Below are 1,153,433 nucleotides of genomic sequence, written 5' to 3'. Positions count from 1 at the left end.
TAATTTTGGACGTAAGTTTGCATGCTGAGCTGGAAGGTTTGTTTTCAGACATTTCGTCATCATTCTAGGTAACATCATCAGTGAATGGTGACGAAACGTCTGAAAACGAACCTTCTTGCTCAGCAAGCAAACTTACATTCAGAACCTCAACCTGAGCTACAAATCTTCTCAAAACTCGTTTGGATTATTTACCTGTCAGGACTGTATGATAGATGGTATCAAAGGTTTGAAACAGAAACAATAACTGCTGGAGAAACTCAGAGTTCTGAAGATGGTTCATTGGGCACAAAACTTTGACCCTGTCTCACTCTCCATAGATGGTGCCTGACCTACTGAGTTTCTCCAGCACTTTCTGCTTTTGTTTCTGACCTCCAACTTCCATGGCTTCTTTTTTTTAATATCAAATGTTTGTTTTGGTTTCCTGGTTTGAAGAGAAAATCTAAAACACCAAACAGGAAGAGAATTAATGGTGAGGGCAAGATTTAAGCATCCTGCTAAAACTATACAAGTTTTATTAAACTATTCAGATCACAGGTGGAATACTGTGAATATTTTTAGGTTCCTTATCTAAGGAAACATTGGATGTAGTCCAGAGAAGGTTCACTAAGTTGCTTCCAGGTGTGGAAGGCTGCCTGATAAGTGGAGATTGAGCAGGTTGGGCCTGTACTCATTGGAGTTTCAAAAAATACAAGAGGCGAGCTTATTGTAACATACATGATTCTTAGGAAGCTTGTCAGGGTAGATGTGATTAGTTGTTTCCCCTTATAGGAGAGTTTAAAACCAGATGGCATAATCTCAAAATAAGGGATCGAGCATTTCAGATAGAGGGTAGAGAATCTGGAATTACTTTTTAACCACGGAGAGTTGTAGAGACTGCGTCCTTAAGAACACTCAAAGCTGAGGTAGACAGATTTTAATAAGTAAGTGATTCAAGGCAAAAGGCAAGAAAGTGGAATTGATGATTATCAGTCAGCCAGGATCTCATTGAATAGCAGAGCAGATTTGACGTGCTGAATGACCTGCTTATACAATTATATCTGATGGTCAATGGATTTTCTTCTTGGGACCCACCTTTAGAGACTTAATCTGTTTTAACAGCAGGATCTAACCATCTAATTCTCCCCAAGAAGCTGCTTAACTGAAGCAGTCACCCAGAGGAAGCTTGAGAACTTCAGGCTGGTAAGTTCCTGACAATGACAGGGTAAATGGGTGGGCATGGAGTAGAGAGAACAAGATGGAGGGCTCACAGGTGGAACAACAACATAACATTTCTGAATAATGGTGTATCCACAAGATTTTCCTGAGCATACTGTTAAAACATTCGCAGGGAGCTATCTCAGAAGTATCATGTGTTTTTATGAGTCAGGTGCCCTCTCAACCTGTAAAGAAAAGCAAAACAATAATAAAATAAGAAGAAGACTGAAATAAAGTGCTAAATGCACTTCGCTTTTTACAGTTTTATAGATTCTTACTCCTCTTCTGCTCCGTCTGACTGGGATTAATAGGTTTGAAACATGTACTTGATGGTAAATTCAGTTTGAGTGTTCTTCTTCCCATTGAAGTGTTTTGAGGGAAGCTTCCACTTTTTTTGGCCAGGTAATAAAATAATCTCCTCAGGAACAAAATAAGGGCAAAGAATTTGTGATTATTCCTCATCTGCATTTCACCAATTTTTCTACAGCCATCTGGGAGCAGAACAGAAGAAAAGTGCTCCAACTGTTTCTTTATCATTTGTATAGATCAAAGTGTTTGATCCTTTTCAAATTGTTTTTAGCTTTGGCTTAATAAGAACACATTCATCTCTCAGATGGTAAGCGTCAGTTATTACATTGTCCAGTTGGAACACAATCTATTCAAGCCCCACATTAACTTTAGCTGTAGTAATTTTCTTGTTGGATGCTGAGTCAGGAGAACTACCATTTTGCTGAAATAATTGTGAGGTTGGCATTTTGATATTTTGAGATCAGGTGGCCTTCAGGAGCCGTTTCCCCCAAATTCAATAATGTCCAATTGTGAGCCCTCTTTATCTAATTATAGCATGGCTGCAATGTGTGACCAGTTGCATCAGTACGTTGCTGATTGAGATAATATTGACTTGAATCTTGTAGACTTGGACCCAAGCAAGTGCACATCTTCTCAGCAGGATATTCAAAATACTTCCTTTATTTGTAATCACATTTTTTTTGTTTGCTTTGCAAATTAAGTTGGGGCAGCTGTTTCTTGAATTAGGCTGTCAATATTGATTGCAAAGCATGGTTGAGCAATATGGAAGTTGATATGGCTTGGTACATTTTTACTTTTATATTAGTCACACGTTTTGACAGTTCATGAATGGATTCTTTATGACAAGAAAGTTTATAAGAGGATTTCACCTTTGTGAAAGCAGATAGCTGCTATATAGCAGAATCCACGTGGGATCAAAGAATGTCTGTCCTGTATTTTGCCCCTACAAATGATAACCCTGATCTTCTGTACCTTTTAACTTTTCAATTACCCAAGTGATTTGCTTCAAAAAGAAATTAATAAATGCAACAAGCTTATCTGAGACACACTTTGCAGTTGTAGCTGACATTTTCATTGTATCATAGTAGCTACAGCATCCAGAGTTGACATTCATTGCTCGAGCCAGATAGACTTCAGAAACCTTTGACAGCTTCCTTCTAATGCCCATCAGTTTACATTGATCAGCTTTCAGTCTTAGAGTGATGTTGCAGTAAGCATGACATTCGGTCCACTGCAAGAGAAAGAATGCATTATAACAAAAACTTTGTGAATGCTTCAAAAAGCTGGTCGTTTTCTTTATGAATTTCCAACAAGTTTTCAACATTTCTGATCCATCTTCCATATTCACCCAAATGTTCAATGCTGCAGGGAGTTAGGTTTCGGAAAACATGGTGAATCAAATTCTTATAAAGCGATAGAGTAATAATGTGAAGAATGTGTTAATAGCTATGTTAGCCAGCCATTTGTCCTGGTGCATTGTTTCTCTTTCTTGGGCAGAGAGCTGAATAATTTCAACAGACTAGGTTCTCTTTCTCTGGTGTCACCTCTGCTTGAACAATTGTCCCTGCTCATTCAAGGTGAAATTGTCTTTCATGATAAGTATAGCACTTACCCTTCAAGGGTTCAAGACTGCAAGTCAGGACTGACTCTACAGTGTTGAGAAAGTGCTACCCTGTCAGAAGAGCCGCCTTTAAAAGTGAAATACTATCTGCCCTCTCAGAAAGAGGTAAAAGATCCCCTGGCACTGTTACAAAATGGATTAGGAATGTCATCTGTGGTGAACTCAGTCCAATACTTATCCCACAATCAACATCACAAGGGTCTTATTGCTGTAAATTAGCGGCTATGTTCCCTATGTTACAACAGTGGCTATGCTTCAAAAGTGCATTATTGGCTGTAAGGAACAGTGTGGTTCAGTGGTTGTGAAAGGTGTCCTATAAATACAACTCCTTCAATGTATAATCAACGTATCCCAACATCTGCTGATTCACATATTGTTTGCTTTCTTCTGTAGTGCACCACAGATCTTTTTCCGAAGGATAACATTTATGGTACATCCTCACTGCTATGCAATTGCTGGTTGATTATTAGTGAGCCAGCGTGGCTTTTTATGACAGTCAATTGTTGTTGAATGGTTATCGCTGGGCTGGCATTTTTTAAAATTATTGATTTCACTATCTGCTGCAGTAGGATTTGAACCCATGTCCCCAGTCCATTAGTCTGGGATGTGGGTTACTAGTCCAGTGAGATTACCATGACAGCACCTCCCCCAAGTGTGAAATGTTTTCCTCTTTTTTGTTACATTATTTTAATGAGAGATAACGCAGTAAAAAGCTTAAAGTGACTGAAAACTTCTGTTCTTGTTAAAAGTATTGAGATTAAGAAATATGTACCATAATGAGATATATATGTAAATGATGATGATTTTACTGATTAAAAAATTGGCAACAAGTGAGGTTTTTCTCCAGAAACTGATGCCAAAAATGTGTTCTAGTGGATATCCTTTGGCCATCAAAATGATGTAATTAATGACATGAGTCTGAAATCAGGATGTGACATAGACAGGAAGAAGCAAGTGGTTAGAGAGATCATTGACACCACACTGGGGAATTGTATAAAACCACCTGCAATATGCCACTGTACAGAAAGAAGTGTTATCGTGCATCAGATATGGAAGAGCCTTATTTAGAGATAAGGAGGAACCAACCTTAGTGGCAGTGTGTGTAAAGGTAACAACAGACCAAAAAAAACTCAATGTGTGGAGACCAGTATTGACTATTGTCACAAGAATGATGTATCCTGTTCGAGTCATAGTCACAGAGATGTATAACACGAAAACAACTCCTTCAGTTCAACATATCCATGCTGACCAGATATCCTAAATTAATCCGGTCCTATTTGCCAGCATTTGGCCCATATCGCTCTGAACCCTTTCTATTTTTGAACCCATCCAGATGCTATTAAAATCTTGTAATTGCACCTACCTCCACCATTTCCTCAGGCAGCTAGTTCCATACTTACACAACTCTCTGCCTGAGAAAGTTACCTCTTGTGTTCCTTTTAAATCATTCACTTTTCACCTGAAACCTACGCCCCTCTAGTTTTGGTCTCCCATACCCTTGGAAAAGTCCTTGGATATTCATTCTATCCATGCCCCTTATGATTTTATAAACCTCTGTAAGATCACCCCTCAACCTCCGATGGTCCAGGGAAAATAGCCCCAACCTATTCACTCTCTCCCTATGGCTCAAGCTCTCCAATCCTTTGCAACATCCTTATAAGTCTTTTCTGTACCCTTTCAAGTTTCACAACAACTTTCCTAGAGCAGGGAGACCAGAATCTCTTCTCAGAGAAGAGTCAGAGCCAGGATTTTGAAAAGTGACTGAAGACAATTGGCAAAAGAACCAGAAACAACACGAGGAAAGTAAACATTTTTAGAATGTGAAAGTTTAGGATCTGGAATGCACTGCCTGAGAGTAATGTAGTGGCAAATTCAATTCTATCTTTCAAGAGGGAATTGGATTGATTTCTGAACAGAGAACAAGAATGCAGGCAGGGAAGTCAGCCAAGCAGTATCATAGAGAGCAATGTGGATGTTACAGAGAGTTAGCATAGACTTGAAGGGCTGATTGGGTTATAAATTTTCTAACATTGATTGGAATACCTTTTCTAAAGAGAGAGATAAAGATATCCATTGGTTATTGTCTGGTAGTGATGATTTATTTGTTGCAAGCTAAGTTTCAGAGTAAAAATTCCACTCTGATAAAATTAGCCAATCTGGTGAAAATTGCACCAGAATGTATTTCAAAAGGGAATAGAGTATAAAAGTAGAGAGGTTTTGCTAAAGCTGTACAATTTTGTCAGACCACAGCTGGAACACTGTGAAGAATTTTGGGCCCCTTATCTAAAGAAAGATATACCAGCACTGGAGTCAGATTAGAGATTGTTGACTAAACTAATCTTAGACACAGAGGGATGCTCTTATGAGGAGAGGATGAATCGGTTGGACCCGTACGCAATAGAATATGGAAGAATGAGCGGTGAGCTTATTGAAAGATTTCCAGAGGATTTGACAGGGTAGATGCAGAGAGGTTGTTTCCCCCTATTGGAAAGTTTAGGACCAGAGGGCATGGTGTCAGAATAAGGGGTTGCGCATTTAAGTCAGAGATGAAAAGGAATTTTTTGCTCTCAAAGGGTAATGAATATGTGGAACTCTTTATCACAGATGTGGGTCAAAGCTGGGTCTTTCAGAGTATTCACGGCTGAGATAGACAGACTTTTAATCGGGAAGAGAGTCAACGCCTTTAGGGAAAGGACAGGAAATTGGAATTGATGATCATCAACTTGAATGGACGGATTTATTTGATAATCCAAATACCCTACTTCTGCCTCTACCCATGGTGGTCTCATAATTATGTCTGTTTTGAGAAGTATTTAATTCAATTTCCTCCAGAGCATTTGTTTTGGTAACACCTGGAGCTTGGCAGAGTAGATGCTGAGAGAATGCTACTGCTCAGACTGAAAACCGTAGCTAAGCTTCACATTTTCAAACAAAACTCAGGGGTTTCCTCTTTAAGGTAGAAATGCAGAGGAATTCCTTTCTGTCAACAAGTTTTGGAATTCTCTTCCCCAAAGAACAGACAGAAGTCATCTTACTCTTGCTCCGAATCCTGAACTGCGTTCTTATATCGGGGCATTGTTGTAAATGTAACAGCTCGAATGGGCAGAAACCCCAAGCCCCTATAATGGTTTTTGAAGATCTAAACAGGCTTTTAACTTTCTCCTCTTGTTGCTGCATATTTCAAGCTGTATGCATTGAGAATAGAATTGTGTATCTACATACAGTAAGAATTATTGCGCCGTTCACAATGCCCTGCAAACTATGGATTCTGAATGCAAAGACTCCCAATTTAACCAGTATTACATTACCAGTCTCAATCTTTGGAAGATGGAGGCAATCAGTTCCAGTATTTGATGCTCAGAATATTGGTAAGTCTACAGTTTTGCTTTCTGGAGGATTTTATGAGCTGTATCATGATATAATTGTTTCTTGTACAACTGTACCATTCCATCAATAGTTGCACGTCTGCAACGGCTGTTATGACAGCAATAACAATGTTACCAACAAAAGTCTGCAAAGTCTGGATGTAAAAAAATCACATGTAAAAATGTTTAACTAATACTTCTGCTATGTTCAGCAACTACAGTATTCTGTCAAACCCACAAATCACCTAAGAAAGACAGGAAAAGAAGTGATAATTCACCCAGTCCTCCACACACAAATGTTCCAAAGTTTCCACATAAAGCACTGAAGAGATGGATTTAGTTGATAATCCAAATACCCTACTTCTGCCTCTACCCATGGTGGTCTCATAATTATGTGTGGTAGATTTAAAGTGAAAATTTGTGCTTATAAATAATGTGCCACATTTATTTGGTGCCTATCAAACCTACCAGGCAACTCAAAGCACTTTAGAGTCAATTAATCTTTTTCAAAGGATAATCCCAGCTGCAATGTGAGAAATGCAGCAGCCAAGTTGAAAGCAGTAAGCTCCCACAAACAGCAATATGGTTCCAAGTAGAGAATTTGTCTTTGTAATGTTGATTGAGGGATAAATAAACAGAGACGCACGGGCAGAATGACATGAGCCTTATGGAATTGGTCCATTTCCATCTGCTGCCTTAGAAAGGTCGAGTGGACCTCCTTGCCTTCACCCATGGATATGTGTGACTCCAGTAGAATAGTAGGAGCCATTGAAACAAGAACATTAAAGCCATCACAACCATTATTGTTTACAACCCTATCAAATTGCACTTACCATGTTCACTGATGCTCCGTTTGTGTTCTGCCTGTGCCACACAACTCCTCATCTCATCAGAAGAGCTGACACCCAGAGGTGAGGTAAGAGCTAGATGAGGGTGAGGTGAGAGTGATTGCCTCTGATGTAGTGAGAGGTTGCAACTCACTCAATAACTCACCATGGCTCCTTTGACAGCACTTTCTGAGCTCTACCAGTGAACTCTGCTACCCACAATGACCAGGGCAGCAGATACACAGGAACACCAGCCCCTGCAAATACCCTTCCAAGCCACTTAACACTATGATTGGGAACTATATTGGCATCCTTTCAGTATTATTGGATTAAAATCCTGGAACTGCATTCCAAACAGCAGTGTGGGTGTCGAGACATAACGGCTGCAAAGGTTCAACAAGGCAGCTCACCACCAGCTCCTCAAGAGTAACCAGAATGACAAGTTAGTCCTGGCCCTTGTAGTGACATCCAAATCCTATGAAAGAATTTAAAAATCAATGGCACCACAAAGCAGTGGCGTCCTCCCTCTGTACAGTGCTCAGTGTCAGCCTTGACTTTTGTCATCCAGTCCTAGAATGAGGCTTGAACCTAGCATTTTCTGACTCAAATGCAAGGATTTTTATTGATTGAGGTGGCATGGTGGCTCAGTGGTTAGCACTGCTACCTCATGCCACCAGGAACCTGGGTTCAATTCCAGCCTCAGGTGACTCTCTGTGTGGAGTTTTCATATTCTCCCTTTGTCTGTGTGGGTGTCCTCTCAGTACTCTGGCTCCCTCCCACAGTGCTAAGATGTGCAGTGTAGGTGGATTTGCGGTGGAGAATGCAGGGTCACAGGGATAGTTTTGAGGGGACATATCTGGGTGGGATGTGTGGTAGAAAAACACCCAGAGACGAGGGAGTTCCTCAAGAAGATGATCTTTTATTTGCAAATAAAAGCCGTGACAATCCAGAAGTATTTTCCTAGAATGCCCCTGAGTCTCCGGGGCTTACACTTCTTATACCATTTCATTATCATACTCTGGATAAGCCTATCAGCATGCCCAACCATGTTAGTCCAAGTTATATTACTGCAGCCCAATAGTGTTAGCTTGTCTTATCTCTCTACTCCTGCCACTATGGTCTTTATCTTCTTCTACTTAATTCATAATATAATGACTATTCATTTCTTATCTTGCCACAATGGTTTCTCTACTTCAGACTTGTCTCTAATTTATTCTATTATAATTAGGTGTTTACTGCTATTTCTGCCACAATGGTTTTCAACCCTAAAGTGGCCTCACTACCTCATGTTAATATTTATCTTATCTGTCACATGGCGCATTTTCCCTAAACATGCCAGTACAGGTGCCCACCTAATTAATCTACTCGACTAATCTAATCACACAATCATTGGTCTATGCTTATCTGTACCTGCCTGTGTATCCTATAGTTGCTTGTGCTGAGTTAGTTTAATGGCTTTGACCCTTGCCCTGTTTCCCCTTCCTGTCACATTATGCTTAATGTGTAGTTGTTTGTCTGAAGCAGCCTTTGACAGACTCTTACCTTCCTGGCAGTTTTACAATTTTATTTTCCATAGATACTCTTTGAGAGTGAGCTTGTTCAGCCAAATGGCATGTTTCCGCAAGTAGGGGCTCCATGTTGAGTGTTACCAGTACTATAGACTACAGCCCTACATCCAAACATATTTGTTAAAATCCATTGTTATAACATTTTTAATAAGTCTCAAACTGAAGTTCACTTAAGGAGCAATTGTTTCACCTTTGCCAATTGTATAGCTAACAAAATAGGCTATTGCTAATAAAATACATAATTCTGTCTCTGAGAGGAATTTGAATAATACTTGATTCGCCATGCAGGTGTTTCATTTTGAGACAAATAAAATATATGAATCCAGTCAAGATTATGAAAAAGAGCCCGTACTTGAAAGGTAACCTAGTGGCCTTTGTCAATTTTAATATCATTATGTAAGTGGATCAGTTCAGCACAATTGTATGCACATTGAATATATCTATGTTTAGAGCTACCTTGTCGCTGTCTCTCTCTCGCTGTCGACGCTTTACCGTCAGGCTGTTTGCCAGCATCAAGTTGTGAATAAACATAAAATTAAATAGTGGAGAGACAAAAATCACCATAATTTGGGCTTTGCAATTCACTGTTCATGAGCCATCAATTCCACCCCTCCCCTTGCCCCAATGTCATCCTATCTCTCTGTCCTTAAAATTAGAGAGCTGCTCCCACCTTTGTACCAATTCTGGATACTGTTCTACTTCAGACAATCTGCCTCTGAAACCATCTTTCATAGTTTTGATTACATAGGAACAGAAGGAGACCATTTAGCCCCGGAGCCTGTTTCCCCATTCATGCCTGTGGAATGGTGACAGATGGCAATGTCAGTCGAATAATGATCTATAATCCAGATTAATGCTTTGGGGCATCTGTTCAAATCCCATTGTCATCAATGGGTGGATCTTAAATTTACTTGATAAGTCCCAGTGATGGTGGCAAGGTTCACGATCATAAATAGTTATTGACTAAAAACATTTGGCTCACTGATCTTCTTTTGAAAGGAAATCTGCTTTCTTTACGCTAATTGGCCTGACTGTGAGACCAGGCACACAGCAATATATGTAATCCTAAAAGGACTTCACAAGCCATTTAGTTCAAGAGCAATTAGAGGGAGGGCTGCTAATGCTGGTATTAGCAGAGACACCCGCATCCCATTAAAGAAGTGAAAAATTAGCTCATTGCATTCTGGTGACCTAACTCCACGTGGAGCTCATTGCCCCTTGTGGCTTTATCTTACATCAACATATCACTGGATTTGTGTTTGCTGAAAATATGAAGTACAGAGTTTTCATCCACACTTGATCACAGCTTTTTTTTCAACATAAACATGTATTTACCTGTCAATGCAGTGAGTATTTAATGGGGAGGGAAAATAAAGGAGGGGAATAATATTTAAATGGAGAAGCATTGCATAAAACTACAGTACAGAAAGATTTAGAGTCCTCAAGCATAAATAACAGAAAAAGCTCACATACCAGTTCAGCAGGTGACAGGGAACGCAAATGGAATACTGTCCTCACAAGGGGGAGAGCTGGATGAAGACAGCAGGCCAAGCAGCATCAGAGGAAAAGGAAGGCTGACGTTTCGGATCTAGACCCTTCTTCAGAAAATAATTTTCTGAGGAAGGGTCTAGGCCTGAAACGTCAACTTTCCTGCTCCTCTGATGCTGCTTGGCCTGCTGTCTTCATCCAGCTCTACAACTTGTTATCTCAGATTCCCCAGCATCTGCAGTTCCTACTATCTCTGGAATAGGGTCCTTTCTTCCAAAGGGAATGGACTAGAAAAGAAAACTTGCTAAACTATGTAAGGCACTGGTCAGACCACAGGTTGAATATTGTGAACAGTTTTGACCCCCTTATCTTTAGTAGGCATTGGTGGAGGTCCAGATAAGGACCAGTACATTGATCCCAGGTATGGAGGGACTTCCTTATGAGGAGAGGGTGACTAGTTTGGGCTTGTGATCATTTGCATTCAGAAGAATGAAAGCAGATGTTATTGAAACATATAAGAATCTGAGTGTGCTTGACAGGGTAAGTACAGAGAGGTTTTTTTTGACTTATAATGAATGTAGGATCAGAGGGCATAATTTCAGATAAAGGAGAGAGATGAGGAGGAATTATCTTTCTTTCATGTGGTAGCAAATCAGCGGAATTCTTTACTGCAGAGAGCTGCTGAGCCTGGGTTGTACAGAATATTCAAGGTTGAGATAGATGGATTTTTAGATTGTAAGGAAATGAAGAGATAGAGGGAAAATGCAGGAAAAAAGGGAGTAGACAATTATCAGATCAGCCATGATCTCATTGAATGGTGCTGTAAATCTGAAGGGCTGAATGGCCTAATTCTGCTATTATGTCCATGGCCTAATGGGTAGTTCTTAATAAATTAATAATAATTCTTAATAAATTAGTGATTTGTATTCACTTTGCAATCAATTCAACATTGTTCCCTCTGTATGTAAATAAAATCACTGGAAGCAATTTCTGTGTTTAACTGCACATGGTCAGATTTCAGAAGGAATTGTCTGTTTCACAGGAGTAATGATAGGTAAGCGTTGATGTTTTCATAATTGCTACCTCAGCAAATCTGAATTATCAGTTCAAATTGAATCGTGCTCAACCCGTCATTTATCAAACATTGGGAACCACAATGTTTTTCAATATAAATCCCACAACACATTATTTTCATGTGCTTTGTCAAGCCAGAAAGCTGCTGCTTCTATTGCTTTTATGAGTGAAATAATTGTGGTTAAAAAATATGGTTATTGATCATTCCTTCCTGCACATATATATGTCCTCAGAAATGTAGGAATAGCTCTGATTTATATATTAGATCTCACACTAGAATGAAATATAAACTCTGAAAAGCTATCAGTTGCATGCATGGAAATTATATTGTCATTACAATGATCTTTCATATATATATATATATATATATGAGGGATCACTGTTGAACTGTTTGGTAAAAAATACCAACATTTTATTTCAAAATACATTATCAAATACAGTCAAAGTCATAGCAAATGTCCAATAATGTAATATTCACATCAGTACACATCACATTGGATGGGAGGGGGAGGATGTAAATTTTTTTGTTCCCTGTGTGGACAACATGAGATCGCTTCTCACATCAACTGATTCTACGGACTGTTAAACTGATAGGCACAAATAGTATTGAGATCAATTGCATTAGAAATCAGAACCAACTGGCAATCCATCAGTCTAGCCAAGCAAATCTGCATGCGCCAGTGATAACAAACTCAACTATTTATTAAGCAGCTAACGAGGCACTTAATAAGCTGAAATCTCTAAAACAGCCATGTAGCTCTGCAGGTGCTCACTTCTTTGTGTTAAATGACTGAGTTGAACAAGCAAGAATCTGACTGTACCCTAATGAAAACCTTCTGCTTTGAATAAGTTTGTCTGAATGCTCAGTGACGTTGGTTTGGCAGAGCCTGTTCCCTCACTCCTCCATGCCTCATGTCAGACATGTACAAACAAGGTGAGTGTTGGAATTACTGATACCCTGGTACATGACTTTTATGAAGCAATACTATAGCCAAGGAGGCAGTGGAAACTGTCAATGCTGGAGTCTGAGATAATAAGGTGTAGAGCTGGCTGAACACAGCAGGCCTTCTGAAGAAGGGTCTGGACCCAAAACATCAGCTTTCCTGCTTCTCTGGTGCTTCTCGACCTGTTGTGTTCATCCAGCTTCACACCTTGTTATCTTTACCACAGTCAAGGACTGTCCTTGTGTAAATAAATGGTGACTTGATGTTGGGATATCAGCCTCTATGGAATTATTTCAGACACTTTGAATTTTGCCAGGCTCTTCTTCCGAACTTCAGAATTCTGAGGAAGAGTTATATCAGATTCCAAAAATTAACTCAGTTTCCCTCTTCATTGATGATGCCAGACCTACTAAGTTTCTCCTGTAATTGTTATTTTTGTTTTCAATGAGAGATACTGGCTTGACTGATCCCCTAAACTTCAAAATAGAGGCCTGATCAGACTAGTGCATTTATTTCTAACTTTTCACTCTTATTATCCCCTTAGAATGCTATTTTTGTCCTGCCCACACCATCCCTCAAACTCAACAGCCCACCCTCTTCTTCCCAACCCTCTGTCTCACTAAGGGTTGAATCAGCCCCTAACAAAAACCATCACACATCTCGACTCTCTCGTGTAGTCCCAGTGGTGGACTCAACTGCATCCTGCTGGTCTAGGCAGTGTCTGACCAATCAGATTACTCAGCAGCTGTTGAAGGTGGAAATTTTCTCAATGTTGGGTTGTAGGGGGAGGGTTGGGGTGACAGGTGGGGAGTAGGAAGGGCAGAATTTACACCCTCACATCATTAAGGACCAACTCCACCAGTCCCACTTTCAGGGCATCATTGGTTCGGAATGGCCCTCTTGAATGTTACTGAACTGAAGATCAATTTTTGCGCCGCAACCCCCAAGAACTCACCTTTCAGCATTTGATGCACACAATTCATGAAATATAACACAAGTATAGATATCATTCAATGTATAGATATTGGCAGTGCTTCAGAATTCTGTCAATAATATCCTCAGGTTTGCAAACCTAAACAGTTTGTTGGTGCGATTGGATGTGTAAAGTTATTGTTTTGCATCCAACTTCAAGAATTCATTTTAACCTCACAACTTTAAATTAATTTGGCATGCAAAGAGTTTTGTCTCTTTTCTGTGTAGCGATCTTTTCCTTTGTAGAAACCTAAAAGGAAGAATTGTGCATGTCTAAAGTTGTTCACAGCTTCAGGTTCTCTGGGAAACCCATGAGGCCAACAAAGTGCCTTTTTGACTCACGGTTTATGTTACAAAGTAAGGAATGTACCAGCTGATTTGTACATAGGTAGACCACATAAGCATTTATATGATAACAAGCAATTTGGTTTTATGAGAGATAATGGAAACTGCAGATGCTGAAGAATCCGAGATAACAAAGTTTGGAGCTGGATGAACACAGGAGGCCAAGCAGCATCTTAAGAGCAGGAAAGCTGACATTTCAGGCCTAGACCTTCCATTAGAAAAGCCCAAAACATCAACTTTCCTGCTCCTAAGATGCTGCTTGGCCTGCTGTGTTCATCCAGCTCCACACCTTGTTATCTGTTTTTATGATGTTAGTTGATGAACGAATATTGATCAGGACATGAGAGAAGATCTTTTTTTTAATTTCCACCTGATAAAGTAGATAAGGTCTCAGATTAAAGTCTCAGTTGAAGGGCTTCACCTTGAATAGTGCAGTAAGATCAGGACCACTTCCATCTGCAAGGACAAGGGCAACAGATACATGGGAGCATACCACCAGCAAATTCCCCTCCAAGCTACTTATCATCTTGGCTTGGGAGTATATTGTAATTCCTTCACTTTCACTGGGTCAAACTTCTGGAATTCCCTTCATATGACATTGTAGGTCTTCTTACGGCACATGGGGTGCGGCAGTTCAAAAAGGCAGCTCACCATCACCATCTCAAGGGCAACGAGGGATGGGCAATGAATGCTGCCCCAGCCAGCATCTCCAAGGCCCCATGAAAGAATAAACACAATGGTAATTTAAATGCATCCATGCCAAAGATCTTTGAGCAGTCCTTTCAGATAGGTCATAAAATTCCCATAAAAACCTATAATTTCTGAAAATAGATGTATTTCCCAAACAACCAAAGGAAATAAAATGGACTAAATTTCATTTTCAAAACACTTACTGTAACAAATAAGCCAAAGTCAACTTAGATCGAATACCAACAAGCAAATACAAGGTCAAAGTAAAAGAAAAATATAGGTTTGGAATCCGGCTGCTGGGAAGGTAAGGTTTTTCTCCTACTTTAAAAAGCTTACCTCGAGCGGGAGCAGTCTTCATTTATTTGGGCAGCGGCTGAACCTGAGACACTACACGTTTAGTGTCTCCCACCCGCCCTCCTCCTCGAACCAAAAAGAAAGATTCGGCAGTGTGTAGATAAAGTAAGGCTTTTTCTATTTCATGTTTCTTTATATATATTGTGTGATTGCGAAAAACTTTTAGGTCCCTTTTTCATTTATCTAAGTTAAATTTAATAATGTCGGGAGATGTCACACCCGTGGTGTGCTCCTCTTGCTCAATGTGGGAGCTCAGGGACAGGGCTGATGTGCCTGACTCCTTCACGTGCAGCAAGTGTGTCCAGCTGCAGCTCTTGTTAGACCGCATGACGGCTCTGGAGCTGCGGATGGACTCACTTTGGAGCGTACGCGATGCTGAGGGGTCGTGGATAGCACATTTAGCAAGTTGATCACACCACAGATTAGGATTGCTGAGGGAGATAGCGAATGGGTGACCAAAAGGCAGAGGAAGAGAAGGAAGGCAGTGCATGTGTCCCCTGCAGTCATCTCCCTCCAAAACAGGTATTCCGTTTTGGATACTGTTGGGGGAGATGGCTCACCAGGGGAAGGCAGCAATAGCCAGGTTCACGGCACCGTGGCTGGCTCTGCTGTACAGAAGGGTGGGAAAAAGAGTGGAAGGGCGATAGTCATTGGGGATTCAGTTGTAAGGGGAGTAGATAGGCAGTTCTGCGGTCGAAAACAGGACTCCTGAATGGTATGTTGCCTCCCAGGTACACAGGTCAGGGATGTCTCCGATCAGCTGCAGGACATTCTGAAGGGGGAGGGTGAACAGCCAGTTGTTGTGCTGCATATAGGCACCAACGATATAGGGAGAAAACGGGATGAGGTCCTACAAGCAGAATTTAGGGAGTTAGGAGCCAAGTTAAAAAGTAGGACCTCAAAAGTAGTAATCTTAGGATTGCTATGAGTGCCACGTGCTAGTCAGTGCAGAAATGAAAGAATAGCTAGTATGAATGCATGGCTTGAGAGATGGTGTAGGAGGGAGGGGTTCAGATTTTTGGGACATTGGAACCGGAAAGTGGGGCTATTACAAATTGGACAGTCTACACCTGGGCTGGACTGTAACCAATGTCCTTGGGGGTGCTTTTGCTAATGCTGTCGGGGAAGGTTTAAACTAATGTGGCAGGGGGATGGGAACCAAATATTGGACAGAAAAGAGGTAGTAACGAAAGCCCTAGTTGAACTAGATAATGGGTCAGTGTGACTAAAGGGAATAGCAGTCGGGGAGCAGATGATGAACACAAAGGGACAGGTGGTCTGAGGTGCATTTGTTTTAATGCGAGAAGTGTAGTAGATAAGGCAGATGAGCTTAGGGCTTGGATCGTTACCTGGAGGTATGATGTTATTGTTATTACTGAGACTTGGCTGTGGGAAGGGCATGACTGGCAACTAGTTGTCCCAGGATATCGATGTTTCAGGTGGGATAGTGAGGGAGGTAAAAGGGGCGGAGGAGTTGCATTACTGTTCAAAGACAATATCACAGCCGTACTGAAGGACGGCCCCATGGAGGACTCGAGTAGTGAGGCAATATGAGTAGAACTCAGAAATAGGAAGGATGCATTAACAATGTTGGGGCTGTTCTACAGGCCTCCCAACAGCGAGCGTGAGATTGAGCTACAAATATGTAAACAGATAATGGAAAGGTGTAGGAGAAACAGGGTGGTGGCGATGGGAGATTTTAATTTTCCCAACACTGACTGGGATTCACTCAGTGTTAGGGGCCAAGATGGAGCAGAATTTGTAAGGTGTGTCCAGGAGAGTTTTCTAGAGCGGTATGTATGTAGTCCAACTCGGGAAGGGGCCATACTGGACCTGGTGTTGGGGAATGAACCCGGCCAGGTGGTTGATATTACAGTAGGGGACTACTTTGGAAATAGCGACCACAATTCCGTAAGTTTTACAATACTCATGGACAAGGATGGGAGTGGTCCTAAAGGAAGAGTACTAAACTGGGGGAAGGCTGACTATACCAAGATTCGGCAGGATCTGAGGAATGTAGATTGGGAGAAACTGTTTGAAGGTAAATCCACATTTGATATGTGGGAGGCTTTTAAAGAGAGGTTGATTAGTGTGCAGGAGAGACACGTTCCTGTGAAAATGAGGAATAGAAAAGGCAAGATTAGGGAACCATGGATGACAGGTGAAATTGTGAGACTAGCCAAGAGAAAAAAGGAAGCATACATAAGGTCTAGGCAAATGAGGGCAGACGAAGCTTTGCAAGAATATCGGGAATGTAGAACGAATCTGAAACGAGGCATTAAGAGGGCTAAGAGAGGACATGAGATGTTGCTGGCAAGCATGGTTAAGGAAAATCCCAAAGCCTTTTATTCATATATAAAGAGCAAGAGGGTAACTAGGGAAAGGATTGGCCCAGTGAAGGACAAAGAAGGAAAGTTATGCGCTGAGTCAGAGAAAATGGGTGACATTCTTAATGAGTGCTTTGCATCGGTATTCACCAAGGAGAGGGACATGACGGATGTTGAGGTTAGGGATAGATGTTTGCTTACTCTAGGTCAAGTGGACATAAGGAAGGAGGAAGTGTTGGGTATCCTAAAAGACATTAAGGTGGACAAGTTCCCAGGTCCGGATGGGATCTATCCCAGGTTAATGAGAGAAGCGAGAGAGGAAATAGCCAGGGCCTTAACAGATATCTTTGCAGCATCCTTAGACACGGGTGAGATCCCAGAGGATTGGAGAATTGCTAATGTTGTCCCCTTGTTTAAGAGGGGCAGCAAGGATAATACAGGTAATAATTGACCAGTGAGCCTGACGTCAGTGGTAGGGAAGCTACTGGAGAAGATACTGACAGATAGGATCTATTCCCATTTGGAAGAAAATGGGCTTATCAGTGATAGGCAACATGGTTTTGTGCAGGGAAGGTTATGTCTTACCAACTTAATAGAATTCTTTGAGGACGTGACAAAGTTGATTGATGAAGGAAAGGCTGTAGATGTCATATAGATGGACTTCAGTAAGGCGTTTGATAAGGTTCCCCATGGCAGGCTGATGGAGAAAGTAAAGTCACATGGGGTCCAGGGTGTGCTAGCTAGATGGATAAAAAACTGTATTGGCAACAGGAGACAGAGAGTAGTAGTAGAAGGGAGTTTCTCAAATTGGAGACCTGTGACCAGTGGTGTTCCACAGGGATCTGTGCTGGGACCACTGTTGTTTGTGATATATGTAAATGATCTGGAGGAAGGTGTAGGTGGTCTGATTAGCAAGTTTGCAGATGACACTAAGATTGGTGGAGTAGCTGATATTGAAGGGGACTGTCAGAGATTACAGCAGAATATAGATAGACTAGAGAGTTGGGCACATAAATGGCAGATGGAGATCAATCGGGCAAATGAGAGGTAATGCACTTTGGAAGATCTAATTCAATGGCAAATTATACAGTAAATGGAAAAGTCCTGGGGAAAATTGATGAACAGAGAGATCTGGGTGTTCAGGTCCACTGTTCCCTGAAGGGACGCATGTCAATAGGGTGGTCAAGAAGGCATATGGCATGCTTTCGTTCATTGGGCGGGATATTGAGTACAAGAGTTGGCAGGTCATGTTACAGTTGTATAGGACTTTGGTTTGGCCACATTTGCAGTACTGTGTACAGTTCTGGTCGCCACATTTCCAAAAGGATGTGGATACTTTGGAGAGGGTGCAGAGGAGGTTCACCAGGATGTTGCCTGGTATGGAGGGTGCTAGCTATGAAGAGAGGTTGAGTAAATTAGGATTATTTTCATTAGAAAGACAGAGATTGAGGGGGTATCTGATTGAGGTCTACAAAATCATGAGGGGTATAGGCAGGGTGGATAGCAAGAAGCTTTTTCCCAGAGTCGGGGACTCAATTACTAGGGGTCATGAGTTCAAAGTGAGAGGAGGAAAGTTTAAGGGAGATATGCGTGGAAAGTTCTTTCGACAGAGGGTGGTGGGTGCCTGGAACGCGTTGCCAGCGGAGGTGGTAGACGCAGACACATTAGCATCTTTTAAGATATATTTGGACAGGTACATGGATGGGCAGGGAGCAAATGGACACAGACCCTTAGAAAATAGATGACAGGTTAGACAGAGGATCTTGATCGGCGCAGGCTTGGAGGGCTGAAGGGCCTGTTCCTGTGCTGTAATATTCTTTGTTCTTTGTTCTTTGAATCCATTAAGAACAAAACAAAATTTATCTTACAAAACAATTTTATAAATCAGTACGGTACTGTCTGATGTGTAGTATTCAAGGAACCTTCTCTCAAATAGTCCCAGATCTCTCGTGAAAATTTACATCTCCCTGCCATATTAGGCTAAAAATCTCACTGTTTTTTGACAGTTGTTACACTCAGCTTGAGCTTTACCAGGTAAAATTGTCACCAGAGAGACACACATCAACAATTCTTCATTCCTCAAATCTACAGTTTGTGAAAAAAAACTTAGGCAGGAAATACTTATGTTCATTTTGAAGCAAGAAGAGAGTCTGGAAACAAAACAGAAGTTGCTGGAAAATCTCAGCAGCTCTGAGGAAGGGTCACCGGACCTGAAATGTTAATTCTGTTTTTTCCTTCACAGATGCTGCCAGGCCGGCTGAGCTTTTCTGTTTTGTTTCCTGGTTCACAGCAACCACAGTTCTTTTGTTTTTTTTTATTATGAGAGTCTGACATTTAAATAAGCCCTTGGTATACTTGGCAGAAGGACCTTCGACAGTGGTCTCTCTCCACTGTGCCTTGGCAACAGCTGCTGTGAGCTACAGTGCATCCCTCAGCACCTAGCTTGGTCCTTGGAATGTGTCAATCAGCAACACTTGAATCAACGACAATTCTTTCAGCTGGAAGACCAACAAGTTTTTACAACAGCAGAGAGGTTCTGAGAAATGTCAAGATTCCAATGTTTCTCCTGAGATGCTGCTTGGCCTGCTGTGTTCATCCAGCCTCACATTTTATTATCTTGGAATCTCCAGCATCTGCAGTTCCCATTATCTCTGATTCCAATGTTTTGTTTGTTTTCTTTCTCTTGGCAAAGACTATACAGAAGTGAGTTAGATCCTTTGTATGTACTTATACTTTTTTTTATCAACAAAATATATTTTTGAAATTAAAAACAACTCTCCATTCCTTAAACCTTCACGCGCTTTTCATTTGAACAAAAATCACAGTCTCCCTGAAATCCTACTCAGATGTTTACAGAGTTATTTTCCTTTGTTTGCAAATCTTAAACAGCAGCCATTCTTTCTCAGTTAGATACTGTGATAAGGTATTGAATCTGCCACTCCTCCCCAATGGGTTTCAGTAGGCATGTCTCTGAACTGAGGTATTTATCAAAATTAATTTGAATTAATGGTACATTTGAAAATGCAATCAATGTGTAAAGTTCAGAGTTCATGACCAAATGCCAAATTTTCGCCAGCAGTTATTCACTAAGTATTAATGAAATCCCTCTTGTTTACAGCAGGAATATTTACGGTGATGTTATTTTCCGTCTGTCTGCAATAACTGTTTTAAAGCAGTCAACATCTTTTTGCAACTATTTTATGTCTCAAATGTTTTTCAGCTCCACTCTGACCCATAACTTCATTTTAAATTGTAATCAGTTTTTAGAACAAACTGTTCAACATCATTAAGAGGGGATTAGATGCATTTAAGTACACAAACATAATTGAATATTAATAAGCTGTTATTTAAATTGGTATTTTTGCATTCAGTGTGACTCAACAAGGTGCAGACTTGTGTGTAAGCACTAATCTCTGTACTGAAAACAAATGAAGCAATTAAGAAATGGTAACAAAGAAATTGGACATTTATTTAAGTGAAAATGGTAAATGGTTATAGTTTTCATTCTGGCCCTTACAACTCATTGTTCATTTTAAGCATGAATATTTTAAGTGGTAGCAATTTTAAACACTGCTTTTCAATTCTAACTCATTGTGTAATGTATGCACCACTTGTGAGGCAAGTTAACCTGTTTTCATTGATAGATTCTCCAGCATCTGCATTTCCTACTGAGACATACAAGGTGTAGAACTGTTTGAACACAGTAGGCCAAGCAGCATCATGAGGAGCAGGAAAGCTGACCTTTCGAGCCTAGCCCCTTCTTCAGAAATGGGGGAGGGGAAAGGGGTTCTGGAATAAATAGGGAGAGAGGGGGAGGCGGATAGAAGATAGATAGAAGAGAAGATAGGTGGAGAGGAGACAGACTAGTTAAAGAGGTGGGGATGGAGCCAGTAAAGGTGAGTGTAGGTGGGAGGTAGGGAGGAGATAGGTCAGATCGTGACGGACGGACATGTCAAGGGGGTGGGTGAGGCTAGTAGGTAGAAGATGGGTGTGGGGATTGAAGTGGGAGGAGAGGATAGTTGGGAGGAAGGACAGGTTAGGGAGGCAGGGGCGAGCTGGGCTGGTTTTGGGATGCAGTGGGGGCAGGGGAGATTCTGAAGCTTGTGAAATCTACATTGATACCATTGGGCTGCAGCGTTCCCAAGCCACTTGCAAGACCTCCATGACAATAGGGTCAGCACAGGGCTAGCAAACCCCTTTGATGCAGGGCATGAACTTTCTCTGCGAAAATGTGGCATGTTTTTTGCAAATGATTTCTTACATCTTGTATTTTGGAAGAAATAATAAATTTTCATTGCCCTTGCAAAAAAAGAAACTTGAGATGAAGATTCCGATGCTCCCTGAAGGTACTGGCTTAATGCCATGTCTGTGCTTATGGTCACAGATTGTTCTAAACAGTGTTACTCCTTTCGCCAAGTGGACGACAGTGATGGGGGACCACAGGTAGGCAGCATATGGTTGGGCTTTGAGAAGGGCTCAAAGACAGATGGCAAGAAAAGTAATGCTTGTCACCCACTGAAATTTCCACCCTCTGCTGATTCCAGTAGTTCCCTCACTTTGCACAAGGTGTCTCATTACAGAAATAGACAGCATCCAAGAACAATTCCTGCATTCCAAGTGCAGCTCAATCAGAAACCCATTTCGGAAAAACGCTTTGGAATCTTTTCTCCACCTGGGGTGTGGAGAAACATAGAAGATAGGAGCAGGAAGAGGCTATTCGGCCCTTTGAGTTGCTCTGCCATTCTTTGCAATCATGGCTGATGGTTCAACTTAATACCCTAATCCTGTTTCTCCCCATAATCTTTGATCTGATTCACCCCAAGCTATATCTATTTGCCTCTTAAATATATTCAACGTTTTGACATCAGCTACTTCCTGTGGTAATAAACTCCACAGGCTCCCCAAAGGCCGAAGCCCAAATCCCTCTAATTAAATTGTCAGGTTGCCATGTTTCCCACCTGGAAAACCAGCCACCCTTCTTGCTGACTATGGGGGACTGGTGATTAAGCCGGTGAATGATTAATTCACAAGTTAATGGCCTTCACTGCTGGCCAGTTGAGAAAATTGCCCACAGACCTTTTCACACAGCCCTTAGTTGCCAAGGTGGCAAGAAAGGAACCGGGAATTACTCCTCAGGGCAACATCGCCCTATTATTTTCCCTTCTAACTACCTCATGCTGGCAGATCGAAATCACATCCAACATTTTCCCGGGAACAAACATTTTTAAAAGAATTTACAAAAGCTTCAGCACGTTCAAAGCAAAAGGCCTTTGTGCTTGATGGCTTCAATTAGGAGCTTTAGGTTTTTCACAAAGCTATGACGGGTGTTCTTTAACAGCCCTCTTAGCTCATCACCACTGGCTAAGATCTCCTTGTAAATATTCAGAAACGTACTACCTTTAATCTGCACTGATACAATTAGTAAAGCAGAGAACAGCAAATGTACTGTAATGTAATTTAAAATAAAAACAAATGCCCTTGAAATGTACTCTGTGAGGCTGGGTGAACACAGCAGGCCAAGCAGCATCTCAGGAGCACAAAAGCTGACGTTTCGGGCCGAGACCCTTCATCAGAGAGGGGGATGGGGAGAGGGAACTGGAATAAATAGGGAGAGAGGGGGAGGCGGACCGAAGATGGAGAGTAAAGAAGATAGGTGGAGAGAGTATAGGTGGGGAGGTAGGGAGGGGATAGGTCAGTCCAGGGAAGACGGACAGGTCAAGGAGGTGGGATGAGGTTAGTAGGTAGATGGGGGTGCGGCTTGGGGTGGGAGGAAGGGATGGGTGAGAGGAAGAACCGGTTAGGGAGGCAGAGACAGGGTGGACTGGTTTTGGGATGCAGTGGGTCGGGGGGGGAAGAGCTGGGCTGGTTGTGTGGTGCAGTGGGGGGAGGGGACGAACTGGGCTGGTTTAGGAATGCAGTAGGGGAAGGGGAGATTTTGAAACTGGTGAAGTCCACATTGATACCATATGGCTGCAGGGTTCCCAGGCGGAATATGAGTTGCTGTTCCTGCAACCTTCGGGTGGCATCATTGTGGCAGTGCAGGAGGCCCATGATGGACATGTCATCGAGAGAATGGGAGGGGGAGTGGAAATGGTTTGCGACTGGGAGGTGCAGTTGTTTGTTGCGAACTGAGCGGAGGTGTTCTGCAAAGCGGTCTCCAAGCCTCCGCTTGGTTTCCCCAATGTAGAGGAAGCCGCACCGGGTACAGTGGATGCAGTATACCACATTGGCAGATGTGCAGGTGAACCTCTGCTTAATGTGGAGTGTCATCTTGGGGCCTGGGATAGGGGTGAGGGAGGAGGTGTGGGGGCAAGTGTAGCATTTCCTGCGGTTGCAGGGGAAGGCGCCGGGTGTGGTGGGGTTGGAAGGCAGTGTGGAGCGAACAAGGGAGTCACGGAGAGAGTGGTCTCTCCGAAAAGCAGACAGGGGTGGGGATGGAAAAATGTCTTGGGTGGTGGGGTCGGATTGTAAATGGTGGAAGTGTCGGAGGATGATGCGTTGTATCCGGAGGTTGGTAGGGTGGTGTGTGAGAACGAGGGGGATCCTCTTAGGGCAGTTGTGGCGGGGGCGGGGCGTGAGGGATGTGTTGCGGGAAATACGGCAGACGCGGTCAAGGGCGTTCTCGATCACTGTGGGGGGAAAGTTGCGGTCCTTAAAGAACTTGGACATCTGGGATGTGCGGGAGTGGAATGTCTTATCGTGGGAGCAGATGCGGCGGAGGCGGAGGAATTGGGAACAGGGGATGGAATTTTTTGCAGGAGGGTGGGTGGGAGGAGGTGTATTCTAGGTAGCTGTGGGAGTCGGTGGGCTTGAAATGGACATCAGTTACAAGCTGGTTGCCTGAGATGGAGACTGAGAGGTCCAGGAAGGTGAGGGATGTGCTGGAGATGGACCAGGTGAACTGAAGGTTGGGGTGGAAGGTGTTGGTGAAGTGGATGAACTGTTCGAGCTCCTCTGGGGAGCAAGAGGCGGCGCCGATACAGTCATCAATATACCGGAGGAAGAGGTGGGGTTTGGGGCCTGTGTAGGTGCGGAAGAGGGACTGTTCCACGTAACCTACAAAGAGGCAGGCATAGCTGGGGCCCATGCGGGTGCCCATGGCCACCCCCTTAGTCTGTAGGAAGTGGGAGGAGTCAAAAGAGAAGTTGTTGAGTGTGAGGACGAGTTCAGCTAGGCGGATGAGAGTGTCGGTGGAGGGGGACTGGTCGGGCCTGCGGGACAGGAAGAAGCGGAGGGCCTTGAGGCCATCTCCATGCGGAATGCAGGTGTACAGGGACTGGACGTCCATGGTGAATATGAGGTGTTGGGGGCCAGGGAATTGGAAGTCCTGGAGCAGGTGGAGGGCGTGGGTGGTGTCACGGACGTAAGTGGGGAGTTCCTGGACCAAAGGGGAGAAAATGGAGTCCAGATAGGTGGAGATGAGTTCGGTGGGGCAGGAGCAGGCTGAGACGATGGGTCGACCAGGGAGGCAGGTTTGTGGATTTTGGGAAGGAGATAGAAACGGGCCGTGCGGGGTTGGGGAACAATGAGGTTGGAGGCTGTGGGTGGGAGGTCCCCTGAGGTGATGAGGTCGTGAATGGTGTTGGAGATGATGGTTTGGTGCTCGGGTGTGGGGTCATGATCGAGGGGGCGGTAGGAGGTGGTGTCGGAGAGTTGGCGTCTGGCCTCGGCGATGTAGAGATCAGTGCGCCATACTACCACTGCGCCACCCTTGTCTGCGGGTTTGATGGTGAGGTTGGGGTTGGAGCGGAGGGCTGCCCGTTCTGCGGGGGAGAGGTTGGAGTGGGTGAGAGGGGTGGAGAGGTTGAGGCGGTTGATGTTTCGACGGCTGTTGGAGATGAAGAGGTCGAGGGAGGGTAGGAGGCTTGGGGGTGGTGTCCAGGAGGAGGACTTGTGTTGGAAGCGGGTGAAGGGGTCAGTGGAAGGAGGGTTGGGTTCCCGGTTGAAGAAGTAGGCGTGGAGGCGAAGACGGTGCAGAACGGGCAGCCCTCCGCTTCCTCCGCTCCAACCCCAACCTCACCATCAAACCCGCAGACAAGGGTGGCGCAGTGGTAGTATGGCGCACTGACCTCTACATCGCCGAGGCCAGACGCCAACTCTCCGACACCACCTCCTACCGCCCCCTCGATCATGACCCCACACCCGAGCACCAAACCATCATCTCCAACACCATTCACGACCTCATCACCTCAGGGGACCTCCCACCCACAGCCTCCAACCTCATTGTTCCCCAACCCCGCACGGCCCGTTTCTATCTCCTTCCCAAAATCCACAAACCTGCCTCCCTGGTCGACCCATCATCTCAGCCTGCTCCTGCCCCACCGAACTCATCTCCACCTATCTGGACTCCATTTTCTCCCCTTTGGTCCAGGAACTCCCCACCTACGTCCGTGACACCACCCACGCCCTCCACCTCCTCCAGGACTTCCAATTCCCTGGCCCCCAACACCTCATATTCACCATGGACGTCCAGTCCCTGTACACCTGCATTCCGCATGGAGATGGCCTCAAGGCCCTCCGCTTCTTCCTGTCCCGCAGGCCCGACCAGTCCCCCTCCACCGACACTCTCATCCGCTTAGCTGAACTCGTCCTCACCCTCAACAACTTCTCTTTTGACTCCTCCCACTTCCTACAGACTAAGGGGGTGGCCATGGGCACCAGCATGGGCCCCAGCTATGCCTGCCTCTTTGTAGGTTACGTGGAACAGTCCCTCTTCCGCACCTACACAGGCCCCAAACCCCACCTCTTCCTCCGGTATATTGATGACTGTATCGGCGCCGCCTCTTGCTCCCCAGAGGAGCTCGAACAGTTCATCCACTTCACCAACACCTTCCACCCCAACCTTCAGTTCACCTGGGCCATCTCCAGCACATCCCTCACCTTCCTGGACCTCTCAGTCTCCATCTCAGGCAACCAGCTTGTAACTGATGTCCATTTCAAGCCCACCGACTCCTACAGCTACCTAGAATACACCTCCTCCCACCCACCCTCCTGCAAAAAATTCCATCCCCTGTTCCCAATTCCTCCGCCTCCGCCGCATCTGCTCCCACGATAAGACATTCCACTCCCGCACATCCCAGATGTCCAAGTTCTTTGAGGACCGCAACTTTCTCCCCACAGTGATCGAGAACGCCCTTGACCGCGTCTGCCATATTTCCCGCAACACATCCCTCACATCCCGCCCCCGCCACAACCGCCCTAAGAGGATCCCCCTCGTTCTCACACACCACCCTACCAACCTCCGGATACAACGGATCATCCTCCGACACTTCCGCCATTTACAATCCGACCCCACCACCCAAGACATTTTTCCATCCCCTCCCCTGTCTGCTTTCCGGAGAGACCACTCTCTCCGTGACTCCCTTGTTCGCTCCACACTGCCTTCCAACCCCACCACACCCGGCACCTTCCCCTGCAACCGCAGGAAATGCTACACTTGCCCCCACACCTCCTCCCTCACCCCTATCCCAGGCCCCAAGATGACATTCCACATTAAGCAGAGGTTCACCTGCACATCTGCCAATGTGGTATACTGCATCCACTGTACCCGGTGTGGCTTCCTCTACATTGGGGAAACCAAGCGGAGGCTTGGGGACCGCTTTGCAGAACACCTCTGCTCGGTTCGCAATAAACAACTGCACCTCCCAGTCGCAAACCATTTCCACTCCCCCTCCCATTCTCTTGATGACATGTCCATCATGGGCCTCCTGCACTGCCACAATGATGCCACCCGAAGGTTGCAGGAACAGCAACTCATATTCCGCCTGGGAACCCTGCAGCCATATGGTATCAATGTGGACTTCACCAGTTTCAAAATCTCCCCTTCCCCCACCGCATCCCAAAACCAGCCCAGTTTGTCCCCTCCCCCCACTGCACCACACAACCAGCCCAGCTCTTCCCCCCCACCCACTGCATCCCAAAACCAGTCCAACCTGTCTCTGCCTCCCTAACCGGTTCTTCCTCTCACCCATCCCTTCCTCCCACCCCAAGCCGCACCCCCATCTACCTACTAACCTCATCCCACCTCCTTGACCTGTCTGTCTTCCCTGGACTGACCTATCCCCTCCCTACCTCCCCACCTATACTCCCTCCACCTATCTTGTTTTCTCTCCATCTTCGGTCTGCCTCCCCCTCTCTCTCTATTTAATCCAGTTCCCTCTCCCCATCCCCCTCTCTGATGAAGGGTCTAGGCCCGAAACGTCAGCTTTTGTGCTCCTGAGATGCTGCTTGGCCTGCTGTGTTCATCCTGCCTCACATTTTATTATCTTGGAATTCTCCAGCATCTGCAGTTCCCATTATCCCTTGAAATGTACTCAATTGTTTCATTGGATTGTTAACAGAAGTTTTCTATTGACTGAAATCTTTCCGCATTAAGTAACCTTCCCACTGTAAGATATAAACCTTTAATACTGTAATTGTATCAAGCTCGTACTCTAGCATGTCTATGTACTCATTTATATGCTCAGCAATAAACTCCAGAATTCCACAGCTATATAACTGCTTGAGGACTCCTTGGCATTATGAAGGATAGAGGAAGATGTTCTAAAGTTGTCACTGACTCCCAGAGATTTGCATTATTAATAAGTTGGTTCTGATTGTGCAGAAATGTGTAGCCCTAGAATCTGCCACCACTCCTGCACAAATCTGAGCATCTTCACAAAGCCTTTGCAGTTACTTACAGATGACTCTGAAGCTCTGTAGATAATTGTCATTGTCAGGCACAGCTCATGATCATCAGCAGAATGCACATTCACAAGGTGTAACAGCTCCTAAGTCATGTGTTATGTGGTGCATCTTCTCCAATGCCTCGTTGAAAACCATCCTAAGCCAACAGCGCAGTAGCCTACCTGTAACACCAACGTTAACCAATTTTGGGTAATCTTCTCCGTTTAGTCAAACTCTTCTTCAGGCAGATCTCCATGCTCAGGGTAACGCTTTCAGTTTTCTGAATGTTGAGTCAAAACATTGGAACTCCTTTCCTAATAGCATTATGGATCCACCTTCAATACATGGACTGCAGAAGGCAAAGAAGGTATATCACCTTCTCAAGGTCATGTAGTGACAGGCATTAAATACTGTCCTGGCCATTGATGCCCACATTTCATAAAAAAACCCTACAATCTGAGATCTGTAAAATGTACAGCATCGGCCACTCACAGGAACCACAACAACCTTGGCTGAACTTCTGAAAGTAAAAGACGCAGAAGTGAAATGATGGGGTTTTCTTCTCACACAATGAGTTGTTGTGATTTGGAATGCATTGACTGAAAGGGTAGATGGAGCAAATTCAATGATAACTTTCAAAAGGAAATTGAAAATATACTTCAAACTGAGATAAATCAGTGCCACGGGAAAGGAACCGAAGTTGTGGCACTAAGTGGTTCCTCCTTCAAAGAGCCAGCATAGAGACAATGATTGAATGGCCCTCTTCATTATTGCATCAGTCAACAGTTCCCTTCAATTTTGTCCTGCACTGGGCAGCGTCACTGGGGCGTGTTATGGGCTCCCTCGCACTTTCCTGCCATGTCACCTCTACATTGTACTCATTGCTTTTTTTAACCTGGAATGCTCTTCCATCCTGTTCCCTGTGCCCAATTTTCATTTCATATTCATTTCACTCATCAAAGTGTTTTATATTCTCCTCTTCCAGGTTTCTTTTTAAATCAGATATCAAAACATGTGCTTTGGAACTGTTGTGAGAGTGAGGACAGCACTTGCAATGGTAGAACTGTTAATATCACTGCCTGAAAAATATGAATCACTCTTCTGTGTACCTTTTCCATGAACTCCACAGCTAAATTGAAGTCAATACCCAACAGGACACTGCATTCAAAGTGCACCTCTCCAATATTCAGTCCCTCTTGCCTTCAAAATTTATTCCCCTCTCTTACAAAACTTTGGAAACATGAACCAAAATCCCATTTGGCACCTAGTCCTCCTACTAGTTAAAACAAATGAGCTCCTCAACCGCTATGTATCTCTGTTCTTACATTTGACAATTGATAAACATTTTGTCATCTACTCATCTTCGTAAAATGAATCATCTTCCATTTCTCTGCATTCATTTTTGTTCTGACATCATATCTATGCCATCAATGCTTGGCTGCTTGACATCACTTACAATTTTCGTAGTTTATAACACTACCATAACCAACCTTCAGATAATTCAAATATTGAAGGGAGTAATGGATCTAATGCTACCCTTGAGGACTGTTTAATCCAAAAAGCATCCATTAACCATCGTGTTTTACTTTTTGCCCTTATCCAAGTTGGCACATTGCTGTGAGTGCAATGCTGTTTCACTTTATCTGCAGACTTCCTATACAGTGCCCTATCAAATATCCTTTGAAAATCCATCTACACATTTATTGCATTTCCGTTATCAAAAAACTCCATTATTTTCTCAAAGAACTCGATTAAATTTGTTAAACTTGACTTGTTTTTTACAATCCATTCTGGCTGCTCTTAATTAATCCTATGGCCTTTTAAATTAGTGCTAATTATCTCCTATGCTCTGGCCTTTTGAAGCTCCCTTGTTAATGAAATGGGATAAACCACATAAGGGATGAAATAAAATTGGATAACGCTTACATTCTGTATTCATCTGTTTATCGTAGCTTACATTGGAGTTTTCACTTTGTATGCAGTCAACCATTCCAGCGTAAATTGTGGCAAAATCCACACTGTTTTTAAATGCATTTTTATCCTTGAATTTTGACTGAAGCTTTATTGCATGCTGACAGATGCAAAATCTGGCTCTTATCAGCATAACTCCATAGTGTTATTGACTGTAAAATTTGCTTTAAGAATGTTTTTAATGTATCTAAATGTGGTGTCTGGAAAATGTTTGATTAATACCTTAAAAATTATTTTGTCACAAAAGCATGTTTTATATCATAGTGCCTACCCATAACATGGAGAGCAGGGAATTATGTTTTTTTTTAAAAAAATGAAGCCAAATTCTGGTAAGATTGGGGTACAGTATTAGAAATAAATCAAACCAAAAATAAAACTTTTTAAAGTTCATAAAGCAAGCAAAAGATCTAAGTTTAATTGTTAAGCTTCCAGTTGTGATGAATTCACTCTGTGTACTTTGCCAGTTTTGTGGATTGGACTTGCCCCTTCTTGAAAACACAAGAAGTCATGGAAATTTGAGTTGTTGTGAATGCAACTGGTATTTACGATGTGTGACATATATCAGGGGATTTGCAGTGAAAAACTAACAGAATTGAGCTGAAACTCTTGGAGTTGGGTTTGCCTAAAGGTGACCTTTGTGGATATGTCCATCGGTATGGGATTTGACATTTAACTTAATTAGAAAAAGGGTCCTAGGAGGGCTCGACTTTCTTAAAAAAATTGTTTATTAACTACTGCAATCTGAAACCTAGTTCATTTTGCAGAACTACTGTGAATAATTCACTTACAGTAATCCTGACATTGATGGTAGGCAATAGGACTGAAGACTTGTGCTCCAGAACTTGCTGCACCCTTAGCCAACCGATTCCAGAACAACTATATCACTGGGATCCACCTAGCAATGTGGATAATTGTCTAGGTATGCCTGTATGTAAAGGTTGGACAAATCCAACCCAGCCAATTGCTACCCCATCAGTCTTCTATCCATCATCAATAAAAAGACAGAAGGGGCCATCAACAGTGCTATTAAGCAGCACCTGCTCAGTAATAACCTGCTCACTGAGATCTCCAGGCACCCAGTAACAATAATGCCAGCAAATAGCTAAGCATCAAATCTCCAGACAACCAGGAAGCCAAAAGCACTCAAAGGACTTTGTTTTTATTTTAAATTTTCAGATATTGAAATAAGTAATTATCATGACCTCAACTTCTATTTAAATCTAAAAATAATTAAGCTCTGAAAATATATGTTTCTTTTAATTTGGAGTTTGTTTTATTGTGGAGAAATTTGATATCCCGTGAATACAAAATTCATTTGTTGGGGCTAGTGAGAGTGTCCAGTGGTATCAATGAAGTTCGTGCGCTATTAAAAACTCAGGCGCACCTCACCATGATAAACTCAATGTTTAAATGGTTTTCAATAGTGAAATCAACAATGGAAGAGTTGATACTCTCAACAATTCAAAGAGTTTTCTTTGTTTAGAATCTTATGGGGAGCTCAACAATCCAGGCTGTGGGGAAGTGTAGGATTGCAAACAGCAACTTTGTGAATTTTACATTATTCTGCATGTATGCAGTCTTGGGAATTACTGTCAGTTTTAGTGGAATAGTTGCCATGAATATCATTAGTATCAGCATCAATATCACTGCAAAGTCTATGGGCAAGGACATAAATTGATGCTAGGATGTATAGAGCTGTGTGCAATTCGGCCCAAGATGACTAGACCTTTCAAAACTATTGTCTGGTATAATCAATTCAGTGCTATTCATTAGGGATTATATTTATTAAAACTTTGATTTAAAGAGCACAATTCTGTTACTCATTAGACGCCTGCTGGCTGTGAATGACCCTCTGAAACATTCCTTCGTTCTGCACCAAGTCTGACACTCAGAGACTAAAACCCGTGCAATGTGAGAGATAGTAGGAGCTGCAGATCTGGAGAATCTGAGATAACACGGTGTGAAGCTGGATGAACACAGCAGGCCAGGCAGCATCAGGAGAGCAGGAAAGCTGACATTTCCAGCCTAGACCCTTCGTCAGAAACCCGTACAATGTGTTTAACTGGATTACTGCTGGCCAAAGTCAATGAGATGGATTATATTGGATGTGAGGGAATCTGATGCCACAGTTTTGCTTCTTTTCCGATCTGTCAGAGGCAAAAGTGACCTATTAATTGCTATGTTTATTTCAATCATATACCAAAGTACCTTCATCTAAATGCTGGTGCTGTCATTCAATGCTCAGTAATGCTTGCCTTCTGCCATTTTTCCCATAAATGTTAAGGGAATTCAAGGTGGATTTCTGCAACAATTATGCACCATCTACAGATATGTCTCTTCATCCAACTCCTGACATTGAATTTGAAAGCTAACGTCAAGTGAAATTGTTGTAACATTAATGCTCCTGGCCTTTGCTCATTCACTGCTTGCACATTTTTGCTGCTACAACTATTCATTCTGTCATTGCTGCGTGCAAAGTTTCGAACCGTTAACCATAATTGGAAATTCCTCAGCTCCCCATTGCCATGAGCAGGCACAGCAAAACTGATGTGAAACCTTGGTAATTGTCATACCCCGCTGCCTGCCTCACTTCTGCAGTCAGAGAGTGATGGAGCTGTGCAGCGCAGAAACAGACCCTTCAACCCAACTCATTCATGCTGACCAGATATCCTAGATTAATCCAGTCCCATTTGCCAACATTTGGACCACATCCCTCTAAACCCTTCCCATTCATATATGATGCCAGATGCCTTTTAAATGTTGTAATTATACCAGCTTCCACCACGTCCTCTGTCAGCTCATTCCATACATGCATCACCCTCTGTGAGAAAATGTTGTAACTTGGGTCCCTGCTACCTCTCACCTTAAAACGATGCTGTCTAGTTTTGAACTCCCCTACCCAGGGAAAAGTCCTTGGCTATTTACCCTATCTATGCCCTCATGATTTTATAAACAGCTGTAAGGTTACCCCTCAGCCTCTGATGCTCCAGGGAAAATAACTCCAGCCTATTCAGTCTCAAGCCCTCCAACCCTGGCAACATCCTTGTAAATCTTTTCTGAACACTTTCAAGTTTCACAACATATTTCCGATAGCAGGGAGACCAGAATTGAAAACAGTATTCCAAAAGTGGCCTAACCAATGTCCTGTACAGCCATAACATGACCACCCAACTCCTGTACACAATGCACTGACTGATAAAAGCAAGCATACCAAACACCTTCTTCATTATTGTATCTAACTGCAATTTCACTTTCAAGGAACAATGCAGCTGCATTCAAAGTACTCTGTGTTCAATAACACTCCCCAGGATCTTACCATGAAATGTATAAGTCCTGCCCTAATTTGCCTTTCCAAAATGAAGCACCTCATATTTGTCTAAATTAAATTCCATCTGCCACTCCTTGGCCCATTGGCCTGCCTGATCAAGGTCCCATCATACTCTGAGGTGAGCTTCTTCACTGTTCACTACACCTCCAATTTTAGCGTCATCTGCAAACTTACTAACTGCACCTTCTGTGCATACAAGAGTCTGTGATGAAAAATTACACCAAAATGCACGCCTTTTAAACGTGGTTTCCAGCCCCCAGGTGTCTAATGTCCTGTCTTGTGATTTCCTGATAGAATTAGGCAGAACGCAGCAACAGTTCATTCCTGAACCACAAGGTGTTTACCTTGTCTTGTCATTAAAAAACTGAGAAATTCAATGTTGCAGCAAGTGTTAAGTTCAGTGAGGTGTTGAAACAAAAGACTATCACATGGCAATGGAGAATGAGATAGCACAATTATGTATGTCTTTTTTTTATTCATGCATTGTATGTGGGTGTTGCTTGCTGAGCCAACATTTATTGTCCACCAATATTGCCCAGAGAGCAATTACAAGTAAATCACATTGCTGTGGATCTTGAGTCACATGTAGGAAGACCAGATAAGGATGGCTGATTTATTCCCTAAAGGCCATGAGTAAACCAGATGGATTTTTATGACAATGACAGGGATTATACTGGTCATTACTATTCCAGATTTATAATGAATGCAAATCTTCCCATTGGTCATGTTGATATTTGAACCCATTTCCCTACATCATCAACATGGGCTTGGGATTACCAAGTGATAAGTTTGTGGTGCAGTACTAAATGAAGATTTATGAGCATGTGTGCTACCTTTGCTCGTGGCCAAGGATTTACTAAATTCATTTTCTCCGCACGATATTCATGGCATTGTTGTGTTAATCCATTGATCCACTATTTTCTCCAGTCTTCCTTCTGTCTACTGAGGAAAGTAATGACTTCCTTTTTGTAGGATTGGTCACACTATTATTTCTACTGCCTGTGACCAGACCTGGGGCTGGTTTCATGGCTGTCCCACTGTCACTGTGAAATGAGAACATCAGGCCCTTGAAAGTCACAAATACTGGGGAAGGAATGGAGATGTAATTGCAAAGACTGTTCTGAGATTATGACTCCACTTTGCAGAAGTCTGCTGCTGAGCCTGCAGAAAAATTTGGCAGAGTCAGATGAAGGAACATTTCGAGACAGAGACAGGTTTATTGCTCCTGACATCTTATTCAATGCTGAAGTGTGCGGTGTGAATGTCTGCACACGAGGAAGTCTCATCGCAGTAGGAGGTACCCAACCTGAGATGGAAAGGTGAGAACAAGATTGTTGTGTACTTTTCTCTACTAAAGTCATTCAATGCCTGAAGCATTTTGAATCTGGAGCGTGGATGTGCTGAGCTGCTAATTGACTGTGCGGTCTCTGTTGCTGTTCACCTTCTGAATGCTACTACTTTGTCCCTTGTAGCCCAGTCAATTTGTGAACCATGTAGGAGAGAGCGGTTAATGTGTTGACACCTTTTTATGAGTAGCAAAATCGAATTGAAGTTGGTTCTTGAAGTGCAGTCCATTAGTCTCCTCCAGATGCTCCACAACCTGGTCCAAAATCCAACCCATTGGCACACAGTCCTGTATGACCAAGGCAGCCTAAAAGATGAGAACCAACATCCCAAGTCTTGAGTGTCACCTTGCATCCAGACCAGCTCCAGTGTGTGCCATAGACATGTTGTGTGTACAGGAAATGTTGCTGTCATTTTGCAAGCCAGATATATACCATTATTACAGCATAAGGTAAGCATGCCATAGTATTCGCAAACTGTAGAGTTGCTTTCTCATTAGACAGTGATGACTGGTGTTGGCTTAACCTTAGAGTCACCACAACGCAGGTGAGGGGAGAGGTGGAGATAGTGGGATCTCCATGGTAACCTCGGCTGATGCAGAGAGTGAGCCATGCTATTGGCAGCATTCTGCATCACAAACCAGTCACCCAGCCAACTGAACTAACCAAGAAAGCTAAGTTTATGATTTACCAGCTTGATGGAATCAAATTAACAAAGCCATGGCCAGGTTTTTGTTCTTAACAAAAATTACTATTTACTCCAAATTAAATTATAAACACAGGTAAACAGCTAAGAATCATCAATGCATGACTCAAACAATTAGAACTTTGCCCCCCTTTTTTGAAGTATCTTCACATTTATTTTTGCTTTGTCATAGATGATCAAAAAGTATAACTGGTTTTATAGGCAAAGGGAAAGAATTAGTGGAACATGTAGTTCGACGACGCCAGATCATATGATCCTTTAAGGCATTCCTTTCCCTGCCCAGAATATTCAGTTCTTGGATCTCCTTTCTCCAGGTTCTTTCAATTTCTTGCAGGAAGCACATGGTGATTAGTTACCCTAACTACAAAGTCTCTCAGTTACTGGTTAACTAGTTTCCAGGTAGAGAAAGAATAATTGGCTCTTGCAGATTTCAGGTATGTTTCTTTACTGCAGAGAGAGAGAGAGAGAGAGGCAGGGAGAGAGAAAGAGTGAAAGAAAAAGACACACACATATAAACTGCACTTCCAGCAGTCCAAAGGCTTCTCACTTCATCATTCACACCCACACACTATTCAGCCACCTTGGAACCAGTCAGAGAGTTGTAGTCAGGCTGATAACCTTTGCATTTCAAAACTGGTCACAATTGACAATTGCACAAATGAATCAGCTATTTATTGTTGAGTATTTGGTGCCATGCTATCGACAAACAGCTTCCCCCTTAGCTTAGCCAAAGCAGCAATATGAACACCACACATACTGAATTTCAGCAATTCCTTCCACAGGGATGGTTTTAAAGCAATCCTCTTTTTCTCGTTTCATCCTCATGCAAAAATCCTTAAGATAAAACAATAATTATTCTAGCTGAGATAATAAAATGTGAGGCTGGATGAACACAGCAGGCCAAGCAGCATCTCAGGAGCACAAAAGCTGACGTTTCGGGCTTAGACCCTTCATCAGAGAGGGGGATGGGGGGAGGGAACTGGAATAAATAGGGAGAGAGGGGGAGGCGGACCGAAGATGGAGAGTAAAGAAGATAGGTGGAGAAGGTGTGGGTGGGGAGGTAGGGAGGGGATAGGTCAGTCCAGGGAAGACGGACAGGTCAAGGAGGTGGGATGAGGTTAGTAGGTAGCTGGGGGTGCGGCTTGGGGTGGGAGGAAGGGATGGGTGAGAGGAAGAACCGGTTAGGGAGGCAGAGACAGGTTGGACTGGTTTTGGGATGCAGTGGGTGGGGGGGAAGAGCTGGGCTGGTTGTGTGGTGCAGTGGGGGGAGGGGATGAACTGGGCTGGTTTAGGGATGCAGTGGGGGAAGGGGAGATTTTGAAACTGGTGAAGTCCACATTGATACCATATGGCTGCAGGGTTCCCAGGCGGAATATGAGTTGCTGTTCCTGCAACCTTCGGGTGGCATCATTGTACCCATCCCTTCCTCCCACCCCAAGCCGCACCCCCAGCTACCTACTAACCTCATCCCACCTCCTTGACCTGTCCGTCTTCCCTGGACTGACCTATCCCCTCCCTACCTCCCCACCCACACCTTCTCCACCTATCTTCTTTACTCTCCATCTTCGGTCCGCCTCCCCCTCTCTCCCTATTTATTCCAGTTCCCTCCCCCCATCCCCCTCTCTGATGAAGGGTCTAGGCCCGAAACGTCAGCTTTTGTGCTCCTGAGATGCTGCTTGGCCTGCTGTGTTCATCCAGCCTCACATTTTATTATCTTGGAATCTCCAGCATCTGCAGTTCCCATTATCTCTGAATTATTCTAGCTGATTGACTATTACCTTCTCTGTGACTTTACAAAGCAAGTATCAGTGAAAGCATTCTATGTTCTAGGTCTATTCAATGAGTTGACAATTTTTTACATACACTGTTGAAGATGCAGTTCAAAATTTTATGGTTTCGCCAATAAATGTCACATGGATTAGACACATTATTCCACTGATAATTTAATTAGAGGTCAAATCAAAGTCTTAGTGTCGTAGTTCAAGATGTTCCTAACTCTGTGAACATTTCCTCCCTATCTCAAAATGACATAATTCAAGGAATATACCACAACACTTTGGCTTTGAGATAGTTAACAGTCTCAAGATGCAGTTATCAGAATGATACAGTTTAAAGTAACATCATGAATTTATGTGCAGCTTATTCCTAAATTGCTGTTGAATGAAGTTAACGCTGGTCATTTGAAAGCCTAATAGTTCCTTGATTTTGTCACCTTGGCACTATTGGAAAAACTGCAACTTTGTCATCAGCTCCCACTGCAATGGCTCCCTTATTCACCTGCTTATCCAACCTCACAAACAGAAGATGCATTTATGCCCAAGGAGATACACTTAGTGCTATCTCTGGCAATGAATAGATCTCAGTCTTGCTCTGTGGGAAAACTAAAAGTAACATTGATTAGGAGAGGTTTCTGAAAGTCTTATCCACATGTTTCTCATCTTCTCCATATTTTAAAACGTATGAACAGAAGAGGCAATTGATCACCTTATATCTTTTTGATCACTGCATTAAAAATGATTCCTACATCCCACACGGCTTGCCAACAAATCTGACTCACTGCCCAATTGGGAAGACCTACTCTCTCAGTTTAGAGAGCAGCCAAAGCCATCACTCAAATCCAAGCATGTTCCAATTGACAATCTATTTGGAGAGAGGTGGATATTAATGCAGCTCTTTATTTATCTTTACAGTCGGTTTTGATAGCTTCCTTCTTACATTACATAACTATAGCAAGCTTGCACAGGAAAAATGGACGTACACTTTGATAAAATCTTCTTTGTCGAGTGGAAATGATATCCACAGAAATTCACCCTGATTAACTCAGATTGAAATTTTTGACGCATCATCTAATCAAACAGTGGAGACAATGTTACTATGATCCCAGCTGACATTCATGAAAAGGCTGAAATCTGGCTTGATAAATCATATTTTGTGCATTTTTAAAAAATTATTTATTGAGGTAGTTCTTCCTGAAATATAAACATTCAGTGCTGCACATTTGGTTTTAACAATAAACAGAAATGTATCAATCAAAATAAAAGGGTGATAAGAATTTTAAATAGAGTAAAGTGAACTATTTACATATAGCACAAATTGAAAGATTTTGAAAAATATATATTACAATTCCATCTACCCTAGAGTGCACAAACAATGTGAATATGGAGACAGAGCATTTAGAAGGCTTGGTTTGCATTTTCATTTCTTGAAGTCTCTCTATAACACACATTTCACCTCCCTCACAGTAAACACACCACCACGCCAACTTATGCCATCTCAGATCACATACGCACCCTGTGTGCCTGTTTTCTCCATGCCCCATTCAGGTTATCCATGCCACTCCATGTAACATTTGTAGCCATACACCAATCTGACTTGGAAATATGTCACCGTTCCTTCACTGTCACTGAGTCAAAATCCTGGAATTTCCTCCGTAAGCGCACCGCGGGGCTGTCTACAGAACAGGGACTGTAACAAGTCCAGGAAGGCAGTTCACCACCACCACCTTACTCATAGAATCCCTACAGGAAACAAGCCATTTGGCCCATGGAGTCCACACCGATCCTCTGATGAACATTCCACCCAGGCCCACCATATCCCTGTAACCCAGTATTTTCTCATGGCCAGTCTACCTACCCTGCACATCCTTGCTCACCATGGAGCAACTTAGCATGGCCAATCCACCCAACTGGCACACCTTTGGACTATAGGAGGAAACCGGAGCACCCGGAGGAAACCAGAAATTCAAAGGCATCTAGGCACAGGAAATGAATGCTGGAGCAGCCAGTGACATCCATATCCATCAAGTGAATTTTAAAAAATGTACAGTGGAAATGCCTGAGAAATCTTACAAACAGAATATAAATTTTAAAATCATTGCAAAAATTTTAAGATCAAAAACTATTTAGTAAAACTCTAATTTGCAAACAAACTATCATGCATAATAGTGACACAAAGAATTGTAATTCTTTCAGCATCTATTCGGTTTGTTAGAAATGAAAATGCCACATTAATGATGTAAAAACCAAAAGAAATGTGGATGCTGTAAATCAGGAACAAAAACAAAGTTGCTGGACCTGTTGAGCTTTTCCAGCAACTTTGTTTTTGTTCCACATTAATAATATGTTCTGCTTTTACAAGACTGGAAACATTCAATAGTTCTGAGACCACAGGCTGAGGTGAAGCTTTTTAAACCCAAGTCAGACATTCAGAATGGAGCAACTATCGTGACAAAAGTTTTTGGTTCTGATGAAAGGGGAAAAAATGTGATTTCCATTTCAAAGCAGTGTCCTTAACAACCAAAGGACGGGAGCAGCTGCAGAACCATTTTTCTAATTATTGATAGTGTTTTTTTCCAGAATAGTCAGAACTTGTAACCCAAATAACTTTGAATAAAAATATGACAATGCGAGTATTTTTTTTTACTGCTTTATAGTTACTTTTTTTCTCTACTGGGAAAAGTACTACAATGAATGTGGACAATTGCTACAATTCTGGCAATGTGAGAATTAATGTGCATTTGGAGGACAAATTTCCGCAATGAATCACTGCGTTAAAAACAATCTCCATTGTGAAATAATACCTGAGTGTGACATGTGTACATACAAAAAACAGTTTACCTTGATTCGTCAGAACGTTACAATCTTGTCAGCAGCTTTCTATTTTCTTCATAAAGTCTTAGACCTGATAGTGAAATCTAAAGTCTCAAATTTTAATAGATTTCCAAATTCCCATGCCACCAGCAGAAATGACACATATAGAGAGAATAACATCTGATTCTGTTTCCTCCTTATAAGCTGGTGATCCTGACTTCAGGGCAGATGTTTATTTTGGCACACTAGACATTTGCAATCCATAAAAATGTCAGAACAGAATAATATGGGCTCAGGAATCAAGAGGAAAATTGTGGTCTCTTAATCAAAGTTAAGTGTAGCCAGTTATACACTAAAACAAACATTTGCCTCCAAATGAAAATTTGACACCTTGTAAAACACCAAAAAAATGTACACAACAAAAATGTCTCTTGTCACAAATGGATCAATCGTGTCCGAAATGAATGACATCCTCAATAATCGGATTCCAACATGGCAAGTGTGCCCAACAAACTACCATATGTTATAAGCTAACAATCCTCCGTCCCAGATACAACTTTTGATTGAGTGGTTGCAGAGAAGATGCTTCCTTTAATGGGAGAAGTTAAAACTAGGGTTGACTTTTAAAAATAAGGGATCAGCCATTTAAGTCTGAGATGAAGAGAATTTGTTATCTCACAGAAGATCATTAATAATTGGAATATTTTCTGTAAAGGAGATTGAGACAGAGTCCTTGAATATTTTTAGGGCTGTGGTAGACGTTGATAAGTGAGAAGGTGAAAGTTCATCGGGGTAAGCAGGAATAATCAGATCAGGCATAATGCAATGGGATAGCAGAGGAGGCTGGACAGGCTGAGTGGCCTACACTTGCTGCTAATTCTTATGCTCTGATGGAAGCTGTTTGAAGTTCCCCTACTGCAATGAGAAGCATTATGGATCAAGCCTTGAAAAAGGAAGTGAAGAGAAGTGACAAGCAGAACAAAGCCACTTTTTGATGTCATTTCTGGTGCACATTTTCCTGAAGCTGATGTTGTTTCAATAGTCCATCAAACCACATGAACTTCCTTGCAAGTATGTGAGCGGGTTTGTTTAAAGTGGTGACAACATTCTTCCTTGGTTAGCATTGTCGTTACATAGAATTAACTTGGGAGCTTATCACAACTGACTTCAAAAGAATTCCTGGAGATATTCCTTGTCAACCTGGAAGCATTTTCAGCTGATTTGCTTCCAAACAGTGCCATTTTACAAGGTACAACTTACTCAAGTAGTCTTAATTCCAGCTGACAGCTCTCAACAGAAGTGTAACATGGTGTAAAATCTTATACACTGTTGGACTCAAAACATCATTTTGCCCACTTATTTGGGATTACATCCTATTTGTGTTGGGAAAATTATTTCCATGTGGGTTCATCCAGTCAGATTTGAAGGTGTTCCTTCAAGCAGTATTTATGAAGCATCTACACACAAAGCTTTCACAACAGCCAGGCCGTCGAGAGCTGATCAAATTCCAACATTTTAGCTGACTCTCTCTTTCTCTCTCAACAGATTATTAATTTCACAACTGCATCTCCACATACTTCAGATGCTCATCTGTATATTCATCAAAGCCAATACCTACACATATTCCACGCTGTATACCAGAAATAAAATCAATGAGCAAAGTGTTGTCCTTTATGGAACTACAGTTGGCAGCAGAAGTGAAATATGAACAGAAATCAACACGTGAAATCCAGTGAATCCCAAATTAGGGGTCACAGCCTAAGGATTCCGGGTCAGCCATTTAGGATTAAGATGAGGAGAATTTTTTCACCCAGACAGTGGTGAGTCTGTGGAATTCTCTGCCACTAAAAGGAGTCAAGGCCACATTGAATATTTCCAAGGAGGATTTTCTTAGGGCTAGACAGATCAAGAGGTATGAGGAGAAAGCAGGAAAAGGGAACTGAATTAGCTGATCGTCCATGATCGTATTGAATAGCGCAGCAGGACTGAAGGGCCAAAAAACCTACTCCTGCTTCTATTTTCTACGTTTCTATAAAATACCACTTCAGGTACTGTGATGTTGGAACAATATGTGTCACGTCACATCTCTGAGATACATATGTTGCTCTTGTTCCTCTGTTCGCAGACCTACATTAGGCTCTGATACAACAAGGCCTGAATTTTAAAATTCACGCCCTTGTGCTCAACTATTCTTCCCCATTGCTGTCACCTCTTCCAGCCTATCTCTTCCCTCCATGTGGGAGTTCTGCATTCTTCCAGTTCAGAGTTCTTGTGCAATCTCAATTTCCTCCATTGGTTCTCAGCAATTTAGAATCAAAACTCTGGAGTTTTCTCCCTAGGTGAAGAGGGGAGATCTGGAAAAAGTTATTTCATGAAATGGACACCTGCAAGTCCTGTCCAAGCCACTGTCCATGCTGACTTGGAAATATACCACCGTGCCTGCCCTGTCGCTGGGTCAAAATCCTGGAATTCCTTCTCTAACAGCATCGTGGGTCAGCCCACAGCATGTGGACTGCAGCAGTTCAAGAAGGCAGCTCACTGCCACCTTTTCTAGGGCAACTACATGGGACAGGCAATAAATATTGGCCAGCAAGCAACACCCACATCCCATGAATTGTTTATTTCAATGTTTCTTGAGTTTATGTGAAGGTTTATTTGTGCAACGTTGAGGTAGAAGACAGAAAGATCCATGTGGAAATAAAAATAAAAAGCAACCGAGCCCTCAGAGTCATACAGATCAAATTAAACATTGGACAGTGTTCACCCAGTTTGAGTTTGCTCTCTTCACTGTTGGGGTCACTTCATCGTGGGCAAAGAATACAGGAGCTAAATTGAAACAACTTTAATAATGCAGTCCATGAGCTTAAGGTCACCTTAGCCACTGGTGCAGGCTGAGAAAACTAGAAGCTAAGCATTTTAATAACTCAAGAGAGCCTTTAATTGCTGTGTGGGCAGCTTGTTAGTGGAGGGGTCTGTGAGAGTAGTGAGCCTAGCAGAATAGTTCAAACCTGGAGCATTATGCTTTTAAGTGCAAACCCAAGTGTGAACTCAAGTTCCCATGAGGCTAGCAGACCAGGCAGGACTGCCAAGGAGACCAATAAGTCTGAATCCCATTGCCACAGCAAGAGGTTCTGAGGGATTGTAATAAACTGGAATGCTTCAATTTGAAGATAAAATGTCAGTCAACTTTATATTATAGAGAAAATAAAATTCAAATATTTTATTTCTACATTTCAGCAAAATAAATCAAGAGTGTTCAAGCTCAGTGTTGTGACAGGCTGGATTTATAATGATATGAAAGGACCATGTTTAACAGTTGACATAAATTGTTAGCTATGTGGGCTTTAGCAAGAACCATGTGTTGAATAGACAGCCTCATCTTTTAAAAAGGTGGTAGTCTGGAGGACGGACTGCTATGTTGCAGAGGACAAATGCCAATTCTCCAACACCACGTCCTACTTCCTCCTTGACCACAACCCCACCATGGCCCATCAAGCCACCATCTCCCATGCTGTCCATGACCTCATCACCTCCACTGATCTCACTTCCACCACCCCCAACCTTATAATCCCCCAGCCCCTCACTGCCCAGTTCTACCTGCTCCCCAAGATCCACAAGCTGAACCACCCTAGTCAACCCATTGTCACTGCATGCTCCAGCCCCACTGAACTCATCGCCTAGAAACCTTCCTCGACTCCATCACTTTTCCTTGGTCCAGGTACTCCCTACCTACATCTGGGACACAAACCATGTCCTCCACCTCTTCAGAAACTTCCAGTTTCCTGGCCCCCAGCACTTTGTCTTTCCTGTGGATGTACGATCCCTATACAAGTCCATACCTCACAAGCCTTCAGTTTGCTGCTCTCCAACAGACTTATCCAGTTCTCCCCCTCACCAATACCCTGCTCCCCCTTGCCAAATACGTCCTCACCCTCAATAACTTTTCTTTTAATTCTTCCCTCTTTCTCCAAATCCAGCGGGTCGCCATGAGCCCTAGCTACATCTGCCTGTTTGTCGGTTATGTTAGACAGCTCTTCTTCAGTATGCACATCAGTTCTGTTCCCCAACTCTTCCACCATTACATTGATAACCGCATCAGTGCTGCATCCTGCACCCAGGATGAACTCGAGCAGTTCATCAACTTGGCGAACAACCTTCACCCCACCCTCAAATTCACCTGGTCCATCTCAGACACTTAACCTCCCCTTCTTTGACCTCGCCATTTCCCTTTGCAGCCACAGTTTTGACAGACTGACATTTACTATAAACCCACAGACTCCCCTAGTTACCTGGACTGCACCTCCTCCTACCCTATATCCTGCAAAAACTCCAGCCTGTTTTCCCAATTCCTCCGTCTCTCCTCTGATGAGGAGACATTCCATTCCCAAGCATCCCAGGTGTCCTCCTATAACAACCAACATTCTTTATCCCCCTCTGTCATTCAAACAGCCCTCCACTGTGCCTCTTCTGTTTGCCACTCCCCAGCTCCAAACACCCGACCCAAACATAAAGATAGGTCCCCCTTGTCCTCACTGCCAATCCCACCAGCCTCCGCATCCAACATATCATTCTCAAACATTTCTGCCAACTCCAATCTGATCCCACCATCCAGAATATCTTCCACTCCCAACCCTCATTGCCTTCTGCAAGGACCATTTCCTTTGCCCCTCCTTAGTTCGCACCACACTCCCCACCAACCACTCCATCCCGCTTGATACATTCCTCTGTAAACATAAAAAGTACAATACCTGCCCACACACCACCTCCCTCACTTCCATCCAATGTCTTAAACAGTCCTTCCAAGTGAGACAAGGTTTCACCTGCATGTCCTCCAACCTCGTTTACTGTATCCAGTATTCCCAATGTGGTCTTCTCTCTATTGGTGAAACCAAACGTAAACTAGGTGACCATTTCACCGAGCCTGGCCCCAAATGGCCAACCAAACCTCCTGGACACTGCCCAATTCAACACTGTCTCCCACCCCCTCCACCACTCCCCCTCTGATATGTATATTGCCAGCCCCCTACAACATCACAGTGAATCAGATTGTAAATTTGAGTAACAACACCTTATCTTTCAGCTGGGCACTCTACAGCCTGGACAAAATAGTACTCTCTAATTTCAAATAACCTTCCACCCATCCCCTGGCTCCCTTTTCAGCCTGGCTTCCTCCCTTCCATTCCACCTATCACCTCCTCCTGTCTATTCCAGCTACTAACCAGATTCATCCCTCCCATCACCCAACTACCACCAATGTCCACTTATCACCACCATTCTGCTACCCTCCCCCAACCCTCTCTTTACCTCCAGCTCCCCCAAAACCCCACATCCAGTCCTGAACAAGGGTGGTACCCAAAACATTGATTTATCCTCCTCCAGATGCTGCCTGGCTTGCTGTGTTTCTCCAGCCTCCTGTTTGACAGCCAAGTATTGTAATTGGAAATGATGGGATTTGTTCAAAAAGCAGATACAATAAAGATTCCTTTGCATCTTCATAAATTTTATAGCATACAGTTACAGACTCATAGAGTCATATAGCATGGAAACAGACCTGTTGGTCTAGCTCTTTCATGCCTGACATAGCCTCAAGCTGAACTAGTCCCACCTAACTGCTCCTGGCTGGTACCCTTCCAAATCTTTCCTATTCAAATGGCTTTTAAACATTCTAACTGTGCCCACATCCATCACTTCCTCTAGAAGTTCATTTCACATGTGAAACACCTGTTGAATCCCCTGGACTAACACTGTAGAGGTTGACTAATGAGTCAATGGTTCGATGATCTGTGCCCAGAGTCAATGCATTTACTGAAATATTTCAAATGACGTCTCATGAACTGTCCACTGTGGCAGCCTGTCTGTGCCCCTAGCAATAAAATGAAGAGCATCGGAAAAGAACGAATGACCAAGTCCTGGCAAGCAAAAGGATCATCTCAGAGAGAATCCTGTGGACAGGGCCATTGAACTGCCCTCCCAGTTTCTCCACCTACACATAATGCTTTCTTTTAGGTCTGATGGTATCTGTCTGTATGTGTGCTTATGGGGAGTAATATAAAGAGGTTAGAGTTTTACTGGTGAAGTTACACGCCGACAGTTTATTGTTGTGTTACTATAACTAGAATCTATTTATTTTAGCAAATAGAGTAATGCTTGTTAAGTACAGAAACACAACCCAGACATTTTTTTCTAAAAAAAGTACTTGTTAAGTACAGAGACCCGGACCATTTCCTATTTTATTTTTGAAAACAAGGGTGGGCAAATTCAGGAATTTTGCGAACTTTGATAAAATCTTTGAATTTCTTGATCACACCTGAAATGCAGGAGCTTCATTTTCAGTGCGCTTCCCAGGTGAGGACAACATCCAGAAAGAAAATGTCAGTGTTTTGGCCTTTTGATCAGAACTGAAAAGCCACAGAGAGCTCTTTGACAGGGCAAAGCAGAGGGCAGCAGAAAGAGGGGTTGACAAAGGCCTGTCTGAATGATGGCTGTCACAGAGCATTGGCAGACGATCAGCAATGGATGATCAAGGATAGTGTAAGACAAACAGTAGCGGCACACCATCTCGTGGCAGCATACTCTTTATGCTAACTAAGGAAACCTGGCAGGCAACATGCAGATAGAAAGGCCTCTTTACTTGGATGCAATAATGATCAGACAGTTTGTTCTTAGAGATTTTTTTAAGTGATAAATGTTAGCCAGAGGACTACATAGAACCCACACACTGAAAGGGCAGAGGACTCTGGATCCAACATTGAAACGGCATCAAAGATGATCAGAGAAAAATGCTTGAGAGAAATTATATTGTTATAGCAGAGCTACATGGTACATGTCACTTTGCTGCAAAGCCGAGCCCGGGCCCATTTCCAAATTTCTTGGAAGAACAATTCCTCTGCAATTCTTATTCAAATTTACTCTGATTTCACACAGGACCCTTACTCTTGAGTCAATCTGCACTTAGCACAGTGATGCAAGTTTTCAGAATCCACGCTCATTTTGATGTCCTGTGATTTGCATAGGAAAGGTCAGCTACGACAAGCTTCTTGCAGGAAAGCACTCGGGATGTTGGCCACTGTGACAGCAATGTCAGAGCCAAGCAAGTCCACTTTACACTGAAGCCACAGTGTACTTTGAGCATGGCCAGAGTTGTTTCAGAATCACGACTATCATGTTCTGAAAAGCACGTGCCTGATCCAAGTGCAACATCAATATTCCGAGTAAAGCTGTCTATTCTCCCAGAACACACTGTCCAAAACACAAAATCTTCCTCCAAAACCTGCAAATGTGTTCTAGTACCTTAAAAAGAAATATTTGACAGAATCATTGTAAGTTACAAAGGCAGGAGTGAATTAAATATCAGTTTGATTTTTCACCGTGGAGGTGAAAATGATTTACCAGCTGGCTGAGGGCCACCTGTTAGACATAATGGGAACTGCAGATGCTGGAGAATCCAAGATAATAAAGTGTGAAGCTGGAGATGAAGGGTCTAGGCCCAAAACGTCAGCTTTTGTGCTCCTGAGATTCTGCTTGGCCTGCTGTGTTCATCCAGCTTCACACTTTATTATCTGAGGGCCGCCTGTTGTTTTTTTCTGGAAGTCCTGTTGAATCAAGTGCTAATCTAGGGGCTGAACAATGAAGTGGTGGGGCCGTTCACAGACTCTCGGACTCTGGAGGCGTAAATCCCACCCTCTGTGAGCAGCCAGTCTATAGTACACTAGCAGCTCTGTTGACTGATAGTGTCAATGAGGAACTGTCGGATGCTGCCGGTACCATGCCCAATGTGAGGCTGGGGATCATTACTAAATCATTGCGGGGTCGTCACAAGATCATTACTAAATAATTAGACCATCACAGATTCACTGTTGGGTCATCACAGAATCTTTACAGGATCATCACTGAATTGTCACAGGATCTTTACTGGATTGTCACAGGATAATTACTGGATCATCACTCGATTGTCACAGGATCTTTGCTGGACTCTAGCAGAGGCAGGTAATTGCAGGTGTTTGCAGATTGAAGGTTATGGGGCAGGAGAAGGGTGAAGAGGGAGGTTGACAGCAACTGAACTGGATGACTCTGTGCCTGTCTTCTGCCCCATACCCGAACTGCATCACCCCCGTTTCCTGACATTTTTTCTTTATTCACTAATGAGACATGAGCATCACTGGCTGGACAGGCATATTTTGCCTGTTCCTAGTTGCCCTTGAGAGGATGGTGGTGAGCTGTCTTCTTGCACTGCTGCAGTCCACAGACCCACAAAGCTGTTAAGGAGGGAGTTCCAGGATTCTGGGCGAATGACACTGAAGGAATGGTGATATATTTCCAAGTCAGCATGGTGAGTGGCTTGGAGGAGATTTTGCAAGGGGTGGTGTTGCCTTATGCCAGCTGCCGTTGTTCTTCTGGATGGAATTGGTCATGTGTTTGGAAGGTGACAAAGTGTGGAGCTGGTTGAACACAGCAGGCGAAGCAGCATCCTAGGAGCACAAAGCTGACTTTTTGGGCCTAGGCCCTTCTCATGTGTTTGGAAGGTGTCGTCTGAGAATCTTTGGTGAATTTCTACAGTGCATCTTGAAGATCATACACACTGCTGCTTCTAAACATTGATGGTTCAATGAGTGGATGTTTGTACATATAGGGCCAATCAAGTGGGCTGCTTTGTCCTGGATGGTGTCAAGTTTCTTGAGTGTTGTTGGGGCTACACTCACCCAGGCAAGTGGGGAGTATTCCATCACATTCCTGACTAGTTCCTTGTTAATGATGGACAGGCTTTAGAGAATCAGAAGGTGAGTTACTATGATCAGGTCCTATAATCAGGCACAGGCTAGATTTGAATGAGACTGCCCATGGGAGCCTGCAAACAAATGTAATTTCTCTGGAGTCCTGGAAAGTGAGACCCCCATACATGGCCCAAATGTTCCTTATGTGGACATTGAGGTGGGACCTGGATTACCATCCATGAACTTTTCTGCATGGACTTAGTCAGGGCAGTGGTGCAAGGTCAGAACCCTCTCACTCAATTAAATAACCAGCTGCCATCAAATGTACCATGTGGTGGGTATTAAATTCTGTTTCTTGCAGTGATGAAAATTTTCTTGGCATATATTTCAGGCCCTTAAAAACAACAAAAAGGAAGTGAGGTAATTTATTAAACACGTATGGAATCGTTAATCGTCCACTTTTTATGCACTGGACTCCTGCATGCTATGGATTTAATTTATCATGTTCTTCTAATTCTTGTAATTAATACACTGTTGACGTTGTTTTCAGAGAAAAAGTGAGTATCTGTCTGCTAGCTGGCATAAAGGAAAACCCACTGCAGAATCCAAAACTATAAAAAAAATTAAAATATTTATGATACTTTTAGGAATGAAAGAGTTGGTAAAGTTCTGAGATCATTGACAGAATCCATGATTGACAGATAAAAGACCATCACTTCCCTGCTCACAACAGAGGAGAATGCTTGTGTGCTGCTGTAGCTCCTGGAGAAAGCATATCAGCAGCCTTCAGTGATTAGATTTGAAAAGAAAAATAAAAGTAACATGACATAAAACTTGTTATTCAATTAAATGTTGCTCGGTATTTATGGCAGGTAATACTCACAAACCTAGTTTATATTTTAAATTACATCTCAAATGGCTTACCAAGTGACAATTTACTCCATTTTTAATTTAGAGTTGTACAAGTTTATTGCCATGTTTTCATAACTGCAAAGTATTTTAACCTCGGTTGCGGAATTATCTGGTGAATGTGATCGAAAATAATGAGATCAGTTTCTGTCAACTTTATGTGAAAGTTGCCTCCAGCTTTGACTTAATGATAGCGCCTTTACTCCCAAATCAGAAACCCATCGATTCAAGCTCATACCAAAAGTTTACCCATATAATCGAGGCTACATTCTGTTGGAATGCTGCCTTTTCCAAGATGCTACATTGTGAATGTGATATTGAATGAAAGGGAGCTTTTGTGATGGTGTGGGTAGTGTCCCTGCCTCTGGGCCAGATGGTCAAGGATTCCATCATCCTCTGGCACCTGATGGCAGAGGAAGGTGCATTGATAACAAGGTCAAACAGGATAGGTATCAATCAGTAAATCTTTCAAACATATGTTAATATCAGGTAGAATGAGCAGGAGGAATTCTCTGGTCAGCCATGCAATAGAAAAAAGTCAGAGCTTCTCCCATCATTGTCCATAGCTCCAGCCTACAGCATGAAGTATCAGAAAAATTCAGCAAGGAATTTAATAAGGAAATTCAACAAGGAATTCAACATAGAAATTCAGGAATTCAACAAGGAAATTCAACAGGGAAATTCAACAAGGAATTCAACAAGGAAATTTAGCAAGGAGACCAGAGTGTGCACCTGGCGGATTCAACTTGCCGCTTGCTCTGAGTGACCTCTCCATTGCCTACAATCAAACTGCAGCCTAGATCTTGATCTACAGGCAGTAGTTATGTGTATTCCTTCTCCATTTAACATTGCCAGACCAATATGACCAACCCTGACGCTTATACAATTGGAAGCACAAATGCGCATTGCTGTACATACCAACAAAGGCACTGAAAGGCTGCAGCTGGGAATTTTGTGCTCTGGAACACTGCACTGGAGCAGAACCACAGCTCAGTGATGCTAGTTTGCTTTTGCAGCTCTCACTCTCTTAACACCTACCTGCATGTCCTAAAAGCTAGAATTTTCAGGGCATCAACCTATGCCAGCTATTCAGCGGTAATGAATAAGTAAGACTCGGTGCAAATCTGCATGTGAGCAATAGAGATTTAGGTGAAGGTATGAGTATGACCAGGAGAATATTGGAAAAGTCAAGATTTGAGGCAGAAAGAGAATGGAAGTTGTTTTTAGCTTAACTACTGTAAAGGTATCAAGTGATTTAATTTTACTTATGCATGAGATATGGACATCACTGATAAGTCAGTTTTTGTTGCTCAATCCTAATTGCCCTTCCAAAATGAGGCTTTGCAGAATTAGACCATAGAATCATAGAATCCCTACAGTACAGATGGAGACCATTCAAACCATTGAGCCTTCACCCTCCTTCTGAAGAGCATCACACACAGAGCCACCACCCCACTGTCTTTGTAACAACATATTTCCCATGGCTAACTCACCTAGCTTGCTCAAGGTCCTGGGGAGTATTGTTGAACAAAGGGACCTTGAAGTTCATATTTGGCTTCATACTTTCTTGGAAATGGTATGGCAGGTCGATAGAATAACGAAGGAAGAGTTTGGTATGCTTGCTTTGGCAGGTGTTTTGTAATGTTTTGGCTGTACAGGACATTGGTTAGACCATTTTTTGAATACTGTTTTCAGTTCTGGTTTCCCTGCTATAGGAACAATGTTGTGAAACTTGAAAGGGTTCAAAAAAGATTTACAAGGATGCTAGATAATAAAGTGTGAAGCTGTATGAACACAGCAGGCCAAGCAGCATCTTAGGAGCACAAAAGCTGACGTTCGGGCCTAGACCCTTCATCCAGTTCCACACTTTGTGATCTTGGATTCTCCAGCATCTGCAGTTCCCATAATCGCTGGACGCTGCCAGGCTTGGAGTTTTTGAGCTATGAGGAGAGACTGAATAGGCATAGACTGGGTGAATGTTTCACAGCATACTTACATTCTGCCTGCAAAAGAGACCCTGAGCTTCCAGTTGCCTGCTACTTCAGCACACCGCCTTGCTTCCTGCCCAAAATCTCTGCCTCAAGGTTGCTGCTGTGCTCTAGTAAAGCTCAGCATAAGCTGGAAGAACAACACCTCATTTTCTGCTTGAAAACCCCTTAGACTTCTGAACTCAATATTGAGTTCAATAAATTTAGGGCTCGAACTCTCCTATATCCTAGCCTCCACCCCCACATCCCAGGCCTTATGATCACATAGTCTGCTATTACACACAACCCACTGTTAGCCATTAACAGTCTCAATTGACAGCAAGGGCTCAGTGAGGACTGCAGGTACTCGAAGCCAGAGTCAATAAACATAGAGCTGATTCTGTCTGACCTACTGTGTTTATCCAGCTCTACCTTTATTGGCTCTATTAACAGTTACTCAGCCTCCTAGCCAGATCGTTACCCACTATATTGCCTGTGCCTCTTTCTCTTTGGGCTCTATCCCCTATCACTCACACCTTTCTCCCTCCCACCACCCTTTCACCTGCATATAAGACAACATTTTCCCAGCTACTATCAATTCTGAGGAAGGGTTACCGGACCCAAAATGTTCACTCTGATTTCTCTTTACAGATGCTGCCAGACCTGCTGAGGTTTTCTAGCAATTTCTGTTTTTGTTTCTGAACAGGCTATTCCTGTTCTCTCTAGAATATTGGAGGCTGAGAGGTGGCCTTATAGAGGTTTATAAAATCAGGAGGGGCAAGGATAGGGTGAATAGCCATTGTCTTTTTCCCCAGGGTAGAGGAGTCCAAAACTGTAAGCATAGGTTTAAGTTGCGAGGGAAAGATTTAAACAGGAGTAGGGGACAACTTTTTCATGCAGAGGGTGGTATGTGTACGGAATGAGCTGCTGGAGGAAGTGGTGGAGGCTGGTACAGTTAACAACATTTAAAAGGCATCTGGATGGCATATGTGAATAGGAAGGAATTAGAGGGATATGGGCCAAATGCTGGGAAATGGGACAAGATTAATTTAGGATATCTGGTCAGCATGGACAAGTTAGACTGAAGGGTCTGTTTACACACTGAGTTTATGTCTGGACACTACGGGGCAATTTACCACAGCCAATCTATTTAACTTGCACACCTTTGAACTGTGCCTGTGTGGATCGGAAATCATGTTTACCAGGTAACAGAGAGGTTACTGAGGTACCAGACATACAGGAACTGTCTTATGAGGGCAGGTTGAGTAGGTTGGGCCTGTAAACATTGGAATTTAAAAGAATGACAGATAACATTGTTAAAATATATAGGATTCTTAGGAAACTTGACAGGATAAATGTAGAAAGGTTGTTCCTCCGAGTGGGAGAGTCTAGGACCAAAGCGTGAAATATCAGAGTCAGGTGTTGCACATTTAAGACAGAGGTGAGGGGAAATTTCTTCTCTTGGAGGAATGTGAATGTGTGGAATTCTTTACCACAGAGGACTGTTGAGTCGGGGTCATGAAGCATATTCAAAACTGAGAAAGACAAACTTTTAATCATTAAGGGAAACAAAGGTTATGAGCAAAAGGCAAGAAAGTGGAGTTGACGATCCCATAGAATAATGGAGCAAATTTGATGGGCTCAATAGCCTCATTCTGTTCATGATAATGGGAGCTGCAGATGCTGGAGAATCCAAGATAACAAAGTGTGGGGCTGGATGAACACAGCAGGCCAAGCAGCATCTCAGGAGCACAAAAACTGACGTTTCGGGCCTAGCCCCTTCATCAGAGAGGGGGATGGAGAGAGGGACTGGAATAAATAAGGAGAGAGGGGGAGGCGGACCAAAGATGGAAAGAAAACAAGATAGGTAGAGAGGACAGTATAGGTGAGGAGGTAGGGAGGGGATAGGTCAGTCCAGCGAAGATGGACAGGTCAAGGAGGTGGGATGAGGTGGTAGGTAGGAAATGGAGGTGCGGCTTGAGGTGGGAGGAAGGGATGGGTGAGAGGAAGAACAGGTTAGGGAAGCAGAGACAGGCTGGGCTGGTTTTGGGATGCAGTGGGGGGAGGGGAAGAACTGGGCTGGTTTTGGCATGCAGTGGGGGAAAGGGAGATTTTGAAGATTGTGAAGTCCACATTGATACCATTGGGCTGCAGGGTTCCCAAGCGGAATATGAGTTGCTGTTCCTGCAACTTTTGGGTGCCATCCCCTATTCCCAATTCCTCTGCCTCTGCCGCATCTGCTCCCAGGATGAGGCATTCCACTCCCGCCCATCCCAGATTTCCACGTTCTTCAAGGACCACAACATTCTCCCCACAGTGGTCGAGAACGTCCTTGACCGCGTCTCCTGCATTTCCCGCAACACATCCTGCACACCCTGCCCCCGCCACAACCGCCCCAAGAGGATCCCCCTCATTCTCACATACCACGCCACCAACCTCTGGATACAACGTATCATCCTCCGGCACTTCCACCATCTACAATCCGACCCCACCACCCAAGACATTTTTCCATTACCACCCTTGTCTGCCTTCCGGAGAGACCACTCTCTCGGTGACTCCCTTGTCCGCTCCACACTCCCCTCCAACCCCACCACACCCGGCACCTTCCCCTGCAACCGCAGGAAGTGCTACACTTGCCCCCACATCTCCTCCCACACCCCCATCCCAGGCCCCAAGATGACCTTCCATATCAAGCAGATGTTCACCTGCACATCTGCCAATGTGGTATATTGTATCCATTGCACCTGGTGTGGCTTCTTCTACATTGGGGAAACCAAGCGGAGGCTTGGGGATCGCTTTGCAGAACACCTCCGCTCGGTTCGCAACAAACAACTGCACCTCCCAGTCGCAAACCATTTCCACTCCCCCTCCCATTCTCTAGATGACATGTCCATCATGTGCCTCCTGCAGTGCCACAATGATGCCAGCCGAAGGTTGCAGGAACAGCAACTCATATTCCGCTTGGGAACACTGCAGCCCAATGGTATCATTGTGGACTTCACAAGCTCCAAAATCTCCCCTTCCCCCACTGCATCCCAAAACCAGCCCAGCCTGTCTCCGCTTCCCTAGCCTATTCTTCCTCTCACCCATCCCCTCCTCCCACCTCAAGCCGCACCTCCATTTCCTACCTACCACCTCATCCCGCCTCCTTGACCTGCCCATCTTCGCTGGACTGACCAACCCCCTCCCTACCTCCTCACCTCTACTCTCCTCTCTACCTATCTTGTTTTCTCTCCATCTTCGGTCCGCCTCCCCCTCTCTCCCTATTTATTCCAGAACCCTCCCCCCATCCCCCTCTCTGATGAAGAGTCCAGGCCCGAAACGTCAGCTTTTGTGCTCCTGAGATGCTGCTTGGCCTGCTGTGTTCATCCAGATTCACACTTTGTTATCTTGGAGCCTTCTTCTGTTCCTATGTTTTTTAATGACCAGTTTTCCAGATGAGACTTTTGACTGCAATCAATGGTATCTTCATTATCATTGTTACTAGTTACTACTTTTCATTACTGTGTTAATTAGTTGAATTTTACCAGCTATTCTTTTGTGATTTGAACCCATATTGCCAGAACATTTGCATGGACCTTTTCTGCATTACCACTGCACCATTGTCTCCCCATACTCTTACACAGGAGTAGAGCATTGGATCCTTCGAGCCTCCTCCACCATTCAATAAGGTCATGGCAGATATGACTTCACCTCTACATTCCCACCTAACTTCAATAACGATTAAGCTCCCCTTGCTGAGCCAGAATTGCTGTACCTCTGCTCGATAAATATTCCATATTCTGATACTTTCACTCCCTTTTGAAGAAAAGTGTTCCTGAGTCTTATTGTATTCATTAAGATCCTGGGATGAAAAGCAAGTCGTTCTAAAGATTTTAAAAAATGACAGCTTTTTTTTTGAAAACCTCCTTGAAGAGAGAATGAGAATTCACATTTGCACAGTCATTAGAGAATAATGGAGGGAAATGATACCTTTTGACCTTGAACATATTCACAGATTCAGTCAGGAAAATTGAACAGTTCTGATTTAAGTGAGTGAAGAATTTTCTTTCTGATTTTTGGTTACCTTTGAGGAATAATAAGTGCAAATTTGGTAAAGATAATTCAGTGATAAATCGGACTATAATTGAACAGCTCCTATTGTACAGTTGTTAGTCTGACAGCCAGGGGCAAGAAGGAGGGCAACAGAGTGTGGGAAACTATTTTTGGATCAGTCTTAACGTAATTGTAGGCTTATTGTTGAGTGGAAAATAATCACTTTGATCTCAACAGTAAATTTGTATTGTCATTAACTGATTGCATTTGCAAGTAAGCTGTTAACATAAAGGCATTGACAAAGAAAACGGAAGAGCTTATGAAGACGCTTTGTAGGGTTTGGTTCCGATAAAAATAACAAATTCTTCTTCTTTTGATTTTCAAAGTCAGGTGCTGCATAAACATAAAATTCCAATTTGAAGTATTTATATATATCCAGGGAGCGCCACCATTATTTTGCTAAAACCAAATACCCGTCAAACCTTTCCAAAACCACCCCCTCACATCTGAGTAACTTAGTTTGTCTCCAGATGGTTCAAAGTTGGGTACAGTCCCCCAGAGCCCACCGTTTTCTGGTATTTGTCCAATTGCCCATTGCATGCCCTGAATTCGGGGCGTTACCTGAATGTTACCATGCTATCCATCTAAAACACGGGAAATGAAAAACAAGATGAGACTCAATGATTCTCATGTGTATAAGCCTTTCCCTGACAGAAACTTTGCAATGAACCAATTTGTTATTATCTCTCAGCATTCCCAACCTGCTCATTTTCACCCTTGTTTCAAATGCTTACATTTCCTTACCCTTTCCTAGCACTCTAATGGAGGCGTGCGGACAAGGGAAGTCAGTTACCTTCATTGGCTAGCCAGCTTGTTTACAATGTCAAGAGATACCAACAACATGGGTTCAATGCCTGGACCAGCTGAGGTTAATGTGACAGTCCCATCTCCCCAAACCCACCACCCACCTGGAGCACAGCTACCCTCAAGTTAAATCACCACCACTCACCTCTCACTAATGAGGGAGCAAGCAGGTCCTCTGGGACTATAGCTATAACTTTCTTTTTACCACCTGCCTCCTTTTTAGCTAGAAAGGTGACTACCCTTACCTATAAACGATAGTTTCTTACCGTTTTGATGAAGATGTCTTTTGTCTTAACACTTCCTTATGTTCTAAGTGTTAATTTTTATTTGACAATGTTGCTGTGAAGCATCTTTAGATATTTAACCTATTAACGGGGCTTTATAAATGCAGTTGTTCCACAGTGACATTTCATTTGGAAGCTGTGAGCATCTCTGGCTCGGCCAGAGTTTATTACCCATCCCTCATTGACCCAGAGGGCAGTTAGGAGTCAGCCACATTGCTGTGGGCCTGGAGTCACATATAGATGAAGTGAGGGAAAGACAGCAGATTTCCTTCCTAGATTTAGACTTAGATTTAGATTTACTTGGCACATGTACTGAGTATTGAAATACATAAGTACAATGAAAAGTGCAGTCACCATTCACCGATTATAAACAGATCAAACTGGCCCCTCTCACCGTTGAACCGGCCCACTCTCACCACCGAACCTGCCCGCTCTCACCGCCGAACCTGCCCGCTCTCACCGCCGAACCTGCCTGCTCTCACTGCTGAACCTGCCCGCTCTCACTGCTGAACTGGCCTGGTTGTCCTACCTCTGGTCTGGTCTCTATGTGACTCCAGTACCACCGCAACCTTAGCTACCCGCTGAGTAATTTATCACAGGTAATAAATGTTGTCCTCATTACTGATGCCCACATCACATGAGGTAATAATAAATAAAACTGAATTGTTGCCATTTAAACTGCTGTTGCATGCCAAAAACAGAACATTCATTCTGACTGTGATTTTGGGTTCAAACACCATGTCCCCACAAAACTGGTGTGGGATTCTAGCTTACCACTCTAGTGACATTACCTCTATGCTACCTTGCTAGGAGCTCTGTAGCTTTTCAAGTTCTGTAATCTTCTCCAGGGTAATTCGGGAATCATCAATAAATGCTAGCCCAGTCAGTGACACCCAGGCCCCACAAATGAATGAAAAGATTTTACTACTTTGTCTGAATTATTTACTTCTTGTTAATTGTAGCTTTGTCATTTTATCCAGCACCCAGTATTTAATATATCCCCTCTATGCTCATGCAGTCCACTGTTTAATATGGTTAAGTGACATTTAACAGTATCTAAAATAATGAGTCTTGGCATTTTTGTATGTGAAGGGTTAGATTTTTCTCATGGAGTTTAGACCTGTCATATTTGTGTTAATTCTTGTTGGATCGCAGCTTTGGATATATTTTTCCACAATACTGCTGCCTCTTATCAACAGTGCTGGCTTGTCTCTACACATGAAAAGGAGATAAACAAATCATAGATGCATTTCCATGGCCCTCAAGAGCAGCTCAAAATTTGTTTGATTTAGAATAAATCCTGGCCTGACATTACAGCTGTGATGATTAAAACCTGGGGGCACCATCCCACAAAACACAGCTTACATCATGTACCATGTTTGTGGCCTTTGTTGTGAGCCTTACAATCAAATTGTTTCAGCATTTCACTTGCTTTCTGCTTCCTTTGCTGATCTTTCTGCCGATTGTAGATGATATGCAAACAGAATTGAGTACAGGTTATAAATTGCTTCACTCCAATGCACTTTGTAAGACAAGGGATGGTTTCTCATATAAAAAAGAAATGCTCATGGACTGCTCAGTGGAAACAAAATCAATGATTAAATCAGTTTTCCTCACAGCCAGAATATATTATCCAAAAAATACAGAGATGAATGGTTTCTCCAAGGAAAACTGACAAATCTTCCCTTTCAGTCTTAAGGCTTTGCTAGTTCATTGCTGTTGCACTTCAGAAAACTCAACTTCTTTTATTAAAGTGAAATGCATCCAGGAATTCTTCCTTTCTTTTCGATGGGAATGGGATTTTTCATCTTATGTTCAATGTCTTTCACTAACTGTATCCAGTAAATTATGACCATTATGATTTCTTCCATCAGAGAACTGCACAGTATGCTGATGGAAGATCGGGGAATGGAAACTTGCGAACACAATGGTATTGATGTCAATGGAAATGGTGGCACAGACTCAATAGATTGAAGGGCCTCTACTGTACTGTATGATTCTATGAAATGGACATTGGTGTTTTTATGAGTTAAATCACAGTATTAGATTTATGCTGATAACACTGTTGCTAATTCTTGTCTATTTCCATCAGTGTAACTGTTGGCTGTGCTTCATTGCAAAGTGCTTTTGCCTCTGATTTTTTTTAAGTGAGTTTAAATCCTGCTCTCCCTTCTTGAGTTTGCTTGTCTGCATTCAGTGGTTGAATGTGTTGCCTTTGGACAAGCATTAAACAGTGATGAATGCAAGAAGTCCTGCAGCAATATTTGAAGGTGGACATGAGTCTTAGCCCTTGTATCCAGGGCAATATTTATTTCTCAATCCACTGCATAAAAACGAAATGATCTGGTTGTTATCCCAATACTGTTTTGTGTGAATTTGCTGTGAGCAATTTGACTACCGTGGTAGTGCAACAGTGACTGTGTTTCAAAAAGCACGCTTGCTGTCGAGGAGTTTGGAATATTGTGAAGTTGTAAAAGTTCTGATTGAAATTTACAAAATTCTTAGCTTTTAAAAGTTTGTCTTCATAAATATCTTAGCTTCAGTGATTTCCTTAAGATTAGTTCAATGGCTTGGAATGTGATGACAATACAGCTCCAATTTGAAAAAAAAACAAATCAAGTTGAAACGTAGAAATATACTCAACAGGAGCAAGAAAAGGCCATTTGGCCCTTCGAACCTGCTCCAACATTCAATACGCTCACGGCTGATAATCTAACTCAGTCCCCTGTTCCCACTTTCTTCCCAAACCCTTTGATTCCTGGGGCCCCCAGAAATATATCTATTTCTTGAAAAATTTCAATGTTTTGGTTCAACTACTTTCTGTAGCAAAGAATTTCACAGGCTCAGCAGTTTCTGGGAGAGTAAATTTCTCCTCATCCCAGTCCTAAAGGGCTTACCCCATATTCTTATACTGTGGCACCTGGTTCTGGACTCCCATCCTTCCAGCATTTACCCTGCCTAGTACTGTTAGAGTTTTTTTTAAATTTATGAGACCCCCCCTCTAGTACAGAAGATTGATGATTAAGATTAAGGTGTCCACTTTTTATTGAAACAGTTGCCCTTCTTCAAACCTGTTAACTGAAGTAAAAGCAAGTACTTATTCAGCTTTCTTATGAACTTATTGATGAATATGAAGGGATTTATTGAATACATGTTTTTCACTGACAGACAAAATCAGAACAGGGGAATGGAAGCAAGAGTTGGGTAGGGTGAGGAGTGTGTGTTAGGTGTGGTGCTGGTGGAGCAGACAGTAATTCAGGAATTCAGGAGAAACACCATCACCTAGAATGTGGCTAGAACCCATTATTGCAGAGGGTGGCTGAGGAAAATATTATTGATGTGCTTAAGAAGGAGGTCGATAAAAGGGACATCTCCAGCAGCAGATTCCAAAAGGATGAGAACCATTTATCTGAATAAACACGAAGTGAATTAATGGCATAAAACTGAGGAGATTTGGGGTAGATGTGTACCTGGCATTGCTGAGAAGTGCTTTGTCATTGAAATTGCAACTGAAGTGTTAATAAGCTGTATGGTGCTTGACTGAGGCAGTGGGTCACCTGTCACAACCAGGTTAGCAAGAGGAATTGTTTCCCCTCTTATTAACCAGCCCTCCTCTCTTCCACTGTTTATCGACTCCTGAATTACCCTGGAGAAGATTACAGAACTTGAAAAACTACAAAGCTCCTAGCAAGGTATCATAGAGGTAAAAATTGTATCAGTGATAATGGGAACTGCAGATGCTGGAGAATCCAAGATAATGAAATGTGGGGCTGGATGAACACAGCAGGCCCAGCAGCATCTCAGGAGCACAAAAGCTGACGTTTCGGGCCTAGGCCCTTCATTAGTGAGGGGGATGGGGTGAGGGTTCTGGAATAAATAGGGAGAGGGGGGAGGCGGACTGAAGATGGAGAGAAAAGAAGATAGGTGGAGATAGTGTAGGTGGGGAGGTAGTTTTCTCTCCATCTTTGGTCCGCCTCCCCCTCTCTCCCTATTTATTCCAGTTCCCTCCCCCCATTCCCCTCTCTGCTGAAGGGTCTAGGCCCGAAACGTCAGCTTTTGTGCTCCTGAGATGCTGCTGGGCCTGCTGTGTTCATCCAGCCTCACATTTCATTATCTAGCATAGAGGTAATGTCACTAGAGTGGTAAACTAAAATCCCACACCAGCTTTGTGGGGTCATGACGTTTGAACGACAAGTCACAATCAGAATGAATGTTTTGCTTTCTGGCATGCAGCAGTAATTTAAGTGGCAACAATTCAGTTTTGTCTATTATTAACTCATGCGATGTGGTCATCAGTAATGAGACCAGCATTTATTATTTCTGAGAAATTACCCAGAGGGTAGCTGAGATTGCTGTGGGTAGTTGCCGTGGATCAAATCCTCAATTTCCACAGCAACCACTCTAACGTACACAAACAAAGCTGCATTAGGACACTATTTAAACAGGCCAGGACACACTGCAGTATTCCAGAACTAAGCAGGAAAGAGGAAGAACATGTATACAAGATCCTCGCTTTAAACAAATATCTCTACAACTTCATCCACAGATGCCTACAAAACAGGCAACAGGAGGACACAGTACGCTCTAACACGTTGGCCACACTGCCCTACCTCAAGAACATACTGGAACTGACAACAAGACTCCTAAGACCACTAGGGATCACAGTGGCTCACAAGCCCACAGCCACTCTAGAACAAATACTCACAAGGATTAAACTGCATGCAGAACCAATGTAGTTTACAAAATACCATGCAATGACTGCCACAAACACTACAGTGGTCAGACAGGCAGGAAACTAACTATCTGAATGCACAAACATCAGCTAGCAACTAAACAGCACGACAAACTCTCCTTAATATCAGTACAATCAGAAAATGAAGGCCATCAGTTTAACTGGGACAAGATAACCATAGTAGCCCAAGACAAAAATAGACACGCACAGGAATTCCTAGAGGCATGGTTCTCCACCTGTAATGCAATCAACAAACACATAGAATTGGACCCCATACACAAACCCATGCAAAACAAAACCGGAAACGACAGTATTCACCGTAATAGGCCAGACAGTATAAATTCCAAGTGGAGTAGAATAACATTGCTTCATTGGAGGCTCCACTGATGCTGTTCCCTAGCATGGTGATGAAATGTCTCAACAAAAACAAGCCAGCTCAGCGAGCAAGTCAAAAACCTCATGCACAACCTGAGCTAGAGATCTTTGCCAAAACTTGAAGCTCTATGACTCTATGACTATAGAAGCTCCTCCTGAACATAATCATGAAGACAGAAGATTTGTCTGTTGCCAAGGTTATTTCAACATGGTATAGAAGAGAGTAGGCTGAATGGCCTTTTGCTCTATCATTCCATGGCAGTGGGGAACCGTAACAACCACCAGATTTGTGCACCAATCTCAAAAGCAAGAGAAAAGGCTTGAAGTTTACCTAACTGTTGCTCATTGTTGTTGTAGAGATTCACAACATAATTAGAAATTGTATTATTTTATTTTGTTCATTTTTGCTTAATGTCAAATAAACCTGCTTGTTAGTGCAATTGTCGGAACAATTCTTTTCCTGTTGTTTGTAAACAAAAAATCCAAGCTGACATCTTATTTTCCTTTCTCCCTGTTTTATTGATTTGCAGAGTCACTCTGGGCAATGTAACATTAGCAGTTGGGAAGAAGTGACAGGCAGCAGATGGTTTATGAGAACTGCCGCACCAAGTCAGTTCCTGTCTCCCTGCAAGGTAATGCGTGAGGTTCTGTCTGGAGCACTCTGCAAACTCTAAACTAAACTAAGCATGGGATGAAACACAAAGCTCATAAAATCATCAGGTCATGATACTCACATTAAATTCTTTCTGATCCATCTGTCCAGAGGTATTATTACATACTTCAGGAGCAGGTAAGATTTGAACTCAGGCTTCCTGGATGGGAAAAATGGACACCATCACTGTACCAGAATAGCCCTCCCAGCCTAAATTTATTTTTAATCTGTTTGGTGAACTCACTTGAGATCTCAATCATGTGTAAGCCATGCACCAAGAATAGGCATGGCAGTAAATTAATTCATGACAATTGAGGTGAATAAAATACAAAGTGCACAGCTATGAAGCAGCAGCAATCTCTGATTGACAATCTTCAGAAAGCTAATGTTTGCTGGAAGGTGGAGGCATTTAACGGCTGACATTTGACTTGGAACCTGAGCCAGTGTTGCATCGAATGACCTTGCAGTTGTGATTCAATGTGACAGGTCACAGTGTCCAGCTCAAAAGATCTTACATTCGTTATCTGGGTGGATAGAGGTCAGATACATCTCTGATGAAGGGTCTAGGCCCGAAACGTCAGCTTTTGTGCTCCTGAGATGCTGCTTGGCCTGCTGTGTTCATCCAGCTTCACACTTTATTATCTTGGATTCTCCAGCATCTGCAGTTCCCGTTATCTCAGATACATCCTGTTGGTGTTTTATCAGGCTAGTCTACAGCGATATTCTGGGACCAGCTGGACTGAGAAACTTGTGATTGGTGGAACAATTGGTTTCCTTCGTGTTGTGTGTTTCAACTTCAGTCAAGCCACAAAGCTTTTATCCTTATGGGACTCTATTACTGTATTTCTAAGCCCCTCAGCTTCCAGGATGATCCAGTACGGGAACTCAACAGCTGATGCCATATATTTGTGGAACTAATAACTGGTAGCTAATGACAAGCAGCCCTCTTTTATAGACTGAATATAAGAATCTGTTTGGCTACAGTGGTAGAAAATGAATGACCAGCAGCTTGATAAAATGATGTACATGTTATCGCATGATAGCAATGCATGTAAATTACATTAATATCTTAGACAGAATTACTAAGGCTATCAGGATCCTGGGATAACACATTCAACCTCATCAGGTTCTGAAGCTGGAGTTTCTGCCAAAGACTATGTGACATGATCAGATTGGGGTGGAGCCTAATGCAGACTCCAACATTAATTGTTTCAGAACCATTCAGATAATCCCAAGTATTGTTCATGTTATTGTTGTGTTCCTGTTCAATCTAAGAAGACTGGTTCAGGTGACTGGGCTTCTAAATTTTATCACAGACACTGTAAAGGAATAGTGACTGGCCATCAAAGGAATCATTTTATTTCTGGATCACAAAATTGAAGCCACCACAAGTTTCACTTCCAAGCAGAAAATCACTAGGACACAGGTAGATGTGAGAGTGTGGCTGAAACTGGTGTTTATTTGCTATAATGTCCATATTCATGCATGTTCAATTTGTTCTGGTCCAGTCCGATCCTGGTTCCTTGTGATGTAAAGACTCCAGCTCAGATTAAAGGATTGGGAAAAAGTGAGAGATCAGCAAATCCCGCCTCCTTGGCCTGTCCGTCCTCCCTGGACTGACCTATCTCCTCCCCAACTCCCCACCTATACTCTCCTCTCCACCTATCTTCTTTACTCTCCATCTTTGGTCCGCTTCCCCCTCTCTCCCTATTTATTCCAGTTCCCTCTCCCCATCCCTGTCTCTGATGAAGGGTCTAGGCCCGAAACGTCAGCTTTTGTGCTCCTGAGATGCTGCTCGGCCTGCTGTGTTCATCCAGCTTCACACTTTGTTATCTTAAAGCAGAAAAGCTGTTTTGGCCTCGATGATCATTGGCAATATGTAGGCCAGGTACCTGCTGAGTCACTCCAATCATTTGAACATTAAACTTTCCATTTACATGTACTAAGGGGAGTAAGTTATGTTTTTAGCCACAGGTTACTGAATCATTGCCAGTGCTAGCCAGGCAGGACCCTAACTCCATTACAGACAGAGTACAGCATCAAATCAACAAAGTAAGTCTTCAAATAAGCCTGTTTACTATCTACAAGACACAAGTTAGCCATCTGTAGGAATGACCTCACTTGCCTGGATGAGTGCAGCTCCAACAGCTGAAAAAACTTGACATTATCCAGCACAAAGCTTGCATGGGACCTGTTCCACCACCTCGAATGTTCACTCTATTCACCAGCAGTGCACTGTACAACTCACCAAGGCACCTCGAACAGCACATTCCAAACCGGTGATTATTGTCCCTAAAGGTCAGGGGCACCTGGTACATAGGAACACCACCATCTGGAAGTTCCATTGGAAGCCACTCACCATCCTGGCCTGGACAATATCACTGTTTCCTGCAGTGTTGCTGCATCAAAATGCTGTAGTGGTTCACAAAGGCTGCTCAACACTGCCTTCTCCAGGGTAAGTAGGAGTGGGCATCAAATGCTTGTCTGCCCAACAATGCCCTTATCCTGCAAACAAATTTTTTAAAATGGTTTCTCATGGTTAATTTTAATTAGGTTATATCATAGCTATAATCAAATGACACATTGGTATGATTTTTCTTTATGAAAAATAAAGGCTTACAACAAACAAATCATTCCATCCATGGAGTTGGACTCAATGAGTTCATCCATGGCAAGACAATGGTTAAACTCCAATCATAAGGGAAAAGAAAAAATCCTCAGAATAGTTGGTGTTCCAGTGGTCTGCTTTTTTATCCACTCTGTCGGGTACACCTGATAAATCATCCATTGCAGTTTTGGATGATTCACAGAGTTATCTCATGAGAAGCTGTTGATAGTAACTCAGCAGGTATGTAGACATAAAAGTTGAACTATCTTAAGACAGTTCTGAGCTCACAGACAACATATATCACCCATTTTGAAAGCAAATAGTTTGACCTAAGGCATTATTGAAAAGAAGTATAGACGAAATTGTGACTTTTTCCGAAACTCTGCTTCCCCTCAGACTGTTCTCATGGTGCTGTTAATGAATGATTGAATCTAGCAAACAGCTGCAAAAGATTATAATTAACACTGTCAATGAAAATTGTATCTTGATTTCTCATTATAAAACAACAGAAACTATTTGAAAAAATCTAAAATATTTGAAATATAAATGCAGCCTGAAAGAGGTCCGTACCAAATTGATAAAAATTTGAAAGAATATATTAACAATGAAGAGAAATCAACTCTCCAAATTTCTGCTACATCTGATGTTCACTTATCTTCCTTTTACAGAGGTTAAGATTTCTGCTGAGCATTTCCAGTTTTACCTCACATTACAGTGTTCAGCTTCTATATATGGAAGTGGCAATGTTGGGAAAGCTATCCCACAGACTTGGCAATTTCTTGTCATTTTCATACATTCTCAAACCATAGCCATCATCAACTGTCCTGGACCCATCGTCTTGATTGCAGTATACATTCCTTTCAAACTTCAGGATTAACCCATTCAAAATGGAGTGACAAAGATCATGGGAGCTATTGGCCTTGGAAGCCCTCAAAATTGATTCTAGACCCAATTAAATCTCATGGCATCACATGAAACATGGGCAAATGGACTGTCCTGTTGATTGCCAGCCTATCTGATTCCCATGGCTAATGAATCAATACTGTCCCATGTTGAACTCAACATAGGGGAAAAGCGGTGAGTAACAAGAACACAGAATGAACTCTGGGTGGGGATTTTATCAGCTATCACTGAGTTTAGTTTGGTATCAACACTAGTCACTAAAATGGCCAAGATCCAAATGCCATATCTCCAGATTGCCTCTTTAGCATATTGCGCTCATTGTGAAAACCCATTTGGCCTCATCCTCACTTATCCTTCTGGTGCAGACCCACTTGCTGATAGAATTAGTGGTAGACATGACCAATGCATGGTCATTGTGTAGACAAAGTGCTTATTTTGCACTGAGAACACACTAAAAACCCTGTCAGGGGAATTAGGTTCAGAACAGACCCAGTAGCTGAAAACCGTACCTCTACGAGGCAGTGTGAGCAGCAATACGTGTCACATGTGATTGGTGTGATATCGAAGCTCAGGAACACTTGGTCTGAATGCTAGAAACCAGTCACTGCCAAATAAAAGCATAACAAATGAATATCATCTTACATTAAAAGCTAAGAAGTTTGAAATCAACTAATTAATTGCCAACATCAATGCTACCTGTGTCACCCAGCATAATTATTTCACTTTCTATTCTCCATGAATAAACTAGAGACTGATCAATACATTATATTCCATTTCTTCCCCTCACTTGTCATTTCAAGCTCATGTATACGTATTCTGTTATCACTTCCCTTCACATTCAGTAGTTAATAGCTCAGCCTTTAACTCAAGAAAGCCTGGTTAAATCAATTCCTTTTAAATAATAAATTAATTTGATTTGGAAGAAACGTATTCACAAGGGATGGGAACATTTTGAAATTAATCTTGTTATGACCAATCCAGGGAGCATGTGAGTAAATAATGGGAGACAGTTCACAGGCCAAAACAAAAAGTGCTGGATAAGCTCAGCAGGTCTGGCGCATCTGTGGAGAGATATCAGAATTAATGTTTCGAGCGACCCTTCCGAGCAAGGGTTTGATTTCTTTCCACAAACGCTGCTAGATCTGCGAAGCTTATCCAGCAGTTTCTGTTTTTTTTGTCTCTGATTTACAGCATCCACAATTGTTTTGATTTATATTCAGGAGACAGTTCAACCCTCCTCACTTCAGAGCATAACAGAGTAAGGTACTTTGTTACAGGGAAGAAGACAGGGTAAATAATGATAAACTTTTCGCACTGGGTGGGGATTCTAGAACTAGGGGGCACAGTCTGAGAATTTGGGCCAGACCATTCAAGAGAGATGTCAGGAAGCACTTCTACACACAAAGGGTGACAGATGTTTGGAACTCTCTTCCACAAATGGCAGTCCATGCTGGATCTATCGTTGTTGTGGTAGATAAATGTTGTTGCAAAAAGATATTAAGGAATATTGGCCAAAGGCAGGTATATTGATTTATGCCACAGATCAACCATGATCTCATTGGATGGTGGAACAGGCTCAAGGTGCTGACTAGCCTAATCCTGTTCCTATATTTATCTGCTCCTAGCCGTCTTGGACTGTAATGAATTGCAAACCACAGCAAGGGACTAATTGTAACAATCAACACTTAATCCAATATTTTTCTAAACCTCCACTCCCACCAACACTGGCTTATGATAGCAGCAGGGTGGATAAATGTGTATGATTATTGTAGAATTAGCAGAGATTGAATTGTCATCACAAGGCAAAGTAATTTACGTGTCCCTTTCTCTTTAAAAAAAATTGTAGCAGCCAGAGATCAAACATGAATAAAAATACGGAGAATAAATGGAGTCACATATTGAAATTTCCTCTTATGAGTTCTTTTATGTTGGCGATCCTGAGTTGATGAAGTATTGTCCTGTTTACAAAGGCATGTTTCTGGCAGGAGTTAACAACTAGTCTTCGGTTTGAGAGGAGCTGCAGGATAACAGCAAAGATGAGTGCTGAAGGGGAAGAGATTACATTTTGTATCACTGTCACTGATCATGGTAACACAGGATGAACAATTGAGGACCATTTTTTCTATTTAGCTCATGCATTACATTTAAAATATTGAACCATGATCAAATCATTTATGAGCTCGACGTTTTGGGGGTGATCTGTAATGCTTGTGGTTAAAGCTTTCAGAGACCATCTACCTGATACTTTGAATTGCCAAGGTTTCTTCAAGAGTTCCTTCTAAATCTGTACCCTTTAACACGGAGAAGGACAAAATCTAAAGACATATGAGGATACCATCTCTAAGCCAGTTAGCATCCTGGATTGGAAATATACTTATAGACACTGAGGAAAGATCTTGAAACGCTGCATTGAACAGAATCTCAGTCCCACGAACTGCAGTTCTTCAAAAAGAAGGCAGCTATCAGTTTTCCGAGCCATGAGATGATATTTTATGTTACTGTGGCTAACTCAAAGTCAAAAGCATCACTTAGTGTGACTCAGGAGTCTCAGTTTGGCATGGCAATCTCTATGATTCCTTTAGTTCTAAGATCCAATAATATGAAAATCTAAGATTATAACCCTGCACAGGAACAAAGTGATGTTGCCCTGGACAAACTACAGATCCTGGCAGAACACATCTGCTCTGACTGTCAGAGATAACAAAGTGTGGAGCTGGATGACCACAGCAGGCCAAGCAGCATCTTAGGAGCACAAAAGCTGATGTTTCGGGCCTAGGTCCTTCATTGTTATCTCAGATTCTCCAGTATCTGCAGTTCCCATTGTCTCTGCTCTGATTGTCGACATGGTTTCAGCATTGGAAGATCCACAATCAATCGAGCCTAGCAACTGCAGGCGAAAGTTCATGAATAAAAGAGAGCCATGATACATTACCTTCATTGATTTTACCCAGGCTTTTGACTGTGTGAGCAGAGACAGTCTATCTTAGCTGTTGGACAAAAGCAGACGCCTGCCAGAGGTGTTAATATGATCTCCGCTTTCCATGACAATGTGACAGGTAAGGTCAGCCATCAGAGGGCAACAGCAGAACACTTTCAGATTCAGTGTGGGGTCAAACAGGGCTGCGTTCTGACAGCTACACTCTTTATAATGACCTTCCCTTTGCTCTTGCCACATGACATCATTTCATCGACAGAGGATATCCCCCAACAAGACAAGAAAAGAAAGCCAATCACCATATCAATGAAAAACTCTTTTGGAAGCAGTTTTATTCTGGAAATATCGTGTTCCCTATTCTTGCTGTACAGCCTTCCTATTATTCTTTTTTAACTTTGTATTAACAGAACAATTCATAGGGGACTTAAGTAATGACTTAAGCTCTCCCTCAGTTTACTTAAGCGACCACATTTAGTCATTTGCACTGCTAGATTGAATTTGTCATAGTAAGTGTACACAGTTTTCAGCATTGGTGTTGGTGACAGTATTTTTTAATCAATGGCTGATGAAGGAACAGGTAATTTCAAATTAGAAACAGTCTAATTGTTAGTAGTTGCATCTAAAAATCATCTAAAAGAACTCACCTAAAAATAATGGAGAAAAAGAATTATTGAGTGGGGGAGAATAAAATTAAGACTTAGGAGTAGGCCATTCAGCCCCTCAAGCCTGCTCTGCCATTGAGTATGATTATGGCTGATCTCATCATGGCCTCAATTTCACCTTACTGCCTGTACTCCATAACACCTAAAACAATTACTCACTAAAAATCTATCTCCTCCTTAAATTTACTCAATGTCCCAGCATCCACCACATTCTGGGGTAATGAATTCCAAAGATTCAAGACCCTTCGAGAGAAGTAGTTCCTCCTCATCTCTATTTTAAATCTGCCAGCCCTTATCCTGAACTATGACCTTTTGTTCTAGGTTGCCCCGTAAGGGGGCAATGATTACTTTATCAATCCCCTTTTGCACACTATGTACTTTAATTAGATCACCCCTCATGCTTCTAAACTCCAGAGAATATAAGCCTAAATTGTTCAATCTCTCCTCACTTTTTATTTCATTCCTGGGATGAGGGTATTGCTGGCATGCAGCATTTATTGCCCTGAGGGTAGACAAGAGTCAACCACATTGCTGTGGGTCTGGAGTCATGTGTAGGCTAGACCAGGTAAGGATGGCAGTTTCCTTCCCTAAGGACATTAGTGATCCAGGTGGGATTTTCCAGACAAACGATAATGGCTTCATAGTCAATTCTTCATTCAATTCTTAATTCCAAACATTTGTTGAATTCAAATTCCACCATTTGCGAGGGCAGGATTTGAACCATGTCCCCAGAACATTATCTGGGTCTCTGGATTAACTGTCCAGTGATAATACCACTATGTCTCCCCAGGATTTAGACAAAGCTCTCACCTCTGGAATTCGTAGGCAATCATAGAATCCCTAGGGTACAGGAAGCAGACCATTTGTCCCACATTGACTTAGAGCACTTTAGAAAATAGTTCTCGTGCTGAATAAATTGTCATCAACTCCAATGGAATATCAAACAGTCGCCACTAATTAATGGAGAGAATGCGACTGTTCTTAATCGGCCTGCCAGCTTTACGTGGTAGTTACTGTGGTTCTTGTGATGAAGCGAAATTCTTTCCATCTCTGAGTCAGCAGGCTTTGGTTCAAGTACAATCTGCTCCAGAAGTATTTAATGAACAGCTTGGCTTGAAAAATGTATAAATGGTGGGTATGATATTGCAGATTCAGTCAGAAGGGTAAGTAAATCTACGAGCTGCTGAGAGAAGCTCTAATGTATTCTTGCTGAGCTCTGATACAACATAGATAGAAATCATTCAGTTCATCCTGTCTTGATAACTCAAAAAAGAGCCAGACAATTAGCATCCATCCCTTGCTCTGTCCCCACACTCAGCAAATGTTTCCTTTCCACTTGTATCTAAAATATGAGGACCATGGTGATGAAAATCGGAATATTACATTAGCTGGAAGTATTTCGAACCAGAAGTTATGCAGTCATAGAGTCATAGATATGTACAGCACTGAAATAGACCCTTCAGTCTAACTTGTCCATGCTGACCAGCTATCCCAATCTGACTTAGTTCCAATTGCCAGCATTTGGCCAACGTCCTTCTCAACTCTTCCTATTCATATGCCCATCCAGATACCTTTAAATGTATTAAATGCACCAGCCTCCACCACCTCCTCTGGCAGTTTGTTCCAGGCACACACCTGGAAAATTAACTCTCAGGTCCCTTTTAAATCTTTCTCCCTCGCCTTAAATCATCTAGTTTTTGACTCCCCTAACTTAGGAAAAAGACTTTGACTGTTTATACTATTCATGCCCCACATGATTTTATAAACCTCTATAAGGTTGCCCTCAGCCTCTGACGCTTCACAGAGAAAAGCCCCAGCCTATTCAGATTTTCCCTATTATTTCCCTTCAGATCCAGCAACATCCTTGTCAATATTTTCTGCACCCTTTCAAGTTTAACAACATGCCTTCTGAAGAAGGGTAACCAGAATTTTAAACAATATTCTAAAAGTGGCCTCAACATTGTCCTTTGCAGATCCAATAAAACATCCCAACTCCTCTACGCAGTGTTCTGACCAATGACAGCAAGCATGCCAAGCTTCTTCAACACCCTAACTACACTTGACTCTACTTTCAAGGAACTATGCACCTGCACCCTTAGGTCTCTTTGTTAGTTAACATTCTGCAGGACCCTGCTATTAACTGTAAAAGTCCTGCCCTGTTTTGCCTTAACAAAATGCAACACTGCACGTTTATCTAAATTAAGCTCCATCTGCCTGTTTGGTTATTAGCTTTATAGTTTTATGATCCACTACACAAAATTGTGATAAACAATAGGGACTCAGCATGGAGAATTCAATTCTGGGTTGCAAACTTGCCCTCTGCTAATGTTAACATCCCCAAGGAGAACATAAATTCACAAAACCTAGGCTATGGTAGGTTGTGAAGAATTGATTTGGCTCAGATTACACTGCAGAAATCTCATTCTGTATCATCTAAAAACAGAGTTTCTGCGTGAAAGTAAGTTGCAGAAACATAGACATTCATCAATAACTGAGCATGTGTGCTGCTAACAGCCAACACATTGTGTTTTTCCACTGAATAAAATGCCTATTCCCTCGTGCTGGTCTACATTGAACTGATTATTCATATCCTTTCATTGTCACACCTACGTTGTAACCTACTCCCAGTAAAATAAAATTGCAAGTAATAAGACTGATTGAAAAGTGGGCCTGTATTCCAGCTGTTCATTCAAGTCCTAAAGGGAAATCTATGATGGATTCTCCAGAATATCTGAACAATCTAGCGTCGGCTTCTCCTGATTGCCAGAGGTAACTTCGGTCAGGCTGATCCTCTCTGTGTATTTCAATGCCTGAGATTGCCAAGTCACACATGCAGTAGATTGCAAGAAAAGTACCCTCATTCTGAACATTCACTTGACATTTTCTGTTCACTTGTCAAGAGGTGACATATCCTGGATCAGGATGAAGGGGGTGTGTATGCGGGTAGGAGCAGTGGGGAGTGGGAGGGTCAAAAGCTGGTTCAATCATAATGCTTCGTGGTTCATTTTTGTGTTTTAAGAGAAGATTGAATTCCATTGCTTAGACATTCATTTGCATGATGTGGGAATTCATGCCAGCATTGATTGTTCTGGAAAAGGTGATGGTGATCCGTTCTTGAACTGCTGCAGTCTCTATGATGTAGGCACATCATTGGTATTACCACAAATGGAGTTCTGGCGTTTTGACCGAGAAATACTGAAAGAACAATTGATATATGTTCTAAGTCAGGATGGCAGATGACTTGAAGAGAAACTTGCAACTTCTGATGCTCTATTATCTCTGTTATCCTTGATCTTTAATGCAGTAAAGTTTTTGAAAAGTGCTCTTGTAGGAGTCTGGGCAAATTATCGCAGTTCATCTTGTATATGGTACACACAGCAACTGACTACTTTGCTGAGTTAATGGAAAAGTTGATGAAACTGGTGCCAATCAAACAAGCTGTTAATTTTGGGTGGCTTTGAGTTTTTTACACATTGAGAAGGTTGCAAATGGGTCATGATACATTGTACTCTTGTGTCTTGTTGATGGTGGGCTGGCTTTGGTAGTCAGGGGGTGAATTTTGTGAGGAGAAATAGAAGAGTCAGTCAGGATTGTGCTCACTGGAGCTTAGAAGAATGATGGTGGAATCTTACAAAAATATATAAATTTTGCACAGGACCAGACAGGTTCAATACAGGAAGGATATCACCAATTGTAAAGGAGTCCAGAACCAGGGCACCATAGCTTAATAATAATGAGTAAACCTTTTAGAACTGAGATAAGGAGAAATTTCTTCACCCAGAGAGTGGGGAATCTGGAATTCAATGACACAGAAAGTGATTTAAGTCAAAACATCATGTAGATCTTATTATGGGCCAGACTAAACCCCCTCAAAATATATTAAGAAGATAGCCTAGACCCTAAATTTTTTCTTATTTTAAAGCTAAGGTTAAAGTGTTCCAGATGTAATTCAATTGGTCAAGCTACTGGATATTAAGCAAAACACAGTTTATTTTTATACTACAGTTAAATACGTACATGATTAAAATAAATGAAAAGAATTGACTTCACTATAACTCTGGAAATGCTTAACAAAATAAAAAATATATATTAACTGCTACTAATTGACTGTCCCAATATAGTAACATTCCATAAACACACTCTTGGCAAAGGCAAACTCAGCAAAACAAGTTGCCTCACATACAATTCCAGCAGGAAGGCAGAGAATCCCAGCTTTTAGCTGTAACAAAGAGACAAATAACATCTTCCACATCCCAATTCAAGGCCCCAACAACTGCAGAAAGCTATAGTTAAAAAAACATGCTTCTGTGGGAGCCTGATTCTACCCATTCATGCTGATTCCTTTGCACTAGCTTAGAAAAAAAAACAAAAGGCCTCATGAGATATTTACTTTATTGGTTTTGAGCAGACTGCCTTGCACCCCTGTCTCAACCTTTCTTCATAAAAAAATGACAATGTACACCATGTAAAGCCATCATGTATTGTCACAATATGTTATGTGTAGATATTGCACTTGTGGCTACAGGGATATGAGGGGAGGGCAGGATCATAGTATGAGCTCGATGATAAACCATTATCAAATTCAATGATCAAGCAGGATCAAGGAGTCGAATGGCCTACTCCTGTTCCTTACCTGCTCTTAAAAATATATGTGGCTACCCAGGTTAGATGCTGGTCAATGATAACCTCCCAATTTGTTTGAGAGTGGGAGATTCTGTGGTAGTAATGTCATTGAGCATCAAGGGGAGAATATTAGATTGCTTTTTATTGGGTATGATCAGCATCTGGCACTTATGTGATGCAAGTCTTATTCTTAATGTCAGTTATCAACCTAAGGCTTAATTTTGTCTGGGCCTTGTTGCAGTTGAACATGGGCTGTGTTAGTATCTGAGGAATTACAAATGGAGCTGGATATTGTACAATCTTCATGAAAGAGGGAACTTCATTGATGAAGCAACTGAAGATGGTCGGAACCAGGACACCTTCCTGAGGAACTCCTGCAGAGATGTCCTGGGCTGAGATGATTGAGTTCCAACAATACAATCATCTTCCTTCATAAAAATTGAAAGAACAATGGATGTTGTAAATCAGAAGCATAAAGAGAAATTGCTGGAAAAGCTCAGCAGGTCTGATAGCATCTGTGGACAAAAATCAGAGTTAATGTTTCAGGTCAAGTGACATATCTGTTCCTTGGTTCTGAGGAAGGGTCACTCTACTCTATCTTTCTCCATATTTGGTCTAAATCCAACTATGGTAGACTGCTTGCCATTACTCCAGTTTCATGAAGGTATTTGAGGCCAGTCTTGGTCACATGCTGCCTTGATGTAACACTTCCTTGATGCTGTTCTGAAACATCAGCCAAAATATATGCTGAGGCTTCTTGTTGGATTCAAGCTCATGACATTCTGGTGTTGATTGATTCCCTTTGATAAGGTCAGGGACAAGAATGTAATTAGGATGCAAACCAAACTAGAATGCAAATTCAACAAGTAAATAACACTACTAATCAGAGAGGGTATATAGAACACAGAACACAGAACATAACTGCACAGTACAGGCCCTTCGGCCCTCGATGTTGTGCCGACCTGTCATACTGATCCCAAGCCCATCTAACCTACACTATTCCACGTACGTCCATATGGTTGTCCAATGACGACTTCAATGTACCTAAAGTTGGCGAATCTACTACCATTGCAGGCAAAGCGTTCCATTCCCTTACTACTCTCTGAGTAAAGAAACTACCTCTGACATCTGTCCTATATCTTTCACCCCTCAATTTAAAGCTATGCCCCCTCATGCTTGCCATCACTATCCCAGGAAAAAGGCTCTCCCGATCCACCCTATCTAACCCTCTGATTATTTTATATGTTTCAATTAAGTCACCTCTCAACCTTCTTCTCTCTAATGAAAACAGCCTCAAGTCCCACAGCCTTTCCTCGTAAGACCTTCGCTCCATACCAGGCAACATCCTAGTAAATCTCCTCTGCACCCTTTCCAAAGCTTCCACATCCTTCTTATAATGCGGTGACCAGAACTGGACGCAATACTCCACGTGCGGCCGCACCAGAGCTTTGTACAGCTTCACCATAACCTCTTGGTTCCAGAACTCGATCCCTCTATTAATAAAAGCTAAAACACTGTATGCCTTCTTAACAGCCCAGTCAACCTGAGTGGCAACTTTCAAGGATCTGTGTACATGGTACAATTTTATTTCATTTCATTCATCTAATATTTGATATTATAGCAGCACTAAGTAGTGCTTAAGACTAAAAATGGCAGGAGATCCCAGACCCATGTTATGCTGCTCTTGCTCAATGTGGGAGCTCAAGGACTGTCTGATGTCCGTGACTCCTTCACAGGCAGGAAGTGTGTCCAGCTGCAGCTCATGTTATGACCGCATGACGGCTCCGGAGCTGTGGATGGACTCATTTTGGAGCATCCGCGATAGCACATTCAGCAAATTGGTCACATTGCTAATTAGGATAGTTCAGGGAGAAAGGGAATGGGTGACCAAAAGGCAGAAAAAAAAGCAGGAAGGCAGTGGTGTCCCCTGTGGTCATATCCCTCCAAAACAGGAAGGACAGGAAAAAGAGTGGAAGGGCGATAGCCACAGGGGATTCTATTGTAAGGGGAGGAGATAGGCGGTTCTATGGTCAAAAACATGGTATGTTGCCCCCCCAGGTCCACCGGTCAGAGATGTGTCAGATCGACTGCAGGATATTCCGAAGAGGGAGGGTGAACAACCAGCTGTCATGGTGCATATAGGCATCAATAATATGGGTTAAAAAAAAACACAATGAGGCTCTACAAGCAGAATTTAGGGAGTTAGGAGCCAAGTTAAAAAGTAAGACCTCAGAGGTAGTAATCTCAGGATTGCTACCAGTGCCACATGCGAGTCAGAGTAGAAATGAAGAAATAGGCAGGATAAATGAGTCGCTTGAGAGATGGTGCAGGAGGGAGGGGTTCAGATTTTTGGGACATTGGGACCGGTTCTGGGGGAGGTGGGACTATTACAAATCGGACCGTCTACACCTGGAGCCAATGACCTCGGCAACAAAATGTGAGGCTGGCTGAACACAGCAGGCCAAGCAGCATCTCAGGAACACAAAAGCTGATGTTTCGGGCCTAGACCCTTCATCAGAGAGGGGGATGGGGAGAGGGAACTGGAATAAATAGGGAGAGAGGGGGAGGCGGACCGAAGATGGAGAGTAAAGAAGATAGGTGGAGAGAGTATAGGTGGGGAGGTAGGGAGGGGATAGGTCAGTCCAGGGAAGACGGACAGGTCAAGGAGGTGCGATGAGGTTAGTAGGTAGATGGGGGTGCGGCTTGGGGTGGGAGGAAGGGATGGGTGAGAGGAAGAACAGGTTAGGGAGGCAGAGACAGGTTGGGCTGGTTTTGGGATGCAGTGGGGAGAGGGGAAGAGCTGGGCTGGTTGTGTGGTGCAGTGGGGGGAGGGGACGAACTGGGCTGGTTTAGGGATGCAGTAGGGGAAGGGGAGATTTTGAAACTGGTGAAGTCCACATTGATACCATTGGGCTGCAGGGTTCCCAAGCGGAATATGAGTTGCTGTTCCTGCAACCTTCGGGTGGCATCATTGTGGCACTGCAGGAGGCCCATGATGGACATGTCATCTAGAGAATGGGAGGGGGAGTGGAAATGGTTTGCGACTGGGAGGTGCAGTTGTTTGTTGCGAACTAAGCGGAGGTGTTCTGCAAAGCGGTCTCCAAGCCTCCGCTTGGTTTCCCCAATGTAGAGGAAGCCACACCGGGTACAGTGGATGCAGTATACCACATTGGCAGATGTGCAGGTGAACCTCTGCTTAATGTGGAATGTCATCTTGGGGCCTGGGATAGGGGTGAGGGAGGAGGTGTGGGGGCAAGTGTAGCATTTCCTGCGGTTGCAGGGGAAGGTGCCGGGTGTGGTGGGGTTGGAGGGCAGTGTGGAGCGAACAAGGGAGTCACGGAGAAAGTGGTCTCTCCGGAAAGCAGACAGGGGAGGGGATGGAAAAATGTCTTGGGTGGTGGGGTCGGATTGTAAATGGCGGAAGTGTCGGAGGATGATGCGTTGTATCCGGAGGTTGGTAGGGTGGTGTGTGAGAACGAGGGGGATCCTCTTTGGGCGGTTGTGGCGGGGGCGGGGTGTGAGGGATGTGTCGCGGGAACCCTCACCCCATCCCCCTCTCTGATGTAGGGTCTAGGCCCGAAACGTCAGCTTTTGTGCTCCTGAGATGCTGCTTGGCCTGCTGTGTTCATCCAGCCTCACATTTTGTTGTGTTGGAATTCTCCAGCGTCTGCAGTTCCCGTTATCTCTATCGCCAATGTCCTCGGAGCTGCTTTTGCTAACGCTGTTGGGGAGGATTTAAACTAGTGTGTCAGGGGGATGGGAGCCAAATGCAGAGGTTAATGGGCAGTAACAAGATAATAACTACAGCCTGTGAGGAACTAGATAATGAAGTCAGTGTGACTAAGAGGAAGAGTAGACACAGAGCAGATGATGAACACAGACGGACAGGTGGTCTGAGGTGCCTTTGTTTCAATGCAAGAAGTGTGTAGCGAGCTATCAACGCAAGGTAGCTCAACTGTGGGGTCCTTACAAAAGTTATCTCAAAACTGAACAAGTTGAACCGCTGGGGCAGGACAGGTTTAGCAAATATCATGTGTGGCACAGCACAATTTTTGACAAAACAAATCTGAATTCTCAGATAAAGATGCATGAAAACTGATGCTATCATAAATCATGAACTATATTCAGAATTTTCATAAAGCTCAATGATAAACTGTATTCATCAAGAACTACTGTAATATTTATATTTTATTATCTACAATCTGATTTAAGTATTTCACAAACAATGAAAGTGCACATTTTCACACATTTTTCATTTCAGAGGTTCAGCCAATTATTTTCTAACCACCATCTTTATCAGGCCAGAAAGCCATAACTGGTGGAGTGCCACAGGGATCAGTCCCAGGACTACAATTATTTACTATCTACATTCATAACTTAGAGGAGGGGACAAGGCATAAATCCATCCAAATTTGCTGATGCTACAAAAATAGTGGGAGGGAATGTTGTCGTGAGGACATAAAGAATCTGCAAGGGGATAGACAGGTCGAGCAAGTCGTAAAAAAAGTTGGCAGATAGAGTTTAATGTAGGGAAGTACACTTTGGTAGGAAGAATCAAAAGATAGACTCTTACTTGAATAGAGGGAGACTCTAAAAAATGCATGGTAGGGGACTTGGAGGCTCTAGTCCATGTATCACAGCTACAGAAGCTTCTATAGTCGAGGAAGATCTGCCTACTGAGTCAGTATGGGTGGAAATTAGGAACAGCAAGGGAGTAGTCACCTCGTTAGGGGTTTACTACAGGCCCCCCAATAGCAGCAGGGAAATTGAAGAAAGCATAGGTCGACAGATTTTGGAAAAGTGTGGACGTAGTAGGGTTGTTGTAATGGGTGACTTTAACTTTCCTAATATTGATTGGAACCTCCTTCAAGCAGAAGATTTGAATGGAGCTGTTTTTGTAAGGTGTGTTCAGGAGGGTTTCCTAACTCAGCACGTTGACAGGCCGACGAGGGGAGAGGCCATTCTAGACTTGGTGCTCGGAAACGAGCCGGGGCAGGTATCAGATCTTGTGGTGGGAGAGCATTTTGGTGTTAGTGACCATAACTGCCTCACATTCTACATAGCTATGGAGAAGGAAAGGATTAGGCAAAATGGGAGGATATTTAATTGGGGAAGAGGAAACTATGACGCGATTAGACATGAGTTAGGAAGCATGGACTGGGAGCAATTGCTCCATGGTAAAGGCACTTTAGACATGTGGAGACTGTTTAAGGAACAGTTGTTGCGAGTGATGAGTAAATATGTCCCTCTGAGACAGGCAAGAAGGGGTAAGATAAAGGAACCTTGGATGATGAGAGCGATGGAGCTTCTTGTGAAAAGGAAGAAGGTAGCTTACATAAGGTGGAGGAAGCTAGGGTCAAGCTCAGCTCTAAAGGATTACAGGCAGGCGAGGAAGGAGCTCAAAAATGGACTGAGGAGAGCCAGGAGGGGGCACGAGAAAGGCTTGGCAGAACGAATTAGGGAGAACACAAAGGCATTTTACACTTATGTGAGGAATAAGAGAATGGTCAAAGAAAGAGTAGGGCCGATCAGGGATAGCATAGGGAACTTGTGTGTGGAGTCTGAGGAGGTAGGGGAAGACCTAAATGAGTTTTTTGCTTCTGTCTTTACGAAAGAAACGAACTTTGTAGTGAATGAAACCTTTGAAGAGCAGATGTGCATGCTGGAATGGATAGAGATAGAGGAAGCTGATGTGCTGAAAATTTTGTCAAACATTAAGATTGACAAGTCGCCAGGCCCAGACCAGATTTGTCCTCGGCTGCTTTGGGAAGCGAGAAATGCAATTGCTTCGCCACTTGCAAGGATCTTTGTATCCTCGCTCTCCACTGGAGTCGTACCTGAGGACTGGAGAGAGGCAAATGTAATTCCTCTCTTCAAGAAAGGAAATAGGGAAATCCCCGGCAATTACAGACCAGTAAGTCTCACGTCTGTCGTCTGCAAGGTGTTAGAAAGGATTCTGAGGGATAGGATTTATGACCATCTGGAAGAGCATGGCTTGATCAAATGCAGTCAACATGGCTTTGTGAGGGCAGGTCATGCCTCACAAACCTTATCAAGTTCTTTGAGGATGTGACTTGAAAGGTTGATGAGGGTCGAGCTGTGGATATGGTGTATATGGACTTCAGCAAGGCATTTGATAATGTTCCCCATGGTAGGCTCATTCAGAAGGTCAGGAGGAATGGGATACAGGGGAACTTAGCTGTCTGGATACAGAATTGGCTGGCCAACAGAAGACAGCGAGTGGTAGTAGAAGGAAAATATTCTGCCTGGAAGTCAGTGGCGAGTGGTGTTCCACAGGGCTCTGTCCTTGGGCCTCCACTGTTTGTAATTTTTATTAATGACTTGGATGAGGGGATTGAAGGATGGGTCAGCAAGTTTGCAGATGGCACAAAGGTTGGAGGTGTCGTTGACAGTATAGAGGGCTGTTGTAGGCTGCAGCGGGACATTGACAGGATGCAGAGTTGGGCTGAGAGGTGGCAGATGGAGTTCAACCTGTATAAATGCGCAGTAATGCATTTTGGAAGGTCGAATTTGAAAGCTGAGTACAGGATTAAGGATAGGATTCTTGGCAGCGTGGAGGAACAGAGGGATCTTGGTGTGCAGATACATAGATCCCTTAAAATGCCACCCAAGTGGACAGGGTTGTTAAGAAAGCATATGGTGTTTTGGCTTTCATTAACAGGGGGATTGAGTTTAAGAGTCATGAGATCCTGTTGCAGCTCTATAAAACTTTGGTTAGACCGCACTTGGAATACTGCGTCCAGTTCTGGTCACCCTATTATAGGAAAGATGTGGATGCTTTGGAGAGGGTTCAGAGAAGGTTTACCAGGATGCTGCCTGGACTGGAGGGCTTATCTTATGAAGAGAGGTTGACTGAGCTCGGACTTTTTTCATTGGAGAAAAGGAGGAGGAGAGGGCACTTAATTGAGGTATACAAGATAATGAGAGGCATAGATAGAGTTGATAGCCAGAGATTATTTCCCAGGGCAGAAATGGCTAACACGAGGCGTCATAGTTTTTAGCTGGTTGGAGGAAAGTATAGAGGGGATGTCAGAGGCAGGTTCTTTACACAGAGAGTTGTGAGAGCATGGAATGCGTTGCCAGCAGCAGTTGTGGAAGCAAGGTCATTGGGGTCATTTAAGAGACTGCTGGACATGCATATGGTCACAGAAATTTGAGGGTGCATACATGAGGATCAATGGTTGGCACAACATCGTGGGCTGAAGGGCCTGTTCTGTGCTGTACTGTTCTATGTTCTATGTTCTATGTTCTATGTTCTATATTCTAATACTTAAAGGCCAACTTTGATCTTGAGCAAGATGTTGAAATCACCAGCTGATACCCACTCTTTTTACCCTTTCCATTTTAAGCTACAGTGTTTGAGGGACGGCCTTCACTAAACCCTGTTTCAATAATGTTATTGGAATCCAATTTTAATTTAACAGATGATTACAGCTTGGAAACTGTTGTCTTTCATCCCCATCGCCACTCAGGAAGGCCCAGCACAATTAACAGGGGTAACAGACGAACCCCAAGCATTTTTAAAATTTCTTTTCAGCTTTCTGTTGTAGAAGCAAAGAGAGGTGAGATGGGCCCTCATAACATTACATGGATTTTCAATTCATTCACGAGTTGAAGCCATCACTGGCCAAGCCAGCATTTATTGCCCATCTGAGAGGGCCGTTAAAAGTCAACTACATTACTGTGGAGCTGGAGTAACATAGGCCAGACCAGGGAAGGATAGCAATTTCAATCCCTAAGTGACATTAGTGAATCAGATGTTTTTTCTTCTGACAATTGGCAAAGGTTCCATGGTTATCATTGGCGCCTTGAATTCAAACACCACCATCTGCTGTGCCAGGATTTGAATTTAGGTTCCCAGAACATTTCCTGGGTCACTGGATTAACAGTCCAGCAATAATAACCAGGCTGTTGTTTACCCTGAAACCTCCCTCATCAACAAACGGATTACTCTGAGGTTCATTAAAAATCCTTTGCTCTTGTTTGTTCCGGGGCTCTTTCTTCAATCTCCAGTGTGGAGTTTCTTAGACCCTAACATGCCATCAGTGGACAGATGGGATAGAGGGATTTGAACTATTTCGGTCACAGTCTGCCAAGCTTCCAAAAAGGAATAATATGCATATGCTTGGGGCAAGGCTGGAGAGTGACCTCGATAAGTTGCTCATACGAAGACCAGCACAAACGCAATGGACTGAATGGCCTCCTTCCTGTGCTGTCACCATTCTTTAAGTCTGTGGTATTTTTGCGAACAGTTTGTCTTTCTATAAATGTGTAGAATTCTAACACGACCACACAGTGAGGATGTTCCTCATGACAGGGGAGTATAAAACCAGGGATCACAGTTCAAGGATACAGGGTAGGTCATTCAGGACTGAGATAAGGAGAAATGTCTTAACCAACAGAGTAGTGAGCCTGTGGAATTTTCTGCCACTGAAAGTGGTTGAGGCCAAATCATTGGATTTCTCAGGCAAGGGCTGGATATAATTCCGAGGGATAATGGGATTATAGAGTATGAGAAGAAAGTAGGAATAGAGTACTGAGTTGGATGATCAGCCATGGTAACATTGAATGATGCAGTATATTCAAAGGGCTGAGTGGCCTCCTCCTGTTCCTGTTCTCTATGTTTTATGTCTCACCTTGGCCCCCGCCCATGAGATTCCAGGTTGGAGGTGAGTGTTTAGTTTTATAAAAATTTGAGCAGCTCTGAATGGAGATAAACTGAGAATAGCTTTTTTTCACCTTTAGCTTTGCAATGTTGTAAAGGGAAGCAAGAATTGGCATGCTCCTTTTCCTGAAATGATAAGGTGGCCCATTTATCCAGACATAAGCACCAGTAATCTCAGGGCTTGACTATCCAACATTATGATGATGCACTGTGCTGTCTAGATTGACTTTGTCTCACAACGTGCAAATCTACATTATCCTATCTTCGCCTCAATCAACAACTGGAATGCTCATCAATTGTCTCCTACATAAGTTGTTAAAATGTCAAACCAAAGAATAATGGGAGGCAGAAATGTTGTGAAGATCAAGCAGAGCAGAGATCTAGACAGAGCTCTTCCTCAGAAAACCATACAGCTACTCAAATAATATGCGAAACAATAACCTTCACTGCTAGTGTTGAGGCCGTGCTAGAGCAGGGTGATTGGTCGTACAAGCCTGACAGCTCCTAATGACTGATGCAGTGAGCTATCCCTCTGATTGTGGGGCAGGCTGTTCATTGCCACCTCACTTGCTTTTCCACATTTTTAGGAAAGTGTAAAATGACATTCCATCAGAAGACCATAGATTCTGTGTCCACAGCTGGTCACATCATCCACAAGGATCCCCAAGCAGGTGCCCTTTTCTTGGCTCTAAAATGGCAGGCAAGCCCCAGGTGGACAAAGGAAATGCTTCAATGATGTGCTGAAGGCCTCACTGGCAAGATATGGCATTCCCACAGGCACGTGGGAAATTCTAGACCAAGAACATCCAAAGTAGAGGAGGAGCATCTAGGAAGGTGTCATACACTTGTCAGGAAAAAGCAGAAGCCAAGTAAAAACAGTGAAAGAAATGAGCTGCCACATCATTGCAACACCCACCGCTTCCCGTGACCACCTTCTGCCCCAAGTGTAACAGGATCTGTGGTAACCATATTGGACTGTACAGCCATCAAGGGACTCATCCTGAGAGAGGAAGAGAGTCATCCTTGTCTGCGGAGGGCTGCCAATGATGATGATGACGATGATGATGAATGTTTTACCCTGGACATCAGACCTGGATCCTGACCCACAAGCAGGGGATCGACTTCATTCAGCGAACACCGAAAATAATGTCTCCCATGTTAGAAAACAGTGAATGTTACAAAATCAAAGAAATAAATGTATAAACTATAGTTGCATTGCAGACAGCCAGAAGTGATTAACTAATGCGTGACACATTTTTTGAAAAAGAAATGTATGTCCATTATTTACATCATATAATGGGAAGGGTATCACTCCTGGGTGATAAATATATACTTCAAAGTGAATTTACAAACAGTACGAACATTTCACATCAATATGCATAGGATGGTAAATTTTATTCATGTATGTGTGCTCCTAGCTCATCGACTGAAAATTGCACAAATGCACCAGGGGTTTTGCAGCATACACTATCAGTATGCAGGGATCCTCACTGGGATTACACATCCATAAAACATTATTCTTTGCTGGAATTTTCATCGAGGTTCAAAAAATATTTTGGCCTAAACGGTGAAAAGAATATGCATTTAAATAGCCTTTTTTCTAAACTCTGGATGTCCCAAATTGCTCTCCAACCAATGACAACCTCTGCAAACTGTGATCCATGTTGCTACACAGGGAATGTGCAGTAAGACTAAAAAATAACTCTTTTAATTTGATCATAACAAAATAATGTTTCATCAGTAACATTATATTTTGCTTTTTTTCTCTCTTTAAAATTCTCTTCTATCCTGCATAAACAGAAACCAAAACCTTTCAATTATCCACAACAATCTTCCTGCTGATTCAGAGCCTGCTATTACAGATAGATCAAAGAGCTGGAGCTAACTGGGATAGACTGGGATGCATCTGGGAGAAAGATCAGAGAATCCAGGGCTAAGATGAGTTAGAAATCAGAGGCTTTGAATCAAGATCAGAGAACCGAGACAGACTGTGAAATGGTAAGCATTGACGTACAGAAGCCAAAGCCACAAGAGGTACAACAAGGGCTGAAATCAGATGGACTGGCAAAATATAAAGAGGAACGGGGAAAGACAGCAGCACAATTGCAAAGCAGGAAGGTGTCTCAGAGTTAAGTGAACCATAGACACTCAAGAGAGTGAGATTGAACCAGTGGAGAAGAATTAAATCACAACTTGTTCATTCGTTAACTTCTGACTTCACAAATTAAAGTCAGCCAGAAATAAACCCTTTCTCATTGTTCCGATCATTTTGTCAGAGCTCAGTGCCTCCTCTAAGTTCACTAAAAAAAAAGTGGCCTCTTTCAAGAACCAAAATATTTGAAGTAGGAAATTGCTTCTATTCAGCACAGGAGGCAATATTTGTTTCTCAGGCTGAATGCAAAAGCTTTGATAAGTTTTCAAAATATTTATTTCTGAAACACTTTCCTGCAGTGAAAGAATTCAAAAGGTAAAACACGGCAATTTCCAAGCAGAACAGTTTCAGGACACAAAGTTGAGGAAAGCAAGTGAAATATCAGTTTCCCATCATATGACTAGTTGGCTCGAAGTTTTTGATTCTTGATCTTTTGTTTCATCCCAACGCATATTTTTATTCTTTATGCTTTACCCATATATGCTATCACTGTGTCATTGGCTGGAGAGTGATTAGGGGTGTCCAGATATTGAGTAAGGGCTGAATAAATACACGTTCTTTCTTTCCACCATTTAGGCCAATACAATTTTCAAATTGTGATGAAAATTCCATTGTAATGTCCGCAGTGAAGCCTAAGCTGAAAGAATGATAAAGCTGAATTGAGTAACATAGACAATGATGGGAGTGGTCTTGTCAAACCCCCGAACTGACCTGGACTCTCTAAGAAGTGAAGGTTAATCTCCAGGAGATTGTCGTGTGTAAGCCTGTAGAAAAATCACAGGAACATTTAAAGTAAAACTTGAATTGCTGGAAAAGCTCAGCAGCTCTTGCAGCATCCGTGGAGAGAAATCAAAGTTAATGTTTCTGGTTGAGGCACACTTTCTCAGAATACCTGTTTCTGTTTCTGATTTACAACATCTTCAATTCCTTCATTTGTAAAAAAATCCTCCCAATTTGTAATTTTCTTTCAATATTTCTCTTTAGCCGTAAGAAAACATAATCAAAATAGGGGGAAATAATAGGGTTATTCACCCAACGGTCAACGATTATCTGAATGGGTAATGAATTGTTTTCTAATTGTCATAAGAAGTCTGTATGTCACAAAGGTGGATATGCTGACCAATGGAATGTGTGGCAAATTGGCTGATGAAATGCCCAGTAATCGATTTACACACAGTCAATGACTGTAATTGTGTGACAGAATGCCCCACCTCTTGTACCGGATAACTGATGGTGATAGGTCTCACTGCAAATCCTATTGTCATCTCCTGGATTTCTGAGACCACAGAAACTTCCTGGAAATTGCACTTGGTGATCCAGTTGAGCAATTTTGATCACACCTCAACAAATACCGAGAATGGAGAAACTAAGCATGTCTGGCATTCAACATTTGTGGGGAGAGAAACAGCTTCACATTTCAAGTCTGGTACATCTCTTCCTCAGAACAGTTGATCACTTCAGGCTTGGTGTTCTTCAGTTGACCGGGTGTTAAGCTTTGGAATTCATTACCTCTCCCTCTCACTGTGTCCTTTAAAACATGTTTTGATATACTTTTTGGCCACATGTCCTAATATCTCATTACAAGGGTTAGTGCAAGTTTTATTTGATAGTATGCCTGTGAAGCATTTTGAGTGATTTTAATATGTTAAAGTTGCGATATAATTGCAATCGTTGCTGCTTGTAGTACAGCAATAATTCAGTTTTAGAAATCTTTATTCTAAATTCCTTTGTTTATCTGTCTTCTCCCACTCTGAGAGAAGGGTGAGATAGATGTTTTCCATTTGTTAGCTCTGGAAGTCTCTGACTCCTCTGCACTTATATTTCTGCAGCCGAACCAATCTGGATGCTGTTGTCAGGTAGATGTTTCTCAATTCAATGACTCCTGGTGTCACTCTGTCTCAAAATATTGTCCCAACTGTTTTGAAAGGTAACACTCTCTGGAAACAGTTAAAAATGTGCACAATTTCATTTATAGAAGTTGCAGGGTTGGAGGGTTTTGAACCGCCGAGAGAAGCCAAATAGGATGGGGCTTTTCTCACTGCAGTGTTGGGGGCTGAGGGGTGACATTGTAGAGGTTTATAGAATCATGAGGGGCATGGATAGGGTGAATAGTCAAGGTCTTTTTCCCAGGGTAGGGAAGTCCAAAACTATAGGCATAGGTTTAAAGTGAGAGGGGAAAAAAATTAAAAGTGGCCTAAGGGGTAACATTTTTACACAGAGGGTGGTGTGTGTATGGACTGAGCCGCAGAGCAAGTGGTGGAGGCTGGTACAATTACAACATTTAAAAGATGTCTGCATGGGTATATGGATAGGAAGGGTTTAGAGGGATATGGGCCAAATGCTGGCAAATGGGACTAGGTTAATATAGGATATTTGTTCAGCATGGACAAGTTAGACTGAAGGGTTTGATTCCATTCGGTACATCTCTATGATTTTATTATTCAAAGCCGTCCTGGCACTTCAGCTAAACAGTAAAGTCCAACATCCATTTTGGACTTTATCCATGAAGGTAAAATATATTGTTCCTCACACAAGCTAACTTTTGTTTGGTTCATTAGACTGGGCTGTTATTCTCCATGGAGAGTTGTGCACAACATCCAAAAAAATAATCAATAAACATAGTTATAATTCGCACAGTGGATGAAATGTCAGCCCCAAAACCTTTACAGTCACAAAATACATGTTTGCACAATGAATTGCAGCACTTCTTCAACTCATCAGTGTCTCAATTGTTGCTTTTGCTAAATGCTTTTATCAAGTAATTGGACCCTTTGACAATTGTCCAAACACTGTTTCTAAATCCAATGAAGAAGCAAAAGAAAACTGAAAACCTGAAGAAGGGTCTGGCCCCGAAATGTCAGCCTTCCTGCTCCTCTGATGCTGCTTGGCCTGCTGTGTTCATCTGGCTTTACACCGTGTTATCTCAGATTCACCAGCATCTACAGTTCCTACTATCTCTCAAAACCTATCTTGCGTGCCAACTGAAAATTCTGCAGATATGTGTTCAAAATCTGTTCCTCCATTTTCTGGAGTCTGCGTTTTCTGAAAAGAATGTGATAAAATTAATCTAATGGTGATTATGTTGTGCATTTAGACATGAGGTTTATTTCGCTGGCTGGACATTGACAGGACAGAATCTCACCCACTGCAGTCATCAAACTAAAAATTATGAGAGACCTGAGGTGAATATCTGCTAGGATCAGACAATAAGCAAGGCTTTTTAACATCACCTATTATTCCCCTACACTAGCTTATCAATTCAGAGCAAATATTTTTTCCTATAAAACAAATAAAAAGTTTCTTTACGATGTGACAGACATGGATCCAATGGTAGAATCTCTTAAACTAAAGGTTATATGTTCAAGCCCCACTCCAGGAATTTTGAGTAGAATATTCAACTCAAGGTGATGTCACCTTTCAGACAGACATTAGACTGAAGCTCCACCTGCCCACCGCTGTGGTTTCGATAGATAGTAGGTAGGAACAGTGGGAATCTCATTCATCCTTTCATACATGTCACTAATTAGATGACCTGATCAGGGAGAACAGGTTGGGCTACAAGCAAGGTACATAGAAGCCTTCAGATCTCCACAGACTCAGAATCTGTTTCTATTCTTTTCATTAAAACGCACTTTAATCTTGAAATCAAAACAGTTTATTTTTTTCCTTCAGCAGTTGCTGGAAGCTATAACTTTTAAGTAATAAGTTAGAGAACTTTTCAAAATGAAACAGTTACTCTGGGCCTTCTGAGAATATGTGACTGCAACCAGAGAAGAAAGATTCAGAAGCAGCATGCTAATCAGAACAAAACTCACCTGAGCAAGTCCTATGAAGAAGGATCTATAAACTGCTTGCCCTGTTATCCTCTCTGTTTTAACACCCATGGGTGGAGGGTGGTCTTATGGCAGTGTTAAAACTTTAACTAATATTTATATGATGATGGCTTATAAAACTTTAACTGTCACAAGAATCTACTTATTTATCATACATTGTCATTTTGATAAGTACAGAAACCTTTCAATGATTTCAGTCATGCTGGTTCTGAAAGTAAGCTAAATTGTCAAATTCTGCACAACATGATAAAATCTTTAACTTTTGTGATGTCTCAAGAATTAGTATAATTGGCTTTCAGCACAATTTCGCAGTGACCTTCAGTGTACTATAGCAGTGACATTCAGCGCAACATCCCAGCAACATTCAGGGCAATATCCCTGTAACATTCAGTGCACTATCCCAGTGACGTTCAGCACACTATCCCAGTGACCTTCAGCGTACTATCCCTATGAGACATTAAAGATTGCCAACAGTGTTTGTTTCTATAGAAGATATATTTTCTTTGTTGTGTTTGCATAATTTTTGAGACAGCCCAAGACTGTAAAAGGTGTTCTGAAGTACAATTCCATTTATCCCTCCTTTCTTTCTTTTTGTTGATTGCACTAAATTGTATCTGACTCACTAATATCTCTAGCAGAAGGAAATCTGCCATCCTCATGTGGTGTGGTCTACATAAGACTCAGGACCCACAGCAATTTTGTTGGCTCTTAACTGGTCTCCAAAATGGCCAGCTTAGTGGACCAGTTCAATGGCAATTAGGGGCATGCAACAAATATCAGCCTTGCCAATGAGACCCAAACCCTCTAAGGGAATAAAAGATAAACAAATTCGCAGTAACTCTGCCTAGTTCTGGAACCCTTGAACTTTAAACCCTTTGACTCTGATCTTTTATGCATCCTCCATTCCCATAAAACAGAATTGACGGCTATATGCCTTCACCTCTTGACAGTGGAAGATGTTGAATTCCTTCTCCACCTCTCTTCCTTTTATAAAACATTCCTTACATATCATATTCCTTCCTTCTAATACCTTCACCTTTTTCTCTGTGTTAATATCTGCCTGATCACAGTGAAACACCTTGTGATATCACTCATATCTTACATCCTTTCAATTTGTTAAGGCTGTTCCAACAATTCATTTTCTGGAGTTCTTTTGCATGTCAGCTTCTATATCTTATAAAGATGATGATGCTTTGCTCATTCTATACAAAATTGGAATACCCAATCAGTGTCATTAGTAGCACTGATCAAACAATATTTCAGTGCTCGATAGCTGTAAATCTTTATAGTCTTTAACTAAGCAACACCTCCCCAAAAGAGGAACAAGAATTTGGCTGATAACATTACCTCATTAAAATTTGGAAAAATACATTAAGCTTGTAGTGTCAGCAGGGTATCATGTTCCAAGACAGCATGTAAACCAGAATTATCATTAAAATGTTTCCATCCTCTGAGCTCTGCCTTCTCTGATGTAGAACTCGACAGAAGATGGTCATGACAGACAGAGCAATTTTAACTCTCTGGATCATAATAAAATTGATAGATCACCAGATAATGAGAAAAGATTTCATCTTTAAGAGCACAATCACACCCAACAGCCACAATGACACAAATCTGCAATGCAGTAAATGTAGCAAAATGCACAACGGTGCTTTTGTCATTATCTGATGGGATGCAGCCTTTGGTTAATGACCTGGTATTTATTGCCTGTCATTAATTGCCCTGGAGAAGGTGGTGAGCTGCCTTCTTGAATTGCTGCAGGAGTTTAGATACACCCAAAGTGCTTCTGGGAGAGCCTTCCAGGATTTTGTTGAGTAACAGCAAAGCAACAGTGACGTAATTCCAAGCTGGGATGATTCATGACTTGGAGGGGGCATTGCAAATGGTGGGATTCTTATGTATCTACTGCCCTAGTTCTGGGTGGTAAATATTACAAATTTGAAAGGTAATGTCATGGGAACCTTGTTGAGCTACTGCATTGCATCCTGTAGATGGCACACACTGCTGCTACTAAATGTCTTTGGTGAAGGGCGTGAATGTTGAAGGTGGTCGAAGGGGTGTAAATCGAGAGGGTGCTTGGTCCTGGATGGTGCTGAGTGTTGTTAGAGCTGTACTCATCCAGAGAAGTGGCAACTTATCCATCACACTAATGACATGTGCCTTGTAAATGACGGACTGGTTTTGGGGAGTCAGAATGAGAGTGGCTTGTCACAGATTTCTCAGCGTCTGACCTGCTCTTGTAGCCATAGTATTTATAAAGCTAATCCAGTTCAATTTGTTGTCAATGGTAATCCTCAGGATATTGACAGTGGGGATCTCAGTGATCACGATGAAGTCGAGTGTCAAGGGAAATGGTTAGTGATGGTTAGTGGTTTTCTGGAATTACTTATTTATTAACTGCCACCATTGTTTATCCAGTTTCATTTATTCCCCTGATTTCACATTGATACACAAATGAACATTTTACCTCCAGCGTGGTTTTCATGCCATAACATGAGAATGACACATGGATAATGTAGTGCCGAAGGATTTAATCAATTTCTGTTTTATCTCCTCGTGCCTATATGTAGATATTAGTTAGAGTAAGAGGGAGAAACATTCTGTTTGTGCATTCCCCATGTTCGGCCAGAAGCCTTGGTACCACATGGAGTAATCATATCTTGGAAAAGGGATGGGTTCACCAGGATGGCCTGGCCTAACCTCTATGAATCCCAGCTTTTGACCCCAATGGCTGAAGTCAGAAAATATTCCGGAAAGGCTCAGAAGAGGGGTGGAGGGTGCGGATGCAAAGGGACACCTGGCGGCCATTCCCTCAGCGAAGACTCGGCCAGCAAAGATTCCATGCAAGACCCATCTTTGTACTAAAGGCCGCTGAGTGCTCTTTCCACTGAGTTCAGTGAATTGATTCCAGCAGCTCAATCAGCTTTACCAGGGAGGATAGAGTTAGTGTTTGCAGGCAGTCAGCCTAGTCTGGGAATAGTTGGCTCTATTTACAAAAGGGTTATTCTCTTTCACTTGCGGGTGTTTCCAAAAGTAAGTTTAAAGCTCAGTCCATTGTCTGTCTCTTCAGTAAGGGCACTTGGGTAAATTCTCATCATGAGTAATAAACTGGTCAAAGTGTCAGCATAGATCATTTCACCAGCCACAAGATGGCTCACTAAATTGCCCGTAGTGTTCAGGGGTGTGTGGGTTATAGGGGGATGGGTCTGGGTGGGATGCTGCAAGGGGCGGTGTGGACTTGTTGGGCTGAAGGGCCTGTTCCCACACTGCAGGGAATCTGATCTAATCAAATGGCGCTGAACAGTGTGCTATTATCGGCAAACATCCTCAAGTCTGACCTTACGATGGAGGGAAGGTTATGTAGCAGCTGAAGATGGTTGGGCCCAGGACATTACCCTGAGGAACTCCTGCAGAGATATCCTGGAGCGGAGATGACTGACCTCCAACAACCACACACATCTTCCCATCTGCCTGGTCTGCCTCCAACCAGCTTCCTCCCTGGAGAGATTTCTGTGCTCCAACCGGAGTGTCATTGACCGTAGTTTTGTGAGGTCTCCTGATGCCATAATCAGTCAGATATAGCCTTAATGTGAAGGCCAGACACCAACTCCCACCTGTGCAACATATCCAGGAGTGTTAACACAGGATTTTACAGCCAACTACAGGAGCGTATATGGAGCAGGTGATCAAAATGTCGTCAAAAGGGTCAGCTTTAAGAAGCATCTTAAAAGAGAGACATAGAGAAAAGATGAGATTAATGCAGAGAATTCCAGAGTTTAGTGTTAGCAGATGAAGGCAGTGTCACTGCTGGTGGACTCACTGATACATCATCACGTTCAATGGAGTTTAACAAATGTAAAGAACTTTGAGATGTTTTACTATGTATATTAAAGTGCTATTTTGGTGTGAGTTGTATATGTTTCCATTAAACATGCTTCAACTGACTGAAGCAGCAGAACAGCATAGAGGAGGAAGGTGACGGGGAAGAACACTCTCTGCTATCAATTAATAGCAGACAAACGTTGTGTATGTCGACATTGGGGTTAGTTAGCCGGTGAACAGGAAAGAACAGGACTCACCCACTGCATGTCTCTATCAAGACATTGTAATTGAGCTGATGTGAATGGCTGATGAGAAAAATGCCAGAGATAGTGTTATCAATTGCCAGCTATTACTCCCCGAGTCCAGATGTATGATATCAATTTAGTGCAAACGGTTTCCATTCTAAAAACATACCAGTTTGCAGGTTTATTGAGGAAGTAATCAGTCAAAGTTCAGTTGATACAATCTCTTAAACAGAAGGCTACATTTTCAAGCCCTACTCCAGACCCTTGACTCAAAATCCAAGATTGATTATCCAAATTAGTGCCACAGATGCTAAATCATAGCCCATTTTACCCACTAGGTTTGTTTAAAAATGCCCCAAGGCAAATATTTTGTTGAAGATCTCCCTAGTGTTCAGCCAATATATTATTCTTGATCAATATTATGAAAATAGATTTTGTTTTAAAATATTGATTATCTGGTCACTCTCACTTTGCTGTCTAGGAACTGATGTGTGCAAATTTTTTTTTGCCAACAGTTTCTTCTTTCTTACATACCTTGTTAACAGCCAGGTGCTTTAGGAAAACCTGTAGTTTTGAAAAGCATTGTAAACATACAATTCCTGCTTAAACCTTTGTTTCTGTTCTTCTTTCTTGCTTGCTTTGTTTCTGTTGTTAATCAAATATTCATCATTTTTATTGCTAGAAACATTATTTTAACCTAGACAATTGACAGGAACGCTACAGAGCAAATCAACAGAAGAAAATGCTGAGATTAGTTCAGCATATCGGACCATAAAACGCTAGAACTAGGAGCAGGAGAAGGCCATATGGCCCCTCAAGTCTGTTCCACCATTCAATAGAATCATGGCCAATCTAACATTCCTCATATCCACTTTCCTCTGATTTCCTACAACACTTGATTCTGTATTATCATGCAAAACCACTACAGAGAAAATAAGATCTTCTATCTCTGTATTGAACCATGTAATCACTCAAACCCCACCTGTCTGTTCCATTAGATATTGGTGATTCCACGGCAGTGCTCAGAGATGAACAAGGGGGTTCATCCAATTTCCAGGCCAAATGTGGCTGTCCTACTAAAGAGATGATCTGGCCTTTCAATCACTTGCAGTTTGTTAGCCCTGCACATAACAACAGTGGCTGAACTTCAGAAGCAATGTATCAGTTGTAAACTGCTTTGGGAATGTGCTGAGGATGTCAGAAAGACTGTGTATGCATAAGAGTTCTTTCTTCTGAATATAGGACACAGCAGGGAAGGAGCAGGTAGAGTCATTTAACAACAGGATGAAACAAGTCCCTCTGAATGAATAAATTTGGATGAGATGAATAATCTTTTTGAAATACATATCTGATGTGATCTTACAACTGCAGAGAGCTGTAGAATTAGAAAACAATGCTGATATATGCTTTAAGCGTTCTCCTACAAGGATAGTCAATGATTGGCCACCACTGCAGCTTTGTTATAATTAATTTATTTAAAGATCGTCTCAACAAATCTAGTCAGGCAGTGAGATTGGTCATGATTGGTCCATCTAATTAATAAAATTTCACTGTAATCTGCGAAAAATGAGATTCTGATAAAATTATATCAATCGAATCACAGAGGAGGCACTGTCATCTCCTGCACTTATTGGAGCTTCTCCAAACTATCTTTCTCAGGATGGGTTTCCTGTATCTCATATGATCTTCTCTCAGTAAATTCCAGCCTGATTCTGTTAAGTTTTAGAGTCGAAAACAAAGTAGCTGGAAAAGCTCAGCAGGCCTGGCAAAAACGTTTTGTTCCTGATTTACAGCATCCGCAGTTCTTTTGGTTTTTACTAAGTTTTAGAGTCACATTGGTCTACAGCACAGTAAAAGGCCCTTCAGATTATTGAGGCTACTCCAGTCAGCACATTCACCTAACTATTCAAATGCTATTTTCCAGCACTCCCCACCCTATTGCCTTGTATACCTTGGCATTGCAAATGCAAGTCTAAATGCTTCTTTAATGTCAGTTTCTATCTCAACACCTTACAGGCATTGAGTATATAAACATGACAGCAGGAAAGCCTTTCGTACTGTGGGGCAGCATGATGGCTCAGTGGGTAACGCTACTTCCTCACAGTGCCAGGGACCTGGGCTCAGGCCCACCCTTGGGCTACTGTCTGTCTGGTTTCCCTCCAGGTGCACTGGGTCCCTCCCAGAGCCAAAAGATGTGGAGGTGAGGGTGGATTGGCTATGCTAGATTACCCATTGTGTCTGAGGATGTGCAAGCTAAATGGGCTAGCCATGGGAAATGCAGGTTTACAGGGATAGGATAGGGCTTAGGCCTGGTGGGATACTCTGCAGGTGGTCAGTGTGGACTCAATGGCCAGCTCCCACAGAGCAGGAAGTCTATGATGATAACATCAACCAGTCTCACAATTAATCAAAATCACTGAACCATCTCATTTTTTTTTTAATTTTGAGGGGATGTGCACATCATTGGCAAGACCAGAATCTGTTGCCTGCCCCTAATAGATGTAAATGTAAATAAATGAGGTAGTCGGGGATGTACAGTAAACGGGTCAGCCATGATCTTGTTGCATGGCAAACCAGACTTAAAGGGCACTGCCTGTGGTTTGTTTCAGATGTCCACAATTATGTGCCTTTATTCAAGAACAATATCAGTGCAGATGGGATGAAGGGGACTGGTTGATAGACTTCTGAACCCTGATCAAAGATGATGGCACTCGAGGTCCAATGCTGCTGCAGGCATCTGTTACACTGTAAGGAAGAAGTTCCAAGTAATATCTTTGGTTGCCCACTGATTCCATATTTAAACAGCGCTCATGAAATGCTTAACTTTTTCTCTTTCAGTGTACGACATGCTTAGCAGCCCCTGAGAGGATGCAGTACAGTAGCTCAGGCTGCTTTTATTCCAATCTTGCTCACTGAATACTGTTTAAGCAAACACTTTCATAATGCAGCTGCACTTCACAAAGAATTGATTTTTATCGGGTTGTGGCAAAAGTACAGTGAATTGTGTATACAGCAGATCAATTATCTGATCATTTCTGTCAAAGTTGGATTGGTTCCCAAACACAGCAACTTTCACATTGTTCATTCTATATGATATGCTTATCTGAAGTTAAAAGACAGCAACACTTCAGCCTAAGCAGCCAGTAATGTGTATCGTTTATTCATTGACTGCAGGCAAATATCTCTTTCAGATTTGCTTAGCATTACAGCAGAAAGTTTGGTGATTCATATTCTGAATCAGAATGGTGTTGGCCATAGTAGCAAAAATTGAGCAGAGTCCCCTACACTGAGTTTGTCTGCTATCTCTCCTCTGCTTTCTGATACCAGCATGCACACCCCTTCTGCAGTTTGTTCCCCTATCCAGACTTAGCCTTTGGAGCACAAAAATTCCTCCTCCATCAAATTGTTCCAGCTCTCTAGACAGAGGTCATGTATAACTCTGTGAGGGAGTAGATGTATCTACCATGGCTGGCTGGATGCGACAGTCACAAGGTTCAACTGAAATGGCAATCAATCTTAAAAATGCTTGGTTTACATCTGAATTGTGGGGAATCCTACCTGGTTTATTGTTTGCCAGCTCCCTGGTTTTGATACAGGGATTATGTAGTGGAATGTGGTGTGGTGGTAAACATAGGAGGCAGATACTTCAGAGGCAAAAAACACCCAGATTTTATTGAACAACAAGCAAATTTAATATATTGACAGAAAACAGGAAAGTGATTAGTAAAATCAAAAACCCACCTGTCTCTGTCTCCCAGTTAGCTTGACCCCCAGCTAAGCCTTGAAGCCAAGACTGAACACAACGGGTAAATAGAGGCAATGGGTGGCTGTTAGTTACACTAACAGGGGGGGCACAGAGAGAGAGAGGTTACCTACTGACCTGGAGCCCTATTCCACTTCCCTCCCTGAGGGGTCCCCTACACCATTAGTCCCCAAACCCCACTTTCCCCCCTGTCTGAGGCTGGTCAAGCTGGGTTACAGAGTCTCACTGACTTTAGGCTCAACCCTGGAGTGAAAACGTGGTTTTGACTGGTTCTTGTCCATAGTCTCTTGCCGTAGCTGGGACTCTGTCAAGGGCCACGAGCGCTGCTAACGGTCAGTTTCGTGGTGTCCGCTGATGCAGTTAGATGCAGGGGACTGGCCTGGTGAGTACTTTGTGTTTTATTTCTTTCCTTGTGATCCTTGAGAGCAGGTTGTTGTTGCGAATGGTGGTGGATGTTGCTGGCGTTGCCCCGTTGATATCTGGCGTCTCTGGGTGCCATCAGTTGCCTCCAGACGTCGAGTGGAGGTTGGTGGTTAGTTGCTGGTGGTTGTGAGGGCGGATTTCCTTCGTGAGGGGGGCTTGCTTCCTGCTCAGACTCTCAAACTCCCGTCACGGGGTCCATCCCACAGCGCACACACTGTGTTGGAATCGGGGCATGTTGCTGGTATGGCAGTGCCAGGCTCAGGGTCTCCAGTTATACCCACCTGCAGGCCCCCTTATCTCCCACCAAATCTGTTGAGCTATTGTTCGTCCTCTCGGGTGAATGAGATTCCTGGTCACTGGAGTAGGGCTGAATGGTCTCACATTTGAAATGAATGGGTTTGGGATGTCCAACATTTCCCTTGGATGAGTATTTATTCAGGTTTAATTAGTGTACATTGTTAGGTGAAACAGGTTGGCGTGTAGCACATTGGTGTGGAATGTTCAGTATTTCTGTGCCTGTGCACAATTGGAAATTGAATGGCTTTAGTACCTGTGTAGGCTCCAAAGGGTCTGAAGTTATTGAAGTTGTTTGTTTTCTGCAGACTGGCTTCCATTGTTTAAACTGGGGTGTGAATAGGGGTCTTCCTTTAGTTTCTGTAAGCCATCCCCTGAAGAAGGGTGTAGGCTCAAAACGTCAGCTTTCCTGCTCCTCTGATGCTGCTTGGCCTGCTGTGTTCATCCAGCTCTACACCTTGTTATCTCAGATTCTCCAGCATCTGCAATTCCTGCTGTCCCTGTTCCTGGCATCTGCTGTGGGCTTGTATATTACTCAGTATGTCCCAGCCAGACTCTTCCTGCCTCAGTTGCAGCCCATTGTTTCTGGAAACCCAAAGGTTCAATGAATTTAACCCAAATTAATTTACAACTTCTGCCTTCAGAGGGTTTTAAGTTCAAAGTATGTCCATAAATTGATGGGGATTTTTGCCCCAACTTACAGAATCTGGGGCACACATCAGCAGTCAAGAAAACTGATGATTACTGAATCACCATCAAGACTGAGATGTGGCCCTTGATGCTTCAAACTCCGTTTAACACCCATTGGAAAATGCTTAACTTCCAGACTCCCAGCATATATGGAATGCTCTGCCCCAGAGGGCAGTGGAGGCCAACTCTCTGGATGCTTTCAAGAAAGAGGTAGATAGAGGTCTTAAAGATAGTGGAATCAAGGGTTATGGGAATAAGGCAAGAACAGGATACTGATTGTGGATGATCAACCATGACCATCATGAATGGTGGTGCTGGCTCGAAGGGCCGAATGGCCTACTCCAGCACCTATTGTCTATTGTCTACTCCTGTGATGTCATAGTGATTGCCCCTATCGTGGATATGACAGCAAACCAAAAGTCAATTAACCACTGGAGTAGCAGATCAGAGTGTTTTATTAAGCTAGAAATAGATAGATTCTTCGTTAATAAGGGGACCACAGGATCAGGGAAAGGCAGGAGAATCATGTTGAGAAACATATCAGCCATGATTTAATGACACAGCAGACTTGATGGGGCAAATGGTCTCATTCTGCTCCTTTTTCTTGCGGTGTTATGCTCCAAGCCTCTCAGGCCCGATACTGATAAAGCTCTGACACAGCTGATCTGGAGTGGATATCTTGCTGCTATGGTCTATCCCAAATGTTGGTCAGCTTTCTCAGTGTGGCTGCTTGGCAGATATCGGGCCCGTAGTCTGACTTCCTCTTAGGGAGTCTCCTGTGAACTGGTGAAATGGTCTTGAAAGAATATTCCAGCATTTTCTTTGAAATAACACTGGGAGCCTGGCACAGCTGCAGTTAACCTCACGATTCTGTTCCCCACAAGATGACCTTTCCTGCAAGGAAAAAGAAAATATATACTAATTAAACAGGTTTCATCTTCAATTGCTACATTACAACAACATACAAAGACAGAAATAATTTCACTTCCAATTTCTGCTTTGTCTTTTGATAGGATTAGAAATACTTTTCTGTACTTAATAAGAATTTTTTTTAATATTCATTTATTGGACATGGGCATCAAAGACTGGGCCAGAAATGATTGCCCATTCCTTGTTGTCCTTGGGAAGAATGCAGTGAGCTACCTTCTTGAACTGCAGTATACTTGTAGGTTGACCCACAATGCCATTTGGAAGGGTGCTCCAGGATTTTGACGCTGTGACAGTAAAGGAATGAGGATCTATTTCCCAGTCAGGATGGTGAGTGGCTTGGAGGGGATCTTGCTGGCGCTGGTTTCCCATGCATCTGCCAGCCTTGTCCTTCTGGATGGAAGTGGCTTTGGGCTTGGAAGGGTTTTTCAATTTTGTAATGCATCTTGTAGATATAACACACTGGTGTGACTCAGTGTTATCGACGGATGGACTGAAAGTGGAAGTAGTACCAGCCAATTGGATTGCTTAACCTTGCATAGTGTCCAGCTTCTTGAGTGTTACAGGAACTGCACTCATTCAGGCAAATGGGGAGTCCAGTCATCACGTGAAAAGAGTAACTGTGTCAATGGAGCTCAGTGAGATAGAGTTGACCAGTGAGCTGCTTCCAAGGAAACCATGAATCAAACAAAACTTATACGAAGGCTAAAACACTATTTAATTCCTGTTTCTTTTAATACAACAAGTCTTGGTTTCTCACCAAAGACCAGACAATGGTGCTATGCAATAAAATGGAAAGCTCATAGAGAAGGCATGAGATCGTGGCCAATAAAATAACATTGATCAATTTTGCTCATCTGAGATTGAACTTTACCTCTTTTTCCCCTTTATAATCCAGCAACTAGATTAGTATTGAATTGGTGTCAATTTGCCAGCAGATATCTGATCAAAACAAACGCAATGCATAACGCAAATATGCAGTACCCATATTAGCTGTAAGAGCTACTGCTGGAGTTTGTTTCAGTGTAGAACCTGATTTTCAAAATTAATTATATCCAACAGTTCAGCATACCTCAGAGCACTTCGTATTCAACAGGATTTATGGAAGACATGGAAACATTTGTCCAATTATTCTCTCAACAGTATCTATTGATTAACATCTTGAATTGTGTAGGGCATCGCTGAGATAATATTGATTGTAGAGGTAGGAAAGCAACAGTTAACACCTGAGCATAAATTAATATAGCTCAGTAGGTATTTTGTTAAATCCTGTATAAGTGTTTTCTGATACAGAGATTAATACGATCATCAAAGTCAACACATTAGTGATGATCTCTGAACTGAGTTTAAAATCTGTGTGCATTAGAGTGCATTAGGATTTTAAAAAAAAATCAGCTTTAAAGGATTCAAATTTAAATGCATATTAAATGTCACTAAGTCAAAAAAATGAACATTTCCAAATTTGGAGCCAATCCTGTTTAGACTGCATTAAGGTTAAAATCATTTAGGACTTGAATCTCTCTTTGAAGCTTCTGCAAAAAAATCTATCTCCAAATGAAAACAACTAATTTAATTGTTGTACACGTGCTAAGTAAATTGTAGATGGACGTTTTCTTTTGCAATTTATTCAGAAAATTGACATCCGTATGTTGAAAACATAATTTCTTTGCATCAATCCTATCTGAAGGAATATTCCTGCGGCATTAATAATTGTAGCTGTGCAGACAGAACTGTCACATAAAGACTGATAATGTCCAAGTCACGATGGTGTTCCCTCTGTGTTATTTGACCTTATTGAGTCAGGCATGGATTCTATCATGATTGGATGCAGCATCTCCTGAAGAAAGTTAATTGTTATCTATTTAAAACTGCATTGGATTCATGTGGAGGTGATCAGTAAGGCTGGATTGATCTCGACTGACACACTGTCTGCGTTCAAGTGCTTTGTCAATCCTCATTGTCAACAGGTCTTCAATGAAATTTAGTCACGAGAGGAGGAGCAGGAAACAAGAAATAGTTTCTGGTAAGTGTCAACCACTGGCAAAGAAGAGCAGGGAACTGGTACCGGAATTTCCCAAAGGACTTGCAAATTCCAAAGGCACAATTGTGTATCCTTATCAGCTGCTGAAAATTCTGTCCCGACACACACAAATTCGACCAGCCTAGGAAAGACACTGTTATCTACAAGGCAACTTTGGTGATGTCAAAGATAGCAAGAACTGCAGATGCTGGAGTCAGGTAACACAGTATGGTGTTGGAGGAACACAGCAGGTCAGACAGCATCAGAGGAGCAGGACAGTTGCTGTTTCAGGTTGGGACCCTTCTTCAGAAATGGTGAGTGGGAAGGGAGCTGGGAAATTAATAGAGAGGAGATGCAGGGCTGGGAAAAGTAGGTGGGATGGTGATATGTGAGTGCAGGTGTGGAGTGGTGGGGATTGGTCAGTGGGATGGGTGGGGCAGATAGGTAGGCGAGAAGATAGGACAGGTTGTGCTGGGTCAAGGAGGCAGGGATGAGGCCTGGGATTGGGAGATTTTAAAACTGGTCAATTCCATGTTTAAGCCATTAGGCTATAGGCTCCCAAGGCGGACATGAAGTGATACTCCTCTAGTTTGGTGGTGTCATTGTGACACTGGAGGAAGCTGAGGATGGACATGACACCTTGGGAGTGGGAGTGGGAGGGGGAGCTAAAATGCTTGGTGACTGGAAGGTGGTGGTGTTTGCTGTATGCAGAGTGAAGATGTTCTACGAAATGGTCTCTGAGCCTACTTTTGACCTCACTGTTGTAGAGGATGCCACATCGGGAGCAGCAGATACAGTCGGCCAATTTGAAGGATGGACAGATGAACCCCTATTGAATATGAAAAGTTTGCGTTGGGCCTTGATTGGAGATGAGGTGGGAGGTATCGGGGCATGTGTGGCATCCCCTGCAGTTGTAAGGAAAAGTGCCGGGTGTGGTGTGGTTAGTGAGGAGCGTGGAGCGGATGAGAGAGTCATGGACAGAGTGGTCCCCACGAAAGGCACTTAGGGTTAGGGAAGGAAATATCTTGTTTGATTGCAGTGTTGGATTGTAGGTGGCAGAAGTGGCGAACAATACTATGCTGGATGAGGCGGTTAATAGGATGGTATGTGAGAACAAGGGGGATTCTGTCTTTATTTTTGCTGGGGGTAGGATGTGTGAGGGAAATGCAAGAGATGCAGTTCAGGGCATTTTCAATCACCAGAGTGGGGGATCTAACAATCCTTGAAATAGGAGGATATCTGGGATAATGTCAACCAAGTCCAACAGAAGGTAATACGGTTAAAGAGGCATCATTATCTTTCAATGGCACAGAAAGGGTAACAGACACAGAGAAACTCAACCTCACAGCTGAGAAAGCAGCTGTTTCCTATCCTTGGAAGAACATTTGTCCTTCAGGGATCGATATATCCTCTGTCCTGAATCGAGAGATTTTATTAGATCCATTGATAGGACTGACACTTGCTCTCAGAGAGGTAGATTGAGTTAAGTTTTATGGCAAAATTGGAGAAGGTCCACAGATATGCCCCACTGACACTGGGATTCCTCTTTTCACACCTCCCAATGCAATAGATCCCAACTTATAACCCTGCTCCAGCTAGCTAAATTTAGGTTAAAGGTCTTTGGACCAGACCTAAAATATGTTGAGGCTATGATCTAAATTGGTAATAGTTAACAATTTGAGCTCCTACATTTCAATGCTGATTGGCTGAGCTACTACTGAAGACACCCCGTCCACTGGGATTGCAAGACTGGTGCTTTCATTTGAGTGATAATAGGTCATTGTGCATTGCTGCATTGGCCTAAAGTTCACGGTGGCAATGATAACAGAAGCCATTAGTGTTTACTGTCACAACTGTACTGAAAGCAACAGCAGCATCACGGGGTCTAGACTTATGCAGAATACTTCAAAAAGCCTGTTGCTGTCACCAGTAATTCTGTGCTTCCGTTGAAGCAACAGTGGACTACAATTTGTAGAACTGAAAAGACTTTCCACTTCTAACTTGTCAGCCTTTGAGAAAGTTAAAAGCTTTAATTAAAGCATAACTGGGTTTTTAACAGGACGTTCCTTTATAATTATTGATGATCATCCTCACTAGCCATTTCAGTCATATTCCCAGCCTGCTGAGTTTCTCTCTTACAGTAAAAAATTCACATTCTGAAGGTAATAAAATTTTATATGTTACTTTGCCTCAAGATTGAAGATAAAATAAAAGTTATTTAATTTGTTATCTGACAAATTCATGTCAAAGTGAATGACAAAGTCACAGAATTATTACAGGGCAAAAGGAGGTCATTTGGCCCAAAATGCCTGTTATGGATCTTCAAATGAGCATCGTTACCTAGTGCTAATCTCCTGCCTTTTCCTCATACCCTTAGACACCATTTTCTACGACACAATCCATCGAATGCAGTCACAAATGTCTCAACCAAGCCTGCTTCCACCACTTTCCAGGCAGTGCATTTCCAGGCCCATCTCCTGACTGAGTGAAAGCATTTTTTCTCACTTGCTCACTATGTTTCTTTTGCACCTCAGTTCAAATCTGTGCCCTCTCTTTCCTGTTCCTTTTACCATTAGGAACAGCACCTTCTGATCTACTTTATTCAGTCTATTCATGATTTTGAAAACATTGAACAAGTCTCCTTTTCATTTTCTTCTTTCCAAGCAGAACAGTCCCAAACTGACAAATATATTCTCTGTAAAATCTGATGTCAAGATTGCTACCTGTGTGAATACTTCAGCACAATTGGCTATTTATCGACAACAGGTGCAGGAGTAGGCCATTCGGCCCTTTGAGCCAGCACCACCATTCATTATGATCATGGCTGATCATCCACAATCAGTATCCTTTTCCTGCTTTATCCCCATAACCCTTATCCCCATTATCCCCATAATTAAGGGTTATTAGCGGTGGGCATTAATTCTGGCCTTGCCAACAGCGCCCATTCTCCAAGAATTAAAGAAAACAAAGCAATGAGCATTGCTGGAGTAGGAAAATCTGCCCAGAGTATTTTTTATTTGTTCAGCTATTCATTGCTCCATCAACCTGTTGTAGCCAATTACTATGTCAAAACTGGAAAATAACCCAAATAAATTGGGGAACATTTCTGACCCATAACACATGAATTGAAACACACAAAATAAAGTTATTCCTCTTTATTTTAAGTGTTTTTTTGGTGGCATACAGTTTTAAAAATATTATGCACAAATTGTGAGGGATATGTGGAGCTGAAACAGCAACATGTTGAGCTGACAGTTTCTGTGTTGTTCATTTATATTTAGAGTCTATTAACTGTTTCATGCTGAGAGAAACAATCATTTGAAAATATAAACCATAACATTTTTTTTCGAAATTCTCCTTGCGTACAATGAAATATAAAGATGCCTTCGAAGATAGAGAGGCAGTTTGTTGAAGTTTTTACTTTGAACTCATGTTATTTTTAAACTTGCTAAAGGTGATGTGCAGTCACTTACAGTACCCACTCTCTCCAAACTGAAGGAAGATTCATGAGCTCGATTCAGATATTCCAAATGTGGAGGTGCTGGTATTGGACTGAGGTAGACAAGGTCAGAAGTCACATGATACCAGGTTATAGTCCAACAGACTTCACCTGACAAAGGAGCAGCACTCTGAAAGCTTGTGCCATTGGACTATAACCTGGTGTTGTGTGTCTTTTGATTTTGAAATATCCAGGAACTTGAGTGTATAGTTCTTCCCTTCTTTCTTCATTGCATGCCCCTCCCTATCAAAGTCATCTTACCAACAAATCAATGCTTTTATCCCCTGTAATAAATTGTACTGACCATTTAAAATTTAATATTCTTGTGTGCCTGTCCTGATAAGTACAAGATGGAAAGCTTCAATATGTCCTTGTTTTCAGCAGTACTCAAGTGTTGATATTCTTGCCACATACCTCCTGAATGATATTGACAATGAGAGCTCTGTGCTACAGACCTGAATGAAATCAATAGTGAAATCAATTTATATTTTCCTTCTTTATTTACTAACACTGGAACATTTTACTGATAGAAACATGTGCAAGGACCTACCATTCCACAATATACGTCTCTCAGAGATTGAGACAGGGAGAAAGAAACATGTCCATAATAAAGGGGAGAAGTGATTATTTTAAATACCTGGACTTGGAATCGATAAGCAATGATAGAAAAGGACTGGTGGCAGCTCGGTTTAAACCAAAAGGAATGGGTTAATTTGGTTCTTGGAAATCTCACCTATTATACAAAGACATGTCGTTTACCCATCTACTTTAATTACTGCCTCCAATAGCTTGAAAAATGATTTTTTTTCATTCAGTGTACTACTTTGATGCTTGCAAGAAACTATAATGTAGGAAAATCATTTCAGAATTTCCATCAATTTGCTCCATATCCAATGTCAGATATTCATTTCATATTCTCCACTAGGTTACTTCACTTTCTTTTTGATGTTATTCTCCATCAGTTAGTGTCAGACATGTTTCCACAAGATCCTTAAATCCACTGTCTGCTCATATAATCATGTTTCCTTGTATATTACACTGCTCTACTTCTCCCAATCTCCTCTCAGCCCCTTTCCTTTTTTTCTGTCTTTTCCCTCTGCTCTCCTCCTCCCTTTTACTCTCCACTCGCTGTTCCCTGCCTAACCCCTCTCCTATCCATCCTACTCAATCCTCTACCACACTTTTGCCCTTCCCATCCACACTCTTCTTTCCTTTTCCTCCTTTCCTCTCTCTCTCTCCTCCTCCCTTTCATCTATTTTCTTTCTTTCTTCAGTAGTCCAAAAAGAAGAAACTGTTTCCTGTTAATAATTAAGATTTAGATATTTTGTATTTCACTCTTTGTCTACCTTTAAGAAGATCTATGATATTAGTAAGAGGAGGTTGTGCCTGACAAACCTGTTAGAATTCTTTGAAAGGGTAACAAGTATGTTAGACCAGGGAAACCCAGTAGATGTCATCTATCTAGACTTCCAAAAGGCATTTGATACGGTGCCTCATGGGAGGCTGCTGAGCAAGGTGAGGGCCCATGGTGTTCAAGGTGAGCTACTGGCTTGGATTGAGGATTGGCTGTCTCTCAGAAGGCAGAGAGTTGGGATAAAAGGCTCTTTTTCAGAATGGCAACCGGTGACAGGTGGTGTCCCGCAGGGTTCAGTGTTGGGGCCACAGCTGTTCACCTTATATATTAATGATCTGGATGAAGGGACTGGGGGCATTCTGGTGAAGTTTGCCGATGATACGAAGACAGGTGGACAGGCAGGTAGTACTGAGGAGGTGGGGAAGCTGCAGAAAGATTTAGACAGTTTTGGAGAGTGGCCCAGGAAATGGCTGATGAAATTCAATGTGAGCAAATGTGAAGTTTTGAACTTTGGAAAAAAGAATACAGGCATGGACTATTTTCTAAACAGTGAGAAAATTCGCAAATCAGAAGTGCAAAGGGATCTGGGAGTGTTGGTCCAGGATTCTCCGAAGGTTAACTTGCAGGTAGAGTCCGTAATTAAGAAAGCGAATGTAATATTGTCATTTATCTCAAGAGGGTTGGAATATAAAAGCAGCGCTGTGCTTCTGAGGCTTTATAAGGCTCTGGTTAGGCCCCATTTAGAATACTGTGTCCAATTTTGGGCCCCACACCTCAGGAAGGACATACTGGCCATGGAGCGTGTCTAGCGGAGATTCACATAGATGATCTCTGGAATGGTAGATTTAATGTATGATGAACGGCTAAGGATCCTGGGATTGTACTCATTAGAGTTTAGGGTTTAGAAGGGGTAGACACTTGAAAGTTGTTTCCGTTGGGCGGGGAGACTAGGACCTGAGGACACAGCCTTAAAATTAGAGGGGGTAAATTTCAAACTGAAATGAGACAACATTTCTTCAGTCAGAGAGTGGTGGGCTTGTGGAATTCATTGCCACAGAGTGCAGTGGAGGCTCGGACGTTGGATGCCTTCAAGGCAGAGATCGACAAATTCTTGATCTCAGAAGGAATCAAGGGCTACGGGGAGAGTGCAGGGAAGTGGAGTTGAAATGCCCATCAGCCATGATTTAAATGGCGGAGTGGACTTGATGGGCCGAATGGCCTTACTTCCAACCCTATGCCTTATGGTCTTGTCGGTGGTGGGAAAGATGCTGGAGTCAATTATAAAACATGAAATTATGACTCATTTGGATAACAGTAACAGGATAGGTCAGAGTCAGAATGGATTTATGAAGGGGAAATCGTGTTTGACTAATCTTCTGGAATTTTTTTGAGGATGTATCTATGAAGATGGACAAGGGAGAACCAGTGGATGTAGTGTACCTGAACTTTCAGAAAGCCTTTGATAAAGTCCCACATAGGAGATTGGTGAGCAAAATTCGGGCACATGGTACTGGGGACAAAATACTGAGTTGGATTGAAAACTGGCTGGCTGACAGGAAGCAAAGAGTAGTGATAAACAGGTCCCTTTCGGAATGGCAGGCAGTGACCAGTGGGGTACCACAAGGTTCAGTGCTGGGACCGCAGCTGTTTACAATATACATTAGTGATACAGATGAAGGCATTAAAAGTAATATTAGCAAATGTGCTGATGACAAAGCTGGGTGGCAGTGTGAAATGTGAGGAGGATGTTATGAGAATACAGGGTGACTTGGACAGGCTAGGTGAGTGGACGGATTCATGGCAGATGCAGTTTAATGTGGATAAATGTGTGGTTATCCGCTTTGGTGGCAAGAACAGGAAGGCAGATTACTATCTCAATGGAGTCAAGTTAGGTAAAGGGGAAGTACAACAAGATCTAGGTGTTCTTGTACATCAGTCAATGAAAGAAAGCATGCAGGTACAGCCGGCAATGAAGAAAGCTAATGGCATGCTGGCCTTCATAACAAGAGGAATTGAGTATAGAGGCAAAGAGGTCCTTCTGCAGCTGTACAGGGCCCTGGTGAGACCGCACCTGGAGTATTGTGGGCAGTTTTGGTCTCCAAATTTGAGGAAGGACATTCTTGCTATTGAGGGAGTGCAGCGTAGGTTCACGAGGTCAATTCCCAGAATGGCGGGACTATCATATGTTGAAAGATTGGAGTGACTGGGCTTGTCGACACTTGAGTTTAGAAGGATGAGAGGGGGTCTGATTGAGATGTATAAGATTATTAAGGGATTGGGCACTCTGGAGGCAGGAAGCATGTTTCTGCTGATGGGTGAGCCCAGGACCAGAGGACACAGTTTAAAAATAAGGGGTAGGCCGTTTAGAACAGAATTGAGGAAAAACTTCTTCACCCAGAGAGTGATGGATATATGGAATGCTCTGCCCCAGAAGGCAGTGGAGGCCAACTCTCTGGATACTTTCAAGGAAGACATTGATAGAGCACTTAAAGATAGTGGAATCAAGGGTTATGGGGATAAGGCAGGAACAGGAAACTGATTGTGGATGATCAGCCATGATCATAATGAATGTTGGTGCTGGCTCGAAGGGCTGAATGGCCTACTCCTGCATCTATTGTCTATTGTGCAGTTTTATTTTCTCAAAGCTCACACAGCAATCCCTTCAATTCCCAGGAACTGAATACATCGGAATTAAATGCAGAAATGATCATTAACATCTGAGCAATACTCTGCACTATTCTTTCTGCCAATTCTAAACAACCTGCCTCACATGTTTCATTTACAAAATTGTGTTGCCTGTTTTATGGCTTCGCTTTGATTAAAAGTTTTGCAATGAGTTGTGAAACTTTAACCCACAAAGAAGTTAAGGGTTGGAGAAGCAGATAGGAAAACAGAGTTGCAGCCACAATTCGATCAATCATGATCATAGTGAATGGTGCAGGAGACTGGAAGGGTTGAATGGTCTACTCATAACTCCTACATTCTTATGTTTGGGTTGAACTCTTCCATGGGTTTCAGTATATTAATTTCAGGGCCACATGCAGTTCAAAGATATATAGATGGTTTACCAGAACACCTCTACTGTTGCTTCCATATTATCTGCGTCAACATTTACCATCCAATGAAGGTTGTAGGGCCTATAGTACATGTGGACAGTAACACCATTGGAAGATGTAGGCATTGCTCAGGGAAATAGAAAAACATGAGTCGGGAGTTGTTTCTTGGATATCTGCTGGATATAGTTAACTCAGCAACGTGCAGGAGTATCAGGGCTATCTGCTTGAAGGGGAGTCCTTGGCCACAGAAATGACTCAGGATATTGTTGCAGCTGTTTCTGCCTGGTATCCCATCACTGAGTGTCTGAGAGGAGCATCTGATAAAACTCGGAGCTGCTGCTAGGAGGCCGCAGCAGATAGTCTCTCGACTTAACTGGAAATTCATACCAGGAGAGTGGCAGCTTGGTGGGCAAATTGTCTCTGATCACAACATTGCTTGTAGAAACCTGAAGTAGCTTGTTAATTCCCATTGGAACTTCCCATGAAAAAATCACTAAGATTCATGACCATGCTGGACATTTTTCCAAAGAGGATTTCTATTCCATTCCTGCCTTCCAGCATCTTCAACCAACATCTCCAAGCCAGGCACCATGAGATAGGGAAGGCCGGCCATTTGATATCCTCCACCAGCAAAAATCCATGATCTGATTCCTAACCCTAACTCTGAGAAATAAGAGTCGTACTTTCAAAATAAGATGTAACCCGTTTAAAACGGAGATGAAGTATTTCTTTTTCCTCTGGAAGGATTTCCTCAAATGGCAGTGGATGAAGTTTAAATCAAATCAGCCATGATCTTATTGAATGGTGAAGCACGCTCACAGGGCCAAGTGGCCTCCTCCTGTGCCTTGGTTGTATGTTCTAACCTGAACCTGAACTCAAATTCGTTCCTCTGTTGAAATCAGATAACAAGGTGTAGAGCTGGATGAAGACAGCAGGCCAAGTAGCATCAGAGGAGCAGGAAAGCTGACGTTTTGGGTCTAGATCCTTCGTCAGAAAATGAAGTAACGCCAGCTTTCCTGCTGCTCTGCTGCTTGGCCTGCTGTCTTCATCCAGCTCTACACCTTGCTATCTCAGATTGTCCAGAATCCTACTATCTCTGTTAAACTCAGTTTTGTTTACCTCTTCTTTTGAAGCTGTCCAGATCAATTTCTGCTCAACAATCTGCTTGTACCTCCCAACTCATTCTATCAGATGTGTCAGTGCATAACTGAACTGACTGGCCATCATGGTCTGTTCACTCTGTTCTGAGAGGACAGCAATGGAACAGTGGGTAGGCAGGAGCAGAAGGTTGACTGCAAGTGAAGAAATGACATGGGCTGAATGATTACATTCACTCAACAGTTAAACTGGTGAAAGAAGCTCTCATACAGCAGTCTATCAGTTTGTCATAGGGCAAACTTCTGAGCCTTCAAAAGGAAATGGTCACCTCCAACTCCATTGTTCTGCAACAAGAGTCTGAGTTTTTATAGTCTTTTTCCCCCACTGGGGGAACTTTAGGCAATGATGGGAGGGTGTGTGTGGGCCACATAAGCCTCTTGCCTTCTCGCTGCCCCCTTATCCCATTCCCAACCCATTGCTATAAAATGGAGGCTTTTTGACCTGTTGAGGAACTTAACTGACCAATTAAGAGTCAATGAAGAGCCTCAGTCTCCCTGCATTGTCATAAAGTACTGGGCAAGCGCAGGTGAACCAGAGAGCAAAGGCCGTTTTGATAAAACTATTCCTCAAAAATGGACAAAAGGGTGAGCCTGTTCAGCCAGCCAGGAGGGTGGGAAGCTTTATAAAGAACAAAAGACAGTACAGCACAGGAACAGGCTCTTTCAACCTCAGCCTGTGCCAACACATTTTGCCCTTCCATACTAAAACTGACTTCACGTACAGGATCCATATCTCTCCATTCCCTTCCTATTCTTGTATTCATCTAAGTGTTTCTTGAATGCTGCTATTCTGTCTGCTTCCACCACCTCCTCTGGCAGCATGTTCCAGGCACTTACCATCCTTTTTGTGAAAATAAGCACAGCTAGCATTGGGTCACCCCCAACCACCACTTCATCATACCCCCAAGATGTTACTCTCCTGTTACTCCCTACTCACCCACAAGCGAGCACCAAAAGCTTGTCATGACAATTACTTGTAGTAGTGTTTGGGCACTACAGTTTGAAAAGATGACAATAGTGTGTCAGATGTGAAAAGTCTTTTTTCTACTAGGCATCCACTAATCTATCTGAGTTCACAGCTAAGAGGACAATAAAATTAAAAGTGAAATGAAGGAAACTTATGACTACATTTAAAATTTTATATACCTTAATTTTGCTGAAGCTTATATTTCTGTGTCTCTGGTTACTGTTCCCTTTAACCAGTAAGTTCTCATTTAAACTTCCCTCTATCAATTTTTATGTAGCAAAGATAGTTGCAGAATAAGAAAAAGACTTATTCTTATTGTTCGAGACTCTCCTCAGCAGAAGTGGACAGTTTTGCCAATGTACCTTTGAACATAAACCCCACAAAAATGCAACAAATAGCAGATGACATCACCGGGACTACAGTGTGGAGCTGGATGAACACAGCAGGCCAAGATGTTCCGGGCCTAGACCCTTCATCAGAAAAGGGGGAGGGGAAGAAGGTTCTGAAATAATCTGAATCTGGCAATGTTGTACATTTACTGCAGTGTTATCAGTTTGTTTAGAGACAATATATCTCCATGCATCACTTTGAATGTTAAATGTGAAATGGGTTCCCATTGGTTACAGGGAAAAGGGACGGTGCTGTATTCTGGTGTAGACTTCATGTAGCCAGGCCTGCACATTGAAGACAATTGCTTTGCATTACAGCATTTGACATACTGGTAAAATGTACCCATTTTATGTCTTATCACTCTCTCTCTATGTAATGGAGTCAATCGGGTATATTTGTGCAATGCATAATTACATCAATGAGCACAACACCCAGACTATATATAAGTGTGTGTAGCTTTGCAAGTAGTTAGTGTCATAAATAAACTTCAAAATATCTGACTCAACAGAACCCAATGATTTGGGGTGTGTTTTATGCAATATAAGATATCTTAAAGCACAAATCGTATTAGTTTCTGCTGCACTGACACAAATTCAGCAGTGTTAGAAAAAGTTGTCTAATGTACTGTCTCTCTAAAGACTCAAAAACTATATGGCATTGACCAAACACTGGAAGGACACATACCTCCAGTAATTGGGCTAAATAATTAAAGACCTTCTTGATGTGACACAGAAGGCACTGAGTTTTTAATAATATGTAATAAACAGATGGAAAATGACACTTAACTGAAGCATAGGTGACCTTAGTTGAGGAAATGTTGCTACAGTAATTGCTTTAACCTTAAGAATTACTATGTTAATTTCATTAGCATCTGGAAGCCAACCAACCCTTAATGCCACATTGCCCTTTTTCCTTTAATTATTTCACTCCTGTTGTTTTCCATTGTGATCTAATGACACTAACAGCCTTAACCTATTGGTTGTTGCTCTTTATGCTTGTCTCCTTTCAATTCCCTGTGCTTGCTGCACAATCTTGAAATGTTTCCCTTTTATTCCTGTTTGTTCATCAGTGCTCATTAATTAGTGCATTTCTATTGACATTCTGTAAATGCGCATTTCAAACCACACAGTGCTGAATACAGCAGAACAATACAATAAGTCTAGGAACAAGAGAGATTACAACATGAGTGACAAGGTTTAAGGAATGTATTTCCTGTTGGGGTCCAAATGTTGTCTGAATGCTGCCATATCATGGGCTTCAAATGGATACAATAATATTGAATTAATACTGCTGATATCTGTTCACAATCTGCAAGACTCTTCCAGCAGTTGAAAGCTTTTGTTAAACTGATCACAGTTTTAGGAGATTAACTTATTCATATCACAGAATGGGGACATTGGGCACATTACGTCTCTGATAGCCCTCCATAAAATTAATCCAAACAGTCACACTCTGCTGCTCAATACCTATGGACCTACAAGTTTCTTCTCTTCAAGTTTTTTTTAAATTCATTTTGTGGGATGTGAGCGTCGCTAGCTGGCTGGCATTTCTTGTCCATCCCTTGAAAAGCTGATGGTGAACTGTCTTCTTGAACTGCTACAGTCCACATCCTGTAGGTTGACCTATAATGCCATTAGGGAGTGAATTCGAGGATCTTGACCCAGTGACAGTGGAGGAATGGCGATACATTTCCAAGTCAGAATAGTGAGTGACTTGAAAGGGAACTTGCAGGGGGTGGTGTTCCCATATATTTGCCGCCCTTGTCTTTCTAGATGGAAGTGGTCGTGAGTTTGGAAGGTGCTGTCTGACGATGTTTGTTGAATTTCTGTAGTGTATCTTGTAGATAGTAGCAGCAGTGTGTACTGAGTGTTAATGGTGGAGGGGGTGGATGCTTGCGGATGTGGTGCCAATCAAGCGGGTTGCTTTGCCCTGGATGGTGTCAAGCTTCTTGAGTACTGTTGGGTCAACACCCATCCAGGCAAGTGGGGGGTATTCCATCACACTCCTGACTTGTGCCTTGTAGATGGTGGAAACACTTTGAGGAGACAGTGGGTGAGTTACTTGCTGCAGTATTCCCAGCTTCTGGCCTGCTCTTGTAGCCACTCTGTTAATGTGGTGAGTCCAGTTGAGTTTCTGGCCAATGATAACCCCCAGGATGTTGATACTGAGGGGTTCAGTGATGGTAACACCATTGAATATCAAGGGACAGTGATTAGATTGACCATCACCAATAAGAGACATAGCCTGGCATTTGTTTGGCACAAATGTCAGTTGCCACTTGTCAGCCCAAGCCTGGATATTGTCCAGATCTTGTTGCATGTGAACACGGACTGCTTCAGCATCTGAGGAGTCACAAATGGTGCTGAACATTGTGTAATCATCAGCAAACATCCCCACTTCATGCCTTTATGATGGAGGGAAGGTCATTGATGAAGCAGCTGAAGATGGCTGGGCCTAGGACACTACCCTGAGGAACTCCTTCAGAGATGTCCTGGAGCTGACATGATTGGCCTCCGACAATCATGACCATCTTCCTCTGTCATGTTCATATGAAATTATCCATTATCTATGCTTCTGTCAAACTCATGGGTAGTGAGTTACACGTTAGTACCACCTGCTGTATATACTTTCTCCTTCACATCCACTCTGCATCATTTACCCTACATTATCAGCTAAAGGAAACAGACTTTCATTATCTCTCTTATCCAAACTCATCACAATCTAGGACCACTCTATCTATCTTGGTGTCACCATACTACATTTGATATTGAAATGAGTCATCTGTCCTCATTTCAAAGGTAACTAATAGACAAAACTATCTTGTCCTCATTAGTAGGTTGACCCTGTGAGAGTGCAGCACTCCCTTAGTACTGACCTGCCAACACTGCAACATCCCCTCAGTGCTGACCCTCCGACAGTGTGGCACTCCCTCTACTGCCGATCCAACATTGCGGCATTCACTCAGTACTGACCATCTGATAGCGCAGCGTTCCCTCAGTACTGACTCTTTGTCAGTGCAACACTCCCTCAGGACTGACCATCCGACAGTGTGGCACTCGCTTAGCACTGATACTCTGACAAGGAAGAACTTCCTCAGTACCGACCCTCCGACAGTGCGGCACTCCTTCAGTACTGGCTCTTTGTCAGTGCAGCACTCCCACAGTAATACTCGGAGAGCGTGGAGTTATATCTTGTGTGTCTGAGAGCCTCCCTGCCACCCAATGCATGTCCTGTTCCCACTCAATACGTACCCCTCTGTTCACTGCCTATTATTCTTCTAAACCCAATACTCTGCAAATCTATTCCCCTTCTCCCACCAGGCATGGCATATCCTCCAAGACCAATTCTGCCATTTCCATGCCTTTTGCAGTAAAGGATCTGTTCTTTATCAATTCCTTAAACAAGAACTCTTTTACTCTGGTCCTCTAAAAGTCCCAATCATACAAACGTTTAAATATCACAGGCAGAAATTGCAAGCAATTGAAAATGTTTGCGTAAGCAAACAATGAGAAATTATGAAATGAACTTGAGAGAGGGCTGTCAATGAAGCACACGTGCTGCTATTGAAACAGACTAATGGATATTTAAGTTCTTAGCCAGGCCTCATTTTGTATTCTTGCAATTGTGCAAATATCAACATCAGTTCCTACTCTCCATTTTTAAAAGTCCACAATCTCCTCAACTCCATTGGAATACCAGCCCAGTATAGGACTATTACAGTAAAATCATGGAATCGTTGAATCAAATAGAATAGAAAAGGCCCTTCACCCATCAGATCTGTACTGTTTAAAAATATACCACTAATTACACTAGTCCCACTTTTCTGAACTAGAAACTTAGAAGATAGTAGCAGGAGAAGGCCATTCAACCTCTCAACCTGCTCCACCATTCATGATCGTGATCAGAGCTGGTCAATCAGCTCAGTATCACAATGCTGCCCTGCCCCCCAAAATCCATTGATCCCTTTAGCCACGGTAACCATAGAGTTTATTTGTTAAACACAGGGATGATAGAAAAACTGCACACATCTCTTCCAATACATGGATTCCCAAAAGTATTGGTCACAGATAATGGGTCATCATTTACAGGCAGAGAATTTGTGTATTTCCTAAAGTGAAATCGTCTTAGTCATATAAGGACAGATCCACACCATCCATCACTGAATGGGCTGGCAGAAAGAACAGTTCAAATTTTGAAGGCAGGCTTAAAGAAACAGTCTACAGCTTCACGAGATACAAAACTGTCCCCGTTCTTGTTTGATTTACAAAACTGTCCCCGTTCTTGTTTGATTTACTTCCCACAGAGTTGCTAAAGGGGAAAAGACTGTACATTGGGTTAAATTTGATCTGCCCGGACCTGAGATGGATGAGGGGGTGCTGGGAGCTTGAAACAGAATCAGGAATATTAATGCTGGATGCAAGACTCCACTAAAGAAGAGAAACAGTTTACTTCAGCAGATGAAGTTGGGTGTAGGAACCACAAGACTGGCCCTGGGAATGGGTAAGAGGCATGGTTGACATGACCTCAGTTCCAGTGACATATAAAGTCTGAGTAGGTATGGTGGTCCTATTAAAAGATTAATTTCTTCCAAGATTCTGTGGGTGTAAGAGGTGAGCTGCTGTGCATTACTTGCAGGAATCTGACCCGGTGCTAAAACGCTGCAGGACTGAGCTGCAAAAAATACAACTTGCCTATGTCCTTGGACTCAAATGGGGAGGGATGTAATGATTGTAACAAGGTCAGCTAGGTGGACTTCATAGAATATAAGTTCCCTGATTGGACCAAGTTAACAGCCCCAATGTGAGAATCCTGGTTGACAGATATAAACAGGTTCTGAGAGTTATTTCGGTGAAATGAATAGACAGTCAAGTTGAAGACACTGCATTCTGTACGCCTTTTATATCAAGTATCACACTTAATTACAAAAGCAATATTAAAAATGGAATCTCTGGGTTATTCCCAAGAGGAAAAGGATTTACCAAGCTAATCAAAAATTGAGGCCAGTTTTCACATTATGTCACAGTGAGGAATTGAGTTAAAGTTCTTTTTTTTTACTCAGCAAGCAACCTTTAATATTAAGTACTTCATTAATTCTGAAACTGAAGCTGAAATTAAGGCATAATTGCTGAGACTGGACATTAATTCAAGACAACAATGAGGCATTCATTTACTATTGCCCTCTGCACCGATAATCAATGAAGCTTGTTGAGACAGAGAGGTCATGTGTCTTGCTTCAGTATCAGGTAACGAACACAAAACCTGATTAGATTATTTTAGATGATTTCTTTTCTTCAGTTTATTTTAAACATTGTCCTCAATGTGTCCTGAAAACCTTACAGTTTGCAAGCCTGCTGTCAATTCCTTAACTCAGATGCTGGAAAGTAAAATAGTCTACTTAATTGGTCCTATCATTTTTGTCAACCTTTCTCCCTTTGTTATCTGGAGAACCTAGAGTCCTGTAGTCACTAACTTTATAGCTTTGCTAATTATTTTCAGCAGTTCTCTGAGATATATCCCGAGCAGCAAGATCTTAGGATACCCTGGGACAAGATCCAGCGGCACCTATAAAATGACAAGAAACAGTGAAATATTTGTTAGAAACCTTTCCCTTAGTTTTAACCTTCAAGTCGAAGCGTGACCTGTGGTCTGACATGTGGAACGATGTGTTCAGATTGTTTTCTTTCACAGTGTCACTTCATGTGTCACGTTATAACCAGAGGTTGAAATGATAAACAGATTTCTTGCTCAAGTTAAATCATTGCTGAAGTTTTCTGAAATTAAAGGGGAATGGAGCCTGAATATTTTGCTCAGCAAAATTGCTTTAGTGGTGAAGGAAATGCTTCACCATTTGTGTTGGCATATATATTAGTTCTGGGGGGCATGCATGTTATATTAGTTGTCCTCATCTATCCAGAATATGCCATACAATCAGTCAATATTTGAAAAATGTATATAGCAATGCTAGACTGATGAAATTAAGTTTCTACTTAATTTCTTATGGACTGCAGGCAGACTGAGGGGAAATCAAAGAAAATTTTCATCATCCTTTATCATCTTCTACTTGTGAGCTTTTTCTTCTGCCTTAGGAATTAAATAAATCAGCAGCAGCAACAAAATGCATTTATAGAAAGTCATTACCACAGTAAAACATCCTGAGACATTCAACAGGAGCAATAGCAGACAAAATTTGACACTAAGCTACGTAAGACCATCTTCAGATTGGTCATTAAGGTTTTGACACAATGATAGGTTTTAAGGAATGTGTAAAAAGAAGGAAAAGAGGAGTTGAGCAGAATCATTGAGAGGGATTTAACATTTTTTTGTAGACACCAAGAAGGTTTCAAAGGAATTTTGAACTCCCTGGGGATAGCGGAAAAATGGCACAGTGTTTTCACATTTTTAAACATTTATGGGAACAAAATAAAGACATTATTGACATGGCATAAAACTGCACTCTAAAGTGTAGAAATTAATTTCCTTTGTATATTTTGCGCACATTATGCTTTTCAAAGAATTACAGATCTAGGGATAAATAGATTCCAGTACCCCTACTTCACCATGTATCGACATCTTAAAGGAATTTTGTCCATTTTTGAGGTTTCTTTTAAACACCACGAGCAGTGAAGCTTATTCTAATTCTGTTCAACATGATTAATTAATTATTCCAATTAATCAACATGACTCTATGAAAGTTTGCATGATGCATCTCTTTAACAAAAGACTGTCTTTCTCCCTCCTGCATCTGCCTATGTTAGATCACAAACCCAAACAACCTTTACATTCTGCAGAGCACAGAACATCTCATTTCTGGAGCATTAGAGAACACAGGCCTGGCTTTCCTGGTCTCTCTTCATAGGACAGTCCCACCATCCTGGCAGCATCTTCATGATACTCCCTCTATGGCAATAATATCTTTCTGGAGATAAGGAGATGAAAATATTATCGTACCATAGATGCGGTCTAACCAAGCTCCTATATAATTGGAGTAACACTTTGCTGCTGTACTCAAATAGTTTTGCAATAAAGTCTAACGTTCCATTAGCCTTCTAAACAGCTTGCATCATCAAAATGTTAGCTTTCAGACAAGGACACCTGGATCTCTTTGAGCATTGCCAATCTCTTACTATTTAAGGAATAAACTACACATCTGTTCCAACTTACCAAACAAGATAATCTTATATTGTTTCACATTGTTTTCCATTAGCCATGTTCTTGCACATTAACTTATCTTGTGTAAGTTTTCACAAAGCTACTTTTACATCTTGCTCACAACAAACGTTCCTGCTTATTTTTGCACAATGTGCAAATATTGCATTTGGCCCTCATGGCCAAAGCATTGATATAGATTATGCACAGCTAGGATCCAAGTACTGATCCTTGAGGAACTTCACAAGTCACATTAGCAAGCACAAGAATGCCCCAATTTATTCTACGCTCTCATTCCCAGCTATCAGACAATTACTAGTCTGTGTCAATACATTACCTCCTTTACCATGTGCTTTAAATTTTCTACCTGCCTTCTACAGGGGAAATTATCAGAATCTTTTTCAAAATCTAAGTATACTGCATCCAACTGCTCTCCTTTGTCAATTTTGCTTTAAGTATATCAGGGCCAACAGAAAAATTAACCAATGAAGTGCAACACTGCAAGCTGCTAGAGATCAGAATCGAATACTTAAAATGCTGGAGAAACACAGCAGATTTGGCAGCTGTGGAGAAAGAAAGAGTTAATATTTTGAGCCTAATATGACTCTTACTACAATCATTGATTCATACAGCACAGAAACAGATCCTTCAGTCCATCCAGTTCGTGTCGAGCATAATCCTAAACTAAACTAGTCCCACCTATCTGCTCTTGACCCATATTCCTCCAAACCTTTCCTCTTCAGGTACTTATCCAAATGTCTTTTAAATGTTGTAATTCTGTCTACATCCACCACTTCCTCAGGAAGTTCATTTCACTTGTGAACCACACACTGCGTAAAATATTTGCCTCAAATATCTTTTTTAAATCTCTCACCTTTAAAAATGTGCCCTGAGCCTTGAAATCCTTGATCCCAGGGAAAAGGCAAATATCATTAACTCTAAGGATACCACTCATCATTTTATAAACTTCTATAAGGTCACCCCTCAATTTCCTACGCTCCAGTGAAAAAAGTCTCAGCCTTTCTTTACAATTCAAACCTTCCATACCCAGCAACATCCTGGCAAATCTGTTCTGAACCCTCTCCAGCTTAATCTTAACCTTCTTATAACTGGGTGACCAAAAAGTTGTCTTTGGAAACCTTAAATTTGGTGAATGAGGATGGAAATATACCAGAGCTAGTTTGATGATTTGGGTGATAGAAATATTATCAGATTGAAATCCAGCTACAAACCCAGAAACAGCAATGGCTCAGACTGAAAATGTTAAAATATTAAAATGTTAACGTGAATGAGATGAGAATAAGACAGTTTTGCAAGTGCAGAATTTGGATCAGCCCAACCATTTTGAAAAGATCTGGAGGGTAAATATTAGATGAAAGGTTCACAACAGCAACAAGTGTTGCAACACCTTGTGAGATTTGAGCATAGGGAGATTGTGCTGTGTGGAAATTGATTGGTTAATAATTGAGTTTGATTACGAATAAAGATAGTGTCAAAATTGTCTGGCAGAGTTTTGCTCAGATTTAAATCAATTGTTCCTTGTCAGTTGTGTTCTTTTGTGTTATCAGGTGAATCACCAGTAGTGCATAAGTAAATTAAGCATTGGAATGAAAATAAACAAAAATTAACCTCACTGAGAAAATGTTTGAAATACTGAAAGAGCCATTTGATGCATTTTAAGTTTCACACACGTGAATTTTATTTTAGCCATCAACTCTGACTGCTGTCAGAATGAAAATCATTTGCCCTAATGTTGGTCAATATAATCTCAGTTCAAATGAAATAATATCTTTCAATTCATTGATAGTCGGAACTGCAGATGCTGGAGAATCTAAGATATACGAGGTGTATAGCTAGATGAACACAGCAGGCCAAGCAGCATCAGCGAATCAGGAAGGCTGACGTTTCGGGCCTAGACCCTTCTTCAGAAATTTTCTGAAGCCGGGTCGAGGCCCGAAATGTCAAAAAGTCCTGCCCCTCTGCTGCTTGGCCTGCTGTGTTCATCCAGCTCTACACTTTGTATATCTCTTTCTATTCAGTGTTTTATTGTGAAAATTGCAAACATTAAGATTGTGTGCAAATTAACCAGATGTTTTGATATATTTGAAAAATTCATTAATCTTTTTGGCATTGAGACATTGCTCTGTTACAAAAAGCAAATCCATCTGAATATTAAATTCCAACGCTGAGCTGGCTAGTTTAACTCAATGAAAATTAATAATGGAGTGAATTCCATCTGGGATATTGAAACTCAACAAATGTTTTGGTAGTTTGTGATACTAAATGTTTAGTTATTTGACCCAACAGCAATGGAATGTTTGATCTCAGTAGAGACAGTAACTCTCATAACATTCAGCAAGTATTTAGACGTGCACATGCAATGCCAAGGTATACAATGGATCAACTGCAAAATAAGATGAGAATAGTTGGATGGCTGCTTTTGACCAGCACAGACCAGATGGGCCAAAGGGCCTTTTCCTCTGGTGCGGCCCACAATGATTCAGCACTATCCTATTGGATGAATGACCTCATGAACGGCCGAGATCAGTGAATGTATATCTTAAATGGTATCTTCTGACCACACTCACTGCTCAAAGCATCACATTTCCTCGATCACCCATTGACAAACTCTAATCATGTCAAACATTCAGAAGCTCCCGCTCAATTGCAAACAGTCACATAGATTTGCAGCAAACCTCACACCCACATCTCACAATGTCTAAATAATCAACTAGAGACAATCACACCACCCAAACATCCTGCAATGCACTGATTAACATGCCTCAGGATCTCCTACTGAACGATGTGGCATGAAGCAGGAGGCAGCAGCAAAGGAATGAGTAGAGGACCACAATTATATGACAGATAACAGATCCTCATATAATTAGCCCGAGCATCAGTTGCCCATTGCGATTGCTATGACAGACGTCAACCAGGGTTACGGCAGGTTCCTGCCTCATGCACCTTCTCAAGTTCAATTTCACATTGTTCAGCTGCCTGGAACTTAAGCAGAGCATAGATTGTTGGAAACTGATTGTTGCAGAATCTACTCAGTGGAGTTTAGGTGATCTTTTTGAAGCATATAGGATTCTCAACACCCTAGATAGGGTAAATGCTGAGACGATGTTTCCCGTCATGGAACAATCTAAGACCAGAGGACATACCCTCAGAATAAAGGAGAGCAAAGTTAAGACCGAGATGAGGAAGAATTTATTCTCTGAGGATTGTGAGGCTTTGGAACTCCTTGCCACAGAGAGCTGTGGGGCACGATTCTTTGTGTATTTTAAGGCTGAGATAGATATATTTTTCGTTATGGAGATCAAGGGTTATGGCGAAAGGGTAGGAACGTGGTTGTGAAGAATGTCATAATAGCCAAGATCTTTGTAATCCCACATTGTAAAATAGATATTAACATTTTAAAATAATCTCAGAATGTGAATAAAGGATACTAAAGAGCATATTTGCATGTTTTCATTTCATGACTTGAAGTGGTTGAATGGTGGAACAGACAAGAGGGGTTGAATGGCCTGCTGCTGTTCCTGCTTCTTATGGTTTTATGGTCTTATGAAATCATGGATCTCTTGCATTCAGCTTCTCCTTCTTACGCTAATGTGCCTTTATGCTTTCAGAGGCCCAGCAGCTGCTGTCTTGGGGGTGTGTTCACTCAGTTGATTGCATGGCTGGTTTGTAACCAGAATGAGGCCAACTGCGTGGGTTCAATTCTTGCAGCAGTTGAGGTTACCATAAACAACTCTCCTCCTCGAACTCTCCACCTTGCATAAAGCCTGGCGACCTTCAGGTTGAAAAGTCACCAGCAATCTGGTGAGAGAGAAACTCTGTGGTCTGGTGGGGCTATAGTGTCTTTACCTTGATCTGCTTCCTGGCTATCCCATCAACCTGGTATCCATCAACCAGTCACCAACTTAGATCACTTCCAATATGTTACTTCCACTAACTCACCAGTTGGAAAATGAAATTAGTCGTCCCTCACTGAAACTGTTGCCTTTAAATTGTTTACATGTCAAGGCACATGTTTCAAAGGAGGACACTGTAGGTTTCAAAATGGCAGGGCACATTGGGTGTGAGATGCTCATTGACACATTCTGCTTGCTGTGTGTGGTACTGAGCTTGGGCACAAGAAACCCAAGCTTATGCTCATCTGAAGATGGTGAATGGCACAGGCACCGCCGGGACACTCAGGAACAAATCTCTCCTTCCTCTGTCTCATTTTTTTTTCATCTTTGGGCTACTATAGCTTAGAACCTGCAATATATGGAATCCAGTTCCCTATAATAGCATAATAATGAAGATGAATTTCTTCCATCAGAGGGCTGTGGAATTCTTTACTGCAGAGGGTGGTTGAGGCTGGGTCATTAAACATTTTCAAGGCTGAGGTAGACAAATTTTAATCGGTAAAAAAATCAAGAACTTCACTCCACAAATGCTGACACACCTGCTGAGTTTTTTTTCCAGCAATTTCTGTTTTTGTTTCAGATTTCCAGCTTATGCAGTTCTTTTGGTTTTATGTGAGGGAATCAAATGTTGTGGGGGAGAAAAGGCAGGAAAGTGGAATTGAAGTTTATCAGATCAGCCGTGATCTCATTAAATGGTGGAGCAAACTCGATGGACTGAATGGCTTACTTCTGCTACTACGTCTTATGATCTTACGATGTTGTGGTCCCAAGCTGGCTATTGCCTTTTGTAATCTTCAGTGTAGAAATTGGTGACCATGGGACCTATACAAAAGCAATGACTATTCAATCACATTTCAAAAACTGTAAGATAATAAATTGTGAGGCTGGATGAACACAGCAGGCCAAGCAGCATCTCAGGAGCACAAAAGCTGACGTTTCGGGCCTAGACCCTTCATTAGAGAGAGAGCCTCTCTGATGACGGGTCTAGGCCCAAAACGTCAGCTTTTGTGCTCCTGAGATGCTGCTTGGCCTGCTGTGTTCATCCAGCCTCACATTTTATTATCTCAAAAACTGTAACATGTTTTAGGTCACTCTGAGTCATGAAAAGCACCATGCAAATGTTCTCTTTAATGTCTTCTGTTTACATTCTGAGATTATTTAAAAATGTTAATATCTATTTTACAATGTGGGATTACAAAGTGTTGTTTAATTGTTTAATTAATGTTTATTTAATTTCATTAGAAGCACATTTCATTCACCTGAAATGCTTCAGAGTCTACGATGTGTAGATTAATCAGCATCTCCCCCTCATATGCCCCACATATAATTCAAGCCTGTCGACTGATAATGACATTGCCATGCACTGCTTAAGCCAAAGTATTAAAAAAAATCAAAGGAAAAGCAGAAACAAGCAAAAGAATGTTAAACCTAATGCATTTGTTAGTTATTGATTTTTAATATATGATGGCAGTCAACGGTTAAGGTAATTGATGTGGCACACCAAGAGTTTCAAATGATCTCGCCTGTGCAGATAAAAGGAAGATAACTTGCATTGACTGAGCTGTTCATTAGCAAAGGCTCAAGAAAATCTGCAATGTACGGTAATAATGTATTTTTCTCTGGCGTGCCACGGTGTGATTTTAAACTGCATTTTTAAAATATTCAATCATGAAACATGGACGTTGCTGGCCCAGCAAGCATTTATTGACCATCCCCAAATGCCCAGAGGAGAGTTCAGAATCAACCCCATCACCGTGGGTCTGGACTCACACATACACCAGACAAGATAAGGACAGAAGATTTCCTTCCCTAAAGCACATGAGTGAATCAGACTTTTTTTTTAATGACAATTAATACAACTTGAAATTTCCATGATTGGTTCATAAAAAAGACCATAATAAATAGGAACAGTAGTAGGCCATTCAGCCCCCTGAGTCTTCTCCACCATTCACTAGGATCATGGCAGATCCCATATTCCTCATGTTCACACTTCTGTCCTTTCCCTGTAACCTTCATTCCCTGAATGATCAAAAAACTCTCTATCTCAACCATAAACTTGCACGAAGACTCTGTCCCCACAGCTCTCCGTGGCGAGGCGTTCCAAAGGCGCTCAACCCTCTGAGAGCAGAAATCCTCCTCATCTCAGTCTTAAAGTGGTGCCCTTTTATTCTGAGACTGTCCTGCAGTTGTAGACTCTCCGATGAGGGGCAACATCCTCTTAGCATTTACCCTATCAGTCTTCTAAACCCCGGTGGGTAGAGTCCCAACATGTTTCGCCTTTGTTTGTAAGACACGCTATCCACAGCAAGAACCATACTAATCGTAGTGTGATTTGAACCCATTTCCTCAGAACATTAGCCTGGGCTTTTAAATCGCTGTGCCCCCTGTAATGGTTATAAAATGCACAACGACAGGTCGGCTAGCATTTTATATCCTCCTTCATTTTCATACTCGTTCACGTTCATGGAAATAAACAATGCAGAGAAATCTGTTTGGCCAACATTTGCCCTCCTTTTGTCTCCAAAAACAGTGTTTCTATTAGAGATAATAGGAACTGCAGATGCTGGAGAATCCGAGATAACAAAGTACGAAGCTGAATGAACACAGCAGCCCAAGCAGCATCTTAGGAGCACAAAAGCTGATGTTTTGGGCCTAGACACTTCACCAGAGGGTCTAGGCCTCTGATGAAGGGTCTAGGCCCGAAACGTCAGCTTTTGTGCTCCTAAGATGCTGCTTGGCCTGTTGTGTTCACCCAGCTTCGCACTTTGTTATCTCAGTGTTTTTATTAGATTAGTTTGTGCTGGACAGCTGATCAGAAGACTCGCCTGCTCCCCCTTCAAGCATGTTGGAGGGAATTTCAGCCTGATATTCAACCTGATTTGTCGCCTTAAAAATTCACTTCCCTGGCCAACAAGTCCTGATGAGGGACTCAAATTCAGAGCTTCTGACCCAGTGGTAGGAGTGCACCCATTTTACGATAAAACCTCGAGAGGGATAACATCTTAGTTCAATTTACAATAATTGGAATCATGAGATTAAGAAATGGAGAAAAAAGTGTGATTTCGGTTTTGAGGTAATTATATTTTCAAAGGGTAACTTTTTTTTATTTATTATGTTTGGATTAAGAAGAAAGAAACAGTGGATGGCCCATCATTAAGGTTTTGTTAAGGACGGGAGGGTAACAACTATTTCAATAAGAGTTATTCATGTCATTCTCGGATAAAAGAACCTAAATTCAGCTTAGTAAATAAAGACAAGTGTAGGTGGAACCAGTGTATCTGGTGAGAGAAATTAATTTCATTAGAGATATAGTCGTTCATATGGATCTCAGGGTCAAAGGGCAGTTCTAAAAGTAAATTAAATTGAAATTACATTTCTATTCAGAATATCCCTGTAGGAAGAGTTGCCATGAACATGGACTGTGAATTAGGAAGGTTCCTTTATTTTAGTCCACTGTTTATTTATAGAAATATATAGTTCAGTGTATGGACAGATGTAAACAGTTCAACTTTTGGTCTGGTGTAGTTACCAGCTCAGTGAGTATCAGGAGAGGAAAGTAGACATGTGCTAAAATGATCTGCACTTTTAAACAGAGAAAATTTGAACATGAACATGAACATGCACATGCACATGCATTCCATATGGTGAATGGTAATGTTCAGTTTGAAGTTAACAAAACAAACCTGGCTTGAAGATTTGCCTGGTTTAGAACTAAAGGAAGAAGCCTGCAGTAACTCTCATTTTGAGGACAATAGTCAGATTGAAGAAGACAGAGCAAGAGTTCAGCAGAAGCTGTAAAGCAGTTGTGGACCAGTTGAATAGAGTGATCAGAAATTGAAGGTATTTTGATTTTTTTTTGTTTAATTCATTTCATAGAAATTATGAATGAAACTCAGGTTGGACAGAGAAGTCCCAACATTTACAAGGCAACTATGGAAAAACCTGCTTTGTTTCCAAGGAAATAGGAAATCGTCTGGAACCTGAGAAATAACCAATGGCTTTCAAGGGGAAGTCATAATGGAGGAGGAAAGATTCCCTTGAGGATCTTAATTTAAACTTTCTGTGCTTGTCTCTTATTGCCCCTTTCAACATAAAGTATTCTTAGCAGAGATAGTTTTAACTGGTAACATTGGCTTCATTTGATTCTTATATATTAAAACTATTTTTTTTTAAATATTCACTTCTAAATTTTCCCAATACTGTATGGGCCTCTGAGATTTGTGTATGACAGAGACCTCCAGGTCTGGGCAACAAAGTGTTTGCAGGTCAGTCAGAAGAATCACTCCAATCGGAAGAATGCTACCTGTAGCTTTTTTGTTCGGTTAATAATAGGACGCTCTAATTTCTCTTCAAATGTTAATGAGCCCAATGGAAATTGTAACACCATCATCCAGTTTATTTCATTGACCAAAACTGAATTTGACACAGTGATGTCTTCTTGTGCCAGCAAGCAATTAATATCAATTTCCTTTAAATACATTGATCAGGATTTTCCAACTCATTAGTAGCAGTTTTTCAGTAGTTCCAGATTGATGGGTAGATGCACATTGGAAAGGGAAACTGGAACCATTGGGTCCCTCCCCATTTCTGTCTCTGTGATGATCTTAAAGTGACAATTCCACCGGATGATAGTAACACTGGCTCAAGTAAGTAGTCATTTCAAGAAAATAATCACTGGTTATTATTATTGTTCCATCCTGACCACGTTGACAGCACTGGATGTGGTTACAGACGTATCTCACTGCTGTCCAGTGTTTTATGGAATGGTAGTGGGGATTTTGAAATTTGTGGGACCCTTTGCAATGGGTATAATCAATGGTAAAGTCACCATTTTCCTACCAGATTACAGAGCTGCTCTTTCAATGAAGAGGGACAGCTGGTGGTTGTTTAACCTCAGCTGAGGGGAGCAGTTGGGAAGGAGAGTCCTTCATGGTAACCTGAGCTGGCACAGAAATTAAACCCACAATGTTGGCACCATTCTGCATCACCAGATTGCCGTTTACATTACTGTGCTAACTGACCCTCATGGACTAGGTAACGAAAATATTTGTTCCCCACTTAATTCCTTTATTTCACCTTTCTGCATTCGCATTTCTGAAGAAGGATCCCAACCTGAAATGTCAACCTTCCTGCTCCTCTGATGCTACCTGGCTTGCTGTGTTCATCCAGCTGTATACTGTGTTACCTCTGACTCCAGCATCGGCAGTTTTTACTATCTTTGCATTTCTCCTGTGCAACTTGGGGTTTTCTTGCTTAGCTCTCACTTACTTTGTACTAACACAGATGTTCACAACATCTCTGCCTTGCCTGTTATGCACTTCTGCTTTCAGAACTAGTCCCAAAATGTCAAGCTTTCCTGCTCCTATGATGCTGCTTGGCCTGCTGTGTTCATCCATCTCTACACCTTGTTACCTCAGGCTCACAATAATCCTGTCTTACTTACTCTTTTAGTGCAGATGGAAAGTCAGGTAGATTGTCATGTTTGTCAGCACTGATCTATCAAGTGAATGGACATGTTATTGAACAGCACAGTGCTGCATCACTGTTACAGCTGCAACATGTGCCTACAGTTTACACAGTAAACACACTGTACTTCAACTGAACAGCCCTGCTTTACAGTCTGAGTCCTTTATCCAGTCAGAGGGGAGCTAGGGTCATCATGGAGTGCTGCCAAAATCTGTCATAGGTATTGACAAATTTCAGTCCAGGTGTTGGTCAAGGTCAAGGTCAGCTGGCCGTTTGTTGTGATCGGAGTCCTCACAGTTCACGGGCTGGATTACGGCCAATATCAATGGTTGGAACCCGTTGGTCCAGTGAGCTGCATAAAGATCAGTCAGGGCTCTGACAAATCATCATTTAGGGCTGTCTTTCTAAGTCAGCACAGGGGTAGATCACAGTCAGCCCTGGCATGTTCAGGTTATGAATTTTGGGTCAGGAGTGGGGAGAGGAGAGCTAGGATACAAAGGAGCCAATCACTGTGAAGGGGGTAATTCAACATATCAACTAGGGAAGGTGATGGCCTAGTGGTATTATCGCTGGACTGTTAATTGGGGGACCTGGGTTCAAATCTTGCCATGACAGATGGTGGAATTTGAATGCATTAAATATCTTTGGGGCTCACAGTGGCTTAGTGGTTAGCAATGCTGCCTCACAGCGCCAGGGACCTGGGTTAAATTCCACCCTCGGAAGACTGTGTGGAGTTTATACATTATCCCTGGGTCTGTGTGGGCTTCTTCTAGATGCTGCGGTTTGCTCCCACAATCCAAAGATGTGCAGGTTAGGTGGATTGGCCGTGCTAAATTGCCCAAAGTGTTCAGGGGTGTGTAGATTTAGGTAGGTTATAGGGAGATGGGATGGAATGCTCTGAGGGTCAGTGTGGACTTGTTGGGCTGAAGATCCTGTTTCCACACTGTAGGGATTCAATGATATCAATGTGGGAGACAAAGCATGGGAGGGCACAACATATTTTGGGAGGAGGGATTTAACAACAGCCAATAGCACATGCCTTCAGTGGGGGAAAATTTTATAATGGTGTTTGACGTAACTCCGTGATAAGCCTAGGGCTTGGGGATAAATTAGGGAGATGAATAGTTCATAAAAAGAGATAGTAGGAACTGCTGATGCTGGAGAATCTGAGATAACACAGTGTGAAGCTGGATAATCACAGCAGGCCAAGCAGCATCAGAGGAGCAGGAAAAAGAGTCCTGATCCAAAACGTCAAGCTTTCCTGCTCCTCTAATGCTGCTTAGCCTGTTGTGTTCATCCAGCTTCACACCATGTTAGCTCCTAAAAAGAGATGGGTAGGAACTCTAAGTAACTCAAACCTCTTGGGACTGACTGTGACTCCCATGTCGAAAGAAACACAAGGGTCAGAGGGTACCTGGAACAGCAGGCAAAGCCAGATAATCACTTTGGCAAGTGGGAGTATGAAATTCTCTGCCTGGGAGAGTAGTTGAGGCAGAAAACTTCACAACCTGGAAGAATTTGGATAAGCACTTGAAGCGCCATAATATTCAAGACTATGGGCCTAATGTAGAAAAGTGGGACTAGCGTAGGTAGTAGTATTTTTTGTAGTACAGAACTGATGGGCTGTAGGGTATTTTCCAAACAGTACAATTCTGTAAAATTATCTATAGAGATTACAAACACTGGGCAGAGGCAATAGTGAACCTCTCATTGATAATTAATCCTAGAAATCATTCTGAAGCACAAGTAAACAAGGTGATGTATACAATGTCACCTGGGTTTAACAAGTCCAAAACACTTTTCAAACTTTCATCGGCTGCATAAGGTGCACACAGCTGCTCTCCTTTCACTTTTCTGCTATGGGCCAGACCAAAGCCCCTCCAAAAATATGAAAAAAAGCTCAGACCCCTAACTTTCATCTTATTTAGAGGCAAGTGTAAGATGCTGTGTTCCAGATGTGATTCGATTGGTCAAACCACTGGGCTTTAAACAAAACAAATGTTATTCTTAGAAGTAAAAATATAAATAAAAAGAAGAATTGGCACTATTTTGACTTTATCAAAATACTTAACAATATAATGTATTATTTTAACCACTAATCATCGACTGTTCCAATATAACAATATCCTACAAACACACCCTTGGCAAAGGCAAGCTCAGCAAAACAGATTATGGGAACTGCAGATGCTGGAGAATCAGAGATAACAGTGTGAAGCTGGATGAACACTGCAGGCCAAGCAGCATCTTAGGAGCACAAAAGCTGATGTGTTGGGCCTAGACCCTTCATCAGAAAAGGGGGATGGGGAGAGGGTTCTGAAATAAATGGGGAGAGATGGACAGTGGATCGAAGGTGGATAGAGGAGAAGATGGGTGGAGAGGAGAGTATAGGTAGGAAGGGGATAGGTCAGTCCGGAGAGGACAGACAGGTCAAGGGGGCGGGATGAGGTTAGTAGGTAGGAAATAGGAAGTGCAGCTTGAGGTAGGAGGAGGGGATAGGTGAGAGAAAGAACAGGTTAGGGAGGTGGGGACGAGCAGAACCAAACCAGCTCATCCCTACCTCCATAACCTGTTCTTCCTGTCATCTATCCCTTTCTCCCACCTCAAGCCGCACCTCCATTTCCTACCGACTAACCTCATCCCGCCCCCTTGACCTGTCCGTCCTCCTCGGACTGGCCTGGCCCTTCCCTGCCTCCCCACCTCTGCTGTCTTCTATCCATTTTTGATCCACTTTCCCCTCTCTCCCTATTCATTTCAGAACCTCCTTCCCCATCGCCCTTTTTTTGATGAAGGGCCTAGGCCCGAAACATCAATTTTTGTGCTCCTAAGATGCTGCTTGGCCTGCTGTGTTTATCCAGCTCCACACTTTGTACATGAGAAGCTCTGTTTTGCTGAGATAACAATTCTAGTCCAGCAGAAAGGAACACTGAAAGAGTCCAGCAGCAGAGAGAGAACTTGAGCTTTTGTGCTGCAGCAAAGAGAGTAGTACCCTTCAGCTCAGCCCCAGCTCCAAACCCTGACTGAAAACACAACTAAAATTCTGGGTCTGTGTGTGCCTGACTCATGCTGCTTTTATCACATTAGCAAATAACACTCAGTGCAGTCAAAACTGTTTATCCAGTGCTTATGAAGCAGACATTCTGGTACCACTGTGACAACAGATCTCTGCAAAAGAGAGCACCGAGCAAATCCCTCTTAAAGGCACAGTGCTGCCACAATGCTTTTTTTTGTAATACTAAATTTCATGGATGATGAGGGACACAAGGGGAAAAGATTTCCATAATCCCACTGCTTTTACAATCATCAACTGCATTTGCAAGGAATGAATTTTTTTGTTCTTTTCATCAGAATTCTTTCTTATTTCAACGGTTTCTGTTAGGGCTGAAGAAGAGTCACTGGACCCCAAAGGTTCACTCCAATTTCCCTCCAAAGATGCAGTCAGACCTGCTGAGCGTTTCCACTGATTTCTAGCATCTGCAGTTCTTTTGCTTTTTCTTAAATTTCATGACCCTCCTCATTAGAGGTTTCCGTGTCTCACCGTATCGAGGACTGTGATTGGTTCTCATATGTATGTGCTACTGTGGATCATGGTGGATCTGATAAACCTATCAGGGATCTCATAGTCATGAGATCCACTTGGCTGTCATTCCAGTCACAACCTAACTTCTCTGCACTGCCTCTAATGTTGATATAGCTTACCTTAGATAAGGTGCCCAGTACTTCATTCATAGTATTCCAACTGTGATTTGAGTAGTGCCTTGTATAGTTTTCATAAAACCTCCTTTCTGTTTTATTTCATTCTGCCTTTGAAGCAAGAGGGTAACATTTCAAGATAATAAAATGTGAGGCTGGATGAACACAGCAGGCCAAGCAGCATCTCAGGAGCACAAAAGCTGGCATTACGGGCCTAGACCCTTCATCAGAGAGGGGAATGGGGAGAGGGTTCTGGAATAAATAGGGAGAGAGGGGGAGGCGGACCGAAGATGGAGAGAAAAGAAGATAGGTGGAGAGGAGAGTATAGGTGGGGAGGTAGGGAGGGGATAGGTCAGTCCAGGGAAGACGGACAGGTCAAGGAGGTGGGATGAGGTTAGTAGGTAGGAGATGGAGGTGCGGCTTGGTGTGGGAGGAAGGGATGGGTGAGAGGAAGAACAGGTTAGGGAGGCAGAGACAGGTTGGACTGGTTTTGGGATGCAGTGGGTGGAGGGGAAGAGCTGGGCTGGTTGTGTGGTGCAGCGGGGGGAGGGGACGAACTGGGCTGGTTTTGGGATGCGGTGGAGGAAGGAGAGATTTTGAAGCTGGTGAAGCCCACATTGACAGCATTGGGCTGCAGGGTTCCCAAGCGGAATATGAGTTGCTGTTCCTGCAACCTTCGGGTGGCATCATTGTGGCACTGCAGGAGGCCCATGATGGATATGTCATCTAAAGAATGGGAGGGGGAGTGGAAATGGTTTGCGACTGAGAGGTGCAGTTGTTTATTGCGAACCGAGCGGAGGCGTTCTGCAAAGCGGTCCCCAAGCCTCCGCTTGGTTTCCCCAATGTAGAGGAAGACACACCGGGTACAGTGGATGCAGTATACCACATTGGCAGATGTGCAGGTGAACCTCTGCTTAATGTGGAACGTCATCTTGGGGCCTGGGATAGGGGTGAGGGAGGAGGTGTGGGGGCAAGTGTAGCATTTCCTGCGGTTGCCGGGGAAGGTGCCGGGTGTGGTGGGGTTGGAGGGCAGTGTGGAGTGAACAAGGGAGTCACGGAGAGAGTGGTCTCTCCGGAAGGCAGACAGGGGTGGGGATAGAAAAATGTCTTGGGTGGTGGGGTCGGATTGTAGATGGCGGAAGTGTCGGAGGATGATGCGTTGTATCCGGAGGTTGATGGGGTGGTGTGTGAGAACGAGGGGGATCCTCTTTGAGCGGTTGTGCGGGGGCGGGGTGTGAGGGCTGTGTTGCGGGAAATGCGGGAGACGCAGTCAAGGGCGTTCTTGACCACTGTGGGGAGAAAGTTGCGGTCCTTGAAGAACTTGGACATCTGGGATGTGCGGGAGTGGAATGCCTCATCGTGGGAGCAGATGCGGTGGAGGCGGAGGAATTGGGAATAGGGGATGGAATTTTTGCAAGAGGGTGGGTGGGCGGAGGTGTGTTCTAGGTAGCTGTGGGAGTCGGTGGGCTTGAAATGGACATCAGTTACAAGCTGGTTGCCTGAGAATGAGACTGAGAGATCCAAGAAGGTGAGGGATGTGCTGGAGATGGCCCAGGTGAACTGAAGGTTGGGGTGGAAGGTGTTGGTGAAGGGGATGAACTGTTCGAGCTCCTCTGGGGAGCAAGAGGCGGCGCCGATACAGTCATCAATGTAACGGAGGAAGAGGTGGGGTTTGGGGCCTGTGTAGGTGCGGAAGAGGGACTGTTCCACATAACCTACAAAGAGGCAGGCATAGCTGGGGCCCATGCAGGTGCCCATGGCCACACCCTTAGTCTGTAGGAAGTGGGAGGAATTGAAAGTGAAGTTGTTGAGGGTGAGGACGAGTTCGGCTAGGTGGATGAGGGTGTCGGTGGAGGGGGACTGGTCGGGCCTACGGGACAGGAAGAAGCGGAGGGCCTTGAGGACATCTCCATGCGGAATGCAGGTGCATAGGGACTGGACGTCCATGGTGAAAATGAGGTGTTGGGGGCCAGGGAATTAGAAGTCCTGGAGGAGGTGGAGGGCATGGGTGGTGTCACGGACGTAGGTGGGGAGTTCCTGTACCAAAGGGGAGAAAATGGAGCCCTGATAGGTGGAGATGAGTTCGGTGGGGCAGGAGCAGGCTGAGACGATGGTTCGACTAGGGCAGGCAGGTTTGTGGATTTTGGGAAGGAGATAGAAACGGGCCGTGCGGGGTTGGGGGACAATGAGGTTGGAGGCTGTGGGTGGGAGGTCCCCTGAGGTGATGAGGTCATGAATGGTGTTGGAGATGATGGTTTGGTGCTCGGGTGTGGGCTCATGATCGAGGGGGCGGTAGGAGGTGGTGTCGAAGAGTTGGTGTCTGGCCTCGGCGATGTAGAGGTCAGTGCGCCATACTACCACTGCACCACCCTTGTCTGCGGGTTTGATGGTGAGTTTGGGGTTGGAGCGGAGGGAGCGGAGGGCTGCCCGTTCAGCGGGGGAGAGGTTGGAGTGGGTGAGAGGGGTGGAGAGGTTGAGGCGGTTAATGTCTCGACGGCAGTTGGAGATGAAGAGCTCGAGGGAGGGTAGGAGGCCTGGGGGTGGTGTCCAGGTGGATGACTTGTGTTGGAAGCGGGTGAAGGGGTCAGTGGAGGGAGGGTTAGGTTCCCGGTTGAAGAAGTAGGCGTGAAGGCGAAGGCGGCGGAAAAACTGCTCTATGTCCAACCGTGACTGGCATTCGTTGATGTGTGGTTGTAGGGGGACAAAGGTGAGCCTCTTACTAAGGACTGACCGTTCGATTTCCATTTGGCTTTCCTCATTATCTGCTCAACTTGGATACCAGGACCTGGTGCTATGGCCTCCCTCTGGGATCCTGGGAAAATAGGATGGCAAAGTGGGGTGCCAGTCTCCCTTTCACAGACATGGTGATGATCAGCAACACTCCATGAAGGGCAGTGCCTGGCTCAGTGTTTGAAATGTACGTGGCATCAGGAATCTGGGAACATGCATAAACAATGAGGTGAGCCTTTTGTGGGAATTATGTGTGAGAAGTCATTGGGGTCATGGAGGGAGATATTCCAGGAAATTCACTGAAATTAAATACGGGTGCCACAGTGGCTCAGCTGTTAACTGCCTCACAGCACCAACAACCTGGGTTCAATTCCACCTTTGGGCGACCATCTGTGTGGAGTTTACACATTCTCCCTGTGTCTGTAAGGGTTTCCTCTGGGTGCTCCAGTTTCCTCCCACAGTCCAAAGATGTGCAGGTTAGGTAAATTGTCCATGTTAAATTGCCCGTAGTGTTCAGGGATATTTCAGTTAAGTTGGTTACAGGGGAATGGGTCTGGGTGGGATGGTATGAGGTTCAGTGTGGACTTGTTGGGCCAAAGGGCCTGTTTCCACACTGTAAGGATTCTATAACTCATCCCAAATATGGGGAAAATTCAGCCAGCCTATGACTGACTTGTCCTGGTCACAGCACTAGCAGAAAAATATTTTTCTCGAACTAAATGGCCTCTTTCTCTCAAAAGCCTAAAGATTTGCAACAAATTGCTCCTCATCCCCTACATTCCAGGGAATACAAACCTCATTTAAATTCATCGCTTGCCACAAGACACATACTTTCTCTGTGTTTGCTCCAACAGGTGATCTACAGAATTGAAAGTAGATTTCTTTTTTGCCTTTTTTTTGGCTGATAATCTGTTTCATGAAACTTCTGAATTGAACAAACAAATGCAACTTTTATCTGAAGCAAACCTGTTCCACTCAATGGATAGAGATAATGGGAACTGCAGATGCTGGAGAATCCAAAACAACAAAATGTGAGGCTGGATGAACACAGCAGGCCAAGCAGCATCTCAGGACCACAAAAGCTGATGTTTCGGGCCTAGACCCTTCATCAGAGAGGGGGATGGGGTGAGGGTTCTGGAATAAATAGGGAGAGAGGGGGAGGCGGACCGAAGATGGGGAGAAAAGAAGATAGGTGGAGAGGAGACTATAGGTGGGGAGGTAGGGAGGGGATAGGTCAGTCCAGGGAAGATGGACAGGTCAAGGAGATGGGATGAGGTTAGTAGGTAGATGGGGGTGTGGCTTGGTGTGGGAGGAAGGGATGGGTGAGAGGAAGAACAGGTTAGGGAGGCGGAGACAGGTTGGACTGGTTTTGGGATGCAGTGGGTGGAGGGGAAGAGCTGGGCTGGTTGTGTGGTGCAGTGGGGGGAGGGGACGAACTGGGCTGGTTTAGGGATGCAGTAGGGGAAGGGGAGATTTTGAAACTGGTGAAGTCCAAATTGATACCATTAGGCTGCAGGGTTCCCAAGCGGAATATGAGTTGCTGTTCCTGCAACCTTCGGGTGGCATCATTGTGGCACTGCAGGAGGCCCATGATGGACATGTCGTCTGAGGAATGGGAGGGGGAGTTGAAATGGCTTGCGACTGGGAGGTGCTGTTATTTGTCGCGAACCGAGCGGAGGTGTTCTGCAAAGCGGTCCCCAAGCCTCCGCTTGGTTTCCCCAATGTAGAGGAGGCCACACTGGGTGCAATGGATACAATATACCACATTGGCAGATGTGCAGGTGAACATCTGCTTGATATGGAAGGTCATCTTGGGGCCTGGGATGGAGGTGAGGGAGGAGGTGTGGGGCAAGTGTAGCACTTCCTGCGGTTGCTGGGGAAGGTGCCGGGTGTGGTGGTGTTGGAGGGGAGTGTGGAGCGGACAGGGGAGTCGTGGAGAGAGTGGTCTCTCCGGGAGTCAGACAAGGGTGGTGATGGAAAAATAGCTTGGGTGGTGGGGTTGGATTGTAGATGGCAGAAGTGTCGGAGGATGATATGTTGTAGCCGGAGGTTGGTGGGGTGGTATGTGAGAACGAGGGGGATCCTCTGGGGGCGGTTGTGGCTGGGGCAGGGTGTGAGGGATGTATTGCGGGAGACGCGGTCAAGGGCGTTCTTCAAGGACATCCCAGATGTCCACGTTCTTCAAGGACCGCAACTTTCCCCCCGCATTTATCGAGAGTTACCTATCCCCTCCCTACCTCCTCACCTATACTCTCCTCTCTATCTATCTTCTTTTCTCTCCATCTTCGGCCTGCTTCCTCCTCTCTCCCTATTTATTCCAGTTCCCTCACCCCATCCCCCTCTCGGCCCGACACGTCAGCTTTTGTGCTCCTGAGATACTGCTTGGCCTGCTGTGTTCATCCAGCCTCACACTTTGTTTGTGGCTTGTGTCAGTTTTTGGTTAGTTTGGATGGCTGTTTGCAAATACAGAATATACCAACAACATGGGTTCAATACAGTCACCGGCTGAAGTTAGCATGAAGGATTCTGTTTTTTTTAATCTGTCTTTGCCTGGTGCATGTTGACCCTGTAGGTTAAAAGGACCACCAGTTTTCCCTCTTGAATGACAGATCAGCCCCATGGTCGCAGTAGAACTGTGACAACTTGACATTTGCACTGCAAGGAGTCTACAATGAGCAGGGAACTGTACAACAATTAAAAGTTAATGTTTAAACAAACAAAAGATTCATTTGAATACTCCAGTGTGGTAGATCCTAGGACTGTGAATAAGGGAAGTGGCACATTCATGCTTGAATGATCAAATACAGACTAGTAAAATGATGATGATTTCAGCACATTCAACTGTCCACATTTAAAATTTATGTGAAGCCTAATCTTACATCTTGAATAGTAATGCATTGCAGTATAAGCAAATTCTCTCAGGAGAGTAATTACAAATTATCTTCTGCTTATACCCTTAGGGAAAATTAAAATAAATTGTGCACCATTATAAGTGATAAATTATTTCAAAATGCCTGGGGTTCTACAAACATATGTTTGAGGTTTAATTTATTTGTTAGTTCATATTAGCATGCACAATACAGAAACTAAGTTTGTGGTAGTTTTATAATTAAACAACACGAAATAGTTCTTTTCTAAATTGTTTCAAAAACAATTGACAATATTCCACACATTATTTTTGAAATAAAACACTGAGGATACTTTGCTGTCATTCAGGACTGAAAACATTTGATCGTTGTGAATAATGTCACCACACAAAAACAGACTATAAAGCCCTAGCAGTCTGTTTCAATGCTTACCTTCTACATGAGTAAATAGTTAAAGCCACATTTACCTTCCATTTTCATAATGCCACAAACAAACTCCTTACAGTTTGGACCTGAGATTTAAACCATATTAAATTTGGCCACTGATATTTTAACACACCAAATGTATTTTAAGAACTTTAATAGAAAATCGAATCATTACTGACAGTTTTTCCTCAGTTCATCCTTTGGATGTGGATGTTCCACACAAGAGCAACACTCATTGTCCAATACTAATCATCCTCTAAGAGGTGAGCTGTCTTCTTGAACCACTACAGTCATTATGGTATCAGGAGACCACTAGTGCTTTTAGATTGGGAGATCTAGGAATTTGACCCAGCTGCAATGAAGGAGCAGTAACATATTTCCAAGGCAGTATAAAATGTGGCTGAGAGAGGAACGTGCACATAGTGGTGGTGCTCACATTCATCTGTTCTGTTTTCAGTAATGGAGGGTGTGGGTTTGAAAGGCACCATCGAAGGAGACTTGGCAAGTTGCTACCGGGCATCTTGCAGATTGTAGCCACTGCAGTCACTGTACATGAATAGAGGAGCAGTGAATGTTTACATTTCTGGAAGTGCCAAACTAAGGGGTAGTTTTGCCCTGGATGATGACGTGCGTCTTGACTGCAATCAGAGATGCATTTCCAGAGGAAACTTGGAGAGCGTTCTATCACATCCCTGATTGTGTCGTGTATAGAGTGTACTGGTTTTGCATATTTGCATTGAAAGCAGTTTAGATAAGGCTCACGAGACTAATTTCAGAGATAACAGGCTTGCCTTGAGAAGACAAATTGAGCAATTTTGGCCTATATTCCTTAGAGTTTAGAAGAATGAGAGGAATTCTACTTGAGGTCCATAAGATGCTAAAAGGGATTGGTAAAGTAGATGTAGAGCAGAAAGTTTCCATTGTGGGGCAATCTAGAAACAGAGATCTGAGTTTTATGATGAGGGGTGGCAGATTTAACACAGAAATAGGAGGAATTACTTCTCTCAAAGGATCATGGACCTCACAGAATCCCTATAGCATGGGAACAGGCCAGTCAGCCCAACAAGTCCACACTGCCCCTCTGAAGAGCATCCCACCTAGACTCCTACCCTACCTCTACATTTCCCACGTCTAGCCCACGTAACCTAAACACTTATGGCAATTTAGTACAGCCACTCCTCCTAGCCTGCACATTTTTGGAATGCAGGTGAGGCAGTAGCAAGAGGTAGACCAGCTAGTGGGAAGGATTTTCCTGGGAAGGAACCAAGGGATCGGTTAAAGTGTGTTTGCTTTAATGCAAGGAGTATCAGGAATAAAAGTGATGAACTTAGAGCATGGATCAGTACCTGGTGCTATGATGTTGTGGCCATAACAGAGACATGGGTTTCTCATGGGCAGGAATGGTTACTGGATCTTCCAGGGTTTAGAACATTTAAAAAGAATAGGGAGGGGGGAAAAGAGGAGGGGGTGTAGCACTACTAATCAGAGAGGGTATCACAGCTACAGAAGCTTCCATTGTCGAGGAAGATCTGCCTACCGAGTCAGTGTGGGTGGAAATTAGGAACAGCAAGGAAGTAGTCACCTCGTTAGGGGTTTACTACAGGCCCCCCAATAGCAGCAGGGAGATTGAAGAAAGCATAGGTCGACAGATTTTGGAAAAGTGTGCACGCAGTAGGGTTGTTGTAATGGGTGACTTTAACTTTCCTAATATTGATTGGAACCTCCTTCGAGCAGAAGATTTGAATGGAGCTGTTTTTGTAAGGTGTGTTCAGGAGGGTTTCCTAACGCAGTACGTTGACAGGCCGACGAGGGGAGAGGCCATTCTAGACTTGGTGCTCGGAAACGAGCCGGGGCAGGTATCAGATCTTGTGGTGGGAGAGCATTTTGGTGATAGTGACCATAACTGCCTCACATTCTACATAGCTATGGAGAAGGAGAGGATTAGGCAAAATGGGAGGATATTTAATTGGGGAAGAGGAAACTATGATGCGATTAGACATGAGTTAGGAAGCATGGACTGGGAGCAGTTGTTCCATGGTAAGGGAACTATAGACATGTGGAGACTGTTTAAGGAACAGTTGTTGGGAGTGATGAGTAAATATGTCCCTCTGAGACAGGCAAGAAGGGGTAAGATAAAGGAACCTTGGATGACGAGAGCGGTGGAGCTTCTTGTGAAAAGGAAGAAGGTAGCTTACATAAGGTGGAGGAAGCTAGGGTCAAGTTCAGCTAGAGAGGATTACATGCAGGCAAGGAAGGAGCTCAAAAATGGTCTGAGGAGAGCCAGGAGGGGGCACGAGAAAGGCTTGGCAGAAGGAATCCGGGAAAACACAAAGGCATTTTACACTTACGTGAGGAATAAGAGAATGATCAAAGAAAGAGTAGGGCCGATCAGGGATAGCATAGGGAACTTGTGTGTGGAGCCTGAGGAGGTAGGGGAAGATCTAAATGAGTTTTTTGCTTCTGTCTTTACGAAAGAAACGAACTTTGTAGTGAATGAAACCTTTGAAGAGCAGGTGTGCATGCTGGAATGGATAGAGATAGACGAAGCTGATGTGCTGAAAATTTTGTCAAACATTAAGATTGACAAGTCGCCAGGCCCGGACCAGATTTGTCCTCGGCTGCTTTGGGAAGCGAGAAATGCAATTGCTTCGCCACTTGCGAAGATCTTTGCATCCTTGCTCTCCACTGGAGTTGTACCTGAGGACTGGAGAGAGGCAAATGTAATTCCTCTCTTCAAGAAAGGAAATAGGGAAATCCCCGGCAATTATAGACTGGTAAGTCTCACGTCTGTCGTCTGCAAGGTGTTAGAAAGGATTCTGAGGGATAAGATTTATGACCATCTGGAAGAGCATGGCTTGATCAAATGCAGTCAACATGGCTTTGTGAGGGGTAGGTCATGCCTTACAAACCTTATCGAGTTTTTTGAGGATGTGACTAGAAAAGTTGATGAGGGTCGAGCTGTGGATGTGGTGTATATGGACTTCAGTAAGGCATTTGATAAGGTTCCCCATGGTAGGCTCGTTCAGAAGGTCAGGAGGAATGGGATACAGGGGAACTTAGCTGCTTGGATACAGAATTGGCTGGCCGACAGAAGACAGCGAGTGGTAGTAGAAGGAAAATATTCTGCCTGGAAGTCAGTGGTGAGTGGGGTTCCACAGGGCTCTGTCCTTGGGCCTCTACTGTTTATAATTTTTATTAATGACTTGGATGAGGGGATTGAAGGATGGGTCAGCAAGTTTGCAGACGACACAAAGGTCGGAGGTGTCGTTGACAGTGTAGAGGGCTGTTGTAGGCTGCAGCGGGACATTGACAGGATGCAGAGATGGGCTGAGAGGTGGCAGATGGAGTTCAACCTGGATAAATGCGAGGTGATGCATTTTGGAAGGTCGAATTTGAAAGTTGAGTACAGGATTAAGGATAGGATTCTTGGCAGCGTGGAGGAACAGAGGGATCTTGGTGTGCAGATACATAGATCCCTTAAAATGGCCACCCAAGTGGACAGGGTCGTTGAGAAAGCATATGGTGTTTTGGCTTTCATTAACAGGGGGATTGAGTTTAAGAGTCGTGAGATCTTGTTGCAGCTCTATAAAACTTTGGTTAGACCGCACTTGGAATACTGCGTCCAGTTCTGGGCGCCCTATTATAGGAAAGATGTGGATGCTTTGGAGAGGGTTCAGAGGAGGTTTACCAGGATGCTGCCTGGACTGGAGGGCTTATCTTATGAAGAGAGGGCGACTGAGCTCGGTCTCTTTTCATTGGAGAAAAGGAGGAGGAGAGGGGACCTAATTGAGGTATACAAGATAATGAGAGGCATAGATAGAGTTGATAGCCAGAGACTATTTCCCAGGGCAGAAATGGCGAGCACGAGGGGTCATAGTTTTAAGCTGGTTGGTGGAAAGTATAGAGGGGATGTCAGAGGCAGGTTCTTTACGCAGAGAGTTGTGAGAGCATGGAATGCGTTGCCAGCAGCAGTTGTGGAAGCAAGGTCATTGGGGTCATTTAAGAGACTGCTGGACATGTATATGGTCACAGAAATTTGAGGGTGCATACATGAGGATCAATGGTCGGCACAACATTGTGGGCTGAAGGGCCTGTTCTGTGCTGTACTGTTCTATGTTCTATGTTCTATGAAACTGGAGCACCCAGTGGAAACCTACACAGACAATGTGCAAACTCCACAAAGACTAGTCACCAGAGGGTGGAATCGAATCCAAGTCCCTGGCATTGTGAGGCAGCAGTGCTAACCACTGAGCCACCATACCACCCTTAAAGGAAGGTGAGAACTCCTTCAAGCCAGAACTGACCTGGCAACCTAAGGAACCTATGGAATTTATTACCAAAGAGCAATGTTAGGATGTTGGGACATTGACTAAATGTAAGGAGAAGGTAGACAGATTTTTACTGTGTAATCGGCTAAAGGGTTGTGGATAGTGAGCAGCAAAGTGAAGTTGAGGCTGGGATGAGATCAGCTGTGATTGTATTAAATGTCAGAGCTGGCTCGAGGGGCTGAATGGTCTACTCCTGCTCCTCATTTTTATGTTGTTATGTGATCAGGAATTGAGTTACTCACCATGAATTCATAATTTCTGCCTTGTATTTTTTTTAACCACAGTATTTATCTTGCAAGTCCTGCATAGTTACTAGTTAATGATATCTCCCAAGATCTTTATGTTGTGAGAGTCAGCGGGATGTTCATGTTGTTGAATGTCAAGGGGAGATGTTTGAATTTTCTCTTGTTAAAAATGGTAATTGCTTGGCACCTTGTATTGCACATATATTACTGCAAATCTCAACAGCAGTGTTGCTTTTGCATTCCAACCCTATGCTAGCTAGAGCGGGGAGTTGGCTAGTTCAGTTGGCTGGACAGCTGGTTTACAACATAGTGGCACCAGTTGTGTGCATTCAATCCCTACGTGGACTGAGGACTCTCTTCCTCAACTTCCCTAGGCCTGAGGTGCGATGACCCTTGGGTTAAACCACCCTCTAGTCATTTCTTTCTAATGAGAGACCAGCCCTATGGTGACCTTACAAACAGGTCATTGTTTATGTTTATTTTTAGTTCGGGAAACAAACGCCTATTTTTAATTTATTTTGGCCACAAATGCATTTTAATTTTGGAGCCTGTTCCTTGAAGACATGTTTGTCATCTCTGATGCAAAGAAGTTAATAGCTTCTTGAGTGTTCGGCTGATGATCACGGAACATCAGAATGCCCAATGGTGTTGGATGGTGGGACTGCAGTGAGAACTTGAAATTTTTATTCTTGCTCTTGTCTTTCCTTGGGAAGTATTTTTGAAATAACCCCAGTTAATTGTTGCACTTGGAATATATGATATAGATTGCCACTGAGTACCAGCTGTGGACAGAGTGAATTTTGAAGTGCGGGATATGGAAACTGTTATCAGGAGTAGATCATTTGATCTTTTGAGCCTGTGACACTATTCAGTACAATCATGGGTGATCATTTAACTCATTGCCATATTCCTGTATTCTATCCTTTGTCCTTAACACCTTTAAAATCTAAAAAATGTATTAATCACATTCATAAATGTACTCTGTGACCCAGCCTTCACAGCTTTTGGGGACTACAGCACATTGTTTTTGCCAAAATGTTGCCGTGATCACGAGTGTAGCCACATTTATTTTGAGTGATTAGTGCATCGTCTCTTCCAGGCTTGATTTGAGCCTTGCAAATGGTGAAGAGGCCTTGAGTGGGTCAGATAATGGGCCTCTCTTTTGTGAGGTACTCAGCCTCTATTTGTTCTTGTAGTGACAGTGTAGCTGAGACTGTTTCATCTAAACTCTAATCAAAACCCATGACATTGAAGGCGGGAGACACAATGATTGTGGTGTCATTGACAGTCAAGTGAGATGATTGAATTATCTCTCGGTTGAAGTTTGCACTGAAGATGAGAAACATGTCAAGAATATTTTCTAAAAGGCAAATTTTCAAATATTACCTGCGTTAAATAGACAAATCCCATCTGATGAATTTGGATAGGAAAATATTATGTGTATGTTTTGAAAGTTTGGGAATTTGTTAAAAGTAGCAATTTCAATTTATATTGTGGCTTAATGAAATAAGACATCTTATCCTCACTCATAAACAAAGGAGTATAAATTTCCCCAAATTAAAGATTGATGAAATAGGTTTGTTGATCAAAATAATTCGAACAGTAGGCATCTATGCAGGATATACCAACTATTTATTGATATTAAACTCATCACTGAGATCATACTGAGAATATCGTATCTAGTCAAGGCAACTTGCCTTCAAAGGTAAACTATTGTGCTGAAGATAATGAAGACCTAACAGTACAGTCTATGGATATAAAGGAAAAGAATATTTAAACACACAGTCAATGATTAAAAAGAGTGACCCCTACTGGTAAAAAAAATGAATTGATATTACTGAGCTATCCGTGGAAGATATGAAAAAAAACACATTGATTTGAAAGAAGAGACTAACCTTTCCTGGTGTGAAGGAGAGATTTGCTTCAAATTCTTTAGTTCACCCCATTTCAGCAATTTATTGGACTAATACAACCAATAGTCTGTGTTCCTCCCAGGCAAATAATATTGTTCATAGGCCTTTATTTTTAGCACTTACCTCCCACAAAGATCAACCTCATCAAACCTCACAGTGCCCTCAAAAATCAATCATACCCAAATTAATCAGTGAAGTCATCTGAAAAATTTATCCGAAACATTGCCAATCTTTTCACCTTTTCTGAATCGTTCAGAAACTGTTTTACGTGGGTTTCCATATTCATGCAAATTGGTGGAGTAGTGATTGTCTTATTATAATCACAGCATCCATATAGTGTGGAAATGGGCCATTTGGCCCATTGAATCGACAATGACCCTGTGAAGTACATCCCAATCAGAGCTACTCCCCTACCCTATCCCTGTTTCCCTGGATTTCCCATGGCTAACCCAGCCAGCCCACACTTCCCTAGCATTGTCAGTAACAGTGATAACCACTGAGCCACTGTGTTATGTGCACAGAACTATACGTTTTTAAGGCAGTTACATCAGTGACAACCTGAGACGTGGCATTCCCTTATAAAGTTACCCACCTCACCTTCGATTACTGTCTTAGTAACATGCAATTACATCGGTAAGCATAGAACATAGACTATTTGCCAGCAATATTGTAGCCTTCCAAATAGTTAGTATTGTAAATAAATTTGAAGATATTTGGCTCAGCAAAACATGGCTACCTGTTGTATATGTTACGCGGATTAACATATAGAAAACTATGTTCAGCATGCTGGTAGAAGAAAGTAGGCACTAATAGCTAGTTTTGACCAGTAGGTAGACACACAACAATGAAAATGTTGCAGACTGATGGATGACTGTTTGATAAAAAGATGTTTTGCAGCTTCCACCTTGTCACATCTTCATCCTTTAGCATCCACATATGAGCTGTCACGACTAGCGTTTAGCCCCCACTTTCTTTCACCACGAAGAACAAGAATGGGTCATTCTGCCCCTCGAGCCTGCCCTTCCATTCAAAAGGAGCATGGATGATCTGACACTCGTCATGTCCACTTTCCTGACTTTCCTTGTAATCTTGATGCCCTGTCTGATCAAGAATTTATCCATCCCAATGTTAAATACACACAAGGATTCTGCCCTCCCAGCACTCTGTGACAAGGAGTTCCAAACACTTGCAATCCTCTGAAAAAAGAAATTCCTCCTACCCCCTAATTTTGAGGCTATGCTCTAGTCCGAGACTCTCTAATGAGGAGAAACATCCTTGTAGCATTTACCCTGTCAAACACCTTAGGAATCCTACATTTTTCAATGAGGTTACCTCTCATTCTTCTAAACTCCAGTGAGTAGAGTCCCAAACTGCTTACCCTTTGTTCATAAGGCAATCCTTCCTTTCTGAGAGATCATCCTCGTGAAGATAGGTTTGAAGAAGGGCTACTGGACCCAAAATGTTAAGTCTGCCTCCACAGATGCTGCCAGACCTGCTGAGTCTTTTTCCAGCAATTTCTGATTCTGTATCTTTGTTATGAACTTTCTTTGAATTGCTTCTAATGAAAATATCTTCCCTTAACTAAGAGGAGCAAAACTGCTCATGATAGGGGTGAAAATTACATTGAGGTAGGTGATCATCTATTTGAATAGTAGAAGACTTGATGGCCCAAATGGCCGCCTCCTGCTCCTATTTCTGAGATTCTTAAGTTCCTAACTACTTGGTTTGGAGGCAAGTGGCTTCTTCTGTTTACGTACAATATCATATCTTAACAAATTAATTTGACTTGTGTGGAATGTAAAACCATTCCGAATATTGCTCAGTTCAACAACTGTCTCAACCTTAGTGTAATTTATTTCAGTTTAATTTTGTTTTCAGACCCATAATCTAGAAAGATTCATCCCATTAGATTGGCTTATTGTGCTGCAAGGGAACAATCCCTCTCATAAACCCCAACCCCAGCAAACTAATAAAGCTGTACGTGAGTTTCAGAGCACATAAAAGCATCATAAAAACCTCATTAATATCAATGGTATCAATTCTCCGGTGCCATCGAAGAAATATTCACGCATTAAACCGGCAGTCAAATTATTTTAAGAAAATTACCCTTGTTGTGATAGGTTTCGGCTCTGCACCAAACTTTCCTGCTAGAACTGGATAGTTAGCACCTCACTACGCATTCACACTTCTTCTGCTGACTTTTTTCATTTTGTGTTTTTACATAGTGTTGACTAAGAAGAGGCAACAATTTGAAGAGAAAGTCTGACCTTGTTTAAGGGAAATAATAGTTTTATATACCATTTAGATCTTGGCATGTTATTGCCAGCCGGGAAGGAAATGTGCTGCCCTGCTCTAGGTGGTAATGATTTGCCATCTGTAACGACATTAAGTTTGAGACTGCGAGAGATCTAAATCATTGCTTTCGACCTTTGCAAATGGAAGTTCAAGTACAGCCCAGAGATAAGTGATAATAGCTAGCTTTCACTAACAAAAAAAAATTAAACTTGTTTTGACCATTTCAATATATTGCTTTGGGATATGAATCTCAGCCAGCAGTAATAAGACAACTTTGGGGATTCCACTGCCTATTCTCTTTATCGCCTCCTTCATATCACAAGATGTGGGGCTGCTTGAAGCGTGCTGGCATTTCAGAGCAGTAATAGTGCCTGGCCTGATAACATCAGGAGTTGTCACAACCAAGAACAGTGCTGTTGTGGGGCCAGTTCCTTTCTACTGATGGGATCCCGGGAAGACATAATAGCTCTGTCAATTTTAGAGAGAGAGAGGGAGAGGGAGAGCGATTCACATAAGAATGCCTGAATTGAATATGATCTCTCAACACATCCACAATCCATTCACCACCCAGGAGGACAGAGCAGTTTAAACTGTTCTATAATGAAATACTTTGCTGGTTCAAGTATTGTGATGCTGGAGATAACCACCATGATAGGAAGCCGTGTGAGTGACGTAGGGCAAAGATAATGGATGCACAGACTAGGGTCGGGCTTTCAGGCTCTTCATGCAGCATTCCAGCTGCTTCAATGGCTCACGGTGAGGATTTATCTGACAACCTTGAAGAGAACCATAACAGTGAGAGACATAGCTGAAGTCTCTCTCTAGAACTACAGGTAGCTCTGCAGTAACACGTGTTTTGTTAATGCCAATTGGCTGTAACGCAATTGGTGAATAGTGGGCAATATTTGGATAATGCAAAATTTTTGCTGCACATGTATAATGATTTTCTACAGGCATTTTCCTATAATACAATTTTCTACACCCCAAGGCCACACAAAAAGCAACTATTGCTTTATAGGAGAACTACCTGTACACAAACTAGTTCAGGGAAAAGGTTGAAGAAGATGTAAAATAGCCAATAACTAGCAGAAAAACAAGTCAACAGTGATTTTGAGCACTTTTCCCAGACTTTGAAAGGGCATTTCTTTCTCTGTTTTATATCTATCAAACACATTTTCTTCCTGCTTCTGAACAGCTGAAGTTTCCTCTTTCGCAAAAGAGCATTTTGACTATATTTGCCTTGAAAAAGAACTGTATCATTGTGTCACTAAGTATCCTTTATTCAAGGCTAGCTATGCTTTCTTCCCATTGCTGTATGTTTTTTTTACATGTTGAAGGGAATTAAATGGACATTAGTTGTGAGGAACAATAAACCGGATGTATATAACACTGCTTTAGCAGCCTTGTACTGACTTAGTTTGCATAATGTAATTGTTACTTTTTTTAAAAAAAAATCACTTTTATTGTTACAGTTTTACACAAGTACAGGGTAATTTTATTCAATTAAATTTATGGTGATCAAAGCTCCACACTGAGAAAGCAATTGTATAAAATTGCTCCTTGTGTCTAACTCAGGATATGGGCTCTCTTGAAACATTTGTGATTCCTTAAACCATCAGATTTAAATATGTGCATACAGATAATAATGCAACATCCCCGCATGCCAACTCAGTGTTAGCCACATCAGTGTCTCAAAAGTTCTGATGCTTCTTCCTAGAAGTTTTGATGAATATTTCTGAGTGAAAGCTGACTTGCTCAGTAGTATGTAACCAGCTAAGACTGATCCTTCAGTGTGCTACATTGTGTAATTTTGAAAAAAAAATGTTGATGCATTTCATTGAGGAAAAGTAGGATAAAAAGTAGAAGAGAGAAATCATTGGTCCAGGTGCTTCTCGGCAGCTTATTTCCTCACCTATATGCTTCCCTTTCGGAGTGTTTGAATTGGCCAGAATTGGTAAACATCGTCACACTGAGGTTGAATTGTTTCATGTATGCTCAGCAGAGCTTCTCGGCTCTTTCAGCCCCTTGGGTCTGATCCATCATTTCATACAATCATGGCTAATTTCACCTCAGCCTCAGCTCTATAATCCTGCCTGCTCCTCATATCCTTTCAACCCTTCACTTTAAAATCTATCTCCTCCTTAAAGTTACTCAACATTCTAGCATCCATCTTACTCTGAGGTAGTGAATATCGCAGATTTATGACCCTTTGAGAGAAGTAATTCCTCCGCATCTCAGTTTCAAATCATGAAACTATGATCTGTCATTCAAGATTGCCTCAGAAGGGAAAACATCCTTTCTCTGCTGACTTTGTCAATCGCTTTAGCATTTTATAAACCTCAATTAGACCTCCTCTCATTTTGAACTCCAGACAGCATAGGCCTAAACTGGTCAATTTCTCTTCAAAGATAAACTCCTCATCTCTGGAATTAATCTAGTGAATCTGCTCTGAACTGTTCCCACCCAAATATATCTCTGTGGAAGTGAGAGAAACAAAACTGCATGCCTTATACAGTTGCTGCAACATCCTTACTTTCATAGTCTATTCCTTTAGCAATTAATGCCAAAATTCTGTGTGTTTCTAATTAATTAATTGCTGTATTTCCCATCTATTTTTCTGAGATTCATGCCCAAAGACACCCAGATCCCTCTGCACTCTGAAGATCTTCTCCATTCAGAAAATTAGTTGCCTTTCTATTCTTCTGGCTAAAATGGATAATCTCATACTTATAAACGTAGTTGAAACCTACCCTTCACTGTGATGCACTTCACAGCCATTGCTTTGTCAGACAATTACATAGTTGTTCATGTTTTTCAACCATCTCTACTTCATCACAAACCGCAATTCCACACATAAATGAAGGTCTCATTAAATAACAATGACATGTTTTACTGATGCATGGCTGCCGATTTCATGTCCAAATTATAAACTAGCAAAAACTGTGAGTAAATTATTATAAACAAGGCCACCCGTAATCATGTGCCATTTCTTGGAATCCCTCCAATGTGGAAGCAGGGCATTCAGCCTACTGAGTCCACACCAACCTCCAAAGACCATCCCCACGCATCTTACCCAATCCCTGTAACCCTGCAATTCCCATGGATAACACACCTAAACTGCACACCCCTGGACACTATGGGCAACTTAGCATGGATAAACCACCGAACCTCCACCTCACCTGGAATGTGGTAGGAAACTAGAGTGCCCAGAGGAAACTCACACAGACACAGGGAGAATGTCCAATCTCCACACAAACAGTGATCTGAGGCTGGGATCAAGGCTGGATCTCTACTGCTGTCAGGCAGCAGTGTGAACCACAGTTTCAGCGCATAATTTTTACTCACACTTTTGGATAAGAACATAAAAATGTTTTTCATTGAGCGATAAATATTTTCAACTTAAATTTAAACTAACGGCACTTAGAAATGCCCCGCATGGAGAGCAGGAGAATTAAATGCTGCAGACGTTGGAAATATAAAACATGAACAGAATTCTCTGAAAATACTAGCAGGCCAAGGAACATCTGTGGAGAGGATCAACACTCCTGGTCCAGTGCCTGAACTAGTACAGACAGAGTCACAGGCATCTGTTTCTCTGCACAGATGTTGCCAGATGTGCAACATCTATTGCTTCTATCGGAGCAAATATAAGCCTGTTTTTGCTAGCCCTCCTAAAAGCAATCAGACATCTTTTGAGCCTAGCATTCTCCTTCAGCAAGAAACTCAGCAGCAATTGTGCTTTGACCCAGATTACCACTGTTCACATCTCTTGGCATCTTTTGCCAGTATCTGGCTCACAGTAATGATTGCTGAAAGTAGTTCACTGACTCACTCCCATCATTACTGCTTCATCTAGCCCTCTCTGATGATCAATGATGAAGGATTCTGTATCAGTATGTCTTCACAGAAAAGATACTTTCATACTTAACAAGATGGATTGCACTTTTCATGCTTAACAAGGTGCGTTGTAGCAGTAAATACAATTACATGATACGTCAGGCCTAGTCGAAGGAAACATTCTCCTAGGTGAGACAATTGAGCTTGTGGCCACACATTTTATGAGAAAAGCAATCAGATCCACTTACGAGTTGAATTGTCAGATGACACTCAGGAAAAAGAAGAAATAAGCTATTATTATTTACAAAGGCATAAAAAAGAGAAATATTTTGAACCAGAGGATATTCATAATATGCTAACAAATCAAAATCTGTGCTCATAAAAATAGTACAATGATCTTACAGAAAGAAATCACTTAAACAACCAAAGAGATGAGATATAATGAAAATTGCAATTTCATAGAATCCCTACAGTATGGAAACCAACCCTTCAGCCCAACACGTCAACCCTCAGAGTGTCCCACCCAGACCCATCGGCCAATTTAGCATAGCCAATCCACCTAGCCTGCACATCTTTGGACTGTGGGTGGAAACCCCAACAGACACAGGGAGAATGTTTGTGTGGAGTTTGCACAGTCACTGGAGGGTGGAATTGAACCTAGCTTTCTTGTGTTATGAGGCAGTAGTGCTAGCTAGCCATTGAGCAACCGTGCAACTTCTTCGTGTAAGTCTTAAAAAGAATTTGAAAACACTTGTCATGAGATTAATTATTAACTGCTTCATACTAATAAATGATTTCATACCTCTATTTGTAAGAGCTCTCTATCACTGCAAGTTTTCTCATCTCTTGCCTCTGACTATTGTAGACTTATTGACAGAAATTGATTGCGTAATTAATCAAAGCTCCATTACTATTGTGACTATCAGGATGGTAAAAGGCAAACGAAATGGACCCTTTTGTCATTAAGTAATTCTTATTGTCCTGTAAATCATCTGCTTGTGGGCTCACGGAACAGACCTCCACTTGCTGGGTGACCAAACATGGAGTGGATTCACAGGAAAGTTGGAAGTTGAAGGGCGACCTGCTTGAGGTCGACAAAATTATGAGAGGCACAGACAGAGTGGATAGACAGAGGTTTTTCCCAGGATGGAAAGGTTAACTACAAGAGGGCAAATGTTTAGGGGAGAAGTGCAGTGGAAGTTTTTCATCCAGAGGGTGGGGGGTGCCAGGAGTGCTGTGCCAGAGAGAGGCAGGCACACTGGCAATGTGTAAGGCATATCCTGATAGACACACGAACGTGAGATGAACAGAGGGATAAACACTGCGTATGGGCAATAAATAGAGTGTCTCGATAAGGATTAAGAATCAGCACAGGCTTTGTGGGCTGAAGGGCCTATTCCTGTATTGTGTTGCATTGTATTGAGGAAATTTCACACTGTCCATTAATGATAATAGATCAGTCATCATGCAGCTACATGAAAGCAGTAAATGTTTTGATTTGTGATCCCAACGGATGAAACTGCACATTGGAAATGTGTAATTGGAAGATCACCCTCATTAGTTGAAGAGGTCACTTAGCAGCTGACAAAAGATAATGTAATACATTCCCTGGTTTCATCAAAGCTCAGTCCTACTGTAGTTAAGTGTGTGGTTAAATTCGTATCAGAGATAATGGGAACTGCAGATGCTGGAGAATCCAAGATAATAAAGTGTGAAGCTGGATGAACACAGCAGGCCAAGCAGCATCTCAGGAGCACAAAAGCTGATGTTTCGGGCCTAGACCCTTCATCAGGGTCTCTGATGAAGGGTCTAGGCCCAAAACATCAGCTTTTGTGCTCCTGAGATGCTGCTTAGCCTGCTGTCTTGTGTGGTTAAATTGTAGTTTTACATTACGCCCCTCACAGTGTGAGGGTTTTATTTGGCTATACTGACATTATAAAATAACTTTAAAGAGAGTAAAAAAGAAATTGTGTGAAATCTCAGGTGGAGCTCTCAAGGAGTACATTGCATTTAATAGCACAGAAGGAGGGGTGTGAGCTGGAGGCCTTTGTGTTTATACAGTGTAAACAAAACAAATCAGGTTTGAATTTCCATGTGATTTCTCCACATTGTAGGCAGTAACTTCAAGCCAAAAAATGCAGAAGTAACAAACAGAAATTCTGGAGGAAAAAAACTGAAAGTCAAAAGAAAGGGCATAATATTGGGAAAGCAGCAGGAATATCAGACAAATTGTCGGAATTTCTGCAGAATTAACTAAAAAGGGGCATCAGAAATCCTGGAAGAGCCAGGATGGACAGCAGAAATTATGGAAGACAAGCCAAATGACTGGAGGCGTGATGGAATGCCTTTTATTCTCATTTTGCTGGTGTTTCCTTGACTGAGTTTGGTTCCATCACGAAAGGAGCTTGACACTATCCAGGAAACACCAGAGCACTTCTGGATGTAATTTTGCTCGCTGAGCTGGAAGGTTACTTTTCAAACTCTTCATCACCTTTTTTTTTATTTGAAAAAATATACTTTATTCATAAAATGTACAAAAAATGAAACATATTTATACACCTACCGAGTCATGCAAGCCGCTCCGGGTTACCCAGGGGGTATGTACACCAACTAAAGGCAAAAACAAAACAAAGAAGAAAAAAAAACAAAGCAAAGAAAATATCCCGGCAGTCGTCTCCTCGCACAGTCCCAGTTGGCCCCCTGACCAGTTGGGGAAGGCGTCAGCTGGGCCCAGTTACCAGATAAGGCCCTTTTTTCTGTTCTGGACGAGGGGTTTCATGCCGTGGTCTTTCCCCACTGCGCCTTGGCGGCGGCTGCCCCAAGCTTTAGTGCGTCCCTCAGCACGTAGTCCTGGACCTTGGAGTGCGTCAATCTGCAACATTCGGTCGGGGTCAGTTCTTTCAGCTGGCAGACCAGCAAGTTGCGGGCAGACCAAAGAGCGTCTTTCACTGCATTGATGGTCCTCCAGGTGCAGTTGCTGTTGGTCTTGGTGTGCGTCCCGGGAAACAGCCCATAGAGCACAGAGGCCTGCGTCACGGAGCTGCTCAGGACGAACCTTGACAAATACCACTGCATCCCCCTCCAGACCTCCTGCGCATAGGCACACTCCAGAAGGAGGTGATCGACAGTCTCGTCCACCCCGCAGCCACCTTGATGGCAGCGTGCGGTGGCGCAGAGATTCCGGGCATGCATAAAGGATCTCACTGGCAGAGACCCTCTCACCGCCAGCCAAGCAATGTCCTTGTGCTTGTTTGAAAGTTCTGGCGATGAGGCACTCTGCCAAACGACTTTGGCAGTCTGTGTGGGGAACCACACGACGGGATCCACCCTCTCCTTTTCCCGAAGGGTCCCGAGGATACTACGTGCTGACCACTGCCTGACGGCCTTGTGGTCAAAGGTGTTTCCTTTCAAAGGTTTCTTCACGAAGGACAGGTGGTACAGGACGGTCCAACTACTCGGAGCGTTCTGCGGCAACGGGGCCAGGCCCATCCTTCGCAACACCGGGGACAGGTAGAACCTCAGTAAGTAGTGACACTTGGTGTTTGCGTACTGAGGATCTACGCACAGCTTGATGCAGCCACACACAAAGGTAGCCGTCAGGCCGAGGGTGGCGTTCGGTACGCCCTTTCGCCCATTTTCCAAGTCTTTGTACATGGTGTCCCTGTAGAACCGGTCCATCCTCGACCCCCAAATGAAGTGGAAGATGGCCCGGGTGACCGCAGCGGCGCAGGTCCAGGGAATAGGCCAGGCCTGCGCCACATACAACAGTGCCAAAAGCCTCTCGCACCTGACAACCAGGTTCTTAACCGCGATGGAGAGGGACCGGAGCGTCCACCCATCCAGCATCTGCTTCAGCACACCCAGCACTTTCAGGTAGTCTGCCCTGACGGAGAAGTGATGAAGGAGCGAAGAACATGACCTCGCTCTTACCCCTATTGACTTTGGCACCCGAGGCCAGTTCAAACAGGCCGGAGATGTCCAACAGCCTACTCACCGACCGACAATCGGTGCAGAAGACGGCGACATCGTCCATGTACAGGGAGGTCTTGGCCTTCAGGCCTCTGCTGCCTGGGATAGTCACGCACTTCAGGCTCACGTCCTTCCTGATGGATGTGGTGAAGGGCTCCACACAGCACACGAACAAGGCAGGAGAGAGCGGGCAGCCCTGCCTGACTCCAGATCTGATGGAAAAACTGTCTGATTCCCACCCATTGATCGAGACTGCGCTAACGATGTTGGCGTAGAGCAGCTGGATCCAATTGCAGATGCCCTCCCCGAACCCCAATTTGGAGAGGACGTCCCTCATGTAAGCATGAGAGACCCTGTCGAAGGCCTTCTCCTGGTCCAGGCTGACAAAGCAGGTGTCCACCCGCCTGTCCTGCACGTAGGCGATCGTATCCCTGATGAGCGCGAGGCTCTCAGCGATCTTCCTGCACGGCACAGCACAGGTTTGGTCAGGGTGAATCACCGACTCCAGGACAGACCTGACCCGGTTGGCTATGGCCTTGGCCAGGATTTTGTAGCCCATGTTCAATAGTGAAACGGGACACCAATTCTTAATTTCTTCCCTCTCCCCCTTCTCTTGTAAATGAGGGTGATGATGCCCTTCCTCATGGACTTGTACATTTCCCCTGCCCGAAGCGCACTATCGTACACCTCCAGCAGGTCCTGGCCGACCAGGTCCCACAGAGCGGGATACAGCTCAACCGGTAAGCTGTCACTCCCGGGAGTCTTATTCCTCTCCAAGGACTTGAGGGCCCTGGTCAGCTCGTCCAGGGATATTGGCCGGCCCAGCCACTCCCTCGTGCTGTCATCTAAGACCTCCGTGATAGACGGCAGGAACGACTCGGAGGCCGTGCTCTCCATGGACTTCACATCGTACAATCCGGCATAGAAGGATCTGCTGATCCTCAAAATGTCGGGTCGAGACGACGTCACCGAGCCGTTGTCCTCCTTCAGCTGGCTAAGCACAGAGCTCTCTTTGTGCACTTCCTAAAAGAAGAAACGCGAGCACGTCTCGTCCTGCTCCGCGGAGCGGACACTGGACCGGAAGATTATCCTGGAGGCCTCCGCGGCGAAGAGCGAGGCTTGCTGGCACCTCACCTCGCGGAGGTCCTCCGTGACATCGACCCCCATCAACTGCAGAAGGAACAGGTTCGGCACCCTTTTCTGGAGTCGCGACAGCTTTCCCCGCCTCTCTCTTGCCTTCCGAACACCCTTGAGGACAAAGAACCTCTTGATGTTCTCCTTCACTGTCTCCCACCAGTCACCCAGAGACTCAAAGAGGGGTTTCACGGTTCTCCAACCGGCGTACTACCTCTTAAGCTCCTCGACGTTCTCTGGGGTCAACAGAGTCGTGTGAGCTTCTACGTCCCCTTGCCGGCCAGCTGGTCGTCCTGTAAGTCACAGTCGGCCAACAGGAGGCAGTGGTCAGAGAAGAACACCGGCGCGACGCCAGTGGACCTGACCGAGAACGCCCGTGACACAAACAGGAAGTCTATCCTTGAGCGAATAGGCCCATCTGGCCGCGACCAGGTGTACCTCTGCTGCGCTCTGTCTGCAGGTGTGCTGTAGACATCGAGCAGCTTGGCATCCTTCACCGTGCCCATCTGGAATCTGGACGTGACGTCCAGTTTACTCCCCCCCCCCCCCCCCCCCGCCCCCCGCTGTCCCCACGCTGGATCTTCCATCTGTATCGATGATGCAGTTGAAGTCTCCGCCTAGGATGACCAGCCTGGACGTAGCCAGCAGGGGTGGAAGCCGCTGCAGGACGGCCAACCGCTCACTCCGTACCGCTGGGGCATACACGTTGATCAGCCTCAGGGGAGCATTCCTGTAGGTGACATCAGCCACTAGGAGGCGCCCCCCCCAACCACCTCCTGAACTTGAGTGATGGTGAAGTCGCGCCCCCGCAGCAGAATAGCCAGGCCCGAGGAGCGACAGTTGTTATCCCCCGACCAGATTGAAGACCCACAGGTCCAGGCGCCGGACCATTTCCCGTACCTGCTGAGGTGCGGCATCCCGCACTCCTGCAGAAACAGGAGGTCCGCCTTGACGGTGGTCAGGTAGGCCAACGTGGACACACATCTTGCGGTGGACTTGACACTGCGCACATTAATGCTCGCAACTTGTACCCCCATTGTGGGCAGTGACCGCAGTACCCTCCCCAAGCCCAAGGTCCAGCCCCTCCATCAGTCCCTTCATGCCCATTGCCCGGGCTAACTGCTGGACGCTCTCCAGGCTCAAGAAACCGTCCCTGCTGCCTTCTGGGTGGCATCCCCCCAACAGGGGTACGGAGGCAGGAGAGTCTGGCTCTGGGTCAGGCTGGGGACACGCTGTTTCCTCCTTCCCGCCTGGAAGTTCCGGGGGGCCCTCCAGGGCCCCAGGGGCTCCTGACAATGTGTTCGAGGGAGCCTCAGGCTGCCTCCCATCACCTGGAAGCGGGGTGCTGCTTTCCTTCTCCCTTGAGATCTTTAGCTTCTGCTTTCGGCGGGCCCTCTCCGAATCCCCCTCGCCAGAGGAGCTCTTATAGCCCCCCTGTAGCTGCCTCTTCCCGCCTGATGGTTGCGGTTCCTGGGCCCATCGACGCACCTTCCTCCTCGCTTTCCGGACCATCATCCACTCCCCTGGGTCGCCTGTCGCCGCCTCCATTGACTCCGGGTTGTCGGGAGGGGAGCGGAGCCTGCAGGGGTGCTTTGCTGGCCTCGGGCCCATTCTGCGGGGCTGGGCCCTCCTGCACGACCTGGCCCTCCTGCACATTAGTGGGGTCCTTGCAGGGCCCTGGTGCCTTCCTCTCCTCCGGGGGTCTGGCCCCGCATTGCCCCTGCCGGCGACCTGGGCGTAGGTGGTCCCCCGCTGCGGGCATGCCCTATAGAGGTGGCCCGCTTCCCAGCAAAGGTTGCAGCTTTTCTCTTGTGGGCAATCGTTTGCAAGGTGTCATTTCCTGTTCTTTTTCTCAGGGGATGGTAGATTGGCTCCAAATCAACGACATCACCAACGTAGGAAATTACATCACTAACCCAAGGAAACCTAAACAGATAAATAGAAAGTGGGACATAACACCAGTGCTTCACCGGAGGCTCACTGTTGATGTTACCTAGAATGGTGATGAAACGTCTGGGAACGAACCTTCCCGCTCAGTGAACCAGCTTACATCCGGAACAAAATAAAGACTCACTCTTTTGTGGACCGAGAAGAGGAGAGCGCTGTGTTGGAGGTGAAAGGAAGACGTCGGGTTGGCTGTGCACCCTTGCAACCGGTGGTTCTTATTGCTGGCTTCGGCCTAACGCTGGTTCAGGGAGCAGCCAACCTGCAATGATGGCTGCGGCGAGTGCTCGTGCCCCAGGTCAGGGGGTCCGGAACACCATCCGTGTTTCCGTAAAGAAGGTGGATGAAGGTGCACCTGTGGACCGCACCTTCTTCGTGAAGAGGGTCCTGTTGGACTGTTGTGGGTTTGCTGCTGCGGACATTTACTGCCTGCAGGGTTTCCCCGGAGGAGGTTTTTACGATGTGACCTTCAGGAGTGCCAAGCTTTGCGAGCGCTTCCTGGATGTTTTCAAGGAGAAAGGAGGAGAGGGCCCCCTCTCTGTATTGACCGCTGTCCCGCTGTTTGTGATGCCAACACAGAGGAGCCGTATGGTGACTGTACACATGTACAACCTGCATGTGCCAGCAGTTGATGTCCTGACCTTCCTTGGAAGGTACGTGAAGGTGGAAGGGGACCTAACCGACATCATGGACCCCCTTGGCATCTGGACCAGTAAGAGGCAGGTCAAGGTGACGCTGAGGATGGGCGCGGACGGGAACATTGTACACCCACCATCCAGCTTCGCGATCGGCGGGAGCAAGGGCTACCTGACCTATGCAGGGCAACCTAAAGTCTGCCATGCCAGTGGTAGGTCAGGTCAGGAGGCGGCCGTCTGCAAAGCCACCATCTGCAGGAACTGCAGGGAGGAGGGACACCTTGCAAAGGATTGCCCACAAGAGAAAAGCTGCAACCTTTGAGGGGAAGCGGGCCACCTCTATAGGGCTTGCCTGCGGCGGGGGACCACCTCGCCCAGGTTGCTGGCAGGGGCAATGCAGGGCCAGCCCCTCCTGGAGGAGAGGAAGGCACCAGGGCCCTGCAAGGACCCCACTAATGTGCAGGAGGGCCAGGTCGTGCAGGAGGGCCCAGCCCTGAAGGATGGGCCCGAGGAGGGCAAAGCGCCCCTCCAGGCTCCGCTCCCCCCCGACAACCTGGAGTCGATGGACGCAGCAACAGGCGACCCAGGGGAGTGGACGACGATCCGGAAAGCGAGTAGGAAGGCGTGTCTGCGGGCTCAGGAACTGCAACCATCAGGCGGGAAGAGGCAGCTACGGGGGACTATAAGAACTCCTCTGACGAGGGAGATTTGGAGGGGGCCTGCCCAAAGCAGAAGCTAAAGATCTCAAGGGAGAAGGAAAGCAGCACCCCACTTCCAGGTGATGGGAGGCGGCCTGAGGCTCCCTCGAACACATAGTCACGAGCCCCTGGGGCCCAGGAGGGCCCCACGGAACTTCCAGGTGGGAAGGAGGAAACAGCGTGTCCCCAGCCTAACCCAGAGCCGACCCTCCTGCCTCCGTACCCCCGACGGGGGATGCCACCCGGACGGCAACACGGAGGGTTTCCTGAGCCCGGAGAGCGTCCAGCAGTTAGCCCGGGCAATGGGCATGAAGGGACAGATGGAGGGGCTGGACCTTGGACTTGGGGAGGGTACTGCGGTCACTGCCCACAATGGGGGTACAAGTTGCGAGCATTAATGTGCGCAGTGTCAAGGCCACCGCAAGATGTGTGTCCACGTTGGCCTACCTGACCACCGTCAAGGCGGACCTCCTGTTTCTGCAGGAGTGCGGGATACCGCACCTCAGCAGGTACGGGAAATGGTCCGGCGCCTGGTCCTGTGGGCCTTCGATCTGGTCGGGGGATAACAACTGTCGCTCCTCGGGCCTGGCTATTCTGCTGCGGGGGCGCGACTTCACCATCTCTCAAGTTCAGGAGGTGGTGGGGGGGCGCCTCCTAGTGGCTGACGTCACCTACAGGAACGCTCCCCTGAGGCTGATCAATGTGTACGCCCCAGCGGTACGGAGTGAGCGGTTGGCCGTCCTGCAGCGGCTTCCACCCCTGTTGGCTACGTCCAGGCCGGTCATCCTAGGCGGAGACTTCAACTGCATCATCGATACAGATGGAAGATCCAGCGTGGGGACAGCGGGTCGGCGGAGTAAACTGGACGTCACGTCCAGATTCCAGATGGGCACGGTGAAGGATGCCAAGCTGCTCGATGTCTACAGCACCCCTGCAGACAGAGCGCAGCGGAGGTACACCTGGTCGCGGCCAGACAGGTCTATCCGCTCAAGGATAGACCTCCTGTTTGTGTCACGGGCATTCTCGGTCAGGTCCACTGGCGTCGCGCCGGTGTTCTTCTCTGACCACTGCCTCCTGTTGGCCGACTGTGACTTACAGGACGACCAGCTGGCCGGCAAGGGGACGTGGAAGCTCAACACGACTCTGTTGACCCCAGAGAACGTCGAGGAGCTTAAGAGGGAGTACGCCGGTTGGAGAACCGTGAAACCCCTCTTTGAGTCTCTGGGTGACTGGTGGGAGACGGTGAAGGAGAACATCAAGAGTTTCTTTGTCCTCAAGGGTGTTCGGAAGGCGACAGAGAGGCGGGGAAAGCTGTCGCGACTCCAGAAAAGGGTGCCGAACCTGCTCCTTCTGCAGTTGATGGGGGTCGATGTCACGGAGGACCTCCGCGAGGTGAGGTGCCAGCAACCCTCGATCTTCGCCGCGGAGGCCTCCAGGATAATCTTCCGGTCCAGGGTCCGCTCGGTGGTACAGGACGAGACGTGCTCGCGTTTCTTCTTTCAGAAGGTGCACAAAGAGAGCTCTGTGCTTATCCGCCTGAAGGAGGACCACGGCTCGGTGACGTCGTCTCGGCCCGACATTTTAAGGATCAGCAGATCCTTCTATGCCGGACTATACGACACGAAGCCCACGGACTGCACGGCCTCCGAGTCGTTCCTGTCATCTATCATGGAGGTCTTAGACGACGGCACGAGGGAGTGGCTGGACCGGCCGATATCCCTGGATGAGCTGACCAGAGCCCTCAAGTCCTTGGAGAGGAATAGGACTCCCGGGAGCGACGGCTTACCAGTCGAGCTGTATCCCGCTCTGTGGGACCTGGTTGACTGGGACCTGCTGGAGGTGTACGATAGTGCGCTTTGGGCAGGGTAAATGTGCAAGCCCATGAGGAAGGGCATCATCACCCCCATTTACAAGAGGAAGGGGGAGAGGGAAGAAATTAAGAATTGGCGTCCCATTTCACGATTGAATGTGGACTACAAAATCCTGGCGAAGGTCATAGCCAACCGGGCCAGGTCTGTCCTGGAGTCGGTGATTCACCCTGACCAAACCTGTGCTGTGCCGTGCAGGAAGATCGCTGAGAGCCTCGCGCTCATCAGGGATACGATCGCCTACGTGCAGGACAGGCGGGTGGACACCTGCCTCGTCAGCCTGGACCAGGAGAAGGCCTTCGACAGGGTCTCTCATGCTTACATGAGGGGCGTCCTCTCCAAATTGGGGTTCAGGGAGGGCATCCGCAATTGGATCCGGCTGCTCTACACCAACATCGTTAGCACAGTCTCGATCAATGGGTGGGAATCGGACAGTTTTCCCGTCAGATCTGGAGTCAGGCAGGGCTGCCCGCTCTCTCCTGCCTTGCTCGTGTGCTGTATGGAGCCCTTCGCCGCATCCATCAGGAAGGACGTGAGCCTGAAGGGCGTGACTATCCCAGACAACGGAGGCCTGAAGGTCAAGACCTCCCTCTACATGGATGACGTCGCTGTCTTCTGCACCGACCTTCAGTCGGTGAGTAGGCAGTTGGACATCTGCGGCCAGTTTGAACTGGCCTCGGGTGCCAAAGTCAATAGGGGTAAGAGCGAGGTCATGTTCTTCGGGAACTGGGTTGACCGCTCCTTCATCCCCTTCTCCGTCAGGACAGGCTACCTGAAGGTGCTGGGTGTATGGTTTGGTGGAGCTGGGGCGTGAACTAAGACTTGGGAGGAGCGTATCACCAAACTGAAGCAGAAGCTGAGCAGGTGGACGCTCCAGTCCCCCTCCATCTCGGGTAAGAACCTGGTTGTCAGGTGCGAGGGGCTTTCGTTACTGTTGTATGTAGTACAGGCCTGGTCTATTCCCTGGACCTGCGCCGCTGCGGTCACCCGGGCCATCTTCCACTTCATTTGGGGGTCGAGGATGGACCGGGTCTGCAGGGATACCCTGTACAAAGACCTGGAAAATGGGGGAAAGGGCGCACTGAATGCCACCCTCACCCTGACGGCTACCTTTGTGTGTGGCTTCATCAAGCTGTGCGTAGATCCTCAGTACGCAAACACCAAGTGTCACTACTGAGGTTCTACCTGTCCCCGGTGTTGCGAAGGATGGGCCTGGCCTTGTTGCCGCGGAACGCTCCGAGTAGTTGGACCGTCCCGTACCACCTGTCCTTCGTGGAGAAATTTTTGAAAGGAAACACCTTTGACCACAAGGCCGTCAGGCAGTGGTCAGCACGTAGTATCCTCGGGACCCTTCGGGAAAAGGAGAGGGTGGATCCCGTCGTGTGGTTCCCCACGCAGACTGCCAAAGTCGTTTGGCAGAATGCCTCATCGCCAGAACTTTCAAACAAGCACAAGGACATTGCTTGGCTGGCGGTGTGAGGGGCTCTGCCAGTGAGATCCTTTATGCATGCCCGGAATCTCTGCGCCACCGCACGCTGCCCTCGAGGTGGCTGCGGGGGGGGACGAGACTGTCGATCACCTCCTTCTGGAGTGTGCCTATGCGCAGGAGGTCTGGAGGGGGATGCAGTGCTATTTGTCGAGGCTCATCCCGAGCAGCTCCGTGACGCGCTCCGTGCTCTGTGGGCTGTTTCCCGGGACGCACACCGAGACCAACATCAACTGCGCCTGGAGGACCATCAATGCAGTGAAAGATGCTCTTTGGTCTGCCCGCAACTTGCTGGTCTGCCAGCTGAAAGAACTGACCCTGACTGAATGTTGCAGATTGACGCACTCCAAGGTCCAGGACTACGTGCTGAGGGACGCGCTAAGGCTTGGGGCAGCCGCCGCCAAGGCGCAGTGGGGAAAGACCACGGTATGAAACCCCTCATCCAGAATAGAAAAAAGGGCCCTATCTGGCATCTGGGCCCAGCTGGCGCCTTCCCCAACTGGTCAGGGGGCCAACGGGGACTGTGCTGGGTGAGGACTGCCGGGGTATTTTCTTTGCTTTGTGTTTTTTCTTCTTTGTTTTTTTTCCCTTTAGTTGGTGTACGTACCCCCTGGGTAACCCGGAGTGGCTTTCATGACTGGGTAGGTGTATAAATATGTTTTATTTTTTGTTACATCTTATGAATAAAGTACATTTTTTCAAATTAAAAAAAGTCACAAAATGTCTGAAAACGAACCTTCCAGCTCAGCGAGCAAACTTACATCCAGAACCTCAACCTGAGCTACAAATCTTCCCAAAACTGGCTACCAGCACTTCATTGACAACACATCCAGAAACATCTCCCTAAGAACAAAGCTCATTCGCAGCATTGTACACTATCTGTAGGATTCACTGCAGAAATTCACCAAGGCACCTGAGGCAGTGCCTTCCAAATCTGACCACTTTTGTCACTGGTAACATAAAGCTTCCTGGGTTAAGTCAAAGGATCTGACAAGGTTCTAAACGGATTTAGACACGCTGAGAGAGTAGATAAAAACTTTGTATATTAATATAATGTGAAGTTATCCACTTCAGTTGATAAACAGAAATGAACAGTGTTTCTGATTTCCGGCATCCACAATTCTTTTGGGTGCCATTTCAGAAAGAGAGACAGAAATTACTAGAACGGCTCAGCAGCTCTGGCAGCATCCATGGAGAGAAATCAGAGTTAATCTTTCAGGTCTAGTGACTCTCCCTCAGAACAAAGCAAACGTTCTGTGGAAGGGTCGCTGAACTTGGAATGTTGAACTCTCATTTCACTCTATGGATGCTGTCAGAGCTACTGAGCTTTCTTAAATGGGATTTGGAATTGTTGATATCCAAATGAACCTATGTGACCTTGTTCATGAGCCGTTTTTAAACCCTGATTCTTTTTACAGGAGCTGCTGGACCTGCTGAGATTTCTTTTTTCGCATGTTTTGTTCATGCTTCATCCTAACATTATCACTAGCATCTTGAAGGACAAGGATAGTAGATATATGGAAACACCACTACCACCATCTCTAAGCCTGACTTGGAATAATACTGCCATTCCTTCACTGTTGCTGAGTCAAAATCCTGGAAATCTCTCCTTCACAACAGTATGGATCTACCCACAGCACAGAGACTTAACAGTACAAGAAGGTGGCTCAGAACCACCTACTGGAGGACAACGAGGGACAAGCAATAAATTCCTTGTCGAACTATCTCATGAATGAAGAAAAGCAATATCCATCATCACCATAGCCAAAGGTTGGGTAATCAGAAGTCCAACCACATGGAGTTTCTCATATGGAATAAATGCCTTACGGGATGCATGATGCAGATTTGATGGGCGTTATTTGAGTAACTCTCTCGTTCTCACTTTCAGTGATGTTGGAAAATGGCAATGTAACAATTCTTCTGCTGCTCGTTATTGGCCAATTCTGTCAACTCATGTCAGTGGTACTGGGTCAGTAAAGCTGAAGGTCGGGTGCTGAAATTACCCGATTAGTGTATCCTTGTATATAAAAATAAATGAGTGAAAGTTTCTGCAAACAGGGAAAATATTGGTGGACAGTAGTCATAGTGAATGGATGCACTTTGATCAAGCAGAAGTAACTGGGAAAGTTTCCGTTTAAAAATAGCAAAAGCACACAATACCTAATATGATCAATACCGTCACGTTGATGATGGTAGTATGCAGTAATAATTAAAGGGAATTTTATCCATTGTCATGGGAACAGAAGCATACAAATTTCTGTAACTCCACGCTCTCATCCTTGGGACATCACATACTCAAGACAACTTCATATTTCACTGGGAATATTCCATATTACTTTGGCTGTCAGCCATCCCTAGCAAGTCTGCTTATCTATGACAGAAAGCCTCTATAAAACCCATCAAACTTAATCAAATATCAAGTTATGAAGCCTTGTACAGTGCCAAAATATTATTTCTTATATGCTCTTCATGGTCGCATATATTTTCCTGAAATATTAATTTCTGCACTAAATACTGTGGAGACACATCTGCATTTACAAAGCCAAAAACGTATCTCAAACAACAATGGAAATTCCAAGTCATGGCAGATGCTGCTGAAAGACCAATAACCTGAGATTTAAAGTCACATTTAATAAATGGAAGCTATGTGTTTGGAGCATTGTAAAGAAGGGATAAGATTTCAGAAGTGTTTATCTTAGAACATGTCCGCTGGTGCTAGACTTTCTCTCTAGTTTGAACTTGCTTGTATCATCACAATGAAGAAGTGATCCAGTGTAACCTGCTGGAATTAAAAAAACACTGTAATAAACACAAAGAAGATTGTCAGGTTTTCTTCTCTTTCAAACCATCTGAAACTGAATGTTACTTGTGTATGGAGAGTGTTGACAATTATGGCATTGTCTAGGTCTCTTGCTACCCCGATACTTTACTTTATTCGGATTAAAGAGAATTACGAAATGGTGGGAGTGCAAGAGGCTATTAAGCTTGTCAGGTCATCACCTTCTCTCTAAATGAGCCACTTGCCCAGTGCCACTCTCCCAGTAACTCTGCATATGCTTCCTTTTCAGATAATAATGCAGCTTCCCCTTGTAAGCATTGATCTAAGCTTTCAGGCAGCAAAATCCACTTTAAAGTTGTATCAGAGATAATGGGAACTGCAGATGCTGGAGAATCCAAGATAACAAAGTGTGGAGCTGGATGAACACAGCAGGCCAAGCAGCATCTCAGGAGCACAAAAGCTGACGTTTCGGGCCAGGGCCCTTCATCAGAGAGGGGGATGGCGAGAGTGTTCTGGAATAAATAGGGAGAGAGAGGGAGGCGGACCGAAGATGGAGAGAAAAGAAGATAGGTGGAGAGGAGAGTATAGGTGGGGAGGTAAGGAGGGGATAGGTCAGTCCAGGGAAGATGGACAGGTCAAGGAGTTGGGATAGGGTTAGTAGGTAGGAAATGGAGGTGCAGCTTGAGATGGGATTGAGAGCCCAGCTCACCCCTCCTCCCACTGCAGAATACAACGTATCATCCTCCGACACTTCCGCCATCTACAATCGGACCCCACCACCCAAGACATTTTTCCATCCCCACCCTTGTCTGCCTTCCGGAGAGACCACTCTCTCTGTGACTCCATTGTTCGCTCCACACTGCCACCCCACCACACACAGCACCTTCCCCTGCAACCACAGGAAATGCTACACATGCCCCCACACCTCCTCCCTCACCCCCATCCCAGGCCCCTCCTGCACATCCGCCAATGTGGTATACTGTATCCATTGTACCCGGTGTGGCTTCCTCTACATTGGGGAAACCAAGCAGAGGCTTGGGGACTGCTTTGCAGAACACCTCCGCTCGGTTCGCAATAAACAACTGCACCTTCCATTCGCAATCCATTTTAACTCCCCCTCCCATTCTTCAGATGACTTGTCTATCATGGGCCTCCTGCAGTGCACAATGATGCCACCCGAAGGTTGCAGGAACAGCAACTCATATTCCGCTTGGGAACCCTGCAGCCCAAAGGTATCAATGTGGACTTCACCAGCTTCAAAATCTCCCCTTCCCCCACCGCATCCCACAACCAGCCCAGTTCGTCCCCTCCCCCCACTGCATCCCAAAACCAGCCCAGCTCTTCCCCTCCACCCACTGCATCCCAAAACCAGTCCAACCTGTCTCTGCCTCCCTAACCTGATCTTCGTCTCACCCATCCCTTCCTCCCATCTCAAGCCACACCTCCATCTCCTACCTACTAACCCTATCCCACCTCCTTGACCTGTCCGTCTTCCCGGGATTGACCTATCCCCTCCCTACCTCCCCACCTATACTCTACTCTCCACCTATCTTCTTTTCTCTTCATCTTTGGTCCCCCTCCCCCTCTCTCCCTCTTTATTCCAGAACCCTCCCGCCATTCCCCTCCCTGATAAAAGGTCTAGGTCCAAAACGTCAGCTTTTGTGCTCCTGAGATGCTGCTTGGCCTGCTGTGTTCATCCAGCTCCACACTTTGTTACCACTTTAAAGTTGACTTTCTTCCTCAAATCAATTTTGGTTTTTTTGAGTAAATCACCACAAATCTATGCCCTCTGGTTTCTGAACCTTCTGCCAATGGGAACAGTTCCTCCTCTGTTCAGACCTCCTACGGTGTTAGACACATTAATCAAATTTTCTCTCAACCATCTTCAATTTTCACTGAAGAAATCATCTCTTATATGCACAATTGAAGTCCCTCAATTCTCACCGCTCACATGAATCATTTTTGCACTCTCTCTAATGCCTTTTCTCCATTCTTAACTCGCAACACCCAGAAACAGGAAGCAACAATCCAACCGTTACTCAGCTAATGTCTTCATAAATTTCATATAACCTCATTTCCCTTGTTCTCCTTGTCTCTATCATACAGCCTAGAATACTATCTGCTTCAGTAACTGTTTTCTTAACCCACCCTGGCACGTTTCATGACTTAGATAACACAATATACAATAAAATACAGAATAGAAACATACTGTTTGGCTGATCAAGTCTGCACTGATTCGCAGTCCTTACTTAGACCTGTTTCTTATTGCCCATGTGTGGTTACTATCCCTCTGCACATGTACACTCCAGTCCTTGTTCCTGCACTCTCTTTATAGTTGAGCCCTTCATATTGCCTTTCCTTACAAAGGAACATGTTCTTATAGAAATGAATCGCTTTGCACTGAGGGTCGTATGGTGGTTCAGTGATTAGCATTGCTGCCTCACAACTCATGGGATCTGGGTTTGATTCTGTCTTTGCCTGTGTGGAGTTTGCACATTCTTCCCACGTCTGCAGGGTTTCTTCTGGGTGCTCTGGTTCCTCTCATAGTCCAAAGATGAGCAGGGTAGGATGATAGGCCATGCTAAATAGCTCCAGAGTGTTCAGTCTGGTTGGTTGTGAGGATGGAATGAGGTGGTGGGTTGGTTTTCCGTGGAATGCTCTTCAGAGGGTAGGTGTGGACTTGATGAGCAGAGTGGACTCTTTCTGCACTGTAGGGATTCTCTGCTTCCAATCTATGATTTTTTAGCCCACAGTGAATGTTATAACAAAGGAAACAAAAAGATATGGATTTTACTATGCCCGAACCTTTAGAAAAGATGAAATGCTGTTTCAAAAATGCTTTCCATCACGTTATGTTGTGTGATGCACAGACAACAAGAAATTAGCCTTTCATCCAATTCCTTATACAAGCCTTCTTTAATTTTTTACTATCTCTTAAAACCTGAACTTTTTTTATATAATTTTGCATACAGGTCAAGGAATCTGCAATAACATTATCTTTACAAGCAACATGAACAATCTTTACATTGAATGGTTAGGTCAAAAGACTCTATCTCCTCTAATATTGGTGAAGAAAGCATAGAAAAATAGAAAGAAGAGTAGGCCATTTGGCCTCCAAACCTTTTCCTCCAGTCAAATTGATAATCGCTGATCATCCAACTCAGTGCCTGTTCCTGCTTTTTCTCCCCATATCCTTTGGCCCTTTAGCCCTAAGAGCTATATCTAACTCCTGGAAAGCAGTCAATATTTTGACTTCAACTGGTGAATTGGCCATGGTAAATTGTCCGCAATGTCCAGGGATGTTTAAGTTAGATGGGTTAGACATAGGGATATGCAGGGGTAGGGGAATGAGTCAGAGAGGGATGCCCTATGGAGGGGCAGTGTGGACCGGCTGGGCTGAAAGGCCTGTTTCCACCTTGTAGGGATTCTTCATCTCAGATGAAAATTCCGTAGGCTCATTACTCACTGAGTGAAGAAATTGATTGTCAGATATGTATTGAATCACAGTTTTTACGTGATCGCTTCCCTGCATTGAGTCTACTGCATTTGCATCAAGCCTAGTACTATTTCCATCCCTATTTATTACTGTAGATTTCCTTAGACTTCCTAAGTAACTGTACCAAATCTTCCTGTTCCTCTAAATATGACAACTCGCTCTAATTGTTTTTGTCATCGTAAGAACTGCAGATGCTGGAGTCAGAGATAACACAGTGTGGAGCTGGAGGAACACAGCAGGCATGAGAGTTTCAGGTCTCAATCCAAAACATCACCTTTCCTGCCCCTGTGATTCTGCCTGACTTGCTGTGTTCATCCAGCTCCACATTGTGTTATAAATAATTGTTTTTGTATTTCTATTTAGTGATAAAATTGTTGGAAGTTTATTTTGTGAATGGTTTATTTCTCTTCTACCTCACTGTTTGTGCCTGTCATCCTGCATTACTCTTACCACTGACACATTTGCTCCCCAATTCCTCCTCCCTGCATTTCACCTCTGGAATGTTTATGTAACAGAACTGATTATTCTGCCTACGATCAGGAATAGTTATCAGGTCGCTTTACTAACCATCCTAACTGTCTTGTATAGACTGTGAATTTTGCTTTAACAGGTTTCCGTTGTTAAGCTATGAATGCTAGTAATTCACCTCCACTTTGAAATTTTCTAGTCAGATCATGTTTGGCCATTCTTTTGTTTGTGCTCTGTTCTTGTTTTTCATTCTAACTATTGGATTCTGAGATGGTGCTGGAGAGAAGCGACTCTGTACATGTTTCACTGCACTCTTGTACTCCTGACACGTGACAATAAAATCTAATTTAATCTAATAATTTCTTTCTACAGATGCTGCCAGTCCTGATGAGAATTTCCAGTATTTTCTGCTGTTTTTCCAAAGTGATGTAACTGTTTCTAGCCATAAGATACAATTCAGCTTGAGTTTGGTTAAAATAGCCTCAAGACTTCCCTGAACTTTGAACGAAAATGGCACATAGAGATTTATTTTATTTCTAAAGTGAGAGGAACTGTGAGAAATCTGCTAATTTATTGCCAGTCATTATATCATTACACAGTCATGTTCCAGCCCAAATTGATATCAGATTGTTTAAAGAGTTATTCATATCCCTAGGCGAAAATTCAATAAATCTCAAAATACCATCATAGACGGAAAAGGAAAATTGCGTGCAACTTATGTTTAAAATGATTGATAAGGATAAACATTTGCTTAATTTCCATTTTTGGATTTATTTTTAAAAGGAAGAGGTAGGGTAGGCTGGAATCTTTTAAAGCTAATGGAGGAGGTAAGCTTAAAAATCTTAAAATCACAGCCAGATCATTGAGGAAGAGAACAATACCTAAACACTGTGGATTCTGGAAATCTGAAATATGAACAAGACATGCGAGAAAAACTCAGAACGCCAGGCATTGTCTATGAAGAGAAACAGAGTTGTGAACATGGACACTCAAGTTCATTGGAATATCATCGATTTTCAGTCTTCAATCCTTTAAGGAAGGCTCTTTGTTTCTGTTGTCCAAAAAAACTGGATAACCTCACATTCATTCTCATTATATCCCACATGCCAAGTTTATAGCTATTCTTTCAGCCTTATACTTATGCTCCCATTAAATTTTGTATCATCAGCAAACTTAGAAATATTTCAATTGGCACCCACTTCTAAATTATTGTTGGCAAATTTGTGGGCCAAGCACTGAGCCTTGCTGTACTTTAGTATTCAGAGCCCACATAGCTCAGAATAAACTAGTTATTCCTACGCACAGTATTCTCTCTGTTAGCCAGTTCTCAATCCATGCTAGTAAATTACCCTCAATCCCATGTGAATGTATTTTGCTTACGAGGTTGAAACAACGTAGAACATAGGACAGTACAGCACATGATGTTGTGCCAAACTTTTAACCTAAGTCTAAGGTCTATCTAACCTCCACCCCTACCTTATACTATGATCCATATGCCTATCTAATAGCTGCTTAAATGCCCCTAATGAGGCTGACTCCACTACCCTCTCTGGCAATGCATTCCACACCCCTACCACTCTCTGAGTAAAGAACCTACCTCTGATGCCGTCTGACAAGCTGAGGTTTTCCAATGAAATGATATCTTTCCTTAAATAAGGGGACCAAAACTGCCCACGGTACTAGCACCTTGTATATTTGTAGTAAGGCTTCCTAGTTTCAAGACACCCCTCCCCCGCATACTCCGAGCAAATGTGCAAGTTACTGAAACAAAATGGATGAACTCACATCTAGAGTTACCTACCAGAGGGAACTGAGAGACTGTTGTGCCCTCTGCCTCATGGAGACTTGGCTTACCCCTGCCATTCCCAACTGTGCCCTACAAGCTGATGGGTTCTCCATACACTGCATGGACCCCACTGCATCCTCGGGCAAGGCGAAGGGCAGTAGAGCTTGCTTCCTGATCAACATTTCCTGGTACTCTGATGTAGCGGCCCTGGCAAACCACTGCTCCCTGGACCTAGAATACCTTACAGTAAAATACCGCCCCTACTCCCGACTGCGAGAGTTCACCTTTGCCATTCTTACAGCAGTCTACATACCACCCCATGCAATGTGAAGAATTCCTTTACACTGTCACAAACACTCTAGAGACAAAATTCCCCCGAGACCCTATTCATTGCAGCCGGCAACTTCAACCAAGCCAACCACAAGAGGGTGCTGAGAAAGTACCACACATTTCCTGCCCCGCTGAGGGATGGAGCATCCTGGACCATGGCTACTCAACCATCAGAGACACTTACCACTCAATCCCCCACCCACACTTCAGAAAATCAAATCACAGCACTGTGTTCCTCCTCCCAGATTACAAATGGAAGCTGAAAAGGGAGGACCCTTCACAAAAGGAAGCACAATGCTGCTCCGAGACTGTGGAAGACAGTCTCTGAGACTGCTCAGAATCGGTGGACTGAGCCGTGTTCAAATACTCAGCAGAAAACCTAAACAAGTATGTCACCATCGTCATGGCCTTTATTAGAAAATGGGGGAGGTCTGTGTACCATAGAAGTCAATCCGAATGTGTCCCAAACGTAAAGCTTGGGTGTGCCAGGACATCCACTCCCTATTGACGACCAGACATGCAACATTCCAGTTTAGTGACCCACACCAATTCAGAATTCCAGATCTGACCCTCACAAAGCCACCAGGGAAGCCAAGAGGCAGTACTGGACCAAGTTAGAGGCCAAAACCTACCAAACAGTCTCCCACCATCTGTGCAAGGCCTAAACAAGAAAATTGGATACAAAATGAAGCAAAGCAAGATAGCGGACAATGACACATCTCTCCCTGACACACTCACTACCTCCTGTGCTCAATTCAAGCAGAATACCATCGGCATATCAATACCTGCCCTGGCATCCCCAGACACACCTGTTCCCTCTGTCACTGCTGCAGATGTCAGATTGTTTTCCTGGGAGTCAACCCAAGGAAAGTGACAGGGCCAACGGTGTTCTCGGCCGGACACTCAGATCCTGTGTGGACCAACTGGTGGAGACATTCACTGACATCTTCAACCTCTCCCTCTTACAAGCCAAAGTTTCCACATGCTTCAAGAAGATCACCATCATCCCCACACCCAAGAAAACACATGCAGTGTGCCTTAATGACTACCAGCCCATAGCTCTGACTTCAATAATCATGAAATGCTTCGAGAGGCTGGTCATGGCCCACAGTATCTTCAGTTTCCCAACCTGCCTTGATCCCAATTTGCCTACTGACATAACAGGTCCACAGAGAATGCCATATCCCTAGTCCTACACTTATTCCTGGAACATCTGAACAGCAAAGACACCTGCATCAGACTCCTACTCGTTGACTACAGCTCCGCCCTCAACACCATTATCCCCTGAAAACTGATCTCAAAACTGTTTGACCTTGGTCTCAGCTCATCCCTCTGCAACTGGATCCTCAGCTTTCTGACCCACAGACTGCAATCAGTGAGGATAGGTAACTGCACCTCCCCCATAATAACACTCAACACTGGAGCTTGCACCACCAACACCCCCCACCCCATCAAGGATGCATACTCGGCTCCCTATTGTACTCCTTGTGCACCCACATCTGCGAATCCAAACTCCAACTGAATACCATCTACAAGTGCGCTGATAACACCAACATAGTGGGACGGATATCTAACAATGACCAGTCAAAATACAGACTGAAAATAGGATGCAATGAAAACAGTCTTCTTTCAATGTCGGCAAAACGAAAGAAGTGATTGTTGACTTCAGAAAGAAAGGAGGAAAACACGCCTCCATCTACAACAATGAAACTGAGGTTGAAGAGCATGAAGTTCCTTCGGTTGATGATAACCGACACACTGTCCTGGACTTCCCACGTAGATGCAACTCTCAGGAAGACAGAACAATGCCGCATCTTCCTCTGGCGGCTCAGGAAATTTGGGATGTCCACAAGGACCCTCATCAACTTCTCCAGACGCACCATTGAATGCACACTCTCTGGGTGCGTAATGGCCTGGTACGGCAACTGTTCTGCCCAGGACCGTAAGAAACTACAGAAGGTGGTGTGTACAGCCCAGACCGTCAGGGAAGCCAACCCTCTATCCATGGACTCCATTTATATGGCTGGCTGTCACAGAAAGGTGGCCAACATCATCAAAGTCCCATCACACCCCAGTAATGCTGTCCGACAACCTCTCCCATCAGGCAGAAGATACAGAAACCTAAACTCACGCGCCAGCAGATTCAGAAAAAGCTCCAACCAGCCATTATCAGACTGATGAACGGAATCCCTAATCTCAAATAACATTGATCTCGCCTAATGCATATCCTTTGCAATGTAACCTTTATGTTCTGTCTGAGTCTTTTTGATCTGCACATCCTTATTTACTTACTGCTCATAAACAAAGCTTTCACTGTACTTCAACACACGTGACAATTTGGCTGAGGGTCTGCCTGGAGCTCGGCAGCTTCAGCAAAGCCTGAGATATAGGTGGTTGCTGTTGAGAGAGCCGTAAAATGAAGAAGAGGGCACTTTCTGCTAAAATACCCATAAAGGGTGGGTAAACCTTTTGTGTAGTAAAATCACTGGGCAGTAATGACCTTCCCTACAGGAGGTCACTGGACAGTAATGACGTTCCCTACAGGAGGTCACTGGGCAGTAATGACCTTCCCTACGGGAGGGTCACTGGGTAGTCATGACCTTCCCTACGGGAGGTCATTTGGCAGTAATGTTCTTCCCTACGGGAGGGTTACGGGGCTGTAATGACCTTCCGTATAGCGGGTCACTGGGCAGTAATGACCTTCCCTACAGGGGATCACTGACCAGCAATAGCCATTCTACAGAGGATCACCAGGCAACGACCATCCTATAGATTGTCACTGGACGATAATAACCATTTTATAGAGGGTCACAGAGCACCAATGACCATTCTCACTGAGGGTCACTGCAGTAATGACCATTCCTCTGTCTTTGTTAACTCACCTGGAGGGCTCATTCTTTCATTTACCTGGAACTGGCCTGGCCCTGCCTGACCTGAGCACAGTGACGCCAAAGGATTACCCACTCTTTGTGGGTATTTCAGCAGAAAGTGCCCTCTTCTTCAGTTTACTGCCCTCTCAACAGCAACCACCTATATCACAGGCTTTGCTGAAGCTGCCGAGTTCCAGACTGACCCTCAGCCAAATTCCCAGCTGGGATCCTGGTCCTGCTCCTGACCTGGTTCCTGGACAAGATCCTGGTCTGTCTCCTATCCTAGTTCCTGGCCTAGATCCTGGTCCAGCTCCGATCCTGACTCCCAGTTCCCATCCTGACCTAGCTCATACCCAAACTCCCAGCCATGATCCTCACCCAGCACCTATTCTAACTCCCAGCCCCGATACTGGCCTAGCACCTATCCACATCCCAGCCCTTATCCTGACCTAACTTTTGTCCTGACTCCCAGCCCTTATTCTGGCCTAGCTTCTATACTAACTCCCGGCCCTGTTCTTGGCCTAGCTCCTACCCTTGTTCCCAGCCCTGATCCTGGCATAGATCCTACCCTTCATGGTCTGGTTCTTGACCTCTCTCTCTGACTGACCTGCTGGCCTCCTGAACTTTCTGACAGTAGCCCTCGGACCATCTCATCACAAAAGATTAATGAGTTTTGAGAAGATTTGTAGCTCAGGTTGAGGTTCTGGATGTGAGTCTTACTGAATGGCAGAGCAGGCTCACATGGCTGAGTGACCGCCTCCTGTTCCTGATTTGCATCTACTTTGCATCTAGGCAAAGAGTGTAGAAGTAGGAAATGTGAATGGTTCTTTTTGATACCAAGGGAGTCGACATCATGGGGACTGACAGAAAAGTGGAGCCTTGATTAAAGCCAAATCAGTCATGATCTTGATGCATCTTGAGCATACCAGAGGGACTGAAAGCCTAGATGCAAAGTAGATGCAAATCAGGAACAGGAGGCGGTCACTCAGCCATGTGAGCCTGCTCTGCCATTCAGTAAGACCACGGCTGATCTGATTTTAATCCTAGCTGTAAGTATCCTTTCTCTTTTGGCCATTGTTTGTGTGTAGATATTTTAAATTCTCTCTGCCAGAGAACTGTGGCTTATCCATTTGGTAAATATTTTCTATCAATTAAGATTGGTAGACCTTGGACTCTCTAAGAGAATGAAGAAATACGGGAGTTGTTCAGGATATTTTGGTTGAGGTGAAAATCAGCCATGAAAAGTAAAGCAGGCTTGAAGGGCTAAATGGTCAACACCCATCCTTATTTTACGTGATCTTATGTGATACATGACATCAATCTGAAATTATTACATCATTAAAACACATTCAACAGGTAGACACTTCTGTTTCTCTGGAGAGACTTCCAGCTCGAAGGAAGAGGTGGGAATCATGGAGAATACCTCACTTCTCAATGGTTCCAAATTAAAAGCCAGAATAAGCAAGATGGATGATTGTCTTTTTAAAATCTACAGTCCTTGAAATAACTACACAGAGGCTGGTACCCTGTCACCAAGTCACCCTCTATTTACATGTGCACAGTACATGGGGTCTGACCATCCAGCTCAGAGCCAGTCAATAGAATAACGAGACCTTCTGAATCTCCAGTTTATATCTGTCCGCCAGGGCTCCCTGGTTGGCCTAAGTTGATCTCCCTGCTTGACTCTGGTTCTAATCACGACAATCCCATAACTACAACTTGAAGTTAGGATCAGCTCAGCAAACACCGCAGAGCTCCATCTCACTTCTCCAACATTCTGTTAGCAGATTGAAGCAGAAAATCCGAAGGTATAGCCAACAATTTTCTGTATGTGCTACAGTTTAATACATTTCCCCAAAAAGAGACAAACTGTACATTTGGTGCAAATATGTGAAACATCATCTCCAATACTTCATCCTCCCTCACCCAAACACCATGCAGTCTTAACTGTTGTACACCAGAAGTGAAGTTTGAACTTCACTCTGAAACCTAATCAAAGAATGTAGACATGCAGATTGAAGATATTCCCCCCTCACCTCATTTAAAACCACTCATCTCACAAAGAAAGTCATTTCTGACCCTGAAATTCCTCAAGGCTTCTGCTGATTGTTGACGGTAGAAAATTGATGAAAGTGATTTTTATCACATCCCAGCCATTTCGTGAAATCACTTTGTTTCCCTTTATCCTGTTTCAAGCACATGACAATTCAGTAGTATAGACATCCTAATCCACTGTTCCTGTTCCCAAGCCTCTGCTAAAGCCTAATTCAATAATAATGTCCTTTAAGGTAAGTCATACTGAGTTCTACAAGGTTCCTTACTGACTCTTCAAGTGAGGTCCACACTCAGCAAGTGGCTCTGATACAAACACATGAACAAGGAACAAGGATTGGAAATTGGCTTGCTGAAAGCAGACAGAGGATGGTAGTTGGTGGGAAATGTTCATCCTGGAGGCCAGTTACTAGTGGTGTACCACAAGGGACAGTGTTGGGTCCACTGCTGTTTGTCATTTTTATAAATGACCTGGATGAGGGCGTAGAAGGATGGGTTAATAAATTTGCAGACAACACTAAGGTCGGTGGAGTTGTGGATAGTGACAAAGGATGCTGTAGGTTGCAGAGAAACATAGATAAGCTGCAGAGCTGGGCTGAGAGGTGGCAAATGGAGTTTAATGCAGACAAGTGTGAGGTGATGCACTTTGGTAGGAGTAACCGGAAGGCAAAGTACAGGGCTAATGGTAAGATTCTTAGTAGTGTAGATGAGCAGAGAGATCTCGGTGTCCATGTACACAGATCCTTGAAAGTTGCCACCCAGGTTGACAGGGCTGTTAAGAAGGCATACAGTGTTTTAGCTTTTATTAATAGAGGGATCGAGTTCCGGAACCAAGAGGTTATGGTGAAGCTGTACAAGACTCTGGTGTGGCCGCACTTGGAGTATTGTGTACAGTTCTGGTCACCGCATTAGAAGAAGCATGTGGAAGCTTTGGAAAGGGTGCAGAGGAGATTTACTAGGATGTTGCCTGGTATGGAGGGAAGGTCTTACGAGGAAAGGCTGAGGGACTTGAGGCTGTTTTCATTAGAGAGAAGAAGGTTGAGAGGTGACTTAATTGAAACATATAAAATAAACAGAGGTTTAGATAGGGTGGATAGGGAGAGCCTTTTTCCTAGGATGGTGACGGCGAGCACGAGGGGGCATAGCTTTAAATTGAGGGTTGAAAGATATAGGACAGATTTCAGAGGTAGTTTCTTTCCTCAGAGAGTAGTAAGGGAATGGAACGCTTTGCCTGCAACGGTAGTAGATTCGCCAACTTTAGGTACATTTCAGTCGTCATTGGACAAGCATATGGACGTTCATGGAACAGTGTGGGTTAGATGGGCTTGAGATCGGTATGACAGGTTGGCACAACATCGAGGGCCGAAGGGCCTGTGCTGTGCTGTAATGTTCTATGTTCTATGTTAAGAGGACACCACTTGGCTCTTTGAGCCTGCTCTGCTATTCAGTAAAATCATGGTTGATCTGACTTTAACCTCAATCCTGCATTCCTGCACTACCCCAATAATGTCAGCAAGAATGTATCTACACTCTTAAAAAACTATAGGAAGATTCTGCATCTACTGCCTTTCGAGGAAGGGAATTCCAAAGACCCTTCACCATCTGGGACCAAAAAATATTTTCATCATCTCTGTTTTAAATACATACTCTTTGTTTTTAAACTATGACCCCTCACTGTAGATTCTCACACAAGAGGAAATGTCCTTTAAACATACACTTGGTCAAGTCCCCTCGGGATCTTAGATATTTCAATTCAGTCACCTCCAACTCTTCTAAACTCCATAGAATATATTTGGGAAATAATTTCTCAGGTCAGAGGAGAAAAGTAGCAATGATGATGATGAATAGGACAATTTTCTACTTTAGCTCTCTGTGGCCCCAGTATCAAATAATTCGGGTCAAGCACAGCACTGTCTGATGCGCACAGATTCCATTTTTCGTCTGATACTTCCTCAACAATGTGCTAATTTGAGGCAAGTTATAGTAATTTCTATCTTTTGGACATACACATAAAAGGAACTGTGCTGGGATTTCTCCAAATACATTTCATTTAAGGCCTTTTCAGGCAAAATACAAAACGCGCTTTACTTCATTAGATGGAGCTTAGCTCAAACTCCCAAAGGCAACAACACAGTTTTGTATTCTGAGGACACTCAATTTGCCATGCACTGTTTCTCATCATTGCTAATGATTGCTATAAGCTCACCTTTGGCCGATTATTCGCTTCCATCCCGTTGGTTCACTTTGTATATCTCTTTCCCAAACTCAGCTGAAATTTCACGGCATGCGGAATTTTCAAGAAATAACCCTTCTTGTATATCAGTAAAGAAATGGTTTGGGTTATGATGGTTAGGTCATAAGCTAAGGCTTTCCTCCAAAGCTAGACGTACCAATTCAAACAGAAGTGCAGCAAGTAGATGTTATTTTGCTTATGAAATGGGAGGTTATTCTGTAGCTGTTTTGTCCTGACATTAACAAGGTGCTCTGTATCTGTAGCTGTTAAGCAGTTAGTCAATATGATAACTGGAAGAATGAAAAAGGGCAAGGGATCTTATAGTCTAAGATAAGTGTTTAAAGATCAATTATAACCGTTCACCATTTTGTCCATTCTTGGGAAAAATACATTAAAAATAATAAAACATCTGTGGTTTTCCTCAGATCTTTTGACAAGTATGGAGTTGAATTTCTGCAGTGCTGTGATGACCACCCATTGCATTGAAGAATTTATACCAGATATGACACATTAACTCTGTTTCTCTCTTCACAGATGCTGCCAGACCTGCTGAGTTTCTCCAGCATTTTCAGTGTTTGTTTCAGGTTTCCAACATCCGTGGTGTTCTGCTTTTATTACACTGAAGGAAGATTTCAGAAACTTTGGAGAAATGATGGAAATGGTATTTATTACATTCCTTCGGGATCCCTTGCATTTTCCAAAATAGTAGATGATGATGAGAAAATCCAATCCAGGCATTTCAACTGTGTCAATTGATAATTGAGAGAGAGAGACCTCGATATGCTTGAAGCTGGGAGAGTTCCAAAACAAGAAATATAATAATGCCTGATGTATTGTGTCTGATTCTATTCACCACATTCTAGGAAGGAGATGAGGTCCATCGAGAGGGTGCAGAGAAGAGTTAGTGGTATAGTTCGAGTGGGCGAAGGTTTTCGCTTTTGTTCACTGAATGGAATATTGCTTTATCATTTGATTTTCGTTAAAGAAGACAAAGTCAAGCTGAGCTTTGATGGGGTGTTCAAAGTCATAAAGACTTTGGAAAGAGAAGAAAACATTTGTGCTTTGTGGGAACAGCGTAAAAACAAAAGCTACAAATTTAAACTGATAGTCAAACAATAGCAGGATTTAACCGTGGAAATAATGATAGGGATCAGAGAAATGACAATTAATATAATTCAAACTCTTGCAGCTCTCTTCACAATGGAGGGCACGATAAATATCACACAGATAACAGGTAAGCAAGGTACTAACAGAAGTAAAGATTTGCAACAGTGTCTATCACAAGGGGCATAGTATTTGTAAAAACAAAGGAACTAAAGATACTCAAGTCTCCAGACCTAATGGCCCTCATCCATTGTTTTTAAAGGAAGTGGCTGTAGAGGCAATTGAAAATACATTGATGGAAATATTCCAGAGCTCAGGATTCCTGGTTTCCAGCAGATTGGAAAACTGCTAATATGATGCTGACATTCAAGAAAGGGAGAGACAGAAAGGAAAATATTGGTCAGTAATCTGAACATTTGTCATAAAGGAAAATCCAGAATCCATTTCTCAGAAAGAAATAGCAGGAAATTTAGAATCAAAAAGGCTTTCTGAAGGGAAAATCAGTTATGAAAAACTTGAATTCTTTTAGTTATATAATAAGCAAAGTCAATAAAGGAGAGCTGGTAGGTGGAGTGCGTTTGGAATTCCATAAGATGCCATATCAGAGGATATTTCTCAAGATAAATATGCAATGATGCTTTCACTTTAAAAGGTTGTTTTGTCCTGGTTTTTTCTGAAGAGAGGCTCTAAAGGCAAAGGTGACAGACTGGTCACTGATAACACAGTGTGGAGCTAGATGAACGCAGCAGACCAAGCAGCATCCTAGGAGCACAAAAGCTGACGTTTCGGGCCTAGACCCTTCATCAGAAACTGGTCACCAGAGACTGGCCTCTGAGACAGCTTAAGTAAACAACATGTGAGGACTCCAGATTTTTTTTTAATAAGTTGTAACAATGGAAACAGCCTGAATGAGAGTGGTCAGTTCTCAAGACCAGGCTTTCTGTTTTTTTTAGCTGCAGCACCAGAATTTGTTTGGGGTCTCAAAAGATGAAAGCTTCAGTGAATAGCTCCTGGTTGCTGCCTTCTCTAGAATCTGTCTTGATTTATTTTTCATCTTGGATTGGAGAACTGTCTGTGAAAATGTGCCTGTATTTGCCTTTTTGCCAAGGGGTGTGTTTATGGGATCTTGTTATATGGGAACAGTTAGACCATAAGATCACAAGACATAGGAGTGGAAGTAAGGCCATTTGGCCCATCGAATCCACTCCGCCATTTAATCATGGCTGATGTGCATTTCAACACCACTTACCCGCACTCTCCCCAGAGCCCTTAATTTGTTGCAAGGCCAAGAAATTATCAACTTCTACCCTGTAGACATTGAATGTTCTGGCCTCCATTGCACTCCATGGCAGTGAATTCCACAGGCCCACCACTCTCTGGCTAAAGAAATGTCTCCTCATTTCCGTTTTAAATTTACCCCTTCTAATTCTAAGATTGTGCCCACAGGTCCTAGCCTCCCTGCCTAACAGAAACAACCTCCCAGCATCCACCCTTTCTAAGCCGTACATTATCTTGTAAGTTTCTATTAGATCTCCCCTCAACCTTCTAAACTCTAATGAATACAATCCCAGGATCCTCAGCCGTTCATCAGATGTTAGGCTTACCATTCCAGGGATCATCCATGTGAATCTTTGCTGGACACGCTCCCGTGCCAGTATGTCCTTCCTGAGGTGTGGAGCCCAAACTTGGACACAGTATTCTAAATGGCGCCTAACTAGAGCTTTATAAAGCCTCAGAAGCACATCTCTGCTTTTATATTCCAACCCTCTTGAGATAAACGACAACATTACATTCGCTTTCTTAATCACGGACTTAACATGCAAGTTAACCTTCAGAGAATCCTGGACCAGCACTCCCAGATGCCTTTGTACTTCGGCTTTATGAATTTTCTCACCATTTAGAAAATAGTCCTGTATTCTTTTTTCCAAAGTGCAAAACTTCGCATTTGCTCACATTGAATTTCATCAGCCATTTCCTGGACCACTCTCCTAAACTGTCCAAATCTTTGTGCAGCCTCCTCACCTCCTCAGTACTACCTGCCTGTCCACCTAACTTCGTATCATTGGCAAACTTCACCAGAATGCCCCCAGTCTCTTCATCCTGATCATTAATATATAAAGTGCACAGCTGCGGCCCCGACACTGAACCCTGCGGGACACCACTTGTCACTGGTTGCCATTCCAAAAAAGAGCCTTTTATCCCAACTCTCTGCCTTCTGTCAGACAGCCAATCCATTAATTTGTAGTAGATAATGCATATGTTTTTCAGTTAAGTTTTCCAGTCGTGAAGCTATTCTAAATTTCTCTTTCTTCTGTTTGCATTTTTTTACTGGAGTGTTTAAATAAATTGTTTTAGTTAATGTTGAGCAGTTTGACCGGTCACATCATATCTGGAACACACACTTCACATTTAAGGTAACAAAAGGTTAGCGCCTAGGCTACCTTCTTAAAATTTTTTTTGAGGGGGTCTGGTCTGATCCATAAAAGAAACTCATTCTTGGGGCTAGTTTAACGTGCTGAAGATAGAGAGTTGATATTAATGTGTTTCTTTTTTCAGGTTGGAAGGACGTAACTGTTGGAAAACCACAAGGATCAGCCCTAGATCCTCAATTATTTATTATTGAAAGTAGGATTTTTAGAAAGGGCATGTATTCAAATTTGCTGATGATACAAAGATAGATGGGATACCACATTGTGATGAGGATAGAGGAATCTGGAAGAGGATATAGATACATTGAGTGAGTGAGGGGCAAGAAACCTGGCAGGTGAAGTCTGGTTTCAGAAAGTTTGAAGTTATCTTCTTTGGCATAAAGAATCAAAATGCACACGATTATTTAAGTGAGGAGAGAGACTCCAAAAAGTGTAGCACACAGAAATCTAGATGTTTCCTAGTAGGTGAAACCCATTAAGTTAACGTATAGTTGCTGCAAATAATGAAGACAGCGAATGAAATTTTGCCCTTTGGCAAGGAGTTTCGAGTTTAAAAGTAGGAAAGCTTCGTTAAAACTAGACAGGATGTTGGAGCAGCTGCACTTGGAAAAGTGTGTGTATTTTACTCCTACTGAAGGAAGGACAGAATTTGCTAAGAATTAATCTCAAATCCAATTAAAGATATTCAGCCTTGCCCACCGTGAGGCACATGTGCAGACTGAGGGCAAAACATATTAATACAAAGGGTCTTGTGTATATTTATCAAAACATGTGATACATACAATATAGAAAGGAGCACATGCTGCCTCTCCATAAAAGCAATATACATGGTCCACCTACCCTGCCAATGCAGAATCACATCTAACAATGTTGAGTTTTGCATGAATAAGTTGGTTGGGTGAGGTCAGCACCTTACTTGTGTGAACAAATAAAGGGAGAGGTTATTTGATATGATTCACCAGTCATCCTGCACACCTGAACTGACTTTCAGACACAATATTACTCATCTGTATGAAAAGGCAAAACAAAATATTAGCTTGACAGCATTATCTACTTTTGGTGCACATCACTCACATTGCTGCTGCACAACTTAGCCATGTTGTAGATGAGCTTTCCAAAGACTAGTGAATCATGGCAAGCATCATTTATTTTTCTGCAACAGGCAAGGTATTGACTGTACTCACACAGCCTGTGTTTGCCAGTCAGGCTTGCAATGTGTGGTATGTCTGTTTCCTGAAAGCTGTGTATATGAATGTACAGGGTCCTGGTCTTCACAGACAGAAAAACACATGGGCACATACTGCCCTGTTTCAATTCATCAGCAGAAATAACAGCTATTCTCTAGTTCAATCCTTAGGGTAGAGTCTTGACAAATCTGAGAAAAACACCTGGTTAACATTTTAACAAAGTCTGACAGCTAACTGTCAGTCGTCATATAATAGGTGTATTTCCCATGGCAATGCCACCACTAATCAGAGTTCTCTAACTAATCAATCAGCTCTTGGTTCTTATACAGTATAAACTATTGCTCCCCACTCCCCCTCCAACTTTATATTGGTATATATCCAAATATCTGCTAGCTGAAAAGCTTCAACAAAATGCATTTTTTTAGCCATAAACAACATAATGATAAATAGGAGGAGGTCACTTAGCCCCGTGATTGTATTCCACTGGACAATGGGTTTATGGATGCAGTGATAATGGGAACTGCAGATGCTGGAGAATCCAAGATAATAAAGTGTGAAGCTGGATGAACACAGCAGGCCAAGCAGCATCTCAGGAGCACAAAAGCTGACGTTTCGGGCCTAGACTCTTCAGCAGAGAGGGGGATGGGGTGAGGGTTCTGGAATAAATAGGGAGAGAGGAGGAGGCAGACCGAAGATGGAGAGAAAAGAAGATAGGTGGAGAGGAGAATATAGGTGGGGAGGTAGGGAGGGGATAGGTCAGTCCAGGGAAGACAGACAGGTCAAGGAGGTGCGATGAGGTTAGTAGGTAGGAAATGGAGGTGCGGATTGGGGTGGGAGGAAGGGATGGGTGAGAGGAAGAACAGGTTAGGGAGGCAGAGACAGGCTGGGCTGGTTTTGGGATGCAGTAGGGGGAGGGGAAGAGCTGGGCTGGTTGTGTGGTGCAGTGGGGGGAGGGGACGAACTGGGCTGGTTTTGGGATGCGGTGGGGGAAGGGGAGATTTTGAAGCTGGTGAAGTCCACATTGATACCATTGGGCTGTAGGGTTCCCAAGCGGAATATGAGTTGCTGTTCCTGCAACCTTCGGGTGGCATCATTGTGGCACTGCAGGAGGCCCATGATGGACATGTCATCTAAAGAGTGGGAGGGGGAGTGGAAATGGTTCACAACTGGAAGGTGCAGTTGTTTATTGCGATCCGAGCGGAGGTGTTCTGCAAAGCGGTCCCCAAGCCTCCGCTTGGTTTCCCCAATGTAGAGGAAGCCACACCGGGTACAATGGATACAGTACACCACATTGGCAGATGTGCAGGTGAACCTCTGCTTAATGTGGAAAGTCATCTTGGGGCCTGGGACGGGGTGAGGGAGGAGGTGTGGGGGCAAGTGGAGCACTTCCTGCGGTTGCAGGGGAAGGTGCCGGGTGTGGTGGGGTTGGAGGGCAGTGTGGAGTGAACAAGGGAGTCACGGAGAGAGTGGTCTCTCCTGAAAGCAGACAGGGGTGGATATGGAAAAATGCCTTGGGTGGTGGGGTCGTATTGTAGATGGTGGAAGTGTCAGAGGATGATGCGTTGTGTGCGGAGGTTGGTGGGGTGGTGTGTGAGAACGAGGGGGATCCTCTTTGGGCGGTTGTGGCGGGGGCGGGGTGTGAGGGATGTGTTGCGGGAAATGCGGGAGATACTGTCAAGGGCGTTCTCGACCACTGTGGGGGGAAAGTTGCGGCCCTTGAAGAACTTGGACATCTGGGATGTGCGGGAGTGGAATGCCTCATCATGGGAGCAGATGTGGCGGAGGCGGAGTCCTTGAAGAACTTGGACATCTGGGATGTGCGGGAGTGGAATTGTGGATGCTTTGTGTTTTAACGCCAAAATTTCACATTGGCTTCATATCAGGGAATACCCCTATCCAAGGAAACTTAACCAGCCTTTAATGTTTTCAACTTCATCACCTGCCATGTGAAAGAGGTACTTCCTGACAGCTTTATCCCAGATGAAATAATTTGTTCTTTTTCTCTATTGCCCTTAACAATTCCTTTCATTGTCCAAAATATCTCACTTGGTTCAATCTTCAATCTTTGAAAGGTGAGGGAATGCAAGACAGTTTTGTACAACCTTGACCTGACAAGAGTCTTGTAGGCTCTGGAGTGTTGATAGGAAAATGGAGATGAAGCCACATAGCTGATGTGGGAGAATGACAGAGCATGCTAGAGGGCTGAATGGCCTACTCCCACTACTGTCCTAATAATCAAACACCATTATCACTTTGGTGAATCTACACTATGCCCCATCCAAGACGAATATATCCTTCTCTAGGCTTAATTTTGTTTAAAGTAAAATAAAAATAATGCAATTTATTTGTTTCAGAATTCCTGCAGTAGTGGCAATTCATGAACTGAACTTATTTTGTTTCTAATACGCACTGCTTTTTTCTGTTCATTTTCTTTCCAAACATCATTGTGACTGAATTTTTGATGTTTTGCTTTCTTCCTGGCTTTTTAAAATAAAGAACAGTTCAATGTCTAAACTGTAGCCATGAAATGCTCCTTTGAAAATGTTGCTTGGCCATTGTGTTTACTGCATGCAAATCTATTGCAGAGAGCTTGCTCTGAAGTGGCTCCAGATTGGAAGACAGTGATGGATGGAGACTCTGCAAAGTGCAATAAAAGATGCCCAGTGTATACCATTTTCATGTAAGTTAAAGGCTTTCAGAGGATGAGATGTGAACAGTAATTTCTTGCATTTCTTTACAAATATGTACATATCAATACGAAAATATAGAAATGTCATATCACAGTTAATATAAGTGGCAGTGTGTAAGTTTAATGTGTTAAGTTTCACTCCAGGGAGTAGATTGTGACTTTGAAGTCAAGTTTGAAGTACAAATAGAGAGTGATGTAAAACGGTCACTGTCTTGCAATCATTCATTTTAGAGTACAACACAAAGTCAAAGGTCTACTCCCCACTGTTGTAATAACTAATTAAAACTCGTTGCTGTGCTTGCTCATCATGTAATTGGCAGCAATTCAAAAGCCTTTGCCAGCATGTCACTGCTGCCCATACTTCCACTGTGAATGTATATGGAGTATTAGATAGGAATGAAAATGTAAATGCATCTGAGCTCTGAAACTGTAACATCCAAAACTGATATTTTCTGAGTTTGATGTGCTTTACGGTTAGGATATGAAGCAGTGCAGAGATTTTACTGGCCCACCTGATACTGCATTCAGTGCCACAAGGCAATTAGGATTCCAGATATATCCAGCTACTCAACAATAAGCGAGTTGAGTCTCCTGGGAGTTTGACAGGCATACGCTTACTACTTTCTAACCAGACTGTCAGGATCATATGTGCTGCACCCATTCCTTTGTAATAGGAACTTGATACTTATCTCTGTTCCTACTCGATTACAAGAGGAAGTAAATACAAAATAGTATTAACAAAACAAGTGCTACTGAACCACTGTTGTACTTTAAAACACTTCATTGTGATGATAGAATGAAGGCGACTAATCTGCCTTGCCAAACCTTTGAAAACTCGATCCAAATTTTTCCCCATTTTCCTACTTTTACTCCTTAAAGTATTTATCCACTTCCACTTTCTATTTTGATGTTGAATAATTTTCCACCACCCTCTCCGGCAATGAATTCCTGCACTGCACTGTCTTAAATACATGTTTCTTCCTGTTGATTTTGGTCCTTTTACTAATTACCGTAGACCAGTTACTGTAGTGATTGTAACAAGATTAACCAGCTGGACAACATAGAATATATTCCAGCGACGTCCAACACAAGCTGGAGAAACAACGCCTCATTTTTTCACTTGGGGACCCTGCAGCCCTCCGAATGCAATATCAAGTTCAATAATTTTAGGGCCTAAACTCTCTAATGTCCCAACCCCCCCACCCCACACACCAGGCCTTGTTACCACATAACCTGCCATTATACACTCCCTGTTGTTAGTCACTAAAGTCCCCATTAACAACTATTCACCCTCCCATCCTGATAGTTAGCAACTCCTTTGTCTGTCCAACTGTCTTTCTCTCTTTGGACCCTACCCCATTGTTTACTCCCTATCCCACCCACCTCCCTATTTTCTGCATATAAACTGGGGCAGCACGGTGGCTCAGTGGTTAGCACTGCAGCCTCACAGCACCAGGCACCCGGGTTCAATTCCAGCCTCGGGCGACAGTCTGTGTGGAGTTTGCACGTTCTCCTCGTGTCTGCGTGGGTTTCCTCCCACACTCCAAAGATGTGCAGGCTAGGTGGATCGGCCATGCTAAATTGCCTATAGTGTTCAGGGATGTGTCGGTTATAGGGAGATGGGTCTGGGTGGGATGCTTCAAGGGGCGGTGTGGACTTGTTGGGCAGAAGGGCCTGTTTCCACACTGTAGGGAATCTAATCTAATCTAATTTTCCCAGCCACCATCAATTCTGAGGAAGGGCCACTGGACCCGAAATGTTAACTCTGTTTTTCACTTCACAGATGCTGCCAGACCGGCTGAGCTTTTCCAGCAACTTTGTTTTTGATCATAGAATATGAGTTCCCTGAATGGGGCTGTTAATCTGGCCTAATCAGAAAGCCCTGGCTGGCAGATGTAAAGAGTAGTGACAGGGATTCCTGGCATTCTGAGAGTTGACTCTGAAGAGATTTTACCAGAGCCAGGACTTTGTACAAATAAATAAAGGGTGACTTGGTGATAGGACACCAACCTGTTTGGAGTTATTTCAATTACTATAGATTATATCCACATATTATCATTTTTCATTGGCCCCACCATCAGTAATATTAGTTGTGATTACGAGATAGTTGATGACACCAAGAGGATCAAATACGAAGTTCAGACCTTTTGTATTAGTGTATAGAACTATTTCTCTGAGTGTACCAAGTATAACTGAAGGAGACCAGGCCAGTCTATTTAGTTAGCATTTAATTAAATACAAATGAACTTGAATTTAGATTTTAGTGCTTGATATTTAGTTGTTGTAATAGTTATGACAGTTACTAGCATACAACATATAATTTGCAATATACAAAAGCATGGAGTTTGAATATGCAAACCTTGTGTCAAAAGACCAGTGCTTTTCTCCATAACAATCACCCCGTAAAATTGTAGCCTATGAGTTGAATGTGATCTTTTAAGCTGAGAACAGTAGTGTTGGACACTGTGATGACAGATGGAACAATATTATTTTAGGATTGTCTTGGAAACGGCTCTAGGTCTGATTCCTTGTCCAAAAAGAGAAAAAAGGGAGGCAGTTGTTCTCTGCATGGCTTGTATTCGATTCTTCCATAATTTGACATCTAACAGAGACACATTCCTCTTCTAACTTAAGATAATAAAGTGTGGAGCTGGATGAACACAGCAGGCCAAGCAGCATTTCAGGAGCACAAAAGCTGACGTTTTGGGCCGAGGCCCTTCCCAAAACGTCAGCTTTTGTGCTCCTGAAATGCTGCTTGGCCTGCTGTGTTCATCCAGCTCCACACTTTATTATCTTGGATTCTCCAGCATCTGCAGTTCCCATTATCTCTGATACAATTCTTTCTCTTCTAACTTGCTAGTTTGTGAATTCAGGAAATTTAGAGCAGTGTGAAAATGGTAACTCTGGCTTGTTTTACTTATTGCAAAGGGAAAGTTTGGATTCAGTGTGTCCAATCGATTTGCAAAATTAGAAGATTGAGACATAGTTCACTGTGAGAGATCGAGGGTGAAGGGGTTGTGATAAATCAGCTGCCTTCCTCAAAAGGATCAATGGCTAATACAGGCTGAGAAAAATCTAAGTTTAGAGTATCTGCTCAACTTGGATGAGTTGGACCAAAGGATCTGCTTCCAGGCTGTACATCTCAATGATTCTAAGTATGCAAATGAGATTTCTCAATTCTCTTTGTGCTTAGACACCTGCTTTTGTAAAACACTGCAAAGCTGGGCTCTCAGTATGGACAGCATTATACAGTTAGTCTTTTAGTTCACATGTTTATCTGATTTGAAAGCAATAATTCACAGACATTCTCCCTAGTGCATATTGTCATATTTTTGTTAGAGTAGAGGGCACAATTTGAGAGCGTGTAATAAGCCCTAAGCTTGTTAACATTCAGGACATATGAAAAATTGAAGGAAAGGTCTGCCCGTGTAATTAAACTGACTGTAAGTAATTCAGGTGCTTTTTTTCTGTTTGTCTTATGCCTAATCTACAGCAAGAAAGGGCAAAAAGCCTACAGCAAAAAGAAAACACAATCAGCTCAACTAGTCCATGCCAATATCTCACCTCCCATCTTTTCCTCAACTCACTCTCTCTGCCTACTACTCAGTTCCATTTTCCCTCATGAGCTTGTATAGCTATTGCTTAGGTTTATCTATGCTACGTACCAAATAAATTGCTGGTGCTGTCAGATTCCATGTTTTAACCACCCTTAGTTCAAAGAACCTTCTTCTGAATTTCTTATTAAATTCATTCATGGCCAGCAGCCATGTCTCTGTTGGTAGTGTTCTCATCTCCAAGACAGAACATTCCAATTTCAAATGCCTTTCCAGGACTTGAACACAAATATCAAGGCTGACTCTCCAGTGTTGTGACAATGGACAGTTGTACTGTCAACAGTGCCATTTTTTCAGATGAAAAGTTAAGCTGAGGTTCCATCTGTCTTTTCAGGTGGACATAATGGATACAACGAAACTATTCAGAAGAAGAGCAGGACAGTTATTTCTAATTAAAAACTGAAAGAACTGCAGATACCATGAATCTGAAACAAAAACAGAAGTTGTTGGAAAGGCTCAGCAGGTCTGTCAGCATTGGTTCGAGTGACCCTTTCTCAGAACTAAACTAACTCTAACACTAACCCGAACCCATCAGTTCTGAAGAAGGGTCACTGGACTCTGATTTTTCTGATCACTCTGATTTTTCTTCACAGATGCTGCCAGACCTGCTGAGCTTTTCCAGCAGTTTCTATTTTTGTTTCAGATATTTCTAATGCCAGGGCTAACATTTTTAGGATTCATTTTCAGGACATTACAGTTTGTTGGAGTTTGCAGTGTGCTCCTAAGCTGTTGCATTTCCTGTTTCAGTATCGTGAAGAAACTTCAAAAAGTAAAGGTCCACAATGATATGAAACATCTAGTGGGTTTGACAAGTGCTAATTGAATGCAAGTCCTCTACATTGGGGAAACCAAGCGGAGGCTTGGGGACCGCTTTGCGGAACACCTCCGCTCAGTTCGCAATAAACAACTGCACCTCCCAGTTGCAAACCATTTCCACTCCCCCTCCCATTCTTTAGATGACATGTCCATCATGGGCCTCCTGCAGTGCCACAATGATGCCACCTGAAGGTTGCAGGAACAGCAACTCATGTTCTGCTTAGGAACCCTGCAGCCCAATGGTATCAATGTGGACTTCACCAGCTTCAATATCTCCCCTTTCCCCACCACATCCCAAAACCAGCCCAGTTCGTCCCCTCCCCCCACTGCACCCCACAACCAGCCCAGCCTGTCTCCGCCTCCCTGACCTGTTCTTCCTCTCACCCATCCCTTCCTCCCACCCCAAGCCGCACCTCCTTTTCCTACCTACTACCTCATCCCACCTCCTTGACCTGGCTGTCTTCCCTGGACTGACCTATCCCCTCCCTATCTCCCCAACTATACTGGCCTCTCTACCTATCTTCTTTTCTCTCCATCTTCGGTCCGCCTCCCCCTCTCTCCCTATTTATTCCAGAGCCCTCTCCCCATCCCCCTCTCTGATGAAGGGTCTAGGCCCGAAACGTCAGCTTTTGTGCTCCTGAGATGCTGCTTGGCCTGCTGTGTTCATCCAGCTTCACACTTGGTTAGCTCCTTTCTTAGAATGTTTGATTAGTTACATTTATGATCTTTAGTTTTGGACATCTATGCAATGGATCTAAATCCCTTTTCCATTAATAATTTAGATAAAACAGATTGAAAGAGGAAAAGAATAAAAGTGCCATTACACATTTATTTTTAATACTTGAGTAAATAACTGCACATAAGCCCCTTCATAACTCTGCAATACGCAAAACTGGGACGAGAGATACTTAACTCCCTGAAGTACAAAGAACATAGAATAACACAGCGCAGAACAGGCCCTTCGGCCCTCGAAGTTGTGCCGATCTGTGAACTAATCTAAGCCCCTCCCCCATCATCATCCATATGCTTATCCAAGGACTGTTTAAATGCTCCTAATGTGGCTGAGTTAACTACATTGGCAGGCAGGGCGTTCCATGCCCTTACCACTCTCTGAGTAAAGAACCTGCCTCTGATATCTGTCTTAAATCTATCACCCCTCAATTTGTAGCTATGCCTCCTTGTACAAGCCGAAATCATCATCCTCGGGAAAAGACTCTCACTGTCCACCCTATCTAATCCTCTGATCATCTTGTATGTCTCTATTAAATCCCCTCTTAGCCTCTTTCTCTCCAATGAGAACAGACCCAAGTCCCTCAACCTATCTTCATAGGGCCTGCGCTCCAGACCAGGCAACATCCTGGTAAATCTCCTCTGCACCTTCTCCAATGCTTCCACATCCTTCCTGTAATGGGGTGACCAGAACTGCACGCAATATTCCAAATGAGGCTCCATTAGCATTTTGAACAATTGACATCATGGCTCTGGAACTCAATCCCTCTACTAATGAAACCTAACACACCGTAAGCCTTTTTAACAGCACTATCACCCTGGGTGGCAACTTTCAGGGATCTGTGTACGTGGACAGCAAGATCCCTCTGTTCATGCACATTACCAAGAATCTTTCCATTGACCCAGTATTCTGCCCTCCTGTTATTCTTCCCAAAGTGAATCACCTCACAATTATCCGCATTGAACTCCATTTGCCACCTTTCAGCCCAATTCTGCAGTTTATCCAAGTCTCCCTGCAACATTCTTCCACATTGTCCACCACTTCACCGACTTTAGTGTCATCTGCAAACTTACTAACCCATCCACCTATGCCTGCATCCAAGTCACTTTTAAAAATGACAAACAGCAGTGGTCCCAAAACAGATCCTTGAGGCACACCACTAGTAACCAGACTCCAGGCTGAATATTTTCCATCAACCACCACTTCTTACAGAAAGCCAGTTTCTAATCCAAACTGCTAAATCTCCCTCAATCCCGTGCCTCCGTATTTTCTACAATAGCCTACCATGCGGAACCTTATCAAAGGCTTTACTGAAGTCCATGTACACCACATCAACTGCCCTTCCCTCTTCCACATGCTTGGTAACCTTCTCAAAAAACTCAATGAGATTTGTGAGACACGACCTGCCCTTGACGAATCCATGCTGACTATCTCGAATCAAATTGTTGTTTGCTCGCTGATTATAAATCCTATCTCTTATAATTTTCTCCAAAATATTTCCTACAACAGACATAAGGCTCACATGTCTATAATTACCTGGGTCATCCCTACTGTCTTTCTTGAACAAGGGCACAACATTTGCAATCTTCCAGTCCTCTGGTACTAAACCTGTAGACAATGAGGACTCAAAGATCAAGGCCAAAGGCTCCACCACCTCCTCTCTAGCTTCCCAGAGAATCCTCGGAAAAATCCCATCCGGCCCAGGGGATTGATCAACCTTCACATCTTCCAGAATTGATAACACCTCCTCCTTACTAACCTTAATCTTTTCAATTCTAGTAGCCCATAACTCAGTCATCTCCTCTACAATATTCTCCTGTTTCTCAGTGAAAACAGATGAGAAATAATCACTTAGTACCTCTCCAATCTCCACAGGGTCCACACACAACTTCCCACTTCTGTCTTTGATTGATCCTATTCCTACCCTAGTCATCCTCTTATTCCTCGCATACCTATAGAAAGCTTTAGGGTTCTCCTTTATTCTACCTGCTAATGTCTCCTCATGTTCCCCCCTTGCTCTTCTTAATTCTCTCTTTAAATCCTTCTCAGCTAATCTGTAACTCTCCATCGCCTCATCTGAACCATCTTGTCTCATTGTCACATAAGCCTCCCTCTTCCGCTTAACAAGAGATACAATTTCTTTCGTAAACGACGGTTCTCTTACCTTATCGCTTCCTCCCTGCCTGACAGGGACATAGCTATCAAGGGCACGCAATATCTGTTCCTTAAACCAGCTCCACATTTCGATTGTCCCCATCCCTTGCATTTTGCTAACCCATTCTATGCCTCCTAAGCCTTGACTAATCGCACTATAATTGCCCTTCCCACATCTATAAGTCTTGTTCTGTGGCATGTTCCTATCCCTTTCCATTGCTAAACTAAACGTAACCGAATTATGGTCACTGAGTCCAAAGTGCTCACCTACCACTAAATCAAACACCTGACCTGGTTCATTACCAAGTACCAGATCCAGTGTGGCCTCCCCTCTTGTTGGCCCTTTGACATACTGTGTCGGGAAGCCCTCCTGCACACATTGGACAAAAACTGATCCAACCGACATACTAGAGTTATAGCAATTCCAGTCAGTGTTAGGGAAGTTAAAGTTTCCTCTCATGACTACCCTGTTCCTTTCACTCCTGCCCAGAATAGTTTTGCCAATCCTCTCCTCCACATCCCTGGAACTTTGTGGAGGCCTATAAAAAATTCCCAGCAGTGTTACCTCTCCTCTCCTATTTCTGATCTCAGCCCATACCACCTCAGTAGACGATTCCTCATCAAAAGTTCTTTCAGCCACTGTTATATTGTCCTTGACTAACGTAGCCACACCTCCCCCTCTTTTACAACCTTCCCTGATCTTAATGAAAGATTTAAGCCCGGAACCTGCAACATCTATTCCTGGCTCTGCTCTATCCATGTCTCCGAAATGGCCACAGCATCAAAGTCCCAGGTACCTATCCATGCTGCAAGCTCACCGACCTTATTCCGGATATACCTGGCGTTGAAGTAGACACACTTCAAACCAGCTTGATGTCTGCCAGCACGCTCCTGTGGCAGTGAGATGCTGTCCATGTGCTCCCTACTCATTCTCCTGTGTACTAGAAATACACCTCAGTTTCCCATCCCCCTTCTGAGCTATTTTAATTTCAATATTCTTTAAAAAAAAGCATTTGTTTTAGGTCAATAGGATACGGCTGGAGGTCTTGTATGCCAGAGGTTCCAGGCTCAAATCCAATGCCAGGGCTCGTTGGCCACAGAATAATGTGACCAGACAGGTTGCTCATTGGCCTCTAAGCTCTTTGATTCTGTCTGATGGTGGGCTACGAAAATGGATGATCTTTTTGGTCAGTCAGTCTGCAGAAGACAATGGGAAATCATGACAGAACTTTACGCAAAAAAGTCTGGACCAATTTCATTGAAGTCCGTGGTTTCTCATGTTCTCTTGGAACATGGTACTTCAAGAGAGAAGTGCACGTCATATTATTCTTTTGAGTTGATCTGTCATTAATACTGCAACTCTCTTCATTAACAATCAGTATGAAAAGTGAATGGATAATCTGCACTTTGTTTGGATTGAAGGATGCAATATTCACAAGTGACTAATCACTTGTAGTGTCCCCTTCAAGGTTTCTATAACAGTGTAGCTAACTGATTGCTTATATCGTGGAGGGCATATTAATGCCTAGTGCGACGTGTATGGTGGAAAGTCCCCGCAGATGAGGATCTTGACCAAGCTGTATTTGAGGGTTAAGACTGTCATGTTCTATAAGTGCCTGGTGTTCATGATACAGTATATCAGAAATTCTTTGGAATTGTCTCTGAGACAACGCGTCCCACTGTATAAGATGGGCCGAAGGGCTTAAAGTTAATGATGATATTTGACAGCTGCATAAGAAAGTGGATTATGTAGGATGGGAAAATAGGCTGGGAAAGTTAATGATGATACTTGACAAGCTCCATGACCTTGAATAAGTCCGGTTAACATTCCATTGTGGGCTGAAGGTGGTACCTGTAGCTTGCTTTTCTGTCACTATTTTCTGTACTCGCCAAAAGTTTTGTCTTCTGTTATTTCTGGTGTTATTTCTGTTGCTATTTCTGTGTCTTGCTGTTTGTTACACAGTGTAAGAGAGATAGTTTGGTTCAAAGTCTTTGGACTTCATCTCGGACCAAGGAATAATTCAGCATCCAGGCCAGGTGTCAGTCTAGGGATCCCCGACGAGCAGAAGAGTGTGGGTCTTATTGTTTTTTTCCTCTCTTTTTTCATTCTTTTTATTTACTTGATAAATGCTCCTTTCTTTTTTGTCTTATTGTTCCTCAACAAATGTTCATATTTAAGCAAATTGCTTTGATTAAGCTTTCTCTTAACTACATTTAACTGAATCTGAAAGGAACCGCTTGGATACACCCTGTGATGCAAGACACTCACTTTGGAAGAGTGGAGGAAGTGAGCAGGCCAATGTATTTCAGCACAGCGCAGACGATTAACCAGCCAGTAATATTCATTGTGGGATCTTTAGGGCTAGATTTGTCATTAATTTCTGAGGTGCAAGTGGGCCGTTGATGGGAGTGAGATGTTGATGAGGGAGGATGTTCAAGGGGAGAGAGAACAGACTTGATCAGCAAATAACCCTGAAAGCAATTTTCTGGACAAGTAGAATGGATCCCCAGTGATTAACCCCAGCAATACTGCTGACACTATTTGGTATCCTCATTAGAAGAGATTCTGAGGCTTTCTGTCCGAGGGAAATGTGGTTGTCAGCCTTTTCAAATAGGAGGGAGTGACTTTGTTTTCTGTTCCCAGTTATCACCGTGACCACCCCAATCCTCTCCCAGACTGACTACTGAGTAATGACAGCACTGGCTGGGTGACCCTAACTGGCTCCAAAAAAATGCAGGTTAGCATTCTAGGAAATATGTATGACATTCAATGAATTTATTGGGCAGAGTCCCAGCAGGTTTTCCAGACAAACAGCTTTCACAAGTTAGTGTTTCTCCACTCTTTACCAGACCATAGAGCATAATGTTCTAAGATTCACCAGCACGCAGCTCTGTCACTGCTGTCCCGACCTTCAGCCTCATCCCTCCTCCTCAAGTCACATTCCAAACACGTGGAGTTTACCGTGTCATCTGAAATTCCAGCAACTCAAGTCCTTGGCACTTACATTCCACTAGCGCTGTCATCAACCAGAATAGGTAACACAGTCAGCTGTCCAAAGATCCAACCCAACTTTAAATTTGTTTGAGTTTTAGTAGCGCAGACAGAGGGCAATTGTTTCCAGCAATACAATGGTTATTAACCAGAGGGTATAGGAGCAAATTACCGCAGATGCTGGAATCTGTGTTGAAAACAAAAAATGTTGTTCACAATAGGTCAGGTAGCATCTATAGAGAGACAGCAAGCTAATGTTTCAAGTCTAGATGATTCCATGATGCTCTGACTTGAAACATTAGCTTCCTCTCTCTCCATGGATGCTGCCTGACCGACTGTGATCTCCAGCATTTTTTTTTGTTTTCACTAACTGGAAGATGCAGGTTTCATGTGCTTGTTAAAAGAATCAACAGTGAGAGGAGGAAAAACTGTTCTGTCAGTAGGCCCGAAACGTCAGCTTTTGTGCTCCTGAGATGCTGCTTGGCCTGCTGTGTTCATCCAGCCTCACATTTTATTATCTTGGAATCTCCAGCATCTGCAGTTCCCATTATCTCTGTCAGTGAATTGTTGTGATTAGGAATGCACTGCCTGGCAGGATGGTGGAAGCAAATAAAATTGTAACTTTCAAGACGGAATTGGATAACAACGTAAAGGCAAGAATGTGACATTGTTATGTCCATGATGGAGGGGCTAGAAATAAATTGGAAGCTCTAATAAGGATGTAGCCTATTCAAAGTGTGCTGAATTGTCTCCATCTCAGAGAATTTTATTTAATTTATTCATGGGATGTTTGCATCACGAACTGGGCCAGCATTTATTGCCCTTCCTTAATTGCCTCAAACCAAGCAGCTTTCTAGTGCCACTTCAAGAGACAGTTAAGGGTCAACCACATCACACTTGGACTGGAGTCAAAAGTAGGCTAGACCAAGTAAGGATGGCAGATTTCCTCTCCTTAAAGAACATTTGTGAACCAGTGGTCAGTGAACAAGCATCAATAGTCACCATTATGCCAGGTCTTTTTAAGCTTCAGGTTTTATTTGATTCCTATTTATCATTTGCTGTGGTGGGCTTTGAAATATTGTCGAGAATTAGCCTGGCTGTCTACGGTGCTAGTCCAGTGACCATTGGACTGTGCCACCATCTGTTCCTTATTTCAAAAGTATATTTTATTCAGAAAAAAATCTCTTGTCACACATGCAGTTTGGTTCCATAAAGTTGCATATCAGAATGCAGTCCTGGACCTTGGAGCATGCCAGTCTGCAACACTCAGTTGGGGTCAGCTCCTTCAACTGGTAAACCAGCAAGTTTCGGCAGACCAAAGAGCATCGTTCACTGAGTTGATGGTCCTCCAGGTGCAGTCAATGTTTTTCTTGGTGTGTGTCCCTGGGAGCGGGCTGTAGAATACAGAGTCCTACATCATGGAGCAGCCCTGGATGAACCTTGGCAAAAACCATTGCATCCCTCTCCACACATCCAGTGCATAAGCATATCTCAGAAAGAAGTATGTGACAGCCTCGTTGCCTCCATAGCTGCTTCAAGGGCAGAGTGTGGTGGTGCAGAGAGTTCAGGCATACTGGGTGCTAGCAGCGCCTCAGGGTACAGTGATTTTTAACTTACGGCATACATGTAAAGATCAAACAAGTTATCAGTCATGACAGTGAGATAGAAGAACTGTACAGCAGATGTAACTGGACCATAGCTGCTGGAATCCTCCTCAAGTGTGAAAACGATTGTGGATTTTTCTCTCACCAAGAACATTCATAATGATCCAGAATATTAGTTTTCATTCTTTCCAACACTATCATGTTTAAACAGATGGCCAGACTAAGCTGGAATTGAAATATTCTTGCTGAAAGGGTCTGATTGGATTTTAGTCATATTTAAATGTCATTCTAAGTTCAGAAAGAAGTACTGCAGTGAGCAATGGCTGATGTGTTACTTATCAGCTCAAAAATTGACTGGATGGATTGAAATGCATAAGACTTGCTTCTGTTAATTTTAAATAGGGATTCTACCATTCCAGTAAAACAACATAGGAAATAGGATTATATTTAAATTTTTTTATTACTGACAATCTAGATGTGCTGAATCTACTAACTTCTTGTCAAAATGGCAGCAAAGGGATATGATGACATATTTACAAAATTGGAATGACCATTTTGCTCTGTTTGACGACGAAATATGAATAAGCTCCTAAATTCCTGAACATTACAGCTCTCCTCCCAACTATTGTGAAGCTCGTACCCTGAAGGTGTGACAGACAATTTCAGTTCTTAGAAAATCTTCAGAGGAAGTTTATTTTTGGCATGTTATGGTTAACATGATTTGACTGGACCTTTTTCAAGAACTCTAGGTCCCTTTATTAAGTCCTCAGGGTCAAAGACTTGAGCTCTCTGCTCTCTTAAATGCCTTCCCATGTTAAGATGCATTGTGCATGAAATAAACATATTTCTGTGACATTTTTTTTCCTGACTGGTCAATGAGATGCAGAAATAGAGCAGCAAATTGAACTGTGGATTTGCAATCAGAGATAATGGGGACTGCAGATGCTGGAGATTCCAAGATAATAAAATGTGAGGCTGGATGAACACAGCAGGCCAAGCAGCATCTCAGGAGCACAAAAGCTGACGTTTCGGGCCTAGACCCTTCATCAGAGAGTTTGCAATGTTCTTTTCTGTGCCATGTGACATTCAAATTGATATCATTAAGACCTTCAGTGGGATTTCCAACAATACCCAATTGATTGTTGAAGGTGTAGGAGTGCACAATATTCATGAACAGCCTTCTTAGACAGGGGCCAAAATGAAAAGGAACTCTTGTACGTTTACAACTTCAAGAGGTTTGCAATTGAGGTATTGTTTCAAATGTGGTTACGGTTGTAGTGTGGGAAGCACAACAGCCAATTTACACACAGGAAGCTCCCCCAAACAGTAGCATTAAATGATCAGATAATGTGATCCAGTTGAGGGTTAATTTTTGACAGGCTAAAATTAATATTGAACCAGCAATAAAATTAATCATAGATGTTGTGTTCAAGTTGTCAGGTTCTGAAAGGGTTAATGTTTAAGATTGCCGTTAGCATTTCTTGTTGTATAAAGCTCTTAGTATGCAGGACCAAATTTCTCTGGAAGATCTATGGAAGTGAAACAAAATTAACATTACGAAGAAGAGTTGTATCAAGCCTGAAACATTAACTAAATTTCTCTCATTACAGATGCCGTAGACCTGCCGAGCCTCTGCAGGACGGTACTATCTTTTTGTTTCATATTTCCAACATCTAGAGTATTTTTTGAAATAGGGCTTAATTCCATTTCTGCCAGATTTGTTCCTTATCATGGCCAGAAAGCAAGCTTCACATAGTATCCATGATAATGGGAACTGCAGATGCTGGAGAATCCAAGATAATAAAGTGTGAGGCTGGATGAACACAGCAGGCCCAGCAGCATCTCAGGGGCACAGATGCTGCTGGGCCTGCTGTGTTCATCCAGCCTCACATTTTATTATCTTCACATAGTATCCATCTCTCTTCTAATGTCCCTAGTTACACATGGTTAGCAGCCTTCACTTCTAGTCGGGATTCTGTCTCCAATTTCCAGTTCACAGGCAGCTGGGCATTCTTTATATTTTTAATTATGCAACGTTATCAGCATTTTCTTTGGACACTTGCGCATAAGTTTGTTTTTTTCACTGCTTATTTTTGCCTCAAGTGATCTCTGCTTTCTTGCACATAAAGCATTCTGTTCTCATTCATTTGACATTCCTGTGATCTTTGCAGCAAATGCTGCTACCATTTACATAACCAATCTTCTTTTTATTTACAGAGCCGTTGATCCAGTAAAACAAATGAATTTCCATTGATGGCATACTTAGAACAGGAAGGAAAATAAAGTGAGGAAGGCAAAAATGCAGTGAGCAAATGGAGGTGGATGTTAAAAAATAACAATGTGCTTATGAAAATTCCGTTAACATTAATGATCGTTATAGTCGCAGCAATTATATTATCAAAGCCTCGTGTGTGCGTCTGCATGTGTGTGTGTGCGTGTGTGTGCATGCGCGCGCGTGTGTGTGTGCGTGTGTGTGTCCGTGTGTGTGTGTGTGTGTATGTGTGTGTGTGTGTGTGTGTGTGTGTGTGTGTGTGTGCGTGTTTGCCTGTCTGTCTGTCTGTCTCTGTGTCTGCATATGTGCCTGTGTGTGATAGAGGGGAGTTGGGGGAAATAACTTATTATGCTCAGAGGACAGGTATGACTGAATTTATGTGCTTGAAAGGCAGGGTAATTGAGGCAGTGAAGTGCAGCAAAGGATTTTTATGGAACAGGCTGTGGTGATATGCTTGTACTGAAAGTTAAACTTTGACTCCATGATTGAAGCAATTTAGACATGAAAAGCTGAAGAACAGTGCGACAAAACTGACTGGGATTGAAAATCACGGGAATAATAGGGTGGATTCAAGAGCGTTGCTAAACCAACATCTGATGGATTACCTCAGATAGAAATACTTCTATATTGCAAAGAGATTATTTTTTTTACATTAATTGTGTTGTTGAAATAGGTGAAATGCCTCCCATCAAATTAGCATTTATGATTTTATCAGTTTGTTTTCAAAATATAATAAGTCACCCTACTTAGTTAACACAAGGGATGTGTTCAATGCATTAAAATTGTAACAAAATAAGATAATGAAAAATATTCTTCTTTGAAACGCAAAATACTTCTAAATCAATGCTCAGTAAAACTATGATGATAATGAAAGCATGATAAATTAAATGCTATCATAATATAGTGTGGCATAATTCACACATAGCCTGATATATGAAAAGAAGAGGAAGATTTTTGTCAGTTTTCTCAGCCATTTCAAATTGAGGATACAAGAATACCAATGGCAGGGTGGTTCAGGGTAGCACAATGTTCCTGTTTCAATCGCGATGTGGTATGTGTCTACGAAGTTGTGAGGTTATCAATTCAAATCTGACATCACTTGTCCATCATTTCCTAAGAAGGTTGTCAAAGTCAGTTCATCGAATTTGTTCAAGGCTGAGTCAGATGAAGTTTTCATAGTCACAGGAGTGAAGGGTTACGGAATGGAGACAAGGAATTGACACTTGATTGGTCCCCTACCCCAAATGCCCACTTCCTCCACCACAGACACTCAGTAATAATAAGAGGCGTTGCAGAAATTCACCAAAGCTCTTAGATAAAGCCATCCAAACCCATGACCTCTTCCATTCAGAAGGACAAGGGCAGCAGTCAAGAAATTGGTGCTTGATTGGCATCATATCCATAGCCACCAACTCCCTCTACCACTGATTTTCAATGACAGCAGTGTGTATTGTCTTCAAGACACGCTGAAGGTACTTACCAAAGCTCCTTAACACCTTCCAAACCCATGATGCTTCTATCTGGATGGACAAGGGCAGCAAATACAAAGGAACACTACCACTTGAAAGTTCCCCTCCAAAACACACTCCATCCTGACTTGGAAATACGTCATCATTTCTCCTCTGTCACTGGTTGAAAACCCTGGAATTCCCTCCCTAAGGGTGGGTCTACCTACAGCAGGTGGATTGCAGCGGTTCAAGAAAACAGCTCAACACCACCTTCTCAAGGGGTAACCTGTAGTAAATGTTGCTGAACCAGCACTGCCCATGTCCCATGAATGAATTTAAAAAATGTGGAGCTGAGGTGATAGTCAGATCAGCTATGATCATATCAAATATCAGTGGGCTAAGAGGGCCAAATGGCCTATTCCTGTACCTGTGTTCCCTGTGCTCTTATAAAATACAGATCCTCTCCCTGAAATTCACTGACTCTGTCCATTCTTCACCCTTCACGTGTAAAAATGGAACTCACCAGGGGAAATTTTGAATGTTTTTTTTCAGATGATTTTCAAGATGTAGCTGGATGGAGTAAAAGCCATAGATAGGACCATATAAAAACAGGTAGTCACTGAGTTTAATTGATATCAAATGGGTGAGTACAGCAATATATTGCCTTAAGCCCAACCTGGACAGTATGTAAAGGAAAAGCCGTACAATGGTATTGTGCCCACACCTTCTCCACCTATCTTCTTTACTCTCCATCTTCGGTCCGCCTCCCCCTCTCTCCCTATTTATTCCAGTTCCCTCCCCCCATCCCCCTCTCTGATGAAGGGTCTAGGCCCGAAACGTCAGCTTTTGTGCTCCTGAGATGCTGCTTGGCCTGCTGTGTTCATCCAGCCTCACATTTTATTATCTTGGAATCTCCAGCATCTGCAGTTCCCATTATCTCTGAGAATATTTAAGTGTTTGTTTATGACAGGCAGATATTTGATGGGCCAAAGGGCCTGTTTCTGTGCTGCAGACATCTACGATGAGAGAAATTATCACTCATCACACCACCATTACCTGAATGCTTGCAGTCTGTTTCATCCTGGATTATTAGTCTTCAATGTCCCCTGGTTTATTGTTAGTTGGATGTTGGCTTGTCCGCACTATCTGGCTCTGAGTTTTGATGGATAGTGTGCTCTTTGATTCCCAGCCAAATAAGAGATAATAGCGATTGGAGCTAGTTTCCTATTGTACACTGGCCTAATTAATTCTCAGATTGAAATGTTAATAGAGGGTAGTTACAAGTCCCAACCTTCCATGGGCAAGTCAATGATCAGCACACTCTGCAATTTCACCTTGCTCTTTGAATATTTAATGTCAATGGCATTTCACTGACTCCAGCAACGATGAAAGGAACAACACTCTTTACAGAATGAAATAAAAGCCAGAAGTGTTAGAGAAATTCGGCAAGTCCAGCAGCATCTGTGGAGAGAGAAACAGAGTTCACGTTTTAAGTCTAATATTGTCCCTCTTCAGAACACTGAAGATTCATGTAAGAGTTTTATACCAAAGGAAAGGAGGAAGTGGAACGGACAGAGAGGGTTGAGGGGTGGAGATTAGAGACCACAGGTGGACATAGAATGACTCAGAGATTGGTAATGGTTGTAGAAATGGGACAGAGCAAAGATCCAGATTTAATGTTCAATTCAAAGTTGAACAATAGTCTGTTATAGCTGCAAAAATAGACATCAGTAATCCACAGGCAGTGGGACAGAAAGAAATATTAGAGTGGAGCAGAGACATTATGATCTGCACTTGTTCAACTCAATGTTGAGTCTGGCAGTTTTGAGGGAGTGTCACTGGACCTGAAAGATAACTTTGATTTTTCCTTCAAAGATGCTGCCAGACCTGCTCAATTTTTCCAGCAACTTCTGTTTTTGTTCTTAAGTTTGAGGAAAAGTAAGATGTCATTTCTTCAGCTTGCATTAAACTTCCCTGGAGCACTGCAGCAGGCCCAGGATAGTAATGTCAGTGTGACAGCGAGATGGTGCGTTAAAACAGCAAACAGCTGTAAGGCTTGGGGTTAAAGTTGTTTCAGAGATCGTTGGAACTGCAGATGCCGGAGAATCTGAGATAACAAGGAGAAGAGCTGGATGAACACAGCAGGCCAAGCAGCATCAGAGGAGCTGGAAAGCTGACATTTCGGGCCTAGACCTTTCTTCAGAAATGGAGGTTGTGAAATAAATAGGGAGAGGGGGGAGGTGGATCGAAGATGGATAGAGGAAAAGATAGGTAGAGAGGAGACAGACAGGTCAAAGAGGTGGGGATGGAGCCAGTAAAGCTAAGTGCAGGTGGGGAGGTAGGGAGGGGATAGGTCAGTCCAATGAGGACCGACAGGTCAACAGGGCAGGATGAGGTTAGTAGGTCGGAGATGGGAGTGGGGCTTGAGGTGGCAGGAGGGGATAGGTGGGAGGAAGAACAGGTTAGGGAGGTGGGGACGAACAGGGCTGGTTTTGGAATGTGGTAGGGGGAGGGGAGATGTTGAAGTTTTTGAAGTCAACCTTGAAACCATTAGGGTGCAGGGTTCCCAAATAGAATATGAGATGCTGTTCCTGCAACCTTTGGGTGGCATCATTGTGACTCTGCAGGAGGCCCAGGATGGATATGTCGTCTGAGGAATGGGAGGGGGAGTGGAAATGGTTCACAACGAGAGGTGCAGTTGATTAATGCGAACCGAGCATAGGTGTTCTGGAAAGCAGTCCCCAAGCCTCCGCTTGGTTTCCCCGATGTAGAGGAGGCCACGACGAGACCAGTGGATGCAATATACCACATTAGCAGATGTGCAGGTGAACAACTGCTTGATGTGGAAAGTCTTCTTGCGGCCTGGGATGGGGGTGAACGGGGAGGTGTAGGGGCAGCTGTAGCACTTCCTGCAGTTGCAGGGGAAAGTGCCGGGTGCTGTGGGGCTGGAGTGGAGTGTGGAGTGGACAAGGGAGTCACGGAGAGAGTAGTCCCTCCGGAAAGCAGATAAGGGTGGGGAGGGAAAAATGTCTTTGGTGTGGGGTCGGATTGCAGATGGTGGAAGTGTTGGAGGATGATGCTTTGGATCCGGAGGTTGGTGGGGTGGTATGTGAGGACGAGGGGGATTCTGTTTTGATTGTTATTGTGGGGAGCGGGTGTGAGGGATGAGTTGCGGGAAATGCGGGAGACATGGTCGAAGGCATTTTCAACTATTGGGGTAGGACAGTTCCGGTCCTTGAAAAACGAGGACATTTGAGATGTATGGGAGTGTAATGCCTCATCCTGGGAGCAGATGCGGCAGAGGTGAAGGAATTGGGAATAGGGGGTGGCATTTTTGCAGGAAGGTGGGTGAGAGAAGGTGTATTTTAGGTAGCTGTGGGAGTCGGTGGTCTTGAAATGGATATTCGTTTCTCAGTGGATGCCGGAGATGGAGACTGAGAGGTCCAGGAAGGTGAGGGATGTGCTGGAGATGGTCCAGGTGAACTTAAGGTTGGGGTGAAAGGTGTTGGTGAAGTGGATGAACTGTTCGAGCTCCTCATGGGAGCACAAGGAGGCACTGATACAGTCATCAATGTAACGAAGGAAGAGATGGGCGATAGGGCCAGTGTAGGTACGGAAGAGGGATTGTTCCACGTAACCTACAAAGAGGCAGGCATAGCTGGGGCCCATGCGGGTGCCCATGGCCACCTCCTTTGCCTGAAGGATGTGGGAGGAATTGAAAGAGAAGTTGTTGAGGCCATCTTTCAGACTGAGGTCAAGTACCATGAAGCAAGTGCTGTCTCAGCATTGCAGGTGGAGCAGGAACACCAGCAGATTTCTTCTAAGAACAACAGGTTCCCCACTAAATCCTTGTGCAATCTGCTCAGGACCAGTACCATTTCATCCACCCCAGCCTTCCCACAAACAGACTCCCAACACACCTCACTACTGTGCCCACCCCCCCCACCCAATTATTATCACAACCAGATGTCTCAGTCTCACCCAGATCACTCTGGGATCTTCTGTGGTAATCGGATTTCTGCCTCCTGATACAAATCTCACTCATGATCTTTGACATGTCTCCAATGCAACTCGCTGCTCAGGTGGTCTTCTGCCAAAACCACCAAGAGTGGTCCATATAACCTCACAGCTAGCTCACTCCTAGTTTCCCTTCAGCTTAAACAGGATAAAAAGGTTAATGTATTTCACAGCTATTACTGGAAGTTAATTAAATGAAAACTGACAAGGTTATTGGCTAAAATGTAGATACAAAAATTGAAAGCAAGTGTGGATAGCAGTTACATATAAAGCTGAAAATGAGATCACTCTCTACTCCTGCTGCTGGCCGAACGTACATGAAAGTTCTCTTTCCGAAGTCAGAAAGTTGCAAGCTGATGTCAGGTTCAGCATCCATATTACCTCCTGCAGTTAAATAGATGGAGAGTGCTCACAATGGGCAGAACAAGTCTCGGACTGAGCAGAGGCTTCACTGTTTCATTTTTCAAGCACTACAGGTTGTGGCTGTTAACAGAATAGTTCAGTGCAGCCAATGCAGACATCTCCCTTTGCTGAGAAGCAGTGACTGCTTCTCTGATATCTCCCTCATGGTGTTCAGACAACTGTCCTCAATCTCTGCAATTCCATAAAAATAACTGCTATACTAAATTATTGAATCATACTTCTACATTGGTATTGGCTCAGGCCAGGTCTGGAGTGCACACCCATCCATTTTGTTTAGTTCATGGAATTAACATTTTTTAACAGTTTCAGCCATTAGCTTGGAAGAACTGAAAGTGCTGGAAAAACCCAGTAGACTTGGCAGCATGTGTAAAAAGAGAAACATAGTTAAATCTTCAAGTCTGGTGACTCTTCTTCAGAACAGCTGAAGAAATTCTGAAGAAGGGCCACAGGACTCAAAAAGTGAACTCTGTTTTTCTCTCTCCACAGTTGCTGAGTTTCTCCAGCAGTTTTTTTTTTAGTTTCTGATCTTCAGCTTCTGTAGTTCTTTGTTTTATTTAAACTGGGAAGACTCTCATTCTGTCTCTGTTGGTTCCTTTGTTTGTAAGATAGAAGAGCTACTCACATCTCCAGAGATGCCTTTGCCGATGACTTGCTGTCTACTTTAGAAATTTTAAACCTGATTTCAAAAGTTCGCTTGTGGTGTCTTCTTGCGATTCCTGTAGCTTGGTACCAAGAGTAACTGAATGCCTAACGCTAATCATGTGACTTCTGACAGTCACTATGTGAGATTGTTTGAAGACAGTACCAATTTCCTTATGAAGCCTATCTCACTGATGCTATTGTGGCACTTATGCAGCAGGCATGCTGCTTCAGACACCTTCTATCCATCAGGTAGCCCGTGCCTCTGAACCTGTCTTAAATATTTCCTTCGGTGAAATTCAACATGACATTTAGGAAATTTGATCACAAGTAGCCTCCCTGTACAAACCTAACCTCCAGGCTAAAATTCAGGTCAGTGACTTGTAACATGCATGGCCTTCAGCTATTCAGAAATGTTAAAGGTACATGGCTTTAAATAATTGATTCTCTTTACACTCTTGAGGTTGGTTGTAACAGCTTGAATTTTTAAGTGGACGGGCTTTTTCAATTCGGTTTTTGACAAGTTGTAAAGTTACATGAAGAAATAATCAAAATAGACCACTTGAATTGCCAAAAATAAGCAGTTACTTACGTTGTAAACTCATTCAAATAAAGTATAATGTCTGTTAAAATGTTATAACCGATGTCATACATGAGAATTGTGCAGAATACCAAGTGTAGAATGTAGAGTTGGATAAAAGTCCATTGAACAACTGAATTCTATATTCTAAGGTTCTTCTGGTTATTTGGAAGACTCACTAGTGCCTGGGTCAGTGATATCTCAGAATGGCTTCAGGGAATTCTAAAGGGAAACAGGGAACAACAGGCAGTCATGGCACATGTTGGCACCAATGACACTGCTCAAAAAGTAAATGAGGCCTTGCAGCAGGAGTTTAGAGGGCTAGTTTAAAGAGGAAAACTACAAAGGTTGTAAGAGATAGTACGAACTGCAGATGCTGGAGTCTGATATAACAAGGTGTGGAGCTGGAGAAGGATCCAAACCCGAAACATCAGCTTTCCTGCTCCTCTGTTGCCTGGCCGTAGGAAGGTTGTAATGTCTGGTTTACTTCCAGTACCAAGGTCTACTGAAGGTAGGAGTAGGCAGGTCAGATATAGGCATGACTAAAGGGATAGCCTAGGAGGGAGGACTTTAGATTTTTGGATCACTGGGATCATTTCCTGGGTGGGTAGGGGCTGTACAAGCTGAATCAGAATGGCTTCACTATCCTTGCTGCAAGGTTTACTGTTGCTGGTTTTAAATTGATTTGGCAGAGAGTTGATGGCAAGTCAGGAACAAGGTCCAATCAGGTTTTAAAGGAATGTTACGAGATGACAGAAAATGGAGAAGTCATGAGCATGATAAAGCTCACGGGAGCTCCAGAAACTAAATTGTATTGATTTTACCGGACTGGCATGGTGCAGGGACTTAGAGCAACATGTGTGAACATGATGCTGTTGTAATGATTGAGACAGGACTGAAGGAAGGCCAGGACGGGCAGTTCCTCACCCAGGATGTAGAAATTTCAGACACGATAGGCGGGGGATGTAAGAGAAGTAGGGGCATTGCATTACTGATAAAAGAAACCATGATTGCAGTGATGAGGGAGGATATCCGAGAAGATTCTTCAAATGATGTGGTGGTGCCGATATTGGACTGGAGTGCACAAAATCTGAAGTCACATGACATCAGGTTATAGTCGAACAGGTTTATTTGAAATCACAATTTAAATTTTCACCTGACGAACCAGCAACACACCGAAAGCTTGTGATTTCAAATAAACCTGTTTGACTATAACCTGGAATCGTGTGACTTCTGACTTATCTCTTCAAATGAGGCCATCTGATTTGATCTCAGAAAGACAGAAGAGGTGATTGCTTTTCTGGGATTATTCTACTGCTCTTCTGACAGTCAGAGGGAGATAGAGGAGCAGGTATGTAAGAAAATCACAGAGATGTGTGAGAGAAACAGGGTTATAGTTGCAAGGGACTCCAACTTTCCCAGCGTTAAATGGGATTGCCTAACTGTGATAGGATCAGACAAGGTAGAAGTTCAAAGCGCATCAGGAGACATTTTTGTGTCACGACATAGATAGCTCAACTAGAGATGGTGCAGTTCTAGACCTAATTCGAGGGAATGAAGCTGGTCAAGAGGGCAAGCATTTTGTAAATGGTGACCATTACCCTTAAAGTTTCAAAGTCATTGTGGAACAGAATAAGAGTAGTGCAAACATTAAATGTCTAAATTGAGGGACAGCTGATTTCATTATCATTAGACAGGGTCTGGCAAATATCGAGTAGGAGCAGCTTCTTGCAGTTAAGCCTGTGTTTGAAAAGCGGCAGTCTTTTAAAACTATTGTAGTGAGAATTCAGGGCCAGTAAGTTCCTCTAAGAATGAAGGGCAAGGGTAGCAAGCCCAGTGAATCCTGGATGTCAAGATATTAAGAGTTTTGTAAAGAAGAAGAAGGAAACATCTGTCCGGAACAGTGCATTTTAAAAAAAGGGAGGGCATTCAGAAGTATAGAAAGCATAGGAATTTGCTCAAAAAGGAAATTAGGATGGCAAAGATGGGGCCATGAAATGTCTTTGGCAATTGGGATCAAGAAAACTCCAAGGCTTTTTATGAGTATATTAAGAGCAAGAGGATTACCAGAGAAAGTGTAAGACTTGTTAGGGACAAAAGGAGCAACCAATAAGTGGAGCCAGTGGACATGGGTGAGGTCTTAAATGGATATTTTTCGCCCCTGCGCACAGAGGCGAAAGATGGCAATTTCACTTGGGATGGTGAGGGTCTAGAGCACATTAAGATTAATAGGGAGGAGGGAATAGACATTTCATGAGCATGCAGATGCACAAATCTCCAAGCCTTGAAGAGACGTTTCCCTTAGGAAACAAGGGAGGAGACTGGGACTCCCAGTTGGAGGTATTTAATACTTCACTGGCCACAGTTGAAGTGCCAGTGACGGGAAGATAGCTTGTGCTGTTCCTTAGTTCAAGAAGGGCAGCAGAGTTAGGCCAGGCAATTACAGGCTAGTTTGTCTGACATCAATGGGAAGGAAATTGTTGGAAGAAAGTCTAGAGGCAGGACTTGGATCAATACTTAGAAAGCCATGGATTGATCAGGGAAAGTCAGTGCAGATTTGTTGGAGGGAGACCTTGTCTAATGAATTGAGTTGAGTTATTTTGAAAAGGTGACTAAATATACTACTGCAGTTTTACATGGACTTCAGTTAGGCCTTTGGTGAGGTCTCACATGGAAGACTGGTCCAGAAGTTAAGACCCCCTGGGATTCAATGCAAATTGACAAACTGGATCTAAAATTGATTTGCAAATATTAAACATAACGTAGTGGTAGAGGGTTAATTTTGCAATGAGAAGCCTGTGATCGGTGGTGTAGCACAGGGTTCAGTGCTGGGACCCTTGTTATTTTTTAAACATGTCAAAGGTAGAATGAGTAAGTTAGAGTAGATTGTGAGAATCCCTTCCCTGTAGCCATCATGATGAAGACTAGGAGACATAGGTTTAGGGGGAAGTGTAAGTCGTTTAGCGGAGATCTGAGAAAAAAATGTTTTTCACCCAGACGGTGGTTGAAACATGGAAAGTATTGCCTGAGACAGTGATGGAAGCTGATACTCGCACAACATTAAAGAAACATCTGGATGAGTACATAAATTGCAAGGGCATAGTAGGCGATGGGCCAAGTGTGGGTAACTTGGATTATTGTCGTTTGATATTTGTTGACAGGCTAAAGGGCTTGTTTCTATACTGCATGTCTGCAATAAGTTTATTGCAGCTGTAAGCTGGTTCTTCTGAAGTTAGTCTCTTTTAAATTACAATCGATCCTATTGCAAAGTCGGGCTCTGGCACCCAAACTAACTTCTACTTTAAAGCCTCTACCACTATGGTGTTTCAATGTACCTAAAATACAAGCTTAATTTAATAATAAAAGAATCCTTGAGGGAGAACAATTGCTTCTATTCCACATGACAAGTCTTCTTGATATTACCAGCTCTCTGAAAACAGGCAAGCTCATAATCATAGCTTTCCAAAAGATGAGAGATAATGGGAACAGCAGATGCTGGAGAATCCGAGATAACAAAGTGTGAAGCTAGATGAACACAGCAGGCCAAGCAGCATCTCAGGAGCACAAAAGCTGACGTTTCAGGCCTAGACCCTTCATCAGAGAGGGGGATGGGGAGAGGGTTTTGAAATAAATGGGGAGAGAGGCGGAGGCGGACCGAAGATGGAGAGAAAAGAAGATAGGTGGAGACGGGAGTATAGGTGGGGAGGTAGGGAGGGGATAGGTCAGTCCAGGGAGGACGGACAGGTCAAGGAGGCAGATTGAGGTTAGTAGGTAGGAGAAGGAGGTGCGGCTTGAGGTTGGAGGAGGGGATAGGTGAGAGTAAGAACAGGTTAGGGAGGCAGGGATGACTTGGCCTGGTTTTGGGATGCAGTGGTGGGGAGGGGACGAGCTGGGCTGGTTTTGGGATGCAGTGGGGGAAGGGGAGATTTTGAAGTCTGATAACTGGTGATTGGGATACAATAAAGAATGTTAATAAAGGAGTTTTATGTCCCATTGTCAAAGCTATTGAGGTGCTGTTAACACAGAAGGGGAGGCTTCAGTACTGCTTTTTGCATGATGGCTTTCAGTAGATTTCCTTTGTCTCTGCCAGTATCTGCAGATTACGTGACTGTTACAATTGTCTTTCAGATTTTATTTCCAGAGTGTTCTAACACTGGCAAGTGTGAAATTTAGGAGAGAAACTTTTTCAGACTGGTCTCCAACTCATGCACTTCAGATATTTTGCAAACCCTGCTACTCTTAATTTGATTTGATGTATTGTTGTCACATGCACCTAAGCACAGTGATTAGATTTGTTTTGCATGTAGTACAGCCAGATCATAAAATACAAAGATCATAGGATGATTGAACAGAGCGAGGAATACAAAGGTCTGTCTGCAAAGAAGGTGCACAGCAAGCAAAATCAAAATTAGATGTGAAATTTGAGGGGTCCATTCAGAGACTAATAACAACGAGGAATAAGCTGTTCTTGAACCTGTTGGTATGTGTGTTTCTGCGTTTGTATCTTCTGCCTGACAGAAGAGATTGGGAGAGATTATAACTGAAGTGGGAGAGGTCCTGGATGATGTTGGCTGCCTTTCCGTCGTGTCAAGAGTGTGGATGAAGTCAAAGGATGGAAAGTACACATGCATGATGGTCTGGGTTACAACTTTCCGTAGTTTCTTATAGTCTTGGACAGAGCAGTTGCCATACCAGTCTGTGATGTATCCACACAGAATGCTTTTATGGTGCATCTGTAAAAATTGGTAAGAGTCTATATTGACTAGCCTCCTCAGGAAGAAGAGGCAGTATTCTTTTATAAGTCAGTAAACTTGTGCAGCCATTTGAAAATACAACAACTCTTTTAAAGCTATTTTCTTTCAAGTAGAAGTCTCAGTTACTAAATCAAATGATGGAATTAAAGATTAATAACCCATATATTACAGCTTTGTGCCAGTAAATATATTCCATATAACAATACAAATGATTGTTATTTCAGCAAATGTTACAGCACATGACAGCTGCAGAACAATGTCATCTTCATCACAGTGCTTTTCAAAGATATCCTTCTTGTAAACAGGAATAATAGAATTATAGCGCTTATTTGTAAAGCCTTAAAGGGGAGGCTGATGTGTGAGAGAGTGTATGGGAAGTCAATTGCAGGCTTGATGTCTGAGGCATTCTATTTGAGACTGAGAAAATTGCACAGATAATCATGTGATGAACTTGGCTCATAAAGAGAGAGCTGCAGGGCTTTTGAGTGTGGAGTTCACTCTTACTGCAAGGGCTCATTATTGAAAAATTGGTACTGAAGTGGAAGAAAATTACATGGCTAGGAATGTGAAGGATTGAGGATGTGTGAGAAAAGAGTTATTGCAACAAAACACGAGTAAATCAGCAATAAAGATTTGCAAGCCTTTTCTGTAACCTTCCACACTGCAGACCTTGAGACTTTTAGAATATAAGAAGTACCAGGGAGCAAGAGGAGGTCATTCAGCCCCTTGATTCTTCTCTACTATTCATGGCTGATATTCTATCACAACTCTATTTTCCTGCACCATCCTCATGTCAATTAATTCTATGATGGTTCAATTGTTTTTCCACAAAGATTATTGTTATCAAGAAATGAAGACATTTTATTGCCTGTCATTTTGTAGGTGTGCGCATGAATGAAGTCCAGAACTAAAAATCGTGAAATTTGAAAGTTTTTTTTCGAAATGAAATATGCAGAGGCTCATATGCAAAATAAGAAAGATAAAGGTTCCACTACCATAGATCTGCTCTCTCATTAGAGAGAGAGGTGACTGATGATGAGTTTAACCTGAAGGTCACCACTGATGGTTGAGAAGGAGAGTGCTTCATGATAATCGCAGCTGGTGCAGGAATTGAACCCATGTTGTTTGCAACACTCTGCATGATAGAATGTATCATTGCAAAAATTAATAATGGTAAGTAAAAGCAATGCTGTTCTCCTTTTGAGGTGGCACTATTAAATTATCCTTGGTGTTCTGGCCAATATTTACCTTCCAACTGACATAAGTAAAAATAATTATTAAGTTTCTGTTTGTGGAAGCTTGCGGTGCATAAACTGGAAGCCATGGCCATTACATGTCAAAAGGATTGCCATGGATGCAACATGCTTGTAGATGTTCTCTGGACATGAACAGTGTAGTATAAAATCAAAGTTTTTTTTCTCATGATGAATAGGGGTGCATTCTCTAGTTTTCTGTCTCTGTTCCTGTGTGTTAGATCAAGAGCATCAGAACCTGTTTTATGTGTAAGCCAGGTTACATGATACAGTAGACACTGATAAACCCCATACTAGAAGGAAAGGAACTGTACAAACACCTACTTTTAAAAGTGAAGTGTAGATCTCAAAAATGTCAGCAGAAATAGAGGGCCCCAGTAATTAATTTGTTGTTTATATAAACTGAAAGGAAGCGAAGGGAGGAAATTTATGTCTTGGTTGAAGGAGTTGAGACAATGTAATAATTTGTAGATTACCTTCATTAATCTTAAGGGAATAGTCACAATCAACTATTTAACTCCCAGAGAATGGAATTCACTGCTAAGATGTGAGAGTCTGTCCCTGCCATCAGAGCTGCTAATTTAACAAAAAATATACTCAGCACCTTCTAACATGTGACTGTTTTGTGATGGCCATTTGTAATTGTGTGCCAGATCGTTTTGCAAAAATAAGCCTGTATTAATTGTGCAAGATAGATGAGCTGACATGTCATCCGATCTCAGGACAGCACCTAAATGAAGGGTCAATAGCCACGATTCAGGACTCAAAGGATCCAGTGTGCTTGCATCAGGGTTGGGGCAGAAGACCCAAGCACAGATCAGCATGAGGGCTCAGGATTTCTATCCCTGACTCCTTCATATCATGACAACATCCCTGTAGGAGTGATTACAAACAGCAGAAATGATACATGCCATTATTCTTGTTTAGATTGACTGTAAGCTCAGAAGTCTAAGGGATCCACTTAGAGTTGCTTTTCATTGAATCTCACTCATTGAGTTATGAAATCATTAGATTTGCCCAGTGAGTTTGGTTTGAGTTTGAATTAAACCCATGCCAGCCCTTCAACTTAATGGAGATTCATATGAAAGCTTAAACTCATTTCTGCACATAGTCGACAGTTGTTGGAGATATTAAAATATAATTTTGAAATCCTTTCGGATGAAAATCTTCACCCAGAAGGTTGTGAAACTTTGAATTCCCTGCCAAGTGAAGCAGTTGAGGCTACCTCATTGAATGTTTTTAAGACAAAGATAAATTGATTTTGAACAGTTAAGGAATTAACAGTTATGGTGGGCAGTAAGTGGAACTGATTTCTCAAAAATATCAGCAATGACCTAATTAGAGAATCAGAAGCCATATGGCCGACTCCTGCTCCTATGTCTTATGTTCTTATGTAAATGTTAATTTACTTTCACTTATTATTCTTTTCTGTTTCTGTCTCCCCTGTTTAATTGTGGATATATGTGAAGTTATCCATTTTGATAGGAGGAACCAGTATGCAGAAAATTTCTTAAATACTAAGTAAGAGACTGGCCAATGTTAAAATACTTAGGGACTTGGGTATCCTTGCCCATAATTTTACAGAAAACTAGTATACAGCTGCAGCAAGCAATTCAAAAGACAAACCATATGCTCAGCTTAATCACGAGAATCTGAGTACAGTAATAGAGACATCTTGCTTCAGTTTTCTCGAACTTCAATGAGAAATCATCTGGAGTAATGTGTGCAGTTCTGGGTCCCTTACTTGAGGAAAGATGTAAATACATCTCTCTCTATATTTCTAGTTGCTTCTTTAAGGTTTTTTTTTAAGTCTAGCTGTTGATAAAGCTTTGTGTCATAGAACATAAAAAAGTACAGCACAGTCCAGGCCCTTCGGCCCACGATATTGTGCTGAACTTTTACCCTAAACCTAAGGTCTATCAAACCTGCACCCCTACCTTATAGCATCATCCATATGCCTACCTAATAGCCGCTTAAATGCCCCAATGAGGCCGACTCCACGACCCTTCCCGCAATGCAATCCATACCCCGGCCACTCTGAGGAAAGAACCTATCTCTGATGCCTCCCCTGTATCTACCTCCACTCCACTTTAAAACTATGCCCCCTCATAAGTGTTACCTCCACCCTAGGAAAAATGGTCTCTGGCTGTCTTTCTATACCTCTGATCATTTTCAATTTCCCTCCTATCTCTTTTAGTGTGTCTTAGTGAGAAATTTTGTTTGATAATGATGCTTCAACATATTGTTAAGACCACAATAACAACAACATGTATTTATATTGTTTAAGTTGTGAGCACCTTGTCACATGGATGGGCTACAGAATTTTCACAGTGCCGTATTGTCACAGTTTTAATGCTGATTCATATGGAGACAACAATGAAACAATTCCTGTATGTGCTACTGCAGCAAAAATCTCTTTCTGCGCCATTCACCACAGAAAAAAATAATTTGGATCTAAAAAGCATGGAGTTTTTAATTCCGTGCATCATTTCATAACAGGAATTATTATTACAAAAAGCAATATAAGAAAAAAGTTCCATTAAACAAAAATTATTTTTGATGAGAAAGCATTTTTTTTGCATTTCAGGACTTATGTGGTTAGTGCGAGCCCAAGGTAGGCGGTCAACAGGAGCAAGATCAATATTTCATTTACTATCAGTTTCCAGGTTATAAATAAGTGCAAATGTCAAATCAACAGGCAAGTGGTACATAACAAAGAATTAATCTTCTCTTCTTATTGATTGTGGTCTCTCACAGACGAAAAACATTGGAAAAGAAAACTTAGGTCAGAAACTCTGAATTATTTCACTTGCGCTATGTCATAAGCAAATGAATATGTCATACTTGAGTTTAAAATTGAAGAAAATTGCCTTGATTACAGTGATTATTACATCCGTCACTAAAGGTAGGCAGAGTAATATTTCCTTCATCGCTGTTATCCTGACTATTTTCCTTCAAGCAATCGATCTCAAAATCTAACGGACAGATTTTAATGTGACAAGGCCCACAGGTAGGTGAAGTCTTTATTGTCCTATTGGGCGATAGATCTGCTCTGTCCTGACAGAGAGACATGCCCTCTGATGAGGGGAAAGGTGGAGAGTCCTTCACAGTACCGACAGCCAGTACAAGAATTGATCCCACACTGTCGGTAACATTTTGCATCAGCTGTTCAGCCAACTGAGCTAACCATTTTCTTCGAAATGCATCTGATTGGCCCTAGGAAGAGCTGATGAGCTAATGGCAAAGATACAGATCAGGAATTGAACCTTGGGATTTTTTTGAAAAATCCACTAATTTTGAAAGAAAGAGTGGCATTGACATTTTTGTTACCGAGTCAAAGTCATAGAGTCATGCAGCATGGAAACATACCCTTCCGTCAAACTAGTCCATGCCAACCATGTTCCAAAATTAACTAGTCCCACTTGCCTACGTTTGACCCACATCTTTTTCCAGTCATGTATTTACCCAAATATTTTTTAAACACTGTAACAGTACCTGCATCCATCACTCCCTCTGGCAGTTCATTCCTCACCCTAGCCAGTTTAAAATCATAGGCTTTAAATATGGATTGGTTTGAAGCCTCCTCAATGAAGTGGGAGCCCTTACAGGATTTTATTTCTCAGCTTCGTAATTGCATGACATCCACAAACATAAAGCAGGAAGAACAGTGGAATTGAAACAACGTTGAGTTAACACAACATGATGGAGCTTGATTGACTGACCTTTTTCACTTTGTATCTGACAACACATTACTGGTATCGTGTTGAAAAGTCACAATTCTTGAGCATTTGGAGGAAAAGTCTAATTGTTTAATTTGCACAAAAATTTAAAACATCAGTTATTTGCTTTTAGAGATGAAAAGGAGAATGTCCTTTTATTTTAAGCCAGTTGGGATTTCCATATGAGATTTCAACAAAACCCCGGAGTACAATTATTAAACATGAATTAATGTCATAATGCAATAGGTTCATCCAATACTATTTTATATAATTACAGTCATCCTTTTGAGTCCTAATTACTTGGCATTAATAATGCAACGAAACAGTGTGATAAGCAAGAGAGAGAAGTTGCTGCTATGGGAAAGATGTCATTAAATTTGAAAGGGTGTAGAAGAGATTAACAAGTATGTTGCTGGGGTTGGAAGATGTGAGCAGTAGGGAGAGGTTGAATAGGCTGGGGTAATTTCCCTGCAGCGTGGGAGGCTGAGGCGTGACTGTAGAAGCTTATGAAATCACGAGGGATGTAGATAGGGTGAATAGTCAAGGTCTTTTCCCAGGGTAAGGAGGTCCAATATTAGAGGGTAAAGGTTTAAGCTGAGAGGAGAATGTATTAAAGGGACCTAAATGGGCAACGTTTTCAAACAGAATGTGGTGAGTGTATGGAATAAGCTGCCAGAGGAAGTGGTGGAGGCTGGTACAATTACAACATGTAAAAGGCATCTGGATGGGTGTATGCATAGGAAGGGTTTAGAGGAATATGGGCCAAATGTTGGCAAATGGGAGTAGATTAATTTAGGATATCTGGTCAGCATGTATGAGTAGGATTGAAGGGTCTGTTTCTGTGCTGTACAGCTCTGTGGTCATGACTCTCTGACTTCATGAGCGAGAGACAATCATGGTGACTTATGACTCAGACAAGCCATGATCAGGAAGTATCATGGGCTTCACAAGTTTAAGCACCCGCTTTTAGAACTCAAGCACCAACTAGAATCACTGACAAGCATTTGTGACGCAGAGAACTTTATGAATAAAGCATCCAGTGATGTCACACTACAGGTCAGGTTCAGGCAACCTGATAGAGAATGGCTAGCAACCAGGAAGACCAAGAGAAACAAGATAACAAAGTGTGAAGCTGGATGAACACAGCAGGCCAAGCAGCATCTCAGGAGCACAAAAGGTGACATTTCGGGCCTAGACCCTTCATCAGAGAGGGGGATGGGGAGAGGGAACTGGAATATATAGGGAGAGAGGGGGAGGCGGACCGAAGATGGAGAGAAAACAAGATAGGTAGAGAGGAGAGTATAGGTGAGGAGGTAGGGAGGGGATAGTTCAGTCCAGGGAAGATGGACAGGTCAAGGAGGCAGGATGAAGTGGTAGTTAGGAAATGGAGGTGCGGCTTGAGGTGGGAGGAAGGGATGGGTGAGATGAAGAACAGGTTAGGGAGGCAGAGACAGGCTGGGCTGGTTTTGGGATTTTACAAGAGAGTTGCAGTGGGAGAGAGTTTTTACAAGAGAGTTGCAGTTCCCATTATCTCAGACCAAGAGAAACAGGCAGGTAGTGAATGAATCACCAGACATCCCTCTCACTAACCAGCTTCCCTTCGGGCATCAGTGAGAGTGATGAAGATTCATGAAGGAGTGCAGAAAGTGCCAAGCTCATGGCACAGCAGGTGCCCAGCTGCACAAAGTGGGAGCAAAATAATGGAGGGTCAGTGCTGAAAGGAGGTTCTAGTGATAAGAGAACAGGCAAGGATTTGATTGTCTATCAATGGTACTCCAGGATGGTTTGTTGCCTCCATGATGCTGGGGTCAGTGATTTCACAGAAGAGCTATCATACAGGTGCCAAATCCAAAGAACTCTGGCAGCTAATATACAAGGAAATCCTGAAGTTTAATGGAAACATATCAGTAGTAAGCAAGTGGTAACAGAAACAGTAAGTTTGATTAGGGACCAAACGGTAGATGCATGCAAGGGGCATGGCTGAGGTGATAAGTAAATGACTTGCATTTGCTTTTCTCAAGGAAGTAGATACATCTCAGGACATTGCAACAGAGAAGGAGGGTTGCAAATGAATTGAAGAGAGTGCAGAAGAATTTTACAAATATGATTTCAGGATGATGCACTTCAGTTATGAAGAAAGATTTTACAAGTTGGGACTGCTTCCTTGGAGAGAAGTAGGTTAGGAAGAGATTGATCAAAAATTTTAAAATCATGAGGTATCTGTTCAGAGTAAATTAGGAGAAACTGTGACCATCCATAAAGTTTTCATGAACCAGTAAGCACAATCTTAAAAGTGTTTTTCCAAAGAAGCAAATGCAAGCAAAAAAACAATCACTCAAATGTAGTTAGGGCCTGGGATATACTGCCTGGAGAAGTAGTGAAGGCAGGTTCAATTGCTTTACTCAAGAGGGTTTGAATGGTTATTTAAACAGAAACCAGGTGCAGAATTATGAGGAAAAGAGAGGAGATTATGAAGTTATGATGGAACAAATAGACTCCTTCTGCACTGTAGCACCTCAGTAATTCTGTGAAAACATTGAGGATGCATATCACCTCATTTGTCACCTACATTAGATGGATTTCTACATTCAGAACATTGACAAAACAGAGTGAAGGAATCACTATCTCACGCACAGAAAAACAACAACCCACTACCCTGCTACAGCTACTTGCTGTAAAAATGAGAGAGTGCATGCTATGCTTGGTGCTCATTTTAACGAATAAAACTGAGAGGTGACAGAGAATCAATCACTTGTGCTGTTGTAGGGTTTAAACTTGTAGTTGATAGGTGACGCAACCATGCCAATACACAGATGTGACACAGCATTCCTTTAGAATTGCATTAGTCTGGCTCGAGTGTCTAATCCATTAAAAACCAAAAGAACGGCGGATGCTGTAAATCAGGAACAAAAACAAAGTTGCTGAAAAAGCTCATCATGTCTGGCAGCATCTGTGGAGGAGAAAACAGAGTTAACATTTCGGGTTCAGTGAGTTCTGAGGAAGGATCACCGGACCCAAAACATTAGCTCTGTTTTCTCCTCCACAGATGCTGCCAGACCTGCTGAGTTTTTCTAGCAACTTTGTTACTGTGTCTAATCCATTACAACCACTTCTGTAGTGAATGTATATCAGCAATTTTACTATCCCAAAATCCATCAACATGAAATTCACAATAAACAGGTTCTGTTTTCTGGATCCTGATATTGACTGTTAGTTTTGTGGTGGATTTTATTTTGGTACCTTAGCAAAAATTGACTCTCTGGTCAGTAAGTTTAGCCAATGGGCGATTAGGAACTCATTCACTGGTGCAGAAGTTGGATTTATTTATCAGGGAAAGCTTGGTGAGAGAGGGACTATGCTAGTTTGCACCTCTCTATGCACTTCCCCTCCTAATATTTCCCTTGTTCTATGTCAACTCTGTGGTTCTGACGTTGCACTCCAAAGAGGGGTGCTGCTGGCTGTCAGTAAATGGGTTGTGCAGAATCCTTGAAGTCAGGATAAAGTCCCTCACACCCTACAGACTTCAGAAACTGTGATAGACATTCATAATATATGTCATTATTATTTGAAAACTTGGATTCTAAAGTACAGGCAAATAGGTCTCTGATTTTGAGTTCTGTGAAGGTGATTTGATGGATATTATTAAACTTGAGACGGATCAGAAAATATTTTCAGGATGTTGCTGAGAATAGAAGGTTTGAGAAATAAAAATAGACTGGAAAGAGTGGGGATTTTTTCACAGGAGCATGGGGTTGAGGGGTGACCTTACAGAGGTTTATAAAATCATGAGACACATAGGTAAGGTGAATGATGAGGGTCTTTTCAAAACTAGGGGCCATATTTTTAAGGTGACAGGAGAAAATTTTTAAAGGGATATGAGGGCAAACTTATTTTCCTTCCTTTACAAATATCTATCCAGCCCTCTTTTGAAGAATTTGGGAGGGATATGGGCAAAGCACAGGCAGGTGGAATTAGTTCAGTTTGGAAACATAGCATGGACTGAAGGGCCTGTTTCATTGCAGTATGACCCTGAATTCTTTTAAGTGCATGTTAAAACAGACACCCCCCCCCCCCACCCACCCACCCCCCAAGAAATTATGTGACACAAACAAACAACCTGATAAGCTTACTGGTGAGATAGTTGTTTCCTGAGTTGAGCTTTTCGAAACCAGAGAAAGGGAAGCCATGGAGATTAGAAAGAGGAGTTCCAGCAGATGTGCCAATTAGCAACCTAGAAGTAGCTGGGAAATGGATCGTAATCTTTTCTTACAATCGGAGAGAAAAGGCAGTGAGATAACCACTGCTGTGTGCTCTGGGAGAGACTGTAACACAGTGAATCATAGCTGTGGGATGTGAAGAATTTTAAAAAAAAGGAATTGCTCGTGGTCCTCATCAGTTGAGTAAGAAATTAAACAGTGAAGATACGAATAATTCTTCAATGGGGTTGAGTATCTCTAAAGGAAAGAATCTTTCATTTTGCAGCTTATAATACAATCTTTCCAAATTGTCTTATAAGTAGATTTTATTTTTTTTTATCATAACATTTGATTATTTTGTTTCAAAATTTACATTGGTGGGTTCTTGTGAATATGATCACAATGGTGAAATGAAATGTGCATGAAATATAAATATGAAAGTTTGGGTCGTTGGACTTAAAATAGGACAAATGGATTTTGGTTTGTTCTTTGAAGGTAGTTAGAAAATTTGTCAGTTCCAAGAACATGTGTGACAGCATATGACCGTTTTAGTGCTAATTGATCTGTTCATACTGTTCATTTCATGACTTGAAAAGGGAAAACATTAAGGTAAATACTTTACAAAACAGAAGGCTCAATAGCTTAGTTCAGAAGAACTCGGTGTTCAGTTTAGAAGGTGGAACAAACAATTTATTTCAGTGGGTCGTGCAATAAATGCCATTCAGGCAGCCGCAACCCATAGCCCACAAATGAGTAAAACAAAAATAACACCCAATATGCCCAGCACCAGGGGCATGTGTCCCTGCTGTAGCTGCCATTGTGGCTTGAACTTCACTTTATCGCCAAAATCGGGTGAACCAGGATCATATTGAATGGGGACAGTACTGAGGGCTGAATGGCCTTTTCCTGCCCCTACTTTGTACATTCTCGCAGCCCTAGGAAGTGTGTGAACACAAATTCTCAATTGTTATTTCAGCACCAGCTATTACGCCAACATTTAATTTTCAAAACATCATGAAATATGATTGTTGAAAATGTTGCACTTTCCTGTATTTACCCACTTTGATTAAAATAATATCAAGAATAATATTGGCACTGTCAAGTACGTTCAGTATTGCCTTACAAATATCATTAATCATTGCAACAAATCTAATATCTGTTGTGTGTTAATGTCATACAGTATAACCCACAGTAATTCTTAAAAAGAAAATGATTTCTTACTCTGACAACTTTGAGTTGAACAGAATAGACCGGCTTTAGATGATAGACTCATGGGATTTTACAGTAGCTGAATTCCCAATGCAATATTTCACATTTTAATTTGTTGACACACAAACTGGACGAGGTTATGAAGACAAAGAAAAAGCAAAGCAGTGGCTGTACTGGATTAAGTTCTCCGCAAATGTTTTAATATCCAACAATATAAACAGTAACATCAACGTGAACAGTATTCCTTGCCCTTAAATTCATGTAGACGTATGCAGTTTTACAGCACCTAAGGAAGCTATTTAACCCATCATGTCTGTACCAGCTCCTACAGGAACTATCCAGTTGCTCCCACGTTGCAGCACTCTAACTCCTTCCTTTACAAATATCTATCCAGCCCTCTTTTGAAACCTCCTATGGAATCTGTCTCCACCACTCTCCCTGGCAGTGCATCCCAAATCCTAACAACTCTGAGTAAAGAAGTTTCTCCTCACCTCACTCCTCGCTGTCCTGGTGACGATCTTGAAATTGTGACCCTCGGTTACTGACGTCCCTGCGAGTAGAAACAGAATGTCCTTCTTTACCTGGTCAAAATTGTTCATAATTTTGAATACCTCAATATGATCACCTCTTAATTGTCTCTGCTCCAAGGAGAATAAATCCAACCTTTCTAATCTTTCCTTGTATCTAAAATTTCTCATTTCCAGTATCATTCTGGCAAATCTCCTTTGAACTGTCTCCAGGGTTTTAACACCCTTCCTTACATAAGATGCCCATAACTGTATACAATACTCTAAATGTGTTCAGTCCAATGATTTCAAGAGGAGTGGCAGCACTTTCTTGCTTTTATACTCTGTGCCTGTAGTTATAGACCCAAGGTCCTATAAGCCTTTTTTTAAAAACAAAATCTTTAATAAAGACATGGGAAATTGCTGTTTTAGGAAGTGCAACTGTACGATTTTCTGAAATACGGTGAGTTTGTTTCTGAACTCAAGTCAAAGAGGAAGCCAGGGGCTGTCAAACACAAAGATCAATGGAGAAATGATAACCTCAAAATAAAGGGTGGGTTTAGGTTGGGAGAGGGATTAAAGTGCTCAAAAATCTGAATCCAAAACCAAATACACTGCTGACCCTGTTATCATCAAACATGATCTGAAAGAATGCTTGAAATCTATTGGATTGAGGGACCGGGTTGTGGAAATAGTAATTACAAATTAATTAGCTGAAAATTGGTTGTATAAATGCAAGGAGTTAGAAATCAATGATTTGTAAGTTTTATGAAGTGTGTTTAACTGTAACAAAGCTCTCAGATAAATTCTGTTTAATTACAGATAACCTTCAGAGTATAACACAATCCAACCACAAGTGATTTAAAAAGGGAAGATAGGAGTGGTGGGGAAGGAGGTTGACCTGATCTAAGGAGATGGCTTGGCATTTTTACTATTTTAATGAGACTTTGATCCTTGCCATTATTGAATTTTTGGATTTAATTTTGGTTTATCCTCAGCCTCGCACGGGGATAAACGGCAAGCACAAACTTCAAATGCCAGAAAACTGAAAACCAAAAAAGAAAGTGTGGTAGACACAAAACAGAAAATGTGAGGGAAACTCAGCAGGTCTGGGAGCAGCTTTTGAAAGAGAAAGAGTAAATGTTCTGAATTAGTATGGCTATTTTTCAGAACAGTCAAAAACACACTGGACACAAAATGTTAACTTTCTCTCTCTCTCTCCACAGATGTTGGCAGACCAGTTGAATTTTTACAGCACAGTCTGCTTTTGTTAAAAATGCTTAATACATGGATAATGAAACATGACGGCCTGTCTGATCTCTGTCTGGCACTCCATTCTGAAGTACATGAAACCTGTCTGAGTGGAGAGACCCAGCAGCAAACCACAGGAAAGGGACAGTCCAGTAGACTAACAAGTATCTTTCAAGTGACCTGCTGAATTCAATGTGGCTGCCCAGTCATATCACCCAGGAAACAGGCTTCTGGCTCAGATAGTCATTGCAGATGGGCTGGATTGCTTCAGCTGAGAACTGGCTCAAACTCTGGATGGCTGCAACACATCTTGTTCGAGATTGCTAGGATGCATCACTCAGCACCAAGCCCTGCCTGCTGTTACAACTCATGCGTACATAACTTCTGCTGGTTCCTCATCTATTCATTGAAATAAGTAATCTCCAGAAGCCCAAACAGCCCCCTCATTACTTTATTAATCTTGAGCTAAATTCCCTCTGTCTGTACTACTGCAAAGAATAGAACTAGTTTATGGGGCTAGCAATATACCCAGGTATTTTAAATTATTAAACTTCTTTTTGTGCAAAGAAAGAAAAGTTGACACTTCTGTATGGGGAACTTCCCAAATTCATGAAAGCCCAGAGTCATCTACTTTTGAAATATGTATTTCAAACTAATGGGGTAACTACTTTTGTTCTAAGAATAGGTACTGAGCATGTGCAGAATGACCACCAGCAATAAAAGAGCAAAATGCTAAAGTGAAAGAATGGAAGTTTAGATGGGTTTTTATGACCCAGAGGTATGGTGAGTGTCTGGAAAGCACTGCCTGAGGGAATTGTTGAGAGTTGTTGAAAAGTACTTGGATGAATTCTTGAAGTGTCATAACACTCAAGGCTACGGGTCTAGTGCAGGAAAGTGGGGACTCTTGTTGGTCATAGCATATTTTTGGTTGTACAGGCTTGATGGGCTGAAGGACGACTTCCACTTAACATGATCAAACGAGTGATGTCATTGTGATATTTACATAAATGGAACCGGCTGCTGAATTTGATGGATTCCAGAAAGATATCCTCTCTTACCAGTGTTTATGTCCATTTACTCTGAATAAAACCTGTTCGTGCTCACTCACACAAATGTATATTCAGTCTGAATACAAGGCAGGGAACACATCAATAAACAACAAGCTTCCACAAAGAGCAGTGTGATAATGTCTAAATAACTCGATGTAAATCAGGGTTAATGTGAAACCCTGGGTTAGTCAAGAGGGGTCAGCAAAAAAATTGTATTTTTATTGCCTTTCATGAGACTCATATTTGAGCCACCGCAGAAATGATGAGACTCAGGGTGATGTGATGAAGGGTAATGATGCACAAGATATCAAAACGTGGCATGAGAGACTGAATGTAGCAGCAGGCCGCTCCCATTCTCTCATTTTCATAAGTTTGTAATATTTGATTCTCATGGGACATTAGACTGTCTGTAGATTGTTCTTGTTGTGAGTTGCTTATCATTCTCTAACATATTACAAGCTTTCTTCTCCCTCTCTTAAATTACAATAGCGCTCAAATCAATCCTTACTATTACATTCCAGCTGGGAAAACAATTGATTCTTGTTTCACAGAGAGAAAAAAAACAATCTCAAACATCTTCTCACATAGTGCTTTTTTTTCATTGTGTAGGTATTGCCTCAATTCCAGCTCCCTGTGTGCTACATGCAAAGCAAAGTGCAAGTGATGTTTTAAAATGCATAGATTTGAATGTGCATTTAAAGCTTGCTAATTGGTGTTGGGGATCACAGACCTGAAAAATTAATACTGGCTTCGTGACTTGCTGTCACGTCAAAGAGAGCCTTGGGACCAGCTTCTCTGTGATAGTGTGTACAGGTTGGAAAAGAAGTAGAAGCTGCAGCCAACAGAAGCTGAGGCACTAACAAGAAAGCAGTCACTTTGCCAGTAACAGAATAAATGTGGATGAATATCTGAAGTTTGATTTTGAAAGCAATTTAAATGGTCCAAAGTCAAATGCTAATATAAACCTCATATATTTCTCAATTGGTTCAGCTTGAAGAAGCTGAAATTTTAATCAACCATCTGTAGCTAAAGTCCCCAAACTAATCTCTAATCAGTGATGTACAGACAAGACAGATTCTCATAGCTCTAAGGCATGTATGTTGTATAAATTTTGTAAAGCTCTGAGCTTTGGTTTCTACTATGAAAAAATATATGGATTGAGATAAAATTAATCAGACATTTGTTCTGAGTGCAAGAACAGATTCATAGTTAAAGATATGGTTTCTATTGTGTAGCCTGTAGCAACTGCAGCTTCCTATAGTAAAGAGAAATGGAAGTGAATTTCTAGGCCCCCTCAGTCATTTTAACTTAAGCTTTCTCTCATGTAAAAAAATACACAATGATCTGTAAAATCACTTTGGAAGGCGTTGATGCTCATTTTCATTTTGCGATGTAGATTTGCAAGCTGGTAATGCAACTGAAAACCGAGAAGGCCATTATTAACTTTATTGTCATGCTGTATTTGCCAAACAATTATGTTGCATTCCATAGTCTGGTGTACACTATAGAATATATATAACTAAATGTGATAAATTACAGATGCGACTGGATTAGTAATCCTGAGTCTTGAGGATAATGCTCCAGGGGCATGGGTTTAATTCCATTAATATTAAAATCTGAAAGCTAGTCTCAGCAATGATATGATTAAACTATTATTGATTAAAAACATTAACTGCTGGAAAAAACTCAGCATGTCTGGCAACATCTGCACAGAGAGAAGCTGAGTTAATGTTTGAAGTCTGATCCTCTTTTGGTCTCTTTGTCCGAATTCCTCTTCTTCAAAACGTTAACGCTGTTTCTCTGTTGCAAAATGCTGCTAGGCCTGTTAAGTTTCTTCACCATTCTCTGTTTGTTTCAAATTTCCAGCATCCACAGCATTTGCATTTATTGCTTTATTTTTAAAAATAGTATCATCTGATTCACTAATGCTACTGTCATTCCCACTCTGTCCTACATGTGACTCTCACAGCAATGTGGTTGATTCTTAACTGCCCTCTGAAATGGTCGTAGCAAGCCACACAATTCAAGGCAGTTGGAGATGGGTATCAAAAGTTACCCACATCCTAGGAGAGAATAAAGTTAACTGTATTATCTCTTATAGAACTAATATTTCTTTCAGAGGAGAAGTGAATGGAATTGAATCCCTCTTGCCAAGCATTTGGCCTGAGGCTGCATTTCAAGGCCTTGTGCCTTCACAAGCCTATAAGAAGATTCTGATGAGATACTTGCCCTAGTGCTTAGGTTACTGTTTCTACCAATAGCTGCACATAAATCCATTGCTGTGGCTGAACCCTCCCCCCCCCCACCCTCATCCAATCTTCCGTTATCATGGGACATGATTGTCCTGGCATATTCCTAGCTGACCTCTCATACTCAACACTTCATGAACATGAGGTCATCCAAAACTCTGCAATCTTATCTCTCACTCAAGTCCTTCTTTCCCATTACCCTTGCATGCACTGATCTACAATGGCTTCTGGCTAAGCAATACGTGCAAGCCTTGCCCCACGTCCCTAGTTCTGTAATCTCCTCCTCCTCTGAGATACCCCAAATCCTATCATTCTGGCCTCTTGAGCATCCCCTTCCACCTTTGACAACTTCAGATGTCAAAGATCTAAACTCTTCGATTCCCCTTCCAAAGCATCACCATTTCTATCCACCTGACATTCTTTGACTAAGACACTCCTTAAAACCTACCTCTTAGATCATTAAGCTTTTGGTTAACAGAACTTATATCTCCATTTTGGGGCTGCTGATAAACATAGGAATTTGCCAATAAAAGCAGGAGTAAACCATTCAGCATTTCATGCTAGCTCTGCTTTTAATCTTAACGATATTCAATGTTTAGGCCTCAAATGCATTCTGTGACGAAAATTCCACCCTCTGGGTGAAGACATTTCCCCTTATCTCAGTCCTAAGTGGCCTAACCTGTATCTTCGGACTGTGGATCCTGGTTCTGGACTTTCTGATCACTGGGACCACCCTCCTTGCAATTCTCCTGTCTAGTCTTGTTCAGATTTTACAGGTTTCTATGATCGCCTCCTCATTCTAAACTCGGAGAATATAGTTTTGACTAATCCAATTTCTCTTCTAACATCTGTCTTGTCATGCCAGGAAGTGATTGAATGATGACCCTCATAAAAAGCATCTTGGGGATAGTTTGTCACATTTAATGTACTATATGGAGAAGAATTTTTGTTTTGCTGTAGGAATAGCCTCTTGGCTAACTTCTTCAGTTAAGAAAATCTTCAACACCCACATCAGGAGCAGCTGTTCTCCAGAATGGATGCCCAGGGTAGTTCTATATTCCCTGTAAGGATTAGCCTTCACAATGGGTTCATGATTGCAGAGTTTGTGATGTCTCATACATTAACTCTCAATGGTGGAGATAGACATAAAGACTGGGAAATTCCACAGAGCCTCACCTCCTTGGGCTGTCATGTTTAGTATGTTTCCTGTCGCCAGTGTTGTCTACTGAGAGAGCACAGTTTGACCTTTCACACTAACGTTGCTCCTTCTGTATAGGTAACATACATCAGCAACAGTTACAGGGTGAGAAGAGTCAGAGTTGAAAGAATTATTTGTTTTTTTCAGCTTGTATGGGCCATTTAATCAAAAGAAATGAATGATCTTCATTCTTGTTGCATCCTCAGAATATCACAACATTTCCTGTAGTCAATGGAGTACTTGGAGGTGGACAAGGTGATTTTGGGGTCACTTGACCCTTAGTTATTGATTTACAGATCTTGGATTGGCATGCTAATTTTGGAATGGGCCTCCTATGTGTTATAGGGAAAGCACAGGGTAAGCAGAAAGCTGGTGAGCTGTCCCTCCACGCTATTTTACATGACTATATGCCTCCATACCTGGCATGGTATGGGTGGTGATGTGAACAGTCAGAGTAGTTATCTCATGGGATATACAAATTAGTATTCTACTCCTGGTGTTAATTTCAATGAGAGTAAAGTTGTGTTAGATGTAAAATCAGCACCACATCACATCCTATTTGTTCCTTATCAGATAGAATAGTGTAAAACAGCTCCCATGTTTAAAGTGAAGGTATTTAGAGGTAAAGCTGACTCACTGTTATTTAGTCCCATGAATTCCATGTTCGGCCACCATGTTAATTGACAACACCTCCGTAGTCGACAGTGGTACAACCATTTTATATTCTGGTATATTTTTCATCACAGAGTCATTTATTTGCAAGATAAATATCTCTGTCCTTTCTATTGCCAGCTCCATCTATCATTCTGTACACAATACTATCAGCAGTGCAGTAAAGGATGGGATGTGGCCATGTAGTGATTACAAAACTGGACCAGTAAACCAGACAGCCACATTTAACACCACAGAAAATGGGAGCTCATACTGTATTAATTTTTGAAATTCTGGCACAAGAGTTAAGCTTCATTAGAATTTCTGTCCCTCTCCGCAAACAGCACAATGATATCATTTGACAGAAAAAACTGCCTCTGAATTAGTGAGCTTTCTCACAGCCGGACAACGGGCATCAGTCTGTTCCCACAGGAGCCCCAACGCCCTGGAGAGAATATCTCTTCACCGGGAGCTGCTGGTCATTAAATGGCTGGGTGTTTTCTGATTTCAGCTGAAGGCAGTCTCACTCCTGGGGCGACAAAGGGGATACAATGAGGTTTCTCTTGAACAGGAGTATCAGATCTAACCTGCACTGTCCCACCACACATTCCCTTTCAAAGCACCCCAACCGTAGTCCTCCCCAGGACCTAGTAGCCAGTGCTGGGACAAAGCCCAGTCTCCAGTGAAGTTTGTTGTTGGTTAAGATGGAGAGGTGAGTTTGGAGGAGGATGAGTTTTATAGGATCAGGATGGCAGGTATTGGTGAGGGGTTGGGCCGAGGAGGAGTTGCATCAGCGTGCAAAGGATAATCTGAGCGGGGAGGGAAATGTAAGGTTATGAGAACCAGTCCTCGGATGGCCACTGAGGAGGGGAGAGCACTTCAGTTTTGCCTGGGAAGAGTACAAGATTAGAGAGAGGACAATAAGCTTACATGTGACACTTAGTCGCCCCCAGTTGGAGTATTGTGCACAATTGTGGGCTCCACATTATAGAAAAGATGTAAATCTATCAGAGAGAGTGCAGAAGTGGTTTATGAGAATAATTCCAGGAATGAATTGAATTCAATTGAACTTAATTGAATTGAATTGAATTCAACTTTAATGCCACACGTCCTTAAAAGAGTGCAGTGAAAAGTTTATACCTCACCAGTTATAGTATCTCTGGTACAAAGGTGCTGCTTTAGTTACGTGATTAGAAAATAGAGAAATAAAATGCCCAGCATTGCAGAAATAAAAATCCAGAACAGCAGTCTGAAAATCCATCCACACTGGCACCCAGCCTTGAGACCACACTGGGTCCTGGTTCCAGAATGGGCGGGGCTTCTCCTTGAGGATTACGGGGCTGGGAGATCACTCTGGTATAGCCTCAAGAATGGGTGACTACACTGAGGCCATCCCAACGTGGGAGATAGGCACACTGGGCCGAGAGGATATCATGCAGTCCAGTAACCACGCCACACCAGGAGGCCACCACGGAGGTCCACTACATCAGACTGGGGGACTGTTACATCAGACCGGAAGGGTGTTACATCAGACCAGGAGGGTGTTACATCTGCCCGGGAGGGCACTATATCAGACGGGGAGGACGTTATATCAGACCAGGAGACTGTTACATCAGACTGGGAGACTGTTACATCAGACCAGGAGGGCGTTACATTAGACCAGGAGACTGTTACATCAGACTGGGGGACTGTTACATCAGACCAGGCGGGCGTTACATCAGACCGGGAGGACTTTACATCAGACAGGGAGGACGTTACATCAGATGGGGAGGAGGTTACATCAGACCGGGAGACTGTTACATCAAACCGGGAGGGCGTTACATCAGACCAGGAGGGCGTTACATCAGATCGGGAGGGCATTACATCCGACCGGAAGACTGTTACATCAGACCGGGAGGACGTTACATCAGACCGGGAGGGCGTTACATCAGACCGGGAGGACGTTACATCAGACCGGGAGGATGTTACATCAGATCGGGATACTGTTACATCAGACCGGGAGGGCGTTACATCAGACCGGGAGATGATTACATCAGACCGGTAGACTGTTACATCAGACCAGGATGGAGTTACATCAGACCGGGACGGTGTTACATCAGACCGGGAGGGCGTTACATCAGACCAGGAGAACGTTACATCAGACCGGGAGGGCGTCACATCAGATCGGGAGGGTGTTACATCAGAACGGGAGACTGTTACATCAGACCAGGAGGGCGTTACATCAGATCGGGAGGGCGTTACATCAGACCGGGAGACTGTTACATCAGATCAGGAGGACGTTACATCAGACCGGGAGGGTGTTACATCAGACCGGGAGAATGATGCACGAGACCAGGAGACTGTTACATCAGACCGGGAGGGCATTACATCAGATCAGGAGGACATTACATCAGACTAGGAGACTGTTACATCAGACCAGGAGGACGTTACATCAGGCCAGAAGGGCGTTACATCCGACCAGGAGATGATTACATCAGGCCGGGACAGCGTTACATCAGACCAGAATGCAGTTACATCAGACCGGGAGACTGTTACATCAGACTGGGAGACTGTTACATCAGACCAGGAGGGTGTTACATCAGGCCAGAAAGGCGTTACATCCGACCAGGAGATGATTACATCAGACCGGGACAGCGTTACATCAAACCAGGATGGAGTTACATCAGACCGGGAGGGTGTGACATCAGACCGGGAGGGTGTTACATCAGACCGAGAGGGTGTTACATCAGACCGGGAGAATGATGCACGAGACCAGGAGACTGTTACATCAGACCGGGAGGGCATTACATCAGATCAGGAGGACATTACATCAGACTAGGAGACTGTTACATCAGACCAGGAGGACGTTACATCAGGCCAGAAGGGCATTACATCCGACCAGGAGATGATTACATCAGACCGGGACAGCGTTACATCAGACCAGAATGCAGTTACATCAGACCGGGAGACTGTTACATCAGACTGGGATACTGTTACATCAGACTGGGAGGACATTACATCAGACCAGGAGGGCGTTACATCAGACCGGGTGGACATTACATCAGACCGGAAGGACGTTACCTCAGACCGGGAGGACGTTACATCAGACCGGGGGGATGTTACATCAGACCATGAGGATGTTACATCAGACCGGGAGGACGTTACCTCAGACCGGGAGGACGTTACATCAGACCGGGAGGATGTTACATCAGACCACGATGACGTTACACAGACCGGGAGGGTGTTACATTAGACCAGGAGGATGTTACTTCAGACTGGGAGTGCGTTGCATAAGACCGGGAGACTGTTATATCAGACCGGGAGGACGTTATATCAGACCAGGAGACTGTTATATCAGACCGGGAGACTGTTACATCAGACCGGGAGGGCGTTACATCAGATCGGGAGGGTGTTACATCAGACCGGGAGGGCGTTACATCAGACCGGGAGAGTGTTACATCAGACCTGGAGACTGTTACATCAGACCGGGAGGGCATTACATCAGATCAGGAGGACGTTACATCAGACTGGGAGACTGTTACATCAGACCAGGAGGGCGTTACATCAGGCCAGAAGGGCGTTACATCCGACCAGGAGATGATTACATCAGACCAGGATGGAGTTACATCAGACCGGGAGGGCGTGACATCAGACCGGGAGGGCGTGACATAAGACCGGGAGGGCGTTACATCAGACCGAGAGGGTGTTACATCAGACCGGGAGGACATTACATCAGACCAGGAGGGCGTTACATCAGACCGGGAGGACATTACATCAGACCGGGAGACTGTTACATCAGACCAGGATACTGTTACATCAGACCGGGAGGGCGTTACATCAGACCGGGTGGACATTACATCAGACTGGGAGGACGTTACCTCAGACCGGGAGGACGTTACATCAGGCCGGGAGGATGTTACATCAGACCGGGAGGATGTTACATCAGACCGGGAGGACGTTACCTCAGACCGGGAGGACGTTACATCAGACCGGGAGGATGTTACATCAGACCGCGATGACGTTACACAGACCGGAGGGTGTTACATTAGACCAGGAGGATGTTACTTCAGACTGGGAGTGCGTTGCATAAGACCGGGAGACTTTTATATCTGACCGGGAGGACGTTATATCAGACCAGGAGACTGTTACATCAGACGGGGAGGGCGTTACATTCAACCGGGAGACTGTTATATCAGACCGGGAGACTGTTACATCAGACCGGGAGGGCGTTACATCAGACCTGGAGGGCGTTACATCAGACCGGGAGGGCGTTACATCAGACCGGGAGACTGTTACATCAGACCTGGAGGGCGTTACATCAGACCGGGAGGGCGTTACATCAGACCGGGATGGAGTTACATCAGACCGGGAGACTGTTATATCAGACCGGGAAGACGTTATATCAGATCAGGAGGACGTTACATCAGACTGGGAGACTGTTACATCACACCAGGAGGACGTTACATCAGACTGGGAGACTGTTACATCAGACCAGGAGGATGTTACATCAGGCCAGAAGGGCGTTACATCCGACCAGGAGATGATTACATCAGACCGGGACAGCGTTACATCAGACCAGGATGGAGTTACATCAGGCCGGGAGGGCGTGACATCAGACCGGGAGGGCGTTACATCAGACCGAGAGGGTGTTACATCAGACCGGGAGGACATTACATCAGACCAGGAGGGCGTTACATCAGACCGGGAGGACATTACATCAGACCGGGAGACTGTTAAATCAGACCAGGATACTGTTACATCAGACCGGGAGGGCGTTATATCAGACCGGGTGGACATTACATCAGACCGGGAGGATGTTACATCAGACCGGGAGGACGTTACCTCAGACCGGGAGGACGTTACATCAGACCGGGAGGATGTTACATCAGACCGTGATGACGTTACACAGACCGGGAGGGTGTTACATTAGACCAGGAGGATGTTACTTCAGACTGGGAGTGCATTGCATAAGACCGGGAGACTGTTATATCAGACCGGGAGGACGTTATATCAGACCAGGAGACTGTTACATCAGACCGGGAGGGCGTTACATTCAACCGGGAGACTGTTATATCAGACCGGGAGACTGTTACATCAGACTCGGAGGGCGTTACATCAGACCTGGAGGGCGTTACATCAGACCAGGAGGGCGTTACATCAGACCGGGAGACTGTTACATCAGACCGGGAGGGCGTTACATCAGATCGGGAGGGTGTTACATCAGACCGGGAGGGCGTTACATCAGACCGGGAGACTGTTACATCAGATCAGGAGGGTGTTACATCAGACCGGGAGGGCGTTACATCCGACCAGGAGATGATTACATCAGACCAGGATGGAGTTACATCAGACCGGGAGGGCGTGACATCAGACCGGGAGGGCGTGACATAAGACCGGGAGGGCGTTACATCAGACCGAGAGGGTGTTACATCAGACCGGGAGGGCGTGACATAAGACCAGGATGGAGTTACATCAGACCGGGAGGGCGTTACATCAGATCGGGAGGGTGTTACATCAGACCGGGAGGGCGTTACATCAGACCGGGAGACTGTTACATCAGATCAGGAGGGTGTTACATCAGACCGGGAGGGCGTTACATCAGACCGGGAGAGTGTTACATCAGACCGGGAGGGCGTTACATCAGACCGGGAGGGCGTTACATCACGCCTGGAAAGAGCAGATAGGAAGAAGCTGTTTCCACTTGTAAATGAAATACAAACGAAAAGGCAGGGATTTAAGGTGATCTGCAAATGAAGTAACAACAAAATGAGTCAACACTTTAGTCACACAGTGCATAGTTGGAGTCTGGAAGGCACTGCCTGGAAACATGGTGGACGCAGCTTCATCTGAAACATTCAAGTGGGGCTTTGGAGACTGGCACTAGGTGATAGAACTGGTGCCAGCACAATGGGCTGAATTATTCTGCACAGAGGCCATTTTGGGAAGGGGGTCACCCTGTCCCAGTGGTACTCCCTGGAGTGAGACCTGGAGGACTTCAATCCTGGTCCCTCCTTCACTCACTGAGTGAAAAATTGTGAAGGGGTCTGGGCAGGCCAGTGCCTTGGTATTGTGCTAGCAATTAACAAGCCCCCCCCCCACCCCCAAACCTCCATGCACCCACCAACCCACCCTCAGAAAACTTAAACCTTAACTTTAGAGACAGAATCTTGCAGCTGAAGTGATTTTTTTCTCCCAACCACATGTTTACATGTTGTCAACTATATCAAAAACTGGCTGAGGACTTTGTGATGATGAAAATCAAACAGCTGTTTATTGCAACTAGTTGTAAAACTAAACCTTCAATTACAATTGAACAGCAAACCTCTTGTAGCAGGTGATGTTTCATGTGGCCCCTGTTATGATAGACTCTGAGACAAGTGATCATATAACTGTTGATTGTTGTAAAACTGGGTCACAAACCTAGTTTTAGGCCAGAAAACTTGTGTTTCTTTCTCAGTTCGGGCCACCATGTCACTGCAGCCTCACATAAATCAGGTTAACATTGACCTGCCTTCTGAAGCTACCATTCAATGGTTCCAAAAGATCATTTATTTTCACAGCAGGTTGAGAATGGTAATAAATCCCAGTCTTAGTGGCAATGCCAATATTCCTAAAATGATTGCAAGGAAATTCTTATAAACATGGTTCTCCAACAGCCTGCACACACTGTATAGTATAAAGATCTCAATGTTTACACTACATTGATTGGATCTGAAGTTGAGCATGTTGCTAGCACCTCTTTCCAATGTACCCTTGAGTAATAAAGGTGCTATACCTTTCACGTTGAATGGTGGTTCAACATGATGTGAGAGTTTAGCTGTGTCTATTTTGTCAGCATCTGATACAGCACAGGAGCCAGTTGCTCCATATCTATCCTGGGCACTTCAAATGGTGCAAGTTCCTTTTATGGGGAGAAAAAAATTGTCAGTTAATTGCATTCTGCAGACAATTTGTTCCACAATCAGCAACATTGCTCATGTGGAGATATGGAGGAGTCAGCGCAGTGTCTTAAGCAGGATTACATTTTCTAACTGATATTCCAGGATAAACTTTATATTTGTTAAATAAAGAAGAAGCATTACATGAATGGCATCATTGTAATTATTGAATGAATTGGAATAAAGCCTTTAAGTCAATTTTCAATGTTTCCACTTGCTCTAAAAGTCAAAATGTTAGACCCTACAGCCTTGTTATCACTTTTAATTACTGAGCCCTGGGAACATGGCCTCCTGGCCTGGTTATTGAAATACTCAGAGTTATTTTTAATATAATTGTTTTACGTTGTCAATCATGTTCCCGACTTCAAACTCAGTTAAAACACAACTTCTCACTCTTCGACATCATTTCAGAATGCAGAATATTCTGGAAATAGCCAGAAATGTGGCTTACTGCTGACGAGAGTAACAGGGCATGCATTTCCTTCAAGGTAGGCCTGCATGCACATACACAAACATCAGACATATACACTTACGAATAACCACACACACACACTCTCACACACACTCACACAAGCAAAAAGGCGCACATGCACTTAAGACAGATACACATACTTGCAGAACGGCCCCACACATACATGCATAAATGCACATAAAATTCTGCAGATGAACACATCCACCCATGTGCTTATACAGATACACATACTCTAACACAGACACACACACAGAAGTACATACTTTAGCAGTTCATCCCTCACTTGCAGATGTATAGACGTGCCCATATATTTACGTGGATATACACAAACAGATGTTCACACTTGGACACACACATCTCCACAAGTGTGCATCACAATTGTAAACTAATTGGCATATATTTTCACTGATGTACACACAGAAACTTGCACACACATTCACACAATTATCTGAACACAGTCAGAGAAGGAATTTCTAATTTCTAATTGCCCAGTACCTTTCCTGAATTCTTATGTTAGGTGAAAATAAATCATCATGAACAGTTCTACCTATTAAGGAGACTTCATTATTGTTTTGCAATTTAATTGACTATTACGCATTTAATTCACATTTTAATTATATCAATTACTGTGCATAATATGAAAGGAACAGTAAAATATCAGCAGTTTGTGCGTAGAAAATGTGAAAATATAATGGACAGAATCTTACTCGAGTAGGGCACCTTGTGATGTGAGCAATAAGAGTTTCTCCTGCACTCTTTGGTCAGATTTTTTTTTGCAAATCACATTCTAGAGGTAGAGAATCACACTGACAGGGCAGTGGGGCATTTGGGAATTCTGTGAAAAACAGTGACAACAGCCCAACATGGAGATTTCATCCATGAGACCTGGATATAGTCAACGAGAAGGAAATTAAAGGAATCAGGATGGAGGAGGAAAATGTTTTGTGTTCATTCATGGGATGTAAGCATTGCGGGCAAGACCAGAATTTAAAGCCTATCCCTATATGCCCTTGAGAAAGTAATTGTAAACTGTCTTCTTGAACTGCCCCTGTTCTTGGGATGTCCAGACACCCGAAATGTTGTGAAAGAGAGTTCCAAGATTTTGATCCAGTGCAACAAAGGAATAGCAATAAATATCCAAGTCTGGATGGTGAGTAGCTTGGAAGGGAAATTGCAGGGGGTGTTGTTCCCGTGTATCTGCTATCCTAGATGGAAGCGGTCATCAGTTTGAATGGTGCTGTCCAAGGAAACTTAGTAATGAGTTACTGCTGTGCATCTAATTGATGGCACACACACAGCCAATAAAGAAAGGAGCTGAAAAAATTAGATGAAGACGGAAAAAGAGATAGAAAGCAAAAATAAGATGAACAAAAACAGAAATGTTTAATATATTTCAAATGAATACCAATTCATTTTGTTCAGAAATTAGGTTGAACAGTGTAAATTGTTTCTGTTCAGAGACGAGTAATTTGATTGGCACTGTATTAACTATTATCATTTTGCTAAAAACAGCTTACACTGTTCATTTCTAACCTTGTCTTTCTGTAATGAGTTTAATGGGCAATTAGTATCTACCTTCAGAAAGCTATTCAAAAGATGATGTGGGTTGGTGGATACTGTAAGTCAGCCAGAAATTCGTGGAGCTTCATTACTTTTGGCATAGATAATAAAATGTGAGGCTGGATGAACACAGCAGGCCCAGCAGTATCTTAGGAGCACAAAAGCTGACGCTTCGGGCCTAGACCCCTCTGAAGAAGGGTCTAGGCCCGAAACGTCAGCTTTTGTGCTCCTGAGATACTGCTGGGCCTGCTGTGTTCATCCAGCCTCACATTTTATTGTCTTGGATTCTCCAGCATCTGCAGTTCCCATTATTACTTTTGGCATATCCCAGTTTCCTGAAATTACTGGCTAATTTGCATATTTATAATTGAGTGAATTATTTTTCTGGTAATCTCCAACCCTAATTCACAGAAGTTGATAAATACAACATAAAATCGCAAAAAAAAATCAACTCTCATTCATTTTTATATTTCTTCTTGAGATACAAGGATCTTGAACAAAGTCAGTATTTATTGCCGTCTTTATTTTGCCCTGGTGGTGGTAAGTTGCTATCTTCAGCCATTGTGGTTCATGTGGTCTCGGTACAACTTCAGTGCTGATATTGAAGGTATTTGCAAGATTTTAACCGAGCGACGGCAAAGGATTAGGAATGTAGTTACAAGTCAGGATGGTGTGTGGTTTGGAAGGGAATATGTAATATGTTGTTTGTGTGTGTTTGCTGTCCATCTCCTTCAAATGGTTAACATCAAGTTGGAAAGTGCTGTGAAAAAAGCCAAAGTGAGTTGCTGCAGTGTATCATGTATTTCAGGCTTCCTGCTGCCATTGTTCTAATGTTGGAAGAAGTGAATGCTGAAGGTGGGGCAGGGAGTTGACGATCGAGCAAGATGCTTAGTCCTTACTGGTGCCTTATGGGTAGCTAGCAGGTTTTGAGCAATCAGGAGGTGAAATACTCAGCACGAATTTGCTAGTTTCTGACTTGCTCTTGGAGACATAATATTAATATGGGAAGTTCAGATAAGATTCTGGACAATATTAACTCCCTGCATATTGATGCTCAGAGACTCAATCATGGTAAAAGGTGAGAAGGTTACTCTGGATCTTCTTGAAAATAGCCTATACCTGGCATACCGGTGTCATGAAGTTACTTGTGATTGATCAGGCCAGGTCGAAATACTGTGAAGGTGTAGCTATATGTGGACCTGGCTTACTTCACTACCTAATTTCTGTGATGTTAATACATAATAAAACAACAATTGTTTATCGGTGACTGTAAGCAATTGGACAAGAAATGTAACATCCTACATACATGGATAAGCATATGGACGTACATGGAATAGTGTAGGTTAGATGGGCTTGAGATCGGTATGACAGGTCGGCACAACATCGAGGGCCGAAGGGCCTGTACTGTGCTGTCATGTTCTATGTTCTATATATCAATGAATTTCACAAAATCTTGTGATAAACAAATTGGAAGGGTGGATTTGAAATCTTAGTTAAGTAATTATTATGGTATGCAGTGACAAAATTGAAGAGAGTTTCCAACAGGTTTCTCTGTATTGTCTTTCTTAATCTCCTTTCTTTCACATCATTGTTTGTTTTCCTTCTTTTACTTGTTCATGTTTTTGATTGCCACCATTTCTCATAACTTATCTACTCATCAGTGACCTTCGATTAATGTGAGATTCACCTGAGAAGAGGAAATCAGCATTTTGCCATTGGAACACCAGTATACTTAGGCAAATGTTGTTTCCAGTTGTTATCCCTGAAGCTTGCAAAGCAGAGCTCTGTAATCTGAAGCAAAGGCACTTAAAGGCTGAATTGAGTACAGCCTTGCTAATTCTGCTGTTTTTCCTCTGAACCTTGGGTGTTCAAGTGAATGTTCACGCTCCCCCTGAAACTTGCAGGGACGGCATGTTGGCTCAGTGGGTAGCATTGCTGCCTGACAATGCCAGGAACCCAGGTTCATTTCCACCCTCGGGTGACCATCTGAGTGGAGTTTGCACATTCTCCACATGTCATTGTCGGCTTCCTCCAGGTGCTCCAGTTTCCTCCCATGGTCTAAAGATGTGTAGTGTAGGTGGATTGGCCATGCTAAATTGCCCGCAGTGTTCAGGGATGTTTAATTATACACATGGGGAAATGCAGAGAAAGGGTAGTGGATCTGGATGGGATGCTCTTCAGATGGGCAGTGTGGACTTGTTGGGTCAAATGGCCTGTTTTTACGCTGTAGGTGGCTCCCCTGTTCCAGAAGGGGAGTAGAGACAACCCTGGTAATTATAGACCAGTGAGCCTTACCTCAGTTGTTGGTAAAGTGTTGGAAAAGGTTATAAGGGATAGGATTTATAATTATCTAGAAAAGAATAAATTGATTCGGGATAGTCAGCACGGTTTTGTGAAGGGAAGGTCGTGCCTCACAAACCTTATTGAGTTCTTTGAAAAGGTGACCAAACAGGTAGATGAGAGTAAACCAGTTGATGTGGTGTATATGGATTTCAGCAAGGCGTTCGATAAGGTTCCCCACAGTAGGCTATTGTACAAAATGCGGAGGAATGGAATTGTGGGAGATATAGCAGTTTGGATTGGAAATTGGCTTGCTGAAAGAAGACAGAGGGTGGTAGTTGATGGGAAATGTTAATCCTGGAGGCCAGTTACTAGTGGTGTACCGCAAGGGTCGGTGTTGGGTCCACTGCTGTTTGTCATTTTTATAAATGACCTGGATGAGAGCGTAGAAGGATGGGTTAGTAAATTTGCAGACAACACTAAGGTCGGTGGAGTTGTGGATAGTGACGAAGGATACTGTAGGTTGCAGAGAGACATAGACAAGCTGCAGAGCTGGGCTGAGAGGTGGCAAATGGAGTTTAATGCAGACAAGTGTGAGGTGATGCACTTTGGTAGGAGTAACCGGAAGGCAAAGTACAGGGCTAATGGTAAGATTCTTAGCAGTGTAGATGAGCAGAGAGATCTCGGTGTCCATGTACACAGATCCTTGAAAGTTGCCACCCAGGTTGACAGGGCTGTTAAGAAGGCATACAGTGTTTTAGCTTTTATTAATAGAGGGATCGAGTTCTGGAACCAAGAGGTTATGGTGAAGCTGTACAAAACTCTGGTGCGGCCGCACTTGGAGTATTGTGTACAGTTCTGGTCACTGCATTATAAGAAGGATGTGGAAGCTTTGGAAAGGGTGCAGAGGAGATTTACTAGGATGTTGTCTGGTATGGTGGGAAGGTCTTACGAGGAAAGGCTGAGGGGCTTGAGGCTGTTTTCAATAGAGAGAGGAAGGTTGAGAGGTGACTTAATTGAAACATATAAAATAATCAGAGGGTTAGATAGGGTGGATAGGGAGATCCATTTTCCTAGGATGGTGACGGCGAGCACGAGGGGGCCTAGCTTTAAATTGAGGGGTGAAAGATATAGGACAGATGTCAGAGGTAGTTTCTTTACTCAGAGAGTAGTAAGGGAATGGAACGCTTTGCCTGCAACGGTAGTAGATTCGCCAACTTTAGGTAATTTAAGTCGTCATTGGACGAGCATATGGACGTACATGGAATAGTGTAGGTTAGATGGGCTTGAGATCGGTATGACAGATCGGCACAACGTCAAGGGCTGAAGGGCCTGTACTGTGCTGAGATGTTCTAAGTTCTATGTTCTATGTTCTATGTTCTTCCTTCTCTGTTTGGCGCTAATAACAATATATTTTCTTTGTATACTCAGATGTCAGCGGTTCATTCTGACAATCAGTAATTTTTGGGACTGACCAGCCTATGAAGAAGTAAAGGGGTGGCACATTGGCTCAGTGGTTGACACTGCTGCCTCACAACACCAGGGACCCGAGTTTGATTCTAGCCTCAGGCAACTGTCTACATGGAGTTTGCATATTCTCCCTGAATCTGCAGGGTTTCCACCAGATGCTCTGGTTTCCTCCCTTTGTCCAAAGATGTGCTGGTTAGGTGGATTGGCCATGCTAAACTGCCTAGAGTGTCCAGGGATGTACAGGCTAGGTGGGTTAGCTGTGGGAAATGCAGAGTTATAGGGATGAGGTAGGTCAGGGTAGGGTCAGTGCAGACTCGAAGGGCCGAATGTCCAGTTTCCATACTGTAAGGATTAAGTGAGGGGACAGACTGTTCCTCACCTTGATCCTTACCTAATGATTCCAAAAGCTGAAAACCTTTTTTTTCTTTAAAAGCTCTCCTAAAATTACTGATAGAAATCAATGTCTCTGTATACAATGGGAACCACTGTCAGGGTGTTTGGCTGGGAGAATTCTTTATCATGAAATGTTCAAAAATTCCAGTTTATTCTTTTATTTCCATCGAAACAGAAAACCAACTCTCACATACATCTCCACTGCTGTACTTCTTTTGTCCCTCTCTCTGGCTCAAAAAGCCGGTGCGCTCCTTATTTGAGTTACAGTATTGCATTGTCAAAACTGCTGATTGATCTGAATAAGTTTCTGTTTGAGTTTTCCTTGCATGATAGCAAGACTACATGGGCACGTCTCTGAGCTGGGGTACTTTCAGAATTCCTGATTTTATTGTAAGTATTGCCGAAATAAATGACTTTTTTTGCATTTTGTTGACTTGAAACCATCATAATATGTGTAGACGTTCTGTTTGTCTCCAAAGGGCTGTGCCCAGTGTAATAACAAGTAAAGTTGCCGGGCCAGGCAAGTGTGCAACAATGTGAGCCTGACTGACATCCCTAAATTAGTTATTACCATCATTCTTCACACACTCAAGGAATATTCAGCAAACCGTTGACCAATTGCAGAAGAGAAACAAATTTACTACACTGGGTTGGGAGTTACAGGTTGGTAGGGTAAAGTCAGTGCCTCGTGCGTTGTGGATGGCTGAAGAGGCATGTTGATTTTGAAACAGTCTTCGAGATGTATGGGTTACGTATATTGGCAGCACACTGGCACTGAAATTCATTGGCCACATTCCTCAATGTGATAAATTCTAAATTCTCTAGGGAAACCATCTTCCACTATTAAGCTTGCACCTTGCAACAATGGAATTTTCCCTTTTGGGTTTCCATGAATTCTTCCCAGAGTATGCCTATAGTATTGAATGTTAAGTTTTGAAAACGCACTAGCTTTTTTTTGAAGATCTACTTCTTTTTGAAGTGCCAGCTAGCTCTTTGAGAGCTTTTTGTCAACAATTTCAAAATTGTTGGACAGCTTTTGCTGCTTTTCAAAGTCAGTTTTTATACAATTCAATTTGAGTTCACATGACAAAGGAGAATACAGATTGTGATCTTCTCTGCCCACACACCCCCACTTCACTCCAGTTGTGCCTCTTCTTTGTGATTTCTCACAAACAGGAAACATTGTGATATAAAATGTATTGAAATTCATCAGAGCCTCTCGCGTGCAATATCATTGCATTGGAATTGACACTCAGTTTTTCTAAGCCTTCTGTCTTTCCAAATATTAAAGAGAAATTCTCCTGATACTTTATTTATTTATGAAGGCAGGATCTTTTTAAGTTTCCATTTCTCCAAAATATTTGAAACAACATCATTTCATCAGGGAATATAAGTAAGAGAATTCAGTCTAGCACGTCGGCCAATTGATCTTTATCAGATTTAGTCCAGTATTGTTCAATGGCTTTGCTAGTCCCTGCCCAAGATTCTGTGCTGCATAGATTTACCAGCTAAAGTTGATGAACCATGCCAATTTGACCTGACATGTACACCAGCTCAGCACAGAATCTTGTCTAATTGTCGCATTGTCAGTCTGATTCTAAGCATGGGTCCAGCTTGTGTCGTGTTAGCCATGTCAAAACACTTTCTTGTTGTTCAGCTTCTCACCAGACTTAAACACCTCATAATGCCTGTGTCTGTACTTGATGGAGTTTAGAAAGATGAGAGGGGATCTGATTGAAACTCACAGGGTACTGAAAGGCCTGGATAAAGTGGACATGGAGAAGACGTTTCCGTAAGTAAGAGAGACTAGGACCCAAGGGCACAAATGCAGAGTCAACAGATGATCCTTTTGAACTGAGAATTTCTTCAGCCAGATGAGTGGTGACTCTGTTGGACCTACAGGAGCTTAAAGCATTCAGTCTGTTTAAGACAGAGATAGATAGATTTTTGATTAGTAATGGTATCAAGGGTAATGGGGAGACGGCAGGAGATTGGAATTGAGAAACCTATCTACCACGATTGAATGGTGGAGCAGGCTCAGTGGGCTGAATAGCCTAATTCTGCTCCTATACTTTATCGTCTTATGATCTATAATATTTCAGCATCCTAGCATGAAGAAAGATTAGCTACCTCAAAAGCAGATTACAAGGTTTTTGTTCATTTGTTACTATTGGAAACTTGCTGTGTGGAATTGGTTGACAGAAGAATGTTAATATTGAAATTGTTTAGCTCCTCAGGAAGAATTAACAAATCAGCACATGCAAATGGAGAGAGGTTGCAGAAAGTTCTGGGTGCTCGAATGCATGAATCATAAGATGTTAATACACAGGCACAGCAAGTAAGTAGGAAAGCTAATTGAACTGTTATTGTTTATCATGAAAGAAGTTGAACACAAAAGTAGGGCAGTTACGCTTCTATTTATGCATGAGTAAGACCACCTCTGGAGTATTGCACACAGTGTTGTTCACCTGATTTAAGGAAAGATGCCAATAAGTTGGAAACCATTCAGCACAGGCTGTCTGGAACAGGAGGATTTTCATATGAGGGAGGGTTGGTAGGCTAGATATTTCTGATCAACTGTTTCAGAAATGTTATTTCACACCTCTGCAGCAAGTGTGACTTGAAATCAAGCCTCCTGGCCCAGGCATAGAGACATTAACACTGCACTACAAGAGCTAGAGTTTTTGCACTGGAGCTCAGAAGAGTAGGAGACAACCGGATAGAATTATAAAAGATCCTGCGACAACTAGACAAGATTCTGTGCTGAGATCCTTGACAAGGTAGATGTTTCCTCATATGAGAGAATTTAGAATAAGAGGCCATTGCTTAAAAGTAAGAGACAACCCACTAATAAAGAGTTGCGGGAAAAAAACACATTTCTTTCAGGGGGTAATGAGGCATTGGAACTCTCATCCTCAAAGACTGTGGATGTGGATTTTTTGGGTGATTTTAAAATGTGGGGAGATTCTTGGTCAGGGAGTGTGTTCTCACGGATAAGCAGGAATGTGGAATAAGATCAGCCAACATCTTAATGAATGGTGCAGTAGGCTTTGGGTGAAATGCTGAGCGGCCAACTCCCATTCCTTCTGCTCCTACATCACATTTCAAAGGGGATCTCAACTGGTTTTAAAGTATATTTTGTGAGGAAGCATTGCGGCACAGGGGGCCTGATCCCTGCCTCTGAGACATAAGATCCAGGTTTAAGTCCCACTCTGGAATTTGATGGGCACTAAAGGTGAGTTCACAGGCTAACTTGCGAATCCTTTGCCTGATATCTCTGAATGCAAGAATCTCCTGATCAGTTATACATGATATGGAGCGAAACCCCTCAAACCAATCATTCAGGCAGTGATATTTTGGGGAAAAATATCCATGGTAATTGAATATGAATGCTCCTCTAAAAAGTAGTAGACAAAATGAAATCATAACAGCACTTTCTAACACATGAAAAGTGAAAATAAAATCCAGGTTGCAATGTCATGGCTTGTGAAATTATGGATTATGAATGCACCACCAATCTGATTTAGAAATATATTGAATGTGATGGGCCACTGGGTCAAAATCCTGGAACTGCATCCATTGGGGCATTGTGGGCTCTGCCTATAGCACGTGAACTGTAATGGCTCAGGAAGGCAGCTCAGCACCACCTTCTCAAAGGCAAGAAAGGAAAATGTAAGAATGGGACAATAGACTTAATGGGAAAACAATAAATGATGTATCTGAATAGAGGCACTTACAGGTTGAAAAAGATAAGATATGAGCATGCAAGTGTTATCAGATAGATGGATAATGTAGAAAAATAGCAAACGTAGTCACCTAGAATATGAAAACAAAGGGACCCTCGAGGTAAAGTGGTAATGTCCCTATCTCTAAGCTAGGGCAATAAATGGTGGCCCATCGGGTAATGCACAGATCCCATGAATTAAAAAAGAGATTTGCTCAATGTATTTTTCCATTATTTATAAAAGATAAGATTGAAACAAACGTATGGAATTATTGGAGCTCAGATAGATCAGTTATTAATGACAATTGTGAGATGCAACCTTTTCCAGTCGTTAAACCATCCAGACATGGATGGCATTTCCCTGAGACTATTGAAAAATATCAGCAAGGAGATTGTCACAGGCAAGATTTCGGCCAGAATGTCATAATCCTTAGAAATGCTGTTGATCTCCACAATTGCTTGTGTGGAATCATTGCTCATGAAGGAGGCAAGGATCAGTGGTGGAGCAACTGACCAGTTTACAGAATATCAATTGTACTTTAATCTCCAAAATGCAAACAAAAACACTTTGTGTGCTGTTAGAAATACATGGATTCATCAAGGACAGCCAGGAAGGATTTCTTTTAAAGACTTGTCATATTTGACAAATTCAATAGAATTTCTTGAAAAAGTGGCTGATTGGAGACATCAGAGAAATGCAGTAAATGTTGTGTTTATTGATTTTCAGCAGAAATGCTATAAGGTACCACACAAGAGACTTGTTATAAAATTTGAACTAAACATGGAACTAAGGTAAAATGTTGGTTGACAGATACCAAAGGAAATTACATTTCAGAATGAGGAGAATTGTAGGTGGATGTGTTTCATAATTGCTCAGAGTATCCACATATGATTCAAAAATTAATAAATGAAGCACAATCTCAAAACTTGCTGAGGAAACAGCAGTTGGAGTTTTCAAAATGAGGAAAAGCATGCAGAGTTTAGGGAGGCCGAGACAAGACTGAAGAATGGCAAGTCTTTGTAGATATAGGTAATGTGGTGAAATGCAAGGCAAGAAAAGTTGGGAATTGGAATATGGACTTAATGGAAACAGCGTACAATGCATGAGCAGTGTATCCAAACAGAGAAGCTTAGAGTTTCAAAATGATAAGTTGTGAAAATATAGATGTTCTTGGGCAGATTCATTTTTATACCCTAGGTGCCCAAATGCGATATAAAAATATCACATTTGGGCACCTAGGATATAAAAATGAAAGAACCCTTGTGGTAGATGGCAGAGTGGTAGCATCCCTACCTCAAACCCAGGAGCTCTCTCTGCGTTCAAGTCCCACCTGTGCCAGAACTATATCTGTAAAAGAAGTAGTTGTGATAAATATGTGGTCAGTATTGATCAACTCAGAGTTAGGTACTGTGTGTAGATTTTGTGTAAACCACTTTAGAAATAATATTGGGATAGACTTGATATTTTTAAACTAGGGTGGTAATGTTGACATTGTGGCGTGAACAGCTCTTTATGTCCTCCACTCGCATTTCGTTTTCAGTATTGAAAAGGGTTAGGGTAATGAGGATCAAATAGAGGTGGCACGGTGGCTCAGCGGTTAGCACTGCAGCCTCACAGCAGCAGGGTCCCAGGTTCAATTCCACCTTTAGGTGGCTGTCTGTGTGGAGTGTGCACATTCTCCCCATGTCTGTGTGGGTTTCCTCCCATAGCCCAAAGATGTGCAGGCTAGTTGGATTGGCCATGCTAAATTGCTTGTAGTCCTCAGGGATGTATAGATTAGGTGAAGCTCTGAGGGTTGGTGTGGACTTGTTGAAATTGAAATAAAACTAGAACAGTTTGGAAACACTCAACAGGCCAGGCAGCATGTGTGGAGTGAAAACCAAATGCAATGAGCACAATTTCCAAGCGCTATGGAGGCAGGACTGCAGTTACGGGAAACAGAAAAATGGGTGAATATCCCATTAAATTGGATCACCAATATGTTCTCACCTCAATGGGCTTCTACAGGAGGCAAGACAGTGGCAAGTCTGTTTATTCACTCACCATCGTAGATAGCTAATGAAGCCTTTGGCAACTACTCAACAAGTCAGGAGCCCAAAGGTGGTGGCTTCCCAAAGACAGCCATTGGAGCTGAACACTCTGTTCATTGGGAAGGAGACCAAAAAATAAATGACTACAGCCTCAGTTCTGCATATAACTCTGGTCTTCTTTTTGACAATCACCCTAATCTTTCGATGGAACATTTCTTTGGTCATTTCTTTATTCTTTCATGACATCTGGGTGTCCTTGGCAAAACTTAGATTTGTTGTCCGCCCCTTGAACTGAGGGGCTTGCTCTGCCACTTTAGAGGCCAGGCTGTGGACCTGGAATCACCTGTAGGCTAACTGGGTAAGGAAGGCAGATTTCCTTCTCTAAAGGGTTTTGTTTTAAATGAACATAGATTACAGTTCTGACGTGATACAAATCTCAGTGGGAATGTCAGGAAGATGTGAAGTACCTTCAGCAGTATTTGGACATGCTAAGTGAACGGGTAAGAACATTGCTGGTGGAATATGATGTGGAAAGATGTAATTCTCTATCTCCAACGGCTATGGTAGCCTCCTTTTATGCATTTAAGGTAGACATTGATATATTTCTGCTTATAATTGATGTATCAGATTTGAGGATGTGTGGGTCAATGGCAATGAAGTGTTCAATTATCCACAATCATATTGAATAGCAGGATTGGCTGGATGAGCTGAATGGCCTACTCTTGCTCCAGTGATAGCTTTTATCAAACTATTCAGCATTGCTATGCCTCTCCTCTGGAGCAGGTGGGACTTGAATCCAGGCCTCCCGGCTCAGATGCAGGGGCACACAATAGACGCATACCTGTTCCTATGTTGCTAAGGCACCACAACACATACTAGTTATCATCTCCAGAATTTTTAATTGAGTTTAATTCAGCTGTTGCGGTGGGATCTTTATCCATGTCCATAGGGCATTAGCCTAGGTCTCTGGATGAGGTGCCTAGTGATATTATCACTCCACCACTGCATCATGTAAAAACTGAAAGAACTACAGGTGCTGAAAAGCAGAAACAAAAATGGAAATTGTTGGGTAAGCTCAGAAAACCTAGCAGCTTCTGTTGAGAGACATCTGAGGAAGGGTTGCTTGACCCGAACTGTTAACACTGCCTCATGTGTCCGTTTATCAGGAATACTTCTCACGTTGTCTCCTGCCCAAAATCCCATCACACAATCTATGGCTCCCACTGCTTTCAGGCGGGGGTGAACACATAAATGTTTAGGTAAGGTTTTGGACACTGGACCTAATGTGGGTTTGTGATTTCGGTTAACGTTAACTCCTCACCCATCCACCTCGCCCAACTTTCACAGTTAGGTCATGCCACAAGTCCCCTCCGTTCTCTACAGAGATTTTGGGATCAAACAGATTCATCACCCTAAAAATTCCATGGCGTTGCACCTGAGTTACAGCATGAGGCGAAATGCCAAAGTACCCAATGTGGTGGGAGGAGCGCACCCTTTCACAGCTACCATGTTGGTGTAGGAGCCAAAAAAGAGACATTCTCAGTGCGCCTGGTACAGGCATGGCTGATTATTTGCCTGTTTACCTCCTTGCTGCTGCCTTTGACCAAACTGTTCTCCCATTGGTACAAAGCCATGAACCCACAGGAAAAGCTGGTCCATTTGTGGCCTTTCCAATGGTCCTTAAAGGGGCACACCCTGAGAGGCATTCTGGTAAGAAAAGCAAAATGTTGTGAATGCTAAAATTCTGAAACAAACACAGAGAAACTCAGCAGGTCTCGCAACATCTGTAAAGAGAAAATGAATTAACATTTAGAATACGATAGGGCTCAATGTTATTTAACATTACTCACCTGAATGTAATGCAGCTTTGCATTATATATTTCTAGAGTAACTGGAAGTGAATCATTATAAATTTCACTGAAATGTGAAAAAAGGTAAAAGTTTAATTGGAATGTCATCAAACACAAGACAACTGTGTCATTAATCCGTTCTTAATAAAATCAGACAAATAATTAAGATTCTCCTCCCAATCTCCTTTTACAGTAAGCGAGCAGGAATCTTTCTTCATGTTAATGCTTGTCTTGTGAAGGTAAACATAGCAACACAAAGCCATACATCCTCTGATAAAAGCTCCTCTCAATCTCAAAATACAGCTGCTGAAATACCTCTGGGTATTATTGTCTTTCAATTAATAAGTTAATTCAGTTTTTCATGTTGACACAAATGGCTTTGCCTGTATGAACAAGTCATTCAATCTCTAGCTTGTCTTTTTCCTATTTGTCCAGTTAAAAAATCTCAGGAAAATCAAATTTTGCACAGTTTCAGAGACAGAAATTATATTCTGCTTGTCACCCCTATGTATGTTAGTGTTGGAGAGTGCTCTCAGGTTGTTCTTTCTTGCTGAACTCAATGTAAAGTGTGTAAAGAGAGTTAGGAGCTGGAATGTCCTGTCAGCATTGAACTACAGATAGACATCAAGGATTTCTGCCTCTCAGTAGGGAAACTGCATGTGCTTGAGGATGAAATCACAAGAAAGCGTTTCAAATACTCACCAGCTATGGTAGAAATGTGAAAAGAGAAACAGAGCGACTATACTGAAGTTCCTGAAGTCAGGACACCTGTGTTGGGACTGTAAGGGGTTTCCGAGTTTACACATTTCATCACAGAGACCCCACACTAGCTCCAAGGAGCTGGCCTCCTAAGTAGCAACTCAGTCTTCACCAAGCTGCTGAGTATGTTGCTCCATTTCTCAACGTGGGATGCCCAAACAGAGGACCCTGGTATTAATGGATAGCCTGGAGCAGTGCACTGGGGGTGGGGACGCTGTTGGGAGGTGGATTCGCCTGGATATAAGGAAGGTATTCTCATTTGTCTTGGAGAATAAAGAATCCACAATTTTTGGGATAAGCATTGACTGGGGCCAGAATCATTCCTCTGCTTTTCCTCGAAAATGCACCATAGGATCTGGTGCATTCACCTGAGAGGGCAGACTGGGCCTTGTTTTACCATCACAACTGAGAACCCACAACCTCCACCGCACACTCTCAATATCACACTGGAGTATCCAATGTGAGTTTTTCCTCCAGCAAAATATCTCACCCAATGTGGCAATGCTTATCTTATCCCTTGTAGCATAAGACACTAAGTTTGGATGATACAATATTAAAGCATATTAAACAACTGGCTTTTATATGCCAGCATTACATTTATGGGCACCTTAGGGTCTGGGATAAATTTAAGCCAAGAGGTTACACCGAGCAGCACACATTCAATAGCCTGCCAAGCTTCAAGTCTTCTCAAGTAAGATGGAATCTGTGACCTTTATACCGACAGGCCATATGCTACTGTACAGTGATGAGATCATGTGATCATCCCTCAATGATATATTGACTATGAAACATAAACAACGTTATCACCATCGATACCTATGCTCTAATCACAGGCACAGCTGAAACCAACAATTTTCAAACTCAGAGATGAGCATTCCACCTACCGGTAGTGGTGAATTACAACACAAGGGGCACTGTTACATTTGAGCATCCTTCATTGACAACCTCGTCAAGAATATGATATTTAACCAACTGTCCAGTCAACTGAGCCAACTAAGGCCCTCTGGAGGAGGAGTATAAGGGGCCAAGAAACAAGAGAAGCACAGTGCCCATAGTTTCTCTCATCAGCCTTGAGCTGAGGTACACAGCAGCCCAATTAATTAAATGCCCTTGCCATCTCCAAGCTTACCACCAGACGGAGGAGAAGAATTCACCTGCAGAATTTTTCTGCGATGGAGGGGCGGAGGATCCAGATAAACTATTGCCAGCCTCCCAAGAAATGACCCCAATAACTAACAACTATTTCCTATAAACACATGTGTGGGCTCAAAACAATACCATGGGACTTAATAGGAACATCATGACTTTACACTTTATATATTGTGAGCACAATATGTTTATTGCACAAAGCAGCAGAAACACTCTCACAGTAACATCGCTGCACTTCATCAGAATAAGCAACAAAATGCAGTTGACAAATTTCAGTGTTACTCACTACACTAAATCAGCTGAAACTACTTTGACTTCTCATTACTGGGTCTCTCCCTTCCTATAAAATTTTCCTCTTAATCTTTTATTTCTAAGCGATGCTTCCTGCATGACAGATGGATTGGAGAGTTCGAGGAAACTAGGATTAATTCCAAGGGAGCCTCTGATGCCTGAACTGGTGGATTTCTTTCCCTGAAGCTGTGGTCTCTGTAGGGCCCAGCCCCCAGTTGCACCTTCCTTACACTTGCCACCGTGCCAAGCCCTGGCATAAGCCTGCCTTGTGTGCTGGTACCAGATGGGACCGAGAAGAGAAGGTACATCAGTGTGCCATCTTCCAGAATGAGAGCGGCATTCTGTTACGTTTCCTTGACACCCACTGGTGCTCAGCATGGTGCCTTTGGAACTGATGCTTATTGAGCAAACAGCTTGAATATTTCCAGTCAGGCTCTAAAACCCCAAGGGCTGCAACAGTGTCACATAAACAATCTGTAGAAACAGCCAAAGTTGCCATTTTGTATAACTGTTTTTATTCAGTCACGGAGTATGGGTGTCAATAGCTGTGCCCATCCCTAGTTGCCTTTGAGAAGATGGTGGTGAATTGCTCTCCGGAACTGCTGCCGTCCATGTGCTGCGGGTAGACCCACAGTGCCCCAAAGGATAGAATGCCAGGACTTTGAACCAGTGACACTGAAGGAATAGCGATATATTTCTAAGTCAGGATGGTGAATGTTTTAGAGGGAAACTCATAGGTGATGATGTTCCATATATTTGCTGCCCTAAATGGAAGTGGTCATGGGTTTGGAATGTGCTGTCAAAGAACCTTTGGTGCATTTCTGCAGTGCATGTTGTAGATGAGACACACTGCTGCTCCTGAGCATTAGTGGTTGATGGATTGAATGCTTATTGACCTGGTGCCAGTCGGGTGAGCAACTTTGCACTGTTTACTGTCAAGTTTCTTCAGTATTTCTGGGGTTGTGCTCATCCAGACAAGTGGGGAGTATTCTATCAGAATCCTAACTTGTGTCTTGTTGATGTTTGACAGGATTTGGGGAGTCAGGAGATGAGTTACCTGCTGCAGGTTTCCTAGCCTCAGGCCTGATCTGTGCATGTGGCAAGTCCAGTTGAGTTTTTAGTGAATGGTAACCCCCAGGATGTAGATAGAGGGGGATTCAGTGATGTAAACATCATTGGTGGAGGTTACATTGTTTCTTATTGGTAATGGTCATTTGCTGCCAATTGAGTGGCATGAATGTTTCTTACCATTAGCCACATCTGTGAAAGGCATGGACATTTTTCTTCATTCTGAAGGGATGATATAAAAGACTGTTATCATTTGTGATAAGGTTTTCAAACTTTCAGTTCCAACAATAGTCCAAATTAGAGATAATGGGAACTGCAGATGCTGGAGAATCCAAGATAATAAAATGTGAGGCTGGATGAACACAGCAGGCCCAGCAGGATCTCAGGAGCACAAAAGCTGACGTTTCAGGCCCAGACCCTTCATCAGAGAGGAGGATGGGGTGAGGGTTCTGGAATAAATAGGGAGAGAGGGGGAGGCGGACCGAAGATGGAGAGAAAAGAAGATAGGTGGAGAGGAGAGTATAGGTGGGGAGGTAGGGAGGGGATAGGTCAGTCCAGGGAAGACGGACAGGACAAGGAGGTGGGATGAGGTTAGTAGGTAGGAGATGGAGGTGCGGTTTGGGGTGGGAGGAAGGGATGGGTGAGAGGAAGAACAGGTTAGGGAGGCAGAGACAGGCTGGGCTGGTTTTGGGATGCAGTGGGGGGAGGTGAAGAGCTGGGCTGGTTGTGTGGTGCAGTGGGGGGAGGGGATGAGCTGGGCTGGTTTTGGGATGCGATGGGGGAAGGGGAGATTTTGAAGCTGGTGAAATCCACATTGATACCATTGGGTTGCAGGGTTCCCAAGCAGAATATCAGTTGCTGTTCCTGCAAACTTCGGGCGGCATCATTGTGGCACTGCAGGAGGCCCATGATGGACATGTCATCTAAAGAATGGGAGGGGGAGATGAAATGGTTTGTGACTGGGAGGTGCAGTTGTTTATTGCAAACTGAGCAGAGGTGTTCTGCAAAGCAGTCCCCAAGCCTCCGCTTGGTTTCCCCAATGTAGAGGAAGCCACACTGGGTACAATGGATACAGTATACCACATTGGCAGATGTGCAGGTGAACCTCTGCTTAATATGGAAAGTCATCTTGGGGCCTGGGATAGGGGTGAGGGAGGAGGTGTGGGGCCAAGTGTAGCCCTTTCTGTGGTTGCAGGGGAAGGTGCCAGGTGTGGTGGGGTTGCCCTCACACACCACCCCACCAACCTCCGGATACAACGCATCATCCTCTGACACTTCCGCCATCTACAATCCGACCCCACCACCGAAGACATTTTTCTATCCCCACCCTTGTCTGCTTTCCGGAGAGACCACTCTCTCCATGACTCCCTTGTTCGCTCCACACTGCCCTCCAACCCCACTACACCCGGCACCTTCCCCTGCAACCGCAGGAAATGCTACACTTGGCCCCACACCTCCTCCCTCACCCCCATCCCAGGCCCTAAGATGACTTTCCATATTAAGCAGAGGTTCACCTGCTCATCTGCCAATGTGGTATACTGTATCCATTGTACCCAGTGTGGCTTCCTCTACATTGGGGAAACCAAGCGGAGGCTTGGAGACCGCTTTGCAGAACACCTCCGCTTAGTTCACAATAAACAACTGCACCTCCCAGTCGCGAACCATTTCAACTCCCCCTCCCATTCTTTAGATGACATGTCCATCATGGGCCTCCTGCAGTGCCACAATGATGCCGCCCGAAGTTTGCAGGAACAGCAACTGATATTCCGCTTGGGAACCCTGCAGCCCAATGGTATCAATGTGGACTTCACCAGCTTCAAAATCTCCCCTTCCCCCATCGCATCCCAAAACCAGCCCAGTTCATCCCCTCCCCCCACTGCATCACACAACCAGTCCAGCTCTTCCCCTCCCCCCACTGCATCCCAAAACAAGCCCAGCCTGTCTCTGCCTCCCTAACCTGTTCTTCCTCTCACCCATCCCTTCCTCCCACCCCAAACCTCACCTCCATTTCCTACCTACTAACCTCATCCCACCTCCTTGCCCTGTCCGTCTTCCCTGGACTGACCTATCCCCTCCCTATCTCCCCACCTATACTCTCCTCTCCACCTATCTTCTTTTCTCTCCATCTTCGGTCCGCCTCCCCCTCTCTCCCTATTTATTCCAGAATCCCCACCCCATCCTCCTCTCTGATGAAGGGTCTAGGCCCAAAACGTCAGCTTTTGTGCTCCTGAGATGCTGCTTGGCCTGCTGTGTTCATCCAGCCTCACATTTTGTCATCTTGGAATTCTCCAGCATCTGCAGTTCCCATTATCTCTTATATCTACAATACCAGGGTTTTGACCCAGCAACAGTGAAGGAACAGTGATATATTTCCAAGGCAAGATGGTCAGTGGTTTTGGTGGGGGGAGCCTGGATGTGGTCTTGCCATATATTTGCTGCCCTTCTTCTTCTAGTTGGAAGTGGTCACAAGTTTGGAAGATGCTGCCTAAAAAGGTTTGATGAATTCCTGTTGTATAAATATAGAGAGATTTTGTTAAAACTGTACAAGACACAGCTGGGGTACTGTGAACAGTTTTGGGCCCTTTAACTGAGGACAGGTATACTGGCATTGGAAATATTTTAGACCAGGGTCACTAGGCTGATACCAGGTATGGTAGGACTGTTTTATGAGGAAAGGTTAAGTAGCATGAGCCAGTGCTACTTGAAATTTAGAACAACAAGAAACAACTTTATTGAAACTTACATGATTCTTAAGAGGTTTGACAGGGTAGATGTGGACAGGTTATTTCCCCTTATGGGAGAGACTAGGGTCAAAGAGTATAATTTCAGAATAAGGGTTTGTACATTTGAGACAGAGCTGAGGAGGAATTTCTTTTCTCAGCGGATATTGAAGAAATGGAATTATTGACCACAGAGAGCAGTTGAGGCTGGGTCATTGAGAATATTCAAGGCTGAAATAGACAGATATTTCACCACTAAGGGAATCAAGGGTTATGGAAAAGGCAGGGAGGTAGAGTTGGAGTTAAGGCTCACCAGATTGGCCATGATCTCATTGAAGTGTAGCCCGGACTCAATAGGCTGAATGGTCTACTTCTGTTCCCATGATTATGGTCTTTGTTCGGGCAGTGCTGGTGCTAACAAGCTACTGACACTCGAGGTGCTTTTTGTGTCCCTACCACACTCTCAGTGTTTTCTCCAAGTGTTGTTCAACATGGAGTACTGATTCACCAGGTGTGTGTGTGTGTGTGTGTGTGTGTGTGTGTGTGTGTGTGTGTGTGTGTGTGTGTGAGAGCGAGAGAGAGAGACAGTGTGTGTGACCATATGCGTGTGGCAGGGATGGGGCTGTAGTGGGCAGTGGTGTAGTATATGGTGATGACCAGGCAGTTTCCTTGCCTGTGTATCACATGCAACTGTTGAGAACTCCCAGGGGAACTCCCTCTCAACAGTATCACATTGTTCTACCAGTTCTGCTTGCTCCATCCCGCTGGTGGGACAGGATATATCCTAGGAAGGTGATGGCATTATAGTGAAACAACGAACTGTAGATGCTGGAAATTTGAAACAAAAACAGAAATTGATAGAGAAGCTCATTATGTCTGACAGCTTCAGTAGAGAGAGAAACAGAGTCAATATTTTGAGTCCATTGACATCTCATTATCCTTTATTCAACATGAAATAACTCCACAGAGGACAGTATCCTGTCACCCAGTCACTCTTTATTTACATATGCATAGTAATTGACACTGGTCTGCTTCGTCAGACCTAGTTCTCAGAGCGAGCAGAACGTCCAACACGCTTGTTCTTACCTATCAGCCAAGGCTCCCTGATTGGATCAGATTGTCATTCCATAGAACTGATATTCTATGATGTCCACTTGGTTGACCTTGTTGCAAGCACCACACTATCCCCTATTTTAAAATATTCAATGACCTCGCCTCGACTGTATTCTGAAGCAGAGTTTCAAAGTCACCTAACCGTCTGTGAGAATATATTTCTCTTCATCTGCACCTTTTGGTTTTGCTTGGTTAGAACCTTTTTAGCTGGGGGCTTAAAGATTTATTGGGAGTAAGTGGGAAAGTGGGGTTATAAACAAAAACATATCAACTACTGAATGCCAAAGCAAGTTCTAGGGGCCAAATGGTTTATTTCAGTGAGCACAAAAGCTGCTCGGCCTGCTGTGTTCATCCAGCCTCACATTTTATTATCTTGGAATTCTCCAGCATCTGCAGTTCCCATTATCTCTGGTTTATTTCAGTTCCTATTTCATATGCTTATGACTCTGGAAGTAAGATCCTGGGGCAGATAGGTCCAGCTCAAACACACACCTACTCAGGAGTCAGGTAATTCATCCAGGTAGATGTTATTGATGAAATAAATGTTTGTTGTGTATTTTAAAGGGTGGAATTAGCATTAAGTATGAGGATGAACAGTTGATCTTTTGATAAATCAAGAATGATAAACTCACAGACAATCTTCACAACTATCTCTGATCTTAGATTTGAATTGGGATTACCAAATACAGGTTCACAATTAACAAGACTTCCATTTGAATAGAGATTAAAACTGCTTTTCCTTAGAAGTCCGTGGAATAGACTGCCAGCAAAAACAATTAATGCCATATTGATTGTTTCCTTTAAATAGAGCTGGGTCAATATTGAGTTAAGATACGACTGATGGCTAGAAAGATATGTTGAGACAACGATGACAAAATACCGTGTGAAACATGATGGCAATTGTTTTATAGCAACACAGTACTATCACCTCTGAACTGTGAATTGTCAAAGCTTAATAATGCAAGTTGTAATATCAGACTGGAGATCCTGAAGCTTCTGTCAATGAGCTAAAGGGGTTGGGAAGTTTTAAATTTGCTCAGATGTTAGTCACTTTAATCCCTTTAACTAAGGAGGCAATGGAAAAGCTAAACTGTAAATGATCTGAGAAATTAATGTGTCTGATGGATAATCTTTTCTTCTTCAATCCTGTTATCCATTTAACTTATTTCTTATCTTCTTAACTCTTAGCCTGACTACCATCGCAGGGAAATGGCTATCTCTGAGGGTTGGACAAATTTATAAACTTGGAGCTTGCAGAAACACGGCACCAATTTTCTTCCTCTGGATTCACAGAAAATGTAAAGCCACCTTTAATTGTCCATCCTTTAGTGGTAAAACCAGAATTAGAAAACTATGTTTTCATTTTCAAACAATTTGTGGGATGTGGGTGTCTTTGGCTGGGCCAGTATTTATTGTCCATCCTTAATCACCCAGAGTCACCCACATTGCTGTGGGTCTGGAATAACAGGTAGGCCAGGCCTGGTAAGGGTGGCAGTTCTCTCCCCTAAAAGACATTAGTGAACCAGATGTCATTTTTTTTTCCTGACAGTCAAATCATGACAGGATTGGACTCTACACTTCAATTTTTTTTACTTACTGAATGTAAGGTCTACCCTGGTGGAATATGAACCCAGGCCCTCAGAACATTACCTGGGCCTCTGAATTGCTAGACCAGTGATAATATCACTAAGGCCATCATTTTAAACATATTAGGTAATAGTAATTGCTTTTTTGATTTAATATGGAATTTGTAACTCCTGAAAGCTGGTCTCAGTTCAGATACGGACAAAAGTATTGGATGTAAGTCAGGTGATCCAGCATTCTTTAGTGTGTTGACTATCAATAGGCCTCACCCACTGAATCCAGAATGTCAGCTGAAATTTATTTTTCCATAATTTGAGATTTGTGAGCAGTTAGTGGCCAGCTGACAGGAGGTTGGAGTCTGTGCAGGAATAAAGCATATCCCAACGTACCAGCAGCAGATGTAGGAAAGCAGAACGAGAAGGTGAGAGAGGTAAACAATGGAACAATTTTGAGCTTCAGAATTCAGCTCAAGGCCAAATGAGATGTGACAAAGAGCATGGCTAAGCCCCTCATAGTGGCCTTTATGGAATTTATTGTGGATGCTGAAATTGTGATGGGGTCCAAACATAATGTCAACACAGTTAATGAGGTGAAGTTATGAATGGCAAAGACTGGATGTCAGAATGTTGCTGGAACAGCAAATTCTTACAATTGCATCATGTATTTCATGGGCTTCAGCAGTTTCCAAAGGGCTTTAAAGCTAAGGAACTGTTTGTGCATCTAACCGCTCATGCAATGTATGTAGGGAACCGAAGCAAGCAGTTAGCTTGCTCATGGCAAGCTCCTTCAGACTACAAGATATGAATGACCAGATAACTGGTGTTTGGAAGTTAATTCAGATCCTTTAATAGCATTTTTCAAATGTGGGCTGTGCATCACCTATAAAATCAAGGACCGTAGGTATACAGGAGCACCCCCACCTAAAAGCTCCACTCTGACTTGGAACTGTATCCTTATTTCTTCACTGTTGGTGAGTTAAACTCCTGGAACGCTGTCTCCTTTAATTCTATGGGCCGACTTACTTCCCATGGACTACAGCATTCAAGACAGCAGCTCACAACCACCTTCCCAAGTGAAACTAGGAAATAATACTGAGGAGGCTTCGAAATATAAATCTAATGTTGATTTTGCTTTTTGTGCACCTTCTTTGCAGCTGTAACTTTGTATTCCTCACTCTGTTCAATCTCCCTCTGATCTTGATGCGGCATGATCTGCCAGTACTGCACACAGAACAAAACTTTTCACTGTACCTGGATACCTGTGACAACAATTAAACACATTAAATCAAATAAAACAAATCCTATTGTTTAGAAACGTGAGTTCCAAATTATGAATCCATAACCATGGGGCCCTCAGTTCTGATTGACCAAATGAGGTATGAAAAACCAATTTCAATGAGGTAAGTAGAGTTTATGAAGAAAGAGTTTGCAAATTCTGAACAAATGTGCACCAAAGGTAATGTGGTAGTTCTTACCGTTCGGAGCCCAGGTTCCACAGACACACGTCAGCATAGACAACACCATTATTCTTCTGTTTTTGAAATGACGTTACATTGCAGAGTGATTTAGAAGAATTACACCATATGTCACACTGACAAGAAAAGTTGAGTTTCTGAGTTTCTAAGTCTTATTCTTAATTTGAAAAATGGCTCAAATGAGCTTTTAAGTTTGGCTTGAAATAAAAGTCATCAGTGAAGCCCCATCTCTGTAACTAGGTGGTAAAACAAATAACCATCTTTATCCCCAATCCTAGGATTTAACATTTCATTGCATGCACATCCTTTTATATTCTGTGCACTTAGACAAACAATGTTGTATCATCTTTTCAATAGTGCTTTTGAGAAGATTAGTAGCTCAGGTTGAGGCTCTGGATGTGACTTTGCTCGCTGAGCTGGAAGGTTCGTTTTCAGACGTTTCGTCACCATTCTAGGTAACATCATCAGTGAGCCTCCGACGAAGCGCTGGTGTTATGTCCCACTTTCTATTTAATTTAATCCCACTTTGATTGGGACAACACATCCATCCTAGGACAAGCCAAACAGAGACACGCACAAGAATTCCTAGAAGCATGGCATTCCAACCAGAACTCCATCAACAAACACATTGATTTGGAGCCAATCTACCATCCCCTGAGAAAAAGAACAGGAAATGACATTACCAACACAGGAAATGACATCACCAACCCAAGGAAACCTAAACAGATAAATAGAAAGCGGGAGCTTCGTCGGAGGCTCACTGTTGATGTTACCTAGAATGGTGACGAAACGTCTGAAAATGAACCTTCCCGCTCAGTGAACCAGCTTACATCTGGAACAAAATAAAGACCCACTCTTTTGTGGACCGAGAAGAGGAGAGCGCGACTGTGTTGGAGGTGGAAGGAAAACATCGCGTTGGCTGCGCACCCTTGCAACCAATGGATCTTAATGCTGGCTTCGGCCTAACGCTGGTTCAGGGGAGCAGCCAACCTGCAACGATGGCTACGGCGAATGCTCGTGCCCTGGGTTGGGGGTCCGGAACACCATCCGACTTTCCGTGAAGAAGGTGGATGAAGGTGCACCTGTGGAACGCACCTTCTTCGTGAAGAGGGTCCTGTTGGACTGTTGTGGGTTCGCTGCTGCGGACATTTACTGCCTGCAGGATTTCCCTGGAGGAGGTTTTTACGATGTAACCTTCAGGAGTGCCAAGCTTTGCGAGTGCTTCCTGGAGATTTTCAAGGAAAAGGGAGGTGAGGGTCCCCTCTCTGTATTGACCGCTGCCCCGCTGTTCGTGATGCCAGCGCAGAGGAGCCGTATGGTGACTGTACACATGTACAACCCTCATGTGGCAGCAGTTGATGTCCTGGCCTTCCTTGGAAGGTACGTGAAGGTGGAAGGGGACCTAACTGACATCATGGACCCCCTTGGCATCTGGACCAGTAAGAGGCAGGTCAGGGTGATGCTGAGGACGGGCGCGGACGGGAACATCGTACACCCACCGTCCAGCTTCGCGATCGGTGGGAGCAAGGTCTACCAGACCTACGCAGGGCAACCTAAAGTCTGCCATGCCTGTGGTAGGTCAGGTCACATGGCGGCCGACTGCAAAGCCACCATCTGCAGGAACTGCAGGGAGGAGGGACACCTTGCAAAGGATTGCCCACAAGAAAAAAGCTGCAACCTTTGAGGGGAAGCGGGCCACTTCTATAGGGCATGCCCGCAGCGGGGTACCACCTATGCCCAGGTCGCCGGCAGGGGCAATGCGGGGCAAGACCCCCCCTGGAGGAGAGGAAGGCACCAGGCCCCTGCAAGGACCCCAATAATGTGCAGGAGGGCCAGGTCGTGCAGGAGGGCCCAGCCCCGCAGGACGGACCCGAGGCCAGCAAAGTGCCCCTGCAGGCTCCGCTCCCCCCCGACAACCCGGAGTCGATGGAGGAGGCGACAGGTGACCCAGGGGAGTGGACGATGGTCCAGAAGGTGAGGAGGAAGGCGCGCCGGAGGGCCCCAGCTCCGCAACCATCAGGCGGGAAGTGGGAGCTACAGGGGGGCTATAAGCGCTCCTCTGACGAGGGAGATTCGGAGGGGGCCTGCCCAAAGCAGAAGCTAAAGATCTCAAGGGAGAAGGAAAGCAGCACCCTACTTCCAGGTGATGGGAGGCGTCCTTAGGTTCCCTCTAACACCCACCCATGCGCCGTTGGGGCCTGGAGGGCCCCCTGGAACCTGCAGGCGGGAAGCAGGAAACAACGTGCCCCCAACCTGACCCAGAGCCGGACTCCCCTGCCTCCGTACCCCCGATGGGAGGATGCCACCCGGAAGGCAGCATGGACAGTTTCCTGAGCCCGGAGAACGTCCAGCAGTTCGCCCGGGCAATGGGCATGAAGGGACAGATGGAGGGGCTGGACCTTGGGCTTGGGGAGGGTACTGCGGTCACTGCCCACAATGGGGGTACGAGTTGCGAGCATTAATGTGCGCAGCGTCAAGTCCACCGCAAGATGTGTGTCCACATTGGCCTACCTGACCACCGTTAAGGCAGGCCTCCTGTTTTTGCAGGAGTGAGGGATACCGCACCTCAGCAGGTACGGGAAATAGTCGGGCGCCTGGACCTGTGGGCATTCGATCTGGTTGGGGGGTAATGACTGTCGCTTCTCGGGCCTGGCTATTCTGCTGCGGTGGCGCAACTTCACCATCTCTCAAGTTCAGGAGGTGGTGAGGGGGGCGCCTCCTAGTGGCTGACGTCACCTACAGGAACGGTCCCCTGAGGCTGATCAACGTGTACGCCCCAGCGGTACAGAGTGAGCGGTTGGCCGTCCTGCAGCGGCTTCCACCCCTGCTGGCTACGTCCAGGCCGGTCATCCTAGGCGGAGACTTCAACTGCATCATCGATGCAGATGGAAGATCCAGTGTGGGGACAGTGGGTGGGGGGAGTCAACTGGACGTCACGTCCAGATTCCTGATGGGCACGGCGAAGGACGCCAAGCTGCTCGATGTCTTCAGCACCCCTGCAGACGGAGCGCAGCAGAGGTCCACCTGGTCGCGGCCAGACGGGTCTATCCGCTCAAGGATAGACTTCCTGTTTGTGTCATGGACGTTCTCGGTCAGGTCCACTGGCGTCGAGCTGGTGTTCTTCTCTGACCACTGCCTCCTGCTGGCCGACTGTCACTTACAGGATGACCAGCAGGCCGGCAAGGGGACGTGGAAGCTCAACACGACTCTGTTGACCCCAGAGAACGTCGACGAACTTAAGAGGGAATACGTCGGTTGGAGAACCGTGAAACCCCTCTTTGAATCTCCGGGCGACTGGTGGGAGATGGTGAAGGAGAACATCAAGAGGTTCTTTGTCCTCAAGGGTGTTCGGAAGGTGAGAGAGAGGCGAGGAAAGCTGTCGTGACTCCAGATAAGGATGCAGAACCTGCTCCTTCTGCAGTCGATGGGGGTCGATGTCACGGAGGACCTCCGCGAGGTGAGGGGCCAGCAAGCCTCGCTCTTCGCCGCGGAGGCCTCCAGGATAATCTTCCAGTCCAGGATCCACTCTGTGGAGCAGGATGAGACGTGCTCGCGTTTCTTCTTTCAGAAGGTGCACAAAGAGAGCTCTGTGCTTAGCCAGCTGAAGGAGGATGATGGCTCGGTGACGTCGTCTCGGCCCGACATTTTGAGGGTCAGCAGATCCTTCTATGCAGGACTGTACGACGCGAAGCCCACGGACAGCACGGCATCCGAGTCGTTCCTGTCGTCTATCACGGAGGTCTTAGACGACGGCACGAGGGAGTGGCTGGACCGGCCAATATCCCTGGACGAGCTGACCAGAGCCCTTAAGTCCTTGGAGCGGAATAAGACTCCCAGGAGCGACGGCTTACCGGTCGAGCTGTATTCCGCTCTGTGGGACCTTGTCGGACAGGACCTGCTGGAGGTGTACGATAGTGCGCTTCGTGCAGGGGAAATGTGCAAGTCCATGAGGAAGGGCATCATCACCCTCATTTACAAGAGGAAGGGGGAGAGGGAAGAAATTAAGAATTGGCATCCCATTTCACTATTGAACGTGGGCTACAAAATCCTGGCCAAGGTCATAGCCAACTGGGTCAGGTCTGTCCTGGAGTCGGTGATTCACCCTGACCAAATCTGTGCTGTGCTGGGCAGGAAGATCGCTGAGAGCCTCGCGCTCATCAGGGATACGACCGCCTACGTACAGGACAGACGGGTAGACACCTGCCTCGTCAGCCTGGACCAGGAGAAGGCCTTTGACAGGGTCTCTCATGCTTACATGAGGGACGTCCTCTCCAAATTGGGGTTCAGGGAGGGCATCCGCAATTGGATCCGGCTGCTCTACACCAACATCGTTAGCGCAGTCTCGATCAATGGGTGGGAATCAGGCAGTTTTCTCGACAGATTTGGAGTCAGGCAAGGCTGCCCGCTCTCTCCTGCCTTGTTCGTGTGCTGTGTGGAGCCCTTCGCCGCCTCCATCAGGAAGGACGTGAGCCTGAAGGGCGTGACTATCCCAGGCAGCGGAGGACTTCAGGTCAAGACCTCCCTGCACATGGATGACGTCGCCGTCTTCTGCAGCGATCGTCGGGCGGTGTGTCGGCTGTTGGACATCTGCGGCCAGTTTGAACTGGCCTCGGGTGCCAAAGTCAATAGGGGTTAGAGCGAGGCCACGTTCTTCAGCAACTGGGACGACCGCTCCTTCATCCCCTTCACCGTTAGGACAGACTACCTGAAGGTGCTGGGTGTTTGGTTTGGTGGAGCTGGGGCATGCACTAAGACTTGGGAGGAGCGTATCACCAAAATGAAGCAGAAGCTGGGCAGGTGGACGCTCTGGTCCCTCTCCATCACGGGTAAGAACCTAGTTGTGAGGTGCGAGGGGCTTTCGGTACTGTTGTATGTGGCGCAGGCCTGGCCTATTCCCTGGACCTGCGCTGCTGCGGTCAACCGGGCCATTTTCCACTTCATTTGGGGGTCGAGGATGGATCGGGTCCATAGGGACCCCATGTACAAAGACCTGGAAAATAGGGGAAAGGGCGTACCGGACGCCACCCTCGCCCTGACGGCTACCTTTGTGTGCGGCTGCATCAAGCTGTGCGTAGATCCTCAGTACGCAAACACCAAGTGTCACTACTTACTGAGGTTCTACCTGTCCCCGGTGTTGCGAAGGATGGGCCTGGCCTCGTTGCCGCGGAACGCTCCGAGTAGTTGGACCGTCCCGTACCACCTGTCCTTCGTGGAAAAATTTTTGAAAGGAAGCACCTTTGACCACAAGGCCGTCAGGCAGTGGTCAGCACGTAGTATCCTCGAGACCCTTCGGGAAAAGGAGAGGGTGGATCCCGTCGTGTGGTTCCCCACGCAGACTGCCAAAGTCGTTTGGCAGAGTGCCTCATCGCCAGAACTTTCAAACAAGCACAAGGACGTTGCTTGGCTGGCGGTGAGAGGGGCTCTGCCAGTGAGATCCTTTATGCATGCCCGGAATCTCTGCGCCACCGCACGCTGCCCTCGAGCTGGCGGCGGGGGGGTCGAGACTGTCGATCACCTCCTTCTGGAGTGTGCCTGTGCGCAGGAGTTCTGGAGGAGGATGCAGTGGTATTTGTCGAGGCTCGTCCCGAGTACCTCCGTGACATGGGACTCTGTGCTCTACGGGCTGTTTCCCCGGACGCACACCGAGACCAACATCAACCGCGCCTGGAGGACCATCAATGCGGTGAAAGACGCTCTTTGGTCTGCCCGCAACTTGCTGGTCTGCCAGCTGAAAGAACTGACCCCGACCGAATGTTGCAGACTGGCGCACTCCAAGGTCCAGGACTATATGCTGAGGGACGCGCTAAAGCTTGGGGCAGCCGCCGCCAAGGCGCGGTGGGGAAAGACCACGGCATGAAACCCCTCGTCCAGAATAGAAAAAAGGGCCCTCTCTGGTAACTGGGCCCAGCTGGCGCCTTCCCCAACTGGTCAGGGGGCCAACTGGGACTGTGCGAGGAGACGACTGCCGGGGTATTTTCTTTGCTTTTTCTTCTTTGTTTTTTTTTCCTTTACTTGGTGTACGTACCCCCTGGGTAACCCGGAGCGGCTTGCATGACTGGGTAGGTGTATAAATATGTTTTATTTTTTGTACATTCTATGAATAAAGTATATTTTTTCAAATAAAAATAGGTGACGAAACGTCTGAAAACTAACCTTCCAGCTCAGCGAGCAAACTCACATCCAGTGCTTTTAATTTTGATTTTATTGTCATGTGTATTTCACATTAAAAATGCAATTTAGAAAACAGTGCAAAGCTTTCATTTGTTGCCACAAAATGGTGCCTTTTTGCTTAATGTAAGAATACGGAATAAAAAAACAAAGTTATACCTTGAAGAGAGACCATCAGGCAGCTGATGCCAGCTCATCACCATCAATAATGCGTGCGTTGCCATCCCTCCACCACCACTTCTCCGCCATTCTCACCAGACAGAACAAACATCGAAGTCACTGATCCTTTGCCACTGTGCCGCTACTCCTCCGTCACCACCATACTACCGCCTGCTCCAAATCATCAAACAGCAGTGTCTCGTCTTCCATCCTGGGCCCATCTCTTTGATGTTAGCGTCATGCCCTTCTGTGCAACAGGGGTCAACTATTGTAAAACCATTCACCAAGCATTTATACTCAACCAAATAATTCAAGCAAAATATCTGAAAATCCTTTTGAAAATATAGACGTTTTGACTTAAAATATTAGTTGATTGACCAAGTCAGATACAATCTGAAATATCTTTAAAATACATGATTCTTGTTTAAGGATAGTTATCACATTTAGCGCAAGGCTACTAAGTTTAAACCTTTTACTTATTTCTTTAAAGCTGATCAGATTACATTGAATATAATTAAAACAGATATAATTGCTTATCCCAACACTCCACCTCTTCAGATAATTTAAGTCCAGTCTTGTGCATAGTTGCCCAAGCTAATTTTCTCACTGGCAGACATTCACACAAAACAGTTTTAAAAAATGGCTAAAGTCATGAAGTGTCACTTCTAGCTGATATAGTAGCCTACAAATTAGCAATACTATCAAAATCTTACAAAAAATGGGCAATAAGTATTGGCCCAGACAATCATCTCACATCCTGGTTTCTGAAGATGTTTCTTGGCCCAAAACATCAGCTTCCCTGCTCCTCCGATGCTGCTTGGCCTGCTGTGTTCATTCAGCTCCACACCTTGTTATCTCTGCTCTGACAGGATAAGAATAAAACAGTAGTCAGATTAGCAGGAACCCCTTTTTTTGGAGACATTTTTACTGCTACATCAGCCAACAGTTTGGTTCCTGCTTTATCAACTCAATCAAGAGGGCCATGCACTGTTCTCTCAGTACTGCATAAGCTTAGACTTCTGTGTGTAAGCCTCCAGAATAAAATGTGAGTCCACAGCCTCTGAATTTGAGATAAGTGTGCTCCCCGGTGAACTCTGGCTGACGGTCCAGCAGCAGAGATACAATGGAGAGGCTGGCATTGTGGGAGTAGGGTTGCAATATCTAATTAACAGGTTTATTATAATAAGAAATAACATACAGAATGAAGGAAGAATTAGCACATTAGAAACATACACAATATTTAAGGTAAACTGTTCCAGAACAGTAAGTTCTTTTCAAAGATTCTCTTCAATAAGGTTGAGTCGTGAATCATAATGGAAAACAAACACTGGATAATTTAACCTCATGGAGGCCCAATTAGCTCAAGTTTGAACAGTTGCCCAGAAAATATAAAACTAAAACAGTGATCATTTTTAGGCATTATTCCATATTTTTCCTTGACATTTGTTTCCAGAATATGGCACAAAGAAATTAATTTAATGATCATTATTCCTAAAATTTGTTGAACCTGTTCTAGTTGTGATGGGAATTGGACATAAGAGCAGGGAGGGTATGCTTCAGTTATACAGGGTATTGATGAGACTAGACCTGGAGTCCTGTGTAGAACAATGGTCACCATATTTACAAAAGGATGTTAATGCTTTGAAAGCTATACTAGAAGGTTTATTAGACTAATACCTGGAATGAGTGGATTTCCTTATGAGGAAATCCCAGACAGGCTGAGCCTGGATCCTATGGACTTTGGAAGAGTCAGAGGTGACTTAATTGTAGCTTAAAAAGAAACCTCAGGAGACCTGACCAGATAGATGCTGAAAGGATGTTTCCTCTTGTGAGAAAATCTAGAACAGGGGCCATTGTTTAAAAATGAGGGGCCACCCACTTAACACGGAGGTGAGGAAATACTTTTTGTTCTCTCAGAGGGTTGTGGATCTTTGGAACTCCCTTATTCAAAACACAGCAGTTGCAGAATCTTTCCATCTTTTTCAAGGTGAAATAAACAGATTCTGAATGACCAAGGGGATGAAACGCTATCGGGGGACATGCCAGAATGTAGGGTTGAAGGTAAAACAATGATCTTAATGAATGGTGGAATAGGTTCAAAAGGGTGAAGGGCCTACTCCTGTTTCTTGTCCATATGTTTGGTGATGTTTCTCCCGTATTAGACCTGAAATTAAAATCCTAGAATTTTGAATGAACTCTGATGCAGAAGTGACGATAATGTCCAAATTAAGATGGTGTGTGATTTGGAGATGTGCTTGCTGGTGAAACCTTCCCTGAGATCTTGCTACTGTTGTTGAGGATGCAGGGTGGGGAGATATCATACAGGAAGAGCAGAGAGATTTTTCTTTTCCACAATAAAAAACTGGCTGATTTAGAAATGAAACTGATTGTGTCAGAGCTGACACTTGAGGAATAAATACTGTGTCAACAACTTTGATTACAACAACAAATGAACACACCCAGAGAAAAATCTAACTAGATTTGGGTCAATCAATCATGCGCTGATATGAAGTGGCCATTTAACAATGTTCCCCAGCCAACTCTATATTATGGCCTGCCTGTCAGGCTCCAAGGCAAAGTAAATGGGACAAAAATAACATTGAGACTCTATCGGGCAGCTATAAATTTTAAATTAAACAATGAAAAATAAAATTTCTCATGGGTAGATATTGGTTGGAGCCGAAGATCCATCAACAATCCATTTTCATCTGCGTGCAATATGCAACTTCAAATTTAAGACTGAACCTATAGCTCTCTCCCCAGGTTTGCTGCTGGATTATACCCCATTGAGATCCACTATCATTCTTTCCATCCCTTCAGATGAAGTGTAACAGTGAGGGGGTGATATTACCTTTTGTCGGTAGAGATTCAGACTTATCTGTTGTTTATTTCCTGTATTTGTACTTTAAACACTCATTTTTTTCAGCTTGAGAACCAAATGAGGAGGCTGAGCCTGTCATGAGTGTGGGATGTTGTGACATCAGAATTTGATTCAAGTGTTTTTTTGCATGAGTTGTTTTATATAAAATATAAGCAACAATAAACCTGTACCTTTGCATGAAATATAGAAATCTTGTCCCATCTTAACTCAATCTTTTCAGATCAAACAATTATCTAACAAGCCAATTGTATTATCTCTCAGATTCTTGCAAAAGAGTGATCTCCACTGGGATCAGATTTTTATAAAACAGGGCTCAAGTCAGTCTCATCTTGTTAAAAGATTAATTGATTGAGGCTTCCCTTTTCCCTCGGTTTACTCAAAGCTTTTTTTCCATACCAACCATTTATTTTCTCTGTTATACTACAGGCAATGTGATGGATAATAATTGTCAAAAAAATGGAAGATCTGAGTGAATGAATACAGGACAGCCTCCAGCCTCATCACTCATGCAATGCTGAAGAATTTCCTTTATTAAAAATACATTGCCTATGACCTGTGCCAGATTTGATGTACAATTGCTTCAAGCTGCCAATATGTTATGAACTGGATACAGAATTCCATTAGTTAGCATTTAAATCCCCTTTTTCAACATCCATAAGAAAAAAAACAAGAAAAAAAAACAAATGTTATTTAATTCCTTTAAAACCCATTATGTTTCCTTACAATTTAATAACCTACTTATCTGTCACTAATGATCAGCTTTGACACAGCTGGGTGTCTGCAGCAAGACAGATTAGCCTTAAAATGAGCTTTGGCTATGTTTCCTCAGAATCTGTATTGAGAATTGAGGAGTGATTTACAATGTGGACTCCTCTAGGAGCTGAATGTTAGATCAGAGACATCAGCGGCAGTGGTGGAGGGAGTTGAGATCTCACCAATAACAGGAATGAGCTATTATTAACCCAAGGGCAATGGGTAGGGGTGATTTATCACTCCTCACCTCTCTCACTGATGTGGAGTCGAGGTATTACCAGGGAGTGACTTCTGTGCAGGCACACCCGACGCAGGCAGTGGTAAGTGTTCATGTGCAAGTTTGTGTCCTCTGTCATACATTGGCCTTTTTTAGGTTTGAACTGAGTGGAATGTGGGTCTGCTTCAAACCTGTTGTAGACTCAGGTTGCATTAATACAGGGGTCTCACTGACATTCACCTGGTAAAATGATAGCAGCAACACCTCATGAGCACAGACCTGTGTGATTTACAGTTTGCAAATGACTGCTATGTCATTGCCCACTCCGCACCAGGTTTGCTAGCCACTCTCAATCTCTTCAATTCTTTATACAAAATGTGTGGTCTTTTCTTGATTCCACTTGTTGTATATTTCACCTCCCAGGTATGATGGAGAGACTCAGGAATATGCAGAGCACTTCCCCAACTTGGAAGCCACTTCTCCCAAATGCCAGCATTGATGAGGAGATCCAACACTTGATCATGTGCAACAGCTCAACCTTCTACATGCCATGCCAGTAAGCATTTGCCAAACAGGAACCACTGCAATTCAACACAGAAAGCTAGCACAATGACATAGCAGGTAATTGAGAAGGCTAAAGAAATGTTGGCTCTTATTTCAGAGTTTTTGGGTTTAAGAGTACGGAAGCTTTACTGCAAGTATACAAGCTGCTAGTGCTGTGGGAAGTTTTGGTCCCCTTATTTAAGGAAAGATATCATTTCATTGGAAAGCCTCAGCTTGTCAGATGGCATCAGAGGTAGGTTCTTTACTCAGAGAGTGGTAGGGGCGTGGAATGCATTACCGGAGAGGGTATTGGAGTTGGCCTCATTTGGGGCATTTAAGCAGCTATTAGATAGGCTTATGGATGATAGTATAAGGTAGGGGTGGAGGTTAGATAGACCTTAGGTTTAGGGTAAATGTTCAGCACAACATCGTGGACCGAAGGGCCTGTACTGTGCTGTATTGTTCTATGTTCTATCTATGGAGAGAAATCAGAGTTAACATTTCGGGTCCAGTGACCCTTCCTCAGAACTGGACCTGAAACATTAACTCTGATTTCTCTCCTTGGATGTTGTTAGACCTGCTGAGCTTTCCAACAATAGGCCAAGCAGCACCTTAGGAGCACAAAAGCTGATGTTACGGGCCTAGACCTTTCATCAGAAAAGGGGGATGGGGAGGAGTTCTGAAATAAATAGGGAGAGAGGGGTAGTGGTGGGGGGGTACCATAGATAGATAGAAGAGAAGATAGGTAGAGAGGAGAGTCTGGGATAGGTCAGTCTGGGAGAACAGACAGGTCAAGGGGGCAGGATGAGGTTGGTAGTAGGAAATGGAGGTGCGGCTTGAGGTGTGAGGAGCGGATAGGTGAGAGGAAGAACAGGTTAGGCAGGCGGGGACCAGCCGGGCTGGTTTTGGGATGCAGTGTGGGGAGGGAAGATTTTGAAGCTTGTGAAATCCACATTGGCACCATTGGGCTGCAGGGTTCCCAAGCGGAATATGAGTTGCTGTTCCTGCAACCTTCAGGTGGCATCATTTTGGCACTGCAGGAGGCCAGGGTGGACATGTCATCTGAGGAATGGGAGGGGGAGTTGAAATGGTTCGTGACCTGGAGGTACAGCTGTTTATTGCAAACCAAGCGGAGGTGTTCTGCAAAGCGGCCCCCAAGCCTCCGCTTGGTTTCCCCAGACAAACCCTGCAAATATACCTTTGCACAATTACATGAAGGACACGAGTTCAAAGCTCTTGTAGCAGGTCAGCAGAATCTGAAAGTGTTTGACCTGGATGTACCTCTATGAGAAACAATTCATATCTATTTACACTATCTATTTAGTTTCCCCAGTGGAGGCTTGGGGGCCGCTTTGCAGAACACCTCCGCTCGGTTCGCAATGAACAACTGCACCTCCCAGTTGCGAACCATTTCCACTCCCCCTCCCATTATTTAGATGACGTGTCCATCACGGGCCTCCTGAAGTGCCACAATGATGCCACCTATAGGTTGCAGGAACAGCGACTCATATTCCGCTTGAGAACACTGAAGCCCAATGGTATCAATGTGGATTTCACCAGCTTCAAAATCTCCCCTCCCCCACTGCATCCCAAAACCAGCCCATCTCGTCCCCACCTCCCTAACCTGTTCTTCCTCTCACCTATCCCCTCCTCCCACCTCAAGCCACACCTCCATTTCCTACCTACCAACCTCATCCCGCCCCCTTGACCTGTGTGTCCACCCTGTACTGACCTATCCCCTCCCCACCTCCCCACCCTTACTCTCCTCTCCACCTATCTTCTCCTCTATCAATCTTCGGTCCGCCTCCCTCTCTCTCCTTACTTATTTCAGAATCCTCTCCCCATCCCCCTTTTCCAATGAAGGGTCTAGGCCCGAAACATCAGCTTTTGTGCTCCTGAGATGCTGCTTGGTCTGCTGTGTTCATCCAGCTCCACACTTTGTTATTTCGGATTCTCTAGCATCTGCAGTTCCCATTATCTCTGAGCTTCCCAACAATGTTTATTTTCATTCCTGATTTCCAGCATCTGCAGTTCTTTTGGTTTTTACCATTTCATTGGAGGCAGTTCAAACATTCACCAGGATGATTCCCGGTATGTACGGGCTATCTCATGAGCAAAGGCAAAACAGGTTGGGACTCTATTCACTGAAGTTTAGAAGAATTAAACATCATCACATTGAAACTTATTGGATTCTTCAGGGGGCTTGAGAGGGAATTGGTCTTGGGATTTTTCCCCTCATGGGACAATTTAGGACAGAGATTATAGTCTTAAAGTTAAGGGGCACCAATTTAAGACTGAAGTGAAGAGGAGTTGTTCCCTCTCAGAGGGTTGTGAGTCTTTGGAGATCCTTACCATAGAAAGGTGTGAGGCCAAAGTTCTTTATATTTAAAGCTTAATCAGTCAGCGAATTGAGGGTTATGGGGAAAGGGCAGGAAAGTGGACAGGATGAATTTTGGATCAGCCATGATCCTATTGAAAGGGCTAAGCAGGCTGCTGAAGGGTCTAGGCCCGAAACATCAGCTTTTGTGCTCCTCTAATGTTGCTTGGCCTGCTGCGTTCATCCAGCTCCACACTTTGTTATCTTGGATTCTCCAGCATCTGCAATTCCCATTATCACTGATACAATGACTGGACACCTTGTCCAAATGGCTGAAAGGTGTCATTCCTGAAAAGTCATGTTTTCTGACATCAAGCTGCATCTTGCTTTGAGTCACAACAGGTGAATGATGAGGCAGTTTGAGGGCTGAGCACAAAAGAAAAGGAAACATTTTCTACACCACTGGATCTCACTATCGCGTGGGGCATCCTGTGATATGTAGCCAAAGGTTTACAGGTTGAGAATCAGTCCATTCACTCATGTGAAGACTAATGGCTGAAATTTGCAACGCTGAGTAGATTTCATCCTTGGACCAAGGGACAGTTGGACAATCGTAACATGATTCAGCAGAACAACACGTGTTTATGAAAGGGAAATTGTGTGCGATTAAGCTTTTTTTAAAGTTCAATCGTAGGATATGGAAGTTGCAGTTGCCCTTGAGAAGGTGGTGGTGGGCTGCCTCCTTGAACCTCTACAGTCCATGTGTTATGTGTAGAGAACAATTTTGTTTGGGAGGAATTTCCAGGAATTTGACCCAGTGACACTGAAAAAATGTTGACTTCTTTCCAAGTCAGTATGCCGAGTGGCTTGAAGTGGAACTTACAGATGGTACTGTTCCCATGTATATGCTGTCCCTGCCCTTCTAGATAGTAGTGGTCGTGAATTTGGAAGATGTTGTCTAAGGAGCCTTGTTAACATTCTGCAGTCAATCTTGTAGATGGTAGAAGCTGTTGCTACTGAGCATTGGTGGTGGAAGGAATGGATGTTTGTGAATGTGGTGCTAATCAAGTGGGCAGCTTCGCCTTGGATGGCGCCAAGTTTCTTGAGTGTTGTTGCAGCCACAGCCATCCAGGCACATGGGGAGTTGAGTGAATGGGCAAATGCATTGCAAATGAAGTATAATGTAAATAAACATGATATTGTCTATTTTGGTAGCAGAAACATGACGATGGGTTATTAATCTGAATAGCGATAGATTGGGAACGAAGGAGATATAACAATTCTTGAGTTATCCTTCTGTACCAGCCCTGAAGGTAAGTTTGCAAGCATTGTTGGCAGTAAAGAAGGAAAGTGGTATGTTGGCCTTCAGACTGCAATTGTCGAGGGCTTTGGTGAGACCACGACTGCAGTACTGTATACAGAATTGGTCTTTTACCAAAGGAAGGAAATATTTGGCTTGAAGACAATGCAACTCAGCTTTGCTGGACTTATTTCTGTAAGCAATGAATTATCCTAGGGAACAGATCAAGTAGATTTGACTTATATTCCCTCGAATTCAAACGGCAGTCGTTGAAATCTTTAAGACCAAAGTCGATAGGTTTTTGGGTTATTGGCATAATATGAGAAGGTAGGATTGAGATAAAAGATCATCCATTAACATGTCAAATAATGGAACAGGCTTGAATGCCTCAACATCATACTTTTCCTCCTATTTGTTTTTGACCTTGTGATCTTATGTTTCCATGATGACAAGTTAAAACTGTTCACTCAGAGTCCAATAGAAAGACTGATTGCTTCAGAAATGAATCTGGATTAATTTGCAATTTACAATGTTTGCACAGTTTGACAAAGACAAAAATTCACCTGTAGTAAGCATTTGAATGCATATTATCATCGTGTGTTTTAATACATCATTACCTGTTTTGAAATATTAGGCATGAGCAGTATGTTTGCATTTGTAAACCCCATGCTGTTCAACAAGTAGCTTGCTATAACTTGTGACTACGTCACAGGCTATTCTAGAATCCACTTGCTCAGGCATCACAACTGTAAACAACCTCCTGAAAAATATTGAGACTCATGTGTTGACAGAATTGTAGAGACTCAGTGAAAGGGAGAGAACAGGGGAATCTATGAAACTAAATCTCTTATCAGGGACTAATATGTTGAGGGAACTCTCAATTCACCTTCAAAGTGGGGCGATTGAAAGAAGTTATAAAGCTGTGGCAAAGATGATGACAACAAAAGATGTTTGAACCACAGAAAATTGATGGCATTGTTCATCTCAGAGATGAATAGCGATAAAACCCACCATAGTTTGAATGCCTATTAATATCATATCTATGACAGAACTTTCATAATACAGAGACTGATCAATATTGAAAATGCTCTGATGCCAATGGATTTACTATTCTAATCTTCGAAGGCTAGACAGTTTTGGAGAGACAGCATCAGTGGAAGAGGAGGCAGGATTTCTCTCGGAGTACAGGAGGCTGTTTCAGAAGGAAATAGCTGACTGAGAAACTTCAGAATCAGAATATTGAAACTATGGTCAACAAGATTCAGCATCCTATCTCCCAAATACTCAGTGTATGGCTGACAACTTAATGAAGCGGTCCTTTAAAGGATTCCCTCATCGCTGCGTATTCTTGATCCCACAGTTTGTGACAATATGAAGCTCCCAAGTCTCAATATTGTTCTTTGATCAACGTTTCAGTTACTGAACTGTAGCGGGAATGGAATTATCTGGATGAATGGAATGGTTGTAATTCAGAGGTGGACTTCACAAATATTAAACAGTAAACTACTCATAAACGCAAGCAACAAACTGCCCTGGCCAAAACTGAATTGACTCCCTATTAAGGCCAGTCACCCACCATTATTAGCCGCCTCTTCAATGGTTCTGTGTTGTCAAACACAGGTACCTTGGTCTTGGAAGTTCTCATGACAGTCAGGTGTTACTGTGGGTGGGGGACACTGAGGGTGGGAGAAGCCATGCCACAGGTTTCACCTTGAGCCATGGAGCGACCAAAAAGTAGGGGCACTACCTCAGCCCTCGGGCAGATGGTGCTAAGGGGTCACCTGGGCACACACAGCAGTCTCCCTAAGCAACACCAGAATGCCAGACATGGAAGTGGTCTTCCACTGACCACTTGTGGATCATTGATCTCCCAGCGGATGGCTAATTTGCCACCATCCCCATCCTTGGGAACATGTCATGATGGCAGGAAAGCATCAGGCAAGTCTCAGGATAGTTACCATCCTTCCCACTTCCCAGCCTCACTGACAAAGGACACAGAAAATTCCATCAGCATTCTTGTATAAATCCTCTTCAGTCCATCAACACTGATTCTCAACAAGTGTGAATTATTATTATTCTTCTTTCGTGGGACGCAATTGTCTCTAATATGTTTTGATCCCTAATTGTTAATAGTCGAGAATCAGCCAAAATGCTGTGGGTCTGGATTCATCCACAGATCACACCAAAACAATATTAGTGGAACAGATGAGATTTTAACAAAAAAATGATAGCAGTTACACAGTCTCCATTAGGCTAACATGGGTACTCTGGGTTTGATTGAATTCAGATTTCACAGTCTACCGCGGAGGAATTTGAACCTACATTGCCAGTACATTGGCCTGAAGCTTCCTGATTAAAAGTCACATCATGTGACCATTATGCTATTAACTCCCTCATTAACTTATAGATATGGAACCAGGTACAGAAAATGAAAACAGACCATCTGCTCAGAAACAGTCAGTTCCTTGTCTCTAGCAATAATTATGTAAAAGTCTGTGTAATTTCTTCCTGTCAGTCTGTTTTACATTTTGAAGATTTTGATGATTTGGGCTTGGGGAATTGTCAGATAATTTATATTAATGTAAGGTTATTTCAGCCTGCAAGGGGATACATGCTACACTCAGTCAGTCAAAGGATTTTGCTGCTTCTCCTGTGTCACCTTAGACTGAGAGATTGAGATTCATTAATACAGCCCGGACAAGGTCTCAAGTAGGTCGTTAGGAATTGTCTCCTGTATCGGAACTAACTATAGGGGATGCTCAGAAAAATCTAAGAGAGGGATTATAGCTCGATGAAAAGATCAATGAGCCAATCACCATTCACAAAGAGCCGCAAGACAATCAGAGGTCAAATTGATGGTTTCTGGAATGATCTGGAGGAATTTCTGACACAGTGACATGGAAGGAAAATCAAGTAGAATGTTGGGGAAGGACAATCATCATAATCATACCTAATTTTTTTCCTTTTTCACGAAGATCTTCCCAGGATTGCCAGGACTTTGAAGAAAGTGAATTTTCATCTCCATCATTGACTTCCAATCTTGATCATTGTTTCCAAGCTCATTCTACACAATTGCAGATTTTCAGCTGTATGCCTACCTTGGTCATTTCTGCTTCCCAGTGGTCAGGAAATCCCAGATTGGTAATTAGGTAGAGCTATGTCAGGAAGATCTTAACATATCAGGTTTAAAGGGATGTCAAGGAATGACCAGAACAGCCAGTGACAAAGAAAAAAAAATTTTATTAAGCTTTGAACATAACCATGATCCATAAAAGTGTTTCTTACTCACGATATTTTTGCCCCATTATGGCGTCTTCCAAGTCTTCTAGTTCCATATGTCATGTTAATGAGACTGGTCTAATAATCAATCACTCAACAGAGATTAATTAATTCCATAGGTTCGTTTATTCAGAACAGTAAAACATGATAGGTTACAAAGTGCACAATACAGCAAATTAATTAATTTCTGTGTGAGCAAAAGCAGAGCAGACTAATTGATGAACAAAGCCAGCAGGTACATAGTAACACCACCACCTGCAAATTCCATACAGGCCACTCGCCATCCTGCCTGACTTGAAAAAATATTGTCGTTCCTTCATTGTTACTGGGTCAGAAGTCTGGAACTCTCTCCATTATGCGTACCTACAACAATACTGGACCATATCAGTGCAAGAAAACAGCTCACCTTCTCAAGGACAACTAGGAATGGGAAATAATTAATGATCTAACCAATGATGCCCATATCCTGTGCATGAATTTTTAAAAAAATCATATTTTCTTTGTCAATCTGACATGCCTTTTTGTTATAGATCCTTTTTTTAAAATGATCCCCACCTAGAAAATGTTACTGAGCTTCGTGGGAGAGTTAGAATGGTAGTGTAGTTAATCTCCAGTTGACAACATTCATTAATGGGAAGATGCAGAGATGTTGAATCCAAGTGAATGTTTGGTATGCATCCAATGTTTGTGATGTCTGACAATGGTATGGTTGATTCATTTGACCCTCAGTCATCTAGCCTAATGAAGGAACTTTACTTTGTAATAAATATTTCATACAAAATCTATAGCAATCAGTTTTCTTTCCAATCTCCAATTCATTATCTTACTCATTTGAAAAGACATTGCCAATTCTGTAATTGGTCAAAGCTCCATGCCCAGGGTCTTAGTGACATTGCCAGTAAGATAGATTTATAACTCATGCATTTTCAAGGCTTTTCAATGATTGGAAAGTGTAACCTTTGCTTCTTCTTTTTTATTTAATTCCACTTTTTTGCCTGCAATTTCTTGTAATGACATTGACACAATTCTCAGCAATTGCGAATTGTATCATAAGTACAAATAGCAAACAATCAAAAATAAGTGACACTGTTTTTGCTGAATGGTACTCATTTTATTCAAGTGCATTTATATTTTGATCTTAGAAATCCAGCTATTTTCTTACTACTCTCTCATGTTCTTTCAGGTGATATTCTCTGAAATAATAAAAGTGGAAAGATCATCTATGTCTTTATGGGATATGAGATCCAAATGGTATTGTAACTATTAATCCACGTAATGTTCTGGGGACTTGGGTTCAAACCCTGGCATGGCAAATGGAATTTAAGTTCAATTTTTAAAAAAAGGTATGCAGTTAAGAGTCAAGTGCTGAAAATTGTTGGAGAGGAGGCAATCCAGTTTACTGTCCTTTCAAGAGAGAAATCGGCCATCCTTACCTGATCTGGCCTACATGCAATTGAAGGTCCACAACAATGTAGTTGACTCTAAGCAATTAGGGATGGGAAAAAAAGTGCTGACCAGTAACACCTACATCCCACAAGCAAATAAAAATAAAGAAAGAGTTCCTTTTGGTCTCAAGAGTTGAGTGTGAAGACAACTATGATTTGATCGTAATGATTACATAACTATCACATGAACTCCCAATCCTTTTGAACACTAATCTGCCATCATCTGTGGAGGTCAGTAGTAAAGTGTTTTACTTCAAGTTACATCGAATCTGCAATACAGAAAGACAGACAATTCGACAATGTAGACAATTGGTTCAAGTTGACGTTTAGTTCCCATAACCCTCTCCCATCCCTTCCTACTTAATCCTGTCATCCCCATAAGTAGTGACATCCTTCTATCTTTTTCCCCCTCCACTGTTTATCTCCGTTCTCTTAAAGGCATCCATACTTACTCATCCCAACCACTCCTTGCAGGCGTGTGATCCGCATTCGAACAACTCTCTGAGTAAGTGACTTTCTCCAAGAGTCATATTGGATTTGTTTGTGACCAGTTTATATTTCCAAACTTTAGTTTTTGATGCTAACAGAAGTACAAACAATTTCTTTAAGTAATCTTTTCAAGGTGTTAATCAACTCACTCCACAGTTTTCTGCTTTCTCAAGAAAAAGAGTCCCAGACCATTCAATCTCTCTCCAATTTTGCGTGGAGAGAATAGGGTGTGTATATTTACCTTTAATGCCTGCTTGCCTTCATTTAAAGGAGGTAAGAGAGTCCTGGGGTGATCTTGCTTATTTCCCTGACCCAGGCAAGCTTCCTTCAAGACAGAATTATTGAAATTATTGCCAGTATCAAGGTCTTTGGTAAAAATTTAGGCCTGAAATAATTATGTTTTAATTGGTCATAGGATGTGATATTGCTGACAGGGACAACAGTAATTGTCCATTCCCAATTGCCCCAGAGGCCAATTTAACTGTATTGCTGTGGTTCTGGAGAGACAGGCCAGGTGAGATTTTAAGAAGACAGATTTCCTCCCCTAAATTGAATTATTGAACCAGATGGAATTTTTACAACATGGTTGCATTCAGGCTAATTTTTGTTTTATTCAATTCAGATCTCACCATCTGTCCAGGTAGGATTTGTTCATGTCCCCAGACCATTATGGGGATTCCTTGAGTATTGATCCAGTGATATCGTCATGAGGCCAGTGCCAGCCTCCTGTCCCCATCATCCAGAATCAGGCTGAACAGGTGCAAGGAAGCTGAAGCTGTGATACCTTCAGGTTCACTCGGTCCCCACTTCAGTTCCAGTACCTGAATAAAATTTCCTTTCTGAAGAGATGGTAAAGATTCTGCTCCTTTCCTGGTGAGCTGTGAAGTTCCAAGAAGAACAGACGACCAGTGATGTCCATCTTCCATTGAGTTCCAAGATCTGGAACACCAAATGTTTTGAGGCCAATGTTTGAATATTTGGTGAACAATGGATGCTAACTTGAGGTTAGCATTACTCTACTTCCCAGTTTGAGGACCTTGTGAACTCCGTGGTTGAAAATTTACCTTTTACAATCCTTCAGCCTTGCGTATCCCTGACATCCTTTTCCTAGGGCAGGGGTCATGTTGGAAAGTGTAGACAGCAACTGAAAGTAGAATGCCATATTCAGATCGCAGAGGTCATGTCAGGGTGGTTCAATGTTAACTGTTTGCTTCTACCATCAGCCCAGTGATGAAGTTGAAGCTTTTGCCCTCATTGCACTAAGACATAAGGAAGAGCCTGATCTGAATGTAAAGTGTGAACTCAAGTGGGGAGAATCCTACATCCTTATTACAATGCACCCCGCCTTTCCCATTGAGAAAGATAGATAGACATTGTGCTGGTCTTGGTTACATGGGCTTGTGAGTCTTTCAACTTTGATTTTGTTGTGTCATGCAATTGGGCAGCCCCTGAGACTCCACATGCAACTGAAGGAATAACTACTCAACTTGGAATTCACTGAAATGAAGCCAGAAGGGTTTCATGCTGGCAGGAAGTTTAGATTGATTTAGGGTGCTCCATTGTGTTTGTCTATTCCACATTTTGCCAAGGATATTTGAAATTTTGATTATACAGCTGCTGATTTCTCTGCTAAGAGTATAACAAATGGTGCAATAGAGAGAGAGGAAATGATTTTGCTGAGACTGAGCACCGAGCAGATGTACCTGCCAGTTCCAAACAGAATGCTGATGGTTCATGTTGTATTGTTCAAAGACATAGTTACGCTGTGAGTTTAATTGCCTAGTTGGATGGTATTGCAATGTAGAACATTGAGATAAATAATAAATTGGGAAATTGATTTGAAACGTCTCACTGAGGAGATCTTTACAAGTGCTCATGTTATCTTTATAAACACAGCAATAGAAAGCAGGTTGTTGTGGAAAATTGATATCTCAAAAGAGGCTTAAAATTCTTTCCAGAATTGAGAGACTTTGTCTTAGGTGGTTATGATAACACCAGAGTGGATTCAATTATCTATAAACAGATTATACATCTTATTAAATAAAAGAAGCAAAGTCTGTTTAACATACGCATACTACGTCTAGATATATCCTTCCTTAAAACAAAGGGGTGGTTAGTTTGAGAGTGTCAGAATAAACCTTGCCCCCATGTGAATTCAAGTAGAGAGAAGGTCGGCTGCCCCACGAACCTGAAGTCAGCCCGGTATTTTGCTTTGAATGGTTACTGAAGGAAAAGCCACTGAAGCATTGAGAAAATGCATGGTCTGGTAACAACACCCTGCATTGACATAACACGTTTATGATAGTAAAATGCCCCATGGCATTTCACGTGAGGGTCATCAAATAACATTTCCAAGGTGCTGTGCATTATTTTATACAAATTTTCAGGAATTATTGTGAATGACTCATTTGGGGATCAAAGATATTTGATCAACTGTTTTGAAAAAAAAGAGAAACACCTTGCTAAAACTCCTTCACAAGGTTGAGATTGCATTGGTGGATGACCTTTGGATCAGTTTGGAGAGCATCTCAATCAACTGATGAGAGACCAATGTTTAAAGAGCCTGTTCAGCTGCTTCATTCAGCACTTCAGCTCTCACTATTCCCGAATACAATTGTTAGGTTCGTTTCTCAGAGACCCTCATGGACTTGATGCAAGTACAAGACACTGATCTGGTTACAAAAACACAGTCCTTTATTATTAAGCAAGTACAGCTGCGGAGGATCACCATACACAACCCGGCACAGGGTGCTGAGTCTGGTGAGCGACTCTCCCTGAACAGGGGACAGTCCCTGCTTTAATGCCCTTGGAACTGGCAGATACATAAAACAGGTACGACATCTGAGAACAAGATACAGCTTTGATCGTCACCATGTGTATGATAACAACAGGATGCTATTTCAAGTGGTGACAACTGCCTGGCTTTATCAAAGGTCACTGACCTGGCCATTTCAGCAGAAACAGGGGTAGGCGGCAGTGTGGGTAGAGCCATAAAGATTACAGAGCTTAATGCCATTTGTGTTTACAGATGTTTCACACTGCTACAGATGTTTCACCCCAAATCGTATTCAGGCAGGATGTTGAGACAGTGTTCACATACCCCTGTAGGAGGAGATAAGGAGCATAAAAATTAATGGGATGTTAACCCATTAACATCTCACAATGTCCATTCAACAACACATCATGAAATCGTTTAAGAACTCACATAAAGAAACTTTGGGCCCACAGTTATGCGCTGATTATTGCACATTTGAGTTAGTTGTAGATCACCACCAGGAGCTGAATGCACATGATAAACCATCAGGTAAAGCGTGAATCTCAGGTTTATCTCTATGCAGGATATTTTGGCAGGGGTTATTGAGAACTTGGGCTTCAATTTGCAAGATCTCTCTTATCCAGAATTATCAAGTTGTATGAAACAGATGCTGTTGGGCTCTGGGAATCTCAATGTTGAGATTAACACATCTGAGAATCTTGCAGAGTGGATGAGACTTCTGTTCAATTGATTAAATTGAATTGCATTGAATTAGCTTTATTGTCACATGTACTGAAATGAGTACAGTGAAAAGTTTATAATTCACATCTTACAGCACCATCTTATGTACAAATATACCGGGGTACACCTTCTTCTGTTACAAGATTAGTTACAGTGTAACAATGTCACCAACATATGGTGCCATCTGAGAGACAGAGTACCGAGGTAAAATCTTTAGTTGCAGAATAGAGACATGAAGAAAAAACAGTGGCATTACAGCTATGCACAGTATGACCATAGGTCAGGAAAAACAAGAAGCAAAGTTAAAAAGACCAACATCACAGTCTCTCTCCAAAGTCACTCCACAGCAGACCAGCACAGGAATCCTCCATGTGGCCTGACCACTGGGCTTCCATCACACCCCGCACTTTTACTGCCAGGCTCTGTGCCAGGCTTCCACTGCCAGCCCCCGTGCCAGGCTTCCACTGCCAGGCTTTGTGCCAGGCTTCCACTGCCAGTCTCCGCGCCGGGTTTTTACTGCCAGGCCCTGTGCGGGCTTCCACTGCCAGGCTCTGCACCGCGTTCCCACTGCCAGGCCCCCGCGCCGGCTTCCACTGCAGGTCCCCGCGCCAGCTTCCACTGCCAGCCCTGCACTGGGCCCCTGCCGCTGCTTCACACCAGGCTGTTGGTCACTCCACTCCAGACCACTGCTGGGTGGTGTCCTTGTTACAGGCTGCTGACCACTGACTCTGCTTTGGAGACAGGGAGTCGAAGGCCAGAGCTGTGCGTCCAAGGCTGAGAGAAGGGACGAAAAGAGGGAGAAAGAGAAGAAAAAGGACTCGGTCCGGCTGGAGTGCCCTACTCAGCTGCATGTTGTAAATGTGTCCAAAAGGATTCCCCCGTGCAGACCCACAAAAAACTCAGATTCTGTACATTTCCCACTCATCAGACTAGGTGATAATTGCATCTCTTGCACAAAACTTTTTGTAGAGTTTATGCAATGCCATTATAATTTCATTAGATATAAGAGCAGGCGTGATGTATTTCATTCTTCAAGCCTGGTCTGCCATTCAATGAGATCATAGCTGATCTTCATCTTCAACACCATTTTTCACAAAGATACCCATGTACTAAATCTTGTGACATCTGAGTTCTTAGAGGCAGCCATGGTGGATGACAATGTCTTGGATGACGGGAGCTTGATATTGATGTCCGTGGAGAGTGCCCTCAGATGTTAGTCCCCAGTGCTCAACATGAATATCACTCAATGAATCTGGAGAGCTCAATTTGCCAAATTCCTGCTTTGGTTTCACTGTTAAGTCATCTTGAAGACTTGTTTGTGTGTTAGATTTTGTAAGGTAGAAATCAGAATTCTAATCTGGACAATTGACAAGGCAAAGAACAAGCAATTATCCTCTTTGGCTACTGCTTCATTGAAAAACTCACCACGCTGCTTGATAAAATTAGAACAGATGACGCAAGGTGCTCCCAATTTTGAGATAAGTGCCAGTAGACTTCTCACCTAATTCTCACAAACATCTCACTGCAGCCTGAGTTGCTCAGATAACTATAAGATTTCCCCCTATGTCTTTCCTCAGGTAAGGAGAGACCAAACTCCATATGGTACTCTAGATGTGGTCTCACCAAGCCTCTGTACAAATGCAGTAAGACATCTTTATTTCAAACCTCTCCTAATAAAGGCCAACACACAATTTGCCTTCTTAATTATGTGCTGTAGCTGCATGCTGTCAGTGACTAATGAACAAGAACACTAATTCCTGTCAAAGTTCATCACTTTCTAGTCTCACCATTTTAGAAAAAAAACCTTCCCCATTTCTGTTTTCCCGACCAAGGTGAATATCCTCACATTCCTCCACATTGTACCTCATCTGCAATTTTTGTTTTGTTAATTCAGTCAGATTCTCCAAATCTCCTTGAAGCATCTTTATATCCTCCTCACAACTCCCATCTCATTTAATTTGTTGGTGTTTTTAAGCTTAGAAATAATATATTTAATCCCCTCAACTAAATTGTTGACATTTATCGTAAACAGCTGGGGTGCAACTTTTGACCCTTGCCAAGTCCACACCTTGCCAACCAGAAATTGATCCCGTTATTCCTAGTCTCTATTTTCTCTTCATCAGGCATAACTTTACTTATTCAATCCATGCCAGTTTATTCTCCCTAGTCACACACGCTCTCGTCTTGTGAACCAACTGTTATGTGCATTCTTACCAAAAGCCTCCTCAAAATAGAAATGTATCCTTTCCACTCATCTCCTCTCACCCATTCTCCGAGTTACAGCCTCACAAAAAAAAACTCCAAGAAGTTTATACAACTTGAATCCCCTTTAATAAAACTATATTCATTCTGCTCAATGTTGCCATTCTTTAATAAGGGCCCTATCGCTGCATCCTTTATTATAGATTCCACCATTTTCCCTAGGGATCATGTTAGGCTCAGAGGTCTCTAGTTCCCACTTTCTTTCTCTCTGCTTTCTTACACAGCCGGGTTACAGCTGTGGTGTTCTAACTTGCAAAGACCAATTCAGAGTTTGTAGAATTTGAAGAGGTGACCTCCAATAACACCCCCTGTCTCTGCAGCCGCATTTTTTCAGCACTCTGGGATATGGATGATCAGATTCAGGAAATTTATCTACCTATATTCCCTTGTTTCTCAAGTACATTTTCACAAATACTTCTAATGTGCCCCCCCTCCAAGTTTACTATTGTCTTTCAACTGCCATTACATCCAGAAGGTTTTTATATTTACTGCCATAAAATTAGGCAAGAAGTGTAAGAATGTTTTTTCTGCCATTTTTATGTTGTCCATTTTAAAGTTCTCCTGACTCTGACAGTCATGGATCTAAGTTGTTTTGCGCACCTTTCCCTTTTCATATACCTATGGAAGCTTCGACAGTGTTGGAAAACTGCTTTAACCCCACACTAAAAATAAATGAGTTTATAACATTTCCCTTAATTAGAACTGAAAGCCAAAAGCTCATTTGTCTCTACTTTGGAGATCAAGTTTACCGATTACAGTAATAATGTTTTCAGCCCCTGTCAAGTTTCTTAATCTTTTCTTTGGACCTCTTTTGCAGAATTGTAAATGCCTCCTAATTCTCCGACTTAGCGTTTTTCATGTAGCAACTTTATTTGCCTTTTCCTTTGATCTAACACATCTGCATCTGCCTTTTTTTTGACACACTAAGGCAAAGTATCTATTGTAGGGCACAATAATGCCAGCCACTGCTGAGAACTTCACAGTCCATGAAAATAAATGGTCTTTGAGTCTTGCAAATGTTCCTTTCCAAGACTGATGTGTAAGATGATGAAATGAAAATTGAATGCTGTGTTTGAAAAGATATTGCATTGTGAGCCTCTCGAGCACAGTTTCCCAATGATTGGAATACTGAGCTAAAAAAAATTGAGAAATCTCTTGGCATCTTGATATTCAGCCAGTATTAAATTCAAGATTTGATATTGTTATGCCTTCTAAAGGATCTCTTCTGTACACCTGTGAGGCTTTGTTTTTTTAAAACATAAGGCTTTGAAAATAATCCTTTAGAATCCCTGTAGACAGCAGTACACTTTATACATGTGTCTGTTAGAAACAGCAATAAATAATGGCTCCCTATTTCCATGGGGATCTTGTCATGATCTTCCATTGTCCTGTTGACAGTACAGCCAGAGGAACAGCATCACTGGAAGTTCAGCCGATATTCCATCAATATTATTCCAACAGATCGGGACAGCTTCCAACAGAACCTCAATGCCTATGAGCAATAGAGAACAACACAGCATTATAACTCAACTGAAGTAACTTGCACTTAGATAGTAACAGTAATGTAGTGAAACATCCCAAGGGTCTCAGCTGCAGCTATATGAAGCAGCATTTGACACTAAGCTATGGAAAGAAATATTGGTACGAGTGGGGGCAATGATGTAGGCCTTAACATGAGAGAGGTTGACATGTGGAGAAGTTTAGCATGAATATAACACAGTAAGATTCCCAAGGTGCGTTACAGGACTGTTATAAATTGATAGTCCCTCATTGTCTAAGGCACAGTGCATAGATGTTTTGCAGTTTTTCAGGGACAATTGTGAATAAACCTGTGTGGGAAACAAAGTTTACTGAGTGTAAGACTGGCTGGGAAACTGACTCACAGAAACACTGGAGGATTGCAGTGTAGAAAGAGTCTATTCAGTCCATCATGGCTGCATCAGATCTTTGTGACCGAATGCCAATCTCTCGCCTTTTCTCCTTTTCCCTTCACGTTATTTGTATCCAAATAATGATCCAATACCCTCTTAAATGGCTCAAATCAAGCCTGTACGGTAATAATTTGCTGAGTGAAAAGGTTCTTTTTCCCCCTCATACTAACTTGCTTCTCTCAATTTACATCAACACCATCTCATTCTTGTTCCTATTACAAGCAGTAACAGCTTCTCCCTTTCTACTCTGTTTAGCCTGCTCATGGTTCAAACAAATCTGTCTGCCTTCTCTCCAAGGAGAACAGTCCTAATTTTGGCCCCACAGTCACATCTGTGTCTGATTAATTTAATAGAGTTTTTTGAGGAAACCTCAACAAGAGTGGATAGAGGGGAACCGTTGGGTATGTTATATTTGGACTTCCAGAAAATGTTCAACCAGGTGCCTCACAAAAGGTCAAGGCATAAGATAAGATCTAGCTGTGTTGGGCATGGAGGGAGGTGTGTCTATTTGAGTTTGTGGTTAATACTAACCCCCACTGTTGCTGATATTGGTGTTACCATCACTGAAACCCCATTGAATGTCAAGGGGCAGTGATTAGGTTGTCTCTTATTGAAGACTAACATTGCCTGACATTTGTGCAGCATGAATGTTACGTACCATTTGTCAACTTAAGCCTGGATATTGGCGAGGCCTTGCTACAATTTAACACAGACTGCTTCAGCATATGAGGAGTTGCGAATGGTGTTGAATGTTGTGCGATAGTTGGTGAACATTCCCACTCTATAATGGAGGAAAGTTCATTGATGAAGCAGCAGAAGATAGTTGAACCTAGGACCATATCCTGAAGAACTGAAGATGTCCTGCAGTGGAGGTAACTGACCTCCAGCAATCAGGATAGTGTGCTAGGCTCAACCATCTTCAGCACTATTTATTGCACACTCAGTTGAATACAGCATTGATGTCAAGGGCTGTCACTTTCACTTCATCTCTGGAATTCAGCTCTTTAATCCATGCTTGAACCAAGGCTGTAAGGAGTTGAGATTCCCTGGCAAAACCCAAGCTTGGCATCACTGAGCAGGTTATTACTGAGCAGGTGTTGCTTGATAACACTGTTACTGACACCTTCCATCACTTTACTGATGATCAAGAGGAGACTGATAGAGCAATAATGGGCCAGGTGTATTTTTATGTACAGGAGATACCTGGGCAACTTTTCACATTGTCCACTATCCTCTTTCACCCTTTACGCTAAAATCTAAAATGAATCCACTTGAGGTCAATGCAACTGACACTCCATTTTTTCAAGAAATCAGGCAATCAATGGAAGACCAACTTATCTGTCTTTCTGAACCAATGGGTAGCTTTGAGGATGCATCTGCCAGGACTTTGCCTGCCATAATCAGCCAGAAACCCCACAATATATCAGACACACCCAAAAATGAAAATAAAATGCTGGTTGCCCATTGGATCTTGGTTAAGGGTGGGTGTACAGAAGCAGTTTAGGCCAGGTTCACACTAAAGTCACCCATCACCATCCCTTCAGGGGGTCACGTTGAGGCCTAGCTGAGTTACCCCAAGCAGACCAAGGACAATCTCAGCTTGTTTCTTTCTCAGGACTCTGCACTATTGAGGTTGTAAGTGATGCAATTCACATGTGCCATCTGTTTCTCTAGCTCAATCTCCTCCCTGTGAAACCCTGCCAGAATTCTACCCTTTGCTTCTTATCATTTATCACTTGCTGACTTACACTGCCCCTGCCCGGATTTATAATTCTCATCCTAATTTCCAAACCCTTGCTTACCCTTTCTGCTCCCTGTAAATGTCTCCAGCCTGTGCTCTTCCAAACCAGCTTATTGTCGATTCTATGTTGGAGGCCTTGACCATTTAATTTCTTAAGCTTTAAGTTAAGAAATTCCCTCCTGACAACTCCAAATCTCTGCAACTCCTTTTCAGAATGCTTTTTTAAAAAGGAAATGTCTGTGTTATTGCTAAGGCCAATATTCATTGCCTGTCCTTAATTTGTTCTTGAACTGAACGGCTTGCTTGGCTGCTTCAAAGTTATGCACATTGCTGTGGATTCGGATTTGTGTGTTGACTGGGCCAGGTCAGGGTTATAAATTTTAACCCCCTAAAAAAATGTCAAAGGGAACGAGATGACCTAATGTGGTCACCATAACTGAGGCTCGCCTGCCAGCACATTCAAACTTCATCAGCAACCATGTTGGGATGGCCTGCAGCAGTTCAAGAAGGCAGCTCACTGCCCCTTCTCAGTGAATCAAGGGATGGGCAATAAATACTGAATAGCCAGTGACACTAACATCTCAGGGCTTTATTAAAAAGCACCCCATACTCACCCATAGTAATACAGAGGCCAGGAGAATGCTAACTTGTGTAACGTTGCCTTCTCCCCATGTGTGGCATAGGGTTAAATGCTGTTTAAAAATGCTTTTGTGAAATGCTGTAGAATGTTTTCTTCCATCATAAGTGCCCTGTAAACACTAACCTTGTAAATAGGAGATTTAGAATGAGAAAACACCTGTTGATATGCCATTTAATGGGAAATAAATTGCCTTAAAATCTGCTTTGAAAATGGAGGTCTGAACTTGAAATGAGCATGTCAAATATTGATTGGTTAGAAAATCATGTTGTGAAATATTGTCCTGAGTCCATAATGTATAAGCCCGTATTGCTGGTAAGGAAGATGCCACCTACCAGCAATGACATTAGAAATGTGAAATCAAGTCATTTGTAATTATTCAACTACTCAATTGAGTAGTCAAGCAATGATGCATTCTGAAGCAACAGGACCACTGCATAGATCCACAAAATTACCTTCTGAGATAGACAAAGAACTTGTAATAATCAGGAGACTGTTGGAGAAACGCAGCCCTGATTGCCTGAAAGCTCACAAATTAGAAAGAGAAAATAGATAGGTGGAAAATCCCAACCACATGTTCATGTTTTCCGAATGCACAATCAGCTGAAGTAAGCTATTCAGCCCATCGAATCTGCTATGCTATTCAATCATGGTTGATCTGACAATCCTCCACTCTGCTTTCTTGTTTCCAACCCCCTGCCCAATAATCCTGGATTCCTTTACTGATTAAATGAATTAAACAGCTGTCTGAGTCTTGAATATATTTAATGACTCAACCTCAACATCTCTCTGCAGTAAAGGAATTCCAAAAAAATCATTAGCCACTGGGAGAAGAAATTCCTCCTCATCCATTTTAAATGAGCAACTCCTCATTCTGCGATAATACGCTTTGGTCTCAGACTCTCCCAAGAAGGGCAGCAACCCCTCCACAGGATTGCAACGCAGTGATGTCAACAGCATGTTGTCAATTCCTGCATCAGCTGATGTTACCACAACAGATTCTCCTTCTCAATCTCTCCTCTTGCCTGAGGTATAGTGAACATCAAGTCAAGCATCTATCAATTATCTCTCACTTGGGAGATTAACCCTAGAGTCTAGTTGGAATGTGGCTCCTTTACCTTTCTACTCCTGTCAAACACCTTTAGAATGTTACATATTTCAAATATGCTTCACCAGGCAAAGGAAACTTTATAAATATTTGCCAATTTTCCATATTCTGCTTTAAGAAGTGATGCTTATGTCCCTCTAAGATCCATTTATGACTATGTTATGCATTTTCATGTTGTGCCGGATCTGGCAAAATCTGCTCCTTATTTGATAACACCAAGAGTGGCATAATACGATTTCTACTCAATTATTTTAATTCATGTCTGTTTCAGTGGGACGTTTGGGTTCAGCTTTGATTCCCCATTACTGATTCCTCCTCATAGTGAGTGCAGATCATTAACTCATCATACAAGAACGATGCGACTGTGCAACATTGAGCCTTTTGGAATACTAATGTACTTTGCTGCAACAATCACGTCATAAGCTTATGGCTGCATGTTGTAACTTCGATAATGAAACCTGACATTCAATAAAGATATGGTTACTGCTATGTATTTTCAAGGGTAACAGGCTATGAACATCCATTACAGCCACAGTAGTCACTGTGTAATTTTGTAAATACGTTTGTTAGGAGCTTAACATTTTCTGAACTCTTTGTAAACGTCTTCTTTGCATTTTTCCTTAATGTGGATAAAACAGTTTCAAATTTGCCTTTATTGGCTGAAATGTTTCTGTGAGTTAATCAGAAACAATTTTAATGCACCCTCAGAGAAGTGGAAACACCATGCCATTTCAACCTGTTAAATGTCTGGTCTCAATTCAAGGTCATTTATCATTTTATGCTTTGTAAAACTTACGGAACAACAAAATAGCATGGTAGAAATGCAAAGATGCCTGGGGTATTGATAAGGCTTAAGGCGGTGAACATTATATTTCCATCATAATATAAATCTAATTTCCATGGTATCTGAGTAAATGCTAATCTGAAATGATTAAGAAAATATTAAATACAGCAGTTTTAGCATTTGATTTATTTCTTACTAATCCACAAGAGCAGACATTGTTTCTCAAGTCTCTTGAAAGAGGCTTGAAATGGATTTGTAAACAGGGTAATATTACAAAAGGAAAAATGTGGCTTGAGTTCTATAATTCAAATACCTTTTCCCCAAACTGTGGAGGATTTTATGTTTCATTCAACAGCCAGTGAAAACAAAAGCCTGTAAAGATATTAAATAATAATTTTGACATCATCAACTCTTGAAGTCTTAAATATTTCACACAATTAATAGCAATACTGTGCCAAAACTTATTGCAGTGAACTGACAGGTGTGGGGGTGGAGGGTGTGTGTGGTTGAGATGTCCTGAGTGAATGAGTGGACAGCACAGAGGGTATGAGTGCTATTGGGGTTTGGGGTAGGTGAGAATGAGGGAGGGAGGGAGGATGTTGTAGATAGTAGTGAGAGTGGGAGAGCATGAGCCTTGGTGGGAAGTGGGTACAGTATCAGAGATAGAGTGAGGGTGAGATATCAGAAACAAGTTGGTGGCACTTAACCTGGTGGAGTAGAGTGCAGAAGGTCAGAGACATTGATAGAATCATAGAATCCCCAGAGTGTGGAAACAGGCCATTCAGCCAAACAAATCCCACCCGCCCCTCTGAAGGTCATCCCACCCTGACTCATCCCGCTACTCTTGCATTTCCCCATGTCTAACCCAAACATCCCTGGACACTAAAAGGTAATTTAGCATGACTAATCTAATTGACCTGCATATTCTTTCTGCAATGCTAGGTTTTCTTTAAAAACTGAGATTGCTTTAACCCAGGTGCCAACCTTGTACCAGGCTGGCATGGGTGTGGTGACATGGACATGTGGGAAGATTTCACTCCTCAGAATCACTCCATCAACTTCCCCGACTACAAAAAAAATGGGGCAACAGATGGCACTGGCACCAGAGTCACTTGTTAAATCCAAGATATCCTGTTGGTAGAGTATTGCTGTGGCACATAAGATAGAGATGGAATCAGATAAGGCAAGCACCAGGTATCAGTATCTCGGCTGGCTGAAGGAGCAGGAGGCAGCCATGCTGCAACTTCCTCCTTCTGAGAGATATTGGAAGGTCATTCATGTGGGGCAGTCTGTTTGACTATCGAGACAGTGAACCATCTAATTGTACCAGCAAAGCATCCAAAGAGAAGGTGTCGCAGCCAAGGGTCCTAAGTTGGATGGCACTGACAGCATGGTTACTGAGATAGTTGTAGCAGAGTGAAGACAGGGACTTATTCAACTGATGGGACATGGAGGTTACAGCATTCTAGCAGGAGTGTTCCAATTCTTCTCCTGAGGGGGCCAGGACCCCATCTCTATGGACGCTGAGGAGCCCCACCACTGCTCATACAAGGCTTTTTTTTTTACCCTACTGTGAGCTGTCTTCTCCTGGAATGAAAGAAAGTAAGGGACTGAGTGAGATGAAAGTTGCTGACACAGCTGTTGGTGTTGGTGCAGGTGAGAGACAAATTGTGTGAGAGCTGGTCCAAATGAGTGAGGAACAGCACAGCGGCCTTGTTGGGTTAGTAGGGTGGCAGGAAGTGGGCAAGGGGAGCAAGGGAATATTTTGCAAGAAACAGTGACAGTGGAAGAACAGTAGTGGTCATGGGAGGTGTGGGCTCTCACCAGGCGAGAGAGTGAGCCAGAGGTAGCAGGAGATGGTCACTTCCCCGGGACAACAGCAGAAAGTCATTGACCTTCTTATGCACTGATCTGTTTTCTGAACATTGAGACTATAATAATCTCTGGCAACATGGGACCAGACAGGCAGCGACTCAATTGTTTCCATTCTGAGGAAGCTCTGTAATACAAGGAAATTCCCTAAATCTTGCTTGAGATTTCTTGCTCACTACCTGAAATGTATTGTATCTTTATTCACTGGTTGTTTTCAGTGTTGTAGTTGTTAAATGAATTGTTATTTCTGGGAATTTGCTTGCAAATATCTTTACTGAAAACTCAAGGAAGGGTAGGGATCACAGATGGTGTGAAGATAGGGTTAGATTTTATTGTAGGTACTCAACTTAGACTGGTTCTTCTGCTGACACTGTCTCATGTCAAAAGAAACCTTTCAATTCATACTCAGATCCCCAGGCAGGCAATTGCGTTTGGTCTTGCTGAGAGACTAGGAATCTACATTTAGTGAAAAGATAACTGTTTAGTGTACACTGGGCTTCCTTCAATCCTCCACAGAATCTCTACAGTGTGGAAACAGGCCATTTGGCCCAACAAGTCCATACCAAACCTCCAAAGGCTATCCCGCACAGACCATTTCCCTTCCCTATGCATGTAACTCTTCATTTCCCATGGCTAATGCACCTAGCCTATACATTCCCGAACACTGTGGGTCATTTAGCACAGTCAACGCACATAATTTGCACATCTTTGGACTTGAGTTTAAACACAGGGCTCAACGCACTAGTTTCAATTTAACTAAGACTAAAAGTAAACACAACTAGTCACTGTCGTTCTCGCTCCTGCTCTCCTTGCCTGTTGGCAATATTTTTACTAACTCAGGGAAAGTAACAGCCATTGGCTGCACCAGCATTTATTGTTCAGCCTTAATTGCTCTGAAAATAGGGCCATTAAGCCAATTTTAGATCCAATTTTCCAAATTGTGCTGGATCCCAGGAGCTCAAAATTCTTAATGAGTCTCCAGTGTGATACCTTGTAAAAACCTTAATAAAATCTACGTAGACTGTATCAGAAGTCATCTAGTCACCTCCTTGAGAAACTCAAACCGGTCAGACATGAACTCTCCCTCAATGCTATACTGACTATTTTTGATTAATCCTTGCCTCTTCAAGTGATCATTTCTGTCATTTTGCTTTTCAATAGTTTCCCGATCACTGATATTAGACTCAATGGTTTAGAATTCACTGGTTTATACCCTTCTTGAGTAACGATACAGCACTGGCTATCCTCCAACATTCTTGCATTGATCCTGAGGCCAGTGAGGATTTGAAAATTAATATCAGCGCCTCTGCAAAATTCCATTGGTTCTCACACTAGCCTGGGGTGCACTACATCTGGACCTGGGTATTCATTCAGTGTCAAAAGACTACTGTCTTCTCCCTCTCAATACTAATTTGTTCAAGCATATCCACAAGCCTCAGTCTCTCAAAGAGAGGAGAGGAGAAGAAATGCTATACAATTGCCCCAATATCCAGTCTAAGTTGAGTACCTGCAATAAAATCTAACCCTATCTTCACACCATCTGTGATCTCTACCCTTCCTCGAGTTTTCAGTAAAGATATTTGCAAGCAAATTCCCAGAAGTAACAATTTATTTAACAACTACAACACTGAAAACAACCAGTGAATAAAGATACAATACATTTCAGGTAGTGAGCAAGAAATCTCAAGCAAGATTTAGGGAGTTTCCTTGTATTACAGAGCTTCCTCAGTATGGAAAAGATTGAGTCGCTTCCTGTCTGGTCCCATGTTGCCAGAGATTATTATAGTCTCAATGTTCAGAAAACAGCTCAGTGCATAAGAAAGTGTGAAGCTGGATGAACACAGCAGGCCAAGCAGCATCTCAGGACCACAAAAGCTGATGTTTCGGGCCTAGACCCTTCATCAGCGAGGGAGATGGGTTGAGGGTTCTGGAATAAATAGGGAGAGATGAAGGGTCTAGGCCCGAAACGTCAGCTTTTGTGATCCTGAGATACTGCTTGGCCTGCTGTGTTCATCCAGCTTCACACTTTATTATCTTGGATTCTCTAGCATCTGCAGTTCCCATTATCTCAGTGCATAAGAAGGTCAATGACTTTCTGCAGTTGTCCCGGGGAATTGACCATCTCCTGCTACCTCTGGCTCACTCTCTCGCCTGGTGAGAGCCCACACCTCCCATGACCACTCCTGTTCTTCCACTGTCACTGTTTCTTGCAAAATATTCATTTGCTCCCCTTGCCCACTTCCTGCCAACCTACTAACCCAACAAGGCCACTGTGCTGTTCCTCACTCAATTGCACCAGCTCTCACACAATTTGTCTCTCTCCTGCACCAACACCAACAGCTGTGTCAGCAACTTTCATCTCACTCAGTCCCTTCCTTTCTTTCATTCCAGGAGAAGACAGCCCACAGTAGGGTAAAAAATGTCATTGTATCATCCATCTGTGTGGAAAATATAGTTGCAAAGTACTCATTTAAAACTACATCTATGCCTTCCAATTCCACACCATTTTTCTTTACTCAATCCTGTAAATTTCTCTATTTCTTGTGCTCTCTGGATTTTTTGGCCCTGCTTTCACCTTGAAGGGAACATGGTAGCTCTCTACTTACTCTGGTACCCCTTTGAATGTCTTTTACTGCTCTGATGTAGAATTTCCTGCAAGGGGCTGCTCCTGGTTCACTTTGGCCAGATTCTGTCTGAACATCTTACAGTTGGCTTTCCCGAAATCATGACTTTTTTAATTTCCCGTCTTTTTTCTCCCTTTGCATTACTACCTTAAATTCTGTTGAATTATGGTCACTATCACCACAATGCTTCTGTTGATATCTACTACTTACCTCCTGGCTTTGTCCTTAGGCTTTAGGCCCAGTGCTAAACCGTCTACTGTGCAATTTCTATGTACTAGCTCAAAAGGTTTTCCTGAATTTCACCCCCTCTGAATGTTTCACATTTTTTCAATTCCAGATAGAATTGAGGAATTTGAAATCCCTTCCAATTACTATTACCTCATTATTTTTACACTCGAGATGTGCCCATGTTTCTGCCCTTCCATAGAAGATGTCCATAGTACAGAGGACACGCCCAACAATGTTATTGCCCTTTTTGAGTTTACATTTATCCGTATGGCCTCAATTGAGGAACTTTCTCAGGTATCATCCCTCCTTATTGCAGTAATTGACTCCTTGATCAAATTGTGATACTACCTTCTCTTTTACACTCCCCTCTGTCTCACTTGACAGCTCTATGTATTACTCTGCCAAACCTTTAACTCTGTCTTTATGACAGAAATAATTCATCTTCATGTACAAATCAACTTCCTCAACTCATCTGCATTACTTACGAGATTGAAATCATTGCATTCTAGCCCTTACCATGCTACCTAGAGTCTCAGTTAGACAGATATATATGGTATATCTTCCATACTAACTTGGGTTTTCCTTCTGTGTTTTTCTGTGCATCAGTCCCCTTTCTTTAACCTCCCCTCTGCATCCTATTCCTCTGCAAAATTAATTTACTTCTGCACCAAAAAGTGCGAGCAGATGCTCCACCCACAAAGATGTTGATCCTATTTCAGTTCAGGTACAAACTTTTGGATTTATATGCATCCCACCTCCCTCAGAAATAGACCAAGTGATCCAGGAATCTGAAACCCTTCTTCTGCATTAACCTGTCTGCTCTATCCACTGATTCCTACACTCTCTAGCACATGGCACTGGGAACAATACAAGATTACATACTTCGAGATCCTGCTTTTTCTATCTGCTTCCCAAATTCTTGCTGCAGGACCTCATCCCTCTCTCTATCCATGTTGTTGGTACTAATGCGAACCAAGATGTTGCACTGCTTGCCCTCCCAGTTCAGAAAACTCTTAGTCTCTCAAAGAGAGGAGAGGAAGTGCTATGTGATTGCCCCAATATCTAAGTAACTTTTCGACCTGAAAATAGTGACAACATTAGCATGACTTCATCAGATGTCATGTGCTTTGGGACATCCTGGGAGATCGAAAGGCTTCTCTTTTGTTTGCATTTTTATTTCTTTAAATTTGATGAAGTACCTGCAGTGATGATCAGAGAATGTTTGTTTTAATGTCCAATTGTTGGTATCTGCCTTGGGTCAGTGACAAACCTTTGGAAGATTTCCAGTGTTGATTTGGTGTAAGTTGAAACTCATGTACAATTTGGTACATATATAAATCTGATCTTAGTCTATAGTAACTTCACAAAATGAAAATCATAACTGCTCATCATCCCCATCGAGGAAATGAGAGAATACAACAGTTTAAGTCAATATACAAAGATCTATCCCTGCAGTTTCAAAGTAGCATCATTACTTTCTGAAGGACAATCTGATTTAGATTTAGCCTACTTAATTATATTGTATTTGCTTTTGCAATTTCAAGACCAAGTTGCCCAAGGCAATGATGTTGGTATTCAATAACTCTGAAAACTAAGCTACAGCCTTTATAATTTAACTCATAGTTCAGCTCTAAACCACATCTCTAGCATTATCATGATACACTCAAATGATCCATGGTCAGATCAGAGCATATTGAGACATTGGCCTACCTCTGCTCCTTTTCGCCCATCAGTCTGTTCCATTGTTCAAAGAGATCGTTGCTGATCTGATAAATCTCAGCTCCACTTTCCTGCCTTGTCCTTTTAACCCTCAATTCCCTTACTGATTAAAAATCTCTCTCGCCTCGAGTGTAATTAACAAATCAGCTTCAACAGCCCTTTGTGATAAAGATCTCCAAAGATACACAGCACACGAATTCCCTCGGAGACAGCCCAGAGTAGGCTCACTCAGCTAATCCCAAGTACAGGAAGTAATACCTACTGGTATTATCACTAGACTGTTAATCCAGGGACCTAGATAACATTCTGCACCTGGCAGATGGTGGAATTGAATTCTATCTAGTAATAACCATGAATCCATTGTTGATTATCAGGAAAACCCATCTGGCTCACTAATGTCATTTAGGGAAGGAAACTTTCATCCTTACCAGGCCTGGTCTACATGTAGACTACTTCTACTAAAACTTTAGCACTTCCTTGTTGGAAAGTGAAGAGGTAAAAAAGAAAACCCATTACTTCTGTGAGGTCTGTATCTTTCATGATCAGTGATGTGCGCAACATTTTTATTTTATGTCGGTTTGAGATATATTGGTTCAATAAATCAGTGATATTCTGACAATGGGTGAACTACTATTTCAACTAGGCTGCAGTAAACATCAAAGCTCGACTTCAAGCCAAAGATTATCAATAAGCAATGTCACTGTATATCCACAAATCCTTTTGAAAAATTGCCCTAACAGCTGCATTTGTCCAAATTACTCCGGGTGTATTGTGTACATTTTGGGTCTCTGTACCTAAAAAAAAAATTTACCCTGGGAAGGGTAAAATAAAGTTCATGGGACTGGTGACAGGACTGAAGAATCTGTCATTTTTGTAGAAATTGAGTAGAATGAGATACAATTGTCTGTGAGTTAGAAAAATGAGGGGTTTTCTAATAGTAACATATAAAATTTGTGAGGGACTTTCCTGGAACCACATTGAATAGAAAGTTTACTTCAACTCTACAAATTGACTGCTGGGTTTCTAACATTACAGCAGTGCTTGCACATCAACAGTACTTCTTTGCCTTTCCAGCTCTTCGAAATATTCTGAGGTCAGGAAAGATTAGAAGAGATTTTCTAAGACTGGTGTGCTGGAATGTTCGCAGTGGGTGTCAGGCCTTCCGTTGTTGTTCTCCACAATAGTGCAGCATATAAGAAGAATGTGATTGCACTGGACGGGGTACAGAGGATATTCACCAGTTAGTTGCCGGGAATGGAAAATTTCAGTGTTGAAGAAAGGCTGGATAAGCTCAACTTGCTTTCTTCGAAGCAGGGAACATTTAGAGGATGCCTGACGGTGGTGTATAAGATTATGAAGGGGCATGGACAGTGTCAATAGGAAGCAGCTGGCCCCCTGAGTTGAAAAGTTAATTACATGATGGGTGGAATCATTTTAAAGAGAAAGGTCAGAGATTTAGAGAGGATTCGGGAAAAGAAATTTCACCCAGAGAATTGTAGGTGTGTGGAATGCATTGCCTGGGATGATAGTTGAGGCAGTAAATCAACCTTTTAAAAAGTATTTGGTGAATGTTTGAAATATCGTAACAATCAAGGTTGTGAGTCTAATGGGAAATAGTGGGACTAATATACATAATGGTCTATTTTGCTGGTACAGGCTTAATGGGCCAAAGTGCCCTTACTACACTGTATGGTTCTATTCACTGTACCACAGAAAGGTAATGTATCTGCAACAATGAGGTCTGTTCAGTTTTAAAATGGCTAATCTTTGGAACTCCATTCACATTATTGTGTGCATGACCTTTCATCACTGGCACACTGATCCAGCAATGGTTCAGAAACCAAGCAGGATTATGGATTTTCTGCCACAAGACATTTACTTTAGCATAGGCGCTAACCCATTTCAAGTAATTGTGTTAATCCATCTATTAAAGTCATGGGCAGGAACTGTCACGTAAACACATTCTGCTCATCCACGATTACCCTTCATTGGAACCCACATTCTGCTTTAGTTCTTTGGTATTTTCCATTGGCTCATCCATGTAATAGAAGTAAAAATTATTGAACAGGCTAATGGTTCATAAAACTGCAAGTATGTTGACAAAGTCTGGTGTGCATAAATATGTACTAGAAGCTAAATTTTCTACGCATTCATGTGGCTGCTATGGAGTTGTTATTCATTGCTTGTTGGTACAGGCTACATCCAGGTCTAGCAGCCTGTCTTGGCCTAGCATGGCCTCAGTGTGGGCTTCTGGTCTCAAAGTCATTCCTCTAAGTGTGGTCCTACTGTAGCTAAGCACTTCAAAAAGACTAATATATGAGCTTCCAGCATTTATAAAAAAAAAGTTTCATAGTTAAAAAATCAGGAGGTCACACAGCAGTGTGGTTGACTTTTAACTGACCTTGGGACAATTAGGGAGGGGTAATAAATACTGGCCCAAATCAGCAATGTCCACATTCTGTCAGTGACTTTTCAAAAAAAACGTTTATAGTTCAGAAACAGGACCATCTGATGAAAGAACAGGCAAAAATCCTCAAGCTAAACACAATCTTATTGAAATTGGATTATTACACATGAAATGTTTGCGCAATTAAGTTGAGTTAAAGTTAACAAAATAAAAGTGGCCATTGGGGTGAATTTGTTAAAGAACTAGAGATATGATGTAAAGAACCAGTTAAATAAAGGAGAAATCATTCTTCATTTTCCCAAAAGATTTTGATTGAAAAATGGTTAATTAGGGCCCCCAAGTTGGCCAGAAAACAGGAAATAGGAGCAGGTGTAGATCCTTTAAGTTAGCCATTTAACAAGATCACAGCTGATCTGCCCATAGCCACAACTCCATTTTTGTGTCAGCATCTCACAGCCCTCAACTCTAACATCTATCTAGATAAGATGGTGTGGAGCTGGATGACCACAGCAGGCCAAGCAGCATCTTGGGAGCACAAAAGCTGACATTTCAGGCCAAGGCCCTTCATAAGAAAAGGGGGATGGGGAGAGGGTTCTGAAATAAATAGGGAGAGAGGAGGAGGCGGAAAGAAGATGGATAGAGGAGAAGATAGGTGGAGAGGAGACAGATAAGTTAAAGGGGCAGGGATGGAGCCTGTAGAGGTTCGTGTAGGTGGGGAGGTAGGGAGGGGATAGGTCAGTCCAGGGAAGACGGACAGGTCAAGGGAGTGGCATGAGGTTAGTAGGTAGGAAATGAGGGTGTGGCTTGAGGTGGGAGGAGGGGGCAGGGGAAAGGAGGAACAGGTTAGGGAGGTGGGGACAAGCTGGGCTGGTTTTGGGATGCAGTAGGGGGAGGGGGAGATTTTGAAGCTTGTGAAATTCACATTGATACCATTGGGCTGCAGGGTTCCCAAGCGGAATATGAGTTGCTGTTCCTGCAACCTTCGGGTGGCATCGTTGTCGCACTGCAGGAGGCCCAAGACGGACATGTCGTCTGAGGAATGGGAGGGGAAGTTGAAATGGTTTGCCACTGGGAGTTGCTATTGTTTATTACGAACTGAGCATAGGTGTTTTGCAAAGCAGTCCCCAAGCCTCCGCTTGGTTTCTCCAATGTAGAGGAGGCCACAACAGGTACAGCGAATGCAGTATACCACATTGGCAGATGTGCAGGTGAACATCTGCTTGATGTGGAAAGTCTTCTTGGGGCCTGGGATGGGGATGAGGGAGGAGGTGTGGGGGCAAATGTAGCACTTCCTGCAGTTGCAGGGGAAGGTGCTGGGTGTGGCGGGGTTGGAGGGGAGTGTGGAGTGGACAAGGGAGTCACGGAGAGAGTGGTCCCTCCGGAAAGCAGACAAGGGTGGGGATGGAAAAATATCTTTGGTTGTGCGGTCAGATTGCAGATGGCAGATGTGTTGGAGGATGATGCTTTGGATCTGGAGGATGGTGGGGTGCTATGTGTGGATGAGGGGGATTCTCTTTTGGTCGTTATTGCGGGGACCTACTGCGGATAATTTTTGACCAGCCTCCAATTCCAGTTTATCTTTCTCTCAATGATGAGAAGAAAAATTGTGTTTAATAGTCCGGATGCAGCCTTACCAACATCAAATGCAGCTGTAACATAAGAGATAACATGGTGTAGATCTGGATGAACACAGCAGGCCATGCAGCATCATTGGAGCAGGAAAGTTGATGTTTCTAGCCTAGACCCAGGGTCTAGGCCCAAAACATCAGCTTTCCTGCTCCTAGACCTGCTGTGTTCATCCAGCTCTACACCTTGTTATCTCAGATTCTCCAGCATCTGCAGTTTCTACTATCTCTGCAGCTATAACATATTTCCACTTTTTTTAAAAAATCCAAACCCTTTTGCAATTAAGGTCAAAATTCAATTTGAATTCCTCGTTACTTGCTGATGACATTTTATATTCCTACACAAGAACACTTAAGCCTTTCTGTGCTGCAGTTTTTTTTGAAATCTCTATTTATATTCTCTGACTTTTGATTCTTCAGACCAAAGATCATTTTCAAACATTAAGTTCCAGCTACCAAGCTTTTGCCCACTCACTCAGTCTCTCTTTATACCTTGCTATATTCCTTATGTCCTCAACACTATGCATCCATGGCTATTTTTGTAAGATTAGCAAAATGTGTATATATTACAACTGTTCCCTCTCAGTCATTAACATAGATGGCTAATAATTGAGACATTGGGATGGACCCTTGTGGATCTCCATTAGGTGCCTTTGCAACTTGTAAAAGAGAGCCATTAATCCCAATATAATTCCCATATCATATCACAAATTAGCAAGTTTCAATTTGATTGGGTGTTTGCTGATAATTTTTGCAACTTTGGAACTCGCATACATTTTACAGCTCACTAAAAGTCAGCCAATGTCAGTGTGAGTTTGTTAGGTTTCTATTATAAAGCAGATCAAAAGCTAATTTTATCATTCACTTTGTGATATATAGGTTTGGTGGGGAAGTTGCAGGGTTTAATGTTCCCATGTAGCTGCTATGCTTTTCCTTTCAGGTGAGGGAAGATGTAAGTTTGAAAGGTACAGTTGCAGGATACCCAGTGAATTCCTGTAGTACATCTTGTAGATGGCACACATGTTGCCACTGAGTATTGATGTTGTAGGAGTGAACGTTGAAACTGGTAGATGGTGTGCCCATTAAGCAGGCTAGTTATCATGGATGGTGTCAAGCTCATGGAGTGTTGCTGAAGCTGCATCCATCCAGGCAAGTGGGGAGTGTTCCATCATGCTCCTGACTTGTGCTTTGTGGATAACAGAATTTAGTGACTCAGGTAGTATGTTACTTGTCTCATTATCTGACTAGCTCTTGTAACCCACTGTGCTTGCATTGTTAAGTTTCTGCTAAGGGTAACCTCCGGGATATTGATAGTTGGGAATTCAGTGGTAATACTTCAGTTAAATGCCATGAATGATAGTTAGATTTTTACTGGACATGGTTGTTGCCTGGCATTGTGCACTGTGCATGTTCCTTACAACTTATCAGTCCAAGTCTGGATGTTGTCTCCTCAAACAAATTACTTCAGCATCTGAACAGTCACAGATAGTGTTGAACATTTACCAAGGATTGCACAATGTCCTGATTTCTGACCTTACGATGGAGGGAAAGTCATTGATGAAGGAACTGAAGATGGTTGGACTTATGACATTCCCCTGAGGAATGCCTGTAAAAATGTATTGAAGCTGAGATAACTGACCTCCAACAACCACAACTAACTTCCTATTTGCACTGACTCCAGTTGACTTCAGTTTTGCTTGGGCTCCTTGATGCCACATTCGGTCATTGTCAGCAAGATCAGCCACATTATCTTCATGACTGTTCTGTTTTTAATTATAAGACAAATTTGATACTGCTCCAACCCTGCTCCTTATCTTTTCCCAGCTGAATGTTGGCAATTGGACAAGTGTTGCTGCTGTGAAATCCAAATAATGTAATTTAATGCATTCACAGCTGGCCTGATCTAGCTCTTTATCATTCTTAAAGGAAATAGGGCAGACACCACATCAATCAAGAGCATCCCCAAAGTAATCCAATCAGACAAATGAAAAGTTTTCAAATCTGAACATTTATAAACTTATTTTATGAAAACAATTTTTACAGATGTTGTCAAAGATGTTTAGAACAGCAACAATGGTGCCATGTTTCCATTTATATTTTTTATGCATTTGTGAAACACCTCTCTACTTCAAAAGGCACCATAGCTTTCAGAGTACAGCAGAACGTCCAGCAACAGGTGACAGCAGTGAGGAAGGATGTTGATCACATCATCCAGTTTGAAATAACTCTACAGAAGCCAGTGTCTCATCACCAAGTCAGTCTTCAATTACACATGAATAATCCTTGCCTGTAGCACAGCCTCATTCAGAGTTAGCTCCCAGACTGTCAATATCTCTGACATTCACCCATTTATCCACAAATGGGGTCCCTGATTAGGCCAGATTAACAGTCCAATTAGGGAACTCATGATCTATGAGGTATAGTCAGCTGGCCTCATTACAATCACTACACATGTTATGTTGAAAGATAGACTCTTATGGACAGGAATGAGACCACCATCAGAAGGTAATGTTGGTGCAGATGAAGATGTAGACTTTAGGCTGAAGATGCAGTTGGAACAGATTATTGTGCAGCAAAAGCAGACTAAGTGTTTGCAAGTTATGATGGGGGCTGGGCAGTTCAAATGAGACTGTCCTCAACAAACACAGTCCCTCATGCCTTTGGGTACAGAGACCTGATCCACTGCATTAGCTTTCCCTTCTCACTAGACGTTAAACTAGTCTCATCTCCCATTGAGAGCCAGGCAAGTCTGAGGATCCTACAGGAAGAGGTTCAGTGTTATGTAGAATGATAAAGGCCTGTGCCGCAGTACAATGGTTTTAAAAGGTGTATTTTGTCCTGGTTTTATTTTTATGAAGAAAGGCTGAGACAGGTAACAAACAATCTACTCAAGAACAGCATGTGAGGCCTTGGGCTTTTTCTAAATTTGAAACAGTAGAAACAGTATGAATGCATATAGTCAGTCTCCCACTGGATCAGAAGTTTTAGTTTTAGCTTTCTGCAGTTGTTGTTGAGGTTTTGAAGCTGAATGTGAAAGCTTTTATTCCTCTCTCTGTTATGGCTAAAAGCTGGGATTCTCCTCCTGCTGCTGGAATTGCTTGTGGGACCATGTATTTGCCTTTGCCAAGGGTGTGTTCATAGGACAATACTATATTAGAACAGTTTATTAGTAGTACTTAATACATCTAGTATTCTGTTAAGCATTTCAATAGAGTTACAGTTAAACCTTCATTTTTATCCTGTCTATTTTTTAACTGTAGTGTAAAAATAAAGTTTGTTTTGCTTAAAGTTGAGTAGTTTGACCAGATTACAGTGGGTCAGGATAATAAAATGTGAGGCTGGATGAACACAGCAGGCCAAGCAGCATCTCAGGAGCACAAAAGCTGACGTTTCGGGCCTAGACCCTTCATCAGAGAGGGGGATGGGGGGAGGGAACTGGAATAAATAGGGAGAGAGGGGGAGGCGGACCGAAGATGGAGAGTAAAGAAGATAGGTGGAGAAGGTGTGGGTGGGGAGGTAGGGAGGGGATAGGTCAGTCCAGGGAAGACGGACAGGTCAAGGAGGTGGGATGAGGTTAGTAGGTAGCTGGGGGTGCGGCTTGGGGTGGGAGGAAGGGATGGGTGAGAGGAAGAACCGGTTAGGGAGGCAGAGACAGGTTGGACTGGTTTTGGGATGCAGTGGGTGGGGGGGAAGAGCTGGGCTGGTTGTGTGGTGCAGTGGGGGGAGGGGATGAACTGGGCTGGTTTAGGGATGCAGTGGGGGAAGGGGAGATTTTGAAACTGGTGAAGTCCACATTGATACCATATGGCTGCAGGGTTCCCAGGCGGAATATGAGTTGCTGTTCCTGCAACCTTCGGGTGGCATCATTGTGGCAGTGCAGGAGGCCCATGATGGACATGTCATCAAGAGAATGGGAGGGGGAGTGGAAATGGTTTGCGACTGGGAGGTGCAGCTGTTTGTTGCGAACTGAGCGGAGGTGTTCTGCAAAGCGGTCCCCAAGCCTCCGCTTGGTTTCCCCAATGTAGAGAAAGCCGCACCGGGTACAGTGGATGCAGTATACCACATTGGCAGATGTGCAGGTGAACCTCTGCTTAATGTGGAATGTCATCTTGGGGCCTGGGATGGGGGTGAGGGAGGAGGTGTGGGGACAAGTGTTACAGTGGGTCAGGAGCCACTTGTCACACAGTTCGGGTAACAATGGTAGATTTTCTTCTGTTTAGGATATTAGCAGACCAGATAGTCTATTTCATGTCAGTTGTATGTTTCATGGTTGTTGTTTCTGACATTAGTTTTTATTGCAGATTTAGTTAATAGATGTTAAAGTCCCTCGTTGCTGCTATTGGATTTGAATTAATATCTCTTCGTCATTATTTCAGGTTTTTGAATCACTCATCCAGCAGCATTGTCACAGTGCTACCATACTCAATTATCTACTTTATTCACTGAACTAAGTCCTTGATCTATTGCTACATTTCTCCTTAGTTCCCCGAAGGAAGAATCAATAAAACTTGATAATGGGACATACTGGCCTGACTTGTACATTTCAGAATGGTGAACCAGCCCACCCAATAAGTTCATTTCGAACATTACTATTTTTTATCACCAGTTTCTGCCAGTGGGTTGTTATTTTTTGTGATAACTTACCACAAAACTTGAGCATGTTCAGACACAATACTGAAGTGTTAGACATGTTGATTTATAGAGGTTAAGTATAGATGGAAATTTCTTAGACTGGAGATGAGTTGAAAATGTGGTTCCCCAAAGATAGGTGACCCTTTCTTTTTCTGATTTGTGTAAATGATTTGGAGATGGATGTTGAGGATAAAATCTCTAAAATTGCAGATGATGCTAAGCTGGGGAGGATAGTGAATTGTGCAAGTGCTGCTGTGTGACTTCAAAGGTGCATTGACAATTTTGCCAAATGGGCATATACCTGGCAGATGACTTCAATGCCAAGGTAACGCATTTTGGCAGAAGAAACATGGAAAGACAACACAGGGTCAATGCTATAACTTTGAGGAGAGTATAGTAGCAAAAGAAACTCAGTGGTGAGGTACATGATTCCCTGAAGGTGGCCTTGGAAGTTGAAACAGTTGTTAAGAAGTACCCATAAGTATTTAGATGAAGAATCAATATGCTTTGTCCTATGTACGTGATCTTGTTTACTCTGTTACCTCGCAACGGTTACAATGAGCTGGGGGAAAAGCCATGAGTCTTCAAGGCTGCATCAATCAAAATGGATAAGGCCATTGTGTGAGATTTCTTTGTTATTCTCGAGCATCCCTTGGCAAGCTTTCTAATGTCTGTTGACGACAATATCATTACAAAAGGTAAATTGCTTCAAACTCGCTATCCTTTACAAATGGACATGAAATGCAGTTTTCTGCTCTTTCAGTTCATACTTTCTCTGTAATTCCTAAAGTTAGTTAATAAATTGGAGAAATTTTGTTCTTCTAAAATCAATACAACATTGTCAGGCCTACTGTATTGTCTTTTCTATGCAAACTGAAAGAATTGTCAAGGATTAAAATTGAATATTCTGTATTTAAAATAAAATGGTAGTAGCATCATAAATGCTACTTGGAAGACAAATAAAAGAATGATTAGACTATGTTGCAAGGACATAAAGGCATAATTTTCCTTGTCATTAAAAATTCACAAAATAAATTTGCAATGCTAATACTTTAAAATGTAAAAGAAAAGAAAGCTTTGCATTCCCACAATGGTTTTCACAATCTTTGGCTATCCCAAAGTATTTTAAATTGATCTGGAAGCGGCTCTGAAATGTTCAAATCACAGATTTAACATAGGAAACATGGTAATCAATTTGTACACAGCAAACTCCCGCCACAAGAAAGTGTTATTAACAAAATCATGTTTCTTGTGACAGAGAAAACATTTTGATTTATTATTTTTGATGGTCAAAAATATCTCAAGTTCAGACTTTCCAGTGAAGCATTAGATGTGTTAATGTCTGCTCTCACTAGTTGTCAGAATCTGACTGTTATCACTTCAGGCAAGATTTGGCCATGTACTAGAAACAGCTTTCAAGGTGAAGGAATAAACCTCAGAAAGTTAACTGGGACGATCAAATATACCACATTTGAGTAAAATAATGTACTAAGCCAATCTTGAAATATTGTGCATTAGCTGAGTTGGAACTTGACCAGGATGTAAAAAGAAAATATATTTTTGCAAGTGGGGGATCCAGGGAGTCACTGGCCTACGTATTCTGACCAGGATCAGAAACTTATTACTGATCAATAATAGTTAAATAATTTTGGCAATAGTAACTTCTAGATCTTTCTAGCAAGAACATAAGAACCAGGAGTAGGAGTAGACCATGTAAATATTTGAGCCTGCTCTGCAATTCGAGACCATCATGGCTAATTTGGCTGTGATCTCAGTTCAGTGTGCCCTGCCTGCGAGTGAGAGAAAATAACTTTATCCCATTTCCATCTTAAAAGGAGAACCTCCATTTCTTAAGACAACAAGGTATGGAGCTGGATGAACACAGCAGGCCAAGTAGCATCAGAGGAGCAGGAAAGCTGACATTTTGGGCCCAGACCCTTGTTCAGAGAAGTGAAGAGCGTCATTTTTCTGAAGAAGCGTCAAGGCCCAAAATGTCAGCTTTCCTGTGCCTATGATGCTGCTTGGTCTGCTGTGTTCATCCAGCTCTGTACCTTGTTGTCTCAGATTCTCCCGCATCTGCAGTTCTTACTATCTTTGAAACAACTCCATTTCGGTGTCACCTGGTTTTAGTCTCCCTGAAGGAAAAAGCCCTCTCCCGCATCCACCCTCAGTCTCCTTGGGATATGACATGTTTTGATATGAGCACCTCTCATTCTCTATACTCCAATGACTATGTGTCCAGTCTGTGCAAACCTTTCCTTATAAGATACACCCTCATCCCAAGAATGTTGGTTGTTTGAGACTAGTTAAACAAAATAATTTTACACATATTCACAAAGTCCCACTCTATCATTTCAACATTAGGTTCATCATTAAGTTAACTAAAAGTATAAAAACCGAAAGAACTGCAGATGCTGTAAGTCAGGAACAAAAACAAAGTTGTTGGAAAAGCTCAGCAGGTCTGGCAGCATCTGTGTAGGAGAAAACAGAGTTAACGATTTGGGTCTGGTGACCCTTCCTCAGCTAAAAATAAAGCTTATCAAGACCCTAAACATCATCATCATCATCGTAGAATCCCTCTTGTGTGGAAACAGGCCCTTCGGCCTAGCAAGTCCACACTGACCTGAGTGCAGCCCACCCCCTGTAACGCACCTAATCCACATCTCCCTGAACACTACATGCAATTTAGCATGGCCAATCCACCCAGCCTGCACATCGTTGGACTGTATGCTAAGAGTTCTTGTGTCTTCAGTTGCAGATACTCCACTCCATAAATATCCTGTTTTGTTTTTACTTTTCTTATTAAAGTTAGGAGTATTATAAGAAACAGGGGATTTTTATTGTTATTGAAAGAAATTGGTCTACTTTGCTTTTACCCAAGGTAGCAATCCAAATTTGGATTTCTAATTTATGTATCTTAAACTTTACCCTTTTTAGGTAATGGAGTAGTGCTATGTTGGCTAGACAATGAATTCAGAACCAGGGGTGTAGGTGTCTTGGATCACAGTATGTATCTGAGCGGTTCTTTGCAGATTTGGGTAAATATAGTTAAGAGAAGGCTTGAAAACAGCAAATTGCTTAAACGTGAATGCTTATCAAGTAACAATTATGATTATAGTGATAATAATAAATGGAAGAGAAATGGAAGGAAAAAAACGACAAGTCTCACACCCTTCTAGAAAAAGCAACAAGACTCACGCCCTCCCACCTTTTGGGGGCCCCTCGAACAGTGACTGGTCCGGGGACTGAGCTTGTTCCTGGCATTGTTCATGATTCCAAACCGAAGCAAAGGTTTGGAAGGAACCTCACTCTCTATGTTATAGCGAGTGACAAACAACCAGCACCAAAAAAGCAGATACAGAAGACAAAATAAAGCTACAGAAAAACAAGTTGTGGGTGCCCTCTCCGGCCCATAAAGGTATAGTCACCGGACTCATTCAAGGTCATGAAGCTTGTCAAGTATCATTCTAAACTTCCCCAGCCTATTTTCCCATCCTGTACAATCCATTTTCCGATACAGCTGCTGAATATCGCCATTACCTTTTGAGTCCTTCAGCCCATCCAATACAGTGGGTTTGGATCCTGCCACGGCAAATGGTGGGATTTAAATGCAATAAAAAGACTGGAACTAAGAGTCTAAAGATGACCATGAAATCATTGTCGATTGTTGGAAAAAGCCAACTTGTGTCCTTTAAGGAAGGAAATCTGCCATCCTCACTGGGCCTGGCCTTTGAAATAGCAGCTCAAGCCATTCATTTGAATCAACCTTGGGCCAGCCTAAAGCACATGGACTGTACAGGTTCAAGAAGGCAGCTCACCACCACCTTCTCAATGCCAAATAACAACATGTATTAAATGCTGGTCCAGTCAGTGACATGCGTGTGCCATGAGTGAATCAAAATAAATTCTCCAAGCACTTTTACACAAACATATGAAGAAAAAGTAAAGGTTTAAGACCCAACTATTATGACTCAAGTTCAAACATAACCAGGAGATCACAGGTCTGTATTATGTGTCTGTAGTCATTAAAACGAAGTCAGGCAGGTGGACTTGATAGAATTTGACTCACTAAGAGATAGTAGGAGCTGCCGATGTTGGAGTCGGAGATAACACAGTGTGGAGCTGGATGAGCACAGCAGGCCAGGGAGCATCAGAGGAGCAGCAAAGCTGACGTTTATGGTCTGGATCCTTCTTCAGAAATGGAGGAGGGCTCTCTGAAACAAATAGAGAGTGGGGATGGTGGTGATAGCAGGTGGATAGTGGAGCAGATAGGTGGGAGAGAAGACAGACAGGTCCAGAGGTGGGGATGAAGCTAGTAAAAGTGAGTGAAGATAGGAAGTTGGGATGGGGGTTGGTCAGTGAGGAGGGAGGGGCAAAGAGGTAGGAGAGAAGACGGACAGGTCAAGGAGGTGGCGATGAAGCCAGTTAAGGTGTTGTAGGTAGGAATTGGGGCATGGGTTGGTCAATGAGGTGTGAGGAGCAGATGGGTGGAATGAGCTTCCTGAGTAAACTCCCCCCTCTCTCAATTTATTTCAGAGCCTCCTTCCCCTCCCTCATTCCTGAAGAAGTGTCCAGACTCAAAACAATACCTTTTCTGCTCCTCTGATGCTGCCTGACCTGCTGTATTGATAGTATATGGGATCCCTGATTGGACCAGATTAAGAGCTCCACTCAGGGAGCCCTGGCTGACAGATACAAACAGGAGGGTCAGGGTTCTGTTCACTCCTGGAGCCGGTTCTGAGTTAACTGTGTCAGTGTCATGTTGGTACAAATGAAGGATGATGGGATACCTGCCTTCATGAAGTTAATTCAGTGTCTAAATCATAAAACCACATGGGCTGGATTATTATTTGCACAGCACCAGTCTGCAGTTCACTGGTTTCTTGGCTGAGCCCAGGAGCTTTTTTGTTGTCTTTACTTTTCAGAATTATTTCTTTTGACGATTTCACATATGGATTTCATGAACTTTCAACAGTAAATTAGAAATAACAAAGGTAAGGAGAAAATGGGGAGCTAAATACTGATGCAGCTGCCTTCTGGCTGTCTATTACTTCTGCCTGTTTCATTCCTGGCACAGTCTGAGGTATCTGTAACTTGAACAATCAGAGGGCTGTTGCTATGTAGAGCTCCCTTGAGCTCATGCAAAGTGGTGCGAATTTGTCTGGACTCAATATCATCAAAAAACTAGAATTGTTTCACTTTCATCTGTTAGCATCACTTTTTTTTGTCTGATCTGCAAACAACTTGTTGCACATTCTCCCCTTTGAAAATAATCTCTTCTTTGCACATTTTCAGTCTGTAGTCCAAAATTTGCAACTCGACTATATGCACTATTTTGTGGCATATATAACATTATGTGTGTGCATTAAAAGTGCAAAGCTTTACTTTTACGTTGATAATGAACAGGCAGTCAAAGACTGAACCCAATGGCTTGGGTGCATACAAATGTTATGAAAGTGGAGAATGCGAATTTTCAAGAACATTTTCAAACAATTATCAATGTAACAACTTTCCCTTTCATTTCTCTGAAATATTTGCGAAGAAAGACTTTAGGGAAATAAAATAATCTCTTTGCTGTAGTAGAGTCATAGAGTTATACAGCAAGTTAACAATCTCTTTAGTCCAGGTGGTACACGTTGAACATAATCACAAAATAAACTAGCTCCACCTGCCTACTCCTGGCCTAAATCCCTCCAAACCTCTCTCATTCATGTACTTAACCAAACGTCTTTAAGATACACCACTTCCTCAGGAAGTTCATTCCACACGCAAACCACTTGCTGTGTTTAAAAAAAATTCCCCTCATGTCTTTTCTTAAAATGCCTCTCCTTGCAACTTAAAAACTGAAATCCCCCATCCTGGGGAAAAGACAATTACCATTAACTCTATCTATACCTCTCATTATTTTGTAAACTTCGACCGGGTCACCTCCCAACCTCCTACGCTCCAGTAAAAAAAAGTCCCAGCCTATCCAGCCTTTCTTCAGAACTCAAACCTTCCAACGTCCGGTGACCCTCTCCAGCTTAATTATATCCTTCCTATAACTGGGCGACCAGAACTGGACACCATATTCCAGAAGAGGCCTTACCAATTTCCTGCACAACATCAACATGAGTTCCCAATTCCTACACTCAAAGGACTCAGCAGTAAAGGCAAGCCTGCCAAACACCTTTTTAACCACCCTGACTACATGTGACGCAAACTTCAAAGAATTATATACCTGCACCTGTAGGACCCTCTGTTCGACAACACTTCCCCAGGCTGTACCATTAATTGTATAAGCCCTACCCTTGTTTGTTGTACCAAATGCAATTCCTCACATTTATCCAGATTTCTCAACAACTTTTTAGTTGTTAAGCTCAGCAAGACAGTGAACCACTAATGAACTGACAAGAGATAAAAGTCTAAAGTACTGGAGGCCATTGTAGGGAATTAAAGCAAATAAAATCATCTTGTCATTATCAACATCAGTTCTCGGCAAAATTACTGCTTCATTAAGATATAACTGCCTGTCTTTTCTCTGTAACTATGGACTGAATACGAAGTTGTGAACCTAAACAATGTCAGGATCCTGATTATCATATAACAGCACTGGTAAAGCAGCAATTTGCTGCATTTATAGTACACAATTGTTCCATTTCAGCCCCATGAGTTAATTTATGACATATTAATCTTCCTATAATGATGCCTCATAAATTGTCAATTACCTCTGATATAGCCTTCTTTGTCATAACTTGCATAGTGCCGCATCATTTGAGTTAAAACAACTGTTCTAGTCTGGAGGACTCAGCTTTTACTCTGGTGTTTCTGATTGTGTGAGGGTCGTTGCTGATCACAACTGAACTGACTTATTGATTGTAAAGGATCTGGGCTTGCCTTTGTGAATGACACTAAAGGATGAGGAAAAAATACAATCGACATAGATTTCAGATTTTGAATGATCAGTGTATGTTTAATGCATACGGTGAATTGCAATATGTCACAATCAATACTAAATATTCTTATGGTTAATTATAAAGCAGTTTTTACGCTCTCTGGACTTAAATAAGGTCTAGTCAGTTGATGTGGGGTAACTGTTCATGCAGTGTTGGGTTGAGGTTCTCCAGACTTTAGTTAAAATGTTCTCCCTGGTATGTCTCATGTGGTCAGTGTTCTTGGGATTGTACCCATTCCTGAGGAGACGTGACCTACTTCAGTCCTGATTGTGGAGATAGAAATTGAGGGCAATGTGATGGCTCAGTGGTTAGCGCTGCTGTCTCACAGCGCAAGGCACCTGGGTTTGATTCCACCCTTGGATGAGAGTCTGTGTGGAGTTTGCACGTTTTCCCTGTATCTCTGTGGGTCTCCACTGAGTGCTCTGGTTTCATCCCATAGTGTAAATATGTGAAGTTAAGTAGATTGGCCATGCTAAATTACTCATAGTGTTCAAGGATGTGTAGATTAGCTGCTTTGGGCATGGGAAATGCGGGGTTACAGGGATAAATCGGGGGATAGGTTTGGGTGGGATGGCCTATACAGAGTCAGTGCGGACTTGTTGGGCTGAATGGCCTATTTCCAAATTGTAGGGATTCTAGAAATCTATAGAGAGTGACTGGGAGCTCTTCAAACGTCCCCACATTGTAGCTGTTTGTGTTTCTTCCTTTCTTCCACCATTTGACCTCTTCCTTTCTGAGGCTGCCCCAGTTACACTGTTCTCTGAATACTCTATTCAGGCAGAGAAAACAAATAAGAATTGCTTCAATTTGTCTCCTGGGCAGAAGACTTTGTTTAAATCCACGCTGTTCTTTCACCTTTCATCCAGTTGGCAGTATGGGACAGCAGGAGCACCTGACCTTGAATACTATACAATGTATGAACTGCCTTCTGATGCGCTCTGTTGCCTCTTTAATTATATCCCATCATTGTTTCCGTAAGAGCATTAGAAATAGGAACAGGAGTAGGCAATTCATCCCCTCAAGTTTGTTCTGTCGTTCAACAAGGTCATGAGTGATCTGATATTCCTCACATCCATTTTCCTGTATTTTCCACCTGAATCTTGATTCCCCTACTGATCTCGAATCTACTTATTTCAACCTTAAATGCACACAAGGATGCTGCTCCCACAGCTGTCTGTGACAAGAAGATTCAAAGATTGACCATCCTCTGCGAGAAGAAATCTCTCCTCATCTCAGTCTTAAATAGAAACGCCTTTATTCTGAGACTATACCCTCAGGTCCTAGATTCTCCCACAAGGGATATCATCCTCTCAGCATTTACCCCACTTAAGAATACTATATGTTTTCATAAGGCGTCTCTCATTGTTCTAAACTCCACTAAGTAGAGTCCCAACATGTTTAGCCTTTGCTCATCAGACAATCCCTCCATACCAGGGATCATCTGAGTGAACCTTTTCTAAACTGACTTCAATGAAATGATATATTTCCTTAAAAAGGGGGAACAAAACTGTTCACAGCACTTCAGATTCCCTAGCCAATTTGCAGCACCCATTATGTGATTAATGTCTCTTTTAGGGAGGGCTGGTTTTAGTTCAGTATGTGAAAAGTTTGCTTCTTTTGGATTAGGGAGCAACACTCAATGATTTAAATAGCATCTCTTTTCCCAAAGCTGGGGTAGTCCTTGGCATAAAAACTTTGGAGTAAACTGGTCATCCTTTAATATTTATAATTGGTATTCAGTTAATAGACCAAAAAGTCCCTCAATGAGGGTGTGCCTGTATTTTTCAAACCTCTCCTGCGATGAACATTTCACTTGATAAAGAATCACGTTTCCATCATCATATGCTTTTGTTTTTTGAACCCACTTCATCCATCTACTCTTGGGAATTAGATTCTCACACTTGTAACTTTTATCTGTCACTTTGTGAATCGATAGAGAGATAAGGCACTTTGATAGCAAGAGATTTGCAAAAGAACTCTCAATAAGAATGAGTTTTGCTTGTACAGACCAATTTCCCTCAGTCTCTCACCTGAGATAACAGCTTAGAGGAGAACAACACAAATTGATAACCAAGGTGGAGCAACAAAGAACTGGCACACAACCGTGTTGGAAAATCAGTCAGTTACAAATGATATGTGTTGTTTACTTCTGTCTTGTTCTAATATTGTAGCTCATAAGATCAAGGAACAGGCTTGAAGGATTTACTGTGATCAGCACAGTAGCTTTGAAGTGATGAATACTCCTCTGCTGATTAAATTCTTCAACAACGAATTGAGCTTTTGTTAATATCCTCTTCTCATAATGTCATACTTTGAACAATTATATTTTAAGGAATAAAAAAAAGGCTAAATAAAAACAAATTTATGGCATTCAGCTTTCATTTTAACTGCTCTGTTATTGGACTGCATGAATAATGAGCCTCAACATTAAACCAATATGCTGCAGTTTACAAGTTAATACTCATGTTCGATTAAAAAGGTGAACTCCTTTCTAATTAGAATTATTTTCACTTATTCAAAATAAATTAATAATATTTTCACTACCTCCATGAGTTCATTACTAAAGAATAACAAAGAAGTGTATAGCCCACCTACGCAAATCACCAGTAAAGCTGACAAACATTTTTATAGTCTTTTACTGGGCCGAATGACAGCAGTTTTAAAAATGTTGGTGTGCCTATAGTAAAATAGGCATTTTACTCGCTTGCTAGCAATTTTTTGTTCTCAAATTTCTTCCTTTTGCTACCCTCACTGTGTGCCTAGAAATTGAATTGAAAACTAGAAAGTAAATTAAAATGGAAATTAAAATTAATTTAAATTGAAATAAAAGACAAGCCATGCGTACATCACATTTTTTTCTTTAACAATGTATTACAGTTCTGTGGTTAGCAAGTTGAGTGTTATCAGAGACAGTAATTAAGTATATTTCTCTTCTGGCCTATTGTTAAAGCTAAGAATATAAGAATTAGAAGTGGGCCATCTATCTCATCGAGCCTACTCTGCTATTCAATAAAATACGGTGATCCAATTGTGGCTTAACACGAATTTACTGTTATTCCCTCACACCCCTCCACACCCCCACTCATCCTTGGCTTTGAAAAAGTAATGAATTCTCGGAGAGAAGTTCATCTCTGTCACAATTTGTGCACCCCTTCTTATCAAACTGCCCCCTAGTTCTAGATTCCTCCATGAATAGTTTGCCAGCATTAATGGCTTCATGTCATCATCAAAGAATAGAATCCCTACAGTGTGGAAGCAGGCCATTTGGGCCATTGAGTCCAAACTAGCCCTCCAAAGGCCATCCCAAACTGACTCAACCCTACATTTCCCATGGTTGACCCACCTAACCTACACATCCCTGCACATTATGGAAAATTTAGCATGGCCAATCTGCATAACCTGCACCTCTTTGGACTGTGGGAGGATGCTAGAGGTCCGAGTAGAAACACACACAGACATGGGGAGAATGTGCAAACTCTATACAGTTACCCAAGGTTGGAATTAACCTACTTCGTTTGTGCTGTAAGGTAGCAGTGCTAATCATTATGCCATCCTCAAAATCTTAGTTTGAATGTATAAAAGTGTTTCATCTAACCAGTGGTTCATGCAGTAGAGCCTCATCTCCAATGTCCAGAATATGCCAGTTGGAATTTCCAACCAGTTGGAGTGTTCCAGAGAAGCCCAGCGCAAACTGGAGGAACAACACCTCATTTTCTGCTTGGGGACCCTATAGCCCTCCGGAATCAATATGGAGTTCATTAATTTTAGGGCCTAAACTAAAATGTCACAGCCCCCCACCCCCACACGCAACCAGGCCTTGTTACAACATACACACTACACACATACACACTACACAGCCCCTGTTGTTAGTCACTAACAGTCCCCATTAACAACTATTCACCCTCCCAGTCTGATCATTAGCAACTCCTTTGTCTGTCCAACTGTCTCTCTCTCTCTTTGGGCTCTATCCTATCATTTACCCCCTACCCCACCCACCTCCCTATTTTCTGCACATAAACTGACGTTTTCCCTGCCACCATCAGTTCTGAGGAAGGGTCCCTGGACCCGAAACGTTAACTCTGTTTTCTCCTCCAAAGGTGCTGCCAGATCTGCTGAGCTTTTCCAGCAACTTTGTTTTTGTTCCTGATTTTCAGCATCTGCAATTCTTTTGGGTTTTTTTTCAGCTGGAATCTCTGAAGGTTTTATCACTTTTTGTAACATTTCTTGCATTTACTGGTTGTCAAGGTATGCCTGAGGAAATTGGTCAATCTTGGATGTCAGCTTGTGTTGAAAAAGTGCAAGTGCAGTACTCACAGGGCATGGTATAACAACTCTGAGATGGATGAGCATGTGCCACAACAGAATGTATGCACTCCATTCTTATTGCCCAGAACCAATATGTTTGTGTGTGTGTGTATTTTCCTACCCTCATTGCAATTGCCCCATTTAAATTGTATCCAACAGCAAGCATTTTGTGAGTTTTAAAATAAAGAAGCTTATTTCGTTTCAAACACTCATCCCAATGTTTCAAAGGCAATGTCCCACTGGCTCAATTTCTTCACAGTATCACACATGCAAAGGTTAGATACATATATACCGATAATGTAATCACAATTTAGGAATGCCCTAATCTCTTATGTGGCAGGATTGTAGTTTCCTGGAGGAATTGATGCTTTAATTGAAACAGAGGCCTTGTAAAGCAAATAAATCTCTTTGAGCTGCAAGTCCTCTTACAGCCAAACGTTCAGGATTTATGTTCTGATGTGAACTCGAAGTAGAAACAAAGCGGGAGGAATCCTTCATCCACTTCCAATAAATAGTCGCCCCTTACTTTGGCTGTTTAGATGACAGGCAACTGGGTTTATGAAGCCCTGTCTGCACACCAGCTTCTGTTGTTCTCTAAATATAAATAATATTCATGGCTGTCTGATCACATGTTTTTTTATAAACCCAAAGCCGTTTACCAAATAAGGTGAGCGTTTAGGCTGATTACGCATCTCATATTGTGGCTTTCACATTGAGAATGTGAGACAAAAATGGAATGTAAATGACGCACGTTAATTTGCAATAATGTGTTTGAATTTGTTTCAGGGAGGGCTATTCATACCAAATCAATCTGAAATGTTCCTTTTGATCCTTTCTGGGACAAGAAAATGCTTTGTATCTGAGGAAAGAAAAACCGCCACGTTGTCCTCTATCAAGTCAAGTGTAAATCTATGGTTCGCTGAAGTAAATGGACTAAGTTCTTGAAATTTATCCGAGTAAATGACGTCCTTTACAGAGGTCTCTGCCATACATTTTACAAGACTATGAATTTTCTTTATCTATCTGAGATGACATGACTGTCTATTTTAAAATGAATAATGCCATGCAATAATGGGTACCCACCTTTTACAGGATCACAGGCTGATGAAATATTGTTATTTAATAGCTCAGTATAATCTGAGAATCAGTTTGAAACTTTCTGATGAATCTGTCCTTTAGGTGACCTATAGGCTTCCTAATTGTCTGCCGACTGTCCTTCTATATTTTAAATGGTTTTAAAATTTGTAGAACGCTGGATGTTTTAATCAAATCTAATTATTCACATTCCTCACCCAAAATAATCTCTTGCTGTTGTCATACATTTAGTTCATCAACAGAAGAAGGCCAGTCATCCCGTCTAGCCTGTTCTGCTATTCAATTTGCTCAAGCTAATGTGTAGCTCATGTGAATTCTGTCCAACTTCCCTGGTTTCAAACCATTGCTAATCAAAAATCATTCAATCTCAGATTTAAGGTGACATCACATCATGGCAGAGTGGTTTGAAATTCAAACCCATTTGTCCTCGGGATCAAGGGGATCAAGTGCTGCGGATAGAAAGCAGGAGAATGGGGTTGAGGAACTTATCAGCCATGAAGGAAAGGCAGAACAGACTCAATGGCCCGAATGGCCTAATTTCTGCTCCGATGTCTTATGGTCTTATAGTTTTACATTTTCAGTTTTGTAAAGGTGGGTCTTTTACAGCTCTGACAGTGGAGTTAAATTAGGGTAAGTTTGCTTAAGCTTAGTGATGCTAGGATGAGGCCTGGCCACACATTTTCTCACAATGAAGTATGATACAAAGCAATAATTGCTGCTAAAAAGCCAGGTCCAAAACATGCTTACCCAGGCTCCCTCACCAACATTATGTGAAAGGATACCATTGTTGGTGCTGGCCCTGTTCTTTGTTAATCAGATATACAAAGTATAGAGCTGGATGAACACAGCAGGTCAAGCAGCATCAGAGGAGCAGGAAGGCTGACGTTTCAGGCCTAGGCCCTTTCTGAAGAGGGGTCTAGGCCAGAAACATCAACCTTCCTACTCCTCTGATGTTGCTTGTCCTGCTGTGTTCATCCAGCTCTACACCTCCATCCAGTGTGGAAGCAGGCCAGTCAACCCATCGAGTCCTCTGAAGAACATCTCACCCGGACCCAGCCCAACCCTAGCCCTGTAAAGCTACATTTCCCATGGCTGGCCAACTAGCATTGGACATTACAGACCAAATCACCATGGCCAATCCATCTAACCTACATATCTTTGGACGGTGGGAAGAAACCTGGGTACTTGTGGAAATCCACATGGACGCAACGAGAACATAAAAGCTCAATACAAATAGTTGCTTGAGGGTGCAATTGAATCCAGGTTTCTGGTGCTGTGAAGCAGCAGAGCTAACCACTGAGCCACCGTGCTGCTCATCTGGTGGGCTCTGACTCTCATACGCTTCATGGTTTTACATTAGTAGTTAGTCCATTGTAAGTCCTGGGTAGCTACTAACCTGACTATCCAAAACACTGCTGAACCCCCATTCCAAAATGTTGCATGACATGACCTCTGATATCCCCATGCTCTGTTTGGTGGACCCAACACACACCGCCAACCCAACACACATCTTCCACCTCAAACAGCCCTGGCAGTGCCAACATCATCTGCTTGACCCCTCCAGGTCCGGTCCCATCCAGTCCAATACTGCTGGGTCCAACTGACAACACTCCCAACCCCAATCCCTAGTTTGTCAATTCTGGACTCTGCCAGACCCCAAACCCTCCAAAGGTGATCCAACTCTGCAGTCCTCCCAACATGAATCTTTGACCTGCCCAAATAACTCATCCAGAGCCTTGTATAGACTCATGGCACACTACCCATCTCATTCTCGTGGTACTGTACTCACTTTATCCTTCCGATCCTCAAATTCCCTCACTGGCGTGCACACTTACACTTTCATAATTGCTGGCTGTTCTGTGGCCATTTCAGTCATGGAATTCAGCAACAGCTAGTTTCCTTGCTGATTCTCCCCACTTCATCCACTCCCAACGCCCACTCCCCCTCCAACACGCCCATCCTCAGCCTCCTCCAATGTCACAGTGAATCAGATCACTAATTTGAGGACACCTTATCTTCTGCCTCGGTACCCTACAGCCTGGAGGACTTAGCATAGAATTCATGAATTTCAAATAACCTTCTCACCGATCCCCAGCTCCCTTTCAAGCTCTGCCTCCTCCCTTCCATTCCAGCTACCACCCAGATTCATGGCCCAACCAGGTTGTACTTACTACTGGTGCCCACCTATCACTACCATTCCTCTACCTTACCCTGCCCCTCTCTTTATCTGCAAATCCCCTCTCTTGAGGAAAAATGTTGACTTCTCCTCCTCCAAATGTTGCTTGCCTTGCTGTGTTCGTCCAAGTCCTGTTTGTTGACCTTAGATTCCAGAATCTGCAGTTTTTTTTCTCTCTAACATTGCTGCTTCTCTCTGCTGCTGGATTTATTGATTCCTGAATAAGTTTATGTCAAAAGGCCCCTATTCAGGAATGTCTGGTTATAGACTTACCTCAGAAGAAATGGGTATGGCTTACTCTTATCAGGATTGGAAAGATGATTTTCTGACATTAACAAGAACATTTGGGTCTATGCTGCTCTTTTCACCACTGGATCACTCACTCTCATTCAAGGAACATTGCAGTAAATCCTTATCCAAAGTGAGCATATTCAAGAAGCTGTTATAAATTGTTCTCACAGCCTTATCTATGAACAATTGTTATCCTGGAAATTTATTCTAGTACCATGAATCAAGGTCTCTGAGTTGGAATAATTGAAGGTTGAGTTACAGTTCCTCTAATGTTTTTGAATAATATGGGACTTACTGCTTTAACAATATGGTCCTTTAAATTGTGTGAGTGATAATGGGAACTGCAGATGCTGGAGAATCCAAGATAATGAAATGTGAGGCTGGATGAACACAGCAGGCCCAGCAGCATCTCAGGAGCACAAAAGGTGACGTTTCGGGATGAAGGGTCTAGGCCCGAAATGTCAGCTTTTGTGCTCCTGAGATGCTGCTGGGCCTGATGTGCTCATCCAGCCTCACATTTCATTATCTTGGTCCTTTAAGTTCTTGTGCACAGAGGCATAAAAATGATAATTTAAAGGAAACAATTGAGGTTGAACCTATGTGGGAATTATTGAGATGCATCACAAGATGTGCAGTTTATAAGGAACTTTACAATTCATGTGCTCCAGAAGACAGATTATATCTGGAAAACCAGGTAACACATCTTATCCTTTCATCTATCATTCCTTAAACCTTTCTACCACAATATGTGACATTCAGCCATGAAGTCATGACTTACTGGCATCTTTAGTAACAGTTTTCTAATGTTGCAAAAGGTGGATTTCCAGCACTTTACATTCGGACTTTTTGCAATGGTGATGATCTACAATGTAATTGAAGCTGGGTATAATTGCTTTTCTGTATCTTACCTTTTGGATACCTGGGTAGTGTATTAGCACCCAACTAACTCAATAACTTTTCTCTCGTCTAACAACTTTCGCCCTGGCCCAATCACTTTTTAATGGTCTGAAAAGCCTCCACAAGATACACTGTCAATATCTGCACATGCAGATAGTTAGTACAGAGGCTAATCTTCGTAATTTTCTTTTGAATAAAGATAAAATGCTGTGGAATGTGAAAGAAACACAGAGAATGCTGGAGAAACTCAGTTTTGAAGAATTGTAATACTAGGCTTGACATAACTGTTACTCTCTCCACAGATACTGCCAGACCGGCTGTGTTTCTCCAGCATGCTCTGTGTCTGTTTCTACAATGTTTACCTTCACTTTGAAAAGCTCCCAGTTAGTATTGGTATCAGCTCCGATTCATAATCTTTCTAATGTCAGGTTGAATTTGACTGTTCCTTTCAGCAGAACCAATTGGAATTTGAAGAAAGCTGGAGATGATTACCATTTATGTCTTGAATTTCAGTGCGTCAACTAACCTGATGCAGTAAAACTACAAGAGGAAGGGCTTCTTAGGAACAGGAGGAGGCCTGTTACAGACCATTTACCCAAAGATGATCATAGCGGATGTATTCCGTGTTGATGTATGCAATAAACATGATTAGATTAGGCTAGTAGAATACCCATCAGTTCTGAGGAAGAGTCACTGGACTTAAAACACTAACTGATTTCTCTTCACTGATGTTGCCAGACCTGCTGAGCTTTTCCAGCAACTTCTGTTGTTGTTCCTGATTTACAGCATCTGAAGTTCTTTCAGTTTTTAATTGGAATACACCCCACTTTTCCCCGTTTTGTTTTATGGTTGCGTACTTGCTAAATCAGTGACTGTTTAAATGTTTAATTGCTGTGATTTTAAATGATATAACATAGATAGGTTTTCTTCCAAGTTATAGAAAGAAAAAGAATACTATTTCCTGTATGTAACATCCAATCTAAATGACAATACTTAGAAGGCTCTGGCTCGCATAAACAGATGCATACAAGAGTTCAGGCAAATCAGTAAGTTGCAGAGTGTGAGGATAGATTAATTTGTTCCAAAGTCAACGGTATATGGATCCAGCAGATTGACGACCTGGATGGTATCAAACTGAGCTGAATGATCTTTCTAGATTCTGCACTGAGATGATTTTAAAGGGTTACACTTTCTTAAGAGCATGCTCCTGCTGAGCTGTTTTTTAAAACACTGCTTGAGGTGTATTACTGGTGAATAACAGACAGGGCTCAAATTTGCAAAGATGGAGGGAGAGAGAAAGCGTATTTACTCAGGATCCTGCCAATTTTGACCTTTTCTTCACCTGTGGCCTGAAAAATGATTCTTTATCAAAATCCAGAAGAAGGCGAGTTGATGTAACACATCATATAATCTCACCCACTGACCAGTTAACCAAAGATGGTCATAGCACGTGGATCTAAAGTTGATACATAAAGTAAACATGATTAGATTAGGCTGGTGAAATTACACTCTCTGCAAGGGTTAATATGCCAAAGTGATTACATGCAATGGCTTGGTCCACATCCAAGTGAATACCCAGGATTTCTGGACATTGTGTGAAAAATTTGGGAGATTTATGTTCCTCGAAGGTACATGTATCTGTGTAGGATGGGCCGAAGGGCTAAAAGTTAACGATGACATTCATCAGCTGCATTGGAAAATAGATTACGTAGGATGGGAAAATAGGCTGGGGAAGTTAATGATGATAGTGGACAAGCTGCATGGCCTTGAATGAGTCCTCTCAACATTCCCTTACAGGCTGAAGATGGTACCTGCAGTTTGTTTTAATGTCACTGTGTTTTCTATACTGGCGTGAAGTTTTGTCTTCTGTAGTTGTTTTTCTGTGCCTTGCTGTTTGTTACACTATGTAAGAGAAAGAGTTTTGTTCTAAGTCTTTGGGCTTCACCTCAGACCAGGATTGCAAATGGTACCAGGAATAAGCTCAGCCTCCAGACCAGCCATCAGTCGAGGGGTCCCTAATAGATAAAAGGGCATGAGGCTTACTGTTTTTTGCCTTTTTTGCATTCTTATTATTTATTAAATAAATGCTCCTTTCTTTCTCATCTTTTATTGTTCCTCAATAAATGTTCATATTTAAGCTAATTGCTGTTGAGGAGCCTTCTCCTAACTACATTTAACCAAATCTGAAAAAAAACTGTTTTGATACACTCTGTGATCCAAGACAGTGCCTAATAGCTTTGAATGGAGTCTGATGCTAGTGTTAGAGATAATGGGAACTGCAGATGCTGGAGAGTCCAAGATAATAAAATGTGGGGCTGGATGAACACAGCAGGCCAAGCAGCATCTCAGGAGCACAAAAGCTGACGTTTCGGGCCTAGACCCTTCATCAGAGAGGGGGATGGGGGGAGGGAACTGGAATAAATAGGGAGAGAGGGGGAGGCGGACCGAAGATGGAGAGTAAAGAAGATAGGTGGAGAGAGTGGGGAGGTGGGGAGGTAGGGAGGGGATAGGTCAGTCCAGGGAAGACGGACAGGTCAAGGAGGTGGGATGAGGTTAGTAGGTAGCTGGGGGTGCGGCTTGGGGTGGGAGGAAGGGATGGGTGAGAGGAAGAACCGGTTAGGGAGGCAGAGACAGGTTGGACTGGTTTTGGGATGCAGTGGGTGGGGGGGAAGAGCTGGGCTGGTTGTGTGGTGCAGTGGGGGGAGGGGATGAACTGGGCTGGTTTAGGGATGCAGTAGGGGAAGGGGAGATTTTGAAACTGGTGAAGTCCACATTGATACCCTATGGCTGCAGGGTTCCCAGGCGGAATATGAGTTGCTGTTCCTGCAACCTTCGGGTGGCATCATTGTGGCAGTGCAGGAGGCCCATGATGGACATGTCATCAAGAGAATGGGAGGGGGAATGGAAATGGTTTGCGACTGGGAGGTGCAGTTGTTTGTTGCGAACTGAGCGGAGGTGTTCTGCAAAGCGGTCCCCAAGCCTCCGCTTGGTTTCCCCAATGTAGAGGAAGCCGCACCGGGTACAGTGGATGCAGTATACCACATTGGCAGATGTGCAGGTGAACCTCTGCTTAATGTGGAATGTCATGCGACTGGGAGGTGCAGTTGTTTGTTGCGAAACTGTTTACGTGGAACAGTCCCTCTTCCGCACCTACACAGGCCCCAAACCCCACCTCTTCCTCCGGTACATTGATGACTGTATCGGCGCCGCCTCTTGCTCCCCAGAGGAGCTCGAGCAGTTCATCCACTTCACCAACACCTTCCACCCCAACCTTCAGTTCACCTGGGCCATCTCCAGCACATCCCTCACCTTCCTGGACCTCTCAGTCTCCATCTCAGGCAACCAGCTTGTAACTGATGTCCATTTCAAGCTCACCGACTCCCACAGCTACCTAGAATACACCTCCTCCCACCCACCCTCCTGCAAAAATTCCATCCCCTATTCCCAATTCCTCCGCCTCCGCCGCATCTGCTCCCACGATAAGACATTCCACTCCCGTACATCCCAGATGTCCAAGTTCTTTAAGGACCGCAACTTTCCCCCCACGGTGATTGAGAACGCCCTTGACCGCGTCTCCCGCATTTCCCGCGACACATCCCTCACACCCCGCCCCCGCCACAACCGCCCCAAGAGGATCCCCCTCGTTCTCACACACCACCCTACCAACCTCCGGATACAACGCATCATCCTCCGACACTTCCGCCATTTACAATCCGACCCTACCACCCAAGACATTTTTCCATCCCCTCCCCTGTCTGCTTTCCGGAGAGACCACTCTCTCCGTGACTCCCTTGTTCGCTCCACACTGCCCTCCAACCCCACCACACCCGGCACCTTCCCCTGCAACCGCAGGAAATGCTACACTTGTCCCCACACCTCCTCCCTCACCCCCATCCCAGGCCCCAAGATGACATTCCACATTAAGCAGAGGTTCACCTGCACATCTGCCAATGTGGTATACTGCATCCACTGTACCCGGTGCGGCTTCCTCTACATTGGGGAAACCAAGCGGAGGCTTGGAGACCGCTTTGCAGAACACCTCCGCTCAGTTCGCAACAAACAACTGCACCTCCCAGTCGCAAACCATTTCCACTCCCCCTCCCATTCTCTTGATGACATGTCCATCATCGGCCTCCTGCACTGCCACAATGATGCCACCCGCAGGTTGCAGGAACAGCAACTCATATTCCGCCTGGGAACCCTGCAGCCATATGGTATCAATGTGGACTTCACCAGTTTCAAAATCTCCCCTTCTCCCACTGCATCCCTAAACCAGCCCAGTTCATCCCCTCCCCCCACTGCACCACACAACCAGCCCAGCTCTTCCCCCCCACCCACTGCATCCCAAAACCAGTCCAACCTGTCTCTGCCTCCCTAACCGGTTCTTCCTCTCACCCATCCCTTCCTCCCACCCCAAGCCGCACCCCCAGCTACCTACTAACCTCATCCCACCTCCTTGACCTGTCCGTCTTCCCTGGACTGACCTATCCCCTCCCTACCTCCCCACCTACACTCTCTCCACCTATCTTCTTTACTCTCCATCTTCGGTCCGCCTCCCCCTCTCTCCCTATTTATTCCAGTTTCCTCCCCCCATCCCCCTCTCTGATGAAGGGTCTAGGCCCGAAACGTCAGCTTTTGTGCTCCTGAGATGCTGCTTGGCCTGCTGTGTTCATCCAGCCCCACATTTTATTATCTCTGATGCTAGTGTTGTTGGCTTTAGAGTTTGCCAAGTCCAAATGTTTCACTATCTTAAAAGCTGCATTCTCAAGTCACTGAAATGCTATGTACAGTCTTTTAAACCTCAAATAGTGGTTTCAGCTCAGTAAATAAAGATTATAAAGTTTTAAAATTTGAAACAAATCATGTGTTTGCTGTATGATGAAGGCTGACATTCACCTTAATAATAATTTATTAACAGGCAGTTACTGATATAATTCCTCACATTCATATTTGCTGCTTGCTTTTCTGCTGCTTTTGGCATTAAAGCAAAACATGCCATGGTATATTATTCAGTAACCACTGGGTTGTAACCGCAGGATTTATTGCGAGCACAGTTTCAAATCTAACACCAATTATGGATTGTTTCTTTCTCACAACAGATTGAATAGATTTGATTGTAATTAGTCAGTGAGCTTTGAGCCCACACTACAGAGCAAGTTCCTTTTTAAATTTAGCGAGAGCATTTGCAGCATTCACCGTATGTGACCTTCTCGAAGTGACAATGATTATTTTAAAGAAATCTCAAATGCCACATTATCATTTATGATGAATGAGGCACCTGTCTCCCTCCTGTATTTTGAAAATTATTGCCCCTCCCTTCTGGTCATTGACTATGTGCACACAATTTCCTGGATAAGACGGAGACCAAGTGATTCACTTTATTGTTGGACAGGGGACCAATAAATAGGAATTCCTCTGGTTAGCAACTATAGAGACATTTTAATTGCATCCATGAAGACTTCCTTTGGTATTTTAATAAAATCATAAACACATTCTCTACATAGCAATTAATGGAATTCTTACCTTCTATGAAATATATCAAAGCATTGCAATTAACTCAGAACATGATTATCCTGTTCACACTGCAAAACCCAAAAGGGCATTAGAATTTTAAAGATTTTATTTCATTTTCAGGAGTGCCCTGGTCTTGCTTTACTTTTCATTATGTATCATCCCTGATGCCCCAATAATTTGGCAGCAGCTCAGAATCTTCCATGCTCATGACCAGTGGGGCTGTCCCCTCTGAGACACAGAGCCAAGCTACAAGCAGAGAGGGATACAGTCAACAGAAACATGCTGCAAAATACCCTGAAATGGTCTTTCAGTCTTAAAAGGACTGACATGATACACAAGGTCCTTTCAACAGTTTGATGGCAAACATCCATCGGATAACAAACCAGAAACTTGGCATTACAGATTCTGAAAGGATATTTCTGGAAACAATCATGAGACTATCATACAACTGTTGCAGTGCAAATAGAGACCGTTCAGCCCACTGAGTCTACACCGACCCTCCAAAGAGATTTCCGCACTGCCTTATCTCCACAACCCCACATTTACCATGGCTAACCCATCTAGCCTGCATATTTTGGGGCAATGTAGCACAGCCAATCCACCTATTCATGGGGAGAATGCACAAACTCTTCACTGACAGCCACCTGGAATTGAACCTGGGTCCCTCATGCTGGGGAGCAGCAGTGTTAGGCACTGAACCACATTGCTGCCCCAGTTCTGTGAGATGGGGTAGTTACATATACGTGCGATGACTGGAAGGATGTTAGCAATGCACTTCCACATTTACTGCTGAGTTGCTTCGTTTACTGTGTTGTTTGTAGAATATATTTTGTACCTGCTGCCCCAAAGCGAGGCTTGAAACGAGCCATCAGCTCTGAAAAAGGGTCACCGGACCCAAAATGCTAACTTTGATTTCTCTTTGCAGATGGTGTGAGACCTACTGAGCTTTACCAGCAATATCTGTTTTTGTCTCTGATTTACAGCATCTGCAGTTGTGTTTTTTTAACTTTGAGCCGATACATGTTCAGTAGATGAATACCAAACTAATGACTGGGCATGTAGGGTGTCTTGAATCAAACTTTGTTGAACAATACATGCCATTGGGTCAATGTTTGGAACTCTGTTTTAGGTGAATTAACCTAAAACCTGATTCAAGCAGAGTGTGGGAACTGTTCCTCACCATTAAAATCTAATGATGACTCCTGTCAATGGGTGTGAAGATCTTCATGTTGAATGATACAAGTCAAATACTTAAATAAATCAAATGATCCAAGTTGGTTAAACCATGAAAAGCTTACAAGGACTCAACTTTGGTTTGGTAAGTATGGGAACATAGAAGCTAAGAGCAATAGGAAGCCATTCGGCCCACTGACACTGGTCTACCATCCATTTTGATTATTGCTGATCATTTACATCAACACTATATTTCTGCTTTCTCTCCATATCTATTTAATGCCTTTAGTAGCTGAAAATGGAATCAATTATTTTCTTGATTATATTCAGTGAGCTGGATATTACAGCCTTCTGTAAATCCCACAAGTTGACCTTCCTCTGAGTGAAGAAATGGTTGCTCATCTCAGTCCAAAATGGTCTATCCTGTATCCTGAGACTGGGTCCTGTTGGTTCTGGATTCATCGCACAGGGGAAACGCACTCCCTGCTTTTGTTTTGGCCATCCCTACCGGAATTTTATCCATTTCAATCAGATTTTAGTTTAGCTGGTGTCAAGTTAAGTTGGTTTAGTTCAAGTTATAGCTTTCCATACACTTGAGAGCATTAAGTTTTATTCCTATTCATCTTCACCTACATTTTCGGGCCTTATTTTGATTCTTTTTCTCAGAGAAGAAAATGTGCTCTCCTCAACGGTAATTTTATTTGGAACATCTTCGACATGGTAAGGGATGTTTATGTGTGATAGATAGAAGTCTAGACAAAGAATAATTTCTGAATCAGAATGTATTCATACCTTTAGAAATGTTGCTCTGAAAAAGTGATTAATTTTGGTAGAAAGACCTATGTAATAATATTCACCCAGAACGTTATCACTTTCCAATTTTATTCATAAACTCAAAGGAGTGGCCAATCCATGTTAGTGCACTTCCAGCCACCATGGTAATATCCCACACAAATGTCAAGGGCTCATAATATTAAGAGTATGAGAAAGAAAATTGTAATCAATACCTCCAGGAATAGGTGTTTCATTTGTTGATCTTCATCAGATTGTAAGGAATAGGATCAGGTGTAGACTACCCAGCTCAATGAACATACGAGCAAAGAACAAGAGTAGGTCACAAGGACACTCTTCCACCATTCAATAAGATCATGGCTGATCTGATGCCATCCCACCAGTCAACAAGAGAATTGTTGATCTGACTGTGACCTTAAGTCCACATTCCTGTCTGTCCCTCTTGATGCTTGACTCCATTATCATAGAATTATAGCCTTTTATGAAGGTGCAGAAGGAGACCATTTGACCCAGTTCATTAAACGTGTGTTATTACCTAGTGTCAACCTCCTGCTTTTTCTTGAGATCCTTGCACATTACTTTTATATAAAATTTGTCCTGAATATCTCAGTTGAACCCTTATCTGTCACATTTCCAGACAGTGCATTCCAAACCTGAATTACTGGCTGAGGGCTGAGTGAAAATATTTTTCCTTATATTGGCCTTACCTCTTTTCCAGGTCAATTATACATCAAAATACTGTCTGATCTATCCTTGAATAAATTCATTGGCCTCTAATGTGCTCCATCAAAAACAATTTCCAAAGACTAACCTTTCCCTCAACAAGAGCCTTCTCTTCACCTCAGTATTTTGCAGATCCCTAATTTTTAAACTGCATCGCTCGAATTCCAGCGTCCACAACCAGGGGAAACATTCTTCGAGCATCCACCCTTTCGAGACTCTTCAGAATATCTTAATGTTTCAATTTAATCATTCCCCACTCTTTTAAACTCCAATTAGTTCAGGCGCAAAATGTTCAGTATTTCTTGATAAGAAGAGCCTATGATTCTATGACCCACCATCCTATGAATGAGCTAAGTGAAACTTTGCAGAACAGCTTCTAATGCATGAATATCCCAGTTTAGTAAACAGTCCAAAATTGGATACTAGGTGCCGTATTAGATTTAGATTTTTAGCTTTTCCTACTATAGAGTGTACTTAAGGACAGGAATACAGGTGTACATTGAAACGTTTATAATGTCACCGTTCTGCAGTGCCAAGATTGAAAACAGAAGCAGAAATAAAAGAAGCATCCAAATGAAAAGGAAACATCCAGATGACTCCTCGCCTCTGTCATGTGTCCTTGCCAGCAGTAAAACAAAGCCACTAAGTCCATTCAATAGTGTGTGAACAGTTAGATGGCCTAAGCCCCTGCACACTGGCGCAGCCAGAATGCTACCCACCTCCACTGTCAGGTCCCCAGGCCCAGCTCTGGCCTGGAGCCACGCCACCACCTCCAGAACCATGTCACCATTGCTCAGCACCATCTTGCTTCCACTGCTGTCATTACTACCTTAAATATAGGCAGGGCCGATCTCAGGCAATGTAGCCACTATTGAAGCTTTTGGTCCCCAGACCGGGCTCAAACCTGATGCTAGGCCCCCTCCAGCAGACACACTGGGAAGGAAATCGATCCCTTGCTGGTGACACCTACCAACAACATTCTCAATTGTAGCAGAGGTTTTCCCTATTTTTGTACTGCATCTCACAATCTGACAATTCTTTTTGTTACCCACTCAATTCACTGGCACCTACGACTTTGTGGTAACTTCCTCAGCACATTTGTTCACATTTATAACAAACACAGAAATTTCCGGTGAAACTTAGCAGGTCTGGCAACATCTGTAAATAGAAAGCAAACTTACTGTTTCAATTACAGGGACCCTTCTTCAGAACCAGACTCAAAATATTTTTTATTTTGTTTTCCCCCCACAATGGAGCCAGACCTGCTGAGTTTCTCCAGCAATTCTACTTTTGTTTCAAATTTCCATCATCTGTAGTTCTTTGTTTTATTTTAATTTCCTATCCATTGTTCTATTTTCAACAGGTTTAGTTACCATACAATAGCTCCATCATCTGAGTCATCAATTATAGATCATAGATAGTTGTGACCCCAGTAATGACCCTTACAACCTTCCAGATTGTCAATTTGTAAATGAGCCATTAATTCCCATTCTCTGCTTCCTGTTAGTTGGCTTTTTTAAAAAAAATCCATGTCAATGTATCAGCCATGGCAATATAAACTCTTATTTGGTGCGGTCACTTCTTATGCTGCATTTTATTGAATATCCATTGGCTATCCAAATACATTACATCAATTAGTTCCCTTTTAACCACAATTCTTCCGAGATTCTTAGAGAATTTTAATAATTTTATCAAACTCAATTTTCCATTCATAAAGTCATGTTGACTTGTCGTGGAGATGAAATGATTTTCTAAGAGACCTGAGACTACCTCCTTCATGATGGAATTTTCCCAATGACAGATGTAGACTAACTGGTCTGTAGATTCCAACTTCCTGTCTCTGTCTTTCTCAAACAGAATCATAGAAATCTATAGCACAAGACAAGAAAGTGCCTTTCAGCCCATCCTGTCCACCTCTGTCAAAAAGCATCTATTTAACTGTTCTCAACTTGTTATATTGGTGGTTTTCCAGTCTGCTAAGACCTTTCCAGAATATAGAGAATTTGGGAAGAATACATCCAGCATTTCTGAAGCGATCATTTTTAAGACACTGTAATGTTAACTGGCACACCCAGGGACACATCAACGTTTTAGTGCCATTAGTCATCCCAGCACTGCTCCTGAGAGACTGTGATTGTTTTAACTTCCTCCCTTCCTGCTAACTCTTGATTGTCAATCATTCCTGTGAATGTTCTCTGTCTTCTCCTCTGAAAAAATATATGAAGCACACCATTTCCTTGTCTTCTATTATTAATTTCCTGGTCTCAGTCTTTAAGAGAACAATTAATGCTCATGTTAGCTATTCATTTCCTTTCTAAGTACATTTTGGGGCTTTTAATGTCTTTCAAAATTTCTTGCTAGTTTTATCTCATGCTCTGATTTGTCTCTCCATTATTATCTCTGCCATCCTTTGCTGGATTCCTATATATTCTCTCTGACCTTCCATTTGTGTGAGCAGCAGTGAGTATCCTTCTGTTCAAAATGATGTCATACTTAACTTTTTTAGTTAGCTTTGGATAGTTTATTTTCATTGTAGAGTCTTTCCTTCTCCATTGAATATATCTTAATGAGATTTATGAATCATCTCATTAAACATCTGCATTTGCCTGCCTTCTGTCTTACCATTTCAACTATTTTTCCAGTTCAGGAAAGGCAACTGTGTCCTCATACTCTTACAATTGCCTTTATTTAAGTTTAAGACTCCAGTTTTGGATTCACATTTCACATCCTTAAGACTGAATTTGAAATTGCTACCTTATACTCAGGGGATTGTTTCTTTTGAGGCCATTTTCATTTCAATTATTCCTAAGATGTGGGCATCGCTAGCTGGGCCAGCCCTTGTGGTCCATCCCTAATTACCCTTGAGAATATGGCAGTATACCTTCTTGAACTGCTGCTATCCTTAGAGGCTGGGCACACCCACATTGCTGTAAATTAATTCTGTCTCTCGCAATTTGATGTTACAAAGACTTTACTTACTTGGGCTTATCCACATCCAGTGAAACACGAGGCAGTCAAAGCATGTGCCTTTATCCATTTCAGTTGCCAGTTTTTTCTAGAACAGTTCATAAGTCTGTTATCAGAGGCTTTAATATAAATCTATCAAAACAAGCTGGCCAGGAGATTGTTCTACTCTGACTATTGCCATATTGCTGAATACAGAAAGAGAGAGAAGGTTTGGTGATGGAAAGAAGGGAGGAGGGCATGCCCCCATCGACATCAGTGGAATTGAGGTGGAGACAGTGGAAAGCATCAACTTCCTCTGAGTGACAATAACCAACAACATGTCCTGGACTTCCCATGTAACTGCAACAGTCAAGAAGGCACAATAATGCCTTTTCTTCTTCAGGCAGCTCAGGAAATTTGGCAAGTCAATATGATCCCCCACCAATTTCTACAGATGCACCATTGAAAGCACACTGTCCCGGTGCATAATGGCCTGGTTCGGCAACTGTTCTGCTCAGGACTGTAAGAAACTACAGAAGATGATGTGCACAGTCCAGACCACCAGGGAAGCCAACCTTCCATCCGTGGATAACAAAGCGTGGAGCTGGATGAACACAACAGGCCAAGCAGCATCTCAGGAGCACAAAAGCTGATGTTTCGGGCCTAGACCCTTCATCCAATGTGGATGAAGGGTCTAGGCCAAAAACATCAGCTTTTGTGCTCCTGAGATGCTGCTTGGCCTGCTGTGCTCATCCAGCTCCACACTTTATTATCTTGGATTCTCCAGCATCTGCAGTTCCCATTATCACTGATACACTTCCATCCGTGGACTCTATTTACATGGCTCGCTGCTGCAGAAAGGCAGCCAATATCATCAAAGACCCATTGCCCTCCGTTAATGAACTCCTACAACCTCTTCCATCAGGCAGAAGATACAGAAACCTGAACACACACACCAGCAGGTTCAGGAAAAGCTTCTTCCCAGCCGTTATCAGACTGGTGAATGGACTCTAGCCTCAAATAATGTCATCTGCAATGTAACTTAAATGCCTCTAAGTCTTTTTGACCTGTACATCGTTTGGTTGCTGTGACCTGCCTGTACCGCTCCTAAACAAAGCTTTTCACTGTATTTCGGTACAGGTGACAATCAATCAGTATTGTGATGATCTTATAAATTGAGTTTAAGGTATTTGGTCAGATGGTGTGAACAGACAGCTGCTACTGAGTGTTGATGGTGAAGGCAGGTGATGTTTGACTCTGACCTAATTTGCTAGTCCATTTTTACGTTTGTGAGCTTTGGCCATTCCTGTCACACCCTTATAACAGTCCATGTGAATAAATAAATTACACGGCTTTAAATTACACCATCTAATCAATGATGTTACCCACTTAATTCTCACCAATATTAAATTAAACCCAATTGTAAAGCTGACAACAGTTAAAAAACAGCTTTTATTTCTAGAATTGTTAAGATATTACATCAGTAGAAATTTCACAAAAACATCTATAAAGCAAAATTTGGGCTAGGGGTTTGTGGTTGGTTAGCTCAGTTGGCTATAGAGGCTACTCTGTGATGCAGTATGATGCCAACAACAGGGGTTCAATTCTTCACCAGCTGAGGTTATCAAGAAGGAATGATCTTCTCAACCTCTCCCCTCACTTGAGGTGTGGTGGCCATCAGTTCAAGCAACCACTAGTTCAAGAAACCTAGGAACAGAAGTTAGCCCTTCAGCCTGCCTCAACAATCAATCTAATCATGGCTACCTGTGGTCTAAGCCCATGTACCCATCTTTGACCCATATCCCCTCATACCTTTGTTTAATAAAACAAAATTTTACATGAGACACACATGGGGATACGAGGTTCATTTGCCCAAAAGCTTGATTAAGGAGATAGTAGGAACTATAGATGCTGGAGAATCTGAGATAACAAGGCGTAGAGTTGGATGAACGCTGCAGACCAAGCAGCTTCAGAGGACCATGAAGGCTGACATTTTGGCTGAGGCCTGAAACGTTAGCCTTCCTGTTCCTCTGATGTTGCCTGGCCTGCTGTGTTCATTCAGCTCTACACCTTGTTATCTTAGCTTGATTAAGGACTCGAGTTTAAAGTAATATCATAAAGAGGTGCAGTAATTTAAGGAAGGATCCCCTAGGGCTAAGAAATTCAAGTGTCTGAAGGCTTAAGCCTACAAACCAATGAAAATCAGTGTTGCTCAAGAGAGCAAAATATCTGAACATAAGTATCTCAGAGGGCTGTGGGTTTGGAGAAGATGAACAAAGATAGCAAGGGGGAAATTCAATAATGGAACGATAAAGAAGGATGAAAATCTTAAGATCAAGGCAGTAATTATTCAGAAGATCATGTACATCAGCAAATATGAGGGCAATGGACAGGAACTAAAGCTGGAGATTTTGGGAAACCAGGTATAACAGAATTTATGGGATTACATTTGGAAGCCATTTTGGAGAACTTCATAAGATATTTAAATATTTGAGTAGTTTCTGTTGCCACAAGTCAGATAACCATTTTTATGTACAAGATGCCATAGCCGCAAAAGAAGAATTGACAATTATGATTATTTTATGTTTTGTTGTTGGATATAGCACCACCTGCAAATTGATCTCCAAACCATCTTGATTTGGAAATATATTGCCATTCCTTCAGTGTTGGTTGGTCAACAGACTGGAACTCCCTTTCTGATGACATTGGGGTCTACCTGCTGCACATGGGCTACAGTGGTTCATGGAGACAGCTCACCACCACCTTCTTCAAGGCAATTAGAGACAGGCAGGAGTCAGCAATCTGTGGACAGTAACATTGCAGAAATAGACAATTCCAAGGTGTTTCTACATTTGGTTTATGGACTGTTAGTATTAATCCAGTTGGATAATAAAGGTGGAGGTATAGAAATGTTTTCAATTGGCCACTCAGAATAGTTCAAGGATTCTGGACAGTCACCTTTACGAATTGGTCAGAGGCAGTTATGGGAATAGGTTTCTATCTTTGGGCTGTTAATCTGTCAGGTATTTAGGAGCAGGAAGAAGAGTCTCCATCCCAAAAAAGTGGTACTATAGCAGGCTCCAAGCTATAGCACTCAGAAGAAGCCAGAAAACTAAATGTGCAACCCAAGGCATATGGTAAGGGCTTAGTAAAAACATTGACGGCTGCTCGAGTTTGGAAAAAACAATGAACCATTCATGGTGGCATGCAAACAAGAGCAAAGGTGAAGGAAGTCCACATCAAACCAGACTAGTGCTCAGAGAAACGCAGGAGCAGTACTAACTAGGTGAAGTGAGTTGTCTTTGAAAAGCAGAAACTATATTTTGAGTAGGTGCTAGAATGCAGTTTCAAGAATCCAGATGCACATAGCCTCAGGAAAGAAGGATGAGAACCAATATCCGAGCAGTCAGTGAGGTAGCCTGTGATGGAGCAAAAACAAAGTTGCTGGAAAAGCTCAGCAGGTTGGGCTGCATCTGTGAAGGAGAGAACAGAGTTAATGTTTTGGATCCAGTGACCCTTCCTCAGAAGTCAATGTATTTAGTCTGCGATGGAGTGGCTTTTGAGGAATTTCCAAAACTACATCTTCAAGTTGAAGAAAGAAGAATCCTTTGTAAAGTTTAATGAGATTAGCTAACGCACAATATCAGTAATTTTGGGGTGTTTGCACAGCAGTCTGTGGGATGTGGCTTGGCTACATTTGCTACTTAATGTCTCTTGGGTACTTGATGAATCACACATATTTACCTTGTTAATTTTTTTGCATACATTCACAGGATTTGGGTATCACTGCCCATTCCTCATTGTCTGAAGGGCTACTAAGAGTTAACCCCATTGCTGTGGGTCTGGAGTTACATGTAGTCCAGACCAGGTAGGGATGGCAAATTTCTTTCCTAAAGTACTCCAGTGTGATTGAAGTTCTTTTTTTCCCAACAATCAACATGGTCAATTTAGGCCCTTAATACCAGATATTTATTGAATTCAAATTCCATCTGCCACAGTGGGATTCAAACGTAGCTGCTGAGGGCTATTCCAGATGTTTGAGTATAAGTAAATTAGTTATTTTAAGTTGTTTTACATTTAAAACTTGGCAATAGAACATTGTATACTTGTTTGTTCAGAACAGCAGAATTTTATGAATTTCTTCTCTTTGAAAGTGGAATCAAATGTATATAGGATAGTGAAGAAAGCTTTTGGTATGCTTGCTTTTACTGGTCAGTGCATTGAGTATAGGAGTTGTCAGGTCACGTTCTGGCTGTACAGGACATTGGATAGCAAAATGTGAGGCTAGATGAACACAGCAGGCCAAGCAGCATCTTAGGAGCACAAAAGCTGACGTTTGGTCTAGGCCCGAAACGTCAGCTTTTGTGCTCCTGAGATGCTGCTTGGCCTGCTGTGTTCATCCAGCCTCACATTTTGTTATCTTGGAATTCTCCAGCATCTGCAGTTCCCATTATCTCAGGACATTGGATAGGCTACTTTTGGAAAACTATTTGCAATTTTGATCTCACTGCTACAGGAAGGGCATTGTGGAACTTGAAAGTATTCAGAAAATATTTAAAACAATTAGATTAGCTCCCCTACAGTGGGCAAACAGGAACTTTGGCCCAACAAGTCCACACCGCCCCTTGGAGTATCCCACCCAGACCCATCCCCCTATAACCCACATACCCCGAATACAATGGGCAATTTAGCATGGCTGATCCACCTAGCCTGCACATCTTTGGGACTGTGGGAGGAAACTGGAGCAAGCCCGTGCAGACATGGGGAGAACGTGCAAACTCTGCACAGACAGATACCTGAGGCTGGAATTGAACCCAGGTCCCTGGTGCTGTGAAGCTGCAGTGCTAACCACTGAGCCACCGTGCCACCCTTAAATGTTGCCAAGGCTTGAGGCTTTGAGCTATAAGGAGAGGCTGAATAGGCTGGGGCTATATTCCCTGGTTTGTCAGAGCCTGTGGGGTGAACCTTTGAGGTTTATAAAACCATGAGAGGCATGGATAGGGTAAATAGAAAAGATCTTCTCCTGGGGTAAAGGAGTCCAAAACTAGAGGAGTATAGGTTTAAGGTGAGAGGGGAAAGATTTAAAAGGCACCTGAGGGGTAACTTTTTCATGCAGAGAGTGGTGAGTGTATGGAATGAACTTTAGAGAAAGTAATGGAGACTGGGACAATGACAGCATTTAAAAGGCATCTGGGTGGGTACGTGAATAGGAAGGGTTGAGAAGGATATGGGCCAAATGCTGAAAAATAGGTCTAGATTTATCTAGGATATCTGGTCAGCATGGACAAATTAGAGGAGAGGGCCTGTTTCCATGTTGTACATTTTTTATGACTCTCTAAATATGTGAAATCTCACACTGCTTAAAAAAAGTTACAAATACCAAGCCAGGTCATAATGTTAATTTGGTGGTCTGATCTTGGTTCATAGCATGTTCGTTCTTCTGCTACTCTGTCAGATTTAGTGAGGGAAGAAATGTTAGCCAGGATAGCGGGAATAATAACAATAGGAGTAAGCCATTCATATTCCTCTGATGCCATTTCATCATTCAATTAGATCACAGCCTTTCTGCATCTCATGTACATTGTGTTCCATTTGCTGCATCACAGTGATCCTTCTGCTTCCGTTGTACAATCTGCAATTCGACTGTGATTCATAGTCTTCTGAAAGACAGATTTCTAAATTTACTATCTCCTTCAAGTGGACAAGTGATTATTGATTTTGCTTATGAATGCCAGACCCTTAAAGTAATAACACTACTCCCTGTTTATTCTGGGCACCCCCTTGCGAGGATGTCATTTTTCTGTCATTGCCTGCGCTCTAATGTTAATTTTGCGATCAGCGAGTAGGATGACAACTCATGATGGGAGATTGCTCCCTGGGTCAATAGAGTTTCACAGAGTCTTTGATTGTAAGAGCAACAGTAACTGCAAACTTTTGAGTGGACCCATGATGGGCATTACAAAAAAAGGCCCATTTGTCTGTGGATGTTGATTGTGTACAGGAGTGAGCTTCTCTGAAATGTTTTTCATAGAGAAGGACCTTGCTGGTTTGCATTGATAAATGAGAGATCAATCTAGACAGAGAGCTACCTGAGAAAGCTGAACGTTGCTCCACAAGAATCAGTACCTTCAATATAAAAGCAATGGATAAAGAAGGGAAAAATTATTTTTGGCCCATGGTAGTGATACAGAAGCAGCTCTATTCAAGGTCAGGATATTGATTCAGTGCTGACAATCAAAGCTCCACAAAGCATGATAAAATGTATTTGTATCCAGTGCTCTACGACCAGAGAATCAGGATATCTAATTATACAGTGTTATTGTTCAGGTACAAAGCCAGCAGATTGCAAGGTTCCAGATATCAAACATTTCTGAAGAGCTGGCTAATGTCAAATTTACAGCAGTGATAAATAAAAATTACTCTCAAATGAATTCCACTGAGCTCGTTCCTACTGCAAACATAAAGGAGCAGGGGAGGAGGAGGATGAGAAGGTGTGGAAAAACGGAGAATAATCTGTGATACTGACACAACTTAACAAAGCCGGAGTGGAAAGAGAGACAGAGAGAGAGAGAGACAGAGACAGGCAGAGAGGCTATGAAGGAAAGGCACAAAACCAATGTAATAATAGAATGAAACTGGCTCGATTCACAGGGGAAAGACAGAAATCTATCAATTTTTACAACACATATAATCTAACCTTTGATGCCTGTGTGGTAACCTTGTGAATAGAACAAATGCAGAAATCATGGAAGAAACTCGGCTGATCTGGCAACATCTGTGGAGAGAGTTACAGAGTTAATATTTCAAGCCCAGTGACCACAATCTCTGGTTTTTGTTATCATTTCTGTTTTTGTTTCAGATTTCCAGCCCCCAGAGCATCATTTTTGTTTCAATTTTCAAGTATCCAAATTTTATTAACCCAGTGAATGGATTGTGCATCTCTTCCCATTCTCCAATTTCTAAAACCAGTGGTTCTATTCTGCCATGTTACTATCCATGATGCCTGCGCCTGTTCTTTGTTGAAGCAATTCATAACTTGTCTTACTGCCTGTTCTCTTCTCCATAATCCTGTACCACCTTCTGTGTCAAATCTTTGCTATTCTTCTATTAGGTGCAATGGTTTCTTCGTCAATGAATCTAGGTGGTAAAACACATTCTGCTCAAAGAACTTCTTTGTTCATGGCATCATGCCTCACTCCCCAACCAGTGGATTTTCGTTTGCTGTGTAAAAACTTGCAATAGTAAAACTTCTTACTAACACGGTCGTCAAATTCTAAAAAAAACATGAGACTTCATTAGGGCTTAACCGCAGATAAAACATTCCTTGTAGGACTGGGCAAAATGGAGGAGAAGTGAAATGGGAGAGGTGTGAAATCTTCAGGAGATGTGGTTGGATTCTAGGTTTAGAAGAAGCCCAGAACAGAGGCTTGGAAGCCAGGGTCAAAGAAAGAACAAAAATAGAAATTGCTAGAAGACCTTAGCAGGTCTGGCAACATCTGTGCAGAGAAATTAATGTTTTGGATCGAATGACCCTTCTTCAGAACTCAAAGAAGCATCTGGGTCTAGGGAGGCCAGGAACCAGGCTGAGGTGGGGATTGGATCAGATAGGTAGGATTTAGTTCACTTGGGAGACAGGAGGAGCCTACATCCTAAGTAACTTTACAGCATATTATACCTTGTTATAATGGACTTCACTGTTATGTTTAAAAACTTCTCTGCCTCTAGGATTCTCTGATCCAACCTTTTGAATCAGTGATGCCGGTGTTAAATTTTTTAAAATATCTTTCATCGTCTCATTTTCTCTTTTCCTCATCTCGAACAGAACAGAAGAACATACCACAAAAGTGAGATTGAAGAACATGCACACATGCGAACACAGATTGGATTGAATGGCCTCATTCTGTACTGCTGGCTCCATGGAAATACAGAATATTCCAAGCCAATCCTGGGACTTGTAACGTTCTGCCCCTGGTAATGCCTTGTTGGATCCACATCACGTGCCTGTTGCTGATTTATTATTTTTCAACAGAATAACAGATCCAAAACTGTGCACAGAACTGAAGAATGAGCTTATCTCTTTGTGCTCGAATGACAGTCTGCTCTGATCATAAACTTAACTTTTAGATTTCTCTGTCAGCTGATGCTATTATTCCTCCTGTGGAGTTGCATGATGGTTCAGTGGTTAACACTGTTTCTTCACAGTGCTAAGGGTCCAGGTTTGTTTCCAACCTCAGCCAACTGTCTGTATGGAGTTTGCATATTCTCTATGTGTCTGCATAAGTTTCTTCTGGGTGCCCTGGTTTCCTCCCACGGCCCAAAGATGATCAAGTTAGATGGATCGGCCAAGCTAAATGGGGTGGGATGGGGGAAATGTGGCAGATTGGATTCAGGATTTGTTGACCCTTAGAAGACAAAGGATGGCAGTGGACAGAAAATATTCAACACGGTGCTCAGTTACGAGTGGTGTACCACAAGGATTTGTCCTGGGTCCTCTTCTATTTATGATTTTTGTAAATGATTTGGATGAAGCAGTGGAAGGGTGGATTAACAAGTTCACGGACATTATGAAGGTGGGTCACGTTGTGAACAGTGCGGAGGGCTGTTCTAGGTTACAAAGGGACATTGATAGGATGCAGAGCTGGGCTGAGAAGTGGCAGTTGGAGTTTAACCCTGAAAATTGTGACGTGACTCATTTTGGAAGGAAAAACTTGAAAGCAGAATATAGGGTTAACAGAAAGATTCTTGGTAGTGTGGAGGAGCAGAGGGATTTTGAGGCTTATGTTCACAGTTCCCTGAAAGCTGCCACCCAGGTGGATAGAGTTGTTAAGAAGGCGTATGGTGTGTTAGCTTTCATTAATAGAGGGATTGAGTTCAAGAGCCATGAAGTTATGCTCCAGCTGTACAAAAGCCTGGTTTGGCCACATCTGGAGCGTTGTGTCCAGTTCTGGTCGCCTCATTACAGAAAAGATGTGGAAGCATTGGAAAAGGTGCAGAGGAGATTTACCAGGAAGTTGCCTGGAATGGCGGGAAGCTCTTATGAGGAAAGGTTCAGAGAGCTAGGGCTTTTCTCTTCAGAATGACAAAGGATGAGAGGTGACTTGATAGAGGTGTACAAAATTATCAGAGGTATAGATAGACTAGACAGCCAGAGACTTTTTCCTAGGGTGGAGATTGCTATTATGAGGGGGCGTAGTTTTAAAGTGAGTGGAGATAGATACAGGGGAGACGTCACAGGTAGGTTCTTTCCTCAGAGAGTGGTCAGGGAGTGGAATGCATTGCTGGAGAAGGTAGTCGAGTCAGTCTCATTCGGGGCTTTTAAGTGGCAATGAGATAGGCATATGGATGTTAGTATAATGTCAGGGTGGAGGCTAGATAGACTTTAGGATTAGGGTAAAAGTTTGACACAACATCATGGGCTGTAGGGCCTGTACTGTGCTGTTCTGTTCTATGCTCTATATTCTATGTTCTAAATTGCCCCATGGTATCCACGGGAATTGCACTGTTACAGGGTGGGTCACTGTGGACTCAATGGGCTGAGCAGCCTGCTTCAACACTGTAGGGAGAGATTCTGTGGATCCTTGTCCTGGCCTGTCCATTTACACTAATCTAGGCCAGTCTCTCGTTTCTTTACTTTTCCCAAGACCAACCTGTTTTGCCTTCCTTGCCTCATTAACTTTTTTGTCCTTTGATGCCCTCTGCCTTCCATCTGAAGGTTAATGCATTTAAAGCATGCCATGTGGGTTGATACAATCCATAATTTAAACGTCTAAATTTCCTCAAATTTCATGTACTTGCCTGGCTTAATTGAACGATTATTTCTAAAACTCTTTTCACATCTCATCTACTGAATTCTTTTTATGTATCTAATTGGTCACCTCTTCAAAAATCCCTGTTAAATTTGTCAAACATGATTAGTCTTTAACTAATCAATGCCAGCCACACATGATTAACCTATGCATTTTTAAATGCTCATTAATTTTCCTTGCCTTATTGGTTCTGAGCATTTGGGTACAACAAATGTTTCAGTAACTTTTTTTTTGCATTTTATCCTTTTCCATGTTTTTGGATGGAGCAGCTCCATTGGACATTGGGACATTCTTCAGTCCTTCAGCACAATTTGCATATCTGAGCCAGGCTTAGGAGTGTTTGCTATTTTATCTTTTTTTTTCAACAGAGCAGGTATTGCCAGGATTCAATCATTAGGTTCAGCTTGAGACCTGGGCTCGTGTATTTCCAAGCATGTTTCTTTTCAATAATTCTCTTTGATAATTCTTCTGCTCCTTTTTCCAGGTCTTGCCTCTGCCATTATTAGTAAAGCTGAGGCAAAATATTTATTTAACATTTTAGCCATTCCTCATTTCTTTCTAATCCCTTTCAACTTCTTGCGACACCGCGCAATTTTATTATTGTTACCATTTATATGGCTACAAAAGGTCTTATTATTTGCCTTTCAAACATCAGCCATCATTTTCCTTTCAGCCTGTTGTTGTGATCTCTGTAGAGAGGGGAAATGTTTAAAAATAAATTTGCACTTCCAGTTAACAGCTGAAATGACATGACAAGATTACACTTTTAACTGTAACAAAAGCTGAAAACAGTTACTTGGCACTATAGAACCAGATTGCTTTGTAAAGAGAAATGTGTTGCTGAAGCTGTTTGTCTTGCACTCATCAGGACAAATCCAGCAATGCCAACTTTCAAACAATTATAACAATGTGTACGATAGGAGAAAAGCATATTGTTTGTGTGGAAAAAGTTACATCCGCAAGCATCCACTCCCTCCACCACCACAGCTCAGTAGCAGCACTGTGTACTATCTGCAAGATGTGCTGTATAATTTGCCAAAGATCCTCATGCAGTGCCTTCCAAACCCAAAACCACTTCCATCTAGAAGGACAAGACACATGAGAACACCATTGCCTGCAAGTTCCCTTCCAAGCTTCGCACCATCCTTCCTTGAAAATATATCACCATTCCTTCACTGTTGCGACGTCAAAATCTGGAATTTCCTACCCATCAGCATTGTGGGCCAACCTCCAGCATGTGGCTCAAGAAGGTAGTTCACTGCTCCCTTCTGAAGGGCAATGTGGATGGACAACAAATGGGCCCAACAGGCCAAACCAGTGATGCCTACGTTCAGCAAATGAATAAAAAGACAAATTGGCCTCAACATGCAAATGGCCGTATGCCACTCAGCCCATCAAGCCTCTACCACCATTTGCATAGATCATGACCATCGTCTAAATCAATGCCACTTTCTTGCATTATCGCCATGTCAGCAGTCTCCAGAAGTCTGTCATTGTCTGCCTTGAATATGCTCAATGACCGAGTTCCTGTAGCTCTCTGGGGTTGAGAATTCCAAAGATTCACCATTCACTGAGTGTAGAAATTCCACCTCATCTTAGTCTTCAGTGAACTACATCTGTCTTGAGATTGTGTCCTCCAGCTTGTCTTATTATCTTACCTACTAATTACAGTTTTGTTAATGTAACTATTAGCACATACTCAAAGTTGTTGAGAAAGTGTTGCCCAACTGCAGAATCATTCTGAACAGTAAACATTATATTCTGAGTTTTGCGCATTTTGTGTTCTATCGATAACGAGCAACTGAAGGAGTCTGTTTCTCTGTCTCTCCACAGATACTGCCAGGCCAACTGAGTTTTGTTGGTGTACGCTGTATTTGATTCAGATTGCCAGTAACCGAAGCATTTTACATTTATTGAAGGATTTGATCAGCCAACAAGTGGAACGTACCTACAGGCTAGGCATTGCGCCAGCACTGAATTTCATCCTAACGTTCAATTGTGTGGTAGGCCAAATGTCTTTTTGAACTGTCAGCAGTCGCCCATTTGTATGCTGGAAACAAAAAGTACCTCAAAAATTTGAGCAACATGCAAAGGCAGATGTTTCACAATGCTCTGGTGTTGTGGCAATGTAAGCGGCATTGTCTAACAAGCAAGGTCAATGACCTGTCATGTTAATCATTCTTCACTTCACAGATGCTTTTTGGCTTAGTGAGAATTTCCAGTATTTTCTGTTTGTATTGATAACTTTATAGGGCTTTCATTGTAGTATTGTGTGACAGTCACATTGATGTATCAACAGAGAATATATTCTTCACGCACAGATACAATGATATTTCCATGTCATTTTTTTTATGCTGGTTGAACATCAATATCATCTCACAGGGTAGCAAATTCTCCATGTAGTATAAATTTATTGCTCAGTATATACAGTATATGTATGTATCATTAAGAAAGAAGATGTCTTGGGGAGTGAGAGAAAACGCACTTCATAGCATGTCAATTTTGTACGCATTAACTCGAAATAAAGCAAAGGATAATTTAGTTTAATTTGTTATGCTGTCTCAGGGGAGTTACAGGGAACAGTAGGTGGATCACATTGCACTGCATCAGTTTTGTCAGCATTCGTGGTGTGAAGCAGCGATGAGTACGTATGTGTAAAGTAAGCTTCAGTGCTGGGCAAACCACTTTCACAGATTTTATTTCACCAGTGTCCCGGGGGAACGCATCTGGGGAATCCTTGACAACAATTGGCTGCTTGAGTAGACTCCATAACATGTTGTCAAGCAGCTCCCAAAGAGGAGTATTGATCTGAAGGTAATTGTGGGATATTCACAGTGAGGAATGCTATCATTTCTGAGAATAGCTCTTCTCTTGCAGTAAGCCAGTGGTTTGTATCTATCTGTATATGATGTATTTCTGTGAATGAAGGGGAATGTTTGCTGCATTGTCCAGAGATTAATAGGAAGGTGTGCTCTGACATAGCAGGTATGTTTCCTACAGTCAATGCATGCCTTTGATGTGATTGTGTTAATTGCTGTGCTGATCAAGCAAGAGCTTTTAAACTCATATCGGAAATTGTTCAAGGTTATCCAGCAGTTATTCGTCTGATGTTGGTTTTAAATTGGACTTTCACAGTGAATATATGCTCCTATAATTATACTGGCAGTGTAATATGATTCAGGTTTAGAGCATGTTATTTTGTCTCTGTCTGGCCCTGTGATTTTCTGCTGCTCTGTGTACTTGGGGATAGCAAATACTGTAACAGTTCCTTCGCTTACATTATTTCTGTGCTTCTCTGACAGTTACTGGAAGCATGTCCAATTCTCAGACGGGAGCAGTTTGTAATACCTTACATTGAGTGATAGTTTTAGTCAGGAAAGCTTTTGAAAAGGATTTCAGATCTGAAGCAATATTTTTATACCAGTAATGGGAAGCAGGAATGATGCAGTTTTATTCAAATCTGACCATCTGGCTGAGCATTAGAGGTGCATGAAGGGGAAATGTAATTTACCTTTCTGATGGCATCTTAAGGCTTTATGTAAAGACTGCAGAAAAATCAACACATCACCTTCATTAGTTCACATCTGTCACTCTCATTCCCTTATGAGAAAACTGTATTATTTTGGGACAAAGTTCTGCATGTTGCAGGATCTTACAAAGTAAATCTATTACTGTACAAGCAGTACTGTATCTTTTCCTTCCATGTAAGTATCAGATTTTGCTCAAATATGCAATAGACATCAAGTTATATGCAGAGCCTTCTCAGACAATGAAACAAAATTCAGAATAGAAGCGTTGCTGAGTCTTTCCCTTTTGCCAAGAGTCATTTATTTAATACTTGAATGTGCAGCTAAGTCTTTGTGTTTAATGTTAGAGCTGCTGGAAGAATATTTTGTTTTGATGCACAGACTGAGGGCATTACTGGGTGACAAGTTAGCTGTCCATTACTCAGTGAATCCCTGTTTTGGGCTCGGTTCAGAGATAAGGAATCAGAGAGCAAATCTTTCAAGACCGTTTTACAGACCTCACGGTGACTGATATTCAAACAAATTTGCTGAAGAGAGGTCACTTTTATGGAATGATTCAGGATACTCTTTGGCAGGAAGGCTGTGGTCTGTCATGAGGAAAAGTGCACACTGCAAACTGCAGACAAATTCAAACAAAGATATTCACATGAATGAATTTGTTGGCTCTGTAGAACGTGCTGTATCTGTGCTGCCGAAAGAGTTAAACAAATCTCCCTTTCTTAAACACTCCCTGAATATTTCAACTAATAAATTGCGAGAAAACTCTGTTTTCTTATGTAAATGCATAATAGACATCAGATTCCTTTACTTCAATCTTAATTAATTAAATACTGTTGTTTACAAAAGAAAGTGACTTTTGCAGGTGGGAAGGAATAGAATTATCAGCGAGCTTCAGGTTAAAGGGTATGCTCTTGAACCAGGCTAAGATAAAATTGCAAACTGACTCATTTGTTTCTCCTGCACTACCTACGTGGGATATTGATGAGCTCTGTCTCAATCACATCAAGATACAATTTAAGTGTTTTTCACCATTTGCTCATTTTGACTTATCCAGCCATTAAAACAGAAAATCCTGATCTGCGACTCTGATGTTCAGTGCATTTACATCCTATCATCTCTGATGTGGCAGAGCCAGTCTTGGACTGGGGTGGACAAGGTGAGGAGTGACACGATACCAGGTTATAGTCCAGCAGGTTTATGTGAAATTACAAGTTTTGTCAGGTGAAGTGAAGAGAAGCACACAGGCATAAAATTTATAGGCAGAGAGATCAAAAGATAGTACAAATAGTGTGAGTCGAGCGTCAATAGGCTGAATAACAAGTCTCTGCAGGTGATTAGAATTGTCAGACGGTGTGAGAAAAGAGTTAAAAGCTGAATAACAAGCAAAGGGATGATTTATAATCGGATTAATTGAGGCAGAGAGATAATTACAAAAAGAAATTAAGTGAAATGGTGCTGGAGCCAAGCCAAATCACTGAAATAACATAAAAGGTAGAATAACATGCCGAGGGTCTAACCATAGTAATAAGTAATCCAAAACTGTATGAATTAATTCAGGTAGAGAGATCATTAACAAGTTATCAAGCTGATGCTTTCAAAATAAGACAGTAAGGAAGGTTTTACAAATATAGAACAGTGTGAGAGAGTTGCACTAAGCGCAACATGAACCCAAGATCATTGTTGAGGCTGTCTTCATGGCTACGAAACTTAATGGTCTGTTTCATCTCGGCGATTCTGCAGTGTTGCATATCTCACAGTTTGCTTTGGGGGGGTGCTTACCTGAAGATTGGGGGCTGAATGTCCTTGATCTCTGAAGTATTCCCCACTGGGAGGAACAATCCCTGTCTGGCAATTGTTGCATGATATCCATTCATCTATTGTTGAAACATCTGCACGGTCTTGCCAATGTACCATGTCCAGAGGCATCTTTGCCTGCAGTGTTTGAAATAGACAATGTTGGCCAAATCACATGAGTATCTGCTATGCACATGGTGGGTGGTGTTCCTATCTATGATGGTAGTGTCCATGTGATGATCTGACATGTCTTGCAGAGGATGGCATGGCAGGGTTGTGTGATGTTGTTGTTGGTGTCGTCCTAAAGGCTGGGTAGTTTACCCAAACAATGGTCTGTTTAAGGTTTGGTGATGGTTTGAAGGTGAGAAATGGAGGTGTAGGGATGATCTTTGTGAGATATTCATGGGTCATCATGACATATAAATAGTTTCTCCGCTCTGATGAAGTACTGGACGATGAATGGTGGTCTATCAGTTGTGCCTTGTGTCTGTTGATTGAGGAAGTCATTGTGGTTTTTCACTGTGGAACATTGGAAGTGGTGATTGATGAGTTGAGCATTGTATCCCATTCTTCAAAATCTTGAGGTGTTCATCACATTCTTCCTCATCTCAGCAGATCATGTGTTTATCTCTGACCTTGTCCGAAGGAGATGACTGTTTTAATATGTTTCCAGTGCAAGATAGAAAAGTGCAGCATCATGAAGTTATCCACAGGCTTGTGGTAGAGTGACGTACTGAGGTATCCGCCCCTGCTGGAGATGCGTGTCCAAAAATGGGACTCGTTCTAAAGAATAGTCCATGGTAAGTCTGACGGTGGAATGAAACTTGTTGGCATCACTATGTAGTTGTTTCAGTGATTCCTCATCATGAGTCCTAAGGAAGAAAATGTCATCAATATATCTGGTATGTAACGTTAGTTGAGGTTCTGTGCAACAAAGCAGTCTTGTTCAAACTTGTGCATGAAAATGTTGGCATATTGGGGAGGAAATCTAGTCCTCATGGCTGTTCTGTATGTCTGGATGAAGAACTGGTTGTAGAAAATGAAGACGTTGTGTTCAAGGATGAAGCAGATGAGTTGTAGGATGGTGTCTGGAGATTGGCAGTTAGTGATATTGAGTATGGAGGCTGTTGCAGCGATGCTATCATTGTGGGAGACGCTGGAGTAGACTGCCAAAATGTCCACTGTGACGAGGAATGTTCCTGGTATGACTGGTCTGCGGATGCTCAGTTTCTGTAAGAATTCTGCAGTTTCACAACGGAAGCTGGGGGTTTCAAAATGCCCTCAACGTAGCCAGAGAGGATCTCATAAAGGGGCCCATTGCCTGATACAATGGGACGTTTAGGTGTGTTGGCTTTGTGTAACTTTGAAAGTCTTCTATGCGAGACATACCTTGGATTAGAAAGCATAAGAGATCCGAAGGTTTAGATCAAAAGTCTTGACCAATCTGTTGAGTTGGTGGGTGTGTTCCTTGATCAGATAAGCAGGTAGTTGTCTGTAATGTTCCTGGCTGTTCAGTTGTCAGTATGCTTTTTTGAAGCAATATGTCCTATTTTGTATGATGATGGTCCCTGCTTTGCTGGTTTGATGACAGTGTTGCAATTGGTCTTGAGAGCACAGATGAACTTTTCATTGTGCTCGGCTGATGTTTTGTACTACCTTGTGAGTGTGGCTGATGAATGTGGTGCTTACACATCTCCTGATGGCTTGAGCATACAGGTTGACCCTGGGGCAATGGCCCTCTGGAGGGCTCCAATTCCACTCTTCTTTGGTCGCTGCACCATAGATCTCTCTGTTGACTGTTTCATTGGTTGTCTCATTGGGCTCACTGCTGACATCTTGAGGTTCGTGGAAGAATTCCCGGAGTCTCTTTCGCCTAGTGAATTCCACTGTGTTTGCTGCAAGACCAATGGGCTCCATTTTGATAGTAGGGCAAAAATTGAGCCGTTGGCTGAAAACTTCAATTTTGTCCAGATGAAGGGTGTGGTCAGATAAGTTGACGATGGATTTCCTTGTGGTAGTATCGCATTCAACCATGGTATCGGGGAAGGCTTGGTTACTGCTGGCGGTGATGCCAAGTTTCTCTAGTTTCTTGTTTTTGAAGTGCATGTAGGTGGCTTAGTTCCATTGCCCCTTCGGCTTGGCAGTGCCATACAGCTGGTTCGCTGTATCCTGAGTGCAAGCTGAAAATATGCACAGGATCTCAATTTCAAAGTTGCAACATCACCTGGAATAACTTGGAATGATCTCTCTAGCTTAATTAATTTGTACAGTTTTGGATTATTTGTTACTTTGGTTAGCCCCTTGGCAAGTGACTCTTATACCAATCATGTTATTTCAGACCTGAGGAAGGTCACCGAACCCAGAACATTAACTCTGTATTTTCTTCCACAGATGCTGCCAGATCTGCTGAGCTTTTCCAGCAATTTTGTTTTTGTTCCTGATGTACTTCTTCTGCAGTTGTTTTAGTTTTTATGTAAGTCCAGCTGTTTGATTTGTCTCCAGCACCACCTTATTTTTAATTTTTCTGTAATTATCTCTCAGTCTCATTTAATCAGATCATAGATCATCCTTTCACTTCCTATTCAGCTGGTGAGACTTTATGTACACTGTTTAGCACTTTTAATCACCAGTGGAGACATGTTATTCAGCCTGTCGACACTTCACTCACAGCATTTGTAGGATCTTTTGGTCTTACTGCCTATTGATCTCTCTGCCTATAAATTCTATGCGTGTGGGCCTCTCTGTCACTTCATCTGACAAAGGAGCAGCAGTCCCAACGCTTGTGATTTCAAATAAACCTATGTGACTTCTAACCTTATCCTAACATCTCATTCAGTCAGGGCATAAATAAGCAGTGAAAACAACCAATGCTGGAGATCACAATGGGTCAGACAGCATCCATGGAGAAGAAAAAAGCTAACATTTTAAGTATAGATGACTCTTCATCAGCGCTGAAGTTTAGAGGGGCCAGCATTGCTGGGGCAGTGGTCTGGGGTTGGTAAGGCGTAGAGTGCTGGTGGAGAAAAGATGTTGATAGTTCAGATTAAGTGATCGGAATGTGAGAATTGCAGACCCCATGGTATGTCTACCTGCCAAAGCTGAAAGAGCAGACAATCCCACTAGGGTGGGGGAGGAGAGAGAAGACACAGAGACAGAGAATGTAACAAGTAAAGCTAAAAGAAAGGAACGAAATGGGAGAGATAGTAGGAACTGCAGCTGCTGGACAATCTGAGATAACAGGTGTAGAGCTGGATGAACACAGCAGGCTAAGCAGCATCAGAATAGGTTATATGGAACAATCCCTCTCCCGTATTTACATTGACCCTAAGCTCCACTTCTTCCTCCATTACATTGATGACTGTATCGGCACTGCCTCATGCTCCCACGAGGAGTTCAAACAGTTCATCCACTTCACCAACACCTTCCACCTCAACCTTAAGTTCACCTGGACCATCTCTAGCATTTCTCTCACCTTCCTGGACCTCTCTGTCTCCATCTCGGGCAACCACCTAGAAACCGATATCCATTTCAAGCCCACTGACTGCCACAGCTACCGAGAATACACTTCCTCCCACCAACCTTCCTGCAAAAATGCCATCCCCTATTCCCAATTCTTTTGCCACTGCTTCATCTGCTCCCAGGATGAGGTATTCCACTCCCATACATCTCAGATGTCCTCATTTTTCAAGGACTGCAACCTTCCCCCTGCAACGGTCGAGAATGCCCTCGACCATGTCTCTCACATTTCCAGCAACTCATCCCTCACAACTCGTCCCCACAATAATTACCAAAAAAAATCCCCTTCATCCTCACATACCACCCTACCAAACTCCAGATCCAACGCATAATCCTCTGACACTTGCGCCATCTGCAAACCGATCCCACCACCCAAGACATATTTCCATCCCCATCCTTATCTGTTTTCCAGAGGGACCACTCTCTCCGTGACTCTCTTATCCGCTCGACACTCCCTTCCAATCCCACCACACCTGGCACGTTCCCATGCAACTGCAGGAAACTCTACATCTGCCCCCACACCTCCTCCCTCACCCCCATCCCAGGCCCCAAGAAGACTTTCCACATCAAGCAGATATTCACCTGCACATCTGCCAATATAGTATACTACATCTGCTGTACCCGTTGTGGCCTCCTCTATATGGGGGAAACCAAGTGGAGGCTTGGGGAACACTTTGTAGAACACCTACACTCAGTTCGCAATAAACAACTGCACCTTCCAGTCGTGAACCATTTTAACTCCCCCTCCCATTCCTCAGACGACATGTCCATCCTCAGCCTCCTGCGGTGCAACAATGATGCTACCCGAAGGTTGCAGGAACAGCAACTCCTATTCCGCTTGGGAACCCTGCAGCCCAATGGTATCAACGTGGATTTCACAAGCTTCTAAATCTCCCCCTCCTCCCACCGCATCCCAAAACCAGCCCAGCTCATCCCCAGCTCCCTAACCTGTTCTTCCTCTCACCTTCCTCCTCCTCCCACCTCAAGCCCCACCTCCATTTCCTACCAACTAACCTCATCCCACTCCCTTGGCCTGTCCGTGCTCCCTGGACTGACCTATATCCTCCCTACCTCCCCACCTACACTCACCTTTACTGGTTCCATCCTGCCTCTTTGACTTGTCTGTCTCCTCTCCACCTATCTTCTCCCCTATCCATCTTCGATCTGCCTTCCCCTCTCTCCCTATTCATTTCAGAACCCTCTTCTCGCTCCCCTCTCTGATGAAGGGTCTAGGCCCGAAACATCAGCTTTCCTGCTCCTAAGATGCTGCTTGGCCTGCTGTGTTCATCCAGCTCCACACCTTGTTATCTATGAAAGAAATGGGAGTTGCTTGACAATTTGAATACCTTGAGCTCAATGTTAAGTCCAGAAGGCTGTAAAGTGCCTGGTATGATGATGAGATGCTGTTCCTTCAGTTTGCACTGTGATTCACTGGAACACTGCAGCATGTCGAGGACAGACAAGTGGGCATGCGAGCAGGATGCTGTGTTAAGATAACTGGTTTCAGGAAGGTCAGGGTCATACTTGCGCATAGACTTTGAGGTGTTCTACAAAGCAGTCACCCAGTCTGTGCTTGGTTTCTCAAATGTAGAGTTGGCCACATTGGGTGCAGAGAATACAATACACAAGATTGGAGGAGATACAGGTGAAATGCTACTTCACCTGGAAAGACAGCTTGAGCCCTTGGATGGTGAGCAGGGAGGAGATGAAGAGGCAGGTGTTGTATCTTGTGTGGTTACATGGGGAGGTGTTGTGGGAGGGAATGGTGTTGGTGGCTGTGGAATGGACTAGGGCGTCCTGGAGGGAATGACAGACAGGGGGAGTGAGGGGAAGACGTGTTTTCCGGTGGTGTTCTGCTGGAGTTGTTTGAAATGGGAGAGAATGATCCTTTGAAAGTGGAAACTGGTGGGATAAAAATTGAGGATCGGGGGACCCAATCACACTGTTGTGAGTGATGGGAAGGGGCAAGAGCGGAAGCACAGGGGAAAGGTCGGATAAAGTTGGGGGCCCAGTCACCCACAGTAGGTGGGAACCCATGGTTTTGGAGGAAGAAAGCCATGCCAGCAACACTGTTTTAGAAAGTGACATCATTGGAGCAGATACAACGTACACAGAGGAAATGGGAGAATATGATAGAGTCCTTGCAGGTCAAGGAGTGCGAAGACCTGTAGTGAAGTTAGCAATGGGAGTCAGTGGCTTTGTAGTGGACTGCCATTGCATCTATTTGGATGTTGCCACCTATCACCCATGCTTCCTCCCTTGCCCAGCCTGACAAAACTTTGATGATGAGTTCTAATAGCTCATTAAGTAACTTAGTGTCAAATTTTGCAAGTTGGCCATTGTTTGAAACACTTTGGGATATTTCACCATTTGAAAGATGTTTCATAAAAGCAAGTCATTGTTTTGTTAGCTGAGGCTGATGACACCGATGGCTGGTTCAATCTCTCTCTTTTGTGCCATGTAAGTTTATTGAAGTATACCAAGCATTAGAATCCAATTTTGTTTGAAACAAACACAACTTTATGAGATCAAAACAAAGCACTGTGGATAAAACCTGGAAAATGTGAGAAAAAGCATCACTAGGCCAAGCAGCAACAGTAAGTGGGGAGCAGAGCTAATGTTTCAGTTTGATGTGTTTCTGCTTTGGAACGCTGAAGGTTTATTTAATGCCTTTCTTGGTAAAACAGTCAGTGGGAAAACTGAGAAAAAGTGCACAGTGTAGAAAAGATGCCAAAGTAGTGGGATTGTGGAAAACTTCTATCAATTTATAAAAGTAAAAGCTCACTTACAGCAAAAGGTTGTGAACTTGAGGTTAACAGTGGGAATTGCTTGTGCACTTGAACCACGGGATTGTAATGTTGCGGGCGCCTCTTGGAGATTAGTCCTTGGACCCTAAGATAAAAGACAGTCAAACAAAGTTTTCTATGAAAAACATTGTGTAATGCGGTGATACTCAGATATCAAAATGCTTGGCTGAACATAGCATGTCTGTGTCAAAATCGAGACTGAAGTTGATTGGACAAGCGACCAATGTTATGAATTGATAAGAGAGGGGTAAATCTTTTTCTATTTTCCTCCTCCCCATTGGATGTAAGCAGGTAGTTAAAATCAAAGTCAGCATTTTGGGCCAGGTGACCCTTCCTCAGAACTGCTCTGAGGAAGGGTCACCGGATCCGAAATGTTAACTCTGTTTTCTCCTCCACAGATGCTGCCAGACATGCCGAGCTTTACCAGCAACTTTGTTTTTGTTCCTGATTTACAGCATCCGCAGTTCTTTTGGTTTTTAGTTAAAATCAAAAGTGGATATTAGATTGCCAGCTCAGCAAAGACTTGTGTGTGTATGCTGTAATTAAATAAATTAAGAAACAGGGTCTTTATTTAGCTAAGTAAGGAAGAAGCTGGTTTTATTTCTGAATTACACATATTACAAAATTGCCAAAGATGTATAAATATGCCTTGCTTCAAATTAACATGCTCCTGTGATAAACTTTTATAAGTCACTGGTTTGACTTCACCTGGAGTATAGTGGGCGGTCCTGGATACCACATCATGGGAAGGATGTGAATGTGTTAGAACAAATGCAGGAGAGGTTAATGATGATAGAACATAGAATATAGAACATAGAACAGTACAGCACAGAACAGGCCCTTCAGCCCACGATGTTGTGCCGACCATTGATCCACATGTATGCACCCTCAAATTTCTGTGACCATATGCATGTCCAGCAGTCTCTTAAATGACCCCAATGACCTTGCGTCCACAACTGCTGCTGGCAACGCATTCCATGCTCTCACAACTCTCTGCGTAAAGAACCCGCCTCTGACATCCCCTCTGTACTTTCCTCCAACCAGCATAAAACTATGAGCCCTCGTGTTAGCCTTTTCTGCCCTGGGAAATAGTCTCTGGCTATCAACTCTATCTATGCCTCTCATTATCTTGTATACCTCAATTAGGTCCCCTCTCCTCCTACTTTTCTCCAATAAAAAAAGTCTGAGCTCAGTCAACCTCTCTTCATAAGATAAGCCCTCCAGTCCAGGCAGCATCCTGGTAAACCTCCTCTGAACCCTCTCCAAAGCATCCACGTCTTTCCTATAATAGGGCGACCAGAACTGGACGCAGTATTCCAAGTGCGGTCTAACCAATGTTTTATAGATCTGCAACAAGATCTCACGACTCTTAAACTCAAACCCCCTGTTAATGAAAGCCAACAACCATATGCTTTCTTAACAACCCTGTCCACTTGGGTGGCCATTTTAAGGGATCTATGTATCTGCACTCCAAGATCCCTCTGTTCCTCCACGCTGCCAAGAATCCTATCCTTAATCCTGTACTCAGCTTTCAAACTCGACCTTCCAAAATGCATCACCTCACATTTATCCAGGTTGAACTCTATCTGCCACCTCTCAGCCCATCTCTGTATCCTGTCAATGTCCCGCTGCAGCCTACAACAGCCCTCTATACTGTCAACGACACCTCCAACCTTTGTGTCATCTGCAAACTTGCTGACTCATCCTTCAATCCCCTCATCCAAGTCATGAATAAAAATTACAAACAGTAGAGTCCCAAGGACAGAGCCCAGTGGAACACCACTCACCACTGACTTCCAGGCAGAATATTTTCCTTCTACTACCACTCGCTGCCTTCTGTTGGCCAGCCAATTCTGTATCCAGACAGCTAAGTTCCCCTGTATCCCATTCCTCCTGACCTTCTGAATGAGCCTACCATGGGGAACATTACCAAATGCCTTACTGAAGTCCATATACACCACATCCACAGCTCGACCCTCATCAACTTTTCTAGTCACATCCTCAAAGAACTAATGGATGGATCTAAGGATGTGCAACTTTGATTATGAGGTTAGATTGGAGAAATTGAGGCATGGAGGCATGGTGGCCTAGGGAAAATGTGATGAAAGTTTTCACAGTCATGACGAGTCTGTACAGAGTAGAAATGGATTTCATCTGACAAAGGGTCTACGCTGCGAAAGCTTGTGATTACAAATAAACCTGTTGGACTAGGGCCTAAAGTCATGTGACATCTGACTATGAAGAACATAGGCATAAATTATGAAAATGCGGGTGAAATGAAGGTAAGGCAAATTAAAAACAAACATTATTTATCTGAATGATTGGTTCTTGGTTGAAGGAGCTGATTTGTAAAAGTGACTGGTGCATCTCTTTCTCCTGGACTTGTAATTTCCCTTAAAAAGATGTGTTTGGAGCTAGGAGGTTTCTCTGGTTTTTGAATCAAAAGCAGGTCTCACAGGTCTTGTAATAAACAGTTAACACTTAACAGGGTTAATGGATATAAATTATGAAAACTCTGCCCAGCTTGACCCTACTATGGCACAGTGGCAATGTCCCTACCTCTAGACCAGGAGACCCAATTTCAAGTGCCATCTGTCACAGCGGTGTTTACTAAGGTCTCTGAATGGATTTATTGTAAAAATAGGTGAAAAAAAAAGAAAAACTCCACTTGTCAGATGTAAAGAACTGTTCCTGGGAGGGAACCAAGGACTATCCATCTGCCCCATAAATTCTGAATCACATGTCCATCGTGGGCCTCCTGCAGTGCCATAATGATGCCACCCGAAGGTTGCAGGAACAGCAACTCATATTCCGCTTGGGAACCCTGCAGCCCAATGGTATCAATGTGGACTTCACCAGCTTCAAAATCTCCCCTCCCCCGACTGCATTCCAAAACCAACCCAGCTCGTCCCCACCTCCCCAACCTGTTCTTCCTGCCACCTATCCCCTCATCCCACCTCAAGGCGCACCTCCATTTCCTACCTACTAACCTCATCCCGCCCCCTTGACCTGTCCGTCCTCCCCGGACTGACATATCCCCTCCCTACCTCCCCACCCGTACTCTCCTCTCCAGCTATCTTCTCCTCTATCTATCTTCAGTCTGCCTCCCCCTCTCTCCCTATTTATTTCAGAACCCTCTCCCCATCCCCCTTTTCTGATGAAGGGTCTGGACCCAAAACGTTACCCTTTGTTCTCCTAAGATGCTGCTTGGCCTGCTGTGTTCATCCAGCTCCACACTTTGTTGTCTCGGATTCTCCAGCATCTGCAGTTCCCATTATCTCTGATCACTAGAGGGAGTATACTGCTACAGTGTTTGTTCTTAACGTTAACAACATGAGACAACAGTAGTACAAGTGTTTCTGCTATAATGCGAGTTGACTATAACGGGATTGATTAATAGCAAACGGCATTTGGACAACATGAACTTTCTACCATACAGAATAGCGATTTTCTGTAGCGATTGCCCTATAATGCAATTTTCTATAGTGCGAGATCACACAAGAACGCAACTATCGTATTATAGGAGACATGCCTGTATTGTGTTCGTAATTGCAAGCTGAGTGTGACTATCTCTGGTGTGCATGTCATTCATCTCCATTGTAACTAATTACTAATTAATAAATCTATTTATTGATTATTACAACTGAGTTTACTTTCTGACATCTATTTTGTGTAGGCAACCTTTCCCACTTGGACAAATAGATTCGTTCTTTTCAATCACTCATGAGAAAGGGGTATCACTGGCTGAGCTATCGTTAAATGCCCCAGTGTGGTATTGTATTTGTAAGTTTGAGCATTTGTCAATCAAGCATTTGTAAATCATGGATCCCTTGTATGAGAAATCTAGCATGAAATTTAAAAGTAATTAAGTGTTCCTATAAAAAAAAGGAAAAAAGGAAACCAATAATTCTAGAAAATTAATCTGGCGATTAACAATGTAAAGTAAGGAGATGGTAGATAATCGAACAGTTCTTTTTTCATTGGTCTTCACAATTGAGGAGATAAGTAGCATCCCAGAACCATTCCCAGAAATCAGGAAACTGAAACTCAGAAAAATGATTATCACCAGGGGAATGGTATTGAACAAGATGCTGGATGTATAGATTTCATTCTAATTTTAAAACAAATGGAGAGGCAAAGAATAGATGCCTTGGTTCTAACTGTAAAATTTGTGCTATAAAATATGCACAAGGTGGCATCGGTGGGGTCGGTTCATCCACTCTGCCTGCTTTTCATTTTCATTTTGGCTGTGGGCCTGGAGTGGGAACTTTGTTGCTTGGTGGTATCACGGTTTGTTTTGTTCCAGAGCATGACAGGAGCTGGGGGCCTGGATCAGGGCTTTGATGGTCAGAGATTGAGCCCAATGCAGGAAGATTGAATGCAATGTTGTGGTGAGGGAGATCCGTCAGCATCTGAGGTGGTGAAGAGCACAGGCAGCCTGTGGTCTCCCAGACAGTGGTCCATAGGGAAGGGGGGCTTGGAGACTCAGTGGTTAGTACTGCTGCCTTGCAGTACTAGGGTCCCAGGTTCAATTCCAGCTTTGGGTGATTGTGACATTTGCATGTTCTCCCAGTGTCTATGTGGGGTTTCCTCCCACAGTCCAAAGATGTACAGGCTAGGTGGATTGGCCACGCTAAATTGCCTGTAGTGTTCGGGAATGGGTATGGATGGGATGCCCTGAGGGTCAGTGTGGGCTTGTTGGGCCAAAGGGCCCATCCCCACACCATAAAGATTCGAAGAGATCAAGCTCTTGTAGAGAGTGCAAGCCTAGTACAGCTAAACACTAAAGTTGGGCTGTTGAAACTTTAACTTTATTTCTTTATTTTCCTACTTAATATCAACAAGGACTGTAACTTTTCACTTTTAACTTTGTTTCTTTACCTTTTTACTTTGTAACTAAGATTTTGTACCTCAGTGCCTTTGTACCCAAGATGATGCTGGGAATGGCAACATTGTGCACTTTTCACTGTACTCCTGCATCCCTATCCTTGAGTACAAGTGACAATAAATGACAATTCCATGAATGTGAGGAAATTTCTGTCAGATTGGAAGGTAGCAAATGTAGTTCCTTAATTCAAAAAGGAAAAGAGTCAGAAAGCAGGAAGCTGCAGGCCAGCTAATTAAAGATCTGTCAGAGGGAACATGTTGGAAACTATTCCTTTAGATATTTACAGCAGGAAAGTTAGAAAAATTTAAGGGAATCTGGCAATCAACTTGGTTTTGTGAAATAAAAAATCAGATTTGGCCAATTTATTTGAGTTATTTAAGGATGCAACATGAGCCGTGGATGAAGGCTAACGAGCATATGTGGCATACTGAGATTTCAGAAGGCATTTGATAAGGTGCCACATGAAGGGTTACTGTAGAATGTGGAGTAGGAGCTAATATATTATTGTGGGTTGAAGATTGGCTGGATAACACGATGCAGAAAGTAAAAATGAGTCATTTTCTGGCTGGCAAGATGTAACAAGTGGTGTGCCACAGGTATCACCGATGGATCCTCAAATTTTGACATTTTATATAAATGACTCAGATGAAAGGACTGAAGGTATGGTCACCAGATTTGCAGATGACATGAAGAATAAATAAATAGGGAAATAAGTTGTATAATGGGCATATGGAGGCAGCAGAGTGATATTTAAGCACACAGTTTCAGTGAGTGGGCAATGATCTGGCAAAAGGAATACTTTGTGGGAAAATGTAAAATTAGTCACTTTGGCAGAAGAGTAAGAGAAGCATATTATCTAAATGAGTGAAAGGCAATGGCCAAGTGGTATTATCACTAGACTGTTAATCCAGAGACCCAGGTAATGTTCTGGGGACCAGAGTTTGAAACCCACTACAGCAGATAGTGGAATTTGAATTTGATAAATGTCTGGAATTAAGAGTCTAATAATGATCATGAATCCATTGTCAATCAATGGGGAAAAAAGCCCCTCTGGTTCACTAATATCCCTTAGGGAAGGAAACTGCCCGAAACATCAGCTTTTGTGCTCCTGAGGTGCTTCTTGGCCTGCTGTGTTCATCCAGCTTCACACTTTGTTATCTTGGACTCTCCAGCATCTGCAGTTCCCATTATCTCTGAAACTGCTATCCTTACCTGGTCTGGCCTACTTGTGATTCCAGATCCACAGCAATGTGGTTGACTTTGAACTGCCCTCTGGGCAATTAGGGATAGACAATAAATGCTGTCTAGCCAGTGAGGCCCTCATCCCATGAATGAATAAAGGAAATGGTGAGAGATTGCAGAGATCTGCAATGTAGAGGAATTTGGGTGTGCAAGTCCATGACGTGGAAAAGGTTAGTATGCAGGTACAACAAGTAATTAAGGAAGCTAATAGAATGTTACTGTTTATAGGAAGGTTAATATAAAATATTGAGTACAAGTGCAAGCAGATTCAAGAACAACTTCCTCCCTGCTGTCATCAGCCTGGTGAATGGACTTCTTTAATGTTAATGTTGATCTCTCTCTGTACCCTCTCAGCAGCTGTAACACTATATCCTTCACTCTGTGCTGTTACTCTGATGCACTTGTATAGTATGAGCTGCCTGTAAGGCATATATGAAAAGTATTGTCACTGTATCGGGATACGCATGATAGTAATAAATCAAATCAAATCACATTAATTGAATACAACTGTCACAAAGTTATGGTTCAGTTATAAAGGTCTTTTTTGAAGTACAGTGCATGGCATTGTTCGGCTGTTAAACAAAGGATGTAAAAACATTGCAAATATGTTCAGAGATAGTAGGAACTGCTGATGCTGGAGAATCTGAGATAACAAGGTGTGGAGCTGGATGAACACAGCAGGCCAAGCAGCATCAGAGGGGCAGGAAAACTGACATTTCAGGTCTAGACACTTCTTCAGAAAAAAAATATTCTGAACCATGATTCTTAAAAAGTGACCCATAGTTTCAGACCCTCCCATGACAGGAAATATCGTTTCCACATCCACTTTGTCAAGATCCCTCAACAGCTTGTATATTTCAATCAAGTCACCTCTTATCTGTAACTCCAGTGTCTGAGAGCTGAGCCTGTCCCACCTTTCCTCATAAAACAACATGCTCATTCCAGATGTGTGTCAAGTAAACCATCTCTGAATTATTTCCGGAGCAGGAAAGCTGGTGTTTCGGGTTTAGACCCTTCTTCAGAAGAAGGAATGATGCCAGAACTAAGAAGACATACTTATCAGAAGAACAAACAAGTAAGTTAGAGCACCTTTTCCTGGGAAAGAGAAACTTGAGTTGGGTTGGAGGGGTGGGTGTGGGGTGCTGCTACTGAAGGAGGGCTCACAAATGATTAAGGTTTAACTTGGGTAAACATAGAGAAATGCTTTCCAGTTTAATACATCTTCACAATGACCCTTAGTACTTTGCCACTGCCATCATCTGGTCTATACTCATATCTTTCTCTCTCTCTCTCTGGGTGTGAGAGGTCTATATATACACTCTCTAAGGCTGTTCCCCACCGCACCGCTTTACCTAGTAACCACTCTTCCTCATCTCTAGAATCCTTGTTCCATTCTTATCCTACAGTAAGGCTCCATCACATGAACATAGTGTAAGGGAACGAGTAACAGAAACAGGAATTTAGCCCCTGAAGCTTTCTTTGGCAACTAACAAGCTTAGGTCTGAACTTGTAACCTCTACATTTCTGTCAACACTCGATGACCTTTCACCTCCTTTATAAACCAAGAATGTATCCACCTTAGCCTTAAAAATATTCAAAGATAATGCTTCACCACCTTCCAAGGCAGTGTTCCAAAATTGCATGAACCTCTGGGAGAAAACAAATAAATCTCCTTATTTCTGTTGTAAATGGGTGATCCTTTAACTTTTAAACAGCTAGCCCTGGTTATAAATTCTCCCCAGTGGAAACATCCTTTCCACATTTACGTTGTCATGATCCCTCAGGATCTTACATCATTCCTTCAGTGCTGTGACACTGTTAATTCTGCTCTCTCTCCACAGATGCTTCCAGACCCCTGCAGAGCTTTCCACAACAATTTCTGTTTTTGGAATATTTATTATTTACTCTGAAATATTTGCAGGTGATCGTATGAAATATGAAGTCTATCAGTCTCAGTTCTTTTTATATGCTTCTTGGGAGGGTCTATCTTGTACCCAGGGTAGGGAACAGGAGGATTTTGGACCAACAGACTGCATTAGGACAGAAGCCAATGAAGAAAGACAACTTCCTGCCATCTTGAAGGTTTCTCATAGGCAACTGGATGTGGAAATTGTGCTCCTTGATAGCAGTGTGGCAACTGAGCCTGTGAAGGGGCAAATTGTTGGTTACTTTTACAGAGGCTTTCAGCTATGTTTAAGGTTTGAAACTGAAGAATGGAGATTCATTGCCTTGTGACTGATAAGGAGACAGGAGCTGAGCAGTATTGGCTGGAGTGGATAAACATTGTGTACAGTGTTGAAGTGGGGGCCAGCAGTGTGTTAAGTTCAGGAGAAACAAGCTGAAGGCTGAACAAACTGGGCAGACACATCAAAGGCATAGTGATGAGTCAGTTTCTCCAAGATGTTGTTTTTGCAGGCAACAGGGGCAAGGCGTGTTAAAACATGAGCAGTGCAAGATACAAGGGTCTCCTGACCTGTAGCACCTGCCACATATGGCCATCACCCTTGCCTGGTCTCTCTTTGAGACTGATTTTTAGAATTCACTTATTGCCTGTCCCGAGTTAACATGGGGAAAGTGGTGAGGACCTGCCTTTTTGATCTGCTGCATATTGGTCCCTGTTTTTACTGTTGTCCTTTCCAGTGCCTCAGTTGATATTGTGGTCCACCCAGTTTCATTTCTTTGTTGAAATTTCATAGTGATTGATACAACTGAGTGGCATGCTGGGCCATTCCTGAGTGCAGGTGAGAGCCAGCCACATATTGCTGTCTGAAGGTCAAGGTAAGGATGATAGTTTCCTTCCCCACAAGGGTGTTCATAAACCAGATTTCTTTTTCTAAATTCTGCAGTGGTGATCATTAGACTTTTAATTCCAGGTATTTTCCAAATTAAAAACCTTGCATCTGTCATGGTAGGATGAGTACCCATGCTTCCAGAACCTTTCCTAAGCTTCTGGATTAAATGACTGGTGATAATACCACAGGGTCCTTCACTGTTTCAGCAGAGGTTTACTTCCACTTCAAATGTCGCTCCTACTTTTCCAGTGTCAGATGTGCCCTCTGCCTGTTGTCAGCTCTCACACCCTGGTTTTTAAGCTGATACCCTCAGCAACACCCCTATTCATCTTCCGCTGCCTGCTCCTGCAGTAACGCCCCCTGCTTTGCATCCTGATGTCATCATTTCCTCACTGCTGACAACACTACACCCTGTACACTTCAATATAAAAATATCTGGTATGTTGCTAGGTTCAATATGTACTTCGATAGAATAAGAGTAGTGAATACTTACTATGATCCTACACTAGGTTTCCTTCTCCGTAACCCCAGCTTCTTTTAACTGTGGTTATTCACAACACTTGAAGACCATTTATTCCAAACAAGGACTTAACGAACATCCTGAGATTCAAAAAAGGTGCTGTTCAGCATTGTGCACATCCTTAAGAATAAATGTCGGGAAGGAACAAGGTGGAGATTACAGATAAATAGCCTGCCTGTTTTAATACAGTGTACTTTCTACAGCTATCACATCACACAATACCTGATGGTATTCAATCTACTTGCATGCACTCTTAAAGGTAATTGAAATAAAACGTAACACAGCAAGGTTACCCCAGAATAAATGGGTTGGATCGTTTGCTGCACAAAGTTAAATTCTGTGCCTTTTGCTGCAAAACACAACAAGAGGAGCAGAATTTCATGCCATAATTTGCTACACTATGAATATATTGAGCTACAATTCACTCCCCTTAAACTTGACACCAATTTGAAGAGTGGATTAATTCATTACAAACAAAATGAAAAAAAAACTGCTCTTGAGGTAATTGCTTAGTGGGGGGACAATTGCACAGTTGCTGCAGCAATTTCAGGTTTTTGCTGAGATTACACACTTCCTTCCCACTGAGAACAGTACACTGCACTGAAAATTGTGAACAGTTCAAGTGGCTCCTGTGAAAAAAGATAGTTCCTGTTATGTGCCCGAATCCCACACACTGCAGGTGGAAAAGATGCCAAGCTGTCCTGCTGCGTGGCCTCTGTCTGGCCCTCCTTCATATCACAGCTTGCTCCTCTGTACCTATGTTCTTTGAGTCACCCAATGCGCTAATTAATTCCAATGGAGGATCATTAATGAGTAGCTGACAGGGGTTCACTGAGATGTACTATTTACTGGATGCAATATAGCAACTCATCAAGGCTTTTTGATGGGAGAAATTCAAGCACAAGAGGCAGTAGGCATATGAAACAAAGTCAGCGCTCACTGTCCCCCTAAGTCATGCCCACGCTTACTTAGACATATTTCACTCCTTGTTCATTGTTGCTGGCTCAGAATCTCTGCCTCACAGCACTGTGAGAGAAGCTTCTCCACACGTTCTGCAGTGGTTCAAGAAGGCAGTTATCCACCACTATCAACTTCTCGAGAGGGTACCACATAGAAACCTCTCTAGTGATCGCTATCGCCTGAACAGACAAAATTGCTCAGGTCTAGTCTGATGAAGGGTCTCGGCCCGAAACGTCAGCTTTTGTGCTCCTGAGATGCTGCTTGGCCTGCTGTGTTCATCCAGCTCCACACTTTGTTAAATTGCTCAGGTCAACTACTTGTGTGTCAGGGAGGAGGTTATGTGGGGATTGTGGTTTGGTGCCTGTGCGGGTTTTCCTGTTCCTGCCACGGTGTCTATTGAATCACCAAGCTACAGTCAATGGAGGAACCGTAATGAATCCTCAAGTGATGGTTAAAGGGCACAAGCAGTGATGTCAGAGGCTAGTCAATCTGCCAGAGGCTCTATGGGGTCAATTGAAATGAACCAGTGAAATTGTTGTTCAAGGCAGTCATCATTTTGTCAGAGATGGAGAAAGCTTTGGATTTCTGGTACCAAGGAGACAGCAACATTTCAACCCCTGTCAGCAGCAAAAAGGGAGACAGATAACATGAGCAAGCTTTGCACACCTCCTGGTGGATAAGGAGGGATCTTGCTCTGCTCTTGGACAATGTGCTATTTCAGGAATCTGTTCCCATCCTCTCATTCTCCCAGGATAAGAAGGACTCCTCAACACGAATAGCTTATCTTCTGCTGTGGGAGCTGTTTTGAGAGAACTACAGCAACCCCTGCCACCCCATTCCCTGAATTGCAAGGTAGCTGCAGAAGACACCCTTTTATCTTGCTTTTATTTACGGAGGAATATGCCATAAGATTCAATCTGTTTCTCTTTGCTCAGTCTACAAAGCACAACCTTTCCACTCCAAAGCAATGTATCCTGATGCTGCACATACAAAGTACACGCACAGAAAAATGTACTCTTCCCTGAGGATAGGAAGCTTAAAATCTGGGGATTGTATTGCAGATGTAGTGTGTAGATGATAGATTTGTGTAGCTGCAGAGATCATGGAATGCATGATGGATTCTACACTAATTGGTCAGATTTTATTTTCTTTTCTTGTTCCTGTTGTGTTTCCTTTGTTCATTACCAATGCAAAGAAACGTATTACATCAAAGCAATCAGATGAATGCTTTGTACTTTTCAACAGATTAGTCTCTGGGTCATAGAAGTTTTGAAAGAGACACTGATGAAGGAAAATCTCTTTGATACTGTGCCAGCAATAAACATGTCACCAAGAGGCTTTTTGAGGATGTTTGCTGCAAATTTCAGGATACTTCAAGAGACTTTAAGGTTTTAGCAAAGATTTGTAGTTCGGGTTGTGGATGAGGTTATGGACTTGCTTGCTGAGCTGGCTTGTTTTCATTCAGACATTTCGTCAGCTTGCTAGGTGACATCATCACTGGAGCCTCCGATGAAGCGATGTCATTCCACTCCGCTTGGAATTTATACTGTCCGGTCCGTTATGGTGAATACTGTCATTTACGGTTTTGTTCTGTATGGGTTTGTATATGGGGTCCAATTCTATATGTTTGTTGATTGCATTACAGGTGGAGAACCATGCCTCTAGGAATTCCTGTGCGTGTCTATTTTTGGCTTGGGCTACTATGGTTACCTTGTCCCAGTTAAACTGATGGTCTTCACTGTCCGAATGTACTGATATTGAAGAAAGTTTGTTGTGTTATTTTGCTACTAGTCAATGTCTGTGTATTCTGTTGGCTAGTTTCTTTTCAGTCTGTTCAATGTAATGTATACAGGAAAGCAATCCAACTGACCAAATCCTAAACTTCTACAACAACCACCCCAAGGTGCACAAACAAAGCCATGTTAGGACACTATTTAAAAGGGCCACTACTCCCTGCAACATGCCAGAATTATGCAGGAAAGACAAAGAGCACCCATACAAAATCTTTGCTCTGAACGGATATCCCCACAACTTCATCCACTGATGCCTACATAACAGACAACAGCAGGAGGACACAGTACGCCCTAACACACTGGCACTGTCATACATCAAGAACATATTGGAACTAACCAAAAGACTCCTGAGATCACTTGGAATCATGGTGTCCCACAAGCCCCCAGTCACTCGACAACAAACACTTACAAGGATTAAAGACCCCATTCCCACAACATGCAGAGCCAATGTGGTTTACAAAATACCATGCAACGACTGCCACAAGCATTCTATCGGACAGACAGGAAGGAAACTAGCCATCAGAATACACAAACATCAGCTAGCAGCAAAATGGCATGATGGACTTGCCTTACTATCAATAGAGATAGTAAGCAGACAGAATTGGACCCCATATACCAACTTAGACAGTGCAAAACTGGAAATGACAGTACTCGCTATAATGGACCAGACGGTATAAATTCCAAGCAGAGTGGAACAATATCACTTCATCGATGGATTCACTGATGATGTTACCAAGCATGGTAACAAAACAAATGAATGAAAACAAACTAGCTCAGCAAGCAAGTCAACAAGCTCACTTGATGAGTGATAATGGGAACTGCAGATGCTGGAGAATCCAAGATAATGAAATGTGAGGTTGGATGAACACAGCAGGCCCAGCAGCATCCCAGGAGCACAAAAGCTGACGTTTCGGGCATAGACCCTTCATCAGAGTGGGGGATGGGGTGAGGATTCTGGAATAAATAGGGGGAGAGGGGGAGGTGGACCGAAGATGGAGAGAAGAAGATAGGTGGAGAGGAGAGTGTAGGTGGGGAGGTAGGGAGGGGATAGGTCAGTCCAGGGAAGACGGACAGGTCAAGGAGGTAGGATGAGGTTGGTAGGTAGGAGATGGAGGTGCGGCTTGGGGTGGGAGGAAGGGGTGGGTGAGAGCAAGAACAGGTTAGGGAAGCAGAGACAGGTTGGACTGGTTTTGGGATGCAGTGGGTGGAGGGGAAGAGCTGGGCTGGTTTTGGGATGCGGTGGGGGAAGGGGAGATTTTGAAGCTGGTGAAGCCAACATTGACACCATTGGGCTGCATCCTTCGACACTTCCGCCATCTACAATCCGACCCCACCACCCAAGACATTTTCCATCCCCACCCCTGTCTGCTTTCCGGAGAGACCACTCTCTCCATGACTCCCTTGTTCGCTCCACACTGCCCTCCAACCCCACCACACCCGGCACCTTCCCCTGCAACCACAGGAAATGCTACACTTGCCCCCACACCTCCTCCCTCACCCCTGTCCCAGGCCCCAAGATGACTTTCCACATTAAGCAAAAGTTCATCTGCACATCTGCCAATGTGGTATACTGCATCCACTGTACCTGGTATGGCTTCCTCTACATTGGGGAAACCAAGCGGAGGCTTGGGGACCGCTTTTCAGAACACCTCCGCTCGGTTCGCAATAAACAACTGCACCTTCCAGTTGCGAACCATTTCAACTCCCCCTCCCATTCTTTAGATGACATATCCATCATGGGTCTCCTGCAGTGCCACAATGATGCCACCCGAAGGTTGCAGGAACAGCAACTCATATTCCGCTTGGGAACCCTGCAGATCAATGGTATCAATGTGGACTTCACCAGCTTCAAAATCTCCCCTTCCCCCACCGCATCCCAAAACCAGCCCAGTTCGTCCCCTCTGCCTTAATGCACCACACAACCAGCCCAGCTCTTCCCCTCCACCCACTGCATCCCAAAACCAGTCCAACCTGTCTCTGCCTCCCTAACCTGTTCTTCCTCTCACCCAACCCTTCCTCCCACCCCAAGCCGCACCTCCATCTCCTACCTACCAACCTCATCCCAACTCCTTGACCTGTCCGTCTTCCCTGGAATGACCTATCCCCTCCTTACCTCCCCACCTATACTCTCCTCTCCACCTATCTTCTCTCTCCATCTTCGGCTCGCCTCCCCCTCGCTCCCTATTTATTCCAGAACCCTCACCCCATCCCCCTCTCTGATGAAGGGTCTAGGCCCGAAACGTCAGCTTTTGTGCTCCTGAGATGCTGCTGGGCCTGCTGTGTTCATCCAGCCTCACATTTCATTATCTTAAGCTCACTTGATAAGACTGGTGTGAGATCTTGTATCCAACGTTAATATTGCGTAAGGTAGTGGATTAGAGGGGAAGCGATGAGCTAGAGGTATTATCTCTAGAATATTAATCCAGAAACCCAGGTAATATTCTGGAGACACAGGTTTGAATCAAACCATGGCAGATGATGTAATATAAGTTCATTAAAAATCTGGAATTAAGAGTCTGATGATGATTATGAAACCATTGTCAAATGTTGGAAAAACCTATTTGGTTCACTATATTACATTAACCGCCTCAACCTCTCCACCCCTCTCACCCACTCCAACTTCTCCCCCGCAGAACGGGCAGCCCTCCGCTCCCTCCGCTCCAACCCCAACCTCACCATCAAACCCGCAGACAAGGGTGGCACAGTGGTAGTATGGCGCACTGACCTCTACATCGCCGAGGCCAGACGCCAACTCTCCGACACCACCTCCTACCGCCCCCTCGATCCTGAGCCCACACCCGAGCACCAAACCATCATCTCCAACACCATTCACGACCTCATCACCTCAGGGGACCTCCCACCCACAGCCTCCAACCTCATTGTTCCCCAACCCCGCACGGCCCGTTTCTGTCTCCTTCCCAAAATCCACAAACCTACCTGGTCGACCCATCGTCTCAGCCTGCTCCTGCCCCACCGAACTCATCTCCACCTATCTGGACTCCATTTTTTCCACTTTGGCCCAGGAACTCCCTACCTACGTCCTTGATACCACCCACGCCCTCGACCTCCTCCAGAACTTCTTATTCCCTGGCCCCCAACACCTCATATTCACCATGGACGTCCAGTCCCTATACACCTGTATTCTGCATGCAGATGGCCTCAAAGCCCTCCGCTTCTTCCTGTCCCGCAGGCGCGACCAGTCCCCCTCCACCGACACTCTCATCCGCCTAGCCGAACTCGTCCTCACCCTCAACAACTTCTCTTTCGGTTCCTCCCACTTCCTACAGACAAAGGGAGTGGCCATGGGCACCCACATGGGCCCCAGCTATGCCTGCCTCTTTGTAGGTTATGTGGAACAGTCCGTCTTCTGCACCCATACAGGCCCCAACCCCACCTCTTCCTCCGTTACATTGATGACTGTATCGGCATCGCCTCTTGCTCCCCAGAGGAGCTCGAACAGTTCATCACTTCACCAACACCTTCCAACCCAACCTCAAGTTCACCTGGGCCATCTCCAACACATCCCTCACCTCCCTGGACCTCTCGGTCTCCATCTCAGGCAACCAACTTGTAACTGATGTCCATTTCAAGCCCACCGACTCCCACAACTACCTAGAATACACCTCCTCCGACCAACCTTCCTGCAAAAATGCCATCCCCTATTCCCAATTCCTTCGCCACTGCCGCATCTGTTCCCAGGATGAGGCATTCCACTCCCGTACATCTCAGATGTCCTCATTTTTCAAGGACTGCAACATTCCCCTGCAATGGTCGAGAATGCCCTCATTACCCACAACTCATCCCCACAATAATTACCAAAAAAAATCCCCCCCGTCCTCACATATCACCCCACCAAACTCCAGATACAACGCATCATCCTCTGACACTTCCCTCCTGCAAAAATTCCATCCCCTATTCTCAATTCCTCCGCCTCTGCCGCATCTGCTCCCAGGATGATGCATTCCACTCCCGCACATCCCAGATGTCCAAGTTCTTCAAGGACCGCAACTTTCCCCCCACAGTGGTCGAGAACGCCCTTGACCGCGTCTCCCGCATTTCCCGCAGCACATCCCTCACACCCCACCCCCGACACAACCGCCCAAAGAGGATCCCCATCGTTCACAAACACAACCCCACCAACCTCCGGATACAACGCATCATCCTCCGACGCTTCCGCCATCTACAATCCGACCCCACCACCCAAGACATTTTTCCATCCTCACCCTTGTCTGCTTTCCGGAGAGACCACTCTCTCCGAGAATCCCTTGCCCCAAGATGACTTTCCACATTAAGCAAAAGTTCATCTGCACATCTGCCAATGTGGTATACTGCATCCACTGTACCTGGTATGGCTTCCTCTACATTGGGGAAACCAAGCGAAGGCTTGGGGACCGCTTTGCAGAACACCTCTGCTCGGTTCGCAATAAACAACTGCACCTCCCAGTCGCGAACCATTTCAACTCCCCCTCCCATTCCTCAGGCGACATGTCCATCATGGGACTCCTGTAGTGTCACAATGATGCCACCCGAAGGTTGCAGGAACAGCAACTCATATTCCGCTCGGGAACCCTGCAGCCCAATGGTATCAATGTGGACTTCACCAGCTTCAAAATCTCCCCGTCCCCCACCGCATCCCAAAACAAGCCCAGTTTGTCCCCTCCCCCCACTGCATCCCAAAACCAGCCCAGCCTGTCTCTGCTTCCCTAACCTGTTCTTCCTCTCACCCATCCCTTCCTCCCACCCCAAGCTGCACCTCCATTTCCTACCTACTAACCTCATCGCACCTCCTTGGCCTGTCCATCTTCCCTGGACTGACTTATCCCCTCCCTACCTCCCCACCTATACTCTCCTCTCCACCTATCTTCTTTTCTCTCCATCTTCGGTCCGCCTCCCCCTCTCTCCCTATTTATTCCAGAACCCTCACCCCATCCCCCTCTCAGATGAAGGGTCTTGGCCTGAAACGTCAACTTTTGTGCTCCTGAGATGCTGCTTGGCCTGCTGTGTTCATCCAGCTTCACACTTTATTATCTCTGGTTCACTAATGTTCTTTCGGGAAGGAAATTGCTGTCCTCACCTGGTCTGGCGTATACATGACTCCAGACCTACAGCAATGTGTTTGCTTCTTAACTGCCCTCTGGGAAATTAAGAATGGGCATTAAATGCTGGTCTAGTGAGCAATGCCCTCATCCTGTGAATGAATTCAAAAAATGGAGCCATACATGGCACAAAGGAAGGTGGTTTCAATCGCTGAGTGCCAGGCATTTCAGCTCTAGGACATCGCTACGCGAGTTGCTAGGATACATTTTCTAATTCAGAAATATTATGACATACTTTGTCCTCAGCCCAACCACTTTCAGCTGTGTCTATCTATGATCTCCCATCTGCTATAAGGTCAGAAGTGGGAATGTTTGCTGACGATTGCACAATGTTCAGCGCCATTCCCAACTCCTCAGATAGCGAAGCAGTCCATGTCCAAATGCAGCAAGACCTGGACAAAAGATAACAAAGTGTGGAGCTGGATGAGCACAGCAGGCCAAGCAGCATCTTAGGAGCACAAAAGCTGACATTTTCTGATGAAGGATCTAGGCCCGAAACATCGGCTTTTGTGCTCCTAAGATGCTGTTTGGCCTGCTGTGTTCATCCAGCCCCACACTTTGTTATCTCGGATTCTCCAGCATCTGCAGTTGCCATTATCTCTAAAGACCTGACAAAATCCAGGTTTTAGCTGACAAGTAACATTGAGCCGTGTAAGTACTTGACAATGGGCATCTCCAACAATAGAGAATTGGATCATAATTGTCTCACATTCAATGGCACTGCCGTATTAACATCCTGAAATGCAATTGACCACCCAACAGTAGGAGCCTGAAAAAAATAACAGTGGAACTAATTTCTGCTTAGTTTTCCACTCAATAAATGAGGCAGGATATCTCAAGTCCCAATTTCTCCATTTGAGAGTCAACCTTACTGTAATGTATCTTCATTTTCACAAAACCTTCAGGAAAAATAAGCCACGATAGACTCACAAGGGAACTCAGAGAATACAGATAGGGGACAGATTGGATTTTTGGCTGTCTCTAATACAGAGAACAAAGATTGGGAGCAAAGAGTGTTATTGAAAATGTGAGAAGGTGGGAAGGATCAAGGGCTGGGATCACTGCTGTTTACAATTTACTTTCACCATTTAACCTTCATAATCATTCACAAACACAATTTTTAAATTAATCTATGATACTAAATTTTGGGGTATATTTAAAACTGAGGAGAACTGTAACACATCACAGAGGGACATTAATAAGCATAAGTCAAGAATATTCATTGTACCATTTGCTCTACACAATAGCCAGGTAATAACAGCCACAGAAAGTAAATTATCTAACCATCCAGCTTTGATATTCAGTGGTATTACCATTACTGAATCCCTTTTATTGGCTACCATTGACCAGAAACTGAACTGGATCAGCCACATAACAAACACAGGTGCGTAGCTAGGAATCCTGCAGTGAATGCCTCACTTTCTGGCTTTCCAAATCCTGTTCACCACTTAAAAGGCACAGGCCAAGAGTGTTATGCAATATTCCCCTTTTGCCTGGATGGATGTAGCTCCCAAAGCAGTTAAGAAGCTTGATCTGATCCAATTCAAAGCAGCCCACTTGAATGGAACCAAATTCACAAATGTTCACTCCTTCTACCACCAATGCTCAGTAACAGCAGTATGTACTATCTGCAATATGCGCTGTAGAAATTCTCCAAAGCTCCTTAAACAGCACATTCCAAAACCACAATCTGTACCACCTCAAAGTACACAGGCAGCAGATACATGGGAACACCACTACCAAGTCACCCACCATCCTGACTTGGAAATATATTGCCATTCCTAAAGTGTTGCTGGATCAAAACCCTGAGACTACCTTTGTAACTGTATTGCCCAGGTACCTACCTATGAAAGGACTAAATACCACACTGGTTCAAGAATGAAGCTCAACACTCCCTTCTCCAGGGCAAATAGGGATGGGTAATCAAATGCCCACATTTCTTGAAGAATGAAGAAAAGCTGGTGGAGATTTGTTTCTGGTAACACCCTTCGTTTGATTCACAATAATTCCAAAAGATGTTTAAGAAGATACTGACAACAGACATATGAAAAAAAAATCACATGAAATGACAGGGGCAACAACAGCATAGATACAGAATTGGCTGAACAACACAAACCAATGTCTGGGATGCTCTGTGTTGGAGGCTGTGTATGGACATGGGCATGCTCAGTGATGACAGACTTATTGTCTGTACCACTGAGATAGCTCACCAAATTGCCAGCCAAACAGCTTGTTGCAAGATGTCCTGCAGGTTTTCAATTGAGGCCTCACCTTCAGGTGATCCACTGGTAAGGTGATTTTCTCAGGGATTGTGGAAAGAGGAGGGCAGGTAGGTCAGAGGCAAGGGCAGGGTTTTGCCCTCAGAGACCACCCTCCTACACCACATTCATGCCTCCGATTGCCCCAGAAAGGGTTAAATGGGGGTTTCTCCATCGACTCAGTAGATTGTAGCCTCGGCTGCCTGCTCTAACCAACCACTTGTATGCTGTTGTGAAGGCAGTTAATTGGGAATGTGGTGAGTTGAGGCCCTACAGGAGACATCCTGAGATGCATTTCACCTTGCCCTGGTAACTTTAAGGATGGTGGGAGACTTAAGGAGGGCACAGCTATGTTGGTGGAATGGGCATACAGTATCAAATACAATTTATTGCAGAAAAATATGAAGTGATATGTTTTGATAAGGTCAGAGGACACATATTATTCCAAAGGTGGTAAGAAGCAGAAGGATGTTGGAAAATGCATCCATTATTTATTGAAGTAGGCATGTCAAGACATAGAGGTTAGTATTCTATATAGCATCTTGGACTTTATCAATAGGGGCATCAAGTGGAAAAGCAAATGAGTCATGTTTTCTTTTTCATCAACCTGTTCAGATGTGTTATGACACACCTCTGGAGGAGGTGAGACTGGATCTTGACACTCCTGTCCCAACGATAGGGATAGTATTACTGCATCACAAGGGCCCAAGGAGTCATGTTAAACTTGTACAAAACACTGGTTCATCATAATCTAAAGAATTGTGTCCGATTCTAAACCGACTGTTTTAGACAGACATTGGAGAGGGCGAAGGGAAAATAAAGAATCACAAGAATTCTTCCAGGAATGAGGGATTTCAGTTACATGGAAGACTGGGTAAGTTGGGACTTCTTTTCTTTGGAGAACAGAAGGGCTTGAGGAGATCTGATGGAGATGTTCTAAGTCACAAGGAGACCGCACTAAGTAGATGGCGGGGGAGGTGGGTTTGAATTGTTCCTGTGGGTACAAGGCTCAAGGATCATACATGGACCAAATGCTGGCAAATGTGACTGGATTAATTTAGGACTTTAGGTCAGTATGGATGAGTTGGATCGAAGAGTCTGTTACTGCACAATAAAACTCTGTTCCTCTATAGTTTTATTAAAACAGAATAACAATAGGCTGAAATTGTCAGACAGTGGAATTTGCAGCATGTTGTTGCAAATCATCATTTCACATCTGTGTCATAGAAGCAAAATGTGAACAATCATCCCTCCACACCCAGTGATCTGTTTTGGTCCCTTATCGAAAGAAAATTATATTGGCATTGGAGGTAATCCAGAGAAGGTTTACTGAACTGGTACCAGGTAAGGAGGGATTATCTAATGATGAGAGTTTGAATAGGTTGTACCTGTACACATTGGATTTTAGAAGAATGAGAGGTGACCTTATTCAATTATGCAAGATTCTTAGGGAGCTCAACAGAGTAACTGAGAAGAGGTTTGTCCCTTGCATGTGTTTCAGATCAGAGGGCATAATCTCAGAGTAAGCAGTTGTCCAAACAAAAAACAAAGATATGCAGATTGTTTAAGAGGCATCTTGACAGATATATGCTTAGGCAGAGAATAGAGGGATATCAACCACATAGAGCTGAAAGATTTTTAATTTAGGAAGGAATCATTTGCCAATACAGACTTGATTGGTCGAAGTGCCAGTTCTTGAGCTATATTCTTCTTTGTTCTTTAAATGCTGGAAATCTAAAATGAGAATGTAAGTTGCTGGACAAACTCACCAGGTCTAGCAATATCTGTGGAGTGGTAGAAAAGTTAACATTTCGGGTCCAGTGACCTTTCTTCAGAGGGGATTGCCCAGTTAGGTTAGAGGTACTGGGGAATTTCTTCTCTCAGAGGGTAGTGAATCTGTGGAATTCTTTATTGCAGAATGGTGTAGTGGCTGGGTTGTTAAGTATATTCAAAACTGAGATAGACAAGGTTTCAACCTGTACGGGAATCAAGGGTTATGGGACAAAAGGCAGGAAAATGGGGTTGAGGATTATCAGATCAGCCATGATCTCATTTAATGGTAGAGCAGACTCGATGAGCTGAATGGCCGACTTAGGTTTGTACATCTAAATGTCTGTGCCGGGTTCCCTGAGAATGCAATTCTCTACTCAAATCACAGAGTCACCATCTTATATCAACGCATCTCCACGGCAGCTTGTAAACTTGATATTATAAGCTTTCAGTTGGGACCATCTTTTGGCCATTCAAGCAAGATTAGAAAAGAGACTCCTGCAAATGTTTCAATGCAAAGCTGAAAGTGAGTTAAAGGTGCTATAGAAATTCAAGTCGTTGTCAGTATGTTCACTTATGGGCTCCAACAGATGGTGAAATTCTGATTTTGGAAATTCTGATAGGATTTTATTCAGTGATGTTGATGTGGTTTACACAGGTGGCTGAATTCTGATGAAGATGTTGTAGACTTAAAATCTTAACTCTGTCTTTTTCTCTGCAGAAGCTGCCAGTCCTGCAACATTTCTCTCACACCTTCAGCTTTTATTGCTTTGATTGAAATGGCAATGTTTATGACAGCAGAAACACATTTCCACAGCTTTCAGATCATATCCAGTCAGTGCCAATCAGGCACTGTTATTTTCTGCTACCTTTCCTATACTCACCGGGCCCTGTTTCAGAGATAATGGGAACTGCAGATGCTGGAGAATCCGAGATAACAAAGTGTGGAGCTGGATGAACACAGCAGGCCAAGCAGCATCTCAGGAGCACAAAAGCTGACGTTTCGGACCTAGACCCTGATGAAGAGTCTAGGCCCGAAATGTTAGCTTTTGTACTCCTAAGATGCTGCTTGGCCTGCTGTGTTCATCCAGCTCCGCACTTTGTTATCTCGGTCGCTGTTTCAGGTTCATATGGACATTGTCATACTGATTGCCATTAGACAGAATACTTAGATTAATGATTGTGTTGATATATAATACCCAAAACATTGATGTTAATATGGCAAGCAGTCTGACGGCAATTGGATTGGCACGGTGGCTCAGTGGTTAGCGCTGCTGCCTTACAGTAACAGGGACCAGGTCTTGGGTGACTGGCTGTGTGACGTTTGCACATTCTCCCTGTGTCTGTATGTGTTTCCTATGGATACTCTGGTTTCCTCCCACAGTCCAAAAGTGTGCAGGTTAGGTCGACTGGCCTTGCTATGTTGTCTGTAGTGTTTAGATTAGGTGGATTAACCATGATAAATGCAGGGATGTGGTGGGTCTGGGTGGGATGCTCTTTAGAGGGTTGGTATGGGCTTAGTGGGCCGGGTAGACTGTAGGGATTCTATGACTTGTGGCTTCTAAGTAGCACAAACAAAATATTCAAATCCACATTGCTCCTCCATTTGAATCAGCTGTTCCAGAGTTCAAAAATAACCAAGATTAAAAACAGACATATACCACATTTCCCCCCATCCCAGATGTAATACAGTGCCGCAACATTCAGAGGGCTCCTCATTCCATGCTGGCAGCTATTAACATTGAAATAAATTAAATTTTCAACACAGAAGCCTGCTATTCAGCCTAATTCCACTGTATGTTAAAAATCAGTTCCGAGCATATTCAGTCACCTTGTTCCCATACCCAGCCCAATTCCCTCACCAATTTATCCAATCTCTTATTGAGTCTTGTCATAGATTCCACTTCCTCTCCCAGTCCAGATTAGAGGGGGCACCTGTGGTGGAGTGGCACTGCTGAGCCACAACATCTCTGAACAAGTTCATTATAAAATAGCTACAGCTTTGCATAGAAGATTATCCTTTCCTATATTCCAAACTGATTTAATCTTGAATTTGGAGTGGATCATTCTTAAACACACAAATTATAGTAACCAGTCTGTTTCTATCCACATTCTGTTCATAACTATTAACATTTTTTATCATGTTGGCCAATAATCTGAAGGAAAGTGGCACAAATTCCATGATTTTGTTTGCACATTTATGCTCCTTTTCAGCAGCCAGAATTCGAATCTGTCCAAACCTTAAACGTTTTGCTGAAATGTGGAGTTAAATAAAGCAAGCAGTACAGTTTCTGACTTAGGACTTACTAAAGTTACACAAATGTTCATTATTCCCTCCTGACATTTATATCCTATATTTCTCATGATAAAGTCTGAAATTATTTTAGATTTATTAACCCTTCGTAACCTTACATGTTGTCTTTCATATTCTCAAAATCCCATACCGATAAATCGCGCCACTCTCCCACAACACTTGACCTACTCCAGCGCAAGGTATAATTTCAGCCACATATTTTTGAAAAAAAGTGCCATTTACCAGTGACTGGCATTCAATTCCATCCATCTCTTCCTTGCATTTTTTTCTCCATTTTATCACTATTCTTTTGTGACTTCTTTTGGATTTATAAGAAATTGACGACGCCTCTTCATCTGCAACTGTCTGTAATTTCGAACGCAATTCCCTCTCTCGTTTTAACCAAATTATGTTATCTATGTAGGCTCATCACTGACTAAGGGGGAACATCCTAACCCAACTCCAGGCAACCTCTCTACATTCCAGCCATCAGCTCTCCTTTCTCAGTAATTAGTATTCAGGTTTGCTTTCCTCTCCCTAATGATATATTTCTTAGCCCTCATAATTAGCACCCAATGCGGTACTTGACCAAAGTCTTTTTTACAGTTGTATTGGGCGGGTTGTTAAAGGGGCCTGAGTGATACAATTATGCAAAGATTTGTAGTGCATGTTGGGAGCAGCTCTGTTCCTTCTTTATGCATCTGTCAAACAGTGAGACAAGTTTCTCACACAAAGCAGTAAGTTGCCAGTTAAAGGACATTTTAACTTGTTGGGCACATTACCAATACCACAACGCACCTCATTAATATTCAGCTTCCTATCTTACCAAATGCACTGAAAAGTGAGAAGTTGCAAATTTTTTAATTGGAATCAGAGTGGGTATGGGATGAGATAACACGGTGTGAAGCTGGATGAACACAGCAGGCCAAGCAGCATCAGAGGAGCAGGAGACCTGATGTTTTGGGTCAGGACCCTTCTTCAGAAATGGGGCAGGGGAAGGGGTTTCTGAAATAAATAGGGAGATGGGGGAGGCGGATAGAAGATAGATAAAGGAGAAGATAAGGTGAGAGGAGACAGACAGGTCAAAGAGGCGGGTTTAGAGCCAGTGAAGGTGAATGTAGGTGGGGAGTTAGGGGGTTTAGGTCAATCCAGGGAGGACAGACAGGTCGGGGGGTGGTGGGGTGGTGGGATGAGGTTAGTGGGTAGGGGATGGGGGTAGGGCTTGAGCTGGGAGGAATGGTTAGGGAGGCTGGGACTAGCTGGGCTGGTTTTGGCATGTGATCAGGACTGACTTATCCCCCCCACCAAGAGCCTCTTAAAAGTCTCTAAAGTATCTGATTTCACTAACCAACTGTCAGCAGCACATTCCACACGCCCACCACTCTCTGTGCGAAGAACCTACCTCTGACATCTCCCCTATATCTTCCTGCACTCACCTTAAAATGATGCCCCCTTGTAATGGTCATTTCCACCCTGGGAAAAATGTCTCCAATTATCCACTCTGTCTATGCCTCTCATCATCTTGTAAACCTCTATCAAGTCATCTCTCATCCCTCTTTACTCCAATGAGAAAAGCCCTAGCACCCTCAGTTCTTCCTCATAAGCCCTGCACTCCAGTCCAGGCAGTATCGTAGTAAATCTCCTTTACACCCTTTCTAAAGCTTCCATATCTTTCCTGTATTGAGGTGACCAGAACTGAACACAATACTTCCAAGTGTGGTCTAACCAGGGTTTTATAGAGCTGCAGCATAATCTCACGGCTCTTAAACTCAATTCCCCTGCCAATGAAAGCCAATATACCATATGCCTTCTTCACAACCCTGTCAACTCAGGTAGCAACTTCGAGGGATCTATGGACGTGGACCCCAAGATCCCACTGTTCTTTCACACTGCTGACAATCCTATCATTAACCCTGCATTTTTGCATTCAAATTCGACCTTCCAAAATTAATCACTTCACACTTTTTCTGGGTTGAATTCCATCTGCCACTTCTTTGCGCAGCCCTGCATCCTGTCAATGTCCCGTTGCAACCTAAAACAGCCCTCCACACCATCGACAACTCCACCAACCTTCATGTCATCGGCAAACTTACTAACCCACCGTTCCACTTCCTCATCCAAGTCATTTATAAAGATCACCAAGAGCAGAGGTCCCAGAACAGATCCCTGTGGAACACCATAGGTCACTGAGTTCCAGGCAGAATACTTTCCATCTACTACCACCGTCTGTCTTCTATTGGACAGCCAATTTTGTGTCCAGACATATTCTATGGCCACCAGTCACGTGCACCCCCATGTCCACAGTTATTCACATCTGATATCTGTGAGCCAATGAGAATCCTTATATCTCATCTCTGATCCACTCTGCCCTTCAATGCTGCCCCTCAGGCTGCCCCGCTAACTCTCACTGTAACGCTGCAGCAAGGACACTGTGTGCTCAGGGACACATCCCCAGCATGGGGACTACACCAGGCTGTATCTCCTTGACCTTCCCTCAGTGTCAGAGCCCTCACTCACCCTGAGTCGACCCTGATTCTCACAGCATCCCTGCCTGGCCTTGTCTCTTTGTGCTGTGCCCCCTCAGCCAGAGATACCAGGCCCACAGTGCTGCTGCCCTTGCCCTGTTGTTTAGCACAGACACAAAGCCAGGAAGCTTGTCCTGGTTGTCAGCAGGCCCCAGTCAAGGGGAATAGCCATCGCTCAGGGGGTTCCTGCACTGTCAGTCAGGGCCAGCCTCAGGTACCAGTCCAGGGGCTTGGACACAGTCAGTCAGCAGCTCGGGGCAGTTAGAGTCAGGATGTTCTCCTCGTAAGGAGTGAGGAGCTGAAAGTCAGGCAGTTCATCCCCATCTAGACTCTTTCTGCACTGTCCAGGGGCTGTTTTCCTCCCGGAATGAGAGAGAGGTGGGTATCAATGGAGACGGAAGTGGGTGACACAGCTGTTACTGTTAGTGCGGGTGTGGGTGGTGGTGGGAATGTGTCCTGAGTGAGTGAGTGGGCAGCACAGAGGATATGCAGGGTGAGCGGTATTGGGAGTTGGGGTGGGTGAGGGTGAGGGAGGGTGTTGTAGGTAATAGTGAGAGTGGGAGAGCATGAGCCTTGGTGGGAGGTGGGTACAGTATCAGAGACAGAGTGAGGGTGAGGTATCAGACAGAAGATGGTGGCACTTACCCCAGGGGATGGAGATGGTCACTGTCCTTTAGTCTACAGCGCTGGGCATTCCTCCAGACACTGAGACTGCACTGACCCGGGGGTAACCTCAGACCAGGCTGGGCAAGGTCTGGTGCCCGAGCTTCCTCTGCTGGTCCAGGGGGAAGAAGAAGTCCCACCTCTGCAACCCCCTCCCAGCAGGAGCTCCAGGTCCCTGCCCTCAAAGTGGGGCAGTGATTTCCCCCTGTCTCCAATGTCTGTGGTAAATGTCAGGAACGGTGCAGGGCCTCTCCGGGGGGCACAGTGGGATTTTAAAGATGGCACTGGTGCAAGGGATACCAATCAGTTCTGAGATACCTGAGCTGTGGACAAGAAGGCCACTCTGGGTCCGAGTAAATCATTAATGAAGTGGGTTTGTTAAAATATGAGAAAATCTGTTAGATCTTGCAGTAAAAAGCCATCACGGCACTAAAAACAAGAGGATTCAGTTTCATTTCACTGCTTTTCACTTACCTGCCTGACTTGTTCGCTGCTCAAAGAGTTTAATGAGTTTCTTGAAGCATGGTTGTCCTTTTTAGAATTCACAATAGCTACTTTTAACATCTTCTCTTCCTCTAGATGTCAATAAATTAATCCTTAATTCAGCACAATAAAATGTTTCCTATCAAAAGGAACTGAATTGTAATTTGAACTGGACAGTTCTGTTGCTGTTTGTGTTTAAATGATTCTACTCATCAGGTCTGTGGTTTGCACCCAAATTCAAAAGTGCCATAAAGTATCATATGTATGACCTTTGCAGTAAGGAAGTCAAATGTGACTCCAACTATTCCCTTTATCACCAGCTTCCTTTATTCAACTGTTTCAAACATTTCAACCCAATATTTAACAGTTTTTGTAAGAAACTCAGTTTTACATTTCCATGACTCCTTGGGGTAAGGGTGAACTTATCTTGAGTTTTGCATGAAGCTGACTAATTCAATAGTAGTGTCCTCTAATTCTGAATTCACATTCTGAGTTAAGTAGTCTGTCAGATCATGGGAGTGATTAATAGCTTCCACAGAAAAGAACACAAAGTAAATGGCTTCGGCTCCCTCAATGATATAGTTGGCAACTGCACTGTCTGGTCTGGAAGAACTTGCACTGACTAACAAGAATTCATATCCAATGTGACCAGTCAATCACACCAGGGTTTGTACTCGGGATTCTGTAATCGCCTTCTGACATTTTCTTTCAAGTGATATCCCAGTGTTTCTTAGTTCGGAGAGAGTACTGGAGAAATGCAGTGCTGAATGTGGCTGCAATACCCTAACCATCAAACAACTAACAGTCACAAAATCCCCAACAATTTGCACTTAATGGGGAATCAACAGTATTATGGCTAGGCTGTTACTTCTGAGGCCCAGATAACATTTTGGGGATCAGCTTTTGAATCCTGCCATGGCAGATGTTGGAAGTGGAATTCAATAATTATCTGGAATTAAGAATCTAATGATGATTATGAACCCATTGGTAATTGTTGGAAAACACACCAGGTTCACCAATGTCCTTTATGGAAGGAAACTTCCGTACCTACTGGCCTGGCCTACATGTGACTCCAGACCCAAAGTAATGTGCCCTCTGGGCAATTAGTGATGGGCAATAAATGCTGCCTAGTTAGCAATGCCCTCATACTGTGAAAAAGTAAATTAGAAAATGGTGTTACATTTTTCTATTCATCTTAAATATCCAAATCATATATACCAAGAATTGGTGCAACGATAATGTGTGCTCTTTATTGGAAGAAAAGTAACGACAGTGTTAATTCGGAACCAGAAAAGGCTACTACTATATCCCAGATGTAGAATCATGCGACTTCTGCATCACATCCTGTCCAGAGTTAAATCATGATTGTTAGCAGACAAAAATGCTCCTCCTTAAAAGTACATGCACATCTTGTCACTACATTACCCTTTTAACATCGTTAGATGTCCCATCAACCTTCAATGGATCATTGCCAAGCAAAAGTTGACTCTGAAGCATGTGTGTATGTACTGGGACAGGTGATCAAGTGTTTGGTCAGACAGGTAAGTTTTTAAGGAGGCTGCAGAGAATAGAGTGAGAGAGATTGACAGGTAGAGAATTTAAGGAGGCAATTCCACTGCATTGGTTGAAAACATGGCCACCAATGATGGAGTGATTTAAACTGGGCGGCAAACTGGTTTGAGAGACAAGAAGTGGAAAATTGCTGAGATCGCAGAGGTATGGTGGACTGGAGGAGTTTTTAGAGAAGGGAAGGTAATGTCATGGAGGGAGTTGAAAACAGTGGTGAGTCTGTTCTGAGGAAGGATCACCGGACCTGAAATGTTAACTCTGTTTTTTCTTACACAGATGCTGCTAGACCTGCTGAGCTTTTCTGGCAACTTTGTGTTTGTGAGCTTTTTAAAGTTGAGTTAAGTAGAGTCAATGAACCTAATGTTGCTTCTGGATGTCCTTGGCATTATCTAGACACATTGAATGGAGCAAGATCCAGCATCAGATATCTCCTCACTGGTAACTTCTAATAATGAAGATTCAAATGGATTCATTGCAGTGTTCAAATCTTTTTTGCTCAATTTCCCTCCATGTGTTGCTGTCAATATGCCAGGAATAACAATAGAGAAATCTACTCTAAGTGTGAAAAGATTAAATGAACCAAAAGCAAGCAAAAACTCAAATGATTAGAAACATTTTGAAGGGCATTCTTGTTTATCTATTGCTCATCCAGCGAACAGAAACTATGTTAACCTCAGAATAGGAAAACCTCATTCTCTTCCCACAGACTGTTTATAGCAGCTCTTGATGTAGAAGTAGACAAAGGAGTATTTTCTGTCAGAAGCTTCAAGTTTTAGAAAGGTAATCATTTCTCTGTAAAGAAATACTTAAACTAGTTAATTAAAACTGACGTAATTTGTGGTTACACTCATGTATTAACAAGATAATTGCTAAGAGTAATGAAAATTCAATTCCATGTCACAAATCAGTAGTGTACATTCATGCACAAAGGTACAGAAAGTGGAAAACATTTTAAACAATTGGGGTAAAGGCCTTCCATTTTCATGGCTTCAGTTCTGATTTACAGAATAATGCTGCAATAAGTAAGTTTCTTCTGTGAATCTGCGCCCTTCTGTTGAAATAAAGTTACCTTGTTTTCCGAAAATTGCGTCACGTGAGTTAGATGATAGGAAATAGGAACTGGAGTAGGCCATTCTGCCCCTCAAGCCTTCTTCGTCATTCAATAGGATAACTACTAATCCAATATTCCTCATATCCACTTTACCGTCCTTTCGCATCGCCGTTGATTACCCTCCTTATTGAACATTTTTTGGAAGTTGCCTTAGACTGACTTTAAAACCTTCCATGAATTTTAAAGCATTTAAACTACTTCAAGGAATATTGCTGCAATTTCTGTAAGCTTGTTTTTTTCCACCTTGCTGCGTCTGTTTGTTTATGAAGTCTGCATTCTGACTGTCTTCTGGGCTAAATTGCATGAGTTTCATTCATCTTGATGATATGGGAAGTCAATGTCCCTGGCTACCTGAGTGGGCAGCTGCAAGATTGTGCAGTGTAGAGGAAACAGCGCAGTGTTTTGTTTTATTAATTATTTGCTTATCTTTTGTTTCCCCTGGCAATCTCGAGGCTGGTCATTAAATTTCACTGGCAGTTTACTGGCTACATGTCCTGGAGATTATCTACTCTTTTCTAGTGCAATGGCAAGCTGTCTATTGTGTGAAACGTGTTTTCCTTTCAGCAGTGTTTATTTTTGTGACGCAGTTTGTCTGCCTATCCTCAAGTTGGACAAATCTGCCGCTGTATTGGCTAGTTCAGATTTTCCTGCTGATATTATGCTTGACAATTCAGGAGACTTGATTTATTTCTTTTTAGTGGAATTGCAACATTTTCAGCCTGGTTTTGAATTTTTATGGCGATGCTATCTGTTCTTGACATTTGATTTTCCTGCCAGCTCTGTGACTTTCTAACTAAGATGATTGATTTCCCTAGCAGAGTGGAAGCTATTCATTTCTGATATTTAAATTTCTTTCTGATGCAGTAGCTGTTTATTCATGGTATCATGTCCCTTTGCATGTCTGGCTGATGCTGGTCCAGTGACTGTGCATGGTTGGTATCAGGCTGTTTGATAAGCAAACTGATGTAACTGGGTTAACAACGTGCAGAGCTGGATGAACACAGCAGGCCAAGCAGCATCATAGGAGCAGGAAGGCTGACATTTCAGGCCTAGACCCTTCTTCAGAACCTAAAGAAGGGCCTAGGCCCGAAACATCAGCCTTACTACTCCTATGGTGCTGCTTGGCCTGCTGCGTTCATCCAGCTCTATACCTTGTCATCTCAGATTCTGCAGCATCTGCTGTTCCTATTATTTCTGATGTAACTGGGTGTCCTTCAACTAGAAACCCCATGGTAATGGTATCCGTGATAACACAGTCAGACACTCGATCAAAATTTATATTTTGCCTCTGGATAGTCTGCTTCAATTTTTGCAAAGAACGGTTACTGTTTTCTCACACTTTCCACAATAAATCGGATGTCTCCAATTAACTTACAGCTGATTAAGGACTTGTGAATTGAGAAGATGTTTTCATTAGTAGAAGAGACTAGGATCTGAGGGCACAGTCTCAGAGTGAAGGGATGACCCTTTAGAACTGAAATAAGGAGGAATTTCTTCAGCCAGAGGGTGGTGACTCTGTGGAACTCATCGTCACAGAAAACCGTGGAGACCAAGTCACTGAGTGTATTTGAGACAGAGATAGATAGATCCTTGATTGGTAGGGTGATCAAAGATTATAGACAGAAGGCAGGACTATTTGACAACACCTTAAGAAGGCTATTCAGGATCTGATAAATACCAATCAAATCACCTTTCACTTTTCTAAACTGCAATGAAAATAAGCAAAGCCTATCCGGCCCATCCTTGTAAAACAACTCACTGATTGCAGGTATCAACCCAGTAAACTTCCTCTTAATTGTCTCAAAATAGTTTACATCCTTCCTTATATAGAGACCAAAACTTCATACAGTATTTGAGTTGAAGTCTCAACTATACAACTGAGGGTTAACATCCTTACTTTAATGTTCAATTCCTGTTGAAATGAATGACAGCACCCCATTAGCTTTCTTGATTACTTGCTGAACCTGCAGACAAACATTTTGTGATTCACATATTAGAACATTCTGATCCCTCTGCATCTCAGAATTCCACAGTTGTTCTCCATTTTAGTATTTTTATTCTTCCTACCAAAGTCAACAATTTAACATTTTCCCATTTTATTCTACATCTGGAGGAGCTTTGTGCAGTCACTAGATCTATTTAAGTCTGTACGCAAGGCCCCTATATCGTTTATAAAATGCATGTTCTTATCTTTCTGACATTTGCTAATGTAAATACCATGCCCTTGCTCACTTATTTCAGTCATTGATATAAATTGTAAAAACCTGACAGCCCAGCAGTGACCCCACTAAGACTGAAATTGTCACATCCTGTCAATCAGACGAAGACACATTTATGCACACACACTGTTTCCTGCCAGACAGCCATGCTAATGTGTCTCCTTTACACCATGAGTTCCAATTAATTTTAATGATTTTTGATGTGGTACCTCATCAAATGCGTTCCAGAAATCCAGTCCATCTATAGGCTCGCCTTCAATCTCAGCATAAAATACTCTTTCAAACAACTCTAATAAGAAGAATGAGAACTAATGAGTTGATTTCCTTTGCTCTAAACCATGCTGACCCCACTCTTCTTGTTTTTTAAATGCTCAATTATAACTTCATTAATGGTAGATTCTAATACCAGCACCAGGGCAGTCAGCGAACTGTCCTATAGCTTCCTGTCTTCTGCCTCCTTCGCTCGTGCATATTAGATAATTTTTGTGACTTTTCAGAAAGAGGGGACTTTACTGAATCTAAGAATTTTGGAAGATTAGTACCAATGCTTCGATGACTACTTTAGACACCTCTTAAGGGTTCCAGGATAAAGTTTATCTGATCTACGATATTTGTCATCCTGCAGTTCCATCAGTTTGCTTAGTACTGCTTCTAGACTTAATGCCACACTTTTGTGATATAAGGTAATTATTGGAGTGTAGGAAAAGTTAAGCCTAACCACGCACAGCAAGTTCCCAAAACAGCAATGAACTAGTGATCAGACAATCTGTTCCTTTGATACTGATAAATAATGGCCAGGAAGGACTTTCTCTCCAGTGAAATGTTTATTTTCATCAGACACTAATTGTGTTAATTGCAATAAGTTGTTTTTATCAGTATCAGTTACAGTGTGTTTTATTTCAATAGTGACATTGCCAATAGATTGGTAACTTCATTTTCTGTCAGCGCGCCTTAAGTATCCCTTCTGGATAAGAAGTGAATTGGCATGGAGGGTGAAGGAAAGTGATGGTGGCTGCAGGATATCAGTTGGCACTATATTAGCATGTGTGTTTTAAAAGTCCGTGTGGTGGTTTGGGGGCACTTGTGATAAGAGAAGCCATTGGAGAGTGGACGTTTTGAATGGGAAATGTTGAGATGGGTATAATGTACAGAGAGTGATGGTGAATGGATTGAAAAAGCACTTTTGGGGAATTGTGGTAGTACTTGGGTAAAATGGCATAGATACACTTGGTTTCACTTTGATAATTGCCTTGTCTGAGCAGATACTGTGTATATTGCACCCCAATACACCAATATTTTCATGCACAAGTTGGAGAAAGACTTCTTTGCTGTACAGGGCCTCCAAATGACGATATACACCAAATACATCAAGAACATTTTCTTTCTTTGAGCTCATGGCAAGGAATCGCTGAAATGACTACATAACAATATCAACAAGTTTCATCCCACCATCAGAATCAGTCTTATTCTTGGACACATGCATCTCCAACAAGGACAGACACCTCAGTACCTCATCCTACTGCAAGCCCACAGATAATCTCACGTTGCTACACTTCTCTAGCTTCCACCTGAAACATCTTTACGAAGCCATTCCCTACAGGTAAGCCCTGTTTACATGCAGGATCTGCTCTGATGAGGAAGAATGCGGCGGACACCTAAAGTTGCTGAAATATGTCCACATTCCGACATGCCGCAGCGAAAACCTGCAACAACCTCCCTGGAAGACAGACACAGGACACGACCGATAGATTGCCCTTTGTAATCCAGTGCTTTATCTGCGCGGAGAAACTACACCATGTTCTTTACAGCCTTCAGAATGTCATTGGTGATGATGAACATCTCGCCAAGTTCATGCCTACAACTGCACTTCTTGCCTTCAGACTACTGCTAAACCTTAAACAGGCCATTGTTTTCAGCAAAATATCCAGCCTTCAGGACAACATTGACCACAACACTATACAACCCTGCCGTGGCAACCTCTACAAGACATGCCAGATCATTGACCTGGAAACTACCATCACACGTGGGAACACCATCCACCATGTGCACAGCAGATACTCATGTGACTCAGCCAATGATGTCTATCTCATTTGCCACAGGCTAGGATGCCACAAGGCATGGTATATTGGGTGAAACCATGTCGATGCTGTGACAATGGATGAATAGACACCACAAAACAATTGTCAGACAAGAGCATTCCCTCCGACTCAGGGAACCCTTCAACAGTCAAAGACATTTAGCCTCCGATCTTTGGGTAAGTCACCTCCAAACCAGGCTTCGAGATACACAACAACACAGGATCGCCGAGCAGAGAGTGAAAGCCAAGTTCCATACCCATGAAGACAGCTTCAACTGTGATCTTGGGTTCATATTGCACTGCATAGACTCTACCACTTTGAACAAAGAGCAAAGAAAATTACAGCACAAGAACAGATCCTGTGGCCTTCCAAGCCTGTACCGATCCAAATCCTCTGTCTAAGCCTATCATCTATTTTCTAAGGGTCTGTATCCGTTTGCTCTCTGCCAATCCATATACCTGTCCAGATACATCTTAAATTACACTATTGTGTCTATGTCTACCATCTCTGCTGGGAATGTGTTCCAGGCACCAACCACCCTCTGTGTTAAGAACTTTCCACGCACATCTCCCTTAAACTTTCCTCCTGTCACTTTGAACTCATGGCCCCTAGTAATTGAGTCCCCCACGCTGGGAAAAAAACTTCTTGCTATCCATCCTGTCTATACCCCTCATGATTTTGTAGACCTCAATCAGGTCCCCCCTCAATTTCCATTTTTCTAATGTAAATAATCCTAATCTACTCAACCTTTCTTTATAGCTGGTGCTCTCCATACCAGGCAACATCCTGGTGAACCTCCTCTGCACCCTCTCCAAAGCATCCACATCCTTTTGGTAATGTGGTGACCAGTACTGTATGCAGTATTCTAAACATGGCCGGAACAAAGTCTTATACAACTGTGACATGACCTGCCAACTCCTGTACTCAATACCCCATCCGATGAAGAAAAGCTGCCGTATGCCTTCTTGGCTACTCTATTGACCTCAATTGTTCTGTGTCTGTAAAACCTTCCTGTTTTGGCACTGTCACCTTGATAACTTGTTAGGATCTCCCTACCTTAATTAGTTTGTATGGTTATAGATTACTTGTTACTTTGGTTAGAGTCCCTGCATGTGACTGTTATACCTGTCATGTTATTCCGGTCATTTGGTTTGTCTCCAGCATCACTTTATTTTTAATGTTTTGTAAATATCTCACTGCCTCAGTTAATCAGATTATAGGTCACCCCTTCATTTGTTGTTCAGCTGTTGACACTTTACTCACACCATCTGATACTTTTGATCACCAGCAGAAACTTATTATTCAAACTTCCGACACTCCACTCACCATTTGTACAATCTTTTGATTTCTCTTACTATAAATTCTGTGCCTGTGCCCTTCTTTTTACTTCACATGATGTAGGGGCAGTGCTCCAAAAGCTTTGGATTTCAAATAAGCCTGTTGGACTATAACCTGGTGCCACGTGACTTTTTTTCCATTCATGGGATGAGGGTGTCGCTGGCTCAGCAGCATTTATTGCCCATCCGTAATTACCCACAGGGCAGTTAAGAGTCAACCATATTGCTGTGGGACTGGAGTCACATGTAGGCCAGACCAGGTAAGGATGAAAATTTCCTTGCCTAAAGGGCATTAGTGAACCGAATCGGTTTTACCGACAATCAGCAATGGATTAATGGTCATCATCAGATTCTGAATTCCAGACATTTATTGAATTCAATTTCCACTATCTGTCATGGTGGGATTTGGACCTGGCTTCCCAGACCATTATCTGGGTCTCAAGATTAACAGCCCAGTGATAATGCCACTAGGCCATCGTCTCCTCCAATTTATGACTTTGTCCTCCCCTGTCCAACATCGGCACAGGTGGGACATGGAGATAAGAGAGAGTGAAGGGTTGAGAACAGGAAGGATGTTTTATAGGTTAATCTTCACTGTTAATCTTCAAACACACTCTGGACGCCCCAGACAGAGCTTCCTCCCAGACTGTCTCTGAAATCAGTAACCTACCCTTGCTCTTCCCACTCTGGATAGAAATTGGGGAATGTGGGTATTTAATTTTAGAGGACGGAGTTTGCAGAGTCAGGATTTTTCTCTCCTCAATGAACCAAACTCTAGAATGAAAATCAAAGGTTTGCTCTTATCTGGGCTCATCTCCACATCCAGGTTCCAGGCACTTGGGATTCTAACCTTTGATTTCAGCGGAGGCAGCCAGTTGTCTAAGGTGCTGTCCACCATCGCAAAAATCAGGATCATGGTGGCTTCAAATGGGACTTTGTTGTAACGTGTGACATTTTGACAACAGTCAAGAACTGGTCCATCACCTACAATGTGGAATTCCATAATGATCTGTCTTAGGGCCTCAATTATTCACATAGTTTATTAACAACTTGAATAATGGCATAGAAAATCATTAAGCCAAATTTGCTGATGACGCAAAGTTAGATGGCATTGTAGACAGTGAGGATGGCAGCATAAAATTAATCAATATCAATAGACTAAGTAAATAGGTAAAACAATGGCAGGTGAAGTTCAGTGTCAGGAAGTGTGAGATTTTGTATTTAGGGCCGAACAGGATAGATCAGGGCATTTTCTAGATGGTGTAAAGTTCAATACAAAGGATGTCCAAAGTGATTTGAGTGTTCAGGTGCATGGATCATTAAAATGCCAAAAGCAGGTGAAGGAAATAATCAAGAAAGCTAATGGATTACTGACGTTTATGTCAGGATGTCTGGAGTAGAAGGATATAGAAGTTACGCTGCAGAGCAACAAAACTCTGGTTAGACCCCACTTGGAGTGCTATGAGCAGATCTGGACACATCATTTTAGGAAGGATACAAAATCATAAATTTCTGGTAAAACTCAGCAAGCCAGGCAGCATCTGTGAAAAGAAAACTGAGTCCAGTGACCCTCCTTCAGTACATCACATCTTAGGATGGATAAATTGATCTTGGAGGGAGTACAGCGTTTGTTTACAAGAATCATACATGGACTTCAGTGATTAAGCTATGAGGAGAGATTATACAAATTAAGGCTTTTTCTCTAGAATTTAGAAGGGTACGAGGTAATTTGATTGAACTCTTCAAGATATGAACAGGAAATGACAGGGTAAATGGAAATGAACAATTTTCACTCGGAGATTTTTGAACTGGGGCATAGTCTGTGAATTAAAGCCTAAGCATTCAGGAGAGATGTTAGAAACCACTTCTACACACGTAGGGTGATAAATGATTGGAACTCTCTTCCATCAACGATGTTGGATGCTGTATCAGTTGTTCCTTTTAAATCAGAGGTTTTATTTTGTTAAGCAAATATATTAGGGATATGAGCCAAAGACAGGTATATGGAGTTAGGCCATGGATCAGCCATGATCTCATTGAATGGTGGAACAAGCTCAAGGAGCTGAATGGCCTACTCCTGTTCTTATATAAAATATAATGACAGTTTTAATTTACATGTATAATTGTTCAGGAAGCAAAACATGCATACGAAATAATTTGCTCTATTTCATATCATTCCTGTTATTCTGCTTAATTGTATAAATTTTTGAAAATTTGTAGAAATGTATTTGTGCATATGCTCTATATGATTAAATGCTATTAAATTTTAAATAATATTCATGAGTATAAGCTTGGTGGAAAATTGCTGATTGTGGCAATTTATGTACTTGATCTATAACTTTCTACATTTCTTTCTGAAACAAATATGGGAAACACTTGAGACATAGAAATCACTGAAGAGTTACAGTGCAGGAGGCCATTCAGCCCATTGTATCTGCACCATCTCTCCAAATGTGCATCATTCCTTGGTTCTGTTCTGCTGCCTTTTGAACAAATAATTGTGTGTTCTTTTTATTTATGCAATCATCCAATGCCCTCTCAAATGCTTCAATTGAACCTGCCTCCACCACACTTACAGGCTGTGCTTTCAAAAACTGCTCGTGAATCACTCAGGTAAAAACATTTTATTTCACATCTAACTTGGTTCGTTTGAAAATTAATTTATACTGGTGCCCTCTTGCTTTTGATGCTTTTACAACCAGTAACAGTTTCTCCATAACTACACCATCCAAACCCCTCATAATTTTGAAAACTTCTATTAGAGAGTTGTGAGATTATCACAGAAGTGATTAAACTGGTAAGATATTATTTTCTGAATCTGAAACATAAAGGCTTACATCTGTGAGAAGTGATAATCACCTTTGCATTGATAGTTCACCCCAACCAATCTCTGCATTTCTGGCCATGACCTCTGATCCCAGTTGCTTGAGAAACAAGGAATACAGTTTAAGCCAAATCCCTTGCTCGCTGAGGGAAGAAAAGCAGTGCTCCTTTTTAATGGCACTAGCTGCTGTGTTCTGCTAAGTGTTCACTAACTAGCTTATTGGAAAGCTTGAGGACATTTAAAAGGCTTCTGATTGTGTGAGTGAATGAGTGTAGATGAGGGAAGTGGGGAAAGGGGTACGTGGCAAGGGATTTTTTTTTAGATTAGATTCCCTACAGTGTGGAAGCAGGCCCTTTGGCCCAACAAGTCCACACTGCCCCTTGAAGCATCCTGCCCAGACCCACCCCCACCCATAACCCACACACCCCTGAACACTACGGGCAATTTAGCATGGCTGATCCACATTGCCTGCACATCTTTGGACTGTGGGACGAAACCAGAGCAAATCCATGCGGACATGGGGAGAATGTGCAAACTGCTCACAGACAGTCACTCAAGGCTGGAATTGAACCCAGGTCCCTGGTGCTGTGAGGCTGCAGTGCTAACCTCTGAGCCACCGTGCCGTCCCAATCTCAATGAGTGTCTCAATGACTCAGAATTTTTCAGAGCATCAGTTTGGAAGTTCAAACTCTGCATGAAATTCCACAAAGTCCGTACTTTGGGACTTCTGGGGTGCTCCTGGAAATCTGTCCCAACATCAGGTCTTGTCATGAAGGACACTTGCAAATGTGTCTCAGACATTCATCCAGGAATTGCTGAAAACCTGCCTTCCACTGTGGCAACATCCCCAAGGCTAGTACAGATCACTGCAGGGTTTTGTACCCTGGGCTTTATTCCCTTCGGCCTAGCTTTACAGACAGACCCCAAAAGCATCAACCAGATAGATTATGGGAAACAATTTTCTATTTACGATTGGGGTTGCATATTCTGCTGGGATTAGAAGCAACATGTAAGAATTAATAGAAAGTGGTGCAGTGTTAGAATGCCTAGATGGGAATGATATTTGGAGAAGCTATGTGGAATTGATTGCTGTCGGAAAGAGAGTGTGTTCTGAAAGCCATGGGGAAAATACAAGGGGAATAATTTGTCTTGTGAAAAAATATTGAACTGGAATAACGTTAATACATTTGACTGGTTGTTCCTATGTGTAGTGAGAATGTGTAATCCTGTGAGGTGCGCATTGGTATTTCCGCATTTTCATTAATTTCACAGTGAAAGAAATATTTAATGAGACTTGCTCCAAATTTACGGTTTCCCTGATGCTGCCCTTTATTCATGGTCATGTCAACGTTACTTTTACCCGATGATGATTCTTGAAACTGCTGATGATAATGTGCAATCAGTAATACTCAGAGTGATAACTAGTCTGGCTGTAATGTTCATGTCTTTCTGGTTAGTTCAGTTGTTTGGTGGTTGGCCTGCGATGTAGACTTATGTGTAGACAGTGTGGGTTCAATTCCTACACTGGCTGAAGTTACTATAAAGGACTCATCTTCTCAAGATCTCCCCTCACTTGAGATGTGGTGACCCTTAGGTTAATCCACCATTAGTGGTCTCTGCTGAAGGAAAGAGAGCAGCATCTGGTCCTTGGGGTCTATGGTGATTATACTTTGCCATATGTAAAATTTGCAATCATTGGTGAAAAACTCTGGCTTTTTAGATTTCTTCCTTTCCTCAAAGTTTTCAGAAGAAAGCTTTTAAAACATTAAAAAAATCTTTGACTGAAGGACACAGGGGATTGAAGATATATTATTTTAATGTCTCAAACCTGTGCATGCTCAGGGAATGAATGACTCTGTCTCTCAGCCACAAGGCTCTGACTGAAACCCTTCTGATTCAGTCCCTTTGAGTAGACCACTAACTTGTTTATTACTGGATAATGGTTAGACCATAAGGAAGTAAGGCCATTCAGCACATCGAGTCCACTCAGCCATTTAAATCATGGCTGATGGGCATTTCAACACCACTTCCCTGCACTCTCCCTGTAGTCCTTGATTCCTTGTGAGATCAAGAATTTATCAATCTCTGCCTTGAATGCATCTAATGCCCTGGTCTCCACTGCACTCTGTGGCAATTAATTCCACAAGCCCACCACTCTCTGGCTGAAGAAATGTCTCCTCATTTCCGTTTTAAATTTACCCCCTCTAATTTTAAGGCTGTGCCCACGGATCCTAGTCTCCCCACCTAACGGAAACAACCTCTCAGCGTCCACCTCTTCTAAGCCATACATTATCTTGCAAGTTTCTATTAGATCTCCCCTCAACCTTCTAAACTCAAATGAGTACAATCGCAGAATCCTTAGCCATTCATTTTACGTTAAACCTACCATTCCAGGGATCATCCGTGTGAATCTCCGCTGGACACACTCCAGGGCCAGTATGTCTTTTCTGAGGTGAGGGGCCCAAAATTGGACACGGCGTTCTAAATGGGGCCGAACTAGAGCTTTATAAAGTCTCAGAAGCACATCACTGCTTTTATATTCCGACCCTCTTGAGATAAACGACAACATTACATTCATTTTCTTAATCACAGACTCTGCCTGCAAGTTAACTTTTAGAGAATCCTGGACCAACACTCCCAAATCCCTTTGTACTTCTGCTTTACAAATTTTCTCACCGTTTAGAAAATAGTCCATGCCTGTATTCTTTTTTCCAAAGTGCTAGACCTTGCATTTGCTCACATTGAATTTCATCAGCCATTTCCTGGGCCACTCTCCTAAACTGTCTAAATCTTTCTGCAGCTTCCCCACCTCCTCAGCACTACCTGCCTGTCCACCTATCTTCGTATCATCGGCAAACTTAGCCAGAAAGTCCCCAGTGCCTTCATCCAGATCATTAATATATAAAGTAAATAGCTGCGGCCCCAAAACTGAACCCTGTGGGACACCACTTGTCATCGGCTGCCATTTCGAAAAAGAGCCTTTTATCCCAACTCTCTGCCTTCTGTCAGACAGCCAATCCTCAATCCAAACCAGTAGCTCACCTCGAACACCATGGGCCCTCACCTTGCTCAGTAGCCTCCCGTGAGGCACCGTATCAAAGGCCTTTTGGAAGTCTAGATACGTAACATCTACTGGGTTTCCCTGTAACCTCTTCAAAGAAGTTACCTCTTCAATGATTTGACTATTTCTCCTGGAGAAGCCATTAAATAACCACACTTCTATTTTTGAGATTGAGGTATGCATGTTGAGGCTGGCTACCATCACACAGTATCTGACTTCATAGTTGGATACCAAAAACCTGGATGAAAGTCACTTTTCACCTTATTCTGACATCCCTTATCTGAGTCAATACAAAAAAACACACTCCCAAAAACTGAGTGAGAGAATTTTTTATATACATATAAAAACACTCAAATCACTGGAGAAACACTATTCCCAGGTTTGTGTGAAATGGTCAGGCAGATAAACTAGAACATAAAACAGTACAACACAATGCAGACCCTTCAGCCCATGATGTTGTGCCAACCTATTACACCATTAAGAGCAATCTACACTGCATACCCCAAATTTTACTATCCTCCATGTGCCTATCTAAGAGTCGCTTAAAAGTCTCCAAAGTATCTGACAAAATACAATGTTAAAATCACTGGAACGTCATTAGTTTGCAATCTTTGTCTTTCCCATAATAGTTCAATATTGATTTTTCACCCTGTGAAAGGACACATGAAAGAAAGCTCAGCGTGGCATCTTTACATGCAGCAAGCCAAGACTGAGAATCCAATAAAACAAATTTCCAGAGTGGTCAGTCTTCTGTGAGGACCGGGTGATCAATTGCTTTCTAAAGATGACAATGGAGTATTCAGTCAGTGCAGGTGAGCGATGCTTTAAAAATGGCAGCAACACACTGTACCTGCAACAGAAATTGGAAGATTGACTCTCACTTGCAAAAAATTTTCATGCAAGTTTTAATGTTCTTTTATGTTTCTTCTGATCCACATTGTCAGCGAATGATGCAAGGTGGAGGAGCACTATTTGGCTAATTTGTTATCCGTCCCATGGATTAATCCAACTATTTGAAGTTGATTTTTCACAAAAACCAATTTCAAGTTAAGGCACTTGATTAATGTGTCAATTTCCATTGTTTGCCAAAAAAAAATACTGCATCAACACAGATGCAGTAAAGGTCAGAGCTACCTAATTTCGAGCATTGATTAAAAAGATGAAAAATTATGTAACAACAAAGTTATCACTGGCTTGGCTGAGACAGTTTGGTGCCAACAAGCCCTACGCTCTGATTCACCATTTAATATTTTATTAAACCTTGCTCCACTACTGCTGTGAAATGTATTTTTTTGTGATAAAAGGACTCTACAAAGATGGAGCTCCCTCACTGGCATTTTTTATAGTCTTGTTTTTAGAAGTTCCATTTATCGAGAATAAATGATGTTGAGAAGGACTTCAATTTCAAAAATGCTAAAAAAATGATGGGGGTTATTTTCAAACGATTAGATATGAAGGAGCTTCAGGCAATTTCCAAGTGTTAACCCATCTCTGTTCCTGTAAAATACTTGAAAACATTTCCAAGACTCCTTCAGTTTTTCACAATGCTGATGGGCAACACTGAGTTCACCATCATTAGAAACAATGCAGAATCATGGGGTGGTGCAGTTAAATACTTCAACAAAGCTAGAAATAAGCTGATGTCCCATGCTTACGCACTGTGTAAGGACCATGTAATGATATCCCAGAGCTGAACATCACTGAGTATAGGCAATACAATGTGGACAGTGTCAGAACACTCTGGAAATCTCACATGAGTATATGAACATGAATGCAAAGGGAAGAAAGCTTCATCATCAGTCACGTAGCTCTTGGAGCAGATCATTAGATCAAATACAGTATCTATGGTATAACTATGATGACCTTGTAAAGCAGCATTTAAGATTAAGGTGTAATAAACTGCAGGGTTTAGAAGCCCAAGCCTGTTGGCAGTCCCTGATATCACCCCAACCAGTCTATGAAGATCCCAAACTCATAGTGTGAAGCCATCAAACCACAAAGAGGCCTATCTATGTGGAATTCTGTTTTAAATTCTTTCATGCAGCATCAGAGTTACTGTCAAGGTTAGATTACTGTCCATCCATAATTCTTTATGTTTACTCATGACACGTGGCATCACTGGCTGACCAGCATTTATTGCCTATCCTTAATTGCCCTTGAGAAGGTGGTGGTGAGCTGCCTACTTGAACTGTTGCAGTCCATTTGCTGTAGATTGACCCACACTGCCCTTAGGGAGGGAATTTCAGGATTTTGACCCAGCAACAGTGAAGGAACAGTGACATATTTCCAAGTCAGGATGGTGAGCAGTTTGCGGGGGAACTCGCAGGAGGCAGTACCTCCAAGTAGCTGCCACCCTTGTTGTTCCAGATGGTTCTGGTAATTTCCATTGTAAGGTTATGGCTGCCAACTCTGTCGAACTACTGAGGTCCATGAAATGCAAATGTGCCCACGATGCTGTTAGGGAGGGAATTCAAAGATGTTGAGTGAGTGGCAGCGAAAGAGCAATAATATATTTTCAACTCAGGATGGTGTGTGGCTTGGAGCAGAATTTGGATGTGGTGGCATTTGCAAACGTCTACTGCTCTTGTTGTATATGGTTTGGAAGGTCGCACAGTGAATCTTGTTAATGGTACAAAGAGTACTCACTATGTGTTGATGGTGAAGGTAGTAAATACTCACGGTGCACATAGTGATGCCAGTCAAGCAGGCTGCTTTATATTGGATATTGCAATGCTTTTTATGAGTTGTTAGTGCTGAATTCATGAAGAGCATTCCATCACACTGTTGACTTTTGCCTCAGTAGACAGCCTTCTGGAAATCTGGAGGTGAATGACTTTCTGAAGAATTCCCAACCTCTATCTAGCTGTTAGAGCCATGGTGTTTCTTTGCCTTGCACAATTCAGTTTCACATTATGTGAAAAGTGAAACATGGAGTTGGTTTATGCTGGCAGAGTAGGGAACCAATGATCACTGTTTTAAAATAGGAGATTGTCCATTTAAGAAAGTGATGAGAGATCGCTTTTCTCTCAAAGGATCTTGAGCCTTTGGAACTCTCTTCCTCTGAAGCTGATGAATTGACATTCCTTGAAAACTTTTGAGGTGGAGTTAGATAGATTCTTGATGATTGAGGCGAAAGGTTATCATTGGTAGGTGGAAACGTAGAGCAATTAGACCAGTTGTGATCTACTTGAACAGGGTATGTCTCCAACATATTGACTCACAGTTAGGGTAAGAGATAGCAGAGTTTGAAAAAATTATGACCAAATTATATTCAAGACAAATCATGCTTCCAAAAGTTTTTGCAAGTCTTTGAAAACCATCAAGCCACAAAAAACCTCAGAAAATGGATTACTGGTCTTGAAATGTTAATTTTGTTTCTCTCTCTACAGATACATGACAGACATGGTGAGTTTGTCCAGCACTTTCTGTGTTTTTGTTTCACATCTTCAGTATCTGCAGTTCTTGTTTTATTTATGTTACCAACTGTTCCCATTTACCAAACTGGTCTAAGCTATGGGCAGAATTCATTACCATGGTGACTTACTGCTAACTGTGCCTAATTGTAGCTCTGTACATAGGCTCTGTAAATTAAACTGTACTTTGTTGTGTAATTCAGAAATGGTTCAGTGTAATTTCCTTAAAACTTACTTTCAGTTATTTTGCATTGGTTTCCTCATAGCTAGCTAGTTAAGAAGGACTAATTATGAAATTAGTTTAGTGAGGAGCTATTCCAGATGATTAGCAAAAATGTAATGCGTTGCCTCTCTTAAAATAAATCAAGCAACATTTGGGTATTGTAAGATTAAAACAAAAATGTAGGAATTATGCTTACATTTTTTTTTCAGTCACAAGGAGAGACCAGATATGCTTACTGCAGGTAAATGGGACTAGTGTAGTTTGGTGTTTGTTGGTTAGCATAGACATGGTGAACTGTACTACCTGTTTCTATGCTGTTTGACTCTATAACTTTGCCCAATTGTAGGAAATGCTACTTGAGCAGATATATTAATTTCAGGAAACTCATAACATTGGTCTCAATTTGCACATAAACTTCTGACCACACTGTTTCTACTCAAAAGGTGAGGTCATGGTAATGTCACTAGGGGCTAGTAAACAGAACTCAACCAAATATTCTGGGATTATGAGTTTAAATCTTACCATGGCCAATGGCCAAATTCAATAAAAATCTGAACTTAAAAATTTACTTAATGATGACCATGTAACTATTGTGGTAAAAAACTATCTTGTTCACTAATATCCTACTTAGGGAAGAAAATTTACCATCCTTTTTGGTCTGGCCCACATGTGACTCCATGCCCAGAACAATGTCATTGACTTCAGTTGCCATTTGGGCCACTCAGTTTCTGACTTCATTGCAGCCATGGTTCAAAAAGAGCTGAACTCCAGGGTTAGGATAAGAGTGACAGCCCTTGACAGCAAGACCATATTTGACCAAGTGTGATATCAAGGAGCACCAGCAAAATTGGAGCCAATGTCAAACAGAGGAAAAACACTTCACTGTTTGGAGGAATCAGGGCATGTAGGAAGATGGTTGTGGTTGTTGGGCATCAATCATCTGAAATCTAGGTGATCATTGAAGGAATTGTGATATATTTACAAGTCAGGGTGGTAAAGAGCTTGAAGATAATCTTTTAGGTCATGGTGTTCTCATACTTGTGCACCCTTCATTGTCTCAGATGTACAGTGTATGGGATCAGTCTTGAAGTAGATGGTACATGCTGCTGTCACTGTGTAGCACTGGTGGAGGAAGTTCATGTGACCTGCACTGTAAATAGTACAGAATCCCTTGCCCTGACTGCCACAAGTGGCTGACTGTCTCCAAGCCTGAGATCAGATGATACCCTTAACTGACAGTGGCAGGATCTGGTGCAAGGGATTTAGAATCATCGATTCAAGTCCAAAGATGTAGTTTAGTTTGGGAAACCTGGTCAGCATGGATGGGTTGGACCAAAAGGTCTGTTTATGTGCTGTATAACTCGATGTTCAGGTTAGTTGAAATGGCCAGGCTACATTGCCCCCTAGCGCACAGGGATGTGCAGGTTAGAAGGATGAGCCTTGGTAAATGCAGGGTTACAGGGATAGGGTCAGGGGCTAGGACTGGGTGAGGTGCTCTTCAGAGGGTCAGCGCAGATATGATAGGCAGAATGACTTTTTTCCACACTGTAAGGGTTCTATGATGCTAGGATCCTATGTTGACAATAGTCCACCTTAACTGACTGAGAAATAGTCCCCTTAGACCTTGAGAGATGCCTATTTGGTTGTGCATTTGCACATAAACTGTTAGCACACACTGTGTACGTTACATTGATGTAGCACAGGGCCATGTTACAACATATTCAACCCCTTCACTGATCACCGGAAAACAGGACAGGCTGTAAGCTTTGTGTGTGCATTATAAGCAAGGCTACACAGAGAGGGAGCTCTCAAAGAGCGGGAGCCCTGAGATGCACCATGCTCTGATCCATAAGATGGGAGCTTGTCCCTGCTCACAAAATGGCCTGTCAGTTTCATTGCAATATCAGCTCAAAAGTACAGCATTAAGTAGCCAACCTGTATTCTGTGATGATGTGATCGGGCTGGTGCTTGTCCAATACCAATCTCCATGGATAATGCTTCAGGTGGTTGCTGCCCCTGGAGCGTATTCTGAGATGTTAGAGACGCAGGAACAAGTTGGAAGCCTGAAGGAGCAAGCAGTGGTTAGGAGTTATTCAGGAACTCACACTGTCGTGAAATGTCATTGTTTAGTTTCTCTCCACTACTTGAGAAAATACCAAATTGCAGATAAATGAGGTAAGATTAGATAACAATGAATGTTAGTGCATACAAATAGATCACTCGCTGCTCACTTATGAGATTCTCAGCTTGCAGGTAAAATCTTGGATGGAAGGTTTGTTTTCTTTCACAATTTTGAAAATCTGATTTCCAATCTCACCATATTTCCCAGCAGGCTGTCATTACCCATCATTCAGAGAACAGGAGGGGTTTGCCCACTGGATCGAAAACACAGACAAAGGCCAATCTGGAAATAAATTTAAACCAATGTTGAGACTTCACAAAAGCCATGTTCCACTTCACAAAGTCCTCTTCCAGTCTGCCCACATATCCTTCTTCTCCATGATTCCTCTTCATATACAATAGTCTTTACTAAATGCTTTAACAATAACTACTGCATCAAGCAGAATGTTCCGGATTCTCACTATTCTTTATGCAAAACAAACGATTTCTAAAACACTTATTCATGACTATCTGATATTCACACCTCCTTGTTTTTGGCAGTTCACAAGGCAAACAGTTTTTCCACGCTCACTCATCTTTTTCAGCAAATTGAGTTTTGCTTTCAATTGTCTCCTCATCTTGCTGGGATAGAGAGATTAAGTGTTCTCTTACTCCTTTTATAATTTACTGCATTTTAAAGTGATGTAACTTTATTTAGTTAGAGAACAGGACAGTTGTTACTTTTAGAGAAGGTAGGAACTGCTGCTGCCGGAGAAGATGCTGAAGAAGGGTCTCGACCCGAATCATCAGCTTTCTTGCTCCTCTGATGCTGCTTGGCCTGCTGTGTTCATCCAGTTGTTACTTTATTACTTGTCTGTTGGACTTTACAAAAAGTAGATTGCCTCTTCAAAGGGATTGCTTTGTCACAGAGTTTTCCAGTAAGATAATAGAAATGGTGTGCTTGAAAGAGTCTCTTTAGTTTATTTAACTCATGTTTACACCTCATTGGTTAGTTTACTTTGAAAGATAGTTTTTATCATTACATTTTAAAATTATAGACACCCGCTGATATTATACATATCTTTAATAACCTTGCAGGTCATTATAGTTATTACATCAGATAGCAATCATAGAGGTTGACACATTACTATTTCTTGTCAAATCTGCATCCCTCCACTGAATCCTGGCTATTCCATCAGCAGGTCCTTTGTTACTCAGTCCCATTTTGGATTTTGTTATGTGCAGAATTTAAACAGTTTGGGATCCTACCGCTGGAGTTTAGGAGAATGTGAGACAATCTCATTGAAACGTATTGAATTCTCAAAAAGCTTGACAGGGACAATGATGAGAGGGTATATTCCCTCATGGGAAAATCTAGAATTGGGGGTATAGACTCAGAATAAAAGGGACCCAATTTAAGACTGCAATGAGGAGGAATTTCTTCTCTTAAAGAGTTGTGAATATTTGGAACTCCCTGATAGAGAGAGCTGTGGAGCAGAGTCCTTGTGTATAGTTAAGACTGAGATAGATAAATACTTGATTAGCCAGGGAATCAAGGGATTATGGGATAGGGGCAAGAAAGTGGACATAAGGAATGTTGGATCAGCTATGGTAGCGCAGGGTTCGAGGGGCCGAAAAGTCCCATCCTGTTCCTATTTTATGTGGCTTATGATTCTGTTTCACTCTGCTCAATTTAACCTCACAACTTCTGATATCCGAACACTCTTGGAGAACGTTTTCTCAGCGTTGGTCGCTGTTGGGAGCATGCCTTGAATTGACCCTTTTTGTGAGGAGAACATTGTGTTTCTGGCATAAGGACCCAATTGCTAATGTTGCTTGTACCTTTTGTCCTGCCCCGCAGTTGAAAAGGGGCAGACATTGAGGTTTACATTTGGAATCATTGTGATTATCTTGTCCTGCTGCTCAGCAGTGGATCACAAAGCATGTAATTTTAGATCCTGTGTTGCTTCAGTTGCAGATCACATGGCCAAATGCACAATTTTTAATCATATGTAACCGAGTGACATTTTCAATGGCTTCATCTTAGATCTAATGTTTTCCCATTAGTTTTGTTACACCAATGGTTTCATATTCATTTCTGGTTGACCATGCTTTAAGAGATTCAGGTGCATTAATTACTTTTTACTTTCGCACAATCCTGCCTTTTTCACTGGTTATTTTTCTTTAAGATTTGTCAGATGGTAAAGATTGCTCTGAGACTTTCTGTGTGGGTGAATAAACAGTCGACGAATGTGACAAACAACGTTGTAAGCCTCTCACGCTGATTAAATCAGAACGATCGATTGGGATATGTGAGTTCCATTTGCTCTGATTAATACCTACTCCTTGTTTAACGTGCTCCTATCCTGGTCTGCAAATCTTTGGCATTCACCTAACATAATCTCTCCCACCTTAACTGTTTAGAGGCAAGTGATAAACTCTCCCCCTGCTTTGCATCAAAGTGTTTTCTTTGTGTTATTTTTATAGAGGAAAGCTTGATGATAATCGACTGGATTCCTGCTGTAAATATTAAAACATGAACATCAAGGAGTTGTTGAGTGCCAAACAAAATACTGGCAATCCTATACTTTAGCTGGATTACATTAGGTAACATTGTCTTCACAAAATAACATTTGGACATTTCTGATGGAAGAACGATGGAATCTCTTCTCATTTAAAGGCACTTTTAACCTATCCCACTCGTCAGGTGACTGGTTATTGTGATGATTCCTGTTGGGCCCTGCAGAGGGGTGGTCTGCTTTGGCATTTGAGTGTTGTGGTGGGTCCGGCCCAGGATTCCAATACCCCGGAATTCCTTGAGACAGCTTCGGTGGTGTCTTCCAGTCTGGAATTTCCAACGGTCCATGATTCGGCAGCTTCAATGTCGGTTTTCTGTATCAGTGGAGAACATGTTTCCTGAAGCTTCCTGTCCATCAACCTTTGGAACCCATGAGCCATGAATTAAACAAAGATGAACAAAGATGATTAATTGTTCTTTGGGCATGATTTCTATTATTAGTATAGGCACCAGAGTATGGCAACTAAAATGTTTATACACTCTTTGCCAAAATATACATGACAATAAATTACAATTCTGTTCTATTCTCTTCACAGATGCCACCAGGCCTGCTGAGTTTCTCCAGTGCTTTCATTTTGTTTTGTTTCTTTCAGATCTCCAGCATTCACAGTTTATTGTTTATATTAACATCTAAAGGATGTAGATGGTGATCTGCAATTAAATTTATATTGAGATCTCTAATTATCTCTGTTCTGTTAGTATTGCTAGATTCACTCCTTTGCTTTTTTGAATGACTGAGTTTAACTTGGATTTCAATCATTCCTTTGAACTGAACCCACTTGCTTCAATTATTTCAAGTTGTTACGGGCTGGTTAGGTGCCACACAATCAATTGGCTTGACAGCGAGCCAGGAGTGTAATGTGGTACTATTAGATGGAAAAGAAATTAAAAATGAACTTGTTAAGATATAACTGTTGGACAAACTCAGCTTGTTTTTGCTGGAGTGTTGGATACTGAGGGACGACCTGATACAGTTTATAAAATTCTGAGAGGAGTGGGTAGGGTGGATAGTTGTCCCGAGGATAGAAATGCCAAACATGAGGGGGCGGGGGTTGGGGGCGGGGTGCATGGGTTTAAAGTGAGCCGGAGTAATGTTTAATAGAGCTGTGCAAGAAACATTTTTTACACAGTGCAGTAAATGCCTGGAACGTGCTGCTGGGAGAGATGGTAGAGGCAGGTGCAATGGCAATGTTTAAGAGGTATTTAGCCACGGGCAGGGACATGCATAGAATTGAGGGCTAGGGATCATGTGCAGGCAGATGGGATTAATTTCGAATGACACTATGGTCAGCGCAGGCATGGTGGGCTGAAGGGCCTGTTCTTGTGCTATGCAGTTCTATGCTCTATTTTCTAATGTCTGACATATGGTAGATTAAACATTGCTGGGCACTTGTGGTGCAATGGCAAAGTCCCCATCTCTGACTTGGGAGGCCTGGGTTCATGTCCCACCTGCTGCAGTGAGGTATTATAAAATCTCTCAATGAGTTGATTGGAAGATAAGTAATAATTATTAATATCCTCCATTAAACAACAATGTTGCAGGCAGAAATTATTGGATCAGGTTGAAAATGCTAGATCTTTACAATTAGGCTACCACAGAAAATGTTTGATGCAGTATAAAGTGGTGAACTTAGAGATGTTTGCCTACTTTCACTGACCAGTCATGCCTTGGTGTTCTGTAAGGGCCTCAGTTGACTCTTACAAATGAATTTCAGGATGTGGACATTTGGCATGACTGGCATCAACTGCCCTTGGAAACAGCAGTGAGCGTCTTATAGAATAGCAAGTTATCACCATGTTTACTTTTGCAAAAAAAAGTGAAACGTTTATGAAATAACAAAGTGTAGAGCTGGATGAACACAACAGGCCAAGCAGCATCAGAGAAACCTCACTAACAGTGAAAGGTTTTATGCGTTTTAGGGCACCTAAATATGTGACAGAAGTCTTAAATAAGAAGAAGAAAAGGTAAAGGATCATCACGCTTCAATTAAAGGTTCCCGGGTACAGGGTATGTTGGCAAAATGGGCCAAGACTACCCCGCCAAACTGAGGTGTCCAGCCATGCCAAGACGAGACACCCACACTGGAACAAGACATCTACGCTGGAATGAGACATCCATACTGGAACGAGACACCCACACTGGAACGAGACATCCACACTGGAACGAGACACCCACACTGGAATGAGACATCCACACTGGAACGAGACATCCACACTGGAACGAGACACCCACACTGGAACGAGACACCCACACTGGAACGAGACATCCACACTGGAACGAGACACCCACACTGGAACGAGACACCCACACTGGAACAAGACATCTACGCTGGAATGAGACATCCATACTGGAACGAGACACCCACACTGGAACGAGACACCCACACTGGAACGAGACATCCACACTGGAACGAGACATCCACACTGGAACGAGACACCCACACTGGAACGAGACATCCACACTGGAACGAGACACCCACACTGGAACGAGACACCCACACTGGAACAAGACATCTACGCTGGAATGAGACATCCATACTGGAACGAGACACCCACACTGGAACGAGACATCCACACTGGAACGAGACACCCACACTGGAACGAGACATCCACACTGGAACGAGACATCCACACTGGAACGAGACACCCACACTGGAACGAGACATCCACACTGGAATGAGACACCCACACTGGAACGAGACACCCACACTGGAACAAGACATCTACGCTGGAATGAGACATCCATACTGGAACGAGACACCCACACTGGAACGAGACATCCATACTGGAACGAGACACCCACACTGGAACGAGACATCCACACTGGAACGAGACACCCACACTGGAACGAGACACCCACACTGGAACAAGACATCTACATTGGAATGAGACACCCACACTGGAATGAGACATCTACACTGGAACGAGATACCCACACTGCAGCGAGACACCCACACTGGAATGAGGCATCTACACTGGAACGAGACGCCCACACTGGAACAAGACATCTACACTGGAATGAGACGCCCACACTGGAACGAGATGCCCACACTGGATCGGGACACCCACACTGGAACGAGACATCCACACTGGAACGAGACACCCACGCTGGAGCGATACATCACTGGAACGAGACACCCACACTGGAACGAGACATCTACACTGAAATGAGACGCCCACACTGGAATGAGATGCCCACACTGGAACGAGGCACCCACACTGGAACAAGACATCCACACTGGAACGAGACTCCCACACTGGAACTAGAAATCTGCTCTGCTACTAGAGACTTGCATTGAAACTAGACATTTACATCGTAACTAGACATCTGCACTGGAAATAAACATCTACACTGGAACTATACAGCCACACTGGAACTAGACATTCACACTGGAATGAGACTCCCACACTGGAACGAGACACCCACACTAGAGCGAGACGCCCACACTGGAACAAGACATCCACAGTGGAATGAGACACTCACACTGGAACGAGACGTCCACACTGGAATGGGACACCCACACTGGAATGAGACACCCACACTGGAACTAGACATCCACACTGGAACGAGACGCCCACACTGGAACTAGAAATCTGCTCTGCTACTAGAGACTTGCATTGAAACTAGACATTTACATCGTAACTAGACATCTGCACTGGAAATAAACATCTACACTGGAACTATACATCTACACTGGAACTATACATCCGCACTGGAAATAGACATCTGCACTGGAACTAGACATCTACACTGGAACTATACATCCACACTGGAAATAGACATCTACACTGGAACTAGACATCTACACATGAAACTAGACATCCGCACTGGAACTAGACATCTGCACTGGAACTAGACATCTATACATGGAACTAGGCATCTGCACTGGAACTAGACATCCACACTGGAACTAGACATCCACACTGGAATGAGACATCTGCACTGGAACTAGACATCCACACTGGAACTAGACATCCACACTGAGCTGCTGGAATATCTGAAAGCTGCCTCTGAAACCAGGACATGACCTCCACACCAAGCTGAGCCCTCCATGCCAGGATTAGACCTTTATGCCAGGAGATTGCCAACCCAGGAGACTGCCCTGCCAAGCACCAGGCCTATACTGGCTTTCTGGGCATTTGGAAGCCACCTTGTAGCTGAATCTGGGTCAGGAGAAAACGCCATGTGCCGAAGCTGTGATAAGAAAGCACACCACTATAACAAATGGAAACATTTTAGAAGATCGTAGAAGAAATAAACTATCACCATTATGGGAAATAATGGCCCAAGAGCTGTGAGTCTGTAAATGACTAAGCAAGGTCTAGCAATATTCTGCCACTTGATAGCAACAAACTGATTTCTGGAGTGAATGTCCAATCTGTCCAAGCCCTTCACTTGCAGTGGGATGTCTCCACGGAGGGCAGTGAGTGGGAGGAAAAGGGACGTGGATAAAAGACATTGAGAGATAGAATTGAAACCTTGCTAAGGAAAGGAAATTGGGAAGTGTTTTGACAGGGGTTCTTCAGATCTTTCTACAAGGTCAGGTCAGATGCCTAGGTCACATTTAAACAGATTTGTGGACAATCTGTTCATATTCTGATTTATACAAGTTGCAATTTTCAGGCAGCGAATTATCACATGGCTTTTCGGAACACAGCACAGCTGACCTCAAAGGTACATTTACACGTTTATTAAACCTTACCGCGACAGCAAAGATCTCTGTAGAATACATCCATAAGCAGCAAGCAACTGTTGCCAACAGGGAGGGAGGGAGTAAAAGAGACTTGTCTTACAGAAAATAGCATTCTTGCATACAAATCATTAGCAAGTGATATGCATTAAACATAGGCTCTGGAAAGGGAAAAGGTGATTTTAGGTGAATGTTTCCCATAGTTACCCTCAGTTTGATTTTTTATGTGTCATGTCAGGATCTGATTTTGATTACTTAACTGTAAAGCTGTAAGAAGTAAGAACAAGAGTAGGTTCTTTGGCCTTCCATGACTGCTCCACCATTGAGTAGGATAACGACTGACCCAAGATTTCTCACACCACCTTTTTTCCTCTTTATCCCAATAACGCATGATTTCCCACCTGACCAAGAATCTATCTATCTCAGCCTTAAATATACACAAGGACTCTCCCGCTGCAGCTCTCTGTGGCAAGGAGCTTCACAGACTTACAGTCCTTTAGGAGAAGAAACTCTTCCTCATTTCAGTCTTAGATTGCCTCTCCTTTTTTCTGAGACAATGCTCTTTGCTCCTAAATTCACCCAAATGAGAGCAAACATCTGTTCAGCATTTACCCTGTCAAGCCCCTTAAAAATCCTACATCAGATACTGACAGATCACATTCTCATGTTCGTGCCTGAAGATGTTTCCAACACACAGACAGTCAATCTCCAACACAGGTAGGGCAGTGACACAAATCCCAAATCATACCAACTAGAATGTGTCTCTCCCTATCGTACTACCTGCTCCTAGCTTGTGATGGGAGGCTTTTCTATTGGATACTCAATCTGTTTGACCACTAACACATCCGCCTTGGCCATCAAGTCCTGAGTGAGATTTGAACATGGGCCTTCTGGCTTAGAAACACATACACACATCAATGCATCACTCGACATTCCCGTTGATTGACATACCCTTGTTATCGTTTTATCAAGAGGCTGCAACAATTGCAGTCAGGATCCCAAGAAGGCAAAGGATTATGTTCTTTTTATTCCCCCTCATCTTCCTATATCTCTAATTGATTTGTGCAATAAATGGTGTTTGTTAGCATAGTTGAGTGGAAGGTACACAGAAGGTCAGAAGTCATACAACACCAGGATACAGTCCAACGGGTTTATTTGAAATTCCAAGCTTTCGGAGCATCATCAATTCATCAGGTATCTTGTGCTGTTGAATAAACCTGTTGGGCAATAACCTGTGTCATGTCATTTCCGATCTGGTCCACCCCAGTCCAACACTGGCACCTCCACAGCAAAGGTACAGAGGGACACTGAAAGAGTCTGTACAAGGTCAGAAATCACACAGCATCAGGTTATAGCCCAACAGGTCTGTTTGAAAACACAAGCTTTTGGAGCCTCAGTCCTTCTTCAGGTGTTAGTGAGTGAGAGAGTATCAGACACAGAATTCATACGTAAAAGATCAAAGGGCCACATCATGATGAGGATCCTGCAAACAACCTAAGATGCTGTTAAATATTTAATCAGTTAGATAGTGTTAATTGATTAATGTGTATATATAAATCCCCAAATTCCTTTCAAGTCACAGCTCTGAGAGAATTAAAGGTTTTATCAGTGTAGAGAAGAGGTGACATTTTAGGTCAGACAATGCATGTTAGATTTGAGACCTTGTTTAGAATCTGTTTCTGTTTTAGTTTGGATTCAGACAGGTTTTATTTCGAAAGTAGGAATTTATAAAACACTATATTGACAAACTGCCTTCAAATTGTGTGCTCTTTGAACAAAATAAAATATATTTGCAAATATAGATTCACGTGTGTGTGTGTGTCTGTGTGTGTGTGTGTGTCTGTGTGTGTGTGAGAGTGTGTGTCTGTGTATATGTGTGTGTACGTGTGTGTGTTTCTGTGTGCGCGCGTGTGTGCGCGCGCGTGCATGTGTGCGTGCACGTGTGTGTGTGTTTCTGTGTGTGTGTGTGTGTGTGTGTGTGTGTGTGTGTGTTTCTGTGTGTGTGTGTGTGTGTCTGTGTGTGTGCGTGTGTGCGCGTGTGTGTGCGCGCGCGTGCGTGTGTGTCTGTGTGTGTGTACGTGTGTGCGTGTGTGTGTCTGTGTCTGTGTCTGTGTATATGTGTGTGTGTCTGTGCGTGTGTGAGAGTGTGTGTCTGTGTATATGTGTGTGTGTGTCTGTGTGAGAGTGTGTGTCTGTGTATATGTGTGTGTGTACGTGTGTGTGTTTCTGTGTGCGCGCGTGTGTGTGTGTGCACGTGCGTGTGTGTGTGTGTGCGTGTGTGTCTGTGTGTGTGTGTTTCTGTGTGTCTCTGTGTGTGTGCATGTGTGTGTGCATGTTTCTGTGTGTGTGTACGTGTGTGTGTGTGCACGTGTGTGTGCATGTGTGTGTGTGTGTTTCTGTGTGTGTGTCTGTGTGTGCGTGTGCGTGTGCGCGTGTGCGTGTCTGTCTGTGTGTGTGTGTGTGTGTGAGCGTGCGCGCGTGTGTGTGTGTGTGTGTGTGGCTGTGTGTGTGGGTGTATGTGCATGTGTGTGTGTGCGTGTGTGTGTGTGTGTGTTTCTGTGTGTGTGTGTCTGTGTGTGTGCGTGTGTGTGTGTGCGCGCGTGCATGTGTGTCTGTGTGTGTGTACGTGTGTGCGTGTGTGTGTGTCTGTCTGTGTCTGTGTATATGTGTGTGTGTCTGTGCATGTGTGAGAGTGTGTGTCTGTGTATATGTGTGTGTGTGTCTGTGTGAGAGTGTGTGTCTGTGTATATGTGTGTGTGTACGTGTGTGTGTTTCTGTGTGCGTGCGTGTGTGTGTGTGTGCGCGTGTGTGTGTGTGTGTGTGTGTGTGTGTGTGTGTGTGTGTGTGTGTGTGTGTGTGTGTGTGTGTTTCTGTGTGTCTCTGTGTGTGTGCATGTATGTGTGCATGTTTCTGTGTGTGTGTACGTGTGTGTGCATGTGTGTGTGTGTGTGTGTGCTTCTGTGTGTGTGTGTGTGTGTGAGCGTGCGCGTGTGTGTGTGTGTGTGTGTGTGGCTGTGTGTGTGGGTGTATGTGCATGTGTGTGTGTGCGTGTGTGTGTGTGTGTGTGTGTGTGTGTGTGTGTGTGTGTGTGTGTGTATGTGGGTGTACATGGCGGTGGGGTCACCTGTAGTGCAACATGCGGCCGCACTTGGAGTATTGTGTACAGTTCTGGTCACCGCATTATGAGAAGGATGTGGAAGCTTTGGAAAGGGTGCAGAGGAGATTTACCAGGATGTTGCCTGGTATGGAGGGAAGGTCTTACGAGGAAAGGCTGAGGGACTTGAGGCTGTTTTCATTGGAGAGAAGAAGGTTGAGAGGTGACTTAATTGAAACATATAAAATAATCAGAGTGTTAGATAGGGTGGAGAGGGAAAGCCTTTTTCCTAGGATGGTGACGGCGAGAACGAGGGGGCATAGCTTTAAATTGAGGGGTGAAAGATATAGGACAGATGTCAGAGGTAGTTTCTTTACTCAGAGAGTAGTAAAGGAGTGGAACGCTTTGCCTGCAACGGTAATAGATTTGCCAACTTTAGGTACATTTAAGTCATCATTGGATAAGCATATGGATGTACATGGAATAGTGTAGGTTAGATGGGCTTCAGATCAGTATGACAGGTCGGCACAACATCGAGGGCCGAAGGCCCTGTACAGTGCTGTAATGTTCTGTGTTCTATGTTCTATGAACCCAAGATCCCAGTCAAAGCCGCCTTCATGGGGACTGAACTTAGCTATCAGCTTCTGCTTGACATTGTTGTGTATCCCAAAATCTGCTTCGGAGGACGTTTTCCTAATGATCTGACGCCCAGTGTCCTTGACCACTGAAGTGCTCCCCGACTGGGAGGGAACACCCCTGTCTAGCGATTGTTGCACAGAGTCCATTCGTCCATTACTGTAGCGTCTGCATGGTCTCACTGATCTCTCATGCCTCATGGTATCCTTGCCTGCAGCGTATGAGAACATTGGCCGAGTCACATGAGTATCTGCTGTGTACGTAGTGTTACCACGTATGATAGTAGTGTCAATGATTTGACATATCTTGCAGCGGTTGCTGTGGTGGGGTAGTAAAGTGTTGTGGTCGATGTTGTTCTAAAGGCTGGGTGGTTTGCTGTGAACAATGGCCTGTTTAAGGTTTGGTGATTGTTTGAAGGTGAAAAGTGGAGGCATGGGGAAGGTCTTGGCCAGATGTTCATTGCCATTGATAATGTGTTGAAGGCTGCAAAGAACATGATGCAGTTCCTCTGCTCCCAGGAAGTACTGGATGACAAACGGTATCCTATTGCTCATATCTCATGTCTGTCTTTTGAGGAGATCATTATGCTTTTTCACTGAGGCATGTTGGAACTGGTGATCGATGAGTTGAGCATTGTATCCTGTTCCTGTAAGGAGGGGCGTCCTTCAACACCTCAGGTATCTGTTGCATTTCTTCTCATCTGGACAGAACCGGTGTGTGTATAGGGCTTGTCCATGGACAATGGCTGTTTTAATAAGTTTAGGGTGGAAGCTAGAGAAGTGCAACATTGTGAGGTTATCTGTAGGTTTGTGGTGGAGTGAGGCACTGAGGTGTCTGTTCCTGATGGAGATGCGTGTGTCCCAGAATGAGACTGATTCTAAAGAGTAACCCATGGTAAGTCTGATGGTGGGATGAAGCTTGTTGATATCACTATGTAGTTATTTCAGTGATTCCTCACCATGAGCCCAAAGAAGAAAATGTCATCAATGTATCTGGTGTGTAGTGTTGGTTGGAGGTTCTGTGCAGCAAAGCAGTCTTGTTCAAACTTGTGCATGAAAATGTTGGCATATTGGGGAGCAAATCTAGTCCTCATGGCTGTTCGATATGTCTGGATGAAGAACTGGTTGTTGAAGATGAGACATTGTGTTTGAGGATGAAGCAAATGAGTTGTAGTATGGTGTCTGGTGATTGGCAGATGGTGCTATTGAGTATGGAGGCTGTTGCAGTGATGTTATCATTGTGGGGGATACTGGAGTAGAGTGCCAAAATGTCCACTGTGACGAGCAATGTTTCTGGTCTGTAAACTTGAGAGAGAATTCTGTAATCTACGTGCTTCAGCATTGAGAACCAAGGGACTAAACAAAGACAATGACACTGTGAGACTGAAAGTGGGTTCTGGCAGGGTGAAGAACTGTTACCTATTTATCATTGTCATTGCACTAACTGCTGTCCTGACTTATAAAAGGTTGCTCAGGGACTGTCCAGGCTTGTGGAGCCCCAAATCACCATCATATGGTGTGTTTGCCAACTGGATAGTTATGGTCCTGTTCTGCATGTTCAATATATCCTGTCACCCACACAACTTCAATGTTGGAAGTTTTATTTTAAAAGAATGTTAGCAACTTCCAGCATCCTCACAATCAATAAACACTTCTGAGTTGTTCATTAGTTTAAAACAGCAACATCATGGGCTTTTGTTGTTTCATTTAAAATCATTGCTTATTCAGAAAAAGGTTTATCTCTTAAATGAAATCTTAACCACAGGAACAGAAGCTTAATAAACCATGTCTTTAGAAGTATAAAAAAATTTTCAGATTATAATTTAACAGTGTTTAATTCTGTTAGAAGCAAACTAACAAACTGAAATAGTTTTCTTTGTATGTGAAAAATAAAAGTCAAGCACCTATGAAACATTTGAAAGGTAGTGACAAGGCTTTCAATCTTAAGAAAGAACTATTACAGATCCTCTTTCCTCATTCAACCCCCACAGCTGCACTCCATCAAAGCTGAAGTGTAATTTTCACTTGCCTCTTGCTCTAATTTAACTGTTTATTGTCAATACTCACGTCCTCAATCAGCACAGATACCAGCATTGCTCACATCTACATGCACTGAAAGCAATGGCAGCGATTGTGGCAATATTCTGCTGAGGATATTAAGATGGCATCATTCATCACAAAAGCAACTATTGCTCTTTTCAAATTGGCTCAGCAATGGAAGAAGTGGAAAGAAAGGCATAAAGCATTAAAGGAAAAGTTTACAGCCTGATGCAGAAAGGAATGTCTTGCATTCCCACAATGTTCTTCTTGTCACCGGGATGCACCAATGAGTTTACAACTAATGAATTATCTTCAAGCAACAGCCACTGTGGTGATATGAAAATGCAGCACTCAAATTACACATAGCAAAATCACACAAAACAACACTGTGGTAGCAAACATTCCATTACAATTATGTTAATTGAGGAATAAATATCGGCAAAGCCACTCGGGAGAAGTGTATATGTGTATGTGTGCATGCACAGGTAGATAGAATTGTAGAATTCCTACTGTGCAGAAACCATTTGGCTCATCGAGTAGCATCAACACTTCAAAGACCACCCCACCCGGACCCTCAAACTATCACTGTAACCGTGAATTTACCATGGCTAATTCACCTTGCTATACATCCCTGAACACTACGGGTGTTTTGGCATGGCCAATGCACCTAACACATTCATCATTGGGCTATGGGAGAAAATTGGAGCACCTGACAGATATGTAGATATGTAGAGAATGTGTCAACTCAACACAGACAGTCACCCAAGGGTAGAATTGAACCTGGGTCCCTGGCACTATGAGACAGCAATGGTAACCACTGAGCCAGCGTGTTGACATTAGCTCTGGCAATTGTCAAAAGTTATATTTATTTATTAATTGTCAATTATTCAAATCCAAATTGTTTTGTACTGAGTACTAAACTAATAGCTCCTATGTTACGGCTGTATTCTAAATTCCCGTACTATAATCTCTTTGCATCCAATCGTTGGTTACAATTGTTTTTTCCTTTCTGCAGTTTTTATCCTCTTTTGGGATTTTACAAAACTGCATTCTCGGCCTATTTACCACGCCTAGTCTTTAGTTTTCTCGACTCTCAGTCTGAAGACAGGTTTATGGTTATCAATCAGAGATAATGGGAACTGCAGATGCTGGAGAATCCAAGATAACAAAGTGTGGGGCTGGATGGACACAGCAGGCCAAGCAGCATCTTAGGAGCACAAAAGCTGATGTTTCAGGCCTAGACCCTTCATCAGAAAGGGTCTAGGCCCGAAACGTCAGCTTTTGTGCTCCTAAGACGCTGCTTGGCCTGCTGTGTTCATCCAGTCCCATACTTTGTTATTCTGGTTATCTATGTTAGCCAGTTTATTCTTTATACTTTCATGGGATATGGACACATGGATTTGAGTAACACATGTGGTTTGCCCTTAATGGTTTTTCAACTAAATGGCTCACTACGTATTTATAGGAGGCAGTTTAGAGGTAATTTCATCCCTGTGGACCAGGCACATCATATTTGGTCAGATCACGTAAGAATGTGGATTTCCTCAGTGAACCAGACAGATTTTTACAACAATGAATGGTAGCTTAATAGTCACCATTACTCAGTTTGACTTTACAGTTACAGACTTATGGATTGTATTCAAATTCCACCAACTGCTGCCATGGATTCAAACACATGTTTCCAGGTCATTAACTTGGGCCTTTGCATTATTGGTCCAGTGACTTCGCAGATACAGCACCAACTTCTCCAATACTGTCACAGTTAAATTGAAATATCAAGTTGTAGTCCTATATTTATTTGGAAAGGCAATGGGAAGTTTTTCACATCTTGAATCCTAAAGGATACATGTCAAAATGTGAAAGAAATCCCCGTATCTAGAATATTACATGTTTGCATCTCATTTTTGATGAAAGTATTTTTGAATTGTTATGGGCTCAGCTGATGTTATTACTGGAGAAGTCAGATCCAGACTGAAATCTGGCTTGATTGATCAAATCTTGTGTCTTTTTTGATGAAAAGATGGTCTCTCCCTGAAACATAAACAACCCTATAGATCTGTTTAAACAACAAAAAAACAGAAAATTACTCCATAAGATAACATAAACCAAGCTACTTACATCCTGGATAACAAAGTGTGAAGCTGGATGAACACAGCAGGCCAAGCAGCATCTCAGGAGCACAAAAGCTGACGTTTCAGGCCTAGACCCTGCATCAGAGAGGGGGATGGGGAGAGGGTTCATACTACACAATTTGACATGTTCTGAAACACTCAGTAGAAATAAAAAAAACCATCAGAATTTGACAAATTGTATTGTGTATAAAGAGTTTGGTTTATTTTGTTTTTTGGAATAACTTTCTGTTTTTATTGTTCTAGCAGATCTATAGTATTGTGCTCACATTCCAGTGAGAGACCAAATTACAGTACTCACACATGGGAGAGAGTTCCTTGCCTTATGACATCTGTAAGTTTTCTTAATTGTCATGTTCAATTCCTAGTCTGGAGAGTCTAATTGCCTCTTCTTTAATATTTGCATGATGAGCTTCCTCAATTTCAAATCGAGCCTTCAAAGTTCTAAACACACTGTGTTAGTCTCAAACTTTCAAACTAAAACAGTGAGCTAATTGATTTCTAACTTCTTAGAATGAACTCCTTGTTCCAGGACAATAATTTCATACATTTAACCTCAACCAATACATTGGCAATCTGAGATGAAAAGGTTTCTAAGTTATAAATATTTTCCCCAAGCATAAATATCTTAATCATTGATTCTTCAAATGGAACAAATGTTTATGCTAGCCAATGTTTAACTTGTCTGCTCCTAAAACTCTCCCAATGCAAAGTAATTCTACCATCACTTCAGAAAGCAACTTTCTGTCATGCTTGTTTCAAAGAAACAAATGCTGAAATATTACCAAATTAATCACTAAACTACCTCATACACAAAGACCAAAATCCATATGTTACTTGTTTACAAAACAAACTCAAAAATAAATAATATTAAAATGTATTTTAAAATGTATTTTAATGTTATCACACCATTCTAATGCAAGATCACGAACCTAAAATATAAACTTTACTTCTTCATCTACTGATGTTGCTGAATCTGCTGAGAATTTCTAATTTTTCCCGATGTTAAGCCAATAAAAAGTACTGTGGATGCTGGAAACCAGAATTTGCTGAACAAACTCAGCAGGTCTGGCAGCCTCTGTGGAGAAAAAGCAGAGTTAACATTCTTGGTCCAGTGAGCCATCTTCAGAACTTGGCTTTCCCTCCACATTTTCAGACATTATTGATTCAAAAATTCATTCATAGTCAGAGTGCCTTATTCAAAGAAAAATTGCACATGGCACTGAATACTAGATCCAAAAGCAACAATAACATTAATTGGGTAAAAACTTGCCCCTTCGTATCTTGGTAAAGCCTCCTTCAATCTCCTGAGCTAACAAATAATAAACAGTACAATGAATAATCAGAAATTAAACGCTCCCCTGTTTGAGATAGAAGCAAATAGTAATGTGTTCTTTCAGAGAATCCTGGGTCTGCGGAGCTGTCTTTCGCAGAGATTGGGGGAGGTAGGTGCATAGATTCTTTTTAAGGCAAATGTAAATACAGTTTTCACTGACAAGTGATTTAAAGGGTATTGGGATAGGCAGGAATATGAATCTTGTCATAATCAGTTCAACTGTCATTATATGGAATGATGGAACAGCTTGAAGGGTTGAGTGGCCTAGATGTGGTCCTAACATGTCTGATTTGTTTGGAGCCCATGCCTTCAGTAGCTTCGGCTACAAGCTTTAGAATTCCCATTTTGAACGTATCTGCCTCTCCTCCTCTCTTTCTCTCTCGTTCATTAATGTGAAACTCTAATTTATGACCATTCTGATTTGTCCTGATATCTCTTGCAGTGACTTGGTGCAACATTTTGTTTAATTAAATTCTTCCTATTCATCATGGGAATATTTTGGTGCCTTAAAAATGCTGTGTAAGTAGGACATAGTCTTGTTATTCTCTTTGAAGAAAATGTTTTCTTCTATAGTCTGTATATTTTCCTCTCACACTGATTTCTTTCCTAATCCCTGTTCCAAAGATGGTGATTTCCGATTGGATATGCACAGCAAGATACTTCCATTCACTTAACCTCTTGGTCATTCTTCATATTCACCCATTAACAGTCAGTGGGCATGAAATGTAGCTGTATTGTCAGCTTGCTGGCTGACTGATAGTTGGCACATTAAATGTTCAGTTTGATCCCGCCTTGAAGTTCCACTAGCTGCATACCAACAAGGTCAGCTAGACAAGGTTCAAATCAGTTAGGATCTTGGGCCAGAAAGATGAAAGATGTTGTCGCAATTTTTGATGGATTGCATTCATTGTGGATAGGACTGCATGAAATAAAGCTGTCAGAAATTTGAAACATTTCTACTGCTACACTGCTGAGTAATTCTACTATTTAATCAGTAATATACCTTCCATGCATTGAGCAACTTTCTTTTGCTGAAATATTCAAGGTATAGTGCTACATCTGAAAGGCCATCAAAACTGATGACTTCTCCCCCGTGTTATCATTATTCTCAACTAATTCCTTATGATATTGTAATAGAATTGTTTACGTTTTTAGAACAACTAATTCATTAGCTGAGATCACGTTATGTTTATTTTGGAGGGCTGCTGTGAGTATGTTAACTCGACAATGGGAGCATCGGGAGTGAAAAGGAGCTTAGTAGTGCTCACTTATTGGTTGCTGAGGTTCCATTCAAATTCCAAAAAGATATCCATGCATGAGTAATCAACATCCAGCAGATCTATGCAAACCCTTCAGAGCAGGTATTTATTTGTGCGCAAAACTGCCTGAATAACTTTATCGTCATGCAGATATCCAGCCATATACTTCACAGAAATTCTCACTCTTGAATATACATTGTGCATCCATGAAAGGGCTTCTACTTTTCAAGTTGATTTGATTCTTTTTAAATCTCTGTATGCCACATGCCCACCCTGCCAATGGGGATGTTTTGGACCACAGACATATTACCAGAAAGGAGATGTTTGCAGCCTTAGATCGCATTAAGGTGGATACATTTCCTTGGACCTGATCAAGTCTATCCTCGGGCACTGTGGGAGGAAATTGCAGAGGCCCTTGTGGAGATTTTTGCTTCATCTTTAGCCACTGGTGAAGTTCCAGAAGACTGGAGGGTGGGTCATGTTGTTCAACATTGTTTAAGAAAAGTAACAAAGATAAGCCAGAGAACTACAGGCCAGTGAGCCTGACATCAGTGGTAGACACGTTACTGGAGAGGGTACTGAAGGACAGGATCAACCGATATTTGAATTGTCAAGGTCTGATTAGGGATGATCAGCATGGATTTCTGTGCAGGAAGTCATGGCTGACAAATCTTTTTGACATTTTCAAAGAGGCAAACAAGAGGACAGATGTGAGTATGGCAGTGGATTTTGTCTATGTGGACTTTAGTAAGGCCTTTGACAAGGTCCCACACAGCAGGCAAGTCATAAACATTAGGTTACATGGGATCCAGGGAGACCTAGCTAATTGGATTCAAATTTAGCTCGATGGTAAGAAGCAGAGTGTGATAGTTGAAGGTTGTTTCTCAGACTGGAGGCCTGTGACAAATGGTGTGCCACAGGGGTCGGTGCTGGGCCCTTTGTTACTTGCTATTCACATAAATGATCTGGACGTGAATTTACAAGGCATGATTTGTAAGTTTGTTGATGATATAAAGTTAGGAGGTATCGTTGGTAGCAAAGAAAGTTATCAAAAATTACAGAGGGATCCTGGCCAGATGGGGAGGTGGGCTGAGGATTGACAAATGCAATTCAATACAGTTAAGTGTGAGGTGCTACACTTTGGAAAGTCAAACCAAGGTAGGACTTATACAGCAAATGATAATTTCCTGAGGAGTGTTGCAGTACAGAGGGACCTAGGAGTACAAGTACATAATTCATTGAAAGCTGCATCGCAGAAGGCATTTGGCATGCTAGCCTTCATTGCTCAAGGCATTAGGTACAGGAATTTAGGACATGATGTCACAGTTGTATAAATTGTTCGTAAGGCCGCACTTGGAGTATTGTGTAATTTCGGCCACCCTGTTATGGGAAAGACACAGTTAAACTGGAAAGTGTGCAAAGAAGATTTACAAGGGTGTTACAGGGAGAGGCGGCCAGGATAGGGCCTTATTCTTTGCAATGCAGGAGATTGAAGGGTGACCTTATTGAGGTATACGAAATCAAGAAGGACATAGATAGGATAAATTAATATTGCCTTTTTCCCTGGGATTGGGGAATTGAAAACTAGAGGACATCAATTTAAGGTAGAGAGGGAAGATTTAAAATGGACCTAAGGAGTTACTTCTTCGCACAAATTTTGATGCATATATGGATTGAGTTGCCAGAGAAAATGGTTGAAGCAGACATTTAGAAAAGTACATGAATGGGAAGGGTTTAGAGGGACATGGATCAAATGCAGGCAATTGGAACTAGCTGAGTGGGCCAGAGACTGGAATCAAACCCCTGTCCCTGGTACTGTGAGGCAGCAGTGCTAGCCACTGAGCCACCATGCCACCTTTACATTCAAATTGGTACATCACACATCATAATAACATGTAACTCCCTTAAAGTTATAACACAAGTGGTGTTCATGACTAACCGGATGCTGCAATCAAGTCAAAAAGATCTTCTGACAGTCAATGAGTATTTTGGGATATGGAATTCACTGTACATGTAATGTCAGATGTATGCCATTGGACCTACTGATTACTGAATCTTCAACAAACATTATATCCCTTGGTTGTTCACAACAAGGTAGGCACTGATGGTTCCAATAATTGCGCACTTAAAAAAACTTGCATCTCAATGTCCAACATGTAGGATTCTGGTTTGTGATTAGTGAAACTGCTGATTTTTAGATGGTTCGGATCACCCCCAAATCTCTGATTCTGACACCATACTTATTTAGGAACGTGAAGTGAAGAAGGCTGTAGACAGGTGTTTCAGAGGCAAAAAGAATCTCTGCGTTTATTAAATGCAAAAGGTAAGATATTAAAGAAATAAAAAGAAAGGCAAATCTGAAACAGTGAAATTGACACTATCAATTATTCAGAGGACAGTACTCTTAAATACTCCATTAACTTACCACAGGTTGAACACTATTAGAAGCTAAACAGTAGTTTTAACCCCAGACACTTTAATCTCACTTCCTAACACTGGGGTTCCCCACACTGTCACCACCCATCTTCCCCTCCCTAGGTTGGATACTTTGGTGGTTTGAGGAAATAAGCTCACCAATGAGGATAAGCACAATTTTGAATTACAGCTGACCAATCCCACTGGCCGTAACCAGTGCTTCAATGCAGACTTCGGACAGTGTAGGCCTTCAGTCTGGGTTGAGCCCACTGATGCGGTTGGACGCATTTTGGGATTTAGTGAGTGTGTAATTGGTCTTCCTTACTTTGTGGTGGTTTTTGCAGGCCGGCTTTCATCTCAGGATGTGTCTAAGGCCTCATCCGTTGGGTCAGTGGATTCAGAGTTTGTTGGTTGCCAGGTCTGCTGGCCGTAGTCGGTTGCCCCTGGTGCGGAACAGGGCTGTGTCAGTAGGTTTCGGAATTGCTCCCAGGGTCCTCCGGAGATAGCAGTGTAGATAGCGCTTGGCTATAGCTCCTTTAGGTGAGGCCGGGGTCTGTGGTTATACTAATTATGGGTCTCTTATCTTCACACCAAATCTGCTCTTGCTGTTCTGTTACTGCAGTTCCCTTTTTGAGGCAATTGGCTTCCTGATAGTTCGGTGTAAATGTGTTTAGTTTAAGCAGAATGTCCAGTAGCCATATGCATGAATATTGATTGCAGTGGAATGTCCATTGGCTCTGTGCATGAATATTGACTGAAGTGGGATGTCTGAAATCTACAGAGGCCCCAAGATAACAATGTGTGGAGCTGGATGAACACAGCAGGCCAAGCAGCATCTCAGGAGCACAAAAGCTGACGTTTCGGGCCTAGACCCTTCATCAGAGAGTTTTTGTGCTCCTGAGATGCTGCTTGGCCTGCTGTTTTCATCCAGCTCCACACTTTGTTATCTTGGATTCTCCAGCATCTGCAGTTCCCATTATCTCTTCTACAGAGGCCCCATTCGGTTTGGATAGTGTGGGGTTTAGGTCAGGTTGACTGTTTTCTTACAGTGAATGTGTGAATTTGATTTTCAGGCTGAATGATAGTTCCACACAGCTATCTCTGTCTGTGTAATTTTCCCAGAGCATAGCCCAGCTGCACCTTTTTTTTTAATTTTTAAAAGTTATTTGCAAAGTCCAGTGTTTCAGAGTATGGGGACTTTTTCTCAATCCTACAAATGTTAGAGAAAATACTGCAACTGGACATCATTAATTGGAGAATCCTGATTGTGCAAATAATTTTGCTGACAACCAATTAAGAATTGAAAGTCAGGATCACTTGTGTGTACTGGAAGCTGTGCTTGTTAGTACAGGGGGCCACTTCTTTCCAGACAGAAAATAATGTGTGCATGTGTTGTTCCTGTTTCAACCCAACACAATAGGTACCACCTATTCACTGATGTATTTTCCAACGCAATGCCTTGACCAACCAAAGTCAATCTGCCTGATCTAAAATTTAAACAAATGCTGGAAGGTAATGTTCAATCAACATTAATTGGTGCATTCTTCATGTCTTCATTCAAACACTCATTAACCAACCACCCACAGTCCTCTGGGGTAGAGAACACCAAAGACTTGTACTCCCCTCTCCTCAACTCAGTCCTAAGTTATGGAGCTTTTAACTTGAGTTCTAATTTCTCCAGTGCCCAGGGAAAACAATATCTTCCCATCTACCATACCAATTTCTCTACGAAAGTGATAGATTTTAATGAGATCACCTCTGGTTCATCCAATTTCTGTTGAATATAAGCCCAATCTACCCAAACTCACCTCATGGGATAACCTTTTAACTTTAGGAGTGAATGAGTGGGATTAATAAGAGTCATCGTAAGTGAAATCTTTTCTCCCAGGATTTCACGTTGACCACAGCTAACTTGTTTACTTTAACAATGTTTGAATTTTGCTTTAAGTGCCAAAATCTCAGCAAAATCGAATTATGTTCACCAACACTCAACTCTGCTTCAAGCTAATTCTACCCTTAATATGTCATCCGAAGCTAATGCAATGATAGTGATTTGTTGACAGTTCAGTAATGAACCGTTTTAGGCCTTGGGAATAAAAATAATATTTCAGTCAAGTTGTATTCAATGGAACAAGTATGAAATAGTCAGTATTTCATCTCAGTATAATGAATAATGTGGCTACAAATGCTAAGTTTGTACTTAACCCACCAACAGGAAACACATTAATTAAATTCAAGTGGAAACAAGAAAAGAGCACCCATGGGGCACAGAATCCATCCTGGTGATGATCTCAGAAAGTCACCATGTTATAGATGTGAATGGTTACATTTTCACTTCACTGGAGGCTCTCGAGTGTTGAATTTCCATCATATGCTACATATGGTAAACAATAGATTGCATCAAATGTTTCATCAATGCTGAGCACTTTCTTGTTCACAAGGTGCCAGTATCACTGGCTGGGAGAACGTTTGTTGTCCATTCTGAACTGGCATTGAAAATGTGGTGGTGAGATTGCCTTGTTGAGTTACTGTAGTCCATGGAGTATGGAGATGTCCACAGTATGGTAAGGAAGACGGTTCAAGAATTTGACCCAACAAGACTGTAATATTATTCTGCGTCTGGGTGAGTGGTTTGGAGGGCAGTTTGCAGGTGGCGATTTTTCCATGCTTCTGCCGGCTATTATCCTTCTAGATGGTAGTGGCCGTAAAATAAGAAGGTGCTGTGTAAGGATCTTTTGTGAATTTCTGGGGTGGATCTTGTAGATGGCATATATTGCTGCCAACGAACATTGATGTGTGAGACAGTTTTTTTAAAATTCATTTACAGGATGAGGGCATCACTGGTCAGGCCAGCATTTAGTGCCCGCTTGGTTTAAGAATCAACCACATTGCTGTGGTTTGGAGTCACATATAGGCTAGACCAGGTAAGGATGGTAGCTTCCTTTCCTCCAGGACACTAGTTAATCAGATGAGGTTCTCCAATATGGTCATCATTAGACTCTTAGCTCCAGATGTTTATTGAATTCAAATTCCCCCATCTCCTGTGGCAGGATTCAAACCAGTCCCAAGACGGTACCAGGGTCTCTGGAATAATACTCCAGCGTTAACACCACTAGACCATCGCCTTCCGTTTATGTGAATATTTGTGGGTGTGGTGCCAATTAAGTGGGTTGCTTTTTCTTGGATGGTGCCAAATATCTTGAGTTTTGCTGGGTCTGAACTCATCCAGGCAAGTGGGGAGTGTTCTATCACAATCCTGACTTGTACCTTGTGATTTTTAGATGGTGGACAGGCTTTGAGAAATCAGGAGGTCAGTTACACATCATAAAAATCATAGCTTTGGGCCTAGTCTTGCATCCATAATATTTATATGACTGGCCCAGTTCAGTTTCTCTTTCACTGCAGCATATCTTAATCTATTTTATTAGTAACCACTCTGAGGCACTTCACATCATGAAACATTCATAATTAGACAACAAAACTGCAGACAAATAAATCAAAATTAATCAATGGTACTACAAACAACATATTTACAATACTTGCCCTAAAGGTGCATCTCATCACAAAAATTTGAATGGTTTAAGAACGAGCATAATTTCCTGCAAATAAATGGCTATCAACTTAATTTTCAATTAGATCACTGCTTATTCCATTAGAGAGAATATAAAGAGAGAAACTTATTAGGACACATAATAGAACAATTTATTTTATTAGTTTGGGATGATGGCAATTGCTGGCTCGCTCAGCATTTATTATCCTTTTCTGTTTGCCATTAAGAAGGTGAAGCGAGTTACCTTTTGCTTTTTTTGGGATGTGGAGGCATCCACAGTGCTGTGAGAAAAGGAGTTCCAGGGTTTTGACCCAATGACCGAGAAGGAGCAATGATAAAGTTCCAAGTCAGAGTGGTCCAACTGGTAAGTTTCACATGTACCTGCTGCCCTTGCACCTCTATTTGGGAGATTTCGCAGGTTTAGAAGATGTTGTTAAACTCGCCTTGCTGAGTGACTGCAACGCATCTTGTAGATGATACTTACTGCTGCCAGTATGTATCAGTGGTGTGGGGAGTGAAAGTTGAAGGTGGTGAAGGGTGGATCTGCCATTATTGCCCTCAGAGACTGCTGGGAGCTCCTGTGGACCCATTTCCTGCAGCCAAGTGACCATGACCTCTCCACCTTCTCATTACCCATAGTCACTGGAAACTATGACAGCAAGTGATTGTCGATGCTTCAAGTGAATATTACACTTTCTCATCCTCATCTCTTGCCTGTGGCGAAATGGTTGTCAGTTTAAACTCACCACCAGTATTTTCTCTCAATCTGTCTCTCTCTCTCTCGCTAATGTAACAGTGCCACCAGCAGAGATCCTCAATGACAAGTGACGCAGGCCTAATGTGTACTCTCATTTTGTATAAAGTAAGTAAGAAAACATTTTCATCAGAGTTCAATAAATAATAAATAAATAGACTATGTATTTTTGACACTTCAAAGCTTCTGCAGCAAGCCTGCAGTGATTTTAAGCTATGTTGTTTTCATAGTCATGAAGGAGTGCTTTCAAATGCTCTTTGCATAAATCTGTTATACTTTTGCTTCAGGCAATTGATTGTAATTTTATCTCATACATCTTTAAAGGCTTGCAGAAAATTTAAAGGATGAATTCCCTGTAAATTATGGAGGAGAAGGAACAAGAATTTAATGACGTAATTCACAAGTCATTGTCAGATATTCAACAGGCTTTGAGTGATCCCTTCCTTTCAATGTTATTCTGTTTTTTATTCCATTTTTCTCTTTATCACCACTGTACTGGTGGATAATCCTTCTTCATCTCTTCCTGTTAGTCACCCTTCCTCTTCTAATCACATTGTGTTTAGTTTCCCACCAGCCAATATTCCCATATGATTTGAGCCCTTTAGCTTTCTTCCTTGCAATCCCTTCTCAATGACCACATCATGTCTCCTTTCTCTCTCTCCCTGATGGATGACAGTAAGATTTCAATCCCTTCTCAGTTGCTTTCTTCGATGATCCCCCAGTCTTCTTCAATCCTTGTTATGGTGGTTTCCAGTTTTGAGGAACCAGTTCTGAAGAAGGGTCATTGGACCCAAAATATTCAGTCTGATTTCTCTCTATACATACTGTCAGAACTTCTGAGCTTTTCCAGAAATTTATGTTTTTGATTCCAATTCATTCCTATTTGTACTCCACATATCCATCTCCCTGTCTGCATTTTGGTAGTATCCAGCCACTATTCCTCTACACTGGATTTTGCCCAAGATTCTGACAGATATAACCAGACCAACAATTGTTTTGGAGATTCTTTGTTCTAGTTTTGGTGACAGTTTCTTTCACATAACACTTAATTCCATTTCCTCCAGTTACTCCCAAGCATATGGACGTACATGGAATAGTGTAGGTTAGATGGGCTTGAGATTGGTATGACAGGTCGGCACAACATCGAGGGTCGAAGGGCCTGTACTGTGCTGTAATGTTCTATGTTCTATCTTTGGGTTGTGGGAGGAAACTGGAGCACCTGGCACAAACCCATGCAGAAACAGGGAGAATGTGCAAAAAAGAAAAAAAACCCAGTAAATAGACTTCTTGAGATAAACTCATGGAGTCTTCTGGTGCCTACATGACATTTTTCCATCACTTTTCTCTGAACAAAAGTATCACTAATTTGCTTCTTCCCACATTGAACTTGAACTGACATTAATAGATTCCCCGTCCTTTCATCTCTCTTATATCTTGAAGCAATACAGGAGGAGTTTCATTTGAGTTTTTTCAATCTTGAATGTCACTATTTCCTTTGAATATTGGCACCAGAATGCTTTATCTTGAGCTCCATGGGACTTTCTCTGTTACTATAACACATTAAAGCAGCTTGTTTGGGAGTAGGTGCCCTTATTCACCTAGACAGGACCACACTTCAGCTGGTGTCTTAACTTGTCCAACAACTTTCCTGTTCTCTGTCTCTCCACAGCCTAACTCATGAGAACAAAATGGAGGCCATCAGCCTCTCAAACCCATTCTGCTGATGAGTTTGTAGGTGAATTGTATCATAAGTTCCATTGGCCCACGAAGAGTTTGAAAATAGCCACAAAATGTGGACTGTGAGTTGAAGCGACCCATTTAATAGCCCTGCCTCAGTTGCGTGGAACCTGGACTTAGTTATAATTAAATCAGCAAGGCTGTCTTGGCAGGTCTCACATCCACTCACCACCAACCACCCCCCCCGCCCACCGTCCCCCACACACTACTCCTTTCTTATCCATGTCACCTCCTTCCCCAACATTCCCCACCTTGCTTCATACGTGGCCTAATGCAACACCATTCCTATCCACCCACACTCCAGGGTGCATTATAACATTCTTACAAAATTCTGACCCTCTACTCATACCCTATGACCACCCATTCATTCAATGTTAAGCCATGTGTCTCCTTTCATACCTCATACCCTCTCAACAGGCAGATGAGTGTGTGAACTCTCCATAAAGAATACGCAATGTAGCTTGGCTGAGAGCTCTGTCATCCATTATATTGTTGAAACAGTTGTGTCCCAGGGAGAATATTGTTGGATTCTCAGCTCTGGCTCTTAGATCTCCCCAGTCAATTGCACAGTGTGTATTAACACAAGATAAAATGTTTCAAATGCTTGAAATTATTGCTTCTCATCCTTTAAATTGTGTGGATGATGCATTTCGATTGCCACAAAGGATTTACTTTTGAAGAATAAAAGGAAGTTATAAATAATCAATGTTTTTACAATATCTTTTATACATATTATTGTCCCTGTAAGGTTTCACTAGTTTTCTGGAGACTGTATCGTTGTTGATATATCATTGGAGATAATGACAGTTTACAAGCAACTGAAAATTGAATGCCAGAGACAGCAAGAATGTGACCCTTTGATATTATCTTTCAAAAGGTTCCCTCATGCTTTTTATTGCTCACAAATTCACTGAGGTTTTATGGATCATGATTTGTTGAAAAATTGGCCTCTGAAGAAGGTGGGACTTGAAAGCAGGTCTCTTAGCCCAGGAGTAAAGACACAGTCACTGCAACACAAGAGGGTCCTCAATCTTTGTCATTTGCCATGGTGGCCTCAAAACATTAGGCTGGGATGACTAGGAGAGTGACTTTTACTATTACGCTACCACAGACTCTTTCCAAACAAAAACAGATTTTTGACACTTGATTGTTATGTTGTTATCACATGATTGAGATTATTGTTAGTTTTTAGCAAGTGCAGTTCCCACAGGCAAGCAGTTGCCTCCTCTCTTGCTGAGTTTCGGTGATCAGCCTGTAGAGGGGACAATCCTTGGTAACATACTGCCTTGTTTGTCTCTCTCCATGAGGGTTTTGTAATGAGTCCCCAGCAATAGAAATTGCACGAGGGCCTAGGCTTGTCCTGAGTCTGCCTATTGAAGACCAATCTCACTGTGTTGGTTCGTAGCCTGCAAATTGACAGATCGGGTTGTCACAAGGAGTTTGCCCTTCACATCCCACATTTCCTATCTCTTGCTTCATAGCGTGTTTCACTGAGTGGTCTCACTTGGGAGCTTGCTCTATATGGGGCGTTGAGATGGCAGGCAGGCAGGAGTTGAGCGGAACAGCTCATCATGGAGTGGGTAAGTGAGCAGTAGTATGGATGGTTCCAGTCAGTTTGTACAATTTCACCAGCCTTTGGATGCATCAACGGATGAGGTTTGGAAAGACAAGAAGCTGGTGTTGAACAGACCGTTCCAGTTGAGATACATATTACTGCTTTCAATTCAGTGACGAAGATCGTGCTCAAGTTTGTTTGGACAATACTTCCTTATTAAATAGCTTCAGTCCACTGATGGCCCAGGTTCAGAATTAAATTACAACTGATGGCATGAATTCGAAAATAAAAAATGCCAAGTTTGAAATTTTCAACATATTAAAGGTTACAAACGGAGTAGATAGAGAGAAATTGTTTCCAGGATTTAGGGAGTCTAGGAGTTGAGGGCAGCATCTAAAAAGTAGAGTCAGAATCTCTGGAGTGAAATTTAAAATAAAAGTTTCTTCGTGCAAAGGGCGGTAGAAATTTGGAACTTTCTTCAACAAAATAATAACTGATGATGGATCAATTGTTAATTTTGAAACTGAATTGATGATTTTTGCTCAGCCAAGATATTAATGAAGGGTTAGAGATGTATATGGAGTTAGTTGAGTTGTCATTAAACAGCAGTGGAACAGACCCAAGGGGATAAATGATTGACTCCTGCTTTAATGTTCATATTTTTTGTTTCCAGTCTGTGACAGTAGCTTCAGGTGAGTTGCAGGGAATGATTGGGGATGATGGAATGGATTGAACACAACGATATAATTTAATACAAAAGCAGGTAGGTATTGGCTACAATTCAGTCAGCAAAACTTTTGCCTCTCAGTTACAATTCCCACTCCACAGCATGAGCACCAAGTCAAGGTTACAAGTCCAGAGCAGTACTAAGGGAGTGCAACACTGTCAGAGATACACGCTTTTCGATGTGATGTTCAACAAAGGCCCTTCTGCCTTCTCCTGTGGCCATACTTCACCACTTCAAAAAAACATAGAGAAGTTCTCTGCTGGTGTCTGGGCCAATATTTATCCCTAAAGAACCAGCACAAAAATAGGTTTTCTGATCATGATCACATTGCTGCTCATGGGAGCTTGCTGTGCACAACTGGCCTGCCCAATTTAGCACATCTCAGTACATGAAACATGAGGTGCTGGTCATGGAAAGTGCGATGCCGTGAAAATGTCAGTCTTCTGTGTTTTTGATATTTTAGTGTTACTGGAATGATAAACCAAAGGTCTGGACTATTAGTGTAGGAGGGAGGGCTTCAGATATGTAGATAATTGGGATGCCTTCTGGGGAAGGTGGGACCTGTGCAAGAAGGACGGGTTGCATCTGAACTGGCAGGGGACCAATGTCCTGGGTGGAAGGTTTACTCGAGTAGTTCGAGAGGGTTTAAACTAGTATGGCAGGGGGGTGGGAACCTGAGTTGTATACCGGAGGTGAGAGTTGATGCAGGTGAGGCAGTAGCAAGAGGTAGACCAGCTAGTGGGAAGGATTTTCCTGGGAAGGAACCAAGGGATCGGTTAAAGTGTGTTTGCTTTAATGCAAGGAGTATCAGGAATAAAAGTGATGAACTTAGAGCATGAATCAGTACCTGGTGCTATGATGTTGTGGCCATAACAGAGACATGGGTTTCTCATGGGCAGGAATGGTTGCTGGATCTTCCAGGGTTTAGAATGTTTAAAAAGAATAGGGAGGGGGGAAAAGAGGAGGGGGTGTAGCACTACTAATCAGAGAGGGTATCACAGCTACAGAAGCTTCCATTGTCGAGGAAGATCTGCCTACTCAGTCAGTATGGGTGGAAATTAGGAACAGCAAGGGAGTAGTCACCTCGTTAGGGGTTTATTACAGGCCCCCCAATAGCAGCAGGGAGATTGAAGAAAGCATAGGTCGACAAATTTTGGAAAAGTGTGGATGTAGTAGGGTTGTTGTAATGGGTGACTTTAACTTTCCTAATATTGATTGGAACCTCCTTCGAGCGGAAGATTTGAATAGAGCGGTTTTTGTAAGGTGTGTTCAGGAGGGTTTCCTAACGCAGTACGTTGACAGGCCGACGAGAGGAGAGGCCATTCTAGACTTGGTGCTCGGAAACGAGCCGGGGCAGGTATCAGAACTTGTGGTGGGAGAGCATTTTGATGATAGTGACCATAACTGCCTCATATTCTACATAGCTATGGAGAAGGAGAGGATTAGGCAAAATGGGAGGATATTTAAATGGGGAAGAGGAAACTATGATGCGATTAGACATGAGTTAGGAAGCATGGACTGGGAGCAATTGTTCCATGGTAAGGGCACTATAGACATGTGGAGACTGTTTAAGGAACAGTTGTTGTGAGTGATGAGTAAATATGTCCCTCTGAGACAGGCAAGAAGGGGTAAGATAAAGGAACCATGGATGACGAGAGCGGTGGAGCTTCTTGTGAAAAGGAAGAAGGTAGCTTACATAAGGTGGAGGAAGCTAGGGTCAAGTTCAGCTAGAGAGGATTACACGCAGGCAAGGAAGGAGCTCAAAAATGGTCTGAGGAGAGCCAGGAGGGGGCATGAGAAAGGCTTGGCAGAACGAATTAGGGAAAACACAAAGGCATTTTACACTTATGTGAGGAATAAGAGAACAGTCAAAGAAAGAGTAGGGCCAATCAGGGATAGCATAGGAAACTTGTGTGTGGAGTCTGAGGAGGTAGGGGAAGCCCTAAATGAGTTTTTTAATTCTGTCTTTACGAAAGAAATGAACTTTGTAGTGAATGAAACCTTTGAAGTGCAGGTGTGCATGCTGGAATGGGTAGAGATAGAGGAAGCTGATGTGCTGAAAATTTTGTCAAACATTAAGATTGACAAGTCACCAGGCCCGGACCAGATTTGTCCTCGGCTGCTTTGGGAAATGCAATTGCTTCGCCACTTGCGAGGATCTTTGCATCCTCGCTCTCCACTGGAGTCGTACCTAAGGACTGGAGAGAGGCAAATGTAATTCCTCTCTTCAAGAAAGGAAATAGGGAAATCCCCGGCAATTACAGACCAGTAAGTCTCATGTCTGTCGTCTGCAAGGTGTTAGAAAGGCTTCTGAGGGATAGGATTTATGACCATTTGGAAGAGCATGGCTTAATTAAATGCAGTCAACACAGCTTTGTGAGGGGTAGGTCATGCCTCACAAACCTTATCAAGTTCTTTGAGGATGTGACTAGAAAGGTTGATGAGGGTCAAGCTGTGGATGTGGTGTATATGGACTTCAGCAAGGCATTTGATAAGGTTCCCCATGGTAGGCTCATTCAGAAGGTCAGGAGGAATGGGATACAGGGGAACTTAGCTGTCTGGACACAGAATTGGCTGGCCAACATAAGACAGCGAGTGGTAGTAGAAGGAAAATATTCTGCCTGGAAGTCAATGCTGAGTGGTGTTCCACAGGGCTCTGTCCTTGGGCCTCTACTGTTTGTAATTTTTATTAATGACTTGGATGAGGGGATTGAAGGATGGGTCAGCAAGTTTGCAGACGACACAAAGTTTGGAGGCGTCGTTGACAGTATAGAGGGCTGTTGTAGGCTGCAGCGGGACATTGACAGGATGCAGAGATGGGCTGAGAGGTGGCAGATGGAGTTTAACCTGAATAAATGCGAGGTGATGCATTTTGGAAGGTCGAATTTGAAAGCTGAGTACAGGATTAAGGATAGGATTCTTGGCAGTGTGGAGGAACAGAGGGATCTTGGTGTGCAGATACATAGATCCCTTAAAATGGCCACCCAAGTGGACAGGGTTGTTAAGAAAGCATATGGTGTTTTGGCTTTCATTAGCAAGGGGATTGAGTTTAAGAGTCGTGAGATCTTGTTGCAGCTCTAGAAAACTTTGGTTGGACCGCACTTGGAATACTGCGTCCAGTTCTGGTCGCCCTATTATAGGAAAGATGTGGATGCTTTGGAGAGGGTTCAGAGGAGGTTTACCAGGATGCTGCCTGGACTGAAGGGCTTATCTTATGAAGAGAGGTTGACTGAGCTCGGACTTTTTTCATTGGAGAAAAGGAGGAGGAGAGGGGACCTAATTGAGGTATACAAGATAATGAGAGGCATAGATAGAGTTGATAGCCAGAGACTATTTCCCAGGGCATAAAAGGCTAACACGAGGGGTCATAGTTTTAAGCTGGTTGGAGGAAAGTATACAGGGGATGTCAGAGGCGGGTTCTTTACACAGAGAGTTGTGAAAGCATGGAATGCGTTGCCAGCAGCAGTTGTGGAAGCAAGGTCATTGGGGCCATTTAAGAGACTGCTGGACATGCATATGGTCACAGAAATTTGAGGGTGCATACATGAGGATCAATGGTCGGCACAATATCGTGGGCTGAAGGGTCTGTTCTGTGCTGTACTGTTTTATGTTCTATGTTCTATATGTTCTATATATCAATGAGCTGAGATTTATATCTCACCATCACAGCTGGGGAATTTAAGATCAATTAGATAAAGAAATCTGGAGATAAAATTTAGTTACATCAATGGTGGCCATAATAAGTATCCTTGATCAGGAAACCCTTCTGGCTTATTGAGGGGAAGAAGTCTACTGTCTTTACCTCGTCTGGCCTACTTGTGACTCATGACTCCAGACCCAGTAATGGATCTGATTCTTCGCTGTGCTCAGAAAAGTCCCAACAAGACACTGGATCTAAATCCTTGAATTCCCTCTTTAATGGCATTGTGGGTTAACCCACAGCACATAGACAACTATGGTTCAAGAAGGTTGTTTATCATCAACTCCTCAAGGGCAATTCGGAATGAACGATAAATGCTGTCCTTATTTGTGATGTCCTCATCTCGTGAATGAATGCAATTAATGGTTTTGGTATGTGTCAATTGCTTATAACCAAATTCAATCAGTGGCAGCATTGTTGTTAGTTTTCAGTGTTAACAGCAACAATTTCTGTAAATAATAAATGCACTGGGCAGATGTACCAATGAATCACAAGACAGTTCTACGAGCTTCCTGCTGCACTCTTTAATCATCTGGATGCACATTTCGGCAAAGAAACAAAGTAAACATCTCTGCAATTGTTACCATCATTTAGGAATGGATTAGCAGTTTGGGTTGATGAGATTTGATTTTGTACTGGAGTCAGTAGACGGGGTCTTAATGTGAAGTGATCGCTGACCAAAGCTGCAGTTTGTGTCAGAAGTGTGTGTTCAGGAAATTTTCACAGAATTCACTCATGGGACATGTTTATTGCTAGCTAGGCCGACATTTATTGTCCATCCCTAGCTGCCCTTGAGAAGGTGGTGGTGAGCTGCCTTCTTGTATTACAGCAGTCCCTGTGTTGTAGGTTCCACCACAATACCATGAAGGAGGGAATGCCAGGATTTTGACTGAGCAACACTGAAGGAACAGTGATATATTTTCAAGTCAGGATGGTGAGTGGTTTGGTGGGGAACATGCAGGTGGTGGTCTTCTAAGGATGCCTCAGAAGTGATGCCCCCATTTGATAAGATGTTCAATTGGGAGAGATGGTAGAAGAGTTGTAGTGTCACAGGATAAGTAATTAAAACTCCAAAACCCTTAGCACCCAGGTGAAATTACACCATGGTAACTAGTCAAATTTAACTTCAATGAATACTTCTGGAATTGAGTGCTAGAATCAGTGATGGAAACAATGAAAAAATATCTGATTCAATAATGTCCTTCAGGAAAGGAAATCTACTATGCTTACCGAATGTGGCCTACATGGGAACCACACCCCATACCAAGACTGAAGTATATATTATCCAAAAATGTAGTAATAAACACATTGAAGAGTCTGTTGAAGCCCCATGTGTACTGGGGATATTTAACACTGAAGAAATATTTAGATGTTTACTTGTGATGCCAAGGCTTATAAAGGCTATGGGCCAAATGCTGGGAAATGGGACTAGAATAGTTGGGTAGCTGCTTTTGACTGGTGTGGACATGATTGGCTGAAGGGCCTTTCTCTATGCTGTGGATCTCTATGATTCTGTAATGACAAGGTGAATATACTGATCTTGAGAAGGGCACAATTCAACTCACCTGCCATCATGGCTTAGTCCCCTCGCATCTAACAAAGACACAGGTTGATAGATGTATCTCACTAGGTGAATATTTGACCCAATGTCATTGTCGGATGCCCACAACCTTGCAGTTTGTAAAGAAGGCTGAGCAAGAAGTTTTTTTTTCCTCTGGTAGTGAGGAGTGAGAAATCCACATCACTGCCACCACAGCCTGGGAGCACATGTGGAGTTGAAATGTCAGAACAACCATGATGGAATGAAATGTCATTGCTCGTCTTTTTTTAGTTGAGAAATGAATTGTCACTGCCAGAAGTTAAATTGCTGTGAGGGTAGGCACATTAGCGGTGCAACACGGTAATGCTCATAAAAACCAAAAGAACTGCAGATGCTGTAAATCAGGAACAAAAACAAAGTTGATGGAAAAGCTCAGCAGGTCTGGCAGCATCTGTGAAGGAGAAAACAGAGTTAGCATTTCAGGTCTGAGAACTGAGGAAGGGTCACTGGACACGAAACGTTAACTCTGTTTTCTCCCCAACAGGTGCTGCCAGACCTGATGGTAATACTCATTTTCTTCATGATTTTGCCTCCATTTTCTTTCTTTCTCTGCGTTGTGCTGGCTGTCCAGAGTCAGAAATAACATAAACATGGGTTTCTTCAAAATGGCTCCCATTCCTGCTTCCACAGGTGGGCCATTGTCGGATAGAAATGACTTTACCTCCACCTCAAGCTCAGCAGTAAGGCTCTGATGATTGCACAATGTTCTGTACCATTCACAACTTCTTGGGCACTGAAGCAGTACGCGTCAAAATACAGAAGATCTGGTGTAGCATTTAGGCTTGAGCTGATGATTGGTGCAACACAAACTTTTTTTTAGTAATTCTGGGCAGTTACCATCTCCAATAAGAATTAAAACCAAAGAAAGGTCATTGGTGCAAAACAGTAATGTGTGATGGAATCCTCCCAGTCCCTGAACAATTTGGACATTGACACATCTTTTGGGAAAACAAGGTGAGATTGGCAAAAATTAGATTTTCGACTTTGCTATTTAAACAGTGAATTTTAAGTATTTTTCAATAACTTTCATTGTTCATTTAGGACTTCATTTTTTTACCGAGCAACATATGGGACTTCTGTGTCATAATTTAATAATTAACTTTTAACTGTTTCTGTAGGAATGGTGATTTTTTTCTCAAACAGTTTTTGGGGCTTGGGTTCAGAATTAATGTTTTTTTTTAAATGCATCACTAGTGGACTTCTGTTTAGCTTACAATGTTTTGAAATGCAGCAAGATAAATTTCAGGGTCTTGAAGTTTGTCAGGGAGTTCTGGAACTTCTTTTTTATTTAAAGGAAAGGGTACATATGCCAAAAGAGTGCAAGGCAAACACACTGCATGGAAATTAACGAAATAGCCTTGTCTCAGCGTCTGCAGGGAGGCAGCCCCCAATCAGGGGGTGTCAGCCTGGTAATGTCCAAGGGCAATGTCCAAAATCAGTGCAGAGGCTTGGGTACTGCCATTGGCCACTTGAGGGGATTGGGAGTCCAAGTCTCCATTATCTGCAAGTGCAGCACGGTGAGTCTGGGGCGTTGTGTGACCTCACTTGGAGAGCTATACAGAAACCAGCCAACGTGAAGAGCAACCCCCACTTCGACATATTCCCAAGATGAATGAATGACTATTTTTATCAAATGAACGATTTTTTATCATCATGTGTCAATGAGAAAAGTAGCAACATAAAATAAAATGCTTTTCCACTACAATCTAGTGCCATTTGAATAGTTTTAAGAAAAAGTCAGAAATATATAGCTTAAAGAGAGTCCAGCAACCCTGAGCCAGCTCATCGTCAATGACAGCTGCCATTCACACTGGACCCAACCAACATTGAAAATCATCATTCTTCAGGTGCTAGCTTTCACTGTTGGGCTGAATCTCCTCTGCCACCAACTCGCTATTGCTTAGACCAGAACCACCAAAGCTAGAGATTCATGTTTTGCATCTGGGCCAACCTCGCTGATATCACTGATGGCCTTTTAACGCCACTGCACTGCTGCTAGCACTGGGCCCGATGAATGACGAAGCCACCGATACTTAGGCGCAATCTTTTGCCACTGGCCCTACCTCACCAACGTTACCTTGACCAATGTAACAGCTGCTGATGCCGACACCAGGTTGTGTGCTTGCTCTGGGAAGGTAAGTAGGCCTCACTAGCTGCTGCCACGAGCCCTATACTGGGCCCACTTGAGTCCTCGCTGGGATTTCTCAATACTGCCAATGCCAGCTGAGCTCAGGACAAGATGTAAGTGAGTAAGTAAAGTAAAGAAGTTAAAAACAATAAAAGGGAAAACAAGAAAAAAAAAGTGGCTGGTATATATGAGCCTCAGCACAGAAGCTCTACTCTGCTGCCATCTTGTCATCCTGATGGGATATCACTGAGAATGGCAACATGCGGCTTGTTTCTCAAGTCCCAATACATACACAAATGTTCACTAGTTTTTACAAAGAAGTCTGAGTGATGCCACCCATATATCCTGGGATTCATTTCCTTTTGATTCCCCTCCCACCATGGGCACAGTGCAGAGCAATCTGTGGTTGGATGTTCGAGTATTGAGTATACTTGACTGTGCTTTAAGAAGGGTGTGGGAACAAGGAATCCCATGAGTTCCCAGCACTGGAAAGTACTTCTATTTCTGAAGAGAGGCTGGATATGATAATTGGAGTGCAGTAGAGGTCTGGTGCGCAGCGAAAGATGTGAAATCACCGTGAAAAATCTCATTTGGGCTCACAGTGAGAAACTCTATATGAAACTCACCCAAGTTTGCATTGAGTTGATTTCTGTGTAATTCAGAACTTTGTTTCTTACTACTTGGTTTTTGCGTGATCTGCTAAGTATTTTAACATCGAGCTGATTCAAAATGACTTTGTACAACCAGTCCATATTACAGTAATCCCTGGTCTAAATCTGATGAATTTGTGATGCTCCAACTCTGTGGGTTCGGGGTGTGATTAGCCAGGACTGGCCAGTCACTCAAAGGTGCTGAACTAGACACTTGCAAAACTAAAAGATTATAATTGACTATTTCTATATTGATTAAACTTATCATCAGCTTTGTTCATTAAACTATATTAAGTAACAACATTAAATATGCCATTCATTATTTTAATGCATTTTTTTTAGTAATAGCTTCATAAATGTTGCCCAGTTGAGTTACACATTTAATTTGTGGTGTGTGACTGACTATCGTGGAAACTGAGAAACTATAGTGAAATACCAATGCCCAGATTGGCCCATGATTGGAGACTGAATGAATGATTGACTCAATTATTATGTTGGCATCTGCAAAGGAAATGTCACCAGAAGAGGTGTGAACATCCAATGGGCAATTCCCCTGCTCCCTATGACCCATGGCATAGGCAAAGATCCTCAGTCTGACTTGGAGACTTCAGACTGTTCTCGTTCACTTGTTGGAATTGTTACTCTGGAAATGGCAGACAGATTTAAACCTCATCTAATTCCTGGGTCTCGTGCCACATGTAGGATAGGCATCATAAGGATGCCCCATTTCCCTTCCACCATTAAAGAATCAGCATAAAAGCTGAAAGAACTGTGGATGCTGTAAATCAGGAACAAAAACAAAGTTGTTGGAAAAGCTCAGCAGGTCTGGCAGCATCTGTGAAGGAAAAAACAGAGCTAACATTTCGAGTCCTTTGACCCTTTCTCAGAACTGGGTACATAGAAAGAAACTTCTACCTCTGTGGGGGGAGTCTAGAACAAAGAGACAAAACCTTAAAATCAGAGATACTTTATTCAGGAGCCAAGTCAGAAAGCACCTACACACACGCGCGCACACATGCGAGCGCCCACACGGAGTTGCAGATGATGTATTTAAACACTAATAACCATGATCTAAAAAAAGGCGTTCTATAAGGTTTGAGGGGCCTCCACCATTTCCTATGATCCTCTGTCTATATGCATCAGTTTTGTCATAAAAGAATTGACACTGTCACCAGGATTTCACAACAAGCTGAAAACAACTTCTATGACTTATAGCAGCCTAGGTTCCAATTCCTTAAGATAAAGCAGTGAGCTCCATTAAGCTCAGATTGCTGAGGAAAGGTCACCAGACTCAAAATATTAACTCTGTTTTTTCCTGTCACAAATGCTGCCAGACCTGCTGAGTTTTTCCAGTGACTTTGGTTTGTTAGTAAAGAATCAGTTCAGGTTTTCACAACAATCAATAGGGATTGCCTTTAAAGTTACTCCAGGATTTGAGATTTCTATAAAATTCAAACTTCACTGTCTGATGCAGTGGGAGTTGAACCCATGTCCCCACACATTTGTCTGTGAGCTCTGGATTACTAGCCCCGTAACGCACCGAGCCATTTAAAGGGAAACAAATATCAGGCATGTAAATTAAATGACAGGCCACCTGAACATCAAGCGACAGTGGAGGGAGGCTGTGGATGTGGAACATGAGTCAATTAGCATTAATTTCAGCTTGAGATTTCACTGCCAAGGGAAGCAGAACGAATCAAGTGAAGTAGCTGCATGCAATGTTCGTTTTCACTGAAAAATCCCTGACCCATTTTCAAAGGAGCCAGTTTTGTAGTTAATGGCTTTAGACTTTTATAAATGGCTGCGTGAACATTCAGAGTGGGCTTGCTGTTGTAGAACAGTGAGACAGAAAAATGATGGGTTTGTCTTGGACAAACATTCCTTGTGCTCCCTTCAGGTTAGATGGCTGTGGGATGGTATGATTCAAATGTATAAGGTAACGAAGAAACTTTTCCTTTATTCTTTCACAGGATGAGGGCATCGCTGCGAGGCAGCGTTTATTGCCCATCTCTGAATGCTCAGAGGGCAGTTCAGAGTCAACCATATTACTGTGGGTCTGGAGTCACATGTAGGCCAGATCAGGAAAGGATGGCAGATTCCTTCCCTAAAGGACATTATTAAACCTGATGGGTTTTTCCTGACAATCAACAAATTGATTCATGGTCATCATTAGATTCTAAATTCCAGATATTTTACTAAGTTCAAATTCCACCAGCTGCCATGGCAGAATTCGAACCCAGGTACCCAGAATGTTACCTAGATCTCTGGATTAACAGTTCAGCGATAATACCACTCGGCCTCCTCACTTGAGAGGGTACGTAGAAAGAAACTATTACTTCTGTAAGGGGAGTCTGTAGCAAAGGGGCAAAACCTTAAAACCAGAGATACTTTATTCAGGAGCCATGTCAGAAAGCACCTACTCATACACACACAAATCTGGAACATTCTCTCCCATGATCTAATGATGCTAAATTGTTGACTGGAACTTTAATAACTGAGTTGGATAGATATCTATTAGTTACTGTTTTCAGTATTATAAAAGCACAGCAGAATGATGTATTTAAACAATAATAACCATGATCTAAAAAAATGACAATCTATCATTCTCCAGGGACTGAATGGCCTCCTCCATCTCCCATGATCCTCTGTCTACATGCATCAATTTTGTTGGAAAATAATTGACACTGTCACCAGAATTTCAGAACAAGCTGAAAACAACTTCAATGACTTGTAGCAGCCTAGATTCCCATTCCTTAAAATAACGTTATGCCCACAATGTGAAACCATCTCACTGAAGGTTCTCTTCTCCTACAAGAGCACAACATTCTGGGATGGAATTCCCAGATCAAGCATCTTTCAATGTGAAAGTAATGAGAATTTTTTTTTTGAATGGACTTAACACCCTGCTTTTTTTTTAGTGAGCTGGTGGGTCAGTGAGAAGTTGGGTGGATGTGTTGTCGAGTAAGGTCAGGGGCTAGTATGATTTATTTGGCATCTTGATCAGGTGATGGGAGGGTGGTTAGGAAATGTCAGGAGGGTATTTGACTGGTTGCCCTTACCATGAGGAAGAGATGAGTCAGGTTTGAGATAGCCAAGAGTATGGGGAGTGTTTGCATCATGTTATAGTCAAGCCAAGTATTCAGGCCAGGAGCCATGGAGTACGGGGGTGGGAGAGAGTGGGTCAGTGTGAAAAATTGGGGGCCAGTAGAGTAGTTACTTGCAATCAGACTAGGTTTTTAATCTGTCTAATGTTTCTTGAGTAACTATCCCAGTCAAGTATGGTGGGGCTGTCTAAGGTCCCCAACTTAGACACCTAACTTGGACCACATTCAATGGGTCAAAGGGAACTCGGAAATTACTCCTGGAATGTTTAAACCCTCCAGGATTTTCCCACATAGACCTAAATGCATATCTTGGGTCATGTTCCGGTCTCTGGTGATGGGAATAGGTGGGGAATTGGGACTAGAACACAGGTGTACAGGTAATCAGGAAGACTAATGGAATGTTGGCCCTTATTTCAAGGAGGTTGGAGTGTAAGGGTAGGGAAGTCTTGTTGCAATAATACAAGGTGCTGGTGAGACCACTCCCAGAGCACTGTGTGCAGTTTTTGTCCACTATATTTAAGGGAAGATATCATTTCATTGGAGGCAGTTCAGTGAAGGGTCACTAGGATGATCCCTAGTCTGGAGAGATTGTGTTATGAGCAAAAGCTAAAAAGGTTGGGACTCTACTCATTGGAATTTAGAAGAATAAAAGGTGATCTCATTGAAACATACGGGATTCTTAAGGGGCTTGACAGGGAAAATTCTGAGAGGATGTTTCCCGTTATGGAAGAGTCTAGAACTGAAGCCATATTTTCAGAGTAAAGGACTGCCAGTTTAAGTCTGAGATGAGTAGGAATTTCTCACCTAAGAAGGTTGTGAGTCTTTGGAATTTCTTGCCGTAGAGAGCTGTGGGGGAAGATAACTTGCGTACATTTAAGGCTGAGATTGATGTATTCTTGATCAGAAGGGGAATCAGGGGTAACAGGGAAAGTGCAGGAAAGTGGACGTGAGGAGTGTTGGGTCAGCCATAATCCTACTGAATGAAGGAGCACGTTTGGGGTACCAAATGGCCTATTCCTGTTCCTATTTCTTATGTTGTAATGGTTATTATATTTGACTTTAAGTTCACAGCTTCCACAAACCTTATTCGCATAACACTACAATTACATACGGGCATATATCCAGTTACATGGCACAATTTTATTAACAAATCTGAAGATGGGTTTATCACAACAAAGAAAACTTTTAGCTACAAGTTTCATCAGAGAATTGTTGCCTATCTCTTAGTGAGCTAAAATAAAGCTTTCACAATGTACTTATTACCACATTTGAGCCAAAAAGAAAAGAGTAATTGTTTTGGAATGTCCACGCAAGGGCAATTATCCGAAGCTTGTCATTATGATTAATTCACCCTGTATGTATGCAATGTTTCGAAGCTGGTACAAAAGTTTGTCAAACATAAGGGTTGGCATGTTGGCACAGTGGTTAGCACTGCAGCCTCACAGCACCAGGGACCTGGGTTCAATTCCAGCCTCAGGTGACTGTCTGTGTGGAGTCTGCACATTCTCCCCATGTCTGTGTGGGTTTCCTCCCACAGTCCAAAGATGCACAGGTTAGGTGGATTGGCCACGCTAAAATTGTCCGTAGTGTTCAGGGGTGTGAGAGTTCTAGGGGATGGCTCTGGGTGGGATGCTTCAAGGGGCAGTGTGGACTTGTTGGACCACAGGGCCTGTTTCCACACTGTGGGTAATTTAAAAAAAAAATCTAATCATAATATTGCATTGGGTATAATCTGCCCATGAAATTCCTTAAATATTTACTCTGGTTTTCTTGATTTTGCGAGAATTTCTCAAAAGAGAAATAATTCTTTATTTTGATGCTGATTATTCTTTTCACACTCAATTATTTGGGAAAAGCACTAATGCCAGAAACATATGTTAGTTCCTCCCACCACTCAAACAAAGGAGAGTGGAAAAATAACAAGTATCAGCTGGAGAGAAGAAAGTTCAACTGCTTTTCCTCTCATTGCCTTTTCACTCTCACATTCTTGTTTACTGCTAATTAACTAACAGGCTGCCTTTCCATTACTCCTTCTTCCTTCCTTAATTCATTTAGTTACATTGCTTTCAAAGATATTCAGAGCACCAAACCCCACCTCTGCCGCCGTTACATTGATGACTGTATCAGCGCCGCCTCTTGCTCCCCAGAGGAGCTCGAACAGTTCATCCACTTCATCAACACCTTTCACCCCAACCTTCAGTTCACCTGGGCCATCTCCAGCACATCCCTCACCTTCCTGGACCTCTCAGTCTCCATCTCAGGCAACCAGCTTGTAACTGATGTCCATTTCAAGCCCACCGACTCCCACAGCTACCTAGAATACACCTCCTCTCACCCACCCTCCTGCAAAAACTCCATCCCCTGTTCCCAATTCCTCCGCCTCCGCCACATCTGCTCCCACGATGAGGCATTCCACTCCCGCACATCCCAGATGTCCAAGTTCTTCAAGGACCGCAACTTTCCCCCCACAGTGGTCGAGAACGCCCTTGACCGCGTCTCCCACATTTCCCACAACACATCCCTCACACCCCGCCCCCGCCACAACCGCCCAAAGAGGATCCCCCTCGTTCTCACACACCACCCCACCAACCTCCGGATACAACGCTTCATCCTCCGACACTTCCGCCATCTACAATCCGACCCCACCACCCAAGACATTTTTCCATCCCCTCCCCTGTCTGCTGTCCGGAGAGACCACTCTCTCCATGACTCCCTTGTTCGCTCCACACTGCCCTCCAACCCCACCACACTCAGCACCTTCCCCTGCAACCACAGGAAATGCTACACTTGCCCCCACACCTCCTCCCTCACCCCCATCCCAGGCCCCAAGATGACTTTCCATATTAAGCAGAGGTTCACCTGCACATCTGCCAATGTGGTATACTGCATCCATTGTACCCGGTGTGGCTTCCTCTACATTGGGGAAACCAAGAGGAGGCTTGGGGACCGCTTCGCAGAACACCTCCGCTCGGTTCGCAATAAACAACTGCACCTCCCAGTCGCAAACCATTTCCACTCCCCCTCCCATTCTTTAGATGACATGTCCATCATGGGCCTCCTGCAGTGCCACAATGGTGCTACCCGAAGGTTGCAGGAACAGCAACTCATATTCCGCTTGGGAACCCTGCAGCCTAATGGTATCAATGCGGACTTCATCAGCTTCAAAATCTCCCCTTCCCCCACCGCATCCCAAAACCAGCCCAGTTCGTCCCCTTCCCCCACTGCACTACACAACCAGCCCAGCTCTTCCCCTCCACCCATTGCATCCCAAAACCAGTCCAACCTGTCTCTGCTTCCCTAACCTGTTCTTCCTCTCACCCATCCCTTCCTCCCACCCCGAGCCTCACCTCCATCTTCTACTTATTAACCTCATCGCACCTCCTTGACCTGTCCGTCTTCCCTGGACTGACCTATCCCCTCCCTACCTCCCCACCTATACTCTCCTCTCCACCTGTCTTCTTTTCTCTCCATCTTCAGTCTGCCTCCCCCTCTGTCCCTATTTATTCCAGAACCCTCACCCCATCTCCCTCTCTGATGAAGGGTCTAGGCCCGAAACGTCAGCTTTTGTGCTCCTGAGATGCTGTTTGGCCTGCTGTGTTCATCCAGCTCCACACTTTATTATCTCGGATTCTCCAGCATCTGCAGTTCCTATTATCACTACCAAATTTCATTGGGTTTGCAATTCAATTAGAACCCTATCCAGCTTACATCAATGATCCAGAGAGGAAAATGACCAAGTGCATAATAATTGGGACACAGTGTGAGAAATAGAATGATAATGATATGAGATGCAAGGGTGACAAGTGTGAAAGAGTGTCAATAAGGAATCTAATCAAAAATGAGAATGATCTAACCCTGGGGTCTGAAAAGCAATGATAAGAAGGATAGCTTTGGTCTGACGAATAATTGAATTATACAAATAATATCCAATTGAATTAATAACAATTTATTCAATGACGTATTCCCATGAGTGGCAGTTCTCAGTAACGTATCAATGAAAGATTCTTTGTCAATTTGGCTCAAGTTATATCAGATAGAAAAAAGCCCTTTATTCAGCACCAAATCGCTCTCAATTTGGTACCGCTTTCATTAAATGGTCCCAATGCACATTATTAATTGGATGTTAATTAATTAAAGATTCCATTCTCTGCACAATGTACATTAATGGAACTGAAAGCCAGTTGGAGAAATAAAAGGCTTTTTTCAAGTGCTCCAGCGGAAATTGTTTCTTCAATAGGATAAAGGGTTGTATGCTGATTAAACTCAGTCACTTGGTGTTTGGTCAGTTTCGAATGATATTAATGTAAATAGCTTATAAGTATGACATAGTGTCTTTTGCTCTTTCAAATCTGATGATTCTGTTTCAGTATTAAATTTATTCAAAGATTATCGCCCTTATTTTCTTTCCTGGATCAGGCAAGCATAGTTGGGAGAAATCCCAGTTCTGTGAACATTGACTTCTACAATGATGGATGTCCCGTTTTCAGTCTGGGAATCTCTGAATTGGAGTTTAGGCTGGGTAGGACTAGCAAAGGGTGGCATGCTGTCTCAGAGTTCCTGCACTCTAGCTAAAAATCAAAACAACAAACTAAAACAAGAAATGTTCCTCTGGCCTTTGTCCATCTCATCTCCACACATTCCCCCTGCCCCAGCCATGTCACCTAATCCAGAACAGAGCAGGAGCCACTTGATTGGCACCACACCCACAAATATTCCCTCCTCCCACCATTGATATTCGGTCATGGCAGTATGGGCTATCTACAAGATGAAGTGGAGAAATTCACCAAAGATTCTTAGACAGCACTCTTCCAAACTGACAGCCATTTCTATCTAGAATCTTGAGGGCAGCAGATACATGGAAGCACCATCCCCTGAAAATTTCCCTCCAAGCTACTCACCCTCCTGTCTTGGAAATATATTACCGTTCCTTCTCTGTTTTTGGGTCAGAATCCTGTAATTCCCTCCCTTAGGGTATTGTGGGTCCATTTACAGCTCATGGATTGCAGCAGTTCAAAAATGAAGCCCACCACCACCTTCTCAAGGGCAAATAGGGATGGGCAATTTTTTTATATAAATAAAACCAGTTAGCAGCACCCACATCCGATGACTGAAAAAAAAGTCCCTCTCTACCCAAACAGCCTGATTAGAGAAAGATATGGTGGGTCTGACTCTGAAAGGTCAGCCTGGTTGCCTTGCTACCTTTTCAAGCTAACAAAACACTCAAAGGAAATGGAGAATTCAGCTCCTCCCCTCCCCACCCTCCAAATTAAAGCAAAATGCCAGCAAGGAAGCTTGAAGTACAATAAATGACTGTCAACATTAAGATTGGAGCATTCCACATTTACTGCAGCAAAACTGCAGTCACTCTGTATAACACAGCGTTTTCTCTTTAACTCTTTACTACAGCTTCCGTTAGCCTTGCTCCTGCAGGTGGCGGGGGAGGAGAATACTAGGAGGGTCTAGGGGTCGGGGGAGTTGACCATAATGCAAAGTGCACTTTCTATTTATTTAGTACCAGCAGCAGCTGCCATTTCAGTTGACATGAGACAAGCCTAAGCTGTGAGTTGACACCGCCCTTACGTATGTTAACAAGCATGGTTTCATATCACTTCCTCCCCATGCAACCCCGAGTTCTGTTCATTAGCAGTCTAATGCTCACGACCTTTCCAAATGTGAAGCATGGATAATTGGCAGAGTCCTCAGCCAGGTCCCTGTAGATCAATTAACTGATGGGAATCACACAGAGCCATGCAGTTTTGCTTCAATTAATTCTCAGTGCCAGGTGGGACCACTTTGAGACACAATATTTATGTGTCTTTTATTTAGCAGCTACAGCTGAGACTTGAAAGATGAAGTGGGAATAAGATGGCCAATGCTGTAGCAGATGGACTTGGAAACTCCTTATCTGAATTAATGACGGCTATTTGCAATAGGTGTTTGGCATTGATTCTCCATCTAATTAAGGTATATAAGATGATAAAGGAATTGACAAAGTCAATGTGTGAAGGATGTTTTCCCTTGTGGGGCCATCTAGAACAAGAGGACATAGTTTGATGTTAAGGACTTAAAACAGAGATGAAGAGAGGTTGCTTCTCTCAAAAGGTTATGAAACTGTGGAAGTCATTACCCCAGATTGAAGTGAATGCTGGGGCAGGGATAAATTTAACGAGGAGATGGAGTTTTAATGAGTATTGAATGGAAATGTTATGGAGAGCAGGCAGGGAAGTGGAGTTGAGGCCGAGTTGAGATTAGCCATGATCGTTTTGAATGACAGAGCAGGCTTGAGGGGCTGAATGGCCTACTCCTCTTCATTTTCTTATGATTTCATGTTCTTGCTGGAGACTGATATCATACCACTTGATGTGACAATACAACAATTTAAATTTCCAAATATCACTTGCCACCTCCAAAGGAAGACAAGACACATTGCAGAGGGGAAAAAAGAAGCAGCAACACTTAGAAATGAAATGTACTGATCATAGGGAAGCTCCACTTTGAGATGCATATAGACAAGTCAGACCTGTATATGTCATTCAGAGGAAGGACTGTTGGAAAGTGCCACCCCACCCCCCTGGAATAAGTGAGGTGATTCAGAAACAAGGGATCTAGAAACGTGCATTCTTAGAAAGATTTGTTTCAGAATAGCTCTATGCAGTACTCCTTCACAAAACAATAATGACAAACCTGGAGGAGTGATGTAGAACAGGGTTATCAATCTTACAGAAGGAGAACACTTGGCACGTCATGTTGGCGTGGGACTTTGACAAAACTATCCCATAATTCATTCATTCACACACACACACACACACACATGCGCAAGCACGCACGCGCGCGCACACACGTTTCTGTTTCAGCTTATATATCTCTCATTTCCAAACAGGTTGGTCATTTCCTTTCGGTAGTTATGGGTCAAGTAGTTTCCACTAAATCATCAGGAAGGGCATTTCAAGGGGAAGAGGATGGAATGGTTCAAATCCCATTTCAATTCAACAAGTAAATTCTGGCTTTGATCATTACTCTCGATGATAGTCACTATGAAAACATCATCCAATACCATCAAAGACCCAGCCTATTCACCAATATTCTTGAGGAAATGAAATCTGCCATCATTGCTGCTCTTTAAGAAGTGAAGTATGGCACTGAAGCAGGTAAGCTGTGGGGTAGATGACCATAGATAGTGAGGTGGTTTTAAAGAGTCTGAAAGGGCAAAACAAGGTAGAGAGTTGGAATGGCTAAAGGCAGAAATTTCAATGCTTAGACCAAATGCAATGGAATGCCTGTCTACCAATGATTGCTCAATTAGAACTGGGAATGCACTAGAGGTAAAAACAAATGCTGTTGAAATGGAAAATATCTAAAATAACTCCATAGAGGTTGGTATTTGGCACCAATTCACCCTTTATTTACACATAAACAGCTCTTGACTTTATTACTCTCCCCTCCAGAATGTCAGTAGCTCTGACTCTCACACCTTTTCTATGTCAGTCAGAGCTCCCTGATTGGACCAGGTTAACAACCTCAGTCAAGGGCCTCATATTCTGTTCTGTCCAGCTAGCTGTGTTTGTTTCAATCACTACAAAATCAGATTTTAAAATATTGCTCAGAAGCGGCATTGTAATTTTGTCAAAATAGGTTTTCTATTAGGCCCTTGAAACCCAACTTGACTCCTCTCTCAAAACAAAAATGGTTCTGTACAAACTGTAAACAGAAGTCCTGAATTATTTCTCCATCCCAATGAAACCCCATCCAGTGGGGGAGGACTTGGACGTCCATCTTTCTGCTATTGGCATTTCATGCAGGAATGTCTGCAGTTCCGATTTGGAGTCGGTAGACATAAACATTCCCCACACAACCACTGGCCTCTGATTGGGCAATGTCATCTTTCAGCAACATAACAAGGATGTTCCATTCAGCAAAACACCTCAAAAGGAAAATGCCCTCTTTTCGAAGCCTAACGACAGCAGATTACAGCAAAATGGTTTTCGACCCTTTCCCAACTCAGTCCTTTGTCAGCTGGAGACCCCAGGGTAGCAAAGTTTGGAGCTGGATGATCACAGCAGGCCAAGCAGCATCTCAGGAGCACAAAAGCTGACGTTTTGGGCCGAGACCCTTACATGAAGGGTCTAGGCCCAAAACATCAGCTTTTGTGTTCCTGAGATGCCGCTTGTCCTGCTGTGTTCATTCAGCTCCACACTTTGTATTCTTGGATTCTCCAGCATCTGCAGTTCCCATTATCACGGATACCCTAGCATCCTGCTTACCTCAATATAGCATCTGAAACGGTCATGAACAAACAATCCACTTGCAGTTTTCCACTTTTTTAAGTGAACATTTTGATATAGCATTCAGTGTTGGATGTTAGGTCAACAGCCTCTCATATTTCAGTGAAGCCAACTGTGAGTAATCCCAAAGCATTCTTGAAGTAACATTGCTACAATTCAAGAGATTACACTTTTTAATTTCCCAGGCTACAGACTTGAAGGACCTTACTTCTGGGATTAATTATTTGCTCTGAGGCCTGAGAAATAATGGATTAGCTCACTGACCAAATTTCCACTTTTATTTTTCTGTCAACCTAGCATCCATAGCATGCATGGTCAAGAAATTACTGCGGTTAGTTTTTGTCAAACTAGTAAATTTTGGTCAGTTTGCGTAACTGAGCCACACAGTGGTGTGCCTCCCATATTTTTTGTTTCAACATTGTGAGCCAACAAGTGGCTGGATCTGCCTGACTGTACTAGATAGTGTGGAGGTGCCAGTTTTGGACTGGGGTGGGCAAGGTTAGAAATCACACAATACCAGGTTATAGTCCAACAGGTTTATCTGAAAACACAAACTTTCGGAGCCTCAGTCCTTCTTCAGGTGTTAGAGAGAAAGGTAATATCAGACACAGAATTTATATGTAAAAGATCAAAGGGTCACACCATGATGAGGATGTAGGGGAAAAAATTGAGATGCTGTTAAATCTTTAATCAGTTAGATGGTGTTAATTGATTAATATGTATATGTAAATCCCTGAATTTCTTTCAAGCCACAGCTCTGAGAGAATTAACGGTTTTATCAATGTAGAGAAGAGGTGACATTTTAGGTCAGACAATGCATGTTAGATTTGAGAACTTGAACAGAATCTGTTAGTGTTTTAGTTTGGAGCCAGACTGGTTTTATTTCGCAAGTAGGAATTTATGAAACACCATATTGACACATAGTAGAGCGAACAGCCAATGGGGAACTTCAAACCAGCGTCTACAGGAAAACAACACATACGGTCCAAATTCTGAACTACAGGAGCAACCATCCAAATACCCACAAACGAAGCTGCATTAGAACATTATTCCAACAAGCCACCACACACTGCAGCACAGAGGAACTTCAAAGAGCAGAAGAAAATCACCTATACAGCATATTCAAAAAGAATGAGTACCCTATGAACACAGTCCGCCGATTTCTCAGCAACAAACCCAAACAAACAGACAAAACAGGCCCAGAAACCATAACCACTCTCCTCGACATCAAAGACATTTTGGAAATGACTGCCAGACTACTCAAGCCTCTTGGCATCAGGGTAGCCCACAAACCCACCAACACACTAAAACAGCAGCTAATGAACTTAAAAGACCCTATACAGACAACAAGCATTATGAATGACATTTACAAAATAGCTTGCAAGAACTGTGACAAACACTACATTGGGCAAACAGGCAGAAAGCTAGCCACCAGGATACATGAACATCAACTAGCCACAAAACGACATGACCCACTATCACTCATATCCTTACATACAGATAAGGAAGGACACCACTTTGATTGGGGCAACACATCCATCCTAGGACAAGCCAAACAGAGACATGCACGAGAATTCCTAGAAGCATGGCCTTCCAACTTTAACTCCATCAACAAACACATTGATTTGGAGCCTATCGACCACCCTCTGAGAAAAAGAACAGGAAATGACATCACCAATGCAGGAAATGACATCACTGACCCAAGGAAACCGAAACAGATAAATAGAAAGTGGGACATAACACCAGTGCTTCACCGGAGGCTCACTGTTGATGTTACCTAACATGGTGACGAAACGTCTGGGAACGAACCTTCCCGCTCAGTGAACCAGCTTACATCCGGAACAAAATAAAGACCCACTCTCTTGTGGACCGAGAGGAGGAGAGCGCTGTGTTGGAGGTGAAAGGAGGACGTTGGATTGGCTGTGCACCCTTGCGACCAGTGGATATGAATGCTGGCTTCGGCCTAACGCTGGTTCAGGGGATCAGCCAACCTGCAACGATGGCTGCGGCAAGTGCCCGTGCCCCAGGTCAGGGGGTCTGGAACACCATCCGTGTTTCTGTAAAGAAGGTGGATGAAGGTGCACCTGTGGACCGCACCTTCTTCGTGAAGAGGGTCCTGTTGGACTGTTGTGGGTTTGCTGCTGCGGACATTTACTGCCTGCAGGATTTCCCCGGAGGAGGTTTTTATGACGTGACCTTCAGGAGTGCCAAGCTTTGTGAGCGCTTCCTGGAGGTTTTCAAGGAGAAAGGAGGTGAGGGCCCCCTCTCTGTATTGACCGCTGTCCCGCTGTTCGTGATGCCAGCGCAGAGAAGCCGTATGGTGACTGTACACATGTACAACCCGCATGTGTCAGCAGTTGATGTCCTGACCTTCCTTGGAAGGCACATGAAGGTGGAAGGGGGCCTAACTGATATCGTGGACACCTTTGGCATCTGGACCAGTAAGAGGCAGGTCAAGGTGACGCTGAGGATGGGCGCCGATGGGAACGTCGTACACCCACCGTCCAGCTTCGCAATCGGCGGGAGCAAGGGCTACCTGACCTATGCAGGGCAACCTAAAGTCTGTCATGCCTGTGGTAGGTCAGGTCACATGGCGGCCGACTGCAAAGCCACCATCTGCAGGAACTGCAGGGAGGAGGGACACCTTGCAAAGGATTGCCCACAAGAGAAAAGCTGCAACCTTTGAGGGGAAGCGGGCCACCTCTATAGGGCATGCCCGCAGCGGGGGACCACCTACGCCCACGTCGCCGGCAGGGGCATTGCGGGGCCAGCCCCCCCGGAGGAGAGGAAGGCACCAGGGCCCTGCAAGGACCCCACTAATGTGCAGGAGGGCCAGGTCGTGCAGGAGGGCCCAGCCCCACAGGATGGGCCCTAGGCCAGCAAAGCTCCCCTGCAGTCTCCGTTCCCCCCCCGAGAACCCGGAGTCAATGGAGGCGGCGACAGGCAACCCAGGGGAGTGGACGATGGTCCGGAAAGCGAGGAGGAAGGTGCGTCGACGGGCCCAGGAACCGCAACCATCCGCCGGGAAGAGGCAGCTACAGGGGGGCTATAAGAGCTCCTCTGAGGAGGGGGATTCGGAGATGGCCCGCCCAAAGCAGAAGTTAAAGATCTCGAGGGAGAAGGAAAGCAGCACCATGCTTCCAGGTGACGGGAGGCGTCCTGAGGCTCCCTCTGACACCCAGTCAAGTGCGCTGGGGCACTGGAGGGCCCCCCGGAACTTCCAGGCAGGAAGGAGGAAACAGCGCATCCCCAGCCTGACCCAGAGCCGGACCCTCCTTCCTCCGCACCCCTGACGGGGGGATGCCAGCCGGAAGGCAGCACGGACGGTTTCCTGAGCACGGAGACCGTCCAGCAGTTAGCCCGGGCAATGGGCATGAAGGGACAGATGGAGGGGCTGGACCTTGGACTTGGGGAGGGTACTGCGGTCACTGCCCACAATGAGGGTACGAGTTGCAAGCATTAATGTGTGCAGCGTCAAGTCCACCGCAAGATGTGTGTCCACGTTGGCCTACCTGACCACCATCGAGGCGGACCTCCTGTTTGCGCAGGAGTGCGGGATACCGCACCTCAGCAGGTACGGGAAATGGTCCGGCGCCTGGTCCTGTGGGCGTTCAATCTGGTCGGGGGATAACGACTGTTGTTCCTCGGGCCTGGCTATTCTGCTGCGGGGGCGCGACTTCACCATCTCTCAAGTTCGGGAGGTGGTGGGGGGGGCGCCTGCTAGTGGCTGACGTCACCTACAGGAACGCTCCCCTGAGGCTGATCAACGTGTACGCCTCAGTGGTACGGAATGAGCGGTTGGCCGTCCTGCAGCGGCTTCCACCCCTGCTGGCTACGTCCAGGCCGGTCATCCTAGGCGGAGACTTCAACTGCATCATCGATGCAGATGGAAGTTCCGGCGTGGGGACATCGGGTGGGGGGAGTTAACTGGACGTCATGTCCAAATTCCTGATGGGCACGGTGAAGGATGCCAAGCTGCTCGACGTCTTCAGCACCCCTGCAGACGGAGCGCAGCGGAGGTACACCTGGTTGCGGCCAGACGGGTCTATTCGCTCAAGGATAGACTTCCTGTTTGTGTCACGGGCGTTCTCGGTCAGGTTCACTGGCGTCGAGCCGGTGTTCTTCTCTGGCCGACTGTCACTTACAGGACGACCAGCCGGCTGGCAAGGGGACGTGGAAGCTCAACACAACTCTGTTGACCCCAGAGAACGTCGAGGAACTTAAGAGGGAGTACGCCGGTTGGAGAACCGTGAAACCCCTCTTTGAGTCTCCGGGCGACTGGTGGGAGGCGGTGAAGGAGAACATCAAGAGGTTCTTTGTCCTCAACGGTGTTCGGAAGGCGAGAGAGAGGCGGGGAAAGCTGTCGCGACTCCAGAAAAGGTTGCAGAACCTGCTCCTTCTGCAGTTGATGGGGATCGATGTCACGGAGGACCTCCGCGAGGTGAGGGGCCAGCAAGCCTCGCGCTTCGCCGCGGAGGCCTCCAGGATAATCTTCCGGTCCAGGGTCCGCTCCGTGGAGCAGGACGAGACGTGCTCGCGTTTCTTCTTTCAGAAGGTGCACACAGAGAGCTCTGTGCTTAGCCGGCTGAAGGAGACGACGGCTCGGTGACGTCGTCTCGGCCTGACATTTTGAGGATCAGCAGATCCTTCTATGCCAGACAGTACGACACGAAGCCCACGGACAGCACGACCTCCAAGTCGTTCTTGTTGTCTATCACGGAGGTCTTAGATGACGGCTCGTGGGAGTGGCTGGACCGGCTGATATCCCTGGACGAGCTAACCAGACCCCTCAAGTCCTTGGAGAGGAATAGGACTCCCGGGAGCGACGGCTTACCGGTCGAGCTGTATTCCGCTCTGTGGGACCTGGTCGGCCAGGACCTGCTGGAAGTGTACGATAGTGCGCTTCGGGCAGAGGAAATGTGCAAGTCCGTGAGGAAGGGCATCATCACCCTCATTTACAAGAGGAAGGGGGAGAGGGAAGAAATTAAGAATTGGTGTCCCATTTCACTATTGAACGTGGACTACAAAATCCTGGCCAAGGTCATGGCCAACCGGGTCAGGTCTGTCTTGGAGTCGGTGATTCACCCTGACCAAACCTGTGCTGTGCCGGGCAGGAAGATCGCTGAGAGCCTCGCGCTCATCAGGCATACGATTGCCTACGTACAGGACAGGCGGGTGGACACCTGCCTCGTCAGCCTGGACCAGGAGAAGACCTTCGGCAGGGTCTCTCATGCTTACATGAGGGACGTCCTCTCCAAATTGGGGTTTGGGGAGGGCATCCGCAATTGGATCCGGCTGCTCTACGCCAACATCATTAGCGCAGTCTCGATCAATGGGTGGGAATCAGACAGTTTTCCCGTCAGATCTGGAGTCAGGCAGGGCTGCCCGCTCTCTCCTGCCTTGTTTGTGTGCTGTGTGGAGCCCTTCACCGCATCCATCAGGAAGGACGTGAGCCTGAAGGGCGTGACTATCCCAGGCAGCAGAGGCCTTCAGGTCAAGACCTCCCTGTACATGGACGATGTCGCCGTCTTCTGCACCGATCGTCGGTTGGTGAGTAGGCTGTTGGACATCTGCGACCAGTTTGAACTGGCCTTGGGTACCAAAGCCAATAGGGGCAAGAGCGAGGCCATTTTCTTCGGGAACTAGGACGACCGCTCCTTCACCCCCTTCACCGTCAGGACAGACTACCTGAAGGTGCTGGGTGTTTGGTTTGGTGGAGCTGGGGCTTGCACTAAGACTTGGTAGGAGCGTATCTCCAAATTGAAGCAGAAGCTGGGCAGGTGGATGCTCCGGTCCCTCTCCATCGCGGGTAAGAACCTGGTTGTCAGGTGCGAGGGGCTTTTGGTACTGTTGTATGTGGCGCAGGCCTGGCCTATTCTCTGGACCTGCGCCGCTGCGGTCACCCTGGCCATCTTCCACTTCATTTGGGGGTCGAGGATGGACCGGGTCCGCCGGGACACCATGTACAAAGACCTGGAAAATGGGGGAAAGGGCGTACCGAACGCCACCCTCGCCCTGACGGCTACCTTTGTGTGTGGCTGCATCAAGCTGTGCGTAGATCCTCAGTACGCAAACACCAAGTGTCACTACTTACTGAGGTTCTACCTGAGCCCAGTGTTGCGAAGGATGGGCCTGGCCTCGTTGCCGCAGAACGCTCCGAGTAGTTGGACCGTTCCGTACCACCTGTCCTTCGTGGAGAAATTTTTGAAAGGAAACACCTTTGACCGCAAGGCATTCAGGCAGTGGTCAGCACGTAGTATCCTCGAGACCCTTCGGGAAAAGGAGAGGGTAGATCCCGTTGTGTGGTTCCCCGCGCAGGCTGCCAAAGTCGTTTGGCAGAATGCATCATCACCAGAACTTTCAAACAAGCACAAGGACATTGCTTGGCTGGTGGTGAGAGGGGCTCCGCCAGTGAGATCCTTTATGCATGCGCGCAATCTCTGCCACCGCACGCTGCCCTCAAGGTGGCTGCGGGGGGGACGATACTGTCGATCACCTCCTTCTGGAGTGTGCCTATGTGCAGGAGGTCTGGAGGGGGATGCAGTGGTATTTGTCGAGGTTCGTCCCGAGCAGCTCCGTGACACGGGACTCTGTGCTCTACGGGCTGTTCCCCGGGACGCACACCGAGACCAACATCAACTGCGCCTGGAGGACCATCAATGCAGTGAAAGACGCTCTTTGGTCTGCCCGCAACTTGCTGGTCTGCCAGCTGAAAGAACTGACCCCGACCGAATGTTGCAGACTGGCGCTCTCCAAGGACCAGGACTACGTGCTGAGGGACGTGCTAAAGCTTGGGGCAGCCGCCGCCAAGGCGCGGTGGGGAAAGACCACCGTATGAACCCCCTCGTCCAGAATAGAAAAAAGGGCCCTATCTGGTACCTGGGCCCAGCTGGTGCCTTCCCCGACTGTGCAGGGTGACAACTGGGACTGTGCGGGGTGACGACTGCCGGGGTATTTTCTTTGCTTTGTGTTTCTTTTCTTCTTTGTTTGTTTTTGTCCTTTAGTTGGTGTACGTACCCCCTGGGTAACCCGGAGCGGCTTGCACGACTGGGTAGGTGTATAAATATGTTTTATTTTTTGTACATTCTATGAATAAAGTATATTTTTTCAAATAAAAATAGGTGACGAAACATTTGAAACGAACCTTCCAGCTCAGCGAGCAAAGTCACGTCCAGAACTTCAACCTAAGCTACAAATCTTTCAAAACTCGCTACCATATTGACGAACTGTCTTTAAATTGTGTGCTTTTTGAAGAAAATAAAAAGTATCTGCAAATATAAATTCACCCCGTAGATTCATGTGCCTCTGCGTGTCTGTGTGGCTGTGCGTGTATGTGTAGAGTGTGGAGGGGTCAGCTGTAGTGACATGAACCCAAGACCCTAGTTAAAGTTGTCCTCATGGGGATTAAACTTGGCTATCTGCCTCTGCTCGGTGACTGTGTTGTGTATCTCAAAGTCCACCTTGGAGGACGTTTACCCGAAGATCTGAGACCAAATGTCCTTTATTGCTAATGCATCAAGACACCCCTCACATACACACTCTCTCCTTGCCTCACTCACACAGACTTTCCTCACTCACACTGACTCCCACACCTGCCCACCACCCAACCACACCCGACACACACACACACACACACACACACACACACACACACCTGTGAATCTAAGGGGTGAACATACGATTCATAGACAGTTACTCAACATGCGGTTTTACACATTCCTATTTTAGAAATAAAACCAGTCTAACTCCAAACTAAAGCACTGACAGATTCTGAGCAAGGTCTCAAATCTAACAAGCATTGTCTGACCTAAAATGTCACTTCTTATTTACACTGATAAAACCTTCAATTCTCTCAGAACTGTGACTTGAAAGGAATTCAGCGATTTACATATACATATTAATCAATTAACACTATCTAACTGATTAAATATTTAACAGCGTCTTAGGTTGTTTGCAGGATCCTCATCATGATGTGGCCCTTTGATCTTTTACATATAAATTCTGTATCTGATACTCTCTCTCACTAACACCTGAAGAAGGACTGAGGCTCCAAAAGCTTGTGTTTTCAGATGAACCTGTTGGACTATAACCTGATGCTGTGTGATTTCCGACATTGTTTTACACGATCAATCATTGCCAAAATTCCTTTGAGCTCACTGGGAGAATGATGAGCTAAATTCAGCTCATTTTGCTTTTTTTCATTTAAAGATATGGAGCTTTAATTAGTATGGGGATCAAAGGTTATGGGAGAAGGCAGGAGAATAGAATTTGGAAGCATAAGAGCCATGATAGAATGGTGGAACAGACTCAATGGACCAAGTGGCATAATCCTATTCCTTTATCAAATGGTCTCATGGGCATTCCTGTCTGGGCCAACATTTGCTGCCCATCCCTAACTGTCCTTGAGAAAGTGATGGTGAGCTGCCTTCTTGAACTGCTTCAGTCCATATGCTTTATGTTGACCCATAGTGCTCTTGGGAGGGAGTCCGAGAATTTTAATTCAGTGACACTGAAGAAACAGTGATATATTTCAAAGTTAAGATGCTGAGTGCAAGTCTCTGCACAACAGGATGAAGACCCTGTTATGCTGCTATAAATAATGGATGACTGGGATGGTGATTTGTCCTTCAGCTCTTAAAAACATTGCTGATTACCTGCTCATCAATCAAGAATAATGGGCTTGTCTTTCAGACATAATTAGAAGGTGAGTGTTGGGACCCGGGACACTTTGAAGAGTTTGTGTTTCTGTATGTTTAGACTCATTTTAAATGTCTGTCAGCCCATGAGGTTCTGATGGACGATGGAATGAATATGTTATTGATACAAGATTCTGAGTGAGGAGCTGTGAGGTGATAAATCTCCGAGTGCAAAGCTACAATGATGGCGGCAGCAGTAGGAAATTTCTGAAATGTTCCCACAATCGAACACTAATTAATTTAGAGTGTAAAAGTTTATTAAATAATGGAAATGGTGCCTCTTCTGTATTCCAGCTGATGCTTTATGGACTGTGTAATGTGCTGTTCCCTCCATTAAATTAAACACAAACACCCCACAGCAAAACTGAGCCTTCCTTCGTCACTAAATGCTGAGTGCTTTGATTGATGAGTTTTGGCCAGGCATCAGTGGTCACTGAATTCCTGGAAAGCTGCCAACCCCACTGACAATGGTTTCTGACAATGAATACTCCTGTTAACAGACTGGAAAAGACAATGGTAGGCCACAGACTCCTTGCCAGGTTTTTGGTTGATGTTTTGACTTAATATGAGCCTGGAGGAATGAACTAAAAGTGAGAAAATTACACAGTAAGATTCAATACAAAATTATAATTTCCACCCATGACAGAAATAAAATACAGTAATTCATGTGGCTGAGCCAGGTGATCCAACTCATCATGTGAACTTCAAATACAGAGCCCCAGTGTGACATTGCTTTTAAGTATGACTTCTTTATTCCTTTGGACATTAATCTAAGCTTTAAAAGAAAATAAACAATATGAAGAGAGAAGTTTTTTAGCCGGAGAAAATTTACAATGGACAAGTTGCCTTTTACTGTCAGTCACTGCAACATCCCAAAGTGTTTTTAGAAACTAAATAAAGCTCAGTTCTGAGGAAGGGCACTGTACCCGAAACATTAACTCTCATTTTTCTTCTCATGCTGCCAGGTCTGCTGAACTTTTCTAGCAACTTCTGTTGTTGTTCCTGATTTACAACATCTGCAGTTCTTTCAGTTTTTAGTATTTAACTTACTGCCACATCTCTTCCGGGCATGCCCACCTTGAAGATGTTCTGCTCCTCTCTCTGACGGGATTTCCGTTCCAATCTCTCTCCTTCCCCAAAGAATTTAATCTCACTGTCACTCCTGGTGTTTGACCAGGTATTTGGTAGAACTCGTTTCCACAGCCATATCACATTCCTCAGTGATTGCCTCTGGCTCAGACTCATTTCACATGGATTCCAACAGATGTTTTATCCATCATGCCTTAAATCCTCCCAGGATCACAGGTATTTCCATGATGTTCAATATTCCATGGACAGCTGCTCTCGCTGCATCTTGAGATCCACACTCAGTGCCATGCAGCAACACAAGCACAGTCATAGAATAGAATCCCTTCAGTGTGGAAACAGGCCATTCCGCCCAACAAGTCCACACCAACCCACAGGGCATCCCACCCAGACCCACTAAACTATAAAACCACCTAATCTACACATCCCTGAACACTGTGGGCAATTTAGCATGGTCAATTCACCTAACCTGCACATCTTTTGGACCATGGAAGGAAACCAGAGCACCTGGAGGAAACCCACACAGATAACAGGGAGAATGTACAAACTCCACACAGACAGTCACCCGAGGGTGGAATCGAACCTGGGTCCCCGGCGCTGTGAGGCAGCAGTGCTAAGCACTGAGCCACTGTGCCACCCCAAAACGCTTAGAGCCTCCCCAGCAGGGAATTGAACCTCAATCCCCCATGTGACAGGCAGGGATACTAACCGCTATATTCCTGAGGACGACTCTCGATGTTTCTCTCCAACAGCATCACAACTCATTGGCTCAGGGCTGCACCACTCCGCAGTTCGTCCACCAGCTCTTTCACCATGCTGAGAAGAAACTCTATTGTTTCCTTTCAGGCATTAAGGCCCACAAGATAAAAACTATTCTGAGGAAAGGTCACCAGACCTGGAACGTTAACATTGATTTTTCTTCACGGATGCTAACAGGTCTGCTGAGTTTTTCCAGTAACTTCTGTTTTTGCTCCGTGTTTAGAAACTATAGGTTGGTGTGTCTTCTGTGATGTTTGATCAGTCACACTCAAGCTTAACTGTATCTTGTCGAATGCTTGCAGGCTGCTCGTATGAAGTAGCAACAGAATCATAGAATCTTACAGTAGAATGGCGACCATTCTGCCCATCAAGTGTGTATACGCATTATTCCCACTTTCCTGCACTCGGACCATAGCCTTGTATATTATGATGCTTCCAGTGCTCATCCAAGTATTTTTTAAAGGTTGTGAGGTTTGCTGCTTCAGCTATCCTCAGTGCATTTCATGTTCCCAAAACCTTCTGGGTGAAAAGGATTTCCTCAAATGCTCTCTAAGCCATCTGAATTTCATCTTTAAGCCATACCCACATAGTTTTCTTTTGAGAATTCATTCATAGAATTTGGGTATCTGTGACAACATTTCTTGTCCATCCCTAATTGCCCAGAGGGCAGTTGAATCATCCATCTTGCCTTGAGACTGGAGTCACATGTAAGCCAGACCATGTTAGGACATTCATGGGTTTTCCACTGACATTCAGCAGTGGCATCATAGTCTTAATCCTTAATTCCAGATTTTTATTAATTCATTTTTCACTTACTGCCATTGCAAGATTCAAACCTGGGCCTCAGGACATCCCCTGGATTAATCATGTAGCAGTAAGGCCATTAAGCCATCAACTCCGTTGTTTTGCTTCGGCTTTGTTGCATATTATATGCTTATCCGGTTGTAGTGATTGGAACCAGGTTGACCTCTTTAACTATGAACTTGTTGATTGGGTTGTTAACCTGGGGCAATCAGAAAAGTCCTGGCACGCTAATATAGCCTGAACATGAGAATCTCCTCGGAGTAAATTCCCCAAAGTGACTTGGTTCAACTTGACCTGTCGAGAGGATGAGGTGTTTGCAATGGCTGTAGATAATTCTGGGGATATAAATAATTTGAAGTTCACCTGAAGCACAAATGCACTCCATTGCAATTAAGTTATCAAGTCTGTCTTAAGACATCAGGAGTTCAGAGCAGGATAACCAGATTCTTCCCAATGATTATTTTACAGCTTGCTGCAGTCTAGCAACGTATTTCAAAATACTTTAAAGGTCAACTTGGTTCCAATCACTACTCAGATGCAGCATTGAGATGTTCTCTCAGAAACACTTGTGGTTTTAATTCCTAGCTGTTATATGTACAATAATATATATCTGAGACAACTTCTGGCAACAGTGGTAACACATTTATCTCTGGGCCAGCAGATCCGGGTCCAAGTGTCACCTACCCTAGAGATATGTCAGAACATGTCTGAACATGTTGTTTAATATAGACAATAATAAAAGAAAACACATGATCAACTAATCAGCCTTTGGTGTGAAATTTGGAACTGACAAAGTCTAAAAACACAGTTGCCGTGTCTTCATTCTTATCAAATGTGGTTTTATTTTTAATCAACCTGTTCTGAGTTGTTATGGCAGATTTCTGGAGCAAATGGGGCTTGAGCCCGGATATCCTAGCCCAGGGGTAGGGTCAGGAATACTACACCACAAGAGCTCTGTCCATTTTGAGATTGAAGCTAAAATGTTTCTATTGGAATCTTATTGCCTCTTTTCTCAACTTTTGTTTGATCCTAGAAGTGCATACTTCAGCAAAACCACAAAACTCTATTCTTTTAAAAAGACTGATCAAATAAAAACACACCTATTGTGGATTGGAGATGTAGTTTGAAAACATTGTTGAGCTCCTCTCCATTTGATCACTTTCCGACCGCTCACAAAGTAAAGCTGCCATTTAAGGGAGGAAGATGCAGAGATTTATTTTGCTCTTTCTGGTAACAAATTGGATATGTAGGCACCCCCAGACCGAAACATTTTCACATCGTCTATCAATATGCCCACTATTCAGATCTTTTCAGTAATTTCCACTTACATTTCCTTTAAGTGCAACATTGATATCAGTTAATCACCGCTCCCTGTTTTATCTCATGTTTAATTTTGTTGATGAAGTCACATACTGTGGATTGCTGTGCCCCTTAACCAAGGTTCTGAACAATTGTTAAAATATGTGACAGTCCACACTGTGCATCTGGCACTTCCCTGGCAGTTTAAAGTAATTATGGAGACAATACAATTACGTTTTAGGAATTGTACCTTGATAATTAAGAAAGGAAGAATAAAATATCTTGCAACTATTTCAATACTCTTGTAATTTCATTTTGTCTCAAAGCAAATTAAGTACTTTTGAAATACATTGTTAGACTGCAGCAAGCTGTAAAAGTAATCATTGGGAAGAATCTGGTTATCCTGTTCTGAATTCTTGCTATCTTAATACGGACTTGATAACTTAATTGCAATGGAGTGCATTTGTGCTTCAAGTCAAATCCAAATTATTTATATCCCCAGAATTATCTACAGTCACTGCAAACTCCTCATCCTCTTGACAGGAGGTCTGGATGTAATATAGCCTGAACAGCAAGTTACATGTTGTAAATTGAATGAAGTGGAGTGGATGCATATCTGTGTTAAACGCTGGTCAGTGTAAATAATTATCATACAAAACTGAAGGTCAAATGCTTTAGTATTCCGGTGTCTACGTAATTTAGGAGAGAGTACATGGCTAGCTACTAGTATTTGGTCACATTATGAGGATTTTGTTTCTTATATTACATGCTGTAGAGCTTTTAGATAAAAGACTGCTGTTTGTACAACCCACACCACAATTATCTCTGAATGCCACAAACATAATCTAATCATGAAGATATGGTTCAAAAGGTCAGACCATGCTGGAGAAATATTTGATGAGGGGATCCTAAATAACACTTTTAATGCTGTATAATTGTTGACTAGACATTAATTTTGAATCGAATAGTAGATAAGATATATAAACCTTTGAAAAGAAAGATAAGAATGATGATAGTCAGATCTCAGATATAGTTAGGTATCTGTCGGTTCACACAAAATAAGAAAGACATTCAGAAACACTACAATGAGTATGATATAGCCTAAGTTGTGCCCTAAATGTCAGCTTACATATCATAGACAACAAAGATAGAGCTTCTTTTCATTGGAACAAATATCTTGAAGTTTATTAATAACAATATTTGCATGCTATAACATTGCAGTCTTGTATAGAGGTCTGATACTGCAACACCTTACATACCCATAACTGACCGATACAACAGGCTTTCTGACTCAGAGAGACTGACTGAAGGTGCGAGAGATACTTTTCAGTAGGATTGGCACATGCTATTTTGCCATGTAACTGTCCTAAAGGTACACTGCCTGTCTGGTCTATGACAGAATAAAACACAACCTGCTATTAGGCTCGTTGCATCACTAATACTGAATATAAACATCTTGCATGGGGAATTTCACTTGAAAAATGAAGATTCCATGTTTGTGCTTTCAAGATTCTCAGTTCAATCTGGGGATAACTCATTAAGGGGCATTCATTCTATGAGAAGACAGTTCTCATCTGCACTATTTACTGACAATGAGATGGTATTCTGATACCAAAAGAAGGACAAATGTTAGATAAATTGAGAATATGTTACCAAATCTAAGGGACAACATGGTTCCCATAAAGCAATAACACATGCCAGTAGTGAACTGATTTATTTTAGAATATCAGAGCCTGAGGGTCTGACTATTCCATGTGATTGATTCATAGTATAAAACTATAAGCATGATATGTGAAAGTTGAAGTTGTTCATTACTAAAAGAGAGAATAAAAGAACATAATATTTAAATGGCGAAAAAACTGCAGAAAGCTGCAATGGAAAGGGACTTGGGGATACTTGTACATGAAATGCAGAAAGTTAGCACAAATGTACAGCAGGTCATCAGGAAGGCTAATGGGATGTTGTTTCAACACAATTAGAGTCCAAGAGTAGTGCAATCTTACTGCAGCTGTACAAGCTGCTGGTGAGACCATATCTGGTGAGCAGTTTTAATCTCATTATTCAAGGAAAAGTATTGTTTGATTGGAGGAGTTTCAGAGAAGGTTTTCAGGATTGATTCCCAATAGGGACTGATTAGCTTATGTGCAAAAACTGAACAGGTTGGGAGTCCAATCTCTGGAGTTTAGAAAAATGAGAGGTGGTCTCATTGAAACATATCGGATTCTTAAGGGACTTGACAGGGTGAATGCAGAGAGAATGTTTCGCCTCATGGGAGAGTCTAGAATCATAGGGCAATGTCTCAGAATAAAGTGGCACAAATTTAAGACTGAGATGAAGAGGAATTTCTTCTCTTCGAGGGTTGTGAGTCTTTGAAACTCCTTACCCTAGAGAGTTGTGGAGGCAGGGTCCTTGCATATATTTAAGGCTGAGGTAGATTCTTGATCAGTCAGGGAACCAAAGGTTACTGGGAAAGGGTAGGAATGTGAACGTGAGAAGTGTGGGTCAGCCATATCCTATTGAATGATGGCGCAGGTTTGAGGGGTCAAGTGGCCTACTCCAGTTCCTATGTATTATGTTCTTAGATTGATTGCCATTGATAATGCACCATTAAGTGATGTCTGCCTGTTAACTGCCAAATATTGTTTAAATTTTAATCATTGTAGCTCAATTGTGATCGGCCAGGGCATTATTCTGAAAGACGAACGAGAGAATGGTTGTCACATATTCTATTCAGGTTAAACAGACACAATGAGTGCATGTGTACTTTGCTGATCATCATTAATATGTGCATTCTTCATCGCAAAACGTCAACCAATCACAGAGTCATAGAGCTGTGCAGCATGGAAACAGACCCTTTGGTCCAACATGTTCATGTCAACCAGGTATCCTAAATAAATCTAATCCCGTTGACCAGTATTTGGCCCATATCCCTCTAAGCCCTTCCTATTCATGTGCCCATCCAGATGCCTTTTAAATGCTGTAATTGTACCAGCCTTCACCACTTCTTCTGACAGCTCATTCCATGCACGCATCACCCGCTGCATGAAAACATTTCTCCTTTAATCACTTAATTTAAAACTTTTCCCTCTCACCTTAAATCTATGCCCTCTAGTTTGGACTCCACTAACCTGGGGAATAGACCCTGACTATCCACCCTGTCCATGCTCCTCATGATTTTACTGACTTCTATAAGGTCACCCCACAACCTCCAATGCTCGAAGGGGTAGATAGAATCCTCATAGAAGTTGATAAAATTATAGTTCACTTGCCAACCAATGAGCACTCTCCACTCATACAGTGTAGACATTGTTTTGTCTTTTGTTTTTTACAAATTTCTCTGCTGAGTACAACAGAAAACGTTCTAACAAAATGCATCATTTTTCAGAAAAAAGTCTCTTATTTTATGTTACTAACTCAAGTATGAATCTAAGTGGAGAAAAATCTCAATTCATTCAAATGGTTCAAAAGAAACAAATACTTCTGCTCTGCTGTGACATTTCAAAGCTGGACATGAAACAGGAAAGTTCCCAGTGCAATGGGTGAAAACTCCCAACTATCTAGCGGATTTTTTTTATCTGTACTTCTAGTGGGAGTTTGATTCATATTGACAGTTCAAAACATTAACAGGAAAAACAGATGAACAGAAAAAAAGGATGAAGGTGAACTGTTTCCTCCGGTTGGAGATTTTCTTCTGTTAGTTCACAAATGAGGCTGTTACTGGCAAGGCCAGCATTTATTGCCCATCCCTAATTGCCAAAGGGTTGTTAAGAGTCAACCACATTGCTGTGGGTCTGAACTCACATGTAGGCCAGACCAGATGTAGTCAATAGTTTCCTCCCTAAAGAAGTTAGTGAGCCAAATGGCATTGTTTCCCCCCAACAATCTGTAATAGCTTCACAGTTGTAATGAGACTCTTAATTCCAATTTTTTTTCATAATTTGTTTCAAACTTCACCAGCTGTTATAGAAGGTTTTGAACCAGGGTTTGTAGAGTGTTATGTAAGTCATTAGATTAGGAAGCTCATGATAGTACCACTGGGCCATCACCTCTCTCTATAGCTAGAGTGCTATTACAAGAGAATATAGTCTTATGGCTAGACTGGAGAGATATTCCGAAGCACTTCCACACACTAAGGGTGGTAAATGTTTAGAACTGTCTTTCACATGTGGCAGTGAATGCTGGATCAGTTGCTAAATTTACTTCTGAGACAGGTACATTTTTGTTAAAAAGTGGTATTAAGGGATATGGGCCAAAGGCAGGTATATGGAATTAGGCCACAGATCAGCCATGATCTCATTGAATGGAAGAGCAATCTTGAGGGACTGAATGGTCTATTCCTATTTCTGCATAAACAGTCAGTTGATTTTTTTTTGCACAGAATCATTTGTGCCATTTTCTTTTAAAGGAAGAAAACTGTGGTTTCAAACTAATCAGGATGTGTCTGCTTTTCATCAACCAACCCATTTGCTGTGCACACTACACTCCTTTTTTTTCATTCATGGGATGAGGATGTAGCTAGGCAGCATTTATGGCCCATCCCTAATTGCCCAGAAGGCAGTTAAAAGCCAACCACATTGCTGTGGGTCTGGAGTCACATGTAGGCTAAACCAGGTAAGGATGGCAATTTCCTTCCCTAAAGGACATTAGTGAAACAGATGGGTTTTTCCTGATAGTTGATTCATGGTCATCATGATATTGTTAACTCCAGATATTTTATTGAACTTAAGTTCCACCATCTGCCATGGCGGGGTTCAAACCTGGATCCCCAGGCCATTGTCTCGGTCTCTAGATTAACAGTACAGCAATAATACTACTAAGCCATTGCCTTCCCTGGCAGATCCCTTTGGAAATGGGAAAGTGGGGTCCTACATGTTTTTGTTACACAATCAGCAATGCAGGCAACAACTGTGCATCTTCAGTAAGGCAGAAGCAAAAATGTAATGATCATCATAAATGATTGTTAGCATGTCTCCAACTGGTGAAAGCTTAATGCAGCAGGAATTTAAAGTTTCAAACACATTACAATCCAGTCTGATTTTTTTAAATAAAGAAAAGTAAGACGAACAAATTATTAATTTTGCAGCAGTACAGGGAAGTGCTGACACAGTGTAAATAGAGAGCTTAGTAATTTCTTGTGAGAGCTAGATGCTTATTTCTCAGGCGGCAGTTCGCTCTCACACTGATTCTCAAAACTCCCCTCCTTATATACTTTGGAAGACATATTAATTTCCCTACAGTAGCATTGGTCGGAGGTTGTCAAAACATCAGATTTAAATTCAATTGGTTTTCAATCGCCATGTGCTTGGTTTAAATTAATTGGTTGATACCAGTTAGTTGCCAAAACATCAAAATAAGCCTAAGGTTTCCAATAATACAGTCAAATGATACACGTTTCAATTTCAGAACTGTACATCTTCAGCTACGTGCAGAATTCATTTTCTTGGTATAAATCTCTAAGCTTAGAAAAACACTTCATCTCTTAAAGGATTCATACACTTTACACAACTTTGTAACACCACCAACCTAAAGAAAACAGTAAACTACCATTATGAAAAGCTGGCTTCTTTATTTTTAAATCTTAACACCATTATCATGAGGTACATAGGTTAGTAGCTGAAAGTTACACCCTTCAGACTAATTTTGTACATGTATGTAAGATTGGACTGTACTGGGTCTATCTTATCTACACATTTTCTTTTAAACTCATGATCATTGTCGAGGAAGATCTGCCTACTGAGTCAGTATGGGTGGAAATTAGGAACAGCAAGGGAGTAGTCACCTCGTTAGGGGTTTACTACAGGCCCCCCAATAGCAGCAGGGAGATTGAAGAAAGCATAGGTCGACAGATTTTGGAAAAGTGTGCACGCAGTAGGGTTGTTGTAATGGGTGACTTTAACTTTCCTAATATTGATTGGAACCTCCTTCGAGCAGAAGATTTGAATGGAGCTGTTTTTGTAAGGTGTGTTCAGGAGGGTTTCCTAACGCAGTACGTTGACAGGCCGACGAGGGGAGAGGCCATTCTAGACTTGGTGCTCGGAAACGAGCGGGGCAGGTATCAGATCTTGTGGTGGGAGAGCATTTTGGTGATAGTGACCATAACTGCCTCACATTCTACATAGCTATGGAGAAGGAGAGGATTAGGCAGAATGGGAGGATATTTAATTGGGGAAGAGGAAACTATGATGCGATTAGACATGAGTTAGGAAGCATGGACTGGGAGCAGTTGTTCCATGGTAAGGGAACTATAGACATGTGGAGACTGTTTAAGGAACAGTTGTTGGGAGTGATGAGTAAATATGTCCCTCTGAGACAGGCAAGAAGGGGTAAGATTAAGGAACCATGGATGACGAGAGTGGTGGAGCTTCTAGTGAAAAGGAAGAAGGTAGCTTACATAAGGTGGAGGAAGCTAGGGTCAAGTTCAGCTAGAGAGGATTACATGCAGGCAAGGAAGGAGCTCAAAAATGGTCTGAGGAGAGCCAGGAGGGGGCACGAGAAAGGCTTGGCAGAAGTTATCCGGGAAAACACAAAGGCATTTTACACTTACGTGAGGAATAAGAGAATGGTCAAAGAAAGAGTAGGGCCGATCAGGGATAGCATAGGGAACTTGTGTGTGGAGCCTGAGGAGGTAGGGGAAGCCCTAAATGAGTTTTTTGCTTGTGTCTTTACGAATGAAACCAACTTTGTAGTGAATGAAACCTTTGAAGAGCAGGTGTGCATGCTGGAATGGATAGAGATAGACGAAGCTGATGTGCTGAAAATTTTGTCAAACATTAAGATTGACAAGTCGCCAGGCCGGATCAGATTTGTCCTCGGCTGCTTTGGGAAGCGAGAAATGCAATTGCTTCGCCACTTGCGAAGATCTTTGCATCCTCGCTCTCCACTGGAGTCGTACCTGAGGACTGGAGAGAGGCAAATGTAATTCCTCTCTTCAAGAAAGGAAATAGGGAAATCCCCGGCAATTATAGACCGGTAAGTCTCACGTCTGTCGTCTGCAAGGTGTTAGAAAGGATTCTGAGGGATAAGATTTATGACCATCTGGAAGAGCATGGCTTGATCAAATACAGTCAACACGGCTTTGTGAGGGGTAGGTCATGCCTTACAAACTTTATCGAGTTTTTTGAGGATGTGACTAGAAAGGTTGATGAGGGTCGAGCTGTGGATGTGGTGTATATGGACTTCAGTAAGGCATTTGATAAGGTTCCCCATGGTAGGCTCATTCAGAAGGTCAGGAGGAATGGGATACAGGGGAACTTAGCTGCTTGGATACAGAATTGGCTGGCCAACAGAAGACAGCGAGTGGTAGTAGAAGGAAAATATTCTGCCTGGAAGTCAGTGGTGAGTGGAGTTCCACAGGGCTCTGTCCTTGGGCCTCTACTGTTTGTAATTTTTATTAATGACTTGGACGAGGGAATTGAAGGATGGGTCAGCAGGTTTGCAGACGACACAAAGGTCGGAGGTGTCGTTGACAGTGTAGAGGGCTGTTGTAGGCTGCAGCGGGACATTGACAGGATGCAGAGATGGGCTGAGAGGTGGCAGATGGAGTTCAACCTGGATAAATGCGAGGTGATGCATTTTGGAAGGTCGAATTTGAAAGCTGAGTACAGGATTAAGGATAGGATTCTTGGCAGCGTGGAGGAACAGAGGGATCTTGGTGTGCAGATACACAGATCCCTTAAAATGGCCACCCAAGTGGACAGGGTTGTTAAGAAAGCATATGGTGTTTTGGCTTTCATTAACAGGGGGATTGAGTTTAAGAGTCGTGAGATCTTGTTGCAGCTGTATAAAACTTTGGTTAGACCGCACTTGGAATACTGCGTCCAGTTCTGGTCGCCCTATTATAGGAAAGATGTGGATGCTTTGGAGAGGGTTCAGAGGAGGTTTACCAGGATGCTGCCTGGACTGGAGGGCTTATCTTATGAAGAGAGGTTGACTGAGCTCGGTCTCTTTTCATTGGAGAAAAGGAGGAGGAGAGGGGACCTAATTGAGGTATACAAGATAATGAGAGGCATAGATAGAGTTGATAGCCAGAGACTATTTCCCAGGGCAGAAATGGCTAGCACGAGGGGTCATAGTTTTAAGCTGGTTGGTGGAAAGTATAGAGGGGATGTCAGAGGCAGGTTCTTTACGCAGAGAGTTGTGAGTGCATGGAATGCGTTGCCAGCAGCAGTTGTGGAAGCAAGGTCATTGGGGTCATTTAAGAGACTGCTGGACATGTATATGGTCACAGAAATTTGAGGGTGCTTACATGAGGATCAATGGTCGGCACAACATTTGTGGGCTGAAGGGCCTGTTCTGTGCTGTACTGTTCTATGTTCTATGTTCTATGTTCTATGTTCTATCTGCCACAACATGTTTATAACCTGCATAATATGCAATATATAAATTAAAAGCCTATAACATAAAACTCCAATGAAATAGTCTTGTATTCTAATCTTTAAATTTTTCCAAAAAGGTGAAAGGGTGGTGGTCTGCCTGTATAGCCGTCCCTGAAACATTGTTTGTAACATAACTGTTGTAAGGCCAGTAACAAGCTCAATAACTCTTTCTCAATGGTGGAGTATTTTTTTCTGGTAGATAGTGAGTTTCTTTGAAAAATAACCAATTGGCCTTTCAATACCACCATTATCCTGCTGTATCAATGCAACTCTAACTTCTACATCGCTGGTGTTGGTAGTGACATTGTAGGGTTTCAAAGGAATTGGTTTGGCTAAAACTGGCACGGTGGTTGACATGGCTTTTAAATTCTCAAATACCTCATTTCATGTTCTTCTTCAGCAAATTTGTCAGTGGTATAACCATGCTACCAAAATTTGATAAAAACTTCCAGTAGAATCAGCTCAGTCCAAAAATTGAAGCATCTCTTTCTTTAAGGATGATCTTGGAAATTCTTTCATCTTCAGATTCATCAAGATCATCTTTCCATTGTTTGATGTTGTGTCCCAAGAATGTCACTTCCGCCTTTGCAAATCCAGTTTTTTGCTCAACTTACAACCATTTTTGCCGACCGCAGCCTCTCAAAGAGCTCTGCCAAATGCACGTGTGATCTTCCCATGAACGGCTAAAGATATTGACGTCATTTATACAAGATAGTACAATTAGTCAATCCTGCCACAACTCTGTTCATAAGACTTTGAAACATGGCTGGTGCATTCTTCATTCCAAAGGGAATTAATTTAAATTGATACAGTCCATTTGGGGTAACAAACATAAAAAAATTCTTTCACACTCTCCAACAAAGGTATTTGCCAGTAACCACAAAGTAAGTCCAATTTTGTGATGTAAGTGCCTTGTCCAACATTTTCCACACAGCCCTGTAGTCTTGGAATGGGGCATGAGTCTAATTTAGCTATGGCGTTGGCCTTCTGATAATCCACGCATAATCATTGAGTACCAGCAGGTTTGGGAACCAACACGACCTGTGAGCTCCACTTGCTTTGACTTGGCTTGATGTTTTCTGAGAGCATTGCTTCCACTTCCTTCTGTAGCTGTGTAGCTTTGAGAGGATTAAGCCTTTAGGGATATTGTTTTATCAGGACAGCATTTCGTCCTTCAAACTCATGTGCTATAATATGAGCCCTCCCCATTCCATTCCTATATGTGTACTGATTTTGCTGCACCAAGCCTTTCAGTTCAGTTCTCTATTGCTGAGACAGACAGCTCACTATCCTATCCCATTCTAAAAATCTTTCTCATTATTTAGCTTATTTTGAGGCCTATCAAAATCCAAATCATCTGGATTTGATCCCTCACTGATTGGCAGTAACTAATACCTGTATCTTCAATTCCTTGCCCTGTCATAGTAAGCTTTCAGCATGTTCACATAACATTCCCAAAAACATTTCTTTTCTATCTGGCATCTTTACCAGATAATTCACCTGACTCAACTTCTTCTCAATCTAATGGGGACTACTAAACCTTGCTTTGCAGTGATCTCCCATCACTGATAACAACACTGATAATTTATCCGAACATAGGAAAATATATGATTTTTAGATTTCTTATCTGTTTCTTACATCATTAAATGCTTTGCCACCTTCAGATGTTGTCCAGCTAATTCACTTAACCTGTTTAATTCTTCTGTCACTTCAGACACATAATATAACTGTGAGATCTCTGACTTCAGAAGTATCAATTTATCCTTAATTAATTTTAAAGGCTCCCTTACTTCGTGTCTGACTATCAATTCAAATGGGGTAAACTGAATCGATTCATTTGTGGTATCTCTCATGACAAACAATATAAGTGGGATACATGTATATTGATTTTTTGGGTAATCCTGGCAATATGTTCTCAGCATGGTCTTTTGGGTCTGATGCCACATTCCCAATCGTCCCTCCCATTCAGGATGGTAGGCACTTGATTTAAAGTGTTTGATGCCTAAACTATCCATGACTTCCTTAAATAATTTAGCAATAAAATTGGACCCTTGGTCTGACTGAATCTCCCTGGTTAGTGTATAATTGGTTAAAAAAAAGTAAGCAACTTCTCCACAACCTTTTTTGCCTTATCATTCCGTAATGGAATTGCCTCCGGAAATGTGGTAGACACGTCCATTATGATTAGCAAATATTGGTTTTCACTTTTGGTTTGAGGGAGAGGACCCACACAATCAATTATATCCCACGTGAAAGGTTCTTCAAATGTGGGAATTGATATCGAAGGAGCTGGTTTTATTACAGCCTGTGGCTTTCCTACCATCTGACACGTTTGACAGGTACAGCAAAATTCAACCACGTTCTTACGTAATCCAGGCCAACAGAGATGCTTCTGTATCTTAGCCAGAGTCTCCCTCACCCTGAGATACCCTCCAACAGGTAACCCATGTGCTACCCACAATGCTTCCTGCCTATATGCTACCAGTGACACAATCTGGTGAACCTCCACCTATTTCTCATCTGCGCTAACCCCCCAAGGTCTCCATTTCCACCCTAGGATTCTATCCTTAAGATAAAAACATTCAGGAATACATTCTGATTCCTATTCTGGGTAGGCTTTATGATATAAATATTTTATTGTCTCATTGTTTTGTTGTAAGTCCAGTAATCTTTTGGAACTGAACACCTCTGCCTGATCCTCTATATAGGTAGGTTTTGCCCTTACAATTTCATCAGTGTCAGCTAACTGAACCTCAAGTCCTTTGTCTCTCTCCTTGATTTCTCCCTCTGGCTGTAACTTATGACTTGTTATCAAATAGTCCAGAAAAATTCCAGAGTGTTTTTCTTTCAACTCCTCAGTTCCCTGCTTTTCCTTTGGCTTCTCCACGACAAGGGGCATCACTCCCAACTCTGTTCCTGCCAGGTTGTTTACAAGAACAAACTGTATTCCTGGAATAGACACTCTTCCAATCACTCCCGCTGTCACTTCCACAGTCTCAATTGGACTTTCCAACCTGTTCTTACACATGCCTCCATTTATTCGATAGATTACCACTCTCTCACGTAACATTTCAGAAGGAGAGCAAATACTTTCATGAGAGTGGTTAGCTCCCATATCCCTCAATATTTTATCAGTCCCTCCTCCCTGGACTGACCTATCTCCTCCCTACCTTCCCGCCTACACTCACCTTTTCTGCCTCCATCCCCGCCTCTTTGACCTGTCTGTCTCTTCTCCACGTATCTTCTCCTCTATCCATCTTCTACCCACCTCCCCCTCTTTCCTATTTATTTCAGAACCGTCTTCCCCTCCCCCTCTCTGATGAAGGGTCTAGGCCCGAAACGTCAGCTTTCCTGGTCCTAAGATGCTGCTTGGCCTGCTGTGTTCATCCAGCTCTACAACTTGTTATCGCTCTCAATATTTTAACTTCTTTACCTTCTCCCACAGTTCTTCCTGCGTAAAACTTACCCACAGAGGTGAAGTCTTTGTAGAGATCAGGCACCATCTCACTGCCCAGCCTGTGACTCAGCTGTGCACTGTCCTGTAGCTCCTTGACTCCTTTTGGGATTTCCTTCACTACCACAACTAATCTCACTGATTTAGACTCTTTTACCACATCCTTCTTCACAGTGCCTTTCCTAAACTACTTTGTGTGTTCCACTCCATTACATTGAAAACACCTGAGATCTTTACCTCTTTTTCACCCTCTTGACTGTTTTTTTTCACCTATGGAAAGCAGTTCCCCATGTGATCTACTTTTTGCTTTTCATTGATGGGCCTCCCTTTCTCCCAATTTCTATCCCTCGTGGAAAAGAATTGCTGTCGGAAGATGGATTTTGACTTATGCACTGATGCATATCCATATGTCAAATCTACAGCTCTTCTTGCTGTTTAAACTTTCTGTTCCTCAACATGAGTCCTCACCATTTCTGGAAGTGAGTTTTCAAACTCCTCCAGCAGGATAATCTCTCTAAGATCCTCATATGTCTTTTCTATCTTTAATGCTCTCACCCATCTAGCATGCTTTGTTTAATTCTTTCAAACTTGACATAAGTCTGACCTGGTTCCTTCCTCATATTTCTTAACCATTATCTATATGCTTCTGGTACCAATTTGTAGGTACTCAAAATAGTCTGTTTAATGTCTTCAAAATCTCTTGACACCTCATCTGAAAGCACTGCAAACACCTCATTAGCCCTCCCTACCAACTTGGTCTGAATTAACATCACATGCACACTGTCGAGCCAATTCATCCACCAAGCTAATTTCTCAAAGGAAATGTAAAAGGTTTCTATGACTTTTTCATCAATTTTTGGCAATCTTTTGAGATATTTGTATATATCCCCATCAAGTCGTTGTCTGCGATGGGTCTGCTCATTATCACTCTCCTCCTCACTAAACCTATCTTCTAACTTCATTCCCATCCTTTTACATCAGCTATCCTGTTTCATTTGCAACTTCTGAAGTTCAAACTCTCTCTCTTTCTCCCCTCATCTCTCGCTTTTTTTCCCTTTTATCTCACTCTTTTTCTTTTTGTTTGGCCTGAGCAATTATTTCCTTTTCTTTGTCCTCAGCTTTAAACTGTAATTCAAACCCTTTCAGTTGCCTTTCTCCCTCTATGCCCAGGCTCTTCTTTCCTTTTCTTTGTCTTCTGTTTGCAGCCAAATAGTCGAAAGCTATCCAGACACTTATCTGTTACAAAGGTGTCTACAGTGTGCGGTTCCTTTAAGAGATAGTGTTTTGCTAAGCTTGATTCAAGCGGCCCCACTGAAGATTGAGTCTGAAACCATTGTCCTGTCCGGTCACATTCCTGGGATACATTACTGTTATTACAAGCATATCTGTTAAAGATATATTCACCAATTTATCATAGAGCTGTTCCCTCATTGGAGAGAGACAACTGATGCTAGTTTAACATGAGGCCACCATGCCTCAGTAGAAGGGAGAGGTAGGGCCATCATTGTAATCTCCACCAGGACAAGAAACTGACCCATGTCATTTGTATCACTTTATATCGTAAAATAGCTATCCAGCCAACTGAGCTAACTGTCCCCCACCTGAACTATACACTAATATACTGACTGTGAGGCATAACATCAGGGGGAAAGTCTCGCTCATTTAGTTCAGTCATAAGTTTCAACAAAAATGCTTGTCTCTGTATAAGTTGTAAAAATCACCCGATAGTCTTAATACTCATCTTAATAGTTAATCAATGGCTGGGTTAAAAGGAACATGCTTTAAAATGTGTAATCTTGTCTTGCCTGTACCAGCATGATGAGGTAATTTGGAAGAGAAACACGAAACTGACACCTAAGTGTGAGTAAAGGTTAGATAAACCACATCTCTGCAGATGGTGAGAGCTGGAAATTATCAGGAAGATACATGGAGGTTTGTACATTCATAAATCATATAAAAAATAATTACACAGAGATTATTGATTTAACCATGACATTGGCTTCGGCTCAAAGTATTGAAATATGGGAAATGTAACAGGAAGCTATGGGGTCTTCTTGATAAGCTCATGGAAGCAACATTTCGAGGAACCATCAAGACTGCTTATTGTTGTGTCTGAGAAAGCCAGGATATGCTCTTAGTGCACATATTATAGGATATTAGATTGACCTTCTCATTTGGAAAAGAAGGAAGATTGAAATGCAGTTCTAAAGCCTCTTTTAACAATCCCTGGGCCTCTCGGAGTGTTGGACAGACAATGAATAACTTTGTCACTGTGTTAATGAGCCTGTAATTAACTCCACTGATGGTGATTAAGGATTAAATATTGGCCACAGCACAAGGTGAATCATCCTACTCTTCTTTGAAATAGTGCTGTAAGATTATTTTATTTTGACCAGAATTGCAGGTTTGGTTTTGATTTAGCATTTCATCCAAAACATAGCACCTCTAATAGGGCTGTCAGCCTTTTTTTGTGTATGTTTCAGTCTCTGGAGTGGGATTGTATACACTTGATCTTCTTTTGAAAATATTACTCATTGGATATATATCTGTCATAGCTCAATGTGTTGGACGGTAGTTGAATTGTTAAGGTTCCCTTCTTCAAGCTGATGCCAGCAGGATTTTATATGCTGTTACTTGGTTGGAGTAAATGGTGCACGAAATGTGATCCATCACATAACTACAGTACAAATTGATACCTTTGGTACATTGCTGTAAATAACATGAAGAACTGATTTAAGATCAATTGAATCAATTAATCAACTTAATCAATTGAAGTGTGATGTATTTCCATGTGCAATAACCTACACTTGGACCCTGTTTTGCGTAGACAAACAGAATGTGTATGTCCTTCTTTTATCATTGTTATCAGTAGAAAGAGAAAAAATAATGGCTAACAAGACTGTCAATCTGCATTTCCTTGTCAATACCCTGAGAAATCAGAGTTTATCTGCCTGGTCTGAGAACTACGGTTGACAGTTAACTGCTCCCGCTGAATCTTCAGGCTGATGATGGTTCCTCCAGTCTGCACCCTCTCCTCAGGTTGTATACATTGGTGTTTCTTCTTGTCTCTGAAGGGTGGTTAGTGCAAGATGAAAAATTTAAACTTCTTGATCCTTTTAGCAAAGTTGAACATACTTTTCTTCAAATGTGCTTAGAACCAGTCTGACGGGGCAATGACTTAGGGTGTTATCACTAGATTGTTCATCCAGTGACCCAGGCAATGTTCTGGGTACTCAGGTTTGAATCCTTCTTTGGCAGAAGAAAGACCAGAGGGGTGGATTTAACATAAGGGGTGAAAGGTTTCGAGAAGTTGTGAAGAGAAACATGTCACCCAGAGGGCAGTAGGGACACTGGGACTCACTGCCTGTAAGGCTGGGAAAGACAGAAATGCTCATCATATTTCAAAAACATTTACATGTGTACTTGGGAAGCCAAGGCATGTGAGGTTATGGGCCATGTGCTGGAGAACGGTATTAGAATAGCTAGTTGGTTGCTTCAGATTGGTCTGAATGTGATAGGCCAAATGGCCTTTTTTCTGGGTTGTGGCTCTCTATGACTCTGTGAGTTATCTGCCACGTAATTCTCAATATCTGGCCTGTACTTGTATCCACTGTATTTATATTGCTGGTCCAGTTTAGTTTCTGATCAATGATAGCTTCCAAGGCATTGATAGTGACAGCTTCTGCAATGACAATGTTACTGTGTCTGGTTGGAGATGATCATTTCTGAGCACTTATGTGGCATGAATGTGAACAGTGTGGTCAGACATTGTTGTCTTAAGTTTGTAAATAAATATTCTGGTTCTGGTTAAATGCTTAATACGTATAGAACAACTGAACGACAGCACTCAGGAGGCCAAATCAACCAGTCTCTATCTTCTTAAGGCCATTCCTTTTCAAGAGAGTGATTTCCTCAGCCCACTCACTGATTCTTCCTCATTTAACTGTTTTTGCCTCAAGTGTTCATAAAGTTCTGTTTTGGAAGTTACTATTGACTTTGCTTCCATGTCCCCTTCAGGCATCACATTCTGGATTATAACTCACTGCAAATTATATGCATTAAAACAAGTTGCAGATTAAAGCCAATCTGTTGTCACTGGTGCTGAAAAGCCAGAGGACTTCTTTTCCTTGTGATTTATTTCAGTGATGACATGAAGCAGTACCAGATGGGCGTCTTCAGGTCAAAGTAATAATGCAATATTAAGCTTTACCTTCACAAAATGGCACTGAGGGAAGAAAACATTAATTTCATTAATGTCATTAGAGGACATCAGAGAGAGACAAAGGGTAATCCTATCTGCTGTGGGGAGATGTCATTGTTACAAACTGTGAGAACGACAGTCAATTAAAGCACATATCCTTTTGAGGTATTATTTATAAAGCTATTAACACCAAAAAATATTTAGAAAAATACCAAATTTGAGACTGTTTTATGAAGAGTGTTGTTTCCTACTTAATATGAGCAAACTGTGTAGAATATATATCGACTGCTTACATTATTTGATTTGTGAAGACAGATTACAGTTGGATTAAGCTTTAACTCCAGGCTAAATCAGCAGAAGTGAATAATTGAATACCATGAGAATCAAGCAACATATGTTGCCTGGAATTTAGACCATATCCATGTATATTAAAAACAATAGCACACATATTCTAATGAATAAATATACCTGAATTAATATAGAATTTGGACTGTAATCTAGCCCTCAAAACTCAAATATAACAAATCAGTGTATTTTTTTAGTTTGGAATGGTTGTTGCAACTTTGCATGAGATAAGATTCTTTCCAATTCAATTACATTTTTCATTCTATTGTAAATTATTAATGTTGCAAATACCAGATCCTGGCTGAAAATCAAGCATTGCCTTATGTACGGGCACAAGGATCGAGGCTTAAATGTGAATGGGATGAACATCATTGTTATGTGAACAAGTAATAAGCTATAGGCTAACCTTAAGAAAAAAATTGTCAGATCTTGTTGCTAAAGCCTTGTGGGGCTCATCATGTTGCTGTTGTGCTTATCAGAAGTTCACCTTATTGAGGTCTGAGACCTCTTGCAACTTGGCTTCTAGTTGCAACCAAAGAGCTTTCCACTTAAATAGAAGGGGATTAGTGATAATAAATGGCTGTAACAGGATTTAACTGTGTGATATTGCATAATATACTCACCACAAACCTTGTGGCTCAGTGCTAGAGAAAGTTTAAATCATATTAATGCTCAGCTCAATGCTTTACCCACTTATCCTTTTCAATTCATACACTTTTATCTGACAGCCTGTGTTTTTATTCTTTGACAACTAGATGACAATTAACTCATGGGATGTTAACTCCATTGGGAAGGCCAATGTTTATCACTGTGCAGAAGCTGGTGGTGAGCTGGTAGTTGGTGAGCCATTCCACAACCTGGTAGCAAGAGAGTTTCAGGATTTTGACTCAGCGACAGTGAAGTTGCAATTATTTTAAAGAGAGGATGGTAGTGGGTTAAAGGGTTACAGGGAGTAGGCAGAAAAGTAGAAGGAAGTGAGATAAGGTGAGTCATGATTGTATTAAGTGGTGGAACAAATTATAATAGACACTGGAATCTGTACTGAAACCAAAAAAAGTGTTTAAAATTACACTGGACAAGACTTGAAACATTAGCATGCTCCCTCTCCATGGGTGCTGTCTAATCCATTGTGATTTCTCACATGAGTGATAATGGGAACTGCAGATGCTGGAGAATCCAAGATAATAAAATGTGAGGCTGGAAGAACACAGCAGGCCAAGCAGCATCTCAGGAGCACAAAAGCTGACGTTTCGGTCCTAGACCCTTCATCAGAGAGGGGGTTGGGGTGAGGGTTCTGGAATAAATAGGGAGAGAGGGGGAGGCGGACCGAAGATGGAGAGAAAAGAAGATAGGTGGAGAGGAGAGTACAGGTGGGGAGGTAGGGAGGGGATAGGTCAGTCCAGGGAAGACGGACAGGTCAAGGAGGTGGAATGAGGTTAGTAGGTAGGAGATGGAGGTGCGGCTTGGGGTGGGAGGAAGGGATGGGTGAGAGGAAGAACAGGTTAGGGAGGCAGAGACAGGTTGGACTGGTTTTGGGATGCAGTGGGTGGAGGGGAAGAGCTGGGCTGGTTGTGTGGTGCAGTGGGCGGAGAGGACGAACTGGGCTGGTTTTGGGATGCGGTGGGGGAAGGGGAGATTTTGAAGCTGATGAAGTCCACATTGATACCATTGGGCTGCAGGGTTCCCAAGCGGAATATGAGTTGCTGTTCCTGCAACCTTCGGGTGGCATCATTGTGGCAGTGCAGGAGGCCCATGATGGACATGTCATCTAAAGAATGGGAGGGGGAATGGAAATGGTTTGCGACTGGGAGGTGCAGTTGTTTATTGCGTACCGAGCGGAGGTGCTCTGCAAAGCGGTCCCCAAGCCTCTGCTTGGTTTCCCCAATGTAGAGGAAGCCACACCGGGTACAATGGATGCAGTATACCACAGTGGCAGATGTGCAGATGAACCTCTGCTTAATATGGAAAGTCATCTTGGGGCCTGGGATAGGGGTGAGGGAGGAGGTGTGGGGGCAAGTGTAGCATTTCCTGCGGTTGCAGGGGAAGGTGCCGGGTGTGGTGGGGTTGGAGGGCAGTGTGGAGCGAACAAGGGAGTCACGGAGAGAGTGGTCTCTCCGGAAAGCAGACAAGGGTGGGGATGGAAATATGTCTTGGGTGGTGGGGTCGGATCGTAGATGGCGGAGGTGTCAGACGATGATGCGTTGTATCCGGAGGTTGGTGAGGTGGTGTGTGAGAACGAGGGGGATCCTCTTTGGTCGGTTGTGGCGGGGGCGGGTGTGAGGGATGTGTTGCGGGAAATGCAGGAGACGCGGTCAAGGGCGTTCTCGACCACTGTGGGGGGAAAGTTGCAGTCCTTGAGGAACTTGGACATCTGCGATGTGCGGGAGTGGAATGCCTCATCGTGGCAGCACATGCGGCGGAGGCGGAGGAATTGGGAATAGGGGATGGAATTTTTGCAGGAGGGTGGGTGGGAGGAGGTGTATTCTAGGTAGCTGTGGGAGTCGGTGGGCTTGAAATGGACAGTTACAGCTGGTTGCCTGAGATGGAGACTGAGAGGTCCAGGAAGGTGAGGGATGTGCTGGAGACGGCCCAGGTGAACTGAAGGTTGGGGTGGAAGGTGTTGGTGAAGTGGATGAACTGTTCGAGCTCTTCTGGGGAGCAAGAGGCGGCGCCGATACAGTCATCAATGTAGCTGAGGAAGAGGTGGGGTTTGGGGCCTGTGTAGGTGCGGAAGAGGGACTGTTCCACGTAACCTGCAAAGAGGCAGGCAAAGCTGGGGCCCATGTGGGTGCCCATGGCCGCCCCCTTAGTCTGTAGGAAGTGGGAGGAATCGAAAGAGAAGTTGTTGAGGGTGAGGACGAGTTCGACTAGGTGGATGAGGGTGTCGGTGGAGGGGGACTGGTTGGGCCTGCGGGACAGGAAGAAGCGGAGGGCCTTGAGGCCATCTCATGCGGAATACAGGTGTATAGGGACTGGACGTCCATGGTGAAAATGAGGTTTTGGGGGCCAGGGAATTGGAAGCCCTGGAGGAGGTGGAGGGCGTGGGTGGTGTCACGGACGTGGGTGGGGAGTTCCTGGACCAAAGGGGAGAAAATGGAGTCCAGATAGGTGGAGATGAGTTCGGTGGGGCAGGAGCAGGCTGAGACGATGGGTCGACCAGGGCAGAATTTTGGGAAGGAGATAGAAACGGGCCGTGCTGGGTTGGGGAACAATGAGGTTGGAGGCTGTGGGTGGGAGGTTCCCTGAGGTGATGAGGTCATGGATGGTGTTGGAGATGATGGTTTGGTGCGCGGGTGTGGGGTCATGATCGAGGGGGCGGTAGGAGGTGGTGTCGGAAAGTTGGCGTTTGATCTCAGCGATGTAGAGGTCAGTGCGTAATACTACCACTGCGCCACCCTTGTCGGCGGGTTTGATGGTGTGATTTCTCACATCTTTGTTTGTCTTCAATGTTAAATGGCAGAGCATGCCCAAAGGCTGAATGACCTACTCCTACAAAATATGTTCTTATCTCCTATGACATTGAGTTGAACATGGTGCAGTTCCCATTCAATTGCTACCTTGACAACAAAATGTGAGGCTGGATGAACACAGCAGGCCAAGCAGCATCTCAGGAGCACAAAAGCTGACGTTTCGGGCCTAGACCCTTCATCAGAGAGGGGGATGGGGCGAGGGTTCTGGAATAAATAGGGAGAGAGGGGGAGGCGGACCGAAGATGGAGAGAAAAGAAGATAGGTGGAGAGGAGAGTATAGTTGGGGAGGTAGGGAGGGGATAGGTCAGTCCAGGGAAGATGGACAGGTCAAAGAGGTGGGATGAGGTTAGTAGTTAGATGGGGGTGCGGCTTGGGGTGGGATGAAGGGATGAGTGAGAGGAAGAACAGTTTAGGGAGGCAGAGACAGGTTGGACTGGTTTTGGGATGCCGTGGGTGGAGGGGAAGAGCTGGGCTGGTTGTGTGGTGCAGTGGGGGGAGGGGACGAACTGGGCTGGTTTAGGGATGCAGTTGGGGAAGGGGAGATTTTGAAACTGGTGAAGTCCACATTGATACCATTAGGCTGCAGGGTTCCCAGGCGGAATATGAGTTGCTGTTCCTGCATCCTTCGGGTGGCATCATTGTGGCAGTGCAGGAGGCCCATGATGGACATGTCATCTAAAGAATGGGAGGGGGAATGGAAATGGTTTGCGACTGGGAGGTGCAGTAGTTTGTTGCGAACTGAGCGGAGGTGTTCTGCAAAGCTGTCTCCAAGCCTCCGCTTGGTTTCCCCAATGTAGAGGAAACCACACCGGGTGAGAACCCTCACCCCATCCCCCTCTCTGATGAAGGGTCTAGGCCCGAAACGTCAGCTTTTGTGCTCCTGAGATGCTGCTTGGCCTGCTGTGTTCATTCAGCCTCACATTTTGTTGTCTTGGATTCTCCAGCATCTGCAGTTCCCATTATCTCTGATACTATTTTAACCTCACTGCGAAGCCTCTTCCAGGGATGCCTAACCTGAAGAAGTTACCTTCCTCCCTCCGGACCAACCACAGGGAATCTCTCTCCCATTGCAACTCTCTCGTAATCTCTTCGGCCTTGAAACTGCTCGACCATGTCCTGAAGCAAACCAGGTACCACAGCCACATCACCTTCCTCAGCACCTGCCTATGGAACCGGATCATCCCCAAGGGACTACAGTCTACATTTCAGCCTTCCCAATTTGGCCCCAACCGTGACCATCTCGACACCCAGAGCATTCAGACCCTTCAGAAGCGTTTCTCCCTGCGAGTCCTGAAACAGACACTCGCAGCCATGCGCCGGCACCTCTACACACTGCAATCCAGCCTGCCCCAGCTCAGAGACTCCCTCTCCCAGACCTGCAAAGGACCTCTGCTGTTTTTCATCCTCCGCAGGATCCACAGACTGAACATCCAGTTTCACTCAGCTTTACTGGACACCAAAAATCGTAAGTACAACCAACTCACTGGCCCCTGCCACCCACAAGAGGATTCCTGCGCCTCCCAAATCCCGAGTCTGTCCCTGCCCCTCCCCCACCTTGCACCCGCCGCCATTGACCATGAGGACACGGCCGGAGACCCAACCGATGACATCACATCCGCCTCCGCCGGCCACACCACTTCCGGGACCGCTGCTGCAGTCACCCTCACCGCAGCCACTGCTGCCGCCCACCCCGCCACTCCCACCGCCGACGGAACCCCGCCCACGGCCGACGGAACCCCGCCCACGGCCGACGGAACCCCGCCCACGGCCGACGGAACCCCGCCCATGGCCGACGGAACCCCGCCCACGGCCGACGTCGACGGAACCCCACCCACGGCCGACAACCTCATCGCTCCGCCCACAACCTCCACAGCCAGCAACCCCAGAGGAGACAGCCACACTGAGCCCGGCCGCATCTTCACCATCCCCCCAGACCTTCCACTGACTGAGGACGAACGGTCAGTCCTTAGCAAGGGGCTCACCTTTGTCCCCCTACAACCACACATCAACGAATACCAGTCACGGTCGGACATAGAGCAGTTTTTCCGCCGTCTTCGCCTGCATGCCTACTTCTTCAACCGGGAGCCTAACCCTCCCTCCACTGACCCCTTCACCCGCTTCCAACACAAATCCTCCTTCTGGACACCACCCCCAGGCCTCCTACCCTCCCACAACCTCTTCATCTCCAACTGCCGTCGAGACATTAACCGCCTCAACCTCTCCACCCATCTCACCCACTCCAACTTCTCCCCCGCAGAACGGGCAGCCCTCCGCTCCCTCCGCTCCAACCCCAACCTCACCATCAAACCCGCAGTCAAGGGTGGCGCAGTGATAGTATGGCGCACTGACCTCTACATCGCCGAGGCCAGACACCAACTCTCCGACACCACCTCCTACCGCCGCCTCGATCATGAGCCCACACCCGAGCACCAAACCACCATCTCCAACACCATTCATGCCCTCATCACCTCAGGGGGCCTCCCACCCACAGCCTCCAACTTCATTGTTCCCCAACCCCGCACGGCCCATTTCTATCTCCTTCCCAAAATCCACAAACCTGCCTGCCCTGGTCGACTAATCGTCTCAGCCTGCTCCTGCCCCACCGAACTCATGTCCACCTATCTGGACTCCATCTTCTCCCCTTTGGTCCAGGAACTCCCTACCTACATCCGTGACACCACCCACGCCCTCCACCTCCTCCAGGACTTCCAATTCCCTGGCCCCCAACACCTCATCTTCACCATGGACGCCCAGTCCCTATACACCTGCATTCTGCATGCAGATGGCCTCAAGGCCCTCCGCTTCTTCCTGTCCCGCAGGCCTGCCCAGTCCCCCTCCACTGACACCCTCATCCACCTAGCCGAACTCGTCCTCACCCTCAATAGCTTCTCTTTTGACTCCTCCAACTTCCTACAGACTAAGGGGGTGGCAATGGGCACCCGCATGGGCCCCAGCTATGCCTGCCTCTTTGTAGGTTACGTGGGACAGTCCCTCTTCCGCACCTACACAGGCCCCAAACCCCACCTCTTCCTCCGGTACATTGATGACTGTATCGGCACCGCCTCTTGCTCCCCAGAGGAGCTCGAACAGTTCATCCACTTCACCAACACCTTCCACCCCAACCTTCAGTTCACCTGGGCCATCTCCAGCCCATCCCTCACCTTCCTGGACCTCTCAGTCTCCATCTCAGGCAACCAGCTTGTAACTGATGTCCATTTCAAGCCCACCGACTCCCACAGCTACCTAGAATACACCTCCTCCCACCCACCCTCCTGCAAAAATTCCATCCCCTATTCCCAATTCCTCCGCCTCCGCTGCATCTGCTCCCACGATAAGACATTCCACTCCCGCACATCCCAGATGTCCAAGTTCTTCCAGGACCGCAAATTTCCCCCCACAGTGATCGAGAACACCCTCGACCACGTCTCCCGTATTTCCCGCAACATATCCCTCACACCCCGCCCCCATTACAACCGCCCAAAGAGGATCCACCTCGTTCTCGCACACCACCCCACCAACCTCCGGATACAACGCATCATCCTCCGACACTTTCGCCATCTACAATCCGACCCCACCACCCAAGACATTTTTCCATCCCCTCCCCTGTCTGCTTTCCGGAGAGACCACTCTCTCCGTGGCTCCCTTGTTCGCTCCACACTGCCCTCCAACCCCACCACACCCTGCACCTTCATCTGCAATCGCAGGAAATGCCACACTTGCCCCCATACCTCCCCCCTCACCCCTATCCCAGGCCGCAAGATGACATTCCACATTAAGCAGAGGTTCACCTGCACATCTGCCAATGTGGTATACTGCATCCATTGTACCTAGTGCGGCTTCCTCTACATTGGGGAAACCAAGCGGAGGCTTGGAGACCGCTTTGCAGAACACCTCCGCTCAGTTCGCAACAAACTACTGCACCTCCCAGTCGCAAACCATCTCCCCCTCCCATTCTTTAGATGACATGTCCATCATGGGCCTCCTGCATTGCCACAATGATGCCCCCCGAAGGTTGCAGGAACAGCAACTCATATTCCGCCTGGGAACCCTGCAGCCATATGGTATCAATGTGGACTTCACCAGTTTCAAAATCTCCCCTTCCCCAACTGCATCCCTAAACCAGCCCAGTTTGTCCCCTCCCCCCACTGCACCACACAACCAGCCCAGCTCTTCCCCTCCACCCACTGCATCCCAAAACCAGTCCAACCTGTCTCTGCCTCCCTAACCTGTTCTTCCTCTCACCCATCCCTTCCTCCCACCCCAAGCCGCACCCCCATCTACCTACTAACCTCATCCCACCTCCTTGACCTGTTCGTCTTCCCTGGACTGACCTATCCCCTTCCTACCTCCCCACCTATACTCTCTCCACCTATCTTCTTTTTTCTCCATCTTCGGTCCGCCTCCCCCTCTCTCCCTATTTATTCCAGAACCCTCACCCCATCCCCCTCTCTGATGAAGGGTCTAGGCCTGAAAAGCTTTTGTGCTCCTGAGATGCTGCTTGGCCTGCTGTGTTCATCCAGCCTCACATTTTGTTGTCTTGGATTCTCCAGCATCTGCAGTTCCCATTATCTCTGAATTGCTACCTTGTACCATTTACGTGGCAACAATGGTCACATGTCGAAGGAATGATTGTAGTTGGGACCAATGGCATTCATGGAGGGAGTGAATGTGTATATTAATGAGCAGGGTACTAACCAGTATTACACATTGCACTGGATGGTGTTGATCTCCTTGATTGTTGTTGGACCATATTCTTTCAGGCAAGTGAACAAAAGTCAAACTTGCTCCTGGATCAGATTGCCAAATCTATCTGACAATCTATTTCGAGACTAGCAACTGTTTTTTGATTTTGAAGTTGACCATTTTGAATTCTCAGGAACTAATGTGAATAAAGTCTCAAGGTTCCACAGTTTAGACAAACAAAATAAATTTTAACAAAAACAGAAATGACTGGGTAAGCTCAGCAGGTCTGTCAGCACCTGTGAAGGGAAACCAGAGTTAACATTTCAGGTGGAGCTACCTTTCCTCGCAACTGAACAAAATCAGCTTTCGTATTTCTTGAAAAAAAAGACACATTTTGTCAAAACCTCTTCTATCAAATCTATTTTGTCAAAACTTTACTCTCATTCGGAAAGTTCATAAGATTACCAATCCAAGGTGAAAATCAACATGAGGATATTTTTGATTGGTTGTCAAGTTGACTCTCATTGGTAGAGGTGTTGTCAGGGCAAATGTAACAGCTAACTGATGATTGACAATTAACTGCAATATCTTTATAAGAAAATAATTAGTTGAGTCTCTTTAGTCAATGCATTGCCCAGAGAAGCAGACAAGAAAATGGCTGTAAACTATTCTGTTGACTTCAAACTAATGCATTGAGTGTTCATGTTCTTTTTTTCTTGTAAAGGTTATATATTTTTATTGTGCTTTGTGATTATGGGCTAAAATGGGAGAAGGATTATTATAAAACCAAGGATTTGCTGTGTTACTTTAAAACAAGGTGTTAGAATGCATTGTGAGCTACATTTGTACTGCTGCTTTACCAACTGTGGGGGAGGAGAGACAGCGCTGCATGGCATCAGGCTGTGTGTGCAGAGCAAGATCCGCCCAGCAACTAATACCTGATTGGTGCAGCCATGAATGTGAAACATTGACACAACAACCATTTGACTGACTGGTTCCTGGCCGGTGAGGATCAACTGAGGCAATGGTTTCCAGGCTCGAAGAAGCTAGCTGTGGTTTTCTCTCAGAGATAATGGGAACTGCAGATGCTGGAGAATCCGAGATAACAAAGTGTGGAGCTGGGTGAACACATCAGGCCAAGCAGCATCTCAGGAGCACAAAAGCTCTCTGATGAAGGGTCTAGGCCCGAAACGTCAGCTTTTGTGCTCCTGAGATGCTGCTTGGCCTGAATGTGTTCAACCAGTTTCACACTTTGTTATCTCTGTGTTTTTTTATCTCTCTGCATTAAAAGTAACTAAATCCCCAAGACAGCTATTTCTTCCCAGCAGTTCCTTAAATCCATTGCCTTTTACCACAAACTTAAAGACTTTGCAATTATTCATCCTGTGATGAACTGGAAGAACCTAAGAAGGAGACCAGAGAAAGGAAAGTATTGGAAAGCAGAAGGAATATCTCACTAAATCTTGTGGATTAGTGTTATTGACATCAGATTCCCAGTACTTTTTCTCCACCTATAACACTATTTTTTTTTGTCTGTAAGTGAGTGCAGAATTGTTTTTAAGAGTTTAAATTTGACAAGTTATATGCTGATAGTTTATGTTCAACTGTGGCTAAAGCACATTTGTTTATCACGAACAGTAATTCTTGCTAAGTATAGAAACCTGAGGTGTTTTTTCCAAACCTGGTTCCATTAGATGGGAAATAGGGAGCTTTGCATGCCTTTGATTAAGTCATTAATTTTTGTGGTTATCCTGGGAGTAGTGAGGCTCAAAAATCAGCACATTTTCCACAAGTTTCTTGTAACATTACTTGTCTAACTAATGATCCAAACTTAGGATTTCAGCATAATTCTTCATACATGATTGGATCAGTTAAATTTCAGACCAAGTGTAATTGCCTCCAGTTGTGGAAGTTGGGGCATTCAGTGATACTAATGCCTTTGACTGTCAAGGGGATATGGATATTAGATTCTTCTGGGTGGAAATCATCATTGCCTGCCACTTTCCTGGTATGAATGTTACTAGTTATCAGTCCAATTCTATTTCTCCATCGTGTCATTAAACATGATTGTTGGCAAAGATTTAAGAACTAAAGTGACTTGATTATAGGTATATGAAAATTACTATTTTGACATTTGTAGTGGAAATGTGTTTCTGTACAGTATAATCTGTATCATCAGGTTTTTTTAAAACCTGAAAATGGCAAGGTGCAGTGCAAAATATTATGGAATTTGTGCGCATTCTAGAAAATAAAATCTTCATGAATTTGGCCTCTCTTTCAAATGGCTTATATCAGAAGATTAATGAAAGCGGGATCTAAATACTATAACTATTTGTGCATTACTGGGATTTTCTACATTATGGATTTGTTTTGTTTGTCAGAAAAGTAATTAATAAGACAGACAGAACACAGCAAATTTGTAAAACACCAAGCGAAATATCTCAGGTTGTTGACAGCTTGATGTGTAATTGGGAAGCCCAAGGCATTTGAGTTGCTGTTATTGCGGAAGACACATCACTAGCGCACACTCGTTTCCTTTCTTTTCATTAAATTATTCCAAAGCTTTTCTGCTGTTGTGTGGCCATGGATCATTAATGGGTGATAAATGTGAAAAGCTCCAAGGCAAAGTTGTACAAGTTCGGCATAGATCATTCAGATAAGTTTGAGCTGAGGAAATTGTTTACATGTCTACAACTTCCGCTGGAGAAATCTAGTGAAGTAAATGATTGGTACAAAATAACGTTGCATATGTGTTTTTTTGTGAGTATTTGGAATTGAACTGAAAAATAAAGTGATTCAAATGTATTGAGTTTAGTGATGACAAATATCAAATTTGTTACATCGATGTTACAAATACCATTTCAAAATGATTAACTTAAAAAAAAAATGTGTGCTCTTGTTTTTGATGATCATTTAGCCATTTTAATTGGTATCAAAGTTTAATTGATCACCCAGAAGTAATGAATCAAAGGAAGATACTTACATTTATAGAATATGATTTAATGATTTTAAAATTTTTCTTAGGTACATTTTTAAAAATATATGTTTAATATATAAAGAAATATTGTGGATGTTGACTATCTGAAATAAAAACTGAAAATGTTGTAGACACACAGCAGGTCCATTTGCAATAAGAAAAACAAAGTTAATTTTTCAGGTTGGTGGTATTTCATTTTAACAGTGTTTAAATCCAGAAATTTAAATTTAAATCCAGACTTGAAACCAATCATTTGCGTGCTGTGTTGTCACTTAGTGCCCTAAGGGAATATGGTACAACTATGGGTAATCCATGATGAATTATGAATTAGAGTGACACTCAATAGTTGTTTCATGACCATAAAAGATCTGTTCTTCAAACTTCATTATAAACATCATATTTATTTTGTGTCAGTGGACTATTCAAGTAAACATTGAACCAAATTTGCATTTCTTCATTGGTCTCGGACTGTGGGCAAGTGTGTATTACATGTAAAAACATGATCTTTGACATCTTCTCACAGAGGCTGCCAGACCCGTTGAGCTTCAGATCTCAAGCATTCAGAATTTTGTTTTATTTTTTGTGCACATTACCAACATTTTGGTGCTTCAAAGATATTAACAGTCAGTGACATACTGGAGAGTTGTAATCACAGGTATCTATTAGTTGGGATAAGTTCCCTGAAATATGTGTGAGAATATGTGTTGCACTAGCTCAGTAGCTAGCACAGCTGCCTCAAAGCACCAGGGACCTGAGTGTGAGTCCACTGTTGGGCAACTGCGTGTGTGGAGTTTACACATTCTCTCTGCGTCTGTGTGGGTTTCCCTATGCTGCTCTGGTTTCCTCCCACAGTTGCAAGATGTACAGGTTAAGTGGACTTTCTATGAGAATTGTAGGGTGACGAGAATTGGGTGGGATGGCCTTCAGATGGCTGAATGGCCTGCTTCCGCACTGTATGGATTGTATGATTCTAAGTTTGTTAAAACAAGCTAACTGCATTCATAGTAGCCTTCTGGTGCTAGCCTCAAAATTGCTGGACAAGCTTCTTACAACTAATATATTAGAAGACAGCTACTATCTCAAAGATGATCCTGTTTTTGGTGGTAGGTCCCTCTCAAGGACATTGAGTTAAACTTGTATGAAATGCTGTCTCAGCCTCAACTAGATGGCTACATCTAGGTCTGGGCACCTCACTTTCAGAAGAATGTGAAGATGTTAGAGAAGTTGAACAAAACATTTATAAGAAAGCTTCTAATGATGAGGAGCTTCAGTTACGTATAGCATTTGAAGATGCTGCATTTATTCTGCTTGAAGAGAAATTGAATTAAAATTTGATACAGAGGCTCAAAGCGTGAGGAGTCTGGACAGAGCAGAAACTGTTCCCATTGGAGGAATGATCAAAAACCCGAGAGGACAGATTTAAAGTGATTAGAAAATTGAGGCAGATATCCCCGCAACTTCATCCACAGATGCCTACATAACAGACAACAACAGGAGGACACAGTACGCCCTAACACACTGGCAGCACTGCCTTACATCAGGAACATATCAGAACTGACAACAAGAGTCCGAAGACCACTAAGAATCATGGTGGCCCACAGGTCCACAGCCACTCGATCACAAACACTTACAAGGATTAAAGACCCCATTCCCACAACATGCAGAATGAACATAGTTTACAAAACACCATGCAACAACTGCCATGAACAACACATCAGACAGACAGGAAGGAAAGTCACCAGGAGAATACACAAACTTCAGCTAGCAGCAGAACAGCACGATGAACTGTCCTTAATATCAGTACATTCAGACAATGAAGGCTATCTGTTTAACTGTGACAAGGTAACCATAGTAGCCCGAGACAAACATAGATACGCACGGGAATTACTAGAGGCATGGTTCTGCACCTGTAATGCAATCAACAAACATTTACAATTGGACCATATACAAACCCAGACAGTTCAAAACTGGAAATGGCAGTACTCACCATAACAGACCACCCAGCATGGTGATGAAACATTTGAACCAGGTTAAGCCAGCTCGAGCAAGCCAACAACCTCACCCACAACCCGAGCGACTGATCTTTGCCAAAACTTTAAATATCTCTCTATTTCCTGACTGTTCACATGTCTGTCTAACTGCCTCTTACACATTGTTATCGTATCTGCTTCTATCACCTGCTCTGGCAACACAATCCAGGCTACTCCCATCCTCTGTATAAAGAAATGTTTCTCGCATATCTCCTTTATACTTTCTCCCTCTCACTTTCATCCTATTCCCCTCCAGAAATTGACACCTCTAACTTGGGAAACAGAGTCTGATTATCCACTGTATCCATTCTGCTTACAATTTTATATTATTCTAAGCTGTCCCTCAGCCTCCAATGCTCTAGCGAAAACAATTCACTTTTGTCTAACCTCTCCTTATAGCTAATATGCTCCAATCTGGGTAACACCCTGGTAAACCTCTTTTGCACAATGTCTAAAGCCTCCACACCCTTTCTACAGGTTGGCAACCAGAACAAGACACAATATTCCAAATGTGGTTTATTAAAGTTTTACACCACATGATTGAATTTTTAAGATAATGGTTACATGGTCACCATCACACTAGTTTTTTGTTCAAATACACATTTGTTTTTTTAAAATTCAAATTACACCCTCGATCAGGTTGGGATTTGAATCTATATGCTCACAACATTATCCAGGTTTCTGGATTATCAGTCTCAAGACATTACCATATAATACTGCTTCCACTCATTTGATAATTTGGAACAAATTTTCTTTCAATTGAAACCAAAAAAATTAAAGGGGCTTGGATAACAGGAGTAAGTGGCAAATGCTTCCAAAATGCTGGTGTAGCTGTGATGGGCTGATTAATTGTTTTCATTTCAGTGAAATGTCATAGTTCTATTGTTCTGACCCTACAAATAGATTATTGTCATTATGTTTCATGTGTATTTGTACCATTTTGTTTTCTGTCATTCATGAAATGAGCTACTATTCAACAATTAACCACATTTTTCTGAAACACTGGAGTGCAGAACTGAGGCACACCAAGTTTTATTTTGGACTGTACTGATTTCCTACACGGTGACTTATCATTGACCAGGAGCTTTGAATTGATTTCATTGTAAACCTGAACAGCTGGTATATTAGCCTATAAGTTCCAGCAACAAATTCCTGAATGAGTCCAGGGGATTCATCTCACATAGAAAAACAGTTTCTTTTCTTGAGTCGCTAAAATATTAAATCTCACGTGGAACATTCATTAGCGATTGGAGTCAGTTTCAATCACTCTGTCTGGTTGTGAGGTCAACTAACCTGCTGTTAGATAATAGCATCATCATCAAACTAGCAACCATGACCTCAGTGATCTCCATCTCATAACCGAGATCCTCCAGCTGGAACTCTACATTAAAGCAACAGAGCCAAATTTCATTAACCTTGACTCGGTAGATTTCTGAGACCCAGTTCTATCTTCTATCATTGTCCTGCGGACCCACCCCTGGATTCTGGATGCGTGTCAGGAAAACAATGTGGCATACCAATGACCTTGACGTGTGCTACTCAGCTGCCATTTGGCAAAAGGCTTGGATTTGTGGCCTGCTGTGAAACTCCCTGGTGACTCCTCCCTTCTGTCGATTGGCACGCTGCCTCTGCTTGATACAACATCTTTAAGAGCTGGCTTGTGATCAGCAGTTGTCGAGCAGCAGGAGGATGAGAGTGACCCTGACAGTAATCTCCACCTAAAGCTGGGACCTAGGCCATGCTTCTCAGACACAACCTGCTGTACAAAGTGTGGATCTACATCATTTTCATAAAAATCAATAGTCCTCACCGCAATAGAAATGCTCTTAAAAGAAGTCCAATTTACTGATTGATCATTTTAAAGTGATAGTTTACTGAATTGAATTTAGACTTATGATGTTCACATTACAGTCTGGCAATTATGAACTCTTGCATTTTGGAAGCAAAGCTAACAATCTATTCTTTGAAATCAAGTACAACAGCTTCTAGTTCTCTTTTCCATTCTGATACTGGTATTCAGGGGCTATTAAAGAACATTACATTTATGAGAAAGTAAATGCTAATAAATACTTTGGATTATGTATATTTTTTCCAAAAGTGGTGATTGAACTACAAGCAGCTTTTTAATGCTTCATAAGTTTCACTGTGAGGTGATAAAATGAGAAACTCCTTTGTCAAATCACTCAAGGGTGCTTTAATCCCAAATAAATGTTATCTGAAAGTTTTATGGTGACTCTGACAGATTGAATCAAACAAGAACTAATGTTTCACTGACTCTCAAAAGAAGCAAGAATCAGCATATCAAAGCAAACAACAAAATACACGCTTCTTTCCAGCAACACTGCAACTGAGATGTAATTGTGTAGATTAGGCAGACAGTAATAAAAGCATAAAACATTGGAATGCACTTATTTGGTAATGAACAAGAATCCAGATTAAAACAATTATCTTGGGCAGTTTATGCTGATTATATGTATAAGTATCACAAATTTCAATCTGATGTCTGCAGTGAAAACATGTAATTTTATCATTCCTTTTATCTCCACTACTGGCGGATGTTTGTGTCAGCCTGTATGATTTAGATGTGGAAGATGCAGGTTTCAGGATGGTAATATATCATGGCATGATCTAAGATTGCTCTTCTATCTCCCATGCTGTTGAGCATTTGATTTCAACAGGGAGGATGGGAATTCTATTTTGGAAAATAAATGTTTATTTTGAAGTTCTTTCGTTGGATGTCCATATTTGACCATATTCAGTCAATTATCATTTAATGTGACATGGAATGAGCCTTGAGGGGTGAAGAGGAGCCTTGATTACGTGTGTGGCTATAGGTATTGGTTATGAGATGGTGCAGGCTAGTATGGATGGGGCACAGGAAAAAATGAGAGGAGATGTGGAAGTGTGAACATTGAGAGCTGGAGGACGCTTAAAACATAGAACATAGAACAACACAGCGCAGAACAGACCCTTCGGCCCTTGATGTTGCGCCGGCCTGTGAACTAATCTAAGCCCCTCCCCCGACACTATCCCATCATTATCATTAAGCTTATCCAAGGACTGTTTAAATGCCCCTAATGTGGCTGTGAATCACTTCACATTTATCTGCATTGAACTCCATTTGCCACCTTTCAGCCCAATTCTGCAGTTTATCCAAGTCTCCCTGCAACCTGCAACATTCTTCCACACTGTCCACCATTCCACCGACTTTAGTGTCATCTGCAAACTTACTTACCCATCCACCAATGCCTGCGTCCAAGTCATTTATAAAAATGACAAACAGCAGTGGTCCCAAAACAGATCCTTGAGGCACACCACTAGTAACCAGACTCCAGGCTGAATACTTTCCATCAACCACCACTCATTGCCTTCTTACAGAAATCCAGTTTCTAATCCAAACTGCTAAATCTCCCTCAATCCCATACTTCTGTATTTTCTCCAATAACCTACCATGTGGAACCTTATCAAAGGCTTTACTGAAGTCCATGTACACCACATCAACTGACCTACCCTCATCCACAAGCTTGGTCATCTTCTCAAAAACTCAATGAGGTTTGTGAGACACGACCTGCCCTTGACGAATCCATGCTGACTATCTCCAATCAAATTGTTGCTTGATAGTTGATTATAAATCCAATTTCTTATAATCCTTTCCAAAACTTTTCCTACAACAGACGTAAAGCTCACAGGTCTATAATTACCTGGGTCATCCCTACTGCCCTTCTTGAGCAAGGGCACAACATTTGCAATCCTCCAGTCCTCTGGTACTAAACCCATAGACAATGAGGACTCAAAGATCAAGGCCAAAGGCTCCACCACCTCCTCCCTAGCTTCCCAGACAATCCTCGGAAAAATCCCATCTGGCCCAGGGGATTTATCTACCTTCACACCTTCTAGAATTGATAACATCTCCTTATTACTAACCTTAATCCTTTCAATTCTAGTAGCCCGTAACTCAGTCTTCTCCTCTACAATATTCTCCTGTTCCTCAGTGAAAACAGATGAGAAATAATCATTTAGCACCTCTCTGATTTCCACAGGGCCCACACACAACTTCCCACTTCTGTCTTTGACTGGCCCTATTCCTAACCTAGTCTCCTCTTATTCCTCACGTACCTATAGAAAGCTTTAGTGTTCTCCTTTATTCTACCTACTAATGTCTGCTCATGTCCCCTCCTTGTTCTTCTTAACTCTCTCATTAAATGCTTCCTAGCTAATCTGTAACTATCCATCGCCTCATTTGAACCATCTCGCCTCATTGTCACATAAGCCTCCCTCTTCTGCTTAACAAGAGATATAATTTCTTTTGTAAGCCACTGTTTCCTTACCTTATCGCTTCCTCCCTGCCTGTCAGGGACATACCTATCAAGGGCACGCAATATCTGTTCCTTAAAAAAGCTCCACATTTCGATTGACCCCATCCCCTGCGTTTTGCTAACCCATTCTATGCCTCATAAGTGTTGCCTAATCGCACTATAATTGCCCTTCCCCCATCTATCCCTGGATAAATTACAGGGAAAGATTACACAAGCTACAGTTGCAATCTTCAGATTCGAGAGTGATTTGATTAAAGTTTTGAAGATATTGAGGGTACCTGGCTGAGACGTTGGAGAGAAACTAGTTCTGCTAACCAGGGAGTCTAGAAGCAAAAGATGCAGCCCCGAATCATTCACGATTTAAATTGGAGAAGCCTTCAACAAATACCAGTTGGGAGAGGTTTTACACTCTCTTCTGCAAATAACAATTGCCGCTGCATCAGTTGTTAATTTTAAATTTGAGTTTGGCACTTTGTTGTTATCCAAACTTATTTAGTGATATGGGCTACAGATTATTATACAGAATGCAATCACAGACCAGCAATGATCTCATTGAATGGTGGATCAGGCTTCATAGCCTGAATGGCCCACTCCAGATCCCATCTTCCTACTAATATTTTGCTTCTTGAAAGGTCTTTTTTCTCCAGGAATGTAGATCTGCTCATCAGATCTATGCAATTGTTCTGAGTTCAATTGCCAACGCACTCACCACCTCTTCTCACAGAGCAGCTGGTCTGTAACCAGTGGTGAAGAACAGGTTCCAGCACATGCCTCGATAACACCAGCTTATTTCACTCAGGACTTTAATAGGTGTACCTCTGCTGGGCTACTCTTCAGTCTTTGCAGCTGACTCCCTTGTTTTGTACTTTCATATTCATTTTGAAGTAATTTTCCTTGCTTTAATTTTTGTTTATGTTTTTTAATTGGACTTGTGAGTTTGTTTGCTCCTGTATTTGAAGAATGCCACCAGCTCCAGTGTTTATATCATCACAGCACTTGTATGTAATCCAGATCTTTTTGCCAGCAAAGTGTGGGCAAGTGGCTTTTTTGAAATGTCTTACTCACCAATCCATCATTAACCTCTCAGTGAGTGGATTAAACATTGTCAAGTTGTCTGTTAAAATAAGCAGTTTGAGGAATATTTGAACAGTGATTACTGTGAAATACCGGCTGATATGTGGGTCTAGTATTTCATAGTTGTGTCTGTTCCCAGTCAGAAAAGTCGGCAAGTTATTCCATTACACGGAAAGATTTTAAAGTGAATTTGTGCAGGACCTGCAGTGATATTCCAAATGACTTGATACTTTTCCTCCATTTTGATGAAGTTTTGGCCCTGACTCTGCGCGCTTTGTTGATTTAGTAGTTTGAGAATGACAGTTATTCACAGACTCTTCAGCATTGTTTTATTTGTTTTACTGGATTTGAATGATCACAGGGAATGTAGGTGTACAGGAAGCATATTTGGCCTGTCATGCTTCACCCCCCAAGTCTTCTCCAATTTCACTTCCTCGCCCTATTTACCGATTATTCAACATGTTTTCTTAAGCATTAATCAGACATTCACATCTAATGCTCGTGGCTTAGTGGAGTTTTGAGCTGTCTGCTGTCGTTTATTCTCTGTAGATGTATCCCCAGCCGCTGTGGTGATGAAACACTGCTGGAATCCTGTGGGGCTGAGGGGAATGTTCTCAACAATCAACTTCAAGTCAGTGAGACCCCCAAGGCCATCACTCTTCAGGAAGACCCACTGCATCTTGCAGCATTCAGAAATTTAAAAGACCAGCATCAGGGTCCACATACCCCACGGGGGCTGATGCCTTGTTTGATGAGGGCTGCCAACCAATCTAGGGCAGCGTAGCGCCTTGGGCAGGAGGTGTTGTCTGCTGGAACAACAACCACAAGGTGCTCAGCTGGACACAGTTGACCCATGGCTGGGGGTCATAGGGAAGGGGGGAGGTAGAAAGGGGGCTTTGTAGAGTGGCCAACAGCAAGGAGAGGATGGAGACTTTTACTGGCTCCTGGAAGCCCCAAAAACAAATGTGTCAGGGTTTGCTTGTCTCGTTTGGTTAACCCTAGCAGTGTTTTTACAGTGGGCATTAATTGCCCATTTCTGAGCCTCAGTGGGCTGGGCACAGAAAGGCTGTCCTCTGTTCTCCTCAGAAATGTCAGAGAAAACACTCGGCCCCCACCTGCAACCCTCTTACCTGATGAAATGCCTCCATCTTCTATTAAACCTGCCCTGGATGAGCACTCATCATCCCTCCCAGAGTTTTGGTAACACACAGAATGGGACAATTCTCTAATCGTGTATGGAGCTTGGTTGCTCAACATGGATCCATTCATTTTCCTCTTCTTTCTTTTTGTTTTCTTTCCACCCTGTCCCAAAAATAGTGATTGATGACTAGACACCAACACAGTTTGGCATCAGCTTAATGTTTGATCGGACGGTAAGCTTTCCTCGGTAAAAAAGGAGAGAACTGCAGATGCTGTAAATCAGAAACAAAAACAGAAGTTGCTGCATAAGCTCAGCAGGTCTGGCAGCATCTGTGGAACGAAATCAGAGCTAATGTTCTGAGCTGAGTGACCCTTCCTCAGACCTGTTCTGAAAAAAGGTGCACTGGACCCAAAACGTTAACTCTGTTTTCTCTGCACAGATGCTGCCGGACCAGCTGAGCTTTTCTCCAATTTCTCTTTTTTTATTTCTTTAACCTTCCCTGCTCTTGTACATTTGGCTGATTTGTGCAAAGGTGATTCCGTGTGAAAACGGCAGGTCTGAATTTCCTCAAGAGACTACATCCAGTACAGCTAACAGAATCACATGTACTAGTCAGCATTATGTAGCATTTTCTTCTCACCTGCAATCTTCCGGAACACTAACTGAGGGGTCAGACGTCAGGGTTTGGACTACCAATCAACTTCCTTCGTCCTGTTCCGCCATGACATATCTGGTAAAGTTCTTGCTTGAGGGTCTGAAGGAGAATACAATGGCTCAGTGTGCCAGAGACCTGAGTTCAATCCCATCCTCGGATAACCATCCATGTGGAGTTTGCATGTTCTCCCCGTGTCTACGTGGGTCTCCTGGGGTTGCTCTGGTTTCCTCTCACTGTCCAAAGGTGTGCAGGCTACATGGGTTAGCCATGGAAAATACAGGGGTATTGTGGGGGAGGTGGACAGTGTGGACTTGATGGGCCAAATGGTTTGCTTTCACATTGTATGGATTCTATGATTCTGTGGGTGCCAGACCACAGACTTGAAGATAAAATTCTTGGCCGATACTTTAGTGTGGTAGTAAGGATGTATGATAGGGAGCAGTATGGGAGTGAGGGAGATGTTGTGGTCTCTAAGCGATCTCAGCTACCTGCTCCAATAGCTATAAAGATCAAATGCACTATTTTGAAGAAACACAAGGTAATTGATCCCATGTGCCCCTGGGGATACCTAGCCCTCAATTAACATTAACTTTTTTGAGATAAACTTATTATTTAGTCAGAATTTCAGTGTTTGTGGGAGTGTACTGTGCACAAATTGGCTTCCAGCATTTCTCACTTTGAAGCAGTATTGCATTCGAACCAAACTGAATCGTTCACAGAAAAATAGCATATGCTGGAGATGGAAAATAAAAGCTGGAGAAACTCAAAAGGTTTGTCAGCATCTGTGAAGAGAGAAACAGTTAATATTTAGAGGTCAACATGGATCCTCTTTGAAATTTGGTTCATTAATTGTGAGCTCCTTTGGAGCATTCTGAAGTTGTGAAAGATGACACATGTTTGCCAGTTTGTTTTGTTACTGTTCTTGAGTTCCCTGAGGTCATTGTAACATCTCCACTTCCCATCAGTGTGAGATAGGATAATGGTACGCAGGCCAATGAAAATGCCAGGAATTTATCTGATCTATGTGGTTATTTACCACAACAGATGCCACGCTGACTCACTGAGCTATTTCGGGGATCTTCTGTTACCTTTTCCAAATGTGAAGGCTAAATATTGGAATATCCTTGTCACTGGAAGTTGTCCAGTTGATATGAAGGTGAATTGGTATAGGGCTTTTAACGATGTGTCTATGGACTGTTAAAAATTTAAATAGGTTTACACATCAGAGATAGTAGGAACTGCCGATGCTGGAGAATCTGAGATAACAAGGTGTTGAGCTGGATGAACACAGCAGGCCAAGCAGCATCAAAGGAGCAGGAAGGCTGACGTTTCGGGTCTCGACCCTTCTTCAGGAATGGTCTAGACTTTCTGAAGAAGGGTCTAGACCCAAAATGCCAGCTTTCCTGCTCCTGTGATGCTGCTTGGCCTGCTGTGTTCATCCAGCTTTACACCTTGTTGTGTCAAGTTTACATATCAACTACTATTCAAAGCTGTGTCAGGTGTAACATTGGTAAAGTTTATAGTTTGGAACTTTAATTTCAGCAATCCAAATATAGACAAATGCTAATCCTTGGCATTTCTGAAGAATATCAAGATGTATTGATGTATGGTGCTTTATTATTCGTAATATACGTATCAATAGGAAATTTTGCATTTTCATTTTTTGTTCGCTCTGAGATGAATGACAATAATGTATAAAATCCACCTGGTTCTTGAAAGAGAATTATTTGTTGTGGGTTGAAGAAAAGAAATATAATTTATGCCAAATACATGAATACTTTTTACTGACCCCTTTTCTTTAATTTCTGCAGCCGACAAAATCAGTTCTAATTTTGCCTTTCGTTACCATTGACAGCCTCACATAGCACATCTGCACTTCTATACGGTATGCCTGGCCTCCAGCTCTTTCCTCTTTAATAGCACTCCTTCAACCATTTGAAGAGTTCTATGCAAATTAGATTTCAAATTAAGAGAAGCACTACATGGTGATTCATTCACAATGGATAACAATTTGTAATAATTCCTTCATTGAGTTACGGAATGAGAGAGCGCAGAACGAGGTCATGTATCACCACACTGTAAAAGCTCCCAGTTATCTCAAGTCTCACTCTGTCTTCCAAGGCCCTGTAACTGTATTTCCTTTTGAAAAGGAGCACATCCTACTTCTGGCTTAACCTTCCATCATCTCGTTGAAATAGGTTGGCGTGGCAAAAGTGTATGAGAGCCACTGTGATCTTCTGGACTATTTTTGACCCCTTCTATGGTTGGAGTGGGGTTTCTTAATCTTACTGCAAACTAACCTGTGTTAATAAAGTGTGAAGCTGGATGAACACAGCAGGCCAAGCAGCATCTCAGGAGCACAAAAGCTGATGTTTCAGGCCTAGACCCTTCATCAGAAAGGGGGATGGGGAGAGGTTTCTGGAATAAATAGGGAGAGAGGGGGAGGCGGACCGAAGATGGAGAGAAAAGAAGATAGGTGGAGAGGAGAGTATATGTGGGGTGGTAGGGAGGGGATAGATCAGTCCAGGGAGGACGGACAGGTCAGCCCGATACATCAGCTTTTGTGCTCCCGAGATGCTGCTTGGCCTGCTGTGTTCATCCAGCTTCACACTTTATTATTTTGGATTCTCCAGCATCTGCAGTTCCCATTATCTCTGATGCAAACTAACCTGTGTTCTTTTCTCTTCTTTGCTTTCCTGAGGGAGACACGCAGTTAACAATAAGGACATAGCACAATGTCTGGGACTGCAGATGGAGCTATCATTGTCCTTGTGTTTGCAGTTTATATCATTGCTATATGGAAGCATTTTCTCTGTTAACAGCAACTGATTATAACCAGAGTTGAAATTTGTTTCATTTTGTCCTTGAGTTTCAAACATGACTTTTTACTGGATATTACTGGAGGGGATAATATATTTTGTGGTTACTTCTCAAAGGCAGGCACAAATAGTTGATGTTTTTGGTATATTTTGCAAAGATCGGAAAGCATAATATTGAATTTCAAATTGATTCTGGTCACTGAGATTGGGAAATAAAATAGCAAGGCTCCTGAAAAAGACACGATGGAGAGAAGGTGTTCTGAAAGACTCCAGTAAGATTATGGGAAACTACATGAAGACCACCGGGAACAAAAAGAAAATTAACTTGTGAAAAGCAAAGATGAAAAAGTTGCTCACAAAATCAAATAGAGGTCAGAGGTTTAGGTGACTTCTGCTCTCTCAACATGCCCTCAATGAAAATGTTTCAACTGAATTGTTATTTTTGTTTGCAGATAAGAATCACAAGTTACACAATTCCTTGTAACCTCCAGATTAACTGCTCAAAACGTAAACAAACCTGCATCAAATTTCAAGGAACTGAATCCATTTATTTTTGCACAATGGTATATCCTGGATTAGTATCAACATTATTTTGATAGCCAGGCTGTCATTGTTTGATGCTTTTCAATAACTTCAATGCATAAAGAAAACATAATGTTATGACTAAGGCAGCTCCTTCTCTCTCTAGCCCCATTGCTCTGGAGGTCACGATACCAGTCTGATTGGTTTATTAGGTTCCTGATATGGCCAACTGTATGTCTGTCTTGTATTAACTTAAAATGGTCCATTAATTAGGTTTCTTTAATAAAGCACACATTATTGATTTATTATGAATCAAACTTAGCCTACAAAGAAGTAAAATTGGTGAAAATAAATATTATGAAAGTAACATAATACACACACATGTACATGCGCACGCGCGCACACACACACACACACACACACACACACACACACACACACACACACAACAATAAATGTATTTTTTCTTGTAGAGAATATTGTTAAGAAAAAATTCCCTTTTGGCCAACATGTCATGGTTTTGGAGGTAGAAATGCTGAGGCTTGAAATGTTCAGACAACTGTCAGTCTGAGACGATGGAACACAAAGATAGATATTGAAAAACACAGTTCCTGAGTTTCTTTTCAAATTCATTTGTGGGATGTGGGTTTCGCTAGCTGACCAGCATTTATTGCCAGTGCCTTCTTGAACCATTGCAGTTTAAGCTATGTGTTGGCTCACAATGCTATAAGGCAGAGAATTCCAGCATTTTGAACCAGTGACAGTGAAGGAATAACAATATACTTCCATGTCACAATGGTAAGTGGATTGGAGGGGAACTTGAAGGTTCTGCCCTTGTCCTTCGAGATGGAAGTGGTCATGGATTTGGAATATGTTGACTGCAGATCTTCAGTGAGTTTCTGCAGGGCACCTTGTAGATAGTATACACTGCTGCTACTGAGCATCAGTGGTGGAGTGAGTTTGTAGATGTGGTGCCAGCCAAGTGGGCTGCTTTGTTCTAGATGGTGTCAAGCTTCTTGAGTGTTGTTCAGGCTGCAGTCATCCAGCAAGTGGGGAGTATTCCATCACAAGTGAGTTACTCACCACAGTATTCCTAGGTTCTGACCTATTCTTATGGCCATTGTGTTTAAATGGTAACAAATTTCGTTACCTTAATGAATTTCAGGTACCACATGACGCCATACTCTTCTTCCGCCATCTTCGCCTCAGTGTTCATTTCTTTGGACAAGAGTCCTCTCCCTGTCCCACAGACCTTCCTTTGCCCAACTCCAACACTCTCCCTCCACCTGGACCCCTCCCTCCGGCCTTTTACCTGCACTCGATCTTTTCATTGAGAACTGTCGACGTGACATCAATTGCCAATCAAACCTATCTCCCTCTGAACTGACTGCACTCCATGCACTCGGATCTAACCCTGACTTTGTCATTAAGCCTGCCGATAAGGGGAGTGCTGTCGTTGTCTGGCGCACTGACCTTTACCTTGCAGAGGCTGAGCGCCAGCTCTCAAATACCTCATTCTACCTTCCCTGGACTATGTTCCCACCATGACACACCAGGCCATTGTATCTACTATGGTTGTGGATCTCATTTCATCCGGTGAACTCCCCCCCATCCGCTTCTAAGCTAGTAGTCCCCCAACCACGCACAGCTCATTTCTGCCTCCTGCCAAAAATCCATAAACAGGACTGTCCAGGTAGACCTATTGTTTCAGCGTGCTCATGCCCCACAGAACTCATTTCTTCCCACCTTGACTCAGTCTTCTCCCCCGGTCCAATCCCTACCCACATTCAATTTTCACCCTGCCCTCACTTTCACCTGGCCTATCTATGACTCCTCCCTTCCCTTCCTTGACATTTCTGTTTCCATTTCTAGATAGACTAGCCACTAATATCCATTACAAACTCACCGACTCCCACAGCCAACTGAACTATACACCATCACACCCCACCTCCTCTAAAGACTCTACCCCATTCTCTCAGTTCCTCTGTCTCTGTCGCATATGTTCAGATGAGGCCAGCTTTGACAAGGGAGCATCTGAAATATCCACATTCTTCCTCAACCGAGGATTCCCCAGCTCCGTTGTTGACAGGGCTCTCAATCGGGTCCGACTCATCTCCTGCACTTCTGCCCTCATCCCTTCTCTTCCCTCCCGCAACAGCGATACAGTCCCCCCTTATCCTCCCCTACTACCCCACAAGCATCCACATCCAGAAGATCATCTGATGTCATTTCCGCCCCCTCCAGCAACATGCCACCACCAGACACATATTCCCCTCCCCTCTCTTGTCTGCTTTCCACATGGACTGTTCCCTCCAGAACACCCTGGTCCATACTTCCTTCACCCCCCACACATCCCCACAGCCGTACGGCACCATCCCCTGTAACTGGCGAAGGTGCAACACCTGCCCATTTACCTTCTCCCTCCCCAGTATCCAAGGGCCCAAACATACCTTTCAGGTGAAGCATCACTTCACCTGCACTTCCAAGAATCTAGTCTATTGCATTCGCTCCTCACAATGTGGTGCCCTCCGCATTGGGGAAGCGAAGCGTCGGCTTGCGATGGCTTCGCAGAACGTCTAGGTTCTGCTCACAAAAACGGCCCTGAACTACCTGTTGCCTGTCACTTCAATGCACCACTGTTCTCCCTGGCCAACATCTCTGTCTGCAGCTTGCTAGAGTGTTCCAGTGAAGCCCAACACAAGCTGGAGGAACAACACCTCATTTTCCACTTAGGGACCCGACAGCCCTCCGGAGTCAATATTGAGTTCAATAATTTTATGGCCTAAACTCCCCCATGTCCCAGCCCCACTCCACACACTTGTTACCACATAGCCGGCAATTACACCCTGCCCCCACCCCCCAACCCCCCCGTTGTTAGTCACTAACTGTCCCCATTAACAACTACTCACCCTCCCAGCCTTATTGTTAGCAACTCCTTTGTCTGTCCAACTGCCTTTCTCTCTGTTTGGGCTCTATCCTATCGTTTACTCCCTACCCCACCCACCTCCCTATTTTCTGCACATAAGCTGATGTTTTCCCAGCCACCATCAGTTCTGAGGAAGGGCCACTGGACCCGAAACGTTAACTTTGTTTTTTTCTCCACAGATGCTGCCAGACCTGCTGAGCTTTTCCAGCAACTTTTTTTTTGTTCGTTGTTTATATGATAAGTCCAGTTGAGTTTCTAGTCAATGATAACTCCCAGGATGTTGGTACGGTGGGATTAAGTGATGGCAACACCATTAAATGTCAAGGGGTGCTGGTTAGATTGTCTCTTACTGGTGATGGTCATAGCCTTGCATTTGTGTGGCACGAATGTCACATACCACTTGTCGGGCCAAGCCTGGATATTGTCCAGGTCTTGTTGGATTTGAACAAGGACTGCTTCATTATCTGAGGAAGCAGGAATGGTGCTGAAAGTTGAACAATCATCGTCAAATGTCCCCACTTCGACAATAGACAGTAGATGCAGGAGTAGGCCATCCAGCCCTTCGAGCCAGCACCAACATTCATTATGATCATGGCTGATCATCCACAATCAGTATCCTGTTTCTGCCTTATCCCCATAACCCTTGATTCCACTATCTTTAAGAGCTCTATCCATCTCTTTCTTGAAAGTATCCAGAGAGTTGGCCTCCACTGCCTTCTGGGGCAGAGCATTCCATATATCCACCACTCTCTGGGTGAAGACATTTTTCCTCAACTCTGTTCTAAATGGCTGACCCCTTATTTTTAAACTGTGTCCTCTGGTTCTGACCTTATGATGGCGGGAAGGTCATTGATGAAGTAACTGAAGATGGTTGTGCGTAGGACACTACCCTGAGGAATTCCTACAGAGATATCCTGGTGTTGAGATGATTGACCTCCCACAACTACAACCATCTTGCTTTGTGTCAGGAATGACTCCAACCACCGGGAAGTTTGTCTCCAATGCCCGTTGATTCCAGTTTTGCTCGGGCAAACAGCGTGTCACTGAGCAGGTTATTGCTGAGCAGGTGCTGCTTGATATCTCTGTTACTGACACCTTCCATCACTTTACCGATGATCGAGAGGAGACTGATGGGGCGGTAATTGACCGGGTTGGATTTGTCCTGCTTTTTGTGTACAGGGCGTATTTGGGCAATTTTCCGCATTGTCGGTTAGATACCAGTGTTGTAACTGTCCTGGAACAGCTTGGCTGGGAGACTGGCAAGTTCTGGAGCACACGTCTTCAGTACTATTGCTGGAATGTTGTCAGGGCCCAGAGCCTTTGCCGTATCCAGGTGTCTCCAACTTTTTCATGATATCATATGGAATGAATCGAATTGATTGAAGTCTGGTATCTATAATTCTGGGGACCACTGGAGGAGGCCGAGATGGATGATCCACTCGGCACTTCTGGCTGAAGATTGCTGTAAATGCTTCAGCCTTATCTTTTGCACTGATGTTCTGGGCTCTCTCATCACTGAGGATGGGGATATTTGTGGAGACTCCTCCTCCAGTAATTTGTTTAATTGTCCACCACTGTTCACCACTGGATGTGGCAGGACTGCAGAGCTTAGATCTGCCCTGATGGTGTGGGATCGCTTAGCTCTGCCTATCACTTTCTGATTTCACTGTTTGTTGCGCAAGTAGTCCTGTCTGGTGGCTTCACCAGGTTGATACCTCAACTTCAGGCAAGCCTGGGCTGTTCCTGACATAGCCTCCCGCACTCGCCATTGAACCAGTGTTCTTCACTTACCTTGATGGTATTGGTTGAGTGGGGAATGTGCTGGGCCATGGGGTTACAGGTTGTGCTGGAGTACAATTCTGCTGCTCACAGTGATGCTCACAGTGCCTTATAGATGTCCAGACTTGAGTTGTATGATCTGTGTGAAGTCTGCCCCATTTAGCACAGTGATCATGCCATTCAACACGATAGAGGTTATTCTCAACGTGAAGACAGGATCTCATCTCCACAAGGACTGTGCGGTGGTCACTCTGACCAATGCTTTCATGAACAGACGCACTGTAGCTGGCAGATTAGTAAGGGTGAAGTGAAGTATGTTTTTCCCTCTTGTTGGTTTTCTCACCACCTGACGCGGACTCAATCTAACAGTTATATCCTTTAGGACCTGACCAGTTCAATCTGTGGTACTGCTTCCAGGCCACACATGGTGCAGGGCATTGAAAACCCCCAGCCAGAGGACATTTTGTGCCATTGCTATCCTCAGTACTTTCTCTAAGCGTTGCTCAACATGGAAGAGTACTCAATCATCAGCTGAGGGAAGACAGTATGTGGTAATCAGCAGGAGATTTCCTTGCCCATGTTTAACCTGAAGCTAAGATACTTCATGTTGAGGGCTCTCCGAGCAACTCCCTCCCAACAGTATACCACTGTGCCACTCAGTCTGCTGGGCCTGTCCTGCTGTTGGGACAGGACATATCCATGTATAGTGGTGATGGTGCCTGGGACATTGTCTGTAAAGGTATGATGCTCTCCCAATTCTGGCACTAACGCCCAGAAGTTAGTGAAGAGGACTCTGCAGGGTCTACAGGGCTGTTTATGCTGTTGTCTTTTCCAGTGCTTAGGTTGGCACCGGGTGATCCAGCCGGTTTCATTTCTTTGAGACTGTGTAGCGATTGATACAACAGAATGTTTTGCTTGGCCATTCCAGAGATCAATTGAGAGTCAACCACATTGCAGTGGGTCTGGAGTCACAGACCAGGTGAGGATGGCAGATTTCCTTCCCTGAAGGACATTAAATGAACAAGATGGGTTTTTCCGATAATCGGTCATGATTTCATGGTCATCAGCAGATTGTTAATTCAGTGCTGCGCCTCTTTTCATTGGAGCATGGAGGTTGAGGGTGACCTTATTGAGGCTTATAAAAATCATGAGGGGTGTGGATTGGGTGAATGACAAGAATTGCTTTCAGCTCTAATTCCTTTCATACCTCTCTCTCTCTCTGGCTCTGCCTCCATCTGTCTGCTCATCTCCCTGCCTCACACCCTCCCAAACACCATCTTCAGGATTAACACCACCTTTTCCCAGGTATAATCAGCTCTGGTGAAGCATCACCCAGTCTCAAAACAATGAGACCGCTTTCTCTCTGCAGAAGCTGCCAGGCCAGCTGAGTTTCCGCAGTCATTTCTTCGTTTCATTCATTCTCAAGTTAAATGGCACCTGCAAAGCACTTAACAATATCAAATATGAACAAACATAACTGTTTACCTTCTTATTTGCTCACACTATGTTGCAACAAGCTCTGGTTTATAAATGGACACAGCAGGCCAACCAACAGAAAGAGGCAGGGTCAAAGTTTCAGGTAAATAATGTTTTGCTTTAACCTATCTTGAGCTGAAATGTCAGACCATTGTGTAGATATGTTAACTCTACCTTGCTCTCTCTAAAGATGCTGCCTTACCTCCTGAGTGTCTTCAGAAATTTCTGAGCCTATTTCAGATCTCAAGCACCAGTAGTTTCTTTTCCTTTTTTCTCCTTTTTTTTATCAAACCTGGCGATTTTACTAAACTCACTTTTAATGCTGGGAACTGTGTGGTTTATTTCAAATAACAATTGAGGCAATCATTTCTGAAGGGCTTAATTTCCTTCTAATAATACACACAATTTCCATTATCTGCTGTTTTGATGCATTTATTAAACTAATCATTTTGCAGAAATTACATACGAATGTGTTAAGTGGCATCCTGCCGAATCAAATTAAATGTATTCATGTTCGGTAATGAATGGCATTAATTATATATTTGCATGGAAGGCAAACTCCACTCTCTCTGAAATACGAAAGCATTTTTTTCAGATTTTTTTCATGTCAGCTCTTCCATTGAGCCCTGGGAACCACATTAGGAAATACCCTTTTTCCAGCCAGCGCTCAGTCACTATCTGAGGATATGGAATTTCCTGCTATCTCTTCCAAGGGGTCTGGAATGCTGAAAACAGAAATTCCCAGGCTTAGAATAATAGAACCTTACAAGAAGAACGAGGTTTCTCAGTTCTTCATGCCCAAGACATTTCTTTGAAAATCTGGCCCAAATTAATACCACATGTCAAATTTATCCCCACAGCAATGTTGATTTGTCCTTCTTTAAATATTTGCCTCAGTTTCCATTGCAATTTTCTGTGGAGTTTTGGCTTCACCACAAACCCAGGATATGTCATCGAGATTTTAAGACTGCTTTCTGCAAAGAGACAAAATTAGGTGCACATTTTCCCTGTAGTTCCTTTTGCCAATTATTTGTAACTGTGATTACTAGACCTGAGTATCTACAACAATGGTGAGCTCTCCATCATTTGAGAAAATGGCTCGGGATGCTTGAACCCAGAACTACCATCTTCCAGCAGAATGGCATGGGTCCATAGCACATCCATGGGTCAGGGACCCAGGTGTCCACATAAAACCGCAGCTGCCACTACTCAAGCCCGATTTTCGATAGGCAGCTATGGGAATCATGGCATGTACAGATAAGACCTGGGAGATAAAGGCACCATCATCCTACTGGCTCATAGGGCTGCTCTCATTAAAGAGAGACAACGAGCAGTGACTTAACCTGATGATCACCTCAGAAGAGGGGCGAGGTTGAGAAGGAATGCTCTACACTGTGGAGCTGCATGGATATGCAACATCTGATGTTAAGAGACAGCGGACCCCATTTATTATGATCCTGGGACACCTTTGGCAAAGGTTAGGTGCCCTTTTAAAAAGTTAGCTACACTTTGGGAGAGGGAGGTTCCCTTTGGTGTTGTTAAAAGTAGACATGAATGCATGAAAAATTGCATAAACTCTTAAACTGCCAAGCTCATTGGAAATGTCAAAGCAGCTGACAAAGGCACAGAATGTAGAACTAAACGTTTGACAGTTACATCTGTTAAAGTAACTGTCAAAATTAACTGCTAAGCTAAATGTCCGCCATTTAAGTATTTGAAACGAGTTCCAAGTTTAAAAAACTGTATGTTATTTTGCTCAACATGTTGACATAAGCCTGAGGGCTTTCCTAACTGAATTAGTGCTACATGATTGATTTAACAACCTTAATTAAAACAGTGGATTCCTGCTATTTCATACAACAATTGACAGTTCTAGGTGATTACCAACCTCTTGAAATTAAACTATACATTTAAATTCTTTTTTTAAAATTAAGAGTGAAAATTATTTAAAGATAGTGAATCAGTATTTCATTAATACAAGTGTTTCTTTATTAAAATAGCCAGTCTTCCACAGACATACAAAAATCTCATTCTGGAAGCCAAGGTCTATTTATTGTGGATACTTGATATAGTAACTTGACTAGGAATTGTCAGGGTAAGGGGTAAGTGGGGGGAAACTTGGATGGGAATGAATGGGCTTGAAATTGGTATGATTAATAAGTGTGCATGGGCTTGGTGAATGGGGGTAAATGTTGGCAACAGTGAGGCATGGGAGTGTGTGCAGGGCTAAGAGAGTTGCAATCTGGGAAAAGAAATCATGTTTTTTTAATCTCTACAAAATTTTTGACACAACGCTGGAACCCTGATGTAGGCCATCCACTCAGTCTGACAACAAACCTAGCAGTGTTTCCATTATTTCCGAGATCATTAGACTTTGACTCCAAGACAACTCCCCCTCACCACCCTCCACCCCAGGCTGAAAATTAAATTTCAAAGATAATTTGTCCTGCGTTTTCAGAGTCAGGGATTGTTCTGACTCTTTTCTCTTGGCCCTGAGAAAAATTCAGGGCCTGGTTGCTGACCCACTTGGAATTTTCTTCCTGCTTGTTCTATCAAAACCCACCTCGCACAAAGAGAGTTTGCGAACAGCACTGAGATGCAGCCCTGTCCAATCCGGTAACTGGGTGCTTGTCCCTGGCTGCAGGCTGTCAATGGCATTTACTGGTGTGCCCTGTAATACACTTTTGTACTTTCTACCCATTTAGAATATTGTGAGTAGTTTTCAATCTCATGTCTAAGGAAGGATGTGCTGATCTGAGGAGTGGATCCTGGGAATGAAAGGCTTATCATCTATGGAGCATTTCAGGACTCTGGGTCTGTCTTTTATGGAGTTTAGAAAGATGAGGGGGAATCTGATTGAAACTTACAGAATACTGAGAGGCCTGGGTGAAGTGGATATGGAGGCAATGTCTCCACCAGTGGGAGACACTAACACCTAAAAGCATAGCCTCAGAGTGAAGGGACAACCCTTTAGAACTGAGATAAGGAGAAACTTTTCAGCCAGACAATGGTGAATCTTGAGACCTTGTTGTGAGAGAAGGCTGTAGATGCCAAGCCATTGAATGTATTTCAGATGGGGATAGGTTACTGATTAGTGAGGGGATCAAAGATTATGAGGAGAATGGGGTTGAGAAACTTATCAGCCATGATTGAATGGTGAAGCAGTATAGATGTGCTGAAGAGCCTAATTCTGCTCCTATGTCTTGTGGTCATCCTGCAAGTGGATTGGAGAAGTGCCATCAGGTTTCTGAGGGCTTGGCCAATATCAGATGTCAGTCTGCGTGGATGAGGTGTGTATAGAACTGGTACCTGTGGATCATGCCCTGAGATAATGTAACCTGGTGAGCAGCATGGAGCTTTGGGGCAGCCAGCAAAAAGCTGAAGGCACCCAGTTCCCGCTCTGGTTTCTATGTCAAGAATTCTCAGTGCCTTATCTGCTCATGGCAGTTGTCAGCCAGGAAGCTGCACAGAAATTAGATGGGATCTGCAGTTAGTAAGGTTATTGACAGACAATAACCCCCGTTAATAAACAAATCAGTACTGCCGAGTGAGAATGCGTCTTGGACAGCCGAATCCTACCAAAAGGACGCGGTGAGTTGTTGCGGATTTCAAGATAAACCTTAATGGGAATTCTTGCATGATTCTGCCATGTACTTTGCATGTTGTTCAGATCCCTGTGAGGTCTTACCTTTTATGTCTCTCCGTTACAATGTGCAGCCAGTAATGGCTAAAGACAGAAAGCTGCTGAGGCAGTTATCAAGAATGCTACTTGGTTTCATGTTAGAACTAAATTATAAATAAAATGTTACTGTTGAGCATTTGGTGTTTGCATGATAAACTAATAGTTTTGCCATCAGCAGTATTTTTCATTTAAAACCATAAAACTCTTTCACTGAGCAACAATGCAAGAAGCTATACCTGACAGTATTCACAGATGATAGTTTAGTATCTTTATGTAATGCTCTTTTGTATATTATTTCTGCTGAAACATTAATTGAAAACTCACACACTTGAGTCGATATACTTGGCAGAGGAAGGCTGTGCAAATGTTGTTAAGAGTTCATCTGGAAACATTGGCAACTGCAATATTCAGGATACTATTTTCTGAAGTGCTCCAAAGTGAATTATTTATATCGACAGTAATGCATTTGGGACTAACCCTTCTATTACATTAGACTGCAAGCAAATGCAACTGGATTGACTTCGTGCTGCTAACTATAGTTAAGGAGAAAAAAATGGGGCACAGTTTAACACTGACACAGGTATGACACAATAAGTGGTTTCCTTCTGCACTGCAGCATCAGTGAGAAAGCTAAAAGCTTCTTTGCAATCAGTGTGAAAAATGATTGTAACGGCTGTTTCCACTTGACATGTAGTGGCTTTGTGTGGGTGTGAACCATGGCTCAGTCGGTAGCTTTTAACTCTGAATAAGAAAATTGTAGATTCAGATCACCTTCTGGATCTCAAGCACCAGTATTTGGGCTGACGCCCCAGCATTGTCCTGATGGAAGTGCTACCATTTGAATGCGATATTAAACTGGCTCTGTTGAGGTTGGTTGGCTCACTGAGCTAGTTTGTTGTTCCGCAGACGTTTCGTTACCATGCTGGGTAATATCCTCAGTGCAGCCTCTGATGAAGCATCGGTGTGTTTTCCCGCCTGGTTTTTAAACTCTGGGGTCCGTTGCAATGGACTGCAATGGATAGACTGCCCTTCCACAAATCCAACCTAAACTTGGATACACTATACAGATGACACCTTTGTTTAAATGAACCAAATTAGAAGAGACACACAAACTCATAAGCAACACCCTCACTGGAATAAAATTCACCAGAGAGCAGGAGAACAAACAGCCCCCATTCCTGGATGTCATGGTAGAGTGCAAGACAAATGGGGAACTGCAAATGAAAGTACACCAAAAAGCCACACACACAGACCAGGTACTGAACTTCAATAGTAACCATCCCAGCACACACAAACGAAGCTGCGTGCGAATGCTATTTGAAAGGGCAACAGCACACTGCAGCAACATGGGAACTACGCTGAGAGGAGGACGAATACCTCTTCCAAGTGTTCAAGAATAATGAATATCCAAAGAACTAGGTCAGGAGATGCCTACAGCATCAGAAAGATTCTACACGACCCGACATGCTCATCACACTAACCCTACATCAGGAACACGTCAGAACTCACCACGAGGCTTCTACAACCGCTGGGCATCAGAGTGGCACACAAGCCCACATCAACCCTACGAGAAGTGCTAACCCGAACTAAAGACCCATTCCCCGCCATGGACAGGACCAATATCATCGACAAGATCCCCTGCAGAGACTGTGAGAAACACTACATCGGACAAACAGGAACGAAACTAACAACAAGAGAACATGAACACCCACTGGCTACAAAAAGGCACGGCCAATACTCACTCATCTCAATCCACATGGACAAGGAGAACTACAACTTCGACTGGGACAACACCAAGATCCTGGGACAGGCCAGGCAGAGGCGAGCACGAGAATTCCTGGAAGCATGGCACTCCACGAAGCACGCTATTAATAAACACATTGAACTTGACCCCATATACATTCCACTGTGGAGGAAACCCGGAAGTGAGGCAATCCATCGCTAGGACCCCAGAGTTTAAAAACCAGGCAGGAAAACACACCAACGCTTCATCAGAGGCTGCATGAGGATGTTACCAAACATGGTAATGAAACGTCTGCGGAACAACAAACCAACTCAGCGAGCCAACCAACCTTTCTTTTTTCTGTGAAGTATTTTCACACCAACAAGCACACAGATTGCAACAATGATAGTTTGATATATTTCCATGAAGATAACCGTCAAGCCAGGCAACCTTGCTTTGACCTTCCAGTTTCTTCAGAACAATATAATACAATGATTAACCGCGGTAATCTGTACATATGTCAAATGTAGGTCCCCTACAGACTGAAATGGGGTAATGTATAATTAAGGAACAAAGAAGTCGCTGAGTCACTGAATAGACACTTTGGTTCTATCTTCACTAAAGAGGACACAAATTAGATGCCAGAAATGTTGAAGAATGAAAGATTTAGTAACACAGAAGAATTGAGGGATATCAATATTAGTTGAGCAATGATACTAGGAAAATTGACAGGATTGAACGCAGATAAATCCCCAGGACCTAATAATCTACTTCCCAGGGTATTTAAGGAAGTAACTCCCGAAATAGTGGATGCATTGGTGGTCTTCTTTCAGGATTCTATTGACTCCGGAACAGTCCCTGCAGATTGGAGAGTGGCTAATGTCACTCTAATATTTAAAAGGGAGGTAGAGAGAAAATAGGGAACTATAGACCAGTGAGTCTAAAATTGGTAGTGGAGAAAATTCTCAAACCCACTACCAAGGACTTTATCGTGGAGCATTTAGAAAACAATGGGCAAGATCGGAAAGAGTCAGCATGGATTTATGAAGGGTAAATCATTCTTAACAAATTGGTTGGAATTCTATGAAAATACAATGAGTAGAGTTGACAAGGGGGAGCCAGTCAATGTAGCATATTTGAACTTTTGGAATGTGTTTGACAAAATCCCACATAAGAGATTATTGTGCAAGATTAAAGCATATGCGATTAGGGGAAGGACCAATGGAAAACTGGTCGGCAGAGAGGAAACAAAGAATAGGAACTAATGGGTCCTTTTGAAATTGGCAGGCAGTAACAATTGGTGTACCACAGGGATTGGTGCTGGGACCCCAGCTATTAACATACATTAATGATTTGTAACATCTCAAAGCTTTCAGACGATGCCGAGTTGGATGGGAGAGTAAATTGTGATGAGGATACAGAGATCCTTTAGCATGAACCGGACATGTTGGGTGAACACGGGAATCAATGGCAGATGCAGTAAAATTATGATAAATTTATTCACTTTGGACGCAAAAGCAAGAAGGCAGATTACCTCCTAAATGGCTATAAATTGGGAGAGGGGAGTGTGCAGTGGGACCTGGGTGTCCTTGTGCACCAGTCACTGAAGGTAAGCATGCAGGTTCAGCAGGCAGTGAAGAAGGCAAATGATATGTTGGACTTCATTGCGAGAGGCTTTGAGTACAGGAGCAGGGATGTGTTGCTGCAGTTATACAGGGCCTTGATGAGGGCACACCTAGAATATTGTGTGCAGTTTTGGTCTCCTTTTCTGAGAAAGGTTGCTCTTGCTCTCGAGGCAGTGCAGCGAAGGTTTACCAGGCAGATTCCGGGGATGGCAACACTGACGAATGAGGAGAGATTGACTAGGTTGGGATTGTTTTCTCTGGAGTTCACACAAATGGGAGGGGATATCATAGACTCTTATAAAATTCTAACAGGACTGGACAGGGTAGATGCAGGGGGGATATTCACGATGGCGGGTGTGTCCAGAACCAGGGGTCACAGTCCGAGGACTCGGGGTAGACCATTTAGGACGGAGTTGAGGAGACATTTCTTCACCCAAAGAGTGGTGAGCCTGTGGAATTCAGTACCACAGGAAACAGTTGATGTCAAAATATTGAATGTATTCAAGAGGCAACTAGATTCAGCACTTGGGCAAATGGGATCAAAGGTTATGGGGAGAAAGCAGGATTAGGCTATTGAGTTGGACAATTAGCCATGAATGTAAAGAACGGCAGAGCAGGATCAAAGGGCCAAATGGCCTCCTCCTGCTCCTACTGTCGAAGTTTCAATGTTCCTATTTCTCTGCACACTGCAGGTGGGTGGTCAGAAGTTCGTCTTGGTAAGCTGATTTCACATCTTCCCTCTTAGATGAATAAAAATAATCCTATTATTTTCTTTTAAAGAAAAGCTAGAGTGTCCTTGTCAGTGCCCTGACTAAAACGTACCGCTTACCAAATACAAGAAATTGGATTTCCACATTGGTCATTATCTCTGTGTGCTTTGTGGGAGCTTGCTAGGTATAAATTGCTGGTGATTTTTTAAAATTAAAATTACCCAAGGGGTTTTACTAATTTGATGTCCATGTTTTCAACATTACGATATTAACTTGACTTCAAAAGTTTTTGAAAAGGTCAGAATGTTTTGAGGCATTTCATGGCCTTGAAGGCTATTGAAAATCAAACTTGTACGTATTCTAAAGCAGTCTAAAGCACACTTCGCTGCCATACCACACTGCAACGCTGAAAGGCTGTATTTCTTTGATGCTGGTTTAACCACAATAGACCATATGGGAAAAACAAAAACATTCCTGCTCTGTAGACTGGATGTTATTTTATATTTATTTTTGTGGAGATTCACTCGTCGTAAAGTAAATCATTGCTCTGACTTTGTTAGTAGCTTTACAAAGTGAAGTGTAACTATGCAATATACAAATACATAAAAAATGCAGGCCAAAGAGATATTGCAGAAGTTCTGTTGATTTGGGGATCATATTTATTCAAAACTTTTCTCTCAAATCGAATTTTTTTTCCTCATCAGCTGTAGTAGCTTTGCTAATTGTCTGTTACTGACGTTGGAAGTGTGGAAATCCCATGTGAGTGAATCCAGGGTGATGGGATGTCAGACACAGTGAACTGATTTCTTCTGCAAATTCAGTGCTGTCACTATATTTCTTCAACGGCCATGTTCTTGCTTTTTCAACCAAATCCTGAGCTCCGTGTGTCGGCCTCATCTGAATGCTTGCAATCTTATAACTGGCACACTAGTTTCTCGTATGGCACTGCAATGATACAGTTTAATGTTTTATTTGAAAGACAAAAGGTGAGGCCAATGAGATTTTGCCAAAGTTCTATTGATTTAGGGATCATATTTATTCAAAACTTTTCTCTCAAGTAGACTTTTTTCCCTCCTCAACTGTAGTAGTGTTGACTCTTGTTTGTACTGATGTTGGAAATGTAGAAATCTCATTTGAATGAATCCAGGGCAAAAGCATGTAGGACACAGTGAAGTTATTTCAACTGCAAATTCAGTGTTGTCTCTATTTATCTTCACTTTTGTCTGTCAGATGAAATGCTAAACTGCATTGGCATTAGAATAATTGGTGGCTGCTTTTTACAAGCCCAGATTCGATGGGCAGAAGGGCCTTTCTCTGTGCTGTTGACCTGTATGACTCTCAGGTGGATGCTAAAGAATCCATGCCCCTACTTCTAAAAGGAGCAGGAAATTAACCTGCTGTCCAGGCAAATGTTTATCCTTCAAGCACACACAAAAAAACTAGATAATCTGGTCATTATTGTAGCTCTTTTTGTGGGATCTAATTGTCTAAATATTGGCTGGTAGGTTTCCCACGTTAAAATAATGATCACACTTCCAAAAGCCTTGATTGCTGTAATGTCCTTTAGAACAATCTGAGATGTTGAAAGGTGCTGCATAAATATACATGCATTCTCTCCTCTTCTGATATTCCTTTCTATCACTTTCATAGGGATGTTCATTCAGCCCATCCTCATATTGGTCATACTAATTCTAAAGGGGGCCAAAAAGTGGGCCCCATTTAGTTCCTTGGCAGGTGTGAGCAGTGTATTTTTCCACACAGGTTAGAATTAGGGTCCTTATTTGATACCGGACACTCAGATCATCTGCATGCTGGACGCAAACATGCATCTAACTAATAGCAAAAACGGCGCTGCATAGGAGCTAGGCATCAACCCTAGAGTTTACAGTAACCAATGTGGTGTGGACTGTCTGCATTAGCTACTCCTGTCCTGGGACTTTGCCAGCTGCACTGAGCTGCGACACTTTTCCACAACTGTTCCATTGATTTTTGTTTTGAAGCAAGAATGTCATCAGCCTCAGCAGAACATTTGTCCATTTATTTTAAGCATTTGCTGGATAAATACTGTTTCTCATTTGTCACACCTTGGTAATCTTTGAAACACGTGGATGGCATAATAAATGTTGCATTACCTTCTTCTGTCCCTCAATAACACCGAGGACTGCAGTAAATAAATTACCCATTTTTATTTGCAGAAGTATCCTTTGAAAATACTCTAAGATTGTAGCCTCCAATTACCTCAGTCAATTGGCATGTTATGACCCTAAAATTTCCACTTTGATAATTTCAGCAATAATTTTACTACTTCACGAGATATGAGTATTGCTGAGTTGGCCAGTGTTTACTGTCCTTCCTTAATTTTGCAGTGGAAAACTGTGTGGACCAACCTTCTTTAACTATACATCTGCTGTATGTAGACCCAAAATGCCCATACGGACAGATGTTGACCCAACAACAGTGAAGGATCAGTAATATATTTCTCAGCCAGAATGGCGAGTGGTTTGGAGGGGAACGTGCAGGTGGTGGTGTTCCCATGTATCTGTTGACCTTGTCCTTCCAGATGGAAGTGGTCATGGGTTTGAAAGATGCTGCCTGAGGACATTTGGTGAGTTGCTGAAGCATGACCATGTATATGGTAAACACTGCTGCCAGTGTTCATCATTGGTTGAAGGACTAAACGATTAAGGTGGATGGAGTGGCAATTCTGCAGGCTGCTTTGTCCTTGATGGTGTCAATTTTTTGAATATTGTTGGGCTGCACCCATCCAGGGCAAGTGGGGCGTATTCCATTGCACTCTTGATTTGTGCCTTGTAGATGGTGGACAGGCTTTGGGAGACAGGAGAAAATTGTATTTGCTGCACAACTCTCAGTCTCTGACCTATTCTTGTAGCTACAATATGTGTGTGGCTTGTCCAATTCAGCTTCTAGTCAACAATAATCCCCAGGATGTTTATAAGGTTGCTGGAAATCAGTTTTGGTAATGCCATTGAAAACAAAGAGGCAGATGGTCAAACTCTCTCTGATTGATAAATCTCAATGCTTGGCACTTGAATGGCATGAATATTTCCTGTCACCAATTAATGTGAGCCTGAATTTGTTTTGATCTATTGCATACAGACACACAACTGCATGAGAATTTGCAAAGGAACTGAACATAGTTCACATTACTGTCCAAGCTGCAGACCATCCATTTTGGAAATATACCACAGTTCCTTCATTGTCATTGGGTCAAAATCCTCGGAAAAACCAGTTTCAAGTAACACACATTGGTCTGACGTGTATATTTCAGAACAGAGCTCCATCTTTTACTGTGTTTTTTTTTCCCTTTGGGAGAGCCAGCTGGAGAAAGGAATATCCCATTACCGTCTGCAGTGAACCAGAACTAGACTTACTTTCACTCTGAGAATAATTGCATTTGTTCAACTTTTTACCAAAACACCTCATCTCCCACTCTCTCACCTTGAATTTCACAAGTTATCTTCTACAGAAGACCCAAATGGATTGGGCAGACAGAAGAGGTAAAACAATATCTTACTGCCAATACATGCCTTATCAAATAGAAAAACAAAAAATTAAATTTTCAATAAAAGAAGCTCATCACAGTAATGCTAACGATGTAACAACTAGATTCTTTACAAACAAGTTTGTTCACTCATGTCCTTTAAGGAAGGACGTCTATGTCCTTGATAATGGGAACTGCAGATGCTGTAGAATCCAAGATAACAAAGTGTGGAGCTGGATGAACACAGCAGGCCAAGCAGCATCTCAGGAGCACAAAAGCTGACGTTTCAGGCCTAGATCCTTTATCAGAAAGGCTCCTAAGATGCTGCTTGTCCTGCTGTGTTCATCCAGCTCTGCACTTTGTTACATCGATGTCCTTCTCTGATCTAGTCTATGCTTGACTCCAGATCCCACAGCAATATGGTTCAGTTTTAAGCACTGTCTGAAATGGACCACTACCTTCAACAGGGAAATGAGATATGGACAATAACTGTATGCCTTACTAGCAAGACTCATATCAGTTAGGAATACTCAGCAAGTTGGGCAGCATCTGTGGATAGTGAATCAGTGCCATTCAGGCCAATGACCTGTCATCAGGCGAGTTGATTAACCGAAATTAATTCTGTTCCTCATTTCAGATGATGGCTGGCTTGCTGAACATTTCCAGGATGTGTCATTTTCCTTTCCACACTGGTATTTGTTACATTTACAGCCATCTTTTATTACTGAAGTCCTGAACATCTCTTGTATGTACTCAGCTACCTTTATCTTAACGCCAGGTATGAAATCTACTAGTTGGAGAAATCCAATCATTGAATGGAACTTGTAAAAGGCAAATTATTGGTACCATTTGATTAACAAACCTGAAAGCATTTGACGATCCTGCCGTCACGTCCAAACTTTTTAAGACCATGAACTGTTAGAAGCATACATAACAAAGCATATAACATTGTGGCCGGCTGGCTCGCCGAGCTGATTCTTGTTTCACAGACGTTTCATTCCCCTGCTGAGTAACATCATCAGTGCAGCCTCCGATGAAGCGCCGTTGTGTTTTCCCACCTGGTATTTAGACTCTGGAGTCCGTTGAGCTGGATTACCTCACTTCCAGTTTTCCTTCATAGTGCAGTACATATGGGGTCGAGTTCTATGTGTTTGTTGATGGCTTTCTTTGTGGAGTACCAGGCTTCTGGGAACTCTTGTGCCTGCTTCTGCTTTTCTTGTCTCAGGGTCTTGGTATTGTCTCCATCAAATCTTGTATAAACAAGATTCCCTGCAGAGACCATGCCAAACATTACATCGGACAAACAGGAAGGAAATTAACAACAAGGGTGCCCAAACATCAACTGGCTACAAAAAGACACGACTAGTACTCACTCATCTGCATCCACATGGACAAGGATGACCACCAATTTGACTGGGACAACACCAAAATCCTGGGACAAGCAAAGTAGAGGCAGGCACAGGAATTCCTAGAAGCCTGGCACTTCACAAAGAAAGCCATCAATAAACACATAGAATTCGACTCCACATACACTCCAGTGCATAGGAAAACCAGAAGTGAGGTAATCCAGCTCAGTGGACACCAGAGTTTAATACCAAGGTGGGAAACACAACAGTGTTTCATTGGAGGCTGCACTGATGATGTTACCCAGCAGGGGAATGAAATGTCTATGGAACAACGAACCAGCTCGGCGAGCCAACCGGCCACGACATCCACAAGCCGAGCTACAAATCGACTCTAAATCCATAAAGCATATCACGAGTTACCAATGAAAATGATGAGTTTTACAGTGTAAAGATGTTAAAGAAGTGAATAATCTAGAGAATCTGCTTGTTTCTGGCTAATTGTCTTCAGCACATTACCCCTTTTCTGCTGGTTCCTAATGGCCAGAGTTAATATTCATTCTTCCCGTAGGCCCAGAGCTGAGTCTTTGGGTGAATCATCTTTTCTGAAAAACAACAAACCGAAAATTCACAACAAAGTATTGCACCTGAGGGGCGATAATGGAACTGTGAAGATGGAGTCAACCTGATCTCTGTTATTTCAATAAAAAGTCTCTGTTATGCAAATATTCTATGAATAATTAAAGCATAATAACTTGTCACAGTGATATGCCTGAACTCAGAAAGTAGGCTTTTATTACTGGTGAAATTATCAGTTTAATCTGAATGATACTTCTCAATATCTATGACAATTCTAGAGCTGCAAAAAACTCAATTTCCTGCATTATTTTTACATTTTGTTGCCAGGCGATCTTTAGTCTAAGTGGATAAGACAAGATAGTTATATGACAGTGTATGTTATACAACAGTGCCTGTGTAATACATTGTCTGTTCTATTAATATTATATTGCTATGAAGAGACACAAAGTGTTGCATTTTGCATTCATCAGGATTAAAACTCAAGAAAACTAATTTCATAAAGGAGTCACAATTTATACTGCATGAGAAAAAGATATTGGTTGGACAGACTATGATTATCATGCAGGCACCACAGCAACTATAAACTGTCTTAGTTAACTGGTTTGCACTTTTATACCTAAGAGATTCCCCACTCTTTTTCCCAGCAATCAATTCACAGTCATCACTAGATTCTTAATTCCAGAACTTTTTTAATATTAATTCAAATTTGACTGTCTGCTAGGGTGGGATCTGAACTGAGGTCCTCAGACAAATGACCGGGATCCCCAGAGAAATAGTCCAGCAATAATACCACTAGGCCATCACCTCCCCTATTTAATTAAGAGCCTAATGTCAACCAGGTAATTATTGCCAATTGTCAGAAAATCTAATCTGATTCATTAATGCCCTTTAGGGAAGGACATTGTCATCTCTACCTGGCCTGGCTTCCATATGACTCCCAACTCCCATCAACATGTTTGATTCTTAAATTCCCTCTAAGCAATTAGGAATGGGCAATAAATTCTAGCTCATTAGCACTGCCTGCATCCTGTGAATAAATTTAAAAAAAACACACAGGTGAAAATAGTTGTCTCACATTGTTACTTTACAGTAAATTCATGAGATATTTTCCACTAACAAGATACTGCTGCCAAGCTAAAAAAATGTTCTGTCTGTTGCATAACTCAGCCATGTGGTATATGAATTCCACTGCCAGTGTGATACCAGCTATGTGGACCATATAACTCAATGATTGATGGGCCCCAACAAGCAATACCTCTCGTTGACTTAGTCAGCAAACTACCTAACATGTCAAATGTTTTGTAGAACTTAGGGCACTTACTGAGTAATCCTGAGTATACCAAACACCAATGTACAATTATCAAGTAGAATTGCAATGTAATTTAATTGCATATGCCGGAACTTGCATTTATTCACATAGAGTGCCTTGTACTTTGTGTAGGCAATAGGAATGTGTCTAAACATTGTAGCTTTCTCACTAAGGAAAGGGTTATAGTTACAATCAATTTCTGATGCATCATCATGGCAACACAATGACCCATCAGTGTCAACTTGGCTAGTTTGAATTGAAGCTGTTAACGAAGATAGTTAGCCATTCTGTGGTATCTCTCTGCCAGTTAGAGTTCAAACAATCAGCACCCTTTTGCCGTACTGTATAAATTGCTGTTCCCCTTCCAAAGTTGTCCTTTCTTTCATTTCAGTACCAATGTGTGCGTGATGAAAGATTTTGACATCATGTCACTTGTAACAGCATTTCAGTTCCATTGTGCCAAGCAGCAACTAATTTTCCACTACATCCTTTGACGTGGCACCATAGTGGTGTTCAGACAAATGATAAGGGTTTGAATGCCCGATATCTACATTCACATACCATATGTTAATTTCTGTCATTGGAAATATTTCATTCCTTAAAACTCTTCAGCTGATGTCAAAGTTTGAGTCTGGTAGAGGGAAAGCAGATTGGAATCTGGACACAGGAGTCAATATGTCAAACTTAAAGTGCTTGTGAAACACAGGCAATTACTATTAACTGCTGACAATTTGTCAGTGCCATAAATTACTCCTGGTGGCCTCCCAATCCTTTGGCAAGTGAACAAAGTTCTGTCTGAAGAAATAATTCATCATGACATTGATATTAGGAGAAATCTTTCAATTAAAGATTAACAAATGCCCATGCGGAAATTGTTTTGTATTTGGCAGAGAACAGGTTTCTTTCTAATATTAGTTCTCAGTTTTCAACAGCCACATCACGCCTTTTCCTGGAAGCACATTATGTGAATCAGAAAGTTCATAAATATACAACACTGCAGGTCTAACCTTTCTCATACCAACAGATGGATTTGCTTTGCATCAGTGCATAACAAGTGTTTGGTTACATGACATTGTAGGTTGTATCATTAATGTTGTTATGTTTGTAATTCTAGTTCGTTCAGGAAGGGAAGGATATGGATAACCAATTCAGCCCATCATTACATGTATTATGTTGGACCCAGGTGAACTCCTGCTAGTTTCTAAAATGTTGACTGTATTAGTATAATAGAATTGTATAGCACAGTTATTTATTCCATGTAGATGCACTCACTCTCTGAAATTGCTATTATTGATTTTGTTTCCATCACAGTTACTGGTAGAACTTTCCAGAGCCTTGAAGCTGCCTGCATGACAATACTTCTGACCTTTCCCTCTCTTCCTCTGGTGCTGATTTTCAATTTAAAGATGGAATTTCCTGTGATGCTTCCTTTTATCCCAGACTAGTTAATGTACAAGAAGGAGGCCTCTCACTTTATCATGTCTGCACACTCTCAAGGAACAATTTACTCCAGAGTGCCACTCACCCACCTTCTCCCTGTTACTCAGGAGGATCTTATTTTTCTTCAGATAACAATCCAATTCTCCATTGAAAGTTTCATGTTGAACCTATCCCTCAGATACCACAAACTGGGGCAGGACATTCAAAATTCTATACAGTAAAGGTTAACTATACCTTTGACCTAAGAATAATTACAGAGCATGTGTACAGAATATTATGCCATGGTGACACCAGATCACATGGAGCCTGTGTCTGTAGAAGATGTCCTCTCTTACCAACTATTGTATATCAATCTATTTTATGAGGCAATTTATAGAATTCCTACGGTGTGAAAACAGGCCCTTTGGCCCAGCAAGTCTACAATAACCCACAGAGCATCTCACCCAGACCTATTCCCCTATAAGCCGACCTAATCTACAAACTCCTGAACTCTACAGGCAATTTAGCAAGGTCAATTCGCTAGCCTACACATCTTTGGATCGTGGGAGGAAACCAGAGCACCCGAAGGAAACCCATGCAGACACGGGGACCATGTGCAAACTCCACACAGAGGGCTCAAGACCCACCCCCATCTCCTACCTACTAGCCTCATCCGACCCCCTTGACCTGTCCATCCTTCCTAGACCGACCTATCCCCTCCATAGGTCCCCACCTACACTCACCTCTACTGTCTCCATCACTACCTCTTTGACCTGTCTGTCTCCTCTCCACCTATCTTCTCCTCGATCCATCTTCTATCCGTCTCCCACTCTCTCCCTATTTATATCAGAATGTCCTTCCCCTTCTCCATTTCTGAAGAAGGGTCTAAGCCTGAAACATCAGCTTTCCTGCTCCTCCGATGCTGCTTGGCCTGCTGTGTTCATCCAGCTGTACACCATGTTATCTCACATTCTCCAGCACCTGCAGTTCCTACTATCTCTGAAACAATCAGGTTCTAACCTGGTTTTGACTGATTGACTCCTTAATGCTGGGCAAGTTGGCATAGGAGAAGATTCTACTAATGGCCTGCATTTTTACCACTGAATTTGAGGATGAATTTGCCACTTACAGTTGTTCTCAATGCTTCAAGGTTCTTGTTGTAGGTTGTCTAAGTTTCCAAAACATAAAGGAGGGTCTACAGATGGAATATTTGGAATCAGATAGTTGTTTAGGCTAGTTTCCTCACCTCATGTATGTGAAGATGCAACAAAGACTGGAATCTTTGTCAGTAATTTTCACCCCTTTACATAAGGAGATATGTAGGTGGCAATAAATTTCAAAGAACGTTTGTTAGGTTGATCCTGGGCATGTAAGGATTTTCATATGAGAATAAGAGGGATTTTTGTATGCATAGGATGGACTTGTACTCATTGGAGATAAAACATGTAAGATTCATAGGAGGCTTGATGGCGGATGTGGAGAGGTTATTTCTCCTTGTGACAGAGCCCAGGGCCAGAGGCCATAATCTCACAGTAAGGAGTTGTCCATTTAAGACAGAGATGAAGATGAATTTATTTTCTCAAGGTGTAGTGAATCTGAAGAAGTTTTACCTAAGAGTGTTATTAAGGCTGGATCATTAAGTATATTCAAAGCTGAAGTAGACATATTTTAATTAGTGCAGGAATCAAAGGTAAAGGGATAAAGGCAAGACATTAGAGTTGAGGATTATCAGATCTGCCATGATCTTATTGAATGGTGGAACAGACTGACTGGGCTGAGTGGCCTGGTCCCATGTCTTTTGGCCTTATGGCCTTCAGAATTGAAAAACATTGACTCATCAGTATTGTGATGAATAATTGTCCTTACTTGTAGACACAAGTCATATTTATACAGGCATACCACCTGAGGAAAGAAATGAATTATGAGCATTGTACCATTCACAGTGATCCTCCGAATGATGTTGAATGAGGTGAAAAGAAGAGGGAGGGGGTAAAGGACAGTGGGGAGGGACCCCATCCAGCAGCCCCAGGAGATCCGATATCTGGGAGCCATGTTCTTTCTCCACCTCAGTAAAAACCAAAAGAACTGCGGATGCTGTAACTCAGGAGCAGGAATAAAGGTGTTGGAAAAGCTCAGCAGGTCTGATAGCATGTGTGAAGGAAAAAACACTGGACCTGAAATGTTAACTCTGTTTTTTCCTTCACAGATGTTGCCAGACCTACTGAGCTTTTCCGGCAACTTTGTTCTTGTTCCTTCCCTTGTCTTCTTGTGAATTATAACAAAGATAGAATTGTCTACATTTTGGAAGTTAGCTTCTCACTGGGCTGCAGTCAGACATTGTAACTCCATGCAGAGACAACCCAAGGCCCACGTTCACTCAGGGGAGCCCACTGTCTCTGAAGATAGTTCAGAAAATAAGAGTCTTCCTCCCCAGCATCTGTCTGGGCCTCTCATGCTTGCTTTATGCAACTGGTTAAGTAGTCTGAAAAATTTCCCACCCAACCTCGGGTCTGATATGTGAAGGTGGAGTCCTGGATGCTGGTCTATATTATGGACCCTATTACATCCAAATTGAACAAGAAATGCTGCTTGGCCCAGTTTCTAACCTGTGTTATTCAAAGTTGCTGAGGTGTTTTCTGCCTTTCAGCCTGCCTGGAGCATTGAATAAAATTTAAGGCTCGTTCCTATTAGTAGGAAACTATCCATTGGGCTGTGAGCGTTGTATTGACCTTTGAACCATGCAGCTTGTTAGGAATGAGTAACACATTTTCTCTATGAACCACAAGACGTAGCTCATCATTTTCCTTGCCATAATTTCCCTCCCTGCCAGTACAATGGACACACTTATTAATTATGAATACAATTATTTTTAGTCAGTCAAAGGCAATTTTAACCCAGTTTGGCACAGTGGAAACTTGGCAGGTGGGTGTTTTAAATTGACTAGAAATTTTACCCACTTTTTTTCCAATGTCAGAATCTGGGTTTAACTTTGCTGTCCCTCTAACCACTCCCTATAAGCATCTATCCTAATCGCCTCATCCATTCCACAGTCTAAACAAACACTGGGCAAAGATCTTGAATCCCCAGTTGGATTTAATAGCCACTAACTTATATTTGAGTTCCACAGTTCTGCTGTCATTATCCCACCCCTCCCCACCGGATGGAAACAAGTTCTCCACATCTTGAAACGTTAGCTAAGCCTGGGCTGATGACATGTCGCTGCTAAGAACTGTAGCTTGTGAGAGGGTTTTGAAGGTTAGGGACAGGATGTCCAGTGGTGGCCAGTTGTCTTATTAGAAAGAAAGCAAAGATGATGAATTGGCCCTAAGAAGTTTTCAATATAAATAACACAAATTACATTTACATCAAAAACCTTGGGATCTTGGAAAATGACAACATGAAGGAAACAGAAATAATTGGCTCTTGTGATACAGTTTCCATTGTCCAAGATTTGTGCTGCTAAAGTCTGAAGAATAGGCACACCTTCAGAGGGGATAGATATACTTTAATTATGGAGGAAAAGAGATCTCTTCTGAATGTGTGTAGAGGACTTTGCAATGGGCAAAGATTCAATGTCGAGTTTTGTTTCAAAAAGATACACATGGAATAAGCTTGGATTGATTTACAATGGAAAACAAGATTGGAAACTAGAATTCAAATCAAGGGACACGTTAAAAGTAGGTTGTCTGTTATACCTTAGTAAAAGGGCTCAGAAAGGTGCAAGTCTCCAAAGATTTGTCCCACTTTTTGGATAAATATAGATTAGAGCCATATTTAGCAAACTCTAGTTGTTCTCCTGTCGTGTTCTTCACTTTGATGCAAAGGATATACAGAGGATATCTGACTTTATGATGATGGGGCCTTTATTCTATGTGTCTATGTAACACACAAGTGTAAAACTTACAAACCAGTGGCACAACTTCTACAACTCCTCACTTTTCAAGAATTCACAAATTCTTCAATCAGAAACAGACTGTTTTTCTGATAGCCAGGAATTTAAGTCGATGACGGTGAGGTGGAATCTGGTTGATGAAAGACCATCAACCAGTGATGTCAGATGGACTCCCTTGTGCTGAGTTTGATGGTCGGGCAGAACATTTAAATTGGACAATAGGGTCACAGAGTGGAAGCTGACACTTCAGTCAAATTAAATCCAGGGCAGCAAAGCTCCAGGATCACCTTCCCAAGTCCCTGATAATTGAGGATCTTAACTGGACAATCAACGATTATGAATGATGTCATCCCACTGCTGCTGGGATTAACCTAAAGACAAGAAGTGGGTTAACCAGTTACTCTAAAAGTGCATGGTGGTCTGTAAGCTCCAAATGGGGGAATCTGTTAATCAAGAATACGTAGTGCCTGTTTGAGGAACACAGCATGAGGAGAGGGGCCTGCAATGACCCAGTCAGTTCCCCACACTTCCACTCCCTTCCAATCCAAACCCCCTTCCTGTTGTCATTCACCTGTGGCCTGTGACCCAGTGATGAACTTCCACATTGGGTGGGTATCGTGGTGGCAAAAGTCACTGCTTTCTGTAAGACCGTAACACGGAGGAGCAGAATTAGGCCATTCAGGCCAGTGAGTCTGTTCTACCATTCAATCATGGATGATATGTTTCTCAACCTCATTCTCCTGCCTTCTCCCCATAACCCTTGATCCCTTTACTAATAAAGGACCTATTTATCTGTCTGAAACAAACTTAATGACTTGGCCTCCGCAGCTTTGTGCAGCAGGAAGTTCCATAGATTAAACGTCTTCTGGCTGAAGAAATTCCTCCTCACCTCAGTTCCAAAAGGTTATCCCTTCACCGTAAGGCTGTGCAGTCAGGTCCTAGTCTCTCCTACTGGTGGAAACAACTTCTTTATGTCCATGTTGTCCAGTCTTCTCACTAGCCTGTTAATTTCCATTGAGCTGCAGGCTCTGATAGTCTGATTTGACTCCTCTTGGCTGACAAGACTTCCACCTATACCCCCCTCCAACCTCACCTCCCGTGATCCTCGCTAATACCCACCATTGGAGATAATGGGAACTGCAGATGCTGGAGAATTCCAAGATAATAAAATGTGAGGCTGGATGAACACAGCAGGCCAAGCAGTATCTCAGGAGCACAAAAGCTGACGTTTCGGGCCTAGACCCTTCATCAGAGAGGGGGATGGGGAGAGGGAACTGGAAGAAATAGGGAGAGAGGGGGAGGCGGACCGAAGATGGAGAGTAAAGAAGATAGGTGGAGAGAGTGTAGGTGGGGAGGTAGGGAGGGGATAGGTCAGTCCAGGGAAGACGGACAGGTCAAGGAGGTGGGATGAGGTTAGTAGGTAGCTGGGGGTGCGGCTTGGGGTGGGAGGAAGGGATGGGTGAGAGGAAGAACCGGTTAGGGAGGCAGAGACAGGTTGGACTGGTTTTGGGATGCAGTGGGTGGGGGGGAAGAGCTGGTCTGGTTGTGTGGTGCAGTGGGGGGAGGGGACGAACTGGGCTGGTTTAGGGATGCAGTAGGGGAAGGGGAGATTTTGAAACTGGTGAAGTCCATATTGATACCATATGGCTGCAGGGTTCCCAGGCGGAATATGAGTTGCTGTTCCTGCAACCTTCGGGTGGCATCATTGTGGCAGTGCAGGAGGCCCATGATGGACATGTCATCTAGAGAATGGGAGGGGGAGTGGAAATGGTTTGCGAATGGGAGGTGCAGTTGTTTGTTGCGAACTGAACGGAGGAGTTCTGCAAAGCGGTCCCCAAGCCTCCGCTTGGTTTCCCCAATGTAGAGGAAACCGCACCGGGTACAGTGGATGCAGTATAACACATTGGCAGATGTGCAGGTGAACCTCTGCTTAATGTGGAATGTCATCTTGGGGCCTGGGATAGGGGTGAGGGAGGAGGTGTGGGGATAAGTGTAGCATTTCCTGCGGTTGCAGGGGAAGGTGCCGGGTGTGGTGGGGTTGGAGGGCAGTGTGGAGCGAACAAGGGAGTCACGGAGAGAGTGGTCTCTCCGGAAAGCAGACAGGGGTGGGGATGGAAAAATGTCTTGGGTGGTGGGGTCGGATTGTAAATGGCGGAAGTGTCGGAGGATGATGCGTTGTATCCGGAGGTTGGTAGGGTGGTGTGTGAGAACGAGGGGGATCCTCTTAGGGCAGTTGTGGCAGGGGCGGGGTGTGAGGGATGTGTTGCGGGAAATACGGGAGACGCGGTCAAGGGCGTTCTCGATCACTGTGGGGGGAAAGTTGCGGTCCTTAAAGAACTTGGACATCTGGGATGTGCGGGAGTGGAACGTCTTATCGTGGGAGCAGATGCGGCGGAGGCGGAGGAATTGGGAATAGGGGATGGAATTTCCGCACATCCCAGATGTCCAAGTTCTTTAAGGACCGCAACTTTCCCCCCACAGTGATCGAGAACGCCCTTGACCGCGTCTCCCGTATTTCCCGCAACACATCCCTCACACCCCGCCCCCGCCACAACCGCCCTAAGAGGATCCCCCTCGTTCTCACACACCACCCTACCAACCTCCGGATACAACGCATCATCCTCCGACACTTCCGCCATTTACAATCCGACCCCACCGCCCAAGACATTTTTCCATCCCCACCCCTGTCTGCTTTCCGGAGAGACCACTCTCTCCATGACTCCCTTGTTCGCTCCACACTGCCCTCCAACCCCACCACACCCGGCACCTTCCCCTGCAACCGCAGGAAATGCTACACTTATCCCCACACCTCCTCCCTCACCCCTATCCCAGGCCCCAAGATGACATTCCACATTAAGCAGAGGTTCACCTGCACATCTGCCAATGTGGTATACTGCATCCACTGTACCCGGTGCGGTTTCCTCTACATTGGGGAAACCAAGCGGAGGCTTGGGGACCGCTTTGCAGAATACCTCAGCTCAGTTCGCAACAAACAACTGCACCTCCCAGTCGCAAACTATTTCCACTCCCCCTCCCATTCTCTAGATGACATGTCCATCATGGGCCTCCTGCACTGCCACAATGATGCCACCCGAAGGTTGCAGGAACAGCAACTCATATTCCGCCTGGGAACCCTGCAGCCATATGGTATCAATGTGGGCTTCACCAGTTTCAAAATCTCCCCTTCCCCTACTGCATCCCTAAACCAGCCCAGTTCGTCCCCTCCCCCCACTGCACCACACAACCAGCCCAGCTCTTCCCCCCCACCCACTGCATCCCAAAACCAGTCCAACCTGTCTCTGCCTCCCTAACCGGTTCTTCCTTTCACCCATCCCTTCCTCCCACCCCAAGCCACACCCCCCATCTACCTACTAACCTCATCCCACCTCCTTTACCTGTCCGTCTTCCCTGGACTGACCTATCCCCTCCCTACCTCCCCACCTATACTCTCTCCACCTATCTTCTTTACTCTCCATCTTCGGTCCGCCTCCCCCTCTCTCCCTATTTATTCCAGTTCCCTCTCCCCATCCCCCTCTCTGATGAAGGGTCTAGGCCCGAAACGTCAGCTTTTGTGCTCCTGAGATACTGCTTGGCCAGCTGTGTTCATCCAGCCTCACATTTTAATACCCACCATTGTCCAGTTAAGTCTCTGAGTGCCACTGTTTTTGGTCTGCTTTCACTAAGAGACAGAGGTCTCTTGGCTTATGGTCCAACAGATGAAACAGACTCTTACCATCTCCATTGCATTACATTTATTAACAATGTTGTCTTCTCCTACCAGTCCTTCCAGGGCTTTCTGTTTTATTTCCAGATTGCCTGCAGTATTTTGCATTGGCATCAGATTTGATGCAGAACGTCTCCGACTTTTTGGGAATTCCATGCTTTTCCCTTGTTATACGTCTGTCAAGAACCACTTTGTTTTCCTAATGTGAACACACATCTTGTTAAAATGAGAAATACAGATTAATCTTTCCTTCGTCTTTCCCCTCCGTATGGCGAATTACTTTGCTTAAACTCAATTTCTCATTGTATATTTCCCATCGTGTGATTCAATTATTTTCCATCATTTCAGGGTGTCCTTTATCTCAAGATAATAAAATGTGAGGCTGGATGAACACAGCAGGCCAAGCAGCATCTCAGGAGCATAAAAGCTGACGTTTCGGGCCTAGACCCTTCATCAGAGCATCTGCAGTTCCCATTATCTCTGTCCTTTATCTCTCTGCTTTATTCCACCTTTAATGCCCTCTCTGTGACTATGCATATTATTTTACAGAGGCAGCTGATAAAATGTAATGGGTTGAGTTAAGAGGCTATGTTTGTCTTTAAACTGTTGAGAGAGACAAAGGCAAATTTAAAAAAAGAAAACTATTTTCTTATCAGCCTGTTCAGAGCTATGATTACACAGCTGAGGAGGAAGTTTCTAATCAAACAGTTCAAAGATACCTCTGGAACAGGTGAGATTTGAACTTGAGCCTTTACTTACATTGATATCCCCATGTCCTTCCCTGTCTCCTGCAACTCAAAAGTGCACAATCCAAGACAACATTATTTGATGCTCCATCAAGTTTTAGCCTCATTGTGCAGTACATTGCCGAAATGTTTTAATTTGGTATGTGGAATGCCACCTGACGTCCTTCCCTAATCATGCGTATGTTTAATAACTAAAGACTCAAGGATGTTTTGGAGAGTAAACCTCCTTCATATAGAGAGCCATCTGAGGTTGGAATCAAAATATTGCTCCTCCTTTTAACTCTGGCTCACCGGCTTCTACACATGAAGAGGCCTGCCTTGGGCTGTGCCCAAAGTAATGGTGTGGGACAGGAGGTGGTCTGATGTTATGTTTAACATAACATCCTCTGGTGGTATGAGATGCTGCCTGACCTGTTTCTGAAGCACCTTTACATTGATGGCCCAATTGCTATGATTTGTGGCTCTACATTTGACTGAAATTTCCCATTCTGCGACTGAGAACGCCTAAAAATGAGTTTTCTGCCAAAATCCTTAGAAAGCTATAGGCTCAGAGCAGAGGTTGCTTCAAAGAAATGAGAGCCCATTACCAACAGGTATCTCAATTATAATCAATAATCATTTTAGAATTTCAATGATCTTCGTAATAACGTTAAAAAATTAGATAAACTTTGTCCACAATATGTTCAATTGTAAAAGGCGTCCATTTACTGGCAATGTGTCAGATTTTAAAGCAACTATTTGACTGTTACATATTTTAGCACTATTATGGTCTTAAAAAGAATGATTCACACCGTACCTCAACTTTTGATTACACCATGTTCACATTAGGGCTGTATCTTCTGTCTTTGGTTCTCTAAACTGTGTCAAGATATCAAAGGGAGATTTTCCCGGGCCAATGCTCAGGTCCACAGGATTGCATGATTGCATGAAATATCAAAGTACTCAGCAGGTTGGAGCTCTGTAAGGAAAACAATCTGATTTTCCTTCCTTTACAGGCTTTAACTGACCTAATATTTAAGCATTGATTAAGATCAGCCTCCCTCGATGCAGACCCAGGGAATTCTTAACATCTATATTTAGAATTAATCTACTGTCAATTTATCTCCAGTCACTCTTCTGTAGTTAACAGCAGCTGCGTTGTTGAAAGAATAAACATGAGTTTACATTTTAAGATTATGGAGAACACTTGCATGTTTTAGTTTGCTGAAACAATCCAATGCTAAGTATGTGTTGTTTGTTGCCATGGACCCTATTTTGTAAGTCTTTTTAGCAGTTGAGCAAATTGATGACCAGGCTTGTGAGTGATACCTCATTATATTACCTTAGATCACAATTCAACAATTTCTGTATCATTTCAAAGCAGCAAAACATTCCCTTTCAAATTCTATGTGATTCTTGCAAATTCATGATCTTAGCTTTGAATATCAAAAATATTTCAGTGTTAAAAGCTTTCAGTCACCCACAGTTAATCTGAATTTATCATGCATAAATCTAAACCTCTTTACGTCTGGCCTGAGCTGAAACTGTCTGATCGTTAGAGCCTGATGATTTATTAGCTTGTCATTCCCCTGGACAACTGATTTAATCCTTCAAACCTCGCGTAATTGCTTCCCACCTTTTTATTTTAATTCTTTTGAATTTCTGCTGACAGGGCAGTTGTCTTTGATTCCTTTTTTTAAAGAATCGATTCTTACAGTATTCTTTTAACATGCTGCTTATTCCTTCTGGCATCCATGTGATGTGCTAAATATCTGGACCCGCTTCAATATTTTACCCTTCAGCTTTTTGTGCTCATGTGGTGGAAGTAAAATTAGCACACAGACCATTCTTGTCAGTTTCCACTCTTGGAAGGAAAAAAAGAGGACTAACATTTTATTCACCTCTTCCCAACTGGAATCTGACTGCATATGATACAGAGATGTTGATAAATCTGCTTCCTCCGAAGCAAGCAGAGTAAGACAGATTGAGCAGGAAAAGTCTGATTGCCAGTGGAATTTAAAGGGATAAGAAGTGATTTTATTGAAAGATATACAATTCTTAAGTCTTGACAAGGTAGAGCTGAAAGTAAAGTTCTCCTCACTGGGAGTCTCAGAAATTTCTTCTGTATTCGTTCATGTAATGTGCACATGAGAGGATGCTTGTGGATATATGTGGATGCAATGCCAATCAAGTGGGCTAGTTTGTCCTGAATGGTGTGAAGCTTCTTGAGTATTGTTGGTGCTGCACTCATTCAGGCAAGTGGGGAGTATTCCATCACACTCCTGACTTGTGCCTTATTATTTGCTGACAGGTTTTGGGGGGATGGGGTCATGAGGTGAGCCTGTCACCAGAGTATTTCTAACCTCTGGTCAGTTCTCATAGCCACTGTGTTTATATAGTGAGTCCCGTTGAGTTTCTCGTCAGTCATAACTGCAAAGTTGTTTATAGTAGGGAATTCAGTGATGGTAACACCATTGAATGTCAACGGGTGGTCATTAGATTGTCACTTATTGGTGATGGTCACAGCCTGGCATTTGTGCCGTGCAAACATTACCTGTCACTTGTCAGCCCAAACCTAGATATTTTCCAGATCTTGTTGCAATTGGACATGGACTGCTTCAGTAAGTGAGGAGCCAGGAATGGTGCTGAACATTGTGCAATCATTGGTAGGCGTCCCCACTTATGACCTTACGATGGAGGGAATGTCATTGATGAAGCAGCTGCAGATGGTTGGGCTGAGGACACTACCCTGAGGAACTGCTGCAGAGATGCCCTGGAGCTGAAATGATTGACCTCCTACAAACACGAACATCTTCCTATGTGTCAGGTATGACTCCAGTCACTGGAGAGTTTCCCCTCTGATGCCCATTAATTCCAGTTTTGCCAGGTCTCCATGATGCCACAGTTGATCAAATGCAGCTTGGATTTTAAGGTCTGTTAAATCTCAACTCACCTCTGGAATTCAGCTCTTTTGTCCATGTTTGAACCAAGGCTGTAATGAGGTCAGGAGCTGAGTGGCCCTGGCAGAGCCCAAACTGGGCGTCACTGAGCAGGTTATTGCTGAGCAGGTGCTGCTTGATAGTACTGTTACTGACACCTTCCACCACTTTACTGATAATTGAGAGGAGTCTGATGGGGCAGTAATTGGCCGGGTTAGATTTATCCTGCTTTTTGTGTACAGGACAGACCCAGACAATTTTCCACATTGTCGGTTAGATACCAGTGTTGTGGCTGTACTGGAACAGCTTGGCTAAGGAAGGGGCACAAGTCTTCAGTACAGTTGTCAGAATGTTGTCAGGGCCCATAGCCTTTGCCGTATCCAGTGTCTCCAACCGTTTCTTGATATCGCATGGACTGAATAGAATTGGCTGAAAACTGGTATCTATAATGCTGGGGACCACTGGAGGAGGCCGAAGTGGATCATCCACTCAGCACTTCCGGCTGAAGATTGCTGCGAATGCTTCAGCCTTATCTTTTGCACTGGCTTTCTGGGCTCTTCCATCATTGAGGATGGGGATATTTGTGGAGCCTCCTCCTCCAGTGAGTTGTTTAATTGTCCACCACCATTCACGACTGGATGTGGCAGGACTGCAGAGCTTAGACCTGATCCATTGGTTATGGGATCACTTAGCTCTGTCTATCACTTGTTGCTTTTGCTGTTTGGTGTGCAAGTAGTCTTGTTCGGTGGCTTCACCAGGTTCATACTTCATTTTCGGGTTTGCCTGGTGCTGCTCCTAGAAAGCCCTCCTGCACCCTCTGTTGAACCAGGGTCGATTCCCCGGCTTGATGGTAATGGTTGAGTGGGGGATATACCAGGCCTTGAGATCACAGGTCGTGATGGACTAACATTCTGCTGCTGTTGACGACCCACAGCGCTTCATGGTTGCTAAATCTGTTCAAAGTCTATCCCATTTAGCACAGTGATAGTACCACACAGCACGATGGAGGTTGTTGTCAATGTGAAAGCAGGATTTTATCTCTAGGAGGACTGTGCAATGGTCACCCTTACCAGTACTGTTGTAGGCAAGTGCTTCTGCCAGCAGCAGATTAGTCAGGATGAGGTCAAGTATTTTTCCCACTTATTGGTTCCCTTACCTCTTGCGGCAAACCCAGCCTAAAAGCCGTGTCCTTTAGGATCTGACCAGCTCAATCGGCAGCACTGCTGCCGAGCCACTCTTGGTGGTAAACATTGAAATCCCCTATCAAAAGTACATTTTGATCATGAGAAGCAAGGCTGGCACTTCAATGGCAGGCATGGAGGGAGGGGACGGGGTGTGGTGACAGGGAGGGGTGGAAATGGGGGACAATGGCTTAATGGTATTTTCACTGGACAAGTATTGCAGAGATCCAGGTAATGTTCTGGGCACCCAGAAACATGGTTAACTTTTAACTAGCAAGCCACTCAGTTGTATCAAACAACAGAACATCCAACAAAAATAAAATTAGATGCACTATTTGACATCAACTTTGGCACTGGGAACAACATATACAAATACACCATTCCACCTACCTTCTCCAGCCCCACCCCTCCTCTCTCTATTTATTTCAGAGCTCCCTTCCCCCTCCCCATTTTTGAAGAAGGGTCCCGAAACGAAACATCAGCTTTCCTGCTCCTCTGATGCCACCTAGTCTGCTGTGTTCCTCCAGCTCCACACTGTGTTAGCTCTGCTACCTTGCCTTCTGTTGTATTCCTTGTTGAATAAAGGAGTTATGTTCACTATCTTTTAATAAATGTAATCTCCCCGAGATCAAGGGAGTTTGGGAAAATTAAAACTAATGCATCTACTATCTCTCTCACTACTTCTTTAAATACCCCTGGAATGAAGTCATTCAAGATCCAGCACTTGTCAGCCCCTTGCTTCAACTGTTCTCGAGATACTGCTTTGCTGGATGTTTCCAATTTTCTGAGCTCCCCCTTCCCTTCTATTTCCTGATTTACTTGTCTCCTCTTCAGTGAAGACTGACACAAATACTTGTTCAATTTATCTGCCATTTCCATACTTTCCATTTTTATTCTGCATTTTAGTGCTTTAAAAAATTCTAAGTCAAACGTCAGTACAGCTTTCAGGGATTAGCAGCAATTTTTCTTCAGAAAAAAGTGGGCTAAAGTAAATATTCTGAAGGGTCGTCACCCTCTAAATACAGTACGGGTCAAATGTGATGTATATATAGCCTTCCTGAAAGAAACAAAGTGAAGGGGAAAATGGTAAAGAAGTGTTAATAACAACGATGAGAATGTGAAGTCCCAGAATGAGTCACAAACTTCAATTATTCCATTAAATATTTAAGGCACTCTCGGTAATAAAACACAAATAAGCAGAATTTTATTTGCTCTGTGTGACATTTTCTGTTATTATCGTTCAACATCAACTTACTCAGGTGATGGGCCACATCTGCCTTTCTCGGGAGTAAACTTGCTATTGGGTAGGCCCACTGGGGATTCTTTGTCACAGTGTAAAGTCAGCTAAAAGCATTTTCACTCAAAACAATCTGAGCAGCATGAACAGTTTTATGTCTTTATATCAAAATAATGGAAATGTTGCCATGATAAATGTAACATGTCAGTCCCACCACCTAAAAAAAAGATGCTGTCCAAATAAGTAACGTCAATATCCATTACGTAACTTTACTGTTCAGTGCAAGGGAAGCAGTGAAGAAAAATTACCAGTCACACAGCATGAGACATATTGGGGAAAGCAATGGCCTCTTGGCATTATGGCTAGAGAGACTCAGGAAATGTTCTTGGGATGTGGTTTCAAATCCCATTTTTGCAGACTGTGGAATTCAGATTCAACAAAAAGGAATCTAAAATTAAGAGACTGATGGTGACCATAAAACCATTGTTGGGAAAAACCCGAGTTCACTGACATCCTTTAAGGAAGGAAATCTGCCGTCTTTACCTGGCCTGGCCAACATTTGACTCCAGACCCAATGTGGTTGACTCTTAACTGCTGCCGAGGCAATTAGAGATTGGTAGTAAGTGCTGGCCGAGCCAATGACCCCCACATCCTGAGACTGAATTTAAACAAAAAACGTGCAGCACTGAAGTACCTAGACCTGTACTGTGGGAAACTCCATTCCAGACAGTTTGGAATCATGAAGGTTCCCTTTTGACCGGGAGGCTATAAAAGATCTTGATTGGAAAAAGCTCCAGAGAGTGTCAGTGCAGCCTCAAATCTTTGTTCATGGCCCCTGGTGGGAGTGGACAGGAATAAACAAAGGTCTTGATTCAGGAATGGATCCCCTCAGGTAGTCCCCACCTTTTCCAGCTTGTTATCTGAACACACTGGTAGTCATGTCAGTGCAAGGGCAGGGCCAAGCCAGTTCCAGACCTGAATGCTCCTCCTCCTGACCACAACACTTTGGCCTGATGGCTTGCTTGTTGACAGCATGCCACAGCAATGACCTGCTCACTGATGCTCTGCTTGGGTTCTGCCAGAGTTCACTCAGCTCATTGCAGCCTTTGTCTAAACAAAGGTCAAAGAACAGAGTTTGAGACCTGGAGAGGAAATCATTGCCCTCCACATCAAAGCTACATTGGGTTAAATATAGCTTCAAGGTGCTCTAGCAAAGTTGAAGTTAATGAGAATCACAGGGAAATTCCCTCTGCTGGTTCAAGTCAGATTGTGTGCAATTTTGGCCTCCTAGTCTGAGGAAGGAGTCCAGCGAAGGTTCACCAGACTGATTCCCAGGATGGCAAGACTGACATATGAGGAAAGATTGGATTGACTGAGCTTGTATTTGCTGGAATTTAGAAGAATGTGGGTGTACCTCAGAGAACTATATAAAATCCTGATGGGACTGGACAGGCTAGACATGAGAAAAATGTTCCTGGTGTTGAAGAAGTCCAGAACTAGGGGTCACAGTGTAAGAATAAGGAAAAAGCCATTCAGGACTGAGCTGAGGAAGAATTTCTTCAATCAGAGAGTTGTGAATCTGTGGAGTTCTCTCCCACAGGAAACTGTTTGGTCCAGTTCAGTAGGTGCATTCGAGAAAGAGCTGGACATGGCCCTTGCAGCTAAAAGAATCAAAGGATTTGGAGAGAAAGTTGGAACAGGATGCTGACATTGTAGGTTCACCCAAAATCATATTGAATGGTGGTGCAAAGTCGAAGGGCTGAATGTCCTATCCCTGAACCTATTTTCTATGTTTCAGTGTTTAACATAAAGTTCTGGTTGTTGAAGCCAAACATCACAGCACCAGGCATCTCTGCAGGAGTTCCTTTTGCAGGTATTTCTGGATATAATGCAGAAGGTGCAGGATCAGTTCATTCCAAAGAGGAAGGAAGATCTTAAGGGGAGGCAGGGGTGGCCGTGGCTGATGAGGGAAGTTAAGGACTGTGTAAAGATGAAAAGAAGAAGTATAACATAGCAAAGATGAGCGGGAAGCCGGAGGACTGGGAAACTTTTAAAGAGCAACAGCGGATAACTAAAAAGGCAATACGCAGAGCAAAAATGAGGTATGAAGGCACACTGGCCAAAAATATAAAGGAGGCTAGTAAAAGCTTTTTTAGGTATGTGAAAAGAAAAAAAAATGGTTAAAAGCAAAATTGGGCCCTTGAAGTCAGAAACGGGTGAATTTATTACGGGGAACAAGGAAATGGCAGAAGAGTTGAATAGGTACTTTGGATCTGTCTTCACTAGGGAAGACACAAGCAATCTCCCAGATGCAGTAGTGGCTGAAGGACCGAGGGTAATGGACGAACTGAAGGGTATGTATATTAGGCAGGAATTGGTGTTGGATAGACTGTTCGGTCTGAAGGTTGATAAGTCCCCGAGATCTGATGGTCTACATCCCAGGGTACTTAAGGAGGTGGCCCTAGAAATTGTAGACGCATTGGTAATTATTTTCCAATGTTCTATAGATTCAGGATCAGTTCCTGCGGATTGGAAGGTGGCTAATGTTGTTCCACTTTTCAAGAAAGGAGGGAGAGAGAGAACAGGACATTATAGACCGGTTAGCCTGACGTCAGTGGTGGGAAAGATGCTGGAGTCAATTATAAAAGATGAAATTACAAATCATTTGGATAGCAGTAACAGGATAGGTCAGAGTCAGCATGGATTTACGAAGGGGAAATCATGCTTGACTAATCTTCTGGAATTTTTTGAGGATGGAACTATGAAGGTGGATAAGGTAGAGCCAGTGGATGTAGTGTACCTGGACTTTCAGAAAGCCTTTGATAAAGTCCCGCATAGGAGATTGGTGAACAAAATTAGGGCACATCGTATTGGGGACAAAATACTGAGTTGGATTGAAAATTGGCTGGCTGACAGGAAGCTAAGAGTAGTGATAAACGGGTCCCTTTTGGAATGGCAGGCAGTGACCAGTGGGGTACCACAAGGTTCGGTGCTGGGACCGCAGCTATTTACAATATACATTAATGATATAGATGAAGGCATTAAAAGTAATATTAGCAAATTTGCTGATAACACAAAGCTGGGTGGCAGTGTGAAATGTGAGGATGATGTTATGAGAATACAGGGTGACTTGGACAGGCTACGTGAGTGGACCGATGCATGGCAGATGCAGTTTAATGTGGATAAATGTGTGGTTATACACTTTGGTGGCAAGAACAGGAAGGCAGATTACTATCTCAATGGAGTCAAGTTAGGTAAAAGGGAAGCACAACGAGATCTAGGTGTTCTTGTTCATCAGTCAATGAAAGCAAGCATGCAGGTACAGCAGGCAGTGAAGAAAGCTAATACCATGCTGGCCTTCATCACAAGAGGAATTGAGTATAGGAGCAAAGAGGTCCTTCTGCAGCTGTACAGGGCCCTGGTGAGACCGCACCTGGAGTATTGTGTGCAGTTTTGGTCTCCAAATTTGAGGAAGGACATTCTTGCTCTTGAGGGAGTGCAGCGTAGGTTCACAAGGTCAATTCCCAGAATGGTGGGACTATCATATGTTGAAAGATTGGAGCGACTTGGCTTGTATACACTTGAGTTTAGGAGGACGAGAGGAGATCTGATTGAGACGTATAAGATAATTAAAGGATTGGACACTCTGGAGGCAGGAAGCATGTTTCTGCTGATGGAGGGAGTCCAGAACCAGAGGACACAGTTTAAAAATAAGGGGTAAGCCATTTAGGACAGAGTTGAGGAGAAACTTCTTCACCCAGAGATAGGTGGATATATGGAATGCTCTGCCCCAGAAGGCAGTGGAGGCCAAGTCTCTGGACACTCTCAAGAAAGAGTTGGATAGAGCTCTTAAAGATAGTGGAATCAGGGGTTATGGGGATAAGGCAGAAACAGGATACTGATTGTGGATGATCAGCCATGATCATAATAAATGGTGGTGCTGGGTCAAAGGGCCGAATGGCCTACTCCAGCACCTATTGTCTATTGACTATTGTCCACTGACCGACCTTCTTCAGCTGCTTCATCAGTAAGTTTCTCGGTCATAACAACAGAAGTGAAAATGTTCACTAATGATCGTACAATGTTCAACATCTTTAATATCACCTCTGATAACATTCCAGTCCATGTCCTTACGCAGCTGGACAACGCAATAGCACCCAAGACTGGGCTGTAAGTGACAGGCACCATTCATGCCATGAAAGTGCCAAAAAGAAATTATTGACCACCCCTTGATATTCACTGGCTCTGCCATTAATGAATCCTTCTCTATCAATACTGAAGTGTTACTCTTGACTAGAAACTGAACTGGGCTAATATATCAATACAGGAGTAGACCAGAAGCAGGGAATTCTGCAGTGAGTATCTCACCTCCTGACTCCCCAAATTCTGTCCACCATCTATAAGGCACAAGTCAGGAGTGTGATGGAATACTCCCCACTTACCTGGATGGGTGCAGCCCCAACAACACTCAAGAAGCACTCTGGCACCATCCAGGACAAAGCATCCCACTTGATCAGTGTCACAAAAATATGTCATCACTTCAAATTACTTGGTCATTGAACTTTTAAGTGCAGCATGTATTTTTCTTTAGAAAAAAGTCAAAAGATGGCTGAGGGTGTAAATTTGACAGCTGTTTAAAATTCCTATGTGGTGTGCATTGAGTTCACAGAGAAATTATTGAATGCCACACCAGCAAAGTGTCAAGGGGCTTCAGGTAGACATACTTCAAAGTTGAAAAAGATATCTCATAATCATCTCCAAATCAATTCATGATGCATAACCCATATTCCACAAAATAGTTTAAAACAATAGTTGAGGAGAAGTCTCAGTTATTACCTTGCCTGAATTGGCATTGATGGTCTGTCTTTTGCAAATGTGTGTCTTAGTTTGTGTTGTGTTGCACCTCTACGCAACTTACAAGTAAGTATGCCAGAATTTTGACAGCCATTTAAGGCCCTTATAATTGGCACCAGATTTAAGTGAAGCCTCAATCCAAATACAGCTTGTGTCAGTGAGAATTAAGAATCTTTCTCATTTCTGTTTTCACTGGATTACATGTGGATGATGGTACAAAATTGAAAGACCAATTTCATTGATAAACCTCTCAAAAGTAATTGATCTGAAAAACGTGCAATTAATACTGCTCACGAAGTGCAACCCCAATACAAATTAAAGTATATATTGTGTTCATTCAGGCATACTTACATGCAAAATGTAATCATCATTTGTAAACCGTAAAATGTAAGGACAGTTATAATAGAGTTAAGTCTCAGAATCATAAATCATATTACACCATCTAAGAGCAGATATTAACCAGAGCAGTAACTAAGCAGAAAAATTCAAAATGAAGTTTGATGATGTTACAGTTTCCTGCAGGAATGCATCTTTTTTCCGTGCAGTTATAGAGCCATAGAGATATAGAGTCATCGAGTCATACAGCATGGAAACAGAATCTTCGATCTAACCATTAAATCAAACATAATTCCAAACTAAACTAGACCCACTTGTGTGCTCCTGGCCCATATCAGTCCAAACCCTTCTTATTCACCTATTTATCCAAATGTCTTTTAAACACTGTATTTGGATCTACATGCACCACTTCCTCAGAAAGTTTGTTCCACATGCAAACCACATTCTGTTAAAAAAATGCCCCTTATGCCTTTTCTTAAATCTCTCTCATCTCACCTTAAATATGTGCCCTCTAGTTTTGAAATCCCCCATCCTGGGGAAAAGACAATTACTATTAACTCTGCCTATACCCCTCATTATTTTATAAACTTCTGAGCAGTGATTTGTTGGTCTCCTTGTTCATAGTGAAAGATGAACAAAAGTCATGCGTAACGATCTAATCATAATCATAATGCTGTTTATTGCAGCTTGCTCTGTGGAATTTGGATGCTATATGTCCTACTATTAGCCAATGACTAGACTTCATGAGAGTGTTTCACATGAGAGGAGATTACTCTGGAGAATCCCGAGGATAAGAAAAATAAAATAGAAATGCAAGACTCTCTTTTGTCATTTTGAAACTTGACCTTGGTTGATTTTTTTATCATAGGTTTCCAATCAAACTTGCAAGAGCATTTTCACAGATATTTCCATTTTTTGTAGATGGTTTTGCATGAAGCTGAGAAGCTCATTTTACATGGACAATATTTCCCCACATGCCTGATATGCACTGCAAGGTTCCAGACATCGATGAGACCTTATAAAATTAATGCACTAACACTGTGATGGTAGAAGTCTCAGAGCTTGTAAGTAACATATTCTGTAGCTCTCAGACATCTTAGTGCCAACAATGACAGAATTTGATCTTACTTTTGTTTCGTTTAATTGTCTGCATGTCAAAGCAATTTATCATATACAGCCATCTCAGGCAGAACACTGACATGTAGCCAATTCGAGGACAAAGGAAAATATGACCATTATATAGATGTAATTAATCCATGTGACATTGGAATAGTGCTCTCAATATCTTTGTCATAATATCAAATGACTTGATTTCACAATACTGTCAATATATACTAGGTTTTGATTATTTTTATTGTACTCACCAGTCCTTACTGTGATGAGTGCTCATAACAGCCCTGTCCCAATCAGATTTAGTCTGTGTTAATTGTGTTCCAATTCATCTTGTACTTTCAAAGGAGATGTCAAACCATGCTTAAAAGAACTTTCAGAAAATTTATCATGTGAGTTCAGGAACTGTTTTGGAAGACAAATACACTGTTTACTGCAAGGAAACTAAAATCTGAAATTAGGTATGTTTTATTGCAGCTATATAGGGTCTTTAGTTAGAGTACTGCCATCAGGAGTACTGTGTTGCATTTAAAAATGGATATAATTGCATTCCAAGCAGCTCAGAGAACATTCAGTCATCATTTATGTGTTGAAGGGTTTGTTGTGTAAGGAAACGTTGAATAGTTTGCACCCATACTCACTGGAGTTTAGAAGAACGAGAAATGATTTTATTGAAAATCTTGGTTCTTCTTGATTGATATGTACCATGAAAGCAGAAGACAAAAATCAGGATTAGAAATAGGCTGATAGAGCTTACTCCACTGTTCTTCATGATCATGGCTAATGATTAGCTTGAACTCCAAGCTCTAGCCTTCTCTGCAAGCTCTTGATTCCCTGCGAGAACAAAATACATCGATCAAGGCCTTAAATGTAGACAATGATGGAGCAGTTAGGACCCTCATACATATAATTCCAAAGATTCTCCTAAATCTCTGAAATGACAGAATTTCACTTCAACTCTATCCTAGTGATTGGCCCCTTATCCTATAATTGTGCCCCTACCCCATGTTTAAATTTTCTGACCAGCATCTAACTTGTCATGTACAATCGGAAAATTGTATGTTTTAATGGATTCTTCCAAACTGCAGATCACATTAATCCAATTTAGACATTCTCTCATCATAGGACAATCTTTCATTCCAGCAGTTAATTTTGGGAATCTGCAATGCCATTATATCCTCCCTTAAACAAGGTGACCAAGAGTTTACTCACAGTCTCAGCAGCCCCTTGTACAATTTTAGTAAAATTTCCTCACTCTTGTGTTTGCAATAAATCCAACATGTTAACGGCAGGAGAGGTGATGCCACTGTGGTAGCATCAGTGAATGAGTAATCTAGATCACGAGGCTAATGATCTGGGGGCATGTGTTCAAATTCTGCATGGTTGATGGTGAAAATTTGAATAAAATAAAAGCATTCTGGAATTAAAAGCTGATGAATAGTGACCATTATTGCTTGTTGTAAAATCTTGACTGGTTCACAAATGTCTTTTTGGAGAAGGAAATCTGCCAACCCTACCTGGTCTGGCCTTCGTGCGGCCCCAGATCTGAACAATGTGGGTGACTCTTAGCTACCTTCTGAAAAGGCACAATGAGGGATGGGCAACAAATACTGGGCCTACTTGCAAGACTCACATCCCAGGATAAAGAAAAATGGAATGCTGTTCTGGCACACTTGCATTTGACATTCCAGCATGTGTGGCTCAGTGGTTAGCGCTGCTGCCTCTCAGTACCATGGACCCAGATTCAATGTCGCCCTAGGGAAGGGTGGGTGGGTCTGAATGAGATGCTGTTTGGGGGTTGTTGTGGGCTTGATGGTCTGAACGGCCTGTCCCCGCGCCGAGCTATTCTACGATTATGTCAAAAGAAATTTTTTGTTTATGAGATATTAGTACATGAAATTTGGTTGTTACCTTTCACCCTAAGAGCTCTAAACCATCTTGAAGTCATAAAAGATCCTGTAGGGAAATAAATTCTTCCTTTCATTTTTTTCCCTGATTCACGCAGCAACTGTTATGATTTGTAAGTATTAGATGTTATCTGTCTCTTGGCTAGAATTTTCTTCAATCAAATAAAAAGTTGTGGATGCTGGAAATCTGAAACAAAAACCAAAATTGCTGGAAAAACTCAGCAGGTCTGGCAGCATATGTGGAAAGATAAGCAGAGTTCACATTTCAAGGTTAATTCTGAAGAAACCAGCCTCTGTTTTCCCTCAATAGATACTGACAGACTTACTCAGTTTCTCTAGCACTTTCTGGTTTAGTGATTTTCTGTAATTTTTCTAAATCCTCCTGCGTAAAAGTAAAATACTGCGTTGGGTGGAAAGCTAACATCAGAACAAAAAGATTGAGATTTCAGTGGGTCAGTTAACAACCATGGAGAGAAAAAAGGAATTAATGAGCTACATGTTCTCGTCAGCTCAGGTTTCCAACACTGAGATGGTGTCAATGCTTTGAATCCATCAGGGCCCATGTGTTGCCTGTATGATGTGCCAGAGGCCGCCGGGTAGCAGGCTACCTTCATGCAATTGGGATGGCGAGTAAACTGTGTAAGTCTGAGTCACTAATTGGAACAACCAACACAGGAGGGGTCGAACAATCTCACCACGGGACTGAATGCTGGTAGTTTTTGGTGTGAGTTTATCTCCAACATGGTAATTTACCCTATGTGGCAGTCATTATGCTACCTTCTACATCTCCTACTGTGAGCAGTTTTGGGTTCCATACCTAAGGAAGGATGTGCTGGTGTTTGAGGGAGCCCAGAGGAAGTTTACAAGAATGATCCCAGGCATGAAGGGCTTCTCATATGTGGAATGGTTCAGGATTCTGGGTTTGTAAACAAGGGGAGTTTAGAGCAATGAAGTGGGGTGGGGGGGGGGGGGGGGATCTGATTGAAACTTACAGAATACTGAGAGGTCCGGAGAGAGTGGATATGGAGAAGACATTTCCACTAGTAGGAAAGATTAGGACCTCGAGGAAAGATTAGGGTCTCAGAGTGCAGCCTCAGAGTGAAATTATGATCCTTTAGAAATGAGATGAGAAGGAATTTCTTCAGTCAGATGGTGGGGAATTTTTGAAACTCATTGCCACAGAGGGCTGTGGAGGCCAAGTCATTGAGTGTATTTAAACAAAGATAAGTAGATTCTTGACTGGTAAGGGGATCAAGGGTTATAGTTAGAAGGCAGGAGAACAGGAGTCAGAAACATATCATTCATGATCAAATGAAGGAGAAGACTCAATGGCCAAATGCCCTAATGCTGCTTCTATACTTTATGGTCTTATGGTAGTAATAAACTGGTTGTGGGCATCATTATATGGAAGAATATAACAAACACCTATTATAATCGACTATTATGTGCAACTATTACACTCCTTGGGTGCATAAGTGGCTGGGCTGACGTTCAGCTATTGCATTATGACAGAGAAACATCCTCCCAATAGCATGTCACTCTCCCGTACTCTGAAGTAAGATGGAGTCTGATCAGGTCATGTGCTCTGATGTGGTAAAGATACCATGAGCAAGTCTCTTCGAAGTATAGTGACATGTGGCAATATGAAGCAAACTCCATCCATGAGGGCAAAGCCACTCCAGCAGCGAGAGATTCTCATTTGCATTCAAAAATAATTTGGCTCTGAAGCAGTGCCATTAGCTGCCTATCTTGTTGGAAGGGGTTCTCACGATTTTATTGCACCCAACCTTAAGAGGTTTGTTAGGAGGCAGGCAGGAGAGGACCATGGAGCTGTGCCAAATGGTCTGCTATTAGCACCCTCCCTCCCCACACCTCTGTGCTTATGGTCTGCACCCTGGCCTCCAAATGCGTCCAATCCCATCTCCACACAGACCACAAAGATCCTTTACCTTGCCAAACTGCTGTATAACCTTATTATATGTTTCCAGAATTCTCTGCATTCATTTTAATCCACGCTGTGGCATTAGTGATATTTTGAGCTGTTTTTTGTTCTTCCCGATGTACAAATCTTTTTATCAGTGTCTCCATTTGTTTCTGAAGTCAAATTATTGAGTGAAATGTAGAAGAACAAAGTTACAGCGCCAATCCCCTGCACTGGACCTGGCAGGAAATCAATAACCAGCACTCTCAATTCATATTCTTTAAGTGACTTTGCATCCCGTCACATACTCTACCCTGGAGTCTCTAAGCCTCACAGCTTAATTACAAGTCCTGCGTGTAGATCCTTATCAAAATTCTTCTGACAGCATGAGTAAGCTATATTATGTAGAACTCCACAGAACACTATGTCTGCAGCATACTTAAAAGATCAAAAGCACTTTTCCGATATGATCTCCCGATCTAAGCCATGTTGTCTATTTCTGAGAAGTTCATTTCTGTACAGTTACAAATTCAGCTGAATGTTCAGTACAGCTTCTGTGATTTCCCTGACAACAGAAAGTTGATGACTAAACTCATAACTGCAAGAGGCATGATTTGTCAGCCCCGATAAATCCATTAAAAACTCACCAGCAGCAAGAACACATTCCGTATGGTAAATTCTGGCTGCAAAATCCTTTGTTGGTTTCCCTCAATCTCAATGAATATACGCCATCTGTTTGAGTGCTTCTTATGCACTCGAACCACTGTCACCCATCCAGAATCCCAGCTTTTAAACCCGCATATGATTTTTCAGGTGTAGTAACAATTAAACAAATCTGTATCTTCTTCCACAAACAATCCCACAAATTAGGAGTCTGGCATTTTCATTGTTTTCTCCTTCCTCTTTGTCCTCATCACTTCAACTTTTGTTCTTTAAATTTCACGAGACAGGAGGTCTCAAGCTGTACTTTCCTAAGAAAGTTATATTTGTGTTGAAAGCTGATACACTAATTGAAATGGGTGGATGATCAAGGCCCAGGATTTCTGATTACCACAGAATCATAGCTAATCCAACATTCCACATGTCTAAGATAACAAAGTGTGGAGCTGGATGAACACAGCAGGCCAAGCAGCATCTCAGGAGCACAAAATCTGAAGTTTCGGGCCTAGACCCTCTAGGCCTGAAACGTCAGCTTTTGTGCTCTTGAGATGCTGCTTGGCCTGCTGTGTTCATCCAGCTTCACACTTTGTCACCTTGGATTCTCCAGCATCTGCAGTTCCCATTATCTCTTCCACATGTCTACTTTGCTGTTTTTCCCCGTAATCCTTGATTCCTCGACTGTTTAAGAATCTCTCTGTTTTAGCCCGAAATATGCACAAGGATTCCACTTGACATGCCTCTGTAGCAAAGCTCCAAAGACTCAGAACCATTTGAGAGGAGAAATTTCTCCTCATCTCAGTCTTAAATTGATGCCCCTTTATTCTGAAATTAAACCCTCTAGTCCTCGACTCTCCCATGAAGGGAAATATCCTCTTAACATTCACCCTGTCAAGCCCCTTATGTTTCATTGACATTGTCTCTTATTCTGCTAAACTCCAGTGAGTAAATCATGAGCGTGCTGCTCCTCACCGACGGGCTGATCAGACAATCAGTCTGAATGCATACTCCTGGTTGTCAAAGCATCAAGTACCGAAAGCCAATTATTGATACCATCGTTATTAAATTCCTCTATAACTAGTGTTTGGCTGTTCTGATATCAGACCGGGGTAAAGCAATATCTTGATTGTTTTCAAATCTCAGCGGCTTGGCTTTTCCGTCCATCTGAAATCTCCGCTATCTCTACCCCTCTCGATCCTCACTGTGTTCTTTTAGTTTTGACCTCTTGGGATTTCCAGGTTTTAGTTGATGTGTAGTTGAAGATCACTCTTTCCCTGGACTTTAAACTTTGAAATTCCCTGCCTAAACATTACCCCTTTGCACCAACTCTCATTCCTCTCTTAAAAGGCTGTGTAACACTCTCTTCTTTAGCTCTTAATCTCCTAAGATAGCGCAGCTTTAATTTTTGCTCTAGAACTTTTTTTTAATTGCCTTGAGGTGTTCCATTATGTTACTGGTGCTATATAGGTATATGTTATAGTTAGTGGAGGAACAGTTTGTTACTGTCTTTCAATTCTTTAAATATTCTGATCGCTGGGGTTCGATGCTCAACGTCTATTGTCATCATCTACATGACTTTGAAAATCTTAAGACATTTTTGAAATTTGTCCTCTTTGTGATTTGTCCTTTCTGGATTATTTCAGTTTGAAACGTTCTTATTGTCAGATTCGTACAGTCATAGAGCACAGAATCCAACCCTTTGATCTGATCAATCCATGCCAACCATAATCCCAAACTAAACTTAACCACCTGCCTGTGTTTGGCTCATATCCTTCCAAATATTTCTTATTCATGTATTTATATAAATGTTTATCAAACATTGTAACTGTACCTGCATCCACCTCTTCCTCTGGAAGTTTGTTCCACACACAAACCTCTCCGCTTGTTAAAAAATTGCCCCCATGTCCTCTTAATTCTTTTTCTCCTCTCGCCTTAAAAATATGCCCCCAGTCTCGAAATTCCCCACCCTAAGGAAAAGTCACCTGCTATTCTTATCTTATCTCTCCCCCTCACCTTTCGATAAACCTCGATTAGTTCTTCACAAATTCCATAGCTTTGAAAAGGAACACACACGAAATGAACTTCTGAGAGGTTTTGAGAAACATTGATTCCTATGTGAGGGAGAGAGGAAGAGGAAGCTGTTTTGAAAGGAGCAGAGAAAGTAAGGTGGGGGAAGGTGCTTATGGAGTATTAACACTGTTGTAGAGCCATTCAGACATAGCAAGAACTGCCAACGTTGGAGTCAGAGACAACACAGTGTAGAGCTGGAGGAACATAGCTGCCAGGCAGCATCAGAGAGCAGGAAAGTTTTCTGAAAAGGGGGCCCAACCCGAAATGTCAACTTTCCTGCCCCTCTGATGCTTCCTGGCCTGCTGTGTTCCTCCAGCTTCACTCTGTGTTGTCGACCCATTGCTCTGTTTCGGTGGTGTAATACTTAATAAATTTATATAGCACCTTTTATATCCGCAGGAAAAGAGTTTCCATACCTAACGAGTACATGGATTTAAGCACAGGAGTAGTGAAATCCTGCTTCAGTTGTATAGGGGCTTGGTTAGGCTATATCTGGAGGACTGTGTGCAGTTTTGGTTTCTGTGCCTCAGCAAGATATGACTGCCAGAGAAGAAGTAGAATAAAGACTCACCAAACATGTTTCAGGGATTGCAGGACTGTCCTTTGAAGAGAAATTGAGCAAATTCAGTGATAAAATTTCAAAGAATGAGAGGACGTCTCATGAAAATTTAAAAAATACTTGATATGATAAGATCCTGAATAAAATTAAGGAGGAGATACAACAGTTTTTCATGAGTAATAGGTTGAAGGGTTATGGAGAGCGAGCAGGAAGATGGAATTCAGGCCAAGATGAAGTCAGATGGCATGGCTGGCTCAAGGGGCTGAATGGCCTACTCCTGCTTCTTTGGATTATGTTTTACTGCCAAGGTTAGAGCAATTAGGATGTTTCCTGTGTGGGACATGTAGAACTATTGGCAGAATTTAAAAATGACGGGGACACCGTTTCAGGTGAAGATAGGGAGAATATTTCTCTTTCCTCAGACGGCTATGAATGTTTGAATTATCTAACACAGAGGGCAATGGAAGTTTGGTCTTTGAGTATGTTTGAATGCAGAAGTTGATAGATTTCTCATTACCAATGGCATGAGGGATTGTGGGCATAGATTGGGTGAAATGCATTGAGCTGTGCAATCAGCCATGAACGTGGTTGATGGTGGGTTAACAAATGGCCTGCTCTTGTTCCTATTTCCCTAAATTTTTTAAAATGTAGTCACTAGTCTTTGTATATTATGTACGCTGTCCATTACACATCCGCTGCCTTACTACTCAGTCCTGCCAGGTCACAAAAGTAAGACAACTTTATACAACTATTCACAGCTTCAGGTTTCCAGCCAATGGAGTGTAGTACCTGCTGTAATGTAGGTAACCAAAAAAACAATTTACACTCAGTAAGCCCTAAAAAAACAGCACTGTGGTAAATGACCAAATACTTGGTTAGTGTTGGAGACTTATTGAAAACAAACCATTGCTATTAGACCATGGATATCTCCCCTCTCTTCTCAAAAATGGTGTCATTGGATCATTTACATCTACCTGAGAGAGCAGGCAGGAAAGTAGACTAAAGAACTCCAGATGCTAAAGATCTGAAACAAAGAACAGAAATTTCTGGAGAACCTCAGTAGGTCTGACACTGTGGGGAGAAACAGAGTTACTATTTCACATCCGGTGACCCCCTGAAGAAGAGTTATACTGGACTCAGAAGGTTAGCTCTGTTTCTGTCCCCACAGATGATGCCAGATGTACTTAGTTTCTTCAGTAACTTCTGTTTTTATGAGAGCAAACAGGACCTTGATTTAACATTTCATCCAAAAAGCTGCCTCTCTGGCTCTTCAGCCCTCCCTTAGAACAGGAGTACAGGTTCATAATTCCTTAAAAGCAGACTCCCAGATAGATAGAATAGTGAAGAAGGCAATTTACTGGTCAGTGCATTGAGTGTAAGAGTTGGGAGGTCATGTTGCACCTCTATAGGGCATTGGTGAGGCCACTTTTGGAATACTATGTTCATTTCTTGTCTCTCTGATGTAGAAAGGATGTTGTGAAACTTGAAAGAGTTCAAAAAATATTTACAAGCATGTTGCCACAGTTGGAGGGTTTGAGCTATAGGGAGAGGCTTAATAGGCTGGGGCTATTTTCCCTGGAACATTGGAGGCTGAGGGATGACCCTATAGAAGTTTATAAAATCATGAGAGACATGGATACAGTGAATAGCCAAGGTCTTTTCCACAGGGTGTAGGAGTCCAAAACTAGACAGCATAGGGTTAAGGTGTGAGGGGAAAGACTTGAAAGGCACCTAAGGGTTAGCTTTTTCATGTAGAGAGTTACGCGTGTTTGGATTGAGCTACCAGAGGAAGTGGTATAGTCTGGTACAATTACAACATTTAAAAGGCATCTGGATGAGTATATAAATAGGAAGAGTTTAGAGAGATTTGGGCGAAATCCTGGCAACTGGCACTAGGTCAGTTTAGGATATCTGTTTGCCTGTTTCTGTGTTGTACATCTCTATGACTCAATGATTCTATGGCAGTGCTAGAGTGACAGCCTTGAATTCTGCAGTTAAGTACTGAGGGGTTAATGAAGGGTAATTTGGTAACTGATTTGTTTCAATTCTCCATTCCACTTTGATATTTTTTAAAGCTCATTCATGGGAAATGGGCATTGCTGGCTGGGTCAACAATTTTTGTCCATCACTAATTGCTCTGAGAGCAGTTAAGGGTCTATCACATTACTGCGAGTCTGGAGTCATATGTAGGCCAGACCAGATAAAGCTGGCAGTTGCCTTCTCTAGAGGACGTTAATGAACCTGGATTACTCACAGTTGATTGAAACCATCCAGTGCCAACACATTATTGCCGCAGTCAAACCTTTTCATTTTCTCTCAAAGTTACTGTCAGCTTTATCTTGCAACAAATCCCAATTGTTATCTTTATTTCAGATATGGTTGTGAATTCATGTCAGATATTTTTATTGCATTTTCCTGCTGAAATATTAATGCATCTTCCGTCACCTCTTGACCATGCTTAGACACATCCTCAATTTCTTGTCATTCATTTTTACACATCAAAGCACTGATTTACTGTCTCCAGACAATTCAGTGCATTAAAGACTCTTCTTTTATCTTTGGATTTCAGTAGCGCCTGTTTCAATATTTTACCAGTCTCAGATGGAGGTCAAACAGAAACAAAGTATGAAGAACAGTACAGCACAGGAACAGGCCCTTCAGCCCACCAAGTCTGCCCCGATTTTAATCCTTATTTAGGCCCGCTACTTATTGCCCATATGCACTTTTTATCGCTTTGTTTGTCTTCTGTTCATGTGTCTATTAAGTTACATCTTAAGTGTTGGCAAAGTGCCTGCATCCTTCACGTTTATTGGCAGTGCGTTCCAGACACCCACCACCCTCTGTGTGAAACACTTTCCCTGGGCTTTTCCCCTGAACTTTCGTCCTCTCACCTTGAACTTGTGTTCTCTTGTAGTTGACATTTCCACCCTGTGAAAAAGCCTTTGAATATCTATTCCTTTCATAATTTTGTAGATCTCTATCAAGTTACCCCTCAGCATCTGTCTTTCCAGTGAAAACAATCCAAGGTTATCCAACATCTCCTCATAATAAAACCCTCCAGACCAGGCAACATCCTGGTAAACCTTCTGTACATCCTCTTCAAAGCATCCACATCCTTCTGGTAGTGTGGCGACCAGAACTGCGTGTAATATTCCAAATGTGGCCAAACTCAAGTTCATACAGCTGTAACATAACTTGCCAACTTTTATATTCAATATAACAGAAAAGTAAGCATGCTGTATGCCTTCTCTACCACTTTAGCTGCCTGTGTCTCCACTTTCAGTGATCCTTGGGCTTGCATGCCCAGATCCCTCCATATGTCAATCCTCCTAAATGTCCTGCCATTTATTGTATGATTCACAACTGAATTTGATCTTCCAAAATGCGTTAGATCACATTTGTCTGGATTAAACTCCATCTGCTATTTCTCTGCCCAATCCATCTATATCCCACTGTATCCTTTGGCAATTCTCCTCCTCACTGTTTGCAACTCAGTCAATTTTGGTGTCACCCACAAACTTATTAATCAGACCACCAACATCTTCTTCTCAACCATTTACGTATACTACAAACAGTGGAAGGATGTGCAAAAATAGTCTATCCACCCATCTTCTCAAAAACCACCTGCCTCACCACCATCAAACAGTATAGTCAGTTCAGAGTGTACAATTCTCCAGTGGAAAAAGTCATCCTTGATCATAGGAGACTGTATAAGAAGAAGAAGTAGATGAAATTTTTGAAAGATGGAATGTTGACAGTAGTCATCAGGATTAGGAATCAGCACAGGCTTGGTGGGCTAATGGGCCTATTTCTGAGCTGTATTGTTCTTTGTTTGTGCTTGGCCTCTACCTGAGACTGCTGGAGGCCATCAAAATGGTTGACACCTTTTGGGTGTTTTTCCTTCAGTTTGGATGATCCTGAGCCACATTATAACATATTTGAGATAACAAGGCATAGGGCTGGACGAATATAGCAAGCCAAGCAGCATCGGAGGAGCAGGAAAGCTGATGTTCGGGCCAAGAACCCTTCTTCAAAAGAAGAGTCTAGGCCAGAAATATCAGCTTTCCTGCTCCTATGATGCTGCTTGGCCTGCTGTGTTCATCCAGGTCAACACCTTGTTATCTCAGATTCTCCAGCATCTGCAGTTCCTACAATCTCTTGTAACATATTTGACAGTTTATTTCGTGACTAACATGTTGTCTGCTCTTCACAAATAATTTAAAAAATGACACCATATTTAGGAGTGGCAAAGCCCCATAAGTGATCACTAGAACACTGAGAACTTGTTCATTCCAGTCTTGGCCATCCCCTGCTACGTATTCAGAGTAATGTTTAAATTTTTAAGTTCATTCTGAATTTAGATTGCAAAACAAGGTTTATCTTGTAGACCCACACACCTGGCCTACAAACATCCCATGATGTCAGCAACAGTATTGTTATCCATTATGCAGCCGAGACTTCAATAAAATTGGGTGAAAATCCCCTTCTGATTTTGAATGAATTGCAGAAATAGTTTGGCAATATTAAGCAGGGCAGTGAGAAGAGATCTGTCCCTTATGATAACAGGAAATTGTATGCCAATAAAGATATTTTATGTGATCACATCAATGAAAGTAATTACATATTTATTTAAAGCAATATATTTGGGAAGAATAGTGGAATTAATCTGAACTATGAGATAAAAATCTGATTGCTAACAACACAATATAAAAATTCAGGTGGGTGATGCCAATTCATAGTGTTACCTTTTAGAAGTAGCAATGCTCGTCTTTGTTGTGTTTAATTCAAAACAAAGTTTAAAATTCAACTGACGATCTTTCAAAACTTACGAACATGTACTATTCATGCATATCTGTGGGATTTGCAGCTGAAAGCAAATCGCTTAGTTTTATAAAGCCACCCAGCAAGGCACCTTTCAATGTGGTGATTGGCCTGTGGACCTCGAACAGTAAGAAAGCATTGCCATTATTTTTTGTGATGTGGAGGTGCCGGTGTTGGAATGGGGTGGACAAGGTCAGAATTTACACGACACCAGGTTATAACCCAACAGGTTTGTTTGAACACAAGCTTTCAGAGCACTGCTGCTTTGTCAAGTGAAGTCTTCACTAAAAGCTTGTGATTTCAAATAAACCTGCTATAACATGGTGTCATGTGACTTCTGACAATACTGTTTTCTGTTTAATTTACAACTTTTCTTTTCTTCCAATATCTACATTTAAAAGAAATATGCTGCAGAGGTCCTCACATCAATGTGTGTGACCGTGTTACTGAATGCGGTAGCCTGATAAACTTGAATTAACAACAGTTGAGAAATGGTTTCACCCACAGCTATATTGTGATCTCATGTTTTACATCTTGTATACAAGTTCAGCCCAAATGGGCTGTAAGCCTTAATAATTCCACCGGTCAGCCTCATTATTTTAACAAGTTATCCTCATATATTTGACCACTATCAAACAAAATGAAAGAAAACAATCTTGCTACTTCATTTTGGAATTCACAGTCCATGGCAATGTTAATATGTTCAATTGGCTGCGTTATAATGTGGTTAATATAACTCTACATTGCAACACAAGATACAATCACAAATAATGAACACTGGCTGGATAGAATAGTAGAATTGAACAGAACTCTAGTTCATCCAATTAGTTGAGACCATTTGCTCTTTGAAAATTAAATACCAGCTCATATATAGCCCTTGTGGCATCCCTCCAAGTCATCAGGGACATCGGGAATGTAAGTGTTCTTATATTGAGCAGATGTCACCAATGTGTATCTCATTGAAGTCTTTCATCACTGTCTCTGTTTATCCATTCGAGATGGATTGAAGCCTGTGAACTCTAAAAGGTTGATTTTCAGTTCTGTGAGTTTGAGGTTAGATTGCATTCACTGCTGATGCTTCGTTCAACATATTTATCTTTCTGGAATTGAACAGAGCAGGAGAGGACTCCCTTAGGCTTTTATATTCATCTTGAAGGAGCTGGTATACAGAGATTCTGGGCTCCTGAAAAAGTTGCTTTATGTTTTTTGCTATCTAATGTATCCAATCCATTCTGTCTCCTAATTGTGTCTATTCTATGTGTCATTTCATTCCTGTCTCACTGGAGCAAGATTTGTCCTGATGACTATGTATATCAGGACTTCAGGCATCGAGTACAATATGTGATCCTTAATGACAATTTTAATATGATAACATAATCATTCATTTTTGGCCTTTTGTGCATCTCCAATTGTAAGCACTATGCCATTCGGAATTATCAATTTATTTGTCTTAGCTTCAGGCTTCCTCCTTGAGTTCAGTGAGTCTCTACCTCTCTCTCCTCTTTCAAGATCCTTTTCAAAATCTACTTCATTAATTAAGCATTGGGTCATTTTCCCCACTAAATCCTCATCCTGCTCAGTGTTAAATTTGTTTTATAACATGGTAAATATCGTATTGCCACATAAACCCAAGATGTTGTTGTTATTCTGCCTGGAACATCCTGCAGGTTCTGAACACAGTAGTTGATCTCTCAAAATGGAATCACGTTGAGTCAAACTGTACAAATTTGGAAAGTCTGCCCTAATGTGACACGATCAGCGTGTCACCATTTTTCTTTTCAAAACTCCAAGCCAAAGGTTAAGGATTTACTGGTCCGAAGCCATTGTAAGGAGCTGGATATCTCTGAGAGCCTCTGTAGGTGATACATGATGAACAGGAGGTAACATAATGCAGGGAGTGTGCTGGAATGCTCTTCACTTGTCTGGATGGGATGAGCACCACCATTTAAGAAGCTGGTCACAACTTGAGACCAAGAAGTCCACTTGACTGTCACTGCAACAACTGCCTTTAACATTCACCTTCTCATGACTGGTATGTGGTGGCAACAGATTGTATGATCTACATGATACATTGTACCCAACTCAGCCAGGTACCATCCAAACCACCCTATCATATAAGAGAGCAAGGGCAGTAAATGTACGCCAACACCTCCTCTTCAATCCTAACTTTGAATTATATCACCATTCCTTTATTGCCACTAAGTCAAAATTCTGGATTTGAATCCCAAATACCATTGTTGGTGCCCCTACATCCAAAGATTGCAACAATCCAAGAATTCATCTCACTACCAGTTTCTCCAGGGCAATTAGGGATGGCAACAAATACATTCCTAACCAGAGACACCCACATCCTATGAACAGGTTAAAAAAGAACCTCCAACACAATATAAGTTTCCAAAATGCTTCACAGGAATTTCAAAAAGCCAAAAACTGACATTGAACCAAATAAAGAGACTTTAGGATCAGTGGCCAATTGATGTATTTTAAATGATGAGGGAAAGGTACAGAGAGGGAAAGGATAAGAAAGGCGAACACAGAACTTAGAGTGGATGGTTGAAAACATTAATTATGAGCAACTGAAGCAGGGTTGCTATAGAGGCAAAACTGCAGAATCTGAAATAGCTCATGGAATTGTATCACTGAAGGTTGTAAAAAGATAGAAAGTAACAAGACCATGGAGGAATTTGTTTGTAAGGATGAAGATTTTAAAAACAAGTTATTCTTGAATCAAAAACCAGTTTAGCCTCAAGAAACAGGGGCGGGAGGATGGTGAACAGGACTTTGTGAAAGCAGAGTTTGGAGTGAGTTCACATTTAAAATGGTGCAGATTTAAAGGGATCAGTAGAGGATTAGAAGGGGCATGAGGAAAATCTTTTCTAACCAGAGATTAGTGAGTGTCTGGAATTCACTGCTCAGTTTGATGATTGAGGCAGGAACTCCCAATTTATGCTGAAGGGATTTGGATCAGCACATGCAATGCAATAACCTGCAAGGTAAGGGATTAGGTTCTGGAGTAGAATGAGTGGATAGTTTACTCAGGCTGCGCAGGTACATTGGGCTGAATGGCCTCTTTATGTGTTTTCTATGGTTCAATGATACTGTGCGAGATTTCGAATAAATGAGTCTAAATGTAGCTAAAGTGTAAAAATGTAATGTGAATGAGGGTAACAACTTGGAGAGGTGGATGAGCACAGAAGGCCAAGCAGCATCAGAGGAGCAGGAAAGCTGATGTTTAGGCCTGAAACGTCAGCCTTCCTGCTCCTCTGATGCTGCTTGGCCTACTGTGTTCATCCAGCTCTACACTTTGCTATCTCAGATTCTCCAGCACCTGCAGTTCCTACTATCTATGTGAAAGAGGGTGGTACTTTTGTGCAATATTCCTGACATCTGTACCTTAGCACCGTGGCATCCAATGTTGTTGATGGCTTGATGGCAGCAAGAATTCTGTTTTAAAGGTTAGTTTCTCCACGCTAATCAATTTGTTCAGAAACTGGCCTTTGTAACAAGTATTAATTTTAAATTCCAAGATAATAAAATGTGAGGCTGGACGAACACAGCAGGCCAAGCAGCATCTCAGGAGCACAAAAGCTGACGTTTCGGGCCTAGACCCTTAATTTTAAATTCGTCAGGTCAAATGCAGCAGGTCACTTACACTGAGGCAGAACACAGGATGGATTTTTCACAAAACCAATTGATACTGACACATCTCAGCTGTCTGAAATGTCAATACATCTGAGCCCAAGACATGTGTCAGTGCTGGGGTGTGAGTAACAAGTCACACATTTTCTGTTTCAGCTCATGTCAACTGAAAGGAACTCTTGACCTTTTTTTTGCCTGTGGCATTATTCACAGCAGCGACTAAACCAGCCCTTTCAATATATACATATATGTGTTCTGAATAAGAATTAGAATTAGCTTTATTGTCTCATGTACTCAAATGAGTGAAAGGGTTATAAGTCACCATTAATGGCTCAATCTTAGGTGTAAAGGTGCCCAGGTATAGAATCTTAAGTACGAATTCTTGGAAAAAAATTAGAAAAATGAAGAAATAAAAAGAAAGAAATTAAGAAATCTGAATCCTTTTTATGTGAAAGCTTCTTCGATTAGTATGCGTATTTTACTTTTAGATGTATATAAATTTATTTATTTTGTCCCAGTCAAACTTACAATGCAAATATCTCAAAGTTTATCCAATTGGACAGTTTATTTCAAAGGCAGGTGAGGGAGACCAGGCAGACTCTGTGACAAGTCAATAATGAAACGCAGGCTGGTATTAGCATTCAGGGTTCCTGGCTTAGGTGCTGTCGGTTCAGCAGATGCAATGGTATTTTATTTGTAAACTGACACAGAGTGATTCTTAAATCTGTAACTCTTGTAAATCTATAGCGCGTGCTTGTCATTGTTGCCTCTTCTAATTTACTATTATGTAACTTTGGCAGTTTACAGCCGAAGCTGCCTATTAATAAAATGCTCGTCCTATTTCCTTCCAAAGATGAAGAAGATCAGGGGAGAAAAGGTTGAGTTAAAAGTTCAACTCAGGAAATATCTGATATGAAACTCCACAGGTTTATTGGTGTTACGTAAGAGCTAGACAATATGTCAGCTGCGCTTATGAATTGGTTCTTCATCTGTAAGGCCATTCGTATAGACCAGTAGGCTGGGGGGTTTTGTGGTGCAGTGTTAACGTCCCAATTCTGACATAGGGGACTCAAATTCAAGTACCACCCATTGCAAAGGCATGTAACAATACCTCTGAACAGGGTGATTAGAAAATATCTAGTGCAGTAGGCAAGAGTGGAGCTCTGTCAGGAAGTAATCCTGCTTCTGAGCTTGAGATAAGCGATATAGTTACAGAGAGGAGAACAATTGGAAGCTGGGGTAAGATAACACAGAATTTTGAGGTTTTCTTATACTATTGAATATTTTCTGTGATAATTATCTGTCAAAGTTTAATTTAAAAACCATACCTGTGAGGATTTCTATTCCAAACTGCATTGTAGGTGTCTGTTGTGAAGAAATGCCAAAGAGGACTCTTGAGTTCTGTGTTTAGCAACACAATCAACCTTTATTCAGGGCTCTTTTACAATGCACCATGGGAGAGGTGCCTGTAACAGTGTCCACTGAATGCTCCGCCCCTCCAAGTCAAGTACATCATTTTTATACATTTTTGCATAATAATAATTACGTGCAACATTGGTATCATTGTTAGCTGTGTCCCACCAATCTATACATCTAGGACGTCTCAGTGGACAGTCTGAGGTTCCCCATGATCTCATGATGTTTACCAGACATTTTTATCACTCATCCATTTCATTTACATTCCAATTCTGGCAGTTATACTGCTTCCCAGACACTTGCCATTTGCATCATATTAATTGCCAATAAATCGGATACTAGCTTATCCCTAAGGACTCTTCAAATTCTGTTATTGATTGTATTCCCTACTGTCCTGATTACAGGAGATACAGAAAACATTAATTTTTACTACCTGCTATAAAATTCATAATATCAGTTCTATTATAAAGTTAGTTGGATCTAAAGTCATATGATTACTCCTACTGTTAGAGTTCTTTTGCCAGTGATTAGCTTCTGTCTTGCCTGACCTCAGAGAGCCTGGCAAAGCCTGCCCCTCTATCTCACTGCTGCAACTATGGCTGCTTCTATTCTCAAGCTGTTTGTATGTGTGTTTTACACAGGAAGTTGCTTCTAAGATAAAATTTACTGTCCCTGTTCTAATTATTTCGACACTAACTCTTTTACTTAATAAGATAACATCTATGCAAATTCCATTACCAAGACTGAAACTCAATCACTTTCACAGTTCAATAAGCTTGCCTGAGTTGCTAAGGTTTTACAAAATATATTCTCATTCCCCTTTTGCCTTATGTCTTGTCTCTGTCCTTCCTCCCTCAATCCTTGGATTTACGAATTCAGTCAAGCAGTCTCCATCATTATCCACGTTCATTTATTTAGGTTATGAAGTTGCCACTGTTTGTTTTCTTGAAGTCAAGCTGGTGGCCTTTAGCGGTTATCTGTTTTCCCCATTTGTCCTTCAATCCCCCTTGCTGACACAATGGGGATTGCTCTTCACTTTCTACAGCACTTTGTTTAAAGAAATTTCTGAACGTTAAGTGTAGATTGCATTCTTAATTTTTCAGTGCTCAATTACTTAAAGTGGCTTTATTATTAGAATTAGTGATTCTTAAGATTAGAGGGGGTAAATTTAAAATGGAAATGAGGAGACATTTCTTCAGCCTTACTTCCACTGCTATGTCTTATGGCCTTATGGTCTTATTATTGTGGGATCATAATTTTTAAAAATTCGTCCTGTCTGTTCCCATACATCTTCTCATCAGGGTGTCTACTACAAACCCCTGCAGCTGTGGGTTTGTATAAAACTCTTTGTATTTTAATTTGAAAGATTCTTTGTTCCACCTAAACCTTGTTAGCTTGGATTTATCTTATTCTTAAAAGTCTCATTATCCTAATTTATGATTTCACCCTAATGCTGAACTGAACAAGCTATTTCCATCGGTTCTGAGAAAGGGTCACTGGACCCAAAGCATTTACTCTGTTTACTCCTTGCTGCCAGACCTGCTGAGCTTTTCCAGCAACTTTGTTTTTGTTCTTGATTTACAGCATCTGCAGTTCTTTTGGTCTTTATTAAGCTATTTCTATCACTATCATTAAAAATCTTCTGTGTCATTTTCATGCCATCTCCATGGACATTTATTTTGTGCCATCTGACCATGGACTGTCCCAGCCTTGTCCCAACATCTCATAGGCTGCAGCAGTTCAAGAAGACAGCCTCACTTTCCTCTCACCTTCTCCAGGACAATTCAGGATATGCAACAAATACTGGCCCAGTCAGCAACACCCACATCCCAAAATGAATTTTTTAAAAAATAAATTGTTGAAGGAAATGAAATTAAGTTAAAGTCATGTTTTAATGAGTCCGCTGAGTTTATGAGATTGTGGGCTAATTTCTGATTCTGTGGAAAGTGTCAGTGAATATTGGAGACGATCCATCATTTTCAGTATTGAATATGGTATATCACAGAAGAATCACAGAATTGTTAAGATGCAGAAGGTGGCCATTTGGTCCCTTGTACCTGCAGTAGCTCATTAAATAAACATAATTTTCTAGTGTCAATCTCTCACATGTCCCTCATTCCCTTGACATTTTTTTTAAAATCCAAATTACCATCCAATGCTCACTTAAATACTTCAATTGAACCTGTCTCCACCACATTACAAGACAGTGCTTTCCAGACCCTAACAACTTGCTGAGTGAAAAAAAATTTTCTTCACTTCATCTTTGCTTCTTTTGCAGATCCCTTTATACCTGCGTCCATCTCATTTAGTTTTTTTTGTTTCCTTTTATGATTTGGAACAGTTTCTCCCGATCTACACTGCCCAGCCCACTCATGATTTTGAACACCTCTGCTAGCCTCACTTCCCGCACCTTCTCTTCATGGGAAATGGCTCCAATTGCTTCAGTCTAACCTCACAACTAAAGCTTCTCATTTCTGAAGCCATTCTTACGAAACACATTTGCATCTCTCCTTATAATGTGGCACCCAGTACTGTACACATTACTCTAGCTGAGGCCAGGTGTCTTCTGTGGTTCATAACCATCTCCTTACTTTTGATTGTTCTATTAACAAAGCTAAGAATATGAAAACTTTATTAACCGCTCTTCACCTGCCCTGCCACTTTTAATGATCTGTGCATGTTTATACCCAGGACCTTCTGCTCCTGCTCCCCACTTTAGAATTGTACCTGCTACTTTTTGTTGTCTTTCAGCATTCTTCCAACTGAAAATCATCTCCGCACACTTCTCTGCATTGAAACGCATCTGTCACCTATCTGCCCATTCCACCAACTTGTCTTTACCCTTTAGGAGCCCTACAACCTCCTCCTCATGGTTTGCAATTCTTCCAAGTTTTCTGTTGTCTCCAATATTTGAAATGTCCCCTGCACACCCAAGATTCAGATCATTAATTTATATCAGCTGAAATATGAATATATTTCAATTTATGATAAGGATTGGTAAGGATCTTCATATCATTAGACACAATCTGTTGCAGTGTTGAAATCATTAAATAGTCACTGGAGTAGCCTTTCGGCTCTTAAAGCCTCTACCTGTACATATGAAGATGGTAGAATCTCATTTTTATTCGGTGTTCAATCCAGGTTGATCAGAAGATCTGTCAGCTCAGTGTACTGTGTTCTATCTAGTCTCGCACTGTTTTCAAACAATCTCATTTTCCAGAAATTAACAAATGACTGAAATCATTTAATCGACAAGCAAACCAGTTTTTCATCTGGAAAATTAAAATAATTGACATCATTACCTGAAAGTGCATGTTGGAACATGAAAGCTTAGCTTACTTAACTGAAATCTCTCTCTCTCTCTCTCTGCTACATTAGCAGACATTTTAACTCATAGCTATTTGCTGCACCATGAGATCAGACAAACATATACAGTCTATAGATGATGCTGCCCCATAATATTACCCTGGGCTGCAAAATTCTTGGCATCATTGTTCTGGATAAAGAACTGAGATAACCTGAGACAAGTCTTCTTAGAATGATTATGAGTGTACAGACATGAAAAATGTTGTACAAGTAAAGAGTGGCTGCTCTGTCCACTTTGCCCTACACGGATGTATTTCTCAATGCATCACAATCCATACCCAGCTAAAAATGACAAGTACAGTCGCACAGGTGACTAATAGACCAATCCTACAAACTGCTTCATTTAATAAAGTGAACTGCTTTTATTGGTAGCTGCAGACAGGAATGGCAGAATTTCTAGACAGTTGGGAATTATTCACTAACCTGCAGCTAATTGCTTGGCATTAACACAACAAAAAATGTGCTCCTGAGATGCTGTTTGGCCTGCTGTGTTCATCCAGCTCCACACTTTGTTATATTGGATTCTCCAGCATCTGCAGTTCCCATTATCTCTAAAATACAAACATCTTTTTTACCTCAGCAGAGATCTAAATGCTGAAATGTCAATACATACATATTAATTTGAAATACGTCTCTTCAACTACCATGATGTTTCCAGTACCTGTAAGCTCAGGCTTAAGCTTTTGTCGTGATACATTTTTGGGGCAAAAATGACAGAGTGGTCGACAATCGGATGTTCCACCCTAACACAGCAGTGATGATTTTCTGCAGTGCAAGGGATTGAGGCAGCTTGCATTTCATGGGAGTGCTTTTTTTTGGAGCCAGCTGCCCTGGAAATGATCAGTTACCCACACTTCTGCACAGCTTCGGTAATTAGAGGTCTAAAACACACTGAGTGTAAATTCAACCTCGTACCAGCAGGTCTGAAATTTGTAGATTAATTTAGTTAACTAGAGTACCCTTTCAGAAGTGTAAAGTACTCCTTTGGTATGGTCCCATGAAATCTTTGTTACAGTCTCGTGCCCTTTTGGATGCCATTGGGTGACCTTTGTGATTGATAAATGTAGATATTAATGTGCATTAAAAGTGCATAAATTTATGGCTGTGTAGCTCATAGTGGAATTGTAAAAAGTACACATCAAGCAACAAAGGTAGTTAAAAGTCCTGATTTTTAAATTCCTGGAGAACAAAGAAATGTGGGGAGAAACTAAAAAAAACAAAATTGTTGCTGGTTATTTCACATTGTTGACATCAGCCTGAGAGTCTCTGTAAGTGGATGACTGTCGCATGATTGTTTCACAGCCCTCCATTATCACAGTCAGTTGCTTGTCATTTCAATTTATTTGACAACAATGAATTCTTGTAGTCTCTTTGAAGTAGGACTGGGAATTCCAATGCTTTCAATAATATTAGGAGTTATATACTTGAATAAAATGTTTGTTGTTGTCAGGCTTTATTTCATTTTGTTTATGTTTTCCATGGGATGTGGTTGTTAATGGTCAGGTTAGCATTTATTACCAAAACCGGTTGCCCTTTTGAGGCAGTCAAAGCAAGGGATTTTAGGAGGGAATGAAGAATCAACCACATTACCCTGACCTTGGAGTCACATGGAGGCCAGACCAGCTAAGAGTAGCTGATTTCCTTCCTTGAAGGATGTCAGTGAACCATTTGGGCATTTTCTTTTACAGGCATCAATGGCAGTTGTCAGGGGTAAGTATTACTGAGTTAAATTTTAAATTTCAGATTTTAATTAAGTGATTTAAATTCCACTCACTGCCATGGTGCAATTTGAGCCTAATCCCCCAGAACATTCACTTGACTCTCCAAATGACGCTCGTATTACAGCTTTAGGAAAGGACAATCACACTTAACTAACCTACTGGAGTTTTGTGAGGATATAATTACTGAATAGATAACAGGGAATCAGTGGATGCAGTGCATTTGGATTTTCAGAAAACTTTCATGAAGGTGCCTCAGAGGAAGGCAGTATTAAAATACATGGGACAGAGAGTAATATATTGGTGTGGATCGACAATTGGTTGATAGACAGGAAATAAGCATGGGAATAAATGGGTCTTTTGTCCAAGCAGTAGGCAGCATCTAGTGGGGCACAAAAAGGATCAATGCTTGGGCCCCGGCTGGTCACAATTCACATCAATGTCTTGGATAAGGCAACCCAATGAAAAATGTTTAAGTTTGAGAATGAAGCAAAACTGAACAGGATTGTGAGTTGTGAGAAGGATGCAAGGAGGCTTCAGGAGGGTTTAGACACATTGACTGAGTGGACAAACACAAGGCAGATACAGTACAGCATGGATAAATGTGAAGTTGTAAACTTTGGTGTGGGAAAAGAAAGGCAGAGTATTATTAAACTTGTGATATGCTGGGCAGTGTGGAAGTACAAACAAAGTGAACAGGCAGCTGTAGCAATCGATAAGAATGTGAATGGATAGTACATTGGTCTACATCGTAAGAGGATAGGAATTTAGATGTAAGGATATCTTACTACATTTATATAGGGCCTTGGTAAGACCACACCTGGAGTAGTGTATGCAGTTTTGGATTCCCTTTCTAAGAAAGGATATACTTGCCGTAGAGGGAGTGCAGCAAAGGTTGACTAGGATGTTACTGGGGATGGCAGGGCTGTAATATGAGGAGAGATTGGCTTCATTGAGCCTGTAGTTATTAGAGCTTTGGAGGATGATTGAAATATATAAAGCTTTAACGGGCCAGGACAGACGAGATGCAAGGAGGATATTTACCCTGACTGAGGAGTCAAGAAACAGGAGACACAGCCTCAAGATAGAGGGTGGACCATTTAAAACTGAGATGGGGAAATACTTCATCATTCACAGGATAGTGAATCCATGGAATTCTCTCCCAGAGAATGTTGTAGAGGCCAAGTCATTGAATATATATTCAAGAAAGAGATAGATCGATTTTTAGATATCAAAGGCAGCATGAAGGATTTTGAGAAAGTGAAAATATAACATTGAGATGGAGGATCAGATATGATCATATTGAATGACAGAACAGGTTCAAGACTCTGGAGGCCTAATTCTGCATCTAGCTTTGCTGTTTCTAAGTTTATGCCATCATCCTCCATTCAGCAATGTAAACATAGAAAATGAGTTTTAATGAATGAGATGTTTTTATTCTTCAATATAGTGAAGCCTGCACTAGACACTGAAAGTGCATCTTATTGAATTTCTCCATGATTCTTTAGGTCTGTCTATGATAGATATTGGATTAGTTGGAATTCTGGGCATAAATACAAAAGGTGTTGCTTAGGAGGGGCATGGGTTGGCATGAATTGCAACTAAACCGCCATAAGAGCTATAAAGTGTTCGGAGCTAGGGCAGGGGTGCATACATTGGTATGATGAGCACGAGCGAATCTGGGACATGGAGTGACATGGATTAAGTGGGGAGAGATGAGGAGTTGTGTGTGTTAGTGGGATGTTTGCTTGTTTTCTTTTTCAAACGCTCAGCACAGAGATCATTTCCCCGATGTAGGCCTTTTGTTCAATCTGTCTCTTGTCATTACCGGGTCTCCCATCCTCAGTTCCAAGGAAGCTGTCCCACCTGCAATGAAGGCTCTGACTTCTGAACTTTTTTTTTGAGCTGTGGATTACAAAGCCTGGAAATTTCCTAAAACTGAGGTCCCATCCCTGGAGCAAAAACCCAGGCATTTCTTTCCAGCTCATTATATCTTTCACAACTTTATTAACTTTGTTCAAACTATTAGAGCATAGAATCCTGGAATCTAACGACATACAGGGGCCCTTTGGCCCATTGTGACTGTGATGACTCTTTGATCTACATAAAAATGAAAAAAAACCATGGATGCTGGGAATCTGAAACAAAAACAGAAATTTCTGGAGAAACCCAGCAGGTTGAACAACATCTACGGAAAGAGAAGAGAAAGTTAACATCTTGAGTACAATGACTATTCTTCAGAACTGTGCTGAAGGGATGTTAACTCTTTTTTATCTTTGTAGATGCTGCCAGACCTGCTGAGTTTCTCCAGCAATATCTACTTTTGTCTTTACCAAAATTATCATGCCGTGTCCCATACATTTTTTTTAAACTTGTAACCCTACTTCTTAAAGTTATTCAAGGAATTAGCTTCTACTGCATTTTCAGGTAGAATTTCATGCTTCCCAATCCTGATGGTCTGGTAGATAAGAGGAATGCTTGTCCAACTGGAGAGATCTCTTAAACCAAGAGGCAGCAGGTATTCCCCTAAGACTTCCTTTGACATGACTTACTGTTTCAATCTTGAGGTTTGCAAAGATATAGGTCTGGAGCTTGCTTCACATGCATTCTGACATGGCAAGGGACCATTGGTGGAGCAGAACTGACTTTGTTGGCTTTGCTGCAACTTTTTCATTGAAATCCTGGGCTGGTTGGTCAGGCAGCCTTGAGGGGTAGAAGACCAGAATAAGCTAAAAACAACAAGGCAGTGTGGAAGACACAAGAGATCGGAAGAAGGCATCAACACTGTACCTTCAACTCGAGTTACCATTGTAAAGTATGAGCAGCAATATGTTCAGCTCTCAAGGTCACCAACACCCTTGTACAACACACATCTGAGCCAACTTCTACCATGTTGGGAGATATACAACGGAGCCAGAATATGCTCAGAGGCGAATATCTCTGTGTCCAAAGAGTGAGACAGGAACTCAATCCAATATTAGCCCTGCCCTGATGACCACCTTTACTACATTGGGTGTGTTTGGACCCAGTAGACGGACACAAGTGCCATAGTGTACATCTCTTTCTGCTGGTTATAAGGTCAACCCTGCCCACATTGCCTTGAAGTATATTGTTCAGTTTAAGTTGTCACATTGAGATCATTTGTTGCATGTCTAGCAAGGGGTGAAGTCCTGAAATCCTTGAAGGGCACTCAACTACACAAGAACATTCCCAGAGCAGGCTGAGTCCCTTATGGACAGAACTTCCCAATGAACACCAATTCATGGTTTGGCTGGTACTCTGCAGGACTCCTCTTGTCGATCCTATGTAGGTGCCTGCAGTTGCATCACTGTGCTAAAAGCTGCATCAATGGCTACAAAGCGACATGTATATCATAAAACAAAAAAAGAACCTGCAGTTACTGAAGACCTGAAACACAGCAGATCTGGCAACATCTATGGACAGAAAGCTGAGTAAATGGTTTGAGTACCGTGACAGTTCTTTAGAAAAGCCAAATGCATTTCTGATTCCAGAGTGTACAATTGAAAGTCTGGAGATGTTGGGGGTTATGGGGCTAGAAGGGGTTGATCAGTGCTTTTTTGTCTGCAGTTTACCTATGTCAGAATGCTTTGAGATATCTTGGAGTTGCGAAAGACATTGAAAGAAAAGCAAATTCTTTCTTCCCTGCATGAGCTTAAACAGCTTCCAGAAGTTACATGTGGGAGGTCATTTGCAGAGTTTTACTTGAATTTGAATTGGAAACAATGAGCTGAATCTTGCCAAAAACCGAGTCCAGTCTTGATGAGAGGATCCCTAAATGGGAAGGAAAAGGTGAATTTTGACTGGAAGAATCAGCAAATAAGGCATGTTATCTTAATGAAGAGAGATTGCAGGATGCTGAGATGCAGAGAGTCTGGGAGTCATAATGCATGAATTATTAAAGATTAGTATGCAGTTACAACAAGTAACCAGAATGTTAACTGATTGTAATCACAGTCCACATTCCTGCCTATCCCTGATAACCTTTGAACTCCCTGCTTAACAAGAATCTGTCCACCAGTGAATCAAAACAAATTCTGGAACTCTGCTTTTACTACCTTTATTGTTTATTGTAGGGGGGGAATCAAATACAAAAATAGGGAGGTTATGCTTCAGTTATACAGATGACTGGCGAGACCAAATCTGGAATACTGCACGTAATATCGGTCACCGTATTTAAAGAAGAATGGAAATACATTTGGATCTTTTTGAAGAAGGTGATCAAGACTAACAGCTGGAATGAGCAGGGTCTGTTCTGAGGGATGAATGGACAGACTATCTGTTTCTATCTGCTGGAGGAAGAGTAAAAGGTGATTTGATTTTAGCAGATTTAATCCGAAAAGGACTGGACATGATAGATGTAAATAAGTTGCTTCCCGCTAGAACTGTTTAAAAACAAGGGGTTACCCATTTTAAACTGGGATTAATCTGTCTTTTAATCTCTTCCAGAGAGTTGTGAGTCTTTGAAATGCTTTTTCTGAAAAGGTAGTAAAAACAAGTTCCAGAATTTGTTTTGATTCATAGGTGGACAGATTCTTGTTAAGCAGGGGGCTCGAAGGATATTGGGGATAGGCAGGAATGTGGATTGTGGATACAATCAGCTCATATTACACAACATTATTAAATGACATTACAGGCTCCTGAGCTGAATGTCCTATCATATTCTTTGTTCACAAGTTCCAAAATAGGTCCAATTGCTCATTGTGGTTACACAGAAAGAAGGATTTTGAAATTATGTAAAATTGTTAAAAGGAAGAGCGTCATGTATAAGTACAAGGCACCTTCTGCAGCAGCTTGGGGTGTTTTAGTGTGTTATCAGCACCTATAAATGTAAGTTGTTTGAATTAGTAGTATGAGAACCATCACAGGTGTGAATGGCCATGTGCCATTACTGTTTGACTTACAATTTGCTATGTCTATTGTAGAGTGCTTATCAATGGAAATTATAGAAAGAGAGAAACTGAGGCCTGTAAAATTATGGAAAGCATCAGGAAATAGGACATAAAATGTTCACGCTGGGTGTAGAGCTTGTAGGGCCACTTGGCTATAGTGTGCCTGGAGCAAGCACCTGACAGAAGTCCTGACCAGGCTGTTGAAGACAAGCTCTATTGAAGTATCAGAGATAATGGGAACTGCAGATGCTGGAGAATCCAAGATAATAAAATGTGAGGCTGGATGAACACAGCAGGCCAAGCAGCATCTCAGGAGCACAAAAGCTGACGTTTCGGGCCTAGACCCTTCATCAGAGAGGGAGATGGGGTGAGGGTTCTGGAATAAATAGGGAGAGAGGGGGAGGCGGACCGAAGGTGGAGAGAAAAGAAGATAGCTGGAGAGGAGAGTATAGGTGGGGAGGTAGGGAGGGGATAGGTCAGTCCAGGGAAGACGGACAGGTCAGGGAGGTGGGATGAGGTTAGTAGGTAGGAGATGGGGGTGCGGCTTGGGGTGGGAGGAAGGGATGGGTGAGAGGAAGAACAGGGGACCCAAAACCAGTCCAACCTGTCTCTGCCTCCCTAACCTGTTCTTCCTCTCACCCATCCCTTCCACCCACCCCAAGCCGCACCCCCATCTACCTACTAACCTCATCCCACCTCCTTGACCTGTCCGTCTTCCCTGGACTGACCTATCCCCTCCCTACCTCCCCACCTATACTCTCCTCTCCACCTATCTTCTTTACTCTCCATCTTCGGTCCGCCTCCCCCTCTCTCCCTATTTATTCCAGTACCCTCTCCCCATCCCCCTCTCTGATGAAGGGTCTAGGCCTGAAACGTCAGCTTTTGTGCTCCTGAGATGCTGCTTGGCCTGCTGTGTTCATCCAGCCTCACATTTTATGATCTATTTAAGTATTTTCTTTTTATTCTTTTTGTGCTTCAAAATGGTTCCATATTGTGGCACTTTCTCACTGCATCTTCCTAGATACATGTGACAATGTGGTTAGCACTGCAGACTCACAGCGCCCGGGACCCGGGTTGGATTCCAGCCTCGGGCGACTGTCTGTGTGTAATTTGCACATTCTCCCCGTGTCTGTGTGGGTTTCCTCCAGGTGCTCCAGTTGTCTCCCACGGTCGAAAGATGTGCAGGCTAGGTGGATTGGCCATGCTAAATTGCCTATAGTGTTCAGGGATGTGTGGGCTATAGGGGGATGGGTCTGGGTCGGATGCTGCAAGGGGCGGTGTGGACTTGTTGGGTTGAAGGGCCTGTTTCCACACTGTAGAGAATCTAATCATTCATTCATTCATTCTCAGAGGCCATCAATGTAAGAGTGCTACCAAGATATCCAGCAGAGAATTCAGGGGAAAATAAAGGTGTGAACCCAGACTTGTATGGAATTCACTCCCAAATGAATAGTGAAATGAGTACTAGAGGTTAGCTCAGTTGACTGGACAGCTGGCTTGTGATGCAAAGGGATACCAAGAGCGTGGGTTCACTTTCTACACTGGCTAAGGTTACCATGAAGGACTTTTCTTCTCAACCTTTCCCCACGCCTGTTTCAAAGAAAATTACAGCACAGCAACAGGCCCTTCAACCCTCCACGGCTGCACCGATCCAGATCTTCTATCTAAATCTGTTGCCTATTTTCTAAGGATCTGTATTTCTCTGCTCCCTGCCCATTCATATATCTGTCTAGATACATCTTAAATGATGCTATCATGCCCACGTCTACCACCCCCACTAGCAACACGTTTCAGGCACCAACCACCCTCTGCGTAAGGAACTTTCCGCGCATATCTCCCTAAACTTTTCCCCTCTCACCTTGAAATTGTGACCCCTGGTAAGTGAATCCCCGACTCTGGGAAAATCTTCTTGCTTGTCTATATCCCTCATGATTTTGTAGACCTCAGTCAGTTCCCCCCTTAACCACAATCTTTATAACGTAAATAATCCTAATTGACTTAACATCTCTTCATAGCTAGTACCCTCCATACCAGGCAACATCCTGGTGAACCTCCTCTGCACCCTCTCTAAAGCATCCACATCCTTTTGGTAATGTGACAACCAGAACTAAGATAACAAGGTTTAGAGATGGATGAACACGGCAGGCCAAGCAACATCATAGGAGCAGGAAAGTTGACATTTCGGGCCTGCACCCTTCTCTAGGCCCGAAACATCAGCTTTCCTGCTCCTATGATGTTGCTTGGCCTGCCATGTTCATCCATCTCTAAACCTTGTTATCTCAGATTCTCCAGCACCTGTAGTTCCTACTATCTCTGATGACCAGAACTGTATGACGCATTCCAAACGTGGTTGATCCAAAGTCCTACACAACTGTAACATGACCTGCCAACACTTGCACTCAACACCCCTTCCAATGAAGGAAAGCATGCCATATGCCTTCTTGACCACTCTATCAACCTGCGTTGCCACCTTCAGGGAACAATGGACCTAAACACCCAGATCTCTCTGCGCAATGGGCCTGAACACCCACATCGCAATGCTGGTGACTCTCAGCTTAAACCACCACTAGTCATCTCCTTCTCGAAAGAGAGAGCAGCTGTTTGGTTTAGTAGGGCTATGTTACCTTTACTGTTGATTGATTTAAGAGGAAGCTGCACATATACATGAGGGAGAAGGGAATATATGGGAGGAGACTCAAGGAGAGCAAAAACATAGTGGTGGGGCCAAGAGCCACTCGAAGAGCTGTATCATCTCCACAATTCTACAAAACAACATTTCTACTCTGTATAAAATGTACACTCCATTAGTGTATAATGTTGAAATGAAGTAGCTGCTGTTAATCATATGTAGTGTGTGGCCATTTCAATATAAGGCATAGCTTTATTGTCTGGAGCTGCAATTTGTGTGAATATTAATGAACCTTTGCTTTACATGACAGCCCAATTAAAGATTTTATTCAAAACATTCCAAACATTTGTTACAGTGATGCACTCGTCATTTGATGCAAATTTATATTAAAAATTATACTATTCTAATTTCTGCAATGATTACAAAGTGTCATGAATAATAAATTTACCATTCAATGTAAAATAAACAATCCCAAATTAGAACATACTCTTGTATTTTCAATTTCAATATTGAGAATATTATGGAGTTGGCTATTTCCTTTCAAGTTTTTTGTTCTAATATAAAATACTTTATTCTATTTTGTGTCCAGTTTTAGTTAGTGAGTTCCAAGGAGATCACAACAATAGCCATCCAAGAGAAAGCTCTGAATTGAACATGAAACTGTCCAATGTGGACGATTGAGAGGTTGGTTTGAATTTCAGTTTCCTTATGGGGATCTTAGTTTCACACGATGACAGATCTCATTAAGTTATTGCCATGTATTGCACCAGTGTATACACAGGTTAACTGGCAAACAGAACTCATAGCCGCCATGAGATTATTTTGGAAGAGCCAATGGTATCTGTTACATTATGTGGAGTGTAATTACTCTGATCTATGTAATTTGATCTGTATGTAGGCTGGATTTGGAACTGTCAGGACATTAATCACTGATGTACTGCCTGTGCAAGAATAATAGTCCCTGAGGAGCGGCTTCTATTGTAACTGAAACCTGACATCCAACAGTGGAAAGGCTACCCTGCTGTAAACTAAACTTCAAGGTGCTTCTGTCTGTAGAGGCAGTGTTGAAAGCTATCACAATTTCTGCATTTTCAGCCATGTATCAGAGAAAAGTCCAGAATCAATCTTAAAGTTTACAGACTTAACATTGACACACAGACACAAACCTTCAACTTCTGCAGGGAGGTAATCACGTAGATGTGATCACCTACTCTTCAGAACATCTAATGACTATTTAATCAGTTGTCTTCATAGTAAAGGTGAAAATTCCTCCCCTTGAAAAATCAACCAGCTGCTAGATACCATTGGGAACAGTTATATCAGGTGACACCTACATTTATCCTTACTGTTACCACAGGAAAACACTCGAGCCATTATTGTACTTTCCACAGAAGCCACAGACTTCACATTGGTGTGATGGTGATGTAGTGGTTCTCTCATTGGCCTGGTAAGCTAGAGAATCTGACTTCAAATCCCTATTTGGCCCCTGATGGAATTTATACTCAACTCATTAAAACATCATGTGGAATTAAAAGCTAATCTCAGTAATAATTACTCATAAGCCATTATCAATTATCATGAATACCTAGTTCACGAATGAGAAGAAAATCTGCCATCTTTACCTGATCTGGCCAATCAGTGAATCCAGATCCACATCAAAGCAGTGGGCTTTTAACTACAGTCTAAAATAGGCTCACAAGCCAGTTAGTTTAAAGGTTAATTCAAATGGGCAAAAAATTTTAAAAAGGGATGGGAGCAGAATTTGGAAAATTGAAAAGAAAAAAAACATGTAATAAAAAATCAGATGCTCATGGGCAAGAGAGCAATGCATTGAAACAATTAAGATTCTGAGCAGAGAGCTTGATGGAGAAGGAGCAAATTACTGCAAATGTTGGAATCTGTACTGGAAGCAAAAAATGTTGTAGATCACAGCAGGTCAGGCTCTCCATGGAGAGAATGCAAGCTAACATTTCAATTCTAGATTACTCTTCATCAGAACTTGAAACATTAGCTTACTCCGTCTGCATTGAAATGCCTGACCTGCTGTAATCTCCAACATGTTTTGCTTTCAGGTTTGACAGGGGAGATGCCCAAAGGCTGTTTCTCCTTGTGTGAGAGCCTAGGACTGGGGATATAATCTCAGAATAAGGAGCCACCCCCAATTAAGGCAGAGATGAGGAGGATTTTTTTTGTTCTCTCAGATGATGGTGAATCTGTGGAATCCTTTACCAGAGAGAGTTATCAAGGAGGGGTTGTCAAGTATATTCAAGGCTGAGATAGACAAATGCTTAGCTAATAAGGAAATCAATGAGGAAAATGCCAGAAAGTAGAATTGAGGGTGACCAGATGAGCCGATATCTCGTTGAATGATAGAGCAGATTTGATGGGCTGAATGGCCGCCATCTGCTTCTTTGTCTTAAGCAAACGGGTTAAGCAAATCCCTGGTACAAGCATTCAAGAAATCAAGTGTACAAAGTGTGGAGCTGGATGAACACACCAGGCCAAGCAGCATCTCAGGAGCAGAAAAGCTGACGTTTCGGCCCTGGCCCTGCCTCAGAGTTCTCTCTGAAATGGGCCGAAATGTCAGCTTTTGTGCTCCTGAGATGCTGCTTGGCCTGCTGTGTTCATCCAGCTCCACACTTTGTTATCTTGGATTCTCCAGCATCTGCAGTTCCCATTATCAAGAAATCAAGTGTCCTCCTTTCTGCAGCCTAATATTATGACTCTACATTAAATCTATCGGGCATCCTCTCAAACAAACACATCATTCGGTGAATACCAGGATTCTGAAATTTTAAAAAAGGGAAAGACTCAACACAGCAGGCAATCAATAAAGAGAGAAAAATGTTAATGCCTTGGCTCTTACTCGAGGTGATGATCATCTTTGGAATACCGCTTTGTGGGGAAATTCCACTGACCTTGATACTGCACTGTATTTTTACCTGTACTTCTGAAATCAGCAATACAACAAAAGCAGAGGACAGTGTGCTAACTCTAAAGTTCCCACCTATCTTCCTCAAACCTCTCCCACTCTCTTTCCATACCTGACACTCTCCTCATGTGCCTTGCTGGGAGAGGAAGTGGAAAGGATGTGAATTCTCTAATTCCTGCTCAGTTTAACCTGGGTGACTTTGGCTCAGTAAAAACTGAAGGAACCACCAATGCTGTAAATCAGAAACAAAAACAGAAATGACTGGAAAAACTCAGCAGCTCTGGCAGCAACCGTGGAGAGAAATCAGCATTAATATTCTGGATCGACTGACCCCTCCTCAGACCATTCTGCCAGACCTGCTGAGCTTTCCCAGCAATTTCTGTTTTTGTGCCTTTGACTCAAAGAGTGTATTTACACAGACTGCACCATCAATACAAACCTTTGTAAAATTATTTGCTTTTCTGCCGTAATCATTAATTAATGACGTTTGGAGGTTGTGGAAAGTCAACAATATTTTCAGAAATCAGGGAGAAATGTAAAATATCAGGCATCTTCATTTGTATAACAGTTCAAATGAAAACAAAGGTAAAACATTCTGAAAAATGAGCCTGGAATGGTAATGGTGCCCTGCAAATTCTTGCTGCAAATTCCTCCACATCTGAGGCCAGCTTATAAAGTTGATAATTTACTCGTTAATCATCTAAGCTGTTGTAACTATCGACTGTTAAATCAGTGAAATAGGTTGTCTCACCTCAACTCGCTAACAGCACATTCCTCAGAATGCTGGTGGGCAGGCATCAACTGCTTAATTAGTAGTTGCCTTCCAGGCAATTAAAATAACTAATTGGCCATTAACTGTACATGCTACATTCTGCAACACAATTTACATCTCCAATGGATTAATTAAGGTGGTAGGGTTGGAAGAGGGGTAGCACGGTGAGCATAGTATCCTGTTGTATTCAATGCTGTGGATTACCTGACATCAGTGAGATTGTACATTTGGTGTTATGTTTGGCACTGCTGATGTACTCTTTAATGTACAATTCATGACATTCTTTATTCTGGCTGTTAGTAATACTCTGACTGTCTTTCACAGTTTGCCCTCAGACTTTATTTCCTGCAAAGCCAGAGAATATCTTTAATGTTTGAAGTTGATAGATTTGGGGGTCACCGGAGAGGACTATGATGCTCTGTTGTGCACAAATTCAAACTCACGAGCAAGGTTCTTTTTTCTTGTGAACTAATCATCCTGTTCAGTGATGTTATTGCACATTGCTGGGGCCATTGAGACTTGATCCCAAGCCTCCCAGGCCAGAGGAAGGGGTTCTACCACAGCACCACAAAAGTCCCCTTGCAAGAGTCTTTATTACTTAAAAAATGGTAGCTTCGTGCTTCACATGTGAAGATTCCATTCCTAAGACTACCATATTTTATGTCTTATTAATGGGCATCCTGTATATCTCAAAGCATGGTGACAAGATCCCACATCCTATGTCCCCATTTGGAAGCAGATAAAGTGCAGGCTTGCAAAATTGTTATGGTGTAGAAAGAGGCCATTCAGCCCCTCATGTCTGCAACAGCTCTCTGAAACAACAAGTCACCTCTTACCCCATACCCCATATTCTCTCTGGCACCCTGCACATTCTTCCTACTCAGATGATGCTGATGAGATAAGAAATATTGATTCTCTACTCAATCCAATTTTTACTGGAAAGTAATCCCCTGATATGGGTATTAATTCAAACCAAAATGAATTACAGAAAATTAGTATAGAAGTACCACAGGTAATAAGGAAGGGAAATTAAATTTTGGCTTTTGTTGTTAAAGGAACAGAGTGTTAGAGTAGGGGAGTATTTCTGCAACCGTACAAGGCATTAGTGTGACTGGACCTGGAGTACTGTACACAAGTTTGTTCTGCTTATGTGAAGAGAGATTTAGTTGTGTTGGAGACAGTTCAGAGAAAGGTCACTAGGTTGATTGCAAAGATGACAAGTTTGTCTTTCTGAAGAAAGTTGAGCACTTCAGGTCTATACTCTTTGGAGTTTAGAAGAATGAGAGAATATCTAACTGAGGTTTATAAGATACTGAAAAATTGACAAAGTAGATATAGAAAGCATGCTTCCCCTTGTGGGGTAATCTAGAATGGAATGTAACAGTTTTAAGATAAGGGGTAGCAGATTTAAAACAGAGATGAAGAGGAACTGCTTCTCTCAAAATGTCGTTAATGTGTGAAATTATGCAGTGGGCACTGGGACATTGAGTAAATTTAAGTGGGGGGGAGGATAGACAGATTTCCAATTAGTAATAGTTTAAGGAGGGATAGACACATTCCTAATTAGTAATAGTTTAAAGGGTTAAGGAGAGTAGGCAGAAAGGTGGAGTTGAGTCTGAGATGAGATCAACAATAATGGCCTTAAATGATAGAGCTGTCTTAAAGGGCTGAATGGCCTACTCCTGCTCCTAGTTCTTACATTGTTGAGCTCATCTGGAACAATCTAAAAATTTGCACTTTCCTGGATCCCATGTGTACTTTCACCGCAGAAATTTACTCCATTAAAATAAAGAAAATGTTGGTGAAGATCAGAAGCTATGGAAAGAATATAGAGTTCATGCTTTGTATCCAGTATGATACGCTTGTTGTTGGTTTTAGCCTGCACCATCCAATCACATTGTCAACTGAATTTTCTATCCCCCATGAGGCTGATAGATTCCCCTTTTAGAGGCTAGTTTTTTTTCCACATAAAGGTATTCAGCTACTTCTGAAAAAGAGTTACATGAGACTTGAACCATTAATTCTGATTCTCTCTATAGATGCTGGAGGTGATCCAACAGTTTTTGTAACAACCTCAGAAAGTGTGAGAGAAGCTCAGAAGAAGTTAAACCTATCTAATCTCCTCTTCGCCTTCTTCTCTCCAAGTAGAGCAGTCCCAATTTCGTCAATATGTTCTGTGGTCATTCCTGGAACCATTCTTGTAAATTGTGACTGTACTTTCTCTAATGCATTCACTTTGTTCCTTCAATGTGGCATCTACTACTGTACACAGTATTAAAGGTAAAACTGCCACAATCTCAGGGGATTGATGTCTCAATAGTGACGTGATGGTTTAAACTGAGGGTCACCATGCTTGAGGTGAGGGGTAAAGCTGAAAAGGTGGCAAGAACTGAGCCTGTGCTGTTAGCATCACTCTACATTGTAAATCAGCTGACCATCCAACAGAGCTAACTGATGGCAAACCAGATATTTTTCTCCTGTAGACCCATACAAGGGAAGGAAGAGTTGAAGAACTAGGGTCCTCATGAACTATAACAGCCAGTATGGGGATTAAACCTGAGCTCTTGGCTTTATTCTTCACAACACTCCAGTCATTTCGCTAACTGAACTAACCAAACCGAATATGTCGAATGGCTTGGCCTTTGAAGAGGTTAGTTTTTTCTATGGAATTGATTGTATAATAGAAAAAAACAGGAAGTGCTGTAAAGCTCTGCATGTCAGTCAGCATCTATTTGTGGTTCATTCTTTCATGCAATGTGGGTGTCTCTGGCTGGCAAACATTTATTGCCTGTCTGTAGTTACACTTGAGAAGGCTGCCGTATTGCACCACTGCAGTTCACTGTGCTGTAGCTAGACCCACAGTGCCCTTTACAGAGAGATTTTGACCTATTGACGATGAAGGAACTGTGTTGGTATACACGGCTGCGGTGAAATGTCAGTGGTGGGGGGAGTGGATGTCAGTAGATGTGGTGCCAACCAAACAGACTGCTTTGTTCTGGATGGCGTCAAGCTTCATGAACGGAGAGATAGAGAATAAATGTTTTGAGTCCAATATGATTCTTTTTCAGAACTCTTTTTAAATTTATTGCATGTTGTTTTTACAAGCAGTGAGAGACAATGTGACTCTATTTCTCTCATCTTCCAGCAGGCAGTGAATGTCTGGAATTCTGTGCTGAGAGCGATGGAGGCTCAATCATTAATAGTATTTAAAAGGAGACTAGTAGAATGTTGATCTGAGTTTTTAAAATTCAGATAATTATTAAATCTTGAGCTTCAGGCAACCATGAATTTTAGAGATCATATTGGGAACATTCTGCATTCCCAATAAAGGTCATCTGGCTCACTAATATCCTTTAGGAATGAAATCTGCCATCCTTACCTAGTTTGATCTACATGTGACTCCAGACCCAATGGTGGTGCTGGCTCGAAGGGCCGAATGGCCTACTCCAGCACCTATTGTCTATTGTCTATTGTCTACTGACCATCTTTTAAAGAGCAGTTAGGAATGGCCAATAAGTGCTCCTCTTGTCAACAATGTCCAAGTCCAATGGATGGATAATAAATGAGAGATGTCCACTGCATAGTTTGTTTGGAATGTCCTATTTAGGTTGATTCTTGAATCTTGTAAAGCAGTTTCAACATATATCCTTCCTTTTGCAAACATTAAGTTCTGATTTATTTAAAATATGTGTCATTAACTATTTAGGGTACATTTCCAGTTATTTTTTTAAATGTAATTTTTTTTCTTTAAACAGTAAGTGTCAATGGCCCTATTGCTGACTTGCCGGAGTTACTGAGTGTGACAGTGAGGAGAGATTAAAGAGATAATAGATTCTTTCAGTCATTAATCTGTAAAGCTAAATTATTACCATCTACGATAAGGTCACTAACAGAAGGTGCCTCAGTTAGTGTGTCATTTTAGCGGTGTTAATTTATTTATCTCACAGTGTCAGTGACTCCTTAAAAGCAATTCCACCAGGATTTTATCAGCATTCGCTATTCGAAGAAAAGTATTCAGATGTCTTCACAAGTAAACAGAAAGGAAAACAGAATGGAATGTTATTGTTAATCAGAAGTCTCAAAAGTTATACCACCATAGGCATTTGAGGGTGAAATTCCCTTCAGATCCACAATCTACATTTTGAATCAGAAATGAAAGGCTTGCACTCGATTGTTTTTGGTGTGTGCATAATTTAGAATGAAATGATATTGATTATAAATCAAAGAACAGACTACAAAACCCCAGCAAACTGTCATGGGGCTCTGTAAAATAATGAATGCAGCAAAAGCATCAAAATAATTGCAAAAGAGTGTATCTGAACATTTGGTCAAAAAGGGGAGTTGTAAAGGCCTGAAGATGAAGCTTGAGGCAGGCTTGGAAATGGAATTCCAGTGATTGGATTCCATGTGGTTGAAGGTATGTCCAGCAAGAGAGAGGCAAGAAGTGTAATGGATGATCAGAAGGCTTTTCTTGCAGGCAAGACATCATCTCCGGATTACAGCCCTGGAGAGTGTCAATGGTTTGTTAGTTGCTAAGATAGACTGGTGAGGTCCATTTTGTTTATTCAAGCACCTAGAGCCCTTTGAAAGAGAGGCCCCTGGGATATTGGGTTTGCTGTTAGATATGTATATTGACATTTACAATGCAGTATTCTGAAAATAAACCAACGACTTGGAAAAGGATTTGTATCAAGTTTCATACTTCACCACCCCCATCTGGGATCTCTATCAGAAGAGTTTTCAAAATGTTGAAAAGGCAAAACCACAGAACTCTTTTAAGAGGATGATTTAGATTTGTAGGTGACCTACACACTCATGTTGGTCAGGAATTAAGGTGTTCACATCCCACAAGTGAGTACAAAAAAATTAAATTCCCTCATTGGGCACACACATCACTAGCTGGGCCAATATTAATTGCCCATTCCTAATTGTCGTTGAGAAGGTAGTGATGAACTGCCTTCTTGAACCGCTCTTGTCCATGTGCTGTGGGTTGACCCATAATGCTGTTAGGGAGAGAATTCCAGGATTTTGACCCAGTGGCAATGAAGGACCAGTGATATATTTCCAAGTCAGGTTGGTGAGTGACTTGGAGGGAAACTTGCAGGTGCTGGTATTCCCATATATCTGCTGCCTTTGTCCTTCTAGATGGAAATGACAGTGGGTTTTCAAGGTGCTGTCGAAGGATTTTTTGTTAAATTTCTACAATGTGTCTCATAGACAGTGCACACTGCTGCTACTGTGCTTCAGTGGTGAAGGGAGTGAGTGTTTGTAGATATGGTGTCAAACAAGCAGGCTACTTTGTTCTGCTGAAGGGTCAGTGGTCCCAAACTGTTAACTCTGTTTTCTTTCCACACATTCTGCCAGACCTGCTGAGTTTTTCCAACAATTTCAGTTTTTAGGCTGTTTTGTCCTGGATGGTGTCCAAGTTCTTGAATTTTTTGGGGGTTGAACTTGTCCAGGCAGGAGGGGAGTATTCCATCATACTCCTGACTTGTCCCTTGCAATTGGTGAGCAGGCTTTGGGGAGTCAGGATATGAGTAACTAACCACAATATTCCCAGCCTCTGATATGCTCTTGTAGCCATTGCATTTACATGGTGAGTACAGTTCAACTTCTGATCAAGGTAACCCCAGGGCTGTTGATAGTTGGGGATTCAATTATGGTAACACCATTGAATGTCAGGGGCAGAGGTTACATTGTCACTTATCAGAGATACTCATTGCCTGGCATTTGTGGGCGGTAAATGTAACTTGTCACTTTATTTTAGCCGAAGCCTAAATGTTGCATTTGAAATGAACTGTTTCAGTATCTGAGGAGCTGAAAATAGTACAGTCATTGGTGAACATCCCCACTTCTGACCTCATGATATTATGCATGTGTGCTTGCAGCAGACAGAATTCAAGGTTTTGAGCAAAAATTTATAAACAAAGTACCTCAAAGCATAATTTTGCATTTACTTAAGTTTCTGGATCCCATTTCAAAACTAAACTTCATCTTCATTTATGTCCATACTGTATTTACTTGACATAAATGTTTCTCCCCCTACATAAACAATATGATTATTAATGCAGGATGTTTAAAAATTCAATCAAGCTATTAGAGATATAATTATAGATGGATTTTGCTTCATAATTTGATTTATTCCTACCTATTGCTCAAACGTGGCGTCTAATTAATGATCTCTTCACTCTTGCTCATTGCAGCGCTTATTGGAATACAAACCTTTCATTAGTTAAGAGGGTTTTTTCCTCAGATGGAGCCTCAAAGTATTGCATAGAGAGTTCATTGATCCATTTACAATTTTGCTCAAACTCCCCTCAACTGTGTTTCATCTTGTTGTGTTATTGAACATTGTAAGAAAATATTGAAGCTTTATGTTGCCGAAGGTTGAACAGAGAAATCAAAATGGCATAAAATTCAGGAACCACGTCATTTTATTTCTTTATTAATAAAAGAATAATAAATAAGAGAGGAACTTAGCATTTGCCAGTTTCTGGTTCAGTTTTTTTTTATTTTATGTTTGGGGAATGCAGGTGCTATCAGGACTTGGGAAATTTCGGGCTACAGTTCAGGGTTTATTCATATCATCAATTGGAGATTATTAAATATTTTATAACTAACAAAAGCAGATGTTAAAAATTGCCACAGTATTTTCATTCCAGCATTTGACAAACTGTCTGAATATTTGGATACCGGATTTAATGGTTATAAATTCAGATCTGCAAAAGAAGTGAAATGAAGCAAAATTGTAAAAGGATGAAAGAGTACTGGATGAAAATAAATTATTTAATGTGCAGAAATAGCTAAGGGTAAAGTTGAAAAATACCTAGCGGTGTTATTAGATTTGCATATATGTATCCAATCAGTTAAGAGCAATAACAAAGAAAATAGAACACTGAATTATATAACTCATTCAACCAAGTATAAGTCAAATTGTGTTGAGCTCCACTTAGACCACAACCTGAGTGCTCTGATGAGTATTGGCCACTGAACTACAAGGGAAATTACAGAGAAGGATGATTAAAAAAAAACTTTGTACTTGTATTATAACTTTCATGGATTCCCTGCATCTCAAGGTGCTCCACCGTCAATAAAGTACGTTCTGAAGTGTAGTCACTGTAGTAATGTGAAAAAATGCATCAGGCAATATGATCACAAGTTTCCACTAAATAGTAATGAATAGTCGTTGAAGTCATACATTCATACGGCACAGAAACAGACCCTCCGGTCCAACTCGTCCATATCAACCAAGTTCTCCAAACCAAATCAGTGCCATTAAGAGCCATAGAGTTGTACAGCATGGAAACAAACCTTTCAGTCCAATTCATCCATGCCAACTAGGCATCCTAAATTAATCTAGTCCCATTTGCCTTTCAATCCTTCCTATTCATGTGCCCATCCAGATGTCTTTTAATTGTTGTAATTGTACCAGCCTCCATCACTTCCTCTGGCAGCTCATTCCACGCACGTATCACCCTCTGTGTGAAAAAGTTGTACTTTAGGTCACTTTTAAACTTTTCCCATCTCACCTGAAACCTAGATAACAAAGTGTAAAGCTGGATGAACACAGCAGGCCAAGCAGCATCTCAGCAGCACAAAAGCTGACATTTTGGGCCTAGACCCTTCATCATATCAACCAATCTCCCCTTCCCCCACTGCATCCCAAAACCAGCCCAGCTCGTCCCCTCCCCCACTGCATCCTAAAACCAGCCCAGCTTGTCCCCGCCTCCCTAACCTGTTCTTCCTCTCACCTATCCCCTCCTCCCACCTCAAGCCGCACCTCCATTTCCTCCCTACAAACCTCATCCTGCCTCCTTGACATGACAATCCTGCCTGGACTGACCTATCCCCTCCCCACCTCCCCACCTATACTCTCCTCTCTACCTATCTTCTCCTCAATCTATCTTTGGTCTGCCTCCCCCTCTCTCCCTATCTATTTCAGTACCCTCTCCCCATCCCCGTCTCTGATGATAACATCAACATGACTTCCCAACGCCAATACTCAATGGTTTCAGCCATGAAGGCAAGTGTGATAAGTGTTTTCTTAACCACACTGTCTACCTATGACACAAATTTCAGAGAACTCTGTACCTGAACCCCTAGGTCTCCTTGCTCAACAACATTACTCAGCGTCCTACCATTAGCTGCATAGCCCTGCCATTTTTTGTTTTACCAAAATGCAATACTTCACATTTATCCAAAAGAAATATCATCTGCCACTCCTCAGTTCATTGAGCCAATTGTAATCTTCGACAACCTTCTTCACTATATCACCAATTTTGATGTCATTCACAAACTTACTAACCATGCCTCCAATATTCGCAGTCAAATCATTATTATAAATGACAAACAGAAGTGGACCCAGTCCCAATCTGTGTGGAACATCGCTAATCACAGGCCTCCAGTCCAAAAACCACCCTCAGTCTCCCACCATCAAGCCAATTTTGTATCTAATCAGCAAGGTCTCCCTGAATGCCAATGTAATCTAACTTTATTAATTAGTATACAATGTGGAACCATGTGGTCAAAGGCTTTACAGAAGTCTATGTAGACAACGTCTACCGCTCTGCCCTCATCAATCTTTTTGACTACATCATCAAAAACACTCAATCGAGTTTGTGAGACATAATTTCCCTCACACAAGCCCACGTTGACTGTTGCTAATCAGTCCTTGCCTCTCTAAATGCATGATGTTTTCTCCAATCATTTGTGAAATGTGGGTGTTGCTGGCTGGACCCAGCATTTCTTACCCATCCCTAGTTGCCCTTGAGAAGGTGGTGGTGAGCTGCCTCCTTGAACCTCTGCAGTCCTTCTGCTGTGGGTTGACCCACAATGCCATTAAGGAGGGTATTCCAGGATTTTGACCCAGTGACAGTGAAGGAATGGTGATATATTTCCAAGTCAGGACGGTGAATGACTTGGAGGGCAGCTTGAAGGTGATGGTGTTCCCATATGTCTGCCACCCTTGCCCTTCTAGATAGAAGTGATTGTGTGTTTGGAAGGCGCTGACTGAAAATCTTTGGTGAATTTCTGGGGTGCATCCTGTAGATGGCGCACGCTGGTGCTACTGAGCCTTGGCGTAAATCTATCTCTCAGAACCCCTTCCAACAACTTAACCATGACTGATGTTAAACTCTATTGTCTATAGTTCCCAGACTTCTCCTTACAGCCTTCCATAAATAAAGGTAGAATACTCGCCATCTTGAGGTCCTCTAGCACCTCGTCCATTGATGTACATGATTCAAGAATCTCTGCTAGGGACTTCACAATTTCTTCCCTAAATCCCCACAATGTCCTGGAATGCACTTGATCAATTCTCAGAGACTTATCCACCCTTATGATCTGCATGATCTTTATAAATGACTTGGATGAGGAAGTGGAAGGGTAGGTTGCTTGCCGATGATACAAAGGTTGGTGGAGTTGTGGATAATGTGGGGGGCAGTTGTAGGTTACAAATGGACATTGACAGGATGCAGAGCTGGGCAAAGAAGTGGCAGAAGGAATTCAACTTAGAAAAATGTGAAGTGATTCATTTTGGAAGGTCAAATTTGAATGCAGTACACAAGGTTAATGACAGGATTCTTGGCAGTGTGGAGAAACAGTGGGATCTTGAGGCCCAGGTCCATAGATCACTTAAAGTTGCCTCTCAAGTTGATAGGGTTGTTAAGAAGGTGTTTGGTGTTTTCGCTTTCATTGGCATGGGAACTAAGTTTAAGAGCCGTGAGGTTATGCTGCAGCTCTATAAAATCCTGGTTAGACCACACTTGGAAAATTGTGTTCATCACTTTCCACCTCATTACAGGAAAGATGTAGAAGCTTGAGAGAGGGTGAAGAGGAGATTTACCAGGATACTATCTGGTCTGAAGGGCAGGTCTTATGAGGAAAGGTTGAGGGAGCCAGGCCTTTTCTCATTGGAGTGAAGAAGGATGAGCAGTGACTTGATAGAGGTATACAAGATGATGAGAAGAATAGATAGAGTGGATAGCCAAAGACTTTTTCCCAGGACAGAAATGATTGTTATGAGGGGGCATAATTTTAAGGTGATTGGAGGAAGGTATAGGGGAGATGTCAGCGGTATGTTCTTCAGACAGAGCGTGGTGGGTGCGTGGAATGCGCTGCCAGCAGTGGTCGTGGAGTTAGATTCGTAAGGGACATTTAAGCAACTCTTAGATCGGGATGATAGTAAAATGTACGGTATGCAGGGTAGATTGATCTTAGTAGGATAATAGGTTAGCACAACATTGTGGGCCAAATGGCCTGCACTGTGCTGCACTGTTCTATATTCTATGTTTATGATTTTTTTAACATCTCCAGCACCTCCTTTTCTGCAATGTGGCTGTTTTCAAGACATCAATATTTATTTCCCCAAGTCCCCTTGCCTCCATTTATTCTTCAACAGTAAAAAAATTGCTACTGTAGAACCTAAATATTGTTGAAAATAGAAATATTTTGTCAAAGGTTTGGGTATGCCCTCATAGGACAGTCCTCAAGAATAGCAATTCAATGTGTATTCTTGCAATTTGCCAGGAGGATAACAAAATGAAAAGCTATGAAAAAAATGTCTTTTTCACAAGTCACTCAAAATAGAAATGGGATAATAAATTGTTCATTGATGTTTTTAGAGACTTTAGTCAAATCATAAATGTTACCCAGGTCACTGGGCAGAACCCCCTTGCTGTTCTTCAAACAGCTTTCTTTCATTTGTTCATAGCACATTGGTGATGCTGTCTACAATATTTATTGTCCATCCTTATTTACCCTGGAACTGAATGGTTTCCTAGACCATTTCAAAGGGCAGTTATGACTCACCCACATTGCTGTGGCTTGGAGACACATGCAGGCCAGACTCGGTAAAGACAGCTGATTTCTTTCCCTAAAAGACATTAGGGAACCAGGTTGAGTTTATGAATAGTCAACACTGGTTAACATGGTCATTATCAGATTAGGTTTTAATTCCAGATTCTTTCTCATAATATTCATTTTTCACCATCTGCCATGACAAGATTCAAACTCAGGTCCCCAGAATACTAGAGATAATAGGAACTGCGCATGCTGGAGAATCCGAGATAACAAGCTATGGAGCTCCCCAGAATATTAGCCTGGGGTTCTGAATTAATATCCAGTGGTATTACACTCCCCACCATCTCCTTTATATCCACCCATAGGAGAAAGAATGTCCTGGTTTAACATCACTGCTGAATGACGGCAACCCTCATTCAGTACACCTTAATGTGCCAGTTTGGATTTTATGTTTAAATTTCAGGATTCGATTTTCAGCTAACAACTTCTAAACTTTGAGATGGACAAGATAAGGCATCCACTGAGTAAAAGCCAGCACATTGACATTTTGTGATTAATGCGCAATGTCAGAGAATTGAATTGGGTTGAAAGGTCAGAGAAAACTATGATTCCTTAGCTTGAACCTTTGTCAATGTATTCTATAGTTTGGCAAAATCAGTCCAGTTTATGACCTTAGTTAGAACAGTAAGGCAAGAGAACAAAGAACTGGAAGAAACAAAATCAAAGGAATTTCTTCCTTGTGTGAAGTACCTTTTCTTTAGCACAGGATGGACAATTAGAGATAAATCCTTGCATTTATTTAAGAGAAAAACAGTACTGTGCTAGGTTAGCTGTAAAATTACAGTGGAGTGGAAGACAGAGAACTTCTGAATTTATCTTGTGGTGAAGATGTGGTCAGTGTAGCATTTCAAACTTGTTTCTGGATTTTACCCTGACAAATAGACATGGCAGGTACTGAGCTTTCTATGAATGAATGTTACCTTTTCATATATGTCCAACATGGATCAATGTGTTCAGGCTCAACCACTACTCTTTCATCCTGAGCTGAGACTCATTTAATAACATAAGGGGTCCTCATCACTTTCTTCTGTAGTTCTTTTGCTTATTCATGGAACGTGAGAATTGCATTCAAGCCAACATTTATTGTCCATCCATTATTTTCTCTGAGCTGGTTATGATAGACCATTCTCTTGAATGAGTTTAGTCCAAATGCTTCATATGATGAGCATAATACTAGCATGATGGGCCAAATAGTCATGCTTTACACTGTATCAACACTGTGATTTTGTGGATCTTCATCTGGGAGTTTTGATACGACACGGTGGCTTGTAGGCATGTACTCTACTGTCGTAGAAGTGAGGTCACCATAGTCTCAGCAGACCATTGAGCTACTCTCTCATTACAGCGAGATGGTGGTGTTTGTTTAACCTGTTGGTCACCACATCTCAGGTGAGGGCGGATGTTAAGAAGAAGAATGCTTCATGCTCAGTTCAACTGGTGTAGGAAATGGACCCACATGGTTGGCATTACTCGACATTGCAAGCCAGTTGCTCAAACAACTATGCAAACCCACCATCCACTTGTTGTAGTATCATCAATTTGGCACTTCATTTGTGAATATGCCTGGCCTGGTTTCCGATATTAATCTTTTAACCATTATTAGACTTCTGAGTGGATCTTTCAAATTTAAAATCTAATGTTGATCTTGCTTTCTGTGCATCTTTTTTGCAGCCATAACCTTGTATTCCTTGATAATAAAATGTGAGGCTGGATGAACACAGCAGGCCAAGCAGCATCTCAGGAGCACAAAAGCTGACGTTTCGGGCCTAGACCCTTCATCAGAGAGGGGCTTGGGGTGAGGGTTATGGAATAAATAGGGAAAGAGGGGGAGGCGGACCGAAGATGGAGAGAAAAGAAGATAGGTGGAGAGGAGAGTATAGGTGGGGAGGTAGGGAGGGGATAGGTCAGTCCAGGGAAGACGGACGGGTCAAGGAGGTGGGATGAGGTTAGTAGGTAGGAGACGGAGGTGCGGCTTGGGGTGGCAGGAAGGGATGGGTGAGAGGAAGAACAGGCTAGGGAGGCAGAGACAGTTTGGACTGGTTGTGTGATGCAGTGGGTGGAGGGGAAGAGCTGGGCTGGTTGTGTGGTGCAGTGGGGGGAGGGGACGAACTGGGCTGGTTGTGCGATGCGGTGGGGGAAGGGGAGATTTTAAAGCTGGTGAAGTCCACATTGATACCATTGGGCTGCAGGGTTCCCAAGCGGAATATGAGTTGCTGTTCCTGCAACCTTTGGGTGGCATCATTGTGGCACTGCAGGAGGCCCATGATGGACATGTCATCTAAAGAATGGGAGGGGGAGTGGAAATGGTTTGCGACTGGGAGGTGCAGTTGTTTATTGCAAACCGAGTGGAGGTGTTTTGCAAAGCGGTCCCCAAGCCTCTGCTTGGTTTCCCCAATGTAGAGGAAGCCACACCGGCTACAATGGATGCAGTATACCACATTGTGAAGTCCCCCTCCACCGACACCCTCATCCGCCTAGCCGAACTCGTCCTCACCCTCAACAACTTCTCTTTCGATTCCTCCCACTTCCTACAGACAAAGGGGGTGGCCATGGGCACCCGCATGGGCGCCAGCTATGCCTGCCTCTTTGTAGGTTACGTGATACAGTCCCTCTTCCGCACCTACACAGGCCCCAAACCCCACCGCTTCCTCCGTTACATTGATGACCGTATCGGCGCTGCCTCTTGCTCCCCAGAGGAGCTCGAACAGTTCATCCACTTCACCAACACCTTCCACCCCAACTTTCAGTTCACCTGGGCCATCTCCAGCACATCCCTCACCTTTCTGGACCTCTCAGTCTCCATCTCAGGCAACCAGCTTGTAACTGATGTCCATTTCAAGCCCCCCAACTCCCACAGCTACCTAGAATACACCTCCTCCCACCTACCCTCCTGCAAAAACTCCATCCCCCATTCCCAATTCCTCCACCTCTGCCGCATCTGCTCCCATGATGAGGCATTCCACTCCTGCACATCCCAGATGTCCAAGTTCTTCAAGGACCGCAACTTACTCCCACAGTGGTCGAGAACGCCCTTGACCGCGTCTCCCGCATTTCCCGCAACACATCCCTCACACCCCGCCCCCGCCACAACCGCCCAAAGAGGATCCCCCTCGTTCTCACACACCACCCCACCAACCTCCGGATACAACACATCATCCTCCGACACTTCTGCCATCTACAATCCGACTCCACCACCCAAGACATTTTTCCATCCCCAGCCTTGTCTGCTTTCTGGAGAGACCTCTCTCTCCGTGACTCCCTTGTTCGCTCCACACTGCCCTCCAACCCCAACACACGCGGCACATTCCCCTGCAACCGCAGGAAATGCTACACTTGCCCTCACACCTCCTCCCTCACCCCTACCCCAGGCCCCAAGATGACTTTCCATATTAAGCAGAGGTTCACCTGCACATCTGCCAATGTGGTATACTGCATCCATTGTACCCAGTGTGTCTTCCTCTACATTGGGGAAACCAAGAGGAGGCTTGGGGACCGCTTTGCAGAACACCTCCGTTCGGTTTGCAATAAACAACTGCACCTCCCAGTCGCAAACCATTTCCACTCCCCCTCCCATTCTTTAGATGACATGTCCATCATGGGCCTCCTGCAGTGCCACAATGATGCCACCCGAAGGTTACAGGAACAGCAACTCATATTCCGCTTGGGAACCCTGCAGCCCAATGTTATCAATGTGGACTTCACCAGCTTCAAAATCCCCCCTTCTCCACCGCATCCCAAAACCAGCCCAGCTCTTCACCTCCACCCACTGCATCCCAAAACCAGTCCAACCTGTCTCTGCTTCCCTAACCTGATCTTCCTCTCACCCATCCTCCCACCCCAAACCGCACCTCCAACTCCTACCTGCGAACCTCACCCCACCTCCTTGACCTGTCCGTGTTCCCTGGACTGACCTATCCCCTCCCTACCTCCCCACCTATACTCTCCTCTCCACCTATCTTCTTTTCTCTCCATCTTCGGTCCGCCTCCCCCTCTCTCCCTATTTATTCCATAACCCTCACCCCATCCCCCTCTCTGATGAAGGTTCTAGTCCTAAAACGTCAGCTTTTTTGCTCCTGAGATGCTGCTGGGCCTGCTGTGTTCATCCAGCCTCACATTTTATTATCTTGGATTCTCCAGCATCTGCAGTTCCCATTATCACCTTGTATTCCTTGCTCTGTTCAATCACCCTGTGATCTTTGAATGGTATGATTTGCATGTGCAGCATGCAAAACAAAACCTTTCACTGTGCTTAAGTGCACACGAAATTATAAATGAACTCAAAAGCCTCAATGGCAAAGAGGTCTATGCTGGGCCATCAGATTTATCATTGCAACTGAAAGTGATTCTAACACCATTGATGGTTCAGATTCTCTTGCATACCCAATATTGATCTGCTAGATCTCTTGTAAATCTATCTCATTTAGCACCGTAGTAATGATCATATAACATGTTGGAGTGTTCCCTCAGTGTGAATATGACTTTGCCTCCACAAAGATCTTGCTTTCGTTACTCCTACCTATGATAGGTAGGTGAGTGAGGGTGAGTTCACCGCCTAGTTTGGCAGCCTTGCCCTTCAGGACTCATGCAACTAAGTCAGTTGTAATGTAACTTCTAAAAGAGGTGAAAAGAAAGAATTAATGGGGTTGATAATCTGTTGCTGCAAGCCAACTGCTCAGCTGTGCAGAAATTCAGGGATCATTGCCCTATGTTTCTCCTGTTCATGAGTAATAGAAGTTTCAGTGTTGAAATGAGCTGCCTGTGGTCATTTCCATCCACAGAACTTCTGTTCACTACAAGATGTGTGATGTGTCCTCAGACTCTGTCACAGCCTCAGTCACTGTCACTTAAAACAGTCATTGTAGGCTGAAAAAGCCACTACCACATGTTGTTCCTCTCACAAATACTATTTTAAAGCAATGCACAACTGTAGAGTAAAGGAAAAATGCAAGAACAAGATGGCAGCAGAGCAGGTACATGGAGTCCCGGGGCTTGTCCACTTCCATCGGCTTTCCTTCTCTTTTTTAACTTCTTTTTAGTTTCGCTCTCTTTCTTTTTCTCTCCTTCATTTTCTATCACATAAACCTGGAGAGTAGTCGGTGAAAGAGGAGGCCTCCGGTGGCAGTGAAGCCAGGATGTGTCGGACATGAATTCCCTCCAGCCAGGTGTCTCCCACTGAGTCAGGAGCAGGCATTGGGCTGGCTCCCCAGGCTTGGACTGGCAGGCTAGGCCAAGGCTCTGGGTGCACGGCTAGTCCCGCGTGCACGAAGGAGCAGAAATACCGGTGAAAGGGACGGTGGGCAATTTGGCGGCAATGTCTGGAGGAATGTCGGAGGGGAGACAGAAGATACGGAGCCCACATGTCCCCAGGGTCATGCCTGCAGCTTGGATTTGGCAGTCACAGGAGTGGCAGCAGCAGAGGCCTGTGACAGCGAGCCTGTCACAAGCAGCAACTGGAGGAGCAGTGGAGGAAGGGCAAGAAGATAGAAAGGTGAGCTCTATTGCCGTAAAATCTTGCATTAAATTCAGTGTTGCAAGATGGCATCAAAGCTTGGCAACACTTTGCATATAACTTAAAAAATAGCATTTCTTGCTGTATTTTTATATATGCTGCGGCAGCACTGTAGCTCATTAGTTAGCAACGCTGCCGCACAGTGCCTGAGACCTGGGTAAAATTCCATATGATATGACAATAAATCTAAATATAAATTTAACACTCAAAAGTGTAAATAGTCAGTAAAAATCTAAGTGCACACATGATAATCGACTTTGAAATGAGATGATTTCATTTACAGCTTTGTGTTCAGCTTTAATGCTGCAAAATAATGAGCAGTATGAGATAGAAAAGTAGAGAAAGAACTCCACCTGATGGTATTTGCAGAGGAGAGCCAGGTGAAACTAGCTAAAGATAACAAATTTCCCAAAACCTGATGCTAATAGAGGCTTCAGGTATTCACAAAGAATCAAAGCTACTGAAAAAACTTGTGATTTTAGTTGGAGAGTATCACTTTAATTGTTTACTTTTCAGCATGATATCAGCACCTTAATTTTTGTTCGAAGAATGATAGCGAACATTCCAGAAGCATTAGAAGATGGTATCCATCATATAAGATGACATTTTAATTTGCAGCTCAACCATATCTAGATGTCATTGTCCTGGTATGACAACTGCTCTGCCCAGGACTGTAAGAAACTACGGGAAGTTGTGAACGCAGCCCAGGGCATCACACCAGCCAACCTCCCATCCATTAACTGCATCTACACTTCTTGATGCCACAAAAAGGCATTCAACATCAAGATAACAAAGTGTGGAGCTGGATGAACACAGCAGGCCAAGCAGCATCCCAGGAGCACAAAAGCTGACGTTTCGGGCCTAGACCCTTCATCAGAGAGGGGGCTGGGGTGAGGGTTCTGGAATAAATAGGGAGAGAGGGGGAGGCGGACCGAAGATGGAGAGAAAACAACATAGGTAGAGAGGAGAGTATAGGTGAGCAGGTAGGAAGGGGATAGGTCTGTCCAGGGAAGACAGACAGGTCAAGGAGGCAGGATGAGGTTAGCAGGTAGGAAATGGAGGTGTGGCTTGGGGTGGGAGGAAGGGATGGGCGAGAGGAAGAACAGGTTAGGGAGGCAGAGACAGGCTGGGCAGGTTTTGTGATGCAGTGGGGGGAGGGGAAGAACTGGGCTGGTTTTGGGATGCAGTGGAGGGAGGGGAGATTTTGAAGCTTGTGAAGTCCACAAAACACCCTTGACTGCGTCTCCCGCATTTTCCGCAACACATCCCTCGCACCCCCCCCTCCCCCGCCACCACCGCCCCCAGAGGATCCCCCTCGTTCTCACATACCACCCCACCAACCTCCGGATACAACGCATCATCCTCCGACACTTCCGTCATCTATAATCCGACCCCACCACCCAAGCTATTTTTCCATCCCCACCCTTGTCTGCTTTTCGGAGAGACCACTCTCTCCGCGACTCCCTTGTCCGCTCCACACTCCCCTCCAACCCCACCACACCCGGTACCTTCCCCTGCAACTGCAGGGTGTGTTACACCTCCTCCCTCACCCCTAGCCCAGGCCCCAAGATGATCTTCCATATCGAGCAGATGTTCACCTGCACATCTGCCAATGTCGTATATTGTATCCACTGTACCCAGTGTGGCTTCCTCTACATTGGGGAAACCAAGAGGAGGCTTGGGGACCGCTTTGCAGAACACTTCCGCTCGGTTCGCAACAAACAACTGCACCTCCCAGTCGCGAACCATTTTACCTCCTCCTCTCATTCCTCCGATGGCATGTCCATCATGGGCCTCCTGCAGTGCCACAATGATGCCACCCGAAGGTTGCAAGGGCAGCAACTCATATTCCGCTTGGGAACCCTGCAGCCCAATGGTATCAATCTGGACTTCACAAGCTTCAAAATCTCCCCTTCCCCCACTGCATCACAAAACCAGCCCAGCTCGTCCCCTCCCCCAACTGTATCCCAAAACTAGCCCAGCCTGTCTCTGCTTCCCTAACCTGTTCTTCCTCTCACCCATTCCTTCCTCCCACCTCAAGCCATACCTCCATTTCCCACCGACCAACCTCATCCCGCCTCCTTGGCCTGTCCATCCTCCTCGGACTGACCTATCCCCTCTCCACCTCCCCATCCATACTCTCCTCTCCACCTATCTTCTCCTCTATCCATCTTCGGTCCACCTCCCCCTCTCTCCCTATATATTCCAGTTCCCTCTCCCCATCCCCTTTTTCTGATGAAGAGTCTAGGCCCGAAACATCAGCTTTTGTGCTCCTGACATGTTGCTTGGCCTGCTGTGTTCATCCAGCTCCACACTTTGTTATCTTGGATTCTCCAGCATCGGCAGTTCCCATTATCACGTTCAACATCATGAGCCCGGTTATAATCTCTTCCTGTCCCTTCTGTCAGGCAGAAGATATAGAAGCTTATACACATGGACCAACAGGTTCAAGAACAGCTTCTTCCTCTCTGTTATTAGTCTCTGAATGGACCTCTCAAATTTCAAATCTAATGTTGATCTCACTCCTTGTGCACCTTTGTTGCAACTGTAATGCTATATTCAGCATTCTGTTCCATCACCCTATGATGTACGTGCCTTATGATCTGCTTATCGTGCACACAAGACAAAACTTTTCATTGTACTTGGGTAAATTAGACAGTAATAAATCAAATCAAATCAAATCAAATTCAATCAGATATGATGAAATAATCACTGCCTGAAAACCTGCAAGAAATAGGGCTTACTTTAATTGAAAGCATGGATTCTCAATGCCTACCACTCCATTTTTTGGGTCTCATTGATCCCACAACAAACATCAGGACAGATCTATAAATGCACAAAAATGTTAAAGATTTATCCACCATCTGTGATGATATAAAAATGCAGAGGTTCATAGCTGACATCAACCTAGTTGGAAAACTGTTAGCAAATCTGGCACAGATATAGTTGCAGACGAACATGTCGAGTGAGTGGGTAACAAAATAATGGATAGATTTAATGTCCAGGTGTCTGAAGTTATTCTCTTTGTCCATAAGAATAGAAAACCATTTTGTTTTCAATACCGGGTATGAAACTTATAAGCGTGGTTATTCAAATAGACTTTTGGTCTCCACTTTCAACAACAAATAGACTTACACTGGAGCAGTACAGCAAACATTGTCTAAATTCATTCTGGGATGAAAGAGTTGTTCTTTGAGATTTACTGAGTAAACTGTGTCTGTATTCTCTGGAGTTGAGGAGAATGAGGGGTGTTATCATTGAAACAGCTCAATTCTGAAGAGGTTTGACAGGGTAGATGCTGAGAGATTGTTCCTGCTCGTTGGGGAATCTAAAATTCAGGGGTACAAATCTCAGAATAAGAGGCTAGCGATTCAGGACTAAAATGAAGAGGAATTTCTTCATTCAAAAGCGTATGATTGTTTGAATTTCTCTTACCTCAGAGCGTTGTGGAGTCCATGGCATTGAATAGAGAGGCTGGAATAGAGAGGCAGAACATAAGACAGTATAGCTCAGGTACAGGCCCATCAGCCCACCATGTCTGTCCTGACCATGATGCCATTCTAAACTAATCCCATCCGCGTGCATATGGTTCATATCCCTCTCTGTCCTGCCTGTATGTATGTGTGAGTCTAAATGTCTCTTAAACTTTGCTAACATGACTGTTTCTATCACCTTCCCTGACAGCATGTTCCAGCACTTACCACCCTCTGTGTTAAAAAAAAGAGTTTCCTCCCACATCTTCCTTAAAAGTTTCCACTCTCATCTTAAGCCCATGGCCCAAATAATTGAAATTTCCACCGTGGGAAAAACACTCCAACTATCCCCTCTACCCACGCCTCTCATAATTTTGTATCCTTCATCCCTCAGCCTGCAATGCTCTAGTGAAAGCTATCCAAACTTGTCTAACCTCTCCTGAAAGTTAATTGTTGGTCTTTTAAGGAATCAAGAGATATGAGGAACAGAAAGGTATGTGAATGTGAAGCCCAATTCAGGCATGATCGAGTGAATAATAGTGCAGGCATAATGAGGTGGCCAGTCCTCTGCTGTTCCTATTTATGATCTTCTACTGAAACAGATTAACAACTCAGAGGTAGGAAAGAACAAGTGCTTGGATTTCTAGATTCACAGGAAATTGAAGATTCAAAATTCGGACACTGTTACATACAGGAAATTAAGCCACAAAAGACTTTAATAAAAAATAAAACCCAAGATCGATGCATCATCAGAGATATTGAGACAGCACAATGTGGAGCTGGAGGGACGCAGCAGGACAAGCAGCATCTGACGAGCAGGAAAGTTGATGTTTCGGGTCGCGACCCTTCTTCAGAAAATGAAAAGAGTTTTCTGAAGAAGGGCCTAGGCCCGAAGCATCAGTTTTCCTGCTCTTCTGATACTGCCTGGTCTGCTGTGTTCCTCCAGCTCCACACTGTGCTGTCTCATACTCCAACATCGGCAGTTCTTAGTATCTTATCATTGATAATAATGTTGGAGTTTAGGAAGAAAGATCGAGTTGACAAACTGTCAAGAACGATCCAATTGGGCAATGAAGAGTCTGTTTTCTTTCTGATTGACCATGTTGTTATAATCTGAGCTGATGCTATTGTTGGACAAGTCACATCCCAAACTGAAAGCTAGTTCTATATGTCATATTTTGTGTTTTTATTTGGTATTGATGAGATGGACTTCACTAAAACACAAATACACGATGCTGCAGAGTTGGCTTTCGCAATATTTTTAAGGTGAGAGGAGGAAGATTGAGAAAGGAAATGAGTGGCAACTTTTTTTTACACGGAGAGTGGTTCGTATGTGAAGTGAACTGCCTGAGGAAGTAATGGATGCAGGTACAGTCAAAACATATAACAGACATTTGGATAAGTTTGTGAAAAGGGAAGGTTTGAAAGGATATAGGCCGAATGCAGGCAAGTGGGACTATTTTGGTTTGGGAACATGGTTGGTGTGGACCAGTTGAACTGAAGGGTCTGTTTACATGCTGTATGATTCTATGACCTCTATAATTGACCCCATTGCTTAAGTCAAATGATGATTTAATAGATGTTTCTGGAATCTTGTCTTGATCATTAGATGCTCAGAATCAACAAATTAGAATGTCTGACAGAATGCTTTTCGACTACAAATTGCAATCAGTGTTGGACATCAGTGCTTGAAGGGCACAGTCATCACTATGTGACTGAGACTGATGTTACCTTACACAACATTGTCACGGTCCTCCACAAAGCATTTGAATTAACCCATAATTGTAGCAGGAGTTCAGGCTTCGCGTTACCCCTGTACAAGATGTCTCTCTCCAACAATGTGAATTGCAGTATCTTCTTTGTTTTGTGTAAAATGCAAAGATTTTCACTCCACTAGGGAAAGCATTTGACCAGCTATTGAAACGTAATTGGACAGAAATTCTAAGTCTTTGAAGTGGAAGGAAGCTTTGTAGAAGTTGGCTGCAAGAAATGAAAGGGGTAATTTTACTGAAACAAACACTCTTGATGTCTCCACTCAGGCTTAAGGACATGAGCTCCCCATGTTTTTCCACTCATTAAGTACTAGAAAATGCCACATTGTGTGTGCCCAGGTTTTCTTTGTGTGAGATAGCGTGGTGCACAATTTCAGATAATAACCCTTATCTAATCTGAGTCTGGGATGAAGCAGACTCCAAGTGTTTGTGGAATGAGGAGGATCATTGGCTCATTGGCTTGAATGAAGCTCTCCTGATTCCATGCTGTTTTTAATTTTCCAGCATAATAATCTGAAGACAGATTTCCGATGTAATGTGCTCCCGATGAGTATCATTCTGCTGCATGTATTCATAAAATTGACCTTCTGAGCTAAAAACAAGATTAGACTAAAAACATGTTAGTACTTTGTAAACACTAGACTTTCAACAACCAGATGAATGGAAACATCACCACCAACAAGTTCTCCTCCAAACACAGACAAAATAGGTAATTGTGGTGGTAATGGGAACTGCAGATGCTGGAGAATCCAAGATAATAAAGTGTGAAGCTGGATGAACACAGCAGGCCAAGCAGCATATCAGGAGCACAAAAGCTGACGCTTCGGGCCTAGGCCTGCTGTGTTCATCCAGCTTCCTTCTTTCACTGTCGTTGGCTCGAAGTCCAGGCCAACTCTTCCTAACAGAACCATAGACATACCTACACCCGCAAAAACTTCACAGATTCACAAAGAAATCTACCCAAGGGCAGTTAAGGATGGGAAATAGAGCTGGCTCAGCCAGGGATGCTCACACCCCATGAAAGAATAAAGGAGAAAGGAACAGCAGAGTGAACTGTAACCAATCTGTTATTTAAAAAAATGCCCTTCGAAGGTGCCAGGAACTCTCACAATGTTACAAAATGAGGTTTCTGCCAAATTTATAGTGGGCAGCCTGAAAATAGCCACTAATTGTTCACACTCATTTGGATGGTGTGAAATTAATTTTGGAAGAAATCTATTGCAAATGTAATTGTTTTCAGCTGTGGTGATTAAAGATGAGAGGGCACTTTATTTTATATTTTGCATCATTATCCATAGCCACATTAAATAGCTTTCAAATATGTTGCTCAATGAAGGTGCCAGAAGATGATGGGTGATAATACCTCTATGACATAGATTGTATTCCAAATGAACCATCTGTAGATCTGCCTAGTAGTTGTTCTTAATGTGTCTGCTTTCCTTTATTACATTACAACATGGGTAAGAGCCAGAAGATTCAATTGATGAACATTATAAAACTATCATTTTAAGAAGACAGCATTCAATGAATGCTGAGATGTTCCTTTGCTGAAGTCATTTGGAGTGGTCTTCAACTACTTGCTAAATATTGTGCCAGCTTGCTGTTTGGTTGTGGCCATTTGAAACGTGCTTTATGGATGCATTACTGATACTTCAATTATTTTAATGACAATCGCGGTAACAAAAATCTGTAGTCAACAAAATATCAATAATATAGCTTTATTGTTGCTTGTGTGTTGGATTTCAAACTGCACTCTTAATGAAATAACTCTTAGTTCTGAGTTTTCTCACTGAAATAGTCTTGTCACACAAATTTGCTGTCTTCAGTCTGCATACTGGCCACAACTACAATGGCTCGCCAGCCCAGATCCTGAAAAAAAAATTACCATTTAGCCAAGGCTTGTCTTTGTTTTGGGGTTTTGCTACTGGCTGACCTATGGTCCCCCTGTGCAGGAAATGTCCTGAGTGATGCTGTGCATTTGCCTTCATTCAAGTAGTGTTCCCCAGGCTCAGTCAGACTTTCAAGGATGTCTACTTCTATTGGAATACCCTGCAACTTCTAGGTTCCACTTGCTGCATTTTCCACAGATAAAGCTAGTTGTAGTGCCTGTGTGATGTTCAGTTGGGCTTCAGCTAATAGGCGCTTTATATAGTTACAACATTATACCCACATACAAAACGGTCTCGCAGGATCTCATTAATGGTTAAACCAAAGCCACGTGCCTCTGCCAGTCATCTTAGCCTTGTCAAAAATATTGATACGGATTCCTCGGTTCTCGAATTGCCAAATAAAACTGATAGCATCTCAGAATTAGAGGAGGTGCAAGGTTGTCATATGCCTTAACTAAATCTGTCAATTCTTGAGTGGCTTTAGTATTGGAGTATCAGGGAAAGTAAGGTTCCTAATAACTGAAAAAGCTATGGGTCCACAAGCTGTCAGGACAATTACTCATTGCTTTTCAGTTGCACAATGTCATTTTTCCAGACAAAATAGCACATTTTTCCACATACTGGACCCAGTCTTCAACAGAGGATCGAATGGGTCAAGATTTCCAAATAATGACAGAAAGTAAGAAATGCTTACCCCAAGTCAAAGATGACAGTTGTGAGAAGATTTCTTCCAGAACATGCTTTTCTCTCATGGTCACTGAAATAATCCCACAGAGGTTGGTATTCCTTCACCAAGTCACCTTTAATTTAAATATGGAGAGTCCTTGACACTGAAACAGCTCCGTTAGAGCCAGCTCTCAGATTGAACAGAACCCTTGACACTTCTGTTTCTATCTGTCAGCCAGGGCTCCCTGAATGAACCAGATTAACAGTCCCAAGTAGAGAACTCATATTCCATGAAGTCGATCTGTCTGACCTGGTTATAATCACTACAGTTAGGTTTGTTTAATAGCTTTTATTATAAAAGATATACCTTGCCTGCATAAACAGTTATGATCGTGTTGCCCTCAGTTTGTGCTAAGAGAGTTTCAAGATTATTTGAACAGTTCCATTTGAATAAGAGTTTTATATTACAGCGCTCTGTTCACAAACTTTCTGTTCCAGCTAGAATTAGTGACTCAAATACAGATGGTTTTAAGTTGGCCCTTCTAATGTTAAATCATTGGATAAGCATATGGACATACATGGAATAGTATAGGTTAGATGGGCTTTAGATCGGTATGACAGGTCGGCACAACATCGAGGGCCGAAGGGCCTGTACTGTGCCATAATGTTCTATGTTCTATGTTCTATGTTAAATTGCCAACTGATTGTAAGACCATAAGAAATAGGAATAGAATTAGGCCATTCAGCCCATCAGGCCTGCCCCATTATTTGACCATGGTTGATATATTTCTTAATCCCCATTCTCCTGTCTTCTCCCCGTAATCATTGATTCACGTACTAATCATGAACCTGTCTATCTCTGTCTTAAATACATTCAGTGGCTTGGCCTCCACAGCCGTCTGCACTATGAGTTCCTCAGATTCACCACCCTCTGTCTGAAGAAATTCTTTCTGATTCTTTTCCCATGTCCTACTCATGGAAACATGTCTCCTGATCCACTCAGTCCAGGCCCTTCTGTATTCTGTCAGTTTCAAACAGATTCCCCCCTCATTCTTCTAAAGTCAGAGTCAGACTCAGACTCAGAGTCCTCAACCACTCCTTATATGGCAGACACTTTAGCTCCAGGATCATTCTGGTAGACATTCTCTGTAACCCCTTCAATGCCAGCACATCCTGCCATAGAGATGGGGCCCAAAACTGCTTACAATATTCCAAATATGGTCTGACCAGAGCCTTATACACCCTCAGCAGTTTATTTCTGCTCTTGCATTCTCGCTCTCTTGAAATGAATGTCAACATTTGACTTCCTTACCATGACCTAAACTGGCATAATAACCTTAAGAGAATCATGAACAAGCACTCCCGAGTCCCTTCGTGCCTCAGATTTCTGAAGCCTTTCCCCATTTAGGAAATAGTCCACACTTCTTTCTACCAAAGTGCAGAACTTCATGCCTGACCTCATTCTATTCCATCTGCTACTTCTTTGCCTACTCTCCTAGCTTGTCCAAGTCCCTTTGCAGCTTCCCTGCTTCTTCAACACTACCTGTTCCCACACCTACCTCTTTGTCATCTGCAAACATAACGCCGATACCGTCAGTTCCTTCATCCAGATCACTAAGGCATGATGTGAATAGTTGTGGTCCCAACATTGACCCCTGTGGAACTTCACATGTCATTGGCTGCCATCCTGAAAAAGATTCCTTTATCCCTAATCTCTGCCTTCTGCCTGACAGCCAATCTTCAATCCATTGCCAGAATCTTGTGCCTAACACCATCGGCTCTTGCCTTATTTTGTAATGTTTCTGTTTGTATTGAAAGCAAACATTTTCAGATTGTGAGATAAGTTGATGCTGTGTGAAAAAAATTCAGCCATTCACTTAAAAACTTAGTGAGGCACTTCAAGTTCAAAGTCATCTCCTGTGCACATTATTTCATATCTGTATTAAGTGCACGTTCATTTCTTGAAATTCAGAGCATGTAAAAGTTCAGCATAAGTTCAGCAACATTACCTTAGAGTGAGGTGCAAGTCAATTTTCTGCATTGCATGGGGTCTGTAATTGGTCACACAAATCTTAGTGAATTCCCTTTCAAAGCTTGATCAAACACAAAGCCAAAAGTAACATTTGGAGTTTTATCTTCAGCATCTGTGGTGGGGGGTCTTTTAGTATGTGTCATTCCTAATTAAATGGAGTTTATTTTAGGCAAGTTGAAGTTTCATGTGTTAAATTTTTAAACATAGTAAAATTAACTATACAGCCGAGACATCAGGCAAGGTTTATGGAAAGGCAACATCAAAGATTTTTTTTGAGCCTGTGCAATTCTCGAGCAATGAATTGCAAGATATAAAGTGAACTCAGTGGATGCCAGAACATTAAAATAATAGATGAACCTGTGTTTTCAGTTTCTTATCATTTAATTCTCCACTGCAATTCATCTTATAATTCTCTGTCCTTGACCTCTTCTGCTTTATTATAATTAATAATAAGGTAGAGTACCTCGTCTTATTGATTAGGTTGTTTCCAGTCTTAAAATTGAGTTCAGCAATTTCAGTTCAGAGTCATTTACATTCAACATCAGATTTTGCTGATGATTCTTCTCTTCATTTAATTCTTCCTGCCTCCAGTACTGTCACAGACCTTTCTTTTTGTTACATCAGCACATCTCTGCAGGATGTCCTTAGGGCAGTGCCCTTGGCTCAAACATCTCCAGCTGCTTCATCCATGGCCTTCCCTCCATCATAAGGCCAGAAGTGGAATGTTCACTGATGATTGCTCAATGTTTAGTGATATATGTGACTTCTCAGATACTGAAGACATCCATGCTCAAATGTAACAAGATCTGGACAATGTTCATGTTTGGGCTGATGTGTGACATGTAGCGTTTGCACCACACAAATGCAAGACAATGACAATCTCCAATAACAGGCAATCTAATACCATCCTTTGACCTTCATTGGTGACTGAATCCCCCACTATCACCGTCCTGGGGGTTACCATTGATCAGAAGCTCAACTGGACTCATCACATAAACACAATGGCTACAAGAGCAGGCCAGAGACTAGAAATATTGCAGCAAGTGACTCACCTCCTGACTCCCCAAAGCTTCCACCATCTACAAGGCACAAATCAGGAGTGCGATGGAATACTCCCCACTTGCCTGGATTAATACAGCTCCAACAGCACTCAAGAAGCTTAACACCATCCAGGACAAAGCTGCCCACTTGTTTCGCACCACATTCACAAGCATCCGCTCCCTCCACCACTGACACACAGCAGCAGCTGTGTGTACCATCTACAAAGTGCACTGCAGAAATTCACCATCTAGAAGGACAAGGATAGCAGATACTTGAGAACGTCATCACCCAGTAGTTCCCCTCCAAGCCACTCACTATCTTATCTTGGAAATTTGTAACTGTCCCTTCACTGTTGCTGGTTCGAAATCCTGAAAATTCCTTCTTAAGGGCAATGTGGGACAACCTGCAGCACATTGACTGTAGCAGTTCAAGAAGGCAGCTCATCACCACCTTCTCAAGACCAATGAAATGCTGGCCAGCCAGTGATGCCACATCTTTTGAGTTATTGAAAGAAGCCTTCAACCCCTTTTTTTTCTCCCCACCTCTATCCTTGTTTGCAAACTGTTCGATTCCTGACTTTTTCCCAGTTTGGTTGAAAGATATGTGACAAGGAGTGTTAACTTTGCTTCTCATTTCTATTACAATCAGACCTGAGGTGAAGTTCATTTATTACAGTCCCAGGCTGGATACTCCAAGTGATCAAATTATTAAGCCTCAAGGTGAGGAGGCATGAACTGCCCCACAAACTAACACCCCCCTCAACATATTCCACTGCCCCCCACACCCCTGCCACCCCGACACCCCCACAACAATTTGGTCATGACAAGGTTAACTTTCTCAGACCACATGGATACATGTTTAAGATGAGCCAATTTACCTAATGTATCCTGAATTAACAAAATTGCATTTATTTGTTATCAAATGCTGGAAGAAATAACAATGCAAAACATATCAACACAGATTAAAGATGAACAGTGAACTGAAAAACAGTTAAAAGTTAAAAGATATATGATCAGTTTCTATGAATCATATATGAACTGTATATGGTAGAACATTGATCATTGAACAGTTGATGTCAGGATTTTATTTTTGCAGTTTAGTAGAAATACTTTCATTTGGTTTCCTTTGATCATGGTTAGCTGGCAGCACTCAGAGTAACAGAGCCATTCTTTTGTCCTTGTACCTTCTGAGCACCTTGTTGGATTTTAGGATTGACAAAGAGTCCTTTTACCTGCAATGTTGTGGATGTTTCTTTGACTGTATGCAAGCATTCAAATCAATGCCAATGGAAACACATAACTCAACCCAGGACACAGATGGATACATCAGCTCACTCACTCAATTTGTTCCACTGGTCATCACGGACCAGGTAGGAAATGGAATTATCTTCTGTTTCTCACAGCCAGACTGCAGTCTTTTCTCCCATGTGTTTACAGTCTGAGATATCTTCCAAGGAATTGCAGTTCAACTTGTAGTGCATTTCTCCTTTCTTAAGTCTACTGCTTTGATGCTTTCATGATACTTTCTCAGGTATGCTTTTCCAGGGGCTCTCTCTCTCTCTCTCTCTATGGATTTATATCTGCATTGTCTGATTGGCTGTGTGCCCTTTAAAAGGAAAAGTTATACTGCATTAGTTGACTTTGGTCTAACAATGGTGTGATTCTATCACAGTGCTCAACAGACTTGAATGGAATAGTTCTGTGAGTGATACTTGCCCAGTGGCCAAAGCAGGAAAATGTTCATGGTGTGAATACTGAGGGGAAGCAACAAACCCCTGGTTTATGGTAGATTCTCCAAACTCACTACTTAAACCTATAGATGAATTTTCAATTATTCAATGCAGTAACTGACTTCTGTAGCAGGTGAAGCAGTTTTCCAACTTCAGCTCAACCTGTCATGAAAGAATGGTTAGATTTAGTTTGAAGGAGTTCAGTAGAATGGAAGTATTTTAATTCTGAGCATAGTCACTCACCAAGCTTTCAGAATTTTCATTTCTGTGTTAGATCCAAATTTATATTCATTAACAACAGTTACATCTAAGATCAGGAGCCATTGACATTTATTTAACTTGTAAGGCAAGTAAGTAACTTTATCATTCTATCCAATATGAAACAACATGAATCAGAGATGAAACTGTGTTTCTGACATACTTTGATGAAAAATTCTTTTGATGTTCTACCTTGAAAGGACTATTTAATGTGTGGCTTTGGAGACTGGACAAAATTTTGAACAATTATCCAGCAAAGTATCTATTCAATAGATATTCCTGTGGAAAGAAACATGAAGCAGCAAGTTTCTGCCCAACAGTTCCAATTTTCAGATACATTACTGGATTATACATTTTTAAATGGTGCTGCATGTGAAAGACTTTCTCGTGTTGACAGTTCATCAAGAAACTAGTGTTACAATCAATCCAGCAATCCACATGTTTGAGGTAAATTTTCCATGTGGTTCTCCCCAGCCTCTTTCAGTGGAAGTCCAGCAGATAGACTCTCAATAGCCACATACACCAATCTGTCAGAATGTCTTGAGCTGTCTGTTGAAATCAGAGCCAAGTTTTGGAGAAACTCTGGGAGAAACCAATTATTTCCAAGAGTAGAAAAGAATGTAAAACTATTTCAACCAGTGATATGTCTAACTTAAGCTCTATAATTTACACTGTGACGTGATAAATGTTAATTTGTTTTGAGTCCTTGAATCCATATTGCAGGAGGAAATGTAATAGTTCTGAACAGTGTGCAGAGGAGATTTACCAATATGTTGTCTGGACTGGAGAATTTTAATTATAAAGAGAGATTGGACAATCTGGGGTTGTTTTCTTTAAAGCAGGGAGGAGTGAGAGTGGACATGATTGAGATGTATTAAATTGTGAGGGGCATACATAGGGTGGACAGGAAGAAACATTTTCCCTTGATGGAGGGATCAATGACCAGGAGATATAGATTGAAGGGAAAGGGGTAGAGGTTTAGAAGAGATGTAAAGAAAAACTATTTCACCAAGAGGGTGATGGGAATCTGTAACTCACTCTCTGAAAGGATGGTGGAGGCAAAAGCCCTCGTAACGTTGAATAAATATTTAGGTGTGCACTTACAATGCCAAGGCATACAAGGCTATGGGCCAAAGTGCTGGAAAATGGGATTGGAATAGTTAGGTAGTTGTTTTTGACTGGCGTGGACATGATGGGCCAAATGGCCTTTTTATATTCTATAGTTGTTGATGATTCTAACTTTAGTCGATGAGCATCAGAAGGGTCCTGCATTTGGCAGATAGTCTGAGGCTGAAGTGGAATGAGTCACAAACACTTTTCTCCATCAAAAAATATTCAGACCCATGAAAATGTGGAAATCTCTATTTTTGTTTCTCATCCTTTCTCCTCAGCAGTTGCAGTGTTCTGTATTAATATGTCCAAAACCAGAAAAAAGAAGCACAAATTACCTGAAGACCTCCAAAGACAGTTCAATAACCAATGACAGTGAAAGGCCAGAATCTTTAAAGAGATTTTTTCATTAGCATAATGTCTTGTGATGACTTTGGAACAGCTAAAGCCCTTTGTAATGAATGAATGGTATTGTTATTGTCATCACTGTTGTCATACCAGTGAAGTAGGAGGCAATTTATACTCAGCAAGCTGATCCTAGCAAACATGGTGAGGTAATGGAGATAGTGGTTCAATGTACCAAAGGGAACTTTCCTGTTCCTTTTCAAAATGTTTCCAGTAGAGAGCAGATGGGACTTCTGCTGGGCAGTTCTCCATCAGTATTGCACTGTAGTGTCAAACTCAATTATCTGTTTGTATTTCTGGAGGAGAATTTGAACCTACAACTTTCAATCTTGAACTGTGAGTGGTACCTAAGGAGCCAGCATTAGTGCTTAGTTATATATAGGGTATTGTAATCCCATCAATATCATGGATAACTATTTCTGAAATGGACACCCTCAACGATTCAAGTGACCTGCAATTTTTTTTTGCAATTCTCATTAGCCTGCCATTAAGATTTCTCTGTTTTTAGAGAAACTCTAAGTTTAGGCGATCTGTGCTGGAAAGAGCAATGAAACTGAACATAACTTTCATTCTACATGTTAATGTCCAGCAATGTAGACATTTCACACCCCTCCATTTGACTCTGTCGCATTTTCTGTCACCCACCTCCAACATTCTCCCTCCACCTGGACCCCTGCCTTTTGCCTTTTACTTGCACTCAACTGTTCCGTTGAGAACTGTCAACATGCCATTGGTCACCTTAATTTCTCTGTCCCCCTCTTACCATCCTAACCTATCCTCCTAGGACTGACCGCACTACATGCTCTCAGATCCAATCCTGTCTTTATAACCATGCCTGCTGACAAGGATGGTGCTCTTGTGGTCTGATGTACTGATGTCTACATTGCAGAAACTGAGCGCCACCTCCTACCTCCCCTGAACCATGAACCAACAATGGAATATCAGCCAGTTGTGTTGACCATGGTCACTAACCTCATCTCATCTAGGGATCTGTCCCCACTGCCTCCTAACTCCCATTCCTGCATCACGCACAGCTCTCTTCTTTCTACCTCCTTCCCAAAATTCACAATCCAGGACTGTCCAGGGAGACCCATTGTTTCTGCCTGCTCCTGCCTCAAAGATCTGCTCTCTTCCTACCTCAACTGGATGTTTTTCTCCCTTTGTCCAATCCCTTCCCACTTACCCCCGTGATTCCTCTAATGTTTTACATCAGTTTCAGAATTTCCAGTCTGCAGGCTCCACCTGTCTCCTCTTCAGCATGGACTTGCAATCCCTTTACCCATCGATCCCCCATCAGAATGGTCTCAGGGCTCTCTACTTCTTCCTGGTAAAAAGGCCTGAACCATTCCCATCCACCACCACCCTCCTCTGCCTGGCTTAGCTCATCCTCAATCAGAACAGCTTCTCTATTAACTCCTCCCACTTTCTTCAGGTCAAAGGGGTGGCCATGGGTACCCACATGGACCCCAGTTACGCCTGTCTCTTTGTGGGGTATGTGGAACATTCCTTGTTCCAATCACACTCTAGCTCCCATTCACAGCTCTTCCTTCAGCGTATTGACTACATCATTGGTGTTGCCATTTTCTCCAATCTGGAATTAGAAAAGTTTATCAATTTTGCTTCCAATTTCCAATGCACTCTCACCTTCACTTGGTCCACTCCTGGCTCCTACCTTGCCTTCCTTGACATCTCTGTTTATGGTTTGGGGGATAGGCTGGGCACCATGATTCACAACAAACCCACCAACTTCCATAGTTACCTTAACTCTACCTCTTCACACCCTGCTTCCTGGAAAGATTCTATTCCATTCTCCCAGTTCCTACTTCTCCATTCCACCTGCTCTGATGATACCACATTTGTCAAGGAGACTTTCAAAATGTCCAGAATTTCTCATCACTGAGGATTCCCCATTACCAGGGAATCCACCACTGGGTTTTCCCCACCACCGGGGATTCCCCATCACCGGGGATTCTCCACCACTGGGATTTCCCCACCACTGGGGATTCCCTATCACCATGCTTGACAGGGCCCTCAGCCAGGCCTGACCCAACTCCAGCACCTCTGTCTTCACCCCCTCTCTTCCCTCCCACAGGAATGTTAAGGTCCCCCTGGTCCAGACCTACCACCAAATCACCATTGATTTCTAAAGGATTATTAGCTACCATTTATGCCACCTCCAGTGGAATGTCACCATCAGACTCATATTCACCTGCCTTCCCTGATCAGCCTTCTGCAGGGACCATTCCCTTTGGGACACCCCATCCAAACCATGAACCCTAATAAAATACCCAATGAGTACCCGTTCGCAATCTATTCTGGAGCTGTTCTGGCTTATGACCAATTAATAGAGAAAAGAAAAATGTTGTGGTGATTTGGTGATGGGGGAATAAAAGACATTCTAGTTTATGGAGACAAGGTTCTTGTGATGCAGTGGTAGTGCCCCTGCCTCTGAACCAGGAGGCCCTGGGTTCAAGTCCCACATGCTCCAGAAGGTGTATAATTACATCTCTAAACAAGTTGACTAAAAACATCCAAGATAATGGGAACTGCAGATGCTGAAGAATCCAAGATAACAAAGTGTTGAGTTGGATGAACACAGCAGGCCAAGCAGCATCTCAGGAGCACAAAAGCTGACGTTTCGGGCCTAGACCCTTCATCATTATCTCTGAGACTAAAAACATCCAGATTTCTTGCACTGGAGCAGTGGTGTCCCAATCTCCGTGCCAGGAGACCCAAGTTCAAGTCCCATCTGCTATCAAACTCGTAATAACATTCCTGAATAGGTTGATTTGAAAATGCCTACATCTAATACTTATCTTACCAGAATGTAAAGAACTGCATTTTTAAGATTCTTTATGGTGCAGTGGTAATGCCCTTACCTTTGGGCTAGGAGATCTGTATTCACTCCCATCTACTCTAGATGTGCCCCAGTGTGTGTGAACAGTTTGGTTAAAAATATCAATAAAAAAAAGCTTAGGTTTTGGAGGTGCAAACCACATAGATTAGGGGTGGGGTGGAGTGTATTACCACCCTTGGCAATACCATTCTGATTTATTTCCTGGTTTTTGTATTTGATTCTTGCATTTGTCACCATGTTCCTGTTAAGCACTGTTTATAATTTTTTTTATTGGTTGGTTTGTCTAATTGGTGGATGGTTGCTAAACAGAAGGCTGGGTACTTTCCCATTCAGTTCTCTCATTTGTTTCTTTTCGGTGAACATTACAGTGTCTCGAGTGGATGGCCTTTGCATTTGGAGATTGGGTGTGTTTAATTAAAAAAAAATACTTTTTCTTTTGCTGAGTGGGCTGTTTCTGGACAGGGAAAGTATTCTGAAGTGAAAGGTGGTCACTGACATTTGTACTAAATGATTTTCAACACAATTCCTGTGACTCTCTGAAAGCATTTCACTGTCTCATTCACCACTTGGAGATCATTCTATGAAATGCCATCTGGCTCTCCCTGAAACAATTGCTCTTTGCTTGGGATTTGACTGGCATTTCTTAATGCTGACTCAGCCTCTTCATATATCAATCTTGTACAGAGGAAATGATAATGCCCCAAAAGCTAAAAGTTGATTCACTAGGAAGGGTGAAGCTGTTAATTAAATTATTCACCAGATACGAGAATGTCTGACACTGCAGCTAAAAGCATAAGAACATCAAAGAGAGATTTTTTATCGAATTACATTCTATCATGCACAGAAGGTTGCCATCTGCTGTGTATCACACCAGACAGTTTGGTTTTTGAACAGACTGGGATTTTTTTTTCCATATGAACTGATTGCAAATGTCCATGTTATAGGCATCTTTATCTGTTCCCCAGCAATTTATTGGCAAATTCGTTTGGGAAATCTATCATTAAAAATATCAGAAACAGATTAACAATGATGCTTCCCAGGACTTTGCTCTGAGAACAGGCCCAGTGAAATGTGCAGCATCTTTCAACACAAACAGTTGACTAAAGGCAAGAACTAATAAATCCTGCAAGATCGAGAGAGGAAAGCACTAACTTGCATGCAGGAAGGAAGGAAGTGCAAAAATCAATTTATCCCAGCAGCTGTTGAATGTTACAGACGCATTAGTTAAATTTTTTTTTGAAATTTAGTCTCAAGTTGTTTTCCTTTCAAACTATGCCATCTGTCCAGATTTGGATGACAACATGTGATGACTGTACTCTACAAATGGAGATGAAGCAAGTCTGGGAGATTGTTGATATGTTGTTGACTGAACTTGATGGACCTGTGTCAGCCCTCTCCTCAATAATAATGAAAATGAACTGCGTTTGTATAGTACCATGAATGTGCTTCAAACATGGAATCAGAAATATGCCTTTCAGCCAAACAAGTTTGCTCGGCCTTTCAATGAGATCATGGCTGACCTGATAATCCTCAACTCTAATTCTTGCCTTTTCAACAAAAGACTTGATTCACTTGATGAGTAAACATTTGTCTGTCTCAGCCTTGAATATGCATAGCGACCTAGCCTCAATAGCCCCATATGGTAAAGAATTTCACAGATTCACTATCCCCTGAGAGAAAAACCTCCTTCCCATTTCTGACGTAAATGTGCGACCTCTTATTGTGAGGTTATGCTGGGTAGTTCTGGAGTCTCCCAAAAGGAAACCTTTCAGATTAGGAGGCATTGATGCAGATAATCAAAAGCTTAGTCAAGTTGAGGTAAGCTTTGAGGTGTGTCTTAAAGGAAAAGAGAGAGTAGAGCAGCGTTGAGGTCTAAGGAGTGAATTCTAGAATTTAGGGCCCATGATGTTGGAAACATGGCCACCAAAAGTGGACTGCTTAAAATTAGAGATGCTCAAAAACCCAGGATTCGAGGATTGCAGAGACTATGAAGGGTTGCGGGTCTGAGATTACCCAGAAAGGGAAGATTGCTACATTAGAAGTTGTGATGGTGCTGTCGCTTTAAAAAGGCTGTTTTGTTCTTGTTTTTTTTGAAGAGAGGTTGTAAAGGCAGAGGAGCCAAAGAGTCTCGGAAGAAACAGTTTAACGATGGAAGGGGAGTGACCAGCCCTCCCAGTTCAGGTTTTTTTTCAAGTTTTTTTTTAGCGGTAGCAGTCACAAAATGTTTCGAGTACCAGGAAGTGTTGCAAGCTTCAGTAAAGGATTCTTCTGAGTTTCTCTGAAATCTCTCTCTGGATTTTATTCCCTCCTGCCTGGGGTGGGTTTATGGGATGTTACTTTAATTATATTGGAACAATCAATTAAGTAAGTTGCTGTATTGATTCGGTTAGGTTTTCCAATAGTTAAGTGACTCTAAATGCTGCTTTCTTTCGTTTGTGTTTCTTACTGTTGTGTTTAAATAAATTCTGTTTTACCTAAAGCTGAGTGGTTGGACCAGTTGCATCACACCAAGAACACCCACTTCACATCTACCTTTAAAATAAGAAGAAATTAGGGTCGAGGCCACCTTCTTAAAACATTTTTAGGGGGTCTGGCCTGGCCCATATCAAGGAATATTTAAAAAAGAAACAGACATTTTAAAATGAAGGTGTTGCTAGATGACCAGCCACCGCAGGCCAATGAAAACAGAGATAATTGGCAATTAGAAGTTGGCATGTGCTACAATATGGATGGCTACGTTTTGGATGCTGGTCAAATTTGTAGAGTTGAAGTGAATATGGATATCTACTTGCATTGATTTGGTTAACACAAAGGCACATTCAAATAATTGCCTGGTTATTACTATCAATGCTAGTTGTCATGAAGATACTGGCTTTCTGTAAGAACGAGTGGTGGTTGATGGAAAATATTCAGCCTGGAGTCAGGTCACTAGTGGTGTGCCTCAAGGATCTGTTTTGGGACCACTGCTGTTTGTCATTTTTAAAAATGACTTGGACGCAGGCATAGGTGGATGGGTTAGTAGGTTTGCAGATGACACTAAAGTCGGTGGAGTGGTGGACAGTGTGGAAGAATGTTGCAGGTTGGAGCGAGACTTGGATAAACTGCAGAATTGGGCTGAAAGGTGGCAAATGGAGTTTAATACGGATAAATGTGAGGTGTTTCACTTTGGGAAGAATAACAGGAAGGCGGAATACTGGGTCAATGGAAAGATTCTTGGTAATGTGGATGTGCAGAGGGATCTTGGTGTCCATGTACATATATCCCTGAAAGTTGCCAACCAGGTTGATAGTGCTGTTAAGAAGGCTTATGGTGTGGTAGGTTTTATTGGTAGAGGGATTGAGTTCCAGAGCCGTGATGTCATGCTGCAATTGTACAAAACGCCAGTGTGGCCTCATTTGGAATATTGCATGTAGTTCTGGTCGCCCCATTACAGGAAGGATGTGGAAGCATTGGAAAAGGTGCAGAGGAGATTTACCAGGATGTTGCCTGGTCTGGACCGCAGGCCCTATGAAGAAAGGCTAAGGGACTTGGGTCTCTTCTCAATGGAGAGAAGGAGGCTAAGAGGGGATTTAATAGAGACATACAAGATGATCAGAGGATTAGATAGGGTGGACAGTGAGAGTCTTTTTCCGAGGATGATGACTTCAGCTTGTACAAGGGGGCATAGCTACAAATTGAGGGGTGATAGATTTAAGGCAGATGTCAGAGGCAGGTTCTTTACTCAGAGAGTGGTAAGGGCGTGGAACGCCCTGCCTGCCAATGTAGTGAACTCAGCCACATTAGGGGCATTTAAACAGTCCTTGGATAAGCATATGGATGATGATGGGATAGTGTAGGAGGATGGGCTTAGATTGGTTCACATGTCGGCACAACATCGAGGGCCGAAGGGCCTGTTCTGTGCTGTATTGCTCTATGTTCTATACTTCCAGTATTGGTAACTTTTGAGGACCCATGTGAAAAGGATTATGAAGATTGGTTCATTTGAAGTATGTGGAGAAAGCTGGACCTTTTTTCTCATAAGTGTACCGAAAGGATTGTGTGTGGCACTTTTTTTAGAGAAGACGCTTAATTGAAATTATATAACATAAGCCAACTGCTGGAATTTGTTAACTGAAAGCATCATGTCTTTAGCTAACTGCCTAGACTTATTGGAAGTCACATGTCTGAGTTTATGGCTATCAGGAATGTGTACATTTAGACTGTTTAATGCTCAGTCAGGGAATAGCCTGGGAAAAGATAAAAGGACAACTGAATATTTATCACCTTTCTGAGAAACCTTCCTAAGGCAGTTCTGGTGTACAGATCTGCTCACAGAATTGTGAGAAAGATGTGATCACAGTGGAGGGAGATTCACCAGGACGTTGCTTGGGATGAGATTCTGGATAGGCTCAGGCTGTTTTCTTTAGAGTAGAGAGAACTGTGAGTGGATCTCATTAAGGCGTATAAGATTATGAGGGGAACAGGCAGGATGGATAAAATGCAGCTGCCCTCTTTAGTTGAAGGGTCATCAACAAGACACCTGACATTGAAACAATTGGCAGAAGGTTTAGTGAGGGTTTGAGAAAAAAAATGCACCTAGAATGTAATGGGTATGTGAGTTTTTTGAAGTAAACATTGGCCTAAACATCTTCAACTGCTTCATCAATGACCTTCCCTCCATCACAAGGTCAGATGTGAGGATTTTCTCCAATGATTTGCAACTCATCAGATCCTGAAGCAATTCATGTCCAAATCTGGTTTGAGCTAACGAGTGGCAAGTAATATTCATGTCACTCAAATGCTGGAAAATAGCCCTGTGCAATAGAGACAATGTAACACTCACCCTTTGATATTCAAAGCAGCAACGTCACTGAACCCTCTGCCATTTACATCCTGCAGCTTACTATTGAACTGGATTAGCCATATAAATACTGTGGCTTCACGAGTATTTCAGAGGCTAGGGATACTACATCCAGTAACTCATATATTGACTCCTCAAAGCCTGTCTGTCCTCTACAGGGTATAAGTCAGGAGTGTAATGGAATACCCTCCGCTTGCCTGAGCGGGTGCAGCTCCAACAAAACTCAAGAAGCTCACCACCTTCCAGGATGAAGCAACCCATTTTATTGGCATCACATTTACAAGCATCCACTCGCTCCACCACTGACACTCAGTAGCAGCAGTGTGTACCAGCTACACAATGTACTGCAGAAATTCAGAGTTTCTTTAGCCAGTAACTTTCAAACCCTCCATTACTTACTTCCATCTGGAAGGACAGGGGCAATAGAAACATGGGAACACCTGCAATTATACTCCATCTTCACCAATCAAGCACTGTACTGACTTGGAAATATATTCACTGGGATCTAATTCCTGGAACTCATTCCCTATCTAAATTGTGGGGCTACCTACAGCAAATGTCCTGCAGAATTTCAAGAAAGAAGCACATTCTCAAGGGAAACTAGCAATGGCAGATAAATGTTGGCTCTGCCAGCGATACTCACACCTGAAAAGCAAAGAACAAAAAGTGCCTCCATTATATTTTAAATCTTCCCTTAAATTAGAAGAACAAACACACAGACACTGTTAGAGATTCATATTTCAAACTGTGAGGCTTATCAGTTCTGCATCTTTGTGAAATGGAGCAATAATTTTGTTGTTTAATGATAAATCCTTGTTGATGAATCTTTTCATTCTGAATCTAATGAAAATAGACAGGCAGGTGCAGCAAACAATTAGGAAGGCATATGATATATTCACCTTCAATGCAAGAGGATTTGAGCTCAAAAACCGAGTTGTCTTACTGCAGTTTTATAGAGCCCTGACAAAATTACACATTCACTTTTGTTCTCCCTAGCTTGCCATAGACGGTACACAGTTGGGGTTCACTGGGTTGTTACTGGGCACGGCAGGACCATCCTATCAGAGAGCTTGGTTTGACTGGATCTGTATTCACTAGCGATAGAAGAGTGAGAGGGAAACTGATTGAAATGGATGAATTTCTAACAGGGCTGGACAGACTTGATAAAAACCGAAAGAACTGCAGATCAGGACTGTAAACCAGGAACAAAAACAATTTGCTGGAAAAGCTCAGCAGGCTGAGCAGCATCTGTGAAGGAGAAAACAGATTCTTCCTCAGAACAGGCTTAATGCAGGGAGGCAGTTTTCCTTGGCTGTGAAGTCTAGAACAAAGGGTTACAGACTCAAGATGTGGGATGGATCATTTAGGCCTGAGATGAGGAAACATTTCTTTACTCAGAACATGATGAGCCTGTGGCATTCTGTACTGCAGAAGGCTGTTGAGGCACAGTCACTGAATATATTCAAGAAAGAGGCAGATATATTTTGAGGTTTTAAAGGTATCAAGGAATACGGGAAGAAAACAGGAACAAGGCATTGAGATAGAGCCATGATCATATTGAATGTGGAACAGGCTTGACGGGACAAATGGCCAACTTATGTTCCCAGTTTCTCTGGCTCTAGTAGAGGTAAAATATATTGTGTGTCATATTGGTAACTGGGTAAGTCATATGCTGAGGTCAGTGGATAAGCAGTACTAGAAAAAGACAGTGCACTGCTCTAAGCACTGTCATTGTGCAGTCATAGCAATCATGAATTCTACCTACATGATGTGGCGATCACTAATGGGAGTTTGGTCTTGTGTCTTGTCCAGGAATATTCTCCAATGAACTGTTTGCTAATTTTAAATCATTGGTTCAGAAACATGATGAGTATTTTTGTTTACAAAGATGTTATGACACACATTCGGTTATTGAGCCTGTGGTCAGGTATTTAAAATCTCATGCACTTACATGTTAATAGTGAGCTGTGACAAGCTGCGCAACTGGAACTGAACATTATGACAGACCCGCTGTGCTTAAAATTCCTTCTGACAAATGATGATCAAATGAAACTTATCGAGCTTGTTTAATAGTTTTCACAGGATGTGACTATTGCTGAGTAGAGGCAGGGCCACTGCTCACTGCACCACATGACTCTCAGATGAATCTTTTATCCCAATGTAATGCTGGAGGGATGGCTGTCGATGAAACCGATGAAGATTGGCTGAGGCCCTCCCTTAATGATGAGACTGTTTTATTTAGATTCTAACAATCACAACATTCTTCCTTAACATCAGGTACAGGCCCACTTTGCCTTGCTCCAAGAGCTCAGACTGATAGTAAATGAATCCAGAAATATGGGGATTAAAAGTAAGTGAAGTTGAGATCGAAAATCAGTCATAATCTGATTAAGTGATGGAGCAGGCTGGAGAGGACCCATGGCATTGTCCTGTTGCTGTTTCTATTGCTTGGATTTAATTTTAATGATCATGAACATTAGGAACAGCATGAGAGGCATTCCTTGCATATTCATTGGCTTGTAAAGCAAAGACTAAATGTGCAGAGAATGGACCAGACTCTCAGTCATTCCCTGTGTATTCTTGGCCACAGCCTTACTCAAGATGTATGGCTGCTGCTTCCGCTCCCCCAAATGCCGGCAGACCTCCCACAGCATGTTGGAACTCTGAGAGGTTCCTGACATCTCCAAATCCTCACAGCAGCTGTGTATACAGATGTTTTGCGAGCAAAAGCTGTAACTGGAGATTTGGGATGAAATCTGCACCATGTCACCATGAATCTCAGAGAAACCCTTAACATATGATTGTGGCCAGTAAATAATTTCCTTTGAAAGAAAATGAATAGACAATTAAATTATTATTCAATTTTTTTATGCACCATAGCAGCAACTGAAGGGTAGTTTACAGCACCCTGTGTGCGTATGTTCTTCTGAGTCCAATTTATTTGTTAAGATTATGAGACAAACCAGACATTTGCAGAGCAAGCCAGGACTTGTTTGTCTGTCCCATGCCTCCTGTGCCTGAAGAATTGCTAGGAATGAGAATGTCTAAAACAATCATCTCTCTGAGCAATGAAAATGAGAGGTGTGTATTCATTTATTTGCATTCTTGTAAAGAACAGCCAAACATTAAGTAAAGAAGGATCTCCAGGTAAATTTGAAAGAGAGAGCTATTCATATTACAGATGAGTTGATTTTATACAGCTATGGAGAGAGCAAAATACAAGTACAACAGAACACTGACAAGCGGGAAATGATTTGGAGCAAGTCTTGATTCTGTAATGTATTTCAAATGCTTACATCAGGTGCATTCATTTTCTGTTCATCTCAGAATTCAAAATCTGGCAGAAACATGAAATGATAAGTGATGGCACCTTCCAGGAAGATTCTCGGATTACTCATATTTATAGCAAGGTTCTGAATGCAATTAAACAGGTTCAATCAAAAACGTTTTGCCAATGTTCGGAGCTGTTGCAGAGATGTTTGGCAATGAACTATAGGTGCAAATTAGTGTTATATTTCTTCACATCCATTTTAATAGTTTATGGCTAAGCAAAAGGACAATAAAATGTTGTTCTCGTTATTGCATTGAGAGAGAGAGAGAGACCGGTTTGTTTGTGCATGTCTGAAACTCATCTTCAGCATTTTAATATTAGACTTGCGATGAGAAATCTCCCCATGAAAATTTCACAGGACAGTCAAAAGAACAAAAGGAATGATAACAAGAATAGGCCATTCTGTCCATCAAGTCTGCTCTTTCTTCAAAGAGATCAAGGCTAATCTTCTGTTTTAATTCTGCTTTCTCTGCCCTATCCCCTTAACCTGAATGTTGTTTTTGAAAAAATGGTAGTATCCCCGGCAGAAAGAGCCACCTTGACATCCAATTCACACCGTCCCTCTCACAAAAAATAAATATCAGTTCCTGCCTTAAATTGTTATTTTCATAAATTGCCATGACAAGTGCAAAATGAAAGTCTTCAACAAAATGTGTTTATTTCCAGCAAGACTCATTCAACACAATAAAGTGACTGTTTGCACCCCATCAACCTTCAATTCTCTTAGTGCCCAAAAACCTGTATACCTCAAGTGTTCTATATCTCCAAAAACCGAGAACCCACAGTTTTCTGGAGCTGGAAAATTTCTACAGCTCTACAATCTCTGTTTGATTCACAGCCCTCTGAGTCAAAATATGTTTAGCCTCTCAAACCCAAATGATTAGATTACCTACAGGGTGGAAACATCCCTTTGGCCCAACAAGCCCACACCGCCCCTTGAAGCATCCCACCCAGACCCATCCTCCTATAACCCACACACCCTTGAATACTATGGGCTATTTAGCATGGCCGATCCACCTACTCTGCACATCTTTGGACTGCAGCAGGAAACTGGAGCACCTGGAGGAAACCCACGCAGACACGGGGAGAATGTGCAAACTCCACACAGACAGTCGCCTGAGGCTGGAATTTGACCCGGGTCCCTGGCGCTGTGAGGCTGCAGTGCTAACCACTGAGCCACCGTGCCGCCCTAAATTACCCCTTTATCCTGAAACTGCGATGCCCAATTTCTGCATTAATTAGCAAGGGAATGTATATCACTTTAGCAGCCTTGTCACACCCCACTGAAAATGTTATTTGGCTCAGTCAGATCACAGCTCATTCTTCACAATTCGAAGAAATACAGTTCCAGCCTACACAATATCCCTTCATTTCAGGAACCAGTCAAGTAAAGTTGTCTCAAAATTAATGTGTTGTGTTTTAATTATGATTTAGTTAACAGTCACTGTTTTAAGTTTCATGGATCCACATTAATTTATCATGTGTAAACAAACATTAATTCAAAGCTGTTTGGCTGATCCATGTGAATGAATTTATCATAATTATTTAAATTTTATTTATTTTGCTATAATAAATATAAAAATGTTTCTTGCTTAACTCACTTTTTTTCGTTTCTTCTTTTATGGGACACAGGTTCCCTGACAAGGTCAGGGATTATTGATCACCTACATGTGCCCTCAAAATTTCGAGCTAGCCATTTCAGTTGGCACTTGTAAATCAATGAACATTGTGGTCCCTACGAAAGGCAGATGGGGGTGGGTAGGGAAATATGTCTTTGGTTGTGGGGTCGAGTTGTAGGTGGCAGAAGTGGTGAAGAATGATATGTTCGATGTGGAGATTGGTGGGATGGTATGTGAGGACCAGGGAAATCTGCCTTTATTTTGTTGGGGGAGGAGGTGTGAAGGCAGAAGTGCGGGAAATGCAAGAGATGTGGTAGAAGGCATTTTTAATCAACAGAGAGGGGACATTATGGTCCTTGAAACAGGAGGGCATCTGGGATGTTCGGGAGTGGAATGCCCCATCTTCAGGCGGAAGAATTGGGAGTAGGGGGTCGTATTCTTGCAGAAAGGTGGTTGAGAGGAGGTGTAGTCTGGGTAGCTGTGGGAGTCCTGGGCTTGAAATAGATGTCAGTGTTGAGGTGGTCACCAAAGATGGAGATGGAGAGGTCCAGGAAGCGGAGGGAGGTAGTTAGTAAAGTTGAGCTGATCAAGCTCCTCGTGAGAGCACGAGACAGTGCTGATAGTCATCGGTGTAACGGGGGAAGAGATGGGTTTAGTGCCAATGTAACAGTGGAAGAGGGACTATTCCACATGTCCTATGAAGAGGCAGGCATAGCTTGGCCCTATGCGGGTTCCCATGGCCATCCCCTTTGTCTGTAGGAAGTAGGAGGAGACAAAAGAGAACTTGTTCAGGGTAAAGACAAGCCCAGTTAAGGATGAGGGTGTTGGAGGAGGGGCACTGGTAGGACCTGCGGGACAGTAAGAGGTGGAGAGCTTTTATGTCATCTGCATGGGGAATGCAGGTGAAAAGGGACTGGACGTCCTTGATGAAGATGAGATATTGAGGGCAAGGGAATTAGAAGTTTTGGAGGAGGTGGAGAGCGTGGGCGGTGTCCCAGACATAGGAGGGAAATTCCTGGACTGGGGGGAGAAAACAGAGTCAAGGTAAGCAGCAATGAGTTTAGTGGGGCAGGGGCAGGCGGAGACAATGGGTCAACCAGGACAGTCAGGTTTGTGGGTTTTGGGAAGGAGATAGAAGCGGGCGGTGCAGGGTCGGGGAACTATGAGGTTGGAGGCTTTGGGTGGGAGGCCACCTGAGGCGATATGGCTATGGATGGTCTGGAAGATGATAGATTGTTGGTCAGAGGTAGGGTCATGATCCAGGGGGCGGTAGAAGGCGATGTCAAAGAGCTGGCATCTGGCCTCGGCGATGTAGAGGTCAGTGCGCCATACCACAACTGCACCTTCCTTATCTGCGGGTTTGATGGTGAGGTTAATATTGGAGCAGAGGGAGCAGATGGCCAAATGTTCCTTGAGGAAAACAGCAACCTATTTTTAGAGCATCTGCGCTCTGTTCGTGACAAACGACATCACTGTCTGGTCACCAATGATTTTAATTCCCCCTCCCACTCCCTGGACAACATGCCCATCCTGGGCCTCCTCCAGTGCCACAATGACACCACCCAGAAACTGAAGGAGCAGCACCCCATATTCCGCCTCGGGAGCCTACAGCCTAATGGTTGCAATGTGGACTAGTTTCAAAATATCCCCCTTCCTGGCCTTACCCCATGTCCAACCATCCGTCTAATCCCTGCTCCCTTCACCTGGCACAACCTGCCTGTCTTCTCTTCCACCTATCCAACTTTCCCACCTCACTGACCAATCCCCACCCCTGCCTGTAGATAACAAGGTGTAGATCTGGATGAACACAGCAGGCCAAACAGCATCAGAAGAGCAGGAAGGCTGACGTTTCAGGCCTAGACCCTTCTTCAGAAACCTGAAGAAAGGCCTAGGCCCGAAACGTCAGCTTTCCTGTTCCTCTGATGCTGCTGGACCTGCTGTGTTCAACCAGGTCTACATTTTGTTATCTCAGATTCTCCAGCACCTGCAGTTCCTACTATCTCCCCACCACTGCCTACCTGCCCTTACCGATCACCATCCCATCTACCTTCTCCGGCCCGAACCCTCTTCTCTCTATTTATTTTCCAGCTCCTTTCCCCCTCCCCATTTCTGAAGAAGGGTTCATACCTGAAACGTCAACTTTCCTGCACTTTCAATGCTGCCTGACCTGCTGTGCTCTTCCAACTCCACACACAGTTGTCTCTGACTCCAGCATCTGCAGTTCTTGCTGTCTCATTTATTAAATAGATTTACTTTACAACAACCAATGGTCATGATTACTGGGAATAACATAAATAATAAAATATAAAATCTATCTTTATATTCCTGAGTTTATTCATAGATTTAATATCCACCAACTGCTTTGGTGTTCATTCAAGCTATGTCCCCAGATCATAACCCTGAGTGGCTGGAAAACAAGTTCAGACACATTGCAATGATGCCACCGTGCGCTTGATTATGGGCATTCACCAAAAATGTTTCTTTTTCCTCTGTGAACGCTTGCAAAGGAGGAATGCTCCTTCCGGCTCCATAAATCTCCTGTGGTTGCAATTCCCTCATGCTCACCTCATCTCTCCTGAGCCTTACCAGATGTTTATGTGCTGGGAAAAGCATTTGGCCACATTCTGAACACAGCGATTGGGTGAGCTGGCTCTGAAGGTGTGACTGAAGCCTGACTCCTCAAGGCTCATATTAAAGTATAAATACCCTTGCCTGGAAAAGTACTGGAAGCAGGTTCCACTGAGGCATTCAAGGGGGAATTTGATGTTTTTTAAGGATTGCAAGGAAATGAGGAATAGATAGGAGATTGGCACGGGGTAATAGAACCAGAAGAAATAATAGAACTGGTACACGCAAGCTGGATCAAATGGCCTCCTTCTGCACCTTAATTATTCTGTGATTCAGTGACAATCAAACCTTTATTGCCCAGTTTGGAGGGAGGACCTTTTGTAGAGTGAGTCTTCAGTTTCTGTCTGAGAGTTTTGAACCATGTGAGATTTTCATGGCCTAAAAGCATTTGTAGACATGAGTAATTAATTTACAATTTAAAAAAATCTCTTTATATTTTACACCATTGAGACAATTCATCACCTTCTGTATTTGTACAAACAAATTAAAATAGATATCCATTAGCTAAACTATTACAGTGCACTGAGTACACATTCATTCATTTATCACCCTGAGTTTGTTAGTCTTCCCATTTCATTTTGTTTGACCTCTTCTCCATGTTAATGTGTAGAAACTGCAGACCTTTGACCCCATGCTTACGTTATTAGCTATGATATCCCATTAGAGTTCTAATCCCAGTCAATACTCTTTCTCTGATCATTTCCTTTCCTTCCTGTTTGAGACAGGATCATCAGGAACATGGTGCCAATGACAAACAGCTACCTGTTGACATTTGAAAGAGTTGCAGCAATCCTAAAATAATTGGGAAGTGTGCAGGTAGTGAAGGATTTCTTTCTGGGGATATGCAACAGGTTAGGGGACAGGACAGTTCGTAGAGTTTATCATAGGATTCCCATGGTGTGAAACAGGCCCTTTGGCCCAACAAGTACACACAGACTCTGAAAGCATCCCACCCAGACCCATCCCCCTATAGCCCACCTAATCTACACATTCCTGAACACTACGGGCAATTTAGCATGGCTAATCCACCCTAAGCCCCACATTGTTGGACTGTGGGAGGAAAGCAGAGGACCTGGAGGAAAGCCACGCAGGGCCAGGGAGAATATGCAAACTCCACACAGACAGTTTCCCGAGGCTGGGATCGAACCCAGGCCACTGACGCTGTGAGGTAGCAGTGCTAATCACCGAGCCACCGTGCCATATACAACTGTAACTTGATATTCTACCTTTCTGAATTGGTCTATTTTCACTATAAATCTGCAGCTTTGTGTAGTTCCTTTATGGAACACAACTACTTCTATATCAAGGGTGTGAGGTCTCTGAAGTATATGTCAAACAACCTGCCAAGCTTTCAGTTGACTTTTGCCTCACGGCATAGGTTGCACAGAGATCTGCTTTTGCAGCCAGTTAAAAGTCTGATCCACAGCAGGACAGTGCCGGGGCATTGTTCTTATATCATTAAAAATAACACAGTGTCACAGTGTTTCAAAGTGGAGAATCTAGCCCCTGGTGTCAAGATGTTTAATGAAATCTCACTGTAATTTCAGAAAACACTCTGATCTGTTCTTCTACCACATTGGACTCTGCTCCATGGTGAAAAACCTGAAGGTTAAATAGCTTGGGATGGAAAGAAAAGTGTTTCTATCACAACCTCACGATGTCCCAATGCTCCCCACCTCTCATCAATGTCTTCACAGTTATCATGCAGGAAAATATCTGGTACAGTAACAGCCATCTGATAAGCCAGATAATGTCTTCTCTGAGATGTTGGTTAAATAATTTATTTTGATCGTAAGGGTGTTGTGAGCTCTTCTGATCTTCTTTGAAATAGTTTCTGGGATCTTTTACATCACTTGGGGCATCAGATTAATGTTTCATTAAAAGCATTGTATCTCTGACTATGCACCAATCTCTAAATACCCTCTAAATACCCTCTCTGATTGTGTAGCACTCCCTCAGTACTGTCTCTCTGACAGTGCAACGCTGCCTCAGCACTGATCCTCTGACTGTGTGACTCTCCCTCAGCACTGATCCTCTGACAATGTAGCATTCCCTCAATACCATCCCTCTGACTGTGCAGTACTCCCTCATTACTAATCCTGTAGTAGAGAAGCACTTCCTCAGTACTGACTCTCCAACAATTCAGTACTCCTTCAGTCCTGCACTAGAGTGCCTACTTAGATTCTAAAACTCAAATATCCAGTTTGGACACAAAGCTATAATCTTCTGATTAAAGAGGTGTGAATAATGCCCACTGAGCTCCAGACAGAAAATAAAATGTAATACATTAAACCCCGAACTGTCCAATGATTCAGTTGTTAACAATCAGTAAATATGTGCAAATGCTAACTTACAGGTTCAAGAACAAAGATCAAAGAAAATGACAGCCCAGGAACGGGCCCTTTGGCCCTCCAAGCCTCCACCAATCCAGACCCTCAATCTAAACCTGTTGCCTACTTTCCATGGATCAGTATCCCTTTGCTCCCTGCCCATTCATGTATCTGTCCAGATACATCTTAAGTGATGCTATAGTGCCCGCCTCTACCACCTCCACTGGCTATACGTTCCAGGCACTAACCACCCTCTGTGTAAAGAATTTTCCATGCCTACCTCCCTTAAACATTCCTCCTTCGCCTTGAAATCGTGACCCCTTGCAATTGAGCCCACCACTCTGGGAAAAAGCTTCTTGCTATCCACCCTGTCTATATCTATCTCACTCAATGGAGTCAAGTTAGGTAAAGGGGAAGTAAAACGAGATCTAGGTGTTCTTGTACATCAGTCAATGAGAGCAAGCATGCAGCTACAGCAGGTAGTGAAGAAAGCTAATAGCATGCTGGCCTTCATAACAAGAGCAATTGAGTATCGGAGCAAAGAGGCCCTTCTGCAGCTGTACAGGGCCCTGGTGAGACCGCACCTGGAGTATTGTGTGCAGTTTTGGTCTCCAAATTTGAGGAAGGGCATTCTTGCTATTGAGGGAGTGCAGCATAGGTTCACGAGGTCAATTCCTGGAATGGCGGGACTGTCATATGTTGAAAGATTGGAGCGACTTGGCTTGTATACGCTCGAGTTTAGAAGGATGAGAGGGGATCTGATAGAGGTGTGTAAGATTATTAAGGGATTGGACACTCTGGAGGCAGGAAGCATGTTTCCGCTGATGGGTGAGTCCAGGACCAGAGGACACAGTTTGAAAATAAGGGGTAGGCTGTTTAGAACAGAGTTGAGGAAAAACTTCTTCACCTAGAGAGTGGTGGATATATGGAATGCTCTGCCCCAGAAGGCAGTGGAGGCCAACTCTCTGGATACTTTCAAGAAAGAGATAGATAGAGCTCTTAAAGATAGTGGAATCAAGGGTTATGGGGATAAGGCAGGAGCAGGATACTGATTGTGGATGATCAGCCATGATCATAACGAATGGTGGTGCTGGCTCAAAGGGCCGAATGGTCTATTCCAGCATCTATTGTCTGTTGTCTATTGTCTATCTCTCATGATTTTGTAGACCTCAATCAGGTCCCCCCTCAACCTCCGTCTTTCTAATGTAAATAATGCTAATCTACTCAACCTCCCTTCATAGCTAGCACCCTCCATACCAGGCAACATCCTGGTGAACCTCCTCTGCACCCTCTCCAAAGTGACCATATCCTTTTGGTAATGTGGTAACCAGAACTGGAGGCAATATTCCAAATGTCCTATACAACTGAAACATGACCTGCCAACTCTTGTACGCAATACCCTGCCCAATGAATGAAAGCATGCCGTACACCTTCTTGACCACTCTATCCATCTGCATTGCCACCTTCAGGGAACAATGGACCTGAACACCCAAATCTCTCTGTGCATCAACTTTCCCCAGAGCTTTTCTATTTACCATATCGTTCGCTCTTGAATTGGATCTTCCAAAATGCATCACCTCGCATCAAAGTCAATGCATAGAGCAAATTATCAGGAATTACATGCTCGATTCTATAAAAACATCAGCCCGTGATTGGATAATAAAACAGATTAATGCAGGTAATTTGTTTCCAGTGCACCCACGAGTCAGTTCTCTCACCAAAAACAGGTCCTTGGTAAATATTTGTTCACTCTATCTAAGCCCTGTCAGGGATCGAGCCTTTAACTGTTGGTGTCAATCTGACACACACACACTGACATCAAACTGACTGAGTTGGCCAATAACCCATTTTTCACTTGTCAGTACAACAAGCTCATAATGTTGGATCAGTGATAATGGGAACTGCAGTTGCTAGAGAATCCAAGATAATAAAATGTGAGGCTGGATGAACACAGCAGGCCCAGCAGCACCTCAGGAACACAAAAGCTGACGTTTCGGGCCTAGACCCTTCATCAGAGAGGGGGATGGGGTGAGGGTTCTGGAATAAATAGGGAGAGAGGGGGAGGCGGACCGAAGATGGAGAGAAAAGAAGATACGTGGAGAGGAGAGTATAGGTGGGGAGGTAGGGAGGGGATAGGTCAGCCCAGGGAAGACGGACAGGTCAAGGAGGTGGGATGAGGTTAGTAGGTAGGAGATGGAGGTGAGGCTTGGGGTGGGAGGAAGGGATGGGTGAGAGGAAGAACAGGTTAGGGAGGCAGAGACAGGTTGGACTGGTTTTGGGATGCAGTGGGTGGAGGGAAAGAGCTGGGCTGGTTGTGTGGTGCAGTGGGGGGAGGGGACGAACTGGGCTGGTTTTGGGATGCGGTGGGGGAAGGGGAGATTATGAAGCTGGTGAAGTCCACATTGATACCATTGGGCTGCAGGGTTCTCAAGCGGAATATGAATTGCTGTTCCTGCACTCTTCGGGTGGCATCATTGTGGCACGGCAGGAGGCCCATGATGGACATGTCATCTAAAGAATGGGAGGAGGAGTGGAAGTGGTTTGCGACTGGGAGGTGCAGTTGTTTATTGCATACCGAGCGGAGGTGTTCTGCAAAGCGGTCCCCAAGCCTCTGCTTGGTTTCCCCAATGTAGAGGAAACCATAGTGGGTACAGTGGATGCAGTATACCACATTGGCAGATGTGCAAGTGGGCCTCTGCTTAACGTGGAAAGTCATCTTGGGGCCTGGGATAGGGGTGAGGGAGGAGGTGTGGGGGCAAGTGTAGCATTTCCTGCGGTTTCAGGGGAAGGTGCCGGGTGTGGGGGGTTGGAGGGCAGTGTGGAGCGAACAAGGGAGTCACGGAGAGAGTGGTTTCTCCGGAAAGCAGACAAGGGTGGGGATGGAAAAATGTCTTGGCTGCTGGGGTCGGATTGTAGATGGCGGAAATGTCGGACGATGATGCGTTGTATCCGGAGGTTGGTGGGGTGGTGTGTGAGAATAAGGGGGATCCTCTTTGGGCGATTGTGGTGGGGGCGGGGTGTGAGGGATGTGTTGCGGGAAGTGCGGGAGACGCGGTCAAGGGCGTTCTCGACGACTGTGGGGGGAAAGTTGCGGTCCTTGAAGAACTTGGACATTTGAGATGTGCGGGAGTGGAATGCCTCATCGTGGGAGCAGATGCGGCGGAGGCGGAGGAATTGGGAATAGGTGGAACAGTCTCTCTTCCGCAACCACACAGGCCCCAAACCCCACCTCTTCCTCCATTACATTGATGATTGTATCGGCGCCGCCTCTTGCTCCCCAGAGGAGCTTGAACAGTTCATCCACTTCACCAACACCTTCCACCCCAACCTTCAGTTCACCTGGCCATCTCCAGCACATCCCTCACCTTCCTGGATCTCTCAGTCTCCATCTCAGGCAACCAGCTTGTAACTGATGTCCATTTCAAGCCCACCGACTCCCACAGCTACCTAGAATACACTTCCACTCACTCACCCTCCTGCAAAAATTCCCTCCCCTATCCCCAATTCCTCCGCCTCCGCCGCATCTGCTCCCACGATGAGGCATTCCACTCCCGCACATCCCAGATGTCCAAGTTTTTCAAGGACCGCAACCTGCGCCCCACAGTGGTCGAGAACGCCCTTGACCGCATCTCCCGCATTTCCCGCAAAACATCCCTCACACCCCGCCCCCATCACAACCGTTCAAAGAGGTTTCCCCTCGTTCTCACACACCACCCCACCAACCTCCGGATACAACGCATCATCCTCCGACACTTCCGCCATCCACAATCCGACCCCACCACCCAAGACATTTTTCCATCCCCACCCTTGTCTGCTTTCCGGAGAGACCACTCTCTCCGTGACTCCCTTGTTCGCTCCACACTGCCCTCCAACCCCACCACACTCAGCACCATCCCCTTAAACTGCAGGAAATGCTACACTTGCCCCCACACCTCCTCCCTCACCCCTATCCCAGGCCCCAAGATGACAATCCAAATTAAGCAGAGGCCCACCTGCACATCTGCCAATGTGGCATACTGCATCCACTGTACCCAGTATGGTTTCCTCTACATTGGGGAAACCAAGTGGAGGCTTGGGGACGCTTTGCAGAACACCTCCGTTCGGTTCGCAATAAACAACTGCACCTCCCAGTCGCAAACCATTTCCACTCCCCCTCCCATTCTTTAGATGACATGCCCATCATGGGCCTCCTGCAGTGCCACAATGATGCCACCCGAAGGTTGCAGGAACAGTAACTCATATCCCACTTGAGAACCCTGCAGCCCAATGGTATCAATGTGGACTTCACCAGCTTCAAAATCTCCCCTTCCCTCACCGCATCCCAAAACCAGCCCAGTTCGTCCCCTCCCCCCACTGCACCACACAACCAGCCCAGCTCTTCCCCTCCACCCACTGCATCCCAAAACCAGTCCAACCTGTCTCTGCCTCCCTAACTTGTTCTTCCTCCTTCCCATCCCTTCCTGCCACCCTAAGCCACACCTCCATCTCCTTCCTACTAACCTCATCCCCCCTCCTTGACCTGTCCGTCTTCCCTGGACTGACCTATCCCCTCCTTACCTCCCCACTTATACTCTCCTCTCCACCTATCTTCTTTTCTCTCCATCTTCGGTCCGCCTCCCCCTCTCTCCCTATTTATTCCAGAACCCTCACCCCATCCCCCTCTCTGATGAATGGTCTAGGCCCGAAACATCAGCTTTTGTGGTCCTGAGATGCTGCTGGGCCTGCTGTGTTCATCCAGCCTCACATTTTATTAACATATGTTTGGATTTTCTATTTGAACTTGGGTTAATTTACAAATTGGCACTTGCAAACAGTGACGAAATGCATGCACTTACTTGACTCATGTCAAAAAATGAGTTGAATAAGTGTTTGAATAAGTCACCAGTTTTTTAAATAAGTCACCAAAATGATTGGTGAGGCCAGAGTGGTAGACATTATTTACATAGCCTTTTGTGAAGCCTTTGACAAGGTGCGATGTGGCAGCCTAATGAATAAATTCACATCACATGGCGCCCAATTCGATACAAAATTGGCTTGATGGTAGGAAACTGAGTATGATGGTAGCTGGTTGTTTATTAGACTGGAAGATTATGACCAATGGTGTTCTACAGGGAGCCCGCTGCATCCACTGTTGTTTGTCACTTCTATAAACGTATTGGATGAGAACTTAGGAGACATGGTTAGCAAGTCCGTGGATGACACCAACATTTGTGATATAACAGACAATGTGTGAGTGTTGGGACTTTTGCTGTTTGTAATATCTACAAATGACTTGGAGGAGAACTGACCTGATTAGTAAGTTTGCTGAGGACACAACGCTGGTGGAATTGCCAATAGTGATGAGGACTGTCAAAGGGTACAGCAGGATACAGGTCGGTTGGTGACTTGGGCAGTGAGATGGCAGATGGAGTTCAATCTGGAAAAATGTGAGGTAATGCATTTTGCAAGGTCTAATCCAGATGGAACATATATAGTTAATGGCAGAACCCTTAAGAGTACCGATAGGCAGAGGGATTTGGGTGCACAGGTACACAGGTCACTGAAAGTGGTAACACAGGTGGAGAAGGTCATCAACAAGGCATACGGCATGCCACCTTCATCGGCTGGGGCATTGAGTTTAAACCTTGGCAGATAATGTTGCAGCTTTATAGAACCTTCATTAGACCACATTTGGAATTTTGTGTTCACTTCTGGTTGCCATGCTATCAGAAAGTTGTGGTGCTTTGGAGAGGATACAAAAAAGGTTTACCAGGATGTTGCCTGGTATGGAGGGCATTAGCTATGGGGAGAGGTTGGAGAAACTTGGGTTGTTCTCACTGGAATGACGGAGGTTGCAGGAGGACCTGATACAGGTCTACAAGATTATGAAGGTCATGGGCAGAGTGGACAGTCAGAAGCTATTTCCCAGGGTGGAAGAGTCAGTTACCGGGGGGCATATGTTTAAGGTGAGAGGGGCAAGGTTTAAAGGTGATGTATGCGGCTGGTGTTTTACACAGAGGGTAGTGGGTGCCTGGAATTCTCTGCCAGGTGGAGGTACGGGAAACAGATACTATAGTGACGTTTAAAGTGTGTCTTGACAAACACACGAATAAGATGGGAATAGAGGGATACAGTACCTGGAAGAGTAGGGTGTTTTGGTTGTGATGGGCAGCATGTCAGTGCAGGCTTGGAGGGTTGAAGGCCCTGTTCCTGCGCTGTAATATTCTTTGTTCGTTTTCTTTTTGTTTTATTCTGAAGTGGTGTGGCAAGTTGCCAATTGGCACTCACACTTATTGTTAAAAACCTTGATTTTTATTCAGTTGCAGGATGAGGACATTTCTGGTGAGGCAACCATTTATTACCCACACTCAGTTGCACTTGAGAAGGTGATGGTGAGCTACCTTCTAGAGCCAGTCTGAAGGTTTTCATTTTTTTGTTGAGACTTCATAGAAGTTGATACATCTGACTGGCTGTCTCAGTCATTTCAGTTGAAGACGTTTTATGTATTTTATTGGGATCACCATTCATTCTTGTAAAATCCACAGAAAAGGCATCTGGATGGATCCATGAATAGGAAAGGGTTTTGAGGGATATCAAACACTGACAAATGGGACTAGGTTAATTTAGGATATCTGGCCAGCGTGGATGAGTTGGCTCGAGAGCTCTGTTTCTCTATATCTCTATGTCTCTATGAATTTATGTTCCTTCCACTCAAATCCTACATGAATAAATTGTTGACTTCGTTGTGTGGGTTCCAGAGTGAGAAAGTCTGAGGTGTTGGTGGCATTTCAGCAACTGTAGAATTGTAGCCCAACAAGAAACTACCAAGAGATGGCAAGATACGCAGAGCTGAAATGATTATAGAAAATTGCTCATTTGAGAGCATTCACTTGCAAGTGAATAAAAAAAATTCATATATATTTCTCAAAAAGGAATTAAACCATGAAAAACAGTCAGGAAAGTGTCGCAGTGGCAAAGCTATTAATTCTGTTGACAGCAGAGGTTGGATGTAAGTGCCCATCATAGATTGTACTCGCCATCAAATTAAATGAACTGCCCCAGGCTGGAGGGCAATTAAAAGTGTACGCTTTTCCTCCTTTGCTGCTGTGCCTTTGGAACCTGTGTTACTCTAAGTGTGACTCCCAAGAACCAATGCAATTCCTCTGTCAAGACTATGTTCAGATTAGACGACAATACTCCGGAGAAAAACGGCAATGTTCTTGTACAAAAATTCACAACCATGGTGAAAACTTCGTGCAATGGATTGTTCGAGTAAGTGTTAGCTCATTTGTATGCTATTAGGCTGTTACTTAAAGCTTGTTCTACAATTACAGTGCACGTCATTTTATTCTGTGACAAAGATTGACAAGAATTGTGCTCCTGCATGAGTTAATGTTGCCTCAGTGCACATATCTCAACATTGAGAACCATGACAGAAGTTTTGTAATATCCCTGCGCTGGTCACAAAAGTCACTATCAATCGATTCAGGGTCATGTTCTTGTGAGAGACCATGTACTTCAAGCAGGCATTGACATGAATGCATTCCATCTTTCATCGAACACAGGATGCGAGGAGCAGGAATTTTGGCATAATGTGATTCAGACAATAAAACAAATTTGTCATTGACCTATTCAGATGCATTGCGACAAATGTGATGATGCTGTCACTTTAAGAGGTCATTTTGTCCTTTCTTTTGAAGAGAGATTGTTAGGATGAGATACTAAACTGTCTGAATGAAAGTAAACAATTTGTGAGAACTTGGGTTTTTTATAAAGTTGGAACAATGGAAACAACCTGAGTATGGCCAGCTCTCACAGACCAGGATTTCTAGTCTTTTTTAGTTTTAAGCAGCAGCCTTTGGGGCCTCAAAAGATTTAGGAGCTTCAGTGAATAACTTCGAGCTGCTACCCTCCCTGAATGTTTTCTTGATTCTTTTTACCTCCTGGATTGGAGAGCTGCAAGTGAGAGTGTGTGTCTGAGTTTACCTTTTTGCCAAAGGGTGTGTTTATAGGATGATATTATATTATTCGGTTAAGTTTTCCAACAGTTGTTATTCTAAATTCCTCTTTCTCATGTTTTTATTTTAGCTACTGTGTTTAAATAAATTGTGTTTTGCTTTACATCAAGTAGTTTGACCAGCCACATCACATCTGGAACACAGCACTTCACATCAATCTTTAAAATAAGAAAAAGTTTGGGTCTAGACTGCCTTTTTAAAATATTTTGAGGGGTACTGGTCTGGTCGATAACATATCTCTGGGTCAGGTTTTCTGACCTAGATATAGGAACACCATGACAGCACAAGATGCTTCACAGTGTTTTTTGTCTTTTCATAAGACTGACGATTGAATTGAGCAATTTGTAATTATTGGAAGTCATAAGTGCACAGTGCATGGATTTTAAGAGAAATCATGGAATGAGGCTGCACATTATCTCATCTCATTTACAACACTTGAATTTAATACAACGAGCCTATTAAAAAAAAGGTGCATTCATTTTAATAAAACTGACTGAAGCAGGAAGACTATATAGCTGAGAAACATAAGCAGGATGTGATATTGATCCATCATGCACGAGACATGAATCGGTGCTCTCCAATAATTTAGTTTGACTTTTGAATGTGAGTGATATTTTATGTAATGACCCTCAATGAAATATTAGCTCCATGAGGGTGTTCTTCTGCAGGGCTCATGTGAAACAGCTGGGGATTGGGAGATGAAGATGAAGTGGATGCTCTTGGTTGCACAGTATGCATCCACATGAACTTCTGCGACTGTGGGTACCAGGCATTCCTGCGTATGAGGATGGGAGTGAACTAAGTTAAGGTTAAAAGCAGCTGGTTCAACAGGTGACCAGCAGGTCACAACATACACCTGAGGGGTTTGGTGTGACCCTAAGGGCTCCAGTGCGGCCTCCACTGACGGGTCCGGAGTGGACAAGGGCAGTGACATCTTGCTTCAGTTTCAAGTACAGAAACGGTGACGTCTTGGTTCATTTGTGTAAGAATTTGGTTAGACTGCATCTGGAGTACTATCTGTAGCTGTGATCTCCTTATCTCAGGGAAGACAGTAGTACCAGAGAAGGAGTGCAACAAAGTTTCACCGGATTAGTTTCCATGATTGGCCTGTATTCTCTAGTTTTGAAATATAGAAGGTCAGCTCATTAAAGCCTTCTGAATATCTAAAGGAATGAACAGAATAGATTCAGGCACACTGTTTTCCCTGCTTAGGGCATCTAAAATCAGGGGGGACAATGTGAAAAGAAGGAGAATCCTACTTAGGTCTGAGATGAGAAGGATTTTATTCTGCACAGAGGGTGGTGATTTTGGGATTCTCTACCACAGAGAGCTGTGGAAGCTCAGACTTTAAGTATGCTGAAAATAGAGACTGGTAGATTTCTGATTGCCAATGGGGTACAAAGCTATGGGGATGGGGTGAGTAAATGATACTGAAGTGTTCAATTAGCCATGATTGCATTGTATGATGGGGCAAGCTAGATGGGCTGAATGTGCTACTCCTGTTGTGATGTTCCTAGTGCTGCTGCTTGACACTTTTGAATAGTCATTTCAATCAACTGGTAATTTAAATGAATGATTTATTGCTTTACATTTTATTTTTTCACCCTGAATTACATGTTTGCTGTTGTGGCAAGTAGTTCCAGCATAACCTCCCTGTTCTTAAACTCGACACCTCGACTAACAAAGACAAGTAACCCAAATACCTTCTTACCCACTTCATCCACCTGTCCTGTCCACTAAAGTCGCTCTGATCCTCAGTGGTTCCAAACTTTTTCCATTGAGCAAATATGCCACAGAATATGGAAAATAGAACAGTACAGCAAAGTACAGGCCCTTCAACCCACAATGTTGTGCCGAACTTTTACCCTAATCCTAAAGCCTATCTAACCTTCACCCCCACCTTATAATGCCATCCCGATGCCTACCTAATAGCCACTTAAATGCCCCCAATGAGGCCGACCCCACTACCCTCAGCGGCAATGCATTCCACGCCCCTGCTTACCTCTGATATCTCCCTGATATCTACCTCCTTTCAATTTAAAACTATGTCCTCTCGGAAAAGCTACCTCCACCCGAGGAAAACGTCTCTGGCTGTCTACTGTACCTATACCTCTGATCATTTTGTACACCTCTATCAAGTCACCTCTCATCCTTTCTCATTCAAAAGAGAAAAGCCCTAGTTCTGGATGTGAGTTTGCTCGCTGAGCTGGAAGGTTAGTTTTCAGACAATTCGTCACCTTTTTTTTATTTGAAAAGAATATACATTATTCATAGAATGTACAAAAAGTAAAACATTTATACACCTGCCCAGTCATGCAAGCCGCTCCGGGTTACCCAGGGGGTACGTACACCAACTAAAGAAAAAAACAAACAAAGAAGAAAAAAGAACAAAGCAAAGAAGATATCCCGACAGTCGTCACCCCGCACAGTCCCCGTTGGCCCCCTGACCAGATGGGAAGGCGCCAGCTGGGCCCAGTTACCAGATAGGGCACTTTATTCTGGACAAGGGGGTTCATACAGTGGTCTTTCCCCACCGCGCCTTAGCGGCAGCTGCCCCAAGCTTTAGCGCGTCCCTCAGCACGTAGTCCTGGACCTTGGAGTGCGCCAGTCTGCAACACTCGGTCGGGGTCAGTTCTTTCAGCTGGCAGACCAGCAAGTTGCGGGCAGACCAAAGAGCATCTTTCACCGCATTGATGGCCCTCCAGGCGCAGTTGATTTTGGTTTCGGTGTGCGTCCCGGGAAACAGCCCGTAGAGCACGGAGTCCCGCGTCAGGGAGCTGCTCAGGACTAACCTCGACAAATACCACTGCATCCCCCTCCAGACCTCCTGCGCATAGGCACACTCCAGAAGGAGGTGATCGACAGTCTCGTCCCCGCCGCAGCCACCTCGAGGGCAGCGTGCGGTGGCGCAGAGATTCCGGGCATGCCTAAAGGATCGCACTGGCAGAGCGCCTCTCACCGCCAGCCAAGCAATGTCCTTGTGCTTGTTTGAAAGTTCTGGCGATGAGGCATTCTGCCAAACGACTTTGGCAGTCTGTGTGGGGAACCACACGACGGGATCCACCCTCTCCTTTTCCTGAAGGGCCTCGAGGATACTACATGCTGACCACTGCCTGACGGCCTTGTGGTCAAAGGTGTTTCCTTTCAAAAATTTCTCCACGAAGGACAGGTGGTACGGAACGGTCCAACTACTCGGAGCGTTCCACGGCAACGAGGCCAGGCCCATCCTTCGCAACACTGGGCTCAGGTAGAACCTTAGTAAGTAGTGACACTTGGTGTTTGCGTACTGAGGATCTACGCACAGCTTGATGCAGCCGCTCACAAAGGTAGCCATCAGGGCGAGGGTGGCGTCCGGTACGCCCTTCCCCCCATTCTCCAGGTCTTTGTACATGGTGTCCCTGCGGACCCGGTCCATCCTCGACCCCCAAATGAAGTGGAAGATGGCCCGGGTGACCGCAGCGGCACAGGTCCAGGGAATAGGCCAGGCCTGTGCCGCATACAACAGTACTGAAAGCCCCTTGCACCTGACAACCAGGTTCTTAACCGCGATGGAGAGGGACCGGAACGTCCACCTGCTCAGCTTCTGCTTCAGTTTGGTGATATGGTCCTCCCAAGTCTTAGTGCATGCCCCAGCTCCAACAAGCCAAACACCCAGCACCTTCAAGTAGTCTGTCCTGACGGTGAAGGGGATGAAGGAGCGGTCATCCCAGTTCCTAAAGAACATGGCCTCGCTCTTACCTCTATTGACTTTGGCACCCGAGGCCAGTTCAAACTGGCCGCAGATATCCAACTGCCTACTCACTCACTGACAATTGGTGCAGAAGATGGCAACGTCATCCATGTACAGGGAGGTCTTGACCTGAAGGCCTCCACTGCCTGAGATAGTCGCCCTTCAGGCTCATGGCCTTCGTGATGGATGCGGCAAAGGGCTCCATACAGCACAGAAACAAGGCAGGAGAGAGTGGGCAGCCCTGCCTGACTCCAGATCTGACGAGAAAACTGTCCGATTCCCACCGTTGATCAAGACTGCGTTAACGGTGTCGGTGTAGAGCAGCCGGATCCAACTGCGGATGCCCTCCCCAAACCCCAATTTGGAGAGGACGTCCCTCATGCAAGCATGAGAGACCCTGTCGAAGGCCTTCTCCTGGTCCAGGCTGACGAGGCAGGTGTCCACCCGTCTGTCCTGTACATAGGTGATCGTATCCCTGATGAGCGCGAGGCTCTCAGCGATCTTCCTGCCCGGCACAGCACAGGTTTGGTCAGGGTGAATCACCGACTCCAGGACAGACCTGACCCGGTTGGCTATGACCTTGGCCAGGATTTTGTAGTCCACGTTCAATAGTGAAATGGGACGCCAATTCTTAATTTCTTCCCTCTCCCCCTTCCTCTTGTAAATGTGGGTGATGATGCCCTTCCTCATGGACTTGCACATTTCCCCTGCACGAAGCACACTATCGTACACCCCCGCATGTCCTGGCCGACCAGGTCCCACAGAGTGGAATACAGCTCGACCGGTAAGCCGTTGCTCCCGGGAGTCTTATTCCTCTCAAAGGACTTGAGGGATCTGGTCAGCATGTCCAGCGATATCGGCCAGTCCAGCCACTCCCTCGTGCCGTCGTCCAAGACCTCCGTGATAGACAACAGGAACGACATGGAGGTCATGCTGTCCGTGGGCTTCGTGTCGTACAGTCCAGCATAGCAGGATCTGCTGATCCTCAAAATGTCGGGCCGAGACGACGTCACCGAGCCGTCGTCCTCCTTCAGCCGGCTAAGCACAGAGCTCTCTTTGTGCACCTTCTGAAAGAAGAAAAGCGAGCACGTCTTGTCCTGCTCCACGGAGCGGACCCTGGACCAGAAGATTACCCTGGAGGCCTCCGCGGCGCAGAGCGAGGCTTGCTGGCCCCTCACCTCGTGGAGACCCTCCCTGAATTCGACCCCCATCGACTGCAGAAGGAGCAGGTTCTGCACCCTTTTCTGGAGTCGCGACAGCTTTCCCCGCCTCTCTCTCGCCTTCCGAACACCATTGAGGACAAAGAACATCTTGATGTTCTCCTTCACTGTCTCCCACCAGTCGCCTGGAGATTCAAAGAGGGGTTTCACGGTTCATCAACCGGCGTATTCCCTCTTAAACTCCTCGACGTTATCTGGGGTCAACAGAGTCATGTTGAGCTTCCACGTCCCCTTGCCGGCGGCCTGGTCGTCCTGTAAGTGACAGTCAACCAGCAGGAGGCAGTGGTCAGAGAAGAGCACCGGCTCGACACCGGTGGACCTGACCGAGAACACCCGTGACACAAACAGGAAGTCTATCCTTGAGCGGATAGACCCGTCTGGCCGCGACCAGGTGTATCTCTGCTGCGCTCTGTCTGCAGGGGTGCTGAAGACGTCGAGCAGCTTGGCGTCCTTCACCGTGGCCATCAGGAATCTGGACATGACGTCCAGTTGACTCCCCCCACCCGCTGTCCCCATGCCGGATCTTCCATCTGCATCAATGATGCAGTTGAAGCCTCCGCCTCGGATGACTGGCCTGGACGTAGCCAGCAGGGGTGGAAGCCGCTGCAGGACGGCCAACCGCTCACTCCGTACCGCTGGGGCGTACACGTTGATCAGCCTCAGGGGAGCATTCCTGTAGGTGACGTCAGCCACTAGGAGGCGCCCCCCCCACCACCTCCTGAACTTGAGAGATGGTGAAGTCGCGCCCCCGCAGCAGAATAGCCAGGCCCGAGGAGCGACAGTCGTTACCCCCCGACCAGATCGAAGGCCCACAGGTCCAGGCACCGGACCATTTCCCGTACCTGCTGAGGTGCGGTATCCCGCACTCCTGCAGAAACAGGAGGTCCGCCCTGATGGTGGTCAGGTAGGCCAACGTGGACACACTTCTTGCGGTGGACTTGACGCTGCGCACATTAATGCTCGCAACTCATACCCCCATTGTGGGCAGTGACCGCAGTACCCTCCCCAAGTCCAAGGTCCAGCCCCTCCATCTGTCCCTTCATGCCCATTGCCCGGGCTAACTGCTGGACGCTCTCCGGGCTCAGGAAACCGTCCGTGTTGCTTTCCGGGTGGCATCCCCCCGTCGGGGGTACGGAGGCAGGAGAGTCTGGCTCTGGGTCAGGCTGGGGACGCGCTGTTTCCTCCTTCCTGCCTAAAGGTTCCGGGGGCCCCTCCAGGGCCCCAACGGTGCGTGGCTGGGTGTCGGAGGGAGCCTCAAGACTCCTCCCATCACCTGGAATCGGGGTGCTGCTTTCCTTCTCCCTTGAGATCTTTAGCTTCTGCTTTGGGCGGGCCACCCCCGAATCCCCCTCATCAGAGGCGCTCTTATAGCCACCCTGTAGCTGCCTCTTCCCGCCTGATGGTTGCAGTGCTGGGGCCCGCCGGCGCACCTTCCTCCTCACCTTCTGGACTGTCGTCCACTCCCCCGGGTCACCTGTCGCCTCCTCCATCGACTCCGGGTTGTCGGCGGGGAGCGGAGCCTGCAGTGGCAATTTGCTGGCCTCGGATCCGTCCTGTGGGGCTGGGACCTCCTGCACGGCCTAGCCCTCTTGCACATTAGGGGGGGTCCTTGCAGGGGCCTGGTGCCTTCCTCTCCTCCGGGGGGGCTTGCCCCGCATTGCCCCTGATGGCGACCTGGGCAGAGGTGGTCCCCTGCTGCGGGCATGCCCTATAGAGGTGGCCCCCTTCCCCGCAAAGGTTGCAGCTTTTCTCTTGTGGGCAATCCTTTGCAAGGTGTCCCTCCTCCCTGCAGTTCCTGCAGATGGTGGCTTTGCAGTCGGCCACCATGTGACCAGACCTACCACAGGCATGGCAGCCTTTAGGTTGCCCTGCATAGGTCAGGTAGCCCTTGCTCCCGCCGATCGCGAAGCTGGATGGTGGGTGTACGATGTTCCCGTCCGCGCCCATCCTCAGCGTCACCTTGACCTGCCTCTTACTGGTCCAGATGCCAAGGGGGTCCATGATGTCAGTTAGGTCCCCTTCCACCTTCACGTACCTTCCAAGGAAGGTCAGGACATCAACTGCTGGCACATGTGGGTTGTACATGCGTACAGTCACCATACGGCTCCTCTGCGCTGGCATCACGAACAGCAGGACAGCGGTCAATACAGAGAGGGGGCCCTCACCTCCTTTCTCCTTGAAAACCTCCAGGTCGCGCTCGCAAAGCTTGGCACTCCTGAAGGTCACATCGTAAAAACCTCCTCCGGGGAAATCCTGCAGGCAGTAAATGTCCGCGGCAGCAAACCCACAACAGTCCAACAGGACACTTTTCACGAAGAAGGTGCGGTCCACAGGTGCACCTTCATCCACCTTCTTTACGGAAACACGGATGGTGTTCCGGACCCCCTGACCTGGGGCACGAGCACTCGCCGCAGCCATCATTGCAGGTTGGCTGCTCCCTGAACCAGCATTAGGCCGAAGCCAGCATTAAGATCCACCGGTTGCAAGGGTGCACAGCCAACCCGACGTCTTCCTTCCACCTCCAACACAGCGCTCTCCTCCTCTCGGTCCACAAAAGAGTGGGTCTCTATTTTGTTCCGGATGTAAGCTGGTTCACTGAGCTAAAAGGTTCATTCCCAGACGTTTCGTCACCGTTCTAGGTAACATCAACAGTGAGCCTCCGGTGAAGCACTGGTGTTATCTCCCGCTTTCTATTTATCTGTTCAGGTTGCCTTGGGTTGGTGATGTTATTTCCTGCGTCGGTGATGTCATTTCCTATTCTTTTTCTCAGACGGTGGTGGATGGGCTCCAAATCAATGTGTTTGTTGATGGAGTTCTGGTTGGAATGCCATGCTTCTAGGAATTCTCGTGCGTGTCTCTGTTTGGCTTGTCCTAGGATGGATGTGTTGTCCCAATCAAAGTGGTGTCCTTCCTCATCTGTATGTAAGGATACGAGTGATAGTGGGTCATGTCGTTTTGTGGCTAGTTGATGTTCATGTATCCTGGTGGCTAGCTTTCTGCCTGTTTGTCCAATGTAGTGTTTGTCACAGTTCTTGCAAGGTATTTTGTAGATGATGTTCGTTTTGCTTGTTGTCTGTATAGGGTCTTTTAAGTTCATTAGCTGCTGTTTTAGTGTGTTGGTGGGTTTGTGGGCTACCATGATGCCAAGAGGTCTGAGTAGTCCGGCAGTCATTTCGGAAATGTCTTTGATGTAGGGGAGAGTGGTTATGGTTTTTGGGCCTGTTTTGATGTTTTGGGCCTGGACCCTTCTTCAGAAAGGGTCTGGGCCTGAAATGTCAGCTTTCCTGCTCCTAAGATGCTGCTTGTCCTGCTGTGTTCATCCAGCTCCACACCTTGTTATCTCCCATGTAGACAGGTTGGTTCGGAAGGCATTTAGTACAGTTGCATTGCTCTGATCTTTGAGTATAGGGGTTAGGATGTTAGGTTGACGTTGTACAGGATGTTGGTGAGGCTTCTTCTGAAGTAATGCATCCAATTCTGGGGTCCATGCTGTAGGAAGGATGTTATTGTCTGTTTGTTTGGCTTTGTTGCTGAGAAATCGGCGGACTGTGTTCATTGGGTACCCGTTCTGCCTTTGCCCTACCTCTGTCAATCTTTCCTCATCAAACCTTCCCTCCATTCCAGGCAACATCCTGGTAAATCTCCTCTGCACCTTTTCCAGTGCTTCCACATCTTTCCTGAAATGAGGTGACCAGAACTGGACACAATACTCCAGATGTGACCGAACCAGGCTTTTGTTCAGCTGGAGCATAACTTCACAGCTCTTGAACTCAATCCCTCTGTTAATGAAAGTTAACACACCGTACGCCTTCTTAACAACTCTATCCACCCTGGGTGGCAGCTTTCAGGGAATTGTGAACATGAACTCCAAGATCCTTCTGCTCCTTCACACTGCCAAGAATCTTTCCATTAACCCTGTATTCTGCTTTCAAGTTTGTCCTTCCAAAATGAATCACCTCACACTTTTCAGGCTAAACTCCATCTGCCACTCTCAGCCCAGCTCTGCGTCCTGTCAATGTCCCGTTGTAACCTCAAACAGCCCTCCACATTGTCCACAATGTGACCCACCTTCGTATCACATTCCCTTGCCATGTTTGTCCTGCCCAAGGGCACCATTGGTCCTGCTTCCTCCAGAATTCAGAAGATTAAGGGTTTAACTACTGTTTTTCAGATGAGAGACCTGTCACTAGCCGTGTTCCAGGGGGATCATTGCTGAGTCCACTTCTGCTCATCATTTCTATAAATGATTTGATTGAGATTATCAGAGGCATGGTTAAGAAGGCAATAAAATAGGTGGTATGGTGGGCAGTGAAGATCTTGACCAGTTGGGTCAATGGACTGAGGAGTGGGAGATAGAATTTAATTTGGATAAATGAAAGGTGTTGTATTTTGATAAATCAAACAAAAGTAGGACTTATACAATTAATGGTAGGCCATTGGGTAGTGTTACAAAACAGAAAGACCTCGGGTTTCAGGCGCAGAATTCTTTGAAGTTTACAGCACATGTCGACAGAGATAACAAAGTATGGTTAAAATTGTATCAGAGATAATGGGAACTGCAGATGCTGGAGAATCCAAGATAACAAAGTGTGGAGCTGGATGAACACAGCAGGCCAAGCAGCATCTTAGGAGCACAAAAGCTTTTCAGGCCTAGACCCTTCATCAGAGAGGGGGATGGGGAGGGGGTTCTGGAATAAATAGGGAGAGAGTGGGAGGTGGACCGAAGATGGAGAGAAAAGAAGATAGGTGGAGAGGAGAGTATAGGTGGGGAGGTAGGGAGGGGATAGGTTAGTCCAGGGAAGATGGACAGGTCAAGGAGGTGGGATGAGGTTAGTAGGTAGGAAATGGAGGTGCGGCTTGAGGTGGGTGGAAGGGATGGGTGAGAGGAAGAACAGGTTAGGGAGGCAGAGACAGGCTGGGCTGGTTTTGGGATGCAGTGGGGGGAGGGGATGAGCTGGGCTGGTTGTGTGATGCAGTCGGGGGAGGGGACAAACTGGACTGGTTTTGGGATGCAGTGGGGGAAGGGGAGATTTTGAAGCTTGTGAAGTCCACATTGATACCATTGGGTTGCAGGGTTCCCAAGCGGAATATGAGTTGCTGTTCCTGCAACCTTCGGGTGGCATCATTGTGGCACTGCAGGAGGCCCATGATGGACATGTCATCTGAAGAATGGGAGGGGGAGTTGAAATGGTTCGCGACTGGGAGGTGCAGTTGTTTATTGCGATCCGAGCGGGGGTGCTCTGAGATGCTGCTTGGCCTGCTGTGTTCATCCAGCTCCACACTTTGTGGAGCTGGATGAACACAGCAGGCCAAGCAGCATCTTAGGACCAGGAAAGCTGATGTTTTGGGCCTGGACCCATCTTCAGAAAGGGTCTAGGCCTGAAATGTCAGCTTTCCTGCTCCTAAGATGCTGCTTGGCCTGCTGTGTTCATCCAGCTCCACACCTTGTTATCTCCCATGTAGACAGGTTGGTTCAGAAGGCATTTAGTACAGTTGCATTGCTCAGACCTTTGAATATAGGGGTTAGGATGTCAGGTTGAGGTTGTACAGGATGTTGGTGAGGCTTCTTCTGAAGTAATGTATCCAATTCTGGGGTCCATGCTGTAGGAAAGATATTATTAAACTGGAGAGGATTCAGAAGAGATTTACCAGGATGTTGCCAGGAATGGAGTGTTCATGTCAAAGGGAGTGGCTGGAAACCTTTTATCACTGAAGCATAGGAGGTTGAGAGATGATCTTATAAGGGTTTATAATATCATGAGACACATAGATAATGTGAATATTAAGGGTCTTTTCCCTCGCGTGGGAGAGTTCAAATCCAGGGGACATATTTTTACGGTGAGAGGCAAAGGATTTAAAAAGGACAGAGAATGTTTTGTGTGTGAAATGAACTTCCATAAGAAGCGGGGGATGTGGGTTCAGTTATGATGTTTAAAAGATATTTGGATAAAATCATGATCAGAAAGCTTTGGGGGGTTATGGGCCAAACGCAGGCCGTTGGGACTAATTTACTTTAGGCACATGGTCAACATGGAGAAGTTGGACCAAAGAGTCTGTTTCCATGCAGTATGACTCTAAGACTCTAAGGATTGAATCTACCACTGATCAGTCCATTTGTATATGCTTCTAGTTTAAGGCAAATCTCAAGTCAAGTATTTATTCTATAATGTGATAGCTGCATTTGTGCGTGACTTTGGGCTATAGAAAATCACCATTGAGAATCATGTTATAGGGAAATTGCTGTAGAAAATTGCTATAGATGTACAGTAGAACGTTCACGTTATCCAGATAGCTGCTATTTTTTGTCAATCGTGTTACAGCCAATTTGCATTAACCTGCTGTGGTTCTCTCACCTCCCTTTTGGGCCTCCTAATTTCCTTCTTTCATGTTCCAATTTTTTCTTTATTGGAACATGCTGGTCCTGTCTTTTCTCTATCTTCTTCTTGATCGCAGATTCATTTTAAAGTATCTGATCCTGGTCCACTCCGATCAAATCATATCTGGTCTTGTTAAAGTCAGCCTCCCACAACTTCAGAATTTTCAGGCCAATTCCTTGTAACAATATTGAATCTGATGGAGATATGATTGCAAAGCGTCTCTTTATCATTCCAAGCTACTTTCCATTCTGCTTGACAATTACAGAAAACAATGGACACGCTTATGCTGTGAGAAAAAAAGAACTATCTAGAAAACTGCACTTGCTAGAATGCAGCACTGGCGGCTTAGCCCAGATTTGTTGTTTCAAGTCCGGGACTGGGATTTGAGTCCTCAAATGTCTGATTCAGAGGCAGGTCACAGTAGACATTTGTACCAGTTCATGGTGTAAGGATACAATGTCCTTCGTTAGACAGGCAGGCTGTGCTATTGCATTTGGATGTCAGGATCCCAGAATGTTGAAATGTCTAGTTAAATGGTGACAGCTCTTTATTTGGCATTTGACTCCCAAATGCAATTTTCCATTTCACCCACCACATCACTAAACTTAGCATATTAATCAGTAAATATTGTTCCACGTACCCTGATCATGCCAAGGTGATGTGTTATTTCTTGTAAAAGCTTATTTTGGAGTTGGTTCTGTGCAGAGTTCTAAGCATTTCCACAAGTTGATAAAGCACAGGTCTAAGACTAACATTTTCCCAATCATTGGAAATGGTAAAGCATGATCCTTACAAATAGGGTGCGAGCTTGCCCCTTGCTCTGTCAACAACCGACATATATTCAAAGTTTGACATCGATTGATTTCTTCATTATTTCATACGGTTGTGGGTACCCCCTACAGTTACTGCCATGTCGGATTAATGGTCTGATTGTTGTGTGTCTCTCAGAGCAGGTTGCAGTCCCCGTTTAATGGGGGAACCATTGAACTGAGCAATCGAGTCAGTGGCTCAGTTGCATGACACATACTTCTGCTTTTCAATTTTATTCTTTTGTTTTGGGGAATATCAGAATTGATTTACTTTTGACTGGCACGATGGAGCTTCAAGAAATGTATTTTAACACTTCACTGCGTGTAAGCGCACATTCAAGATGACCAAGGTTACAGCAAGTGAAAACCATTCCCTGGAGTATTAAAGTATCTTGCTATAATATTAGACATAATGTTCAAGATTCTTTTTTGTGTACTTTGTTCCTATTTACTGCTGTAAAATATTTGAATTGTCCTATCACTAGCAATCTAAAATGATCAACTGCAACAACAACAAAAGCTTGTATTTGTATAATGCCTTTAACACAATGAAACATGGAAAAATAGAAAATATGATTAGGATATGGCCATTCAGCCATTTGAGCCTGTTCTGCCATACGATAGGATCGTGACTTCAGTTCCCTGTTTCCATTTTCTTCCCATACTCTTTGACCTCTTTAGCCTGAAAAACAATATCTAACTTCTTCCTGAGAGCATTCAATGTTTTGGCCTCATCCATAAACTACCAAGGATCTACGGAGTAACACAGGTTCTAACTTGGAGACCTAGAATGATGTGCAAAAAAATCTATTTACACCAGAAGTTAGGCATGGAATGGTTTGCCTGGAAATGTGGCAGAAACAGCTTCAGTTGAGACATTGGATGGACATGAATAGTGATGGTCTGCAGGGCTGGGGGAAATGGCAAGAGATTGGCACTAGATAATCAAGCTGGTTCAGCCACACTGGGCTGAATGGCCTCCTTTGCACCATAACAATTCAGTGATTTTGAGAATGGGCGAGGAACAGAATGGTAAAGATTTGATTAATCAATGACCATCACGCCTGATAATACCAAACTTGACTCATATTCCATCTCTACTGCAGACTTAGACAATCTGTCAAATCCTGCCCTTATCCCCTGCCTTTGCCCTCAACCACACGTCAGCATGGAAGAAATGATTAGCTTCCTCTCTGTCCCATTCCCACTATGGCCTGCTGACACCTCAATTTCCACTGAACACCTTAACCTTGCTCCTCTCATTGCAATCACAAACTCAAGCAAAGATCATACAAGTCCTCCCACTCACTATTTCCAAAACAGGTCTAATCCTAGCCTGGTAAATGTTGCCTGTCTAGCGAATTGTCAGTTTGTCCTCTCTGTGTTCACTGTGAACACCATGACAAGGAAAAGAATCAGACTATTCAGTTCCTCGATCCAGCCCTGCCAGTCATGGGAATATCATGGCTGATCTATAGTCCCAACTCTACTTCTCTCGCTGATGTGCATTATTCTTGAATCTCTTGATCAAAAATCAATATCACAAAAATCAATTGTGCAGACCTCTTTTTGAGACATAACGCAATTAACATCACTCAGAAAGAGGTTAAAGTGCATTCTGGTCTCCAGCAATAAGAAACCAATTTCCCTCCATTTCCCAGAGATTCAGCATGTTCATCAATTCTGCACACTCTCTCTGTGGCTTGGGTTTGGCCTGGTGCTACACGAATGTCTCTTGTCCCACAATTCTGAGATCATTTCCTGTTCCTTTCCCATTCTCAGAATCACATAATTGTTACATGGTTACAGCTCCTTTTCTCAAATATTTTGCATTCATTGAAGGAATAACTTCCATCCATTAGTAAAGGGCCCAGTATTCAATAATTGTCAAGACTCGAGGCTAAAGACTTTAATCAGAGTCAGGCAGTAATTTATTGTCAGAGATGAATCACACATATTATTACAGATTGCATTTTACTTTAGTAGATACTTACAACAATAGTCTATCAGCATTGGCCTGCCCTGTGTTATCTTTTATTATTCAATGTCCCTTAGGGATACTTTTAGTCAATTTTAAGCCAATTAAAAATATGGAAATAGTTTCAGAAGTAACCCCTTTCTCTTAGATGTTTTCGCAAATATGAAATGAGATTCTGTTATAGATTATTCCGAAAGCATCTCTGTTTGGCATATCTCATACTGAGAGAAAGGGTTTTGAGTTTGAACCTGTCTCTTTTAAAGTCTGGCTGATTTCAGCTGCTGCACTGTTAATAAGTCAAAGTATCTTATGCTAAAGAGCAGAAAATCAGCAGTCATTCCTGATTCAAGGAATTATCCAGCTACTCCTGATCACACATGAAAAGAGAAGAAAAAAGATCTGCTTTTGTAGAACAGCTTTTATGACTTCAGGGCAGCCCAAAGGATTTTACAACCAATTTTGCACCCAGCAAGCTCCTGCAAAGATATGGTGGTGATAAGACGATCATTTCTTTTATAAAATGATATTGTTTGATCGCTAACTATTGGAAGGACTGGGGAGAAGTCCTCTGTTGTTCATTCAAATAGTGTCATGGAACCTTGTACTTTCACATGAGAGACTCGATAGAACATTGTTAAATGCTGTTACAACTGAGTGCACGATCTTTCTTTCACTCACTCAACTTTTAATACTCCATTGGCCATAATATCAATGTCATTGTTTCTCCCAATTCCTGATATATTCAAGTGTTTGCTTTATTCTGCTTTTGAACTAAAATAGAAATAAAAAATCAATCAACCAGATTCTTTCATGAACAAGCAAAAAGAGTTAATTTAAAAGATGTTGATACAAAGGACAAACAGAGTTTCGAAATTTATCGCTAAAGGAATGGAATATAAAAGTAGGGAAGTGTTGTTGCCACTGTACAAGGTGAGAGCACATGGGAGTACTGAAGTTTTGGTCCCATCACCTGGGGGAGGAATTAATTGAAGGCCATCAGTGGAGATTCAGTTGATTGATTTGAGAGATGAAAGGCTTATGAGGAGGGATTGAGCAGCTTAAGCCTATACTTGTGAGAGTTTAGAAGAATGAGAGAAGGTTTGATTGAGTTATAGAAGATGCTAAAGGAGATTGACAAAGTAAGTGTAGAAAGGATATTTCCCCTTGTGGGACAATCTGGAATGAAAGGCCATGGGTTTAATAGAAGGGGTGGCAGATTTAGAACAGAGATGTGGAGTGGTTACTTCTCTCCAAAGGGTTGTGGATCTGTGGAAGTCACTTTGCTAGAGTACAGTGGATGCTATGATACAATACAAGTAAGGAGGAGATAGATATATTTTAGTTAGTCGGGAGCTAAAGGGTTATGGAGAACAGGCAGGAAAGTGGAGTTGAGATGAAGGTGGGATCAGCTATGGTCACAGAATCATAGAGTCATATAGCATGATAACAGACCCTTCAGTCCAACCAGTCCATGCTGACTATAATCCCAAACTAAACTAGTTCCATCTGCCTGCACTCGGCCCTTATTAGTCTCAACATTTATATTCATGTCCTTATCTAAATACCTTTTAAACATTGTAACTGTACCCGCATCTATCGCTTCCTCTAGAAAATCATTCCACATGCGAACCACTCTCTGTAGAAACAAATGTCCTTTATATTGTATCAAATGGCAGACCAGACTCAAGGGGCTGAATGGCCTACTCCTGCTCCCAGTTCTCATGCTCTTACTCCATTAATATGAGAAATTAGTGAATGCATACAGTTTGTAATGTGAAAAAATAAATTTCGATCTCTCTAAGTTTTACAGAACAAACCAGGCAAAGGAAAAGAGAAAAACAGATTCCTCTGCATACTTTATCTTTGTAAGAAAACATGCATTGTTAGTTCTTGAAGCCTAAAAGAATACATTCTGTGATGGCTGAGTTACCTTTCATTCCATGCCCTAGTGAATGAAGATGGATTTCATTGAACACAGACAGATGAATCTGATTCAGAAATCTGGACAATCCCTCAGAAGGTCTTCTCAATGGCAGCTGATTCAGTGCTCCATACCAAGTTGCTCAAGAATGCAACATTACCCAAACAGGCCAGCAATAAAGCACAGGCATGCAATTTCTGAGACAGAAGCCTGAACGATTATATGACGTCATGCTCTGTCCCAGAAGTGCCTTTCATTCAAAAAACGTTTCAAAGTCCTTTTGTTGCCCCTTTCTTCAAAGAAAAGCAATCCAGGCAACTCCACAGACATTAATCACATTTACAAATCCTTCAAATCTTAAATCCTCAAACTGTATAAAATCAAACCAAAGGATAGTCAACCTTTAACATTGAATTCAAGCCATTAGACTGGATGCTATGCTTCAGTCACTAGATTAGAACTTAAACTCACTCAATCAATTTGGCTGAAATAGAATATGTTACATGGAGCTATAAGTCCACTGATCCCACTAGCCAAATGGAGAACTGAATGAGAGAAAGAAGCGCACTTCAGAAAACTGTAAAATGACTGTGCTTCTGGCCCATTATTCAAACCCTCAATCATTGCTTTATATAAATTAACTTCTCCAAAACACGACTGTTCAGCTTCCAACATTGTGCCCTCCATAAACTTGAGGCCATTCAAAGCCCGACTGCTTCCATCCCTTGCCCATGTCAAGTACCTTTTGGGCATCACTCCTAGGATGCAGTGGTGATGATCCTCTCTCTAAAGCATGAAGCCTGGGATCAGACCCACTTGCTCCAGAGATGTGTTATTATATCCATGGAAAAATTGATTTTATGGTTGATTCGATTAGTTGGTTGGATGGCTGGTCACTGATGCCAACAGCATGGGTTCAATTCCTGTATTGGCTAAGGTTGCCATGAAAGACTTTCCTTCTCAAGCTCTTCTCTTTGCCTGAGGTCTCTCGACTCTCAGGTTAAACCACCACCCATCCTCTCTCTCTATCTCCTCTCTTTCTCTCTCTCTCTCTCTCTCTGTCACTCTCTCTCTGTCTGTCTAATCTCTCTGCCTCTTTTTTCTGCTTTAAGGCATCTTTTAAAACCTACCCTTTGTCTAATCTTGGCTATCTGTCCTGATATCCATATTTGTGGCTTGCTATCTGTTTTATTTGATAGTACTGCTGTGGAGCACTGAGTGGCAATTTACTACACTAAAGGCAGGACATAAATATAGATAGTGGTGTTGTTTTAAACCTCAGTTCTGATTCAGGCTCGCTCAGTAGGAGCATGGTACTGGGGAGCTTAACCTGTAATAAAAAAATGCCATCAGTCGCTATGGAAATATGCTTCAGAATGAACCAACGTCTTCCAAGGCAGAAGGCAAAAATCTAGAGGAACAAAGAAATATTTTGATACTGTTTCTGTAATTGGGTAGATCAGTTCACCTTGTAGTCTGTGATTTTTAAAAATACACCTGGACCGCATGCAATTATTGGTTTTAGCAATTAATAATCAGGTATGACAGGTTTGCTAACATTTCAAAGAATAATCAGTATTCACGTCCAGTATCTGCATCAATGCATTAGAATTTTATTCAAAATTTTCATGCAGAACCTAAAATTGTCATTCATATTAAAGTTGGAGATATGGTTAAAAAAAGATTGACGCAAAATTTGATCGATGCAGTGAATAGGATTCTCCTGAACATCTGCTTACTCTTAACAAAAAATACAGCACTGCCAAATAAATCGATAACAAGCAGAAGAAATGTTAAGCAATATTAGGTGAAATCACAGTTAAGGGGATTGCTATTTACTTAAGCATGACTACAAAGGCTTTGCATAATCTGTGTTGATTTAATGTGTTGGGGGATCAATATTACCTTTCCTAAATTGTCTGGGCTAATAGGATTAGGTTAAATAGGACCAGACACCAATGAGCCTCTGAAATGTCTTGCAAACAAATTAGCCCAAAATGCAAATTGGTACTTCAGGAATACCTCCCTTACCTATTAAATTCAATTATTTTTCTTGAAAAGCCGATTTCAACCTACCAGCTAAGTGGATCACTTTCTTCTCACAAGTTGGAATTTTAAGTTGCATTTTTAACCTGCAGATCATAATTCCTATATGACTCACCAGTAAGCTTTCAGACTTTTAACATTCATGCTTCTGTACTCTAAATCCAAACATGACTTGCCACTGACCTCCTCCCCTTCCCTTCACCGTTTGGTCAGATGCCAAGAGCCATTACCATTTGGGTTCCCAACCCGGTTGCCCATCCTGCCCATCATCCATTAGGAAGTTTCCATTGAGTTTGACCAGGAGAAGACGGTCTGGCAGGTAAAATGCCTCTGTCTTCATGCTGTCAATTTTCAGAAAATTTTCTTCACCTCAGTCCTCCCACTTGTATGACTTCCAAACGGAGTTCACATCCAGAAGTGGCTGTGATAGTTATCATCAAAGAGCATTTTTACAACTTTGGCCTACAGCAAGGTATTATAAAATCTCAATTGGTGAGCACAGCAGCTTCCTCCATCCTTGCAGCCTCTTTAGCACTGCGTCGTTAAGCCTGGATTGCCTGTTCCTATCCTTTCTCCCAAAATACATCACCTCACACTGCTTTTTATTAAATTTGATCCATCAAATCTCTGTCCGTATAGGTAATCCATCAATGTCCTGGTGCAAGTCAATCGTATCATTTTCTCTTTTTCTCACATTTCCAAACTTATCTGCAAATTTTGAAATTTTATTCTGTATTCCAAAATTTCGGTCATTTAAAGATGTCTGAAAATGTAGCGGCCCTTGCACTGACCCCTGGGAAATATTTGTGCCTACCAACCTCCAGTCTGAGATACAACCATCTTCACAACTCAAGGTTCCCATTTTTTTATCTTTTTGGACGCAATTTCTCTTCTATAAGAGTTAATTTAACTAACAACATCGTCATATGGCACTTCTTCTGTATCTAAAGAAGAATGAAAGATTTAGAAAAGCCAATCCATTATCTGCAACCCTAATTCCTTGTAACATCAGATGTAAGCCTTCCAGACCCAGGGCACTTATCCAAAATAGCATAAACCTTTCTAGTGTTTCCTTCCTTTCAATATTCTCTCTATCCATTGCCTCCATGGACTGATGGAAACATCAGAACAGAAGCAGGCCATTTAGCTGCCAAGCCAGTTACATCATTCAAAGAGATCATGGTTGATCTGTGGCCTGACGCGACATTTCTGCCAGTGGCCCATATCCCTTTGGACCTGTAATTAACAAAAATATATTAATAACTGATCCAGCACCCACTGCCATTGTGGAAGAGAGTTCTCTTACTGTACCATCTATTGTGTGTAGAAGTGCTTCCTAAGGTTTTTCCTGAATGGTCTGGCCCGAGTTCTTTGGTTTTACCAGATTCCTCTACCTTGATAAGAAGCAATAAAAGTAATTCATTAAGTATTCTATCCCTGGTTTGTGTCTCGAAACATATATCACCATTTTACACCCTCATATGACCCAAAAGAGCACTCTGCCTGTCCTCCTTATATTGATTGCCGTTCAATTCTCATACTTCCTCTTTGCGATTCTTATTTTCCTCTTCATTCCTTCTCTTGACCTAATGTATCTGACCTGGTTCACACTTATAAAGAGCTCACCTGAAATGTTTAGCTTCATAGAAACTCAGAAAGCAGGAGCTGGAGTAGGCCAGTCATTCCTTTGAACTGACCCCATTATTCAATATGATCATGCTTATCATATCATATCCAAAAGTAGAATGGGATGGTTACTGACAGGGTTAGATGATAAGGGCTGGCAGGTTGGTTGTACAGATCACACAGACCATCCCAATGGCAATAGCATTGACATTTTTGAGGAAAAACTCGTTCAGTAAATGGGAAGAAGGCAGCACGAGGATATGCTTCTGTGCAGCAATTGCATTGACTCAGACAATATAGACAAAATTGCCTATTTCTCAGCACTAAGATTGCATGTAATTCTATTCTAAGTGATGATGCCACTTTACACAGTGGTGGACAATCATTAACCAGTGTTTCTTTTAGCAACAGGCAGTCAGAATTATACTTCAACATAAAGGAGGCCAATCTGTCCCTTCAATAATTTCTGAGATCCAACTGTCCTGATTTTACTAATTTAAGGGCTATACTAGAGCTCCATAAAATGTGTTCCTTCTTCCTTTCACAAACAAATGTAAAACAGCAGCTTTATGATGTATGTAGAAAATGCTCAAAGCTCAAAGCCGGTGCAGTTCACTTGAGCATCAGCAGTTACAGAGGCGCTTAATGTAAGTAGTGAAAACTTAGGTTCTTTATACTCAGCTGCTAGCAGCATCAACAGGGATACTTCATCCTGCCAATCCATGATTTCCAAAGAGTAGGAATGAACCACGGTTAGGTCCAGTTTCACTCTGGAATAATTATAACTCGTTGAAAACCAGAAAGGGACACCCAAGAGGACAGTGCCTCAGGTCAGTGCAAGTGAATGATAAAGATTCATCATTCAATGAAAAGTTACCAGATACTTGTTTCTTAACGACTATAAGACAAAAGAGCAGAAGTAAGACATTCAGTCCATCGAGTATGCTCTGTCCAATCAAGGGGACCATGGCTTGTTTGATTAACTTCAATTCCACATCCTTGCCCTTTCCCTTTAATGTTCGACTCCCTAACTCATTAAAAAATCTGTCTCAAAAGGCGATGACTCCGTCTTGGCAAAGGACATTAGAACATAAGAAATTGGAGTATGACACTTTTGAGCATTCATGTAGGTCATGGCTAATCCCCCAGAGCAATCACAACATTTTGCACAGTCTATCAGTGCTTTTGTTTCCTTACTGTCCAGTAATCTACAGCCCTTTGTTTTGAATATACACATTGACTGAACCTTTCTACTCTCTTTAGAGGGGAGAAATTTCATAGAAACACAATCTTCAGAGTGAGGAAACTTCTCCACATAGGACCATAGAATCCCTACAGTGTAGACGCAGGCCATTCAGCACATCGATTCTGCACTGACCCTCCAAAGAGCATCCCATTCAGATATATTCAGCAGCCCCCATCCCCATATCCCTGTAACCCTGCATCCACCACGGCCAACCCACCCAACCTACACATCCCTGAACACTACAGGCAATTTAGCATGGCCAATCCACCCAGCCTGCACATCTTTGGACTGTGGGAGGAAATCAGAGCACCCGGAGGAAACCATGCAGACACAGGGAGAAGGTGCAAACTCCACACAAACAGTTGCCTGAGACTGGAATTGAACCCAGGTCCCTGGCACTGTGAGACAGCAGTGCTAGCCACTGGCCACTGTGCCTTCCCTCAACCTTAATTTGATGATCCCTAATCCTTGTGTCGGCCCCGTGGTCAAGAAACCACCAAAATAAAAAAAACAAAGAACTCTGTATGTTGGAAATCTAGAACAAAATCAGAAATTGCTGGAGAAACTCAGCAGTTTGACAGCGTCTGTGGAGTGAAAAATATAGTTAATGTTTTGAGTCCAGTAGATTCCCTACAGTGTGGAAACAGGCCCTTCGGTCCAACAAGTCCACACCGCCCCTTGGAGCATCCCAACCAGACCCATCCCCCTGTAACCCACACACCCCTGAACACTACGGGCAATTTAGCATGGCCAATCCACCTAACCTGCACATCTTTGGACTGTGGGAGGAAACTGGAGCACCTGGAGGAAACCCACGCAGACACGGGGAGAATGTGCAAACTCTGCACAGACAGTTATCCAAGGCTGGAATCGAACCCGGGTCCCTAGCGCTGTGAGGCTTCAGTGCTAACTGCAGTGTGAGAGAGTGCGAGAGAGCGCGGGAGAACGCGAGAGAGAGCGAGAGAGAGCAAGAGCGAGAGAGAGAGTGCAAGAGAGTGCAAGAGAGAGAGAGAGCATGAGAGAGAGCGACGAAGGATGCTGTAGGTTGCGGAGAGACATAGATAAGCTGCAGAGCTGGGCTGAGAGGTGGCAAATGGAGTTTAATGCAGACAAGTGTGAGGTGATGCACTTTGGTAGGAGTAACCAGAAGGCAAAGTACAGGGCTAATGGTAAGATTCTTAGCAGTGTAGATGAACAGAGAGATGTCGGTGTCCATGAAAAGTTGCCACCCAGGTTGACAGGGCTGTTAAGAAGGCATACAGTGTTTTAGCTTTTATTAATAGAGGGATCGAGTTCTGGAACCAAGAGGTTATAGCGAAGCTGTACAAAACTCTGGTGCGGCCGCACTTGGAGTAATGTGTACAGTTCTGGTCATCGCATTATAAGAAGGATGTGGAAGCTTTGGAAAGGGTGCAGAGGAGATTTACTAGGATGTTGCCTGGTATGGAGGGAAGGCCTTATGAGGAAAGGCTGAGGGACTTGAGGCTGTTTTCATTAGAGAGAAGAAGGTTGAGAGGTGACTTAATTGGAACATATAAAATAATCAGAGGATTAGATAGGGTGGATAGGGAGAGCCTTTTTCCTAGGATGGTGACGGCGAGCACGAGGGGGCATAGCTTTAAATTGAGGGGTGAAAGATTTCGGACAGATGTCAGAGGTAGTTTCTTTACTCGGAGAGTAGTAAGGGAGTGGAACGTTTTGCCTGCAATGGTAGTAGATTCGCCAATTTTAGGTACATTTAAGTCATCATTGGATAAGCATATGGACGTACATGGAATAGTGTTCGTTAGATGGGCTTCAGATCGGTATGACAGGTCGGCACAACATTGAGGGCCGAAGGGCCTGTACTGTGCTGTAATGTTCTATGTTCTATGCTAACCGCTGAACCAACGTGCCTGAATAACTCTTATTTACAACAGCCCCTCTGACCAACCTTACTGGTGTTTCATGTTTGAGTGGGAGAGTTCGCAAAGTTGTTCCTTAATCCAAGTTTACAATTTTTCTTTGGAATTTTGATAAAATGTGAAAAGTTTCTTTTGAAAGATGCAGAGGAGCTAAAGGCAGTATTGGCAGTAGCTTGGTGAACTTTATTCTCACTACAGAAACCACAATGTGATGGTTTGAATCTCAACCCAGGCACTGAAAAAGGCCAGAATTTCACCATAAATTCAGAATGATTGGGTCCAAATCTTTCCCAACCTGATTTTGACAGCCCACCCTAAATTTTTTTCTCTAGAGGCAGGGGTAAAATGGACTAATGCCTGCTAGCTTTGGAGGCAGTTATGATATAGCCATAGAAGTAGGAAAGTGAGCCGTTTGGATGGCGAGCCCAGCTGGATTAAAGTTTGCTAGAGTGTTTCGTGCTCACTCTTTGCTCCATCACCATGCACCCTCATATTTCTATTGTGCCTCCATACCCCCATTAGGTAGCCATTCTCCCTCCTTTCAGTCCCATACTCCCTTCATTGCCAATTCCCAGTATCTATCATGGGCAGACCTCAAAATTCATGTGGTGATTAATTTAGTTTACAGAAATCCAAGGAACCTCTCAGTCAGACACAGCTGACACAGAAACAAATACTTTATATATTAAAAAAAAACAAAAAGCTTAAGACCCCTGCTGTGGTCAATCTGTTGCAAAACAGATATACCTGAACCACTTCAAAGCCAGCTAATCTGTTTAATAACCTCTTAAAACTGTTCATCAAAATATGAACACAGCTTCCTGGGTAAGGTTAGTGGTTTTGGAGCTTCTGCACTCAATGGAACATTCACAATGGGCTTACTTATGATAAGTGCCCACATGGTGTCTGTTGAAGCTAGATGAACAGACGATTAATGTTTTCTTCCTAAGCTACACCAGATGGTCTGTCAAACCAATAGCCAGTGTCATTTTTGTTTTTCTCGAGCTGAAAGCCATAATATTCTTTTCATTTTCAAAATTCTAGGGATTTAGGTCATTTGCAACATTGACAACTGAACAGACGTTATTAAACGTTCATGATCATCCATGTACAAAACGCAGAAATTGCTGTAAAAATACTGCAGATGTGGCCCCATCTGCCAAGAGAAATCTATGTTTTTTCCCTGCACATGCTGCCAGACCTGCTCTGTTTTTCCAGTAATTTCTGCTTCTGTTTCTGATTTCTAGCACCGACAATTCTCTGGCTTCTTTTGTTTCACAATAATTTACATTTCCTTCATAGAGTAGTCATTTTAACCTGCAAGTTAAGATCCTTGCAACAGCAAAAATAGGGTCTGTTTGAACTTTGTGTTTATTTGAAATGACTTTACTGAATATGGACTTCCCACTTGTGCCATTCATCACAAAAAAACCACCCTCCCACAGCAGAAATAAAATCCGTCAGTGGCAGGACTTCAACACCTAGGTCTTGTCTTTGTTTTTAAAGGGCCCTGAAGTCAGCAGAACTCTGTAAACACTGGACCCTTATTATCATTATTGTTTCCCAGAACATCTAAGCGGATACTTGTGGCACAATAGGGAGGGAACACTGCAGTGACACGGGTACCATCTTTTTAATGAGCAGCCTCACTGTGACCTTAGATAACAAGGTGTGAAGCTGGATTAACATGGCAGGCCAAGGAGCATCTAGACCTGAAACATTAGCTTTTGTGGTCCTAAGATGAGGCTTGGCCTGCTGTGTTCACCCAGCTCCATACTTTGTTATCTCGGATTATCCAGCATCTGCAGTTCCCATTATCTCTACACTGTGACCCTGACTCGTGTCTCAGATAACTGTCAAAGATCCCATGAATACTCTTGACAGAAGAATAGGAAATTATCATGCATGACCTGACCAATATTTGTCTTTCTAGCAAAATTATAAAAACACATTTCCACTCATTATCAGTTTGCTACTTGTGAGAGTTTACTATCTGTGAAATGGCTGCTGCCTTTCCAAATGACAACAGTGACTACACTTCATAAGCATTTCATTGGCTATTAAGTGCTTTGAGACTTCCTAAGGTCTTGCAAAGTGTTTTATAATTGTGAATCTTTCTTTCACCTTTATGTGTTTTGCATTTGATCATCCAAGTATGGAATTTGAACACATTTCTTCAAACAATACAGACTTTGTATATGCATGTAAATGAATTTCATTTTTTAAAAAGTCATTAAACTTGAAAAACATGCTTATAAAATTGTAAAATCTCACTGAATTTCCACATGATCACAGATGAGTACAAGTAAATTTTACCTCATAAAATTCTACATTATTTAACTACACAGCACCTTCAGAGACAGAGTATATTAGCAAAGTTATTTTTTCATGAAAGTAGAATATTCACAGGAGCAATTAACGTATCCCCATCGCAATCATGAAGGATTGAATATTGCATTGGCTAAGCTTGTAATTAGTGAAATAGCTGCTCCTCAGTAGTTGCCAGGGCTGAATTTTCTGTTTGATGATTTAAAATTTTGGCTGTAGCTACCAATGTTACAGAGAATGAGATGGATGTGAATGGTTGGTTATGGGTAATTCTGGATGGAAGAGTCTTTTTAAAAAACATATGAACACCAGAAGAGTTTTGCATTTCTACTATAAACTATAGCACATGAATTCATCAATAAAATGTGGGTTTGGCTTAGCAGCTCTGGTACCTATTCTGCCCGTCCAACATTGCAATAATAAGTACACTTCAGCAACAAAATCAGTCAGTTTGGAAAACTCAGCAGATCTGGTTACATCTGTGGAGGGAATGCAAAGTTAACATTTCGAATAGAGCAACCCTTCTTCAGAATGTTTTGAAAAGTACATCTGAAAAACTTCCACAGATGTACCAAATCATCCTTTATTTACATGGGCACAGTACATGGACTCTGCCCAGCTCAGAGTCAGTCCCTAGAGTGAGGAGAATCTCTGACACTCCAATTTATAGCCGCCAGCCAGGGTTCCCTGATTGGCCCAGGTTAACTGCTCCAGTCAGAGACCTCAAACACAATGAGACCAGCCTGGCCCTCATTCTAATCACTGCAAATTAAATTGTTTGAGATGTCCAGTGGTTGTGAAAACTGTTTTATAAGCACAACTCTTATTTCTGTCTGAGTAGGAACTGCCGATGCTAGAGAATCTAAGATAACACAGTGTGAAGCTGGATGAACACAGCAGGCCAAGCAGCATCAGAGGAGCAGGAAAGTTCGACGTTTCGTTTCCGGACTCTTCTTCAGAAAGAAGATGCTTCTGAAGAAAGGCCCTAACCCGAAACACCAAACTTTCCTGCTCTTCTGATGCTGCTTGGCCTACTGTGTTCATCCAGCTTCACACCGTGTTATCTCCTCTTTCTGTTTATCTGTTTCACCAGCATACCTGAGATAGGTGGTGTTGGAAATAGTCACTAGGATATGTGTCACCCAATCTCTGCCTCTACATCTGAACCCCAAGAGAGGCTTAGCAGCACAATGCTTAATCTTCATTTCAGAGAAACAGATCATATCTATGTAGTTCTAACATAATGAGAGGCAACAGCTGAACTTTCAGTAATTTGCTGCATAAACACATGATAACATGGTTTTCGAAAAAAAACTTAAAGCTCCTATGTAATTGATTTATTTCAGAAAATCACTCTTTCCTAATGAAGTGAGCTCTCTCTCCTTAAAATTTAGTGTCTGAAGTGATTTTGACAGGCGGTTTAACCTGTGCTATTCTATTTGTGGGTTATTTCCTCACATAAAGATAGATAGGCAGCAACAGCACATAAATGAAGCTCAAGAGAATCGTAATTCTGAATATGACTCATCACATGGTGCCAGTAGAAGGTTTACTTGTTTTGTGGCTCAATTTAAATGAGCTACTACTGACTCATTACTGCGCTAAAGACACACAAAGAGTGCAAGATTACAGCTGTGTGTCACAGTCAAGAGCAAGAGGTGAATTAAATTATTTTACTCTCTCCTTTCCTGTCTTCTAAACGAGTTGGTTTTCACATTTTTAAAATTTTCTTTTGCTCCTTTTCACTTGCTAAAAAAATTGATGGTGCATTTCTGATGTTTGTGAAGCCTAGTTTGAAATGACCCACAGCAATCTCTATTTTAACCTTAAAACCTGACTTAATGGCACATGCTTACAATCACAGAGACACATCCAATAAAGAGGAAATTGCAAAGTGGAAGGAGGGAAGTTGAAAATGACAATTTATTTAGAGCCATAGAGTCATAGAGATATACAGCTAGGAAACAGACCCAGCAGCCCAATGGTATCAATGTGGACTTCACCAGCTTCAAAATCTCCCATCCCCCACCACATCCCAAAACCAGCCAAGCTCACCCCTGCCTGCCTAAACTGTTCTTGCTCTCACCTATCCCCTCCTCCCACCTCAAGCCACACCTCCATTTCCTACCTACTAACCTCATCCCACCTCCTTGACGTGTCCGTCCTCCCCGGACTGACTTATCCCCTCTCTACCTCCCCACCTATACTCTCCTCTCCACCTATCTTCTCCTCTATCCATCTTCGGTCCGCCTCCCCATCTCTCCCTATTTATTGCAGAACTCTCTCCCCATCCCCCTCTCTGATGAAGGGTCGAGGCCCGAAACGTCAGCTTTTGTGCTACTGAGATGCTGCTTGGCCTGCTGTGTTCATCCAGCTCCACACTTTGTTATCTTGTCCATCTTGTCCATGCTGGCCAGATATCCTAAAAGAATCCAGTAACATTTGGCCCATATCCCTCTAAACCCTTCCTATTTATCTACCCATCCAGACGCCTTTTTGAAATAATAGTTGTTAGAATTAGTCCATGTGAATAAAACAGTGCAATGAGTGAATATTCAGTGGAGGTTCTCCCAGTTGACTGCGTACAGATGTCCTTTTTGAAGGAACACAAGTTACAGCTGGATTCCTGATGAAGATGTATTGTGGTAAATGCGGAATTGATTCACTTTCGGTAAAGGGCAAGTTCATTTCTAAAAATCAGAATATTGAGACATATAAGGACCAGGGGTAGGCATAATCTAAGTCTGGTGTATGGCCAGGTTTCACAAGCAGCCTGATGGAGGAATTGAAAACCTTACAGTTAAATAATCTTCAAAGGAGTCAGCAGAGGAAGTGAGGGCCTTGTGGTATTATCACTGGGCTATTAATCCAGAAGCTCAGCAAATGTTCTGGGGACTTGGGCTCAATCCCATCATGGCAGATGGTGGCATTTGAATTCACCTTTTAAAGAGTGTGGAATTAGATATCTGTTGATTGCCATGAAAGCATTGTCAATTGTCAGAAAAGCTTATCTGGCTCATTATTGTCCTTCAGAGATAGAAATCCGCCATCCTCACATGGTCTGGCCTACATATGACTCCAGACTGACATCAATGTAGTGTCCTCTCAAATGCCTTCTGGCCTATTAAGAATCGGCAATAAATTCTGGCCTAGTCAGCAAAGGCAGTATCTGGGAATGAATTTTAAACTCAATATCATTCAGGTGACAACTAACAAGGTGGGCTCAATTTTCCTTTATAAGAAAGGATTATATTTTCTAATAGATAATGGTGGAGTCATTAACACAATGTCATAATTGGTTTAAATGATCCTTTTGCAGAATTGGCTGATGTGGATATCTTGTCCACTAGTCCTTTTTGATTGACCTGGATGTAATTTTGTACAACGTAAAGCATGTTACATTCCAGGTGGTGATGAGTTTAATTTAGCCCTGATAATTGCTGGAAATTTCTGGAAGCAGTCATATTTTTCATTCTGTGTTCAATAGCAATCATTTGAATATTTGGCAAGAGTCCATTAAAAAAAAGCAGCTTTCCAAAAACAAAATAGGTTCTCTCTCTCTCTCTCTCTGCCTTTCTGTATATTATACAAAATGAATGGTTCTGAGTGAGTTAAAAACCAGTTAAAAATCACTCCCTTTATAAAAAGTGAAAGAACTAAAGATGCTGTAAATCAGAAACAAAAACAGAAGTTGTTGGAGAAGGTCAGCAGGCCTGGCAGTATCTGTGGAGTGAAATCAGAGTCAGCATTTCAGGCCTAATGACCCTTCCTCAGAATTGATGGTGGCTAAGAAAATAAAGTGTGAAGCTGGATGAACACAGCAGGCCAAGCAGCATCTTAGGAGCACAAAAGCTGACGTTTCGGGCCTAGACTCTAGGGCTGAATCGTCAGCTTTTGTGCTCCTGAGATGCTGCTTGGCCTGCTGTGTTCATCCAGCTCCACGCTTTGTAATCTTGGGTTCTCCAGCATCTGCAGTTCCCATTATCTCTGTGGCTAAGAAAATGTTGGTTTTATATGGAGAAGATAGGGAGAGGGAGGTGGTGAGGAGTAAATGATAGGTGGGGGTAGAGCCCAAAGAGGGGAAGAACAGTTGAACAGAGAGAGGAGTGGATAGCAACCTGGCTGGGAAGGTGAATATCTGTTAATGGAGACTGTTAGCAGCTAACAGAAGATCACAATGCTTATAATGTGGTCACCTCTATATTGGTGAAAGGGAGCATATACTGGACAAATGCCTGGCTGAACATCTGCAAAAAGGACCCTAAACTTACAGTTGCCTGCCACTTTAACACACCACCCTCTTCCCTGGTCAACGTCTCTCTCTTAGGCTTGCTGCAGTGTGCCAGTGAAATTCAGCACGAGCTGGAAGAACAACACCTCATTTTCCCCTTGGGGACCCTGCAGCCATCCAGAGTCTATATCAAGTTCATTAATTTTAGGGCCTGAACTCTCCCATGTCATAGTGCTCAATCCCACACACCAGGCCTGTTATCACATAGCCTGCCATTACACACTACCCATTGTTAGCCACTAACAGTCCCCATTAACAGCTATTGACTCTCCTAGCCAGATCGTTATCCACTCCTCTGTCTGTCCAACTGTTCTTCTGCCTCTTTGGGCTCTATCCCCACCTATTGTTTACTTCTTACCCTCTTCCTCCATCCTATCTTCTGCCGATAAACCAACATTTTCCTGGCTACCATCAGTTCTGAGGAAGGGTCGCTGGACCAGGACATCGACACTGATTTCTCTTCACAGATGCTGCCAGACCTGCTGAGCTTTTCCATCAATTGGTGTGTTATTTTTTAATCATTCCCTTTATGTATGCTTTAGTGGATCAAAATGGATATTTGTGACATACCTCCAATATTTATTCTAGAGTTTAACAAACATCGGTTATTAACTTTATTCTAAAATTTAGTAGCGAAATAAGCACAATCCATTTCAGGATCATACTACAGCTAGAATCAAGTAACAATCACTTCCTTTGGTCTCTCTGGTTTCCTTCTGGTATGTATGCTTTAATTTCCCCTTCATTGCTGTCAATGGGGAATAATAAAGGTTTCTTATGAACCCAGGTAATGGTAACGCTAGACAAATCAAATCCCAGAATGAGATTTGATTTGAAAGAGCATAAGTTTTTTTTTCAGTGATTTAACTGCTGGGTGGTCATTAAAATATGTTCACATGAGGCCGCAGATGTCCCTTAACATCAGATCACAAGATTATTGCATACGAATAAATCAAACAAACTGAGCTATCACTTGCATAAATGTATGACATTTAGAAATCACTTCATACAAATAACAACAAACGTTTAACCTGATTCCCTTGTGAACTAAACTTGTGTTTTGTTTTAAACTGAAACCAGAACAAAGCTAACATCTTTATTCTGTTTAAATATTTTTTTTCCTTTTTTTTAATGGGACAAACGCAGCCCTGGCCAGGCCAGCATTTATTGCCCATCCCTATTTGGCCAAAGGGCAGTTAAGAGTCAACCACATTGCTATGGGTCTGGAGTCACATGTAGGCCAGACCAGGTAAGGATGGCAGTTTTCCTTTCCAAAAGGACATTAGTGAACCAGATGGGTTTTTCCCAACTATTGACAATGAAATCATTGTCATCATTCGACTCTTAATTCCAAATATTTATTGAAGTCAACTTCCCCTGCATGCCATGGCAGAGGAGATTTACCAGGATGTTGCCTGGTCTGGACCGCAGGCCCTATGAAGAAAGGCTGAGGGACTTGGGTCTGTTCTCATTGGAGAAAAGGAGGCTAAGCGGGGAATTTAATAGAGACATACAAGATGATCAGAGGATTAGATAGGGTGAACAGTGAGAGTCTTTTTCCGAGGATGATGACTTCAGCTTGTACGAGGGGCATAGCTACGAATTGAGGGGTGATAGATTTAAGACAGATGTCAGAGGCAGGTTCTTTACTCAGAGAATGGTAAGGGCGAGGAACGCCGTGCCTGCCAATGTAGTGAACTCAGCCACATTAGGGGCATTTAACCAGTCCTTGGATAAGCATATGGATGATGTTGGGATAGTGTAGGAGGATGGGCTTAGATTAGTTCACAGGTCAGCGCAACATCGAGGGCCGAAGGGCCTGTTCTGCGCTGTGTTGTTCTATGTTCAATCTTCTATGTTCTATGTTCTATATAACCCAGTTAGATTAACAGACCAGCAATAATACCTCAATTAACAGAAGTCTTCGAGGTGCTTGATTGCAGTTGTACACCTTGAAACAGATATACTTTGGGCAGCTTTTCAGAATGACTTTCTGATTTTAATTGCATTGGCAACAAAAAGCCACGCCCACTTGCCTAACTTTTTAAAAGAATCCAAATTTCAAAAATAACAATCAAAGATCACAGCTGAAGTTGGTATTTCTGCAAATGGGGTTAGCCAGCTCCTTTTCTGTACAAGTGTATAAAGCCAGGCATCTCAGTGCGACAAAGCACAGAGTGTGACTTTAAATCGAGTGCTGTCAGTTGGTGAACAGGGAGTTAGGTTTGGAGGAGAAGGAAGTGCTCATTTGCTCCTGGTTTTCTGAACTTTTTCACCCCCTGAGAATTGGTTCTTCCTCTAATACAGAGGAAGATGTTCAATGTTTGATGAGTCTCTGGTAAGTGGTTAAGATCAATTCTATTCCTCAGGTTGATAAAATATGTCGAAAATGAGAAATAAATTATTAAATGAAGTAGTTGAATTTCAATTAAAATATATTACATACGGCAGGACAAGGGATGTGTTGCCAGAGAAGAATGTTGGAGCTTCTTGATGCAAGTATGTTCCAGTCAAAAATATCTGCAATAAAGGTTTGCAGTTTGAAGAATTTGGATTAATTCAGCAGGAAGCTGACCTGCGAATACTGCTACACATCATAGAAAGATAGAGGATAGAAACAGGAACAGGCCATCCAGCCTTTGAGCCTGTTCCGCCATTCAATAGGATTGTGGTTGATCACCCAACACAGCTCCCACTTTCTCCCCATATCCTATGCCCTTTAGCCTGAAGAAAGCAATCCTTGAAAGCACAGAATATTTTGTCCTCACTGCTTTGGGTGACAGAAAGTTTTACAGGCTCATCACTCTCTGGGTGAATGCATTTGTCCTCATCTGAATCTTAAATAGAACAAAGAACAATACAGCACAGGAACAGGCCCTTTGGCCCCTCCTAGCTGTGCTGACATTCTTTCCCCTCCCATTCTAAAAGTGTCTTCACTTGCAGTGTCCAAATCCCTCTATTCCCTTTCCATTCATGTATTCACCCAGGTGCCAGGAGAGCTGATGGAAGCAGACTCAAGAGCAGCATTCAAAAAGCATCTGTTAAATAAATGAACACAAATATAAGATAATAACGTGTGAAGCTGGATGAACACAGCAGGCCAAGCAGCATCTCAGGAGCACAAAAGCTGACGTTTCAGGCCTGGACCCTTCATCAGAGAGGGGGATGGGGAGAGGGTTCTGGAATAAATAGGGAGAGAGGGGGAGGTGGACCGAAGATGGAGAGAAAAGAAGATAGGTGAAGAGGAGAGTGTCGGTGGGGAGGTAGGGAGGGGATAGGCCAGTCCAGGAGTTGGTGAGAGGAAGAACAGGTTAGGGAGGCAGGGAGAATCTGGGCTGGTTTTGGGATGCAGTGGGGGAAGGGGAGATTTTGAAGCTTGTGAAGTCCACATTGATACCATTGGGCTGCCCAGGATGGACATGTCCTCTGAGGAATGGGAGGGAGAGGTGAAATGGTTTGCGACTGGGAGATGCAGTTGTTTATTGCGAACCGAGCGGAGGTGATTTGCAAAGTGGTCCCCAAGCCTCCGCTTGGTTTCCCCAATGTAGAGGAAGCCACACCGGATACAGTGGATACAGTATAACACATTGGCAGATGTGCAGGTGAACATCTGCTTAATATGAAAAGTCATCTTGGGGCCTGGGATGGGGGTGAGGGAGGAGGTGTGGGGGCAAGTGTAGCACTTCCTGCAGTTGCAGAGGAAGGTGCCGGGTGTGGTGGAGTTGCATTGGAGTGTGGAGCGAACAAGGGAGTCACGGAGAGAGTGGTCTCTCCAGAAGGCAGGGATGGAAAAACGTCTTGGGTGGTGGGGTACTCCCATTCCTCAGATGACATGAGCATCATGGGCCTCCTGCAGTGCCACAATGATGCCACCTGAAGGTTGCAGGAACAGCAACTCATATTCCGCTTGGGAACCCTGCAGCCCAATGGTATCAATGTGGACTTCACAAGCTTCAAAATCTCCCCTTCCCCCACTGCATCCCAAAACCAGCCCAGCTTGTCCCCGCCTCCCTAACCTGTTCTTCCTCTTACCTACCCCCCTTCCCACCTCAAGCCGCATCTCCATTTCCTACCTACTAACCTCATCCCGCCTCCTTTACCTGTCCGTCCTCCCTGGACTGACCTATCCCCTCCCTACCTCCCCACATATACTCTCCTCTCCACCTATCTTCATTTCTCTCCATCTTCGGTCCGCCTCCCCCCTCTCCCTATTTATTCCAGAAACCTCTCCCCATCCTCCTCTCTGATGAAGGCTCTAGACCCGAAACGTCAGCTTTCGTGCTCCTGAGATGCTGCTTGGCCTGCTGTGTTCATCCAGCTTCACACTTTGTTATCTCGGATTCTCCAGCATCTGCAGTTCCCATTATCTCTGATCACAATAAATGAACACAAGTGTTTGCTTTTCAGACAGTGTCAATGCAAACTACATTTCAGGATTACATTCAGTCCACGCTCTGCTTGTCCATGGTATAGTCAGATTAAGGCAGACTCAGGAAAGAAATATGAAATGAGATTTTGAAAATGAGTGAGGCTTTCTGTTTGACCACGATCTGTTTAAAATTTTAACAATACCTACCGTGATGTTGGATTTACCATTGCAAACGGACTGTACAATAAACATACTATTGGTGGCAGAGTTTACAATACTGTTGCCATTGACAACTTTTTGCACAACGTGTTTCAGAAACCCATAGCCAATTTAAACATGAACATTTTTGGTTTAATAAATTAAGCAAGTTTAGCCTCATTTACTTACGCTGATTAGCATCAATAGAAACAGTACATTCCTTCACTGATTGGTTATGATATTGTTAACAAAATGTGATGTAATTTTGTATGGAAATAAAAGCACCCATGGCTGAGCTTAGCCTTGAGACTATTGAGATGTGAACCTTACGTTCAGCCCTAGCACTGGCTAGTTATTCCTAAAATTGGTTAATTACCAGACAGCACATTTTAACATTCATTTAGAAAGAATTACACATTCAGCTCATCAAATAATTGTGCTTGGAACTTTGCACTTTCGCATTATTGACTTTGAATGTTAAACTATGTCCTTCCTTAGTGACTGCAGTCTTTTCCACTGTTGCATTCTCATACTGCTTAACACAAATGAAGAACGGCAGTCCTTGTGTGGATGGCTCCATGCTACATTGTACCACACTCAGTCACTACCTACAGTGATTGTTGTCCTACAGTGAGACACTCACACTTCATTGAATTACATAGAATGTACAGCACAGAAAAAGAGCCTTTTAATCCAAGAATTCTGAGTGTTGTTCTCCTCCCATCCTTCTTCATCAAATTTATCAATGCAATCATCTATTCCCTTGTTCCTCATGTCTACACTAACAGCACCTTGAATGCAAAAACAGAAGCTGCTGGAACATCTCAACAAGTCTGGCAGCATCTGTGAAGACAAATCAGAATTCATCTCCTGGCAGGAGCTCATCTCTTCTATATAACGAAGTGTGAAGCTGGATAAACACAGCGGGCCAAGCAGCATCTCAGGAGCACAAAAGCTGATGTTTCAGGCCTAGACCCTTCATGAAGGGTCTAGGCCCGAAACATCAGCTTTTGTGCTCCTGAGATGCTGCTTAGCCTGCTTTGTTCATCCAGCTTCACACTTTGTTATCTTGGATTCTCCAGCATCTGCAGTTCCCATTATCACAGCTCATCTCTTCTGTCTGCTGGTACTTTTTTTCTTTCTTTCACTGCTCTTTTTTCTCGCTTTAATTCATTAGCATTATATGTGGAACATGTTTATGCAGCATGAAGGAGATCTAGCCAGTAGAGTCGCAAGAGAGGTCCCCGGCCATCTGAGGTGGTGCTGATAACAGGCTGGCAAAGGCGGTTACTGGGAGGAGGGGAGACTGGCAGCCCTCGGTGGGGGAGGGGGTGGGGCAGATAGGAAGTCCTCAGTCAGGGAGGGGGTGGAGGAGAACAGGCGGCCCTCGGTGAGGGAGGGGATGGGGGCGAAGAGACGGCCTTTGGTGGGGGAGGAAGTGCGGGAGAACAGGTGGCCCTCAGTGGGGGAGGGGGTGGAGGAGAAGAGGTGGCCCTCAGTGGGGGAGGGAGTGGGGTAGAACAGACGCCTTTGGTGGGGGAGGGGGTGGAGGACAACTGGCGGTCTGAGGTAGGGGAGGGGGTGGAGCAAAACAAGTGGCCCTCGATGGGGGACGGGGTGGAGGAGAACTGGCAGTCTGAGGTGGGGAGGGGTTGGGGGAGAACAGGCGGTCTGAGGTCTCCTGTCTCTGTGACGTTCTGACCACAAGGGGAGGTCGATCCACAGGGAGAGGGCACACATTACGGTAGATGAGTCCAGCGCAGTAGAGTTTGAGCCCTTGTGTGGATTGTGAAGCCACATGACTGAGCACTTAGGAAGGGCTGGAATATTGAACTTCTAACTTTATTTCTTTGTTTTCTACTTTGTAACTAAGAATTTGTAGTGAGATACCTTTGCACCTCAGATGGTGCCAGGAATGGTGACTTTGTGCGCTTTTCACTGTACTTGAGCACATGTGACAATAAAAATTAATTCTAACTTTAATTTGAATTAAGGTTCCACGTAAAATCACCATCTCCAAGGAGGAATGTCTTCTGAATTCTCTATTTTATTTCTAACTTTGATTGTCAATCTCTGGCTTTGCTCTCCTTCTCCTCCACTCTGTATCAACACTGTCGAAGGCTTTCATAATTTTAAAGACCCTCAGTATGTCAGCCCTCAGCCTTTTTATGTGAGAGGGAAGGGGCTCAGTTTGTTCATCCTTTCTTGATAAGTGTAAATTCACAGCTCTGCTAGCATCTTTGGAAGGTTTCACTCAGTCCCACGTCTCCACATTGTTGTTATCGCCCAGTGAACACAACTACACAGAGTTAAGTACTAAATAAAAACCAAAAGAACTGCAGATGCTGTAAATCAGGAACAAAAACAAAGTTGCTGGAAAAGCTCAGCAAGTCTGGCAGCATCTGTGGAGGAGAAAACAGAGTTAATGTTTCGGCTCTGGAGATTCCTTCTCAGAAAAGCTCAGCAGGTCTGGCAACATCTGTGGAGGAGAAAACAGAGTTAACGTTTCAGGTCTGAGGAAGGGTTACCGAACCCGAAACGTTAACTCTGTTTTCTCCTCCACAGATGTTGCCAGACCTGCTGAGCTTTTCCAGAAACTTTGTTTTTGTTCGCACATAGCTAAGGGCAGAGACTAGCACTGCCTACTTTACTTAAGCTGAAGAACACTAGCCCTGTCAGTGGATTTACAAATTACTTGTGAAATTTAGCCCCAAGCAGCGTGATCTCCTAATTAGCGATGAAAGATTTAACATGGAGTTGCTGCAAAACGGGGAAATGTAACAAAAACAAAAGATTAAGGAGGACAATGCTTCATTTGACAAAAGAACCGTTCATCTTGTAAATATATTTCTTACAGCAGGATGTGCTGAGAGGGCTCCTTAGTTTAAGGTTGGAACAGTCATGGAGCCATACGGCTTGGAATCTGACCCTTCACAGAACATAGAACATAGAAAAGTACAGCACAGTACAGGTCCTTCGGCCCATGATGTTGTGCCGTGGAATATTCCTAATCCAAAAATAAAATAACCTCACCTACATTCCCCTCAATTCATTCCTGTCCATGGACATGTCCAACAGTCGCTTAAATGTCACTAATGACTCTGCTTCCACGACTACCACTGGTAATCTATTCCATGCGCTCACAACTCTCTGGGTGAAGAACCTCCCTCTGACATCTCCTCTGTATCTTCCTCCTAACGCCTTAAAACTATGACCCCTCGTGGCAGTCAATCCTGCCCTGAGGAAAGGTCTCTGGCTATCAACTCTATCCACGCCTCTCATTACCTTGTACACCTCGATCAGGTCACCTCTCTTCCTCCTTCTCTCCGGAGAGAAAAGTCCGAGCTCAGTCAACCTCTCCTCGTAAGACAAGCCCTCCAGTGCAGGCAGCATCCTGGTAAACCTCCTTTGCACCCTCTCCAAAGCCTCCACATCTTTCCTATAATAGGGCGACCAGAACTGGGCACAATATTCCAAGTGTGGTCTCACCAGGGTTTTGTAGAGCTGCAGCAAAACCTCGCAGCTCTTAAACCCGATCCCCCTGTTAATGAAAGCCAAAACACCATATGCTTTCTTAACAACCTTATCCACCTGGGTGGCAACTTTGAGGGAGCTATGCACTTGAACACCAAGATCCCGCTGTTCCTCCACACTGCCGAGAATTCTGCCTTTAATGCTACATTCAGCATTTAAGTTCAACTTTCCAAAATGCATCACCTCGCATTTATCCAGGTTGAACTCCATTTCTCAGCCCAGCTCTGCATTCTGTCAACGTCTCGCTGAAGTCTGCAATAGCCCTCGATACTATCAACTGCACCTCCAACCTTTGTGTCATCAACAAACATACTAACCCACCCCTCAACCTCCTCATCCAAGTCATTTATAAAAACTACAAAGAGCAGAGGCCAAGAACAGATCCCTGCGGGACACCACTCAGCACTGACCTCCAGGCAGAATACTTACCATCTACAACCACTCTTTGCCTCCTGTCAGCCAACCAAGTCTGAATTCAGACAGCCAAATCACCCTGTATCCCATACCTCCTGACTTTATGAATGAGCCTGCCATGGGGAACCTTATCAAATGCCTTGCTGAAGTCCATGTACACCACATCCACTGCTCGACCCTCGTCAACCTGTCTCGTGACCTCCTCAAAGAACTCAATAAGATTTGTAAGGCATGACCTTCCCCTCACAAAGCCATGCTGACTCCCTTTAATCACGCTATGGCTTTTCCAAATAGTCATCAATCCTATCCCTCAGAATTCTTTTCAAAACCTTGCTGACCACAGATGTAAGACTGACTCGTCTGTAATTTCGAGGGATTTCCCTATTCCCTTTCTTGAAAAGAGGAGCAACATTTGCCTCCCTCCAATCTTCTGGTACATCTCCTGTGGAGAGTTAGGAAGCAAAGATCTTCGCCAGTGGCTTAGCAACCTCCTCTCTCGCTTCCCGGAGCAACTATTTCATGCTGACTATGTTCCTCAATTAAAGTATCCCCACCTGCCTGTACTTGACCCATATCCCTCTAAACCTTTCCTATTTGTATACTATCTAGATGCCTTTTAAGCATTGTAACTGTACCCTTATCTATCACCTCCTCAGGAAGTTCATTCCACCCGCAAACCACTCTGTAAAAAAAATATGCTATTGTTTCACAATACCCCAAAGTTTCTGTCACTCACTTTGGTCAAAGAAGCTGACTTATTTCTTCTTCATTATTGTAACATTTTTTTTCCTGCTTAGCCGTGGTGGAAGTGAGATGCACTGATCATTCGCATAAATGTTTTGATCAGTTATGACAGATTAATGGTGCAAAGGAGGTATAATGGAAAATGAAACTTGGAAGTGCTGCATGTCATGTGGCCCATTTAGCATCTCAACTGACTATTTGGTGGGAATCTGTACTTAATCAGCACCACCACCAGTCTGTTTCAATACTAGACCCAAACCACCATTTACACCCTCAGTGTGCACTTACCCGCTTGTCTAAATGAAATGTGTTCCAGTATTGCTTTCTTGATGGCAGTTAACAATAGACAATGAATGCTGGCGGAACCAGAAAGACCCACATCCTGTGGAAGAATAAAAAATAAATTTACAAAGGAATGATTGTCAGGAGCTCCATAGTAAGATTTGATTTGAATGTTTGATATATACCATAATTTTTTAAAAAAATCAAATTCTGTAAATTCCTTGATTTCCAGTTTTGTCTGGTTTGTTTGTTCCATTCTTCACCTTTGAGAATATATTGACATTTCACTCACGTTACCCTTTTGAAACTTTCTGAATGCTCCGATGTCTATTTTCCTACATGTAGCTTTTTCCAGTCACTTTTGCCCAATCCTGCCTTAGGTATTAAAACTTTCCGTTACTTCAAAATCTCTACGTCTGGTGAGTCCCTATCCTTTTCCTCACATCTTACTGAGTTACGGTTAATATTACTGATATGTTCATCCACTGACATATCGACCACTTGTTCAGCTTTCTTTCCTGAAATTTGGCCCAGGAAGCAGCCCCTCTCTCACAGGACTTTCTACACGCTGGCTTAAAAACTTTTCTGAATTCCACCCTCTCTAAACACTTCTCATTTTGTCTTTCCCTGTTAGTATTGAGAAAGTTGCAATTCCTAACAATAATTATGTAATTATATTTACAGTTCACTGCTATTTGCTTCCACCCCTCCTTGACTGTTTGAGGGTCTATAGGACACCCAGCAAAGTGATTGCCTCCTTTTTGTTTTTAAGTTCTCCCTATATGGCTTCAGCTGAAGAACTTTCTAAAATATCATCCCTCCTTACTACAGACCCCCTAATCAATATGGCAATACCACCTCCTCCGTTACACATCCCCATCCTGCCTGATGTTGCTATATGTTGAGCTGCCAGCCCTGTCCCTCCCTCAACCTGGTTTCTGTGGAACAATGATGCCCTTTTCTCATGTATAATCAATATTCTCATCTATCTTACTCACAAGACCCCTTATATTAAAAGCAGAGCCATCTAGCTTTAGTGTGTTCCCTTCTGATTTATTTTGACTATTTATGCTTAGCCCTCTGGATTATCTTGGTGTCATGTGTACCGTAAATTTAGTCAGTATCCCATCTCTCTGCCAAATTAGTTTAAAGCCCCAAAAAATCCCTCTCTGCAAGCACGTTGATACTGTGACATATCAAGTGTTCAAAACCTCTGCACAGGATCTTAACTTCCCCAGAAACAAGCCCAGTGATCTAGAAATCTAAGGACCTCCCTTCAACACCAACTGTTCAGCCACACATTCATCTGATCCATCTTCCAATTTCTTTATACAGCGTGTCGAGGCACCAAGACGAATGTAGAAGTTTTTGAGGTACTGCTTTTCAAACTGCTACCCAGATTCTTGCTGCAGGACCTCATCCCTTTGTTTACCTTTGCTTTTGTTACCTGTATGAATGTCAATCTCTGACTGTTCACCCTCCCACAACAGAAGGCCTTGTAGCCATCAATTATGTCCTTCTCTTTTTCAAAAAAATCAGCCCTGACTTTATTCACTCAGTCTTCATAACTGAACTTCCTTATCCCTGAAATAAGGCTCATGAATCTTTTCTATGCTCATAATGCCATCACATCCTCCCTAAATTCTGGTGCTCAGAGATGTGCACAGTACTCCAGTGGAGGCCAGAACAGTGTCTTACATAAGTTCATCATAACTTCCTTGCTCTTTTAAATTCAGTACTCCTAAGAATAAATTAAAGATACTATATGCTTTATTAAGCACACACTGAACCTATCCTACACACGTACAAACAGCTCCGACACTTTTTATAAAGTTGTACCCTTTATTTCGTATGGTCTCTTCGTTTTCTTCCTCTCAAACTGAATTGCTTAACATTTCTTCACATTGACCTTCATTTGCCACCTGTCCAGCCACTCCACCAGATTGTCTCTGTCCTTTGGAAGTCTTCTTTAAAGCTTTCTTTGAAGTTCATCTCCTTAGCATTTATAATATCTCCAAGCTTTGTATCATACACCAAATTTGAAATTGTTTACTGTGCACCAAGTTGCAGATCATTAGTATATATATATATATATAATGAATTAATGCAATCAAATTTGTCCTGGATAGTGCCAAATGTCTTGCGGGTTTAGATCGGAGAGTCTTCCATCACATTTCTGAGTTGCACCTAGTAGATGGCAAACAGAAACTAAGGAAACAGGAGCTGAGTCCCTCGTCATAGAACTCCGTGCCTCTGACCTATTCTTGGAGCAACAGTATCTGTTTTGCCGGTCCAGTGCAATTTCTGGTCAATGGTCAGTCCCCCTGGATGTTGATAACAGTGGATTCAGAGATTCTGAAGCCAATAAATATCAAGGATGATAATTAGGTTATCTTTTGTTGGAAACAGCTTTTGCTTGGCACAGGTATGGTATATATGTTCCTTGATACCTTTCAACCTAAGCTCGTTACATTTAAACATGAAATGCTTCAGTATTTGAGGAGTCATGAATGGTGCTCAACATTCTGCAATCATCAACCAACATCCCTACTTCTGACCTTATGGTGGAGGGAAGGTCATTGACAAAGTAGGTTTGGCCTCAGACACTGCCCTGAGGAACACTTGCGGAGATGTTCCCAACAAATACCTCCATTTTGCCTTGTGTTGGTTATGACATCAACCGGCAGAGAGTTCAACCCCGATTTCCATTGACTCCAGTTTGCTATCGCTTCTTGATGCCACAGTCAGTCAAATCCTGCCTTGATATCAAGGACAGTGATAATGGGAACTGCAGATGCTGGAGAATCCAAGATAATAAAATGTGAGGCTGGATGAACACAGCAGGCCCAGCAGCATCTCAGGAGCACAAAAGCTGACGTTTCAGGCCTAGATCCTTCATCAGAGAGGGGGATGGGGAGAGGGTTCTGGAATAAATAGGGAGAGAGGGGGAGGCGGACCGAAGATGGAGAGAAAAAAAGAAAGGTGGAGATGAGAGTATAGGTAGGGAGAGAGGGAGGGGATAGGTCAGTCCAGGGAAGACGGACAGGTCAAGGAGGCGGAATGAGGTTAGTAGGTAGGAAATGGAGGTGTGGCTTGAAGTGGGAGGAAGGGATGGGTGAGAGGAAGAACAGGTTAGGGAGGCGGACACAGGCTGGGCTGGTTTTGGGACACAGTTAGGGGAAGGGATGAGCTGGGCTGGTTTTGGGATGCAGCGGGGGAAGGGGAGATTTTGAAGCTTGTGAAGTCCACATTGATACCATTGGCCCCTACCTCAATTTCACCTGGGCCATCTCCTACACATCCCTTACCTTCCTGGACCTCTCAATCTCCATCTCAGGTAACCAGCTAGAAACTCATGTCCATTTCAAGCCCACCAACTCCCGCAACTACCGAGAATACACCTCCTCCCACCCACCCTCCTGCAAAAATCCCATCTCCTATTCCCAAATCCTCTGCTTCAACCGCATCTGCTCCCAGGATGAAGCATTCCAATCCCGCACATCCCAGATGTCCACGTTCTTCAAGGACCGCAACTTTCCCCCCGCAGTGGTCGAGAATGCACTGACACCCTGCCCCCGCCACAACCGCCCAAAGAGGACCCCCCTCATTCTCACATACCACCCAACCAACCTCTGGATACAACGCATCATCCTCCGACACTTCTGCCATCTGCAATCCGACACCACCACCCAAGACGTTTTTCCATCCCCACCCTTGTCTGCTTTCCGGAGAGACCACTCTCTCCGTGACTCCCTTGTTCGCTCCACACTCCCCTCCAACCCCACCACACCCAGCACCTTCCCCTGCAACTGCAGGAAATGCTACACTTGCCCCCACACCTCCTCCCTCACCCCCATCCCAGGCCCCAAGGTGACTTTCCATATTAAGCAGATGTTCACTTGCACATCTGCCAATGTGGTATACTGTATCCGCTGTACCCGGTGTGGCTTTCTCTACATTGGGGAAACCAAGCGGAGGCTTGGGGACCGCTTTGCAGAACACTTCCGCTCACTTCGCAATGAACAACTGCACTTCCCAGTTGCAAACCATCTTAACTCCCCCTCCCATTCCTCAGACGACATGTCCATCCTGGGCCTCCTGCAGTGCCACAATGATGCCACCGGAAGGTTGCAGGAACAGCAACTCATATTCCGCTTGGGAACCCTGCAGCGCAGTGGTATCAATGTGGACTTCACAAGCTCCAAAATCTCCCCTCCCCCCACTGCACCCCAAAACCAGCCCAGCTCTCCCCCTCCTCCCACTGCATCCCAAAACCAGCTCAGCCTGTCTCCGCCTCCTTAACCTGTTCTTCCTCTCACCCATCCCTTCCTCCCACCTCAAGCCGCACCTCCATTTCCTACCTACTAACCTCACTCCGCCTCCTTGACCTGTCCGTCTTCCCTGGACTGACCTATCCCCTCCCTACCTCCCCACCTATACTCTCCTCTCCACCTATCTTCTTTTCTCTCCATCTCCAGTTCGCCTCCCCCTCTCTCCCTATTTATTCCAGTTCCCTCTCCCCATCCCCCTCTCTGCTGAAGGGTCTAGGCCCGAAACGTCAGCTTTTGTGCTCCTGAGATGCTGCTTGTCCTGCTGTGTTCATCCAGATTCACACTTTTTAATCTCGGATTCTCCAGCATCTGCAGTTCCCATTATCACTGCAGTTCAGCTCCTTTGTCCATATTTCGCCCAAGGCTATAATGAGGTCAGGAGCTGACTTCCCTGGAAGAACCCAAACTGGGAGTTGGTGAACAGGTGCAAGTGTTGCTTGAGAGGAGTGGTAGTGATCCCATCCATCCCTTCAGTCAATATTTCCTTTTCCTTGCTACTTAATCAATTTCAGACACATGTTGCTATTATTCCTTTTGTGGCATGAGTTACAAGGCAGTTGTGTGGCATTTTATCAAATGCTGAGAGGCAGTCCATGTACAAGCCCTTATAGCGTACAGATAACCTATTCAATTCTTCCTCTTTGTCAGTTATAAACCATTGAAGTGTCTTGAATGCTTTCTCCTTTACTGTAGCTTTCAAAGCATTTTTGTTTACTTTGTAAAGACAGAGCCAAATTATTAAATGAATACCTCAGCAATGCACTCTATGTGTAACTACTCTTTTTGGACTTACTCCTCTTTTGAGCACACTTTCCCTATTTGGATGCCTATGGAAGACTCTGAGATTCCTTTTCATGTTAACTGCCAGTTCCTCTTCATAAACCCCTTTGTTTCTGTTATTTGTTTTTTTCACATCCCTCCTAAATCTTCTCCATTCAAGTTAGTTCTCAACTGTATTTTCTACCTGATAGGTATCATAAGCACATTCTATAATTTGATGAGAATTTCCTCTTCATCCTTATGTCCATCTCATTCGTTATCCAGGGAGAAAGATGCTTAACTCTTTGTTTTTTTCAGGTGATATACCTTGAATACTCTTGAACAGTCTCTACTTTGAACGTAGCCCACTACTCGGCTGTTGTCTCTATTTACAACCTATGAATCAAATTTATTTTTTCTCCATCTTTCCCCTTGAACAGCTTGCCTTCCAGTTAATTATTCTCAATCTTGAACCATAAGAACTTAAGATCATAAGGTGTAGCAGCAAAAGTAAGCCATTTGGCCTATCAAAGTAGAGACAGTTCAGGAATATTAACGGTATATTACCTGAACAAAGAAAGGTAGGGCAAACACATTGCTCCCTGAATGACAAAGAGAATAGAGACAAAGATGAAGAAAAAATTATATGCTAATACTCACTATCAAGTGGAAAATACAGTTGAGGACCTCTGGAACCCCATCAACCCCAGCACTTCCTTCCTTAGAAATGGAACCTAAAACTGCTCACAATATTCAAAAGTCAGTCTGACCATATTTAGCAGTGCCAACTTTCTCATTGAGGGTGCAATTTGTCTCACATGCGAAGTCAAGTATGAAAGGTCAGGATGTAGAAATTTTGGAGAGGTTGTGGCTGTCGGCAGGAAAGTGTTTATCAGTGTTAGTACACAGTTCAAGTCAGTCAAGGTTAAGTTTATATTTTTGCACATTAAACTTTGGTTTGCCATGTACTATAATTAGGCTTCCTTGTCAAATTCGAATATCATTCCTCTAGCATTAATGCCAAGGGTGCTTGTAAATGAAAATGTTAGCAAATTCATATACTGTCATATGCCTTTTCACCACTATTTTAATTTAATAACATATGCTTTCGTAAAAGTCACAAACAATACTCCCTATGATCATGCATTCATGTTAGTAATATGCTGAGCAAAATTTATTTATGTAAGCAGTTGTGATTCTGTTTGCAGTGAAATTTCATGACAGAAGAATGAAAAATGTTAGCAATAGTTTAGCTTCTTAGTTGAGAGCTGGTATTTTAAAAACAGTTCAAAAATATGTGCCTATTATAGGCAGCACCATCTAACTGTTCATTTTCAAATAAACATCATGCTCTGCCCTAATAGCCAATGCTCACTCTTAACATTTGCAGTTTAGATACTGCCTTAAATCAATTATTACATTCCGTGAATATTCATATTATCTTGGCTCATCCAGCTGACTTTATTGTGAGAGGGCAGCTTCATCAGTTGAACAAAGTGTAAGTTTAAATAAGTTAATGCCAATTTGGATGAAACTGGAAGGAGTATCAGAATAAATCATATCTTATGCTATCTCAGAACAGTTTAATAAAATAGTGGTGTGTTACTGCCACATGAGCTGATGTGAAGCCAAACAATCAGGGGCACAGTTGTTTGGAATAAAGCTTGTTAGTACTTGCCTTTCCACAGTAGACCCTCTGAAAGAGCCCAGCTGTAAATATAGTGTTGAAAGGACGCTGTCAAAACTGAATTATCAGAGAGCACAGTTAATTAATGAAAGTCGGTAGCTGCACCTTTGGGCGACCTTTTAAAGAGTACAATTGACAGAACTCTTTCCAGCTGTTCTGTACAAGTCTAATGAACAGACTAGAACGAATGGAAATCCAACGGTGAGTAACACTCCATCAGTGCTTTTTATTCCCACTGTCTGTTGAAGCAGTGAATTGGCAAAATTGGCAGAAAGGCTGAGAGAAACCGAACACATTACATCTCCTCAAGGGTTTGGTGGCAATTTGTATGAAATCATTTATCTTTTTCCATTCTGTGATATTTATAATGCAGATGATTTTTAAGCCCCAAAGAGCTTCTCAGCAGCTAGCTGTGTGTACATCAGAGGTCCTACAGGTGCAGCATTTCAAAACAAGAGTTCAAAAATAGCACTATTTCTTATAGCAGAATCAATTATGCATTGTCTGCTCAGCATCAATGCAAAAGCAAGCTCAAATAATAACAGGCACTTTAGAAACAGAACAAGTGAGGCAGTGCTTAATAATAAGCCAATGATTGGAGACTTCTTAATGATTTGAAATTGAACTCAGAGAGGGAACAGATGACTGCATTGATAAGTTATTTTGTGAGTGACTATCTTATTTTGGTTCATGCTAAATAATTCTCATACTTAGATTGATTTGTATTCATTTATCTATTCCCTGAATTTCAGGCATTGTGTGAAGTGTTATGTCTTAAAATTCACAACTGTGGTTCAGACTGACAAGAAAATTATTATAGTCAGTCTATTCAAACAATGTTAAAACTAATATTAAATCATTCTCAATAATGTAGAATGATTGTGTTGGTTAAACATAGTTTAATAGAAAGATAATGAAGAGGAACTGTGATCTTTTTACCAATGTGTACTGTAAATCAGATGTATGAAGACATAAAGTTAACATGAAATAAGAAAAGGCCTTTGATGTCCATTTAACCAGTCATGAGATACTGACATGCCAGTCCAGTATTAAGAACGTGCTAGACAGCTGGGGAGCTTTTTTTTACCAATTTTAAAAACTCGGGTTGCACCTGCCTTATGAAACATAGGTTGTGAAGAAGCAAAGCTCAAGAAGCTACTTATGTTCTAAATGTCGACCCTTGACTTGGAGGAATGAAGGTGGGAATTCTTATTGGGAGAATGGCCAGTATGGGACAGCAGAAAAATGTTTTGCTGCAGATGAAGATGTTAAATGTTAAAGTCGAGTGGACAGCTGGGAAATTAATAGCTGAAGAATATTGTGGCGAATGAAAGGCTAAAGACTAATTTGTTGGGAGTTTGAATGTTCATTTGTCAGTAACTGAATACTTTACAAGGATTGAAGCAGTAGAATAGGAGGTTGGAAAGGGGTAATGTGAATTCAATGGGCAAGTATACAGGCAAATAGTTGGAGAGTGGTTTTACAGAAGAAGGAGCATGGACTTATAGGAGCAGGACTAGAGCATTTGGCTGCCTATGTCTGTTGCATCATTCAATAAGATATGGCTGATCCAGCTGTTGTCGCAGGTCCAATTTTCTATTTTCAACTCATAGTCCTTGACTCCTTTTCTATCAAAAATCAAACTTAGCCTTGAATAAATTTAAAAGCTAAGCCTCCATTATCTTCTAGGGAAGGAAACTCCCTATGCAACCCACACTTTGACAGAAAACAAAACCTCCTCATCACTTTCTTAAAAGGGACACCTCTTATTTGCAAATTAGGCCCCTTAGTTCAAGTTTCCTCCAAAAGAAAACACAAACACAATGCAAGAGATAGTAAGAACTGCCAATGCCAGGATCAGAGATAACACAGTGTGGAGCTGGAGGAATACATCAGGCCAGGCAGCATTAAAGCTGATGTTTCAGGTCAGGACCCTTCTTCTGAAATCTCCTTGGCCTTGTCCATCTTCTCTCTACCTACCAGCTCCTCTCCCCACCTTTTATCATTGCCTCCCACTCTCTCTATTTATTTCAGAGCCCCCTTCCTTTCCCCCATTTCTGAAGAAGGGTCCCAACTGAAACGTCAACTTCCCTGCTCCTCTGATGCTGCCTGGCCTGCTGTGTTCCTCCAGCTCTACACTGTGTTATCACAAACTCAGTACAAATAGTCTCTGAACATCTACCATGTCAATATATTTTGATGAGATTTATTTCATTCAACTAATCTCTGACAAATATAATTTTATTGGCTCAAATTTCTCTCTTAGGACCATATCTTTATTCCAATCCTCATTGTACTTACTCTGAGATTATCCTTCATTCAATGTGGAGACCAAAACTGTACACAATGCATCAAGGGGAATTAAATAGGCTGATCAGTCAAGAAAATGGATTGTGATATATATTTTGTGGATTAGTGTGAATGATGCATTTTGGTTGGAGGAACAGTGGTTTAGAGAATTTCTTAAATAGTGAGAGTCTGGGAAGTGTTGATCTACAAGCGGACTATAGTGCCTGTTTTCATAAATCACTGAAAGCTAACATTCAGCTGCAATAATCAATTAGGAAGACAAATAGTCAGAAGTCACTCGAAGAGAGATAATGGGAACTGCAGATGCTGGACAATCCGCGATAACAAAGTATGGAACTGGATGAACACAGCAGGCCAAGTGGCATCTTAGGAGCATAAAAGTTGACGTTTTGGGCCTAAAACCTTCAGGCCTGAAATGTTAGCTTTTGTGTTCCTAACACACTGCTTGGCCTGCTGTGTTCATCCAGCTCCACACTTTGTTATCTCAGAAGTCACTCGAACCCAGGTTATAGTGCAACAGATTTGTATAAAATCATAAGCTTTCTAAGTATTGCTCTAGACTTTGGAAGAGTGAGAGGTTATTTGACTGAAAGGTATAAAATTTGTATAATATTGGGCAGGGGAGAAGCACATGGGATGTTTCCCAAGGCTGCAGGGTCTAAAACTGGGGAGCACCATGTCGGGGTAAGAGACAGGCCAATGAAGACTGAAATGAGGAGCAACGTCTTCTCTTGGAGGACAGTGGGAGAAATCTTTGTTATTCCTCACCCTAGAGGGTCTGAGAGCTTAATCATTGAGTGTGTTAAAGAGGGGAAACAATCGATTCCTACTTACTAATCACATTGTGTGATGTGGTGATTGTGTAGAAAAATGGCTTTTGAAGATCTAGAATGGTGGAGTAGATTTGAAGGGCTGAATGGCCTACTCCTGTCCATATGAGGAAATGCAGGTGAGCAGGATGCATAGTTGGCATAGGGACAGGGCATGAATAGTCACTGGACAGATGGAAGGGAGTTGTATGGCAAAACAGGTGTGACTAGTTATGGAGGGGATAAATGCAAGAGTACAAATGGGGCATGTTGCACGTGTGGGGCTGATAGATAAAGAGCTTTGCTGTTTTTTATAGCCGGGTTGGAGCAGTCCCAGCAATTCATTTAAGAATACATCGTCAGAAAATGCTGGAGAAAATCAGCAGATCTGGCAGCATCTGAAGATTGTCCTGGTTAGAAATATAGGATCTTGCTTATTGTTTCATATCTCATTTCACAGACAGTTCAAAGTGTGAGACATCATTTTTAGAAACAAGATGCCAGGCACTGATTAAGAAAGAACAAAGAAAATTATAGGCACAGGAACAGGCCCTTCGGCCCTCCAAGCCTGCACTGATCGAGATTCTCTGACTAAACCTGTCATCTATTTTCAAAGGTTCAGTATCCCTTTGCTCCCTGCCCATCCATGTACCTGTACAGATACATCTTAAAAGATACTATCGTGTCTGCGTCTACAACATCCGTTGGCAACGCGTTCCAGGCACCCACCACCCTCTGTGTAAAGAACTTTCCACACATACCTCCCTTAAACTTTCCTCCTCTCACTTTGAACTCATGACCCCGAGTAATTGAGTCCCCCACTCTGGGGAAAAAGCTTCTTGCTATCCACCTTGCCGATATCCCTCATGATTTTGTAGACCTCAATCAAGTCCCCCCCTCAATCTCCGTCTTTCTAATGAAAATAATCCTAATCTACTCAACCTCTCTTCATAGCTAGCACCGTCCATACCAGGCAACTTCCTGGTGAACCTCCTCTGCACCCTCTCCAAAACATCCACATCCTTTTGGTAATGTGGCGACCAGAACTGTACACAGTACTCTAAATGTGGCTGAACTGAAGTCTTACATAACTGTACATAACCTGCCAACTCTTGTACTCAATACCCCGTCCGATGAAGGAAAGCATGCCATTTGCCTTCTTGACCACCCTATTGACCTGCGTTGCCACTGTCAGGGAACAATGGACCTGAACACCCAGATCTCTCTGTACATCAATTTTCCCCAGGACTTTTCCATGAACTGTATAGTTTGCTTGTGAATTAGATCTTCCAAAATGCATCACCTCGCATTTAGTTTGAGTTGATTTTTGAGGGCCCAACTAGATTTTGCAGGCACTGAAGGCTACATGTACGTGTGTGAGGGGGCAAATACATATCAACAGCAGCCCCCCGCCACCCCCCACTGGGTAATGTTTCTCCAGTGTTTCTCACTGCACGCTCAAAAACACTTCATTTCTGAAACATTTTGGGGCTTTAGCCTGCTGTACGGTTTGGGCTGAGGCTTTTCAAAACCTACAAATGATGACCGTTCCTCATCTCTTGTGCTATTTGTTGCTTTTATCAGGATGTGATGTTGGGTAAGAGGTGCTTGGGGTAGCTTGCCGCCACCATTCCTCCTCTGCGTCTGCTTTATCTTGGGCCTATCTTGTGATTACTGACAGAGTATATATTACGATAGGATATCTGCAGAGCCACTGTTCTGAGATAACCAGAAAGCACGTTGCATGTTAGCAATAAGTGCATTGACAACTACTCAGGCTGAATGACTAGGAGCTGGTACAGATACACTTGCTCGGTCTGAAAGTTAGCGTACAATTCCTACCTTTACCTGTATAGTGTGTGTCACCTCAGTAAAACGGAACCAAAGAACATCAGGGCACTTACAGCTAGAATGTAGTCATTCAGCCCAAAATGTTGGCACTGGCTGAATAAAACCACCTGACCCTCCGCCCCACGGGTGCAGATCCAAGTTCTTTTGAGATAGTTTTGAGGTTTCTGCCTCAATCATCAAACTGGATAACAAGTTCCATGCACATGTTGCCCTCTGGTACGAAAACATTTTCGCCAAGTCTCCGTTAATCCTTCTACAAGTTCCCTTAAACCTGTGCCTCCTGGTAATTGACCTTTTTGCTTTGGGAAACAGGTCCTCCCTCTCCATTCTGTCCAAGCCATTCATTATTTTGTATCCCTCAATTAAGATATCCCTCAGCCTTCTCTCCTCTGCAAAAAATAACCCAATTCTGTCCAATCTCTTATCACAGCTGCAATTTTTAAGCCAGGCAACATTCTATATCATAAACTTAACGATATATTTGCACATTTGAATAAAATTGTTTATCAATGTAACAAGAACATTTACTCATTCGGAACTGTGAATGCATTCGATAGGAGATGCATGTCATAACTTACAGAGCCAAACTAGAATAAAAGTAAGTGATTTTAGAAACACAATTTGCAACTGACAGTATGAACTAATATTTCAATATTAGAAGGAGGTCTATGCTTATTTCAGTCAAGTGTCAGACCTTGTAAAATACATTTGGATTCAATTAACCTTGGCCCAATTGTCATAGAAATCTAAAAACCGAAAGAACCATGGATGTTGTAAATCAGAAACAAAGACAGAAATTGCTGGAAAAGCTCATCAGGTCCAGCAGAATCTGTGAAGAGAAATCAGAGTTAACATTTGGGGTCGAGTGAATGCTGCCAGGCCTGCTGAAATTTTCCAGTAATTTCTGATTTTGCCACAGATATTTGCCTTGTTACGTTGGTTAGGGTGGCATCTGTCTTATATACATGTTTGATTTATGCCACTTAGTACCTGTAATTTAACAAACAAACAAACAACAAGAGCACACCACTCAGCCCCTCATGCCTGCTTCACTATTCAGTAAGACTAGTCTTTCACCTTAACACCGCTTTCCCCACTCTCCCCATATTTCTTGACTTCCTGAAATTAATTTCCAGGAAAATATCGACGATGTAAATATTCAATGCTTAAAAGTAAGCACTTGTCAAAAAACAGTTTAAAAATTCTTTAGGTTCATCTGAGGCATTTAAAGTGGCGTCAGATGATTATTTAAATAGACAAAACGTCCAAGGATTGTGAAGAAAAAGACAAAAGAATGGCACTAAGTCATGACGCTCAGTTGCAAAGCCAGCGTTGACACAATGGATTGAATAGCCTCCTCCTAAGATGTAACAATTCTGTACTTCTGTGATACATCGACTTTAACAGTCTGATCAGCCTGAATATTGAACTCAGGATGCTGGTTCCCAACATCAAGAAATTTTTTATGAACAGATTTGAAGTGTTTCACTGCAATGTTCTCTTTGTTTATTAAATCAGTGAATGTGACTTTACAGTTTCTGAAACAAGTCTCATTTTGAGCAATATATTGTAATACTCCCTAATAATCAAATTTTCCAATTATTCGCCCAACGGTGCAATAGTTCAGCAACTCACGGGAGGCAAGAAAGCGATTATCATTCAAACTGAGCAAATTCACTACTGTTCACAAATTGAAAAGGTCTCCCCCTTGAGGTTTTATCCAGAATTGCAGTAATCCTGACCCATACCCACTCCTCTGATCGTTGACTGTTGAAAGCACTGGTTCCTGTCCCGTGGTGACTTCGAGGGATTAATGAGAAAAGGTACAAATCTACAATATATGTTGAGCTTCATTCAACAGCATTGGCAAACGTTCTCATAATGCGTCTCTTCTGAAAATCTCTGATAAGCGACCTTCACATAGCATTGGATGGTTTCAGTCCATGAGCCTTGGGTATATGGGCCCAGCAAGCTCCCACTGCACACTTTAGGCAGTGTAGTTTTAAGGAAACGTTAACTGTCTCTCTGTTACCCAGAGTAAATTGTCAGGAGCCAAACCAAAGTTTAATTCATCTGAGATATCAAGTTGTAGAGCTGGATGAACACAGCAAGCCAAGCAGCATCTGAGGAGCAGGAAAGCTGACGTTTCATCAGAAATGGGGGAGGGGAAGAGGGTTCTGAAATAAATAGGGAGAGAGGGGGAGGGGGATCAAAGATGGATAAATGGACAGAGGAGAAGACAGGTGGAGATGTGACAGACAAGTTAAAGAGGCGGGGATGGAGCCTGTAGAGGTGAGGTAGGGAGGAGATAGGTCAGTCCAGGAAGGACAGATAGATCAAGAGGGCAAGATGAGGTTAGTAGGTAGGAAATGGGGGTGCGGCTTGTGGTGGGAGGAGGGAATAGGTGAGAGGAAGAACAGGTTAGGGAGTTGGGGACGAGCTGGGCTGGTTTTGGACTGTGGTAGGGGGAGGGGAGATTTTGAAGCTTGAGAGATCCACATTGATACCATTGGGCTGCAGGGTTCCCAAATGGAATATGAGTTGCTGTTCCTGCAACCTTCGGGTGGCATCATTGTGGCACTGCAGGAGGCCCATGATGGACATCTTGTCTGAGGAATCGGAGGGGGGGAGCTGACATGGTTCACGACTGGGAGGTGCAGTTGTTTATTGCGAACCGAGCGGAGGTGTTCTACAAAGCGGTCCCCAACCCTCTACTTGGTTTCCCCAATGTACAGGAAGCCACAACAGGTACAGCAGATGCAGTACACCACGTTGACAGATGTGCAGGTGAACATCTGCTTGATGTGGAAAGTCATCTTGGGGCCTGGGATGGGGGTGAGGGACGAGGTGTGGGGGCAAGTGTAGCACTTCCTGCGGTTGCAGGGGAAAGTGCCGGGTGTGATGGGGTTGGAGGGCAGTGTGGAGCGGACAAGGAAGTCACAGAGAGAGTGGTCCCTCTGGAAAGCAGACAAGGGTGGGGATGGAAAAATGTCTTTGGTGGCGGGGTCGGATTACAGCTGGCGGAAGTGTCGGAGGATGATGTATTAAATCCGGAGGTTGGTGGGGTGGTATGTGAGGATGAGGGGGATTCTTTTTTGGTTGTTATTGCGGGGACAGGGTGTGTGGGATGGGTTGCAGGAAATGTGGGAGACATGGTCGAGGGCATTCTCGACCACTGTTGTGGGGTATGTTGCGGTCCTTGAACAATGAGGATACCTGAGATGTACGAGTGAAATGCCTCATCCTGGGAGCAGATGCGGCGGAGATGAAGGAATTGGGAATAGGGGATGGCATTTTTGCAGGAAGGTGGATGGGAGGAGGTGTATTCTAGTTAGCTGTGGGAGTCGGTGGGCTTGAAATGGATATCGGTTCCTAGGTGGTTGCCCGAGATGGAGACAGAGAGGTCCAGGAACGTGAGGCAGGCGTTAGAGATGGTCCAGGTGAACTTAAGGTTGGGTGTTGGTGAAGTGGATGAACTGTTCGAGCTCCTCGTGGGAGCATGAAGTGACGCCGATATAGCCATCAATGTAACGGAGGAAGAGGTGGGGTTTAGGGCCAGTGTAGGTACGGAAGACGGATTGCTCCACATAACCTACAAACAGACAGGCATAGCTTGGGCCCATGCATGTCCCCATGGCCGCTCCCTTTGTTTGTAGGAAGTGGGAGGAATTGAAAGAGAAGTTGTTGAGGCTGAGGACAAGTTCAGTTAAATGGCTAAGGGTGGCACTGGAGGGGGACTGGTCGAGCCTGTGGGACAGGAAGAAGCAAAGGGCCTTTAGGCCATCTGAATGGGGAATGCATGTGTGCAGGGACTGGACATCCATGGTAAAGATGAGGTGATGGGGACCAGGGAACTGGAAGTTCTGCAAGGTCCCCTCCAAGACACTCACTATCCTGACTTGTATATATGTCACCATATCTCACCACTGTCATTGGGTCAATATCTTGAAATTCCCTCAATAAGGACGTTGTGGGTCTAACTGCAGCACATGGACTGCCGCAGTTCAAGAAGATAGTTCACAACAACCTTCTCAAGGCCAACTAGGGATGGGCAATAAATGCTAGCCCAGCCAGCAATTCCCACATCCTACAAGTGAATTACCATAGAAACATCAACAATAGGAGCAGGAGGGGGCCATTTGGCCCTTTGAGCCTGCTCCACCATTCTTTGCAATCATGGCTGATGGTCCAACTCAAAGCTTGACCTTGCTTTCCCCCCATAACCTTTTATCCTATTCACCCCAAGTGCTATATCTAGTTGTCTATTAAATACATTCAGTGTTTTGGCATCACCTACTTCCTGTGGCAATGAATTCTACAGGCTCACCACTCTCTGGGTGATGAAATGTCTCCTCGTCTCCATCCTAAATGGTCTACCCCAAATCCTCAGACTGTGACCCCTGGTTCTGGACACACCCACCATTGGTGACATCGTCCCTGTATCTACCCTGTCCAGCCCTGTTAGAATTTTATAAGCCTCTGTGAGAATCCCCCCTTATTCATCTGAACTCTAGCAAAAACAATCCCAACCTAGTTAATCTCTCCTCATATGTTAGACCTGCCATCCACAGAAGTAGCTTGGTAAACCTTCGTTGCACTCCCCCATCAAATAACAGACAGTCCAATCACTGCTTCTTGACACTCAGTGGTGTTACCATCACTGAATCCCTCACTATCAACATCCTGGGGTTACCATTGACCAGAAACACAACTGGGTTTACCACATAAACAGTGGCTACAACGGCAGGTCAGAAGTTAGGTATACTGCAGCCAGTAACCCATCTCCTAACTCCTGAAAACCTGTCCACCATCTATAAGTCACAATTCAGGAGTGTGATGGAATACTCCCCACTTGCCTGGATGAGTTCAGTCCCAACAACACACAAGAAGCTTGACACCATCCAGGGCAAAGCAGCCCGCTTGACTGAAACAACATTTACAAGCATCCACTCCCTCCACAACAAGTGTCAGTAGCAGCAGTGTGTAGTATCTACAAGATGTACCTCAGAAATTCACCAAAGATCTTTACGCAGCAGCTTCCAAACCCATGACAATTCCATCTAGAAGGATGAGGGCAGTAGATATATGGCAATATCACCGCCTCCAAGCTCCTCACAATCCTGACTTGGAAATACATTGCTGTTCCTTTACTGCTGCTTTCAAAATCCTGGAATTCCTTCCCTAATGCCATTGTGGGTCAATCCATAGCTGCGAGACTGTAGTGGTTCAAGAAGGCATCTCATCACCACCTTCTCAGGGGCGAGTCGTGACGGGCAAGAAATCCTGGGCCCAGACAGTGATGCCCACATCCCATGAATGAATAAACAAAAAACAATCAGCCTGTACTTCCAGGAAAGTTACACTTTTTTTCATATAAAACTATTCAGTGGTAAATCGAGCAAATAGGTGTCACACAGAGGGTGATGTGTGTATGGTGTGAACTGCCAGAGGAGGGGGCAGAGGCAGGCAACACCACAACACTCAAAAGATATTTGGACAGATACCTCCTGGAGTGTTTGTTTAGGAATCTGCGGCTTTTATTTTAAGATTGCGTTTCTGAGACCTGTGAAAATTTCATGTTGGTGGATTTGGAGAGGACTTGTTGAATTATCGTTATAGCAATGAAATTATCAGGAATTTAAGTAGAAAAGTGAAGCATTGCAATGGGACAGGAGTAATTTCTCTGAAGTTGAGTCTTTGAAATGGATATTGTCATGACACACATTGAGCGTTAGTCTTCTGTGTGTTGCAGACCTTGCCAACCATCTTCTCTACTTGGATAGTTTGATTTGATTACTCCTTCATTTCTTGCAGCGTCAATAAACTTCTGTTCTGTTGTCAAATAAAATCTAAAGGCTGTTGTGAAAGCATCTCAGTGATTAACCACCATGTTAACCAAAAAACTGAAAAAAGAGGGGCCTATCAAGCTCATTTCCTTCTGGGATCTGAGATAACAAGGTGTAGAGCTGGATGAACACAACAAGCCAAGCAGCATCAGGGGAGCAGGAAAGCTGACGTTTTGGACCTAGACCCTTGTTCTGAAGAAGGGGCTAGGCCTGAAACGTCAGCTTTCCTGGTCCTCTGATGCTGCTTGGCCTGCTGTGTTCATCCAGCTCTACACCTTGTTAGCTCAGATTCTCCAGCATCTGCAGTTCCTACTACCAAATTCTGGGATCTGACTTGTTCAGTGGAACAAAAGTTAAAGCATCATAACACTCTCCATTTCTTTTCCCATCCTCTAACACATTTTTTAAACACTTGCAATTATTCAACCTCTGCACACTCCTCCTAACATTCGAGTATGATTAATTTTCTTGAGTCATTTTTCTGGATTGAAGGTACTATCTTAATGTCATTTGAAGAAGCATCAGTAAAAGAATTTCAGTGATGCCTTATCACACTCTCAATCTGTGGGACTGTGCAGGTTCAGGAAGACAGCTCACCTTCTCAAGGGCAATTAGGGATGGAAAATAAACATTGCTCTTGCCAGAGATGCTGGAACCTATTCAATGAATGAAAACATGTTTGCACCCAGTGAATTGCTTTTGAAATGTAATTGCTGTTGACACATTTGTAACTGTGCCAGTGAATTTGCAACCTTTGCAGAAATTTGGTATTTTTTCCAAACTGCATTTACCACCTGTAATCTGTTCCGACTGTTGAGTTTGACAGCTTAAATTTAATCTTCCAAGGAAAACATTTAGGATAAAAGAAAATAACTATGGTCAGATTGTCAGGTAGTGACTGCAGCAAATTATTTGTGCTTTTATTAGTTATTTGTATTCCAGAGTCGACCGTTTGAAAATAAGATAAATCAAATGTCATAATCACAAATAGCAACATTAACTACTCAAATTATTCAACGGATCAGGCAGCATCTGTGGGGAGGAAGTGAGAATTAACATTTCAGATCAATAACTTTTCATCAGAACATTAGTGATCGCTGCTTCAAGGGTTTATTTTTTATCCCCATTGGCTTTTCATTCTCTCCAAGATCATCACGGATGCAGCCACCCATAATGCATTCAGGAAAACATTTAACATTACCAATTGGAAGCTCTCTTTCAGGGTAGAATGGTTGTTCTCTTGTTCTAAGGCTTTTTCTAGAGCTGCTACGATCTTAATGAAATGAGAAATGACTGCTGTTAGATGTAATAATTACTGTGTTAACAGTTTATCTCTTCAGGAGCTTTCATTCACCTCCTCATCTCTTTGTTCACCAAATCAGTGACAGGGAATTCAGATATTAATTAAACCTCACAGTAGTTGCTGCTGTAACTTGGTGAGGATCACTTGAAAGCTCTACCGCAATCATTCTTCAGAGCTCCCTCATTAAACATGCTGTGGACCTGTAGATCTGTTTCAGATTTAAAATGAAAGGAATGAATTTAAAAGGATTGTTATCTGCATGTTTGCGAAGCAATTTCTTTATTAAGGTCAGTTTTTAAATGTGTTAACATTCCAGTTTTCAGCCTGATAGTTTTTTTTAATATCTAGTGATGCATTTCTGGAGTAAAGCGTTCTCCTGGGATTTGACTTGGACTTTTTTTCCTCTGTGGGCTATATTTCAGAGAATTCAATTACTTATGCGGGTTTTGTAATTACTGCTATAAGTCATGGAAATCCTGAATGCAGCTTTTGTCACGTGTATCCAAGGCTAAAATGTAACAAATATTGATTTCTTACAAAACAGAAAACCAATGGTCTTAATGTGCACAGTTAATTTTACCTCAGACAAAAATATCAATGGATCTATTAAGCTTCTCTGAAGAATTTTAGCAAAGACACATTCAGCATTGTATCCATTTACTGTATTGGATGGGATTGTAGTGAGGTTATCAATTGGATTGGTGTCATTTTGGGCCTCTCCAAGACATGAGTACTCCTGTCCAATGCAGTACTGCTGGAGTGCTACACTGTTGGAGATTGTGTCTTTTAGATTACACATTAAACAGAAGCTCCATTTGCTCAGGTAGTTGTAAAAGATCACAAGAATAAAAAAAAGCAATATCAAAATGTGGTCTGTGATATCAGCTGGCCACATGGTGCAGCTGTGCACTTAGGCCTTTTAATTTGAGGAACAGCTGCAACTTTACCCTGGTTTCCTGAAAAATATTTATTGATGAATCAACATGGTAAGAAAAAGTAAAACAAGTTATCCATTCCAAATTAACAAAAATAGATTTCTCGTGGCTAAAATCATCAAGAGCTATAATGAGAGACAGCAGATATATGGGCTTTGGGGAACAGTCAGCCATGACCATCATGAATGGCCTACTCCTGCTTTTATTTTCTACAATTCTATCATCACATGAATGATTGTGCGAGCTTGTTGTGCACAAATTAGCAGCCAGGTTTCCCACACTATAACATCGATTACATTTCAATAAGTATTTTAATTGACTCGAAAATTTTTGGTAAACCTGGATGTCATGAAATAGTTTCCAAGTGCAAATCTTTTCTTGCCTCATTTCCCATCCTCTCTCTTTCCGTTTCTGTCTTTCTGTTACCCCTTCTTTCCATCCTTCCATTGCAGATTCCTTCCCTTTATTATTTGCTGCAGAAGGATGTCAAATGGTAACAAAAACAGAAATTGCTAGAAAGCATCAGCAAGTCCAGCAGTGTCTGTGGAGAGAAATCAGAGGTAATTTTTCATGTCCAGTGACCCTTCCTCATAACTGATGGTAACTAGGGAAAAAATGCAGACAATAGGACATCAAACAGTATCTGCCATTAGGAAGACTAATGTCAGTTAGATACTTATAAAATCTTGTTGAGATTTTGGTGAAGTTGTGGCTTGGTAATGGGGCAGGGAGAGTTGAATTGCACAGGAATACAAAAGTTTTTTTTTCATGAATTCTTCAAATTGAGAACTTGTGAAACTAGCAATATTAAGGGGTTTGGAACTCAGATGAAAAGAGCTTAGGTCCCGATTACCTGCTACCATGACGGGGTTATGACATTACCGTAGAAAAGGAATTTTAGCTGACAAATGGGTTTTAGGTCCTGCTGTCAACCTCTTGGATGTGAGTGAGTCAGTTTGATAAAATCCCTGCCTCAAGAAAGTCAAAGGAAGTTTGAATTATGATCAATGGAAAATAAAGTCAGTAAGATAAGAGTCTACATTTGAAAGTTTGCAAATTTTGAATTTTCAACATCAGTGCCAGAGAGATTGACTCTATGTAATTGACAATTCTCACATCATTTAAAGCTTACTTAGATTGAAATAGGCAAGATCTAAATTGCTGTGGTGAATTTCATTTTTTATTTACTGTAGAAATACAATCATTCCACATTTCACATTCAGTGTACTTCAGTGTGAGCAAGGCAGAGTGATACTGTTCTTGTGAAGTTAATGGTAAACTGTATGGTAAATCTGACAGCAACTTTGGGATTTCCAAGTTAAATAATACGTCTGTTCCACAAGTGAGGCTACTGTAGCATTTGATGTGTCAATAATGTTGAGTTCTCTTTGCATCCCCAATAGTTTAATAACAAATTATACGCCAGTGAGATTATGTAGCTGCAGTTCAGTTCATTGTAAAATTGAGGCAAATTACATTTGGTTATTTTTAATTAGTTGATGACTTCTATTACTGATTGGGCACTTGCAATAAATGTGTACATTTGTTAATTCCAAATTACATTATTGTACCTTTCTACATTTCTTTCTTTGTCACATAAAGCCAAAACAAAACACTTTGTAAAAGTAAAATAAATTTACTTTCTATCATAAGCTCAACGCTTATCAATGTTATTCTTTTTACATTGACTGAATTCCATGCAGGCCTTTCTTTTTGGCAAAGCTTCAGAACTTTTCACAATTGCTTGAAGTTCTAAACATTGAGAAATTGTTGTTTTAAGATTATCTTGCTACCAGTGCATGTGGATTTGTGGTGAGTTAAAATGGAAGATGTAGAGGTTTAGGTCGGCTGGTGGGAGGAGTCTTGTGTTTGTATGAATTGATAATTAGTTGATATAGGGACTATGCAGGGAGAAATGGAAGAGTGGGGAAATATGTTGGTATGGAGGATATCAAAGGTCATGGGGAATTGGTTGGAGTATGGGCTGGCATGGATGGCGAGATGAAAGAGTGTGAGAAATGATGGCTAGAGGACCTGATATTAAACATAACCACAACGAAGATATTCCAGAACACCAAGGCAAGCCTATCAACCACCTTACTAAGGTACTCAGCTACCCCTCTGGAACATCTGTACTGATTCTGATGGACAACAGAACCAGCTCCTGTTAGCATGTGCTTTCCCAGCCCAAACAAAAATCATGTTATTCCTTCAAGTGGGGGAGTTGCGGTGACTTGGGACATTTTTCAACTTTGCACACATACTTCAGGATTGAAAATCCATGCTTATGAATCTCCAAACTCTTAGAAAAATATGGAGACTGTTGGGTTACACATAGATGTGCTGTAAACTGTCCATTGAATTTTAGAATGATAGAGAGTTTTATACGAGATAGCTAATGAACATTTCTAGCTGGCTGCAAAACTAATGTGTTTCTTGTTGTTTAAGGAAAAGTGCAGGGGAAGCTGCTTTTGTGATCAGGTTAGGAACTTCTATTCAAATACAAAGAGATATCTAGTTCACCTTTGTCAAAGTCACATGTAATGTTACTTTTGACTTCAATAAGAGCCATGTTCGTAATGCATCAGAGGCAGAAAGCAAATCAGAGAATCATCATCTCTACTATTGGAGCATGGGAATGAATGTAAATCATTCATCCTCTCACAGCTATCACCAAACACTTAGGTAACAGCTAATCTGTACCTTAACATTGATCTTTTCATCCGTGTTCCCTCCATACTCTTTGCTGAACAGTGTTGAAAATTTCAAGACTGAGATAGATAAATTCTTAATTAGTAGGAGAAACAATGATTACAGGAAAAATGCAAAAAAGTGAATATGAGGAATATTAGTCAGATGTGGTCTTATTGAAGAACAGAGCAGATTGAGGGGCTAAATGGCCTCGCCCTGCTCCTATTTCTAATGGTCTAAAGAATGGTTACCGTTAGTTTAAAATTAAAACATAAGCATGCTATGGAAAGAAAACCATGGTTAACATTTCAGGTAATAAAGCGTGAAGCTGGATGAACACAGCAGGCCAAGCAGCATCTCAGGAGCACAAAAGCTGACGTTTCGGGCCTAGACCCTTCATCAGAGGAAGGGTCTAGGCCCGAAACGTCAGCTTTTGTGCTCCTGAGATGCTGCTTGACCTGCTGTGTTCATCCAGCTTCACACTTTATTATCTTGGATTCTCCAGCATCTGCAGTTCCCATTATCTCTCAACATTTCAGGTAGTCTGTTTCCTCTCTCATTAGCTGCTGCCCAATGTATTGAGTGTTTCTATTTCAGTATTCCAACATCTGCAGTATTTTATCTTTCACTTGACTGTAAGATGGTCCTTTTAATTCACAGGATTAGTGCCTAATCGTGACATATTCTAGCGTCACTTTTCCCAATTACTGTATAAATCTTATTTTCAGGTTTAGACGGCCATTTTGATCGTGTTGTGGAAATACCAAATAACTTATTCATTTTTTTTTCAAAACAAGGAACTGCTGAAACTGAAAAAAAAATCTTTAAAGGGAAAGATAATATCTGAACACCCACGTCTTAAATTCTGGGTGATTTTTTAAGTTCAATATTTGTTTAACGATTCCTGAAGTAACTACACATTTCAGTATGGCAAACCATTAATTGTTAACTGACCCTTTCTGAAAACAATAGCACATTTCTTCAAATTCTGGGAGATTTCTAGAGGGTGCACTTACATTCACTAATTAAAATAAAACAAGATTGCCACTGAACACCTTTCCAATTTATCAGTTAAACTAGTGTTTCAGGAAAGTGATACTTAATCAAACAGTATCCCATTAAACATTCAAAGCCTAATCTTATCTAAGAGCTATGAGTCTTTTGTACATTGGAGATACACAAATTGATGCATAGCAAGCTGGTACAGATAGGAAAGTTAATAAGGCTCAATGAATTACTCAAATATTAGTGCTGACAATGTCATCCAAAGGGAAGGGGATGAGCACTATCTTTAAATTTGTATCACTGCTTTATAAAGGAAGTGCCCATTTTCAAATATGTTGCTTTATTCTCTGTTCATGCACTTGCTTTCCATCTGGGAGAAAATATCTGTTGCAGTTTCAAATGGATGTAACTCGTACTACTGGTACTTCGGCAGGATATACTTAGACACTGAAAATGATTTTAGATCTAACCTCAACAGTGCATCAGAGTAGAGTAATAAACCACAATTAAAGAAGAAAATGCATTCTGACATAAGAGGTGCTTTCAGATATATAAAGTTGACTTTCTATTGATGGGGCATGAAATCAATGTAATGTATGCTTGCTCATTCACTCATAGGCTGCTTTGAATTTAACATGATTATATCCTTTTATGAGTCACATACGCACATAACTTCACAGCTAAAATATTACCAAAGGTAATTAGACCATTTTAATGATATCTATTGGCATTACTTATATCTATAGTGGTGTCAGTCAATGAGTTGATACAGGCATAAAATCTACAGCTGTCGACAATAAACTAAGTTAATATTGTACAGAGTCGATGGTAAATCTTGTTTCAGTGTCTATTGTCAAGACAACATAACACAGAAGGGCTGTTGAAATCGAGCCGTGATTCTACTGATGTTGCTCATGATTTGACATGAGGACACTTGGAATAAATTTCAAAAGACTCCATGTGAAAGATTTGGCCAGTGTGTCTTGGAAGTAGAGGTGAGTCAAGCATAACCTACCTTGTAATGGCTCCAGCATATCTCACGTTATACAAATGTCACCCACTACTCAGGGAATGACAAATAATAGAGATTATTAACTTCAGTTTCTAAAAAAAGAGCAGGAAAGAATGCAGTGACTAATGCAATAAAACACAATTGATTTGTTTATCTGTTGTCTATTAGATGCCGTACTGTACATTCCGACATGCAAACAAAATGCATCACTTCTGAGGAAGGGTCACTGGACCTGAAACATGAACTCTGATTTCTCTCCACAGATGCTGCCAGACCTGCTGAGCTTTTCCAGCAATTTCTGTTTTTCTTCCTGATTTCCAGCATCCGCAGTTCTCTCAGTTTTTATTTTGCGTCATATTAAAGTCCATCTTAAATATTCTGATCTCTCATGTCCATTTGCAAAACCAGATGAAATATGTTTGCACATGCTCCATGTTCTGAAATTGGAATGTTATTTGTGTAATGCAGAGGAATCTGAAGGTTTTGAGTCTAATTTCTAGCCTGTTGCGCCAACGAGCTACTCATCTAAGATTTGGAGTTGTATGAATGTGTGATTAACTAATGAGTCATAGTCCAAGTCATATCCCTCTCTTGGAGATGTTTTATTTTTATTTTGTTTCTAACACGAACATGCATTAATGCAACCATTTTTGGTGATTTACAGTAATTGATCTTGAATTCCAACCCTCAGAAATTCAAATGAGTTTACATTTGCAGTTGGAAAGAAAATTGTCTAGAAGATGGGTCAGCACAATCCTAATATGTGGCAACCAGAGAAATGATAAGTCTAGTTAGTCAAGTGACTGAGAAAGTTAGAATTTGAGTAGGTTAGGAATACACAGTAACACCATCAATTCAATGAATATAATTATTGGACCTTTGTACATACCTGCAACTCCTGAGAGTTTCAGTGAGAAAAGCACTCTTTTTTTGATTTGCAGTTTGGAAAGCAAACTGATGCAGCATCTACATGATCCTCCACAATAAAGTGGACACCATCATCAGCTTAGAAACTGGAAAATTACTGCACATCATTTCAGCTGATAAATACTTAATGCTTTTCCCTACCTTTTTTTTATTGTTATTTCAGCAAGTGCAATCATCATTCTAAAATAATGACCGTGTAAATCAATGTTGTCAGGACAGCTCAGTTTTGCATCAGAGCTCTGAGGAAGGGTACTTGACTCAAAATGTTAACTACTGCCTTCTCTCCATGGTTGTTGCCAGACCTGCTGAGATTTTGCAGCAATTTATGTTTTTGTTTCTGATTTCCAGCATCCATTTTTATTTCGGTTTTTATTCAGATATACATCTTCTGGTTTCCACACGATAGATTAGTGTCAGTAATATTAAGCAAATGGGCAGCAAAAAAAAACTTTGTTATTAGTCCCCCAAGTTAAAGCATATGCATTTTGCTCCTCCAAATTGGCAAACACGGGTCTAATTCCTCTCGTTATTAATTGCCAGCAGTAATTGCAGCTGCTGATAAAACATCACCAATTGTATCTTAAGAGTGACAAAACAGTATTAATTTGTCCACACTCCTTTTAACAACAGTCTCCCTGAACTGAAGGTGACATTTTATGACATTTACCTATTCGCCCCGCTGTAATAATCTGAAAGGATCAGAAACGTCTTTCAAAAGCTGTTTCGGATGGCTCTGTTTTTCAATCTGCTCATCCACTTTGCTGTGCCCTCATGGAGAGGATCAATGATTCATCCTAATGATGGCTACTTGTTAGGATTCAGGTTCAGTCCATTAATGTATTACTAAGAAAGGGATGAGGATTAGTAAAGAGTAAACAAGTGTCTAATGTCACAACATAAGATGTCCTTGTGTTTATAGAGCTGTGAATTATTTCTATTACATTAATTTCATTTTCAGCGCTCATTGCTCATTATTATTCTGATCTACGAACATAACTCCTCAGCGCAAATTCAATTTTAAGATGAGGCATCAATCCGTTGCTGTGATGCCTCTGTCAATGAATAGGCCATATTGTTTGATGCTAAATTACTTAAATCAGCCATTGGTTCAGTATCTGTTCTGCACCAAGTTGGCTACATTGCTGCTGCATGAAACCCCTCGAGCTGGTGACAGAATAACCTAGTGGCCAGCATCACTATACCTTTTTGTAGAACTCTTTACCTCCACCCACAAGCTCCTTGAATCAGTGAAGCCAATATAAGATGAATATTAACCTTCAGAACCATTACCTTATACAATACTGATCACTATTCAGTGGCTTCAGTTGGAAGGCTACCACATTGAAAGACAGCTGGCATTAGACCACTTGGCCGGATCACACACACAATGATCTATTGTAAGTAACAGTAAGCAAAGATACCTCAAAGCATCTGTAGAATTTTTGGTGCTCACAAGACAGTTGCTGCCTATAGAACTGGGGGTGCCTGTTTAAAGCTGACTGTGAATCTGTTGGCACTCAGAGCATGATAGGTACGTATAGACCTGTTGGTGCCTATAGAATATAGGAGCCAATAAAATGGTGGGTGCCTGCCTAACTGTTGGTACCTCTAGAAATATTGCGACTTATAGATTGGTAGGTCCTTATAGAACAATGGATGCTTATAGACCTCTTGGTGACTGGGGAGCTGTTTGTACCCATTAAGTCCTGGGTACCTCTGGAAAGTTTGTTGCTTTGAAGCTTATTTAGTGCCCCTAGAAATGTCAATATCTATAGAAATTTGTTGGCTATAGAATTATCAGTGATACTGCATTTAGAAATGTTGCTGCTTATTGATGGATTGGTGACTAAAAAAAACTTTGTTTGCAAAAAAATGTCTGATCCCAGTAAACCTGTTGGCACCTGTGGAACTCTTGGTGCTGGATCATTTCATGGAAACACAATTTTCAAAAAAGGGAGGGCAATGCTTCTGATCTTAAGTACTGTGTAATCACGGAACAAAATAAAAATCAGCAGGAAATAAGCATCTGTACGGAATATGCTAATTGCTTCTCATCGTAAAACAGCATTTTAATGATTTTGCTGTGCAGACAGAGAGTTTTGATTTTCGTACTGATGCTCAAAATCACTTCATGATTGATTGAGCCATTCTGCTAATAAAGGTCCTTCATGTCAATTGTTCAGAACTGGAAAACAGCTGTCACAGTGGACTGACATCACCAGTCTCTGGCTGTAACTGAAGAACTGGAAATGCCACATCGACAAGCAAGATCTTTCCATTTTCCATTGTTCCCATGGAGAATAGCTTTCAAACAAATATTTGGACGTATTGACAGCCATATTGAGGAGTACAGCTGTGCTATTAGTAATGTATACATATAGAATAACCACCAGGGACTGGGGGGAAACAGGAAAGTGGTCCACAGAGTGATCGCAACAAAACACAACCTGCTCAGTTTGTTGTCTATTTCCCAGCATCACGAGTAGGAGTATATTCCTGTATTCTCTCCCTCCCAAGGAGTTATTTCGCTAGTTTATTTTTCGTGCAGGTTTGTACAGGTCATTGATAGTGAAAATAATTACTTTGGTCAGAGATAAATGCTTGGTGTTTAAATGTTAAAGTAAACACTTCAAAAAATTAACGTAGTCAACTACATCTGGTACCTGCAGCTTGTGTGTCATTATCAGTGCTGGTCTGAAGTGTTGAAGTAAGCATTACAATGAGCCTTGATAGAGCACACTACCAGAAATGATTGAAGACCCTCAGACAGGGGCGCTAATATTGTAATAATAAATTGACGGAACATAATGGTGGTTGGCTTTGCTTATTTTTATAAATGCAGTTTACTTTCAGTCATTGTCAGCCCTAATTCTTTAATAAGCCTCAACACTGCGGTTACATTTCTGCTAGCAGCCTTTCATATCCCAGCACCTGAAGTGAGGCTGCAAAAGTTTTCAGGCTAGATTAATTTGACTTTAACTGCAGCACTGATACAAAAGCAAGAACCGGGAAAACTAAATCAGTAGTATCTGATGAATATTGAGATAAGGAGCCGATTTCAGCTGAGCTGCATTCCCAGTGATAGTGGAGTGACTAAGCTCCAAGAATTTTGTGGGTCCTGAACACTTTCTCAGAGGAATTGAAATTTGTTTTGTTGTTTTACAGCTGCATTAGCTAGTTTAGGATTCTGGTCAGTAACCCATCACTGGGAGCATTTCTGAGAATTGGTCCTCTAAAGCAGGTTGGCTACAGTCACCAGTGGCAGTAAGTGTGCTTTTCACAGAGTATGTTACCTCTCGTCAACAACCTTAGCCCATCTGTGTCCGTTAACAATCTATTTTCAGCTATTGCCTCTCGTCTGCGGTCCGTCTCCATGGTAATGCTACTTTAGAGTTCACCTCCTGTCTGCAGAAATCAGCAGATCCCTGCAATGGGCCTCACTGCCAAATGATGACCGTTGGTTCATCTTAATATGTTAACATGTTTTCTGCTTCTGGCATCAAGCAGATGAATCAGAACTTCATCCATTTATCCATTGCATCACCAGGACTCTCCTGATAAATTCCCAGCCAAAGAATGTGCACCTTCTTCAGTGTTCTGTCTCCACCCCCAGAGGAGGACTAGACTGTGTACGGTCTTTATGTTTTAAGTAGCTGTGAGATCAACTCAGGTGCAAGCCTCATATCCAGCCGATCATTCCAAATTCTGACATCCATGAGACACAGCTTGCTTCTAACCTTATCTCAGCACTATCAGTGCCAAAACCCAGATTTTGTATCTTCACATTTCTATTGTCTAATTATCCCAATGCTTTTCATCAATCACATTAAGTCTGTGATTAAAGCAAACATAAGCCAATTGACATTCCTGCAGGATTACAGAATTTCTGTGGTGCTCTCTGAAACCATTCAGCCCATCATGTATGCACCAGCTCTCCAAATGAGCATCATGACTTAATAACGCATTGCTATCTTTTCCTCATGCTCTTGCGCATTATTTAAATAATCAGATAATGTCTTGTTGAGTATCTCAATTGTACCTGACATAGTCATGCATCCTAAACTTCTTTTACCACTGTGTCCCCATTTTGAGGCTTGGAAATTTGTTGCAATCTCTAAGTGGGAACTGAGGTGGCGTATGGGTCAAAGGCAGGCTGACAAGTGAAGGGATGTCCCGAATAAGTCCAACTGTTATAACTTGGTCAGAGTTCTACAGCCACTGTTGCTGCCTTGCAGTTTGCGAGCCCACAGTTTATCTTACAATCCCATTCATGGCCTTGAACTTACTTCAGGATGTGGTGTCCTGGGCGTAAGTTTCACCTTCTTCAGCCTCATCCTTACTCACTTGACCCCTGATCGTCCATCCTCCCAGTTCTCTTCAATCTCTACTGAACCCAACCATATCCCGAACCAGAGGGCACAGTTTAAAAATAACGGGTAGGCCATTTAGAACAGAGTTGAGGAAAAACTTCTTCACCCAGAGAGTGGTGGATATATGGAATGCTCTGTCCCAGAAGGCAGTGGAGGCCAACTCTCTGGATACTTTCAAGAAAGAGATAGATAGAGCTCTTAAAGATAGTGGAATCAAGGGTTATGGGGATAAGGCAGGAACAGGGGATGATCAGCCATGATCATAATGAATGGTGGTGCTGGCTCAAAGGACTGAATGGCCTACTCCAGCACCTATTGTCTATTGTCTATTGTCGATAATATTCAACTCTATTGTTAAGGTCCTTTTCAGGAACTGTCTTTCCAAAGACATCATTATGACCCACCAAAAACGATCACTTTGATTTCTTCCTACAACGTTTCTGATTCACTGGTCTGAATTCTAACTCCATATCTTCCCAGTAGTCAGTGAGTGGTGTAAGGTGAGGGGAGGATCTAGTATCAGCTGTCACTTGATTCCTTGATCCCCAGAGATTTATTGTCCAAATGATAACTGGTGTCCTGAATAAATAACTCATCGGCACAAAATATTTTGAAAAATTTTCTCATGGGATGAAGGCATCACAATGTAGGTCAACAATTATTGCCTACTTCTAATTGCTCACAGAGACAGTTCAAAGCCAACTGCATAGCTGCAGGCCTGGAGTCACACGTAGACCAGATCAGATAAGGACAGCACATTTCCTTCCCTGAAGGACATTAGTGAATCAGATTTATTTTTAACAACAATTAGTAGGCATGATCGTTAGGCTAGCTTTTCATTCCAAATTTTTATTGAATTCAAATTTCTCCATTTTCCATGGTAGGATTTAAACCCATGTTCCCAGCACATTACCTTTGGGTTCTGAATCACAAATCTGGTGACATTACCATTATGCCAGTCCTGGCATTACTGATATTACTCTGAAGTGTGAATGGGGAGGTAGCTAGGAAATGAGGCCAGCTGTTAGTCCAAATCTGCCTGGAGCTGCATGATGAGAGAAAATAAACCCAGCAGGTAAATTATAAACATGTAAAATGTCTTCAATGTGCCCATGGGTGTACCCATTCATTCAGCAGCTTTCTTCACCCTGGGTTGCCCTCCCTCTTTGTAACCAAAGGTTCTATGATCATCTTTACATCTAACAGCCTCCCTCAATGAGCAGCCCTGGTCTGTATCCATGAGGATCCCACTGGAACTTATCACTGATGTACTCTAGTTCTCCCTCCCACCTACCTGCCTCTGCAAATATCTACTGAAACATCCCCGTTCAGATTTGCAGAGACCTGGAAACATGGATTCACCAGTTACTGTTACTGGAATCATACATCCACTATCCCTTTCTCATATGAACATCAGGACCAATATCTGAACTAAATTTTTTGAATCCCCGAATAAATGTTGATGCATTAAAGTTGTTATGTAAATTTAATGTAAAAAATACAGCGGAAACAATGACGAGACTCTATCAAATGTCAAATCACAAAACTCAGTTTCTGTTAAACTGTAAACTGTGTGCCATTTACACATTCTTCCCATGCCTGAGGGGGTTTCCGCCCGGTGCTCCGGTTTCCTCCCAGAGTCCAAACATGTGCAAGTTAGGTGGATTGGCCATGCTAAAAATTTCCCTGCAGTGTCCAGGGATGTGTAAATGCAGGGTTAATGCCAGAGGTTTGTGTGGTGAGTCTGAGTGAAATGGTCTTCGGAGGTTTGGTGCTGATTCAATCGGCTAACGGCCTCTATCTGCAATGTAGGTATTCTATGATTCTAAATTTATGTCAACAACATGGGTTTCCTCCGGGTGTTCCGGTTTCCTCCCACAGTCCAAAGATGTGCAGGCTAGGTGGATTGGCCATGCTAATCTGCCCGTAGTGTTCAGGGGTCTGTGGGTTATAGGGCAATGGCTCTGGGTGGGATGCTCCAAGGGGCAGTGTGGACTTGTTGGGCCGAAGGGTCTGTTTCCACACTGTAGGGAATCTAATCTAAAATAAACTTAAGATCAGGTTGTTGGCTCAAGGTTGAAAGAGAAACAATTGGAGGAATATGCGATAAGAGGATGGGCAAATCTAATTGGAAATAATTGCTTGTATGGCCAGTGAGTAGTCACATTGATTTGATGAGAAGGCTTATATTTGTGTTGTAACTTTGACATTTGTCTATAATCCAATAAAAAAGTAAATGTTACCTTTCACCATATGTTAATTAAGTTAAATCTGCACTTGTGCATTGAAAAAAAAACATCTAACTCCTTATGCTGAACCTGTCACCTTAAATCTTATATCTGGGAAAATAATTAGATATAAACTGGGTTGTAGTTGAGTTCTATGTAATTATATACCCTGACATCATTGTCCTGGAAAGTACTGCTGTCGATATAAGCAGCTGCAATGTCCAATGGCTTTATGTAATATTCCTCTCTATTTCAGTGGAGTAGTAAACTTCTGCGGACGAAAAGGATGTCATTCAAACTTGAAACAATCTCTCCATGGTTAATATTATGAACAGTTCACTCCCTCCCTTGTAAAAATGTGGTCTAATGTGATACAAGCAGATATTTTTCATTACCAAATCACCCAGTGTAATGATTTGGGCTTCTTGGGCACTTTCATTTAACTACCATCTATTGTCAATATAAATTGTAATACAATTTTTAAAATGCTAACAACATAAATACAATTCAATATGCTATATTAATGCAGAAAGCAATCTGTGACAAATCAAACTGCAGGAAATTTAAACATTTGCAAGGCACATTAATTCACAGATTGCTTTTTCAAAGAACCAATAGTTTTCTGATGGACCAAATGGCCTCCTTCTGCGTGGGAAGATGTAATGACCCAACACAGCTAAGTCATGGGCGACGGGGAGTAATACTGGGTTTGTAATCTAATGGAATGGGGGCTTCGATAATTTAGTCCCAGGCCGAACTCAAAAAAAACCCAATAAGTAAAACTGAGATTAGATTAGAACCTTGGAGCATTCCCTGCTAACCAATAATAATCTTAATGATTTACAGAATGGTTTACTGTGCCTGAAAGCTGTCGACATGTCTCCTGGTGTCAGCTGCTTCTCTGCAGCACGTTAATAGCTGAAGTAACTTTCTCTTCATTGAACTACTGCTGATAAAAGGAGAATTGACAGAAGCAAAAGTATATTTTCGTATAGATTTAGCTGCTGTGGTCTTTGATAAACTGGCAGCTGGTGGTGCTGAAGTATGATGTTCACAGGAGGGTGCGAAAGTTGTCTGTGATGTCATTCCAGCGTGTTATCTAAATTGACTCCTGGAAAACTGTGTGTCCAGAATGTGTTGGAGCAAAACAAGAAAATGCTGCTGAACTCTTTTAAATGGTAGTTGCAAAGCCAGTAGCCGATGGTGTTGAGTACATTCACCTTGACGATTCTTTGAATTTATCTCTGTTGAAAAACGGTGTGTGTATATAACACGCATAACAACAATGGCTCAGAGAAATGGATTTTCTGGGCTTTTCCAGTCTGTAAGTATAGAGAATATTTGTCTACTTAGTTATTATGACAACAGGAAGTAGATATGTTTTGTTAATACTCTTTGGTTATCTGTCTATTTTGCAATTCCTTCGCTTCAATCTTGTTTTAAGAATACGAATTGTATTCTAAGTCTGTGTGCAGCTGTACCGAAGGTTTTATTAATACATAAATTGTTCAGTGTGTCTTTGGACCAGAGCGATGCGGGTTATTATCGAAACAGTCATAATCCCAGACAGCGGCTCCAAAACAGCTTTCTGGTTATATCACAACATATCAGGAGCGTCCAATGCTTGAGGACAAATTCGTCATGATTAGTGCTCACTTTAACTGAACATCTACTCTCTACACCCACTGCAAAGCCAGCAGCGTGAGACAGACAGGCAGAATTCCCAAATGAACCAGCCTTCCCACAGAAATATTCACAGTGACCAAGAAGCTCATTGCTCTACAGACGATATATTTTTTGAATGCATCAGTCAGGTCAATGAGCACACCCCCTCCCTCAACAATACCACCCCCCACCCCCCGACACCCCCGACGTCCAATGCTTAGGGGAACAGGAAGCTCTGAGTCGGAGCAGACTGTCTTGTTTCATGTGCAGGCAAACACCTAAATGAAACATGGTGCGTTCAGTCGGCCCTGAGATCTCAAAGGATTTGCTTCCGTCGTCCTACTTTAAACACAGTGAAGTTCATGTAAAGACCAGCCTCGATATTGAGGGACTCGATTAAAACAAACGCTGGTGATTGTATTCGAAAGCACGGCTCCATCAACAGAGGGCTTCAGTTAAGGTATGTGCCTCTCATCTGGTCGCCTGCATCTCAGAGGTTCAGTGCACACGTACTGTTAGACTGAAAAGCTGGAGTTGATGTTTGCTTTGTTATATTCCATCCTGGTGTTTTACAATCATGCAACTGTATTTTGTCCTTGTAATTCCGATACTTTGGACAGGTGGATATTCTCTACCTTAAACAGGCTATTATTTGATATTCTGTGGAAGACAAACATTTATTTCTGTTCACCAATAAAGCAATTTATTCTTTGCTGTGCAGCTGCTGGCTTTTTTTGTGTTCTTGGATCACAACAGTCCGTTAGGCTGTTATTTCTTGTTGAATTGGGTTTAGCACTTTGAAAATTGTTACTGAAATATTTTGGATACAATCCTAGGTGTGGTTACGATGCTATCTGTCCAGTTATAGCTGAACTGCAAAGATTGTGCATTCCATTACAAATACAACTCTGCCAACTGTGTGAGGAGATTGCACATGCTGATAATATAGATGGTTCGTAACTTATCAATAAACTCACATTTTTGAACATGATGTTTTGAAAACAAAGCTGTTGCAAAACTTCTTAGAATGAAGAAAATTGCAAATGACACATCCTGGTCCGACATGTCTTGTATACTTAAAAACGGAGCTCCAGTGCAAGCAGGAATCATATTTCTAAGTTTTTTTTGTTGGATTTTAGTTCATCTCTGTTCTTAATCTTTTCTGAATCTTAATCTTAAACAGGAGATAGCACCTTACTGATAGTCAGCTCAAAGTGTCTCAGATAGCTGTGTAATTACTTAGACATCTCTCTTTGGGGATTTATTTTGCCTATTTCTCAGCTTTCTTATATCTACTGAGAAAATAATCTTAAAATGTAATTTAGGACAGTTACAAATCATTTGAGGAGCTTGGAAGACAGTTTAGAAAAACTTGTGAACAGCGAGATTGAGGTATACCATTTAATAAACTTACTTAGTTTTGCTTCAGCTTCCCAACTATCCAGATGTTGCTTTATCCTGATGTAACATTGATCACCTCCCATCATTTCTATTAATGTGAATCAAAGCATAATGGGAAAAATTCAACAAATCTGAAGAATAATCTTAGTGTAAAGTGATCTGTTTTTCTTCATGTAAAGTACTGTAAATGATACATAGTTATAGAATATGAATTTGACCCACAAAGGGTTAAATGCCATGTCAGATCAAAAGATGTTTCCTTGCTAAAGAGCAGGATTTGATCCTTACCTGCAGCCCTTCCATTTGCTGGTCTTGGAGCTGACAGAAAGCATTATTATGATGTGTATTCATCATTGAGAAGTACTGTTGCCACTAGCCTTTTTGGTCATCCAGATGCGATGCTGTGCATGCCAGTGAATCTACTGACTGCATCTATTTATGGCATGTTTCCAGCTGAGTGGGATAATGCTGTATGGGAAGATAATGAAGCCAGTTTACTTCTAGATGATGCCCTGTTTTGGAGTAGATAGCATTGCACTGCTTTTTGTGATTTGCCCTTTCAAGCTAAACTTATATAAAAAAGATGAAGACAACATTGACAGATGAATTGCTAATCTAGATATTCAATTGGTATCAACTCAATCTTGACAGGACAGTTCCTTTGACTCTCTCACAAGTACCTTTTATTATTTATAATAGAGTAAACTCTCACATTAACAATGTCTGGGAGAGTGCCAAGTACTGCATTATGACGGAGGAACTATTGTAAGTGATTTATCATTAAATTTCCTCCCCTTAGAATAAAAATCGCTATTCTCACTTAGCCAAAAGACAAAGTTTGTCTTGTATGATCTGATACATTTTCTCCAATCAAAGCAATGAACTTGTCAAGAAACAGATATCTCTTTTCATCTATGAAGGCTGTTAGTGGTTTTCATTTTGCTTTAAAATAAAGTCTTTGGTCACATCTGAGACATAAAGAGACAGAACATTGCACTTTTTACTCTAATTTGTACCTTTACTGCCCTACACGTCTCCTTGCTTAGCAAAATAACAAAGCTTGGAAGAAAAACCACAGCCCGAATTGTGAACTTGCTTTGTGATTAGCCCCCACTTCAGGACAGTTTCCCACGAGCAGCAGAAAGTCAAAAATTAAAACAGGCCAATGTGTCACCGTGTCAGCCGAACCTATACCAACGAAGATGGATATGATGTACAACAAAAGACCTTTAACCTGAGCATACAATAAGATAGTAACATGAAAATGATATGCCTATCAATCTGCCACCTATAGAAGAGAATAGTTGGAGCAGTTTATCTGGCTATGTTAGTGTAGTGATAATGTCTATGGTTGATAAAGGAAAGGGCTAATGCTCTGGAGACATGGGTTCAAATCTCACCACAGCAGATGGTGAAATTAAGATTCAATTAATAAATCTAGAATTGAAAACAAACTCAGTGATGGTGACTATGAAACTACTGTCAACTGTTGTTAAAAACCCATCTGATTCACTAAGGAATCTACCATCTTTACCTGGTCAATGGGCTTTGAGGGCTAAAGATGATCAATCCATGTAAAAGTCAAGAGCGTGATGGAATATCCTTCTCCTCCCTGTATGGTACAGCTCCAACAATGCTCATGAAGCTTAACACCATCCAGTACTTCTGATTTGATTTGATTTATTGTAGTCACATTCACCTAAGTACAGTGAAAAGTTTTGGTTTGCGAGCAGTGCAGGCAGATCGTAGCAAACAAGGATGTACAGATCATAGGGTGCTTAGACACTGTGAGACACACAAGGTTATCACAACACAAGGAGGTGCACAAAACAACACCGACATTAGCAAGACCAACATTAATTGAAGTAGACCGTCCATTCAGCTGTCCAAAAACAGCAGGAAAGAAGCTGTTCCTGAGCCTGTAGGTGTGTGTGGTAGAAGAGGCCATTAGCAGTGTGGGAGGGATCTTTGGTGATATTAGCAGCTTGCCTGCAGCACTAGAAGTGTAAACGGAGGCCATGGCTGGGAAGTCGGCTGTCATGATGTCCTGGGCTGCGCACACACTTAATGTAGTTTCTTACGGCCCTGCGCAGAGCAGTTGCTGTACCAGACCATTGTGCATCTGACTGAATTCTTTCTATGCGGCAGCTATAAAGGCTGATGAGAGTCCCAATCGACATACTGAATTTCCTTACTCTCCCGAGGAAGAAGACGTGTTGTTGTGCCTTCTTGACCATCACATCTATGTGGGAGGACCAGGACAGAGCAGTCCAGTTGATTGGTACTGCATCCACTCTCTCCACCAATAAATCAAATGTCAGTTGTGTATATCGCCAACAGGGTAAATGACTGGTTTGACATAAAGTAAGTGCAAAGTCTATTAAAAGTTAGTTTAAATGTATGTGCAGTGACACATGGAATGTCTAATAAAACATGAAACTGGAATCAAACATCCATTGAGAGAACAAGCTTGGAGCTGGATGAACCCAGCAGGCCAGGCAGCATCTTAGGAGCAGGAAGGCTGACATTTCCCGCCTAGACCCTTCATCAGAAAAGGGGGATGGGAGGAGGGTTCTGAAATAAATAGGGAGAAAGAGGGAGGCAGATCGAAGATGGATAGAGGAGAAGATAGGTGGAAAGGAGACAGACAAGTTAAAGAGGCGGGAAGTAGCCAGTAAAGGTGAGTATAGGCGGGGAGTTAGGGAGGAGATAGGTCAGTCCAGGGAGGACAGACAGGTCAAGGGGGTGGAATGAGGTTAGTAGGTAGGAAATGGAGGTGCGGTTTGAGGTGGGAGGAGGGGATAGGTGAGAGGAGGTACAGGGTAGGAAGGTGGGGACGAGCTGGGATGGTTTCGGGATGCGGTGAGGGAAGGGGAGATTTTGAAGCTTGTGAAGTCCACATTGATGCCGTTGGGCTGCAGGGTTCCTAAGCGGAATTTGAGTTGCTGTTCCTGCAACCTTCGGGTGGCATTGTTGTGGCACTGCAGGAGGCCCAGGATGGACATGTTGCCTGAGGAATGGGAGGGGGAGTTGAAATAATGGGGAATGAAGCAATGTAGAAAGGGTGTAATAGCACTGGAGCATGAAGAATGAGTGATCATAACTAAGAGTGATAGATACACACATGAGTATGACAAAATGTTAGAGAATTGGAGAATGGCTAATTTTGAGGGGACGAAAATAATATCTGGGGACAAAAATGGGCAACAATATTGGAAAACGGTGGATGGAATCTTATAAGGATCTGAACAATGTGAGTAATGTGAGGGATTGTGAGTGAATCTGTAAGAAACCTGATGAAACTCATCATGATATCAGGAGCATCTTGCTTCATTGTTTATGACTTTTACAAGCAGCACAATAGGTCCCTCATAAGGCTGTAGTGAATTGAGGGACAGTATCACTTTTTAATTGCCTTGTTAATGGCCCAGTTTGTCTCATTAATATCCAGCGTTCTGTCTCATTTAATAAAAACAGAAAGAACTGCGGATGCTGTAAATCAGGAACAAAAACAAAGTTGCTGGAAAAGCTCAGCAGGTCTGGCAGCATCTGTGAAGGAGAAGACAGAGTTAACGTTTCGGGTCTGTTGACCCTTCCTCAGAACTTCTGAGGAAGGGTCACCGAACCTGAAACTTTAACTCTGTTTTTTTCCTTGGCAGTTGGCAGATGCTGCCAGACCTGCTGAGCTTTTCCAGCAACTTTGCTTTTGTTTCTGGACCAGGGCACTTATTGGGCAAGTTTGGTAAAATATTGAGATAACTTAACATGAAAGCCAGAGTAGGTATCTGGAGAATTCAGGCTCAGCAATTGCATCGAAAGACCTTCATAGAAACATAGAAAATGGGTGAAAGAGTAGACCATTCAGCCCTTTGAGACTGCACTACCATTCCAAATGATCATGGCTAATCATGCTGTTTCAGTTTTCCATTCCCACTTTCTGTCCAGAACCCTTGATCCCTTTACCCGAAAGGGCCACATCCAGCTCCCTCTTGAGTACGTCCAACAAACTGACCCCAAAGGATTTCTGTGGTAGAGAATCCCACAGGTACACAACAGGAAGATATTCTTCCTCATCTCAGCCCTGAATGGCTTATCTCTTATTCTTAGACTGTGATCCCTAGTTCTGGACTTCCCCAATATCAGGAATATTCTTCCCGCATCGGGCCTGTCCAGTCCCAGCAGGATTTTACATGTTTCTATGAGAGCCCCCCATATTATTCTAAATTCCAGTGAGTACAAGTCCGAGCCAATTTATGTTGGATATTTGGTGCTAACATCTCAGGGCTCTCTCCAGGGTCTCTCACCATATGTACACCCACATCCACAGACATTGGCATTCAACATTTGCCCAGCCTCTAAGAACCCTCCTGTCACATCTCCGATCCACTTACAGGACACTCTGCCCTTCAATGCTGCCCCTCGGGCTGCCCCGCTAACTCTCACTGTAACGCTGCAGCAAGGACACTGTGTGCTCAGGGACACACCCCCAGCATGGGGACTACACCAGGCTGTATCTCCGTGACCTTCCCTCAGTGTCAGAGCCCTCACTCACCCTGAGCCGACCCTGATTCTCACAGCATCCCTGCCTGGCCTTGTCTCTTTGTGCTGTGCCCCCTCAGCCAGAGATACCAGGCCCACAGTGCTGCTGCCCTTGCCCTGCTGTTTAGCACAGACACAAAGCCAGGAAGCTTGTCCTGGTTGTCAGCAGGCCCCAGTCAAGGGGAATAGCCATCGCTCAGGGGATTCCTGCACTGTCAGTCAGGGGCAGCCTCAGGTACCAGTCCAGGGGCTTGGACACAGTCAGTCAGCAGCTCGGGGCAGTTAGAGTCAGGATGTTCTCCTCGTAAGGAGTGAGGAGCTGAAAGTCAGGCAGCTTTCCCCCGTCTGGGCTCTTTCTGCCCCATTGGGGGCTGTTTTCCTCCCGGAATGAGAGAGAGGTGGGTATTAATGGAGACGGAAGTGGGTGACACAGCTGTTACTGTTAGTGCGGGGGTGGGGGGTGGTGGGAATGTGTCCTGAGTGAGTGAGTGGGCAGCACAGAGGGTATGCAGGGTGAGTGGTGTTGGGGGTTGGGGTGGGTGAGGGTGAGGGAGGTGTTGTATGGGTAATAGTGAGAGTGTGAGAGCATGAGCCTTGGTGGGAGGTGGGTACAGCATCAGAGACCGAGTGAGGGTGAGGTATCAGAGAGAAGATGGTGGCACTTACCCTGGGAGAGTGCAGATGGTCACTGTCCTTTAGTCTACAGCGCTGGGCATCCCTCCAGACACTGAGACTGCACTGACCCAGGGGGTAACCTCAGACCAGGCTGGGCAAGGTCTGGTGTCCGAGCCGTCTCTGCTGGTCCAGGGGGAAGAGGAAGTCCCACCTCTGCACCTCCCCCCTCCCAGCAGGAACTCCAGGACCCTACCCTCAAAGTGGGGCAGTGATTTCCCCCTGTCTGCAATGTCTGGGATAAAAGTCAGGAACGGTGCAGGGCAGCTCCAGACTGGCAGAGGGCACAGTGGGATTTTAAAGTTGGCGTGGTTAAAGTGATACCTATCTTTTATTGGATAGCCACTGAGTGGTGAATTGTTCTGGGAATAGTGTGCGGATAGATGGGGCCAGATTTAATATCATACATGCCTGAGGAATGGGGTAGATAGTAAATGAGATGGGTTTGGTCAGATACAGCAAGAAAACTTGCTCAGCCTTGTGGTGTAAGCCCCTCGAGGCCACTTGGCCTTGGCCAAAGAAATGAATAAAGGTATGACAGAACATCTGAATGCTCGCACTCCTGATGAGCATTGGGAAAGAGGCATGTGTTAAATACATAAACTTCAGCAATGTAACCAGAGAAAATACAGAGACTAGGAGAAATTTAAAAATGCAAGTTGGAACTCTGCAATTCAGTTATCAAGCAACATAAAATAAAATAGTAAAACATTTTACGATTTATGAATTAAAAAGAAGGCTGGGTGTAAAAAGGACTATTGGTGGTAGACAAGCTAATATTAAAGGTCATGAGAGACAAATTTCAGAAATATTAAATTCATATTTCGGTATTTACCAGGCAGATGGAAGAGGGAGACATGATTGAATACTGAGACGAATGATAAAATCAGTGCGTTTGAAATGTTGGAGAGGGGATATGTTGAATAAACCAAAGACGTCTATACTGTAGAAAAAAGCCCTTCAGCTCATCGAGTCTGCACCTCACTGTTCTAATCCCAATTTCCAACAACGAACTTAAAAAGGATAAAGCTCCTGGTCCTGATGGATTGCTTTGGGAATATAATAGATAACAGAAGAACACCTAGAAATGAGAAACATGATAGTGGCAAATTAGTCTGGGTTTTAAAAGGAGAAAGTTTGCTTGAGCAACATTCAAAAAATTTTTGAAGAGGTAACTGAATGAAAACAGCTATTGGTAATGCAGTAATTTATCTGGAGTTTCTGAAGGCCTTTGAGAAGCTCTCTCATTGACTCATGAATGAGGTCAGAGACTATGGAATTGGTAGGAAAATGGATTGCTAGCTGGCTTCGGGGCAGTCAGCAGAGAATAGGATCAAAGACTAATTAGGAAGAGTGAAATGAGGGGCGTTCCGTCAGGATCAGTGCCTGGAATCAGTGCTGTTCATTGCTTACATTAAATATTTTGACTTCAGAATCAAACTACAAGTTCTAAATTGGTAGATGACACTAAATTGACGAAATAGTCAATACTGACGAAGCTGCAAAAAAAATTACAGGAGAACATGAATAGACTGTTAGAATTAGCAAATACATGAAAATCATGCCCCCACTGGGGGCTTATTCACAAATTCACATCAAGCCAAGTTTTGATATAGCTGAACAAGTCTCAGTGTGACCTAATTTGCCGACAAACACATGCTGTTTCAAATAAAAACTGAAAGAATTGTGGATGCTGTAAATCAGAAACAAAAACAAAAATTGCTGGAAGAAGCTCAGCAGGTCAGGCAGCATCTGTGGAGAGAAGTCAGGTCTGAAGTTTTGGGTTCAGTGACTCTCCCTCAGAACTTCCGAGGAAGGGTCCCTTGATCTGAAAAGTTAACTGTGATTTCTCTGTGCAGTTGCTGCCTGACCTGCTGAGCTCATTTGGTAATTTTTGTTTTTGTTTCACGCTATGTCAGATCAAGCCCAGCAAAAACACAGTGACACAATAAAGATGTGAAAAGAATGCTCTTTAATTTTTTTTTCCTCACCTTACAATGACCTGATCTTATGCAGTGAAGGCATTGACAAAGGTTGGGAGTTCACCCAGAAAAGTTCAGTCGTTTATTTTTTCTGCTGAGCGTATTGCCGTTAGATAGGTCAATCATGTTGTCAATGTCATCGATCATCTTGGCATGTTGTTACTGGCTTCGATGTCCATCATCACACATTGCATCTTTAAACATTAAAGCGTGCTCTAATGAAAGATAGTAAAATAGGCCAGTTTCATCTGTGCGAGAAATATAATTTGGTGCATATTGGCAAGACTTGGATGAAACCATTTTGCAGCTTTCACACTGCCTCATTTGCCATTTTGCGATTTTGTGTGCCCTAACTTCACTCTAATTAGTTGAAGTGGTCACATTATAAGCGTGCTTGCATTTAAGCTGATTGAGAGTTCACATCTTGGATTATCAGCAATCACAGGCATCCTATTGTTTGATTTCCTACTCTGTTGGCAGGAATGGCTGACAACTCCACCACATCCAGAGTTATCTGATTTATTTGACTTATTGCAATTTCACTGCAATCGGCAAATTAAGTTCAACACAGACAAATGCGAGGTCCTACACTTTGGCGGGATGAATAGGGAAGTAATTTGTTACTGGGAGTGTGCAAGACTAGGCAAGGAGAAGTACAAAGGGATTTTTCAGTGCAAATGCATTAATCACTCAAAGCTGTATCACATATAGACAAGGTAGTAAAACAGTTGCTTCAGGAGGGTATTTTTAGAAGGATTGAATTGAAGTGTGCAGAGGTTATGTTGAAGCTGTATCAAACCTTAGCCGGATTACTCTTAGAAACTCTGTGCGGCTGTGGTCACCATGTCATTAACAGGATATTGCAAGGGATTTCGGGGAATCTTCAGCAAGACCTGGGTGTTCTCTTGCATTAGTCATTGAAAGTAAGTGTGGAGGTACAGCAGGCAATAAAAAAAGGCAAATTGTGCGTTGGCTTTCATCACAAGAGGATATGAGTACAAGAACAGGGATATCTTGCTGCAACTAAACAAGGCTTTGGTGAGGCCACACCTGTAATATTTTGTGCAGTTTTGATCTCCTGATCTGAGGAGGATATCCTTGCTACAGAGGGAGTGCAGTGAAAATTTTCCAGATTAACTCCTGAGATAGCAAGATTGATGTATGAGGAGAGATTGAATTGTTTAGGATTGTATTCACTGGAGTTTAGAAGAATGAGGGGGGATTTCATAGAAACCTATAAAATTCTAATGGGATTACGTTGTGTAGGTGCTGGAAGGATGTAACTGATGGTAGTGGAGTCCAGAACTAAGGGTCGTAGATTAAGGATAAGGGATAAACCTTTTAGGACTGAGAGAAGAGCAATTTCTTCACCCAAAGGGTAGTGAGCCTTTGGAATTTGCTGTTACAAAAAGTAGTTGAGGCGATGTTCTGTGTTTTCAGGAAGGAGGTAGATTTAGCTCTTGTGTCTAAAGAGTTCAAGGGATATGAGGGAGGGTGAGATTCAGGTACTGAGCTCAATGATCAATCATGATCATATTGAGTGGTGGAGCAGGCATGAGGGGTTGAATGACTTACTCCTGCTCCTTTCTTTTTGGGTTCTATGAGAATGTGATGGTGGAGAGGTATTGTCACTGAACCTGAAATGTTCTGGGGATACAAGAACAGTTCAATTCCCACCAACAGCAGCTGTAGACATTGTATTTGATTGAATAGTGAAGTAGACTCAAAGGGTTGAATGGTCTACTGTTACTCCAACTTTCTACGTCAAGGTGATGATAGCAGAAAAGTGTAGATATTGGTAAAGGAATGACATGACTGAGTCTCTACTTGTTGGAAAGGAAAGCGGCACAGTGGTGCTCTAATAGTGGCCTTTCAAATTATGAATGCTCTTGGTGGAGTATGAGAATGTTTTCTCACCTTGGGAAAAAATTTAACTGGAAACCATCAATGAAAGATAGTCACCAAGAAATCAAGTAGGTAATAAAGAAGAAACAAAGGATTGTGAACGTGCAACTCGCAATCACAGGGAGACTCAAAGAAGATAGTGCAATAATTGGAAATGGACAGGAATATGAGGGAAAAAGCAATAACTGTTGTAATGGTATATTAAGATAAGGGAAAATAGAGCAGAGTTCAAGTGGAAAGTAAACTGTGGCATGGACTATTTGGACTGAATGAACTATCTCTATGGGTTATAACTAGTGTAATTCTATGAGGTGCATTGCTTTTCATTTTATTTGGCAATGGCTCAGTGACAAGTACTTTAAATTATAGGTAGTACAGAGTTGTACAACCCAGTGTTGTTTATAAAGAAGATTGTTAGAGTTTTACAGGGTTCTGAACTAATTAAATGTGTAGGTTAAGGAATAACAGGTGGATTTGAATATTGATAAGAGTACAATAATGTGGGATGGAAGAGCAGACGTTGATTTTGAGTTCTTGCCAAGAGAATCGCCATTGATAAGGGCAGAAAATGAAAGGAATTGAGTGTGATTGTTGATCAATCACAGGATGTTTTTGTGGGTTAACAACAAGTCTTATCAAGTTTGAGGATAGGGCCCTTCAGAAGATTTGATTGCAAATCAAAACATGTCATTTTAATAACTATTTGTGCAGATTAGATTTGAGATATGTTGAGAGGAAAATTGGAAGGAGTTGAAAGCAAAATGAAAGGGGAAATTTAAGTTCTGAGGAAAGGTCACTCGACCTGAAACATTAACTCTGATTTGTCTCCTCAACTGCTGTCAAACTTGCTGAGATTTTCCAAGCAATTTCGGTTTTTTATTTCTGGTTTATAGCATTCACAGTTCTTGTGGTTTTTATTTAGGGTAGGTTAACTGATTTGTGGTCTAAGTTAAGAAGGCAAACTTACAGAACTAAATCTGATTGATCACAGAACAATGGTTCACAATTCAGATCCCTAAAGCGTGACGGTTATAGGCAGTGCCGACGACACATGATCTCTTAACCGTTTTAGTGCCTGTTGGCATAGAAAATGCGATCCAATTCATAATACGCTATGCTATTCTATGTTTTATGTTCTATGTTCTAAAACTTTTCAAGGGGACCAGGAGAAAGAGCATAAAGGGGAGCAGAGGAAAGAGGGGTAAGCTGGGAGTGCAGTCAGTAAGAGGGAAGACAAGGCAGATGATGATTGTGCAGAAGAAACAGAGAGGCACAAGTAAGAATTATTTTCAGGAGAACAGGTTGGAGATATAGTGTGGGTAGCAAATGAGGGTGTCTGTCAGGTGAAGGAGCAACAAGATGAGGAATGGAAGAAGTGGAAGAATGGAGGAGTAGGTTTTGGCAGGAAGAAAGGAATTGGGTTCGGGGGGGGGGCAAAGGGAAAATACAGATTAGTGAGAAAGAGGAAATAGAAGCTTTTGTTTATCATCTACTGGAGGACGATGAAGGGAAAGGTTCTATTAACCAATGACCCTTTTATCTGTACATGTGGTTGTGCAGTTAACTGAAAGATAATGCACAGGACCTTAGATAACAAGGTGTAGAGCTGGATGAACACAGCAGGCCAAGCAGCATCTTAGGAGCAGGAAAGCTGATTTCGGTCCTGGACCCTTCTAGGCCTGAAACATCAGCTTTCCTGCTCCTAAGATGCTGCTCGGCCTGCTGTGTTCCTCCAGCTCTACACCTTGTTATCTCGGATTCTCCAACATCCGCAGTTCCTATTGTCTCTCATGTACAGGACCTTCTCAGAATATCCTCTTTAAGACATTAAAAGTTCAGGGCTATGAGAAAGGATTTTAAGACATTGTGCATTCAAATTAACAGGCCCCATGGTTAATAGGTTAATGATACATTTTTAACTTGACAATCTTGACCTGACCTCAAATCTACTTTCTTCTTGCCCTGGATTTTCTTTTGCAACATGAAAACCTTTCTACCATGTTGACATTGGCCATTTTACTCATCTCCATATTGACAAAAGCATTCTTTGGTAGATTATTGTCTCAACAAATCTTTGTAAATATTCAAAGGCCAAGAAAGTTAGGGGGTGAATAAATCTCACTGACCTCACAAAAAAATCTGCTACATTTAAATGAAATTAAGCCATATTATTGCCATATCTGGTGTGGCCTTCAGCTTGTAATACTGCAGCAACCACCACATACTGCAGTGCGCTTTCAACTGGAATATTACAGTCAATATTATGACACGATCATCTGTGTTGAACCATCTCCACCTCAGAACTATCTTCACTGCAGTATAATAAAGAGAAGATAAAGTTCCAAGATAAGTAACAATTATGACTGGCATAAATTCTCTAACTCAGTTTTAGATCTTCTGATGTTCAGAAACCATTTCATCTTCATGCCGTTTGTTTCACAATATAATCACAATTCTCTAAATGAGCTGATGATTTGTTACTCAGTGTTCCATACTGTATAATTTCTTAGATGAATTCTTGAATTGTAACAGAGTTTCACTTATAATGGCTTTCATCTCTGCACTTGTATCACCAATGCCTTGATATTTTCAATAAAACTGAATGACCTGCAGATGCTGTATATCAGAAGCACAAACATAAATTACTGGGAAAGCTCAGCAGGTCTGGCAGCACCTGTGCAGAGAAATCAGAGTTAATGTTCACTAACTTTAGGTACATTTAAGTCATCATTGGATAAGCATATGGACGTACATGGAATAGTGTAGGTTAGATGGGCTTCAGATCGGTATGACAGGTTGGCACAACATCGAGGGCCAAAGGGCCTGTACTGTGCTGTAATGTTCAATGTTCTATGTTTTGGGTCCAGTGACCCTTCCTCGGAACATTAACAATTTCAAATTGCTTTCAAATCCTCACAATCTCTGTCATCTCTTTTGGACTTACACCCCTCCAGGATTTCTATGACCCTCCTGATCTTTCAAGCATTCCTGATTTTATTTGTTTTACCACTGGCTTCCATTTGTCCAGCTGCAAGGGCCCTTAGCTCAGCATTTCCCAATATACTGCCCTCACATTTTCTCCTCGTGACTATAATGGTAAACATGAACCCTCAATATTCAAATTCCATCATCCAATTTCAATTTTTGAGACACTCACGGACTAAAGTGAGTTTTAAACAAGACAAATACTGATGGAAAATGAATGCTATAATCACCTGACCACTGATTGATACAAATCTGGGAAACCCAACCAAAATACACTGAACCAGCTCCACTGGAATTACTATTCCATCCAAATGAGGTGAATCTAGTGACCATGTGAGTGCTATGAAATTCACATCCTGTTTAGTTAAAACTTGTGTAATGCTTTCAGCAATTATAATTGAAATATTACCTGTGAAGTCTTCATTTTGAGATGACAATGGATCATGACCCACGTATACATAACTGAACTGTATTTTGTAGCAGACCAGAAATAGAACGAAAAGTGAGTTACTGCCAACAGAACCTGGAAAGCTTGCATTCTTTCTCTTTCTGTCTTCTTCCCTGTGCTTTCCTTTGCTTGGAAGAAGCAGATGATTAAATGGTAACTTGGGAAATGGCCATTCATTGAGAATTTCCAGATGCTTTAAATTTCATGGCTGCCAAGAAGACCAGGCACAATCTAAACAGATAACGAAGTGTGGAGCTGGATGAACACAGCAGGCCAAGCAGCATCTCAGGAGCACAAAAGCTGACGTTTCAGGGCTGATGAAGGGTCTAGGCCCGAAACGTCAGCTTTTGTGCTCCTGAGATGCTGCTTGGCCAGCTGTGTTCATCCAGCTCCACACTTTGTTATCTTGGATTCTCCAGCATCTGCAGTTCCCATTATCACTGATACAGTCTAAACAGATGTCAATTTTCACACTTACAACTCCACGAGCTCTGAGATATTTAAATTATACTTGTTTTTATCTATTTGTTAATATTAGAAACATAGTACCTTTCTTTTTACACTCATCACCTGTGTTTGTGTGTTTAATGGTATGTTTATTAGTTTTCGTTTAGGTAGTGGGTAACTAACTTTGGATATATTCCCTTTAACCTGATACAGTTAGTTAAGTTTTATCTGATGTGATGGCTGCATGCAGAATGAAAATATTTCTTGGAACTGACCTGAGAGAGACAAAAGAGGGGAGTCAAATTCTTAAATCCCCATCTGGCCGTAACATCCTTCCTTCTGGTCAACAAAGCTATGCTTGTTAACCAAATTATTGGTTATTTGCCTATTAACACCTTGTACGGCTTAGCAAGTTCTATATCTGTATCGGTGCAAGGTAATTAGGCAGAATCAACATAATTTTATGTAAGGGAGAGGATATTTATCCAATTAATTGGAGGTATTTGAAGAAGTAACATATGCATGAATGAATGATTTTATTGTCATGTGTATTCCATAGTGAGAAAAACAGTAAAATATAGTGAAAAGCTTTTCTACTGTCACCACAATGTGGTAACATTTTTACATAGTTTTAAGAATTAAACAAAATGAAATAGCTTAAAGAGAGTCAAGCAGTCCTCAGCTTGTTCGTCATCAACAAAGCCTTCACTAACATCCCCCCTTCACCGCTTCAACTTTCATCTACACCAGACCCAAACAGCAATGAAATTGCTGCTTTGCAGGTGCTAAATTTCATTGTTGGGCTGATTCTTCTCTGCCACCATCTCGCCACCACCTGCACCAGAACTGCCAATGTCAGAATCGTCGTGCTACCTCACCATTGCTGTGATGCCCATCTGCTAGCACCTTGCCATTCCCCATGCCGGACCCAGCAATGACCAAGCCACCAGCCCCTGGGTGCCATTTTCGCCGCTGGGCCTATCTCACTGATTTGGCAACCTCCGATTCTGATGCCAGGACCCATGCTCGCCCAGGAAATGTAAGTGAGGGCTCAGCTGCTGCTGCAGCACATTCCACGCTGGGCCCAGTCGAGTCTGTGCTCAGTCCCTCACCGTTGCTGATGCCGTTTGAGCTCAGGACAAGAGGTAAGTAAAGGAAAGAAAAATAAAACGGATTGAAGCAGAAAAAGAAAAGAAAAATGGTCAGAGTGGACGAGCCCAGTACAGGAGCCCTACTCCTTCATGCTGTGGATAAAGAGGAATTAGTGGACGTGCTGGACTTCAATTTCCAGGACATACTTGATCAGGAACTGCATCAAATTTTACAGAATGGAAAAGCATGGTGTATAGGCTAATATATTAGCATGGCATTCAATGGTAATGTCCTGGGGGAGCGTTGCTGAACAAAGAAACCCTGGAGTGCAGGCTCATACTTCCTTGAACATAGAGCTGCTGGTAGATAGAATAGTGAAGAAGGTGTTTGGTACGCTTGCCTTCATTATTCAGTGCATTAAGTATAAGAGTTGGGAGATCATGTTGTGATTGTACAGGACACTGTTTAGGACACTTCTGGGATATTGTGTGCAATGCTGGTCTCCCCAACTGTAGGAAGGATGTTGTGAAGTTTGAAAGGGTTCAGAAAAGATTGATAAGGATGTTGCCAGGGCTGGATGATTTGTGCTGTGGGGAGAGGCTGTATAGGCTGGGGCTATTTTCCCTGGAGCATCAGAGACTAAGGGGTGACCGTATAGAGGTTTATAAATTCAAGAGGGGCATGAATAGGATGAGTAGCCAAGGACCTTTCCACAGGGTGGGGGGAGACCAAACAAGAGGGCATAGGTTTAAAGTGAGAGAGGAAAGATTTACAAGGGACTTAAGGGTGGGGGGGCGTGCATGGAATAAGCTGCCAGAGGAAGTGGTGGAGGCAGGCACAATAACAACATTTTGGATAGGTGTACAAATAGGAAGGGTTTAGAGGGGTATGGGCCAAATGCTGGCAAATGGGACTAGACTAATTGAAGATATCTGGTTGGCATGGACGAGTTGGACCAAAAGGGTCTGTTTCTCTGCTGTACAACTCTATGACCCTGTGATAGACAAGAGAAAAAATAGACTTAAATGCATTTTTTTCATTATTGAAATACAATGAGTCACGTGTCACAGGTTCACGACCAGATCTTCAACATTTTACAATTTAAATCAATGCTTTGCCTGAAGATCTGGAGGTAATAGTGCTCAATTTATTGATGACACAAAGATAGTTACGAAAATAAATTGTGAAGAGGAGATAAAGGAGAGAGATATATAATTGTTAAATGCATGGCCAATTGATTTTGCAAATGCACCATAATGTGAGAGAAAATGTGAAATTGTCCATTTTCACAGGAAGAATATAAAAGAGTCAGAATATCTTAATACTGAGAACTCCAGAGCTCTGAGACATGAGGGAAGAGCTGACCAGAGCTGATTGGGAGAGAAACCTAGCAGGGAAGTTGGTGGATCAGCAATGGCAGGACTGTCTGTGGGTAATTTAATGGGCACCGCAGAAATTCAGCCCAAGGAGAAAGAAACATACTAAGGGGAGGATGAGGCAACCATGGCTGTCAAGGGAAGTCAGGGATAGCATAAAGCAAAAGAAAAAAGCATATCATGTGGTGAAGATTAGTGGGAAGCCGGAAGATTGGGTAGCCTTTAAAAACCAGCAGAGGATAAAAAAAAGCAATAAGGGGACACATGGGAAAAGTGAAAAAAAGAAATCAGACTTTTCTCCAGTAATAGAATATCTGGGGAAAAGAAAAATAGCCAGTGGGTTAGTTTTGAAGACAGAATGACAAAGTATAACACGTTCCAAATGCTCTGATGTTTTGGAACATATGATCAAGCCACTAATTACACATGGTTATCTTTGGAGTCTCAGCTTGCTTAGAAAATGTTGTGTTGGGTCATCCATTTAACATAGAAATGACAAAAGAAACAAAGAGGGTGGCGAGTCTTTGGATCTCCACATGGAAAAGTGGTGGAAACAGAATCTTGGAATATTTTCAAGGCAGAGGTGGATAGGTTCGTGAGAAGCAGGAGGTGATTGGCTATTGTAATATAACCATGTCAGGAATAGAATCGTGGAATCACAGAGTTGTCACAGTGAAAATTGAGAACCACTCGGCTTACGCTAACCTCACTGGTTCTTTAAACAAGCATGACTACCTAGTTAATAAAATGTGAGGCTGGACGAACACAGCAGGCCAAGCAGCATCTCAGGAGCACAAAAGGCCTGAGATGCTGCTTGGCCTGCTGTGTTCGTCCAGCCTCACATTTTATTATCTTGGAATCTCCAGCATCTGCAGTTCCCATCATCTCATGACTACCTAGTTCCTGCTTTATTCCTAATATCATTGCATCTAAATAACTATCCAATTCTCTGTTTGAATGCCTAATTGAACGAGCATGCACCATGTTTCTAGGCAGTGCATTCCAGACCCTAATCACTTACTCTGTGAAACATATTTTTGCTTTGTTTTGTTTCTTATTGAATGATAGAGCTGGCTGAAGGGATTCAGTGGCCTACTCTAATTCCAAATTAATTTCTTTGTATGAAGTCTTTTTGCTAGACTAAGGGCTGCAGCCTTTGTAACCCACCATTTACAGACCTGCCATCACAGCCAGATGTTAATTAGCTTAAGTCTCAGAAACTGTTGCAAATCAGTCACAGCCCAAGTCGTCTTCACTTCAGACCAAGATATGCCTGAGAGTGAGGTGGAGGCAGCTGAATTGGGGTTTAAATGGTTGTTTTTAAAGAGGAACAATGTGCATGATTGCACAGAGAAAGCAATGACAGTGAGTGAGATTGTCATTTGGAAAGTCAGTGAAAACACAATGGGCCAAATCACTTTCTTCATCGTAACACTTCTGGAGTTTTGTGAGATATACCAAACCTCTTTTAGAAGCAGACTAACAATGCAATGCACAAAAAGATCATTACGTTCTCATTGTACAAACAATATTTTCCACTTTCTAGTCATCACCACTGTCCTGAACAGGCCATTGATTAATGGCTCTGGCTGAAGTCATTGCACTGGAGATAAATGTGTCTTCATTTAGCTCTGAACAGTGGCTGATCAGACCTGCATGGTAGCTGGTGCTGGAGTGAGTTAAATCCTGGCCATCATTTTGAGTTGCAGTGTTCACTAACTCTGGGGACCTGTGATGTTGTGAGCCAACAAACAGAATTAGACAAGTGAGCAGGTGCAGGTCTGTTTGCCAAGGGTACAATGACACACACAAACAGGAGCTCAATGTGCCACAAAACAGTCAATCATCAGTGTATGGAGGTTGCTGATTTCTGACATCTACGCAAAATGTCAGCCAGGAGTTGCAGTGCTTCAGGGAATGCAGCAATCAAGGCCATTAATTGGCAAATGGCTCTGATTAAACTCAGCGAGCTACATTTTCCTCTGTTTTCTGTTTGGGGAATCCATGCTTCCAGGTTGAAGGAGAAAGGAAAGAGAAGATTTGCTGTGTCTGATTGCTCTCTCCATGGCACAACTGTATACTCAGTCTTCCATGTGGAATGTGGCATTTTCTGAAGTTGGAGCAAATCCAGTATCTGGTTATTCCATTGAAGTAGAAGTGGAGAGCAGGACATGAAGGGTACTGTTATAAATTCATTGGCTGAATTTCTCTAGCAATGCTTATTGGACAACCGAGTGTAGATTTGCCCATACATTGCAGACCAGTGTTATTGTTTCATGACCCTGAATCCCAATGGCGTTTATTGATCATCCACTCTTTGGATATGGGCACCTCTGGCCAGGCTGGTATTCATTGCCCATTCTCAACTTTCTGGGAACAAAATGACCTTTTGGCCATTTCAAAGGGTTTTGGGCCTGTACTTGGTAGAATACAAAAGATTGAGAGTTGACTTTGTTGAAGCATACAAGATTCTTAGGTGGCTTGACATGGAGAGATTGTTTCCCTTTATGAGATAATCCAGGACCAAGGAATATTATTTCAGGATAGGAGGTTATATATTTCAGACAGAGATAAGGGGGATTTTTTTTTCTCTGAGAGGATAGTGAATCTGGAATTCTTTGCTGCAGAGGGCTGTCAAGGCTAGGTCATTGAGCATTTCCATGGCTGAGATAGAGGGATTTTTAATCAAAAAGGAAATTGAGAGCTATGGGGAAGATGAAGGAAATTGGAATTAAGAACGATCAGATCAACCATGAGCAGATTCAATGAGCTGAATGGTCTAGTTCTGCTTCATATTTTATGGTCTTGTGGACATTGTTATGTCTTGAGAATCAAATGTATTTCAGGCTGGGTAATGGCAGTAGATTTCCTTTCCTAAAGGACGTTAGTGAACCGAATGAGTTTTTACAAAAATTGGCAATGGTCACACTCACTAATAGGCTAGTTAATAGGCTTTATACACCGACTAATAGGCTTTGTAGCTAATACAAAGTCTTGGATTAGCTATAAAGGCACCATAGCCCCAGAAGACTGCAAGGCTGCTCTCTCTTCAGGCAGAGAGAGACAAACAGTGATAGTTTAACCAACCTCAGTCAAGAGGAGAGGTTGAGAAGGAGAGTCCTTCATTGTAACCTGAGCTGGTATAGGAATTGAACCCACACTGTTGCTATTATGCTACCTTGCAGATCAGCCATTCAGCCAACTGAGCTAACCATCATTTACATGTGTTTTAAAATTGCTGCTATGGAATGTTCACAACACAGTGAGGTGTCAGGGTCGACAAGACCTGAAACCCATCAGACAGTGTAGACCTACTTTCTGTGACAGTTGCTGAAGTAGAATACTTGTTGGGCCAAAAGGACTGAGAGAAGGGGAGGTTCTGGTCATACCTGCTGCTTCCCAGCAGGACAAATTCCTGCAGCTAACTGTCTGCAACTCAGATGCCTGCTGTGGGACCAATGACACAAATTGTCCTCAGGAGATTTTTTTCATTTCAATGATGATAACAAAGCTGCTTTGTATCAGATCGAAAAGCCAAGGGGCTTCAGCAGAATGCTCATCAGGCAAGGATCAATATCAAACAAGGAGAGATTGTACATGGGATAAGGAAAAGCATGGTAAAAGGGATGGATTGTATGATGACTTAAAGAAGACAAGGAAGTAAAGGGAAAAACTGAAAGAACAACTGATGCTGTAAACCGAGACAAAAACAGGAATTGCTGGACTAGCTCAGCAGATCTGGCAGCATCTGTGGAGAGAAATCAGAGTTAACGTTACCAGGCCCAGTGCCCCTCCCTCAGATGAAGTAAAGAGATTTGAATAAGTAATTCCATCAAATTTCTAAGCCTGTCAGTGCTTGTCTGGAGTGAATGGTGGCTGTGGGAGAGATGAGAACTTGATGATCAGTGTTTTGGGACGTTTGTAAAGGTGAAGAAGTTACAGAGACAAAGAGGAATGAGACTGTGGAGAGATTGCAACAGGTTGAGAATTTGAAGTTTGTAAGGTTGAGGGTCATGCGTAAAAGTGAGAATAAATTGGTGCAAGACAAAAAATTGCCAGCAAACTGCAAAATAAACTGAAGGACAAATAAACTGCAGGGTGGAATTTCAATCAGGATATCTTTGAAATAATCTGGGAGTACAAAAAGAGCAAGTGTTTCAGCAGCAAATGATCAGAGACAGGTATAGTTATGTGGGTGCACAGTAAACAGTGATGGAAATATAATGAAATGACTTCCACAGCTGATTACCTTCAGCCACGCTCTCAGTGGTTGCTAATGTGCCGATTCTTTCTGCATACTCAGCAAAAAAAACCTTTGTTGCAATTACTCCTACATAACTTCAATCATCCGTAGCACAGAAGGAAAGAAAACAAGGCGTAGAACTGATGATGGAAGAGTCACGGTAAATGCACCTTTTTGTAAACTCAAACAGAAAGAGACTAAAGCCTTGGGCAAGTGTCAATATCACTGTTATTTGGCATATGCAAGGTTGCTACCAAATAAAAAGTCCACAGGAACATACCAGAGAATGTCAGGCACTCCATCTCCTAAACATAGAAACATAAAAAATAGGAACAGAAGTAGGCCATTTGGCCCTTCAAGCCTGCTGTACTATTCAACTTGATCATGTCTGATCATCCAACTCAGTTTGCTGCTTCTACTTTCTCCTCATAACCTTTGATACCTTTAGCCCTGAGAACTATATCTAGTTCTCTACTGTAACTTTTTCTTGAAAGCATTCAGTGTTTCAGCCTTGACCACTTTCTGTGGTAGACAGTGCCAAAGGGTCACCACTCTCTGGGTGAAGAAATTTCTTCTCATCTGTATCCTTAGACGTACCCTTAGACTGGATCTGTACTCTCTAGTCATATGGGAAAATCCTTCCTGTATTCAGCTTGCCTCAACCTTTTAGGATGTTGTCAGTTTCAATGAGAGTCCCAAAGCGTTATTCTAAACTCCAGTGAATATACACTTGATGATCCAGTCTATGATAACAAAGTATGGAGCTGGATGAACACAGCAGGCCAAGCAGCATGTTAGGAGCACAAAAGCTGACGTTTTGGACCTAGACACTTCATCAGAAAAGGGGGATGGGGAGAGGGTTCTGAAATAAATGGGGAGAGTGGGGGAGGATATTTGAAGATGGGGAGAGGAGAAGATAGATGGAGAGGAGACAGACAAGTTAAAGGGGCGGGGGTGGACAAGAGAGTTGCAGTGAGAGAGAGACCCCCTGAGGTTTGTCTGGAGGGAGGAGGGTAACTTCTTCAGGTTGGGCATCCCTGGAAGAGGCTTCACAGTGAGGTTAAAATTGTATCAGAGATAATGGGAACTGCAGTTCTCTTGTCCATCCCTGCTCCATTAACTTGTCTGTCTCCTTTCCACCTATCTTCTCCTAAATCCATCTTTGAACCACCTCCCACCTCCCTATTTATTTCAAAACCCTTTCCCCCTCCCCCTTTTCTACTGAAGAGTCTAGCCTGAAACATCAGCTTTTGTGCTCCTAACATGCTGCTTGGCCTGCTGTGTTCATCCAGCTCCACACCTTATTATCTCGGATTCCCCAGCATCTGCAGTTCCCATTATCTCTAATGATCCAATCTCTCTTCTTACGTCAATAGTGCCTTATTTGGTGGGAGTGAGTCAGTTGTCAAGGATTGATGCCCCCTTGTTACTTTCCTAAGCGTAATTTCATACTTTAATTGTCTACAAATTATTGCTATATAGAGACATAGTTCTGAGAGACAATGTTTATATGGTTGTGCCTTGCCCCTAAAACAAAGAGGTTGCTGTTGCTCTCCAGGGAAGCTATTACTGAATTATTTCAAATTGCTACAAATGCCTTGAAAATGTCTTTTTTGACGAGGGCTGTTTTTTTGTAAAGGTCACTGGAACCTTGGCATTTATTTTATCAATGGAGCATACCATTAAAAGTGGAGGGGAATTTCAAAGTCATCAGGGAAAGATGATTGCATTTATCGACATTTGAGATGTGTCCATTATGGTATTGCAGAATTGTTTCAGGCTCATTTCTTATACCTCGGTAGATTACAAATTAAAACATTGGCAGTAATCTCAAGAATTTGGGTATGATTGATGAAACTGAAATGTAGTGATGGTCGCTAACTGTTCCTTTATGTCAGATACCAAGATTTCTATTCAAGCATTGTTCCCAGCACCTGTGGAACTTAATTAAACATTGTACATGTGACTATGTAACAACTGGGATGGATCATCATGTACATCCTTCAGCTTCAGTGAGTAATTGTTGACTGTCGCTGTCAAACGTACTGATGAAATACAATGATTTTTATCATACAGTAAAAACGTAACTCATAATCCTTACTTAAAAACAATTGTCAACAGGATGTGGAAACATTGAGCTACACAAAACAAGTACAGAGAATATTCAAGCTCTTCCAACAGAAATGCTGATGATTTAATTTCTTGAGGTCTTTGGTCCTGAGGGGTGCAAATAGCATCCAGAGACAACTCCACTTCATTCATAACGAGTGCTCCCAGTCATCCATCTGGAAGAGACGACACAATATTAGTTCTGTTTTGGAAAATGCTGAAGTAGTGGCACAGGAGGTCGGCGATTTGTTCAATGAATGGAAACTTACGTCATGAGGGAAGAAACTTAATATCCCAATTTGAAATAACCTGTGTATTCCAACAGAGTACACCGCCCTTTATAGAACTCAAGTGCTCTGACATTGTTTTGCAGCACAAAAACCCAGCAGACTTTTATGTTGCATGCAAGCTTTCCCACTCTTCTTCATCTCACCCCATCAGCATACCCCTCCATTCATTTCTTTATCATCTTTCTTGGTTAATAGACTTCATTCTTTCAATGACATCTTTGAACTCCCTTTTTTTTCTATTTTCTTACAGCATGTATTTATGTATACCAATCGAACACTCAGTCTCTATGTTAAGACTTATTTGCATCTCTTACCATTTTTCATTGACCATTTCTGACACAATATGGAGAGACAAGAAAACATATGACCGGCTTGCACGGTACAGACCATCCAGAAGTCCATTATTGCATTCACTCCGAGAATAGATTTGATGCAGTTTTGTGAATCCAAAACTCTGTCTGTTTTAAAAACAAAATACAGTGAAGGCTAGAAATTTGAAACAATCGCAGAGAATGCTGGAGAAACTCAACAAGTCTGGTAGCATTTGTAAAGAGAGAAACAGAGTTAATGTTTTGAGTCTGGTATGACTATGCTTAAAAATGATTCAAAACAGTTCTTAAAAATAAGTATATAATATTAACTCTGCCTCATTTTGCTCTTACTTTGAAACATGCTCTTTTATCGGTCATTAGCCAGCCTACCGTTTTCATTGCAGCAATGTGATTAATTCTATTAGTGATCTTGATGCTATATCTACATCTGGGCTCTAATTTCTAATCAGAACATTGAAAATAACAGATGGTATTTTTCCTGCAGGGTTCATGAGGTTGATGGGCTGTTTAGTAAGATGCTAAAATATGATTATTACACCTGAGTTGCGGATGAACAGTTTAGCTTGCTTAATGCTTGGTATCACAGCATTCCTAAAACAAAACGGCTGTGTTCTTATAATTCTGTAAATCAGGTGGTTTACACAAACAGTTCATCCGTTAAAAGATCTAATAGATGACACCTGAGAACCTGCTCCCGTGGAGAACAGCATCGGCTTAAATTGTATGACATTATTAGAGCACGGCTCCATCTGATTTCTATCAGCCTGACAGTGAATGCATTTCAGATCTACAATGACTGAAGTAATTCTAACTTCAATTTAGTTCTGTAAATATATTCAAATCATAATAACTGGAGTTGAATTCTGAAATAGAAACTAGACGATGCTGGAAATAATTAATGGTTCAGCCGGATCTGTGGACAGAGAAAGTTACTGTTTCTGATCAATAACCTTCACAACTAGATATGGTTAACTGAGCTGGACGAGCCATGAAAATACAGTGGTTACAAGTAGCATTCACTCTCATTTCCTCTCCAGCTGTGGGGGTCTCTGGAGGCCCATGCATGACAGTGACTTATAAAACTGGATGTCAGTGCCGCAATTGGTGTGAGCATAGTATTGGAACACCGCATGCCTGCTGTTTACAGGGAGCCTAAGTAACACGAGCAGGTCAGAGGCTGGGAATACTGTGGTGAGTAACTCACCTCCTGACTCCCCAGAGACTCCATCTACAAGGCACAAGTCAGGAGTGTGGAGTGCAGCTCCAATAACATTCAAGAAGCTTGAAACCATCCACTTGCAGCTGTCTGCACTATCTACAAGATGTACAATCTATATTCACCAAAGTTCCTTGGAATACATCTTCCAAACCCATGATCATTTCCATCTACAAGAACAAAGGCAGCAGATACATGAGAACACCTTTTCCTGCAAGTTCCCCTCTAAGCCACTCGCTATCCCGACTTGGAAATATATTGTCATTCCTTCAGTGTTACTGCGTCAAAATGTTGGACTTCTCTCCCAATCAGCATTGCGGGTCTACCTGCAGTACATGGACTGCAGCGGTTCAAGAAGGCAGCTCACCACCACTTTCTCAACGACAATTAGGGATGGGTAATAAATGTTGGCTGGCCAGTGATGCCCACATGCCCTGAATAAATCCAAAATGTCACAGATTGAAATCAGGAACAATGCCAGAGAAAGTGTGGCACTGCAGACATGACAGCTAAGGACTGCAGTAGGATGGGAGACAGCCGAGAATAAATGATCAAAGGATGATAGTGTAGGATTAAGGACAATGGCAATCCATGAATTAAATAAACAACAAATGGTTTGATGCAATCATTACTACAGCCTCCCATCAGAAAAACAGGAAATCATATCTGCCGAAGATCTCTTCAGAATTTGTTGAGTTGGATGTCTCTCAACTGCCTAATCAAAAGATGGAATGCTTTCCCGTGAACTCCTGCTCATCTCCATTGAAACCATGTGGAAAGTTGGTAGCCGAGAGGAAAGGTGGGGTAAAGGATTAAAAAGGTGACCAGATACTCAGGGCAACGCTCACAGGCTGAGTGGTGGGACTCTGCAAAGTGATCAAGGCCTGGTTTTCCAAGAGAAAAGGAAACCAGGTTATGAACAGCAAGCACAACAGATTTTAAATTGAAGAAAGCTCGCGTAAAATGCTGTGATAACTGGAAGGAATCTTCACCAATGGGAGAAGTGTCTCTATCTTTGTGCTCACATGGGAAGATGTCAGAACAAAGAGAGAAGGGTCAAGATGAGCCACAGGGAGGGTATTTTTGGAACACTAGCCATGGAGCGCAGGGCTGGATCTATTTGGCTGTGATCTCATGCTGACAGTGAAACGTATAGTACACAGTGATTGGTTTAAAGTGGAGCCTCCTGGGTGGAAGATGTGGAACAGAGAAAGCCTGCATTGGTTCCGGGAGGGCCAGGAAGGGTTTGAGAGCAGAAATGTGGAAATTGTGGCTGCTATGCCTTCTTATTCCCAGAGTTTTGAAATAATTGCAGTTTTCTTTTCAAGTGGGGCTTCATCAAATGTGTATCTTCCAGCTCCCTACATGGCTGCTGAGCTGAGGCACCTGACTACAGGAAAACAATATGTACACGTTCACATCGAGTGCCTCTTTAACATAACTGGAGGGACTCTGCTGAGAATCCTGCCAGTCATGATTGGGAGGATCTCCTTGGTTGACAGGAAAACATATTATAAACATCTGTACGTGTTCCATTTTCTGGTTGGAGAGATGGACGCTGATTGTCTTTTATCTGACACTGCTGCAATCTATATTCATTGTAACAAGAACCTTTTTATTTCCAGACATTGTACACTAGAGTTCCACACTAATTCAGACTGTCTCCCTGATTGGATTGATCTGCTTTCCATGATCAGGTTCTCTCAGAGTCATGTTGCTAGCAGCAGACTGGAAAACCTCATGTCAGTGGTGGTTAAGTTGTTGGAGGGGATTTTGAGCAACAGGATTAACATGCATTTGGAAAGGCAGGACTGAATGGGGACAGTCAACATGGCTTTGTCTGATGGAAATGGGGTGTCATTAACTTGATTGAGTTTTTTTGAAGAAGTGACAAAGGATAATGATGAAGGCAGAACGGTAGAAGTTGCTCATGTGGACCTCAGTTAGGCATTCAGCAAGGATCTGCATGGTAGACTGGTTAGCAAGGTTAAATCACATGGAATACAGGGGGAGCTAGCCAAGTAGATGAAAAGTTGGGTGGTTGAGGGTGGTGGTAGAGCGTGGCTATTCAGACTGGATGCCTGTGACCAGCGGTATGCCACAATGATCGGTGCTGGATCCATTGCTTTTGTCATTTATGTAAACAATTTAGGTGTGAGTATAAGAGTTATGGTTAGTAAGTTTGCAGATGACACTAAAATAGGTGATGTAGTAAACAGTGAAGAAGGTTATCTCAGAGTACAATGGAACCGTCATGAGATGGCTCAATGGGTCAAAGAGTGGCAGATGAAGTTTAATATGAAGTGTTGCATTTTGGGAAGATAAACAAGGGCAGGACTTATACAGTTAATGGCAGGGCCAGGGGAGTGTTGCCAAACAAAGAGACGTAGGGGTACAGACACATAGTTCTTTGAAAGTGGAGTTGCAGGCAGACAAGGTGATGAAAAAGGCATTTGGCATGCTTGCCTTCATTGGTCAGAGCACTGAGTATGGGAATTGGGATGTCATATTGCAGCCGAGCTGGGCATCAGTGAGGTCACTTTTAGAATACTACTCACAAACCTGGTCGTGCTTTGAGAGGAAGGATGTTGTTAAACCTGAACTGGTTCAGAAAAGGTTTACAAGGATGTTGTTGAGATTGGTGGGTTTGAGCGAGAGGGAGAGGCTGAATAGGCTGGGGCCTTTTTCCCTGAAATGTCAGAGGCTGAGAAATGATGATATAGAAGTTAATAAAATTGTGAGGGACATGGATAGGGTGAATAGTGAACGTGTTTATCCTGGGTTAGAGGAGTCCTAAACTAGAGTGCATAGGTTTAAGGTGATAGGGGAAACGTTTAAAAAGAACTTGGGGATAGCTTTTTCACACAGAGAGTGGTTCAGAAGGTGAAGATAGATAAGTCCCCTGGGCCAGATGGGATTTATCCTCAGATCCTCTGGGAAGCCAGGGAGGAGATTGCCGAGCCTTTGGCATTGATCTTTAACTCGTCATTGTCTACAGGAATAGTGCCAGATGACTGGAGGATAGCAAATGTGGTTCCTCTGTTCAAGAAGGGGAGTAGAGACAACATTGGTAATTATAGACCAGTGAGCCTTACCTATGTTGTTGGTAAAGTGTTGGAAAAGGTTATAAGGGATAGGATTTATAATCATCTAGAAAAGAATAAATTGATTGGGGATAGTCAGCAAGGTTTTGTGAAGGGAAGGTCGTGCCTCACAAACCTAATTGAGTTCTTTGAGAAGGTGACCAAACAGGTAGATGAGAGTAAACCGGTTGATGTGGTGTATATGGATTTCAGCAAGGCGTTCAATAAGGTTCCCCACAATAGGCTATTGTACAAAATGCGGAGGAATGGAATTGTTGGAGACATAGCAGTTTGGATCAGAAATTGGCTTGCTGAAAGAAGACAGAGGGTGGTAGTTGATGGGAAATGTTCATCCTGGAGACCAGTTACTAGTGGTGTACCGCACAGGTCGGTGTTGGGTCCACTGCTGTTTGTCATTTTTATAAATGACCTGGATGAGGGCGTAGAAGGATGGGTTAGTAAATTTGCAGACGACACTAAGGTCGGTGGAGTTGTGGATAGTGACAAAGGATGCTGTAGGTTGCAGAGAGACATAGATAAGCTGCAGAGCTGGGCTGAGAGGTGGCAAATGGAGTTTAATGTGGACAAGTGTGAGGTGATGCACTTTGGTAGGAGTAACTGGAATACAAATTACAGGGCTAATGGTAAGATTCTTAGCAGTATAGATGAGCAGAGAGATGTCGGTGTCCATGTACACAGATCCTTGAAAGTTGCCACCCAGGTTGACAGGGCTGTTAAGAAGGCATACAGTGTTTTAGCTTTTATTAATAGAGGGATCGAGTTCCGGAACCAAGAGGTTATGGTGAAGCTGTACAAAACACTGGTGCGGCCACACTTGGAGTATTGTGTACAGTTCTGATCATCGCATTATAAGAAGGATGTGGAAGCTTTGGAAAGGGTGCAGAGGAGATTTCCTAGGATGTTGCCTGGTATAGAGGGATGGTCTTACGAGGAAAGACTGAGGGACTTGAGGCTGTTTTCATTAGAGAAAAGAAGGTTGAGAGGTGACTTAATTGAAACATATAAAATAATCAGAGGTTTGGATAGGGTGGATAGGAAGAGCCTGTTTCCTAGGATGGTGACGGCGAGCACGAGGGGGCATAGCTTTAAATTGAGGGGTGAAAGATATAGGACAGATGTCAGAGGTAGTTTCTTTACTCAGAGTAGTAAGGGAATGGAATGCTTTGCCTGCAACGGTAGTAGATTTGCCAACTTTAGGTACATTTCAGTCGTCATTGGATAAGCATATGGACGTACATGGAATATTGTAGGTTAGATGGGCTTGAGATCGGTATGACAGGTCGGCACAACATCGAGGGCCGAAGGGCCTGTACTGTGCTATAATGTTCTATGTTCTATGTCAGGAATGAGCTGTGAGTGAAATTGTGGAGACTGGTACAATTACAACACTTCAAAGGCATCTCTGCGGGTATATGAATAGAAAGGGTTTAGACGGATATGAACCAAATGCTAGCAAAAGATGATGTTTGGTATGCTTGCCTTTACTGGCCATTGCATTGAGTATCGGAGTTGGGAGATTATGTTGTGGCTGTGTAGGGCATTGGTTACACCACTTTTGGAATACCATATTCAATTCTGGTCACCCTGCTATAGGAAGTATGTTGTGAAACTTGAAAGGGTTCAAAAAAGGTTTGCAAGGGTGTTACCAGGGTTGCAGGGTTTGAATTATAGGAAGAGGCTGAATAGGGTGCGACTTTTCTCCCTGAAACCTCGGAGGCTCAGGGGTGACTATAGAAATTATTAAATCATAAGAGGTATGGATAGGGTGAATAGTCAAGGTCTTTATCGTGGGTTAGGGAAGTCCAAAACTAGAGGGGATGAGGTGAGAAGGGAAGAAGTTAAAAAGGATCTAAGGGGCAGCATTTTGACGGCGAGGGCAGTGAGTGTATGGAATGAGCTGCTAGATGAAGTGTTGGATGCTGGTACAATTACAACATTTAAAATTCATTTGGATGAGTATATGAGTTGGAAAGGTTTAGAGGGATATGGGCCAAATGCTGGCAAATGGGTTAGATTAATTTAGGATATCTGGTTGGCCTCGATGAGTTGGACCGAAGGGTCTGTTTCCACGCTGTATATCTCTATGACGCTATGACTCTAAATAGGATTAGGTCAGATTGGGATGTCTGGTCAGCACAGACGAATTGGACCAAAGGGTCTCTTTCTGTGCTGTGTAACTCTTATACTCTATTACTACTCATCTTTGTACAACTTGCCCTGCAAAACGGACCCATTTATTCTGTTCTTCACAATTTCTCCCATCTTCTTGTAAAATCTCAAACATTGCAGGGCGAGTCTATGAAGCATTCTCATGACTCTCGTTGTTCTCATTCCCATTTGCCTTAGGTTGATGGTCTGTTATTCTCTGTCAGCACGAGTGAATATCTCTTGTGTGTCCGTGAAGGTATCAGTGTGTTCTTTTTCCCATTAGGGTCAGTGCAGTATTACCATATTTTTGTTAGTTTTTCGTTCAAGGGCATGAAGACTCTGATTTCTCCCTCTAATATGTTGTGAAGTTTCTACCCAATATGCCTTTGGCTGTGTTTTCCTTCTCAATGGCAGCTGCTTCCTTTTGTCCGCCTCAGATCTCTCCTCTTTGCCTGGGTTGATGAATTGGTAACTCCCTCACTTGATAGTGTTTGAAGCTAATCCTTTTCTCTTTAGACTTCTTCACCCTTCTCCACCCTATCATAGTTGTCAATGTTAACATGAAGTGTTAATTTTTCTGATGACAATGGAACCTGTGTTCACAATCTTCTCACCGTTAACAGCTCTGTTGGGAACTATCCACTTTGCAATGGTAATGACTTATAAGTCAATTGAGCTAAATTCGTAACTCCACTTTTCTTCGGAAGTTTTATTCCAGTTCGAACACATTTTCTGTTTTATTCTTTGCTTGCAGTGATGCTGTGAACTCATTGTATGAATGAACTAAATGCTTTGGCCAATTCTGTAAATTACTCATTTGCTAATTGCATTCCATGAGAACTTAAAACAATGTCACAAATACCATCAGTTGTATGGATCAATTTTCATGATTTAATCACTGTATCTAACATTAAATTGTGCAGTTGATTTATGCCAATCCACCTTGAGCGATGCTAATTAATCTTTGGCATTTAACGTCATACAATCATTCTGAAATGTTTTGAGGGTTTTGAAAGAAACGATGATGATGGTGGTAAGAGATGTTTCCAATCCTAGCTTTGATACCACATATTTAACAGTCAACTATCAATTCCTTCGTCAACTGAATGATCCCTTGCCACTAAACTAACTGTTTGACACTTGGTCGACATTTTCATATCCTGAGATAGATGGCATTTTCAGTGAATATCATCTCTGAGATCATTGATAATTGTGAGAGGTTTCCATTGCTCAGCGTATGTATTGAGATGAAATTGCTGCAGATGTTTGCTGGCTATCCATTCTAGCGGAAGCATCAGACATGAAAGCTTTGTCATCAATGCTTTGAGCTTCTTTAATCTCTTGCAATTTTACCTCTGATTGTTGTTTAGGGTTTTGTTACCAATAATGCATATGCTTCCATTTCTGATGTGAACTCCAGACCTTTTCATGTGGCCTCTTCAGCTGGTATTCTTGATAAAGCATTTGCTGCTTTATGACACTTGCCCACCCATTTACCATGGTTTAGTCAGCTCCAATCAAACATAATCTGAACTGCTGAATGAGGAGTAGCATGTTCACAATTCTCTCTGTATTCAAAAGAAAAAAAACAATGCCTTGTTATCTGTTTTAATCTTAAACTTTAGCTCTAGAACAGCCAGAGAATATCTCAGACTCATTATTAATAATAAAACCATTTTCTAATTGTGGTGTACCATAAATTTATGTTTTGAAAGAAATTAGTGATTTCTTTATCCTTATAAAATTGAACAAAATTCCACCACCAATGTTGATTGTGCCTCATCAATTCTTCCTTTCAATTGTTTGTTAGTTTCCGATAGATTAGGTATGAATTTCCCCACTTGGTTAAGTACCAAAAGGGATCTTTGTTGCTTTATGTTCTTTGCTCTGAAAAGTTTTCTGATCAGATTTATTTTATGATGATCAATCATTATTGCTGAATTATGCCAACTGAGAATTTGATTCCAGGCTTTGCAAATTCAGGATCAAAAAAAATTCTGAGGAAGGGTCACTGGATCCGAAACGTTAACTCTGTATTTTCCTCCACAGGTGCTGCCAGACCTGCTGAGCTTTTGCAGCAACTTCTGTTTTTGTTCCTGATTTACAGCATCCGCTGTTCTTTTGGTTTTTATTTTGCAAATCGGCTTCTTTTAGTGGACAGGTAGCATCCGGCAATGTTTTCACAACCTCCTTAATTCATAGAACATAGAACATAGTACAGTACAGCACAGGAACAAGCCCCTTGGTCCACAATGTGCACAATGTGCTCCCAACATGGTGCCAAGTGACATTGAGATAACAAGATGTAGAACTGGATGAACACAGCAGGCCAAGCATCTTCAGAGGAGCAGGAAAGCTGACGTTTTGATTTCTGAAGATGGTCCAGACCCAAAACGTCAGCTTTCCTGCTCTTCTGATGCTGCTCGGCCTGATGTGTTCATCCAGCTCCACACCTTGTTATCTCAGAATCTCCAGCATCGGCAGTTCCTGCTATCTCTGTCAAGTGATATTAATCATTTCTGCCTGCCGTTGGTCCATATCCCTCCATTCCTGGCATACACGTGTGCTTATCTAAAAGCCCCTTAAATTCCCTTATAGTATCTGCCTCCACCACCACCCCTGGCAGTGTGTTCCAGATTCCTACCACTCCCTGTGTAAAAACTTGCCCCTCATGTTTCCTTTGAACTTTCCCCCACTAACTAACCTTAAATGCATGTCCCCTGGTATTAGACATTTCAACTCTGGGAAAAAGATTCTGACCATCAGCCATATCCATACATCTCATAAATTTGTCGACCACTATCAAGTCTCCCCTCAGCCTGTGCTGCTGAAGAGAAAACAATCAGAGTTTTTCTAGCCTCTTCCTATGGCTCATACCCTCTAATCCAGGCAGCATCCTGGTAAACCTCTTCTGCGCCATCTTCAAAGCCAGTAACTGCACATGAAAGTAATGTGGTAACCAGATTTGAATGCAAAGCCTTTTGAACCAAAGTCTTATAAAGCTGCAACATGACATCCTGACTCTTGTACTCAATTTCTTGACCAATAAAGACAAGTATGCCAGACACCTTCTTGGCCACCCTAACTACTTTCATGGCCATTCAATGGTCATATCCTTCATTCATTGAACCATGTATTTTAATATTATTCATTTGGCATATTTTATCCTCCTTCTCGTGGAATATGTTTGTCATTGTCCTTTAGAAAATTTCACGCGCAGTTGCTATCCCAGATTGCACCAGCTTGAAGTAAAAGTGACCGAAAGGCATTGTGAAAGTAATAAAGGTACTTACCAAAATTCATTATTAGCATCTAATTTCATAATGGGTGTCTATTTCATTAGTTTAGCTTGGCTATCATCAACTGATCGCTACTCATTTTCTAACAGCTAGCTATAAGAATAATTTCAGGAATTCTTCTCTTGATTCTGTATTTTTAAGTTCATTTACCATATGGTTAACAAAAATTCCACTCTTGAATATCCTTTTCTGCTGAATGTTCATTACACTGTAAAATTATCAAGTAGTTCATTTATTTCTGTTTTTTATCGATTAATCTCAATGCTCTTCCAAATTTAATCCCTCAAAGACCTTGCACATTGATTGAAGAAAGACTTGGTCTGTTTTAGCCATGTTAACTTGTCAGATCATTTAACAGCCAAAGCCCTGCTGTCTAGTATAAAATGTCACTCTACACTGAGTTTGACCAATACAGCATCACTGTGTTTCGCATTGAAAGCCCCTAAGACACCTGTGGTAGTGAATCATGTCCTACCTGGACCAGACTGTGGGTGCGGCACTATTCCCTATCACTTACACTGATTGCATTTTTGGAACAAAATCATTTTAAAAATAACCACATTCATCAGAATGATACCATTCAGCCCCTACTTCTAGATAGTCTTCACATTTATATGCTTGTTCTGCCACATTTGAAATACTCAGAATGGCAACTGGCACACTGCTATTTTTTGTTAGCTTTTTGCTTTGATGCTGTTTCTCCTTTAGGTATACAAATTGCAATAATTCAGTTTGTTTGTTCCACAGAGGATCAAACTCAGAATCAAAATCAAAACCACCCAATTTTGCTTCTGAGTGTTTCTCTCTTCAATGATTTGTATCACCTTTGGTCCTGCCGAACCCTCTTCTGAATGCAATAAATGTCTGACATTGCCTCATCTATCATTCAGAAGACTATATGGTCCCATATTAGTTCATGCTTTAGAATGCCTTTTGCCAGCTGGCCTGCTGACCTCGAAAGGTCATTGAGCAAAGAATCAATGGACTTGACCTCCATTTCCTGTGATTAACCCATTCAAAGATTAGCTTCTTATGGATACTAAAATATGCTTCAAAGAACTTAACCATAAGAAGCTGAAATCTCAAACAGCTCTCATCTTGACAACGCATTGATCTTGATGGTTTGTTTGTGTAGGATGGGATGCAGACCTGATCTAGCTGGTCCATTCTGTACAAACTTGAGTCTGTTTGATTGAAAAATAAGCAAGTGTCTGAGTCTGTTTGATAGTTGGCAAAAACATAGCTCTTTTCACCGCACAAATGTACCTCCTACATTTGGGAATAGCTCTGGAGTTGTTTGTTGATACTCTGAAACTCATGTTGATACTCATGATACTCTGAAACCTCTGAATGCAGGCTACTCAATGCTTTGCTGTTCCCCTGGTATTTTCTGTTTCGGGATTCTGACTCCAATCCTCTGTCTGCTCCCTGGTGAGATTAAAATATTTTTCCTCTTTCACTTTCTTCTGTAGGTTGCTATCTTTGCGTTGCAATTTTTAGTAGCTAGCCATTGTCAGAGTCTTTCTTTGCTGCTTTTAGCCTGCTCCTTGCAAGTTTCACCTTCTTATTGTAATATTTGGGTTTTAAAAGGCAGTATTGCAGTCTGTGGCTGCATTGCCGTTCCTTCACTGTCACTGGGTCAAAATCCTGCAACTCCCTTCCCTAACAGCATTGTTGATATCCCTACAAGGTTGGTTTGCTCAGTTGGTTGGACGGCTAGTTTATGAGGCAAAGTGATGCCAAGAATGTGTGTTCAATTCCCATACTAGTAATGGTTACTATGAAGGATTCTCCTATCAAACACTCCCTTTTGTCTGAGGCATGGTGACCCCCAGGTTAAAGCACCACCAGCTGGCTCACTCCAATGAGAGAGCAACCCTATGGTCTTCTGGGGGTGTGGTGACTCTACCTTGAGACCGCACGGAATGCAGCAGTTCAAGGAGGCCGCTCACTACCACCTCCTCCAGGACAATTAATGACAGGCAATAAGCACTGTTCCAGCCAGCAATGCCCACATCCTGCTATCAAAGAAATTATACAAGGTGACTTTGTTGTTCTTCTGGTTTGGGATCCAACTTCACCCCTTAGATCTCATTGGCTGCTCCCTGGCAAGATTGAATTTTCCATCCTCTTCCACTTTCTTTAGTGAGTTGCTAGCTTTCTTGCTTTGTGAGGACAGATACAACAATGACAAAAGACAATGGAATAGTGTACTTACAGAAAACAAAGTGGGAGGAGATGTACTCAGGATAGACGCGGGAGTCAGTACACTCATAGCACAAGTAAACTCTTTGTAATGCAGAAGTACCGGTAGTCCTGTTATAACATGTGTTTCAATAATGCAAATTGGCTGTAATACGATTAATGATATGGGGATATTGTTTGGATAACACAGACTTTCTGCTGTATGGGTATAGCAGTTTTCTATATCCATTTCCTTGTGATGTGATTTTCTACGGGGATTTTCTATAGGGCGAGGTCACACAAGAACACAACTGTTGCAACATAATAATAGAACTACTTGTAGTTGTATTTGTTTCAGTCAAGTCTGATTTAACAATCAGGGAACAATGTGAAGAAATCCCGCATGCTTCAGAATTAAAATCCATATGCAGTTGTTTTCTGTCAATAATCCTGTATTGAGATAAAAATGTGTTGTGAAAAAGAACTTGGTCAGGTATGTACTTCTGCAGTCATCCACTGCAGCATTTACTTGTGCAATTTGTTGTGAAATCAATTATTTTCACTCATAAGGCTGAATCGAGTGGAGACTGAAAGGTTTTACTTTTCATTTGTTGATGGCAGCAAGCAGTTGAAATTCGAGCCAGAATGCAAACACACTGAGTGTGATTGATTCTACATACCTGCTGGAGACAGACCAAATGGAGTTGTACCAGGGATAGAGAGTCCTGCTAAGTAGTGCATAGATGCAAAATAATGTTAAATCTAAACATTGATACATGATGGAACCAACTTTAGCCTGAGAAGTGACGGCTGGAACATATGTACAGATTAAGCAGGATCATTCTACAATCAAGCAATCTCAGTGGAGAGCAGGGCTCACCAGGAACAAACCTCTCAAAAGCACAGGCCCTCTTCTTCTGTTTGTTCACAGGATGAGGGCATCACTGGCTGGGCCAGCATTTATTGTCCATCCCTAATTGCTCAGAGGGCAGTGAAGAGTCAGCCACTTGGCTGTGGGTCTGGAGTCACATGTAGGCCAGACCAGGTAAGGATGGCAGTTTCCTTCCCTAAAGGGCATTACTGAACAAGAGCAGTTTTGCTGACAAATGACAGTGGCTTCATAGTCAGCATTTGATTCTGGATTTCAGATGTTTATTGAATTTAAATTCCACCATCTGCCAGTATAGGACTTGAGCCTGGGTCCCCATATCCTGGGTCTCTAGATTAACAGTCCAGCAACAATACCCCGAGCCCATCACCACCCCTCTGTAGCCAGCTTCTCAGACTTTTGTTTTAGGGACCAAAAATAATGTGTTGCATACTGACCATTTATCAACTCTTACACGTGGGAAGTATCAGGTAACAAATTGACCTCTGTAAAACACATTTTCATATCGAGTCACACGGCCCAGAAAGGGCCTTTCTTTATTTGCATCTTTGTACAATTAGCTCAAGTAGCATGGATTCTGCGCAGAGGATGCAGACTCATGCAAAGATTAATGCAGTGCCTCATGGCAAGAGGAGGATTGAAAGTGGCTGGTATAACATTGTGTGACACAGAACATGTCTGCAACCCTGCCAGCCTTAACATTGACTGCACCCATGGCAGGAAGTGTATACCCCAGGTTTGTCCAACAACCAGAACTCCCTCTAATATTTGTGTTCAGTGTGCAGACCCCTGCTGAGGTCCATGCATGGTAACGATTTCTGAAACAGGAAATCAATGTGTTGGCGCTCTCGGCAGCACAAAGCCACCGAGTCGCTCTGCACCGTGCAGAGCGCCAGTGACAGTCCTGAAGAGGGAACGTTATCTGTAACTCTCAAAAGCTTCAGCCCTTTACTGCTCCTGGAAACCAAAGGTGATTATTGGAGCAGGATGAGGAGGGATAGAGCAGGAGCCCAATCTGTACACATTCAGAAGTGAATTCACAGAGGTACACATTGTAAACATCCAAAATCCCATAACTGTTTTATTTCCTCTAATCAAACTGTTCAGAGATGTTATTGCAGCGATCTGGAGCATTCTGGCTTTGATCCTAGGCACACTGGAACAGAGATAGCTACACTGCCATTGCACCAAATGAGCCAGACTCACCGTCTATTAATATGCTCCAATACATGGGAATACATGTAACTCCCCACTTAATGCCAGTGTAACGTAAATACATTTCACACAATGAATATAGCATTAACACAAAAGATGACTGGTAAGACATCTTGGACAGTAGAAAACTTTTCCATCTGTGAAGAAAAGGCTAGTGTTATCTCCTGGTTTTATTTATTGATTGGGAAAATAATAAAGTTGTTTATTTAGATAAGGAAAGCATCACTTTATTGCATTCAACTTGCCTGAGCTGCAGATAAGCTAATGTGATTCATGTCCTCTCTGACAGTCAGAAAGGAGCCCCAGGGCAAAAGTATTTCGAACTGCAGTGAACTGTACATCACCAGGCACTGCTACATTTGCCTTGGAGCCTGGCTGAAGTTCATCTTGCAGCATCTGACACAATTCTGCCACTTTCTGTGTAACAAAGCGTGGCTCCTATACACACTATTATTCTGACAAGACGCAAAATGTGTGCAGTTACTTATCGACTGAATTGGAGGGTCACTTACACAGCCACAGAGATTCTCGTGCGTAATATTCCTTCTCAACCCCAGGTTTCTAACGTATACTCTTTCCAAACGAAGAGAAATAATGAGAGATTCCTGATGATGTAAAAATAGTCCATAGAGGAAACCTATTGAACCAATAAAATCCCTCCAAACAAATCCCCTTCACACATGGAGAATACAGCAAATGCCAACATTTATTCAGAGCAAAATAATATATTCAAACACACATGAGAATATCTTTTAAACACTTAGGCACTTACATGTTTGTGGCATCTTATTCGTTATCCTGGGTTTTGCCATCCCTGGGATGTGGTCATCGCTGGCTGGGCTAACATTTATGGCCATCCCTAAATGGACTGAAGAAGATGGTGGTGAACTGCCTTCTGTAATGTTTATCCTTTATATTTATATCTTTATTTTCTTAATTTATACTTCTGAAGAACTGTGCTGTGTAACTTTTAGCTTTTTTCTTTACTTCCCTATTTTAGTCCCTAATTAATATCAGTATGTGAGATAATGGGAACTGCAGATGCTGGAGAATCCAAGATAATAAAATGTGAGGCTGGATGAACACAGCAGGCTAAGCAGCATCTCAGGAGCTCCTGAGATGCTGCTTGGCCTGCTGTGTTCATCCAGCCTCACATTTTATTATCTTAATATCAGTATGTTATGATTTTGTACCTAGTACTTTGTACCCAAGGTGGTACCATGTATGATAATATTGCACACTTTTCACTGCACTCCTGTACTTGAATATACATGACAATCAAATCTAATTCGAATTCTAATGCTTCTTGCTTCAGGCCAAATTATGTAGGTAGATCAGTCCATCTGATCAAGGTGCCATTGTACTTTGAGATAACTTTCTTCGCTGTCTATTACATCACGTATTTTGGCGTCATCTGCAAAATTACTCTGCATACTCCCTGTATTCACATTCGAATCTTTTCTATAAATGTTGATAAACAGTGGACCAGCACTGATCTTTGTGGCACACCGCTGGTCACAGGCCTCCAGCCTCATAAAAACCCTCCACTGCCACCTACTGTCTCTTACCTTTGATTCAATTTTGTATCTAATTGGCTAGTTCCCCCTGCATTCCATGTGATCTGACCTTGCTAACCAGCCTTCTGTGCAAAACCTTGTTGAACATTTTGCTGAAGTCCATATAGACAACATCTATCGTTCTGCCTTCATCAAAGTTCGTTGTCACCTCTTCAAAAAACTCAATCAAGTTTGTGAAACACAATTTCCCATAGACAAAGATAATGGGAACTACAGATGCTGGAGAATCCAAGATAATAAAATGTGAGGCTGGATGAACACAGCAGGCCAAGCAGCATCTCAGGAGCATCAAAGCTGACGTTTCGGGCCTAGACCCTTCATCAGAGGCCCGAAACGTCAGCTTTGGTGCTCCTGAGATGCTGCTTGGCCTGCTGTGTTCTTTCCATAGACAAAACCATGTTGACTATTCCTAATCAGTCCTTGCCTTTCCAGATGAATGTAAATCCTGTCCCTTAGAATTCTCTCCAACAACTTGCCCACCACCGATGCCAAGCTCACCAGTCTATAGTTCCTTGGCTTTTCCTTACCACCTTTCTTAAATAATGGCACCACATTAAGCAACCTGCAGCCTCCCAACACCTCATCTCTGGCTATCGATGATATAAAACTCACAGTAAGAGGCCCAGCAATCTCTTCCCCAGCTTCCCACGAAGTTCTGGGATACACCTGATCAGGTCCTGAGGATTTATCTACTATTATACATTTTAAGACGTCCACCACCTCCTCCTCTGTGACATTTTCAAGATATCACCATTTATTTCCTCAAGTTCTCTAGTTTCCATATCTTTCTCCACAGTAAACACTGATGCAAAATACTCATTTAGTATCTCACCCATGTTCTGTGGTTCCATTCATAGACAGCCTTGTTAATCTTTAAGGGCCCCTGTTCTCTCTCTAGTTTCTCTTTCGTCCTCAATATATTTGCAGAATCTCATTGGATTCTCCTTAACCCTATTTGCCAAGGCCCATTTATGACCTCCTGAATTCCCTCTTAAGTATACTCCTACTGGCCTTGTATTCCTCTAGGGATTCATGTGATCCCAGCTGTCTATACCTGATATATGCCTCCTTCTTTTTCTTGCCCACTGCGTCAATTTCTGTAGTCATCCAACATTGCCTACACGTAACAGCCTCAACAATATGTGTTGCACCCCTCAGGATAATTCAGAAGAATACCAATTTAGAGGGGGAAGAAAACAAGCAGCATCATATTGTATGAGAGAGTGTTGATCGATTAGCAGGTGAACTCTGATTTGTAGAAACATTGACCGAAGAAATGTGCCATTGATACATACATATTAAAACCTGACAATGTTAAATTGGATCAGTTGGATCCCAGTGTGATTTATTTGCATGTACTGGAAACTGAACATATTAAGACACAGGCCCAGCTCTTTGCAGATAGCACCGATATGTATATACTCTATGTCCACTTCAGATCAGCAAGAGAGGTGATGGCCATTTGGGCTGGTTCATTTCTCAAGGCACCATCTTAACTAATTGTAGTCCATTTGCCTGGTTTAAAATTTACTCAGTGCTGGCAATAAATTATCAATAACTGATGCATTTTCCATGGCAACATCTCTCTCAATCAGAATCCACCCATTAGCCAATTGGCACTTGAGTCTCATACACCATAAATCAACATTTTCTCTGTCACTGGCATTCTGGTAAGTTGTCCTAATGTGTGCAAGATGAAAAGGTTCAACAAGATGTGTCTTTTATCTGCAATATTCAAGACTCTGTACCATCAATGGGTTATAGTATATTGAGGGAAAATTCATGTCTATCATTCTTATCTTTGCTAATTATTCTGAGTAGATTAACCCAAACAGTTGTCACTATTCTAACAAAATCGTTCCTAATTTCTTTCTTATTATTTATTGATTTACAACAAAATATCTCTGCATGTTTTGGTTTTATGATCTTGAAGTTCAGTTGATTCAAGTAAGGTTCCCTCCTATTGATTCACACTGGTTTTATTTTGTAACGCACACACTCAAGCACATACAAATCCTATTGTAGATGGCTTCCTAATCATCTCATTTAGAGATGTTATTATACACCTCTCGAGCTTTGTCTCTTGGCTGAGAGGTAGGGCCATTATGACTGCACTAGAATAGCTTTCCAAAACCTTATTGCAGGATTCAGACTTTAATGCCTCACACCCGATATGTCTTGTTTGAGAGGGGGTAATTTCACCACCAACTCGACAGCAGGTGAACTGTGCTGGATTTGGATCAGGAAGCCTGAGAATTTTGTAGCTGCCTTGCTTCAGGCTTCTCCTGTCGTGCACGCGCTAATTACTCTATCCTCCTCATGGTCTTCATGAAAGTCAGCATTATTACCACAACCCGGTCAACTCCGATTATTCCAGAGACTGAGGTTCACGCAGGTTTAAGCTGGCACTTCTGCCACATCATTACTCTATTTTATAAGCCCACAGTAGTGCCCTGGTTGCTCCTTATAAGGCCCCTGCAGTGAGCTAACATTTCAGTAAAAATTGAGAACGCAGATCGGCTCCTGTGCCAACCAAGATGGGAGTGTGAGGAAACACACACACACACACACACACACACACACACACACACTCCAGGAATATAATGAGTGGCAGAGACTTCTGTGAATGGTTTCATGGGTGAGAAACTGCAGTTATGTGGAAAGAGCAGAAACATTGGAATCATTTTCCTTTGGAAGAAGAAGGCTCAGTGGAGATTTTGTAAGAAGTTTTCAAAATCACTGAAGAGTCTTAACAAAATGGATAAGACAAAACTATTCTTGCTTCTCAGTGGAGCCAGCACCATAAGCCATGGGTTTAAAATCATTTCCAGGACAAGCAAATACAAGGCGAAAAAAAACTTTTTCACATAGCATGTTGTTAAGGTCTGAATTATACTGCCTGGAAATGTGCGAAGACAAGTTCAGTTGAGGCATTCAGGAGCATATTGGATGATGATTTGATTAGAAAAATACACAGGGTTATGGGGAAAAGAGAGGAGAAAAGCATTGAGTCAGAATAGTCACACAATGAATTAGTACAGACACAATGGTCTAAATAATCTCCTCCTGCACTGTAGCAATCCTGTGACTCTGTGAATGTACTTCAGTTTGGAAAAGGGAAAAGAAAGAAATGTGTACCTTCTTGTGGTATATTTTATAAGCTCAGAATAGTCCAAAGCACTTTCTGACCAGTGAGCATTCACCGTTTTAACATACATGTTCAAATTCCCACAAACATCAATGAAAGGGTTTTGTGTCTTTGGAATTCTCTGCCCTGGAAAGTTTTCTCATGCTCCATCATTGATCAAACTGATACAGACAAATTAAGAACTGAAGTACACTATTCATCTTATATAGCTGGATGAACACAGCAGGCCAAGCAGCATCAGAGGAGCAGGAAGGCTGATGTTTTGGGTCTAGACCCTTCTTCATTTCTGAAGAAGAGTCGAGGCCCGAAACGTCACCTTTCCTGCTCCTCTAATGCTGCTTGGCCTGCTGTGTTCATCCAGCTTCACACCTTTTTATCTCAGATTTTCCAGCATCTGCAGTTCCTACTATCTGTACACGATTCATCACTTGCGGTCTGCTTCACTGTTCAAAATGGTCATGGCTAATCTGATATTAACACCAACTCCACATTCCTGCCTAACTCCTAATGACATTTTACCTACTTCTTTCTTCATAAGCTGTCCACTTCTGCTTCAAAAATGTTCATAGTCTTTGCTTCCACTGTTTTTTTAGATAGACAGTTCTAAAGATTCGTGACCGATAGAGAGAAAATAATGCACCCTTAAATGGGGTCACTTAGCTTAGTTGTCTGGACAGTTAGTCTGCAATGCCAACAGAGTGGGTTCCACTGCTGAAGTTATCATGAACGTCCTGCTTTATCAACATTGTTCCCCACCTGAGCCATGGCAATCTTCAGCTCCACATACAGCAGTCGATACTGGAACAGTTGTAAGTTTTAAACCTGAGGTAGATGTTCTTTTGCTAATGTGAAGGTATTATGGGATATAGGCCAAAGACAGGTCTATGGAGTTAAGCCACAGATCAATCTTGATCTCATTAACTCGCAGAACAAGTTTTAGGGGCTCATGTTCCTCTGATCCTTTGACCCTCTGGTTAAAGTCAGCACCAACCATCTCGCTCTCTAATGAACCCAGTGGATCTTAGGTGACTTTAGCCAGTCCAACTTTTCATTGTCAACCAACCCATCTATTCCAGGTATTAGTATCGGTGTGGTCTATCCTGTCTTCAGTTGTTTCTGTTCTTATAATGACTAGACAATTTGCTTATTAATGATGATTCAAGAAATAACTGATGGTTCCAAGAGAATTCTTTTTTTTCAGTGTAATGTCATGGGATCTTTAATGTCATCTGAAAGTGCCCTTGGTTTAACTCCCATCCAAATTACTGGACAGTGCCGAAGCTCTTTAATATTGCTCTTGAATGCCAGCCAAGATTTCCCTGATGTGCATTTTTACATGTTTACACAAAGTTTCAAACTGTTTGATCTTTTTGTGGCATTTCTAAAACTAGATCAGGGCTCACAGTTTTATTTTCTCTCTATTGTTCGACCAGTTACAGTCAGAAGAGCAATCTGCCTTAAGCATTTGTTAGAACATTGTATTTTTTTTAATTGAAAAAAGCTAGTGCTGCAGTTGCTGCAGATGTATTACAGCTCATCTGCAAATCTCTTGCATGTCCATCATTCACAATCCTCGAACAAACTGTATGATTTGCAAGGATTTTTATTGCCTGTGGTACTCACAGGAAAGACTAAACAAGGTTTCCACACAGTAAAATTCCCCACATGAATTGAAAATATTAAAGAAAAACTTCTGAAAGTTGTGGAGATCCTTGTTGACAATGTCAGATTAGCTCTACCCATCTCATTAACCCATCCCAATGTGCCAGACTTTGAGGTACGGCACATAGTTCAATTCCTCAACATTTTGCAGAATTTATCAAGCTGAATAGCTAGACCGAGCAGATATGGGGAGCTTCAAGTTAGCTCTTGTTCCCAAATGAGCTTTTAGAAAGGCAGTAGGATAGACCGCAAGTGATGCATCGTGTACAGATAGTAGGTCATCCAGTGAACCAGTAATCCAGAACCCACACTGCAAAATGGCAGATGACAAAATTTGAATTAATTGAAAACCTGAAATAAAGACTTGTCCTAATGGTGTTAGTGTAACTAATGCCAATTGTCATAAAAACCCAACTCGTTCACTAATGTCCTTTTGGGAAGGAAATCTACAATCCTTACCTGGTCTGGCCTACATATGACTTCAGACCCACAGTAATGTAGTTTACACTTAATTGCCCTCTGAAATGGGCCGGGAAGCCACTCACTTCCACGGCAATGAGGAATGGGCAAGGAATGCTGGCCTTGTGAGCGAGTTCTTTACCACAGAAGGCTGTTGAGGCTGGGTCATTAAGTGTATTCAAGGTTGAGGTAGACAGATTTTTAAACAACCAGAGAGTCTAGGATGATGCAGAAAAGACTGGAAAATGGAGTTAAGGATTGTCAGATCATTGATTGGCAAAGCCGATTCAACGATGAATGGTTTACTTCCAGTCTGACATTTTTTGATTTTGTGGTCTTCAGAATTTCAAAGACCGTAAGAACAAAAGAAATAGGACCAGGATTAGGCCTTCTGACCCTTGAGCGTTCTCCACCATTCAGTAAGATCATGGCTATTTGTTTTGTGGACTCAGCTCCACTTACCTGCTCATTCATCATAACCCTTAGTTCCTTTACTGCTCAAAAATCTACCTTTGCCTTTAAAACATGCAATGAGTAACCTCTACTGCTTCATTGGATAAGGGATTCCACAGATTCACAACCCTTTGTGTGAAGAATTTCTTCCTTAACTTAGTCCTAAATCTGCTCCGCCTTATTTTGAGGCTCTGCCCCACACCATTGACTCAAGGTATTGAGATGAATAATTGCCCTGATTTGTAGACATAAGTCACATTTCTGCAGGTGGATGACTCAAGCAAAATGAACTGTGAGCTCCCCACCTCTCACCAGTGATTTTCTGAAAGATGCTGAAGGGGTGAGAGGATGTGAGGGTGTAAACAACAGCGGGGAGGAGCCCATTGACAACCAGCAGCAACAGGAAAGCTGTGTATATTCAAGGCTGAGATCAACAGATCTTTAATCAGGAAAGAAAGCAAGAGATATGATGAAAAGGCAGGAAAGGGAAGTTGAGGATGATCAAATCAGAGATGATTTCATTGAACGTTGAATCATACTCAATGGGCTGAATGGCCTACTTCTGCTTCAACATCTGATAGTCTTATGGATGTGCACATTCTGAGAGTGAATAACAAAATAAATATCTGATCCTGTCTGAGCTGGTGTTTGGAAAAGTTGCAGTTTGTTTCAGTGGAGCTGGTGACAGGGTGGAGCAAATGAACTTCTCCACCCTTTTCACAGCCTCCATTTCCGTTACATTGACAAGTTATTAATGCAGAACTGGTATGAGCGAAGAGGAGGATCTTTCTTTACCTTTCAATAACAAAACAGGCTTGTAAAGTGTGATGGTACATATTACACGGTCATCAATGATCAATTGTTCCCCTGATGCTGTCGACGGTAGATGGATGGGGAAAGGTGAAAAATACTATAAGGTGTGCAATGCTGACACTGACCAGCACATGTGAATGTTTCAGCAGCAAGGTGGGGGGGTGGGTGGAAGAAAACAGGGGAAAGAAAACAAAACTGCACTTCAAATTGAGATTGCTGTTTGCAGAAAAATTAAATTACCACCATGTCAACTAAGTATCAGAATTCAGTTTTGACAAAGTGTCAATTGAAATAAAAAATTGCAAGAATTTTAACAATCTGTTATGGTAATACTGTAGTGGAAATCTTGAGCCAACATCTACTCATATAGCTCCTATTACAGAATTAAAGTGCCCTTGGCACACCTAAACAAAATACAACTTTGAACCACATCGGGGAATATTACTGCAAACATTTAAGGATTGGGCATGGAGACAGGTTATAGCTAATGTCTCAAAAGAAGATTTTAAAGCCTTAAAACTAATTACTGTGAGTGGCAACAGCCTGACCCTGTTCACTGTATTAAAACATTTCATTATTTTGAAACTCCTCAAAAGCATGTCTTCAATTTCCTGTACTTTGGTAGAAACAGCTTCAGTGAGGGTGTGCGTGATGGGGCTGGGTGAAATAAAGTCTGGTTGGAACATTCTCTACTGAAAGGCTGTGTGTGTTGGGTGTGAGGGTATGGGAGGGTGCACTGATAAGGAGATGGGCAGTGGTCAGCTATTTCAACATGTTGAAAGGTGCGACTTCCCTCAGTGAAGCCCTATGTCCTGATCAACGTCCAACATTGGCCCTTTCAGGCTTTTAATTCAGTCGATCCTCCTCCATGAAAAGCACTTCAACCATTCAGAGCTTACTCGCAAACCTATCAGCATGCTATGCTCATATAGTAGAAAAATACTGTCCCACTGTGGTATTCTTGTCAATTGTCCTGATGAGGTCAAAATGAAAAGCTTTGACAAAGTAAGTCTTTTTGCAGCAATACTCAAGTTCTGAACTACAGCCAGTTATGGAATCAAGTCCTCTCTAGTAAAATGTAGATGATCCTCTTGTAAATCAGTGTGTTAGAACATTTTTCTTTGCTGTTTTAAAGTATTGATCATGCATAAATCCGGGAAGTTAAATGGGGATCCTTTCAGTTGTCTGACCTGCCCAGTGCCTCAAACACATGTGAATATAGTCTTGTATGTGCAAGAGATACCTTTGATTTGTGTAGATAGGGTCAAACACTAAAGTTTGATATGTTACTTGCAGAACCGAGCTGTTTTTGTGACTGTGTACATGTGTCAAGATATTTTTTATGAATAAGGTATATTTTTGAAATAGAAAACAGCAGGATGACTGAGAATCAAATAGCACTGATGGCTAAATACATAGCCTGAGATACAAATGATGAACTATCTTGTAGTCTTAGTAAAATAGGATAAGAAATCATTTTGACAGAGTCTCGGACTTGGTTTGGTGACTGAGCAGCTGTTCTCAAGGTTATTGAACCTGGAAGATGTGCATTCTTCATGTTAGTGTTGTGGAGCACAGTCTGGACCGGGTTAATTAATTCAATTCTATGGTCTAATATAAAGATTAACTCAAATGTCTGTATTCGCCTCGGTGAATTAAACATCCGATTATGTCAGCTTCCGTCAGCTCAGCATGACACATCAAGGCAGTTCTTTTCTCTGAGGTATTGCTTAATGAATTGGAGATTTTGACTCATCTAGGAAATTTCCACACAGATGCGTTAATTCCGTGATCCCTCAGTCACGTTTAAGTCAAGTGACGGATAAAAACTCATTGGTTATTCTTCACCAATTTGCCAGCCTGGTCCTCTCATTGTAAGGAGTTACATATATCAGTTGTTTGAACTGATAATCTGCACATGTCTGTCAGTGGAGAAGGCCCTATTTAGTGGAATAGTTGTTGTGGTCAGGGTTTGCTTCCTTTCTGTGAGATAAAAACACATATATTAAAGTTGGTTTTGAATACTAAACACTCTTGATGGAGCAGAGGTAACATATTAGAATCTGAGATTCAAATCTCATTCATTTTCAGAATGAGCATTTTGTGGATATTACATCTAAGTATCTATTTATATGTCTGATGACCCCATTCAGGTCCAATTCTATCTGCATGGTTTGTATCTCATTGCAGTACCACTGTGGCCCACACTTTGATTCACTTGTGGTCTGCTATCCATCTCTTATTAATGGTGTTTGCCCTAAAGAACTACATTACTGTTCACTTTTGGAATGTGAAAATTATTTTGCGAAGTGTTTCGAACTGCTGCTACAAGGGGGAGGCAATGGTCTAATGGTATTATCACTGGACTGTTAACAGGAATTCATGTTCCCCAGAACCTGGGTTCAAATCTTGCCACAGCTGATGGTGGAATTTGAATTTCATAAATATCTGGAATTAAGAGTCTAATAGTGAATCTATTGCCATTTGTCAGGAAAAGAAAAACAAAACATCTTTTTAACTAATACCTTTCCAGGAAAGATGCTACCCTCCATATGACTCCAGACCTGTAGCAACGTGGTTGACTCTTAAACTACCCTCTGGGAAATTTGGGATGGGTAAATCATATGGGTCTAACCAGTGATGCTCTCACCCTGTGAATGAGTAAAGAAATACATGATTCTGTTATTGTCACACTTTAATTTCTATTAGTGGCTACACAATCAAACTGCAGGAGTTGAATTAGGTAGTCCTGAAAATGGGTATGTGGCTGGGATATGCAATTAATTTGATCAGTGTGCCTTGACAGTCATGTGGGTAGCACACTGACTTTGTAATATCTGCTGATTTTGAAAGATCCCAGCTTTCAGCCAGATTTAGCTGTGCTTTCAATTGGTTGGAAATCCAGGCAGGTAACCAATATCAAAAGCGACCAGCAACAGTAAATGCCAGTCAGCATCCCTTCACACTAACCAGAGCTACAGGTACATTGTGGCTGGAGCACTCATAGGCTGTTGTATAGGAAGACAGTCTAACCTGTGGAATAAGACAAAGGATTGCAGATGCTGGAGATCTGAAACAAAAACAGAAGTTGCAGGTGTAGCAGCATATGTGGGAAGAAAGCAGAGTTATCAATTTGAGCCCAATGACTCTTTGTCAGAACCTGTGGAACATGGATAACAACACAGTATGGGAGAGAGAGCACCGTTTGGAGTTTTAAGATGCTCTACTGGGGGGCCTTGTTGGAACAATGACCTTAGTTATTCATACTGAGCCAGGAGGCTTGAAAACATCTGAGCAGAAATCAGAGATAATGGGAACTGCAGATGCTGGAGAATCCGAGATAACAAGGTGTGGAGCTGGTTGAACACAGCCGGCTGAGCAGCATCTTAGGAACACAAAAGCTGACATTTCAGGCCTCGACCCTTCATCATTTGCTGCTTGGCCTGCTGTGTTCATCCAGCTCTACACTTGTGCAGAAATCATGGTGGCCATACCAGACCAATGCTATATTTGGGACAGTGCCGGGCAGGTACTATATTGTGTATGTACAATTATTTTCTATTGCTCAAACAGTACAAAATATACTTTTCGTTTGAGAATTCATGATGGATTATTAAACTTCTTGTGGCAAGTAATCTAGCTCCTTGGGAAATGATCCCTGTTATTGACCACTTTGACTTCTGCTCATATATTTTCCTGGGTCTCCTAGCCCAGTTTGGATAACAGATGTCTGACATATGATGCTGAGGTATCATGTCAAATGGCAGAGCCTTTTCAATGGGGCCGAATGGCCTTCTCCTGCTCCTGTTTTCTATATTGTTCTAACTCCACCTTGTGTATTTTCAAACCAATGTCTATTGCTTTCCATAAGATAGCATTTTCTAACATCATAGGGCCAGGACAATGGGAAAGCCTCCTAAATAAGTTTGTGAGTATGCACTACGTGTACAGCCTTACAATATAATGACGCATTTCTAACAAATGCTGATGTTTTCCAATTGTGTTTCAGCTTCATTTGTGTAATAAAGTCAGCAAGCTCCAGGTTTAAACTAGGACTGCAATTGCAAATATTTCAGAATGGGTCAGGAAATCACACTTGAGCTGAAAGATTTTATTTTATAGTTAAATGTTGGTAAAGCCACATTTCGATTAGATTAGATTAGACTCCCTACAGTGTGAAAACAGTCCCTTCGGCCCAACAAGTCCACACCGCCACTTAGAGTATCCCACCCAGACCCACCCCCCTATAACCCACACACCCCTGAACACTACGGGCAATTTAGCATGGTTGATCCACCTAGCCTGCACATCTTTGGACTATGGGAGGAAACCGGAGCACCCGGAGGAAACCCACGCACACACGGGGAGAATGTGCAAACTCCGCACAGACAGTCACCTGAGGCTGGAATGGAACCCAGGTCCCTGGCGCTGTGAGGCTGCAGTGCTAACCACTGAGCCACCGTGATATATACATTTCATACATTTTCAAACCGTTTAGCACTGCATTCCATACCCAATTCTTTTTATAATATTGCAGCAGGGATAATTACCGTAGACAGAGAAAAAGTTCAGTCCCAGAACGTTTAGTACAGAGATCTCTGGCAAATTAAATGAATGCAGGTGAAAAATGGCCAATTAAAAAAGAAAGGTAGAAAAAAGCTCACCTGCGTTAAATTTCCTCCAACAGGCTCTGTAAAATGCCTCTGTGAACATTGGAATTTTTTAAACATATATTTACTGCGGTCAATTAAGCATGCAAGGAAAGTAAATTTTCAAACAGGAAATGTGGAAATCTGTGTTTTCCCACAAGCTGGGAATTTTGATTTCTGCAGTGTGTTGTATCGGCCCTGAGATATTCCTGTCTGAACTCCAGCCTTAGTTTCTAGAGATGCGAGGATGGTTGAGGAACACAAGTCAATCCTTGACTCCAGTTAGTCATGGGCTGGGGCTAGAGAGAGCTAATCGAAGGCACCCCTGCTTCTCTGGACCCACTAACTGTGTTGCAAGTAGACTTAACATCAGCCCTAAGGTGGCCTCACCACAATTCAGCTGCAGAGCTTCTCGATACCTGGGAAATCAGATTATCTCAACTTTATCTTATCCCTTCATGGGATGTGGGTGTCGCTGGCTAGGGCAGCATTCATTGCCCGTCCCTAGTTGCCCTTGAGAAGGTTGTGCTGAGCTGTCTTCTTGAACCGCTGTAGTCCATACTCTAAAGGTGGACCCACAATGCGCTGAGGGAAAGAATTCCAGGATTTTGACACTATGGGAAGTGATGGTCTCGTAGCATTATTGCTCAACTATTAATCCATAAATTGAACTAATGCCCTGTGGACCCAGGTTCAAATTCTGTCATAGCAGATGGTGAAGTTTGAATGCAATGAATCAAATTTAGAATTAAGAATCTATTTGAAGATAAACCCATCTGATTCACTAATATCTGGTCCAGCCTATGTGTGACTCCACATCCACAGCAATGTGGTTGATTGTTAGCTACCCTCTGAATTGGCCTAGCAAGCTACTCAATTATATTGCTACAAGGTCTCAACTACAGTTGACAAACCTGATTCAAACAGATGCAGAAAACTTCAGTAATGTCCTTAAAATATCACCCAGCACCCTGTGGCTGGGTTAGTTTACTGTATCTTTCCCTGTCGTGAATAAACTCTGAAGTTGGCAGATTGGAGCGGGTTTCCCTAATGTGTTAGGAATGTTTCTAACATAGTCATTTCCCCACACCCAACTGTATCTGATCACCCTTTTAAAGTTCTATGGTGGCACAGTGGTTAGCAATGCTGCCTCACAGAACCAGGGACTAGGATTCAATTCCAGCCTTGGGTATATGCCTGTAAGGAGTTTGCATGATCCCCCCATGTTTGGGTGGGTGATCTACCATAATCCAAAGACATGTAGGTCAGGTGGATTGACAATGCTGAATTGCCCATCACTTACAGGGATGAACAGCTTTGGTGAATTAGCCACGTGCATGTGAGCCTTTTGGCAAAAACTAGGGGTGGTGCTGTGTCTGGGTGGGATGCTCTTTGGAGATTTGTTCACAGACTGGATGGGCCAAAAGTCCTCTTTCTGGATTGTATGATTCTATGAAATAATTGCAAACTGCCACTGTAAATATTGAACTTCTTAAAACACATTTCCATTCAAGGCATGGGACACCACTGTATATAAGTGGGTAGGTCAGTGAGGAAAAGAAAATGTAACCATTAAGAAGTTTTGTGACCTTGGGATTAAGTTTGGTTTTCCAAATCATAGTAGCGGGTTGGATACCAATATATTGAATTTTTATTCTCTCTAAAAAATTCAGAGTATTTACTTCAAGGGAAGGATGGATGTTTGGAATGGACTGTCAAGGGAGCGATTAGAGTTAAGTAGGTCAGAAAACTCAAGCGTTAGCTGACTGTGTACCGTTGACCAAAAGATAGAGAGGTTTGAGAGGTATTGTTAGCTTCTTTATTTCCTGAACAGTTTAAACAGCAGAATAGCTATCCTTCTGCATTCTAATGTAATTGATGAACATTTCTGGAGCCAGGTGCAGAATCTTCCTGTAAAGAAAATAAGTGGAAATTTGATTTCCAACCAATTTTTCCGACTGATTACCCTGGCTTTACCCATGACTAGTTACAACCAATTCCAAAATAATGCAGCCACAGTAATTATCACTCACTTTGGAAGCAATTTAACGTTGGTGATTGGGGACAACTTGAATGCACATTTTCTTGGTTTACATTCATAAACTTGGATGTTGCAAAATACAACAGACTATTTCACTGCAATAGAGGTAAGCAAATTTGGCTCGAAGCAATTTCACTGCCCAAATGGAACCTTTCCTATCTGAAAAAAACTATTTCTTTTCTAAGGCAGTTGTCAAGTCTTTGGGCATAGTGTGTCAATGCATTAATGTGTTCCTGCATTTTTAATGTCCTCAGTGTCAAGGCAATATCGTCTAATGAAGTTTGTTTTCTGTTTAACCATGGCTTACATTGAATGTAAATGACTAAAGAGAGTGGATTTTTCTTTTGGCTCTCACTATGCTTTGGATCACAGTTAATGAGAATGACTACTAAGAAGAAGTTTTGTTGTAATATATGTATTGCTCTCCAGACCAGTCAGCTGCTGTGACAGTAATATATACTTATAACCCACACAGGGTGCAGACTAACTGCAGCGCTGGGTTCCTTTTAGTGCTGGAATCACGACTATACTAATCAATTTGATCTTGAGGCACTCAGCCGTGGCAAGACTGTTGAATGGCCTGTCCAGTGTCGAGCTGTTTTCTACTGTAGACTGAGAGTCATACTAAAACTGACAGAAGAGAGAGACAGATCAACAGACAGACTAATTACCTTTGTCTTTCTAGAACTGCGCACCAGACCAGGTAGTAACACACACTGCTGAATGTTTTCTTTGGTGCATTTTTCCACAAACTCCTCTGGGCAATAATGACGGTTCTTGTTCTTAAAATACTGCAAGCTACGAATCCAGTAGCTATCATTGAGTTTAAAGCTATAGCCTGTGTCATATGTAATTATATTTTTTTTACTTAACAGGACTGGAAGTGGAATTTAAGGTATCGGATGGCACTTCATATCAGCATACTGACAAAAAACAGAGGATCATTTGAGGTGTGAAATCATCAGTCTTAGAGAGATCCTGTTGTTTCCATGTACCCAGGAACATCCATCTAGACTGGAGTTCTATTTTCCTGTGTATTCTTAGCTATATTCTGTCAAACACAAATGCTGACTGTGAACTGTTTGTCGCTGTTTCTTTGGATTCTGTTTGATGAGGGTCTTTTAACACCTCTTGAATCATTGTCACCAAGGAGCTCAGCGCACACAGACAGTGACAACATAATTGAGCTGTCTGGAGATGGAATTCCTAAACTGCAACGTGTTAGGCGGGGCTGGATCTGGAACCAGTTCTTCGTACTGGAGGAATATATGGGGTCAGAACCGCAGTATGTGGGAAAGGTAAAGCATTTTGCTGCTGGTTCAACATACTTTGGAGCTCTATATATTTTCCTTATTTGATAGAATTATGCTTGTAACAAGTTTTTATGTTCCTGCTTAAAGTAATGTTTGACAAAATATCTCTCATATTTGTTAAACATAAGTTTCAGTATAAGCTTTTAATTGATAGTTATTGCACTAAAAATTTGAAACTTATTTGCAATACCTAATAGGCGTGTATTATGTGAGAAAGTGATTTTCAGATTTACTTCATGTGTTAGTTGTTTTATTTAGATATTAATTTGTATTTGATGTGTTAATATTTCTTGGCCATCTGCTACTTCAGTATTTTAAACACAGATATTTGATGTTTGAACCACGTCTTTGCTGCACATATCAATAGACAATAGACAGTAGACAATAGGTGCTGGAGTAGGCCTTCGAGCCAGCACCACCATTCATTATGATCATGGCTGATCATCCACAATCAGTTTCCTGTTCCTGCCTTATCCCCATAACCCTTGATTCCACTATCTTTAAGAGTTCTATCTACCTCTTTCTTAAAAGTATCCAGAGAGTTGGCCTCCACTGCCACCATATCTCTACCATCAGGCAGTGTCACAGCACATTAACATTGAGAGTAAACCTGAGAAAGTCAATTTTAAATGCCACATTTTGCTTTCATTTATTTACTTTCATTTCTGCTGCTTAATCAACAGCCTAAAATAAGAAGCTTGACTTTGAAGAAAACATTTATTCAAATCAGAATCATAATGTGACCCTGAAACAGAAACGTGTAAATTTCAGTGCTGTCAAACGTAGTTGTGAGCTGAGCAATGTCCTGCTTGTTATTATAACGTTACATCTGGCTGATTTCCTTCAACTTATCTTTTTATCTAGGTGAACTGGTGCACTGACGTAAGGACAGAAACTGCTGCTTTTGCAGAGCAGTGCAGTCAGTATCTGATAGAGAATGAAAAGAATAACTAATGGTTCCTCCTATTGCATTAACCCTGCCTTGCTCTCTTGAGATATGGGACTGAAGGGCTAGATTTTTCGCTTCTTGCCAGATTTCCAGACAGCTGTAAAACATTGGCAGACTCTGGTAAATCACATGTACCTGATGTTCAATTTTTGGAGGCAAGTATATGCTGACAGAATAGTTATAGCTCAGAAGGAGGCCATTTGTTCCATGATGTGTGTTCTGGCTCTCTACATGATGAATTCAGTAATTCCCATTGGCCTTCCTTCTGTCTGTAGCCCCACACATGTTTCTTTGTCACACAATAATTCAATTTTCTCTTGAAAGCTTTGGTTGATCCTACCTTCACCACACTGTCAGGCATTGCAGATTCTAATCATGGGAGGAGTGAAATAAAAAGCTTTTCTTTGTGTCTCCATTGCTTCTTTTGCCAATTACTCTGAAGTTGTGCCCTATTCTTCTTGATCCTCCACCAATGGGAACACTTTCTCCCTGTCCATCCTGTCCAGACCCCTTATAATTTTAAACACCTCAATAAAATCTCCTATAAACTTTGTCATCTTGAAAAATTGTCCCAAATTCTCTAATCTTTCCATTTAGCACAAGCTCCTCATTGCTGAAAACATTTCTGTGAATTCTTGCTGCACCATGTCTAATGTATTCACATTTTCCTAAAGAGTAATGCCCAGAACTGAACACTAGACTCTAGCGGGTGTATAATCCAGGGGGAGACAATGATATGGTGGGCATGTCACCAGATGTGTAATCCAGTCCCATCACCAGGTTCACCAAGTCTGGCAGCATCTGTAAAGACAAATCAGAGTAAACACTTCGAGTCCAGTGACCCTACCTCAGAATTTTCTGAGGAAGGGTCACAGGATCCAACATGTTAACTCTGATTTTTCTTCTCAGAAGCTGCCAGAACTGCTGAGCTTTTCCAGCAACTTCTATCTTTGTTCCTGATTTACAGAATCCACAGTTCTTTCAGTTTTTGTCAAGTTCACTAAGGTCCTTTAAGGGAGGAAACCTGCATTCCTTACTGCTCCTGCCTTCATTTGACTCTAAACACACAGTAACTTGGTTGCCCTTTAAATGGTTAAGCAAGCCAGTCATACCAAAGGCAACTGGGGACGGGCACCTTATACTGGTCAGTGATGCCCACATCCGATTAAAAAAGCAAAAAAGTATCAGGTGAGGCCAACCCAGTTCCTTCTACAAACTTTATATAACTTTCCCGTTGCTGTACTCAGTGCCCCAACTTATAATCAAAAACAAAGTTGCTGGAAAAGCTCAGCAGGTCTGGCAGCATCTGTGGAGGAGAAAACAGAGTTAACGTTTCAGGTCCAATGACCCTTCCTCAGAACTTCCCCTCCTCAGACCCTTCCCCCACTTATAAAGCCTAGGATTCAGTATACTTTATTAACTGCTCTCTCAACCAGTCCTGCTACCTTCATGACTTAAGCACGTAGACACTCAGGTCCCTGTGCTCCCGCACCCTCTCAACAGCTGTTTCAGTTCCTTATAAATATTGAAATTGTGCCCCAGACTTCAAGTTCAAGGTGGTATGGCCTCTGCTGATGGTACTATTGGACAAGTGAAATTGTAGGTTACGTATGGATTATATACGTTTGTTTTTGCGATTGATTCACATGATTAACATTTTAAAAGGCTGCAGATGCTCTTTCACACGAGCGTATAAGTTCAATACACAAAAGAAAAAAATTAAACAAACATATAAATATACAGAAGACAGTTAGTAAGATTTTAACTTTCCAAATAAAGTTTCCCAATGCTATCAAATATCCCACAGAAATATGACTATTATCTCAGTTTTTTACATCTTTATTTAGTTAATGCTCTCCTGCCCTCCTTTTACCAACTGTTTACTATTTATCTATCTATTAGATTCACTTTGATGTTCACTGATGGCTTCTTCTCACACACTGTCTTTGCATCTCTGATTTGCTGTTGACTTTCCTTCTGGTTAGGATCATATTCTGTTTTGGTATTCATTCATGGATGAAAATATTGCTGGCTAGGACAGCGTTTAATGCCCATTCCTAATTGCCCAAAGGACAGTTGAAAATCAACCACATTGCTGTGGGTCTGGAGTCACGTGTAGGCCTGACCAGATGAGGACAGCAGTTTCCTTCCCTCAAGGACATTCGTGAACCGGATGAGTTTTTGTAACAATTAACAATAGATTCATGGTCATCGTGAAAGTCTTAAATCCAGAATTTTACTGAGTTTCAATTCTGCCATTCAAACCCAAGTCCCCAGAACTTTACCTGAGTTTCTAGAATAACAGCTTGATGATAATGCCACTGGGTCGTTGCCTCCCGGGGTTTAGAAGAATTGGAGTATGGGGCAAGGAAATCTCTTGGAAACCTATAATCTTCCAACAGGTCAAGACAGGCATAACTGCAGGAAGTATATTACTGATTACCAGAAAATCCAGGATGGGCAGTCATAATCTAAGCATAAGGGATAGACCCTTTAGAATTGAGATAAGAAGAAATTTCTTCAACCAACGAGCAGTGAGCCTGTGGAATTCTCTACAATTAAGGCCAAAACACTAAATGCTTTCAAGTGATTAGACATAGTTCTTACAGCTAAGTAGATCAAAGGATATGAGGAGAGATAGGGGGAACAGGGGACTGAGGTAGATGATCACCCATAATCATATAGAATGATGGAGCAGGCTGAAGGGACCGAATGGCCTACTCATTCTTCCTGTTTTCTAGTTTTCTATGTTAACACGCCCACCCATTCTTTTATCACATTTTTACCGTTCAGATGCCTTTGGATGACCATGGGATTACCTTTTCTGTTTGCTGATAGTTTAATTCTCACACACTCTCTCTCCTTCTCACAGTTAGTTTTTCATTCACCCTCTGAGCCTCCTATCTTCAGCCTGAGGCCCGAATGTATTATGGACCTAGCATTTGTCTTCAGGTTACACTTGTTAAATATAAATCTCAGCCTCTTTCATTTAGGTTTGCTTTCCTCTTTGCCCTTTGAGGGAACATAGCTTGATTGTCCTTGACCTTTCACCTTGCTGAAGGTAGTCCATTATACACTTTTGGCAGTAGATCGTGGTGATTATGCTGAGGTATAAAGGAGTTGGCTCATCTTTCATTCAGAGGTGAGGCATTCTTGGGAAAGGAACGTGATTACATAGCTCTTATCAATATTGCTTCCACATACTTATTCAAGCTGGAGGTAATTTTTTGAATATTTATTACTAGCAGTGGAGCTTTGGCCATGATCAGTATATAACTTGGGAAAATTATTCCCTCTATGTTTAATCCATCTTTTGAAGAGTTATCTATAAAAGAAAGCCTCCAGTAATGATGCAGTGAAGAAAAGAATTAACGACAAAACTGTGCTGCTGAAGGGCTCATTTTATTCTTCAAAACTTAATTTCCATGGAAATAGATTCTCTGACAGGCACGATTACCACCCAGGCTCAGCTGATCCTGGCACAAGAAACACAAAGTGGCACCCGGTCAAGTGTATTCTGATGAAAATTGGAATGTTCTCCAGCAGTTGTTAATGAGAAGCCTTTCCCTTCTTCCACTTCACAAGTGGCTTAACATGTCCATGAAAGGCAGGGAAAGGATCCATTGTCATTCAGATGTTTACAGCTCGCCCATTAACTTCAGGGTCTTGACCTTCCTCAGTTGTCATTGGCCAGTATTGGAAATTGTTCTTCTAATCTTCGATGCGTCGTCTCACCACAAGGAAAAGAAACTGTGGGTCAATTTATCCCCTCACTAGTATGGAGTGAGCAGTGATGAGGAAGGTGGAGAACACACACACAAAAGAATAGAATATTGGCGTCAAGAAAACAATGAATGATTTTCTAATCAAGTCTTAGAAAATGATTTCAGAATCTTACCATTGAGTGGTGAAGGCTGTCTTTTTCACTTGCATTATTTTCTCCTTACAGCCCCAACTTGCATTATTTCTACACCCCTTCCAAATCTCCTCTCACATAGACAATGTCAATTGCCAGCAGGTTGAGTAGAGGGGGTGCCTGTTTGCTGCAGCTTACCAATTGCTTATCCCAGCCAACATTTGAAGGCTTCTTTATGACAATGTCTCTGCATGGTCCCTGCCCACTGCCTTCTTTGATCTTCCATCCGCACAAGTCAGCATCAACAAACCACACTATCTCTGTCACATCATCATTGTTGCTGTCAGATCAAAGCACGTATCACTTCAACCCTTCAACACTTTTCTCCAGACCCCTAAGGGACACATAGGACTTGAATGCTTCTTCCAGTTTACTTTTCATGCAAAATGCTCGCACTAGGTGCCTAGAAATGGTCCATCTGCTGGCTGTTAGCTCACTTTCTTTATATATACTCACTCAGTTATGGATTTCCATGCTCAATATGGGCCACATTGCTTTCTGAGATAAGTTTGATGCTGCCAAACTAGTGGGCTGTATTTTCGTTTTGTGCAGACGGAGACATAGCTTGACATGTTGGCGAACACTGAACTGTCAAGGGGCAGACCAGACACGGTATTGCATCAAGCTACATCAACTTCACCTCTGTGCAGAAGTTAGCATTTTGCACGGCAAACATACTGCATGTGCTTCAAGCAAATTGCCTTGCATAATACTCACAGGGTGCAATCCAATGTGGGGCTTGGGGTCACTGTGATCATTCGGAGAGTACCACCACCACAGACGGTCAAGGGGCTCATCCAATGACAGTGTAGGAATTGGACCACAGTTAGTCCTGAAGGTTGAGTGTGGGGATTAGAGGTAGGTTAGTCTGGAGGGTTGCTGAGATGTCAGTCTGGTGGCTTGGCTAGGTTTTCCTTCAGTGAGGCAATGAGAAGGGCTGAGGGTGACAGAAGTAGGTGGAGAAGGAATTAATGATGATGCAGGAGCAGGAGAGGCAGTGAGGTGCCCCCAGAGAGTGAGTTAGAAGGGAAAGTGGAGGAAAAGGCTTGAATTTTGAGAGGAGTTGAGTTGATATGATGTGTGGAGTAGTGAGAATTGCAGTTGATAAGTGTTGGTGAGAGGTTTGTGCTGACACAATATTGGAGTGAATTAAGATGGTGAATTTAGAGTAAGATATGTTGGTGGAGGTAGAGGAGTGTAAAGTTGACAGAGATAGAGTGAGTTAACAACAACTTCTGAGGAAGGGTCACTGGACCTGAAACATTAACTCTGTTTTCCCTTCACAGATGCGGCAAGATCTGCTGAGCTTTTCCAACAACTTTGTTTTTTGTTCTAGATTTGCAGCATCCACAGTTCTTACAGTTTCTTTTTAAAGAGTGTTAAGCTGGCAGAGTAAGGGTGAGTTAAGGTAGTGGAGTTAGAGTGGGTGATGATCCTGTGAGTGTGAGGTCGCAAGGAGAACATGGTGACACTAACCTTAATGGATACAGAAGGGCATTGACCTTCTTCCAGCACTGCTGGACTTCCTGCTTCAACCAGGACACAGCACTGACCCAGGGCAGCCTGGAGGCATGGTCCCCTGTGGAGTTCAGCTGGTAAAAGGCCGGCCCTCCTTTCCACTGCCCCATCCCCCAGGTCCCTGTCCATGAGGCAAGGAGTTAGCTTCTACTTCCTCCGGGTGAAAACTTCACTGATCACAGTCAAACAGCAGAAGGTGAGGGGTGGTTTGTAGCTTGCACTGTCTGAGGTGCTGTGCTGCTGGCTTATACACTTGGAATCAGTTGTGGGAACACTGGATGGCCTACACAATGGTGATCCCTTCACCTCTCCAGTGGTCCCATTCCCTGAGAAACACGTCCAATAACCGAGGTGAAGATTGGGAGACTGAGAAAACTCACTCCGAGCCACGACCAGCCAAACACCAGAAATCTCATTCAACAAATCACTTGGACTGAAAATGGGAAAATTCCAACTTACCATTTGTTGTTTCATTGTTAAAGTCTAGAATGATGATAATGTGGGTGTAAAATGCCTGGCATCACTTTTAGATCTGTTTTTTTCTGTCCTTTGTGACCTGAGGTTTTGATTTACATCAGTGCTTTGCTGTTGGCAACGAGAGCCATGGGTTCTGAAATCTGACTGTGCCAGCTGATCACAGAGCCTGAATTCCTGGGAGGTGCAACTGAGCGGTGGGAGCACAGGGTCACCGAATTCCTTCCTGTATGTCGTCTTACATGCAACAAGAATGTGCATTTCTGCAGCATCTTTAATGTAACACAACATCCCAAGATGCTTCAAAGGAGAGTCATTAAGAAAATGGAAATATTAAGTTAAGATGCTAAAAGCAGATTCGGAGAGGTGGTTTTATTTAGCATCATGAAGGGGAAAAATGGGAACAGACAATGTTAGGGAGGGAATCCCAGAGATTGGAGGCATGGGCCTGGTTGAAATCAGGGAGGGCCAGGAAACCAGAATCAGATCAGCACAGATAAAACAGATTGTTGGGCCTTTAACGACATCCAGCAGAAACCTGACCTCACTATCCAATATGCTGTGTTTGGAACAATGATGACTTGCATTTAACCAGCACCTTTAACAGAATAAAATATAACACATTTTGCAGAGTATTGTAACGTATGACGATGAGACATTGAACAGATGGCCAATAGCAGATTCAAAGAGGTAGGTTTTAATTATAAACAAAACAGAAATTTCCGGAAAAGCTCAACAGGTGTGGCAGCATCTGTGGAGAGAAATCAGAATTAATGCTTCAGGCCCAGTGACCCTTGCTCACAATTGGCTTCAATTATCCTTTATTGAAGTGAGGGTGGAGCGAGAGGCTCAGGGAAACAATTCCAGACCTTAGGGCCCAGACAGCAGAAGGTATAGCTGCCAGAGGTGGAACAGTTAACTTCAGGGGTCCATGACAGGCCAAACTTTGAGATCAGAGGGTGCTAGCACAGGTGGACATTGCAAAGTTAAGACAGGAGCAAGGTGAATACTGGGAGTCGGTGAGAATGTTAGACTCAAATTATTTACTTCACTGTTTGTTAGCAGCACAATAGATAGCACAGAGTATTCTGTCTACTGTTGCGTGTGTTTCATTCTGCAAAGTGCCAGCATTAAACATGCTTTCTTGCCAAGACTTTTCTTTTTACTTTCATCTCATTAATGAAGAAAACTCTTTAATATTCACTGGGGAGTAATTTCCATCTGAACAATATTGATCAGCTAATTATTGTAAGCATCGTGAAAGTTTATTTTCCATTAACTCCAATAGATTGAAAATTGCACGCAGTTCTTAGAACAGATTGTTAATTCAACGCCGACTGTGCTATCCTATCACTGAAAGTTAGCATTGCCCCCTGTGAGAGGGCCATCGATACTTCAATTATCTTTGAACACCAATATTTAAAACAGGTTACCTGAGGCAGAGTGCACAGTTCAATGTATCACAAAATTGTTTATGATGAAGATTCATGCTATTCACTGTGGAGCTGAAGATTTGATATTGTGACTTCAACATATCTGATTCAGGAAGTGAAGACTTTTGTGGTACAAAAAAGCAGATGAGAGATAATCTTTATGTTGACAGTTCAGAAATTGGAAACCTTGGCAAATGTGGTCCATCAAACTTCATTGTAAATATCAGATAATAATTGGGTGAGATCATTGGTGCCTAGACAGAGCTCTTATTAAATGTAAGACTTCTTTCTCTGGTTAGTACCACAAGTGAGATCTGAGGTTTATTCAGAATTAAAACTGTTTATGAATTTCATAAAAACAGCTGAAGACAAAAAGAAATTTACCCATATATGGCTACTCATGTCAACAAGAGAAAACTGTGCAGTTAGAGTTGTTACAGAGATAGTAGGAACTGCCGATGCTGAAGAATCTGAGATAACACGGTGTGAAGCTGGATGAACACAGCAAGCCAAGCAGCATCAGAGGAGCAGGAATGTTTGATGTTTTGGGCCAGGACCCTTCTTCAGTAATGGGAGAGGGGAAGGGGTTTCTGAAATAAACAGGGAGAGAGGGGAGGCAGATAGAAGATGGATGCAGGAGAAGATAGGGTGGGAGGAGACAGACAGGTCAAAGAGACGGGGTTAGAGCCAGTGAAGATGAATGTAGGTGGGGAGTTAGGGAGGAGATAGGTCAGTCCAGGGAGGATGGACAGGTCAAGGGGGCAGGATGAGGTTAGTGGGTAGGAGATGGGGGTGCGGCTTGAGGTGGGAGGAATGGTTAGGGAGGCGGGGACGAGCTGGGCTGGTTTTGGCATGTGGTTGGGGGAGGGGAGATTTTGTGATAATTGGTACCCTTGCGCTGCAGGGTTTCCGAGCCAAAAATGAGATGCTGTCCCAACATCTTTCGTGTGGCGTTGTTGTGGTAATGCAGGACGCCCAGGTTGGACATTTTGTCCGAGGAGTGGGGGTGGGGGGGCAGTTGAAATGGTTCACGACTGGGAGGTGCAGTTGTTTGTTGCGAACAGAGCGTAGGTGTTCTGCAAAGCGGTCCCCAAGCCTCCGTTTGGTTTCATCAATGTAGAGGAGGCCACAACGGGAACAGCAGATACAGTATATAACATCGACAGATGTACAGGTGAACATCTGTTTGATGTGAAAAGTCTTCCTAGGGCCTGGGATGGGGGTGAGGGGGGAGGTATAGGGGCAGGTGTAGCACATGCTTCGGTTTTAGGGAAAAGTGCTGGGGTGGTGGAGCTGGAGGGGAATGTGGAGCAGACAAATCCATCTCTGGCATCCACCTGGAAACCAACATCCATTTTAAGCCTACTGAATCCCACCACTACCTAGAACATTCCTCCTCTCACCCACCTTCCTGTAAAAAGGCCACCCACTATTCCCAAATCCTTTGCCTCCACCGCTCGTGAAATGAGGCATTCTTCTTCCGAACATCTTAGATGTCCTCTTTTATCAAAAACCGCAAATTCCCCTCCACAGTGATCGAAAATGCCCTCGACCACGTCTCCTGCATTTCCCACAACTCATCCCTCACACTCCCTATTCGCAATAATAACCAAAACAGAATCCCCCTTGTCCTCACGTACCACCCGACCAACCTCCAAATCCAACGCATTAACGTCCGACATTTCCGCCATCTGCAATCCGACCCCACCACCAAAGACATTTTTCCCTCCCCACCTTATGTGCTTTCCAGAGGGACCACTCTCTCCGTAATTCCCTCATCTGCTCCACACTCCCCTCCAGCCCCATCACACCCGGCACTTTCCCCTGCAATCACAGGAAGTGCTACACCTGGCCCTATACCTTCCCCCTTCACCTCGATTCCAGGCCCTAGGAAGACTTTTCACATCAAACAGATGTTCACCTGCACATCTGTCACTTTTATATACTGTATCTACTGTTCCCGTTGTGGCCTCCTCGACATTGGGGAAACCAAACGGAGGCTTGGGGACCACTTTGCAGAACACCTACGCTCTGTTCGCAACAAACAACTACACCTCCCAGTCATGAACCATTTCAACTACCCCCTCCTACTCTTCGGACAACATGTCCATCCTGGGCCTTCTGCATTGCCATGATGATGCCACCCACAAGATGCAGGAACAGCATCTCATATTTTGCTTGGGAACCCTGCAGCCTAATGGTATCAATGTGGACTTCACAAGCTTCAAAATCTCCCCTCCCCCGACCATATACCAAAACCAGCCCAGCTAGTCCCCGTCTCCCTAACCATTCCTCCCACCTCAAGCCGCACCCCCATCTCCTACCCACTAACCTCATCCTGCCCCCTTGACCTGTCCATCCTCCCTGGACTGACCTATCCCCTCCCTAACTCCACACCTACATTCACCTTCACTGGCTCTAACCCCGCCTCTTTGACCTGTCTGTCTCCTCTCACCCTATCTTCTCCTTTATGCACCTTCTGTCTGCCTCCCCCGTCTCCCTATTTATTTCAGAATCCCCTTCCCCTCCCCCATTACTGAAGAAGGGTCCTGGCCCAAAACGTCAAACCTTCCTGCTCCTCGGATGCTGCTTGGCCTGCTGTGTGCAGTTAGAGTGTTGGATGTGTAAAAGATTTATTGCAATCTTCCTTGAGAAAGTTAAGAAAGAAAATTCTGACAAGTTTACCACCATGCCCAGGGATTTGTGGAGTTCAAGCAATGAAACCCTTATCTTCTGTTGCTGTAGGATTAAGTGTTCTCCTGATATTTATCGAGTCATCGAGTCATACAGCACAGAAACAGACCCTTTGGTCCAACCTGCCTGTGCCCACCATAATCCTAAACGAAACTGGAGCTGAATGGCCTGCATGTTCCTATTATTGCTCATCTAATGCCACATTTTAAAAAACAAGCCAACAATTGCAATGGCAGGAATTTGAGAATATCCTCACTCTGATTCCAAATCAAGGGTTTGTCCTTTTGCTTTTCCTTTCCCTCACAGTATTCGCTGTTCATACACAAAGCCAACTCTGTAGATTCCAAACACCTCTGAAATATTAAAAATGCATCATCTTATTTATTCTGTAATTTACAAACTTGTAAAAATACGTTTTGGGCCTTCTTGGATTTTACATCTGCTTTCTGACAGTGCAATCCTTTAAATGTGCAATCAATTTTAGAGACTGCAGTTTTAGCAATATAATAATGTACACCTATTCAAAAGCGATTACTCTCGCAGCCAATGTGACATCAACTGTACTCAGCCCTCACCCTAAAGTCTTGCTAAATGATTCAAAGCTCATGGTACATGTAGTAGATATATATCTTGAGTACTGTATTCTAGAAAAGCATTAATGTGCACATTAAAGATGAGGGCAAAATTTATCAAATGCAGTGCCAAGATCAAATGGTACATCAACAACAGATTGCATTTCCACAAAGTTAATGTTCCCAGTGCTGTTTTATTTTTGTATTTTAGGGTGTTGTCATTAGAATTCATTTCACACATTCTGCTGATATAAGATTGAAATTAATTATATATTAGTCAAATATAATGCAAGAACAGAAGCGTTGGTCATAATCTCATCACCCCAATCAGGAATACAGAAGGCATTAACATTCCCACCCATTCAGAAAAAAACAAAGAGAATTGAGCAAATCAAAATGAAACATGAAAATGTCTGCTTTTGATATAAAGACCGATGCTTTCCTTAATTACTGTATCATAAATTAAAACACTGCCAAAGTTATCTGGTCAGATTTTGGCAACAAGCTGCGCCTGGGTGTTGGGCAGGAATTAGCGAGCATTCAAAGCCAATCCTCTCAGGCAGAGAACTGACAAACTCAGACTGCCACCACTTTCCGTTTTTCAAATATCTCTTGAAACCTTCAACAGAGCTATTATGACAAATCATACATCTCAGATTTTGAGACTAAGTATTTCTTTTTCTTCAATGCTGTTTTGCCTGGCAGAAAACTTTCAGGATGTGCAATAAAATAAGTTTGAGGCAGTATTGTTTGGTACGGTCAAAATTGCAGCATGCATATTTCTTGGGAAATAATTGGGTGAACTGAGAGACCTGGTGGACAAATCTTTTAAAGCAGCAGTTAATAGGCTACAATAAAGCAAAGAGAATATGGAGCTTCGTTTCGAAAGGATTGGGTTTAAAAATTTGACAAGTTATGTTAAGCATATATAAAACCCATAAAAGACAGCACTTGGAAGACAATAAAATGTGAGGCTGGATGAACACAGCAGGCCAAGCAGCATTTCAGGAGCACAAAAGCTGACGTTTCGGGCCTAGACCGTTCATCAGAGAGGGGGATGGGGAGAGGGAACTGGAATAAACAGGGAGAGAGGGGGAGGCGGACCGAAGATGGAGAGTAAAGAAGATAGGTGGAGAGAGTATAGGTGGGGAGGTAGGGAGGGGATAGGTCAGTCCAGGGAAGACGGACAGGTCACGGAGGTGGGATGAGGTTAGAAGGTAGATGGGGGTGCGGCTTGGGGTGGGAGGAAGGGATGGGTGAGAGGAAGAACCGGTTAGGGAGGCAGAGACAGGTTGGACTGGCTTTGGGATGCAGTGGGTGGAGGGGAAGAGCTGGGCTGGTTGTGTGGTGCAGTGGGGGGAGGGGACGAACTGGGCTGGTTTAGGGATGCAGTAGGGGAAGGGGAGATTTTGAAACTGGTGAAGTCCACATTGATACCATTGGGCTGCAGGGTTCCACAGGCGGAATATGAGTTGCTGTTCCTGCAACCTTCGGGTGGCATCATTGTGGCAGTGCAGGAGGCCCATGATGGACATGTCATCTAGAGAATGGGAGGGGGAGTGGAAATGGTTTGCGACTGGGAGGTGCAGTTGTTTGTTGCGAACTGAGCGGAGGTGTTCTGCAAAGCGGTTTCCAAGCCTCCGCTTGGTTTCCCCAATGTAGAGGAAACCACACCGGGTACAGTGGATGCAGTATACCACATTGGCAGATGTGCAGGTGAACCTCTGCTTAATGTGGAATGTCATCTTGGGGCCTGGGATAGGGGTGAGGGAGGAGGTGTGGGGGCAAGTGTAGCATTTCCTGCGGTTGCAGGGGAAGGTGCCGGGTGTGGTGGGGTTGGAGGGCAGTGTGGAGCGAACAAGGGAGTCACGGAGAGAGTGGTCTCTCCGGAAAGCAGACAGGGGAGGGGATGGAAAAATGTCTTGGGTGGTGGGGTCGGATTGTAAATGGCGAAAGTGTCAGAGGATGATGCGTTGTATCCGGAGGTTGGTAGGGTGGTGTGTGAGAACGAGGGGGATCCTCTTTGGGCGGTTGTGGCGGGGGCGGGGTGTGAGGTATGTGTTGCGGGAAATACGGGAGAGGCGGTCAAGGGCGTTCTCGATCACTGTGGGGGGAAATTTGCGGTCCTGAAAGAACTTGGACATCTGGGATGTGCGGGAGTGGAATGTCTTATCGTGGGAGCAGACGCGGCGGAGGCGGAGGAATTTGGAATAGGGGATGGAATTTTTGCAGGAGGGTGGGTGGGAGGAGGTGTATTCTAGGTAGCTGTGGGAGTCGGTGGGCTTGAAATGGACATCAGTTACAAGCTGGTTGCCTGAGATGGAGACTGAGAGGTCCAGGAAGGTGAGGGATGTGCTGGAGATGGCCCAGGTGAACTGAAGGTTGGGGTGGAAGGTGTTGGTGAAGTGGATGAACTGTTCGAGCTCCTCTGGGGAGCAAGAGGCGGCGCCGATACAGTCATCAATGTACCGGAGGAAGAGGTGGGGTTTGGGGCCTGTGTAGGTGCGGAAGACGGACTGTTCCACGTAACCTACAAAGAGGCAGGCATAGCTGGGGCCCATGCGGGTGCCCATGGCCACCCCCTTAGTCTGTAGGAAGTGGGAGGAGTCAAAAGAGAAGTTGTTGAGGGTGGGGACGAGTTCAGCTATGCGGATGAGAGTGTCGGTGGAGGGGGACTGGTCGGGCCTGCGGGACAGGAAGAAGCGGAGGGCCTTGAGGCCATCTGCAAGCGGAATGCAGGTGTACAGGGACTGGACGTCCCTACGCTACGCCTGCCTCTTTCCTGGACCTCTCAGTCTCCATCTCAGGCAACCAGCTTGTAACTGATGTCCATTTCAAGCCCACCGACTCCCACAGCTACCTAGAATACACCTCCTCCCACCCACCCTCCTGCAAAAATTCCATCCCCTATTCCCAATTCCTCCGCCTCCGCCGCATCTGCTCCCACGATAAGACATTCCACTCCCGCACATCCCAGATGTCCAAGTTCTTTAAGGACCGCAACTTTCCCCCCACAGTGATCGAGAACGCCCTTGACCGCGTCTCCCGTATTTCCCGCAACACATGCCTCACACCCCGCCCCCGCCACAACCGCCCAAAGAGGATCCCCCTCGTTCTCACACACCACCCTACCAACCTCCGGATACAACGCATCATCCTCCGACAGTTTCGCCATTTACAATCCGACCCCACCACCCAAGACATTTTTCCATCCCCACTCCTGTCTGCTTTCCGGAGAGACCACTCTCTCCGTGACTCCCTTGTTCGCTCCACACTGCCCTCCAACCCCACCACACCCGGCACCTTCCCCTGCAACCACAGGAAATGCTACACTTGCTCCCATACCTCCTCCCTCACCCCTATCCCAGGCCCCAAGATGACATTCCACATTAAGCAGAGGTTCACCTGCACATCTGCCAATGTGGTATACTGCATCCACTGTACCCGGTGTGGCTTCCTCTACATTGGGGAAACCAAGCGGAGGCTTGGGGACCGCTTTGCAGAACACCTCCGCTCAGTTCGCAACAAACAACTGCACCTCCCAGTCGCAAACCATTTCCACTCCCCCTCCCATTCTCTAGATGACATGTCCATCATGGGCCTCCTGCACTGCCACAATGATACCACCCGAAGTCTGCAGGAACAGCAACTCATATTCCGCCTGGGAACCCTGCAGCCTAATGGTATCAATGTGGACTTCACCAGTTTCAAAATCTCCCCTTCCCCTACTGCATCCCTAAACCAGCCCAGTTTGTCCCCTCTCCCCACTGCACCACACAACCAGCCCAGCTCTTCTCCCCCACCCACTGCATCCCAAAACCAGTCCAATCTGTCTCTGCCTCCCTACCCGGTTCTTCCTCTCACCCATCCCTTCCTCCCACCCCAAGCCGCACCCCCATCTACCTACTACCCTCATCCCACCTCCTTGACCTGTCCGTCTTCCCTGGACTGACCTATCCCCTCCCTACCTCCCCACCTACACTCTCTCCACCTATCTTCTTTACTCTCCATCTTCGGTCCGCCTCCCCCTCTCTCCCTATTTATTCCAGTTCCCTCTCCCCATCCCCCTCTCTGATGAAGGGTCGAGGCCCGAAACGTCAGCTTTTGTGCTCCTGAAATGCTGCTTGGCCTGCTGTGTTCATCCAGCCTCACATTTTATTATCTTGGAATTCTCCAGCATCTGCAGTTCCCATTATCTCTGATACTTGGAAGACAATGTGCAGTTCTGATTTCCATTTTATAAGAGACAAAAGGGAAGGTGAGAAAAGGAATGACTGGATTCATGCCAGATCTGCGAGTTGATCTCTTTCATGAGTGATTGAAAAAGCTCAAACTCTTTGAGTGCTGACCTGCTGGCATGTTCCAGATTTTGAAAGGGATTTCGATGAGACAGTAGGTGGGACCTTTGAGTGATGTTAGCAATGGTGAGAAGTGTAGCAGAATAGGATAAGAATCCACTGAGGTCCATCTTAAGATTGGGAACAATTCGCTACATCTTTGAGATAAGCCTTGGATGTTGAGGTAAGATGCAAGACTGTAGCAAATTGTGATTAAAGAGGATTATTACTGGTTAATGACCTTATTGCTGGCACATTTTGCCACAATAATACACAACTTCCTGTCCAATCACACACAGTCCAAAAAATACTGGGTGCCAAAAGTTCTTGACATGGAAGCCAGAGCAGGTACCTGGTGCCTTCATTTTGCTACCTGCTCCAAATTAGCTTCTGTGCCGGACACCGGGCACCAACATCTTTTGGCACAATCCATGGGCATCAATCACATGCCCCACATCCACAGACATTGGCATCCAACATTTGCCCAGCCTCTAAGAACCCTCCTGTCACATCTCCGATCCACTTACAGGACACTCTGCCCTTCAATGCTGCCCCTCGGGCTGCCCCGCTAACTCTCACTGTAACGCTGCAGCAAGGACACTGTGTGCTCAGGGACACATCCCCAGCATGGGGACTACACCAGGCTGTATCTCCGTGACCTTCCCTCAGTGTCAGAGCCCTCACTCACCCTGAGCCGACCCTGGTTCTCACAGCATCCCTGCCTGGCCTTGTCTCTTTGTGCTGTGCCCCCTCAGCCAGAGATAACAGGCCCACAGTGCTGCTGCCCTTGCCCTGCTGTTTAGCACAGACACAAAGCCAGGAAGCTTGTCCTGGTTGTCAGCAAGCCCCAGTCAAGGGGAATAGCCATCGCTCAGGGGGTTCCTGCACTGTCAGTCAGGGGCAGCCTCAGGTACCAGTCCAGGGGCTTGGACACAGTCAGTCAGCAGCTCGGGCAGTTAGAGTCAGGATGTTCTCCTCGTAAGGAGTGAGGAGCTGAAAGTCAGGCAGTTTTCCCCCGTCTGGGCTCTTTCTGCCCCATTGGGGGCTGTTTTCCTCCCGGAATGAGAGAGAGGTGGGTATTAATGGAGACGGAAGTGGGTGACACAGCTGTTACTGTTAGTGCGGGGGTGGGGGGTGGTGGGAATGTGTCCTGAGTGAATGAGTGGGCAGCACAGAGGGTATGCAGGGTGAGTGGTGTTGGGGGTTGGGGTGGGTGAGGGCGAGGGAGGGAGGGTGTTGTAGGGGTAATAGTGAGAGTGTGAGAGCATGAGCCTTGGTGGGAGGTGGGTACAGCACCAGAGACAGAGTGAGGGTGAGGTATCAGAGAGAAGATGGTGACACTTACCCCAGGGGATGGAGATGGTCACTGTCCTTTCGCCTACAGCACTGGGCATTCCTCCAGACACTGAGACTGCACTGACCCAGGGGGTAACCTCAGACCAGGCTGGGCAGGGTCTGGTGTCCGAGCTTCCTCTGCTGGTCCATGGGGAAGAGGAAATCCCACCTCTGCAGACCCCTGTCTGCAATGTCTGGGATAAATGTCAGGAACGGTGCAGGGCACCTCCAAACTGACAGAGAATCTCTGGGGGCACAGTGGGATTTTAAAGATGGCACTGACAGCAGGGGTGCTGGTGTATTCTGGGATATCCTGGCACTGGCAAGTTATCCCGGGATCAATGTATGGTATGATCAGGCTGGAATTGCAAGTTGGTGTGAGGGGATGTGGGACAGCATTAATGAGGCAGCTTTGGTATGATATAATGACAAAACTTGCTGGGCCCCACAGAGAGAAATTCTCAATGAAACTTGATGAAGCTGACACAACCAAATAGAAGGTAAGATTCAGCTCGATTTCTCCACTGTGCCTGAGACCTAAACCACGGGCCATAAATATGGGATCATCACTTATTTTATGCACAAGTAAACAAAAATCCGACAGAGTATTTGCGAGAATCAGAATGTGATAAGAATGTGGTACCATGGGAGTGGCTGAGGGAGAAAGCCAGACTGCAGTTTGGAGTAAGTTGGACACATGTTGATGAAAGAGGAGTGGAAAGAGATGTTACTGATGTGAGTTGAAGAAAGATGAGGCTTTCATTGAACACAAATACCAGCAGAGACATTTTAGTCTGAGTGTATGAGCTGTCAGCAATTGGTAAGCCAAAAAGAAGATCAAATAAATGATGAAAGTATACTCGTCAGAGACACTGCTGAAAGCATTGTAAATATATTAATTTTCTATGCTACAGAAGAACAATTTACCTGTTTGCATCAGTGCTGAAGGTCATTATGCCTCCGATTATCCTGGAGAGTTTCAGTGTAAAATTGGTGTGAGATTGAATTTGTGCTTTTCCTTTTGAATAAATCTCCAGGTAGCTGTTTGATGCCAGGTTGACACTAAAACGTTTCTTTGTGTAATTTTCCTAAATTGCTTGCATGGCTTCTCACATGCAACCACTAAATTCCTCTGCTGCTCATTGCAATTGGTCAGACCCATGCACGGGGTTTCCTGGGTGATACATAAATGTACAAACAATAGGCAAAAAATTACCTGATACAGAACTGTGATTTCTTTCTTGGTGATTTTTAAAACTAAAGTATATTTCTCACTACTAAAACAGTTAGGATCTAATTCCATTTAAAACGAAACACAAATTTTTGAATGAACCAAACAATGCTACGTGATTTTGTGTTTTTTTTAATGAAGCAATTACAAAAACTAAAACACAAACTGAAAAAAATATTCAAAACTAGCAGTGTTCCAAACCTTATAATTTATTAGTCTGTAAGTTGGGTGATTATGCTTATGTCTTAATTCCTCCCAGAATTCTCTTCTGTGACATATGAATTGCAAAGATATTTACTTCTGTAGGGACCACTTCTAAATATGCCACAAATCTCAAGGGAATTTTCTTGAGCTCCATTTATTTTCAATGTGATTTTTTTATTTTCCTTCTCTTGACTGTGGAGGTCTCAGTATCTTGTTCTGTTATCTTTTTCAAACTTCCAACATAATTTGCTGATGATTCCCATTTGTAATAAAGACACTGTGAGGCCCATTGTAGATTCTCCCATGAGCTACGAACAGACAATCTTCCAGTTTCTGTTCCTCACAAGATTTGTATTGAGATTTCACCTCATCTCACTTCCATGATGATGAAGATCGGGTTTTGTACAGTCAAGACACATATCTGTTTGTCATTTATCTTTGTTAATTTCTCGCAGTAGGCACCAAACCACTCTAGATTGAGACTAAAAATAACTTTCTCAGCAAACTTCCAGGTAAGTTGAAACCAGAAGACATCCTTAAGCTCTATCTTTCATTCATGGCAAGTGGGCATCTCTGGCAGGCCAGCAATTATTATACATCCCTCGAGGGCAGTTAAGCATCAACCACATTGCTGTGGGTCTGGAGTCATGTGCTGACCAAACCAGGTAAGGATGGCAGCTTCCTTCCCTAAAGGTTATTTGTGAACCAGAAGGATTTTCCTGACAATCAACAATGGATTCATGGTTATCATTACTTTCTTAATGCCATATATATTTATTGAATTCAAATTCTATCATCTGCTATGGCAGGGTTTGAACCTAGGACCTCGAACATTACTGGGACCTCTGGATTAATAGACTAGCAATAATACCACTCAGGCCTCCACCATCTATCTCCATGACAATGTAGCCTGCCCTTAAAGAGATCGTGAATTTAATTAACCACTATTTAAAATATCCTCTTTGACCTGATGTAGTAAATGAATTTACTACCTTTCAAAAATCACTGAATGTTTCTCGATAAATTTAGTTGAAAATACCAAAACAAAAACTTCTCTCCAGACTGCAATTTTTGCAAGGATTGTGGATATCATGTATCTACTTCTTTAGCTCAGTAGGCCAACCTGATATTTTATAATCTTGTCTTGCTAGCAATTAACTTCTTATATCTCGGTGGCCACGATCATTTGATGTGATGATGTGTTTTGCATTTATTTTTACAGATCACTGTAAATAAATCACTGCTGCAATATTTTTTTCTCATTCATGGAATTTGGGTGTTGCTGGCTGGTTCACTACTTATTGCCAATCCTTAGCTCCCCAAGGGATAGAGATAGAGTTTCCGACACTTCGGTTGGTCTGGAGTCACATGTAGGTCATACTGGGTAAGGGTGGCAGTTTTTTTTTCCCTGAAGCACATGAGTGAACAGGATGGGTTTCTTTCATAGTTGATCCGAATTGCCACTAGGTCAGAATTTTAATTCCAGATTGTTCTCTGCATATAGGTGCAGAAAACAAATAAATATGGGACATTTCATACACTGGTGCGATCCAGGAAATTTGGAGTTTTTCTCAAAGTCTAGTTGTGATGAGGAACAATGCAAACATCCAAAAACAGTGATTCTGATGGTCTAATGACAACTTTTGAGCTTGGCCCATAATATATTCAATCATAATGCTAAGAGACTTCTCATATGAAACCTACAAATCCATGTAAGAGATAGAGATGTACTTTATTAACTTAGTTGTACAATTCTCATAGATGTATGTACGTTGCTGTTATTTGCAACAGCTGACAAGGACACAGTCTGGTACATGTTATTAAAATCCCAGAATTAATTTCTTGCATTTTTTATTGACTAGGATCTCATTAATAATTTTAACTGCGCATTTTGTTTATCAAATAGCCTAAGCTTTGTGCATTCAATTAAAATTTATCTGCACAGACCATCTTTTTTGTGATGTATGAAGTCAGCTTCATAGTTTTATTTAAAGTTATCACCAAACTGAGTTTTCAACCTTTGCATAATAAATGTTTCTGTTTCAAGTTGAGAAGAAATGGCATATAATTTGAAGATATTGTTATCCTTACTTAAACAAGAAATGGATGATTTTGTCATAAGACCATAAGATATAGGAACAGGAGTAGACTGTTCAGCTCCTTGAGTCTGTTCCACCATTCAGTAGGATCATGGCTCACCCAGATTTCTCACATTCACATTCCTACCCTTTCCCCATAACCTTTGACTCCCTGACTGGTCAAGAATTTATCCCCACCTTAAATATATGGAAGGATTCTGTCTCCATAGCTTTCTGTGACAAGGAGTTCCAAGGTCTCACAACCTTCTGAGAGAAGAAATTCCTCCTCATCTCAGTCCTAAATTGGTGCCTTTTTTTTCTGAGACTATGCCCTCTTGTTCCAGACCCTCCCATGTGGAGAAACATTCTCTCAACATTTACTCTGTCAAGAGCCCCATATGTTTAAATCCCAACCATCTCTCATTCCTGCTAAATTCCCATGAGTTTAGAGTCCCAACCTGTTTAGCCTTTAGTCATAAGACAATCCCTCCGTATAAGGGATTACCAAAGTGGTGAAATGCTGCAGGAACAGTTTGCTATCATACTTGGGATGTGTGTTTATGTCACTTTAAGGTCATAACATGAAAGCTCTTCATGTCTGATGTCTAGGCAGATTCAAGATTAGATGAATGTGGACAATTTTGACCAAATATTTGGTGCAATCTACAACACACTACCACACTCCAAAACAAAAGTTACGTCTGAAAGATTTGCCTATATGAGAACATGTTTCAGGCTGTGGTAGACGCTTAACAAAAAAAAAATGGAAACTGAGTGTTAGTTGAGTTGATGTTTGTATAAAGTTGATAATGGAAGCATTGGCATTCACCTGGGTTTAAAAAGGAAGCTTTCTTAATTTGATGAATTCAACACAGTGTGAAAGGGCAGGCTGTGCGCTGAGAATCTGCCTTTGATTAGAGTTCATAGCTTGAGCTACTTGTTGTTTTCCATGTCCATTTTGACAAAGCTGCTCTCCAGAAACTTGCAGTGAGTGAGCATTATGTGATATGGAAATTTCTGACAATTATCAATGTTTCCAGTTAAAGTAACTTGAACTCTAAGACCCTGAGCTAGGGAAATGGGTGGTGATAATCTGGCCTGCATGGAGAAGGGAGATGTGTTGTAGGTTGCACTGGAGAAATTAGTGAACCAATAATTGAAGAGATATGGGTCCTACTGTTCAGTGGGGGGGAGGGGGGGGGGTCGAAAGGACTCTGGATTTGGACAGTGCCGAAGTGAGGTCTGACATGGCAGCTGCGAGACCCTCAACATTAAGTTCTAAGACTTGGACTTCCTGTTCTCTTACCATGAAGCTAGAAGCTTCCTCAATGTCTAGATGAGAGGTTCTCGAAGAATAGGATTCCTCTTTTGGCTGCTGGTAGGATTGCCTGCTTCCAGAGGGACATCCTGAGATTTGGGAAGTTCGGAGAGTGAGAACAGAGACCCATTGTCCATGCCAAGCAAAATCTCCCAGTGCGTCTCCTTTGGATGAAGCACTGGGAAATGGGAAGTTGCTATGATGTTCCTTGTGATAAATCCCATCTGTAGAGTGAGAGACATTGAATTCCCTCTGTGAGAGTGGTTCAATCTCCACAGCTTCAGGACAAACCAAGGCTCCTGTACAGCAACCTCCACCAATGGGATCTCATTACAAACCCTGTGTACACTTGCAGAGGGACGCAGACACTGTTACATATTACCAAGGAAGGTCCCTTTACAAATCAGAGAAATCATCTTTCATTCAACATTTGGCCTCAGGGATTTGCACTCATTGAATAAAATAATGCAAGAAACCCTGGAACATCTGAATTTGTCAAATACATAAAAAAGGAAAAATAAATTTAATGCCTTCCCCTGTGCTTTGTTTGGTGGTAGGGACATTTAGCCAGGCAGAAAAGGAACAGTTTGACACCCTAGCAACTTCTCATATCTGCTCCAATTTCAATATATTTAGGCTGGGAATACTCATGGGCAACTTTCTTGGACCTCTGCCAACAGACCCTAGAGTGGACAACAACTGTGCAACATTTAGAGGCAGTAATACAGTGATAATGTTGCTGGATTCCTCATCTGGAGACCAATGCTAATGTTCTGGACATTGGTTCAGCTCCCAACATGGTAAAATATGGATCCAACAAACTTTGAAATTAGAGATAACGCAGTGTGGAGCGGGAGGAGCACAGTGGGCTAGGCAGCATCAAAGGTGTAGGAAGGTTTACATTTCAGGTTGGCAACCCTGTTTCATAAACTCCCGACCCAAAGCATTAACTTTCCTGCTCCTCTGATGCTGCCTAGGCTCCACACTGTGTTGTCTCTAAGTCCAGCATCCACAGTTCCTGCTATCTCCTACCTTTGAAGTTAAATGCTAGCCTCAAAACAACCATGCAACCATTGTGTTCAAAATCCATCTGGTTCATTGATATCTTTTTGGCAGTCACACTTCGTCTTGCCTACATCTGATGAGAGACCCACAGCAATTTGGTTGTCACTTCACTACTCTCTGAAATAGCTGAGCGAGCTGATCAATTTCTAGAGCAATTAGGGGATAGACAACAAATGCCTGCCTTGTCAGTGACTCGGATGTCCCACACACTAATTAGAAATCCCTACCTCTGTGCCAGGATACTGGGCTTCAAGTCCTACCTGGCTGAAAGGTGTGTAATAACATCTCTGAACAGATTGAGTGAGGGATGAAAGAAACATGCAAGAACACAGAACAAATACAAGCCGCGGTGATAGTAACTATTAGAATTGATGGAGTTTAGAAGGATGTGGCAAGATCTAATTGAAACATACAGAATACTGAGAGAAGGGGATAGAGTGCACATTGAGATGTTTCCAATACTAAGACAGATTGGGACCCAAGGGCACAGCCTCAGAGTGAAGGAATGACCCATTTGAACTGAGATGAGGAGAAATTTCTTCAGCCAGAGGGTTATTAATCTGTGGAACTCATTGACACAGAGAGCTGTGGAGGCCAAGTCATTGAATGTTTTCAAGACAGAGATAGACATGTTCTTGATTATTAAGGGGATGAAGGATTATCAGGACAAAGGAGGAGAATGGAATTAGCAAGCATGTCACCCATAATTAAATGGCGGAGCAGATTCAATGGGCTGAATGCCGTACATATGCTCTGACATCTGATGGTCTAACCCAGCAATGAATGATGCAATTACCTTACAGGAAGCCCAAAGAGTAAATTCTGCTGGGGATGTTTGCAGTCTGCAAGGCATGAAGTGGATTTTTCCTCATTCTAAAGTGATGAGTGCCTGATGGATGGTCGAACACTGGGACAAGGTGCAGGCGAGGGATTGATAAAGGGGAGGAACAATGGTTAACACTGATTTTGACTTTTACTATTTTTACAACATGACAACTACATACCACAAGAACCAATTAGAGTCAGAGAGATGGACAACATGGAAACAGATCCTTCAGTCCAGCTAGTCCATGCCGATCAGATAACCTAAATTAATCCAGCCCCATTTACCAGCATTTGGCCCACATCCCTTTAAACCCTTCCTATTCATCTATCCGTCCAGATGCCTTTTAAATGTTGTAATTTTATCAACCTTCACCATTTCTTCTGGTAACTCATTCCAAACATGCACCACTCTCTGTGTGAAAAGGCCTCTTTTACTTCTTTCCCCTCTCGCCTTAAACCTGTGCCCTCTAGCTTTGGACTCCCCCACCCTGGGGAAAAGACTTTACTTCTTCACTCTATCCATGCCTCATGATTTTATAAATCTCTCTAAGGTCACCCTTCAGCCTCAGTCACTCCAAGGAAAACAGCCCAGTCTATTCAGTCTCTCCCCATAGCTCAAACCCTCCAATCCTGGCAACATTGTTGTAAATCTTTTCTGAACCCTTTCAAATTTCACGGCATTCCTCCTGTAGCAGGGCAACCAGAATTGCACACAATATTCCAATTGTGGCCTAACCAATATCCTGCAACATGACCTCCCAACACCTAAACTCAATGCACTGGCCAATAAAGACAAACATGCCAAACACCTTCTTCACTATCCTGTCTACCTGCAACACCATTTTCAAGGACATATGAAACTGCACTCCAAAGAGTCTTTGATCAGCAACACTCCCCAGAACTTTACCGTTAAATGTAGAAGACCAGCTCTGATTTGCCTTTCTAAAATGCAGCACCTTACATTTATCTAAATTAAACTCCATCTGCTACTCCTTGGCCCATTGGCCCATCTGATCAAGATCCTTGTCCACTACACCTCCCATTTTAGTGTCTTCTACAAACTTACTAACCATATCTCCTCTGTTCACATCAAAATCATTTGTCGAAATGATAAAAAGTAGTGGATCCCTTGTTTTAAAATACAAGGATTTATGCTGAAACACTAAATTGTTAACTCATATATGTTGTTCCAACAGAACATGAAGATTTGAAAATGCATCTGTCATCTTATTTTGATGGTCTAATTCTGCGAATCACTTCGCTTCAGGAATATTTCAGCTAATTTTGTTTTTTAATTGTTCTTACAGATTGTGAGAACTTGTCAATCATATAAATTTGATTTAGAACTTATTAATCTCTGATAGAACATACAGAGATAGCTGTCATCTTCCACAAATTTATAGTCTTCAGGCAAAAAACCATCTGAACTTAAGAAAGTTCAAACTTTTCTTTGAAACAGTTGCTTTTCTTGCAGTTTAAGTTTGATTTTTAACTGGTTCCCTTTGGTAACCTGTGATTTTTATCAATTGGTCTAGCTACATTCTGACCTGGACAATGGTGATGGTTCTGTGACCTATACTCTGATAGGACAGGGAGCTGGCTCGATCTTCACCATTGATGAGATTACGGGGGATATTCATGCAATAAAGAGCCTGGATCGTGAAGAAAAGTCTTATTATGTTCTGCGTGCTCAGGCTGTGGATACAGAAACCGGAAGACCTGTGGAACCTGAATCAGAGTTTATCATTAAGGTTCAGGATATCAATGACAATGAGCCGAAGTTTCTGGATGGACCTTATGTTGCTGATGTCCCAGAAATGTCTCCTGCTGGTAAGTAGAACATAGTTTGGGTCATGAGATTTCGTTGCTGATGTTGCTTAATGTTGCTCTCAGTCCCCAACTTCATATCATTGCTTTCAATTATCCAAAACTTAGCTATGGAGAAAACTGAAAAATTAAAAACTACTGTCTCCAAATTAAAAATGAATACTTTTTGTTGGTTAACAACAGTGCTAGGCTTTCAAATTGGAGTTGGTGCAATCTAGGTATTCACCTGCTTTGTATTTTTTTAGGTTAAGATGTCCAAAATACAGAAGGTGCACAAAATTCCAAGACTAAACATTGCCCAAGTACTCCCCTGTGATAAATGGTCATACTGGGAGTGAATGCAGCCATAAAGACAATGGTGGCACAGTTTGTCCTGTGTTCTCGTATCAAGCAGCTCAAAGTGTGGGCAGATTTAGAAAGTACCCACCAGGAGATACATATGGAACATGCCTTTGTTGTTTTCTTATGTAGCTCACCTTTTCCGGTGACGAGCTGTGTTGGGTTGTCTGAGCAGTATGGGGTGCTGCTTGAGAAGGCACCACCCCATCCTACTGTCCATCCTTTCAAATTCCCCACTTTAGTAACAAGATCGTAAGTCATCCACACATTCCCAAAAATTCTCCTTGATTGTTCTAATCTGAATTTTTAATTTTACTCTAATTGGGAAAAGTTGGCAAACTTACAATGGTGGAGTGATTTGGACTTTGTTACAGGTACATGGGCACAATGAACAAGGGGCAGCGTTTCCTAAACTGTGTTCTGTTTCTGTTTCTACCCATTCACAGCGGTGAGCACAAATTGAATATTATTGGCAAGTCCAATTTCATCTTCAATCTTCATAGCCAAGCTTTTTCTTTCATTGAGGTGGAAGGTGAAACAATTTGTCGAAGCTGGATGTTCTTGTCAAGTCAGGGAGAGGATCAGTTTGCACTTTCTCTATCATCATTCCCGTTTTATTGCTTGTGGATAATTTTCTACCAATTACAGTACTTTCACAGCCAGGAAAACCAGCTGCTGATACCTAGATTGAGCAACAGTTCATCAAATGTCTTGTGACTATCATTTGATAGCAACATTATCAACACTTAACGAAGTACAATATTATGCAGTGAATGGATTTCAGAGCAATTGAGAGATGCCAGGATCTGCAAGCACACAATGATTTGGTGGTCTGAAGTATTGATAATATGCTTCGATGTCTGATACTCAGATTGAAACTTATTCTGTATTGATAAAGATCTCCTTATTTTCTGCTGGCTGGAATTGGCCTCAGCAAGACTAGATTTTGGCAATCTCAATCCAATTCTAGTTATTGTAAATGCACAGCATAAAAACTATTTCAGCTGTGAATTGGAGCCAGAGAACAGGATGTGCTTTTCAGTTACCCAGTAAATAATGCACAGCAGGATCGCAGCCCTTGTGTTAAATTTAAAGCACATTCTTCAACGAGAGATAGTTTCTCTTTCGATCTAATTTATGTCAAAGGTAACCTGGGCCTGAAAAGCAAAAACATGCTTTATTACAGAATACGGTCACCCTTAAATTCCAAGTTACAACAGTCAACCCGATAAACTAACCTGCACATCTCATACAGAGTTTAACATTCTGTACTCTGAGACCATCTGATTGTTTCTTTTATCAGCTAATTATTGCACCTAGTTGGCTTTTTCATCCCAAGAAGCTTAAGGGCCAAGTTGTCACTCAGGCACACCCACTGCACATTCAGAGGGATTCATCATCACACCTTGTGAAGGACGGCACTGATGAAAATTACACTCTGTCAGAGAAAGCATTAAGGGGAATGAAGGTGGACCCCACTGGAAAAGGGCAGATGGGTCAAGAGGAGGATGGGCCAAGGCCCCACTTCCTGCAGGAAAAAGTAATGCTTGGAACCTCTGAAAATGTGCAGAAGGTGAGCACTCAAAAAGCATTAAACGGCCCAGTAAACCAAGCAGCTCACACCTGAGAGATTGAGTACTCACTCGTTGATCCTACAACAGCTGTTGGGGTCATTTTTGGAGAGTGTCAGTGTAACTGCTCAGAATATAGCCCACACATTGCTAAGAGGGCTGTTGTGTGTTGTGGTGCAATTGGAATATCGCTACCTCATAACTAGAGGATATAGGTTCATGTCCAACCTGGTAAAGATTTATGTTGTAACATATTCAAACAGATTGAATTAAAAATACCTTTCTGGGGCTCTTGCAGTGCAGTGATACTGTCCCAATGTCTGAGCTGGGAGGTCAGATTCAAGTCCCACCTGTTCTAGAAATGTGGCATATCATCTCTGAACAGGTTAATTAGAAATATCTGAAACATCTCTCATGGTGTAGTACAAATGCCCCTATCTTTGAGCCTGAAGGCCTGAGTTCAAATCCTTCTCTCTTCTCTCTTGAAATGTCGAATAGCATTTTTGACAGACTGATTAGAAATGATCTACAGATTGCTGAACACTCAGAAGGATAAAAGACTGAAGCATGTTTCAATGGTTCATTTACCATACATCACAGCTTACTAGCCAACCCAATGTGTAAGTCAACCCCAGTTTTCTGGTTTTGAAAGTTTTACTTTTGCATATACTTGATGTGGAAGTGGATGAAATACTCTTGAACTTCGATTTGTCCTGAAACTAAATTATCAAGTTGAAATATTTAGCCACAGGGCCTAAGACCACAAGGTTCATGGTGGTACGAGACACCATGACCAACGAAAGTTAACATTGAAGCCTAATGGTCATTTTCACATGTAAGATCTGTTAAAACTCCTGGTTGTTGTGCAAATAATTGATATGGATTAATGTATAAGGAAAGAGTGAAATTTTGGATTAATATAGTGTTAAACAGGGATCCCAGTTGCCCACATGAAGCATGCAGCTGAAACTGGGATATATTTGGACCCCATAGAATCAATGAGGTAGAAAAGCTCCAACAAAGAAACAGCAACTGCATTGCAGTTCTAACCAATGTAAGGGTTCTTGCTATCTAATACCTGCGGGAAGCAATAATCAGCAACAAGCCATTTAAGAATCACGTTCAGATTGGATGAAGTTGGTGATGGTTTATGGAGAACCAATCTCTACAATTGGGAAAACCACACATGGTACCATGCAATGTGACTGGGTGTTACGGTTCAGTTTTGTGCATCTGATCTCTGCTCCTCGTGGTACACATACTATCTCAACGACACAGACTATCCATGACAGTATTGATCAGCGTGACCATCGCACAGTCCTTTAGGAGATGAAGTCCTGCCTTCACATTCAGAATAACTTCCATTGTGCTGTCTGGCATTATTACCGTGCTAAATGGGACAGACTTTGCACAGATCTAGCAACTCAAGACGAGGCATCCATGAGGCGCTGTGGGCCATCAACAGCAGCAGAATTGTACTCTAGCACAATCTGTAACCTCATGGCCCGGCATATCCCCCACTTAACCATTACCATCAAGCCAGGGGATCAATCCTGGTTCAATGGAGGATGCAGTAGGGTATGCCAGGAGCAGCACCCAACATACCTGAAGATGATGTATCAACCTGGTGGAGCCACCAAACAGGACAGATTACACGCCAAACAGTGAAAGCAGCAAGTGATAGACAGAGCTAAGTGATCTCATAACCAACTGATCAGATCTAAGCTCTGCAGTCCTGCCGCATCCAGTTGTGAATGGTAGTGGCAATTAAACAACTCACTGGAGGAGGAGGCTCCACAAATATCCCCATCCTTGATGATGGAAGAGCCCAGCGCATCAGTGCAAAAGATAAGGCTGAAGCATTTACAGCAATCTTCAGCTGGAAGTGCTGAGTGGATTATCCATCTTGGCGTCCTCCAGTGGTCCCCAGCATTATAGATACCAGTCTTCAGCCAATTTGATTCATTCCATGTGATATCAAGGAACGGTTGGAGACACCGGATACTACAAAGGCTACCAGCTCTGACAACATTCTGGCAACAGTACTGAAGGCTTGTGCTCCAGAACTTGTCGCTCCCCGAGCCAAGGTGTTCCAGTACAGTCACAACACTGGCATCTGCACAACAATGTGGAGAGTTGCACAGGTATGTCCTGTACACAAAAAGCAGGACAAATCCAATCCGGCCAATTACTGCCCCATCAGTCTCCTCTTGATCATCGGTAAAGTGATGGAAGGTGTCAGTAACAGAGATATCAAGCAGCACCTGCTCAGCAATAACCTGCTCAGTGATGCCCTGTTTGGGTTCCACCAGGACCACTCAGCTCCTGACCTCATTACAGCCTTGGTTCAAACATGGACAAAAGAACAGAATTTTACAGGTGATGTGAGAGTAACAGTCCTTGACATCAAGGCTACATTCAACTGAATATGCCATTGAGAAACCCGAACAAAACTGGAAACAATGGGTATCGGGGCAAACTCTCCGGTCTTTAGAGTCATACCTGGCACATAGGAAGATGGTTGTGGTTGTTGGAAGTTAATTATCTCAGCTCCAGGACATCTCTGCAGGAGTTCCATGAGGGGAGTGTCCTTGGTCCAACCACCTTTAGCTGCTTTATCAATGATCTCACCTCCACCATAAGGTCAGTAGCGGGGATGCTCGCCGATGATTGCATAATGCTCAGCACTGTTTGCAACTCCTGAGATACTGAAACAGCCCATGTTCACATGCAACAAGATCTGGACAATATCCAGGCTTGGGCTGACAAGTGGCAAGTGACATTTGCACCACAAATGCCAGGCTATGACCATCACCACGAAGAGACAATCTAACCATCACCCCAAAAGAATGACTAAAGGAAGATTAGGGCCAATCAAGGATAGTCGTGGGAAGTTGTGTGTGGAGTCAGAGGAGATAGGGGAAGCAATAAATGAACATTTTTCAACAGTATTCACTCTAGAAAACGACAATGTTATCGAGGAGAATACTGAGATACAGGCCACTAGACTAGGTGGGATTGAGGTTCACAAGGAAGAGGTATTAGAAATCCTACAGAGGGTGAAGATAGATAAGTCCCCTGGGCCGGATGGGATTTACCCTCGGATCCTCTGGGAAGCCAGGGAGGAGATTGCCGAGCCTATGGCATTGATCTTTAACTCGCCATTGTCTACAGGAATAGTGCCAGATGACTGGAGGATAGCAAATGTGGTTCCCCTGTTCAAGAAAGGGAGTAGAGACAACCCTGGTAGTTATAGACCAGTGAGCCTTACCTCAGTTGTTGGTAAAGTATTGGAAAAGGTTATAAGAGATAGGATTTATAATCATCTAGAAAAGAATAAATTGATTAGGGATAGTCAGTACGGTTTTGTGAAGGGAAGGTCGTGCCTCACAAACCTTATTGAGTTCTTTGAGAAGGTGACCAAACAGGTAGATGAGAGTAAACCAGTTGATGTGGTGTATATGGATTTCAGCAAGGTGTTTGATAAGGTTCCCCACAGTAGGCTATTGTACAAAATGCGGAGGAATGGGATTGTGGGAGATATAGCAGTTTGGATCGGAAATTGGCTTGCTGAAAGAAGACAGAGGGTGGTAGTTGATGAGAAATGTTCATCCTGGAGACCAGTTACTGGTGGTGTACCGCAAGGGTCGGTGTTGGGTCCACTGCTGTTTGTCATTTTTATAAATGACCTGGATGAGGGCGTAAAAGGATGGGTTGGTAAATTTGCAGACGACACTAAGGTCGGTGGCGTTGTGGATAGTGACGAAGGATGCTGTAGGTTGCAGAGAGACATAGATAAGCTGCAGAGCTGGGCTGAGAGGTGGCAAATGGAGTTTAATGTGGACAAGTGTGAGGTGATGGACTTTGGTAGGAGTAAGCAGAAGGCAAAGTACTGGGCTAATGGTAAGATTCTTAGTAGTGTAGATGAGCAGAGAGATCTCAGTGTCCATGTACACAGTTCCTTGAAAGTTACTTCAGAGATAATGGGAACTGCAGATGCTGGAGAATCCAAGATAACAAAGTGTGAAGCTGGATGAACACAGCAGGCCCAGCAGCATCTCAGGAGCACAAAAGCTGACGTTTCGGGCCTAGACCCTTCATCAGAGAGGGGGATGGGGTGAGGGTTCTGGAATAAATAGGGAGAGAGGGGGAGGCGGACCGAAGATGGAGAGAAAAGAAGATAGGTGGAGGGGAGAGTATAGGTGGTGAGGTAGAGAGGGGATAGGTCAGTCCAGGGAAGACGGACAGGTCAAGGAGGTGGGATGAGGTTAGTAGGTAGGAAATGGAGGTGCGGCTTGAGGTGGGAGGAAGGGATGGGTGAGAGGAAGAACAGGTTAGGGAAGCAGAGGTAGGCTGGGCTGGTTTTGGGATGCAGTGGGTGGAGGGGATGAGTTGGGCTGGTTTTGGGATGTGGTAGGGGAAGGGGAGATTTTGAAGCTGGTTAAGTCCACATTGATACCATTGGGCTGCAGGGTTCCCAAGTGGAATATGAGTTGCTGTTCCTGCTACCTTCGGGTGGCATCATTGTGGCACCGCAGGAGGCCCATGATGGACATGTCATCTAAAGAATGGGAGGGGGAGTTGAAATGGTTTGCGACTGGGAGGTGTAGTTGTTTATTGTGAACCAAGCAGAGGTATTCTGCAAAGCGGTCCCCAAGCCTCCGCTTGGTTTCCCCAATGTAGAGGAAGCCACACCGGGTACAGTGGACACAGTATAGAGGAAACCACATTGTGAGCAGTGAATGCAGACGACTAGACTCTGGGAAATGCAGGTGAAGTGCTGCTTCACCTGGAAGGTATGTTTGGGCCCTTGGATACTAGGGAGGGAGGAGGTAAATGGGCAGGTGAGTACCATTGCCGGTTACAGGGGAAGGTGCCGTGGGGCTGTGTGGTCGGGTTGGGGAGATGTTGGGTTGAAAGAAGAGTGGGCCAGGGTGTCCACTCTTCGAAAAGTGTCCAATCCTCAAGAACACTGCGATGACTAACACACCTCCTGACCTTTCAAAGGAGTTGATAACGATCTAACTAGGAGGGTGAATAGCTGTTAGTGGGGACTGTTCATGACAAACAATAGGTAGTGTGTAATTGCAGGCTATGCGATAACAAGGCCTGGTTACCATCTACAAGGCTCAAGTCAGGAGTGTGATTGGAGTACTCCCCACTTGCCTGGATGAGTGCAGCCCCAACAACACTCAAAATGCTTGATACCAACCAGGACAAAGCAACCACTTGATTGGCACCACATCCACAAGCATCTAGTCCATGCACCTCCGACGCTCAGTCGCAGCAGTGTGTACTATCTACAAGATGCACTGCAGAAACTCACCAAAGATCCTCAGACAGCACCTTCTAAACCCTCAACCACTTCCATTGAGAAGGACAAGGGAGCAGATAAATAGGAACATTACCACCTTCAAATTCCCCTCCAAGCCACTCACCATCCTGACTTGGAAATATATCGCTGTTCCTTCACTGTCACTGGGTCAAAATCCTGGAAATTCCATCTGCAAGTGGACTGTAGCAGTTAAAGGAAACAGCTCACCACCACGTTCTCACAGGCAACTAGGGATCGGCAATAAATGCTAGCCAGCTAGCCACACCCACGTCCCATAAATGACTCCAATCCGCAAGAAACGGCTTCAGATGGCCAATACTGAAGACAGCCACATCTCTGCCAGAGGCTGCACAGTCACACTGGGCAACTATGCAAAATCTCGAAGACCTACACCAATCTGACCCCAGGTCTGTAGAAGGAGAATGTGTTTCCCAAAGTTCCAGGCCAGGAATGTTACATGTCCCAAACACACGCTCACACACACGCGCGTACACACACACACAGAATCATCTGACTAAATAAAAATGGAAAGAACTGTGGATACTGTAAATCAGGAACAAAAACAAAGTTGCTCGAAAAGCTCAGCAGGTCTGGCAGCATCTGTGAAGGAAAAAACAGAGTTAACGTTTTGGGCCCAGTGACCCTTCCTCAGAACGTTTTTTTGTTTCTGAATTTGCAAAGCCTGGAATCAAATTCGCAGTTGACATAATTCAGCAAGGATGTTGCCAGATGTGGAAGGGTTGAATTATAAAGAAAGGCTGGATAGGCTGGGACGTTTTTCACTCGAGGTTAAGAGTGACTTGATAGAAGTTTATGAATTAATGAGAGGTATTGATAGAGTTGATGGTAGTTGTCTTTACCTTAAGATGGGGAATTTCAAGACTCAGGGGCACATTTTTATGGTGAGAGGAGAGTGATTTAAAAAGACATAAAGACAAGATTTTTTTAGGCAGAGGATGGTTAGTGTTTGGAATGAACTTCCTAAGGAAATTGTGGATGCGAGAACAATTACAACATTTAAAAGACATTTGAATAGATACATGAATAGGAAATGTTTGGAGGAATATGGGCCAGGAGCAGGCAGGTGGGACTATTTAGTTTGGGAATATATTTGGCATGGACTGGTTGGACATAAGGATCTGTTTCCATGATGTATGACTCTATAACTCCGTGGTTGAGGCTAATACATTTCTCAACTCCATTCTCCCGCCTTTTCCCAGTAACTTTTGCTCCCCCCACCTATCCATCTCCAACATGATAGCCATGGATAAACCAATATTTGTTTCATTCCAATTAGAGCAATTGTATTATTTTGATGTTGTGAATAATAAAGGAACATGGAATACCTTTTTATTCAAAAATCACCGCAGTTTCAGGAAATTAGCTCTTGATGTAACCTGATGGTATTAGAAACAGCTGGTTATTAACACCATAGAACACTGATCTGTTTAGTAAATATTAGCAGAGTTGTCGCACAATTTTGTATAATTGATATTTATTCTGCATTTTAGGTAGTCCCTTGGCTGCATTAAAAATAAGTTCCTGTCAAAATTTATATCTGGTGATTTTTATTTGAAAGTGTAATGGGTTGAAAAATATTACTGCAATTAGACATTTCAAATCATATGTTCCATCTGCTACTGTTTTTCTTGCAAAGTCAGTCAGGCTGAAAGAAAGAGGAATCGCCCAAAGTTGTTGGCAGTAACATCATTTTTCATTTACACCAATGTCATTTTGTACAGCCCAATTTCCACTACATTCAGTGAAGCTTGAGAGAAGCTATACATTATAACTGGTGGATGGTGAATGGCGTTTCAAATCACTTGGTTTTCATATCTACAAGAAACTGTGCTTCCGGTTCATTCCTTTTCAAGGAATGATGCTGAACATTCTCCCTCCTATGCCTCGAAGGTTTATACTTTAAAGTGCCTTTTACTACACATTCCAAAGTGCTTCACAGCCATGGGAATGTTTTTACTTCATTTTGCAGTTCTGGCAAACAACATTTGCTCAGCAAGCTCCTGCAAACAGTAATTTGATTAGATAATCCTGCCAGGGAAGTAATCTAGCTGGGCCAGGCAGGGTAAACACCAGAGGGATGTCCTTGAAGTGTGGGGTTTCCAAAAAGAGGGATCACTGCCTTAGGGAAAGGGATAAACTGTTTCAGATTGAGATGAGAAGAAATGTCTTATCCAGAAAGTGGGAAGCCCTGTGGAATTCTCTGCCTCAGGAGCCAGTGGAGGCCAAAACATTGAGTGTTTTCCAACAGGTGGATGTAGTCATCGAGTCAGAGGGTCATACAGCAAAGAAACAGAAGGCTGAAGGGACCAAAGCAGATGAGGAGAAAGTAGCAGAGATAATGGGAACTGCAGATGCTGGAGAATCCAAGATAATAAAATGTGAGGCTGGATGAACACAGCAGGCCAAGCAGAATCCCAGGAGCGATGCTGCTTGGCCTGCTGTGTTCATCCAGCCTCACATTTTATTATCGAGGAGAAAGTAGCAACAGGCTATGGAGTTGGATGGTCATTCATGATCATATCAAATGGTTGAGCAATCTTAGACGGCTGATTGGCCTATTCTGTTCCTGTTTTTTTTTTGTTATTCGCTGTGTTTCAGTGTTTGTGACATTTAGTGATCTTAAAGGGTAAATGTTGACACTGAGACCAGCGGTAACTCCCCCACCATTTTTAAAAACAGCACTTTGGAATGTTAGATGCTCACTTGAGGGAGCACCCTTATAAAGTGTATCATCCAAAAACGCCAGCAGCTTTAACCTTGCAGCACTCTGTCAATACTCCACTGGCACATCAGCCAAGGTTTCTGTGATAATAAAATGTGAGGCTGGATGAACACAGCAAGCCTAGCAGCATCTCAGGAGCACAAAAGCTGACATTTCGGGCCTAGACCCTTCATCAGAGAGCCTGTGCTCCTGAGATGCTGCTGGGCCTGCTGTGTTCATCCAGCCTCACATTTTATTATCTTGGATTCTCCAGCATCTGCAGTTCCCATTATCACTGAGCTAAGGTTTCTGTGTTTAGATAGGACATGGGGTTGGGAATGAAGGTACACCAGTAAGCAATCTCCCAGCACTGGTGTGTTTGCCAGGCCCCCTTCATGGTCTCAACCCTCGCAGCAGGTGATTTGTTAAAGTGATTGAAAGGCCAATGGAGGTCATCGATCAGAGACTGAGACAATAGGAACTGCAGATGCTGGAGAATCTGAATTTACAAAGTGTGGAGCTGGATGAACGCAGCATGTTATCTCTTATCATTAATCAGAGACTGACTGGAATCTTCTGATTGACCTGTGGGCCCAACGTAGGTCTGGATCCCAGCAATACCCTGAGGCAGCCCCCAGAGGGGGGAATAGGGAAGCAGCATTCCATTTTGAGGTCCCTCCCTCCTTCCTTCTGCCACCAATTCACAACATCACCCACAAACTGCCAAGACTTCCCATTGACCACTTTTTGTTTCAAACATATTAGAAATGCTGAGTGGGCAACCCAAGAAGGAGATACCCTCTCTGGCTCTGTCTTTGTCTGTCTGCCGCTCACTGTCTGTCTCTGTCTCAGTCTTTTTCCGTCTGTCTGTATGTCTCTTTGCCTTCTTTCTCCCTGTTTGTATGTCTGTGTCCGTCTATCTGTCTGTATGTCTCTACCCCTCTCTCTCAGCAATATAAGCCTGTGTCTATGTGTCAGTCTGTCTTTGCTTGTACCTTCCTGTCTGACTTCTTTTCTATCCCTTTGTTGCTACACTCTGACTGTTACTTCTCTATCTCTCTCTCTCTGTCACTATCCCCATCTCTGCCTTTTGTCATTTCATGTCCACTTTTTTCTTGATGTGTGTCTCACTCTGTCTATTATTCTCTTAGTGTTTCTCTCTCTCTCTATCTCTGGCCATTTACATTTGCTCTTTTGCTCATAGTGTCTGTTGTCATCTTTCTTTCTGCCTTTCTTGCGTTCTTTCTGTCATCTCCTCTCTACCTCTGTTTCCCCTTCTATTCTTCGTCTCTGTCTCCACCTGGCTGATTTTACCAATCATGCCAAATTTACTTCAGGCAATGACTGAGAAATTCCATCCCTGGGATCCATTACACTCAGGCTTCATAACAAGAACTGATCCTAGATACCCAAAATCATTTATACTATGGACGCTGCTTGGTCAGTGATAGAAGGCTGAGCAGCAAACAAAACCCTGTTCTTGATCACCATCATTGGCACTCTCAAAACAGTAACATGGAGCTTAAGGAGCACCTTGGAAACCCATTGATTAAACTGGGATAAGACCCATTTAACTTTGCAATGCAGGCCATCAACCAACAGGCAGTAGGAGGCTAAGATAACAAAATGTGGAGCTGGATGAACACAGCAGGCCAAGCAGTATCTCAGGAGCACAAAAGCTGATGTTTCGGGCCTAGACCCTTCTCTCTAATGAAGGGTCTAGGCCCAAAATGTCAGCTTTTGTGCTCCTGAGATGCTGCTTGGCCTGCTGTGTTCATCCAGCTCCACATTTTGTTCTCTTGGATTCTCCAGCATCTGCAGTTCCCATTATCACTGAGGCAATAGGAGGCTATTTGAATTGTTTGAATGTACATATTCCAGTTCTGCACATTCCACATCATTCACTTCACCAGTGGTGAAGTAATGTTACAGTGGCTCAGTGGTTAGCACCGCTGCCTTTCAGTATCAGGGACCTGGGTTCGATTCCTGCCTTGGGTGGCTGCCCACGTGAAGTTTGCACCCGTGTCAGTGTGGGTTTCCTCTGGGTACTCCAGTTTCCTGCCACAGTCCAAAGATGAGCAGCTTAGGTGGATCAGCCATGCTAAAATGTTCAGGTGGGTTATAGGGGTAAGGATGGGTCAGTGTGGACTTCTTAGGCCAAAGGGCCTGTTCCCACAATGTAAGGATTCCATGAAGACAAGGGCAAATAATCCTCCCCAATCATAATTTGTTGATACTGCAAGAGGATTGAGATGCTGTGCTTACAAAAACTTGAAAGATGATCAGTGGTGTTCTGTAAGGATCTGTTCTGGGACCTCTGCTCTTTGTGATCTTTATAAAATGACTTGGATGAGGAAGTGTAAGGGTGGCTTAGTAAGTTTGCTGATGACATGAAGGTTGGTGGAGTTGTGGACAACATGGAGGGCTGTTGTAGGTTGCAAAGGGATATTGGTAAGATGCAGAGCTGGACAAGGAAGTCGCAGATGGAATTCAACCCAGAAAAGTGTGAAGTGATTCATTTTGGAAGGTTGAAATTGAATGCAGGGATACAGGGTTAATGGCAGGATTCCTGGCAGTGTGGAGGAGCAGAGGGACTTTAGGGTCCATGTCCATAGATCCCTCAAAGCTGCCTCCTAAGTTGATCGGGTTGTAAGGAAGCTTATGGTGTTTTAGCTTTCATTGGCAGGGGAATTGTGTTTAAGAGCTGCAAAGTTATGCTGCAACTCTATAAAACCCTGGTTAGACCACATTTGGAATATTGTATTCATCAGTTGTCGCCTCATTAGCGGAAGGATGTGTAAGCTTTAGAGAGGGTGAAGAGGAGATTTACCAGGATGCTGCCTGGACTGGGGGGCAGGTCTTATGAAGAAAGGTTGAGGAAGCCAGGTCTTTTTTCATTGGAGCGAAGAAGGATGAGAGATGACTTGATAGAGGTGTGCAAGGTGATGAGAGGCATAGATAGAGTGGATAGACATAGACTTTTTCCCAGGACAGAAATGACTATTGTGAGGGGACATAATTTTAAGGTGATTGGAGGAAGGTGTCGAGGAAATGTCAGAGATAAGTTCTTCACACAGAGAGTGGTGAGTGTATGGAATGCGCTGCTAATGGTGGTAGTGAAGTCAGATACATTGGGGGCATTTAAATAACTCTTGGATGGGCACATCGATGATAGTAAAACGTAGGGTATGCAGGGTTGTTTGATCTTAGTAGGATAATAGGTCAGCACAACATCATGGGCTGAAGGGCCTGTACCGTGCTGTACTGTTCTATGTTCTATCACAATAAGTATTTGACTGGTGAACTGCCCAACCTGAACATCAGACAGAAAGTTTGAGTCCAATACCTAACTCATTGCACCTGGAATCCAGCAGAAATTGTCAGCATTTCCACAGAACCAAGATTGTATCAAATACAAAGAACAAATGACATGGGAGGTGATGGCCTCGTGCTATTGTTGACGAACTGTTAATCCAGAGACCCAGATAACATTCTGGGCGCATGGTTCAAATAATGCCACAGCAAATAGTGGAATTTGAATTCAATATCGCACCTGGAATTAAGAATCTAATGATGACCATGAATCCATTGCCAATTGTTGGAAAAACCCATCTGGATCAATAATGCCCTTTAAGGAAGGAAATTGCCACCCTTACCTGGTCTGGTCTACATGTGACTCCAGACCCACAGCAATGTGGTTGACTCATAACTGTCCTCCGGGCAATTAGGGATGGACAATAAATGCTGCCTGGCCAACGAAGCCATCATCCTGTTAATGAAAAAAAAAGTGTGAAGAGATAGATGCTAAGTAAGGAGAATAGCAGAAAAGTTGAATGATTTCTAATCACATAATGACCAGAATGTTGTCTAAGACACAACACAAAGACAGTTCCCCTGAACAACACTCTAGAAGCATGCAGCAGCCTCCAGCAAAGATTACCAAAACTAAAACTGAGCAGAATAGTAAACCACAGATATATTTCAAAAGTTTGTAATTTTATTGCTCTCTGCTAAATTACCTGCAGACATAATGTTATTTTATTCAGTCATCAAGCCAGTAATCTGTAGCAGTAGTGGTAGAAGCCTGATGTATTAAACATAACTGCCAGTGAACTTTGTCTGTGTATAATCATATCTGCAAATAATGCAACAGTATTGTTGTTTCATTAATCCTGGTATGTGATGGCATGTCTATGTCTAAGAGAAGAATATAACCAAAGGATATGGCCCAAGGACCAGTACATAGATCAGCAATGATCTCATTAAATTGTAAAATAGCCTCAATGGGCTTTCCCTTTGTTCTAGAACATAGAACATTACAGCACAGTACAGGCCCTCGATGTTCTGATCGACTCCTGTTCCTCTTCCATTCACTTTAATGCCTTTCCCGGTTTATTACAGCTCAGGTGTTTTATTGTTCTCCGTCATCTATTCCATCTTCTGCAATCGTAATTCACAGATCTTTGAGCATCCCATTCTGCTCGAATGGATGAGCGATCTTTAAGCATTGCTCACATTTTTCATTTACATGAACCATTTCTCATTATCTCAATTTTATTCTCATTTAACTTCAGTCCAATAATCCTACCAGTTAAATTATAGATATTAGTAGTTTGGAAATAAATCTGATTATAAGTGCTACTATATCATACTCTGCACGATCTATTCCACTGTGTTTGTTAAAGCTAAATGCTCGAAAGCAAATTGTAGAAATGTAGCATTTGATTAGAATGGCGTTTGTTCCATTATGTTAAATTAATAGAGGTGGGTGAATTTTATTATAACATCGGAATCAGTTTATAATTTATTATCCACATTTATGGCCAATTCTCTTTTCAGTTGCACCTAATCAGGATTTCATTGCTAATTTTCTTCTGTTTATTCATACAGAAGCTCTACCATTAGATCTCTGACTTCCCGCACACTTATATTAGAACTTTGACAATGTAGTTCATCAAAACTCAGATTACAGTACATCTTGAATCACAAGGTGCACTGCAGCAATTTGCCAAATTTCCTTAGGCAGTACCTTCTAAACTTATGACCATTTCCACCCACAAGGACAAGGACAACAGATGCATGCGAATACCATTGCCTGCGACTTCCCATCCAAACTGCCCTTGGAAATATATCACCATTCTTTCAATGTTGCTGGATCCAAATCCTGGAATTCCCTCCCTTGCAGCTTCAACCTGTAGCATGTAGGTTGCAGTGGTTCAAGAAGAAGGTGGCTCACCACCACCTTCTCAAAGGCACCTAAGCGTGGGCAATAAATGCTGGCCCAGCCTGCAATACCAAAATCCCCTGAATAAATTACAAAAAAAACTTCCAACCTGATGCCTAAGAGAAAATGTTGGGATATTTCCTGTACCAGAGTATCTCCAGTCAAACAGGTTTAACGTTGCATGGTGTTCAGTTGAGATATTGAATAAAGAGTTGCATTCCCCTAGACCTCAGAAATATCGTAACAGCTGGGCAGAGCATGAGGGGATATTAGCTGGACCCAATACTGCACCATGAAAAAAAATTGGAAACAAATCTTTGCCTCATCTTACAAATGGAGTCTCAGCAAGTTTCTCACTCAATTTCTTATTTCTTATTGAATTGACAGGGTGTGGGCAGTGTTGACGAGGTCAGCATTTATCATCCATCCCGAACTTCCTTCATTTGTGAGCTACTTTCCTGAACTACAGTACCTCAAAAAGCAGCTCCCCAACACCTTCCCGTAGGCAGTCACAAATGGGCATTGCATACTGAGTTAACCTGCATCATGGACATCGCATGAATGAATCTTAGGAACGTGGCTAAAAATGGATGGGAACAAAATAAAATTAAAATATTTTCTTACTACATTGAAGCAATTTGATCAATTAGTACATTGATGTGTTTGGCTGTATTCTTTTATAAACATATTAAAAAGTATTAAAAATGTGCGTCCAACAAATGATCATCTGTTTATTTTTAATCATTCATGGATTGTGAGCATCTCTGGCTAGCCAGCATTCATTACCTGTCCCTATTCATCTCCATCCGCTTTGTTAACTTGCATTTGTTTCACTCTATCAAATATTAAATTTATTTCAATGTTATGCCAACAGAGCGTTAATCCTTCCACTAAATACTACTGCAGATATACATATCCCTGGTTAGATCCCATCTGTGTCTCCCTTACCACTACGCCTCAGAGTAGATATATTGTCTGTTGAAGGCAAGCAGCACAGATTTCATCAGAATGTTAACAGAGTTTCACTGGTTAGACTACAACAAGTGATAATATTAACCTGTCGATAGTCCCTGGGTTATAAAAGATGCAGCTGAGGTTTGCTGGAAGTTGTGATGATTTTGAAAGGAGCTGATTGGTTAGAGAGAACATTGTCTCAGCTGTAACAAGTGTCAAAGTTAAGGTGATAGAACCAAAGCAAACTTGATTGACATTTTTATAAAAACGCAGTACTCAGATGCTGGAGATCTGAAATAAAAACTGGGAATGCTGGAGAAACTCAGCAGATCTGGCAGCTTCTGAAAAAAGAAACGTTTTGAGACGGATATGACTTCTTAAGGATGCAACAAATTCATGTCAAAGATAGAAGTATGGAACTGACTGCCTCAAAAGACTTGCTGGATCAATTAATAATTGTAAATATAAGCTTAATAGCTGTTTTACTAGACAAGGTGCATGAAGCCAATACAGGTTTATACAGGGAATGTAGCACACTGGCTGCAGTTAGGTTGTAGGCCATCATGATGATTGAATTGAATGTTAGGCCTACTCCTTCGATGCTGTCTGACCTGCTGTGCTTTTCCAGCCTCGCAGCTACAGACTCTGGCTTCCAGCATCTGCAGACCTTATTGTCTCTAACTAACTAGTGGGCTGAATGGCGTCCTCATTCCTATTTTCCTGAGGCGAAGGAGAACTTGCTAAATGTAATTCCTGTGTTTGTTTGGTATATGATATTTAACAATCATTTCCAAGTTATTTAGTTTGACCTTTAAATGCCCCTGTTAGGGATTCCCATCACAAACATACCAACAGATGAGCAAGGAACAAGAGTAGGCCACTCGGCCCTTCGAGCCTGCCTTGCCATTCAGTAAGGTTGTGGCTGATCTGATTTTAACCTTAACTCTACATTCCTGCAATAAAAAGGTGTGAAGCTGGATGAACACAGCAGGCCATGCAGCATCAGAGGAGCAGGAAGGCTGATGTTTCAGGTCTAGACCCTTCTTACGAAATGTCAGCTTTCCTGCTCCTCTGATGCTGCTTGGCCTGCTGTGTTCATCCAGCTCTACATCTTATTATTTCAGATTCTCCAGCATCTGCAGTTCCAACTATCTCCTCTACATTCCTGCATGTCCCCAGTAATCTTCCATCCCCTTGGTCATCAAGAGTCTCTCTACATCTGCCTTAAAACTATTTACAGATTCTGCATCTGCTGCCTTTTGATGAAGGGAATTCAAAGATTCATGACTTTCTGAGAGAAAAATATTTTCCTCATCTCTATTTTAAAATGATGACCTCTTATTTTTAAACTGCGACCCCTGATTCTAGATTCTCTCACAAGAGGAAAGATCTTATCAACAGCTGCCCAGTGAAGACCCACCCCCCCACCCCCGGATCTTACCTGTTCCTGTAAAGATACCTCTGACTCTTCGAAACTCAAGAAGATGCAGGCCTAGGCTATTTAGCCTTCCTTCATAAGACAATCCATACATTTGAAGACAACTTGAATCTTCTCCAGTTTAAAGGAGAAACAGTCTGAGTCAGTAGTGTCACAGAACTGCTACAGTGCAGAAGAAGGCTATTCAGCCCATTGCTCCTGCACCAGCTCTTCACACAAGCGTTATTATTTATTCCAGTTCACGTTTTGGGTCCGGTGACCCTTCCTCAGAACCCTGATGAAGGGTCACCGGACCCGAAATGTTAACTCTGTTTTCTCCTCCACAGATGCTGCCAGAGCTGCTGAGCTTTGTTTTTGTTCCTGATTTACGGTATCCGCAGTTCTTTTGGTTTTCATTCCTTTTTAATGCCATTCTCTTGATTTTACCCCATTCCCTTCACATTATTTCTATCCAAATAACCATCCAATGCCTTCTTGATTACCCAAGTTGAACCTTCCTCTATCACACTTCCAGCCCATTTGTTCAAGCTGTAAAAAACTCACTCAGAGAAAGCATTTTTCCTCACATCACCCTATCCTTTGCCCATCAGTCTAAATCTGTGCCTTCTTGTTCTTGTTCCTTATTTGAGTAGGCACAGCTTCTCCCCATCTAAGCTATCCAGGGGGAAAGGCAGTATCAGCTCACCCTCTCATCATAAGTTGTTAATAATCCACCTGAGCTTTTCCTGGACAGGATGCCTTCTGAATGTCCTTCCCATTCCTTGTAAGTGCACCTGCTTTCTGCATTGTTGCATCAAACTTGCTGTATAACCAACTCAAGAAACAGTGCTTAAATGAGCACCAGTTATTTTAAAAGGGTTCAGAGCTTGTGATTTCTATTCACTAGTCTCTGAATTGTACCCAGTGATTCACCTGGAACAGCTATCTCCTTGTCGTATTCTTCATGAGAAAGAACCATTCAGTCGTTAATTGAGAGTTCATGTGAAACAGTTCCTATTGTTTTTATATTTATTCTGTTTACAAGTAGCGAAGGATTGTTTTACATTCTCCTTTTTGTAAAAATGTTGGAAGAACATCAGTAATTGAAATGTTGAAATATTTATTGTTTTCTCAGGTTCCTTTGTTGTGCAGATAACAGCAACAGACGCTGATGATCCAACGTATGGAAACAGTGCCAGGGTTGTGTACAGTATTCTGCAGGGACAGCCGTACTTTTCTGTTGATCCCAAAACAGGTAACTGTTTCTATTTAAGCAATAGTAGTTAATTTTAATAAACAAATAATGATTTGGAAGAATTGTGGCTCATTGGGTAAATCTCTCTTGCCTCTGAGCCCAAACGTTGTGAGTTCAACTCTTTTCCAGAGAATTTTAAGCACAAAATACAACTGAAGTTCCAGTGAGGCATGGACAGAAGTGCCTTTCTTTTGGAAGAATTGATAAACCAAAGCTCCTTCTCCCCTCTTGGGTAAAGATCCATGGCACTATTTTGAAGAAGAGGAGGTGAGGTGTCCCTCAATCATTGCCAGTAAAACAGATGATTTGGTTGTGATTATATTACTAATTTCTGGAAGTTTTCTGTGTGCAAATGGATGTTGCTTCTCTTACATTTCTGCAATAAATTGCCAGTGCACCATACTGTCTGCATGTGCTGCTGGACAGAAAAATATTAAAGATTGTAAATTTAAATGAGTAGGATGTATTGCACAATGGCAGTGATGAAATGGGAATATCGGTGACTACACTTTTCAAAGTACTTTATGGGAATATAGGAACAGGAGTAGGCTATTCAATGAGAAGTTGGCTGATGAGTGGCCTAACTCCATCGAGCTGCCTGTGGCCCATATCTCCTAACACCTTTGACGAATAAAAAATTACCTATCTCAGATTTAAAAGTAATAACAGATCCAGCAGCCACTGCTGTCTGGGGATGAGGGCTCCAAACCTCAAAAATCCTTTGTGTGTAGAAGTGTTCCTACTTTACTGTCAGTAAATAGTTTTGGAATACCTTGAGGTCATGAAGAAATGTCAGCTATAATATTCTTTTATATGTGCAAGGCACATTACTGACAGAAATGTTAAAGCAGTGAATGTACAGCGTAAAGGTAAGGCAATAGGTGTGAGAGGCATACCTTCAGCACAGTTTCTGGGAATCCTATATTCTTGATCTCAATGATACTGGCCACATAGGAAGATGCAAGAAGTTTCTACGTTGGGAATTCCTCCTCCCCGAACAGCATACCTCCAAAGAATACATGAATGGTTTTCTTTTGTAAATGTGGCCTCCATATTAAAAAAAATGCTAGAACAACAAGTTAAATGTTGTGGTGGATGGAAATCTGATATAAAACCAGTAAATTCTGGGTATACTCAGCTGATCAGGCAGCATCTAGAGAGAGAGGAACAGTTTCACATTTCAGGATCAAACAAAAACAGAAATTTCTGGAGAAATTCAGCAGATCTGGCAGCATTTATGAAGAAAGAACAGACTTAATGTTTCAAGCCCAGTGAACCTTCACCAGAAGTGGACTTAAACTTTAACCCTACTTTCTCATTTCAGAGGCTTCCAGACCTGCTGAGTTTCTCCAGCATTATCTGTTTTTTTTGTTCAGATCTCCAGCATTTGCAGTTCTCTGTTTTACATTTTACAACAATGGCCTGATATCCAGAGCAGGGTGAAGGCAAGATAGAGGTTGATTATCACATTAACAGTGAAAAAGTGAATGCATTTTACTGGGAGATAGTAAGGACTGTAGATGCTGGAAGTCAGAGCTGGTAAAATGTGGAAATGGAGGAGCACAGCAGGTCAGGCTGCATCAAAGGAGCAGGAAAGTTGACGTTGTGGGTCTGGATCCTTCATCAGGGCTGTCATTTAAAACACATCAGAAACCATGAAGGTAATGAGTTGCTATTTAAGAAGGGAGTGGTCTGAAGGTTGTAAATTATCATTACAGCATTACATATCATGATGTTGAAATTAAAAGATGAAAACTAGCTAACATTAATGAACCAGGTAACTTAGTGGATAGCATGTTATATATTCCATTTTACATCTCTTTAACTATTGGAACAGTAAGTCATTAAAATAGTTTCCTTTTCTCTGTGGAGATCACAGAAAGAGCATCAATAACTCTCAGCTGAAACAAAGAACTGTGGATGCTGAGAATGTGAAACAAAAACTGAAATTACTGAAGAAATTTAGCATGTCTGACAGCATCTGTGGAGAGAGAAACAAAGTTAGTATTTTGAGTCCAATGACTCTTCATCAGAACTGAACTAAAATTCTCTTTTCTCAGATGCTCCCAGAATGGCTGAGTTGATCCAGTAATTTCTGCTTTTGTTTAATAAGTATTTACGACTGCCTCAGCATCAGTACTACTTGCATTCTGACAAGAACTTGAAATATTACAAGTATGGCTCAGTGGCAGCATTTTCTCAAGTTAGAAAGGTAGTGAATTCTGGTTCAAGGTCTTACTCATTCTTTTGCTGTCTTCACCTGGTTTAAATTTAAATTTAAATACATCAGCAACACATCCCAAAGCAGACCAGCAGAGCTCTAAAGCAAATGCAGGAAGGTGGGATTAGGACTGAGTAGCTGAAACAGATACGGTGAGCTAAGTGGCTGTAAACTTTCCATGATTTCCAAGATATTAAAAAATATCAACTGGTACAAAATACAACTGTCAGACAATTCACAATAAACCAGTTTCACATTGGTCTGGACCAATTTCAAGAAACAGGAAATAGGAACAAGAGTAGGCCATATGGCAATTTGACCCTGCTGTAAAATTCGTTTGGATCTTTCAATCCAAATTCGTACCCTATTCCCCTTTCTCCCCCGTACCCTTTGATCCCTTTAGCCCTAAGAACTATCTATAACTGCTTCTTGAAAACATTCAAAGTTTTGACCTCAATTGCTTTCTTCAGCGGAGAATTTCACAGGCTCACCACTGTCTGGGTGAAGACATTTCTCTTCACCTCAGGCCTAAGTGTTTTATCTGTATCCGTCGAATGTGACCCCCTGTTTCTAGAGTCCCTGGTCACTAGGAACATCCTTCCTGCATTTACTCTGACCAATCCTGTTAGATTTTATAGACTTCTATGAGATTCCATTCACCACCACCTCCCCCTCCCCCATTCTCCTCAACGCCAGTGAATGTACTCTTTCACTTCATATGTCAGTCCTGTCATCCTATTTAACCATGAAGAATCAGTAAACTGAGTCAAAAAAATACTTCTCACATTACAGCCCCTCTAGTCTTTCGCTTCTTGTGTTAAGCAATAGATTCCATTTGATCAATGAGCTCACAATTTGGTCAGATGGGGAAACTGAGGAATCTAAATGTAGCTACTCATTCTTTTGAAGATGTTTAAACTGGAAGCAAATATTGTACTTGCAATAATTAGAATATCAATGAGTCATTGATCAAGAAATTTAACAAGATTTTCAGCTTATTGATAAAATAATATGTTTTTGCTTAAGGAATTTAGTAGAAAGAATTAGAAGTTAGTATGCTTGCGGTGAAATAGATTATGCAAAAATAGAGATTCCAACTCAGGAGGGATCCATTTATTGCAATTTTTTTGAACAAATGAGGTCTATTCTCTATTTGTCAGCTGTGTTTGAGATTTGAGTCCAAGTTCCTAGTCAGGTATTATCACAGAATAATGCTCTCCTGAGTGCCGTGGGCTTGATTCTAATGTTAGTGAACAATTTCGTGGGAGTGGACTGAATCATTGTGGCACAGGACTCTTGCTGTATGTCATCATGAAATGTGCTCAGTTTATACTGAACCATTTACTAATGAGTAAAATTGAGCAACTAGTGATGGTCAAACTTTGGTAAAATATAAGCCCGCTGTTTAGTATAGTGAATCCATTTATATCGCATTACGCACATCATTCTAAAATTCACATCCTTCAATCTCTCTCTGTCTCTACAACCTCCTCCAGCCTCAGACATCTTTGTGATCCTCCAATCCTGCCCCTTGCACATGCCCCATGCCTCAGTGTACTGACTCCTAAGGCGGGATCTTCTGTCCCCTCCAGGGGTTGGCAGCTTGGGAATGGGAAAGGCACTTAATTAGGAGGAGTGGTGACATCCCTGCTGTTGTTCCCACTGGAATTGACTTCCTGGTGGAAAGGCTCATGGTCAGACTACCCACCCAGCCATCAGGTGAGGCCCATGAGTGCCAACTGAGGAACACTACAGGGAGGTCATCCAGTACCGTTGGGATCAGTCCAGTTGCAGGCAGACCTGTCGTGAAGTAATAAAAACAGAACTGAGGAAGAGATAGTAGGAACTGATGATGTTGGAGAATCTGAGATAACACGGTGTGAAGCTGGATGAACACAGCAGGCCAAGCAGCGTCAGAGGAGCAGGAAAGCTTGATGTTTCGGGTTGGGAAGAAGGGTCCTGACCTGAAACGTCAAGCTTTTCTGCTCCTCTGATTCTGCTTGGCCCACTGTGTTCATCCAGCTTCACACCGTGTTATCTCAGAACTGAGGAAGGATCACCAGACCCAAAACATTAACTCTGATTTTTTCTTCACAGATGCTGCCAGCCCTGCTGAGCTTTTCTGGCAATTTCTGTTTTTGTTCCTGATTTACAGTATCCGCAGTTCTTTTGGTTTTTATTCTGTCATGAAGAGATGAGCCCTGACAGTTCACCCTCTGTGGGTAGCTCCTCACCTCAGGGTGGGATTATATTAAATAATGACAATCAGTTCTAGGTGAAGGCATTAGAGATAGGTCACGGGATGCCACTGTAAACCAATGCCTGCCGTTGCTTCCAACATCTCTACCTGCTGTCTCCTCATGACTACAAACCCCTCCACTTCTTGGGGTTGTCCTTTGTGATCCTGGGCAACCAGTGGGTGTTCTTCCACCACCAGGCCTATGGCCTACTTCCTGGTCCTGTGGAGTGAGGTAATCTTGTTTGACAATGCTGTAACTGAGTGGGACCACCACCCCTGAAATCTTCATTCAAACAAAGGCTTGTATTGGCAGATTGACATTTGATTTAGTGGAGATTCCAAGAGGAGGCAATGCCAATATTTACTCAGCTCTGTCAGCAAGACCCCCAGCATCTTAGCAAAATTCTGCTCTGAGACTCTGGAATATTCTCCCCAATCCTTTATGTCCCTCTACCTCCTTATGTTCCTTCATGAGACTCGTTAAGACCAAGCTCTTTGTCTGACTTTTTGATCCTTAATTGATGTAACCATAGAAGAGGCCCTTTGGCCCATCATGTCTGTACCACTGAAAATGCACTACTGCTTACACCAGTCCCACACTAGCACCATAGCCCTCAATGTAATGACATTTCGAAAGTTCATCAAGTACTTTGTCAAGATTGTGAAGTTTCCTGCCTGGACTGTCCTCGCAGGGAGTGCATTTCAGACTGCCACTGTCTTTTGGGTGAAAATAAATTCCTCAATTCCCTTCTAAACCTCCTTCCTTTCACTTTAAAAGTGTGCCCCCTTGGTCTTGACCCCTTGACTAAAGGGAACAGCTGCTTTCTATCCACTCTGTCCATATCCCTCATAATCTTATACACCACCGTCAGGTCCTCACTCAGCATTCTCTGCTCCAAAGAAAACAACAACATGAGCTTAACCAGCTTCCCTTCATCGCTGAAATGCTCCATCCTATGCAATGACAAATTCTGTTAGATAACTTTTTTTTCTGAAGTGTCGTAGTGCTTGTTGGCAGGTAAACGTATTGCGTGAATGCAGATATTGGTGCTTTAAAAGGCAGTCAGACAAAACAAGGTTGCACTGCAAATACAGCCCTGAAATCACATCTCTTCGCAATTAAGGAATGATAACCAATTGGTTATTACCCCCAGAATTGAAACCCCATTGCTCACCTGGGCATTGGAATAGTTTTCAGTTGAAAATCCATAAAGTAAGGTCAGTGCCAACTCATAGAATGAAAAGCAAATGTGAAAGTCCGTCTTGTGGGTGTATTATTTGTCGCATTACCTACATAAGAGAATTTCATGACAAATATTTGATTTTCTCTGTTTTCCATGTTTAGGTGTTATCAGAACTGCTTTATCAAACATGGACAGAGAAGTGAAAGAAGAATACCAAGTTATCATTCAGGCCAAAGACATGGGTGGACAAATGGGCGGCTTAGCAGGAACTACAATGGTCAACATCACTCTTACTGATGTCAATGACAATCCACCAAGATTTGCAAAAAGTAAGTGCTCCTGCTTTATTCAACCCCTTCACAAAATACACAAAACCCTTTGACCCATGGTCTACACTTCGATGATATAGAAACCAGAATGAAATAGCCAAACCTTTGGTTGCGGTTAATCTTTTCCAAGTCTGTGTTAGTTTTGGGGATGAGCGATTTTTGAAGCTAGTTACAAGGTTTTGTTTTCAGTGCCGTAATGGGTTTATTTCTGATGAATACCCAATGGCGCACTCGCCTGGTTTTCATGCTGAAGGTACAGGGTTCAGAAACAAGCTCCTGGATTTCACACTACAGCAAGAAAACTGGGAGAAGATGTTTGACTGCAATGACAATGTGATGGATTCACCTAAAGACAACACATTCCCTTGTAAAAGATACTCAGTTTTTCCAAAACTAACTCCCAACAATTTGTATTTCCTTTTGTTGCACAGGTTCACGTCAATGTGATCTGTGGATAGAAAGATTAACATTTCACACTTTTGAGATAGCTTTGGCAAATCGTGTTAAGGAGAATTCAAAGGGATTATACAAATACATTAAGGACAGGAGGGTAACTCGGGAGAGAATAGGGCCCGTTAAATAAAAGCGAGGCTACCTATGTGTGAAACAGCAGAAGATGGGGAAGATAATAAACAAATATTCTGCATCAGTGTTTACTGTGGAGAAGGATATGGAAGATAGAGGATGTGAGGAAAGTAAATACTGACATCTTGAAATATGTCCATAATACAGAGGAGGAGGTGCTAGACGTCTTAAAGCGCATGAAGGTGGATAAATCCCTGGGACCTGATCAGGTGTTCCTTAAAACTTTGTGGGAAGCTGGGGAAGTGATTGCTGGGCCCCTTACTGAGATATTTGTATCATTGATGGGCACAGGCCAGATGCCAAAGGCTGGAGATTTGCTAACATGGTGTCACTATTTAAGAAAAGTGGTAAGGAAAAGCCAGGTAACTACAATTCAGTGAGCCTGACTTTGGTGGTGGGCAAGTTGTTGGAGGATATTCTGAGGGACAGGATTTTGAAGTATTTGGAAAGGCAAGGACTGATTAGGAATAATCAACATGGGTTTATGCATGGGAAACGATATCTCATGAGCTTTATTGAGCTTTTTGAAGAAGTAACAAAGAGGATTGATGAGGGCAGAGTGGTGGATATGATCTAAATGGACTTCAGTAAGGTGTTCGATAAGTCTCCTCATGGTAGACTGGTTAGCAAGGTCAGATCACACGGAACAGAGCGAGAACTAGCTACTTAGAAACAGAACTAGCTTGAAGGTAGAAGACAGAGGGTGGTGGTGGAGCGTTGCTTTTCAGACTAGAGGCCTATGACCAACGGAGTACCACAAGGATCAGGCTGGGTCCGCTGCTTTCTGTCATTTATATAAATGATTTGGATGTGAACATAGGAGGTATGGTGAGTAAGTTTGCAGATGAAACCAAAATTGGAGGTGTAGTGGGCAGTGAAGAAGGTTACCTTAGAGTGCAATAGTATCTTGATCAGATGGGTCAACGGGTCAAGGAGTAGTAGACGGAGTTTAATTGAGATAAATGTGGGGTGCTGCATTTTGACAAGGCAAATTACGGCTGGACTTAATGGTAAGGTCCTGGGGAGTGTTGTCGAACAAAGAGATCTTGGAGTGTAGGTTCATAGTTCCTTGAAAGTGGAGTCACAGGTAGATAGAATAGTGAGGAAGGTGTTTGGTATGCTTGCCTTATTGGTCAGTGCATTGAGTATAGGAGTTGGGAAGTCATGTTGAGGCTGTATAGGACTTTGGTTAGGCCACTATTGTAATACTGCATACAGTTGTGGTCTCACTGCTACAGGAAGGACATAGTGAAACTTGAAAGAGTTCAGAAAAGATTTACAAGAATGTTGCCAGGATTGAAGAACTTGAGTTATAGGGACAGGCTGAAAAGATTGGGGCTATTTTCCTTGGAGCATTGGAGGCGGGGTGGGGGGGTAGGTGAGCTTATAGAAGTTTATAAAATCATGAAGGGGCATGGGTATGGTAAATAAACTAAGCCATTTCTCTGCGGTGGCGGAGTCCAAAATTGGAGGGCATACATTTAAGGTGGAGGGGAAAGATTTAAAAGGGACTTAAAGAATTACTTTTTCACACAAAGGGTGATGCGTGTTTGGAATAAGCTGCCAGAGGAAGTGCTAGAGGTAGGTACAATAACAACATTTAAAAGGCCTCTGGATGGGAATATGAATATGAAGGGTTTAGAGGGATATTGGCCAAATGATGGCAAATGGGACCAGATTTATTGAGGAAATCTGATCGGCATGGATGAGTTGGACTGAAGGGTCGGTTTCTGTGCTGTACGCCTCTATTCTCCATCACTCTATTTACTGCATGACTTTTTTTTTGACACACAGTAGTTTGTCAGAAAATTGGATCAGTGATAATGGGAACTGCAGATGCTGGAGAATCCAAGATAATAAAATATGAGGCTGGATGAACACAGCAGGCCCAGCAGCATCTGAGGAGCACAAAAGCTGACGTTTCGGGCCTAGACCCTTCATCAGAGAGGGGGATGGGGTGAGGGTTCTGGGATAAATAGGGAGAGAGGGGGAGGCGGACCGAAGATGGAGAGAAAAGAAGATAGGTGGAGAGGAGAGTATAGGTGGGGAGGTAGGGAGGGGATAGGTCAGTCCAGGGAAGACAGACAGGTCAAGGAGGTGGGATGAGGTTAGTAGGTAGGAGATGGAGGTGCGGCTTGGGGTGGGAGGAAGGGATGGGTGAGAGGAAGAACAGGTTAGGGAGGCAGAGACAGGTTGGACTGGTTTTGGGATGCAGTGGGTGGAGGGGAAGAGCTGGGCTGGTTGTGTGGTGCAGTGGGGGGAGGGGACGAACTGGGCTGGTTTAGGGATGCGGTGGGGGAAGGGGAGATTTTGAAGCTGGTGAAGTCCACATTGATACCATATGGCTGCAGGGTTCCCAAGCGGAATATGAGTTGCTGTTCCTGCAACCTTCGGGTGGCATCATTGTGGCACTGCAGGAGGCCCATGATGGGCATGTCATCTAAGAATGGGACGGGGACTGGAAATGGTTTGCGACAGGGAGGTGCAGTTGTTTATTGCGAACCGAGCAGAGGTGTTCTGCAAAGCGGTCCCCAAGCCTCCGCTTGATTTCTCCAATGTAGAGAAAGCCACATGGGGTACAGTGGATGCAGTATACTACATTGGCAGATGTGCAGGTGAACCTCTGCTTAATGTGGAAAGCCATCTTGGGGCCTGGGATAGGGGTGAGGGAGGAGGTGTGGGGGCAAGTGTAGCATTTCCTGCGGTTGCAGGGGAAGGTGCCGGGTGTGGTGGGGTTGGAGGGCAGTGTAGAGCTAACAAGGGAGTCACGGAGAGAGTGGTCTCTCCGGAAAGCAGACAGGGGTGGAGATGGAAAAATGTCTTGGGTGGTGGGGTTGGATTGTAGATGGCGGAAGTGTCGGAGGATGATGCGTTGTATCCGGAGCTTGGTGGGGTGGTGTGTGAGAACGAGGGGGATCCTCTTTGGGCGGTTGTGGCAAGGGCGGGTTGTGAGGGATGTGTTGCGGGAATTGCAGGAGACGTGGCCAAGGGCGTTCTCGACCACTGTGGGGGAAAATTTGCGGTCCTTGAAGAACTTGGACATCTGGGATGTGCGGGAGTGGAATGCCTCATCCTGGGAGCAGATGCAGCGGAGGCGGAGGAATTGGGAATAGGGGATGGAATTTTTGCAGGAGGGTGGGTGGGAGGAGGTGTATTCTAGGTAGCTGTGGGAGTCGGTGTGCTTGAAATGGACATCAGTTACAAGCTGGTTGCCTGAGATGGAGACTGAGAGATCCAGGAAGGTGAGGGATGTGCCAGAGATGGCCCAGGTGAACTGAAGGTTGGGGTGGAAGGTGTTGGTGAAGTGGATGAACTGTTCGAGCTCCTCTGGGGAGCAAGAGGCGGCGCCGATACAGTCATCAATGTAACGGAGGAAGAGGTGGGGTTTGGGGCCTGTGTAGGTGCGGAAGAGGGACTGTTCCACGTAACCTACAAAGAGGCAGGCATAGCTGGGGCCCATGCGGGTGCCCATGGCCACCCCCTTAGTCTGTAGGAAGTGGGAGGAATCGAAAGAGAAGTTGTTGAGGGTGAGGACGAGTTCGGCGAGGCGGATGAGGGTGTCGGTGGAGGGGGACTGGTCAGGCCTACGGGACAGGAAGAAGCGGAGGGCCTTGAGGCCATCTGCATGCGGAATGCAGGTGTATAGGGACTGGATGTCCATGGTGAAAATGAGGTGTTGGGGGACAGGGAATTGGAAGTCCTGGAGGAGGTGGTGGGCGTGGGTGGTGTCACGGACGTAGGTAGGGTGTTCCTGGACCAAAGGGGAGAAAATTGAGTCCAGATAGGTGGAGATGAGTTCGGTGGGGCAGGAGCAGGCTGAGACGATGGGTCGACCAGGGCAGGCAGGTTTGTGGATTTTGGGAAGGAGATAGAAACGGGCCTTGCAGGCTTGGGGAACAATGAGGTTGGAGGCTGTGGGTGGGAGGTCCCCTGAGGTGATGAGGTCATGAATGGTGTTGGAGATGATGGTTTGGTGCGCGGGTGTGGGGTCATGATCGAGGGGGCGGTAGGGGGTGGTGTCGGAGAGTTGGCGTTTGGCCTCGGCGATGTAGAGGTCAGTGCACCATACTACCACTGCGCCACCCTTGTCTGCGGGTTTCATGGTGAGGTTGTGGTTGGAGCGGAGGGAGCGGAGGGCTGCCTGTTCTGCAGGGGAGAGGTTGGAGTGGGTGAGAGGGGTGGAGAGGTTGAGGCGGTTAATGTCTCAACGGCAGTTGGAGATAAAGAGGTCGAGGGAGGGTAGGAGGCCTGGGGGTGGTGTCCAGGAGGAGGACTTGTGTTGGAAGCGGGTGAAGGGGTCAGTGGAGGGAGGGTTAGGTTCCCGGTTGAAGATATAGGCGTGGAGGTGAAGGTGGCGGAAAAACTGTTCTATGTCCAATCGTGACTGGTATTCGTTGATGTGTGGTTGTAGGGGGACAAAGGTGAGCACCTTACTAAGGACTGACCGTTCGGCCTCAGTTAGTGGGGAGTCTGGGGGGATGGTGAAGATGCGGCAGGGTTCAGTATGGCTGTCTTCTCTGGGGTTGCTGGCTGTGGAGGTTGTGGGCGGAGCAATAAGGTCGTCGGCCATGGGCAGGGTTCTGTCGGTGTCGGCCGTGGGCGGGGTTCCGTCGGCATCGGCCGTGGGCGGGATGTCCATTTCAAGCCCACCGACTCCCACAGCTACCTAGAAAACACCTTGTCCCACCCACCCTCCTGCAAAAATTCCATCCCCTATTCCCAATTCCTCCGCCTCCGCCGCATCTGCTCCCACGATGAGGCATTCCACTCCCACACATCCCAGATGTCCAAGTTCTTCAAGGACTGCAACTTTCCCCCCACAGTGGTCGAGAACGCCCTTGACCGCGTCTCCCGCATTTCCCGCAACACATCCCTCACATCCCGCCCCTGCCACAACCGCCCAAAGAGGATCCCCCTCATTCTCACACACCACCCCACCAACCTCCGGATACAACGCATCATCCTCCGACACTTCCGCCATCTACAATCCGACCCCACCACCCAAGACATTTTCCCATCCCCACCCCTGTCTGCTTTCCGGAGAGACCACTCTCTCTGTGACACCCTTGTTCGCACCACACTGCCCTCCAACCCTACCACACCCGGCACCTTCCCCTGCAACCACAGGAAATGCTACACTTGCCCCCACACCTCCTCCCTCACCCCTATCCCAGGCCCCAAGATGACTTTCCATATTAAGCAGAGGTTCACCTGCACATCTGCCAATGTGGTATACTGCATCCACTGTACCCGGTGTGGCTTTCTCTACATTGGGGAAACCAAGCAGAGGCTTGGGGACCGCTTTGCAGAACACCTCCGCTCGGTTCGCAATAAACAACTGCACCTCCCAGTCGCAAACCATTTCCACTCCCCCTCCCATTCTTTAGATGACATGTCCATCATGGGCCTCCTGCAGTGCCACAATGATGCCACCCGAAGAGTGCAGGAACAGCAACTCATATTCCGCTTGGGAACCCAGCAGCCCAATGGTATCAATGTGAACTTCACCAGCTTCAAAATCTCCCCTTCCCCCACCGCATCCCTAAACCAGCCCAGTTTGTCTCCTCCCCCCACTGCACCACACAACCAGCCCAGCTCTTCCCCTCCACCCACTGCATCCCAAAACCAGTCCAACCTGTCTCTGCCTCCCTAACCTGTTCTTCCTCTCACCTATCCCTTCCTCCCACCCCAAGCCGCACCTCCATCTCCTACCTACTAACCTCATCCCACCTCCTTGACCTGTCCGTCTTCCCTGGACTGACCTATCCCCTCCCTACCTCCCCACCTATACTCTCCTCTCCACCTATCTTCTTTTCTCTCCATCTTCGGTCCGCCTCCCCCTCTCTCCCTATTTATTCCAGAACCCTCACCCCATCCCCCTCTCTGATGAAGGGTCTAGGCCCGAAACGTCAGCTTTTGTGCTCCTGAGAATGCTGCTGGGCCTGCTGTGTTCATCCAGCCTCACATTTTATTCTGTCAGAAAATTGGGTTCTCTGAGGGCATCCTAAGCCATCAAAAATCTCTGTTTATCATAAGTTTGTAGGTGAGACCCCTGTAGTTTGAACCATTGGTCAAACACTGATTTGATGCCATTTTGAAGTTCCATGCTTCAGCAATTTCTCTCTTAATCTTTTACAGCTTTTTTGGTGAATGTCTCTGATGGCTGTTGCTGTCATTATACTTGCTTTGGGAACTTTATTTTCATACCATTTGAAAGTTTCAAGATGTACTGCAAATAATCTGCCCAGTTTTGGTTGCTTCACATTTTATGCCCGAGTTATGTTCAGGCCCAGGGAAGAATATGGGACAAAGGTGCTGATCCCTCCATGGTGGAATGTAAATGCAGTTATTAAATTTGGAATGAACAGCTGGCCTCATTGATCGTGACTGTGAAAGTGATATTAATTATTGTGAAAGAACCCGTCAGGTTCAGTCAATCTTTAGGGAAGGAAACCTATTGTCCTTATGTCGTCTGGCCTGCACATGACTGTGGACCCACAACAATGTGTTTGCCTCTCAACAACCCATTGAAATTGTCAAGAGATGCAGTTACTTCAAGAAAAATTAGCAATAGCATGTGTGATGAAAGGTGTGTATTTATAATATATATGAATATATATACTTTTTTATGAGTTTATATTTTAAACTAGTGAAGTATAGGATTGGGGTTGGGGCTGGGGTTGGGACAAGGGATTTAATAATTAACTAGGTCGGCTTTTTAGAAACATTATTTTAAATCAGCATGTGTCAAAGAGAAGATGGCCGAAGAGCCTTGGGAGATGTTAGGGAAGATTTTTTGTATGGTGGAGTTTTACGGCAGAGACAGAAAGCATTAAAATGTATTAGCTTGCTTTTATGTTCAGAATAATCAATGATGGATTTTTTAAAAATAAAACCAGAAATGGAACGCGTTTTGGGTTCAGTTCACTGAGCTCAAACATAGCTTCGCTCAGAAGAGGGAGATGGTTCTCAGTGCAGTCAAAATATTGAGTTATCTCAGCATAAGGGTTGTAGTTCGAAAAAAAAATCTCCAAAGAATGTTTTGTCAGAACTCTGCAGACTATTAAAGGACTGAAGAATTTGAAGCTCTCAGTTGTTTGAGTGTTCAAGTAAAAATGTTCACATCCCACAGGATCTGAACTGAGAAGAGGCAGTTAAGTCAACTTAATACAACCAACTCAGAGAATGCTGGAGAAACTCAGCAGGTCTTGCAGCATCTGTGACAAGAGAAACAGAGTTAGCAATTCCAGTCAGTTCTTCAGAAGAGTCAGCATTTATAGACCACCTCTAGCTGCCCTCAAGAAGGTGGTGGTGAGCTGCCTTCTTGAACTGCAGTTTTCCATGTGCTGTAGATAGGCCCATGATGCCAATAGGGAGGGAGTTTCACGTGATAGTTCAGTATACATGTAAACATCTTGGTTTGTTTATTCTTTTTTAGAGTGATAAATTTCTTCTGTTTTATTTGAAATACCAAATCTGCCACCCGATGTGCTTATGTTTCAGTGAAAGGCCATTGCATTAAATGAAAAATAAAACAAAACTCAGATATTGTTGTGAGATTTGACTTATCCAGCAGTAACATCAGGTGGAATCATACCAGACAACAAGTGCGGATTTTAGTTGTGATATTCACACTTCACAGAGGCATGAAAACTAATATGATTGAAGGAACGCTGAAATATCCGAAAAGCCCCTTTGCAACTGGGCTGCCTGAGCATCAATGGATTGCACTGATGTTGTATGACAGTGGGTCTATGTTTCTGCTGCTAGGGTCCGATGTCAGATGTTAGTACACTCACTAATCTTAACCTCTCGCTTCAATCCAGTGAATGACTTCCGTACATTGGCCTGTGCTTTGCACTCCTGCCAGTTATCCCCACAGTTACCTCTTTTCACTGCCAACTCAATGTGTATATGGATAGCCTCCTGCTCAACTAAGGATAGGCAATATACCATTGAGTCATTGAGATCTACAGCACAGGCAAAGGCCCTTTGGCCCATCATGCCCACGCTGGTCAGAAACAGCGACCTGTCTCTGTTAACTTTCAACATCTCCTTCAGCAAGACCTTTAATATGTGTCCAAAAATCCAGGAAATTCTTCTCTTTCCCTTAATAGGTCACTGACCTCTCTTTCCCGGGTCAGATCCTGTTGCACAGTGACTCCCAACACCGGCAATAGCCTTTAAATGATGACAATCGGCTTTCAGAAGAGCAAGTTGCTGACAATATTTCCCTCCTCCATTACTAATGCATAGTGAAGGAAGACTGCAGTAAAACCTGGTAGCAGAAACAGAGCAATATAATTTACAGATAACAGGAAGTTGTTGCGCAGCCTATTTAGCACACAACAGGAACTGGGTAATTGTGCATCGCAAACAGTGTTCCCATTTCAGAGATGAACCAAGATAACCTCTGTGGAGATTTTTGCTTCGGCTATGCACCATCAATAAGAAGCTGGGAGTAAATTGAAAGAGGTGGTGGCAAATATTTGTGGATTTACTGCTTTCTCTATTGTCCTGAATTAAATTGGGAAAAATCCTAAACCTCACTTGCAATCTTCCTGATCACTGCAATACACCAAAAAAGCACGTGGCCTCTGGTATTAGCTAGTGTCGAAATTCTCTATTCTTTGCAGACACAAAGACTCCTCTGGATGATCATTTTGATTGCATAGTATATTCTAATAATATACTTTGATTCTTCAAAAGGCTTTGTTGTTTCGTGCCTGACCTGCTGTTCTTATCTGACAATAATAAATTGGACTGGTAAATGTCGAACCAGAAGTTGAATACCTAGAACTCACTTTGAACATTATTTTAGGATTAATGGTGAAGTAGTGCCCTTGGATCTATGTGTCAAAAAGACTCCTCTCATTTCTGAGTGCCTGGTGCCATTACCCAAGTATCGATTCTCATTTACAGAGAAGTAAGGCAGTTCATAATTCATAAAAACCCTCTTCAACAATTCTTGTGAATTATTTGAATAAAGAACACAAAGTTATCATTCAAGGAGCCTTTGTATCCTCAAATGATAAAAAATTTGTACACTGCTCATGCTCAGCTTTTGCTCATGGCTTATGTGTAGTTTATGCTGAGATTTACAGATCATGATTTTTCCAAGTGTGGTTCATTATTTAAGTTGGTTAAACGAAGGAAATCAGGGAAAGCAGTGGATACATCAGACTTGGAAGGGAGTGGATGCAGCAAACACTAATAAAGGGGTTAGCTCCCAAACTGCAGTTTACATTAGTGCATCTCTACCGTATTCACATAGCGGGTGCAGGAATCACTGGGAAGCCTGATGTTTGTTGCCTTTGGTCATAGTTTTTGAGATCACTTTGTTACTCAGTTGGGAGTCAGCCCTTACTGTGGGCCTGGAGACATAAATAAAACAAATACTGGTAAAGATGGCAGATTCCTAAATGAGGACAATGAACAAAATGATTTTTTATGACAATGCAATAGTATTTGTGGTCACCAGTACTGATACTCATATTTTGTCACAGTTTTATGTCATCTAAATGTCATCTAAAGAATGGGAGGGGGAGTTGAAATGGTTCGCGACTGGGATGTGCAGTTGTTTATTGTGAACCGAACGGAGAAGACATGTCCATCATGGGCCTCCTGCAGTGCAACAATGATGCCACCCGAAGGGTGCAGGAACAGCAACTCATATTCTGCTTGGGAACCCTGCAGCCTAATGGTATCAATGTGGACTTCACCAGCTTCAAAATCTCCCCTTCCCCCACTGTATTCCAAAACCAGCCCAGTTCTTCCCCTCCCCCCACTGCATCACACAACCAGCCCGGCTCTTCCCCTCCACCCACTGCATCCCAAAACCAGTCCAGCCTGTCTCTGCCTTCCTAACCTGTTCTTCCTCTACCCATCCCTTCCTCCCACCCCATGCCGCACCTCCATTTCCTACCTACTAACCTCATCCCACCTCCTTGATCTGTCCGTCTTCCCTGGACTGACCTATCCCCTCCCTACCTCCCCAACTATACTCTCCTCTCCACGTATCTTCTTTTCTCTCCATCTTCGGTCCGCCTCCCCCTCTCTCCCTATTTATTCCAGTTCCCTCTCCCTATCTCCCTCTCTGGTGAAGGGTCTAGGCCCGAAACGTCAGCTTTTGTGTTCCTGAGATGCTGCTTGGCCTGCTGTGTTCATCCAGCCTCACATTTTGTTATCTTGGATTCTCCAGCATCTGCAGTTCCCATTATCTCTGATAGAAAGGGGAAGACATCAGTTTGAAGTCATAAGGTGCAGTGATACACATAATGGGCAGACGGAGTCATGAGTAAAAGTCATGTCATTGGACTAGTAATCCAGGAGCAAAGAGCAATATTCAGGGATGTAGGTAAGAATCCCACAGCAGACAGTGAAATTTAAAGCAATAATGGAAAGTCTTGAGTTAAAATAGCTGGCCTGGTGGCAGTTATGTAGTCATGAAAACCCATCTCTGGTATACTTCTGGTGCAGTGATACTTATGTCTAGGCTAGGAGACCTGGATTCAAACTCCACTTGCTCCAAAGGCATGTATTTCTGAACAGATTGATCAGGAAAATCTAAAAACTGGTCTTTAGGGACAGAAATCTTCTATCTTTACCGGGTCTGGTGTATGTGTAACTCCAGATCCAGATCCACACAGTATTGTAATCTGCTTTGTTTTATTAAAGCACAGGATCTGGGCATCACTCGCTAGGACGGCACTTTTTGCCCATTCCTTACTGCCTAGAGGGCAGTTATGAGTCAATCACATTGCTATGGGTCTGGCATCACAGGTACACCAGACCAAGTCAGATGACATTTCCTTCCCTGAAGAGGAACTGTAAACCAGATGGGTTTTTCCTCCAAACACTGGACAACAGTTTCATGATTATCATTAGACTCTTAATACCAGATATGTTTTATTGATTTCAAATTCCACCATCTGGCATGGTGTGATTTGAACCCAGGTCCCCAGATAATAACTGGGATCTCTGGATTAATAGTTTAATGCTAACAGCACTAAGACCATATCACTTCTCCTGTATTGGCTCTTAGCTGCCTTCTGAAATAGTCCAATAAGCCATTCAGTTCAAGAGCATAAAGGGATGGGTAACAAATGTTGGGCTCATCGATGATGCTAACAATCCATTAATAAATCAATGAAAACCATATCCATGTTGAAACACACAATAAAATGGTTGTATGGCCAACCCTGTGAAGGATATCTGACACACCAGAGCTACTATATGAGCGGGTGCTTCAAGGAAAGCGACAAATGCAAAGAGAGAAATCTGGGAAAAAATATGAGAATGAATTTACTCCCAGTGAGTTCGCCAATAAACATGGCAATTTTCTGGCCATGGAAAATGGCACTGACATTTTTAAAAATCTAGCAAATTATTACAACTGAAAACTTAATAATGGCAATGAGTAAGCGAAAACCTCCCACTCCAATTAAATGTGTGTGAGAAATTGCACTGGCGAATATTCTCCATAATATTTCAAGATGGATTGCTCATTTGTAATTTATGCACTAGACATATAACTGGCTGTATAGAGAAGGAATATCACACAGATATCTCTACCTGATGATTGGATGACTGATTCATTTTCCATGATTGGGCATGGAAATTACCTTTAGCCTCTGGTGATCAGAGCAAGATTTTTTGAATGTCTTGTTTGTTCACAAGAGAATTACAAAAAAAAAGTGATAGTGATTTCCCATTGGACCGAGTTAGAACAATGTTAAGCTTGAATTTTTTATCCTTTTTACAAATATATTTCACTTCAAGGGATAAGCGCAACAGCAAGTGGATAACTAACTTGAATAGAAGGTACATTTATCGACTTATAGAGTCATACACCATGGAAACAGACTCTTCAGCCCAACCAGTCCAATGCTGACCATAACCATCAGGAAATGTTGATTCAAATTGTCAAATGCCAAATTAATGGCGATGATACTGGGACTTGTTAATTAGTAATGAATGGTATAGCAACCAGTGACCTGTCAGTGAACCCATGGCATGTATATAGTTGTTGCAGTTTAGTTTCCAGTCGGTGGTGAACCCCAAGATGTTAAAAATGGCCGGACTCAGACCTTATTGAGACGAATTCTTGCAGTGAGGTAAGAGATGAATGGTTTTCCTCAAGCTCCGATCAATGAGGAGTTTTCCTTTTGTTCTTCAATATCATCCGATTGTTGGGATTCCTTTGTGCCATACTTGGTCACGTGCTGACATGATGTCAATCTCACACCTCACACCTCACTTGGAATTCATTGCTTGTGCCTATGCTTGGACCAAGGTGAAAGTGTAGGCTGGAGACAAATGGAGTTGGTTAAAACCAACTGAACATCAGTGAGTTATTATGGAATGAGTGAAACTTGATAGCATCATTGATGACTCCATTTATTGATTTCTTATATTTGGAAGTAGGAGGATTTGATCCACAATTAGCTGGAACTGAATTTGTTCCGCTTGGTGTAGGTAGTTGCAATAATGTTATATTAACAAGAGGAGACCTTATTTAATAATGTATAATTCATGCTAAATTGTTGGCATAAATACCAAGTTCAGTTTCAATTATATTATAAATAATGAACATAACAGTGGAGGAAATCCAGTATTTGATTCCTCACAAAGTCTTTATTTAATGCAGGCCCACATTTTGAAACTTTATTTAATAAATGTTCTACTACTTATCACAACATGGTGCTATCTTCCTTCAATAAAACCAATCACTAAAATGGCTTTGAATATTGAACCTTTCAAATGTCATGTTGATTAATTCATGACAGTTCTTCTCTTCACATGCAGTTTGATTACAACGATTGCAGTTTGGTACAGAACTGCAGATCTGTTTGAAATCTCCAGCTGTGTAAAATGCACTTTATCTTGCTGCTGTATCTGTTGGGATGTAGATCTCAGGCTAATACCGGTCAATTGTTTTCCATCGAAAAAAAAACACAGTTCTCTTAGTAACTATGTGTGATGGGTCATGGAAAGAAATTTCATTAACAGATATTTTCTTGGATAGGTTGGATGATTTGCCAAGGAACAAGTGCTTGGCATAGGCAAAATACATTTTACTCAATTTGATATTTGAAAATTCTAGCTTATATCAATTCTGAATTAAACAGGCGATACTTAACTAATTATGGGTCTAGATGTCTGATTATATGGATTCATTTTGATCATCTGATCATGATATTGCCATTAATCTGTACATTAGAACAAGGAGGCCTGGGTTCAAATCCCACCTGCTGCAGAGGTGCATAATGACATCTGTGAACAGATTGATGAGAAAATGTCAGTGGACTAGGCTGGCCAATTGATGGATCATTTATCTCACACAGAACATGCAGATTTATTACATTTCCCCCGTTAGGATTGTTCAGCCTATTTGGCATATGTGATCTACTGCAATGCTGTATGCTGTTTCATTACATGAATAATGCTCTGGTCTTTTACGTCTATACATCCTCTTTACTGTCTCTAACTTGACTTGTAATAGTTACTTGAGAAGAAAAATGTTGAACATTTTTATTGGGTTTCTGACTTTTAGAGATGTCAGTCTAAGCAACTTTGGATTTCTGGTTTGGGATTTCACTGAAGCCAATTCAGAATGTGATGAAACAAGTTCAGATCAGAAGTGCACAGCGTACTTTTGTGGGTTGTGATGAAATGTAGTTGGTAATGTGTTGGTGAGGTTGTGAATCTGTGCCAAGTGAAGAAAGTTCTCCCCATCCATTTTGCTGGAAATGACTCATTTAAATATGCAATCATAACTCCCAGTGGAATTCACTTTCATTGTGTGGAGATGAAATAAAGAGTTGTTATAAAGTGGAGGGCAATCACCCGCAGATATCTAAAATTGAAACACCCAGAGATGCTCACCCCACTCTATTAAAAGAAGTGTGAAAAGTAGTTCAACCTGCTTCTTACCCCCAATATGTTATAAAGAAGTGGAGAAATGAACTAAACACTTGATACTCACTCTTTCAGCAACAAGTAACAATTTATTTATCCAACTCTAACAGTGAACAAATTAACTGAACTATTAATAGACCGAACAACTCTCCTCTAACTACTAACTATTCCCAAATAAAACAAAATTCTAATGGTATGCTGATCCAATAGATACAAAGCCCATTTACATAAATCAAAATTGAAAAAGTAACAGAACTTAGTTTCTCAAAATGACGGCCAGATTATGTCTTCCAGAATGTTCTGTGTCTTCTCTGTTGACCTTCTATCAAAAATGCTTTCTCTATTGAATTCTTCTGTCAGGAATATTAAGTAAGATTGCCATGGCACCTTTATTTAGATGTTTTCTCTAAGAGCTGAGAGAGTTGATCTCTTAACAGAGGGTAGTTCGCCCTCTGCTGATTTTGCAACTGTCCCCATATTTTATGCTCTTGATGACACATCAATTTCTTATAATAGAATTGCTCCAATGTGGTCAAAATCATCATATTTAAATTTCATCGGTTTTGAGTATCTAAGTGCCGAGTTCAAATTAATTGGCTAAATTCAAACTTGTCTTGATTACAAAACAAAACTGCAGCGTGGCTTGCTAACCACCCAGCCTTTTGGTACAAATGTTACAATTCATGTGCTGTGTGCATCTGCAAATGCACAAGCTGCCTACAGATTTTTTTCTTTTTAATCTCCAAGCCTAGAAATAGCACATCATCTTTCAGAGGGACCGCACACTGTTTTCTCTGCTTATCATTTTATAAACATCAATACTTTATAAACACCAAATTCTAATATCTTGCCTTCCAATCCACAACTTCTCTGCTCAACTTTGCAACTCCCCACCTTAAGAAAAGGAAGAAACCATCATTATGGAAAGATAGCTTCACTATTTTTTAAATCTTAATGCCCTTATATTAGTAGATGCATTATTCATTAATCTAGAGTTACACATTTCATACTAATTTTATATACGTATAACATTGAACCCTAAGGTTTCTATCTTATATACACATTTTTCTTTTAAATCTGCAAGAATGCTTCCGCAATAACATTTTCATGACCTGCAACATGTACAATCTGTAAGTTAAATGCTTGTAACAAAGGACTCCAACAAAATAATCTGGCGTTCTTGTCCTAAAATGTCAAAGGGTATGATCGGTACACAGAACTATCTCTGATGCATTGTTTGCAAAGTAAATATTACCAAACTCACTAACTCTTTTTCAATGATTAAATTAATTTTTTTTTTCTGTTGGATATTGAGTTTCTTTGAAGAATAACTGATTGGCTTTTCAATTCCACAATCATCCCCATGTAACAACACAGTTCCAATCTCTACATTGCTTGTGTCAAAGGTGACCTTAAAGGGTTTCAAGAAATTTGACGTGACTGAAACAGGTTTGGTGATCAACACTGCTTTTAAATTCTCAAATGCCGCCAAACATTATTCTGTCCACTGAAATTTCATATTCGTTTTTAACAAATCTGTCAGTGATATCACCACACTACTAAAGTTTGGTGCAAATTTCATGTAGAATCCACTCAATCCTAAAAATCGTAGCAATTCCTTCTTCAAGGATGGTCTTGGAAATTCCTCGATAGAACATAGAGCATAGAACATTACAGTGCAGTACAGGCACTTCAGCCCTCGATGCTGCGCCGACCTGTGAAACCAATCTGAAGCCCATCTAACCTACAATATTTCATTATTGTCCGTACGTTTATCCAATGACCATTTAAATGCCCTTCAAGTTGGCAAGTCTACTGTGGTTTTAGGCAGGGCGTTCCTTCCCCTTACTACTTTCTGAGTGAAAAGCCTACCTCTGACATTTGTCCTATATCTATCACCTCTCAATTTCAAGCTATGTCCCCTTGTGCTGGCTGTCACCATCCAAGGACCGTCCATGTCCAATGTTGCCCACTAAGAATGTCACTTCCACCTTCACAAATTTTGTTTTTGTCAAGTTTGTGACTAACTTTGTCTTTCATAGTGTCTCAAAGAGCTCTGTCAAATGCTCTATGTGATCCTACCATGAGCGGCTAAAGATCACTACATCACAATCAGTCAATCCTGAAACAACTCTGTTCATACGTCTTTGAAAAGTGGCTGGTGCATTTTCTCATCCCAAAGGGAATTATCTCAAATTAACACAGCCCATTTGCGATTACAAAAGCAGAAACTTCTTTCATTTTCTCTGACAAAGGTACTTACCAGTAACTGCAAAGTAAGTCCAACTTTGTAATGTAAGTGGCTTGTCCTACTTTTCCACACAGTTCTCCAGCTGTGGAATTGGTATGAGTCAGATTAGGTCACGACATTGACCTTCCAACAATCTGAGGAGAATCGTTGACTACCATCAGGTTTGTAAACCAAGATGATTGGTGAGTTCCAGTCTCTGTGAGCTCCAGAGACATTACTTATCTCTGTAATGTCTTCTTGGAGCATCACTTACACTTGCTTCTAAATGTGTGCTGCTTTGAGAGGATTAAACCTGTGGGTTTTTTTAATTAGAACAGCATTCCCTATGTCAACCTCATGTACTGTGGCATTAGTCCTCCCCATTCTATTTCTACATATGTTGTTATAACATTGTAACAAGTCTTTCAATTCAGCTCTCTGTTCTTGGCACAGATAGCTCACTACCGTATCCCATTCTTTAAGGACTTCCTCATTATTCAGTTTATTCTGATGCACATCAAAATCCAAACCATCTGAATTTGATTCCTCACTCTGAGTGGCAGTTACTAATACCTGTTTCTTCAGTTCCCTTTCCCTGTCATAATAATGTTTCAGCATGTTCATATAACATACCCAATTTTTTTTCCCTATCTGGCACTTTTACCAGATAATTCACCTGACTCAACTTCTTCTCAATCTTGCTTAAACCTTGCTTTGAAGGGATCTCCCACCACTGGTACCTGCACTAATTTTTTATCCTTACACAGGCAAACGTATGAATTTTAAATTTCTTATCTGAATCTTACTTCATTAAATGCCGTGTCACCATCAGATGTCATCTCCTAATTCACCCACTCTGTTTAATCCTTCTCTCACCTCAGGTACATAATCCAACTGTGAGGTCTCTGACTTTAGATGTATCAACTTTTCCTGAATTAATTTTAATGGTCACCGTTCTTCATGTACAGACATTAATTCAAATGGAGTAAACTGAGTCGATTCATTTGGAGCATCTGTAATAGCCAATGATATAAATGGGATAGCTTTATCCCAATCATTAAATAATCCTGGCATTAAGCCCTCAGCATTGTCTTTAGGGTCTGATGACACGTTTCCAATACTCCCCGGGATTCAGGATGGTTAGCACTTGATTTAAAGTGTTTGATGCCTAAGCTATCCGTGACCTCTTTCAATAGTTTGGCAATAAAAGTAGACCCTTATTCTGACTGAATCTCCCTGGGCAGTCCATAACTGGTAAAGAAAACAAGCAACTTTTCCACAACCTTTCTTGCCTTGACATTCCGTAATGGAATTGCCTCCGGAAATGCGGTAGACACATCCATTATGGTTAGCAAATGCTGCTTTTCACTTTTGGTTTTAGGGAGAGGACCTACCCAATCAGTCATAGCCTGTGTGAAAGGTTCTTCAAATATGAGAATTGGTATCGAAGGAGCTGGTTTTATTACAGCCTGTGGCTTTCCTACCATCTGACACGTTTGACAGGTACGGCAAAATTCAACCACGTTCTTACATAACCCAGGCCAAAAGAGATGTTTCTGTATGTTAGCCCGAGTCTCCCTCACTCCTGGATGACCTCCAACAGGTAACCCATGTGCTACCCACAATGCTTCCTGCCAAATGCTACCAGTGACACAATCTGGTGAACCTCCACCTATTTCTCATCTGCACTAACCTGCAAAGGTCTCCACTTCTGGGTAATAAGATTCTGGAATACATTCTGATCCCTTTTCAGGGTAGACTTTATGATATAAATCCTTTATCGTCTTATCCTACTGTTACAAGTCTGGTAATCTTCCGGGACTAAACACCTCTGCCTGATCCTCAAACTGCTTTGGTTTTTCCTTTACCATCTCATCAAAAACATTCTCAGTGACCTGGACCTCAACTCCTTCGTCTTTGTGTTTTGTTTTTCCTTCTTGTTTTAGCTTATGGCTGCGGGATCTTGCCACTACTCACTCTAGAAAAATTCCAGCGTATTTTCCTTCAAACTCTTCAGTTCCCTGGTTTTCTATCGGCTTCTCCACTACAAGGGGCATCACTCCCACCTTTGATCTGGCTAGGTTGTTTCCAAGGACAAACTGTGTCCCTGGAATAGCCATTCTTTCAGTCACTCCCTCTGTCACTTCCTCATTCGTGATTAGACTTTCCAGCCACATTTTACATAGGGGAACACTAATCCTCTCTCCATTTATTCCATAGATGATCCCTCGCGCAACATTTCAGAGGCAGTGCAAATATTTTCATCTCTTACTATTAGAGACTGAGTAGCTCCTTTATCTCTCAATATTTTAACTTCTTTACCAAGTTTTCCTGTTCTACCTGAGGAAATCTCACCCTCGCAGGTGAGATCTTTGAAAAAAATCAGGCACTGTGTTACTATCCAGCCCACGACTAGGCTGTGTACTCTTCTACAGCTCCTCGAATTCTCTTGGGATTTCCTTCACTATCTCAACTAATCACAATGGTTTAATCTCTTTTACCACACCCTTTATCCCAGTGACTTTCTTAAACCACAGGCGTTGTGACTTTGTGTGTCCCCCCTTATTACAGTGAAAGCACCTGATGTCTTTCATCTCTCTATCACCCTTTTGGGTTTCTATTTTCACCTGTAGTCATCTCTTCCCAGCGTGATCTCCTTTTTGCTTTTCATTGAAAGATCTTCCACTTTTCCAAATTCTATTGATCATGGAATGAAATTGCTGTTGGAACGTAGAGTTTGATTATGCACTAACGTACCATTTCTGCACCATTCTGCAGCACTCGTCACTGTTTTAACTTTCTGTTTCTCGAGTTGGATTCCTAGCACTTCTGGAAGTGAGGTTTTAGATGCCTCCAGCAGAATAATCTTTCTAACATCCTGATGTGTTTCTTTTCCATCTTTAATGCTCTCAGCCACCTATTGAAGTTGCTCTGTTTAATTTTTTCAAACTCGATATAAGCCTGATCCCTTTCTTATATTTCTGAACCATTGTCTATTTGCTTCTGGTACCAATTTGTAGGCACTCCAAATAGTCTGTTTTATTTCTTCATAATCTCCTGATATCTCTTCTTATAGTGCTTCAAATGCCTCACTTGCCCTTCCTACCAACTTGGTCTGAATTTTCATTACCCTCACAGTCTCGATCTGTTCATCTGTTTAGCCAATTTCTCAAAGGAAATGAAAAAGCCTTCTACATCTTATTCATCAAATTTTTGTAAGTTTTGCCATATTTGTATATATCCCTACCAGATCTTTGACTACGATAGATTTGCTCATCATCAGTCTCCTCCTCATTAAACCTATCTTCGACCTTCATCTCCATCTTTTTAAGTCAATTATCCTCTAATTTACAACCTCTAATGCTCAAGCTCTGTTGCTTTCTCCCTTTCTTCTCTCTTTTTTTCTTTTCGCTCTTTTCTTCCTTTCTTCCTCTTTCTCCCTTTCTTCTCTCTTTTTTTCTTTTCTCTCTTTTCTTCCTTTCTTCCTCTTTCTCCCTTTCTTCTCTCTTTTTTTCTTTTTCTCTTTCCTCTGCTTATAACCATCATTCTAATAGCTCCCTTTCCTGTTCAAGCTGCTTCAACTGCAATTGAATTCTAGCCATTTCCAGCTTCCAGTGGCCTTTCCAGCAAATTTAAATGTCAAGCTCTTGCTATAATTACCTCTTCTTTTCCCACAGGTAAAGGCTACCCCAACTCCAGCCTGTCTGCCAATTCTATCAGCTTTTCCTCACTCACCTTTTGTAAAACCCCCATAACCATATCTTCCACCTCCAGAAAACTCAGTGTCTGAAAGAGCCATTACAGCATTTTTGATATAACTAACAACAAGCAACCCAAATTACACAGATTTTTCACTTCTAAATTAAATTTTATTTAAATATCTCGCACACTAGTCCCCAAGTCTGCTTAAATCTGCTGGGACTTTTCATAAACCTAATCTGTACAAATCTGTCCAAATCCATCCAAATCCCAGTCCTGAGCTCCTAATCTGTTATATAGCGGACGGTAACCACCCTCTGATAACTATATCCATAACACCCAGAGATGCTCACCTCACCCTAGAATCTGTTAAAAGAAGTATGAAAAGTGGTATAACCTGTGTCTCACTCTCAATCTGTCATAACAGAGTGGTTAAATGAAATAAACCCCTGACACTCACTCTATAATCAACAAGTAACAATTTATTTATCTAACGCTATCAGTGAACAAGTTAACTGAAGGAGTAACAACCTGAACAACTCCCCTCTAAGTACTAGCTATCCCCAAACAAAACAAAATTCTAATGGTATGTTGTTCCAATAAATATCATTCACATCTGTATAAACCAAAATTTAAAGAAAAAAATAGTAGAACTAAAGCTCTCAAAATTACTGCAAGGTTCCATTTTCCAGAATGTTCTGTGTCTGTTCCATTGATCTTCAGTCAGGAATGCCTTCTTCATCAAATTCTTCTGTTAGGAATATTAGCTAAGAGTGCCTAAGTACCTTTATTTAAATGATGCTTTCCCTTCGAGCTGATCTCTTCGCATTTGGCAGTTCGCTCGCTGCCAATTTTGTGACTACCCTGGTCTTTTATACCCTTGGTGACAATATCATTTTCTTACTATAGCATTGGTCATATGTTTTCAATACCATCAAATTTAAATTTAATTTTTTTTTATTTATCCAAGTGTCTGGTTTAAATTAATTAGCTAAATTCAAACTTGTTGCCTTGATAACAAAATAAAATGTGGTTTGGCCTGCTAACCATCCAGCCTTTTGTTACAAATGTTATAATTCAGGAGCCCTATGCATCTGCAAACACACAAGCTGCCTACAGACATTTTTAAAATCTCCAAGTCCAGAAAAAGCGCATTTTTTTTTAAAGAGAACATATTCTACTTTGTCTTTTATGATTTTATAAACATAAATACTTTAGATTTACCAAATTCTAACATCCTGCCTCCCAATCCACAACTACTGTCCCCAACTTCGTAACAGAACATTTCACTTGAGGTGACTTTTGAAAGGACAGAGACACCTACTGTTAAGGAGATGATAAAAATCTTTAGAGTCTTATCAGCAACTTTTATTGAGGCTAACAGGGCAAAAAGGGAATCGAAGTCTCAGGGAAACCCTTGTGGAACTATGAATAGAATCTGACTGTATGTAATGGGTAGGTGTGGGGCTCATGTTCAATGCCCCTGTAGACACCAGATCAGCAATAGCCAGGCTTAATCTGAAGGAAAGGTTGGGTAGTGAATGGAGATGATGGTAGGAAGAAAGGTTAGTGTCTGGCAGCTGAACACAATGATCTCAACCTTCACTGTATTAGCATAAACTATGGTTCTTACACTGTCTGTCCCAATCTAGTACTGTAACTGCAGAGAAAATTACGGGCAAACTCTGAACACAACCAGTGGTATTATCTTGGACTGTTAATCCAGAGACCAAGATAATTTTCAGGGGACCGAGGTTCAAATCCCACCATGGCAGATGGTGAAATTTGAATTCAATAAAAAATATCTGGAATTATGAGTCGAATGATGACCATGAAGTCATTGTCATTTGTTGGAAAAACCCATCTGGTTCACTAATGTCCTTTAGGAAAAGAAGCTGCCATCTTTACCTGGCCTGGCCTATATGTAACTCCAGACCCACAGCAATGCGGTTGACTCTTAACTGCCCTCTGGGCAATTAGGGATGGGCAATAAATGCTGGTGACATTCTCATCCTGTGAATGAATAAAGAAATAAAAACAACCAAGAATACAGTTCTTGGAAATAAAAGTGGAAAACTGCAGATGCTGATAACTGAATTAAAACAAAACAGAAAGTGCTGGGGATACTCAGCAGGACTGGCAAACATCTGTAGAGAAAGAAACAGAGGTAACACATGGAGTCTGATATGAAAAGAGTCATACTGGACTCAAAATGTTAACTTTATTTCTTTTTCAAAGGATGCTGCTAGACCTGCTGAGTTTCTCCAGCATTCTCTGCTTTTATACCATTCTTTCATTTTCCTTGAAAGTTATAACGAGGGACTAGGAAATTTCCGAGAAAGCCTTATATGAAAGTTCTGAAAGATTAGAGTTAACTCAAATTCTGCAGAACTTTCTCTCTACTAATGTATGTGGGTTGATCTTGAATAACCCACATATCTCGGTGTATGTTTACTGATATTTAATTATTAATGACATTTCTTTAATTAAATCTTAAGCAATGTTCTCATTAGTGTATGATTACTTAGATTGTTGTTTTCTTATTTCTTGAGGAAAAATATTGCTTTCAATCTCTTGGATCCTCTTGTTTCCAAAATAGCTCCTTACTTTCAATCTAAAACTTCTATTCTTGAAATAATTGTTCATGTTTTGCGACTGAGTGCCCTCATTATCCTTTTGAAATTTGCTGATGCTGAAATTGTACTGATTAGTAAAGAGGAAATAGCTCAGGTAATACAGAAGGTTTTAAACCTATTCCCTATTTGGCAACATATCTCTCATTAATTAGCGGTCTTTAGAAAAGCACGGGGACCTCATCGTCCTTTGGCTTTGTCATTTCAATTCTGTCATTAATTCCAGCATAGACTCATATGTCCCTGATGATACAATGTGATAGAGCTGTGTCAGTGAGCTCGGGGTGCTTCAAGTCCAACATTATCTTTTGAATAAGTTATCAGTAGCTGCTCATGCTGTATTTTTCTATCCCAGATCAGTTGACAAAAACTCGCACCTAAATCTTATATCATCAATCAGGAAGAAAGAACTTACTGTATTGCATCATTTATTTATTTATCTTTATTTTTCATGTCATTTGGATATGGCTAGCTGAGGCAGTGTTTATTGAACATTCTCAGTTACTCCAGACAAGGTGATGGTGAGTTCCCCTCCTCGAATCATGGAGATCTACAGCACAGAAAAAGACCCTTAGGTCTATTGTGTCTGCACTGGTCAAAATCAAACACCTAGTTTTTCTAATCCCATATTTTCAGGTCTTGGCCCATGGTTTTGTGTGCCTTGGCATTTGAAGTACAAATCTAAATACTTCTTAAGTGTTATGTGGGCTTCTGCCTGTACCAACCAGATTCCCACCACCTTCTGAGTGATCAGAGATAAGAGTGAGAGATAATGGGAATTGCAGATGCTGGAGAATCCGAGATAACAAAGTGTGGAGCTGGATGAACACAGCAGGACAAGCAGCATCTTAGGAGCACAAAAGCTGACGTTTCAGGCTGATGAAGGGTCTAAACCTGAAATGTCAGCTTATGTGCTCCAAAGATGCTGCTTGGCCTGCTGTGTTCATCCAGCTCCACACCTTCTGAGTGATAAAGCTTTTCCTCATATCCTCTCTGAACCTTCTGCCCCGTGCATTAAATCTATGCACCTCGTCATTGATTCCTCCAACAAGAGGAAATGGTTCTTCCTGCCTAGCCAATGTATGCCTGTCATACTTGTATACATCTCAATGATGTCTCCTCTCAATCTCCTTTTCTCTAAAGGCTCTCTTGAAATGCTGCAGTCCTTGGTGTGTTGGGAACCCACATAATAATTTTTGCCTTATACAACATTGCAACGGAATCACAGATTGCTACATTTGCACATAATGACAGTGCAAATCAGAAATTAAATCTACTTTAATTAATTTAAGGTTATCTATTGTTTTTCTTCTTGTAAGGTCACTGTGTAAATTGCTTTGTACCCACTCCTAGGCATTGAATCAATAGTTCCTGTTTACATTTGAGTAGTACATTTTTGGTCTTAGATGTTACAATTTCTTCTCATGAGCAGAATCTGTATTTCAAGCATTACTTTGCTGAAACAGAGCTTATTAACGTCTATATCTTAAATGTTACAGACATGCATCATCACTAAATTAGTGTGGTCACTTAACGGCAATGACCTCTCGAAAGCATTTTTATTCAGTCTGTGATAATGCTAGCCCAGTATCAATAACTTGGTAAGACAGTAAAATGAGGACCGTGAGATTACACCTCCAATTAATAACAAAAAAATCTCTGAATTTGAAATTTGAATTAATATTGTATTTTTACTCCAAAATCCCCAGAATTTTGAACACCCAATAATGTAGAATATTCTTGTCATTATAATTTTTTTTTAAATTTAGTCTAAAATGTGTTTTTACATGAAAGTGCACATTAATAATAAATTTGGCAGGAAATATGAGATGTTTAATTTTCTTTATTATCGGAAGTACTGTTGACAGCACAATGGCAGCTGTGATTCCTGGTATCCTAGCAAACGTGACCACAGTTTCACAAAAAAATTCAAAGGACAGTATAAGGTCAAATAATTCTCCACAGAGCAAAGACAGCCAGATTGATTTTCGATGTATTTGCCTGGAGCTGATGGCATCAGTATCAGCCTTGAAATTTACAACACAGAGGGAGATCATTTAGTCCATCATGCATTTGCTGGCCCTTTGCAAGTTCTGTACTGTTTAAGCCTGCACTCCCAATTTTGTCTCAATTTGCTCACCCTCAACCATTTTTCCAACCTCCTTTCAAAATTATTGACGGAATCAATTTCCATATCCCAACATTTTTTCCTCATTTTCCTAATTTAAACTTCTCTCTGAGTGAAAATAAAAAATCTCTCCCACTTTCTCTCTCAATCTTTTAATAAATATTTTCGATCTCCGATCTGTTACTGACCCAGTCGCGAGAGTCTTACCCACAGAAACAGACCCTTCGGTCCAACCAGTCCATGCCAACCATCATCCCAAATTAATCTAGTGCCACCTGTCTACGCTTGGCCCTATTCATGTACTTATCCAAATGTCTTTTAGATGATATAAAACTTTGGTTAGAGCGCACTTGGAATACTGCGTCCAGTTCTGGTCGCCCTATTATCGGAAAGATGTGGATGCTTTGGAGAGGGTTCAGAGGAGGTTTACCAGGATGCTGCCTGGACTGGAGGGCTTATCTTATGAAGAGAGGTTGACTGAGCTCGGACTCGGAGGAGGAGAGGGGACCTAATTGAGGTATACAAGATAATGAGAGGCATAGATAAGAGTTGATAGCCAGAGACTATTTCCCAGGGCAGAAATGGCTAACACGAGGGGTCATAGTTTTAAGCTGGTTGGTGGAAAGTATAGAGGGGATGTCAGAGGCAGGTTCTTTACACAGAGAGTTGTGAGAGCATGGAATGCGTTGCCAGCAGCAGTTGTGGAAGCAAGGTCATTGAGGTCATTTAAGAGACTGCTGGACATGCATATGGTCACAGAAATTTGAGGGTGCATACATGAGGATCAATGGTCGGCACAACATTGTGGGCTAAAGGGCCTGTTCTGTGCTGTACTGTTCTATGTTCTATGTTGTAAACCGCACCCACATCCATCACTCCCTCTGGCAGTTAATTCCACACATGAACCACTCTTTGTGTAAAAACAAAATTGCCGCCATGTCTCTTTTAAATCGTTCTCCTCTCACCTGAAAAAATATGCCCCATATTCTCGAAACCCCCACCCTAGGGAAAAGACACCTGTCATTCACTTTGTCTGTATCCCTCATGATTTTATTAACCTTTATAAGGTCACCTCACAGCGTCCTACACTCCACTGAAAAGGACCACAGCCTATTCCAGCGATAGTAGAAACTGCAGATGCTGGAGAATCTGAGATAACAAGGTGTAGAGCTGGATGAACACAGCAGGCCAAGCAGGATCAGAGGAGCAGGAAGGCTGACGTTTTGGGCCGAGACCCTTCTTCAGACCCTTTTTCTGAAGAAAGGTCTAGGCCCAAAACATCAGCCTTCCTGCTCCTCTCATGCTGCTCGGCCAGCTGTGTTCATCCAGCTCTACGCCTTGTTATCACAGCCTATCCAGCCTCTGGTTATAACTCAAACCCTCCAGTCCTGGCAGTATCCTCGTAAATTAGGTAATTGTTTCTTTCAAACTGTTCTATCCAAACTTTTTGTTGCCCTGAAACAATTCATTGTGTCACCTCTTTGATCTCGCCATCCCAATGTGATTTGCTGGGCATTTTCCAATCTCTCCTCAAACCGAAGCTCCACATTGCTGGCAATCTGCTGATAAATCACCTTGAAAACCTCTGTTACCAACAAGAGGCATTTTGATTTTTTTACTTCTTTTCTGTTTTCATTTTGTGTAATTTTTTTTGTTTTCTATCATTCTCTTCTGCTCGTGTTTAAAACAGGTTGTGGCATTTTCTGTGATAATGGGAGCTGCAGATGCTGGAGAATCCAAGATAACAAAGTGTAAGCTGGATGAACACAGCAGGCCAAGCAGCATCTCAGGAGCACAAAAGCTGACGTTTCGGGCCTAGACCCTTCATCAGAGAGGGGGATGGGGAGAGGGAACTGGAATAAATAGGGAGAGAGGGGGAGGCGGACTGAAGATGGAGAGTAAAGAAGATAGGTAGAGAGGAGAGTATAGGTGAGGAAGTGGGGAGGGGAGAGGTCAGTCCAGGGAAGACGGACAGGTCAAGGAGGCACCTCTTCCTCCGGTACATTGATGAGGTATCGGTGCCGCCTCTTGCTCCCCAGAGGAGCTCGAACAGTTCATCCACTTCACCAACACCTTCTACCCCAACCTCAAGATCACCTGGGCCATCTCCAACACATCCCTCACCTTCCTGGACCTCTCAGGTCCATCTAACTCCATCTTAGGTAATCAGCTAGAAACTGATGTCCATTTCAAGCCCACTGACTCCCAGCTTTTGTGCTCCTAAGATGCTGCTTGGCCTGCTGTGTTCAACCAGCTCCACACCTTCTGAGTGATAAAGCTTTTCCTCATAACCTCTCTGAACCTTCTGCCCCGTGCCTTAAATCTATGCACCTCGTCATTGATTCCTCCAACAAGAGGAAATGGTTCTTCCTGCCTAGCCTACGTATGCCTGTCATACTTGTATACATCTCAATGATGTCTCCTCTCAATCTCCTTTTCTCTAAAGGCCGTCTTGAAATGCTCCTGCAAAAATTCCATCCCCTATTCCCAATTACTCCACCTCTGCCGCATCTGCTCCCAGGATGAGGCATTCCACTCCCGCACAGCCCAAATGTCCACGTTCTTCAAGGACCGCAACTTTCCCCCCACAGTGGTCGAGAACGCCCTTGACCGCGTCTCCCGCATTTCCTGCAACACATCCCTCACACCCCACCCCCGCCACAACCGCCCCCTCGTTCTCACATACCACCCCACCAACCTCCGGATACAACGCACCATCCTCCAACACTTTCGCCATCTACAATCCGACCCCACCACCCAAGCTATGTTCCCATCCCCACCCTTGTCTGCCTTCCGGAGAGACCACTCTCTCTGCAACACCCTTGTCCACTCCACATACCGTCCAACCCCTTTCACACCCGGCACCTTCCCCTGCAACCACAGGAAATGCTACACCTGCCCCCACACCTCCTCCCTCACCCCCATCCCAGGCCCCAAGATGACCTTTCGTAGAAAGCAGATGTTCACCTGCACATCTGCCAATGTGGTATACTGTGTCCATTGTACCCGGTGTGGCTTCCTCTACATTGGGGAAACCAAGCGGAGGCTTGGGGACCGCTTTGCAGAATACCTCTGCTCGGTTCGCAATAAACAACTGCACCTCCCAGTCGCAAACCATTTTAACTCCCCCTCCCATTCTTTAGATGACATGTCCATCATGGGCCTCCTGCAGTGCCACAATGATGCCACCCGAAGGTTGGAAGAACAGCAACTCATATTCCGCTTGCAACCCTGCAGCCGAATGGTATCAATGTGGACTTCACAAGCTTCAAAGCCTCCCCTTCTCCCACTGCATCCCAAAACCAGCCCAGCCTACCTCTGCTTCCCTAACCTGTTCTTCCTCTCACCCATCCCTTCCTCCCACCCCAAGCCGCACCTCCTTTTGCTGCCTACTAACCTCATCCCACCTCCTTGACCTGTCCGTCTTCCCTGGACTGACCTATCCCCTCCCTACCTCCCCACCTATACTCTCCCCCCCACCTATCTTCTTTTCTTTCCATCTTCGGTCCGCCTCCCCCTCTCTCCCTATTTATTCCAGAACCCTCTCCCCATCCCCCTGTCTGATGTGGCATTTTCTCCTCCCCTTGGCATGTGAAGACCATTTTCAAAGTGGCACACAACAATCTCTTTCGGGATTAAACAGAAGTACGGTTTATTCATGCATTCGAGAGGATAACAGACACAACTGGCACACTCACAAAAGCATACAAGGAAGTAAGAGAAAAAGAAAACAAAGAAAAAAAAGGAAATTAAGAATAAGATATGGACATGATTTCTTTAAACCTTTGTCTGAATTCATAAAGTTGGTGTCCAGTGGAGGTTCTTTTCTGCAAGAATATAAATACAGGTAGTTGCTGAGGGCAGAAAAAATCAGTGGAATCAGGGATCTGATTCAGAACCAGCATTTTGGCAACAATGTGGACCAGTAACCATGCATAAGCCTCAGGTGCCTGGAGGAATTGTTGTGTTAGCCAAGAGAACAGGAGTCTCGTAAAGGGAAGAAGATAGAGGAAGTGGCACTGAAGAACAAAAGTTAAAGAGCTTTGATTTGGCCAGAAGAGCAGGACAGGGGAAAAGAACAGTGACTCTTTGTGCTGAAGGCAAGCTGAAGAAAAGCAAAAAATCAGAATTAAGCCCCTTTGGGTGAGATGTTAAACTGAAGAGGCCTTGCATGCTCTTTCAGGTAGATGTCGAAACTGCCATTTCATTCTTTTGGACAAAGGAGTCGAATGTGTCCCTGTCACAAACACAACACATAATTTTGCTCACCATGCAGTCAGCCAGAGCCTTGATGATTGTTTGGCTGGTTAGCAGGACTTCCAGAGCTGGACTGCAATTTGTTGTCACTTTGTTGAGGAGATACCACAACATTTACCTGTTATCTGCAGAAGAAGAACTGTGGTTAAGGTAATTACTCAGTGTTATTCCTGGCCTTGAGCCTTAATTGATCATTTCTCCATCAAATTACGAGGAAAGGCTGAGGGACTTGAGGCTGTTTTCATTAGAGAGAAGAAGGTTGAGAGGTGACTTATTTGAAACATATAAAATAATCGGAGGGTTAGATAGGGTGGATAGGGACAGCCTTTTTCCTATGATGGTGACGGTGAGCATGAGGGGGCATAGCTTTAAATTGAGTGGTGAAAGATATTGGACAGATGTCAGAGGTAGTTTCTTTACTCGGAGAGTAGTAAGGGAATAGAACGCTTTGCCTGCAACGGTAGTAGATTCGCCAACTTTAGGTACATTTAAGTCGACATTGGACAAGCATATGGACGTACATGGAATAGTGTAGGTTAGATGGGCTTGAGATCGGTATGACAGGTCGGCACAACATCGAGGGCCGAAGGGCCAGTACTGTGCTGTAATGTTCTATGTCTATAAATAATAATACTAGAAACTAGTGATTATGCTTGAAAGGCTTTGTTAAGTGACTTCAGGTTCACCGTTACACTCTGGTTTATCTATTCATCACATTTTTGGAGAGATTTAGTCAACTGAGACATTTTCATGAGAAATTGAGTTCAAGAAGCTTGTTAATGTCCTCTGTGATGTTGTCTTTCTGTGAAGGTAGTTTCCAGGTGAGTAATTATGGAACTGGGAGTTTGGAACCTGCCTGAAGTATGCAGAGTGCCTTCAAAATACCTTGTCATTCAGAGACTATGTTTTGTACCATTACAGCTTGTAGGAGTTTTGGTGAATCATCTATCATCAAGTCATTTCTGTGAGTTTTCATCACAAATTAACATATGTAGACTGACTGATATCAAGCAGCGGTGCAGATCCATTTGAATCTGAGAAATGTCATAGCTCTAAATATCAGATTTTGTCCCATGATTATGTCTCTGTTTTGCTGAACAGCAGCAGTGATGTACTAGCATCCTGATGGTATCTGTCATTTGGATCATCTGACAGGCTTTAGCCTTACATTTTCATTCGGAGGAATAAAAAACATTGGTTGTAGCAAAAGTGTTTGGTCAAAGTGTGATATTCTTGTGTATGAGCACATAGGCAGACGATTTGTTGGCTCAATGGGATGTTACATGGAATGTCAAAAACCTTCAGCTGCTGGTAATTTCATTGAAATGTAGAATCATAGAAAATTGAAGCATGAGTAGGGCATTCGGCTCTTTGTACCTGCTCCACCATTCAATATGATCACAGCTGATCATCAAATTCAGTCTCATATTGCCACTATCTCCCCATACACTTTAATCCCTTTATCCCTAAGAACTATAATTACTTCCTTCTTGAAGATAATGTTTTTCTCTAACCACTTTCTGAAGCAGAAAATTCCACGGGTCAATACTCTTCATTGAGACAAAGAACAAAGAAAATTACAGCACGGGAACAGGCCCTTCAGCCCTCTAAGCCTGCTGTGATCCAGATCCTCTATCTAAACCTGCTGCCTATTTTCCAAGAATCTGTATCCCTCTGCTCCCTGCTCATTCATGTATCTGTCTAGATGCATCTTAAATGACGTTATTGTGCCCTCTTCTACCACTTCCGCTGGCAAAGCGTTCCAGGCACCCACCAACCTCTGTGTAAAGAACTACCCACGTCTACCTCCCTTAAACTTTTCCCCTCTCACCTTGAAATCATGACCCTTAGTAATTGAGTCCCCCACTCTGGGAAAAAGCAAGCTGATGTAGGTACCTTGTCACGATGAGGAACAGCCATGAGCACTGTTATCCTGCTTCAGCTTCATAGGGAAATATTACATGGTACCCTCTCAAGGGGGCATTCAGTATCTGGCTGGAAATATTAGATCACTGCCTTTTCTGATCATTGATCACTGGATCCTGGCTCTAGTGGCAGTCAGAGATCACTAAATTGATGCTTTTCACTTTCGGGTGGGAAATTGACTATTTGTCAAATTGCTTGTAGAAATCAGAGAAAAGATGTAATTCACAAAATCAACAAAATTTGCATCTTACAGAATTTCTTTAAAATATTTCAAGCCCTTTCGCTAAAGCATTATGGAACAGAATTTGTCACTGAGCCACACAAAGGGATCTTAGCAGGGGTGACCAAAATCTGGGTAGATTTTAGGAGGCATCTCAAAAGATAGAGAAAGAGTTCAAGCTGTTGAGTGTTTGATAGAGAGAGAGCTAAAGGAATTAGGGTACGGTCGACTAAAAGGATTGTTACCAGTTATGGAACAGGAAAAATTACAGGTTCTCAAGACATCAAAGGTTAGGCATCAAGCAGGACCTTTTGAAGACTCAAAAAGTGAAACGAAGCCACTAGTCTATTGAAGCTCATTGTCCAACTAAGGCACCAAACTGAGAGAGCAGAGAGGACATCTTCAACAATGCAGCACTATTCTATATTTCACTGAGATGATAAATTTGTGTTCAATTGTTTGGTGTCGGAATTAAAACCACATTCTACTTTACTGCCATTTGTTCACAGGATATGGATGTCACTGACTGAACTAGAATTTACTGTTGATCTCTTCCATTACAACAGAGAAGGATATGATGCTTCAAGTGATCCCATTGAAGATGAAGCCTGAGATCTTTGCATCCTTAGGTCAGATGCTATGTTACAGCGATGATATCATAAGCAAATCTCAAGGTTTTAACTAATGTTTTGTATTATGTCATTTTGTACATCAGTGTTTCTTTAATCAACACACTTGTGGCATCATCACTGTAACCAAAGATTTCAGACTCCATCTTCACTGGGATCACTTGAAGCATGACATGCTAACAAAAGTTTATCATTCTTTAAAACTTAATAGCTTAATGTCAGCTGAAACACCGACGTGTCTGTAATTGAAATGTTTGTCTACATTAGTGAGCTATAATAAATGTCTGAGATAATGGGAACTGCAGATGCTGGAGATTCCAAGATAATAAAATGTGAGGCTGGATGAACACAGCAGGCCAAGCAGCATCTCAGGAGCACAAAAGCTGACGTTTCGGGCCTAGACCCTTCATCAGAGAGGGGGATGGGGGGAGGGAACTGGAATAAATAGGGAGAGAGGGGGAGGCGGACTGAAGATGGAGAGTAAAGAAGATAGGTGGAGAGGGTGTAGGTGGGGAGGTAGGGAGGGGATAGGTCAGTCCAGGGAAGACGGACAGGTCAAGGAGGTGGGATGAGGTTAGTAGGTAGCTGGGGGTGCGGCTTGGGGTGGGAGGAAGGGATGGGTGAGAGGAAGAACCGGTTATGGAGGCAGAGACAGGTTGGACTGGTTTTGGGATGCAGTGGGTGGGGGGGAAGAGCTGGGCTGGTTGTGTGGTGCAGTGGGGGGAGGGGATGAACTGGGCTGGTTTAGGGATGCAGTGGGGGAAGGGGAGATTTTGAAACTGGTGAAGTCCACATTGATACCATATGGCTGCAGGGTTCCCAGGCGGAATATGAGTTGCTGTTCCTGCAACCTTCGGGTGGCATCATTGTGGCAGTGCAGGAGGCCCATGATGGACATGTCATCAAGAGAATGGGAGGGGGAGTGGAAATGGTTTGCGACTGGGAGGTGCAGTTGTTTGTTGCGAACTGAGCGGAGGTGTTCTGCAAAGCGGTCCCCAAGCCCAGTTCATCCCCTCCCCCCACTGCACCACACAACCAGCCCAGCTCTTCCCCCCCACCCACTGCATCCCAAAACCAGTCCAACCTGTCTCTGCCTCCCTAACCGGTTCTTCCTCTCACCCATCCCTTCCTCCCACCCCAAGCCGCACCCCCAGCTACCTACTAACCTCATCCCACCTCCTTGACCTGTCCGTCTTCCCTGGACTGACCTATCCCCTCCCTACCTCCCCACCTACACCCTCTCCACCTATCTTCTTTACTCTCCATCTTCGGTCCGCCTCCCCCTCTCTCCCTATTTATTCCAGTTCCCTCCCCCCATCCCCCTCTCTGATGAAGGGTCTAGGCCCGAAACGTCAGCTTTTGTGCTCCTGAGATGCTGCTTGGCCTGCTGTGTTCATCCAGCCTCACATTTTATTATAATAAATGTCTGTTGGATTTTTCAATATAATGTCACCCACATCTTTCTCTTATGTCACAGGAACTAACATCAGCACTGCATCAGGTATAAATATTGTCCTGGAGGCAAAACACATGTCACAATAAGCCCCCAAAAAAGTGTATTTGCCTCATTTTGTTATGATGTGGAGGTGCCGGTGTTAGATTGGGGTGGGCAAGGTCAGAAGTTACATGATACCAGATTGTAGTCCAAAAGGTTGATGTGAAATCACAGTTTTTGGAGTGCTGCTTCTTCACCGCTTGATCTCTGTCCTCATTTCATTATGATAGAGTGATCCACTCTAACATTATGATAGAGATCAACAATCTCAGGGCAAGTAAAAGATGGGGCTGTTCAGGCATAACAGTCTGATATGTTGATGTCAAACACATTCCAGGTCAATGGAAATTTCATGCTGGTACAAAATGATAATTAATATCAACACATTCCCTCACAGTAGCTTAAGTCTTTGCTTGTGGAGTGTTTCTATGATCTGAAATTCACAAGAGGTGGTAGTGACACAACAAACACATTTCCAAAGGCCCTGGACACAGTCATGATTTTCTGCTCATTAAAGTTAATGGATGAACAATGACAGATGTGTGTCTGTGATCACCTGCAGTCTGCTCCCTAAGAATACCAGGTCCTGCTGGTAATATCCTGTATCCAATTTGATTACCTCTAGCTGCTGCTAAATGCTAACTTCAATTTTCTCACTTTTCTTTTTCAGTGACTCTGGTTTCCGTTGGTCATATCTAATTCTACTTGGCCTTGATTTCTTCTCTTTCTTCTTGGCGCACATTCTCACCTCTGTCTGATAATTTACATTCAGTATTGCTCTCTCTTTTTAGAGAAGAATGATTTATATGTATATAGTGGCTTTCATGACCTCACAATGGATCAAAGTGCTTTCCAGCTAAAGAATTCCTTTTGAAGTGCACTCTTTGTCGTAATGCACAAAACATGGTGGTCAATTTATAGATGATTTAATTTGGAATCATGAATAAGGAAAAAAAAATGTTGGCCAGAGAACCAGAAATACATTCCCAAAAAAAAGCACAATCCTGAAGATGCTGAGAATCTGAAAGAATTTTGGAGAATGCTGGAGAAACTCAGCTGGTCTGGCAGTACCTGTGAAGAGAAAAGCAGAGTTAACATTTCAAGTCTCGTCAGAACTGAAGATGAGTATTACTAGACTTGAACTGGCTTGCCTGGAATCATTACAGTCAGCCTGTCCCCCTTACAAGTGGGGTGCCCTCATGGTACAGAAGATGCCTGGGCTAACATTAACCAATTCAGATACCAACAGTCCATCAGCATGCCATGCTCCAAGTAATCCGAGATAGATAGACCATAAGACTTTTGTAACTCCTCGCCACAGTGATGATATCATGAGCAAGCCTCTTAACATTATAAAGAGGTGAGGTGAGATGGGAATGCTGTCTTTGAGATCAAGGCTACATTTCACCAATTGTGGTATCAAGGAGCCTTAGCAAAGCTGATTGGAGTCAGACACAGCAGAAGATAGTTTTGCTGGAAGTCAATCATCTCAGTCCCAATGATACTCAAAACACTTGACACCATGGGGATAAAGCAACCCACTTGGCACCATATCCTCTGCCCACCACCGATGGTCAGTAGCAGCAGTGTGCTCTATCTACAAGATGTACTGCAGAAATACACCAAGGCCTCTTCGTCATCACCTTCCAAACCCATGGTCACTGCCATCTAGAAGGACAAGGGTAGCAGATACATTGGAACACCATCAATTACAAGTTCTCCACCAAGCCACTCCCCAACCAGACTTGGAAATATGTCAACGTTCCTTCATTGCTGCTGGGTCAAAATCCTGAAACTCCCTCTCAAACAGCATTAGAGGTCTACCTTCTTTAATCGTGTGATTTGACGCCACACTGTGAATTTAGGTTCAAGGTAACCTGGCCAAGAAGGCGAAATCAAAACCTGGCTTCAGACTTAGACTGTAAACTAATACTATCTACTGTAAGTTAAAAATAAATACTACTACACAAGTTATTTGTAGATATACCAGGCTCATGCTCACAGTTGGATTATAAGAAGGACTAATCTTTTTTCTTCCAAGCTGGCCACCATGTTGCCAAGCCCCTAAAGTATTTCAAAAGTTTCAATTGCATAACCTCTTATTCGCTAAACCTGAGAGAACATCTTCCTAGACCACTTAACCTCATTTCACAGGGCAATTCTGTCATCCCAGGAACCAGTTCAGTGATTTAGTCATTACATTGTCTGTAGGGCTGCTTTATCCTTCCTTAAAATAAACGGAAGGAACCGTACACAGTAGTTCAGGTGCAGACTCTCTCATGCAGTGTAAGATTCACAAAAACAGTCTGACCTTTATTCTTTAGGATGTTATCATACAAAGACTGTAATGTCAATTTTGCAATTCTGACTAGGTCTCAGCCCCTTCATTGTACCTTGAATTAAGTAGGATTATGTTTATTGTGATGCAACAATGTCATTTTAAACTTAACCCTTAGAAATTATGTTGACCATTTTGCATGTATAACAAATCAAGTAGAAGTTAATTCCTATTTCTTCTTTCTAATAATGTGTCCTTTAAAAAGAATTTTTTCATGCTTCCACACTTACTAATCTCAAATGCTTTCAATGGCACTCTATAAAATTGTACAGGATTTAAAATCATTGCAGCGCTATACCAATTAACAAATTAATCTTAGATTATGTAGCTGCCAGTGAACAGAATGAACTACACTGCTGGAACATGATGAAATTGGTTTGGCATTCAATCTTGCAAACCAGATAAATGAACTGTTGAGCTAGCAACGAAATAGAAACTTTAATTCCAAGGATGATACCAGGCAAGAGAAATTGCAGCTTTCAGAAGAAGCCTCAGATGCTGCAATTAATTCTCCTGGGACACAGAAGACTGCTTCATTTAATTCTGTCAAATGATGATGTGAAAGAGGAAAACTGTTTCCTCTGATTGAAACATTCTTGAGGGCTCTGAGAATGATGAATTAAAGAAGGGAGAGATTGGTCAAAAGAATAAAGGCAAAATAATTTGATGTTGGAAATCTGAAATAAACACAGAGAATGCTGGAGAAATCCAGCAGGTCTGGCAACATCTGAGGAGAGAGAAGCAGAGTTAACATTTCAAGCCTGGCATAGTTTCTTCAGAACTTTTGGGAAGGTGAATTTTTTTGTTGAAGTTTTGTGAGCATGAAAACGTTGCTGAAGAAAATTATAATGATCTGCTGCATCTTGAGAAAAAAGTAGAAATCTATTCTGAATAAAGAATAAATCAAGGCCAAACATGCAACAGGCGAAAAGGGTGACTGGTGGGATTGCATCAACTCAGATTGCAGACTCAAATTCAAGAGGATTAATCGACCCATCCCATGTTGTGAATGTCCGCAGTCCTGCGGTCTGTTATTTGAACTTTCAATATGCTCACACAAAACAAATTAAAATTTTGAGAAGTTAAGATGTTATTCTCTCCTTTCTTTTTAAATGACAACAAATCGAAATGTTATGCCCCTCCACTGTGCTGTGCATCTTTATTTAAGAAGAAGTTACAATTTAATAACAAGTTATCTAATCGGGTCATTGAAAAGGCTAAAATAAAACTTTTAAAAACTTTTAAAGAGCTTGATTCCATCATTAACAATGATACCGGTACGTCAATAGTAGTGAGGGTAAGAATTTCAGAAACCAGGAGCAGGAGTAGGCCATTCAGCCCCTCGAGCCTGTCCCATTATTCAACACGATCATGGGTGATCAAACTCAACTGTTTGAAAATCTATTGATCTCACCCTTGAATATTGTCAGTAGCAGATGTTAGGAAACAGAGGAGTTGAGTGTGGCCACAAGCTTCTGAAGACTATTTTCCACACAGGGTGACAGAGATTCGTGTTGTTTCAGCCCTTATATAAAAGAGAAGTACTTGGTGCCATTTATATTAGTGTCTATTCTTGGTGAGAGTCCATGACTTCACTTTTGAGATTTACCAAAGAAGAAGGAATGAAAGGATTGGTGCACAATTTGTTTTTGTCCATTTTTGAGAGTTTATCAAAGATCATGTAGCATCCAAGGTAATTAGGTCGATTAATCAAATTGTGGCATAAATCTCCAAGTAGACAAACTTCCTTAATCACAATTGAAACACTCATCCAACATGCAAATGTGCCTGTGCAGAATGTTTATTTTTGAGGAGTTGGTCATGTGAGACAAAATAGCTGAGTTGGCTGAGAACAAGGTAGACAATTAATTCTCACTGTCTGTGGTTCTTAACAAAACAGAATTCCCATTGCACTGGTACTGACTATGAAAGACAACAGTTTGAATATTAGACCTCTGCCAATATGTTAAAAAGGCATCTCAATGAAGTGGAACAGTAAACACCATGGACAAGTGGGAGAAAAAAAAATCAATGGCAGTGACTAAAAGCAAAGTTTGACAATCAGATTATTTGCTGTTCATTCACAAGACATGGGTGTAGCTGGCTGGGCCCAGCATGTATTGCCTATACCTAGTCACCCCTTGAGAAGATCCCATGGAGCTGCCTTCTTGAACCACTGCAGTCTATATGCTGTTGGTAGACTCGCAATGCATTATAGAGGGAATTTCAAGATTTTTACCCAGTAACACTGAAGGAACAATGATATATTTCCAAGCCAGGATGAACTAACAATGAATTTGACGTAACAATAGACTAATTTAATCAGGGAGTACCAGAACACAGAGACAATAAGAACTGCTGATGCTGGAATTAGAGATAACGGGTCCTAACCTGAAATGTCAGCTTTCCTGCTCCTCTGATGCTGCCTGGCATGTTGTGCTCCTCCAGCTCCACACTGTGTTATCTCTGGACCAGAACACAGACATTTCTCAGTATTTTATCAAACATGTTGGCATAAGGATAGACATTTGCTGTTTTTCTAATTGAATGATGCCCCCCTTCCGTTATTTATTCTAGCTCCTTTGCAAATTTATGACTGCTGGAGATGTGGGAGCCAGCATTTCTTACCCTTTCCTAGCTGACCTGGAACTGAGGTCAGCGAAATGACAGCTGTGTTGCTGGGGGCCAGTGCGAGGCCAGATGGCCTTTTACATGAAAGATGGTGTATGATCACCATTTCTGAGATCAGCTTTCAATTCCAGAGATGTTCAAGACTTGTGCTTAAGTACCACAATTTGCTTTGGTAGGCTTTGACCCCATGTCCCAAGAACATTAGCTTGGGCTTACTACGGATTATGAACTGAGATGCCATCATTTGTCTCAAAAAGACATCAGTGTTAAGAACAGGAGGAGATCATTCAGCTCCTCATGCCTGCTACAGCATTGAAAATGAGCAGGGTTAATTTTATTTTGACCTTCCCACCCAATACCCCTATCCCTTGAATTCCCCAGAAACATATTGTCTTCAATCTTGAATATTCTCAATGACTCAGCATTTGCAGCCTTGTGAGTTAGAGAACCCTGGTACCATACTCTGGTGGGCCAGAGAGTTACCGCAGCTTAATGAGTAATCTTTGGCATTGTTCCGACTGGACAGCAATCGTGATGGTGAGTCGCTGTTTGAGTCCTTCCATCACTTGACCTGTGAAATATTGAAATGGGCAATTGGCCCAGAGATGTCAATTGCACCCAGATACCCAAACTGAAAAGCTACCTCACTGTTCCATAATACACCGACTCCATCACTGTCCCTGAGCTTAATCAATTGCTAAAAATATGGTTGATCAGTTATAGCAATGAACTCAAGTATTCGAGCCTTGAGAAGATTAAGTCCCCCCCCCCCATCATTGGTAGCTGTATCTCTGCCACCCAGGCTCCAGGCTGCATGACGGGCATTTAATCCTTTCTCCATGTCCGGACCCAAAAACCACGACCCAGGCAAGGGCCCATTCCTGGCAGTGCCGCTGGAAACAGTGACCACAGTCAGTAATTTACTTGGGCCTTCACCCTGGTTTCCTGTAGAAAACTGAGTGATGATGAGTGAGATCATGGGAAAGGAGTCATTGGTGGCACATAGAAGTGGATGTGGCATTGTACAGAGTCATAGGAAAGGGCAGGACTGACTCTTGCGTGAACCCCAATCTGGGGAGTCACAGACACTGAGTGCCTTTTCACAAGGTCCTCACCCACAGAAGATCACAAGTAACCTGACGGAGTTGGATCTGTGGTGTCCTTTCATGATGAGCTCCTTACCTCTACTGGTTAATGTCAGTCAAAAATGGGAAACCACTGAAGTCTGCATTAATTGCTCACTTAAGGGGCCTTTATTGACCTCTGGTTGGAAAGATTACAATAAATTTTGCAGCATTGGATTTAGAGGATGATGGTGGAGCCGTGGGAATTGCGATTGGGCTGGTATTTCAAAAGGTACTATCTTTGGGAGATGGGTTCAGTTCTTACCATGAGTGCTGGAAGAAATTTAAATTCATTGATCAAACTCTGAAGTAAGCATAAGTGGTGTCATTTTCCACTGCAATCTCATGACGAGCAGTGCATATTAACATTTCTGAAGAAGGATCCTGACCCAAAATATCAACTTCCCTGCAGCTTTGATGCTGCCTGACCTGCTGCGTTCCTTCAGCTCCACACTCTGTTGTCTCAGTCTTAATTATTTCTCTTTTGCATTCTCTGTCATTAAAATGGTTCTGGAGTATGGTGACTTAAACACTATATTTCTAAATACTAGTGACAATAAATGACTAGACTATACTATAAATGCTGTTTAGAGTTTGCTTGTGATTTAAATTGGAAGCAGATGGTGATAGGTGCTGACTCATCTCTGATTTACATAGAATGTGCAGAAGAACATTAAACCCTTTGAATACATTGAGAAAATTGGCACATTTCTGGCAGTTACTTACTTATGGTTTCAGAGTGAAGATGTAAGCCTATTGTCCTCGCAAAAGTATAGCTCCCTGAAATCAAATTAATGCCTAAAAAGAGGATTTACTGTCATACCTCCAACATAAACAGATTTGCATTAAAATTGCACCGTTGTCAATCTATATTGTTTCATTTCACTTCCATGAAAGTTTCTTCTATTCTATTAACTGCATTAATTGACGGTGTTTGCATCTCAATCTTAAAATCCTTTATAAATCCTTCCTGTTCCCCATTCACTGACAATCAAATGGCAACATGGCCTATTGTATTTGGCATTTTTAAACAACCTGTTCAGAGATGTTATGACACACCTCTGGAGCAGGTGGGATTTGAATTTGAGTCTCTTCGCTCAGAGATAGGGACACCATCAGAACCGCACTCAGCAATTTTTTATATGTACTGCTGTACATTGAGCTGCCTGACCTGCTGTTTTCCTCCAGCTCCACACTGTGTTGACACCAGTACAATTAATGAAATCCTAATGGAATCTGCTCCCACTTTGCTCCACAACTTCTTACCATCAAGAGCTTTGTGGCTGAGACGAGAATGCATATCTAGAGGAGTGATATAAAAACAGTATAGCTTGTGAAGAAATTGTGAAGCTTAATAACCTTTAAGTATGAACACCTGACAGCTGCAAGATAAAGGCAGAGAAATGGTTGAATCGAGAAAGTGATTGAGCTAAAAACAAATCTTGTTCACTGCTGCAAGAAAAGTTCAATTGTTTTAAGATCTGATGTGTTTTCTTGAGTTATTATTTTAAGTTCAGCTAAGCCATAAACACTCAGACTGGGTTCTTACTGAGAACAAATATCAGAAGATTTATTCACGGAGCAACAAAATACATGACAAATAAATACAAAATAAATTGCAACACTATCACAGACAATGGGTTCAAGCAGCTTGACAAATTGACTTGCCTGATAGATTACAAAGTACAGCAGCAGCTATTCAAATTGGATCTGATATCTTTACACAGGAATATCATATACAATTATGTCAAACCAATGTTATGAATTAACTTTCTGGAAAATACGTGTTTGCAAATCATCAATGTACACAATATTGAAACAAGATCTAGCTTCCATCAACTTTTTACACTATTTCGTTCAAGCATACTCTCTACCTCTTCCTGTATCACAGGTTAAGTCTTATTTCTGCTTTATGAAGAGCTTCAGTTAAACACACTAACTTGCAAATGCAAGTTGCCGTCCATTTCCCTCGAGTGCTGTATTCATAATTATAACTATTCACAGACAAGGCCAAAATCTGACATTTATCATTCTTAATGGGTTGATTCACCATGTTATCTAAAATGAATTGCACTCATCTGTAACTCCATAATTGATTCAGTTATTTATGCCAAATTGAAAATAAAGTTGTCAGCAGTTGGTTCAGTCTGTGTGAATGTTGTCTGACTGGTGGCCATGCAAAGCCCCAAAGTAGTAAAAGGCTCCACTGATCTTGGTTCATATTTTGAAGAGTGCCTGTCATCTGCAGGTTATAAAGATTATTCAGGTGACCAGAATTGAGATAGGTCAGTGTCGTTACCTACTGTAGTGATTTTTATCATTCAGTTTGATAACACTGCACTTGATGTTCTTCGGTTGCTTCATGCTGTCGCGTGTTATATTCTGGGGCTTTGTTGTAAAAGGGTTGCAGTTTATGGCACAAAATTGAAGCAGCAAAACCTAAATTTCCCCTGAAATAGCAGCTCATACAAGTTTCGGGGGAAGTGGTGTGTTTGGGTACAATTAACACATTTATAAGACATTTGGAGAAGTACCTGAATATGAAAGGTTTGGAACGATATGGGGAGGAACAGGCAGGTGGAACTAGTTAGTTTGAGATTTTGTTGAGGGTCTGTTTCCATGCTGTCTGATTCTATGACTACAATATAAATTATGGGAAAAAAGTTGCATTTTGTGCCACCTTTCATGACTTCAGAATATCCCAAAGTACTTTAGAACATAGAATTTTATAGCGCGGGAGCCCTTTGACCCACAATGTTGTGCTGGACACGATGCCAAATTAAACTAATGCCCTCTGCCTGCCCTTGACCCTGCATTCTTTGCATATTCATGTGCTTATCTAAAAGTCCCTTAAATATCCCTCTCATATTCTTTGCAGCCCATGAACAGCTATTTTCTTTTTGAAAGATCAGTCAGTGGTTCAATAAAGAGGGTGTGGAAGCCAGTTTGAACACAGTAACATCCCACAGGCAGATTGTAATAATAACTAGATTACCTGTTTTTTTGTGTGTGCGATGATGATTGAGAGATAAGTACTCGGCACTGGGGATGTCTGGAGAATCAAAGGCTGCTGTGATTGATGGTGATGTGGAATTTGGAAAGCGCACAGATTCGCCTGGACCTCGCTGAATGGCAGAGCAGACTTGAAGGGCTGAATGGCCTACTCCCAAATAATATGTCTCTTGCTTGTTCAAGGATTGTGTCACAGCCTGCTCTGTAAGAGATAGTATCTCCCTCAGTGCTGCAGTACAGAAGCAGACTGAATTTTATTCAGTGATCAGTTCATGGTGTGGAACTTTCACTTACAACCTTCAGCCGTAGCAGCAAGTGTTCTACCAGCTGAGCTGCTACAGCAGCATATTACTACTCTTGATTCATGTCCATGCCATGAAACAGTGTCTGAACCGATACCCATAGTTAGTTTTACGTTAATGCTACATTATAACAACAAATTGACAATAAAACAAATGATGTGTGTGACCCCAATTGTACCTCAGCTGAGTTCCCTCGCGGCAGCTGCTGCAAAGAGATTCTTTTCGATATCCTGTGGACCAGACCCTGCTCTGCCAGATCACTGTCTATTGGAAGATAATATCAGGTCCAATGTATTTGAAGTAGAACAGCAATGGAAAGCAGGTAGATAACAGTTCTCCTCAAACCCAGATTTGCAATGGAAAGTCATCCTCACACTTCCATCCTGTCTTGACAATTCTGAAGATACAACTGATAGCACCTTGAAAATCCCCCAAATAGTTTATCTCATTTTACAGTGCTCGTTGAGAATGGCAAAAAGTTGAACTGCAGATTTGAATGCTGTGTTTGCATAGCAGAATTTTCAGCTTTTCCCAGTGTAAATTGAAGGATTTGAAAAGGAAATTGTGCCGATGAAGATCATACAGCCATGTTGAATATGCAAAGAAGATACATGGTAAAAACTTTGGAATGCATTAACTTTGTAGCTTTTGGTGCTCTGTGTGTTTCACAGATACACTGTGGAAATTTTATACGCATTGGCTATGTATATCCACAATATCGCACGTATCCTCAAAAAGCATACATTGGCCTTAATTCAGAGTAAAAGTGACAAGTTGGGATCTTACTCGTCAAAAATTTACTTAACTATCTTACCTCAACAGCGATGATTTGTATTCATGAAGTGCCTTTAAGCTGTAAAACCTGTCCAGAAACCTCCTGGACAGGAGCATAAACAACTAAAAATATACAAAAGGAGATATTCAAACAAGTTTTGAAAAGCCCGAACAAAGGGGTTGATGCTAAAGTGTACCTTAAAGGTGGAGAGAGACAGAAGTGTGGAGGGAAGAGCTTTTTTCCCAGTTAGTTGAGTGCTCAGAGATAGTAGGAACTGCAGATGTTGGAGAATCTGAGAAAACAAGGTGTATAGCTGAATGAACAAAGCAGGCCAAGCAGCATCAGAGGAGCACGAAAGCTGATATTTCGGGCCTAGACCCTTCTTCCATCTGCTTCCCTGCTCCTATGATGCTGCTTGGCCTGCTGCGTTCATCCAGCTCTACACTTTGTTATCTTAGTTGAGTGCTCAGCTGCTCAGGTGACATTCTTATCATCAGAGATGTATTACAAACCAGAGTTGAAGCAAAGGATTTTCAGAGGTCTGTAATTCTGGCAAAGTTGGTTTCTTTGAGAGGTGCAAAACCTTGGAGGGAAATTTCAAAAAGGCTAAGACAGTTATAAAATTGATGCACTGCTGGGCTGAAGAGAATATATGTGAGCAAATTTTGATGGAGCCGATGTATGAGTGAGACCTGACACTATCAAAAATCAAACTTGCGTTTTAAGAAAAGTTGGCCTCCATTGCTTTTTATTTATCCTGATAAGGTGCTTTAAGAATTTATTCTTTTCTCTTTATATGATGAGCACTATCAAAACAAGACTTGTTATTTCCATTTTTTTCTGGAAATAGACTTGTCAAGTCCTTTCCTGAAATCCTAAATCATTCAAGTTGAAAACATCAAACCAAACAGAAAATGTGAGAAGAAGATCATTCAATTAGTGCAGAAAGAGAGAATTGTGGAAAAACTGCTGCATACATCTTAATTCATTGCTACAGAGAAAAAACGTATAACTTACTCATGATAAACTCAATCTTCTCCTTAATGTGTTCTGTTTTGACAGTTAGAACTGAGATGTCAAAATGTGTAGCTGGATGAACACAGCAGGCCAAGCAGCTTCTCAGGAGCACAAAAGCTGACGTTTCAGGCCAAGACCCTTCAGCAGAGACTCTCTCTGATGAAAGGTCTAGACCCGAAACGTCAGCTTTTGTGCTCCTGAGATGCTGCTTGGCCTGCTGTGTTCATCCAGTTACACACTTTGTTATCTTGGTTTCGCTAACATCTGCAGTTCCCATTATCTCTAGAACTGAGATGTGTTTGTTCAGAATTGCATTGTTCAATTAATTTGTTATTTAGAATGAACAAGGTTATTATACATGTTGACAGATTATTGAAATTATTTTATGCAATTTGAATTGCTTATTGAAGTCGTTTCCAATAAATTCATATGTTTGCAAAGCTATGTACTTCCTACATAATAAGGTGAACGATGCCCAGCTCAGAAGATGAAAATATGATTGGAAACATCCTGATTTTCTTTTCAAATGTCTCTACGGAAGAATAGGCAGTGGAAGCGTATTCTTGGTTTAAAGGATCACAAAGATTTTAGCCATTAAATTTCACAGCAGATAATCAAAAGCTTAATTTTTTTAGACTCTAAGAATAGAGCATAACTTTTTTAACAAAACAGCCATGAGTTACTCAGCTGGTCAACATTTCTGCAGCATCACGATTTCTTACATTGTCATTGTACTTGCATTCTTCAGCCTTTAGCATTCTGGCATTTTGCAAGGAGGAAACCATACTTTTGTAGAGGAAGTAGGAACTGCTGATGCTGTAGAATCTGAGATGACACAGTGTGGAGCTGGATGAACATAGTAGGCCAGGCAGCATCAGAGGAGCAGGAAAGCTGACATTTCGGTTCTGGACCTTTCTTCAGAAATAGGGGAGGGGAAGGGGGCTATGAAATAAATTGAGAGAGGCGATGATAGAAGGTGGATAGTGGAGCAGATAGGTGGAGAGAAGATGGTCAGGTCAAGGAGACGGGCATGAAGCCAGTATAGGTGAGTGTAGGCTGGGATTTAGGATGGGTGTTGGTCAGTGAAGAGGGAGAGGTCAGTAGGTGGGAGGGAAGACAAACATGTCAAGGGGGCAGAGATGAAGTGAATGGAAGTAGGAAGTGACGGTGACTGTTGGTCAGTGAGGTGGGAGGAGCGATAGGTGGGAGAAAAGACGGACAGGTCAAGGAGGCAGGGATGGGAGGGACTGGCCTTGGCATGAGTTCGGGGTAGGTAGATTTTGAAGCTTGTAAAGCCCACATTGAGACCATTGGGCTGCCAGGTTCCCAGACAGAATATGAAGTGCTATTTCTCCCGTTTTCTGGTGGCACCGTTGTGGCACTAGAGGAGGCCCAGAATGGACATATCGTCCAAGGAGTGGGAGGGGGAGTTGAAGTGGTTCGCGACTGGGAGGTGTTGTCATTTGTCATGAACTGAGTGTAGATGCTCTACAAATGGTTTCCAAACCTTCGCTCGGTCTCCCTGATGTAGAGGAGGCTACATCGGGAACAGTGGATACAGTATACCTTAGCGGATGTGCAAGTGATCATCTGTAAATTGTGGAAGGTTTTTTTGGGACCTGGGATGGAGGTGAGGGGAAAGGTGTAGGGACAGGTGTAGCACTTCCTGCAGTTGCAGGGAAAGGTGCTGGGAGCAGTGGGGCGTGTGAAGCGGACAAGGGAGTCACGGAGAGGGTCCCTCCGGAAGGCAGATAAGGGTGGGGAGGGAAATATATCCTTCATAGTGGGGTTAGATTGCAGATAGCTGAAGTGGCGGAGAATGGTGTGTTGAATCCAAAGGTTGATGGGGTGATACATGAGGTCAAGAGGGATTCTGTCTTTGTTTTTTATTGTGGGAAGGGGGTGTGAGGGATGAGTTCCGGGAAATGTAAGAGATGCAGTTGAGAGTGTTTTCGACCATTGATGGGTGGAAATTGCGGTCCTTGATAAACGAGGACATCTGGGATGCCCGGGAGTGGAACGCTTCATCTCAGGAGCAGATGTGGCAGAGACAAAGGAATTGGGAATAGGGGATGGCATTCTTGCAGGCAGGTGGGTGGGAGAATGTGTAGTCTAGTTAGCTGTGAAAGTCGGTGGGCTTGAATAGATACCATTTTCCAGTGGTTACCAGAGATGCAGACAGAGAGTATCAGGGATGGTTCCGGTGAATTTAAGGGTGGAAGGTGCTAGTAAAGTGGATGAACCGTTTGAGCTCCTCATGGGACCACAAGGTGGTGCTGATACTGTCATTGATGTAATGGAGAAATGCCCTCCTCCTTGACTTGTCCATTTTCTCTCCCCCTTTCTGCTCCACTATGCACCTTCTATCATCACCTCCCCCCCCCCAATTTATTTCAGAGCCCCATTCCCCCCCCCCCCCCCATGTCTGAAGAAGCATCTAGGCTCAAAAACAACAGCTTTCCTGCACCTCTGATTCTGCCAGGCCTGCTGTGTTCATCTAGCTCTACACCTTGTTAAACCATACTTTTGTCTTGTGTTATGCTTAAAAAAGACACATTGTGTTCATTTTTTTTGTCTGGGATTCACCAGGACAATTTACAAGAACTACCAAAGTAAAGGGAAAATAACGTTTTTCCTGTTTGAGAGGAGAGTGCTGATTGCTTGGCAAATGGAGTCTGATGTAATTGGACAACATTTTTGCAAATATTGAGAACATGAAGAATTACACAGACAATGAAATTAGTATCATCATTTGAGCTTGTAATGTGATGTAGTTGCTTGTGCTGAAAGCTGCATATGTTACTATGTAGGACATTATATTTTGCAGACAGAATGAACATGGAGACACATTGAACCTTTTTCAATTCCACAAAATAGGTAACCATTTTCTAGTTCACTTCTCAGTGCTTGACCAATCACATTCAACTTTGTTTAAAATTTAAACAAAGCTTTGCAGTTAACTGTTGGTCATCATTAACTAGTTCAGTTTCAGTGACAGTGTTTCTACCAATCTGAGTTCACTTGCCAATTAATCAGCAGTCGCCTCTCATACATTCTCCTTTTTTCTTTTGTATTTCTTGTGAACTGTCTTGATGAGTGCAAGCTGAAAATCTTTGACAAAACCTGCATCTTTTTAGCATGACTCAAATTCAGTGTTGCCAAACGACAATGTGCACCTTTGTTTTCTTTAGAATGCATGTTGATTATATTTTATGTGGGTTTGAATCCTTTTTTGCAGATGTCTTTCATCTGAAAGTTCCTGAGTCAACCACAGTTGCTTCTGAAATTGGTAGAATAAAAGCCAATGATGCTGATATTGGGAAGAATGCAAATATAGACTACAGCATCGTGCCTGGGGATGGACTAAATGTGTTTGGGATTACCTCTAATAAGACCACACGAGAAGGAATTATAAATCTGAAAAAGGTCAGGATTGTAATTATGTTTGACACATTATAAAGCAATGATGAAACAAAGTGGCATTATTCATGTTGCCTGAGTTGCACTTTATGCTACAATAATGGTTCCGCTTTTGATAAAAATCCCTTTCAGAAATGGTGAAAAATTATAGCTAAACCCACAGTCAGGTTTACTACCTCTGTCTCCCATGAAGCAAATTATGATTTTACAAGGATTTAAAGTTTCACGGTTGAAACAAGGGGCTTATGAAGGGAAGGATGGGATGAGGAGCAATTTCTTCAGCCAGAGGGTGCTGAATCTGTGGAACTCATCGCCACAGAAGGCTGTGGAGGCCAATGCATTGAGTATATTTAAAACAGAGATAGATAGGTTTTTAATTAATAAGGGGATGAAGGGTTATGTGAAAAGGCAGGATAATGAAGTTGACAAACATGTCAGCCATGATTGAATGTTGGAGCAAACTGAATGATAGGCCGAATAGCCTAATTCTGCTCCTATATCTGATGGCCTTATGGATTCTCAACAGACATATTATTAAATTTCTAGGGAGCAGGTTCTCAGGGGAACTTGAAATTGAAATAGGAATCTTTATCTCTGTTGGGATCTCTCGCCATTATGTTATTGCTGTTAATTAGCTTGGTTACTTGCCCCACAACTAGGTCAAAGGCTATCTGGTGGAATTCTGTCTCCAAGCAGCTTCCAGCTGATTTTAAAAGTCGACAGAAAAATGGTTATCACATCTTGTGATCTTTTACAAGGTCAGAGCCATTTCCTAAATAGCCATTGGTTATGTTGATTACACATATTGGGTAATTGTTATTTAACACTTCAAGAGTTTCACATAGTCATGTATTTGTGTTGGATGGCCCCATTCCAGTTGATAATAATAGCTCTTGTTACAGGAAAGGGCTTTGATTCACATCAATCTGGAATGTCTTTCTTGTTCCATTTTAAGACAGGGAAGTGGTTTCCATCTCCAAAATAAGCGAGGTGACCCTTCGATGGCCATGTCTTGTAGATTCCTGTCTTCAGTTTTAAGGCATACAAATCGACTGGAAGTTCACTATACAGTATTGACAATTCAAGTGACTTGAGAGACTGCATGGTTTTTCTAATTTCTTATGATTTGATTTTGTTCAATATTTGTTAGAAATTGGAACAATGAAACTAAATGGTTATTAAATTACTCTGGAACACTCCAAAACATTGCAATGTCTTTTCCTTTGGTCTGATTTCCAAAATTCATCACTTTATAAGGCAGTTTTGTCTTTGGTATACTTAATACGTGTCCTCTGGTTAAAATGACTTTATGTCTCTTTTCTTTCAAAGCCATTGGACTACGAAAATAAAAAATCTTACGTCTTCAAAGTAGATGCATTTGACCCCCATCCAGATGAACGTTTCCAATCAATGGGCCCTTTCAAAGATACAGCGACTGTGAGGATTACAGTGTTGGATGTAGATGAGCCTCCTGTATTCAGTAGACCCTTTTACATAATGGACGTTTATGAAGACACCAATGTGGGCAGTATCATCGGTGCAGTGACAGCACAGGATTCTGATGTTAGCAACAGCCCTGTCAGGTACGCCAAAAACATTCCATCAAATCTTGAAAGATTTGCCATGAAATGCGTTTGAAATGTAGTCACTGCAGTAGTGTCAGGGAAAAAATGAGGGAAGAGAAAACAGTTTGTTTCTCATTTTGTCGGAAAGATTACTGCAGATGCTGGAATCTGTACTGAAAACAACAGATGTTGGAGATCACAGTGGGTCAAGCAGAACCCATGGAGAGAAAGCAAGCTACTGTTTCAAGTCTAGATGACTCTTCATCAGTACTGAAGATCAGTGTGGAGGGGACAGCATTTACGCTATAGTTAGGGGCAGTGAGGCGTAGAGTGCTGGTGGAGAAAAGATATTGATTGTTCAGATTAAGTGATCAGAATATGAGAGCGGTAGAACAATGGTGTGCCAGACCGGAAAGAACTGACAGTCCCACTGGGGTGGGGGGAGACGAGAGAAAACATGGTGACAGAGAAGTTCCAATTAAAGAAGAAGGTGTTCGCTTCAATTTCAATAAAATGTAAAGGCAGTTTAAAACGTATTTGAGCAAATCATTTGGGAGAATCAAATTAAATTATAACTGATTGTGACTGTGACTTCAGTTGATAACTGAGCATTGTTTGTTTTTCGTTGCCCTCAAACTTTGCATACGTTCTGCAGACCAGGCAGCAGCTATGAAGAGAGAACAGTGTTCATGTTCAACACGTTGAACATGAGGGAACTAATTCATTTGAACTGACACAATTTTAGAACCTGATCCAATTCTGCAGCCTCCTTTTCTCTTTAAAACCAATCTCACACATTCCCAATTATTGGCACATGTCATGGCTTGTAAAAAAGTAGTGAAATATTACATTCTCTGAGTACGGACAGAACTGGCATTATCTATTACATGTAACATTCCAACAATCATGCTTCTCATTATATACAGATCACATACGAATGCACAATTTAGAAGCAGAAGTAGGCCATTCAGCCCTTCAAGACTGTTATGCCATTCAATGTGACTATGGCTGATCTGTTTGTGTTCCAAATTGAACATTCCCGAAAACCATTGATTCCCTTTCCCAACACAAATCCATCTATCTCTATTTCACAATTATTGGATGACCCCACCTCCATTGCCTTCTGATGCAGAGAATTGCAAAGTTGCATTACCCCCCATGAGAAAAAAAAACACCCTATTTCTGTCCCAAAAGGAAGACCATTAATTTTAAGGTAGTGTCACTTAGCTCTGGACTCAAACACAGCAACAACTATCCTTTCCACTTCCACCTTGTTGAGACTATTCAAGGTTTTGTAAACTTTAACTAAATCACCTCTTACTCATTTGAACTGCAGTGGAAACAAGCCCAGCCTGTGAAACCTTTTCTCTTTTAGCACTTTGCTTATTCCATCTATCAATGTAGTACACTTCATAAAATCATTGAATTGCGAAAGAAGGCCATTCAACCCATTGAGTCAACACCGACCCTTCGAAGAGCGTCCCACCCAGACTCACACCTCTACCTTCTAATTCCGCATTTCCCATGGCTAACCCGCCTAGCCTGCACATCCCTGAACACCACGGGCAATTTAGCATGGCCACTCCACCTAACCTCACATCCACCTCTGAGTCCTCAGCAATGTATTTATATCCTTCCTTAACTAAGGAGATAAAAAAAAACTACACACACTATTTGAAATCTGGTGGTGTCAATGTCCATTATGTGAATTATTTTAGAAATATCAGACTTTCAGGAACATGATAAACCAAGATCCAATCAACTTCTGCGAGGCATGAATAATCTCATGGTACTGAGACCATAAGACCATAAGATATAGGAGTGGAAGTAAGGCCATTCAGCCCATCAAATCCACTCTGCCATTTAAATCATGGCTGATGGGCATTTCAACTCCACTTCCCTGCACTCTCCCCGTAGCCCTTGATTCCTTCTGACATCAAGAATTTGTCGATCTCTGCCTTGAAGGCATCCAACATCCCGGCCTCCACTGCACTCCGTGGCAATGAATTCCACAAGCCCACCACTCTCTGGCTGAAGAAATGTCATCTCATTTCCGTTTTAAATTTACCCCCTCTAATTTTAAGGCTGTGCCCACGGGTCCTAGTCTCCCTGCCTAACGGAAACAACTTCCTAGCGTCCACCCCTTCTAAACCATACATTATCTTGTAAGTTTCTATTAGATCTCCTCTCAACCTTCTAAACTCTAATGAGTACAATCCCAGGATCCTTAGCCGTTCGTCATACGTTAAACCTACCATTCCAGGGATCATCCGTGCGAATCTTCGCTGGACATGCTCCAGGGCCAGTATGTCCTTCCTGAGGTGTGGGGCCCAAAATTGGACACAGTATTCTAAATGGGGCCTAACTAGAGCTTTATAAAGCCTCAGAAGCACATCGCTGCTTTTATATTCCAACCCTCTTGAGACAAAGTAAGTGTTGGAAGTAAGGATTTCTCACGCAGTCATGGCTAATATTCCTTCTGGAATGAACACCAATAATTATGGAATTAGTTGGTTATTTCATTTGCAGTTTTCAGGACATTGATGAAGATATTATTTAGGGGGTTGGCTATTCTAAATTGCCCCATGGTCTTCAGGGATGTCAAGGTTTGGTGAATATTTACATGATGTTTATTTGCATAGCAACAGTGACTACACTTCAGAAGTTGTCCATTCACTCCGAAGTATTTTGAAATATTAAGCATTGACAAAGGTGACAATTTTTTTTATACAAACAGCATGTAGAAGCAATCTTCAGCTATATCAGCTGCAATGAAAAACACTGGGCAAAACATGTTTTTAAGAATCTCAAACAATCTCAGGCTATTTGAATGGATATTTCTTAAGCAAGCATACAATGTGTTTCCCTGCTCAAATGTGTATTGTGACCATTTGAGTGAAATGGCAAAAGCCCTTGGTGTTGATGGAACTATACCCCAGCAATAAATGACTGCGTTCAGAGGTGAAATGGGAAAAAAGAAATGGGAAATATTTAAGAAAGAGCTTTCACTCCATGACAAAGTTTAAGGTGAAACCTAACTGTTCTTCTGAAATGCTTTGAATGTTTCATTTGGCAGCCATGAGCCTGCTGATCATTTCTGAAGGAAGATGCACTGATTGTGTTTTAATTGTTAATTCTTTGACAGTGGTGAATATTTTTATGAGATTGCAGTGCTGATGGGGAGATACTGATAAGACAGACATACAATGTTGCTCCTCGGTGGTCAATTTCTACCAATTATATTTCCTGGTTAAAGGTGTCCATCACCCTGACAGCTTCGAAAAGGGCCAAATTTAAATTTATCTACAGCATTAGCAAATTTTCATAACATCCTGGAGTGCTTTACACAGAAGAAATTGTTTTTAAAACTTTGATCATGATTGATGTGTCGTAGTGGTGGTGTCTCACAGGGATTCTGTTGCTGTGGTAACACATATCTCTACATTCCGATTGTTGGCTGGAGCAATGAGTAGGGATGGTAGAGGCGCGTGTGTTTATTTTCCCCCAGCATGTAGCAGGCCACCCTAATCCATTAGCCTTTACAGACAACATCTTAATTAGGGCCGTGTGTAGGTCATTCAGCCCCTTGAGTCTGTTCCACTATTCAATGTGACCTGACTTTGGCCTCAATTCCACTTTCTCACATACTCCCTGATAACAAATGACCCTCACGTTAGTAAAAAAAAAATCCACCTCAGCTTTAAAAATACTCAATGAATCCAACCTTAACTACTGTCCAGAGAAGTGAGTCACAAAGACTTATGGCCCCCAAGAGAATAAAAAGTACACATCCGTATTTGATAAGGTTCCCCATGGTGCGCTCATTCAGAAGGTCAGGAGGAATGGGATACAGGGGAACTTAGCTGTCTGGATACAGAATTGGCTGGCCAACAGAAGACAGTGAGTGGTAGTAGAAGGAAAATATTCTGCCTGGAAGTCAGTGGTGAGTGGTGTTCCACAGGGCTCTGTCCTTGGGCCTCTACTGTTTGTAATTTTTATTAATGACTTGGATGAGGGGATTGAAGGATGGGTCAGCAAGTTTGCAGACGACATGAAGGTTGGAGGTGTCGTTGACAGTAGAGGGCTGTTGTAGGCTGCAGCGGGACATTGACAGGATGCAGAGATGGGCTGAGAGGTGGCAGATGGAGTTCAACCTGGATAAATGCGAGGTGATGCATTTTGGAAGGTCGAATTTGAAAGCTGAGTACAGGATTAAGGATAGGATTCTTGGCAGTGTGGAGGAACAGAAGGATCTTGGTGTGCAGATACATAGATCCCTTAAAATGGCCACACAAGTGGACAGGGTTGTTAAGAAAGCATATGGTGTTTTGGCTTTCATTAGCAGGGGGATTGAGTTTAAGAGTCGTGAGATCTTGTTGCAGATCTATAAAACTTTGGTTAGACCGCACTTGGAATACTGCGTCCAGTTCTGGTCGCCCTATTATAGAAAAGATGTGGATGCTTTGGAGAGGGTTCAGAGGAGGTTTACCAGGATGCTGCCTAGACTGGAGGGCTTATCTTATGAAGAGAGGTTGACTGAGCTTGGACTTTTTTCATTGGAGAAAAGGAAGAGGAGAGGGGTCCTAATTGAGGTATACAAGATAATGAGAGGCATAGATAGAGTTGATAGCCAGAGACTATTTCCCAGGGCAGAAAAGGCTAACACGAGGGGTCATAGTTTTAAGCTGGTTGGAGGAAAGTATAGAGGGGATGTCAGAGGCGGGTTCTTTACACAGAGAGTTGTGAGAGCATGGAATGCGTTGCCAGCAGCAGTTGTGGACGCAAGGTCATTGGGGTCATTTTTAGAGACTGCTGGACATGCATATGGTCACAGAAATTTGAGGGTGCATACATGAGGATCAATGGTCGGCACAACATCGTGGGCTGAAGGGCCTGTTCTGTGCTTTACTGTTCTATGTTCTATGTTCTATGTATCTCCATTGTAAACAGAGACATGTCACTTGAAACTTCTGTCCCCTTGTTCAGGTCTCTCCCACAAATAGAAATGTCTTTTCATTGTCCATCCTGTAAAGTCCCTTCAGGATTTGGTACGTTGCAATGAAATCAGCTGTGACTCCTGCAATCTCTAAAGGAGACAGGTCCAGCTTGTCACAAAGTAAGTTCTCCCTGTATCAGTCAAGTGAGCTTACTCTGAACTGCACTGACATCCTTTGGTAATTCAGGAAATCAAAGCTGCACACAGTACTCCAGCACTTATCAGTGCTCTATTCAACTGTAGCTAAGCATCTAGGTTTTTGTGTCCTATTCTCCGAACAATAAGCAACAATCGTTTGTATTCTGTTAGAGAGTTTTGCAGGCTGATACATAAATCAATAAATTATGAGTGCAGAGATAATGGGAACTGCAGATGCTGGAGAATCCAAGATAACAAAGTGTGGAGCTGGATGAACACAGCAGGCCAAGCAGTATCTTAGGAGCACAAAAGCTTTTGTGCTCCTAAGATGCTGCTTGGCCTGCTGTGTTCATCCAGCTCCACATTATGAGTGCACCTTCCTTGGCCTTTAAGACTTGGAGTGGCACTGAAACTCAGACTTTCTGACTCAGAGGGAGGGAAAATAATCTGTGCACCACAGGACTTCTGTTAGATAAATCAGAACTTGGAAGCTATAGTATACAGAGCAAACTCCCATAAATGTGAATGTAATCTGCTAACTGCCACGTTTTGACTTAAAATAGAATAAACCTCAGCAAAGTAGCCCCAATGGCAAATGTAGTAATTTTGAGGATTCACAACATTTATTAAACGTGTAATGTACGCATTTGCTATTTCAAAGCCTGTTCTTGTTTTAGGTCTAGACCAAGGTTGTAATCTCAGATGAAATTAATCAAATTGAAAATATGGAATAAGAGCATCATTAAGAATTAAGTTGAATCATTATTTAACCATCTATTCTGTTCCAGCAATAGAGAACATAAATCTCCTCTACCATACCAATTGAATCCCTGGTAGGACAGTTTTTGCATAAATTGCCGCTGATTCCCAAGGATAAGGAAACAGAACACTGGAATGTTTATGTAAACATCTGTAGCACCACTGCTTGTCTCTGTTTTAATACTCTCCACTATTAATAATCTCTTTCTCTGTGATGCATTCCAATCTGTTCAGATGTTGCTGAATTAATGTATTATGATCATTTTGGGATTATAGCAATAGACTAATCACAGTGATCTAATATTTTGTGCTACATTTTAATAGGACCCTAATCATAGTTTAATATGTGAAATGTTTCCCCATTGATTTTGATTCTCTTAAGGGAAAAATATATTTCAAACAGCTTTCACATTCTACTCAACATTTCCGAAAACAGTGTGTGTGGCTAATGGCAGTTACACTCAATATGGACAACTTTCCTGGTTACTACAGCAATTAAACTGAAATGTCAAATGGATCTATTAAATGTACATCTTGAAATAGCCTTCAAAGACCATAATCATTTGCAAACAACTCGGGACATTTCATTTTCAGCATGATAAACTAACAAGAAACTCAGAGGAACAGAAGGATCTTGGGGTGCTTGTCCACAGATCGCTGAAGGTGGCAGGTTAATAGGATAATGAGGAAGACATACGAGGTGCTTATCTCTATCAGTGGTGGCATAAATTATAAGGGCAGGGAAGCTATGCTGTTGGAGCTGTACAGAACTTTGGTAGACCACCGCTAGATTACTGTGTGCAATTCTGGTCATACAGTATAGGAAGGACGTGATTGCACTGGAGGGAGTGCAGAGGAGATTTCCCAGAATGTTGCCTGGGATGGAGCTTTTCAATGATGGAGAGAGGCTGGATAAGCTCGGATTGTTTTCTTTGGAGCAGAGAAGGTTGCGGGGGCACCTGATAGAGATGTGTAAGATCAATATGGGCGGGGACAGAGTGGATAGGAATCAGTTATTCCCTTAGTTGAAAGGTCAAGAACAAGGGGTCATAACTTTAAAATGAAAGGTATGGACATTTTGACGGGAGTCAAAACTTGTTTTTTCACCCAGAGGATGGTGGGAATCTGGGTTGTACTGCCTGGAAAAAAAGAGTTGAGGTGAGAATCAACCTTGAAAACGTACTTGGATGAGCGCTTGAAATGTCATAATATTCAAGGCTATGGGCCTAGTGCAGGAAAGTGGGACTCATGCACACTTAGCAGTAGAGACTCAATAGGCTGAAGGGTGTCTTCTGCATTGTATAACTTTACATCCTATGAATCCCCCTGGGTGGGGGATTGGTGACATGCATGAGTAGGGACAGTGATAGTGCTGCTATTGCTACTCTGAGAAACCCTCATTGAAGTGCAACTTTAACTTTGATCACTGGGAACTCGCTTTATCTGGTTAATTTTAACCTATTGCACTAGTTTGGAAACCACTGGGATGGGTGCAATGTTGAAATGAAGGAGTGACACACAAAAGCATGTAAAATCAATCTTTTGTTTGATACCACGTGTTTTCTGCCCAAAGCATTAGGGTGAAATTACCCCAAATGTCTAAACACTAAATTTTAAATTAGATTAATAATTGAATCAGAGTACAGTAGGGGAAATAAAAATTGGGAAAGGAAACTGATAAGAGAAATCTCAATGTAATTCTGAAAAAGTGTAAAATTATTATTTTAGAGCCACAGACTATGTTTGCCAATAATTACAACTAATTTCACTGTTAAGTGCTCACTTCCAACTGAATGCGCTGAATGATGTTTCTCTGTCATGTTCAGTGAGTGGGTGCTAAGTGCACATGGTGTCTTTGCACATTTTCACATGGATTTCAACACAATCCAGGGAAATGCTGCTGAAGAGCAGTCTATGTTGAAGGAGGAACTTGAACCATAAAATCCAAATTTCTGAATTTAAACAGTGGGCGCTTCCTTGGGGAACTGTTGATTTAGCCCGATTGCTAATAATTTTACTGTAAGCCCTATTCAGCAATACAATGATTTATAACTTGCCTCATGAAAAGACAGACTTGAAACCAGTGAAACCTCTTTGAGTAAATTATATATCACCATTGTCCACTGAGTACCAAAGTGTTGCAGTATTTCACCTTTTTCAATAATTTATATTTATGATTATCCATGAAATTTGCTTTTGTTTAAAAAGTTTCACGATTGGATGTGGACAAACCTAGTATTCATTGCTTATCTTTAATAAGCTTTGTGAACTTGCAGTAAGAACCTGCTTGAACTGGTGCAGCCTGTCTTATGTGGATGCAGCCCAGTGCTGCTGGGGCAGGAATTCCAGGAATACGACTCAATGATGATGAAGGAATAGTCAATGTATCTCCAGTTTCCTCAGAACTTGCTGGTTTTAATTTCAGATCTCCAGCACCTAGAGTATTTTGCTTTTATTTTAGTGTTTAATTCACTATTTAATTACAGTATAAGCTGTTACTACAAAGGCCCCATCTTCTCAACTATGCCCCTCTCCTGAGGTATGGTGACCCTCAGATTAAACCACTGACAGCTGTCTCTCTCTCATGAGAGAGCAGCCCTATGGGACTATGAAAACATTCTTTTTAATTCACTTCCATTTCTCTTGCAGACATGCCCACCTTCAGGAGTGCTGCATTTCTCTCTGAGTTTTCCACTTGAATCTTTCATCTTGTTAATGTTCATTGATGTCCATTTCCCTCCTACTATTTGTCTCTATCTTTTCCATACAATTAGAGCTCCTTTTGCCTTTTCCTTTGGTTACCTTCACCATCGATTCCACTTTACTCCTCTTTGCCCTTTGTCAATAGCTTAAAAACTTTAAATTCTCCAGCTCCCTTCAGTTCTGAGGAAGAATTGTATTGGCCTCATATTGTTAACATTGTTTCCCTCTCATATGCCTTGGCAGACCTGCTGTGTTTTGTTTCTTTTCCAGCACTTACTATTATTATTTCAGATCTGCACTATCCACAGTACTTGCTTTGACTTCAATCTGCATCCAAGTTAGGTTAGTGTGTGACTTGGAGCTGAATTTCAATGTCATGACGTTCCCATGTGAACACTGCCCTTGTTCTTCAAGGAGCTCACAGGTTTGAAAGGTGCTGTGCATTTTGTAGGTGATACCCACTTCCACCACTGGTCATCAGAAGTGTGGAGAGTGAATATTTAAAATCTGTTCATAAAAAATGACAAGCAGTTGGAAAATAATTTATTTAGTCCCCTGTGTTATCATGAAACTTAAAAATGACTGGAACTTTGTTCAGTGACCTGGTGTGTTGAGTTCTTTGTGAATAGTTCTATACACTTTGAACAGTAGAATATAGTCTCACAGTGCCCTGCCTGGCAGTATGGTGGCTCGATGGTCAACATTGCCACCTCACAGCACTAGGAAGACCCGGATTCAATTCCACCCCTGGGTGACTGCTTGCCTAGAGTTTGCATCTTCTCTCTGTGTCTGTGTGGGGTTCCTCTAAGTGATCCAGTTTTATCTGACTGCCTAAAGATGGGTAGGTTAGGTGAATGGTTGTGCTCAATTGACTAGACTGCCCAGGTTAGCTGGGTTAGCCGTGGGAAATTCAGGGACAGGGTAGGGTGTGAGTCTGTGTGGGATGCTCTTCAGACGGTTAATGTGGAATTGGTGGGCTGAATGGTCTGCTTCCACACTTGCCACACCATGATTGCCTTCTAGTACTACAAATCAGTAATTTAGATATTTCACAACTTTTATGATAAATCATGTTAATGTTTGGAAAACCGGAGGCACTTTAAATTGAGTTCACCACTCACACTAATGTTGACAAGGGTCACCAACAGTCCAATTTTTACATTAATCCCATAAACTGATTGCCATGGCCTTGTGGTGCAGCAATGCTATCCATACCATTTCCCGAGGTGGCCTGAGTTCAAGTCCCACCTGTTCTGGGGAGGGGTGTGTAAGAACATTTCTGAACAGGTTTATTTGAAAATAGGTGAAAAATAAACTGATTGTCACTCCCTTACAACAAAGGTGGGGATGGGAATTGCAGTAATGAGGGGGCTTTAGGGATTGGAGATGTAATTGATCCTTGCAGAATCATCACTAAATCCAGACCTCCCTCTCACTGTGGATGAATGGTCAGTCCACAGCAAAGGACTCACCCTCATTCCGCTGTACCCACACATCAAGGAATTCTATCAGAAATAATGGGAACTGCAGATGCTGGAGAATCCAAGATAACAAAGTGTGGAGCTGGATGAACACAGCAGGCCCAGCAGCATCTCAGGAGCACAAAAGCTGACGTTTCGGGCCTAGACCCTTCATCAGAGAGGGGGATGGGGTGAGGGTTCTGGAATAAATAGGGAGAGAGGGGGAGGCAGACCAAAGATGGAGAGAAAAGAAAATAGGTGGAGAGGCGAGTATAGGTGGGGAGGTAGGGAGGGGATATGTCAGTCCAGGGAAGACGGACAGTTCAAGGAGGCGGGATGAGGTTAGTAGGTAGGAAATGGAGATGCGGCTTGAGGTGGGAGGAAGGGAAAGGTGAGAGGAAGAACAGGTTAGGGAGGCGGGGACAGGCTGGGCTGGTTTTGGGATGCAGTGGGGGGAGGGAATGAGCTGGGCTGGTTTTGGGATACAGTGGGGGAAGGGGAGATTTTGAAGCTGGTGAAGTCCACATTGATACCATTGGGCTGCAGGGTTCCCAAGCGGAATATGAGTTGCCGTTCCTGCAACCTTCAGGTGGCATCATTGTGGCACTGCAGGAGGCCCATGATGGACATGTCGTCTAAGGAATGGGAGGGGGAGTTAAAATGGTTCGCGACTGGGAGGTGCAGTTGTTTATTGCAAACCGAGTGGAGGTGTTCTGCAAAGCGGTCCCCAAACCTCCGCTAGGTTTCCCCAATGTAGATGAAGCCACACCGGGTACAGTGGATTCAGTATACGACATTGGCAGATGTGCAAGTGAACATCTACTTAATATGGACAGTCATCTTGGGGCCTGGGATGGGGGTGAGGGAGGAGGTGTGGGGGCAAGCGTAGCACTTCATGCGGTTGCAGGGGAAGGTGCTGGGTGTGGTGGGGTTGGAGGGGAGTGTGGAGCGGACAAGAGAGTTACAGAGAGAGGGTCTCTCCGGAAAGTAGACAAGGTTGGGGTTGGAAAATGTCTTGGGTGGTGGGGTCGGATTGTAGATGGCTGATGTGTTGGAGGATGATGCATTATATCCGGAGGTTGGTGGGGTGGTGTGTGAGAACGAGGCGGATCCTCTTTGGGCGGTTGTGGCGGGGGCGGGGTGTGAGGGATGTGTTGCGGGAAATGTGGAAGACGCTGTCAAGGGCGTCCTTGACCAGTGCGGGGGGAAAATTGCGGTCCTTGAAGAACGTGGACATCTGGGATGTGCGGGAGTGGAATGCCTCATCGTGGGAGCAGATGCGGCGGAGGCGGAGGAATTGGGGACAGGGGATGGAATTTTTGCAGGAGGGTGGGTAGGAGGAGGTGTATTCTAGGTAGCTGTGGGAGTCGGTGGGCTTGAAATGGACATCAGTTTCGAGTTGGTTACCTGAGATGGAGACTGAGAGTTCCAGGAAGGTGAGGGATGTGTTGGAGATGGCCCAGGTGAATTTGAGATTAGAGTGGAAGGTGTTGGTGAAGCGAGCTCCTCTGGGGAGCAAGAGGCAGTGCCGATACCGTCATCAATGTAATGGAGGAAGAGATGGGGTTTGGGGCCTGCGTAGGTGTGGAAGAGGGACTGTTCCACGTAACCTTCAAAGAGGCAGTCATAGCTTGGGCCCATGCGGGGCCCCATGGCCACCCCCTTTGTCTGTAGGAAGTGGGAGGAATCGAAAGAGAAGTTGTTGAGAGTGAGGACGAGTTCGGCTAGGTGGATGAGTGTGTTGGTGGAGGGGGGCTGGTTGGGCCTGTGGGACAGGAAGAAGTGGAGGGCCTTGAGGCCATCTGCATGAGGAATACAGATGTATAGGGACTGGACGTCCATGGTGAAAATGAGGTGTTGGGACCAGGGAATTAGAAGTTCTGGAGGAGGTGGAGGGCGTGGGTGGTGTCACGGACGTAGGCAGGGAGTTCCTGGACCAAAGGGGAGAAAATGGAGTCCAGATAGGTGTTTGGGAACCCTGCAGCCCAATGGTATCAATGTGAACTTCACAAGCTTCAAAATCTCCCCTTCGCCCACTGCTTCCCAAAACCAGCCCAGCTTGTCCCCACCTCCCTAACCTGTTCTTCTTCTCACCTATCCCTTCCTCCCACCTCAAGCCACACCTCCATTTCTTACCTACTAACCTCATCCCGCCTCCTTGACCTGCCAGTCTTCCCTGGACTGACATATCCCCTCCCTACCTCCCCACCTATACTCTCCTCTCCACCTATCTTCTTTTCTCTCCATCTTCGGTCCGCCTCCCCCCCTCCCTATTTATTCCAGAACCCTCTCCCCATCCCCCTCTCTGATGAAGGGTCTAGGCCCGAAACATCAGCTTCTGTGCTCCTGAGAGGCTGTTTGGCCTGCTGTGTTCATCCAGCTTCACACTTTGTCATCAAGGAATTCTGTTCACATTTGGATGTCAAACACTTCTCCTGCCGCCTCCACCTCCATGCCTATTTCTTTGACTGGGAGTCCAACCCACACTCTACTGACCCCTTCTCCTGTCTCCAAAAACTCTGTCCTCCTGGACACCACCCCAAGGCCTCCTACCCTCCCTCAACATCTTCATCTCCAACTGCCACTGTGACATTGATCGTTTGAACCTCTCCATCCCCTCACCCACTCCAACATCTCCCCACAGAACATGCAGCCCTCCGCTCCACCTCCAACCTCAGCATAAAACACATGGACAAGGGTTGGGGGAATGTACAGTCACGGTATGACGTTCTGACCTCTACATCGCTGAGGCCAGACTCCAACTATCTGACATCTCGTCCCACCACCACCTTGATCATGTCCCCACCCCTGAGCACCAAACCATCATCTCCCAAACCATCAATAACCTCAACACCTCAGTTGACCTCTTCCCCACTGCCTCCAACCTCATCATTCCCCAACTCTGCACCATCCGCTTCTATCTCCCAAAATCCACAAACCTGATTTCCCCAGCGACCCATTGTTTCTGCCTGCTCATCCCCCACCGAACCTATCTCCACTTATCTTGACTTTCACTTCCCCAGCCCTCAATACCTCGCCTTCACAATGGAGATCCAGTCCCTGTACATTTGTATCCCACATATGGATGGCCTGAACGCATTCCACTACTTCCTTTCCCGCAGGCCAAACCAATCTCTCTTCACCGACACCTCATCCACTTAACAGAACTTGTCATTATACTCAACAACTTTTCATTTAACTCCTCCCTTTTTCTACAAACCAAGGGTGGCCACAGACACCTGTATGGGTCCGAGCTATGCCTGCCTCTTTGTGGGATAATTAGAACAGTCCCTCTTCCCCTGTTATTCTGGCACTGTCTCTCATCTCTTCCTCCGCTACGTTGATGACAGTATCAGTGCTGCCTCATGTTCCTACAAGGAGCTTGAACAGTTCATCAACTTTACAAACACCTTTCACCCCAACCTCAAATTCACCTGGACTATCTCTGATACCTCTCTCTCCTTCCTGGACCTCTCTGTCTCCATCTCTGGTGACTGAAGTTGACATGTATTTCAAGCCCACCAACTCCCACAGCTACCGAGACCACAATTCCTCTCACCCAACCTCCTGAAAGAAAGCGATCCCCTACTCCCAATTCCTCTGCCTCCACCACATCTGCACTCAAGATGGAGCATTCCACTCCCAAACGTCCCAGATGTCCTTCTAATTCATGAACTGCAACTTCCCCCTTTCAGTGATCCATAATGCCCTCAACTACATCTCTCGTTTTTCCCACGCTTCTGCTCTCACATTGCCAACAAAATTAAGGACAGAATCCCCCTGTCCTCATATATCACCCCACTGACCTCCACATCCAATGCATCATCTTTCACTTCCACCACCTACAATCCGATCCCACAACCAAAGATGCATTTCCCTCCACACCCATATCTGTCTTTCATAGGGACTGCTCATTCCACAACTCCCTTATCCACTCCACACTCTCCACTAACCCCACCACCCCCCGGCACCTTTCCCTGCAACTGCAGGAAGTGCTACACCTGCCCCTACACTGCCCCTTTCATCTCTGGCCAAGACCCCCAACATATTTGCCAAATCGAACAGGGATTCACCTGTTCATCCTCCAACCTGGTCCACTGTACCCTTTGGTCCTGACGTGGCCTCCTCTACATCAGTGAGACCAAGCGCAAACTTGAGGACCGTTTTGTGAAGCATCTGCGTTCCGTACGCTATAATTAACAACACCTTCCACTTGCCAACCATTTCAACTCCCCCTCCCACTCCCTGGGTGTCAGGTCTAGTCTGGGATTGTTCCAGTGTCACAATGACACCACCCTCAAACTGGAGAAGCAACACCTCAGGTCCCGCCTTGGGAGCCAACAGTCCGATGACCTCAACATAGAATTCACAAGTTTTAAAATCTCTCAACCACCAGCTTCATCCCATATCCAACCTTCCCTCTCATCCCCGCCTCCTTGACCTGATCCAACCTGTCCATCTTCTTTCCTGCCGTTCCCGTCTCCCATCCCACTGACCAATCCTCATTTGCCCCTACCTGCATCCGCCTATCACCACCCTGCCTACCTTCCCTCAGCCCCACCCCTCTTCCCCCTATTTATTTCTGAGCTTCCTGCCCCATCCCCCATTCTGATGAACGGTCCCCACCTGAAACATAATTTTTTTCTGCTCCTCTGATGCTGCCTGACCTGCTGTGCTCCTCCAGCTCCACACTATGTTGACTCATCACTAAATTTTTCAAGATAACAAAGTGCGAAAGAGCCTCTCTGATGAAAGATCTAGGCCCGAAAAATCAGCTTTCCTGCTCCTGTGATGCTGCTTGGCTTGCTGTGTTCATCCAGCTCCACATCTTGTTATCTCAGATTCTCCAGCATCGGCAGTACCTGCTATCTCTGAATCACTTGGTTCCGTCTCGGGACCTGGCAGAATTCCACATGAGTTGACGTCCTTGGGAAGTTTAAATTTCCAGTAGGCAATTCCTCTGATCCTCCTACGTGTATATTCTAGGTGAGAGCTTGAGATTATGGACAGTTCTGCGGTGTTTACTCAGGAAAAGTAAGACAGAGAGAATCTCATCTAATGCCTGGGTAACCACACATCTGACCTGCCAATAAATTTTCCTGAAGCCCCAACTCATTATCTGACCCTCCTTGCTTCAATTACGTCTCCCTGACTACCTCACCTGACAACTGGCATTGTAGCAGCTTTACCCCAAACCCCTTGAGTAGGTGCTGATCTGACCTCATTGCCCATCTCTGTTGCTGATCCCTGAACTAACCCACAAAGGAGCTGGAAATCCCCAAACTGCACCGCCGCCCCCCCATCAATAACTCGATGAAAGTTTTGCGCTAATGGGACCGTATTGTCTCTGAAGCAATACTTAGCATTAGATTATTGCTCCATTCAAATCTTACCCTGCCTCAAACCTGGTTTACATTTCTCACTGGGTTTTCAAACTCAGCTTTCCCAGAAAGGTGAAGAGCAAAATCACTTGGAACACTCTGCAACAGCACTGGAGCACTGGGAAAAAGACATAACATGCTATATTTTATGGTATTAGTCTCTGTATGACAAATGACCTCAATGAATGTTTATGAATGGGTGACAGAGGGAACCGGTAGAATGGTTGGTTGGCCAGGGTTCAGGGTTCAGGCGACGGACAGTCCTGTACCCTCCTGTACCCTCTCCAAAGCATCCACATGTTGTGTGGTGACCAGAGCAGTAAGCAATATTCAAAGCGTGACCCCCCCCCCCGCCCCACTGAACCATTTGCCTACTCGCCTGAACCCTGACTGACCGAGGACCACGGGATAGTACTGACTGACTACTCAATGACCTCCTCTGACCTTAGCCTCCTGCCACCTTATGCATCTGTTTCCCATCCAACTATCACCACACCCACAATACCTATATGCCTAATTGCCTCATGCACCTTACGTACTTCCCCACTTATTCCTGACCCTGGCCAACCAACCATTCTACCAGTTCCCTCTGTCACCCATTCATAAACATTCATTGAGGACCATTACATTTGTCATACAGAGACTAATGCCATAAAATATAGCATGTTATGTCTTTTCCCAGTGCTCCAGTGCTGTTGCAGAATGTTCCAAGTGATTTTGCTCTTCACCTTTCTGGGAAAGCTGAGTTTGAAAACCCAGTGAGAAATGTAAACCAGGTTTGAGGCAGGGTAAGATTTGAATGGAGCAACAATCTAATGCTAAGTATTGCTTCAGAGACAATACGGTCCCATGAGCGCAAAACTTTCATCGAGTTATTGAACTATAGAGGTCTACAGGACAGTAAAGTGTCCTTCAGCTCATTGTGTCCCCACTGATCATAAAAACAACCACCTAACCCTATTGATCTGCCAACGTGGTGTACTGCATCCACTGTACCCGGTGTGGCTTCCTCTACATTGGGGAAACCAAGCGGAGGCTTGGGGACCGCTTTGCAGAACACCTCCGCTCGGTTCGCAATAAACAACTACACCTCCCAGTCGCAAACCATTTCCACTCCCCCTCCCATTCTTTAGATGACATGTCCATCATGGGCCTCCTGCAGTGCCACAATGATGCCACCCGAAGGTTGCAGGAACAGCAACTCATATTCCGCCTGGGAACCCTGCAGCCTAATGGTGTCAATGTGGACTTCACCAGTTTCAAAATCTCCCCTTCCCCCACCGCATCCCTAAACCAGCCCAGTTCGTCCCCTCCCCCCACTGCACCACACAACCAGCCCAGCTCTTCCCCTCCACCCACTGCATCCCAAAACCAGTCCAACCTGTCTCTGCCTCCCTAACCTGTTCTTCCTCTCACCCATCCCTTCCTCCCACCCCAAGCCGCACCCCCATCTACCTACTAACCTCATCCCGCCTCCTTGACCTGTCCGTCTTCCCTGGACTGACCTATCCCCTCCCTACCTCTCCACCTATACTCTCCTCTCCACCTATCTTCTTTTCTCTCCATCTTCGGTCCGCCTCCCCCTCTCTCCCTATTTATTCCAGAACCCTCACCCCATCCCCCTCTCTGATGAAGGGTCTAGGCCCAAAACGTCAGCTTTTGTGCTCCTGAGATGCTGCTTGGCCTGCTGTGTTCATCCAGCTCCACACTTTGTTACCTAACCCTATTTCCCAGCACTTGACCTTGTATGCCTTGGCATCATAGTGCATTTCTAAATACTTCTTCAATGTGATCAGGGTTTCTGCATTTACTACCCTCACTGGCAGTGAGCTGCAGAGTCCCACCACCCTCTGGTGATTAAATTCTACCTCACATCCCTCTCAACCTCCTGGCCCTTGCCTTAAATCTCTGCCTCCTGCTCATTGATCCCACAATCAAGGGGAAATGTTTCTTCCTGTCCACTCCATGTCTTTGACTCTCAATTTTTTACATCTCAATTATGTTCCATCTCAATCTCATTTGCTGCATGGAAAACAACTGCAGACTGTCCAATGTCTCTTCATAATTGAAATGGTTCAGCCCAGGCAATATCTTGGTAAGTCTCTGCTGATCCCTCTCCAGTGGAATCGTATGCCTCCTATAATGTGGTTTCCAGAACTGGAAACAATCCTCGAGCTGAGGTCTAATCAATGTTTTATACAGTTCCAGCATGACCTCACCGATTTTAAACTCTACACCTCGTCTAATACAGGCAAGGTATCCAAATACCTTCCTAACATAGGAGACCAGTGTGTGAGCATATCAAGTCCCTCTGATCCTCAGTACTTCCCATGATCCTACCATTTATCATTTATTGTCTTGTCTTGTTAATTTTTATTATTTTAGCTTTTTCAATCATAAAGCATTCAATCATGTGAAGCTATATTAAAGAATATCACCTTGAAATGTTACCCTTTTCCCCTGAATAGAACCTCCTTTAAAATTACTTCCTTCAATAACCTCTGAATATCTGCTTCAATTTCTTTAATAAAATTCACAGATGTGCTTTTCTCATCAGTTACTTTTCCTGTTCCCAATCTAGTTTCCATAATCTTACTAATTATTGTTACCTTTTGACCTCGGTTGTTCTGTTGGCCTTTTTATCCTTGCTACATCCAAAAGTGAATAACTGCAAGCTGGACGCTCAGAAGGCCCCTGCATTTTTGAAGACTGCCAGTGCTGTCCTATTCTGCAGGGAAATAAAAAGTCAACAGAATTATCCATCTGTTCATTTCTAATTAACACAACCATAGGGAAGAGTCATGAGCATTTGTAGGATGTTGATAAGTCTGAGGAATCAGTATTAATCCCAGGTTCCTGACCACTTTATTTAATAACCCTGGAATGACTACAGCTTGTGAATTATTCCATTCCCTCTGCATTGCACATCCAGTAATCCATGCTCTTGAAACCCAATGTTTGCTTGGAGGTAAACAGCTTAAACTTCAGCATTCACCATCAGACACAGGATTTAGATGGACATATCAAACAGTGCAACTTCTGTAATAGTTAATCATTTCTGTAAATTTCACTTTCAAAGAAATAAGCTGGGGCTGAATAAGTGATGACTGTGAATCAAAAGTCAGGATCAGTGTCAGTCACAGACATCCTCGTGTTTCATAGGAAGGAAACCTCTAAGGGTCAACACAGATAAAAGTAGATCAGAAAAGATGCAAAAAATGACCCTTGCATATCTTATACTACAGCAACCAGAGGTATAGGAAGGAGAAGTTAATCCAGCAATACCACAGCTATGGTAGCGGAGTGATTAGCACTGCTACCTCACAGTGCCGGGGACCCAGGTTCGATTCCACTCTTGGGTGGCTGCCTGTGTGGAGTCAGCATATTCTCCCTGTGTCTGTGTGGGTTTCCTCCCACAGTCCAAAGACGGACCATGAGAAATGTAGGGTTACGGGGGGTGGGTCTGCGTGGGATGCTTTTTCAGAGGGTTGGTGTGGACTGAATGGCCTGTTTCCACACTGCAGGTATTCTATGAAATATTGAACAGAAACCCTAATGCAATGAAGTTCCAGGTAACACACAAGTCCTTCATCACTATCACAGAAATGCCAAAGTTGTGAAGAAGACTTTGGACGTAACTAACTCGAGGGAAACAAATAAAACACATGGGGTAACAGAGTGCAATAACAATGTTTTTTGTATTTGTCGATAAAACTTCGAGTGTAACTGATAAGTGCACACAGTGGCTGAAACATTTCAGAGATTTTTTTAACTGATTTAGCATGGGAAGTATTTTGCTCCCATTAAGTTCTAATATAATGACAGAAATTAGATTCCAGTTAGAAAGGATTAACTACCAAAGGCACTTTTTTTTACTTTTGGAACTACTTTGGACATTAGTTCAGAAGCAGCGAGGAATTACTCTGAGGGATTACGCTTCATAACAATTCCTGAAAAGTCTGTTCTTTCTTTGGTTTGACTTGATCATATCATTGCCCATACTTCTTTTAAAGAAACTAAAGCTTACAAACCCAGCAGATGAACTCCTCTAAGCACTAAATGTCTTTTGATACCTACCTATTTGTTCACTGGTTTTATTAACTCTGTCTCACTGTCACATTTTGTTTCAGAATTCATTTAGTCTTGGAAGTTTTTGAAAATAACCATGGCTAATCACTTTAATGTTCAAAAATTAAATTTTTTGTGAAGCCAAATCCAGTCCCTTCAGATAGGAACAACCAATATTGTACTTTCAAAATTTCAATTTCCTCCTTCAGGCTTTCATTCCCAGTATTTCAGATGTTTTAATTCATTTTCAAAGTCATATGCTTATAATGAGAGACATTCTTATATTGTATTGTGCTCCTGAGATGCTGCTTGGCCTGCTGTGTTCATCCAGCCTCACATTTTATTATCTTATATTGTCATGAGTTTTGTTTTAAAAGGTTCTTACTCAGTTGTTTTCAGTCACTTGGAGTTTACTCAATTTTTGTTGGTCTTTGAGTTTGGAGCTGATGTGATTGGCAATGTATTTGCACTTTGCAAATTAGTACGGCAGGCATTTCTACTGCTGTCATTCAGTGCATCAAATTAAAGCTGTTCACTTTGGAATGATAATTTTCTGACAAGTGTTGAAGCCATTAGGTTGATGGATGTTTTGAGTTATTTTCTCGTCTTAAATTTTGCCAGTTGTGCACAGAACTAAAGTGACAACAAAACATTCTGCTTCTGAACTAAAATGACAACAAAACATTCTGTGATTTTTAAAAAAAAATCTAATGGATAAGAGGAATACGACGAATTGGAGTAGGCCATTGGGCCCCTCAAATATGTTCTGCTACTCCAGATGATCATGACTAATATATCTCCCATTTCAACTTGACCTCCCCACACTATCTACAAAAACCCATGGTTTATTTCTGGTCCATAAGTCTATCCAGCACAGTCTTGAATCTGCTCACCCAGCTGAGTAGTTTGGTTAGCTCACTTGGTTGGATAGATGGTTTGCAGTCGAGTTAATGCCAATAGCACGGGTTCAATTGCGGCACTGGCTGAGGTTATTATGAAGGTCTCTCCTCTTCTCCCTCACCTGAGGTGTGTACCTTCCGATTAAACCACCTCTATTCACTTGTACAGCATGGTGCCTCAGTAGTTGACACTGCTGCCTCACAGTGCTCGGGACTTGGGTTCTATTCCACCTTTGGGTGGTTGTCTGTGTGGAGTTTTTACATTCTCCTGGGGTTACCTCCCACAGTCCAAAGATGTGCAAGTTTGGTGAAATAGCCATGTTAAATTGCTTCATCCTGTGCGGGCTAGGTGTGCTAGCCATGGAAAAATGTAGGGTTACAGAGAAAGGTGATATGGATGATTCTGGGTGGGAAGCTCTTTGGTTGGTCAGCGTGGGCTGGTTGGGCTGAATAGCCTGTGTCCCTATTGTAGGGATTCCATAGAAGTTCTGTCTAATGAAAGAGCAGCCCCAAGGACTGGTAGAACTATGATGACTCCACCTTTACAGCCAAATTGAAATATTTTCCCTTGTCCATCTATTTGAATAGAACATAGAAAATAGAACAGTACAGCACAGTACAGGCCCTTCAGCCCGCAATGTTGTACTGAAATTTTACCCTAGTCCTAAGGTTGGTCTAACCTCCATGCCTACCTTATTCTGTCATCCGTATGCATCTTATTAGCAGCTTAAATGCCCCTAATGAGGCCGACTCCACTACCCTCTCCGGCAATGCACGCCCAATCACTCTCTGAGTAAAGAACCTGCCTCTGACGTAACCCCTATATCTACCTCCACTCACTTTAAAACTATGCCCCCTCATAATAGCTACCTCGGGAAAAGTCTCTGGCTTTCCACTCTATCTATGCCTCTGATCATTTTGTATACATCTATCAAGCCGCCTCTCATCCTTTATCATTCAAAAAGAAGAGCCCTAGCCTCCCTCAACCTTTCCTCATAAAACCTTCCCTCTATTCTAAGCAACATCCTGGTAAATCTCCTCTGCACCTTTTCCAACGCTTCCATATCTTTCCTGTAATGAGGCGACCAGAATTGGACACAATACTCCAGATGTGGCTGAACCAGGCTTTTGTATAGCTGGAGCATAACTTCACGGCTCTTGAACTCAATCCCTTTGCTATTGAAAGCCAACATACCATATGCCTTCTTAACAACTCTCTCCACCTGGGTGGCAGCTTTCAGGGAACTGTGAACATGAATGCCAAAAACCCTCTGCTCCTCCACACTGCCAAGAATCTTTCCATTAACCCTGTATTCTGCTTTCAAGTTTGTCCTTCCAAAATGAATCACCTCACACTTTTCAGGTTAAACTCCATCTGTCACTTCTCGGCCCAGCTCTGCATCCTATCAATGTCCCTTTGTAACCTAGAACAGTCCTCCGCACAATCCACAACTCAACCCACCTTTGTATTGTCTGCCAACTCACTAATCCACTCTTCCACTCCTTCATCCAAATCAATTACAAAAGTCACAAATACAGGGGGACCCAGAACAGATCCTTGTGGTACACTACCTGTAACTGAGCACCATGTTGAATATTTTCCGTCCACTACCACCCTTTGCCTTCTAAGAGTCAGCCAATTCTGAATCCAGTCTGCTTCCTTACCTTGTGCATGGGGAACCTTATAAAACACTTTACTTAAATCCATGTATACCACATCCAGTGCTCTACCTTCATCCACGTGTTTGGTCACCTCTTCAAAGAATTCAGTAAGGTTTGTGAGGCATGATCTACCCCTCACAAATCCATGCTGACTATCACAAATCAAACTGTGCCTTTCCAAGTGATCATAAATCCTATCTCTCAGAGCCCTTTCCAATAATTTGCCCACCACTGATGTAAGACTAACTGGCCTGTAATTTCTGGGGTTATCTCTATTCCCTTTTTTGAACAAAGGAATGACATTTGCCTCTTTCCAATCTTTCGGCACTATACCTGTGGACATTGAGGACAAATAGATCATCGCCAAAGGCCCTGCGATCTCTTCCCTCACTTTCTACAGAATCCTTGGATAAATCCCATCAGGCCCAGGGGTCTTATCTATCTTCGACTTCCTCAAAATTCCCAGTATAACTTCCCTACTAACATCGACCTCCTCTAGCCTACCAGCCTGTTTCACACTGTCATCCCCGACAAGTTGGTCCCTCTCAGTTGTGGACACCAAAGAAAAGTATTCATTCAGGACCTCTTCTATCTCTTTAAGGTCCCTTTACAATCGTTGATTGGCCTTTGCTTTCTCTGGTCATTCAGTTATTCCTCACGTACGTGTAAAAAGCCTTGGCATTTTCCTTGGTCCTTTCTGCCAAGGTTTTCTCATGCCCCCTTATAGTTCTCCTAAGCCCTTTCTTTACTCCTTCCTGGATAACCTGTATCCCTCTAGAACCTTTTCCATTCCTTCTTTCCTAAACCTTATATAAGCATAATAATTGGAACAAGATCATCATTAAATGTTACCTAAATTTTAGTCAATGTCGTCATGTGCAGAAAAATGATTATGTACTTACTCTTATCTTTTTGGTAATTTAGGTACTCAATTGATGAGAGTACTGACCAGGAGAAATATTTCACAATTGATGAGATTGATGGAACAATTGCGACCAATGATGTCCTGGACAGAGAGGATATTTCTCAGTACAACATCTCTGTTGTAGCCAGGAAAGTTAGTAAGTACCGTATACAATCAGACACAAATGGATAAACAATCTGATAACATACTACATGGAAAGTGTGGCCTTTACAGTAAATGCATATCACACTTTGTGCACACAGCCTTCAAATAAAGCAACACATTTTACAATGACTGCTTGCTTTCTTATTAATGTTGGATAAGAAAACACCAGCAAATATTTCCTTTTGGACAATGGGACGTAAATTGCACTTAAATTCATTTCAGTTTTTGTAATAGAATTTTTTTGCTTACAGTACTCCACAAACTTATATCTATGTTTGTAAACATAAAATGCTTCCTTAACTAGTGCAATCAGGAATTATTTTAAAAATTGTAGTTAACTTTGAATGCTGTAAGGACATATTGACTACTGGGAGATTGTACATGATGAACTGTGACATCAGCAACAGGTAAGAGTGTTGCCAATTGTCGGTTGATGCTTTCATCTGTATGTTTATAAATAAGTTGAACAGAGTCGTTACTTTGTAATATCATTTTAAATGATATTAACACCAAATAACGTGATCGCAACTCCAGCATTTGCATCCTGTGTGGATTACGACTAACATTATAAGAAAGCAGCAACTGTATCTTTTCAACATTTCCAATAAAAGCCGTGATGTGGAGGTGCTAGTGTTGCACTGGGGCCAACAAAGTCAGAAATCCCACTACTCCAGGTTATAGTTCAACAAATTTATTTGAAAACACAAGTTTCTACAACACTCCATCTCGGGCAACCAGCTTGTAACTGATGTCCAAACAAGCCCACCGACTCCCACAGCTACCTAGAATACACCTCCTCCCACCCACCCTCCTGCCAAAATTCCATCCACTATTCCCAATTCCTCCGCCTCCGCCGCATCTGCTCCCAAGATGAGGCATTCCACTCCCGCACATCCCAGATGTCCACGTTTTTCAAGGACCGCAACCTGCGCCCCACAGTGGTCGAGAACGCCCTTGACCGCATCTCCCGTATTTCCCGCAACACATCCCTCACACCCCGCCCCCGCCACAACCGCCCAAAGAGGATCCCCCTCGTTCTCACACACCACCCCACCAACCTCCAGATACAACGCATCATCCTCCGACACTTCCGCCATCTACAATCCGACCCCACCACCCAAGACATTTTTCCATCCCCACCCTTGTCTGCTTTCCGGAGAGACCACTCTCTCCGTGACTCCCTTGTTCGCTCCACACTGCCCTCCAACCCCACCACACCTGGCACCTTCCCCTGCAACTGCAGGAAATGCTACACTTACCCCCACACCTCCTCCCTCACCCCTATCCCAGGCCGCAAGATGACTTTCCATATTAAGCAGAGGTTCACCTGCACATCTGCCAATGTGGTATACTGCATCCATTGTACCCGGTGTGGCTTCCTCTACATTGGGGAAACCAAGCGGAGTCTTGGGGACCGCTTTTCAGAACACCTCTGCTCGGTTCGCAATAAACAACTGCACCTCCCAGTCGCAAACCATTTCCACTCCCCCTCCCATTCTCTAGATGACATGTCCATCATGGGCCTCCTGCAGTGCCACAATGATGCCACCCAAAGGTTGCAGGAACAGCAACTCATATTCCGCTTGGGAACCCCGCAGCCCAATTGTATCAATGTGGACTACACCAGCTTCAAAATCTCCCCTTCCCCCACTGCATTCCAAAACCAGCCCAGTTTGTCCCCTCCCCCCACTGTACCACACAACCAGCCCAGCTCTTCCCCTCCACCCACTGCATCCCAAAACCGGTCCAACCTGTCTCTGCCTCCCTAACCTGTTCTTCCTCTCACGCATCCCTTCCTCCCACCCCAGGCCGCACCTCCATTTCCTACCTACCAACCTCATCCCACCTCCTTGACCAGTCTGTCTTCCCTGGACTGACCTATCCCCTCCCTAACTCCCCACCTACACTCTACTCTCCACCTATCTTCTTTTCTCTCCATCTTCGGTCCGCCTCCCCCTCTCTCCCTATTTATTCCAGAACCCTCACCCCATCCCCCTCTCTGATGAAGGGTCTAGGCCCGAAACGTCAGCTTTTGTGCTCCTGAGATGCTGCTTGGCCAGCTGTGTTCATCTAGCTTCACACTTTATTATCTTTCTACAACACCTCTCCTTTGTCAGATGAACCTGTCTTTGTGTGACTTCTGCCTTTTTCCAGTAAAAGGACATTGCAGAATCTACTCTGAAGGAATGAGGTGAACATGGGGTATAAAGCGGTAGGGAAATAATTGACACCGAGAGTGTATCAGAAGAAAAGGATTTTGTGTGCAGTTTTGGCCTCCTTAAGGAAGGATGTAAGTGTATTGGAGGTAGTTCAGAATAGGTTTACTAGATTGATATCTATAGTGAGTGAGTTATCGTAAGAAGAAAGTCAGGACACACTGGTCTCATTTCCATGGATTTTTGATAATTGGGTGCAATTTGATTGAAATACATGAGATTCCGATCTGTCTTGCCAATGTGAATGTCGAAAAAATATGAACAGACGAGCAGATCCTCTCCAGAATTAGCAGAGACTGTTTAAAAATTAGAGGTCACTATCTCAGGGCAGTAATCTTCAAGTGCAGCCAGATTTCACAGCACCATCATTGAAGGGATTATTGATTTCACATTAATACAGGGAATCCCCAGGTTACGAATGCGATCCATTCGTGTGTTTGTAAGTCCATTTGTATGTAAGTCAGAAATGATACTCAGTATTAGAAATAGGTTTGTTGTCTCGTGGATTCAAGTACAAGTACAGGAGTACAGTAAAAAGTAAACATTGTCACCACATCTTAGGTACAAAGTACCCAGGTGCAAATCTTAGGTACTAAAATAGATGAGGTACAAAAGGAGACATAAAGAGAAAAGCTAAAAGTTCTATATTACAGTTCTTCATAGTATAAATTAGGAAGATAAAGGAGTAATGTTAAAAGATGGACAGTATAGTGTAATATGAATAGCTGTTCATAAGTACGAGCAAACATTTACATGGCAGATCTTTAAAACTAATATTAACACACCCATTATAGTACAGGCATTCATGAATCAGATGTCAGCAAGGGGCTTAAAGCCTATTTGTAGTAATTACATCCCCAAAATGGCACTGGTTAAATATCTGAATGTGAAGTTTAGGCTTATGAAATTGGTGCTTTTCTTATAACTTGTTTGCCAATGAAAAGGACACAGTAGGATTGAATTACCCCACCATCCTCCCACAAGAAGCTCCCATGCTGTCGTGTATCTTTACAAATTGGATAACATGGGCTGCTCAATAGTACCTATTAATGTATTTAATTAGCTTGGGTTTGAGTGTTGTACATATCCTGTGTGCTGCATTTGTAAACAGATTTAAAGAAGCTTGCTTTAAGAATTGATACATTACTGCTTTAATATTTAAATGAGGATCTTGGAATATGAGACTCTGCTAGACATTTGGGTCACTTAATTTTGATTAATTATATCCTCGAAGCATTAATCACAGCATTTGTTGTGCTAACTGAATAGCATTCTCATTTAATTAGAGCACCAGGCAATAAAACGAATCATATAACTCAGCTAAATTAAATAAAATTGCTAATTCCATCAAAAGAAAATAATTTATGCAAATTATGCTGAAAGTATCTATATTTTTAACTAACCACTTATAAGAAACTTCAAGAAGTATTCCGTGTGTGTTCCTGGAGGATGGGGCAGGGTGTGAATGATTTAAAAAAAAGAGAAAAATGTTTAAATTCAAAAATAACAAGTTGGTCCAAGGAAATCTTCGACTTCCTTTCACAGTTATAATTGGTCAAAGACATTCCTGTGAGGTATCCAAAATCACTTCACAGTGTGTGTGTGTGTGTGTGTGTTGTGTTGTGGGAGAGTGACTGTATGTTGATTAGACCAAGCTCGACCTCATCATCCTCTTGTATGCCTCAGATACCTTCCTTCTTCAGAGGCCAGTGCCAGATCAGCACGATGATTCTGCCCCATTACCTTCAATATTTTAAAACGCCTTTTTATACCACCTTTCATAAAAGCGCCTAATATTTTCCTCACGGCAGATGTTAAGCAAACTGGTGTACAGTTTCTAGCTTTGAGCTTCCTTTTAGTTTGGAATACAGGAATTGCATTTGTTATTTTCCAAAATGCTTCCACCTTCCGGTGGCATGGTGGCTCAGTGGTTAGCACTTCTGCCTCACAGCACTAGGGAACTGGATTGAACCCCAGCTATGGGCAACTGTCTGTGTGGAGTTTGCAATTTCTCCTTGTGTCTGAATGGGTTTCCTCTCCATGCCCCCGTTTCCTCCCATAGTCCAAGACATGCAGGTTAAGTGAATTGATCGTGGGAAATTGCCCATGGTGCCCAGGGATTTGCAGGCTTGGTGGGTTAGGCATGGGAAATATGAGGTGGGGACTGGGTTTGGAGGGGATACCGTTTGGAGGGTCTGTGCAGACCTAGTGGACCAAATGGCCACTTTCTGCACTGTGGGAATCCCATGATTTCTGTGAAACAAGGGAACTTCAGAAAATTCAAATCAACTCATTGACTACTTCACTAGCAATTTCAAGCACTGTGATGAAGTCCAACAGGATCGAAAAACTGCACAGCCCAAAGCTCCAATGACTTGTTCAGTGCCATTTCCCTAGTCATTATAATTTTACCTGGTCATTATAGTGTCCATTGCTTCTTCCCTCTCTCTGTCATTTCAAGTTTTACAGCTTCTTTTAGGATATGATTTAATCCCTTTTTAACTCTTCTTTTTTTCAAAAAAATATGTATAGAACATCTTACCATTTGTTTTTATACTTCAAGCTAACTTTCTAATTTTTCCCTCATTATCGATATTTCTAGACATTTTTAAAACGAATGCTAGCTTAGGCAGCGACACCCATTTCAAACTTCACATTAAATATAAAGCCGTTGAGGTATACAGTATAGAAACAGGCCATTCAGCCCACCATGTCTATACCAACCAACAAATAGCAACTACTCTAATCCCATTTACCTGCACTTGTTCCATAGCCTACACTGCCCCAGCATTTTAAGTGCTCAGGATAGTAGGTTTACTAAAAGCCCTGCCCAACTCAGAGAGCTACCAAAGAATGGTAGGAGTCAATCTCTAGGGAATGGGATTTTCCCTTGGCACTAAAACTAATGTCTTTGATCTTTCCAATACTTCATCCTAGCTAGTAAAAGAAGTGGCTAGTGGAGTAGTTGATAGGTTGGTTTTAATTTTCTAAAGCTTCCTTAATTCAGGGAATATTCTCTTATTTTAGAAAATAATAAATGTAATTCCTGTATTCAAAAGCAAAGGGAGACAAAAAGCTGAGAACTATGTCATAAATTATAATTAAAGGAGGTATAATAAGACATTATAAAATGTTCAAAGTAATCAGATAGAGTTATCATGTCACAAAACATTTCAGAATTTTGTGAAAGGGAAGTCATGTATATTGGAGTACTTTGAGAAGCCTGGATGTTGTCCAGGTCATACTTCAAATAAGCATAGACTGCTTCCATGTTTAAAGAGGTATCAACAGTGCCGAACATTGTCTCATGATCAGTGAAGATCGCCACCTCTGACCTTACTATAGACAGAAGATCATTGATGGAGCAGCTGAAGGCGATTGGGCCAGGGCACTACTCTGAGGAATTTCTGCAATTCTATCTTGGGATTGAGATGATTGACATCCAACAATGAGAACCATCCTCCTATGTACCAACTATAATTCCAATCAATGGAGATTTTCCCCCTGATTTCCATTGATTCCGGTTTCACTAAAGCTCTGTCCTTGATGTCAAAGGCATTTACACTCATCTTGAATGTGGAATATAGCTCTTTTAATCTATGTTTGGACCAAAACTATTAAAGCCAAGAGGTGAGTGGCCCTGGCAGAAATCAAACTCAATATCAGCGAGCAGGTCACAGCTGAGCAGGTGCTGCTTAATTGTATTCTTGATGATACCTTCCATTACATTGTTGATGCCTGAGAGTAAGGGCAGTAATTGGAGACGATGAGGACTGCAGACGTTGGAAGCCACAGCATATAGATGTGAAGTTGGTAAAGCACAGCAGGCCAGACAGTATCCAAGGAGAAGGAAGGTCAATGCCTCCTTGACCTGTCCGTCTTCCCTGGACTGACCTATCCCCTCCCTTTGCCACGCCTGACAAAGGGTTTTGGCCCGAAACATTGACTTTCCTGCTCCTCGCTCCTCGGGTGCAGTCTGACCTGCTTTGCTTTCCCACCTTCACATCAATAGACAAGGGCAGTAATTGACTGGGTTGGATTTGTTTGGTGTTTTGTGGACAGGGACATACCTTGGCAACCTTCCACATTGCTCGGTAGATGCCAGTATAGAAGTTGTACTGATTCTCCTACTCGCTGACCCTCTCACCCACTGATCCTCCCATTCCCCCAGCTCCTCACTCAGTACTATCCTGCTCACTGACTCTCCCACTCCCTGACCTTGTCACTAACTGAGCTTCTTACTCACTGACCCTTTCCTTCAATGACTGGCTCACTCACCAACCTATCAGTCACTGACCCTCTCACTCACAGACCCTCCCATTCCCCATTCCGTTCAATCTCCTTTTCCCTCTTACTTCTTTGGGACAGTTTGATTCAATGAGCCAACAAGTTTTTAATGTAAAAATTACAAGTAAATTAAAATCAGGTGTGTGACTGCTTATTGATGAATTTTGATTTAGAATGCCATTTTTTCAGAATACTTTGGGGATGAAAATTGAATGAGGAATATCTGTAAGAGCCTTATTATTTGAGTCCTTCCTACAAATTACATGGCTGATGCTGAGAAACGAGGAATATATGTCATGTTTTAATAATTATCTAGATGTTGAATGTGGGTGCTGCTGGCTAGACAGCATTTATTGCCCATCCCTAATAGCCCAGAGGGCAGTACGAGTTAACCACATTGCTGTGGGCCTGGAGTCACATGTTGGCCAAACCAGGTAAGGGTGGCAGATTACTTTCCTGAAGGGACATTACTAAACCAGATGGATTTTTATGGCAAAGATAATAGGAACTGCCGATGCTGGAGAATCTGTATAACACGGTGTGAAGCTGGATGAACACAGCAGGCCAAGCAGCAACAGAGGAACAGGAAAGTTTGCCATTTCTGAAGAAGGGTCTCGACCCAAAACGTCAAACTTTCCTTGCTTCTCTGATGCTGCTTGGCCTGCTGTGTTCATCCAGCTTCACACTGTGTTATCTCAGATTCTCCAGCATAGACAGTTCCTACTGTCTCTGTAACAATTTTAACCGCACTGCGAAGCCTCTTCTGAGAATGCCTACCTTAAAGAAGTTACCCTCCTCCCTCCAAAAAAAACCTCAGTTCATCCCTCTCCCATTTCTGAAGGAAGGTCTTGACCAGAAACGTCAAACTTTCTTGCTCCTCGAATGCTGCTTAGATTTGTATGGCAATTAGCAATGGTTACATGATCACCCTAAGGCTAGCTTTCCATTCCAGGTTTTTAGGATTCTAATTTCACTGTGTGTTGGGAACCACCATCAGACAACACGGGAGAGTTTCCATGCATTTTCCACGTGATTTTTAACATCCATCTGGAAACAGTGAGTTGCAAAGAAGGAGTATTGGCTCAATATTTCACCTGAACAGAGATGCCATCAACAATCGAGCAACAATCCTCAAAGTGTTGTGAAGAGTTATATAAATGACTGGAGTAGGTTGAAGCTCTGGATCTTCAGATTCAGCAATCAGCATTTTGCAGCAGCACATTTGTGACCATGCTGCAGGGCAGAAGGAGAGATTGGATGGTCATGAGTCAATGGCCAACTTCAAGGTCAGTTTCAATCCTGTTCCCTACACGGGAACTGGAGAGGCCCAGGGTGAACCAATCCTGCCCTGTTTGTTCCCAGTTAGCAAAGCTGAGCCACAACTTATTGCGCAGCCTTTTTAGTCAGTTGACATTTTAACAAAAAGTAATTGTTTGAACCTGAATGAGATTGGAGACCAAAAGGGACCTACTTTATCACTGCTGTCAGAGAAATTGATGAGGAAATCATTGACATTGTTCAAGATCTGGTCTTGTTAACGTCTCCCTCCTAACATTTATCTAGTTACTGTGTCTCACACCATAGTCCACACATTAGTAGCTTCAATCCTGTATTAACTGAATTCACCATTCACATCTTCCTCTAGTGATTTGTTCATTTCCAAGCTTTTTGAACAAATGTAATGTAGTGTGTGTTCATACAGTTTTCATGTAATAAGTTAGTTGGACATAAGCAAATGAAGATGAAAGAAATGGAGATTGATTCTGGTTCTGTGAGATGACAAAAGGTAGCAGGAGGTGCTGATATGTCAGACAAGTTCATTGGCGTGGGATGACATAGTCTATGTACTGTAAACACAAACATGACAACTTATCTCATGGTGCAACACTTCCGCAGTCTGGTACGGGACAATCTCTTACTCCTCATCATGGGGGAGAATCGTTTGAAAACACAAGTTAAGTGGAAATATTTCTGTGTTTCCAATGTGTTTTTTATAAAACACAGGGACTGCAATAGCAGCAGCACGTTGCATGTTTGATGTGGAGATAATGAAGAAGAGATCCCAGAAATGATTAATCACTCAAATGAAAGTTAATTTGTAGCTCCTTTTCAAATGCAACAAAATTAAATCACAATATCATTAAATCCTTGACTTGCCAGGTCTTCAAAAGGTCCCTGATTAACAGATGACAGCAGCATAATATTCATCTGTGAGTCTGCCACTATCACTGTTAAGCCATTCTATAAGTGAAGGTTACTTCATTAGCTTTTCCTGGATCTTCCAGCTCTGCCATAAGGAGGAGAAAAGCAGAAATTGTAAAAGTGCTGTACTCTCCAAGAAGTTGTAAGTTCCTATCCCTTTCAAGGCACACCCTATCAATGCTTGAGCTGCAATCATCATTCCTTCGTCATCACATGATCAAAACTTAAGAATTCCCCACTCCACATCATTCTGGGTTTACCCGCATTGTATTTCAAGGAGTATGTCTCTTGACATAGTTTCAGGAGAGTTAGGGGTAGATAATAAGTGCAGCATTACCCACATCCTGGGGACAAATTAATGGCATTAATGATTTCATGGTGTTCTTTCATGAGCATGTCTGAGAGCAATCAAACAAAATTCCAGCGGAATAATTGAGCCCTGCACACAAATAATCAAGCTACCCCAACTTCCAGCCGAGTCAGCAGGAGGCACTCTATGAATAATTTTATAAATTATTATTCATTCATGGGATATAAGTGTCACTGGTGAGGCCAGCATTTGTTTCCCAGATGACAATTAGCTGTCAACCACATTGTTAAAAGATGCAGTGAACTGAATGAATTTTTACTCCAAGGATTCCATCACTAACATCAGATTTAATTCTCCTAATTCCAAATGCTTACACTGAATTTCAATTTTACGATCTGCCATGGTAGGACCTGAACCTCTGACCTCAGAGAATTAGCCTGGGGTGTTGGATTATTGCCCAGGACCATCACCACTGCATCACTACATGCCCCAGAAAGAACGTTGGCTGATCCAGTGCTTTAGTACACCTCTTTGATTCTTGAATGTCTTGCAGAGTTGGTTTTGGATACTCTAATGCAGTGATGGTGGAGTTTTACATTGGCAGAGATCCACCTTTGGATGGTTAATTAATAGTTCATTTATATTGAAGAGGTATAAATTTGAAGGTTTAAGTTGCATACTCATCACGCAGGAAAGCGAATTTTGAAAGGGATCTCCAACTTCCCAAACAGAATAGTTTCTTGAATGTGGTTGCCTTCACTCTCCTTCAGGTCTAGAATCCACCACAAAGGATTTTGCACAGGCCATAGACAGAATTGACTTGTGACTCACTTCTCATTTAGCTCCTCAGCTGATTGCGAAGATTGACGACAAAGATGGCTGTTGACTGATTGAACCTAACTAATTGACTTTGAAGTAGGAACAGCAGTAGACCCCCTAAGCCTGCTCTCACATTCAGCATGATCATGGCTGATTGTCCAACTTAATATCCTGTTCCCACTTTCTCCCCACTCCATTAGAATCCCGACAGTGCAGAAAGAGGCCATTTTGCCCATCTGGTCTGCCCCAACCCTCTGAAGATCATGTGACACCAGGTTGTAGTCCAACAGGTTTACTTCAAATCATGAGCTTTCAGAGCACAGTCCCTTCATCAGGTGAAGTGAGAGAGAAGAGCACACAGCCACAGAGTTAATAGGCAGGGAGATCAAGGGCGGAGAGATCAAAGGGTCATTCAACTGGTGTGAGCAGAATGTCAAATAATAAGCCTCTGCAGGTGATCAAGAGTTACAGATGGTGTGAGTAAAGTGTCAAAAGCTGAATAACAAGCAAAGGGATAACCCATAATCTGATTAAACAAGGCAGAGAGATAACTACAAAAAAAAATAAAAATCATCACATTAGGTATAAAAGTCACAGGCTGAGAGTCTAACGAAAGGCATAAATAATTCAAACCTGTAGAAACTAATTAAGGTAGAGAGATGCTAACAGTTTAGCAAGGGTGGTGCTGTCAAAACAGGACAGTAAGGAAGGGTTTACAGATACAGAACACTATGGTAGGGTCACACGCAGTGCAATATGAACCCAAGATCACGGTTGAGGCTGTCTTCATGGGTACGGAACTTGGCGTTCAGTCTGCGCTCGGCAATTCTGCGTTGTTGTGTATCTCGAAGTTTGCCTTGGAGGATGCTTACCCGAAGATTGAAGGCTGAATGCCCTTGTATCCCCACTGGGCAGTAACATTCCTGTCTGGTGATTATTATGCAATGTCCATTCATCCGTTGTTGTAGCATCTGTATGGTTTTTCCAATATACTATGCCTCGGGGCAACATATGAGATAGACAACATTGGCTGATTTACATGAGTATCTGCCGTGTATGTGGTGGATGGTGTTCCACCAGTGATGGTACTGTCCATGTTGATGACCTGACATGCCCTGCAGAGGTTACTGTGGTAGGGTTGTATCATGTTGTGGTCAATGTCGTCATGAAGACTGGGTAGTTTGCTGTGAGTGATGGTCTGTTTAAGGTTTGGTTGTTGTTTGAAGCTGAGAAGCAGAAGTGTATGGAAGATTGTGGTGAGGTGCTCATCATCATCAATAATATGTTAAAGGCTGCGAAGAACATTGCGTAATTTTTCCACTCTGGGGAGGTACTGGATGATGAAGTGTACTCAACTGGTCATGTCCTGTGTCTGTATTCTGAGGAAGTCGTTGCATCTTTAAACTGTGGAACGTCGGAACTGGCGATCAATGAGTTAAGTCTAGTATCCTATTCTCACTTAGGAGTCTTTCAGAATTTTGATGTGCCTGTCACATTCCTTCTCATCTAAGCAGGCCCTGTATACACACAGAGCTCATCCTTAAGGGATGGCTTTCTTAATATGTTCAGGGTGGAAATTAGAGATATGCAGCATCCTGAGGGTATCACCCTGATAAATTGTTATGATCTTGTGCTATTCCACTTTGTCTCCTGCACCACCTTGTTTTTAGTATTCTGTAATTATCTCTCTGCCTCATTTAATTGGATTATAGGTCATCCCTTTTGCTTGTTATTCAGCTGTTGACCCTTTACTCAATCTGACACTCTTGATCACCTGCAGAAACTTATCATCTGACACTCCACTAACACCAGTTGTATGATCTTTTAATCTCTCAGATCTCAATCTCCCTGCTTATAACTCTGTGTCTGTGTGCTCTTCTGTCTCACTGTACCTGACAAATGGGCTCAGTTCAAAAAGCTTGTGATTTCAAATAAACCTGTTGGACTATAACTTGGTGAGCAGAGATGGTGGGAACTGCAGATGCTGGAGAATCCAAGATAACAAAGTGTGAAGCTGGATGAACACAGCAGACCAAGCAGCATCTTTGTCCTGTGACTTCTGACAGTATCTGAGAACGGGCGCAATTAAACTCAGCAATTATGCAACTTTTCCAAAAACACTCATAATTCAAGAGATTCTTGTCCTCAGTAATTTTGCTGCCTTGATTATTTATAGTTTTGGAAGTAGAAAGGGACTTTTCAAAATAAGGACGATAAAATAAGTTGAATACTAAATAAAAACCAAAAAAATTATGGATACTGTAAATCAGGAACCAAAGTTGCTGGAAAACCTCAGCAGATCTGGCAGCATCCGTGAGGAAAAAAACGAAGTTAATGTTTTGGGTCGAGTGACCTTCCCTCAGAACTGTTCCCCTGCCCTCCGCATCCATTCCATTTAATCTTCTGTGTCCAGATTAAACATCATGTACCAATATGTCTGTTCTGAGAAATATATACGATTGTGAATTGCATCTGCATGAAATATCAGACACATCGTTTTGTAGACATTAAAGTGAATAAATCACCTGTAATAAAACAGGTTACTTTGCAATTACGCTGGAACTAAACCAGAAATACACCAGTAATTATACCAGAAATATATAAAAACACTACCATTCTTTGCACAGTGATCATCCATGCAACCGCAGGAAGTGCTACACTTGCCCACCACACCTGGCACCTTCCCCTACAACCGCAAGAAGCGCTACTCTTGCCCCCACACCTCCTCCCTCACCCCCATCCCAGGCCCCAAGAAGACTTTCCACATCAAGCAGATGCTCACTTGCACATCTGCTAATTTGATATACTGCATCCGCTGTACCCGGTGTGGCCTCCTCTACATTGGGGAAACCAAGCGGAGGCTTGGGGACCGCTTTGCAGAACACCTACGCTTGGTTCGCAATAAACAACTGCACCTCCCAGTCGCAAACCATTTCAGCTCCCCCTCCCATTCCTTGGACAACATGTCCATCCTGGAACCCCAGCAGTGCCACAATGATACCACCCGAACGTTGCAGGAACAGCAACTCATATTCTGCTTGGGACCCCTGCAGCCCAATTGTATCAATGTGGACGTCACAAGCTTCAAAATCTCCCCTCCCCCCACCTAATCCCAAAACCAGCCCAGCTCGTCCCAGCCTCCCTAACCTGTTTTTCCTCTCACCTATCCCCTCCTCCCACCTTAAGCCCCATCCGCATTTCCTACCTACTAACCTCATCCCGCCCCCTTGACCTGTCCGTCCTCCCTGGAGTGACCTATCCCCTCCCTACCTCCCAACCTACACTCACCTCTACTGGCTCCATCCCCACCTCTTTAACTTGTCTGTCTCCTCTCCACCTATCTTCTGTATCCATCTTCGATCCGCCTCCCCCTCTCTCCCTATTTATTTCAGAACCCTCTCCCTCTCCCCCTTTTCTGAAGAAGGGTCTAGGCCCGAAACGTCAGCTTTTGTGCTCCTGAGATGCTGCTTGGCCTGCTGTGTTCATCCAGCTCCACACTTTGTTATCACCATTCTTTGCTCACTTTTCTCAGTATTTGCTCAGAAGTGCTTGTGGCAGTGCAAACTGAGACTATGATGATCTACTGCATCCTCTCGATGTTCAGTATAAAGATGTGCTTTTCATTATCCAACCTTAAATTCTGGAAGTTCATTCTTGAAATGCTGTCTCTTGCTCTCTCTCTCTCTTTCTCTCTCATGGAGGTGGTCATTAAAAACTATCTACTTGGTCACAATTTCATTATCAAATGAAATAGGAGCAGCAATAGGCCATTGATCCTTCTCCACGATGTGATAAAATCATGGCTGATCTGATTGTGGCTCAACTCCACTTTCTCTTCTATTTGTAGACCCTTTGCATCCTTCTCAATCAAGATTCTATCAATCTTTGGCTAAAGAAATATCAGGTTTTGTGCCTCTAGTTTATGTTTGGCCTCAGTCTGACAATGAAGGAGGCCACGGATGGACGTGTTGCCTGGGCAGTGGGACGGGGAGTTAAAATAGATGTCAACTGGAAGGTCGGACTGCAGAGCACAAATGCTCCACAAGCTGGTTACTGAGTATGTATTTCGCCTCCCCAGTATAGAGGAGACCACATCAGGAGCAACAGATATAGTGGTTGAGGTTGGATGAAGTGCAGGTGAACATCTGGATTTGGAAGAAATATTTGGGGCCTTGGACGGAGGTGTAGGTGTAGGTGTGGGACCTCATACAGTGACAGGAAAAGGTATTGGGTGTAGTAGTGGCGTTGGTGAGGAATATGGAGCTGACAAGAGAATCACGGAGTGAACGGTCTCTGCGAAAAGTGGATGGGGTCGGGAGAGAAATATCTCTTTGGTGTGGGGTGTGATTGTTGGTAGCAGAAATGTTGGGGGATGATGCGTTGGATTTGGAGCTTGGTGGGGCAGTATGTGAGGACTAAGTGGTGTCTATCCTTGTTGTTGGGGAGAGAGGGTTTGAGGGCAGAAGCATGGGAAATGGGGGTGATGCGGTTGATGGCATCCTTAATAACAGAGGAGGGGAAACTATGGTTCCTAAAGTAGGACAGTATCTCAGAAGTCTTAGAGTAGAATGCCTCATGCTGGGAGCAGATGCGGCAGAGTCAGAGGAATTGAGAGTATGGGATAGCATTTTTTCAGGAGAGTGGGTGAGAGGAGGCGTAGTCAAGGTAGTTGTGGGAGTCTGTGGGTCTGAGTAAATGAGGGTTTTCAGAAGTGGCGATGGAGAGGTCCAAGAGGGGAGGGGTTGTCAGAAATGGTCCAGGCGAATTTGAGGGCATGGTTGAAGATATTAGTGAAGTTGATGAACTATTTGGGCACATTGTGGGAGTACAACGCAGTACCAATACAGTCACCAATCTAGTGAAGAAAGAGGTGGGGGATGGTGCCGGGGTAGTTGTTGAAGAGGGGCTGTTCCATGAGGCAGGCACAGCTCAAGCCCCCCATGCGGGCGCCCTTGTCCACCTATTTGGTTTGTCGGATGTGGGAGGAATCAAAGGAAAAATTGTTGAGGGTGAAGACCAGTTCTGACAAGTAAATGAGAGTGTTGGTGGAGGAAGACTGGGTTGGCCTATAGGAGAGGAAGAAATGTAAGGCTTGTAGACCATCCCTGAGGGAGAGGCAGGTGTGCAGGGACTGAATATCCATGGTTAAGATGAGGTGTTGGGGGCCGGGGAATTGGAAATTTTGGAAAAGATGGAGGGTGTGGGTTCTGTCCTGAATGTAGCTGGGGAGTTCTTGGCCCAAAGGGGAAGAATGGAGTCGAGTAGGAGGAGATGAGCTTGCTGGGGCGGGAGCTGGCAGAGACAATACCTCAACCAGGGCAGATGGGTTTACGGATCTTAGGTAGGAGATGGAAACAGGTGGTGCGGGGTTGGGGAACTGTTAAATTGGAGACTGTGGACGGGAGATCTCCCAAGGTGATGAGGTTGTTGATGATTGGGGTGATGGTGGCTTGGTGATCAGAGGTGGAGTCGTGATTGAGGGGACTGTTGGCAGGGTTGTTGGCCTTAGTGATGTAGAAGGGCAGAGGAGCATAAGGAGGGGCACAATTAAGATGTGGAGATTTATGAGGGGCATAGATGGGGTAGACAGGAAGAAAATTTTTCCCTTGATGGCAGGATCAATGATCAGGAGGCTTGGAATTAAAGCAAGGGACAGGAGGTTCAGAGCAGCATGGTAGCCCAGTGGTTAACATTGCTATCTCACAGCTCCAGAGACCCAGGTTCAATTCCGTCCTTGGGCAACTGTTGTGTGGAGTTTGCATGTTCTACCTGTGTCTGCTTGGGTTTCTGTAGGGTGCTCCAATTTCCTTACACAGTCCAAAGATGTACAGGTTAGATGCATTAGCCATGCCAAGTTGCCCATTGTGTTCAGAGATGTGTAGGCTAGGTGTGTTAACCATTGGAAATATAGTTTTGTATGGGATGGGTTTAGGTGGGATGCTCTTCAAAGGGTTGGTGTGGACTTGTTGGGCTGAATGGCCTGTTTCCACACTGTGGGGAATCTGTTTTTTTCATTTGAGGAGATGTGAGGACACATCCTTTCATCGAAATGGAGATTGGAGAGGGTTCAGGAAAGATTTATCAGGATGTTGCCTGTGCTGGAGGTTTTGAGTTATAAGGAGAGCTGGATAATGTAGGACTTTTTTTGCAGTGGAGCGTACAAAGTTAAGGGGTGACCTTATCGAGGTTTATAAAATCATCAGGACCGTAGATAAGGTGAATAGCAAAGGTCTTTCTCTAGGGTGTCGGAGTTCAAAGCTGGGGGGCATATTTTTTCAGGTGAGAGGAGAAGGATTTGAAAGGGAACTGAGGGGCAACTGTTTTTGACACAGAGGATGGCTCGTATATGAAATGAACTACCAGAGGAAGGGAAAGTTGCATGTACAGTTGCAATGTTTAAAAGGCATTTGGACAAGTACGTGAATGGGAAAGTTTTAAAGGCAAGTGGGCAAATGCAGGCAAGTGGGACATGTTCAGTTTGGGGAAACTTGGACAAGTTTGACTGAAGGGTCTGTTTCCATGCTGTATCATTCTATGACTCTATAAGTATTCAGATGCACACTTGTTTTGCCAAGACATACAAGATTATGGGCCAAATGTTGGAAAGTGGATTGTAAGAGTTAGGTGTTTTTGGCTGTAACAGATGTGATGGGGTAAAGGGCCTTTTTTTGTTCTGTATGCCTCTATGACTCCATGACTCTGCCAAAGTAGATAAGTTCATCATTGTTCAAATGATAATCCACTTTCAAGTTTCTGTCCACCCACTTATTCAAACCATTTCCCTTTGTCGACTCCATCTCTTCTTCTATCCTCTGACTCACCATATTTGACATCACAGCACATCAGTTAGTGATTAATTACCCAGAGAGAACATTCTGTTGCTGACAAGTGATGCGAGAGGCACGCAATTCATGGTGATTTTTTGGGAATGTAAGTTTTCCAGGTTAAGCTATTCACTACCCTCAATTCTTGGCACAAAAGCCATATTGACTCTCATATGACTAACAAATACTGCTGCCAGAAATCAGTTTGTTTTCAGGGAGAAAAATTTAGCAACCGGTTTGTTCCCAGGTGTGCTGTATGCCATTATTGGATGTAATTAGGAGCAACTGAAAGAGGCCACTTAAGACACACTGCAGAACATTGCAATCTCTGAAGCACCATCCCAGTATTATGATGATGTGTTCTAGAAGCTTCCTTTGTCACAAGGTTTCCTGACAGACATTCTGTTTCCAATCCTGGTGGATGTACGCAGCCATAAAATTGGTCCCTTTCTACCCTAGCCTGGTTTCCGAGATTGAGTCTGATTGTACAACTGGAAACATTTGCAATTATTGTTGAACAATTTGCTCTCCCTGTGCTCAGTTCCTGTGTTTGTTCGATAGCTGCAGTTTACAATGTTACCTACTCCTCGTTTATGCAGCAGATGGTGAGACACTACACTTGTTTTCCTGAATTCAAACCATTTTATCTGTGTATTCTGTCAATCAAAGAACCACACACTGTCAAAGAGAGCAGATGGCATATTAATCAAACTTTCTGCTAACCAGTAAATCATGTGGCATTTTGTGTGGTTAATCAATTCACAATATGCCTGGAGACATTTCTTAATAAAGTGGTCAGTGTAATGACTTCTTGAAGAACCTACCACAAAATATTTCATTGAAAATGACATTTACAACAAGGTTAGGTTGTTTCAGGTACATCTTTGAAAAGACAGCTTCAACACAATATGAGTCACAATTTTAGTGAGTAATAAGTTTCAAATAATTACTGCTGCTTAAGTGCTTATCTTGTTTTTTTTAAGAGAGAGTACTACTGTCCAAAAATATTCATACCAATGAAACAAATTTTCTTTCCAATGCTTGTTGGGTTTGGTTTTGTAATCAAGGCTGAAGTAATGACACTTGCTGCTGGCCTCGAAGAAAGCTGCTCACAGTATCCAACAACTGCTTGGCATGGAATCCTACTTCTGTATTGAAATTTGAATTCAGCACCAAGTAAATGGGATCTTCAGGCAGCCGCGAGCAGTGGACATTGCAATGTTCTGCGATGTATCTTAAGTGGCCTCTTCCAGTTACTCCTAAATCCAGCTGCAGTGATGTAATCCAGTAGGGTAAACAGTCACATTAATGTTTACATAGAAGTTGTACAAGAAGTTGCAAACACTGAATTCTGTTTAGTTTTGATTTAAAATTGTTAGTAAAATAAGTGCATATGATTGAATTAAGTCAAAATTAAAATATTATAAATAATCCCTTTCTTAATACATGGATAAACATTACACTCCACAACACAAAATTATGTTTTCAGTATCAATGAGCCTGCTTGATAGTAATTCTGTACTTGATGTTCTTTTAAAAATTCAGTTAGAGCTCGAGGGTTATTACAGTGAGGCCATATGGTGGTGTATGTTAAACCAATATTCAACACTAGGTCGTTCGTTCAAATGTCAAACAGTTTGTCCAACAACTCTGTTTCAGGCAGTTGACATACTATTGTACAATCACAGTCCTACCTACAACACAAACTGGAACAGCAACAGAAATTGCTAGAAAAGCTCAGCAGGTCTAACATCATCTGTGGAGGGAAATTGGCGTTACCACTGCAGGTCCAGTGGCCCTTGCTTAGCACGGTGAACTGATATTATTAAGAAGGCCTGGAATTTAGAACACCATAAAAATAATACAGGATAATCACCATCCTGTAAATTAGCTTTAAAAAAATGGAAGAAGTTATTGTCTCAACTAAATCACCTCTGATACCATCCATTCACCCCTGTTACAGAGGAGCTAAAATATTTTACATGAAGATCAGATTGGGAACCAGGGATACCTCGACTTGATGGATGCATTATTTTTTGTTGATAAAATGACATCAACCCTGACTGTCTTGTCTAGAATAGACTGACAGGATCACAGTGGGTGCTGAGCACTAATCATTCAGTCTACAGGAGAAGTATTTGTGATGTTTACTGGAACAAACTATGTGACTCACACATCAGTAGTAAAATTGCTTTGTTGCTTTTTTCAATTTGTACACTTCTCAACTAAGAATCAGTTTAATCCCATAATTGCTGTTCAGCTCATTTCAGGATGAACAGAATTAAATTGAAAGTTCGTGTCAATTAAATGATGCTACATCCTGGAGAATAACTCAAAAGGTACACTTTTTTTTATTCATTCATGGGATGAGGACATCACTGACTAGGCCAGTATTAATGGCCCATCCATAATTGCCCAGAGGGCAGTTAAAAGTCAACCACATTGCTATGGGTCTGGAGCCCCATGTGGGTCAGACCAGGTAAGGAGAGCAGTTTTCTCCTTAAAAGACATTTGTGAACCAGATATGTTTTTTTGACAATTGACAATGATTTCATGGTCAGCAGATTCTTAATTCCGGATTTTTTTTAAATAACTTCAAATTTCAGCAACGCCCACGGTGGGGTTTCAACCCATGTTGCCCCGAAATGTCAGCTTTCCTGCTCCTAAAATGCTGCTTGGCCTGCTGTGTTCATCCAGCTCTACACCTTGTTATCTCTTATATTGCCAGAACATTACCTGGATCTCTGCATCAAAAGCCTAGCAATAATACCACCAGGCCATCACTGACAGCAACATCTGAGTTTCCATGTTATCCTGCATATGCTTATACTCCAGAACTTGCTGCCAGTTTCATAATCAATACCATCAGAAAATTCAGGCCCATCATTTTTGGAATCTTTTAATAATGCACAATCATTTCATACAGTGCAGACTGCACCAACCTTCTTAAGAGCATCCCACCCAGATCCCCAGTTGACCCCCCTTTTTCCCATGTCTAACCCAGCCAGCCTGCACACTATGGGCAATTTAGCATAGTCAGTCCACCTCACCTGCACAGCTGTGGACTGTGAGAGGAAACCGGATCACCTGGAGGGAACTCAAGCAGACACGGGGAGAATGTGCAAACTGCACACACAGTCACTGGAGGGTGGAATCGAACACGAACTCCGGGGTGCTATGAGGCAGTAGTCACTAAGCCAACATATCACCTTCAATCTTCAGTCAGGTACATCAGTGCAGGCTGATGACATGTTCCACGATGAAGTCAAGGAACAGAATAGGTAAAGAGGGAAGGAAATGTGGAGGAAAGAGCCAACATAATTTTGACCCACAAAACTATTTTCATTTTTAATATGAATATTTGCGGTTGTTTCCTGCAGCTATGGACAGCTTTTCTCTTTTTATCAACAGAACAGATTCCCCCATAGAATAACTATCTTAATTTTCAAAAGCAGATGCCTAGCTCAGAATACAGCAATGCAAGTACAAATTATAATAGCTCTTTATAACAGTCTAACCAATGCGCCACCGTATCAGCAATCGCAGCATTATTTAATGTGCTGTTAATGGGTTGTGCCTGGTGGTCTACTATGGCGATTAAGGAAAGATTACAGAAGCGTGGTTTGTTGTCATACAGTCTGCCTAAAAATCACAGGTTTCAATTGAACGGTTGGTAATAGTTCACAGGTGAGGGAGTTTTGATCATAGGCTATTTGAAAGGTGATTGAGTCTGGGCCAGATTGATGTTTTATGTTGAAGTTCTGAAATCCTATGTAATAAAAACAGAATTTCACATATTCAATCATCATGAATCAACAGACCCTGATCGTTACCCTTTCAACAACGTACTATCAATGCCATCAATCTTCCCTTGAGAGCATGACATAACTCACTGTCAGAACGTATATACACGGAAGGTCTGATTTGTGAACATGGATGATTTTTTTTAACAGTGTGGAATCTGAGAGAGAGTTTGAAACATTTGCTTATTGTGCAATCCTTACTATAATCCGAGTTTCAGAGAGATCCACAGAGACAGAAAATATCAAGACTATCTAGAAGGCAGAATAGTAGGGACCTCTGCTGTTAATCCAGCAATTTTGCAACCAAATTCAGTTAAGAAGTTCCAGGCTCATTCAAAAACATTATTTTTTCATAGAAGCTCATTTATAACTTCTGTAGATTCATACTTTAAGTTTGATGATGTGTTGGATGAATTTAATTTTAATGCCGAACCTGGATTTATGATTGAGCTTGTTTTGATCAGTTAAATGTCTAGTTGTGAACCTCTGATTCTATGACTACATAACAAATAAACAGATTACTCGGCCCAGCTTCCTACCTGACTGAATCTTCAAAAGGGATTTCAATTACTCTCCCTCCCAACTCCCTCTCTTTCCCACAAACCTGCAACTACTTACCTTTCAAATGTTCCATCAATTCCCCTATTGGATGTAGAGCTCTTCCCTGAAACACTGGCTCATGATTATCCCAAATAATCATCTGGGGCAGCAAAATCGCTCAGTGGTTAGCAATGCTGCCCCACAGTGCCAAGGATTCAGATTTGATTCCACCCTTAGGTAATTGTCTGTATGGAGTTTGCATGTTCTCCCTTTGTCTTTATATGCTTCTTCCCAGAGTTCAAAGAAGTGCAGGTTTGAGGGATACAAGGGTGGGATGGGTCTGGTTGGATCCTTTTTGGAGGATCGGTGTGGACTCGATGGGCTGAATTGCCTGCTTTCACACAGTTGGGATTCCATGAACTTGTTTCAACTGCTGGCTGCGATCCCTGTAATCTTCTGAGATGCGTAGATCACACAAATGTTGGAATCATTCAGATAGAAGGTGCATCTCTTCCAGACTGAAAGAAAACAAACCCCATTGATTTGTAATCAGATATGTTCCCTGTGTAGAGGGTCAATAGGAAAGACAGTAGATGTCATTAGTCCAGATATTTAAAGTTCTGGAGTTGATAATCCATTTTTTAATCCTAATGCTGTTAATGCTAATGTTTATCATCTGGGCGTTGTTAATCCAAACGTGGCCTAGAAGATATTTACAATCCTGATGTTGTTCGAGCAGATATTTTAAACATGAATATATATTATGCAGATTCCATTCACCCAGATACAGGTCATGTAAGTATTGCCGATCCAGTTTTCTATAACTCAGTTGTTGTTAATTCAGGTACAATTGATATGTGCTTGAGCTGGAAATTTGTAATAGTAGACCAGTTGTTAACATTTCAAACACTAATAAACCTATTAGACTATAACCTGGTGTCGTGTGATTTCTGATCGATGAGGGAAGGCAGAGATGTGGACATTGCCAATTTTAGAGAAATCTACTAATACTTTTTGCACATGCTAACAATTTGCAGGCTTGCTGTACATTGCTTCTCTTCAACTGGGTAAATAGTCTTGAGATGTTTTATGAGCTTTTTTTAAATGCAAGTTAATGTTGTTATGGAACCATAAGCGAAAGTGTGAAGTCTTCAAAAATGAGGTAACAAGAATTCAGAGACAGTATGTTCCTGTTAGGGTGAAGGGCAAGGCTGGTAGGGAATGTTGGCTAACTAGAGAAATTGAGGTTCTGGTCAAGAAAAAGAAGAAAGGGTATGTCAGGTATAGACAGTGGGATCAAGTGAATCCCTAGAAGAGTATAAGGGCAGTAGGCATTTACTTAAAAGGTAAATCAAGAGGGCAATAAGATGAAGTGAGATAGCTTTGGCAAAAAATGTTAAGAATCTAAAAGGATTCTACACATATAATAAGTACAAAAGGGTAACTAGGGGGAGAATAGGGCATCTTAAGGATCAGCAAACTGACTAATGTGTGAAGCTGCAAGAGAAGGGTGAGTTACTTTACAAGTAGTTTGCATCAGCGTTGAATGTGAAAAAGAATATGGAGACTAGAGAACTTGGAGAAATAAAAAGCAATAGCTTGAAAAGTGCCCATATTACAGAGGAGGAGTTGCTGGATGTCTTCAACCACATACTGGAGGATAAAGTGGCGCGACCTGGTCAGGTGTAGCCCAAGAACTCTGAGGGCAGTAATTGCTGGGCCCCTTGCTGAGATATTTGTATCATTGGTAGACGTGGGTAGATGCCGGAAGACTGAAGGTTGGCTGATGTGATGCCATTATTTAAGAAACGTGGCAAGGAAACGGCAGGGACCAATTGACCAGTGAGCCTGACATCAGTGGGAGGTAATTACAATAACAAATGCTGAAGATCACAGCGTCCATGAAGACAGAGCAAGTTAATGTTACAAGATAACAAAGTGTGGAGCTGGATGAACACAACAGGCCAAGCAGCATCTCAAGAGCACAAAAGCTGACATTTCAGGCCTAGACCCTTCATCAGAGATGCTGCTTGGCCTGCTGTGTTCATCCAGCTTCACACTTTGTTATCTTGGATTCCCCAGCATCTGCCATTCCCATTATCTCTGATCACAAAGTTAATGTTACAAATCCAGATGACTCTTCATCAAAACTGAAGGGAAGTGTGATGGGAGCAGAATTTATACCAAAACTGGGGAGGGGTATGGGTTAGAGTGTAGAGTGTTGGACACTGTTAATGGTTTCGATTAACTGATCAGAATGTGAGAGTGGCAGGACAATGGTGTCTAACTGCCAGGATGGAAAGAAAACAGTCCCATTTGTGTGGGGGGAGATGAGAGAAGACATGGTGACAGAGAATATAACAAGTAAACTTAAAAGAAAGGGAAGGAATGGGAGTTGGTTTACAATTTGAAGACGTTGAACTTAGTATTAAGCCCAGAAGGTTGCAAAATGCCTAGTCTGAAGATGAGATGTTGTTCCTCCAGTTTGTGCTGAGATTCACTGGAACACTGCAGCATACCAAGGATAGACACATGGGCACACGGGCAGGATGCTGTGTTAAAATTACTGACTACAGGAGGGTTGGGGTTATGCTTGCATGTGGACTGGATGAGTTCTGCAAAGCAGTTACCCAGCCTGTGTTTGGTTTCTCCAAGATAGAATAACCCTTATTGGGTGCATCAAATATGATACACAAGATTGGAGGAGGTACAGGTGAAATGCTGCTTCACCTGGAAAGACAGTTTAGGCCCTTGGATGGTGGACAGGGAGGAGGTGAAGGGGCAGGTGTTGCACCTTTTGCAGTTGCATAGGAAGGTGCCACATGGAGGGGGGATTGGTGTTGGTGGTCAATGAATGGACTAGAGTGTAACGGATGGAATGGTCCCTATGAATGTGTTTGGTGGTGGCATTCTGTTGGGGTTGCCTAGCGTATAAGAAGGGTACGAGATCATTGGTTTAATTAGCTGAGGTTTAGAATAGGAGAGTGTGGAGCTCATTTTAGAACTCATGTCACTGGATGGGCCAGTATTTCGTGCCAGTCCCTAGCTGCCCTCAAGAATGTAGTGGAGAGTTGCCTCCCTAAAGCAGTGCAATCCATGTGTGCTGTGGGTTGGCCCACAATGCCCTTAGGGAGGGAATTCTAGGATTTTGACCCACTGACGGTGAAGGATGACGATATATGTCCAAGTGAGGATGGTTCGTGGTTTGAAGGGGAACTTGCAGATGGTGGTGTTCTATGTGCCTGTTATCCTTGTCCTTCTCTTTGGAAGTGATCTTGGGTTTGCAAGGTGCTGTTTGAGGATGTTTGTTGAATTTCTGCAGTGCATCTTGTAGATAGTACACACTGTTGCGACCGAGTGTCAGTGGTGTAGGGAGCAGATATCTGTGGATGTGGTGCCGATCAAGTGAGCTGCTTTGCCCTGGATGGCGTCAAGCTTCTTGAGTGTTGTCGGAGCCATCCAGGCAAGTGGGGAGTATTCCATCACACTCCTGGCTTGTGACTAGCAGATGATGGACAGGCTTTGGGGAGTCAGGAGGTGAGTTATTCAGCACAGTATTCCTAGTATTTAACCTGCTTTTGTAGCCAGTGTGTTTATGTTTTGAGTTAAGTTGAATGTCTGGTCAATGGTAACCCTCCAGGATGTTGATAGTGGGGGATTCAGTGGTTGTTGCACCATTGAATATCAAGGGGAAGTGATTAGATTGTCTCTTATTGGTGATGGTCATTGCCTGGTATTTGTGTGGCATGTAAGTTATTTGCCACTTGTCAGCCCAAACCTGGGTATTGTCCAGTTCTAGATGTATTTTAATGTGGACAGCTTCAGTATCTGAGGAGCTGCGAACAGTTTGCAGTCATTGGCTACAGAATATGATTGTAAATTTGGTCTCCTTCCATGGCAGCCAACATCCACATTTTGCAGGACCTGTTCCTGCAAGAAAGAAACAATTTCTTCAGCCAGAGGGGCTGACCCTTTGGAACACATTACCACTGAAGGCTGTGGAGGTTAAGTAATTGAGTGTCTCTAAAACAGAAGTAGCTAGGTTCTTGATTGGTAAGTAGATCAAGGGCTACAGGTAGAAGGTAGGAGTGTGGGATTGAGAAACATATCAGCCATGATTCAATAGCAGGGCTGACTTGAGCCAAATGGCCTAATTCTGCTGCTATATCTTATAGTCTTGCAATTGGAGTGCTGTGCACAGTTCTGGTCACCACATTATAGTGCACACAAGACAGGGCACAGAGGAGGTTTATTAGGATGCTGCCTAGGCTAGAACTGTGAGGGAAGATTAGACTGGGTTTGTCTTCCATGGGGCCACAAAGGTTGAGATGAGTCCTAATAGAAGTGTATTAGATTCCGAGGGACATGCTTAGGGTGGATAAGAAGGCATTTTTTTTCTATTAGTCAAGGTGTCAGTAAACACGGGACATAGTTTTGAGGTAAGAGGAAGAAGAAGAAGAAGTGAGTTGAGGAGAATTCTTACTCAGAGGGTAGTGGGGGTTTGGAGATCATTGCCTGGGAGGGTGGTTGAGGTAGGAAACCTCACAACCTCATAACAAGTACTTGCAAGAACAACTTGAAATGTCATGACATTCGAGACTGTGGGCCATGTGCAGGAAGTGGGCCTCGTGAAGATTTTGAGTCATTGTGTCAGTGTAGACTCGATGGGTCGAAGGGCCTCGTCTGCACTGTATGATTCTGTAATTTTCTGAGTACTTTATGTCGTATCCATCTTTCAGATCAGATAGTAAAATAACACCTCATCTGCCTTTGTGGTGCCTGTAAACAATCCTCTGACATTATTGAGAAGAGGCCTAGGTCGATATATATCACAAAATCCACATCACTGCTATTGTTAATTTAGTTATGTATTGTTTTGCTGTGTGGGAGAGCTTGTTGGGCAAAGAATGGTTACAGCTCTTAAAAGATTGCAATTGCTACACTTCAAAAATACTCACTGGCTGTAAAGTGCATTGCCACACCCTGAAGCCATGAATGGTGCTATAGAAATGAAAGCCGTACGTTTTCCTCTCTGTTTATGTGTAACGCAAGTTAAATAAAAAGAGATTGCATGAATTCATCAGTAGAGGACAATGTTGAGAGAATGCAAAATTATTCTTTCCAACATGATGTACTGTGAGGATAACATTTTCTCAAACTTATTACGCTCAGACCCTTAGCATAATGATGGCTATGAAATGTGAAACAAATATTGGCTGTTGAATTTATTTTATCTGGGCAGCCACATTTCTCCTCGAGCATGAGGAGGAGTAGATGAACAAGACTGTTTATCAATTCCTAGAGAGTTTAAAGCTTGTTGGCCTATCCTTCTGTTGCTTATAATAATATCGAATATTCTCAATTCATCAGCTGGAGGTAATGTTCTGGGAATCATAAAGCTTCTAATTTCACCAGAGATAATCTGCTCGTATCAACTTTATTGTCCCTGAGCTGTTGTGCTACTGCCAGAACAGAGCTGAATTTACAATTATGCATCAGGCCCATGAGGAGCAGTGAGACAGAAGTACCTTACGCAGTTGCTTAGCCACAGAAATATGAAGTTAATCTGTTGTGGTTGTGCAGAATCATTGCAGTGTGGTGTACATCACTTGCAATGCCTCCTAGCTCAAACCTCAAACCTGCCCAATATGAACCAACAGCCCACTGATTTTCCTTTATTTTTTATCTTTACTTTTTCCCTGCAGGTTAGCTCCTCTCTTGCCCTCTCCGTAGGGATTTATAACTTGGAATTATTGGAATGATGTCAAAATGATCAGTGAAGACATTCTGTCCTACCCAACTTGAAAAGTACACTTAATGGGATAGCAAGTTAAGGTGAGAGGTTAGTACTGCTGCCTCTCAGCACCAGGGACCCAAATTCAATTACTCCATCAGGCAAACGTCTGTGTGGAGCTTGCACATTCTCTCTGTGTCTGCATGGAGCACCCAGCAGAAGCCCGTGCAGACACAGGGAGAACATGCAAACTTCACTGCGCCATCCCCTGCTAACCACTGAGCCATCCTGCCACCCCATTGGCCATGCTAAATTGTCCATAGTGTCGAGAGATGGTTGGATCAGCCATGAAAAATGGAGGGTTATGGGGATAGAGTGGGTTTGGGTGGGATGCTCTTTGGACAGTTGGCGTGGACTCAATGGACTGAATAGCCTGCATCATAGGTTTTCTATGATTTCCGTATGTGAACCAACAGAAAATCAAGAGGAACGGTTTTCTCAGGGAAAATTTCCTTTCTCAGCTGGAGTACTGTGTACAGGTCTGGGCACCTCATTATAAGACTGATGTGAATACATTGAAGAGAGTGTAGAAGAGGTCCATATGGATGGCTCCTGCAATGAGGTACTTTAGTGATGAGACTTTAGATACCTCCATCATGGTGCTAGGATGGACAGATGCTGAGAGGAGATTTGATGGAGTTTTTCAAAATCATAAGCAGGCTCAGTTAAGTGGTTTGGGAAGTGTTCTGGTTCAAGTAACAAAGGGGACAGAATTAAAGTGATCTGCAAAAGAAGCAAAAGCAAGGTAAGAAATGAAAAACTTTTTCACCCAGCGAGCAGGTAGTGTCTGGAATGCACTGCCTGGTAATGTGATGGAGGGATGTTCAACTGAGGCATCTAAGAGGGTATTGGATGGTTATTTAAATAGAAGCAATGTGTAAGGTTTGGGGATTGGCTGTAGATAATGCTGCTCATTTTAACAGCAGTTGCAGAAACAGCAGTTGCAGAAACAATGAAGTTGAATGGCCTCCTACTGAGCTGTCAAAATTCAGTGATTTCCTGTCCTTTTATTTTCACCCATCGTAAGTTGGGGGGGGAGGGGGAGGGGGTTGCAATGAGTGTCAATGACAAAATGGAGAGGGGCATGAATGAGTGAAGGGGGGCATTGATGTAACTCAGGTCACTGATCACTAAGAGACTCATTGTGAAGATCGGTGCTGGTGCAAATTAACATGTGAAAGCCCAACATTCACAAGTACTTGACCCTGTCTCATTGAATCATAGAGCCATACAGCACTGAAACAGGTCCTTCGGCCCAATAATTGTAGCCACCTCTACCTTTGGCGCTCGATCCATTTACGCACCCCAACTGTGTGAAAAAGTTGCCTTTCAGGTCCCTTTTAAATCTCTCCCCACTCACCTTAAAACTATGCCCTCTAGTTTTGGACTCTCCTACTCTGAGGAAAAGACCTTGGCTACTAACCATATTGATACCCCTCATGACTTTATAAATGTCTATAAGGTCACCTCTCAACTTCCTACGCTCCAGGGAAAGAAGCCCCAGCCTATCCAGCTTTTCCTTATAACTCAAGCCTTCCAGTCCCAGGAACATCCTTGTAAATCTTTTTTGCACCCTTTCCAGTTTAATAATGTCCTTCCTGTGGCAGGACAATCAGAATTATATGCAGTACGCCAAGTGTGGCCTTACCAATGACTTGTTCGGTAATACATGACACCCAACTCTTTTTGATGAAGGCAAATTTGCCAAATGCCCTTTTCACCACCCTCTCTAACTGTGATATCACTTTCAAGGCTCTGTGTACCTACATCGGTTCCTCTGATCGACAACACTCCCCAGGGCATCACTATTAGCTGTGTAAATCCTGCCCTGGTTTGTTTTATCAAAATGAAAGCCACTGCATATATCTGAATTAAGCTCCATCTGCCAATCTTCAGCTCACTTGCCCAGTTAATCAAGATCCACTTGTACTCTTAGACAACCTTCTTCATAATCCACTATACCACTAATTTTGGTGTCATCTGCAAACTTACTAACAATGCCTCCTAAATTCTCATCCAAATTGTTTGTATAAATAATGAACAATTACTTACTGTAATTTCTTCAGCCAGAGAGCGGTGAATCTATGGAATTCACTGCCACAGAAGGCTGTGGAGGCCAGGTCATTGAGTACATGTAAGACTGAGATAGATATGCTCTTGATTATCAAGGGGATCAAGGGTTACAGGGAGAAAGCGGGAGAATGGGATTGAGGAACTTGTCAGCCATGCTTGAATAGCAGAGCAGACTCGATGGGCCGAATGGCTCAATTTCTTCTCCTAAGTCTTATGGTCTTACGATAGTGCACTCAGCACCGATCCTTGGGGCACACCATTGGTCACAGGCCTCCAGTCTGAACAACAACCCTCTATCTCCACCTCCTGTTTCCTATCATCAAGCCAATTTTGAACCCAGTTGGCTAGCTGTCCCTGGATCCCACATTCCCAGCTAGTCTACCATGCGGAAACTTGTTGAAAGCCTTCTTAAAGTTCATGTAGACAACATTGACCGCTCTGCATTCATCTGTCTTCTTCGTAGATTCTTCAAAAAACTCAATCAAGTTTGTGAGATGTAATTTCTCATGCACAAAGCCATGGTGATTATCCTGAATCAGTCCTTGCCTTTCCAAAATGCATGTAAATACTATCTCTCACAATCTCCTTCAACAACTCTCCCCGTACTAACGTATAGTTCCCTGGCTTTTTCTTTTCTTAAATAATGGCACAACATTAGCCACCCTACTGTCTTCTAGCACCTCACCTGTGGTTTTTGATGATACAAGTATCTCTGCTGTTTCTTGATAACAAAGTGTGGAGCTGGATGAACACAGCAGGGCAAGCATACATAGAACGTAGAACATTACAGCACAGTACAGGCCCTTCGGCCTTCGATGTTGTGCCGACCTGTCATACCGATCTCAAGCCCATCTAACCTACACTATTCCATGTACATCCATATGCTTATCCAATGACAACTTAAATGTACCTAAAGTTGGCGAATCTACTACCGTTGCAGGCAAAGCGTTCCATTCCCTTACTACTCTCTGAGTAAAGAAACTACCTCTGACATCTGTCCTATATCTTTCACCCCTCAATTTAAAGCTATGCCCCCTCGTGCTCGCCGTCACCATCCTAGGAAAAAGGCTCTCCTTATCCACCCTACCTAACCCTCTGATTATTTTATATGTTTTTATAGCAGCATCTTAGGAGCACAAAAGCTGACGTTTCGAGCCTAGACTCTTGATCAGACCCTTTTCAGATGAAGGGTCTAGGTCCGAAACGTCAGCTTTTGTGTTCCTATGGTGCTGCTTGGCCTGCTGTGTTCATCCAGCTCCACACTTTGTTATCTTGGATTCTCCAGCATCTGCAGTTCCAGTTATCTCTGCTATTTCATCCCTAGTTTCCCACACTGTGGACTCTTTACAAGACATTATTATTTATTTTCCCAAGTCAGCTTCTATGTCTTTCTCACAGTAAATTTTGATGCAAAAAATTAATTTAGAACCTCAACCATCTCCTGTGTCTACATATATAGATGGCTTTGTTGATTTTTAAGGGGTCCTATTCTCTCCAAAGTTAGTCTTTTGCCCTTAATATACTTGTAGAATCTTTTGGATTCTCCTGTACCCTATCTGCCAAAGCTACCTAATGTACCTGTTTGCTCTCCTGATCTCCCTATTAAGTGTATTTCTACACTTCCCATACTCTTCAAGGGATTCTGTTGATCCCAGCTGACTATACCTGACACATACCTCCTTCTTTCTCTTGACTAGATCCTCAATATCTCTAGCCATCCAGTATTCCTTACTCCTGCCAGCCTTGTCCTTCGCACTAACAGGAAAGTGCTGCCTCTGAACTCTCATTATCCCACTATTTTAAACTTCCCACTTACCAAGCATCCCTTTACCAGGAAAAAGTCTCACCTAATCAACTTTTGAGTGTTCCAGTCTAATACCATCATAATTGGCCTTGACCCAATTTAGAATTTTAACTTGTGGACTAGGCCTATCCTTTTCCATTGGCTGTTTTAAAACTAGCAGAATGATGGACACTTGTGCACCTCTAATAACACCTTGGTCACTAGCCCTACCTTATTTTGCAAGAGTGGTCATGTTTTGCTCCTTCTCTAGTAGGACCATAATGACTGAGAAAGTTTTCTTGAATACACTAAACAACTTCCTGCCTAAACAATTCCTTGACACTATAGCATTCCCAGTCTCTGTTTGGAAAGTTAAACTGCCCGACTATTACAACCCTAGTGTTCTTAACAGCTATCTGCAATCTCCCTACGTATTTTCTCCTCAATATCCTGCTGACTACTGGGGGACCTATAGGACAATCCCATCAAAGTTAATTAATGCAAATCACCCCTTTCTTGTTCTCACTTCCAGCCATGTAGCTTCACTGAGTGATTCCCCCAGGAATACCTCGTCTAAGTACTGCCATGATGTTTTCCCTCCTCAAAAACACAATTCTCCCCACCCCTCCCCCTCACCTTCTATCCTTCCTGTAGCATCTGTACACCAGAACATTGAGCTGCCAGTCCTGTTTCTCCCTCAACTACGTTTCTGTAATAGCTATGATGTTCCATAAACGTGGAATAAAAACAGAAGTTGCAGGAAAATCTCAGCTGCTCTGGCAGCACCTGTGAAGAAAAAAATCAGAATTAACTTTTTGGGAATTGTGGCCCTTCTTCAGCCCATATGTTCCTGTCCATGCAAAAATTTTATCTGCCTTACCTGGGTCAGGCATCTTGCTTTGAAATAAATGCAATTTAATTAATCAATATTCCCTCATTCCTTGTGAGAATGTGGCAGGGTGAGTCTGGGGAATTGAAAAGCAGGTGAAAGACCAGGGACATCGCCATACAATCCCACAAGAAAAGACAGGGTGGATAAAGATAAACTATTCCCAAAGGCTGGGATTCTGGAACTAGGGGACATAGTCTGTGAATTAGGGCCAGACCATTCAGAGAGATTTTAAGAAACATTTCTACACAGAAAGGATGGGAGAGATTTGGAACTCTCTTCCACAAATGGCAGTGGATGCTGGATCAGTTGTTAATTTTAATCCCGAGATAGATAATTTTTTTTGTTAAGTAAAGTTATTAAAGGATATGGGTCAGAGGCAGGGATATGGAGTTAGACCACAGACCAGCCACAATCTCACTGAATGGTGGAACAGTCTCAAGGGGCTGAATGGCCGACTCCTGTTCCAATTCCACTAGAACAGTGCAGATTGAAACAAAGTCTAAGATGTGTTTGTTCTTTCCTACAATACACCCCATAGAAAACCTACTGCATTGCTGCAGTCTGCTTCATGAGCTCACTTTCCTGCAAGAAAGAACCAACATTCAGATACATTGCTGTCCTTATCAGAAAATGACAGAGGGGTAAGGGCGGGGACACTTCAGGAGGACAACCTAAGCAGCAAAGCTGTGTGGATGAAGCCAGTTGGTCATTGGGTTCTGCTGAGCTGCTCACACTCTTACACTGAGACCTTTGCTTAACAGCCCTTAAAACAGCCTTCCCCAACCCTTAATAATGCATTAAAAAACACTGACAATATTCAGCTGACTACAATATCAATGAGTCAGAAGCTGCTATAAAAGCACACTGGCAACCAAAGTGCCAAATGCCTCCTGGAAACATGCTGTTCCATTAATTTCTCACCCAAGTGATCAGATCAAGTGAGATTACAAAGTGTGAAGCTGGATGAACACAACAGGCCAAGCAGCATCTTATGAGCACAAAAGTTGACGTTTCGGGCCTGGACCCTTCCTCAGAGAAGGGGGATGGGGAACCCCACCTCTTCCTCCGTTACATTGATGACTGTATCGGCGCCGCCTCATGCTCCCACGAGGAGCTCAAACAGTTCATCCACTTCCCCAACACTTTACACCCCAACCTCAAGTTCACCTGGGCCATCTCTAACACATTCCTTACCTAACTGGACCTCTCTGTCTCCATCTCAGGCAACCACCAAGAAAGCGATATCCATTTCAAGCCCACCGATTCCCACAGCTACCGAGAGTACACCTCCTCCCACCCACTTTCCTGCAAATATTCCATCCCCTATTCCCAATTCCTTCGCCTCTGCCGCATCTGCTCCCAGGATGAGGCATTCCACTCCCGTACATCTCAGATGTCCTCGTTTTTCAAGGACTGCAACTTCCCCCCGCAATGGTCGAGAACACCCTTGACTGTGTCTCCCTCATTTCCCGCAACTCATCCCTCACACCCCGTCCCCACAATAACCGCCAAAAGACAATCCCCCTCGTCCTCACATACCACCCCACCAACCTCCGGATACAACGCATCATCCTCCGACACTTCTGCCATCTACAATCCACCCCACCACCAAAGACATTTTTCCATCCCCACACTTGTCTGCGTTCCGGAGGGACCACTTTCTCTGGGACCCCCCTTGTCCGCTCCACACTCCCCTCCAGCCCCACCACACCCAGCACTTTCCCCTGCAACTGCAGGAAGTGCTACAAATGCCCCCACACCTCCTCCCTCACCCCCATCACAGGCCCCAAGAAGACTTTCCACATCAAGCAGAGGTTCACCTGCACATCTGCCAATGTAGTATACTGCATCCGCTGTACCCGGTGTGGCCTCCTCTACATTGGGGAAACCAAGCGGAGGCTTGGGGACCACTTTGCAGAACACCTCTGCTTGGTTCGCAATAAACAACTGCACCTCCCAATCATGAACCATTTCAACTCCCCCTCCCATTCCTTAGACGACATGTCAGTCCTGGGCCTCCAGCAGTTCCACAACAATGCCACCCGAAGGTTGCAGGAACAGCAACCCATATTCCACTTGGGAACGCTGCAGCCCAATGGTATCAATGTCGATTCCACAAGCTTCAAAATCTCCCCTCCCCCCACCCAATCCCAAAACCAGCCCAGCTCATCCCCACCTCCCTAACCTGTTCTTCCTCTCACCTATCCCTTCCTCCCACCTCAAACCGCACCCCCATTTCCTACCTACTGCCTTCATCCCACCCCCTTGACCTTTCTGTTCTCCCTGGACTGATCTATCCCCTCCCTACCTCTCCACCTACACTCACCTCTACTGGCTTCATCCCTGCCTCTTTAACTGTCTCCTCTCCACCTATCTTCTCCTCTATCCATCTTCAATCCACCTCCCCCTCTCTCTCTATTTATTCAAGAGCCATCTCCCCCTTCCCCTTTTCACATGGAGGGTCTAGGCCCGTAACGTCAGCTTTTGTGCTCCTAAGATGCTGCTTGGCCAGCTGTGTTCATCCAGCTCCACACTTTATCTCAGATTCTCCAGTATCTGCCGTTCCCATTATCTCTGATCAGTTCAAGTGCTTTTCTTTAATAGTTGTAGACAATCCCCATGACTCTGACCAAGTGTGCCTTTAGTGGTCATGGTTTGGCTCCTGAAAGAGACAGACAGAGTGTAAACTGTGTTTATGTTATTGTCTGGGTGAAGGGTCTCGAACACTGGACACAGTCTCAGGACAAAGTACCAACCATTTAGGATTGAGATGAGGTGAAATGTCTACACTGAAAGGGTTGTGAATCTTTAGAAAGTTTTACCCATTGGGCTGCTGAAGCTTAGTTTCTGAGTTTTTTTTTCATGACTTGGTGGTTCGAACTCTTTGGGATTCAGAAAAAAACATTGTTTTGCCATGATCTTTTGAAATGGCAGTGGAATGTTGAAGCACCAAATGGATTTCTTGAGTTCCCCTTTCTTATATGCTTGGTGTTTGATATGGGAAATCTTTATTGTCTTTCTGGATTGAGGATAGGGATTGGGTGGGCTTCAGGGCATCCACTCATCTATGCTGAGGCAGGCTTGAGATGATGGCTGCCCTGCTTCAAATCCCACTCTCCACTTGGTCCAGCAATCTCCTTATTGAGTCTTTGGGATCTACCAAGGAGCCATTTAGATCCATCCAAGTTGCAAAACATGGATGAAAGTTTAGTCCTGGATGACGCTGTGCTGATGCTACATGAGAAAGCACATAGCCAGAAGGGTATTCTCTCACGTTCTGCAGCCATATCTTCAGAAAACTGTGTGACTGCAACTTTTGGCTTCCTGAATTCCGTTGCTCAACAGAACTGGCTGTGGGATCTTTCTCTGCAGAGGGATCATTTGTGAGCTGTCTCAGCTAGCTGGACATGCTGCTTCTCATTGCCATTGGATATTTCACATGGACACACTCTCTCACACAATAGAAACTTGTGTCGAGCTGAAGTGAACTGGTGAATGGAGGAAGTTAACAGTGCGGGAGTGTGGCTCAACATACATCCTCATGAAAATTACTTTCAGCGAAGGCCTCTACTTGTGCTGAAGGCAAAAGGAATGTTGGCCTTTATTTTAAAGGAATTAAGTCTAAAATAAGAGAGATTTTGCAACAACTATCAAAGGCACTGGTCAGGCCACGGCTCAACACTGTGAACAGTTTGGAGACATTTTAATGTCTCAAAAGGCACCATATTTATGCAACACGTAAACATTTAGCCTGTTAAAAATCTTTTATGGACGGTTTTGGGCCCCTTATAGAAAGAAAGATCTACTGGCATTGGACGCAGCCCAGAGAAGGTTCAGTATGCTGGGGGACTGACATATGATAACATGTTCAGGAGGTTTGGCCTGGAGTCACTTTAAGGGAATGAAAGGTTAAACAGAAAAGATTATTAGGGGATGAGTCAAGGCAGATGCAGAGAGGTTGCTTCCCTTGTCGCAGAGCTGAGGACCCAAAAACGTCATCTCAGAGTAAGGGGTCACACATTTAAGACAGAGGTGAGGAGGAATTTCTTCTCTCAGAGGGTAGCAAATCTGTGGAATGTTTTACCACAGAGGACTGTCGAGGCTAGGAATTCCTAGAAGCATGGCATTCCAACCGGAACTCCATCAACAAACACATTGATTTGGAGCCAATCTACCATCCCCTGAGAAAAAGAACAGGAAATGACATCACCAACACAGGAAATGACATCACCAACCCAAGGAAACCTAAGCAGATAAATAGAAAGCGGGACATAACACCAGTGCTTCGTCGGAGGCTCACTGATGATGTTACCTAGAATGGTGACGAAACGTCTGGGAACAAACCTTCAAGCTCAGTGAACCAGCTTACATCTGGAACAAAATAAAGACCCACTCTTCTGTGGACTGAGAGGAGGAGAGCGCTGTGTTGGAGGTGAAAGGAAGACGTCGGGTTGGCTGTGCACCCTTGCAACCGGTGGATCTTAATACTGGCTTCGACCTAACACTGGTTCAGGGGAGCAGCCAACCTGCAACGATGGCTGCGGCAAGTGCTTGTGCCCCAGGTCAGGGGGTCCGGAACACCATCCGTGTTTCTGTAAAGAAGGTGGATGAAGGTGCACCTGTGGACCGCACCTTCTTCGTGAAGAGGGTCCTGTTGGACTGTTGTGGGTTCGCTGCTGCGGACATTTACTGCCTGCAGGATTTCCCAGGAGGATGTTTTTACGATGTGACCGTCAGGAGTGCCAAGCTTTGCGAGCGCTTCCTGGAGGTTTTCAAGGAGAAAGGAGGTGAGGTCCCCCTCTCTGTATTGACCACTGTCCCGCTGTTCGTGATGCCAGCGCAGAGGAGCCGTATGGTGACTGTACACATGTACAACCCGCATGTGCCAGCAGTTGATGTCCTGAACTTCCTTGTAAGGTACGTGAAGGTGGAAGGGGATCTAACTGACATCATGGACACCTTTGGCATCTGGACCAGTAAGAGGCAGATCAAGGTAACCCTGAGGATGGGCGCGGATGGGAACGTCGTACACCCACCGTCCAGCTTCGCGATCGGCGGGAGCAAGGGCTACCTGACCTATGCAGGGCAACCTAAAGTCTGCCATGCCTGTGGTAGGTCTGGTCACATGGCGGCCGACTGCAAAGCCACCATCTGCAGGAACTACAGGGAGGAGGGACACCTTGCAAAGGATTGCCCACAAGAGAAAAGCTACAACCTTTGCGGGGAAGCAGGCCACCTCTATAGGGCATGCCCCCAGCGGGGGACCACCTACGCCCAGGTCGCCGGCAGGGGCAATTTGGGGCCAGCCCCCCAGGAGGAGAGGAAGGCACCAGGGCCCAGCAAGGACCCCACTAATGTGCAGGAGGGCCAGGTCATGCAGGAGGGCCCAGCCAGGCAGGATGGGCCCAAGGCCAGCAAAGCGCCCCTGCAAGCTCCGCTCCCCCCCGACAACCCGGAGTCGATGGAGGCGGCAACAGGCAACCCAGGGGAGTGGACGACGGTCCGGAAAGTGAGGAGGAAGGTGCGTCGACGGGCCCAGGAACCGCAACCATCCGGCGGGAAGAGGCAGCTACAGGGGGGCTATAAGAGCTCCTCTGACGAGGGGGATTCGGAAAGGGCCCGCCCAAAGCAGAAGTTAAAGATCTCGAGGGGGAAGGAAAGCAGCACCACGCTTCCAGGTGATGGGAGGCGTCCTGAGGCTCCCTCCGACACCCAGTCAAGTGCCACTGGGGCACTGGAGGGCCACCTGGAACTTCCAGGCGGGAAGCAGGAAACAGCGCGTCCCCAGCCTGACCCAGAGCCGGTCTCTCCTGCCTCCGCACCCCGACAGGGGGATGCCACCCGGAGGCAGCACGGACGGTTTTCTGAGCCCGGAGAGCGTCCAGCAGTTAGCCCGGGCAATGGGCATGAAGGGACAGATGGAGGGGCTGGACCTTGAACTTGGGGAGGGTACTGCGGTCACTGCCCACAATGGGGGTACGAGTTGCAAGCATTAATGTGCGCAGCGTTAGGTCAACCGCAAGATGTGTGTCCACGTTGGCCTACCTGACCACCGTCAAGGCGGACCTCCTGTTTCTGCAGGAGTGCGGGATACTGCACCTCGGCAGGTACGGGAAATGGTCCGGCGCCTGGACCTGTGGGCCTTCGATCTGGTCGGGGGGTAACGACTGTCGCTCCTCGGGCCTGGCTATTCTGCTGCGGGGGCACAACTTCACCATCACTCAAGTTCAGGAGGTGGTCGGGGGGGGGCGCCTCCTAGTGGCTGATGTCACCTACAGGAACGCTCCCCTGAGGCTGATCAACGTGTATGCCCCAGCGGTACGGAGTGAGCGGTTGGCCGTCCTGCAGCGGCTTCCACCCCTGCTGGCTACGTCCAGGCCGGTCATCCTAGGCGGAGACTTCAACTGCATCATCGATGCAGATGGAAGATCCGGCGTGGGGACAGCGGGTGGGGGGAGTCAACTGGACGTCACGTCCAGATTCCAGATGGGCACGGTGAAGGATGCCAAGCTGCTCGACGTCTTCAGCACCCCTGCAGACAGAGCGCAGCGGAGGTACACCTGGTCGCGGCCAGACGGGTCTATTCGCTCAAGGATAGACTTCCTGTTTGTGTCACGGGCGTTCTCGGTCAGGTCCACCGGCGTCGAGCCGGTGTTCTTCTCTGACCACTGCCTCCTGCTGGCCGACTGTCACTTACAGGACGACCAGCCGGCCGGCAAGGGGACGTGGAAGCTCAACGCGACTCTGTTGGCCCCAGAGAACGTCGAGGAGCTTAAGAGGGAGTACGCCAGTTGGAGAACCGTGAAACCCCTCTGAGTCTCCGGGCGACTGGTGGGAGACGATGAAGGAGAACATCAAGAGGTTCTTTGTCCTCAAGGGTGTTCGGAAGGCAAGAGAGAGGCGGGGAAAGCTGTCGCGACTCCAGAAAAGGGTGCAGAACCTGCTCCTTCTGCAGTTGATGGGGGTCGATGTCACGGAGGACCTCCGCGAGGTGAGGGGCCAGCAAGCCTCGCTCTTCGTCGCGGCGGCCTCCAGGATAATTTTCCGGTCCAGGGTCTGCTCCGTGGAGCAGGACGAGACGTGCTCGCGTTTCTTCTTTCAGAAGGTGCACAAAGAGAGCTCTGTGCTTCGCCGGCTGAAGGAGGACGATGGCTCTGTGACGTTGTCTCGGCCCGACATTTTGAGGATTAGCAGATCCTTCTATGCCAGACTGTACGACACGAAGCCCGTGGACAGCACGGCCTCCGAGTCGTTCCTGTCGTCTATCACGGAGGTCTTAGACAACGGCACAAGGGAATGGCTGGACTGGCCGATATCCCTGGACGAGCTGACCAGAGCCCTCAAGTCCTTGGAGAGGAATAAGACTCCCGGGAGCGATGGCTTACCGGTCGAGCTGTATTCCACTCTGTGGGACCTGGTCGGCCAGGACCTGCTGGAGGTGTACGATAGTGCGCTTCGGGCAGGGGAAATGTGCAAGTCCATGAGGAAGGGCATCATCACCCTCATTTACAAGAGGAAGGGGGAGAGGGAAGAAATTAAGAATTGGCGTCCCATTTCATTATTGAACGTGGACTACAAAATCCTGGCCAAGGTCATAGCCAACCGGGTCAGGTCTGTCCTGGAGTCGGTGATTCACCCTGACCAAACCTGTGCTGTGCCGGGCAGGAAGATCGCTGAGAGCCTCGCGCTCATCAGGGATACGATCGCCTACGTACAGGACAGGTGGGTGGACACCTGCCTCGTCAGCCTGGACCAGGAGAAGGCCTTCGACAGGGTCTCTCATGCTTACATGAGGGACATCCTCTCCAAATTGGGGTTCGGGGAGGGCATCCGCAATTGGATCCGGCTGCTCTACGCCAACATTGTTAGCGCAGTCTCGATCAACGGGTGGGAATCAGACAGTTTTCCCGTCAGATCTGGAGTCAGGCAGGGCTGCCCGCTCTCTCCTGCTTTGTTCGTGTGCTGTGTGGAGCCCTTCGCCGCATCAATCAGGAAGGACGTGAGCATGAAGGGCGTGGCTATCCCAGGCAGCAGAGGCCTTCAGGTCAAGACCTCCCTGTACATGGACGATGTCGCCGTCTTCTGCACCGATCGTCGGTCGGTGAGTAGACTATTGGACATCTGCGGCCAGTTTGAACTTGGCCTCGGGTGCCAAAGTCAATAGGGGTAAGAGCGAGGTCATGTTCTTCGGGAACTGGGACGACCGCTCCTTCATCCCCTTCACCGTCAGGGCAGACTACCTGAAGGTGCTGGGTGTTTGGTTTGGTGGAGCTGGGGCGTGCACTAAGACTTGGGAGGAGCATATCACCAAATTGAAGCAGAAGCTGGGCAGGTGGACGCTCCGGTCCCTCTCCATCGCGGGTAAGAACCTGGTTGTCAGGTGCGAGGGGCTTTCAGTACTGTTGTATGCGGCTCAGGCCTGGCCTATTCCCTGGACCTCCGCCGCTGCGGTCACCCGGGCCATCTTCCACTTCATTTGGGGGTTGAGGATGGACCGGGTCCACAGGGACACCATGTTCAAAGACCTGGAAAATGGGGGAAAGGGCGTACCGGACGCCACCCTCGCCCTGACGGCTACCTTTGTGTGCGGCTGCATCAAGCTGTGCGTAGATCCTCAGTACGCAAACACCAAGTGTCACTACTTACTGAGGTTCTACCTGTCCCCGGTGTTGCGAAGGATGGGCCTGGCCTCGTTGCCGCAGAACGCTCCGAGTAGTTGGACCGTTCCGTACCACCTGTCCTTCGTGGAGAAATTTTTGAAAGGAAACACCTTTGACCACAAGGCCGTCAGGCAGTGGTCAGCACGTAGTATCCTCGGGACCCTTCGGGAAAAGGAGAGGGTGGATCCCGTCGTGTGGTTCCCCACGCAGACTGCCAAAGTCATTTGGCAGAATGCCTCATCGCCAGAACTTTCAAACAAGCACAAGGACATTGCTTGGCTGGCGGTGAGAGGGGCTCTGCCAGTGAGATCCTTTATGCATGCCCGGAATCTCTGCGCCACTGCACGCTGCCCTCGAGGTGGCGGCGGGGGGGACGAGACTGTCGATCACCTCCTTCTGGAGTGTGCCTATGCACAGGAGGTCTGGAGGGGGATGCAGTGGTATTTGTCGAGGTTCGTCCCGAGCAGCTCCGTGACACGGGACTCCATGCTCTACGGGCTGTTTCCGGGGATGCACACCAAGACCAAAATCAACTGCACCTGGAGGACCATCAATGCGGTGAAAGACGCTCTTTGGTCTGCCCGCAACTTGCTGGTCTGCCAGCTGAAAGAACTGACCCCGACCGAGTGTTGCAGACTGGCGCACTCCAAGGTCCAGGACTATGTGCTGAGGGACGCGCTAAAGCTTGGGGCAGCCGCCGCCAAGGCGCGGTGGGGAAAGACCACCGTATGAAACCCCTTGTCCAGAATAGCAAAAAGGGCCCTATCTGGTAACTGGGCCCAGCTTGCGCCTTCCCCAACTAGTCAGGGGGCCAACTGGGACTGTGCCGGGTGACGACTGCCGGGGCGGTTTCTTTGCTTTCTTTTTTTTCCTCTGTTTTGTTTTTTCCTTTAGTTGGTGTACGTACCCCATGGGTAACCCGGAGTGGCTTGCATGACTGGGTAGGTGTATAAATATGTTTTATTTTTTATAAGTCTTATGAATAAAGTATATTTTCTCAAATTAAAAAAAAGTGACGAAACGTCTGAAAACTAACCTTCCAGCTCAGCGACCAAACTCACATCCAGAACCTCAACTTGATCTACAAATCTTCTCTGAACCCGTGAGGTCATTAACTATTTTCAAGGTTGAGACAGTCAGAAGTTTAATCCACGAGGGAGTTGAGGATTATCAGGAAAAGGGAAGAAAGTGGAATTCAAGATTTTCGGATCCGCCACGAACTCATTGAAAGTTGAAGCAGACCGGATGGGCTGAATGGCCGATTTTCTGTTGCTTCACATCAAGGCATTATTGTCTTAATTCTCTTGCCAAGAAAGATCTGGAAAAAAAAGAAAAATAAGGAAAAGTGAAGGTCACAGGTGCAGGTGTAGGTTCAGGTTTTAGGACGGTTGTTGTAACCCTGGTTGAAGTAGGCCTTTACATTCAGGCTGAATATTGTATGTGATGTGAACGGATTATGTCCCTGTCAGTAGTTTTCTGGCTCCACAGTCGGTTAGCTGAGGCTGGTAACTGATCTCTGTTTACTGTGCTTGATTGGTTAGGCCTAGGTGTGGACTCAGAGTTACAATAACCTGACTCCAAGGACGTAGCTAAAAGCTGAGCTAGTTAATATATTTTGTGATTTCAGAGGTATTGTAAATCTCCTATAACGAAACCTGCTGCACATTTATAAAATGGAAACTGAAAGAACTGCAAATGCAACAAATCAGAAGGGTCATTGGACCTGAAATGTTAACTTTGATTTCTTGGCACAGATGCTGGCAGACCTGCTGAGCTTTTCCAGCAACTTCTATTTTGTTACACATTTGAAAAGTTGTGTCATTTCCGCATTGTTCTGAAGCGTATAGAAATGCTGCAGGTTGCCTAATTTGTGATGTGATCAGAACAGCAGCTTATCAATCAGGTTAAAATGATACCTAGGAATTAGAATGGTATTGGGCCACATCACAAAGAGCTCATGTGTTGCTCGCCATGCCAATCCCATTCTCCACCATCTCATCTACAATTCAGTTTAAGTCAATGCTGCAGACAACATGCATGTTTGAGTCTCTTGACAGGAGCTGAAGTTTTCATCTATTTCCTATGGTTCTCTCCTGTTAACATGGTTGGGGATGTGAGGTTTCAACAGACACAAGAGACTATCGAGATAACGATAAGTGGTTGACTCAGCCAACACTTTGAACAGAAATGAAGCTGTGATGTTAGTATTCTGGCTGCATTTAATGAGTTGACAAGTTATGTGTAAGATCTAGGGATTAGGATTTAGAAACACATTAAATTTAATTAGCCTTGGCAGGATATTGGACATTTGTAAAAAAAATTGCAAAAATAGGAAATATTTCCATTGTTTAAAATGTGCACTGTTAGGGACAGAAAGTAGTGAGATCTGTTTATTCTACTCCAGCAACATATTGATAATTACTGCAGAATATGGGGTGGCACGGTGGCACGGTGGCTCAGTGGCTAGCACTGTAGCCTCACAGCACCAGGGGCCTGGGTTCAATTCCAGCGTCGGGCAACTGTCTGTGCAGAGATAATGGGAACTGCAGATGCTGGAGAATCCAAGATAACAAAGTGTGAAGCTGGATGAACACAGCAGGCCAAGCAACATCTCAGGAGCACAAAAGCTGATGTTTCAGGCCTAGACCCTTCATATTCTCCCCGTGTCTGTGTGGGTTTGCTCCAGTTTCCTCCCACAGACCAAAGATGTTCAGGCTAGGTGGATTGGCCATACTAAATTGCCTGCAGTGTTCAGGGCTGAGTGGGGGCTGGATCTGGGTGGGATGCTTCAAGGGACAGTGTGGACTTGTTGGGCCAAAGGGCCTGTTTCCACACTGTAGGATATCTAATCAAAAAAAAAACAGAATAGATATTTGAATGTGTTCATTTACTCAGCATGCAAATTTAATAATGAATGGACAAATGTTTCATTGAGAATAATACATTTTCTGACCTGTGTCAGTTGTGCTATTTTGTTTTAAAAATTGATATGTTACAAGCTGTTATAACTCCTGATGTGATTATCTTTGGAATAAAATGGATGTATTTTAAAATTAGCAACATCTGCTGAACAACCTTTCAATGCACATTATAAAAATGGGAAAACAATATGCAAAATTAAGATGAATTATGTTTGAAAAAGTTAATATTTCCAACCCCCATTGGTAACTAAATCTACAAAGGTAATGATGAATATATTTTTTCTCATGCACGGGGAAGCAATGCCTGGTAGTATTATTGTGAGACTATTAACCCAGAAACCTGGGCAATGTTCTAGGCTACCAAGGTGTAGAACTGGATGAACACAGCAGGTCAAGCAGCATCAGAGGTGCAGGAAGGCTGATGTTTCGGGCCTCCTGGGCTTGATTCCTGCCATGGCAGATGGTGGAATATAAATCCAATATAAATCTGAATTAAGTGTAATGAGACCATGAAATCATTGTCAATTGTCTGGAAAATCCCATCCGATTCACTAATGTCCTTTATGAAAGGAAACTGCTATCCTTACCTGGTCTGGCTTATATGGAACTCCACATCCAATTAGGGATGGACAATACATATTGGCCTAGCCCTCATCCCTGTGAATGACTAAAAAGCAGAAAACATCTGGACCCTGGCTAAAAATAATTTGAGTAACGTAATATTTTCAATGCTTTAAACTGGGCTATGTTACAGAATGAGGAGAAACATCAGACAATGCATTCCAGGAATGAGAGAAATCACACGACTCAAAGGGGCTAACATAACACCCTGTTTGGGAAGGGATGGAGAAGATGGGAAATTATAGGGTGGTCATGGCTGAGGCACACAGCTTCATTGAGTGGATGTCGTGCCTGACAAATCTGTTAGAGTTCTTTTAGGAGATAAGGAGCAAGTTAGACTAAAGAGACCAAGTAGACATGATCTATTTGGATTTTCAGAAGGCCTTTGATAAGACAAAATAAATAAGAAACAAGTCTGTATGAGGGGTAAGGTACTGGCAGGGATAGAGGATTGGCTGACTGGCAGAAGGCAGAGAGTGGGGATGAAGAGATCTTTTTCAGGATGGCAGCCAGTGACTGGTGAAGTTCCACAGGTGCCAATGTTGAGACCACAACCATTCATGTTATACATTAACAATCTGTACAAAGTTACTAAGTTTGCGCATGAAAACAAAAATGGGCAGGGGGCAGTTAGTGTTGAGGAAGCACGGAGGCCGAAGAGATATTTGGACAGTCTAGGCAAAAGCTGACAAAGAAGTGGCAGATGGAATACAATGTGGGAAAGTGTGAGGTTATGCACTTTGGTAGGAAGAATAGAGACATAGATTATTTTCTAAATGGGGAAAGGCTTCAGAAATCTGAAGCACAAAGAGACGTGGGAGTCCTAGTTCAAGTTTCTCCTCAGGTTGACATGCTGATCGAATTGACAATTGGCAAGCAAGTGCAATGTTGGGGTAATAAAATGTGAGGCTGGATGAACACAGCAGGCCCAGCAGCATCTCAGGAGCACAAAAGCTGACGTTTCGGGCCTAGACCCTTCATCGGAGAGGGGGATGGGGTGAGGGTTCTGGAATAAATAGGGAGAGAGGGGGAGGCGGACCGAAGATGGAGAGAAAAGAAGATAGGTGGAGAGGAGGGTATAGGTGGGGAGGTAGGGAGGGGATAGGTCAATCCAGGGAAGACGGACAGGTCAAGGAGGTGGGATGAGGTTAGTAGGTAGGAGATGGAGGTGCGGCTTGGGGTGGGAGGAAGGGATGGGTGAGAGGAAGAACAGGTTAGGGAGGCAGAGACAGGTTGGACTGGTTTTGGAATGCAGTGGGTGGAGGTGAAGAGCTGGGCTGGTTGTGTGGTACAGTGGGGGGAGGGGACGAACTGAGCTGGTTTTGGGATGCGGTGGGGGAAGGGAAGATTTTGAAGCTGGTGAAGTCCACATTGATACCATTGGGCTGCAGGTTTCCCAAGCGGAATATGAGTTGCTGTTCCTGCAACCTTCGGGTGGCATCATTGTGGCACTGCAGGAGGCCCATGATGGACATGTCATCTAAAGAATGGGAGGGGGAGTGGAAATGGTTTGCGACTGGGAGGTGCAGTTGTTTATTGCGAACCGAGCGGAGGTGTTCTGCAAAGCAGTCCCCAAGCCTCTGCTTGGTTTCCCCAATGTAGAGGAAGCCACACCGGGTACAATGGATGCAGTATACCACATTGGCAGATGTGCAGATGAACCTCTGCTTAATATGGAAAGTCATCTTGGGGCCTGGGATAGGGGTGAGGGAGGAGGTGTGGGGGCAAGTATAGCATTTCCTGCAGTTGCAGGGGAATGTGCCAGGTGTGGTGGGGTTGAAGGGCAGTGCGGAGCGAACCTTTTCAAGAGGGCAGGAACACAAGAGCAGAGGTGTACTGCTGAGGCTGTATAATACACGGGTTTAACTTCATTTGGAATATTGTGATCAGTTTTGGGTCCCATATCTAATGAAGATGTGCTGGTGTTAGAGGGAGTCCAGAGAACATTTAAAAGAATAATCCCAGGAATGAAGGGCTTGTCATATGAGAAGCAGGAGTAGACTTTGGGACTGTACTCAATGGAGTTTAGAAGGATGAGGCGAGTTCTGACTGAAACTTACAGGATACTGAGATGCCTGGACAGAGTGGACATGGAGAAGATGTTTCCACCAGCAGGAGAGACTGGGACTCAAGGGCACAGCTTCAAGGTGAAAGGGAAGACCCTACAGAATGAAGATGAGAAGGAATTTCTTCAACCAGAGGGTGCTGAATCTTTGGAACACATTGCTGCATGGGGTTGTGGAGATCAAGTCATTGATTGCCTTTCAGATAGAGAGAGAGAGCTTCTTGATTAGTAAGGGGATCAAGGGTTACGAGGAGAAGGCAGGAGAAAATTATCAGCCGTGATTGAATGGCAGAGCATACCCAATGGACCTAATGGCCTAATTCTGCTCCTCTCCCTTACGGTCTTATGATCTACGACAAAGATTGTGCTGAAGTAAACTATAATTTGAGGGGATTATATTGTTGAATAAAAAGCAAAACAAAACACTAAATGGCGACTAAAAATTAATACATTACTTCCGAATAAAAGACATATTTTATTGAATCTTACAATCACCAAGACAATTTAAGAGAAAATGTAATAGTGCCAGTCTGATGCTTGCTATGCCTTCTGCATGTCATATAGATTGGTAGATCATAATAAACAGCAAATCCCTTCACAACAAGCAAGGTACTGACTGTCCCCAAACAGCCATGATTGCAAAATACACAACATAGTTTTCAATGTTAGATACGATTGCACAATTGGGCAAAATTGGTGGGATAATATTGAATGTGTCAATAACCACACAAACAGTAAATTAAAATTGTCAGTTAGGCACAGAGTGCGGTCCAATTATATCTGCTACAGGCTACATACATTTATACACAGAACCCTGTGAAAACTGTAAGAGCATCAACAAAATAAAGGACACTCATTCATTGATTCATTTCATAGAATCACTACACAGTGGAAGCAGGCCATTCAGCCCATCAAATTCACACCAATACTCTGAAGAGCATGCCACCCAGATCCACCCCTATAGTCCTGCATTTCCCATGGTTAATCCACCTAGCCTTCACACTATGGGCAATGTAGCAGGGCTAATCCACCTAACCTGCATGTTTTTAGTCTATAAGGAGAAACAATAGCATCCAAAGAAACCTGCAGATGCGTGGGGAGAATGTGCAAACTCTACAGAAACAGTTGCCCAAGGGTGGAATTGAACCCAAGTTCCTGGTGTGACGCAGCAGTGCTAACCACTGAAACTGGGCAGTTCTGTGACATGTCAGTCAACCTGACTCGTTTAAGTTTCGACAAACTGTCAATTAGCGTTAATTGGTGCCTGGTCCACTTGCCACTTTCAGCATTCACCTCTCAGATTGTACATGTATTGAGTTTCCTCTTAAATTGTCGAGATGAGAGTAAGTTAATAGCCTCAAAAAATTCTGCCTCTTTTCACTAATACGCATGTCCTGATGAACAAAAGACTGTTAACAAATTCTCGAGATGAATTGTTGGGTTACACATTCTTTTTCTGTTACCTTTATAATCCAATAACTGTAATAAAATACTTAATTATTTATTAAATAATTAAATTTAAACAATACTTAAAAAAAATCTTACCAAGATGTTGCCTGGTATGGATGGAAGGTCTTCTGAGGAAAGGCTGAGGGACTTGAGGCTGTTTTTGTTAGAGAGAAGAAGATTAAGAGCTGACTGAATAGAGACATACAAGATGATCAGGAGATTAGATAAGGTGGACAGTGAGAGCCTTTTTCCTCGGATGGTGATGACTGGCACGAGGGGACGTAGCTTTAAACTGAGGAGTGATAGATGTAGGACAGAGGTCAGAGGTAGGTTCTTTACTCAGAGAGTAGTAAGGACGTGAAATGCCCTGCCTGGAACAGTAGTAGACTCACCAAGTTTAAGGGCATTTAAATGGTCATCGGATAAACATATGGATGATAACGGAATAGTGTAGATTAGATGGGCTTCAGATTGGTTTCACAGGTTGCCACAACATTGAGGGCCAGAGGGCCTGTCCTGTGCTGTAATGTTCGATGTTCTAATGTTGATTTTAGGAAAGCAATTTAATATGGCTCACAGAAGTGCTTTGGAAGTGAGGGTCACGAGAATTAGGACGGAAGGCTGATGGTGCAGTAAACATCACCCTCCCAGTTAAAGGATATTTAACCACCCTTCTTCCCCACTACCTGTATTTTACCAATGACAAGTATGGCAGGGTACTCACCACCATGTGGGGAGAATGCCCAGTAAAACTTGGCCCACCCTGGGTGGATTTAGTGTGGGATGCCCAATAATAGGTCTCTCTGGGGCCCATAGAGCCTAACTTTCACCTCTTACCAACTGCCCCACTTCATTGATCAAACACATTCCTTCCTCCCAGCAAGGTGTTCTCTCTTTGAATGAGAAGAGCTGAAATCTGACCCATATCCCCTCTCCCTCACCAAAGCCAGTCTGCCCACAAATCCAAGGGGGGCTGCTTTGTGTTTCAGGACTGGTACTCCTGTCTCTGTGGAGCTACTGGCCAACCAATGCGGTCAGTTCTTGGAGGCAAGATGTCTTGCTGGCAATCTTGTGGAACATTGGTCGTGTCCTTAACTCTGAGCTAGGAGACCTGGGTTCAAGCTCACTCTCTCTGAAGGTATACCATTAAGTCTGTCACCAGGTTTATTACAAAACATACCAGTTCCCTCTGGACAGTGATACTAAGGTAACCTTAATGTAAAGGTATCACAGAATAGTTACGGTGCAGAAAAAGGCCCTTCAGCCCATTGTATCTGCACCAATTCCATTACCTAGTGCCAGTCTCTTGACTTTGCCTCATATGCCTTCACGCCATTTTTGTCCAAATAATTATCTAATGCCACAATTGAACCTGCCTCCACCACATTTCAAGGCAGTACATTCCAGAACCTAACTACTTGTTGAGTGAAAATGTTTTTTTTCCTCACATCAGCCTCACTTTGTTTACACATTATTTTAAATCAATGCCCTGTTGCTCCCTTGACGAGTGAGAACAACTTCTCCCTATCTACTTTGTCCGCTTCATTTATGATTTTGAAAAGCTAGGAGAAGTGTCCTAACTGCTTCAATCTATTCTGGTAGCTGAAGTTATGCAACTGAATAGCCAAGAATACAATGCAAACAAAATCAAAATTGATCTCAAAATAAAGAAGGAGGTGTAGGGAGAAACAGTTGTGCCTTTCACAAGCCTCTTAAGCAAAGAGAACGGGAGAAAGCTGAGTCATTCGGAATTTGACACAAGTTCTTAAGTGTAAGGGCAAAAAGATAGCGATCATGAAGTGGAAAAACATCAAATAGCTTCAAAAGGACGTTGACATTCCCCATAAAAGAAGAAATTTCTGCATACACTCAACAGGTCTTGCACTTATGGTCTTGTAGAGAGAGAACACAGAGTTAACATTTAGAGTCCAGTCTGATTCTACTTTGGAACTCTTATGGTTCTGAAGAAGAGTCAGAACCAGACTTAACTCTCTTTCTCTCTCTACAGACGATCTCTCTCTCAATGTCAGCAAAATGAAAGAACTGATTAGTGACTTCAGGAAGAAAGGAGGCAGACATGCCTTATCTACATCAATGGAGCTGAAGTGGAGAGGGTGAAGAGTGACAAGCTCCTGGGAGTAACAATAACCAATAATCTGCCCTAAAGAAGCCAAAAAGGCACACCGCTTGTTCCTGCCCAGGCAGCTTAGGAAATTTAGCAAGTCCATAAGGACCCTCACGACCTTTTACAGATGCACCACCGAAAGCAATCTAACTGGGTGCATTGTGGCTTGGTACGGCAACTGCTCTGCCCAGGCCCGTAAGAAACTATAGAAGACTGTACGCACATCCCAAACCATCCAGAAGCCAACCGCTCATCCATGGGCTCCATTTACACTTTTCATTGCCACAGAAAGGCCGGAAACTTCATCAAAGGTGCCTCCCAGCCCGGTAACGATCTCCTACAACCTGTTCCATCAGGCAGGTGATACAGAAGCTTAAACACGCACACGAACAGGTTCAAGAACAGCTTCTTCCCTGCTGTTATTGGATTGGTGAATGGATATCTCTAACTTCAAATAATGTGGACCTTGCGAATGTTGATCTTGCTTTGTGCAGCTGCTGTGCCGTTGTAATCTTGTATGCTTGGCTCTGCATAAGCTCCCTCTCATCTGTATGAACGTGTTTGCTGTGATCTGCCTGTACAGCTCACAAAACAAAACTTTTCACTATGCTTAGGTACATGTGATGACAATAAACCAAACCAAATCATAACCAAGACCTGCCTAGTTTCTGCAGAACTTTCTGCTTTTATTTCAAATTACCAACATTTTTAGCATATTGCTTTTCATTAACCTTCTCAACTTGTCCATTGAATTAATAATTAAGAATGTGTGGCCTATTCAGAGTTCTCAAACTCACGTTATACTCAATGAATTGGCATCTTGTAGAAATTTTTATGGATTCTGTCAGCCTTTGCAAAATTTCCTAAACCGACTTCAGAGATATTAAGAACTGCAGATGCTGGAGTCAGCGATAACATAGTGTGAAGCCGGAGGAACACAGAAGCCCAGAAGCATCAGAGGAGCAGGAAAACTGATGTTTCAGGTCGAGACTCTTCTTCAGAAATGGGAAGAGGGTGGGGAGCTGGGAAATAAATAGAAAGAGGAGGGGTGGGGCTGGGGAAGGTCGGTGAGATGGTGATAGACGAGTGCACGTAGGCAGTGGTGGGGACTGGTCAGTGGGATGGGCAGGGCAGATTGGTGGGAGAGAGGATGGTCAGGTTATGTCAGGCCAAGGAGGTTGGATGAGGGGGAAGATTGGACATGGGATGAGGTGGGGTGGGGAGATTTTAAAACTGATGAATTCCATGTTTAGACCATTGGGCTGTAGGCTATCATCATTCCACCTACCTTCCCCCAGATCCATCCCTCCTCTCTCTATTTATTTCTGAGCTCCTTCCCCCCACCCCCCCCCCCATCCCCCATTTCTGAAGAAGGTCCCGAACCGAAACATCAGCTTTCCTGTTCCTCTGATGCTGCCTGGCCTGCAGTGTTGCTCCAGCTCCATTCTGTGTTGTTCCCAAACCATATACCTTGGCTCATGTCTATGTTTGTAAGACATTGTTGGGCATGTTGCTAAGGCCACATTTTACAGTGTTTTTCCCTCTTAGAATATTCTGGGTCTTTGCCTCTATGCCACAAGCTCTGCTTCTGATATGGTAAGCCTATAGGCCTTTCTTTCTCTTTCAGTGCAGCATGTGATGTGTTTGGAAACTTATCCCTTATTCTAATCTGGTTCTTTTCTTATTGTAGATGTTTATTATCCTCTCCTCCTAACTGAATCAAGCTGCCTGTTACTTGTACATTATGAAACACATAGATGAAGATTTTCCTTCCTTGATCACCTTGTTACTATGTTTTGGACATCAAAATTGTGAAGAGAAAGGATGCGGAGTTGCTTGACAACTTAAGACATCTTAAAATATTTTTACTCCATTATATACTTAATTCATCAGCAAGAAGTTAGGAGTTAAAATTTCTGTCTTGGGTTTTTGGTTGGATGAGTTACATGTGTGTTAAACATTCCAAAGGGATTAATTGTTCTGACGTATCATTTCTGAACTTTGAATCAAGAACAATGACACATGGAAATATAATTTCCAAACATCAAATATTGACTGAGATCTTGCAATAGGTTGATTGGCATCATCTAATAAGTCCCCAGCAAGTTTAATCAAGTTATCAGTTCGTCAGTTAATTTGCATTTGAGGTGTTGTTAACTCCAAGGATATGCTGTCTGCACAGTAGAGAACTGAGTGTGCTACAAAAAAAATATATACTTAATGATCTTTATTCAAGTATTTAATCAGCACTGGAAGTGGAGGAGAAATTTTAGTATGGTTGAAAGCGTAAAAATTTGTTTAGGAGGAAAGTTATTCAATGGATGAAGAGACACAGATGATATATTGAATCCTAATGATGTGACATTCCTGTCATGTCTGTCAATGTGTATTTTGGAGGGTGATCCATGCAAAGAAATGTAGATGAGAAGTGTTGTATGTGTGCCTTACTTTTAAGAGAGGTGTGTATTGAGTATACAATATTGTGACTCTACCTACAATTAATCTGTGAAAGGCTACAGGCTACATGCACAAAAATCAGTTGTTTTGCCCTGATGGGTTTAACTGTTTTAAATAAGTTAACACACAGAATTAGTCAATTTCTGAAGAGTAATTGATTATTAGACCATCATCAGTAATTTGTCAATAAAATGCTTGGGCACAAATGTGGAGGATGGGACTAGAAAAAAAAATGCCCAGAGCCCATTACAGTAGGACTAGCGACAGATTAGCCTCAATGTCGGTGAATAGGGGTGCAACATGCTTCAGGGAACAAACATCCTTTGCTTTTGTTCTTCTTAGAAAATAAATCACTTGTGCGATTTGTACAATGCAATGGTGAGCAATGTCTCCCTGTGACAGAGTACTGAAAATGTATCCATGCCTCCTCTGGCTCAGTCACATGGCAGTGTTTTCAGTAAAAACTGGTCTCAAGTTTTAGTCAAGCGCATATGCAGTAAGTCAAGGCAGACCATCCAATACAGTAATGTCAGAATGCTGAACTATCACAGCTGACAGTTTTAGGATCAGGCGTTAAACTAAGATGTCATTTTTACCTTTGCAGGTGACTAACAAAGCAGCCTTGGCTTTACTTTGAAGAGATTTTTAGTCCTGCTGTTGCCCTAGCCAACATTTGTCCCTCAATAAACATCACGAAAAAAAACACATAAGAAGGCCTCTGATAGCAGGTGATAATGGAGGGGTGGATGGGTGCAGTTCTATAGGGATGCTCAAGGATCCCTTCTAAATTGCTTATATCTTGGAGCTAAGCTTTCCAATTAATATTTGTAGAAGACCTGATATCTATGATCAAAGGAGCCTTTATTTGTAACCTTTGTGAAGCCCGTTTGCTTAAACCTTACATTACAGAGTTATTACTGTACAGAGTCATTCTGTACAGAGCCATCACTAAATTGTGGTTTCTTGGTGTTTGCTGTGTGCAAATTGGCTGCTTCATTTTGTACATGACAATAATGATTAAACTTCAAACAGTATTTCACTGGCTGAAAAACACTTTGGAACATCAGGTGGTTTCTGCTGTGCATGCTTTTCTGTTACTTTAAAAATTATGAATAACATGCCAGACTTTTCACAGCACACCTTTTAATTTTTAATTTAGACCCAGTGGATGCGTTGTGGAAAAAGAATCACATTTTATCCACGCTTTTCATTTCGCACTGATTGGGATAATTTACAAGAAACACCAAAGTAAAGGGAAAACAGGGAAAACTGATATTGCCCCAAGACGAGAGGCTGATTGTTGGAAAATTGACTCTAATTGATTGATATATTGCCATGAAGAAATTGCCAGTTAATGATGATTGACAGCTAACTGCTATGTTTTGTATCAGTTTAAACTAGGCAGTTAACTTTAACTTTAAATGAAATGGGACTGGAGAATTATTATTACCTATTTTGCAGAATTAAAACTGGATTTATTCATAAAGATATCTTTATTTTCATATTCACTAAACTGTTTCGGTTCTGTTTAATGGTATATGGAGAAACAAACAAACATCAGAGTTTGACTCTATCCAGCAAACAAACCAAAAGCATTTCTTGCCAGTACAAGGTTATATTTATGTATAATTGAGGCATTGGAAGGGTATGATAACTGAACAGACCCCTGTTTAACTTCAGCAGAAAGACCTTAGAAGGTGGTCTCTCCCCTGTGCCTTGGTTGCAGCTGTCCAAGATTTCAGGCATCCCTCAGCACATAGTCATGGATCTTGGAGTGAATTAAAATAGGTACAATATGTGTACATGTTCTCTCTGCCGGCAAAGCGTAGGGCCAGGATTATTATTATTGTAGATTCTGGTACACACAAGTGCACTATATTGTGAGCTCGACTGACAATTCTAAATTGCTCACCATCTTAGGTCCATTTTTCTTTCTGCATGATTGTGCAAATGATGCATGTTGTCACTTTTTAAACACTGTTTCTTAGGTGACAAATTTAGTTGTTTAACAAACTTACCTTCATAAAGAATTCAGAAGTAATTCAGACATTCAAATCCAGAGAAGCTAATGTTCTTGCTAAGGATTTTAGCTTGACACTGATCAAGTGCAGGAACCCTCTACAGGAAAGTAGAGTTGTAGTTCTTGGGCTATCTCCAGTACTTGAATGTTATTATTTGAAAGGTAAACTAATGATCCTGATGTTTATTGGTGCAGTGTGCCAATGATAGACTTTGTCAGCAAACCTGCAGTACATGCGTTGCACGCGTTAATCTCAAAGTCTGAATTCATAGGTGAATGCTGCGCAATGCGCTGACAGTCATGTCTGCAATCCCAGTACTCTGTAATTTAGATTCCCTGTTACACCTCCTAGGATAATTCACATTGTTCAGAGCAATTTGTCAGTAGTTCCTATCAACATGTATCCCATTAATATAGAATTTAATATTGCATATCTATTGCTTGTCATATTCATCAAGAATTAATTGCACACAGCGTAAAAGTGATATTGTATGTTAAAACTTAAAATATGTCAGTGGCTACATATTTTTTCCAGCTTTTCAAGCGGAATCACAACATCTAAGGTTGTGGAGTAGATCTGTAGCTCGGGTTGTGGGTGTTGAGTTTGGTTGGCTCGCTGAGTTGGTTTGTTGTTTTGCAGATGTTTCATTACCATGTTTGGTAACATCCTCAGTGCAGCCTCTGATGAAGCGTCGGTGTGTTTTCCTGCCTGGTTTTTAAACTCTGGGGTCCTAGCGATGGATTGCCTCACTTCCGGATTTCCTCCACAGTGGAACCTATGTGGAGTCGAGTTCAATGTGTTTATTAATAGCCTGCTTCGTGGAGTGCCATGCTTCCAGGAATTCACCTGCTCGCCTCTGCCTCGCCTGTCCCAGGATCTTGGTGTTGTCCCAGTCGAAGTTGTAGTTCTCCTTGTCCACGTGGATTGAGATGAGTGAGTACTGGTCGTGTCTTTTTGTAGCCAGTTGGTGTTCATGTTCTCTTGTTGTTAGTTTCCTTCCTGTCTGTCCAATGTAGTGTTTCTCACAGTCTCTGCAGGGGATCTTGTCGATGATATTGGGCCTGTCCATGGCGGGGAGTGGGTCTTTAATTCGGGTTAGCACGTCTCGTAGGGTTGATGTGGGTTTGTGTGCCACTCTGATGCCCAGTGGTCGTAGAAGTCTTGTGGTGAGTTCTGACGTGTTCCTGATGTAGGGTTAGTGTGATGAGTGTGACGTGTTCCTGATGTAGGGTTAGTGTGATGAGTGTGACGTGTTCCTGATGTAGGGTTAGTGTGATGAGTGTGACGTGTTCCTGATGTAGGGTTAGTGTGATGAGTGTGTCGGGGCGTGTAGAATCTTTCTGATGCTGCTCCTGTAGGTATCTCCTGACCCAGTTCTTTGGATATCCATTATCCTTGAATACTTGGAAGACGTATTCCTCCTCCTCTTGGCGTAGTAGAAAGGGCAACAAAAGGGCAACAACACACTGCAGCAACATGGAACTACACCAAGAGGAGGAATACCTCTTCTAAGTATTCAAGGGTAATGGATATCCAAAGAACTGGGTCAGGAGATGCCCTCAGGAACAGCATCAGAAAGATTCTACACGACCCGACACACTCATCACACTAACCCTACATAAGGAACACGTCAGAACTCACCACAAGACTTCTATGACCGCTGGGCATCAGAGTGGCACACAAGCCCACATCAACCCTACGAGAAGTGCTCACCCGAATTAAAGACCCACTCTCCGCCATGGACAGGACCAATGTCATCTACAAGGTCCCCTGCAGAGACTGTAAGAAACACTACATCGGACAGACAGGAAGGAAACTAACAACAAGAGAACATGAACACCCACTGGCTACAAAAAGACACGACCAGTACTCACTCATCTCAATCCACATGGACAAGGAGAACCATAACTTCAACTGGGACAACACCAAGATCCTGGGACAAGCTAGGCAGAGGCGAGCACGAGAATCCCTGGAAGCATGGCACTCCATGAAGCAGGCTATTAATAAACACAATGAACCCGACCTCATATACATTTCACTATGAAGGAAACCCGGAAGTGAGGCAATCTGTCGCAATGGATCCTAGAGTTTAAAAACCAGGTGGGAAAACACACGGATAGTTCATAAGAGGTTGCATGAGGATGTTACCAAACATGGTAACAAAACATCTGCGGAACAACAAACCAGCTCAGCGAGCCAACTGGAATCACAAAATACCAGAATTCAGCTCATTTGTCACCCACAGTGACTGTAATGTGGTCAGCTAGGTGAACCTCATAGAATATGAGTTCCCTGACTGAAGTGAGTGATCCAATCAAGGAGCCATTGGCTGACAGGTAAGAACAGTAGTGTCAGAGGTTTGTTCACTCTGAGAGCTGGCTCTGAGGAGCAGTGTCAAGGATACTCCATGTGTGAATAAAGGGTGACTTGACGACAGGATACTCACTATTGTGGAGTTATTTCATAATGGAAGAATGAAATCTTTCTTTCAATGCACTCCTTTCATCTGTAATTTGTGGAGGTATGATCTCGGTAAAAGAACATTAATGATATTTTAAATTGTGCAGAAGTTACTTAAGATGAAGATTGAGAGGTTGTTATAGAGTCATAACCACTGACTGTTACGATGTGATAACAAATGAATGACGGGGGAGTTTATTAAAGCTTTTACTTTATTCCCAAAAGGAATTATAAAGGAAAACAAGTGGGATGTGTTTTAGGAGAGAGTTTATGAAAGAGTGAATGTTACCAGTTTGGAACATAATGAAATGGCCGGACTGAATTTGCAGTCTGATGAATTGTGAAATGGTGATATTGTTGTGTAACCTAGCCTCAAAGGCTGTTCACAGAATCAGTGCAGCGCAAAAGAAGGCGACCCGTACCTTCATTTCCTTATTGCCGCTCCAACAAGCATTATGACTTTAAATAGCAATACAAAAGTCCCTGGGAGGGCATTAGACCAGAATTGCTTCTGCCAGTGACCTCTGTCATGGCTCATGTTATAGTATTCAATCAAGTATGTACAAATACATTACTGTTGCCCCTCCTCACTCAAAGACAAAGGTGGTTCAGCCTTCAGTGAACTCCTTCCACATTCAACAAGGAAATAATTCATCATTCAGGATTCTGAGAGTTCACATCAAAATTCCTGTTGTCTGTTCATGTGAAACTGGGAGCAAAGTGAATATTGGGCATACTGTAGATATTGTAGATCTGGATTTTCAGAGACATTTGATAAGGTGCCACACAAAAGGTTAATACTCAAAGTAAGAAAACCTGGGGTGAAGGGTAATATATTGGCTTGGATAGTGGATTGCCTAACCAACAGAAAGCAAAATTTGGATAAAATATATTTCTCTGGTTGACTGGCTGTTGACTATTGATGAGCCCCTACCACTTACAATCTGCATTAATGACTTAGATGCAGGGATTAATAAAATAAATGGGAAAGTAAGTTGCAATGAAGAAACATGAAATTTACAAATGGATATGGATAAGTTAGGTGAATGGGCCAAAATATGGTGGATGGAAGTTGATGCAGAGAAGTGTGAGGCTGTCAATTTTGATCAGAAGAATAGAAAGACAACTTGTTATCTAAATAGAGAAAAAAACTTCAAATGTTTTTCGGACAGAGAGATCTGGGCGTTCTCCAGCATGAATTGAAGCAAGCTAGTACATAGGTACAGTAGGGAATAAGCAGGCAAATAGAATTTTGGCCTTTATTTGGGAAGGAATAGAGTATGAAAGTGTCGTTGCAAATGTACATGGCATTCGAGAGACCAAATTTGGAGTATTGTTGTACAGTTTTGGTCACTTTACTTCAGGAGGGACGTAATTACACAGGAGGCAGTTCAGACGAGATGGCCCACTAGATTAATTCCAGAGATGAAAGCTTTGTACTATTAAGAGAGATTAAGACGTTTAGGCCTATACCTGCTAGAGTTTAGAAGGAATTGACAAAGTAGGCATAGAAAGGATGTTTCCTCATGAACAAGAGGTCATCGTTTTAGGTTGGGGGTGGGAAGTTTAGATATGAATCTATAGATTTCATTCTCCAGAGAGCAGTGGATACCAGAACATTGAAAAAAAACTCATGGAGGATTTTTAATGAAGAATGAGTTGAAAGGTTTTGGGGAGCAGGCAAGAAAGTGGAGTTGAGGGCTAGATGAGATCAGCCAGGGTTGTATCAAATGACTGAGCAGGCTTGAGAAGCTGAATTTCCAATTCCTGCTCCTAATTCTTATAGAACATAGAACAGTGCAGCACAATACGGGCCCTTTGGCCCACAATGTTGTGCCGACCTATTATCCTATGAAGATCAATCTGTTTTGCATCCCACGATGAGCCATTCCACACCCGCACATCCCAGATGTCCAAGTTCTCCAAGGACCGCAACTTTCCCCCCACAGTGGTCAAGAACGCCCTTGACCGCAGCTCCCGCATTTCCCGCAACACATCCCTCACACCCCGCCCCCACCAGAGCCGCCCAAAGAGGATCCCCCTCGTTCTCACACACCACCCCACCAACCTCCGGATACAACGCATCATCCTCCGACACTTCCGCCATCTACAATCCGACCCCACCACCCAAGATATTTTTCCATCCCCACCCTTGTCTGCTTTCCGGAGAGACCAATCTCTCCGTGACTCCCTTGTTCGCTCCACCTTGCCCTCCAACCCCACCACACCCGGCACCTTCCCCTGCAACCGCAGGAACTGCTACACTTGCCCCCACACCTCCTCCCTCACCCCTATCCCAGGCCCCAAGATGACTTTCCATATTAAGCAGAGGTTCACCTGCACATCTTCCAATGTGGTATACTGCATCCACTGTACCCGGTGTGGCTTCCTCTACGTTGGGGAAACCAAGCGGAGGCTTGGAGACCACGTTGCAGAACACTTCTGCTCGGTTCGCAATAAACAACTGCACCTCCCAGTCGCAAACCATTTCCACTCCCCCTCCCATTCTTTAGATGACATGTCCATCATGGGCCTCCTGCAGTGCCACAATGATGCCACCCGAAGGTTGCAGGAACAGCAACTCATATTCTGCTTGGGAACCCTGCAGCCCAATGGTATCAATGTGGACTTCACCAGCTTCAAAATCTCCCCTTCCCCCACCGCATCCCAAAACCAGCCCAGCTCGACCCCTCCCCCCACTGCATCACACAACCAGCCCAGCTCTTCCCCTCCACCCACTGCATCCCAAAACCAGTCCAACCTGTCTCTGCCTCCCTAACCTGTTCTTCCTCTCACCCATCCCTTCCTCCCACCCCAAGCCGCACCTCCATCTCCTACCTACTAACCTCATCGCACCTCCTTGACCTGTCTGTCTTCCCTGAACTGACCTATCCCCTCCCTACCTCCCCACCTATACTCTCCTCTCCACCTATCTTCTTTTCTCTCCATCTTCGGTCCGCCTCCCCCTCTCTCCCTATTTATTCCAGAACGCCCACCCCATCCCCCTCTCTGATGAAGGGCCTAGGCCCGAAATGTCAGCTTTTGTGCTCCTGAGATGCTGCTGGGCCTGCTGTGTTTATCCAGCCTCACATTTTATTATCCTGCATACTCTCCATTTTACTATCCTCCATGTGCCTATCCAAGAGTCGCTTAAAAATCTCTAAAGTATCTGACTCCACTATCACTGCTGGCAGTGCATTCCACACACCCACCACTCTCTGTGTGTGAAGAACCTACCTCTGACATCTCCCCTATACCTTCCTCCAATCACCTTAACATTATGTCCCCTCGTAATAGTCATTTCCGCTCTGGGAAAAAGTCTCTGACTACCCACTCTATCTGTGCCGCTCATCATCTCGTATACCGCAATCAAGTCATTTCTTGTCATTCTTCACTCCAATGAAAAAATCCCTAGCTCCCGCAACCTTTTCATGTTCTTTGATGTGCTGTAAAAATACCTTTGTAAAATAAAGTTTCTTCTTGGATTTCTAATTCAGAGAACCCATCAGTTCTGAACATATCCATGTTTGAGGATTTCTCACTTTTACCTTGATCTTGTTCCACTTGAACATCATACACAGGGCAATAACATAATGTTGGACCAGTAATCTAGGGGCCAAATGTGTTCAAATCCTGACTTTGAGGCTGGGAAATTCATAATTCAATTCATTAAATAAGCCTGCAGTAAAGCACTTATATCAATAAATAGTGAGAAAGAAAACACTGGACTGTTGCAACAAAAATGTATCTTGTTTGCTGATGCTTTTTATGGAAGTAAATTTGTCATCTTTAGTGGGTCTGGCTACTAGTGACTTCAAACCTGTATGTGTATAACTCTGAATCAGATTAACAAGCTGTTCAGTTGTATCCAAGAGAGCATCTCATCACATATTCTCTAGAAATTCAAAATCTGATAACGAACATTGTCCATGCCAGTGACATTCACAATCTGTGAATAAATTTTAAATATCAAGGCCCAGTGGCAAGTGTCAGCACAGGCTGACGATGGATGTGTTCCTAACCTGTCTGCTGACCCTTCCATCGATCTCTTGTTGGAAGTAGGCTGGAGAATTTCACCTCTGACTTTTGTGTTGTCTGATTTCAGATTAGAGCATAAAACAATCAGCTGGTATGCTTGAATTTCATGTCTGACATTGTAGTGCTTCGTGGGAGTGACACAGTGACATTTTTTGTGAGTGCCTTTGGCTCTGAATTTGCTATCAAACCAACTGTGGGATAACAGCTTTCAGCACTACTTGAATGCAAACAACAGAGCAACTTACGTAAAGGGCAGGTGTGGGAAGCATGCAGAAATCCAGACATTGCTATCTGAGCCCTAATAAAGCACTATCATCATCATAAAATAAAATAGCTCAGCACTGAGTTCATCATCAAAACCCACCAAATGATCTGAAATTGCTGAATTTACACTGCTGATGTGCCCAACACCCATTTGGCAAAATCAAGTCTTATCCTTTTCAATATAAATACCTTCTCCATAATAATTACTAACTATTGTTATTCCACCTCCCTGTCACTGAAAATTAAGCATAGTGAGTATGGAGTTTCATTCCTTCAAGACTTATTTCTCACTTTCTTAATCCAATGATACTGTACCCATTTCCTTTCTATAGCTGATTTGACAGAATGCACGAGAACTCTCCCATTCTAGTCCACAATCCCATCTCAGTGTTTATTTAACCTCTAATCTTATGATTATCTGATAGCTTGAACTATTCAGTTAGCTCCCAGATGGCCTGCCACTACCTCTCCTGTTACCCATAAGCTCCTATAGACAAAGGACAGGTCACATTTAGAGCAAATGCCATTTGTTAATTGGTCCCAGTAAATTCTTAAGAGTACAATTAAGGACTGTCCTTCTCAACCACTTCCCTCACCCACCACCACCGCCCCCCACCCCGCCACCCCCCACCTGAGGCATAGCGACCCTGCAGTCTGGACCTATGGCAACTTTACCCTTACTTAGAGTAAACTCTAGGCCATGACAATTTGATGTGGATTACATCATTGAGCACATGCAGAGGAGATTGATCAAACATCTTCCAACAAAACCAGTGCCCTAAGACCATCTGTGATTTCTGACCATCATGTGAACAGGATATGAAGGAATGGGCAATGAAACCTGAAATCAGCAAAGTTAGCCCAGTCCTTAAGGTGTACACTGCCTGTTACTGGAGAGGAGGAGCTTTTGCATGATCATAAAGAAAGCAAAATTAGTGATAGGTGATAAAGTGTGAAGCTGGATGAACACAGCAGGCCAAGCAGCATCTCAGGAGCACAAAAGCTGACATTTCGAGCCTAGACCCTTCATCAGAGGGACCCTCTGGTGAAAGGTCTAGGCCCGAAACATCAGCTTTTGTGCTCCTAAGATGCTGCTTGGCCTGCTGTGTTCATCCAGCTTCACACTTTGTTATCTTGGATTCTCCAGCATCTGCAGTTCCCATTATCTCTGATACAAAATTAGTGATAGCATTGCTTTGGTGATATGATCATTCAGTAAATTAGAAAAATGGTCCATATACCCAGTAAATAGGCACACTCTGTTCCTTCTACAAATGGATTTTTCTCTGCTGATTTCAGCACTTTCTGCTTGAGCTTTGTGAACAGTTTTTTCAAACAAATGTATACACTGCCCTCCATCTAGTGGTAGTTGACTGAACTCAAATCTAACATTAGCAGGAGTCTGAAATGTATGTGATAGTGAGTTACAATCTGCTCTGTTTCCATACAGGGAATAATGAGGTATACTGATATTTTCAAACCAGCACAGTACCATGTGTTTTTTTTTAAGTTTTTGTCAGACTTCTTTAAAATAGCACAAAGTTGCTGTGCAGCAAAAAAGTGTTCTATTTTATTATAAAACCTGAATTTTGATCTATTTCTCTTCTCCCCACAATGGAAATACAACAAAACTGCTCATACATCAGGCAAGGCAATCTTATAACCAGGGTCCGAATGTGGTTTGATGAACTAAATTAATATCTCTCATTTTAGATGATGGACAAAGCAAATGCATTTTGTCCCACAGCTCAGTGCATGCAAACATTTGCAGCCTTTCAGATTGCATAACTGGCTATTGTCGTTCTCAGAGATAATGGGAACTGCAGATGCTGGAGATTCCAAGATAATAAAATGTGAGGCTGGATGAACACAGCAGGCCAAGCAGCATCTCAGGAGCACAAAAGCTGACGTTTCGGGCCTGGACCCTTCATCAGAGAGGGGGATGGGGAAAGGGAACTGGAATAAATAGGGAGAGAGGGGGAGGCGGACTGAAGATGGAGAGTAAAGAAGATAGGTGGAGAGAGTGTAGGTGGGGAGGTAGGGAGGGGATAGGTCAGTCCAGGGAAGACGGACAGGTCAAGGAGGTGGGATGAGGTTAGTAGGTAGCTGGGGGTGCGGCTTGGGGTGGGAGGAAGGGATGGGTGAGAGGAAGAACCGGTTAGGGAGGCAGAGACAGGTTGGACTGGTTTTGGGATGTAGTGGGTGGGGGGGAAGAGCTGGGCTGGTTGTGTGGTGCAGTGGGGGGAGGGGATGAACTGGGCTGGTTTAGGGATGCAGTAGGGGAAGGGGAGATTTTGAAACTGGTGAAGTCCACATTGATACCATATGGCTGCAGGGTTCCCAGGCGGAATATGAGTTGCTGTTCCTGCAACCTTCGGGTGGCATCATTGTGGCAGTGCAGGAGGCCCATGATGGACATGTCATCAAGAGAATGGGAGGGGGAGTGGAAATGGTTTGCGACTGGGAGGTGCAGTTGTTTGTTGCGAACTGAGCAGAGGTGTTCTGCAAAGCGGTCCCCAAGCCTCCGCTTGGTTTCCCCAATGTAGAGCAAGCCGCACCGGGTACAGTGGATGCAGTATACCACATTGGCAGATGTGCAGGTGAACCTCTGCTTGATGTGGAATGTCATCTTGGGGCCTGGGATGGGGGTGAGGGAGGAGGTGTGGGGACAAGTGTAGCATTTCCTGCGGTTGCAGGGGAAGGTGCCGGGTGTGGTGGGGTTGGAGGGCAGTGTGGAGCGAACAAGGGAGTCACGGAGAGAGTGGTCTCTCCGGAAAGCAGACAGGGGAGGGGATGGAAAAATGTCTTGGGTGGTGGGGTCGGATTGTAAATGGCGGAAGTGTCGGAGGATAATACGTTGTATCCGGAGGTTGGTAGGGTGGTGTGTGAGAACGAGGGGGATCCTCTTGGGGCGGTTGTGGCGGGGGTGGGGTGTGAGGGATGTGTCGCGGGAAATGCGGGAGACGCGGTCAAGGGCGTTCTCGATCAATGTGGGGGGAAAGTTGCGGTCCTTAAAGAACTTGGACATCTGGGATGTGCGGGAGTGGAATGTCTTATCGTGGGAGCAGATGCGGCGGAGGCGGAGGAATTGGGAATAGGGGATGGAATTTTTGCAGGAGGGTGGGTGGGAGGAGGTGTATTCTAGGTAGCTGTGGGAGTCGGTGGGCTTGAAATGGACATCAGTTACAAGCTGGTTGCCTGAGATGGAGACTGAGAGGTCCAGGAAGGTGAGGGATGTGCTGGAGATGGCCCAGGTGAACTGAAGGTTGGGGTGGAAGGTGTTGGTGAAGTGGATGAACTGTTCGAGCTCCTCTGGGGAGCAAGAGGCGGCGCCGATACAGTCATCAATGTACCGGAGGAAGAGGTGGGGTTTGGGGCCTGTGTAGGTGCGGAAGAGGGACTGTTCCACGTAACCTACAAAGAGGCAGGCATAGCTGGGGCCCATGCGGGTGCCCATGGCCACCCCCTTAGTCTGTAGGAAGTGGGAGGAGTCAAAAGAGAAGTTGTTGAGTGTGAGGACGAGTTCAGCTAGGCGGATGAGAGTGTCGGTGGAGGGGGACTGGTCGGGCCTGCGGGACAGGAAGAAGCGGTGGGCCTTGAGGCCATTTCCATGCGGAATGCAGGTGTACAGGGACTGGACGTCCATGGTGAATATGAGGTGTTGGGGGCCAGGGAATGGGAAGTCCTGGAGGAGGTGGAGGGCGTGGGTGGTGTCACGGACGTAGGTGGGGAGTTCCTGGACCAAAGGGGAGAAAATGGAGTCCAGATAGGTGGAGATGAGTTCGGTGGGGCAGGAGCAGGCTGAGACGATGGGTCGACCAGGGCAGGCAGGTTTGTGGATTTTGGGAAGGAGATAGAAACGGGCCGTGCGTGGTTGGGGGACAATGAGGTTGGAGGCTGTGGGTGGGAGGTCCCCTGAGGTGATGAGGTCGTGAATGGTGTTGGAGATGGGTTAACCCCGCCCACGGCCGACGACCTCATCGCTCCGCCCACAACCTCCTCAGCCTGCAACCCCAGAGGAGACAGCCACACTGAGCCCTGCCGCATCTTCACCATCCCCCCAGACCTGCCACTGACTGAGGACGAACGGTCAGTCCTTAGCAAGGGGCTCACCTTTGTCCGCCTACAACCACACATCAACGAATACCAGTCACGGTCGGACATAGAGCAGTTTTTCCGCCGTCTTCGCCTCCATGCCTACTTCTTCAACCGGGAACCCAACCCTCCTTCCACTGACCCCTTCACCCGCTTCCAACACAAGTCCTCCTCCTGGACACCACCCCCAGGCCTCCTACCCTCCCTCGACCACTTCATCTCCAACTGCCGTCGAGACATCAACCGCCTCAACCTCTCCACCCCTCTCACCCACTCCAACCTCTCCCCCGCAGAACGGGCAGCCCTCCGCTCCCTCCACTCCAACCCCAACCTCACCATCAAACCCGCAGACAAGGGTGGCGCAGTGGTAGTATGGCGCACTGACCTCTACATCGCCGAGGCCAGACGCCAACTCTCCGACACCACCTCCTACCGCCTCCTCGATCATGACCCCACATCCGAGCACCAAACCATCATCTCCAACACCATTCACGACCTCATCACCTCAGGGGACCTCCCACCCACAGCCTCCAACCTCATTGTTCCCCAACCCCGCACGGCCCATTTCTATCTCCTTCCCAAAATCCACAAACCTGCCTGCCCTGGTCGACCCATCGTCTCAGCCTGCTCCTGCCCCACCGAACTCATCTCCACCTATCTGGACTCCATTTTCTCCCCTTTGGTCCAGGAACTCCCCACCTACGTCCGTGACACCACCCACGCCCTCCACCTCCTCCAGGACTTCCAATTCCCTGGCCCCCAACACCTCATATTCACCATGGACGTCCAGTCCCTGTACACCTGCATTCCGCATGGAGATGGCCTCAAGGCCCTCCGCTTCTTCCTGTCCCGCAGGACCGACCAGTCCCCCTCCACCGACACTCTCATCCGCCTAGCTGAACTCGTCCTCACACTCAACAACTTCTCTTTTGACTCCTCCCACTTCCTACAGACTAAGGGGGTGGCCATGGGCACCTGCATGGGCCCCAGCTATGCCTGCCTCTTTGTAGGTTACGTGGAACAGTCCATCTTCCGCACCTACACAGGCCCCAAACCCCACCTCTTCCTCCGGTACATTGATGACTGTATCGGCGCCGCCTCTTGCTCCCCAGAGGAGCTCGAACAGTTCATCCACTTCACCAACACCTTCCACCCCAACCTTCAGTTCACCTGGGCCATCTCCAGCACATCCCTCACCTTCCTGGACCTCTCAGTCTCCATCTCAGGCAACCAGCTTGTAACTGATGTCCATTTCAAGCCCACCGACTCCCACAGCTACCTAGAATACACCTCCTCCCACCCACCCTCCTGCAAAAATTCCATCCCCTATTCCCAATTCCTCCGCCTCCGCCGCGTCTGCTCCCACGATAAGACATTCCACTCCCGCACATCCCAGATGTCCAAGTTCTTTAAGGACCGCAACTTTCCCCCCACGGTGATCGAGAACGCCCTTGACCGCGTCTCCCGCATTTCCCGCGACACATCCCTCACACCCCGCCCCCGCCACAACCGCCCCAAGAGGATCCCCCTCGTTCTCACACACCACCCTACCAACCTCCGGATACAACGTATTATCCTCCGACACTTCCGCCATTTACAATCCGACCCCACCACCCAAGACATTTTTCCATCCCCTCCCCTGTCTGCTTTCCGGAGAGACCACTCTCTCCGTGACTCCCTTGTTCACTCCACACTGCCCTCCAACCCCACCACACCCGGCACCTTCCCCTGCAACCGCAGGAAATGCTACACTTGTCCCCACACCTCCTCCCTCACCCCCATCCCAGGCCCCAAGATGACATTCCACATCAAGCAGAGGTTCACCTGCACATCTGCCAATGTGGTATACTGCATCCACTGTACCCGGTGCGGCTTCCTCTACATTGGGGAAACCAAGCGGAGACTTGGGGACCGCTTTGCAGAACACCTCCGCTCAGTTCGCAACAAACAACTGCACCTCCCAGTCGCAAACCATTTCCACTCCCCCTCCCATTCTCTTGATGACATGTCCATCATGGGCCTCCTGCACTGCCACAATGATGCCACCCGAAGGTTGCAGGAACAGCAACTCATATTCCGCCTGGGAACCCTGCAGCCATATGGTATCAATGTGGACTTCACCAGTTTCAAAATCTCCCCTTCCCCTACTGCATCCCTAAACCAGCCTAGTTCATCCCCTCCCCCCACTGCACCACACAACCAGCCCAGCTCTTCCCCCCCACCCACTGCATCCCAAAACCAGTCCAACCTGTCTCTGCCTCCCTAACCGGTTCTTCCTCTCACCCATCCCTTCCTCTCACCCCAAGCCGCACCCCCCGCTACCGACTAACCTCATCCCACCTCCTTGACCTGTCCGTCTTCCCTGGACTGACCTATCCCCTCCCTACCTCCCCACCTACACTCTCTCCACCTATCTTCTTTACTCTCCATCTTCGGTCCGCCTCCCCCTCTCTCCCTATTTATTCCAGTTCCCTCACCCCATCCCCCTCTCTGATGAAGGGTCTAGGCCCGAAACGTCAGCTTTTGTGCTCCTGAGATGCTGCTTGGCCTGCTGTGTTCATCCAGCCTCACATTTTATTGTCGTTCTCAAACAGCTTTCTTTACAAAAAAGCCTTATAAATTTTGCTGCAAATTCACACAACCATGAGCCAGAATGGAAAACCTGCTCTTCCATGGTTCAATATTTCAACAACCTTCTGTCAATTTTTTTTGTTGTAGCTCCCTCTCTCGTTGGTCTCACACTGCATACTGCTGTATGTATTGAAACACTTTGAGTTAAGCTTGAAAGCTTGTTCACAGTGGGGGGTTTTCTCTGAGGGTGGTAATGCAGACAAAAGCAAGTGCTGAAGAAACAATGTAGATCATCAGGGCATAATCCTCATTTCAATGCTGTTCCATTGTGTCTGTAATAGATTCTACAAGGTTGCTGTTGCTGTTTCAGATTTTTAAAAAATAAATTCATAAGGTTGATGCTGGCATGCATTGGCACAGAGAAAGCCATAGAAAAACGTAGATAAATGGAGAAATGCTTTGTGTTTCTTTTTAGTTCATAAGTGATAAGCAAGTAATGCTCACTAGTGCCTCTGCTTTTAAATGTAACAACAATATGGAGAGGTAATGACGTGGCAGTAAATTAATCCACAACAGAGGCAAGTATTCCGAGGACATGAGTTTAAACCTCACCATGGCAGATGGTGAAATTTGAGTTTAATAAAACTCTGGAATCAACAGCTAGTCCCACAGCGATCATATAAATACTCTTGATTATTTGTAAAAACCCATCTGTAGAAAAGGTATTGTGAAACTTAAAAGGGCTCAGAAAAGATTTGCGAGGACATTGCCAGGGCTTGGACGGTTTGAGCTGTAGGGAGAGGCTGAATAGGCTGAGGCTATTTTCCCTGGAGCGTGGGGAGCTGAGGGGTGACCCTATTGATTATAAAATCATGAGAGGCATGGAAAGGATGAATAGCTTCGGCCTTTTCCCTGGTGTGGGGGAATCCAAAACTAGGGAGCATTGGTTTAAGGTGAGGGGAAAAGATTTAAAAGGGACCTAAGAGGTAACATTTTCAAACAGAGGACAGTGCATGTAGAATGAGCTGCCAGAGGAAGTGGTAGAAGCTGATACAATTACAGCATTTAAAAGGTATCTGGGTGGATATATGAATAGGAAGGGTTTCGAGGGTTATGGGCCAAATGCTCGCAAATGGGACTAGATTTATTTAGTATATCCGATCAGCATGGACGAGTTGGACCAAAGGGTCTTTTTCCATGCTGTCTATCTGTATGACTCTATCAGTCTATCTGGTTCACTAATATTCTTTAAGGAATTTGTCATCTTTACCTGGTCTGGCCTACGTGTGAGTTTAGACCCAGAGCAATGTGGGTAACTCTTAACTACCTTCTGGACAATTAGGGATGGACAATGAATGCTGCCCAGCCAGAAACACCCACATCTCATGAATGGGTAAAACAAAAACTTATTCGGCAATGCTTTAATGCTGAAGAAATAATTCTAGCAGAAAGTACTTTTATGGTGTATTGGTGGACTAACATCTGACCCATTCACATCATGAGTCACCAGTTGATGTGGTGCACTAGTTTTCCTCACTAGGTTGTTGAGAAATTTTGAATTATACAATCTTGCCAAAACCTTTGCTAATCACCACAGTAAAATATGAAAATCCCACATTATTTCATGGATTTGTTTTTAATTCATTCACAGGACGAAGGCGTTGCTGCTAGGCAGCATTTATTGCCCATCCCAAATTTCCCAGAGAGCAATTAAAAGTCAACTACATTGTTGTGGGTTGGAAGTCACATGTAGGCCAGACCAGGTAAGGATGGCAATTTCCTTTCCTGAAGGACATTAGTGAACCAGATGGGTTTTTCCCCAAAAATCGGCAATCGATTCATGGTCATCATTAGGTTCTTAATTCCAGATATTGTATTGAATTCAAATTCCACCATCTGCCATGGTGGGATTCAAACCCAGGTCCCCAGAACATTTTCTGGGTCTCGGGATTAACAGTCTAGCGATAACACCTCTAGGCCATCACCTGCCCTATGATGAACTGCTACAAGCTACAAATGAAAAGAGACAATTAGAAATGAAGTAAATTGAGTAATATTTATTTAGAGGGGTGAAGGTTATTGTAGGAAACGTGGAATTTGGACTAGGAAAAAAACTGTTGAGGGAAGTAAGGAGTCTTCTGGTCTTGTAAAGAAATAGGATAGTAAGATTTAATACATTGTTTGGGTTCAATACAGGAACAGAGAGAATGTGGGAGTGGGGGAATCAATGAGGATTCAAAAATTCAAAGAATGAAAAAAAATTCATCTTAATAGATCATCAATAAAAGTGAAGACAACACTGTGAAAAGTTATGATAAAGGAGATGGAGGCCAGTAGTGTCAATCAGAAACTTGAGGACATCCCCTGAAATTGAAATAATTCTAATCTTGCAGCATACCTGTAAGGAAAGCATTAAGAATTAATGATAGAACATATCAGAAATAAAGGAAGCTAAATTTTTCAAAGACAGCTTCAGTAAGAATTCCAGTTGAGCTGAAAGCAGGTGGTGAGTTTAAAAATGTAGCTGGGTGAAACTAACTTGGCCATATCCAAATCTACATTGCCTCACACTCATTTATCATCCCTCCACTTTGTGACAGATTTTGGCATCCCATGCTGCAATGCTACAAATTCTGATTCTTGTGTTAAAAACCCTTTCCTCTCTCCAAAAAATTCCTGCGATAGAGTTACCACACTGGGATAGCTCAACTACATACAGGAACATGGAATTGTGGACTATTAGATCAGCCACAATCTCATTGAATGATGGAGCAGACTTGATGGACAGAACGGCCTACTTCTGCTCCTACGTTGTATGGTCTTCATTGTAGCATATACCTCATGCCCCTCCACAGATGTACTTTGCTACACAATTGTGGAGGTCTGTACTTTCAGGGATCTAGGATCTAAGTTCTGACATTTCTTCCCCTACACCTTCGTGTCTCTCAATGTTCTCCTCCATTTCTCAGACACTTTTCAAAATATAACTTGGAGCAAGTGTACAGTTACCCTTCTTATATAATGTTCTTTGGTTTGCTTTTAATTTTGACCACATTTTAGCCTGTCTGTACCTTCTTGATACAGTTTAACAATCCATCATTCTTATCAATGTTATCGTAGCCAATCACCTGCAATGACCTCTTGTCCTACTCCTGAACAATCTAGTGTCCCCAAAAGATCTATCCTTGGCTCCCTCCTATTTCTCATCGACATACTGGCCCCTGATGACATCATCTGAATGAACAATGACAAGTTTCCAATGTATACTGACAATGTCTGGCTGTATCTTACTACCACTTCCCTCACTGCAGTCTCTGACTCTACTTTGCCATATTGCTTATCCAAAATCCCGTCCAGGATGATTGGGGGTTTCTTCCAGTGTATAGACTTAAACAGAGATAGTAGGAATTGCAAGTTGCTGGAGAATCTGAGATAACAAGATGTGGAGCTGGATGAACACAGCAAGCCAAGCAGCATCAGAGGAGCAGGAAAGCTGACATTTTGTGCCTCGACAAGAAGGATCTAGGCTTGAAACATCAGCTTTCCTGCTCCTCTGATGCTGCTTGGCCTGTTGTGTTCATCCAGCTCCACACCTTGTTATCTCTGCTTCAAAAAACTCTGTTTCTATCTCCAGAGGTACCATCAGGGCTCTCTGAGTTTCTCCAGCATTTTCTCTTTATATTTCTAAAACTCTGCTGCCCACGTCCTAACTGGCACTAAGTTCCATTTAACCATCAGTCAGTACTTATCAACCTATACTTGTCCCTGGTTTGGTGAAAAATTAAGATTCATACCTTACTGAAATGTTACCTTGTTTCTCGGTGTTTCTGTAACTTGCTGCAAACCCTGCAGCCCTCCTAGATCCAGGGTGAGTTCCATTTCTGGGGTCTGGACCATCATTCCTTTCTATCGCTGCACATACTTCTTATTTTCAAATGTAAACTTCATTCCTAAGACTTATACAAGTACATTGCACGACAATTCAAATTTGACCTTTCATGAAGCATAAAGCAGATTAGTTGTCACACTGTTGTTGTTCCTCACTTTGCTGACACGCTTATGTTTACAGTATTCATTTCAAGGTTACAGTGGGGTGGCGCAGTGGCTCAGTGGTTAGCACTGTTACCTCACAGTACAAGGACCTGGGTTTGATTCCAGCCTCAGGCGACTGTCTGTGTGGAGTTTACACATTCTCCCCACGTCTGCATGGATTTCCTCCAGGTGTTCCAGTTTTGGGTTTCCTCTGGGTGCTCCAGTTTCCTCGCACAGTCCAAAGATGTACAGGTTAGGTGGACTGGCCATGCTGAATTGCCCCAAGTATCCAGGGAAACGCAGGCTAAGGGGAATTAGCCATGGGGAATGTAGGGATGGGGTGGGTTTGGGTGGGATGTTCTTCGGAGGAGCAGAGTGGACTTGATGGGCCAAATGGTATGTTTCTACACTGTAGGGATACTAATCCATTAATGTACAGACAAGGGGATTTTTAGTTGCCCTGCAGTTTTAGGAGCTGGTTTCCTGTGCCTGGGCGCTAAGTTCTGGGAGCCCATCTCAAGTTCTTTTTTCCTCATTCCCTCTTTTAAACTGGTCCTTAAAATCTCCCTGTTCAACCCAGTTTTTGATCAGCTATCTTTAAATCCCTTCATCCAGTGCTGCATCTTATTTGACAGCTGAATTTGTTTTCATAGATTATTTGATAGATTACTACATCAAAGGCAAAAAAGAACGGCAAGTTGTTGTGACATTTTTCGACATTCTGGGTGTTGTATAAATGCAAATTTGTGGTATTGTTGTTGAACTATCAATACCAAGTGACAGATGTTGCTTGGACTTTTGAGAACATGAAGAATCTATGTACTTAATGGTATCAATGAAACTAAGAAGATGGTCATTGAAATTGTAAACTGCGAAGAGTGAAAGCCTGGGTAATGCCAAGTATGTAGTCTGAGAAAGTTCATGAAAACTGATTTTGCTCCTCGGTAAGAGAAGAGAAAGTATTTCTGATAATCAGACGAATTGTCTCGGTGTTATCAGTAGAACACTCATAACACATATAAGAATTAAATTCCTTAACCATGTGTTCAGTGAGAATTTCCTGACAGTGCCTTGATCAGACTCCATCTGATGAGAATGCAGTCAGTCCTGAACCTTGTACTTTAGGGCAAAACATATCAGCTTCAAAGCATGGTGCAAAGCAGGAACAAAACCAGAAGTTGCTGGAAAAGCTCAGCAGGTCTGGCAGCATCTGTGAAGGAAAAAATCAGAATTAATGTTTCAGGTCCGGTGGCCGAACCTCAGAAGGAAGTTCTGAGGAAGGGTCAACGGACCCAAAACGTTAACTCTGTCTTTTTTCTTCACAGATGCTGCCAGACCTGCTGAGCATTTCCAGCAACTTCTGGTTTTGTTCCTGATTTACGGCATCCACAGGTCTTTCAGCTTCTATGGTGCAGTGCAGATTTGCCAGAATTCTGCTGGGCTGCAGTGTTCATATTAATAATTGGAGTTAGTAGTCATTGCGTTGCTGTAATAATCCAAAACCCTGGGCTAATTTTCTGGAACATGAGTCCCAATTTCACCATGGAAGACAGTGAAATTTGAATTCAATAAAAACCTGAAATTAAAAGCCACCATAACAGCAATAGTGCGACTGTTGTCAACTGTTGTAAAAATTGAGCTATTCTTTATTGAAGGAAGTGTACGGTTCTTACTGGCTCCAGACTGAATGTAACACCAGACCCACAGCAATGGGATTGACTCTTATCTGTAATAAATGCTGGTCCAGCCATCAATGCCAATGTCCCATGAACCAATAAAACAGTAGGTTCTGTTCTCTTTAGCATAGAAAGTTGAAGTGCAATCTGAGGTTTAATGAAAACTCATACATGCATCATGATCGGCTGATGGGTGAATACTGTCTATGGAACTGCAACGCAGTGAAGAGTGAGAGCCTTTAACAAAGGAAGGAATGGGAGATAATTAATGCAACAGGTAACCAATGGAGCATACAGAATATTTTATATGAAATACCCAGTGGTATACAATGTATTAGACTGAGATAAAGGGAAATTTCTTCATCCATAGAGTGGTAACCAACTACAGAAGGTGGCTGAGGCCAAAACATTGAATGTTTGCAAGAAGGACTTAGATATAGTTCTTAGGGGATAAAGTGGTCAAACAGTATAAGGAGAAAATGGGGATCAGGTTACTGGGTTGACTGTTTTGAATGGAAGGGCAGGCTAGATGGGCTGAATGGCTGACTCCAGCTCCAATTTTCGATGTTTCTGTGTTTTGGTAAAAAGGTTTGATATTGACCTAAACAACCACTTTCCCCCCAATCTCGTCAATGTTTGAAATTGCTTGTTATGAATAAGTCATCTTTCTCTGAAATAGTGTTGTTCCCTTAGAGTTGTGGTCAGATTGTGAAGGTGCCTTAATGCATTGAATAGGATACTTCAATCTACATTTCTATCACTTGAAGGCCAATGAGTCCCAAATATAGAAAGATTTCTAATATGCAGTCTAACTCAGCACGAGAAATTACCCATTAATTTAAATTTGATAAAACAAATTAATAAAGTCACTTGTAATCATCGACTAATCCAATACGTGCAGCAACTTTTAGCCTTAACACCTAAGCACCTTAGTCAGGAATTTAGTTAAGTTCAAGAAATTTGTCATCTCGTGTTTTTAGTTTTTTAAATAACTTCTGCATGTATGTCAAAGCAAATTGCCTGAAACACTATGATACAAGAACAGGAAAATATCTTTTTTTTGTGCAACAGCTGATTATGAAATCAAATAGAGTTGGGAATTAGAAATTCTGATCGAGAATCCTGACTGACAGCCAATTAATTCACAGTGGGTTCAGTAATCTCAGAATTTTCTCTGCCTCTCATTATACATGCGCATTCATTCGCTGTCATTAATGACACTGTCTTTTTAAGAAAATATATTTCCTTGCTTTTTTTTCTTCCAGGCAACCCTGAACTTGTTAGCAAAGTCCCTGTGACCATTCAGGTTTTAGATGTCAATGAGTATGCACCAGAATTCTCAGTGCCTTATGAGACCATGATGTGTGAAAATGCCAAGACTGACCAGGTACAGTATTGAATGGTTTTAAAAGGAAAATGTGAAAAGAGACAACGGGCACCATTTTGTTTACTTTGCTTTGTTATATTAGTGGTAAATAAGTCTAGAACATAGAACATAGAACATAGAACAGTACAGCACAGAACAGGCCCTTCAGCCCACAATGTTGTGCCGACCATTGATCCTCATGGATGCACCCTCAAATTTCTGTGACCATATGCATGTCCAGCAGTCTCTTAAATGACCCCAATGACCTTGCTTCCACAACTGCTGCTGGCAACGCATTCCATGCTCTCACAACTCTCTGCGTAAAGAACCTGCCTCTGACATCCCCTCTATACTTTCCACCAACCAGCTTAAAACTATGACCCCTCGTGCTAGCCATTTCTGCCCTGGGAAATAGTCTCTGGCTATCGACTCTATCTATGCCTCTCATTATCTTGTATACCTCAATTAGGTCCCCTCTCCTCCTCCTTTTCTCCAATGAAAAGAGACCGAGCTCAGTCAACCTCTCTTCATAAGATAAGCCCTCCAGTCCAGGCAGCATCCTGGTAAACCTCCTCTGAACCCTCTCCAAAGCATCCACATCTTTCCTATAATAGGGCGCCCAGAACTGGACGCAGTATTCCAAGTGCGGTCTAACCAAAGTTTTATAGAGCTGCAACAAGATCTCACGACTCTTAAACTCAATCCCCCTGTTAATGAAAGCCAAAACACCATATGCTTTCTTAACAACCCTGTCCACTTGGGTGGCCATTTTAAGGGATCTATGTATCTGCACACCAAGATCCCTCTGTTCCTCCACGCTGCCAAGAATCCTATCCTTAATCCTGTACTCAGCTTTCAAATTCGACCTTCCAAAATGCATCACCTCGCATTTATCCAGGTTGAACTCCATCTGCCACCTCTCAGCCCATCTCTGCATCCTGTCAATGTCCCGCTGCAGCCTACAACAGCCCTCTACACTGTCAACGACACCTCCGACCTTTGTGTCGTCTGCAAACTTGCTGACCCATCCTTCAATCCCCTCGTCCAAGTCATTAATAAAAATTACAAACAGTAGAGGCCCAAGGACAGAGCCCTGTGGAACCCCACTCACCACTGACTTCCAGGCAGAATATTTTCCTTCTACTACCACTCGCTGTCTTCTGTTGGCCAGCCAATTCTGTATCCAAGCAGCTAAGTTCCCCTGTATCCCATTCCTCCTGACCTTCTGAATGAGCCTTCCATGGGGAACCTTATCAAATGCCTTACTGAAGTCCATATACACCACATCCACAGCTTGACCCTCATCAACCTTACTAGTCACATCCTCAAAAAACTCGATAAGGTTTGTAAGGCATGACCTACCCCTCACAAAGCCGTGTTGACTGTATTTGATCAAGCCATGCTCTTCCAGATGGTCATAAATCTTATCCCTCAGAATCCTTTCTAACACCTTGCAGACGACAGACGTGAGACTTACCGGTCTATAATTGCCGGGGATTTCCCTATTTCCTTTCTTGAAGAGAGGAATTACATTTGCCTCTCTCCAGTCCTCAGGTACGACTCCAGTGGAGAGCGAGGATGCAAAGATCTTCGCAAGTGGCGAAGCAATTGCATTTCTCGCTTCCCAAAGCAGCCGAGGACAAATCTGATCCGGGCCTGGCGACTTGTCAATCTTAATGTTTGACAAAATTTTCAGTACATCAGCTTCCTCTATCTCTATCCATTCCAGCATGCACACCTGCTCTTCAAAGGTTTCATTCACTACACAGGTCGTTTCTTTCGTAAAGACAGAAGCAAAAAACTCATTTAGGGCTTCCCCTACCTCCTCAGGCTCCACACACAAGTTCCCTATGCTATCCCTGATCGGCCCTACTCTTTCTTTGACCATTCTCTTATTCCTCACGTAAGTGTAAAATGCCTTTGTGTTTTCCCGGATTCCTTCTGCCAAGCCTTTCTCGTGCCCCCTCCTGGCTCTCCTCAGACCATTTTTGAGCTCCTTCCTTGCCTGCATGTAATCCTCTCTAGCTGAACTTGACCCTAGCTTCCTCCACCTTATGTAAGCTACCTTCTTCCTTTTCACTAGAAGCTCCACCGCTCTCGTCATCCAAGGTTCCTTTATCTTACCCCGTCTTGCCTGTCTCAGAGGGACATATTTACTCATCACTCCCAACAACTGTTCCTTAAACCATCTCCACATGTCTATAGTTCCCTTACCATGGAACAACTGCTCCCAGTCCATGCTTCCTAACTCGTGTCTAATCGCATCATAGTTTCCTCTTCCCCAATTAAATATCCTCCCATTCTGCCTAATCCTCTCCTTCTCCATAGCTATGTAGAATGAGAGAGTGTTATGGTCACTATCACCAAAATGCTCTCCCACCACAAGATCTGATACCTGCCCCGGCTCGTTTCCGAGCACCAAGTCTAGAATGGCCTCTCCCCTCGTCGGCCTGTCAACGTACTGCGTTAGGAAACCCTCCTGAACACACCTTACAAAAACAGCTCCATTCAAATCTTCTGCTCGAAGGAGGTTCCAATCAATATTAGGAAAGTTAAAGTCACCCATTACAACAACCCTACTGCGTCCACACTTTTCCAAAATCTGTCGACCTATGCTTTCTACAATCTCCCTGCTGCTATTGGGGAGCCTGTAGTAAACCCCTAACGAGGTGACTACTCCCTTGCTGTTCCTAATTTCCACCCATACTGACTCAGTAGGCAGATCTTCCTCGACAATGGAAGCTTCTGTAGCTGTGATACCCTCTCTGATTAGTAGTGCTACACCCCCTCCTCTTTTTCCCCCCTCCCTATTCTTTAAATAGGCCAGCTATTTCCTGCGAACTGCTGCCACTCAGTCATTGTAACTTCACAACACATTTGGTGATAACTCTGCTTATTTGTATAAATGCAATTTCAATCTTATTGACATTGGTATTTCAACGGCTGGTCTTCCAGCTGCTCCAAGAAAATGTCTACTGGTGATATTAATGGAGACAGAATTAGTTTTGAACAGTTCTACAGCTGTTGCTTGCATGAGGATGAGGGTTTACCATGGACTTAGTCTATCATGTGCAGTGACATGATTGGAGTGCAGGGATTTAGAGGAAGGTTTGAATAATTGGCAATTGGAAAGGAATTTAGGACTTTGTTGAGGGTTGTACTCTGCTGGCAATTCTTGCTGCTTCCTGTTCGTGCTTCCAGCTGCTGATAGCTAATCTTACCACAACAACCTAATACAGCTCCCAACCAAAAAGGAAAGAATAAGATAGATTGGAAAGGCAAAGAGTTAATAGGTCATAGAGTCATAAAGTCACAGAGTTTTACAGTTTGGAAACAGACTCTTCAATCTGACTTTTCCATGCCAACCAGATATCTCATATTAATTGAGCCCCATTTGCATCATTGGGCTAATATTCCTCTAAACCCTTCCTATTCATAAACCCATCTGGATGGGTTTTAAATGTGGTTATCACACTCACATTCACTGTTTCCATTGGCAACTGATTCCCAAAACTCACCACACTTTACATGAAAAAGTTGCCCCATCGGTCCCTTTTAAATTTTCTCCTCTCACCATAAAACTGCACCTCTAGTCTTGGACTACAAAAGATAGAAACAAAGGAGGATAAAATGCACAATGTAAATGAACAGGGTAAATATGAATAGAGACAGGTGGAGGGCACAATATTTCTCTGCATTCCCACAGACAATTCTTTCCTTGAGCATTGAATACCAGTGTCAATGGGCGAGGGACACATTCCTGATTTGGGAGGTGCGGGGGCATTCAGGTTGAATCTAAACCTGCAAAGGATCTGATGAAGGGTCCAGACCCAAAACGTCAGCTTTTGTGATCCTAAGATGCTGCTTGGCCTGCTGTGTTCATCCAGCCTCACATTTTATTATCTTGGATTCTCCAGCATCTGCAGTTCCCATTATCACTGAATCTAAACCTGCTCCATTTTTGCCCTCAAAGTAATCCCTTGTCATATCTCCGACTTACTGTCCTTATGGCCAAATTAAGTTGGCTGGTTCGAACATTTATCGATAGAAGAAATCTGCTGTCCCTTCTTTCAGTATGCCTGTGCATTTTAAGAAGTTTTAAATTTTCGATGACTTTTCTAATAATTCTGTGAAATTTGCCACAATTGCAATTTTTCTAATAATTATTTGAAATTCTAATGCACAGAATAAAAATACCAGGTGAATGATGTATTGAGTAGATGTGAAATTCCCTGGCTTTATGTTTGAAACATAATTCAGTCTATTTTAAAGAAGTTGGTGAGCATTTTGTTAAAGGACGATATTCCATAGAAATATCATTTTACATTTGGCTATAATATATTTAATTTACAGTGTCATACAGGTCAATTTCACTTCAAAATCCTCAATACAATCTGCTTTAGATCACTTTGATATTACTTCTTAAAATATTTAACATTAATGCTTAATAAGATATATGACTTGCATGTCCTGAGACTGTTTGCAACAATACAAGATCACATTAGATTCCACTTACCGTACTTGTGTTCCCACAGTCAGTGCAGACACTTGCTGTAATTATTATGTGTTCTGACTACTGGATTTAAATTTCTGCCTATGCTATATTGGATACTGTGGACTGCATTGCACAATGAATGAAAAAGATGGATAATTTCCGAGTATCCACTGACAATATTCATGGAGTGCATACGAGAGCGATAATTTTATCTGCCATTTCCGGGTGGAAAATATACTGGATTAGGTTGAATTTTGATTGTGCATTCCCATCTTTTTTTTCTCGCCTGCTCCCTGTATTTAATGTGCAATATCTGATTTGCTTTTCCTGACTGTGGACCAATTAGTTCAGATATTTCTCGGAAAAACTGACTGAAAACTACCAAACAACACTGTCTAACATGTGAGATCCAAACAGAGGCCTTACAAACAGATAGTAAACCCTGACACTAGATGGTGCTCCAGGTTGTTAAAATTTTATTTTTGAGGGAATTACTGTTTGGCCTTATAACAGAATATTGTTCTCTTAAGGTAAGAAACTATGCGGCAACTGTAATGCCTGAGGCTAGGGATAATCAGTCATTGACTGAACTGAAGTCAGATATCTAGCGAAACTCTATCGATTGAGCAGTCATTCCAAATTGTAATTTTTATTATGCAATCTACTCCTTGCAAGAGTTGCCAATGGTTTCAAAGCAAGATTATCTATATATCAAAGTACTACATGGTAACCATAGCTCATTTCATTTTATTTTATTGTCTTTGTGACTAATCTATCATATTTCCCTGAAATCAGAAAGTCATTACCTTGGCAGTGGTGGTGATGGATTTTCCCCAATATTTGCTAAAGGCCTTGTTCATAGAATCCCTACAAGTGTAGAAAGAGGCTATGTGGCCCATCAAGTCTGAACGGACCCTCTGGAGACCACCCCACTTACACCTAAACCCCCACCCTATCCCTGTAATGCTGCATTTCCTATAGCTAATTCACCTTGCCGCATGGCCCTGTATTGCACGATCAATCCACCGAACCTGTGCATCTTTGGTCTGTGGGAGGAAAGTGGAATGCACGGTGGAAACCTACACAGACATGGGGAGAATGTTCAAACATCACACAGATGATTGCCCAAGCTGGAATCAAGTCTGGGTCCACGATTAGTGGAGTTTAACATTTAAGCTGTGCTTTAAATTGCAGGCAGCAGATAAAATTAGTATCAAAATATCCATCATGAAGACGAACCATACCTGAACATGTACAGTATACAAAACAATCAGTAAATAAGTAAAACATCTTAAATAGCCCTGGTTGCTGGTCACTTTAATCATTAAAAAGTCACATTATCACATTCATGATTAGAGAACTCCAAAGGAACAAATGATTACAATGAATATCTGCCTACCATCTAATTGTGTCAACAGTGCATTTTCTCTTTCTTGCAATTCTCCAGAGGAAGTTGTTATGTATATAATGCAGTCATTGCAGTTATCAACTCAGCTCACCTTGTCAGTAAAGATATCCACAAAATAAATTTTACCTACTTAGCTCCTCAGTGTGCATTTTGTTAGTCAATATCAAATGATAGAAGAGATTAGTTTCAAGAGGTTAGTCACAGACTCATTTGCAATAGTTCAGCACTATTTCTATTTGCAAAGTCTTCATTTCAGTATAAGCTTTCGAATATCAGATACATACATTTGGCATTACTTTTGGGAATGGGAGATTGACCTACGAAGATTAACACTGTGAGTTGCCGGATATAGAAGGTTTGAGTTATAGGGAGAGGCTGGATAGGCTGGGACTTTTCCACTGGAGTATAGAAGGTTCAGAGGTGACCTGATAGAAGTTTATAAAACAATGAGAGGTATAGATGGAGTTAATGGTAGTTGTCTTTTCCCTCAGATGGAGTATTTCAAGACACATTTTTAAGGTGAGAGGATGCCCTCAACCGTGCCTCCCTCATTTCCCGTAACTCATCCCTCACATCCCCTTCCCGCAATAACAACCAAAAGAGAATCTCCCTCATCCTCACGTAAGACCCCACCAACGTCCAGATCCAACGCATCATCTTCCGACACTTCGGCCATCTGCAATCTGACCCTTCCACCAAAGACATTTTTCCCTCCCCACCCTTATCTGCTTTCCGGAGGGACCACTCTCTTCATGACTCCCTTGTCTGCTCCACACTCCCCTCCAGCACCACCACACCAGACACTTTTCCCTGTAAGCGCAGGAAGTGCTACACCTCCCCCTATACCTCGCCCCTCATCCCCATCTGAGGTCCCAAGAAGACCTTCCACATCAAGCAGATGTTCACCTGCACATCTGCTAATTTGATATACTGCATCCACTGTTCCCATTGTGGCCTCCTCTGCATTAGGGAAACCAAGCAGAGGCTTAGGGACAGCTTTGCAGAACGCCTACGCTCGGTTCGCACTAAACAACTGCACCTCCCAGTTGTGAACCATTTCAACTCCCCCTCCCATTCCTCAGACAACATGTCCATCCTGGGCGTCCTGCAGTGGCACAATGATGCTACCCGAAGGTTGCAGGAACAGCAACTCATATTTCGCTTGGGAACCCTGCAGCCCAATGGTATCAATGTGCACTTCACAAGCTTCAAAATCTCCCCTGCCATCTACCACATCCCAAAGTCAGCCCAGCACATCCCTGCCTCCCTAACCTGTCCTTCCAGCTATCCCCTCCTCCCACCACAAGCCCCACCCCCATCTCCTACCTACTAACCTCATCCTGCCCCCTTGACCTATCCATCCTCCCTGGACTGACCTATCACCTCCACACCTTCCCCCCTACACTCACCTTTGCTGGCTCCATCCCTGCCTCTTTGACCTGTCTGTCTCCTCTCCACCGATCTTCTCCTCTATCCATCTTCTATCTGCCTCCCCCCTCTCCTTATTTATTTCAGAACACCCTGCACCTCCCCCATTTCTGAAGAAGGGTCTAGGCCTGAAACGTCAGCCTTCCTGCTCCCCTGATGCTGCTTGGCCTGCTGTGTTCATCCAGCTCTACACCTTGTTATCTCAGATTCTCCAGCATCTGCATTTCCTACAATTCCTGAGGTAGTGATGGATATGGTTACAATTACAACTTTTAAAAGACATTTGGATAGATACACGAATAGGAAAGGTTTGGAGGGATATGGGCCAGGCAGATGGGGCTAGTTTAGCTTGGGATAATGTTTAGCATGGACTTGTTAGACCAAAGGGTCTGTATCTGCGCTGTGTGACTCTAAGACACAAAACAAATTGTGATAATAAAAAAAAGGTATTTATACTGAAATAAATATCAAAAACTGTGTTGAATTGGCATTTTAAAACTTTAAATTTGAATGCTTCGTAAGAGGTATTAATATTGAAAGTAGCATGTCCGAGAAAAGTTTGAAAGTTATGGCACAGGTCATATAATGTTTATTAAGGTTCAGAATATTTCCTGACAATTACAATTGACATAATTTGTGACCAAAGGGAATTCTATCGTATTGAGGTTTAATTAAAAGTTTGGACTTTTCCTGCTCTTAATTGTAACCACAGTTGTAGATAAGCAGCAATCCTGGAGAGACTGATATTTATGCTCATATATGCTAAAGGAGAAGCCAACAGGATATTCAGTAATTAATTTTTTTTCAGATAACTGAAATGTGGAGAGTGAGCTCGGACTACCTACACAACAATAATCAAGAGTTCTTCAAAAATAATATGCGAGGCAGCACAGCCCAGAATGAGACATACCACTACTTTTCTACCTCATTATTTTATTGATACACCACATTTTATTTTGAGTACTTGGAAGTACAGTGCTACAGAAACAGTTGTTTGTTCTTGTAACCCTTTGAGCCAGGACAAGTTGACAGGATACTCCTGTATCTGGCATCCAGGGACTGCCAGCAGGCAGCAGATAGCCCTGTTTCATTCATGTTTGCTTCCATCATTATGAATAGGGTTGCTCTGTGTGAGTTTAGTGCTCTCAGTGCCCAAGGTCAATGCTACATGTCAACCCTGCTCTTCATTTAGTGAGATCATGTTTAATGCTTTACCTCCAACCCATTTTTCTGTTCTCTTCCTGTATCCTTCATACCATTAATGCTCAAAAATGTAGCAATCTCAGTCCTGTTGCTCATTGATTGAACACCCACAGTGCTCCAGGGTAGAGAATTCCAAAGATACAGACTGCACTGTGAAGAAATTTCTTTTCAGCACAGTCCATAATATCTAGCCTGCTCAACCTCAGGCTATAATCTCCTAGTTCTGTGCTCTGCAGCCCGTAGGGTGCCACATCTCAGCATGTACCCTGCTAAAGATTGATAAGAATTTTATGTTTCAAAAGAAAATCCTTCACCTCTGTAATAATGAGTGATAATGGGAACTGCAGATGCTGGAGAATCCAAGATAACAAAGCACCCGCATGGGCCCCAGCTATGCCTGCCTCTTTGTAGGTTACGTGGAACAGTCCCTCTTCCGCACCTACACAGGCCCCAAACCCCACCTCTTCCTCCGGTACATTGATGACTGTATCGGCGCCGCCTCTTGCTCCCCAGAGGAGCTCGAACAGTTCATCCACTTCACCAACACCTTCCACCGCAACCTTCAGTTCACCTGGGCCATCTCCAGCACATCCCTCACCTTCCTGGACCTCTCAGTCTCCATCTCAGGCAACCAGCTTGTAACTGATGTCCATTTCAAGCCCACCGACTCCCACAGCTACCTGGAATACACCTCCTCCCACCGACCCTCCTGCAAAAATTCCATCCCCTATTCCCAATTCCTCCGCCTCCACCGCATCTGCTCCCACGATAAGACATTCCACTCCCGCACATCCCAGATGTCCAAGTTCTTTAAGGACCGCAACTTTCCCCCCACAGTGATCGAGAACGCCCTTGACCGCGTCTCCCGTATTTCCCGCAACACATCCCTCACACCCCGCCCCCGCCACAACCGCCCCAAGAGGATCCCCCTCGTTCTCACACACCACCCTACCAACCTCCGGATACAACGCATTATCCTCCGACACTTCCGCCATTTACAATCCGACCCCACCACCCAAGACATTTTTCCATCCCCTCCCCTGTCTGCTTTCCGGAGAGACCACTCTCTCCGTGACTCCCTTGTTCGCTCCACACTGCCCTCCAACCCCACCACACCCGGCACCTTCCCCTGCAACCGCAGGAAATGCTACACTTGTCCCCACACCTCCTCCCTCACCCCTATCCCAGGCCCCAAGATGACATTCCACATCAAGCAGAGGTTCACCTGCACATCTGCCAATGTGGTATACTGCATCCACTGTACCCGGTGCGGCTTCCTCTACATTGGGGAAACCAAGCGGAGGCTTGGGGACCGCTTTGCAGAACACCTCCGCTCAGTCCGCAACAAACAACTGCACCTCCCAGTCGCAAACCATTTCCACTCCCCCTCCCATTCTTTAGATGACATGTCCATCATGGGCCTCCTGCAATGCCACAATGATGCCACCCGAAGGTTGCAGGAACAGCAACTCATATTCCGCCTGGGAACCCTGCAGCCATATGGTATCAATGTGGACTTCACCAGTTTCAAAATCTCCCCTTCTCCTACTGCATCCCTAAACCAGCCCAGTTTGTCCCCTCCCCCCACTGCACCACACAACCAGCCCAGCTCTTCCCCCCCACCCACTGCATCCCAAAACCAGTCCAACCTGTCTCTGCCTCCCTAACCGGTTCTTCCTCTCACCCATCCCTTCCTCCCACCCCAAGCCGCACCCCCAGCTACCTACTAACCTCATCCCACCTCCTTGACCTGTCCGTCTTCCCTGGACTGACCTATCCCCTCCCTACCTCCCCACCTACACTCTCTCCACCTATCTTCTTTACTCTCCATCTTCGGTCCGCCTCCCCCTCTCTCCCTATTTGTTCCAGTTCCCTCCCCCCATCCCCCTCTCTGATGAAGGGTCTAGGCCCAAAACGTCAGCTTTTGTGCTCCTGAGATGCTGCTTGGCCTGCTGTGTTCATCCAGCCTCACATTTTATTATCTTGGAATTCTCCAGCATCTGCAGTTCCCATTATCTCTGATAACAAAGTGTGGAGCTGGATGAACACAGCAGGCCAAGCAGCATCTCAGGAGCACAAAAGCTGACGATTCGGGCCTCGACCCTTCATGAAGGGTCTAGGCCCGAAACATCAGCTTTTGTGCTCCTGAGATGCTGCTTGGCCTGCTGCGTTCATCCAGCTCCACACTTTGTTATCTCTCCTTTACCTCTGTAACTGAGTTTGTGAGGGGTGCTTGCCATGAGCTTGACTAGCCTTCCAGGGCACCCAGTAACTGGTCCTGGTGGATCTCTTGTCGTGCGTATTTCAAATAAATCCATTCTCCTTGGTCCTGACCAATGACTGTTCCTAAACCTGTCTGTGAATGAGAAACAACCCTTCTGCTAATTGTTTGTGCATTCAGAGCCATGCAGAGGAATTGTTTTACAAGTTCCAAGTTTAAATCACCTCGCATTTCGCGATACAAACAAACACAGAAATTACGAGATACTGAGCAGGTCTGAAAGCATCTGTAAGCTGTGGAAGATTCACTGGACTGGAAATATTAACCGTCCTTCTCTCTCCACAGATGCTGATAAGTGACAATAAAAGGATATTGTATATTGTACAGAGCTTTTTCCAGCAATTTTGTTTCACATCTCTAGCATCTGCAGTTCTCTGCTTTGTATTTTGTGCATTTTGTGACCACTGCCTTAGTCTTATGTACACAATTACTTCCAAAGTATGAGAAAAGTGAAATTACATTTCTCTGAGATAACACAGTGTGGAGCTGGAGGAACACGGCAGGCCAGGCAATATCAGAGGAGCAGGAAAGTTAATGTTTTGGGTCGGGAGCCTTCTTCAGAAACGTTTCTCTGTGTCTTTCTCTCTCATTAGTCAGAATCTAAATTTAGTTATCAATCTCTGGTATTGTCAAAATTGTAAATTAGGACACTCTTAAACAATACCTTTGAGGTCTCCACCTAAACAAATGACTGGCAATCTAATATTATCAGAGGATATTCATTGCTGTATATCCTATTTAGGCATTTGGATGTGTACACAAATAAGAAGGCTTCAGAGGGAAATGGGCGATATGCTGTAAATGAGATGAGGTCTGCTTAGGCTATCTGGTAGCGTGGACAAGTTGGACCAAAGATTCTGTTCCTGTGCTGTATGACACTATGACTCTATGATAAATGGAGTGCACTGAATTCTTTCTGGCCAAAGTACACATTTTCTGTAGAAAGGAGTGCCAAAGCATTCTTTGAAATGTGCTTCAAACAAGGCTAAAATTTGTTGGACCAGAAAGTTGAGAAAAAATGGACAAAAATTTAAGTGCTTCTCCAGTCTTATAAGGAATTACAGAATGTTTAGCTTGTGTTTGTTATCAATTGGAGAAAACTCATGCATCAGGAGTCAGTCAACAGCGCAGCAAGACATCTAAATTTGGAGCGCAAGTGGGCCATTCAGCCCTTTGAGCCTGCTGTGCTATTCAATATGATCATGGCTGATCATCCAACTCAGCCCCCTGTTCCTGCCTTCTACGTACCCTTTGACCCCTGTAGCCTATGCACTCTATCTAACTCCTTCAGCAACATTAAAGCAGATTCAGGATTAACATTCATTTCTGTTGAGGTAAAAATACTCCATGATCTCTCTCAAGCTGCAGGGCAACACCTAGATTGTTAAGGGTGTATGTATATCTGGCCTCATTGACATTTTGATGCAGTACTGGACTACAGGCTGCTTTTAACATCCTCAATGTGACATTTTTTTGTTTAAAGTCCCCTGGCACATGACTCTCCAAAATGTTGACAATGTTCCTTGGCATTATGAGCCGCGTGTTATTGTCTGCACAGAAACAGGACAATGTACAGTTTCTGCTTCAATGTTTGGGATTGAATGTTTTTTGTAATGCATGGATTCAGGATCAACATGATGTGTGACTCGTCACTTCCCTATGTTATAATCTTTTCAGATCATCATGACGATCAGCGCTGAGGATAAAGACATGCCACCGACCACACCACAATTTCACTTCAGACTGTCACCTGAGGCTGTCACCAACCCCAACTTCACCATCCATGATAATGGAAGTAAGAACTGTTGCTTTTAGTTTTTTTTCTCTCTCTCTATTCAAAAATGACAGGCTATTTCCCACAGATTTCTTAAAACTAATTATCTTATTTTAATACATACCCTGTCTTTGTTGAATTTTTTTTAAGCCTTTGTGTGTCATTTGTCTGAGTGCTGGAAGCTGCACAAATAACTATACTTTCACAATGATGACAATCTTTATCTGAGTAATCAGCAAAACAGCCACTTGATTTCTTCCATTTCAAGCCCACCGACTCCCACAGCTACCTAGAATACACCTCCTCCCACCCACCCTCCTGCAAAAATTCCATCCCCTATTCCCAATTCCTCCGCCTCCGCCGCATCGGCTCCCACGATAAGACATTCCACTCCCGCACATCCCAGATGTCCAAGTTCTTTAAGGACCGCAACTTTCCCCCCACAGTGATCGAGAATGCCCTTGACCGCGTCTCCCGCATTTCCCGCGACACATCCCTCACACCCCGCCCCCGCCACAACCGCCCAAAGAGGATCCCCCTCGTTCTCACACACCACCCTACCAACCTCCGGATACAACGCATCATCCTCCGACACTTCCGCCATTTACAATCCGACCCCACCACCCAAGACATTTTTCCATCCCCACTCCTGTCTGCTTTCCGGAGAGACCACTCTCTCCGTGACTCCCTTGTTCGCTCCACACTGCCCTCCAACCCCACCACACCCGGCACCTTCCCCTGCAACCGCAGGAAATGCTACACTTGTCCCCACACCTCCTCCCTCACCCCTATCCCAGGCCCCAAGATGACATTCCACATTAAGCAGAGGTTCACCTGCACATCTGCCAATGTGGTATACTGCATCCACTGTACCCGGTGCGGCTTCCTCTACATTGGGGAAACCAAGCGGAGGCTTGGGGACCGCTTTGCAGAACACCTCCGCTCAGTTCGCAACAAACAACTGCACCTCCCAGTCGCAAACCATTTCCACTCCCCCTCCCATTCTCTAGATGACATGTCCATCATGGGCCTCCTGCAGTGCCACAATGATGCCACCCGAAGGTTGCAGGAACAGCAACTCATATTCCGCCTGGGAACCCTGCAGCCATATGGTATCAATGTGGACTTCACCAGTTTCAAAATCTCCCCTTCCCCTACTGCATCCCTAAACCAGCCCAGTTCGTCCCCTCCCCCCACTGCACCACACAACCAGCCCAGCTCTTCCCCCCCACCCACTGCATCCCAAAACCAGTCCAACCTGTCTCTGCCTCCCTAACCGGTTCTTCCTCTCACCCATCCCTTCCTTCCACCCCAAGCCGCACCCCCATCTACCTACTAACCTCATCCCACCTCCTTGACCTGTCCGTCTTCCCTGGACTGACCTATCCCCTCCCTACCTCCCCACCTATACTCTCTCCACCTATCTTCTTTACTCTCCATCTTCGGTCCGCCTCCCCCTCTCTCCCTATTTATTCCAGTTCCCTCTCCCCATCCCCCTCTCTGATGAAGGGTCTAGGCCCGAAACGTCAGCTTTTGTGCTCCTGAGATGCTGCTTGGCCTGCTGTGTTCATCCAGCCTCACATTTTATTAACTTGATTTCTTGTATTCTTTTGTAATTTCACATCCTTGCAAAGATTTTCAGTTTATCAGTTTCCTTTTCCTCGCGGATGACATCTCTATTGAAATTATTATTTTCCTGTCATTTTGTATCACTCTGCATTATTCTCACATTTGTGAAGCAATTTGGGTCCCTCTTTCCCCACGTTTGTATAATATAATTTCACAATTTGTTTATTGTCTTGAAATGCAGATAATTGAGTGTTGTACTTTGAAAGCTGAGAATAGTTTTCTGTTGCAAGGCGGACATAGATAGATCCTTAGTTAGGAAGGTGATTTGAGATAGATGGGAATACAGATTTGAAGTTACAATCAGATCAGCTTTGATCTTTACTGAGTTACATTACAGGCTTGAGGGGGTGAATGGCCTCCTCCTGTTCCTTATTTGTAGGGGACAGGGCAACATCTTTAAAGGAGTGTATTGTGGGTGTTCAAAGGCATCATGGTGTGAAGAGGGGCCGTTGTTAAAAAGCTTGTTTTACTGCTGTTGCAGTGATGCAGGTCCCAGCAAAGCTAGCCCAGACCAGACTGGAAGACCAGCTGAAAGACCACAGCCTTCAGTGCAATCTCATTCCATCCTGAACTTCACAATGTTGCTGACTACACGTGCATCATGGTGAAAGCACAGCTCCCTATTGTAGCTGCTGTCTTTGAGGCTGAGCGAGTGTAGAGGGATAGCTGGTACAACATCACAGGTGACAGAGCTCCTGAGGCAGGTATAAGATAGTGACGGCACAGGGAAATTAAAAACTTTGTTGTAAATAAAATAACTTTACAAAACTATTCATGTGCTAAGTTGATTGATTATTTTTGGGATCGAGAAGAAGCCACGTAGGTGATCATTGATAGCTAGGCCAGCATTTATTGCCCATCCCAATTGCTCAGCTGGCAGTGGAGAGTCAACCACTTTGCTGTTGGCCTGGAATCACATTTAGGCCAGACCAGGTGAGATTGACAGATATTCTTTCCTAAAATACATTAGTGAACGAGATAGGCTTTCACCAATAATTGTTAGTGAATTTATGGTCATCATTTACACTCTTAATTCCAGATTTTCTATCTTGGGATCAATGGTGAATAAAGGGCATTGATTCAAAAAAGAAGATTTTATCATGGTCTGGATAACCATGATTGATCAAATTCTCATGTGGAAAGCTTTGAGGGATTCAAAACCAAGGAAAGTTGATTTCAAATAAAAACGTTTATTGATCTAAGGACATGAGAACAGGGCCAGCTCCCCTTGATACTGTTCCAGGTTTCAGTTTTATCTTGGAATAAGAAGGTGTAGAGCTGGATGAACACAGCAGACCGAAACATCAGAGGAGCAGGAAAGTTGATGTTTCGAGTGTGTTCATCCAGCTCTGCACCTTGTTATTTCAGATTCTCCAACATCGGCAGTTCGCACTATCTCTTTCAATTTTATCATAGCTGTTTGCTCATTCCCTGTTAGAAATTCTCCGTTAGTTTAGCCACAAACTTTTTTTTGAAATGGTTAGTTGAGAGTCTCCGCAAAATGAAACAAGCACATAATAACCAAAATAAATTAGCCTGTAATTTAGCTGCGTCACTTCTGAAGCGTGTGAGGTTCATAAATGGAGGAAATAACAGGTAATTATATTCTGTTATGATCCTAGCTCATGGCAATCTTGGCTGAGCCAGTTCCTAGAATGAAACATGCCTTGAAATGTCACATGTTTAGTTTTTAGGTTTAGCTCGTTAGCATGGTGGTTACTCACTGAGGCATATTCATATGAAGTAGCAAATATCCTTTAAAACACAGGACAGATTTGATTACACAAGACAACTAATTCAAAAGCAAACAATAACTATCCATTTATAGAACTCACTTGGCAAAATCTATAACACATAGCAAAACAAAACTCAACCAATTGTTTTCGATTTAGGGACTCAGGTCGAGAGAAGTCACACCCTTATCTCATTGAACGTACTTTCTCTTCATCATGCACTGTGGAGACCGTTTTCTTTGTCATTTCCAGATCTACTGACCTGAACTTTCCACAAACATGAAAACCTAAACCTTTTCAGTTCTGATAAACTGCAGATTTCTAACCAAATTCTCAAAGTTTAGAAGCTCTACTAACTAAACCCTTCAACTGAGGTAATTTACTCCTTGAACTACCCTGAAATTCTTTTAGAAGGGGAAATAACTTTGCTTTTTTACTCAACTCTGAGGCTTTTGAACTGAATAAATAAAACTTGCACCCATTATTTATTTTCTCAACTGAAATCAAGCAAATGGCCTTACATATTTACCTTACCTATTAAAAATACAATGGTATAAACATCTTTCTATTCACACCACAGGTATCCATAGTCAACTGCTTTCTGACAAAATGCTGGAGATAATCACCATTCTAGAAGGACTCTCGAACATTGTCATTTTTTTATAAGGCAAACTCATCAGGGAAGCAGCCATCAACCATCTGTCACTATTATGAAATTCAAATTCCAAAAATGATAGATTTATGTATCACACCTTTCAGCATGATTCAAACATTAAAAAATTATATTGAACCCAATGAGGCTGCTCTGGTATAACGGAGTCTATCCTGTTCACATTCACTTTTAAAGGTCCTCTTAGAATCATAGATGTTCCAACAATATCACTTCTCATTCTTTGAGACTCCAATGTTACAGGCCCAATCTTTCCTGGTCAGAGAACACTCTCATCCTAAGAATTAAGTGAACTTTGTCTGAACTCCTTCTTATATCCATACTTAGTTAAGGGGACAGAAACTAGACATGGACTCCAGATGTGATGCAGATTGCCGTGTACAAGTGTAACAAGACGCCCCTATTCATATGTTCCATTTTCCTTGCAAAACAAAAACCTATAATGTTCCATTAGCCTTCCTGTACCTGCGAAACTAACTTTTGTGATGCCAGGAAACCCAGGCCCCTCTGAACCCCAGAGTTTGGGAATCATTGTACATTTAAATAATATCATACTTCTCTATTTGTTTGACCAAAGTTGACAATTATACGTTTTTGACATTACACTCTAGTTCCACTTTTTAGCACATTATTTTAACCTGCCTGTATTCACGTGCAACCTCTTCATATCTTGTTCACAACAAGCTTTCTTACCTGTCTTTGCGTTATCTGCTAATTTAGCAACCACACTTTTAGTCTATTCAACTGAATCATTGCTATAGATTGTAAACAGTTGAGGTCCTAAGGTTAAATTAGCACTCCATTAATTATAGCTTACTCATTTGAAAATAATTCATTTATATCCACTGTCTGTTTCTTGTTAAGCTAATCAATCCTATTCCAATCTAATATGTGACCCGCTACACCATAAATTTCAAAGTTTTTGCAGGAAAATTTGATATGATACCTTTGTAATTCCAAGTACAACATATTTCCAGGCACACCTCTGTATGCTTTTCTTGCTAGTTCTTCAAAAAAATACTTTTACTATATCATTAATTCCCCTTCACAAAGCCAAATTGCTTTTCCCTGATTGTGTTAAGATTTTCAAAGTACTGACATGCAATCTCCTCAGTAATAGATTATTACATTTTCTCCATAATAGATGTTAGGATAATCAGCTTACAGTTTCCTTTTTTTTGTATCTGTCCCCTCGTGAGTGCAGGAGCTGCATTTGTTGTTTTCCAATCAGTTAGAACCGTTACAGATGCAGAATTTAGGGAGTTCTGAAAAATTGTGTTTTTTGAATATTGTTAAACCAGAAGTTAAAACACTCTTGCAAAGCAGGTGGTGAAGATTATAGGGAGTAAGTAAGAATATGGAATTGATGTTACAATCTGATAAGTTACCTTTAAAAAATATCTTCATGGAACCTGGGTGTTGCAAGCTAGACCAGCATTTATTCCCCACCATACATTACACTGGGGAAGGCTGTGGTGAGGTGCATTCTTGAACCACTGCACTCCATGTGCTGTGGATGACTCACAGTCCCCTTTTTGGAGGAAATTCCAGGATTCTGACCCAGCGACACGAAAGGAATGGTGATATGTTCCCAGGCCCCAAGATGACTTTCCATATTAAGCAGAGGTTCACCTGCACATCTGCCAGTGTGGTATACTGTATCCACTGTACCCGGTGTGGCTTCCTCTACATTGGGGAAACCAAGCGGAGGCTTGGGGACCGCTTTGCAGAACACCTCCGCTCAGTTCGCAACAAACAACTGCACCTCCCAGTCGCGAACCATTTCCACTCCCCCTCCCATTCTTTAGATGACATGTCCATCATGGGCCTCCTGCAGTGCCACAATGATGCCACCCGAAGGTTGCAGGAACAGCAACTCATATTCTGCTTGGGAACCCTGCAGCCCAATGGTATCAATGTGGACTTCACCAGCTTCAAAATCTCCCCTTCCCCCACCGCATCCCAAAACCAGCCCAGCTCGACCCCTCCCCCCACTGCATCACACAACCAGCCCAGCTCTTCCCCTCCACCCACTGCATCCCAAAACCAGTCCAACCTGTCTCTGCCTCCCTAACCTGTTCGTCCTCTCACCCATCCCTTCCTCCCACCCCAAGCCACACCTCAATCTCCTACCTACTAACCTCATCCCACCTCCTTGACCTATCTGTCTTCCCCGGGCTGACCTATCCTCTCCCCACCTCCCCACCTATACTCTCCTCTCCACCTATCTTCTTTTCTCCCCATCTTCGGTCCGCCTCCCCCTCTCTCCCTATTTATTCCAGAGCCCTCACCCCGTCCCCCTCTCTGATGAAGGGTCTAGGCCCGAAACGTCAGCTTTTGTGCTCCTGAGATGCTGCTGGGCCTGCTGTGTTCATCCAGCCTCACATTTTATTATCTTGGATTCTCCAGCATCTGCAGTTCCCATTATCAGTGATATATTTCTAAGTCAGGACAGGGTGTGGCTTGGAGAGGAACTTTCAGATGGTGGTGTTCCCATGTGTCTGATGCCTTTACCTTTCTAGAAACACAGAGTGATGGAATCTTAGAGTCTTACAGCATGGAAACAGACCCTTCAGTCCCATTCGTCCATGCCAACTAATTTTCCCAAACTGAACTAATCCCACTTGTCTGCATTTGGCCCATATCCCTCTAAAGCTTTCCTATTCATGTACCTGCCCATATGTCTTTTAAATACTGTAACAGTACCTGCATCCAGCACTTCCTCTGAAAGTTCATTCCACACACAAGCCACTCTCTCTACGAAAAGGTTACCCGTCAGGCCCCTTTTAAATCCTTCTCCACTCACTTTAAGAATATGCCCCCCTGGGTGTTGAACTCACCCACTTCAGGGAAAAAGATATTTGTTATTCACTTTATCTATTCCTGTCATGATTTTATAAACCTCTGTAAGCTCACCCCTCAATCTCCTATGCTCCAGTGAAAAAGTCCCAGCCTGCTCAGCCTCTTCTTTTAACTCAAACCCTCCAATCTCAGCAATATCTTGGTAAATCATTTCTGAACCCTCTCCAATTAATAATATCCTTCCACAGCGGGGTGACCAGAACTGTACACAGTACTCCAAGACTGGCCTCACTAACATCCTGTACAACATCAACAATGGCATCTCAACTCCTATACTCAGTGGCCTCAGCAATGAAGACAAGTGTGCTAAATGCCTTCCTAACCACCCTGTCTACCTGTGATGTAACTTTGAAAGAACTATGTTCCTTAATCCCTTGCTTTTCCTGTTTGATAACACTGCCAGAGTTCTACCATTAACTGTCAAAGTCCTGCCCTTGTCTGTTTTCCTAAAAGAAAATACCTTGCATTTATCCAAATTAAACTCCATCTGCCATTCCTCAGCTGACTGACTCAATTGATCAAGGCCTCTTTGTAATCTTAGATAACCTTCTTCATTATTGACCATTTCACCAATATTACTGCCATCCATGACCTTGCTAACCCACAAAAATAAATTTTCATCCAAATTGTTTATATAAATGACAAACCAAAGTGGACCAATCCTGCGGAAAACCATTGGTTACAGACCTCTAGCCTGAAATGCAACCCTCCACCACCACCTTCTGACTCCTACTGTCAAACCAATTTTGTACTCAATCAGCAAGCTCATGGGTATGAATGGTGCTGTGTCAAGAACCTTGGTGAACTCCTTCAGTGCATCTCGGAGATGGTACATGCCGCTGCTACTGAGAATTAGTGATCGAGCGAGCAAGTATCTATGGATGTGATGCCAGTCAAGTGGGCTGCTTTGCCTTGGATGGGATCAAGCTCCTTGAGTGGTGTTGGAGCCTCACATATCCAGGCAAAAGGGGAGTACTCCATCACACTTCTGACTCGTACCTTGTAGATGGAGAACAGGCTTTGGGGAGTCAGGAGGCGAGTTACTGACTGCAGCATTCTCAGCATCTGATCTTTTCTTGAAACTACAGCATTTATATGGCACATAGAGTCAGTTTTTGTTCAATAGCAACTCCCAGTTGTGATTTAATAATCAAGAATAGGCAAGAATCATGGTGACAAACCTTATGACTCAAGATTCTTCAGCTTCATTGAACTGACAGTGACAATCCCAAATGATCAATTCTTATTGAGGAGCCTGTAAGTCCTTCCAAAATATTCATCAATACTGCTTCTGAATGGAAGTTTCAGGTTGTGAAATCCATCTTACCTTCATTCTCTTTAATGCTTTGAAAATCACCGACTGAGAGGCACAACTCATGGAATCCAAGCTGCTAAATATTCGCTCGATTACATGTTGCTCTTTTGGGCCACATGTTGAGAGACATTGTTCCATTCAGTTGATTTCAGATGATATTTATTGATCATTCCTCTTTCATTATTGCTAACTGCAACACTTAGCTAGCAGTCTGATAAAATGCTTGTGCTTTGAAACTGTTTTTGCAACATTAGTGATTTTAGAAGGGCCATTAACCTCATAAAATAACTGAGAGAAGTTGTTTTGCAATTGTATCAGAATTAATCATACAAATTACTCAAAGTGTGTGATATGACCATTTATGTTGAGGGGATGATTGCAGTTCTGCAGGAGGTCTGAAGGAACATTTCATAACCTCAGAACCTTCTCCTGCTTCCAAACCAGTATGATAGTTTTTGAACTATAGTCTTTATCGTACAGTAGACAAAAAAGTGCCAAATTATGCACAGCAAAATCCAACAGGAAACAACATCTGATAATGGCTGAGAAATCTGAATGGTAGATGAAGCAGGTACAAAATGGTATGCCCTCTCACAAGATATTGACCTAAGTCTTGCAGCTCAGGGGTTAAGCTGATGCCCCACCTGCAGTACTGAGCATTGGCCTTGTTTGCTAAAACTATAAAACCTCAGATCTGAAGTAGTCACCCGAGACAGATTACTTTATAGGATCTAAGGTAGAGAACTCTTGTAAGAAGGCCCTTGAGTGCGTATTGATTGTAACAAGGCTGAAACAGGCGGACCTCACAGAATATGAGTTCCCTGACTGGGGCTGTTAATCTGTTCCAATCAGGCAGCCCTGGCTGACAGATATAAACAGGAGTGTCAGAGGCTTTGTTCACTCTGAGAGCTGGTTCTGAGGGAAGGACTCTCGATGTATAAATAAGGGGTGACTTGGTGATGGGATACCAAGTTCTTTCGAAAGGAGATAGGGAGAGTTGAGCTGGATGGACGGGGGAGGCTGTGTGGACTGTAAGTGAGGGGCTAGGATCAGGAGAAGACTGGTATGGAATGGTAACTGTTGTGGAGACAGGTGGGCCATACATATTTCTGGTGACTTCCCCGTAATACCGAAAGTGAATGAAGTATAAACTGGAAGGACTGTGCATGGTCGAAATCTGACACAAAAACAGAAATTTCTGGAAAATCTCAACCAGTCTGTCAGCATCTGTGGAGAGAAATCAGGACATTGCTGCGAATGGAAGATTTGAGTTATAAAAACAGCTTGAATAGGCCGGGACTTTTTCCACTGGAAGGTTGATGCGTGACCTTATAGAGGTTTATAAAATCATGAGGGGCATAGATTAGGTAAATGTCAGGTGTCTTTTCCGTTAAGGTGGGGAGTTTAAAACGAGGGAGTGTACTTTTAAGGTGCGAGGAGAAAGATTTAAAAAGGACATGAGGGGCAACACTTTTACACAGGAAGTGTGTGGAATGAACTTCTGGAGGAAGTGGTGGAAGCAGGGACAGTTACAACATTTAAAATACATTTGGATAAGCAGATGAATAGGAAAGTTTTGGAGGGATATAGCCAAGTGCAGGCCATTGAGACCAGTTTAGTTTGGAAAAATAGTTGGCGCAGACTAGTTGGACTGAATGGTCTGTTTCCATTCGAAATGGCTCTATGACTGTACATGCCAGACTAAATGAAAGTGAATGGTTTGTTTCATTGGCAGCCCCTGACTGTCCCTTTAAAGATTACTGATGTTCTGCCAGTTTCTGTCAAATTTGGTGAGAGGATCAAAAACAGCCCTCATTTCACCAAATAGCATATTCAGAAAGATTTCAAGCTTATTTAAAGCAGTTGTCATCCTGGGGCAGATGGGGCCGGAAATATAATACTCTGAAGTTGGTTGCTCTGAACCCATTAATTTTATTCCCAACACCATAATGACAATAATCATTATCTCTCTGAAAATCTTCCCTGAGATGTTGATTAAGAATACATGGTGGTGGTATGTGTGGAGTGCTGCGCACAGTGTTAGTCTCATTACTTAGTAAAGGATTCAAATATATTAGAATCAGTTCAGGAAAGATTTATGAAATTAATACTGGAGAAGGTGGGTTGCCTGCTGATGAAAGGATGGACAGGCTAAGCTTGCAGTTTAGACTATGGTGGGACAAGCTCAGCAGGTCTGGCAGCATCCATAGAGAGAAAGAGAGTTAATATTTCACATCCAGTCACCCTTCATCAGAATAGATCCTGTAGAGTCTTGACAAAGCGGAAATGGAGAGTGTATTTCCTGTTATGGGAGATTCTAGAACTGGGGGTTAAAAAAAAACAGAAATTGCTGGAAAAACTCAGCAGGTCTGACAGCACCCATGGAAAGAAAGCAGACTTGACTTTTCAGGTCTTGTCCGGAAGAAGGGTCACCGTACCCTCCTGAGGTTTTGCAGCAATTTCTGTTTTTGTTTCAGATTCCCAGCATCTGCAGGTTTTTTTTTCTGTTTCGTCTGGGGTGGGGATGGGGGGGGTGATGAGAGCAGGGGGTTGGGTGTGGAGGATAAAGTGGTTCGTGTCACTGTTTAAATATAATGTCTTGCCATTGAAGACATAGATGAGGAGAATTTTTTTTCTCACAGAGAGAGTGTGAGTCTTTGGAACTCTCTTCCTCTCAAAAGGCAATGGAAACATTGTCTTTGAATATTTTCTCAGGCAGACACAGCCCAATAAGCAAAGGGGTGTAAGGTTATTAGGGCTAAACAGGAGCATGGGATAATCAGATCAGCTGTGAACATATTGAATGGCCAGGCAGGCTCAAGGGTCACTCTTCCTCAGGATTCATTTTTCTGTACGTAGACTTAATCGACTGGGCATTGCTTCTCCATCAAACAATTCACAGATATTCACTGAAAAGGGTAGCAACGTCCTTGATTTAACTTACCACATACAGTACTGCCATCTCTCAATACTGCACTGAACAGTCAACCTGTGTTCAGTGTTGGCAATTTCTCTTGGCTGAAGAGCCTTTGAATAAAGTTGCCTAAAATTTGAAAAAAAAAGCCATTGGGATTAAAAAAGTAATAAGAAAATCAGCAGTACTGGACCAAATACTGAACCGTTGCCAAGTCAATTCTGGAATGCTTAAATTGAACACAAAAGATAAAAATGTATCAGTGATAATGGGAACTGCAGATGCTAGAGAATCCAAGATAATAAAGTGTGAAGCTGGATGAACACAGCAGGCCAAGCAGCATCTCAGGAGCACAAAAGCTGACGTTTCGGGCCTAGACCCTTCATCAGAGAGGGGGATGGGGTGAGGGTTCTGGAATAAATAGGGAGAGAGGGGGAGGCGGACCAAAGATGGAGAGAAAAGAAGATAGGTGGAGAGGATAGTATAGGTAGGGAGGTAGGGAGGGGATAGGTCAGTCCAGGGAAGACGGACAGGTCAAGGAGGTGGGATGAGGTTAGTAGGTAGGAGATGGAGGTGCGGCTTGGAGTGGGAGGAAGGGATGGGTGAGAGGAAGTACAGGTTAGGGAAGCAGAGACAGGTTGGACTGGTTTTGGGATGCAGTGGGGGGAGGGGAAGTGCTGGGCTGGTTGTGTGGTGCAGTGGGGGGAGGGGACGAGCTGGGCTGGCTTTGGGATGTGGCGGGGGAAGGGGAGATTTTGAAGCTGGTGAAGTCCACATTGATACCATTGGGCTGCAGGGTTCCCAAGTGGAATATGAGTTGCTGTTCCTGCAACCTTCGGGTGGCATCATTGTGGCACTGCAGGAGGCCCATGATGGACATGTCATCTAAAGAATGGGAGGGGGAGTGGAAATGGTTTGCAACTGGGAGGTGCAGTTGTTTATTGAGAACCGAGCGGAGGTGTTCTGCAAAGCGGTCCCCAAGCCTCCGCTTGGTTTCCCCAATGTAGAGGAAGCCACACCGGGTACAATGGATGCAGTATACCACATTGGCAGATGTGCAGGTGAATCTCTGCTTAATATGGAAAGTCATGGGCACCCGCATGGGCCCCAGCTATGCCTGCCTCGTTGTAGGTTACGTGGAACAGTCCCTCTTCCGCACCTACACAGGCCCCAAACCCCACCTCTTCCTCCGGTACATTGATGACTGTATCGGTGCCGCCTCTTGCTCCCCAGAGGAGCTCGAACAGTTCATCCACTTCACCAACACCTTCCACCCCAACCTTCAGTTCACCTGGGCCATCTCCAGCACATCCCTCACTTTCCTGGACCTCGCAGTCTCCATCTCAGGCAACCAGTTTGTAACTGATGTCCATTTCAAGCCCACCGACTCCCACAGCTACCTAGAATACACCTCCTCCAACCCACCCTCCTGCAAAAATTCCTTCCCCTGTTCCCAATTCCTCCGCCTCCGCCGCATCTGCTCCCAAGATGAGGCATTCCACTCCCGCACATCCCAGATGTCCAAGTTCTTCAAGGACCGCAACTTTCCCCCCACAGTGGTTGAGAATGCCCTTGACCACGTCTCCCGCATTTCCCGCAACACATCCCTCACACCCCGCCCCCGCCACAACCGCCCAAAGAGGATCCCCCTCGTTCTCACACACCACCCCACCAACCTCCGGATACAACGCATCATCCTCCGACACTTCCGCCATCTACAATCCGACCCCACCACCCAAGACATTTTTCCATCCCCACCCCTGTCTGCTTTCAGGAGAGACCACTCTCTCCGTGACTCCCTTGTTCGCTCCACACTGCCCTCCAACCCCACCACAACCGGTACCTTCCCCTGCAACCGCAGGAAATGCTACACTTGCCCCCACACCTGCTCCGTCACCCCTATCCCAGGCCCCAAGATGACTTTCCATATTAAGCAGAGTTTCACCTGCACATCTGCCAATGTGGTACACTGCATCCATTGTACCCGGTGTGGCTTTCTGTACATTGCGGAAACCAAGAGGAGGCTTGGGGACCGCTTTGCAGAACACCTCCGCTCGGTTCACAATAAACAACTGCACCTCCCAGTCGCAAACCATTTCCACTCCCCGTCCCATTCTTTAGATGACATGTCCAACATGGGCCTCCTGCAGTGCCACAATGATGCCACCCGAAGGTTGCAGGAACAGCAACTCATATTCTGCTTGGGAACCCTACAGCCCAATGGTATCAATGTGGACTTCACCAGCTTCAAAATCTCCCCTTCCCCCACTGCATCCCAAAACCAGCCCAGCTCGTCCCCTCCCCCCACTGCACCACACAACCAGCCCAGCTCTTCCCCTCCACCCACTGCATCCCTAAAGCAGTCCAGCCTGTCTCTACCTCCCTAACCTGTTCTTCCTCTCACCTATCCCTTCCTCCCACCCCAAGCCGCACCTCTATCTCCTACCTACTAACCTCTTCGCACCTCCTTGACCTGTCCATCTTCCCTGGACTGACCTATCCCCTCCCCACCTCCCCACCTATACTCTCCTCTCCACCTGTCTTCTTTTCTCTCCATCTTCGGTCCGCCTCCCCCTCTCTCCCTATTTATTCCAGAACCCTCACCCCATCCCCCTCTCTGAAGAAGGGTCTAGGCCCGAAACGTCAGCTTTTGTGCTCCTGAGATGCTGCTTGGCCTGCTGTGTTCATCCAGCTTCACACTTTGTTATCTAAGATAAAAATGCTTGTGTTTTATTTATGATGTTAAAAAAAACAAAGTTACCATAAACCTAGCTGAATTATCACATACTTTAAAAATCAATTTTGTCACTAAAGTCATCTTTAAAACAAACTTTAATTTTTGTAGGCATAGATATAAACATTTTATTTGGCAATTCACTGTTGACATAAAAATAGCTTTACTCGTGCCTTTCAGAGTAATTTTCATCTCAGTTATATCAGAAACACTAATGATTGCAAACATTAGATGTATTTCACAGACCCTGCCGTAGCTATACTAATCAAGCAGGTTTTTTTTCAAACATGATTTTTATTTGGTCACTCATGAATATAGGCATCTCTGTCTGGGCCAGCATTTACCTGTCTGTTCCTAGCTGCCTTTGAGAAGGTGGCGGTGAACTATCCAATTGAACTTGCTTTCCACATGCTCTAGGTCAACCCACATACTGTTAGGTAGGGAATTCCAAGATTTCGACTCAGCAACAGTGAAAGTGCAGCAATATATTTCCAAGTCAGGATGGTGAGTGGCTTGGAGGAAGACTGGCCTGTGATGGTGTTCCCATGTATCTGCTGCCCTTGTCCTTCTGGTTGGAAGTGGTTATGGGTTTGGAAGGTGTTGACCAAGGAGCCTTGGTGAATTTCTGCAGGGCACCTTGGAGACGGCACACACTGCTGCTATTGAGAGTCACTGATGGAGGGAGTAGATGAATGTAGATATAATGCTTTTCCTGGATGATGTCACATTCTTGAGTGCCATTTTGTGCTGCACCCATCCAGGCGAGTGGAGTGTATTTGGTCACGCACAGACAACCAAAACAGAAATTGCTGGAAAAGCTTAGCAGGTCTGGCAGCATCTGTGGAAAGAAGTCAGAGTTAACATTTTGGGTGTTCTAAGGAAGGGCCAGTGACCCAAAGTGTTAGCCCTGATTTCTTTCCACAGATGCTTCCAGAACTGTTCAGCTTTTCAAGCAGTTTCTGCTTCTGTTTCCGATTTACAGCATCCGTAGTTCTTTCAGTTTTTACTTAGTATTCTTTAACACCCCTGTCTTGTGCCTTAGATGGTTAAGGAAGTTAATTTTGTCATTAATACAGCTATTTGAAGTGTGACATAATGATTAATCTTCCATCCCCACTGTAAAAGTATGGCTCTTACTCTCCTTGAATTTATTTTAAACACCTTTTCATGTTGAGGAGTTTCAATTGGAAAGGTTGGGAGCTGCACTTGCAATATTAAAGAGCCCCAAGTGGTTTGGGAACCCAGTCTATCACCTTTTGCTGACTCTGGAGTAGCTTTAATACGCATGACATGCCAACTCAGAGGTGAGAATACTACCACAGAATCATGATTCACATTGATAAGCACAGCCAAAAATATTGGTTAGAACAGTTTCATCGGGCTCCTTAAGTTGACCTCTGGGTGTTTTTTTTATCATAGTTTAACCATTTTGTTGTCAATTCAATATTATTTCTCATTTAAATCTTTGAGCTTCCTCTCCCTAAGACAGCCCTGTAGACTGAGGTAATGAGTCTTAATCAGATATTAACAAATTGTGATAGTCTTCAAAAGACAAAATGATGCATCTTTGCTGAATCGTGTCTGAACGAACTGTTCATAGCAGATCATGATTTGTTGCTACATTTGACTGACATTCTGCTACTCCTTTAACTTCTGACATTAATTTATTTAACCAACAGCAATGGTTAAACTTTTCCCATTAATAATTTTCAGCTTATGAATTAGCAACAGCAAAATATTATTATCAATATTATTACTGAATGTCAACTGTTTCATAAACAGTTCAGTTCAATTTAAAGAGGTTGTATGAGAGTAGCATGATAAGAAGTGAGAAGGGTTACATAATATGTAGAATGTGGCTGCAAATTGGGCGATTTCCTCACCAAAACCAATCAAGGTGGAATAAGTAATTACTTCTCTAGTGCCTAATGTTTCCTGTGCTGAATCTCTTCACAGAAATTAGTTTATGAAAGGAATATGTGACAGTAAATGTATTCAAAGTTAAAATCATATCAGAAAAATATTCAGAGCTGCAAAGGCATCTCTTTTACAATTGTTATGCAAATACATGTTTCTGCGATTGATATAATATTGTATTCTGGCTCAATCTGTTCAGGCAATTTACACTATTCTCTTGCAGTGTGTTCTCAAGAGGAAAGGGCAAATTTTGCCTAGCTAAATTTTTCAGAGCCTACATATGAGCAATGACCCATAATTTTATAATATCTTCTTAACTGTTGCAGCTCGTGCAGCTGCCATGTTACTCGGTATCTCAGGAGTCAAGTATGCCACAAAGATAGGATTAAAACATTTATTGTAATCTGCAAAGAAATGATCTCTTATACGGCTTATTTTATAAGATTTTTCCCAGCCCTTCCTGTAAAATTTGGAAATCAAACTAATAATTAAGATTTATTGAGCAATGCAAATTAATAAGTTGTTGCAGGCAAAAACTTCACTGGAGTAAAAATGCACTGTAATAAATTTTAATGTTACCCTCTTCTCCCAGAACTGGTCTGAACTCATAAAAAGATTAATGTATTGAAAGAATCATTTGCTATAGTTGTCTTACAGTAATCACCAGAAATAGGCAGTCACATTGAACTGCATTCAGGCTTTGCTAATCTTTTGCTGCTTTTTGAATGAATGTTTGAAACCATTACTGTAAAGCATAAAGAGATAGACAATAAAGGGATGTTCCTTGTGGAGGACTGGAATGTAATAGTGGACTTAAAAACCAGTAATGTCTTATCTGTGCCTTCACACCATTTGTCATTTCACTGCTCTGCAGTTATCTTGAGCTTGTATAAAAATACCTTGCACAGGCTTATTGCAGATTCTAATGCTCAGCAATTACTAGAAATCCACAATAGTACAATAGACTTGCCTTATACCACCTGAAAAATCGTGAAAAGCCTCACACAACATTGCACTATTATGATTAGTTAAATGGTTTGGGGCAGCATCTTATTTGTATGTGCTCAGGAACAACAAGGAACAGGTGATAAATGTTGGCTTCGTCATTGACACCCGTGTCCTGTGATTGACTCTTGAAGGAAATAAATGTGTTACAAGATTGTAAGTGTTTGTCAAAACAGTTCAATATGTGCACCTTATTTTTTACTTGTATCATGTTTGTAACATCACAGACAACACTGCTGGAATCTTACCCAAGAGAAATGGTTACAGTCGCAGGCAGCTAGAGCTCTATTTCCTTCCAGTGGTGGTCTCAGACAGTGGTTATCCTGTACAAAGCAGCACAAACACATTGACTATTCGAGTCTGCGGATGTGATGTGGATGGTACCATCTTATCCTGCAATGTAGAGGCTATCTTTTTGCCAGTGGGTTTGAGTACAGAAGCGCTGATAGCAATCCTGCTCTGCATCATTATACTTCTCGGTGAGTTGAGCTGAATGTCATGTTGTTATATTGAGTGCCAAATTATTTATCATTACACTTTGTCAAAAATTGAAAGGATTTGTCAATTACCTGTAAGTTTAGTAAGTTATTATTAAAACACCATTAGACATTGCGTTTCTTAGGTTTAGTCAGTTGTATTTTGAGACAGATCCCACCTAAAGTTTAGAGTTCTCATGGAAACTAAAGGTAGGATGCGGAATTGTTTGCCACTATGGCAGCCAAGACCAAAAAACATTAGATGTTTCCAAGAAGGAGTTAAATATATCTTCTGGGCTAAAGAGGCCAAAGGGTTAGGGGAGAAAGTGGGAACAGGGAGCTGAGACGGAGTATCAGCAACTGAAGACTAACCTTACAGAGGGTTATAAAATCATGAGGGACATAGATACAGTAAGTAGCCAAGGTCTTTTTCCCAGGGTGGGGGCGTCCAAAATGAGAGGGCATAGCTTTAAGGTGAGAGGGGAAGGATAAAAAGACCTTGGGGCAACTTTCTCATGCACAGGGTGGTATGTGTATGGAATGAGCTACCAAACGAGGTGGTGGAGGCTGGTACAATTACAATATTTAAACGTCACCTAAATGGATTAATGAACAGGAAGAGTTGAAAGGGATATAGGCCAAACGCTGGAAAAAGGGACTGAATCAGTTTAGGATATCTGGTTGTCATGGACAAATTGGACTGAAGGACTTGTTTCAGTACGGGACAACTCCATGACTCCACGCATCCCAGCTAAAATGAAAAATAGGAATGCCAATAAATCCTCTTGCTGGAACTTTCTGAACCGTTCTGAAGAACAGCATGAGTGCTCACCACGGAAACATTTATAATATTTGTTTCTTCACATGCATCTGGAGAAGTGTTTCCTTAGAAATAAATACTTAAATGTCTGTGCTAAAATGTAGATCATTTCAGGAATTTACCAATAGAACCAAGAAATTGCTACTAATTTTATCATACAAACCTTTTAGATTGTTGTAAAGCTGTCATTCTTTTTTATCAATGACTTTTGTGGAAATTTAAACGTATGATAATATTTCTACTGTTACAACAAAAACAGAGAAGTTTGCCTCATCCTTTGATACTCTGAATTAAATTCATATTTAATATTTATCTACATACATGACAATGTATATATGTAAATAAATATATTTGCATTCAGTAAACCGCTTTTAAAGAGAGGTGATTGTCATGAGAATTTAAAATTCCTGACACTCTGTCTCTACAAGTTCAGTGGATTGAAGGAACAGAATACATAAATGACTCTTGTGTTACCATCTGTTCTGTGTTCCTGGCTAATTTTACAGTTATGCCCAGGGCTTCTGACGAACATGCAGTGTTGGAATAGGATACACTTTGAAGTAATACTTAAAATGTTATTAAGACCATAAACAGTATCTAAAGGTGTCACAGCAACTTTTTGAGTAAACGTGTATTATACTGAAATGTTCTTAGATCAGTCACAATGGGAATATCAGGCAACTGTAATAAACAATGAGAAAATTGAGAACAATGGCATGATTTAACCAGAGAGAAACCCACCTGAAATTGTCACAAGCAAAGCCAAAGTTTATCGATGAATTATGTGCGTTGACATTTTTCACAAAAAAACCGGAATCTCCTCTGCAGCAGTTCTTCAAACTGCTGAGACTTACGTGGAAAAGATTCCTGGGAATGTTATCAGACATATTAGATTAACTTAGGTTAGCACAGGGAGAACTGGTTCAAAATGATTAGACACTGATCTACTTTCTGTCTAATTGAATGAGGGACAAGAGGTTGTTCAGTCCCAGTGATATACTCCCACAAGGATTGTCCTCTGCACACAGGTGATGTAATATGACTAAAGAACATCTGCCAAATACTTAGGCTGACAGACACAATTTAATCACTTCAACTTTTCTAAGTGCCTCAATCCCGATGAAATCCAATTTAATTTTAACCCCAGCTCTTTCAATCGCTCCAACTGAATTTTCAAATGTAATTGTACCCCATAAAATGCTGACAACTTCTGAGTTGTGTTTACATGCGGTAGATAGGAACGTATGAGCAGGAATCTTGTTCTGCCGTTCAATGAGATCATAGTTGATCTGTGGCCAAACTCCATGTATTGTCTTTGGCCTGTGTCCTTTAATATCCTTGCTTAACAAGAAAATTTTTTGATCTCAGAGTTAAAACGTTAGTTCAGTTACAAAGTTGAGCTTTTCTGAACAGAATATTTTGATGTTTAAAACAAAGCTGAACTGTCTTTTTAAACTTGCTCCAATTTTCATAGTGATCGTGGTGCTGTTTGTGGCGTTAAGAAGGCAAAGGAAAAAGGAGATCTGCATGACATCGAAAGAAGACATCAGAGACAACGTAATCAGTTATGACGATGAAGGAGGTGGTGAGGAGGACACCCAGGCCTTTGACATCAGCACCCTGAGGAAACCAGACTTGATAGAAGATGTGCAATTACGCAGAGATGTCAAGCCAGAGACCCACCATCCACAGCGGCAGACCAGCATAATCCAAAACAATCCCGACATCAAAGACTTCATCAATCAGAGAGTGCAGGAGAATGATGCAGATCCCAGTGCACCCCCTTATGATTCCCTGGTGACATACGTCTATGAAGGAAACTGCTCCATAGCTGAATCGCTCAGCTCCTTGGAATCAGTTCCCACAGACACAGATCAGGATTACGATTACCTCAATAACTGGGGACCTCGCTTTAAAAAACTCGCAGATCTTTATTCTCCAGAGAAAACTAACAGCCAACAAAATAATACAGAACGACAGTAAATTTGAAGTCTGGAAAATTTGAGGACAAGATGACTTTTGTCTTTCTTTTTTAAGAAAAAGAATGGCTGCCATTGTGACTTGCTCTGTCAACTGTTGTTTTACTGTGAGATAGTTTTATTAGGTACCACAAAGATTTGATCGTTGTGAAATTGGAGAGAAGCTGGCTCGTGCAGTGTCTTTGAAATGTTTTGGCCATGTAATTGTAAGTGATAAGGAAAACAAAAAGCTGCAGGTTTTTCTGTAACCTTAACTGAAGTGCCTCAAAGAACTCTGAACACTGCAGATGTTTATGCTCTCCAGTAAGAGTGTCAGTTTTTATTATACGACTCAAAGGTGTTCTTAACTTGAATTAAATCACGTTTACTTCAATAAAAGAAGCAATGGAGTAGATTTAGGTGTTTGTGTTAATAATATTGATTTTTGATTTGGGCATGACCTCTACAATTGAGAAAATGATTGATGCCTCATGAGCACAAAGCTCCCCACCTCAACATTCTCGCCTCTTGGACCTCAGGGTATCTCCCCCTGTCAAACACACTCATGCTATTGAAAGTGCATGACAGGTCCCATAAATTTGACCATGGCTCCTGCCAATCTGCTGTGCGATGAACTGAGAAGAAATTTATTATGAGGGAATGGAATTTGATCTGACAGATTTTTTTCCCCCCTGTCATGCTTTATATCTGAGAGTGAACTACCTTTGCAATTGAGAGTAATGTCAGTCACAGCTTTATGAAATAGCTCAAAAGCAAACCCTTTGATGTGCAATCCAAAACACTGTTGCTAAAACAATTTTGCAGCCAGTAAAGATCTAAAGCCTTGTGTATTAATCCTGAATTATTTTGTATCTTTGCAAAAGATTTCTTTTCACCTCCTGCAGAGCTATAGACGGCAGCACTGTTGGGGGCTCGGAGCTCATTCCTGCATTCAGCTCCTCTGAACTGTGGCGAAAAAAAATAAACAAATAAACGTTGACACATTTATGTGTGAGGATTTGGAGCCAATCCTAGGGTTGCCCCACTGAAGCCCCCATTTAGCAAATAGCACAACTGCCTCAGAGGATGAGGAATCCATGATCTGAACTGCTTCTCAGGTCATGGCCCATAATTTGGAATTTCTAACCTGGGATGTCAGTTCATCATTACACTAAGGTGCAAAATCCAGGCCAGGACACTGACAGATGGTCCAACTGAAGGACAAATGCAGGCTGCATGTAGCTCTTGGCCAGGGAGAATCATAGCTTCATTGAATTTTCTGAAGAGGTCCTTTGGCCCAAAAAGTTTGCACTAACAAAATAACTACTCTGAATCTACAGTCTTCGTACTTTCCAGCACTTGGTCCATTGCATTACATGTGGTGACATTACAAATGCTTAGCCAAGTACAGTAATGAATAATACAGATAAAAAGTATCAATTTTGTAGTCAGTCAGTCAGTCAGTCAGGTATTGACACGTCATGTGAACTTAACTCACAATGTAGCAATGAGACGAAGGTAATCTGTTATAATAACGTTCATAATTAGTATTGACTGCAGAACACACTGTGGGGAACTCCCCTGTTCTTCTTACAGTACAGTTTGGTCCAAAAGCATTGACATGACCTTGGTTTAACATCTCATTGGGATCTCAGCACCTTGGACACCAGAGCATCCCCACAGCCATCCAACTCGAGATGAATGAGAACTCCCTGAATTTGTGAAATTTACATTAGGAAAGTAGCCTGCAGATTACCAGAGCAGAACTTGCCATGAATATGCTATCTTAAGCTCTTGCTGCAAATTTCAAAACAGAAGATTCAAACATAGAATAACAGAGTTGTTACAGTGCAGAAGAAGGCCATTCAGAGAAATTTTATCTGACTGTCTCTCTGAGTGAGCATCGTTAATGAGTGCCATTCCCCTGCTTTTTCCTCATCACCGTGCAAATTGATTCTCAATAAATATTCAGCTAATGCTGTTGAGAATACTTTAGTCGAACCTACCTCTACCACACTTACAGGCAAGTGCATTCCAGGCTAATCACACTAGATGAGAGATCATTTTTGTTTGGTCTTCGCATTTGCTTCTTTTGCAAAGCACTTTAAATATGTGCCATAATGTTCTTGAACCTTTGTAAGTGGAAATAGTTTCTTGGCATAGTGGCTCAATGGTTAGCACTGCTGACTCACAACACCAGAGACCCAGGCTCAACCCCAGCCTCGGGGGCAACTATCTGTGTAGAGTTTGCATGTTCTCCCCGTGTCTGCGTGAATTTGCTTTGAGTGCTCTGTTTTCCTCCCACAGTCCAAAGATGTGCAGTTTAGGTGAATTGGCCATGCATTTGGTGTCCAAGAATGTGTAAGCAAGCTAGATTATCCTTGGGAAATGTAGGGTTATAGGGATAGCATAGGGAGGTGCATTCAGGTGGTATGCTGTTTGGAGGGTTGCTGAGGACTCAGTAGACTGACTGGCCTGTTTCTGCACAATAGAGATTCTACGATTCTATGACTTACTCTGTCCTTATGGAAGAACATGCTTCTATCAGATTTTTTTCTTTGCCTTCTGTTCTCTAGTGCCAAACTCTCCAAGCAATCCTCCAAAATGAAGTGCCCTCATCTTTAGAAGTCACTGATAACTGAGGAAGGGTCACCAGATCCAAAACATTAACTCTGATTTTTCTTTACAGATGCTGCCAGACCTGCTGAGCATTTCCAGTAACATCTATTTTTATGCGTCAACTTTGAAATTGTTTTCTCAAACTGTTTCTGCACTTTCTGTCTGTTCCTTTCCTTCTTGAAGTGTGGCACTGATAACAACACACAATGCTGCAGCGAAACTCTAACAAGTGGTTTATACAGGTCCACCATTACCTCCCTGCTCTTGTACTCTATGTCGCTTTTACTAAAGCTCAGGCTACTGAAGATATTATGAATTGCTCTCTCCACTTGCCCTAATACCTTCAATGATACGTATATGTGTATACCCAGGTCCCTATGTTCCTGCACCCTTTTTAGAATTTTACTTTTTGTTTTACATTGTTCGTCCACACTCCTCCCACCAAAATGCACTCCTTTTGCATTGAACATTGACTGTCAACCTGCCTGCCTTCTCCAGAAACCCTGTTTCTACACAGTCCTCCTCATAGCTGATGGGACTTCTGAGGTTTGTGTCACCAACAATGTTTGAATTTGTTCCCTGTGCATCAAGATCTAGATTATTAATATCTATCAGGAAATGCATGGATCTCAGGACCAACTCCTGGGGAACCTCACTTCAAACCTCCTGCCAGCCTGAGAAGTATCCATCAGCAATTTACATTCTGTTTCTAAATGGATATTTTTTCATGTTGGAGGGAGACAATAAGGCATCCCTAATGTCTAATGGGGCCACAGAGTTCTGTTCCAATCCCTTGGGTGCAGGTGTTGTAGCTTGTGTGTTCACAGTGGGGAGGGTGAGGGAATTCAAACATTGGGGCCGCCAGTCCAAGGTGCACTATATTTGCTCAACCCTGATCTCACAACCCGCCCACTCCCCCACCCCCACTTCCCCAAACTCCTTGCCATTAAACAACTTTCCCACAAGTCTCCCAATGAAAATAGAACTTGGCTTGGGAAGGGTGGGGGTGCTGTGGTAGGCTTAAGGAAGGAATTTAACAATTGGTTGTATTGATTAGAGAATGTTTTACTCAGCTCTGCTAATAGTATCTTTTTTCTTGCTAAATTTGCTAGCTCGATGTGTGGATGATTGTGGAAGATTACCTCAACAACCTGGCCCTGATTGGGATCTGACCAAGGTGGGGATTACATGATCCCTCAAAGAAATCTCTCCTCCTGGCTACACCATTCATCTCCGCCCTCCCACCCCTACTCTTGTTACCAAATCTCACCTTGGTCTGTCCATCTCAACCCTCATTTACACTCCTTTCTCTCCACTGCCAACCTCTAGCCTGTGTTAACTTTCTAACTGTGATAACTGCTTTCATCTGAGCCTCTGTGCCAACTGACATCTCATCCTCAGTGATTTCAACCTCCAACTCAATATTTTATACTATCCCCTCTGAGGTTGCCATCCCCTAATTTGCATCTTCTTCCTGTATGTTAACAGTTCCATCTTTATTCATGACCATCCTATGGGCATTGTCATCTGAACTTGCCTAGTAATTCTCATTTTGGTGAGGAAGGTAAAAGGTAACCAGTCTGATCATTGTCTATCCATGTCCTTCTCCTCACCAACCTGACTCTTTCCAGAGTCTGCCCTGGAAAAATCTCTTTCCCAAATCACTTGCAACTACATGCTTAAAATCCCAACTATCTAACTGCTAACTCCATTCACCGCACACTCCTTCAGCTACTAATCTGCTCAACTCCATACTGTATTCACATCAATATTTGCACTAGCCCCCATTTAAACCACTCTGACCAATCCCTTTGATATGACCCTCATCTCCACTCTTTTAAATCTAATGGATGCAGAGTTATACACAGATGGTAGGCAACGAATTGAATCATTCACTGTCAGGCCTGAGTCTTGCTTTCATCTGCCAGAGTTGATCACTATTCTCAGGATCCTTCTGGACTGCAAAGATAAGTCCCAGTTTCTTGCTTTTTTCTTCCCTTTATTCATTCATGGGATGAGGGCTTTGCTGACTAGGCAGCATTTATTGCCCAGAGGGCAGTTAAGACTCAAACATATTGCTGTGGGTCTGGAGACCTGGTAAGGATGGCAATTGCCTTCCCTGAAGAACATTAGTGATCCAGATGGGCTTTTTTTCCCCCCACAGCAGTCGTAATGGATTTATGGTCATCATTAGATTCTTAATTCCAGATATTTTATTGAATTCAATTTTCCCCATCTGTCATAGCAGGATTTGAACCCATCCCCAGAATGTTATCTGGGTCTCTGGATTAACAGTATAGCAATAATACCACTAGGGTATCACCTCCCCCTGTCTTTTTAAACTGCTCTCCTCACCCTTCTCATCATCTGTATCAACAACTTAAACCACCCAACCAGCTGCTCCTGCAATTCTGTCCCTTTCCTTGGCCCACTAACAAAAATATCCTTTAATGCCCCCCCTTAGCCCTAAGATCACATCTTTTTCCAGTTTTGCTTCATCCTTAGCCAAACTCATCTTCCTAATACAAATCACGTTTTGCTGTCTGAACACAGTTTCAATTAAAGCTGCTCACCACTCAACATTCAATCCTGGATTCTATGTTAGCTTCCCTGATAAATCTGGTGTGTATTCAACATCCAACTTTCCTATATTGCCCTCCTAAATAAACCCATGACCCATTGGTGTTTGCAATCTTATACTCCACCTCCAAATTCACCAAAGTTCTGCAAAATACTGGAATGTGTTGTCATCCCTTGAGTTTGTACCCACTATTCACAAAACTCTACATTTGACTTTCTTCAATCAGATTATTTCTCCTTTCATAGCACCAAAATGGTTTTGATTAATGTCACAAATAGATTCCTAAATGACGATGATAAATTCCTCATCTTCCTTGGTCTCTTACCAACCATTCCAATAGTTTGCATCACCTCCTCCTCCAACACCGCTCCTCAATTTTCAGTGGCTTAAACTGGTCTCACCTGTTCCATTTGTATATACTCTAGCATGGAATATCTCCCATTTCCAGACCATTCTTTCTGGCTTTCTAGCCTTTTTTGCTCCTACTTTTCCGACATGTGCTGCCCCTTGATAACCTAATCTAAAGACACCAACACTATCCCATTCTTGAGGAAATAAAATCCTGCTTATACTCTTATGGCCTTGATATGAGTCCAGTCCTAGACCATGGTAGTTGGTTCTGAAGTATCTTTTGAGCAGTCTGAAAATCCAGCCGGCTGGACAGAGCAACTGATAACACAGTGAAGCTGGAGGAGCACAGCAGGTCATGCAGCATCAGAGAAGCAGGAAAGTTGACGTTTTGGGTCGGCACACTTCTTCAGAATTTCTGAAAAAGAGAGTCCTGACCCGAAATGTCAACTTTCCTGCTCCTCTGATGTTGTCTAACCTGTTGTGTTCCTACAGCCCCACATTGTGTTATCTCTGACTCCAGCATCTGCAGTTCTTCCTATCTCAGTACAGAGCGACTGGTGTACATCACGTGTACACTGGTGGTGGCCTACAGTGCCTCACCACTAGCTCTCTCACCCCTTACACTGATGCTCCTTGGTCAGATGGGTTTATTTGAGTTCCTGGATGATTAAACCTGCTACTGTCTTCGAACAGTGCCATTGAATTTGTTTATTGGCCACCATCTCTAGTCTCACAACATGGCTAGTGAAAGAGATAATGTAGATCTTTTTATTTCTTGATCTCCGAGAGAAATTTCTAACTTCATATCTACGTCATCAGGAAGAATGGACATTTCTAGATCTGTAAAATCACATGTCTGCTCTGCCATAACTTATCTGCCAACAAGACTGGCGACAATTGGCTAACACCGTTGAGTCCTCTCAACCACTTAGTCATCACCTTAAACATGCATTCTCTGAGAGGGAGTTACCGGTGTTGGACTGGATTGTTATCAATGTTGAAAATGATCATCCCCCAGTTTAAAAAGGTAGTATCTGCAAAATCTTTATCATATTCCATCATGGCTTTGGAACATACAGAATTATGTTCACTACCTCCAAAATGCTCGCCTACTGAAACTTCAACTACTTGGTTTCATTTCCTAGGATCAGGCGTATCACTGCCTCCTCTCGGAGGCTTACCTATATACCAGCACAAATGCTCTCCTGGATAAGGCTCTGGTCAGACCTATTTGGAATACTGTGAGAAGTTTTGGATCCCATGTCTAAGGAAGGATGTGCTAACCTCGGAGGTGGTCCAGAGGAGGATGACAAGAATGATCCCAGGAATTTATATGATGAACACTTGAGGACTCTACAACTGTACTCAATGGAGTTTATAAGGATAAGGGGGACTCTCATGGAAATTTACAGAATACTGACACGTCTAGATAGAATAGACACAGAGAAGATATTTCTGTTAGCAGGAGAAACTATCACCCAAGGGCACAGCCTCAGAGAGTAGGAACAGTCCTTTGAAATGAGATGAGGAGGAATTTCTTCAGCCAGAGGATGGTGAATCTGTGGAAACCATTGCAACAGAAGACTGTGGAGGCCAAGTCATGCAGTATATTTAAGACAGAGATAGACAAGTTCTTAATTAGTGAAGGCATCATGCGTTATAAAGAAAAGATAAGAGAATGGGGTTGAGAAACATATTTGCCATTTACAAATGATGGAGCAGTCTCAATGGAGAAAATTGCCTAATTCTGCTCCTATATCTTATGTCTAATGGTCAGTTGTCATGTGTGTGATGTGATAAAATCATGACTACTTGTAAAATGACAGCCATTATGTTTCAAATAGCTTGATGATTGGCACTTAATGGTACTCCTAACATGTAATAAGCATTATACAAATGCAGTTTATTTTTGCTTTAGTCTTTCGACATTTCATGGTGGTGTTTGTGATGTTGTTGTCATTTTATGCCCATAGCATTGTTTCTTTTTGGTGCTGTTCCTTTTTTTAACCGTACTGTCTTTCCCTTTACCCCATTGCTCCTTTCCTATTTCAGTGAAGATTTTGCCATAATGCAGGGTTAGCTTTGTGACTGTGTGTTGTTCTCCAGACTACTTCATTTTTAGTGACCCTCGAATGTGAGGCTCGTTGGGCTGACATTCTCAGCCTCTCCGCTCCATGGCCTGCATGTACAATTGCAGCATCAGAAATGAGAACTCTGCTTGATTTGCCCTCTTGGGGGAATACTGTTGCACAGGTAAATGTGGTTAGCTCAGGGAGGCTTTAATTTAAACTTGAACCAGCTTAAACATTGGGCAATCAATACAGTGCTTTTATCATTACAATTAATTGTTTACCTTGAAGAAATACTGCACATTTCTTGGAGTAATTGTTCCATATTTACAACTTATGTCTCAAGTATCAGGGATTTTTGGTGATATAACTGCATTACTATAGAACTCCATATTATTTAGTAAACCAAACAATGATAATTCTAGGAAAACAGAACTCCAAAATAAAACAAAAAGCTGCAGATGCTGGAAGTCTGAAAATGGAAACAGAAGTTTCTGGAGAAACTCAGCAGGTCTGGCAGTATCTGTGGAGAGAAAGCAGAGTTAACACTTTAACCCAAAAACCCTTCTTCAGAACTGAACCCATGAAGATGGTTCACTGGGCTTGAATCATTAACTCTGCTTTCTCTCCACAGATGATGGTAAACCTTTTGAGTTTCTCCAGAAATTTCCATTTTCACCACTGGGATTTCAGATAGTTTAGACCTGTTTAGCATTCTCTCCTGGCGAACCTGCAAATATTCTCAACCTGAGAGGGCCGAACCTGAGGGAATAGACATAGAAATTCAAGTCAATACACAAGCCATACTTTTCAGTTTTATTCAATGGATGTTTCATATTTAATGATGTGGTTGATGATTAATTTATGAGAAAATTAGCATTGGAGAAGAACATGTTTTGAAAGCAAATTGGAAAATGAATTGATTCCAAGCCTTTCTCAAGCTTAATTAGGGTACTTCTTTCCAAATAAAACAGTGGACATTTTTCATCAAAATAATGGATGTAGGGATGATTTCACTGTCCAATTCGATCTGATATATCTGCAAAGCACTATTCTTCCAGTGTGTGGCATTGCAGCCTGGTCATACTGCAACAACCCAATTATGCTAAAATAAAACCTACTGTGTTTATACTGTGACTTATCTTCATAATCAATATTGTTAGCATCACTGGGCAGTACAGAGTTCGACATGCATCAAATTCCAGGCCTGAGGAATTCTTATCCCACAGTAAATTTGTGATTTCAGCATTCAGCCTTAAAGCCAAACCAATGTACGACAACCATTCCTTATAAGACAGACAGTAAACAAATAATCAGTGAACACAGCACCAGGGTAGACCAGGGAGTAGGTATTATTATTAAAGAAGGATGCAGAAATCAAATCAGTGGGCGTATGGAGCATTGCCCTTGTAAGGGATGGATCAAAAGAATCAAGATTGACATACAAAAAGGAGCAGAATACTTTACACACTATCATCAGGAAAACCTATGCTTCATGGCATTAAAATTAAGGAAAGTGTAATAGCAGCCCTTAGTCCACAGACTAATCACAGCCAGCAATAGAGGATGGACATGAAGTACACAGACACATTTGTTTATTCAAGTCATGGAGATATTGAATACCAATCCCTCCATTTCACAAATCAACATAAAACTTGATCTGCGCAAGATAAAATCCAGTAAGTAACTCTATTCTACTTCCTTCTTGTCAATTAATAAAGGGGATTTCTTGTGCTCTTAACTGATCAAAAATGGCGACAAATTTGGGCAGCACAGTGGCTCAGTTGTTAGCACTGTTTCCTCACAGTGCCAGGGACCTGGGTTCGATTCCATCCTTGGGCAGTTGACTGTGTGGAGTTTGCACATTCTTCCCGTGTCTGTGTGGGTTCCCTCTGGGTGCTCCCACAATCCAAAGATGTGCAGGTTAGGTGGACTAGCGATGGGAAATGCAGAGTTATAGGGTGTGTCTCCGCGGGAATGCTCTTCAGGGGGTTGGCATGAACTCAATGGAGTGAATGGCCTGTATCCATGCTGTAAGGATTCGATGAAATCTTTCTTTTGTTCATTACTGAGATCTTGATATGAATGGAAAATACTTGAAGTATCTGCCCAATGATATTACCACCTATTCATCTCTTGACAGTTATCAACTTTTCCATAACAGTTGGTGGAATGTTCTGCTGTACTTTTTGTTAAGCCACAAAATTGTGGCAGCTTAGAGTAGTAGAGGGACAGGTTTGTAATGTGCAGAAAAACATGGGTCCAACTGCAGCTGGGGTTAGACCTGGAAATTTGTTAGGAACTGACTCCAACTGTTTAACATTCAATGCATGCAGCTACATATCAGTTACCCGGTCAGTAGAAGTGCACTGGCAAATCCTATATGTTACTCATTGAATTACAGTGATATTAACATTGTCTTTGTAATTTAATATTGAATGTGGTTCTCCCAGATTGCCGAGACCTTGCTACTGAAAGCAAAAGGAGAACACAGCAGCAGCTGAAGGTACTTAAGATACAGCAAAGAGAGAGACCAGTCAGTTCTGAAGCCTTCCCTTTCATGTTTGATTGTTTGCAAGGCTTTGTTCACAGTACTTGTGCTGACAGGTCATTTTTACAACATTGGACCATCTACGTTTTGGAGTTTTGCGCATCCCACTTGCATTTTGGAGTTCTCATCCATCAGATCAGTATTGGTGCCACTTATAGCTGGAATACTTAGGACCTCAGATAAGGATAAGGAAGACTATCATCAGCAGTGATACCAAGGCTCGTGGAGGCAGATGTGAGGGCAGATGGAACACGACATGTGGCTCTGAAAGCTGAAACAATCTTTTGCTTTGTTGCCTGTACATCCTCTCAGGAGTCTGCTGGAGATTCTTGAAGGATATAGAGATAATGGGAACTGCAGATGCTGGAGAATCCAAGATAACAAAGTGTGGAGCTGGATGAACACAGCAGACCAAGCAACATCTTAGGAGCACAAAAGCTGATGTTTCGGGCCTAGACCCTTCATCAGAAAATTCATTTCTGATGAAGGGCCTAGGCCCAAAACGTCAGCTTTTGTGCTCCTAAGATGATGCTTGGCCTGCTGTGTTCATCCAGCCCCACGCTTTGTTATACTTGAAGGATGTAGTTGGCGTACAAAAGCCTAAAATGGATGAATGATGACATTGGGATACCAAAGATGTCAATCTTCATCGTGAAGTTGCTAGTCTAAATGCACGGTTGTTCAGTTCTGTGGCTCTGCTCATCTTCTAACAATTTCAGGATATCATTAACTTCCCTCTGTGGCACTTAAAGCTTTTGGAGAGGTTAGCTTATTTAGCTGGACAGTTGGTTTGTGATGCACAGTGGCTCCAGTAGTAAGGGTTCAAATAGCATAGGTTGAGTATAAATTGAGGTTACAATGAAGGCGACCCCTCCTCAACATTATCCCTGGCTAACGCATGGTGACTGTCAGGTTAAACTCACGACCAGTCTCCTCCCTCTCTCTAATGACGGGGTAGCCTTAAGGACCTTCCAGACTATGGTGACCGTAGCTTACTTTATTTAAAGCATTGCTAGATCACTGAGGATTTCCACACCATCCATCCGTGGTGATTATGCAACAACTGAAAGATGTTGAATCAGATGCACACAAGATTTCTAGTGAAATGCTACAATCAAAGCTTCAATATCACTCCACCTTCACTCATCTCTTCGCAGCAGCGAAGTTGGAACTCATCAGAGGGACAAGGTGCACTGAGAACAGCGAGTCTGCAGATGGTTCGGAGGAGAAGATGGTTAAATAGGCAATTCAGCCAGGCTACCAGCAATGAAGCACATAGATCCATAAGAAGGTGCCGTCAATGAGAGATTCACTGCGCTCTCACCCATTTAGCCAACTGATGATTGCATGCAAACATCACTCCAACCCCTGCCACACAGCCTTCAATAAGATTAACCAGAGGCAGACATGCAAAAGAACGAGTGATAATGGGAACTGCAGATGCTAGAGAATCCAAGATAATAAAATGTGAGGCTGGATGAACACAGCAGGCCAAGCAGCATCTCAGGAGCACAAAAGCTGACGTTTCGGGCCTAGACCCTTCATCAGAGAGGGGGATGGGGTGCGGGTTCTGGAATAAATAGAGAGAGAGGGGGAGACGGACCGAAGGTGGAGAGAAAAAAAGATAGATGGAGAGGAGAGTATAGGTGGGGAGGTAGGGAGGGGATAGGTCAGTCCAGGGAAGACGGACAGGTCAAGGAGGCGGGATGAGGTGGTAGGTAGGAAATGGAGGTGCGGCTTGAGGTGGGAGGAAGGGATGGGTGAGAGGAGGAACAGGTTAGGGAAGCGGAGACAGGCTGGGTTGGTTTTGGGATGCAGTGGGGGGAGGGAAGATTTTGAAGCTTGTGAAGTCCATCCCTACCTCCTCACCTATACTCTCCTCTCTACCTATCTTCTTTTCTCTTCATCTTCAGCCCGCCTCCCTCTCTCTCCCTATTTATTCCAGTTCCCTCTCCCTATCCCCGTCTCTGATGAAGGGTCTAGGCCCGAAACGTCAGCTTTTGTGCTCCTGGGATGCTACTTGGCCTGCTGTGTTCATCCAGCTCCACACTTTGTTATCTTGTAAAAGAATAAGGATCTCTTTGCAGGTATCTGCTGTTCTGAGTTAATTCCAACCCTGCCATTCAGCTTAATGGAAAAGGCCACTTGCTGAGCAGAAGTCGAAAAATCAGCAAAAATCAAAAGTGGTGGAAATAAATAATATTCATGTGGGTCCAAAAAACTAACAGGGGCTGAAAATTTACCACACTTGTCCTTAACCTTCTGTAGCCGTAAGCCTTTCCTCTTCCTCTACTTAGCATTAAGGTGGACAGGCTGCTTTGCTCAGATCCCTGTACTGCCCTAAGTCTCTGGGCTACTGTAGATGTTGGATATTCTGCAGATGCTGGAAATCTGAAAAAAAAACACAACATGGAGAATGCTGGAGAAACTTAACAGCTCCTGCAGCATCTGTGGGGAGAGGAACAAATATAGTGTTTTGAATCTGGCATCGGCTGTTCTTCAGAACTCTGCAGTTTGAGGCATGCATCTCAAAGTCTGCTCCACCTTCACCTGTGCAGGGGCAAACACGGCTATAAACACACAGGGAAGCAATGGTGGGGTCAGTTTGCGTTCCGTCACAGAGTGTAAAGAAGAATGGGGGAATGGGGATATAGATTTTACATGGCAACAATTGTGCAACTCCATACCCAATTTCACCATCCATGTTTTCATGAGTTAGTTACACTTTCCCACCAGCTGTGACCTGGAGACTGCTAAGATGACAGGGCCATAAATCTTATTTAAGTTGGAATACAGAAAATACAAACTTTTGTTCAAGGCCACAGTGCACACATTCTTATGTTTGATCCCCTATTTTCTTCGATGAACGCATTGTTGCACTCATTCCAGAGACAACTCTCTCTGGTGTCCCAGCAAATGTGTGCAGTTTTGCTGGAACTCATCCCAATACATCATACATTCTTTGGAGATGCTTCAGAATAATCCCGTTCAACAGGGTCCTTGATGTTCAGCATCCATGCCCAAGTGATCTGAGCTTGGAGTGTATCCACAGCCTGGCCCAGGGATGTCCTCTAGATGTTGTCTCTATTGACACCACCCACTGTTGCAGTGTGAAGGTTAATGGTTCTACACTATTTACATTCTCGCCCTGCCACCTCCCAATCAGGAAAACCTGCCCAATCAAATTCATTGTCAGCTTCAAAGCTCAGCTAAGAGAAATTGCAGAACATTAAAGGACTTGGAGTCAATACAGAATGAGCTGGAGGAGCACAGCAGGCAGCATCAGAGAAGCAGGAACATTGATGTTTCGGGTTGGGGCGTTTCATCAGGACAAAGGAACTTTATTAGATTTACCAACAGTCGACTGGATCTTGTGATGAAATGTCCTTTCCTCCAAGAATACTCAAACTAGTTAAACTATCTCATGGTAAAATATATCGACAGGTATATTATAGTAGAAATAGCATGTTTTAAAAATGTTGCCATCGTAATTTAGAATATCAAAGTAATAATTCTACAATATTGGTGTCTAGATGTGGGTTTGTAAGGGCATAACAAAAGACTACAACTTTTTACACTTGCTTATAAACATTTATCATAAGAACCATTCCTAAGTTGCACTGTAATAATTAATACTGTATCAGAGAATATCAAACATAGTAAGCGAGTGACTATTTTCCTTTAAATGTATGCACATTGTTTATCTTAAAAATTGCAAATTTATCAAATAGGTTGAAAGAAATCTATCCATACAAGACAGTGTGGTCTCCTTAAATTATCATGTCTCAGCATTTAAGTGGTGCTTTAGTAGTTAAACTAGTCCTTGTGCTAAAATGACTGACTCTTCCAAATGTCTTTTTTTTTACTCTATCTGTGATGCTTATAATTTGTTTCAGTGGCAGAAAGAGACAGACTGTCTTTGTTCATTTTATATTCATTAAAAACAAAGTTTTATCACTTTTGCTGATTTTGTTTTCTTTCATGAATTATTTCAGGTATAAAATTGCTCACCCATCTGGTTCAGCTCCTTTACAACGTCCCATGTTTGGCTACTCTCCAAGGTCCTCCAAAGTGTCACAATTTTGCGGTGGTTTACGGCACAGTGCATTTTATTTAAAGTAATCACTATCAAGTTCATTAGCCTGTTAACATTTGCATTAATTTGGGCAATCCCTTTCTGCAAAAGCATAATTAGTTTCTCAGATAACAAGGTGTCAAGCTGGATGAACATGGTGGGTCAAACAGCTTCAGAGGAGGAGGAAAGCTGACGCTTTATGGCGAAAAAACTTCAGCATCATTTTCTGAAGAAGGGTCTCGACTGGAAATGTCAGCTTTCCTTCTCCTCTGAGGCTGCTCGGCCTGCTATGTTCCTCCAGCTCAACACCTTGTTATCTCAGATTCTCCAGCATCAGCAGTTCCGACTATCTCTGTAATAATTATTTTCTCTGCCGCTCTTACCAAGATTCCTGGAAATGTTCTCACTCTGAATTGATGTAAGATCTGTGGAAATTCTACAATGATGCATTGTCAGAGTGAATAACCTCCAGCATCACCACTATCCCACACCCTCACACCTCCGCTCCCCCAAGGATCTGTTTGATCATCCAGTAGGAAATGAAAGCCATGCAGGTAAGAATATTTTAATTGATTATTCCATGAAGTTATTACATTACTATATTTTACGGGCAGCTAGTGAAAAATCAACTGCAGCATGTGTGGTGTGTCTATGTAATATTTAATGCTATCATTAAGTTTCTGCAAATATCCCCAGAACTGACACCCAGAGCTACTGAGATTCGACTGACATCTAGTGCCTCCTCCTCTCCAGCGGTCAACTGGGAGATGAGTATGAGACCTCTGGCATTCTTATTCCCCCCAGTCATGTTCTGCATTCTTTTCTCTTGTGAGAAGGAAAAATAGAGATATGAGGCTGACAGGAATAGTGCATAATTAGGGGATGGATGAAGCAGCTCTTGTTCACGTGTAGTAAGACTTAGATAATATCCATGCTTTGTGTGAAAACAAGCAAGGACAATAAGTGCCAGACATCTCCAACAAGAGAGAATCTAATCATCTCCCTTTGACATTTAATGACATTGTCATCCACTTCAGTCAATGCCTTGGTGGGGGTGCGGGAGAGGTGGCAGGGGTGAGGGGTGGAGAGGGCTGAGATTCTATTCATCACAAACTGAATTGGGCCAGCCATATAAATACCGTGGATGCAAAAGCAAGTCAGAGACTGGGAATTCTCCTGTCAGTCACTCACCTCCTGACTACTCAAAGCCTGCCTACCATCTACAAGGCATAAATCAGGAGTGTGATGGAATACTCCCCACGTGCCTGGATAAATGTAGCCTCAACAACGGTCAAGAAGCTCAACACCATCCAGGACAAAGCAGCCTGCTTGATTGGCACTACGTCCATAAACATCCCTTTATTGATGGAGATGTGGGGAATTTGTTTGATAGAGAGGGAAGGATGCACCTGTAAGGTCGTAAGAACTGCCGATGCTGGAGTCTGAGATAACACAGTATGGATCTGGAGGAACACAATAGGCCAGGCAGCATCAGAGGAGCTGGAAAGCTGTTGTTTCAGGTTCTGAAGAAAGGTCCTGACCTGAAATGTCAGTTCTCCTGCTCCTCTGATGCTGACTGGCCTGCTGTGTTCCACCAGCTCCATACTGCGTCACCTGTAAGCTAAGTTGGAATGAGGTGGTGATGGTGGTGGGATGCCATTGTTGAGGTAATCTTCTATATAGGATACAGTGGACTCACCTTTGCTGGCCTACATAAGTCATGAAAGTACTTTTGGTACTAAATCCATGGGAATGGTACTTTCTTCCCATTGCTGGTCTCTGAAGGATCCAGACCTGAAACGTCAGCTTTCCTGCTCCTAAGATTCTGCTTGGCCTGCTGCGTTCATCCAGCCCAACACTTTGTTATCTCTAAAGCTTATAGCAGCTTGTTTTGACCTGGAACCATCTTCCTCCCATCAACAGGGAAGTTTATCCATATAAGGACCCTTACAGCCCCCAACATCACATCAAAAGACTAGAGTAATGTATGCATTTTGGTCTCCTTCTCTGAAGAAGGAAGTTCGGGTGATGGAGGTAGTGCTGTGAAGGTTTAACAGAATGATTCTGGGATGGCAGGACTGATGTCTGAATTTAGGTTAGACTATATTCACTGGAGTTGAGCAGAATGAAGTGGGATTCCATAGAAACCTAAGACAAGGCAGTGTAAATGCAGGAAGGATGTTCCCAATGATCAGGGAGCCCAGAACCAAAGGCTCAAGGGTTAAGGATACAAGATAGGCCATTTAGGACTGAGATGAGGAGAATTTCTTCATCCATAAAGTAGTGAGCCTTTGGAATTCTCTATCTCAGAAACCAGTCGAAGCTAAAACTTCAAATGCTGTCAAGAAGCAGCTAGATATTGTTTTTGGGACCTAAAGGATCAAATGTTATGGGGAGAAAGTGGGAAGAGGGTACAGAGCTCAATGACCAGTCACAATCACATTGAATGTTGGAGCAGGCTCAAAGGGTTGAATGACCTACATCTATTCACTATGTTTCAAACAAAAATTGCTAAAACTAGAAAGACAATTTGACAGTTTTGTCTGTCAATTCCATTTTTTGGACTTCCAATGTCAAAGTCCATCAAGCTATCTGTTTGGGGCATCCCGTTCAAAACTGGAACTCATTTCACCTCACATAGGTCATCATCGCACCATATTCACATTGATCAGTGGGAAAGCTCAGACTGAGATGGATACTGAGTGCTTGGGCTAAATCAGCACGGGCAGATTCACCGTATCTACTCCAGGGAATCCCAAATGCCAGTGAACATGCCCCACCCCACCTGAAAAACCCGTTAACAAACGCCTAATCAAACCGAGGCCAACTTGCCTCAGTATAATGAATCCGAAACTAGACTGTAAAGGTGGGAAGTTGATTCTGAAAGTAAACAAGTTTTTGCTTTTTATAATTGGACTTGTCACTTTAATAACTGAGGAGTGGGACCATTTGGAAACAGATTACTTCAGCATCGACAAAAAGCATCTAAAAGTAGGGTTTATTTTGTAGAAATAACTTAAAATGTTTCTTGGACTTTTCCCATCAGTTTCAACTTAAGTTCCATTAAAGACCTATAAAAGGAAACCAATATTGCACTTTTAAGGTCAATTACTTTAGCTAAAATTGTTTTACGAGAAGCAAAATAAATTTGTGTCAATCGTGATAAATTGAATTGGTGCCGAATATAAATTCCAGCAAGTAACTCAGAAGAGTATTAAATCCTGTGGAGTTCGTACAGAAATTGCTTGTTCAATTCAAAAGTAACCCACCAGCAAACCACAAGCAAGGTCCTCCAGGCACAAGTGAAACATTGTTCTTTCTCCTAACTCAATGGTAACTTTGCAATGGAAGGAAAGTGTAGGGAACTAGACAATGAAGTCAGCATGACTAAAGGGAAGCGTAGGCAGGGAGTACATGATGAACGCAAAGGGACAGGTGGTCTGAGGTGCATTTGTTTTAATGTGAGAAGCGTAGTAGATAAGGCAGATGAACTTAGGGATTGGATCGGTACCGGAGAGTATGATATTATTGCTATTACTGAGACTTGGTTGAGGGAAGGGCATGATTGGCAACTCAATGTCCCAGGATATCGATGCTTCAGGCGGGATAGAGAGGGAGGTAGAAGGGGTGGAGGAGTGGCATTACTGCTCAAAGACGATATCACAGCTGTACTGAAGGAGGGTGCTGTGGAGGACTCGAGCAGTGAAGCAATATGGGCAAAACTCAGAAATAGGAAGGGTGCAGTAAGAATGTTGGGGCTGTACTACAGGCCTCCCAAAGGCGAGCGTGAGATAGAGGTACAAATATGTAAACAGATTATGGAAAGGTATAGGAGCAGCAGGATGGTGGTGATGGGAGATTTTAATTTTCCCAACATTGACTGGGATTCACTTAATATTAGGGGTCAAGATGGAGGAGAATTCATAAAGAGCATCCAGGAGGGCTTTCTAGAGCAGTATGTATGTAGCCCAACTCAGGAAGGGGCCATACTGGATCTGGTGTTGGGGAATGAGCCCGGTCAGGTGGTTGAAATTACAATAGGGGACTACTTTCGAAATAGTGACCACAATTCCATAAGTTTTACACTACTCATGGACAAAGATGAGGATGGTCCTAAAGAAAGAGCTCTAAATTGGGGGAAAGCCAACTATACCAAAATTTGGCAGGATCTGGAGAATGTAAATTGGGAGAAACTGTTTGAAGGTAAATCCACATTTGATATGTGGGAGACTTTTAAAGAGGGGTTGATTAACGTGCAGGAGAGACATGTTCCTGTGAAAATAAGTAATAGAAATGGCAAGATTACGGAAGACAGGTGAAATTGTGAGAGTAGCTAAGAGGAGAAAGGAAGCATACATAAAGTCCAGGTGACTGAAGACAGACGAAGCTTTGGAAAAATATTGAGAATGTAGGGCGAATCTGAAACAAGGAATTAAGAGGGCTAAAAGGGGACATGAGATATCTTTAGCAAAAATGGTTAAGGAAAATCCAAAAACCTTTTATTTATATATAAAGAGCAAGATGGTAACTAGAGAAAGGATTGGCCCACTTAAGGACAAAGAAGGAAAGTTATGTGTCGAGTCAGAGAAAATAGGTGACATTCTTAACAAGTACTTTGCATCATTATTCACCAAGGAGAGGGACATGACAGATTAGATTAGATTCCCTACAGTGTGAGAACAGGCCCTTCGGCCCAACAAGTCCACAATGCCCCTTGATACGCCCCACCCAGACGCATCCCCTTTTAACCCACACGCCCCTGAACACTATGGGCAATTTAGCATGGCTGATCCACCTAGCCTGCACATCTTTGGGCTGTGGGAGGAAACCGGAACACCCAGAGGAAACCCACGCAGACACAGGGAGAATGTGCAAACTCTGCACAGACAGTCACCCCAGGCTGGAATCAAACTCGGGTCCCTGGTGCTGTGAGGCTACAGTGCTATCCACTGAGCCACTGTGCTGCCCCAAGTGATGTTGAGGTTAGGGATAGACGTTTGATTACTCTAGGCCAAGTCGGAATAAGGAGGGAGGAAGTGTTGGGTATCATAAACGGCATTAAGGTGGACAAGTTCCCAGGTCTGGGTGGGATCTATCCCAGGTTATTGAGGATCGCGGGAGAGGATATAGCCGGGGCCATAACAGATATCTTTGCAACATCCTTAAATATGGGTGAGGCCCCGGAGGACTGGAGAATTGTTAATGTTATCCCCTTGTTTAAGAAGGGTAGCAGGGATAATCCAGGTAATTATAGACCGGTGAGCCTGACGTCAGTGGTAGGGAAGCTGCTGGAGAAGATACTGAGGGATAGGATCTATTCCCATTTGGAAGAAAATGGGCTTATCAGTGATAGACAACATGGTTTTGTGTAGGGAATGTCATGTCTTACCAACTTAATAGAATTCTTTGAGGACGTGACAAAGTAGATTGATGAGGGAAAGGCTGTAGATGTCATGTTCATGGACTTCAGTAAGGCGTTTGATAAGGATCCCCATGGCAGGCTGATGGAGAAAGTGAAGTCACATGGGGTCCAGGGTGTGCTAGCTAGATGGATAAAAAACTGGCTGGGCAACAGGAGACAGAGAGTAGTAGTAGAAGGGAGTTTCTCAAATTGGAGACCTGTGACCAGTGGTGTTCCACAGGGATCTGCGCTGGGACCACTGTTGTTTGTGATATATGTGAATGATTTGGAGGAAGGTATAGGTGGTCTGATCAGCAAGTTTGCAGATGACACTAAGATTGGTGGAGTAGCTGATAGTGAAGGGGACTGTCAGAGATTACAGCAGAATATAGATAGACTGGAGAGTTGGACAGATAAATGGCAGATGGAGTTCAATCCAGGCAAATACGAGGTGATGCATTTTGGAAGATCTAATTCATGAGCAAACTATACAGTAAATGGGAAGTTCTGGGGAAAATTGATGTTCAGAGAGATCTGGGTGATCAGGTCCATTGTTCCCTGAAAGTGGCAATGCAGGTCAATAGAGTGGTTAAGAAGGCATACGGCATGCTTTCCTTTATCAGAGGGGGTACTGAGTACAAGAGTTCGCAGGTCATGTTGCAGTTGTATAAGACTTTGGTTTGGCCACATTTGGAGTACTGTGTACAGTTCTGGTCGCCACATTACCGAAAGGATGTGGATGCATTGGAGAGGGTGCAGAGGAGGTTCACCAGGATGTTGCCTGGTATGGAGGCACTAGGTATGAAGAGAGGTTGAGTAGATTCGGATTATTTTCAGTAGAAAGACAGAGATTGAGGGGGGACCTGATTGAGGTCTACAAAATCACGAGAGGTATAGACAATTTGGATAGCAAGAAGCTTTTTCCCAGAGTGGGGGACTCAATTACTAGGCGTCATGAGTTCAAAGTGAGAGAAGGAAAGTTTAAGGGAGATATGCGTGGAAAGTTCTTTACACAGAGGGTGGTGGGTGCCTGGAACACATTGCCAATGGAGGCGGTAGATGCAGACATGACAGTGTCTTTTAAGATGTATCTGGACAGGTACATGGATGGGCAGGGTGCAAAGGGATACAGACCCTTTGAAAATAGATGACAGGTTTAGACAGAGGATCTCGATCGGTGCAGGCTTGGAGGGCCGAAGGTCCTGCTCCTGTGCTGTAATTTTCTTTGTTATTTGTTCTAATCTCTGTGCCAGTATAACAACAGGTGGCAAAAGAAAGGTGAGACAGAGTTTTATGCCAAATAAAATGGCATTAGTGTTGTTTCACAGTTAGCTTTGTGAGTACATGCATATACAGCCAAGGAACAGGAGTCGGCTACTCAGTACTTCAATTCTTCTCTACTATTCAACATTTTAACCTCAACTCTGCCTTCCTGTACATCCCTGAAAATTTTTCATCCTCTTGGTTAGCAAGAGTCTACCTACCACTGCATAAAATTGTTGAAAGATCCTTCAGCCACTACCTTTTCAGGAAGGGAATTCCAAAGACTCACAAATCACTGAGAGAGAAAAAAATGTTTCTTTATCTCTCTTTTAAATGGGCACACCCTTATTTTTAAACGTTGACCCTTAGTTCTAGATTGTCCGACATGAGGAAACATCCTTTCCACATACAGCCAGTCAAGTCTCGTCAGGATCTCGTATGTTTAAATTAAGTCACATCTGACTTTTCTAAACTCCAGAAGATGTAAGCCTAGCCTGTCTAGCCTTGCCTCAGAAGGCAAACCACTCATTTGAGATATCAGATGAGTAAACCTTCTCTGAATAGCTTCCAATGATTGATCTTCTTCAGCAAGTATGGTGACCAGCACTGTACACAGTGTTCTAGATGTGGTGTCACAAAATTCCTGTATAATTGAAGCATAGCCTTCTTACTCTCACATTCAATTCCCTTGCAATAGACCTTAACATTTTATTAGCTTTCCTGATTACCTGCTGTACCTACATACTAGCTTCCTGCAACTCAAGCATTGGAACACCCAGATCTCTGCATCTCAGAACTGTGCAGCCTCGTACTAATTAGATAACATGCTTCTTTTATTATGCTTAACCATTTTGGCATACATTCCATAAATTCCAACATTAGACTTGATTTGCCAGATCTTTTCTTAGTCACTAAAATGATCTATATCCCTTTATAGGCTCCTTGTGTCCTCTTTGTAACTCACTTACCTGCTGTCATTGTGTCATCAGCAAAGTTAACTTCTATATCTTTCATCTGTTCATTCAAGTCATTTATATGAATTGCAAACAATTGAGTCCGAGCACTGCCGCTGTGCTACAGCACTCATGGCATCCTGAAAAGAAAACATTCATTCCTACTTTCTGCTTCCTGTTAGCCAAACAATCTTCTATCTATATCAATATGTTATCTCTACACCACTTAATTAATGCAGTAACATTTGATGTGGCAACTAATCAAGTGTTTTCTGCATTTAAATTCAATACATCCACTGGTTCCCTTTTAACTACATCTCTAGTTACTACTTCAAAAACCTCCAATAAATGAGTTGGAAATGACTTTGCTTTGACAAAACTATGCTTGTGTCATCTGATTACCTGGAGCTTATGTGCCCTTTTATATCCTCTTTAATAATAGCTTTGAACATTTCCCTATGACAGATGTTAAGTGATAACTTCCTGTGAATTTCATGAAATTGCTTCATTTCTGTGTTAATCATCCATTTCTTAAGCAACAGAAAGGTGTGTGTGGTATTTAACAGCATGAGGACACCTTTCATGACTTGGTTTATGTTTCTGCAAAGTTGCTTTTTAAGGGACTTCGGAGGGTAAATAGTGAAAGAACAGTCTAGAAGCAGAGGACATAGTCTCAAAAAAAAAGAGGTACCAATTTAAGGCTGGGATCAGGAGGAACTTCTTCTCTCAGAGAATTGTGGTTGTTTCACTTGCTGAACTGGTTCATTTGTTTGCAGACGTTTCATTACCCTGCTGGGTAACACAATCAGTGCAGTCTCCGCTTCACTGTAATAGGCTTTTCAGGGTAATGAAGCACTTGTGAACTAACAAACCAGCTCGGCAAGGGAACTAACCACAGCATCCACAACCCGAGCTACAGATTTACTCAAAAACCTTAGAGATTTGTAAGTCTTTGGAATTCCTTGATACAGAGGACTGTGGGAGCAGATGCTTTGTGAATTTTTAAGGCTGTGATGGATAGATTCCTGAATAATGGGGTAATCAAGGGATCTAGGTATAAAGCAGCAAAGCGAACGTGAGGAATGTCATGTCAGCCATGATCTCATTGAATGGTGAAGCAGGCTTGGTGGGGTTGACTGACCTACTTCTGCTCCTATGTGGACCTGTATGAAGGAATAATACTACAAATGCTAGAATTCTGAAGTAAACACCGAAAATGCTGGAGAAACTCAACAGATTTAGCAGCAGGTGTAGAGAGATAAACAAAATGAGTGTTTACAGTCTGGCATGGACTCTTTGACATGGAAGGGCACAATGGCTCAGTGGTTAGCACTGCTGCCTTGGCTTGATTCCAGCCTCGGGCGATTCTGTATGGACTCTGTACATTCTCCCCCTGTCTCTCTGGGTTTCCTCTGGGTGCTCCGATTTCCTCCCACAGTCCAATGATGTGCAGGTGAAGTGGATTGACCATGGAAACTGCAGGTCAAGAGATAGGGCATGTGGGTGAATCTGGATAGGACATTCTTTGGAGGTTCAGTGTGGACTCAAAAAGACCGAGTATCCTGCGTTCACACAGTAGGGACTATATCTCTCATAACCTTTATGATCTTGAGGCACTTCCGCACCACCCTTTCAAGGGCAGCTGGGGGATGGGTAATAATAGCTGGCTCAGCCAATAATACCCACATCACATGAGTGAATACAGAAGATGTGAAGACCTGATTGGAATATATGAACATGCTCCTAAGCAGTCCATTCAGCACTTTGAATCAATTTTGCCAGATAATAACATTTTTCTTAACTCCATCCTTACACCTTTGTTACTTTTTTTCCCTATCTATTGCTTGCAAAAGCTCTACTAATCTTAGATTTAAAATTATTAGATCACTATCTTTTGCTTTCCTGTGGGCCAATGATTCAGATTCCTTCTGCTCTTTTTCTGAAGGCATGCTACCTCAATTCTCTGCCAAATAATCTTGCTCCAATTTCAAGGATTCATCCTAATGGTGGAATGCCATTATTGTTGAAGTTATAAAGTAATTTAAAACTTAAGGAATTCTATAAACTGCATGAATAAAATAAGAAACAAGAATAATATAATAAAGAAGTACATGACAATCTGATAGCTAGAGTGTAAAATCTGTAATGCATAATGTATGAAACAAAAATTTTACACAAAATTTAATAAATTTGATGGAGTGTTGATGAGTTCTACGGAAGAAAAATTTTTCAGAAACATGTCTACCTTCTCCGAATATCCCAACTGGTGCCTGAATAGTCTATATCTGACTTTAAACACCACATTCTTAGTTAACTGTTAACTTTGAGCAACTCAGAATGGTGAATTCATGCTGCCTTACTTGTGTAGCTTGCATTACCAGCATTAAAAATAGATAGTCTTGAATATTTTATGCCTACACTCAAAATATAATAATCGATTTGTTCAAGCCACACGAAATTTTGATTAAATTTCTGATAGTAAACTGAAATTTACACGCAAGCAATATTTAACGAGGCTCTATTTACTGTACATGTAATCAGTATTGTGTGTACTGCTTGAATAAAGACCTTATTTTGTTTCTGTTTAGATTCTGCTGCAACTTGCAACTGACCTTACAAAGGCTTATCAAGTTGCATCAGGCTTCAGAGAGACAATACTAGCAAGCTTCAGCAAATTTAACACTGGGAGTTTATTTCCTTTGTGCGTTTAGATGCTATTGCAAACCACTATTAAATAATGTAAGGACATTAATTTTATCAGCTTTACTGCAACGCTGCACATAAAGCAGTTCAAATACAAAGAATTATAGGTAGGCAATAAGATTAACTGAGTAAAGTAGTTGCTAAGGAGAAGATGAATGCATATGAAGCACTTGGAATAGCAAAATAGAGCAGGCACCAGAATATTGTTTTATCATGTTTTCTCCAATCAAAATGTTCTTTCTTGACATAACTTAACAGATAGATCATAGGAATGGTCGAAGTGGGATTCTGACAGTGTGGACTAAGACCATATGCTAGATGAGATAGTTCTCAGAGGCTGCTTTTTCTAACTTACCCGTTTTGATGCAGAGAAAACTCTGTGGGAGATAAACTTGCGGAAAGAACCTTCAAAATCAACTTTTGCGCAACCCTGTTTGTTTCAGGGCAAGAAAGAATAGACATGTCATTATTGATTTTGAGAATTCACAGCATGTTTTTGCAGTCAATAGTTCTCACCTTTCTATAATTATGAACCTCGCAGTAACACATAAAAGAAGAGTTGGCCCTTTTAGGAGAGATCTAACATATTAGTGTTCTACAAAGTAATTGGTGAGTGCAAATCACTGCAAAAAATTCAGGAAACTAGTTTTGACAAGCCAGCCAAGTCACTTGCCGTAATTTGCTCCAATTTTTGTAAGGAGCTATTTAGTTTAAATGATAGCAGTCAGAAAAATGAGGAGAAATGTAGTTACTCAAGGCCATTTCTGAAGGAGGATCTAGGTCTAAAATGTCAGCTTTCTTGCTCCTCTGATGCTGCTTGGCCTGCTGTGTTCATCCAGCTCCACATCTTGTTATCTCAGATTCTCCAGCATCAGCAGTTCCTACTATCTGAAACAATTTTAACCCCACTGCAATGCCTCTTCTAAGGATACCTACCCTGAAGAAGTTACCCTCCTCCCTCCGGAAAAAACCTCAATGGATCCGTCTCCTACTGCAACTCTCTCGTAATCTCTTCAACCATTTCTGAAGAAGGGTCTACTCCCGAAACTTCAGCCTCCCAGCTCCTCTGATGCTGCTTGGCCTGTTGTGTTTATCCAGCTCTACACCTTGCTATCTCCGAAATGTATTGACCTCCAGCTTCTGTGTAAGATCAGGAAATAAATGATGCTGATTTTTCCTGCCATTGATGGAAATCTATTTCATAGAACCTTACTCCCTGAGAAACAAGGAGGAACGGATAGGTAGTTTGAGTTAGCATCATATCAGAGGGAATCTTTTGAGGTAGATTCTGCCCACTGTAGGTCCTGAATTCTAATCTGTTGACTGTGGAGAAAGTAAGATCACTTATTCTAGAAGAGGTTGTCATTGGCTCCGTGAGACCAACCATATAATGGACAAAAACCCATCCCAAGAGCTTTATAATAGTTTGTTCTAATTTAGACATGTCAACTTACTTCTTTTACTTCTTGCAAACTGCTGAAAAAAAGATATAATTGTCAAGAAACACCAAAGTGAAGATGAAAGACATTTATACTATATGAGAGAGCTTATGTATCATTATCACCATCTGTCAGTCGTTAACAAACTGGTGCATTCTCCATGTCAAATCTACCGGGCTGAGTGCTTTTGCTTGCCAAAATCTTCAGAGCATTTACAAACAGGTCCACAAAATTACAAGTGGCATAAGTAGTGTCAATAGGAATAAACATTTCTCCTCAGCAGAGGCCTCAATAACTTGGTGGCATGGATTAAAGTAAGAGACAAGTAGTTTAGTGGGGACTTGAGAATTTCATTACCACAACGGCGGTGGGTATCTGGAACTCACCATATGAAAGGGTGGTGAAGGTAGGGACATTTAAGAAGTATTTAGATGGACCCTTGAAACACCATACCATGCGAAGCTACGATCCAAGTGCTGGGAAATGGGTTTTGACTAGACAGGTGTTTGATGACTATTGTGGAGATGATGGGCTGAATGGCACCTTTTCATGTTTTAATTCTTTTTGTTTCTATGAGTTTATCAAGTCTGACTTTCAAGTTGAAATGTTAACTTTGTTTCTCTCTCCACAAACACTGTCAGAACTGGTGAGTTTCCCTGGTATGCTCTCTTTTTATTTACATTTTCCAGTATCTGCAATCTTCTGCTTTTATTTATATTTAAAAGGATTGGGTGGCCATCCAATCCAAGAAGTAGTTAGAGTAACTGTTGCTTGATTTTTGTAGGCCTGTGATTTGTTACAAAGAATAACCAAATTTCTTCATGACATCTCCTAATCTTCAAACCATAAATGTACTCAGGATGCAGATGTTGGCATTGTCTCCAGATCAGGGCAGTTCATATCATTCACCCGTTCTTGACAATCACAAAAATCATCACTTGGCCACAAAATACTTTTGCACCTTCTTCAACATACTCAATGAACCCAATGGCCTAATTTTGCTTTCGTCTCTTATAGTCTTTTCAAAGAACAGACATTTTCCCAAAGTCAATTATAATTATAAGGTTTGGAAAATCGAACATGAAATTGAGCTGGGAAAATGATTATTGGAGGATTGGATAGCTCATCACAGCGCCTTGATATTCAAATGGCCTCCTTGCACCTCATTGAGATCAGGAATAGGTAAGCCACTAAGCAATTAAGGGAAAATGAACTAATAGGGGAAATTAAGCATAAACTATCATTTCCAAGGATTGTTAATAAACACACTACATTGACCTTGTGTTTATTTATATGCCGTCATATTTCGCAAGTAGATTGGGATGAATTTTCACAGATTTCAAGGATGTTTGTCAAGTATTTGTAGCCAACCATTCCCATGAAAGAGAATACTGATAAAGACCTTTAACAAGTTTGGTTCCTTCACTAGTGATCTAATGAATTTGCCTAATGCAGGCATTAAAACTCTCAGCGGAACCTCAATTAAGGATCACAACAAGAGGTACTTAGCTGCCTGAGCCTTATCCAAAGACTGGATGATATTTTAAAACAGTAGATAAGTCAAGTTGCACTAGAATGAAGAGTTTGTAACAATACCCTGTTTCTGGGAATTTGAGGAGCCTCTTATAGGCCAACTGGGTCTCCACGGTAACCGTCAGCATATTAGGTGGGAGTGGGTAAAGGTGGAGACAGGGAGTTAAGATTAATCTATTGTAGCATGGGAAATGGTCTTAAATTGATGAGCTGCTGATGTTTCATCCTGCTTGATCGTCTTTCAATGGGAGCACAGCACATTATACATTATCCTGGTCTGCAGTAAATTTTAATTAAATAGTACTTAATAACTTGTTATATCCCATCTGCGCTGCATCATTATCTCTTCTGAGACTTGGGGCTTGACTTAACAGTCAGTTCTTGTCATCAATGTTGAATGTAGCACTGGGACAACAACTGGAAACAGGCCCCAGTTAGCTTCTCCCTGGAACAATCTTCTCTAACCTGATGGGCATAGCTTTTCTTGTAATGTTTGCTAATTGTTTCAGGTGTCAATTGCCTTATACAACAGAGTATATAAATCAATTGTTCAAACTCTTTTTGGAGACCGCTTCTTAGGATCTACTGTTCCTTTCAGTTGGTTAGAGATTGAAACAAAAAGCTTTGGGAATAAAGCCAGTGCTATGTATTACAGGCTGTCAATTAATTACATGCCCATTTTGTGCTCCTAAAGTAAACCATTGTGACAGTATATATCAATATCTATGATGGGAGACAATGGCTTAGTGGTATTATCACTGGTCTATTAGTCTAAAGACCCAGTTAATGTTCTTGGGGCCTGGGTTCAAATGTAATTACAGTAGATAGTGGAATTTGAATTCAGTTTTTTATTTTAAAAAGTCTAGAATTAAGAGTCTGATTGTAAGGGAAAAAACATTTAGTTCTCTAATCTCCTTTAGGAATGGGAACTGCTGTCATTATTTGCTCTGATCTACATGGAACTCATGTCTCAGAGCAAAATAGTTGAATCTTAACTGCCCTCTAGGCAATTAGTGATGTGTGATAAATACTGTCCGAGCCAGCATCACCCTCATCTTGTGAATTATTTCTTTTTTTAAGTTTGCAAATTAAAGTTAGATCAGTCTCTAGTTCTTTTCAGTTTGTCACCATCCCACTTCATTTCTAGATGCTGCTAAAAGTGTTCCTGAACAGGATAATAAAGTGTGAAGCTGGATGAACACAGCAGGCCAAGCGGCATCTCAGGAGCACAAAAGCTGACCGTTTGGGCCTAGACCCTTCATCAGAGATGATGAAGGGCCTAGGCCCGAAATGTCAGCTTTTGTGCTCCTACACAGCAGGCCAAGCAGCATCTCAGGAGCACAAAAGCTGACTTTTGGGCCTAGACCCTTCATCAGAGATGATGAAGGGCCTAGGCCCGAAACGTCAGCTTTTGTGCTCCTGAGATGCTGCTTGGCCTGCTGTGTTCATCCAGCTTCACACTTTATTATCTTGGATTCTCTAGCATTTGCAGTTCCCATTATCACTATTCCTGAACAGGATGATGTTTTGCTGCATGCTATATTGGGAATAGCTTTAACAGTTCAACATACTTAGGACTTTACACAGGCTACATGCAGCAAGCCATTATCCCTTGTCCTAGCAGCATTTGGTTGGAGGCAGGAGGGTGATAATGGGACTGGAGGGAGAGTGAAAAAGACTGCAATGACCTGAAGGTAGAAGAGTGATAGAGTGAATTGAAGAATGAAAAAAAAAGGATAATGTGAGCTGAGGGAAATTGGAAAAGAAAGCCAATAAGAACTGAAAGAAGGTAAGGCTTTCCAGTCAATAATTTTGTGATTATACTATTGATATAGTGCTGCAAGGGCCAAAGGTCACATGCCTGAATTCAAATCTTAATGTGGAGGTGGGAATTAATTATCAATCTGGAATGAAAACTATTCTCAAGTAATGGCACACACGAAATGACCTAAATTGTACAGATACCTAATTCTAAGAAACTATCACTCAACCCCAAACAGTAACTCTGATTTCTCTCTACAGCTGCTGCCAGGCCTGCTGAGATTTTCCAGCAATTTCTGTTTTTGTTTCTGATTTACAGCATCTGCAGTTCCTTCAGTTTTTATTAACTATTTAACAACTTGATGAACAGGCTAAAACCCACATGCCACTAGTTAAAAATACAAACTCTAAAATAAATAATATTCTTCTTTATAAACATATGCCTTACATCATAGATCCCAAGTAAATAGTTTGCAATTTCAAAATGCAGATGGTGATATATTTAAAGATTAAACCACTGTTATATTTAAGGTAAATAAATTAAACATCTATAAATTCTCGATGAATTTAAGGTCTTCAATAGTAAGAAAGACCTCTAAAGTTTCATCATGAATATGAATGACAGAGTCATTTTAGTTTAACTCAGATAACTGATGTGTGATTTCATCAATTCCCCTGGACAGTTTAGTCTGTCCCTCTCCACAACTTTTTTTTATGTCACCTCAGGAAGGAATGTACCAGATACAATGAAGTTCAGAAGTGAGTTAATTTTTGAGCAGGACATATATGAACGAAACAGAGAGAGACTAAACAGTGCCATTTTCAAAACTGCTTTATTCATTGTGCACCATGTTTGTTTATCTGATAGAATAGCTGTCAATGTTGTAACATAATCTCAGAACACATGGGTAGACTAATGCACATTATTTTGAAGAACACCAAATTAAGCTGCATAACTTGTAGACCCATTTGACCACATTGTAGCAAAGAATAATTTCAGTCATACCTCATAACAACAGGAAACCCAACTTGGATCGTAATGCTAGCTAGTTTTGAATTACAGAAGTGCATTATTCATCTTCCATCCAACAGTTCTATATAAACATGTTTCTTGAAGGTGGTAATTTGTTCTGGGCGTGCTAAATGACCTGATTGTTTCAGTTATGGGAAATGAATCTAGATTCCAACCATGACTAGCAGTGAAGGGACATAAGGGTATAAATGTTAGAAATTGTCAGTAATTTTGCAGAAGACACCAAAATTGGAGGTGTAGTGGACAGCGAAGAAGATTACCTCAAAGTACAACAGGATCTTCATCAGATGGGCCAATGGGCTGAAGAGTGGCAGATGGAGTTTAATTGAGATAAATGTGAAGTGTTGCATTTTGGAAAGGCAAATTGAGGCAGGATTAGCACAATTAATTGTAAGGTTCTGGTGAGTGTTGTTGAACAAAGCGATCTTGGAATGCAGGCTTATGGTTCCTTGAAAGTAGAGTCACAGGTGGACAAGATAGTAAAAAAGGCATTTGGTATGCTTGCCTTTATTGGCCAGTGCATTGAGTAAAGGAGTTGTGAAGTCATGTTGTCGCTGTACAAGACATTGGTAAGGCCACTTTTGGAATACTGTGTGCAATTTTGCTGTAGGAAGGATGTTGTGAAACTTGAAAGGGTTCAGAAAAGATTTACAAGGATGTTGCCAGAGTTGGAGGGTTTGAGCTATAGAAAGAGGCTGAATAGGCCAGAGCTGCTTTGCCTGGGGCATTGGAGGCTGAGGGGTGACCTTATAGATGTTTATAAAATCATAAGGAACATGGATAGCATAAATAGACAAGGTCTTTTACCCAGAGTGGGGGAGTCCAAAACTAAAGGACATAAGTTTAAGGTGAGAGGGGAAAGATTTTAATTGGATAGAATCGGTAACTTCTTTGTGCAGAGGGTGGTGCATGTTTGAAATGAGCTGCCAGCGGAAGTGGTAGAAGCTGGTACAATTACATGCTTCAAAGGAATCTGGATGAGTATATGAAAAGCAATGGTATAGAAGGATATGAGCCATTGCTAGCAAATGGGACTAGATTTATTCAGGAATCTGATCAGCGTGGATGAGTTGGGCCAAAGGGTCTGTTTCTGTGCTGTATATCTTCATGACTTTAAGTTCTGTAGTGTTAACTAATTCAATGAGTACCTAATTGTCATGAGGAAACCCATCTATTGAATGGAAATATTCTCCATGTACTGATCATAAAGTTACAGTGTGACAGCATATTACAGCATTCAGTCTTACAGCAGCCTGTATTTGCATAAGGTAGAAATAATTCCTAAGAAAGTCTGAGGCTCCATGGCAAAAGGCAGCATTTGCTACAGATATTGAGATGGGCTAATCAGATCAATTTTATGCACATAGCTGGATAGAAATGAGTCTACTGTGAATGAAACACACTGTCACATTGCCTAATTACCAATCACTGGTTACTTATGTTTAGGTAGTTTGCTGCCACCAATCATCCTTTTGCTGGGTTTAGTGTGAAACAAACCTGTTCAGAAATGCTGTTACATAGCTCTGGAGGAATTTGGATTTGAAACTGGGTGTCCTGGCTCAGAGCTAGGGTCACCATCGCTGCACCACACCTTCTCACAAACTATATCTTATAATCAACTTGTTCAGTGATGTTACTACATATCTCTGGCACAGGTGGGATTTGAATACAGACTCCTGTTCAGAGGTAGGGGCACTACCACTACAACACAAAAACCCTTCATCATGCATTACAAGATATTGTTCATTGCATATTAACAGTAGGTACATATAACATTAATTAGTTGGGTTTAATTAGAACTATGAGGAGACAGGTACGTCACATCTGTCTCCCTTAGGGCCTCATGCAAAGCTAACTACCTCTTCACCTAAAGACATTAGATTGAATGGAGCTAAATTCAGTTCAACATCAACTCTTTCAGAACTACTACCTTATACTAAATGAGCTAAGCAGTAGAATCTTGCCAGTGTCATTCATTGCAATTTTCTACCTTGTTTAATAATTTTACTGGACTTTTACACATGGATATGATTTCACAGCCAACTACATTTCCATGGAACTGTTTATGATTATTCTTTGCTATAGCTGGTAACTTGTAAGATTTGATTAGCTCGGGATTGATTGTTGTAAGCACCATAAAATTTGAAAGAAGGATTGGAAGTCAGTCAGGTGATAAAGTATACAGTTATACAAACAAGACAGCTTCAGTTAATCATGTTTGCTGTGGCTTAAAATATCAAAAATGGAACATGTCACCATGTACAATCTGTAGGAAAATTTATGGAAAATTACCTGGGATTTACTTCACTTTGGCATGAATAATTGTCTTGTGCATTACCGCTGGGGCAGAGTAGTCTTTGGGTGTATTCGAGAATATAGGATTAACTGCAAAGCTAAGTCACCACATCACGAATAGTGTACTCATGGTAAGTGGATCTTGTGGTCCAATCCTTTTCAGCAATTCCTCAAAATAATTGAATAGCAAAATAAATAACTCATTGAACATATCATACTTATTTATGTACACCAAATGAGAATGACAAGTTTTATTACTGAGTGATGCTAAATACTGATAAGATCACAGTGTAGTTTGTAATACACAGCAGCTCAGGTTATTGCATTATGCTTTGGGGCAGAACCACATTAATGTGATCTGCCTCCAATCTGGAAGAAGACTGATATTGTTTCTGTATCGATTAGGTGGCGAGAATTTAATTTGCTGTTCCAATGAACTGAAATGAAGTGGAGCATCAAAAGCTGGCCTATTAGTGTTTTGATCTGTCTGCATGCAGTTGAAAGAAAAATCCCATAGAAAATAGGGGGGTAGCTGGCTGTCTATTAACATGGATATACATGAATAAATTACAGTTGTTAACATGGTAGAGCTAGTCACCACATGCAATCTATCTTCAGAATGAATTTTCATGGGGGACCTTTACATTAAGAGCATTCAATAAAGCTAAATGTCAGATTTTTCAGGAGAGATGATGAAAGCATTGTAAGCATACATTGTCATTGCTCCCCTGAAACTGACAATCATTTCTGACATTGACACATGTTCATTTAAATGTGGAGGTCCAGAATTTGCTATTAGTGATTTAAGGCTAGCTCAGCAAATGTGCTGTTGACTCCCTCAGTGTGCAATCAAATAGGAATCATCGAATCACAGAGAACTTTCACTCCTAAGCAGTTGGTGTTGCCTTAAATAACATATAAAATGTTACATCTTTATGAATGAGGTGCTGCTGTATTTTTTAAAACTCATAATTACTGCTTAATATCACCAGGGTTAAAACACCAGTACATTTTTCAAAATAATAATTCTTTGATGTTTCTTTAATTACTTTTCTTCTACTTAGTTCTCAATCATTAACTTCATTATCTTCAAAACAAGTAAAAAAAAGTGGATGAATTCACTGCGTTCCTACATCCTGATTTGCTGTCCATGAGAATACTGCAATCTGAATTATGCTGGATAAGGTCCTGCTTACTAAACAACAATAAATTGTATTGACTTGGAAACAGACGCGAACTGATACCACAGCAGGGGAAGTGTCTGTCATCGAGGTCACTGTATATCAGTGGGTAGCTTTCTTCAATGTGTAGCTAACAACAAAATTTGACTTTGATTTTGATTTTAGCGAGTTTTGAGAAGATTAGTAGCTCAGGTTGAGGTTCTGGATGTAAGTTTGCTCACTGAGCTGGAAGGTTCGTTTTCGTCACCATTCTAGGTAACATCATCAGTGAGCCTCTGGTGAAGCGCTGGTGTTATGTCCCGCTTTCTATTTATGTGTTTAGGTTTCCTTGGGTTGGTGATGTCATTTCTTGTGTTGATGTCATTTCCTGTGTTGGTTATGTCATTTCCCGTTCTTTTTCTGAGGGGGTGGTAGATGGGCTCCAAATCAATGTGCTGGTTGATGGAGTTCTGGTTGGAATGCCATGCTTCTAGGAATTCTCGTGCGTGTCTCTGTTTGGCTTGTCTTAGGATGGATGTGTTGTCCCAATCAAAGTGGTGTCCTTCCTCATCTGTGTGTAAGGATACGAGGATAGTGGGTCATGTCGTTTAGTGCCTAGTTGATGTTCATGTATCCTGGTGGCTAGATTTCTGCCAGTTTGTCCAATGTAGTGTTTGTCACAGTTCTTGCAAGGTATTTTGTAGATGACATTCGTTTTCCTTGTTGTCTGTATAGGGTCTTTTAAGTTCATTAGCTGCTGTTTTAGTGTGTTGGTGGATTTGTGGGCTACCATGGTGCCAAGAGGTCTGAGTAGTCTGGCAGTCATTTCCGAAATGTCTTTGATGTAGGGGAGAGTGGTTCTGGTTTCTGGGCCTGTTTTGTCTGTTTGTTTTGTTCGTTGCTGAAAAATCGATTTTATTGTCACATACTCAGGTATTAAGCTACGGAATTACAGTCAAAAGCGTATAATGTCGCCTCACATACTCCACCTTGGCTACATGTACCTAGGTAGAGAATCTTAGAAGAATCTATCTATCCATGAAAGTAGATTGGTTTTCATTTTAGAGAGTACCTTAGATAGAGGTAGAGTCATAGTCATGGGGGTCAATGAGCATAGAAACGGGTCTTTCGACCCACCATGCTTAGGCTGGCTAACCAACACCAAACTACATCAGTCCCATTTACCTACACTTGGTCTGTAGCCTATCATACGCCTCATTTTAAATGCTCATCCAAATACTTCTTAAATGTTGAGAAAGCACCTGCGTCCATCGCCCTCCTGTGCAACACATTCCACATTTCTACCATCCTCCGGTAAAAAAAATAGACTTGTCATTGAGGATCACCTGGTATCAACACAAAGAGGAAAACTGGGGAGAGAGGATATTGTGCCTGGTTGAGAAGTCTCCTGATTTTTCAACTATGAACATAATTAGATGGAAACTCAGATGATCAGTGTTAAGAGACAAGGGGAACTGCAGATGCTGGAGAATCTGAGATAACAAAGTGTGGAGCTGGATGGACACAGCAGGCGAAGCAGCACCTTAGGAGCACAAAAGCTGACATTTCGGGCCTCGACCCTTCATCAGAAAAACTTCTTCAACTATTCACATTTGTTTTTCCTCTGTGTTGCAATTTACCCCCAAGTTCAGTGACAGGAACATTTCCCATGACATGTTAGTTGTGTAAAGATTGCTGTCATTTTCTCCAGGGAAAGTTGATCAAATGTGTTCACAACCATACAATGTGTTCATGATTTTCTTGTGCCAATTTTCAAATCCATTCTTTAGAAAACATTTCACACAGTGAAAAGAAGGTGATTATGTCCCAAAAATTACATTTCATGACATTCACAGTTTGCGAAGTGTGTCCTGTCCTGTAGTTACATATTCTGAGATCCAGTCCAGGGCTGAATCTGCACAGAAACTAACAGATAATTGCATTATTTCACCATAAACTAACCCAAGTGTTCAGTGAGGTCATTTGGTTCAGTCTGTGCAGCCTTCCACCTAGCCCTTTCCTCAAAGCATTAAGCCATGTCATACATGGCTTAATATATTGTCTTGTATCCTTTGTTGTAATTTAGAACAGCCCTCTAAGTATTCATATCATACGTAGAAACTAGGAGCAGGACAAGGCCATTCAGCCCTTCAAGCCTCTTATTCAATACTGTTATTTAGTATTTTCATGTTGATTCTCTATCTTAGCATCATTCCCTCTTTCTCTCCATACTCCTCAATGCCTTCGGTATCAAGTTCTTCATGTAAAAAAGTATTTTGAAACAGGCTGATTACCCATTCATAGCTGTGTTTCCTCTTAACATGGTTTAGTGATAAGTTAATTTATTAATTGCTCTTCTCTTTCCAGGTTTCTCTTAGACATCCATATCCTTCTCTAAATTTGTTTCAGTTAAACAAATTTCTGCAACTTTCATTACAATGCTGCCTTCTTATATTAGCCCTGTTCTCCTTCTAAAGCTTAAAGTTGGAAATGCATCAAAGCATTACACAGTTTAACATTAAAACCTTTCTTTGCCCATTGTTTACAGAGTGAGACGGTAAAGCATATGTGGGCCAAACGGTCCTTTTCTACCTGAATATTCTACCTAATTTGATGTTGTTTCTTCCTGTGAGGGCACAATCACAAAAGTAGTAGCAACTTCACTTAGCAATTTTAGCAGAACCAGACACTTACTACCCGATAACAATTCAATCACTAAGAACATCACAGTGATTTGACGATTCCAAGATGTGCACAATGGTGGGATATTTGGGTAAAGAGAGCAAGAATGAAAAAATGAGATTCTAGATGTTGATAAAAAACCTATGATCTTTTACCAAAGGTTTTAATAGCTAAACAAGTCTGATTAGTCAGTAGCAAGAAGCTTATTCACATGCATTAACATCTCATTGATATGCAGCTCACTATTTTCCCTGGCAACGAAGAAAAACTAAACTTAAAAATCCCTGAGGTGAAATTCTGGGAGGCGAGCAATGTTTGAACATCGCCAACGACTTCTCTGGGCCTTCATCCTGTCCAGCGTTCCCCTACATCCCAGGGTGTGCTGCTGAGAGAGCAATATCCTGCACACTCCAACCATGACAGTTGGCATCACTGAAGCACAGCCTGACCATGTCATCACAGCGCATGTCAGACTAGCTTCTAATACAACTTAGCACTTCAATATTCATTATTTGTGAGTCAGGGATGAGGCAAAGTGCAGCATGATAGTTGCATTAAATAAACTGTAAGGCCAGGTCCCTGGTGGGGTAAAGTAAGGAAATGATGGCAGCATGGTGGCTCAGTGGTTAGCACTGCTGCCTCATAGCACCAGGGACCTGGGCTCGATTCCAGCCTCAGGTGACAGTGAGGAGTTTGCACATTCTCCCTTTGTCTGTGTGGGTTTCCTTTGGGTGCTCCGATTCCTCACACTGTCCAAAGGTGTGCAGGTTAGACGGATTGGCCATGCTAAATTGCCCATAGGGTCTAGGGTGGGGAACGTTGAGACAGGGTGAGACTGGTTCTGGGTTGAATGCTCTTTGGAGGATTGGTGTTGATGTGATGGACTGAATGGCCTGCTTCCACACTGTAGGGATTCTATGATCCATGATTCTGTGATGGCTTCAATAAAAATGTTCTATGGGACAATGTGGAAGCTCAGAATTGACAGATTCAACAAGGGGTGCAATGAAGGAAGGAACGTGGAGATTTGATAGGTCTCTGACAATATCAGACTGAGGCTTTAACTCATTCCATTAAGCATGATGCTGACATCCGTCCTCATCCAAATCACAAGTGTGGAATGGAACTGATAAAATTGTTGTAAAATAAATGGATTTAGCTTTTTATTTTGTCTGAAGGAGTGCATGTAGTAATGGTAATGTGGTCAGTTAGAAGTATCTCATAGAATATGAGTTCCTTGACGAGGGGTCTTATTCTGGTCCAATCAGGAAGCCCTGGCTTATAGATACAAACAGGAGTGTCAAAGATTCTGTTCACTCTGAGACTTGGCTCTGAGGAAGTTGGATCAGTGTCAAGGACTGTCCAAGTATTAATAAGGGGTGACATGGTAACAGGATTCATCCTCTATGGCATTATTTCAGTGTTAATAAGAGAAAAGCACACTCCCGAAGGAATTCGCTCACAACAGTCATCTTGCAGTGGGGGTAAGCATTTCTGGCATCATGTCAATTCTTTGGGAAGCTTGACTCATTCGATTCCGCTGTCGAAGACTGGGCCCAATATATGGGAAAACATGCATTTTTTTTCTGGTCAAATGACATTGGGCCAATGAAAAGCAACAAGCCCTTCTCCTGACATTGTGGACTCACAGCTTTTTCAGTTATTAGGGGCCTAACTGCCCCCGAGGCATCAGATGCTAAAACCTTTCAAGAGATGATGGATTTAGTAATGGAATATTAAGACCCCAAGCGTCCTCTAATTCTGAGATGCTATTGGTTTTACTCGGCTGTTTGAGAAGCAGGGGAGTCCTCATCGAAATGTTTGACGAGGTTAAGATGGTATGTGATTTAGGTTTAACCCTTAATGAGATGCTGAGAGAGTGTTTGGTATATGGGATTAATGGTGTAACCAGATAAAAGCACCTACTACCTGAAGCCCAACTGGATTTCAAACAGGGACTACAGCTGACCTTGTCATTGGAAAATGTGGCAAGCTGCAAGGCATTCCAATGGACGTGGGGATCCTTTCCAGGCTGACTGAGGTTAGGGAACACCACTTGAGTTAAGGCAAATTCTGAACAGTGGGACTCTAGGTCAGCCCAGAGCAAAATCACAAAACAAAGCCAAAACTTAGGGTAAACTGTTGAGGCTTTCTTCAGGAACCTAGTTGGCAATCCATTGTACTTGCTGCTGGTTTGTGGACTTGAGACACCAAAAGAGCCCCACTAGGCCTGAGCTGAGTGAGAGAATTCATAGGCTGGTGTACAGGAGAGTGAAAACCCTGGAAAGCCTGCTTACTTCTGACCTGGAATAGTAAAATTGCTCAGCAACATCCAAATCAGAGCCAACCAAAATGAATGTCTGGTTAAATGGTCACCTGGTTCTAATGGAGGTTGATACCGGGGCATGGCTGTTTCAGTGATCCCAGAACCAATCCTTAACAAAATTTGAACTGGCCTCCAACTCTTGTGCAAGACCTTGGCTGGGCTGCGAAATTATACCTTAACAGATTAAGGGTACAACTTGCGTTCTGTTTGCTTATGAGAAGCAGTTGGTTCATTTAGCACTGGTAGTAGTAAAAAGTCTCAGGCCCAAGCTTGAAGAGGCAAAACTGGTTGAGAAAGATTCACCTGGATTGGCTCAATGTTTTCCAATGACGAAACAGCGGTTTAAGTGAAGTCCTAATCAAATACTCACATTGTTTTCAGGAAGGTCTAGGGACAGCCAAGGGAGCCAAGCCTCCGTGCACAGGACCAGAAAACAATTCCATGATTCTACAAGGCCTGCCCAGTGTCATTTCCCTCACAGGTAAAAGGAGAGGCAGAGATCAGAAGTCTGGTAAGTGAAGAATCAGTTCCTGGCTCTCAAACTGACATCTTTGCACCAACTCTTCAAATGAGTCAGCTTTGGAAATGGTCATAGCTTTCACTGAAGTAAAGCAACAGCTATCACCCTCTAAAGGTGTTGGCACTCAATGATCCCAAGTGAGATCTGGTATTGACATACAGTGCCTCCCCATACAACATCGGGGCAGTATTAGCTGTTAGGTGGCCTCATGGAGAGGAACACCCAATAGTGTATCAACCAAGGATTTTAGCTAATGTAGAGCACAAATATGACAACATAGAGAAGAGAGATTTATATTTGGAGTCAGAAAGTTCCACGAATACCTTTACAGACTTAAATTTATATCAATAATGGGCAACAAACCTCTGATAGGTCTACTCACAGAGGACAAGGCAGTGCTGCCCACAGTTTCAGGCCAGAATCAGTGGTGGGTTCTACTACTAAGTGCATATAATTACACGATGGAACACCATCCATTAGGCCAAGTAGCAAATGCAGATGCATTGAGCTGCATCCTGCTGGCAGATGCTGCCAATGGAAGATTCCCTAATGGTTTCTAATTTCTTGTACACACTTTCAGTCACAGCTGACAATATCAGACTTTGGACGTAGGGAGATCCGGTCCTGGCAAAGCTGAAACAGCCAGTGGTGATGGGGGAAAACAAAAGGCTATCATAATCAGAATTGGAATCTTTTTGAACCTGGAGTGACCAGACCACAGTAGAGGCTGGCATGTTATTATGGAGAGTAAGAGTGATTATCCTGAGCAAAGTTTGTCTCCAGGTTCACCCAGGGGCTTCCAAAAATAAAGATACTGGTGAGAAGTTATGTATGGTGGCTAGGATTGGATGCAGACATAGCCGAGTTGGTGGAATAGTGCCCAGAGTGCCAACAAGGACAAAAACTACTGTCAGCAGCTCTCCCACATTCATGGGAATGGCTGGGCTCAGTTACGCATCAACTATGCCAGCCCGTCCATGGACTCAATGTTCCTGGTTATTGTGGATGCCTACTCAAAATGGTTGGACGTGCATAGAGTTCATTTGTCAAACATAGGGATGACAATAAAAAAATCGCATACATCTTTTGCAAAACACAGATTCCTGGAAGTGTTGGTCACAGATATTGGGCTATCATTTAGCAGGAGGGAAATTGACTATGTCCCAAACTTGAATGGTATTCGACATACAAGGACAGTTCCATCCCATTCATCATCAAAGACCTAGCAGAAAAAACAGTCCAATCTTCGAAGGTAGGTTTAAAGGACCACCTTTGGTTTCCCTTGTTACCAAACTGTCCCAGTTCCTATTTGATGGTCCAATAAGAGTCTGTGCGAGGTTAAATCTGATCTCCCCAGACCTGAGTGGGAGGGTGAAGCAGCATCAGAAATGCCAATGCCAGACACAAGACTCTGCCAAGCAAACAATACAGTTTACATCAGGGCGCAGAGTTTATAGGAGCCAAAGGAATGGCCCTGCAAGGGTAAGAGGCATGGTTGACGCAAAGCCAGGTCCAGTATTTCAAAAGTTCAGGTAAGTGTGATGACCCTGAACAAGCACATGGACCATTTGAAAACTGCAAAATCACAAATGGTGCAGGAGTAAAATGTGCTCAGCTCCTCGGCTGCCTTTCTGACTGTTCTGGAATCTGTGTTGAAGATATTTCATAATCTCAAATGGGCACAGTGGATACTGCCACCTTGAAGTCTTCGCCACCTGAGGAAATGAATGAATTTCTTCTGAGACCCTCCAGGTGCAAGAGGGTGGTTTACATGTCACCAGTATCTGAGGCAGGGTTGGAGGAACCTGACCCAGTGCTAAAACACCCCAGGAGAGGCCATGGCAAAAAAAAAACTGACCTATGTCATCGGACCGAGAGTGGGAGGGATGCAGTGATTGCACAAGGTCAGCCAGATGCATCTCATAGAATATGAATTCCCTGATTGGGGATGTTAGTGTGGTCCAATCAGGGAGCCCTGGCTGACAGATACAAACAAGAGTGTCAGACATCCTGTTCACTCTGAGAGTTGGCTCTGAGGGAGCTGGCATAGTGTCAAGGACTCTCCATGTGTAAACAATGGGTGACTTGGTGACAGGATGCCGGCCTTTGTGTAGTTATTTCAGTGGGCTCTGTTTGAAACTGATGTTAGGCCCTTTAAGGGGTAATTGCATTAATCAAGCACTTAAACAGTAGAGGGTAATAACATGTGCAGTCACAGAATTCTGCATGTGAAGTGTATATACTGACCAACCATATCCACTAGCCACAGAAAGCTTGACTGTGTGGTTAGTCATTACAGACTGGTGAGCAGTGCAAGCAGTTTTGGGCACTGTATCTGAGAAATGATGTGTTGGTGGAGGAGGTGTTCGAGTGGGTGTTTACCACAATGATCCTGGGATGAAGGGCTTGCCATATGAAGGGTGGTTGAGGACTCTGGGTGTATTTGATGGAGTTTAGAAGGATGAGGGAAGAATCTGATTGAAAATAATAGGATACTGAGAGGCCTGGATAGAGTGAATGTGGAGTAGATGCTTCTACTGGCTTGGGAGACTAGGACCCAGGGGCACAGCTTCAGAGTGAAGGGACAACTTGTTAAAACTGAGATGTGGAGGAAGTTCTTCAGACAGAGGGTGCTGAAACTGTGGAACTCATTGCTGCAGGAGGTTGAGGAGGCCAAGTCATTGAGTGTTTTTAAGTTGGAGATGGATAGGTCATTGATTAGTAAGAGCATCAAAGGTTACCAGGAGAATTAAGGAGAATGAGGTTGTGAAACATATCAGCCCAGATTGAATAGCAGAGCAGACTCAATGAGCTGAATGGTTATTGTCTCTTCATATATCTGATGGTCAATCATCTCTGTTAAATAGAATTAATCACAGGCAAACTTAAAATGTCACCTGCAGGTCATATTTCACAAAGATAATTCAAACTCTCATAGGCTGTACAGTCTCATGGTGCTGATTTCCTTCCATCCTGAGCTGTAACTATTTGCTAAGAAGCTAATCGTAGCTCTCTTGCCTACTACCCATGGTGCGATCAATTAACATAACAGGCTTTTGGACCTTGTGATCAGAGACAATGGGAACTGCAGATGCTGGAGAATTCAAGATAACAAAGTGTGAAGCTGGATGAACACAGCAGGCCAAGCAGCATCTCAGGAGCACAAAAGCTGACGTTTCGGGCCTAGACCCTTCATCAGAGGGGGGGATGGGGTGAGGGAACTGGAATAAATAGGGAGAGAGCGGGAGGCGGACCGAAGATGGATAGAGGAGAAAATAGGTGGAGAGGAGAGATAAGGTGGGGAGATAGGGAGGGGATAGTTCAGTCCAGGGAAAACGGACAGGTCAAGGAGGTGGGATGAGGTTGGTAGGTGGGAAATGGAGGTGTGGCTTGAGGTGGGAGGAGGGGATAGGTGAGAGGAAGAACAGGCTAGCGAGGCGGGGGTGAGCTGGGCTGGTTTAGTGATGCAGTGGGGGAGGGGGAGATTTTGAAGCTTGTGAAGTCCACATTGATACCATTGGGCTGCAGGGTTCCCAAGCGGAATATGAGTTGCTGTTCCTGCAACCTTCGGGTGGCATCATTGTGGCACTGCAGGAGGCCCATGATGGACATGTCATCTAAAGAATGGGAGGGGGAGTGGAAGTGGTTTGCGACTGGGAGGTGCAGTTGTTTATTGTGAACCGAGCGGAGGTGTTCTGCAAAGCGATCCCCAAGCCTCTGCTTGGTTTCCCCAATGTAGAGGAAGCCACACTGGGTACAATGGATACAGTATACCACATTGGCAGATGTGCAGGTGAACCTCTGCTTAATATGGAAAGTCATCTTGGGGCCTGGGATAGGGGTGAGGGAGGAGGTGTGGGGACAAGTGTAGCACTTCCTGCATTTGCAGGGGAAGGTGCTGGGTGTAGTGGGGTTGGAGGGGAGTGTGGAGCGGACAAGGGAGTCACAGAGAGAGTGGTCTCTCCGGAAAGCAGACAGGGGTGGGGATGGAAAAATGTCTTGGGTAGCGGGGTTGGATAGTAGATGGCGGAAGTGTCAGAGGATGATGCGTTGTATCCGGAGGTTGTTGGGGTGGTATGTGAGAATGAGGGGGATCTCTTGAGGCGGTTGTGGCGGGGGTCGGGTGTGAGGGATGTGTTGCAGAAAATGCGGGAGACATGGTCGAGGGCGTTCTAGACACTTCGTTATCTAGGGTTTTGGACCTTTATCCCTCTTTATTAGACCAAGTATCTCTCACACATTAAGGTGATAGTCCTGAAGACCCCCATATCTTTTCCAAGGTGGGCCTTTATTTGGAGTACATGAAAGTTTAACTTACATGCAAATTCTTGCAAGACCATGTACACAGGCACTGAGACGGCCAAAAGCCGCAGGCACTGATATATCACAATTCTGACAGTGTAACTCAATCCCTAACAGTATCATGGTGTGTATACACCATACAGTTCCAATGAAACAACAGGAGAAAATCTAAGGAGATCCAATGCCAATATTTAGTCATCATGAGTTTAAGACAAAGGCCAGTGGAACTGAACTCCGATTTTTTTGTGTCCGTGAAGGGTTTTGGGAAAGTTAAAATTTCACCCTTGTATCATATCGATTACAGCTCGTGTGTGTGATAACTGTTGAATCAACTTCTAAGAACGTGCTGTGAAACACTGTTGAGTGTAACATATCAATCTGAAGAGCCAGGAATAGTCACGTTGGGTGAAGGATCAGTATTGCCGCTGGTTTTGAAGGAGATATTAAGCCCAGTGTGGGAATATGATGGGGGAAGTATTGATTTTAGAAGGATATAGTGGTCAGGATATTGCTGCCAAACGTAAAAATGCTGGGAACAGAAAAAGAGAAAACATCTCTTTGGAAGATCAGTAACAGATTGATCATTCAGCTTGTTCGTTATTGTATAGAAATAATAATATTTGTCATCAGTTCAGAAAATGGACAATTGTCAATGTTCACTTTGCTGTTTTTATCTGTGGCCCCTCCTCCTGTGAGAGAGGAAAATTAAAGGAACATTTCAGACTTGGCACATTAAATTGAGAATATACAGTTCAATCGGTGATAGACCTTTCAGATAGGATTTTCCGTTTCATTGTGTGTCTCCTTGTATTGAAGGGTCAGTAAGCCAATGTTTTGATCAAAATCATTAGTCATTGAGGTTCACTTTCAATGGTTTGGAGTCTATTATTCAGTAGCTGTACATTCCTGAGAAAGATTTTCGAGTAACTGACAAGAGATTGAATCAGCCTGAATGGAGTGCAGATAAAACTCAACCCGGAGCGATCTACCCAACAACACAATAACCTTGTATCAGTGATAATGGGAACTGCAGATGCTGGAGAATCCAAGATAATAAAATGTGAGGCTGGATGAACACAGCAGGCCCAGCAGCATCTCAGGAGCACAAAAGCTGACGTTTCGGGCCGAGACCTCTAGGCCCGAAACGTCAGCTTTTGTGCTCCTGAGATGCTGCTTGGCCTGCTGTGTTCATCCAGCCTCACATTTTATTAACACAATAACCTTCACTACTTTTGCTTGCCATTAACTTTAAAGAGGCCCAAAGAGAGGATGAGTGCTTAATATTTTCCAAAATCACCTTGCCCATTAGTTTACCCTGATGTTAGGACACTGTGCCTCTATTCCCAGTTGATCATTTCACTCTCTGCCTCAGTCCAATCCAACCAATCAACAACTAACAGCTTCCTCCTGCTTTGAGGGGGCATGTAAGTTTTATTTTAAAATTTTATTTATGGGCTTTGGGTGTGACTGGCTAGACTATCTTTTATTTCTAATCCCACCTTCAGCTGAGAAAGTAGTGGTTAACCATTGCAGTCCATGTGCTGTGGGTTGACCCACAATGCCCTAAGGGAGGGAGCTTCAGAATCTTGACCCAGTGACAGTAAAAAAAATGGCAATATGTTTCAAAGTCAGGATTGTGATTGGCTTGAAGGGGAACTTGCAGGGTTCTCATGTATCTGCTGTCCTTTTCACAGAAGAGATCATAGGTACGGTCTATAGTGCTGAAAGAGTTTGATGAGCTAATACCGTGCATCAGTAGTGACAGGAGTGAAAGCTGAAGGTGGTGAATGTGGTACCAGTCATGTGGGCTGCTTTGTCCTTGATGATATCAAGCTCCTTGAGTGTTGTTAGAACTACACACATACAGGCAAGTGGAGAGCATTGTATCACGCTCCTGAGTTGTGCTGTTTAGATGACAGACAGGATTGGACAGACAATAAGAGAGACAAAAAGTGAATTCATCACTGTGGAATAAAAATTAAAATAATATGGTGAACAAATGAAAAAAATAGTGCTGATGAAATCTTTGTGCTTGAACAGTCAGCAAGCAAGTTAATGGAGAGGTGAAACACATGGTGGACGGTAGTGAAATTGAGCTAAAATACATAGGATAATATTCAATAATACTTTGTTCATTATGACATTGGAGTGTTTATTGTTGCTAGTGATTGAACAAATTCCTATCTAAAGGCTGGTATCACTTGATTGAGAAAGGTAAGTGATCAAGTTGCATGGCAGATCAATAGCAAGATGTTAGGATACGCTTTGCAATCGGAAGCAAAGGTCTACACAAGGTCACATATCAGAATTACCAGTCAAGCTCCCAAAATACATGGACAAAATTAGAAGGCAAATTTAGTGCCTGATTAAACTGCTATCTTCATTAGCTACAGTTCATATAGTTTAGAGAGAAATCTATAGATTCCATGCAATATTTCCTGAATAAGTCCGATGAAAGGGCTAACTGTGTGATTTGTCAGATGGTGAGCGAGCAATCAGAAATATTGAGTTGATGATAGCTTGAACAGAGCAGCAGTGTAAACCACAATGTGGACTTCACCAGCTTCAAAATCTCCCCTTCCCCACCAGCCCAGTTCGTCCCCTCCCCCCACTGCACCACACAACCAGCCCAGCTCTTCCCCTCCACCCACTGCATCCCAAAACCAGTCCAGCCTGTCTCTGCCTCCCTAACCTGTTCTTCCTCTCACCCATCCCTTCCTCCCACCCCAAGCCGCACCTCCATCTCCTACCTACTAACCTCATCCCACCTCCTTGACCTGTCTGTCTTCCCTGGACTGACCTATCCCCTCCCTACCTCCCCACCTATACTCTCCTCTCTACCTATCTTCTTTTCTCTCCATCTTCGGTCCGCCTCCCCCTCTCTCCCTATTTATTCCAGATCCCTCACCCCATCCCCCTCTCTGATGAAGGGTCTAGGCCCGAAACGTCAGCTTTTGTGCTCCTGAGATGCTGCTTGGCCTGCTGTGTTCATTCAGCCTCACATTTTATTATCTTGAATTCTCCAGCATCTGCAGTTCCCATCATCACTAAACCACACAGTTACTTGTTTTTAAGTGCAGCAGTAATTCCTTCCAGAAACCTTGTTTTTTTAAAAATAAAACTCATTTTCTCATTACAGTTCACAATAAAGTTTACAGTAATTAAGAAGGTATTATCTTCATAATTCATACGTGGGAACATATGATGAATCGTCCAAATATGGAGCTTGCAGCATACAGCAGTTCAACAATTATATGTGCAAGACCTACAGAGCTTGTCTGCAAATACAACTGATCAGCGTGGATGGTGAAGATGTTCTACATCATGGGCAGTTCTGATCCGACAGCCATGAGGGATAGGATTTATGACCATCTGGAAGAGCATGGCTTGATTAAATGCAGTCAACATGGCTTTGTGAGGGGCAGGTCATGCCTCACAAACCTTATCGAGTTCTTTGAGGATGTGACTAGAAAAGTTGATGAGGGTCGAGCTGTGGACGTGTTGTATATGGACTTCAGCAAGGCATTTGATAAGGTTCCCCATGGTAGGCTCATTCAGAAGGTCAAGAGGAATGGGATACAGGGGAACTTAGCTGTCTGGATACAGAATTGGCTGGCCAACAGAAGACAGCGAGTGGTAGTAGATGGAAAATATTCTGCCTGGAAGTCAGTGGTGAGTGGTGTTCCACAGGGCTCTGTCCTTGGGCCTCTACTGTTTGTAATTTTTATTAATGACTTGGATGAGGGGATTGAAGGATGGGTCAGCAAGTTTGCAGACGACATGAAGGTTGGAGGTGTCGTTGACAGTATAGAGGGCTGTTGTAGGCTGCAGCGGGACATTGACAGGATGCAGAGATGGGCTGAGAGGTGGCAGATGGAGTTCAACCTGGATAAATGTGAGGTGATGCATTTTGGAAGGTTGAATTTGAAAGCTGAGTACAGGATTTAGGATAGGATTCTTGGCAGCGTGGAGGAACAGAGGGGTCTTGATGTGCAGATACATAGATCCCTTAAAATGGCCACCCAAGTGGACAGGGTTGTTAAGAAAGCATATGGTGTTTTGGCTTTCATTAGCAGGGGGATTGAGTTTAAGAGTCGTGAGATCCTGTTGCAGCTCTATAAAACTTTGGTTAGACCACACTTGGAATACTGTGTCCAGTTCTGGTCACCCTATTATAGGAAAGATGTGGATGCTTTGGAGAGGGTTCAGAGGAGGTTTACCAGGATGCTGCCTGGACTGGAGGGCTTATCTTATGAAGAGAGGTTGACTGAGCTTGGACTTTTTTCATTGGAGAAAAGGAAGAGGAGAGGGGACCTAATTGAGGTATACAAGATAATGAGAGGCATAGATAGAGTTGATAGCCAGAGACTATTTCCCAGGGCAGAAAAGGCTAACACGAGGGGTCATAGTTTTAAGCTGGTTAGAGGAAAGTATAGAGGGGATGTCAGAGGCGGGTTCTTTACACAGAGAGTTGTGAGAGCATGGAATGCGTTGCCAGCAGCAGTTGTGGAAGCAAGGTCATTGGGGACATTTAAGAGACTCCTGGACATGCATATGGTCACAGAAATTTGAGGGTGCATACATGAGGATCAATGGTCGGCACAACATGGTGGGCTGAAGGGCCTGTTCTGTGCTGTACTGTTCTATGTTCTATGTTCTATATGAGCATGACATATCACACTGCTCACAATTCATTGAAGCAATCAGACATCATGATACTACTGAAACTTCTACAAACTGTTTAAGAAATGCTTGCAGAACTGAATTGGAAAGAAAAATAAAACAATTCAGTTTCTTTCAACTTAACAGTGTTAAATGAAAGTTCAAGGGGAAAAACTTTAAGCATGTAGCTTAAGATGAATAAAGACTTGAGAATACCATGTGTGGGATGATAGCACCTTTAGCGGGAACCTCTCCTCAGTACACAAAGATGAATGAAGATCTAGAAGAGAATGGAAGCAGGATAAGCTATGGCTTGGTATCATCATTCTAATGAAAAAGATTGCTGACTTACAGAACACCTGGAGGGACATATTCAAAGACAGATCAGGCTCCACAGGAACAGTTACAGAACCAAAGCAACATTGGAGGAAAGGACAGGCCTGCAGAAACAGCTGGAGATACTCACTGCACACATAAAGGATCTGCAAACCACTCACGAGACAGTGCTTTCTGAAACAAATGCCTGCAATGGCGTTCTAGTGAAAAAATGTAAGCAGAGCATGGGAAGGCTAAACAACTACTGAAACAGTAATTAGAAGAGGTCCAGGCTTCAAAGAAGACAAAAGCAAGCTTTGAAGAGGCTGCACGGTTATTACAGTAGATTATGAAAGAGACAGTCTACTGAAACTTTGATGGAATTAAATAGTGCTGAACATGTAATTAGAAGCTTCAATGTGAGTTGGAAGCTTTCAAAGAGCAAAACATAATGCCAATCATGCAAAACACTTGAAAAAAGGTATCTGTCAGTGGCCAACATGGAACAAAGCTTGGCTTTGGTACTTTAGAATGGTTAGAAGGCCGAAACTGACGTCTTCTGTGCTCTAACAATTTAATGATTCTATATTTTTAAAAATTCATTCATGGGATGAGGGTGTCATAGCCAGGCCTCTCTGTAGTTGCACTGGAGAAGGTGGTGAGTTGCCTTCTTGAAATGCTGCTGCCCCGGTGCTGCAGCTACATCTACCATGTTTCTTGGGAGAGAATTCTCGTATTTTGACCCTTGACTTTGAAGGATTGATGATGTACAGTTGGTGTGTGATGGATTTCCTGTAAACCCACCCAGCGTGTGGGCTGTCTCATTACACCTAACAAAACAGGATTGGTTCTCCAAGGCACATTTATGGATTTTCCTTTCACAATGAAAAGTTCTTACATATTAACAAAAAAAGCCTTGAACAGTTTCATATTCAGCACCTACCTTGGTATTCTTAAAGTGATGGATCTGGAACCAGAATGGACAAAACTGATGCCCCTCAGCCTTGACACCACCTCAGTCCCAACACCATTCCCCACCCATCACACCACAACTCACCCACTCACCCTGCCCTCCCCACATCACCCTGCCCTGACTTCCCCCTTGGATCAGTCACATTAGAATTGTTTTTTTTGCTCCAGAGTGATTAATTTTCCATGATTCCATTATAATGCAGTCTGAGTTCTTAGAGCCCTGATGTCCTTGTTACAATGAACTTTCATTTTTCTTCCAATTTAATATTCAGAAATGAAAGGAGACAGCAAATAGGTGGGACAGAAACTTAAAATTGTCAAAAACAACAGCTGAGAAATCACGTGAGCAGCCAGCTGGGCTGAGAACTATTAATTTCTCTAGTTTAGAAGCCAAGAGAAATGTGAGATCTTGAAGAATGTTCCTTGAACAGTTTGGAGCAGTTTCAGTTGTATCATGATGTCTGATTGCTTCAAATACCTTGGGAATGTATTGTGGAATTTTCTTGCATATTTTCCTTGATTTTAGTTTTTAGACAATTCCTTTATACAAGCACTTGCTCCAAATAAATACTGTCGGTCTCTGCTTGCTCATACGTAATCTATCTGACCTGACTCAAACCAAACTAAAAGTGCAATTTCCCACAAAGTAGAAAAATACTTGTGTACCATTAAAGTGAGGGGCTCATGGGGCAATAATATTATCCCTACTTTGGAGCCTAGAGGTCTGTTTTCAAGTCCCACCTATTCTGGAATCATGACACATGTGAACATGTTGATTAAAACTTGTTAATCTCATCTGTCAATTGTGACTTGACATTAAACCACATAAATGTCAACCCTGCATCTTTTTCACATCGCATCTAATCAGGGCTCACATTAGCAACATTTAGTAAGGAGGATTCTTGATCTGCAATCACTGACAACTTATTTAGGCAGTGATTTGATTAACACACTATTGAGTTATCAACAGAAGGTCAATCTATTTCTTTTCTAAAATGACTGGAATAAATTGATTGTTTAATCTAAACTCTTAATCTTGTTAGAACTTCATATCTTGAACTACAGTAAGTGGAAATTACAACCTTGACCTTAACTTGGATTAGATATTATCAATGTTGATTTTTGAGAAGGTTGTATACCTGTGGTAAAATGTTTTAGGGAGTTCAAAAATTAATTAAATGTTTGCAGTTACTTGATCAAGAAATGGAGAAGGGCAAAAGGCTATTCATCTACCAATGGGCCCTGTAAGGCATTCTGAGCCAGGAGTCTCTTAACTTTAGGATTGTGTTTGATTTCAGTTAAAGACAGCAAGTCTGCCTTCCGGAGGGACCACTCTCTCTGTGACTCCCTTGTCCGCTCCACACTCCCCTCCAACCCCACCACACCCGGCACCTTCCCCTGCAACCGCAGGAAGTGCTACACTTGCCCCCACACCTCCTCCCTCACCCCTATCCCAGGCCCCAAGATGACCTTCCATATCAAGCAGATGTTCACCTGCAAATTTGCCAATGTGGTATATTGTATCCATTGCACCAGTGTGGCTTCCTCTACATTGGGGAAGCCAAGCGGAGGCTTGGGGACTGCTTTGCAGAACACCTCCGCTCGGTTCACAATAAACAACTGCACCTCCCACTCGCGAACCATTTCAACTCCCCCTCCCATTCCGCAGACGACATGTCCATCCTGGGCCTCCTGCAGTGCCACAATGATGCCACCTGAAGGTTGCAGGAACAGCAACTCATATTCTGCTTGGGAACCCTGCAGCCCAATGGTATCAATGTGGACTTCACAAGCTTCAAAATCTCCCCCTTCCCACACTGCATCCCAAAACCAGCCCAGTTCTTCCCCTCCCCCCAATGCATCACTAAGCCAGCCCAGCCTTGTCTCTGCTTGCTCTGTTCTTCCTCTCACCCATCCCTTCCCCCCACCTCAAGCCGCACCTCCATTTCCTACCTACCACCTCATCCGACCTCCTTGACCAGTCCATCTTCCCTGGACTGACCTATCCCCTCCCTACCTCCTCACCTATACTCTCCTCTCTACCTATCTTGTTTTCTCTCCATCTTCAGTCTGCCTCCCCCTCTCTCCTTATTTATTCCAGTTCCCTCTCCCCATCCCCCTCTCTGATGAAGGGTCTAGGCCCGAAACGTCAGCTTTTGTGCTCCTGAGATGCTGCTTGGCCTGCTGTGTTCATCCAGCTCCACATTTTATTATCTTGGATTCTCCAGCATCTGCAGTTCCTATTATCACTCAAACATACTACGGCTACTAAGTCTTGTCGTACAATAGCAACAATGCCAGCAACAACTTGAATTTATGTAGCACTATTTAAAGTAATAAAACATCTGAGGTGCTTCCCAGCAGTTGACAAGTTTTGACACTAAGTTACAGAAGGAGGTATTGGAATCTGTAATGTAAAGATTGGTTAGATGGTAAAGTTCAAAAGAGGACAGTGGGGCATGGTTTGAAGAGGCACTTCCAGAAATTTGGGTGTTGACAAACAAGCATAGCTACTAACACTAACAGAAACATAAATTGCTAGAAACACTCAGTAGGTCTGGCATTGTCAGTGGGAGAAATCAAAGTTAATGTTTTGGGATGAGTGACTTTTCCTGAGAACTGACTATCGACAGTGGAACATCAAAAAGTGGAGATGTGAAAAACAGCAGAATCGGAGGAACACAGAGATCTTCTTGAAATGGAGAAAGTTTCAAGGATTTCAACACAGACATAGACATAGATCATAGAATCCCTACAGTGTAGGAACAGGCCATTCAGCCCAACAAGTCAACACCGACCCTGGGACCATCCCACCCAGACTCATCCCCCTATAATCCACCTAAGCTAAGACATAACTCACCTAAGCTAACGAGACAAGATTCTTCTCCATGTTTGCACCTGAAATCAGAAAGGATTGTAGTAAGAATGACAGAAAATACAGTCATCTCACCAGATCAATAGGCAGCTCTCTTCTCACTGCTGGCTGAGGCCAGCTATTGCCACTTGAGTATTACATGGGGTCTGGTCCCCTTGCCTGATTAAGGTTATACATGCCATACGCAGAGTTCAGTGTGGAGGTACATACAAGATGATCAGAGGATTAGATAGGGTGGACAGTGAGAATCTTTTTCCAAGGTTGATGATGACAGCTTGTACAAGGGGGCATAGCTACAAATTGAGGGGTGACAGATTTAAGACAGATGTCAGAGGCAGGTTCTTTACTCAGAGAGTGGCAAGGGCATGGAACGCCCTGCTTGCCAATGTAGTTAACTCAGCCACATTAGGGGCATTTAAACAGTCCTTGGATAAGCATATGGATGATGATGGGGTAGTGTAGGGGGAGGGGGTTAGATTAGTTCACAGGCCGGTGCAACATCGAGGGCCGAAGGGCCTGTTCTGCGCTGTATTATTCTATGTTCTATGTTCTGTGTCCTATGTTCTTTGTTTGGTGTTCTATGTACACCAGACTGATTCCTGGGATGGTCCATTGGAAAGGATACCATCAAAAGGAAACAAGACACAAAGTTGTTGACAAAGTTCAAAGTCAAGACTTTGAAATTTGTTCAACTATTGATGTTTCACGGTCAAACTACCCAGAGGCAAAATTCATATATCTTTTAATTTTTGTCTTGTTTTATGAAATCACTTCTTATTGTCAATGTGCATGTGTATATTTTCTTATTTCCTTTGCTGTTTAGCAACCAATAAACTGAGTATTTTGTTAATTCAAAGAAGCCTAGTTAAATTATCTTCTTCTAAAATATTTGGTCTGGAAGAAAACTGTTGACTAAAATAGATCCTCTTTACATTAACCTGCGGCCACAAAAACAAGGAGGCAAGTCAATAAAGAAAGGGAGGCAATTTATCCTCCCTCACCAGTGAGCTTAACAATTTGGAGTATTCATATAAAACTGTAGCTGGGAGAAGCTCACCCATGGCCGGATACAAAACACAGGCTGGATTAAAAAAGGATGTGGGGTCTGGAATCAGATTCACAGTCTTAGGATAAGGGTATGGCCATTTAGGATGGGGATGAGAAGGAACTTCTTCCCTGAAGGCATTAAATCTTTGTAATTGTCTACCGCATACAATTGTGGAAACTCAGTCAATGAGCAAGTTCAAGATGAACATTGACAAAGTTCTGATTACATTCAGGGATAAGGGGAAGGCACAGGACTGTAGACTGGAGGTGGATAATCAGGTATGATCAAAAATAGGCCGAGCAGACTCATGAGGCTGAATGGCCTGTTCCTGTTTCCATAACCAATGGGACCTGTTCACTAAGGATTCAGAGCCCGGCTCACCACTGTATTTCATTCTGAATCACCAAGCATGCCATTGTTTCCCAAGGTGGAGGCAGGTTCTCAAAGTGATAGCAATGGCCTCTGTCTCTTCAAAGGAATGAAGGTAGCTTAGCAACAGCCTTCTCCACTTTCCCATTGGCCCGCATTTAACCCCTCTGTTTCCGCCAAAGATTGCACATGCCAATCGTTCAGTTTTTAGTACATTTTTGCCTCTTAAACCTGTTCCACTGCCTTTTCTGCTCTCACAGCAGCAGGAACTTTGCAGCACTGCCAGGATTTCACGGCTGGGTGGAAGGAGTACCCTTAGAGCCAGTCATAGTCTGCAGATCCACAGCACATCTCCTGCAGACCAAGGATCCAGGCTTCAGCTTGAAACAAAGTCAGCTTCTGTACTTTCAGATCACTGGTGCTCCGAGGACAATTTTGTCCATTGCTGAAACAGAATAAAATGGCTGAGAGTGAATCACATTTTACATAAAATGCCTTGGAATTTTTGTTATCTGAAACAGCAGCTGATGTTGAAGTTAAACTTTAAGCTATCGTAATTGCAGCCTTCACAGAAGGAGCATATCCAAGGCAACAAAATTAAAATAGCAGACAAAGGGTCTTGTGAAATGCATTAAAGAGTTTTGTTGAATGAGGAGTGAAAATGCAGTTGCTGCTTGCGTAGAGACAGTTTCAAAAGGAACATCCTTAAGTAATGCCAATTGAAGCCTTTATACCAGGTTCCAAAGTTTGCTAATGATGATGGGATAGAAGGGTAGGGTCTGACACACATCAACTAAGAAATTTTGAGGATATCAACATTATGAGATTCAATTGCATTCCGTCTAAGGCAGATAGGACACCCTTTGCAATTGGGAGGACAGTACTGAATAATTGGCATTGGAGTTAAGAGCTGGAATGTGGTAGAATAGGAGGTATTGTGAAGGCCGTCAGATAAATGATAAGGATGTCTCATAATCAATATGATATGATCACTCAGTGACATGATGAATCTGATTTAATGTGTATGTAAGCAATTAATGATATGATTGATTTGTATTAGCAATAGGTAAGCTAAAAGCAAATATATAAAAAGTATGAGTTTCCCTTTGCTCAGCAGTGATGTCCCTGGATTGTACACAGACTTTCTCTTGTATAGTGTAAAACAATAAAACCTTTGGTGCTAGAAGTGTACCTGAGTATTGAATGATTTATTTAGTCATTCCGCCCTAAAAAGCACTTAAGATGTGTTTTAAATTCTACCTTTTATTTATATTGAGTCATCATTGTTAAAAAAGTTGGACGAATGGGAAGAGTTAATAGGAACTACAGATGCTGGAGAATCAGAGATAGCAAGGTGTGGAGCTGGATGAACACAGCAGGCGAAGCAGCATCTTAGGAGCAGGAAGGCTGATGTTTCAGGCATAGACCCATCGTTTCCTGGACGAATGAGAGCATTAGTTTTGATTTGCAGGATATATAAAGTGAAGCTGAATGAATCAGGAGCTTGCTTCACATCCCAGTCTCTTTTCATAGTCTAGGTGAACTGATCAGAAATAATAAAAATAAGCAAAGGTGTAACAAGTGGTAATGACTTGCTGTCAACCCAGTGACATTATAGAATAGAATAGAATACAAAATTATTGCCATATGTACTTTTATATGAAAAATACAAAGAAAAGTTCAAACAAAAATCATATTAGACACAAAGTTTTTGACTAAGTATAGGGAGAGGATGCTTTAGATGAGCTGTGTTGGGTTTCTCCATGTTACCACCTCACTGTAATTTAAATTGCCTGATCCAAAGAGGAATCACCTTGGGCTTCTTAGGTGTTGCCAGACTTGCTGACTTTCTCCAGCAGTTTCAACTTCTCTTCAGGTTTCCAGCACCTATGGTACTTTTCTTTCATTTAAATGGTTGTTTAGTCATACAAAACTTGAGAATTACTGAAAAAAACATTTTATTGAAGCTTTCCACCAGGACAATTTGCAAGAATGGTAATTCAGAATGAAAACCAATATTTATATTGCAAAGAAAGTATTGATTACTTGGCAAGTGGGCTGTAATTGGTAGGTTTGTTGCAATGGAGAATGCACCGTTAGACCTGGTTGATATAAAACAGCCAGATATAATTTAAACTTTAAACCATCAGCTTGACTCTGATTGGACAGTGCACCATCCTCAGAAATTAACCAGCAAATGGTTGTCAACTATTTTACCGCATTGCAACAAACTCAGTATGTGTACTTGTTCTCTCTGTTTGCAAAAAAAACTTGTGCATTAATGTATGCTATTTCCAACACATGCAAATATATCACACTATGAGTATCATGAATTGGTTATCTGTTTAATTCTTTGCACATTCAGGCTTAAACAGAAATGTTGTCCAGTTGCAGAATCATGTCTTGTGTTGGAGACCATGTAGCAAACTTGAGCTGGTTGGGTATGGATGGTGCCTTCCTTGTGGTGAACAGATGAAATGATACACTGTTTGATGCAATCTACCAGTATTTGGGATGCATTTATGTATTTGGGAAATATTTTAGCTTTGCAAGTAATCTGTGATAGGCTGTATAATTTTCAATACGAAACAATAACTACCTCAGGAGCAATCATGAGTTGTGCATTAAACCGTGAGGAATGATCTGATCAGGGTAGCCATTACCCTACAGTATAACGTTGGTGCACCATACCTCAGCCTGGTTTTTGTTTGTTGAACAAATGGCACAGGTCTTATTTCTAATGTTAATGGTAAGGCCAAGTGTTTTTGCATGTGGAACTGTAGAAATCTCACCACATATAATGTTTGTGAGGTAGGTTTACAATAGCGAGACCCCAGCTTTAATTCACACTACTTTGTTAGAAAAAAGAAAATGGCAGAGTATCTCGATGTGCTCGGTGTGAGTTTCAGTGCAGATGGTAGAAATGATTTCAATAAGTTTTCTAGATTCTTTCCCAGAGGTTTCTCTTTTCATAATGATTTTTTTTTGGCTTTTGTTGGTGACCTTTAAAGTAGTGATGATGATTGGGCAATTAATCATTAGGAATTCAATCTGCCTCAGCCTTTGAAAATAATTCAAATTGAAAAACATTCTCACTTTCACCATTCTCTGCACCATTCAGCCAAATTTCAAAAATTGCTTAGTAGATAATGTCCATACTCTTAAATACTCTGTAGAAAACCCACAAAGGGAGGCCAAAGACTTTGTTCATTAATCTGCATGATCCTGGGCATCTGTAATTGTGCTGTCAACAAATACAAAATAAATTATTGTAATGTATATTTTTTCATATGTTTTCATTTTAAGAAATGTCCACTCTTATTATTTACTGCTAAAGAAAAAATTTACATGTAATGACACCCGAGATTACTTTGAGGCTGCTCTAGTAAAACTTGGCCACACCAGAGTTGCTGGGAGAGTGTGAATATTCACTCCATTTCAGTTGAAATTTTAACATAGCAAGTATCCTGGATGCAAGGGAAATGTGAGATGGGAATAGTTGGAACTTGTATAAATGTAACTGAAAGTCACAAACAGCCAATGGGAGTTTATTAGGCACAGGCTGTGTGTTATACATGTTGCCATCTGTCAGCAGAGATGCAAGTGATGTGCAAAATTTCTATTACCCTACTTAGCTGCTCAGCACAATATATAAAACACACAACCAAAATTATACCTTAACATCCATTCCTCTTTCTTCCTTGTTGCTCTTTTTCTATTTTCCTTCTCACTCCTTACAGTGCTTTCCAACTTCAATACATGGTAATTCATTTTAAAACTTAGAGTAATCAATAACCAAGGATGCATAATAATATCAAATGATCTGAATGTGTCCCTGAACTCATTGATCATCATATTACACCAAGACTAAGTGTCATCTTTCATTTACATCCTACTATTTTATGAGCAAAAACAAAAATTCTTTTAAGTTTGGTATTATCTGAAATGGATTTTTAAATTTATTAAATTTCTGAAATATTAAGCACAGAAAGCATTGTCTCAGCATTAAACATGAGCCTACTGAACAAGAAACAAATGCTTTACATGTCGGTATGAAATGTTTGTCATGAAAACAGAAATTGCTGGAAAAACTCAGGAGGTCTGACAGCGTCTGCAGTTCTTTCGCTTTTTACTGAAATGTCTGTCATCCTAAGGAGTGATCATGCTAATGTATATAAAGAGGCACAAGAAAAAGACCCCAAGAAGTTGATCAAAACCTGCTCTCTATCAACATGTTTATTGAATAACAAGAATGATCAATAATACCCACAGTCACCAACAGAAGCAAAACATTGAAAGTGCTGGAAATCTGAAACAGAGAATGTGCTGGGGAAACTCGACAAGGTTTGTGAGCAACCGCAGAAAGAAAAATAGAGTGGGCATTATGAGCCCAGAATGACTTTTCTTCAGAATCCTGAACTAAGGTCATATCAGACACAAAACATTAACTCTGTTTCTCTGTCCACGGATGCTGCCAGACCTGCTGCATTTCCCCACCATTTTCTCTGTTTGACCCACTGTCCTAAAGTTGGGACTAATTTGGAGTGTGATTATAATAAAAATTCAAAGCAAGGGTTACCCCAGTAGTGCTCCCAAAGGTTCTATTATCTTGAAACATTGACATGAGAAAAATCTAAATCAGTAAGGAAATTTAGTCAACTTTACCAGCTGTAGACCGTGTTCTACAATTAAATATTACTTCTCTACGTTTTTTCTAAGTAGCAAAATTATCCAAAGATAGAACATGTCTGCAGCTATATTATACAAGGAACAATTTGCCCAAGTTAACCAATATTGGCACATAAAATCCTGCTATTTGTGAGAAATTAAGTATGCAATTAAAACATTTTAATATTAATTATATTTATTTATAAAAAATAATTCTGGAATACATTATAGGGATGAAATCAACTCAACAGAGCATATGGAAAACATGGCAACTCTACCACAAATGTAGAAACATTTTTTTAAAAATCCACCTTGAAAAACAATTTTCAAAAGAAATATATTTGAAGAGTATTGTTCTCATAACCTAGTATCATTTCTTTATTGGAATTGTTTATCCCAGTCAGCAGGAGGAAGTCTTTAATGTTAACTATTACCTTATTTCTTTATTTTTCTATTTATTCAATGAAAGTAATGCTTAAATTTTTAACTTTGTTTCTTTTACGACTGTCTACTTAGGTTTATTGTACCTAGGTACCTTTATACTTAAGATGGCACCGTAAGTGTTGACATTGTGAACTTTTCAGCCTTGTACTCCTGTACTTCTATATTTGATTATATGTGACAATAAAATCTAAATCTAAATCTGAACATAAAGCAGGGACTTCAACTCTCAACAGCCAGCCAAACAGTGTGGGCATCATTCAAACAAGAATCATTCCTTTAGTCCAAAGAATGTTAGCAAATCCTGAGTTTGTAAAAGGTGCTATATTAATGTGATATAATTTTCTTTTCATAACTTGACCTTCAGGAATGAAAATACTCAGTAGAAAACCCATGTAATTCCTCACTACAACTGCCAAGTAATTACCATGTCTCTTTGACCCACGAGTAGAAGGTAGACAAATTCATTATTCCCAAATAAAATTTCCACTGTGTCAAATAGCTTTAAGCTTGTAAGAAAAAAAGGTCAGTTTAAATATATGTCAATAAAGTGTAAAGATCGGAAAGAACATTGATGAATCTGGGCTGAAGACGACAGCGTAAATGAAGTCGAGCATTTGTGGAGCACAGGATAAGAAAGCTGAACTGGGTGCAAATGAGAGATGAAAAATTGAAGTTAAAGGTAGGAAAACCTTCTCTGTCCAAATTTACAATCACAAGTGATGTTCCTGACGGTACGAGTTTCAGGAAAGTGGCTGATAGATAGATTGGATGGTAGAGTCAGGGTAAATGTGGCCATTGATGTATCTCTGGAGACAAGTGGCGACACGGTTACTTCCAGCAGATTAATTAAGTGGCTAAGTCACATCACTGAGCCACATTTTCCACATGATAGACAATTATGAAAATGTCTGTTCCCATTAGGCACTATTAAAACCTTCAAACATTTATGGCGGAAAGAGATTAAAGATTTGACTGCAAAGATGATGAACAATTATAGCCCACTGAACATTAAATGGACATTTGTTACAATTAGAGATCATTTGATACATAGTGCAGAATCCCACATGTCACAAAATTTCTTAGGAAGAAAAAAAACTCGACTGATGTTATCAAATGTCAAATTTATAACAGCACAAACAGGAAGGGAAAATAATTCATGGTAATATTAACTGTTTTGCTTGTTCCATTTTAAGGGAGATATGTATGTCTTTCTTTGTCTGTATTTTATGTGTTTGGAAGTGTGATGCTTTATGTAAGAATTGTTAGGGTAACAAGTCTGCAATTGAAGCATCAAATAATTACAATTATTTTGCCTATTTTTATATGCTAATCTCATCCAAAATAATAATCCTGCAACCATGAATGTAAAAATCAAATGGAGTTAACAGATTTGAATCGTCTATTTGTCATTTGAACCTATTTTCTTAGTACAGTGAAAAATTATAAGCTCACTTGTTTGTCTGACACTCCAGTACAGGAATTCCCTACCGATGTCTGTCACACCACCCACACCCTCCAACACCTCCAGAAATTCCAATTCCCTGGTCCCCAGCACCTCATCTTAAGCATGGACATTCAGTCCCTATGCACCTGCATTCCCCATACTGATGGCCCAAAGGCCCTCTGCTTCTTCCTGTCCTGCAGGCCCAGCCAGACCCCCTCCACCACACCCTCATCCGCTTATCTGAACTCGTCCTCACCCTCAACAACTTCTCCTTATACTCCTCCCACTTCCTACAGACGAAGGGAGTGGCCATGGGTACCCACATGGGCCCAAGCCATGCCTGCCTCTTTGTAGGTTACATGGAACAGTCCCTCTTCCGCACCTACACAGGCCCCAAACCCCACCTCTTCCTCCGTTACATTGATGAGTGTATCGACGTCGCCTCGTGCTCCCATGAGGAGCTCGAACAATTCATCCACTTCACCAGCACCTTCCACCACAACCTTAAGTTCAACTGGACCATCTCTGATACCTCTCAAACCTTCCTGGACCTCTCCGTCTTCATCTCTGGCAACCACGTAGAAACCAATATCCATTTCAAGCCCACTGACTCCCACAGTAGCCTAGAATACACCTCATCTCACCCACCTTCCTGCAAAAATGCCATCCCTTATTCCCAAATCCTTTGTCTCTGCCCCCAGGATGAGGCATTCCACTCCCGTACATCTCAGATGTCCTAGTTTTTCAAGGACCGCAACTTTCCCCACTCAGTGGACAAGAACACCCTCGACCATGTCTCCCAAATTTCTCGCAACTCATCCCACAGACCCCATCCCCACAATAACAACCAAAACAGAATCTCCCTCGTCCTCACGTATCACCCCACCAACCTCCAGATCCGACGCATCATCCTCCGACATTTCCGCCATCTGCAATCTGACTTCACCACCAAAGACATTTTTCCTCCCAAACCTTAACTGCTTTCTGGAGGGACCACTCTCTGCGGGACTCCCTTGTCCTCTCCACACTACGCTCCAGCCCCACTACGCCCAGCACTTTTCCCTGCAACAGCAGGAAATGCTACACTTGCCCCCACATCTCCTCCCTCACCCCCATCCCAGGCCCCAAGATGACTTTCCATATTAAGCAGAGGTTCACCTGCACATCCGCCAATGTGGGTATACTGCATCCGCTGTACACATTTTGGCCTCCTCTACTTTGGGGAAACCAAACGGAGGCTTGGGGACCACTTTGCAGAACACCTACGCTCAGTTTGCACGAAACACTGCACCTCCCAGTCGCAAACCATTTCAACTCCCCCTCCCATTCCTCAGGCGAAATGTCCATCCTGGGCCTCCTGCAGTGCCATAACGATGCCACCCGAAGGTTGCAGGAACAACTCATGTTCCACTTGGGAATGCTTCAGCCCAATGGTATCAACGTGGACTTCACAAGCTTCAAAATCTGCCCTCCCCTTACAGGGATTCCTGGGTCTCTGGATTACCAGTCTACCACTTGGCTAGCTTTAAATCCCCATCCTAATTTTTCCGATGACGGTACAGAGTCAGTCACATTGCTACCTAGAGTCAAATGTAGGCCAGACCAGGGTAAGACAATAGAGACCTCTTTCTCAGGGGCATTAGGTAGTAATTAGGTCGATGGATTTTCTGACAATCACCTCATGGTTACTATTAGAGCTAACCATTTGAATTCTAGAATTTTATTGAAATTCAATTTTCACCATCTACCATGACAGGCTTCAAACCTATATTCCAAACATTAACCTGGTGTTCTTGATTATTAATCTAATGACATTCCCTCTATATCACACACACTAACTCCCTTCACCACTGTCGCTGAGTCACAGCAGTGTGTGCTCTGCAACAAAAAGCAAAAATTGCTGGAGAAACTCATCAGCTATGTCAGCAACACAGTGGAGAGAAAACAGAGTTAATGTTAACAGTTTTTTTGTTTCACTGTATCATCGACAAGTTGTACTGCAGAAATTCATCAAATCCCTTCAGATAGCACTTTCCAAGCCTACAATCACTCCCATCTCGAAGACAAATGTAGCACATAGCCAGGAGCACCACCACCAGTAAGTTCCCTGCCGAGCCACTCACCATCCTGATTTGGGAATACATCATTGTTCCTTCATTGTACTGGGTTACTAGATGCATGATGTACCAGTAAAACAGAGCAGTTAATCACATTATACTGTGTTGTATCAGATGGTCGACTGGGTGACATATATGTTACAAAGAAATAGCTTCCATGAGCAGCTTGAATAAGTTGGCCTGAAATCAAGATCCATTAAAACTAAGAGACATAACCCTCTTTCTATTAAAATCAAGTTTTTTTTTTAATGGGTACAAGTTTAAACTGGACAGTGGAAAATGTTGCAGTCTTATAATGTTAGCCAGTAGTCCAATAATTGGACCCAATGTCAAGTTTTAACCACATAGGCTGTTTGCACAGAAAAGGAGTATAAAAGAGCCTGCCTCAGAGCCATAGTTAATGAAGTCATGGGAGAAGCCATCCTTTCAGTAACTTGGAAGTGAGGTGGAGCAGGCTGATCACCAGTTTCAAGATAACAAAGTGTGGAGCTGGATGAACACAGCAGGCCAAGCAGCATCTCAGGAGCACAAAAGCTGACATTTCGGGCCTAGACCCTTCATCAGGGTCTCTTGTGCTCCTGAGATGCTGCTTGGCCTGCTGTGTCCATCCAGCCCCACACTTTGTTATCTTGGATTCTCCAGCATCTGCAGTTCCCATTATCTCGGATCACCAATTTCACTCTGATATTCAGACAAGTCCACTAAATCAGTTTGCTCGTGACTGGAAGCATTTAACAGGTAAGCTTGTGATTTGTTACTGTTATTGCAGTTTTTTTGAGGTGTGTTGCTTTGATAAATATTGATTGGGTGTATCCCATTGTTCAGGCCACTTTGGGTTATTGATAGCCAGAGTAAACCTGATGGACCACAGAAAGTAGGAGTAAAAGTTTCCACTCTACAAACACATGTTGTTGGTATCAGTGATAATGGGAACTGCAGATGCTGGAGAATCCAAGATAATGAAATGTGAGGCTGGATGAACACAGCAGGCCCAGCAGCATCTCAGTTCATCCAGCCTCACAATTCACATGTTGTTGGTATTGTTGGTTTAATATCTGCAGAAAATTAGAGTTTCATCTCTGTGTTGATCAGCAATGAGTGACGTCACAATTATCACCCAACTAGCGCACTAATCCACTCACCAATTCACTGCAGTAACAATGGACATTATGCAAACCAAATTAAAATTAGTCCTAGCACAACAAAGGAGGCTACAGAACACAGCTCTTAGTCTGTTCTTCAATTATAGTTCCGGCTGCACTGATAAAGCATGGAAGTAATTACTGAAGAACTGCACTCTCCACTCAGGGAGTCACAATAACCTCCAAACGAAACTTTGAGCCAAGATGAAATTATCTGGTTAGAAATTGTTTGAGAACCATTGGGCTGAACAACAAATTCTAATTACCTATAACAGCAGGGCACACATTCAGAACCTTAGTCTTTCTTGCAGTATGTTTTTTGAAGCATATATTTTGAAGTGCATGCCAAAATAAACGGAAGGCTTTTCTTTCTCGATAGTTATTGCCAGCTGCATAATTTTCGGCCTCCTTTCAATCACTACTAAGAGCTGAATTATGATTGTAGCGATAAATGTTATTATATCAAAGACGGTTCACAATTAAACCTAAATATCATTTTCAGTGCTTTTCGTCATGGGAATTAAAGTTCTAGCATGTTGTGACATGGCATGGAGCATTCACGGGCTGTTTTACACAGCTGTATTAGTCTTTAATACAGCGATGGGATCACTCACCCTGAGAGATTCCAATAATTCTATTTGGAATCACCAGGATGCTATTCCAAAGAGGTATAGAGGAATTAAAACAAAAGTGGTTTTCATCTGATATAAAACTTTTAAAGACAACAACTGCAATAATGGTTTCTTAAGACAGCATGAATGATCCATTCTGTGATGGAGCCTATGTGCTTGTAATTGATGAAGGAAGCAGTAAACTGTAAGCTTATATGATTAATTGCTGGAAATGTGAGACCAAGATATTTAGAGCCAGTGATAAAACCTCGAGGAATATATCCAGCCAGAATTGGCAGTTCTACATTGTGACGGCTTGCAAAGCCGAACAGAATATCAGTTTAAACTTCCATAACCAATTGAATTCATATTGCCAAATTGGGCAAGTTGCATTGAAAGGGGCTTAGAACAAGCAAATGAAACTTTTGGATGACTGGTCACTTTCCTTTTTTGTCCTTGGCTATGGTCTGTCCATAAATTTGAGTACATGGTAAAATATGTTTGTATTTCATTTGTACTCCCGTGTTTTAAAATTTGCAATTCCAATTTTGCCCCAGACCATATGACCTTGAGGGAGAGATGAATGAATTAACATAAAAGTAAGGGCCAAACTTGGGGGAAGAAATATGTGAGACATTCTCTGTGGTAATTGAACCCAGTCTAGGAAGTTACCAGGCAAATGCATTATAAGATTATTGTTTCAGGTGCATTTGAAATCAGGGTCTTAGGATTAGCTCACCAAACAATTCCAATTCAGTGATGGAAAGAAGACATGGAGGTTGACATGAAAGCAGCCAACGGGGTGCCCAAGTTCGATGTCTACCTCACTCTGGCTAAACTGAAAGTAGAAATGCACAAACTACCATTTTTAAAGAGGAAACAATTATGTCCTTTGATTTACTGAGAGATGATGCTATTTATTTCAGAAAAAAAATACAAATGAACTGTGGACTCTGTAAATCGGAATCAAAAACAGAAGTTGCTGGAAGCTCAGCAGGTCTGGCAGCATCTGTGAAGAAAAAATCAGAGTTAACATTTTGGGTCCAGTGACCCTTGCTCAGAATGCGACCCAATCAATGGATGGAACAACTGCCGATAAACTTTGATGCCCACATAAAGGGACTGTGATCATGGTTATGATGATACATTGGCAGAATTTGCCTGCAGAAACATCCAAGAAAACGGCCATCCTCAATTAAAAAAGTGACTTGTTGATGTCCAAACATTGAAGCATACACCATCTGTTTTCCTATTCCTCCCTGGCTCCTCAGTAATGCTCATTTTTAGCATGGTCCAGAAAGTCAAATCAAAACAAAAAAAAACAACACTCCCTACAAAGCCCAGGGCACAACCAGACAAGTGGAAATCTGCCTCCACAATTGAAGAATGAATGGAGAAGGATTTGAATCAATTTACAAAGGAGTCTTTCTGTGGCTGTGTGTCCATCACTTGTTTGGGTTGTTGAGAATGAGGAGGGTGAGGGGTATATGCTTAGAAAATTAAGAGACAGGATAGGCCTGATAAAGTTTTAGCTCTCTCATTACGTCACTGATATACGCTAATTTTTCTCAATGCCAGAGCTGCGGAATTCAGTTCTTTTGATTCACATGTTTGCTTAGGCTTCAGTGCGTTCATTCAGTCTTAAGAGTAAAAAGTATAGGCATCGAGTGCAAGCGCTGTTGTATTATTGACCCCAGCCAAATTCACCAGTAGCTTTCCCAACCCACTGTTCAAGTGCAACTGAGAAACAAAAACCAAAAGAACTGTGGATGCTGTAAATCAGGAACAGAAACAGAAGTTGCTGAAAAAAGCTCAGCAGGTCTGGCAGCATCTGTAAAGGAAAGGTGACCTTGATTTCTCTGCCCCACGACACCAAATGCAACCTATCTCCCTCCGAGCTGACTGCAGTCCATACACTTCAATCTAACCCTGACTTTGTTATTAAGTCTGCCAATAAGGGTGGTGATGTTGTAGCCTGGAGTACTGACCCCTAGCTTGCAGATGCTGAGTGCCAACTCTCAGATACCTCCTCCTACCTTCCCCTGCACCATGTCCCTACCATGAGGCCTCAGGCCATTGTACCTAATACGATAACTGATCCCATTTCATCTGGCGACCTCCCCCGACATTACATCCAGCTGATATTACCCTAGCCCTGTACAGCTTTCTCCTACCTCCTTCCAAAAATCCACAAACAGGACTGTCCAGGCAGGCCCATTGTTTCAGCCTGCTCCTGCCCCACAGGACATATTTCTTCCTACCTTGGCTCAGTCTTCTCCCCCCGCCCCGGTCCAATCCCTACCCACATACATCCATGATTCCTCTGACTCCTTACGCTGGTTTCAAAACTTCCAGTTTACAGGCTCCAGCCTCCTCCTCTTTACCATGGACATGTAATCCCTTCACACATCCATTCCCCACCAGGAGGGTCTTAGGGCTCTCCACTTCTCCCTGGAACATAGACCTGAACAGTCTCTACCCATCACCACCCTCCTCCACTTGGCTGAGCTCATCCTTACCCTCAACAATCTCTCTTTTAAGGCCTCTCATTTTCTTCGGGTAAGAGGGGAGCCATGGGCAAGGGTCCCAATTATGCTTGTCCTTTTTCTGATGTATATGGAACATTCCTTTTCCAGTCCTATTCTGGCTCTCTGCCACATCACTTTCTCCGATATGCCGATAATATTGTTGGCACTGCTTCTGTCTCTTGTCCAGAATTGGAGAAGTTCATCAATTTCGCTTCCAATTTCCACCCTACACCCCTACTTTCACCTGATCTACTTCTGACTCCTCCCTTCCCTTCCTTGACATTTCTGTTTCCGTTTCTGGGGATATACTGGCCACTACTATCCATAATAAACCCACCGACTCCCACAGCTACCTGGACTATTCATCATCGCACCCCCCTTCCTGTAAAGACGCCATTCCATTCCCTCAGTTTCTCCGTCTCCATAGCATATGTTCACATGAGGCTAACTTCGACAAGGGAGCTCCGAAATGTCCACCTCCGTCCTCAACCAAGAATTCCCCAGCTCCATAGTCAACAGGGCCCTCAACTGGGTCCAACGCATCTCCCACACTTCTGCACTCACCTCTTCTCTCTCTGCCCTCCTGCAGCTTCGATAGTGTTCGCCTTATCCTCACCTACCATCCCACCAGTGCCCACCTTCAGCGGGTAATCAGATGCCATTTCCACCACCCCCAGTCCACCAGACACATATTTCCCTCCCCTCCCTTGTCCGCCTTTCACAGATATCGTTCCCTCAGGGCCACCTTGGTCCACACTTCCTTCACCCCCAACACCCCTCCTCAGCCCCACTGCACCTTCCCTTGCAACTGGAGAAGGTGCAACCTTCCTTTTTACCTCCTCCTTCCCCATTATCCAAGGGCCCAAATATATTTTCCAGGTGAAGCGACATTTCTACTAGAATCTAGTCTACTGTATTTGATGCTCACAGTGTGGCATCCTCTACGTTGGGGCAACAAAGTGTAGGCTGGGTGACCGCTTCGCAGACTATCCGCATTCTGCTAACAAAAGAGACCCTGAACTACCTGTGGCTTGCCACTTTAACACACCACCCTGCTCCCCGGCCAACATTTCTGCTCCTGGCTTATTGCAGTGCTTTAGCGAAGCTCAACACAAACTGGGAGAACAACACCTCATTTTCCACTTGGGGACCCTGCAGCCCTCTGGACTCAATATTGAATTCAACAATTTTAGGGCCTAAACTCTCCCATGTCCCAGCCCCCAACCCCACACACCAGGCCTTGTTACCACATAGTCTGCCATTACACCCCCCCCCCGTTGTTAGTCGCTATCAGTCCCCATTAACAACTATTCACCATCCCAGCCTGATCGTTACTGACTCCTTTGTCCAACTGTTCTTCTCTCTCTTTAGGCTCTATCTTATCATTTACTCCACCCCACACCCCCTTCCCTATTTTCTGTATATGTTTTCCCAGCTACTGCTAGTTCTGGGGAAGGGTCACTGGACTCGAAACATTAACTCTGATTTTTCTTCACAGATGTTGCCAGATCTGCCGAGCTTTTCTGGAAACAAATGGGGGAATTTGCAGACAGGAAGCTCTGTCTCTGCAGAGGGGACTACTGTCATATTATCTGTCTGGAGACCTGTTGCCTTAGCTCACACTGACACTGAAAGTGGATAATGTCCTCTGACACTATTCACAACTCAAGGGCGTTCAATACCAAATAAACTCAGCCACGTGCATTGTAGCTCATCTTCTAGCTCATTCACCCTGAATATATCTTGCATCTATGTGTTGAAGCATCCACTGAGGAACTGAGGAACGTATCGGCTGTGGCACCAATTCCTAGAGCACAATGTTCACAGGAACATCACTTTGAGCCAAAACTAACAGTCAATGGTCCAAATGAGAGCCACTTCCAGAACTCCCCATTTCAGACTCAAGGTCACCCTGATATATTTTTAAGAATTCATTCACAGGATTTTGAGTCAATACCAAGGTCAGAATTTATTGTGCATCCCTAAATGCCCCACAGGGCAATTTAAAAGTAACCATATGTCTATGGGTCTGGAGTCACATGTAGGCAAGACCAAGCAATGATGGCAGTTTTCTCTAAAGAACATTACTGAGCCAAATAGATTTCTTTTCTGAAAATTGACCGTGGTTTCATGATTAGTATTAGACTCTTAATTCCAGATTTTATTTTCATATTGAATTCAAATTCCACTACAGTTGGGATTCAAATATAACTTTGGATCCTGGCTCTTTGGATTAATAGTCAAGCAATAATACCACAAGGAAGCTTCCAGAAAATTTCCCCAGGCTCAACTAACAGTGAAGGTTATCACAGAGAGCCTGGGAACAGATATGGGGCAGTCTGGTCAGATTTGATCTCGGGTAGAGAAACACAAAAACTGGGACACACACACACACACACACACACACACACACATTCACACACACACACACACACACACACCCCTTGCATTGGACTGGGGAGCACTTCAAACACAGGGCCTTAGGGAAATGATAAGGTAGGCCCACATATGTGATGGGAAACACCAGCCTGGAAAAAAAGGTGAGCATAGCTGAGAAACCTTCCCCTTCACAATGGGAATAACCCATGAGGTAAATGACCCTGACCGAAGTTGAATCCTCAAGGTTCAGTCCCCAAAGGGACTGGCAATAGCCAGAGGCCAGTGTGCCCAGTCTGGATTGATATGTCTGGACAATAGATGCATTTTGTGCAGTATCCAACATCTCCAGCTGACAACTCTTTGAGGAACCGGCTTAATTCTGGCACATGTCGGAAAAGGCACTTGTCTCTTTCTGTAAAAAAAATCTGGAAGCTTGAAATTTTGCCACATAGTTCCTTTCAATTGGCTATTGGTAATTCAATTTTTTTTGAAAGTTACCATTTCTACAAAGAGTGCTATAGTGTCATGTTCATAAAATAGCACTGCTCAATGGTATTCAATCACATTTATTGCTCAATGAATGAGATAGTTTAATCAGAGTCATTGCAGTGCCAGTTCTTTCACTTAAAGTCTAAAACCAGTGAGAATAACATTTAAGATTGAGGAATATTGCTTTTAAAACAGAGATGAGGAGGGATTATTTCTGTCAAAGGGATATTAGTCAGTGGAATTCCCTTTGCTGGAAAACCATGACATATGCATCAGGGAATGTATCCAAAGCTGAGTTAGATGGACTCTGGATGGATAAAGGAGTCAAGGGTTCTAGGCAACAGACAGTAAAGTTGTCAAGAGACTGTCTTTTGAGGAGAGCTTGAGTAGATTGGGCCTGTAATCATTGGAGCTTCGAGAAATGAGAGGCTAACTTTTTGAAATGCACACAGTTCTTAGGAGGCCTGACAGGGTACATGCTGAGAGGTTGTTTCCCCTTGTGGGAGAGGCTAGGCCACAGGGCATAATCTCAGAGCAAGGAGTCGCACATGTAAGACAAAAATGAGGAGGAATTTATCTCACAGAGTAATGAATCTCTAGAATTCTTTACTACAAAGAGCTCTCATGAGTGGGTTGTTAAGTGTATTCAAGCATGAGAAAGACAGATATTTAATCCGTTATGGTCTCAAGGGTAACGGGGAGAAGACAGAAAAGTGGAGTTGAGGTTTATCAAATCAACCATAATCTCAGCTGAGCGGGCTGAATGGGCTACTTCTCTTATTTCTGATGGTCTTTTGTTCAGATCAGCCATGACTTTATTGAATAGGTGGGATAGGCTTGAATGTACCTCTGGGGTTCCAATGTTAAAAACTGTGGCTGTTGCATGTGCTGTTGACATAGATCCACTGATGAAGACTGACTGAATCTTGTGTTAACAACCTACCCCCATCTTTTGCAGCACTGTCAAATAGTACTGAAAGACCATTATCATCTTCTTCCTCCTTCTTGTTGGCTTCCTCCACCCTCTCTTCAGTTCTCCTGCAAGTCTGTCTGTCTACTAATATCTTGACAATTTTTAAAAATTTGCGTGTCCCATTTTCTCACGTAAGGATTAAGAGTTTGGATAATTTATGACATATTGAAATCTCTGGTTTTGCAGAGAATGCGGGTTGCCTGAGAAACAGCAGCACACCGTGTTACCAAATTATCCATTAACAAAGATCCGTAAACGGTGCATTGGTAAATTGTATGTCTTTGCCTTTCTTTTGGGTTCACAGCATATTCAAACCTGTACAGGCAGAAATACAATGTCTAAAGTCTAACTTCAGTCTCAGGGTTCATTAAGTGCATTTCAAAGATGATTTAATTTATTGCGAGCTGCTTTCAGTTTAAGCCTCTGTAGCTGAAATAAAAGCCAACCATCCTGGAAATGTACATGAGTTGCAAAAGCCAGTGGAAATCGAAAAGATCAGTTAATTTAAGTTCTGCATGAAATAAAAAAATCTATTCTCTAAAGACTTGCTTTGTACTTCTAACACTCTCTGCTTGCTTTCAGATTTTCTGTATTTGCAGTTTATTCTTCTTATCTGGTTTGCTGTGGCTCATTTCTCTGGGGAGTGTATGAGCATAAAAGTTTACTATTGAGCTAATGACAGTATTGATCCCTTGCCATCTCTCTATCCCCTTTCATCTCCATCTCCCTTTCCATTTGTGACTGACAGATTCATGCAGAGCTCTTTGTCATCCAGTGGGCCTCAAAAACTGCCATTATCTTGATGAATTACAACTGAAGATGCTCTACCAAGTTTGAAGTAAATGGGAGCCTATGTTCAATTCAAGCATTGCAAAATGTTTATGATCAAGATATTTTTCAACTCAGTTAAACTTTAACGGATTGCAAAATGCCACAACTCTGTGCTGCAATAAACACCCGCATTTAGAAAGCACATGTAAAATAGGAAATTCTTCGAACCGCTTACAAGATTACAATTCTCAACCTTCTCAAAAACACGTTGGTCTGAAAGTAGCTGTAACTATTGAATGCAATTGTTCAGACCACACAAACGATCTTTAGTCTTCGCAGGGACTTGGGCCTGTTGATAGATTTTACAGAGACAGCCTGTAAGTCTGTGCTGAAAGAATGATGCACTAAGTATTATATGATTCTATAGGATAGCTGTGGTGATGTCAAAGTGTTATAAAGAATTAATTTGTCATGTCCTTGGCAGAGTGCCCAACACATAAATTACCATGTTATTGTATCAACCTAAGTGTGGTGACATTTTTACTCATCTTAAATTGCCCTGCGAGACTTTAAGAGGAAGGTAGTCCTAATAAATTGGTGTTTATTTGTCTTTCACTGGTCCAAGACTTGTTCACCCCAAACAACCTACAGCGTAGTCATTATTTTACACCAAACTCTCTTTAATGCACTCTTGGGAACAATTGACGGCATTTTCTTAACAAGCTGTGCCAGTTTTTTTTATATATAGTTTAGGCAATGGTTTTACAGCATCTTTCTAAATACTGGACCTGCACTTTATAAATATATATTGACCTTTGATTGGAGGATTCCTCAGAAATGAGATGTCCAGGTCTCTGCTTTTGCCCAGATAGATTTCTCATCATCTCAACAATTTCCTAAAAATAGTCAAAATGTCTTGGTTTTCACCTTTTCCCCTGTTGCCAAGGGAAAACTGGATCTGGGAAGAGAAAGTCTGTGTGAGATGTCGCCCTTTCCATTGAAAACATGTGTGACACAACAAAGCTGTATGGTACGTCTCCAGGCATCTCCCTACAGGGGTTGTCCATTGCTGCTGATATAATTGATGAAACTGTGTTGCCAATTTTGTCTGGACATATTGTCATGGACCACACCAAACCTCCTTAAAATATATTAAGACGACAGCCTAGACCCTAACTTTTTCTTATTTTAATGCCAAGTGCTGCATTCCAGAGATGCAATTTGATTGGTCAAACTACCAATCTCGAAGTAAAATACAGCTTTATTCGCATACCATAGTGAAAATACAACAAAAGAAAAAAATTGAATAACTTAACTCTATTGGAAAACTTAACAGAATGATAAATGACTTAACCACTAAACAGTAACTCTCCCAATATAGTAACATTCCATAAAAACACACCCTTGGCAAAGACAAAGACAAGTCAAATAGATGATTTCACATACAACTCTATCAGCAGGAGGAGAACCCCAGCTTTAAGATGCAACAGAGAGACAAAAACAGCTTCGACATCAACTTCAAGACTCCAGCAGCAACAGCTACTGAAAAGCTAAAACTAAAAATCCAGGTTGGGCTTGACCCCCACCCATTCAAGCTGCCTCTATTGCTTCAACTTTTCAGAAAATATCAAAGCCTCTCGAGCTGTTTTCTTTATTGGCTTTGGCACAGACCATTCAGTGCCTCTGTCACAGCCAAAAAAAAGGACAAAACACTCCTCTTAAAACTATAATATCATCTCAATATTCCAGGAGAAGACATTGCACTTCCTCTTATCTTTGACTGTCCCTTATATGCCAGTGTCATTGGTCACCCAACATGCCAATCACCACAGAGCCCCGGTTTCTTATGGCTTTCAAATGTGCCATTGTTTTGACTTTTGAAAATCCGACCAACTTACTCAGACTTAGGTCCTTGTTGTTCATGACAAGTTGCAAATATGGTGGGTTTCCTGATGGTGGATGGTAGAAGTACTGTGGGGCCAGGAACCCTTAAGACATATAAGAAGTATTTAGATGTATGGTTGAAACACCATAGCATACACCGCTACTAGGCAAGTACTAGAAAATGGGATCAGAATGGCCTGTACTGTGCTGTACTGCTCTGTGTTCTATGTTCTATATTTGGTGACCAGCATGGTCGCAATTGGCTGAATGGCCTCTAATCATGATGTAAGAGCCTCATGAGTCTCTGTTAACTGTGACTGTTCTTTAATGCCTTCTTATCTCAAAACTGCATCAGTTAGACCAGCCAATTCCATAGCAACTCTTGTCCCTGGTTAAACAATTGCATTTGTCTGACAGATAGCACCTGCTAATGCTCGTTTGTCTTTCTGTGTCTCACCTTGCAGTTAATGTATTTTAACCATCATTTAAAGTCTATTTCCTGACAGTTTCAGTCCAGGAGCACAAGCCTAGCTTCCCATGTTGACAGGCTGTTCCATACAGTGCTTAAGTGTCTTTCTTGTTGTACTTCAAAGAGAAACAGCCTTAAACTGAATGCTAGCTCACCAGTAACCAATTTGGTGTGACTAATAGTGACCAATTTTGCATCCATCTTCATCCAAAATCACAGAATGATCAGGAAAGTGGGACAAAGATCTTAATTCACCTGAGGTTACACAATCAGCCTCTTTCCAAATTTTGGTGTAAGCGTTTTCATGGTGAGATGTGAAGTTGTCTTGAGAATTGATAACAGAGCCAGTAACATTTACAATTAGATGGTTCTAATGGATAATGTATTTGCATTTGGTCATTTACTGACTGTCTGAAATTTCTGTGACTGGAAACCAAGAGTATACATTTTAATCTAATTTCCTTCTTTGGCAACACGAGTGAGCTACCGTCAAAGATCAATGATGGCACAATTAGTCAAGCAAGAGTCAGTTTCGCTAATGACTAACATTCATCAACAACGGAAGTTCATTGGGAATGAAAACTTTGTAGGACAGGGCTTGGGTAGTACTGAAAAAAAACTTTAACCAATCGGAATCAAGCTGCCTGCTTTAAAATTTAAATAAGGCCTGACAGTTAACTGTCAACCATCAGTAATCTGTGATTTCTTCATGCCAATGCCTCTGCAAATCAGAGTCAACTTGCAAATTGTGGACAACAGTCTCATACAATAGAAATGTTTATTTTTCCATTATGAGGGTCTTGTTTGTGAACTGTCCTAATGAATGCAAGGTTAAAAAAATGCTTCTTTTCAACAATATTCACCTTGCAATAAGTTTTTGTTCCTTATTCTTGTGAAGCCATTCATGAAAGCAAGTCCAGTTGAAACTGTCAGAAGTGACTTATGACCTGGCTGTCTCATTAATTGCCTTTACCAACTGAGTTTGTTTTACAAATTGCACTTCTTTTAGGAAAGACATTGAGTATTTGGAATCAGTGTGCTTGAATTGCTAATCTGTAAATGATGCTCTGCACTAGAACAATGTGAAATTGTAAAAGTATCTATCTGTGCATCAGTTTCCAACTATATATACCCAACTCCGTAATGGGGTTGGCTAGTTGACAATGGAGTGATTTTTGGGAAGAATTGCCTGCCTACTCCACCCAACTTAAAATGTGTCAACACCTGTGCCTTCCCCATATCTAGCCAATCATTAAAACATATCCAACAAGAATTTTATTCTTGGATTTCATGACAACCTGAACTTACTCAAGTATGACATTTGATTGCCACAACATTCTCTCAGCTAGAGATTTAAACACAATCATGAGGAGAAGCTTAAGGATCAAAGAGTGAAGTTAGCTGCAGGTATAAGTTGTTAAATAGGAATATGCCTGAGAAAAAAATATCTAAATCAATTGTTTCTGTGCTTCTCTTGAAAAGTTGTTAAAGCTTCCTTTCATCACCTGACCATAGTAACTCAAGTAGTTGATCATATTGACTGCTGCTTGTAAATGGAGTTTAATCACATTTCAATATAATTTGGTGCAACACCTCAGCAAGGGATGGAATTTATCTTTTTGAAAAGTTTCATAAATGTATGAGTCGTATGACAGGCTCCACACTGACCAACAGCAGGAATAGGAGAAAGCAATAAAATCCCTGACTGCACAGAGTTCAGTGTGGTTCTTTTCACACTACATACTGCAATGCTGCTTCTTCCAAAGGCCAACTTCACCTGCCTCTTTTAGGTTACACCAAAACTTACAACATGCAAAGTACTTGTAAAATAGATGTTGGCCTATTAATTCTGCTTGAGAGTAAAACTTGATGTGTGCACGAGGAATACCGTCTGCTCAGTTTTTGATTTATGAAGATCTGGAAAGTGAACCTGCCAGAAACTTATTCTACATGAATAGATACTGTTGATGGTTGTAGAGATAACAAAGAATAAATTTCACGAAGGGTTTGTTTCTAAACAAGCAGTTACCTTCCAGACCATCAAGAGACCCAAAGCCAAAATTGAAGGGAAAAATGATAATAAAACTGCTGAATGACACATTCTAATCCTTGTGTACTACAAAATGCTCCATTGCACCAATGTGTTCATTTCTCAGTGATACTGTTTTGTTACGGGGGTTGTTCTCTCTGGGAACTGTTTTGACTATCTAAGAAGCTTGAAACACAGGCCCAAATAAAGTTAACAGTGTTCCCAGGATCGTAGCAGATTGGTCTCTGGCATTCCTCTCGCTGATATCGTCTAGTGTTGCCTCTGTTTCTTGCAGAATCCACAGAAACACACAGCATGGAAACAGACCCTTTGGCCCAACCAGTCTGTGCTGACCACAATCCCGAACTAAACTAATCCCACCTGCCTGTGCTTGACCCAATCCCTCCAAACATTTGTAATTCAGACACTTATCAAATTGTATTTAAACGTTGTAACTGTACCCACCCCCACATCCACCTCTTCCGCTGAAAGTTCATTCCAGACATGAACCTCTCTCTGTGTAAATAGGTCGCTCCTCAAGTCTTCTTTTAATCTTCCTTCTCTCACCTTAAAAATATATCCCCTCATCTTGAAACCCCCCTTCCTAGGGAAAGGCCTTTGTTATTCACCTTATCCATACCCTTCATTATTAGCGAGCTTTGAAAAGATTAGCAGAACATTAGCATTAGAACATTATTTCAACGAGCCACCACACACTGCAGCACAGAGAAACTACGAAGAGCAGAAGAAAATCACCGATACAGCATATTCAAAAAGAACAGGTACCCAATGAACAAAGTCCGCCGATTTCTCAGCAACAAACCCAAACAAACAGACAAAAGGTGCCCAGAAACCAGAACCACTCCCCCCTACATCAAAGACATTTCGGAAATGACTGCCAGACTACTCGGACCTCTTGGCATCAGGGTAGCCCACAAATCCACCAACACACTAAAACCGCAGCTAATGAACTTACAAGATCCCAGACAGCCAACAAGCAAAACAAACGTCATTTGCAAAATACCTTGCAAGAACTGTGACAAACACTACGTTGGACAAACAGGCAGAAAGCTAGCCACCAGGATACATGAACATCAACTAGCCACAAAACGACATGACCCACTATCACTCGTATCCTTACATACAGATGAGGAAGGACACCACTTTGATTGGGACAACACATCTATCCTAGGACAAGCCAAACAGAGACACACACGAGAATTCCGAGAAGCATGGCATTCCAACCGGAACTCCATCAACAAACACATTGATTTGGAGCCAATCTACCACCCCCTGAGAAAAAGAACAGGAAATGACATCACCAACCCAGGGAAAGCTAACCAGATAAATAGAAAGCGGGACATAACACCAGCACTTCACCGGAGACTCACTGTTGATGTTACCTAGAATGGTGACTGATTATCTGGGAACAAACCTTCCAGCTCAGTGAACCAGCTTACATCCGGAACAAAATAAAGACCCACTCTCTTGTGGACCGAGAGGAGGAGAGCGCTGTGTTGGAGGTGGAAGGAAGACGTCGGGTTGGCTGTGCACCCTTGCACCAGTGGATCTTAATGCTGGCTTCGGCCTAACACTGGTTCAGGGGAGCAGCCAACCTGCAACGATGGCTGCGGCAAGTGCTCGTGCCCCAGGTCAGGGGGTCTGGAACACCATCTGTGTTTCCGTGAAGAAGGTGGATGAACGTGCACCTGTGGACCGCACCTTCTTCGTGAAGAGGGTCCTGTTGGACTGTTGTGGGTTTGCTGCTACGGACATTTACTGCCTGCAGGATTTCCCTGGAGGAGGTTTTTATGATGTAACCTTCAGGAGTGCCAAGCTTTGCGAGCACTTCCTGGATGTTTTCAAGGAGAAAGGAGGTGAGGGGCCCCCTTTCTGTATTGACCGCTGTCCTGCTGTTCGTGATGCCAGCACAGAGGAGCCGTATGGTGACTCGAAACATGTGCAATCTGCATGTGCCAGCAGTTGATGTCCTGACCTTCCTTGGAAGGTACGTGAAGGTGGAAGGGGACCTAACCGACATCATGGATCCCTTCGGGGTCTGGACCAGTAAGAGGCAGGTCAGGGTGACGCTGAGGACGGGCGCAGACGGGAACATCGTACACCCACCATCCAGCTTCGCGATCGGCGGGAGCAAGGGCTACCTGACCTACGCAGGGCAACCTAAAGTCTGCCATGCCTGTGGTAGGTCAGGTCAGGTGGCGGCCGACTGCAAAGCCACCATCTGCAGGAACTGCAGGGAGGAGGGACACCTTGCAAAGGATTGCCCACAAGAGAAAAGCTGCAACCTTTGCGGGGAAGCGGGCCACCTCTATAGGGCATGCCCGCAGTGGGGGACCACCTACGCCCAGGTCGCCGGCAGAGGCAATGTGGGGCACGCCCCCCCCGGGGGAGAGGAAGGCACCAGGGCCCAGCAAGGACCCCACTAATGTGCAGGAGGGCCAGGTCGTGCAGGAGGGCCCAGCCCCGCAGGACGGACCCGAGGCCAGCAAAGCGCCCCTGCAGGCTCCTTTCCCCCCCAACAACCCAGAGTCGATGGAGGAGGCGACAGGCGAACCAGAGGAGTCGATGACGGTTCGGAAAGTGAGCAGGAAGGCGTGCCGGCGGGCCCCGGCACCGCAACCATCAGGTGGGAAGAGGCAGCTACAGGGGGGCTATAAGAGCTCCTCCGACGAGGGAGATTCAGAGGAGACCCGCCCAAAGCAGAAGCTAAAGATGTCAAGGGAGAAGGAAAGCAGCACCCTGATTCCAGGTGACGGGTGGTGTCCTGAGGCTCCGTCCGACACCCAGCTGTGCGTTGCTGGGGCCCTGGAGGCCCCCCCGGAACCTTCCGGCGGGAAGCAGGAAACAGCGTGTCCACAGCCTGACCCAGAGCCGGACTCTCCTGCCTCCATACCCCTGACAGAGGGATGCCACCCGGAAGGCAGCACGGACGGTTTCCTGAGCCCGGAGAGCGTCCAGCAGTTAGCCCGGGCAATGGGCATGAAGGGACAGATGGAGGGGGTGGACCTTGGACTTGGGGAGGGTACTGCGGTCACTGCCCACAATGGGGGTACAAGTTGCGAGCATTAATGTGCGCAGCGTCAAGTCTACCGCAAAATGTGTTTCCATGTTGGCCTACCTGACCACCGTCAAGGCGGTCTCCTGTTTCTGCAGGAGTGCGGGATGCCGCACCTCAGCAGGTACGGGAAATGGTCGGGCACCTGGACCTGTGGGTCTTCAATCTGTTCGGGGGGGTAACGACTGTGGCCCCTCGGGCCTGGCTAATCTGCTGTGGGGGCGCAACTTCACCATCTCTCAAGTTCAGGAGGTGGTGGGGGGGTGCCTCCTAGTGGCTGACGTCACCTACAGGAATGCTCCCCTGAGGCTGATCAACGTGTACGCCCCAGCGGTATGGAGTGAGCGATTGGCCGTCCTGCAGCAGCTTCCACCCCTGCTGGCTACGTCCAGGCCGGTCATCCTAGGCGGAGACTTCAACTGCATCATCGATGCAGATGGAAGATCCGGCGTGGGGACAGCGGGTGGGGGGAGTCAACTGGACGTCACGTCCAGATTCCTGATGGGCATGGTGAAGGACGCCAAGCTGCTTGATGTCTTCAGCACCCCTGCAGACGGAGCGCAGCAGAGGTACACCTGGTCGCGGCCAGACGGGTCTATCCGCTCAAGGATAGACTTCCTGTTTGTGTCACGGGCATTCTCGGTCAGGTCCACCAGCGTCGAGCTGGTGTTCTTCTCTGACCACTGCCTCCTGCTGGCTGATTGTCAGTTACAGGACGACCAGCAGGCCGGCAAGGGGATGTGGAAGCTCAACATGACTCTGACCCCAGAGAACGTCGAGGAGCTTAAGAGGGAGTACACTGGTTGGAGAACCGCGAAACCCCTCTTTGAGTCTCCAACCGACTGGTGGGAGACGGTGAAGGAGAACATCAAGATGTTCTTTGTCCTCAAGGGCGTTCGGAAGGCAAGAGAGAGGCGGGGAAAGCTGTCGCGACTCAGAAAAGGGTGCAGAACCTGCTCCTTCTGCAGTTGATGGGGGTCGATGTCACGGACGATCTCTGCGAGGTGAGATGCCAGCAAGCCTCGCTCTTTGCCGCGGAGGCCTCCAGGATAATCTTCCGGTCCAGGGTCTGCTCCGTGGAGCAGGACGAGACGTGCTCGCGTTTCTTCTTTCAGAAGGTGCACAAAGAGAGCTCTGTGCTTAGCCGGCTGAAGGAGGACCAGGGCTCGGTGACATCGTCTCAGCCCGACATTTTGAAGATCAGCAGATCCTTCTGTGCCGGATTGTACGACGCGAAGCCCATGGACATCATGACCTCCGAGTCGTTCCTGTCGTCTATCACGGAGGTCTTAGACGACTGCACGAGGGAGTGTCTGGACCGGCCGATATCCCTGGATGAGCTGACCAGAGCCCTCAAGTCCTTGGAGAGGAACAGGACTCCCGGAAGCGACGGCTTACCGGTTGAGCTGTATTCCGCTCTGTGGGACCTGGTCGGCCAGGACCTGCTGGAGGTGTACGATAGTGCACTTCGGGCAGGGGAAATGTGCAAGTCCATGAGGAAGGGCATCATCACCGTTATTTACAAGAGGAAGGGGGAGAGGGAAGAAATTAAGAATTGGCATCACTTTTCACTATTGAACGTGGACTACAAAGTCCTGGCGAAGGTCATAGCCAACCGAGTCAGGTCTGTCCTGGAGTCGGTGATTCACCCTGGCCAAACCTGTGCTGTGCCGGGCAGGAAGATCGTTCAGAGCCTTGCGTTCATCAGGGATACGATCGCCTACGGGCAGGACAGGCGGGTGGACACCTGCCTCGTCAGCCTGGACCAGGAGAAGGCCTTCGACAGGGCCTCTCATGCTTACACGAGGGACGTCCTCTCCAAATTGGGGTTCGGGGAGGGCATCCGCAATTGGATCCGGCTGCTCTACACCAACATCGTTAGCGCAGTCTCGATCAACGGGTGGGAATCGGACAGTTTTCCCGTCAGATCTGGAGTCAGGCAGGGCTGCCTGCACACTCCTGCCTTGTTCGTGTGCTGTGTGGAGCCCTTCGCCGCATCCATCAGGAAGGACATGAGCCTGAAGTGCGTGACTATCCCAGGCAGCAGAGGCCTTCAGGTCAAGACCTCCCTGTACATGGAAGATGTCGCCGTCTTCTGCACCAATCGTCGGTCGGTGAGTAGACTATTGGACATCTGCGGCCAGTTTGAACTGGCCTCGGGTGCCAAAGTCAATAGAGGTACGAGCGAGGCCATGTTCTTCAGGAACTGGGACGACCGCTCCTTCATCCCCTTCACCGTCAGGACAGACTACTTGAAGGTGCTGGATGTTTGGTTCGGTGGAGCTGGGGCATGCACTAAGACTTGGGAGGAGCGTATCACCAAATTGAAGCAGAAGCTGGGCAGGTGGACGCTCGGTTCCTCTCCATCGTGGGTAAGAACCTGGTTGTCAGGTGCGAGGGGCTTTTGGTACTGTTGTATGTGGCGCAGGCCTGGCCTATTCCCTGGACCTGCGCCACTGCGGTCACCCGGGCCATCTTCCACTTCATTTGGGGGTCGAGGATGGACCGGGTCCGCAGGGACACCATGTACAAACACCTGGAAAATGGGGGAAAGGGCGTACCGAACGCCACCCTCGCCCTGACGGCTACCTTTGTGTGCGGCTGCATCAAGCTGTGTGTAGATCCTCAGTAGGCAAACACCAAGTGTCACTACTTACTGAGGTTCTACCTGTCCCCGGTGTTGCGAAGGATGGGCCTGGCCTCGTTGCCACAGAACGCTCCGAGTAGTTGGACCGTCCCCTACCACCTGTCCTTCATGGAGAAATTTTTGAAAGGAAACACCTTTGACCACAAGGCCATCAGGCAGTGGTCAGCACGTAGTATCCTAGTATTCTAACCAGCTTGTAACTGATGTCCATTTCAAGCCCACCGACTCCCACAGCTACCTAGAATACACCTCCTCCCACCCACCCTCCTGCAAAAATTCCATCCCCTATTCCCAATTCCTCCGCCTCCGCCGCATCTGCTCCCACGACAAGACATTCCACTCCCGCACATCCCAGATGTCCAAGTTCTTCAAAGACCGCAACTTTCCCCCCACAGTGATCGAGAACGCCCTCCACTGCGTCTCCCGTATTTCCCGCAACACGTCCCTCACATCCCGCCCCCGCCACAACCACCCAAAGAGGATCCCCCTCATTCTCACACACCACCCCACCAACCTCTGGATACAACGCATCATCCTCCGACACTTCCGCCATCTACTATCCAACACCACCACCCAAGACATTTTTCCATCCCCACCCCTGTCTGCTTTCCGGAGAGACCACTCTCTCCGCGACTCCCTTGTTCGCTCCACACTGCCCTCCAACCCCACCACACCCGGCACCTTCCCCTGCAACCGCAGGAAATGCTACACTTGCCCCCACACCTCCCCCCTCACCCCTATCCCAGGCCCCAAGATGACATTCCACATTAAGCAGAGGTTCACCTGCACATCTGCCAATGTGGTATACTGCATCCACTGTACCCGGTGTGGCTTCCTCTACATTGGGGAAACCAAGCGGAGGCTTGGAGGCCGCTTTGCAGAACACCTCCGCTCAGTGCGCAACAAACAACTGCACCTCCCAGTCGCAAATCATTTCCACTCCCCCTCCCATTCTTTAGATGACATGTCCATCATGGGCCTCCTGCAGTGCCACAATGATGCCACCCGAAGGTTGCAGGAACAGCAACTCATATTCCGCCTGGGAACCCTGCAGCCTAATGGTATCAATGTGGACTTCACCAGTTTCAAAATCTCCCCTTCCCCTACTGCATCCCTAAACCAGCCCAGCTCTTCCCCTCCACCCACTGCATCCCAAAACCAGTCCAACCTGTCTCCGCCTCCCTAACCTGTTCTTCCTCTCACCCATCCCTTCCTCCCACCCCAAGCCGCACCCCCATCTACCTACTAACCTCATCCCACCTCCTTGACCTGTCCGTCTTCCCGGGACTGACCTATCCCCTCCCTACCTCCCCACCTATACTCTGCTCTCCACCTATCTTCTTTTCTCTCCATCTTTGGTCCGCCTCCCCCTCTCTCCCTATTTATTCCAGAACCCTCACCCCATCCCCCTCTCTGATGAAGGGTCTAGGCCCGAAACGTCAGCTTTTGTGCTCCTGAGATGCTGCTTGGCCTGCTGTGTTCATCCAGCCTCACATTTTGTTGTCTAGTATTCTCGAGACCCTTTGGAAAAAGGAGAGGGTGGATCCCGTCGTGAGGTTCCCCATGTAGACTGCCAAAGTCGTTTGGCAGAATGCCTCATCGCCAGAACTTTCAAACAAGCACAAGGACATTGCTTGGCTGGCGGCAAGAGTGGCTCTGCCAGTGCGATCCTTTATGCATGCCAGAATCTCTGCGCCACCGCACGCTGTCCTCGAGGCTGCTGCGGGAGGGACGAGACTGTCGATCACCTCCTTCTGGAGTGTAACTATGCGCAGGAGGTCTGGAGGGGGATGCAGTGGTGTTTGTCGAGGTTCGTCCCGAGCAGCTCCATGACACGGGACTCCATGCTCTACGGGTTGTTTCCGGGGACGCACACCGAGACCAACAGCAACTGTGCCTGGAGGACCATCAATGCGGTGAAAGACGTTCTTTGGTCTGCCCGCAACTTGCTGGTCTGCCAGCTGAAAGAACTGACCCCGACCGAGTGTTGCAGACTGGCGCACTCCAAGGTCCAGGGCTACGTGCTGAGGGACACGCTAAAGCTTGGGGCAGCTGCCGCCAAGGCGCGGTGGGGAAAGACCACGGTATGACACCCCTCGTACAGAATAAAAAAAACTGGTAACTGGGCCCAGCTGGTGCCTTCCCCAACTGGTCAGGGGGCCAACGGGGACTGTGCGGGGGGACGACTGTCGGGATATTTTCTTTGCTTCGTTTTTTTTTCTTCTTCTTTGTTTTGTTGTTGCCTTTAATTGGTGTACGTACGCCCTGGGTAACCCGGAGCAACTTGCGTGACTGGGTAGGTGTATAAACGTTTTTTTTGTACATTCTATGAATATAGCATATTTTTTCAAATAAAAAGAAGGTGACGAAACGTCTGAAAATGAACCTTCCAGCTCAGCGAGCAAACTCACATTCAGACCCTTCATTATGTTACTCACCTCTATAAGGTCACCCTTCAGCCTTTTGCACTTCAGTGAAAAACTTCCCAGCTTATCCAGCCTATCCTTATAACTGAAACCCTCTATTCCCAACAACATCTTGGTCAACTCTCTCTAGTTTAGTAATATCCTTTTTATAACAGCACGGCAAGAATTCCACACAGTACTTCAGAACAGCATCACTAATGTCCTGCACAATCGAAACACAATGTCCCAACGCCGCTACTTAAAGGTTTGAGCAATGAAGGCAACAACGCTAAATGCCTTCCTAACCACCCTGTCTGCATGTGATGCAAATTTCAAAAAATTGTACCCCTAAACCCCTAGGTCTCTCTATTCTGCAATACTGTCCAAGGCCTTACTTTTAATCGCATTGATTCTGCTCTTTCTTGTTTTATCAAAATGCACTTACACTTATCTAAATTAAACTTCACCTACTCCTCAGCCCATGGATCCAATTGATTAAGATCTATCCCAAGCGCAAAGTAGTACCACAGCCTCCACACTGACCAACAGCAGGAATAGGAGAAGGCAATAAAATCCCTGAGTGCACAGAGTTCAGTGTGGCTCTGTTCACACTACATACCGCAGTGCTGCTCCTTCCAAAGGCCAATATTTTAAAATTCAATCAAGGGATCTGGTTGTCTCTGACTAGGCCAGCATTTATTGTCTATTCCTAATTGCCCAAATAAAAACCAAAGGAATTGCAGATGCTGTAAATTGGGAACAAAAATGGAAGTTGCTGGAAAAGCTCAGTAGGCCTGGCTGCATCTGTGAAGAAAAATCAAAGTTACCATTTTTGGGTCAGAACTCAGTTCTGAGGAAGGGTCACCAGACCTGAAATGTTAATTCTGATTTTCCTTCACAGATGCTGCCAAACCTGCTGAGCTTTTCCAGCAACTTCTGTTTTTGTTCCAAATTGCCAAAAGCTTAGTTACAAGCCAACTGCGTTGTTGTGGGTCTGGAGTCGCATGTAGGCCAGTCCAATGAAAATGGCGGATTTCCTTCCCCGAAGGACATTAGTGAACCAGATAAGTTTCTCCTAATATCTGACTATGGCTTAATGGCCATCATTAGAGTCTTAATTCCAAACTTTTTTTTTCCAATTGGTTGGGCTGCTTGTCTCCCCACCATGTACCATATAATCAAACCCAAAAACACTCATCATAGAGTCATACAGCACAGAAACAGACCCCTTGACCCAGCCAGTCCATGCTGAACATAATCCCAAACTAAACTAGTCCCACCAGCCTGCTCCTGGCCCATATCCCTCCAAATAGTTCCTGTAATGTACTTATCCAAATGTCTTCTAAACATTGTAATTGTGCCTACATCCACAACTTCCCCCAGGAAGTTCATTCAACGCCTGAACCAACTCCTGTGCAAAAGTTGCCCGGCTTGTCTTTTTTTATAAATCTCTCTCCTCTTACCTTAAAAACGTGCCCACTCGTCTTGAAATCTCCCATCCTAGGGAAAAGATAACAACCATTAACCCTAGCTATATCCCACATGATTTTATAAACTTCAATAAGATCAATTCTCAACCTCCAACACTCCAGTGAAAAAGTCCCAGCCTATCCAGCCTCCCCTTATAACTCAAACCTTCCACACCCAGGAACATCCTGGTTTTCACTTCTAGGATATTCTTAAGTAAAATAGATCCACACAAGTGAGGAAGAAGTCACAGGCTAAAAACGAAACATTATGGAATGTGACAGAGTGGGGAAATCCTTTTACATAGCAATGCGACACAGCCATGTGGATAACTGGCAGCTTATTACTTGCTACAACTATAGAGCTAATAATGGAAGTTTAAAAATGAAGGGAATTGAATACTTCATCTTCACAGATAATGTTTTGCCTCACTGAGGTAACAGGCTGGAGCTCAAGCCCCATTATCCCAGAGTCATTACAAAAGTTAAAGATTTTAAAAAGTGTATAGAATTTCCAAATTAATTCTCTTTTACTCGGAACTCAGATCTACTCAGAGCTCAGATCTAGTACCACCTCCAAGAGGGAACTGAGAGACTGTCGTGCCCTCTGCCTCATGGAGACTTGGCTCACCTCTGCTGTTCCCAACTGTGCCCTACAAGCTGATGGGTTCTCCATACACTGCATGGACCCCACTGCGTCCTCGGGCAAGGCGAAGGGCAGTAGGGCTTGCTTCCTGATAAACATTTCCTGGTACTCTGATGTAGTGGCCCTGGCAAACCACTGCTCCCTGGACCTAGAATACCTTACAGTAAAATACCATCCCTACTCCCTACCGTGAGAGTTCACCTTCGCCATTCTTACAGCAGTCTTCACACCACCCCATGCAATGTGAAGAATCCCTTTACACTGTCACAAACACTCTAGAGATAAAATTCCCCCAAGACCCTATTCATTGTGGCCGGCAACATCAGCCAAGACAACCACAAGAGGGTGCTGACAAAGTACCACACATCTCCTGCCCCGTTAGGGGATGGAGCATCCTGGACCATGGCTACTCAACCACCAGAGACACTTACCACTCAATCCCCCAACCACACTTCAGAAAATCAGATCACAGCACTGTGTTCCTCCTCCCAGATTACAAATGGAAGCCGAAAAGGGAGGACCCTTCAGAAAAGGAAGCACAATGCTGCTCTGAGACTGTGGAAGACAGTCTGAGACTGCTCAGAATCGGTGGACTGAGCCATGTTCAAGTATTCAGCAGAAAGCCTAAACAAGTATGTCACCATCATCATGGACTTTATTAGAAAATGGGGGAGGTCTGTGTACCATAGAAGTCAATCCGAATGTGTCCCAACCATAAAGCTTGGATGTGCCAGGAAATCCACTCCCTACTGACAACCAGACATGCAACATTCCAGTTGAGTGACCCACACCAATTCAGAATTCCAGATCTGACCCCTACAAAGCCACCAGGGAAGCCAAGAGGCAGTACTGGACCAAGTTAGAGGCCAAAACCTACCAAACAGTCTCCCACCATCTGTGCAAGGCCTAAACAAGAAAACTGGATACAAAATGAAGCAAAGCAAGATAGCGGACAATGACACATCTCCCCCTGACACGCTCACTACCTCCAGAATACCATCGGCATATCAATACCTGCCCTGGCATCCCCAGACACACCTGTTCCCTCTGTCACTGCTGCTGACGTCAGATCATTTCCCTGGGAATCAACCCAAGGAAAGTGACAGGCCCGACGGTGTTCCTGGCTGGACGCTCAGATCCTGTGTGGACCAACAGGATCCTCAGCCTTCTCACCCACAGGCAATGAGAATAGGTAACTGCACCTCTTCCACAGTAATGCTCAACACTGGAGTCCCCAAAGGATACATCCGCAGTCCCCTATTGTACACCCAAGACTGTGTTGCCAAATTCTGAATGAATGCCATCTGAAAGTATATTGATGACACCAGCAGAATGGGACAGATATCTAACAATGTCCAGTCAAAATACAGAAGGGAGATAGAGGGCTTGGCGAAGTGGCGCAATGAAAATAATCTGTCTCTCAATGTCTGCAAAACTGAAGAACTGATCGATGGTTTCAGAAAGAACAGAGGAGGACACACCCCCCATCTACACCAATTGAGAGGGTAGAGAGCACTCCTCCTCTCAGACTAACAATAAACAAGAATCTGTCCTGGCCTCCCCACGTCGATGCAACAGACAAGAAGGCACAACAAGTAATTAGGCTCTAGCTACAGATAAACAAGCATGAAAAATAAACATATATCTTCCCTAACTTCAACTCTAATTCACTTATAAACTGATCCTTATATGCATAAATATACAGATAGACACCAACAGGGGAAAGAAAAATGGGTGATATGGAAGGATGGAAAACTGGTAAGGTAGCTCAGATATCTCTGTTCATCGGATCAACTGAGATGGCTCTTGTGAGGATAACACTACTCACTTTTCCTTTTCCGGATGCTTCCACTGATTTTTAAGAATAATTGTATGACTGATTCACACTTATACAAGTGTTCTGACTTAATATTAAAAGTTTCAGTTTACAACAACTTAAAGGAAATTAAACTGGTTTCCGTCAGACTTAAAGTGTTGTTTCCTCAGAAAACAACAAGAGTACTCCTGAGCTGGTAGACATCTGAAAGCTTCACTATATCTTGTTCATAACCCTAAGCTAATCATCTATCTGAGAACCAATCACATAGTTGTTTGCAGGTAGGGCATTTGGCATTGGTAACTGGTCACTAGATGTAGCTAACTGTACCAACTAAAGTTCATCTGCACACAATCCCTCAGCTCCAGTTTATCTGCAAATAACAATTCATCTATTGCTGCACGCAACAGCTATGTAATCACTGTTCACGATGAGTCTTTAAAACTCCTGAGGGAGAGTCCTATTCAACTCAAGACTTTAAATCTGTTTCTCTCTTCACACAGGCAATTCCAGCACTTTTCTGTTTTCATCATTGAGGTGACATTGAATCCAGTGGGGCCCTATAAACCAAGACGGGGTTGCAATTTGGGAAATTTCCGAACTCGGGCTTCCTGCCTTGTTGCTAAGGTTTAGCTCCATGACTCAAAGCTGAATAAATATCAAAAATATTTCTATATTATAATCAAATGTGCCAACCAAAAGTAACCTCTACACATGCAGACTATAACCATCGGGATTAAGCTTTGTTACATAATGTTTTTGTTGTGGGTTTTATATCAAGCATTATCAGGCACATAAAGGAGATTTTTAAGGGAATCCCAGCCTTCTAAGGCTGGAGTTTTGACATTTTTTTAATCAGACTGTTCAGATAAATATGGGTGGTTTTGATAGTTACTAATCAACCTGTTTAGAGATAGTATTACAAACCTCTGAAACAGGTAGGGAGTTGAACTCAGGTCTCCTAGCTCAGAGGGAAGGACACCACCATTGTGTTTCAAGTTATATATACACTTTTTCCTCCAATTAACCTACTTCTATGATCAACCTGTTCCAAGATGCTATTACATATCTCTAGAGAGGATGGGACTTGAACTCAGGCCTCCCAGTCTAGGGCCAGGAACATCACCACTGTACCACAACAGCCTTAAGGCTAAAATTATATTGAATTTCTTACAACATCAAAGACGTGTTAAACATCCTCTAGATTTTCAGATTCAACATTTAATGCTTCAGTAGTTTACTGATTCTCCAATACTTCTCCATCAGTAGTGAAAGAAATAAGAGGCCCACCTTTGCATTGCTCCATACACTGCTGATATTTTGATTGCTTGATTTCCAGCTGTTCATGGCTTTTTTTGTTCTTTTATTCTCACCTGTAAATAATACGTATAACCCCTCTGTTTCTGACTTCTCATTAATAATGGTAGTTATTCATTGTGCCAAAATTCATCCAGTTTTCTTCAAAATTGTTCAAACATTCTACTAAGAATGTTGACATTAAATATTAAAATCTGAACTTTGTAGTAAAAATATGTTTAGCTTTTACTGTTATTATTGCTATCAAAAAGATACAGCATTGAATCTTGTAAAAACTTGCTTCAAACTTTGTTCATAATTGCCGAGCTAACCTCAGAAAATTCAACTTTATTGGCGTTAAGTTGGTAGCTGCAGTTCAGTGGGTAGCATTGTTTCTCTGAGTCAGAAGGTTACATGTTCAAGCTGTGCTTCTGAGATTTGAGAACATAATCCAGGCTGTTACTCCCAGTGCACTACTGAAGAATGATTAATTAGTTGAGCAATAGGCATTTACCAGTTCAGTGGTGTATCAAAAGGCACATGAAGGGAAGATGCACAGAGAATCATAAGCAGTGGTGCAGAGTTCAGCTGATTTAGTTCTAAATGTGCAATTTTCAGCTCCAACTTTAAAGTTGAAGTGAATGAATAATGTTCTGGGATTTGCACTGTAGCTCTAGCCCTCACACTCCAATGCTTGATATATACTCCCGCTGCACCAAGCACTGCACTGACAGCACTGCAGCATAAAATTCAATGCTTGACATTTGAAAACACACTTGAAGTTCCTCTTATTTTGTCATTCATTAAAAGATCATGAAGTAGATGAATTTCTCCCAGTCTCTCGGTGAAGTTGCCAGAGAGTACAGCAAATCACCAGATAATGCTAGGTACATAACCTTCTCCAACAATAAATGTGTTTCTCACAGAGGCAGCAGTCCCCCCAGGGTCTTCCCAAAGAATGCACCCAAGTTCCTTCCAAAGAAAAGACATGTTGGGACATTGTGCCTTTTTCAATTAAAACAAACATCGGGAGATTCCATTCACTAGTGCAATCTCTGTGGCAAAGCCTCACCCCATTGGAACCAACTTGCCTTTTTAAAACTAGGACAAAGTCAAAGATGCTGGGAAAGCCCAGCAGGTATGGCAGCATCTGTGAAGGAAAAAACAGAGATAACAAAGTGTGAAGCTGGATGAACACAGCAGGTCAAGCAGCATCTCAGGAGCACAAATGAAGGGTCTAGAACCAAAATGTCACCTTTTGTGCTCCTAAGATGCTGCTTGGCCTGCTGTGTTCATCCAGTTTCACACTTTGTTATTGTGGATTCTCCAGCATCTGAAGTTCCCATTATCTCTGAGGAAAAAACAGAGTTAATGTTTCTGGTCTGATTACCCTTCCCCAAAACATTGTCTTTTGCAATGGCAGTGAACTGCTCCCCTATATGTTCTCTATGGGTAAGTCTTAACCATTCAGCATACTTTTTCTCGCACATTGGAAATTGTTGTTGCTTTTGAAATGTGGTGAATACCTATGCTCTGCCTGCAAAAAAGTCCCTGAGCTTCCAGTTGCCAGTCACTGTGTTCCCTGGCTGCCATCTCTGTTGTGGGTTTGCTGCAGTGCTCCAGTGAATCTCTGTGCAAGCTGGAAGAATAGAGCCTCATTTTTGGCTTGGGAGCTTTCTGGACTTGACATTGAGTTCCACAATTTTAAGGTTTGAGGCACCTTCTCCTGTGTCCTATCCCCAACCCCCACACACAAGGTCTTGTAATCATATGGTTTGCTTTACACACAACCTAATGTTAACCACGAATAGTCCCCACTAACAGCTATTCATTCTCTAAGGCTGACCATTATTCACCTCTTTGTCTGTCCAGCTGTTCTCCTGCCTAAGATAATAAAGTGTGAGGCTGGATGAACACAGCAGGCCAAGCAGCATCTCAGAAGCACAAAAGCTGTGACGTCTCAGGCCTAGACCCTTCATCAGAGAGACCTCTCTGATGAAGGGTCTAGGCCCGAAACGTCAGCTTTTGTGCTCCTGAGATGCTGCTTGGCCTGCTGTGTTCATCCAGCCCCACATTTTGTTATCTTGGATTCTCCAGCATCTGCAGTTCCCATTATCTCTGTTCTCCTGCCTCTTTGGGATCTATTTCTGCCTATTGAGTACTCCTTATGCCCTCGCCCGCCCTATATTCTGCATAAAAACAACTTTTTCCTCAATACCATCAGTTCTTAAGAGGGTTACTGCACACAAAATGTTGTTTCTGATTTCCCTCCACCAATACTGCTGGACCTGCTGGGTTTTTCCAGCAATTTATGGTTTTTTTGTTTCCGATTTCCATCACACACAATTATTTCATTATTTATTTATTAAGCTTTGAAAGCATGTTTCTTGTTCTCAGCAACACTGAGATATAATTATCCTTAATGTTTGTGTTTTCTCTAACCTCAAACAAACTACCAAATATTTGTCATGCAGCCCCATTACATTTTCATTCTTGTATTAACAGGAAAACAGGCCTCATATCCTTTATCTCTAATGCATGCGGGAGAATGGAAAACAATGAAATGTTTGGTTAATGCTGATCATTAAATCAAGTTAGTGAGATACCAAAACACATACATGCAATCGCCATGAGATGAGTCCTGAGATTCATGTGCCAATTGTTCCAGGAAGTTGGAAGCAAAAGATTTCAATTGGTTACACTAGTCTTGCAAGTCGAATTTGAAGTTCCCCAGGACCTGCAGTGCATCACTTTGTTTCATATATTTAATTTATACAGGGTTGATCTGCTTCCTCTAGCTTATCACATTCTGTTAACACAAAAGCTATCTTTATAATAAGTTTATTGCTGTACCTGTCTTTAAGTTACTGAAAATAAAAAAAACACTGGAGACCACAGCAGGACAGGCAGCATCCATGGAGAGAAAGCAAGTTAACGTTTCGAGTCTGGATGACTCTTCATCTGGCTTGCTTTCTCTCCATGGATGCTGCCTGACCCATTGTGGTCTCTCGCATTTTTTTCTGCTTTCAGCACAGATTCTAGCCTTGGCAGTAATTTGCTCCTGTATTTAAATTGTTTGGATTCTCTGGCTGCTCCACATATGCTTAGTCATTCATTTGGTGTGGCATTTGAAGTCTGAGCTCTTGACAATACATCAAAATTCAAGAACTGCAGTTTTCATTTTTTGAGCATTTCTAGTTGTTAGAGGATGCTTATCAAACACTATGCTGGTTAAGGAGGTATTAGCACAGGTGACCACTGTGATAATTGGAGTGGTAGGCTTTAAGAATGAGACAGGTCTTGAGTAAAATTAGGAAAAGTGATAGCTTCTGATTTAAAGCCAGGCCTACTTAGTCCACACAACCACCTCTGCAGAAATATGAACTACTTTTCAAATAAAAATAATCATGCTTGCTTAAAACAACTAGCTATGATTGATAATTCATTCTGTTTCCTTGACAGCTACAATTTCAGATTGATACTTATGGAGCCGTACTCCTGTTCCTTCCACAGAGGCTTATCACAACATGCCTGAAAGCATTGATTAAAAGTCTGCAACCAGAATCTTGTGGTGCACTGGTAGTGTCCCTACCTCTGGACCAGGAGACCTGATTCAGGTTCAACCTGCTCCAGAGGTGTATTAAATCATCCTTGAACAGCCTATTTCAAAAATATCAAGGCTTTATGGGTGGCACAGTGGCTCAGTGGTTAGCATTGCTACCTCACAACACCAGGGACCTGGGTTTGATTCTAGTTTGGGGAGACTGTGTGGAGTTTACACATTCTCCCCGTGTCTGTGAGGGTTTCCTCCGGGCACTCTGGTTTCCTCCCACAGTCCAAAGATGCACAGGTTAGGGTTGTTTGGTCATGCTAAATTACCTATAGTGTGCAAGCTATGTGGGTTAGGAGAGTTACAGGGATAGAGTAGGGGGGTGGATGAGGGTTGGATGCTCTTTGAGAAGTCTGTTGAATCAATGGGCCAAATGATTTGTTTCCACATTGTAGTGATTCTATGGTAAGAAGCAATTTAAAAGTATGAGGGGTGGAGTGATTTCAGGAGAGAATTCCAGAGCATCATCCCAAACAGAGGTAAGGATGTCCACCAACTATGGAAAAAATGGAAACTGGGGATGCTCAAGTTAAAATTACAACAGCACAAAAATTAACACGCACTGTATATGGCCATTCTACATGGCGTGTTCCTGCCTCACAGTCTCAGTGTGTACATTCATGACTACCAGATGCTTCAGAAGTAGATCTAGTGGCAGAGATAATGGGAACTGCAGATGCTGGAGAATCCAAGATAACAAAGTGTGGAGCTGGATGAACACAGCAGGCCAAGCAGCATCTCAGGAGCACAAAAGCTGATGTTTCGGGACTAGACCCTTCAACCTGCTGTGTTCATCCAGCTTCACATTTTGTTATCTTAGATCTAGTGGCAGTTGCGATTCAATCCTTATCAGTAACCTGGTCAGAAATCACATGACACCAGGTTATAGTCCAACAGGTTTACTTGAAAACACAAGTTTTTCAAGCAAACTGTAAATATTAGAGGTGAAGCGTGCTGTTGTAGCTTCACTCTGCCTCCCAGTTAAAGAAATGTAACCTTTCAAAGTAGAACAGAACTTTCACAACCTAATTCTTGGAAACGTGAATTTTATAACAAGAATATGCTTCACATGTCCCAGAAATAATCCAGTAACACACCACATTCTCAGATTTTAGTTGGAGTTCAACTTGTGTTTCTTTCTTTTGCTTGACATCTCCTTTAACGTAGGTGTTTGACGACTCTCTCAGTAGTGTTCACATTTTAGTATCTGCCAGGCAACGAAAGTGTTCTGAATAATTGATTTCCAAGTCTTTTTGTAACTGTGTCAAATATTTCGATTTTTATCTCCATGCAATGGTGACAACTTCATATATTATTCATGAGATACAGGCCCATAATGTGGGCAAAAGGAACAGCTTTGCTTCACTTGCAAACGTAATTAGCATTTTTCACTCTAATGTGTTTTGAAATAGCCAACGCTGCCTTTGTTTGCCCAGTGACCATTATGGTGTAATCAGTTACTAATGTACAGTTTGATCAGAGTTGAATAGTTCCTACATAAAAATGTCATGACAATATCACCTGCTTTATGTTTCAGCTGAGGGATTTTGTTCCCCTCGTTTCAGAATAGTCCTGTCATATTTTACTTGTTTCAGTAATAAATTGGATTCAAATTCATATGTGGATTTCTTCAGGATTTTTCCCTGATGTAAAATTAGGAAGTGTAATAACATCTGACTTGAAGCCATACCTGATTATAACACATGGCCACCTCCATGTAGGATATTCTGCAGAAATATGAACATTTTAAAAATATTTCTTTCAAGTAAAAATAATCATGCTTGCTAAAAACAAGTAGCTGTACTTCAGAATTCATTCCATTTTCTTGACAGCTACAATTTCTGACTGTGTTTTGCCATTGGCTTTGCAAAATAAAAATCAACATGCTGTCAACATTTGGTGGATGTGCCATTTGTATATGAACCATTTTAAAATTGCTGTGTTTGAAATCCAGTGTGAGGTAAAACTGAACTTCCTGAGTCAACCTCACCTGTTGTTGTGTTCTGATGGAGCCTCAATGATTAAATTGGGTAAGTGTGTCTAACTTGGTCCCATGGGTGGATTAGGTAAAATTTTAGGGTTAAACTGATTTGTAAAAAATAAAACGTAGCTTACATGAATCGATAGTGAAAATTACAACCCGTCAACTACCTAGATCTAAATTTCATTCATCTCAAGGTGCGGAGACAGTTTAATTTCTTTGCCCTGGCCTCAAATGGTGCTTAATAAAATAGAAAGAAATGTTAACTGTGCTAAATGGATGGTAAGGTATTTAATTCAAACTGGTTTTATGATGGACCAGAGGTTTAGAGGTGCCTGGCATTCATATCTGTCAGAAATGGATTTTGAAAGCTTTCTCAGTGATTTGCTACACTTTGCTCCACTGACAAAAACAAATACTTCGGTGAATATGAAAGGACAGGAATCAAAAGAATGCGGGGGCACATCAAATCGGCATGCTGATTCTCGATGAGGTCATTAAGTGTATTTCTTTTTTAAATTCTTTTGTAGGATTTGGATGTTTATTACCCTTCTGTATTGGAGAAAGCAGTAGTGAAATCCCTTCTTGTACCACTGCAGTTGTTGGGCTGCTGGGATACCCTCAATGCTGTAATGGAGAAAGTTTCAGGACTTTGATCCAGTGCCATTGAAAAATTAGCAATACATTACCAAATGATGATGGTGTGGGGTTTGGAGTGGAACTTGCAGAGGGTGCAAATATTCGGAAGAAGAGACACTGGACTCTGCTTTCTCTCCACAGATAATGTCAACCCTGCTGAGTTTCTCCAGAAATTTCTGTTTTTGTTTCAAATCTTCAACATCCACAGTTCTTTGTTTTACTGCAGAAAATGGCATTCCCATGCATCTGCCGCCCTTGTCCTTCTGGGTGGTAGATGTCACAAGTTTTTTTTTGTATCCAGAATATGAGCAAGTTCAAAGAGTGTTGTATTTGAAATTGAGAACTTTGTCTAAGGAGTCTTGATAAGTTATTACATTGCATTTTGTGCATATTCCACATTAGTACTACTGTGCTTTGGTGGCTAAAGGAGTGAATAGTGAACGTTGCGGATGGGGTGCCATTCAAGTTGGCTGCTAAATAAAGAGTTTTATGAGTGTGTTTGGAGTTCTACCCATTCAGGCAAAGGGATAGTGCTTCATCAGATTCCTTACTTGTACCTTGTAGATTCTGAACAGCTTTAGGGGGTCAGGAAATTAGTTACTGGCTTAGCCTCTGGCTGAAGAAAAGATCGAACAACTAGCTCAGGATTAAACCGAATTTGAGAATAACCAAACCTAAGGTGTTTTGGCTTGATGAGATACCTCCACTCAGCTCACATATTTGACTGTGAAGAACTGATTGAGAAAGAAAGGGAGCAGGATAAATTTCAAGTCCATGTTGTTGATCTAATAAAACAATGGTCAACATACAGCAGTACCTAGAACAGAGGAAGCACAAAATATATCAGGCTCAATCAGCACAGCTGTAGAAACATTGATTTTTCTTTGTTCGGCCTGGGAACAAGGGTTTTGCTTGCTGATTCAGCACCCATTGTCCATCCCAAATGAGACTAAACAAAATCACCATCGATTTATGAAATGCAAATCACGCTTAACTAATCTGTTGGCGTTTATGAGTATGTAATTTGCTGAATAGATAATGGAGAAGCACTGAATATAGTATATCTGAATTTTAAAAAGGCTTTTCGTAAAGACTCTACAAAAGAATTAAAATAGGAGGTTGGTCGGCAAAGTTAAAGCACAAGAGTCTGGGTCAATATGCTGGTAAGGATGGCAAATTAGTTGACAGACCAGAAACTGAGAGTGGAACAAATGAGGCAGACAGTGATTAGTAGGATCAGTGCTTGGACCCCAGCTATTGATGATGGAATCGAATGCAATATTTCTAACTTTGTTGATTAAAAATAAACGAGATTGTGAGTTGTGAAGAGGACGTAAAGAGACTTCACGGTGATCTAGACAAGTTCAATGACTAGACAAACACGTGATGATGCAGAAATGTGAAGTCGTACAGATTGGTTTGATAAACAGTGAAGTCGGGCAATTTTTAAATAGTATTATATTGTTCAATGAGGAAGTACAATGAGCAAGTACAAGTACAAAGTAGAAAGTACAAAGCATGTTTGTGTAACCAGTTAATTAGAGTAAACAAAAGTTGGATGGTACATTGGCCTTCATCACAAGGGGATATGAATTCAGGAGCAAAGGTGTCATATTATATTAATACAGAGCCTACATGAGACCACGCCTGGAGTAGTGTGTGTAGATTTGAACTCCCTACATAAATGGTTATACTTGTTGTTGAGACAATGTAGTGAAGGTTCACCAGGATGATACAAGGATAAAGGTTTAGAGGAAATGTGAGGAAAAGCTTTTTCACTCAGACGGTGTTGTGGATCTGGAACTCACTGCCTTTACAGGTGGTAAAGGCAGAAACCCTCATAACATTTAAGAAACATAGACATATAGAGGATGGGAGCAGGAGTAGGCCATTCAATCCCTTTAACCTGCTCTACTATTCAATAAGAGCCTTTCTGATCATCGAGCTAAATGCGCCCACCCTCCATTTCCCTTGCCTGCTTTAGCCACAAAACTTGTTCCTAATTCCTTCTTGAAAACACATAATGTGTTGGCCTCAGCCTCAGATTATTTTATAATCACCTCCAACAGTATATCCATAACCTTAGTCAGTCTCACAGGTCTATAGTCACCTGGTTTCTCCTTACAAACTTTCTTGTACAAAGGTACAACATGAGCCACTCTTCAGTCTTCAAGCACCTCACCCATGGTAATACAAGATGCAAATATTTCTGCAAGGGGTCTCGTAAATTCCTCCTTTAATTCTCACAACATTTTGGGATATATTAGGTCAGGCCTTGGAGATTTATCCACCTTTATATTCCCTAAGACCTCCTGAACGTCCACTTGTGCAATGTGAACTATTGTTCAAGCATCAGTGTTTATTTCTCAGCATCCTCTGATCTCTATTTCTTCCTCCACAGCAAAAGCTGTGAAAATATTCATTTAGTATCTCTCCCATCTCCTGGGGTTCAATACAAAGACAACCTCCTTGATCTTTAAGGGGCCCTACCCTCTCTCTGGTTACGCTCTTGATCTTAATGTACAATTTCTTTGGCTTATCCTTAACCTTATCTGCTAATACTATCTCACATCCCCTGTTTGTCTTCCTAATTTCTCTCTTAAGAATGCCCCACACTCTTTATATTGGATACGAGATTGAATGAACTAAGTTGCCAATCTCGAAAATGAGATTCTCTTTTATTCTTGATTAGAACCTCAATATCTTTATTCATCTATTGTTCCTTAATCTTACCAGACGTACCCTTGACTCTAACAGGAACATACTGCCTCTGAACTCTTGTCATCACACTCTTGAATACCTCCCAATTGTCAGACATTCATTTACCTGTGAACAATCCACTGCAACTTTTGAAAGCTCTTGTTTCATACCATTAAAATGAGCCTTAATCCAATTAAAAACTTTGACTTTAATGGAAGACATTCTTTTCCATAGCCATTTTGAAACTAATAGAATTATGATGGCTAGACCCGATGTGTTCCCTTACTTTTACTTCAATTGCCTGCCCTGCCTTATTGCCCAAAAGAAGGTCTAGTTTTGCTCCTCCTCTAGTAGGAGCATCCATACATTGATAAAGAATTTTTTCTTGAGCACATTTGACAATTTCTTCGCCATCCAAACATTTAACACTGTGGCAATCCCAGTCAATTATTACAACCTTATTATGCTTACACATATATTAGATCTCCCTACATGTTTATTTCTCATTTTCTCTCTTACTATTCGGAGGTCTATAGTATAATCCCATTAAAGCGATCCTTCCTTTCTTATTTGTAATTTCTACGCATGTATTTTCAGTGGATGATTTTTCAGAAATAAATTCCCTATTTACAGCAAAAATGCTACCCTCCCACTCTCCTTTCTTGCCTCCTTTTCTATCCTTCCGACAACAACTAAAATCTGGAACACTGAGCTGCCAGTCTTGCCCATTTCTCAGCCAAGTTTCTGTAATAGCTATGATGTCTCAATGCCATGTTCTTAAACATGCCCTGACTTCATCAACGTTACCTGTAAGATGCCTTGCACTGAAATAAATGCAGTTTTGTTCTTCAGAGTTACTACATTCTCTGTCTCTCTAGTCTTTTTTTTCTAATTTACACGCCCTCCTCACATTCAGCGCCTCCACCATCAATCGTTCCATTTACACTGCTACTTCAAATTCCTCCACTTGCCTTCTCTATCAGTATAAGGTTGCCCTTTATAGAATGAGCAAATGTTTGAGTTCAGTATAAAGCATCTTCAGAACTCTTGTTCTCAGAGATAATGGGAACTGCAGATGCTGGAGAATCCAAGATAACAAAGTGTGGAGCTGGATGAACACAGCAGGCCAAGCAGCATCTCAGGAGCACAAAAGCTGACGTTTCGGGCCTAGACCCTTCATCAGAGAGGGGGATGGGGAGAGGGAACTGGAATAAATAGGGAGAGAGGGGGAGACGGACTGAAGATGGAGAGAAAAGAAGATAGGTGAAGAGGAGAGTATAGGTGGGGAGGTGGGGAGGGGATAGGTCAGTCCGGGGACAAAAAAAGGGGAGAGTGGTTATGGTTTCTGGGCCCGTTTTGTCTGTGTGTTTGGGCTTGTTGCTGAGAAATCGGCGGACTGCGCTCATAGGGTATTCATTCTTTTTGAATACGCTGTATAGGTGATTTTCACCTGAAACTATAACCACTCCCCCCTACATCAAAGACATTTCGGAAATGACTGCCAGACTACTCAGACCTCTTGGCATCATGGTAGCCCACAAACCCACCAGCACACTAAAAGAGCAGCTAATGAACTTAAAAGACCCTATACAGACAACAAATAAAACGAACGTCATCTACAAAATACCTTGCAAGAACTGTGACAAACACTACATTGGACAAACTGGCAGAAAGCTAGCCACCAGGATACATGAACATCAACTAGCCACAAAACGACATGACCCACTATCACTCATATCCTTACATACAGATGAGGAAGGACACCACTTTGATTGGGACAACACATCCATCCTAGGACAAGCCAAACAGAGGCACGCACGAGAATTCCTAGAAGCATGGCATTCCAACCGGAACTCCATCAACAAACACATTGATTTGGAGCCAATCTACCATCCCCTGAAAAAAAGAACAGGAAATGACATCACCAACACAGGAAGTGATATCACCGACCCAAGGAAACCTAAACAGATAAATAGAAAGTGGGACATAACACCAGCGCTTCGTCGGAGGCTCACTGATGATGTTACCTAGAATGGCGACGAAATGTCTGAAAGCTAACCTTCCAGCTCAGCGAGCAAACTCACATCCAGAACCTCAACCTGAGCTACAAATCTTCTCAAAACTCACCTCCATTTCCTACCTACTAACCTCATCCCGCCTCCTTGACCTGTCCGTCCTCCCTGGACTGACCTATCCCCTCCTCACCTCCCCATCCATACTCTCCTCTCCACCTAACTTCTCCTCTATCCATCTTCGATCCGCCTCCCCCTCTCTCCGTATTTATTCCAGAACCCTCACCCCATCCCCCTCTCTGATGAAGGGTCTAGGCCCGAAACGTCAGCTTTTGTGCTCCTGAGATGCTGCTTGGCCTGCTGTGTTCATCCAGCTTCACACTTTGTTATCTTATTTCAGAACCCTTGTTCTTCATCTGAAAGATGACACCTCCAGTGGTCTAGCAATCCTACAGTACTGGACTGCAATGCGGGCGTGGATTTCTGTGCTTTTGCCTTCAGAGTTGGATTGAACATGAAGCCTTCTTATGCTGAAGAATGAGTTACTTACTGATCCAAAGTAAAGCACTGATATTTTCCACTCAAAATTTTATGCAGGCCTTTGGCAAACACAGCAGATGTGATGTGATTTACTCATTGGTATTTACCAAAAGACTGGTGTGGATGCTACTGCCTTGTGGTATAAAGAGTGAAGGTCATTATAACATTCACAACAGAAATAATCTACCCGCTCTCTGCTGAAGCCAATCTGCTGGAGACGGGACTTGGAGATCTCCATAAAAGACTGACATTGGCTGGGATACCGGTAAAATATGTGGTTAAGCACTGAATGTGCTTCAGAACAGCACTCACACACAAACCTGTTGTCTGCATTCAATACACTTGAAATGCAGCCACATTATTCCTTTGATAATGAAATGTGAGGCTGGATGAACACAGCAGGCCAAGCAGCATCTCAGGAGCACAAAAGCTGACGTTTTGGGCCTAGACCCTTCATCAGCCATTTATTCCTTTCCCCATTTGTACAGTAGAACAACGTTAGCAATGAATGAGGCATCAGGCAACCAAGTCCGCAGAAATTCACAATCCATGGCAAATGCACCAGCATGAAGTCCCAACATAAGGTGTAGTTTATCCTACCTGGCCAGTCTTTGCATTACCAGTCTAGCAACTTAACAAAATATTACTTTCTCAAAGCCCAGCCTTGGTTCACTGATATGAACAAAGTAATGCTCAGCTGTGGAGTAACATGGGTTAATTCTAACTGTTTGGTAAGGTAAATTGAGTACAAGTATCAAGATGAAGTGGGTACTCTCAAGGGATATGTAATACAAATGATTAGATTGGCAGGTTGAGAAAAGAAGGGCCTCCACTGTGCTGTACTGTTCTATGTTCTAAAACTAGTAGGCATTCTGTTGAAACTTTTTAAAAAACACTTTTGATAAGGTCTCAGATAAACTAATAACCATTCTGAGGAAGGGTCACCGGACCTGAAATGTTAATTCTGATTTCTCTCCACAGATGCTGTCAAACCTGTTGAGATTTTCCAGCAGTTTCTGTTTTTACCTCACAAAAACTACTCCTCCACTGATTGAAGTATCCAGTAATGGCGTTGATAGACTGAGTTATATTATCAGTGTATGTACTGATCATTATTGTGCAGGACGGGCTGGATGGAAGATGTTTTCAAAAATGTAATTATTCATATTTATCCTAAAAATGTCAAAGCTGATAAATGTTGTAACTAAGGCTCCAATGATCCTCACAGTTATTTCGACTCTGCTTATCTCCTTAACTTTTATATTTGAAGCTGAAATTTGTCTCAATTTTTCCCTGAGTTGGTGCAAACTTATTTTCTTCGGAATCACTGACAAAAACGAAATTGTCCTTGTGGAGATTCCAGAGGAAAACAGACTTGCTTGTGAGTTGTTGCTCACAGATTTCATACTTGACTTCATTTGAAATAACATGACTCGAAGGCTTTATGAATTTCTCAGAAAATATCGGCATATTTTGGGTAAACAAAGACTTGAAAACTGCCAGGGGTTTCACCAAATGGACTCTAACCTTTAGTTGAACCAACAGCTTATTCGATATTTATTGATCCAATGTTGTGCCTGATTTGTTCACAATGTTGCTCAATTCCAGTGAACTGTAAACTGTAAATTTTATTTAAAAGATACAATTTAATGATTGTCAGAAAGATTTCTGAACTAGCTGTGGACTGTAAGTTTATTCTGTGGACATATATGTTATCATAAAGCTGCAACCATCCTATTCCTCACCTCTGATAGTATTAAGATCACGTTCATTTCAACTCCATAAGTATGAGATGCTCAATGAACAATGCAGTTTGTGATGAACTGGGGTTCATTGAATTGAGCCTGGGTCCCTGGTGCTGTGAGGCAGCAGTGTTAACCACTGAGCCGCTGTGGTTGTTTAACTTAGTCTTGTTAACCCTTCAGCCTTTGCAGTGAGTCTCCGGGAATTGAAGGTCAATCTCCAGGACACTGTTATATACAGGCCCTGAGGCAGGCCCAACTTGTCACTTTTAGTAATGCCAGTTAGTTGATTGTATGAACAGCCCATGTCCTCAACCTGCAAGAAATTCTCTTCAGAACTGGGTATTTGGTACTAAACTCAGTGTGAGCATTATTGCTGTACTTGTGACTGAAAATAGCTTAACACCAGGTAAAAAGGAACAGGAGGAGGCTGTTCAGGCCTTCAATCCTGCTTCACCGCTCAATAGGATTAGGGCTGATACAACCCTCCTCGTGCCCACCTTCCTGCATTGTCCCTTATATAATTGATGCCCCTGGTGATCAAGAATCTATCAATCTCATGATGTGGAGGTGCCGTATTGGACTGGGGTGGACAAAGTCAGAAGTCACACGACACCAGCTTATAGTGCAACAGGTTTATTCGTAATTACAGGCTTTTGGAGTGCAGCCCATTCATCAAGTGACAAAAAGGCTATGATCCTAAAGCTTACAACTGCAAATAAAACTGTTGGACTCTAACCTGGTGTGGTGTGAATTCTGACTCTGTCTATCTCAGCCTTATATATACACAGGCACTTTGTCTCCACAGCTCTCTGTGGCAAGGAGCTCCAACTACTTATATCCCTCTGGGAGAAGAAATCTCTCCCTAGCTCAGTCTTAAATTGGCGATCCCTTTGTTCTGAAGTTGTGGCCTCTGCTGTGAGACTCTCCTATGGTGGGAAAGGCTCTTTCAGCATTCACCCTGCCAAGCCCATGAAGATTTCTATATGCTTCAATGGAATCACCTCTCATTCTTTTAAATTCCAGTTGAGCCCCAACATGTTTAGCCTTTGCTCAGAAGACAATCCTTCCATGTTGGGATCAGCATAGTGAATCTTCATTTGCTATCTCCAATGACATTGAAAGAACTGAAAGGGTAAAAACTGAGGAGTGCCATAAGTACCACTCCTAATGACGATGTCAAATGGACTTATGAACAGAATGGCTTAGGATCTTGAAGGATTGAGACCTATCATCTGCTCCTCTTCCAAATCTCTGTAACAGTGCCTCAGTGATCACTTGGGTTGAATATGATTGTCCTCCATAAGGGCATCTATTTGTGGGTCTTCAGACGGCTGAACAGGCCAATCTTGGATCCACAGAGTCTGCTGCAGTGTGGGCATTGCTGGGTGGTAATGGTGGTTGGAGGCGATGGTAGATGGGCCTTCCTGATGTTCTGACTCCCCTTGCTCAGAAGTCACTTGTGTTCAGCAGCGCAGCGGAGATTGTTTTTGTGACATACAGCTTCCTGCCTGCGTGATGCTTCTCCAGTGATTCCAATTTCTAGCCATGTTGACGGCTGTTGATGTTGAAATGGAATTTCTTGAGGTTAGTCCGGATGCTGCCTTTGAAGATTTTTGTTTGGTCACCAGGAACAAATCTCCCTTCAGCTGAGAGTATAAGATCTGTTTCAGGAGGTGTGTGTTGGGCATTTGAATGACATGGCCGGTCTATCTAAACTGCTGTCGAATGATGGTGGGGGTGATGCTGGCTATGTTGACCTCCTCCAAGAAGCTGGTATTAGTATGCTCGTCTTCCCAAGTGATCGCAGCATTTTTCATGGAGACCCCTGGTGGTGTTGTCCATTGCTTCAAGGTGCCTTCTATAGCTAGACCATATTTCAGCTCCATTTAGCAGTGCAAGGATAATGACTTCACAGGCTAGAAGTTTAGTCTGTGCCTGTAGGTCACGGACTTCCAACACTCTTCTTCTGAGTCGGGATAGGCTCCACTGGCACACTCAGACGTTGTTGTATTTTTGCATTGATGCTGGCCTCGGAGGAGAGAAGTGTGCAAAGTATGGGAAATGATGCACATTTTCAAGGGGATAGCTGTTCACCTTTATTGTAGGAGGTGTGGAAGGACTGTTGGGTGGTGATTGATAGCATAATGGAGTCTATTTTATGTTAAAGGTAAGGTCGAAGAGCTTATATGTCTTGGTAAAGCCATCCCAGGTTCACTGCCGACCTTCTGCAGAGTGTACTGTGACGATGTTGTTGTCAGCCTATTGAAACTCCAAGATGCAAGTGTTGGAGACTTTGCCATTGGCCTTGAACACATGAAGGTCGAACAGCCTGCTGTCCATACAGTAAATGATTTGAACTCCCTTGGGCAAGTTTTGGCCAGTGAGATGCAGGGTGGCAAAAATGAGGATGGTGAACAAGATGGGTGTAATAATGCAGCACCTCCCCACCAATTCCACTACCCCCACCCACTCCACCATGCTCATCTCCATGATGTCAGGCTCAGACTCCAATCCACAGTTGCTAAGCACTATCACAGACATATCATCAGACAGCAGCCTCAGCATCATGATGAACTTACCAGGGCAGCCACACCATGACTAATCCACCAGAAAGCCTGAGAGTTCACAGTGTGAAAAACCTCAGTTTAGGCCAATGCAGACAATAGAAAGTGATTGTTTTTGTTCCTGACATTTTTCTTGTAATTGACGTACTGTGAAGATTATGTTGTTTGTTGCTCTGGACAGGTGGAAACCACACTGTGAATCAGGGAATATTTTCTCAGATAACAGCAGAAGTCTAATGGCAAGGACACATGCAAGTGCTTTGCCAGTGGTGACAGAAAGAAGGCACCTCTGTAATTCCCATAGTCAGTCTATGGGAATTATGGTCACAATCAGATCATCCCTGAGCTCTGAGTGGAGTTCTTCTTTGAGCCAAATCTCAAAGGCACACACGTGTTCACAGACCTGTGGGCCACCGTCCTTTAGGATCTCTGAAAGAATCCCACTCGGCCCAGCAGCCATGTTGTTTCATAGGCTCCTTATGGAATCTTGTAGTTCAGTCACACTGGGAGGTTCACCCACGTCACTTTGCGTGGATCTCTGGGGAGTTTTGTTGATAATTTCCATGTTAACATTGGTATTATGCGTGAGGAGTTTGTGGAAATATGCTCTCCAGTGGGTTTTTATTGCCATGTCGAGCGGGTTTTGAATGCAGGGTTTTAGACCTCCGCAGTTTGGACCATATATGGCCTTGGTGGTATTGAAGAAGCCTCTTGCCACATGAACATCTGCCAGCAGCTGGATTTCCAAGGCCTTATCAGTCCACAATTTGTTTTTGAGCTTCCTCATCCTCTTGTGGACATTAGTCTTAGCTTCAGTGGAGGCCCTTCCTTTAGCCTTGCAATTGATGTCATTCTGCCAGTCACAGAGGATGTCCCTTTCTTGGAGAGGAGCTGTTCAACTTTCCCATCATTTTGATTGACCAGTCCTGATGGTTTCTGGATCTGTGCCCAAGGGTGTTATTGTCGGTATTGAGAATTGTTGATTTAAGCAGACCCCAGGGTTCCCCATTGCCTTTCTGTACTCCTGAGGTAGATGTCAATGCATCCTGCAACTTGCTGCTAATGTGTAATAAACCATCTTGTTAGCTACAGGAGACAATTCCACATAGACCAGACAGTGGCTTCTCTTTCCCACACTTGACCAATTGGTCCTTCATTTAAATCGTACGGCGACAGCAACTTGCATCATGAGCAGCAACAGCACACAGAGCACAGTGAACTAGCAAGACCATGGAACATTTATAAGACTAAATTCTTCCGCAGCACCTTCCAAGCCTGTGACGTTTACCACCTCGAAGGTCAAGGCCAGCAGATATGTACCTTCCAATTCATACTCTATCCTAACCTGGAACCATATCGCTGGTTTTTTCACTGTCACTGGGTCCAAATCCTGCAAACCTGATGTCAGCAGCACTCTGGGTGTACAGACTGTGGGTTCAATAACAGAACTCACTGCCACTTTCCCAAAACCAGCTAAGTACTGTTCTTGCCAGCCATGCTCACATGAATCACGTTTTCTTTTAAACAAGTTCTCGTACTTAGGGAAAAGTTGATTTGGATGGCTAGAAAATAATCTGCAACCTTCATGTTTGCAGCAAGAGCCAAACAGCACTGAATTTTCCGCTCTTTTATGCCCAAACTGAAGAATCTTATTTTAATTCTGGCTGCCCTCCAACTACTTTAATTACAGATAGAGTCTAAATGAATTATTGCTGTGAACTTGCTGCCAGGCTCTCCTGCCTTCCTGCTGTAACACTACTGGGAAAACAGTCAGAGAGTCTGAAAGCATCAAGTTCACAGCTTCTCTTTAGTCATTGACAATATTTTGTAGAGAGTTTCATGGCTCTCCTGTTGCTGCACAAAATCACTGTGTCTCTCTTCCTGTGACAAATTCTTCTACTGGTTTAATTGCTTTATCTTCACCTTCTGTGGAGCTCATTGTCACAGAGGGCTGTGGTGGAAAAGGCAATGAGCATATTTAAGACAGAGATAGTTTTGTGATTAGTAAGGGGATTAAGGGTTAAGCAGAGAAGGCAGGAAAAGTGGATTGAGAAAGATATCAGCAACAAGCAAATGGTGGTGATAATGGGAACTGCAGATGCTGGAGAATCCAAGATAACAAAGTGTGAAGCTGGATGAACACAGCAGGCCAAGCAGCATCTCAGGAGCACAAAAGCTGACGTTTCGGGTCTCGACCCTTCATCAGAGAGGGGGATGGGGAGAGGGTTCTGGAATAAATAGGGAGAGAGGGGGAGGCGGACCAAAGATGGAGAGAAAACAAGATAGGTAGAGAGGAGAGTATAGGTCAGGAGGTAGGGAGGGGATAGGTCAGTCCAGGGAAGATGGACAGGTCAAGGAGGCGGGATGAGGTGGTAGGTAGGAAATGGAGGTGCGGCTTGAGGTGGGAGGAAGGGATAGGTGAGAGGAAGAACAGGTTAGGGAAGCAGAGACAGGCTGGGCTGGTTTTGGTTTACAGTGGGGGGAGGGGACGAGCTGGGCTGGTTGTGTGATACATTGGAGGGAGGGAAAGAACCGGGCTGGTTTTGGGATGTAGTGGTGGAAGGGGAGATTTTGAAGCTTGTGAAGTCCACATTGATACCATTGGGCTGCAGGGTTCCCAAGTGGAATATGAGTTGCTGTTCCTGCAACCTTCGGGTGGCATCATTGTGGCACTGCAGGAGGCCCATGATGGACATGTCGTCTGAGGAATGGGAGGGGGAGTTGAAATGGTTCGCGAGTGGGAGGTGCAGTTGTTTATTGCGAACCGAGCAGAGGTGTTCTGCAAAGTGGTCCCCAAGCCTCCGTTTGGTTTCCCCAATGTACAGGAAGCCACACCGTGTACAGTGGATACAGTATACCACATTGGCAGATGTGCAGGTGAGCGTCTGCTTGATATGGAAGGTCATCTTAGGGCCTGGGATGGGGGTGAAGGAAGAGGTGTGGGGGCAAGTGTAACATTTCCTGCGGTTGCAGGGGAAGGTGCTGGGTGTGGTGGGGTTGGAGGGGAGTGTGGAGCGGACAAGGGAGTCGCGAAGAGAGTGGTCTCTCCGAAAGGCAGACAAGGGTGGGGATGGAAAAAATAGCTTGGGTGGTGGGGTCAGATTGTAGATGGCGGAAGTGTCGGAGGATGAAGTGTTGTATCCGAAGGTTGGTGGGATGGAATGTGAGAGCGAGGAGGATCCTCTGGGAGTGGTTGTAGCAGGGGCGGGGTGTGAGAGATCTGTTGTGGGAAATGCGGGAGACCCGGTCAAGGGCATTCTCGACCACTGCGGGGGGAAGTTGCGGTCTTTGAAGAACGTGGACTTCTGGGATGTGCGGGAGTGGAATGCCTCATCCTGGGAACAGATGAGGCGGAGGCGGAGGAATTGGGAATAGGGGATGGAAGTTTTGCAGGACGGTGGGTGAGAGGAGGTGTATTCTAGGTAGCTGTGGGAGTCGGTGGGCTTGAAATGGACATCAGTTACAAGCTGGTTGCCTAAGATGGAGACTGAGAGGTCCAGGAAGGTGAGGGATGTGTTGGAGATAGCCCAGGTGAACTTGAGGTTGGGGTGGAAGGTGTTGGTAAAGTGGATGAACTGTTCGAGCTCCTCTGGGGAGCAAGAGGCGGCGCTGATACAGTCATCAATGTAACAGAGGAAGAGGTTTGGGGCCTGTGTAGGTGCAGAAGAGGGACTGTTCCACGTAACCTACAAAGAGGCAGGCATAGCTTGGGAACAGACTCAACGAGCCTAACAGACTAATTTTTCTCCTGTAGCTTACGGTTTTTGATGTCTCTCTGGTATTTCAATATCTTCAATCCCTCTTCAATTCCTCAGTTCTGAGGAAGAGTCACTGGACTAGAAACGTTAACTCTGTTCTTTTCCTTCACCTGCTGAGCTTTTTCATCAACTTTGATTTTTATCCCTTCAATCCCTCTGCTTGCTGTTTTTGTTCTGAGCACCTCTTACACTGAACCATACAATTTCTTAAAGGCATTGATAATGCACATGCTGGAAGGATGTTCCTCTTGGTTGGGGAATCATGGACTCGGTGTCAGTCTTCCAATAGGGTGAGGGCTGTTTATTACTGAGATAAAGAGAAATTTCTTCACTCAAAGAGTTTTAAATCATTGTAATTCTCTACCTCAGAATGTTGTGGATGCACAATCATTGAGTGTATACAAGACTGAAATTGAGAGAATAGAGGGATAAGGGGATAATACGAGGAGTGATCAGCACAGCCAAATTGAACAGGAAAATATGACAAAAAGCTAAATGCTCAAACCCACTCCCATTCCTTTCTCTCTGCATTTGATTGGATCCACCCAAATAAGTTCAGCAGTGTCAGAGGGAGGATAAGTAGTTTGAACATAACTATTTTGCAACTTTCATTTGTCAAGATCTGCTGTGAAGTTGCTGGCTGTGTGCAAGTCGGGCACATTGTTGGGCTGGGGAGGGTCGCTGCCCGACTACTGCTTCCTGAGTACACACCATTCCAGATAAATACTGGCCTTTGTGTTATAAACTAATGCTGTTTCCAGAAAGGTTCGTATTTTTGAAACTTTTTGGCTGTCAGGTATCTCATGTTTGCTCTGAGATTTAGGCAACTTCATCTGTTATCTCAGTGATTTCTGTCTTACCGTCCATTTGAAGTTACTAGAAAACAGTCCTGTTCCTTAGAGTCTTTGCCTGTGTCTCTCATTGTAAACAACCTCCCACAAAATGTGTTCACATTTAAAATTACTCAGTATTAGATTGACAATCCTTCCTGACTTTGTTGATGCCCTTAGAATAACAACGACTTGATAATTATTGCTGTAGTCTCCTCAGTCCTCTGACTTGGAAGAATAAACAGAACAACTGTAGAAGTACACGCACGTTGAGAGTGCACCATCAATGAGCTTTAACTTTTTCACCTTTGCTGTTGATGGAAAATGTCAGCATAAGACATTGCTAACTGACATTATTGGCTCTACATAGCCACTGAACATTTCAGGGCTTCTAAGAAAGATAAATTTGCTGACATTTTAAGCAAGTTGCCAGTTACATTTGTGCTGATAACTCACACTGCTGAAAAAAAATTAAGGCAGGAGTTAATGGGCATAAAGTTTATTCCCCAAAAGTAGAGAAGAATTCTCCTTGTGGTTTACTTTGTATTTTTGACAAAGTGACATGGACAAATCTATCAGCAGTTCCAAGTAATTTCTTGGAGATTGTAATTGTCAAAGCCTGCTGCTTTGTTCATTAAGTCATTTGCTGGAAGTCCTGTACTGAGTAACTCACCTGCTGTCTCTCCAGAGCCTGTCCAACATCTAGAAAGCTCAAGTCAGGAATGTGATCAAAGATAATGGGAACTGCAGATGCTGGAGAATCCGAGATAACAAAGTGTGGGGCTGGATGAACACAGCAGGCCAAGCAACATCTTAGGAGCACAAAAGCTGACATTTCAGGCCCAGATACTTCATCAGAAAATCTTTTCTGATGAAGGGTCTAGGCCTGAAAAGTCAGCTTTTGTGCTCCTAGTATGCTGCTTGGCCTGCTGTGTTCATCCAGCTTCACATTTTGTTATCAAGTCAGGAGTGTGATGGATTACTCCCCACTTGCCTGGATGGGTGCAGCTCCAACAACATTCAAGAAGTTTGACACCATCCAGGGCAAAGCAGCCCATTTGATTGGCACCACATCCACAAACATTCACTTCTTCCACCACTGTTGCTCAGTATAAATGGCTGTAACTACCTACAAGATGTACTGCAGAAAGGTTCACTAAGGCTCTTCGACAGCATCTTCCAAACTCATGACCAATGTCATCTGGAAGGTCAATGGCAACAGATACATGAGAACATCATCACCCGCAAGTTCCCCCAGAAGCCGTTCACCATCCAGACTTGGAAATATATCACTGCTTCTTCACTGTTGCTGGGCCAAAATCCTGGAATTCACTCTCTAATGGCATTGTAGGTCCAGCTACAACACATGGACTGCAGCGGTTTAAATACATAGTTTGCCAGCACCTTCTCAAGAGCAGCCACGGACAGGCTATAAATGATAGGCCAAACAGCTAGGGATGCCCACGTCCCCTGTGGGAATTAAAGCAAAACCTTCCTTTCCAATCTTCTTGAGAAGTGTTTGTTTGTGTTTAGAATACTTTCGTCTTACCGTCGTGTTAAGGTTACTCTATGAGTGCAGCCTTTTGTTAAAGTTGTTGTTATCATTACCAGCTTTCAGAGTTTATTGTTTTAACCTGAGTGGAAACCTTCTAATCATTATGTGACCTTTTCTTACAGTATCTGAGGCCACTCTCCTCTACAAAATTAAATGGCTCATATCTTCAAAATCTTCCAAACAATAAGCATTGCAACATAATTCAACAGAAACAAATCCGTACATTTCCACCAAGGTCACATTTAGTCAATTCCCTTCTGAATCGTGGAAGCAGTTACCATAAAATTTACTGGAATATTTAAAAAGAAACATGGCTAAATGTACCTCCAAAGAATAAATAGAACTTTCTGCTCCTACACTTACCCCTTTACCAGGTGCTCAAAGTTCAAAGTTGTGATACTGATGCTCAAGCCGCGATATGAATTGAATGGTAGCTGTCATTAACACTTCCTTGCGTTTCACCAGATTTTATTTTCCATGGAGGTTAATGAGAAAGCAAATTGCCTGTGCTGTAAACTAACTGCCAATTCAAAATCACCCATTTCACAATAATGCTGAAGACCAATTTCACTGTCTTAATGTCTCACTTGAGGCATACAGATTGCAGATACTATCAGCTAACTGAATGCCAAGGTCAAGTGTTGGCTCATTTAATATTTAGATACAAGCCCCTCTGTTGGATATCTGACTTGGTCCCATTCACTAATCTTATCTACTAATGAATGCAAGTACTGACATTGAATGTTAAAATGTGAAGTGTGAATGACAATCATTAGGCTTCCTAATTTTATGTATTTGCAATGTGCGTTTTCCATCCACTTGTTCTACCTGATTCCTGCTCAAACTTTAATTCTGAAAATAATTGAGCATTATTAAAATCCCCACTTACACCATTTCTGGCCATGCAGAAAATTACTTTGCTTCAGGAAACTACACCATGTAATCCAATCAATCCTCTCTCATAGATAAGGGATGAAGACTTTTAATCATAGAGGACAGAGTTGCTCTTGAAACACTATTCATTGCCTGCTGAAATGTATTTTACATAAGTGGAACAATGTTCTTTGACTTCTTTATAAGTAGAAATAAAACTCTCAGAATTATATGCAATTTTTATATCCCTCCACCATGAAACCGGTAAAATACATGCTAAATGCATTAGGGTGTAAAATTATAAAAGTAATCTTATGATTATATAGACAGAAATAGTACGAGAGAAAAATGCAATAAATGCAACAGAGCCTTCAGAACACACTTACATTAACAATAACCGTCAAGAAATGATTTTGCTCTCATTAATGGCAAAATGTTACCAACTGTGGAATAAAGTTTAGCAAAAACAAAATGTGGGAGTGTTTGGCTGTGGCAGAACTTATGTTAAAAGTCGAGTAATGAAAGGTGCCAACTTTTTGTTGTGGCTGTTATGTTATGCAAACAATATAGAAGGCACAAGAACTGTAATTGCTGGAAAAGCTCAGCAGGTCTGGCAGCATCGAGAAGAGAAATCAGAGTTAACATTTTGGATCCAGTAACCCTTCCTCAGTATAAAAGAAACCGTTAAAGTGACACTCTGAATGATGTGAAAATCTGTTAACTTCAGAAAAAAATTCTAGTTTATGTAGTTGCTGTATTAATGTTTTCCGTTATTAATGAATTGGAGCAGCAGGCAATGTGGTTGGCCCTGATGATCCACTTTTGGCATGTTGCTGCTGTGTTGCCCAGTTCCATTCTCAATTTCACCCCCGTTCACTTAATGGAAACAGAGATAGTTGGAGTTGTTAAAATCACACAGTTCAGTTATAAGCCCAGAACCTGTCAGGAACTATTCATCCAAAACTTTTTAATCTGATTTACAGAGCAAACATTAGTTACATTTACCCAAAGCTAACATTTTTAACATATACACAGGGGTGCCCAATGTCACATTATCTCTCATGACAGATATGTGATATACCTTTAACAAACATGCACATGTTGCCATTCCAATGTCATGGCATACAGCCTAGCAGCACAAAGCTCTCCATCTCCATCTTACAGAGCTCTGCTGACTCATAGCTTGACATGATTTGGTGACATGACCACAGTGCATCCAAGTTGCTTAACTGAAGTCCAGGCAATGCAAGAATGCACATTTTTGAATGCTACATGCCATCATAATAGTTCATGGAATTCTTCAGTGGCATGTGGCAGCTTAATGGTAGTCCATCAGTACATTATGACACATCATGTTACAGTGTAGGCTCACATCACAGGCATCTAAAGATAAATAAGTAATTTCTCATCTCATCAGGGTTGGAAATGGAATGTCTGATCCTGATTTGGATATCTGAATATACTAGTCCATTCAATATTAGCTAGATTTAACCATTTTTGCAGTTACCTGGAGTGCTGGAGGAACATACTGCATCATAACTGCATTCAATGGTTAATGCAAGATTTAATTTGTGTAAGAGTGAAACTCAGAGCTAGTTATCAATGCCATAATTTCTCCTTTGTATGTGCATTTTTTAAGTTGACCAGTGTCAGCGTGTGGTGTGCTTCTGAGAACTCCGACACTATAATGATTAGCCAGTTGTTAGAAGGTATATGTTCACAACGTTGGTATTATTCTGCAGAACAACTGAAGGCCCTTCTGAAAGGACCTGTTTTTGCTTTAACTAATTTCCTGAATGTAAAAACACATCAGCCAAAGCAAATTGAAGTTAAGAAAAGCCAAGGTGTACAATCTGCTCGAGTTTTATTTTTGTGGCAAAATGAAATGCTTTTTGTCAACTAAAACATGAAGTTAAACAAATAAATTGAAAGGGCAGCGATCCATACTAACAGCAATTGAAACTGATAGCAACTTGTTCCCAAACCCCTGACAGAAGAACTTGACCGTTGGCTAAAGCATTTTTCTCAGAGAAACTGGTCAAGTGTTGAATTTTCTTCAGCCAAGGGATTTCAATTCTATTTTTACTGCGTCTAAATCATACCAAAAATAAAGGATGTATTCCTACTGATGTTGCAGTTGTTGACACTTTTTTCCACCAGTGTAACCTTATCTTTCAATTATAGATTAAGTTGTAGACATGTTCCTCTGTTGTCACCCTGGCGGTCTGTCTGATACACCAAAATCAATATATTTCATTTGCTATCCTTAGTCACGCTAACAGTGATGTTGATGTTTTAAACTTGCTCAAAGTAAAAATTTAAAATGACTAGGAAAAATCATTCTATTTGGACACCTATTACAAACACGCAGTAAGGCCTTAAACAAATCAAAGTTTAGCAGCAGTCCATGTTTACCTTCAACTTCAAAAGAAAACATCGAACTTAACAAAGTATCATAGGAAGGTCAAACACAAGGAGCCATCTTATTAGCCTCTGCTCTGAGAGATATTGTGCTGCAGGCTTGCATTCAATCGAAACTGCTTTCAGGCTCCTTGAGATCCAAACCATTGAGGATTGCAGGGAGAGGGAGTAATGAACTTCGCATCAGTTTAAGCAAGAATAGAACTCGATTCCGAAGGATAAAGGACATTCCTGAAGCTTAATATACCATCCAGCACTCTGTCCCTCTTATTCTCAAACAGAACAAATCAGGACCTTAGAATTTTTAATAGACAATCATTTAAGTGCTGCCAAAGTGAATCTTGGATCAATCGCTGGTTGTAATTCTCAGCTTGTGCCTTTTCTAATACTTTTGTTGTTTTTTTGTGCATGGTGTAGTCACGGAGTCAAATGACCATTCTTCTAAAATTTTTTTTTGTGCTTCTCAGAAAGAATTGAAGACCATCATTATTGGTGGTAATCAGCAAACAAATGAAAAACACTCACCATTAGCATTGATTAACTTTCTGACAACATAGCTACAGCAGGAGGCCACTATGTGTCCGTTTCATCATCATTCAGTGCGATCTGCAATGGTGCACACACTAAAGCCATATGTGAAACTCAGCATAAGAAGCATTGTAAAGATCTAAAGAGCTTGAGTCATGTTCAGTTGCGTTCTCCTCTGTTGATCTACACAAAGATCAGGGTGCCATTTACTTGGTCTTTAATTGCCTGTTTTCAAATCATAGCCAAAGTTCATGTTTGTATCGACCTGTTTTAGCTAATTTCTTTGCCACATTTGGTCTTCTTTGGAGGGATTATGTTGATAATTTGTTTTGCAAAGGCAGCTTATGAAAACAAGCTGTCTAAAGCAATTCAACTGAATTTCTGTTACTTGGACATGTCTGGGGGACCAATCATATTCCCAGTTGTTGCTTTCATGCTTGTAATAATGAGATGGTGTCCCATCAGAAATGTTCAAATGTCCCATAGTATCAAGTGTGCAATTGTCCTTTGAGAATCTGTACTCACCAGAAACCCACCAGAAGACATGTCTTGTCTTTCCAGAACATCATTAAACATTGGTTCTCAGGTCAATAAATTTATTCAATCTCTACAGATATTGTAAACTTGCACCCAAATTCCAATCAGCTGACTTAACTACACTTCACCAGAAATAACTCAGTTTAATCCCACTCTACTGCTGATACCTTGAGCCTTTTCAGATGTTTCTCTTTTCTACAGATGAGCAAGTGTGTTAGAGCAAATCTTAGTTTGAAGGTTTAGGAAGCAGAAAAAGGGAATTCCATCCAAAGCTGGAGTAGATCTTTCAAAACTTATTTGAGTCTGGTTACATCCCAATGGATTGTAAAATGCCAGATGTGACTAAAAGAAGGGGAACCAAGGATAAACGTTCAATTGTATTCATTTCGTGTTCCAGTTAAAGAAGCTTGAGTGTGAAGGAAAAGAAACCTTGAGATGGAATTCAACAGAGCAGAAAAAGACAAAACAAAGGAGAATGCAACTAAGATATAGGAATTAGAAATGAGAAAACTAGAATTAGAATTGTAAAGTAAAAGGGAAGAAAAAGAGAGAGAATATATTTATCATAGGATCTCAGAAGTGTAACAGTGTAAAAGGGGGCCATCTGGCCCATCATTCTTGCACCATCATTGCACTCTTGAATGACTCATTTGAACTTGTCCCCACCACAGATGTCAGCAGTGCATTATAGACTCTAACAACTCGCCGAGAAAGCTTTTCCTCACTTTACTCTTGCTTCTTTTGCAGATCACTTTCAAACTATTCTGTCTTGTTCTTGTTAATTTTGCTAGTGGGAACAGTTTCTCTCTAGCCACTCGATCCAGCCCATTCGCCATTTTCAAAGCCACAATCAGATCTTCCCTCATCCTTCTTCCCTCCAAAGACAGCAGTCTGAACTTCTTCAATCTAATCTCATTGCTGGCATTCCTTATCCTTGGAACTGATCTAATTAACAGTTCTCTGCACTCTCTCCAATATGTACATGTCCTTCCTGTAATGTGGCACCCAGAACTGCACTTAACACTTTGAGTTCTAACAAACGCTTTGTACAAAATTCAGCATCACCTCCTTGCTCTTGCATTATATACCCTGCCAAAAAAATCTGAGGATACTGTATAAAAGCCAAACAAACAGCAAGTGATGCAGATCAGAAACAAAAATGGAAATTGCTGGTAAAGCTCAGCAGTGTTGGCAGCATCTGTGGAGAGAAATCAGAGTCAACAAGTGAACATTTCGGATCCAGTGACGCTTCCTCAGAACTTGACCTGAAACATTATCTCTGCTTTCTTTCCAAAGATGCTGCCAGACCTGCTAAGCTTTTCCAGCAACTTCTGTTTTTGTTTGTGAGGATATTGTACATTTTATTAATTGCTCTCTCTATTTGTACTGCTATTGTCAATAATCTGTTTGTATATATATTCTGGTTCCTCTGCTCATGTACATGCCTTTGAATTATACTTCCTATTTTACATTGTCCTTCTATGTTTTTCTTTTCAAAATGCATCACTTCACACTTGTCTGCATTGTAACCTATATGCCACCTATTTGCCTACTCAACCAATTTGTATATGTCCTTCTGGAGTTCTACACTATCCTGCTCCTCAGTTTACCATTCTTCTAAGTTTTGTGTTCTCTGTAAACTTTGAAATTGACCATTACACAACAAGATCCAGATCACTGAAATGCGTCAGACAATTTTAGACTTAAAATACTGCTGTTTATAAAGAGGAGTCAGATGCTGTTACAGGCTGTGCAGGGAGAATCTGAGTCATCATATAAAGTGAAGTAGCAAAACATTTAAGTTTCATTGGGCCCTATCAAAATTTGAAGCAAAGGATGTGAAGGAAATCCTTATGTCTTCTGAGAAAATATGAGACAACCAAATTGGCTAAAGCATCACTAGCCATTACCCATGCAGAATAAGTCGACAGGTAAAGCACAGGAAATTTATGCTTCATATCAGAGGGGCTTTCTGATTATGACTGTGTTTAAAAAAATGGGTTGCAAGTGAGTTAATACCTCAGGTATACAGGCAGAAATTTTGGAATTTAAGGAAACATCCTGGACAAACTTAGAGTAAATTTGATGTGGAGGTGCTAATGTTGGGGTGGGGTGGCACAAGACAGAAGTCACATAATAACGTTCACTGGTTTATTTGAAATCACAAGCTGATGAAGGAGCAGTGCTAAAAAAGCTTGTGATTTCAAATAAACCAGTTGGGCTAGAACCGGGTGTTGTGTGGCTTCTGACGTTTTACTCTGAATTTGAAAGGGTGAAGCAAATTTTGAAGGTAGAAATATTTTTCTTTATTCATTCATGGGTTGAGGGCATTACTGACCAGGCACCATTTACTGTCCATCCCTAATTGCCCAGAGGGCAGTTCAAAGTCAACCACATTGCTGTGGGTCTGGAGTCACATGTAGGCCAGACCAGGTAAGGGTAGCAGTTTCCTTCCCTAAAGAACATGAACCACAGGGGATTTTCGCACAATTGTTTCATGGTGATCAACAGATTCTTTAATTCCAGATGTTGTTAATAAGTAAATTCAAATGCCACCATCTGCCATGGCAGGATTTGAAACCAGGTCCCAAGAAGGTTAGTGATAATGGGAACTGCAGATGCTGGAGAATCCAAGATAATAAAATGTGAATCTGGATGAACACAGCAGGCCCAGCAGCATCTCAGGAGCACAAAAGCTGACGTTTCGGGCCTAGACCCTTCATCAGAGAGGGAGATGGGGTGAGGGTTCTGGAATAAATAGGGAGAGAGGGGGAGGCGGACCAAAGATGGAGAGAAAAGAAGATAGGTGGAGAGGAGAGTGTAGGTGGGGAGGTAGTGAGTGGATAGGTCAGTCCAGGGAAGACAGACAGGTCAAGGGGGTGGGATGAGGTTAGTAGGTAGGAGATGGCGGTGTGGCTTAGGGTGGCAGGAAGGGATGGGAAGGAGGAAGAACAAGTTAGGGAGGCAGAGGCAGGTGGGACTGGTTTTGGGATGAGGTGGGTGGAGGGGAAGAGCTGGGCTGGTTGTGTGATGCAGTGGGGGGAGGGGACGAACTGGGCTGGTTTTGGGATGCGGTGGGGGAAGGGGAGATTTTGAAGCTGGTGAAGTCCACATTGATACCATTGGGCTGCAGGGTTCCCAAGCGGAATATGAGTTGCTGTTCCTGCAACCTTTGGGTGGCATCATTGTGGCACTGCAGGAGGCCCATGATAGACATGTCATCAAAAGAATGGGAGGGGGAATGGAAATGGTTTGCGACTGGGAGGTGCAGTTGTTTATTGAGAACCAAACGGAGGTGTTCTGCAAAGCGGTCCCCAAGCCTCCGCTTGGTTTCCCCAATGTAGAGGAAGCCACACCGGGTACAATGGATACAGTATACCACATTGGCAGATGTGCAGGTGAACCTCTGCTTAATATGGAAAGTCATCTTGGGGTCTGGGATAGGGGTGAGGGAGGAGGTGTGGGGGCAAGTGTAGCATTTCTTGCTGTTGCAGGGGAAGGTGCTGGGTGTGGTGGGGTTGGAGGGCAGTGTGGAGCGAACAAGGGAGTCACGGAGAGAGTGGACCCACAGACTCCAACCTCATCGTTCCCCAACGCCGCATGGCCCGTTTCTATCACCTTCCCAAAATCCACAAACGTGCCTGCCCTGGTTGACCCATTGTCTCAGCCCGTTCCTGCCCCACCGAACTCATCGCCACCTTTCTGGGCTCCATTTTCTCCCCAAGACTTCCAATTCCCTGGCCCCCAACACCTCATTTTCACCATGGACGTCCAGTCCCTATACACCTGTATTCTGCATGCAGATGGCCTCAAGGACCTCCGCTTCTTCCTGTCCCACAGGCCCGACCAGTCCCCCACCACCGACACCCTCATCCGCCTAGCCGAACTTGTCCTCACCCTCAACAACTTCTCTTTTGACTCCTCCCACTTCCTACAGACAAAGGGGGTGGCCATGGACACTCGCATGGGCCCCAGCTATGCCTGCCTCTTTGTAGGTTACGTGGAACAGTCCCTCTTCTGCACCTACACAGGCCCCAAACCCCACCTCTTCCTCCGTTACATTGATGACTGTATCGGCGCCGCCTCTTGCTCCCCAGAGCAGCTCGAACAGTTCAACCACTTCACCAACACCTTCCACCCTAAACTTCGGTTCACCTGGGCCATCTCCAGCACATCCCTCACCTTCCTGGACCTCTCATTCTCCACCTCAGGCAGCCAGCTTATAACTGATGTCCATTTCAAGCCCACCAACTCCCACAGCTACCTAGAATACACCTCCTCCCACCCACCCTCCTGCAAAAATTCCACCCCCTATTCCCAAGTCCCTCGCCTCTGCCGCATCTGCTCCCAGGATGAGGCATTCCACTCCCGCATGTCTCAGAAGTCCAAGTTCTTCAAGGGCCACAACTTTCCCCCCACAGTGGTCGAGAACGCCCTTGACCATGTCTCCCGCATTTCCTGCAACACATCCCTCACACCCCGCCCCTGTCACAACCGCCCAAAGAGGATCCCCCTCGTTCTCACACACCACACCACCAACCTCCGGATACAACGCATCATCCTCCAACACTTCTGCCGTCTACAATCCGACCCCACCACCCAAGACATTTTTCCATCCCCACCCTTGTCTGCTTTCCGGAGGGACCACTCTCTCCGTGACTCCCTTGTTAGCTCCACACTGCCCTCCAACCCCACCACACCCGGCACCTTCCCCTGCAACCGCAAGAAATGTTACACTTGCCCCCACATCTCCTCCCTCACCCCTATCCCAGACCCCAAGGTGACTTTCCATATTAAGCAGAGGTTCACCTGCACATTTGCCAACGTGGTATACTGTATCCATTGTACCCGTGTGGCTTCCTGTACATTGGGGAAACCAAGCGAAGGCTTGGGGACTGCTTTGCAGAACACCTCCGTTCGGTTCGCAATAAACAACTGCACCTCCCAGTCGCAAACCATTTCCACTCCACCTCCCAGTCGTAAACCATTTCCACTCCCCCTCCCATTCTTTTGATGACATGTCCATCATGGGCCTCCTGCAGTGCCACAATGATGCCACCCAGGAACAGCAACTCATATTCCGCTTGGGAACCCTGCAGCTCAATGGTATCAATGTGGACTTCACCAGCTTCAAAATCTCCCCTTCCCCCACCGCATCCCAAAACCAGCCCAGTTCGTCCCCTCCCCCCACTGCATCCCAAAACCAGTCCCACCTGCCTCTGCCTCCCTAACTTGTTCTTCCTCTCACCCATCCCTTCCTCCCACCCCAAGCCGCACCCCCATCTACCTACTAACCTCATCCCACCTCCTTGACCTGTCCATCTTCCCTGGACTGACCTATCCCCTCACTACCTCCCCACCTACACTCTCCTGCCCACCTATCTTCTTTTCTCTCCAGCTTTGGTCCGCCTCCCCCTCTCTCCCTATTTATTCCAGAACCCTCACCCCATCCCCCTCTCTGATGAAGGGTCTAGGCCCGAAACGCCAGCTTTTGTGCTCCTGAGATGCTGCTTGGCCTGCTGTGTTCATCCAGCCTCACATTTTATTAACCCAAGAAGGTTATCTTAGTTTCTGAGTTAACAGTCCAGTGATAATACCACAAAGCCATTGCCTCCCCATCTGAGAATTTTAAGCTGAAACCATGAATGAAGCCCTTAGAGATATTACATTCTTAGAGACATTTACAAACTTGCAACTTTCCGAGATAAGAACACATAGTGAGTACTAATGGGTTGCAACCATCCAACTAGCAATAATAATAGCTGGCAGTTATGAGTTTATCCGTAAAAATAAACCTTTTCTCATTCACCCTCATAAATTCCAAAGTGATAGAAAATGGGAAAGTTTAAGAAAGACAAATGGCCAGGGTAAAGAATGGACATCTGGGAATGCTCCAAGACCCCCGCTGCAGATCAGAAAGGTAAGTACTGGGGTTGGAGGTAAAAATCAAAGATCAGGGATTTTTCATTGTAACTAAAACAATATCATTTAGAATGGTGGAAATTGTATTGGAAGCTTATGGGACTTATTGGAGTTTATTAGAATGAATCTAAAAGGAAATTTGAAAGGGATATAATGGATCAAATTTCAGCTTTCACTACAACTAGGATAATGGAGTTAAATGAGTGCAGAAGAAGTAGATAGGGTAGATGAGAAATTTAATCATGGAAGAAATTTGGTCGGAGTGAAAGTTGGACCTTCGGCTATAAACTTGGAATTTCTGATTTAGGCTGAAGGAATTGAAGAGTTGCATGAATAGGTTCTGGGTATCTTTATATGTGTAGTGACCAGGGCTAAACAAAGTCCCACCAGAAGTCACAGTAATCTTACAAGCAGACGCCAGGAGAATTAAAACTGTATTTAATATGAGGATAATTCTAAAACAGTTTTTGGAATATCTTTATTGACTGAGGCAGAAGAAGTTGTCCAGTGTTAAGTAATTTAGTTAAATAATGGACATAGCTCACACCAAAGCTGACATTGAAGAGGTTCCAGTGTGTTCTTCCAGTAAACACAGAGTCCTGATGAGGAAATGGAGATCTTCCCACAGGCCTGCACATAAGGAATATACTATTGTTCATCAAATAGGGATATTACCCAGATACTGTAAGGGAATATTGCAATTCCACATGAAATTCTTAAGGCAGGACTTATAGGAGGATGGAAAATGTGATGTTGATAAGCCTGTCTTTTACGAGGCCCAAGCTTCATAAAGATGTAATGCAATCTGTAAAGTGTGTTGTACGTGTCAGGTATAGGGAAATGTCAACATGCCACTAATCAATATCTTTAAAACCTTATAAAAGCCAAAAGAACTGTGGATGTTCTAAATCAGAAACAAACACAGGAATTGCTAGAAAACCTCAGCAGGTCTGGCAGCATCTGTGGACAGAAACTGGAGTTAACGTTTTGGGACAAGTGACCTTCTTCAGAATTGATGGTAGATAGGCAGATGTTGGTTTATATGCAGAAGATGTGTTGGGGGAACGGGGTAAGGAGTGATTGATATGTGGGGATAGAGCCCAAAGAGAGAGAAGAAAAGTTGGACAGACAAAGGACTGGATAACAATCTGGATGAGATGGTGAATACCTATTAATGGAAACCGTTAGTAGTTAACAACGGGTTGCATATAATAGCAGGCTATGCAATAACAAGGCCCGGCGTGTGGGATTTGGGGTAAGGACATGGGAGAGCTCAAGCCCTAAAGTTATTGAACATAATATTGAGTCCAGAAGGCTGTATGGTCCTCAAATGGAAAAAAAGGTGCTGAATCTCTAATACATTTGATACCTTTACCAGTGTTTGAACAATTTGGTTGATTGTTATAGATTGTGTAGGACCATCATCAAAAACAAAACCAGAACATCAATTTATCCTTACCATTAAGGAAATGAATACCCAATTTCTCAAAGATCTTCCTTTCAGTGTGATTACAACTAGGTAGTAGCCAGAAAGTTAATGCAATTTTTAACAGATATGGACTAACAAATTAGAAATAATCTGATTAAGGCTCCAGTCTTTTAATTAAAGTTTTACAGGTCGTCATCAGCAATTCAGATGTAAAGCAATGGATGTCAATTCTGTATCATCTGCAAAAAGAGTGAGATTCAAAGGAGTAGCATCAGATTCTCAAAGCCATACTGTCAAGAGTACCCAAGGATTGGGAAAACGAATTTGGATATCTTACTAACTAGACATTTTCTACCAAAGATTCCCAAATGACCCAACTGGATTTAGTCTATTTGAATTAATTTATTGCGATGAGATAAGAAGAGTAGAAGTCTGTAAACAATAGTTTAGGAAAAGTTCACAAAACCATCACAGAGTGAGAAAATCCGAGCCCTCAAACCAGACCGAACACCTTCCGAAGTCTTCAGTGAAGCACCAGCAACAGCAGGTGGGAGCAGCCAGCTGTGTTTCAGAATTGTGTTTATCCCCAGTGGTGCGCCTATTTCCTCAAGACCCAAAGTATCCAACCCAGCTAGCAGGGAGGGGAAGTGGGTTAGTGACAGTGTGGGGCACCCCAAGGTCAGAAGTCTGATTAAAGTGTCAGTGTTTAACTAATGTTTGGTTTCTAATAATAATTAGCCTGTGTTAAGGTATTAACTGATAGTGCAAGTTTCACTGCTTTGAATTTGCCTTTTTAACTCTTGTATTTTGTTCACCTTTGTTTTATTTCCCTGTTTATTGCTTCTGTCTATTTTTTCTTGTGATGTACTCACCTTTGCATTTAATAAGTGCAGAGATTCTTTGCCCTGAAACATCTGTCTACCGCCTTCTTCACTTCACATTCCTAAATTAAGTCCAGTGTCAGAATTAGGGATCGGGGGGTGATTCGAACAACCCAAAAATCAGCAGATTACTGATTACAAACCAGAATCCCAACAGTACACATGGTCACCAATTTGATTTGAAGAAAGTGAAAGGTGTTAAAAGAGAAGTTACCCAGGGTAAGGGTGAGCTTGGCCAGGCAGAAGAGGCTATTGGTGGATGGGGACGGTCCAGGAAGAGGCGGAGAGCCCTGACACCATCTTGGTGGGGATGGTTGTGTAAAGGGGTTGCACTTCCATGGTAAAGAGGAGATGGCTGGGGCCTGCAAACTGTAAATTCTGAAATTAGCATAAAGTATCAGAGGAATCATGGATGTAGGTAGGCAGGAATTAGGCCTCTGCCTACTGGTGTTCAGAAGAATGAGAGATGATTTTGTTGAAATGTAATGGATTCTCAAGGGGCTTGACAGGGTAAATGCTAAGAGCATATTTTCTCTGATGGAAGAGCTTAGGATCAGAGGGTACAGTCTCAGAATAAAGGGGAACCAATTTATGATTGTAATAAGGAGGAATTTCATCTTTTGGAAAGTTTTGAGTCTTTGGATGTTTTTGCCACAGACAACTGTGGGGTCCATGTGTATATTTGAGGCTGGGATAGGTAAGTTGTTGAATCATTAGGGGAATCAGAGGTAATGGGGAAAGAGAATGAAAGTGGACAAGAGGAATGTCGTATCAGCTATGATTCTTTTGAATGGTGGAGCAGGCTCGAGGAGTTGAAAAGCCTGCTCCTGTTGCTATTTCTTATGGTCGATGGACCATAATCAAGCGACATTCACTAAGAAGTTTCAAACTCAAAATGTCAGTCTATGCTAATTAAGTCTATAGTTTCAACCCATCTAATATAAACATCATTGCATTACTGAGACAGATCATGTCAATGCTGATGCAAGGCCCCAAGTATAAAATGATTGACAAACATCAAGGTTTAAGGAATGTTGAAAGATTGTATGTTGTTGTATCAGAGTGTGGAAGAATGAATGAATTTAAGTCTTATGTTTTCTTAATTAGGTGCCACATAATTTGTAATGAAATAGTATTGTACGTCTTCTAAATATGGAGGCATGTAAAAACAGCATGTTTTTTTTAAATTTTCCAACAATGGATTGGATTGGGAAAAGAATGGATTATTTTAAATCTAAGAGCTGTGGATGGAATTGCGATGCACTTACAACAAAGTTACAGGAACACAGTGCAAGTGCGTTGATACCATTGTTTTGTTTAAGTAGGGAACAGAGATAAGCAGCGTGGCACTGGACTATGTACATAGTGAGACTTCAGTGATAGCAGATTGCCGCTTAGTTTGTGTCTGTGACTAGTTGTGGATGCTAGACATCATCAGCTTCTGAGAGCTTTCGAATTATCTCCTGGGCAGGGGATCAGCTTGGGTGTTTACAATAGAGGAAGAGGAGTGTCCTCAGTATAGGAAGACCAGATTGAATATCTCTGTCTGTTGTAACCTAACAGACTGGTTCATCAGGAACATAGTCAGGGTGACAGTAAATAAAATCCAATATTACATAGAGAGGCAAATGAATAAAAATCCTGCTATCAGTGGAATGTTGCAGATATTGTTTGTTCAAATTCTGTTTATAGATGGCACCCCAGTGGGTGCGCTGTCGTGGTAATAACTGATGTGAAGTATTTGAAGGAGATGAAGACATTTAAATCAGTGGGCCAGGAGGCAGTGATTCAGTTTATTGTGATTGTAATGAGAGGGCTTTCATAGAGTGAGTTCCCTGATTGGGGCTGTTAATCTGATCCAAAAAGTGTGTCCTGGCTGACAGACATAAACAGGAGTATCAAAGGTTCTCTTGACTCTGAGAGCTGGCTCTGAGGGAGGTGAATCAGTGTCAAGGTCTCTCCATGTGTAAATAAAACATAACCTTGTAACAGGATACCAACAACTGTGGGGTTATTTGAGAGTTCAACCCAAATAAGTGGAAGATCCCTAGTTTAGGTTATTAAGCAGGTATGTTGCTCTCTAGGTAGCTTCTAAAATGATTTTTTTAAGTCTGTTTGAACAATGGCAATCTCACTGAACGGCAGAGCGGACTTGATGGGCTGACTGTTCTACTTTTGCTCTCAAGTCTCATGGCAACAAGTGCCACAAATTCTCCATCCTATATTCTAAGCCGAATCTAAAGAATATATTTATTTAAATGCTGTTGTGATGATATTGTACCTCAGCCCTTAGAACACAGAACATAGAACATAGAACAGTCCAGCACAGTACAGGCCCTTGTGACCACAATGTTATGCCAAACATTTACCCTAATCCTAAGGTCTATCCAACCTCCACCCTGACCTTATAAACTTCAAAACTATGCCCCCTTGTAATAGCTATCTCCACCCCAGGAAAAAAATGTCTCTGGCTGTCCTAGAACATAGAACATAGAACAATACAGCGCAGAACAGGCTCTTCGGCCCTCAATGTTGCGCCAACTTGTGAACTAATCTAAGCCCATCCCCCTACACTATCCCATCATCATCCATCTACTCTATCTATACCTCTGATCATTTTGTACACCTTTATCAAGTCACCTCTCATCCTTTGTCATTCTAAAGAGAAAAGCCCCAGCTCTCGCAAACCTTTCCTCCAAAGACCTTCTCTCCATTCCAGACAGCATCATGGTAAATCTTTTCTGCACCTTTTCCAACACTTCCACATCTTTCCTGTAATGAGGCGACCAGAACTGGACACAACGCTCCAGATGTGGCCGAATCAGGCTTTTGTACAGCTGGAGCATAACTTCATGGCTCTTGAACTCAATTGCTCTATTCATGAAAACTAACGCACCATATGTCTTCTTAACAATTCTATCCACCTAGGTGGTAGCTTTCAGGGAACTGTGGACATAAACCCCAAGATCCCTCTGTTCCTCCACACTGCCAAGAATCTTTACATTAACCCTGTATTTTGCTTTTAAGTTTTTCTTTCCAAAATGAATAACCTCACACTTTTCAGGGTTAAACTCCATCTGCCACTTCTCAGCCCAGCTCTGCATTCTATCAATATCACTTTGTAACCTAGAACGGCTCTCCGCACTGTTTACCTTTGTATCACCCGCGAGCTTACTGATCTACCCTTCCACTCCTATATCCATATCATTTACAAAAATCACAAATAGAAGAGGACCAAGAACAGATCCTTATGGTACACCACTCGTAACTGAGCACCGTGTTGAATATTTTCCATCCACTGCCATCCTTTGTCTTCGAAGGGTCAGCCAATTCTGAATCCAATCTGCCACATTTCCCCCATCCCATGCTTCCTTACTTTCTGCATGAGCCTACCATGGGGAAACTTATCAAACACTTCACTTAAATCCATATATACCGCATCCACTGCTCTACCTTCATCCATGTGTTTGGTCACCTCTTCAAATAATTCAGTAATGTTTGTGAGGCATGATCTACCCCTCACAAATCCAAGCTGAGTATCACAAATCAAACTGTGCCTTTCCAAGTGATCATAAATCCTATCTTTCAGAGCCATTTCCAATAATTTGCCCATCACTGAAAGAAGACTAACTGGCCTGTAATTTCCAGCGTTATATCTATTCCATTTTTTGAACAACAGAGTGACTTTTGCCTCACTCCAAACTTCCAGCACTATACCTGTGGACAGTGAGGATGAAAAGATCAATGCCAAAGGCCCTGCAATCTCTTCCCTCACTTCCCATAGAATCCTTGGGAAAATCCAATCAGGCTTGGACGACTTATCCAACTTCAAGATCCTCAAAATTCCCAGTACATCTTCCCTACTAACATCGCCCTCCTCTAGCCTACCTGTTCATTTCACACTGTCGTCCCCTACAACTAGGTCCCTCTCAGTTGTGAATACCAAAGAAAAGTATTCATTAAGGACCTCTCCTCTGTCTTTCAGCTCCATACACAAATTCCCTTTCCAATCCTGGATTGGCCCTACCCTTTCTCAGGTCATTCTCTTATTCCTCATTTATCTGTAAAAAGCTTTGGATTTTTCCTTGCTCCTATCTGCCAAGGTTTTCTCATGCCCCCTTAAAGCTCTCCTAAGGCCTTCCTCCAACTCATTCCTGGATAACTTGTATCCCTCTGGAGCCTTTTCCCTTCCTTGTTTCCTAAATCTTATACAAGGCCCCTTCTTCCTCTTAACTCATCGTTCGACCTGTCTCAAGAATGAAGGCTCCCTCACTCGACTGCACCTTCCCTGCCTGCTAGGGACAAACATATTGAGCACACTCAGTATGCATTCTGTAAACAATCTTCACATTTCCGTAGTGCTCTTCCCTGACAGCATCTGTTACCATTTTATGTTACCCAGTTCTTGCCTAACAGAATTATAATTACCCTTCTCCCAATTATAAACCTTACCCTGCTGTACGTACCTATCCTTTTCTATGTCTACTGTAAAAGTAACAAGAGCTATGGTCGCTACTGCCAAAATGCCCTGCTACCAACAGGTCTAACGCTTAGAACATAGTACATAGAACATTACAGCACAGTACAGGCCCCTTCGGCCTTCGATGTTGTGCTGACCTGCCATAGCAACCTGAAGCCCATCTAACCTACACTATTCCATATACATCCATATGCTTGTCCAATGATGACTTAAATGTACCTAAAGTTGGCGAATCTACTACCGTAGCAGGCAAAGCATTCCATTCCCTTATTACTCTCTGAGTAAAGAAACTACCTCTGACATCTGTCCTATATCTTTCACCCCTCAATTTAAAGCTATGCCCCCTCGTGCTCGCCGTCACCATCCTAGGAAAAAGGCTCTCCCTATCCACCCTATCTAACCCTCTGATTATTTTATATGTCTCAATTAAGTCACCTCTCAACATTCTTCTTGCGAACAAAAACAGCCTCAAGTCCCTCAGCCTTTCCTCGTAAGACCTTCCCTCCATACCAGGCAACATCTGAGCAAATCTCCTCGGCACCCTTTCCAAAGCTTCCACATCCTTCTTATATTGCGGTGACCAGAACTGTACACAATACTCCAAGTGTGGCCGCAGCAGAGTTTTGTACAGCTGCAGCATAACCTCATGGTTCTAGAACTCAATCCCTCTATTAATAAAAGCTAAAACACTGTATGCCTTCTTAACAACCCTGTCAACTTGAGTGGCAACTTTCAAGGATCTGTGTTCATGGACACCGAGATCTCTCTGCTCATCTACACTACCAAGAATCTTACCATTAGCCCAGTACTTTGCCTTCCAGTTACTCCTACCAAAGTGCATCACCTCACATTTGTCTGCATTAAACTCCATTTGCCACCTCTCAGCCCAGCTCTGCAGCTTATCTATGTCCCTCTGTAACCTACAATATCCTTCTTCACTATCCACAACTCTACTGATCTTGGTGTCGTCTGCAAATTTACTAACCCATCCTTCTACGCCCTCATCCAGGTCATTCATAAAAATGACAAACAGCAGTGGACCCAACACCGACCCTTGCGGTACACCACTAGTAACTGGTCTCCAGGATGAACATTTCCCATCAACTACCACCCTCTGTCTTCTTTCAGCAAGCCAATTTCCGATCCAAACTGCTATATCTCCCACAATCCCATTCCTCTGCATTTTGTACAATAGCCTACTGTGGGGCACCTTATCGAACGCCTTGCTGAAATCCATAAACACCACATCAACCGGTTTACTCTCATCTACCTGTTTGGTCACCTTCTCAAAGAACTCAATAAGGTTTGTGAGGCACGACATACCCTTCACAAAACCGTGCTGACTATCCCTAATCAATTTATTCTTTTCTGGATAATTATAAATCCTATCCCTTATAACCTTTTCCAACACTTTACCAACAACTGAAGTGAGGCTCATTGGTCTATAATTACCAGGGTTGTCTCTACTCCCCTTCTTGAACAGGGGAACCACATTTGCTATCCTCCAGTCTTCTGGCACTATTCCTGTCGACAATGATGAGTTAATGATCAATGCCAAAGGCTGGGCAATCTCCTTCTCCCGGTTCATTGCCAAGCACCAAATTCAAAGTGCCCCCTCCTTGTGTTGGTCTATCTACATAGAATCTACATAAAACCTTGCTAGAATTTTGCAAATCAATTGACAATAATGGCTCACAAACTATCTTGACACTTTATGTTAACATTTCATGTCCTTCTAAGGCCATCCCTAATCATTGTCACCTTAATTACTTCGAATTCTTGATCATAAAATGTTTAAACCAGACATGTTACTGGCTGCTGTAGTATTGTGAATCGAAGTGACCTCTTCTGGTGCCCGGAAACATGTTTTGCCTTGGGAGAACTACGATTACCTTTGTACCGGAAAAGTTTTCAAAGAATTGTTGGATCATTTATTGCTGTTGGAGAAAAATAGACAACAAATCTATTTCAGTTGATATATTCACTTAGTTTATATCGTTAATTAGTCATTATCCATCAATTACTTTTTATTTATCAATCTGTCAATTTGTCACTTAGTCGGTATTCATCCATTAGCCTATGTTTGCCTTTTTTTATTAACCTGTTTTTCTACTAAACCTGTTCAGAAATATTACTACACACATGTGGATCAGGTGGGACTTCACCGCACCTCTTGGTTGAGAGGTAGGGGCACTGCCACTTTACCCGCATCAGTGTTTTTTGTCTATATTCGTTAGTATGTCTATATGCATCAATTAGCTCATGTTAGTTAATTAGTCTCGAGTCTCAGGTGGACTGAAAAGTCCTTGTACACCATGTAGAAGAGAACAGGGGAGTTTCTTCTAGTGTCATGATGTTTATTCCCCAATTAGTAACATTTAAAAAGTCTGATCATCTGGTTGACATCTCATTGATCTTTGTGGGAACATGCTGTTATAAATTGGCTACTGAATTTCCTACATTACAACAGTAACCACAGCTCAAAGATATTGTTTGGACTGTAGAAAAAAAAACAAAAAATCTTCTGAGGTTGTAAAAGTTGGTATATAAATGTAAACTTATTTGTTTAGTAATTCAAATGAAACATATTAGTGGATCGCAACCCTGAAATGAAATGTTTTTTCTTTGCAAAGCTCACTATTTGATGTGAATGTTAAGCAGAAATGAAGGTTAAGCAACTCAGAGAGACATTTGGATCAATAAAATGGAGCTTATCTTTCCAATCAGGAAATGAAGAAGAGTTGGGGCCAGATCATGCAATTAATGAAGGAGTGAATGTCCTCAACATACCTTTTAATGCTGCTGTAACTTCACTGATAGACAATGGAAGTTCAGTCTCTATCATAAGGCCCTGGCAAATTGATATTTTATAATGGTGGTCTGAAAAATCTAACACAGAAGGGAAGGCAGTCAAGGAGAATTGAATCTTCCACACTGTTTCTCTTTGCTATACTGAAAAAAATTAACTTTGAAAATGTATATATTTAAGTAGGTTTTTTCTCTGCACAGGGAGATGCATAATTGACTTTTCCACTCCTTGGTTACCTGCGACCCATCAGAAGGTTCCTCCAGTGAGAACTCTATTGACATGTAACAGTGGCTCTGACCTTGAGCCAAACTGGGCCTGGTGGCAGGTAACAATGTTCCCGATCAAATAGGTTCTTCCCTTTCTGTCATGCCTTTTTACAAATGAATCTCATTTCCTTATTATTGCGTGTTATATTTTGGCTGCATTCTGAAATGTGAATAAATGGATGGCGAGGATTATTCAGCATTTTAAGCAAGGCTATGTGCACTAACAAACGGAACATGTACAGCAGTGGCAAAGTATCTGAATTAAGATCAAATAAAGAGTTAAAAATCTAAAACAAAACACTTAAAATTTTAAAATTAATGAAAAATGTTTTTCTTGAAGAGAAAAAGCTTTTGAATACATTAGATTTTTAAAATCATTAAAACACAGCTTTATATTACATGTGCAGTCTCCAGTGAGCTTGATCAGTAAGAACTAGTCATTGATATATTATTGTCAGTGGACATTCTAGTTAAGCAATTGGTCTTTGCACATGTATAAATGCTGATGATTAAATGTTGCAGTTGATTCTGTTCTTGTATTCATCTAATATCTGTACGTGTGTACTTTCCAGCAGGGGTCACTACATAGCAGTTATCGACAAGAACCCTTGCTGATTTTCTTCTTCCCTTGCTCAAGGACACTGAAATCAATCGATTCTCTGATGAAAATACTTTGACAGAACAACAAGCTTGTCATCCACTAGGAACACAGGACAGGATGTTTCTGGGGAGTACAAAGTTTCTCCATCTGAATCATGGAATCCCTACTGTGTTGAAACAGGCCCTTCGGCCCAAAAAGTCCTAACTGACCCTTGCAGCATCCCTCTCAGACCCAGCCTCCTATAACGCACTTAATCTACAAAACCCTGAACACTATGGGCAATTTAGCATGGCCAAACCACCTAAGCAGCACATCATTGGACTGTGGGAGGAAACCGGAGCACCCGAATGAAACTCATGCAGACACGGCGAGAATGTACAAACTCCACACAGACAGCCGCCCGAGGGTAGGATCGAACTTGGGTCCCTGCCAGGCAGCAGTGCTCACCCAAGACTATTGCTCTTGCTCTCAATCTCTCTGTCTCTCTCTCTCTCTCGATCTCCCTCTCCCTCCCTGCACCCTCCCCCCAACTTCCTGGACCTCTCTGTTTCCATCTCTGGCAACCACCTGGAATGCCCAGCGACTCCCACAGCTACCTAGAATACACTCCTCCCACCCATCTTCCTACAAAAATGCCATCACCTATTCTCAAGGCATTCCACTCCTGAACATCTCAGATGTCCTTGTTTTTCAGGGACCGCAACTTCCCCCACTCAGTGGTTGAGAACGCCCTCGATCGTATCTCCCACATTTCCTGCAACTCATCCCTCACACCACCTCACCGCAATAACAACCAAAACAGAATCCCCTTCATCCTCATATACTACCCCACCAACCTTCAGATCCAACGCATCATCCTCACTTCCACCATCTGCAATCCCAACCCACTACCAAAGACATTTTTCCTTCCCCAGCCTTATCTGTCTTACAGAGAGACCACTCTCTCCGGGACTCTCTTGTCTGCTCCACACTCCCTTCCAACCCAACCACACCCAGCACCTTCCCCTGCAGCCACAGGAAGTGCTACACTTGTGCCCACACCTCCTCCCTCACCCCAATCCCAGGCCCCAAGAAGACTTTCCACATTAAGCAGATGTTCACCTGCACATCTGCCAGTGTGGTATACTGCATCCATTGTACCCGATGTGGCTTCCTCTACATTGGGGAAACCAAAGTGGAGGCTTGGGGACCGCTTTGCGGTCGGTTCACAACAAACAACTGTATCTCCCAGTGGCGAACCATTTCAACACCCCGTCCTATTCCTTAGACGACATGTCCATTCTGGGCCTCCTACAGTGCCACAACGATGCCACCCAAAGGTGGCAGGAACAGCAACTCATATTCCGCTTGGGAACCCTGCAGCCCAATGGTACCAATGTGGATTTCACCAGCTTCAAAATCTCCCCTTCCCCCACCCCCACTACATCCCAAAACCACCCCAGCTCGTCCCCAAGGCCCCAACCTGTTCTTCCTCTCACCTATCCCCTCCTCCCATCTCAAGCCACAACTCCATTCCCTACCTACTAACCTCATCCTGCCCCCTTGACCTGTCCACCCTCCTGCCACTGACCTACCCCCATCCCTACCTCCCCACCTACACTCACCTCTACTGGCTCCATCCCCACCCCTTTAACTTGTCTATCTCCTCTCCACCTATCTTCTCCTCTATCCATCATCTTTCCACCTCCCCCTCTCTCCCTATTTATTTCAGAACCCTCTCCCCTTCCCCCATTTCTAATGAAGGGTCGAGGCCCAAAACGTCAGATTTTGTGCTCCTAAGATGCTGTTTGGCCTGCTGTGTTCATCCAGCTCTACACTTTGTTATCCCAGCCCAACTTGCCCCTCCTTAACCTGCACTTCTTCCTACCTATCCCCTCCTACCACCTCAAGCCGCACCCCCAACTCCTACCTACTAACCTCATCTCACTTCCTTGACCTGTCCGTCCTCTCTGGACTGATCTATCCCCTCCCTAATTCTCCACCTACATTCACCTTTACTGGCTCCAAACCCACCTCCTTGACCTGTCTACCTCCTCCTCACATTATCTTTTCCTCTATCCATCTTCTGTCTGCCTCCCTCTCTCTTCCTATATATTTCAGAAACCCCTTCCCCTCCCCCATTTCTGAAGAAGGGTCTAGGCCTGAAATGTCAGCCTTCCTGCTTCTCTGATGCTGCTTGACTTGCTGTGTTCATCTGGCTCTACACTTTGTTATCTCATCATTTTTCTTTTCATTTGGAATGCCTTCATGACATTGGCCTTTATTGTCCTTCTTCCTATTCCCGTGTAACTTAGGTTTTCACCATCCTCCCCTGTCCTGCATGTTGTACTATCAGTAATCTGACTAATCAGCAGAAAATCTGAGAAACTCACCTTTGAATGTGACTTTAAACAAGTGATCTGTGACAGAGAATAGATGGTGAAGGAGCCTGAGGACAATATGATTTTGTACTTTCACATCGAGGGAAAAAAGAATAAAAATGGATGCCGGAAATCTGAAAGGAAAACGGAAATTCTGGAAATATTCAGTAGGCCACAGTGTATCAGCGGTGTGGATAGTTAACAATCTAGATTTTACATGATAATTACCATTGTTATTATTGTTGTTATGAGATGAATCACAGTGATGCCAGTTACTCACATACATGCACAATTTGCAAGTTGCTGTTCAAAAGATACCTCATTCGTCTACACGGGGCACTTTTGCAGTCCCTGCTAATGAACTCAGTGTCAAATTAGCACAATATGAAGAACTTGTTTCATTCCCTCACCCCAGTTCCATATCGAACACAATGGAAAAGCATAGGTATTTATGAGGAGGTTTTAAAGCCTATTTAGTGATAATTACTTAAGAACAACCTTTGCGGAGTGAGATCGTGTTTAATAGCCACTGTGATCACTGGGTGGCAAAAAGACGTCTCTACTGAATGTCCACAGTAGTACAGTTCAAGGTGGCGATGCAATCCAAAGCACTGTTTTACAGTAGCTTCTTATATACCTGGTTTTTATGTTCTGTAAAATGTTAGCACTATTGTGTCACACGGTTGTATCTACTATACCCAAGTTTGCATGACATCGGTCTTGGGGAAACAGGAGATAGTTTAACTGCTTGCTAAATGCTGGCTGTTACGCTTGATGGGATTGGAATGTCTCTCTGGTCTGAGCGTGCATAATTAAGAGATGATAGTTCTTTTATCTTTAAAATTAGTAGTTAGTATAAATACTCGATACATATCATCTAAATAAGTGATAAATTATACATGTATTAAATAAAGTTATGGAGGCCATTAAACTGATTTCCTACTGCTGGGTCTTCAAATTTTATTTACTATTACCAGTTTTTGACAGTTTTTACACATTCACCTGAACAGTTTCACAGAAGATAACAAGGTGTAGAGCTGGATGAACAAGAAGCATCATAGGAGCAGGAAAGCTGATGTTTCGGGCCTGGACCCTGCATCAGATTCTCCAGCATTTGGAGTTCCTACTATCTCAGTTGCACAGAAGTGCCGTCTTGTTAACAAGTTTCTTAAAGGCAATAGCGGTCTTTTTAAAATGTATTTAGAAGGTATAAATCCTATATCAGTACAAGATGGTAGTCCTCAATAAAAGTTAGAAATAGGAATTACGGTGTTATAAAAATAGGTAGTGTATAAGGGAATTTCAAAGATATAAAAAGCAGCAGACAGTAGGGGCATGCTGGCTGAGGAAACTGTTTGATGTCCCGCAGCCTTTTCAAGTCGTCAAAGGTAGTTACTAAGAGCTAATTAATATTATAATCTTTCCATAGTTTCAAGTGAGTTATGGAGATACGATGGTTGAGATGGCATTGTTCTGTTTAAGTTGTGGTATTAACACTTATCCGGAGTAGCTTTGATACAGAAACAGATCGAAACACAGCTTGCAGTATGGGGCTGATAGGAATTGACAAGTGTTAAAGAAACAGTAATGGGTTGGCAGCCGAGGAAGGGATGTTGAATTTATTTTATCTTGTAAAAGTGAAATGTACGAGAAAAACACAGTTTTTTGAATGAATGAATGATTGGAATTGCAGTACAATTAATATAGAGTGCTTGTGAGTGAGTTAGTAAAGAGAAATATAATACAATATTTCACATTGGCTATGAATAAGTTGTTTTATGACTATGCTGTTTCATTCTCCTAGAGAAAAAAAATAGTTAAAGATCTAAAAAAAAGTCAATTTTCTTAACTTTTCGCATCAGCTGCTTTTATCTCCTCCCTAATACCTTAACTTTATTTCTACACAATGTATCTCAAGGATTCTTCATGTTTTGAGAACATCACCAGTGCTTTCTCGAATCATTGATGACCTGTGCAGGATGTTGCATTTTAACAGTTACAGCATTCACAAAAGACTGCACTCCCAAATTCACAAAAAAACACTGACGTTGATAGGCTTTTGCTAACCAAATGGATTAAGATTCTAGGAGCAAAAGTTGGGTTGCAGGTCAGTCACAATCTCACTGAATGGCAAAATGTACTCACATATCTATATAGTTATACAGTCTTCCCCTGTTCCTAAGATTGCTGCTAAGATGTTGGTAGGTTGATTAAGGTCTAAATTATATTTTTTAAATGTATTCTGTCATGATATACGGATGCTGCTGGTAAAGCTGGTATATATTGCTCATAGACAACAAAGTGTGGGGCTGGATGAACACAGCAGGCCAAACAGCATCTCAGGAGCACAAAAGCTGACATTTCGGGCCTAGACCCTTCATCAGCTCTCTGTTCATCCAGTTCCACACTTTGTTATCTTGGATTCTCCAGCATTTGCAGTTCCCATTATCTCTGATCACAATATTTTGCTCATACCCACTTACCCTCAAATGGATTGACTTATTGACGTATTCCAGAGGGCAGCTAGGAGTTAACTACATTGCAGTGGGGTCTGGAGTCACACGTAGGCTGGGCAGGTTAAGGATGACCGATTTCTATCCCTAAGGGGCCTTAATCAACCTAGCAGGCTTTTATTTGTGATTAATGAGAGCCCGATGGATCGCTATCATTAAGACTGGCTGTAAATTCTGGATTTGCTAGCAATTGAATTTAAATTCCACCAGTTGCCAGGCAGGATTTGAACGCTCAGAACATTAGCCCGGATCTCTAGATTACCAGTACAGACCACTACGCCAACGCGTCCTCTGACAATTGCACAATTTCTGTATATAAATATTATTTCTGAAACTATATTGTAATATTACAACAGTTTATTATTCAACCCCTCAGGATAAAGTTCTGGTTGTTTATTCATGAAAGTATATTCCTTTTGCCCCATAAGGATATTAATCAGGCAGGAAGACAGGTCCCTATAGGTGCTGCTGAATTATTTTATTGTCATTGCTACGTCTCGAAGGCATGGCAGTAATTAACAGAAATATTTATTTTTCAATTCTACTCAGCGTGGCCTTTTCCATTATCACTTGTGGCCATGTTGAAAATTAATACAGGTACTGCTAACATTTCTATCTGTGCTTAATAATTTTGAGTGTTGAAGATCATTTTCTAAAAGCATTCACGTACATATGAATTATGCAGTTTGCACGCCAAGAGTCACGAATGAATTGAAGTGAAAGCGAGTTACTCATTTCAATAAATTATGCAACATCGCCTATTACAGACATGTTTGCATGTGTGCATAGTATGCAAAGATTGCAGCCAGGAGTTTTTAGTAAGCACGGCAGCGAGGCTGCCAGCACTGACCACTAATGTGTTGCAACAGTCCAGGCCACTGAATATGCACAGTTAAAACAAGAAAAATTAAAAGTTAATGGCAATTACTTTTAGCTCATCCACGGTATGCCTTGTGTAGTCTTCACAGACTCAATCAAAACAAGCTGTTTGATTTGTCACAACCATCAATAAATTTATACTGAGAGAAGCAATGAAAATTGTAAGCCTTGCTCAATTAGGAGTAACTGAACTTTCAACAGCTTGTCAGGTTGTGAATGCTGTTATCCAGAATTTCAAGACATAACATTAATATTACAATCATAGAGTCTCATTCTCTCAGAAGAAAATTGTTAAAAATTGTTAACATTGATGAAAATAAATTGTTAGCCTTCCTTCTGATATATGTGCAATTTTTGCCTCACTATATATAATTTTTATCTTGCCTACTGAAGAATTATTTGAATTAATATGTAAGAAATTTTACTGCCTAATTTCCTGTCTTGGAGAATTGCTCAAAACAATTGGCTGATTAGCCTAGTCATATCAATCTTGCTAGATGTCACAAATCTACTGTCTTCTCCAGTAATTTTCTGGAAAACAGATTCTGGGGGCTAAACATTAAACAACAGCAGAATGTTGTGATTTTTCTTTTAACAATAGGTTGGGAAAGGAAACATATTAGAGTGTTAAATGAAATGTTTTATTGTGATGTGCACCGTGCACATCGGATGCTGATGCCAAATAACATAGCCTGTCTAATTCTAATTGGTTAGGCAGAAGGTTGTGAGTCTAATTTCAAGGACTGATACCATTGTCAGACAAAATAAAAGCAAAATACTGAGGGTGCTGGAAATTCGAGTGAATGTTTCTAGCCCTATGATCCTTCTTCAGAATAGCTGAAGAACTGTTCTAAAGGAGGGTCACAGAACCTGAAACAATAACTCTATTTCTCTTGCCAAAAACGTTTCCAGACCTGCTGAGATTTTCTAACACTTTGGTTTGAAGAAGAGAGGCCTAGAGTATTTTGTGAGCAGCAAGAGGCTTCAGAAATCTGAAGGACAAATGAGGAGGAATCAAATCAGACATAAGGAGGAATTTAGGACTCCGAGTTCAGGATTCTCTTAAGGTTAGCATGTAGGTTCTGTTGGCAGTTACGAAAGCAATTGCAATGGCAGCATTCATTTCAAAAAGGCTAGAATACAAGAGCTGAGATATACTGCTGAGCCTGGTTAGAACACATTTGGAATATTGTGAGCAGCTTTGGCCCCTATCTCTAATGAAGGATGTGCTGGCCTTGGAGGGGGTCCAGAAGAGGTTTACGAGAATGGGCTTGTCATATGAGGGGGAGTTGAGGAGTGTGGGCCCATACTCAGTTGGAGTTTAGAAGGATGAGAGAGGGTTTGGTTGAAACTGACAGAATACTAAGAGGCCTGGATAGAGTGGACATAGAGGCGGCTAATAAGATCTAAAGCCATAAGACCATGAAACATTGGAGCAGAAATTAGGTCATTTGGCCCATTGAGTCTGCTCTGCTATTCAATCATGTCTGATAAGCTTCTCAACCCCATTCTCCTGCTTTCTCCCTGTAACTTTTGAACCCCTTAACAATCAAGAACTTATCTACCTTTACCTTAAACAAACTCCATGACCTGGGCTCCACCACTTTCTGTGACAGTGAGTTCCATAGATTCACCAGTTTCTGGCTGAAGAGGTTTCTCCTCATCTCCATTCTAAATGGTCTTTTCTTTGCTCTAAGATTGTATCCTTGGATTCTCGTCTGTCCTGTCCTGTTAGTGGAAACATCTTTCCAATGTCCACTCTGTCCAGGTCTTTCAATATTCTAGGAGTTTCAGTTAGAATCCCCCCCCATCCTTCTAAATGCCATCAAATGTTCATCATACGTCAAGTCTTTAATTCTTAGGATCATTCTTATGAACCTCCTCTGTACCTGGTCATGGGCCGGTTACATCTTTCCTGAGATATGGAACCCAAAATTGCCCATAATATTCTAAATGTGGTCTGACCCGAACCTTATAAAGCTTCAGAATTACACCTCTCCTTTTGTAATTTAGTCTTCTTGGAATAAATGTGAACATCGTATATGCCTTCCTAACTGTAAGGTAACATTCAGAGAATCCTGGACCAGGACTCCCAAATCCGTTTGCACTTTTTGAATTTTCTCCACATTTAAGAGATAGTTTATGCTTCTATTCTTGCTGTGCTTTCATTTATGAAAAGCTGTAAGGAGAAGCCTAGGGACTAGAGACCTGTGTGTCTACATCAGTGGTAGGTAAGTTGTTGGAGGTGATTCTGAAAGATAGGATTTATATGCATTTGGAGAGACAAGGAATGATTAAGGATAGTCAATATGGTTTTGTGCGAGGGAAATTGTGTCTCACAAGCTTGATAGAGTTTTTTGACAAATTCACCAAAGTGATTATTGAGGGCGGAGTGGTAGATATTGTTTACTTGGACTTTAGTAATGTCTTTGATAAGGTTCCATGAGGTAGACAAATTAGGAAAATTAGATCACATGAGAATTCAGGGTGAGCTTGCCAACAAGATACAAAATTGGCTTAATGGTAGGAGACAGAGGGTGGTCGTAGAGGGTTGTTTCACACACGGGAGGCCTGTGACCAGCAGTGTTCTATCAGACAGTGAAAAAGTTTGTTTAATATTGCAAAGAGATCTTGATCAATTGGGCCAATGGGCAGATGGAATTTGATTTGGATAAATGGGGGGGTATCGCATTTTGTGAAAATAAACATGAGTTTGACTCATACAGTTAATGTTAGGGCTCTGGGTGGTTTTTTTGAACAGAGAAACCTAGAGGTTGAGGTACATAATCCTTTGAAGTTCGCATCACATATAGATAAGGTGATTAAGAAGGCACTTAGCATGGTTACCTTCATTGCTCAGACCTTCATGAATAGGAGTTGGGATGTTATGTTAAGGTCACACAGGATGTTGGTGATGCCTCTACTGGAGTATTGTGTTCAGTTCTGGTCACCCTGTTACAGGAAGGATATTATTAAACTTGAGAAGGTTCAGAAAAAGTTTACCCGGATGTTGCTGGGAATAGAGAATTTAAGTTTTAAAAATAGATTGGATAGGCTGGGGCTTTTATCAATAGCGCGGAGGAGGTTGTCAGGTGATTTTACAGAGGTTTATAAAATCATGAGGGGCTTAGATAAAGTGAATAGTAAAGGTAAACTAGAGGGCATATTTTTATGGTGAGAGGAGAAAGATTTTAAAAGGACGAGGAGCAACATTGTTACACAGAGGATAGTTAGAGTGTGGAATGAGAAAGTGGAGTATACAGGTACAGTTACAACTTTTAAAAGGCAAGATAAGTTCACGAATGGGGAGGGTTTGAAAGGATATGGGCCAAGAGGGGCAGATGTGACTAGTTTAGTTTGGAAACATGGTTGGATGGTGTAGATGGACTGAAGAGCCAGTCTCCATGTTGTATGGCTCTTTGACTATGGTTCTAAGATCTTGGATTGTCTCCCTAATCTCTACAAATAACTTCTGTCTCTTCTTGTAAGACAATTCTTCAAACCAGTATTTTGTTTTTTTGTTTATGACTCTTCAATTTGTGATGGTTTATTACATTAAGGTGCCAAATTGTTGTTATTGGTCTAAATCTTTCTTTTTCTCCATGGATACTTCCACACTGCTGCACTCCCTTTGTCACCCACAGGAGAAGATTCATTTTGCATTCATTGCATTTCATATTAAATTGGCTCCTATTGATACTTTGTTCAAGTAGCAGCTAATTTGAGCCAGGTCATTTTCTTGTTGCTCCCCGCACTTTGCCTTTTGTTTTACTTCAACATCCTGACACAAAATAATTGAGCAATTTTTTCTCATCTGTTTTTAAATTTGTTTACTGGATGTGGTCATAATTGGCTATGCCAACATTTGTTACCCATCCCTCGTTGCCCAACGCAAAGTTGTGGTGAGCTGCCTTCTTGAACCACTGCAGTCCTTTTTGTGTAGTTAATCCTGCAATGCTGTTAGGGAGGGAATTCCAGGTTTGTAACCCAGCAACACTGAAGGGACAAGAATGTATTTCTAATCAGGGTGTTGAGTGGCTTGCAAGGGAACTTGCAGGGGGTAGCGTTTCTATGAAACTGTTGCTCGTGTCCTTCCCGATGGAAGTTGTCACAGATTTACCAAATGCTATATAAGGAGCCTTGGTGAGTTACTGCAGTAGATGGTACACAGTATTGCCTTTGTACTTCAATCTGCCATGATCATTATTTCCCTAACTACTTTCCTCCTCATTCACTGTTTATTTCATTCATTTTCTCGAGTGAAATCAAGGAAATGAATTACTGCAAAAGACACATTTTATTTTCTTCTTGCACTCAACAGAAATTTTTCCACAGCTACCAAATTAAGGATAAAGCTGACATTTACATTGCATGAGAGGAGAGTTCTGGTCAGTTGGCAAGTGCTCTCATGAATGCAAGAGGAAAGCTTCAACAAAATCTTTCCTTTTTGAGCAATAGTTAAGCTCTGTACTAGCAAAGTTTAAATTATAAAAATGTCCAATTCCTTGTTTTATAAGAAGTAGAAAGATCTTCAGAACTATTCCCAGATGTCTTCAATAACATTCTTAACTTTTACATATTAATATCAACTTTCATTTTGGTCTATATCTGGTCAACTAACTCCCCTGATCTTCATAGATTGCATAGATCTCAGAAAAGTGACCGGATCATCTTCTCAATCTCACTTCCCCACTTGTCTGTTGATAATTTATGTGAAGGGTTGTGCAGTTTCCCTTCTTATTTCTTAGTTCTATCCAAATGGATTTTGAGACCCCTTCTTGTCTACACCTGTGTTTGTACCATTCATAACATCATGCACTTGTTTTGATTTTTCCCTTTCTCCCTTTTTTTTTGGTATTTGTTACTGCTGTGCCTGTTTCTTTCACAGCAGCTTCATTAACCCATCCTTCCCTACCCCCTCTCCCTGCACTTTCTGATGTAAATATGGACTTTGGTAATTTCCTATTGCATTTCAGTTTATATCCACTCTAACTGCTCCATTCACCATCCCCATGTGAACATTGTCATCTATTCAGTTCAATCATGAAGACACATTTGAGCTGGTGAAATCGACGGACAGAGTGAGGGGACAGAATAATACAGGATATGGTCTGTGTGGGAGTGACTGGCTCAAGGAACAATTGCTTAGTTGAAGTCTTAACTGTAGGTTCGTTTGACGGGGTAATAGGTATTTATTACTTAATTAGATAATTAACTGAGTACCAACTTGTTAAGGTGAACTGTTCTCTGATTCGTACATTTTATATCATCCCAGGCAGGTGGGTGGTTGAGTACACTAACGAAATACCAATTAGAACAGAATGCTGAGAGATCAGTCTCCATGAGATTGAATTGTGAGAAGCCAGTGTAGAGTGGAAGGCGCCAGATGAGAATAGAACTGAACATTCAACAGAGTCCTGTTGTAGGGATCGTAACAAAGTCAGCCAGGCACTCTGTATCCAAGGCACAGTCAGAAGAACCAGATCAGGTGCTAAGATGCTCCAGGAAGAGTTACAAAAACAAGAAACAGCCTCTGTCCTTAGACCCAGAGAGGGGGGGATGTGGTGATTGGAACAAAGTCAGCCTAGTGGACTTTACAGAATATGAGTTCCCTGATTGGGTCTGTTAACTTGGTTCAATCAGGGAGCTCTGGCTGGCCCCTATAAACAGAAGCATCAGGGGTTCTGTTCACTGTGAGAGCTGGCTCTGAGGAAGCTGGATCAGTGTCAAAGGATCTCCACATGTAAATAAGGGCTGACCTGATGACAGATACCAACCTCTGTGTGATTAGTTCAGTAGACACAGAGAAATCCAGTCCTGACAAAATTGAAACAGCTGGTGGCGATGGGAGAAACCAAAGGGCTGTCGCACCCAAAACTGAAACATTTCGGGCCCAGACAAAGCAGATCACATTCAAGGATGGCTTATTATTGCAGGGAGCAAGAGCAGTTATCCCAAGCAAAGGTCGTTGTCAAAAACTGGCTGAACTCCTCCAGGTCATCCAGGGGTTTCCAAAATGAAGATGTTGGTGAAAAGTTATGTCTGGTAGCCAGGTTGGATGTTGACGTTGTTGCATTGTTGGGACAGTGCCCAGAGTGCCAACAAGGACAGAAATTACTGCCAGCAGCAGCTCCCCTGAATTCATGTAGATGGCTGGGTAAACACTAGCCTTGTTACACATCAACTATGCAGGGCCTTTCATGCGATCAATGTTCTTAGTCACTGTGGGTGCCCACTCAAAGCACTGGATATGCATAGAGTTTATTCATCAAACACAAGGACAATGATAGAAAAACTGTGCACATTTTTTGCAATTCACAGATTCTGAGAAGTGCTTGTCACAGATCATAGGCCAACTTTTACCAGCAAATAATTTGTGTATTTCCTAAAGTCAATTGGTAGTTGTCATAAAAAGGCAGCTACGTACCAACCATCATCCATTGGTCTGGCAGAAAGAGCAGCCTAAAATTTGAAGTCAGGTGTAAATAAACAACTTTTGAGCTTGAATAGATATAAAACTGTCCCATTTCCTCTTTGACACCTTTCATACAACTACAGGGATCACTCTAGTAACATTGTTAATAGGGAGAAGGCTCTGTACCAGGTTAAACCTGACCTTCCCAGAGCTGGGGGGGGGGGGGGGGGGTAGGGGTTGGTGGGAGAGGTGAAACAGTATCAGGAAATCCAATGTCGGACACAAGACTCCGCTAAGTGAGAGAGGCAGTTTGCCTCAGGCAATAGAGTTTGATGCAGGAACCACACAATTGGACCTGCAAGGGAAAGAGGCATCATTGACGAGAAGTCAGGTACAATGACACATAGGTGCGATGGTCCTGAGTGAGCACATGGACCATATGAAAGCTGCAAACTCACAAATGTTGTGAAAGCAAAGCATGACTGGTTCCCTGACAGCCTTTCTGGCTGTTCCGGCCCCTGTGTGCTCTCCCCCTCCATCAGGTGATGAAGATACCTTGAAACCTGAGATGGACACAGTGGATGATGCCGGCTCAACACCTTTACTACCTGCAGGGGAGAATGAATTCCTTCTGAGGCTGTCCAGCCACATCAGGCGAGCTCCTGTACATTACACACTGCCTGTATCAGAGGCAGAGTTGGAGGAACCTGACCCAGTACTAACACACCCCCCCAGCCTTTGAAGTTGGGCCATTAACTATATTGAATACTGAAATATATACATATTTAATCAGTAAAAGAGTCAAGGGTTATGGAGAAAAGACTAGAAAGTGGAGTTGAGGGTTATCAGATTAGCGCTGATCTCATCAAATGGCAGAGTAAATTTGATAGACTGAATAGCCAATAGCGTTCCTAGGTCTTATGGTTTTATGATCTAACCCTTTACTCTACAATTTTTAGTTGGTTTTTCATTGATTTGAAAATCACCTGCAAGACCTTAAATATGCCTTTATCTCTCTTGTGGATCTCAACAAGAAACATCAATTTGCCTTGCTTCTCGTTCCACAACCTCTTTCACACGTTCCATATACTCCTTCAAACCAGACTCATGAAGAAATATGTTATTCAGAGACTACGGTCATTTATTCATAGCACGGAACAGAATTTTTAAAACACAAAGAAAAATAATTAAATACAAAACTAACAGAGTAGAATTGATAAAATGGATTATGCACCCTTTCATTTTCAGATCAATGAGAAATTGGCACAAAGAGAATGAAAACCCAATTGTTATTTTTGAGGGGTTTGGGGTGGGGGGAGAATGTGTGCAGTTTAGATGTGTAGCACAAATTTGCAAATTTAATCTTTTGCCTTCCATTCTTGTTTCTTCCTGTATTTTGCCACAGAGTTGAAGTTAAATGATAATCTTTCTCAATTAAGCCTGTGTTCAATTGAGCTCTCAAAGTAAATACTTGCTTTCACATGTCACAATTCATTTTCAGCCGTCTTCCTCAGAGCTGTGAATCATCCTGTGCTCATTTTTATGACACTGTGCATGAGTTAATTAATTTATTCCTTTAAAATATGATTATGATTTAATTGGATAGAGTAGACAGCATTAACTATTCTCCCCCAAGGCCATGCTGGAGGTGGGAGCATGGGGATGGTGATCATTCACGAGAACGGAGCAGAATTAGGTTTAGACCTCACTGCTTTATGACCTTAACCCTGGTCAGGAAGCTCATGGATAATATGGTTCATGCAGTTATTATCTATACACTAACAGCTATACCAGAGACATCAGGTAACAACGTGGATTTGGAACTGAATGTGCAAAGTCCTAGCAATGGCCTTTTTAAGATTCCCCTCTACATTGTATGAACAGTTACTGAAGGTTGTTAGTTTTAATGAACTTGGCTGAAGATTCTCTTCTGTCGAGAACAAATAAAGAGCAATTTTTATGCTGCAACAGCTGGTCTTCTAACCCTTCAGATCTCTACCCCACTCTGGATCATCTATGGCCATGCTCCCTCGCTGATCCTGGGTCTCCAATAGGGGCATGGGTGGTGACTACTTTCATTTTTTTTGTAGAAACATAGAAATTAGGAGCAGAAGTAGGCTATTCAGCCCCTTGAGTTGCTCCACCATTCAATATAATCAGGTCTGATCTCTTATCAAATACAATATTCCCACTTTCTCCTCATTCCCCTTGACGCACCCTTGCGCCATTTTCCTGGATCTCTGGATTGGTTAGCAGCAGATCCTCACCAGGAATAGCAACAGAAATCCTGAGAAGCTGCCAAGTAACCATGAGCCCAGCAGCTGCTCAATGCAGGGGTTGTGAGGGAAACCACTGAAATAACTTAAACAATTCAACATGAAAACCTCAAAGTTATCGTATTATTTAAATGGTGGTATATTGGGCAATGTGGATGTACAAAGCGATCTGGGTGTCAGTGTTCACTTGTCAATGAAAATAAACAGGTTAGTGCAGCAAGCAATTAGGAAAGCAGCTGACCTTCATTGCAAAGGAATTTGAGTTCAGAAGTAAGGATGTCCCACTGCAGTTTTACAGTGGCTTATGGAGACCAAATCTGGAGTAATGTATGGAGTTTTGGTCATGCTACCTAAGAAGGGATAAACTTGCCATGAAAGGAGGGCAGCAGAGGCTCACTAGGCTAAAGCTGCAGAGTGCAGGACTGACCGATGAGGAGAGACTGGGTCAACTGGGCCTGTATTTGTGGGACTTTAGAAGGAAGAGAGGGATCTGATTGAAATATAGACAATTCTAACAGGGCTGGACACACTCAATGCAAGGAAGATGTTTCATCTGGTTTGGGAGTCGAGTACCAGGAAACAGGGAAAGGGTTGGCTTCTTCAAGGACAACAGAGGGAATGTATGTGTGGAGCCAGAACAGGTAGGTCAGGTCCTAAATGAATACAGTTTTGTGGTATTCAACAAAGAGAAGGAAATTTTGGAGGATGATGTCAGGGAAGGGAGTGTCGAATTTCTTAGCCAAGTTGCTATTAAAAGGAAGAGGTGTTATGCATCATAAAAAGTATTAAGTTGGATAAGTCCTCAGGTCCTGATGGAATCTACCCCAGAATATTGAGGGAGATATGAGAACAAATTGCTGGAGCATTGACAGGCTTCTTTGTATCCCCATGGCCACAGGTAAGGTCCGAGAGGGCTGCAGAATTGTTAACGTTGCCCCATTGTTTAAGAAGGCCAGCCTGAATAATCCTGGAAATTATAGAGCTGTGAGTCTCAGATTTTCAGTGACAAGATCTTTTAAGCATTTATCAGGAAATGAACTGATTAGCGATAGACAGCATGCTTTTGTGCAGGGAAAGTTGCACCTCACTGACTTGATCAAGGAAGTGGCGAAGATGATTGATGATGGTAAAGTGGTTGATATTGTCTACATGGAGTTCAGTAAAGTGCTTGACAAAGTCCCTCATGGCAGACCGGTATGAAAGGTGAAGCCACATAATATCAGGGCGAGCTTGTAAGATAAATGCTGAACTGACTTAGTCATAGGAGACAGGGGGTGGCGGTGGGAGGATGCTTTTAGAATGGAGAGTTGTGACTAGTGGCATTCCACAAGGATCAGTGCTGGAACCTGTGTTATTCATGATCTACATAAATGATTTGGAGCAAAACTCAGCTGGTCTAATTAGTAAGTTTGTGGATGATACAAAGATTGGTAGAGTTGCAGATAGTGAGGAGGATTGTCAGAGGATACATCAGTTGCAGACATGGGCAGAAAATGGCAGATGGATTTTAATCTGGAAAAATATAAGGCAATGGAGTTTAATAGGTCAAGTGCAGGTGGAAATTGTACAGTGAATGGCAGAACACTGAGGAGTACTGTTATGCAGAGGGATCTGGGTGTGCAGGTCCACAAAGGTTGAAGGTGCAGAGGGGTAAGTTTAAGAGATGTGTGAGGCATGTTTTTTATACACAGGGTGGTTTGTGCCCGGAATGCACTGCCATAGGAGGTGGTGGAAGCAGACACAAGAGCGGCATTCAAGAAACGCCTGGAAGAATACATGAATAAGAAAGAACTAGATGGATACAGATCCTGTAAGTGAAGACAGTTTTAGTTTAGACGGGCAAAATGTGTCATTGCAGGCTTGAAGGGCCGAATTCCTATTCCTGTGCTGTATTGTGCTTCATTCTTTGTCCTTTGTTCTTAAACATTTCCTTGTCATTTTGTTTAACAATAAAATGAAGATTCAATCTTTCTCAAAATGTTGAGAAAAGCAGAGAGGAGGTATATTAAATAACTGTGGTGAAAATCTGTAGAAGGTTTTCAGACATGAAGGGTCTGGAGATTTTGCAGGCGTGCCAGTGTTTCTATTCAGAAGAGACTTCCATCTGTAAATTAATCAGCAGCAACCCATGTAGAAGGCAGACAATCAGCAAAACATTCAACAACTCATTTTTTTAAGAATGACCTCTGCCTGATTTGGTCATTCTGTGGCAGGTGGAATTATTTATGGCCAGGAGGCAATTTCTAATATGTGTCTCTGTGATACTGTAAAATACTGATTGAGGTCACACCACCTACGATCAATCATCACACCACACTTTCCTTTTGAACTGTTTTAACCACATCTGCATAATTGACATTACATTAGAATCAGGGTCTCTAAGAATGCACTTATGTCAGGGATTGAGGTAATTAGCTTTATGATACTCACTTAGCCTTTACATTGGAAGGAAATGATGTTCTCAGCCTTGACCTCTCTAATATTTGGAATTAATTTCCAGTTTCCAGCTCATTTGCATCAGTTGATTCCATAAGACCACAAGACAAGGGAAGAGAAGTAGGTCATTCAGCCCATTGAACCTATTCTGCTATATCATGGCTGGTCTGAGATTCCTCACCTGCACATTCCTGCCTTTCCCTTATGACCTCTGATTCCCCTACTGACTAAAATAGAATCCCTACAGTGTGGAAACAGGCCCTTCGGCCCAACAAGTCCACACCAACCCTTGGAGCGTCCCACCCAGACCTGTCCCCCTAATCTACACATCCATGAACACTACAGGCAATTTAATTTGTCCAATTTGCTAGTCCACACATCTTGGGACTGTGGGAGAAAATTGGAGCACCCGGAAGGAAATCCACACAGCTACAGGGACAATGTGCAAACTCCACACAGGCAGTTACCCAAGGCTGGGATTGAACACGGGTCCTTAGTGCTGTGACGTACCAGTGCTAGACACTGAGCCACCGTGCCATCCATTTTTGCCTGTTTCAGCTTTGAATACACATGACCCAGCTTTGACAACCCTTTGTGGTAAAGAATTCCACAGATTCACTATCCTCTGAGGAAATAAATTCCCTCTCATTTCTATCTTATATGTGCAACACCTTATTTAGAAATCATGCCTTCTGGTCCTAGACTCTCCCGTGAGTGGAAACAACCTTTCTTCATCCATCCTGTTAAGTCTCCTTGAATCTTATATGCTTCAATAAAATCATCTTTCATTCTTCAATATTACAGTAAAAATCCCATCCAGTGCCACCAGCAACGTCTAGCAACATCTCTCTGTAATCTCTCTCACACACAATCTCTCTATAATCGCTATCTAGGAGGAATTCCAGTCTCCTTCTGGAAATGTATGTTACATCCTCACAAACACCAAAATCTACCAAAACACACAGACACACACATATGTAATTGCATTCACAGACATGATCACACACACAAAGAAAATTACATTCTCATACACAAGCACCCACAAACATACAGAGACAATTACACTCCACACACACACTACTGTGTGCACCAACCAGAAAACGTCCTCCATCCAATCGTCAAGGAGTCTTCCAGAGCACATTTCAAATATCTGACCTTTGCCATCCATAAAATAGGGGCAGCAAATGGAGTTGGGAGGATCAGTATTTGTGAACTGTCCCCTAAGCTCCATTATATCCTCAATTTTGGAAATTGGAAGGCCACATTGCAGCTGTAAGAGCCATTGACAAGGCCACACTTGCAATACAGTGTAAATTTTGGTTGTGCTGATAGAGGAAAAATGTTACTAAACTGGAAAGGATGCAAAGAAAATGGACAGGATTTTAACAAGACTGCCGGGTTTGAGTTATAAGGACTGGCAGAATAGGCTAGGTCTTCTTTCCCAGGAGCATAGGAGCTGAGGGGTAACCTTATTGAGGTTCGTAAAACCATGGGGGGCATTGATAAGGTGAATAGCCAAGATCTTTTACCCAGGGTGTGGGAGTCTAAAACTAGAGGGGCATAGGTTTAAGGTGAAAAGGGAAAGATTTAAAGGGACATGAGGAGCAACCTTTTCACACAGAGGGTGGTGCGCATATGGAATGAGCTGCCAGAGGAAGTGATCGAGGCTGGTTCAATTACAACATTCAAATAACATTTGGACAGGCACATGGGTAAGGAAGGTTTAGACAGATATTGGGCCAAATGCAGACAGATGGGATTAATTCAGTTTAGGAAACCTGACTGTCATGGACAAGCAGAGCTGTAGGGTCATTTTCCATGCTGTATGACTCTATAATTCTATATCACTGTTCCGGCACTATATCAAAATCCTGGAACTCCTTTCTCCTAAATTCCTGTGGATGTATCTACACCATGATCGTTTCATGTTCAATGTGGCGGCTCTCCCTTGCCTTAACAAGGATGATTACAGCTAAGCTGTATAAATACTGGCCTTGCCAGTGATATCCACATCCCATGAACTGAGAAAATAGAACCAGATTGAGGAAATCGTTGCTTTGTGTCAAGTTGCAGTACTTGTTGACCTGCCATAGTGATAATGTTAATCACTGACTTTCTTTCCCAGTATTGATCATCACAGATTCATTTCTTTTTTGAGTTGTATTTGACTGCTGGAATTCTTCAGCTTTGTTTTCCTTAATAATTAAATGCAATTTTCTTTATGCTGAACTAATTTTCAGAAAAGGAGCAAAGAGACTTTTATTTGAAATACTTCTAAATATTTTGCTGAACTGTTCCTTCAGCGACACAAGAGAAAAAATAGACTCAAACCATCCCTTATGAGTGCCACTTCACAAACAGAAGATCTGCTCAGCACCGCACCCTTCCCCCAGCCCGGTTAGTTTAAACAACAGAGCATTAACATTTTTTCATGATTCATTACATTCAATTTGGGGCATGGCTATTACAGCAATCATTTAGATCAGGCAGAGTACAGTGTAGACGTAGAATTGGTTAACAATCTCAGACAACATCATGATTCAGCCAATCTATTACTTATAATTTGTATTAAACAGATCTTCCAGGCTCAAACTGGTCAAGGTGTAGTCTTAATCAGCTTCATGCCATTGAATTAGTAAAATAATTGTGAATACAATGAGTGTCACGTTGTATCTTTAGCTTCATTGCCTATTATTTAGCTAATGTCAAACTTACTGCAACAATAATTGTGGCAGAAATTGCCTGCCCAGTATTCTGAGCATTAAGCCTTTGTTAATTTGGTAATAGATTTTCCAATCATGCTCGAGTTGGATGTACAAATATATACACTTGCAGAGAAGTAACAGAGCTTGATTCTTTTGATCACTCAAATGTTATTCTCAAGCACTTTGTGAGGTCCATCCACCCACTCACAATCGAATACAGGTTCGGAACTGGACCGACTGTTGAGTGAGTCATACGGTACTGAGCACTTTTCACAAATCTGCAGCATCACCCCTTTCAGAGCTGGGCATTTCATGCTGTGCATGAAAATTGCCTCATTTTTAAATCACACATTCTATCAATCACAAACACTATTTTTCTGTATCATCGAAGTCTCCTGATCTGGGAGAGATCTCTAAATTTATTTTACAGTCTGGCTCGGGAGCAGGATTCTTTCTTTCTAAAAGTGGAAAAAGTGTGAGGTCCAGGGGATTTACGAAGGGAATAAAGCCAGGAGATTCTACAGTCTTGATCAAACAACACTAAACATTATGAATACAGCATTAATACATGCTCAATACAATGCATGTACAACCTATTATTAACACCCAGAATTAGCTAGTAGTGAACATGGTGATATGCTGCGATCAAACACCTTGATTTGCTCATTTAATAACAAATGTAATCAAGACAGACACCATAGATTTCTCATAACTCTCTCCTGATATTAATGTCATGGTGGGTCAATTCCAGCACTTATTCACAAGCACAAGAACAGCCTTTGACAAATATAGAGCTTCACGAAACCAGCATTACTGCTGAACTTATCTGAGCCAACATCTTGCTCAGGTGCATCCAAGAAACTCTGCTTGCAGGTTTTCACACACACCAATCTCAGCTGCACTGAAGTGCTCATGCTTAGACTTTTTCCATACCATATACAGCATCCCCCAAAATAGAACACTTCTTGAGTCCTGTCTCTAATAACTTGGCTGCCTCCGAACTCCAAGAATGTTTCCCGGAGTTCTGGCAGCACAAGGCCATCAAACTGTATCAGAGATAATGGGAACTGCAGATGCTGGAGAATTCCAAGATAATAAAATGTGAGGCTGGGTGAACACAGCAGGCCAAGCAGCATCTCAGGAGCACAAAAGCTCCTGAGATGCTGCTTGGCCTGCTGTGTTCACCCAGCCATCAAACTGTTTTTGGTTTCTCATTGAGCCTCCTACACAAAACCTGCACACTTCAGACATGAAGGTCATAACATGTAGGAACAGAAATAGGCCATTCAGGCCATCGGGTCAGCTCTGCCATTCACTGAGATCATATCTGATCTAATGATCCTCAACTCACTTTCCTTCCCTTATCTGTAACCCTTGATTCCCTTACTGATAAGGCCATAAGGCATATTTTGAGAGTAGGGTCAAACAAAGAACAGTCAAACATAGAGCCTTCTCTGTTTCTATCTCCAATTCTGTATCCTTTGAAAGCTTGCAGCAAACACTGATAACATAGTGTGGAGCTGGACGAACACAGCAGGCCAGGCAGCATCAGAGGAGAAGGAAAGCTGACATTTCAGGTCAGGGCCCTTCTTCAGAAATGGGGGAGGGGAAGGGAGCTCAGAAATAAATAGAAAGAGGGTCGGTGGGGCTGGGGAAGGTAGGTAGGATAGTGACAGGTGTGGTAGGGATTGGCCTGTAAGGCGAGAGGAATGGATAGGTGGGAGAACAGAGGGACAGGTTGTCAGGTCAAGGACAGAGGGGTGGTCATGGGATGAAGCTGGGGTGGTGAGGTTTTGAAATTGGTAAAGACCATGCTTAGGTCATTGGGCTGTAGGCTCTCGAGGCCAAATATTGGGTACTGCTCCTCCAGTTTCCGGGCGACATCATTGTGACACTAGAGGACATGCAGAAGCCTGTACGTAAACGCAGAAAATCACAACATTAACGTGAACGAAAGGTATCTTTTAGGTAAATATAGCTGGAAGCAGATCGCAAAGAAATTGAATGTCATACTGCAAGTAACTATCCTAGCATTACAAATACGAAAGGCAGACTTGCAGACTCCCAATCTGCAAACTCATCAGCAATAGAGGGGTGGTCATTAACTTTCACTACATGTATAAACCCAGAATTATAGGAATGGGAGACACTATAAAAATGCAAAAGATGCCAAATGGCTTAGCTGAGAGAGATCTCACCATCACTTCAATCAAGCATGGGCTTGTGCAGAAAGAACATTTGTGAAGAAGGACAACAATTTAAACTTTGTATGAGACAACGTGGATGCTTATGGATGCCATCTATCTATCATGTTAAAGGCTGATCGAGATTATTGGAGGAAAGATTTCTTTCTGTGTGACATTGAGGGAAATTCTGGAACAGCTGGAAAGGAGTTGTTGTAATGTAGCCAAGTGTGGATGGCAGCAAAGAAGACGTATAGAAGCAGAAGAGCTTGAGACTGAAATTTTGTTCACCAATATTGGGAAAGAACCTTCAGAAAACACAACAGTGCCTGGAATTGGAAATGTTGGTCAAGTGCAGATCATCGGTGGCGCTCACATTAAATTATCATCAGTGTTGTGCCAAAGAATGAGGTTACGCGATGTGGATGGACCCAGAAGCTCATTCTATTACAATTACAAAACCACAAACAGATATGACAAAACTATGGACTGATGAGGTACATCCTGCACCACTGGAAACCTTGGCTTGACCCAATTATGGAGGAACAAAATTCAGCATGGGCAACCTGGCATCATATGATCTCAAAGTGAGAAAATAAAAGAAATTATAGAATACAGGGAAAAAATACTGCTATATAACATGTTTCAAATGTTTATAACGTTATGATGGACAGTATTTGTAATTGGTAGCACAAACAAGAACAGAACATATATAATTAATGGTAAGACCCTGAAAGATGTTGTTGAACAGCAAGTCCCAGGAGTTCAGATACATAATTCTTTGAAATTTGCATCACAGATAGACAGAGTGGTTAAGAAAGTATTTAGTACACTAGCCTTCATTGCTCAGACCTTTGACAGTTGGAGTTAGAATGTCATGTTGAAGATGTATAGGACATTGATGAGCTCTCTTCTGGAGTATTGTGTACAGTTCTGGTTGCTCTTTTATAGGAAGCATACTATTAAACTGGAGATGGTTCAGAAAAGATTTACCAGAATGTTGCTGGGGGTAGAGTGTTTGAGATACAAAAATAGACTAGAAAATCTTCTGTCACTGGAGTGTAGGAGATTAAGGGTTAACTTTATTGAGATTTATAAAATCACGAGGGACATAGATAAGGTGAATGACAAGGGTCTTTTTTCTAGGGTGGGGGAGTTCAAAACTAAGGGGCATATTTTTAAGGTGAGAGGAGAACGATTTAAAAAGGGCATGAGGCACAACCTCTTTTACCCGGAGAGTGGTTTGTGTGTGGAATGAGCTGCTGGAGGAAGTAACGGATGCATGAACAGTTACAACTTTCAAAAGTTGAATAAATTCATTAATAGGAAACGCTTAGAAAGATATGGGCCAAATGCAGGCAAGTGGGACTAGTTTAGTTTGGGAATGTGGTCAGCATGGACTAGTTGGAGCGAAGGGTCTGTTTTCAAGCTTTATGACTCTATGACTGGATTATAAAGTATGGAAAACCTTTGTTTACAGTTGAAGTCAAATCAGCGAAATCTTATGTTGAAAAACAATATTACATATTCATCACCAATATTATTGAAGGAAAGATTTCTTTCTGTATGACTTTGAGGGAATTTCTGAAACAGGGGGGAAGATGTGTCATGTCTGCTCAACCTCCTACACCTCATCTCAGAAGCAGAGCATATGCCAGGGCATTGGGGATGTTATTTTCGTGATTATGTTGAAAATAGGAGGCAAGCCCAACTGTAGTACATACCACTAGGTCTTATGGTCAGAGAAATAAAATGTTATGGAGGGGTAAAATAGGAATGTGGAATTCAAAACACAAACAGACTAGCCTTCATCATATTGATGGCTGAGCAGTGTCAAGGGTCTGAATGGCCTACTTCTGCTTCTAATTCATATGTTTGTGCAGAAGCGATTCCTTGCTGTTTGCCATAGGAAGATTGTTGCAAGGATCCTCCTCAATGACTTAAAGCAGGTGACAGAGAGGCTTTTTAAAAGTTTTTCCTTGTCTATCTTGAACATCTGCCCATTTTTTAATCATGTTTCTGTATTACTCTTGCAACACTTGTCTTTAAGTTTGGATCTTCGTATATTAGATTCAGATGCCAGTTAGAATTTGCATTAAATTTTAATGAAAGCTGCATTTCAAAGCTATGTAATTGCAGCACATTAACACCTTAAGAGAATTTAATTGATCTTGATAAGAATAAAGAAACCTAATTGAACATTTGAAGAATTATGAGTCTTTTTGGTGATATGTGAACTGATGTGACCTGTATTGAAGGAAGGGATAACAAGGCATAGAGCTGGATGAACACAGCAGGCCAAGCAGCATCTCAGGAGCCTAAAGGCTGATGTTTCGGGCCTCAACCCATGATTTTCCAACAAACCACTGCACAGGGTATTTCAAAATCTGGTTTCTCCCTCATTTATCCCCCATACAGAAACTGCCTGACTTCTTACCAATCCAGAAGTGTGATTCAGTCGCGTGCACTATTCACGCAGGTTGTTGAGTTTTTTTTTTCCATTTCTGTTTTAATGGAACCACAGCTAGATTATGCAATCCTCTAAAACAATTACTTTCCAAAGAAGAATTGGAGTAACACCATGGTGAATATGACAGAAATTTCCTGAAATTTATAACTTATATTTTCCATCTTCCCTAACCTTACTGACCAGCTGGTTTGGCCAGGTAGCAGGTTTGTAGCTCAGGGTAATGCCAGGAGTTTAGTTCACTTTCTGGATTGGCTGAGATTATCATGAAGGACCCTCCTTCTCAACCTCTCTCGTCTTCTGAGGCCTGGTGATCCTGAGGTTAAACCACCACCAGCCACCTCTTTCTTTCATGAGAAAGCAGCCCTACAGTTCTCTGGGACTATGGCAGCTTTTCCTCAGACATTAAAAATCAAAATTTAATGGAAATAGTCAGAAGGGCAATATTGTGGAGAAAGAAACAGTTTTTATGGACTGAACTTTCTGCTTTGAGTTGTGAGCTCAATTTTGGTTTGATTTCTGAGTCCCAATCATGGATGTACAAAATTTGGGATATGAGACACTATCTTCCTGGAGGAATCTACCTTTGGGAATATTTTTCCTCAGGGACTGCAGACTGTCTGAAGACTTGGGAACATCAATCACTGCACACAAAATAAAGGACAATACCATAAGCTGCTGAGTGTATAAGAACGATGTGTTTCTAGTTGTGTTTCTAGATGTGTTTCTAGATGTGCTGCCTGCAAATTCCGATTGCTTTCCATCAATGCTGACTGGTCATGTCTTTAATGAACTGCACTGACTTCATGTTAATGAGGAGTAGGCAGCTGTACCACCTCTTATCAAAGGGGGGATGAGGTAGCAAGGCAATACGAAGATAGCCCAATGCTTTCCTTAGGACACTTTCCCAATTTACCATCTTCAAACTCAGCTGCAAAATACTGAGAAATGTCTGCCCATTGTGACTCCTCAATTATTGGATTTTGCTCCAAAATTAGGACAGCAAAGCTGTGTAACATACAAGAACAAAGAGAAGTGCTATACGTAAGCATTACACAAATACTAGTACTTGGCAAACAGTGAAAAACAACACCAGCTGTGAAATATAGTTGCCTTTCCAATAGTTTTATTTGATTTCACTTTGTTCATTGCTTAATCACAGTTATAACCAGCATTTGAAATGAAATAGTTACAAAGATTAAATCCCATTTTTCTATAATTGAATACCGTGCTCATCATTAATCAGAATTTATTTGCTGATTATTCTCATTCTTCTAATGATCATTCTGTCTTTCAAAAGAGTTTTATCACAGAATCTCTAGAGTGTGGAAGCAGGCCATTTGCCCCATTAAGTCCATACTGACCATCTGAAGAACATCCTACCGAGACACATTCTACCAAGACCCAACCTCCTCTACCCAATAACGCTGCATTTCCCATGGCTAATCTACCGAGTCTGCACATCCCTGGACACTACGGGCAATTCCCCATGGTCAATCCACCTAACATGTACATCATTGGGCTGTGGGAGGAGACCAGAGCACCTGGCAGAAACCCATGCAGGTGCAGGGAGAACTTGCAAACTCCACACAGACAGCTACCCATGGGTGGTATCAAACCCGAGTCTCTGGCACTGTGAGGCAGGATTGTTAATAACTGAGTCATGGTGCCTCCCCTAAGAAAGCACTGGCGCTTTATCTGAGAGGCATTCACCAATTATTGAATAAAACAGGGGGTGTTATCAAAGGAATGTGTGATATGCATCAAAGAAAGTCACCTTGAAGGCTGCATCTGAGTGAATTGAGATAATATTAAGTGTACAAAGTGATTGCAATTGACAATGTGAGGATGCACTCAATAGTTTGAGCTTTGGTCATGGGCATTAAATACCTCACATTCTGTCATCTAGCTGGCAAAGGACAGTCCATGCCCTGGATGTAGTCACTGATCTGATCTGTTTCAGTATGAAATAGATTTCACGAGTTCAATACAGTTGGACTGAAAATACATACAATATTTGCATTTTTAACTTTCTCAAGAGTAACTAAATTATAGAAATAATTAATTTGCCAGGCTTGACTAAGATTTCTCAATGTGCTATAAGATTGGTTATGTAAGTGCTCTTTCAAGAAAAGTGTGCAATAAAAGCAGATCTTTGTTGCTGAAATTTGCCTAGACAGGAATCGCGAGCATTTTCTGAGCCTATAAGCTTTAACAAATGCAGCAGCAGCCTCATAAAACAAGCGTCAGTATGTCGTGTTGATCAGGGTAAATTTAGTCACAAGGTAATGATGGTGAAAGAGCATCTCCAGCAGAGGGAAATCTGAACTTTCTTCTTCCCTTTAGGAAGGAGCCTGCTGTTTTCTGGTGACATTAACAAGTCTCAATTGTGTCTTTCTACAAAGACAGTGCTTGCATAAGATTGCGTTGCCAGACTTATTTACAAGAACTAAATTGACAAGCCTTATTCTGATGCTTTCCTTGAGGAGAAGAAAAGAGTGATACATATGCCTTTGCTAGTCTGTGAGAGTTTTTCCTCCTGTCTTCTTGCTGAAGGCATTGATTCCTTGCTGGGGACTGGGCCCACTGTTTCTCATCATTTAATACTACACTTGAGTAATGAATCACTTGGGCTTAGTGTAATTTTTGGAGGCATTGACCCTTGGTGAGATGGCATCAGGTCTCATACATAAAAAAAACAAGGAACAAGAGGAGGCCATTCAGCCCTTTGAGCTTGCTCTGTCATTCAATAACAGCATGGCTGATCTGATTCTAACCTCAACTCCACATTTCTAAACATCCTCCAATAATCTTTTATCTCCCTTGTCATCGAGAATCTCTCTACCTCTTCCTTAAAAATATTAACAGATTCTGTGCCCACTGCCTTTTAAGGAAGGGAATTCCAAAGATCCACAATCCTCTGGGAGAAAAACAATGTTTCTTCATCTCTGTCCTAAATAGATGAGCTCTCACTTTTAAGCCATGACCACTGTTTTATACTCTCCCACAGGAGGAAACATTTCAACATTTGCCAGGTTAAGCCCCCTTGGGGCTTTTAATGTCTCAATTAAGTTGCCTCTGACTCTTCTGAACTCCAGAGGATCGAGGCCCACTCTGTCTAAACCTTCCTCATAAGGCAACCCATTTATTCCAGATCAGTTATACACCTTTTTCAAGTAATGACAATGATGATCAGAAAGGATGTAAAATAGTGCAGCTAATCCAATTTCTCCTCATTATCAATGCCATTTAGGATTAAAATTGCCCACATTTTGACATCAGCCTATAAAATGAGTAGCAATTGGCTTCTTAACTGCAAGGGGCCTACAAATCAATGTAAGCATACATCCATTACACTTGCTCACAAACATACATTTGCATGGATTGGTTGCTGATTGGAGCTTTTTACCCGGACCCCTAAAAACCATGACCCACACAATCAACAAAAGTCCCCATCCCCACCAAATTCACAACCCCATCCACCACTTATAGCCTCCCCATCCTCACTAATTCTCACCTTCCCCATCCCATTTACATGTTGAAAAATTTATTTTTTTCACAAAGTGCTAAACACAACAACAGGATCTTTAATGTCATAAAACGTCTCAAGCATTTTACAGAGATTCTATGAAAAAAGTAATCTTGCCATCAATGCAGAGGGGTTTGGAGAAGGAATTCCAGAGCTTAGGACTCAGACAGCCTCAGGCACATCCAACAGTGATTGCATGATTTAGATTCAGAATGCTCAAAAGGGCAGAATTATAGGTGCATTCATATTTCTCAGGGTTGTGGGGCTTGAGATTAAAGAGATTGCGACGGGCAAGGCCACAAGGGGTTTGTAAACAAAGAAGAAAATGTTTAAATTATTTGGTAACTTGGAGGCGCGATGAAGTACATGTAGAGTATTGAGTGAATCAAACGTGATGTGAAATAAAAATAAACCAACAAAGATTTTTTTCAATGATTTGACATTTAATTTTCAAAGCATTTTACCATTATTTTCTGTTCTGTTTTTCTCTTGAAGGCACCATCCCTTTGTTGGAATTGGGAGCACCAGGCACAGTGATTCTCTCCTGCCCCTTGCTTTGTGAGAGTGATGCATTTTCCAGGCTTGAGGGCTAGCTTAGACTTCAAGGAACATATAATAGTTTTTCCTCATAAAGCACATCAAAAGCATTCAGTGTTTGTTTATCTGCTCTTGTTATGCTGCAACACTTAATCCCATACACTGACAACCACATCCAACAGGTTCTTGCTACTCTCTAGAATGTTTATCAAGCTAGCAACAGTGTTGTACAAACAAGATTCTATTTCTGATTCACAGTTGCTGAGTTTGTTGATGGCTTCAGGAAGGGTTAAATGTAGCCACTTCTATCACCTTGTCTGTTCAAACTCACCACCAACCCTCGCCAACACTGCCAATTCTGACTTTTTCCAACCTCTACGCAATCACACTCCCATTGCTGCATGCAACTGAGGAGGGTAGCTTGTTACTGTTGTGAATGATGCCATCAAATGTGAAATTTTTGGGTTTTTTTCAACTGGGAGGTGAAGGAATGGGTTTCTGCTAGGAAAATACCACGGAAGGGATTTCCTTAATTTTGGTCTTCCACTTAAGATTAGATCTCCGACAGTGTGGAAAAAGGCCCTTTGGTCCAACAAGTCCACACCGCTTCTTGGAGCATCCCACCCAGGCCCATCCCCCACAACCCACGCACCCCTGAACACTATGGGCAATTTAGCATGGCCAATCCACCGAGCCTGCACATCTTTGGACTGCGGGAGGAAACCGGAGCTCCCGGACGAAACCCACGCAGACACTGGGAGAATGTGCAAACTCCACACAGACAGTTGCCCGAGGCTGGAACCGAACCCAGGTCCCTGTCGCTGTGAGGCTGTAGTGCTAACCACTGAGCCACCGTGATATATACATTTCATACATTTTCAAACCGTTTTGATTTTAATTCTGTTCTCATCCCTACTGTAGGCTTCAATTGTCCTATTTTTGATTATGTGAGTCTGCAAGCTGACTTTTGCTCACTCTGCTTGATCGTTTAAGCCTGGGTTGGGACTGAGAAATGCAATCGTGTTTATATGATTTGCTGCTAACTTGAAAAATCATGTAGAGATTTGAAGGATCCCTATTGGCTGTAGGCCATGAAAGGAAACAAATTGTTGAAATTACTGGAAACTGCAACAAGAAACATGTGACAGACATTTCAAAGGAGCAGAACACATTCTCTGATACATCATAGTAACTTGATAGAGCCAAGTCAGAACCTGGCTTCACTGCTTTGAGCTGTTGGTTTTATTAAAAAGGAAAACCAAAGATGTGTAATCGGAATCAAAAACAGAACTTGCTCGAAAAACTCAGCAGGTCTTGTTCCCCAGTTCTGAGGAAGGGTCACTGGACTGAAATATTATCTGTGATTTCTCTCCACAGATGCTGCAAAACCTTCTGAACTTTTTCAGCAAGGCCTGTTTGTTTGTGTGGAAAAGGATCCTTCCACTTTTGAGCAGGTAATCTTGTTTATCTAATCAGGAGCGTTGAAGGAAATTGGAACCCTGTTCTATCTCCATCACAGCAATGAGGTAGTAACTTGGACAGTTTCAGATGTCCTTTTGTCTGTTTTCCCCTGAGAGGTTAGGATTAATTTCACCTCAGGCCATATAGCCTTAACCATTGGATAAAACGCCATTCAGACTTGAGTGCTAAATCATGCACTAATCTAATGCTATTAACTGCAAGTGACTGAAGGAACATTTTATTTTAGTTTCAGCAGCGCTGCATCACATGTTTGCTCAGGTATTTGTTATTTATGTATGAGCTGTTCAATGATTTATGAATAATTCTGATGAGACAGCATCACTTCTCATTAGCTCCTTTAGATTCCTTGGTGTGCTGGCAATCCATCAATACTTAAATGGAAACAGCATTCAATTCTGTTAAAGAGTTGGAAATGAGAAAATGTGGTGGGTTATTTTGAAATAGATCCACACTTGGGCCAAGATTTATTTTGCATTATTTTATGATTTGATAGGACATTTTGAGGGCAGACCACTGCACATTAATAACTGAGAGC

The 1,153,433-nt window shown here is 43.0% G+C and overlaps 1 protein-coding gene across 4 annotated transcripts; it reads left to right on the top strand.

Moving 5' to 3' along the window:
- Positions 1-345,562: 345,562 nt before the first annotated feature.
- On the top strand, positions 345,563-991,643 carry LOC125447799 (cadherin-12-like). 4 transcript variants are annotated; one of them, XM_059641207.1, is made up of 12 exons: positions 345,563-345,666; positions 760,247-760,669; positions 786,169-786,463; positions 805,158-805,277; positions 811,083-811,250; positions 859,410-859,597; positions 860,921-861,174; positions 884,147-884,283; positions 958,555-958,676; positions 971,148-971,265; positions 988,251-988,502; positions 990,794-991,643. In XM_059641207.1, exons 2-12 carry the CDS (start codon positions 760,436-760,438, stop codon positions 991,300-991,302), a joined length of 2,397 nt encoding a protein of 798 aa, XP_059497190.1. In that variant the 5' UTR covers positions 345,563-345,666; positions 760,247-760,435; the 3' UTR covers positions 991,303-991,643. The 4 variants fall into 4 exon arrangements, with proteins under 4 accessions (XP_059497190.1, XP_059497182.1, XP_059497188.1 ...); XM_059641199.1 differs by lacking the exon at positions 345,563-345,666 and adding an exon at positions 544,132-544,238; XM_059641205.1 differs by lacking the exon at positions 345,563-345,666 and adding an exon at positions 706,172-706,352.
- Positions 991,644-1,153,433: the final 161,790 nt, after the last annotated feature.

This window comes from Stegostoma tigrinum, chromosome 2 (assembly GCF_030684315.1).
Source record: "Stegostoma tigrinum isolate sSteTig4 chromosome 2, sSteTig4.hap1, whole genome shotgun sequence".
Taxonomy (NCBI): Eukaryota; Metazoa; Chordata; class Chondrichthyes; order Orectolobiformes; family Stegostomatidae; genus Stegostoma; species Stegostoma tigrinum.
The sequence above is the reverse complement of the archived record's forward strand: the minus strand, read 5'-3'. Positions and strand labels throughout refer to the sequence as shown.

Coding starts and splice junctions, on each gene's coding strand:
- LOC125447799 (XM_059641207.1), top strand. CDS start 760,436: ATGCTGACTGTGAACTGTTTGTCGCTGTTTCTTTGGATTCTGTTTGAT. Junction 805,278..811,082: donor TTCTGTTGATCCCAAAACAG/GTAACTGTTTCT, acceptor TTCCATGTTTAG/GTGTTATCAGAACTGCTTTA. Junction 884,284..958,554: donor TGTTGTAGCCAGGAAAGTTA/GTAAGTACCGTA, acceptor TTTTTCTTCCAG/GCAACCCTGAACTTGTTAGC.